The following is a 948,168-nucleotide window of genomic DNA, read 5'->3' on the forward strand; positions in this document are numbered from 1 at the left end:
GTCTATGATTTTCTTTTCTGTGGAAAGGTTCATTTGTGCTCTATATTAGATTCCAGATATAAGTGAAATCATATGGTGTTTGTCTTTCTCTTTCTGACTTACTTCACTTAGTATGAGAGTCTCTAGTTCCACTCATGTTGCTGCAGATGGCATTATTTTGTTCTTTTTTATGGCCGAGTAGTATTCCATTATGTATATGTACCACATCTTCTTAATTCAATCGTCTGTTGATGGATATTTAGGTTGTTTACATGTTTTGGCTATTGTAAATAGTGCTGCAATGAACATGTGGGTGCATGTGTCTTTTTCAAGGGAAGTTTTGTCTGGGTCAGAGTGTGTATTCTGATATAGCTTAGTGGAAAGTTCTATAAAAATCAATTTGATTCAAATGGTTGATGATGTTGTTGAGTTCTACTATACCTTTGCTAATTTTCTGTCTACTAAAACTATTTATTACTAAGAGAAGTTTGTTGAAGACTTCAGCTTTCATTGCAAATTTACCTTTTTTTTTTTTTTGCAGTTCTGTCCGTGTTTGTGAGTTTTGAAACTGTGTTATTAGATGTATAAACATTTAAGATTATTATGTCTTCTTGGTCACTTGACGGTTTCATCATTATGTAACATCCATCTTTATTCCTTATTTTATGAAGTTTATCTGATATTAATAACACCATTTTGGTTATTTAAAATTAATTTTGTCATAGTATAACTTCTTTCAAAATTTTACTTTTAACTTTCCTATATCATTATATTCAAAGTAAGTTTCTTACAGATAGTATGTAGAGCCATTAAAAAAATCCCTTCTGACAATCTCTGTCTTTTAATTATTGTTTTATACATTCAAATGTAAGAAACTTATTGGTGTGTCTGTATTTAGAACCACCATTTAATTATTTATTTTCTGTCTTTCTCTCTATTTTTATTCCTCTATTTCCCTTTCCCAAGCTTTTTTTTGGGGGGGGATTATTTAAATATTTTCAGCATTCCATTTAAATTTATCTATTGTGATTTTTGACTATATCTCTTTACATAGATTTTTAAGTGATTGTCCTGATGATTAAAGTAAATACATAATTTATTTAGAAGTAATATTTAACCTCTTGAAATGGAATACAGAAACCTTACAACTATGTAGGTATTATTATATCCACTGTCTATGTTATAGTTGTGTTATATATCAAATCAACATACACTAGAAACCCACATACAATGTTGTTGTAAATTTTGCTTTCAGTCATCAAATTTATTCTAAATAACTCAATTGAGATTTCTTTATATTTACCTAGATATTTACCATTTCTGTTGTTTTTCCTTCATTCTTGATATTCCAGTTTTTCTTTCTGGTGCCATTTCCCTCTGGTGAAGAACTTTCTTTGGCAATTCTTTTAGAGCAGGTGTGTTAGCAATTGATTCTTTCACTTTTCCTTCACTGAGAAGGTTTTTATGTCATACTCATTCCTGAAGGATTTTTTTTTCTAGATATAGATTTCTAATTTAGCAGTTCTCTACTTTTAGCACTTTATAAATGTTGTGACACTTTCTTCTTGCCTCCACAGTATTGTGATGAGAAATCTGGAGTCACATGAGTAACTACTGCACTCTAGGTAATGTACTATTTTTCTATGGCTGCCTTCAGGAAATTTTCATTGATGTTAATGTAGTAATTTGTTTATGTTTAGTCTTGAATTTCTTTGGGTTTATCTAGTTTGAGTCTTGACAAGTTACTTGAATCTGTAGATAAATATTGTTTGCCATACTTGGGAAGTTTTCAGCCACTATTTCTTCAACTATTAATTCAGCACTGTATGCCTTCTCCTTCTCTTCTCCTGGCACTCTGATGACATAAAGTTAGAACTTTTGTTACTGGTCCATATGTCCCTGAGATTTTTATTTTTTAATATTTTTCTATTGTTCTTCATAATTTCTATTGACCTATTTTCAAGTTCTAACTCTTTCCTCTATCGTTTCCATCTGCTATTGATCCATAAAATGAGTTTGTTTTTTTTTTTTTTTTGAATTTTGGTTATTGCGTATTTTAGTCCTAAAATTTCTCTTTGACTTCTTTTTATATTTTCTATTTCATTGCTGAGACATTATATTTTTCCATTTATTTCAAGTGTGTTTGTGATTACTTGTTGGAGCATTTTATAATAGCCGCTATAAAGTCTTAGCCAGATGGTTCTGATATGTGTGTTGTGGTGATGAGGTCTGTTGATTGCCTTTTCTGTGAAGTTTGAGGTTTTTCTCATCTTTTGCATATCCAGCAATTTGGATGGATTTTGAGCATTATGAATATTATATTATAAAACTCAGTCTTGTTTAAATATGATGAAAATTATTGATGTTTTTGTTTTAGTAGGCAATCAAACTGGTTAGTTTCAGACCGCAAATTCCAACCTGTTTCCAATATCATTTCAATTTTCTTTCTTTCTTTTTTTTTTTTTGCTTTATTTTGGGAGGGAGGGGGTGTCGTGTCACATCTACAGCATTTGGAAGTTCCTGGGCTAGGGGTTGAATTGGAGCTGCAGCTGCTAGCCAATACCACAACCACAGCAACACCAGATCCAAGCTGTGTCTGTAACCTACACCACAGCTCACTGCAACTCCATATCCTTAACCAAGTGAGTGAGGCCAGGGAGTGAACCTGTGTCCTCACGGATACTAGTTGGTTTCATAATCTGCTGAACCACAACGGAAATGCCCTCATTTCAATTTTCAAAGCTTTTGCAGTGCTGTTAGGATATGTCCAAAATCTGTGTTACTTGGTAGTGAGTTTGGGACTTTGGCCTTGGTCTAGCTATTAGTTCAATTCTCATAGTCTTTGGTTTGCTGGCTAGAACCAGACTCTTGGATACATAACTTAGGGTGAGCCCATGTGTTTGTAAATCACTCTATGGAGATTCTTTCTTGAGTTCCTCATCTCTAATCTCCCTGGGAGCTTTCATTTCCCTGGGGCTCCTATTTTTGGCCATATGCCCTGAGAGCTGGGCTTTAGCTACCCTTTCTGTTAGGTATATTTGTGACTACATCCATGTCTGGGCCCAAGTGGCAGAGGATAGAGAAGAACAAATGCAGTGGAAGGGTTTCCCCCCACTCTTGGGATCACATGTCCATCTGATAAAGATAAAGTTGCCCTTCTCTCAGAGTTTTCACTTCTGCTAGTTCCAGGTGCAGTTTTTGTTATTGCCACCATGGGACTGCCTGGAAGACACAGTGGGAGAGAACCAAGGAAAGGAAAAACAGAAGATAAAACAGAAGATTTCCACACTGTCTCCAAGCATAAAAAGTACCCTTTCCCTCTCAAGCTGGGGCTAGAAAGTTTGTCCTGGAGCAGTGTCTGCACTCCAGTACTCTCTTTGAGGTTTTAGGCTGCATGATGTTCTGGCCAGGGCATGCTGAAGGGGAAAAATAATAAGTCCACAATCATTTTGGTGGCACTTCAAATTCTAGTCTTCTTCCCTAATTTACCTGCTACTAATTACATTTCAGAGTTCACAAATAGTAACTCTATGCCTTCTGTCCAGATTCAACAGTTGTGTTCAATAGGAGATACAAGGTAGAGTGTGCTTGCTCCATCTTACCTGGAGCTAGAGCCTTAAAACATGCATTTTTTAAAATCCATTTTACAGTTATTATAAAAAAGCCCCACACCATATTTGAAAATCACCAGTCAAAAGCAAGGGGGCTTAATCTCCCTTTTTTTTTTTCTAAGAAAAGAACTATGATATGTTTATCAGTCTTTTAGTCATGACAAGGGTACCATTAATTAAAAACTTGTAGCTTATAATCTTAGATTTGCTAAGCATCTTTTAAAAACTATATACCTGGATGATATTATTTTAGCTCTTAGCTGAAATGTACTCAAGACAGTGATTAAAAACAGACTTTGGTTTTTATCCAAAGTTGAGAAGAGAAAAAGCAATCTGAAGTTTGCTTTGTTATCTTTTGCAATTCTACTTTGGAGGACATTGCCCATTTTGTTCCATGTTGTTTAAATAAAACATTCCTCTTTGAATTTCATGTAAAGAAAAGGTTCATCACTTCTTACAGACTCACATGCTTTTTATATGACTTAGGTTTTCTTTTTGTCTTGCCTTTTAGGAATATCAGAACCTCATATATTCTTTGTTCTGGCTCTCCTTAGCTAATATTCCTGGAACAACTGCTTTTCCTCTGTCATGTTACATTGGTCTTACTATTTAATACTTATTTTATTGATAGCGACAAAGTCATAAAGGAATAAGATACAATGGTAGGATTATTAGCCTTTTCCTTTTTCCTGGCCATTTCTTTTGTGCTTTTTAATCATGCTTTTTTGAAAAAAAAATAGAGTGTGAATCTGGGTGATGAACACATGGGATTTTAGAATACAATCATATATATTTTGAATATTCTTAAAATTCTCCATAATAAAAAGTTAAAAGTTAAAAATTATTATTATTTTTGCTTTTTAGGGCTGCAGCTACAGCATATGGAAGTTCCCAGGCTAGGGCTTAAATTGGAGCTGTAACTGCTGGCCTACGTCATAGCCACAGCAATGTGGGATCCAAGCTGCATCTGCGACCTACACCACAGCTCACAGCAATGCTGGATCCTAACCCACTGAGCAAAGCCAGGGGTTGAACCCAATCCTCATGGATGCTAGTCAGGTTTGTTAACTGCTGAGTCACAGAGGTAACTCCCAAAAGATAATTATTGAAACAGAATATGTAGTTCTGAAGCAGACCTAGTTAGCACATTGAATTCTGACATATATGCTGAAGATGCAATCATAAGTCAGTGGGGAACGTTTTTTAACATATAGATATCTGGTGATAGTTATTTGTGGAAAAAAAAGTTTACTTTTCATTGAATTCAAAAGCCCAAAATTAATTCTAGGTAGGTACATCTAAGAGTTAAATGGACAAAAAGTTAAAGTATAAATAGCAAAAAAATAAGTGATTATTGACTTTTTAATAGAGGAAAAATTTTTAGGGTAAGAACAAAAGACACTCATCCTAAAAGTTAGAAGTTTTAACACTTACACACTTTAAACTTTGTATTTACAAAATAAAAAATACAATTACAATAACAAACTAGGATAATATTTGCAGCAAATACCACCAGCAAAAGTATTAAATATTCTATATAAATGTTAAACTAAATAAATGAATTAAATGAACAGTAAAACTCAAGCAGATAAAGCATCAAATGTCTTGATAATTTATAAAATAAAAGTGGCTAACAAACATGTAAAATAAACATATCTTTTATTAATAAGCTACTTAGAAATCAGAACTACTAGACAAAATTGTCTACCAAATATGATAAACATTCTTAGAGAGAATGTGGTGCGACATACTTCTCTAATAATAAAGATTTAACCAAGCTTTTATGTTTAGAGCACTAAAGCTTTAAAATACTGTATATACCATCCAGTAAATTTACTTCCATGGGTTTATTTCAAGGATACAATAATATATGCATGAATTGCATACTATATAATTATATATTATATATGAATTATATATATAAATTTAAGTATGGAATTACATGATAAAGACTTTATGGCAGCTATTATACATATGATCCAACAAGCAACTGCAAATATACTTGAAACAAATAAAAAACAAAATCTCAGCATAGAATAGAAGATATAAAGAAGAACCAAATAGAAACACACACACATACAAACATATACACTGATGTTTACTGAAGTCTAGAAAGAAAAATTGGGAAACAACATAACTATCCAAAGTTATAATAATGGTTTAGGAAATAAGAGAAGTTTCATATAAAGAATATTTTATGGTTTATATGAAATGATGTTTAAAAATATTATTTTTCTCCAGGGGCTGGGGATATGGGAAACATGGATGTAAAGTTTCATTTTTGGCATGAAGAAAAATCTCTGTAAATAGACAGTGGTAATAGTTACATAACACTGAATGTACTTAATGCCACTGAACTGTACACTTACAAATGGTCTAAATGATAAATTTTATGGTGTGTATATTCCACCACAATCAAATGGAATTATTTGGTGATAAGAGGAAAATAATTATAATAAGCCAGATGCTGTGTTAAAAAGAAGGGTGTTTGTATTCATACTGTAGGGATTCCATTGCTATCCTTTCTTCCCATTAGAATGTATGGATTCGCAATTGGTAATATGGCTCTAAATCACCGGAGAAGCTTTAAAAAAGCTAAGGATGCCCAAAGCCCATTCACTCCACATATATTAAACTGTTGCTTCAAGGGAAAGACTTGTTTTTATTTTATTTGAAAATTATGTTTTAAAAAATAAAGTTTTAAATGAACTTTAACGTATGTCCCTGAGTAATAACTACTCTTTTAGATTATAGGTAGTCTTTAAGATAGTGACTGGGAGGAAATGATAATTGTGGTATAATTCCAAATGTATCCAAAAGGAAAAAAATAGGTACACAAGCCAAACTTACCCAGAGACTTACTGAAAATTTATCACAGAAATCTTTGTGAGATGGGATAAAAGATGTCTGATATTTTGTTATTTGTGTGTGTGTGTTACTTCAAGTTTTCTACACAAATATTAGATACAGAGTCACCTTTATGGTGTAAATCACGTCTTTCAGATGAGCGTTAACCGTTTCCCAAAGCCTAACCTGGATTTCCATTATAATGTATCACGGTAGCATTTCTGTTTACATTGAAAATGATGAACTTCAACCTTAATTTTCTCCTTTCCTATTGGAGGATGGAGCCTCTGGGAGCACAAACTGAGAGTTAACCTGAGTTAACTACCTAGCACCGTGCCTGATTTATTGTAGAATGCTTGTTAGTTTTCTTGTCCCGGTCTCTTAAGTCATACACATTTTTACAGAGTGGCTCTAACATGCAGGTTGGAAAAAGTCGTCCAGAAAGAAAGCCCTTAGGGAAGGAAGAGGGCTTTGTAGGTTAGTGAGCACATTAGAGTGTATGAGTATAGAACTTGAAAAGGGCATCAGGTTGGTCATCCTCTCTTCCAAAACACCTTCCAAATTTAGGAACTGGAGAGTCTGTCATTGAGGAAACGTTTTCAGATCCAAACCAAATGATATTTTTGTGCTGAATATTTTCCATTTGCTCCTCCAGATCCATTCTTTCTCCTTCTTCACCAAGCTCTTTGCTCCTGAGAGGCTGATCTTCATGGCCTCCATCAGCGGGCCCCTTTACCCTTTAAATTTCTCTTGAATGCAGCCAGTCAAGGGCATTGTCAAGAGGCCTGAGAGTGAGGGCATCAGGCTTATTTCCCCTCCTATCTTTGCTATTTCCCCTAAGTTTGGGTTGTCTTTCCGCTGAAGGCCCCATCTCCCCTGAGACAGCACTCAAGAGCCGTTAGGGTGCCCTCTCCAGTTCTAGTGATGCTGTGTTGCCTCCTTACTCCTTTAAGTTTGGGCTGATACAGTCCCTCTATAGCCAAGCACAAGGTTCACTACCACCCCTTGCTGGTTCCCCTAACCTTACCCACACTTTTATAAACAACTCAACTGTTCCTTGGGAGGGAGCTCTGTGTGTCCTGCCAAGACTTTGAGCCACACTTCCCTTGAAGTGAAGCAATTTTTTTTTTCCCACTAAGCCTTCACTTAAGAGCTCAGGTATGCTGTCTGCCAGCCGAATGGCAGTGATGGCTGCAAGATGAAGCCTCTTTTTGGGATCGTATAGGATGAGGAATGCTTCAGAGCAAACAAAAGTCATGGGAAGCCAGATGGGTACATTGAAATCAAACAACATGCACAAAAGTCACCATGCCAGTGGTCACCCCCCAACCTGCGAAGATTTTTTTTGATATAAGTAAGCATAGCTCTGAAACTCCTTCAGAGTTCCCATTCAAAGCTCACACCAACATCCAAACAACATTCAAACAACTCAACGCCTACTCTGTGAATATGGTAGGAGTTCTGGCTTAGGTGACCAACACAAGAGTGTGTGCTAACTATTTGGGGAACACTCTTACTCAGTCTACTAAACCCACTACATTTAACCCCCCTGAATCCCCATAAGACTGACATTACTATCACTTTATAGATGAGGAAAGCAAACTTAGAAAGGTCAGGAAACACGCCCATAATAAATAATGAGCAGAAGAGCCAGCACATTCACATTGTAGGTCTGAGGCTCTGAAGATTTAGAAAATGTAATTAGAGATACAGCCTTGGAGAAAGCCTTATAGTTAAGTCTTGGCTCTCTGGCTGTGACTGGGTAACACTACCCAACTTTTTCAACCCTCTTTCCTTACCCTCTTTCCTTACCCACAAAAAAGAGTAAACCTCTTCTATACTACAGGTAAATTCTGACCATGATAAAGAAATAACATGGAGGAACATATTACTTTAACTCTTAAGAGGTGTAAAAATATGACTTATTCCTTGGGCTGCCTTCTTAATTCTCCTCCATCTTGGAGGTAATGAATCTGATTTCAGCTTCCATTTCCATGAGAAATCCAAAGACAGACGAGTGACTAGCCGTCTTTCTAAAGTGTCTAAATGCTTTGTTCACCTTAAAGCATAGCTCAGATCACTCAAAAAGTTCAAAAACCAGACAAGAGCCTGCTTTGACATCAGTGCTCAAAAATTAGTTTTAGATTCAATTGCTTTGTTAAACATGATTATTTGCCATCATTCGTGATTTTTCTTTTTTCAGAGGTATAAGTTACTTAAATTTGGAGAAAATAGGTTTACATCATAAATATTTCAGGATAGAAAAGATTTAAAACAGATATTAAAAAAAATAAAAACCAAACCCCATGCCACATCCTCCCCCCAAAACCAGACAGACCAATGAGATTTGACTTTCTCAATAGAAACTTACACACCAATAAAAACCATAATATTTATGTTTCTTTTTTCTTTTTTAATCTTATGGCTGCACCCTTGGCATATGGAAGTTCCTAGACCAGGAGCTGACTCCAAGGTGCAGCTGTGACCTACACCACAGCTATGGCAATACCAGATCCTTTAACCCACTGTACCAGGCTGGGGACTGAACCTGTGCCTCCACAGTGATCCGAGCCACTGCAGTCGGAGTCTTAATCCACTGTGCCACAGAAGGACCTCACAATAATTATGCTTCTAATACCAGTGCACATTCATTGACCACTTATCACATGCCAGAAATTTTACTTGGATTATCTCATTTAATTCTCACACTCACTCCGTGAGTAGACATCATCATTTTCCTGAATGAGAAAACTGAGGTATGGAGTTTAAACAACTTGCCCAAGGTCACACTGCTATTAAGAGGCCCCATGGGGATTTGAATTTACCTCTGCCTGTAAAGTTGCACTCACTAATACATACGGTAGTCCCTAATCGCATGTCGGAGTGCTGGAAAAGTGGCTGGTCTGAGTTGAGAAATGCTGTGAGTATAAAGCACACCCTGGATTTTCAATACTTACCATACAAAAGAGAATGAAACTATCTCATTCATCACTGTATGTTGATTACATGTTTTGGATACACTAGTTTAAAACATATCATTAAAATAAATTTCAACTCCTCCTTTTTACCTTTTAAAATATGTCTACTAAAAAATTTAACACTGCCTGTCTGGCTTGCATTATCTGTCCACTAGACAGCTCTGGAATAGAGCAAACGGTGTGAGGTCCCTCCTGAGACTTTGTTGGGCCTACTTCTATAACTGTACCCTCACAGCAGTAACAAAGAAAAGTCGACTTTTGCTTTTAATAACATTTACTGGGAGCAGTGGTGGAGGAGGGAACCAAACCCCTATTTATGTGGTTTCGAGAAAGCTACAGCTTTGCAGGTTTATCCTCACCAAGAGAGAGATCTGTTTTGTGGGGCTGTGGCATGTGTTTCTCTAAATATTCTGATGGTTGGATCCAGCCTGAAAGCAAACATTTCAAAGCCTTTGGCAGAAGGAGTGTAGAGAGAGGCTTCCAAGCCATCAGGCCAGCAGATGATGTTTACTCCTTGTGACATAATAGTCCAGTCAAATTTTATTTCATAGCAGTTACTTTCATGTCCTGAGAATAGAAAAATCCCTTCGGATGACCAAAACACCCCTGCACAACCTAAATCCCATTAAATAAATCTGTGGCTTTGCCTCTTTGGTGGATAACAGTGATGTTTGTGTGTGCGTGCGTGTGTGTGTGTGTGTGTGTGTGTGTGTGTGTGTGTGTTTTCATTTTGGTTAAGATAAGTCTTTTAGCCTCCTGTGATGCTCCTTGCATTAGCAGGAGTATGTGTACTTGTGCACATGTACATATATTTGTTTAAACAGAGTGATTATGGCCAGGTTCAGAGGTGCGCCACCAAGTTCACTGGGGTAACTTGGAGAGCCCAAGACCCTCCGGAAAAATTCTTGGCAGGAGACAAAGACAAGTAGAGACATTAAGCAATGTGTGCTTCCCCAAAGGGCTTTATGCCTTCCAAAGTCCTTTTGCACCCATGATTTCATTGTCCGCCCTCTCGCCCCAACCTCTCCATGAGGGAGATAAGGAAACTGAGGTCAGGCAGTGTTCCAGCTCCTTACTGGGGAGGAAGAACAAAAGTTGTAATCAGTAGACCTACCCTTAAATTTGTGCTCTGTTTCTCCAGTTAGGTGACCTGGGAGCTAGTTACTGAACTTCTCTGAGCTTGCCCTGACTTATTCATACAATGTGGTTAATATTGACTCAAAAGCCTATATGCTGTATTTTATTTATATGACATTTTAGAGGAGACAGAACTGCAGAGACAAAGAAAGAGTGGTTTCCAGGGCACAGGGCTGGGTGGGGGGAGGGTTTGACTACCAACTTTTAGCCCAAGAGTAAGCTTTGGGGTAACAGAACTGTTCATTGTGGAGGTGACACAACTCTATGCATTGGTGAAATCTTATAGAACTAACTGTACAGAAAGAAAGTGAATTTTACTGAAGGCAAATTTGAAAAGATTTAGTTGACAAAAAGATAAGTGAGTTGATAGAGATGCTTCTCTCACAGGGTTGCTGTGGCATTTGCAGAGTGAGCAGCAGAGCAAAACCAAAAAAACCTGATACTTCTAACTGGCTGTTTTAAGTTTGCAGTTGCTGAAGAGAAGTGCAATAAATGGAACCAACCACATTTAATTTCAGCTCTTAAAAATGGTGAAACAGAAGTCAGACAAACTCCCAGGCTCCAAATGGAAGGCTGATGTGGTGACAGTTGAATTCATGCAGGTGATGGGCATAGGGGAATGAATCCACATAGGCGTCTGTATGGTGACCTTGCCAATAAGAAAACTCGAAAACCTCTTTGTCCTTCGCGCCTGTCCATTTTCTCTCCACGGGCACTCCCCTTCTTTGCCCCACCAACTCTAAACTTTCTCACCAAGTTTCACACAGATCTAGTTGTTTCTTGGTTATTTGTTTCGGGCACAGTGCCAGCTGGCTTGATGGGCTTACTGCTACAGAAAACAAACCTCGCCTCCATTTTTCATGTGGTACCAGCCTAACAAATAAACTACTGTCTAAGTTTTGCACTGATTCCTGCAAAAGACCTGGCCCTTTCCACACAGAACACTTTCTGCAGGCTGGGATTTTTAAAAGGATGAAATATACCTGACAGGCAGTAGTGGGGTCCTCTGAGCTGGCAAAAGGGATTTTTAGCTGCTAGGTTTCCATAAGTTACACTGGTTGCTGTTGGCTGTGGCTCTTATTTTTTTTTTTTTTTTTCTGTCTTGCCCAGGAGAGCATGTGGTTTTGACATATAATTAAATCAGCCTGAAGGGTCCCTGCTCCAGAGTGCAGGGATTTTATTGTCACGTCTTTGTCTTTAGGGTGTTCAGAATTTTAGATGGGCTTGTGGTGTGATACAAGGAGAATGTGGTTCCCTTTTATTCCCCATGGTTTGAATTCTCTTCTGCCTTTGCCTGGGACACTGGTACAAGCTTTGTAGCCCCTTTCCTTCCACCACACTTTGTTTTAAGGGCGTGATTATCCATGCACAAAATGTATAGTTTTAAGGTCCCTCTCTATAAATGGGAGTTCAGGATTGAGACTTGTTTCGGTGATGCTGGGGGATAAAACTAAAACTTAAAGGGAGCTGGGTTGGGAGTTCCCGTCATGGCACAGTGGTTAACAAATCCGACAAAGAACCATGAGGTTGTGGGTTCGATCCTTGGCCTTGCTCAGTGGGTTAAGGATCCGGTGTTGTGTGGTGTAGTTTGCAGACGCAGCTTGGATCCGTCGTTGCTGTGGCTCTGGCGTAGGCTGGCAGCTACAGCTCCGATTTGACCCCTAGCCTGGGAACCTCCATATGCTGTGGGAGCAACCCAAGGAATGGCAAAAAGACTAAATAAATAAATAAATAAATAAGTAAGTAAAAGGGAGCTGGGTTGTGGAGGCTTCTAATTAGGAAGTGCCCTCAAAGGCTGTGGTGTGTAATGATCTCCCTGTCACAAGAGGCATTCAACTGGAGGGTCATTCGCTGAGGGTCCTTGAGAGAACTTTTATGCATCCCCAAAGGGCTGGTGCTTTCTTTCTTTCTTTTTTTCTTTTTGATTTTTAGAGCTACACTCATGGCATATTGAAGTTCCCAGGCTAGGGGTCCAATTGGAGCTACAGCTGCTGGCCTATACCACAGCCACAGCAACTTGGAATCAGAGCAACATCTACTACCTACACCATAGCTCACAGCAACACTGGATCCTCCACCCACTGAGTTAGGCCAGGAAGAGAACCCACATCCTCATGGATTCTAGACAGGTTCATTACTGCTGAGTCGCGACAGGAACTATGGGCTGGCACTTTCAAAGTTCCCGCCCCCAAGCCCAAGAGTCTGAGTCCACATGACTGCTCCACTTGAAAAGTAAGATGCTGATTCAGGGCAGGGTGTGGAATCAACCCTTTCTGGAAATGCATTAACACAGTACTGGGCTGGATAACTTCTGTCTGTCCCTCCAGCTCTACCTTCTGCCCTTCTAGATTCTTCTGTGTTCCTGGAGGCTGACAAATACAAGATATATCCACAGGCTTCTATGCTCTCTGGTTTTCAGGCGAGTTTAGCAACTAGGGAACTCAGGAAGGGGATCAAAGGAGAGAAGAGAGTGAGGTTGGGGTTGCTTTTTCTTTACTTTTTACGGCAGTACCTGCGGCATATGGAAGTTCCCAGGTTAGGGGTTGAAGCATAGCTGCGGCTGCCCGCCTACACCACAGCCACAGCAGCATGGAATCCGAGCTGTGTCTGCAACCTACACCACAGTCTGAGGCAACACTGTATCTGTAACCCAGTGAGTGAGGCCAGGGATCAGATCTACCTCTTCACAGATACTATGTGGTTCTTAACCCACTGAGCCACAACAGGAACTCCGAGCTTGGGGTTTTATTCTCCCCTGGATCTCCCACTGTGGATCTGACACACAATGGATGCATTCCTTGGCCAAAGGTAGCTTGTCTCTCTCCATCTCTGTCCCTTCTGCTTCCTCCTCATGTCCTTTCATGCCTAACAGGAGTTTTCCCGTCACTCCCCGAGGTCCCACCCTCCCTCCTCCAGTTCCTCTAAACCTGCCTACACCCTTGCAAACTGTCCCTCTGCTGGACTGTCCTCCAGGGATTCTGTTAGAGCCGACTACCTCTTTCCTGCCAAGACCCTGAAATGACACAAATATGCAACACCTGCTGTGTGTAGTGGAAATGATGACATAGTCTTGCCCTGGTGTGCTTTCCAGGGTAGTTATGGAGATAAAAATGAAGATCTGGGGGGGCAGAAACAGAGACAGGTTTACTGCACCGGTTGTTGCTACATGAGCCCTTGTAACCCAAGGAGATGAGAACTGTGCCGAGATAACGTGAGTTAACGAGACCAAACTCCACGCAAAATGAAACCAACCAACTCTTGCACGAATCCAATCAAACATGTGTCTAAGTTTTTGGCTTTCTGACAAACTGGATTGACTGAACGTTCCTTGTGGACTAGCTGTTCTGGCACAGTGTTCATACGTGGCCTCTGCAGCATCTGTGTCATGACAAGTTTAACTTTGGGAGAGCAACACGCTGGGGGACAGGTAGTTTCTGGCAGGCGCACAGTGACCTGGGAGGGTGGGGATCAGGACGCACATGATGGGGTGGATCCCGGGATGAGGTAAAGTTACTGCCCTGTGGGACCACCCCCCCCCCCCACAGCTGCCCCATCACATTCAGAACGAAGCTGGATTCCCTTGGGAGGGACGCACCTGCAGCACTGTTAATAGGAGCAGAAAGCCAGGGATCCTCCTGGGAGGAGTGCAGTGGGCAAGAAAAATATCCTCATGTCTTCACAAAACACGTGATGCAGCCCAAGCCATGTCACACCAACACCCTGCTTCATAGAATGGGCCGGGTGCTTTATATGCAGTTGGAGCACAAAAACTCTCGCATGGGTGGCTTTGATTTTTTTTTTTTTTTTTTTTCTTTTTACGGCCATGCCTGAGGCATATGGAAATTCCCAGGCCAGGGGTCAAATCAGAGCTGCAGCTGCCAGCCTTCACCACAGCCAGAGCAATGCCAGATCCAAACCACATCAGCGACCTATGATGCAGCTTGTGGCAACACCAGATCCTTAACCTGCTGAGTGAGGCAAGTGATCAAATCCACATCCTCACAGAGACAACACTGGGTCCTTAACATGCTGAGCTGCAAAGGGAACTCCTGGCTTTGATGTTTCTGTCCAGCTCTTTCCCTTTTCCTCCAGACTAAGATCTATACCAAGTCAGGGATTATGTCACATGTGTTCACTTTTTTTAATCTCCACATCTTTACACGTTTTGGATACAGAGAAGGTGCTGAATAATCTTGGAAAGAAGGGAAAATTGCTATGCTTTCCTTCACCTGTGAGGTCACAGGCCTCTTCCTATTCAGACTGCATAATTCTGACGCCCCTCCTCTATTCTGAGTACTTCTAAGGAGTTTGTGGGGGTGAATCTGAGAGCCCCAGGGGTGTTCATTACCAAGAAGTGTGCTTCTTGATTGCCGCCACTTAGAGAGAAAACTCTGGAAGATATTTGCCTGCACAAGTAGCTCACGTTGTGCTACGTTTTTTTTTTGTTTTGTTTTGTTTTTGTCACCACTGCTGCATAGTGTGGAGTAGACTTAAGCCATAGAAGAAAAAGCATTTGTTTTGTTTTGTTTTGTTTTTAGGACCACACATGCAGCACATGGAGCTTCCCATTGAATCTGAGCTGCAGCTGCCAGCCTACACCACAGCCACAGCAACGCAGGATCCGAGCTGTGTCTGAGACCTATACCACAGCTCACAGCAACACCAGATCCTTAACCCAGTGATCAAACCTGCATCCTCTTGGATATTGGTCAGATTTGTTTCCACTGAGCCATGATAGGAACTCCAGAAAAATTTTTGATGATCAGAGCACACACCATGGCTGGCCCAGCAGGCATCTCGTTGGATCTTAGAAATAGGGAAACAAAGCCTTTCTCTCCCTGAGTTACAGTCACTGTATCCTTTCCCATCCAATCCAGAAGAGCCCCAGCCCCTTCTACTCTGGTGACTTTCTATCCCCTAAACTTGCAAGCAAACTCTGTTTTCTTTATAGCACTTCTGACCACTTGAAATCAATTATTTAAAATTTAGCTCCTCCTTCTCTGGAACCCAAGCTTCAGAAGGTCAGAGAGAGCTGTGTCCCCAGTGCCTAGAATGTTCTAGGTATATGGTAGGTACTCAATAAGCTTTGTTGAATGAATGCATGCATGCATGAATGAATGGGTCACTTTACTTGGTTATCAATATGGTGTTATATTGGGGGATAGGTTTTGAATAATATACACAATGCTTTGCCACACAGCTCTTTCAATATACTCATTTGGATCAGGAGGGATTTTTCACATTAGCCATCTACGATGTTTGGACCTAATCTTCTCCCATGAAAAGCATGACCCTGACTCTGAGGTCAATCAGCAGGCAAGTCTATCTCATCCCTTATGGAGAATTCTCCTTTGGCCTCTCCGGCCTTCTCTGATCTCTTCTAGTTCATCAGAAATACTATATAATGCAAAACCTCAAAAAGTAGGTACTAATGCTCCTTTGTGGATAAAATTCACCTTGGTCTTTAAGTCAGAGCTGAAGCTCATTAATTGTTATTATTAAATAATTAATACTTATAGAAATTATAGTAAATTAATTATTATTAAAGATAGCTCATTAAGCTATCTTTCTGGGCACACAGGTGCTCCATTTTCCACCCTCATGTGAGGGTCAGTGTGGTCACATGACTGAGGTCTGCTCAAAGAAATGTGGGCAGAAGTGACGTCTGTGGCAAGCTCCTCTCTCTTCCTCTGTCTACCAGGCCCAGAAAACCTGGCAGGGGTTAGAGGGGAAAGCAGACCCACACAGGAGAAAGAGCTAGGTCTCTGATGAAGCCTACCCGAATGCTATTCTTTATGTGAGTAAGAAATAAAATTATTGAAGTTCCCGTTGTGGCTCAGCAGAAACAAATCTATCTAGTATACTTGAGAACGCAGGTTTGATCCCTGGCCTCAATCAGTGGGTTTGGGAATCCAGCATTCCGTGAGATGTGGTGTAGGTTGCAGACACAGCTTGGATCCCGAGGTGCTGTGGCTGTGGCGTAGGCTGGCACCTGTAGCTCTAATTTGACCCCTAGCCAGGGAACTTCCATATGCCATGGGTGCAGCCATAAAAAGAAAAAAAAGAAGAAAAAATGAAATAAAAAACTATTGAGTTGAGCCACTGAGATATTCAGGTTTATCTGTTAGAGCAGGTTGTCAGTTACCATAACTAATCTGTCCTCCAGCCCTGTCATATTCTACCACTTTGCAGACCAGAGACCAGGAATGCTTGCCTTTCTCAAACCACAACAAAGAGGCCTCACTTGCCTCACATCTGCTAACTGCAAAGGGCCACCCTGGGTTCTCCCCAAGAAAGAAAGTGTGACGGGATGTTTCCACTACTACAAAGCTTCTGGCAATGACTCCTTGGAAATTTTTTTCCAAGTTTCATCAAACTGGGACCTCATGGCAAACGAATCAATGTACCAACTTTTAGTGATGGAAACACGTGCTGTGGGGCAAAACCATATGGTAGAGTGAAAAGCATTTTTTGGACCAAAAGAGATATTACCTGTTTATCGATCTACCCTAACCAGATGTGAGAAGCTTAGACCCCTTTCTTGTACTCTCCAGGCTTCATGGGGGGTATTGAAAGGATTAAGCAAGACAAACTATTTGAAAATAAGTTGAGGCTTTATAAACTGTAATGGGAGACGTAATTCTGCCTCGTTAATCATAGCGTGGCTTTCCCTAGATGTAAGATCCCCACCATAGTTTGAAACTTTATATCCACAATGTCCACAGAAGAACATATTTTCTCCTGTGCCTCTCTCTCTCTCTCTCTTTTTTTTTTTTTTAGGGAAAAGATACCTTTTCTAGAAGCTTCCCAGCAGATTTTCTTTATTTTTCATTGGGTAGCACTGAGTTACATGCTTATCCATAAACCAATCAGTGGTTATGGACATGAGATAATCGTGATTGAATTAAGCCAAGTAGGAATTATCTTTGTTCCATTTGGACACCCCAACATAATTAGGGGCTGTTCTTCAAGGAAAGGAAGGAAGAATTGGAATGGCTGTTGGACATGCAACCAATGATATGTGTTATAAATGGCTACCTTGCCAATTCCAACTTTGGATTAAGTCTTAAAAGGCTGAGTCTCAAGTCACTGGCCATGTAAAACACTCTGTGTAAAAAGAACCGCCTGGGTCACAATGTGTGGGTTCCTCTGCTGCAGTCTTATACAGAGATTCATATCATTACTTTAGGATTCCTAGGACATGGATACAGAATAATTTATTATAGTCACGCCCTCTGGGTTACTTTGCAGAGGGGACAGTTTAGTCATTTCTAAACACTGGTAGTTACATGGCCTGAACTATTCCAGAAAACTAAGACACTGGTCTCTACTCTTATGGTTTAAGTCTGGTCCCTGGCCATCTGCTTTATTTGAGATCTAAACAGCATCTCCATTTCCGTCTCAACACTTAGAGGAAGACTTCCTTGTTCCAGATTTGGAACTTGCCTTTCCTTGGTTTCAAACTGTGAGGCAATACCTTCATTGAAGTTTTTAAACCGAGAGGTGTTTTCATAACAGAAACAAACCAGTTTCAGAATAGGTCTGGGTCCAGCTGGTCTGGAGGGACCACTAGTGTTGTTTATCTTCCATTACCAAGGTGTGGCTCAGCTCAGGCCAGGAGCTGCTACTAACCCAGAAACTTCGCCTGTGGATGGACACTGAATTATTCTTCTGTATGGTCATCTAAAACATCGTAACATCTAAAACATCATAGGTGTTTTGAGAGTCTAAGTCAGAGGTCAGCAAATCACAGCTCATAGACAAAATCTGGCCCATCACTTGTTTTTGTAAATAAAGTTTCATTGGGGCACAGCCACACTCATTTGATTATGGATTGTCTATGAATACTTTTGAGTTACAGTGTCAAGAGAGAAACCCTATAGCCTCAAAGTCTAAAATATTTACCATTGGCCCCTTTTCAGAAAAGTCTGCTGCCCTTTGTTGGAAGAGAAAAGAATAAGTGAGAAGAAAAAAAATCTATCAGCAAGATGGATGCTCAAATACACATAAATAAATACGGAACAAAAGTTGCAAGAAATTAGAATGGATTCAGATGGTTTGGAACCAGCCATGGTGGGTCAAGTTGGGACTTACTGGGACTCGGTCCAGTCCCTGATACGTATGGGCACTTCTCAGGGAGCTGAAGTGGTGCCACATCTCCTTGGGAAGAAGCATTTCACTTTACAAGTGTTTGTGTTCCCAAACATGAAACCTGGAGGTGGTTTTCTAAACCATCCAGTTTAACTACTCCAGGCAGGGGTATTTTGCAATCTGACACACTCATCCATCAGAGCTGTTCCTATGGAGCCTCTGGACTGGTTGTAAAACACTCAGCCACAGACAGACCTCCTTAGTTTTCAAACAGGAGCCCAAGAAAGACCATAGCAGAAAACTGTTTACACAGTTCAGGTTTTCTTAATAACAGAAGGCGGACTTCAGACAAGTCTTTGTCACTGAATGTAAGAGTTGATTTCTGCTGTAACTTAAGGCAGGCAGATTTAGCAGCATAAGGTTCTGGTTTCTTACCTTTTCATAACCCCAAATCAAGAATTATAGTCATGGAAGGAGTTCCAGTTGTGGTGCAGTGGAAACGAATCCAACTAGCAACCATGGGGTTAGAGGTTCGATCCCTGGCCTCGCTCAGTGGGTTAAGGATCTGGTGTTGCCCTGAGCTGTGGTGTAGGTCGCAGACGTGGCTCGGATCCTGCGTTGCTATGGCTGTGGCGTAGGCCGGCGGCTACAGCTCTGATTAGACCCCTAGCCTGGGAACCTCCATATGCTGCAGGTGCGGTCCTAAGAGGCAAAAAAAAAGAAAAAGAAAAAAGATTTATAGTCATGAAAGATAATAATTATGAAGTGTGCTCATTTTAAACATCATATTAAGTGCTTTATGGATACTATCTCACTTAATCTTTATGATGATACGGTGAAGAGGGCATGATCTATATTACGTCCTTTTTAAAAATGTGGAAGGTGTGGTCCAGCATGATGTTTTCCAAACATGGAAAGGCTGTTAAAACACAGATTCCTGGTCCCCGCCCCTAGAGATTCCTTTTTAGTCAGGCTGAGGTGGGGCCTGAGATTCTGTATTTATTTTTTGGTTTATTTATTACTGTTATTATTAAAGTATAGTTGATTTACAATGTTTCTTCAACTGAGATTCTGTATTTCTAATGAGTCCCCAAGTGGTGTTGATGCTCCTGGCCAGGGCCACACTGTGCTTACATTGGCCCAAGCATTTAAATGAATAACCAAGTCTCATGACCATTGTGGCAGGGCCAGTTCTCAAATTCAGGTTTGAGTATGTGATTCTGTATCTATTCTTTTAATCATTTCTGATAAACTACCTCCCACGAACTCCGAAAAGAGGTGAGTGAGGAGTTCCTACTGTGGCACAGCGGGTGAAGAATCTATCATTGCCGCAGCAGTGGTATAGGTCACAGCTGCAGCTCAGATTCAATCCCTGGCCCAGGAACTTCCATATGCTGTGGGAGTGGCCATTAAAAAAAAAAAAAAAAAAAAAGGAAGTGAGTGAAATATATTCAAACACATACTCAGATAATTCTATCAAATGTTCAATGGATGCTATTTCCCAAATGATTCAAGTCTTTCTCATTTGGGGTCTTCCATTTTTGGCCTTTGGGGGAAGGGATGTTTGCACACTATATAGCCACACAGCAATACAGATAATTGGAAAGGCACAATCCTTTGGCCCAGATTAGTAGATCCCCAAAATTATCAGTTGTAAGAAGTCTTACTCCAAGAACCTTACCTCTCTGCTAATATACTTGAGGGTTTGAGAAAGGTTATCATCATATGTTCTTCCTCCAATAGTCTCAGCTCTATACATCATACTTGCATATCCCACACAGAATGGGAATCCTTAATGGGATTCATTTTTCCTGTCCCAATATCCTAATACTATACTGTGCCTGAGTATCCAATATTCATAGTCAAATAGCACATACAATATGTGGATAGTATGGCATAATGTTAAGAATGTGGGTTCTGCCTTTGTGTATGATCACTGCTACTCATTGTGTGACTTTGCTCAAGTTCCTAAATTGTCTGTGTCCCTTTAAAAGAAATGGAGATCAAAATACTCCTGTAAAGTTGCTGTATTAAATGTATTGCATTCAGTTGTGGCTTATGGAAAGACATAAAAAATGCTATTTATAAGTTATTATATTCATAGCTATATAATTAATATATATTACATATTATTATATATTAAGTATGTAATATATAGTTATAAGAATATAATTATATGACATAGTTATGTATTAATATTAACCAATACATTAATATTATTAATCATATTATTAATATATTAATTATATAGCAAATCATTAATAATAGATGATGCCATCAATAAACCTATTATATAGTTATATATAATACACACTATATAATATTCAAGTATATATAATTATATAATTATAAATTAGTATTTAAAGCTCTGGAGAATGTGTTAACTAAATGCATTTTTTTAATTTAGTGTTTTAGCAGAAGAAACACATATTGGTCTTGGATGTATCAGTCAACATATGTTAGCTTCTGGCAGGGGTATAGTGAACAAGGTTTCATGATTATTAGTTTCATGATTATTATTCCTTTGCTCAGATTCTTTTTTTTTTTTCTGGAACAACCTCTTTGCTTGTCCTGTCTTCAGGTCTCTACTTTGCTTGCAATGAGACCTTCCTAGATCACTGCCACACTCTTGTCTGCCTGAACCCACTACCTTTTTGTGAAATTGTACAAATTATTTTATACTCTTCCCTAGTTCTTCCTATGTACAGTCTTGTCCTTCTGGCCAGAATACACTCTCTTGAGAGCAATTATTAATGTCTGACTGGTTTTGGACTTGGCACACTGCTTGATAAATACTTGAATATAAACATGGAGAAACACAATACATTTAAACATATTCTTTGAAAAGAGGCAGAGTCTATAAAACGTATTCTTTGAAAAGAAGCAGAGTCTACACTGGGGCGCAGAAGACGTTAAGTCTTTGCAGAATAACTACTAGTCTTATTTTACAAAATAGCATTGCATTCAAACCCATGAAAGTAGAAAGCATGTTTAGGCTGTACAGCTCTAAACAGGTTAGAGAGAGAAATAATGAGACCATTCTCCTTGCCTGCCCACGGCAACAACGCAATCTGGCATGTGTTGGAGATGGGTGGGAGAAACATTTCTTATTGCAGATCTTAAAAGGGGCTGTAATCTTAGACTCACCACTCCTTAACAAAGTTATTCTGTTTTGACATTAGGTGGGATCAAAATGTCACAGGACTTTGGCAGCTAAACTTTGGATATTGTAGCAACCAGGCAGTAGGGACAGGATCTAGAAAGCATAGTGAATTTTAAAATATTCCTTGGACAAGGTTTTATATTTTAATCCTAACACATGACTCTCTAGCTAGAGAATTTTCAACTAACCTGAAAGAGTGATGCTGAGACAGGGAACTGGAGCACATGGGAGCAGTGATGATGTACCACGTGGTGATGCTGCCCTGATTTCACATGCATAAGGGTCTGACCCATCGTGACGTCGCAGGAGAGAGAAGTTCTACTGTAAGGGACACTGACAACTAGGGTGGTGCTTCTCAAACATTAATGCTCACACAGATCACCTAGGGATGTAGTTTAAATATTCTGATTCAGCAAATCTCAGGGAACCTATGATCCTGCATTTCTAGCATCTCAGATGATGCTGATTCTCCCGGTCCAAGGACCACACTTGGAGCAGCCAGTAGGTAGAGGAGAGTGGACTAGTTAATGTATCGCTGCATAGACCAACCAGCCTGTGGCGACAGTGGTGCATAGACATTGTTCCAAAGGGGACAGAAGTAAGAACCTTCTAGAAATGAAGACCAGAGGAATGCAGTCAACTTTATAACAAGCATCCTACTCAGTGTCTCTTCTCAGAAACATCAGATTCCCTAGCACAAAGAACACACTTTACTTTTAAAATCTGCAAAGCAATAACTCTCAAAAAATTGCTAATTAAAAGGATGGAGAATGAGTGTGATTACAGGTGGTCATGGGTTCTAAAGTCTGACTCCCAGCTCTGACACTCATTCACTAGCTGTGACTTTGGGAAAATCACTTTCTCTTGCTAAGTCTCAGATTCCACAGCTGGAAAGTAGGAATAATGCTAATAGGGCTATTGTGAGGATAAAAGAAAGAACACCTGCAGATTGCTTCATTCTGCACCCGCCCCCTTCTAGTCGATAAGTTGTAGTTTAAATTTTTTAATTGGGAAATCATTCAGCCAAGAATGCCAGAGAACTTGCTCAGTGAACACCTCTGAGGAGCTCCTGAGGAAAACGGAAAAAAGAAGAGGAGGAGGAAGACCAGGAGACACAATCACAATTCTTGAGAAAAATTAAAAAATATACCTGGAGAAGCAAACACACGCAACATGTGGGATGACTTAATATTTCCACACTTACATGCCAAGAAGCATCACAAGTAGAGTTATACAGAACACATAAGCCATTTGGAGAAAGCAAAGGTTTAAAATGATATCACTGGAGACAGGAAAACTGGAGGAGTCCTGAGACAAAGTCAGGGATGTATAAACTCTTAAAAAATGTTTCTTTCTTTAACAGGATATCGGCAAGAGCTGTTATTGTATGGAAACTTTTTTTTATTTTTTAAAGAAACACCTGGCAGGACTAATTCGGAGGACTGGTTCCCCCCTCCCCCACAGATTGAACACACAACAAAACACAAGGTGTGTCTGAGATGCAAGCCTGGTCAGAGATTAGATCACTAAAGATAAGTTACAGCAATTCCTGATTATGGTTTGAATGGGCCTTTGGGAGTCATAAGCTACTACTTGCAAAGAACGCAGAGAGATTCTCATAAAACGCACAATAGTCTGAAGGCTCTCTGTTTTGATATTGTTCTCCTAAAGGCAACTCTACAAAATATAAATAAGAAAAGCTTATGGCTTTCATAAAATTCCTTCATTGGTTTATTTTCTGATTAAACAGGACCTTTTCCAGACTCCTGGCTCATGAAGGAGCTGGAAAGGGAAGTCTTCAGGGAAGGAGCCTTGTAGATGCGATGATTCTGGTGGCTGGGCCTGAGCCAGTAGATACATCTGATCATTCTTCCCCAGAGAAAATAGCACAAGAGGAATCACACTTAGAGGTGATCTTCAATTTGGTTTGATCTACTAGATGGGACCATTCAATGCTATTTCAAATAAGCTTTTCAGATTAATGGTTTAGAGTCATTGTTTTAGTTTTATTTAGGAAAGAAAATGTTAAATTTTTATTTCTAAAAATTTAAGTAGAGTTGATTTATAAATTTCATCATAAAAATCACAATAAATTTTTATTTCTAAAAATTTAAGTAGAGTTGATTTATAATGTCATGTTAGTCTCAGGTGCATTCAGTTATACACATATATGTTACACACATGTATGTATAATATACATGAATATTCAGTTATGCATATATATTATACATTATTATGAAAAAGAATAAATATGTGTATTCTTCATATTTTTATCTTACAGGTTATTACAAAATATTGAATGTAGTTCCCTGTGCTATACAGAAGGTTCTTGTTGGTTATCTGTTTTATATATAGTGGTATGTTTACGTTAATCCCAAACTCCCAATTTATTCCTCTCCCTGTCTTTCCCCTGTGGTAACTCTAAGTTTGTTTTCTATGTCTGTGGGTCTGTTTCTGTTCTGCAGATAAGTTCATTTGTATCATTTTTTAAGATTCCACATATAAACAATATCATATTGTATTTGTTTTTCTCTGTCTGGCTTGCTTTACTTCAAATGATAATCTCTAAGTCTATCCATGTGGTTGCAAATGGCATTATTTCATGACCTCTTCTTTCTCTTTCTATTTATGTTCCTATCTTCAGCTTCTCTCTTTGACTTCCTCATTAGACAATTGCCTATAGCTTCATCTGGATATTCAACAGGAACTGCAAATTTAGTTAAGCTCAACCAACATGTACTGACTGAGATTCCACTGGGTGGTGACTGGCATAGATGACTTGGAGGTTCCTACCCTCCAAGAGCTGACTTTTTTAAAAAAGCAGATACAAAGTAAGTCATTTCAAAAAACAATATGGTAACCACCAGGTTAGAGTCATAGGCAGGAAGCAATGGGCAGCATGGGGGAGGGCATCTGTCTTTAGTAGGATGAAGTTTAGTGGAAGAGACAGCATATGAATTTAGTCCTGAAAAAGGAAGAGTTATACCCATAACCCCCCCCCCCCATTATAACTCTTAGCCTATGCACCTTAGTTTCCTCATTTGTACACAGGTAATGATAATGATCATATACCTTCAGGTGGTGGTGGGTATATATGTTAATATATACATAAAAACATATTGATCAATACTCAGCATATAGGTTAGGTAATTGAATGAGTCTATACTGAATGAGATGGGATTTGAACCTGGTGGTGGGCCCCTGAGTCTAGCAATGTTATCCTATGATGGTGGGGAGAGATGAAGGATGGTAGAGCAGGCAGAGGGAAGAGTGTGGCAAAGGCATGGATGGGTGAAATAGCACAGATAGGGCTGGCAACACAGAGTCCCAACTTACTTGGGTGTGAAGTTCAAGGCAGAGGGTGTTACGGGATGAGGCTGGAGCATTAGGAGGGACTGGGACAGAGAGGTACTCATACCCATGCTAAGTAGCTTGACCTGCATCATCTGGGCAATAGGTTCCAAGCAGAGGGTGCAGGACAGGGTGCGTGTTGGTGGGGAACTGGGAAGATCTCCAGTTTTGAGAGATCAATCTTGCAGTGATGAGAAGGATGATGCGGGTAGAAAAACTGAAAGTAGCATGACCTGTTAGACTGAAATTGCATCAGACTCTTTAGAGGATAAATATACTGCACTGGAACAGTAGAAGTGAATGGAGAACAGAGGCCAGATCTGACAAATATGGAGGCTGGTTTGCAGGGCTTGGTGGCTATGCAAGCAGCCTTGGAGATGGCCCCAGATGATGCTCCCTCCTGATATTCATGCTCTTGTGTAGTTTCCTCTGACACTGTGCCAGGGGTGGTCAGTATGACCAACAGCATATGGTAGAAGTAGAGATAGGTCCCTTCTGAGATGAAGTTGCAAAACACTTTGCCTTTCTTCTTGAGCTCTTTCTCTTGATCACTTGCCATGGGGAAAGCCAGCTGCCATGTTGAGAGAGGCTCATGTGGCAGGGGACTAAAGCCTCTAGACAATAGTTGACAAGGAACTGAAGCTCGCCAACAAGATGAGTGAGATGGAAAGTGCGTTCTCTAGTTCCAGTTGAGCCTTGAGATTCCTGCACTCTGGGCGACAGTTTTTGACTGCTTCCTCCTGAAAGACTTGGAGTCATAACTACCCTGCCAAGTCTTGACTGGATTCTTGACCTGCAGAAATCATGTGAGATAATAAATGGTGTTTCTTTGTGCTGCTTAAATTTGGGGGATATTTTGTTATGCAGCCGTAGTTAACTAATACAGGAACTTAAGGAATGGTAGGGAGTGGGAGACATCTGTGATGGATCCAGCCTTTGGTGGCTGAATGGATCAGGAATTGAACCAGGCTCGGGGCTCACAGTCTTCTTCCTCTGATAGGCTCTTCCTCCTGACGTCCCCATCCTGTTAATGGTATCACTGTTCTCCAACTGACCCAGGCTCCTAACTGCATAGCCACTGATGCTGGTCACATAAGTGATATCAAGGTCTGAAGATACCATTTGCAAATGGTTTCCACCCCTGTCTCTCTCATTTTCCACCACTCCACTGTACTTCACTTCTTCATTACATTTCACCACATCTTAACTGTAAAACTACAAAAGCTTCTTAATCTCCTTGCCTTTAGTTTCTCCTTGCTTTATGCTGATAAAAGTTGATCTTACTTAAGCACCATCTATCACTGCCTTCTCAAATAAAGCCCAAGCTCCATGAGCTTGTGTTCAAATCTCCCCATTCTTTCCTTAATCGCTCAGCTCAGACCTCTCTCCTCATCTTCCCAGCATGTGCCCTGCATCTTATTCACACTGAAAAATGAACAAAACATTGTTCCTGTTGTTTCTGCCTCTTGAAATGCTCTTTCCTCTTTCTTTTCAATCTTTTATGACTTGATTTTTCTTTGAAGTTCTCATGTGACTTTTATGGCACTTGTATCACTTGTGTGTGTTCTTGCCATTTCTCTACCAGACTTCAAATTCTTTGAGGTTGGGGTTACATCTTATTAATCTTTGCCTGGTGCTTAATAAATGTTTGATGAATGAATGAATTTGCATTATGGCAGGGCCTTCCTAAACTTCCGAAACATGAAGCAACATGCCATGATTTGCTATGCTGTTTCTCACCCTCTCTTTGGTCAAAATTTTATCATCCAACTGCATAAATAAACTACATGAATAATCAGATGAATGCAATTCACTGTATTTCCCTATGTTCAGTGTTATAATGATTTATATTCAATAGAAAGAAAAATAAAACCAATTTAATATTTATAGGTCTAAAAAAATCAAATCTCTTGACACACGGGGATAAAATAGTTTTTCGACTCAAAGCTGCCATTTATAGTCTGTTTCCTATGTTCCTGGCCTATGTGGGCATTGTAGTCTCACAAATCCCATATTTAATTCCCATAAGGATCCTAAAAGACAGGGACTGCTGTCATTTCCATCTTATGGATAGAGAACTTGAAGCTGAGAGGAGTTGAATAACTCACCTAAAGTTGCACAGCTAGGAAGAGGTGTAGCTGAAATTTAAACTAAGGATTTACGCTCTTAAAGGCTATCCTCTGTACTTCCACTTCCAAAGGGTAGCAATTTGTTTTGTACATGTTTTAGGGGAAGAGTTCCATGCTCTTGACTTGCTGTTCATGAGCATTTGCTCTAACCAGAGACAAGATCCATGAAAGAGGAGGCGGGTATATGTCTTTCTGGGCTTGGAGTGTAGGAATGCTCTTCCCAACAGCTCTGCTGTGTATCTATGTGTTTACTTTTTTTTTCCTTTTAGGGCAGCACCTGCAGTATGTGAAAGTTCCCAGGCTAGAGGTTGAATCAGAGCTGCAGCCACTGGACTATGCCACGGCCATAGCAACGTAGGATCTGAGCTGCTTCTGCAGCCTACACCACAGCTCACAGCAATGCCAGATCCTTAACCCACTGAGCGAGGCCAGGGATCGAACCCTCATCCTCATGGACACTAGCCGAGTTCTTAACCTGCCGAGCCACCACGGGAACTCCTGTACATGTCCATTTTGATGTGTTTTTCCCAACATAAAATCTCTTTTACATCTATCTCTCTCCCAAACTTTCCCAGAGAACAACCTAGTGTAGTATAAGCCTGGTGTAAGAGTACATCTAGAAAGACCCAATGTTGGGACATGTGGCACTTTCTTACTTTCTTCTCTCTCTAGTAAGAGGCCTGAGGGTCAAGGTGGTGAAGGAGACAGAGTGAGCAGGGTTCTGGCCTCTGTCTGTACTAACAGCAAGCTTTTCCATCAATCACAGCCTCCAAGATTTGTAACCTCCCAACAGAAGAGATGTTGCCTTTATTCATCATTGCACCTTCTAATGTGGTGCTTGGTAGGGGGCTCAGAGACTGCTTAACTGCAGCTCAGAGTTCCAGGTCAGTGTCATTCCTTAGAACTTTCTGCAGAAATGTTAATAATTTTTCGTGTCACAGCCGGCTATTGAGCATTTGAAAGTTGGCTGGATGGATATAGGAGCTGATGTAAAGATTTTATTTTACTTTATTTATTTATTTATTTTTGCCTTTTTGCCTTTTCTAGGGCTGCACCCGTGGCATATGGAGGTTCCCAGGCTAGGGGTGTAATCGGAGCTGTAGCTGCCAGCCTATGCCAGAGCCACAGCAACGCAGGATCCGAGCTGCGCCTGGAACCTATACCACAGCTCACCACAGCACAGGATTCTTAAGCCACTGAGAAAGTCCAGGGATCGAACCCGCAACCTCACGGTTCTTAGTCAGATTCGTTAACCACTGAGCCATAATGGGAATGCCGAGATTTTTATTAATTAATTTTAATTCATTCAAATTTAAATAGCCACACAGGGCTGGTGGCTATGTATTGGACAGCAGATTTCTTAACCACAAAATCAGGAAAATAATTCACCATCTGTTTATCCTATAAAGCTGTGGTAAGGAATAAACGAAACAATAGAAATAAAAGGTAGCATCTTGTGATGAAATCAGATGACCAGGTTTAAATCCCAGCTCCAACCCCTGCTATCTTGACCTTCTGTATGTTTATTCAACCTCCCCAAGCATTAGTTTCCTCATATGAAAAATGTGTTTAATGGTAATGCTCTCTTACAGAGTGGTCAAGTGGATTAAATAAGATAATAGATGTAAAGTGCTTAGTACATTACTTGACACAGAGTAAACCCTCAACAAGTGGTAACATTTTTGTTTTTAAAAATGGGAGTGTTCTGGAAAGCACAGAGCTCTGCAGAGGGGAAAGGTATGATGATCAGCAGGAAATGAAATGGCCTGAGGTTGGTCCTCAGAGCTGTGCCTTCTCTTGAGAAGACATGGCTGTGTTAGACCGTTCCCTTTCGTAGTCCCCTTTGTGATCATTTATCAGACAGCTCATGAATATCTGATGCTTCAGGTGTACCCATGAAATATGTCTCAGCTCTTGGAACCAGCTTGGCTTTCCTGGGGTAACAGGCATGCTGTCCTTGCCCTTGTGGTGGAGGCTGGGATGAAGTCTGCTCCCTAGGTCTCCTCCGGTCTCCTAACACAGGTAGTTTGCCTTGGAGACTTCGCAGCAGAGACAGGCTTTGTCTGGACAAGCATGGGTTGGCCTGGCTAGCGCGGCAGCAAACCTCCTTGGTTGTTTCTCTAGGGGTTGGCGGCTAATCCCCTTTTCTGTTTATCCCCTGAGGGGCTCAGGCTCTAGGCGTGGGCTCTAGACCACGGGGCTTGGGGGAGAGAAAAAACAGATGTTCTGGGGACTGTCATTGCCACAGGCACTGGCCCTGTTTGCAGTGTTGTTATTGATAGGGCCTCTGAGATGGCACGAGTTTCAAGTTGTCAAGGACAGCCCCCTGGCTCTAGTTACTGAAGCTGTCACCAGCATTTTATAGTTGCCTGAGAGCTGCCAGCCTGGGAAAGTTCACATTGCTGGAAAAGAAGCACCTCCTTTCTCCCAGCCTGGTGCCAGAGCAAGAGAGCTATTCACGGAAGCTGGGAGTCCATCCCAGTCCTCACTTTTTTATGGCCTCAACTTTACCCCATGACCACCATACAGATCCATTCTGCAGGAGGGAAGCAGAGGAAAAGAGGGCTTTAAGGACTCCTTCAGCAAATAATTAATGAGAGGAGCAAAGGCAATTGCTGATAGTTGTGGAGTGAGCCTGGGCACCTTATTAGGTATTGACTTGTTTACTGGCTGCCTTTGCCAGTAGAAAATAAGCTCCACGAGGGCAGGGATTTTCAACTAGTTTGTTCATCATTGTGTCCCCAAATCATGGCACAGTGTCACTCCTGAATAAGTCTGTGTTGAATAAATGAGTAATTCTCTCCTTACTGATGAGTCAATTTTTTAAAATAGAAGTATACAATGTTTCAAGTATACAGCAAAGTGATTCAGTTATACATATGTAATTTTTCAGATTCTTTTCCATTACAGATTATTACTAGGTATTGAATATAGTTCCCTGTGCTATACAGTAGGTCCTTGTTAGTTAGTTATACAGTGGTATGTATTTGTTAATCCCAACTTCCTAATTTATCCCTTCACACCCTTTCCCCTTCAGTAACTATAAGGTTGTTTTCTCTATTTGTGAGTCTATTTCTGTTAAATGTTACAAACCAAACATGTATCCCGAAAGCCCTTGACTACACATCTGCCAGTAAAAGAATAAGAAATATCAGTGTGGCAAACACATTAAAACACAGACTCAAGGAGGCCCCATAACTTTCCTCCTTCCTCTCTCCCTCCTTGCTCCTTCCTTCTTTCCTCTCTTCACTTGCTCACTTTTCCATTCATCTAATATTCATGGAGCACGAGTAGCAAGTTACTCTGTAGTATATACATTGATAAACTGACTTGTCTTTGCTCATCCAGTGTGTTGGAAAAAAAAACCAGGGGCCCCTCTACTGTGTGAAAGATGAAGGTTTATTGGTGCTTGGGGAATTTGCTGAAAGATAGGATTAAAACTAGAGTTACAAGTCGAACTAGGCAATTTGTAGCCATGTTCAGAAGATCTCCCAAGGGGGGAAAATGTCAGAAGGCAAGAGAGAATTTTCCTCTGATATTTTTATGGTAGGACTATTTCCTGGACTAACTCACAGATTCAAAACATCCAACACAAATCCACTCTATTGAAAAGACAAACTAAATTCTTCTTGAACACAAAGAATATGATATTAGCTGGTGATATAAATAGTTCAGGGTCTGGGGTGACCAAAATAGAGAATATTGGTCCAAAGCAGGAGTCAGCAAACTATGGTCTAAAGACTAAGTCTGGCCCATAACCTCTTTTTATAAATATGTTTTATTGGAAGGCAGTCATGGTCATGTGTTTACAGACTGTCTCTGGTTGCTTTAATACTATGACAGCAGGAGTGGGAGTACTTTTGATAATGACCGTATGGCCTGCAAAGCTGAGAACATTCACTATCTGGCCTTTTACAGGAAAAGTTTGCTGATTTCTGGTCTAAAGGAAAGATATTCTGATGCCAAATGAGAGTCTTTCAAAGAAAATACTCCTCACATTCAGCTGGGTTCATGGATGTTTAGACACCTGCTTTCCATATCAGTGGAAAGTAGCCAACAATTCAAATCATGACATCACCAACCCCCAATATGCTACTGCTCTCTGTAACTCTTTCTGCAATGTGGCCCCTAAGTTAATGATCTGAGCTAATTTTCTATAAACTAAATTGTTGACCGATCAAAGTATTCTCCCTCCAGGCTTCCTACTGCTTTGCCTTTTTGCACTCTCATGCCAGAGCTCAGAACGAAACAAGTTTATCCTGAGGCTTGACTTGGCATCCAACAACCTTGCAACTGAAGATTTCTTCACCTGTGCTTGTTTTGTGGTTACAGGTCTCAAAATGCCCATAAACTTGATTAAACTTGTCCCTTCTACACCTTCTCATTTCGCATGCGGATTGTTTATGATTTGGAGTTACATAATTCTTGGTTTCCCAATAAAGAAACCAGCAGGTGGTGTGCCTTTTTTGTTTTTAAAGTTACCTCCCTGTGTAAAAAGTTTGGAACTAGGTGTCTTTCACTGAGTTCATCAGACCCAAGTGTCCAGACCTCCGAGGCCTTCCTTAAAACCCAGCCCTGGCTTTAAAAACTTCAAAAAATTATTTTGAAAGAAAGGGTGATACTTTTGGCCATTTGCTCTTCTCTTACTGCAAGGCAGAAACTGAAAAATGACAGATCCCCCGTCACTGTTTGGGTGATAAAGCCTTGCTGGAAAGATCGTAATTTAAACAGCAGTTTCCAGATACGCATTTAATATAATCCTCACAATCCAGCAGAGTTCTTTTCATGTGTCTACAAATGAGAAAATGGACACTCAGAGAGTTCCAAGAATTTATCCAAGGACACTCAGTTGTTGAGATGCACAGGCAGGATTCAAAGCCAGGCTCTTCCTACTATGCTGTTCTTCTTCCTAACAAAAGCATGGGGATGAGGAGCACAGAGTTCTCAATGGTTAACACCTAGAGAAATAGTTGATATCCTGTCATCAGAAATTTAGAGGGTCTTATAAGTGGAAATTGGTTTATGTACTTTTCACTGGTGTGCAAGAAACAATTATTTGGGTTGTCATTTCAAATGGCAATGGGGTTGGCAGGCATTTGGAAGGTGTTGGGAGAAAAGGGAGGAAAGAATAAATTAAATTTCATTTTCATTGGAAGAAGCCAAATGTGGATAACAAGGTGAGGTGTGGTCAAAGTCAGCTTCAAGAACACAAATATACTTTAAGTCACAGAGAGCTTGTTAAAAAGCAATGGATCTCAACCACAAGTGAGGGCTAACTGCTCTAGCATATGCAACCTCCTGTCCTTGGGCCCCTTGCCTTTCCCCTTGCTTCTCCCATCCATTCACACATTTAATGAGCACTGACTAAAGGCCAGGACTTAAGTGAGCTCTTGAAGGTTTAATGACGACATGACACGTATCTTGCTCTCCAGTCTTAAGTTTGGAGTTTTACCGTTGAAATAATTCTCCCTATGTCTCTACCCATGGGTATGGAGAACGCAGGGGAGACCATGGAAATAACAGCCCAGATTGTTTCTAGGGTCCAGAACATCACAGCACATGCCACAAAGTTTGCCACCACAATCTAGAGTTGTGTCACTGGGCATTTCTTTCCGCCTCACCCTGCTCTCTTTTTAAAATATTCCCAGCCCCTAAAACCACAACTCCAAGATCAGCTTCTTTTGATCCTTGGGGATATGGGATAAGGGAAAGGTGAAGAGTAGCTGGCTTATTTCAACTTCCTAAGCAACTCAAAGTTAGGGAGAAGATGTATAAATAAAATATTGCTGTAGTTAAATCCACCCTCTCCCTTGGAATGATTCATCCTTATTGAGGGATCCCCAGGAGATGGGGGTTAGGAGGAGATGGGATGACATCATAAACATCCGGTTTCTAGTTATAACTCAGAATATTTCATTAATCCATAAAACCCTTAAAATATTTTTACTATTTTTTTTGTATGTTTTGTTTTGTTTTGTTTTTCAAATCACATCCATAGATTGTACAACACCAAGAGTGAACCCTAATGTAAACTATGAACTTTGGGTGATGAGGAAGTGTCAATGTAGGTTCACTGATTGTAGGTAGGTTCACTCTGGTGGGGCATGTTGATAGCGGGGGAAGCTGCATGGGTGGGGTGGGTGAGGGAGTATATGGAAACCCTTAGCTCAATTTTGCTGTGAACCTAGAACTATAAACAATAAAGTCTATTTTAAAAAAATCATACACATTCGTAAGCTCATACGGAAAACTTGTCAAAACTGTAGAAAAGGACAAAGAAGCAAGTGAAAATCACCCAACATCCTTTTTTTTCCCCTATGTGAGATATGTAAGGTTAATGATTAGTGACTCTCCCTCAAGGCATTTCTCTGGCCAAACTTCTACGTGTACAAATTTCCATGAGTAGGAATGGATGTGGAAGTGCATGTATGTGTGTGTGTATGTGAGTATATTTGTGTTTCACTCAACATGTTTTTGTATCAATTTATTTACATAATTTTAATAGCTGCATGGTATGATAGATATGAACATGTCATCATTTACCCAACCAGCTCCTTATTTGATAATCCTTTGGGACTTCACTTTTTACTCATATAAATAATGCTGCAGTCAACATTTCCAAATGTACATCCTTTGCCTGCTACGATCTTTTTGGAATCTGTGTATCTTTCCAGTCCACACAAATCTTGGGGGAGGACAGGAGTCACATACACTTTACACACACTGTGGGAGTAATTCTTCTTTATACCAAGTAAACGTCTAGGCAGAGAACCTTGAATAATTCTCTGTCTAACATTTCTGTTAGACACAAAGGGGAAGAAGACTCTGAGATCACATAAGCAATGCCTGTAGCTCAAGTCATTGCACATAGTATATCCTCAGTTAGTAACAGCTGCTAATACAATCACTGCTGTTCTTTCTTTTATTTTAGTCCATGTCCCTTCACTAGGAAAGATCTGAGCATGGCACTCGGTGGCCTGAGACACAGAAGATGAAAAGTGAACCATTTTTCTGTTTATTAAATGTTTCTGGCTTTGGATGTAATCAAGTGTGAGTTTTAGAAACAAATGGTCAAGCCAAGAATGCAGTTCATCCAACCATCCTCTCCAGACATCAGTGAAATGGCTATAGAACATTGCCGTACAGACCATATAACCAGTGGCGGCCATAATGATGGTCAGATGTGTTTTTCTCTTTGTATTAAAAAAGTACATTTTTTTTCTGGCTTTTTGTATACTATTGTCTCTGTTCTAGCTTTATTATTTAAAGGAAATAATAAGGTATGTGGGACTTTCATAAATATTATTACCTGTCAGATTCTGAGGGCTATCACTCTGTCTCAGAGCTCAAGGACCCCGCAGGTTAGTTCCAGAATCTTCAATAAAGGACCTCTACTACAGTTTCTGCTTTATCCACTTCAATCATAACACATTTGTAACAAATATAAACACCAAAACATCCCCCAAACAAAGAACACCTAACACCAAACTGCTTCCGCCCAAATCTACTGTGCTTTTTATGAGACTGTGTGTGGCTCCTGGCGATGCAATGATTTTGAACATCATTTTCAGGAAAGAATTCTTGCTACCAGTTGAGGTTCAGATTTATGGCTCTGTTCTTTGCCCTGAGGTGAGATGGAAGCGATATCAATGAGGTTCTAGTTTGGGGGTTGCTAGAAGCAAGTAACATGAGCCAATGATCAGGACCTAAAATCAGTAGAGCAGGGGAAAAAAAAGCCTGATGAAAAGAGAGAAATCAAGAAGGCACTCTATTTCTTGTTATTGTCTGTGTTACAATTCATTTTAAAATTAAGTAATCGTGTTATATTAGCACGAGAGAAAATAGTAGGTACCATTAAATGTATAAAGTAACATCAAAAAAGTTTTGCTCTTTAACCCTTAATCGATAACCAGTCTCACAGTCATGGCACCTCTATCACCTTCTTCCTAAACAGAGGGAGATTTTCAGAATCGAAATCTTATGTCATCTCAAAGGAATTTAATTAGAAATAATGATCATTACTATCATTTATTGAGCACCTCCTGAGGGCCTGGCACTATGTGAGGTCCTTGGCACACATGGGTCAATCAATATTTCTTGAGAGCCTAGGGTGTGCCAGGAATTATTCTAGATGCTAAAGATACAGCAGTGAACAAAAAACCCAGGGTCCCTGCTTTCTTAAAGTTTCTATCCTAGTAAGAGGAGACAGTCAACAAGTTAGCAAATGAACAAACAAACAGGAGACTCAATGCTATGCAGAGAATTAAAATATAGTAATGGGACAGAGAACTGCTGGGTAGTCAAGAAAGACCCCCATAAGTAGGGTATATTTAAACTGAAACTTTAATAAAAGGAAGATCCACCTCGTAGAAGGTGAGGGGGCAGAATTTAATCTTCATGATAACCTTAGCAATCCTATTGCAAAGAAGAGGAAAATGAAGCTCAGAGAGGCTAGGCAATTTCCTCTTAGGATGGTTGAGATTCAAACATTGTTCCCATGTCTGTGAAGCCCCACTCTGTCGGGAATAATGATGGTGCGTTCTGTTCACAAACGTCTCTCTCAAGAGATCATGAGTGTGGTTGTTACAAAGTGGGGGGGAGGGGGACAAAAAGACACGTGGTTTGGGACATGGGATATGAGTTTGTTGTTTCAGCTGTGACCAGTATGAGTGACATTTGAAAAGGGAAAGTGAACTGACTGGTGCACATCCAAAGAGCTTGTCCAGTCAGAGAACAGGGGGTAGCCTGGGTCCACACAGGCAGGGCCAGGCCAATACCCAGTGGCCAGGGTTTGAACCCTGTGGGTTTGGTATTACCTACAAGTGTTCCTGGAGGTAACACCTTCAGGCTTCTGACCCTCACATTTGATATCTATCCTTTTTTTTTTCTCTTTTTCTTTTGAGAGCCACACACACAGCATATTCAATTTCCCATGCTAGGGAGTCACTGCCAGCCTGCATCACAGCCAGAGCAACACCAGATCTGAGCTGCATTTGCAACCTACCCTGCAGCTTGTTGCAACGCCAGATCCTTAACTCACTGAGCAAGGCCATGGATTGAACCCACATCCTCATGGACACTATGTCGGGTTCTTAACCCACTGAGCCACAATGGGAACTCCTAATATCAATTGTTTTTACAGGAACAACTCCTAAGAAGACTGGTGACCTTTGAGAATTTCATGACCTGTCTTTGTCAGTTCATTAGCTTACCATCTCAAAGAGTAAAACATGAAAAGAAAAAAAATCTCACTAGCCTCAAATTCTCACATATTCTGGACTCACTGGCCATTTCTATCTTCTTTCAGGGATGTCTTTCTATTTTCTGCAAGCTTACGACTAGGGATTTGTGATAAACTTAGGCAACTGTTTAGAGCAGGGACCTGTTTTACTTCTCTTTACATCCTCTGTGGATTTGCATCGACACATTTCAATTTGAGAATCTCTGGTTCAGGACAGTGGTTCTCAATCTTGGGAACATATCAGAGCCACCCAATGAGATTTTAAAATGTTGATGCCCAGGCAACATTCTGTTCCAAACAAATTATATTCTCTAGGTGGTTAAGCTCATGTATCTGTGATTTTCATAGCTCCTTAGGTGATTCTAACATACAGTCAAGGTAGAGATGCCCTGGTCTGGAAACTCTCTCTGATGTAATTTGATGCAGTTTAGGCTCAGTATTGGAAAATCAGCCTTGAATGGTGCCTATAGAAATACATAATTCCAAATTCCCAAGAGCCACCTTAAACATTAGTCATCCTCTTTCCTTTGATCAGAAAGGCAAATAGGTAGCATGTATGCCTGCAGTTATTTTAAGAGCTCCACGTAGTAGAAGAGCTACTTGGAGAACTTGCTAAAAGGCAGACCTCTAGGTAGTTACTGATTCAGCACAGTCAGGGTGAGGCCTGGGAAACACTATTTTTAACATGCACCTATGTGATTCTGATGCAATTTACCCTTAGTTCAACTTTGAGAAACAATGCCTTGGTAGAGTGCTTCCCAACTGAGGGTGACTTCTTTAGCCTTCAGGGGACATTTGGCAATGGCTTGAGAAATTTTTGGTTGTCACACTGGTGTGTGTGTGTGTGTGTGTGTGTGTGTGTGTGTGTTTGTATGTGTTTATCTGTGTGTGTGCGCACGTGTTACAGGGATCTAGGGAGTAGAGGCCAGGGAAGCTGCTCAACATCTTATAATGCAGAGGACAGCCCCCACAATGAAGAATTTTCTGGCCCAATATGTCAATAGTGCTGAGGTTGAGAAATCTTGCCTTGGATGAACATCTCTTCTGATGTCAACCTTCTCAGCTGGCCTCAAAGAAAACTCTTAAAACTCTTTAGAACTCCCATAGCTCTTCCTGGTGTTAAAAATCATCTTTATGTGTGAGGTTCATCTCCTCTATATAAGAAAAATTTCTTTAGGCCAGGATCCTTGCTTCATTCTTTTTTGAATCTGCCCTCTTCCCTTCTCCAGCATGCAGCCTTCATTCTCTGAATGTTTATGCCGTTTCAAACAAAATTCATTGAAAATACCCTTGAGACTGACCACAAAATGGCTTTGTGAGTGGTCACCATAACTAGAGTTTGCAGAAGAAGGAAGACCCAGGGGCCTAATTTTCAGTCTCAAAGTCTAATATAAATTCTCCAGGTTTCACCTAAGAAAATGGCTCTGCACATTTTTATTTATTATTATTAACCTTCACCAAATATGATAGTTGCCTTCTGGACCTGCCTCAGGTGTCTGCAGGCAAGTCAGCCATGAGAACATGAAGACCACCCAAAATGTCCCACCATCGCACGAGGAATTTTGTTGGCTATGTCCACTGTGGTGTCTGGCCACCAGTTGGTACCTTGGAGCAGACTAACTCAGTCCCTAAGCCAACCCCGCATTCCAGGAAATCAAAAACCAGCAAATAACTACACCAGATCCATGAGGAAATCGGGCAAGAAAACAGTGTCCTCAGTGGCTTTCTAAATAGCCTGGTCATTGCCTTTGAAGATCTTTCAAGAAGATGCACTTAACCACAGAGTGAAGTGCGAAGGGTTCATTTGTTTGTTGACAGGAGCTGTCTCTATGCAGTCAGCAGACTTCACAGTGTTGGATACCCAATCAATATTTGGATACTATGGAGTCACTATGCTACTGGGCTCACCAGAGTTAAAAATAAGAAACCACCCTTGGTGAGGCTGATCTGACCACATTTTTTACTAAATTAATCATGTTAGTTTTTCCAACTTTGATTTTTATTCCAACTTTAACACTTGGCATGAATATTATGGTGAAATACATTTGCCACTCTTTCATTTTTATGAGTTTAGCTACCTATCAGCACCATCAATTCTTTAAATGCTTTAAAGGTATTCCACCTGCAGCAAGACTGTTGAATAGAGAAATGAATATATCACAGATTGGTTATGAAGTTCAACCAACTTAGCCATTTTCCTTCTGTTGGCTAATAACCCACAGAATACTTTGCTCTCTTTTTTCTTCGTGTTTTAATTTTCAGTCTTGGCAATCTGTGCTAAAGTGACTTGGAGTTATGAAAAGTATGAAAATGTGTTTGTTTCAAATAGTTGGCCGGGTTCTTCATCAGCCGGAGGCCCAGCACAGGTGTGAATATTTGTTTATAATCCAAACACAGCAAAGTAAACAGTCCCATTTTGCGCCCTTTCCCCACCCCCATACGATGCTTTGAATATTTTCTTTGTGATGGTCAGTGACTTTGTTTAACTTGAAAAAAGTCTGAATGGAAAGGAAGGCCCAGAGACTCATAACTGTTTGTACAAGGGCCCGAGGTGACTGACAGCTCAGCTAATCTGGGCATAGAGCCCTGACATTTTGTCAGGTCCCCCGAGGAGTCAGACGTGCTGTCCACGACGCACCTGTCAAGTGCTGATAGAAAAACAACTCTGTCATATGCAGCCTTTAAGGCTGCACATGTGACCCTTAACCCCAGAACCCCTTCTGGAGTTTTCCACCGGGTATCAAAATCCTTTCAAATATTTCCAGCTGGACATCTCCTTGAGATGCAATGGCAGCTCAGCATTCTAGCACTGGTGGCCATTGCTGAGGGAATTCCCCCCCCCCATTTTTTTCCTCCCCCTTGACAAGGACCAGTTCTGAAATCTCCTTGGTAGTGAGAGAGAAGGACTGCCATCATTGCCTAAAACCCAGCCTTTTCCTCCCACTTGAATCGAAGTGTCTTTCTGAAAGTTGAATCTTTTTGAGGATACTCAGATTCCTGTTCTCATCTCCAAGGTCTGCAACCCTTGAAGGATCCTTGCAAGAAGATAAACTTTTCCAAGCCATGATGTTCAGTGTCTTCAAAGGGCTTGTTCTGATTTCCCTTCGTGCACAAGAGACAATGACAAAGAGGAAGAAACTCAGACGCCTCTGACACCAAGGGTTTCTGTTAAAAAAAATCTTAGTAATGAATTTAAGACGATTTTCAAGTCTCTTCTACTAGTGTGATAAATACCACCAAAGCCAAAGATCATGGAGAAAAAAAGGAAAGAAAAGAAAATGGGAAAAAAACCAACACAGGAGGTATATCCAGGACAAGAGAATTCATGTCGAAAGCAATAAATATTCTTCAAATGGAAAGGTGCCTCTTTGTCAGCATAGCAAGAAAATAAGTTAATTGAGTTCATTCAGAGTAATAATGACTTTCATGGAGGAAAACAAAATCACCTTAAAACTATGTCAGCTGAACTCTTAACAGGGTTCTAGGAGTTCTTGGGTTGGTTACAGCATATCTCAAGATAAACTTAAATGTCTTGGACAGAATGTCCACAAACCAAGAAATCAGCAACAGGCTAGTTTAAGCCAGAATATTTCCCCTGCTTCTTCCAGAGACGGTTCCTTTTTTCCTCTGGTTTCCCAGATAGTTAGACTTGAGGACCCAAACAGTTGCTGAGCATATGAAAGTTCACACTCAGAGTTCCTCTACAGAAATTTCCACTGAAATGAGCTAAAAATAACCAAATGAAAGGAAAATCATGGACTCATCTTTAGACAGTATTAACATCATTTCCCTCGTTTTATGGAGGAAGAGACGGAGATCCAAAGAAACGGCTTTTCCCTCAGGTTGCAGAACTAGTAAGTGACAAACTCTTAATGGAAACATCAATTTCCTTCATTTTCCTAAAGCCTTGTGCTTAAAGAATACTGCTTATTTCTAAAGCTGAATGTACGCATTCTTATAGCCTAAGGATACAAACTGTTTTATAAGGTGTGATTGTTTAGAAACAAACTAGTGGCTCATCATAATTACATTTCTGGGAAAAATAAACTTTGAAAGATTATTATTGTTCTCAAGATTTTTGTGTATGTGTGCCATTCATGATAACATCATAGGAATATTGACTCACCTGTTCCTGGTGCTCAAACTAGATGACATCACTGTTCAATCAAATACCTGGAATGTTGTAGTTTTCTGACTCTCTGTTATAGGACAACTCTGCACATTTTGTGACTTGTCCAGGTTCCTTGGAAAGTCTGGTTAGCTCCCCACCCCTCCCTGTTGGATCCTAGCCTTATTTTTTAGGCATTTCCCTCACATTTCCTTTTTAAGAGGCTTGTGTACCATTGGCCTGAAGTGGCTCATCCTTCTGAGTCTGCAAAGCCCCAGGCAGAGCAGCCTATTTATCATCACCTTGTATAGGTACCACCTTGGGTTGGAAGTCAACCCAGCTCTCTCTGATCAGAGCAGTGGTCCCCTACCTTGTTATTCAAAGGCTCGAGTCTCAATATCTGGGAAGCTGGAAAGGAGGTGGAGCAATTTCCGGAAAAAAACAATAGAAATGTTCTGGGTCAGATAAAATGTAGATCTGATGGTATGTGATTACTTTTTCTTAGACTGTTGTGTTTAGAGAAATGCTATTAAAATTTTGACAGCAAAGGATGGTGCGCTATCTCACACTGCTCCCAAGAGCAGCAGTACCAGCATCACTTGGGAGCCTGTGAGGAACACTGAATCTTGGGCCCTAGATCCACCAAATTTCAAAAAGATTCCCCAGGGGATTCAAGAACATGGTCAAATTTGGGAAGATCTGTGGGGTGGAAAGATTCATACAGGTTTCTATTCAATTCTTCCTCTCTCCTTCCTGGGATTGGGGGTGGTTGGCTAGGAGCAGAGCCCTTTTCAACCATTTTTTTTTCTTCTCCACTTGCACCTGGCCACTGTCCTCCCCTTCTTTTTAAGTTTCCTTGTCCTACATGTTCCCCACTACCCTCTTCACCTTGACCCCTTAGAGTCCTATTTGTTTAACGTGAAATATCACTAGACATTGCAGTTTTTTTCTAGAGTCCTCTCATGCCTTAAAAGAAGTCTCCTTCTCAAGTACAGGCACTCACTCATCCTTACATTCTACAATCCGAACAAAAAGTAAGAGTCAGATTTCCTGCCACAGATCATGAATGCTTCCAGATAACATTCATTTGAGAACTTTTCCTTTGAGGATTCTTTTTTTTTAAGACTTTATTTTATTTTTTAAAGGAATTTTATTACATTTATAGTTGTAAAACAATATCACAACTCAATTTTATAGCATTTCCATCCCAAACCACCAGTGCATCCCCCCACCCCCCAACCTGTCTCCTTTAGAAACCATAAGTTTCTCAAAGTCTGTGAGTCAGTTCAGTATCTGTTCAGTAAACTTCACTGTGTCCTTTTTTTAGATTCCACATATAAGTGATAGCATGTGATATTGGCGTCTCACTTACTTCACTTGGTATGATAATTTCTATGTCCATCCATGTTCCTGCAAATGGCATTATTTCATTTATTTTAGTGGCTGAGTAATAGTCAATTGTGTATATGTATCACATCTTCTTTATCCACTCCTCTGTTGATGGACATTTAGGTTGTTTCCATGTCTTGGCTATTGTATATAGTACTGCAGTGAACACTGGAGTATGTATATCTTTTCAAGTCGTGGTTTTCTCTGGATAAATGCCCAGGAGTGGGATTGTTGGATCAAATGGTAATTCTATTTTTAGTTTTTTGAGGAATCTCCATACTGTTTTCCACAGTGGTTGCACCAATTTGCATTCCCACCAACAGTGCAGGAGGGTTCCCTTTTCTCCACACCCTCTCTAGCACTTATTGTTTGTAGACTTTTTGATGATGGCCATTCTGGCTGGTGTAAGGTGGTACCTCATAGTAGTTTTGATTTGCATTTTCTAATAATGACTGATGTTGAACATCTCTTCATGCGTGTTTTGGCCATCCATATGTCTTCTTTGGAGAACTGTCTGTTTAGATCTTCTGCCAATTTTTTGATGGAGTTGTTTGGTTTTTTTTGGTATTGAGCCACATAAGGTGTTTATAAATTTTGGAGATTAATCCTTTGTCAGTCACTTCATTTGCAAAGATTTTCTCCCATTCTGTGTGTTGTCTTTTCATTTTGTTTAGGGTTTCCTTTGCTGTGCAGAAACTTTTAAGTTTAATTAAGTCCCATTTGTTTATTTTTGCTTTTATTGTTATTACTATTGGGAGGTGGATCTGAGAAGATATTGCTGTGGTTTATGCTGGAGAGTGTTTGGCCTATGTTTTCCTCTAAGAGTTTCATAGTTATCTGGTCTTATATTTAGGTATTTAATCCATTTTGAATTTATTTTTGTGTATGGTGTTAGGAAGTGTTCTAATTTCATTCTTTTACATTCAGCTGTCCAGTTTTCCAAGTACCACTTATTGAAGGGGCTATCTTCTCTATCATATATTCTTTCCTCCTTTGTCATAGATTAGTTGACCATAGGTGCGTGGGTTTAATTCTGGGCTTTCTATCCTGTTCCACTGATCTATATTTCTTTGTGCCAGTACCATATGGTTTTGATGACTGTAGTTTTGTAGTATAGTCTTAAGTCAGGGAGCCTGATTCCTCCAGCTCCATTTTTCTTTCTCAGGATGGCTTTGGCTATTTTGGGGTTTTTGTGCTTCCAAACAAACTTTAAAATATTTTGTTCTAGTTCTGTGAAAAATGTCCTTGGTAATTTGATAGGGATTGCATTGAATCTGTAGATTGCCTTGGGTAGTAGAGTTGTTTTGATAATATTGATTATTCCAATCCAAGAGCATGGTATGTCTTTGTATCTGTTTGTGTCATCTTTGATTTCTTTCATCCCTTTGAGGATTCTTAAGTATGGCAGAGAAAAGCTTGGTAAACTTGTCTAAGTTAAAAATTAAGAATGTATGTTCAATAAAAGATGGCAAAGGAAGATACAAAACCCCCAGAGTTTTTAAGTGCCTTATATCACTCAGGATTAGTATCTAGAATATGGAATGAACTACTATCTAATCACAGAAAATAAATCATACAATGTAAAGAAAATGGGAACAAGATACATTGAAACAGTCCACAGATCAGGGAAGAGGAATATCACACAAAACATGAGAAGATGCTCAACCTCACTTTTAATTAGGGATATACATGCCAAAACCTTAGTAAGTACCATTTCACACCCAATTAAGAAGTTGGACAATACCAAGTTGGGATGATAATATGAAGTAATGGAAAGTAAGACTCCTGGATGGAGTATACATGTTTATGACCACATTGGAGAGCAATTTGGCAGTATTGAATCAGTTAAAGAAGCCCTTTACCTAGGACCCAACAGTTTCATTGCTAGGTTAGCCTACAGCAACTTTCACCCAGATACACAACAAGGTATGTACAAAAATGTTCACTGGAGCAATGTTTGAAATGACAAAAATTGGAAGCATGAGTTAATGTTCACCAAGAAGGATTAATAAACTGTATATTTTCATAGTGAAAAACTATGCAGTAGTTGGCTATGAATGAGCCTGAAGTAGGTATATGTGTGTGTGTATGTGTGTATTTATACCTAAATAGGTAGATATACATACACTTATTTATATTTATATGTCTCAACTGGAATGAATCTCATCTTTAATGTTGAATGAATAAAAGGAAATTGTAGAAAAATGTACAGTAAGTCATTTCTATAAAATTTAAAAACATGGAAAACAAAGCTTTAATTATACAAACATATGTAGCAAAAACATAAAGAATGATTGGCAATGATAAGCATCATGTTTAACAGTAGTTATTTTGGTGGAGGCAAGAATGGGGATGAATCCATAACCCAGGGGGCTACAACAGTGTTGGTATAGAACTTTATTATTTCTTAAGCTGAGTATTAGATAGAAAGATATTTATTATATTTTTATTTTTACCTATTAGGGGTCTGAAATACTGATGAAAGTAAATTAAACAAAGTAACTTTTCTTGGAGTTTCTGTTGTGGCACATCAAAAATGAATCCAAATAGTATACATGAGGATGCAGTTTCCATCCCCGGCCTCACTCAGTGGGTCAGGGATCTGGTGTTGTTGTGAACTGTGGTGTAGGCCAGTAGCTGTAGCTCTGATTCAACCCCTAGCCTGGGAACCTCCATATGCTGCAGGTGTGGCCCTAAAAAGCAAAAAACAAACAAACGAAAACAAAAACACAAAAATTTTCTTTAATACCACATAACTCAGTCATGTCACCCTCTTCCTGCCTATATCCAGCCTAAAATTTTCCTCTCCATCCTCCCTACTATCATCTGCCTGGTTTCAGCAGCCCTGTTGCTCCTGGTCCTCTTATGCCCCTGGGAACTGTGACCATCACTTGCTCTAGGAACTCCCAAGTTGCATTTTGCATCTCCATCCAATATCCCCTGATTATCTCTTTTTCTTCTACTTCTTCCCTGCTCTTGTCCAGTTAATCTTCTCTTGGACCTCCTGGTAGACTCCATTTCTGTGACCTACTTTATTCCTTCAATCTTCTCCTGATTTATCTTCTTTTTCAACTGACCTGGACCCATACATAGCCAACATCTTACAGTTTTGGTTGCACACAACTTGCCTAACTCCACTCATTCACTTTTTGTAATCCCAGCCTAGGATGTTGAATAATACTAATAGAAATCATCTAACAGTCCTGACCTGTATAATTTCAAACCTACTTCCTCCAAAGAAGATGGGATCCAAGCTCTGACACCAGTCTTCACTCATTCCTACTTGAAATCATTCCCAGCCTTCAACAGTGGCACTCTCTCCTCTTTGCCTGGAATGGCAAGGTAACTGTGTCCTGCAGAGCTAAGGTTCCCTGGAGGTGTAACGGGAGTAGTTTAGGAAGAGAAGTCTTATCAGGCAAGTGCTGAGTCCCCTTCCTCATTTTAATTAGAGAAAGTCTGCTATCATCATTTAAAATATCTGTCTTCCAAGTAAGATTTCATTTAATAAAAAAAGTGGGAGTCCTGCTCTTTAAACCTTTGGATTTCCATTGCACTGTGTATGAAATCTCTTGGCATGGAATTTGCAGGATAGGCTCCATTTCACCTTTGATCTCAGCTTGTGCTAGTCAGTCTTGGTTTCCTATGCTGTGGTCCCATAGTCCTTCTTGCTCCCACCTTCCACCTGCTGACACACCTGTCCCTTTGCATGCCTGACTCCTTGCTTTAAAATTTCTTCCTAAATGTCACCTCCCCTGCTCTTCCTCATTATTCTTTATCATGCTATTTTCTCCATCTCCTTCATCATTATTCCTGCCATCTACATCCAATGTGGGGTTTACTTCCTCATAGTATCTGTTCCTTCCACCATGACTATACTCATTTGCAGGGAAGCATCTCATTGGTCATGTTTAACACTTAGGGGTGGGACCAGAGAGGGGCTTCATCCCCTCTTCAAATCCTTAGAGTAGAACCTTCACCTGAATCCACCCCAAAGAAGTTAGGTAATTGAAGGAGAAACCCTGGCTGTGCACCTGTGGCTTCCTGGAAAGTGCTCTAGCCCTCCCTCATCCAGCCAGATACCACCCTTGGACGCTTGCCACAGAGAAATCCAGGCACTGCCTGGGACTAGCATCTCCCTAGTGGATCCTATTTCCATGCACAGAATGCACACAGGAAATGTTTGTTGATAAATCAAAAAATCTAGGAAAGTTTGAAAAGCACTAGGCTAGGAAAGACATTTCAGCTCCCCTAGATCATTGGGAGCCAGAAAAGTAGTTGGAGGTCAGATTTCTCCACCTTCTTCATCACCCACAAGCCACCCATGTCAGTCTATTCCAGGACAAAGGGCAACAGAACCAAACCAGCCAACCAGACAAGCCTGCCTTTCATCACGTGTGCTACACACAATCTTCAGATGTGAAGAATTGGGACGCTTATGGAGTTATGTGTTGAAGGAGTTTGATTTTGAAATAGAATGGTTAATTTCTGAAGTGTTTCTAGGCACATTTTCAGCATCCTTGGTCCATCTAAAAATAAGTGGCAAGCCTTTCAAAAGGTCGGAATGGCTCTCATTATAGTAGAGGTCAACGACACTATAGGACATAGAACAGCAATTAATCACCTCAATATGTAACACAGGTTAGATGTGATTAGGGGTTAATAAAGCCAAACCCAGAGTTGTGGTTCAGTGGGTTAAGAATACAATATAGCATCCATGAGGATTTGGGTTCGATCCCTGGCTTGCTCAGTGGGCTAAGGATCTGGCATTGGCAGAAGCTGCCCTATAGGTTGCAGATGCAGTTTGGATGTGGTATTGCTGCGGCTGTGGTCTGAAGCTGAGGTTCTGATTTGACCTCTAGCCTGGGAACTTCCACATACTGCCAGTGTGGCCCTAAAAATTAAAAAGAAAGAAAGAAGTAAGGAAAGAAAGAAAGGGAGAAAGAGAGGGGGAGAGGGAGTGGGAGAGAAAGAGAGGGAGGTAGAGTGAGAGTGAAAGAGAAAGTAAGAAAGGAAGGAAGGAAGGGAGGGAGGGAGAGGCCAACCCCCAAAGTGGAAAATCACAGTTATTCCAGTGTGTGTCCATGTGCTGTCGTAGCTGCACCTTCATTTGGCAAATGGGTCCAAGATCATTTTCGCCCTAGGCTGCCTTTCTCTTTGCCTGCTGTGCTTGTCCGCAAGGCTTGCAATGAAACATGGAGAGATGGCAAACATGTGGTCTGTGTGGGTGTATTTGTTTTTCTGTGCAAACAAGACTGAGTCTTAAGAAGAAATACACAGCAGAAGATGGCTTCAGGCGAAACAGAGTATGGGGAGAGAGAAGCTGCAGGAAGGTGGGGTGGGCTCCGGGCACTCAGGCATGCAAAATGGGCTATCTTGTCAGCACAGGGACTGGAACTGCAACGAAGGTGAAGAGTAGGGCAGGTGAGGGTGATGGTTATGTAGCCACCTTTTGAATAACCATCAAAAACCAAGTACTGTGCCCTTTGCTTAGCATTGCTTGTCACTCTCAGAAATACTATGAGATAAGTACTCTTATTATGTCTCTTTTACATGTGATGATCCTGAGGCTCAGAGAGTTTGAGCAATGTGCCAGTGCCAGGACTGTAATTTAGGATGGTCTATCTCTGAAGTTTGGAGTCATTACTTCTATTCCATGCTCTGTCTCCAGTTGGCAGAACAGTCTGGAGCCTAAGAGAGGGGTTAAGCTTAGAGCTGTAATCACAGGGGGCATTTCTTAGAAGATAACAAAGAGAACAAGGAAAGAGCCAATCTCTGGTAGTGTCACTAGGTGTATTTTAAAGGAAAGACCTGAGGAGGACCCAGACTTTGTGTGTGAGAGAAATGTTCTGTTGTTCCTTAACTTGGGAATAGACTAAAAGAAAAAAAAGTACAAATCTGAGGTGGAGGTGAAGGAAAAAATAGTAGAAGATACAAACAAAAAGCCCACTAAAAATTCCTGACCAGTTTACCAAATGCTTATCATTGCTGAGGCTGGGCTTTGAAGTGACCTGCTTCTTATGGGGGCAACTCCATGGTCCAGGGTGGGGATGCTTAAATTGTGATATTCCTGGGCAGAAGGAAGTTCAGTTGCTTCCTCATAAAAGAAAAGTCAATAAACATCAACATAATGTATAATGCATGCCTCTGTATAGGAGAACGGAAATCTCAATCTGATGCATTATAACCAATGCCATTTCTACTTCTAGAGCTTTGCTACTCAAAGTGTGACTGATCCACAGGCCATCACCTGGGAGCATCATCCTAGATTCACTGAATCAGAACTTGCATTGTATTAACAGGATCCCCAAGTTATCTATACCTGCAGTAAAGCCTAAGAAGTGCTGCCCTAGAATTGTACTACTACCTTTGCAACTTGGTGAACTCCTACTCATCCTTCACAGCCTGGTCAGATATTATCTCTTTCTTAAAGCCTCCTCTAGCAATGCCTGTCAGAATTAATCACTCCTTTCTCTCTGCTATTTTTCTGTACCTGCTACTTATCTCTATCTTGCGCTCATCACACTATGTTGTTGACATGTCTCTGTGATGTTGTATGTTTTTGTTCTCACTTTTGTATTATAGTGCCAGTCAATCATGTCATTTTTATGAGGAAGACTCTAAAAAGTATTTAATTACTAATTTGGGTTATTGTTATTCAATTTAAGTCACTCTGGGACAAAAGTTTTTAAAACTTTCCATTTTATTTTTTATTTATTTTCTTTATTATATTACCCAATGAATTTATTACATTTATAGTTGTACAATGATCATCACAACCCAATTTTATAGCGTTTTCATCTCAAACCCCCAGCACATCCCCCAACCACTCAACCTCTCTCCTTTGGAAACCAAAGTCTTTGAGAAAATATCTGTTCTGCAAAGAAGTTCATCATGTCCTTTTTTCAGATTCCACATGTAAGTGATAGCATTTCATGTTGGTGTCTCATTGTCTGACTTACTTCACTTAGCCTGATAATTTCTAGGTCCATCCATGTTGCTAAAAATGCTGTTATTTCATTCCTTTTAATGGCTGAGTAATATTCCATTGTGTATATGTACCGCATCTTCTTGCCTATGCACAAAAATCACCTGGTAAGCTTGTTAACCCAGAGGACTGTGGACTTTATTCCCATGAATTCTGATTCTGCATTTTTTAGTTGGGCCCCAGCAATATGCATTTTTTTCTTTTCACAGCAATGCCTGTGGCATATGGAAGTTTCTAGGCTAGGGATTGAATTAGAGCTTCAGCAGCCAGCCTATGCCACAGCCACAGCAACAGTGGGTCCAAGCCACATCTGCCACCTACACCACAGGTTGAGGCAACGCCAGATCCTCAACTCACTAAGCCAGGCCAGGGATCCAACCTGCATTCTCAAGGAGACTATGTCGGGTTCCTAACCCCATTGAGCCACAACAGGAAATTAGAATATGCAGTTTTAGCCAGGAGCCCTAAGTATTTGTGATGCAGATGATCAAATGTAAAACTCTAGCTAAAAAACGTAATTGAAGTCTGGGATGCTGAGATTCTGGTCTTGTGGGCTGCTATTGTCCTTTTTATTGCATTGGTCCCTACGTACTCTACATGTCAAAAGTGACCAGATCCAGTGGAACCCTCCTGCACTGTTGGTGGGAATGTAAACTGGTACAACTACTGTGGAGAACAGAATGGATGTTTCTTAAAAAAACAAAAAATAGGAGTTCTTGCTGTGGCACAACAGGATTGGGCGTGTCTCTGACGCTCTGGGATAGAGGTTCAATGCCTGGCACAGTAGGTTAAGGATCCACTATTGCCACAGCTGTGACATAGGTCACACCTGCAGCTTGGATCTGACCCCTAGACTAGGAAATCCATATACTGTGGGGCAGCCAAAAAAAAAAACCTAACAATAGAACTACCATATGACCCAGCAATCCTATTCCTGGGCATTTATCCAGAGAAAAACATAATTAGAAAAGATACAAGTACTCCAGTGTTCACTGCAGCATGATTTACAATAGCCAAGACATGGAAACAACCTAAAATGTCCATTGACAGAGGAGTGAAAAAAGAAGATACAGTACATACATGCAATGGAATATTACTTAGCCATAAAAAGAACAAAATAATGCCATTTGCAGCAACATGGATGCAACTAGAGATTCTCATACTAAGAGAAGTAAGTCAGACAAACACAAATATCATATGATATCACTTACATGTGGAATCTAAAAAACTTGATACAAAAGAACTTATTTACAAAACAAAAGTAGGCCCACAGACTTTGAAAACAAACTTATGGTTACCAAAAGGGAAATGTGGAAGTGGGGGAGGGATAAATTAGGAGTTTGGGATTAATGTATACATACTACTATATATAAAATAGGTAATTAACAAGGACCAACTGTATAGCACAGGCAACTATAAACTCAATATTCTGTAATAACCTATATGTGAAAAGAATCTGAAAAACAATGGTTATATGTATAACTGAATCACTTTGCTGTACACTTGAAACTAACACAATATTATAGATCAAGTATACGCCAATAAAATTATATATTAAAAAAACACTACCTTGAGTACTCCACACAGTGGATAATTTCTATATAGATAATCAAAAGTGCCTAAACTTGAAACCTTGGTGCTCTTCCTTTATAAATATTTATCAAGGTAGGAACTCAAATCAAGGTGATAAAATGTAATTTAAAACTCAATTTTTTTTAACAAGGAATACAGCTACAGTGCTAACAATTCAACCAATTAAACCATTTTGTGTTTATGTGATAATTACTGCCAGAGTAAATGATCTTATTAATGGTTTTTAGTTGTTAGTGAGCAGTTTCCGAGTTTGCAATTTTTTTCATTATATTAACCAAAACTTTGGAAAAATTTCAATGAAGTTTAGAAAGATATTGCAAAAAAAAAAAAAAAAAAAGTGACCAAATCCATCAGCACGGGAACCTCCCAAGTACGTGTGGATTATGTCTGAGTCAGGATGCTTATGTAGAGGATTGAAAATGTGTTCAATTCAGTCTGAGTTACTCAGTACTCACGAGCAACTCCACAATCATAAAAATATCCCTCTTGACATTGACCCACTGGCTCTTAGGATTCATTCCAATAATACGGACACACATGAATATTTTCCACAAACACAGCTCTGATTGTCTTGCCATATGCCAGGCAACAGATAATATTTCATTTAATTCACACAATGCTAGGAGGCCAGGGACATTATTGTCTATTAACGATAAAGTAACCAAGCCTTAAGGACATTGTGTAACTTACAGGGAGTCACAGAATGAGGAAGGGGCTGACAAGACATCAAAGCCTGGTTTGTCTGCTTCCAAAGCTGTTGCTTCCTTCCTATGTGTCATACTCTCTATTTCTTTTATTTTTTTATTTTTTATTTTTGTTTTTGTCTTTTTAGGGCTGCACCCACAGCATATGGAGGTCCCAAGCCTAGGGGTCTAATCAGAGCTACAGCTGTCAGCCTACACCACAGCCACAGCAACACCAGATCCGCACTGCCTCTGTGACCTATACCACAGCTCACAGCAATGCCGGCTCCTTAACCTGCTGAGGGAGACCTTGGGTCGAATCTGTATCCTCGTGGATACTAGTCAGATTCATTTCTGCTGAGCCACAACAGGAACTCCTCCTGTTTCTTTCTTTTCTTATTTTTTTACAGCCTCACCTGTAGCATATGGAAGTTCCTATGCTAGGGGTCAAATTGGAGCTGTAACTCTGACCTATGCCACAGCCACAGCAACATTGGATCTAGGCTGTATCAGCCACCTAACACCATAGTTTGTGGCAATGCTGGAGTCTTAAGCCACTGAGCAAGGCCAGGGATGGAACCTGCATCCTCACAGACACTATGTTGGGTTCGTAACCCACTGAGCCACAACGGGAACTCCTCTCTGTTTAAGTCCACTTTCCACACAATAATCCCCAGGGGCTTGAACAGCTGGGGATGGTGAGGGCCTTCTCAAAGTCCATTCCCTGCATTTCTGTTCTAAGCTGTACCTGTAACCATTTATCTCCAGCTCTACTGTCCATCTGTACTAACAGAATGTCTGGAAACATAAGGAAGTGATTTCTCTCTCTCCCTAACCTAAGGGAATTTTTAACTAGTTTGACTCTTCCCTTAACTGTACTCTCAGGCCAAGCATACTTCTGTGGCATAATATAAACATGGACACATAGTGCTGAGTTTTTCTAACAACTGAATCAAATCAGAGCAGAAACAATCAATTTTTTCAGTTGACTAGAAAGACGATTAAGAAATTGGATGGGAGGTGTGGCAGTTCATTTAGTTCACTGTCTAACATACTCAGAAAACAAAGCCAAGTTGTTTTTCTTTGGAGGGCTTGTTCTTTAGGGGAATAGGAGGAAGAATGGGCTAACTAAATATAAAACTATAAAAGGAGACACGATGCTGCTTAATTTTTTCCTTGTCTACTACATGTAGGGCACAAAGATGAACACAGCAGGCTCAGTGACTGCCCTCACAGAGTTGACTGTATACTGGATGAAGTAGAACAATGTAGGCTAAACATTCTATCATTGAAAGTCATTGCTGATATGTTGTAAAAATGCAAAATGTGCTTGGCAGAAAATATATAAAAATGTTCAAACGTTAAAAATAAAGTCTGTCAAGAAATATTACAAAGCCACAGTCATCCAAACTGCGTGGTACTGGTATCAAAACAGACAGACAGACCAATGGAACAGAATAGAGAACCTGGAAATAAACCCTGACCCCTATGGTCAATTAATCTTTGACAAGGGAGGCAAGAACATAAAATGGGAAAAAGAAAGTCTATTCAGCAAGCATTGCTGGGAAACCTGGACAGCTGCATGCAAAGCAATGCAACTAGAACACACCTTCACACCATGCACAAAAATAAACTCAAAATGGCTGAAAGACTTAAATATACGACAGGACACCATCAAACTGCTAGAAGAGAACATAGGCAAAACAGTCTCTGACATCAACATCATGAATATTTTCTCAGGTCAGTCTCCCAAAGCAATAGAAATAAGAGCAAAAATAAACCCATGGGTCCTAATCAAACTGAAAAGCTTTTGCACAGTAAAGGAAACCCAAAAGAAAACGAAAAGACAACTTACAGAATGGGAGAAAATAGTTTCACATGATGCAAAGGACAAGGGCTTAATCTCCAGAATATATGAGCAACTTATACAACTCAACAGCAAAAAAGCCAATCAACCAATGGAAAAATGGGCAAAATACCTAAAGAGACATTTCTCCAAGGAAGATACTCAGATGGCCAGCAAACACATGAAAAAATGCTCAACATCACTGATTATAAGAGAAATGCAAATCAAAACTACCATGAGATACCACCTCACACCAGTCAGAATGGCCATCATTCATAAGTCCACAAATAACAAGTGCTAGAGGGGGTGTGGAGAAAAGGGAACCCTCCTGCACTTTTGGTGGGAATGTAAACTGGTAGAACCACTATGGAGAACAGTTTGGAGATACCTTAGAAATCTATACATAGAACTTCCATATGATCCCGCAATCCCACTCTTGGGCATCTATCCGGACAAAACTCTACTTAAAAGAGACACATGCACACGCATGTTCATTGCAGCACTATTCACAATAGCCAGGACATGGAAACAACCCAAATGTCCATCGACAGATGCTTGGATTCGGAAGAAGTGGTATATATACACAATGGAATACTACTCAGCCATCAAAAAGAATGACATAATGCCATTTGCAGCAACATGGATGGAACTAGAGAATCTCCTACTGAGTGAAATGAGCCAGAAAGACAAAGGCAAATACCATATGATATAACTTATAACTGGAATCTAATATCCAGCACAAATGAACATCTCCTCAGAAAAGAAAATAATGGACTTGGAGAATAGACTTGTGGCTGCCTGTGGGGAGAGGGATGGAGTGGGAGGGATCGGGAGCTTGGGGTTATCAGACACAACTTAGAATAGATTTACAAGGAGATCCTGCTGAATAGCATTGAGAACTATGTCTAGATACTCACTGCAACAGAACAAAGGGTGGGGGAAAAAATGTATACATGTAAGGATAACTTGATCCCCTTGCTGTACAATGGGGAAAAATAAATTTTAAAAAATAAATAAAATAAATAAATAAATAAAAATAAAGTCTGTATGTGTGTATGCAAATGAATTTGCCAGAGGGTTATACACAGTGTTATTCCTGGCAGTTATCTTTGCAGGCTAGGCATGAGTTTGGGTTGGGGATGGGTGGATGGATAGGGATGGTGGACTTTATACATTTTTGTGCAGAGACTGCCAACTACCTGCCCTCAAATCCCTTCTTGGGTCAATAGACAAAACAGAATCTTTCCCAGACTCCTACTGGCTCCATGTAGCCAAGTGACTAAGGCCTAAGCAAGCTGTAGGTTAGAAGTGATGTGTAGGACAGCTAGGAAGGCTTGCTAAAAGGGAAGGGAAGCTCCCTTTTGTCCATGTTCCTTCCTGCTGCCTGGAATGTGGATTCATGGTATGTCTCCAGCAGCCATCTTGGACCATGAGGACATCTTGAGTATAGAAACCACAAACAGGTGAATACTAGGATGGAAAATACTCATACAAACCCACTACTGCTCTGCTGTCTATGGTGGGAGCCATGAAACACATGTGGATGTCTTTTTTAGTTTAGATTAAGTGAAATTACATAAAATGAAAAAATTCAGTCTCAGCCCCACCAGCTACATTTCAAGTACTCAGTCATGATCTGGTGGTGGCTAGCGGCTATCAAATTGGACAACACAGATAATAGAACTTTTCTATTGCAGCAGAAAGTCCTGATAACTAGTAACGTTCTACTGCTTGCTTCTAGACTCTCCAAGAGAATAAACCCCCAAACATTGATGTCTTTGTTACTTGTAACTGAATTAAACACACCCTATATGAATTCTTTTTTTTTTTTTTACAAGAACATCCATCAGGTCTTACACTATAAAATGAATACAGTTTTAAATACACAATTAAACATCAAACATAGGTTAAAACAGATAAATACATACTATAAATAATCTGGTTGGATTATTTAAAGAAAGAATATTGTATCAAGATGAGATTTTTAAAAACACTACGTCCCTGAGAGATACGGAAAATTATAAACTTTTAGATTTGTTTCCTTGTTCAAAAGCAAGAGGGTGGGCACCCAAGTGTTATAAAACCTTCACTCGTGTTGACAAAGACCACACACCAGGTAGGCAAATTACATCTGTACAGTGTTGTTGTCTACACACTCAGCCATGGAGCATATTAAGAATTTTCTGAGAGCACCAGTAAACCTTCACAGGAGACACTTTTATAAGGATAAGATATGGTCTGGTGCTCTTAAGCTATTCATCAAACTCTGCTGTTTGCATTTTGAAAATATACACTGACATTACATTTTAAATACACTGCGTTACATTGTGCTCTCTTTGAACCTGTAGCAAAATTATGATTCCATTGTGTATTTTTAAAGATTAAATATTTCTCATATTTTTGCACTATGGCAAGCAAACCAAAAGCTTTTAGCATTCCAGGTCATGTAGATGATTTCAACAAGGTTGTTTATTCTTCGTGTGCGGGATTGGGGAGAACGCTCTCCATTCTTATAAGGTGCCACCCAGGTAATCTTTGGCAAAGGATTGTCAATGCATATTCTGATCTGCCTGGAAAATGTGGCATATAAAACCCACTCACCAGGCTGAGGGAACCAAAGGCAGATAAGCAAGATTCTGCAGAGGAGGGAGTTCTTCTAACAAAGCAGAAAAAAATTAAACTTTCTTTCAACAGGGTGCCAAATATAATAAGCTCCTAGCCCTCTTCTAGTACTGATACTCTGCCAGCACAAACCAAGGACATGTCTTCCCCCACTGTTCCCCTTTGCATGTGTCTGTATTTTATTCTTTAGGTCATGATGATTTAATATATATGCTGTTTCTTCACATTTTAATTTTCTAATTCCACTGAAAATTTCAGAGGCTCATTCAGATGAGAAATGAGAGCTGGACAAGAGTGCTCTTGGTTGGCAATTGGTGCTGTCACGAAATACCTTTTTCACCCTGCTGGAAAGGAAGTGGTTTCAATGGTGGGCTTTCTTTGACCACCACCTCCCTTTTGCCTTTATCTGAGACACCCAGGGATGGGAGCAAAGAACGGAGATGGTTGAGGGGCAGAATTGGCAGAGGGGCTTTCAGGTCCCATTGGTATTGATTTGACCTTTCTTGGGGGTTGTGTATTTCCCTTCAGCTCCATCAGCAGTACTGATTTTCAGTGCACAGTTCAGGATGCTGGGTGACTGCTCATTCACCATAAAATCAAGTCTGACATCCAGAAAAAATTAACAAGCAGTTTAAATTTTTACTGAAGTCCATTGTGGCTCAGTGGTTAATGAATCTGACTAGGAACCATGAGGTTGTGGGTTCAATCCCTGGCCTCACTCAGTGGGTTAAGGATCTGGCGTTGCCATGAGCTGTGGTGTAGGTCACAGACGCGGCTCAGATCCCATGTTGCTGTGGCTCTGGAGTAGGCCAGGAGTTGTAGCTCTGATTAGACCCCTACCCTGGAAACCTCCATGTGCCGCGGGTACGGCTCTAGAAAAAGAAAAAAAAAATTTTACTGTAAGTCTCTTGAAATGATGAACAAAAAAGGGGATTCCATACTCAAACCATGGCAACTTTAGACAATCTTCTTTCCCCTCTTTGTCCCACTGACTCTGGAAGGTAGTCAACTCTTGCACCATCCCACCTGCACCCCATGCCTTCCAAACTCCCTGGAGCCTGGCTCCTCTCTGAGTCCTTCTCCTCCACATCCAGGACCTGTTCTTTTCTTTCATGAGGGCCTTGGTCTTTTTGTTTCTTCGTTTTTCTTTTTAAGGCCACACCTGCAGCATATGGAAATTCCCAGGTTAGGTGTCGAATTGGAGCTGCAGCTGCAGTCTATACCTGAACCACGGCAACACTGGATTTGAGCTGCATCTGTGACCTATGCTGAAGCTTGCAGCAATGCTGGATCCTTAACCCACTGAGCCAGGCCAGGGATTTAATCTGCATCCTCATGGACACTATGTCAGGTTCTTAACCCGTTGAGCCATGATGGGAACTCCATGATATTTTGTAACATAAAGATTTCTGGATTCTCTCACTATCTTTCAATTCTCCTTTTGCTATAATCAGAATTAACACAAGCAAAGGCCATAGAGGGCGAGCAGGCAATCCCAAATGTCCCCTGGGAAGGAATGGAAAGGGGAAAGCCTGAGGAACTTGCCTGCTGCTGTTGATGTCTGTGGATCTCAATTACAAAACCTCTGAAGACCCTTCAAACTCATTCCCTCTTCCTCCAACCTCCTCACCCCCTTAACCTTAGCTGATCTTCAACTTCACTAATTCCTTTCCATCTGTTTGTCCCCACCCAACCGTGGCCACATGTGTTTCCTCTCTCTCCCCTACCTTCTTCTGCTGTGTGACCTTGAGCTCATTTCCTTTCCTCCTAAACCCTTGGTTCCTTCAGCTGGTGATGAGACAGCTATATGAGAAGGTCTCGAAGGGAAGATTAGGGTCATGTCAGAAAAACACAACTGAGCATGGGTTACTCTTTCTCCACTAAAACTTTTCTTTTTCTTTTTTGGCCACCCCGCAGCATATAGAGATTCTGGGACAGGGATTAGATCCGAACCACAGTTGCAACCTCTCCCCCCAGCTGTAGCAATGCTGGATCCTTAACCATTGTGCTGGGCCAGGGATTGAACCTGCACCCCAGTGCTCCAGAGATGCCACCATTCCCACTGTACCACAGCAAGTACTCCTAAACAATTTTTAGCGGTGCAAGGAACACATGACTGTTTATTCCTGTACAAAAGCAAAACCTATAGATAAGAGTCAAATGGATCTTACCTCCAACTCTAACCCCCATTTTTTGAGATCAAGGAAACACAAAAACTTCCAAACTTTATTCATGTCACTTCTTTAGGGGTTTGATCTGTACTTTTTCTGACAGTTTTCTATTTTTTTATACAGCTATGGATATCCAAATAAATGGCATAATATTGTTTTGTGAGGTTTTAAAAAAATGGATACATGCTATTTAGGCACATTTTTATTTTCCAGTTCTACTGACTATCTGAGGTGTTCATTAAAATGAAAGTTGATTTTCTTGTACCATTTTTTTTGATAGCTATCTTTGATCCAAGCATAGTGTAGTGAAAATACAAAATTTTGTTCAATAAACAATAAAGAGAATATATACATCAATTGAAATTATCACCAAAAAACTGGAATGAAAAAAAAATGAGAGTTGAAAGTTGGGCCAGTGTGTTCTTGGTAGGCAGTTTGGTGCTGTTATGAATATAAAAATGACAACATAAATGGTACATTGTGCATAGTATTTTCACTTTTTTTTTGTTAATATCAGTTGTTACAGAAGAACACAGGCCATTCTTTGTAACAGCTACATGGTATTCCATGTGATGATGATGATGATGATAATAACAATAATAATTACAATTTAGTGACTGCTGACTATTTTCCAAGAACTGCTCTTACTTAATCCACATGGAATTCCATGGAATAAGCAGCCAATATTGATCCCATTTCACAAATAAGAAATCTTAGAAGCAACAAAAAAATAGCAAGCCTTATTTCACCTACTGCTGGACATTTACGATGTTTCCAATTGCCTGCTAAGCAAAATCATGCTACCAAGTCTCCTTGCCGAGGTGTAGGATGGATGCATAGGAATAGGGGAAGAGCTGAGGGGAGGAGGAATGTGCACCTATAGGTTTAAGACATATTTCCAAATCGCCCTAGTGATGATCTTATCAAGTGAGACTGTGAGCCCTGAGAAGAAAGAGGATGGGGTACAGAATGGGGTGGGGGGTGGCAGGATGGCTAGAAAGGAGATGGCTAACAGGACACCCCAGACTCCAGCTTCATCTACTTTTCAATAGTTCATAAGAACAATCCCGGGTAAAAGCAAGAATTTTCCACTATTTCTCTTAAGTCCCTTGAACCCCAGGCATCTTCTCACTTCTGCTCTTTCTCCTCAGCTCCTAGGACCTCCCTCCCACCCACCCGGCAGTGCATCTGGGCGCCAGCTGTGCCAGCTTTGTTAGGCTTAAGAACGACGTCAAGCCCTTCAGTATTTACTTTATCCCGAGAACATTAAGGAAGGTAGACAGGCCTCCGTCCCTATGCACCATTTACACAGATGTCAGGCTGGGGATGTGGGTTCATTTTTCATTCTTTAATCCGCAGGTATGAATTAAACCATAACCTGCCTTGCCGACAACACGGCATCAATATTTTCTCAGACTGGAACATGGTCTCCCTGTTCTTACCCACCCTTTAAAAATAAACTTAACATATGGCGTTTGTCTTATGGCAAAGGAATGCAATGTGTTTTTCTTGACATATGACTCAATTCAAACACTAGGCAAAATTTTGATATTTCAGAGGTACTTGCAGTTGGAGGGAATACGTGTGCTACCTTCCCCATTAAACAGGCAATAATCCCTTGGGGCAAGTTTCAGGAACCCCATATGTCCCAAGTTTCTCAGATAATCACGTTCCCTACATCACAATGTGTGTCATGAAGACCCTGGAGACTCCATGAGGCATCTATTTGATTATTTTAATAGTCAAAAAACTAATCCATAAAATGCATGCATGTTGAGAATATCCATGATGGTGTTTATACAGTTTTCTCAGCGATCACACAATGCCTGACTGGTCATCAAATACACTCAATGTCCAAACACAAATGTATACCAAAGAAAGAGGACTTTGGACACACAGTAGATGCATATAAGGAGGGGAAACATTCAAATACAAACAGAACAATGATTCTAAAAGTAACTAGGGGAAACATTCAAATACAAACAGAACAATGATTCTAAAAGTAACTACCTATTACTGGGTACGCATAATGTTCCAGGCACAATGCTTAGTTGTTTTGTCTACATGACTGTATTCAGTATTCCTAACGGTCTTCTGAAGTTGGTTGTTATTACGTTTATTCCACATAATAGGAAATGGAGATTTAGAAGGCAGAGAATCCGCCCCCTGCCATTTATACAGCTACTAAAAGATAGAACTGGGATCCAAATCAACTTCTCTGTGATTCCAGAACCTGGCCCCACTCTGCTAATACACAACAAAGCTTTGTTATTACATGTGATACGAGAAAGAAGGTTTTCAGTCTCATCATTCGAATTCTGTGAATTTAACCTCTAAGGAACCTCTCAATTTTCTAGCCTGCCTTAGTTCCGGTCTTCCTACTTACTGTGTGCACTGGCGAAGCCCCTAGCTGCTTTCTCCATATCCTAATTTATTCTTCAAGGCTCCTCTGAGAGTAATCATTCAGGGAAAAAAAGATCATCATGGCCCCACTTGCTCAAAAATCTTCAGTGATGCTTATAAATCTTCAGTGGTCCCCACAATGGTTTAGAAAATGGGTACTCAATGGATACCTATTGAGTGACGAAACATTTTGTAATTCTCTTCTTTTTCATGACAGTTTCTGAATTTAAGTACCTGAGGTCATAGGTAGATCAGATGATGTTAGATACTGTAAAAATATTATCTTTAGAGTCTGAAAGATGTAAGCTTTATCTTTACTAGCTCCAGATTTTGGGAAACTCTCCTTATCCCTCTCATTCTCTTTTCTCGTGTGTCCCCCTTAACCTGGTCAGGATGAGGTTATAGGTGGTATATGCCCGAGGTACATGGGGTTCTGATACCATTACTAATACATATTATGAAAATATTTCATCATTCATTCAAACTTGAGTAAGTAAACAGGTCTGGATCATTTCCCATGTGACAGTGAGGGGAGAACAGGGTATTTAGGGACGAAAAGTTTTTCTGGATGGAAGAGGAAAGAGGCCCTCTTGGAGCAGCGGGAAGCCTGGTAGTGACAAGATTTCCCTGTGGTGGCCTTGGTATCTGAGAAGTTTCTGTGGGAGGACAGAAGCTCCTAGAAGAGGAAAGAAGAAAGCTTAATAAGACAGCAGAAGGGGCCACTGCCACACCTTATGACTTCCCCTTTTTGCTTAGGGCCAGCCTGGGATCCAGATTGCACTGTTGAGGCCCCAGAAGAAGAAGAAACACAATGAGGGGCATTCAGGCATGTATCTACCTTGGCCTCTGGCATAAGCCACTCTTGCCTAAAGTAATTTGATCCTGGGGACTTGGGGGTATTTACATGTTTCTCTTCTTGAGAAACAAACCCCCAAACAGCAATGATTTATTATTTTTCCCAGCATGGTGGGTTGGCAATCTAGGTGGATTTCTGTTGGTCTCATCTGGGACCACTCTTGCAGCTCAGTTATCTGACAGCTTTACTGGGCATGGAAAGTCTTCATGACTTCACATATGTCTCTGGCAGTTGGGACTGACTGCTAATGGGTGGTACCTCAGCTCTCCACCATGTACCTCCTCTCCTCCAATGGACCACATGCTTCTTCACAGCATGGAGGTCTTGGGCTTCTAAGAGGCTGAGAGCTGCAGCTTCAGGGCCTCTTGTGTCCCAGATTTCAGAACTTGTACAACATCACTTCTACCACATTATGTTGGTAAAAATAAGTCACCAGGCCATCAATGATCACAGAGGGTGGAACAACAGACCCTGTGGGGGCATTATCATACTGCAGAGATGCTTGAACAGGGATTCACTTTGGGCTATCATGATAACAATCTACAACAGGTGATATTGTTCCCATAGTCACTATTTCCAGAAAGTTCTGACCCCATCAGCTTAAGGATTTTTCCTACAATTCATATGGCTATTAGGTTCTTTAGGGTCAACAGAATAGTTAATGGATTTTAGTCGGTGTGATCAATTACTGACCAAACAAGAGGCAAAGCCAGCCTAGACACTTGCTACTAGAGCCCTTCTGGGTCTTTGAATCAGCTTTTCTGATCTCCTTAATCCTTCTTCTCACTGAAATGCATATGTGCTATATAGAGTGTACATATATTATGGTGACCTAAGGCTTAATAAGGAAAAAGCAAAATTATTTTGATACCTAAAGATTCTTTTCATCATCTTTAGGAAGGGAATCTAATTCTAAGGACTATTCTGTAACCCTAATATAAGCCAGCACTCCAGTGGTCCAGTCTTGGAGCAGTATCACATTTAAAGATAACAGAAGCATAAATCATTCTAATCTGAACTTACATGTCTTGAGGAACCTTAAGGAAGACTCACTACCTAAGCTAAAGCCCCATTTCCTCTCATTTCCTAATTCTCTCACAACCTGAAGCTGGCTCACAATTTCCTTCTTCTTACCCCCCCATCCCCCACTCTCCACTTTCTTATCAGACTCTGTTTTCTACTCCCAAATGCTAGACCTCACTCTTCCCTGCCTTCACTTTTTCCTTTTCCACATGAGTTTGTTTCCTCCAGAAGTGGCTCTCAGAGTTCTCAGAAACTAATCCCCACTTTAAGACCTTCTTCTTGTTAATTAGCTTATGGTTTCCTCACTTTTATACTAATGGCATTTAGGGCCATATAATTCCTTGTTATGGGGCTGCCTTATGCACCAAAGGATGTTTAGCAGCATCCCTGGCCTCCATCCACAAAGATATCAGTAGCACTCTTCCTTAGTTGTGACAAACAAAGATGCTTCAGACATTGCTCAGGGTCTCCTGGGTGGAAAAAGCAACTCCAGTTGAGAACTGCTGGATTATCCCAGTTTACATATTTGGTATCCATGAGATTGAGGAGAAGTGGCAAAATTCTTTGCCAGGGCAGTGCCTAATTCCAGAGTTTTCCATGGTGGGAAGGGAAATCAACTAAAAATATATTTACATTTAATAACGTGTGCCTTTATTACAGTACCATGACCTAGCAGGCTGTTCAGGAAATGAAAAGGATTCAATTATGACTTAAATCATGTGCTCTGAGCTCTGCTTGAGAAGAGCATGAGAATCTAACATAAGGTTATCACCTACTTCTATAAAATAAGCCAGGACCTTTGGGTTCAGGTCTGAGGCCTGCCACTTGTTATCAGATTCAGCAGGTGTGGGATGGGTCTTGGCCTGAGTATTTGAAAAGACTCTTTAGGTGTTTTTTAGGTATAATTCTGGTTAAGAACCTCACTTTTAAAGACTCAATAAATGGAGTTGGCTATAGTAGAGAGCTTATTAGAATACAAGATGAGAGACCTGAGATCTGTATCAGGTAGGTCACCAACTAGATGTATAAGTTTGACAAAGACATTTCACACTCTGGGCCTAATTTTTCCCACCTTCAAACAAGGGTGTTGGACCAAATCAGTGTTTCCTCAAGTGTGGTCCAGGACCACCTGGGATGTTGGTCAAAATGCAGAAATCTGGATTCTGATGAACACCTAATGAACTGGAATCACTCAAGGTGATGACCTAGAGATTTATGTTTAAAAATGCACCCTAATTTTTTCCTACACTAAAGCATATGGAGATGATTTCTAAGTATCAGATTTCTATGATAAGGTTTTTTTTTTTTGGTCACAATATCTACCTATGAAGGGTTCCTATTATTATCCCCACTTGACAGATGAAGAAACTGAGGGTCACACTGATCAAGTGACTCCCTCAAGCTCTTAGGCACAGTAAATCTGGGGAGCCAGTTTCCAAGCCAAGCCGTCTGGCTGCATTACCCCAGCCCCTACGTTGCATATTCTGCTTCTCTTGAATACAGATTTTTGGGAGCCTTTGGATTCCAGAAATTTCTAAGGCTCCTGATAACTTGCAAATTTTAAGACTAATTAAAGTTCTTCTGAACTATCTGCCTCTCCTGTAATCAGCGATGGCTTCAAGAAAAGGTAACTTTGGGTTGAGAGGGGCAAGCTGGGGAGGAAGAGGAGGAGTCGCTAAAATAAACATGATAACTTGGATTCTAGATATGAGTAGATTTTCTTATTAAGCTCCTTCCTTTAGGCCATTGTGGCTAATTCATTGCCATATTTCATTATAGAAACTAACTGAAAGGTTATAAGTAAGTACTTTTCCGTCAGAGAGTGCAGTTAATTTCAACTTCAATATTTATTAATGTTTGTGACTTAATGCTGATCGATGATGGAATTGCCAGAAGTCACATGGAGATGGGTTTGCAGTGTTATACTCATGCTCACTTTCTCTTCTAAATAGACTATTTCAAAGAGCCCTATTGGAGAGTCCAGGAGAGGCATTTGTTCTGATTTCCCTCATTAACGTTTTATCCTTTCAGGACAAATCACAAAGAACGCACACCAGGCTGAATATTTGCAAGCAGAATCTGCAAAATAAAGTCAAATTCAGGAATAATCAGGTTATACTTATTCATCATGTCTAGTGTTACTGACAATATTCAGACAATGTAAGTCCTATTACACCTGCTTTCAGAAAAAAAACCTCTAGTCAGTAACCCTAAATTAAATTAACATTTTTAGTGTATATAATTTGTAGTTCAGAATGAGCTCTAATTATCATTTAGGGAAACCATATGGAAAGCATTACCAGGCTTCACTAAGTCTTGGGTTTTAACAGTGATCCATGACTCAAAATGCTTTACCCAAACAGGTTGTAAATTCTGAGACAAGCAAGATGCATTTCAGTCATTTTTATATTAATTCCAAATGAAGAATTCATTGTCTTTTCAAATTATAATAAATCAAAGAGCAATTTCCCGCTAAGCAAATCAAGGAAATTGAAAAATTACTTCTCTGGGAGCTGTTTTTTACATCCTTCTTTTTTTTAAAAAAAGGCTGTTCTTTATAAAGACATACTTTTATTATTCTTGATGTGTATACTAATAGACATCTGCATCACCAAAACAATTTTCTTCCCCTTCTTTAAAGTGAAAGGTGAATTTTGAAAAATGTTTAATGTTCAGTGTAATTTCATTCTGGGAGTCTGGAGCCTGCAATGAGAGCTCACATTTAAGAACCTCAATTAATATTTAGAAGATTAGCTCCCAACGCTACTGCCCTTCTCTCTCGATGATGCATTTTACTTCCCAAGGAAACCACAGAACTGTTAGTGTCACGGTGAGGCCAAGGAATCACCAAAGCTGTGCATGTGGGCACTCAGGTGTCCCCAACATTCTTGGGATTGTGCAATGAATCTGATATTGAGAATGCTGTACCCAATAATCCCGAAACATAGAGAGGAAATGGTAACAAACAAAAGACGATATTGAAAACAAAAATGGGGAGAAGAAATAAAAGCCAAGAAATAGTGTTGTTGCATAGACAATAACCAAGAGCAAAGAAAACAAGCCTTAAAAATGATGTTTGCTTTGCCTTTTGAAAAATCTATTCCCTCCCCTGCTCTTTTTCATCTGTTCAGTGAAGAAACACAGGAAGATTCTCTGATGAGAAGGGAAGGGGGGTAGATCTCTGGATGAATAGGTTTTGCTCAAACAAGCCAGGAGAACATTTTTATTTAGTCTAGAGATCAATCTGGTCTCTGTTTCGGTTGTCTGGGCCCAGAACTCTCTGTGCAAGGCCCATTTTGATGGATATTGACACTATGGAAGTTTCTGACTTATTTCACAGGCTTTTGAAAATGAGGCAGGAACTTTCCATTGTACAGGCTGCAGCTTCTGCAAAGAGACTAGTAGGTGAGCACTAGGACCAGAGCACTCTTGGTTGAAGAAGACTTTGTCCTGTGGCTCTCATGCAGTAGAAGGAAGTTATTGAATTTTAAAGGTCTTTTCTGAAGGTGCCAGGAGGTTTGTCTGAAAACTGCTCCGTTGGAAGGGGATGGGGGAGTCACTTGATCACTAGACATTGGGATTTTTAAAGTTGGTGGTTCCCAACTTGGGACAAATCAAGTGACAGACATAAGATATCAAATTACCAATGGAATAATGGTTGCTTCATGGAATTGCCCTGTTTCTGTAGCACAAAGCAGTCTCATTTCACTGTTTTTTATACTGTGGTGTTGAATGAAGAACGAAAACTAGGAAGGCTAGTTTTTTTTTTATGAATCAAAATTTTATTAGTCAATATTTTAATTAAAAATATTTTGATAATCTTAGGACTTCTCTCTACTTTCTTTTACCCAATTATTTGGCTCATTACTATTTTTTTCTTCTTTTATTATTTTAATTTTTTTCCACTGTACAGCCTTGGGACCAAGTTCCTCTTACATGTATACATTTTTCCCCCACCCTTTGTTCTGCTGCAATGTAAGTATCAAGACATAGTTCTCGATGCTATTCAGCAGGATCTCCTTGTAGGAAGGCTAGTTTTTATGTAGTAAATAAGTAATGGTTATCATGAGAAAAATTTTCCTCACTGGTTCATCATTCCAATCAGTCCTTCCAACTTGTGCCAATACAATACAAACACGGACTTCACAGATTTAATGGCAAAAGGTACCAAGCATGACTATGTCCAAAGCCAAGTCCCAGACTGTCTTGGAGATCAGCTGTAGAAGGATGTTGCCTCCCAAGTTCAACTTCAGATGGAAACCAAAGAGAGTTGGCTTTAGCTAAGCACAAATATGGCCAAGTGTGTTATCAGACTCTTCCCAGTAGGATTCTAAGCAGTTTGGATGAAGGTCATGAGAAACGTCATTTTAGATCTTTATCACACATAAGGAAGAGGATATCTTTTCCTTTCTTATCTTTTTGTTTCCTTCCTTCTTTCTCTCCTTGCTCTCTCCCTCCCTCCTTTCTTTATTTCTTTCTTTCTCTTTTTTCTCCTCTTCCACATATTAAGCATGGCTTACATATAGTAAAAATTTAGAACCACTATAAAAACATTTAACATCTTCTTCTTGGTTCTCAGATTAGTGATCTATCCAAGGGTTCTTTCCTATTTCTTCTCTATTGATAAAATGCTTAGATTGGTGTCTGCTACATAGCAAGGATTAGAAATATGCTTACAATTATTCCAATGATTACTAGCAAAAATAAATGAGATGATGTATTTGTAAATCCTCAGCAAATTGCCAGCCACTTACTGTGGGCTCAGTAAATGCTACTGGATATAAATATACATTATTATAAATTATATAATAAAAATATCAATATATATTGTTAGTGTTATGATTGTCTTTACTTGGCAAACTTTTATGTATCTCTTAAAACAGCCCTCACTGGAGTTCAATCTTCTCACCCACCCCCAAACAGGACTGATTACTCTATCTTGTATAGTGCTTAGGGAAATATATATTATAGGAATTTATTATCTTGCATTATAATAAGCTGTTCATTGGGATGTCCCCTTTGAACAAGGTCATGAGGTCCTTGAAGGCAGGGATTCTGCTGTATTCAGCACCAGACTTCCTACAACCCGCAAGGCAGTGTCTGGCCATGGGGTAAGTACCCAGTGACATCTGTTAAAATGAACAACAGCGCTGGGCTAGAGACAAAGGGAATGCTCCCATCTTCATGCCCAAATGAAGATGGGAATGTAGAGAATGTTTTTCTTTGTAAAAAGAAATCTCAGGGGCTTACTTGAAAATAGGCTGAATGCTTACAGACGTGAGCGCCAAAAGCAACATATAAGCAACTCTGGCCTGGTGCAGCCCCAATGCTAGAAAGCATCCCAGCCTCCTTCTTTGCCCCGGCAGCTGCAATACAGATGCGGATGAATGTGGCTCTGTCACGTTGCCCCTGGACGGGGGAGAAGGGGCCAGGCTCCAAAAGGAAAAGGATGTTTTCTCCCACATGTTCTTTTGAAAATAAAATTGTCTTTAAAGATCACCGCCACTATCCCAATAGGGCTTGATGTGAGTTTTGGTGCTCATGGCAGTGGGGGGTGGGGTGAGGATGGAGAGGAAGCATCGACCAAGTGCTGAAATGATCTCCACGTCCCCCTCACGGCAGTTGTGAGGCTGCCATGGGGGCCATCTTGCCTAAAGATGTCCTTTCATCTTCCCCAAGGTTTTACATTTTCTTCAACTCTCAGAGGGAAGTGATGGGAACAAATGTAGTCAGCATGGCGGGAAAGATCTGAGTGGAGAGCTTCGGTCCAGAAAATTATCCATTTACGGGGCTGAGTCTTAAAAAAGTGAAACAGTTTGGCCCCAAATAACTGCTACAGCAGCAAAATTCTGAGCAGCTGTGCATGGTGCCCCTGTGTCGGCTGCCCCCCTGGCTGAGAGAATGGTCTCCATCTCTAATGCCTGGCTGCAAAAAAGTTCTCCTAGTTAGCTGGATAATGTGTTACCCACATCATCATGAACCCCATTCCTAGTCCACAAAACAAAGTGTAGCTTTTCTTCTTTCTACAATTGATGCATCCATTCAACATTAACTGGGTAACGCATATCAGGCACGGTGTGAAGTGACATACGAAGTTCAGGAAGTGGTTGTCCCCAAGGAATCCCCAATCTTGCTGATGACCAGGAATGTAAACATGTGATTATAACAGGAAAACATGTTCTAATAATTCACAACAGGGGAACAAGAACAATAATTCTATTTGACTTCCCTTGTGAATTATAAGCTGAGGGTCTTTGGTCCAGTGGGGACCCTGCAGGTAATTAGTACTAAGTATGGGTTCCAGAAGAAGTCAGTATCCATAGAGGCCATTTCTTTGCCAAATCTTCAAACAGCCAACGATAATATGATAGGTCTCAGGGAAATAGATTGTTTACATTGAGTTTTTCCTCATAAAAATGGGTGGGTCAATTGCAAGATTTTAATGGCATTTTCTAGCACCACCAGAGATTTAACTGCCTCAAGGTATGAGGTCCCTGCACACTTGGTTCCAATTCAGAATGTTTTTCCTGTATGATAACCATGTTCCTAAGCCTTCTACTCCTTGCATAGTTCACCAGAAAGCACATCTAAGCTCGGCAGTCCATTTCCACACATTCTGGATAGCCATTTGTTCTAACCCTGTGAAGGTATTCCAGGTCCTGTAAAAAAATGTCTATGTATGTCTTCCTGGGGAAGCTGGTGATCAGGGCAGAAGAATTTCAAGACAGTTGATAGGAAGAATGTGTTGTCTTGATTTTCAAACACAAATCTGCTAGCATCATAAGGGGAAAGATAAAGATAGAAAAATGGTCCATGCATAGAAGAGTTTTGAAAACTATTCTACCCTCTGCAGTGGTCTCAAACTATAATGGGTATGTGAAATTGTAGAGTTTTATGTCCCTGGCAAGTTGTGATTTATGTCCTTGAAGCATCTTCTAGGACAAATATATCCATAGGTAATAAGGATCTTCTTTTATAGAAATGTACTGATGTAATGTGATGTTACCATGTCTCTGTTTTGTTTCTGTCTTATCAAAAAACTCTTTTTTTTTCAGATGCTCCACATTGCTAATCCTCAAGGAAATGCAAATCAAAATCACAATGAGGTATTGTCTCACACCTGTCAGAATGTCTCTCAGCAAAAAGAAAATAAATAACAGGTGTTGGTGAGGATGCAGAGGAAAGGGAGAACTTGAACACTGTTGGTAGGAATATACATTGGTGCAATTGTGGAAAACAGTATGGAGGTTTTTCAAAAAGGTGAAAACAGAACTGCAATATAGTCCAGCAATTACACTCCTGCGTATGTATTAAAAAAGACCAAAATATTCAAAAAGATACATGTACTCCAATATTCCTAGCAGCACTGTTTATAAAGGCCAAGATATAGAAGCAAAGTAAGTACCATCAGCAGATGAATGTGGTACACACACACACACACACACACACCATGGAATATTACTCAGCCATAAAAAATGAGATGCTGCCATTTGCAACAATATGGATAGACCTAGATGGCATGATGCTTAAAACAAATACTGTATGATATCACTTAGATGTGGAATCTGAAAAATACAACAAACTAGTGAATATAACAAGAAAAGAAGCAGACTCACAGATACAGAAAACAAACTAGTGGTTATCAATGGGGAGGGAGGGGAAGGGCAATACTGGTATGGAAGGTGCAAACCACTACTGGATGTAAGATAGGCTCAAGTATGTATTGTACAACATGGGGAATAGAGCCAATATTCTGTAATAACTGTCAATGGAAAGTAACCTTAAAACATTGCAAATATTAGAGAGTTCTTTTGTGGCTCAATGGTAACGAACCTGACTAGTATCCCTGAGGACGCAGGTTTGAGCCCTGGCCTTGCTTAGCAGGTTAAGGATCCAACATTGCCATGAGCTGTGGTGTAGGTTCCAGATGCCGCTCGGATCTGGTGTTGCTGTGGCTGTGGTGTAGGCCAGCAGCTGTAGCTCCAATTGGACCCCTAGCCTGGAAATTTCCATATGCTATAGGTGCAGCCCCAAAAAGCAAAAAATAAAAGTATACATTTAAAAACCCTCCCTCTTTAGCAGGGATATAGAGAGGTGGCCAGAAAGGAGTAGGACAGCTGGGAAGAAAAGAGAGGGGAGAGGGACAAGCAAAAGAAGGAGAGGGAGAGAGAGATCAGAGATGGTGGAAGGGACAAATACCACAATGCCACCTGTATTATATGGGAACCTTATGAGCATATATCTCAGGAGGTCTTACTTTTTAAGAAGAAAACTAAAAATGAGAACAATGTAATTCTGACAACTAAAAATTAATATAAATCATGATAAAATAAACATGTCTAGTCACAGCACAGGGTTGGCAAATGTTTTCTGTAAAGGACACAGAGGAATATTTTGTGGCCCTGTGGCCTCTGTCACAGCTGATCAATGATGATGGCGTATCCTGAAAGCAGACCCTGACAATATGTGAATCAAGGATGTGGCCCTCTGGCAGTCATTTGTGAACCCATGCTAGCAGATAAAATAATAACTGATATTTCACTAGTTCAATACATTTTTTGATTCAGAAAAAGAAATTGTCTTGCCATAGAGAACAGATTTCTGTTTGCCAAGGGAAGTGGGGAGGGAGTGGGATGGACCAGGAGCTTGGGTTTTGTAGATGCAAACTAATACATTTAGAATGAATACATCAACCTTATGAATATTTTCTCAGGTCAGTCTCCCAAAGCAACAGAAATAAAAGCAAAAATAATCAAACTGATAAGTTTTGCACAGCAAAGGAAACCCAAAAGAAAACAAAAAGACAATTTACAGAATGGGAGAAAATAGTTTCACATGATGCAACAGACAAGGGCTTAATCTCTAGAATATACAAGCGACTTATACAACTCAACAGCAAAAAAGCCAATCAACCAATGGAAAAATGGGCAAAATACCTAAAGAGACATTTCTCCAAAGATGTACAGATGGCCAACAAGTACATGAAAAAATGCTTGACATCACTGACTAATAGAGAAATGCAAATCAAAACTACCACGAGATACCACCTCACACCAGTCAGAATGGCCATCATTCATAAGTCCACAAATAACAACTGCTAGAGGGGGTGTGGAGAAAAGGGAACCCTCCTGCACTGTTGGTGGGAATGTAAGCTGGTACAATCACTACGGAAAACACTATGGAGGTGCCTTAGAAAACTATACATAGAACTACCACATGACCCAGCAATCCCACTCTTTTTTTTTTTTTTTTTTTTTTTTTTTGTCTTTTTGCTATTTCTTGGGCCGCTCCTGTGGCATATGGATGTTCCCAGGCTAGGGGTCCAATTGGAGCTGTAGCCACCGGCCTACGCCAGAGCCACAGCAACGCAGGATCCGAGCCGCGTCTGCAACCTACACCACAGCTCACGGCAACGCCAGATCGTTAACCCACTGAGCAAGGGCAGGGACTGAACCCACAACCTCGTGGTTCCTAGTCGGATTCGTTAACCACTGTGCCATGACGGGAACTCCAGCAATCCCACTCTTGAGCATACATAAGGACAAAACTTTCCTTAAAAAAGACACATGCACCCGCATGTTCATTGCAGCTCTATTCACAATAGCCAAGATATGGAAACAACCCAAATGTCCATCAGCAGATGAGTGGATGAAGAAGATGTGGTAATATATACACGATGGAATACTACTCGGCCATAAAAAAGAACAACATAATGCCATTTGCAGCAACATGGATGGAACTAGAGACTCTCATACTGAGTTAAGTAAGTCAGAAAGAGAAAGACAAATACCATATGATATCACTTATATCTGGAGTCTAATATAAGGCACAAATGAACCTTTCCACAGAGAAGAAAATCTTGGACTTGCAGAATAGACTTGTGGTTGCCAAGGGGGAGGGGGAGGGAGTGGGATGAATGGGGTGCTTGGGGTTAATAGATATAAACTATTGCCTTTGTAATGGATTAGCAATGAGATCCTGCTGTGTAGCACTGGGAACTATGTCTAGTCACCTATGATGGAGCATGATAATGTGTGAAAATAGAATGTGTGTGTGTAACTGGGTCACCATGCTGTACAGTAGGAAAAAAAAATTGTATTGGGGGAAAAACTATTAAAAAAAAAGAATGGATAACCAATGAGGTCCTGCTGTACAGCATATGGAACTATATCCAATTTCCTAGGATAGACCATGATGGAAAAGAATTTTAAAAAAAGGATACACACACACACATACATACACATATATATATATGTTCACGTGTGTGTATGACTGAGTCACTTTGATGTATAGCAGAAATTAGCATAGCATTGAAAATTAACTACTTTAATAAAAAATAAAAATTAAAAAAATGAAATTGTCTTGGGACATATTTCCATTAACTTTCCTCTTGTGTTAAGTCAGGAAATGTTATGTTTTCTCTTGGAGATGGGAGACTCTGGGTGTGATTTTTTTCCCCCAAATTCTCACTAATTATATAAATTTGGCTCTTGTATGTATTTTTTTTTTTTGGCTGTGCCTTCGGCATACAGAACTTTCTGAGCCAGGGATCAAACCCACGCCATGGTTGCTGTGCCAGCCATAGCAGTGATACCAGATCCTTAACCCTCAGGGCCACCAGTGAGTTCCAGATCTTGTATGTCTTTAAAGAAGGGAGGCAACTTTGTGCCTTAAGAAAACAAGATATCAATGTATTCTGTGCCAAATCTTGGAAGCCCAGAGCAAAAGGATACTGTAGCCACATGGATGATCCTTTTTCAGAAACACAGGTGAGAACTGGGGGAAAATTAGATATAATTTGCAAGAGGACATGGTCTAGTTTCTGTTCTTGCAAGAATAGTTTATGCTGGGGTTTATCATTATCTCACTAGAAATCTTAAAAAAAATTTTTTTTTATTCAAGTACAGTTGATTTACAACATTTGTGTCAATTTTTGCTGTATAGCAATGTGACTCAGTCATACATACATACATATATATGTATATATATACATTCTTTTTCTCATATTATCTTAACCTTCAAAAAATACTTGGTTTATCCATTTGTGCCCCTGTGTGTCCTTATTCAGTGAAATTCTCAATCAGTGACCAAATTATAGAACCTAGTTTGCCAAGGGAGAAAATAAAGGCTGGGAAAGTTGAGAGAATTTTTCCTTAGGGGATTCCAGAAAAATAGTGTCCTGAGCATATTCCAAACCATTCAGGCACCGTCTCTCTGGCCTTTGCTTTTTCTGTAGCAGAGAGGTTAAAATAGAATGACCTCGATGTCAGATAGGTTAAATTCAAATCACCATGTTGCAGCGATAATCCCTAAAGAGGAAAAAAAAAAAATTCCAAGCTCTAGCCACTGGTCTATTTATTTAAAACAGTATTAGATAAAGCAAAACACTTGCACCAGAAAAGGAATCCCACAAGAACCTCAGAGGTCATTTCAATAGGATTTCTGGGCCCTGGCAAGTTTAGAGGGTCCCATTACATCAAGAGAGACATTTCAAAGACGGATTTTATTTTCGTAGCAGCGATGACTCACTGTGAGAACAAGCGGGGACATGGCCGCCCAAGAACCTGGCAGTTATCACAGCAAGGAAGGGACATTTGACAAACGGAACCCTTTCATGATAGTCTCAACAATGTAATCTGTACATGTGTGTGGAACTCCACCTCAGGGACGGTGTGCCAAGTTCAGGGGCTGCCTGGAGGATGGGCTGCTCCCAGGACTCTGCAGGTCATGTACTTTTATTTTTCCACCAGCTTTCTGCCTCCAAAGATGAGCTGGGAAACTCCTTGTCCAGATTACATTTTGTAAAAACCTTCCCTCAACTTCAGAATTAGCAACAAATGTTGAAAAAGACATCTATCTTGTTGGAAAAGGCTGGCATAGTGTACAAACCCTTCCACCGGTCTAAACTCTTTGCCCCAGGGATTGAAATTTCTTTTCTCAATCCTTATACCCCTGTTCATTTTTTTTCCCCCAAGTACACCTTATACACACAGAGACACTCACAAAACATAACTGCTTGGCTTGACGGATTTTTTTAACAAAGTAAAAACACAAAGTTAGCTGGTATTTAGACAAAAAATATTACTAGCACCCCAGATATTGCCTTTTGGGCTCCCTCCCACTCTGTTAACACTGTAGGCTGCTTTGTATCAGGATGCTCAACCCAGGGTGACCTTTCCCCCAGGGTGTTTGGCAAGGTCTGGACACACTGTTGGCTGTCAAAACTGGGGAGTGGGTCAGGAGTTTCCTGGTGGCTCAGTGAGTTAGGGATCTGTTGTTGTCATTGCTGTGGCTTGGGTCACTGCTGTGGCATGGGTTTGATCCCTGGCTGGGGAACTTTTTAATGCTGTGGGCATAGCAAAACAAAAGAAAACAAAACAAACTGGGGAATGGGTGCCCCTGGCATCTAGTGAGCCCAGGAATGTTGCGACTCATCCTACACTGCATAGCATAGTCCTGAACAACAAATTTTGTTGGCCCCAAATGTCACTCTCACCAACGTTGCAAAACCCTCTTTACAAATGGAATTGTACAGTACATTTTCTTTTTTATATGGCTTCTTTGGTTCATTATTTCTGTGAAATTCTCCCCTGTGGTTGCCTGTGTCAGGGGTGCATTTATACTCTGCTGCCAGGTTGTCCCTCACTCATGTCTTAAAAAGAATTTTTTTTTTCTTTCAGATTTTCACTTAAGATGTTTCTAAAAATATGCCTTCCTTTTTCAAAATTTCCAATCTTAGTTCCACACTTTGCTTTTAGGCACCTTAGAAAAAACTGAAGTGCTGATTAACTGGGACAAAACTATAATACACTGCTTGCTTGCTTATTTGGCTGAGTGACAGGTTCACTTGCTATTTTGTTTTTCTTCATTCAATTAATAAGCAATAAGCAGCCATTTCACACCAAGCTTTTAGAGGTTCTAGGAGATGCAGAGATGAGTAAAGAACTTACATCCTGGTACTTTCTTTGGGGGCCAGCAGAAGTACCCTCAGGTGCTAGGATGAGGAGGTTATGCTCAGAGCAGAGTAGGACTGTGTTGGTGGCTGGTGACTATGTACAAAGGAGGATACCCTTGGTCACCTTCTCCAGGTAGCATGTGTTTATTTCAACATGGTTTCCTCTTCCATCTTTTCATTATCATCTTACAAACCACCTTACTAAACTACTGAAAAGACTATATATTTGGAGTATGGGCTTAGAGGGAAGCATCACTTCCCACACTATACCTCCTACACCCTGGTTACATGTTTCTGAAACCATACAATGGATTTAACCTGATAGGCAAAATTATGTAGTCCATTTGGTCCTTAAGCTCCTAAATGGCTAGAGGGGATTCCTAAAGTGAGTCTGTTCCCACATACATTTTATATGAATTCTTAAAGCAAATCATATTGCTGTCATGTCCTAGACCTGGGTTTCTCAGCCTTGGCACTATTGATATTTTGGGCCACTGATTTTTCTGCTGTAGGGAGTGGCTCTGTGTACCGTAGGATGTTGAACACTATCCCTGGCCTCTACCCTACTAGATGCCAGTAAAACCAGCTCCTCTCTCCAGTTGTGATAACCAAAAATGTCTCCAGACACGGCCAAATAACTCCTGGGGAGGTGGGGCAAAATCATGCCCAGTTGAGAACTCCTGTTCAAGCGTGCAAGACCCACTTCTTTACTAGGCAACAATTTCCATTATTCTTCTATTAGTAAATATTAATAAAATTATTGGGCTTTGAATGCAAGGAGAGGGAATATCTTCAGTATTCATTCTGCTTAAGACACAAAGCAGAGTTAGGAGCTGGAATAAACACACCAATCGATGAAATTATCATTTGGAGATCAGACTCAGAACAGCTGTGGCCTGGCCCATGGTTGTTTTCTTACACAGGTCTTTGGAATGTTTAAAGGTCACCTTTTGAAGATAAACTTTTTAATTCATAGCCTCTGTTTTGGCTTGGACACAGGTTGAGTACGGGGTGGCTGGAAAACTAATATCTGAGGACATTTCCCTTTTGCTTAACATTTGGGTAGATAGTGTTTCTATTGTGCTTGAGTATTCCATCCCAGGATCATGGTTCTCACTGTGGAGGTTACTGACCTTCATAACCTTGGAGGAAAATCAGCTCTTGGTAGATAAGGAAGGAAAGAGCTACAATGTGTGGAACGCTTACTGTCTTCCGGGCATTGTGCTCATCACTTTACATGCTTACCTCATTTATTCTTCACAGCAAGCTGGGGGTAAATATTACGATATGTGCATTGTTCCAAACAAGGGAACTGAGGTTTAGTTATCTGTCTAAGGAAAAATAGCTAACACGTGGTGGAGCTGAAGGTTGAACATAATGTGGTGGATTCAAGAAGACTGCAGATTCTTTGCCACTCCTCCTTTTGAGAGCTAAGGTTGATGTCCTCTGATCTTAAACCTTAGCTGCCTCTGTCACTAGTTTTCGCCAATAAAAATGAAGCACATCTTAAGAGGTCTTCAGTCTCTGCTATTGCTTGTCTTGGGAATGTTCTCCCATGCAAAAGGTGTAATTATCCAGAGGCTTCCATACTGTGAGGAAGCCCAAGCTACCATGTGGAAAGGGTTCTTGGACTTGCCAGCCCAGTCTGGGTTCTAGCTGAACAAATGACCCCCACTGATACCACATGGAGCAGTAGCTTCATCCTGCCAAGAGCTGCTCACTTTCCTCACCCACAGAATTTCGAGAAATTAAATGGTAGTCATTTCAAGCCACTACATTCTGGGGCACTTTGTTACACAGCAATGGATAAGCAAAACACTCAGTATGCTTGACTCCAATACCTCCAGGTCTATAAGAAGCCTAGAGGGTAGAAGTCAATTGAAATGGCTTTGTTCTATTGCCACTTAAATCTGATGATCCAAATTCTTCAAGCTCTCAGCTTTCATGACTGAAGTTGGACTGAGTTCTGCTCCCTGTTCTAAGATTCTGTGATTCTAAATGTGTACACACTTATATATATAGAATATAAAGCATTGCCAGTGTACTGGGTCAATTTCTCTCACTCACCAAACTTTCGTTCATGTGACTTTGCAAAGCTTTGTATTGGTGCTAACTTTCTTGAAAGCTTGTTTTTCTTGTGGCTATTCCAGAATTCAAAGATCCCCTTAGTTAACTTAGTTCTGTGGATCTCTAACTAGATAATTAAAACAATATTTCCCAAACTGGGGGAAATACACTAGGTGAATGCACTTTAATAATTAATAATTATATGTTTATTTTATGGTTACCTTTCACTTATGACAAGTGATACTGGCCTTCCTTTTATGTCAGTGACACAAGTTTTAGGGCAATTTTAAGTTACAAGAAGGACTTGATTAAAAGAATATTAAGTGACTAGTACTATCAATGACACATAAATATGGCTAAAATAGTGAAGATGACAGATGAATGACAAAAATTTTGAAAATACTCAATGAGGCAAATAAAGAGAAAATGTCACTACAACATATATATTTCTATTTCTTTCTCTTTTTTTCTGGTTATTCATACCTGGCACTGGATGTTTTGGCTAATTACCAAGGGGACCACTCTTGGAGTACAAATCATTACTTGTCATGGCAGTAATACCCACACCACTGAATTTGACTGAAGACAAAATCCAGAGGAAGAAGGGGCAGAGAGAGAGGGGAAAAAATATTGTGTAATATTAGACATTTTACTTGGAAAGCGATGGATTTAGGTAGGAGGGTTATGTTTCATTTGGAAAGCCTGAATAATAATGTGACAGGTCTTGCCTATGAGGGTAGAAGGAGATGTGGAGAAGCATAGAACCAGACACCAACTAGTGGGCTCTGATGACATGCAGGACTTGTTTGTAGTGACTAATCCTTGCCTTAGTCACTACTCTTGGGCAGTTTTATCCTGTACAGTCCAATTGTTAATCTGGAACTGACCATGAAATTCATCCTTTTCAGATTTATAGTAATGTACACATAGAACTAAATCTGCAGATACGAATGCATCAAAACCTTCACAGTAGTTACCCCCATGGGTAGGAATTGGTGGACATTCTCTTCTTAATGTTTAAATGTTTACAATGAGCATGGATTACATTTCTAGACAGAAAGATAAAAAAGTGAAATAATAAATAAAAATGAGGATATGTATGTGTAAAAATACACACATGCACGTGTGTATACACACACCCTATTTGTTCCTGGAAAAACCTAACAGGAAATCAATTGACAAATGTAAAAAAACCCACAAACAAATGCTAAGTAACTTACTGTATTTATACCCCACAACAGCACTCCAAGTTAGAATCAGTGACATCATTCCATTTCCTGAGTGAGGAAACGGGGGCAGAAAAAAGCCAGGTGCTCCCCTGCCCCTCCCAATACCACACACAGCCCAAGAGGTGATTCCTAACACAGTGGGGGCAAGAATCCTCCTGCCCAATCCTTGTTCCTGCAGAACGTGGTACCACAGACACCTCAAGAGTTTGCTCACTAGCATCAGACTCTGGATGTGTCATGAATGGACCAGAAGGCTTCTACACACACCACTGGGATCTGCCCACCACTGATGCCCAGATGCGATCCATACATCCCCTCTCCTTCTGCATAGAACCTGCCCCCTGGTGGTTCTTTGTGCAACACCTGCCAAGTTATACTGGACTTTCCAACAAGTTGGCCAGTCATGCTTCCAGTAAAACTAGTTGCTTAAGGGAAAACATGAACATAGAGTCAAATTTTGTGTTTTATATACATATACACACACATATATAATTTTTTCAGTTGATATGCCTATAAGGTAGGGGGAGTGGGGAAAGCATAGTCCTTCAGTGTAAAGGCTTCCGAAGGTCTTAATTTGTAAGGGTAATGCAACTTCTTAGGAAACCATTGTAGTCCTGTGGTACCTGGGTTGGTGTAGAACAGTTTATGTTGTGTAAAGAAACCATAAGCAAGCATTGTCCCACTTGTGCTTGTGTGGGACACACAACTCTCTGGTTTTCTGGAGCTGTTCACTCCAGTTCCATTTCCTTCCTCTTTCCTTACCTTACCTAAAGTTAGAGCCTAGCTGAGGCTCTGGTTCCTGGGTAAGCAGAATCATTCTTTCAAGGTGCTCTGAGTCTTCCTCTGAAGTTTGGCATCTATTTCAATGTATTTGTCCCTCATTATCTTTCAGACCTGAAGATCATGTCATAAGTTACAACCATCTTTGCACAAACGACTGGGTTTGAAATTCATAAGAGAGTGGAGTCAAAGTAAAGATTATTTCCTACAATACATATTATGATCCTAAGATTCAAAGAGATAAAATGATTCAGACAAGTGGCATGGCTAAGTAGCAGTATATCGATGTTTGAATATCCTGTAACCAAGGCTTTCTTTTTACACTATACGTCTTTCATTTAATCAACAATTAAAAAAAAAAAAAAAAGTACCTGGAGTTTCTGTCGTGGAGCAGTGGAAATGAATCCAACTAGGAACCATGAGGTTGTGGATTTGATCCCTGGCCTCGCGCAGTGGGTTAAAGATCCAGCATTGCTGTGAGCTGTGGTGTAGGTCACAGACACAGCTCAGATCTGGCGTTGCTGTGGCTTCTGGTGTAGGCTGGCAGCTGTAGCTCTGATTAGATCCCTAGCCTGGGAACCTCCATATGCCACAGGTACAGCCCTAAAAATACAAAAGACAAAAAAAAAAAAAAAAAAAAAACCCACAAAACAACAAACAAAAAAACCCCTAACACCTATTATGAGCATTATGCAGTGATGAACAGAACAGACACAGTTCTTGCTTTTATTGAGCATACCTTCTACTGGGATCTCTTTCTAAAACAAGTTCCATCAGTTGTTCTCAACCAGGAATGATTCTGCCTCCAGAGGACACTGCAATGCCTGGAGACATTTTTGGTAGTCCCACCTATGAATGGGAGGTGCTCCTGGCATCTGGTGAGTAGAGGCCAGAGCTGCTGCTAAACATCCTACAATTCACAGGACAGTTCCCTCAATAAAGAATGACCTAGCCCCAAATGTCAATAGTGCTGTAGTGGAGAAATGCTGATGTGTGTCTATGTGTATATTATTATTCTGTTTTATATATGATTAAAAGAATGTTTTATACTAAAACAGAATAATAATTATATATATTAATTATATATTGTTATTACCATTATATATATATAAAACAATTATATATGTATATATATAACTTAAAATTTTATTTTAAATAAGAAGCAATGAATACACACAATGGAGGTTCTATCATGTAAAAACTTTCAGGGAATAGGAATAGGAAGTTGAACAGATTTCTCTGAAAGAAAAATGTTAAAATTACTAATTCAGATAACATGAGGGAAGATCTGTCCAGCTACACACAATAATGACACACTACTATTATAACAGCCCTGTGATATGTGAATACTGTCTTCATGTTATTGTGCCTCTGAGTTTCCCAATAATCCGATCACCAGGAAAAGGAGAACCACTTATTCAGAATAACTACAGACCTACTCTTTCCACAACACTGGAATACCACCACTGATTCTAGCAACTGAAATTTTAATTTAAGGTCTAATTTCTATAAAAGTGAGGAATCCTTGCAGGTAAAACTGCTGTATTAGGAAGATTCTAGAGTTTTCTTTTCCGAGCAAAGAGAGAGAAGTGGAGGGGAGGTTATCATCCTGGGTATTGCAACTAAGTCCCCAGGGTCATCTGGTTACCTGGGATGGGGTTGTTGGTGCCTTCAGTTTTCTCAGGCCATGATGGATACAGAAGTATCTGGTCCAACCGAATTTCTCTTTTTTCTCACTGTGTATGTCATGTTTTTTCTAAATCACAAATCTGGGGGGTGCTCATCAACTCCCATGGTAAGAATGACCAGGAAATTCAATAGTAATAGGCAAATTAGTAGCTGGGAATAAATTTTAACATTGTGTTTACCCTTGTAAACATGTATGACAAGTTATTTCTTCTCTTTGGCCCTTAATCTTCTCATATGAAAAATTAGAAGGGTGGATTAGATGACTTAAGAAATCCTATGAATCACATGTTGACAGAATAAATTATGCTTATTGTGATTTAGAAATGTTCAGAATGATCCCTCCTCCTCCCCTCCCCTCCCTTCCTCCCTCCTTCCCTCTCTCTCTCTTTCTCCCCTCCCCCTTCTCTGTTTGGTTTAAATGACGATGTTGTTTTTTTGAAAACCAGGTAACTTGTAATTTAAAACAAATTTTTAATTGAAGTATGCTTGATTTACAATGCTGTGTTAGTTTCAGGTGTACTACAAATAGATTCAGTTATACATACATATCTATCCGTTATTTTTCAGATTCTTTTCCCTTTTGGGATATTACAAGATATTGAGTATAATTCCCTGTGCTCTATAGTAGGTCCCTGTTATTAATCTATTTTATATATAGTAGTATGTATCTGTTAATCTCAAACTCCTAATTTATCCCTTGCTCCTTCTTTCTCCTTTGATAACCAGAAGTTTGTTTTCTATGGCTGTGAGTCTATTTCTGTTTTTGTAAATAAATACCTTTGCATCATTTTTTTAGGTTCTACCTATGTGATATCATATGACATCTGTCTGCCTTCACTTAGACCATCTCTAGCGATGTTTTTAATAAAATGAAGAGGATACCATCTGTTTTTGGAAAAAGCAGGCTGAAAACACTAGTCTACAGGAGCTCTTAACTTTGGGTCAAGTGCTAAAAATCCAAATCAACAAAGCATATGAAGAAAATAAGCTGGGAGTTCATAGGACAAGGCCAACGGTTGCATCCCTATCTTATTACTCTGCTTATGGTCAAGGTTGCTCTTTGTTACAAGTGAGGCCTGTGAAAATATCACCAAGGGTGCTGTGCATACCCCTTATCACAATGAGAAAGTCACTTGGAGTCCCTCCAAGTGGACCCATGTTCATTATCCAACAGGGGCAGAGGTGGCGGATCAGCATGGAGGTGTTTTGGGTTCTATCTGGAGTCTTTCTTTTCCTGTGGGTATTTGTGTTTGGTACTTCTGGCTGGGGTGATGCTGTAGGTTTGCGAGGGTGTATGTGTTCAGCATGGGCCTCAAATCCCAACGAGCAACTTCTCTTCCTGGACTTTTGGTTTACAAGGTGTTTCTGGAGACACTCAGTGCTCAAACTCAACTGAAGTTCTAAGGGGTTTCCAAAAAAATGACTACCAAGTCCAAGAGGAGCGATGCTGTCACTGTTTCTCTGCTGGAGGTGATGGGGGGCCCTTCTTGAGCACAGGGAAGTGTCTTGGCCAGTAATAGCCTCCCCTGGGACAGACGCTCCCCTGAAGGAGGTAACCTTTGGGACATTCTTGGTGTTCAGGGTCCTGGGATTGCTGTTGCTTAGCTGGCTTCTGCAGCCTTGGTTCTCATGTCTTCATTGTGGTCTCGGGTGTGCCTTGGAGAAGTCCTGCCAATGGAACAAAGCTTATTGCCAGTCCAGACGGTGCCTCTAACAGTTTCTAGACCAAATCATTAAGAAAGCAAATCTCATTTCAGGAATTGAGGAAACTGAAACTTGCCTTTCCCAAGGCAGGAATAAAACAGGCAATTTATTATCCACCAAAAAGGCTCAGGTCAAGGAGTTCCCACTGAGGCACAACAGGGATTGGTGGCATCTTGGAAGCACTGGGATGGAGGTTCAATCCCCAGCCCGGCATAGCGGGTTAGCGATTCTGCTGCAGCGTAGGTTGCAATTGCAGCTAGGATCTGATTGCTGGCCCCAGAACTCCAGAGGCCACAGGGCGGCAAAAATGAAAAAAAAAAAAGAAAGAAAAGAAAAGAAAAAAAAAAAAAAGGCCCAGGTAAGTAACACCATTTATTACCTTAGGACTCTTAAAGACCCAGGTCAAGGGAACTCTACACCCCCAAGTAACCCTGAAACCAGGTGGTTCCAGCTCTTTCAGCTCCCTTCCCAAAAATTGGTACAGCAGCTACCTGGAGGTGGCTGGAAGGAGTTGAGACTATTGGAATTTGGCCCGTGTTTGTAAATCTTTAGCAGGTGCCTATTTCAATGTTTCTTTAAAAACTAGGAAGATAATGAGGGTTATTTTAAATTATGCTGTAGTCTGCAAACTTTTTGATTTCTTACTTTCCCCACAGAAAATCTTCGTTTTCCTCACTAAGGTACCTCTGTAGGTGAGCTATGGAAGGTGCCATAGCTTAAAAAAAATGTCTCATTGTTTGCATCTCTCATACTTGTCTTTCAACAGGCTGATTTGCTCTGGCTATACTTTTGGAAACTGGCAGCCTTAGGGAGGATTTTGTGACCTGTGTTATGATTTTGGCTGTGACTTTGCCAGTCCTCCCTGATTCCGGTCGAGTCAGTCCTGTTGGGTCTTGATGCTTATTCTCTTTTTGTTTACTCCACAGGGGATTTCGTCACAGGGCCTGGGGGCATGGACTGCATACAATTTCTGTATATATACGATGGAAATCGGTCTCAAAATGCATTCCAAGTATTGGGCAATCACTCTTCAACTGCCTTCCAAAATGTACTTTTATTCTACTTTTTTTTTTAACCTGCTTTCAGTGTTAGGATTTTCCTTCTTGCATATAAAAGAAGTTTGTATGTTGGACTTTTTTTTGCCTTGAATTGAAAATGATGGTGTGGAGGGCTGGAAAGTGCCTTTCTGGGGAGGTTTTCTTTCTTTCTGCAGGCTATCCTTTGTGTTGGTTTGCTGATGAAGAAGCTAGTATTAGGACCAATTTGAGAACCAACCACTCTAATTTAATGGTTGGCCTCAAACATTATAGACTTGGTGGAAAGAGTACCATAGGCTGAATCTTGGTTTAGAGACATCCCATCTGGTTATCACAAGACCTAGTGTATTTTTCTACTTGAGCTTCTTTTTTTTTTTTTTTTTTTTTTTGCTTTTTAGGGCTGCACCCGTGGCATATGCAGATTCACGGGCTACAGTCTAATCGGAGCTACAGCTGCTGGCCACAGCCACAGCCATAGCAACATGGGATCCGAGCCACGTCTGTGACCTACACCACAGCTCACATCAACTCTGGATCCTTAATCCACTGAGCGAGGCCAGGAGTTGAACCCACAACCTTGTGGTTCCTAGTTGGATTCATTTCTGCTGCACCACAATGGGAACTTCTATTTGAGTTTCTTCTTTATGATAAAATACAATTCTTCCTGTCCTCAGATCACAGAACCTGGAGAGGCGGGGGCACATTTCCTTTTACTCAAAGGAACTAAATAGGGGCTTTTATCATTAATCAACATCAAGTGTACTTCAGAAAGTCCCAGTTAGTATTACTGGGCTCACGAAAACCAAGTCTGGCCTAATTTCAAACCCCAAGGGATCTTGTCCCAAGGATGCTTCAGCCCATTTGGAATCCTTTCCCAGAACATCAAGCATGGCCTCAGGTGAGTCCAGTCTTAATTTCCCAAGCATGATGCAGTCATTGAGGTTGAAGTGTCCAGCATCACACTGAAGTATATGGAATGATTGGCCAGTGGGGATCTTCTGTGTAGCACAGCAAACTCTACCCAACATTCTGTGATGGTCTCTAATGGAAAAGAATCTGAAAAAAGAATTGGTGTGTGTTCATGTATGACCAAATCACTTTGTTGTAAGCAGAAATTATAATACTGTAAACCAACTATACTTCAATAAAACTTGAAAAAAATGAAAAAATCAAATTGATTAACTCAGAAGTTTTATAACTAGAGAATTAAAGATGCATTTAAAACTAAAAAAAAAAGATTGATATTATGGATTCACATCATAGTCTTCTTTTTCCTCTTCTATTATTACTATTTCTTTTGGAAAGATTAAAATCTTATCTAGTTTTGGCAATACTAATGAACTCATGCTCCCTTTTCATTCCAGAGCATAATACATGAAAGTAGATTCATAGGGTGAAAATTTCTACAACATGCTACACTTCAATGTTATATTATCTCTGTGCTCTAAATTCCATAGTGCTTCCCTATTTTATGCTGAGTAAAAGCTACAGTCCTGCTAGGGGCTTCAGACCTCAAGACTCCTGGCCCCATTGTGCCTTCTAACTTTGTCTCTTGTGACTTTCTTTCCTTATTCACTCCTTGCTGTTTCTAGAGCATGCCAGTGCTTTAGCTGTTCCCTCTGCCCTAGTCGCATGGTCCACTTCTTATCTCCTCCGTGGCTCTGCTAACAGCTCACTGTCTCAAGCAGGTGCTCTCTGACCACCCTATTTAATCCTGCCTTATGTCTCCCTAACCTTCCTCAGGAGTACTGATTGCTCTAATCTGCTTTACTTATTTTTCCAAAGCATTCAGAAATACTATATAACAATCATTTTTAATGTATTGTCTCTCCACTAGGATATTAGCTCCATAAGGGCAGCAATTTTTGTTGACTTGATTCAGGATAAATATCACATGCCTAGAATAGTACCCTGTATTAAGTACATAGAAGGTAATAAATATACTTTAATTTTTTGCTTACTTTTTTTAAAGCTCCAACATAGAAGTGAGCTCATACAGTATTTATCTTTCTCTTTCTGATTTATTTCACTTAGCATCATGTCCTCAAGGTCTATCTGTGTGGTCTCAAATGGTAAGATTTCCTTCTTTTTTAATGGCTAAATAGCTTTCCATTGTGTAGCTAGATAGATACAGATTTAGATATAGATATGATATAGACATGTAAATGTATACATAAATATAAATATATACACATTTTCCTTATTCATTAATCTGGTGATGGACATTTAGGTTGCTTCCATGTCTTAGCTAAAATGCTGCAATGAACATGGGTATGCAGGTATATCTTCTACATAGTGATTTTATTTTATTTGGATGTACATATAGAATTGGAATTTCTGGATCATATGGTGGTGATATTTTTTAATGTTTTGGGGGAACCTCTATACTATTTTCCATAGTGACTGTATCAGCTATTTTTTAAAAAACTGATTCAGTTTTTTTCTTTAGTAGGTCTTTTACCCAAAAACAACCTCTATCTCCTCCAATTTTAGGAAAATTCAGAGCTCCAATGATTTTGTGCAGGTACAAATGTTGGGTGGATACAACTGCTTGGTTGAAACTAGGGCTATCCTAGTTTATAAAAAAAGAAAGGAAGGAAGAAGAAAAACCTTCTGCATTTCTCAAAAGAATGCAAAACACATAGTAAATATTGTTCTTAGTTCCGTGCCAAATACCAGAGCTAGAGAGATTCTTGCATCTTAGATCGCACATTTCTCTGCTCAGACTCATCCAGTGGCTTTCCATCTCACCATTAAAAACCAAGGCCTGGACAATGACAGTTGTGGCAGTTTGCACTTTGTCACTTCAATTTAGCTGTCACTTTAATTTTCAGAGAATCCTCCTCTCTGAATGGTTCTTGGTCAGAATTAGCCAAAGAGGAATTTGTGCAGGATTTAAGGCAGAAGTACAACAGTGGCCATTACTCTTTGAAGGTTTTTCCACACAAATATGGTAAAGGATAAACACAGATGAGTCTAGCAGATTCCAGGTGCTTGTCACCCTCCTCTGCTCCACGTCTAGCTCTTCCTGGCCCCTGACCCACAGCTGCCCCAGGCCCAACACCACATGTGTGTCTGTGGACACTCAGAGGTGGGGGCTTTGCATAGACTAAAGCTCTGCAGGCTCCTCTGCTCGCTCCTCTTCACAGTCCCATTCCAGCAGCTGGACACGTGCCTTGCTCCTAGGTCAGACCCCCGCTTGCCGGCTCTGGCTTATTTCCCACACTAGAGCTGGTCAGTGACTCCTTCCTGACATCCAATATCTGCTGCCACCTCCCACCCCCAGCTTCTCCCATGAGTGTGAAAAACCTAATTCCTATAATAAGGCCCTTATTCCAAGATATTCACAGAGGTTGTGTTTTTCTGACTGAATTTTGGCCCTAATAGGTGGGATCGTACTTGGTGCTTCTTCTACTTAGAATGTTCTTTCTGCAGACAAGCATAGGGCTCACCTCCTTTATTTTTTCAGATCATTATTCAAATGTCATCCAGGAGTGGCATTCTTGAAATAAAATAGTAGCTCGTCCACCTCTGCATGTTTGGCTATCTCTGTCTCCTTTACTTTGTGCCACCTTCCTTTACAATATTTATCATCACTTGGCATGTTACTGTTTACTTACCTGCCTTCCCATGAGGGAGTCTTGCCTAGAGTCAAACTGGGAGTCTAGGAAGTCCTTGGACAGGAAAATAATCATATCCTTACTTTTACTACCCTCTAGCTGAAATTTAACATTCCAGAGTTCCAGTTGTGGCTCAGCAGAAACAAATCTGACTAGTATCCACAAGGATGCAGGTTTGATTCCTGGCCTTGCTCAGTCATTTGGGGATCTGGCGTTGCCATGAGCTGTGGTGTAGGTCGCAGACCCAGCTCAGATCCCACATGGCTGTGGCTGTGGCTGTGGCCAGCAGCTGCAGCTCCCATTTGACCCCTAGCCTGGGAACCTCCATATGCCATGGGTGCAGCCCTAAAAAGACAAAAAAAAAAATTTCGCATTCCTTTCAGTTATGCATACAGACAGCAAACTGAGTGACATAGCAGTGCCTGTGAGTGTTATCAAGAAATCACAGGTGTGTTTCCTAAGACATTACAGTTGTTGACAGGATCTTAAAATACCATTTATGAACAGTGTTTAGAAATTATAGTAGTCAATGGGCTTGCAGCTAGGTGGCATATGATTGGAGTCTTCCTGTGTAGACACGTTTATAAGATGTAGCTGGCCAGTTATAGAGCAGTTTTTTGCCTAGTGGTCATTCAGCCACCAAATGATGAAACCAGAGTTTTTTATGTTGGTGCCCCAGACATCTTAATGCATTCTAGTATTTCTTACCTTTTTTATTTTTCATTTTTAGGGCTGTGCCTGTGGCATATGGAAATTCCCAGGCTAGGGGTTTAATTGGAGCTATAGCTGCTGGCCTACGCCACAGCCACAGCAATGCCAGATCCGAGCTGCGCCTGCGATCTACACCACAGCTCACATCAACACCAAATCCTTAACCCACTGAGCAAGCCCAGGGATCAAACCCACAAACTTATGGTTCCTAGTCGGATTTGTTTCTGCTGCGTCACAACGGGAACTCCAGCTTGCTAGAAGCGTTTAAAACTGGACAATTCAAATAAGAATTCTTAAGTCTCTCTAATGTTGCATGGCCTTGTGTAACAAGAATAGGCATGTAGTCGAGGAATAAAGACCAGATAAATTCAACTACATCTGATGGCTGAGATAATTATTGAAGTGTGTTATTTTAAGTAGCTGACAGTGAAGAGTATGCAATAACAGGGGTCAAGCACAGTGCTGCAAGCTACTGAATTTCAATATAATTGCTTTTTTTTGAAATCTGGGTATTTTATTTTATACATCTGAAAGCACTCTTTTGAGAAAGGATCCATAAACTTTACCAAACTGCCACAGGATCCACAGCACAAAAAGAGGTTAAAATCCTGTATTAGAATGTATAACAACAGGGCACGGGCGCTTTCTGTTCATTTCAACTATGCTTTTCTTTTGTCCAGGAGTCTACCATTTGGCAGGATTTGATTAATTTCAAGAATAACCTAAGGCCAGATAGGATTTTGTTATTCATATCCTCTTCTCTCCTTGGTATCCACCCCCTTACTATTCCCCAGGGCCATGCTTCCCTTTATTCACTGGATGTGGCATATTCATGAAGGGAACTTCATCTCTTAGAAGTGACTGGAGACAACATTCCTAAAGATCCTGCTGAGAGGTAAGGGCTTTTCAGGACACAATGCCAAACTTAATAATAGTAAAAAAAATACCCTAACAAGAAAGATACCCCTTAATAACTTACACTTTGGGGATTTCCATATTGCTCTTTTCTCTCATGAAAGAAACATGACATTGTATTCAGAACTGGCACTTCCATTGTTTTAAGAACACCGATCATAACTATCATATGACTCAGAAATCCCACTTCTGGGCATATATCCAGACATGGACATATATTCAAAAAGATACATGCACCCCTATGTTCACTGCAGCACTACTCATAATAGCCAAGACATAGAAACAACCGAAATGTCCACTGACAGATGCATGGATTAAGAAGATGTGGTATACACACACACACACACAACACACACACACACACACACACACACACACAGAGGAATACTACTCAGCCATAAAAAAGAATGAAAATGCCATTTACAGCAACATAGATGCAACTAGAGATGATCATACTAAGTATAGTAAGTCAGAAATAGATAAATATCATATGATATCACTTATATGTGGAATCCAAAATATGATACAAATAAACCTATCCACAAAACAGAAACAGATGCCCGGACATAAAGAACAGACTTGTCATTACCAAGAGGCAGAGGAGAAGGAGTGGGATGGACTGGGAGTTTTGGGTTAGTAGATGAAAACTATTACATTTAAAATGGATAAGCAATGAGGTTTCATAGCACAGAGAACTACATCCAGTCTCTTGGGATAGAACATGATGGAAGATAATATGAGAATGCATATATGTATAACTGGGCCACTTTGCCATACAGGACAAATTGGCAAACTCTGAAAATCAACCATACTTTAATTTTACTATTTTTTATTTTTTAATTTTAATTTTTTCTTATTATTCAAATGAATTTATCACATCTATAGTTGTATAATGATCATAACAATCTGATTTCACAGGATTTCCATCCCACAGCCCAAGCACATCCCTCCACCCTCCAAACTGTCTCCTCTGGAGACCATAAGTTTTTCAATGTCTGTGAGTCAGCATCTGTTCTTCAAAGAAGTTCAGTCTGTCCTTTTTTCAGATTCCACATGTCAGTGAAAGCATTTGATGTTGGTGTCTCATTGTATGGCTGACTTCACTTAGCATGATAGTTTCTAGGTCCATCCATGTTGCTAAAAATGCTGGTATTTTGTTCTTTTTAATGGCTGAGTAATATTCCATTGCGTATATGGACCACATCTTCTGGATCCACTCCTCTGCCAATGGATATTTAGGTTGTTTCCATGTTTTGGCTATTGTAAATAGTGCTGCAATGAACATTGGAGTACATGTGTCTTTGCGAGTCATGGTTTTCTCTGGGTAGATGCCCAGGAATGGGATTGCTGGATCAAGTGGTAGTTCTATGTTTAGTTTTCTGAGGCATCTCCATACTGTTTTCCACAGTGGTTGCACCAATTTACAATCCCACCAACAGTGTACTAGGGTTCCTTTTTCTCCACACCCTCTCTAGCACTTATTGTTTATAGACTTTTTGATGATGGCCGTTCTGGCTGGTGTAAGGTGGTACCTCATGGTTTTTATTTGCATCTCTCTAATAATGAGTGATGTTGAACATCCTTTCATGTGTTTCTCAGCCATCTGTATGTCTTCTTTGGAGAATTGTCTGTTTAGATCTTCCACCCATTTTTTGATAGGCTTGTTTGTTTTTTTGGTATGGAGCTGCAGAAGGTATTTATAACTTTTGGAGATTAATTCCTTGACAGTCAATTCACTTGCAAAGATTTTCTCCCATTCTGTGGGTTGTCTTTTTGTGTTGTTTAGGGTTTCCTTTGCTGTGCAGAAACTTTGAAGTTTGATTAGATCCCATTTGTTTATTTTTGTTTTTGTTATCAATACTCTGAGAGGTGGCTCTGAGAAGATGTTGCTGTTTTTTATGTCAGAGAGTGTTTGGCCTATGTTTCCCTCTAAGAGTTTGATAGTGTCTGGTCTTATATCTAGGTCTTTAATCCATTTGGAGTTTATTTTTGTGTATGGTGTTAGGGAGTGTTCTAATTTCATTCTTTTCCATGTGGCTGTCCAGTTTTCCCAGCACCACTTATTGAACAAGCTGTCCTTTCTCCATTGTATGTTCTTGCCTCCTTTGTCATAGATGAGTTGGCTGTAGGTGCGTGGGTTGAATTCTGGGCTTTCTATCCTGTTCCACTCATCTATATTTCTGTCTTTGTGCCAGTACCATGCGGTTTTGATGATTGTTGCTTTGTAGTATAGTCTGAAGTCAGGGAGCTTGATTCCTCCAACTCCATTTTTCTTTTTCAGGATGTCTTTGGCTATTCTTGGTCTTTTGTGCTTCCAAACAAACTTTAAAATATGTTGTTCAAGTTCTGTGAAAAATGTCCTTGGTAATTTGATAGGGATTGCATTGAATCTGTATATTGCCTTAGGTAGTATAGTCATTTTGATAATATTAACTCTTCCAATCCACAAGCATGGTATATCTTTCCATCTATTTGTGTCATCTTTGATTTTTTTTTTTTTTTTTTTTTTGTCTTTTTAGCTATTTCTTGGGCCACTCCCGTGGCATATGGAGGTTCCCAGGCTAGGGGTCGAATCCGAGCTGTAGCCACCGGCCTATGCCAGAGCCACAGCAACGTGGGATCCGAGCCGCGTCTGCAACCTACACCACAGCTCACGGCAACGCCGGATCGTTAACCCACTGAGCAAGGGCAGGGACCGAACCCGCAAGCTCATGGTTCCTAGTCGGATTTGTTAACCACTGCACCACGATGGGAACTCCTCATCTTTGATTTCTTTCATCAGTGGCGTATAGTTTTCAGAGTAAAGGTCTTTTGTCTCTAGTTAGGTTTACTCCTAGGTATTTTATTCTTTTGGATGCAATGGTAAACGGGATTGCTTCCCTAATTTCTCTTTCTGATCTTTCATTGTTAGTGTATAGAAATGCTATAGATTTCTGTGTATTGACTTTGTATCCTGCGACTGCCAATGGATGAGCTCTAATAGTTTTCTGGTAGAGTCTTTAGGATTTTCTAGGTATAGTATCATGTAATCTGCAAATAGAGATAGTTTTACTTCTTCCTTTCCAGTTTGTATTCCTTTTATTTCTTTTACTCAGTGTGATAAGCCATACTTTAATTTAAAAAAATAGATAATATTAAAAAAAGAATACCAACTCACTACCTCCTCTCACAAAGGTCTCAGGAATTCTGAGGTAATAGATTTTCCTCTACTGAAAACCTCTGGCACCGGAGGAAGGATCTCAGGGTCCCCAATGCTCTCTATTTGGATAAGAAACTTGTGAATACTTCCCATATTAGAGAAAAAGTCATGGGGAGAAATGCAGTTTTTAAGCACTGTGCTTCATTTCAATGAGTGCAACCAAGATACACAAATCAATTAACACAGGTACAGTGGGACAAAAGTGGAAACCCCATCCCCATCGCCACTCCATCTGGGTGCCAACTTTCTAGTGCGCTTCCACACCTGCTACTTCATTTGATCTTCCCAACATCCAGAAAAGAAGGGCTGAGAAGTTCCAAACAAATCAAAAGGAACCAGTTCCTTATGGTGGGACAAAATGATAGGAAAGAGAATTTTCTAAAGAAAATTACACTAAATTTTGTTCATATCTGTTGGTCATGTTATAACATCCAGAGATTCATTAAAAAAAAACACCTAGATTTTCTTATAAGTATTTCCAGGGGAGAAAACCAACATTCACTGATTTTCAAATTATTTCTAAGCGAAGTTCTTGTTCCTTGACAAAGAGCCCATTTGAATTTCTCAGCTAACCTAGGAGGTCAATATTAGGGGAACTGAAGGTCAGAGATGTTAGGTGGTTTTCCCAAAGTTACACCCCTTCTGTCCTTCACAAGATGCTGCTCCAGAGTTCACAGAGCTTCTCAGACTTGAGCCATTTCCTCCTATCTTTATATCACCATTATTTGCTTAGTGTTTTTCTTTCAAATGGTTGGCTTCAAGGATTAAGTACATGTATTTAAAAAGGGAACTTTGGGAGTTCCCATTGTGGCTCAGCAGGTAAAGAATCTCACATAGTTTCTGTGAGGATGCAGATTCAATCCCTGGCCTCGATAAGTGGGTCAAGTATCTGGTGTTGCCATGGCTGTGGCATAGGTCCCACTTTCAGCTCTGATTTGACCCCTAGTTTGGGAACTTCCATATGCTGCAGGTGTGGCCATTTAAAAAAGGGGGGGGGAACTTTGCATGTTGCTGATAATCAATAAATAGTACCACTTTCCATAGAGTAAGGATAACTGTAAAAATGAATAAATGAAAACAGGACAATTTCGGCACATTTTAGCCCACTGTGACAATCAATAACTATTCTGAGCCTGAGGCTGAATCTCCTCATTGGGTAGGGGGCAAGTGCTGAGATGTATGAAGGCCATAATTACTGCCTTAATTTGCTAGGGATGCTGCAACAAAGTATAAGCCTGGGGTTTAAACAACAGAGGCTGGAAGTGCAAGATCAAGGTTCTGGCAGATTGATGCTTTCTGAGGCCTATCTTGGCTTATGCATGGTCCTCTCCTTGTGTCTTTATCTTGACATAGTCTTCTCTCTGTACCTGTGTGTGTCCAAAGAAAGGACACTAGCCATGTTGGATTACGGTCCATTCTAATGACCTCATTTTAACTTTGTCACTTCTTTAAAGACCCTATTTCCAATTTGGTCACATTCTGAGCGTACTGTGGGTTAGGACTTAAAATTACAAATTTTGGCGACACACAAAATTCAGCCATAACAATCAGTACCAAAATGAGACATTCTCCTTGGGATAATTAAAAAAAAAAGTGGAAACCAAAGGGAAAAGGACAGAACTCCCTCACCATGTGATGCAAAATTATTTAAGGCCATGGACAAAACCATCTAAAGTTGTCTCCTGAACCACTGGTGATACTTAATCCATGCTTCAGAAAACATGTAACAGTGGGCTCTGTGATAGGATCTTTGTCACCCGACATCAGCAAATCCTCTTGACCCAGGGTGGATATCACCTGGAATTTTTCTAAGTTCCTTTGCCTGCAGCTGGCTTATGAATCAGCCTGGGGTCCCATTAGGGTTTGCTTGGCAAGCTTTCAGGGTGGACAGGCCAGGGCACAAGGAGTTAAGTTTCCCAAGAACAGTCCTTAAATGAGGAGCTGATAAATACATATTCCTCTTTCCTTATGCTTTGTAGAACCAGTTTCAAGGGTTTTTTGGCACAGTCACTCAAAAAATCTCCAGTAAAATGGAGTGCCACTTGCCCACAACAACCACCTGCTTATTAACACACTTTGATGACCTTCCCTCCTTCTCTGTCTCATCCGCAACTCCTCCCTCGGATGTTCCCAGTAAATCACTGTCACTTAAATCTTTTTCTTAGGGTCTACGTTTAGGGGATGAAATCAAAGAGTGTATCTATGATTTCCATCTAAAGATGAATAAATAAATGAGACAAAGCAAAACGATCTACTTATTACTTCCAGATCATCAAGCCCAGTCCTGTTCTTCCTCCCAAAACAATGAGGTGAATGTGAATATAGAAGATGGCACAGAAATAGAATGACCTCTTAGACACTTGCAATGATCAAGAATTTTGAGAGTCCTAATTCAAAGCTTGATCATCCTCTTTGATGATTAAATCTCCCTCCTCACACTGGAAAATTAAAATTTGAAGTTTAACTTGGCTTTGGTAACCACATCAGTTATGCTGAGTATTTCTTTTCTTTCTGGCCTTTAGACAATTTAGGGACACAATTTGTTGACATGTTTCTTCTGCAGAACAGACTCGTTGGGAAAGGATTTTCTGATGATAAATTGAAAAGAAACCCTCCTGGCTGGAAAGGAAGAATCATCTAATTTTTCATTTTGCTTAAAACTGAGGAGGTTTGCTGATGACGTGTAGTCGGAACTTTAGAGAAGCCTGGAACTTTAGAGAATCTTAAGAACAGAATTCCATGGATACCTTGAGAACCTCAGCAGAAACTGTGTACCAAATGTACCTAGATCCACAAATAAAGCAACAAACCAGGTGGACTCGCTGAGGCTTATGATTCTCATTAAGTTTAAAAAAAAACTTGGAAATCCTAAAAAATTGGATTGTGATAATCATTGTACAACTAAAATGTAATACATTCACTGAGTAATAAAAAAACCCTTTGTCAAGAGAAAAGGATAGAGAATGATATATCCAGTGCCCATTTACAGCAAAATGTTATAAAAAAACAATTTGGAATAGCCCTCTTTTTCTTTTTGAAGAGATGAAACATCACAGACAGGCTTGAGACTCCTTAGTACTTCTACTCCTATTCCCCTCCTTCCCCAGATGGACTTTGTTTTTATCCTTCCCAAGTCTATTTTAGTATTTTTACTACACACATAATATCATAAACTGCAGTATTGTTTCCATAAGTGGATCATTCTGTTTGCATCATTTTACAACATGTTTTTTTCTTACTCAATATCATATTTTAGAAAATTTTCCATGTTTATGTGTCTAAACCACTCATTTTAGCTGCCATGAGACATTCCATTGTATGAATAAACCACAATTTGTTTTTCTATTTTCCAGCTGATAAACATTTAGGTTGTTTCTAATATTTTCATAGAGCAAACAATGCAATGCCTCTAAAAATATTCCTGGATATGGTTCTTTGTATATATATATGCCTAGAAGTAGAAATGCTGCTTATACAATGTGTGGCTTCAACTTTATTACATGCTGTCAAATAGCTCTGTAGAGGCCAGTTTACAAGCTCACCAGCATGTTTTAAATTTTTATCTCCTCCACATTCTCCCCCATATTTGATATTAACAGATTGAACTTTTTTTAATAAACCAATTTGAGGTCTGAGTTGTATTTCATTCTGGTTTTAATTTGCATTTTCCTAATTACTACTGATGGGAAGGGGTTATTTATATATTTTTGATGCTAATCCTTTGTGGGTTTGTTTGCATTGAAAATATTTTCTCCCAGTGGGTAAGTTTCTTTGCCTCTTGTTTTTGATGTCCTTGGATGAAGAGAAGTTCTAAATTTTAATACAGTCAATTTCAGCCATCTTTTCCTTCTCAGTTAATGCTTTTTGTGTATTGTTTAGGAAAACTTTCCTTACCCTGAAGTCATTCAGACACCCTCCTACATTTAATCTGAAGGTTTTATAGTTTCATCTATATAATTAGTTCTAAATCTACCTGGAGTTGGAAGGAAGGAGAACTCTGATTTAATTTTTCTACCTGGAATTGGAAGAGAACTCTGATTTAATTTTTCCTTTATGGATACCCAAATATCCCACTACCATTTATTGAAAACACTTCATTTCCCCACTGCTCTGCATCGCTAACTTTGTCATAAATCAAGTAGGCACACGTACATGGGGATAACTCTTGATTGTATCTTCTAGAATTCTTTTATTTTTCTTTTTATCTTTTTTGTCTTTTGTCTTTTTAGGGCCACACCCACAGCATATGGAGATTCCCAGGCTAGGAGTCGAATCAGAGCTACAGCTGCCAGCCTACGCCAGAGCCACAGCAACGCCAGATCTGAGCCGCATCTGCAACCCACACCACAGCTCATGGCAATGCTGGATCCTTAACCCACTGAGCGAGGCCAGGGATTGAACCTACAACCTCATGGTTCCTAGTCAGATTCGTTTTCACTGTGCCATGATGGGAACGCCATATCTTCTAGAATTCTTGATTCTATATCTTCTACTCTGTTTTGTTGGTCTATCCTACTATCTGTAGACAAATTCTACAATATCTTAATTGCTATAGCTTTATAATGTTGATATACACCAGTGTAAATATTTCCTTCCATATCCTACTTTATTCTTATTCATAAATGCCTTGGCTTTTTATAGCTGTTTCCTCTTCCAGATGAATTTTAGGACCAACTTGACCAGTTCCATGAAAATCCTGCCTATTAAAATGGTAATTAGAATTTTTTAAATGTATAGATTGATTTAGGGATAACTGGTTTACGACATGGCGCCTTCCTACCCCTAAACATATTCCCATTTATTTTAGTTTCATCTTCAAAGTTTTGACAATACTTTATAATTGCTTTTATATGGATGTGACTGTTCTCAGGTTCTACCCAAACAAAGGCTAACAGACTCTACCTCTCAATGAAAGGGGCACGGTTATGGATGAGTAGTACGTGGGACCAGAAATATTGCCAAGGCCATTTTTTGAAACTATACTTTGCCCCAGTCTCTCCTTGAACTACAGTAATTCAAATCCCTCTCATTAGCAAAGAAGCCTACCCTTTCCCCCGGATTCTAATTTCATTATGGCCTAAAGTTCTAGCTCACGGTCCAGGATCTTGACATATAGATCATGTTTACAAGCAACTGAGGTTCCCCAAATAGAGCTTCTAGAGACAGCTTCCATTGATCTTCAGGCTCAAGTTGCACTCAAGAAACAACTTGGCGTGCCCGCTCAATTAGGGTTCTGTGCTATTGCCTGGCAATGATTCGCCACGGCTCGTGGTTACGCCCTCCAAATCTTCTTCCTTTTCATAAAAAGTGGTCTATTTTTCAGCTGAATGATCTTCTAAGTTTGCTTTCTGCATGTAAAATGTTGATTAAATCTTCCTTTCCATCCAAGCTGACATGACTCTTTTAAATACCTTGTGGATTTCTTTTTTTTTAATCAAAAAACTTATTTTTATTTAGAGCAGTTTTAGGTTCATGGTGAAATTAAGAAGAAATTACAGAGAGTTTCCTATACCCTCTGTTCCCACCCATGTACCAACTTCTATGGCTATCCCTTCACCACAGCACATTTGTTACAATCAATGAACCTGCATTCAAAGTTCATAGTCTATGTTATTCATTATTCATGTTGTACAGTCAGTAGATTTTTAAAAATGTAAAATGATATGTATCCAACATTGTAGCATAGAGAAAAGTTTCACTGCTTTAAAAATCCTGGAGTTCCCATCGTGGCGCAGTGGTTAACGAATCCGACTAGGAACCATGAGGTTGCGGGTTCGGTCCCTGCCCTTGCTCAGTAGGTTAACGATCCAGCATTGCCGTGAGCTGTGGTGTAGGTCGCAGACGTGGCTCGGATCCCGAGTTGCTGTGGCTCTGGTGTAGGCCAGAGACTACAGCTCCGATTTGACCCCTAGCCTGGGAACCTCCATATGCTGAGGGAGCAGCTCAAGAGATAGCAAAAAGACAAAAAAAAAAAAAAAAAAATCCTTTGTGCTCTGTCTACTTATCCCTCCTTCCTCCAACAACTGGGACCCACTGATCGTTTTTACTCTTTTAAAAACCTTGTGGACTTTTATGAATCAATTTATGATACATTCCACTAGACAAAAGCTACATGCATAGGCACAAATCTTCTCAACATAAGCCCTTCTCTACCTTGGGCTTGCAGTAAAACTGCTGACAGACAATACCCTAGATTCTTAAGAGTTCTATTGGTTAACAGAGAGTATCCATGAAGCCCTTCCTTAAGATCTTTAGAGGGCCTTTTGTGTGAACAAAAGAGCTCTTGAGGCATCAGCTGGGGCAGCTGGAAGCCTGTGGAATGGGGTTACCTGATGGCTCACGCACACCCACATCTAGTGATCAGTGCTCATACTGGCTGAGGCCTTAACTCAAGCTGTTGCGTGAGTACCCATCTGTCGTCTGTTCAAGTGCCTTTTGCTTCTTTACAAAATAGTAGCTGAACTCCAAGGGCAAATATCTGAGGAAGAAAGAGCATCAGAAGAAAACTGCATAACCTTTTATGAACTAGCCTTGGAAACCCACACCATTATTTCCACTAAGTTCTTTTTGTTGAGAATGTCACAAGTCCCAGCTGAGAAGGACAACCGTCTCCATCTATTGATAAGCAGGGGCAAGTTTTTGGAAGATTATGCAGGACTGGAAATACTGGTGTGGACGTTTTTGGAAAACACAGTTTGCTATAGTTACTACTTCACATGGGACTGTCAGGGAGGCTACTTCAAGGGTGATGCTTTAACACACAGTCATACAGGTGAAGGTGTAAGGCATGCTCTGTATTTGGAAGAGAGCAGTGGAAACAAGTTGCAAAGGCCCTGGACACAGAGTATGATTGAGCTTTTTGAACCAGTTTGGCTGAAGTTAGGGTGGAAGGGGAAGAGCAACAATTCTAAAATTAGCTGGGGGGGGGGGGTTTATTCTCTAAGGTCGTGTAGGCCATTGTAAAGACTCTAGCTCTTACTCCAAGCCATAGGGAAGGGGCTGATCAAAAGAAGGGAGGCATTACTGGACCTGTGTTTCAACAGGATCACTTACTGAGGCTCAGTACCTAAGAGTTGATGCTGTATTTACTATTACTGTGAAGATCAGCCACATAAAGATGAATAGGTGTGGAGTTTATTGCTGCACACTCAGAGTTCTCACTAGTATCTGGGCCAGGAAAATGAGTGATAGAACTTGGGCTCTCTTAAACATCCCTCTGAAATCTGTATTTGGTTTAAAGTTCAAATTGTACTTTTTAAGGCATGACGAATAATACTGAGCACTGTCTCCAGGCAAGAATTTTCTGATTTTGAAAACTTGGTATGTGCAGGTGTCAAGGGTGCTGGATATCTGCCTTTGCCCCCCTGGATCCACTAACCCTCCTTGCTCTTCCATCTACACCAGGAGCTAACCTTTAGGGACTAGGTCTCTGGTTTCTGGGTGGGTATAGCTAGTGGACATTCCCAGCAGGTAAAAGGGAGGGTGGAGAGTGAGATCAGACTATTGATTTCTCTAGAGCCCTCTTTGAGAGTTTCTCAACTCTTGACAAGAAGTCATAGCTTCTTTCAAGGCAGCTGATGTATGTAACTGCTGATCTATGTGACCCTTCTGGCTCCAGCAACCTCTCCCTCCCTTTTAGGCCATGGTGGTGACAACTTCACTCTGGATACTCCCCTGTTTCTGCACTATCCCCTGTGGTGCCCTGCACCCAAGGCATCCTTGTAAGGAGACCCTGAGCAAACACAAACTTCTCAAATAATCTTATCTAACTGTGTGCCATCTGTTCCTGCTGGGACTCTGAGCCAGCATAGCAATATTTAATCTCTTACAATTCAAACTAGGGTATCTACATATTTGGTTTTAATATACCTCTCCCCTCTATTTGTCCTTTCTTTTTTCTTCCCGGCCCTTTGGCCTATAAGAGTAGGAATATGCAAAGAAACTATACAGAATTTCAGAAGGTCTTTAGTAAGGAGTCTAACACTTTATACTTAAATGTAACATAAACAAATAGATGATTTCCTAAAGGTACTGATTTAGGCACCAAAATCCAGATGAACCTGGCACATGCATCTTCCTTATGCTAATGGGAGAGAGCTGACCTGTTATCATCTCTTTTCTCCACTCCCCACACCAAACTATTTAAACTATATCACCATTTATGGACACCGTATATGGAAATTTGAGCAGAGGGCTAAAAGAAGTGAGCGAGTTATAAACCTGACTAGTATCCATGAGGATGCAGTTCGATCCCTGGCCTTACTCAGTGGGTTAAAGATCCCATGTTGCTGTGGCTGTGGTGTAGGCCTGCAGCTGCAGCTCTGATTTGACCTCTAGCCTGGGTACTTCCATATACCGCTGATGCAGCCTGAAAAAGCAAACAAACAAACAAATAAGAAGAACTGAGCCATGTTTATATCTGAGAAAAAATTTTCTAAAGAAGCTCTCGGGTAGGGACAAGTTTGGCATCCACATGTCTGACAATCTTAAATATCCTGAATCTGCCCTGCAATCAAACTTAACATTAGCAGATTTTTGTTACCTAGTATTTAGGCCTTTACATTTTCCTCTTGGTTTGATGACAAGCCCCCTGCTTCCCTCCCCAAACACACACACCCAGGCCCATTTCTTTTTCTTTTTCTGGAGAAGAGCATTACAGAGAGAATCAAATGGTCCAGATTTTAAACATGTGGCACATTTCTCTCCCCCCCCCTTTTAAAATAAAATTATTGTACAACATCTTTTGACTAAATAAACTCACTTGGACAAAGCCCAGTACTGGTCTGAGTAACTGCTTAGTCAATAATTGCTGAAGAATTGGCTACGTCTTTCCTGAAAGAGGCCAATGTTACATCTGGCTTAAAATAGCATTTGGCTTGCATTCTCTGAGGCAGCCTCTTAAGCCCCAACAAAAGACCTGGGAAAACTGGGGAAAATGCAAAAACTTAAATAACCATCGAAGGCCCAGGGGAATAGTTCTCCTGAAGGATTTCGACCAAGGAAAATCTATGCAAGATTTCCTTCAGGGCAGACTCAAGCTTGGTCAGGCACTGGAGTGGAGCTGAACAAAGGTAGAGATGGAGAGTTCTGGAGAGCTTTTCCTAGCCCTGCTGTTAAAGTGAGGAGCCATACTCCAGTTACTCTTGCTACATAACAAATAACCTAAAAATTTAGTGGCTTTAAACAATCATTTATGATCACAGTGTTTGTGAGTCAGGCATTCAGACAGAACAGACTAACAACAGCATGTCTCTCTTCTATGAGGTCTAGAATCTCAGAAAAAGACTGGGACTGGCATCCTTTTTCAGATGAGTTAATCCCTTCACCCTTACATCTGGTAGTTGATGCTGGCTCTTGACTGGGCCCTCACCGGGGCTGACAGCCAGAACACCATACAAGACCCCTCCATGCAGCAAGGACTTGGCTTTTACAACATGGTGGCTGGCTTCTAAAAGTAACTGTCCCCAGAGAAAAAGAGAGCTGGGCAAAAACGTATTGCCTTTTAAAACCTTGCCTTGAGAAATCACACAATGTCACTTCTAGCATGTTCGATTAATCAAGACAGTTACAAAGGTTCACTTAAGTTCAAGAAGAGGAACACAGATCCCTACTGCTTGATGGAGGAATACTATCAAATATTGTAAGAAATCATATGGGATACATATGGGTGCTGCCATCTTTGGGAAGCACAACCTGCCAAGGTGGGGGCTCCCAGGTTAGATGGCCTGGGTTACAAATCACATTGCGCTATTTAATAACCTCATGACCTTGGGCTACTAAAGGTGTGGTTACCTTTAAGCTTACACCTCAATATCTTCATAGAGCTGATGTAAAGATTCCATGAGTTACACATTAACCAATTAGAAGAGTACTTAGTACATACTAAGCCTAGAAAATTTGAGGTCTTGTTAAACAATGTAACAAGGCAGATCCTCTGTCCTTGCCATCCACATCCACCCTCCCATTCTCTAGTAAGAAGGCAAAGTCTTTGAGCAGAAAAACAAGTTATACCCTAAGAGAAGATGGATATGGGAAAAAAGAGGAGAGGGTTGTTAGTTTCATTTATTTCCTTTCCTTTTTTTTTTCTTTTTTTACTTTTTTTTTTTTTTTTTGGCGGTGCTCACAGCACAGGGAAATTTCTGGGCCAGGGACTGAACCTGAGACACAGTAGTGATAATGCCAAATCCTTAACCCCTAGACCACCAGGAATCTCCCACTTCCTTAAAGAATCTGAAACCCCAGCCTGGTCCACATTTCTTGGATGTTTATACAAAACTTCTGACTTCAATGTACAAATAAGGGCTTCAAGGCTACAAATAAGGGCTCCCAAATTAGATGGTCTGGGTTAGAATTCATGCTCTGCCATATACTAAGTATATGACAGTAAATTTTGCAGGATTGAAGATGAAGATGAAATCCTCTGAGGAAGAGAGTAGAGGGTGGGAGGGAAACAGAAAGAAAAAAGACTCCTCACATTTCTCAACCTGATTTTATTTTGCTTTTTAGGGTAACACCTGCAGCATATGGAAGCTTCCAGGCTAGGGGTCAAACTGCAGCTGCTGGCCTATGCCACAGCCCCAGCAACTCGGGATCCCAGCCACATCTGTGACCCATACCACAGCTCACAGCAACTGCCAGATCCTTAACCCACTGATTGAGGCCAAGGATTGAACCCACATCCTCATGGATCCTAGTCAGGTTTGTTACTACTGGGCCACAGTGGGAACTCCTTCTCAACCTGATTTTATATGTCCCAAAAGGCAACACAGTAGGATGTTGTGTTTATAACATCCTATTAATGAGAGGGTTTTTATGATTGCACTTGTATGCTTTATACATTACAGACATAGGGGAATTGCCTATTGGTCTACATTTCTATACCAAATATTATTTTGTCTACCGAAGTATTAACACTGGTTTCACTGGGTGGTGACTTAAAAGTTATTCTTGTTTTATTTTATTTATTTATTTAAAAAACTTTTATGGCAACACCTGTGGCATATAGAAGTTCCCGGGCTGTAGCTGGGAACTGATTGAATCTGACATGCAGCTGTGACCCATGCCACAGCCACAGCAGCATCAGATCCCTTAACCCATTGTGCCAGGCAGGGTTCAAACCTGAGCCTCTGTAGTGATCTGAGCCATAGCAGTTGGATTTCCAATCCACTGAACCACAGTAGAAATGCCTTGTTTCATTAAAAAAAAAAAAGGGGGTGGGGTGGGTGGGGATGCATTGGGGGTTTGACATAGAAATGCTATAAAACTGGGTTGTCATGACTGTTGTACACCTATATGTAATAAAATTCATTAAGTAATAAAAAAACCCTTTATTATCTTAACACAATAAAAGCCATTGATGACAAACCCACAGCAAATATAATACTCAATGGAGAAAAGCTGAAAGCCTTCCCACTAAAATGTGGAGCAAAACAAGGATGCCCACTCTCACCACTTTTATTCAACATAGCATTGGAAGTCCTAGCCACAGCAATCAGACAAACAAAAGAAATAAAAGGTATCCAAATTGAAAGAGAAGAGGTAAAATTATCACTATATGCAGATGACATGATACTATATATAGAAAACCCTAAGTATACAACCCCAAAACTATTCGAACTGATCAACAAATTCAGCAAAGTAGCAGGATATAAGATTAACTTCAAAAATCAGTCGCATTTCTGTATACTAACACTGAAATATTAGAAAAGGAATACGAAAATACAATACCTTTTTAAATTGCACCCCTAAAAATCAAATACCTGGGAATAAACCTGACCAAGGAGGTGAAAGACTTATGTGCTGAGAACTAGAAAACATTAATCAAGGAAGTTAAAGAGGATGCAAAGAAATGGAAAGATATCCCATGCTCCTGGGTTGGAAAAACTAATATTGTAAAAAAAAACTACCCGTTTTTACAATCTGCAGATTCAATGCAATCCCTATCAAATTACCCAGGACATTTTTCACAGAACTAGAATAAACAATCCAAAAATTTATATGGAACCACAAAAGACCCAGAATTGCCAAAGCAATCCTGAGGAACAAAAACCAAGCAGGAGGCATAACTCTGCCAGACTTTAGGCAATATTACAAAGCCGCAGTCATCGAGACAGTGTGGTACTGGTACCAAAACAGTCAGACAGACCAATGGAAAAGAGTAGAGAACCCAGAAATAAAAATAAACCTAGACACCTATGGTCAATTAATCTTCGACAAAGGAGGCAAGGATATAAAATGGGAAAAGGCAGTCTTTTCAGCAAGTAGTGCTGGGAAACCTGGACAGCTACATGCAAATCAATGAAACTGGAACATAATCCTCACACCATGCACAAAAATAAACTCAAAAAGGCTTAAAGACTTAAATGTAAGACAAGACACCATCAAACTCCTGGGAGAGAACATAGGCAAAACATTCTCTGAGAGCAACCTTACAAATGTTTTCCCAGGTGAGTCTCCCAAAGCAACAGAAATAAAAGCAAAAATAAACCAATGGCACCAAAGTGAACTGACAAGCTTTTGCACAACAAAGGGAACCATTTAAAAAAAAAAAGACAACTTATGGAATGGGAGAAAATAGTTTCAAATGATGCAATGGACAAGGGCTTCATCTCTAAAATATACAAACAACTTAAACAACTCAACAGCAAAAAAGCCAACAACCCAATGGAAAAATGGGCAAAAGATCTGAAGAGACATTTCTCCAAGGAAGATATACAGATGGCCAACAAGCACATGAAAAAATGCTCAGCATCACTGATTATTCGAGAAATGCAAATCAAAACTACTATGAGGTAACACCTCACACCAGTCAGAATGGCCATCATTAATAAGTCCACAAATAACAAATGCTAGAGAGGATGTGGAGAAAAGGGAACCCTCCTGCACTGTTGGTGGGAATGTCAATTGGTACAACTACTATGGAGAACAGTATGGAGATACCTTAGAAAACTATACATAGAACTACCACATGACCCAACAATCTCACTCTTGAGCATATATCAGACAAAACTTTCCTTAAAAAAGACACATGCACCCACATGTTCATTGCAGCACTATTCACAATAGCCAAGATATGAAAACAACCCAAATGTCCATCAACAGACAAGTGAATGAAGAAGATGTGGTATATATACACAATGGAATACTACTCAGCCATAAAAAAGAAAAAAATAGTGCCATCTGCAGCAACATGGATGGAACTAGAGACTCTCATACTAAGTGAAGTAAGTCAGAAAGAGAAAGACAAATACCACATGATATCACATATCTGGAGTCTAATATATGGCACAAATGAACCTTTCCACAGAAAAGAAAATCATGGACATGGAGAAAAGACTTGAGGTTGCCAAGGGGCAGGGGGAGGCAGTGGGATGGATTGGAAATTTGGAGTTAAGAGATGCCAATTATTGCCTTTGGAATGGATAAGCAAAGAGACCCTGCTGTAACTCTGGGAACTATGTCTAGTCACTTATAATGAAGCATGATAATGAGAAAAAAGAATGTATACATGTATGTCTGAATGGGTCACCTTGCTATACAGTAGAAAATTGACAGAAAACTCTAAACCAGCTATAATGGAAAAAATAAAAATCACTATATAAAAAATAGTATACAAATAAATAAATAAATCTTAAAAAAAAACCACACACACACACACACACACACACACACACACACACACACACACTTTTCCAGGGGGTTCCCTTTACAGTGCAGCAGGTTACGGAACCAGTGTTACCGCAGCTATAATGTAGGTCACAGATGCAGCTCAGATTTGATCCCTGGACTGGGAATTCCCATATACCATGGGTGTGGCCAGAAAAAAATTTTTTCCAAAACTTCCATCATTTTATACTTCAAGTAAATGTTAGGGGGATAAAATGAACTTCTGGTACACAACAGCTATGTTTCCATGTCCATAAAAGCTTCTAAGTGGTCAGTTACCAACACACCCTCACCAACATTTCATTGGAAGAAATGTACTGAACCAACCTCTGGAGCTTTTTTCTTTAAGAGAGAGAATAATTTGATGAATTTCTCTTTAATCTAGATCTACAGAATCACCAAGATGCAGTGACTTATAGAAGGATGAAGAGGTCAGCTTCATGGCCCAGGGTGGAGTGACACTCGTGACTAACTCCCCCGCCCTGCCACCAAACACCTAAAACCCCTCTGGGTTTACCTACTGATACTTGCTGAAGAACTCAGTGTTTCCCAGTGACCCAGCTCCCTGGGACTTGAACATGGCTTCTCAATTTCAACAGAAACCACTGCAGCCCATTAAAAACTTCAGGGCTGGCGGGGGCGGTGTGTGAAAAATCACAGAGCACAGCCAAGCTGCACCCCTACCCCTCCTCTTCTGCTGCTCACAGCACACCCAGAGGTCCTTAGGGAGGGGAAAACACAATAAGAAAACACCTGTGAATTCCTTGCAGATCTCCCCCGATGGCTGCATTCCACCCTTCCCTCTTTTATAAAAAATTCCATTTGCTCCATCTCTGACCCCAGGGCATAGACAAATGGATAGAGGCCTGGTGTGGCTTTTCTGCTCTTGGCTGTGTTCCTTGTACCAATTAATCACTGGACCCCAGCCTGACAGGCCCAGCTCTTTGCTTCTGCTCATCCTCTGGCTGTTGTGGTGATTATTCCAAAGCCTGCCCCAGATGCAAGAATTTCTCCAAATTTTTTTCTTCCCTGCTGCTCCATCTCATGTGCTGGCTACTGTGCAGAGGGGGGGCATGGTTCCTTCCCACATTGCTGACTGTGGTCAGTTGGGAACTCTGAGCATCCCATGTGAGTTCTGGCTCTGGCGCGCACTGGTGCCACTGTGGACATGTCACTTGACTTCCTCATCCTTGAAAAGAGGATAATGGTAACTACCCTGTTATCGTCAAGGAATCATTGTGACAATATGATTAGATATTCCTGGATCCACTGCATCTGAAACCTATGGTGGAAACTTGAAGCAACACGATATCCTTAACCCACTGAGTGAAGCTAGAGATCAAACCAGCATCCTCATGGATGCTAGTCGGGTTCTTAATCCACTGAGCCACAATGGGAACTCCTGATCAGGGATTCTTAACTGTTTTGTTTTTTTCACTACAGATATCTTTGGCAGTCCAGGAAACCTGCAGACCTCTTCTTAGAACTGTGCTTTTATTATTTATTAATTTATATTAAAATTGATGTGTAGTTGATGTACAATATTATATAAGTTGCAGTGGTACAATATGGTAATTCACTATTTTTAAAAGTTATACTCCATTTTTAGTTATTATAAAATATTGGCTATATTCCCTGTGCTGTACAATATATCCTTGTAACTTACTTATTTTATACATAGTAGTTTGTACCTCTGAAACCTCTACCCCTATCTTGCCTCTCCCCCTTTCCTCTCCCCATTGGTAACCACTAGTTTAGTCTCTGTATCTATGAGTTTGTTTCTTTTTTGTTATATTCACTGGTTTATTTTTTAGATTCCACATCTAAGTGATATCAGATAGTATTCGTCTTTCTCTGTCTGACTTATTTTACTTAGCATCATGTTTTCTAAGTCCATCCATGTTGCTGTAATTGGCAAAATCTCATTCTTTTTTATGGCTGAGTAGTACGCAACTGAGTAGTGTATATATATTTCAAGAGTCAAAAGAGGCTTCTGTCCTCAGCAAAAGAAGCCTCAATCCATTTTGGTGAACTTTTCCCAGACACAAAGCATCCAGTTAGGGGACTTTTACATACCAGGCACTCAGAGTGTCTTAATGTTTTCCTAGTCTCAGAAACAGGGCAGATGGAGAAGAAAAGAACATACAAGATCACGCATTTCCTGAGAATCAGCTGCCCTGGCTCATTCTGTGAATGTATCTCCTTCTCCACTCAAGAGCTTGATGGGGGGAAAAGAGATTTTCTCCTGCCACAGAAAGATGGAGATGGAAAGAAGAGTTATAAATGATCTTCATCAGGAAGAAGTGATGGTTTGAGAAGATCCTTTCTGCATGCAGGAGAGGTGGAAGAAATTGAATATTTATGGTTAGTTGGTAGAGGGAGTGCATGCATAGTATTTTTCTCAGATGCCCCTTCTTGAAGATTTCAGCAAACTTCTGGGAACATCTGGCAGCTTCTGCATAAGGCTCAACCAATGACGGAACAATTTCAAAGCTCTCATTGGTGCAAACACTTACAAGTCCTTCCCCTAGGGGGGTTCTGAGCCCTGGAAACAAGGACCTGCAGTGGAGCATGGAGCTGTGTGAGCAGAGCACTCAGACATCTGATGCTACCCCAAACGCTGATTCCACTCCCCCCTCTCCACTCTAACAGCACTCTTCTTTGGACTTTGAGAGGACCCTATTCTGCAAAGAGAAGCTAAGTGAACTTCTGCAGGGAGAGGGGGCCTCTTTCTCACATTTCCCTTAAGTCCACACAAGCCCAGGCTCCTTTCTTTCCCTGGTTCCTTCCAAAGCACATGTACTAAACACTTGATTCTTTCAATTGGCCTCCTGCCCACTTTTTGTACATTTTGGGGAGAAACAGAGACTGAATCAGGGGCGCAGCAAACTTTGGCCTATGGGTCAAATCCCGCTGCTGCCTACATGTGTAAGTAAAGTTTTAATGGAGCTCAGCCACAACCATTTACTTTTATATCATCTATGGCTGCTTTCTAGCTACAAAGGTAGAGGGGAGTAGTGATGATGAAGAATTTACAGTCTACAAAAATGAGTGTATCTGACCCCTTCCAGAAAAAGGTGTCTAACACCTGGCTCAAGTAATGGAAACATGGGTCAGAACAGCTGAAAAGTAGGGGATTCAAAGAGTTAAAGGAGGATATCCATATTTCTGATCATGAGAGCAGAAAAGCAAGAGAAATAGCTTATTGTTTGCAATACGATAAATAATAAGTACGAGACATTTTCCGTGTGCCTAACCACTGCACCAAGCACTTGACATGTGTGTTCTCTTAATTCTATCAGGGTGGTGCTGTTATGATTCCTATTTTACAGTGGAAGAAACTGAGGCCCAGAGCTGTTGAGTCACTTGCCCTGGACATCCAGCTAGTAAGTGGTATGGTGGGAAGTAGAACCCAGGAGTGATTCCAGAACCCACAGTTTTGACCATGTGGCTATCCTACTGACTGGGTCTGTCTAATGGGAATGGCTGCTTCATCTATCTTCCCAGATCAGTAGTGCCCAAAGTCTTAGCTTTGGCTGGAAGGGGTAGCACTATTATAAAGAATTTGGATTCTTAGGGCTCTGGTGGGTCCCTGAAGAAGCATTTAAAATGTCCTGGTGGAGGAGTTCCTGTCATTGCTTAGTGGTAACAAACTCCATGAGGATCCATGAGGATGTGGGTTCGATCCCTGGCCTTGCTCTGTGGGTTAAGGATTTGGTGTTGCTGTGAGGTGTGGTGTAGGTTGCACATGTGGCTTGGATCCTGAGTTGCTTCAGCTGTGGCGTAGGCCAGGCTGGCAGCCTCAGCTCTGATTCTACCCCTAGCCTGGGAACTTCTATACGATGCAGATGCAGCCCTAAAAAAAAGAAAAAAAAAATGAAAAAACAAATTGTTCTGATGGGGCATGGGGGTGGGGAGGACTTTCCCACCAAGCTGTACAAAGCCTCATTACTAGATTTTAAGAAGAAAACCATTTATCATTGGTCATGTTGCTTTTCGCTATTTTGAAAATTTGTTATAGGATGAGGCTGAAACATTGAAAAGTTAAGCCTCAAATCACCATAATAAATAACACTTTCAAAAATGTTTCTGCCTGGCCTTTCATCTAAAAATCTCAGCTGATTTCACAAGCAGTTACTATTTACTATTACATTACTCCCTAAGGGACTATAACAGAGTGAGGCTGCTTCAGAGAATTGCAGAGTCCCTTCAAAATTGTTTAATTTTTTCCCAGATCTTTCTGGCTAAAGCTAGCACTTCCCCAACATTTGGGGGGAAGAAATGCTGTGCACCAATGTCTATCTTTGTATAGGTTGGGATTTACTTAAATTAGTATTTCAGGCAGAGCCTGGGGTCTGAAGAAAATGTTGTTTATGCCCCTGGGCAGAGTTAAAGAGCAGGTAACCCTCAAGGGCCAATTAAAAACAAAATAGAGCTTAGGAGTTCCTGTTGTGGCGCAGTGGTTTACGAATCCGACTAGGAACCATGAGGTTGCGGGTTCGGTCCCTGCCCTTGCTCAGTGGGTTAACGATCCGGCGTTGCCGTGAGCTGTGGTGTAGGTTGCAGATGCGGCTCGGATCCCGCGTTGCTGTGGCTCTGGCTAGGCTGGTGGCTACAGCTCCGATTTGACCCCTAGCCTGGGAACCTCTATATGCCGCGGGAGCGGCCCAAGAAATAGCAAAAAGACAAAAAAAAACAAAAACAAACAAAAAAAAAAAACAAACAAAAAAACCCCCCAAAAAAACAACAAAAAAAACCAAAATAGAGCTTAATTCACAGCCTTCTTGTAAGTATTGAGGAGTTCCGGGACACAAGACATTGAGCTTAGTGTCAGCTACAGGGATAGTGGTTCTGGATTCAGCTTTTCTTTAACAAGGAAGTTGGACGTCTTCATATCCCACTAACCAATCAAGACATATAGAATTGTACTTCATGAGCCCTGACCAGGCTGAGGAGCTGTCAGGGTGAAGGGTCCTGATTCTCTTTTCTTTTTTCTTCTCTTCTCTTTTTCCTTCCTTCCTTCCTTCCTTCCTTCCTTTCTTTTTCCTGCACCTGAGGCATATAGAAGTTCCCAGGCTAGGACTCGAAGAGTAGCTGTAGCTGCCAGCCTGTACCACAGCCACAGCAATGCAGAATTTGAGCTACCATCTGTGACCTACACCACAGCTCAAGGCTGTGGATCCTTAACCCACTGAGTAAGGCCAGGGATCGAACCCGTGACCTTATGGATTCTAGCCAGGTTCATTGCAACTAAGCCATGAAGAGCACTCATATTTATTTTTAATCTCATTCTGTTCAATTATTCTTGGTTTATGTTTTTTTAATGTATATATGTCAGTCATTCATGCATGGATGTGATTAATAAGCAGATGGCCAGCAATTTGTAAATGAAGGGGCATGTAGAGGAAGCTCACCATTGTACATTCCTCACATCACCATGTGAGAAGCAAGAGACCCTTGGGGGTCACATACTGGGATGCTTCGGGGGCCGTGGACTGAGTGGAAAGCACACGCCCCATCTAAAGTAGGCTGCCACTGCAGAGCTCTGCCCACCCAATTTCCCTCCAAGTGTTACCATGTGGAAATGGCCCAGCTGGGTCTGATCATTAGATTTTTCAAGAGAAGCTGCAAAATTAATTTTTCTGTGAAATCCTGCAATCTACGCGTAAAATCCCACTATACTTAAACACAGGAAGCTTTTAAAAGCAGCATTGTACTGGTCAAACTCTACATCTGTTAGCCAGATTTGACCCATGGACCACCAGTTTGCAAACTCTACCCTGAATGTTAGATCCAAAAATTGATGTGGTTAAATAAATTTGCAAAATGCAACAGAAAGTAGTTTCTCTTAGACATCCTTTATATTCTTTTTTTTTTTTTTTTCATGGCCACACCTGACATATGGAAATTCCCCGGCAAGGGATCAAATTAGAGCTGCAGCAGCAGGCTTGCACCATAGCCACTAACACCAGATCTGAGCCGCATCTGCAACCCATGCTGCAGCTTGTGGCAATGCTGGATCCTTAATCCACTGAGTGAGAAAGGCCAGGATCAAACTTGCATTCTCACGGAGACTACATCAGGTCTTTAACCCACTGAGCCACAATGGGAACTCCCCCTTAGATATTCTTAATGCAGGTCAGTATATTAAATGCTTCAAAAAGTAGTTCAAGAATGAAACCTTTTCGGCTTTGCTGAAACCACTGCCCTCCCCAGTCATCAGCCTTTTGCTTACATATTACAATAACCTGCAGAAATGTGGTTGCGAAGAGTACACACAGGCAAACAGTGCACATTCTTATTTCATCTTGCCAATAACTTTGCAGGGCAGGTCTTTCTGTTTTATTTTATACATGAAAACATGTGAGACTCTGAAAGGTTAAGAAAATTGTTCAGAGTCAGACAGCTGCTTAAGGATAGATTCTGAGTTTAAAGCTGAAACAATTTCTGCTACATTTCATAACTTAAACTCCCTGAAAGAGCCTGTGGATTTTGTTTTTCTTATGATTGGCACAAAAACAGCTCCTGAAATCAAGATATGTTCTTTGGTAAGAGTAAGAAGACAACACATAGAGAAACATTTCAAATGACACTGGTTCCATCAGCTACACAGTCACAGAGGGCTCATTTTATGGCCACGTGCTCTGAGTGACATTACCTCCTGTGGGGAGACCACAGATCCTGTCCTCCACACCCGGCCCTGCCCTGGCTGTTCTGAAATGGCTCCTCTGCCCTCCCTCCCTGAACTCCATCACCTTTTCCCCCACCCAACATCAGCCCTGGTTCTGCTGGCCTTGGCCTGTCCCCTCTGCAGACACCCAAGTGAGAGCCAGAGGGAGGGGTAGGTCAAGGTCTGGGATGAACAAGGAGGAAATGTGGGAAGTCTTCCTCTGTGGGACAGAGGTTTGGAAACAGGCTGGAGTGGCTGGGGTAAGGTCAGCGCTGAGGAGGGGTGAGGAGGGACTGAATTGTGCCCTGGCCCTTCTCACACCATTTGGACACCAGATGCAGCATGAGGGCTGCCATTTGGACAGCTTTGAGCCAAACTCCATTCCCAGGAGTGAGGCATCTATCCCTGCTATGTCTTAAAGATCCCCATAGTGGATCCTTCCACTCAAAAGGGGAATTCGCCCTCCTTTGGCAATCACTCTCAGGCTTAACTAGCCAGACTTTAACAGGAGAAAGTTCATCCTCAGCTTGCACAGAAACGCCTCCTGCTGTGTTTTTTTGCAGTGCCTCTTCCAAAAGCCCTGATAGACATGAGTCCCCATTATCCACATATTAACCTCTGATAAACTTAAGGGCAGCAGAGCAGAAGAGCTAAGAGCATCAGATAGAATTGACTTGGAGTCTCAGAGCATTAATCAGCTATGTGACCTTGGCTAAGTTACTTCATATTTCTGTACCTCAGTTTTTCATCTGTGAAAAGTAGCAAAAACGCTGTACCTTCAAGAGAAATGAAAGCATATCCAGAGCAAACTTATACATAATAGCCCCAAAGCAGAAAAGCTCAGATGTCTATCAACTGCTGAATGGATACATAAAATGTGGTACATCCATACAATGGAATACTATTCAGTCAAAAAAGGAATGAAGTATTGATACGTGCCCCAATATAGATGAACTTTGAAATATACTTACTGAAAAAACTCAGCCATAAAAGACTACAAATGATGATCCCATTTATAAGAAGTGTCCAGAAAGGCAAATCTACATACACAAAAAATAGATCAGTAGTTGCCTAGGGCTGGTGGGAGGGAGGAATGGGGAGTGGCTTCTAATGGGTACCAAGTTTCCTTTAGAGATGATGAAAATGTTCTAACTTTGATTATGGTTATGGTTGCAAACTCTGAAGGGGCTAAAAGCCACTGAGTTATTTACTTTAAATGGGTGAATTATAAGGCATGTGAGTTATATCTCAAGAAAAGTGTGGTTTTTAAAAAATGGAGAAAAATACCACAGTATCTACGTTATGGAGTTATTGTAAAACTTGAGTTATATAATGCCTATAAAGTGTTCAGCACAGTGCCTGGTAAACAGTCAAGAACTATTTTTAATTGTAATAATAATGTCAACAATAATAATGATATAGCTACATTTATATCACATTATAGTATCATATAAAATAACTATGATACAGAATATATGTAACTATATGTTAAATATAAATTATCCTAAAAATAATTATAATTATTATTTCACCCTGTCTCTTGCTCCTCTTAAAACTTTCTGATTTTGGAAGGGTCCTCCAATTTTTAGCATTAATAAAATCATTTTTGAACATTTCAAATATCATCATGTTACTTTATATATATACACCATATTATCATAACTAAATACATAACACACCTATAATATTATTAATATATGTTATCATACATATATAAGAATACATATATCCTGCTATATGGAGGTATATAATACATTGTGTATGATATAATTATTATGAAATAATATGTTAGTAGTGGTTTTCACCCTACTCTTTCCTCTTTAACCTTTCGGAATTTGGAACGGTTTCTCCAGTCTTTGAATGTTTCCTGGCCCCTGATATATTTGGAAAGAAAACAGCTCTGAGTTTGGAGAAATTAAATTATAATCATGACTCAAGTAACTGCAGCCAGAAAACAGAAAAAAATGCACTGTGCCGTGTGCCCCTACAGCTGGGAGCGGGGAAAGTTGAGGAGGGGTGACAGAGGAGGAGGGGACTCTTGGGCATCCTGACTCCCCTGCATCAATGGTCTTTCCTCCCTGTCCCCTCCTGAGTCCCCGCGTGTCTTCCCCAAGGGGATCCTGGCGGTTTTGTGTCCCAGATCCTAGGCTGCGTTCTTCTGGCTGTGGAGATGGGAGTGCAGAGGTGCTGTGGCACAGGTGTCCTGTTAAAATGGCAAACCAGAACGCCTGTCCGAGATGATAACAAAGACATCATTGAAGCCAGGTGTCCACCTTCCAAGGCCAAGCAGGGGATAAGACAATGATTCCCCCCAGGAGGTGTTCACTGCCTGCCTTCCCCACTGAGAGCTTGGGGGGAGACTTGGTCATGGGTGAATGCAAGACTTCTGACAAACCCCAGCTGGACCCAGTTGCTGCAACTTTAGAGCTGTTTCCCCAAGCCAGGGATGAGGCGTTTTGGAGGGAGGCGGTAACAGCACCCCACCCCCACTTCCACCCCAGAGTTCCAGACAGTGTGGTTTTCAGAAACAGAAGAACACTGACACCTTCCTGGAGAAATGGTAGCTGGCCCTGAAATTCCCCTGCCGTCTTGGTTTCCCTTGAACCCTGCTGACGAGAGAAGCCCTTTTAAATATATTTATTTTGACTATATGTCTGCCCAGCCATTTATGGAAGCCCTGGATTCCACTCATTCCTCATTCCCTGTACTACCCTTATTTAATTCTAAAAATGGAGGCTCAGACACATGAACTGATTTTGTCACACAGCCGGGTAGTCACCAATCTCTTCTTGATGAATAGAGCCCTAACAGCTCTCTCTAATGATGCCCCTTCACTGGTTACCAAATGCCTCCCAGACAGCAGCATCGGTAGGGACCCCAGAGTGTTTTGTGAACTCTTCGATTCTTAGATAGAGAGAAAAAGATAGGCCCTGGAGGGAATCATTTCAACATTCTTTCATGTAACATGTATAGTTCTGAAAAGACAAATAAAAGAAGAGGACAAAAACAGAGGGAAATTTAATGGACAAGTTTTAGAAAGAGTGAAAGATTGAAAGTACTATGATAGACATACAGTGAGTATGGATTCAGTCAGGTATTTGGCCTTCCTAGAACACTGCTTTCCGTTATGTAACTAAGCCAGTTTATTTTTGATTTTGAGTCCTTATCCTGATGCACTGGTGGGAATCTTAATCTCAGTCACTGTGGAGATTCCTCACTCTTGATTTCTAGGGTCTAATTCTGTGCGGGGTGGCATGATGGGTGTACCTTTTGGCCGTCAGACCACAGAGGTGGCCTGAGGGATACCACTGTCACCATCCACAGAGGCTGGCTCTAAACCTTGGGCTGCTTCAGCAGGAAGCCTGGGAAATAAGGCTAATTTGCTGGGTTACCTAAGGTGCCTCCCTGAGCCTTTTTTCTCTGGGATGCTGCCACTTCCTCAGGGTGTTGTTAGGAAGCTGAACCCCAGTCCTTGCTTCTGCTGGGCCACAGCTGTCTTCCCTCCAAGCCTCTCCAGCTCCATTCTCAACCCCAACCCTCTTTGCCTCTGCTACCCTCAAAAAGATAGGATCTCTTCACTTTCTGCCTCACCCCACAAATCTGTTGGATGCTCCAAAGCCCAGAGCCTGCTATTTGCTTAAGTGAGGGAAAGAGCAAAGGAAAAATGTATATAAAGAGGATAAAATGAAGTAGCATGTCAAACTACTCTCCAGTCCCATAAACAGAGGGTTTTCTTCCCAGATGAGACTCTGAACTTATTCATTCTAAACCCCTTATTTTGCAAAGCAGGACACAATGATCAGAGAGAAAAGGTGATTGAGTTGGTCAGTGTAAAAAGCAGGATGTAAAGGGGAAATTTTCATGCGAATCAGATCACATTTTACATGTGTTTCAGTAGCTCATACTCTACCAAATTCCAGGGGAAAAAGTTTGCTTTGTACCTAAAAAATTCCTTATGACAGTTTCAATGATTTGACAGTTAAGGCATTAGAGAAAAAGGTTTAAGGCTATCTTAATATACCTAAGAATTCACTTCAGTTAGTATACTGCTTTCTGAAATAAACTGTTCAAATATTCTCAATTTTGTAATATTAAAAACTATGGGATTTCTTATTAAAGTCCAAAAAATAAAAATAAAAAACAAAAAACATTTTGTGTGAAAACTAGTGTACTTCCAAGATCAGAAAAAATAGTTCTTGATAATTGTTGCCTTAAGATGCTGTCGGATCAAAGCTCTGAAAGACTTTAAGACAGGCAGTAAGACTATAATGCTACTGAGTTTTTGGTAGAATTTTTACATTTGATAATAAAACTTGCCTGTTCAATCTCAAAAAATTCCTCTTGGGAACTGCACAAACATCCCCAATTTTTACACATTTTAAGCACTTGTATTTATTTATTTTTTAAATTTATTGGAGTATAGTTGACTTACAATGTAAGTGTACAGCAAAGAGAATCAGTCATACAAAAAAAGGCGTGTGTATTTAGAGCTAGAGGATTTTCTTAAGAGTAAGTTAACCTGTTTCCTAAAGAATTATTTCTGTTGGGTATACGGTGCTCTTGGAGGTCATTTTTCACAATAGTATTGCCGTAAAGAAGAATTTATATTCCACTAATTTGTGCAAGCAAATTACTGGGACATGTCTCCTTGGAAAACAGTTTTCTTTGGTGGGTTCAGCACCCAGATACCATCACCTCTTAGAAATAAGATCACCAGCCTTACAACCACCTCACTCTCCGTCCTTGCTTGGCATTTAATAGCTGAATATTCTTTGATTAGTCCCATTCAATTCACTTGAACTGGATGGGGAATGTGGAGTCTGATGTGGGGAATGGTGGTCATCTGACAAATTCCTGAGTGTGTACGTGCTCTGAAGCCAAGATGGAATCTGAAAAGGGGCCACAAGAGGCCTGAGAGGCTTTGTGGAAATCATGAAGTACCTCCGAACATACACTTGTCCATTTGTCTGGAGAGGTGGCAAGGATTCCCTGACATGGCTTCTGAAGACAATGGAAGAGCAAGATCAGTAAGAGATGGACAGAGAAAAATGTCTCTGATCCTTCTTCATGCTCACAGTGGGACTGTGAGAACCAGGGCAAATTCCAGGCCAGGAACTTATCCTGTACCTATGGATGTTTTGAGCATGTCTGGTATATATCAATATAAAAATAATGGATGCCAACTTCATTTGGCATTTTATTTAGTCAGGTAAAAGCATTCTCTTCTCAGCCCACACAATCATCCTATGAAACAGGCACTGTTACTGTCCCCATTTCACAGACTAGAAAGCTAAGCACCGACAAGTTTATTTACTTGCTGTAGGCCACAGAGTGAGTCATTATTTGGATTTACATCTCTGACTACCCAGGCAGCAGCCTTAACTACCATGCTAAGTGACCTCCTGCTGGATGTACTGAGTTCCTCGCCATGAGATGGTACACCAGCACATTATTCCCTGCAGGTTAGAGAATATCTGGGTGACAAATTCAGTTGGCAATAGAGACAATGTGAATTTGATACAATGTGGCTTCCTTGGAGTTCAGACTAAACTATGTAGGCCAATTTGCTTGGGGCATTGGCAAAGAGTATGTCTCAACTCTATATAATAACAGATTAAGTCTTAAAAACACCTCGCAGGAATTCTTTTAATGACTTCCAACATCTACATATGAGATGACGTCCAGAAGAATGGAAGGAAAATTAAAATTTGTGTGGAGAATGGAGAAAAGCATCCAGATAACGTCTACCTGGCACACATAAGGACACTGTGGCCACCCTGGATAAAAATACACATAAGACATCTGTGGGAACCCAACTTTGTAGATCCAGCCTTCCATTGACTCACTCACTGATTCATTCATTCAGCAATTCCTCTTTTCTTTTTTTTTCTTTTTTTTCTTTTTTGCTTTTTAGGGCTGTGCTCACAGCATATGGAAGTTTCCAGGCTAGGGGCTGAATCAGAGCTACAACTGCCCACCTACACCACAGCCACAGCAATGCAGGATCCGAGCCATGTCTGTGACCTACACCACAGCTCATGGCAACACCGGATCCTTAACCCACGGGCAAGGCCAGGGATCAAACCTGCAATCTCATGGTTACTAGGTAGATTTGTTTCCGCTGTGCCACAATGAGAACTCCTCATTCAGCAATTCTTTATTGAGTACCTATCATGTGATTGATACCACAAGAAACAGTAGAGCATGGCAACGAAGAGTATGGACTCAAGCCAGCCTGGTTGGATTAGAAACCCAGCTCTGAAATTTAGTATCTGTGTGATCATGGACTACTACTTAACCTTTAAGTGCCTTGGTTTTTCTCACCTGTGAGTTGGGAATAACTCTCCCTATAACTCTTAAGTGCTTAAATATTAGTGAGGATTAAATGAGTTAATATTTGTAAAGTGCTTAGAAGTGAACATGGTCCACTGACAGTGTTATTTGAGTCTTCGCTATTATTAGGTAGTAGAGAATTTGCCCAGTTGCTGAGGCCAGAATCCTAAGAGCAACCTTCATTTTCCTCTTTCCCTTCTTTCCCCTCCCCACTCTGTCCCATACATAATCTATAAACAAGTCCTTACATCTCTATATCCAAAATACATCTCCCCAGTCCATCTATTTTTCTCAGTCTCCACTGCTACCTAGATCAGGCTACCATCTTCTCTTTCTTGGACCACTGGAAAGGCTATGCTTTGGCCTCTTTATAACCCATTCTGCATAGTAATCAGAATGACCTTAGTAACACATATATTTTTTTCCCATTGCCTCTTAAAACCCTACCATTAGTTTCTCACTGAAGACAGAGGAGAAACCTAAATTATTACCATGTTCTAGGTAAAGAGTTGCCCAATAAAAAAAAGACTCTCAGTTAAATCCAAATTTTAGGAAACAGAGTATTTTTAGCATAAGTATATCCCAAATACTGTACATCATATACTAAAAATGACTTACAGAGTATCTGAAATTCCATTTTAACTGAGGGTCAGTTATTTATTTATTTATTAGGTCATACTCTATTCTTCCAGTCCCACAGGCCTTTCTTCCACATTCCTTGCTTTCTTCTGTCTGGAAGATTTTTCATTGCTTCTCTGCTTAAAGATTTTCTGGAGCTTTTTCGGGCCACTCCTGTGGCACATGGAAGTTCCCAGCCTAGGGGTTGAATCAGAGCTGCAGCTGCAACCTACACCACAGCTCACAACAATGCCAGATCTTTAGCCCACTGAGCAAGGCCAGGGATTGAACCCATGTTTGTGTCCTCATGGATACTAGTTGGGTTTGTTACTGCTGAGCCACAATGGGAACTCCACTAGAACCTCTTTTAAAACACCACTAATCCCACTCATGACAGCTCTCATACCAACACATTGGGGATGAGGTTTCAACACATAAATTTTCAATGGGATATAAACATTCTGTAGATGGAATTGCTATATAGCAAAATCCATTCTTTTTAGTGTAAAATTCTATGAGTTTTGACAAATGCCTAAGTCATGTGACCACTAATGCAATCAAGATATAGAACAGTTCCTTCACCCCCACAAAATTCCTTCCTGCCCCTTTGGGGTCAATCATGGCCCTCATGCTCAATTACTGGCAGCTACAGATCCTTTGTTTGTCCCTCAAATTTTGCCATTTCTGGAATGTCATCATAATGGAATCATACAGAATACGGCCTTTCAAATTTGGCTTCAGTCATTTAGCAGACTGCATTTGAGGTTCATCCAGTCTGCTGCATGTATAGTACTTAGTTCCTTTTGTTGCTGAATAACATTCTACTGTATGGATATACCACAGCTCATTTATTCACCGGTTGAAGAAAATCTGAGGTTATTTCCAATTTTATGAATATAGTCACTATGCATCAATCCAAAGGCTATAACAAATATTGATTTTCATATAGGTTCTGATGTGCTGAGTTTTTATTTCTCTGAACACCTAGGAATGGGTTTGTTTGTTCATGGTTAACTTCAAAGAAACTGCCAAAGTATCTTCCAAAGTACTCGTGCCATTTTGCATTCCCATAGGCAATATTTGAAAGTTCTATTTATTCTATATCCTCATCAACAGTATCATCAGTTTCTAAAAAAAAGAAAAAGGCATTTTAATACCTATATGGTAGAATATCACTGTGGTTTTAATTTTCATTTCACTAACAGAGAATAGTCATCTTTTCATCTTAAGCATATTTTTATGTGCTTATTTGCCATCTGTATAGCTTCTTTGTTGGACTGTCCAAAACTTTTGCCAGTTTTAAAAAAGATTACTTATTTTCTTTTTTCTTTTTTTTCCTTTTTGGCCACCACGAGGCATATGGAAGTTCCCAGGCCAGGAATCAGATACAAACTACAGTTGCAATCTACACCACAGCTGTGGCAACGCCAGATCCTTTAACTGTGCCAGGCTGGGGATTGAGCCTTAGTCCCGGTGCTGCAGAGACACTGCCAATCCTGTTGTGCCACAGCAAGAACTCTGGATTACTTGTTTTCTAATGATGGAGTTTTGAGAGTTCTTTCTGTATTCTGGATATAAGTTCTTTATCAGACACGAGTTTTGTCAATACTTTCTCCCTGTCTGTGGCTTGTCTTTCTACTTTTTCAGTCGGTGATCATTGGCTCTTTGTTATCTTGTGCCTCTAACTCTCAACTGCAGGACTATTATCTCTATACCACATACCACTTTCTGAAATTTTCTTATTTGTTATTGGCTACTGCTCACTAGAATGGGAATGCCACAGGGACAGGGAATTTGTCTATCTGAGTCATCACTATATTTTCAGACTTTAGACCTGTGCTAGGCATATAACAGACACTCAATGAATACTTGTTGAGTAAGTGGTAATAATGTCCACTAATACTTCCTGTTACTAGGCTCTAGGCACACTGCTAATCACTTCTTATGATCTGTCTCATTTAAACCTCAAAATAATACTATGAGGTAGGTTCTATTATTATCTCTATTTAATAAAGATATGCTAAAAATAATAATAAAATGATGTGCTGGTTAGTAAGCTATTTTAGCTCCAAATCCTATATACTCTGCTATGTGATGTGAGGGTTAGAACTCTGCAAGTTCCAGGCCTGGTTTTTGCTTTTGTTTTGGCTGCGCCCACAGCAGGCAGAAGTTCTAGGCCAGGGATTGACCCTGTGCCACAATAGTGACAATGCCAGATCATTAACCACTAGACTACCAGGGAATTCTGCTCCATATCTGGGTTTTTTCCCTTCATATTTAAAAGTTTTTTTGAAGTATAGTTGATTTACAATATTGTGAAATTTCTTCTGTACAATAAAGTGATTCAGTTTTATATGTATACAATCCATTCTCTTTCAGATTCTCTTCCCACATAGATTACTACAGAATATTGGTAGAGTTCTCTGTGCTATAGAGCAGGTCTCCATTGGCCAGTCATTCCTTACACAATAGCATGCATATGCCAGTCCCAAACCCCCAGTCCATTCCTCCCCCCACACCTGTCCCCTTTGGTAAATGTAAGTTTGTTTTCAAAGTCTGAGTCTGTTTCTGTTCTGCAAATATGTTCATTTGTATCTTTTTAAATTCCATATACAAGTGATATCATGTGTTCATCTTTCACTGTCTGACTAACTTCATTTACTGTTACAATCTCAATGATCCAGCAATCCCACTCCTGGGCATCTATCCTGAGAAAATCATAATTTGAAAAGATACATGCACCCTAGTGTTCACTGCAGTACTATATAGAGCAGCCAAGACAAGGAAACAACCTAACATCCATGGACAGAGGAATGGATAAAGAAGATGTAATATATACAATGGAATATTACTCAGCCATAAAAAGAATGAAATAATGCCACCTGCAGCAACATGGATGGACCTAGAGATTATCATACTAAGTGAAGTTAGTAAAACAGAGAAAGACAAACATCATATGATATCTGTGTCTGTTTTGATAGAAGCTTTCTGTTAGGTTCATCAACAGGGGGCACTAGATGGAGCTGGAAGGATGGAGGAGTGAGAAAGGATTTGTCTTGACTGCTGGTTTTGCTTGCTGTTGCTGTGAGCATCTTTCTAGCAATGGGTTTAAGAGTCCATTGGTTTCAGTAGCAGGATCTGGTTCCAGGCTATAGTTTTGTTTTGTTTTGTTTTGTTTTTTTTTCTATTACCAAAACAGGGGTATCAAACTCTCACGAGATGCCAGCACTAACTTGTACCCCAGCTTCTTTGTTCTCCCCACACTTGGGTTGGTGGCAAGCTTCCTGTAGTTACTACCTCCGTGATATCCTAGTGTCCCTCTTGTAAATACATCTTCTTTCCCCTACTAGACCTCAAGCTATTAAGGTCAGGAATTCTTAATTCATTGGGATATTCCACACAACCTCTACTAGGGTACTTGACACAAAGTAAATACTTACTTAATTAAAGCTTATACATATCCTCTACCTATGTATGTAAGTTTTACCTACATCTTATATTTGATGCTTAGAATTTATATTGTGAGAGAAATCTTAGTTAAAAGCAGCAGCTCTGGACTCAGAACTGGGTGCATATCTTGGCTCAACTCCCCTGTTTGGCTAGATGGTCCTGGATAAATCCTTACATCTTTACATTTCTTCAGAACAGAAACAAACTCATGGACATGGAGAAGAGACTTGTGCTGCCAAGGGGGAGGAGGAGGGAGTGGAATGGACAGGGAGATTGGGGTTGGTAAATGCAAACTTTTGCTTTTGGAGTGGACAGGTGATGAGATCCTGCTGTATAGCACAGGGAACCATATCTAATCACTTGCGATGGAACATGACGGAGGATAATGTGAGAAAAGAATATATGTATTGTGTAACTGGATCAGTTTTCTGTACAGCAGAAATTAACAGAACATTGTGAATCAACTCTAAATTTTTTTTAAAAAGTTTCAATTCCAATATCACATCCACATGAAGCAATCTGTGCTTGCTCTCTTCCAAACTTGGAAGTTATTATTTCTTCTTAACTCATCACCCCCTTTCTGAAATATAGAATTTACTTTTTTACATGCATGTGATCATGCATGCATGTTCCTGCTACTTGATCTTTTTCTTCACTTAATGTATCCTGAAGGTCGTTTTTTTCTTTTTTTTGGCCAACTTGTGGCATGTAGAGTTCTCGGGCCAGGGATGAGATATGAGCCAAAGTTGCAACCTATGCCACAGCTGCAGCAACACTGGATTCTTTAACTTACTCTGGGGCCAGGGATCAAAGATGCATTCTCAGAGATGCAGCCTATTCTGTTGCACCTCAGTGGGAACTCCTCCTGAAGATCTTTTTAGTTCTATGTGCACAGATCTAACTTATCAGCATGTAATGGTATTGATTTGGCAGAATTTAATTATTCCATTATCCATGAGCATTTGTGTTATAAGCAACTTGTGCACATTACATACACTTCCACAATTAATGTATATGCTTCTTCCTACCCATATGGAGATGTTTCTCTAGAGTAGATTCCAAGACGTAGGCTGGCTGGATGAATGGATAGACACATCTTGAAATTTAACAGACTGTACCAAATGCCCTCTAATTAGGTAGTAACAATGAATAGGAGTTAAAAATCATTCAATTACTCTTTCCTCAACTCTATCTTAAATTCTGGAACAATGGCAATAAGGAGCCTCACAACTAGTTAGAACTGTGTGTTCTCCTAGTTTGTCACCCATCACTCTCTATTCCCTGTTTGTGGAGCAGTGTGGTTGATGAAAGGAAGAGCATGGGTTTCCCAGACTGGCAAAGGGCTCTGGCACATTCTGGCTGTGTGATCATGGGAGTGGAACCAGGTTTCTTTGAGCTCCTATTTCCTTATTTATTAAATTGGATGAGAAGCCTTCTAGGACTTGAGGTAACAGGTAAGGCTTAATCAACATTTTCCCCTTATAATCTTCTTCTCTCTTCCTCCATCCTTTCCCCCATTCTTCTATCCACAGGGGTCTATGGGAAACTCCCTGTATTTGTACCCCAGTTAAGGACAGGTGTAATTAATATGAACTAAAGGTGAGCATTTATCTTCTGAAGAGAAGTTCATTCTTTGAGACCATCTACCTCTACAAAATGGGTGTCTGTGCCAAATTCATCTCCAAAGCAGGTCAACTTCTGAGCATATCCTACCCATTGTAAGTCCCCAATTAATAACTGTTGAACAGATAACTGATTCTATTTTATCTATAGCAGTTCCACAATGAGATTCTTTTTGGGAACCGGAAATTTCCAAAAAATAAAGAAAAAAACAAAACCAATCTCTGCTTACCATTTTGACGATACGATAATTGAGGTACAGCACTTCAACCCAAGGATGCAAACTTCTCAACAAAACAAAATTTCTGACATCAGCACGAATGTCAGGGGGAGTGAAGTTCAAAAGAATCCCATGCAACATCAAGAAGGAAGTGCCATGAAAACACTGCCAGTTGTTAGAGAGCTCAGATTCAGGAATCAAACTGACTTACAGGTTTTCTGAAGAAAGCGGACAATCCTCCAGAAATGCAGAAGGAACAGAATAACCTCAGTGTCAAGTGCCATACTAAGATCAGGAAAAAGGGCTCTGGACTTTTACGTGATGACTTCACAGCTTTACAACTTCATGGAAAATGCAGCTGCTCCAGGGAAACCTTACATTCAGCATTTGAAGTGCATAGACTCTTTATGAAAAACACCATGACATTAAGAAAAAATTCAACAATATTTCAATTACATGAAGTCTTCTTGGGTAGAGGTTGAGAAATTTAGCACATTATGAAAAACATCCTGCTAGTATTTTAATAACCTACATATTAAAAATTATTACCTCCCCCAAAGGGAAACTTTTTAGCATAAATTTTAAAAGGCCAAGGGTAGGAAAACTTTCCTTAAAACAAACAAATAACCTCATAGTGTCCACTGGAAGTAAACTTAGAGTTTGAGAAACAACTAAACTCAAACATTTATTTCCTTGAATGCTTATAAAAATATTGTAGCTAATATAACAATGATACATATAATGCATAATTTGTAATATATCATAATTTATATAACACATATGCATAATATAAAGTGTGTCATTAAATATAATATATAATATGAACATAACATGAAACAAGAAATAAAATAATAAAACAACATTATTATACTAATAACAGCTAACACTTAGGAAATGTTTTTTATGTGACAAGATCTGTTTTAAGCTGTAAAATAAGTAGGTGCTGTTTTTTTTTTGCATAAAATTAATGTTTATTCCACCTTTGTGTCATATTCCTGGATCCTTCACCAATGTTACATTAGGGAAAAAAAACAAAAGCAAAACAAATGAAAAACTGAAATCAGAATCACTAATGTTATCAAGTAGGGAAACAAATAAATTAAAATCTAGCAGCCATCAGCAAGAGTACAGCACAGACAATGCTGTAAAAAGAAACAAAGAAAATTGCTAGAAAACTGTATGCATCATACTCTTTCAAACCAGCAAAATATGCTCCTGCATACAATGGAACATGAAAAGAATCTATCTCCTAGAAGGTATAGAAATGCAAATTCTTTATTTAAATAAAGAATGAGTCAAATGTGTTTGTAATGGTTAATTCTACTAAGCTAATACAGAGTGGGCCAGGAGTTAGGTGCTCTTGAGTTTACACAAGGAAACTAAGACTTGGAAAAACTGTTAGATTACTGAAGGGCATAGAGATCATAAAGAGAGAAGCTAGAATTTTAACCAAGGTGATGGGCTCCAGTGAATTTCACACTTTTAACTGTCTGTGCAATTCTATGCTGGGCATTTCTTTTTCTTTTTATGGCCTCACCTGTGGCATATGGAAGTTCCTGGGCTAGGGGTTGAATTGGAGCTGCAGCTGCAGGCCTATACCACAGCAACACTGGATCTGAGCTGCAGCTTGCAGCAACATCAGATCTTAACTCACTGAGCAAGGCCAGGGATTGAACCCGCCTCCTTATGGACACGATGGTGGGTTCTTAACCCGCTGAGCCACAATTTGAACTCCTAAACTGGGCATTATTACGTATGCCAGAGATTAGGTTAACTCATCCTGAAACATGTTACAGTCTCCTTGGGAAGCTACACAGAAACACAAACAACTCTAATACCAGGGAGAATGGTTAATGTACCTAACAGAAGTTCTGGTGGCAAGCAACAGAAGCCACTTGATTTAAGCAAAAAAGAAAGTTAGGGTGAGGATGTTAGCAATATCACAGTCAATGAAAAGACTAATAACTAGTATTAGAAAATAGACAGTAACAAATTGAGACTATCTAAAAGCAAGGAACCCATCACAAAACCATACTTTAACCAGATAATAACTATGTTAACAGGTGGAGAGAAGAAAAAAGCTGAAAATGTAAGGAAAGTCTCTCTTCATTTGTTAAATACTCAGTGTCCAGTGTTAACCTCACTGAATACATACTTAAAGTTTCTTAACTGCCTAGTATAATTGAGGATAAAAATGAATTCTAAGGGTCTGTTTGATTTTCACTTGAGGGTCTGTTAGAAGGTTTTATTTGGGATGTCTTATTATCATGGAGGTGTCAGAATCTTTTGGATTTTGGAAAGAAGCAAAGCAAAGCCTAGGTGAAAGGGATCATGTAGTTCTCAAAGAATTTAATTGCCTAATAAATCTCCCTGATTTTAATAAACATCTTAAAAACACCTTCCAGTATTGATAATGATAAGTCATAGAACAAATCTGTGATCTTTGTGAGAAAAGAGTTTTTTCTTTTCAGAGTTATTTTGGCCCTGGGACCAAGCTCATGTAACTTTAGAAGATGACCCCAGGCAGGATGATGACACTGAGTAAACTACTCTCTATCTGACTTTGAGTCTCTGCCACCCTGACCATCATACATATTTTATGGGCCCGCCAACTGTACCTTCCTTCTTTTTCAAAGAGTATAAAATTAAATTCACGTCTCTTTCCCCGAGCATATACAGATGGCTTATCTGCTCTGGGATTTTGATTGTGTATTCAAGTCCCCACTTGCAACCTCACAGAACTTATCTAAAAATAATCACCAAAGTTGGAAATCCAGATTTTCAGATCAGGAAATAGTCTCTGATTTATGAACGGTATAGGTTAGGTGGAACTGACAAAGTCTCATCACTCATCACAGGCTGTTTTCCCAGCTCACTTCTCTCTCCCTCCTTCTCTGTGCACACCTATGTGCACAGGAGCCTGTTTAAGAGGAGGTCACAAAAACATTGCCTCATTCACCTCAGCAGCCAGCACTGGCTTCAGTCCCTCAGACTGGCCAGTGAGTCCAGTGTCCAGCTGTATTGATCGACGTGATGATCTTTTGAACTCAAAGCTGCACTCTGCTTTTGATGAAATTCCATTCCAAGAGAACAACACCTGGATTCACTCCGCTGATGGGACTTGTGCAGACATTTGCCTATCTTCTGAGAATTAGCCTTCAAATTCTGGAATACATTAGGGTTTATGTAGATCCAAATAGAAAATAGAAAATGAGATCTTGTTTATGTGCTACAAATTGAGAAGGCCTTACTACTGATTATCTGTGGGTTCCTAATCAGAATAATTCTTTCCTCCTTTCTTTTCTTGGCTTGACTTCAAGTTCTGTTTCAAAGTTTCCAAGTCAGAAATGTAACCAGTTCAACCTAGAACAACTTGCTGCTCTTGATGGAAAGAGAAAAACATCTCTTTGCTTACCCTGTGGTAGGAGGAGATGAATCGCCCAGGCAAGGAAAATCCTCTGCCTATATTTCTCTGGCTCAAGAAAGAACAAAACTAGAACACAGGTCTTCTGACTTTGCAACCATTGCATATGCTAGAGTGGCAAGTTCAATTGTCTTCTGTAGCCAGGCAAATAATATAAAAAGTGAAGATGGCCATGTTTGTCTTATAATGGCACCTGTGACTGAAATAGTTTCTACTCACCAAATATTCTATTTCTTCCCTTGTATTTCCCAGGTTCCCTTGCAATTAGGTTAGGGTCACGTAACTAGTTCTGACCCATGATCTATGCACAAAAGCTGCTTGTATTTGGATCAAGGTTGTTAAGAGCGGGTGAGCCTCCTCTACTTGCTTCTTCCAAAGCTGTGGTAACTTTGAAGGCCACGATGTAAGAAGGAGATGTCTCCTGGTCTACATTCTACCATATACTAGGTAGAAATCATCATTGTTAGGACAATGGGATTTTCAAGTTTTGCCAGAGTTCCAGTTAACATTACCCAAATGCAACATCCTAAGTTGTATATCTGAACACAGACATAGCTTGTTTATCAAATTACAGACATGTTCCTCACTACCTTGATAGAATATGCTGTCTTCTATTTTTCCTAAAAAATCAATATTTGCAAATTATATATTGGATAAGGGACTAATATCTGAAATTTATAAAGAACTCCTACAACACAATAACAACAACAAAAAGCCAAACAATCTGATTTAAAAATGCTCAGAGGAACTAAACAGACATGTTTTCAAAGAGGATATCCAAAAGGCCAACAGGTACATGGAAAGATGCTCAACCCACCACTAATCACATGAAGTGCAAATTAAAATGACAATGAGATATCACTTCACATCTGCGAAAGGCTATCATCAAGAAGGTAAGAGAGAACAAGTGTTAACAATATTGGAGAAAAGGGAAACTTTGTGCACTGTTTGTGGAAATGTAAACTGGTCCAGCCATTAAAGAAACAGTATGGTGGTTCTCAAAGAATCAAAAACAGAGCTACCATATGATTCAGCAGCTCCACTTCTGAGTATATAGCCAAAGGAAATGAAAACAGGATATTGAAGAGATGTCTGCACCCCCATGCTCACTGAAGCATTATTCACAATAGCCAAGATAAATCTAAGCTATTAGATTAGCTCAGGTAGAAACAATCTAAGTATCCAACAAAGGATAAATGGATAAAAAAGATGTGGTATATGTATGTAATAGAATATTATTCAAGCATGAGAAAGATGGAAATCTTGCCATTTGCAACAACATGGATGGACCTGAGGGCATTGTACTAGATGAGACAAGTCAATCAGGGAAAGACAAATGCTGTATGTCTTGTATATATGCAGAATCTAAAAAATTTGACCTCCCCCAAACAGAATAGAATGGTGGTTACTGGGGGTTGTGGGTGAAGAAACTGGGGACATATTATTTGAAAGTATAAACTTGCAACTCATAGGTAAGTCCTGGAGATCAAATGCACAGTACAGTGATTCTAAGTAACAATACTGTCCTATAAACTTCAGAATTGCTAAGAGACTAGAACTTAATTATTCTCACCACAAAAATAAATGATAATTATGTGATAGAGGTGTTAGCTAATGCTACAATTGTAATCATACCACAATGTGTAAATATCTCAAATCAACATTTAGACATTAAACTTATATAGGGTTATATGTTAATTGTATCACAACTTAAAAACTAAAGAAACTAATAATGATAGTAGCTAACATTTATTTTGTCATCACACTATCTCTTTATTATTCCCAGGTTACAAATGAGGAAACTGAAGAATAGAGAAGCTAAGTAACTTGCCCAAGGTCATATACCAAGTAGAAGTAGAGATGGCAGATTTAGCAAATCAAGTCACATGGGACAGTGTACTCAGTGTTATCTAAAATACAGATTTAATAGGATTTCCTGTATTTTACCTGGTAGCCCTAAGTGGGAGGGGCTACCAGAATTTGAACCTAACAAGTCTGACTCCTGAGTCAGACCTCTAGTTCTTAGGGCATTTTTTTTTTTTTTTTTTTTTGTCTTTTTGCTATTTCTTTGGGCCGCTCCTGCGGCATATGGAGGTTCCAAGGCTAGGGGTCGAATTAGAGCTGTAGCCGCCAGCCTACGCCAGAGCCACAGCAAGGAGGGATCCGAGCCGCGTCTGCAACCTCCACCACAGCTCATGGCAACGCCGGATCCATAACCCACTGAGCAAGGTCAGGGACCGAACCCGCAACCTCATAGTTCCTAGTCGGATTCGTTAACCACTGTGCCACGAGGAACTCCCCTTAGGGCATTTTTAATTCTACACTTTTATTTAAAACATGGGCAAAATAAATATTTCATATTATTCAATTCTTATATCTGCGAGGATGGATAGAAGTGGAGCAAGCACAATGATAAATGGCCAACGTGTCGGACTTACAACACTAGACATACAACAGGGGTGGCGGGGGCCGGGGGAATGACTATTGCACATTTCAAACCATACACTCCATCTAAAGATTATAGTTTCTACTAAGTATTATAGATGACTGCCATGAGGAAATGCAGGGTTCTTTGAAAAGAAAGCAGAAATTCAGAACTTTTTTGGTGAAATTTTCTCTATTTTAAGAGGTTGGTAGCTCAATTGGAATAATTATAGGAGTTCTCACCGTGGCTCAGTGGAAATGAATCTGACTAGTATCCATGAGGATGTGGGTTCCATCCCTGACCTTTCTCAGTGGGTTAAGGATCCGGTGAGCTGTGGTGTAAGTCACAGATGCAGCTCGGATCTGGTATTGTATCGCTGTGGTGTAGACTGGGAACTGTAGCTCTAATTCGATTCCTAGCCTGGGAACGTGCATATGCCGTGGGTGCGGACCTAAAAAAAAAAAAAAAAGAAAAAAGAAATAATAACTCTGACTGAGTCAAAAAGAATAGGTCTGTAGGCTGGAATCAACTATTACTGCATTTGTCTTTAGGCTGCTGGGAAGTCTCATCTTCCACTCAGCTTTCTTCCTATGGAGGAAGCTATGGTCACAATCTAAAACTTGAAGTCATTATTAGGTGTACATTTAAGTCAGCAGCTAGTGGTGAGCCTCTGCTGTGACAAAGCATTGTGCTAAGCACTGCAGGGTTGCAGACTTGATCAACTTACAATGCCCATCTTCCCTCCTATCTCATACGTCAGAATCAGACAAATAAAAGGAACACAGAGCAAATGGGGGGTGGTATAGGATGTTAAGGGGGGGACACCCTAGCAGAATGTATATTCAAACAGAAGAGAGCCATCTGGTTGACTCATTTTATAAGATTATATTAATAAGGTGCTACTTTTGCAAGGCTGGATTTGAATAAACTTAAAGAAAAAGAGTTAAAGAAAAAGAGAACAGGGTGTGGACTTGAGAGAAAGTTTTCAGTTTGGCTGGAGCAGAAAATGCTTTCAGAAGTTGGAGCTAGATCAGGTTGGAAAAGGAGGTCAGGGACCAGGCAAAAGAAGATGAGAATCAAAACAGCACACTCTCATAGATGGATCTAGACTCCTTTTATCAGATCATAAATCATCTCATCCAAACCACCACTGGTATTTTCTGTTTGTTTACCTGGATAGCGTAGTTTCTTTACATCTGAGAAAACTGAGTCAGAGAGGTTAACTAGTTTTCTCAAGGTTACAAAGAAAATCTTAGGGAAAGGGAGGATCAATACATGGTTCATCTAAATTAGGGGCTGGCAAGCTTGCTGTTAAGAGCTGGATAGCAAACACCCTTAGCTTTGTAGGTCAAACTGTCTCTGTTGCAGCTGCTTACCTCTGCCATTGCTGGGTGAACGCGGCCACAGACAACCCGTGAATGAAAAGGCATGGCTGTGTTTAAGAAACTGTTACTACAAAACGGGCAGCAGCGGGATTTGGCTATGGCTGCAGTTAACTGACACCTGGTCTAAATTTTTTTATAACATAGTTTCATAGGTGCTTTGGGAATTGGTCAGCTCTGCTCACTGTTGTATTCCTTGGCCTAGAACAGGGCCTAAAATGTAACAGGGGCTTAATATGTCTGTTGAGTGAAAAAAGTCACGTTCCCTGAAATTTAATATATACATCAACAAACTGCTTTGATACATTTGGCCTGGAGGTCACCCTTTCTATTACCTTCCCCCTCCAGCCATGTGCATCAAGTGTTATTGATGTTACTTTTGAGTATCTTTCTCCACATCTGCTGCCACCACCATCATGTCATACCTGAATTATTTCAGCAGACCAGGCTCTATACATACCCACTCCCATCATCATGTAATTCAGCCTCGACATGGAAATCCAATCTGGCAGGCATGCCCTGCTTAAAACTCAATGGGGAGTTCCCATTGTGGCATAGAGGAAATGATCTGACTAGTATCCATGAGGATGTGGGTTCAATCCCTGGCCTGCTCAGTGGACTGGGGATCATCCAGTGTTGCCATGAGCTGTGGTGTAGGTCACAGAAGCGGCTTGGATCCCACGTTGCTGTGACTGTGGTGTAGGCTGGCAGCCATAGCTCTGATTCTACCCCTATCCTGGGATCTTCCTTATGCCACGGGTGTGGCCCTAAAAAACTCAATATATACTGTAAATAATGTTGCTGTGAACATGGGGTGCATGTTTTCTTTGGATATATACTCAGGAATGAAATTGCTGGATTGTATGGTAGTTCTATTTTTATTTTTTTGAGAAAGCTTCATATTGTTTTCTACAATGACTGTACCAATTTACATTCCCACCAACCATGTAAAACTGTGCCCCTTTCTCCATATCCTCTCCAGTGTTTGTGACTTGTATTCTTTTTGATAACAGCCAATATGACAGGTGGGAGAGGTGATATCTCATTGTGATTTTGACCTGCATTTCTGTGGTGATCAGTGCTGCTGAGCATCTTTTCATGTGCCTATTGGCCATCTGTATGTCTTCCTCTTCCTTTTTTTCTTCTTTGGCTACACCCATGGCATGCAGAAATTCCAGGCCAGGGAGTGAACCCACACCACAACAGTGACAATGCTGGATCTTCAACCCACTGAGCCACCAGAGAACTCCCTGTGTGTCTTCTTTGGAAAAATGTTTATTCAAGTCATCTGCCTAAACAGATGGGTTTAGGTTTATTTGGGTTTTTGATGTTGAATTGTATTAGCTATTTATATATTTTGAATATCAACCCATTTTTGGTCATATCATTTGCAAATATTTTATACCATTCATTAGGTTCTTTCATTTTTGTTGACAGTCTCCACTGCTGTGCAAAAGCTATTCCATTTACTTAAATCTCACTTATTTATTTTTGCTTTTATTTCTTGTAGTAGGAGATAGATCCAAAAAATTATTGCTATGATTTATGTCAAAGAGTGTTTTCTCTATGTTCTCTTCTAGAAGTTTTATGGTTTCAAGTCTTATATTTAGGTCTTTTATCCATTTTCAGTTTATTTTTGTATGTGGTGTTAGGAAATAAATGTTCTAATCTAAATAGAAAACACTAATTGGAAAAGACACATGCACTGCAATGTTCACACCACATTAATTGTAATATCCAACACATGGAAATAACCTAAGTGCCCATCAACGGATAAATAGATAAATAAGATGTGGTACATATATACAATGGAATATTACCAGCCATAAAAAAGAATGAAGTTCTGCCATTTGCGATAATGTGGATGAACCTTGAGGGTATCATGCTTAGCGAAATAAGTTAGAGAAGGATACTCTATATTATCATGTATATATGAAATAAAAAAAAGCAAACAAATGTATATAGCAGAACAAACAGAATAAAGACACAGAGAACAAACTAGTGGTTACCAGTAGGGAGAGAAATGGCAGAGGAGGGGTAAGAAAGGGGCATGGGATTAAGAGATACAAACTACTATGTATAAAATTAATAAGCAACAAGGATATATCATACAGCACAGGGAAATATAGCCAATATTTTGTAATAACGTTATTTTTTCTTTATGGCCTGCAGCATATGGAAATTCCCAGGCTAGGGGTAATTGCAGCTGCAGCTACAGTCCTACGTCACAGCCACAGCACCACCAGATCCAAGCCGCATCTGCAACCTATGCCACAGCTTCTGGTAACACCAGATCCTTAATCCACTGAGCGAGACCAGGGATTGAAACTGCATCCTCACAGAGAAAAGGTGGGGTCTTTAACCTGCTGAGCCACAAAGGAAGCTCTTTTTAATAACTTTAAATGGTGTACCATCTATAAAAATATTGAATCACTGTATTGTATGCCTGAAACATAATCTTGTAAATCAACTTTCTTTCAATTTAAAAAACAAACTCACTTTGAAAGAAAAATTCAATGGAATCCCACCATATTCTGGAAAAAAACTACACTGTTAGTCTGAAGAGGCTGCTCCTAATCCAGAGGCCCTTGACAACCCTCTGGCCCATCTGTGACACCTCTCCCAACTATCATCACAGTGCTCTCTTTTCAGATGACATGGGGCCCCTTCCTGCCACAGGACCTTTGCACACCTCCCTCCTCTCCATCCCCTTTCTTACATTTGTAAGAACATTCTTTTAGTGTTCAAAGGTCAGCTTCCTGGCTCTCACTAGCAGATACCCTGTCTGCTCCTCACGACAACCTCGCAGTCCTTATTATGTTCGTAATCAAGTCATGAATTACCTGATTTATTGCTTAATGCCTGTCTTCCTGCTTTTTTTTCTCACCATTGTATATCTAGTACCCAGCACAGTGTCCTTTGTGTAGGAGGTATTCAAACATAGTTGTTGAACTAATGTATAACAACAGAGAATCAATTCTGGAAAGGACCTTAGGAGTTTATCTAGTTGAATATTCTGTCCAGTGTAATCTTCTCAACAACTTAAGTGAATGTATAAGGTGCTGAGTGTGTTCCTTGGTTTCTGAAATCTGAAGCAGTCCTATTTTAGTGATTTGCTACACTCTAACAGGAACCTTTTAAAAAATGCTAATCACACTCTTCAGAAGTTTTAAGGCTCAGAGCAACTGTGTGTATCTCCCCTAGAGCCAAGGGTCTTCCTCACTCATTTCCACTTTTCCTAATTTTCCAATTTTGCTATAATTCTCAGCAATCACTCTTATGATGAGTTAAAGTTTTATAAAGTTATCTTGAATTTACATTTTACCTTTCCTTCCAAACACAGTGATGCTTACGAAAAATGAATTATTTGATGTTTAGTTGTCCATTGGTTTAAGTATGAAAAACAGAATGAAAAATAAAACTGCATTGACAACTCAAGCCTTGTGCTTTAAAACTGTCTGGCTTTTTTTCAACCTTAAGCAATAAAGGAGAAGTTATTCTATCCAATTCCATTTTACAGATGGATTCATAAGAAAGGAGCATAGCTGACTCTTCTGTGATGATACTGGTAGAGAAAAGAAGGAACTGGGATTATAATCAATACACAGATGGTTTCATCTTGAATTATCCCAGATTCTGTGACACACAAAGATAATTCTCATTTTCCATTTGGAATACTGCTGAAGAATGGTGAAAATTAAAGTCCTCTTGAGGCATAATATAAGCTGACCTTCAACAGAGAACAACCTCTTCTCTCTTCTTTTTGTTGATGGTCTCCTTTGCTGTGCAAAAGCTTTTAAATTTATTTATTTGTTTTCTTGGCTTCCTCCTGACATTCATGTCAAGCCAGCATTTCAAGTAGGTGACTTGTAGGCCTGTTAGACTTTGGCTGCTTCCTTAGGGTTGAGTTATCTAGGAATGGAAATTTTCACGCCTAGATTTTGAATTTCAGGTATTCATATTCCCTCAAAGGAACTAAAGGACAAAAGGAATACTCTTCATGGGCAATCTTTTCTCTTTCTGTCATCTTTTATTCCTCATCAAGAGTCAAGAGCCAGTTTCTGAGAGGCATGTCCTGGTTTGAGGTGCTGAGAAGTTAAGACACCCTTTAAGAGTGTAAGAGAAACTTGATGAGAAGTGGTAAGAATAGCTATTTTAACCGGTACCATTCCCCCCACTGGGGATGTATTAACTCTAGCTAAACACATTAGTGCCACCTATTGGAAAGATCTATTTTAATAAAAAAATAAAGTTGCAGGCTTAAAGTTGCACTACTGGAAAATGTCTCCCTCGACGGCAATTTCCTCTGCCCAAGAAAAACAAAGCAAAGCCAGCTCACTGAACAAATGGTAGGTGAGCTCTAGGTATTTTGTTTTAGAAGAAGAAGAAGAAAAAAAAAAGCTTTCACTTTTCAACTGGATACAAAGAAAATGAAATAAAAATTTAAAATAAAATTAAGTAATAATGAAATAGACCAACACACACAATAGTTTAGAAAGGGCTTTTCTACTAGTTGTCACTTGGCCACCTCTAATGGGGGCTGAGTTTCCTGGGGCATAAGCCTGGTAGGCTCCTCTCATGTGCTGGGGGCTTTCTTTTTGAGCTCTGTTATAGAAGCACTCAGAAATCTGGAGAGGAAGCAGAGGTGACCACAGGAGACCCAAAGTACCATTTTACAGAAAGGAAAAAGGCTTTTGTACCACCCTCCCTCCTGCTAATCAAGAATAGAATTTATTTGGTTATCAGCTACAAAATATCTTTCTCACCCTCCTCACTTCTCTTCCTGACTGCCAAAGCACTTTTAACATAGTAATATGACATCTGAACAAACATCCTTTCTGGAAGAAAAAAATGCTACAAGGAAGGTAAGAAACAAGAGCACAATATGTATGTATCATCAGCTGGGTATAAATTAAAAGATAAAGAAGGAGAAAGGGGGAAGAGGAGGAGAGGAGGGAGGAGAGGAAATAATTATGTCAAAGGGTATAAACATTTTTTCCTGAAATAAATCAAAAACAAAACAAACCACAAAACCAACAATCTATTTGTGGAAGTTCAGAGAAAACAGGAGAGAGAGAGGGTTTTGCTTTCCAGTTTATGTTTCTGTACTTAAAAAATTTTCTGATCTTATACACTTAATTATTTGTTTTAATTAAATGGAAAAAAATGGCACAGTAAAGCTAATCTCTGCCATGAAAGTCCAAATGACGTTTGTCTTTGGAGGTGGGTAACTTCCTAGAAGGGGCTAAGGAGAGGTTGGGGTGTTTCATCTTGATCTGGAAGCTGGGAGGGCTGGTGCCAATACCAAAGATGTGTTCAGTTTGTGAAAATTCATCAAGCTGTCTATCTCCAGAGTGTTTGCTTTCCTGTCTGTGTGTTGGGCTGGAATAAGGGTTTCAAGAATGTCAAAAGGTATCCTGGGGTAGTGAGATTATAAACCACTGGTTTTCTTTCTACTTCCCAGTATTAACAAATGAACTAATACAGGTGATGAAAAGCAGTGAAAATCAACTCAATTTTGAAGTTTTCTTTCCCACGCATATGTTTCAAACACAGCTGTTTACACATTGCTATGGCCAACAGAGTTAGAAAAACCTCCACATCATCATCAATGTTGAATGTTTCCTTCAGAAGAGAAGGCGGGATGAGGGGTGGTGGTGAAGCTCTCTCTGGGGAGGCCCCGATGGCACTCTGACCTGTTCAGCCTGGGCTCAGCTGTCCTGGCAAGGGAGACATGGCAGGGCCCCCTACCCACGGGCCCAGGTTTTCCATTACCGGTGCAAAATCTTCCCTGTTTTCTCATGAGAGGCTGTTCAGCGGCCAGGAGGCCCAGCATCCCCACTTTGAAATGGGCAAACTCTTCTCTCCCTCCATGGCAAGAGAACCTCAGGCGCTCCCAGTCTGCAGGAATCCACCAGTTCAGATTACCTATTTACCAGCGAACATTTGATGGGCTTGCAGATAGCCTGGCAGATAAGTTTTCAAAGGACTATGCCTGCCATGTCCTTTTCTTGGAAGGGCCACCGTACACCCCTGCAGCTGGCACACACAAGTGTGCTGTTTTTCCTATCAGCTTCTGATAAGGATGGTGAACACTGAAGATTCAGGTAGGGTTACAAGGAAAACCGTGTGCTTGACAAACGTCACACTACCACACTTTTTTTTTTTTTTCCTTTCTTTTTTTACAGTCAGGGTATTATCAACTGTGCTAAATGTACAGGTCAGAACTTTAATCTTGTTCCACTCAGATGGCAGATAAAAGCTTGAGTGAAACCAGTAAGGGTGTTTTCTATTACCCCAAAGAAAGGCGTCTTAGAGACTGAATGCTTTGCTTCTATACCTTTCCACTAGGTTATCCTTTTCTTTTAAAGAGCACATGATTTAATTCTCACATGTGTTTCTTATGGATGGTAGGTAACAGGCATTCCCATGTGGATCTATAAGATTTATTTATCTTAAAACCTGGGGCAGGATAGAGGAAAAAAATCCAGAATTTCCTGGCATGATTTTCTAATTTTCACTATGTGGAAAACGGACTTTATTTTAGTAGTTGCTGTAACAATGGTAATTTTAGCAGCTTCCATTTGTCAAATACCTACCATGTGGCACATGCTGAACTCCTGCTTTAGTATGCACTAAGGCATTTCATTTCCACCACCCATCATTCTTACTCTACAGGAGAGGAAATACATCCTGAGATGTTTGAAAACCCACCCCACGTCACACAGGTGGTATGTAAGTAGCAGAGGTGGGGCTTGACCTCAGATCTTTTTTTACTCTGAATGCCTGCTTGCTTTCCTGCTTGCTTTCTCCCTGTGTTCTACTCATGTATTGTTATTGCCCTTGTCACTCCTGGAAGATTTAGAGCTAAACAATGTGGGGCTATCGGTTGGCTTATTGGGTACATACTTGGGGGAAACAAAGGTACCGAATCTTTCACAACCAAGCCAAAGAGGCTGGCAGTTTAGGAGACAAAGTCTTTCAGCTGTGATGGGAGTCTTGGTAGGCTTTTGATATGGTTATGCACAAGTCACTCTCCATGTCTGTGAGTCTGTTTCTATTCTGTAGATAAGTTCATTTGTGCCGTATTTTAGAGTCCACATATAAGTAATATGGCTTTTGTCTATTTCTGACTTAATTCACTTAGTATGAGACTCTCTAGTTGCATCCATGTTGCTGCAAATGGCATTATTTTGTTCTTTCTTATGGCTGAGTAGTATTCCATTGTCCTCAGAAAACTAAATATAGAACTACCATATGTCCCAGCAATCCCACTCCTGGGCATATATCCAGACAAAACTTTCATTCAAAAAGATACATGTACCCACCCCATGTTTATTGCAGCACTATTCACAATAGCTAAGACAAAGAAACAATCTAAATGTCCATTGACAGATGAATGGATTAAGAAAATGTGGTATATATTTGCTTCTTACATATCTGGTCTAAAAACACACAAACCAGGGCAAATTATCTTCTTCAATGGACTAAATTTTACATACACCAGCAACAGGTATCTAAAGTGAAGAGAAGTGAATTAATCTAGCAGAGGCAACAATATCCAATCTCTTGGGATAGAAAAATATGGAAGGTGATAGGAGAAAAGAATGTGTGTATATATATATGACTGGATCACTTTGCTGTGCAGTAGAAACTGGCACTCCACTGTAAATCAACTATAATTTTTAAAAACATGAATAAAAGTGCATTAATCTAGAAATGGTGTCCTTTTAGGGTTGTGGTCATTTTTGATAGAGGTAGCCTATGTGAGATACCAACGAATAAAAAGGAGAAATGAAACAACAGATACTCATTCCACTTGATTCTTGGGGAATGGGACTTGTGTGTAGACATATTTTAACAGTATCTTCGTCTTCGCTTGGCTTGGCCGCCAAGCCAGTGGCAGTGTGAACTTTAAGGTCAAGTGTAATTTGGTTCCATAAGTTGCCAGAAAGATCCCATTGCCCACAGAAAGATGACAGTTTTGAACAGTGGATTCCCCAGTGCAAGAGGTCAGAGGAGGTGGACTTTGCAAAGTTTACATAACAAAGAGCAATTCTGTTAACTAAAATGATTAATTCCCGTCAGTACACATCAAACAGAACTGTTACAAAACATTATTGTCTGGATTCACATTGCATAGTAAGGGTTTTTCACAAGTTCCATTTCCAATAACTCTTGTGACAAAGCCAGAGCCTTTTTTTTTTTCCTTCCTTTTTTTTGAGGGGGTGGTGGTGAGCTGACATTAATTTCCAGAGGAATCCATGAATGGGCCTGAGTAGGCTGCCGTCTTAAGTGCGAGATATGTCACAGTGATGTTGTGGTAGGGAAAACACAACAGCTCTTCTGAGGAAAGGGGGCCTTCCAGGACCAGGGATTGAGGAAAAATGTGCAGCAGGACAAAGCCTGGATTGTCCCTCTCCTCAGAGACAATGGGGTATTTCAAAGGCTCACAGCATCAGAATTCTAACTTATTCCTTTAAGGCATTTTCAAGTTTTATGTCTCACAGCTGACAGTAAAAGTGAAGAGAAAAAGCCCATTTTATGAACTCCTTTTGCAAGGAAGTAGGCGGCCCGATATGGAAGATGCTATTTGTCTGCAAGTACAGGGATTCTTGAAAGGCCTCACAATTTAATGAGGCTATTTTCTGCCTCTTGGAAAGTTGTGATGGGGGTAAGGGTAAGGAAGAAGCACTAAATTTTCACATGGAAAGTTCTGGGTGTCAGTACCCATTCTGCCAGTTATCTGGGTGACCTTAAGCATGACCTCTAAATGGTCCTTGTTTGTAAAGAAGAGTAACTGATCCCTGGCCCATTTCTCTGGTTTGCTTTGAAAAACAAAAGTTATCATGTATGCAAAGGTAGCATGTTACCAAGAGTGTCAGAGACCGAAATGATCACTATCCCCTGCTATTCCTCAGGGGACAATGCTCTTCCTTAGAAGATTTTGGGAAGGGAGGTTTCAACATTAAAGTTAGGATCTTTTTCCTTTGATTAATCCCCAGCTTAGGCTATTGAATCTCTTAGATTCCTAGGTCATTTGGTTAAATTATTTACTCCAGTGTCTGCACTAATAGCCATAAAAGTGAATCTCAGTGGGGGTCTAACAAGATCCTTAAATTATCCTTGTTTCCGAAGCTTGGACATTACACACTGATAGGCTTTCAGAAACTCTTCTTTTGCTTTGTCCGGCTTAGGAAAAGTGAACTGTCAAGATCAGTGTAAGCTTCTACACAAAAATGAACTGTATTGGCCTTATCACCAAGGACCTGAGACCTCAGTCAAAAATTAAAATTCAAAAAGCTATCAGAAAAATGCCCTATTAACATTTAAAAGCTGCAGTTCTTTCTAAATGCCAGCGTACACACAGCCAGTTATGTGACGGCCACAGCAAACAGCACATTAAATTTGGGTGATCCTTGCATACAAATGATAGGAATTAATATTCATAGAGATTTGTAGGAGAAGGCACAGACATTACAGTGGAGCACCTGCTAATGATTTGGAGTTGCTCATGGATTGTTTTCCTTTCTCTTCCTTCTTTGGTCAGTCACCTTCAAGAATCTAGTGGATTTATGTCAAAGAGTGTTACGCCTATGTTTTGGTTTCCTCTAGGTGTTTTTTAATATCCATCCTTACATTTAAGTCTTTAATCCAGTCTGGGTTTATTTTTCTGTATGTTGTTAGAGAATGTTATAATTTCATTCTTTCACATGTAGCTGTCCAGTTTTCCCAGCACCACTTATTGAAGAAAATATCTTTCCTTCAGTATATATTCTTGGGAGTTTGGGGTTGGCAGATGCAACTACTACATGCAGAATGGATAAGCAATGAGGTCCTACTGTACAGCACAGGGAACTATACCCAGTCTTTTGGGATAGACCATAATGGAAGATAATATGAGAAAAAGAATGCATGGCTGGGTCACTATGATGCACAGCACAAACTGATTCAACACTATAAATCAGCTATACCCTAATTAAAAAACAAACAAACAAACAAGTGGAAATATCAGACCAGACCCTAAACTTATTTGAGGCAGAAATGTGCTACTCTCACACGAAGCATAAAGGAGAAAACAGAGTTTGATTTAGGATTTCTAGAATGGATTGTGGCAAATACCTGGGAAAGGTTTTAAAAATTGTTCAGTGTTCTTGCTCTAGAAGAAATGAGCTTGGGGAGTCACCACAGTCAGCATCTGGAAGGGAAATTATCTCTAAGGTTCAAAGGACAGATATGCCTCTTTCTAAGAAGGCTTGCTGGCCTTTAATGCAGTCTCTTCTAGGAGGCAATGCTGCACACTTTAATGCTCATGAAAGGGGACATAAAAAACATTTCATTTGAGAAATTTCCAGACCCCTGGGAGGGACTTGTGGCATAAGATGCTAGTTTGGATTCTAAAAGGTGGTAGGTATTTGTCCCTCCAGAGTGGGAGGGATACCTTGAAACCTGTGTACCCACTGAGCATGTTAATAGCGGAAGTTTGGTTGTGAAGGGTCAGCTTTGCCGCCAAGACACCAGACCAGACCGGATTCACCTGATACCCACTACTGTGGTTTGACTCACCAGGTCAATGCTCCCCCTTGTGGTGATTTCTGGAGCTGCTATCAGACAGGCAGTTGGGGATTAGAAGACACCATCCATCCAGAGATGAATAGTAGTATCAAACTGAAAAAGTGGGTGCTGACATTCCTGTTACAAGCCTGGTCAAAATAATGCACATGGCCTTCACTGATTTTTGGTTCTTTGGACAACTCTCACACTGGCTGCTTTCAAATTCTCTTGCACGGGAATTCTTACCTGAATTCTCCCCACCTCACAAATCTCTTTCTTGGGTCACACCTCCCATTTGGGTGAGTGGAGATGAAATGACACACAGCCTGACTGATGGCAGGGGGACATCTATACCAGGTGTCAATGTCAGCTGAACAGCTTGACGTGTTTTCATGAAACTACACTGCAACCTTCCCAAATTCAACTTTGTTTCATTTATGCCGTCTTACCTACCAATGTATTTTAATGGTTCGTGTGCAGTTTAGAAGACTGTGGGTTACAGCTCTGCAAGGGCCTCTTATCTCATGTTTATTTAATCCAGAGAGTAGCTTCCTTTGAAAATGAAATCAATTAGTACGTTTATCATTTGTGGACTAATCAATACTCATTCTATTTGACCTTAAGCAGTGTGTGCCAATATTCATAACAGTTATATTAAATGGCACCAAGACCTTAGCAGATGAAGATAAAGCACGTGTTATGTCTGTGACCTTGATTACAACATGTTTTGATGTGATGATATGGATTTACCTTGACTCTCATTTGTTTGACCACAGCAACAGATAATGTTTCATATCAGAAGAGAATCATGTACATGTGGGAACATCTCAAGAACTTGGCCTCTACCTAGTTTTTTTTTGGGGGGGGGATAAAATAATAACAAGTCCCATGAAACAAACATGTAATATTATGACTAACACACACACACACACATACACACATACATACATATAATGTATTCATTTAAATCAAGCCAAAAATCATCCCTCAAGTACCAACCACATGCAGGAGAAGTCTAAGAACCTTGGTAAACATTGTTCCTTATTCTATATACCATAATTTTAACAAGTACAATCAGTATTTGTTTTCCATTCATTAAACAATGGAAGTTCTTTCTGTATGCCAGGCAATCACACCCAAGTATTTGCCCTTCTCCAGGTTTAACAAAGTTTCAGACACAGACTATCAAAGAATGAGGACTATACAAATGTCTCCCTGTGATAACAGGACTTGGTGGCGACTTCAGTGGCTCCGAGTCCCAAGAATGTTTCCAGTGCCTCCACAGTGCCTTCCACCCACGTGACTGCGGGAGCATGGAGTGAGTGGCTCCAGAGGCTGAGACCAAGGTGACTGTCCTGACCCTTCCAGCAAGAGTCCCCAGAGGACATTTGAGCCAGCATCACTGAGGCAGGGGCTTTATGACCATCGACTCCCCACTGTCCTCTACACCAATCCCTTTGTATTACACACGAAGACATGAGGCTAGAAAGAAGTGACTTATTCAAAGTCACTGTTAATATATCCCCAGTCTTGGGATTCCCATTGCTATGCTCTTTTCTTTCTCTTCACCTAAATCATCTTAATAGTTCAGATTTCTGAATTGTTTTTTAAATTTTTTAATAATCCAATGAATTTTATTATATTTATAGTTAAACGACCATCATTACAACCTAATTTTAGAACATTTCCATCCCAAACCGCAGTCCACCCCTTCCTCCCCCCAACCTGTTCCCTTTGGTAACCTAAATTTTTCAAAGTTTGTGAGTCTGTTTCTGAATTTACTATGTCTTCTGTCACCCCTGAGCTTTTGCATACAAGCTGTTTGAGCTGCAGGTTCACCACCTCTCATACTACCCGAGGACCCTCATCTTTAATAAGTGACTGATTTATTCCTAAGATTGGCCCTAAAAAGCAAAAAATATGAAATAAATGAAATGAAATTTAAAAAAAAGATAAAATGCTTGTTTCCTAATCTGTGTGGACAGGCCCAAGATGTCTCAGAGGAGTAGGTCCTAAAAGCCCAAGCTCACTGGCTCTAGTGGTTCTGTCATCCCATATTCAACTTCTGATTTTGCAATACAGACCTCCTTATCCTCTGGCCCTCACATGTTCACACACAGGACCTCCAGGGTCCCCCAAATTCTGCCCATAAGCATTTGAGGGAACACTTTCACCCCCTTTAGTATCTGAGTAGCTTCAAGCACTAGTCTTGACTGATCTGATCAGGGAGCTTACAGGGCTGGCCTCCCTGCATCCAGGATCCACAAGGAGTCTGGACTGCGTCTCAGAGAACCAGGCTCTATCCCTGTTCTGCTGCAAATGGAGTACCCTACTGAGACCACACTGTGCAGGTGTCCCATTTGTGATGCTCCGTTTGCGTGAGGGAGGCCCCCAAGAGGGGTTCTCAACTACAAATGTGACCCAAAACTTAGGGAAAAAATACTCTCAGAATTTATTCACAGCCCCCTCTCTTTAAGATCTGAATGTGCACTCAGAGGGCACCTCCAGGACATCACTGGAGGAAAGGTCAACATGCCCTACCCGAACTCTTTGAGTCCCTGTGCGACTGAGTCTGTTATTCATTTGGTTGTGCCACTTTCCATTCTACTATGAGAAGAGTCCTCTTGGAGGAAGCTGAAAAGCCTAGATTCAAAAAAAAAAAAAAAAAATGCGGGGGGCTCCTTTCTGAGTTTGTCTGGCAAGTTCCATATAGTTGGATCCCAACAGTGGACATGGGCATGACCCAGAGTTCACGTGCAAACAGACTTTGAACTCTGGGCAGGCAGCTCAGTGCGCATTTCTCTAAGCTGGATTGTATTTCTTCTGTGAAATCCCTTATTCTGCCTGGTGTTTTGCCTTTAGTGACTGATGGACCAAGAACCCATTTCATTCATTTGGACAGAGGCCTCGTGATTTGGGTGGGTTGATCTCAGAGAGGCTCTATACCAAGGCTCCTTTACCTGTGGTCATTACTGAGCTTCTGCCCAATTTACTCTTCCTACAAGTATTCATCAAGCACCCACTGTGTGTCATTGTGGCCTCCATTACTGTCCTAGGCACTAGGGGTGGTGGTGAATGAGCTGTGCTGACAACCAGAAACTCAGAGGGGTGTCAGTAAGGGAAAGTCTTTTGTTGTTGGATCATAGAGCAGCTTGATCACGTAAGAAGAAATATTATTTTACACTGCAATGTTGAAAGGATCTCAATGTGTGGTATTTCATAACTTAGCCATTCCAGAACTGCAAATATGGGGCCTTGGAAAGTACTGCCCTAGGCGACTACAGATTACAGGGAACACAAGGAGAAAGAAATCTCTGATTTACGAGACAGGTGAGATAACATCTTTGAGGAAAGGAACCTGGGAAATCACCTCTGCTGGGGATCCTTAAAGGGAGACTAGCCATCAGTCTGGAAGCACCATGCTGACATCTTGTTCTGCTGATGCCAGGCTGTGTTGGTGTTCACTGGGGTCTGGGCTGAGCTTGCTCTCTGGCGGTGGGCATCGGGGGGAGGGGTTTACATGTCCTGGGTTTACATGACCCAAGGCTCGGATGAAGGGGGAGGGTAAACATCCAACTGCCAGGTACAGGAATGAAATGATACCCCATAGCAATGACCCAACAGAGAGGTTCAGGGTGGTTTATTAGAGCTCCATCTGTGCCTGTTCTGAGGAATTGCTGGAGAAATTATAAAAGTTATTTAAAGTAAGAGGAGAGGGAGGGTCCAAGGCCAAATAAGCTTGAACAATGCTTTGCTGATCAAAGTCAACCAAGTTCCTTTCCCGCAGGACTCCTCTGAGCCTTTAATGTGAAAATGCACTTTTTGAAGCACTGGGGCGGCACAGGAGAGAGAGCCTGGAGCCATTCACAAATATATTTGGAAAAATGGAACCCCTCCCTCGAGGTGCATCACATGGGGCCAGTGTTCTTAGAAAAGGCTCTGGAAAGCACTGGTTTGGGATGACTCTGTCATCAGGCTCAAGCTGTTATTAAGAAGAAAATTACGGATGATATTTGCCTTTCTCTCCTTTTATGGACATGGGCATTTTAATGTTAAGGAACCTACTTAACACTTCAATATTTTCAAAACTGCTATGCTACCCACTAGAGAAAATATCTTAGGTAAAGCAAAATAGAGATTTAGAAAATAAGTAAAATTAAAAATCACACCTCCCCTTTGTCCCTTGTATTGAAAAAATGTATACTCTTCATGGGTGTCACAAAAACCTGACTTTTCTTTTTTGTCTTTTGAAAAATATTTACTATTTGTATATGGGGAATTTTTAAGTTAGATATTTATCCCTCTATTAATCAGTTATATTTATGTATTCCATAAATTAAAGTATGTAACCCTAAAAAGGAATTACAAATAAAAGAGAATGTTTGTGGAGACTTGTCAACACCTGAAATAGTTAAAAGAAAAATATTTAAAAAGAAATATAGTACAAATCAATCTATTACATAAATGTGGTTTTATCATATTTAAACCATAGTTATAAATATATTATTAAAGATTTGATTTGGCAGGCCTGTAGTAATTCCAAAACTACATGGAAGTCTGGTTAAAAATGTCATTTCCTGGGTCCCAAGCCCAGAGACCTGATTCAGTGGGTCTGGGTGGGACCTAGGAACCTGCATCTTTAACAAGCTCCCCAGGTAGTTCAGGTGCATAGATGTTACTCAGAGAGAAATTAGGTTAGAGGTTAAGAAACAATATGGGGTATGGGAAACGTAATTGAGGCTATGTGATGTACTTGACTACATGAATATTTAAAGTGCCAAAATAAGCAACACATCTGAGCCTCAGGACTACTGGAAGTTTCACTTCTAAAAGTTTCCATTCTCCTAAGTGCAGAGCAATTTATCTTCCAACATCCTGATTTCTTGCAATATCTGCAGTTGTCTGGAGGCAAATAAGAAGAGGGCTTCAACTATGGAAAACAGTATGTAGGTTCCTCAGAAAGCTAAATATAGAACTACCATATGATCCAGCAATCCCACTCCTAGGCAGGTATCCAGACAAAACATTCATTCAAAAAGATACATGCACCCCTATGTTCACTGCAGCACTATTCACAATAGCCAAGACAGGGAAATGACCAAAATATCCATCAACAGATGAGTGGTACATATATACAATGGAATACTACTCAACCATTAAAAAGGGCGAAATAATGCCTTTTGCAGCAACATGGATGTAACTAGAGATTCTCATATTACATGAAGTCAGAAAGAGAAAGACAAATATTATATGATAACACTTATGTGTGGAATCTAAAATATGACACATATGAACTTATCTACAAAATGGAAACAGACCCACAGACATGGAGAACAGTCTTGTGGTTGCCAAGGGGGAGGGATTTGGGAGAGGGATGGACTGGGGTTAGTAGATGCAAACTATTACATTTAGAATGTATATGGAGTTCCTGTCCTGGCTCAGTGGTTAATGAATCTGACTAGGAACCATGAGGTTGAGGTTTGATCCCTGGCCTCACTCAGTGGGTTAAGGATCTGGTGTTGCTGTAAGCTGTGGTGTAGGTTGCAGACATAGCTTGGATCCAGTGTTGCTGTGGCTCTGGCATAGGCTGGTGGCTACAGCTCCAATTAGACCCCTAGCCTGGGAACCTCCATATGCTGTGGGTGCAGCCCTAGAAAAGACAAAAAAAAAAAAAAAAGACAGAATAGGTAAGCAATGAGGTCCTGCTATATAGCACAGGGAACTATATCTGGTCTCTTGGGATAGAACATGATAGAAGACTCTCTGAATAAAAAATGTATATGTATGCATGACTGGGTCACTTTGCTATACAGCAGAAAGTGACAGAACATTGTAAATCAACTGTAATAAAAATTAAAAAAAGAAGAGGGCTTCAAATTATCCTAAGAATGTTTTTGTTTCTCTAAATATTCAGGTTGTAAAGTAAGAATTACTGCTATTAATTTTTTTCTGCATTCCTGCAAAATACTTAAGAATACACTTTATCAGGAGGCATAACTCTTCTGTACTTAAGACAATAATACAAAGCTACAGTAATCAAAACAGTGTGGCACTGGCAGAAAAACAGACATACAGATAAATGGAACATACCAGAGAGTCCAGAAATAAACCTGCACACTTATGGTCAATTAATCTTTGACAAAGGAGGCAAGAATACACAATGGGAAAAAAAGTCTCTTCAACAAGTGTTGTTGAAAGGTTGGATAGCCACATGTAAATCAATCAATCAAAAATATACCCACTCACTCTGCACAAAAATAAACTCAAATGACTTAAAGACTTAAACATAGGATATGACACCATAAAACTCCCAAAAGAGATCACAGGCAAAACATTATCTGATACAAACTGTACTAAATTTTCCTAGGTCAGTCTTCCAAAGCAAAACAAACAAACAAACAAACAAAAAAATCACAAATGATAATATATTGTAGCTAATGAAATTTACAAGTTTTGTACAGTAGAAACCATAAGCAAAACAAAAATACAAACTATAGAATGGGAGAAAATATTTGCAAATAATGTAACCAACAAAGACTTAATTTCCAAAATATCCAAACTGCTCATACAAACCAACAACAACAAAATGAACAACCCCAAACTGGAAAATGGGCAGAAGGCTGAAATAGACATTACTCCAAGAAGAAATACAAATGATCAACAAGCACATGAAAAAAATTGGTCAACATCATTAATTATTAAAGAAATGCAAATCAAAACTATAAAGAGATACCACCTCACACTGGTCAGAATGGCCATCATTAAAAAGTCTACAAATAACAAATGCTAAAGAGGATGTGGAGAAAAGGGAGCCCTCCTACACCATTGGTGGGAATGTAAGTTGGTACAACTACTATGGAAAAGAGTATGGAGGTTCCTCAGAAAACTAAGGATAGACTGGGATTCAGCAATCCCACTCCTGGGCATATATCCGAATAAAATTATAATTCAAAAATATATATGAGCCCTATGTTCATATCATAGCAACACTATTTACAATAGCCAAGACATAGAAACAACCTAAATGTCCAACAGATTAATGCATTAAGAAGACATGGTCAGCCATAAAAAAGGAACGGAAAAATGCCATTATAGAAATATGGATGCAACTAGATATTCTCATACTAAAAGAAGTTAATCAGAAAGAGAAAGACAAAAACCCATATGATTTCACTTATATGTGGAATATAAAATACGACAAAAATGAGTCTATCTGCAAAACAGAAACAGATTCACAGACATAGAGAACAGACTTGTAGTTGCCAAGGGTTGGGGGGTGTTTGGGAGAGAGAAGGAGTAAGAGGTTGGGGTTAGCAGATGTAAGTTCTAACACATGGAGAAGATAATCAGCAAGATTCTACAGTATAGCACAGAGAACTGCATTCCATGTTCTGTGATCAACCATCATAGAAAAGATTATTATTTTTTTAAAGAGTATATTTCTAAAAAGGAGTGTTTTTTTTTAAAGAGTATTTTTTTAAAAAAGATATGTATATATATCTGAATCACTTTGCTGAACAGCAGAATGAACACATTGTAAATCGATAGTACTTCAATAAAAATAATAAATTAAAAAAAGACACAAGGGAGCATGACCAAAACCTCTATGTTAACCAGAAATAAAGATCATAATTGTGAATTAAAATATGCTTTATTACAAAATATTTCTAGGCAGTAGATATGGTGGGATAAACAGTCTGACCATGTTTATTTCTATTAATCTTTGATAACAAATGATGTGTTTTGTGTGTCTCAAGTTTATCTGATTAGGGAGAAAAAGACATTGGTCAGTACTTGCAATTTCAGGAACATTTTACATCAGCTTCATGAGTTGAGTTTATAATATATAATGCTACAAAGCATTTTTCTCCATAAACAAAGTTAATAAGGCAGATTAGATTGGCGCTTCAGACAGATTAGATAGGTTTTCATCTTACCCTTTGGTGAAATGGAGCAAGAGCACAGGGGGTATAGTTTTTTCAATGTCATCCTTAGAAAAGGTTCTGGGATTAGTCCCTGACTTCGCCAGCAGCCATGGGAAAGTTAACAAGTCTCTGGGGCATTATCAGCTAATGATAAGACTTATTCTGCACAATGACAAGGAAAGAGAGGTCCCTCTTCTGCAATAAGGATGGTCATTGCTGCCTCATAGGAAGGAATCACATCATCAACCAAAGAAGGAGACAGTGTTAAATCTGAAAATATTAACCACCCAGAGTGAACCCTAGGGTTTGGGGTTGGTAGATGCAAACTATAGCTTTGGCATGGATAGGCAGTGAGGTCCTACTGTACAGCACACAGAAATATATCTAATCTCTTGGGACAGGCAATGATGGAAGATAACATGAGAAAAAGAACGTATATATTTGTATGCCTGGGTCACTATGCTATATAGCAGAAATTGGCACAACACTGTAAGACAACTACAATAAAAAAAAAAGAATATCACAATAAAGCAGATCACACACACAAAGTTATAAAAGGAGCTTCTTTTTACTCAATGAGTTATACATCTTTGCTCATCCCTCTGCCTAAAATTGGAGTTCTTAAATTTGGGGGTGGGGGGCATAAACGCCACTATCCCATTGCATATGAGCAAGTTTATGTTTTCATAATATTTGCCTATTTGGTTTGTGAGAGGAGAAGGACACTGCATGTCTTCTGTGACTGACACAGTTTTTCTGGTATTTTGCACAAAACATAAACTGAAATGAATCCTACAACAGCCAGTTCTCTGGATGAGGAAATGGAGGCACAGAGAAGTTAAGTGAATTGCCGAACATCACACAGCTAGTAAATGATGGCAGTGGATGCAAACCCAGGTAGTCAGAAGCCAGAGTCTTTCCTCTTAAACTGCCGTTTTGTACCCTCCCTTATAATTTTAATGATATGCTTAGGTTCACAGCACTTCCGAGACTGGACTGGATGGGTGAGATGATAATCAAGATCAAATAGGAGTAAGTGTTCAATGGAATTATCAATAGTTAAATGAACTTTAACTTCCGGCATGCCCACGCTCTATTTCTCCTTCAACATATAGCCTTGATAGATTGAGCCCTAATAGTTCTTGGAAGGGTAAATAATAGTGAAGACATTGAATAACAACAAAACAGTAGCAGCAGAAATAGTAAGGGTACGAGTAGTGCTAACATGTGTTTTGTATTTGCTATCCCAGTGCCTCCATATACACTCCACACAGAACATTTTGCATACATCACCTCCTTTAATCTTCTCAACAAACCCATTTCTCAAATGAACCAACTAAAGCTTAGAGGTGGTGTAATGAGCTCAACATCACATAACTTAATAAGTCGCAGAGCCTGAATTTACCTAAGGGGAAAGACATTTATTCTTCAGTAAGGTGAATAGATCCTTCCTCAGTCTTTGGTTAGAAGCCCTGAATTTGTATTTAGAACACGAGAGACAGCTTGTTTTGCAGCTAATTGCTTGCTTCAGTGTGAGAGTCACTCACAAATTCCCAAGTATTTCCCGGTTTCCACTTTTTTTTTTTTTTCTTTTTAGGACCCCACCCTCGGCATATGGAGGTTCCCAGGCTAGGGGCTGAATTGGAGCTGGAGCTGCGGCCTATACCACAGCCACAGCAACCGGGATCTGAGCCTCGTCTGTGACCTACACCACAGCTCACAGCAACTGCCAGATCCTTAACCCACTGAGTAAGGCCAGGGATTGAAGCCATGTCCTCATGGATACCAGTCGGGTTCGTTACCACTGAGTCACAATGGGAACTCCCAGGCTTCCACTTTCCGAGCACTTGGACAGATTTCATTGACCCTCCACCTTCCCTCCCCTCTGCCATCTGCATGACTGCTATATCTGACCACATGACCTAGAAACTTCTCTGTGTGTCACTTCAGGGCTGGGACACTGACATGCCAGGGCTCCCAAGATCTCTTTCCCTTGGCAATGTTCCAGATGGGAGCTGCTCTGTCTGCCTGAACCCACAATGCAGGGAAGACCCTTAGTTGCCTCAAAGATGGACAGGTGGTGTGGGTGAGAAAGAAATGCGTGCATGTTCTATTTTGAGATCATTGTGGACTTCCAGAAATTTGCAGAAATAATATAGAGCATCCCTGAACTCTTCATCCAGCCTCTCCTAGGGTGATGTCACATATAACTATAGGACAGTATCATACCAGGGAACTGCGAGTGGCACAAGACCATCAAGCTAGATTTTAGACATTATTCCATTTTCTCCATTTCCACAAGTACTCATGAGTGTGTGGTGGTGGGAGTGGGGTGTGTGTCTATGCAATTGGAGTCCATGTAGAGTATATCTCGTCACTGTAAGTTTTGGTGGTTGTTTCCACAGCAGAGCTTGTCCTACCCTGACTCCTTCACCTAATCTCCCCTTCACTTAGGTCAACCTCAAAGGTCAGCTGATTCCTGGAAAATAATGCTTTCCAGAAGCCATGGATGAAAATGTTTCCACTGGTCATCTGGTGATCAGAGGAGATTCTGGGTTTTGTGGGTGAGGTGGCAGGTGTGGACATCTTTACTGTTTTCTTTGCTGTTAGGTGTTCACACAATAGTTTATGTTATTGGACTCAGGTTGGAGAAGTCAGGCCTCCAGACAAGTGAAGGCCCCAGGACATGTAGCAATGACAGACCCGATAATAGTGTGATAAGAATCAGAGAAGAACTTAGTATGTATAGGGTGGGAAGAAAAAAAGATTTTTATTACCAATGATGCCACATGAACAGAACAAACACACAGATTAAGGACCTCATTTCATGTTTAACCTACACAGCCTGGCAAAATATGTTGAAAGCATGAGAAATGAGGAAAGATTTGTGCTTTCCCAGTATTACCATTCTTCTCTCCAATACTGTAATTTTTGTGGCAATTGTTCAAATAGCCAATCTACTTTAGAAATCACTTTTTTTCCCCTTTGCCTAAGAGAACTGTTGTCTCATATTATTTTGACCGACTCATTAGCCATAGTGCTAGGACTTAGAAAAAAACACTTTGCTGATATTTTCCTAGAAAATTTAGTCCAAACAAATGAGGAAAAAAAAAGGTAGAGCCTGAAGACATAAATTTCCATGGACTGAGCAAGTGTATTGCTTGAATTCTTTAACCATTGTTTCATATATTCTTTTAATTGAAATTTTAGTTTGAGGAGTTCCCGTTGTGGCTCAGTGGGTTAAGGACCCGATGTTGTCTCAGTTAGGATGTAGGTTTGATCCCTGGCCTCACTCAGTGGGTTAAGGATCCAGTGTTGCAGAAAGCTGTGGTGTAGGTGTGCTGTGGCTGTGGAGTAGGCTGCAGTTGCAGCTCTGATTCAATCCTTGGCCCAGGAACTTCCATATGTTGCCAGTGCAGCCCTGAAAAAAGGGGGGGTGGGGAGAAGAAGAAAGAAAGGAAGGAAGAAAGGGAAATTTTAGTTTGAGATAATTGAAGATTTATATTTGGTTTAAACAAATAATACAGAGAGACCAGTTCCATGTACCCTTTACCTGATTTCCCCCTGTGTTAATGTTTTGTAAAACTATATTTTAATAGCACAACCAAGACACTGACATAGAGACAATCTACCAATCATACTCAGATTTCTTCAGTTTCACTTGGACTTGTTTCTGTCTCCATGTGTGCATTTAGTCCTATACAGTTTATCACCTGTGTAGGCTTGCGTCTACACCACCACATTCAAAGCATTGAACAATTTCATCATTACAAGGATCCTTCAAGTCACCCTTTAATGACTATACTCAACTTCCTTCTACCTTCTTCCTTTCCTCTTGTGGTTCCTAATCCCCTAAGCAACAACTAAAATATTCTCAATTTTTAAGCTTTTGTTACTTTAGAAATGTTATATAAATGGAATCATCACTGTGTAATCTTTTGGGACTGATTCCCCCCTCTTCTACTTAGAATAATTCCCTGAAGATTCACCCAAGTTGCTGCCATTTGGATAGTTTGTTTCAACTTACTGCTGAGTAGTATTTCCTGCTATGAAGGTACCACAGGCTATTTCACCATCCATCTGTTGAGGGACACCTGGGCCATTGCTGTTTCCAGTTTGGGGCAATTGCAAATCAAGTTGCTGAGAAAATTCACATATCTTCTTTTGTGTGGAGATAGGTGTCTTAGTCCTTTTGGGGCTGCTGTGTAACAGCAGAGTACCACAGACTGAGTGGTTTGTAAAAAGCAGAAATTCATTTCTCACAGTCTGGAAGCTGGAAGTCAGAGATCAAGGTGCCAACATGATTGAGTTCTGGTGAGGGCTTTCTTCTAGGTGGCAGACTGCTGTCTTCTTGCCATGTCATCACATGACAAAGAGCAGAGATGGGTGAGCACTGATTCCATTCATGACAGCTCAGACTTCATGACCTCATTTAATCCAAATTACCCCCTGCCCGAAGGCCCTGCTTCCTAATACCATCACATTTGGGAGTAGTGTTTCAACTTAGGAATTTTGGTCAATACACATGTTCAGTACATAAGAGTAAATTTTAATTTTTTTTCCAGCTTAAATGCCTAAGAGTGTAATTTTTGGGCCACAAGGTAACTGCATGTTTAGTTATACATGAAACTGTCAAACCGTTTACTAGAAGTAGTGTTCAATTTTACATTCCCACTAGCAGTAGGTGAGTGATCAGTTTCTCCTCATGCTCCATGGCATTTGGTGTTGCTGCTATTTTTTATTTTAGTATTCTGATAGGTTTGTAGTGATAACATGGCTGATGATGATGTACATCTTTTCATCTGCTATCTGTATTTCCTCTTTGGTGAAATGTCTGTTCAAAATTTACCCATTTTCTAACTGGATTGTTCATTTTCTTATACTCTTGAGTTTTGAGAGATCTTCTTGTATTCTAGATATCAGTCCGTTGTTAGATGTCTCTCAGTCTGTAGCTTTGTCTTTTTACCTGCTTTACATAGGCTTTCCCCGAGCCAAAGTTTGCCTTAAATTTTAAAGGTGTCCTTTTGATGAATTAAAGTAACTACTGTATTATTCCTGTTTTTTTCTTATTCTAATTTACATTTATTGCTTTTAAAAGTGTTCTTTTTCAGTCTGATCTGTAACTATAGAATAGAAACACATTTTTTTTTCCTTTGAGGGATATTATTAGGGAAATAGTTTTAGAAGAGAGTGAGAAATTACTTTGAATGACTCTAATATGCTATCTCAGCTTTAGCAGAACAGTAAAGGTTCTGCTGGTAGATGTTGTCTGTACAAAGAGAAGAAAATGCATCATGAATAAATACAATTTCAAATGGGGTGTTTGGAGAGAAAAAAGAATCCGGTAGCAGGAAAACAACTGGTAAAGGGCTGATTATCTAGAATCTGAGGAATCCATGGTTGTGTATTCATTATAGTCCTTATCTGGGAAGGAAAATAAGTTCCAATGAGGTAGAAAAAGCAGCCAGTCCCTGCGGAGCAATTAAACTGCTCTGGGTTTTGGAGCGTCCATTTGCAAGGAGTTTAATTAAACAATTTAAGTTTGAATTTCAATGTCCTATCTCCTAAGTTATGTTTTCAAGATTTTTAAAGGGTATCTCATTAGATTAAGTTCTAAAAAAATCAAATTTTTGATATAATTCTTACCATACATTCTATGTAAAGGTAAATACATATATACATACATAAGGCATATCTAAATGATTTTAATATTTTTGAGATACACTATTAGTAAACGTTAAATAAAATATGTGTGGGTTATTCTAACATAATTTTCTCTCAATTTAAAAGGCTACTTAGAGATGTCAGTCTGACGACTTCTAGTCACCTGCTGTACATTGCCATTCTTTCTCAATGTGAAGGCTGCCCTCTAGTGTTCTTTTTTTTAAGCATTAGTAAATTAATTCTGGTTGTGAATACACAGTTGGATATAAATTGCTTCAGCAATCACTTCCACAGATACTGGTTACACACCTACACCACGTTCTAAGTCTGGATGACAAAGGTCTTCCTTATACTAAAACTGATTCAAACCATGCCAGCTGTTTCAAATGACCTCTGTTTGATACACATTATCAAGGTGAAAACCAGGAAGTTGCCATTGTGGTGCAGTGGAAACAAACCTGACTAGTATCATCCCTGCCCTCAGTTGGGCAATCCAGCATTGCTGTGGCTGTGGTATAGGCCAGCAGCTGTAGGTCCCATTCGACATATGAGAACTTCCATATGCTGTGGGTGGGCCCTTAAAGAAAAAGCAAAGTGAAAGCCAATACTATGGAACTAAGAGGGTAAAACGAAGGCTGGTGCACTGATACACTGGTACATCAAGAGGTACAACAGGAAAATCCGCACGAGTCTGCTTCTACTTTTAAAACGGTTACTTCCCGAAATGTTTACTCTTAAAAACCTTCTCTTCAGAGCTCAGTTCAAAGACTTTCAAAGATAACCATTTCTAAAAGTTACCAAACATTTAGTATCACAAAGGGTAATTTGTCATGAGGATGATCTAATGAGGTTTTTAAATATTTTACTAGAGAAAACTTCAAGCTTCACAGAAGTAGAGAGAATGGCATGCTAAACCTCCCTCTCCATCATCACCCAGCTCCAGCCATTACAGAAGTTCTGCCAGTCTAATTTCATCTCACCTTCTCTCTCTGCTCACAACCCCTTCATTTCAAATAATATTTTAATCAGTTTAATAAAGTGTCATATTTTGAATATCAAAAACCTTCTTTAAAATAGTATTCAATGTACTGAATTCTATTTGCCTGAGGTGAGAAAAATGAAGTTAGAGCAGATTTGAGGGTTGTAAAAGGAAGGTACTGTAAAGATTAGCTTTTAGCTAATGATTAACAATTACTAAGGCATAAAAAAGCTATTATCAAAAGGAAGGCAAAGAGAGACAGGCATATGGGAAGATGGACAGCAGGAAGAAGTAAGAGAAAGAAGGAGGTCTTAAAGAATGAAAGAGGAGTTCCCGTTTGGTTCAGTGGGTTAAGGACCTGACCTTATCTCTGTGAAGATGTGGGTTCAATCCTGGGCCTTGCTCAGGATCCGGCGTTGCTGCAAGCTGTGGCATAGGTCACAGATATGGCTCAGATCTGGTGTTGCTGTGGCTGTGGCATAAGGCCAGAAGCTACAGCTTCAATCTGACCCCTGGCGCAGTAACTTTCATATGCTGCCAGTGTGGCCATAAAAAGGAAAAATAAAGAATAAAAGAAAAATAAATCTTTTTACAGACACCTCCTCCAGGAAGTCTTCCCTAGTGGAGGTAATTAATCACCCTTTCCTCAGGTTGCTTCTTATTCCACTATGCCTCATTTTAAATACAATGCTGCAAAGATCTCTTTCCCCAACAGTCACATGCTTGTTGACTTTTGTGTATTACCTCCTCTTTCCAGAATAAATTCCAACAGCCTTTTAAGAAGTCTTCCTACATCTATTCTTGGTCTTTACTGTTTTTCAGACAGCAATCAGGGTGATCTTGTTAGAACCTGGCTTGGATCCCCATACCCCTTTATTCAAAACACTATAAAGACTTCCCATTTCACACAGAGTGAAGTTCAAGTCCTTACATTATCTTCAAGCCTCCCAAGTATCCTCTGCCACAGGGCCTTTGCACAGCCTGTTTCCCCGGCCAGAAACATTCTGTTCCCAAATGTCCACTTGGCAAGTTCACTCAGCATGTTCCAGTTTTTGCTCAAGGAGTCTCTTTCACTCCCATACTCCAGCACTTCTCTCCTTTTCCTTATTCCACCCTATTTTTGTCCTCAGCAAGCTTCACCACATGGCACTGTCTGCCCTTCTGAAAAGCAAGCTGCATGGAGAGAAGGTGTTTTCATTGCCTTTCTTCGTACTTGTTACATAGCAGATACTGCAGAAGAATCTGTGGGGCAGATATTAAATGAATTTCATCTCACCTAGTGTGTTGTAGGCAGGCTTAGAAAATGTTTGGGGAATGAGCCAATGCATGAATTCTGACCCAAACTTGTTCTGAATAACTAAACTGCCTGAGGAAATGGGTGAAACACTCAAAGGAGCAGGCCAATTGAAAGTAAATCTTAGAACAAAGAGCAAGGTAGTGGCTCTATTAACTGAAAAATTTAGCTGTGAACCTAGAGTATGAATTCTGAGAAAGAGAAATCAAGGGAAGTGTTCTGCCTAGATTTGTTTGAGAACCAACTTCTAGTCCTGAAAGTTGCAATCTACAATTTTCCTTAAACATCTGACTCTGGTACAAATCTTTTGAAAAGAGAAATTAGCAACCTCCATCAACCCCAAACTGGCAGACCCAATACTGTGTGTTTCAAAGCAAGATTCTCCCTTATTAGATTCTTTCTGTCTCACTGTTTCTTGTGATAAGTGGCAACATACAACATTTTGAAGAAAAAAAGTTTTCATCTAGGTCACCCCAAGGCAGTTTCCTTGGGAATAAAAATAAGTGTAGAAATATCAAGGGAAATGCATATAAAGGCCCTCCTTAAGTGGGTGGTCAATATCACTTTAATTCTTCGTTGTAATCCGCACAAACCCTAAGCCCTGTGAACTATGAAATTACTCTGGGGATTTCCTCTGGGCTCCCTGCCCCAGCTGGTCTCAGGATGTTCTCGGCAACGGGCAGCTTGGGTAATGTTCCCTGAACACCTGTCACCTGCTTCGTACAATAATCTAAATAGAACGTGAATACAAAAGGCCTATTATCAATTATGCAACAATCGGTTTGGCCCGGGCTGCATGTCTGTGTGGCCTCCTTTAGAGTGTGTTGAACATTCCCTGAGCAGGCACATCAAAACACAGGAGACAAGAAAGGGCATGAAGAGCTGGTTACTAACTGTACTTCTTGGTTAGGTTAAATCAGTGTGGGCACATGGAGGCAATCGGCTCATGGAAGCAGACATTTACGTAATGCCAAAGGCAGGGACGTGGGCAAAGCTTGTGTTAGCCAAACTCTTAAATGTGTGTGTGAGAGTGTGTGTGTGTGTGTGTGTGTGTGTGTGTGTGTGTGTGTCTTTGGTAAGTACAGTTGACTCGTAAACCATGCAGAGGTTAAGGGCTCAAATCATCCTAAATCAAAAATATCATTATAATTTATAGTCTACCCTCAGTACATGCAGTATCTGGGCATGCGCAGTTCCTCTGGCATCTGCAGTTCCTCTGCCTCCGCAGTTGTGAAGTCTAGAGGTCAATCGACTCTGGATCTCTGTGGCACTGCATTTATTTGTTGAAAAGTATCTGTGTATAAATGGATCTGCACCTTTCAAACTCCTGCTATTCAAGGGTCAACTGTTCATTCTCCACTGTGTAACACCAATTGATATTTTCAAACTCCTGGTATTACAACCTGGTTTCTTACCTTTTTTGCCTATTAACACCTGGCATGTCAAGGATAACCAGCTGTCCCCTAGTTGCACAGGACTGAGGGAACATGGGGCTTTCAATGCTCAAACTGGTACAAGTTGGTCACCCTATGTCATAAGCGCACAATATTTGTTTGCATGGAATCTGTTTTAAACTCACCAGTATATACACAACTCACCTATGATTCCAAGGGGAACTAAAACCAGTATTTAAGATATTGGGGTTGGTAGATGCAAACTATTCCTTTTAGAATGGATAAGCAATGAAGTCCTACTGCATAGCACAGGGAACTATATTCAATTATTTGAGATAGACCATGATGGAAGATAGTTTGAGAAAAAGAATGTGTGTGTATATATATATATATATATATATATCTGGGTCACTTTGCTCTATAGCAGAAATTAACATGACACTATAAATCAACTATAATTAAATTTAAAAAAAGATATTCAGAGAGCAAGTCTACAGAAGGGATTAATATGAAGCCAGGGGTGCATGGGGTAGGGGGAGGGAAGGCCGTAGCAGCACTTCCCCTGGGAGCAGATGATATTGGAGTACAACAAATATAGAGGTTTTTTAAAACAATAGTAAAATTGACAAAAAGTCAGTCTGCTCTTAATTATCAGCCTGAACCAGCTGATACTGAAGAAATGATAAAATAATTCTCTTGGCTGGGACAAATAACCCCCACTGAACCCTCCCTTTGGTATGCTACTGTACAGAGCAGAGCTGTAATCCATTATCTATAAATGTATTTTTATTGAGAGCTTGCTATAGTTATGCTAAGCCCTTGACATGCTTTTGTCATCTAATCTCACCAATTTATAAGGAAGATACTTGTACTTTGCCTATTCTGTAGAAGAGGTACTAAAAATGAAAAAGTTTCTTACTCAGCTACAGTGTATAAAATAAACAACAAGGTCCTACTGTACAGCACAGGGAACTATATGCAGTATCTTGTAATAAACTATAGTTGAAAAGAATATGAAAAAGTATATGAAATATATTTGTATACTAGACACAACATAACTACACTTCAATTAAAAAAATAGAATAGACATTATGGGATCTTAAGAGAAATTTAGTGAAATAAAATTTCAATGCCCTAATAAAAAAAAAAAAGTCTTGAAGTTCCAGCTGTGGGTTAAGAATCTGACTGCAGTGGCTTGGGTCACTGCAGAAGCGTGGGTTCGATCTCTGGCCAGGTACAGTGGGTTAAAAATCCAGCACTGCTACAACTGTGGCATAGGTTGCAGCTGTGGCTTGGATTCAGTCCCTGTTCTGGGAACTTTCACATGCTTCAAGTGCAGCCAAAAAAGAAAGACAAGAAAAAAAGAAAAGTCTCAAGCCCACAAAGATAGTGGACAACCTAAATCCTGGGCCTGAGGCCAAAGATAATGCTCTCAACCCAGGTTTGTGTTTCCTTTATGTCTTGGGCTACCTGAGGACTAAGCTGAAAGCTGATTCTATAATGTTTCACACCTGAGTGGTTGGCAATGAAGTAGCTGTGGTGATTCAAACATAAGAACTGCTTAACAAATATTTGTATGATAAATGAAGGAATGAATGAATACACTGGGGGAAAACTTTGTTGGCTTCACAGAATTATCATATGCCAGAGAACTTCATGCTCAAGCAGGACAGAATCTTTTTCATTTTTCCATCAGTTGGGGCTTGCCAGAATCCTAATAATTTAAAACATGGAAGTGAGACCTGGTTTCTGTCCCTGTCACTGTCCTCTTTGGGGGAGATGCTTATACCAATGGACACCAAGTGTTGGAGCTGAGCTGGACCAGAAAACACCAATATCTTTACAACATTCTTCTTTCTTAGACTAACTTCTTTCAGCACATAAGTCACATGGAATGGAGGACCCAGAATTGAGGTAGCTTCCGAAGTTTGATGTAGGCAATAAAGACATCATCAGTGGGGTTCCCAAGAAGTCCTATTATCTGCACATCTACCTGACATGTAACAAGGCTGATGTTCCCTGTTCTTCCTTTGGACAGTCTAATTGGGAGACTTTGCCAGGATTTTAGGACTCAAAACAATAGGCTGCAGACTGATGTTTCATGGACTACATCTGGTTAGTGAATATTTTTTTTTGCCCTGGAATGCTCCCTGCCTGAATTTTAAAATTAGTTGATACATTAAAGAATGGGAAGACTTTGCATAAAAACTTGCATTTCTGGCTTCTCCTAAAATATTAGAAAAGCTGGACATACCCAGCAGCACTGGCTGAGACTTGTACTGGCTGATGCCTTTAGACGAGGTACATGTTTGCAATTTCTACAAGGCCCATCGCACCCTATCATCAACTCAACTCACTGATTTCTGTCACCTATCTGCTCCCTGGATACACTTAAGTTTGTGGTCTTTGCTCCAGATTTTCACTGTCCAATACAATAGCCACTAAGCCCATGTGGCTAGTTAAATGTGTATTTAACATTAAATAAAACGTAGTTTAGCACCTCAGTTTCACTAGCCACATTCCAAGTGCCCCTTAGTCACAGGTGGTTGGTTCGCAGCTGCCATATTGAGCAGCACAGATTAGAACATGTCCACCATCAAGTGGAATCTGTTGGACAGTGCTGCTCTAGACCTTAACTAGTTCAGAATCGTGGATGGCACCACATTTCATCCACTCAGCAGATTTACACCCTGAAAATCCATTTATGGTGAGAACAGAATAAGGAGAAGGAAGAAGTGAAGGAACTCTCTGTCACATACTATAATAATGACATTCCATGAATTGTCTCATTTCATTCTTTAAACAGTCTTATGACATAAGGGAGACGATAACACCTCTTCATCCTAACGATGAAGAAACAGAGGCTCAGAACTTAATTCAATTGCCAAAGATCACATCATGAGGACATAGTAGAGCCAGGATTGAAACCAGGGTGTGTTTGGTCCTAGAAATCATGCTTGTGATGATCATTCATTAAAGCAGATTGCACAGAGGTGGATTCTCACTTGATCAGCAGTGATTCGGCTGGAGCCTGGGGACGGGATGCAGAGCCCTTGGTCCACTGGATCAGGCTGAAGCTTGCACCAAATTAGTCCAATGAGATAACTGCTATTCTTCGCCAATCCTAACACTCAACAATTGAAAACTGGAAAATGTCTTAATGTTGATGGCTATTTCTTCACTTCTGTAGTAATTCCATTGCTGATTCTTTTCCTTGATTTGAGAATTCATAGCTATCATTATCAGCTGATTTTAAATATTGATAGCGACATCATTGATTTTTCAAGAAGGGAATTTATTTTGGCATTCAAATGAAAATCACACTTTTAAAAGAGTATATTATTAAACTTCTTGTTCTATTCTTATTTGGAAGTGTTGTTTTCACAAATTGGCGTTTACCTAAGAACATCGTATGCCCAGAATGGGAGAAAAAAAAACTGTTTAGTTTTCACCTACTATGCAGTAGTAAGAATTTCTGATCACACGCAAAGAGAGATGTTAGATTAATTTTGTTAAGGGTAAGAATTTTGAAATTATTTTCATATATCTAGGAAGAATAAATATCACTGTCTCGGTGCACAAACAAGTTTTTGTTCTTTCTCTAGTATGTGTTACAAATTCTTCTTGATGATCCTTTTTTTACTGCTTTATTTATAACTTTTTACTATTTGAAAGTTCTTTTGTTCACTAGCATTGTTTTCCATTTGCATGCTTTTAAATCATGATTTTCCTTAGAAAATACAATGCATATAAATTTACATTGACTTACCATTAGCTAAAGATGACTGAAAACAATTTTAATCAAGTAGAATTATTTTTAAATGTAAAGGGAATAAATTATCTGGTTTGTGTCAAGATTTTTCTATATTCTATATTTGAAAATTATTTTTTAGTTTTCTAAACTATAAACATTTATCAGAAATATTTTTATGACAGGATCTACTTTGCCAGGTCCCATAATTATTATCAGTTTTGCTTGCCAATAAAGAAGAATGCTTTCATCTGGATGAATTTATGCATGGGATGGGGGTAGGAAATTCTTTTTTGAGGGAGATTTTGATCTATAGCCTGGAGGCTTGGGGGAAAAGCTTTTTTAAAAAGTAGACAGAAGATGTAATTGATAAAATTCCTGATTTTAACTACAACCACACATGATGCTGGTTCTCCTATAAATGCAGTGGTGACATTGGCGATAGCTTCTATTTTTTGATGGCCCTTTAAAATACTTCTCCTGTACTATTCAGACTTATATTTGCCAAACAAAATCTCCCATCAGTTTGGGAAGAGCTTTTTTTAGGAGGGAAATATACAAAACCAGATGTTGTTATTAAAATGTGAGAGGAAAATGATTTCTCAAGGCAAATACACCCCATTTCATCATAAATGTTGAGGTAAAGATGCCAGCTGAAATCTTCTTTCCGTTAGAGTTTGCCAAGTGCCCATGATGTGGCCCTCAGTGTGCTCTATGCCAGTGCTGATCAGATTTAACATACTTAGGAATCACCTGGGGTATTTTTACATTGCAGACTCTGGTTCAGTACATATTGGAGACTCTACATTTCTAACAAGTTCCTTTAATCCAGCAGAACCCTATGGGGCCTTCCCAGGACAGGGCTTTCCCTCATATCCTATGCTTTAGCTCCTCTATGAAGTATAACATGTACCTAGTTGGCAGTTTACAGGAAACATGGTGATCTGGAGAGCTAAAAAAGCAAAGGATGTCTGTACCAAGAAGTCTGCAACAATCAACCATGCCCTCCCTCACCTTGCCTTTAAAAATGCTTTGCAATTTGGTTCAAGGAATTTGGGATATTTTGGGGGCATATACCACCTGGCCCCTGGCATGGCTATGCAGTAAACCTTTATTGGCTCTAAACTCCCAATGTTCACATCCCTCATTGTGTATTGGGCACAGAGACTTGCACTAACATTCCCATGTGATACTAATGCTGCCAGTCCAGGGACCACGTACTAAGTTCAACACTCCTGGTATCAGAAATAGTGATGGATAAAATACAGCCTCACAATGGGCTCTCAAATAATGGAAGAGAGATGAATAACTGGAGACTTACCAAAAAACGGAGAAGGTTCTATTTTTAGTAATGTTTGAGTAATTCTTATTTGACTAACATTCTTGGAAATACCACCTACAAACTCTAGAGAAACAAAAGGAAATTATTATCTAAAGGCACAGGAGAACACTGGAAGAAAACAGACAATGTAGAGGAATGGACCCTAAAAAAAAATTTTTTTTTTTCCATTTTGGTGAATTTTCCATTTTGACGGCTTTTAGCCTTAGCCTTAGGGCAGTGCCTACTCTGTTACTCGAGTCAATGAAAACTCAAGAGAATCCTTTGCAATGAAGTGGCTTGAAAATAAGTCAGGTTCAGGATGTAGAGTGATTGCAAAGTGAGGGGAGAAATCAGAGCCCCAAATTTTGTGTATAAATCCTGATCCAGTCTGTGGCTGACTGCCATGTCACATATGCATGGGACAACTGCAAGTAATCCAGCTAAGGCTAACATTGAAAAGATTTCAAGCTAATGTTCATGGCAGGGGAGTAAAATTTAGTTTGATTTCAGCAAAGTTAACTTCCTGATTACAAAAATCATCAAAATTTTCAAAGGAACATAACAGAATCCAGAGCCTCTTTGATATAATCATTCTCAATACTCAGAATACAATACAAATTTCCTTTGTTCTTTTTCTTTTTTAATTCTTTATTTTATTTTTATTTATTTTTAAAAAAATTATAGTTGGCTTACAAGGTTGTGCTAATTTCTGCTGTACAGCAAAGTGACTCAGATATATATCCAAGGAGATTGGATAGCGTTCCCTGTGCTATACAGTAGGACCTTGTTATTTATCCATTCTAAATGAAATAGTTTGCATCTACTATCCTCAAACTCCCAGCCCAGCCCACTGCCTCCCTTCTTCCTCTTGACAACCATAGGTCTGTAAGAAATGGGTAAGTGTGACTCACACTCAGGAGAAAAGAATATCAACTAAGACCAAAAGATGAACCATTTACTGAAATAGCAGACAAGGATTTTAAAGCATCTCCAATAGCTCTACTCAAAGACAGAAAGGAAAACAGGCCTTCTGTGATTAAAAAAAGATAAGAAACATCAGCATCAAAATAAAAACCATTAAAAATGACCCAAGGGAAATCCTAGAACTGAAAAAGAACTAGAACTGAAAGGGCCTAGAATTGAAAAATAAATAAAATAAACTGTATTCTTAACAGCCTTCACAATGGATTGGAGATAAAAGAAAAGCCAGCCCATGGGAGGACAGATAAATAGGAAGTCTTCAATCTGAGGATTAAAAATGTGAGCAGACCCCTTAGGGATCTGTCCAACAACAGCCAAATAAGTAACACATGTATAATTGGGGTCCCAAAAGAAGGTTGATAGAATGAAGCAGGAAAATATCTGAAGAAATAATATCTCAACCTGTCCTAAATTTGGTGAAACATATAAGTTTTAGACTCATGAAGTCAGTGAGTTCTAAAAGGACAAACACAATATTTAAGCACATCATGGTCAAAGTGCTGATGACAGTGGGATACAGTATTAATGCCTCAAAGTGAAGACTCAGTGAGAGAGGCTTTCCCTGAAGCTTCCCTCTGCTGCTTAATATCCATGTGACCTGGAGTAAATGAGTTCAGTTACACAGCAGATTTGGGCTCACAGAGTCCTTAAGAAGGCAAGACCATTAGAAGGATGGGGAAGAGAGAATGGGACTTTGGAATTTAAAAAAAGATAGAAATCAGGGAGAGATTGGTTAACCTATACTTATTCCTAACTCTGGATCCCATACTCTCATTCACCAGGGTACTGGAAAGTTCTCTCCCATCTAAATGGGCTTACATTATCCTGTGGTCTCCTGAGGCCAGCCAAAGACCATCAAAGACAAGTGGCTCCATCAAAGTGAAATGATTTTATAATGTACATTCCCTCACAACAAGCATGTCTTGGAACAATCTTATCTGTCATGTAACAAAATGAGAGTGGGATTGTACTATTTCTAAAACAGTAATTGGTGGAATTCTCCTCATCTTTCCTGCTTTGCATTTGTTCCTGCCTTCTTTCATTAATCAAGTTGCATTGAGGCTATTCTAAACTCATAGATGCAGGGAAGGGATTTGTTTCCTGGAAGGCAGAGAAAAAGGCAAATCTTCCCAGGTTATGAGATGTCAACACCTGGGTCTTCAAGGGAAGGGCAACAATCCAAGACCTAGGAGATTGCATTTAATAGCAAAATTTAAATAATTAATCTATAAAATAATCTTTGAGCTGAGGAGAAAAACTTTGAAGGTGAAATGATGGAATCTTGGAAGTGGTGAGCATTAACACATTTTATCCTTCTCCATGCTGTTACTTTATTTTTTATTTTGTTCTTTTTCAGCCACCCCTGCAGCATATGGAAGGTCCCAGGCCAGGAATCGAATCTGAGCCTGGCTGCAATGTACACCACAGCTATAGCAATGTTGGATCCTTAACCCTCTGTGCTGCTCCGCAATTGAACTGGTGCCTCCTCAGAGACAAGCTGGATCATTAACCCACTGAGTTACAATGGGAACTCCTCCATGTTGTCAATTTAAATTCAAGCTATTATAAAGTCATGCTTAGATTATTGCAATAGCCTCCCAACAAGTGTAGGTGCTTTTACTCTTGCCCCACTCCCACCTGTCAAGGCTCCCAAGGTACTCAAAGTCAAAACCAGAAAGAATTTAACAAGGATTATAAGACTCCACACACATATCCTTCTCCCTTTCATCACACTCCTTTCAATGCACACTAGCCCCCTGCATGTTGCTTGAACAGGTCAGGCATACTGCTTCCTTCACCACCTCTGAATACTCATGGATATCTATGTGGCTCAGATAGTGCCCTCCTTCAGGTATTTCTCTTCCATAAGGTCTTCCCTGAGGCTCTCCATCTCCAACCCTCTTACTGTCTTCTATTTGTTCTTTTGCACTTTTAGTATACACTTTAGTACTATTTTATCTATCTATCTATCTATCTATCTATCTATCTATCTATCTATCTATCTATCTATCTATTTATTTTTAGGGCCATGCCTGTGGTATATGGAAGTTCCCAGGCTAGAAGTCGAACTGGAGTTGCAGCTGCTGGCCTATGCCAAAGAAATGCTAGATCTGAGCTGCATGTGCTACCTACACCACAGCTTGACTGAGCAGGCCAGGGATAGAACCCACATCTTCATGAATAATAGTCAGATTCTTGACCTGCTGAGCCACAATAGGAACTCCTGCTTTTAGTAAATAGAAAATCTGCCTATTTTCTTCTATTATTTATTGTCTGCCTCCTCTTTTTGATGACAGAGGGATCTTATTTTGTTCACTGGTATATCACAGGGCTCAGCACAGTGGAAGCCATTTAGTGGAAGCTCAATAAATAATGCGTATGTCCTGGCCTCTTCTGTTTCTCATCTGGGGTGAATCCTGGGGAGAGAAAACAGGACTGGCACAGAGGACTGAGGGATATGTGAGTGGAGGGGACCCATGTCCCCTTTCCTGGCCAGGGCATTGTGTTAGCAGCATATCCTAGAGAAGAAATGCACAGTCTAGGTAGGGAGTATTTGATAAAACTACATGGGGTTTCTATGAATAATATTTGTGGACCTGAGAAGGAAGAAATTGTCAGAGGGCTTTGGACAGTATCCAAAGAGTTTCCATGCATGGAGCAGGAGTAGCAAAAAAAAAAAAAAAAAATTGCCCTTTGTGGATGGAAACAGCAGGGAGAACTCCAAGACCTAAAGGAAGCTTTTAGATGGAAACAGTGGTAAATTGTGTGTTGGCTGATGTCTGCTATCTAACAGGAGAGTAAATAGTGCAGAGGTTCTAAGCATAAAAAGATGGCAACTGTGGAGTGGTAGCTACTCCAACTCTTTACCTTTACTAAGCACTGACAAACTATTTCTGTAAAGACTCAGATACCAAATAGTTTAGACTTTGCATGCAATGTTTTGTTTCTGATGCATATTCTTTGTATATTTTTTAAAAAACAACCCTTAATATATTCTAAGGGTACAGGACAAACAAAAACAGGCAGGCCACAAACCATGGTTTGCTGATCCCAGTGAAAAGGAAGGATTTTTTTTTTTTGGAAGGATTTTTTGATGACACATGTCAAGTGGAATAAAAACTTGAAGCAGAGGGTGTTTGAGAAAAAGAAATTTAAATTTTTACACACTGAGTCTATAGATTGGGGTTCAAATTATGTAGAGTAGCTTCAGGCTAAGCAGGATATTTTTCTTTGGCACAAATGGCCAGGAAGAAGTGTGATCAGCTGCTTCTCCGGCTCCATGTTGGCCCAAGAAGGGAATCATGTTTTGAGGGTCCTTCCAGGCCCATTAGCCCATGATGAAATCAGGCAGTATTTAAGGCACTCCAGTTCTTAACTTCTGTGTAAGACATCACTCCAAAACAACACCATTTCACCATTGTCCAGAATTTTGTGGGTGAGGAATTTGGGTATAGATTGACAAGATGGTTCTTCTGCACTTGGTGATATTGACTGAGGTAGACAGAAAGGGTGGTTGGGTGGTTCATGATGGCTTCATGGTGTATGCCTGGAGCCTTGGCAGGCAGGCTGAGCTTAGCTGGGACTTCTCCAGTATGGGCAAGAGGAGTCAGGCTTTGTCATAGTGATGCAAGTCTCCCAGAGGGAATATTCTGAGAAAGAGGATGTGGAGATGCAGTTTCTTCAGGATTGGACACTCAAGCTACATGGTCCAACTTCCATCAAATTCTATTGGTTAAAACAGTCATGGAACCTACCTAGGTTCAAGGAGAGGCAACTTCCCCATCTAGATAAGCAAATTATCAAACATTTTGTCTGCTTTCATGTACCATAAAGTGAAATTACCAATATTTTACCAGGAATAAGATCATGGTGAGTATGATTTTGTGGAATGACATTTCCCTTCCCTGATGCTACCAAGGCATGGGAAGAATGTCACCCTTACAGGAAACATATATTTTAATTTCTTTGTAAACAAGAAAGCCAATGTTTTATTTGTTATTCTACAAACTACTACAGTTCTTGACCACTGGGTAAAAGAAAGTGGAATCAATTTGGATTCTTTTAGAAATTGGGTATAAAAAAAGGTAAAAAAAAAAAAAAGGGAAATAGGCTTATATGGAACTAGCAGACAGAACAAAATTTATTTCAAAAAAGAAAAAAAATGGAGATATCTACAGAAGGAAAGGAAAAGCAGCAAACTCACTGGTAGACAAACAGCTGGAAGAAAGCAGGAGGGATAGAAAGATAACTTCAAAGTCTTTTGAGTATCAGAAAAGAAGAAATCAGGGCAAGTGTGCATTTGAAACCAAAGAGTAAAGATAATATTAAACTTCAGTTCTTAAGATTTCAGTAGAATTTAGAATTCCTTTTGATGAATTTAGGAGTATAGGAGAATAAATTACTGCAAAACATACAAATAAAATTTAAGTAATGTTCCTTTCAGTATGAATTTGTATGAAAAAATTTTGATTTTCATAAGTGATTATAATTATTATTTATACATACTTGAGAAGGAAGAACAGAGACACACCTAGGTTTCCAGTTTAGTTTTGAAATACAAAAACAAAAGGACTAAATGCAAACTAAAAACAGGCAAACACGCCACCAATATTTTCTGCCGTCTGCTATTTTAAAGCCTGTCCTCATAGAATTTCGCCCACTGTGAAAAAACGAGAAAAATCTATTTTCTCCCTGCCCCGCAGCAAAAGAGCATTTCTTGGTAGATGGGAAGCAGTTTATTCTCTGTTGTTCCAGAATGTGCACTTAAGCTGGAAAGCCCATGAAGGTGTAGAGAGAAAGACTTTCCCTCTGATTTGGTCCTGATCAGCAGCCAGGGGCCAGCACAATGGCTGCCTGGAAATAGCAGGAGTGGAGGCAGCAGCAGCTGGAATAGCTCCAGAGAGGACAAACCTGAAGCAGACAGGTGGTGAGAAAGAAAATACACCCTTGTTTTCAGAAGAACTCAGAAAAGATGGCCCAATTTGGGAGGATGAATTTATTTCACAAAGAACAAAGCACCATCTGAAGTAATCACTTATTCCGTATGTGCCCTTCTCACCCCAATTTTCTCCCTTCCTCCACTCCAGTCCCCTGGTATTTCCCCTTAGATCAATATTCAGAGCTCATTGTTTTAAAAACATATAATAAGCTTGGTTTTCAATCAAATCTGGAGAGTTTGGTTCTTTTGGGGGTGGGGTGGGAGAGGGGGACACCAATAGTATGTAGAAGCTGGGATCAAATCCATGCCACAGCAGTGACAACACTGGATCCTTAACCTGCTGTACCACAGGAGAACTCCTGAGTCCTTTCTTTTAATCAGAGGCGGATGAAAAGTATCACTCTTTACTACAGTCCAAGCTCGGTAGCATAAAATATGACATGTCCAAGGCCAGAGAAAAAGAAAAGGCCACAAGTGGATGAGTGGAGGGAAGGGGAAGAGTGAATGTCACCAGCAACACCACTGTGCCTTCAAAACAAAAGAAAAGGCTGGAACAACTTGAGGGCTCCCAATGAAATCTACGCAGAACTCATTCATAAAGCGCAGCCCCAAAGGATCATATAACTCCTAAAATTTCAGAGATTAAATCTCGCAGCTGCAGTCTACCATGGTATCCAGTATTCCAGTTGGAGTCTGGACTGGGGTAAAACCCAAATGGAAACTCATCTATTTGGCAGTAGCACAAACAGCTCAGTTTCAGATGAGTGATTTTTTTGGGCAGATCCCTTGATGTGACCGTGACAGCTTCTTTGAAAGACTCTCTCGGTTCTCAATCAGACAGATGAAAAAAACAGACAAATAAAGGCATGAATATGTACTGATAGAACCTTCTTCATAAAAAATATTGTAGCTGTGGTGTAGGTTGAAGCTGTGGCTCAGGGTCAGTCCCTGGCCTGGGAACTTCCATATGCTGTGGGTTCAGCCATAAGAAAATGTATTTTTATAGGTATGAATTGATTCCATGACTCTTTATAAAGAATATCCTTTTAGGATCTGCTTAGCATGTTTACTTGCATTTACATGAGTTTATCATTTACAATAATTAAGCAAAGCGTGGGGAGGGGAGAGGCTTTAGACAAGCTGGAGAAAACATGATATGGGCCTACAAAGAATTACAGGATACTGGAGTTGAAAAGAGATGTTAGAGATAATGTAGTTCATTCTAATTTTACTTAAGACTGGCGTAGTAAGTGTTGGAGCAAAGACATGAATCTTGTCTTCAAATCCAATGCTTTTAGACTCTATAAATTTAGCCAAAAAAAAAATCCATGATATTGATTGCTTATGTTGTACTGATCAAGGTAACTGCAAGATTCTACAAAAGATCAACTTTGAAATAGTGGTTCAGCAAACATAATTTATGTGAAGTCAAGTAGGTTAAGCGGAGACTCCATCTGTTCAATGATCCAGACAACTAGACTCTCTTCAACTTGAACTACTATCATGTTTATAGGTGGCTTATTACACCAATTCTTACATGCTTCAGCCTGGAAGTTTTACCCATTACTGCCACTGGCATTTCTTTGGCTAGAGTTAGTCATGTGGTCCCATCTAGACCAAAGGGATGTGGGAAGTATAATCCTTTCATGCACCCAAGAAGAAAATGAGAAATGGACATGGATGAGCACTTATAACCTCTTCCACATGTGCATACCTGTTTCCAACAAGCACCAAGAAACATCACTATAAGAAGTGTGGAGGCATTCTGGGTGTTTAGAAGATAAGAAGACAAATGCTCGTTCCACTAAAAGTTACTAAAATATGAAGGTTTGGCAAGAAATGCAGAAAGCTTATGAATCCATCTCTTTTGATATGGTAATTCTACATCCCCAAGTCCAACTTTACAAACATTAATGATCCAAAATATTGGCCACCTGCTTTGTCTGTAAAATTCTACCCATCATAATTCTAAATTGGATCTCTCTTCCCAGGGCATTTTGGAGCTTTCAGCTGGCTCTGTATCAGGGAGAACTGTGCCTCTAATAAAATGAATACAAATATTTGTGAAGCTCATGGACAGTTTCCCCAAAGCCAGGCTAGACCAGGTCCTGGAGAGCACGCACTTTGCTGGAACAGGACATGTTCTAGTCACATGGACCATTGAACCCCTGGAGACTTTCCAACTCTAGAAAACTCTGCCAACTTTAGCCATGGGCTGTTAAAGCCAGTCATCTTCTTCTCGTTTTCCTGTTTGCTCTTAAGACACAATATCTATTGCCTTCTTCACCTGCCTTGTCAAGGGGAACCCTGTAGTTGTTTTTTTATCAAATTCTAAAACACTAGAATAACAGTAATTTAAACTTTCTGGTAGAAATGATTTTTGAATAGGTTATGATACTAAACACACACACACGCAATGTATATATAAACTTTAGAACAGAGCTTCTCAGTCCTTAATGTGCAAAAAACCAGGGAACTTGGTTAAATGCAGATTCTGATCCAGGAGGTCTGGGATGTGTCCCACAGTGGTCCTGCTTTTCCAACAAACTCATAGATGATGCCAATACTACTGATTCCTTTAAGGGAGCAGTCTAGATTGCAAGTGACTCACCCAAGCTCCCTGGGATTCCTTTTACCAGATTTGGTGTATTCATGTGTCAGTTATGTTACCTTTCGATAAAGTCTCTGAAGAATTGTTTGCTCTTGGGCTATTGTTTATGCCCATGCTAATTCTCTGCAGTCATATCCAGTCACTCACAAATATGGAGGAACAAAAGCCAATCTTGCTTGCCAAAAGGTGGAACACACTATGGGTGCAATTTCTGCTTCAGAGCTTCTGGGCAGAGTAGAATCAGTCTGAAGTTAGATTTCACCTGAAACCACACCTTTAGCCTAATCTGCTTCCCTCTCTTCCTAAAAGGTTTCCTCCAGAGCACTGCCTTGCACTTCCTTATGAAATGCCATTGTAGGCTTTGGTTCTAGGAAAACTACTTAAAACATTGCAAGCCATACTGTGAGAAGTAAATCTAGTGTCTTTAGAATTTGCTGAAGCAGGGTGTAGTGGACTTGGGATAAAGCAGACTGGGTTTTAAAAACTTTTATCAATGTTTTTTTTAGCTCTTACTCTAGGATAGGAATTGTTGTACGCTCTTTAAAAAGATAAACTCTTCATATTTTCATGACAACTCTCTGAGTAGGAACTGTAATTAGTTCCATTTTGCAAATGAAGAAATCAAGAAATCAAGAGGCATCCAAGATCACCTACTTGGAAAGTGGCAAGGTGGGAATGGAACCCAGAGGCCTGGCTCCGTAGTTGGTGCTGCTAATTGCTAACTGCCCACTTCTCCATTCTGTGACTGTGACCAGTAATTTTCTTGTCCTCCAAAGACTCATATGTTCCACTAAGGGTCATAATATCTATCTCTGGGAATTATTTAAGGATTAAAGGAGATAATTATACATAAGGTCACTACACATTTGTGCACATTTTTGGTGTGATGTTAATCTCATTGAACTTGTCTCTTTAGTTCTCAGTTAGGATGTCTATCTTATTTTACCAATCAAGACTCCTATCAAGACTTGAAAACTATTGGCCAGCTTGGCATGACATGTATGTTATTTTGGTGAATAGCTTCAGGTTTTAATGCTGTTTGTGTTGATACTTTTGAAATTTTAGACCATGTTGTCAAAAGCGCTACTAGATGAGGCTCACTGTGCTTAAATGGAGAAGATAAACAAAGCCCAAGTCAAGTTCAGGTGTGCTGAGATTTCACCTTTTAGAAAGGCGATGGAAAATTCCTTGTTCAGATTGGGGGAGATGATTCCTAAGGTAAATATACGGGTACTAGAAACATATCAAGATCTTCCAGACAGCCTGATTCAAAATGATGTGTAGGAAACTGCCTTGATGGAAGAGTGATGTCCAGGTACACTTTTGAATTCTCTCAAAAGTCCTGGAAAAGAGGGGTTCATAGACCTAGTTAAGATGCTGCAATCACCTATACCATGAAGCCACATGCACCATGAAGCAAGAAGGCAGATGGGTTAACACACTTAGAATGGGGTACAAGTGGGATGGATGGGCCACACCAGAGACAGGCCATGTTTCTAGGTCAGGTTTCTTTCTTCCCCATTGGTCATGTGGTATGTGACATCAGCTTTCCCCATTGGTCATGACGACCAAAGCTGAGGTGTGAGCAAGGCACTTGGCAGAAGGAGGGTGCCAACAGCCACCACAAAATTTCTTGACCACTTACAGGGCGAAGTACACCTGACCACAGATTTGGCTCACCAGTTAGCCTGAGGGCTTCTTGGGTAGAGGAAATGAGGGGCCAAACTGCACGTCAATGATGGGTGGCCAACTAAAGACATCATGGATATTGAGCACCTCCAAGGCCTCATGTGTTATTGGTGTAGGGACACTATTTGATGCTTCATGGGTATTTAATGTTTACTTGGTCCCTCCATCCTTCAACATACCTATATGCTCTACCTACATTTTCTATGACTAACCCAAGTCACACGATACTTGTTTCTATACTTGATTTCATCTCTCTTTATCACATGTTTCTTTATTTCATTTTCTGTAGCAGAAATGACTTTTCTTAAATAACGCAAGCACAAAACTGAAGGACATCTATCATGGAAACATCAGCTTATATTATAAAAAAAAGATACTGGCCAAAAAAGATGTTGGAATATCTGAACATGGGATGGTGTGACAACCCAAGAACCCTGTCTGAGGGCTGAGGGACAATGTGAAGAGGTGCTTGTTACCAGAATCCAGGAGCCAGCCTACCTGGAGATGGGACCATGGGGGAGATGGCTCTTAAGGAAAAGAGAGAGAGAGAAGCCCACCCTGGTGTTTCCTTTTCTCCCCTGTCAGTGTGTATTGTAGCTAATGTAGCCAGGGGCCACTCGGCAAGGGAGACTGGTGACTTCGGAACACAAAAGCAGGCCCTGAAACACAGAGCAGAAGCAGCATGGCAACTGGGGTCTGTCCAGTCCCCTGACTAAACTTACTGGTAGTGATCAGGTAAGACCACTGAACAGGGGAAACCAAGGCAACTCTGTCTTCTCTAGCATCCACCTTAACCTGAGCACCACTAAACTAAAAAGCCCATGAACAGAGCCATGGATCTAGCATGGGTAAGAGAGTCATTATTTTATTTTATTTTTTATTTTTTTGTCTTTTTGCCATTTCTTGAGCTGCTGCCATGGCATATGGAGGCTAGGGATCAAATCAGAGCTGTAGCCGCTGGCCTATGTCACAGCCACAGGAACACGGGATCCGAGCCATGTCTGCAACCTACACCACAGCTCACGGCAACGCGGGATCCTTAACCCACTGAGCAAGGCCAGGAATCAAACCCTCAACCTCATGGTTCCTAGTCAGATTTGTTAACCACTGAGCCACAACGGGAACTCCGAGAGTCATTATTTTAAAGCCAATGAGCTCTGTTATGTGTCAGACTAGACCCAATAAGGTCTAAGACTTTTATTATCCTGTGATTTACTGCCAAGACTCTATGAGTTGAAAAATAATTTACCCTTAAAAGGCTAAATGAGATTTTAAAAGATAATTTGTATGTTCATCCACAGTGGATAGACTGAGAAGTAATCACCATTTTGAGAAGAGATCATTCAAAGAAACCAGATACTAACAGAAAGAAAAAGTTCTGATATATTTACTGAGAAAATAATTCCATTGTTAGCTCCAGATACAGTAACTGTTCCATTTCAAGATTAGGGAGCAATTGGCCAAGGAGAGAGAAGAGGAAATTTGCATTTGTGATAAAAGGGGCTTTACTCATCATCATTATTATTTTTTTGGCCCCACTCACTGCATGTGAAAGTTCCTAGGCCAGGGACTAAACCCCTGTCAAAGCAGTGATCCAGACCACAGCAGTGACAACGCCAGATCCTTAACCCGCTGCACCACAGGAGAACTCCTTAAGGGGCTTTACTTCAATCAAACAAACCAAAATCGTAATAGTCATGATTCACTGAGATTTTCTTAGGTATTAAGATCTGTGTTAATTGCCCTAGAGAGCAGTTTCTTGTCTCCTATACTACTGGCATTTTGAGCTGGATACTTCTTTGTAATAAGGCCTGTTCTGTGCACTGTATAATTTTTAGCATCATCCTTGGCCAGTACTCACTTGATGCACCCTTCTGCTGGTTTTGACAATATGTCTCCAGATACTGCAAAATGTCCCTCTTGCTGTCAAAACTGTCTTTGACTGAGTACCATGGCTTCAAAGGCATTAACCAGTTACTATGCTCAGGGCAGAAAAAAGGAAAACAAGGAGAGGTTAAATACCTTGCCCAGCCTTAGGCATACAGAGAGTGGTGTGATCAGGACACAAACCCCGGTCCAGCTGTCAATTTGCGACTTAATCTCAACATGGAGATTTCTCTTATTTTATGCCTTTCTTTTCATTTTCTGAGAAGTGTTTGTGGATGATGTTTTTTTCAGTTTGGAGAAAAATCTCAGGAAAATGAGTATTCATTTTTGGAATTGAATCTACAGCAGGAGGTTAATTGGATTTCTGCTGACATGGTGGTTTTTATGCTTCTTAGGTGGCAGAAATTTGTAAGTGTAATAAGTGTCAGAGCTCATCTGTTTCAGGAAGTGCTATAGTGGACATGGAAACACTTAAAAACAGCATCCAACAGCAGCTGGTTCACTTTAGGTGAAGGAAAAATGTGTTGAAAACTTCCCTGGTTCTTTTTTTTTTTTTTTTTTTGCATGTGTGTTATGATTTTTATTGAACCTCCTTTCTCTATAATGTACCTCTGCAACAAATGATCAATTTCAACTTCATGCAGGCAAGGTCAAGTGTGAGGGAATAACAGGCTTTCTACTCATATCGTGGAGGAATGATTTATTGCTTTTCCAGAACAGGCTTCTTGACATTTTGAAAATGTAATGTAGTGCAAGAGTAATTAAGCCAAAGGTAGACTGCTGAACGATTGATTAGCATTGTCAGAGAAGGCTGATTAGCTTAGAGGCTTTAAGAACTGATTTTGCCAGTAATGAATTAAAGGTTAGTAATTAAATTTATGGGCCATGGCCACTGTCTCCAGGTGGCATTTCACATACGAGTATTTGTGTTTGGAGAGGACAGGCAAATAAAGCGAATGTCAGTTCCTCTTTACTAACAACCTTTGGTTCAAAGGTCTATTCAGAGACAAAGAAAAAATTACGGAGTCAAGCATGTCTGTAAGATAAGGTATTGCTTCTTATATTCAATCATGTACTTACCAAGCAAGTTCTAGCTACCCTCCCCAAGGACCAAATCAAAGAGAAGGAGGTATGTTTAATAGAAGGATTCCTATGTGTCATACTTATCTACTAGGGTGCTTTGTTTGCGGGAATACTCTGTTAAGTGTTAGCTGCTGTTTCCTCCATCCAGCCAGGCAGATCCTTTCCGAAAACTGCCCCTTCCCCGTCCCTGTTCTTCCATCCACATACTTATATTCACAGACATGATTTCTTGCCTCTAGCCACAGTCGATGGAACCAGGGGTAGAGATATAGTACAAGCATTCAGAATCCTTTCCTGGGGAATTTCATTTTCTTCAATGTCTGAGTATATTCCCTGAGGGACGACCATCACCATAAACAAATTAGCACATTTTTAACACCTGAAAAAGAAACCCCATACCTATTAGCAGTCACTGCCCTTTCTTCCTCCTCCTCTCCTGTCCCCAAGTTGCTCTTTACTTTCTGTTTCTATAGACCTGCCTATTCTGGATATTTCATAAAAATGTAATCATATAGGAGTTCCCATCGTGGTGCAGCAGAAATGAATCTGACTAGGAACCATGAGGTTGTGGGTTTGATCCCTGGCCTTGCTCAGGGAACTCCTGCTTTTTGTGTTTCTTGAAGAAACCACTGCCTAACTCAAGGTCATGAACATACGTGTATTTTATTTATGTTTTTTAAAAGTTCATAGTTTTAGCTCTTACATTTATGCCTATAGATCCACTTCGAGTTAATTTTTGTGTGTAGTGTTGATGTTGGGGTCCAACTTCATTATTTTGTATGTGAGGGTCTCAGTACCACTTACAGAAAATATTATTCTTTCCCTATCAAATCATTTTGACACTTTTGTAGAAAGTCAACTGACTACATATTTATTTATTTATTCATTTGGTCTTTTTGCCATTTTCTTGGGCCACTCCCACGGCATATGGAGGTTCCCAGGCTAGGGGTCGAATCAGAGCTGTAGTTGCCAGCCTACGCCAGAGTCACAGCAACGCGGGATCCAAGCCACATCTGCAACCTACACCACAGCTCACAGCAACACGGATCCCACTGAGAAAGGCCAGGGATCAAACCAACAACCTCATGGTTACTAGTTGGATTCGTTAACTACTGAGCCACAGCGGGAACTCCGAAAGTCAACTGACTAAATATAAGGGTTTATTTCTGGATTCTCAATTGAATTCCATTTACCTACATGTCTATTTTATGCCAGTACCATATTGTTGTGATTACTGTAGCTCTGTAGTAAATTTCAATATCAGGAAATGGAATCCTCTAACCTTATTCTCCTGTTTCAAGACCATTTGGGCCTTACCTATTCAGTTGCATCTCCTTATGAACTTTAGAATGAGTTTACTAATTTCTGCAAAGGGGCATCTGGGATCTAGACAGGATTATCTTCAATGTGTAGGTATATTTAGGGACTACTGCCATATTCACCAATATTACATCTTCAGATCTATGAAGATTTGGAGGAAGATGAGATGTCTTTCCATATATTTAGATCTTTAGTTACTTTCAGAGGAGAAGTTTATATATCTTTTGTTAACTGTATTACTAAGTATTTTATTCCTTTTGTTGCTACTGCAAATTTTATCTTAGATTTGTGGTTGCCAAGGGAGATGGGGAGGGAGTGGGATGGGCTGGGAATCTGGGGTTAATAGATGTAAACTATTGGCTGTGGAATGGATAAGCAATGAGATCCTGCTGTGTAGCACTGGGAACTACATCTAGTCACTTATAACGGAGCATGATGGAGGAAAATTTGAGAAAAAGAATGTATATATGTATGTGTGACTGGGTCAGAACAGTGTAAACCAGCTATAATGGAAAAAATAAAAATTAAATTTAAAAAATACTTAAAATAAGGATTAAGCCGTCTCCTTGTCTAGTCTTTTGGATGGCAGAAATATAAACCTAGATAATGTTGGCGGTCATTTTGTGCTTTGTGGTAGAAATACAAAAAGCAATAGTATCATCTTAAGAACAAATCAGACAAAGAAATTAGAAATGGAGAAAACTCTCAGGATTCCTTGTGGTATTGGAGACTCTGATTTTAGCTCAGTTTTCAGGTCAGCTGCATCATGATCACTTATGATGATCTTTTGCTCTTGGCTTGCCCTACTGTCAGAGCATTTCTTCTGTGCTTAACTAAAATCCCAAACAACACACTATTCAGCATGCAGAAAACAGAACAAGCTCTTGTTGTTAGGGAAGAAATGGGCCACTTCAATGTCATTTCCATCTCTCAGCTCTCCGTTAGTCACTCATTTTTGTTTCAAGTGAAATAAACAACATAATTTTTTAATGTCCATCATTTATCCTGTGAAATTACCCAGTCACATTAGAGGTTTTGGCACTCTTATCATATTAAACTATTCCAATGATAACAGAAGTGCCTAAGCTATGAGGACTGGCACCAGGTTTATAAAGCAGCAGAGGGTTTAATGCTTGCTTCTGATACTTTACCAAAATGTGACAGTAGTTTGAAAAGAGCAATAGAGTGTGAAACAGTTTTAGAAATCTTTTAGCAAGGTCATGAGTCTAAATCCTCTGGTGCTATTTGGGCCCTAGACCAACAATTCTCAAACCTGGTTTCGGTATGTGTGTCACCTACTGTCTCAAGGAATGCTAGGAAAAATTCCAACACATCTAGTTTCAATTTAATCATTTTAATTTATATCTGTAATGTATACATAATGTATAATGATATGTCATGTAAGTTGTTCCCCCTGCCATGAGAATTACATAGCCAGAAAGATAGCATTCCAGCCAATGGATTTTATAAAAGATTAGAAAGGCCTGGATCTTATAGCTAGTGAACTCTTCAAATCTTTGTTTATTAGTAAATTCATATAAGATAGTATTTAAATTTTCATGTTCTACTTCTTGATATGGTAATCTGATGACTTCTATAAAATTATTTTAAGGCAAGCATCAGAGATATGCATTAAAGATATTCAATAATACATTACCAACAATAACATGAAAGGTAGGGAGAGACTAAAAAGACAACAGAGATTACATAAATCACATGATGGAATATTAGAGAGACATTAAGAGTCATGTTTTATAGCTTTTAGTGACATCATAAAATTTTCTCAATACAGTGAAAAGATATTATTACATAATATTACAGTTCAGTAAAATAAAATTTATATGTCTCTATATTTATGCACCTAGAAAACAAAAAATTTATCCTGGATAATAGGCAAGTTATTTTTTCTTGTGTTCTTTTGTGTTTTCTACATAGCATTTATTACCATTCTCTTAAGAAAAACTGAATGCTATCACATAAAATTTTTTAAAGAGTTACAAAAAAGGTAGACACCAAAGATCTCTTCAGGAGACAGTATTTGATTGTACCTGAATTTAAGGAGACTGTCCCAGACCTGGGTCAGCTACTGAGTCTGCTTTATGGATGAGAGAAAAAAAACCACTAACAACTGTCACCTTATGTGCCAGTTCCGGTCCTAATAATACCTGTTCTATTTACTTTTCAAGTTGTAAGAAGGAACTAACTTAAGAAGGTACTTTGAAAAATACTATAAAAATGTATGATATGATTATTAACAGTCTTTTATAAAATAACAGGTAGCAGGAGTTCCCACTGTGGTGCAGTGGGTGAAGTGTTTTGGGTCACTGCAGAGGCACAGATTTGATTCCTGGCAGGTGCAGTGGGCTAAAGGATCCAGCATTCCGCACTTGTGGTATAGGTCCTAGCTGCAGCCTGGGTTCAATCCCTGGCCTGGATACTTCTATATACTGTGAGTGTGGCCATTTAAAACAACACAGGTAATAATATAATTATAACATAACATTAGTGATTGTTTAGTGGATCTGCAGCCTATTATAAGTGTGTAGTTAATATCAGAAATTATTTTCTTTTCTTTTTGTCTTTTTTTTTTTTTTCTAAGGCCGCCCCCACGGCACATGGAGGTTCCCAGGCTAGGGGTCCAATCGGAGCTGTGGCTGCCGACCTAAGCCAGAGCCACAGCAACGTGGGATCCAAGCCTCGTCTGCGACCTACACCACAGCTCACAGCAACGCTGGATCCTTAACTCACTGAGCGAGGCTAGGGATCGAACCTGCAACCTCATGGTTCCTAGTCGGATTCATTAACCACTCAGCCACTATGGGAACTCCAGAAATTATTTTATAATGGAGGTTAGATTTTTATTAGTGTTTTGGCAAAATGTCCTCTATTTTCCCCAAATTTTTAATTTACAAGAACTAAGAGATCTTGGTCTTTGTTCTCTTTGTTTCCTTTTAAAAGAGGCAATGTGAAATGTATACTAGTATTATACAACTGCCACAATTTAGTTGTTTAATTTAGAACTTAAATATCTTATTAAAATATTAATCGGGATGGAGTAAGTCACATAAGGTAACCCTAGGTACTTTGTTTTCTGTGATAACCCCAATAGCACTCTCTAGCTTCTAAAAAGGCTCAGTTTGTCACACCTAAATTTCCAAGACCAAGGATTACTCTGGGCTCCACAACACAGACCCAACACAGAGAACTTCTTCATCCAGGGCTTTGGCCCTGAATCAGTGAGAGAAAAGATATTAAAGGGCTTACAATTTCCTTCCTTTTGGTCTCCAATGACAGATAAATTATTCTGCATGGGAGGAAACAATTTAATTTTTTAGTAATAATATATCATCATATCATACCATATATCATATCTCCAGTGTGTGACAGACTCTCAACTCAGATCATCACATAATTCAATTCTCCCTACTAAACCACATTCATCAGTGTAATCAAGCTACACAAATACAAAATACATATACAGCTAACATTTAACAACAGTATTCTTAGTGGTAAGAACCATTAATTTTTCTTAATTTTGCACATGAGAAAACTGAGGCCCAGGACCACTTATCTGAGGTCACAAAACTTACAACCCAAAGAGACAGAACTCAAAGATTAACTCCATCTTCATTTGTGTTTCTTTTCCTTTCTTTTCTTTTTTTGGTTATAGTTTTATTTATTTTTAAAATGATTTTTATTTTTTTCAATTATAGTTGGTTTACATGTTCTATCAATTTTTCTACTGTACAGCAAAGTGACCCAGTCACACATACATATATACATTCTTTTTCTCACATTATCCTCCATCATGCTCCATTATAAGTGACTAGATACAGCAGGAACTCATTGCCTATCCATTCCAAATGCAGTAATTTGCATCTATTAACCCCAAATTCCAAATCCTCCCCACTCCCTTCCCTCCCCCTTGGCAACCACAAGTCTGTTCTCCAAGTCTATGAGTTTCTTTTCGTGGAAAGGTTCATTTGTGCCATATATCAGATTCCAGATATAAGTGATATTATATGGTATTTTTCTTCCTCTTTCTGACTTACTTCACTTAGTATGAGAGTTTCTAGTTCCATCCATGTTGCTGTAAATGGCATTATTTTGTTCTTTTTTATGGATGAGTAGTATTCCATTGTAGTATACCACTTCTTCATAATCCATTCATCTGTCAGTGGATATTCAGGTTGTTTCCATGTCTTGGCTATTGTGAATAATGTTGCAATGAACATACAGGTGCATGTGTGTTTTTCAAGAAGAGTTTTGTCTGGATATATGCCCAAGAGTGGGATTGCTGGGTCATATGGTAGTTCTATATTTAGTTTTCTGAGGTACCTCCATACTGATTTCCATAGTGGTTGTACCAATTTACAATCCTACCAACACTGTAGGAGGGTTCCCTTTCCTCCATAACCTCTCCAGCACTTGTTACTTGTGGACTTGTTAATGATGGCCATTTGACTGGTATGAGGTGGTATCTCAGAGTAGCTTTGATTTGCATTTCTCTAATAATCAGTGATGTTGAGCATTTTTTCATGTGATTGTTGGTCATCTGCATATCTTCTTTGGAGAAATGTCTATTCAGGTCTTTTGCTCATTTTTTGATTGGGTTGTTGGCTTTTTTGCTGTTAAGTTGCATAAGTTGTTTGTATATTTTAGAGATTAAACCCTTGTCAGTTGAATCATTTGAAACTATTTTTACCCATTCCATAGGTTGTTCATTTGTGTTTCATACTACTCTTTACACTGATTTTGGGAACTCAACTGCTTGATACCAAAAGGTATTTATTTCCATCAGAAGTCACAGGCATGATTATACTTTTCGGCTTGTCAAAAGAGTAAGGCTATGTACACTTAAAACATTATCTGAACCAAAAAAACTATCTAAATATCCACTTCTAACTTTTAACTGGAGAAAATATCATTATTTCATTGGGCTGTTGGAAGTTTGGAAGTTATTACATGGAATATTGTAAAAGTTAGAGAAATAACATAAAACTATATGCCACAACATGGGGAAGAAGCAAATATGCCATATAGATTCTCAAAACAGTGATAAGTTAATAAGAGAAGAAAAATTTTAAATGGTATCAAGAGTAAACGCAGATTTTGATTCTAATAATGACCAGTAGCTTCTAATAGATCAACACTCCTGCATGAATATAGATATCAAAAGCAAGTATCTGGAGGCACTGAAGAATGACCAAAAACGGTCGTATTTTGGGGAATAAACCACAACTTGGAAGAAGGGAATGATGGTGAATTTCTTGATCTTTTGTAGCTTTTGGCCCAATGGCAAACTTTACTCTGAGCTTTCCTGGGTGGTTAAAGTTAAAATAGAATACCTGTAGCCTTACTAGCTTGAAGAACCATAGGACAGACTTCAGAGCAACTACAGGTACCAGAAAATGCTGGAGGAAATTCCAAAAGAAAAGATTCAGAGAAGGAGACTAATTTCTATGTATAAATTCTGCCCAAATCTCTGACTGATTCTGAACTATGTACATATAGGCCAGACTCCAAGAAGCCAAGTGAGGCTACAAAAAGAATTCATGAGGATTTCAGCTATAACCCAATGCAGAGGAGGCAGACTTTACTGGAGTTCAGTTAAGTTCAACACTGTTTCAAAAAGGAAAAAAGAAAAAAAAATCAATACTCTTCAAAGGAACATAACAGAATGCAGATTCTTTCTGGATCTAATTTACAATACTACCTAAAACTACTCAACAGATTAAAAAAATATGAGAACACATGATCCACTCAAGAGAATAAAAATAATCTATGGAGACTTCAAGATGACTTGGATATTGGATTTAACAGATAAGGTTTATAAAGAAAATGCCAATGCATAAACAGAAAGAAGACCTAGCAGAAAAGAGTGAACTGCAAAAATGAACCAAGTATACTTTAGATCATCTACAAAGAAAATCAATTAGGAAATACTTGACTTAAACTATGCATTGGATCCAATAGACCTTAGATATTTAACATTAATATTAATAGAATACACGTTCTTTTCACATGCACACAGAACATGCTCCAAGATCATATGTTAAGCCACAAAACAGTGAATGATTGAAATACTTTTATATTTAAGACTTAAGTTATACCTCACATATGGCCCCGGTACACGTGTGAGCATGTGCACTTGAAAAGCATATAAATTCTGCTGTAGCTGGGTGATGTGCTCTATAAATGTCATATAGGTCAAGGGGTTAATATTATGCTCAGAACTTATACACCTCTACTGGATTTTTGATGTAGTTGTTTTATCAATTGCTAAAAGAGAAGTGTTAAAATATCCAACTACAAACTGCAGATGTGCCTATTTCTGTCTTTAATTCTATTTTTGCTTCACGTGTTTTGGTGCTCTCTTTAAAGATTTTTTTTTTTTAATTGGCATAGAGTTGACTTACAATGTCCTGCCAGTTGATGACCTCTTATTAGACATATTTACATTCATGTTTATTATACCTTCCTGGTGACTGGACCCTTTTGCTATATCCATATCTGCAGTTCCAGAGTCAACCAACCATAGATGGTACAGTACTGTACAAATGCATTGAAAAAAAAAAATCCATGCCTAAGCAGACCCTTGCAGTTCAAACCCGTGTTGTTCAAGAGTCCACTGTTATTTACACTCACCTATCCAAATATTTTCCTGAGAACAAAATTAACACAATTGACAAAGGTTATGGTTAAAAGGATAATATATGTGAGGCAAAATGCTTGGAGGCTGAAGTGAAAGACAACATCTTCCTTGGGAAGAAACTCAAGGAAACTCCATGAAAGGCACATGAATATTACAGCAAATCCTCAACCCCCACAAGGGATAGAGGCTGAAACCTCCTAACTCCATCCTTGAATGCCATATTCGCTATCATGAAGTCAAGGCGACCAACACACTTAGGGGCTCCTTAAGGCACTTGAGGAGAGTTGCCAGACTCACAGTCAGGGCTGGGTCAGGGCTGTGCTTAGGGTGGGACTACAGAGGAAACCATAATGGATTCTGCACATGAGCAATGCCCGGTCAAAGACGTTCCGTTGTTTTCCAAGGCGTCTGTGAAATGTTTGCTCAGAGTCTTTTCGGCATCAGGAATATGACATCCAGAATAAAAGCACTAGATAAATTCCAGTTTTCAAAACCATGGGATAGGAATCAAGATTAAATATTGATATTACAACCAGTTTGTGTCCAAATTAAATACCGAGATTATGCTATCAGGAATTATTCTATACCTATGGTTTGTGCTATCCTTCAGGCCTCAGGATAAATACAACTCCCCCTTATTTTCCTTCTTAATCTTTATTAAAGTCTGCAAATGTAGCACAATTTAATTAAATATTTGTTTACTTGTTTATAATTTGGCTCTTCCACATGAGAAGCCAGAAAACTTGCCAGTCTAATTCAGCACTGAATCTTCATTAAGAGTGTTTAAATCCTAAAACAGTGCCTGATAAAAGATGGGAATTAATAAATGACTGATGAATGAGTGACTAGAAGAGAGGGAGGGATGGAGGAGGGAAGGAGGAAGCTGAGTTTAAGTGTGGATACGGGGTAATGAGTAAGCCTCAGTCACTAGGTAATTGACCTATGTCCATATACTAGTGTTGTGGCCCATAATTCCACTAAGCAACTTAGAAAAATTCTAAGTAATTAGAATCATGTTCCTGTTACAATCACATCAATTTTTTAAATTGGAAAGATCAAGAGTATACATTTTGACAGTCTCATGTATAGCAAGCCAAACTGTAATGCATGTAAGAATTACCTGGGGAGATTTTTAAATGTCCATTTCCACCCCACCCCCACTCTGCCATGACATACTCTACTAAACCAAACACCAGACAGAGCACCAGGTAACCAGGAATCAAATCTTGACTCTGGAAAGACTACGTGAACCCGGGCAACATATTTCTCCTTTGCGTGCCTCTCCACATGAGAAATATGAGAGGAACAGACTAAATAAAATTTGACCTCCTTTCTGGGTATGGAGTCATGTAATTCTGTGTGTGTGTACATACTTGAGCTCTAGGCTAGGCCTTGCATGGAACACATACACACAAAACCTGTAATTATTCTTCTTCAACAGGAATAAAATGATTTAAGCAATACAAAAGTTAAAGCACAATCCCAGCTGTTTATAGTCACCATATTTATTGGCTTTCTAAGATTCAACTATTTCCTCTCACATTTAACATTTTAGAAATTGAGATGTAGCTTACAACTAATGTTAAAAGAAACCTTCAAGGAAAAATTGTGACACAGTTATCTTCCTTTGTGTATTAAGTGAACTGATTTCATTTATAGAAGTTACACCTCATTTAGGGTTATCATTTGAATCTTAGCTAAACTTGAATGCTTACAAGTTGCCTAAAAGATCTTCTAAAATAAATTGTGTTGCAAATAGTGAAACAAAAATGTATTGGGTAAGAAAAGGATTATGTCAGGATAGTAGGCAATGCAAACAATGGCAGTAGGATCTGCCTTATTTGACAGGATAACTCAGTGGCGCTCAAAGTGAGGTGAGTTTGGCATGTCTGACTTATCTTCAAAAGCTATTACATTGGTGCTGAACATCTATGCATCAAAAATCTCTTCCACTTTTTAAGAGAAGTTAAATATATAGTAAATTTTAGAGGAGAGCAAAATGATATGCTCAAATATCAAATACAAGACCCCCTTCATACCCTGTGCCCCCACTATGTCTCAATATGCCTCAGTATGATTCTGTGACAAAGGGATTGCCTGGAGAGAAACAATGGTGGAGAAAGGGAGAGAGTGATGAGAAAGGTACAAGTGTAATAGGGAAGAACCAATCTGACTCCATATTAGATATGCCTTTTAACCTTTGTCCTCTGTCCCTTGTGCTTTGTCACCCTGGCTTTGCACCTTTTGCAAAAGGATGATGGCTATAGCCTGAAATATACAGGATAGCCTATTTTTTAAGGCTATGACTTTAAGAGTATAAATTTTCAGATAAAGAATTGCAGAACTGAGAATAACATCTGTTTTGTTGGAGGTTTACAAGAACATCCGGACCTAACCTACATGAACAGCTACAAAAACAAAGGATTTCTGCACCAAGAAGTTTTCAACAACTAGTCACTCCCTTCCTCTTTCTTGTATAAAAGAAGCCTGAATTCTGACTGAAGGGAGATGGTTCTTCAAGACGTTAGTCTGTTATCTTCTCAGTCTGTTGGCTTTCCAAATACAGTCATTCCTTCTTGCTGCAACACTCATCTCGGATTTATTCACCTGTCATGTGGCAGGCAGAATGAGCTTCTATTTGGTAGTACAAGGAAACTTTTGGGGGTGATAGGTAAGTTTGTTATCTTGCATGTGGTGATAGTTGCATGGGTACATACACATTTCAATACTCATCAAGTCATTCAACTGTAAATGTGTGCATTTTTGGCGTAGTTCAATTATACCTCCAAAGACTGAAAAAAGGTTTATTCTGTCAATCATAAAGATACTACTGAAGGAGTTCCCACTTTGGCACATGGGGTTAAGAATTTGAATGCAGTACCTTGGGTTGCTGCAGAGGTGTGGATTTAATCCCCCGCCCAGTACTATGGGTTAAAAAATCTGGCATCACCACAGCTGCTGCATAGGTTCCAGCTGTGACTGGGATTCAATCCCTGGCCTGGGAACCTCGACATGCATGGGTGCAGCCATAAAATAAAGAAACATTTAGAAAAAAATTTAAAATTAATAAAAGACACTTTGTAAATCAACTATAATAGCAAAATAAAAAATCCTACAAGAAAAAAAGATACTACTAAAGTCACAGTCATGGGAATAGATTATCAAAGATAGTATGGCATGAGACACCACACCAGAGTGACACAGGAGAATCTTTAGACTCTGAAGAATATTTAACCATCACTGTCACCATCAACACCAGCATTTATTCAGTGCTTGTTCTGCATGAACCAGGCCTTCTACAAAAACGTTTATTTATATCATCTCATTTAATCCTCAGAACTACCCCAGAGGTGTATGTTACTATTTTCCCCATTTTACAGATGAGGAAACAAGGCCATAAAATGATTAAAACCCACCCTGGATCACAGAACAAAAAAAGAAGCAGATGCAAGATTTGAACCACTTAGAATTTGTGTTCTTGAACCATTATTCCAGGTGATTTTTAAGCTAGGAAGATGATACTTAAAGATTGTTAGTTGACACAATTTTTCATATTGGTACCTAAAGATAGAATTAAGGAACAATGATATCTCTTAAAAGTTCTGTGCTTTGCAGGGTCTTGTAAGAATGTATCAAATCTGTGGCACTTTAGAGAGAAACCAGCAGTTGAAAGTCTATGTGGAAAACAGTCCTTGATGGACTTTGGATAGTTTTGTGGTTTAAGCAGCATGCAGTTAGGACTTCCAAATGGGGTCATGAGGGGCAAGGTCACCTGAATTTTGTTTTGGTTATTTCATTACTTTTTAGAAAAAGAGATGGTGAATCAGAGTCTAGAGGAACTTGTAAACACTGAGCCGTTCTAAACATCTTATTCTGCATGGGGTATATATTCTTGATCATTGCCCTCTTTTATTATTTTCTGTGATAAAATATACATAAAATTTACCATTTTAACCATTTTTAAGTGTACAACTTAGTCGCATTAAGTCCATTTGGCACCTTATTTTTAAAGGTAGTATTTTACTCTGGGGAGGAGGAGGAGGGGAGGGGGAGGGGAAGGGGGAGGAGGTAAGGCATGGGTGCTGGAGTCAGACAGGCAGGCATCTAGTTTCGACTTCTGACACTTATTGGTGTATGGCCTTAGACAAGTTAAAACTCTCCCTCTCTCAGTTTTCTCATCTGTAAAATGGTGATGGTCAAGACTTACCAGATAGTACTGCTGCAAAGAGCAAGCAATATAATGCACGTCAACGCCTCAGTGAAATTCTCGGCATGGAGCAAAACCTTTCGATGTGTTATAGAAAATGCAATTATAATTTTGTCTACTATTTCTGTGTCAGAGGTTCTTAACCTGGGGAATATGAACTTTGAAGGCGGGTGGACAGAGTCTGGCCTTGAGGGGATCTGTGAGTCAAAGTAATGTACAAATTCTTATATCTTCCCCATGGGATGTTAGGGAAACAGATGCGTAGCTTTCATCAGGTTCTCAAAGTTAGAATCAAAAGAGCAAAAGCAGAAAAACATACCATCAGATTAACCTTGCTTCAACTGCTACTCAGAGGCCTTTGATCAATGACCTAAGTTTTCCCCTTCCCTCTGCAGAGATGAGGGGTGAGGAGAACAGAATGCATATTCTTTTGTCTCAGAGACATGATGTGGAGCGAAGGGGCTATGTACAAGTTACCCTCCTTGGCATTGGGGCCTGCAGCCTGCAAATCTCACCTACTTTGCCCCACACCCGTAGCACCTTGTAACTGCCAGCTGAGTGTCCTGAGGACACAATGCTAACCAGGTAGCAGGACAGCTCTGGGAGTGTAAAGGGCAAGGTGGCAAAGAGCCCCCAGAGTTCAGAAGGCTCATGCCCTAACCCTCCTTTACCCTGTCTTCCTGTGCAGGATTTTGCATCGAGGATTGCACATGTCTCTGACAGCATTTAAATGCACATATGAATCTTCTGGGAATCTTGTAAAAATGGTGACTCTCACTCAGTAGGTCCAGGTGGGGCTGAGATTCTGAACTTCTAACAGGTTCCCAGGAGATCACCCTGGGAAGAGTGAGGCTCTAACCTCTTTATTATCTCACCAACTGTCTCTGGGCAAACTCAACAGGGGCCCAGGATCTAATCTGATTTATTTCCCAGGGGCATAGTACAGAGAGGACACCTAGAAATTGTAAGCCAATGCTGAATGAATTAATGGATACATGAATGAATGAATGAAACACACTCTAGAGGAGAGGGGCTTTTCTCTGGAAGCATAGTGGTATTTTTCCAGTTGTCCCAACTGGACACATTTTCCAGAGAGTCTTGTCAAGTACTTTCCAGGTATTTTTATGAGTCTAAGATGAAAGTTTCCTCCCTCTCTGGGGCTCAAGGAAGGCTGCCCCTCCTAAGCCAGAAAAAGCAAAGGAAATAGAAGTCACTATTTTGATCACTAATAATAAGACAAGTGTGTCCAATAGTAATTCTGGAGAAAAAGAACATTTACCATGTAAATGTTCATTCATTCATTGTGCAAAACCTACCCTGGACATACACATCTGCAGGACATAGATATTCACTGGGTCATTGATGTACTTTCCTTTAGAGGAGTCTATGCTTTGACATGGATTCCAAGGTTTAATCTCCACTATTATATTAGCCTGTGCTGCTAATGCAGAAAAAGTAAAACCCCGAGGAGAGGAGAAGCTTTACAGAAACAGACTGATCCAAATTGCAATTAAAAAGGCCAGCCAACTTCTATAAACCAGGTGGGAACAGCTGTAATCCCAGGTGTGACCACGTGTTACCTTTGCTGCTCAGAGACACTGCTGCATTGACCTGTGAGTGGATCATTTCACAGAGAGGCAGAGAATATGAGCACCATCCGTCAGAGCTCTGGGCCCCTGAGAGCACAGAATTTCATCAGGCAATGATGAATCACACTGGTGCTTTCACATCTACTTTCCCATGACCTCTGAGCAACCAGGGAAAGCTCAAGAACAATTTTGGGCGTTCGATTTCCCTAACAAAGCAACAGAAGGCCCAGATTAAACCGGCCTCTTTGAAACTTGAAAGAAACCACCATTTGTCACCTTTTAAGGGGGCAAACTGATTAATGGGCAGTGAATAATCACCAAACAATTCCGTGATTAAATGTGTAGCCATTATAAATACAGATTCAAATGCCTAGGAAGAAATGAATGCGGACGGACTCTCCTTGACTTCAGCTGAGTCTGCGTGTAAGTTTTGTATTTATAAAGAAAGTGAAAATTGCAAAGGAAACTTTTTAGGAAGTGCTTAAGAGACACAAGAAGGAAAAGCAAATTTCAGCACAAATCCTGAATGTGCTTAGCTTCCTACACATGGTCTTGATTGGTAACAATCCATCATTTGTCACCATTCCAACAAGGGCCATGAAAGCTGAAAAAAGCAACCCATCTTCACCAAAATGTCAACACTGAAAGTATCTGCGATGACGACGGTAATGGTGATAATAACAATAAGCTGCCATCATCTGTGTGCTCTAAGAATTCTTCAATTATTAAACTGTTTTACTCCTCGTGACACTGTAAAATTGATGATTATTTAACCTCAGTTTTACAAATAAGGTATCTGAGGCATGTAGAGTTTAAATAACTTGCCTAACGTTACTTAGCTGGTTAGTGGCAGAACTGACTCAAATGTGAGGCATCTGGCTCTAGGACATGTGCTTCCCACCATCTCAGGTTTGTTGAAATATATTTGACATGCAACATTTTGAGGTGTTTAAGGTGTACGATATTGATTTGATACACTCACATATTGCAATGTGATTATACCACAGCATTAACTGACACTTCCCTCCATCATATTGCATACTTACCATTACTTTTTGTGTGTGCATGGTGAGAACATTTTGAATCTACTCTCTTAGCAATTTTCAAACATATAATACAGCATGGTTGAGTATAATTGCAATGCTGTGCATTAGATCTCCAGAACTTATTCATCTTCTAAGTGGAAGTTTATAGTTTTTAATCAACATCTCCCCATTTACACCCCCCCCCAGTTCTTGGTATCCCCATTCTACTCTCTGTTTCTGTAAGTTAGGCTTTTTGGAATCAAACAGTATTTGTGTTTCTCTGTCTGACTTATTTCACTTAGCATCATGCCCTCAAGTTCCATCTATGTGGTTCCAAAGGGCAGGATTTCTTTCTTTCTTTCTTATGGCTGTATGGCTGAATAATATTAAAGACACACACATAAATACATGCACATCTTTGTCCATTCATCCATTGACAGACACTTAAGGTTGTTTCCATACTTGGCTACTGTGACTACTGCTGCCATGAATAAGGGTGGAGCATATGTGCTCTTCATTCTCCCGGTTATTGCATGATGGTGCTAGCATACTAACTGCTGTGCTTACATTGTGTTGCAGATTCTACTATATTCATGTCAACTATCTATGAAGGAGCTCTCCCATCTCTAATATTCCATGAGATTATGAACCAACCATTACTTCAGCAGTTTGAGTGAAGTGATTTAGTCCAACTCAGTCAAATAATGGATCCTAGCAAGTTCTTTTTGTGGCCCAGGAAAGAGAAGAGGGGATGGTGGGAAAGGACATAAAAGACATAGCTTGTAGCCCTTGTACTCCTGAATTATCTAAAGATGCTGAACCTAGAGGGCTGCATGACCACCATGAAGGGAAGCTAGGTGGCGCTGCTGATTTTGCTGCCCAGCATCCTTTAGCCCTTCCACTGTTAACAGCACCCTGAACCTCTTTTGAAACATCTAATCTTTTCTTCTCCTAGGATTCACAGTCTTGTTTGGATGTCAAGGGGCAAACCAGTGGCTGAGTTATGCCACTTGGAGTCATCCTCTTGGGATTCAAATCTTGAGCACAGTAATGCAATGATAAAAAAAGATAAAATAAAAAACAAACAGGAGTTCCTGTTGTGGCTCAGCAGATTAAAAATTCGACATAGTGTCCATGAGGATATGGTTTGATCCTTGGTCTTGCCCAGTGGTTTAAGAATCCAGCATTGCCACAAGCTGCAGCATAGGTCACAGATGTGGCTCGGATCCAGTGTTGCTGTGTTTGCGGTGTAGGCTCTCAGCTACAGCTCTGATTCGCCCCTAGCCTGGGAATTTCCACATGCCACATGTGTGGCCATCAAAACAAACATAAAAACAAAAAACAAACTAAAAGCACATGAACATCAACATAAACATTTGGAAAAGGTGTTGATTCAATTTTGCTACCTGGATCTCCAGAACCTAGAATGACCCTGGTTTGTGCCCTTCTGAATATTGTGCTTCATTGTTACCTCAACAAATTCTCTTTGCGCCTAAATTGCCCAGTTTCTGCTGCTTTTAACCAAATAACCCTAACTGGAGTACCAAAATTACATATTTAGTTATTCTACAGACAAGTTAATATTGAACTACACATATCTCAAGTCACTTTCACAAAGCACTCTGTTGGTCACAAAGGGAAGTGATGAAGTAGGATTCAAATAAACCTACTGATGAAAGCCAATGTGGCCATATTTCTTAAAAGAAAGATAGCGCATTAGAAAATCCCCCCAAACTTTCTATGCAACGATTTCATATACTAAACTGAGCAATGAATCAAGAATCAGAAGACTTTACTGGTAGAACCAGCTCAGCCACAAAAAGATCGTGTTTCTTTGGGCAAATTACTTTCCTCTCTGAGCTTATTTCATACCCATAATATTAAGGAGGGGAGGGCCTTTGAGTATTCTCTTTGTCAGAGTTTCTAAGTTACTGAATGAAAATTATATGCTTCAGAAATTACTCCGGAACTGAGTAGATGCAACTCATCTACCAAAAACACGTTTCTCATAAGGATCAGTAAGATGCAGTTGAGTTCCAACTTGACTCTCTGAAGCAGAAGTCTTACAGTATGCATGTTATAGACAACCCAGTATATTTCTTTGCCGTAATGATCGTACCACTCAAGAGAAGAGCTCCTAAGGTCACGATTATTAAATAGCTCTCCTGTCATTTAACTGAAATCTAGTTATGGACCAACTCCTAGGAGGTCAGCAACAAATGTAATTTAATTCTTAGCTATTAATAAATGAGTTTTAGATTAATTTGGATCTTCAAAGGAACTCTGTGTTGAAGCAAAATTCATCATAAAGCTTACTGGATTATTCTACTGGCAGTTGTTCAAACTTCATGGTTTTAAGATTCAGTTATATCACTAAAAGAGGAGTAAAGAAAATAAATACATCTCTCATTTGAAATAAGGTTTGAGTCCTAAAATGTATTTATCTTTTCATCATATTTCCTCATCTTATACTCCTCTGACCTCCAAAAGCCACCAAAGCCACAATTTTCCTAAAGCTATCCCTGACCTATTTTTTTTCCTGTTCTAGAGCTTGCGCCTTCTGCAATTTAATGGCATCATTTCCCAACTCCGTGGTCAGTGGCCTTGAGCTGAGCAAAATGGTCAGTTCGTATAGTGAAAGGCCAAATACCAAAGGTTTCATATCAATTCTGCCTGGAGCTTATTTCACCAAACAGGACTAGAGACCATATTTGATGGGAAAAGTTTACTTCTTCTAAGTATGAAAACAAACATAAAAACTTATAAAACTAAATATTACTGAGACATAAATTTCTATATTAATGTAGTTTTTCTTTCAAAACTAATTTTATGACATTCTTTGCTCAGTAATTACCTTTTTCTGATTTTATCTATTGCTATTAAAATTAAGATTAAATGAGGTAATATGTGGAAATTCATTAGCACAACTCTTGGGGCTTTGCAATAGCTGTCAACTCTGGAGCTGACACAGTGCCATGCCCTGTTGTTGTTTGTACTTAAATCATATGATTTGATTCTTGCTGTCCTCTAAAATAGTACCTATTTCTATCACCATTTTCTTGATTAATTATCTATCTATCTATCTATCTATCTATCTATCTACTTACCTACCTATCTATGTGTCTAAACAGGCTCTGAGTAGTACAGTTAATGCCCAAGGTCATACAGCTAAGGAGTGGAAGAGCTCAGGTTCATATCTGTGTCTTAAAGTTCATCCTTTTAACTACTCTGCCATGTTAACAAAATTAGGAGAATCTGAAGGAAGAAGAAGGCATACTGTGGTTTCTTGAAAACTTTGAAATATCAACTGAATATTATGCTGAAGGGAAAAAAGCATTTCCCCCCCTTTAAATGGCATTGTTAGCAATCATTGATTCTACTGTGTATGTACATATGACACCTAATGCCACCTGTATACCTCATTTGACCTGACAAATGAGGTATGACTGCTCACTTGACTTGACAGTCTGGGGTTGCCCTGCAGGTTTGGTTGAGAGGGATGGGAGGTCACCATCAGTAATGTGGGCTCCTTGTCATTGACAGAGAAAAGCTACAGGTGACCTAAGCAGAGATTTTTTCAGATAGCTACCACTGTAGCTTGGACTAGAAGTTTCCTCATAAGAGGATTCATCCATGCAAACACTTTAGGAGGGGTTACATATTCATCTCCAGAGAATCTGACGCAAGCCATTTGTCAACCAGGGTCCCATGTGCTCACTGTTGCTATGCTTCATCCTTTTAGTCAAAGCAGTAATTCCTTCTTGTGAGAGAGCAACTGCAGGGTGCCAGGTGTTGATATTTTAGAAACAAACAGCCATAGGGACAGCTGGGGTGGCAACTTTCAATTTTTTTCAGCCAAGCTGGTGATGGCATTGGAAGCCACATGAAATCAGAGTTTCAGATACCAAACCTTTACATCTCCACAGTTATATGGGATTTGGGATGACCTTCCTCTGAGGGATTCCCCCTGGAATTCAACTTCATCCCAAAGCAGGGTGCTTCCAAGAGCTGCTGTGCTCAGGCACTTAGACCTCCTGAATGCTCTTGAGGAGACCCCTCAGATTTCCATGCAGAGGCCCTCCACCTCGTGCCTCTTCTCATCATCATCATCATCATTCATCACTATCACCACTTTCATGTCAGTTCAAATTCAATGTGACCTTTGCTTTCACTTTCCTTTGTGGGTCAGTGTCCATTTGAGCCTCCCAAGTACTGGCTCTGGCCTAATTTTTACTGCTTTGGGTCATGATCATTTCTACATTCTGATTTAATGAAGAGAGAAATAATACTTTAAGGAGGTTTTGATGGAACTTTTGATTTCTCAGGTAAAAGCAATGCAGAGCTAACAAAATTATTCCTCTAGATTTGTCCATAGGTAGTCAAATCAGGTCCTTAGATAAAATGGAATTTTGCTTTAGTATCAAGACTAGTAAGACATGCCTTTATATTTTGCTACTTCAGCAGAGTGATTTAAGAAAATGCTATGTTCATATAAGTATGTAACCTCTTTGGAAGCCATGGACCTCTTCCCAGAAAAAAATGGAAATATTCTCAAAGTTTTAAAGTGTGCTCCAGACCAGCACTGCCTAAATGAACCTTCTGTGTTGAAACTGCTCTCTAGCTTCACTGTTTAATATAGCAGCCACGAGCCTAGACTGGACAGGTAATTAGACTAGAAGTTCACATACATCAAATTACGAGCCCATTTCATGTGGATTTCTTTTTTTTTTTTAAAGAAACAGCTTTATAGAGCTATGATTCACATATCATACAAGTTGCTCATTTGATGTATACAGTAATTCAGTGGTGTTTAGCATAGTCACCATTATGCAACCATCATCACAATCAATGTTATAATATTTTTGTCACCCCTAAAGGAACCTTAAACCCATTAGTAATCATTCCCCATTTCTTCTAGTCTCCCCTAACTCCAGGTAACCATTACTCTACTCCCTCCCCATAGATTTATCTATTCTGGACATTTCATATAAATGAAATCATACAGTATGTAGTATTTTGAAATTGTCTTCTTCATATTATTCTTTAAAAAGTTCTTTATCATGTTTTTAAGGTTCTTCCATGATGTAATATCAGTGATACTGATCAAGATGCATCAGTGGCCATGATGTGTCAGTACTCCATTACTCTATATTATTGAATAATACTCCATTGTATGGACAAACTATTTTATTTAGCTACTTATCAACTAATCAGCATTTGAATTGTTTCTACTTCTTGGCTATTATGAATAATGGTGCTATGATCATTCATGTAAAAGTATTTGTTTGCATGTATGTTTTAATTCTCTTGGGTTTATATCCAGGAGTGGTAATGCTGAGTTATAAGGTCACTCCATCCATAATTTTGAGCAACTACCAAACTGGTTTTCTAAGTGCTCTACCACTTTATATTCCTACCAGCAAATACAAGGCCTCCAATTTCTCAATATACTCACCAACACTTCTTATTATCTACTTTTTTAACTTTAGCCACGGTAGTGGGGGTGATGTAGTATATTATTGTGGTTTTGGATTGTATTTCCCTTATAGTGATGTTGAGTATATTTTCATGTGTTTATTGGACATTTGTATATCTTTTGAAAAATATATGTCCAAATTCTTTGTTCATTTTTTTGATTGTTTTTTTATTGCTGATTTGTAAGAGTTCTTTGCATATTCTGAACAAGTCCCCAATTGTGTATATATATATATATTATTTGTAAATATATTCTATTATTCTCTTTGAGACAATTCTCATTGTCTTTTTACTTTTTATATGGTATCCTTTGAAGCAGTGAAATTTTTAATTTTAATGAAGTCCAGTTTATCTTTTCTTTGGTCAATTACATATTTGATGTCTTATCAAAGAAACCATAATCTGATCCAAGGTTATGAAGATTTACTCCCAAGTTTTCTTATAATAGTTTCAATTGTTACAGTTTTTGGCTCTTATGTTTTGGTCTAGCACCCACTTTGAGTTCATTTTTACATATGGTATGAGGAAGGGATCCAACTTCATTATTTTGCATGTGAATGTGCAGTTGCTGGAGAATCCTTTCTTGCAAAAACATGTATTTTCCTGTTGAATTATCTTGGTACACTTGTCAAAAATCAATTGACCATAAATATAAGAGTTTCCTTTATTTACTAGTTTTGTAGTGAGTTTTGAAACTGGAAAGTATGACTTCTAAAGTTTTATTCTTTTTAAGGGTAGTTTTGACTATTCTAAATCCTTTACATTTACAAATGAACTTGAGGATGAGTTGGCCAATTTCCATAAAAACTCCAGCTAGCATTTTAATAAAAATTCTGTTGAATGTCAAGATCAATTTGGAGTATACTGCCATACTAACAATATTAAATCTTCTGCCCATGAACTAGGATCTACATCTCATAATGAATATATTTATTTGAAGTTCTTCAATAACCATGTTCCACAGAATTTTTCTGTCATTTACTTCAAATTTTTAAATCCATCTGCTAACTTAGGTCATTTTCAAACTCTAGTATTATAATAGTGTTCATTATATTTTTTGGCATCTTATTTTTCATTCATTTATTCAAAATTTAAAAAATTTTGTATACCTAAAATGTTCCTCACAGTTTTCTGACCATTCTTGATTTCAGTAATTTGAGACTTCTCTTTTTCTCCTGGTCATTCTAGCAAAAGTCTTGTCAATTTTGTTGATTTTTTTCAAAGAACCAATTTTTTCATTTCATTGATGTTTCAGTATTTTCTATTATTTGTTTTATTAATTTTTACTCTTACCTTCATTATTTCCTTATTTTTTCTTGCTCTAGTTTTAGCTGGTTCTTTTTTTCCCTATAGTGTCCTAATATAGAAAGTTAGGTTATTATTTTGCAATGTTTCTTTCCTTATAATTCAGGCATTTATAGCTATAAACTTCCCTCTAAGAACTCCCTTGCCTGCATCCCATAAGTTTAATATGTTATGTTTCATTCTCATTCATTTAAGTATTTTCTAATTTCCCTTGCAACTTCTTCTCCGATCCATTGGTTAGTTAGACATATAGGTTCATATTGAAGTGTAATTTGGTTCAAAAAGTTAATTATGTAAGGGAAAATGCCAATTTTCCACCAGTTGTATTTTCAAAATGAGTTATTTGGATTCAGCAAATAACACATGCTGTACTCATGATAATTTTCACTTCTCCATCTTTACACTGCACCTCAAGCATTATAATGGACCCGAGTCACCTGGGGACTTTGCTAAGATGCAGATTCTGTAAGTGTGGGCTACAAGATTTTGCATTTAGATCAAGTTGCCAAGTGGTGCTGATTCTGATGTTGCTAGTTCAGAGAAACTTTTGAGTAGAAAGGCGCTAGGCAATTGTTTGAAATACCCTTTTCATTTATTCTTTGTGATGAGATGAAATGGTCCTTTCCTTTAGTCAGGGGTAAATATTCTTTTTATAACCTCTAACGCCTTCCTCATACTCTTTATTTCAACTTGTACCATTCTGCAATCATTACTTTATATACTGCTTTCTCCAAGTGGACTGTGAGACTAAGGAGAGCAGGGTCTCCGTCCTCTTCATGAGGCTTAGTATTTGATGGTGTAGACTAGATGCTTATCAACTCTCCTTTGAACTGGTAATGATAACTACAATTAATATATGTCTATGAGTCAAGCACATGGTCAATTCTTGGTAGACATCATCTCATTTCATCATCAGACAAGCCCTATAAGGAAGGTCCTATTATTATGCCCATTTTGCAGATGAGAACTGAAAACCTTGTTGGTGCTCATAATTAGTTGAGTTTGATCCTGGTTCCTTTAGACATTTCAGTCCAATTTAATACACTAACCAAGTTTCTCAAGAATCTAATACATGCTATGTTCTACTTGTGTATATAATGGGAGCCAGTTCAGAAAAAGAAAAGCAGCAGAACACCTTTTCCTTGATGCCTGCATGGGACACTGGAACAGGTGGGCAACAATGATACTCTACTCTAGCCCAGAGCTCACCTCTTCTGCTTGATCAGAGCATTTGCCTCCCATTTTGGTCTCTGCCTCCAGATCCCTCTCTTATATGCCTCCTCTAAAATGTGTATTTGATCATGACACTGACTCAAGTTTTCAATGACTCATAGTTGCCCTGTAAGATAATGTCCAAATTTCTTAAATCAGCTTACAATCTTCCTACAAGCAATTTATCCAGCATTTCCTCATGCTGGAAGAGGCTACAGAATGACTATTCATTCCTCAAACAAGACGCATTTTACTTCTTTGTGTCTTTAGACATTTTATTCCCACACTCTCCATGTCCTTATCGACCCACCCCTTATCCACTCATCCTTCAGGATCCAGTTCTACTAACTCTATTGAAAAATGACCCTAAGTCTACCCTGGGCTCCAGGCCTCTTCCTTTATGTCTGCTTAGAATTACGTATACCTCTTATGCTATAGTTGCCATGTTTTATGACAGTGATCTATTTATGTCTTCATAACTACCTGTGAGCTCAGCAAGGGCAAGAAATGGTCCTTCTTCCTATTCCTGGCACCTAATACAGCATTTGGCACTCAGGCGTACTTGAGTGAACAAATTAGGACGAAATATAAGTACTTTGGGACTACACCAACTCTGAACCTTCTCTACAAACAGAGTTCTTTCACATTCATTCCCAAAGCTTTCCGCGTGTCTGATTACTACACGTGGGAATATCAGGTCTGCTTTGAATAATAATTACATTTGTGTGTGGAATTTGTGAGGGCTGGAATTGCAGCATATCCATCTTCTTCTGATGGCTCACATAGGATAGTGTCTTGCATACTGAAACTGTTCTGCAAAGGTTTGCAGAACTGAAATGAACCTAACTAGGTTCCTGGGTTTTAGCCAAGCTATTATAAAGCCTTTTACTACTCTGGGGAAACAATTATTTTCCAACACAGGAGTGAACAATCTATTGCAAGGCTGTTTAATGTTTCACATTCTCCCATTCCTATGACAGGAGGCATCTTCACAACAGGCAGGTGGACAGTCAACTCTGATTACACTGGTCAACATCCCAACCCAGTATGAAAAGAGGGGAGTCATTTTACAAGGCAGAAGTCAATTAAAGAAGTAGTAATAATTCACAGAGGGAAATAGCTGTCAGTTCAGAAGAGTGCTCATACCGCCTCTCTTTTTCTTTGTTTTATCAGAAAGAAATCTGTGGGTGAATATCAGAATATGGCTCTTCAATGACTCCTTCACAGATGGGCCTCTGGCAACCTCAAACTGGCTCTTTCTCTCCCTCACCATTCTGCAGTCATTTACTGAGTGGTGGCTAAGCATGAAGCGCTGAGCCAGGCACTGCTAGGACAAATGATTAGGTAGAGAAAATAGCGCTTCCGAAAACGTTACTGGGTATTTTAAAATAATATGTTCACAATCAAGTGCAAGAAAGATCACATGCAAAAAAAAAAAAAAAAAAAAGCAAGAATAACACCAGTAATTGCATTAGGCCATAGGAATATTGAATTCAGACTTCCTGTTGGATATTGCTCAATCGATTGCGGAGATAATGATTTTAATGGTTATATATGATCAACATTTGCTGCTTTAAGCCGAGGCAATTGAAATTAATGTCATTTCTCCCAGGATGAAGACAAATATTAATATGGTCACTGTTTTTGTCACCCGCTTCATCTCCTACCAGACTTCTTCCCTCCTCCATGTGTTTCAGCCACAACAGCTTTTATTCAGAATTGTAGATACTTTCAACAGCTTTTATTCAGAATTGTAGATACTTTCTGCTCCCATTAAAAGGTTTACACATACTGTCCCCTCTGCCTGAAAAATTCTCATCTCTCCACGCCCCCCCCATTCACATGAGTAACCCCTATCTATCCTTCATGTCCCAGAGCAGTGTCACTTCCTCAGGAACTCACTTTCCTGACTTTTCTAATCAGATTATATCCTCATCTTACATACTTGCCTAACACCATATACCTCTACTTCAGATTATTTATGGCAGCTACAATTTTCAAAAAAAAAAATCTTATCCTTACTTACTTATCTGGCACCCCTACCAGACTATAAATTCTATGAACTAGGGATATAATTTCTTTTTTGTTCACCATTGGCTCCCTAGTGCTCAGCAAAGTGCAACACAGTAGGTAGTATGGGGGATGGGGCAGGAGTGGGAGGGACTTGGATTTTGGGGTTAGGAGATACAAACTACTCCATTTAGAATGGATAAGCAATAAGGTCCTACTATACAGCATAGGGAACTATATCCAGTCTCTTGGGATAGACCATGATGGAAGATAATATAAGAAAGGGAAAGTGTATATATGTGTGCCTGGGTCACTTTGCTGTATAAGAAAAATTGGCACAGCATTGTAAATCAACTATAATTTTAAAAAAAGAAAATTAGAAAAAGAAAAATAATTTTTAAAATGTTGAATAAATAAATAAAAATAAGTTGACATGTCATGGAACATATATCACTAAAGTGATTACTAGTATTAGAGTTTGAAAAGAATTCTGGGTTAGTTGATGGATATGAAAAAGTTCAAAGTGAAAGAAAGAAGCTCTAGAACAGGATTAGTGGAGAAGAAACTCAAATGAATATATTCAAAGATGTAGATTTAATGTGGATTCTGAAAACATGAAGAATGATGGACAAGACAGTTCATAAACAAAGGGGATTAATGGATGAATTAAAAGTATTTTTCTAGAAAATCCATGATGATAAGAACAATAAGGGGCAAAGACCTTTCAAACGCCAAGGCAAAGGAGGCAGTGACACAGGCAAAACATCTTCACATTTATGGTAGAAATGTAGACTCTGGACTGAGAATGAAAGACACATGAGAATATTACAACTTTAAAGATCAATTGAAATTCTAACTAAATCCACCCTGTAGATTTCACCAATGTGCACTATGAACTAAGCACATAAATTATGTATGCAAGAGTGCAGCGAGGGTGTGGGTATGTGGAAATGAAAGATTATGATTAATACATCTGTCAGAAATTAGAATGCTATGCCAGTTGTGATTTGCTTTAAGCTTCTTTCCCTGAGAGATCATGTTGCAAAAGATGCCAGTTGTTCAATTCGACACCACCATTTGTTTTTGGTGGACCACCTAGAACTGGGTCTTAGACAACGTTCTGCATTGAAAGAAATAAGAAAACAGATTCTTTCTGAGCCTGAAAGTGGCCTATGGGCTGCCATATGATATGCATGGCTAGATGGAACACTTAGACCAGTAACCACACTCTACTTTCTGAAAGCATCCTGTGGAAAACTCTTTGGTAGGGTGGCACGGATGCTTCCCAAGGTGACTTACAAAGTCTAAAGGGACCTGGATCAGGAAACTGGTTCCCTCAGTGATTATAGAGCCCTTTAAAAAGAATAGGCTCATAGTCTGATGATTTAAATGCTTAGCCAGAAAGCAGTTCAGGGGACTGCCATAAGGCAAAGTTCCCAGGCCCACAGGAACTGACTTGCTCTTCAACCACATTTCAACCCATTTTCTCTCTGCTCATCTTTATCTACCATCCTTTCTTAATGCCTGATACCACATGGCTTCCTGGCTCTGTAAGAGGCGGGTTTCTCGGCAACATGACTCTTGTAAAGAGCCCATGATTAATTATAGAAGAGACCAAGGTTTGGATAATCAATCGTGCAGTGCACCTGTTCATAACCAATTTCATGCTTGCTCACATCCTTTCAGTGGCACATGGCCAATTTCTTGAAGGCCTGGGGTGAATTTGCACATGTGAGGTCTGCAAAAAATTCTCTGGGCATATATTAGCAGTAAGGGAGAGTTACTTGGCTATACAATACTTAATGGAATGACAGAAAAATGCTTTTGGAAGGAAATTTGGCAAAACTCACTAAGCATCAGAAAATGTTCATAGCCTTTGAAACAGCATTAAACTTTATTTTCAAAAACTATTCTAAGAAATAATCCCTATACTAAAAAAAACTATGTACACAAAGTGATTTATTGATGCCTTCTTATCATAGCAAGGAAATGAAAAAAAATCAAATGGCAAACAGAGGAAGTGTCAAGTAAAATGTGGTATACCCATTTGTGGAAATTACGTGGTTGTCACCAATGGTTTTTATCAAAACCAGAAAGCAAAATGAAAAAAAAATAGCCACTTAGGACTAATGTAAAGTGAAAAGGAAAACTAGAATAAAAAGTTAAACATATATGTGAATTATTAGTAATAAAATGCAAGCAGGAAAAACTTTAAATTGTTCCCAGGAGAATTTTAAAATTGTGGATTTGCTGGCTGTTTTTATCTACATCTTTATTTTTTAAATGTACAGTGTTGGAATAGGATTTTTAAAATAATCACATACCATAATATGTGTCCTTTTAAGGTGTAAAATTCAGCAGTTTTTAGCATATGCATAGAGTTGTTGTCATCATCACTATCTAGTTCCAGAAATTTTTATCATCTCTAATAGAAGTTTGGTACCTTTTAGCAGTCATTCCCCATTCTGCCCCCCCCACCACCCCAAGTCCATGGCAACCAGTCATCTACTTTCAGTCTATAATCTATATGGATTTGCCTATTCCACAGATTCTGTGTAAATAAACTCATACAATGTGGCCTTTGCATTTGGCTTCTTTGACGTAGCATAATGTGAAAGGTTCATCCACATTGTAGCACATATCAAAACCTAATTGCTTCTACAGATTCAATGCAATCCCTATCAAATTACCCATGACATTTTTCCCAGAACTAGAACAAATAATCCAAACATTTATATGGAACCACAAAAGACCCAGAATCACCAAAGCAATCCTGAGAAACAAAAACCAAGCAGGAGGCATAACTCTCCCAGACTTCAAGAAATACTACAAAGCCACAGTCATCAAAACAGTGTGGTACTGGTATCAAAACAGACAGACAGACCAATGGAATAGAATAGAGAATCCGGAAATAAACCCTGACACCTATGGTCAATTAATCTTTGACAAGGGAGGCAAGAACATAAAATGGGAAAAAGAAAGTCTATTCAGCAAGCATTGCTGGGAAACCTGGACAGCTGCATGCAAAGCAATGAAACTAGAACACACCCTCACACCATGCACAAAAATAAACTCCAAATGGCTGAAAGACTTAAATATACGACAGGACACCATCAAACTCCTAGAAGAAAACATAGGCAAAACACTCTCTGACATCAACATCATGAATATTTTCTCAGGTCAGTCTCCCAAAGCAATAGAAATTAGAGCAAAAATAAACCCATGGGACCTCATCAAACTGAAAAGCTTTTGCACAGCAAAGGAAACCAAAAAGAAAACAAAAAGACAACTTACAGAATGGGAGAAAATAGTTTCAAATGATGCAACCAACAAGGGCTTAATCTCTAGAATATATAAGCAACTTATACAACTCAACAGCAAAAAAACCAATCAATCAATGGAAAAATGGGCAAAAGACCTGAAGAGACATTTCTCCAAAGAAGATATACAGATGGCCAACAAACACATGAAAAAATGCTCAACATCGCTGATTATAAGAGAAATGCAAATCAAAACTACCATGAGATATCACCTCACACCAGTCAGAATGGCCATCATTCATAAATCCATAAATAACAAGTGCTGGAGGGGCTGTCGAGAAAAGGGAACCCTCCTGCACTGCTGGTGGGAATGTCAACTGGTACAGCCACTATGGAGAACAGTTTGGAGATACCTTAGAAATCTATACATAGAACTTCCATATGACCCTGCAATCCCACTCTTGGGCATCTATCCGCACAAAGCTCTACTTAAAAGAGACACATGCACCCGCAGTTCATTGCAGCACTCTTCACAATAGCCAGGACATGGAAACAATCCAAATATCCATCAAGAGATGATTGGATTCGGAAGAGGTGGTATATATACATAATGGAATACTACTCAGCCATAAAAAAGAATGACATCATGCCATTTGCAGCAACATGGATGGAACTAGAGAATCTCATACTGAGTGAAATGAGCCAGAAAGACAAAGGCAAATACCATATGATATCACTTATAACTGGAATCTAATATCCAGCACAAATGAACATCTCCTCAGAAAAGAAAATCATGGACTTGGAGAAGAGACTTGTGGTTGCCTGATGGGAGGGGGAGGGAGTGGGAGGGATCGGGAGCTTGGGGTTATCAGACACAACTTAGAATAGATTTACAAGGAGATCCTGCTGAATAGCATTGAGAACTATGTCTAGATACTCATGTTGCAACAGAAGAAAGGGTGGGGGAAAAACTGTAATTGTAATGTATATATGTAAGGATAACCTGACCCCCTTGCTGTACAGTGGGAAAATAAAAAAAAAAAACCTAATTGCTTTAATGGTTCAATGATTTTCCACTGTGTTCACAGACCACATTTTATTTATCCATATCATCCATGAGGAAAATTTGGCATGTTTCTACTTTTCGGCTGCTATAAATAATGCTGCTTTGAACATTCAGCTGCAGGTGACTATTTTCATTTATCTTAGGTACTTATCTAGAAATGCAAGTGCTGGGTCATGTGGAAACTATGCTTTTTTATGATAAACTGCCAACCTCTTTCCCAAAGTGGTGGCACCATTGTATAATCCTGCCAACAATGTCAGAGGGTACCAATTTTCCACATCCCTACCAATACTCATTATTGTCTTTTTTGAAACATTTGTGTGAGTATGAGGTGAAATCATTCTGGTTTTGATATGCATTTCCTGAAGGATTAATGATATTGAGCAATTTTTTTTGTTGTTGTCGTCTTTTTAGGACAGCACTTGTGGCATTTTGAGGTTCCCAGGCTAGGGGTCAAATTGGAGCTGTAGCTGCTGGCCTACACCACAGCCATGGTAACACGGGATCTGAGCTGTGTCTGCGATCTACACCACAGCTCATGGCAATGCTGGATCCTTAACCCACTGAGCAAGGCCAGGGATCAAAACCGCATCCTAACGGATAATAGTTGGGTTCTTTACCCGCTGAGCCATGATGGGAATCCCTCTTTTTATATTCTTGATACAAGTCCCTTATCAGATATGATTTGCAAATATTTTTTCCATTTCATGGGTTTTATTTTCACTTTTCAGATGGTGTCCTTTGAGGCCCAGATATTTTCAGTTTTGATGAAGTGAATTTTTCCTTTTGTTTCTTATATTTTTCCTGTCACATCTAAGAAATCACTACTTGATTCAAGAGTCACCAAAAATTACTCTTTTTTCCTTAATTTTTTGTAATTTTAGCTCTTAAATTTAGGTATATAATGCATTTTTTATTTAAATTTTGGTTATGGTGCTAGGAAGAGTTTCTGCTTGATCCTTTTGTATATCCAAGCACACTTTGCTGATAAGATTATCCTTTGCCCGTTGACTTTTCTTGGTATCCTTAAGAAAAATCAATTGACAACAAAGGAAAGGGTTTATTTCTAGACCTTCAATTCTATTCCATTTATCTTTATTTCTATCATTATGAAAAAATACATTGTCTTGAATAATATAGTAAGTTTTGAGATTAAAAACTCTGAGTTTTCTAACTTTGATTTTCCTTTTTGAGATGTTTGTCTACATTTTGTATTTCAGATGAATTTTAGAATGAACTTGTCAATTTCTGCGAAAACAGCAGTTAGGATTTTGATAGGGAATTTGCTAATCTATAGATCAGTTTGGTGAAGTATTATCATCTTAACAATATAAAGCCTTCTGATGCACGTAATTTCTACTTCTTTGGATCTTTCTTAATTTCTTTGAATGATATCTTATACCTTTCAGTGTATATAAGTTTTATATTCCTTTTAGTAAATGTATTTCTAAGAATTTTAGTTATTTTTATGCTATTATAAAGGGAAATGTTTTCTTAATTTCATTTTTGGATTGTCCATTGCTAAGGGACAGAAATACAATTAATTTTTATATTCCGTGGCCTCACTGAACTTCTTGAATGTGTGATATTCAAGTAGGAGTGAACCATCTAAGAGGGAAGAAGATTAGTGTTCCCCCTCAATCTGGCACAAAGGATGTGGATACTGTGGGAATCTCCAGTTAAAACTTAAGACATCCATCTGAAAATACACTGCCCAATGGCATGAAAAGAAAAATGTGGGCACTCAGGAGCTGGAAGTTCTGGCAAGATGGTGTATTCAGCTGGTGTGTCTAAATAAACAAAATATGATCTGATTTGTGCTATGGACTGAATGTCTGCATCTACTTCAAATTCATTTGTTAGAGCCCTAATCCCTAATGTGATGGTAACTGCAGGTGGGACCTTTGGTGGATCATTAGATTTAGATGAAGTCATGGGATAGAGTCCCTGTAATGAGGTTAATGTCCTAATAAAAAAGGAAAAGGCTAAGGTTCTTTCTCTCTACCATGTGAGGACACTGTGAGAAAGTCACTGTCTGCACACGAGGAAGAAGACCCCTACTAGATACTGAATCTGGTGGCACCTTGATCTTGGACTTCCCATCCTCCAGAACTATGAGGAATAAATGTCTGTTGGTTAGGCCATCAGGTCTATGGTATTTTGTTAGAGCAGCCTGAACTACAACTAAGAGTTTGTATGGGATCGATATTGTAAGAAAGAAAGGCAAATCCCCAAGTGACAGAACAAACAACCACCACAACAACACAGGTTTCAGAGAATCTGAGCACTAGGCATGTGAGCTGACCTTTCTCCAATTCTGAGAGCTTTCTGAACTGGTAGCAGCTCTTAGTTTGGTTCTTGATGCCATAAAAATAGGAACTAAGTTTTGTGAGCTGATAGGCTGGGGAGAGAAAACCAAGACCCTCCACAAAGCTGGGTGCTTAGAGTCTAACTGCAGTGCAACCAAGACAAATAATCTCCACTCAGTAGCTGAGGGAAGTGATCAGAGAGATTATTTCTGTGTCTTGGCTTTGATTGGAAATAGGCTATATTAACATTTCCTGGGAAAACTAAAAATTCTAAACTTGCCCAGGGATATAATGTGGAGCATGATGATTATAGTGATGGATAATATATTGTGTACTTGAAAGCTGCCAGGAGAGAATTTTACAAGTAGAGCTTTTACCACAGCAGCAGCAACGACAAAGGGGTAATTGTGTGAGGTGAAGGATGTGTTGACATTGATTGTGTTAATATATATATATATAAATGTGTGTGTGTATCAAACTTATACCATGTTATCTCTTAATTATATCTCAGTAAAGCTGGAAAAGAAATGATCTCTGAACTTATACCTTTTATAAACTTAGTCAAAGTGTATACTATTTAACTAGAACAGATGCCCTCTCCCCAAATGAGAAAGTAACAAACTGGCACGGCCCACTGGTACCCCTGGATTTCCTGGTAAGGGACCATGAAATCCATCCTGAAAGCGGCACTTCAATTACCCAAGACCCATGGGATTTACTTACACTAAACAAGCTCTATTTAAAATGAATACAAATACCATAGGATATCACTTATATGTGGAATCTAAGATGTGGCACAAACAAACCTATCTACAAAACAGAAACAGACTCAAGGATGCAGAGAACAGATTTGTGATTCCATGGGGTGGGGAGGGAGTGGATAAGCAATGAGGTCCTACTGTATAAGACAGGGAATTCTGTTTAGTCTCTTGGGATAGACCATATGGAAGATAACATAAAAAAGGGAACGGGAGTTCCTGTTGTGGCTCAGCAGAAATGAATCTGACTAGCATCCAGAAGGATACAGGTTCTATCCCTGGCCTTGCTCAGTGGGTTAAAGATCTGGCATTGCTATGAGCTGTGGTGTAGGTTGCAGAAGCAGCTTGGATCCTGTGTTGCTGTAGTGTAGGCCAGTGGCTAAAGCTCCTATTTGACCCCTCACCTGGGAGCCTCCATGTGCCATGGATGCGGCCCTAAAAAGACCAAAAAAAAAAAAAAACAAAAAAAAACCTGTATAAAGAAGGGAATGTGTATATGTGTATATATGAAGGACTAAGTCAAGTCACTTTGCTATATAGCAGAAATTGGCACAGCATTGTAGATCAACTATGCCATAATAAAGTAAATTTTGTAAAAAGAAAATATAAAAATAAAATGAATACACAACCCAAACATTAAAAAAAATGAGACAATTATCTAGCATGAGCAAGACTCAGCAAACAAACAAAAAAACAACCAAAACCCCCAGAAGGATTAGCATCAGAAAAGGTATAATATGATAGAGGCAGTAAATCAAGCATATTTAAAATGAGTAAAGGGATCAAACATGGAGTAGAAATAATAAGAAATAGACAAACAATAAGAACATGTGTAAAACAATCCTGTTAAAGACAAGAGAGCAGATTCCTAGCAATCTGGAGGGAATAGTGGGTGGAAGGAAAAGGAAAAGTCATCTGGACTTATAAAAATGTAACCCTGTTTCTCAGCAGTTATGTTTTAGGTTCAAAGTATTGAGGAACTCAGTATGCTTTTTGGTAAATGGTATTGTACTTCAATATTCCAAATAACTCTAACAGTTGTATTTCTTCAATCATTAGCAATGAGTTCTATAATTAGAGAATTGTAATGGATCCTGGATTAGAAGTCAGCAAAGGCTAACCGGGTGTCACGGTCACTTAGTTCCTCACGTTTGGGGCATCTCATATCACTGATGGCACCCCCTCATCCTCTATAATGGCTCATTTTACTTTAGCTCTGATTAGCACTGGCTGAATCAAATCTATTCCTTTGCTATTTTCTCTTTAAAAAAAAAAAGTCCAAAATAGTGCTCTATTTTTCTTTTTTTAATGCTCTGCTCTTCTAAAAGCTGCTACACAACCTCCCCACTTGGAAACATATTCAGGTTTCTATTTCAGGTATTTCCATATTTCTACAACCAACAGAATTCTTCAGTGACAGTGATCTGTGCACAGTGATTTATAACCCTTTTTGGGCTATTCAGGTCTTTGTCACACATTTTAAAAGAACCAACTATTTTACTTTTTTTGTAGTGTGAATGCTACCACTTTGTTTCTTACTCTCTCTTTCCCCTCAAAGTCATTCAGGTCATTTACTTGCTGTTCCACTTAAAAAAGTGCTGGCTGTTCTTTAAGAAACTTGTGGTTGCTTGAGAATATCTAAAAATATGTTTTTCTCTTAGAGAAAACCTAAATCTCCCAAACACTGGACAAACTTGAAAGTTGATCCATAAACACAAGTCTCAGTAGTGACATATTCATCTTATTTTCTTTATATTTTGAAAAAAAAAATCATTGGAGTATGGCTAACTTACAATGCTGTGTTAGTTTCAGATGTACAGCAAGGGAATCAGTTACACATGTACATATATCCATTCTTTTTCAGACTGTTATCTCCTATAGGTCATTATACAAAATTGAGTCAATTTTCCTGTGCTACACAGTAGGTCCTTTTTCGTTATCTATTTCATATACAGTAGTGTGTATACATGTTAATCCCAAATTGCTAGTTTATCCCTCCCTGCTCCTGACGTTTCCCCTTTGATAACCATAAATTTGATCTCAAAATTCGGAGTTCCCGTCATGGCTCAGTGGCTAACAAATCCGACTAGAACCATGAGGTGTGGGTTTGATCTCTGGCCTCCCTCAGTGGGTTAAGGATCCTGCGTTGCCATGAGCTGTGGTGTAGGTCGCAGACGTGGCTTGGATCCCGTGTTGCTGTGCCTTTGGTGTAGGACGGCAGCTACAGCTCCGACTGGACCCCTAGCCTGGGAACCTCCATATGCCATGGGTACGGCCCTAGAAAAAGGCCAAAAAAAAAAATTTCAAAATCTGTGACTATGTTTCTGTTTTGTAAATAATTTCTTTTGTATCTTTTTTTTTTTTTTTTTTTTTTTTTTTTGGTCTTTTGTCCTTTTAGGTCCTCATCTGTGGCATATGGAGGTTCCCAGGCTAGGGGTCTAATCCAAGCTGTAGCTGCTGGCCTAAGCCACAGCCACAACAATGCCATATCCTAAACCCACTGAGTGAGGCCAGGGATTGAACCTCACAAGCTTATGGTTCCTAGTTGGATTCGTTTCCACTGCACCACGACAGTAACTCCCTTTTGTGTCATTTTTAAAAATTAGATTCTACATGTAAGTGATGCCATATGATATTTTTTTTCTCTGTCTGACTCACCTCATATAGTATGATAATCTCTAGATCCATCCATGTTGCTGCAAGAGGTATTATTTCATTCTTTCTATGGTTGAGTAATATTCCATTGTATATGTGTATGTGTGTATACATTATATATATTCCATGTCTTCTTTATCCATTCCTCTGTTGATGGACATTGAGGTTGCTTCCATGTCTTGGCTATTGTAAACAGTGCTCAGTGAACACTGGGGTGCCTGTACCTTTTCAAAATTTCACCTTATTTTCTTTAGAAATATCCCTACAACAATTCAAATGAACAGTTTCTCATAGTCGCTTTCTTTGTACTTTAGATGAAGACAAAAGGCATTCTCTTCAAAATGATGCCAAATGCGCTATGAGTTGCTAGTCATACCTTTTTTCTAGGTATGATGATTTCTGTATTAGAAATGCAGCACAGAAAGTCAACACGTACCAAAGACTGAATATCTGGGTGCTGAAAACATTGCTACCTTGAGTTACGTTTGCTGAAGAACACTTCTTTTTCCATGGGGACAGCAGGTCAAGCACTAGGAAGTGTTTAGGCAACTTCTTCTGCTGTAATATCATTAATGGTCACTAAGATTTCTACTAACAACTAAATCCTTCCTTGATCCAAGAATTGATCTTACTCTGTCAGAGAAGGGCCTGGATCCTCATGAATCACTTTCTTTTTTAGGTCTATGAATGGATTTGTTGGCCAAACCGGATTGAGACTGTAAAAAAGTGACAACTTACCTGCATAATTATGCTAAATAGAATGAGGTGATTCAATTCTTCATTTAAAAATAACTTGTGTGAAGAACTTCTAGAATGACATAAAGTACGGGCTTCTGAAAATCTGCTCATCCATAAAAACAATGAGAACAATGGCAAAAATTGTCATCATCAATGATCGGAACTCTGGAAATTAACCAAAAAGGCTTGCAACATCTGAAGGAGTTTATTCAAGAAGAATGGAAATATCCATTAAGAAGAGTGAGCTTTGTAGCATTGTTTTTTTCCCTTTTTGGCCGCCCCACAGCATATGAAGTTCCTGGGCCAGGGATCAGATCTGAGCCTCAGTTGCAACTTATGCCACAGGTGCAGCAATGCTGGATCCTTTAACCCACTATGCTGGGCCAGGGATCAAACCTGTGTCCCAGTACTGCAGACATGCTGAATATCCCATGGTGCTGCAGTGGAAACTCCATCTTTGTAGAATTTTATCTCTCCCTAATTTCACCTCCTTACCCAAGCTCCATGATAGCCTTGAAAACCAACAGTCTCACAGTTGGAGTAGATTTGAGAATCAGTAGCTAGGCAGAGTATAGGATAACTTTAGAGTTCCATGGAAGCCTCATTCCTGGAGAGTTTTCCATTTTTGACTTGATTGGAAGCTTTCTAAGAACACTTATTTGCGGGGCTTGTATTTATTTGACCAGGCTCAGAGCTTACTCAGTGAAGAGTCTTTTCTCTGTATCATTTGTTGAAAGCAAGCAATAGTGACTGTTTAACACCACAGCTGTTTGTGAGAATATCAGTTGGGACAAAGAAAAGATGGACCAAAAAAACTTGAAAGGAAAAGTAAGGAAATATGATGTACCAAGGGGATTTAAAAAATTCCAATTAATTCTAGGAGGGTCTAGAAGATTGTGTAGGACTGTATATATGTCCAGAAAAGACATGAAAAGACTCTAATTTCCCACCCTCTGCTGATTTTGAGGCTCTGCAGAAACAAGAAGTAAACCATAAAGCAGGCTTACAAACTGCCTGCTAGAGCACTTAAGGCCCACCCCAAGAAACACAGAGAACCCTTAAATCAAAGTCTGAGAGATTTATTTGTTCAAAGAATTTAAGAAAAAATTTCTACCTAATTATTAGCTGTCTATTACGCTGAGCTAGGATTTTAGTGATCCACATAACGAAGAATATAAATTTTACAAAATTTATTCATAAAGTCACTAAACAAACAGCAAAACCCCCCCAACAAAAGCAACAACAATAAATCCAGAAAAGAGGGAATCTGATTGAGTTGTTGAAAGCAATATTTTAAATATGAAGTCTTTCATAAAAAAATGAGACATATGAAGAACCAAAAAAATATACAGCCTATACAGAGAGAAAGAATCAGTAACTATAAACTGCCCCTGAGGAAGTATATTGGATATACTAAACAAAAAATTTAAACAAGCCAATCCAAAGAATTTAAGAACTCAATATTCAAAAACCTAAAAGAAAGTTTGTGTATGATGTCTGCCAAATAGAGATTACCAATAAGGAGACAGAAATTATTTGAAATAAACAAATAGAAATTCTGGAGTTGGAAAGTATAATAACAAATGAAAATTTCACAGAAGGGGTTTAACAACAGATATGAGTTGGCAAAAGAAAACATGAGCAAAATTGAAGATAGGTCACTTGAGATTATCTAGTCCAGGAAGAGAAGTACAAAAGAATGAAGAAAAATTTTCAGGATCTCAGAGACCTGTAGCATGATACCCCATGCACCAATATATGCATAATGAGACTCCCTGAAAAAAAGGAGACAAAGAAATGAGTAGAAAGTATATTTGAATAAATAATCACTGGAAACTTCTCAAATTTCATTAAGAATATTAATCTATAATTAGAGCTACAGCTGCCAGCCTACACCACAGCCACAGCAATGAGAGATCCAAGCCAGGTCTGTGAATACACCACAGCTCACAGCAATGCAAGATCCTTAACCCACTGAGCAAGACCAGGGATTGAACCTGCGACCTCATGGTTCTTAGTTGGATTCATTTCCACTGTGCCACAAGAGGAACTACCATGCAGCTCCAATTCTGATCCAGGAACTTTCATATACCACAGGTGTGGCTATAAAAAGAAAAAGGAAAAGTAAATAATACGAAAAAATTGATCCATTGTGTACAGTATATAATATATCCTCAGTAATATTAACAGCTTATTTCTCATTGGATACCATGGAGACTAGATGGCAGTGGGATGGATTTCTCTTGAAGTGCTAAGAGAAAAAAATCTGTCCACTAAGAATTTTGTATCTAACAAAATTATCCTTCAAAAACAAAGAATGAATTAAGACTTTTTTTTTAAATGCCACAATTATTTGGTAGCAGACTCTACCTACAAAAAATACTAAAGGGAGTATTTCAGGCTGAAAGGATATTGCCCAGGAATATGAAACCATGTGAAGACATAGAACCAGAAAAGGTAACTACACAGGCAAATATAAAAGACAGTATGATTAAGTTTTTATTTGTAACACTTTCCTTCTCCTGACTTAAAAAGACAACTGCATAAAGCAACACTACCTTCATGGGCTTATAATGTATGAAAATGTAACTTGTATTGCAATAACAGCACAAAGGAACAGGGAGGAAATGGAGCTATATATGAGCAAAATTTCCTATGCTATTAAAATTAGGTTGGTATTAAGCCAAACTATATTTTTATGAGTTAAGACGTTCATTGTAATTCTCAGGGAAACCACTTAAAAACCCTCAAAATATATAATAAAGCAAAAAAAAGGAATGAAGTTAGTACACTATAAAGTATCTATTTAATACAAAAGAAGATGGTACTGAAGGAATAGAAGGATATAAAAGGATATATGACATGTAGTGAATAAATTGCAAAATGCCATTATAAATCTGATCACATCAGTTATGTTATCATGTATAAATGAACTGAACTTTCCAATCAAAAGGAAGAAACTGGATGAGTGGATAAAAAAAACAATAATCCAATTATATGCAGTCTAGATTCAAAGACTTGAAAAGGTTGAAAACAAAAGGATAGACAAAGACATACTGAGCAGACAGTAACCAAACATTGTTTTGGCTACAGTATAGATAAGATAGTGGTTGTTAATATCATAATAAATACTTTATGACAAAAAATATTAGTAGAGATAGATATCTTATAATAATAAAATGATCATTACATCAGAAATACATAACAACTATGTATGCATCTAATAACGGGGCTTCAAAATACATGATAGCAAAAACTGACAGAACTAATGGGAGTAATATAAAATTCTACAGCAACATTTGGAGACTTCACCATTTCACTTTCAATAGTGGTTAAAACAACTAGGCAGCAAATGAACACAGAAAAGGAAGACTTGACCGACACTCTAAACCAAATTAGAACTAATGAACATCCATAGAATACTGCATCCAAGAATAGGAGAACATACATTCTTGTGGAATGCACATGAAACATTTTCTAGGATTAACCATATGCTACGCCATAAAACAAATCTTAATAAATCAAAAAAGATTAAAAGTTTTTTCTCTAGCCACAATGCAATAAAATTAGAAATCACTAATAAAGGACATTTTGGAAGTTTATAAATATATGTAAATTAAACAACAAACTCTTAAAAAACCAATGGGTCAAAAAAGAATTCAAAGGGAATTAGAAAATACTTTGAGGAGTTCCCATCGTGGCTCAGCAGTCAGTGAACCCGACTAGCAACCACAAGGACCCAGGTTTGATCCCCAGCCTTACTTGGCTAAGGATCCGGTGTTGCCGTGAGCTATGGTGTAGCTCACAGATGTGGCTCGTATCCTGCAGTGCTGTGGCTGTGGTGTAGGCTGGCAGCTGCAGCTCTGATTAGGCCCCTAGCCTGGGAACATCCATATGCCACAGGGGCGGCCCTAAAAAGCAGAAAAAAAAAAACTTTGAGAAAAATAAAAACAAAACCACAACATATCAAAATTTATGAGATTCAGCTAACGGGGTGCTTAGAAGGAAATTTATAGGTCTAAATTGCTTTCATTAAAAAGCAGAAAACTGGAGCTGAAGGAGTTATTCCCCTGGCTTCAGAATATACTACAAAACTACAGTTATCAAAATAGCATGGTAATGACACAAAAATAGATCAATGGAACAGGATAGAAAGCCCAGAAATAAAGCCACACATTTATGGTCAATTAATCTACAGCAAAGAAGGCAAGAATATATGATGGAGAAGATAGTCTCTGCAATAAGTGGTGCTGGGAAAACTGGACAGCTTCATGTAAAAGAATGAAATTAGAACATTCTCTAACACAAAACATTCTCTAATACAAAAATAGTCTCAAAATTGATTGAAAATCTAAATGTAAGACTAGATATTGCAAAACTCCTAGAGAAAAACATAAGCAAAGCACTCTTTCACATAAACCACAGCAGTATTTTTAATCCATTTCCTACAGTAATGGAAACAAAAGCAAAAACAAACAAATGAAACATAATTAAACTTAAAAGCTTCTGCACAGCAAAGAAACCATAAGCAAAATGAAAAAATAAGCTACACAATGAGGGAAAATATTTGTAAACAATGTGACTGACAAGGGATTAATTTCCAAACTATTCAAATAGCTCATCATAGTGAATGAAGTAAAACAAAGATATGTATCACTTATATGTGGAATCTAGGAAAAAAATGATACAAATGAAACTAACTCATTTACAAAACAGACATAGAAAACAAACTATGGTCATCGAAGGGGAAAGAAGAGGAAGACATAAATTAGTAACTTGCTATTAAGAGATACACCACTATATAAAAAATATACTGCTATATATAAAATAAACATCAAGGACCTATTGTATAGCACAGGGAACTATATTCAATATCCTATAATTACATGGGAAAGAATCTAATAAAATACATGTGTAACTGAATCACTTTGCTGTATGTCTGAAATACTGTAAATCTATAATTCAATAAGTATAGAGAAATAATACAGTAGGAGTTCCTGTTGTGGCTCAGTGGTTAACAAATCTGACTAGGAACCATGAGGTTGCAGTTTGATCCCTGGCCTTGCTGGTGGGTTAACGACCCGGTGTTGCCTGAGCTGTGGTGTAGGTCGCAGACATGGCTCGGATCCCGCGCTGCTGTGGCTCTGGCGTAGGCTGGCAGCTATAGCTCCAATTCGACCCCTAGCCTGGGAACCTCCATATGCCATGGGCGCGGCCCAAGGAAATGGCAAAAAGACAAAAAATAATAATAATAAAGTAAAAAATGATGATAATCTGACTTCATACCTTCATAAAACCTAAAACAAAACAAAGCAAAACACACACGAAACCCAACCCAAGCATGGGAGGAAAATTAATAAAGATTACAGTGGACATTTATGAATTAGAGAATAAAAAAAAATAAAACCAAAAGTTGGCTCTTTGAAGGGACAAAAATTCAAGTCTTTAGCTAAACTGACCAAATAAAAAAGAAAAATTACTAAATTACTAAACTAAGAATAAAAAAGTTACATTACTACCACTCTTACAGGAACAATAGAAATTATAAAGGAAAACTATGAATAATCAGGCAGCAACAAACCAGATAACTTAGATGAAATGGGAAAATTCTCTGAGAAACACAAACTGCTGAAACTGTCTCAAGAAATAGAAAGCCTGAATAGATATATAACAAGCAAAGAGACTGAATTAGTAATCAAAAAAATCCGCAAGATAAGCCCAGGCTCAGATGGCCTCATTGGTAAAATCTTACCAAATATTTAATAAAGAATTATTATAAATATTTCATGAATTGTTCTAGAAAGTAGAAGAGGATGGAATGCATCCCAACTTATTCTATGTAGTCAATATTACTCTGATAACCAAAACCAGACAAAGACATGAGAAGAAAACTGGAGACCAAGATCCCTTATGATCTATAAATGCAAAAATCTTCAAAAAATACTAGCAAACCAAATCCAGCAAGACATAAAAAAAGGTTATAAAAAAACTGATAGAACTCCACAACACAAGTGCAATTTATCCTCCAGGGATAGAAAATAAATTCAACATCTAAAAGAATCAATGTAATATGCCATGTTAAGAGCATAAAATACAAAACCCACATGATCGTCTCAATGAAACTAGGAAAGAATGTGACTAAAATCCAACATCCTTTTATGGTAAAACATTCAACAAACTATGCATAGACAGGAATTTCCCCAACCTGTTAAATATTATTTTCGGAAGCCCCACTGCTGATATCATACTAAATAGGAAAGAGTAGAATGCTTTTCTTCTAAGATCTGGAACAAGACAAGGATATGTACTCCACACCTTTATTCAGTGTTACAGAGGTTTTAATCAGGGCAAATAAGCAAGAAAAATAAAAGCATTCCATATTAGAAAAAAGTAAGTACAAATATCTCTATTCACAGATCACATAATCTGCATATTTAAAAATTCTAGGAATCTACTAAAAATGATTAGATCTAATAAGTGAGTTCAGAAAGGGTATACATGTAAGGATAACCTGATCCCCTTGCTGTACAGTGGGAAAATAAAAAAGAAAAAAAAAAAGAAAAAAAAAAAGAAAGGGTATCAGATACAAGATCAATTTAAAAATCAATTATATTTCTATACAGTAGTAATCAACATTTCCAAAATAAATTTAAGACAATTACATTTGCAATTGTACCAAAAACAATAAAATACTAATAAATAAATACAAAGGAAGTATAGGGAGTTCACACTGTGGTTCAGCAGTAACAAACTCAACTAGTATCCATGAGGGCATGAGTTTGATCCCAGGCCCCACTCAATAGGTTAAGGATCCAGTGTTGCCATGAGCTGTGGCGTAAGTTACAGATGCAGCTCAGATCTGGCATTGCTGTGGCTATGGTATAGGCCAGCAGCTGCAGCTCCTATTCGACCCCTACCCTGGGAACTTCCAGATGCTGAGGGTGTGGCCATAAAGAGACAGAAAAAAAAACAGCCTAAAATTTATCACCAAAACCATAAAATAGTTTTGAAAAAAATTAAAGAACACCTGAATAAAAGAAAAGCTATCCCATAATTATGAATCAGAAGATTTAACATGGTTACAATGGCAATATACTCCAAACTGATCTATAAACTCATCCTAAGCCCTATCAAAATCCCAGCTGCCACTTCTGAAGAGATCAGAAAGGTGACCCTAAATTTCATATAAAAATGGAAGGAACCCAGAATAGCCAAAACAATCCTGAAAATAACAAGAATCTTTGTGAGCTGATGAAAATTACCTGAAATAAAAGAATGCATAATTCTGAATATACTAAAAACTCACTGAATTGTACACTCTAAAAGTGTGAATTTTTTGATATGTGAATTATCTCTCAATAATGCTATTTTTAAGAAAACCTATAGCTGATACGTCAGGCCAAATATATTGATGGTGTAGAGTTTACTTTGCTTTCCTCCCATTTCTTTTGCAGTGAGAGATACTGGCATATTTATGCTTCAGAATCATGATCCAGAATTAATTTCTAGAAAATAATATTTAATATCTGAGCTCAGAGTAATTACTGATTGCAGAAAAGTGTTTTTCTAAGAATTTTTCTATTTGGGCATAATAAGCAGCATTCACCAGGTGTGACAAAGACTGGCCTTGCAAATGTTCTTCAATGGAAAATTATTTGGAGGATCTTTGTGAAAATTACAAGAGATCTTATTTTGCAAATATGTACTATAAGTTCATCAACAGAAGGTCAGAATTTCTGGACAAAGACCAGATGTCAAGGCTTTTCACCCTCTTGGTTAAAATCAAGGAAGCACATTCAATCATTTCTCTATTCCTCTCTGCCAGATGTTGGCCTTTTTAAGATCAGATCATCTGGACTCCTAAATTATGGATCACTGATTTTCAAAACACTTGGCTAACAAGCTTCCAAGGATAAGTATGAAATAAATGTTTCATGAATGGAAGCTTTAGTCCTAGATCACTAACTCTAATTTCAGATTCCATTTCCCTGCTTTCTTCTTTTTTGACTTCTTAGATCAAGTAGACACAAAAAAAGGAGAAAAGCCTAAGGCTATTTGAAGAAACCAGTTTATCACATGCCGAAAGATTCTTTTAAGGTGTCTTATGTACTTTGAAGAGAACATTAAAGAAAGGAAAAGGGTTTTGTGTAGTGAAGTCTATAGTGAAAATAAACCTACAATCAGGAGCTAATTATTTATTTTAGTTCTTGATTTTTAGAAAAGATGGTATTGACCTTGAGTTAATCCACTTAAACCCCCTTCTTAAGGACTACTGGCACCAGTATCAGTCAATTCACTGGAAGAATTCACCTCAAAAGACACAGAAACATCTATCCAGGCATCCTGTCTATACCAGCTAAGCTTAGTGCTGTGGCACTTACCATCAGGAATGAGGACCAATAAGCAACGCCAACTAAAGAAGACTTCCTGGTTTTGACACAGATGGGAAACATATAAACAAATGCATGCATCCATCAGAAGATGGTTTTGCTAAGGATGGGAGCTTTGTGGAGAACTTATGTGCAATCATTCATAAAACTGAAAAGCTGTTTAGCTGTCACTTAGTGAACAGGTGCAAAGTCTTAGCACTTCATATATATTATCTTACATGGTAGATGCCATTATCTCCATTTTAAAAAGAAAGGAATGGAAGTTCAGGTAGATTAATAAACTAACCCAAGTGTCCAAGTTGGTAAGATTTACCTGGATTTGCACTAAGATGGGAGATTCTCAAGCCCGTGAACTTATCCATAATCTTATTTGCCTCCTCAAAGTAAAAATGAATCTATCCAGTCAAGAGCTCTACTACACAAAACCACAACTCTCATCATTTGATTGCCTTTTCCAAATAACTATTATTATTATATATGATATACTTTCATTATACAAGTATGTATTAAGTGCCTACCATGTGCCCGAAATACAGTCTTTAAAACACTGTACTGCGATTGAATGAAAAATGCATAGGGTGAGAAGTTGGGGGGGGGTTGCAGTATATCATTTCCACCATTTTGAATTAGCACTTTAGCTAAGGATCTTTTTACAAATAGGTTTATTGCCAACTGTCAAATACACTGAATTATAAGAAAAATAATCATATTTCTGTATCATGATGATTTTATGTATGTAAATAATCTTATGTTTTCCAGGTAACTTTTAAAAGATAGCTATTGGTCTTTGGGTAGCATTTTAAAGAAGACACTAAAAAGGAACCGATAGCTTTATAACTATCTTGCACAATAATTACTGAATGCAAATTACATAGTGCCGATATTGTTTATATTACCATTTTGCTTTTCTCCATCCCAATCCATAATGTGTGTAAGATGGAAAATTAGTAGCTCAAACACAGGCCTGAAAAGATGCAAAGAACTTTGTCCTGAAGCCCAGAACAAAAATACTAACTACATCTGTCCTCCTTAAAAACCCTTTACAGCTTGGAAAAAATTCCACGTGCACAGTGGAAGGAATTTAGCTTTTATCTGACAGGCTGTTTAAGAAGTTTGACCTCTGGCTCCCTTTACATTGCTGCAGCTTAACTTTTCATGTAGTAAGTGTCCAGCGTACTTTCTTTTCCATGCAAATTTCCTTGTCAAAACTACAAACGGACACTTGATCAAAGGTCAGCCCTCCTTCACATTCTCTTTTGATGAAGAAATTTCTATTTCATCTTTGGTGTTCAGGTCAGTTTGAGAAAGTGTTACCTGACAGAGAAATTACTGATGCACTTCTTCCTGGTTAAAAAACTTTAAAGTTTTTCTACTTCCCTCCTTTTTTCCTTCTTTTACATCTTAAGAATATTTTAATTTAATATGTTTTCACTTTTTAATCAGATACTTAAATTAGCTGTGGAAGGAATTTGAACTTTGCTTGTTAACTGAACTTGAACTGCTGATAGATAACATCCAACAACTGACACAATAATTTTTAACTTTTTTATCAGGGGTTTTTCATGCTTACTTCATTCAGACATGCTTATTGAAGGCAAGTTGTTACTTAGTGCCAAATAAGTTTTTGTTTTTGTTTTTTTTTTCCTCTCCAAATATTCTTTTGTCTTTCTGAGAAGAATAAGGAAAAGAGGAGCAAAGAAATTTTTATACTAGTTCATATAAATATGCTATTATTCTATAGTTTGTTTTGCACTACAAACCCAAGTTGAGTTCAAACAAAGATATTCATTTATTTAGCATATTTTCAGTTACTGAAGTGAAGGTTAACTATGAGATGTTCCAGGAGTTCCTGTCGTGGCTCAGTGGTTAACGAATCTGACTAGGAATCATGAGGTTGCGGGTTCGATCCCTGGCCTTGCTCAGGGGGTTAAGGATCCGTCGTTGCTGTGAGCTGTGATGTAGACTGCAGATGCGGCTCAGATCCGCGTTGCTGTGGCTCTGACAGGCCGGTGGCTACAGCTCCGATTCAACCCCTAGCCTGGGAATCTCCATATGCCGCGGGAGTGGCCCAAGAAATGGCAAAATGACAAAAAACAAAAAAAAACTATGAGATGCTCCAATAAAGGCAAAAATCCACTTGATTTTCATCTTTCATGCTTCAGCTAGTTGTACAAAAATGGTATAGAGCCTTAAAAACTCCAGTAAGATGTTAAGACATAGTTATTGAAAATTTCTATCACAAGAGCAACACTGGAGCAATGATGTTTGAAGAAACTAAACTTCTGATTATAACACTGAGGCAGGAAATAGATGGGTCCTAGGCAGAGCAACTAGAATCTGTCCCCTGAGGACTGATACTTTAGGATAAAGATTATAGCAGGAACAAGGAGAAGCTGAGTCCTGCTTGGATGAAAAACAAAGAGACCACATATTTCTTCTTCTTGAAGTCAAGGAGAGCTCCTGAACTGTATATGCACAGAAAGATACCTCAAATCAAAGAAGGGAAGGAGTGCCAGACCACAGTAAATCCTGTCAACTTCCCATAAACTCTTGCACTAGAATTGATCTTGGATAAAAGATGTGAATGCACACAGGGGAGGGCCCTGAATCAGGCCCGATGTGGACTCAAGGCCAGACAAAGCAAGATGGTTGGCTAGAGGAAGCCTGGAAAGACTGCCCCCACACGAGTGATTTATAAAACCTCGGAAGCACATGGTGCTCTCTTATTCTTTCTCTATGTCTCTCCCTCCGCCCCCATCCACTAAGCCTGCCTGTGCTTTCTCTGCACATATCTTCTCTCTTTATTAACACTTTATTTGCCTCATTACTCATTCTCTTTACCAATATTTTTTCTCCAACGGGACAAGGACTGGTGACCTACATCAAGCCTGCTGGCCCTTGCGGTCTAGTGGTTAGGGTCCAGTGCTCTCACCCCACAGCCGCACAAGAACAACACGAAACTTCCATCAGACAAAGAAGAAATTGTCAAGTGAAAAACTGGAGATCTAAATTATACTGTGCCACATAGAATACTTTAATATTTAATAAAATCAACCAGTGATCACTGGAAGAAAGAGACTTTGAAAGTAGACAGCCTGGGTTCTAACCCTAGTCTGACCACTTCCTAGGCATTACCTAGTGAGTTTTCTGAAAATCAATTTGCTCATCTATAATATAAGGATAATTAAAGTTCCTTCCTCAGGAGCACTCCAGAGATGCTATTCTTTCTTCCTTTCTCTTTTATGTATAATAAGAATATTTATATATAGTAGATACATGTAATAATTAAATACAGTAATAGTGTTGTGGGAAAGCCAGCCGAAATATTTTTCTTCATTACCCATTAAAAAAAGGAAGATTAGCAAGGTAAACTGGCATGCCTAGAGTCCTAAAACTAAGAAGTGTGTCAAGGATTGGGGTTCAGGCCCTCTCTCTCTCTTTCCCCAGGAACTCTTTTCTCTATTTTCCTCATAGCAAATGGGAACACTACATACATTCCAATGTAATGAGAAATCTGAAATTCTTCTCCAAAAAAATACTTTCATCTACTTACTCCATCTTCATTCCCCAAGTTTCATCAATGAGTTAGCACTTTACAAAGCAAGCTGTCACTGGGCCTGTCCAGTCTTAATGATTTGGAAAATCAGATTCTTGTTAATTAGGGAGAAAGTTGACTTCCCTTTAGGTAAAATGCATTGTCCTTACACTTTGTCCTCAGGATTTTAAAACCTTCTGTTTACTATCTAAATGCACCACCAACTGCTTTTTAAGGCAGATCGAAGGTGTCCTCTCTCTCAGTGGGAATATCCAGGGAGAATTCTTGCCCCAGGTGGTGAGTCTCAACATAGTAGGCAGACACAATAAACTCATGCCTCAAAGAATTATGGAGGGCAAACCCCTTACTTGTATCTTTCAAAGCTAAGGAGTTCCTCGGTAGTAAGTACTAGACACTCTCCCCTTCTTTGGTATCCTTTTCCCTCACTCAGGTCTTCCTGCACCTTGCATGCCCTAGTGCCACCCCCATTTCTCCCTGGAGTATCCAGCTTTTCCCTCCCCCGTTTCCCCTTAATCTCTTTTTTTGTCCCTCCCCCTTTCTTTTTATGGCTGCATCTGGGGAATATGCAAGTTCCTGGGCTAGGGGTCAAATCAGAGCTGAAGCTGCTGGCCTACACCACAGACACAGCAACACCAGATCTGAGCCTCATCTGCAATCTATGCTGCAGCTTGTAGCAATGCCGGATCCTTAACACACTGAGCAAGGCCAGGTATGAAACCTGCTTCCTCATGGATACTATGTCAAGTTCTTAACCATTGAGCCACAATGGGAACTCCAAGTCCAGTTTCATATGACTGATTTTTTTGGGCCAAGGCTTCTTTGAAAGACTCTCTTGGTTCTCAATCAGGCAGGTGAAAAAATCAGACAAATCAAGGCATGACCCTGTAAATACAGCTTAGGTACTGATAGAACCTTCTTCATAAAAAATACTCTATTTTTTGAGTTCCTGTCATGGCTCAGCGGTTGGTGAATCTGATTAGCATCCATGAGGACACGGGTTCAATCTCTGGCCTTGCTCAGTGGGTTAAGGATCTGGCATTGCCGTGAGCTGTGGTGTAGGTCGCAGACATGGATCAGATCGTACACTGCTGTGGCTCTAGTGTAGGTAAGTGGCTACAGCTCTGATTTGACCCCTAGCCTTGGAACTGCCATATGCCCTAGGTGCGGCCCTAAAAAGACAAAAAAAAAAAAAAAATACTCTTAATTTTGGGAATTCCTGCCATGGCTGAGTGGATTAAGAACTTGACTGCAATGGCTCAGGTTGCTGCAGAGGTGTAGGTTTGACCCCTGACCTGGTACAGTGGGTTAAAGGATCTGCCCATGCTATAGCTGTAGCATAGGTCGCTGCTACAGCTCAGATTCAATCCCTGGCCCAGGAACTTCCATGTGCCATGAGATGCAGAGATAAAAAAAAATACTGTATTTTTATAGGCACAAACTGATTCCACGACTCTTTATAAAGAACATCCTTTTAGGATCTGCATAGAATATGTACTTGTGTTTATATGAGTTTATCATTTATTATAATTAAGCAAAGTGTGGGGAGGGGAGAAGCTTTTGACAAGCCAGAGAAAACATGTAGGGTTCTTAACTCACTGAGAGACAGTGAAGAACTCAGCTTTCTCCAGTCTTTTATAATGTAGATTTGTAAGACACTCTTTCCTCCTAGAGAAGGTGTTTCCTTAGGACTGAACATAAAGAGAACGCCACCTACAATTCCAGCATTCTCTCAACAAGATGGGGAAGTGAGGGAAAGGCTGAGAAAAAGTTCCTTCACACAAGATCCATATAAGCCCCTTTGTGACCCTACATGCATCAGCTCTAGTTTTGTGGCTAAGAAGAAAAACTGTTGAGGTTTTTTAGGACAGGAGGCACCCCTAAGCAATCATGCATTAATAAGGTCACAGGTGGGGAGAATTAGGAAATTCACTTCCGCTCTGATGTTTAGGGAGAAATAAATCAAGATACTGAAGTAATAGGGCCAATGAAAGCCCATAGTTAATGGTCTTGCTAAGCTTGTCGTCTTTCTTTTGCCTGATGTCCCTCCCTCAGGTGAGCTAAGTTTCATTTTGAGTCTAAATTTTTAAAAGCTGTGTTGGCAAAAAATTAATCAGTTGACCCAAGAAAGAATTGGAACATTTTATTTGAGCCAAACTTGAGAATTATAACCCAGGAAGAGCATCTCAGGAGCCTCTGAGAAGTGTTCTACCCATTAGAAGTCACAGAACAGTTTAAGTTTTTTGCAACAGAGGGCTGTGCATTAAATGCCATATTACTGACAGTTTACATAATGCAGATCTAAGCATCATCGTGACGGGTCATGTAACCCTTTACGAGATCAGGAAGGAATGTTATCTCTTAAGGAGTTGTCTTGCTGGGAGAATGTTGCTGTTTATGGCTGAGCAGGTATTCCTGCTGATGGGGGAGGTCTGTTAATGCATAATGCACATTACACAAAGCATAGCAGGGGCAGAGGGAAGACCAAAGGGCCAAGAATTTTCATGTTTAGATTTTTCTTATCTTGCCATAAAATGTGAATTTATTTCACAGCTGAAAGGCATTTTCTGCACCGTATGGCTTCCCTGCAGTCAACATCTCCTGGAAGGAATGAACAGTACACTGGTGATGGAAATGCATTGCCCTTCACTTCTTTTTCTTGTCCCCTCTATTTTGGGGAGTTAGGACAAGAGCATCTACTGGAGGCACAGTGGTCATCAAAATTCCCCAGAACACCTGGATGGGGTCCCCAAAGTAAGGCCACTAACATCAGTCAATGGCAGGCACCTACATGACCCAGTGTTCCTTTCTTTCAGATGGCAATGATCTTTCTTTTCCTTTTAAAGAAACAGAAAAGACCCAGAGCTACTTGCAGGCTTCCTCACTACTGGGTCTCAGTGACCGTGTACCTGATCAGCAATGATCTGAATAAAATCACCAAATCCTTTTGGATCCCCAAGTCCTGTATTCCACAGGTGCAGGCAAATGAAAACCAAGTGCCATTTTATGAAAATGGCTGTGACTTTGAGAAATATGAATGGCATTACCTTCCAGTACCAGTTCCTATACAGGTACAGTATCTGGTTGTTTAAAGGTAAATACTCTAATGGGATTCTCTCTCTCTCTCTCTTTTTTTTTTTTTTTTATTCTTTTTAGGGCCACACCTGTGGTATATGGAAGTTCCCAGGGTAGGGGTCAAATTGGAATTGCAGCTACCAGCCTACACACGGGATCTGAGCCATATCTGTGACCTATGCCACAGTTCGTGGCAATGTTGGATCCTTTACCCACTGAGTGAGGCCAGGGATCAAACCTACATCCTCATGTATACTAGTTTAGTTCCTAACCACTTAAGCCACAATGGGAACTCCATCTTTTTTTAAAAAAATCACAACTTTATTGAGATAGTATCCAGATACTGACCATTCACCCATTTTTAAGTGTAGAATTCACTGCATTTTAAAAAGCATATTCACAGAGCTGTGTAGCAATCACCATAATCAATTTTAGAACATTTTTAACACCCCAAATAAAACCTTGTACCCATTAACAGGCATTCCCCATTTTTCCTCAACTCAGAGCCTTAAACAGCCTCTCATTTCCTTTCTGTCACTATGTTAACAGATTACTTTCACTCCTGCTTTTTAAACCAATGAAACTAATTATATTTCCTAAATACAAGTTCTGAGAAGTACAGTTAGCATTAGAACGAGGCTCAAGGTTGGGAATTAAGAGGGTCTTAGTGGAGTAAGTGTCGAACTTTGAGGAAGAAAGATCTGGATTTAAGTCCTGGCTCTGCATGGGCTATAAGTTGTATGTTTTTTGAAACAGTAACTTCTCTGAATCTATTTTCTCAGCTACAAAATTGGAAGAATAATCATTCCTATCCCATGGACTTGTTTTGGCTGTTAAATGAGAATGCATATAAATCAATTAGCAGTGTTCCTGGAAGAGTTCATTTCATGTTAACAAATAGGATTGTATTTATTTTCATTATTCACAAAACTCTCTGAAGAATGGACTCTGGTTTATACAATAGCTCATCCTGCTGCAGCATTAACTGTTGCAGTTTACTTCTTCTGAGTGACAGGAGCTGTCACTTGGCAAGTCAGTTGTGAGCATGGATTTAGTGCCAGAGATGAGATGGATGAATGAGAGATGAGCAAATGAAAATAGTAGGGGCAGACCCTTCTATCAAGAAACTGGGCAGTGGTGTGAGGGGGAAAGTCTCTGCAGGACAGAGAGAGTTTGCAGATAGTGGTACTCCACTGGGAAGGAACCAAAAAAAGGAGTGAGATTGGAGGTAGTAGGGAAAAGAGAGTCAAAGTCCCAAAGATAAGTCAAGAGTCAAGGCCATCTGGAAATGGAGAGATCATATAAATAACTGGATAAGTATTTTTTAAAAGTCATAGCTAAGAAAATTAAAAATAACTGTCTTATCCTGAGTTCTCCTGAGTGCAGAGCCCAAGACAAAGGCTCGAGCGCATGAGGATTATTTGGAAATGATATCCCAGGAATCAAGCAGATAGTAAAGCAGGAGGAAAAGAGAGGAAGCAATGAAGTTTATATAAGGACTTGGCCTCATCTGCCAGAAGCTGGTGCTCAATTCCACAGAACCTTCTGAAAAATCTCTTAAAATATAATTCAGAATTGCCTACCTATGGGGAAAAATAAAAAGAAATATTTCCCTTTTGCCTTTCATTTTTTCTAGGTCAAAGATAGTCCAATGGATTAACTCTGCATTTCTGGAATGAGAAAATTGTGAGTGTCAAGCAGGTTGAAAAGGGTATTCCATGCTGTGGCTTCTAAGGATTAAATGCAAAAGGTACAAGGCTGTGGTCCCAGTGGAGAGCTGTGTCACTGTACCTGACTATAGCCTGTCAAAGCCTGCAAAGAGCTGTCACCAACTAGTGGTTGGGTTGAGATAAAAGGCAGGGCTGAAAGGATTTTACAGTGATAGACAAGAGACGTCCCACACAGGTAGCTATCATTACTGAATATTTATTATACACCAAGCATGCTCTAAACTTTTGACATTAACTCGTTTCATCCTTGCAACCACCTTTCACTGCAAATAAGCAAACTGAGGCAGGCACAAAAACTAAGAAACCCACTGGAATCACATAGCTATTAAGTAGCCAAGTTAGGAGTCAGAATTCAGCCTATAAACTTCTCACCATTACATTGCTCACCCTCTGCTAGAACTGGGCTGGTTGAAGCTGAGGCAGGGGGTGTGTGTGCCAGTATCCCACTCTTTAACATTTGCCTGGCCCTCTCCCCTCAATAATCCATAAACAACCTCTGTTGAACTCTATGTATAACTGACTCCTGAAAAGTCAGCTCAAGACAGTGGGTAGGAAGACACTGTAACTCCTCTCCTTCTAAGAGCAGATCAAAACTAACTACTTACAGAACAACTATTTATGAGAATAACCTAAAGGTTAGCAGAAAAGATTTTCCACAATAAAAGATGTAAAGAAGCCACAACATGACGGATAGGAGTGGCAGAGATGTGATCTAGTCAGGACCCACACCCTGGGGCTGGCGATACACAAATGGGAGGAATATCACAACCACAGAGATCTTTCCCACAAAGTGGGGGTCCAAGCCCCATATTGGACTCCCCAGTCTCAGAGGTACTGCACCGTGAAGCTGAGGACCCAGAATGCTTGGCTTTGAAAATGAGCAGGACTTAGATGGAGAAGAGCCAGGGTGCTGGAGGAACAGAGACCTTGCTTTTAAAGGATGTATACAAAATCTCACTAGCCTCAAGTCCCAGCATAGAGGCAGTTGTTGGAAAGAAGCCTGTGTCACACCCACTTGCTGATTTTAAAGAGCCTTCTCCCCAAAAGGCAGGAGTTAACTGACACTCCTCCTGGGGACAGAGATGCTGGAAGCAGCCATTTGGGGGAGTTTGTTCTACTGTGATGACCCCGGAGCTGGGATGTTACAGTTTGAAATCCTCCCTCTAGCCTATTAAATTGAGTCAGCATCAGCTGTGCACAACCAGACCATGTGGCCAGCTACGTGGGGACCTGGCCCGCCCACCAGTAGGCCAGGAGCAGCTGTGTGCTGCAGGGCTGTGCAACCACCACATGGGGAGCCTGCCTTATACACCAATGGCCCTGTAGCAGCCAAATGCTACTGGTCTGCATGGGAGGCCTGCCCCATTCTTTAGAAGGACTACAGCCATTGCACAAAGCAGGGCACTACATCCAACAGGGCCAGGGGTAGGGGCCAACCTTGCCTTCTAGCACACATGCAATAATCAGCCTGCCACAGCACGAGGGTGTACACAGCTCACGTAGGGGGCACCCTTAGAGCATACAGCTCTGGTGACCAGAGAGGGCCAGGCTGCTGGGTACCATAGGACGCTTCCTGTACAAGGTCACTTCTCCAAGATTGGGAGACATAACAGACCTCCCTAATACATAGAAACAACAGAAAATTAGGCAAAATGAAGTGATAGAGGAATATGTTCCAAATGAAGGAACAACACAAAACCTCAGAAAAACAACCAAATGAAGAGAGATCAGCAATTGATTTAATAAAGATATTCTAAAGGGCCACCACCACCCTGATACCAAAACCAGACAAAGATATCAAAAAACAAGATAATCACAGGCCAGTATCACTGATGAGCATAGATGCAAAAATTCACAACAAAATATTAATAAACTGAATTAAACAATACATTAAAAGGATCATACACTGTGATTGAATGGATTTATCCCAAGGATACAAGAATTTTTCAGTATCCACAAGTCAATCAATGTGATATACCACAGTAACAAACTAAAAAAAAAATCATATGATTGTCTCAATAAATGCAGAAGAAAACTGAAAAAAATTCAACATCAATTAGATAAAAATTCTCAATAAAATGGCTATTCAGGGAACATATTTGAACCAATGAAGGCCATCTATGACAAGCTATGGCTAACTTCATACTCAGTGGTAAAAAGCTGAAAGCAATTCCTTTAAGATCAGGACCAAGACATACACATACACTCTACAACTTCTTTTCAAAGTATTATTGGAAATCCTATCCCTCAGAAAATAAAAATTTTATAAATCCTAACTGGAAAGGAAGAAGTAAACCTGCCACTGCTTGAGGATATCATGATACCATATGCAGACAATCCTAAAGATACTACCAAAAACCTAGTAGAATTAATAAATGAATTCAGTAATGTTGCAGAATACAAAATTAATATAAAGAAAAAGGCTGCATTTCTATACACTAATAATGAACTATCAGAAAGAGGAATTAAGAAAATCCTATTTACAATTGCATCAATATGAATAAAATACTAGGAATACATCTAAGAAATTAAGTCTTATACTCAGAAAACTGTAAGACACTGATGAAAGAAACTGAACATGACACAAACAAATGGAAAGATACCACACTCATGGGTTGGAAGAATGAAAATTATTAAAATGACCATATTACCCAAGGCAATCTACTTATTCAATTCAATATTGATCAAAATACCAAAACCATGTCTCACAGAATTAGAATAATAATTCTAAAGTATCTATGAAACCAAGAGTCTCCATCATGGCTCAGTGATAATGAACCTGGCTAGTATCCATGAGGACGTGAGTTCGATCCCTGGCCCTGCTTGGTGAGTTAAGGATCCAGTGTTGCCGTGAACTGTGGTGTAGATGGCAGATGCAGCTCAGATGCAGCCACAGTTTCTGTGGCTGTGGCATAGGCCACCAACTACAGCTCTGACTTGACCCCTAGACTGGGAATTTTCATGTGCCATGGGCACGCCCTCCCCCCCAAAAAAAGATAAATTACCTATGAAACCAAAAAAGGCCCTGAAAGGTCAAAGTAACCTTAAGAAACAAAAATAAAGCTGGAGGTATAGCAACCAAAACAGAATGGTACAGGGAAAAAAAACAGACATATATATTAATGGGATAGAGTACAGAGCCTAGAAATAAATCTATGCGTACATGGTCAATTAATCTAGTACAAAGGAGGTAAGAATATACAGTGAGGGAAAAGAGTCTTTCTGATAAATGGTACTAGAAAAATTGGCAGCTACTTGCTAAACAATGAAACTGGACTACTTTCTTTCACTTATATAAAAAATAAAACAAAATGCATTAAAGTCTTAAATGTAAGCCCTGAAACCTAAAACTCCTAAAAGAAAACAAAGGCAGTATGGTCTTTGACATTGGTCTTATCAATATTTTTTCAGATCTGCCTCGTTGGGCAAGGTGAACAAAAGCAAAAAATAAAGAAATGGCACTACATCAAACTAAATAGTTTGCACAGTAAAGGAAACCATCAATAAATGAAAAAGTAGGCTACTGAATGGTAGAAGATATTGTCAAACAATGTATCTGCTGAAAAGGTAATATCCAAAATATACAAAGTACTCACATAATGCAACATCAGAAAAATAAACAACCCCATTTTAAATGTTCATGGGCTCTAAATACACATTTTTTTTTTGTCCAAGAAAATGGATAGATGGTCAAAAGACTCCTGAAAATATACTCAACATCACTAATCATCAAGGAAGTCAAAATTACAGTAAGATACAACTTCATACCTGTCAGAATGGCCATCAAAAAGATAGCACGTGAGTGCTGCTAAGAATATGAAGAAAAGGGAAATTTTGTGCATTGTTGCTAAGATTGCAAATTAGTGCAGGCACTCTGGAAAACGGTATAAAGGTTCCTTAAAATTTTAAAATAGTACTACTATATGATCCAGTCATTTGAATTCTGCGAATTTACCAAAAGAAAACAAAATGAGTAATTCAAAAGACATATGCAGGAGTTCCTGCTGTGACTCAGTGGGATGCAGGTTCAATGCCCCTCCAGCACAGTGGGTTAAGGATCTGTCACTGCCACAGCTGCAGCAGCTTAGGTCACTACTGCATCTTGGGTCTGATCCCTGGGTGGTTAACTCCATATGCCATGGGGGCAGCCAAAAAAAAAAAAAAAAAAGAAAACAGAACAAAACAACAACAAAAAAGACATATACACTCGAATGTTCATTGCAATGTTATTTATAAGGACCAAGATATGGAAGCAACTTAAGTGTCTCTCAAGAGATTAAATAAAGAAGATGTGTCCTATATATATAATGATTCAGCTATTAAAAATGAAGCTTTGCCATATGTGACAATATGGATATATATAGAGGATATCATCTGAGTGAAATAAGTCAGAAAGAGAAAGACAAATACCATGTGATATGTATGGAATCTAATAAAACAAACAAAAAAGGGAAACAGAATTGGAGATATAAGTAGGTGGTTGCCAGAGCTGTGGGGGGACTTGAGAGCTTGGGTGGAATAGGTGAAGGGAATTGGGAGGTACTAAACTCTGGTTTTATAATAAGCCATAGAGATGTAATGTACATTATAAGGAATATGGTCAATAACAATGTTATAACTTTGTAAGGAGTCAGATGGTTCCTAGACTTATTGTAGTGATCTTTTGGTAATGTGTGAAAAGTCAAATCACTACATAGTACACCTGAAACTTTGAAGTCAATTGTATTTCAATTAAAAAAAAATCCTATCTAAACATTTCAAGATCATGCTTGACTTAATTCTGTCCACTTTGTTCCCAAAGTAAAATCACTGAAAGAGACCCAGCTTGCTGATTCACGTTCAGCTCAGAGTTCCTTTCAGCTGCAAGGCATCCTGCTTTTTTATTCCCCACTGAATTCTACTGAAATCCTTTAGTGATCACCATGGAGTCACTGCCAAAATGTAAGAAAATTATCTTAAATTCAACAAGAATTTAAACATTCAAATACACTTAGAATAAAACAAAGTTTTTTTCAATGGAGCCTTAGCTACACTTGACTAGGGAGCATCTGACCTGTAGCTAGTTCAAAGGAGGTGTGATATAAGTGTAAGTTTTACAGGGAATTTGAAGGACTTTGTACAGAAAAAAAAGGAAAATATCTCAGTATTTTTTATATTAATGGCGTGTTCAAATGATAGTGTTTTAGATATATTGGGTTAAATGATACATTATTAAAATTGATTTCATCTATTTTAAAAATTATTTTTAATGTGGCTGCTAGAAATTGCAAATTGCTCATGTGGCTCACATCCTATGGTCATTAGGGCTGCCTTCGACAACCTGAACTCTGCCACCTCCTGTAGCCTCATTCTCACTTTCCCTGGTACCACACTTCAGTTTTCAGCCTTGTTCTTCCTAAAACACCCCAACAGGAGTTCCCATCGTGGCACAGTGGAAACAAATCTGACTAGGAACCATGAGGTTGTGGGTTTGATCGCTGGCCTTGCTCAGTGGGTTAAGGATCTGGCGTTGCTGTGAGCTGTGGTGTAGGTAGCAGATCCTGCATTGCTGTGGCCGTGTATAGGCTAGCTGCCACAGCTCCGATTTGACCCCTAGCCTGGGAACCTCCATATGCCACAGGTGTGGCCCTAAAAAAAGCAAATGAAATGAAATGAAATAAAATAAAATAAAATACACCAACATGTTCCTTTGCAGTTGCTGTCTCCACAGCCTAGAACGTTCTTTGCCCACACATTCCCATGGTTTGCTTCTTCATCTCATCCTTGACTTCTTGAGAGGAATATTCCCCCACCACTCTGTGTAGATAGTATATCTGGCACCCCACATGCCCTTATTCTGTTTTATTTTTATGTTAAATGGTATTGTGTCCCCTCTTGTTGTTCTGCTTTATTGTTGTAGAATGCGTTTTTTCTGTGTTTTCTTATCACCAACTCTTTAAACATATTTTATTTATTTATGTATTTATTTTGTCTTTTTGTCTCTTCTAGGGCCGCACCCATGGCATACAGAGGTTCACAGGCCTGGGTCCAATCGAAGCTGCAGCCGCTGGCCTAGGCCACAGCCACAGCAACTGGGGATCTGAGCCGCATCTGCAGCCTACACCATAGCTCATGGCAATGCCAGATCCTTAACCCACTGGGCATGGCCAGGGATCGAACCTGCAACCTCATGGTTCCTAGTCGGATACATTAACCACTGAGCCATGACGGGAACTCCCATCACCAGTTTTTGAACAATGCCCAACTTAAAAAAAAAGTTTGCTCATCTAGATGGACTCTTCACTCCCCAGCCTGGGCTTTTCAAAAGTTCTTTAGCTCCCTCCTCATTTGTACCACATCCTGTGGTTAGGGTGAAAGAATGGATGGCTTGTTGCCCAAGGATCTTTATAAGGTCTTTTCCCTCAGAAAGGGGTATGGACTTGTCTGGCCTTCCAGTGCTGAGAAGCTCCCATTATTTTTCATTCTCTGGTGCTTAAGTTTTCTCTTCCTCTGTGTCCCCTCCTTTGCATGACAGTAGAGGGCAGCAGAATCTTTTCCACAGGATGCATTTTGAGCAAAGACCAACAAAAACAGTCTCTGGACAGGGCATAGTTAAAAGTCAAGACCCTTTCAGAGAGAAATAGCTCCTCAGTCTTTTTATGTCTAGATGAGACTTAAAGAAATGGCATCTTTTCATCCATCCCTAATTACATAGATGCTTCGAACTCCTGAGGAAAGGGAATCTGCATATTTGGAAATCAGAGTGTTATAGCAACCTGGTCTGAAAAAAACCTCTTAGTCTTATTGTTTATGTTCCCCAACTTCCTTATTAAATATTTATTTTATGTGGGTTTTTATTTCCTCCCTGCCATTGTATTTATTGTTTAAGGGTTGGATAAGGGACTAAAGGACTAGAGTAAGTTGATGTTTTTAGATTTGTATGTATTTGGTTTACATCTCATCCCAGACTTCAAGAATGAAAGCTGCTTCCTTGTGGCATGTAATTCTTACATTTATCTATACTGATTATACTGAAGGGCAGGCAATTTTAATTCTCGTTTTCCACACGACCCAGAAATAACTATCTGCACTAACTCATTACCATTGTATCATTGGAAACTCTCAATAAAAAATAGATATATAGGAAAATTGATTAATAGCCTCCCAGAAATGTGCTAAAGTGCATTTAGATCTTTCAGTTATGCTGATCGGTAATGCACATATGCTTCCTAAAAATATAAGAAGAAAGACCCAATTGCCCCAAAGGTATTTTTAAAGTCCAATATGTAGTGAGGGTGCTTGTAAGGAATTACAAAGTGTCTTGGTCAATTAGTGATTTTAGAATTACTGGAAGCTTCAGTAAACCAGCCACTTAAGGGTCTTTTACCTGCTTTATTTATTTTTAATTTTTAATTTTCTTTTTCTTTCTTTTTTTGCTTTCTTTCTTTTTGCTACGCCACAGCCACATGGGATCCAAGCTGTGTCTTCGACCTACACCACAGCTCAGGGCAATGCCAGATCTTAAACCCCTGATCAAGGCCAGGAATTGAACCTCCAACCTCATGGATACTCATTGGGTTCATTATCGCTGAGCAACAATGGGAATGCTCTTATTTTTGAATTTTCATTACATTTACTAAAAAAAAAAAAAAAAAAAAATCACGTTTATTTCTTCATCTCTGTATTTCATGGACAAAAAAAAAAAAAAATTGCTTAGAAAAGACCCCTTGACCTTGGCATGTTGGTCATAAAAATTAGCAGCAGGTGATGAGAAGCTTCCTCCATTAACTATACTCAGTGAGTTTCCACCTAGATGCTAGCTTGCTGTCTCAGTAATGACATTTTGATTCCTAACTGAATTTACTTATTCTCAAATTGTCTCCTACCGTTTGCTACCTAGGAGTTACATAGATATCAACTATCACATCCTGGTGGCTTTCATCATAGATGTTAACATTCTCAAAAAATTCTGTTTAGGAAAAAAGCTCCAAATGCTTAGGGCCTGAGGAGAGAAACTTGACTTTGCTAAGCCATAATCATAGTTATAGCAATAGCCACTGGAAGATTTTGTTGCTGTTTATGGCCACACAAATCATCTCAGCCTGGATTGTCTGGGCTTTGTTTGATTTTGATACTTAACTTTGAACTCTAGGTTTTGAAAAATTTCCATTCATCTCAGGAATATAACCTTGGGAAATTGGATTCTCAAGAGATGGCAGAAGATAGTCTTGAGCATGCCTTTTAGATATAAAATAGGATTAAAGAGCTTCATCCTGTTGAAATTATTTACAATTGGAACCTCTGAATACAAATGTACTCCTAAAATCAGCGGAGCTCAAGGCAACCACAGGAAGGAGAATAAAAAAAGAATCCTATTATTATATATATGAGACACTGAGAAAGAGATGAGAAAAAAATACAATGAAAACATCAAATAGATGTGGGATAGACATTCCATTTTGAATGTATGAAGCTAAGTCAGGGGAAAAGTCTATTTTCACTTATAATAATTCTAGGCAATAGGCATAAACCAACCAACTCTTATTCAAAAACCTACTCCTGATTTAAGAAGTGGGAAAACGATCTTTGCATTCTGAATCTGTCCTTGTAGTGAGAAAGAAGTGAGTTATGATCAGAACTCTTATTGATAGATATGAACTCAGGACATTTGAAGTATGTATCCGATAAAAATGCAATGAATCTGCCTTTGTGCCAAGTATATAGTACTAGGTACTGTGGATGCAAAAATGAACAGGAAGAAGAAAGACAGCCTCTTGCGTGTGGGTAATTTAAAACATTTATTTAACAAACAATCACAGTACAATATGATAAATCCAAAAACCAAAATATGGGCAAACTGCCACAGGAAACAGGAACTAAGAGGAGGCAACTTGTGAAAACAGGTTGATTTGAAAATAAATCAGTATGCGAATACACAAATGCAAAGGTTAGGCAACTTGTTTTGTAACCTCAGATCAGTTTTGAGCACAATTATTTCTTTATCATGACAAGATTATGCAGTTGACCCTTGAACAATGCTGGGATTAGGGGCACATACCCCGCTAGGGTTAGAAAATTGACCTATACCTTATAGTTGTTCCTCCCTATCTGTGGTTCCTTCTCATCCCTGGTATTTCCAAGTCCATGGTACCACATCTGATGCAAACAACATGGTATTGCTTCTTTACTACTGAAAACATGTTGTTCAAAGATGAAAGACAGATTTTATGGCTCTGGATTCCAGTTTATTAAGTCACTAGAGAAATCTCTCTCAAAGCAACCAGAATTCTCAAATTATGTTGGTATTCCTCCGCAGCACCTAACACTGGACCAGCATTCAAGAACAATTTTGGAACTAAATTAAATTTGAATATATTCTTATGGGGTCAATGGAGTGGAAAAAGAGAGGTTACTCATTGGGAATACCTGAAGCAAAACTAGGTAAGGTACAAATAAAAAGAGTATTCATATATAAAACTTTTATATGGTCATCTGTCAAAACTCTACATTTAATATACTACTTGGGACTAAAAATATAACCTTAGAACTTCCATCATTAGGTATATATTTAATGGGTTTTTTTTTTTTACAGAAAATACCTACCAAATAATTAAAAAGAAATCTCTGACATGACATGAATTTGGCGTTTAATATATTTTCCCTTTTATACAAATGGGACTAGAAGGCAAAAGCATGGATTTATCTAGGGTAGTCTGGTCAGGAATAAATGAAGCCTTATCTGCAGGAGATTTCAAAATAAGTTATTTTTCAACATCCCTGATTATTAGAGAGATGCAAATCAAAACTACCATGAGATACCACCTCACACCAATCAGAATGGCCATCATTAATAAGTCCACAAATAACAAATGCTGGAGGGGGTGTGGAGAAAAGGGAACCCTCCTGCACTGTTAGTGGGAATGTAAGCTCGTACAACCACCATGGAGAACAATATGGAGGTACATTAGAAAACTATACATAGAGATACCATATGACCTAGCAGTCCCACTCTTGGGCATATATCCCAACAAAAATTTCCTTAAAAAAGACAAATACACCCACATGTTCAATGCAGCAGTATTCACAATAGCCAAGAGCTGTAAACAACCCAAATGTCCATTGACAGATATTTGGATTAGGAAGATGTGGTACATATACATAATGGAATACTACTCAGCCATAAAAAAGAACAAAATAATGCCATTTGCAGCAACATGGATGAAACTAGAGACTCTCATACTGAGTGAAATAAGTCAGAAAGAGAAAGATAAATACCATATGATATCATCTATCTGGAATCTAACATATGGCACAAATGAACCTTTCCACAGAAAAGAAAATCACAGACTTGGAGAATAGACTTGTGGTTGCCAAGGGGGAGGGAGTGGGGTGGATTGGGAGCTTGGGGTTAATAGATGCAAACTATTGCCTTTGGAATTGATTAGAAATGAGATCCTGCTGTGTAGCACTGGGAACTATGTCTAGTCACTTATGACGGAGCATGATAATGTGAGAGAAAATATGTATACATGTATGTGTAACTGGGTCACCATGCTGTACAGTAGATGATATGGGGAAATAACAATTAAACAATAAAAAAATAAATAAATTATGATGGAGCATGATAATTTGAGAAAAAAGAATGTATACAAGTTATGTGTAACTGAGTCACCATGCTGTAGAGTAGAAAAAAAAAATTGTATTGGGGAAACGAAAATAAGTGAAAAAAAGAAAAAAAAATGTCTTTTTTTCTCTTGGAGGTAATGCATCACTTTTCATAGTGATAGTTGCATTTTTAAGCTTTGTTTTAATTAAACAATGGTGGACAATGCCATATCTAAAATATTAGCAGACAGAATTGGAGATGGAGAATTTGGTTTTCATGGTAGTGGTGGCTCTTCTCAAAACCCTTCTAAGTGATATTTCATAGATAGATACTAACAAGGTCACACTGAGATTTGGGCTTTCCAAATGGTTCTCTTTTTTTCTATTACAGCAGCTCTTAGACCAGGAGTTCATGCAAGAAGCTGCCTGAACCATTATGAAACCACTTTGCTCTGCTTAAATACACAGCAACTGTCCACGATAATCACAGCACCTTGTACTTGCACCACACATGATCCCATGTGACATGAGTAACACTCATGTCACAGCTCATATGGCAAATTTCCACTTTCCAGGTACAGACCCAGCTTCTAGAGTTTACACGAGATGAAACACATGAATGACAGGCACAAACTTAATCCTCCATTAACTAATGACGCCAGTCTCATCTTGCAATTTCCCCCCTCCAGCCATGGTGTTTTCTAAGACTAGAAATGATGCTTTTTTTACATTTTTTTTATTAAAGTATAGTTGATTCACAATGTTGTGCCAATTTCTGCTGTACAGCAAAGTTACCCTGTCATACATATACATATATTCCTTTTCTTATATTACCTTCCATCATGGTCTATCCCAAAGGATTGGACAGAGTTCCCTTTGCTCTACAGTAGGACCTCATTGCTTCTCCATTCTAAGTACAATAGTCTGCATATATCAATCCCAAACTCCCCGTCCATCCCACTCCCTCCCCCACCCCTTGGCAACCACAAGTCTCTTCTGCATATAGAGAAAAACATGACGCTATTTATTTCATGAACTCACCCTTTGGGGGTACTTTAACTTGCTAACTAGTGGAAATTATCCTCCATTCAGAGCGGACAACCAACTGCAACGACAGATTTCCTGTGCATATAATACTGCCAGTATTTGAAGATACCTCTGTTCCTGAATTCTGATACAAACATTTAATGAGCTCTGACTGTTCTGAAGACACAATATTCAAAGCACACAGTACCCCCCAAATGAATTTAAGCCTATGCTTTAAAAAAGTTTACAGCCTACTTGCAGAGGCAAATAAATACAGAGAAATTCAAATAGTGTTTGGAAACACATTTGAAAATATGGTAGGTTGGAAACTCAGCTCTAGGAGGGCAGAGATTTTTATCTGTCATTGCTGTATCCTCAGCTCCTAACACAGTAACAAGCACATCTAGAGTGTTCCATAAACTTTTTTTTTTTTTTTTTCCTGAATGAATGCACAGCACAAGCTGTAGGTATGATGGGAATTGGGGGTAAGATCTGAATGGAGATCTAACAGGCAACATGGAGAAAGAGTCTATCTGAGCCTTGGAGTGCATAGAGTTAGGTGGGCTTATTAGATTTACTTCTTATTTATTCAGTGTCTGCTACATGCCGGCCGGGGAGAGCAAAAAGCTAATCCATCACTGGTGGAGGATGGTCCTGAGAGTTTCATCCAGAGTCTAAAAGCCAGCCCTGTCTGGCAAATACTGCTCATCATTCACAGCATGTACAGAAAAGCAAAGGAAGAGTAAAATAATTAAGGAAAAGTCAGTAGTCTGAAAGCAGATGGGGTAGTGGCAGCAATGGAGTGTGTACAATGTTACCTTCTTGCCTGACATTTCCTTTCATTTCCTGCTAAACATGGTTCCAAAGGCCTGGGAAGCAGTGGAAATGCAGAGCAACAGAAACGCTGCCCCCACTGCCCCCTTTATCACTGCGGGCCAAAGGGATTCCTTTTGCCTTTGTTTTCCATCCTGGAGGAGGGTTACACATTAGGCATGGTCCTCTGACCTTCATTGTCTGTCTAATGCTTAACCTCGCTGCCTTCCCCTCTCCCTCAACCCATTCCCAGCGGTCACCTCAACAAAGAACAACATATCAACAAACAAAAACACACACCCACACTGCTGTCTGAGTTCCTGGGAAATCATCTTATTTGTTCTTAGTCATTTCTCTTCCAAATATAAAAATTATCCAGGTGGCTATGGGCTTTGGTGAGTTAGCAGGTAACTGGGAGGCCAGAAAAAAAAAATAGACACTAAGAGGAGGTCTGGAATCTGCTCCTTAAGTAGGAAAGCCAGATGCAGGGTTCCATATCTTTGATGGTGAGACTCCCACCACTCTTACTGTTTTTTTTTTGAAGCTAGAAGCATTATCTACCACCTTTACTGCAGCAACTAATGGAGACTACTGTTCCATGTTAGTGGACCCCTGCTTTGGAAAAATATATAAAATATATAATATTATATATGTGTGTGTGTATATATATATACATACTATATATGCGTATATGTAGATATATGTAGATATATTGTGTTTATATATATACATACATATACCTTTATTTTTATTTTTTTTGGTCTTTTCTAGGGCTGCTCCCATGGCACATGGAGGTTCCCAGGCTAGGGGTCTAATAGGAGCTGTAGCTGCTGGCCTACGCCACAGCAACAGCAACGAGGGATCCAAGCAGCATGTGCGACCTACACCACAGCTCACAGCTAAACTGGATCCTTAACCCACTGAGTGAGACCAGGGATTGAACCTGCAACCTCATGGTTCCTAGTCGCATTTGTTAACCACTGAGCCTTGACGGGAACTCCATATGCATATATGCATATACCTTTTGATTGCTTTGCCTTTTTTGATTGGCTTTACTTGGAAACATGGATCTAGAAAGCATCTGTGACATAGTTAGGGCTCTGAGCTTCAGAGTCCTCAGACCTTGGTTGAATCCAAGCTCCTCTGTGCACTACAAACCATCTATGTTCCCATCACTCATAGCATTATTTTGACAACTAGATGGGATCATATGATGTGTTGCTTAGAATCCGAGGTAGCATGCATCTTAGTAAAAGTTAGCCATTACTGTAATTATTCTCTTCTGTTTCCCAATCTTGAGACTGACCTCAAATTAATCTGAGCCTAGCTTTCTTTGATATTTAGTTTAATTATTTAGGCCTAACAACTTACAGCAGGATTTCTCAATGTAATTGGGCCAGTTGAATTGGACCAGTAATTCTTTGCTGTGGGGGGAGGTCCTATGCCCTGAATTGTCTTTAGCAGCATCCCTGGCCTCCACCCACTAGATGGCAGCAGCAAACTGCTCCCCTGTGGGGCCAAAGCACCTTTGGCTGAGAACCACTGCATTAGTTATTCTTGACTCTCGCTCTCTTTTTTTTTTTTTTTCTTTGCTTTTTAGGGCCAAACTTGTGGCATATGGAAGTTCCCAGACTAGGAGCTGAATCAGAGCTACAGATGCTGGCCTAAGCCGCAGCTACAGCAATGCAGGGTTCCATCCGTGTCTGCAACCTACACCACAGCTCACATCAACACCAGCTTTCTGACCCACTGACTGAGGCCAAGGATGGAACCAGCACCTTCATGGATAGTAGTCAGATTCGTTTCCACTGTGCTACAACAGGAATCCCTCCTCTCTCTCTCTCTTTTTTTTTTTTTTTTTTTTTTTTTGCACACTTTTCCACTTAATCCAGTTAAGTATTAACCCAGCTTCTTGAATTCCTCCTTTTTTTTTAATAAGATATTTTCTATTCCATGTTGCAGAGGAATTTCTTATAATTTCTTTCAGAGGTTTCTCTCCTTTTAGCCTTTAAGCCAATAGGTGTTCCTCAAGTCTCTGTGCTCAGTCTCCTGCTTATTCTTTCCTGTCAATGCTATTCATTTCCAATGTCCATTTCCACCTCTCTTCTTGAGACCCAAACCAATGCCACTGGATGGCCTTTCCTGAGCTCCAAGCAAGAATCCCCAGTGTTAGCCAGGAATCTTGTCAAAGCCACCTCATGTGGGTAAACAGTCCTCCCCACACCCCTTCCTGCTTGTTGACTTAAGCATCCTACTCATTTCAGTTGGCAAAACTTAAATATCTTTTCTACTGTCATTTCCACTATCAACAAAGAGTAGATGGTACTTAAACCATTTAAAGGAGAGAAAGGTTGAGGAACTCAGGGAATGCTCCAAGGAAGAAGCAGCTTTGGGGCTGGCCTTTAAAGGATGTGGAGAAGGTTACATTATGTAGAGATGAATGATAGGGGAGAGTTTCAGACAGAGGATGGAAGAGGCAAAGAAGCCACGTTTCTGGAGGAGGAGAGTTAGTGGAACTGGCTAGAACAAGGTGGAAGAGGAATTCATGGTAGAAATTGTGGAGAACCATGAGTTGACAGTAAGTAGTTTGATCTCAAGTGAGAAGTCCTGAGAACCCAGTAAATGTTTCTTAGGTGGAATAACATCATTTGAATTTACAATCTATTATGTTGTATCCCATATTCTTCCTTCCCTGGGAAACTATGAATCCTTGAGTAATCCAGCTCTTTCTCTTTCTCTCTGATTCTTCTCTCTATCCTTAACAAGTTACCCCAAACACTGGAATTCAGTCAATGTTTGATAAATGGATAAATAAAACAGTAGCACAAGTATAAAGGAGCAGTGAGCACAAACGATAAACTAGCACAAAAAAATACATGCTCCATTTAGTACTAGAACTTCTTAGGCTTATAGGCTTTCCCTCTAACTATCCAACCCCTCATTTATCCATCCTCCCTTCTCCCACTCAGCTGACCAGTCTGGTTTATTGGCAGTGTGTCAGATATGACAAACACAAAAGGACAAGGCCTCAGGAAGCTACTTGTGAGAATCAAAAGGACCTTGTAGACAAACTCTGAAACATGCTGCAAAGAAGGATTTGAGAGAAGAATGCCTCAAGTTATATGGAAACACAGTGGAAAAAAAAAAGATTAGTTACTTGTAAGGACATCCAAACCTTGTAGATACTTCACTCAAAAAGTATCTTCTGTGTGCCTATCCCATAGCTGGATGTATCCCATGTGGGATGTACACCAAGTCATGGCCTCTGCTCCTAAGATCTTCATGTAATTAATTGAAAAATATTCTCATATATTGGGCAACTGCCATTATCCCATGCTGGCAAAATCCTGTTATCACATAAAAAATTCTGTTATACACACAAGGAAAAAAATGCTGAGACATAGGTAACTTACCCAACTGAAGGTGGGATTGATTTCAAAGCTGTGCTTTGTTTACTTACATGATGCCTCTCAGAACAGTACAGAGAAGGATGTACCAAGTGTTATGAGAACTTAGAGAACACAGGGAGCTATACTGGGGAGAATTAGTGAAATCTTCCTGGAAAAGATGGGGTTTTGTAGCAGAAAAGTAACAGGATGGCTGTTGGTATTTGCTCTAATCAAAAAAATTCAATATCATTGTCTGGAAAGAGAATATTTTTCACCCACGCTGCTACATACTCGAAGGAGCACACAGGTGCAATTTTACTGGTTTGTTCCATGTGGGTACCTGAGGTTGTATGTAGAAGTGATTTAGTGGTGATATTTTCAGAAGAATTTATTGGCCCCAACAAAAGTCTGTAGCATATCTCTTCTCTCCTGTCCTAACCCAGTAACAAAAATGCCTGAGGCTCAAAGTTCACTACATAGTGTTATAGAAAACAAACCAGGGCACTAAGGAAAATAGGCTCATCTTTTTTTCCTCGTGCAAGCATCGCTCCACTGGTATAAATCAATTTATTTGCACTGGGTTTGGGATCAGACATTTAAGCCTTATGTATAGAAAGGCAAGCCATAATAACCCCGGCCTGAATAATTCATGTTGCTTGTAATGGATCTTTTAAGCCTTTCTGTTAAACTTGAAGATTAGCTTTTATTTTTTTCTTTAATCAAAGCTTATTTTAACTCTACATTGAACAATTCCTCAAGCTGAACTATTCAACTATTTCATTCAGTATTTTGGGGACCTGGAAGCAGGTTGCTGCTGGTTCTTAGGCCTGCTGTATTATGCAATGCCTTCTTAAGTGATAAATAGGTTGAAAGCCTAGAAGGCTATTTTCTAATTTCTCAAGGGTCTCTTTACCATCTAATTTTCTTTTCATCAAATGTTATTTACTGAGTAATTCCAATCAACTCCTTTGGTTTTGCAGCTTGCTGTGATTTAAGCAGATAATGAATGTCAGCATGGGGAGGGTAAGAGATCCCAGCTTAAATTTTCATAATATGGTTTAAAAATGGCTTCCACTTTGATAAGATTGAATCTCACAAAGGGCCAGACCATCCAGATAAGATCCACCCCCATGGTGGGGGGGGGGAATCTCTGTTGCTATCTCTAAAATCTGTCATGTGTGCAAGATAAGATTTCCAAGATCTAAGAAACAAAGTGATCTCTTATGTTTCTTGTGTTGTGGAAACTGCAAAAAACCTTGGCAGGGAAGGAGACAAATGGCACTTTGAAATATGGAAAAGCAAGGTTTATTTAGCACCAATGTGGGCTCAGAAGAGTCACCTCCACAACCTGGGCACCAGGTCTTTGTTCTCAGCAACTTTTATACATTACAGTGTCTTGATTTTCCCATGTAAGCATCTTGGACCTCCCCCCTTCCCCAAGCAGACAGTGTTCCTCCCTAAGAAACTGAGCAAGCAAGGTTACAGAAGTAGAACTGATAAGCAACGCTGGGTACATATTATCAGGGAGGCTGGCTTGGACATGGGGTACATAGTTGCTACATTATTACAAGAAGGGTGGTAGGAGGCGAGCATAGATGGAAAGGCCTGCAGCTGCCTTTTTAGCCAAGGTGTGTGGGGGGGTTGTTCCTTAGTTAAAACTCTTATTTCACTTGGACATTATATTGCATTCTGCCTTTAACAGGCACAAAGGCATATTAATGTTCAGGCTATCAAAGACATAGGAACGCTAATATTAAATTAACATGTCACATTGAGCCTAGTAGGAAAGAATCATATCTACTTGGAAGGTAGGGGGATTCAAGTGGGAAGTCACAGACGGCAAATATGTAGAAGGCAAGTCAGAGTAGCCACTTCTACATCACAATAACCATCATACATCAAACCAAGAAGTCTTTTTTCTTTTTTTTTGGCCACCCTGCAGCCTATGGAGTTTCCAGGTCAGGGATCAGATCAGAGCCACAGGTGTGACCTAAGCCACAGCTGCACTGCGGCAAAGCCAGATCCTTAACACACTGTGCCAGGCCAGGGAATGAACCTTCATTCCAGTGCTGCAAAGATGCTGCTGATCCCACTGTACCACAGCAGGAACTCTGAAACCAAGTAGTCTTTCATGCTGAGCTCAGAATTCTTGCACCTCAGAATCCTTCTTAACACACTTGGCCATGAAGCCACTGGCCATCTTGAGTTGTCATGCCAGAGAAAAACTGCAGCCATTCCTGGATCCCTGAGTTTAGTTATGTCCAAATACAGAGACAATTATAGGCAACCCAAGAGACAGCCTTAGAAATATTCCATATTAAACACCGTAATAAAATAATTTAACAAAATGGGTGGTGGGGAGTTCATGTGACTACTTTCAAAATTGGTAGTATGCCATGATTTTTGTTGCAGTGGGTTTTCTATGGCAGCTTAGTGCTAGCATTTTACCTTATTAATAGCTCATTTACATTACTGCATTCCCAACTAGTTTACTTCATTAATGGTTATTTTAGCACATTCATGGCAACCTCTCACCTACTTTGAAGCTCGTGGTCAAGATCTCTGTGTGGGCTATTCTGACTTTCAGTAGTGGCATCTTTGACCTTTACTCCCCAGGCCTTCTAAATTTTATATTGGTCCCTAACCCCTATCTCATATCTTTTGGACCTGAAATACCAAGAATGGCTTCTGTTTCCCTGTGTGAACTGCATGCAAACAAGAGATACCTATTCTACCATTTTACAGTTTAAAAATGCAGGTGTTTTTCTATCCTTTGCAGCTGTAAATATGATAACTCTTCATCCAGATGTTTCTCTGTGCCTTCAGGTATGACATTCATGACAGTTATATAACATCTATGCCAAATACTAGTTGCTTCATGTGTGTTAAGTCTTATCTTTATAAAAAAGGTTTTTTGTTTTTTTGTTTGTTTGTTTGTTTTTAGCTTTTTAAGATTTCAGGTAAGGACTGGACAGTTTTTCTGTTTTATCTGACCTTGTTTTCAGGATTTATGAAAAGCTGATTAAGAGAAGATGACTTTTTCAAACCAGTCCTAGAAGGTATTTTATTCAAGTTAATGACATCAAATGTCAACTTGATGGCCTCATAAAGGTATTTAGTAAAAAGAGGGACGAACATGTGACATTCAGTCCTAGGGGTTTCCTCTAGTTGCCAACTGCGAATGAATGCGTGTGCTAACCTGTCTGTTGTCAGCTTGGTACACAATAACCACCTTCCCACAGCTTTGTCAGACTACTTTAATCTGATGTCTAATAGGTAATGAACCACCATCAGCCTTCACAGTTCTCTTCTATTTCACAAAGGAGATGAAAAGGACTGTATCCTCAATCCCTGGCCCCACAAAGTTCTAGACTAGAATTGGCCATCAACAAACAGAACTCTAAGATCTGGAAGGTGAAGGAAGGAAAAATCTCTACTCCTTTGGGGCAGCTGTAGCCAGATAAGCAGGCAGAGATATTTCACAGCAGTTTCCTTTTTTTTCCAACTGTGATTTTTTTTTCACTTTTTGAAGTTTTATTGAAGTATAGCTGATTTACAAGGTTGTAATAATTTCTGCTGTATGACAAAGTGATTCAGGTATACATGGACACACATCTGTTCTCATTCAGATTCTTTTCTCACATGGATGATCACAGAATACTGGGTAGAGTTCCCTGTGCTATACAGCAGGTATCCATTGGCCAATGATTCCATATACCTCAGTGTGCCAGTCCCCAACCCCCAGTCCATCCCTTCCCACCCCCTTGGCACCCTTCCCTTTTTGTATCTATAAGTTTAAAAAATAAAGTTCACAAAAGCTTCCTGATGAGCTCATGAAAAACAAGCCTCATGGCTACCAAGGGAGTTGGTATATATTTCCAGAGACTGGAGAACCAGAGCAGTGAGCTCTACAAACAATTTGCTTCACAGCTTTAGGCTGAGATCTCTGCACATCATCCTCAGTCTTTACTCCCTCAAAGCCTCTAACATTCATATAAGCCGCCAATTCCTATCTGAAATTCATCACACCTGAAATAGAGTAGTGTCTCCTGTCTGAACATTACCTGGCATAACAGGTGAATGAATAAAAGAATGAACACCCAGAATATTTATCATAGGAGTTCCCATCATGGCTCAGTGGAAATGAATCTGACTAGCATCCATGAGGATTCAGGTTCAAAACCTGGACTTGCTCAATGGGTTAAGAATCCTGTGCTGTGGTGAGCTGTGGTATAGGTTCCAGACTCAGCTCAGATCTGGTATTGCTGAAGCAGTGGAGCAGGCCAGCGGCTACAGCTCAAATTCAACCCCTAGCCTGGGATCCTCCATATACCACAGGTGTATCCCTAAAAAAGACAAAAAACAAAACAAGACAAAAAAAAACCCAACAGTTTATCAGATCATTATTATAGATTGCTCATAGTGTTATGAAAGCAATTTGTTGCTAAACAAATGAACAAAAATGTGAGTTTTCCCTATTTCCCATCCTCCTTTGCAGCTGATTACGACCACATGAATAATACTGGCCAAGAGGACTATCTGTAAGCAGCAATAGCAGAGCATTTCAGGGTGCTATCTCCACACACTATTCCTCTTCCACAGAGGTCCTGTATTATGATGCTTCAGCTATAAGATGGTAGGGCTTCCATGAGCTGGGGGCTCTGATGCTATGAGCAGCAGAGCTATCTTGTTGGTCTTTGCTGAACATGTAATATGAATAAGCAAGAAATATTTGTCACACAAGAAGATGCTGAGATTCTGGTTAAATGTGTTACCACAGCTGGCCCTACCTTAGCCTGATTTACAGGCATAAAACCTACCTCTTAAGATACAACAGAGAATTTTTTTTTTTTTTTTTTTTTGTCTTTTTGCCATTTCTTGGGCCGCTCCTGCGGCATATGGAGGTTCCCAGGCTAGGGGTCTAATCGGAGCTGTAGCCGCCGGCCTATGCCAGAGCCACAGCAACGTGGGATCTGAGCCACGTCTGTGACCTACACCACAGCTCACGGCAACGCCGGATCATTAACCCACTGAGCAAGGCCAGGAATCGAACCCGCAACCTCATGGTTCCTAGTCCGATTAGTTAACCACTGTGCCACAACGGGAACTCCATAACAGAGAATTTTGAAACCACCACACATGTACCTTCTAAGTGAAATGTACTCTTATTATTAAAATAAAGGTACTTTATTATTATTCAAAGAATCCAATTGACTTTGTATCGAATTTATGAATATAAATTTTAAGAAGAGGAAAAAGAAAATCAGAAGCAGCGTATGCAGATATTGACTCATAGACACACAAACACACATATATATACACACACACATATATATAAAGAGTTCATTCAATTGCTAAAAACTACAAAACAGTCAATTGACAAATGAATTGATCAATAAAAATGCAAATCAAAATAATCTGACACTTTGAAGTTATGAGATTATCAGTTAAAGGGTCCATTTTAGAAGAATAATAATTCAAGTTGTTTGGGTTATAATAGGAAAAGTTGCTCACTACAAATTTTAGGAGTGGCAGTATCAACACATGTTTTTAGAAAGGAACTTAATAGGAAATGTGACAAAACTGGTCCTAAGCTCCACCTTAATAATCCCACTCTGGAGAATGATGGGAAAGTAGAGCCATATGCATATGGACAATCTTGTCGCCAACACCATATATAATAACATAAAAATGGAATAAGAGCACATGTTAACAACTATGGTACATTAATATATGATGGTTCATCACTACTGAAAATATATAAAGCAGATTCTTAAACTTGAATCACACATGGGTGGGCCCCAGTTCCAGAGGAAGTGATTTGGTGGATATGGGTTGAGAGCTGAGAATTTGTATTTCTACCAAGTTTTCAGGTGATGCTGGTCTAAGGACCACACCCCTGATATAAGGATTATGAAATGTTGGGCAAAATTTATGAGATAAGGCTAAGTGAAGAAAAGAAACTTTGAAATCATGCACTAGAGAATTCCCACTGTGGTGCATCAGGTTAAGGATCTGATATTATCCCCTGATGCTGCATCAGGGATAATACCCCAGGGAATTAAGGATCTGGTGTTGCCACAGCTGTGGTACAGTTCACAGCTGTGGCTCATATTCGATCCCTTGCCCTGGGAATTTCCATATGCCATAGGTGTGGCCAAAAAATTTTAAAAAGATGCATTTACTCAATAACACAAGGAGATAATTTAGTCAAACAATGGTTAAGAGCACAGGATGGGGAGTTCCCATTGTGGCTCAGCAGTAACAAACCTGACTAGTATCCATGAGGATGCAAGTTCGATCCTAGCTTCTCTCAGTGGGTTAAGAATCCGGCATTGCCATGAGAAGTGGTGTAGGTTTCAGGGGCGTCTTGGATCCCATGATGCTTGGCTGTGACTGGCAGCTGCAGCTATGATTCAACCCCTAGCCTGAGAACTTCCATATGCTGTGGGTACATCCCCAAAAAGCAAAAAAAAAAAAAAAAAAAAAAAAGCACAGGATGAGGAAGTGACCAGCCAAACTGGAATTCCAGCTCTGACAGTAGATATTATGGTTCCAATGCTCTGGACCAACAAACCCTTCACTGCTCTCTAAAAATGCTTTCAGAGAAAAAAGAACTAGCAAAACACACATAGCATATATATTAGTATTTAAGTGTCTCAAATACAAAATATTGCACTTATATATTTAATTAAAAGTTTACTTATACATAGAAATGTTTCAAGGAGTTCTGGTTGTGGCTCAGCGGTTTTAGAACCCAACTAGTATCCATGAGGATGTGGGGTTTGATCCCAGGCCTCCCTCAGTGGATTAAGGATCCAGTGTTGCCGTGAGCTATGGTGTAGGTTGCAGACACGGCTCGGATCCTGTGTTCCTGTGGCTGTGGCATAGGCCAGTAGCTGCAGCTCCGATTCGACCCCTAGCCTAGGAATTTTCATATCTCAGCTCTAAAAAGCAAAATAGAAAAAAAAGAAAGAAATATTTCAAGATATGTGTGCATTTGAATGTATTTGCTATGATACAGAGTAGAGCTTCTACATTAAGAAACCGGCACTTTTTTGTCAACAGTTTTTACACACCAATCCCAATCAAACTTATCAGTGACCAAGTAAGAATCCTTGTTACTTCTGCCCCACTGCCATTTATCAACAGGCTTTACTCGCACCATCTGCCACTAAATGGTGTTGGGTAATCTTTATTCTGTGCATGATCAACTCTCCACACAAGAGTCAGAGCCAATTAAATTACATATAAAACTCTCCAATGGCCTCACAGAAAAATTTTAAAAACAGAAAAAAAAAAAACCAAACTCTTTTAAGTACAATAACCACATGTGCTGATCTGCCAAAGTCAGATGCGGTTTCTACTTGTTGTTCTAGATTAGCTGTTAACAACATCCCTGTAATTCAAGTATTCTAGCTTGGACAATAATGATAAGAATAGCTGTGATACTGTGATTTATAAGAAAAACATGTATTTGGTCCCTGCCTATGGTTCTGGACTCACAGCTCCCCAAACCCTTGGGTTCCAAAGTATGGAGAGTAACAAAGGTGTTTCTTTTTATATTAATGATGTGAGGACCCCCCTCTAAGAATAAAGGGCTGGTTGCTAGGAGAATCAACCATGTGATTAGATCCCATTCAGTTATTCCCTCCACCCTAACCCCTAAGTGCAGAAGGGAGAGGGCCAATGATTTACTCAGTCATGACTATGTAAGGATGCCTCCATAAAAACTGAAAGGTCAGGGTTCAGCGAGCATCCAGGTTGGTGAACTTGTGGCAATTTGGAGAAAGTCTTGTTTAGAGATAGCATGGAATTTCTGTGATCCTTCCCCATACCTCGCCCTATGTACCTCTTTTACCTGGCTATTTCCAAGGTGTATGCTTTCATAACATTTGGTGAGTAAAAATCTTCTCGGAGTTCTGTGAGCCACTGTGGCAAATTAATTGAGCCCAGGGAAGGGATCTTGGGAACCTCTGTTTTATAGCCAGTTGGTCAGAAGTATAGGTAACAACCTAGACTTGCAACTGACATCTCAAGTCTGAGGAAGAAGGTGGTGGGAGCTCCCTAACTGCAGTCTCTCCATCAGATGCAAAGTAACAATCTGACCTGAAACTGGCATCTGAGGGAGGTTGGGAGGTGGCAGTGCAGTCTTGTAAGACAGAAACTTAACCTGTGGAATATGATGCTATCTGTGGGTAGATAATACCAAAATGAGTTGAATCATAGGACACCCAGCTGGTCTCTGAACGACTGCTTAGTGGGGTGGGAACTCACTCTACTTTGGAATTGATATCAGAACTCTATTTAATAGAGTTGCTATATCAATTATAAAATACCAACTATTGCATGGGATATACTTATACTAATTTTGTTTTCATTTCAGATAAGCAGTTTCTTACATTTTTACTTGCTAAGTCTAGCAACACCAGTAATCCTACACAATGGCCCTAAGGGTTATACCCCTGCCTCCCACTCTGTCCTCACTGTTCTTACCATCCTCTGCTCCAGCTTCCCTGGCCCTCAGATACCTTGAACATCCCTTCTCATTCTCTATCCAGACCCTGCTTTTGCTCTTCGGTCTCCCTGGATCACTCACCTTATCATCTTCACTCAGTTTACCTTTTCTGATCAACAGGGTCTCTGCATATATCAGCTCAGAAAGACCCCCCCTTGATCACCCCAGCGAAAGAAGCCCCATACCCTCTTCTCTTCTTTGGGGTCACTAAAATAACAGCATTTGTTTTCATGGCTGACTTCCTTTCTCCATTAGAATAGATATTCTGTGAGATCCTGGGTACCTTGTTTTTCTTGCTCATAGCTGGGGTGGAATATACACACCCAGAGCAAGGCTTGCAAGAGTAGAGGCTAACTGCATCCAACTGTTGAATGTTAAATAGATGAATAATTGTGAATCAAAAAGTATATCTTTAATGTCTTGGCATTGGAGTATATGCCTAATTTTTCCCCAGGAAGAAGGTCACACTTCTTCAGAAAGACCTAAGACTTGAATCTGAGCTATTTACAACGTGCAATGGTAGTGCACAGGGTAATGGTTTCATAAAGTATGTTAATCAAGGAACCACAAAAAATCATTTAATCTAGAAGGTTTCTTCACCACTATCAAATACTGAGATTATATTTACATAGAAATGGTCTCATTACCATGCAGCTGATAAACACTACTGAAGGAAGACCCCCTGCAGAAGTTTATTTACCAGAGACATTCTCCAATTCCAAGTGCTGGCAGGAAATAATCATTTTAGAGATGGACACACAAAAAAAGTGATATCCCTGCACCATCATATTTCTTTTCCCTATAGAAGAAGCAAAGATTAATCATAGTAATAAAAAATAAGGCTACCGTATTCAAAAATAGAATACTAAAGGCTTAGAAATGTATGATGATAGATGTCATGACCATGTCTGACACAAGAACCTAAAATAACTAGTTGAAGTTCTAAAAAAAAAATCTATTTAGAGTGTAAGCTTTAAAAACATTTTTCATCTTATTTTTCCTTTTAGGGCCTCACCTGTGGCACATGGAAGTTCCACAGCAAATGGAAGTTCACAAGATAGGGGTCAAGTTAAAGCTGTAGGGGTTGGCCTACACCATAGCGCAGCAACTCAGGACCCTTAAGCTACTTAGCGAGGCCAGGGATCAAGCCCTCATCCTCATGAATACTGGTCAGTTTTGTTATCGCTGAGCCACAATGGGAACTCCCAAAAACATTTGAAAAGATGAGAATAAGGAAGTGATTCTGTGCATCCTTTGGATGGATGTGTATGTATAAAACACTTCTCTATGTATGTAAATAAACATAGGTGCACACATGTGAAATACATTTTGCTTTCTATTTAAATTTAAACAAAAGAGGTATGCAATGTCCCTATATGTCTTGCTTTGGATCTGAAAATTTGCAAAATGAATGTAATATTTCAAAGTGAAAAAAAGGTATCAAATGTATATTTAAATATTCAAGCACCGTATCTTCAGACAGATTTTCATTCTTCTGTATTAATTTAAAGTAAGACTCCTCTTCACTGATGCTGCAGATAATTTAAGGAGCACATACAGCTCCAAGAGAATCTGGGCTCCTTAATGACCTGTTGTTGAAACTAGTATCAAAGTTGTCACACCAGCAACCTATGTCTCGGGCCACCGTCCCTGCACGATTCTACATTCAAAATTCAGCCCCTTTGGTGAAAGAGCTGCAATGTGGCACAGGAGGTAGAGTTGGCGCTGTGCTGATCTCAGAGTCTACTTAATTCCACAGCCCTCTTTTGTTCTAGAGAACACATTGCATTGAGGAGCTCAACTAATTTTTCAAATGTGAAAATCTGCGTGTAATCTGATAAGATTTTAAGATTTAAGGGAGATCAATATAGTGATTGATTTTTCTTTCTCCTGATTTACCTCTTGATTTCACTCAGATACATGTGAAAGGATAATTTTAGCAAGTGATTTGCTAATTATAAGTAATTAGCTCGTGATTAGATAAAGAGGTTTTCTACAAACTCTGACTTCACTTACATTAACAACTGCAGTGATAAAAAGTCCAGGAAAATGTGAAGATCAAACTGTTGAGAGGCAAGCTGGGAAGAACATTCTGCAATTTAATATATTGCTCTTTTATTTCCCTTTATATTCTGGGGTAATCAGTTCCTAATTTATAAAGACTCCTAGATTGAATATAGGATACAGCACCTGAGTATTTGGGGTGTCCTTTGCTGATGCTAGATAACAGAAGGTCTTTATGTTTGCCTCTCTTCCTAATCCAGGCAAATTTCTAGCTGACATTGTTGGCAATAACTAGACAGGCTTTTAGCACAGGGATTGTGTCCTATTCATTTTTATTCTCAAACTACTCAGTGATGTAGTTAAAGTCAATATTCTGCTTGCTCTCATGTAGCAGAAATAACTGTCACCCTTCATCATTAAACCCTACTTAATCTGGCTGGGGATTGGGGTACAAGGTAGGGAAAGAGAATTAAGTAGAGATGGGAAAGGATTAGGCAAGTGACTTTGCAAAGTCAATTGGGAAAGAAGCTATTTGCAAAGTTTATAAAAATGCATATACCCCCTGAACCTGTAGATGTGTTTGTTCCCACAATATTGTATTTGATCCCATGATATTTAGTTATATTAATACTTGCTCTATGAAAAAATGCAATACTGTGTATAAACTATGTTATTAGGAGAATTATCCTATTCTATTTATGTTTTGTTTTTGTATACGGAGATGGGCATGAAGTCCATTTAATGAAAGATCCCAAAGCTTACAAAAATAAGACATTTTTTCAGCTATGTTGAGAATGAACTGGCATCTAGCACTATGTAAGTTTGGGGTGTACACCATGTTGATTTGAAATACTTATATAATGCAAAATGCTGACCACCCTAGTGTTAGCTAACACCTCCATTATGTGGAGTAACTGGCATTTTTTTCTGTGGTGAGGACATTTAAAGTCTACTCTCTTAGCAACTTACAAGTATATTCTACAATAACACTAACTGTAATTCCCAGGCTGCACATTAGCTCCCCAGAACATACTCATCTTATAACTAGAACTTTGTACCTTTGGTCCAAACTCTCCACATTCCCCCCAGCCCTTAGTCACCCCAATTCTAATTGTTATTTCTATGAAATCAGCTTTTTTAGATTCCACGTTAAGTGATCATCTAAGTATCTGTCTCAAAATGCATTTTAATACAATATTACACAGTATACATTTTTGTTGTTATTTTTTTACTTTTAAACTATCTTCAACTTATGAGTTGCAATTACAATAAAAAGAACTTTTTTCCTTGAGCTATTTGAGAATAAATTCCCCATAATCAAGAACTTTTTAAAATTGTTATTTCCCCATATCAATTTTTTTTCTATTGTACAGCATGGTGACTCAGTTACGCATACATGTATACATTCTTTTTTCTCACATTATCATGCTCCATCATAAGTGACTAGACATAATTCCCAGTGCCACACAGCAGAATCTCATTGCTAATCCATTCCAAAAGCAATGGTTTGCATCTATTAACCCCAAGCTCTCAATCCATCCCACTCCTTCCCCTTCCCCCTTGGCAACCACAAGTCTATTCTCCAGGTCCATGATTTTCTTTTCTGTAGAAAGGTTCATTTGTGCTGTATATTAGATTCATAAAAAAGAACAAAATAATGCCATTTGTAGCAACATGGATGGAAGTAGAGACTCATACCGAGTGAAGTAAGTCAGAAAGAGAAAGACAAATACCATATGATATCACTTATATCTGGAATCTAATATGGGGCACAAAAGAACATTCTTATATAATCATAATATATACACAAAATTGGGAAATTAATATTGAATATTACTGCCATCTAATCTTCAAACCCTTGTCAACTTCACCCAGTTAACCCCATTAATGTCACAGCCAAGAATAAAATGTTGCATCTAGTTGTAATATAGTTTCTTTCAAGCTGGAACAGTTCTCTGCACTTAAAAAAAAAGTTTTAAATTTTTACAGATTACAGTGAAATTATAGTAAGTAGTCCTTCCTTACCCACTGGGAATACATTTCAAGTCCCCCACAAGATGCTTGAAACCACAGAAAGTATCTCACCCTACATGTACTATGTTTTTTCCTATCCTACATACCCATGATCAAGTGTAATTTATAAATTAGGCATAATAAGAGATTAACAGTAATAAAATAGAACAATTATAACAATTTACTGTAATAAATGTTATGTGAAAGTGTCCTCTCTCTCAAAATATCTTACTGTACAAATCTAATGCCCTTTTCATCTTCACTAAGTACTATTGCATTTTGTTGACTCTCTCTCAATTTGTGTTGGTCATGATGTTTCCTCATGACGAGACTCAGCTTAGGAATATTTGACAGGGCAAATATTGACATGGGGATGGGGGTGGGTTCAGTGTTGTTTTCATTACATCCAACCATATGTCACATGATTTCTACCTATCCCATTAAAAAATGATACTCACTTTGTTCACTTGCATAAGGTGACCTCTTCCAGATTGCCCCACTGTGAGAAATACGAAGTGAATAATATAAATAAAATCACATTTTAAAGATATGGAATAAAATGATTTCTTTCTGAGGGTTGGAATAAAAGTTATTTACTCTCAACATAATGTCAGCCACAGTTTTAGCAAAATTCTTTCAGTTTCCTCTGTGTCCATCCATATAAAGTATTATAGCTCTGGGAAGTTAATTAATGTCAAATCCAAACACTAAAATGTAATTATCACAAGGATATCATACTTAAAATCCAGTACTCTGTCTCTCCACTGACTGCATTAAGCATGAAATAGAAACTTAGAATTCTCAGGAAAAAGCAGAATTGTCAGTTTCCAAGTTTATGAACAGTAGTCCTATAGTTAGAAAAAGGGAATGCCATTGAATACAAAAGAATTAGGGAAGCACTTCAAGGTGATCATTTATTAACTATTTTGCCCTTCAAGGGTAAGAGAATCCAAGAAGATCATTTTTGTTTAATCAGTTGATTTTGAGGATCTTCTTCCTAAAAGCAAGTATGAAACAGGCATATTTTACTGAGACACAAACTCCCTGAGCTAATTACCAGAAGATGAAAGAGCTTGACAATAGGAAATGTGTCACAGTATTTTATCCGAAGACAGTTCAAAATTTTTTGCATAAGGAACACAGCTACTCACCTTAAGGCATGGTCTATGTGCAACAGTTATAACATAAGTACCTTCAGAATAGTGAGTAAACTTCTCCACTTACTGATTTTGTTCACCAAGACTAAATAAGATACTTGGTTTTAGGGGTAACACCAACAAAACTATTATCATAGAGTTGATGCTCCATTTGGGAAGGACATTCTGTTACTGATTACTTCATGAGGAGTTAACTTGATGAGATCCAATCAGAAGAGATTGGTTCCATAGATCTTATTTGTGAACTTTTTCAATAAGGGATGTGATAACACATTTTGCTATTTCATCTTTTAAATCCAGGGTCTAAAAGGAAGATAATTATTATAAAGGCTCGTCACATATTCCCCTCAATATATTCGCTAGAAATCCATCTTGAACTCAACACCAAATGTCTACAAGCCACCCTGTCTAGCAATGAGAGATTAGTAGCTGAAAAATAAGTGCTTAAAAATAAAGTAAATTAAGTTTCTATGATTATTCGTGTTTCTAGATCTTTGCTTCCCCAGTTTCTTCATTCAATACATATTTCCTGAACACTTACTCGGGATGCAGGAAGTGTGCTAGGACAGAGAACAGAGCAATGAATAAGGCCACTTCCATGTCTGCTATCAAGAAGCTTACAGTCTAATGGGGAAGATGGATGGGAAATAATATTGGCACAAAAGTTTATTTCTTCCACACAAGATGGCAAAATAGAAAATTCTCAGGACTTGGAGCCAGACAAAGCTGAAATCAGATCCTGCCTAGCAATGAGCTTCTGACCACATTTTAGCATTCTTGTTTTTGGAAAAATAGGAATTGTGAAACACACTATACAGAATTTTTCTGAAGACTAACTGGAATAATGTCTTTTCAGACTATTCTGTTTCCTCCCTTATTTGCATTCCTTCTTCCTTTCTTCCATTCACATAATACTGGTCACAAAATTTGACAGTAAATAACTCTCTTCTATTATATTTAAGAAGTTATTCAATAAAAAATTCACATCAAAACAAAAGCTGAGTAATTTTCTTAGTTAATAAGGAAATTATCTCTATTGAGCATAAGGGTATATTGAATTTTGTTATCAAGTTCCTAGACTATTCTCAGTGTTCATCCAATTTCCTTACAATTTAAAACATGAAAAAAAAAGAATAACATTCTCATTGCTTTAGGGAAAACTAGATTTTATATTCAAAACAACAAAGCTCACAGAAAGAAAAGAATAAAGTACACACTCTGAACTATTTCCTCTTAGGCATAAGAGAATCAAATTTACAAAATTAAAATTATTTAGGGCTATGAAATCAATATAAATTTGAACAAAGCTAATGCAGTTAAGGTAATTAGCAGTAGTTTATAGAAGATTTTTTTTTTTTTTTTGCTTACCGGGTGTTGGGTAAAATAAAATATTAATCTTTATTGGAAGTGATCATGCATATTAAAATTTCTCTAGGGTTTTCTTTTAACTATATTTTTAAGACACTAAGTGGAAGACTTAATCTTGCATGTGACATTATGAAGTAAGACAACCATACTCATTCTCCTGTCTTTTCAGGTACTGATGGTGCTTTTTTAAACCTTGTAGATTTAACTGAGCATTTGGATTTATTACATTTCATTTTAATATGACCTTCCTTGGAATAAGGTTATTTTGCTTATAATCTAAAATTCTGATGAGGAAAATATCTTGCTGCCTTTTCTTCTTGCGATATAAAGAAAGAAAACTGATGCCATAACTTCAGAATAATAGGGAACTTTAAAGAAATAACTTAAACCAAGTTCCTTCATTATGTTGATGAAAAAATTCAGGTGATTTAAAGTCCTATTTCAAATCACTATCAGGGATTGGAGTGCTGCCTAGGGGTATGGGGGTGGGTGTGTGTGTGTGTGTGTTGGCAGGAAGTGTTCCTGTGTGTGTCTGCAATCTTGTGTTTACCTATTTCCTCTCTATATTGAGAGGAAATTAAATACTTTAAAATGCCTGCTTTACTGAAGGGTGGTAAAGAAGAACAAATAAAGAAGAACAAATCTGACTCCATGTCGGATCTGTTTCTTTTACATTAACCTTTGTGTTCTGTTGCCTGTGCCTAGTCATGCTGCTTCGACACCTTTTGGAAAAGAATATTGCCTATAGCCTGAAATATACAGGATAGACCACTCTCAAGGCTCTGATCTTTAAAGGTGTAACACAGCTCCATTTATATATGGATAAAAAGTTGCAGAACAGAGAATAACATTTGTCCTGTTGGAGGTTTTCATCAACATTGTGACCTGTTCTATGTGGACAGATGCAAGAACAAAGGACTCTATAACACTGGAAGTTTGCTACAATCAACCACACTCCTTCCCTTTTTAGGATAAAAGAAGCCTGAATTCTAACTTAGCTAAGATGGTTCTCTAGGACATCAGTCTCCTATCTCGGTCTGTGAGCTTTCCAAATAAAGTTGTTACTGCCCCAACAACCCATCTCCCGATTTACTGCTGAGAGCAGAAGAGTTTATAACAGTGGAAAGGAGAATTTTACTATTTACCTCAAAGTATTTTTGAATCCCACTTTTAGGGTTCACACATGTGCTACCAGCATTTCATAAACATGTTTAAAATTTCTTATTTTATATCTTTTTTTTCCAACAATAAGTAAAGTAGCAGGTCACACAAACAACTAAATGTTTTAAATACTAAATCTTAACACATTAGATCCCTCCCATACACAAATCTTTGCTGCTTAGTTAACTTGCTTTTCTGGAGGCCTTAGTATAAAGCAGGAGTCACAAAACAGATGACGTCAGGGACCAAAGAGGTAATATGAGGAAGTGAAGGCAGAGAGGACTCAACTCCATCTTATCCAGGCAGCTAATCATTGCCTTAGGAAACACAGAGCCAATGTTGGCCACATCCTAATTCTCTCAAGTCAAGAAGAGAACTCCACAGCTTTATGAAATTATGAAAACAGAAAAAAAAAATAAGTTAAGCAGCCAAGCAATGACTGGTTTCATTATCACCTGGTCGAATTAACCGAGTTACTAAATATAAAGTGAAAAGGCAAGTCAATTAAAAGAGAACAAGCAGCCTAAGGAGCCAGAACATCCTGGGACGGAACGCATTTCATCATTTAGGCGTGATGCCATGACCACCTGCAAGTACTTAAGTCAAACAAGACTCACTCTACATCTGTCAAGTAGAGACTAACAGCACCATCTCAAGGGACTGAGCGCAAATTAAATCAGATAATACACATGGATATTATGTCATAGCACCAGGCATCCAATAAGCCTCTCTTATCATCGTCATCATCATTTATTAGGGGACTGTTTCTTCAGGGCCATGCTGAATTGAGTCAATGCACTCAATAATCCCATATAGCAAACAATAGAACACATTCTAAGTTAAAAAGAAATCCCAATTCAAATACATATTTTTTGTCTTCTAATACAAATGTATCAAATGGTGCTATAAAATAAGTTACCTTCAATGTACTTAAAAATTACTGTTTTTTGGAGTTCACCTCATGGCTCAGTGGAAACGAATCTGAATAGCATCCATGACGGCACAGGTTCGATCCCTTGCTCAGTGGGTTAAGGATCCAGCGTTGCCATAAGCTATGTTGTAGGTCACAGACATGGCTCAGATCTGACATTGCTGTAGCTGTGGTGTAGGCCAGTGGATGTAATTCTGATTCAACCCCTGGCCCAGGAAACTCCATATGTCTTGTGTGCAGCCCCCCTCCAAAAAAAGACAAAACATTACTGCTTTATAAGTACAGTATGCACCAAATATAAAATGCCAAGTTATCCATAGGAAGAGAAATTTTAGCATGAGATTTCCACAACATGGAAGATTGAATATCATTTCAACTGTAGTTTTGTATGTAGTACTTAAGCATGACCTGCCTGAATTCTTAAATTTGCAAGTGCTGTTGGATCTCTTAGGATCTATAAAGGCTATCATTTTCAGATTAACTTTTCTGGAAACATTTGCATGTGATTTAAATTTTTTTTCAATATCAAATTTTAAATAATTTGAGAAGTTTTTCTGTCCCCCACCACACTAAATGTAGTCATCTGTTTCCACAATAAAATTTTCAATAAAATTTTCACGTGTAAGAAGCTACACTTGTTAACACTGGAAGATCCACAACCCATCAGAGTTTTCTGTTTAACAATTCCGTTAAACAAAATATTCTTCAGGGTAAGCAGAAAAAGCACTAGCTTATCTGAAAGAGTATATAGTCAACATAGGAAAATGAATTGAAAGTTCCCAAGATAAACTTATAGTAGCTTTAAAGAGAAGGTAAGCTTATGCATAAAACAGTTCATTGTAATAGTAAGTTAACAGAATCAATTTAAAATGACTTTGGAATTCTTGCTGTGGCACAGCAAGTTAAGGATCCGCATTGCCACAGCTGCAGCATAGTCACAGCTGCAGCTTGGATTTGATCCCTGGCCTGGGAATTTACACAGGCCACAGTGCTGCAAAAAATCAAACCAAAAATAAATTAAAAAATAAAATAACTTTTAAAAAATGGATTCAAATATAAGGAATTATATAGTGCTTATACTAATTAGAGTCCAACCATAGTTCCAACTTTTATAGGCAGGCTTCCTAAATAAGTATAAATATATAACAGTAATCATCACAGTAATTATACAGAGATAAATCTTTTATTTTTGCAAACTTCAGAGGTCAAGGAAACAAATCTCCAGAAACACACAATAATCAGAAGTTTAACTCCAGTAAGATAAAAATGGGAGTTTAGGGACTTTTCTGTATCAGTACATGAACAATGGCTAAATTCCCATCATTTCTCCCAAGGAGATTCTAATGTACAAAGCACCATTTTTTCCTCAAAATATTCACTAAAACTAGGTGTCTAAGACTGAAGGCCAAAGTTCAAAAATTGTCCTGGAGCTTTCCAACCTCATTTTTATCAAATCTCGTACTTACTATATTACAGGACCAATTTCTGAGAAGCCAGGAGCCAGGGAACACAGGCGAGATTCCACTAAAGAAGCTTACACTGTATTGTCAAAGGGCTGACTTTGAAACTGAAACTGATTCCAAGAAGTTCATATTCAAACAAATACATCTGAAATCCTCCACCTCAATTTAGTGTATTTCTCGACACCCTGGTGTATCGAAACTCATTTTTCAAAAGAGCAAAACGTTGCCAAGTTTCAAAAGAAGTAAAAAACACCCAGAGATGACTAACCTTTCATACAACACAAGAATTCACCTTGCAAAAGTCAATTAGATGCCTAGTTCACAGAAAAGGTTACCATCAAAAAGAGAGCGACCTTTCATTGCTAGCAGACGCTAGGTGGCAGACGAGAGTCGGTTAGGCGTCCAGGCTCTTCAGCCAGCTCTTGCTGGAAGTGAGGCCCGTCGGTGCTACTGGTACCCTCACTTTCTCTTTAGTATCAAAGAGAAGCTTTTAGACTGCCCTGAGTTCCAACAGGGGCCTCTTCATTAAAGGGAAATTGCTATGAGTTAAATACAGCCTCTGAAACTTGCATTGCATTTTAGTTGACTGGTGAAATTAAACCCGCACTGAAGAGACTGGCTGAACAGACCTGTTGCTCAATCCAGCACATCAGATGTCACCGACGGGCACCACATCAACAAGACAAATACATTCAGACGTCGGTTAGGGACCGCCCCTCGCCTCAAAAAAAAAATGCTGAATTACTTACATAAAACCTCCGAATCTCAGGAGAAAGAGCTGAGTTGCTGCCGGTTCTCTGGGACGCCGCGCACTGGGACTGGAATTGGTTTCAGCTAAAACCAGTTGAATAATTTAATTGGCAGTCCATGTGAGGGGGGAACACGGAAGTGGTGTATGCTGGGGTGCTGTCGTTGTGATCATATTTTGGTGCTCTTCACAAACCTGGAAGATGTGCTTCTAGGCGTCAAGTTTCAGTAGCGGCCCCCCAGCCACCTAAGCCTCATTTTCTTTGTTTCCAAAATGAGGATAACAACAGTACCTATTTAAAGGGCTGTTGTGAGGAGTAAATGAGATAGATGCTCCATGAAAAGTGGCAGTTTGTCAATAAAGTTCTCAATAAATATTAGCTCTTGATAGCACCCCCATCAAAACGATATGGAATGGGAGAAGTTGATGAGACAGAACAACCATCATTATCATTATTATTAATGCTCTCTTCATGCCCTCTCTGCTTTTTCTAAACCAGCTGATTTTGGCGCTTTTGCAGGCACACCCTATGATTTCTCCCTCCTATTAATTATCCACAGCTCTTGCTATGGAATCATAAACAAGTGATTCTGAAATCTGTCTCTGCCATCTACAAGCTATGTAACTTTGGGCAACTGGTTTCAGCCTACATGATAAACAAGGATGGTAATAGGATTTCTCCCCATAGGTCATTGACGAGAATGAGCTGCCATATGTTTTGATGCAGGGTAAGAATTCACCAGCTATTAGTAATCATTAGTATTAGTACTCACTTTTCTTGACATGACCTCTCCATCTAAAATCTACTTTCTTTATGGCTCAGTTTAATAATTTATCCTATTCATCTACATAGCCATTCTCTCATGTAACATAAATACCAATTGACATTCACTATTCATTTCAGTTCAAAATCAAGCATCAGTTTTCTGTGTGCCTAGTATTCTTCTGGTGACATATCACATCAATCTCTTAAAATAGTGATTGGCAAGTCCACAACACAAAGTAATCCTCTGTAAAATGTAAAGGGTATTCTTCCTCTGTTAAAATTTTGAAATGAAAAATTTTTCTTATTTATTTAGTTTATTCATTCATTCAGGTGGCACATGTAGCTTAACAGTACTGTGTACTGCTTTCTATCCTGTGGCCTCAGATACAGGTAAGGAATAGGGGTTTCCTACCTTGTTAGATAGCTAGTCAAATGCCTGTAAGGCAGAATAACAGCAGAGTTTCTGCGCAAAGGTCAGGTTGGCTTAAAATAATTTTCAAATGTTTAACTACCCTCATGGAAAGACCTGCTTGAACTACTGTCAAATCAACAGATCAGGTAAAAAGCACTAATTTGGTTTTATGCATAAGGAGACAGTGGAGGAAGCCAAGACATATTAGCCAGTGAGAAACTATAGTGTGGCAGCTTTAAAGCATAGCATCTAAGGTCAGAAAAAATGGATTCAAATCCCAGCTCAGCACCTCACTTCCCTTTGACAAGATATTAAGCCCTCTAGTGCTCAGTTTCTTCACATTTAAAGTGAGAATAAAATTGCATCTACCTCATATGGTTGTTATTAGAATAAAATGAGGAGTTCCCATTGCAGCTTAGCAGGTTAAGAACCCAATGTAGTCTCCATGAGGATGTGGGTTCAATCCCTGGCCTTGCTCAGTGGGTTAAGAATCAAGTGTTGCCTTGGCTGTGGCATAGGCTGGCAGCTGCAGCTCTCATTTGAATCCTAGCCTCTGAACTTCCATATGCCACTTTTTTACTGTGCGGCCATAAAAAGAAAAAAAATATTTAAAAAAAAGAGAGAATAAAATGTGAGCACACATGTAAGGCACGTCACACCGTGGACACATTTTATGCAAGGAATATATTCCTAAAGCCCTCAGATACTCTAGACTGACCTAGGCAAAGGATGGGGGGGGGTATTTCTAACCACTGGCTACAAAGGGGCTTCCTTGTAGCCAGTTTATTCATTTGTTCATTCACACAGTTCATAATCACCCAGCTGACCAAGCTTGAAAGTGACATGATTCTTAACACATTTTGGGTTGGGAAAGGATTGTGTTGGGTTCCTGGGAGGCGGACCCTGAGTGGAGATGAGCATTGGGAAGTTTGTTAAGGAATGCTGTTGGGGATCAGTACCTACAGAAGGGAAGGATGCAGTCATAAGAGGCCCCCAGGTAAACCTCGAGGATGTTCTGAAGCTGAGATGGCTGTTCTAGGACATCCAACCTTAGGGCTTTTCACCTGCATGTTGTTAAGTCCTGGAGGGAAGGGCTATTGTACAATAAGTGAGGGTTATATTTTTAAGTGACATAATTTCAAAGTTGTATCCACTGCTACCTTATATGTATGTTCCCTGTTACTACTATTATGTTACCTTTAGCTGCTTCATTTCTCATCTATTTACAGTGCCTCTCGCAGCATTTTGTTGAAGATTAGAAATCACTTAATGTATGTAGGGGACCCTGCAAAGTTCCTGGCACACAGAAAACGTCTGGTATGTGTTAGCTGTTTTTATTAAGAGGTCTAGGAATACAGAAGGACTCAGTAATAAATGGAGAAAAGGAAACTATGTTAGAATTCTAAAACTCACAGACTGACTTAAAGCACTGAGCCGGTCACTAGCAAAGTTTACATTATGGTATTTGACTAGTGGGTGTCTTGGTCTAGTTTTATGTCAACATTAAATAAAGGTTTGGGTTTTTGGCACCTGGTGGGAAGGCTTGGCCAGACTGTGAATAGTTTTCACTCCTTCTTATGAGAAGGTAATTTGAGAGTGTTAAAATGACATTCTAGTGCATTTGGGAAATGAACACAGAGATGATAACAGGAAAGGAACAGAACTAAAATCTCATAAAAGTGTCTAAATTCAAGATACAGGGTATTTATCTCCCACTGAGGTTACCATACCATTTCTAATATTCATTATCTCATTTTGATTCCTGAGAACATGAATTCTCTTAGAACAGAGACCAAATTTCTGTAACTGCTTTTTCAAGTACTGGATATAGTATCAACACTAACAGAGAGAATGATCGTCTTTCTTTTGACTGTCTTAGTCAGAGGCATGGTTACTTTTTTTAAAGTATGTTTCAGAGGTGTATTCAAAAAAGCAGCTTCAAAACAAAACTTTCCCACTGTTGTCCTGCTCCTATACCACCGCCAGAATAGGGTTCAAATGCTTGTTGGGGGATCAGGAACCATGTCCTGTTCTGATTTTGTTTCATTTTATTTTTTTAGTTTTCACCACTGCAAGTATCCAGAGTGGTGTTGGAATGCAGCAGGTGCTCAATAAAACTTTGTTGAATGGATGAATCAACTTCAGAGCTAGCAAGGACATTAGAGATAAAACAGTCCTCGTTTTAGAACACTGTTTGGGGAGCTCCCGCTCTAGCGCAGCAGGGTTGGCAGTAACTCTGGAACACTGGGAAACAGACTCAATCCCAGGCACAGAATAATGTATTAAAAGGTTCTGTGCTGCCACAGCTGCGTGTATATTGCAACTGATGCTTGGATCTGATCCCTGGCCCAGGAACTAGATATACTGTGGGGTGGCTGGAAACAAACAAACAACAACAAAAAGAAAACACTGAATAGATGGAGGCATATGTAGGAACTGCTGGAGTCAGAGGAAGGACTTAGGTCACTGAACTTTCCAGTGCAGCTCCTTCCATCACAACAGGCTTCTTTCTGCCTTTTGTACTATGAGGACCCAAGGAAATCTTCTCATCGCATTGATGGACAGTAATGTACACCCATTTTTTAGAGCTATTTACTGCACCAAAGCCAGGTATAAAACAGAACATGCTTTCTAATTCCAAGCCCATAAAATAATATTATCACATCCCAGTTACCCTTTCATATCTTTTGAAAACTTCCTTTTATTTGTAGGATGTGTCAGATGCCTCCTTTAATCATTCCTCATAGTTCTGAGGTTCCTTTTAATTATCTAATTAATACCATAAATTCAGAATAGGTTTAGATTGTACATTAGATGGAGAAATGAGGACAAGAGCAAGTTGGAGAGAAGTAAATCTTCAGAAAAATTATTATAAAAATCTATGTACTCATCAACAGAGAAAAAAATTTTTTTTCACTACCCTAACACAGCAATGGCAATAGGATTTTGATGAAATTCTTCATGGACTTTTTTTCTTAGACATGTTTTTCCATACGTTATAATCAGTATGCTCTGAAAACTGCATATTCTACTTTTCCATTCAATAATATGTAATAAGCATTTCTATTTTTTAAGATAGCCTTTATATAATGTTCACTGGTTGTACAATGTTCCATGACATGCATACATCACAATTGATTTGATAGTTTTTCTAAAGGTGGACATGAATGTTTTTTCCAGTTCTTAGATATCACCAATCAAGTAGGAGTGAGTATTGGGGGTCACATAGATTTGTCCATGCTTTGTTTTATTTTTTTAGGACAAATATCCAAAGTAGAATTACTAAGTCAAAGCAAGTATGTATTTTCGAGTATATAGTGTCAAATTCCTGAGTAGGAGGATAGAATTTGAGTTTTATTAAATTAGAAGAGGGAGCTGCAATAGTGATTTCCTGTATCAGTGTTGCCAAGCAACCAACTGAGTCCAATGGTAGTGAGTTGTTATGAGGAAGCATCCACCTCTCAGCCAAACTTATGCAGACTTGTGGAGAATTCTACTGGATCAGAAAATGATTTCGCAGAAATATGCACTAGAAACTTTAACTAAACTGTAGTGTTGACTTTCCTGAGTCCTGCTTTGAGTTACAGTTATCTCAAAAGCAAGCAGGAAAAAGAAAACTTTTTGGATAAACACATTTTCATGTACTTCCTTCCAAAGACAGGTTCTGAAACTGGGACTTAAAGGAGGTAGAATATTATGACTCTGAACATTTCTGTAATATTAAATCCAACTGTCAGAAGCCACTGTGATTGGGAAAGAGGGCTCCGATCAAATAGGGTCCCCAGGGCCTGGGATTACTGCTCTGAGCACATAGAAATGAGATGAACAGTTGCTCTCTGCACCCACATGATAATGCTGAGGTGGAACCTTTAGGAACACACAGAATTAAGTCAAACACATCTGGATGATTGAATCAGTACAAAGAGACCCCCATCTGTTTTTCAACCACACACCTCATTATTGGGTAAAAAGTCACTTTCTTTTCTGCATGTTTATTGCCCAAAGCAGAATCTATGCTCTCTCTGAGAACAGCTACATGCTAATGAATTAATAACACCTCCTACCATTTTCACATGATCCCTAGTTTTATTTATTTTTTAATTTAATTAATTAATTTTTTTAGGGCCCACCTCTGGCATATGGAAGATCCCAGGCTAGGGGTCGAATACGAGCTGCAGATGCAGGTATACACCACATTCACAACACTGGATCTGGGGTGTATCTGCAACCTACACTTCAGCTTATGGCCATGTCAGATCCTTAACTTACTTTGTGAGGCCAGGCATGGAACCTGCATCCTCACGGATGGATACAATGTCAGGTTCTGAACCTGCTGAGCCACAACGGGAATTCCACTCCCCAGTTTTAAACATGATTTCACAGACATGATCTTCACAAGAGCTTTGAGAGTTAAATACTTTTTAAATCCCTATTCTTCAGACACATCAATAATTTTCCTTCAAGAACTAGGCCAGCAAGAGGCTGAATCATGACTAAAATTTCTGTCTCTGATCCCAAATCTTCTAAGTTTATTACTGTCATCATCATGAAGAATCAATGACAGCAATATATTAGATGACTGTCAAAAATCCAAGAGCCACTTCATAGAAAAACTTCAAACACGAGAATTACAACTGACAGAAGATGCAAAGAAATAATAATAATAAAAAAAATTGGATCACAACTATCACTGAGCCCAAGGCAACAGAGAAAATGGAGGGAATAACCAACTTCCAAATTATAGTGAGTTGCTGAGGCCGAGAAAGATACTGTGCCCAGAAGAGCTTGGCATCTTGCTCTAAAATACACTTTTTTCCTTCAAACATCTTTCCCCACACTCAATTGCTAATCATTCAGAAGACTGAGATTATACACGTGACCTCACAAGCAGGGTTTCATAAATACACACATTTTGTGCTGTTTTCAAATTATCACTGTATCCTTTAGAGTGTTCTTAAGATTTTAACAGATCTCTACTGATTATCTGAGCTGGCCCTCACTCTTTGGACAAATCTGGATTATTATCCACTTGAGGGAAGTGAGGTATGGAAGGCTATAACTTGTTCAAATCACCTATATTCTGTAAACGGAGAAGAGAGAGGAAAAAGATGGGCCTCCTATGGGGAAGATACTTTTCCTACCATGATTGCAGGGAAACCAAACTTGCCCTCTTTCCATAGTCCCTCCAGCCAATAAAATAGAAATTCTACCCTATTGGAAAGGTTGAAACTGCCTCCCCTTTACCACTTTTCATGGCAAAAGAAATGAATTATTAGGCTGATAAGAGAACCAATACTCTGACAGCCACAGCCTGTGTTTCTTTGCTAGAAGACAAGTATGAGTCAGATACTGCTCTGTTCCTGTGGCTGCATATCTCTTATGCTGGCACATACATTTCTCTCTACCCCCAGGTATGAAGGAAAGCACTCAGAATTCCTCTTTGGCTATCTTTCCATGTCAGACTCTCCAATCAGGCTACACTGATCCCTCTGTACTTTCTGTGCTGAATTCTCAGTTGGTTTAGGACCCACAGGGTGTGAAGGTACAAATTAACTGGCTTCCTTAGGAACCTCAACAATTTCCAAGTCTTGATTTCCTTTATATTTGACCTAGCTTAATGCATGCAAACATGGAGTAGAAGCTCCTTTAAATCTGTTTAGCAATTTGCTGGATCAACTAACATTCTCCAGTCCAGGGTTTCTCAATCTCAGTACTTTTGACATTTGGCGTCAAGTAGTTCTTCATTGCGGAAGGCCATCCTGGACACAATAGTGTTACCTGAAAACTGCAGTCACCTCCTGGTGGGGGATGAGCCAAAAGATTCAACTAAGCCAAAGAGCAGGAGAAGGAGGGTTTATTACATGTAGCAGGAAAGGAAAACACTGGGGATCTTCTCCAACAGCAAAACTGGGGAAGTTCTATATTAATGTTACATGCATATTCATGAGGGGGCTTGAGCAAAGAATTCAGCATAGAATTGGGGCAAAGAAAGACAGAGTCCAAGCTTTATTTGGCGGAAGTCACGAGGGCTAGAAAAGAACATCATCCTTCAGATTCCAGTTGATCTGATGGTTGAGCACTTGAGGGATGAGGGGAATGTGGGGGGGTAAATTCTGCAAAACAGCTCAAGAAAGTGCTTCAGGCTAATCTTTACTATTGAAACAAAACTGGGGGTCTTTATTATCTGATTTATCATCTTTGCAGTTGGTGCTTCTCTTGCCTTTGTTCCCTTAAGATCCTTACTACTGAGACCTGTTCAAGGACAATCATTGTCGCCAGGCTTAGATCACAAAATGGCTTAGGCCACAAAATAAAATAGCTTCTCTGATGTCAGGAAGCTCTACAGGGGGCGCTTTTCCTCGGGGGATTCCCCTACACTATTTGCTTGCATTTGGATGTTTAGCAGCATCCCTGGCCTTTACCTTCTAGCCAGTAATGCCCCCTAGTAATTACATTAAGTCTAGAAGATCTAAACTGTTCTAAATGAAAGTTTTTCAGATTGTTAAAATAATTTAAACTATTAAAATATATAGAAAAATATATAAATTAAAACATTAAGAATAATATTTCAGGTATAATGTTTAAGTAAATAATATATTAATTTAAATTTTAAAATTATTTTCAAGTGTGTCCTACTTATATGAAAAATATGAGAACTTAAATGCAAGGGTACAGTTAGGATGAAAGTAAAAGGAGGAAAAAGTTAGACCATGTCAACCCCAATTAAAAAGAAACCCACGGGTATTCCCATCATGGCTCAGTGGTTAATGAACTCGACTAGCAACCATGAGGATGTTGGTTCGATCCCTGGCCTTGCTCAGTGGGTTAACACTGTGGTGTAGGTTGCAGATGCGTCTCATATCCTGCATCACTATGGCTGTGGTGTAAGCTAGCAACTATAACTCTAATTCAACTCCTAGCCTGGGAACCTCCATATGCTCTGAGTGTAGCCCTAAAAAGACAAAAAAAAGAAAGAAAGAAAGAAACTCATGGAATTATGTTGTGATAATGGTTGTACAAGTATAAATATAATAAAATTCATCAAATTATTAAAAATGAAACCCATGAAGCTATATTAATATTTGACAAAATAAACTTTAAGAGGAAAGGCATTACTAAAATAATAAATATCACTTTGTAATGAAAAAGGTTGAATTTTCTAAAAAGATAAAGTAATTCTTATTTATTATGTACCCACAAAAAACAACCAAAAGACATATCAATCAAACTCACGAAGAGTATTTATTATAAATCTACTCAAGCTCTCATATACATACAATATTCATACATATATATGTTGGTAAAAAAAATCAGTCGATCTACAAAAGAAGTGGAAATCTTTATTTAAATCAAGTTTGAGGATTATAACCTGGGAAGAACATCTCAGAAAGCTCTGAGAACTGTTCTCCTTGTTAGAAGTCAAGGCACAGTTAAAAAAGTTTTTGGAGACAGAGTGCTGTATAACAAATGATGTATTATTGACAGTTTACACAATCCAGATCTAAGCACTATGTGATCCCTTACGAGATCAAGAAGGAATGTTATCTGTAAGCAGCTGCCTTGATGCTAAAATATTGCTCTTTCAATTTGAGCAGGTATTTCTGCTGATGGGGAAGGTTTGGTCGATGCATAATGCAGATATATCATGCACAGACTGGGGAGAGAGGAAGCCAAAGGGCCGAGGAGATTTTTGTGTTTAAATTCTTGTCTTGCCATAAAAATGAATGTTATTCCACATACATCCTTTATACATATAATGAAGGTATATACTTCAGTAGGGCAAAGCATTGGGGTGATTCAGTGATAAAAGAATGCCAAAATAGGAGAGACTATTTCAATTCAGTGTTTAAGTTTCTTGCTTTAATCTATGCCTATATGCACCAAATCCATTTGATTAGTCTGTGTGGCAAGTGAAAATTCAATGGAAGTTTCATATTGTGGGTGAAAAATTGTCACTTGCCATCTGCCTCTGCAAGGATGAAGTCACTAGCCACAGGAGTCACTCACCTTCAGTACAAGCTGAAAGGAGTTCAGGGCAGAGATGAGGCACTCTGTGCTCTGGGAAAAACTGGCAGGACCAGGACCGACCTTCTGATAGTTAAATATTTTTCAGGAGAAGATTTTATGAGCCCAAATTCTTGCATCTTTTTATATCTAGAAAAGCACAGAAATCATCAGTGATTTCTGCTCAATTTTTGATCAATGATGATCTGCTCTTCATGACCAGCAGCAAACTTCTGCCAAAATGTGAGCATGATTGGACATAGCCCCCTTCACCCAAATCACCTTTATACTGAGCTTTACTTTATCACTTCAGATTAGTTCCTTAGAACTATTTGAGAGGCTGTCTCTGGGGCGTTTGCCCTAATTTTGCCCCAAATAAAATTGAATCACACCTCTCACATTGTGCACCTTTTTTTTTTTTTTTTTTCAGCTGACAATAGCTTACCTCATTCCTTAATCTACCCATCCATTTCAGTCCATTATCCATTAGATAGAGTCAGGACCAACTCAATAGCAGCTGCAGAGATGTAGGGAGAGTTGAAATTCAGTTGAAAGATACACTGGTCAGTGTCATGGTTTGGTGTGTTTTAACATGAAAATAACTTCAATCACAAATTGAGAATCTTAAAACAATTAAATAACTTAAGAAATCATTTAGGTTTTCTCCACTTGTTTCAGGAAGAAACAAGTGGAGAAAACTTTTAAAGCTTTTCACTTTTAAAGCTTCCTTTTTTCTTGAGTACAAGAAAATAGGCATAGAATAGTTCTTGTAATAACATGAAGATATTGAGCCTTCTTATGAGATTTAACATGTCATGTTATTCTTTCTTTGTAGCTAAACTGTTATGTTTTTCTAAAGCGAAAGTGTTAAAATATACTATGATGTGACTTTATGTGTGATTTTATTTATCACCTTCTTCTTGATAATGTGGCAAAAGATTGGAAAGATAAAAGTGTTTCTACCTTTCTATACCAGCTAATTGATATACATGTATGTACATATGTAATGTTCTATGCAAATCTCCATTCTCCCCGGTAACATAATAGTTTTAGTTTTAACTTTCTTTTATACTGAAGTCTATAGAACATGAATTCAGATTAGCAAGGCATGTTATGTTTTGAATAATTGTAACTATACATTATCACTTATACATTATTTTGAATTTATTTGCTTTGTCACTGTGTCCTCACATGGAAGGGAGAGAGTAAGCTCCCTGGTGTCTCTTATAAAGGCACCAGTTCCATCATGAAGGCCCCTCTCTTGTGAATGCCTCTCAGCCTGGTTATCTCCCAAAGGCCCCATCTCCATATACCATCATTTTGGGGTGTGGGGGCTTTGATAAAGGAATTTGGGGAAGACAGCATTTAGCAGCAGTCAACAGGGAGGTCTCTGAGGTACAATTTACTTCAATGAATTGTTAGGTCTCACAAGCTCTCTGTGCTAATTAAGCACTTTTTTTCCTCTCAGCACTATCTGAGGCTAGTTAGCCAAACAGTTTAGAGCCCAGTGCTGATGAATCAAAGTCAACTCAGACTAGGTCATTAAAAAAAGCAAGGCTTTCTTGTCACCATCATGATTATGCCTATGCCTCTTTTTTTTTTTTTTTTTTTTTTTTTTCCTTTTGTAAGGAGAGGCATCAATTGATACTGTTTGGCTAAATCTGGAATCATCCATTGTCACTGATGGAAAAACACCCTGAGGAGAGAAGAATTGTCCACTTCATTTAACAAAGATTTAAATAGTGAGTTCCATCATATCCAAATACTTTTTTTTTTTTTTAAAAACTCAGGCTACAATTTCTACCACATTTTCTTCAAGTAAAAATTCAAAACAATTTTTACTGCCATCTCATTTTAATAGCTCAAGCTTTTGTGTTTATTATTAATGCCAAATAATTTGAAATCAAGTTGCAGGAATCATGACCCTTCACTACTAAAGACGTGTACCTGTGTTTTCGCAGAAGAAAAGCATTTACTTTATAAACATAACCCAGAGGATGAAAGGAAGAAACTGCTGGTGTTCACCAAGGACATGTGTAAAAGGGGCCAACTCTGTAAAGGAAGAATTTGCATAAAGATTAAATTTCCTGGTGACTGCAGGAACCCAGTAAATAAATGAATTCCAAACTGAGTTTAGGCATGCTCAGTTGTAGCCTGAGTCATTAAGAAAGTATTTGAGGAGTTCCCGTGTGGTTCAGTGGTCACGAATCCGAGAATAATGAGGTTTCTGGTTTGATCCCTGGCCTCGCTCAGTGGGTTAAGGATCCAGCATTGCTGTGAGCTGTGGTGTAGATCACAGACGAAGCTCATATCTGGCGTTGCTGTGGCTTGGCAAAGGCCATTGGCTAGAGCTCTGATTAGACTCCTAGCCTGGCAACCTCCATATGCAGCAGGTGCGGCCCTAGAAAAGACAAAAAAAAAAAAAAGGGTTTGAATTGTATTTGCACCACAGGTTTCAGCCTCACCCCCCAGCCCCGCCGCTGAAGATTCAATGGGCTAACAAAGGTGGAAAAATCAGCAATTTATTCAGTTTCTTCCAAACACAGTTTAACCTTCCTTAAACTATTTCTGAGACCCCCAAGCTGGGTGCATTCTTGTAAATAATTGTACTGTCTTCCTCTCCGCCATCAGTATTAACATACTGCTGGGCCAGGGTTTACTTTTTGATTCACAGATTAACAACTCAGATCACCTTTTTCCAGTCGTCACATCATCTGTTTTGGAGCCAGTTATTCTGCAAGCCTCAGCCTTGAGGCGCAGACCAGGAAACAAAACTTGCCATCAGGATCAAACTTTAAACCCAAATTCAAACTCAAGTTGACACTGGGGAGGGTCAAAATTCCTGCAGTATAGTTAACTTATAGCTCCTGACCTCTAAGTACTACAACAGATTCCTTCCACCTGCTTCTCCTGACTCTGTGTCCATTTGTGTCTGACAAAGCTTGTCTCACAAACTCAGTACCACTAAGATTTACCAGACCGTTTTCCTTGCTCACTAATCATTGATCATTTCCTGACTGCTCTTATCATGGTAGACTCTTCTTAGAGAAAGGTGCTCCTCACAAGGTCTCAACATAGCCCTCACCTTATTATCCATCATCAGCATCTAATGATGTCATCTAATTTTTTTTTCCCATTGGGACTAAACCTTGCTTAAACATGTTGGCAGACATATTTGTGGTACTGTCTGTTTGGAAGAGACTTGCTTTAAATTTTAAATTGCAAAGTCTTTTTGGAAGAGACTTGCTTTAAATTTTAAATTGCAAAGTCTTTTTGGAAAAAAATTGAAAATTCATTTAACCCTGCTATGTGTATCTCAAAATGGAAGTCCCAGATTCGTATAAAAGGATAAAAGTCCCACGCACATGAAGGTGGAATGTGTGATGACTGAGCACACTCGGGCTTCCTGTCATGAACATTGGTATATACAGTCTCAACTGCAGGTAATTCAAAGGCACAATTTTCATTTTGGTGGATTTAGAAATATATGTGACCAAATGTGAGAATTACAATAACCCAGCATTTCTCATCCTCAGCACCATTGGTATTTGGGGTCAGAGAATTATTTTTTGTGGGGAGCTATTTTTTGTGAATTGCAGAATATTTAGCAGCCTCCCTGGCCTAGGTACTAGTAGTCAGTTTAATTACCATTAGGTACTAGTAGCAACACACACACTCTAAATTGTAATAACCAAAAATATACCCTGGGAGTCAAATTCACCCTGGTGGAGCATCCTGATTAATTATATAATATAACCATGGCGTGTGTGTGTGTGTGTGTGTGTGTGTGTGTGTGTGTGTAATTTGCCATTTCATTTAATTATTTAGTGGAAAGATTTAAAATGCTAAATTACTATAACTCTAAACAATCGATTTAGTCTAACAAAGTCTAATTACTTTAACATTGTGACTATCACTCTTCTAACTTTTCCCTTTTCCCCTTTCTTGAGGCATAAAAATATCTCAAACCTATACCGATAGTGCAGTCCATTCATGATAGACATTTGCAGACACTACTTGACCATGACACAGATCTAGACATGTTTAATGGGGAAAAAAATCCCAGAACATCTCATTTTCAATATTCTGTCTTATTTCTAGGGGATGTTACATACTGTAATTAAAACAGAGTTGGGGAGTTCCCACTGTGGCTCAGTGGTAATTAAACTGACTAGTATCCATGAGAATTTGGGTTCGATCCCTGGCCCTGCTCAGTGTGTTAAGGATCTGGTGTTGCCCTAAGTATAAGTTGCAGATGCAGTTCAGATCTGGAGTTGCTGTGGTTGTAGTGTAGGCTGGCAGCTGCAACTCCAAATTGACCCCTAGTCTGGGAACTTCCATATGCCGTGGGTGCAGCCCTAAAAAAATAGAAAATAAAAAATAAAATAAAAGAGAGCTTTGAAGTCATTGATCCCTATATGACTATGGCCAAGTTATTTAAATTCTCCAAGCTGTAGTCCCTTCATTTGTAACAGTGTTTTTATAAAATTTAATTAAAACATGCAATTAAGTGAAATAATTTAGGTGACACATAGCCATTAACTCCCTTTCCTTGTTCAATTCCTGAATTAAACCCATCACTAAGTATCAATGAGCAAATGCTTTGCTTTCCAGGTCAAGCCAAGATACAGCAAATAAGTAAGACTATACTCTCTTTTGTAATTGTTTCTATGACGCTTAGCTTAAATCCCACACCAACTGTACAGAAACTTTTCTCTCTTCTGAAATCTCTAATGTTAGTTTTTAAAAATACTATTTTATGCTAACTAGGGGCTGTTCTCAACCTTCAATTTTTAGTTGACTGTCACATGAATATGTTTTATCTTCATGGATAAATCATAAGATCCTTGAGGTTAGGAATTATATATATATAATTTTTACATATTAATATATAATACATAGGGAGATATAAATATATAATATTATATGTACATATAAAGAATATATATTACCTTATATCATTTACATCTATCTTTCTATCTCTCCATATATACCCCTTAGTTTATTCAAGCTGCTATAACAGAATACTATAGATTAGGTGGTTTACGAACAACAGAAATTTATTTCTCACAAATCTGGAAGCTGGGAAATCAAAGCTCAAGGCACTGGCAGATTTGGTTTCTAGTGAGGTCTTGCTTCCTGGTTTACAAATGGCTGTCTTTTCACTGTGTCCTCACACAGCAAAAGGTCTCTGGGATTTCTCTTATAAGGGCACTAATTCCATTCATGATGGCTTCACTCTCATAATCTAATCACCCCCCAAAAGGTCCTACTTCCAAATTCCATCCCATGGGGGATCAGGATTCCACATGAATTTTACAAGGACATGAGCATTCAGTATCTATATTGCTGTCTCTGTTACATCTTCTATACCCCTTGTTTTCGGTATCAGGAACATTGCTTTGTACCATGCCTGTCCATATTGCAGGTGCAGGGTGGGGATGGAAGTAATAAATATTTTTGAAGAACTGAATATCCCTCCTGCTAATTTTATAGTTTCTTGCTTTTTTCCCACAAATAGGCTAAATTTCAGATGAATTAATGTATTTTAATATCCTCTGGTATGATCAAATGCAGTGATTCACAAAAGCAATCTTCTAGTTATTACAATGTTGAATACTCACATCACCTTGGAGGCAGCAAAAAATAAAGTACAACAAAATCTAGTAATACCCAACCAGTGAATTTCATGTTAGCATTTATTTAGATTATGTATTTAAAAGAAACTAAGTCATATGCAATATATAAAATTTCAGAAATTGCCCCCGAAAACCTTTTTTCAAATGTGACATTATATCAAATTTATATTCAATTCAGGCATTAATCTAACTAACACAAAAGTCTTTGGAAAGGAAAAATGTCACATTCTGGTGCACTGAGAAGACTAAATATGTGAAGATATTATTTGCGAAAAGGTAGGGGTAGTATATATTCTCCCTTTACTTTTATTTTATGTGGTTGTGATCAATTTCACAGCCTCAACCAGCACTGAACAGGGAAACTGGAAAACTGCATCAGATTTGCAGAAGTGAAGTCCTATTTTCCCTTACACTTTCTTCATCAGAGCTGCTATCATTCTTGTTGTGTGGTATCATTACTGACAGGAGCCTGGGTGCAGCTGATAATTGCTAAAAGTCATTCTCTTAAAGTGGAAGCAGAAAAAAAATAAGGCAACTGTGCAGTTTTCTTATTTTTCAAGTTTGCTGCTTTCATAATCCTTCATTTTTGTTAGAACTTAAACATGGAGACTTTACGACCCTCAAAGAACCATGGTTATAGCAATCTTCTTTGCCTTTGGTTCCTAGGTAATAAATATTAAAATAATAAAGCTCTAAATGTTTAATTTGAACTAAATATAGGTCCTTCAAATATTCTGGCATTCCGTTCCAATTTTCATCCTTACTAAATTTTACTTTAGGAGTAGCAACTCTGGTGCAGTGAGTTAAGTATCCAACTGCAATGGCTTGGGTCACTGCCAAGGTGGGGGTTTGATCCCCCGCCAGGTACAGTGGGTTATAGATCTGGTGTTGCCACAGCTATGGTGTAGGTGGCAGCTGCAGCTCTGATTCAGTTTCTGGCCCAGGAACTTCCATTAGCCATGGGTATGGTCATAAAAAAACAACATAAAATAAAATTTACTTTAAACTTTAACTACATGAGAAATTTGCTTCAGAGAACAATGTAGTACTTAATACATAAAGAAGAAAACTGGCTTGCTTTTGCAGCTGCCTTTCTAGATTGGCAGTGAGTTCTTATTAAATTTCAAATTAGAGCTATTTGAAAACAAAGCTGTAGTCTTTGGCTCTTTAGTATTAACCCTGAAACAGAATCTTCTTTGTATTCTTACAGATCATTGAGAATGAATACTGTGGGACTTCTGGCTCTATGTTTACATCTTCCCACTTAATCTGTATTTTTTCAAAAAAAAGTATTTCTAATGATGATGGAATATTTACCCTGCAAAACCCTCTGCCCAGTAGAATGGATTCTATTTGCAGTGTAACATAAATGACAAACCTGTAATTATAAATCTTCACTTTTTTCCTATTTATATTTAAATTGGCCTTTGTTTTTTGTATTCTGCCCACCTCCAAATTCAGAAATTTTTGGGTTGAAGAATCAGAAAACTTTTAAAAAAATTAAACAATATGGCCAAGGATATTTGTTAATTAGGTGAGAATTAAATGAAAAAGAAAATTGGCCACATTTCTTAAGCCTTAGACAGGTGGCTACCAAAAACAAAACACAAACAAGAAAACCCCTATTTTAACAGGTTTGAAATGGTTGCCAGGTAAAACACAGAACACCTAATTAAATTTGATTCAGATACAAATGATATTTTACTATGAGTATGTCTCCTGAAGTGTGTGTCCTGTATTTTTATTTGCTAAATCTGGTAACCCTAAGATTGATGCCATTTCTTCCCTAATATCACAACATTGTGAGTGAAACTCCCACTATTTCTATAAGGTAGAAAGCAAAAGCATTTGGCTCAAAAAAAAAAAATGGAAATTTAAAGTTCTGAGTAACAAAAGTTAAATCAATTCATCCATGCAGAACTGTGCAGATAGGGTTTTCATAATAAAGATTTATAAGTGCATACCAAAGTCCACATATCCATATCAGTCTCAAGAGAACACCAATTGTTAACTTACACAAAATTATAACACTTTGAGCTCTAAGTTATTCAGCAGACCTAGTCAACAGAATTGGATTGTTTTTCATCATTCTCTCTCTGCTTCTCAATCACTTTTTTTTTTTTTTTGGTTTTTTTAGGGCCAAATTTGTCTGGTTTCACACTCAAGGCACATGGAAGTTCCCAGGCTAGCGGTCTAATTGGAGCTGTAGCTGGCACAGCAAAGCGCCAGATCCTAGCCATGTCTGTGACCGACACTGCAGCTCATGGTGACGTGAGATCCTTAACCTACTGAGGGAAGCCAGGGGTAGAACCCTCCTCCTCAGATTACTAGTTGGGTTAGTTACTGCTGAGCCACATGGGAACTCCTCCATCACCTCTTAAATTCCAAGATCCTTCATCAAGAAACTGAACTATTTGGAGTTCTCCTGTGGTGGGTGGGTTAAGGATCTATCGCTGTCCCTGGAACAGCCTAGATCTCTGCAGTGGTGTGGGTTGGACCCCTGGGAACTTCCACATGCAGCCGCAAAAGAGGTCAGTTAAAAAAAAAAATTGAACTGTTGGCTCTTTTCAGGGTTAGAAATGCTATGCTCATGGACTATCTCCACTAAAAATTCCTTCCCTTCCCACTCACTGATAAAATTGCCTTAAATTTCAAACATCTAGAAATAGCATTTCTGACATTAGCTCATTTCTGACTTACATTTTTTTAAAATATTAAGTATCTATAATGTGCCAGGCACCCTGTTAGATGCTAGAAACAGGAGACAAGAAAATGAAAACATGTCAACAGTAAAATTTGTATTTTCTTTCAAAAGGCTTGCAGCCTGTGAAGCAGATGGAATAGGAATAATTATTCACACATTACCGGTGAAGGAGCTAAACATTTCAAGAATTAAAGGGTCTTGTGTATGGTCCCACATTAAGAAGTAAAGAGTCAGAGATTCAGTACTTGTCCCTAATCCTGGGCTCAGGGCACTTTCCAGTATTTCTTCAAAGGAAATCCCAGACTACTAAGTATCTCAACACCTCACTTTCTCAGGAACATAAAAGGAAATCACCTTGAAACCCTTTATAATGTTCATGTGCTCTTAAAAATGGAACAGGTGTTCCCTGGATGCTCGAGAAAAGCAAGGCTTTGAGTGAGAGTTAAAGATCCTGAGCAGCCGTTGTAACCAGAACAAGTTAATCTGTGGAAACAGGAAGACTCAGCCAAGGCGATGCTATTTCAATTGGGTGTCACAGGTGACTCATCAGAGATGGCTTGCTTTCGGCCTCCCGATATTTTTCTTCGGAGTGGGGTGTCAGATTTCCTTCACAATTTTGGACAACAGCCCTCTTGTCCATTTCCAAATTTGTCTGGTTTCACAGCCCTCACGCGGACCCCCACATTCATACCGGAAGCTGAACATTGGCAGGAGATTTAGGAAACGAAAGACCAGGTGGAAAAAAGAAAAAAAAAGATCGGGGGGCCTCGAGAGAGGCCTAAAATGGGGACATTCGCACTTCAAGAGCTTTCCCTAACCTCGCCTCTCAGAATGACAGCTCTCCTCAGCCAGAAGACTACCTCTCCCGGCAGGCACTGCGCGCCTTGCAGACACAGGCTGGTGGGCTCCCTGCTCTCCTCCTCCTCCCGAACCACCCAATAGGAGTCGCCGGCTTAGGCCTCCACCCGACCCAGACCACGCGGGAGCGGGGACAATAAAACTACATTTCCCGACGCGCTTTCGCACTCCTCGTGGCCAATAGGCGCCCGGAGTTCGGAGGCTACGGGCGGAGCCGGATGCGTAGGACACCCCATTGGCTAGGGGCAGCTTAGAAGAGCCGGAACCCGGGAGAGAGAGAAGCGAAATGACATTTCCTCTTTAAATAGCTGGAGCCCGGGCCCCGTCGAGAAATGGCCGCGTCGGCAGGTGGGTCGTGTGGTGGTTACCGAGGTGTGGAGGGGTGGTGGGCCTGGGGCCAAGCTCAGGCTGCGAGCTGAGGCGGCAGCGATGAGGAGCGGGAAAGAAGGATGGATAGGTGGACAGGGATGAGGGGAGGGAGGATGAATGGCGTGGAGGGAGGTGGGCGGTCCGGCTGGACAGGGATGGGGAGGCCGGGTACCCGCCTCCGCTCCGACCTGTTCACTAGGCGGTTGAGGGGGCCACTGGCGGCCACCATCCATCGAGCTTCCCTCGTGAGGCTCCTGCCCTGCGCTCTTAGCTGGGACGTTCCGGCTGTGGCGGAGTCCTCGTAGACACCTCGCCAATTCAGCCCGCACGGTCCCTCCGCGAGCACCGGGCTTCGAGCTCGCCGGGCTCCCAGAGGAACAGGCTGGTTGTTGGAACTTGCATCGCAGCTCGCTCTTGCCCAGATCCTACCTCGCGGTCCTATTTGGGAGTGTCTGTATACAAGTATGTATTTAGAAGGGGGGAGGACAAACCAAACAACCCCTCCCCCCCAAAAAAAAATCCGACCCCACAACAACAAGACTAAACAAAGAAACCAATAAAACCCCGCGACGGTGAAACTGACTCCGAACTTCTTGTGGTTGATTTTTTTTTCCTGCTAGATTTAAATAAGTCTTCCCCAACACCGAATGGGATTCCATCTTCAGACACAGCCAGCGAAGCCATGGACCCCTTCCATGCTTGCAGTATTCTTAAGCAACTCAAAACAATGTACGATGAAGGGCAGCTAACAGACATTGTAGTGGAAGTGGATCACGGGAAAACATTTTCCTGTCATAGAAACGTTCTTGCTGCAATCAGCCCTTACTTCAGGTATGATGATGGTGGAAACTTCTATTGAGATCTGCACCGAGTTCCCTTTTTCCCTCAGTATTGCCCACTTGATTATTATACTGAGATGCGACAATGAAATGAAACCAATGGATTTGTTTGCAGAAAATACATAACTGGCCCTATTTTATTAAGCCTTTTTTTGAGGTGGGGGGGGTACTTGACAGATTCTTCTAGAATTCAGGTGGCTGGTTTTTAAGTCAGTGAATATGTTTCTGTTTGTTTCAGAAAATCTAAAATTGTACTGTCCAATATGGCAGCCACTAGCCACATGTGGCTATTAAAACTTCGATTATCTAAAATCAAATTAAAAATTAAGTTCCTTAGTACACTGGCCATGTTTAAAGTGCCCAGTAACCACATGTAGGTAGTGGCTGCCACATTGTACAGCACAGATATAGAACGTTTCCGTCACTGAGAGTTTTATTGGACAGTGCTGATCTGGAATTTGTTCCAGAATTTTATCCAAGATTTCTTTAGTTCACGTTAACTCTTTTAGAATTTAAAACATAATAGCCTGTTTTTTTAAAAAAAGAAATTACCCATTTAATGGATTGTTTTAATGCCATGGGGATAACAGCAATGAAATAAAAATGAATGCAATCTAGGTTCTATGTGTCTTAGACCCCAGACTAGTGATTATTTCTAAGATTTCCAGAAGTATTTTTAAGCTCAGTTTTCATTTTCATTTAAACTCATATTTATATATCATAAAATTTGAAAAGTAAAATTTTAAAACTTGAGTCTAAAAAATAATTTCATTCTCTAAGAAAATATCAGTGAAAGAGGCAATTTCCTGTTTAACTTCTGTTTTTGTTTCAAGTTCTCACTTTAAGCCTTTTAGTATTCAAAAATGGTGCATGAATGACTGTGAAATAATATTCTCAACCACACCCTAAATGTGCTTTTTCCTTTTGAAGATGTTTACCTTTATAGGGCATATAGCAGTGTAGTTTTCCAGACAGTAGTTTCTGGTTCCTCTTTCTCAGAATACGGGGTTAAATATAGTCACTTCAGTTTGATGCTTATGATGTAACCATTTAGACTTGCATATGGTAGGTCATTAGAGTATTAAGTATTAACCAAAACAAGGCAGTGTGCTGAAAGAAAAAAAAGAAACTCTTGTACACAGAATATATAAAGTTTGGCTTCTAATGGAAACTGTGGGTGATACTCATTTATTGAGGCCATCCATTGATGCTCAGGAAGGTTAAATGCCCTGTGTAAGTCATCTGTCTAACTAGTAACTAGTGGCAATGGTTGAGTGTGATTCCAGAGCTAGGATTCTTAGCCACTGTATGACTTTTAAGGAACAAGAGTGAGTTCTTTTTAAATTTTACCATATGGAACTATTAACTTTTTATTAGATTTGAAAAGTAAAAAAGAAAAAAAATGAAACTTTAACATGAAAATGTCTATATCTCACTGTATTTGATATTCTGGCTTACCTCTGGCTAATGGTTTTGAAGACCTAAACAAATCACTTTATTTTTTTTGTGGAAAGGAAAGTTTGCTTTATTTATAATGGGGTTGCAGGGGGGGTGCAGACTCCTGTCCAAAGGCTGACTTCCCCCACTGTCAATCAGTGGGCAAGAGCTTTCAAAGGTGGAGGGAGTGGACTGCATGCAGAAAGAGCACAGTCAGTTCTGACATGGACAAATCACTTTAAAAAAAGTAAGCTATAGTAGATTTTCTTAATTTCCAAGAAGGAGATGCTTGGAAAACTTTCTAAGCATAAGGCATGTGAATTCAGATGAAGATATTTGGCTAGAAAATTTAAAGATGAGGTTCTTTTCTTTCAGTAGAGGTTTTTGTAGCAAAGTTTCTTGGCATCAGTGCTGCTCCTTATGTGAGATATAGAAAGTCATACTTGAAATGAAAGTCATTCTTTTTCTCTCTCTCTCTCTTTTTTTTTTTTTTTTGGCAGGGGTGCCACACCCATGACATATGGAAGTTCCTGGACCAGGGACTGAACCCACATCACAGCAGTGACCTGAGCCACTGCAGTGGCAATGCAGGATCCTTAACCAGCTGTGCTACAAGAGAACTCCCTTAATAGTTTCTAAGTCTTGCATCACTGGTGGAAGAATAGAATAGCTTGAAATCTGGCATGTCTGTTTCCTGATCCCAGTGACCTGCCAGAAGTAAAATTTGTGTGATTATTAGAAAGTTTTTGTTACTTAGGATTTTGTGTGAGGAAGTGACCCCCATTTCATACAGAGTTTATGTAAAGAATCTATTAGAACAGAGGAGAACTCACTTGTCACACTGCTCCTGTGTGTGAGAACAGTGTATTCAGCTTGGTAGTAGCTCCCATGATGAAAGGATATGTGGTGATGTTTTCCTTTGGGAGTTAATCTTTGCCTAATGAAGGACTTTATTTTTCTTTTTAATTGGATAGCTGAGTTTTTCAGCACCTGGATTGAAAACCAGCTCCATACATTGGAGCATCTAGTTTTTAGTCATTAAAAATAGCCTGTATGATATCAAACTTAAAATTTACATAGCAGTAGTAAAAATAGGACAAGAGATGGTTAACCCAGGCCACAAGCTGGCTCCTGGTACCCTTATATACATGCAATATTCCATATTGCATTTTTAAATTAATTTCACATTTTTGATAAACACTTCAAAAGTTACTGGAAATCTTCTAATTTAGGGAAATTTTCTTGTAAGATTGCACTTAAAAATAAAATAGGAGGGGTGTGAAGCTGAATAATCAAATTTGTTACCAGTGTTAGGTCAGTTTCTTTAATAGACATCTATTAAGCATCCTAGGGCACACAGTCCTTTTCTAAAGAAGGTTTTATTTTATTTTATTATTTTTTATTTTAGGGTCACACCTGTGGCATTTGGTCCTTTCCAGGCTAGAGTTGAATTGGAGCTGCACCTGCCCGCCTAAACCTCAGCTACAGCCACATGGGATCTGAGCCTTCTCTGCAAACTACACCACAGCTCACGGCAACACCAGATCCTTAACCCACTGAGCAAGGCCAAGGATCAGACCTGCATGCTTATGGATACTAGACAAGTTTGTTACTGCTGAGCCACAGCAGGAACTCCTCAAGAGGATTTTAAAAGAGCTTTTGATTTTATTTTTATGTTTAAGAATAGCCTAGCAGAAAGAAACTTTAGAGGAGAGAAAAGAAAGGCAAATGGTGATTATAAACAATTAGCACTTAAATATAGAGCCAGGCTTTTGGCTACTTAATGTTTTGGCCAAGAAAGTACCATAAGTGCACAGATATTTTAATTCTAAAAAAAAAAAAAAGCTTGGTTTCAAAATAATAGTTTGGAATTTTAATAACCATTATTTCCAAAGAATCAGTTAATTCTTAAAATCTCTTTATAAATAGACATTATATTAATCCTACCATAATCTTTACTTATCTGCAAATATAGATAGGTAAAAATGTGGTAAACTTGAGAAAAGTATATTTCTTGGTTTTCTCAAATTTAGCAAACGTTTTCAAAATGTCCAAAGATAAGTGAATTGATGTTCTTATATTCCTTAAAATGATTAAGGAAACATTCAAAGATTAATTATTTTAAAAAGGAGTAGGTAGAAAATATGAACTTCTGAAGAATATCTTATTTTTCTAAGATGAAATTTTTAAAGATATGTTTGGGGTACAAGTTTCCTGTAAATTCCCACTGGGTCATGAAAAATTTTATTGGACAGTCTCTATATGCCAGTGTGTCACGATGACACCTTTTGGGCATTCTTAAACTTTCTTTTTTTTTTTTTTGTCTTTGATCAGAGCCATAGCCGCCAGCCTATGCCACAACCATAGCAATATGGGATCTGAGCTGCGTCTGTGACCTACACCACAGCTCACAGCAATGCCAGATCCTTAATCCAATGAGTGAGGCCAGAGATTGAATTTTAGTCCTCATGGTTGCTAATTGGGTTCCTTAACTGCTGAGCCACGACAGAAACTCCTGGGCATTGTTAAACTTTCTAACTGACCTGGTGATTGAAGATCTCAGGTCCTTAAGGGCAGCTTGACCAGAAGCCACGATAGTGCTCCAAGGAAAACAAGACATTCTGAAATAGTGCATGCCACCTTTTGATGTGCTTTACTTACTTATATTCTCCTTTTCTCAGAGTTGGCACAAAGTACACTGACTGGTCTTGAGGATAGGTTTTTGACATTAACCAGACTAAATCCTTCTTCTGGATGATCAACTTTTATCCCCTTTCTTTCAGCATATCAGGAAACACATTAGGAAATACTTTTCAGTTTCAAAAGGTTATCTTTGTGATAACTTTTATACTTTTGAAAATTTGCCATAGGTGTTCCAGTTGTGGTGCAGTGGATTAAAAATTCAGCTGCAGCAGCTCGGGTTGCTGTGGAGGTGTGATCTCTAGTCTTGTGCAGTGGGTTAAAGGATCCAGCACTGCTGCAACTGCAGTAAAGTTAGCAGCAGAGGCTCAGATTCAACCCCTGGCCTGGGAACTTCCATATGCCACTGGTGTGGCCATTAAAAAGCAAACTAAAAAAATGCCACAGTAAAATTATTTTTTAATTTACAAATGTTTATTTATTTATTTTTGGCTGCTTCCATGGCAGGTGGAGGTTCCTTTGCCAGGGATTGAACCCAAACCACAGCAGTAACTTGAGCCACATCAGTGATAACACTGGAATGTTAACTGCTAGGCTGCCAGGGAACTCCAATACTTTTTATTTGTAGCACACATAAATTAACCACTCTTTCCTTCCTAGATCCATGTTCACTAGCGGCCTTACAGAAAGCACTCAAAAAGAAGTTAGAATAGTTGGTGTTGAAGCTGAATCGATGGATTTAGTGTTGAACTATGCCTATACTTCCAGAATTGTTCTGACGGAGGCCAATGTTCAAGCCTTGTTTACTGCAGCTAGCATCTTCCAGATTCCCTCCATCCAAGACCAGTGTGCTAAGTACATGATCAGTCATTTGGACCCACAGAATTCTATTGGGGTCTTCATCTTTGCTGATCATTATGGTCATCAGGAACTTGGAGATCGCTCTAAAGAATACATTCGTAAAAAATTCCTGTGTGTCACCAAAGAACAAGAGTTTCTCCAGTTGACTAAAGACCAACTGATAAGTATCCTAAACAGTGATGATTTAAACGTAGACCGAGAAGAGCATGTTTATGAAAGCATCATAAGGTGGTTTGAACATGAACAGAGTGAAAGAGAAGTGCACCTTCCAGAAATTTTTGCCAAATGCATACGTTTTCCTCTGATGGAAGACACCTTTGTAGAGAAAATTCCACCTCAGTTTGCACAGGCTATAGCCAAAAGCTCTGGGGAAAAGGGACCATTGAGTACTAATGGCTGCACGCAGAGACTTGGAATGACTGCATCAGAAATGATCATATGTTTTGATGCTGCCCACAAACACTCAGGAAAGAAGCAAACAGTGCCTTGTCTAGATATATTCACAGGAAAAGTGTTCAAACTATGCAAACCACCGAATGACCTAAGAGAGGTTGGGATTCTGGTTTCACCGGACAATGATATTTACATCGCAGGAGGGTACAGGCCAAGCAGCAGTGAGGTATCCATTGATCATAAGGCAGAAAATGATTTCTGGATGTATGACCATTCCACCAATAGGTGGCTAGCCAAACCATCCTTGCTTCGAGCCAGAATAGGCTGCAAACTGGTGTACTGCTGTGGGAAGATGTATGCAATCGGAGGGCGTGTTTATGAAGGTGATGGGAGAAACTCACTGAAATCTGTGGAGTGCTATGACAGCAGAGAGAATTGTTGGACTACAGTTTGTGCCATGCCTGTTGCAATGGAGTTTCACAATGCTGTGGAGTACAAAGAGAAGATCTATGTTTTACAGGGTAGGTGCCTACGTGATTTAGTTCTTCATGAAAGGGTAACAGGTCAGATTGGGGTTCACTCACTTACACTAAAACATAAGTAAAACATAAGTTGTTTCTATGAATTGAGGAATGCCTCTGGCTTTCCTGTCATAAACTATTTGTTGGAATAGTCTGTTCTTAAAAGGACCAGTAAAGAAAATAAATTTTTCAATCAAAAAGGGCAGGTACTTTCAAGTTCCTGAAATGATCCTATAAATGTTTTATGTTCTTACTGTGTTTTGACATCATGTGGAATAAATAGTTTTGAAAACATTTTTTTCATAAATAATAGTTCAGCATTGGGGGAAAACTCTTTCAGAGCCACTTTTAAGACATTAAACAAGAAAGCCAGTTTGATACATGACTTTTTTGCTCTTCAGTAATATATGATCAAGAGATGTTGCAGCAACTATTTATTTTTTTTATGGAACTTACTGGATTAGTTTTAAAGAGAAAAAAGAACAAAGCAACAAGTATAGTTATACTATTCAGTTGCCAAAGAATTTTGTATAAGCCTTTTGATGGCAAAGATTATGAAACTTAATTATGAAGAGTTTAAACTACAGTCTTTAAGATTTCAGTTTCACTGCAGTTTGTTGCCGTCTGTAGAACATTAAGTTTTCAAGTTTTTTTTTTACTGAAAAATTTTGGGGTGTCACCTTTTTCTTTTAACATTATAAGAGGAGAGGGACCATTAATATACTTAAATTTTTTTTGTTTCAGCTATTGAAGACTAGTACTCTGGCAAAGATTATATAGTAGAAGTAGAAAGAATAACTGAGTAAGAGCAAATAAGATATTTGATCCAAGATTCTTGTTTGTGATAATGTTTTCCTTCTGTTTGGTTTCTTATTTTAGTTGCTTGAATACTAGATGCAGTGTTGGCAATATCAACATCTTTATTCTTCTTGTGTTTCTTAATTGCTCATATGTAATGTTTTTCTCACACTACTACTCTAATAAAACAAAGAAAATGGGGCAACTTCTGTTAGATACACCTGATTCTTTAGGTCTTTTCCCATTGTGGGTTTGTTTTTTTTTTTTTAATATGTTCTTTCTTCCAGGCCTTGACTTAAAACTTCCTAGAAATGCCTAAATTCATTTGTTTAAACTTCAATATGAAGTTAATTCTCTAGAAGTAGCAGTACTCTCTAGTGCTATATTTTAGTTGAATAGAAGCATGGGCATGATTTAGGTTTGTTAGTTTTTTCAAAAAATGGAATATCCAAATGGATGTAAAATCTATTGAGAATGGTTGGATAGGTTATATCTTCTAATATGATGAAGCACTCTCTGCATATATTTTGGTTCTACTGGCTGACCAGTTAGGGTTTTTGTTTTTGTTTTTATGGTCTCCCCTGCAGCATATGGAAATTCCCAGGCTAGGAGGCAAATCAGAACTGCAGCTGCAGGCCTACACCACAGCAACTCAGGATCCAAGTTGCATCTGTGACCTACAGTGCACCTCATGGCAACACTGGATCCTTAACCCACTGAGCTAGACCAGGGATTGAACCCTCATCCTCATAGATTCTATGTTAGGTTGTTAACCTGCTGATCCACAATAGGAACTCCCCTAGTTAGTCGATAGAGATAGAATTAATTAGAAGACTTCCAAATGGAATGTGTAGGTTGTGTATTAAGGTAAATACTAAAGCAAAATAATAAATTAATAGAATTTCAGGGATGGAATGAACATTGTTTAACCTGATGTATTTTTTATAAGAGAAATGTGAAGCACTGAGGGTTTTCTTAATTGTCTATTACTGGTTTAATTTATTAAAGAAGACTTTAGATTTGAAAAATCAACTTTTTAAATGTACTATTTTACCTTTTTATAAGAAATTTGTAGTGAGGTAGTACATGGTAGAAAGTTTTAATTCTGGTCTTTATTAAGAATCCTTTTACATAAGTCCATAGGGGTAGGTAATATGTAAGCAAAATCTGGGAGTTTAACAAGCTATTTTATGAAAAATTGAAATTACAGCTTCACTTTTATTAAGTAGACACTTACATTTATCCGTAGGAGGAAACCTAGTTCAAAACAGTTTTCAAGGGGAAGCTCAATTTAGAATTAGGTACTTCTAATCTAAACAAAGCCTCTTTATGTAAATAAACTTGACATGAATAGTCAGAAGCTTATGCTGTACTGTCAGTGGCTATTAGACTGTCATTTAATCTGTTCGTAAAGGGTTCAGATCTTCATATCAAGGACTTTATATAAATGTTATATTTAACCAAGCTCTTGTAAATATTCACTAGTTTATTTTAGACGTCTTTATATTGGCACTCTGACTTAGCACACCCTTTTATTGTCAAAATAGAACTGAAACTGAGTCATAGTCAATTCCATAAACCATGTGCATGTTTTTGGTCATCTTAAAGTCACATTTACTCTTCTTGAATATTTGTCTTTGCATTATAGCAACTGAAGTTAACACATGAGTGGCCCAGAGACACAAATCTGAATGATTCTGTGTACTATCTTCTAATTAAATAATTAACACATAAATTTATAGTGGCTTATTCATGCTGAGACTGTATGTATATATCTTGATCTTACTGGCTAACCATTAGTAATCATGCTTTTCTTTTTTAAGAGCTGGCTTAAAATATGTTTTCTGAAATATCCAATTGAGTAAATGGAATGATAGAGTAAATGGAAACAAGGTCTTAACCTTTATTCTGCCATGAAGCCAAAGTAACTGCTCTCACTTCCCCATTTTGAACACCCCAGTTCAGGTTGACCATAATGTTATGTTATGCTGTGCCGTGGAATGAAGACATTTAAGCTATTTTATAATATTTAATCTCTGGGTATTATAAAAAGTATTTTAGAAAGAAAAATATTTGGAAAATTACACTTTTTGGTATTCAACATACAACCAAAAAGAGCCATGTAAATATGCATATTCTTTTTTTCTTTTTCGTGTTTTTTAGGAGAATTTTTCCTCTTCTATGAGCCTCAGAAAGACTACTGGGGTTTCTTAACCCCCATGACTGTGCCTCGAATCCAGGGCTTAGCAGCTGTATACAAGAACTCTATCTACTACATAGCTGGAACCTGTGGAAATCATCAGCGTATGTTTACTGTAGAAGCCTATGATATTGAACTCAATAAATGGACTCGTAAGAAGGACTTTCCATGTGATGAGTCCATAAATCCATACCTTAAACTGGTACTTTTCCAGAATAAACTACATTTATTTGTTCGAGCTACTCAAGTGACCGTTGAAGAACATGTCTTCAGAACCAGCAGAAAAAATTCCCTTTATCAATATGATGACATCACTGACCAATGGATGAAAGTATATGAAACCCCAGATCGACTCTGGGACCTTGGCCGGCATTTTGAATGTGCTGTTGCTAAACTCTATCCTCAGTGTCTTCAGAAAGTACTTTAACGAAGGGCAGGCCTTAGTGAGCTCACCGGCATCTCGTACTTAAGGAAACTTAGTCTTTCAAAGATACAAGAAGTGGTGTCAGTATTTAAGAAAGCTGAGAGAGTTTATGCGTGGAGATGGGTGCTCTTAAAGATGAGGGTAGGGAGGCATTTCTTTCCATCTTTGTGATGTTTTCATTTCAGTAAGAAAAAGGTAACAAAGTGCAATTATCAGCATTTTTTTTTTTCTGGTATAAAAGTAATCATATCATTCTAGAATTTTTGTGATACCAGATGACTCGACAACTATGCACTCTTTGAAAAGTGGTTAGGGTATTATGGGTTAGAGACAGCTAAAATAGTTTGATGTGACTTTTTATTTTGAATACGGGTAAAAATCTGAGGCAATATCACTAGGACTTGAGCTGTGACCTCTCCAACACAGAGACGCACTAACTTAGACCCTCATTCTGAATATATGTATATTTGTGTACTGTTTTCCATTGTACTGAGATTTAAATGTGTCCTGTTACTAGAGTAGATTGAAGGAAAAACAAATCAGTCTAAGAGCTTTTAGTTTGATTGTTTTAGAGTCCCCATGTTACTATAAGTTAAGCTAAAGTTTTAAAATAGCAGTTTTCTGTTGATAATTTTTTCAAGTGCTAACACTGTCTCTGTTTTTTTTTTTTTTTAAAATCCTAGAAAGGGCCCAAAATCACAGGTGGCTGGTGCTTGTATAAGTTAATTCATGTGTATAGCTAGATAGATTTTAATCATCTGAGCCTATGCTTACCTTTCAAATCGGTATGTTAGTTTCATGGCTGTAGTACTTTACATGTTACTCTAGCATGATTTCACCAGATTTTCTACCTACATGATGGCAAGATATGGCCAGTTATTGGTCTAACTGGATTCAGTCTTAGAATAGTGAAAAGAACACTATTCTCATTTTGCACTAACGTGGGCCATTTTATCATTTTACCCCCTTTTCCATCCTCTACCTGTTCATTCATTATCAGTGCAGTGAAAGGTAACTTATTTCCCTCCTTCACAGAGCATAATGTGAAGTTTACACCTAATTTTAAAATTCTGCTTTCCAGAAACATAAAATTCCTGCAGTGGTCTCATTTAATGGCTTTTACGTTATATATGACAAAACCTCACCTCATTTTTTTTTTTATTTTTGCACTTAACAGTTGTGAATAATTTTACATTGAAAAACTTGTTTTAGCTGAAGGTGACTGAAAAGGAAAGGAGTGAATAGAACCACAGCATTATAGGTACGCTAAATTGTTTCTCATGTTTAACTGCTGAGTTTCTAATAGTCAGAAATATTGACAGGACAAAGCAACTCATGTGTTATCCCTCAGGCAGATATTTGGATCAGTAATTAGTTTTTACTCTGCCTGGAAAAATTAATAAAGGATATAAGTATAGCCCAGAGTCCGTCCTCAACTGGAATATTTTGATTCTCTGAAAGAAAACTAACTGGCATGGTTTGTACTAAAAACTCTTGCACAAATCATAATGTGATAACTGTGAAACAAATTTAAAACATTGCTTCTTTGCATTACATACCTCGTTTTTCAGAAACTTTCCAAACTGCTTGTCACAGCCCTCTACAAGTAGGGAACGTTTCCTGAAGCTGAATTTCAAGTGGACAATGTCTAGAGAATTGACATTTTAAAATCTAGTCTTGGGAAACTAGATGAGTGTGGTCTTATGGCCTTGGTAGTATGTCTATAACCTCTTTATTGACTTTGTCAACTAATCATCTGTTTTTTCTCCCCAGTTTTTCTTTATCTTCATGCTCTTTGGGGGCTATTTCTGTGAGTGTTTTGAAGCATCTTTACTGTGTTGCATTGCAAAGGGGAGGAAAAAACAACTCACTGACTTTTCCAAGAGATGTTCATGTGATTTATTTTTGAGAGCTTTGTGGACTATCTAAGATTTCCTGCCACTTTTAGACAATCTCCCGTATTTATTTAGAAGGATGTGTTACTTGAAAACATGACATTAGAACATTGAGTTAGCAATTTCCATGTGCTGTTTGATGTATAGGAAAACAAAGTACTGTGGTTAGTTCTGCAGTCAGTTTACTCTGTTGATCTGCACAACAGTTGGTCCTTTTGCTCTAACAATTTATATTGAGGGTGTGAAAGTATAGTGTGTCAAAGCCAAGGTTTAGAATTTGCTGGGGAAGTAGAATGTATCTTGAATTTTGTATGAAGCACTATTTGTTTAAATTATATAGCTGGGATATTTCGCCACTTTTAAAGTGATTTCAGAAGAGGTCCTAGAAAACTAAGATTAATGATATGTGTGGCTCTGTGTTTAGATATTTAAGGTACATTTGCATAGTATGAGAATATAAGTAAAAGGCACAATGGGTACTATAGAATTAAAATATAGGGTGACATATGCCAGCCCCACTTGACTTTGTTTTTGCATTTGAAGAAAGTATGTGGCACTTTCCTATATATTTTTTATGCATTGAAAACTGGATGTGGTATAATTATGCTAAAGGAAAGTAGAAATCGTATTCTATATTTTCCATCGTTGTTTTCTTGTTATCCTACAAAGTTGATGCCTAAACATCAAGCTGATTTCATTGGTGCATGAGGATAAGTGGATGTGATTTGCGAGGAATCAGATTCCCTATGTGAAGAAGCTTAAAACGGCATTCAATGTTCAGTGCTCAGGTATGTAGTAAGTACTGTAGTCCTTTGGGGGCAAATGTGTAGATATTTTTAAACATTTTGCCATAATTGCACAATTTTTTGCATTTTTACCTGATGGCATTGTTTCTTATAATAAAACCTTTTCTGACTGAAAACTTCCATTGTCCTAAATTGACCTCTGACAAGATGGAAATCATGAAATACCTTATATCATGGTGGAATAGAATGAGATTTTTAATCTCTCGAATACTTGGCCTCGGGTACAAAATGAATAAGTTAATACCACCCTGTATAATGTCCTTGAAATTCTAAAGCAAGTTCACTCATATTGATAGTGGCTTCATTGAGTTGGTTCTGCCCTCAGCTCTCCGTATTCCCTTCTCTCTCACAATTCATACCTAATCCATCAGAAAATCCTGTTGCTTCTCCCTTCACTGTATTCTCAAGACTCTGACCAGAAACCACTTACACCCCTATCACCCTAGTCTAAACCAGCCTACCTTGTCTGCCTTAATCCTTTGCCACTGAATTGGTCCCCTTTCAATCACCTTTGACCCCAGGTGATGAACATCTATTGTAATCTATACTGTCCTCCACACAGTAGCCTGAGGGATCCTGTTGAAACATGTCAGATTACATTTTTCTGCTCAACCCCCTCCAATGATTTCCATCTCCCTTCATATGAGATCTATACCCTTCCTTCCATGATCTAAACAACCCCATCGCTCGGACCACACTACCATTCCACCTGCTCCCTCCATTCTAGCCATACTGACTCCTGTTCCTCAGACATGCCAAGCTCCTCCAATATCAGGGCCTTTACCCTTGCTGTGTCTTTTGCTGAGGAAGCCCTGACAATTCACCTGTTTAAGAACTAAAACTCCAGAGAGGCCTTCATTGACCACCTTGCGTAAAACAGAATGCCTTCCAACGCCACCCCCACCCATACCACCTGTCTTTTTCCACTTTAGTTTTCAGATATTTTCCCCCATTGACATGTAAGCTCCATGAAGACAAGGGACTTATTTATGATTCACCTCAGCTCAGTGCCTAGGACATACTAGGCAGTTAATGTTTGTAAAAAGAAGTGAATTTTCATTTAAGTCTTAAGAGTACCCTGAAAAGTGGTAGGACAAGTGCCAGCACCTCTATTTTATTAGGTTGGAAACAGAAAGACCAAGTGAATTGCTAAAGGTCATCTAACTAATGAGGGGCTCACCTGAGATTAGAACCAAGCTGTCCACTTTGACCTCAACCTAGTTTATGCATGCTACATTCGTTCAAAACTGATAGAAAAGGCAGATGCTCTGTATTTTGTGCTTAATGGTTGTCTTTTCTGAGTCCCACCTTCTCCCCAATACTGTTACTTAAAATATCTACTGTCATTTATGACTCTGATTGATTCTTAACGAGGAAGTAGATGACGTAGGAAAATACCTTCTGTCTCACTCATCCTCCATCATTACGCTAACATACCACTGTTAGGAGTTCTGTCCCTCAAATAAGTTGAAGAAAAAAAAGAAAAGGCTTGATAAATAGTGTTTTAGAGTACTGTTATTTTGCTTCTATGAAGTTAAAATGACTTCCCATTTCAAAATTTTGGTTGTATGACTGTTTTTTATTGAAAAATTATTTGCAAATACAAAAATTAAAAATAAGCGGTCTAGGATCTTTGAGTCTTCAGAAGAGAGCTGCACGTGACACCTGCTAGCTTTTTGAAATGAAATTTGGAACTTTGTGTAATGCATTTGAGGGGGGGAAAAAGTATTTTCATGCATTTAATGGTCTAGGATATACCAAACATTCTTGACTGGGAACTTTCTCGACAGAATTTATATGGCTTTCAATAGTAAACATGCACTAATTGTAGATAGGTAGCATTAATTACTAGCAGGTCTAATAAATATCAAGTTCACGTGTCCTTCATTCTCATTCTCCACACTTCACTTTAATGACATATATCTCTTTGGTAGAAGAGATCCCAGAACCTAGAAAGCTGGGCACCACGTTCATGAATCTGCAGATTTCCCTTCCTTTTTTAGTAACCTGCTTTAGCCTAGTTTACTTGTGTGTGTTCATAAGGAAGCTGCTTCACATGTTTGAACAGGTGGATCAGTGTGGCTGCCATCCCAGAGAAAGGAAAAGTGAAGGTGTTCCAGTCACAAAGAATACATTTGGAGGTTGAAATTGCTATGCCACAAGGCAGAATTTTAATTTATGCAAGTGTAAAGTATTTTATGCCTGCTGAAGGGGACACTGTCCAGGATGAGTTAGGTAACCAGAGACACAATATTTGCATTTTTCAGTCATATATTTTAAAAACACTGAAGTGATACAAAACAAACAAACAAAAAAACTGAAGTGATACAAAATATGCCTTAAGCTTCCTACTGACCACCACCTCTATTATTTAAACTCACTTGCTCAAGAACTTGCCCTTAGGATTTTTGGATCTTGTTGAGATGCCAATCCACTGGCCCCCATGATTTTTTCCACTGTCCATCAGCCCCTACTGGGGACTTTTTCTGAACTTACCCATCTTAAATTCCATGATTCATTCAAAATAATATCACTTTACATTTCCTCAGTTCCTTGCCTCTCTTTGCTACCACCATACTTGCCTGACTGAACCTCAGCCCTGAGAGATCCTGGCCATGCGCCTCCTCCATGCCTGGCCCGTGTCCTGAAATACTGCAGGAGAAATCCCATGATTAAGCCCACTCACTTTGACGTAATGTACCTCCCATGGGTTCTCAACATGGTGTAGCAGTTTTTAGTTTTTCTCAAACCACCACATCTTTTTCTCCCTCTTGGTTTTGAGTCCTCTACCTTTCTCCAGGTGGAAGATGGCAGCCATTATCTGGGTGCTCCCTCTTCCTCCTACCATCCATCTACCTGAATCTCCTCTGCTCTTCCTCTTCAAAGGTGTGGAGGAAGTGTGCTGTTTCTATCCATGGTTGCTTTGTGCTCTGGTTCCCTTATCATTCCCTCTCCAACATCCCCTCTTGCTCAGATCATTCTACTAAACCAAAAACTGCACTTTTCTCCTATTAAGCAAAACAACAAACTGTCCTTTGGTATAGCACCTTCCTCCACTTTAGTGCTCCTTCTCTTGGTTTCCATGAAGGCAAAATTTTCTAATGGGTTGTTTCTACAAGCTGTTTTTTCTTTTTTTCTTTTTGTTTTTGATTTCTTGGGCCGCTCCCTAGGCATTTGGAGGGTCCTAGGCTAGGGGTCAAATCGGAGCTGTAGCCATTGGCCTACAACCAGAGCCACAGCAACGCGGGCTCCGAGCCGTGTCTGCAACCTACACCACAGCTCATGGCAACACCAATCCTTAACCCGCTGAGCAAGGCAAGGGATTGAACCGGAAACCTCATGGTTCCTAGTCAGATTCGTTAACCACTGAGCCACAACAGCAACTCTTGTACAAGCTGTTTCTGTTTCCCAGCTTTCATTCACTCTTCAACCCACCCCAGTCGCCACAGTCTCCTCACAACCAAAACTGCTGTCATCAAGGTCTCCAATCACACTTAGCTGTAAATTCATTTTTCACATTTGTCCTCATTGTACTTGACTTCACAGGTGTGTTTGGCACAGTTGACCACTATCTCCTTTCTGAAAACCTGTCCTTAGTGGGATCCTGGGACGCCATGTTCTGAACATTTTCTTGGTACTGCCCTGTCCTTATTAATCCCACTTTACTGGCCCCTTTTCTTCTCAGGTTCTCTTCTGTCTTCTCTTCTCATGTGACCCCATCTATTTCTTTGGCACTAAATGCCATTTGCAGACTGATGACTTTAAAATTTATATTTTCAAACCGTATCTATTTTTTTTTTTTTCTTTTTAGGGATGCATCCTTGGCATATGGGAGTTCCCAGGCTATGGGTCAAATCAGAGCTGCAGTTGCCAGCCTACACCACAGTCACAGCAACTCGAGGTCCGAGCCGTGTCTGCAACCTACACTACAGCTCACAGAAATGCCGGATCCTCAACCCACTGAGCAAGGCCAGGGATTGAACCTGCATCCTCATGGATATTAGTTGTGTTCATAACCCACTGAGCCACAACGGGAATTCCCATAGCTCTACTCTTGACTCCAGGCTTCTATCCAACTGCCTACTAGATAGCTTCTGTTGGGTTGGTGGAGACATCTTAAACTTAAATTCTCCTTTTCCATCATTTCCTGAAAGCTCCACCTGCAAAAGGTAATGTGTATCTGTCCACTCCTCTTCATTTCCACCACTCTCACCTGTACTGAAACCAGGCTTCTGTTGCCTAGACTGCTGCAGGAGCCCCACACAGTTGTCCCCATTTTAACTTGTGTCCACATTCTCAGTAACCCATTCCCAGTCCAATAGCCACAGTGATCTTTTAACAAATGGTAGGTTTTTTGGTTTTTTTTTTTTCCAGTCTTTTTGCCTTTTCTTGGGCCGCTCCCGAGGCACATGGAGGTTCCCAGACTAGGGGTCGAATTGGAGCTGTAGCCATCGGCCTATGCCAGAGCCACAGCAACGCGGGATCAGAGCCTCATCTGCAAACTACACCACAGCTCACGGCAACGCCGGGTCCTTAACCCACTGAGCAAGGCCAGGGATCGAATACGCAACCTCATGGTTCCTAGTCAGATTTGTCAACCACTGAGCCACGATGGGAACTCCTAACAAATGGTATTGTTAACCGCCAAGTGTAGAACACAGCAACTCTGTGCTACATCAGTGCTCCCTTCCCTATTTCTCCAACCTAATCCAGTGCCACTTTTCTCCTTGCTGCCTATTCTTTAGATGCATTGGCTGTTGCAGACCTTGTGGGTGCTCTGCCCCTATACACTTTGCATTCACTATTTCCATGCATTTTGACTTTTTGGTTGTTGTTGTCTTTTTAGGGCTGCACTCGCAGCATATGGAAGTTCCCAGTCTAGAGGTCGAATCAGAGCTGTAGCTGCTGGCCTCTGTCACAGCCACAGCAACGCTAGATCCCAGCCGCATCTGTGATCTACACCAAACTCATGGCAACACTGGATCCTTAACCCACTGAGAGAGGCCAGGGATTGAACCTGTGTTCTCGTGGATACTAGTCGGGCTCATTACCACTGAGCCGCGACGGGAACTCCCACTCATTTTGACCTTTATGGTTTCCAACTGCCACGCACATTTCAGTTGCAAGTAGTTACTTGTAATTCTTGCTGGCTGCTGGACTTTGCTTAGTCCACGATAATAAGGCAGGCTGAAAGAACCAAGGAGTTAACCCCATTGAGGAGGAGTTCACAACCTTCTGATGCGAGCTGGTTGATAAAGACACTTGCTTCTTCCACAGATGGGATAAGTGAGGCATGTTCTATGTGGTCTCCTAGAGTTCCCCAATGTGGGTGAGCCCTAGTTACCTGTATTACCTGCTTGATAACCACACCCTGATTCACTTTCCTCCTCTTTACCAATGCTTCTTGGGACCACCTCCCCTCCCCCTAAGGAGCTGTTTGCTCTCCAGTCCTTGCTCAGAACTGGCTTCTGCTGGAAGTGAACATAAAACAATGGCTGCTTTTGAAATTCCTCAAGGCTTCTATTTTAATGAGCTTTCCTCATGCCACTTCTTGTACCTGGAAACTTCATTCCTTCACCTCTGTTCTTCATATTTATTTATTTATTTTTTTTTTAGGACTGCACCTGTGGCATATCAAAGTTCCCAGGCTAGGGGTCAAATCAGAGCTGCAGCTGCCAATCTACCCCGTAGCCATGGCAACACTGGATCTGAGCCACATCTGGCAACTCACGGCAATGCCAGATCCTTAAGCCACCGAGTGAGGCCAGGGATCGAAACTATGTCCTCTTGGATACTAGTTGGGTTCATTACCACTGAGCCACAAGTAGATTCTCACCTCTGCTCTTACATGACCATTTTTTTTTCTTATCTTTAAGGTCTCAGTAACATCTTCCTAGCTAAATCCCACTGAAGTATTTAAGCTTTTGTTTAAACAGCCCTTATCACAGCACTGTAAATCAACTGTACTTCAGTAAAACTTTAAAAAAGGAAAAAAATAAAATACTTTCCCTTAAAAAAACAAACAAAAAAACAGTCCTAGCTAAAGTAAATGCTCCTGTTATGCTTGATCTTACCACCCAACATGCTCCCCACTCTCTGCCATTTTTTGCTGTCTCCTTAAGAGACAAGTTCCATGAGTGCAGTGTCTAGGCCTATTTGATGTTCAATGTGTCCCCCTTACCTGAAAAAGCATCTAGCATATAATTTTTTAATTTAAATAAACTATTTATTTTGGCTGTGCCCACAGCATGTGAAAGTTCCTGCGCCGGGGCTCAAACCTGCAGCACAGCAGGGACCCTAGCTACTGCAGTGGCAATACCAGATGCTTAACCAGTTATGCCACAAAGGAAATCCTCAAATAAACTTTTAACTTCAAAATAATTTTGAAATAAATTTCCGGAAAAACTGAGACAATAGTACAGAGTTCCTATCTATCCCAAACCAGTTTCCCCTATTATTAACATCTTATATTAATAATATTGATTAATAATACTGATTTATTTATTTATTTATTTTATTTAGTTGTCCCGTGGCTTATAGAGTTCCCAGGCCAGGGATCAGATGCTAGTCACAGTTGCAGTCTACGCTGCAGCTGCAGCAAAGCTGGATCCTTAACCTTCTGTGTTGGGCCAGGGATGGAACCTGCCTCCCAGCATTCCAGAGATGCTGCTGATTCATCCCATCGTGCAACAGTGGGAACTCCAGTGATTCATTATTATTAACTAAATTCTATACTTTAATCCTTGGTTTTTACATAATGTCCTACTTATGCTCCAGGGGCTCAGGCAGGATACATAACATCTAGTTGTCTCCTAAGATTCATTTTAGCTGTGAAAATTTCTCAGACTTAAGTTGCTTTTGATGACTTGGACAGTTTTGAAGGGTACCGGTCAGATGTTTTGTAGAGAAGCCATCAATTGTGTTTGTTTGATGTTTTTCTCATGATTAAACTGGGGTTATGTGTCTAGGGGAGGAAGACCACAGAGGTAAAGTGCCATTCTCACCTCATCACATCAAAGGGATATACTCTCAATATGACTTGTCATTGTTGATGTCAGCCTTCATCACCTGGCTGAGACAGTGGCTGTTAGGTTAGTTTTCAGTAAGGTTATTTCCCCCTTTCTTGGGTTTGGTGTTACAGTAATGCTGGTATCATGAAAGAGGAAGTTTTCCCTCTGATTCTATTTTCTGGAACACAGGGTGCAAAACTGGTACCTTAAATGTGTGGTAGAATTTATAGTTGAAAGTATATGAACCTGATGCTTTATTTCTGAAGGGTTTTTTATTAATTCAATTTCTTAAACAGATATTAGTTTACTCAGTCTATATATTTCTCCTTTGGTGAATTTTACCCCTTTCAAGAAATTGGTCATCATAGTATTTACTTTAAATTCTTTCTCAGAGTTGCCATCTCTCTGCTTACATTATGCATAGACTGTAGTTGATTTACAGTGTTGTGCCAGTTTCTGATGTACAGCAAAGCAACCTAGTCATACATATATATACATTCTCTTTCTTATGTTATCGTCCATCCTGGCCCATCCCAAGAGACTGGATATAGTTCCCTGTGCTATACAGTAGGACCTTATTGCTTATCTATTCTAAATGCAATGTTTGCATTTACTAACCCCAAACTCCCAGTTTATTCCACTCCCTCCTCCCTCCCCCTTAGCAACAAGTCTGATGTCTATGTCTATGAGTCTGTTTCTCTTTTATGGGTTGGTTCATTTGTGCCATATTTTAGATTCCACATATAAGTGATATCATATGGTATTTGTCTTTAATTAGAGTTACTTTAAATTCACACACCTGACAATTTCAAAATCTTTGACATATCTGAGTCTGTTATGATGCTGGATTTTTCTCTTCAGATTGTTTTTCTTGCCTTGTTTTAGGCTGTCATAATTTTTGTTGAAAGCCGGACATGATGCATCATGTAATAGGAACTGAGGTTAACTGACTTTAGTGTGAGGATTTATGTTAATATGGGTAGGAGTTTGGACTGTTTGTAATGACTGCTGTAGCTACTGGGACCAGAGACATCGAATTCCTGTAGCTCCCTTGTTTGGTCTCCCTTCTTTTTCTTGGGTTTCTCTTAGTACTTCTAAGAAACAGTTTGTATCTTGTGGCTCTTTCTGCTATAATTCATTATCTGTTGCTCTGTGGTATGGGTGATGGAGAGCACTGCAAGGTTTTATGATTAAATCGCAGTATTTAGTGAGCCTGTGTATTGGGCTATGACCTTCTCCAGTTGTATAGCTCTTTATTTTCCCTGGCTCCATCCTCCCTTCCCAGGCACAGCATTCCTAATTTGTTTCCTTGAAGCTCTGACCCCTTTTGACTGTGTTCATTCCTTTTCCCCTTAGATGAGATAGGAAAGCTAGCTCTTCCTCCAGCTTTTATCAAACTCTGTCTGAGAATTTTTCCCTGAAGAGGAGGCTTTTGTTATGGAGAAGGCTCTGGGTGTATTTCACAATTTTTATCCCTCCCCTCATGACAGAGCCTCCAGGGAACTTTTATTTTTTCAGCTTTTCACCTTAAGAACCTGGTAGGGGTTCCTATAGGTAAAGCCCACAAAAGTGTAGGGGCCCAGAAGTTTCTCACTCTCCTGCTAGTTCACACTCAGCTTCTAACAAGTCACTAAAATTACCATTTAAGTGTTCTTATCAGTTTATGGCCCTTGGGACTTCTGGTGTATGAAAGCAGATTCGCCTGTACTCCAGATATCAGGGTGACTGCCTGCAACCTAATTTCTCTGAGGGGTCTAAGAAAAGTTGTAAATCTCAGTTGAAGAGCTTTTTCTTGTTATAAGGTTGGGAGTGACAACCTGAATCTGGAAGTCCCTATAATAAACTTCTAATAAATATTTATTTACAAAGTGAATGAGTTATTCTTCACCTCATACATAAATATCATATGACTTCTATTATAGGTAAGACATATTTCACAATAAAAAACAAGTTAAGAAGTTACTTAGTAAACATGTCCATATACTTAATCATATTCAGGTATCTTTTGTTTACAATTTATATGGTCATGGAATTACTTAATACATAGTTCAGTGATTGTTGATGGTTGCGTACCTAATAACCCAGTTTTCCAGCACCAAATCAAAATTGTATGATATAATTTAATTAAAATTTCAATCACTTTGAGATATATTTTAATTATACTACTAAAACTAAATTGAACATTACAATGTAATCATTTTAAATTTTCCTTATCATGTATATGCAGAACCATTTTCTATTGATTAGTGTGTTAAAAATAAATGAGATTTAAGAGATCCTTTTCTTCCTTTCTTTTCTCTTCTACAAATATATGCACAACTATGTGATTTGATGGGGGAAAAGCTAGACATAAGTATTAACAAATAGAAAATGTGTAATATATTTTCTCAGTATTTTATATAGGCCTTATGAACAGGAATTAGTGTTCTGGGTGACTTTGGGCAGATTGCTTAAAGTCTCAGAACTTTCATTTTCTCATATATACAGTAGGGCTAATAATATAATCCACCTTATAGAGTTTTTGTGAGGATCAAATAAGCATGAAAAATTTTCATCACAGGGCCTGGCACATAGTGAACACTCTGTAAAAGGTCAGTATTGTTAGCATTATTCACAGCTATACTGCTGTCGTTTAGAAATTCCTAAAACATAGCCTTAGCAGAACAGTACTTCCTTAGTAGCTAATATAAAATATTTGCCAAAAAGAAGGACAGTCATTTGGACTCTTATTAATGAGATTGGACCCGTAATCCATGCATGAAAGTGATTTCCACAGTTTTACAGTCACACAGTTCTCACTTTCACTTCTGCACTGTATATTGTACAGGACTGAAATGAAACAAATAGTACTTAGAGCAATTTCTGTACGGCTTGTAACCTGTGCAAAATAAAAATAAGAGTGCGTTGTTCCTCAGACTGGTTTTAAGAACCAAAAAGAGTCTGTCCTTAGAATTTATCCTGTCTTTTGTTCTCACTAACAGATAAGGATCTAACAGATTTCAGCTCATATAATTCAGTTCCTAAAATATGTGATTCCAAAGCTCTTTTAAAGATAAAAAGGTAAGGTCAAAGCACCTTTTACCAACACCTAATGAGGAGTGAATTGGCCACAGTTGAATTTTAAAGGTGACATGCAAGAGGGACCTACACAACACAGGGGGCATTTCTTGTAATCAGTGAGCATCTGGGATGACAAGAAATCCACAGGTGCTCACTGACAACCGGCCGAAAGCTTAGGTCAAAGTTAATAATGGAATTTAGGAACCTGGCATTTTCAGAGCTGGTCTTAGTAAATATTTGCATGAATGGATGCAATGGCTCAAACGTAAAGTGTAAAATGAGAAGAAAAATTAGCTAAGAACAAATATCTGTGAAATTCAGTTAAATGGGCAGAAGAAAGGCAACTGAGAAGTTATTAGGGGAGAAAAGGGCATAGGAAGCAGTAGGACTGCAGAAGAGAATTTCAAAAATGTGATCCATAGAAACTAAGGAAAAAATGCAAACTTAAAGGGGCTCCTGGATCTGACAATTTAAGTACAGGAAAGGATATGGCAGTTTCCACAGAGTGCTAGGGAGAGAACTCAAATTGCTGTCACCTAAGATGCAGGTCAGGAGTTCCCATCATGGCTCAGTGGAAACAAATCTGACTAGCGGGTATGTGTGTGCGGGTTCAATCCCTGGCCTTGCTCAGTGGGCTGGGGATCTGGTGTTGCCATGATCTGTGGTGTAGGTCGCAGATGCAGCTCAGATCTGGTTTTGCTGTGGCTGTGGTGTAGGCCAGAAGCTGTAGCTTTGATTCGACCCCTAGCCCGGGAAACTCCAAATGTGGCCCGAAAAAAAAAAGCCGAAAAAAAGAAAAAATCAAACACTCCATGCCTTTTCAATAAAAACAGGAATAAGCAATACCCAGGTATCAAGTCGTTAGCCCATTTCTAGACTATTCCCCCTTGAGAGTTCTGCAGCACCCTGTTTCCTCTCAAAGTAATGAAAATTAGAGACACACCCAAACCTACAGGCCAAGATCTGGATCAGCGTAAGACAAATTCCTAGCAAGAGGAGCAGAGTAAAAACCCTTGGAGAAAAATACTGACCCAGAGAGAAATAGACACACACTCCGTAGCCTCTCCCATTTCTGCAAGATAGCACTAATGTGAACCGACTGGGGGCACTTGCTCCTTTGCCTCATTGGCCAGATGAAATTCAGTTGAGAGCCAAATCTGGTTCCTACCCCTGACCCGGAAACATCTGCTTTGCAATAAGTCCTCAAATATCCTGTGTTTTCTAAAGTATGTGGTGGGTGAGGTGATTGGCAGGAGTCACAGGCACGAGAACTGATGAACTCTTCAGTGCTCGCATTTGTGAAGGTGTGGAGGCTCTAGTTTCTCCCACATCATGTCTGTGAGCGTGTTGGGGCAGCCCAGGAGGCCAGGGAGATAAGACCCATCACTAACCTCAGCTGCCCCCCTGAACAGGGAATTACCCAAATTGCAACCCCAGGATTTCGTCCTGGAACTACTGTAGTCTACAGTTGATAAAACCACAGTAGCAAGTTAGCTGGAGAAAGAAGGAGGCATTTGGCATGTGGATATATATGTTCATAGTCATACATAAATGTGATGTAGAGCAAAATACGTGCATCTATATATGTATGTCTTCCTTGAAGGTTTCCAAGAGATGGTTATGTTTTTCTCTTAAACCTACATTTCACTCTTCCAAAAATAAAATACTATCCACACTTTTCTGGGCACTGAGTTGTACAAGTTTGATTTGCTACTCAGCACGACATGCTCTGTATTTTAAGGCCGTGGAACCTCTTTATCACACTTATATATGACAAGAGGCTCCCAGGTGAAAAATATTTTAATGGTTATGAGCCACTAGCTAATATCTTATTCTTGCATGACACTTTCTACTTTGCAGAATGCTTTTGTAAATGTTACCTTTTTATTTTTTATTTTTAAAATTTGTTTTATTTTTATTATTTTCTTTTTTACTGCTTTACCTGGGGCACATGGAAGTTCCTGGGCTAGGGGTCAAATTGGAGCTTACACCATAGCCACAGCAACACTGGATTTGAGCAACATCTACAACCTATGCTACAGCTTGTGGCAATGCCGGATCCTCAACCTACTGAGTGAGGCCAGGAATTGAACCTGTATCCTCACAGACACTATGTTGGGTTCTTAACCTGTTGAGGCACAATGGGAACTCCATGTGTATGTTATCTTTTTAGATCCTACTTCTGGTGCTGCTCTTATCTGCCCCTGCCTCTGTTTTTACTGCTGAAGAAACAAAGAAAGTGAAAGGTAATTGTCAAACTTATGGAACAAGAACTGTAGCTGTAAATAAAAGTGGATTTACGAATTCTTTTCCCAGTCCCCTGTGAGTGGGGGAACCCAGGAGGATGGCCAGGATGGTTCTATTCAAAACCAGAACATGTTGGTGCTAGGACTGCAGGCGGTTGGAAAGGAAGCCCATGTGGGATGTAAAGTCAGTGAGCTCACTTTTGGAAGAGCCACTTCGCAAGTGGTGATGGGATAAGTATGTATAGATTGCTGTGCAGAGAGAAAGCCTGGAGACAGGAAACCAAAGGAAGGTGATAGGTCAGACAAAGATGTGGATTTGGCAGCCAGCCCAAGGCTGAGCAGAACTGGAGCCCCGAGAAATGTGAGTGTTCACGGAGGGTGTGTGGAGAAGGGGATGTGGGGAAAAGCCAAGCCTTGGAGGGCCCATGTGAGGCACAGCAAGGGGAAGGGAGCCTTTCTAAGGAGCCAAGAACAGAGAGGTCCTGGGAAAACTGGGAATGTGGTACTGAGAAAGGAAAGAGGCCACAGTGTCAAGTGCAAACCAGGTGTTCATAATAACCACAACTCCTGAAAGGATGCCTGGAAACTCAGTAAAGCCTTTTGATCATTAGTTCATGGTTAAGTTTAAGTTTTGAATCTGACTCTGAAAATTGTTTATTCATACAGAACAACCAGATGATTTAATGAATCAAAACACTGCATTGCTTAATTAATATACCTCAGAGGAACTTGACTCTGTTTTTTAATGAATGTTGCTGGATTGTCCTCTTACACCCCTGCACCTCCACTCAGTATGCTGGTCCTCCTCTGCCCTTGCTCAGATGTGAAGCCTCCGAAGGCAAGGACCACATATCTTGTGCGTTTAATCTTGATGTCCGCTGAGCACAGAGCAGGCTGTGTGGGAGACGAGAGTGCCCCAACTGTCTGATGAACAGAGGTGTGAAAGTCCCTTTCTGACTTACCACGAGTTTCTTTTTTCCTTTCTGAGACTTTCTGACTCCACATTCCCCCATTTTGTTTGGAAAGATACATTTTCAGGCTTAGCAGTGATTGGCAAACATTTTTATATGGGGCTTGGCATTTAATGTCTGGAAAAGTTGTGAAATCAATTTGCCGCAGATAAAGATGGACAGATGGAAATATCTGGTGCTTTTCTACACATGTGCAATAAGCATAATGAGATCACTGCTTATTGTGCTATACTTGAACTCTGTTTTAGCAGATTTTAGGAAGAGTACTTTCCTTTGTTTTGGAGCAGGAGCACACCGGCAGAAACACTGCCTCTTGAGTGAAAAGAGCACTGAGTGTGGAATATTTGTCAGTATAGAGATTTATACATTTTTCATAAACACTTACCAAATCTCTTTGTAGAATTTAAACTTCCTTTTTGTTTGAACAAATGGTACAGCTGCACTGATTCCATCTCTGTTATCATATTGTTTTGTGTAGAAGGGGGCTAAGAAAAAAATATAATGAACAGAGATAGGAGAAGGGGAAGGAAACTGATTTTTTTTAACTACATGTGGGAGCCCATCTTGGAAATTAAGAATCTGTGTGAAGCAAGAAGGAAGCTGCAAAACTTTAATATTGTAACTCAGATATATGGGGGGTAATAATTTCATTATTTTGAATATAATCAATCAGGCCATCCTTCTGGGTGAGTGGGGGGAAATCGATAACATGTCCACTTTCATTTAAAACTAAGTTTGATCCAATAAATTTAACAATTCCCTTTTAGGAGTCTTCAGTTTCCTGGACAATCACACTTGGTTTCAGTTCTGCCTGACAAGGCTGTCCTACAAAGTCAGAGTGGCCAAGTCCCGGGTTGGTATGGAGACAGCCAGTGGATAATCTTGTCCAGCATTCTAAACAAGGATGAGGGCTAGCTCTGCTCTTGATGTTGCTACCACACTTCCATGCATCCTCTCTTCTCTTTGAGAAGAAAATAATGACAGAGTCATTTGAAGCACACAGTTTTTTCCCTTGCTGTGAACATCTTGCATAGAAATCCAAATTAAATCTATTGGCAGACAACCTGATCCCCTAAGTTGTTTCTGATTTGGGGTCAACCAATTGAATGTGGACAGGGAAAACTGTCCACATTCAAAGAAGAGGAACATGGAGAATGGAATAACCTTGGGATCTAAGCTTTGTACAAAGAAAAAGAGAGTGAGAGAGAGCAAGAGAAGGAAAAAAACTATGACAAGGGACTTGTAGATAATGAAAACATGGCAGAAGAATTACTCCATGAAACAAAAGAAAATTTCAAATACATGAAAATCTCTATTCTCATATTAATTGAAGAAAAAAAAAATAGGCCAAAGAAGTGATAAGGAGAACTTACTAAAGAAATGGGAGCTATTCAAGTCATTGCAGAAAGGAGCATTAGAAGAAACACAAGGCAGAAGAGACTGTTGAAAACAAAGGCAGGACCACAGAGAAAGACTTCTGAAAATCACTTCTGAAAATCACATAGCTATCCTTTCATATTGATATATGCAAAATTCAACACATAACGTGAACAAAAATACTCAGTAACCTGGGAATAGAAATTTGCTTTGTTGGTGAAATGTCTGTTTAGATATTCTCCCCACTTTTCATTTGGGTTGTATTTTTTTTTTCTGATAAGCACATGAAAAGATGCTCATCATCACTAATTACTAGAGAAATGCAAGTCAAAACTACAGTGAGGTACCACCTCTCACCAGTCACAATGGCCATCATTAAAAAGTCTACAAATAATAAATGCTGAAGAGAGTGTGGAGAAAAGGGAACCCTTCTACATTGTTGGTGGGAATGTAAATTGGTATAGTCACCATGGCAAGCAGTAAGGAGATTCCTCAAAAACTAAAAATAGATGATACAGCAATGATACAGCAATCCCACTCCTGGATATATGTCCAGACAAGACAAAACTATAATTCAAAAAGATACATGCATCCTTAGGTTCACAGCAGCACTATTTACAATAGCCAAGACATAGAAACAACCTAAATGTCCACTGACAGCCGAATGGATAAAGAAGTGGTACATATATATATACAATGGAATACTACTTAGCTGTAAAAAATGAAATAATGCCATTTGCAGCAACACAGATGGGCCTAGAGATTATCATACTAAGCAAAGTGAGTCAGAAAGAGAAAGACAAATATCATGATATTTATATGCAGAATATGAAATATGGCACAAATGAACATATCTGTGAAACAGAAACAGACTCACAGACATAGAGAACAAACTTGTGGTTGCTCAGTGGGTGGGGAGGGAAGGACTGGGAATTTGGGATTAGCAGATGCAAACTAGTATATACAGGATGGATGTACAACAAGGACCTAAGATAGGATATATTCAATGATAATAGGATATTAAATATGGCACAAGGAGCTATGATAAGATAAACCATAAATGGAAAAGAATATGAAAAGAATATATATAGTTATATAGTATATATTTACATATAATATATAATATATATTCAGAATATATATAGTATATATAACCGAATCACTTTGTTGTGCAGCAGAAATGAACACATTATAAATCAACTAAACTTTAATACAATTTTTTAAAAAAGAAATAACTTTGCTTTGGTTGATAAAGAATACCTTAGCAGAAACAGACTAAACACACATGTTGGAGGACAGACATTCCCACTTAAGTCTGAAAAAAAGATGCTATTATTTATCCCTGCTCTGGTAGTGCCAACCATTGCAAAATAAGACAAGGGAGCAAAATAGATTTTGTGGGCAAATAAAGATGAGATTATTGATCTGTGGATGACTGTTTTTGCTATCTAGAAAAAAATCTGAGAAAATCAAACTGAAACGAGTAGAACTAATTACACAGTTCAGTGAATTGGGCCACAAGCCAAGGAATGTAGGTAGCTTCTAGAAGCTACAAAAGGCAAGGGAACAAATTCTAACTTAGAGCTTTTAGCGGGAGTGTAGACCAAATGACAGCTTAGTTTCAGCCCATTGGAAGTGACTTTAGACTTCTGACCTCCAGAACTGGAAGAAAATAAACTCATGTTGATTTGAGTTAAAAAAACTCATAATAGCAGAGGAAATGAATGCATACTCATTCAGCTTTCCTTCACTGTCCTTTCAACCTCCCTCTTTTCTTTGGGTCCTTCCTTCACCTGTACCTGCTTTGAGCTTCCCTGGAGACTGAGCTCCTGGATTCTGTTGGACAGTCCATCCTCATCCTTACCCTTCTTACTGCTTCCATGCTCTAACTATTCACTACTTCTTCTCTGTAAACTGAGTTCCCTGCCCAAAGTTCACTGAAATGTCCTTTTGGAATTTATCTTATGAACATGTAACCAACAAGTCTATCCTTTGACTTCCTTCTCAGCATATCTGCAGTATTTTATAAAGTGGATTGCTTAACTTACACTCTCCCTTTTTAAGGCAGACTTAATTTTATAGAACATTTTTGGATTTATAGAACAATTGAGCCTATCATGCAGAGGATTCCCATATACCCCCTTCATCAGTTTCCCTATTTATTAATGTGGCTGAGTTGTCCAGTCGTGAAACCTCAGAGCAGTATCCAGTCTCTCTTGCTAACACCTAAGTCAGTAATTTATCACTTCCTGAAATCCCCCACAGAAATATATTTTTTTTCTCATCCATCTCTTCTTTTTCATCCCCATGGTCATCATAGTCAGGGTCTCATTTTCTCTTCCTGGGTAGTTTCAGCTGGTTTCTGATAATATACCTCTTTCCTCACTATCTGTTCTATTGTCTGCTGATGGATGATTTATTCAAAAGAGCTGAAGTTAGAGTGGCTTCTATTAGCATCTCCCATCCACCCTCCCTCTGTTGCCTGTGTATCTGCATTTCTTCTTTTATTCCTTCCTTCCTCCTTCTTCCTTCTTTCCTTCCTCCCTCCTTCTCTCTCCTTCCCTCCCTCCCTCCTGCTCTTCCTCTCTCTCTCCCTCCTTTACCTCACACACTGGCACCACCCCCATCAATTACTGAATGACAGGCATTTTAATACGAGTGAGCATTTTAATACAGGCATTTAAATACAAAAATTGTTAAACTGTGACTCCTGTCAAGCAAAGTGAAGACATATTCTTCACAGTGACAAATCAGGCATCACATGTTCTACTTCTCAACTTCAAATGCAGTCTCTGCTCACTGTTACCAAAAATATGTCCTACATAAACATATTATTTAATCTATCTACAACACCCTGCCCTCTGAGACAACCCTATGACAAACACACCAAGACATACAAACACATACACCAACACGCAATGATGTTCTCTCTCTCACTGTCCAATTCATGTAGTTTTCTGTTTATCTTCAACACGTGGGGCTTTCTTCACTAAAGTACAGTCCTTTGTGTACATGTCTTTTCTCCCTTTCCAGACTGGTAGTTCCTCCAAACAAGTGCTCAGCATCACCTATCTCTTGCTGTCTTCTCTAGTGCTTGCACAGAGTGGGCACTCAGTAAATCACTGTGACAGGTTACCCTGCTTTATAGTTACAGTGAAGTCCTTGAAATGCGACATGGTGCCTAGATAATTACTGTGAACTTCACCTTACCTCCCACACATGGCAATCACGAATGGACTGTATTTTGTATCCTATGTGGTACACATTGAATAATTATCTGTTCAACCTATAATATTATTAGAAGTTATTTTCATTAACACTAGAACAAATGTTAGTGATAATAAACAAAGTGAAACACATAACCCAACGTTTTGTACCTACGGAAGTAGTTGTTATTTAGCAGCCTTTTAAATCCTTGTCAGCCAAGATATTGTAAGCACTTTTCTATGATTTAATTGTGTGAAAAAAACCCCATGGTTTTCGAGTTGAACTTCTAAGTGATTTTTCACTTTTGTGTGCTTTCCAGAATTCACTTTGGACATAATTTTCAATTTTGAGTAATAACACTTAAAATCAACCCCAAGGTAAAAGGTGTAGGACAACATAAAAAATGAAGACACTTTTTATATGTTTCCCATTGGCAAATTACTGTGTTTTTCTTGCCATCAGGCTTCATCTAATGATGTGACCTTTACTGTGCTAACAGATAGCAAACAAAAATCTGCCAAATTGTGATAAAATATAGGCTTTAAATATAAAATGATTTAAGCCAAGAAAATTTATAAAGGTCAAAAGCATGGAAAGAATTAGGTGAAACTGATTTGTGTTTGACACATGTGGTACCAGGTTTTCTCCAAGGTTATTTTGTGAAAGCTTAATGCTCAATAACTGCATTAGAAAATGTATTTTGTAAAAGTAGCAGTAATTGACTCATTTCTCTTTTTGGCTAAAATATTAGTTTATTCAGTAACTCTTTTTTGTGCATCGAAAATGTACCAGGCCCTGGTGACACCCTAGTGAGTAACTCAGGAATCATCTCTGACATCTTGTAACTTATTATTTGTTTGTTTCTTTTCTTTTTGTGGCCACACCTACAGCATATCCAGGGGTTGAACTGGAGCTGCACCTGAGGCCTATGCCACAGCCATGGCAACAATGGATTTGGGCTGCATCTTCGACCTACGCTACAGCTTATCACAGTACCAGATCCTTAACCCACTGAACCATGTCAGGGGTTGAACCCACATCCTTGTAGAGACAAGGTCAAGTCCTCAATTCACTAAGCCATAATGGGAACTCCCACAACTTATGGTTTAATAGGAGATACAGGCAAGCAAACATTTCACTATGCTCTATAGCAGGGTCACTCTGCAGAAGGGGAAATACTGCTGAAAGCTGTACCTATCTCACCCAAACTTCTAAATTTAGCCCGGAAGTTAAGATGAGACTCACCAGGCACAAAGGAGTGGGAGGAGTGTTGCATACTTAAGGGGCATAGAAGTTACTCAAGTGTGGAGGAGAAAGAACAGTGTGAATTCTGAAACTGAATAAACATCTTCATCACGGTGGAGAAGTCACATTTGAGGGAGTAAAAGACTCTGCCCTGGTGATTCTTAACCAGGACAGATTTTTGGTCCCCAGGGGATATTTGTCAATGTCTAGAGAAATTGCTGGTTGCCACAGCTGAACTAGGGTGGCAGGGGACACCTGGCATCATGTTAGGGGAGGCCAGAGATGGAGCTAAACATCATAAGGTGCACAAAATAGTCTCCTACAACAAAGAATTATGTGGCCCCAATGTCAATACTGCCCAGGCTAGGAAAACCTGTTACAGATAAACCTATAGGTCTAAACTGGGGTTAGATCACAAAGCCAATTAAAGGAATTTGGAATTTTTTCTGGGAGTCTTGCAGCATCATGAGGGATTAAACGCATGTTTTTTAAATGAATCTGAGAACCACTCTATTATCATGGCTAAACTTAGGTATTCGTTTATTTACGGGTTGTTGCTCACATGACTGGAAAATTGTGCTTACTATGAATTACCTCTACCAGTCTTACAAAGATTGAAAAAGCATCACTGTGGAAAGGTTGCTAAAAGTTTAAGAAGAAAACATGGCCTAATTTTTTTATCCTTGCCACTCACAATATATATTTGTCATGTATGTGTATTTGTTTTACTGGACTCTCCCACACAAGGTCAAGTATGAACGTTCATGCTCATGAATATGAAGCATTACTGGAGATCAACAGAACACACCATGGGGCCAGCATGCAATTTCAACTGGAAATGAAAAGTTTGTATTTCCAGAGTAAAAGCATATCACATAAAGCTCCAGAAGAGGAATTCATATTATTAATATTATTTTAGCTCCAGATTCCTTTGAATATCTGATGACACTTAGGACTTTTCTTTTTAGACATACACACTTATCCCCCGAGTATAGCATCTAATGGCAAGGGCTCAACAGATACTATGGAGATCAGTGATCTTTCACATGATGCTGATGTTCCCCAAAATATTTAAAGGCCAGATTGATAGCCACAAAAATATGGCATAATTTAGAAACATTCAGAGAAAGCATTGCAATTTTCAACCAATGAAAAATGCTTTCTAAAAATGCTCAAAAGATACTCTTTGTGTCACCTTGCAAAATAGAAGTAATACTGCATCAGAGCCAACAAAAAAATCAGTGGAAATGAGCAATTTTTCTTATGATCCATGACAAATATATTATGTTGCTCTGGTTACATCCTTTGTGATGAACAGTTCTGTAAACCATGAGCTTCCTGCTCTTTCCCATCTATTTAATCATTATTTTCTCTAAAAATAGTGATTGATAGTAGGCTCGGTGTCTTATAAGTGGGAAGAAAGGGTGAATTGATCTGTGCCTGAATTCATTAGCGTTCGTTTCTTCTACAATCAAGTATCAAAATTTCAATTCCTTTTACTCTCTTTGACCACAATGTCCCAATGACAAAGCTGTCCCTAGAATACCCACACTATCTTAAACACACACACATGCACATCTCATTAATTCTTTGGAGGTGGTAATACGTGCTTATTTAAAACTTGCTATCTTTAGTGATGCCATCACTGTTAACCCAATGTATTTTTGTTTTTGTCTTTTTTAGGGTTGCACCCACAGCATATGGAGTTCCCAGGCTAGGGGTCAAATTGGAGCATCAGCTGCTGGCCTATGCCACAGCCACAGCAATGCCAGATCTGGGCCGTGTCTGTGACCTACACCATAGCTCACAGCAACACCAGATCCTTAACCCACTGAGTGAGGGCAGGGATTGACCTTGTGTCCTCATGAATGTTAGTCAGATTCATTTAGCCTGAGCCACAACAGGAACTCCCCAATGTATATTCTACTTGTTTGTCACTATGTCTATTTCTCACTTGCTAGTTCTGTTCAGGGAAGGTGAATATCCATTTTACTTCCAATTCTCACTGTGATTTTAAGTTATGTGTTCACTTGGATTAAATTCCATTATAACAATCTGAATGTCCCTTGGTGCATATTAGATTCAAATTTTGCATATTCTATAAATATTAGGCAAAAGTTATTATTCAGCTAGAATCAAGTTATCAGGTGGGGTAATTCTCATCTGGATCTCAGGGTTTCATACAAGTTCACTGGTTGTCTGCAAAGCCTGTATCTTTCTTGGGCTTTTCACATGGTTGCTTCCATCTGTAAGCCAGAAATGAGTCCTTCTCATGATTCCAAGCGCTTTGACTCCACTTTGTGCCATATTTCCCTGACTCTATCTGGAGAAATTTCTCTGCTTGTAAGGGCGCATGTGCTTAGATTCAGTCCACCTGGACAGTACAGGCTACTCTCTATTTTAAATTTCCTAACCTTAATTACTTCTTCAAAGTCCCTTTGCTATGTAACATACTTATAGGTTCCTAGGATGGGGGTGTGGGCATCTTGGAGGGTGGTTGTTATGCTACCGCAGAGATCTGCAGGTAAAATATCCCATAGACATTCAGAGAGAGAAAAGGGACCAGTTCTGATTAGAACTATCGTTGAATAGCAAAACCACAGTGACATATCACCTCTTACCTGTTAGAATGGCTATCATCAAAAGACAAGAGATAGTGAGTGTTGGTGAGGATGTGGAGACAAGGAAAATTTTGTGCCCTTTTGGTGGGAATATAAACTGGTTGAGCCACTATGGAAAATAGTATGGATATTTCTCAAAAAATTAAAAATAGAACTACCATATCACTCAGCAACTCTCACTTCAGTGTATATATTCAAAAGAAATGAAATCAGGATCTCGAAAATGGTATCTGCACTACCAGGTTCATCGCAGCATTACTGATAATAGGCAAAGTATGGAAACAACCTATGTGTCTGCCAATGTTAACAGATAAAGAAGATGTGCTATACATAATAATGGACTATTATTCAGCCAGGAGAAAGAAGGAAATTCTGCCATTTGTGACAGCAGGGATGGACCTCGACGGCATTAAGTCAGACAAAGGAAGAGTAATACTGTATGATATCACTTATTGCACTCTAAAAAAGCCAAAGTCATAGAAACAGAGAGTAGAATTGTGGTTACCAGTGTACGGGGGACATGGGGAGATGTACACACTTTCAGTTATAAGATGAACAATTTTAGGGGATCTAATTTTCAACATGGTGAATACAGATAACAATACTCTATCACATACTTGAAAATTGCTAAGAGAATAGATCTTAAATGTTCTTACTACAATAAAGAAATGGTAGTTATGTGGAGGGATGGTGGTGGTAGCCAACACTAGGTGGTAATCATTTTGCTATATGTAAGTGTAGCAAATGAATGGGTCATACATCTTAAACTTATACAATCTCAATTACGTCTCAATTAAAATAAATAAGTAAAAAGTAAAATTTCTAAAACTAAATGATAAAAAAGCTATTACAAAAGTGCTAATTAGAAGTATATAAAGAGGTGGGCCTTGAGGTTTGGGTAGAATTTTGATAGTTGGAGATGAAGATGGGGGCATTGTAGATGATGACAATGAAATGTTTAGATATTTGAAGATGGAAAAGTTTGGGAGTGTGGAAGAAATAGTGAGTAGTCAAATTTTGGGTATCAAGGATGAAATAGTTGGTTAGATCCAGGGAATAGGGAATCTTAGATTATGGGTCAAGACTTCATTCTTACTAAGAATATAACCTATACCTTAAATATATTAAATACACATAAGTATTAAAATTAAACTTAAAAATTAAATGAAAATATTCTTTAACTGATGCAAGTAAATTCTGAGAAATGTCAATTTTTCAAGGGTTGGATACATTTATCAGCAAGAAGTATAATGTTACTGGAATGATGTAGGTATGAGAAAGGGCTGAGAATTGAATCAAGAAATAGTACCAGTTAGTAGTTCCTACAAAAGGACTTCCCATTAAAGTTGTATTTTCTACCAAGAAAAACGTCATATTTTACAGATGTTCATGCTCAAACACATTATAAAAATTCCTGCCTCTTTGACAAATGTGAATGACTCGAAGATTATCTCTTTGCCACTACCATTCATGAAAATAACCCAGCAAATTAGGATTTGAGAAAATCTACAAATAAAACATTTTAGAAGGCATAGTAGAAGATCTCATTTACAGTAGCAAATGAAAAAATAACGTGGAATAAATTTAAGAAATAGGCAAGACTTACATCAAGATACATTTAAAACACTGTCAAAGAATACCAAAAAGCAAAATGTATTATGTTCTAGATCCAGAAGACTCAATACTATGACATTGAATATGTAATAATATGGTATTGAGATATGAATTCTGCCTATACTAATTTAAATTTAATGTTATGATACCAAAGAAAATACCAACAGTTGTCATTTTCTTTTTAAAACTGGAAAAACTCAATATAAAATTTACATGGCAAAATAAACAATATAAAAAAATAAAAATTATAAAAAAGAAAAACAGAGAGGTGAGACTAGCCATAACAGATAGTAAATGATACCCTAATATGACAATAATTTAAATGCTAAGGTAGCAGTCCAAGAAAAGACAGAGAAATCAATGAAATGGAATAGAAAACACAGAGTACAGAAACAGACCTATACACATGCCATGTGATAAGGAAGCCGGCTGAGATAATCAGAAAAAAATATGAAGTAGTTAATAAATGGTGCTGGGACAAGAGGATGACTGTCTAGAAAAATTTTGTGTCCATACCTGATACAGTGATACACAGGATAAACTTCAAGTGGATCAAAAATATGAATGTAAAAAATGAAATAACAGAAGCACTAGGAAATCAATGAAAAATTCCTTTATGATCTTGAAAGGTTAGAGGCCATAAAAAAGGTATATATGATGACAATCAAATTTAGTCTTAGCCGAAAACAATGTAAGCTAAGTCAAAATACACTAATTAATTGATAAATATATTTGCAGCAATACTGGAAATAGCAAAACTATGGGAAACATTTTATATTTCACCCAAAGGGTCTAGTTAATAAATCATGTTTGATCCATACAATGGGATACTATGCTGCTATAGAAAAGAATAAGGGAGCTCTCTATGTATTGATATCAAAAGAACTCCAATATGCAATCTGAAGTGAAAAAAGAAAGGTATGAAACACTGTTTTAGTATGCTACCTTGTATAGAGAAAGGGGGAGATTAAGGGGATATACACTTGTTTGTATCTGGATGAAAAAACTTTGGGAGTATATAAAAGAAACCAATGATATGCTTATCTGGATGTTGGGAAAATGGGAGGAGTGGGTCAGAGGTAAGAGTAAGATTTTTCTTTGAATCCCTTTTTGTAGTATTTAATTTTGGATTACAAGTTAAACATTTTTTTCCTTTTTTTTTTTTTTTTTTTTTTTGTCTTTTTGTCCTTTTAGAGCTGCACCTGCAGCATATGGAGGTTCCCAGGCTAGGGGTCTAATTGGAGCTGTAGCTGCCAGCCTACACCAGAGCCACAGCAACACGAGATCCAAGCCGCATTTGAGACCTACACCACAGCTCATGGCAATGCCGGATCCTTAACCCAAAGAGCAAGGCCAGGGATTGAACTACCAACCTCGTGGTTCCTAGTTGGCTTAGTTTCTGATGTGCTACGATGGGAACTCCCACGTTAAACATTTTTTAGTAATAATAATAATAATAAAATACCTAGTAATACTTTTTCTAGGCTACTCTAATTCATTCCATCAATTCTTATTTTATTAAGTTATCCCTTATTTTATTAAGGGAATATGTTCCAACTGCAGAATTCCTTTGAGAATTACATGACGTGAATTTAAAAGAAACTGACCCAGTATGTGGTGCTACATAGTGCTATAATACAAAAATGTTTAGGAGTTCCTGCTATGGCATAGCAGCTTAAGGATCCAGTGTTGTCTCTGCGGTGGATTGGGTTACTGCTGAGGAATGGATTCGATCGTTTGCCAAGCCAGTGGGTAAAGGGTCAGGTATTGCTGCAGCTATGATGTATTCAATCCCTGGCCTAGGAACTTCTACAGGCTGCAGGTGTGGCAAAAAAAAAAAAAAAAAAAAAAAAAAAAAAAAAAAAAAAAAGCTTTGAGAAGGATGAGGTCCTCCTGGGTTTTGGCCTTTTGTGGCTCAGGCCACCACTATAATTGGTCATATTCTTAATAACTCTCTTAATCCATCCGTTGGGCTTTAAAATACAACTCCAGGAATCCATTAAGCCAGGTAGTGGGCTCTGAGGCCAGGAACAGAGCAAGTCAATCCATGATCAGGATACAGAGCTAGCAAATAAAAGGGATATACCCACATGTTAGCCAGGATCCCCACTCCAAATGTCTCTCTCTGCTCCCCTGGCCTTTGTGGGTCTCCCCTGACCTCTTACCTCTCCAGATCCCAAAGCGATATGAATTCCAACATGGTGTAGAGTCAGAGAAGAGAGATGGGAAATTAGAGAGAGAGCAAATTGCCGTTTTTAGCTGTTATGTACACGAATGGTATTTTCAGTTAATGAGACATTATAGAGAAGCTGCCTGAGAGTTCCACTTAAAACTAATATTGTGCTTAGGTGCATCTTTCTTTAAAAAGTTAAATTCTGGGAAAAGATGTCTGGATCCATTCAAACAGGGCAAGCTGTGACTGTGAAGACCACTTATGTGCATCTAAGGGCAGGTGGCAGGTGGCAGAAGGGAGCAGACAAGTTAGAATAAATGAAATTCCATTCCCATTAAAAAAGGATGCTTGGAAGCACCTCGAGCATGCTAGAATTACTGTCATGCCTATGGATGTTTTAATCTCTTCTTTCCTATTGGGTAAGAGGCAGATAAATGAGTGGAGAAACAAGGCAAGTAACTTGAGAAACAGGATTAAATATTTTTCTTTATAAATTTTAAGAATGAGGTTGGCTGATGTCAAGATGAGATTATGGTATAAATGGTTTGAGAGGAAAAAAAGCTACAGTGGTTTTGATAACTGACCATGGAAGATAAGATTTTAATTCCTTAAAGAAGCCCTAGAAAGATGGGGGGAAAAATCATATTATAAGGGGCTCACTCAAGCCTTGAAGTGAAATTCAAGGTTAAACATTCCACAATCAATCAAATCATTAATTATGATAAAAAAATCATCAAACAATGAGCAACATAGCCAAAGATGAGGTAGAAAAACATTCAGTCTTACCTGGTGTCTCCCTAAGTTTTTTCCTAAATGGTATATCTTGTTAAAGAGTCTTTCTTCATGTTTCTACTGTCTGCTTAAATCGAGAATTCTACTTCAAATAAACCTAAGCAGAAAATTCAGCTTAATCCTGTGACTAAAATTATCATGCCAGTGGGAAGCCAGCTATTCAGACTTTGACTCTGAAGCTGTAACTTAGAGATCATTATGAACAATATGACAGTTCATTCCCAACAGTAAGCAGAGGACCAGGAGAAACTGACAGGTTGCTCAAGTGCTAGCTTCAACACGCAAACCTACAAAATAACCTTGGTAAATACCATAGACTGTACAAATGTGATTTGGTGGGAATCTATTATTTAAGGCATGCCAAAATTGGCTGTCTGGGAAGATGCAGTTTTCAAAGTAAAAATTAGATCTTAGGTCTTCAGAATCTATATTACAAGGAAAGCAAACAAAACTTAGGGATGATCACTGAAGTACACTGAGTGCTTACTTGTACAACTTAAAAACCATTAATTTTGATTTTTGTGTTATTTTAACACAGCAGTTTTCAAAAATTTTAAGCAACAGTGGAACTCATTTTTCAAATGTTAACTTTTACAGATCGTGAATACATAAAACAAACAAAAAATAGAAATTGTGTAGCTTTAACATGTTTTATGAGTTTACATTTGTAAGTCTTTATAAAACTGGGGAATATTATTACACTATTATGACAAATTGATAATTCAAAGCAACGGTTATTATCATACTAGTTATGGCAGTTGTAATCTTTTATCAGCTTCAACACAACCAATTTTTGTATATTTTTGTTTGAATAATAGGGAGAAATTCCTAATTTGTTAAACCGGGAGAAAATAACACTTTTCTAAGCTGTTCATTTTACGCTCTTAGGGTATTGGACCATTAAACTGATTCTGAAACACCACAGAGATTATTATACGTTTTCCTACATTTATTCATTTTGTTATCCAACTACTACTCACATAATTAAGTAGGTAAGCATTTAAATTTCAGAGAAGTCGATAGAAAAGATACAATCTTTTGTAGAAAATATTTTAAAAAATTATCTTATAGTGTGACATTTGCTGTAGTTATTATAATAAAGCTGTATACTTCAGTGCTTGCTCCTATTAGAGAGTCACTTAAAGTTTCAAAACAGTAAAATAGATTTTGTTTTGCATGTTAGTTCAAGGTTTGCCTTCACTGCTAATGTTGTCGGCAGCTGGCAGGATGGAACTATAACAATCTGTGTGATCTAACGAAACTTACTCATATTGTACACATTATTGGCAAACACAAAAGCTGATGCAAAATGTATAATCTAATGTGACAGACATGCACAGCTGGGATAATTAATTACAAAAACATGGATGCGAAGTCACATAAGTTTTTTTAATTTTTAGTTTTTTGGCTACGCCTGTGGCATTCAGAAGTTCCTGGCCTAGGGATGGAGCCCAAGCCACAAAAGTGATAATGCCAAATCCTTAACCACTAGGCCACTGGGGAAGTCCTTAATCATGTAAATTTTTAAGATGAATGAATTTGCATTGGTAAGACATTCAACTATATGCAAAAAGATGTCAAAGCTACCATTATTTTGAAATTTGTACTGTAATGATGTTACTGAGAGCATGAAATCAGACATTAATTCTAATGTGTCAAAATTTGGTATTCAACACTTTTGAACAATTGTACCTTTTAAATCTATTAGTTTAAATGATATATAAAAAGGTATGAAATAATATTTGAATTAAAGAACTGTGGGATTCCTGAAGCATGTTTTGAAATATCTTTTAAAATATCTCAATAGTGGAGTCAGACTTTTGGGACCCAGGGTTGGAACAATTAGCACAAGTCTAAAATCCTGGGCTTTCATGTTAGTATATAAATCCCATAAATCTCTTAATCACTCCTAGTGCAAGCTTTCATCTACTTTTCGCAAGAGAGAGTTATCAAAGCAATTCTCAAAGCCGAATTAGGGTATGTTGGAGCCCTTTAGAGAATAGGTTTCTTATACTTCTCATAAATAAATATATATATTCCAAGCTTGCTTAATATAACAACTGTGTTAAATTCATTCCTTCAGAATATTGTGGTCTGATGTTACATCTTCATTTTGTTAACACAAAAAGGCTGAATTTCTTTTCTAAAAAATATGAAGTTAAGCCTCAAGTACGTAATTTTATAAGACTCTCTCACATTACATTTTTCTGGTTTGGACTTTAGTTACTTCTACTGTTTGTGTCAGCTAAAGGTCCTTTATATAAGATGTCATGAACTGAAATAACTATGATAAAGACACAACAGTGTAACTTTTTTTTTAACTGAGGTAAAGTTGATTTACAATACTATATATTTTAGGTGTATGACATAATCCACAATTTTTAAAGATAATATTCCATTTGTAGTTATTATAAGATATCAGCTATGTTCCCTGTGTAGTATAATACAACTTTATAGCTTATTTATTTTGTACATACTAGTTTGTACCTCTTAATTCCCACCCGTCTTGCCCCTCCCCTTCCCTCTCCCCAGTGGTAACCACTGGTTTATTCTGTGTATTTGGTGACACCCTATCTTTTCTCAGTGGGCTAGTAATCCAGATAGAAGCATAAAAATATTAATGCGTTTTATCCTTTATGTTACTGATTTGACTTAAAGAGGTAAATGACCAGGGTCTATAGTTACAGCCTAATCGCAACTTACACTTTATGTGTCAATTAGATATCACAGAATGAAACCAATTAAAAATGCATCATCTTCATATCTCAGCTTGTCCTCTTTCCTGTCCTATTTTAGAAGAGTAGTAAACTCTGGTGACCATCCTCTTTCCATAAGTAGGCAATGGGAAACTGTCACTTCCCTCTGAGGCATTCATGCTAATGATTTTAGCCATTCTTTTTTTCCTTTTTTGGCTGCTCCATGGCATCAGGAGTTCCTGGGCCAGGGATCAGATCCAAGCCACAGTTGTGACCTACGCTGGATCCCTAACCCACTGTGCCAGGCAGGGAACCTGCATCCCAGAACTCCAGGGACAGCACCCGATCCCATAGCGCCACAGCAGGAACACCTAGCCATTCTTGAGGCTTGATTTTTGGTCATATTTTTCTTATTATGATAATTTATCAAGCTTTCTGCGAAAGGTAATATCTCAACTTTGACCTCCACTGGCTAGTTATGAGAGCTCTCCCATCTTCTTCCTGTTTTGTCCTTATGCTGCTCTGTGAAAGTACCAAAGGAAATAAATCTTTTTTTCTAAAAACTTTATTTTATTGTGGTAAGAACACTTAATATAAAATCTGCCCTCTCAACAAAATTTTAAGTGCCTCCTGCATGACTCTTGTCTAAAGGTACCACACTGTATTCTTTTGGCCTCTGAATTTATTGGGCAAGTGAGGCTCATGACAGGGCATGGCACTACTGGTCTGGTGGGTAGTAGCCAGGGAAGGCAAAGAAAGCTTCAGGAAGAGTTTGGAGGACTTACTGGTGAAGTGTGGGGGGAAATACAGTATTGTATCTGAGTTGAATACAGCTAAAGGATTCTCTGGACAGTCAGATTCATCAGTCAAGTTAAGCTTTCTTGCTCAGACATAGTTTAGCTGGAGAGAAAAAACTTGTAGAATATGTATTAAATGATCATATCTCCAGATATGGGAAAAAGTTGTGTTAGCAGATTCTTGATCTATAGAAACCTCATTTTTACACCAAAAGCAGAACAAAAAGGAGTCTGCTATAAAGCTAATTCTTGTTCAGTGCTGAGCCAGTAAGAGATTAGAAGAGGGCCTACTAACCCACATTGGGAAGATCTAAATACTTATTCTTGTTTGGGGAATATATGTACACGTGTATATATGGATGTGTTCTTCAATTTGGAAATTCACATTGCTTACAGAAATAATAAATCCACTCTAAACTGAAGTTAAAGAGAAGTCAAACTATGATCATCGGACTCAAGAGACAAGAAACTTAGATCAGTTTCCCATTTTTCTTTGCTGACCAGTTCTTGTTCTAATGCAGCACCTCACTGACTGAAGAAAAACAGTAGTTTTGAAAGAGTTGATGTCTTTATATTTACTAATACTCATCTTATCTACCACCTAGGAAAAAGGAAGTACTTTCCCATATATTTCAGCTTCCAGAAAAGCCCTATTGATTGATATAAACTAGAAAGCTCTTAAATGAGTGTAGCAGGCAATAATGTCAATAAAAATTTGAAGGCCTGATTTAGCATGTTAATAATATATTCTCTGCAAAGATGCAGAGGCTGTGCCTCCTTTATCTCAGCTTTATAGGTAATATAGAGGTCTAATGATTCTACCCATTTGTTCATCCTCATTTTCCTTTTTATACCATTAAAAAATACGTTTCAGGTGGATCAAAGACTAAAATGTAAAATAACAGAACTTATGGAAAAATGTTGTATAAGAAAATATTTTATGACACTGAAACATAGAAGAGTAGATTATAAAAGAAAAACTTGATAAATTTAGTGACAAGAAACATGTATACGAGAGAAGAAATATCAACTAAATTAAAAGATGATGACACATGGGAAGATACATGCAAGATTTTAAGACAAAAAGTATCATTATTCAGAACCAGCAGATAATTCCTACAAATCAATAAGAAGACAACCCAATAGAAAAATGGGCAATGGATATGAATAGGTAACTCATAGATGAGAAAACTCAATAAACATGTTTAAAAGATGCTCAATCTCACTAGGAATTTGGTGAGTAAATTAAAACTACAATGATAGCATCTCATGCTTTAAAACTTAATAGTAAGTTAATACCAGGGATTAGCAATCCTGAGGTCAAAAAGTGAACTATCATAAACTTCTAGGAGGATTGCAAATTGGTAGAACCATCTAGGAAAGTAATTTGGTAATAATTAGTTAAGTTGAAGATCAACTACCCACTCTTAGATATATACCTTAATTCTTGCACATGTGAATAAGCAAACAGATAAGTATATTCATTATAGCAATTAAAACAACTAGAGAAATGGATGCATAAATGATAGAAGTATACATGGCAGCAAAAAGGAATAAATTGGATGAAAAGCAAGTTTCAAAATGTTTATTACTTCATTTATTTACATATTTTAATTTAAAAAGCAGTTTATATAGCACATATGTACAGACATGAACAGGAGAGATACAGACCATCCTCAGGCTAAAGGCTGTTTCTGAAGAGAGAAATAAAGAAGGGACTAGATCCAGAGAAACTAAAAAGAAAGTTTTTTTAAAAACTTATTTGTAATATTTTATTTCTTAAGAAATCTTCGCTGAAGCAAGCATGAAAAAAGATAATATGTATCAATTCTGGGTCATGGATAACTGACCATATTAATCTCTGTACTTTCTTGCTTATTTTAATTATTTCATAGCAATATAGTAAATTAGTAGATATACCACCTTAAAGAAAAATTACAGGAGTGCAAAACTAAAAATTCTCAATTATCTCCCCAAATAACAATTGGTTAAAAAACGATATTTTTAAAATTAAATAAGTGACTTTAAAAATTGGTTATGGGAGTTCCCATTCTGGCTCAGTGATAATGAACCCTACTAGGATCTGTGCAGATGTGGGTTTTGATCCCTGGCCTCGCTCAGTGGGTTAAGGATCTGGCATTGCTGTGAACCGTGGTCACAGATGTGGCTAGGATCCCATGTTTCTGTGACTATGGCATAGGCTGGCAGCTACAGCTCCAATTTGACCCCTAGCTTGGGTACTTCCATATGCCATGGGTAAGGCCCTAAAAATATACCCCCCCCAAAATGGTTATTTTTTAAATGAACACGTTTTTAAATGGAGCGTTATTTACATAGTAGGAATTATGGAATGTAGTTAATATATTCTTTAGGCAAAGAGTAACTGTCTTCAATGCCTTTACACCAAGAATTAATTCTGAATAATTTCTTTAAAACCTGAAGCAAGTAGCTAAAGGTAATAATGAAGATGACTGTAAAAGTTAATAATTCAAAACTGGGTCTTTATGAAAATAAGGAAAATGGGCAAATTTCTAAAAAGTCTAAGAGCTTCAGAAGAAAACAGAGTAAGTGATATTGTAAAGAAAAAAGATGATACTACAGAAATAACAGAGAAGTGAAAATGAAAAGAGAACACTATACACAATGGTACAATGTATCTGAAAACAAAAGTAAAGGGATAATTTTTCTGAAAAAATATACATATAAAATCCTGACTTAAGAGGAAATAGGAAACCCAATAAAAGATAATCAGGGACAAATTAAGAAAGTTGTAAAAGGCTCTTGCTCCAAATAATACTATAAATGAATTCTCTAAGATTAGAGCAACAGATTAATTTTTGTGCTTTATAAAGTATTCTGGACCATGCAAAAAAAGGAAAGCTGCATTAATCATTTTCTGCAAAGACAACATTTAAATATATTCTACAGATCTGCTCACTGTGGTGTAAGGTGTTTTAAAAAATTAACTAACATGGAGTTCCCGTTGTGGCTCAGTGGTTAACGAATCCAACTAGGAACCATGAGGTTGTGGGTTCGATCCCTGGTCTTGCTTAGTGTGTTAAGGATCCGGCATTGCCGTGAACTGCGGTATAGGTCCTAGACGCGGCTCAGATCCTGCATTGCTGTGGCTCTGGCATAGGCCGGTGGCTACGGCTCTGATTAGACCCCTAGCCTGGGAATCTCCATATGCCGCGGAAGCGGCCCTAGAAAAGGCAAAAAGACAAAAAAAAAAAAAAAAAAAAAACAACAATGGAATTAACCAATATATTAAAACAATTCATCACATGGTATCAAGATGTTAAATCATCAATAGAACAATTAAGAAAGCCATAAAGCAGTCTCTATAGCTTTTAATGGGCATTTTGATGAAATTTAATGTTCATTAACTATTTAAATATCTCTTTAAGACTAATATTCCAGCTAATCATCCTTAATAAGTCAACTGATTTCTGGCTGAAATCTATATCTTGTGTCATACATAGGGATGAAATGCTAGGAGCATTTGTGTTAAATTAGAAATGAAACCAGAATTCCATATCTAGCATTGTTCTTGAAATTCTGGAAAAGACAAAAAAAATAGAAATAGTTGCACATGTAGAATAAAATTGAAATGAGCATTTTTAATCACTGATGGTATATTTTTATCTAAAAAACTGAATACAATAAATTAAAATTCTATCAGAATTAATGAGTATAATACAGTCTATATATAGCACATATGTTAAATTATACATCTATGTCTTACCTCTATATAAAATATGAATTTATTACATTTATATATAAAATGTATACATTTACATGTAAATAAATATATGTACACATACATATATGAATGCATATATATACCTAAAATATACATATTAGTGACTTTATCACAGGAATTAGAAAATATAATTTTAAAAGAATAAATATTATACACATACACAAATCTCTCTATCTATACCATGAACAATAAGAACAAAAACACAGCCTTGGGATTAACCTAAATGGCAATGATAATGAAATATATGAGGAAAATACCCTACTAATTAAAAAAATCAATTTGTATACACTAAGGAAAAGCATACCTCCAGGTTTTTATGCAGGACAAATAAATATTGGAAGGATATTGTTATTCCCAAATCAGTATGTACATTAAAATAAGAAATTTTTTCACTTGACAAAATTATTCTAAAATTGATCTAAAAGAGTAAACAAGTGAGACTTCAGAACAGAGTTTGGCAGAGGGTAAACACTCAAGGTCTGTTAAATATAAGAGCTTACAAGGGGAAAACTCACTAAGAGAAGAACCAGGAAAAAGTGGATGGAGCCATGGAAAGGGAAATTCAAGAAAGAGGGAAACATCGAGACACTTAAAGATAGAGAAAAAGAGAAAAAAAATTGGTAATTAGAATGTCAATATTGGGTTTCAAAGCAGAGAACAAACATGGGATCCTTCTCTTCCCTACCTAATTGAAACAACTGAGAAATCTGTCAAAAAGGGTGAGGCAGTTGGCGGCCAAGCATTGCTGTTATTACTGATAAAACTGGGATTGCAGAATGTGAGTGCCATGAGGTGTGCTAGCGGCTTTCCCAATATTGCAGCCCAGTATTAGACAGTTATTCACCTAGTCTCAGCACCAGCTGGACCTGATGGAAACAGTAACTGAGAATACATTTTCTCTGGTCAGACTTGCAAGAGAGAAAAAGGGATTGACCTAACATCCAATAGCAGGAGAACAGAAAGTTCACCAGTAACTATTTCCCACACAGATAACCATTTAACATTGAAAAGTAATGAACTACAGCCATTGCTCATCAAGATCTTAGATAAACCTTGAAGACATCATAGTAGCAAAATATGCAGCTCAGGGAAGAATCCGGGCATTATGATTCCATTAATATAAGGCTCAAAACAGGCAAGGGTACACAATGTAGTGTTAAGAGATAAATACAGAGGAAAAAAAAAAAAAAAACAACTTTTACCCAAGGGATTATCATAAAGGTCAGGAGAAAGGTTATCTCTGGGGCAGAGAGGGGCTGACATAACCATCAAATACAGGGATCTTCTAAGGCATGGGTTATATTTAACTTGAGTGATCTGTAAATATGTATGTTATGTTTTCTTTTGGATACATGGTATATTTCAAGTTGAAAAACTTGGAGAAATTTTATGAAAAATAAGAATTAGAAAATCTTTCTCTCTGAAATATCTACATCTTGGTTTTTCCTAAACAAAGCGTCGCAGTTAAACTTTCAGCTCTTTTCTGGAAAGGTATCTGTTGATGCCTGCCTTCCATTCGTCAAATTTTTTAAACTTAAAACATTATAAATTCATAGGAAGTTGCAAAGATAGTACTTCAAGTGTTCAACTATCCATTACCTGATTTCACCGCATTATTATATCTTACACAATTATAGTACACCCTCAAGTCAATAACTTGGCATGTGTGCATAGTTCTACATCATTTTATCACATGTGTAGATGCGTGTAACCATCACCATAACACACATACAGGATAATTCTTTAAAAATTCTTTAAAGATTTCCTTTATGTTACGTCTTCATAGTCAAGCCCACCCCCCAGCTGCCCATCACCCCCAATGACTAATGTGCTTTCCATCTCTGTAAGTGCATCATTTTGAGGATGTTACATAAATGGAATCATATGGTATGAGATTGGCTTTGTTTAATCAGCGTGATGCCCTTGACCCATCCAAGTTGTTGTTTGTGTCAATATTTCATTTCTTTTTATTGCTGAGTAGTATTCTATGGTAAGGATGGACCATAGTTTAACCATTCACTTACCAAGGGACATACTTATTGTTTCCAGTTTTTGGCGTTTACAAGAAAAGCTGCTGTGAACAAGCATGTACAGGTTTCTGGGTGGACTTAAGTTTTCATTTGTCTGGGATAAGTTACCAGGAGTGCAGTTGCTGGATCATATGGTAAATGTTTGTTTAGTCTTTTTTTTTTTTTTGTCTTTTTTCCATTTCTTGGGCGCTCCCGCGGCCTATGGGGGTTCCCAGGCTAGGGGTCGAATTGGAGCTGTAGCTGCCAGCCTACGCCAGAGCCACAGCAATGCAGGATCCGAGCCGCGTCTGCAACCTACACCACAGCTCACGGCAATGCCGGATCGTTAACCTACTGAGCAAGGGCAGGGACCGAACCCGCAACCTCATAGTTCCTAGTCAGATTCGTTAACCACTGCGCGACGGGAACTCTTAGCCTTTTTAAGAAACTGTCAAACAATTTTCCAGAGAATCCACATCATTTACATTTCCACCAGCAATGTAAGGGAGATTTGTTTTCTGTGCATCTTCACCTCTATTTGCTATCGTCATTATTTTTCAAATTTTAACTGCTCTCATAGGTATGTAGTAAGATCTTATTGTGATCTTAGTTTACATTTCTTTAATGGCTTGTTGTATGACTTTCCTATTGCTGCTGTAAGAAATTATCACAAACTTAGTGCCTTGAAACAACACAAATTTATTCTCTTACCACTAAGGAGGTCAGAAAATCTAAAATGGGTCTGCAATGCTGCATTCCTTCTAGAGGCTCTAGGGAAGAATCCATTTCCCTGCTTTTTCCGATTTCTAGAGACAATCTTTGGCTCCAGGCCCTTTCTTCCATCTTCAATGCCAGCATCATGGCATCTTCTCATTTCCGATCCTGCCTCTCTCTTATAAAGACCCTTGTGATGATGACATCAAGCCCAGCTGCATAATCCAGGACAATTTCATCTCAAGACTATTAAAAACTTAATCATACCTGCAAAGTTCCTTTGGAATGTAAGATAACATATTCACAGGTTCTTGGGATTAGAATTATGGATTTTGAGGTGAGCATTATTATACCTACCACTACTAATGATGTCGAGCATCTCCGCATGTATTTACCTCTTATCCATGTATCCTTTCCAGTGATGTCTTCTTTTCTAACATGACCATTCGGATTTCGTAATGTTCTGTTTTACTGTTAAGTGTTCTCTGTACATATCAGATACAAGGTCTTTGTTAGATATATTTCTTTGTGTTTGTAGCTTATCTTTTCAGCATCTTTCACAGAGAAAAAATTTAAAATTTAATGTTGATGAAGTCCAATTTATTGTTTTTCTTTGTGAATCATGCTTTTGGTGTCAAGTTTAAGATTTTTTTTTAATCTACCCCTGGGTCATGAAGATTTTCTGCTATATTAAAAAACATTCATAGTTTTACACTTTAGTCCATGACCCATTTTGAGTTAATTTTTGACAAGGTGTAGCTTTTGTGTATATACTTTTGTGTATATATTGCTTGAAGGCCAAAATAGCATGTGATGACATCAGCAGACTGGGATCTGTAATTTTGATATTTAGTCCCCAAATCATGGGATATATATCTGGCTTGAAGGAGTTTTAGATGTTAATTTGATTTTTAAAATACAAAGCTTCTATTTTTAATTTTAATTTTATTATATTTTATGGCTGCACCTGTGGCATATGAAAGTTCCTGGGCCAGGTGTCAAGTTGGAGCTGCAGCTGTGGCCAACATCACAGCCACAGCAATACTGGATCCAAGCCACATTTGTGACCTACTCCACAGCTTGCAGTAATGCCAGATCCTTAACCCACTGAGGGAGGCCAGGGATTGAACCCACATCCTCACGGAGACAAAGTCAGGTCCTTAACCCACTAAGCCACAATGGGAAATACAAAATACAAAACTTGTAATATCTTCCCTGGATAGTCTCAAGAGTTTTAAAAGCCAAATTACTTGGCAAAAGTCAAGCATTCCTGCACTTTATATGACTCTCACCTACATAAGTTTACATATCTAACCAGAGTTGTCACAGTTGTTGTACAAATTATGCACTGTACAACTCCAGAGTGTGAAGTAATATTCGCAACATTTTCTACTGTAAATAGGATAAAGGAAATGGAAAATTATCACAGCACCTGGCTTCTACTTCACTGTCATCTTTTATTGTCATCATTAATCTGATGTTTCTTACTAGGTTTACTAGAGCAGAGTGACATACTCAGAGTTAATTCAGCAATTCACAGGTGCAAAGTTAATTGGATTCTAAATCTCCTAACCACTCTCATCCTTCTGTACATCAACACATTACTTAAAAAAAAACCACTGAGAGCCCAAGACTTTTTAAAGCTACAGAGATACAGACAATGTAAGAAAAGGAAGGGGATTTACAGCTGACAGCAAGGTGATATTTCCATTAGGTGTTCTTTCCATTTCAAGTTCTAGATTTGAGGCACACATATACTTGGTGGTGGTTCAGAATAAGTAGCTCCTAGACTCATTTATAGACTCTCCAGGTATCCCCATAGGTTGGAACTTCCTAGGGGGAGGTGACAGCTCTGTATTCCCACTCTATAGGAGGGAGGGGGTCAGAAGAGGAGGTAGTGAGGAGAAAGGAAAAGTGTGAGAGCCAGCAGTGCAAGGGTGGGCTGAGTGTTTTTCTCTTTTCATCTTGTCAAGTGGAAGATAAGCATGATTATGGACCTTCATTTTCACCTCTTTTTTTTTTTTTTTTGTTAACAACCTAAGGAGCAAAGCAAAGGAAGGGCATTTTTATTTTAAAGCTGGAAGCATAAGCTGCTGTGAAGAGGATTTACAATTTTACCTTAAAATATGAAAGTACCCAGAAAAGGGGAGATATGTGAACACATATGGTATCTTGATTTTTAAATTAAAATTATTGGAGTTCCTGCTGTGACACAGTGGGTTAAGGATCTAACTGCAGAGCCTCAGGTTGCTACAATGGCAAGGATTTGATCCCTGGCCTGGTGCAGTGGGTTAAAGGATCTGGCATAGGTTGCAGCTGAGGCTTGGATTCAATCTCTGGCCCAGGAACTTCCATATGCCATGGGTGCAGCCATAAAAACAAACAAAATAAGTAAAAAAATAAATTAATCAAATATTATTGACAATCCATGAGCAACGCAGAAGAGTCAACTAAATGAAAGTGTCAACACATTCCTAAATAATTAACTTTATAATGTAAAATTTCAATTTCAGGGAGGTATTAGAATCAAGAATTTCTTGGCACTTAAAAAACACAGCTTTTTATAAAATATAACAAATGGATTGAAAATTAATTTTAGGAGTTCCTGTTTTGGCGCAGCGGAAACGAATCTGACTAGGAACCGTGAGGTTGCGGTTCGATCCCTGGCTTTGCGCAGGGGGTTAAGGATCTGGTGTTGCCATGAGATGTGGTGTAAGTCGCAGATGTGGCTTGGATCTGGCTGCTGTGGTTCTGGGTTCTGGCGTAGGCCAGCAGCTATAGCTCCAATTAGACCCCTAGCCTGGGAACCTCCTGTGCAGCCCTAAAAAGACAAAAAAAGACCAAAAAAGAAAAAAAAAAGAAAATTAATTTTAATTACTCACTCAAACTTGGAGATTCCCCCTAGACTTACAAATAACATCTATTTGCTAGATAATAAGTTATAAAAAATATAAAGTATTTCTTTAAGGAGTTTTCATAAATCATATCTTAGTCATGATTAGTCTAATCATATTAGTTTGAAATAATGAAAATTTACATCATCTTAAATTCAAGTTCTGATAATGTATGAGTCAGCGTCTCTGGGCCTAAGGACTATAACATCTTCATCTGCTTGAGCCATTTAATAAAGTCACTGTGAATGTAAAATAAGGTAGGAATGTGGAAAGTGTTTAGAAAAAAAATGTGTGCACTATTAACATGGTTGTTAATTTATGCTACTGACTTAAAATACCCTTAGGATTAAGACCAAAACCTTTTTTTTTTCTTTTTAGGGCAGCATCGGTGGTATATGGAAGTTCCCAGGCTAGGGGCTGAACTGGAGCTGCAGCTGCTGGTCTATACAACAGCCACATCAACGTGGAATCCGAACCTTGTCTGTGACCTATACCACAGCTCAGGGCAACACTGGGTCCTTAACCCACTGAGCAAGGCCAGGGGTGGAAACCACATCCCCATGGATACTAGTTGGGTTCATAACTCGCTAAGCCACAATAGGAACTCCCAAGATCAATAACTTTATCATGAACTATGAAGCATTGCATCACCTGGCCCCCCTCGCCCACCCTACCAATAGCAATCCCATGACTCTCTGACTTGGCTCCAGTGCACTGGAAGAGGAACTGCATGACTGAGCATGTGAAGGCCACCTACATGTTAAATCTTTTCTCCTCTAGAGAGAAAACTTTATTTATTTTTTTAAAATTATTTTTATTTTTTGCTTTTTAGGGCTGCACCCACAGCATATGGAAGTTCCCAGGCTAGGGGTCTAACCGGAGCCAAAGTTGATAGTCTACGCCACAGCCACACCAGATCCAAGCTGCATCTGTGACCTACACCCCTGCTCATGGCAACACCAGATCTTTAACCCACTGAGCAAGTCCAGGGATCGAACCTGCAACCTCATGTTCCTAGTCGGTTTATTTCCGCTGCACCACGACAGGAACACCAGAGAGAAAACTTTAATACAGTGGCTATGAATGATTCTAAGAATTGACCTCAGAGATATTCTTTGCTGAGAACAATTTTAAAATACTTAAAAGAGAAGGTAATTTGCTAATGGCATGGTGACACTGGCCTTTCTGACTCCTTCTAACTAGTTGATGCTATAGCTATGGCTGGAGGGGGAGTTTATCATCTTTTTAAGGAGAATTCTCTTTAATTGTTGGGCAGCAGAGATTCTTTGAGGGTCCTTCAGCCTAACAGTCCAGAAAGCAAGGCCAATGCCATGGACAATGATGTGGATGAAACTAAACTGTGTTAACTGAAAAATATATCATTCATTTAATATTGGTAATTTCTAAGCTCTATCTTTTAAAGCATAAATTTTGCTAATTTTCTTGGTTGGAGATGCAAATACCGTCCTAAGTCTTTCCTTTCTGAATTAGCTTGCTAAGGCTGCCATAGTAAATGCCACAAACTGCGTGGCTTAAACAAAGGAAATTAATTTTGGCTCTGTCTTGGACACTGGAAGTCTAAAATCAAGATGTGGATTGGTTGGTTTGCTCTGAACCTCTCTACCTGGCTTGTAGATGGTGTTCTCCCCATGCCTTTACATGGTCCTTCCCCTGTATGTGTTTCTGTTCTATATCCTCTTCTTTAAGGACACCAGTCATACTGAATCAGGGCCCATTTTAAGGCCTTCATTTAACCTAATTACTTCTTTAAAGACCCTGTCTTCAAATGCAGTCACAATCTGACGTCCTTAGGGAATTTGGACTTATACAACTTATGGGTAAACGCAAAATACAATTCAGCCCATTATACCTTCCAAAGCTATTTCTGATACTTCAGCTAGTCCACTGGGATGAACCATATAAAGCAAATTCTCAGAGCATTGGCACCTCGTGAATATGGTTTCCAGCTCTTGAGCTTGAATACAGGCAAAATCTACAAGTTCAGCCTTTAATTACACACGATAACAGTGTGGTAATTCTATACACTGAGGATCATGTGGATTAGCATGAATTTTCTAGAACCCATCCAGTAGTATTCTGCATCTTTGTTAGAATGAATGACTTTATTGAGATATAATTCATGAATCGAAAGACTCACCATTGAAAGTAAACAATTCAGTGACTCCTGGTATACTCTTAGTGTACACAAAATTGTACAACCACTCATCTAATTTCAGAACATTTTCATACCTTCCCCTGCCAAAAGCCATACCCAATAGCTACCACTACTTCCCTTTTCCTCTTCCCCCAGGTTTTTTTGTTTTTTGTTTTTTGTTTTTTTTGGCTGCACCTATGGTATGTGGAAGTTCCCAGGCCAGGAAATGAACAAGTGCCACAGCAGTAACCCAAAACACAGCCATGACAATGCTGGGTTCTTAATCTGCTGACCCACCAGTGAACTCCATCCCCCAGATTTTTTTAAGTACTAACTAACTTACTTCCTGTCTTTATAGATTTGCCTATTCTAGATGTTTCATATAAATGGAAATATACAATATGTAGTATTTTGTAACTGTTTTTTCACTAAGCATAGTCTTCAATGTTCATGCATTTTTGTACCTTATTTCAGAATGTCATTATTTTTTATTACCCATAATATTCTATTGCATGGTTATATGATGTTTTATTTGTTTGGATATATCATATTTTGTTTATTCATTCGTCAGGTGGAGGACATTTGCCTTGTTTCCACTTTTTGGCTGTTATGAATAATGCTGCAATGAATATTCACATACAAGTTTTTGTGTGGACATATGTTTTAAATCAGCTTGAGCATAAAGTGAAGAGACAGATTACTAGGTCATATGGTAACTCCATGTTTAGTATTTTGAGGAACTGCCAGGTTGTTTTACAAAGTGACCATACCATTTTCCAATCAACCAGCAATGTATAAGTGTTGAAATTTCTCCACATTGTTGCCAACACTTGTTACATCCTGGTTATTTTGTTGTTATTATTGTTGCTGTTGTTGGTTTTTGTTGTTGTTTTTTAAAATATTTTCCAGCACCCGCCACCGGCCAGGAAATGAATCCAAGCTAGAGCTGTGACCTTCATCACAGCTGCAACAACGTTGGATCCTTAACCCAATGCATCAGGCCAGGGATCAAATTGGCGCCTTCACAGAGACAAGCCAGATCATTAACCCATGAATCACATGGGAACTCCCTTGTTCTTTTTTGTAATTTAACACAGCTTAGTGGGTCTGAGAGCGTATTATGTTTTCTATCCTTTAAAATTTGTTAAGGTGTGCTTTATGGCCCAGAATGTTGTCTATTTTAGTGAATTTTCTATGTGATTTTGGGAATAATGAGTATTATGGTAGTGTTGGATGAAGTAATATACAGAAGTGTATCCAGGCTAATAGGGGTGCTGTTGAGTTCATCTACGTCCTTACTGATTTTTAGCTTCCTGGATCTGTCCATTTCTGATAGAGGTACTGAAATCAACTTAACAGTGGGTTTATCTATTTCTCCTTATACTTTAATCCATTTTTAATGTCAAATTTTGTGATTAAATCTCAAATACGCATTGAGGATTGTTACATCTTTTTGGAGAAAAGACCATTTTATCATTATGTAATGGCCCTCTTTATGCCTGATAACTTGCCTTACTTTGCAGTCCACTCTGTCTGAAATTAATTGAGCTAGTCCAGCTTTCTTTGGATTAGTGTTAGCATGATAGATCTTTCTCTATTGCTTTACTTTTAACCTATGTGTCTTTATATTTAAAGTAGATTTCTTGCAGATACCACATAGCTGTATCTTGTTGTTTTGGTCTACTTTGACAATCTCTTTCAGTAGGTATTTAGAACAAGGACACAAAGCGATTACTGATATAATTGGGTTAATATCTACCATATTTGTTATTGTTTTCTATTTTTTGCCCTTGTTCTTTTTTTCTATTTTTGTTTTCTACTCTTGCTCTGCCTCTGTGGTTTTAACTGAACATTTTCTATGTTTCCATTTTCACTCCTTTCTTAGCATATAAATTACATTTTCTGTTTTTGATTTTTCTAAAATGGTTGTCCTAGAGTTGCAATATACATGTACAACTAACCCAAGTTCACTCTCAAATAACAGAAAACCACTTCACAGGTGGTTCCTGAACCTTGCAAAAACACAGTATTCCTAATTCCTCCTTCCTGCCCTTTGTATCATTGTTGTCATTCATTTTGCTTTTACATAAGCTAAAACCATTGATTAAACTGCTACTATTATTAAACAAGCTCTTAGATAAACAGAGAAACATATTAGATAAATTAAGAAAAAGAAAAATAAACATTTTAATTTTACCTTCACTTATTTCATCTTGAATGTTATTTCTTTTATGTAGATATGAGTTACTGATATGTCATTTTTCTTCTCTCTGAAAAACTTCTTTCAACATTGCTTACAGGGCAGGTCTACTGGCAGCAGATGCCTTAGATTTTTGTTTGTCTAATAAACTTTTTATTTCTCTTTCATGTTTGAAGGATAATTCTAGGTTGTTGGTTTTGGTTTGTTTGTTTTTTTTTGTATTCTCAACACTAAGTATTTCACTCTACTCTCTTCTTACTTGTATGGTTTCTGGGGAGAAATCAATGTATTTCTCATTTTGTAATTCTATAGGGAAAGTGTCTTTTTCCTTTGACTTTCAATATTTTTTCTTCATCTTTGATTTTATACCATTTCAATATATGTACAAGTGTGGTGTTTTGTTCGTGTTTTTGTTTTTCATTTATCTTGCTTTGTGTCCTCTGAGCTTCCTGGATCTCTGGTCTGGTGTTTGATGTTAATTTGGGAAATTGTCAGTCGTTATTGCTTCAAATATTTCTTCTGTTCTTTTCTCTCTCTCTCTCTCTCATTCTCTCTCTGGTATTCACACTACAAGTTCGTTACACATCTTGTATGTATCTCATAGTTCCTAAATTATCTATTACTTTTTTTCAGTCTTTTTCTCTTTGCTTTTCAGTTTTGTAAGTTTTTATTAACATATTTTAAGTTAAGAGATTGTTTCCTCAGCTGTGTCCATCAAACTTGCATTTCTTTTTTATTCTTTCTTAGAATTTCCATCTCTTTGCTGAGATCATCCATCTGTTCCTGCATGTTGCCTACTTTTGTCAGGCTCTCGTTACTCTCAACTGCTATCACTGCCTCATGAAAGAGTTATGTTAAACAATTGCTGCTTATTTACTTCTTTTGACCTTTGTCCTAGTGGTGGTGTTTCCAGACTGAGCTCTGAAACAGGTCAAATAAGGACAAGCCCTGAAAATGGATCTTCTCCAGGGAGTTTTCAAACAAGTCAAAGAATGACAATTATTTTGCTTTTGAGGGACTCCAACCTGTCCTGCGTCCTTTAGTGGTTGCTGGGCTGCTGTTGCTTTTCATAGATACCATGGTTGTGAGGCTGTTGTTTATCATGGATACAGAAGAGCTGGGGAGATGGGGATGGGAATAGGAAGAAATAAATCTATGAAGCTTGCAGTCTTACTGAAATTCAGCTATTTTTCTTGCATAAATGTATAAATAATCACAGAATGATTACAAGCATTTTGTTAACATCCAGAGTTCTGAATACATTGATTTTTAAGACTTTTTCCAGTGTTCTCACTGCTTTATGGAGGGACAGATTTTGGAGGTTCTCACTCTGCTACTCCAGAAGTTTTCCCCTGTATTGTGTTAATGGCATGTGTTTTGATGTAATTGATTCATTACCGTATGAAACTCTCTCAGTCCTGGTGAGAACTATCAGATACACAAGCATTGCTAGGAATCACATTGTTAGGAATGTTTTGTTATCATTCCCTGAAGCTCAATTTTGCCTCATTCCTCTTTTCTTAAAGGTAGCTACAAGTAGAGAATAGATGGAAAAAATTTTTCCAGGATATAAGAGAATGAATGCTAAATCAGTTAACCAGAAGCTCCCAGAGATAAAACTGACCAGCTCCTCTGATCCAGAAACTTTCCAGATTCAGTTGTTATCACTGTAGAAAATAGCTTTCCTTCAAAGAGCATATGAAGTGAAAATACCATGTGACTTTAAAAAATAGAAATCATTGTAAGATCGCGTGTGTCAGGGTGAGGGCAAAGCAAATGCTTTTGCTTTCTTTGTTTTAAAACATTCAGTAGTTCTATGTTTTTTTTTTCCCCTTTAAAATAGTGAGACACTAAGATAAGATTTTGACTTTAGATCTGAGACTCACTTTTATAACATAACTAAAGAAAATTTTTTTAAAAGACTAGATAGAACTTAAGAGAATTAACTGTATTCAATGTGGTAGTAATAATTCAGCAATGTTTTAAAAGAAAGATTATTGAGTAGCATTTACTGTGATTTAAGATGGTCAGTCTTTTTTTTTTTTTTTTTATCTTTTTGCCATTTCTAGGGCCGCCCCTGCGGCATATGGGGGTTCCCAGGCTAGGCGTCGAATTGGAGCTGTAGTCGCCAGCCTACGCCAGAGCCACAGCAACGCCAGATCAGAGCCGTGTCTGCAACCTACACCACAGCTCACGGCAACGCTGGATCCTTAACCCACTGAGCGAGGCCAGGGATCAAACCCGCAACTTCATGGTTCCTAGTCGGATTCGTGAACCACTGAGCCATGACAGGAACTCCTAAGATGGTCAGTTTTGCTGTAAAGTTTGGAGATAGCAGATGCTTTATATCAGACTAGGCATCGAGGTTTATTACATAAGATACTTCCTATTTAAAACCTAGGAGAAATGGGAGGTAGCATAATTAAATATCTAAATTAATTTTATAGAAACGTGAAATTCAAACCATTGTAATTCATTTTACTTTTTTCCCAGTTTTATTGAAAAATAATTGATACATATCACTTTTAAGTTTAAGGCACATAGCATGATGGTTTGATTTATATATACTGTGAAATGAATACCACAAGAGGTTCAGGTAACATCTATCTTCCCATAGAGATACAATAAAAAGAAAAGAGAGAAAAAAGGAAATTTTCTTTTCTCCTTTTAGAATTTTCTCTCTTAACGACCTTCCTACATACCATACGGCAGTCTTAGCTATGGTCATCATGTTGTATGTTGCATCCTTAGCACTTGTCTTGTAACTGGAAGTTTGCACCTTTTGACTATCTTTCTCCATTATCTTCTCCCTCCACCATCTACCTTTAGCAACCACAAACTTGATCTCTTTTCCTCTGAGTTTGTTTTTTTTAAGATTCCACATATAATCATATACCACATGTCTTCCCCTGTTTTACTTATTTCACTTAGCATAATGCTTTTAAGGTCTGCCCACATTGTTGCAAATGGTAGATTTTCCTCAATATTTTTCATGGATGAATAATATAACAATAGTGTATTTTTTATACACACACACATATATATATAGATACACATCTCCCAACTTCTTTACCCATAATCCATTGATGGGCACATAAGTCATTTCCATGTCTTGGCCTTGGTAAATAATTCTGCCATGAACATGGGGTGCAGAATAGCTTTTCACATCAGTGCTTTTGTTTCCCTTGGATATATTCCTAGAAGTAGAATTGCTGGATGGTAAGTCCTCATTTTAATTTTTGGAGATCTTCCATACTGTTCTCCACAGTGGCTATACCAATTTACAATCCCACCAGCAATGCAAAAGGATTCCCTTTCAAATCCACACCACCATTTTCTACTTCTTGGCTTTCTGATAATGAACATTTTAACAGGAGTAAGGTGCTATCTTATCACGGTTTTAATTTGCATTCCTCTAATAACTAGGGACACTGAGTATTTTTTATGTACTTTTAGCCTTTCTTTGGAGAGATGTTTATTCAGTCCTCTGCTCATTTTTACATTTTATTTAATTAATTTATTTTTTTGCTATTGAGTTGTATGGGTTCTTTATATATTTTGGATATTAACCTCTTTGGCCAAAAGATGTGGCCAAAATATATCTATATCTAAATATATCATCTATATCTATATAAATTTTTCTTGGCCACACCTGTGGAATATGGAAATTCCCAGGCCAGGGACTGAGCTTGCACAACAGCAGTGACCTAAGCCACTGCAGCAACAACACTGGATCTTAACCCTCTGTACCACAAAAATCCCAATTATATATTTTACATATGTTTTGCGAATATTTTTTACCATTCCATAGATTGTCTTTTTACTTTGTTGATGGCTTCTTTGGCTGTGCAAAATCTTTTTAGTTCGATGCAATCCAACATACAATTTTTTTGCTTGTACTTTCAGTTTCATGTTCAAAAAATCATTACCAAGATCCATGCCAAGGGGTTTTATTCCTTTATTTTCTTCTAGGAGTCTCACAGTTTTAGGTCTTACATTTAAGTTTTTGATCCATTTCAAGATAATTTTTAAGTGGTCTCTGATATGGGTCCGGTTTCATTCTTTTACATGTGAATATTCAATTATCCATGTACCATTTATTGAAGAGACTGTTTTTTCTCCATTGATATCCTTGACTCTCTTGTCAAGTATTAGTTAGCTGCATATGCTGGCATTCATGTCTGGGCTCACGATTCTTTTCCATTTGACCATTGCAATTTAGAAATGCCATTTCTCACAGGGATAAGCCAAAGTTTTTCTTTACTCTCTTTATATTAAAAAAAAAAAAAAGTTTTCATTGTTGTGGCTCTGGCACAGGCCGGTGGCTACAGCTCCGATTCGACCCCTAGCCTGGGAACCTCCATATGCCATGGGAATGGCCCAAGAAATGGCAAAAAGACAAAAAAAAAATGTTTTCAGGGCAAGCTAGTTGACTAAGTAAATTCTCAGGAATAAACTACAAAATGTGAGAATATATAAACCATTAACATACTAATTGAAATTAGTGTTATTTATCTGTTGAGTAGGTCAGAAAAATTTCCCATTTAGAAACACTTCAACACCTTGTAACAAGGTATTTATTTAGCCACTCATCTGTTCAATAAACATTTATTTAATGCCAACTATGTGCTAGACATTTGCAGTATAACACAGAAAAAGACCTAGCTCTTTTCCTTACTCCATCTTTCTTACAGTCAACAGAAATCAAGTGGATGCAAGTTGACCTAAGTGATATAAAGGAACAAAAGAGGCTGAAATACAAAAAAAGAACAGAAGTGAGAAGTACCAAATGTAAACAATGTAGTCACAGGTTTCTCTGCCTGGGAACCCTAATGGATGAGAAGAGCTAAGAGATGGGAAGAGAAGCATGCTAGTTAGAGAGGGGAATAGCAGGAACAAAAGTTCTGAGGCTGGAAAGAACTTGGCCTATTCCATAAACAGATAAAAGGCCAATGATGCATAGTAAGAAAATGGGCTTGGAAAGAGTCAGAAGGGCAGGTATCATGCGATAAAGTTGATGAAAGAGACAGCATCCAGATCAAGCAAGCCTCATAGGTGATAATGGATGAAGTTCAGGGTTTTCTGTTGAAGCATACAGGCTTACATTTATTCAGCAAATAAAGCGGGATTCTTTGGGGCTAAATGGCAGAATGGAAAAAACTTAGGACTTGGTTCCTTTTAAACTAAAAGAAAAACACTGCTTCTAAAAGTACCTTTGTCAAGAGACTAGAGACATTTTGCATTCTCTCTTTGGGTAAATGGAAACATTTGCATGTTTCTGTGGTAACTCAGAGGACTTCCCAAGACAGACTCTCAGGTGCCGAAAACATCTTGGATAGTTTTATAATAAGACAAAGCAGTTCTAGGCCCCAAATCAAGAAAGGTGCAATAAAATAATAATAATAATAATAATAATAATAATAATAATAATAATAATAAAAAATATCTTATATTAACAGTGTTTTATAAGAATTAACTTAATCTCTATAACCCTGTGGAACTACTATTACTATTCCTCCCCCTCACCTTTTTTTTTTTTTTTTTTTTTTTTTTTTTTTTTTTTTGCTTTTTAGGGCCGCAGCTGTGGCATATGGAAATTCCCAGGTTAGGGGTTGAATTGCAGGATCTGGGCTGCATCTGCAACCTATACCACAGCTCATGGCAATGCCAGATCCTTAATCCACTGAGTCAGGCCAGGGATTGAACCTGTATTCTCATGGATCCTAGTTGGGATTGTTAACAGCTGAGCCATGAAGGGAACTCCCTTCCCATTTTAAACATGTGGAAAGTAGGGAAGGCAGATAGAATTTTAATAACTTGCATTCCACATAGTTGCAAAGTGACAGAAGTCAGATTTGAACCCATGTAGTCTAGTATCAAAGGCCAGGCTGTGTCCACAACACCTCCCTGACTATTCCTGGGCTAATTCTCTGTCCTCCAAGATTTGGTCCAGCCATGCTATGTGTATGGAGGCTAAACCACCTCCTTGTGAAGAGGAGGTTCAGCTGCCTACATGATAAAAGGCTGGTTTGTGTCAGCTTAGGTAGATACACTATTACAATGAGGATTTTTTGAAAAAAGGTCTTTAGTTGGAAAACCAAGATAATTAGATGAATGCTTGATTATACATGCAAAAATCAGAGTCAGGAAGGAGCCTATGAAGAGGGAGATGGTTACTTAGATCATCCAATCTTACATACAGTATGGTCTGTCCTCCATCCTACCTTCTGAAATAACCTTGGCTGACTCGTAAAGGAGGTGGCCATGGAATTAGAAGCTTGAAGGTCAGTCTGTAACTAAATTTGCCAAAGACAAGACAGAATGCTCTTTGACATGAACACATTTTTTATCTTGTTTCTAAAATTTTGACTTTTCAACTGTGTTGATTGAAAAACTATCATGTCTATATACTCAATTCTAAAAAAAAATAAAATATGTAAATTTTTAGAAATAAAGTTTTCTTGCAAAATAATATAGAAGGTGCATTATTTCCAGTATGAATCGGAACTTTATACTGTGAAAAGTTCAGAAATAACAAGAGTAAAACAAGTGACTCACTAAAAAAGTAATTAGTGAAAGTTAACTGTGCACACACAAAAAAGACAGTTGGCAACCAGGGGGCACGCAAACCAAAAGGTGGAATGAGGTTCAGGGGTATATTGTTTAAAAGAAGCTCATATAGTGAGAAAGCAGTAACTGTTTATTCTTTACAGTTATTGATTATACTATTACAATTTTCAGTGGTTAACTCTTATCTACCTTGGAAAACAGTTCAAGTTTTGCTTATCATTTCCAGAAGTATAAGCAAAATATGACCTAGATTGAGAAAGTCTTGCAAAATAAGTTTTATTAGCATGACTAAACTAGCTTCTGGATGAATCTGCAAGGCTGGTTTCCATTTGTTTTTGATTTTAAGATTAGAAATTCTTTAAAGTAACTTGCACATATCTTTTAAAAATTAAATGTTAATATATAGAGTAGTATATTCTAGCAATGAATTTTGCAATTCAAAGTACATATGTGAAAATACAATTCACCAAAGGAAGACATTAATTTCCCCTATCTTTTTCATATCATATGCTGATGATCTACTGGAGAGGACATTACATCACATATATGAATAAGAGCCAAAAGAAAGATACATAGAAATCTCATGTTCTCTCTTGAAATAACATTTTCTATGTTCTAAACTTAAAATTCACTTTGGAACTTAAGAGTGATAATAGATTGTTATGGATCTTATAGATATGTGTTTGTTTGTCTAGCATAGTTGAATTACAATCTGAATTGTCCTGTTCTACGATGACTTACCCTAACAAAAATCAGAGTCAGGAAGGAGCCTATGAAGAGGGAGATGAATAATTAAAAAGGAGTGAAAAGAGGGAGGAAGAGAAATGAATAGTGAAAGAATAGAAGAAGACAAAAGCATAAATCAAACAATCAAATGTGAACAGTTGAGAAAGATAATAAAAGCAAGTTATTATCTAAAAGAAATTTATTTATTTATTTATTTATTTATTTATTTATTTATTTATTTATCTATTGTCTTTTCTAGGGCTGCACATGTGGCATATGGAGGTTCCCAGGCTAGGGGTCTAATCAGAGCTGTAGCCGCTGGCCTATGCCAAAAGCCATAGCAACACCAGATCTGAGCTGCATGTGCAACCTACACCACGGCTCACGGCAATGCCAAATCCTTAACCCACTGGGTGAGGCCAAGGATCGAACCCACAACCTTATGGTTCCTAGTCCAATTCATTAACCACTGAGCCACAATGGCAACTCCTAAAAGAAATTTAAATGTATTTTAATTACTTTATTTTAAGCAGATGATGATGTTAGCATAAAATTGAAATTAATTGAAATCTTCAGAATACTCTAAGATATTGCCTACATCCACAATTATTTCATAGTTAAAAATGATTTTACTATTAATGATTCCTAAAAATGTGTTAACATTGAAAGTACTGACATTTACATAAAAGTGATGATATAAGTATCAGAAATACATTGATGCAAGGAAATCAAGTGGGTTTAGTATCGTATCAATAATTTCATAGCTTCCTATTTTTAAGTATAAAAATATCACATCACAAATATGATATTATAAGGCAGGTAGCTAGTAAGAGGAGGGTATTCAAAGGGGCCAAAGACTTGGCCCTCAAGAAAAAGATGGGGGAATGTGGGACTTCAAGCCCTCTCAAGGAGTTAGAACTCAAAGCCTCTGGCCAAGACAAGAATTGCCAGACCCCTAATATTGCCCACCCATCTCATTGAAATGACCCCTCCCTCACCTTGAGCAACCTGGCTTACTTCTTCCTGCCCCCATTAGGAAAGACATGTGGCCCACTCCTCACCCCACCCTTATACACCCTCACCCAATCATCAAGTGTATCAAAAGATCCCTCTTTCCCCAACCAATCAGCAGAGCAGCAGGTGTTTTGTAAGACCTCTCCTCTCTCTCTGGGTTGTAAAAACTGACACAGCCATGAGCTTTCCCTGATTATCAGGAGGTCCTCTACTGTACTAGGTTAGCAATCTTCTTATCTCAAAAAACACTTCTTTATCTTTACCTCGAAACAAACAAACAAACAAACCCAAAAAACAAACCTATAGTGAATTGAGAAATATGATATAAGCATAATATCTCAAAAACCTGTGTTGAGATTAAAACTGAAATTACACAGAGCTAATAACAATTCACTGGATGAATATGTGAGCCAAGAGGTAGCCCTGACATATCAGAGTGGCCTTGGAATTGAAACCACATTATTTCAGCTGGATAGACTCCCAACAGATAAACCCAGTGTTAGAACACATTTGTGATGAAAATATTTCAGATTCTAGCCACTTTAAGTTCATAGAAAATCCTTACATCTTTCTTAATTTTGACTCTCTGTTAAGATTTCAACACTTCCACATGGTCAACCATTTTAAGTATATACCATTATTCATTCTAAGTTATGGCGTGGTACCCTTTCAAATATATAGCTTAATTAGTGGGTTAGAAATAGTTATAATATGAAATATATGGATACTTTCTTAACATACACGCTATTTTTCTATCTAATATATATTAATAAAACAATGTAAAAAACTTCTGTGTATAGTTCCATAAATATTATCTGATTTACTCTATGAAATGTAAACGTCACAACTTTTCTACCTAAAAACAATTTAAAGTTGTTCTTTGGAACATAAAATGTCCAGAAACAATTTTGTTAATTTTATATTGGCAACCAAAAGTGAATCATATTTGTCGCTAATACAAAAGGTTCTAGTCAATTTTATTTCTTATAAAGATTAACTTTACTTCTCACACTTTACATCATATAAATAGTTTTTGATAAAAGTTTAATACACTAGTAGCATTTTACATCTTGTTTTCCCATTAGTTATTTCAAAGAGAGTTATGTATCTGTTATGATATCATGTCATGAAACATCAGCATTAACTGATTTCCATAACTACAGTGAAGTCCATCATTTAAGAAACTTGATTTGCAAGTAAAAATAGCAACTATTTCTGTATGTACAAAGTGTAGCTCTCCACAAAATTTTAAAGTTTATGTTCTTTTTTCATCATACATGATTCAGTGATTTCCCACAGAAAAGCTTCAATTACAAAAGAAGAAAATGTTGAATTAATAATAAGTAGACAAGAAGCAGGTTTTTTTAAAAAAAGATGCTCAAAGTACAAAAAGTAGTAGGACATTAAAATATGTTGCAGACTCTCCACTGGAGAGAACACAACCACACAGATGAGAAAAAAAAAAATGTCCTAAAGTATGTTTTTAGAAAAAGTTAGTAAGAGCCAATGAAAGGTAAAAGTAACAGGTGAAATTCTTGAGAGCACTCTTTGAGATTCTGACTGGTGCCACTTGAGTAAAGGGTTTCCAGTCAAATATGACTGGGACATGCTAGGCTACATGTTTCCTGCAGGACTACTCAGAACCTGGAATAGGTACATTGTTAATTACCAATATGTTAATTACCAGTGTGTCTACCAAGAAGACATATATAGGAACACATAGGATTTCTAAAATAGCTTTGACTACAGAATTTTAATTAATTAATTAATTAATTATTTTGGTCTTTTCGCCTTTTCTAGGGTCACTCCTGTGGCATATGGAGGTTCCCAGGTTAGGGGACGAATTGGAGCTGTAGCTGCCAGCCTACACCAGAGCCACAGCAGTGCAGGATCCAAGCCGCGTCTGCAACCTACATCAGAGCTCACGGCAACGCCGGATACTTAACCCACGGAGCAAAGCCAGGGATCGAACCTATAACCTCATGGTTCCTAGTCAGATTCGTTAACCACTGCACCACAACAGGAACTCATTAATTTGTTTTTATTTAAAATTTTGGTCATGCGCCTCAAAGAATCTATAAGAAATATTTTGGGAAGCACTGTGGTAAATGATGATGTCATCAGCTTTATTACAGAATACACTTGAGGTTTCATTTAAATACTGGGCAAGTGAAGTGATACTACACGTTTCAACTCTCCATTAATAGCCATTTATCTTTGTAGATTACCTTGGAATGAAGGTGAATAAATTATTTTGCAAAATATGAAATTCTCAGTTAATAAATGAAAGATACTAATTTCAGCTTTTAAATTTTAAATAAAATCTCCAGCAACCCAGAACAATGGAATAGCGTAGAGAGTCCAGAAATAGGCCCATGCAGATATGCTCAATTGATTTTTGACAAATTTGCAAAGGCATTTCAATGGGTTTCACCAAAATAAAAACTTTTGCTATGGGAAAAATACTGCTAAAAAGTGCAAAGACAAGCCACAAACTGGGACAAAATATTAGCTATCATATAACCAATAAAAGATTTGAATCTAGATAGAATATAGAGAGAGCTTTCTAAATTCAACAATATGAAAACAACTCAATTATGAAAATAGGCATGGAGTTCTGGCTCTGGTGCAGTGGGTTAAGAATCTGACTGAAGTGGCTTGGGTCACTGCAGAGGTGTGGGTTCCATCCCCGGCCCTGTGCTATGGGTTAAAGGATCCAGCATTGCCATAGCTGTGGCATAGGCCTTTGCATGTGTGGCTCAGATTCAGTCCCTGGCCCTGGAACTTTCAGATGCCGAGGGCATGGCCATTAAAAAAAAATGAATAAATAAGCAAAAGATTTGAGTAGACACTTCACCACTGAAGATAAAAGGGTAGCAAATAAGCATGTGAAAAGACCCTAACATCATTAGTCATTAGGGAAAAGCAAATTGAAACCACAATGACATACGGTACCATTAGAATGATTAAAATAATAAACCAAAGGGCAGCACCAAATACAACAATAAAACTGAAAAATATAGTGCTTGCCAGGATACAGTGCAATTAGAACTCATATATTGCTAGGAAATTAAAGTAATACAAGCACTTTGCAAAAAAGATTGAGAGTTTCTTATAAAGTTTAACATTCACTTACCATATAACTCAACAATTCTATTCCTAGATATTAACCTAGGAATATAAAGCATGTTCACACCAAAACCTGTTCATGAATGCTTATAGTAGCTCTATTCATAAACATCAAAAATTGAAAAGAATTCAAATGTCTTCCATAGGTGAATGGGTAATCTGTGTTGCACTGGTACAATGAAATAAAAGGAAGAAAAATGAATAGTGTCAGTACAAGCAACAACTTGGATGCATCTCAAATACATTATGTTCTGTGAAAGAAGCCAGATTCAAAAGTTATGTGATTCCATCGTGTGATACCCTAAAAAATGCAAAAATATTAAGGACAGAGTGGATGCCAGGGTTTGAGGATCAGGAGTACTGATTGCGGCAGTGCTTGTAAGATTTGATGCATTTGTCAAGATTCGTGTAAGTATACTTTAAAAAGAGTGAATGTCACCATAAAATTATTGTAAACTTAATAATAATTTTAAAACCTAACAATAACAGGATAGAGTGAAAGGAGGTAATTTAACAACCTATACAGAAAATTATGTGGCACAAAGGACAAATGGTCAAATCTTAGCCACAGGTACATCTTAAGTAGAATGACCATATAAGTTGTCACTCCAAATGGACACTTATGAATGGAAGGGGAGGGTCTGTGATTATTTAGAATGGGACGCCAAACTATGATTGTCCACAATGGGATGCACGGTCACCTTAATATGGGGGAAATTAGACAAACATATAAAACAAAGAAACCACTCACATCAACATAAATAGATGTTACTTATGTGGCAACAGTCAAGAATGACTGATAATGTACTTGATTTGGAAAGCCACATGCAGGAAAGATTTTGGAATCTGGAGTCAGGCAGAGAGATCTACAGTATGGAAACTTCTCCAATGTTTTAACGTAACAAACATGTTGGAAGTGTATCATCTTTGCTCATTTCCTTGTACAGATTTTTCTTTTTTTTTGCTTTTTAGGGCCATACTCGCAGCATATGGAGGTTCCCAGGCTGGGGGTCTAATCAGAGCTACCACTGCCGGCCTACACCATAGCCACAGCAACGCCAGAGCTGAGCTGCGTCTGCGACCTACGCCACAGCTCACAGCAACAGCGGATCCTTAACCCACTGAGCAGGGACAGGGATCGAATCCGCAACCTCATGGTTCCTAGTTGGATTCGTTTCTGCTGCACCACGATGGGAATTCCTCCCTGTACAGATTAATATAACTCTTAAAAATAAATTGAGTTTGGGCAAGATCAAGGACAAGGTGGAGACAGCTGGGGGAAGTCTGCATCCAAATCCAGTTTTAACTAGAAAAAGACCCAGGAAAGAGTGTAGAACAGCATCCATTGGCAAAGAAAGTCAGTGGCCAACAGCGTGTATGGGCATAAAGTCAAAAGTGCCCAGGACAGGAAAGTGAGCCAGTTACTTACTGATGGGAGATCTTGCTTTTCTGAAGCTATAACATGAGATTGTGTTGAGGTACATGATATCGAGTCAAAGGGACACTTGATATGATATAGAATTGAACTCAAAAAGAGGAGAAAATTTCAATGGATTCAACCATTCAACAAATATTTATTGAGGAAGTACTTACTGTGTGTTAGGCACTAGGTACTAAGGACACAGCAGTGAACAAAACCAAGTCTCTAGAAGTAAGAGGCTCACTTCCAGTAGGGAAAAGAAAAATTAAGTGTGTATGAGTGTGTGTTTGGTTAAAATCATGATAAAAGCTAAAAGTAAAGCAGGAGAGTGGGATAAGAAACTTTGGGTGTGGTTTAAATTTAGAGATGCCAGGAAAGGCTTCATTAAGATGATAACTAGGTTATCACTGATTATTATAGAAATGCAAATCAAAACTACCATGAGATACCACCTCACACTAGTCAGAATGGCATTCATTAATAAGCCCACAAATAACAAATGCTAGAGAGGGTGTGGAGGAAAGGGAATTCTCCTGCACTGTCGGTGGGAATGTAAGCTCGTACAACCACTATGGAGAACAGTATGGAAGTATATTAGAAAACTATACAGAGAACTACCATATGATCCAGCAATCCCACTCTTGGGCATATCTCTGGACAAAAATTTCCTTAAAAAAGACAAATGCACCTACATGTTCATTGCAGCACTATTCACAACAGCCAAAACTTGGAATCAACCCAAATGTACATCAATGGATGATTGGATTAGGAAGATGTGGTATATATATGCAATTGAATACTACTCAGCCATAAAAACGAACAAAATAATGCCATTTGCAGCAACATGGATGGAACTAGAGACTCTCATACTGAGTGAAGTAAGTCAGAAAGAGAAAGACAAATACCATATGATATCACATATCTAGAATCTAATGTATGGCACAAAGGAACCTTTCTACAAAAAATCATGGCCTTGGAGAATAGACTTGTGGTTGCCAAGGGGGAGGAGGAGGGTGAGGGAGTGGGATGGACTGGGAATCTGGGGTTAATAGATGCAAACTATTGCATTTGGAATGGATAAGCAATGAGATCCTACTGTATAGCACTGGGAACTATATACCTAGTCACTTGTGATGGAGCATGGTGGAAGATAATGTGAGAAAAAGAATGTATATATGCATGTGTGACTGGGTCACTTTGTTGTACAGTATAAAAATGACAGAACACTGTAAACCAACTATAATGAAAAAAATCATTATAAAAATTAAAAAAAGAAGAAAAGTGAGTATCAAATACAAAAGGGAAAAATACAGAAAGAGATTCCATTCATTGTATTTGTTAGTGAAGTAAGTCAGATAAATATGCATATACACACACACACCCGCCCCCTCCCAGGAAACAGAAGTGCTGGAAAGCCACTCTATAAATGCTTTTCCAGTAAACTCTTATTCATTTACAATAGAAAGCAGCATTAAAGCTTAGGTGTTGAGAACTATAAATAATCTATTTTGTACAATTAGAGAGAAGACATGCCTCCACAAGAGGGGGCTAGATGAAAACAGGATGAGACCCAGAGATTGGATCATGGAGCACTTCTTGTGCAGAGACCTGGGAGATGGAGGGGGACATGGGAGCCCCTGAGAAAGTGGCAAAGAGATTGAAAGCCAAGGAAGCTTACTGCATTGCTCCAACCTCTGTGGACTGCTAAGGAGCTGGTTCAGTGTGTCCTTTACCTGGAAAGAATATGCCCACACTGGGAATTCGAGGGCTGGGTAATTGCTAAACAAATAGTGACAGTGGCTCCCCTTAACTGGGTGCTAATATGCACCAGGAATTATATTCTACAAATAAAAGAAGATGCAAAGATTTTTGTCTTTTTAGGGCCACACCTGTGGCACATGAAAGTTCCCAGGCTAGGCATTGAATCAGTGCTGCAGCTGCTGGCCTATGCCACAGCCACAGCAATGCTGGATCCTTAACACACTGATTGAGGCCAGGGATCAAACCCCCGTCCTCTGGATACTTTCTGGTTTCATCACTGCTGAGCCACAGCAGGAACTCCAGAAGCTGCAACTATTTTTATTTTCATTTTATATATGAGAAACTCGTAGACTGAATAGATTCAGCAACAAGCTAGGGTTCACAGCATTAGCACATGGTAAAACCTCGATTCTAGTTCAGGCAGTCTGCTCTCTGAGCCAGAGGAAGCTGATGATTAGTTGATACCAAAATGAATCTGCCCTAATCAGGATCAGGGCTTCAGTGTCAGGATGACTTGGGTTCTACTATTAAATCATCAATTCTTTGGACCTTGCACTAAGATCAACTTTCCAGAGCTTCTATCTCATCTATAAAATAGGTCACCTCTATCCTGCATGGCTATGAAGCACTTAACCAATGGAATCTCTTATTATTTCTTAGCATTCTCCCTCCTTCCCCCATCCATTGTCAAATTCAGTCTTCTGCCTGTGGCTTGATGCAGTCTCTTTTTCTCTACTTTCATACTCATCTATACCACCATCATTTCTTACTGGATTTCTTTGGATTACTTTTTGCCCAACTTATCTCGCTCTCTCCCTCCAGCACTCCTTCTTTCTCTCTCTACACACACACACACACACACACACACACATACACACACACACACTAGCCAGAGGGATCTTTTCAAAATGCAGATCAGACTGGGTCACCCATACTGGCTAAAACCCTTTAATGGCTCTTGGTTACCCTCAGGACAGTCTCTCTCTCTTTTTTCTTTTTTTGTCTTTTTAGGGCCACACCCGTGGCATATGGAGGTTCCCAGGCTTGGGGTCTAATTGGAGCTGTAGCTGCCGGCCTATGTCACAGGCACAGCAACTCGGCATCCAAGCTGCATCTGCGACCTACACCACAGCTCACAACAATGCTGGATCCTTAACCCAGTGAGTGAGGCCAGAGATCGAACCCGCAACCTCATGGTTCCTAGTCGGATTCATTAACCACTGAGCCATGACGAGAACTCCTTCAGGACAGTCTCCTTAAAGGAGACTTTAAGCCTTTCCTAGCTCCGGTTACATTAAGTTAGACTCTGCACTTCACAAAGAGCGCACTAGGATATGGATTGAGACTGTCAGTTTACAAGCCTGGGCCCCTTCTCTCCCTCCGCATGCCCTCTAGACTAGTGTAAATCTCTGCAAAAGCAGGAGCATGATCCAGATAAATCTCTAGTAAATCCCCAGGGTTTTTGTACAGGGCATGATATGGAATAAATATTTCCATAAGAATGACACATAATAACTGTTGGTGGTTCAATGACACAAAGTAATGCTGAATGAATAAAAAAAAATTGAGCAAGAAGGAGTATGCCAGAGTTCCCATTGTGGCTCAGTGGTTAACGAAACCGATTAGGAACCATGAGGTTGCAGGTTTGATCCCTGGCCTTGCTCAGTGGGTTAAGGATCCGGTGTTGCCGTGAGTTGTGGTGTAGGTAGCAGATGCAGCTCTAATCCTGCGTTGCTGTGGCTCTGGCATAGGCCAGTGGCTATGGCTCCGATTAGACCCCTAGCCTGGGAACTTCCATATGCCATGGGAGTGGCCCAAGAAATGGCAAAAAGACAAAATAAAGAAAGAAAGAAAGAAAGAGTATGCCAAGACATAAACCATTCACTTAAATTTAATCTGCAGAAGGCAGAAGTCTCATCGTTTAGGATGGGGAACTTAGGAATGCTTCTAAACCAATGTCAAAGTTGCAGTTGGCAAAGCCTAAGAGAGAGGAGCAAGGGATCAAAGTCTATACTACTGGGTCACAGGGTAAGGGGATCCTGAGGCTGAGTTAGTACCTGAATGTATGAGGCCCCCAAAACCTACCTTGTTATAGATCTCTGAGGTGAAAAAAGAGCATTATGAGGCAAGTGTAAACTTCGGTCACAGACAAGCAGCTTAGTACTAGTTCAAAATAGTGACAAACCTCAGTCACACGACAAGCAGCCTGGCACCTCCTATACCCTCCCCCTTCACAGAAGCATTTGAGCTCTGTGACCCTTGGAGACACTGAAAACTACCGTTCCTCACAAAGGAAGTGGGAAAGACTAAGACAGAGTCAAAACTAGGGAACCTCAGAAACCTTGAGGAAGGAAAGTGGTGGCTGTGATAATCTAAAAGAACCGGAAGTGAATGACACACCCCACCTCCTAAGACTGATGGTTATGGCTTCACATGTGTATCCAAGTACATCCTCTTGAAAGTGATGACAGTTGAGGAATTCTGCATTTTTCTGGCCCAACCTACATGTCTCTAGTTTTTCCTCCTGGTGTTTTGTTGGTAGCTGAGCATGTTTTGGAGTTTTCCTCAAAAGCAGGGTGGGTCCAAGCAGCACTGGCAATATCTAGGAATTCATTAGAAAGGCAGAATCTGCATTTTAAAAAGACCCCAAGTAATTTGTATGCATGTCAACATTTGGGAAGCACTCTTTTAGAGACTCTCAGAGAAGAGTGAGACATCAGGGATTCTCAAAGGGCCAGAGCCCTCTATTAGCAGCCACATTATCTCGGAAATAGTTAGAAATGCAAATCCTTAGCCCCAGCCCAGAATTACTGGATCAGAAATTCTAAAGTAGGACCCAGTAATCTGCTTTTTATTTTTTTTAATTTTAAAATTATACTTATATTTAAGAATGTTGTGCTAATTTCTGCTATACAGCAAAGTGACGTAGTTATACACATATATACATTTAAAAAAAAAATACTCCTTTCCATTATGGTTTATCCCAGGAGACTGGGTAGAGTTCCCTGTGCTATACAGTAGGACGTCATTGTCTATCCATTCTAAATGTAACAGTTTGCATCCACTACCCCCAAACTCCCCATCCATCCCACTACCTCCCCTCTCCTCGTCAACCACAAGTCTGTTCTTTATGTCTGTGAGTCTGTTTCTGTTTTGTAGATAGGTTCATTTGTGCCATATTTTAGATTCCACATGTAAGTGATATCATACAGTATTTGTCTTTTTCTTTCTGACTTCACTTAGTATGATAATCTTTAGTTTCTTCTGTATTGCTGCGAATGGCATTATTTCATTCTTCTCTATGGCTGAATAGCCATATATAGTTGTCTCAAGGTATTTTTTTCATTCCCTTTTTGACTTCCTCATTGACCCATTGATTTTTTAGTAGTACATTCTTTAGTCTCCATGTAGTCATTTTTTCTCATTTCCTTTCCTGTGGTTGATTTCTCGTTTTGAAGCAGGAGATAGATGGATCCCAGGCTGAGCAACTGTAATGTGTTCCCTGTGGACCAGATACTTCAAGATAAAGCTTATGGTAGGAGCAAGGGGGAGTTGCCTCTTGCTTGGATAAAAGATAGAGACCATCTATTTCTCATTCTTGAGGTCAAAGAGACTTCCAGAACCACGCAGTCACAGTGAGCTTCCTTGGGTGTCAGAGAAAGGAGGGGCACCAGACCATAATATATCCCGCCAACTTCCCAGAAACCCTGGTGGTAGAATCCATCCTGGCTGTAAGATGTGCAATCACACAGGGCCAAATGTGGGCTCAAGGCCAGATGAAGCAAGATGATTGGCCAGCGGAATCCTGGAAGGACTGCTCCCTTCCAGGATTTAAACAACCTCTAAAACATGGGTTGCTCTCTTCCTCTCCTTCTGTTTCTGTATTTCTCTCTCCCTCTCCTGTTCTCCCCTCCCCACCAGAGCCTGCCTGTGCCTTCTCCACTCCTATCTTCTTTCTCTTCTTTCTTAATAAACACTTATTTGCCTCACTACCCTCAGTTTCTTTGCTGGATCCTTTCTCCAATGGCACAAGTTTCTGGGGACTTATATCAAGTAGTTAGGGTCTAGCGTTCTCACCCCACAGACACCTGAGATCAGTTTTATTCTGTTCTGCTCTGAGAGGATGCTTGAAATAATTTCTATATGCTTAAATTTGTTGCAGTTAGTTTTGTGCCCTGGTATGTCAGTAAACTGTGTTTTAACAAGTATTGCAGTTGCTGCTGATGCTCATCAGCATTTGAGAATCACCACTCAGGCAGGTTTCCAGCAATGGAAGGGCTGTGTACACATGGTGCAGTGAGAGGCCACTGCCATAGCAGCTGGGGAATGAGGAGGCTGGAGCTCTTGCCAGTTGCAATTAATTAGCAGTGTGACCTTGGAGAAGGAACTTGGCTAATCACCTGGATCTGGTTTCCTTAGCCTCAAAGAGAAAAGTGTGTAAGTTCCTTAAAGTTCTAAAAATGTAGTTTGTGGGGGTCTGGTGGTTTATTGAGTGCCCAGTAGGCAATTTAGTTATTATGTAGATATCACAGCACATATAATAATAGGCAAAATGTATTTTGATTAAATATAAGATATGAACACCACACAACTGTGATTTTTTAAATAACAATTTGGAAATATCAGATATGAATGCTATAGAACTGTGATTCAGCATTACTGCCACATGTGCTCTGAGGTCTGGGCTGAACAAAGCTGATCCATCCAACTCAGCTAACTCTTGGTTAACAAGGTGCAGAGAGTTTATTTAGTATATTTTCACATCATTTACTTCTTACCATTTACATTTGTTAATCTCCCATTTTTATTTGTTGCAATTACGCTATATTATAATCACAATTCATAGAAATGATTCAATGGCTCATAAGTGGTTCACTGATGCATAAAAATGCCAATGCAATCACTACATAAATGCTATTCCAGAATAACCCTGTGGATATAACGAACAGCACTTGGGGGTGAATGTAGAATTTGAACCTGATGATAAAGGGACAAGTGAATCTTCAATATAAGGATTTTGCTCAGGGAGTAGAAAGGCAGGGAATATGAGCTAAAAAGATAACCTAGATATTTTATTTTAGTCTTCACTATGTTGTCTGTTAAGAAACTTTTGAGACTATGCTTTTTTTTTTTTTTGGTCTTTTTGTCTTTTTAGGGCTGTACCCACAGCATATGGAGGTTTCCAGGCTCAGGGTCCAATCAGAACGATAGCCTCCAGTCTCTACCACAGCCACAGCAATGTGGGTTTTGAGCTGCATCTGCAACCTACACCACAGCTCCTGGCAACGCTGGATCCTTAACTCACTGAGCAAGGCTAGGGGTTAAACCTGTGTCCTCATGGATGCTAGTCGGGTTCACTAATCACTGAGCCACAGCGGGAACTCCGAGAATATGCTTTTATGTTTGTTGTTTTCCTTGCTGCTCCAAAGGGTAAATACCATATTTTATCTAATAAGCTTGTAAATACAACATGAATTACATATAATATCTGGGTGGAAAGGAGGAAAAACTCTTGGCAGATTCCTTTATGACAGTGCTGGACAATAGCACAATCCGAGTACTGTCCTTAGTAGAAGAGCAACCATACATGCTTTTGCTCAGTTGGATGGAATTACTAAAATGCAAAATATGAATCTCCTTTGTGCACACACACAGTTACTGCATCTAGGAGGAAGGAGTGCTTGATGGCTTTTAATTATGCTTTCCACCTGTCACCCATGCCATCTGAGAAGACATTTGTCATTCAGCCAAAGCTCATCTTGCTTGCCAGATGTAGACTGGAAAAGGTACCCTGTGGTCAGCAGTGATGTGACAGCAGCAATGTAATAGCCAGAAAGGGCACTGCTCTGAAAATGGAAGAGGGCCAGGCTGCACACGGCTTCCTTCATGGGGAGGAACTAACATTCAACAATGTGCCTTGTGATCATGATTCAGCACTGATGGCTAAAATAACAATTGTGAATAGGATTAAATTCTGGCGAGTGAGTGAATGCAGATTCAGTGGGAGGAGAAATAGCAATAAGCTCAAAACTGTTTTTTCCAAATTTAATTACTTTGGTTATCCACCGCCAAAGTGCTTGTATGAATTGTTTGAAGTTATTTTTATTGAGGTATAATTTACATACTCTCATATAAGTGCCACTGCAATCACAATAAAGAACATTTCCATGACTCTTTAAAGTTCTCTGTGCCCTTCTGTGTTCAATTCTTCCCTCTCAACCTTTCAGTTCCTGACAACCACTGATCTCTTTACTGACTCTAGTTTTGCTTCTTCCAGCCTATCACACAATATGCATCTTGAAAGACCTGGCTTCTTCTCAATAGTATGTAGAGTTTGGGCTGAAGAATGAGATAAAATACCATTTGTAAAAGGCAGTAGGATTTATTTCTTTGATTTCATGTGGTATGCCCAAGAACAAAATCTCAGTAGGCTATTTATATCTCTAATACTTAAGTGCCTCACTTCATAGCCAAACAATGGGATTTATAAAGTCAACCAAGTTGGCTTGGTTGAGAAACTCTGAATCTTTTCTTGAAATTAGTTGTTTTCCCACTTTTTGAAAAGTAAATCAATGATCTCACTGGCTATTAAACATACACACGCATGTGCACACATAGACAAACACAGGAACAAATGTATTAAGAATGTTTTCCAGAGCCCCTCAAAACAACAAGAGAGAGAATTAAAAACATGTTAGTTCTCATCTTTTAGGTTACTTATTTAATCTTAGAGATTTTGCATTTGATGTGCATGTGACGATACAGTATCAATGGTCTTCTATAAAAATGCTGCACATAATTTCATGGTCCATTTATGTTCAGTGAGAATGTCTAAAACTGTTTAAGCTCCAAATCACTTGCCACCATTTTTACCTGAATTTTTATATTCATATTTAATCCATAGTTTATAAAACTTACTCATCTGTTTAGTTTTTCTTTCATTTATATTCATATCATCATGATTATTTTATTATCCAGTGTGGCAGAAAGATTTTGCATAATTAGCAAGGCCCACAATGTTTTTCACAGAAACCAAGGATTTCTTTATAATTTGAGGCTGTTCTTCTGTTTCCCTTTTTCTAAATAAATGAAAACCCTCAGTTGGGATTTTCAGGAAAGCACCCAACTATAGACTGAGCCAATGAGTTGCCATGAGAAATTGAATATGCAAATCATTTTTACATGCACATTTGTATAGGAAAAACACCTGCACATCTGGGTTCCCAGCAGTCCCTGTTGATTAATATGCATGTAACCCAGAACTGCCCATCGCCGGGTAATAGGAATTTTAAATGCATTTTGGCACATTTTCAAGTAAATCCTGGGTTTTCAATACAGCAATTAAATGTGCCAGGTTAGGTGCTCATTTTACATTAAGTCAACTTCCTACCCTATAAAAGAAGTTCCACTTTTGTATTCAACATGTATTTTTTTCTTTATTTTGGGAAAAAAAAAATGACTCAAGTTAACAGCAAACAATGGACTTTACAATAGAAAGAAAACCATCTGGTATACTAGAATGTTTTACAGTGATTAAAAAAAAAGTAGAGGATATGGCTCTTGCCCAGCAACAGCTGACAGCCTAAATGTAACTGAAAAATACAAGCCAGCTGGCCAGGTTGCCACCAATGAGTGGTACCTCCTTTTTGTGTGGAGTTACTTACAAAATTCAAATTATACATGTATTATTTCATTTGGACATTGACAAAACCTTGGGGTTAGGTAGCAACAAGTAGGTTATATTTTGAGGTGGAGAAATTGAGACTCAGCATCCCAGTGTCCAAATCAAGACCTTTCAAGCAAGTGGAAATAAAGGTCAGAAGGAGAGTTCATTGTAACACTGCCTTTGTCAGTCCTCTGCCACCATTCCTGCTCATTCTGCGTAGGCAGTGCTCAGACTTAGGTTTGTAGATCATTTATTCTACCTTCACTAGAAATGAAAACTTAAACATATAACCTTTAATTTAAATAAAATAATTTACATTGTCCATTTTCTTTTAAACAGGTTTCTAGGTAGAAAATCTCCAGGAATTAATTACTTACTACCATCAGACTCTGAAAAGTAATGAACTGATTGATGTTATTCACAGGAAGGGGTTACCAAATAAAAGTCTAAGAAATAATGAATAGCTTATGACACTTAGGACATTCCTCCAAAAAACATAGTTATTGAGATTATTTTAAGAAATTATTCTTTTTATGCCTCATGAATACTATTTATAATCTATCATTAAAATCTTATATTAATATGAGATGATACTGATAGAACTTCTTTTCAACTAATGTGCATGGAGGGGTTTATATAAGTTCTTTTCATAGATCAAGCGTTACTTGATTACTTAATATAATCCTTAAAGCAAATTAATAGTATTGTTTTAATTTTACACGTGAGATAAGTAAGACCTAGAAAGAGTAGTGCTTTGTTTTTTTGGCCACACCCATGGCATGCAAAAGTTCCCAGGCAAGGGATGAACCCAAGCCACAACAATGCCAAATCCTAACCTCTAGCCCTCCAGGCAACTCCAAGACCTCGAAAGTGACTGAACCACTGATTCAGTCCGACTCAGCCTGTACTGCCCCTCCTAAACCAGCCAAAAAGCAACTTCCTTCCCTCATCCCTTTTTCCAAAATTTCATCTCCTATTTACTTAAATATTCTACTTCTGTTCTTCTGAATACAAAAGAGTATGTAATACAGTGTAGGAAAATTAGTAAAGTGAAGCAGTCAATATATAGTTCAAAAAATAAGTGGTCTGGCTAAAGAATATGAAAAGAGATGACAAGATCAATAAAATGTTCTAAAGACGTGATTGCGGTTTTTGAGTTTTTGCTCTACTCGTTTTTTTTTTTTTTGTCTTTGTTTTTTTTTTTATATCTCCACCAATCTTTGGAGTTACAGGCTTTACAGCATGTCAGCTACTCATTGATAACCATACTCTCATACTTGAGACATTTTCTCACTTTTGACACTGTCAACTCAGATATTCTCAGGTCACAAACTCCTTTTCTTCCAATTCTCTCCATTCTTCTAATTCTCTCCATTCTTCCCAAGAGTTCAGCTGTTTCTTCTGCATTGAGACCCAGAATACTTTCTAGACACCACCCCCCCGCAACCTCCTTCTTAATTTCTTTATTCATTCTCTAGCTTAGAATCTATTTCCCTTCAAACTAACTTGTAAATATCCTTAGTCACCTTAATCTCTTGTCCTTCTCTTACACTTGACTGACCAAAACTCTATCCACACTTGGGTGAGTCCCAGAGTCCACCTTCTCCATACCTAAATCACTGTCAAGTGCTGGATAAAACTGTCCAAACTGGGTCCAATATACGTTTGTGGTCACTAGCCTCAAACAGCTTGTTTATTTTCTCCAACAATCTTATTTTTATTTTGAGTCCGTTCATCCCATGGTCTATAGCATCAAATGCTCTCCACTCTAGGGTTCCTGCTGTGGCACAAAGGAATCAGCAGCATCTCTACAGCACCAGGATGAGGTTTCATCCCCAGCTTATCACAGTAGGTTAAAGGATCTTGCATTGCGTGTAGTTTGCAACCGTGGCTTGGATCTGATACTTGGCCTGGGAACTCCATATGCCATGGAGTGACCAAAAAAAAGAAAAAAAAAAAACCCCCAAAAACAAACAAACAAAAAACATCTCCACTCTTGTCAAGTCTTCAATTCCCTATCTCATCGTCATTTTATCCCATGTGATTCTTTATATTCCAGTATTGCATTGTCTTGGGGTTTTCTGAAAACAAAAGTGTGAGGTGTAATATTTAAATTCTTCTGCTTTCGGGAAAGTGCAGTCCCAGGAAAGCTGGAATGAGGAAAATGGGATGTGAGAAAAGGAAGGATGGAAATAAAACCCAAAACAATGCATCACTCAGCTGCCTAGTTCTTCATGAGATGGGCAGAGAGCCAGTCACTTACCCAATGGGATGTCTCTTCAAAGGCCATATAGAATACAGGTTTTCTAGAATAGTCTGATAGAATGAGAAATGAAAAGGGACTTTCTTCATGGTTCCCATTCATCTCTTGTCTTTAACTGGCCAACATTTGTTTCATCTCCACACTTCTCTTATGGCCCTTTGCACCTTTTCAAAATTTTTCAAATTTTCTAACCTCTCCTGTGGCTGCCTGAAATTTCCCACAGTTTACTGATACCTCTCTAAATTTTTATAGCTGTTATCGCTCTGATTTATTTTGGGTAATTTCTATTGCTATGTCTTCAAGTCCCCTGACCTTTCCTTCTGCAATGTCCAATCTGTAATTATTTCACTATCCTGTGCATTTTTAATCTCAGACATTAAAGTTTTCATTTCTAGGAGTTTTATTTGGGTATTTTATAATCTGTTCTTAACACAATCAATCTTTCCTCTAGCTTTGTGAACATATGGAAGTTAAACAACTATTTTAATGGCATTTTCGAGTCTTTATCTTTGTGTAATTTCTAGATGAGTACTGATTTTGCTCATCATTATGAATTACATTTTTCTGCTTGTTTGAAAGGTTGGTAACTCACTATTCAGCATCTATCCAGAGAAAACCATGACTGGAAAAGATACATGTACTGCAAAGTTCATTGCAGCACTATATACAATAGCCAAGACATGGAAGCAATCTAAATGTCCATCAACAGAGGAGTGGATAAAGAAGATATGGTGCATATACACAATGGAATTTTACTCAGCCATAAAAAGGAAAGAAATAATGGCATTTGCAGCAACATGGATGGACATAGAAATGATCATGCTAAGTGAAGTTAGACAGTGAGACACCAACATCTTATGCTATCACTTATGTGTGGAATCTAAAAAAAAAAGGACACAATGAACTTCTTTGCAGAACAGATACTGACTCAGAGACTTTGAAAAACTTATGGTTTCCAAAGGAGATGGGGGTGGGGGGGATGATGGATTAGGGGTTTGGGATGGAAATGCTATAAATTTGGGTTGTGATGATTATTGTACAATTATAAATGTAATAAAATGCATTGAGTTAATAAAAGAAAGGTTGGTAATTTTTGATTGGATGCCAGATATTGCAATTTTTAACTTGCTGAGTGCTGTATTTTTATTTCTTTGAAATTATTCTTTGACTTAGTTTTGAGACATGGTTAAATTGCTTTGAAACTGTGATACCACACTAACTGATCCTTTTAATTCCATGTCCTCACATTCCCTCACAAAAGATATATTAGGACTAGGTTAGGACCTGTGTCTAGAGTCCCCAGACCACCCCAGGGTTCTATGATTTGCTAAGAGAACTAGGAACACATGTCATACCCACAGGTAAGATTGATTGTGGCAGAAAGATAGAAATCAAAGTCAACAAAAGGAAAAGGGATGTGGGGCATGGGATAAAGTCAGGAAGAAACCAAGTACAAGATTCTAAGGATCTTCTCTTAGTAGAGTCACAGAGAACATGCTTAATTCTCCCAGTAACAACTTGTGACACTACCTGTGAAATGTCCTCTACCAGGGAAGGTCACTAGAGACTAAATGCCCAGAGTTTGTGTGGAGGCTGGTCACATAGATAAGCTTTACCTGGAAGTACCAGGATTCAAGAATCTCAGAAGAAAAAAAGCCAGTGTTCAGTATAAACCACAACATTTAGACGAGGGGTTCAGGCACAATGAGTCAAACTTCTCAGGGAATGGTGGGAACTCCCCTGAGATCCAAGAGCCAATCTTGTAGGCAGGAATTTTAAGACCAAATGGTCTCATATCTGCTATATTAACTCATCTGCACAGTGCTGGACCTTTAAATTTCCATAGCATCTTGTACTCCTCCTATAAACCTACTTGTTCAAATGCATGTCTCCCACAGAGTGTAAACTCTGTGAGCAAAGAAGAAAGGTAGAATGTGAGCTCTGTGATAAAAGAAGAAACTTTCTATTTTGTTCAGTATTTTGTCTCCCGTGCCTGGCATGAAGCTTAGCATAAAGTAGATATTCAATAAATCCTTGGTAAATGAAGATAAAGGGTTGATACTGTGAGAATATTTGAAACTCTTAAAACTATAAAGAAAAATGGGAAAATCATGGACATAAGTAGATATTACTAGTAAGCAAATACGTTTACATTTAAAAATTGATAGTTCTTTTATGTATTCAAGTGATAAAGTTAAATGTTAATACACAAATTTAAGAATGTGAATAAGTAGTAACTGTCATACATTGGTGACAAGAATATGTACATTATATAAATGAACAATTTAGTAATATGTCAAGAGTGAGTTTAAAATGTCCATAATCATGTCTCAGAAAATTCCATTTATGGTAATTTATCATAAGAAACTAAACAAGAGATTAAAAAGACAATTAAAATGTTAATTTCCAAATTATTTACAACAGCAAATATTTGCAAACACCATAAATGTCTAATGAGAAGGAAGGTTAAATAAATTATGGTATATAAACACAATGGGATATTAATAAGTCAACTATATATTTCTTTCAATAATTTTTTTTTCTTTTTAGGGCCAGACCCATGGCATATGGAAGTTCCCAGGTCAGGGGTCGAATTGGAGCTGCAGCTGCTAGCGTATGCCACCACCACAGCAATGCCAGATCCAAGCCATGCCTGCAACCTATACCATAGCTCACACCAATGCTGGATTCTTAACCCACTGAGCAAGGCCAGGGATAGGACCTGCATCCTTATGGATACTAGTTGGGTTAGTTACCACTGAGCCATTACAGAAACTCAATAAATATTTTTTTACATGGATAAACACTGAGGGTTTTAAGTGAAAAACTAAGAATTCCAACAGTTAATACATTTTGATCCAAATTCTGTTTATGTATATGTGTATTTAAATATATAAATGTATTTTATTAAAAATATAATGAATTTGAGTTAGGTAGCCTAAAATACTAATAATCATTACTTCTGAAGAGTTTACTTATAGTATCACTGGTATTTTTTCTTTTATTTTTATGTACTTTATAAAATGGGAATATTTTGTAACTAGGATATATACACACTTGCATGAATACACATCCATACAGATAAATACGTGTGTCCTAAATTGTCTTATAATCATTAACCAATAATTGCTGTTGGGAGAAGGATTTCATATTAGACATCTTATATGAAGAACCTAATGAAAATAAAGTATAAATGTAAACATGAGAGGACTAATTCTAAGTACATATGGGTAACTCACAGATTCTCAGTTGGAACTAATCCAGTATTACTTACCACTATCAATATTTTATTCAAAGATGTACTTTTGACAGTGTAATTGTTTTATTTCAGTAATTAAATATTTTTTCTATCTCTTCTTTTTATTCCCTTCCTTTATTATCTTAGGGTTCTTTATGTCTATTTCTGAAGCTTGGTATATTAAGGTATTCATAATATATTTTATATTGCCTTTGTGGTTTTGAATTTACTATCTTTCATATTTTAAATTTTAAAGTATTTGCTTTCAAAATATGAGCGGAATGTGCAGTCATCAGAGGTTAATTAAATTTCTCCAATCTGAAAATCTGAATATTCTGAATATTTACAGAGGATTAAAGGATTTGGGGACACATACACAAACTTGTAATTCTAGCTTCAAAAGCCTCATAAGGATGGCTATGCAACTTGATGACAAATGATTTATTAAAAAGAATCTTTCCCGACAAGTTGCATTCTCTGCGACATCTGTCATTTCCTTACCTGATTATAATTTGATTCAAACCATTACAGACCAGGGATATGTGGATTAGTGAAGCTGGGGTGGTGAATTGTCTCTCAAGCCTGGCTTCCTCTGTCTTGATTTGGGTTCCTCCTAAAACAATCCCTGAGGTGAGGATTTGGGTGCAAGGAAATTATTTGGGAGGGAATTCTGAGAGCCACGATAGGCACTGGGGAGTAAGATAAAGAAGTAGGTGTTAATGATCAGGCTACTCTTGAGGGCAACCAGAGCTCATTCTTGCTGGAGACCCTGAGACTTGTGCAGAATGTGCCACAGAAATGCCCCACTGAAGGACAAGGGAGCTGGGTATGAATTCTGTCTACCCATGAACACCTCTCTGTCACTGCTTGAAGGACATTAACTTTCAGGCATTTCCAGCCATCCCTGGAGCAGGCTGAAGATGGCCTAAGGCAGAGAGAAGCAAAAGATGCTCTGTGGATGGGAGCTGTCTGCCAAGGACAGAGGCACTGACCACACTCTTTGGATTAAGATGGGGTGCAGGAGAAGTTAACGCTTTGGCTACTTCTCTTTTACAGGGGTTTTATGGCCAAAGTCCCTAGCTCTGTCTGCAGTCTCAACACTAAGGAGCCTTGTGAGTTGAGCCAGTTACTGAACCTCATCAAACTTCATTTTTCTCCTCTGGACTAGGGTTTTGTTAAGAAAAGTATGTGAAACTTAGAAACAGACAAAAAGAGCATTACATGTTCCTTCGGTGCAGTTCTGAGCTTGATTTTCTATTGACTGGGCTATTTTACCATTTTGGAGGGACAGAGGGAGTTTTAAAATCTTGTTTTAGCTGTGAAATTCCACTGTCTAAGTTGGCAGAGTTGCCATTTGTGAAATAGATGTCTGTGCAGGGAGTGGGACACAGACATGCCCACCTCCAAGCCTCTTAAAGCAAGTAGCATGTTTGCCTTTCTTCTTCTCCTCCTCCCCCTCCCGCCTTCTTCCATCTCCTCCTCTTCTCCTTCTTCTCCTCCCCTTTCTTCCCCTCCTCTTCCTCCTCTTTCTTCTTCCTCCTCCCCTCCACCCTCTCCTCCCTCTCCTCCTCCTCTTTTTTTTTCTTCCTCCTCCTCCCCCTCCTCCTCCTCTTCTTCTTTCTTTTTAACACTGCACCAGCAGCATATGAAGTTCCCAGGCTAGGGGTTGAATCAGAGCTGCAGCTGCTGTGCCTACTCCACAACTTGCAGCAATGCCAGATCCTTAACCCACTGAGCGAGGCCAGGTATTGAACCCACATCCTCACAGAGACAACACTGGGTCCTTAACCTGCTAAGCCATGTGTTTTTCTGATGTTCTAAGTGCTCTTCTGAGTGATCCTTATGCCCCTTCTGGCTTTTTTTTGCTTCCCAAATAGAATAGAAAACTGGAAACAAACAGAGACCACCCAAATGAAGAAGCAAAGGCTGTTTCTTCAGAACATGCTTCTAAAGGGAGTCTCCTACCATCACTTGAGTTTGGCGGAAACCAAAAGGCAGGCAAAAGAGTGGTAAAGTTTCATAGTGGAGAAAGGGAAGCCTTCAGATGTGCTCTGACTGGAGACTGTTGGCCTGGTGATGCTGAAGGCAGTCTAATGTGAAGGAAATAGGGCATGCCTACATGATTGTTTTGGGGAGCATGTTTGGCTTCCTCCTTTTGGTCCTAACTGGGAAGTGGAGGCAGATGTTAGAGAATCTGAGGAAATACTCTCACTTATGAAGTACTGACTATGTTGGACTGATTGCTATAGAAAATGTGGTTTGTCTTCTTATACCAGTTGCTGCAGACTTTGGATCAGAATTCTATTTTATATATAGTCCAGCATTGTCCATTTGTTTATTCAATCTCTTAAAACTGAGGCTTAAGCATATTAAATTGTTTGAGGATCCACATATAGTGGATAAGGTAAGACTCTGTATATTCTATGAAGTCCAGCTTTGGATTCGCTGTAAAAAGCTAAAGTTTCTTTGGTTAGGAAGTAATACAGAGCTCCAATGTTCAGACCAGCTACCAGCAAGTAGCAACCACCAAGGAGAACTTGGCCGAAATACTGGAGAGGGCAGCATGAGAAATTCAAGGCCTTCCACAAATTGAAACTTCAAAAAGGCAGTAAGAAAAACTGAGAGGGTGCTGGAAGTAGGCAAAAGTTGTGGTATTTATGTGACCTCAGCAATGCCAGGCTAGCAGAACCCATAAGAATAAAGGTTACAGCTACATTTATACTTGGATACTTGACACGGGATACGCCATGTTCCTTCCCGAAGAATGTGAAAACAGCCCTGCACATCAGAGCTTGGCTTCTTCCCTTATCTGAGAAGAGTGTTACAAGCAGAACTAAAGTAGCTATTGCCATGGGGATGGACTGAAAGACTCTCTGATCAGTCATCCCACTCCCATGAGTTTATCCCTAAACCAGGGATGGTAATGAAAGTAATCTAACATATATCTATAATTAATTTGTTACAATTCCCCTGCTGCTGGCAAATCATACTATTTTAGAAAAGTTCATAGAATTAATCTCCCAGAACAGAGATGAGATGGAAAGCCTGCAGAAATAAATGGATTTGTTTACTTCCAAACATGTGAGTTTTAAGAGCCAATTTTGGTGATAGTTCAGGGTTAATTTAGTGTTTCAAATTTGTCTTTTAGAAAACTGTATAAAAGCAAAGATCTTCCCTTCAGATTACAGGGGGACTAAAGTAAAAAAAAAATTTTTTTTTTTCTTCTCAAATGGTTCCTATGCTCTAGTAAGGGAGTAAAAATTATATATATATTTTAAACATAAAGACAATATGTAGCTAAGATATGTTACGAAAATACATTCTTTATTCAATTGTATCTTGAGGATAAAGAGAATATCATGCATCCCTGGTACCATATGTTACTTAAGTAGCTTAGGAAACAAAGACATGTTCATTACATTTAAAAGTGACCAAAATTTGGTCACACTGTGAAGTTAGATGGTCAGCTTATGCTGGCTTGTCTAAGACTTTCCTGGTTTAGCACTAAAATTCTTGTGTCCTAAGAAACTCCTGTAGTCTGGGGCAAACTGGGATGATTTGTCAGCCTACCTAAGATTTCAGAGGATTTTTTTTTTTTTTAAGGGCTGTACCTGTGGCATATAGAAGTTCCCAGGACAGGGGTTGAAACTGTAGCTGTAGGCCTACGCCATAGCCACAGTAATGCCAGATTTGAGCTGTATCTGTGAGCTATGCTGCAGCTTGCAGCAACACTGGATCCTTAACCCACCCTGAATGAGACCAGGGATTGAACCACCATCCTCATGGATACCAGTTGGGTTCTTAACCCGCTGAGCCACAGTGGGAACTCCATATTTCAGAAGATTTGAGTTTAAACAGATTCAGTTTTGAAAAGTGAGGAATGGTATAATATGGAATTGAGTCAGGGCTACTCCTAGGCTATGTCCTTAAGAATAGAAAATAGGTTTCCAAGATATGGGATAGAAAAAAATTGACTAGAGATAGAGAAATTGGAGAGATTGCAAACTGCACAACATTCTCAGAAGTGGAAACATGAAAAAATCATTTAAGAGTAACTTCTCATTTAATGTCTATCTAGAAATCCAAGACAAGCCATGACTTAGATTCTATAACCCTCTTTTCTGCTTATTCCATCCCACTGCATTTGTTTATTTGTTTGTTTCTAAGAACACCTAAAGCATTGGATCTCCAAGTGCGTTGCCTTGGATCAGCAGCAATAGCATCACTTGGACATTTAGAAATGCAAATTCTCAGGTCTCAGAGTTACTGAAACTGAAACTCTGGGGAAGCAGCAGAAATCTTCATTTTGCCAAGCCCTCCAGGTGATTCTGATAAATGTTAAATGTTGAAAACCACGGACCAAGAAAGCAAGCCTTCCTGCGTAAAACATGACCATTTAATATAGCATATGGGGCAAACGGATGGGACTACTTTCTCAGTGTGCCTGTGATCAGGCATTTGGGGATCATATTTTTGGTACACTAGATGGAAATTAAATAGATGGCTACATCTACTTTCCCCACATACCTGTCACTCTTTCCCACTTATTAGATTGGCCAATCACCAGCAACCAGTAACAAGTAACCAGTAAGAGACTCTTCCCTGTTTCTAATGCTGGTCAGGATTCTAGTAAGCAAATGACTTCAAAATTCTCTTGCGCAGACAAACCATAAAAACGAAGGCAACCTAAATAATAGATATTAACCTCAACCTTATTACCAGAAACAGACATCCTAAATCCCAGGGCATCGTGGGAATGAATATAGGTCAAGGGACAGTGAAGAATGGACCAGGAGAACAGCTGAGTCATATCCTGGTTTTGAGTCATATCATATAGCATCACATCCTTTTCTGTTTCATCTAATAGATTCTCTGTTGTGTTTTAAAGAAAAGAGTTTGAGTTTCTCATCTTTTTCAGCAGCCAAAGAAAACTTGGCCCCAAGCATCTGAGAGGAGGCATCTTACTCATGAACAAAGCTCGATCTTGATCCCACTGACAACTAGAGGCCAAGGCAGGAGTCTGGGAGTGAGACCTCAATGACCAGAAGAGCAGTAGAATTGGGACACAGCTCAACAGGACTCTTAATTCCTCGTTTTAAGGACCTCAGCTTCATGGAGGAATAAATTATTTGAATGAACTAATTTATGATTGAGGATGGATGATGCCAATATGTGTAGAGGAGCTGTGTCAAAAAATACTTAGCTTTAAACTAAAAAATTTATATATTCCCACACTGAAGAGTATCTAGAAATATATGTACAATTCCAACAAGTTTACTAACTTCTTCCAGAGAGGATCAAGTTTATTTAGCACATGGCTTTGTGAAGATGTTTATATCTCAGCAACAAAATGGAAACTTTCCTCAATTTGAAGATGTATTTTGGGCTATTTGAAATCATGTGGCTATGAGCTAAATTAGACAAAGAATGTCTATCCTATTAGGAACAACTTCCAAAGCATTTCTTTTCAAATCATCAAAACAATATTTTCAAAGTCTCAACAGAGCACGTGCATCTTCTATAGAGTATGCACAGAGTTTCATCATTCAGGCTAATTCAATTGTGAGATAACTGCTTCCATAACTCTTGCCTTTTCAAATTAAGGAGGCATAGTCATTGCCTTGGAGTGGCCCTATCATTGAAGACTTCATAGAAGGTCAAAGAGGTATGCAGGTGCAAAAATAGATCAATTTCCACAAAAGAGCTGAATTCTAAACTTAGGCTTGTGTTCAACATATGGTCTTCAGCTAGTATTTTTCTTACTTGGTGGTATTTTTAAATGAATGCAGTGTTGATAAAGAATATCTTTGGTAGAAATGTAGTTTTATTTCAAATAATACCTCTAGGATAGAGAAATTAATAAGCCTGTGGAACTCAAACACAACTTTACTTCAACCTTGTCTCCTTGAAATAAGCAAGAGAGCAACAGCCAGCAAATACTATGCTCTACAGAATTCTTCCTACAGACATTGCCAGGTGTGTATGCCTGCCTGGTATGGATTGGAGGGGCTCTAAGAACACTTTCTGCCTTCTCTTTACTGACTACATCTGTGGCTTTTTTTTTTTTTTTTTTTTTTTTTTTACTCTGTGTGTCTGTGTGTGTGCGCATGTCAGGGGGGTGGAGAGGGGAGGGGAGGGAAAGAAAGAGAAAGGAAGAGGGAGGCAGAGAGAGAAGAGCAGGAGAAGGAACTGGGGAGAAGCTCTCTAAAATCAGTTACTCTTTCCAAATGCAAAAATGCCTGGGAGGATTTTTACTTAAAGTAATCTAAAATACAGTATGGTCAGCTTATTAGAGTTGACCTCCTTTCTGAGAGAGAGAGACCACAGTTAAAGAAAAAGACCTCCATTAAAGGAGGGAGGAAAGGGGATCAAAATGCCAACTTCTTCATTTTGTTTGGGGTCTGAACTAACTAGGTACCTTCAACATAGCAGAAGCTGTGAGATGTTTTCACAAGGCAGTTTATGCAAGTAATATGACAACTACAATGCTGATGATTGGTGATGCAACTTTGATAGCATTAAATGTTTACTAAGCATGGATTATGTACCAGGAAATACACTGATTCATTGCTCATTTCAATCTTACAACTCTCCAAAACAGATTCTTATGGCTGCAACTGAAAGATCAGGAAACAGAGATTTAGAAGCAATAAATACACCACATACATGAGAAGTCCTTGGCAAAACTAAAAAATGACTTGGTGATTTGCATGAATGAAACTATACGCTCCACCTAAACGCCAAGACCTACCAGTCCCCTGAGCTGTGGATCCTGCTCAGAGAGAATGAACTGACTGGCTGAGGTGTTAAGAGAAAATTTCAAAGACCCACAGTTAACAGGAGCTGGTTTTCCTTTGAGTCAGAACATACCCCAAATTGGGGGGAGGGTTTTTCCTCACATGGGGAGGCCTCTGTTCTCCTAAAAAATCCCAAACGACTCATAAAGCCCTTGATTCAATCCAGAGCTCAAGAGAGTTTGCTCTGTGCCTTTGGCCCTCTTCCAATAAGCTATTTACTGGTTCTTCAGATCTGACCTAATTTGGAAACAGGCAGCTCGGTTCCCTGGAATGGCTACCTCTGAGGTGGGCCTTCAGAAAGAGCTCCTTTTGCACCTCTCTCAAACAATCACAAAGCAAGGTCTCTTACTCACAGACATTCAGACAGCATTTTACCAAGGAGAGTAAAATGAATAGTTGAAGCAATGTCTGAAAACAGCTTAGGCAGAAAATTCAGATGGATGATCTGGCGTTCTCATTTTCCAAGTAACTGTCCAACTCTTGACTTTTTTATGTCTTGACAAAAAAAAAAAAAAAATTGAATCCAAGGGGAGAGTTTCCACCTTCGGAAAAAATGTAAACAACACAGGGTGTTATGTCTCGGAAAAGAAATGTCAGTGCCCCAATCGAGAATCCTGACTATTGGGGGCCTGAATAAAGAGCATCCTCAATCCCAGCTGGCCATAGTCAGATGTATTTTCTTTAGATCTTTGAAGGAGAATCTCATTATTAGATGCAAGTGGCAAGCAGAAAATCCCTACGTTTCTTTTAACCCTGAGCTCTCCATCATTTGAGGGTTAGAGCCATCTGGGGATTCTTGGAGGTTGGGATGGAAGAGGTACAGAAAGGCTCCAATGCCTGGTTTAAGGTTGACACTCCTCCCTCTGAATGAACCCAATACTTTTCCCCACAAGCGTGCTGGGAAGAATAACTAATGAGCAATCATAAACCACCCAGACAACTTAGAGTGCAGCATAAGTGATGAATCCTATTTTTCTCTCGTGGCTTTCTTTCCATTTTATATAGAGCACTGAAAGCCTGTGTTTTTATATCTGCACTCTGTGGTGTGATCCCTGCAGCATTTTGCAGGTAACAAATGCCCCTCCTCAGCTAATGCACACATGGGGGCCCATAGGCCTGTGTTCTGTGGAGAATGCATTTATAGATGACGTGTGTGATTCCACCTCCTGTGGTAATGACCTTGTAACTTCTGAACATGTGAAGAATGAGCTAATGAGAATCAGGGCCCCAATATGTCTCTCTGCTCTGTAGAAATAGCCACTAAGCACAAGCAGATCCAGAACAGTTTTGAATTAGGTGTCTGTCACTGTCGGAGTCAAGGCCAAGGTTTCTCCAGAATCCATTTGGAGGGAAAGAGAACACTGCTTGGGGCTAACTACCTTGTTAAACAACAGGAGAGTCTCAGAATATCATATACACATAAATTCACTCAGTCTTCTGTGGAGGAAAGTACAAAGTACGGTAAATGAGACCCAGAAGCCATTTGCTGGGGACTCGGTAAACAACCATCTGTGTAACCTCAGGGTTACAACCTTCACAGTGGGAAGGAAAGGTAATAGGGTCATTTTCCTGAGTAGCTGATTGTTAACAGGAGCCCCAACACGAATGGATGAATCAACCCTTTGTTTCAGTTTCCAGGAGTTTATTTCAAATTGGAAAGAGGCCATGGGAAGGATGAGGGTCCTTGAGTGTCTCTTCAATGCTATGGAACTCATTCCAACTCTGTAGCAATTTATGAGGATTTTATTCAAGTCTATATCATTACTTTTGGTTTCAGTTTAGACATGTAAAGAATATGGGAAGCCACACTCTAGTTACGACAAGAAGAAAAACATGGGCAAGCTGAAAATCAGCGATTTTTGCTAGACCCATCAGAGTACCAAATTTGCAAGGTAAACTTCCGTTCTAAAATATGGAGAGACCAGGCCACTCAGAAGGGGCATAGCTGAGATTGACTTCTCTGGAGCAGAAGCTGCTGGAACCATAAACTAAGAACTTTTCAATGGAAAGTGTGATGAGTTGCTGGAGGCTGGGTGTAGACTAGAGTGAGAGCAAGAAACTCCTGGGCACCACAGTCTTGGAGGGCTCAAATACTGTATTGAATTTTATATCTAGAGATTTACCAAGCCCTCACAGTGAAGAACTAAAAAAGATATCCTTCTGACACTGGAAGGGGTAGAGGAAGAGTCATCTTTGTGAAATATGCCCAGAGCCTTCCACATAACAAACAAAGGCCTGCAATCCACAGGAAAAGATTGGTCAGAGTTTTATTCCAGCTGGGATATGGGCCTTTTTTGTCAAGCCTCTTCAGCTGTCCTGTCTCCCCTAAAGAGGAAATATAAAGTCAACACTGGTCAGGGTTTAAAGAAACAAAATGGAAACATTTCAGCCAGGGAAGAAATAGGAGGCTGGAGGCAAAAAGCTGTGGCACAGGAGAAACAGTAGTGGGAGCCACAGCCAAGAGGCAGCCCGGTGAAATTTATTGGAAAGTTACAGAATTTTTGCCCTCCCCACACCAGACCACCACAGTAACAAAGCTCTAGAGTAATAGTTATGGATTATGATTCAAGGTTGTGAGACAAGGATTTTTTTCTCTGAGTAGGAGAACTTCGAGAAGCCCAAGGTCAAGAGAGGTGACTCAGATAAGGACATAGAGGAATTTGGAAGTTTCTGGCATCGATAAGTACATCAAACTTTAAACATAGCCTAATTCCTGGCCAGAGGAACATACATCGTTATACATTAAAGGCTAATTTACATCAGTTCTCACTACCTGATACCACAGGTCCAGCTTTCAACAAGACTTATAAGGCATTTCAGAAGGCAAACCAAACAAATAAAAAAGAAACCAAAAAGGTCACAGTCTGAAGAGACAAATGAAGACTTAGAACCAGACTCACATCTGACATACATGTTGGAATTATCAAACAGGAATATAAAATAACTAGGATTAAAATGTTAAGGGTACTAACGGAAAAGGAGACAATATGCAACGGCATATGTGTAATATAAGAAAAGAGATGGAAACTCTAGGAAAGAACCAAAAGGAAAGTTAGAAATCAAAACCACTGTAATTAAAATGAAAAATGTCTTTCAGGAGTTTACAAAAAATTCAGTAACAATGAAGATAGGTCAAGAGAATATTCCTAAATAGAGAGAGAGACTGAAAGAGAGATAGAGAAAGTGAGAAAAGAAGAAAACATACCATCTAGCAAGTATGGGGCAATGGCAAAAGTTGTAACACCAGAGGGTGTTTGTAATGCCAGAAGGGGAAAAAAAAGAGACAATGGAGAAGAAGAAATACTTGATGTTCTAATGGTTGAGAACTTTTCAAAATTAAAGACAGATACAAAATTATAGATCCAAGAAGCTCAGAGGTCACAAAGCAATATTGAAATAAAAAATAAATAAGAAACAGACCAAATTCCATACAAAATCCACAGCGAGGCAGATCATATTTAATGAATATGAATATTGGATGCAGAAATTTAAAGACAAAGATAAAATCCTAAAAGAAGCCAGGATTTTTTTTAAAAAAAGAACCGCACAAAGAGGAACAAGGATGAGAATTACAGTAGAATTCTCAGCAGAAATCATGAGAACAAGAAGAGGATGGGGTGGAATTCTTAAAGCATTTGTTATGGGCTGAATATGTTTCCCAAAAATTCTTATGTTGAAGGCCACCAGTGAGGCTGTATTTGGAGATGGGGCCTCCAAGGAAGAAGTTAAGGTTAAATGAGGTCAGAGTGAGGCCCTGAGGTCCTGTAAGAAGAGACAACAGATCACTTCACTCACTCACATTCACTTGCTGTTCTAAGCATTCTAGGAGGGTTATTTTACTTAATTCACATAAAATTCCTTCAAATAAGTACCGTTATCATTTCTACTTTTTACATGCAGCACCTGAACCACAGAGAGCCTTGCAATGGGCAAAGAGCTAGAACAGGACAGAACTGGGCCAAGTTCACATTGTAAACCACTGTGCCATAGTGTCCCCTGGTATCATCATATCTTTTTCAGCTGAGGGACTTGAGATGTCATTAGTTTCCTTCCAATGCTTGAGAGCTGGAAGCAGGTGCTTCTGGAATTTGGGGATTATTAATAAAAAAGAATGAAATAATGCCATTTGCAGCAACATGGTTTGACCTAGAGATGAACATACTAAGTGAGGTAAGTCAGACAAAGACAAATACCATATGATATCACTTATATGTAGACTCTAATAAAAATAGGATAAAAGAACTTATTTATAGAGCAGAAACAGACTCAACAGATCTCAAAATCAAACATATGGTTACCAAAGGGGAAATGTGTCAGGAGAGATTAATTAGCAAATTGGGATTAACCTATGTACACTACTATGTATAAAATAGATAACTAACAAAAACCTACCATATAGCACAGGGAAATCTACTCAATATTCTATAACAACCTATATGGGAAACAAATCTGAAAAAGAATGGATATATGTATAATTGATTCATTTTGCTATATACCTGAAACTAACACAACATGCTAAGTCAAATATATGCCAATGAAATTAAAAAAATTATTGAGTGCCTTTGTTCAAATAAGCATGTCAATTCTCCGCCTTACATCAGGATCCTGAGGGAGTAGAGCGCAGAACAGCAAAGTGTTGATGTGCACTGGAGAAAAGTGAAGAAATCCAAGGGTTGCAAATATTTTCAATGACCATGTCATTTTCTAGGTCAAAAACCTTCAGTGGTTCTGAGTAGTCTCTGCATCAAATGGAAACTCCCAGCCTGAAATCTGTGTCCAACTTACCACTGTGACTTCATCTTCCACTCCTTGGGTGCCTAAACCCTTTGTTTCACATGTTTCTATTACCCACTAGTCTCTGAGTTATTCTTATACCTGTCTCCCTGCCTTATTAACTTGTGATTGAAGCATCTTTCCCACTAGGACATAGGGTGTTCACTCTTTATTCATCTTTCCAATCCTCCCTCTCCCTTAAGCCTGGACAGAAGATACCAACCTAGTAGAGTGTGAGTGATCTCCTTTCTATCTCACCGGTACTGAGCTGGCTTATATCCACTTTACCCAGACCACCACAGTCCCTTAACTGCTTCTTCCCTACAATACAGCTTCAAAAATTCTTCCCATAGCTTCTAGCTTGATTTTCTTAGCAAAGCTTAGCAGCTCAAGTTTTTTACACTTTCCCTGCTACATGGTAATAGCAATGTTTTGTGACTTTCTTGATCCATGGTCTTCTTGCCTTTTCCCAAGCAAACTGGGTGCTTCTTTCCCTGAGACTTTGCAAGCACTGGCCTGTAAAATGCCTGGGATTCTCCGACTCCAGGTGTTTTCAGTGGCTGGCTCCTGCACTGCAGGAAAGTTTGTGCTCAAATGTCTCCCTCTTAGAGAGGCCTCCCATGAGCAGCCTATTTAATCTAGCTCCTCGTTAGTCCATTTTACCTTACTTTGCTTTATTTTCCTTTGAAGCATTTATCATTACCTAACATTATATAGCTATTTTGTTTGTAATTGCTTATTAGAATGTAATTTAGCCCATTATTATTTATTTTATTCACTACTGTCCCAAGCACCTAGAAACATGTCTAGGCACCCAATAAACATTTGTGCTTTTTTTTGTTTGTTTGTTTTTGTCTTTTTGCCTTTTCTACGGCCACTCCCGTGGCATATGGAAGTTCTCAGGCTATGGGTCTAATCAGAGCTGTAGCCGTCGGCCTATGCCAGAGCCACAGCAACGTAGGATCCGAGCCGCGTCTGCAACCTATACTACAGCTCACGGCAACGCCGGATCCTTAACCCACTGAGCAAGGCCAGGGATTGAACCCACAACCTCATGGTTCCTAGTCGGATTCGTTAATCACTGAGCCACGACGGGAACTGCCCCAATAAACATTTGTTAAATGAATGGGAAAATGTGAAAAAGAAACGAGAATAGCTTTATTAATCTAACAGCACAGTTATAAGAGACAGAATCTTAGGATGGCAAAAATTTATTTGTAAGTAGAAACAACATATATACTTTATGAGTGTTGTTTCTATGGAGTTGTATTTCCCAAAATGTGCTCTATTCATTGTGCAAAATATCATGCAGACAAAAAAGATTAGTAAATGTTGCATTCTGTATCCATTTCATGGGATTCACTCTGCACCCTACCCATATGAAGGTTCTGAGCAGTCCTGCAGTAAGTGAACTGGATTAGTTTACTTTAAAAATATCTTAAACGTATATCAGAACAGAATCCCTTCTGCTAAGAGCCCCTTAGTTGGGATAGTCACCTGACATGCAATAATTGCACCCCACTTTCTTCTGATACAGACTCTGTGTATCCTGGGACAGGAGTAGGCAGGCTTGTGACCCATGCTGGACCTATCTTAGTGGCTCAGGATTTGTACAGAGAGTAGACACATGAACCAAGCCTGGCCAATCAGGACATCCGTGAGAATTAAAGGCTGAAACTGGGAGACAGACTTCACCTGTCTCTTAATTCATGGATCTAATGTTTTAACTTTTAAGCAGCCTGTTCTATTCTGTTAGCTATATGAAAAATCCTGTGTATGGCAGGAGAGAAGACAATTCAAAGACAAATCTATGTGTGAGATGTAGGGAAAGAGAGGAGGACAGAACAGATACTAACCATAGGTCATTTATGCCTTTAAATCCACTCATCCCTGAAGGAAGGGATGTTTCTTATGTTTTGTTATATAAGAAAATGTATCCCCCAACCCCCAGCCTTTTTTGACTGGTTCACTAATACACATCCAACACCATTTTTTTTTTTTTTTTGGCTGAATATGCTTTGGGAAATCCTGCCCTGTGGCAACCTCGGCAATAAACCTGAGCTGTTGACCAATGTACTCAAAGTTAAAGGACAACAAATAACCAACTAATGAACCAGAACAAATGACACCCTTGTTTCTGAATAATATACAGATCTTATAAACATAGATCTACTTCCTGAATGAAAACCGCATAGACTCTTAGCTTCAAGTTGGAGCACGTTGTTCAGACATGCATGATATTGTGCAAAGATCAGAGCAAGCATTACGCACATTTTGTAGTACACAATTCCTAGGGATGGCAAGGTGATGTCATAGGATGGGGTGGGTGCTGTTTACAGCAGTCTCTGGAGTCATTTTAGTCTGGCAAACCTGGCTATGCGGCTTCTCCATACCTCTGTTATCTTCTACCCTGGAAAGCAAGACACTTGCCTAACACCTCTTCATGTCCTCCAACAGTGCCTCACCCAGAGAGGGAGTTTAATTCATGTTTGTGGATTGAATGAAACTCAGACTGAGTCCTGTTCCTTATTAACGTGGTTATAGTCCAGGCTGACTTAAGGAATTCTTAATAAAATTTATTTTCAGCACATTACTTCATGAATGCTATCCTTGTAGATTCATATATATTCAGTGGACGCTTTTGAGAAATCTAAAAATACCGTCCCTTGGCGTTGGCCCTAGAACAGTGTGCTGCCTTGACATAGCCATAACAGTCCCACCATATGGGAGGAAACCTGGGTACTTTCAAACACACTCTTCTTTTAGGATCAAGTCTGCTGTCGTCGCTCGGGCTTGCAGCCTCCTGAACCTCTTTATTTAGGTTCCAAGTTCCACAGCTATTATTTCATAGGTAGAGGGATTTTTAAACAGCTTGTAGTTTTGGCTTTTCACCACTAGAGTTCAATCTTGCTCTTATCTAGACTGCCACAGCTGAAAAATAAAACAGCAACCCCCAACACAAAACATACAAAAAATTCCCAAAGTGCTTTCTCTAATTCAAATCCTGACCTTTGGCTTCTGAGAGCTGACTTTATTAATGTGCCTTTTCTTTATGACACACTTAAGATTTCCTGGCTGGTATCGTCATCAAGTATAAAATTCTTGAATGCCTTTGTTACAAGTAAATTTTCAATGTTTGGTAAATAATTTCCTTTTTGATTCAGTTTGCTTATTTCTAAATACAATCTTCAGCTGTAATTACCTGGCTGACTTATGGGAGATTATGCTTCTGGTCAGTGGAACTTGGAGACTCATGGCAGGGGAATGAGAGCTACAGTAAACACAATTGCTCTTCTGGGTCTCAAAGTAATCATTCATTTTTAAAAGAATTTTTCAAAAAATTTTTTTTTTATTTTTCCATGAGCCAAGTTTTTCCAACTTCAAAAATTATTACTGCAGTTTTTCCCCTCCTTGGTACCCATCGTCTTCAGATATATTTCTGATGAGGCTCAAATCCCAAACTTTGCTTCCTATATAAGCAGTGTCTACAAAAACTTTCATATGTGCCTGGATCACCTCAATCAAATGAATTGAGAACATGCAGTCTTATGGGATGCAGACACATATGTATCATTATTCTAGTTTCTTAGGTCCCTCCTCTTTTTCTTTCCTTTCCTTTCCCCTTCTCCCTCCCTCCCACCTTCTCTCCCTCCCTCTTTTCTTTTCTTTTCTTTTCTTTCCTTCCTTCCTTCCTTCCTCCCTTCCCTTCCCTTCCTTTCTTTTCTTCCTTTCTTTCCTTCCTTTCTTCCTTTCTTTCTTTTCTTTGTCACACCTGCAGCATATGAAAGTTCCCAGGGTAGGGATTGAATCAGAGCTGCAGCTACCGGCCTACACCGCGGCTACAGCAATGTAGGATTTGAATTGCATCTGCATCCTACACCACAGTTTGCAGCAATGCCGGATCCTTACCCCACTGCGGAAGGCCAGGGATTGAACCTGAATCCTCATGGATGCTAGTCAGGCTTCTAAGCCTCTAAGCCACAACAGGAACTCCTAGGCCTTGACTCGACTCTTAAAGTTACCTCTTATGTATCACAGATAACACTTGAAGGATACCTTGAAATGAGTTCATCTTCACTGTAGAAAGAGTTTTCCCTGAGGCTGGACCTTGTTAGGCTGAGAGAAAACTATACTGACATACATAATATTTGTTTTTGGACAAAAGGATGAGAAAAAAATGGAAAATGATGTCTCATACCACAGATTTTGTTTTATAAACAATCCAGTCCCATTTTACAAATTAAAATATAAATAAACAAGAAGTATGATTTTCCATCATTTATCTTTTGAGGGGAGGTGGGTGGTAAGGAAATAACTTCAGTGGAAAGAAGAACATTGACAAGAGAGTCGCCAAAGACACAATTTTGCATAATTTTGCTAAGAGCCAAGCTAAAACTCCCAGGACTTCTAAAAATGATGCTGTGCCAAATTAGGGCTATATGTAGTAACTAATATTTACTGACATATGCTGTATGCTTGGCACTTTTTGTGGTTTATTTCTTCACAACAGCCTTCTGATTCATAGTTGCTTCTCAGTCCCAATTTACAGATGAATAAAGACTAATAGATAGAAGTATTTGATAAAGGACACCTAGATGGCGAATGGTGGAGCAGAGAGTCAGACCCAGGTGCTCACCTGAACAATGTGATGGATAAGAGCTTTACCTTCACATGGCCTGAGCTTTGTGAAGTGACACATGAAGAGAATATTAACCACTCTGATATAGAAGAATGGCCATTTATAGGCAGAAGAGCAAAAAATTTGCAAGAGAAAACCAGCAGAAATTAGATGATAAAACAAGATGTACTAATGGTAAGTTTTATCATTAAGTGGGGTTTTGTAAGAGACACAGACATGCTACTCAAATAACTTAAGAATGTAGGCTCTTCTACCTCCAAAACAGGGAGCATGGTCAGGTGGTGAGAATTTCTCTCAGTCACTTGCCTAAAGTTTACATCATTTTTTTTAAAGGAAAATCTTTGGGGTTAGTAGATGCAAACTATTACATTCAGAATAGAGAAGCAATGAGTTCCTACTGTATAGCACAGGGAACTATATCCAGTCACTAGGGATAGACCATGATGGAAAATAGTATAACAAAAGGAATGTATGTGTATATACATGAGTCACCTTTTGTACAGCAGAAATTGGCAGAGCATTAAAAATCAAATATACTTTAGTAAAATAAATAAATTAAAAATAAAGGAGAATCTTGAAATTGATCTTCAAAACTCACATTTGGTATTTGCCGTTGAGACATAATTATGCTCAGATTGGCTCTATGATGAATCATCTGCATTCTCATTCCACATAGTTTGGGCAGTGCCATCTAACCTTTTTGGTATCATTTATAGATTCCAGGTTAAACGATCCCGCCTCCCAGCAAAGAATACTGCAGGAGTTACCCATAATGAACTACCCATTCATTTCTTTATTCATCAAATATTTATTAAGAACCTACTACATATGAGGCATTACTAGGTGCTGAGAAGATGGAATAAAACCAAAGAAAAAAATTTAAAAATAAAAATCTCTGCCCACATTCTAGGAAAGGAGATGAAAAATTAATAAACAAATGAGCCAAATGTATATTATATATGATGGGGATAACTTCTATGGAGAAAAATTAAATTGGAAAAGGGAGATAAGGAGTGCAGTTTTGCTTTGTTTGATTGTCTTGCAATTTTAAATTATTAAGCAGTAATAATAATTGTAGTTCTTATTATTTGTCCTTAGAGGCATTGGTGCAACTATCATTTGTTGAATGCTTACTGTATATGAGGCCCCCTTAATTTAGACCTTACTTAATTGTAATTACCACTCTTTCTTACAGACAAGGAAAAAATAACAAGAAAAAAAAATCACACACCTTGTTAAAATCACACAGCCAATAAGAAAAAGGTGCAGACATTCTGAATCTTAACCCAAGTTTTTAAGCCCACCAGAATACTTCTCTTTGGTTACTCCTATTAAATACGTAGATGCCGACACGGGAGACTACACTAAGTAAACTATGCTAACCTGATTTTCTAGTTCTGGTTTATTTCATCATGGCAATATAAGGAAAAACTGCTTATTTTCCAATAATAACACCTCAAATACACTTGTTACATGGAATAGACCAAGTTATTTGGAATTATTGTTTATTTATACATCTACAATATGCACCCCTTCTGTATTAAAATGTTTACATCAGTTTAAAAAATTGGGTGCCAGATTGTAAGAATTATAAATTATAAATAAATAAATTTTTAGTTGGCTGTAGATGAAAAGAGAAACAAAATAAACAAATTAATGAAAAAAATAGAATAAAGATTATCTGAAGTGTCAGGGAGTGCAGGCAATATCAGGCATTTTATATGAACTTGAACTACTATTAGAAACTGAGTTTGGCTACATATTTCCTAGCAGCTAAGACAAAGATAAAAACCACAATAAATTACATAATATTCATTCTTTTTAGACAAAAGGCAGAAAAATTCTCTGATAGAAACTTTTTCTTGCAACTGAATCCTTTTAAAAAGTTCATGGTCTAAGAGGGAAGACATACCTTTAACTTTGTAGGAGGCACAGACTCCTGCAGGAATCATTTAACCAATCTTCTATAATAAATAAGAGCATAAATGCAGTTGGCATTTCTGGGGGGAAATAGCAGAGGTATTCTGTGTCCTGCATACAACATTTAACATTGGAGTAAAGAATGGAAAAATGGATAGTTAACATTTCCATAAATTCTTCCTCAAAATATTAATTGCAGTAATTAAATTTTGACATGTGTTATATTAAAATCAGTTTCATGACTGGCAAAATTATAATAAGACTAATAAAAATAATAACAGCTACCTTAAAATGACAGTAGCTGGGAATCAAGAATTGTGCTAAATATTTTATGTTTTATAAGCATTGTTTCATTGAAAGTTTCCTATGACTCCCTAAGTTAAGTTCTGTTATATTTCCTTTTTCTTTTGGCTTTTTGGGGCCACATCTGTGGCAAATGAAAGTTTCCAGGCTAGGAGTCAGACTGGAGCTGCAGCTGCTGGTCTACGCCACAGCCAAAGCAATGCTGTATCTGAGCCATGTTTGCATCCTACACCATAGCTCATGGCAATGCCAGATCCTCAACCCACTGAGCAAGGCCAGGGATCAAACCCAAATCCCCATGGATACTGTTTGGGTTTATAACCTGCTGTGCCACAACCTGAACTCCCATATTTTTATTTGTAAGGATGAGAAAAACTGAGACTCTGAGAAGTTAGACAAGTCTTCAAATGTTTGCCAGCTTGTAAATATTAAAGAGCTCAGATTCAGACATGGTCAGACTTATTCCAAAGCTCGTGTTTTTAAGTACTACTCTAGGATTACTCCTCTATATTCCATGGTAATTATTCCATATTTTTATTAGACAATTATAGCCTAGAGCCACAAGACCTAAATATCAGGATCAGAATGCATAAAGAGAAAAGTTCGTATGTTCTCAAATTCCTAGATCAAAATAACAAGTGTAAGGAAACTTAAATAACTGGAAGTATTACATGAAATAAACTCTACTGTCAATCAAGATATAAAAAAAATAAACAAGGAACAACTCTTGGACTGGTATAGCTCAGACCAGAATCCCTCTTCAGGTCCCAGGATAATGAGAAACAGCAGTGACTCGTGGCCTGTTGCTATTTCAGAACCAAGGACAGAGGCAGATATCCCCTCCACTAGAGGGCAGGGTGATCATTGCATTGAGAATGTTCATGAGCTGAACTTGATTCACAGGCAGAAGGCTAGCTCAATTTTCATAGCTTCAGAATGACCATACTGGGGGACAAAAGCCCTTAATTGCTCCATATAACAATTTAGGACCTCTTTAAGTAGTTTTTCAGTGGACACCTCAGGTTTTGTACTTGGTAGCCACAGTGTCAAAAAGCTAGAAAAAGTATAAAATAGCAAATATTAGAAGATAGTTTTTGGACAATGTGAATTTTAAACTTCCTTTCTAGGCCTTGTACTAATGTTAGCTGATTTCATACTTACCTGTTGACTGAGAGCAATAAATGTCCTTTGTAGGACTTTTTTGGAACTATTAAGAGATGAAGAGGGTGAAGTTCTGGGAGGGATCTAACAAAATGGTTAAAAACATGGGCTTTAGAGTCAGATAGATCTAGATTTAAACTTGACTCCATCACTTACGCTCTACCTGACTTTGGATACGTGATAATATCTCTGCACCTTAATTTTGTCCACTATGAAATAGGAAAAAAATATACATCTTTCAGACTGGTGTGACCACAATGGAGAACAATACAGAGGTTCCTTTAAAAACTAAATTTAGAACTCCACATGATCTAGCAATCCAACTCCTGGGCATATATCTGGAGAAAATCATAGTGCAAAAAATACATGCACCCCCATATTTATTGCAGCACCATTTACAATAGCCAGGACATGGAAACATCCTAAATGTCCATCTACAGAGGAGTGAATAAAGAAGATATGGTACATATATACACAGTGGAATATTACTCATCCATAAAAATAAATGAAATAATGCCATTTTTAGGAACAAGGATGGACATAGAAATTATCATACGAAGTGAACTAAGTCAGACAGAGAAAGATAAACATCATATGATATCACTTATATGTAGAATCTAATAAAAATGATTAAAGGAACTTAACAAAACAGAAACAGACTCAGTGATTTCAAAACCAAACTTATGGTTACCAAAGGGGAAACATGGTGGAGGGGAGTGATAAATTAGGTGGGGTTGCAGAGGCATATACTTTATTCACTACTATGCTGGACTGAAAAATCAGAACCTCTGGATGATAATACAGGCTGTGCCACTCACTAGGGAAAATGTGAACACATCACTTATTTTTTTTAAGCTCCACTTGCCGCATTGGTAAAACCAGTGGCACAGGCTAGATCATAACTGGTCACTTCCAATTCTAAGACTGTGTGTTTTTAAAGTACATTTGAGAACTTCATTGCCCTCTTGAGGATACTCCAGTTCTGAAAAGTATTAGGCTATTGGCATGATTATAAATGAAGAGCTATTGTATCACTAAAAGCAGCCCAGATTGCATCAAATTCTGTGGCAGGCCCTGTTGGGCTTCCATCTCTTTCTCCTTGGGCATTACCACTGTAGCACCCTTTTAAATTCCAATGGCTGAGGGCTTTCTATGGTGGCCAGAGCTTATTCTGCCCCACTGAAAAGGCTAGAAACCAGACAAACAATGTTCCTTGGAAGAGGTCATCAACAAGGAGTGTTACTGGTTGGTATATAAATGCCCAAGTTGCCTTCTCTCCAGACAGGATAATCCTAGGACTGGAGACCCTCACATTTCCCCAGCAGGATTAAATTCTCATTATCACAGTGATATCAGATCTAATAATACACATTTTATTGTCTGCCTTCCCCTTCCTGCTTTACTCCTTACCCATCTAGTGGGGGTTTCTGGATTCACTGCCCAAATAAAGCACTGAGCATGAATCCTTATCTCATGATCTGCTTCGAGGGACCCCTAAAAAAATGTAAGCACATGGGTGAATGTATTTCTACATTCTTTTATCAACTATTTCTGTAACTGTTACTAATTTACTCACATGGGTACAAGTAAAAATACATTTTGATTAATTAAACCTGACTCTGAACCCTAATCATTATCTGTGTGTCCCTGTTCCTTCCATTTTCTCAGGAGGCTGACATAATCTAGGAAACTTGGAGAAAGACCTCTGGCCTTTGTGCACCACGGTGGTCAGCTAAGTGCCACTGTCTAGACCTTCATGATGACTCAAGGGTGAGGAACTCTACTTCCTTCCTCTATGCTAACCTGGGGCATGGAAAAATGTGCAGTTGTTCACAAATATGTGGAACGTGGTGGTCATACCACTTCCTGGGCCCTCTCGAAACCCATCCTTTCTTTTTTCTGTAGAAGCCCTGTTCTGGTCAAGGCCCTCAATGCTGTTCCCCTTTAAATTTCTAGTGCTGTAACCCAGTTCCTCTGACTTTGGGGTAATCCAGCCTCCTCTTCCACAGGGTCAGAAACACAAAAACTATTTCCTTCATATCTGAGTTTGTAGTGGGTATGGGGTGTGTGTGTGTGTGTGTGTGTACCACAAAGTGAGAAACAGACAGAGACACAGAGACACAGAGACGGAAAGATTAAGTTCTCTACAAGGATAACTTAATTCTCCTAAAAACCCAGCTATGACCTCTCTTTCCAGAGAGGACAAATAAAATGTCTTATACCTCTCTGATAGTCTACAGTCTCCCCAAAGAAAGTAAGTAGTGCTGAGGTGTTTGTGGCTGTTAAAATAACTCATCATATTACTTTGTAAAAGTATGAAGCCCTTCATGCACCTAGGAGTTGGCCAGAATAGAGAAAACGGAAATGGGAAAGAGGCATGATCTCCTCTTAGGGTAGAATAGGTGTCTTCTAAATATGCCTTTTTCATAAGAGAGCTCAAATCTTCAAGAAGTTGCACTCCCATGGGCATTTAAATCACGAGTAGGTTGTCTATTTCTTTGTACAGCAATCTTGGGAGAGATAACCACTGATATAGTGAGAGTGGTTAGAGGTAAAATGGAACAGGTGCTTTTGATGACTTTGCGACTCTCTGAGAATAAGTGTTTTTAAAGTAGGTATAACTAGGATTTCAGGCCTTAACCTCAGTAACTGATACATCCATTTTAATAAATGCACTGAATACTGCTTCCCTTCATGAGGATGAAAAGACTTCTTACAGGAAAAAAGAGTTCTAGTATAGGGATTTCATTCCTCTATTTTCGTTTTCAACTAAGCAACCTCTTTTCTCTATGCTCTGTAACACACAGATTCAGTGCAGACCCGAACAGTTAAGTAGCTGAAAAAAGGGTAAATGTAAATGCCTGAATAAGAATAAGGACAGTCATTTTCTGTAACGAGACCAGGCTGCTAATGATGTCAGAGTACAAATTTGATCTCTACCAAATTTATCAATTTCCAGGTGACCTCATTCTCTCATATCAATCCCCTGCTGCCTATCTCCCTAATGTTTTCCAAGAGGGGACTAGTTATGTTTTTAGTTATAAATTCAAATATCATCACCCAAGAAAAGGAAAAAATCAAAACAAAACTCTTAACAAATTCAGCTAAGGACGGAGTGGAATAGGAAATAAGCGAATAGCTAAAATATATTATTATTTTTTATTGAGAAGATGAGGTTATAAGTGATTTACTTGCTAGTAGGACAATTCATGTGATTCTGCCGAGTTATTACGAACATAATCTGATTCTAGTTGTTATGGCAACATAAAAGAAAAAAAGTGGAAAGAGTTTATGATTAAATTTTTTTGAAATGATCCAAAATATTAACTGCAAGTATGAGAATTCTCTAGAAAACGTTATTTAAACTCTTTCTCAGAGCTGCGGCTGGGTTGCAAAGGATCTCTGCCTGCAGCTGTTCAGGCCTTATAATCCCCTCTGAGAGGAGGGCAGAAAAGCGATGAACATTTGAAGAAAAATAGAAGTCTTGCTTTGCCCTCAGGACATCTCTTTCTAACTCCCCTCTCTATTAATATGCAAGGCGTGAAAACTTAAATGTCACATCCATGTCATACTCTAATGCCTATGCACTGTGGAATCCAACTGTAGAATTCTTTTGCCAACATGATTTGGGCTGAAAAATAAAATCCCATTAACCAGAAGAAAAGGTCAAAAGCATAATTCTGAGTTTTCCTTCAAATTTTCCACCAAAATGAGGACAAATTGGGGGAAAAAATTCCCAGACTTTTAAGACATCATTTTCTCAGTCTTCTAGTGGAAAGTAGTGCCCTGAATGAAAAGGTCACAGAAAACCATCAAACTCCCTTTTATCATACCTGAATAAAATCCTACAGCTTCATCCAGGAAAAGAAACTCATAAAACCTTTCAGCAAGAGAGGCCACAGTTCTAGCTTCCTTTAAAATATGTTTTTATTGTTACTGTTTTTCAGAGAGAGGTCTGATATTTTTCTCACCATCATGCACTTAACAATGGTACTAAGAAAGAAAGAAAATGAATTGTCGATCACCCTTTCCATCCCCAGCAAAACAGAACTCGTTCTGTCAATGATGGACCGCCAGTCTCTAATTCTCCAACTCTCTTGCACATGACTCTCAAATCTCTCTTGTTTGCATTGATGAGAATTCAATTGGCTTGAGTGACAGAGAGTTTATGGGGTTTTTGAACCAGGCTAATTTTCTCAGGGGCTTACCAAAAACTGCCTGCAACTGTCAGCATTCCTCTGTGCAGGTTGCTAGGAGGGATTAACATATTCTTCTTTCCACTTCTCAGTGGATAAATGTTATCATGGTCACCCAAGAAATACTCCTATTCCAACGAGATTACTATATAGGCTTTGGTGTAAGGACTTAAGTGACACTAGGGTTGGAGGTGATAGTTTGTGCTGGTGGGATATGTGAGCACAAATATTCCAGTTTGTTGTAAGAGAGACACCTTTCTGATTAGCTTTCCTCTTGTCTGTTATTACATAATTCATCCATATGAATATGTTATTACATATTTCTCCTCTTGTCCTCTCTAATGTGGAAAGAATTCACTCTTCAAATTCCACACTGGTGGTTTCCATCTCTCTGTGTGTGCAGCATGCTTTCAAATGCAAATATTTGAGCCATATTCCTGAAGTCAGGAATAATTTCAACCTGAGTCTTCGTACAGTAAGATGTTCTGTGGCTTCAGTAAATGTATCCATGATATGGCATTTTTCTCATGGTCACCCTCAGAGCTTGTCTTTTAAGTCGAACTGTTTATTGCTCTGATTGATTAGAGAATTTGACCTTGGGAATGCAGTAGGGTAAAAAATAGACATGGTCCCTGTCCTAGTGGAGTCTATGTCCTAGTGATAGAGACAGGTATTGAGCAGATAATTATACAAACTGTGTCTTTAGCTGCATGGTGATCAGTTTAATGTGGAGACTAGCAAAACCAGTGACAAACAAACTTAAATACTATTACAGATAAACCTTTTCTTTTTCCCTCTTCCTTCTCTTCCTCCTTCAAAGAGCATGGGGGGACGTGATCAGTATATTCTGTTCACATCACTAATCAGCAGCTGCTAAAAACCCTGACAACACCAGATGTCAACTCCAAGGTGAATGACATCTGGTCTAGTGCATGAGAAAGAGCACATGCACAAGCAGACTTGGGCTCTTAAACGTGCTCTGAAACACATTGGAGGATCTTGGGGAATTTTAGGACAAGATGACTAGTGGTACTCCATCAACTAGTGCCCTGTGGGAATTTCCTATGGTGTCAAAATGCCCACAGAGATATTGCTTCCTCTCCTAGCCACTATCAACTCAGAGCATTCACCAAAGTCAGCATGGTGCCCTTAGGACCAACGTATGCTGCTGATTTTCTTGGTAAGGGAAAAACTGGAAATGATATTTGAAGCCCTTGCCACTGTGCAAAGATCTGTGAGCTCTGGGGAGGGAAAAAAAAAGCAACTTTCAAGAGTCAGGAAAAAAGCACTGAAGCGAGAATCAGATGTGGTTGTTTTCCTGGCTCAATTGCTAAAAACTTGCTCTGAAAGGGTGGGTAGACTCTTCCTCATAAGGGGATTAGATAAACTCTAAGAAAGATAGGTTAATCAAGTAACCAACCTAATAGACTAGGGAGAGGCAAATGTCTATTTACATCATTTTTCTCCAGTTTTATTGGATAGGTAACTCAGAAGGGTTACTTAGTCCTGCTAAACCTCGTTTTCTTTTCTATAGAATGGAAATGATCATACCATTTACCTCGTAGGGTTGTTTAAGGATAAAATTAAATAAAGGAAATAAAGTGTTTATCACAGTGCCTATGCGGGCTATTATTTCTTACAGGTTTTGAAAAATTATATAATTGCATTGTAATTAAGGCAAGTGAGTATTAACATAACTTTTCATGAACGAGGTAGCCATAATAATGACATTGAAAAATTCTACTTGCCATTTCTTTTTACCTGTTTATACTCTTAAGGGCTGTGTGTGTGTGTGTGTGTGTGTGTAAATGCATGCATAGGTAAAGACATTTATTTATTTAATAAGTGTTTACATAGTATTTAATATGAAAATAACACTCTACTAGTGCTGTTACCATGGAGATACAAGCACAATATAACTTTCACTGCTTAAAGTATAATTGGAGAGTACATAAGATAAACCCTCACAAAATAACTGAATCTAAAGAAATAAAAAATCAGCCACAAAATTAGAGGAAAAATTTCAAATACTATGGGATATATACAAAAACACATTTCACTATTGCTTTCCTTGTTTTAGAAGAGTATAAATTAATAAACTTGGACTTTTTCTAAAAAGGATTAATCAAAGAAGTATTGAAGGGCATCTATTAGAGAACGTGGCTTGTAAAATAGACCTCTGTTCCTAATTTAAGGAACTCTCCTGACTATAAGTAAAGTATATGCCTTTCTTCAAAAAGTGTTATGTTATAAAAGGATAGAAAAGAATTATTAAAATGTTTTAAATTACATAGTGTATCTTGATTTATAAAATCAAGGGCTTTAAGGGCTTCTGTCAAATAAGATTGCTTTGTTTGTGGTTTCATGAGTTGATTAGTAAAAACAAGTGTCTCGGAGATATGTGTTGGTCTCTATACATAGGAGAAATGTTTATTACTGTTTGGAAATATACAGATGGTATGATTTCTTCCTGAACCAGTAGTCTTGGTTATGAAATGTGATTGATTTTATGCCTTTTTATACCCACATTATGACCTTAATGATACAAAGCTAGCATCTGGATTTGATTCCCCTGTAAATTGCATATTGGTTTATACACATGTACCATGATGAGTGATGTCATTCGCCTCCTGTATGTTTTCACTGACAAACACAGCTCAGGGTTGTCAATCAGTCAAGCCAGTGGATACTGAAAAGGCCATTGCCATCCGTACAGTACCTCATCCTCCAAACCTCATGGGAATCTTGGTTCTAATACATCTTTCCACTAGGTCCCAATGGGTAATCTCCCAGACCACTGCCTCGGTGAAACTTCATTCCCTATAAGCCTGATTTTTCCAAGAAGTGCATCTGTCATGTTTACTGCAGATGCCATCTTGTCACAAGATTTCATCTGCCATCACGTGGAGATGCAACTACTTCACTTGATAAACGTTACCTCCCGCCCCTTAAAAAAAAAGAAATAATATTCCTTAAAATATCAGTTACTGATTACTGTTCAAACAGAACAATAGCACTTTAATTCATTTTAATTCCTTCACACGCACTTTTAATTTTACCTTCTCCAGGATAAGTGCATAGCTGATTCCCATACGTAGAGGGGCAGATAGCACCTGAGTTCTGGATCAGGCTACTGCTGTCTTCAAGGAGCTTACATGATTGTCAGCTGTTTACTTCTTACTACAGCGTATTTCTGGGCATTTAGTAAGTTGCAGGCATCCTTACATGGATGATTTTATATAATCCCCATGGGAATCCACAAGGTGAGTACTTCATGACTCCTGTTTTTCAGATGGGGAATGAAAGGCTCTAAAAGGTGAAGACACTTGTCACAGGAATCTCGCTAGGAAAGGGAGGAAGTGGGACAGAAACCAGGAAGTTCTGGCCCTGAGGCCCAGATTTTTAGCTACTTTATTGCAAATTTTCTAACTCATAGTTATACAAGCAGCCCTGCACTGGATGATCACCCTGCGTTGAAATAGTTTTCCTAACTACTGTGCAGCTTATGGAGTAGGGTTCAGTGATTGAGAGAACTGGAGCTGGAGTCAGATCACCCAGCTTTTAATTTTCACCCTCTCTCTTCTATCCATATGGCCTTGGGCAAGTTACTGAACCTCTCTGACCTCAGTTTCTCCCTGTTCCAAAATGAGAAAAATAAGAGAATCTTTTTCCAATGATGTTTGTGAAGATTAAACATGATAAAAACAGACCACATACTTAGTAGAGGGCCATGTGCCAAACCCTCAAACCACATTACTAATTGTCAAGTGTTCTTATTCAATAAGATGAAGATTCAACATTCACTTGTCTAATAATGATGGACTTGTTGGAGGAAGGTTGTGGAGAGAAAACCCAGAGAGAGAGCAGTATGTTGAAAAGAAAAAGGTAAAGCTGTGTGAGGGGTCCAGCCCCGATGGATGCTGTAAGCACTTGGAAGCAGGTGCTTGCAGCATCAGTCTGGGCTGGACCCCTCACACAGCTTCCAGTCCAGTGGAATTTTATGTTTTCCCTTTCCTATTAGGGATTCACATCTGGATTTAAAGTTCAAATACAGACTTTGTCACAACAAGGGCTCACAGGAGCTACTTCTGCAGATACCCTGGCTGCTGTTCACAGTGCCCACGTTTTATGTCTCTTGTTTTCCCCTGAATTATTTATCCTGAGCATCTGTGTTACATTATCTTTATGTAATGTCACAACAGAATGGGAGAAGGGATGCTCCCTTCTCATCTGCCCACTGACAGTGAGTGTGCCTGCAGCTTCCAGGTGTTTTTCCTGCCTTTCTTTACTCACTTTTCCAGCCATCTCCCTGTCAAGTGGGGCACATGCTTTCTCCTGGGGGCTGAGAGAAGCCAACCTCCAGCCAGCTCAGGGATGACAGACGCTCCCAGCTCCACTTAAAGATAAGGCCAATCGATCTCTTCCAAGAGCCCCACAGCAACTCTGATTGCATAAGGAATCTGTACTGCAGACTGCTGGTGCTTTTTCAGCCACCAAAATACAAATGTCCTCTGTACATTGGTTGGAATCTCACAAAGACTGAATCAGAATTTCATAAACATCTATTTGGTTAGCATTTCAGAGGTTCTCATCTAGAGCTCTACAATGAATCTAGGAACAGGAAGGACAACTCAACAACTGTTATTATTTATCAGGCACTTAATGTATGCTAGTAACTAAATCATATGCTTTATATTAACACAAACTTTACCACAACCCTCTGAGATAAGTCACTTATCATCATTATAAACAAATGGAAGAAAACAAGGTTCAGAGAAACTAAGTGATTTGTCCACATTCACTGCCAAGTAGGCACAGAGCTAAAATTTAATGCCGAGTTGTGGCCCATGCTCTTCCCTACTATGTTTTTTTATCAGTGTTTGCATGGTATGTCTTTTGCCATCTTTCGAATTTTGACTGGTCTGGGTCTTTATACTTAAAGTAGTTTTCTAATAAGCGCATGTAGTAAGGTATCATGATTTATGCAGTTTAACAAGCTGAGTTTTAATGAGATTGTCTAGAATATTTATATTTAATGCAGCTATCAACATGTTTGGATTTTAGTCCACCGCTTTACTATTTATTTCAATCTATCTGGTCTGTTCTTTGTTCTTTGTATTACTTTTCTTCCTTTGAACTAACTGTTGTTTATTATTTCATTTTATCTCCACTATTGCCTTATTCGATTCTTCCTCTTTATTTTTTTTAGTGGTTGCTCTAAAATTCCTAATAAATACGTATCACAGTCTACCTTCAAATAATTATTAATATATTGCATTAGAAAATATACATTCTGGAGTTCCCGTCGTGGTGTAGTGGAAACGAATCTGACTAGGAACCATGGGGTTGCGGGTTAGATCCCTGGCCTTGCTCAGTAGGTTAAGGATCCAGCACTGCCGTGAGCTGTGGTGTAGGCTGCAGACACAGCTTGGATCTGGTGTTCCTGTGGCTCTGGTTTAGGCGGGCAGCTACAGCTCCTATTGGACCCCTATCCTGGGAACCTCCACATGCTGCGAGTGAGCCCTAAAAAAAGACAAAAGACAAAAAAAAGGAATAGAAAATATACATTTTTCCTTCTAATCTTTTGTCCTAATATTATATATTTTATTTCTTCATACTCTGTAAGCCCCATGTTATTATTTCTGCTTTAAATAGTCAAGTATCTTTTAATGACTTAAAAATTAGAAAAAAATCGTTTCTATTTACCCACATATTTCCTAGTTTTATATTTCCATTTCTTTGTACAGTTCCAAACTTCTACCTGGTATTGATTTTCTTCCCTCTGACAGAAGAACTTAAGTATTATAGTAAAAGACATGTGGCTCCATGGTCTGCTTGTTGCTGTTGCTATGAAGAAATTGAGTCCCATGTCAGCATTAGAGGTCACTATGTGGTGGGTGGTGGACCATGTTGCAGCAGGCAGCTGAGCCACTTCCACAAAAGTGCACCCACACCCTTAAACTGGGAACTTTGGCCAAATTCTGGGGTGGGGTCCTGGAGAGGTCTCCATTGGGAAGCCCAGTTCAGCACCTCTGGGTCTTCTTGTCCTCGAACAGTCATTGGTTGAGACTAAGCTCAGACTGTAATACAATTTCAGGAGTGCCTTCCTATCCCACCTATATCTTAATGCCTTTCATGAACAAATGATTGAAAAGTGTGAGCCTCTAGCTGTGTCTTTACATCAGCTAGAGGCCCAAAGACTGAGGATGCATCTTCTACAAAGGAGCTGCCTGTCAGTCTTCCAAGGACCAGGAAGCCACTCAGTCTTAGGAAGTCTGTTCAGTGGTGATCACACTGCATGGCAAACTGGGCTGGAGCCAGGCACTGCCGTGGCCTACCTCTAAGATCTAGTGATGATTATGATGGATAATAATAATAACACTAAACAACACTAATTGAGGATTTTTGTCTTTCTTTCTTTCTTTCTTTCTTTTTTTAAATGGCTGTCCCTATGATATATGGAAGTTTCTGGTCAAGGGGCTTAATTAGAACTGCAGCTGCAGGTCTATGCCATAGCCACAGCAACATGGGATCTGAGCTGCATCTGTTACCTATGCTGCAGCTTGTGGCAGTGCTGTATCCTTAACCCACTGAGTGAGGCCAGGGATCAAACCCTTATCCTTACGGATACTATGTTGGGTTCTTACCCCACTGAGCCACAGTGAAAAATCCGTGATTATGATGTATATAATAATTATAACACTAATTGAGGATTTGGTAAGAACCAAGCACTAATCTCAGAGCTTTACAGACATGGATTCATTTAATCCTGATAATAACCTTATAGAGTAGATCCTATTATTTGTTATTATCCCCACTTCCAGGACACAGAGAACTTAAATACCTTGTATAAGTTATATGGTTTTCAAGTGGCAGAAATGGAATTTCAACCATGGAAGTTTGGCTTAGGGCCTACACTCTTAAGTACTACTCTAGAATTCTAAGCAATGTGGAGTTTCCCACTTTGCCCAAAACCAGTTTGCTTCCTTCTTCACAAACCCCAGTATCTTGGGTTTTTCTCCTACCAACTCATAAAAAGCAGTGGTTCATTTAGTTCCACCTGGTCTGAAAGGATCTCATTGAACTGGAGGAAGATGAAGCCCCCTGAGGTTTAATGCTTCAAGGTCTCAGTTTTGGGTTCTCTATGCTGGATAAGACTTTTTAGACCTCTCTTTCTCTGGGGACATGTAGGGGTAAGGGAAAAGGTGAACCTGGAGTTCATGTTTCTTGTGCTCCTCCAGAAGCTAGACCAGGGCATGCAAACTGTGAAGATTCTGATTCAGGTAGGCCTTCAGGGTCCAGCAGCTGAGCCCTCTGGAGGACACATCCCTCAAAATAAATGATAGTTGCACAGAAAGGTGCATAAAAACAGGTACAACTTGTAGGGCTGAGTTTTTGCAGAAGCAGAAGGCACAAAAAGATATGGCCCTTGTGGATCTTGGGGCCAGGTGAAATAGGCTGTAATTTTCATTGGCATAAATTGTTAGAGAGGATTGGGGTATCATTCTTAAAAAAGAGGCAGATCTACCTCCCTTATAGCAGTTTAGTGGTCATGGAGGCCTTTTGAAACATGATATGCAGAACCAGAGGGGGATGTGTTGGGATATGGACTACTTTCAAGCAAATAGGATAGAAATCCCAGTTGTTAATAGGTCCTTGACTTGGTAAAGTCTTGGAGTCTGGACCATGGAGACTAGGGCCAGGACTTTCTTCTGGACAGGCATGGAGTACCCTACATGTAAAAGAGAGAGGGATTCTGGGATACCATTTCCCTTTGGTTGCTGAAAGTCTTCACTCTTCTGGGGACTGCCTTCAATGCAACTATATAATACCCAATCCAAATCTTGCCAGCCACAAAGTGCTGCTTGTAATGTCAGGCAACAAGGTGATCCTCAAGGTGTCTGGGCTGGTCTAGAGGATTCACGGGAAAGGAAAAAAGTGCGTCATTTAGAAAGCTGTTAATACTGGTAATTTTGCTGCTCAACAGCCAGTATTTTTATTCTAGAACCTCTATCCCAGGTACTGAATTAGGATTCAATCTCCTTTTCCAGCAAAGAGAGGGGACAGCATTTACAAATAATAAGTTATTTGACTTTAGGTGTTAGTTCCAGCAGGTGTTATCAACCAACCACCTTACTATCTATGAATCACCTTCCTGAGACAGTGGGTAAGGAAAAGGGGAAATATATGTGAGATATTTATTCTGCCAGGCTTAGCCCCCAAGGCTGTCTATGGCCCCTAAAATAATTTTGTTGATTGGGGTGCTGTGACACTGATATAATCCCTCCTCTATCATAACAAAGATTTCTTTTTAATGAAAGAAATATGATGCAGGTGACCAATAATCTTGACTGGTGACCAAGAGGAACCAGTAAGAACATTGGACCTGACTGGGACCAAATCAATAAGAGGAACAAATAAAGACTTGGACTTGGACAGAAGGACCCCAGCCCTGAGCCTCATGTTAGTGGCATTTCTTCTCAAAATACCAACAAAAATTATTTTATTGAAGAACATGGGGGTCTTCTGTCACTCAGGATCCAGCCTCCCACATCAATGCCACATGATCTATAACCTTAACCATTCACTGCTGTAGCTGACATGTCTAGGAAAAGGCTTCTTTTCACTTCCTGTGAATTCAAAACAAAAAGTGATGGCTTCCAAGCATTGTAAAGATATGTAGGTAGTTGCTATGGACTGTGGGGAGGTTTTGAGTGGTAGAAGAGCTCTATGTAAAATATAAGACATGTTAACTCCTACAAATCCTTCTCTAAGATTGTGAGAATCCAACAGGTTTTTGCACAAAAAAGTACCATTTAAAAGGTAAATGAAAAGATGCTCACCAATTATTATGGAAATGCAGATCAAAGCCACAATGACATATCACCTCACATCTGTCTGAACCACTATTATCAAAAAGATAAGAAATAACAAATGTTAGTAAGGATGTGGAAAAAGCATATGCACTACTCGTGGGGATGTAAATTGGGGTAGCCACTATGGACACAGTGTGGAGATTCTTCAAAATTCTCTTCTATTAAAAATAGAATTACCATATGATTCAGTAATTCTAATTCTAATTACTTGAAGGAAACAAAAATGCTACCTTGAAAAGTATATGGAGCCCCACCTTCATCACAGCATTATTTACAACAGCCAGGACATGGAAACAATCTAAATAAATAAAGAAAATGTGGAGTATTACTTGACCACAAAAAGAAGGAACTCTTGCTAAATGGAACAATATGATGAATATTGAGGGCATTACGCTAAGTGAAATAAGTCAGACAGAGAAAGACAAATGCTGTATAACCTCAGTTATATGTGATATCTAAAGCAAAAACCAAACAAACTAAAAAATAAACTCAGGGTTACAGCGAACAGATCAGTGGTTGCCAGAGGTGGGAAGTGGAGGGTTGACAAAATGGGTGAAGGTAGTCAAAAGCTTCGAACTACCAGTTATAAAATAAATAAGTCCTGGGTATATACTATATAGAATGGTGACTACAGTTAATACTGAAATATAGATTTGAGAGTTGCTAAAAAATAGTTATCACAAGTTCTCATCCCAAGGAAAAAATTTCATAACTGTGTGTCCTTGGATGTTAACTAGACTTATTACGCTGGTTGTTTCACAAGATACATAAATATAGAATCATTATGTTATATATCTGAAACTAATATGCTACATGTCAATTAAATCTCAATAAAAAATGAAGGGAGAGCTATAATTTGAAAAAAAAAAAAGGTACCATCTTCCACTAGGGTTAAATGCTATTACGGTTTTCCAGTTGATGGTTCTGGAGATATATGTAAATTAGCATGGCAGTCAAAGTAATTGCACATAAAGCATATTTTATAATATAAAAATATACATTTTATTTCTAAATGCATATGTGTGTTGGTCTACCCTAAGTGTATCATGCATGAGCTGTGTCATTGATGCTTTATATTGGCAATTAGGTGAATACTGAAGCCAAGCAGTGTGATATTATTATTTTTACAAATTGTAGACAAGATAATTTAATTGAAATGAAACATTACATGACTTTAGTTTTAAAAAATAGCTTGTGACTTATAACTTATAATTACTATTAATACTTTGACTATTTTTATTAATACTTCTGGCTAATTAAGAAAAATAACTTCTGAATGCACTTGAAAATGATTTTAAGTTCAAATTTTTACATTTAATTTGTATTCCTGATAAAATATATTTAAAATGTAAGCAGAATAAATTTCATTTTTTAATTCTTTAGTCTATGATTGTCACCAGAATATAAAATAAGTGAAAATTATAACAACATAACTACTAATTTTGTGGAAATGAAGGCCAGAAAAATAATTTTTGCAATAGATATATAATCATTTAAAAATCTTGTCTTTATTACTCAAACTTATATCATTATCTCAATAACAGAACACCCAGAACCGTACTCAAAAATAATTAAATTCAGTTGCCTTTGATATTCCACAAACTATTCAACTTATAAAAAGATACCTTTCACACATTATTTTCTGGCCATGCTCACAGCATGCAGAAGTTCCTAGGCTGGGGATTGAACCCAAGGCATAGTAGCAAAGCAAGCCACAGAAGTCACAACACTGAGCCCTTGATCAGTAGGCCACCAGGGAACTCCCTTCACACATTTTTGATTTTGCATAATGAAGACTCATTTACCAAGGTAGCAGAATAGATTATGTTTCATTAGACTGATTTACAACTTTTAAACATTTAGACCTATTGTATGTGGGCTTCCATTTATTCTCTTGCCCCAGTTAGACTTCACAAATGTTAGATCGTAAGTGAGAAAGACAAGAATTTTTTCCAAAGTCACAGTTTATGATATGTGTCTCTTGAGAAGTGACCATGACCACTCTCTGAAGGAACTATGGCAGTGCTGTCTTCTAGGCGCCCTTTCAGTCAAAAACTTTCACTTAATATGAGCAGCTCCATTTTTATAGCTAAAGAGTTGTGAATACTCACTCACTCTTCAGTTAACTTTGACAAACTAAAAGGATTTTAGGGTTTCAAGAATTTAAGATTTTTTTCTACAAACACTGAAGATGAATCCAATTCACAACCTCTTTCATGATCTTGCCCAGCCTCAGGGATCTGCTGAGTTTTTGTCCAGACCAAATGGGGTCTCCAGCCCTTTACAGAGCCCCCTACATCTCCCTTAATTTCCTACTCTGAAGCTTTCTTTACCTTGACTTCTCACCATCAACATTACCCTGCTCTGTTTGCATTCTTCCTTGACTTGCTCTCTTCTTGGTCTCAAGGCCTTGAGTGATCTCATTAAGTTTCTCGCCATGGAAAGGAGAAAGGTGAGAGCAGCAGAGGAGGCTTGTCACACTTCTTGGAGTAGAAAGATGCTAGAAACTCCAGATTCGAGGAAGGAAGTACCCTAAGTAAAAAGTGTGGAGATTCCAACTAGGCGTACTTCCTTAAATTAAGTCATTGGGGTCCCAGTAATAAAGCAGCATGCAATTACATGAGTGGCAGGAAAATTTATTTATATATCAGTTTGTGTTTATTTTCATTGTAGTTTTCCCTCTACCCATCCTGAGCAAATAACCAGTCTTTGTATTCTTCCTGCTAAGAAATTTGATAGAGCAGTGAAAAATGGCAGGAAATTGATTCTCTTTTGTGAGAGCTTGAGCTTAGGGAAAAATAGGATAGTAGGTGTTTCTAGGAAGTGGGAGTCTTTGAGGAGAGCAAGAAAAGAGAGTTTATTTTTTTTCGCTCCTCCTGGGAAGTGGATGGAAGTTAGGAGCCCAATGAGTAGTTTCTTACAGATGGACTTGAAGCCTTAAGGGCATGACTTTCAGGTACACTTAAGAAAAATGAACCCTATGTCTGGGATTCTCATTCTTGCCTATGCTCCCCAAACATGACGAGACAGTTGTTGATTTTAAGCAACTTTGTGGGTGTAGACAATGACGGCATCAGTAATAACTTCTGTAGATTAAAAAAAAAAAACTGATGCCTTGAGGGTACAAGAAGCTCCAGCAATGACAAGGACTGAATTTCCAGCCAGGCCAATAGAATGAGGGCTATGGTTACATGTACGTTATTGTTTTTTTAATTATTATTTTGAAATACTTTACACTTACAGAAAAATTGCAAATGCAATATAGAGAGTTCCCATATATACCTCACCACTTCCTTTGCTGCCATCTTACATTTACAAGGAACATGTGTCAATACTAAGAAAAAGATACTGATACATTACTACTGTCTAAACCATTATTTGGGTTTCACCAGTTTTTTCTATTTAAGTGCTCTTTTAGTTCCAGAATCCAGTCCAGGGGACCACACCACATTAAGTTGTCATGTCTTCTCTCTTTTTTTTAAATTGTAGTTGATTTACAATGTTGTGCCAGTGTCTGCTTGACAGCAAAGTGATCCAGCCATACATATATATAATTCTTTTTCTCATGTTATCTTCCATCATGGCATGTCTCAAGAGATTGAATATAGTTCCCCATATTACAGAGTAGGACTTTATTTTTGATCTATTCTAAATGTAATATTTTGTATCTACTAACCCCTAACTCCCAGTCAATTCTATTCTGTCCTCCCTCTTCCTTGGCATCCACAAGTCTGTTCTTCATGTCTATGAGTCTGTTTCTATTTTGTAGATATGCTCAATTGTGCCATATTTAAATTCCACATATGAGTGATTTCATATGGTATTTGTTTTTCTTCTGAATTATTCCACTTAGTATGAGAATCTCTAGTAGTATTCATGTTGCTTTAAATGGCATTATTTCACTCTTTTTTATGGATGAGTAGTATTCTATTGCCTTTGTTCTCATCTGATCTGTGAATTTTCATTCCTTCCTTGTTTTTCATGATCTTAATAGTTTTGAGCAGTCCTGCTCAGGTACTTTGTAGGAATTCCCTCAATGCATTTTTTCTGATGTTTTTCTTATGATGAGATTAGGATTATGTGTTTTGGAACAAATACCAGAGAATTAAAGTGACCTTCTCATGTCAGGGGAGTAAAGTTATTCTTTTTTTTTTTTTTTTAAAGAAAATGAATGCTTCTTATACGTCAGAATTTGTAGATGAAAATCCATTGCTATTTATATATTCATATATAAAAGGAGTTTAGACCACCATCTAAGAAAATCACTGCTCTAGTCCTTACAACTGAAGAATACAACAGCTCCTGCAGTTCTAGTTTGATAAACATTTTTTTTTTTTTTGTCTTTTTGCTATTTCTTTGGGCCGCTGCCATGGCATATGGAGGTTCCCAGGCTAGGGGTCGAATCGGAGCTGTAGCCCCCGCCTACGCCAGAGCCACAGCAACACAGGATCTGAGCCGCATATGCAACCTACACCACAGCTCACGGCAATGCTGGATCATTAACCCACTGAGCAAGGGCAGGGACCGAATCCGCAACCTCATGGTTCCTAGTCGGATTCGTTAACCACTGCGCCATGACGGGAACTCCTTGATAAACATTTTTATCAAAACCCTTAACAGACCTTCTTACTGTTCAGCAGTGATTCAGGAACATTTAGATAAGGATATCTTAAGTATTTGAGGAAGCCTGTTAAAATCTCATCAAAATCAACTTCCTTGCTTTCTATGTGGCTCTTTTGACCAAATGAAGTCAGTTTTGTTTGAATCTTCAGGAAAAAGGAAAAAAAGTACATAAACTCCAAACATACTATGTATCAGAGGCTCAAAACCTCATTATCTCATTGTGGTTTCTAGGATACAGGAACTCATTCATAATAATTAATCTAGACTGAGTTTTAATATTGTGGAATAATCTTAGAATTCCTGATAAGAGCCACAAGAAGACAATGACCAAGGTTATTTAAAAAAGCAATTATTTCTTACCTCCTTTCACCACAACTTTCAGCCCTGGGCTTAATCCAGGTCACCATGTAGGCATTAATCAAAACGTTTCCTCTAGCCTTGCTGGAAATTCTGACCCATGGATAATGATGGATGGTCCCTTCTCAGGGATTGGATAGCTGTCTCCCAGAGAGGCTGAACATCTGACCGGGGCAGAGCACATCCACAAGACTGAGCAACTGTTCAGCAAGAGGAGCACATCTGTGCTGTCAGGAAGACACCCCTCCTTTCTTTGTCAGACTACCTTACTGTTAAAAAAGAGTTCCTGGATGTTGATATACATCTCTTTTACTGGAGGTACAGAAATCTAGAGACTTAACTGAGTAGGAGTTGGGCTTAATTATTACTTTATTGTTATTTTAAATAGAAGTGTTCTGCTCACCAAGAAACGCTAAGATGGATAGTCTTTAAACAGACAAGTTGTGGTGGGTACTAATGGAGTCATTAGAGTAAGAGAGAGGGTTCGAGAGGTTGCAGATATTCGTAGTTAATGCTGTCCCAGCGAGTGATGATTTAGTCCACTGTTGGTTAGCTTGGGAGAAAGGGTACCATCTTTTATTTTTCTCTGCCCAATAAACACTTATACAACAAGCTGCTCTCTCCTCCACTGGGGATAGGGAAACTCTGCCATCAATATCTTTCCCTCAGGTTATCTTTCCATTTACAAAGAATAGTTGGATTATATATTTTTTAAAGGAGAAAAAAATTAAGGGATATATGCAATGGGTGATGTCAAATGCAAATTTCACTGCAGTGAATGAGTGTCAGTTCAATGTCAGTCAGGCGAGGCCTAAACAGAGATACAAAGAGAATACATCCTAAGGATAGGGAGGAGATAACTATACCAGTAAATCCATCCTTCATCCTGTGCTGATTTTAGATAATGAATCAGTTAGCCTCTCATTTCCACAAATGCAAAACCTATACTAAATGAGGCTGGCTTATATTAATGGGCCTGCCATGTGCAATTTAGGCAAAGCCACTAATAGAAAAATAGATGAAAATGCATGTTTCATTTTGTTCTCTAAATAAGTGGAAAGAATGGTCTGGTTCAAGCTAATGCACAAGTGATGTCTGTTCATGGTAGTGCTTTGATTAACATGGGTCAGTGGAACTGGAATGTAACATCCATGCAGCATCAGCAGTGCAGACCAAAAAGTCTCCTAGAAGACAGGATCACTATGTGTTGGCATCAATGTTTTCCTCCTCACGAACTTTGTACCTGTGGAGGTTTTCAGGACGACTCCCTACACGCTAAGGAGACAGAAATGGTGTCAAGATCCAAGTCAGTTCTCCCAAGTTCCTCTTTTTTTAAAAAAAAAATATATATGTTCAAGAACACAAAAGGATATATTATTGTTCGCGAAGACAAAATGGCATGATGATCAGAGTAGTTTAAGGTGAAATGATTGTGGGGATAAATGTCTATTTACAACTTAAAGTATATAATACTTGCAGGTAACTTTACAAAATACTTACTAGGGGCCAGTTTCTACTCCGATGTACTGTATATAAATTACTTTGAATCCTTTCAACAATCAATAAGGGACATTTTATAGACAATGAAACTAAGGTGTAGAGAGGTGGAATCACTTGTCCAAAGTCACACAGTCAGAAGTGGTAAATAAGAAGTCACACCTGGGCAGTCTGACACCAACATCCATGTGTTTACCATGCATACTCCTCCCTTTCTCTTCTGTCCTGCAGATCACTAAGCTAAAATGTTTGAGATAAAATTACATGGAAATCATTGGTAGTAAAGAAAACCAATCCCTACCAACCAGATATTAAGAAACTGGGCCATAAAATATCTGACCAGAACTGAGTAGTAATAGAATTCTTTTGGTCTGCTTGACTTTAGCCACGACTTGAAATTAATCATTCTACTTAATCATATTTGTAGATTTGGTCCCCAATGTATTGTAAAAAATGTTACTTTCAGAGCAACTATGTTAGGCGCTCAGCCTCAACTTTGGTTAATGGAAATACCAATAACTCTAGGAGCTAGTGGTACTACAGCTAAAACTGACAAAAAGAGAAATGACTTCAGCTCCTGAGCTGGCTTTTATCTTTGTGGGAGGACTGGGATGGTGGGGTGGGGGAAGACATGTATTTGCCATTCTCTCACTTGTCTCCTTCAAAATTTATTAATTCTTGCCTTTTCTCCAGAATTGTGATTTCTTTGCCTACTCTCTGGCTGGCCCAGCCACTTCACTTTCACCTTCTGCCTGGAGAAGACTTTTCTGAAACACCTCAATTTCCATCCATCCATCTTGCACTATTAAGTGAGACCAAATGAATGAAAGTGATTTTTTAAAATTTTGCATATATTATTTATTTTAAAATTGTAGTTGATTGACAGTGTTGTGCCAATTTCTGCTGTACAGCAAAATGATCCAGTACAGACACACACACACACGTATGTACTGTGTGTATGTGTGTGTGTATGTATATATATATATATATATATATATGGGTATGTGTGTGTGTGTGTTTATACATATGCACTGGGTCACTTTTCTGTACAGCAGAAATGGGTATATATACGTGTGTGTGTGTGTGTGTATATATATATATATACATTCTTTTTCTCATACTCTCTTCCATCATATTCTATCTCAAGAGAATGGCTATTGTTCCCTGTGATATACAGTAGGACTTCATTGCCCATCCATTCTAAATGTAATAGTTTGCATCTACTAACCCCAAACTCCCCATTCATCCCACCCCTTCCCCCTCCCTCTTGGCAACCACAATTCTGATCTCTATGTGTCTATTTCTGTTTTGTAGGTCATTTCATTTGCGCCATGTTTTAGATTCCACATATAAGTGATATCATGGTATTTGTCTTTCTTTTTCTGACTTCACTTAGTGTGAGAATCTCTACCTTATCCATGTTGTTGAATGTCATATGGCATTATTTTGTTCTTTTTATGGCTTAGTAGTATTCCATTGTGTATATGTACCACAACTTTTTTTTTTTTTTTTTTGCATTTTAGGGCCTCATGTACAGTATATGGAAGTTCTCAGGTGAGGAATTGAATCAGAGCTGCAGCTGCAGGCCTATGCCACAGCCACAGAAACATAGGATCAGAGCCACATCTGTGACCTACACCACAGCTCACGGCGACACCAGATCCTTAACCCACTGAGCAGGGCCAGGGATCAAAACCACATCCTTATGGATACTAGTCAGTTTCGTTTCCACAGAGCCACAACAGGCCTCCCCAAACTTCGTTATTCTTTTGTCTTTTTAGGGCCACTCCCACAGCATATGGAAGTTCCCAGGCTAGGGGTTGAATCAGAGCTGTAGCTGCCCACCTATGCAGGATCTACTGAGCAGGGCCAGGGATCAAATCCACGTCTTCATGGATACTAGTCTGGTTTGTTACCACTGAGCTACAGTGGGAACTCCTGTACCACAACTTCTTAATCCATTCATCTGTGTGTATATATATATACATATATATATATATATATATATGTATATGCATTTAGGTTGTTTCCATGTTTCGGCTATTGTGAATAGTACTGCAATGAACATAGGGGTGCATGTTATCTTTTTGAATTATAATTTCATCTGGACATATGCCCAGTAATGGGATTGCTGAATTGAATGGTAGTTCTATATTTAGTTTTCTGAAGAACCTCCCACCTTATTTAATCTCATTGCACCATGGAGTGTTCAATTAGAAAATCCCCAAGCCTTATACAGAGCTTCATTCATTTCTAATTTAAGTGAGAATGAATATAAAGTTCACTTGTCAGATTTCCAGGGCTAAAAGATTGCATATAGTAACAAGCTATACTTTGGACACTGTGTTGGCCCTGGAGTGTACCACTCTAATATTTTTTCTCTTGAAGAAGAGCTGAAAAGAGTGTAGTTGAATGATAGCCTCTAACTGCTATACCCTCAGATTTATCACATCATTCATGCATGTGTCCTGTGCTCCTATAGGTACTCACAGTGTTAAGAACATGCAGGGGTTCTAGAGATGGGCCATTTCTGCCTGATGTGGAACTCCTCCAATGGATGGTTATGCTGAGGGACTCAACATCAGTCTGGCTGAGGCTTTCTTAGAACTGAGATGCAGCTGAAAGTTTTCTACCTCAAACCCCTACCTTGCCACTCTCCTTTCTTAGGTGTCAGACCCACATTGCAGTCTGAAGTTTCCCCCACTTATTTCTACTCCTTCCTTCCTTTATTCTTCCGGGGCATTTCCCCCATTAAATCTTTTGTTTGTTTAAATTTTATCTTGGTGCCTGGCTCTCAGGGTAGCGGACAGAAGCAAACACCAACTCCTCAATTTACACATATCACAAACATGTGTATGTGTGCATGTATGGCCCATTTTCAAGCAGTACCCTACAACAATTTTGTATGTTGTTCACCTGCACATGTATGACTCCTCACAAATTTAAAATCATATGTTTCAAGCTCATTCTGAAAGCCAAATGCCTTTATCTAACTTTTTTTTATTTCCCCCACACCTGCAGCATGTGGAAGTTCCTGGGCCAGGGACTGAACCTGTGCCACAGTTGTGACCTGATCCACAGCTGCAGCATTGCTGGATCCTTAACCCGCTGTGCCAGAGGGGAACTTCCCCTATATCCAACACTTCATGTGACATCTCTACTTGATACATTGAAACTTAATATCACAAGTTTATTATTTCTCTTGCTTACTCCACTTCAGATATATTGGCTTTCTTGCTGTTCCATAAAATGCCACACATTATTTCTACTTGGGTTTTTTGGAATCAGCTGTTCTCACTGCCTGGAGCTCTCTTCCCTCACATATTCACATGACTTACTTTGTCCCCTCATTCAGATCCCTGACACCTCCAAGAAGCCTTCCCTAATCACCCTGTCTATAAGAGCACTCCTTATTACTTGACTCCCCCTTTTCCAGCCCTGTTTTATTTACATCATTGCCTTATCACTGATATTTTATTTAAAAAGCAAAGGCAGAAGGAAACAAAAGAAAGAGAAGGAAAAGAAAGATAAAGGAAAGGCTAAACTGTGCTTTTAACTTTATCATAACTATGTTGGCTACTCCATTCAATGTAGAATCTTTAATGAATTGTCTGAAAAAGTAATATGTTCACATTGACTGAAGTTAAGTATTTAGAAGATTTCAGAGATATTATCTGCTTATGTGTCTTCACTATATGGGTGAGAAAAGCAATATTGCCAAACCGAATATCTCAAGTATATTGGACACTTTCAGAAATGACATACATGTAATTTTCATGTAAACCCATAAATCTCAAGTTCACAGTAAGAATTTGTAAGAATTTTAAAAATCACATATGATTGAGTCTATTTCCCATAGTCTCTAAGTCACATCAGTAAGGTCTTGGGAAAAGAAATGGACTTTTTCATGCCCCTGACATTTTATTAACAGCCAACAGAAACACAGTATAATATCCATAGCCCAACAGAAACACAGTATGATACCTACAAATGTGCACGTGCTCTGGCTTATTAATTCTACTTATGGGTCTCTATACCACAGAAATATGCTTATGTAGGTAAAGAGGTATGTACATCATGTTCCCTCTAGTACTGTTGGTAACAGTGAAAAACTAGAAACAAATGTCCATCGAAAGAAAACTGGCTAAATACATTATAGTACATAATGGGATTCTTTCCAGTAGTTAAAATTATAGAGATCTATGCTTTTTACCATGGAGAAATGTTTATAATTTATTACATGAAAAATGATAATTTAAAAATTTATGTATCTATGTATGTGTGTATATTTATATACCTCCAATTACTGACTTATAAATACAGAATAAAAAGTTTGAAAAGACATTGCTTTGAACATTAAACATTTCTGAATGTGTACATTATGGGCTTTTAAAATATTTTTTCATTTGTTGGTAATTTGTATATATTTTAAAATAATAAGCATGCCTCACTTTAAATAATAATAATAATAATAATAAGTTAAAGCATACAGAGTCCACATTATAAAATTACAGGTTATAGTTGTGGGATGGAATGTAGAATTCATTAAATGTTATCTAGCTCAAGAAACTTCCATTTTACAGAAGAGGAAACTAAGACCCAGAAGGAATACTGAATTATCTGCTACTCAGTTTTATGACTCTCCCAAGTTAACACCCTGGCAGGTGCTCAGCTAACTAGAAGATTGATGTAGCTGGTTGATATTGATGTGGAGAAACCCGAGGGTGATCTCATTCTGCTGTTGAACTGCAGTGGAAAATTTCACAGTGGGAAGAGAAATAGTTCAATTTTTCCCTTTGCACCAATTATGCAAGGCTCTGATTTACATTGATCAGGACATCTTTTTGGATAGCAAAGGAGTTGATAGAAATTGCTAATGTAAGATTTCCTCTGACTGGGATGCATTTAATTACTCTTATCCTCACCAGCATTTTTCAGTGTTCATTGAGAGAAACATCTGCCCTGAAAACACATTTTATTTAGCCCTTGTTAATTAATTTATATAAAATCCATCTTGATAGCAGGACTAGAGCTGAAGTTGATTATAAAAATACTAAATAGAATTTTTTCTCCTTAATTTTGGAGTATAAAATAATGTGCTGTTCAGAAAGAAAGCCTGTTGATAATGAGGAGCTCGAAAAAATTATTCTCTAAAAGAGCAAAAACATTCAGAGCTGAAGCTCAGATTCCAGCTGAAGGTTCAATGCTGGGTTTGTTAAACTGATTTTTATGGTCTCTTGATGATGGTGTAGCCAAAAAAAGGGGAGGGGGGAATATCCTGTTGAAGCTTCATGATGGTCAGAACAATGTTAAAATTTTCAGTCTGAAAAGGAGGAAAATTCCTGCATTTTTGCCCAATTTCCCTGTTCAGTGGTTCACTGAGAAATGACCATAACTTATGGTAACCAGCAGAAGCATCTTCTGTTATCTTGCATTGGCCAAGAACCAAAAGTCATACAACCCTGTGCATCTTTATGAAAGAGACATAAAAGCCTTCTTTTTGCCTCATCTTCAATGGCACTGGACATCAATGGAGTGGTCTGCACATAATGAGGGAAAAAATAATGATGGTTGGGGAGAAGTTACTCTTTCCCATCAACTTTCTTGCCAACAGCTCACTGCCCACAAGGCTATTATTCGGAGAGAGAAAATTTTGTATTTATTAGGGAAATCAGAGCAAACCCAGGAGGTGTTTGACAGGAGACATTTAATTTCCTCCTCAGTAGGACATCTTATTCAATAGGCAGCGGGCTCAGCCAATCCTTTATTCACTGCCCTCTGTGGAAAAGTGGTGTGAACTGTAAATTGACTGCATTAAGTCATCAGAGCACTGAACTTTGCTGTCCTAGGTTTGTTTTTCTTTCTTTCCTTTCCTTATTTTTTTTTTAACCTTCTGAAGAATGAGTTATCTCCTCAGCACTGTGACTCACATGTTCTGCCCTTTACCTTTTGGGACACTATCTAGTTTGCACAAAATATTCCAGTTTGAAAATTGTTGGATTGAAAATGTGGTTCAAATGCCATTGCTCTGTGAGGATAATTTAAAAATTTTCACTACATCTCATTCTCTTGCAGTTCTGTGGCCCTGGAACACATAAACACATCAACAACCTTGACAGAAACAGGTACAATGGGAAGTACAATTTAAGGAGAGTCTTATATATTTTATTATATGCCAATGTATCTTTTCAATAAATGTAATTATGCAATATAGTATAAAAAGCCTTGGAATGGAAGGCAAAAGATTGGGTTCTGGTTTTAAGCGTGATTTGAAATAGCTGTGTAACTTTGAACCGGTCAGTATATTTAATTTTCTACGGCTGCTGTAACAAATTACCACAAATTTAGCAGCCTATAACAATGCAAATGTATTATCTCATGGTTCTATAGGTCAAGTCCAGTAAGCTTGACTGGTTTCTCTGCTCTGGATTCCATAAGGCTGAAATCAAGGTGTTGGCCAGCCAGGGCTCTTTTTTGGATACTCTGGGGAAATATCTGATTCCAAGCTCATTTGTTCTTTGCAGGTTGTTTGCAGATTTTTTCTCTGTGCCATTGTGAGACTGAGGTTACCTGGCTAGCTATCAGCCAGGGGTTATTCTCCACTTCCAGAGGTCACCTACACTTCCTGACTCTAGGTTTTCTTTACTTCTAAAGCCAATAATATGAGTCCCTTTCAGGTTTCAAAGCTCTCCTGCCTCTTCTGCTCCTGCAAGTCTCTGACTCTAGTCAGACAAGATGTTCTGCTTTTAAGGATTCTGATCATATTGGGCCCTCCTAGATAATTCAGGGTTATCTTCCCTTCTCAAGGTCCAACTTGAAACACATTTGCAAAGACTCTTTCTGTATGAGGTAATCTATTCACAAGTTTTGGGGATTAGAGTGTAGACATCTTGAGGGGGGTATTATTCTGCTTATCTCTCATTTACCTCTCTAGACCGCCTTGATTCCTTCACCTCTAAAAGAAGTGGGTCAGATAAAACCAAAGTGTGCAGAATCCTTCCTCTGGAGACCACAACAGATGTTTAGATGGGACCAGGATCTGGATGTGACATTAACTCACACTGAACCAGATCCTGAGATTGTATTCCCATGTCAGTCTTCTTACAAATCTTCATATTAAGATAGGGAAAAATCTGTTTGGTGTTAGTATTTCTTTTAGACCACTCTAATAGTTGCTTGTTTCCTTCCTCATTTGGGATGGGGCTAGATATAAAGCAAAAGAGGAGAGAGAGTGGGACTCAATCTACCTAGTTAAATTTAACAATGTGATTTTGCTTTTACTGTATTCATTTAACTGTTATCTTCTTTTTATGCCAAGTTGATATCGGTTTTCCATTTACAATATTCATAAAATTTTAATTTTAAATCACTGTACAGTATGTAAACAAGAAAAGGAATCAATTTAAAGAAAAATATCAAGTAAATAATAGCAGGCATACAGATAAGACCCACACTGTCAAGGTGGCAGAAGAATGACAGGAGAGGGGGCATTAGTATACTAGATGGATGACTGCTGAAGTTCCTACAAGCTCTGAAAAATTGATTTAACCAATGAGAAAATGTGCTAAACTTGAGCAGTACTTCTTAAAAGGAGGCTATCCACATGGCCAATGAACATATTGAAAATGTGCTTAGATTTATTAATAATCAGGAAAACGCAAAGTAGAACCACAATGTGATATCATCACAGACCCACCAAATTGATAAAAGGTCTGACACTACCATCTGCAGCAAAAATGTATAGGAATGGGAACTCACATGTATTGCTAAGGTGAGATAAGTCATATTTGGGAGACAAATTGTGAAAGATTTTGATAAAGACCAAAAAGATTACTAAGTGTTCCCATCAAGTGCACCCTTCCAGGTTATTGCTGTCCTTGAGCTATTTTACAGCTCTGTAAACTACAAAACTGATAGCAATACAAATGATTACTGTTCAGAGAAATACAAATTGTATCCATTAAAATGGCATTAATAATTATTAATAATTACCCAATATATGTTGACCAATTTGACATCTACTTGTAAATTCTTCTCAGATTTTTTTTTTTTGCTTTTTAGGGCCACACTTGTGGCATATGGAAGTTCCCAGGCTATGGGTCGAATCAGACTTATAGCTGCTGGCCACAGCCACAGCCGCAACAATGCCAGATCCGAGCTGCATCTGTGACCTACACCACAACTCAAGGCAATGCCAGATCCTTAACCCACTGAGCAAGACCAGGGATCAAACCTGCATCCTCATGGTTCCTAATCAGGTTCGTTAACTGCTAGGCCACAAAGGGAACTCCGTCATAATTCTTGATGCCTATATATCTGTGGGTTCTTTGGATTCTTCTCTAAACTGACTGTGACATTTATAAGTTCCTTCATTGATTAATGAGTTACATAAATATTTCATGCTATTGGCTTTATATTTGTATGACAATCATGGTTTTAGATTTTTAAATATTTTAAGAGTGCAAATGAGAAAACAGCTGAATATTAAAAGTAAAGATATGCATTAGCCCAGAAATTCTATTCCTCTGTACATTGTAGAAAAACTCTCATATAGGCAACAGAAGGCATATGCAAGAATACTCAAAGAAGTATTATTTGCAAAACCCTAAAAAAGTCTGGAAAAATCCAAATGTTCCCCCAAATAATGAATTAATATATTATATTTATAAGAGATTGAATACTATACAATAAAAACGAATGAATACACAACATAGGTGAACAAAAACATGATATTTAGTAAGAGAACTCAGGCACAAAAGCATATATACTTATAATTCATTTATGTGAGCTTCAAAAAAGAGGCAAAGCTAAATTATAGTGTCTAGGATGCCTGCTTAGGTGGCAAAACTATAAAGAAAAGCAAGGTAATGAGTATCAGAGATGTTTGGATAATGAATACCTCTGAGAGGGACTGATGTAGTCTTGGTAACATTCTATCTTGTAAGCTAGGTGGTGGATACTTAGGTGTTTCCTCACTGTTACTCTTTAAAATGTACATGTGCATTTTATATTTTCCTAAATATATGATATATACTTACCAAAATAAAATCAATCAATCTATTGTTTTGAGACTTATTTATTTATTTGTTTCTGGATAAGTAAGTTGCTAATAGAAATGTTAGACCAAATGACTTCAGAGATCATCCTCTGAAGCTAGTATTCAATAATTATTCCTTCATGTTGATAATGTACAAGACCTGACCATAAGTTCTGCCCCCCCCAAAAAGAAAAAACCTGCAATGCAGAAGGTCTTGTAAATACCATTATCTCTACTCTCTCTTCCATATTAATTGTGGGATGAAGGACACAGAAAGAGGAAGCCCTGGGAGAAAGCGATGGCTTCAGTCTGTGTCAGTTCTAGAGGAGGATAAAAACAACTCTGCAAGTTCTTTTTTTTTTTTTAATTAAATTGTATTTATTTTTTTCCCACTGTACAGGGGACCAAATTACACATACACATACATGTCTACATAATTTTTCCTCCCATTGTCGTGTTGTGATGTAAGTACCTATACATAGTTCTCAGCGTTACACAGCAAGTTCCTGATCAAGAAAGAATAGAGAACAAATTGGTAGTAGCCAGTGGGGAGAGAAGAGGGATAAGATAGAGATGGGGGAGTAGGAGGTACAAGGGGATATAGCCAATATTTTATAATAACTATGAATGGAGTATAATCTTTTAAAAAATTTTGAATCACTATATTGTATACCTGTACTTTATATAATATTGTTCATCAATTATACTTCAATTAAAAAAGAAAATAATAGGAAAAATGGAGGAAGTGATAGAGGAAAAGGGAAGAAGAACCTTGGGCTCCAATTTATTTTGGGGCCCATATTTTGAATATATTCTACTGCTTGAGATAATTACCTTATCCTATGACAGTAAAAGATAAGACTAGATTGTTCCTGTCACTCTGCCTCTCTACTTCTCAATTCTTCTTGGTTTGGAATTATTTACTGCAATATCAATAGATTGAGATCTTAGATATGAATACATTTTGTAATGTCCATAACAATATATAACCCAAATGGTGCAACATAGTACCTGATATCATGAATATTCCTGTTCAAATTTACCACCTCTCACCTGGATAGTTACATGAAGGAAACGGTTTTGGCTAGTGAAATTCAGGAAAACTTAGATTTCAAAAAAGCATCAAATTTACCATGAAACTCATATATTTATAAATATCCTTAAATATATACATAGGTAGAAATAAAGAAAAATCTTTTAACCTTTAACACCTCAAAGCTAGTCCAAATTGTTCTGGATGTTAGTAATAAATCACGTAGAGCAAGACTTTGGCTCTGTTTCAGCCCTACACTTAATATAAACTACAAATTTCTTATCTAGAATTTTCATTATTTCTTTAGATTGTACTAGAAAAATTAATAATTAAACAACCTGCAAGGTAAATGAATAGCTCCACTTGAAAAATCACAAAGTAGAATGTCAGTGTAATGAGATTATAGGTAGAACAAAGAACTGTCTCTGTAAATGACCATTTATCTCCCTCAGAGAAATAACCTCCTAAGGGAACAATCATCAAATTCCAAAACTGCTTAATTATTCAGGACAATTCCTTAATTTGAGTGCTTAGAAACCTTAAACCACAGGATGATTAGAGAAGCCCTAATATTTGTTCACAGAGATCTTTCTTTACCTGTGTCATCTGTTACTGTAATCACTACTTCTGATCCCATAACAAGTTTGGTTACTACTACTTATTTGCTATGGCTCTCATTTGTCAAACACTTACCATATTCTAAGTTTATATGTGAAGGTCTGAACAAAATAGATGAGCCCTTAATGCAGCATCACCTCTTAGGCAAAGTAGCTAATGGTTGCATGTAAGTTGAAAACTATGTATAGTTAAAATTACTCTTGGAATTTCTTTAACTTGCCTGTTTAATGTAGGTAATATTTTTGTCTACTGAACCATCTCTTAAAAAGTCAACAAAGGCAGTTTTCCCTGCGGCATTGGAGCTAATCATTCTACCATTACATGAAGTAGTGGATAATTTGAAGGGCCCTGTTGAAATAGAGTTTTAACTATAGAACACCTCGCCCCCTTGGCTAAGAAGGCAGCTGCAAGCCTTTCCAGCTATGCTGTCACTATACCACCCTTCTTGTAATAATGTAACAACTGTGTGCCCTATGTCCAAGCCAGCAGCCCTGCTAATCATGTACCCAACATTGCTTATCAGTTCCACTTCTGTAACCTTGCTTGCTCAGTTTCTTAGGGAGGAACACTGTCTGCTTGTGGATGGGGGGAGGTCTGGGATGCTTACATGGGAAAATCAAGACCTTGTAAGTGTATAAAAGTTACTGAGAACAGAGACCTGGTGCTCAGACTCTGGAGGTGACTCCTCTGAGCCCACACCAGTGCTGAATAAACCTTGCTTTTCCGTATCTCTGGGTGCTGTTTGTCTCCTTCCACTGCCACGGTTTTTGCGGTTTCCGCAACACTGTGTCCAAGTGAAATGTGAACAGGTTAGGATTCTTTTTAACATCCTATACTGTTTAGTCAGTAGTGAAAAATCTATTCTTTCTCTCTTCCAGTTGGATTCTTTCTGTATAATATAATTCTTGTTTGGAATAAATTAACTTATGTTTTAGGGAATTTGTAAGCTTCAATATATGTGTTTGAAATGAAGGGGCATTCATATCTTCTGAGGACCCAATGGCTTTATTGTGCAAGGTCTGATAGCTCATTCATGACTCAGAACAAGATCTCAGGCATTAATTTGGATGGCTGGATACCCTGGGATTTAAACCAGTGATTAATGAGTCTTTAAATGATTGGCTGCCTGTGTGTAACTCCCCAGCTCAGTACTGTCTTATTTATTTATTTTTAAACACACCTCAATGAGACAATAAATCTTAGAGAGAAAGCTTTGTAAAGAGAGAAATCACACCCATAGAACATTTAGAATATTGATTGCCATTCCCATGCCAATGTTTTCATAGTAATTATTTAATGATTTTTTTTAAAAGGTACGTGATCATGTATGCTTTTCAGACCATGACTTTTGATACATTTTAGTCCAGGAAGACTCTCCAAGTTCTGTCTTCCTCAAGGCTAATGGGGATAAAAGCCTTGAGCTCTAGAAGTCAACAACAAACAAAAAAACAATGTAAATTTCTCTGTTCTTTCCAGATTGTTGGTTTTGCTCTATATTTCTTCCTCTTTGAAGAAAGGTATTTCAGTGCCTTCAGTACAAAATAATTCTATGCTAAAGTGGCATATTTTGGCCTGGCATATTATGATGCAGTCCCCCCCACCAACGGCTTTTAAAAATACAGGTTTATGAAGGTATAACTGACTCACTGCACATATTTAAAACATGTAACGTTATGAATTTTAGTCTGGATATACTTGTATGAAACTAAGGCCACAATTAAGATAATGAACTTATCTATAACCGCCCCAAATTTCCTCTGGCCTGTGTAATCCATCCTACATCCCCCATGCACATTTTTTTTTTTTTTTTTTTTTAGGGCTGTACCCATGGCATATGGAAGTTCCTAGGCTGGGATTGAACTGGAGATACAGTTGCTGGCTTACACCACAGCCACAGCAATGCCAGATCCAAGCTGCCACTGTGACCTATACACAGTTTATGGCAACGTTGGATCCTTAACCCACTGAGTGAGGCCAGGCAGGGATCAAACCTGCATCCTCATGGATAATATTTAGGTTTGTTACCACTGAGCCACAATGGGAACTTACCCCATGTGCTTTTTAACTCCAAAATATGTATCTACCTTATCTTTACCTATTATAGCAGATTGTCTGGCCATCCACACTATCGTTAAACTGAACACCCTGCTCCTCCATATGTTATCAGTTAGCCCCAGACATTCTGAATCCCTCCATTCTCTTCAACTCTCTGATCACCCAAGCCACTTGGTCTACATTGTGGCTGCATAAGTGGTTTGCATGCTTCTACTCTTGATTGCCATAATCCATTCATAATATATTAGTGAAACTGATCTGTTTAAAACATATCCAATCAAGTCACTCCCTTACTTGAAACACCCACATAGGTTTTCCACTGTCTCTGGAATAAAATGCTTACCTATCATCATGATAATCAATGGCTACCAACCACTTTGATGCTAACCCTTTGCATTCTACTACTCTCCCCTGCCTCCCCTCCCCCCAACTCCACTCTAACCCTCTGCACTTGCTCTTCTCTAACATCTCTAGCTTTCTTTCAGTTTCTAGGATAATAAAAATATATTCCTACCTCTGTGCCTTTCTACCTATTCTTGTCTCTGCCTGCAACACTCATTCTTCAGTTTTATGTGATTGGCTTCTTATCTTTCATAGCCTCACAAAGGGCTTTGGAAGAGCCCTCTTAGTCAACATCCCTACTTCCTGTCTCCAAGTCATGTCCCATTCTATTTCTTCATAGCACTTCTAAGGGTTTGGAATTCCCTATCTATATTTTTATAGGGTTATTATCTGGCTCTTCTGCTGGGATGCAAACTCTTTGAGAGCTACTGTTCACTCTACTCTTCTCTCCTAAAACATTCTAAGCTTTTTGTTCATCATGTCATTCCATCTTCATGAGACGTCTATGAGAGACAGCCATTATCATTACTGTTTCAAAAAAAAAAAAAGAAAACAGGCTCAGAGAATGTAAATAATTTTCTCAAGATCGTACAGCTAAGAATCAGCAAACCCAAGGAACCTGTCTCTAGAACCTTCACTTCAAACTCTCAGCATATTGTCCAAACTAATGAATTTCTTGGCTCACTCTTTTATCTATTAAGCAATACTTACAACATCCTAATTATGTATTTGTGGATGAGTGGTAGACTTAACCTCTCTAAAGTGGCTTTCTCATTGAAAAATAGGAATAATGTAAAATATAACTCAGAGGCTAATCATGAGGTTACATACTAATTGGTTAACCAAGGGGTTAAATATTAGTAGGTCTGTGGTCCTCTGTGTGTCTCTGGACCAGCAGGATCAGTATCACCTGAGAAGTTGTAAAAAATGCCATTTTTCAGTCTCATCACAGACCTCATCAGAAATTCTAGGGGTGGGGCCATGCAATCTGTGATATAATCCATCTTACATGTGACTGTGATATAATCCATCTTTTAGTGACTTGCACTAAACTTGGAGAATTATGGGTAGGTAAATATTTATCTAGCATAAAGTAAGTAAAATAATGAGGGCTATTATTAAAACAGCCAGGTAAATAGTCTAACAGCATTCTCACTAGGGACATCACTGATATTTTAGCAGGACAATTTCTTGTTACAGATAACAGTTCCTCATATTTTAATTTTTAGCGTCCTTGGACTCTGGGTACTAAACTTCAGTTGTAAATCTTTTTTTGAAGGTTGATAGCTTTTAATCAGAATATAATGAAGTGAGAAATATAATTAATTACACAGGGTCTGAATAAAAGAATCAAGATCACAATGATGGCTATGCTAAGGAAATATTTTCACAAGGAGGATGTTAACCAGTTCCAGAGGGCAGCTCCAAAAGCTGGAGCTGTATTGGACATCCCATTAATCTGCTGCTGGAGATCTTCTGAGCACAGATGTGTTGGATTGGACCCTGGACAAGTCCCCAAAAGATGATACCAGCAAGAATCAGAATCCGGGTTCTTGTTCACGGCAGTCGAAGAATGAACTCCGTGAACCCATAGGCAGCAAGCAAGAAAAGTCTTTATTAAACAAAAGCAAATAGCTCCCAGGGCTGCTGGGAGAGGGGAGAAGATCCCCCCCCCACAGTTGTAAATCTTCCACATTTTGTGACAAAATATCCCTCCCCTGCATTTCCGAAAACCACCTGTTGTGGATGGTGGACTCTGTTATGTCAGCAGTTAAGAACCATAACTCACTAACCAGAATGGTCCTCTGATATGCTTTCTTGTTCCAATTACAAGTGTACTTCTATGAAAGGGAAATGTGGGTGTGACTTAGAAGAAATGTGAGTGGAAAGCAATGGTGACATTTTGGATCCTCTGAATTACCTATTTATCAGACTCTGAAGGCAATACAAAGATGAGTTATAAATGGTTTATGCCCTGGAGGAGTTTTGGTATAACTGGAGGAATTAAAGGAATTTCAAAAATAATTATATCTCACTGAATAGTGGATGTCTCTAAGAGATGCCAACTGATATCGACATCCTCAAGAGTATTAGGGAACCAGGATAGACTGCTTGATGAAGGCGGTATTTGAGATGATAAATAAATGGCTTTGGGTAAGAGACTTTAGATTTCCTCAGGTTAAGTGGATGTGAATAATGATACTATGTCAATTTTAGGATAATAATAGACAAATATGTGATGAAAGGGGAAGTGAGATACAAAGACATGAAGTAGTTTTGAATTTTAAAAAATCATTTCAGAACTAATGATCCACTACTTCCCAATACAAACCAACTAACAAAGTTTTTGAAAATGCTAGAACCATCCCAACAATCTTATCAATTCTTGGAAAGTTCTTATCAATAGAGATCTCCATGTCTACTTGTCAATCAGGGAGAAGTTCCAAAGCCTTTAAACAAATGCTACCTCCCTCATCAGATGTGGAAATAGACCTTCCCACAGTATTTCAGATGTGTTGAAAGACAAGCCCAAATGCTTTCAGCTTTCAGAATTCTCAGGCTGTCCCTGATTCTGGTGTCACTGCAGAAGTCTCAGGAAAGGGGGTGGGGTGGGAATGGTGAATAAAGACAACCTACAATCCTCATTTGGGGTGTAGGGGTCTTTTTAAGCCTGGTATAGCAAAAATCTTGAGTGCAGACTTTAATGAATTATTAATGGCTGTCTGGAAAGGAATGTGAGGCCATAGTTATCAAGAAAGAATGCCATGAATCATTAGCAATGTCTACCATGAAATGATATTAACCTCTGACAGGGCACAAAATTTGGCTCCTATAGTTTCTATGTAAAAAAATGTCTTTTGCTATTCTAGAGGGGACATTATTTAATCAATAGGATACCTGAATCTGTATTAAATTGGGAGAAGTTGATAATAGGATTTTGCTGAAGTATTTTATTCCTATTTATACATACAGATCTCTAAAACATATTCCTCCAACCTAATAGCAGTTCTTTTCTCCATTCTGAATCATACTAGAAGTAATAAGCTATGTTGGTTCATTCATTCATTCATTCAGCCTGTCATTCACAGTTCTGGTTAGCTAGTGCTGTGTAACACATCACTCTCAACTTGGTGTCTGAATCAACAATAACTATGTTATTATCTCTCCTGGTTTCCAAGGCTGACGAACTTTAGAAGGGCTCTGCTGGGTGGTTTTGGTTCAAGGTCTCTCATGTGGTTTCAAGTCAGATGGTGGCTTTGTCTGGGAGAGTATGGGGCTGGGGCAGCTGGCAAAGGGTTGGCCGTCTTACTCTTGTCATATAGTTTCAGGGCCTCTCCATGCGGGTTAACATGGACTCCAAAGGCAAGATGTATCACCTTGTATGACCCAGCCTCTGAAGTTAAACTGTATTATTTTCATTGTTTCCTACTGGCTGTAAGACAATCAAAAGCCCCCCACCTCCTCCCAGATTGAAGAGGTGGAGTATTAGTCTCCACCTCTTGATGAAGATATGACTGGGTTTTAGAAAAACATGTGTGATGGGAGATATTATTGTCATAATCTTTGGAAAATATGATCAGTTATAGTCACAAATATTTACTGAAAACTTATTATGTGCTATACTTCTAATGGGAATACAGTGAAGAGGACAGACAAGGTCCTTTGTCCTGGGAGACAAAGGATGAGTGAAGAGACAAGAAATGAGGTCCCACTGCATAGCATAGGGAACTATATCCAGTCTCTTGGGATAGACGATGATGGAAGATAATATAAGAAAGGGAACATATAGGAGTTCCTGTCGTGGCTCAGTGGAAATGAATCTGACAGGTATTCATGAGGAAGCAGGTTTAATCCCTGGCCCTGCCCATTGGGTTAAGGACCCGGCATTGCTATGAGCTGTGGTGTAGGTCGCAAATGTGGCTGGATCCTGCATTACTGAGGCTGTGGTGTAGGCTGGCAGCCGCAGCTTTGATTCGACCCCTAGCCTGGGAACTTCCATATGCCTCAGGTGCAGCCCTAAAATGACATACACACACACACACAAAAAAGAAAGGGAACATATATATGCATATGACTGGGTCACTATGCTGCATAGCAGGAATTGGCACATATCATAAATCAGCTATAATTTTAAAAAAGAGATTAGTGACGAGATAATGAATAAATAAACAAGGCAGCTGATTAGGGGTAGTGATAAGTGATATGAAACTATTTTAATGGTAGAGTAACTGGGTTTGGGGGAGATTTTTAGAGACAGATGGTCAGGAGAAGGCTCTTTTAATCAGAGAATTTAATGATGAGAAGGAGCCAGTTATATGGACATCTGGAGGGAACTGAACTCCAGACAGACATGAAGTAGGAATGAACTTAGCATGCTTTAGAAATGGCAAAAGGCCTGGTGGCAGAAGCACAGCAAGCAAGCAGACAGATGGTGTGGGATGAAGTCTGAGAAGCAGGCTGGGGACTGTTCTTGGAGAGCTTCAAGGGCTTTGGTCCACTTCTCATGCAAGTTCCACGAGGGGAGACACTTACTTTTGTTCACTGTTGGAACCACAAGAACCGCAGAACTCTAACAGAGCTGGCGTTCAGCTGATATCTGGACTTAGAATGAATCAAGACCATCAAGTCTCAAATCATCACCTGCCCAAAACCCAAGGCAAGCTTCACATGTCAGGGTACATTTGCCGAGGTGACAGAGTGGTTGGGATCTCACCAAACTTCAGCTTAAGACTGCCTGGACTTCTCAACTGCATCTATTACCACCTAACTGAAGATGCATAAGAGGGAGCTAATTATAATGTGTCTTGCCCTGCTCTTGAATAATTAAATGTTTTATTGTGATGTTACAGTTTGAATTTATTATCCTTTGCTGGGGAACAAAATTAAACATAATGAGGGCTGTTAGTCTCCTCTCAGTTATGTCTGTGTCCTGTACCTTATATCATTTTTACCACTTTGATTAATGGGTTTAATTTAGTTTGACTGGAGTATGTAGGAATCAGTGGTGGGGAGGAGGTGAGACTATTAAAATCCTTTTAATTAGACTAATAATGCCAAATCTGCATATGTTAACAAGGGTGCACCATTAATTAGCTTGTGTAGGTGGTTTCTGGAAAGGTAGCAGAATATCTTTGAAATAGCCTCTGAGATACCAGGAGATCTATGAAGTTGACAAACAGAGTGTGATGTTATATACGCCCCCAAGAAGACGAGCCTTTGGTATCTGTCTCATGGTGTAGAGAAGCACACATGACAGATGGGCACATCCTTGACATAATGCGTGGAATGACTTCCACTTACCCCTTCAGGTCCACTTTTCCCTCTGCTCCCTGTCCCAGTGCTGTCCAGCATGAACCATATCAATGGGCTACCAGGCACTCTGCCTCTTGGTTGGATTTGGCCAATGGAAGTTCAGCAGGAGATCAGGGTATTTTTTCCTTGGCTCCCATCCTTTGCAATTACTAGAGATGGCTGGGTCCCTGGACCTAAAACCACTTTACCTCAAGGAATATTGCCTTACTCAACTCTCTCCATGTTCCGCTAATATCTTTCTACTTTTGTCCCTTTCAGGTCTAGGAGAGGTAAGAGCTCTTCCTGCACTACTTGACCCAGGTCCTTGTACTGTCTCTGTGTCTCTCCCATCCCCACTTTTTAATAGCGCCACCTTTGTAAATAGTTCCTTTGAAAATTGATCCTCACTAAAACAGCCTGCTTTGAGTATACTATTTCCTGTTGGAACTCTAATCGATGTCCCCTTGCAAATGTCAAGGTTTGATTTATTATAATTTTCTACAAGTTTCATTAAAATTGACTGCATCATTCAAACAGGCTTCCACATTCAGTTTTTAAGATGAGATAAGGTTATATTTAAAGGATTACGCATTTTCATATGCCATTATTTCTCTACTGTCCATGTTTGTTTTAACATGAAATCAAGAGTAATCGGGGTACAGGGTGTGTGGGATACCATCTTTAATACCTGAAGTACTTCTGAAAATGAACCACTTTTTAAAATTAAAATTTCCCCAAATAGATTAAATAAATATCAAATCCAAACAACAAATTTGCCCTTGAGTCACTATTTGAAAAACACCACATCCTTATTCTCTATGAGAGGAGGGCACATGCTTCAATGTTTATGTGAAGAAGTAGATATTAGAAATCTGTATTCATACAAAACCCATGTATGTTATGCACATGCATTTATAAAAAGTGTTCTTCGAGGTTTTCAGAACTCTAATTATTTGAGGAGAAAAAGGTGATGAAGATTCTTAGCACCAACTTCTGGAAATTAGTCACACATTTCTTTTTAAGTTTGCCAGAGTGAAGCTACCACATGGGTCTCCATGGGGAGTCCTAGGACTTGGTCTTCTTTGCTTGACTTTCAATGGCCATGACCACACCTAATCCTCCAGCTAAGAGGTTTGAATGTGGTCCTCATATCTCAACTGCGGGAGTGATGGAGCTACTAGTCTAATCAGTACCTAGTTTCCCCTTAAAACTGGCTAACAGATTTTACTGGGAATGGAAATGAAGCTGGCCACATAATGAGTTTTGCCCTCTGAGATGTAAGCAGAAGTTGTTGAGTAGGGTTTCTGGGAAATATACTTGAAAATATGCCTCTTTCCCCTTGCCTTCCTATTTCCCACCTGGAAATAAAAGATAATGGCTGGAGCTCCAAGACCATTTTATAATCATTACCCTGAGAATGGATGCCTATATCCTAAAACAGAAGGGGCGGAAAAAAGGAAAAATGCTAAGGCACTAAATGAAGTCATGGACCTACAGCAAAGCCCTAGATGACTCAACACTGACTATGTGAACTACTCTCCTGTTGAACCCACTGTTAATTGTACCTTAATGAAATTTCTAAATAATACCCAAAGGAAACCACCATGGGTACCATTTGTGCCATCCTTGAGAGGTGACTGGTTTATTTTATGAATAAGACAAATTTCTAAAATGTAGACTTAGGCAAGTTTCCACTCCTGAAATGGGATCAGAATAGAGATACCACCTTGGTTTTCTACCTGAGTTTTTGTACTAACCATACTAGAAAATTCACTGATTCTCAGAATCCCTTTATAAATTTTTATGCCTAGATCTTCCCCCAGGTTCTTAATATACTTTTTCACCCTAATGCTTCTTTTATATGATTTTTAATTTTTTCAATAGTCTTATTAAATATGACATGCTATGTTGGAATATTTATAGACTAGCATGTGTAATTCTACTTCTTTTTGAAATAGGAATTCACAATATTCCCTGCAAGATTATAGATCCATGAAGGCAGGGAATGTATGTTTTTTTCTAAAATACCTAGGATAGCTATCTCAATAGATATATGTTGAGACAATGAATGAATAAAAGAAGTCAATTAACAAATAAAAGGAAATAAGAACAGAAAATTTTGAAAAGCTAAAGAAATTAAGGGAACAATAAAATAGATTTTAATTTTGACTAAAGGAGGGGGGCAGTGGGTAAGGGGCTATTAACTGAATCCTGTGTGTAGTGGGGTGAAATCAGAAGTTTGGAGACCAGGAGACAATATCTGTGAGCTCTATCTTGTCTTTTTCCAGAAGCCAACATGTGACAAAGACCCCAAGCCAGAAAGAATGGTCTCAACAACCCCAAACAATCCCAAAATTCTTGACAAGAATATTTAGGCCCAGCACAACAAGAATAACAAAAAAATTTTCAGTCACTCTTCAATTAACAAATAACTTCAGTCAGTGTGTACTAACACTGGGGAAACACAGGCAACAATAACTCATTTCACAACCACGCCTGTCACCTGAGACCCTCCTGGCTCCTCTGCTGATATGTTCTAATTCTCTTCAATATGGTGCTCTTAAACCCAGGACCAAGGCATATCTGGACAGTGCCTCCTGGGTTTGACAGTGTATTTTAAGCATTGGTGCCCTCTGGTTTCTGGTTCCACTGGCTCCCTTATAATAAACATTATGTAACCACTTGACCCTGAGTCAAGGACATAGGCTGTCAGAGGCCCTGGTTGATGTGGGAACACAGCTTTCAGCTTTGAAGGCTGAGTGTGCTGGGCTAAGAAGAATCCTAAGACTATCAGAGGGTTGGTGTTACCCACGTGCAGTTACTCTACCATATTCTTTCCCTAAGAGATGGATGAACCTTTGCAGATTAAGCAGGTATTTGCACGCTCCCCATTTCACATGGGCTTGTTTAAAACACACCATCAAAATGTGTTTCGCATGGAATTCTGACCAGCACAGGGCTTATGTGGTGATGGACATGTTCCTCTTGCCTGGAGTTCTGAGCCACTCTGTGATTTGTGTGAAGCAGCCTTGCTCTCAGATAATAAATAAAACTTATAACTGCTAGTATATAAGGAGTAACTTGTTTTATTCATTCTTCTGTGTCTGCTGCCAGGCAATGAGTAGCCTGGCATTAGCTGGCTGCCAGTCAAATAGATGGCCCAGAGTAAAGGACACAGAATTAAAAGCAGGGATGCCTGTTTTATGGGGCTTACTGCTCTGTCATCCAGCTTCCTGATGCTGAGGTGATGCTCAAGCAAATCCTCTTTGGGCAACTTTCCCTGACCTCACCACTCCCTTCCATAGCTCCAGTCTGGGTTTCCTACTTCTCATCTTTGTTCCTGTATTACCCGGAGCTTTACTTGATGAAGCTTTCTTTAGATGATAAAGCAAAAAAAGCTACAAAGCTTTAGGAACAACTTCAAAGTGCAAGAAGTGTGGAAGGCAGAATGAGGATATAACACAACTCCAAAACAAGGAATATTTATCACATCCAGGTAAAATATAATCTCTGACATCATGGGAGTTCCTGCTGTGGCATGGCTGGTTAAGAACCTGACTGCAGCAGCTTTGGTTGCTACAAAGGCACAGGTTCAATCTCTGACCCAGGACAGTGGCTTAAAGGATCTGGCATTGCTGCAGCTGCAGCATAGGTCACAGCTGTGTCTTGGATTCAGATCCTGGCCTGGGAACTCCCATCCTTCCATATGCTGTGGGTATGGCCATTCAAAAAAAAATTTTTTTTTTTGATCCTTTAGATCCACTAAGTGCTATACTTGAAAGGAATAAGATTCGTAACTATGTTTTAATCAAGTTTTGAAATACTTAACACATTACATTCTATTAATAAACATTAGAGTGTATTCCACTTGTAGAGGTAATTATAAATACTGTTATTTTTAAATAGTCTAGGACTTCAAAAGAAAACCTCGAGGAACTTTAAGTCATGTTTTTCAACTTGTTTTACAAAGAAAAATAGATTTCATTCACATAATCCACTAGTCATTTAATTATACATATCTACGTTTCAAAGAACATATTTGCCTTGAGCCAGGGAAAACAGAGTCCCAACATAGTTCATATTGAATGCCTGCATCCTAGAACTGCACTGAGGTTGACATTTGCATTGGAATTATCCACACTGCTTATATACTTTGGTGTATGAACATGTTGAAGATAAACTCAGAATTAGAGTAAGTAAAACATCAATTTTTTTTTGTAAAAGCTGAAAGTAGAAGGTTAAAAAATCCAAAGCATCATAGTCTAAAAATAACTTATATTTAACTGTGAAATATGTTAAACATCAAACCCATTCCAGATGCAGGTAATTATGTTTTAACTGAATTCATACTGAAATTAACTGAAACACTTATTAGTGGGGGGCAAGCTATACTATCAGGTAAGAATGAGTCTGGAGTAAGATACACAGGCAAAGTAGATGCAAAATCCAGATACAATTCTGTTACTTTTCAACTTCCTGGCAGGTCTATTATTTTAAAGAATCACATACTTTTCACATTGTTCTCAGAGGACAGATCATTTTTCTGTATTTCAGATGTAAGCAACCGAAATGTCAAACAGTCACAAAATATAGCCAAGTATTAGCTTTTATCTTATCAATTCATAGCTACAATTAGCCCACCAATATATTTCAACCAAATTTGACTATTTGGACTTGCCCCAAATGACCTAGTTTTCCAGTTTGGTGTTATACTATTTTCTTTGCCAGGCACACTTTCTCTGCTCTTGTCACACAATTCAACTTGAGGGGATGTGGTAGAAATAGCTTCTGAGTTTGGAGTCTGATAGAAATTATCAAAAAGAAAAAAAAATAGTAGTGATAACAGCCAATAATAACAGAGTTCTTCCTCTATGACAGCCATCGTGGTAAGTGCTTGAGCTGTGTCTTCCCAGGACACTTTGTACTGTGTTAAGGTTTGGAAACTGTCAGAAATGTATAAGACCCTGCAGAGCCAAGACAAACCGTCTCAAAACACTCCTATATTCTGGGAAATATAAGACTTGGAGCAAGGCAGGAAGAGAAATACTAATGTCAACAAAAAGAACCAGATGAGTAATTTACCTTAAGTAAACAAACAAGGACTCATGTATAAACTAGCAGTGCCTTCCACATCCACCATGTTTCATGACTTCATGCCAAGAACTAAGTGCATTTCACAAACCTCAGGGTCAACACAAACTTGGGACTAAGGGTAGCACACTTCACATGGATGAAGCCCAGCTGTGAGGTACAACTGACAAAAAAGTCTTTTTGTTTCTTCATACTAGATGCTGAGAAACACAACAAATAGGATATACAACTGATAAGAAAGACAGGAGAAAGTCACTAAACTTTACCAGAGATCATTGCAACTTGTTTTACCTTTCTCATTACAGTGTTATGCTTATTCTTCCACCATGAATTTCTTTCTGCATACTTGGCATACTTATCTTAACCTCTCTCTCAAAGCAACTTAAAATAAGGGATGAATTTATTTCTCCCTAAGAAAAAAAATCATGCCACATCAGTTAGCCCAGTGTGCACATGAATGAATCTCAATAACTATTTATTGAGCTGAATTTTATTGCAGATCTTATAGACATGAACACACTTAACAGTCACTTAAACGGTGTAGCCTAATGGTCTACAGCAAACTGCCTGAGTTCAAATCCTGGCTCTGATACAAGCTGTTGCATCTTGGACAAGTCTCTGAGTCTCACTTTCCTCATAAGTAAAATTGTATTAATGTCACTATGTCTTTAAATGTCAGTATAAATAAAATATTTCAAACAGTGCCTGGCATGCACATAGCAAACATTTTATAAGTATTAATTATTATTATTACTATTATATTATTTCTAATTTAGTTCTCCATGAAAACTACATTGTTTGGAGGTTCCAAAGGAAGGGGAAATAATAAAAATGTTTTATGCCACAATGAAAGATATTGTTTGCAAGAGATCATAAACTTATATATCTTTACTCTCCTTTTCCTCACAGTAAAATCTAGGACCCACTATGGAAATGTCACCTCCTCCTCTCTGTGAAGAGAATCCCATGACCCATCTCCCCCCAATATACTCATGCAAGTTAAATAGACAGTACTTATGGGAACAAAAGAGACAAAGCATATTTTGCTTCTCAAGGGGACAGTCTGAATTTTTGTTGGGTTTTACTTCTGATTTCACTTCCGTTTGGGTTCCAAGACCCAGGAACATTTTGTGGTTGGTGTCTGATCCAGGATGGAAGACAAATCCAGGGGATAGTCTATCTTCTCAGACAGCAGAAAATTGTGACAATTGAATAGAGCATCGGACTGGCTGGTTAGCAGTCTATAGATTACTCTTTCTCTTTCTAGTGCTGATTAGGAATAAGATGCTAGCTTTTACTTTGAAAAGTCCAAGAATAGCAGGTGTTCCACCAACAGGTCAGTACTGATTTTTTTCCTTCTCCAACACTTGTTTCTCTTCATCTCCTATCTTACTACACTCTTTAACATCTGTGAGGTGATTATGTGTTGGAGGATCACTGAGATGCCCAAAGGAGCCAAGTTCTATCCTTTTTCTCTAACTTCTTCTTGAATAAAGGCCTTGTTCAGCTTCAACACTTCATTTACCATAAATATTCCTTGGTGGAGTTTTAATACACTTGGTTCAAACTTTAGCAGATCCAGCAGACCAAAAAATAAGGATACAGAAGAAATGAGAAATAATGGATAATTTTAGTTTTATAGCTATGCATTAACATTTATTTCATAGAGAGACTACACATTTTTACAAGGCTACTAAGAATGTCTCAACAAAATTCTCAAATAAATTGTATAGCCTTGTCAGATTAGCGGAGAGATAGCAGGGTGCAGGCTGAGTAAATTTTGAGAGGGCTCATCAGTGTCATGGTAGGGGAAAGCCCCTCAAAACAGGGCCATGGGAATGAGCATGAGGTGCAGCAAATACATTCTGTGGGAGGTGAAACCTACAAAACGGGACCAACATTTGATTACCTTTCCTATTTGTCTTGTGGACAAAGATTAATACTTCGACTGTATACTTCCTATTGTTTTCTCTAGCATCTTTTCATTTTAGCCTCAAGTGCTGTCTCAATATATTACTTGAAAAATTGTTAAATGGTGACAGTTCAGGCAAATTTGCTCTAGTGCAGATCTGGGCCCACCACCCCTTCCACTCCCAGCCATGCATCTGGGTCACTTCTAAGTGCTTTCACAGGTGAGGAAGAGGGTGAAACAGAACTATGAACAGGGCTGGCAGACCAATGGAAGTAAAATTTTGCTGAGCAGAGCTATTTATTTTTATAGGCAATTCAAATATTCCTCTCAACATTAGAAATATGATGATGATTTAAATCTGGTTTTGCCCCCAATGTGGTAGAGAAGTAAGAAAAACAAACAAATAAATATAGTCCAATCCAGAAATGGTTATAGAAATAGCAGAGGACCAAGAAAGGAATGCCAATTAGTAAGAGGTGGGGAAAGAGGCTTAGGGGATACAGAAAAGAGGCAACTTTTTAGCTGGTCCCAGGAAAGAAGGGTGAGCAAGAAGACAGTCCTGACTGAGGGAACAGTCTGAGCTACATCCTGCAAACAAAAAAGAACATAGTCTTGTGGATAGTTTGGGACACCCCAAGGACCTCCAAAGTGGTTAATATGTAGTCTAGTAATAGTATATTTATATTAAAATAGTAGTATATTTATATTAAAAAGTGTGTTTATCCTAATGCTTCCTTGACACGCCAGAGGAAACAATCTAAACCTTTTCTCTTAACACATCTCAGTTAAAGCAATCTGCTTCTAAGATTTTTTTTTCCAAACCTAATGGTGGAAACACCACATATTTACCCAAACACTTCAATTTTACTTAGGAGAAGGAGCATCTGTTTTCCTCTTCTGATTACTCATAACATTCCTATTTGTGTCCTTTTTATCTCACAAAAAAGAAACATCTTATGATCATAAAAGTAATACATACTCACTGGGAAAATATAGCCAAGCATTAAAAAAAAACCAAATAGAGTCAGACATAACTTAAGCACCCAAAGATATCTACTCTTAATATCATGATATATCTTCCAGTGCTTTTTTCTGTATATACTTAATGTATAATTTTTAAAAACTTAAACAAAATTAAACATATACATTTAAGAACCTGCTGTCTCATTGTAATTGCCTTTTCCTTTATAATATTATTAATTCTGCCTAGTGTTTCACAGTAGGATATTCTATTTTTAACTTGTTCCTGACCATTTTAAAATATTGCCAGTTGTCACTATTTTTGAACATCTTTGGACTAATCAGAACTTCTTGAGTGCAAATCTCCTCAGGGCCTACTCATATAGGGTGGTCTGGGCCCACTCTTTTGGAGACTAAATAAATCCATCCACTTAACTGAGTTTGTTGAAGGTGAATTTTGGGCTGGGCAGCTTTCGCTGCATAACAAGCAGTGTCTGTGAGAAAGGAGGATGTATGATTACATACATTATATGATCCATCAACTAATACGTCTTAAGGTGGGAAACCACCCCCCTATCCTCTTGTCCTCCCTTTTCTCTACACGCAGGAAAGTATAAGATCTCTGACTAGGCATGGTGTTCCTTTGATCTGAATTTTATTATGTGACGGTTGCTGGCTTTTCTAAACTGTAAATGCCTGGGACTCTTTCTTTAGCAGCCAGATAACCATTGTCCTATGGGAAAATTTAAGGAAAGAAATTCAGGTTATATGCAAAGCAATGTGAAGCAGCAGTATTTGGCTATAATAATCCTTTTACTAGCTGAGATCTAAAATGCTGTACTGAGTTAAATAACCTGATCAGAGCTAAAGAAATAATGAGAGCTAAGAGAAAGATAGGCTAGAGAAATCTTATTGCAGCCCATTCGGAAAAGAAATGAAATGCTGCTCGTAGGAAAAAAAGCCTATATTGAAAATCATAAAAGGAAAAAAAAGAAGAAGGAAAAAAGAAATAGATGAAGCTGGAAGAGTATGCTCAAAAAGGGGGATGTATAATTTAAAAAAAAATATGCTCCACAATGGGGTCTAATGAATGGGACCAGGTATAACTGTGTGTGAGCAGTTCTGGGTTTCTTGTAAGACCAGGGAGCTGCAAACTCTTCCTCATAAGAGCTAGACAGGTGGTCAGTATTTTAGGTTTGGCTAGTCAAACAGTCCTCCCTCTATACTACTTACTCAAATCTGTTCTGGTAACAACACATAGGTGTGTCTTTGTTCCGATATAATTTTACTTATAAAATCTGATGGCAAGACGGAGAATGACCACAGGCCATGGTTATTAGACCCCTGGTTTATATGGTCAAAATGGTTGCAGCTCTCAAACTTGAGTTCCTGTCTTTATAAAATGGAAGTCATATTTTTCTGGTTTTGATTGTTTTAAGGATTAAATAACAATCCTGAAAGATCCCAACCTAGTGCTTGGCTCGAGATGAGCTCTCAAATGATAGCCCCTCCACCCTAGCCCTCAAGGGAGCATAGCCTTATATAATCATGCATAAAAACAAAAGAAAAGCATGTAGGAAAGAATGACATGATAAATGAAAGGCAGTTATTGATTTTGGTTGTGGTTTTTCTACACACACAACTCAGGACACATCATTGAAAAGCAATGTCTTGCAAACTAAAGAAACAGAACAAAGTACAACTGCAAAAACAAATTGAATCAAGTTGATAGAAGGTAATTTCCATGACAATAAGATGGTCTTTTTTTCAATTTTCAGACTTTTAAAAATACTTTTAAGAAATGGAAATTATAAAGTAGAAGAAAAAACTATTAGTACAGATGAACTGAATTTCACAAAAGTGTAAAATAGTTTACTTAGTATTAATTTCAGTCAGTGTGACATCTTAATTGTAACTTGTAGTGGAGTCACAGTGGCTTTACTTTAGGAAGTTTCCAACTGCCTATCTGCAGAGCACCACTACAGATTTTTGAAAGCATTTCTAAATGAGATAATTTTCTTTTACACAGAGTTTCTTATAAAAATTATTGTCTTTCTGCATATCTAATTAAAATAAAGATGTAATAAAGAATTTACTGTTTTAATTAGGGCATAGATCTTAAAGCAATTATTATGTCATTAATAATTCTTTAACAGACTTTCTTGCACAAAATGAATAAAAACATTGTTACACCATGAAAAATCAATATGCATTACTCATTCACATTAACAAAACTACACAAGCAATCTGAGTCTTCATTAAATATTGCTCCTGTAAACCAGAGGAGTTTGGAGAGTCATGAGCTATTAATAACCAAGTGGAACTTCACTTAAAACGGAGAAATCTAATCCATGACTAGGTTCTGGTATCAGCATCATTTAAATGCAGATTTATATAATATCAAAAATGATAGTGAGTGGAAATAGGCTAATAAATTCTGTAAGGAGACCTAAATGAGGACAGACAGCTACTGTGAAGGTTTTATAGTATAAATGATTCAATACTCTATTTGAAAAGTCAACATCTTAAATCTTTTCCCTAATGTTGTGCTGAAGGTTCTCCCATGGCCACTCTAGCCCTCCTGCCCCTCCCACCCCAACACACACATCTGGGCTGTCTTTTGGACAAATTAGCATCTAGGAGACACGGACAACAATGACCTTACAATGCAATCATGAGATCATCTCAAGTAGTATTTTCAAAGTTTAGTGTATTTTCTAATTTCATCTCATAGTGTTATAGGAAAATCTGGAAGCACACACACACAAAACTCAAGATAGCTTTTTGTTTTTTGGGTTTGAGGTTTTTTTGTTTTGTGTTGCTTAGCTTAAAAAAGAAGAGATGTTATAAAAAGCCATTAAGGGAAAAAATATGGCAATTTTAATTTTAGCCACGTTATCCTCACTTGATCATTTGGAAGACAATGTGGAGCCCTCCGCATAAAATCCAAAGGCCCAAGGTCATGCCATGTCCAATTCCCTGGGGAAGAATTGCATAAAGTACTGAATGTGCAAATGTGTTAATTGCAACAGGGCCTGTGGGTCGTGGTTGTGTCTGAGTTGTTTCCTGAGCCCATCAAAGTGACAAATGATGGAAAAGATGTTAATACAAGCTCTTGTTGGGTCATTTGGAAAAGCCCTCAGTCAGCATGAATAATTCTGATGAATGGCAATTAATGATAATGACATTAAGACCACTAATAAAACCAACAAATTATCAAACCAGTCTGTGAACTTATGGGTAAATGAGCTGTTCCTAGGGCCTAGTGACAAATGTTCCAGGAGACTTATAAGTCTTACAATTTGTGAATTGTTCACCCACTTTTCCAGAAAAAATATTAAATTGCAGATTTGTAGTTACTTATCTCAATTCTCACAACAATGCCTGGAAGGAGCCTATTGCGGTGGAGGGGGAGAGGATGGTTTGCAGCAGGGCCCCCTGGAAGGCTCTGCATATCTGTGCAGGAAAAGCTGCTAAGCTATGTTGTGCAGTAATGACATGAATTTGGACTCAGAACACCCAAAGGTGTTTTCTCCTGCCTGAGGGATAGGAACAAAAAAGATGCAAGAAGCAAAGTTCATCCATATTTATAATTATTTTCTATTAACTCTAAAGTATCAGATAAATAACACTACTGTTTATAATTCTGCTTGCCATAAGTGGAATTAGCTATAATATTAGCCTTTTTTTGAGGATCATGAAATACCTTGGTCAAACCAACCAAGAAACACAAATGCATGCATACTAACAAAAAAACTGTTTATTATACTCAGAGAGGGTAACAAAAACTGCTGGTGGTCCTCTTAATACCCATTCTCCCATTCTTTCCAAGTGAGAGGATCCATGAATTCTAGATGAGTTCATTCTAAGTACAGCCTGGTGTGTAAATTTTGTCCAATTGTACACTTGGGGAAATCTCTAGAGGTATCTTCCTCAAAAGCAATCAGAAGACACATTTTATCCTCTTCTTGTTTGCCCTACCTTCCTTCCTGCATTTAGAATGTGGATGAGATGGCTGTGGCTGAAGTAGCCATATCAAAACATATGTTGACTTTAGAAACAGAGGTCACACACAGAGAGAATCAAAAGAGCCTGGCCCATGAGAATTTCAGCAGAGCCCTGACTGCTCTTGTAGTCTGGCTGCTAAGTGAACAAGTTCATGGTCTGCTGTGGGAAGAGAGGATTTGCATTTGGATTCTGCAAAAACTAGACTTCCACTGTGGCTTCAGCACAACTACTTGGTATTGTCTCTGCAATGGCTCTGGTTTGATCCCTGGCCCAGGAACCTCCATACGCCACAGGTGCAGTCATTAAAAAAAAAAAAAAAAAAGTGAATACAGGAATCTGTAAAAAGCTTAACAGTGATCATGCTCTGCACCATTAAGGATGTGGTTTCACTTATGATCACTTTTGAACCTGTGCCAAAATTTTCCACTTTTTTTTTTATAGTTTCAAATTTTTAAAAAAAATTTTTAGCTAAGGCCTTTTTTTTTTTTTTTTTTTTTTTCTGGGGGAGGGAGTAGATGGAGGGGCTGTGCCTGGGACATACAGAAATTCCTGGTCATCTGTCAAACCCGTACCACAGCTGTAACCAGAACCATAGCAGTGACAAACACTGGATCCTCAACCTACTGAGTCATGAAGGAACTTCACTAAGGCCTTTTTAAGATTTACTGAAAATGAAAACTATCCATAATTTCCTTCAGAACTGTTGTGTTTTCTTTTTCAACATTTAATCTTTTTATCCACCTGAAATGAACAGTATTGGAGTTTACACAGTAGAGTATGTGTTTTATACTAAAATTAATTTCAATGGTCTCAGGTAAATATGTTTCAGTATCCCCCCCATCCTGACTACAATAATCAATTTTCTTTGTTCTCAGAAGGACATGAATTTGTATTTCAAAGAAACATGAATAATCAATAAGCTTATGAGAATTTTTATGTACTTATTAGCAAAGCTAATAAAAATGTTTTGCTTAATAAATTAGTCAAAGTAAAAAACAAAATAAAACAAATAAAAAAACCCCAATGCTGACTTGAGTATGTTGAGACAAGTACTCTCTTACCCTAATGGTAGGACATGATTTATTTTCTCAAAAGCAATTTGGCAAGATAATGCCAAACATTATAAAAGTTGCTATTCTCTGCTCTAGTCATTTCACTTTAGGAAATCTACCCTATGGAATTAGAGCTTGATTTTTTTTTCTTCTTGGCCACACCCACATCATGTGGAAGTTCCCAGGCCGGGGATCAAATCTATGCCACAGCAGTGACCAAAGCCATAGCAGTGACAATGCCAGATTCTTAATCCACTGATCCACAGGGAAACTCCAATAGTTTGATATTTTGACAAAGAAGTTCAAGGATATTCATCTCAGAATTATTCCTAGTAGTGAAATATTACTAAAAAATAAATAAATGTCTCTCAACAGAAAACTGATTAAATTATGACATATTTATCACTGGAATGTTATGGAGCTATTATGATGGTGTTTTTTAAGAATTTTTAATTGAACAGGTCTGTGGTTATAATATAACAATGAATAAAAAATAGCATCTAAACTTTCATCTTCAGTAGGCACAGAAAAATTTCTTGAAGAAAATATATTATCAGTTACTTCTTAGGAGGTGAAAATACAGTTAATTTTTATTTTCTGCTTTATTTGTGTCTGAATTTTTAATTTTTCCAAAATGACAATAGGTTTTTGTTTTAATTATAAAGAAGAATTAAAATACAAATATGACTCTGCATCTCAAAATTGAACAAAACGAGAAGCAGAATCATTTATCAAAAATCAACTTAACCAAGATCGTTCCTGTCTGGGTCTGCTACATGTAACATTATTACTGTTTTGCTGCCAAATCCAGCATTAATTCTCTCGTTAATAACTTGATGAATATGAAATGAGTTATAAACCAATTATACAAAGCTCATTACCATCTAATAGACATAAAGTAACAATAATATAGAAATATATCTATTTGTGCAATAACATCCTAGATGATCTGTCAAAACTGCCTGGAAAAAGAGCTCCCATCATTTAAATGTACCAAATCAAGAAACCTCACCAGAAACTTAGTCACTTCATCATCGAGTAATACTGTTTCTTGGTTGGTTAAGTACCAAATGATCATTAAACTTATTGAGTAAAGACTGGTTTTACCTAAAGGAGTCTGAAAATTCAGTAAGTCAAGAACACAAAAATAATGACATTTTCGTAGGCCAGAATCAGATTGAGGGCCTCAGTAAAGAGTGACATAACCTTGGAAAACATGACAGTCTGTGGTTGAGTCCAGAATAAAATAATAGTGTATTATAATTCATTCTAGATTTAATTCACTATGAAACCCCAGAAAATTCCTTTAAAACGAACTTAAAGCATGCCTAAAGATTTATTTACAAAATATACCCTCTAGCAATATTAATATCAATAAAAATAGGAGAAAATTTACCTAACAGTTGATTTTTAAAATAAAAATTATGAGAGTTCCCATCATGGCGCAGTGGTTAATGAATCCAACTAGGAACCATGAGGTTTCAGGTTCGATCCCTGGCCTTGCTCAGTGGGTTAAGGATCCGGTGTTGCCGTGAGCCATGGTGTAGATCACAGATGAGGCTCAGATCCCGCGTTGCTGTGGCTCTGGCGTAGGCCAGCAGCAACAGTTCTGATTAGACCCCTAGCCTGGGAACCTCCATATGCCGTGGGAGTGGCCCTAGAAAAGGCAAAAAGACAAAAATAAATAAATAAATAAAATATAAATTATGATTTTATTTAACAAAATTTTATGCTGTGATTAAAAAAATGTATTTTCAAGGAATAGTATGTGAAATGCAAAAACGGAAACAAATAAAAATAGCTGTCAGATTGATATCTTTATACATCCATAATATACATGTATATGGAGGTATAATCTTACTCTTTTTCTATCCATGTAAATTCATATGTATTCACATAAAAGCAAAATTTTGCTCCCAAACATCATCTCTAGGTAATAGTAACATAATTTTATTTTCTTCCTTTTATTTATTCTTGTTTCCAAATTACCTGCAACAAAAAGATGAGCTTAAAATCTTGGCAGTCTTCTAATCCATGAACCCATTAAATAAACTATATCAATAATGAGAACATACTTTAATATGAATTACACCATTGTAACTGAGGCTAAATCTCTGTAAATTTGAAATATGTATTTACACAAGTGGGGACAAAAGCTATTTTAAAACTACTGAACAGTTTTTCTATTAGTGATAGGATATCACTCTTCCATAGAGAGGAAGAAGCATATCAGCCCTTCAAAGAGACTTTTCATCATGCAAAGGCAAACCATACTGGAATGGCCAGGAGTGAAATGAGATTAGGAGAAATTAAATTGTTCTGTATGACTTTGAAAGAGTTTGTTTCATTCTGTGTTTAATTGTCCCTTTGAGGTTTTGTTTTACTGAGAGGTAAGTACATAACATGGAGGAAGGAGTAGTGAGAGAGCAAAGTCTCTCTCTCCTAGCGGGATGGAACAGGGTGAAAGGCTGGTTATTCAGAGCCTTGAGGACATCTAGATTCCAAGTATGTGGAGCACAAAGGCATTCTAAGTGTGGGAGATGATCAGAAAATTCCCTGTGACACCTTGGCTTTCCACCTTCCAGAGCTTCCAATCTACTTTGAAACCTAAGACATAAAATAACTCCTTGTCAAGGAGTATTAATGACTAAGGTTTCAGAGGCCTGATATTGTAGAAATAACCTGGAGGATTAATAGTCACTTAAATTTAGAGGACAGGGCATAAAAATGTTTGTGTCTCTTTTCTTCACCATCTGACATTATCTCCTATATAAGCTAGGGATGTGTTTAGCTGCAGGTAAGAGAAAACCCAATTAAGAGTGGCTTAAGCAGGATAGACATATAGTATTCCACAGAGTAACAAGGAAGCTGCTGACACTGATTTAGTTACTCAGTGATGTGTCCAGAAACTCAAGTCTCTTCCTTTTTTCCACTTTGTTATCCATAGGATGCTGGAGTTTTGTCCTTGAATTTGATGCCTCATAATTAAATTACAAGGTGGCTGCCAGATCCTGACATTATATTTCCATCTAGAGAATAAAAGGTAAAGAGCCAGGTGCACTTGTGTCTTTTAGTTAAGAGCAAAAACTTTCCCAGAACTTCCATCCTTACCACAAGCAACTTTCTATTAGATCTGTCACCTGGACACCCCTGGCTTAAAGAATGACCAAGGAAGTGAGTAATTCATCTTTTTGCAACCCTTTAGGGAGGTGAGTCAGGGATAGTGGGCTTTGAAGTGACTCTTTATAGCTAAAAAGTCTCTCGACCTTCTCCCTGTGGTTTTCACATTTACATGACAATTTTTCCATCATTTCTGCTTTTTGCTTTGGTTGCTCTCCAAAATTGTTACAGAATGTCTCTATTTTTCTACATTGTTTGATAGGTTCAGGCAAATAAATACATGAACTTTGCTAACTTGGAATCTTTAAACACAATGACAAATTTACTGATAGTTTTGTAAATCAGAAAATGAACAAGGGCAAAGCCCTAGACAAGATAACATCAAAAACATTTCTTTCTGCTATGGTTATGGGAGGATCAGAGGGTGGAGCACTGTCCAATTACAACAGTACAGCCAATATTATCTTTTCTCGGCCTCTCTTGTTTTATTTACTTCAGGATACTAAGAGGACACAGCTGCTAGAGAGATGACTCCTGTGCTGGAAACAAGGACTAGTCTATGCTCAGTGTTGCTCAAGTTCTCTCATTATTGTCCCTCAAGAAACTTTTTAGATATTTTTTTCCTAATTGCCTCTCCCATAAAATCATAAGAGATAAACATGGTGACTATCTGTTTATGCATATTATACATATTTTTTACACCCCTCCAACTGTGAACCAATTTTTGCTCCCTTGAACAAAATGATAATACTGTTCCCACTGAGAATGCATGTCAATAACATAAATAATTCTTCTTAGGAGAGGTGAATGGAGGGAATTAAGGAAACTATCAGAATTGGAACCAACTCTTTGGATGATGAATAGAACTTTACATGAAATGATAGAAGGAAAAGTATTAGATGTATGGAAATGCAGGAATAAAGATGAAGAGGTAAATTAATGTTAGAAGTAACTCAGCTGGTATCACAGGTTTAAATGGGCAATAAAGGGAAACCATCCTTAAAGATGCAGAACTCTCAGATTACGCACTTGGGGATCTCAATGCCAGGCTTAAAAGGGTAAACTGTAACAAATGGAGAATTCATTAAAGGGAAAGGAATCATTCAGCAGTTGCAGTTTGGTTGATGGCTTCCAATTTGACTGTTCTCCACACCTTTGTTTGTTGTTGTTTTTTGTTTGTTTGCTTTTTCAAAAAAAGTGCTCCAAAGTTAGAATAAGAGAGTCTACTATAATGATCTTTGGAGCTCCTGTCGTGGCGCAGTGGTTAATGAACCTGACTAGGAACCATGAGGTTGCGGGTTTGATCCCTGGCCTTGCTCAGTGGGTTAAGGATCCGGTGTTGCTGTGAGCTGTGGTGTGGGTCGCAGATGCGGCTAGGATCCCGTGTTGCTGTGGCTCTGGTGCAGGCGGGTAGCTACAGCTCCAATTAGACCCCTAGACTGGGAACCTCCATATGCCATGGGAGTGGCTCAGGAAAAGGCAAAAAGACAAAAAAAAAAAAAAAAAAAAAAAGAGTAAGACAGTCTACCTTAATGATCTTTACTAGTGCAGACAAGCATCTAATTTCCTACTGGATAAGAACAGCTTAATTTATGCAGATAAACAATGGCTGGGCACCTACCAAAGCAGCACTTGAAGACCTAAGAGTGTTGTGGAAAAAGACTGAGTCAGGAAAAGCCTGTGTGAATTATCAAATGCTAACCTCTCCCTTCTAGGAAAACAACTAGAAGTTTGAACATGAATAAAATTTGCTTTGTGTTGTACTTTTGTCCCCTAATGGTCTCAATTATTTTTGCTGACACAAGTACAAAAGAGGTTAGAGAGGACTGGCACCATGTAGGTGAGAAGACCAACCCATTTCTGCTAATGCCCTGGAGAAATACGCCCAAGTCATCCACCATGTGAAAGCAATCTTTCTCATACCTCCAAGGTCAGTAAGACCTTAAAAACAAACTAAAACCCTATTGCATGAGTGCAAATACACTAGGGTCATATTATAAGTTAACCAACATTTCAGACAAAATTATGTAATAAAAATGAGTGTGAAACTCATAAATAGCTCTTTCATTTGCTTTCTCTAGTATTATTTCATCCCGCTTAGATCAACTCCCACTTTGAAAAACACACACAGAACAGGATAATTTCAAGAGATGGGCATTAAAAATAAAAGTGATGTCTGTCTTGGGAGGTGTCAATTAACACATTATAGATAGATAAATTCCTTTGTTTTTGAGATATTAGATCAATAAATCAAAAAAGAGGAAATCTAGGCATTTTCCCCTCACTAAATTTATGACTCTGGCTGTTAGAAAGAAAATTAGAGATTATACAAGAGTATCGATTGATCCTTTTTTACTTCAGTGAGGGAAAAAAATCTATACCATGCAAAACTCAAAGGCATCCAACTCTTTTCTGAGGGGAAACCATTACATGAGATGCACTATCTTTTTACCCCCTGACCAGAATGCAAGACTTATAAATACACGTACAAGTTAACATTTCTTAAGTTTAAAAGGGGATTTCCTAAACTCAGTTTGAATCTCGGAGTGGGTCCCAGACAGAGGGTCTTAGAAGAAAAACTGGTGTCATCCTAATCAACTCTGTAATTTAGGTAATGTATCAAAGTAGTGTTTTATTTTGATAAATGTATTTAGTCAAGTATGATGTTACCATTTTAGGGGAAACTGAATGAAAGATATGCGTGAACAAATGTATTATCATTACAACTTTTTCTGTAAATGTAAGGAGTTTCCGTTGTAGCACAGCAGAAATGAATTCGACTAGGAACCATGAGGTTGAAGCTTTGATCCCTGGACTTGCTCAGTGGGTTAAGGATCTGGCATTGCTGTGGCTGTGGTGTAGGCCAGCAGGTGTAACTCTGATTTGACCCCTAGCCCCCTGGCCTGGGAATCTCCATATGCTACAAGTGTGGCCCTAAGAAGCAAAGCAAAAAAAAAAAAAAAAAAAAAAAAGTATGCCCAAGTTAAAAAAAAAAAAAAAAAGATTTCTTTCCAGTTTACCATCCTTTGAGAATTTGCTCAGTATTCTGCAGAGAAAACTAGATGAGGGAACGGCGGTGCAGAGAAGTTAACGTACTTGCCAAGTACATAAAACTACTAAGTGAAGGGACTTGACATGTGCACCCACATTATTGGCTCCACAGTGTGTAGTCCTAAGACACTAACTTATCATAGAACATATTCTACTATGGAGATGCTTAGGTTCAGATTCTCTTGTGCCTTCGTCACTTGTAGTACTCGTGAGAGTGCCAAGTTGGTGCTGAACACACGCAGACTGAACCAATGCACAGCAGCCCTCTCTAAAGACTGGGGTACTGAGTTGAGTATCTGCCCATCTATTTCTCAGCCTCCCCAGCCCTGTAGGGGGTGGGAACTGACATTCACCAAGGCCCTCCTATGTTCTAGTCCATTGTGCTATGTTAGACTCTCATTCAAGTCTCAAAACCACCCTATAGGGTGCATCAGAACACTTCCTTTTTCCACTCAGAGAAATCAGAATACATAGAAAGAGCAGTTAACTTCCCCAAATCATACAGCTATCAGAAGGGCATCCAGGATCAGAACCCCAGGATTCCTGCTTTAGAGATCAGGCTTTTTCCAATAGACTTGCAGGCTCCCAAATGAGATCATCACAGGGTCTGTGTTTTCTCAGAGAAGTGGTTCTTTCCTCAAATACCATCTCAGGAGGTCATCTCCTGAGTTCCCCACATTACCTGTGCCCCATTTACTTTCTATCCTGTTCATCTGCTTTATTCTTCATTGTATTCATATTTCGTATAATACATTGTTTGTTTACCTTCTGCCCTGAATCAAACTGGTAAGTTCTAAGAGGGCAGGGAATTGTCTGTCTCAGCCACACTGCATTCCAGAGCCTAGAACAACACCTGATGCAGAGTACTACTCAAAAAAATATTGCTGAATAAGTCAATGGACATAGAGGAGATTCCAATAAGAACTTGTTACTATCCTTGCTATGATCAGTACTGTCTCTTTTTATTGGTTAGGTAACTCAGTTGACAAAGGATTATTTCAAAAGATAAAACTGATGGGAAATTGAGTGAACGATGTTGGTTTCAATCAGATCAAAGCACAAATTTCAAGCAAATTAGGAGACCAAACATTCGTGACAAGGATGTTCTCCAAACACAGATCAGTCAACACCACTGAATTTCCCAACACAGCCCCAGTTTTCATTGCTTCTAAATCCCTCTAAGTTCAGAAATAGCCCTCTGCTGCTGATCATAAATATTCTTAATTCATCTCTCATTTTTCTATCAGGAAACAATTGACCTTGGGTTTTTTTTTTTATCATTTTATTTACGTGTTCCCTGCAAGGCTGGGAACATTGAATTTCCTAAGAGATGATGTTAATAAGATCAATAAACCACAGCTAGCATGTATCTAAGTGCCATTTCTTCACCCTTAACCTGAGGCACCTGGTGCTGCAGGCAGACAGCCTCTGCTGAGATCCACCCAGCACCAGCAATTCTGAAGATGGCAGGAAGGCACCTTTGCTTATAAATTTTGAGTGAGCTCAAGCATTTTGATGACCGAGATAACAAGCCAAATACAACGCAACAGAGAACTCAGTGGGGAGTCTGGAAGCCTGGAAGCCTGAAGTCCTCAAGTAATATTTGAAAGCTATCTCTCAACATAGTCCACACTAGGGGCAGAACAGGTGGAAGGGAAGCCAGGGGCAGGGCTCAGGCAAAAGGTCAGTTCCTTTGTTGGAATCCTGTTCTGAGTGATGGGGGTAAATCAGAACAAACCATCTCCCAAGTGGGTCTTACCTTACATCTGCTTTCAGAAGTTTCTAGTTCTGTTGTATCCAATGTAGGCAGTGGAAGGAAGCCAGAGAGCTCACTGCTTAATGGCAGAGCTCCTTGGGCCTTGAGGAGAGGTTATTCAGACAATACAAATGTGGTATCATTTCCTGTGGTCTCCAGACTCCAGTGCACCCAGGCAAGCAGGCTTGCTATCCTGCAAACACACAGGCCAGAGCAGTTCCCCCTGTTCAACCCCCCACGGGATATGCCCTAGGTCACTACCGCACAAAGCATTCAGTCTGACTCACTGGCAAAATTCAGTGGGGTGTCCCCTCAAAACACTGGCCTGGGAGCAATGACTAGCCCCTCCCACCCGAGCCCTTATCACTCCACTCATTTGTGGTTCCAATTCAGAAGTTCAGTAGATTCAGCTGGAGGGCTCTGGGGAACTGTAGATTCCCCTGCTTCACTTCAGACCTACTGGTGAAGAGAAGGGGCCAGGGAGAGCTTTAATTAGAGTAGGAGAGTCCATGTTTTTAAACACTCCCAAAGGATCTTCATAGTCCTCTCAGCTAACATAGGCCTAAGAACCATTTCTCCAAAATTCCAGTGGTTCTCAAACAAGAATGCATGTTATCTGAGTTATTAGAGAAGATTTTTAATAAACACTGATGCCTGCCTTTCACTCTAGATTAGGGTTTCTGTATGGTGGAGGCTGACCTGGGCCCCTACCTAGTGATGGCCAAACATTCTTCCCTTAAGCAAAAAGTTTTCCAGACATTGCTACATGTCATCTGAGAGACAAAATCCCCTGCCCTTCCTCCCCATGGTGGTATGACAGGTCATCTTATGTTTTCTAGCTCATTTTCATGTGCAATCTTTTCTTATTTCATTTTCCTTGCATCTTTCTATGCCCTTATAATTGCTGGTCGCTTTGCTTGATAAGATATGCTATCTTCGGTATATATGGGCACATGTGTTTTAGGAAAATACCATGTCCATATCTTTAGCTCAAGGCAGATGTCCCATGTATCTTATATAACATGTTCATGGCCAAGATTTGTATTTGCATTGACTAAAGAAATAATTCACAAAAAGCAATGGACAACTGTTAATACATTGCAAATGAAATTAGCAATTTTTAAAAAAAGCAAATTAAAAGGACCCAGAACATTTTTTTTTCTCTACCAGTTTGGCAAAATGGACTCACTCAGTAAGTGTGGTCTCCAGTGTCTTGTGAGTGTTTGCAATGTGCCAGGGAGGGAGTAGCACAGACAGGACTGTTGCCATGATGTTGCTTATTCTCTAGAAGGGGAGAGACAAACAGTATGCAGAATTATACACCAAGCAAGCTAATTTTACAGTCTTAAGTGCCATTAAAGAAACAAAAATGGGTGACATGGGTGGAGAACATGGAGCAGCAGTAGGCTACTGTAGAGGATTAGAAAGGGACACAGTGGAAGTGACATTTGAATATAAAACTGGTACTGTGACACTCTGCTGGTTACATGAAAATTGGTCTAGCCTTTTAGGAAGGTAATTGGTCAATATAGATCAGGGGTTATAAAATGTTCATTTGATCCAATCATTTAATAAATAGGAGACATCTCTGAAAATGTGCAACATCAACACCACCTCTGGGACAGTAGGCCAAGGAAATTTCCAAAACACTGTGAAATAACCCAATACTGTAAAAACTTCATATTTTTTTACAAAGCTATAAGCTACTGAACTGTCAACAGATGGGGATGGTTGGATGAATTCTGATAGATCTACGGAAATGTGGAGAATGCTTACCATATAATGTAAAAAATTATGTAATATGTAGAATGCATAAATACAGTCTAAAAAATATGTTACTAATGTTTCTATACCCATTGATTGTATCTAAGCCTAGACAGGTAAGAAAAGATGGAAAGTTAATTCAACAAAATAAAACAATGATTGTATAGGAGGTGGTTTTTATTAGTTTTTTTTTTTTTCCTGCTTTTCTAAGTTTTCTGATTCACTTTTCAAACAGATTTCTAAGAAAGTGCTTCAGACTTTTGATCTTGCCTTTTGCACCAGGGATATGAGCACAAAGGAAAGACTATGTGAACATACAGTGAGAAGGGGGCCATCTGCAAGTCAAAGAGGCCTCAGGAAAAAGAAAAAATCTGGTAACAACGTGATCTTGGACTTCAGCCTCTAGAACTGTGAGAAAATCAACTTCTGTGGGTTAGGTACCTAGTCTGTGGAATTTTTTTTTATAGCAGCTCTAGCTAACTAACACTTCCATATTGCTGTTCTAATATGATTACCATTAGCAGTGTGCTTATCTTTCTCTTCTACTAGCTAAGTTGCTGATAGAGCAGAGGGCTCTGTCTTATTTGCCATTGGAGCTAACTTCAGTGTCTTTTACAGTTCCTTGCACATTGTAGTCATTCAATAAATGTTGGCCAAAATGAATTTTCTGAACTTTTTCCCTTAACATATCTGGGGATATAATATCTACAGAATGTTAATAAGCAAGGTCAAAGAATGTGACCTTCCAGTCATAAGCTGATTAGGTTCTGGGGATCTAATGTCCAGTATGATGATTATAGTCAATAATGCTGTATTACAAACTTCAAAGTTTCTGAGAGAGTACATCTCAAATGCTCTCACCACAACAAAAGAAATGACAATTATGTGAAGGAAGGGATAGAAGTGTCAGCCTACTTTGCAGTGGTAATCATTTTGCAATATATAAATGTATCAAATCAACATGCTGTATTTCTTAAACTTATACAATGTTATATGTCAACACTATGTCAATGAAGCTGGAGGGGAAAAAAGAAATCTAAACAAGCAGAAAAACTAATTAAGTAAGAAAGAGTCAGCTCAAAGGGGAAATTAATATGTTGTAAAAACAACAACAAATAATCAGGTGGTAGATATCCTCCATAAAATATGTGCATGATCAGGAGTTATTTCTATTCCAAAATAAGCACAAGTTATGCCTCAAGAACTAGACAGTTGTGAGAGCCATTAAAATTTTTGTAGTAAGTTTCAGGAGTATCAAAATGTCTTCCTAATGTCTATATTAGCACCAGTGACGTAGTTGCAAAGGGATAATTTGGCATATAATTTGCTATAATTTTAATATACTGAAAACACACTTTTGAGCAAGTTCTGAATTCTGACATAAACCTTCCTATAGTACTATTTTTCAATAATATATATAATTTATTATGTATTATATATAATACAACTTTATATTTTCCAAATGTGTAGCTCAGTTCAAATAATAGCCTTTTATCTCTGTATTTTAAAATATTTTAGATCCTTGCATTTTGAAGTTTGGTCCCTGAATCAAAAGCTTTCTAATCACCTGGAGATTTGATGGAAATGAAGAATTTCAGACTCCACCCTGACCAACTAAATCACAACTTGCTTTTTAAGGACATCTCCAAATGATTGGTATGCTCATTAAAATTTGAGAAGCACCCCACTCTGGAATGTGGGCTCTCAAGATTAATTGACATGTTCAACCTTTCTATCTTTTCTGTTTGTCTGAAGAGATGAAAGGATTAGAATTTTGCATAGTTAGAACAGCACCATTGTAAAATTCTTCATGGTCTTTGTTTCATTTTTAGACAAAGGGAAGGACAATCAGACAGAGTCATTTTGAATTTAAGAACTATATCTAGCTTAGTCTTTCTGGATTTATCTGTAACCTGGAGACAGTGTCCTAGATAGGGGAATGGATGGTATAAAAAAATCCAGTGTCTTTCAGATAAATCACAAAGTCAACAAAGAAATAGGTGAAAGTACAAATAAAAAACTCTTGAGAATCTTCCTAAAATGACTTAAAGCCAACCTAAATATGACAGTTCAATTTTAAAACAACAGGGAAGTCTCGAGTTTCAAGGGTAACAGTGAAGGTGATTGCTGGAAGTTACTTTTCTTGAATCTGACATTGGTCAAAAGCCTTTTAAAGAAGGTTTTGTGTTTTGTGCTCTAATAGTAATTGTAAATAGATATTCAAATGGATATGAACAAACCTCTCTATGACATATAAAGCCAAAATATTGACCCCTCCTTTTCTCCTACCTCCAGGCACTGATTTCACAGAAGAATTCAATTGTATTTATGGCTCATGAACAAACATAATGGTAAAAATGCTATGTGGGTATAAACACATTTCTTCCCAGGGGCTCAAACTGCATTCTAGACATTATCTCATTAACTGCTCCCTTAAATCTTTCTCATTGATTTTTATATTTTTTGAACCAACAAATTCACTATTGTTTGCATATGAAAGAAAGAGTTCACTTCAGTTAGAAATTGAGATCTTAAGCATTTTTATAACTGCGATGTTATATTTCAATTGACAAGGAGCTGCTGGAGTAGCTTCAAAAGAAAAAAAAAAAAACAAACCAAAGTGACCTAACAGTATTATTTATTTATTTATGTATGAACTAGCCAAAAGTTCTGAGGATGTCTTGAGAAGACTGTATCAGGAATGCAAATATTTGACTAATGTCCTTTGGCTGTATCCACCAGGAAAGATGTGTCTGAAGATTAGAGATGTGCAAATGTCTCGTTTTGAAAAGGAAAAACAAAACACTAGTATACATTATTAAATAAGCTGTTCAACACAATAACGCAGTGATCACTAGGGGCCAGTAGGGATTTGCCAAGAACAAGGTCATTCCAAACCAGCCACATTCCTGATTTTGACAGAAGTACCAGTCTGGTAAAAGAAGGGAATGCAGAGGTGCCATACAATTCAATTAAAAATAATCTATTCATTGAGCATGTCCCACATGCCAGAAACTGTGGGAAGCACTTTATAAATATCTTATTTAAGCTTTTGAAACCTATGAGAAACTATTATCACTGACAATTTACGTATAAGGAAGAAGAGGCCACAGTCATATGGTAGTTCCCAAAGATAACATTCCCAATCAGAATCATCTAACACTTCGTCCACAATTTCTGTGACAGTATTTCTGTTTGCAAGAAAATATATCCAAACAAACTAAGATGATAAGAGTGAGGCATAAACCACAGTGAGATACCGTCTCACACCCATTAGGACTGCTACTATCAAAAAAACCAGGACGTTCCCAAGTGGCACAGAGGGTTAAGGATCCTGTGTTGCCGCAACTGTGGCACATGTTGAAACTGTAGCTTAGGTTGCATCCCTGGCCCAGGAACTTCCACATGCCCTGGGTGTGGTCAACCGCACCCCCCCGCCCCGCCCCCGCCGCTAAAAGAAAACAAATGTTGGCAAGGATGTAGGGAAAAGACTCTTGTCATTGCTGATGGGTATGTAAAATGATATAGCTACTATTGAGAACAATATGACATTCCTTAAAAAATTAAAAATATAATTACTACATGATTCAGCAATGCTATTTCTGAGAATATATCCAGAAGAATTGAAAGCAGGGGTTCAAAGAGACTGTACACCTAAAAATGATTAAGATGGTATTTTATGATGATTTTATGTTCTGTTTTTTTTTTTAAATTACAATAAAAAAAGAGTGAGGAACATAAGAATGAAAAACGCTGGCTAGAAATTCTAAAAATAGTTTTTGCTTGTCTCCGTCAAGGTGACTGTAATACAACAAGAATAAAAATAACTAGGGTAATCGTTCTATTATTTACTAGCTATGGTTTATATGATATCATTTTTTTATATTATTCAGGCTCAACTATCACCTGCAAAAGTGGTTAATACTGTCTATCATTGTCCCCCTCTTGTAGGCTGTTTTAAAGATCCAAATAGCTGGAAGGGTTCTGTAAACCTCATTCACTTCCTCTGGTTTTATTGCCATCTTTGCATGTCTGTCTTCTTAGTCTAGATTTCGACTCTCATGCCCCTCTTCGAGTCATGCATTCAACTGACTCTACTTTGATGTCTCAGGGATAGCCTCAAATTTGAAATATCTCAAAATAAACTCATGATTCTCCCCTCAACCCCACTTCTCCTCCAAAGATTCTTGTCATAGTGAAGAGTGCCTTTCCCCACCAAGCTACCTTTCCTCCTTCTTCTGAATGATGCCCACACCTAATCAAAGAAGGCCTGTCTATTCTCTGGCTCACCTCTGCACCTACTATTTCTTGGAGTCTTTTCCTAGCCATGCTGCAGGGATCAGCTTCCATTCAAAGAGCTCCAAGAAGCCTTAATTTATACCCCCAAACCCCTACCGGGTATGCCTACAATGTGCTCCCATTATTAATAAATGCATTTATCATTGTATTTTTCACAGTGTATAGGAATTAGTTGTCAGAAAACCTCATTAACCTGAAAGCCCAGAGGAAATGATATAAGCTATGCTCATTTCACCACTTGGTCGCCTGAGCCTTCTGTTGGCCTACAGTATACCAGGCACAGGAATGTGAATTGTGAAGTTGTGAACAAAACCAGTATGATCCCTGCCTGTATGGAGCCTGCCATCTAGATGTGAGACAGACAAGGGAAAGTGAAACAAAAAATTCTGAAACAGATAAATGCCATGGTGATAATGCATAGTAAAATATATAGATATGGAATGATACCTGAGACGTGTATTAAAATACTCCAAAGGTTGGAGGTGGGCGGTAGCAGGTCCATTAAACAAACATGTCAAATATTGATAATTCTGGAATTTAAAAAAGGTCACCTAGGAGTTCCTGCTGTGGCACAGTGGGTTAAGAATCCTACTGCAGCAGCTCGGGTTGTTATGGAGGTGTGGATTTCGATCCCCGGCCCAGTGCAGTGGGTTAAAGGATTTGGTGTTGCTGTATCTGTGGCTTGGATTCAATCCCTGGCCCAGGAACTTCCCTATGCTGCAAGTTAGGCCATAAAAATAAAATAAGATATAGTTCACCTAACATGTGAAGAGAATGAGTTAGAAGTGTACAAAAATGTAAGAAAAATTACTCCTGTGGTCTTTGTGGAAAATCATGGTGGCTTGGACTGAGGGAAGCAGCATATATTAAATTGGGTTGAATGAAGCAATAAAAAATATGTTTTACACTTACATAATTATTTATGTATTTATTTATTTATTAATTATTATTTTTCTTTTTGTCTTTTTGCCTTTTCTAGGGCCACTCCCTCGGCATATGGAGGTTCCCAGGCTAGGGGTCCAGTCAGAGCTGTAGCCACTGGCCTATGCCAGAGCCACAGCAACGCGGGATCCGAGCCGCGTCTGTGACCTACACCACAGCTCATAGCAACGCCGGATCCTTAACCCGCTGAGCAAAGCCAGGGATCGAACCTGCAACCTCATGGTTCCTAGTCAGATTCGTTAACCACAATGCCATGACAGGAACTCCACTTACATAATGTTTACACAAATATGAGAAAATAGAATGTGTTCTTTTTGAAAACCACATTAACTTCCAAACAAAATCTACTAGGAAAAGGGCTCCTAGACTTAGGGATCCTAGAATTGCTAAGGTCATCCTCCGCCCAAAGAAATCTTCCCTATTAGGCTGTCAAAGTACCTGGAATTCAACCATTAGGACTATTTGGACTTTTTGGTAAAACATGTTGTTGCTAGGAGCCCTTGGTTGATAGTGACTGTGGTGATTGCCTTCTCAAATTATTAGACATGAGGCAAGTCAGCTATCATATCGAAGATCCTCCTCTTACATGATTTACCTACTAAGATGCTCTTCCTGGAACACACAAGAGTAAGGCTCCTTCATTGCCTGCATGGGATGTGTATGTATCTTAATCACATATAAAGCTTCAACATGATCTTCTGAAGACTTTATTTGACTCAAATTAAAATTTAATGTTCTTGGTTTGTCCTTTGTCCACTTTGTTCAGTGAAGAATTCAACTTAGTACTCTTAGCCTCATTTGGTTGGGTCTTTTTTAACAGTAACCACCTTGTGAAGTCAACCCCAGGACCTCGGCTACACTGGAAGCCTGGACAGGCACTGCCTCTCCTTCTGGGACAGGTGCCGATTTGTGTCAGATTCATTTGGTGGAAGCAAACTTGGCCACTCTTCAAGAGGCCAGCCTGAAAATGTTTACTTTATTGAATTGTTGGTTCTGGGAAAGGTCTTCCTGCTTGCATTTTGCTGTAATTTTTTTTTTTTTTTTTTTTTTTTTTTTTTTTTTTTTTGCTTTGTAGGGCCGAATGTGCAGCAAATGGAAGAACCCAGGCTGGGGATCGAATCACAGCTACAGCTGCCAGCCTACACCACAGCAGCTTGGGATTCAAGCCACATCTGTGACCTATACCACAGCTCCTGGCAATGCCTGATCCTTAACCCACCAAGAGAGGCCAGGGATCAAACCTAAATCCTCATGGATACTAGTCGGGTTTGTTACCTTGGAGCCACAATGGGGACTCCTTTGCTGTATTTTTACAAACCAGTTAGAGACCAAGTGGTAAAAAAACACTATTTTTCCACCTGTAAATGAAACAAAGGATTCGAGTAATGGTCATCCTTGGAGAAAACTACTAGAAGAAAGGAACTAGATAAAACTACTAGATGACCAGGGGTCAGATTACAGAAACTCTGTGGAGGAAGGTGGTGTGAAGCCTGACGAGAAAGAGGAATATAGGGCAGCTGGAGGCAACTGTTCATGTGCAGGGAGGCCCAGGGTTGGGGGCAGAATGGTCTTGTGAGTCTTATAGATCTTGAACACAAAAAACAAACATTTACGTTGAATGATATGGACAACAAACACACCAACCCTGCAATGCCACCCCATGGAATTCTTTCTGGTTGAATAAAGGTAGAAAGAGCCCAGCTATCTGACCATGGGAGATCTGCTTTAAAATGGCATGAGACCCATACAAGAATCACACCGCAACCGTTAGACAAGAAAAATAGGCTTTACTTACTGACTTTAAATAATGCCTATTATTAATTTAAGAGAAAAAAAAATCAAGTTAACTAGCAGATTGCATGCTAAAATTCTACTTTTACATAAAATGGCTTATTTTCACATGGGACATTCTGAAAGAATTTATCCTGAAATACAACAGCTGTTGTCAGGGGGTAATGTTTCCTGTGTTCAATATTCTCTCTTATTTTTGGTTTTCTAAAATATATTCCTTGCATACGTTAGAAAAATTATACAATTGCTTATTGCGGCAAATTTACACATTTGAAGAAACCATGCATTGTAAGGAACAACAGAAAAGCTATGCTTTGGAAAATAAAGGAAAAAGTGGGTTCTAAGGTCAACTTTTTTTGAGGTATCAAAGTATATAAAGCAAGGTTTCCCAAACCAGTTCCATGAAATGTTAAATTTTTTTTAGAGGGGGAGGAGGTAAGCCTGTGCTCAAATAATATTAGAAAAACTGAGGAAAATAAGTTTAAATGATTTTCTTCACTGCAAAACTTCTCAGAACCTGAGAAAAAGAAATACTTTTTTATTATAGAAGCCTTTCCTCTCTCACATATGCATTACTCATTGGGACAGAGTTTGGGAACCCCAAGACCATGAAATGACTAAAGGAGGTATTATGGGATGTGTTCATCTAGTCCTGTGAAGCAACATTTTTTTTTTAAAGATTCAGCTTCTTTTGTAAGATGAGAGCATTATAACCTGACTTTATATATTAATAGAAAGCAGAAAAATTCCTTGTGTAAGGCCTTTCAATTTCTGAGGCAACTTTTTTTCATGCTACCTTAGGTGATGTTTCAAATGAAATATTTCTAAAGGTGCTTTGGATGTCTGAAGGTAACATGCGGTAAAAAATAATGTTTAATAACAGCTACAACACTAATGATATACTATCATCTAATCCAGAGGTCACTGAGGTATTTCTGGAAAGAGCCGGATAATTAATATTTTAGGTTTTAAGGGTGTGCAGTGTCTGTTGCAATTACTCAGCTCTTCTGCAGCAGCATGAAGGTACATAGCTGTATGTGATATGTAAAGTAGTCAGTGTGGCCATGTTTTATTTACAGTCAGTGGGCTAGATTTGGCCTATGGGCTGGAGTTTGCCAATCCCATATAATCCTCTTGGGAGACCCCAAGACTTGTTTTGGTCATCACACTCATGGGATTTGAGACTGTTCATATTTTCTGAGGAAGAGATTCCTTTATCAAGTCTATGTGTTGACTATGGAATAAATGTACATTTGCTCAGTCATGCCCTTTGAAAGAAGGAAACGAGAGAGGGGAATCCCAAACAGTGATGAGGGACATGGGGACATGAACACTAATTTAGACCTAAGGAAATGAAACTAAGGGTGTTTTTCTGAATAAATTTAGGAATGTTTGATAATTCATGCTAGTAATTTGGAGAAAGATGGCTGTCTCTAAGTATGTTTATTTTTAACATCATTACTTACTGTTTGTGAAGGGAAAGATACATAAAAATTGTTGCTCAGTTAGTTAAAAGAAATAAGCTCCTAGAGGGGAGAAAAAAGGTACAGAATTTTGGAGAGGCACTTTAATCTGTGTTGACATGTACTAATATTTTAAGGGTTAGATTGAATTAATTAAATATAGCCTTTTCAGCCAATTAGTTAAAAACATTGAATCACTTTTTAAAGTTTCAACATGTTTAAGATTTTCACTTTATAAAAACTTAAGTGCAGACCCATAGCTTGTAAACACCTATCTTCAGGTTGAAGTTCCCTCCATTTCTACCCTGGTTCTTCCTTAGATGATACTTGATTTATGTGTTTCTGTGATAAAGCCAGCTGATGTGCTTGGTGAAAATTCCAGATGTTGGATGTGACAAATGAAATAACTATTTCACATCCACCAATGTATATAGTTTAAGCATACGTATCTGACATAAAAAGTTAAGCTATAGTACCCACTCTATTTCATTAACATGAATAAAATCACTCGTATATATTGATTTTAAAGTGTTCAACATGCATCTGGCTACCGTATAAAACCTAACCACCCACTGTATTCTTCAAGGCACCTCTATACCCAGGCTGTGGCTTTTCAACACTCTTACCCACATCCCCACAGCAAACTGTGAGGCAGCCCATCCTGATTCTCCAGACACATCATGCTGTCTGACCTCTTTGTCTTCTTCCTGTCCTTTGCTTATCAAACTCTAAGCATCCTTCAGTTCAAACTCAAATATTTTCCCTAAGAAAACTTCATGGGTAACATGAGCCCAAAGTGATTGTTTTCTCATCTGAATTCCTAGAATATTTACCTCTTTCCACATTACAGATAATCGTTGTTGAGTTTTTTTCTGTTTTTATTAGATTCTGTACATGTTTAATGTATACAATCTGGGGAGTCTGAATAGATTCATAGTATTTGGGAACCATGCAATGATAATATCTATGTGGTAATACCATCACTATAGTCAAGGTAATATTTGTACCCATCACTTTTGTTTCTTTCTTTTTTTGGTTACTCCACAGCATATGGAGTTCTCAGGCCAGGGATAGAATCCAAGCCACAGTTGCAGCAATGCCAGATCCTTAACCCACTGTGTCAGGCAGGGAATCAAACCCATGTGGCTGCCACTGCAGACACAGTCGATCCCATTGTGCCACAGTTGGGACGCCTGTATCCATCACTTCTAAAATTTCCTTGTGTCTTTGTGTGTGTGTACATGTGTATTCATGTGTGTGTGTGAGAGTGTACATAAGGTTTACACTCAATAGATTGTCAGGTTCACAACATTGTGCTGTTAATTGCAGGTACAATGTCATACAGCTGATCTCAAGAAATCATTCAGCTTGTATAATTGAAACTTAGATACTTTGAACAACAACCCCCCATGTTCCCCCTGCCCCCACCCAGATACTGACAACCAGCATTCTATTATCTGCTTCAGTAAGTTAGATTATTTTAGATACCTTGTATAAGTGAAATCATACAGTATTCATTCTTCTCAGACTGGTTTATTTCTCTTAGCATAATGTCCTCCAGGTTCATTCGTGTTGTCGCCAATGGTAGAATTTCCTTCTTTATAAGGCTGAATAACATTCCATTGTAGGTATATACCATATTTACTTCATTGATTCTTCTGTTGATGGGCATTTGGGATGTTTCCCTATCTTGGCTATTGTGAATAATGCAGCAATGAACATGGGAGTGACATCTGACTTTTCATACAGTGTCTTACCTCTAAACTCCCAAAAGGAGGACCATCACTTTTAAAGTTTTATCCATAGGATCTATCATACTATCTGCATCTGGTGGTAATTTTCTTAATAATTATTTGTTGTCAAGACATCTGGATGAATGAATAGGTTATATAACCCAATGAGACTGTAAGGGCCCAAACTGGCAATCAATACATAATGCCTGTGATGGTTATGATTTATCAACTTGACTGGGCTAGGAAATGCTGGTAAAGATTATTTCTGGGAGTGTTTGTGAGGGTGTTTCTGGAAGATAAGATTAGCTTTTGATTCGGTATAGTGAGTAAAGAGATATGCACTCATCAATGGAGACAGGCACCATCCAATCCACTGAGGGTCTGAATAGAACAAAAAGGCAAAGAAAGGGCAAATTCCCTGTTTCTCTTCTTGAGCTGGGATGTCCATCTTCTCCTGTCTGCAGACAACAGAGTTCCTGGCTCTCAATCTTTTAGACTCTGGGACTTACCAAGTTTAGAGGCCTGAGAACTGAGAGGCTGCTTTAAGTCCCAGAGTCTAAAAGCAGCCTCTCAGTTCTCAGGCCTCTAAACTTGGACTGAACTCACCCCTAGCTTTCCTAGTTCTCCAGCTTACAGATGCCATGTTGTGGGATTTCTCTGCCTTGGTAAATGTATGAACCAATTTCTATAATAATTTTTTTGTACAAAGCCACAGCAGTTCAGGGACTTATTTTGAATCCAACAACATATAAAAAAGATCATACACCAAGACCGAGTGGGATTCATCCCAGGTTCACAAGGATGGTTCAACATATCCAAATCAATCAACATCATACACCACATTAACAAAAAGAAGTAAAAAACCACATGATCATCTCAATAGATGCAGAAAAAGCATTTGACAAAGTCCAACATCTACTCATGATAAAAACTCTTACCAAAGTGGATATAGAGGAAACATACCTTAATACCTTAACATAATAAAAGCCATTTATGACAAGCCCACAGCCAATATACAATAGTCAATGGAGAAAAGCTGAAAGCCTTCCCACTAAAATCTGGAACAAGACAAGGATGCCCACTCTCACCACTTTTATTCAGCATAGTATTGGATGTCCTAGCCATAACAGTCAGACAAACAAAATAAATAAAAAGTATCCAAAATGGAAGAGACAAGGTAAAATCGTCACTGTATGAAGATGACATGATACTATATATAAAAAACCCTAAGGACTCCACACAAAAACTACTTGAACTGATCAACGAATTCAGCAAAGTAACAGCAAAGATTAACATCAGAAATCAGTGGCATTTCTGTACACTTACAATGAAATATCAGAAAAGGAATACAAAAATACAATACCTTTTAAAATCACACCGCAAAAAGTTAAATACCCAGGAATAAACCTGACCAAGAACATGAAAGACTTATATGCTGAGAACTTAAAACATTAATCAAGGAAATTAAAGTGGATTCAAAAGATGGAAAGATATTCCACACTCCTGGTTTGGAAGGATTAATATCGTAAAAATGGCCATACTACCCAAAGCAATCTACAGGTTCAATGCAATCCCTATCAAATTACCCATGACATTTTTCACAGAACTAGAACAATATTTCCATAATAATTGATTCCTCTTTTATATGTTTTGTTTCTCTGGAGAAGTCTGACTAATGGTGATTTAGTTGATTTTTAGTTGATTTTAGTTGATTTTATATTTATGATTTTAAATTCTAAAAATGATTTAAAGATATATACATTGGATCTCAGTGAAATAAAAATTCCAATCATAAAGTCCAAGATTTAGATGATCTATACTAAAAAAAAAGATACATGGAACAAGAGTTTTTCAAAGTGATAAATAATCTAACACTTTATAGAGGACTAGAACATTTCCAAGAGAAAAATTATTAAAGATAAAGAAATTATACCAAAGTTTTGTGAGAATAATAATTTTAATATTTCAATTTTTTAAAAAAAGTTAAAATCTACATATAAAGATCATTTGGATTAGCTAAGCGCTTGTTCAGATAACTGAGGCAAGAAAAGTTGCTGGAGTTCCCAACGTGGCTCAGTGGTTAACAACACCGACTAGTATCCATGAGGACTCAGGTTTGATCTCTGGCCTTGCTCAGTGGGTTAAGGCTGTGGTGTTGCTGTGAGCTGTCCTGTAGGTCACAGATGTGGCTCAGATCCTGCGTTGCTATGGCTGTGGTGCAGGCTGGCAGCTATAGCTCCAATTCAACTCCTAGCCTAAGAATTTCCATATGCTGTGGATGTGGCCCTAAACAGACAAAAGACAAAAAAATAAATAAATAAATAAAAAGAAAAAAAGAAAAGAAAAGTTGCCATCAAGGAGGAATTATGAGAGTGAGGAGGATGGCAGAAGTTAGGAGAACAAAGTATGCCATGGCCAATGGTTCATGCTAAACACTAATCATACTGTTTTCTATTTTTACTCTTACCAATTGTCTAAAAACTGTTACCTGGTTGAATATGGTAGAAGAAAAAACTATATTTGTAAACACAACACTGTGGTACAGGATTCTTCTTTTCCATAGGGAATTACTCTTTTTAACCAGGAGAATTAATTCCATCCCTAGGTTTTCATTTAATTTTACAATTGACCAGAGAATTTTTGAGCTTGTTTCCATTTCTTATTCCTTATCAAAATGGATTAAAGTATTAGAAAACAAGAAATTTCATCCCGCACTAATAGAACTTGAAATAATTGACTGATTTTGCTTTTTGCTGAAGCCTCTTAAAGAACACACAATCATATCATGGTCTAACTTATGCCTCAGTTGTTTCCTATGACTATAAACCACCACACCTGTTCAACTTCTCACCTAATAATAGTTCTGTGCTGCACAAATGCATATGTAAAAATAAAAGCAACACAAATTAAATTACAGCATGAATACAAATAAAGTTTGCAATATTATAGATAAGGTAGCTGAGATGACCTTAAATTGGCGACTTCTGTTTTGCTGTTCCAAGACTGTATGGTAAGTACACAAAACCCATGTCCTCATTCCTGAAAAACAATCAAAATTAGAGCATTCTACAGAGATAATATGAACCAGAATGGGAAATGCATGCTTGAGTTAACTGCCATTCTCCATCAAGACAGGAAGGCATAGTTTCTTAGATTTCCTGTTGTGGCTCAGTAGATTAAGAGCCTGACATTGTATTCATAAGGATACTGGTTTGATTCCTGGCCTTGCTCAGTGGGTTAAGGATCCAGTGTAGCTTCAAGGTACAGCATAGGTCACAGATGTGGCTTAAATCTTATATTGCTCTGGCTGCAGCTCCAATTCAGCCTCTGGCTAGGGAACTTTGACATGCCACACATATACCCCCCCCCAAAAGGCATAGTTTCTTAATATTTTTATCTTTTTATCTTTACTAGGCTAATTGAAATGCAGGCCCAGAAATGACTGGAAACTTTAATTTGTAGGCAGTTGGTGAGCTCTGCTTTGGTACATATTTCTCCCTCTTAATGTCTTTTCCTCCAAAGAATCAAAAGAGTAGAAAGTTAACAACCTGAGAAGGATAATGCCGTGATCTAGGGAAGGGCAGGCCAGCACAGTGATAATGAATAATTGAATAATTTATACACACTCTCCAAAGCTGAGCACAAGCTGCCCAAACTCCATCAGCATCAGTGTGGAGGCAGGTGTGAGCCAAGGAAGGTATTCTGGAAAATTTGACTGGGTTTCTCTGGGAAAATTCTGATTAAAGAAATGATTAAGTATAGATTGGCCCATTTTATATTATCCCATAGGTCTCTTATATTGCTTTCATGTTTTTTCACTTGGTTTTCTGTCCGCTGTCCTGATTATATCTGGAATCGAATATAAGGCACAAATGAACCTTTCCACAGAAAAGAAAACCATGTACTTGGAAAATAGACTTGTGGTTGCCAAGGGAGAAGGGGAGGGAGTGGGGTGGTTGGGGAGCTTGGGGTTAATAGATACAAACTATTACCTTGGGAATGGATTAGCAATGCGAGCCTGCCATGTAGCACTGGGAACTATGTCTAATCACTTGTGATGGAACATGATAATGTGCGAAAATGGAGTGTGTACATGTACGTGTAACTGGGTCACCATGCTGTACAGTAGAAAAAAATTGTATTAGGGAAATAACTATTTAAAAAATAATAATAATTAAAATAAATTATTAAGAGGGACTTCAGGGGTCAAAATGAAGACTTTTGTTCTTTTTATTTTAAAAAATATCATCCAGGGAGTTCTCGTCATGGCTTAGTGGTTAACGATTCTGACTAGGAACCATGAGGTTGTGGGTTCAATCCCTGGCCTTGCTCAGTGGGTTGAGGATCTGGCATTGCCATGCGCTGTGGTGTAGGTTGCAGATATGGCTCATATCCTGTGCTGCTGTGGCTCTGGTATAGACTGGCTGCTACAGCTCCGATTGGACCCCTAGCCTGGGAATCTCCACATGCCACGGGAGTGGCCCTAGAAAAGACAAAAAAAAAAAAAAAATCACCCAACTCAAACATTTTTAAAAGAAAATCCATTAGCTATTAAATATGTATTTGTCTAGCTGAGCAGAAACTATAATTCTCTCTTAATCTTCTAAATGCAGCTTTCTGGTAGGTTTAAATCACTAGGAGTTTCCATCGTGGATCGGTGATTAACTGAAGATGTAGGTCTGATCCCTGGACTCGCTCAGTGGGTTGGAATCCAACATTGCTGTGAGCTGTGGTGTAGGTTGCAGAAGCGGCTCTGATCCTGTGTTGCTGTGGCTGTGGTGTAGGCCAGTGACTGCAACTCCAATTGGACCCCTAGCCTTGGAATCTCCATGTACCGCAGGTGTGGCCCTGAAAAGAAAAAAAAAAAAAAAAAAGATGCCACTAAATATAAGTGTAAGTTCCATTGAATGTTAATGAGTAAAACTGTCCAAATTGTCCTGAGGAGGTGGCACAAGGCTTGGTATAGAACATTGTTCTCATGTTCAATTGATACATTCATAGACTGTTGCATACATTCATGCAATATATTCACAAATAAGCTTTAAAGCTGAAAGGAACATTAGATAAAAATGATTTGGTCTAATTTCCCACGCTTTGCAAAACTGAGGGCCAGAGACACTAAAAAATGTACACATAAAAATTTGTGCAATATCAAAGAAGGAAAGGGAAAATGTGAAGTCAGGTTTTCTCCCATCAAGATTAATGCTCTTTTCCTACTTTCTGCATCCCAGTGAGGAGAATTTGAAAATGCCACTTTATGTACCAAATGTCTATATTGTGTCAAATCTTCAAAATTGCCTACATTCTCAAATAAATGACTTCCTTCACTTCTGGGCAGCGGATTCTGGTTTCAAATCACACTCTAACTCTCCAAAATCAAGGTCAGAATGTAAAGACCAAGGACTGCAGCTACACACAGGGAATTCTGAATCTCAAATCCAGAGTCTGGCTTTTGTGTGTGTGTGTGTGTGTGTCTTTTTAGGACTGCACCCGCAGCAAATGGAAGTTCCCAGGAGAGGGGTCCAATTAGAGCTGGAGCCACCAGCCTACACCAGAGCCACAGCAATGCTGGATCCAAGCCACATCTGTAACCTATACCATAGCTCACGGCAACATCAGATCTTTAACCCACTGAGCAAGACTAGGGGTGGAACCCTAGTCCTCATGGATGCCAGTTGGTTTTGTTAACTGCTGAGCCATGATGGGAACTCCTCTTTTTTTATTTTGGCCATACCCACAGCATATGGATTTTCCTGGGCCAGGGATCAAACCCATGCCATAGCAGAAATAATGCCAGATCCTTAACCCACTGAACCACAAGAGAACTCTCGGAGTCTGTCTCTTTAACTGACTGTCTGAATCACTTCAACATTAGCACTGCTTGAAGTAATAGGAAAAGATTATATTTTATTTTCATTAGCATCACTATCAGAGTACCGGGAACATTATTTTATGGTTTCAGATGATGAGTTTTGTATTTTGTTCATTCATTCATTCATTCAGCCTTTATTGTACATCTGGCACTGAGTGCAGTAGGAAAAGCAGGTAAGAACACACACATGTAATGAAAAATTATAATCAAGTGAGAGAAGACTTTATAGTCCAGTGAGGGTTCCATGCGGGTAGTGTCCTTAAGTGCCAGGATTTGTAACAGGAAGAACTGGTGGGAGTGTAACCAGAACACAGATGTGTATGACATGTCAGGACACTCAGGGACATGTAGGAAGTGGAGCCCAAGGGCTCCCTCACCCCATAGGCATGGCAAACATGACAAACCATCCTGTCTGCTGGGGAACAGCCCCCTGCTCCCAGCACCTAAAAGAGGCTTTAGGAGAGGAGATATGAGGGATTCATGTGGGTAAGTAGTAGAGGCCATGGTTCAGAGCCACCAGTGGCCCATCAAGAAATTAGACTTTTTTCTTTTTCAGTAGTCAATATGAAGCCACTGAATGGAGCAGCATGATCCTAGGAAGCTCATTCTGGCAACTCCTTGGAAGTTGGCATCAAGGAAGGAGTTAGTGCAGGGACCACTAGACAAAAAAAAAAAAAAAAAAATCAGGCCAAGTTTTCAGTAAGATCTGCCTCTCCAACCAAATCAGAAGTGCTTTAATGCCAGGACTTATGTCATTCTCAACTTATATATACCGAATATTGGGCATATAGTAAGTGCTCAGTAAAAAATTTAGTCAAGTGAATGAAAAGAGAAATATATTTCATTTTTTTTTCTTTTTATGGCCCCAACCTGTGGCTTACAGAAGTTCCTGGGCTAAGGCTGAATCTCAGCAGCTGACTTACACCACAGCCACAGCAATGCCAGATCTGAGCCTCGTCTGTGACATATGCCACAGCTTGTAGCAATGCCGAACCCTCAACCCACTGAGGGAGTTGTATTGAACCTGTATCCTCATGGATACTAGTCAGGTTCTTAACCCAGTAAGCCACAACAGGAACTCCTAGAGAGCTATATTTCAAGTGCTATCCTCTTAAACACTGTGGGACTTCCCATCCTCTCTCCTTTCTTTTGCCTTTGGAACCTTTGACTTAGGGCACCACTGGCACTCAGAAGCCCAGGCGACGTTGCTTTGCCCTGCTCATAGCCACTAAAACAAGGACCCAGTGATCCTAGTGGTTTTCATTTCAAGGAGTGCAGCTTTGTGAAAGCTCCACGGTGAACAAAGCTGTAAGATGGCCACCCATGTGGGAATGGGGAGCAGACCGCAATTCAGAAATGAGTCAGAGCCATCAAGGCAGTCTGCTGCCTGCTACAAGCCATGAAACACAGCATTGGAAAAACCATTGCTGAGGTCTATACTAGGGCCCTTCAGTGGCCTCCTTCTGGCTAAAAGGCTTTCACTTGAGTGCTCTGGTTTGTGCAAGTTGGTTTAAGATGAATAATTCATAAAGGGTACCTAGCACCACCCTTGAGTAACTTTTCACTCTCTACCTGCTCAGAAGGATTAGCTGGACTGTCTGCAAGCCACAGGAGGAACACTCTTGAAATCTGTCATTATCACACTTTATGGGCATTCTCTTTTGGGCATTCTCTTTACTTCATGTTCATTCTCTTTACTTCATGATTGTTCCCTTTGGATATCTGTAAAAGCATGTATTCCTGGAATGTTCTTGCTTCCCTGTGTGTGGTTTCAAACAGAGTGGAAGACAACGAGAGCATCTCTGAATCAACCATGTTTTCTTTCACCATCACTATGTCAGAAGAAGGAACTAACTTCCCCTGACTCTCTGTTTATTGCATTGAGCAAGGGAGTGGGAGATTAAAAAGGCAGAGCATAAATTCACCCCTGATTCTAAGTACTTTGTTTGAAATGACATGAGCAAGAAAACTATCTCCTTGGAATCCAGGAAGTTTCCCCAGATTATTTGTCATTCCCAGGGCTCCAGGATGACATAATAGTCAATTTAGAGGAGATTTATGGCACTGCTGGCAGGACTGATAAGGAGCAACTGCACAGTAGGGGTTATTTGGGGGAGGCACTTTTAGTGCTCCAACCTGCTCCAAATATCCTTTTCTTAGCACACTTTGACGATTTTATTTTATTTTTTATTTTTTTTATTTTTTAGTATGACAATACCAGACACTTTAAAACAATCCGTCAAACTAAGCTGGAAGACAAACATAACTTCATGTCCTGAAAAACTTTATGTTCTGGGTCAGCCAACAGCCATCACTACTAATGGTTCCCTGACTGCAGTAGTTTTCCAACTGGTCATTATATCTCAATCTAGATACAGGCCAAATGTGTAAAAAGTAAGAGATAGCAGTAAGATGGTTGTATTAGCTATTGTTTGTAATAACTGTTCACTTAAGAAGCTCAACACACTGTCCATCTATACTATTCCTTCCAGTAACTCCAAATGGTAGATTCTCTTATCTCCTCTTTGCTCTAGTTTTCTCATCTAAAAAAAAATCTAAGAGTTCCTGCTGTGGCACAACAGGATCTGTGGCATCTCTGCAGGGCCAGGACATAGCTTCGATCCCTGGCCCAGCACAGTGGGCTAAGGGATCCAGCATTACTACAGCTGTGGCCTGGTTAGCAGCTGTGGCTCGGATCTGATCCCTGGCCCGGGAACTCCATATGCCACTGGGAGGCCAAAAAAGAGGAAAAAAAAAAAAGAAAGAAACTAAAATGTAATAGTAACCGTAGCAGAAATAACAATGACAGTTAAAATAATAAGAGCAATCCCCTTTTATGAAGTGTTTACAAGGAGCTGGGCACTGAGAGAAATTGCCCATCTCTCAATTCATTATTTCTTTCATCCTGACAAGCCTGGGGTAGGTATCATTATGATTATCTCTGTTATTCAGACAAGAAAATGAGTGGGGGAGACCACACACCTTGCTTAAGAGCATGCAGCTAGTTAAGTTACAGAAAGGACCTGAACTCAGGTCTGAGAGAACCCACAGATAAAACCAGTTTGTTTGCCTTGGAAGGGTTCTGGAGAAAAAATCCTTAACACAGTCTGGATGACAGAAACCATGGCAAAGGAGATGCCACATCAAATGCAGATTTGAATTGCTGAAAAAGAAAGCTGTTGATGAAATCACCCAAATCCCAGGAACCCTACTCTCAAGGTGAGCAGCCTGGCAGTATGAATACCCCGTGGTCGGCACCTTTCCCAAAAACAGAGGGTTGGCACCTGGGACAGGCCTCAATCTCAAAGGAACACACAATGGGTACTGATGCTGCCCTTTGAGGGAATTTTATCAGCCTGACTAGAATGAAATAAGCCTTTTCTGAGTCGACATGGACCTTTGTCTCCGGCTGGTTTGACTGCTTTCCTTCATGAAAAGCTTCCACTTATTGAATACTTACTAACTGCCAGTCACTGTACTAGCACTGTATATGTTATCTCAGTTAATCCTCAAGACAGCTTAAGGAGAGAGATTTCCTTATTATGCCCTGGGTTTATCTTTCAGTCCCCACACCTGCTTTTCTAAAATTTTTCAAAAGTTATAGAGGAAACTTTAAAAATCCCATTGCCTGTGTGGGCTGAGCACATAGACTGTTGCTCTCAGACTCCCAGATGACTGGGGCTCTTGAAAAGGGTTCAGTGAGCAGAGGCTGGTAGAAAAAAATAACTGGCTAAGTAGCAGCACTTAAGCCAGACTCTTCTCTTGACTAGTATCTAAGCTGAGAGTTGTTTTCACTGAACAAAATCACTTGGGAACACTTGAAAATGGAATTTGGTCAATCTTGGTCGGGGCATGGCTCCCATCCCAACTCTTCCTGAGGTAGCCTGATCTGTTTTCAGAATGCAGTAAGGACTAAGGGGTCATGAGCCCTCATTTAAATGTTACTTCAGTCAATGAAACCTTCTCACCTCACTCATCCTCTTATCTTCAATTCCTCACCTGTGAAATGGGATTATTATAGTCATGGTGGCAGATATGTGTCTGAGTGCTTATCATGTGCCAGATACTTTTCTAAGTTCTTTACATCTATTATCTCATTTAAATGTCACAACGATCTGATGAAGAAGGAACTATTATTTCCCTGCTTTATAAATGAAAGAATGGAGGGAATGGTGATGAACAAACTTACTAAGTTCACACAGTCAAAGAGTTATAGTCTTGGGGGAGTTCCTGCTGTGACACAGTGGGTTAAGGATCCAGCTAGGCTCTGTGGGTTAAGGATCCTGCATTGCTACAGCTGTGGCTTAGGGTTGCAGTTGTGGCTTGGATTTGATCCCTGGCCAAGAGCTTCCATATGCCATGGGTGTGGCAAAAAATATATAGTTATAGCATTAGGATTCAAAACCCAATGTACTGAACCCAAAGTTTACCTCATTTCCCTTAACCCTGGGCCCACCAACCTGGGTGTCCACCACAATCACCTGGACAACTGGTGTTGACCAGCTGTTTACTGACCAACCCAGGGCTCTGTACCCAGGGTCAGTGTTGCAAATGTGATGATCGAAATGGAGTTGAGAGTTTGCAACTAAGGACAGCAGTTTATATAGAAATAAATACATAATTTTTGAATGAACTCAATTCAAAAAGTAGACGAGTTAGTATTTAAAGCTGTGGTTTGCCCAGTACACAAGATGACCTAAATGTGTTTCTCTGACTTACCAGTAAACTTGGGCTGAAATATATATTCACAAATCTGCTGGTCTGGAATATTTCATATTGAAGTAGTAAATTTGGCTTGTGCCCAGTGGCCTCATATGCAGAGCAGACTTATTTTTGCCTTGAGGAAGAAATATGACTTTTGACACTAAGCTTCACTGCTAATAACTGGGATATTCATCTCATTCTACTGAGATAGCCTTTCAACTGAGATAGGGCTAGGGACATATCATGTGTGAATTATGAGGATCTATGTGCATTTCTATAAAGACCTCCTTCTCATGTCATCTCACTTGCAAACTAGAGAACAGATTTCCAGCAAGAACACTTCCTATAGCCATGAACCACACTGACATTATTAGGGGCTCTTGTGCACTGAGTGCTTACTCTGTGTTAGTCATTGTCTTAAGCACTTTATGTCTCATCTAATCCTAACTACAGCCATAAGAGTCAGTTACTGTAATGGTTAATCCCCATTTTACAGATCAGAAAATAAAGGCAGAGAAAAGTTAACACACTGGTAATAAATGTCAGAACTAGAATCTGACTAAGGCTAAAAGTCCCTGGAACTGTTCATTTCAACCATTTCACTGACTCCCATAAATTTGCATTGCCCTCTTGATGAGAAATGCTGTATCTTAATGAGATAGTCGATTAGTAGCAACAACAACAACAACATTGATAGTTAACATTCATTGTAGTCCTGTAACCCTTCCAGTATGCCAGGTGTTTATCAATTAATACTTTATCAAACTGATATCCCCATCTTACAGATAAGGAAGGTTTTCAGAGATCAAATAACCAGAAATTGGAAGAGATAGTGCTCAAACCCAAGGCTGCTGGAAATAAAAACTAGCACATGTGGAAAGTTTAGCTCCCAAGGTCACCCCAAGTAGGCAGCATTCCTACCCTCTCTACATGGGTACTATACACTGGAAATGGAATGGTTGGGGGTCCAGTGACAGGTGATGGATAAACTCCACATTTTTGTTCTTTTCCTCAGGTGAAAGCAATTTAGAAGACATTTTGTTTTCTCAGCTCACTGACTGTAAGAACATTGTCTTTCTTTGGTTACACCTGCAGCATATGGAAGTTCCTGGGCCAGAGATGGAATCTGAGCCACAGCTGCGACCTACACCAAAAGTCGGGCAACACTGGATCCCTAAACCACTGCACTGGGCTGGGGATCAAACCCAAGCCTCAGCAGTGACCTAAGCTGCAGCAAAGACAGCGCTGGATCTTTAACCTACTCCACCACAGTGAGACTCCCATAAAAACATTTTTTAGTTGAGTGATATTTGGCATGGTATTAATGAGTAAGGGCATTTTTGCATTTCATACTATATGCAGAAACTTGCCCTCTTGGAAATTTGTGGTATTTTTCAAATATCCAAATAGGTGATGATCAAATGCAGAGAACCAAAGTTTTTTTAATTAAAAAAGAAAAGGTTTTTCCCCCCTTATTTTTCTCTGCTTCCATGCTTCCATGCTTGTGTGACACTATTTTGGGGTATCTCCAGGCCTCCACCCTCTTCACTGAGCTTCCCATAGGCATACAGTTCAGCAGGTATGTGTTAACCTCTACCCCCCCAACCTCACCCCTCATCTCTTACCAGAGATGGATCAGAGATGACTTCTGACTCAGTAGAGCCAATTAGGGCTCCATCCCCAGAATTTGCAGCTAGCTCCAGCATCACAAGTAAACTTGTAAGAATTTTAAAAAGGCAAGTCTCCTGGCAGGCAGACCAGTCCACACCAGGACACCTAGATTGGGAATCAGGCACCCCAGCATCATAAACAAACTCCATCATCACAAACAGCCTCATCTGGGAAAGGATTTGGTGAGAAGCAAATTAGGTAAGGAGGAGGAGAAGGAACCTCCCAGGCAAAGGGATATGCGCAGAGCAAGGTCCGAAGCTGGGAGTGATCACTCCCAGGAACTCCCTGCTTTCAAGAAAAGATTTAGGGAGTTCCTGCTGTGGCGTAATGGGATTAGTGGCGTCTCTGCAGTGCCAGGATGCAGGTTTGATCACTGGCCGACACAGTGGGTTAAAGGATTCAGCATTGTTGCACCTGCAGTGTAGGTCACAACTGAGGCTTGGATATGATCCCTGGCCCTGGGAATTCCATATGCTGCAGGGTGGCCAAAAAAAGGAAAAAAAAAAAAAAAAAAAAAAAAAAGGAGAAAACTTTTAGGATCTTGGTGCAATCAAGGCTACAAAGATAGGTAGGGAAGAGGAGAAATGTGAAATGGAAACACTGCAACTATCCAGTGCCAGGTAGCCATGTGAAAACCCTAACTGTAACTGGGCTCTGCCATTGGCTAACTATGATTTGTGTTTTAACCTGTCTAAGCCTCAGCTTCCTCTTTTGTAAAATGAAAACCACCCTATATTAGAGGATTAAACAACATTTGGCAAATTAATACATAGGATGAAGCCTTTAATAAGTATTCATGACATATTTCTTCTTGTGTTCACCTTTATCTCTGAGCATTTATTCATTCGTCACCATCATCATCATCACCATTATTGTCAAGGCAGCTAACACAGTCCAAACAATGCACCAGGCACTCATCTGAGCACTTCCTGTGTACTAACTCATTCAATTCTTACAACAGCTTTTTACAATACAGGTCCTATTGCTGCCCCATTTTACAGACGAGGGAACTGAGACATGTGAAGTAGTTTGTCCAAGAACAAAAAGTGTATGAGCCAGCAGTCTGCATGCTTAAACACTGCAGTATGCTTCCTTCACAAATAGGAAAAAAAGAAGAATCCACACATTTAAAAGCCCAGATGCTCCTAAAATGTCCCTTCTACATCACAGCAGCTCTAAGATGCACCCCTGGGGCACAAATGACACCACATTACTAACTTTGCTATGAACACTTTACTATTTACAAATCCCAAGGGCTAAATGCTGCTTTAGATCTTTTCTATCCATTGCAACAACTCCCTCAACCTTGAAACAAACCTGAGCTGGGAGAAAAATGAAATCTGCTCTTTGGAGTGGCAGCATCAATTTTTAACCACCTCTGTCACTGAGTGCTAGAGCTGCATAGCCTGGGAAAATGTGGATTGGTCATGGGCTCCTTGGATGACACAAGGCTGTGAAATAGCCCAGGTTTCAGAAATGAACTGATCTCTTCTCTTCCCCATCCCCCCAATTTGAAGGAGCCATTCGAAGTATCTCACTGCCTGATCTCAAATGAAACTGAACAGTTTTCATAATCCTGGGCTCCATCAAGTTAGGGACCAGTTGGAAGAGCTAGTGGAATAGAAACATTTTGATGGAAAGAACTGTGAACTAGGAAAAGATGATTACCTACAAAAAGGGGGCAGGGAAGGAGATTCTAAGAGGCCCAGAAGCATCAGAAGCAAATAGCACCTTCTCCTTCCAGGCTCAGGAAGGGTGGGTGGTGAGAAAGAAAGGACCTGAGGCCATGCTTACCAGGCAAAGCGCAGACCCCTTTGCAGGGGGTGCAGCTACCAGAGAGCTTGCAGTTGGCTAACGGCAAAGAAACTTGCCAGGGGCCACAGACCTGCTATGGCCTCTAGAAGTGACCTGTCAGGTCTGAGCAGGCAGGGGAAAGAGCATTGGCCTGGGGGCACCACTGGAGCTGGTCCACACAGATCATTCAGCTCCCACACAGCAGAATAAATAACGAGACTGAAACCCTCAAGGTATGTCTTCCTGCCTCTAGACACTTGGAGGATCATTCCAATGTCCTCTTTTGACAAAAGCTAACATTCTGCCAGTTAGCAAAGGGAAATGTTTACAGGGTCTAGCACCATTATCACAAAGCAGTGCAAAGAAGGGGGATTTGCAGCTGAGACAATAAATTGATACCATCCATGAAGGAGTTGAATCAGCAGACATAAGCATTGGTGTACTGTTAAAGTGAGTCCTACCTAGGGTATCTATATCTATTTTAGTCTCTTGTGAAGAAATGGAGCCCAACAATTATACAGAGTATGTGTGCTAATTTCTTCCTTGCCACCATTGTGTTTAAACCTTATAATTCTCTGTGAGTGTATGTGTGTGAGTGTGTGTGTGTGTGTGTGTGTGTGTGTGTGTGACTGATGCTCAAAGGAGGTGCCCTGCCAGTTCCATGAAGACTTTGTTTCACTCCACTTTACAGTCTTAGTGCTTAGTACAGAGCCTGCATATAGGAGATGCTCCATGACTATTTATTAAATGTATGAGTAAATGAATGAATAAGTGAATGCTATACCCTTGGCTCATCCTGTGCTATATTCTTGAGTAACTTGAGGAGGTTATAAAAATCAGTGGAGGAGTGAAGTGTTGGCCGATTGTGCAGTGTTGGGAACTTGGGGCTTCCTGGCCACGACCTCTTGAGTTAGCAGAATGGCCACCCAGCTTCTCAGCCAGACTGCAAGCATCCCCACTTTGGCCTGGCAAAGAACCTCCTGGAGCAGGCTCATGGAGACTCTTCTCTCAACTCTTCTCAGAGCTCAACTCTTCTTGTTTCTTCCTCATCTTTCAGGCCTGAGCAGAAACATCACTGCTCTAAAAAGTCCTTCCCATAATGATGTTATTGAAAGTGGCCTCCTCATCCTGCTCCTAGAATTATTTTTTATCTGAATGATCCCCCAACTCTGCTGTCCATTAGAGTTACCTGGGGAAGTTTAATAAATCCTAATTATTATAAAAACCCAAGATAATGTGGTACTGGGCATAAGGATCCATATGTGGATATATGGAACAGAATTGATAATCCAGAAATAAACTGTTATGTGTATGATCAATTGATTTTAGACACAGGTGAAAAGATAAGTAAATGCGGAATTTTTTTTCCAATAAATGGTGCTAGGATAATTGGATGGCCACCACAAAAAGATTAATTTAGACCCTTACCTCATAGTATATACAAAAAATGTACCCAAATGGATCGCAAACTTAAGTGCAAGAGCTAAAACTATAGAACTTTTAGATAAAAATAGAAAAAAATCTTTATAATCTTGGGTTAGACAAAGAGATTTTAGGGATTTTTTGTATTTTATATTTATTTTTTATTAAAGTATAATTGATTTACAATGTTGTGCAAACTTCTGTATAGAAAAGTGACCCAGACATATATACGTGTGTGTGTGTGTATTTTACATATGTACATATATATTTTTTTATTATATTATCTTCCATCATGGTCTATCTCAAGAGATTGGATATAGTCCCTTGTGCTATACTAAACTATTGCGTAATAGTTTGCATCTACTAACCCCAAACTCCTAGTACATCTCATTTCTTTCCCCTTTCCCTTTCCCTTCCCCTTTCCAGACTCACAGACTTAGGGAACCACAAGTCTGTTCCCTATGTCTGTAAGTCTATTTCTGTTTTGTAGATAGGTTCATTTGTGTCATATTTTAGAGTCCATATATAAGTGGTATCATATGATATTTGTCTTTCTCTTTCTGACTACTTCACTTAGTATGATAATCTCTAGTTGCATCCAAGTTATTGCAGATGCTATTATTTTGTTCTTTTATGGCTAAGTAGTATTCCATTGTATATGTACCACATCTTCTTAATCCACTCATCTGTCAATGGACATTTAGGTTGTTTCCATGTCTTGGCTATTGTGAATAGTGCTGCAGTGAACATAGGAGTGCATGTACCTTTTTGACTTATAGTTTTGTCCGGATATATCCCCAGGAGTGGGATTGCTGGATCCTATGGTAGTTCTATATTTAGTTTTCTGAGGAATCTCCATACTGTTTTTCCTCGTAGTTGTACCAATTTACATTCCCACCAACAGTGTAGTAGGGTTCCCTTTTCTCTACACCCTCTTCAGCATTTGTTATTTGTAGACTTGTTAATGAGGGCCATGCTGACCCGTGTGAGGAGGTACCTCACTGTAGTTTTGATTTGCATTTCTCTAATAATTAGTGATGTTGAGAATCTTTTCATGTGCCTGTTGGCTATCCATAAGTCTTCTTTGGAGAAATGTCTACTTAAGTCTTCTGCCCATTTTTTGATTGCGTTGTTATTTTGTTGTCGAGTAGGTGAAGAGTTTTTAGATATGAAACCAAAAGCACACTTTATAAAAGAAAAAGCTGATAAACTGGACTTCATCAAAATTAAAAGCTTTTTGTATTTCAGAAGATGTTGTCAAGAGAATGTAAACAGAAGCCACAAACTGTCAGAAAATATTTCAAAAGTTTATGTCTGATAAAGGGCTTATATCTAGAATACATAAAGAACTCTTAAAACTCAATAAGAAGACTAATAATCCAGTTAAAAATGGGCAAAGCATAGGATAGACATTTGACCAAATAAGATATATATATCTTATATATCATATAAGATATGGCTAATTATATACATATATATACACACACACACACACATACACACACACACTATATGTATATACACACTATATAGTTAATTAGCATGTGAAAAGATGCCCAACATCATTAGGTATTGGAAAAATGCAAATATAAACCACAATGTAATACTACTTGATATTCACAAGGATGGCTGTAATCAAAGGGACAATAACAAGTGTTGGTGGGGATGTGAGGAAACTAGACTCTTTCTACATTGCTGGTGGGACTGTAAAGTACTACAGCCACTTTGAAAACAGTTTGACATTTTCTCAAAAAGCTAAACATAGAGTCACCACATGACCCAGCAAATACTGTTTTACATATACCAAAAGAAAGGAAAATAGATACCCATTTAGAGACTTGTAAGTAAACATTTAAAGCAACATTATTTACCAAAAAGTAGAGACAGTTCTGCTATCAGTCAACTGATAAGTGGATAGACAAAACAGTACAGCTATGTAATAGAACCTATAAAGTAATAACAAGAAAGTATTGATATTTGCTACAACATGGATGAACCTCAAAAACATTATGCTAAGTGAAAAAAGTCCGGCACAAAAGACCATATCTTGTATGATTTCATTTATATGAAATGTCCATAAAATGGAAATCTATAGAGAAAGAAAGTGGAACAGTGTTTGCCTGGGGGCTGAGGGTGAGAACAAGAACTGACTGCAAATACATACAATAGATGTTTTGGGATGATGGGTAGAATTCTAAAGTTGTGGTGATGTTGTCAAAACTGAGGATGTACTAAAAATCATTTAATTGCATGCTTAAAATGGAGACTAAAATGAATGGACTTTATGATATATAAATTACCCCTCAATAAAGCTGTTTTAAAAAATTCCCAATGTCCAGGCCACTCTGAGTCAAATTAAATGAAAATTACTAGGTGAAATTAGATGTCAGTAATGTTTGAACTTTCTTTTGTAACTTCAGTGTGTAGACAGAGTTGAGAACCAGTGGTCTATCTTCATACTACTGTGGTGGTCCATGGACCAGCACCTTCAGCATCATCTGAATGCTCGTTAGAAATCCAGAATCTCAGGCCCCACCCCAGACCTCCTGAATCAGATTCTGCATTTAAAGAAGATTCCCATATGATGGAGCTGCCCATTAATATCTGAGAGTCCCTTCTCTATTACAGTGCATTTGTCACAATCTTGACTTGTTTTATGTATTTCTTTTCTTTTAGATCTACCTTCAGGACAGTTGGTGCAACTCTATGTAGAATGCAATGGGAACAGAGCTACAAGTTCTAAGAAGGCAGGGTCCTTTTCTATCTTGCTCACTGATACTTCTCCATGCCAAGCAGAATTCCTGCCACATGGCTGGTATTAAATTACACATTTGTGGAGTGAATAAATAATTATCACCCTCTACCCCATTTCGCCTTTTAACTATTGAACTCCTGCTAGTACTGAAACCTAAATGAATTTTGCCCTTTACTAGTTCCCTGGGGAGATGTCTGTTTCCCCCTCTCTGTGACCTTGTTGGTCTGCTGTTCAGCCACCAGGACAACAATGAGAGCATTCAGCCTCCCCCACCTCACCCCCATCTCCAACTGAATGGGCATCATTAACCAATGAAGCCATCAAGAGAGTTGGAAATTTTTCTGCACTAATTAATAAGTTAGTACATAGAAAGTATTCTACTGTTATGAGCATTATACTTAATATTATTTTGTGTCTTCCTTTTTTTTTTTTTGGTCTTTTTGCCTTTTCTTGAGCCGCTCCCGCAGCATATGGAGGTTCCCAGGCTAGGGGTCGAATCAGAGCTGTAGCCACCAGCCTACACCAGAGCCACAGCAACGCGGGATCCAAGCCATGTCTGCAACCCACACCGCAGCTCACGGCAACGCCGGATCCTCAACCCACTGAGCAAGGGGCAGGGATCGAACCCGCAACCTCATGGTTCCTAGTCGGATTCGTTAACCACTGCGCCATGACGGGAACTCCTTTTGTGTCTTCCTTATGGGGACACACTGGTAAGCAAAAACAGTATGATCCCTTATTTTTTTGGGGAGTTACACATCACTGTGAGAAAAAGACCATAGCCATGCATAAAGATGTTGGCCATCTTTGTATGTTAGCAGATTTCAACCTTCTCCTTTCTTTTGTTCATCCACCTATTTCTCTATAGTTTCTTTGCTTTTTGCATGCTTTCTAGGGATAGTCATTGCTTCCTGGTAAAACAAGATCCAGGGCAAAATGAGGCCCCAAAATGCCCAATCTCATAATCTAACCTGCAAACCCTCCTTACTGCATGGAGGTCGCTTGTCTTAGTTTGGATTCTCCTAAAGTAGAGACTGAGAGGAGAATTCTATTGTAAATGATTTATTTCAATAATTTATTTGGGAAGTACCAGGAAATACCAAGAGGGCAGTAGGTAAGTGAAGTAAGAAACAAATGAGGCACATAAACAATATGCTACCAGCTATCATGGCAGATGGCATGGTGGACACTTGGAATTCAACCCCACCAGGAACTATGAGAAGGCTGTAGAACAAGCTTGAAAGACCGTCCCAACCAAGGGATAAAGAAGCTGGAGTGTTTTCCACTGACTTCCCATCTGTTATTCGCTGAAGGCTGTTCCAAGAACTAGTAACTCTCCAGCATTTCAGATCTGCCAAGGATGCTTCCTTAGCCAGGCGGGGAAAACAGATTTGCAGGTGTTTAAAATAAGCAGCTTTCCATAGGTAGGGTGCATGCTGAGAAGTTCAGAGAATAGTGGAGGACTGAGGTGCTCAGAATCAGAAAGTTCTAGTGAACCACAGAAAAACAGCATTGCCTCACAGAAGCCCAATCAGTAACTGGAAGCCTGGAGGAAAAGCAAATTGAGTTAAATGGAAATGACATCTCATTTACCTTGCCATGCACTCAGATGGCCACCTACAGGCCCTCCCAGGAAAGATCCAAGGACCACTGGCCTTGACCTTTGTTCTTAGGCTAATGTTACAAGTTTGTAGATGTAGTCCAAACCTTATCTAGAATGTGTGTTTTTGAACCTGTAGTGTTTTGGGGAGGGAGAGGTAAAATGGGCATTTTGGGGCTCCCAGGGGAGTCCAGGACCCAGCCCACTGATAGGCAGTTATAAGCAGAGCTGAAAGATTAGAGTCAGCCAAGCAATCCTCTCATTCAACATGGCAGTCTTCCCAGCTAAGGTCTTTGGTGGCAAATCAAATATTCTATTACATTATTTTCCAATTTAAGGCATTTCCCCAGATGGACTCTCAAGTGGTATATTTTCCAAAAGTTCAGAAACACTGGCCTGCTCGCCATCTGCCTTGATGGCCTGACATATTGGACACTGACTCTGGGACCAAAACATCCTGCTACCGGCTTATGGCACCTGAGAGATGGTGGGAACCCAGACCTCTCAACCCAGCAAACTCCGTGACTCCAGGCAAATGCCCTCCCCAGGCTTTATTCAGCACTTGTTAGGTGAATGCAAATTAGATTCATCCTACCAACTTCACTAACCCCCATTCTCCAGTGATTAATACGACAATTTGGCCTTTTCCAATACGGCCATGCAACATCTGTAAGATACCGAAGGCACTTACATGCAGTGTTTTAGTACCAATTTGACCTGATTAGGTGTGTTGTCAACAATGGGACCTTGAATCCTAAGCAGGTGGCTTGTTTTTCACTCTTGCTTCATCTCCAGCTCTCCTGTGAATCATTGCCTAAATTTTAGGGGACTGCATCTAAGAATAATTTACATTCTTTAAAGCGAGAAATGAGGAAGGGGCACAGCTGGAGCCAGAACTCTGCAGCTCTCCCAGGAGCTAAAATGGCATAGCTGAAAGGAACTTGAGCCAAGAACTCCATACCCATTAGCCAGTGTGATGAAAAGTGATTAGCATTTAGCACAACCATGGCAACCTTTAAATTCAAACAAGCTCCTGTTCCCAGCTCCCCATAAACTTGCTCAGTTGTAGCTCTTCCTGATTGTGATGTCACTAATTGGTGACAGTACTCATTTCTATGAGTTCCCCCACCTGCACTTCCTATTGCCCCTGGATTTGCTCCTGGAGGGATGTGTCTGTGTGTACAGCTGGACAACAACCTACATGGGGGGGGGTGCAAATGATGAAATGAAGATGCAGCTTGAGCTCATCACCTAGAATCCTGAGGACACCTGGTACAATCTGGGCCTGTGAAGACCTGGAGTTTTGTCACTGAGGCAGTGCTCCTTCTGATGGATTGACTGGGTTTAAAGAAGTGCTTCTGTGTTAGTTGAACCAGACCAGTGCTGTTTTTATTCTGATAAACAAGGCATGGTTATTGTCACTGAGCCAAGGCATCCAAGAGTTAAAAGTCCAGTCCATTCTCCTCTTCAACATGGAACTACCTTTACCATAACCAGGATGTGGTTAGCCACCACCGCTGTTTTAGCCAAGGGCCACAAGCCCAGCTACATATACAGGCAAGGAAGAAAGGACTGATGAGTAAAATGGAACTGAGTCTAAAACAACAGGGTGAAGTGAGGTCTGAGGAAAACTGGAAAGCACAGGTTTCATTGAATGGGAGAAACATCCTCTTCAGTCAGTTAATTGTTGAAGTGCAGAACAGAGAGTACTCTACAGTAGCTGTGTGCGTGTATGTGTGTGTGTGAGAGAGAGAGAGCGGGGGTGGGAGGGGAGGAGAAACACAATCATCTCAATTAAAATATTTTCAAAACCACCAAACTTAAAGAAAGCAATGAATGGGGAAGCAGTACCCAACTACATACAAATGATGGTCTACAGGCCACCAGTTTATAGCCCTGGACTGAGCAGGTAACAGGGCAGATAACATTACATAAAGCCACCCATTGCCTGCAACAGCTTCTCACATGTATTCATCTCATTACAAATTTCTTGCACTATTGGTACCATTCATTTTACTAACTCAAAATTTTTATGAAGCACTGCCTATGCTCTAGGCATAGTTTCTCAAGCAAGGGTTACCCAGAATCTCTGAGGGTAACCTAAGTAATAGAACAAGCTTTCTCACAGAGAGTTCATTGTACCTACTGAAGGATAAATCCTCTGTCCTGAAAGTCTTCTCTTTCTAGATCCAACAGCCCATTTTCTCCAACCCTTCCTAAAATATTAGGATTTTGCATTTCCAGTTTGTTACTATCCTTCTCAAAATGTGGCAAATTAGTGTAAAATACTAGTTATAGAGCCCCACTCTGAATGCATTGAAATTCAAAAATTTTCTTAAAAACCTTGCTGAATATGTGAATTATTGCTGTTTGGTACATCTACCACCTTCTCAGGTTTATCTGGGTTTTGCAATGGGCACATATCTTCATTTGTAAGAATCCTCAGTCATAAAGTGCTTTGTATACTTCTCTACATACAGCAACTACAATCTGTTTTCACATTCTTTATAACTTAATGGAGCACAGGACATGCACAGCCCAGCTTATTTGCTTTCTTGTACTTGTATTTCCAAAGGTCACAGATTTCATGCCAAAGTGCCACATGATATAAGCATTTCCAGGAGCTCTTGAGGAAAATAACATTAATTGCCTGAGACTCTAATTGGCTTTATGGCAGTAGCTAGGCCAGTGGCCGGGAAAAGACACCCCAGAACAGCTGTCAAACACACAACCTGGCAGAAAGTTTTATCGAATGCCAAGAGCCCTTCCTGCATAGAACTGATATTCCAGAGGCCCACACAGACCCCATGATCAAAAAAAAATCTCCCTCTATGTAATGATTTTCAAACCTGCTTAATTTAAAATGGTTTGCATGGAACACACAAAACATGCCACAATTCAGCTCTGGCTGGCAGGAAGCTACAGTTGGAGGCGAAAATCCCCAAACCTGCTAGTCATTAGCTGAGTATTTAGGAATGTACACAATGATTAGGCCACAATTACATTATTTCTCCAGATTTTGTTGGTGTAGATTTTTGCAATTAGAGATGATGTGGGGAGGACCAAATGTAAATCAACAGCTCTGATCTGCCAGGAATAATACAATTTACCAATCATACAAACATCCTCTCACAACTGTCTTCTTTCTATCCTACCTGAACATTCTCAAGAAGGTGGATATGAGCTCTGCCTCATATCATCGTCTTTTACCTCTTGATTAGGTATGAGATGAAGAAGCACAGGCCTATAAGAAGTGTGAATGCGGGGGGTTAGGCATTCCTGCCCCATCGTTTGTGTTGCTGGAGGAAAATCAGGCTGAGAATTGGGAGATCAGCTTCTGAATCTTGAATCTGACTGCTTAGTAGTGACCAAGTAATTGCACCATCAAAATGATTTTTAGGGAGATTCAAGTGCCCACACAGAGGAGAACTGAAAAATAGGAAGCCCTATGCAAAAGTATTGAGCTACTACCATTACTGCCATTTTAGTTCCCAGAAAACCCTATTCTAAAATCTTAACAAATAGTTACAAGAGTCTCCCATTGTGTCCTTTTTTTTTTTTTTTCTCCCAAAACAGAACTTCAAGATCAGTTATCCAAATCCAATCTTACTCTCTTTCCTGGTTGCAAACTACAAATCCATGGGCTAGACTGAGCCCACAGAGACATTTTAACTTGCAATGCTTTGTTTGTTTGGTTTTTTAAATTGCCTTGCTTGTCAGGATTTTATATATGGGATTTTTCAGATTGATATTTTCATTTTGGTATTTTCACAGGCAAGTTCATATTTCCTGATTTTACTGAAAAAAAAGGGTGCAGTTTAGGCAACACCGACTTGGATTCCCTACAGCTACAGTTGCTGGAGCTGAGTGGTGGCTGCCCAGAGGGTGTGTACTCGCCACTGCCCCAAGGTCCCCCAGCCCCCACCATGATTTGCTTCCTTCAGTATATCTTCTAAATCCCTTAGACATTTGGATGTCAACTTCACATTTCCTTTTATTTTCAGGACTGAATAGCTCTATAAAATATTAAAAGGGATAAATAAGAATACACGGAAGCAATGAGACTGAATAATCAACTTATTGGATATTAATTAATGCAGATATGCCAAACAGATGCTCTGAGAAACAGTGGAGCAATGTGGTTAACAGTCTGAATAAAGGAGTTCCCATGGTGGCACAATAGGATTGGCAGTGTCTTAGGAGCACTGGGACACAAGTTTTATTCCCAGCCTGGCAGAGGGGGTTAAGGATCTTCTGGCATTGCTGCAGCTGTAGCTTAGGTTGCAACTGTGGCTGGGATCTGATCCCTGGCCCAGGAACGAAAACAAAAACAGAAAACAAAATAAAACAAACAAAAAAAGGGACTTCCTGTCGTGGCTCAGTGATAATGAACCCAGCTAGTATCCATGAAGATTCAGGTTGTATCCCTGGCCTCACTCAGTGGGGTGGGGATCCCATGTTGCCATAAGCTGTGGTGTAGGTCATAGAGGAGGTTGGGATCCCATGTTGCTGTGGCTACGGCTGTGTTATAGACTAGCAGTTGCCTCTCTGATTCAACCCCTAGCCTGGGAACCTCCATACGCTGCAGATGTGGCCCTAAAATAAAAAAGTCTGAATAAAATATTGAATGTCAAATTATGGCTCCTGCCCTTATTAACTTAGCATAATTATTTAAGCCTCTGGGCTTCAGTTTCCTCATCTGGAATTAAATACAAAGATTTACTATGCACTCATATGTCCCAGAGACTTGTGTGGGCACTGGTGATATAACAATAATCCAAAGCCTGTACTCCTGTGGCTTACATTAAAGGAGTGAATCCATGTTAACCATGTAGAACAAAGTCTGTTACAGTAATAACAAATATTCAGTACATGTTAGCTATTATTATTGTTATTATTCACAGTATATTGTCTACTCAAAGTGATTACCTAAATCTGGAGTGGTAAACATATTTATGCTTGTATTTTATTTCCTCATAGTATTTACCAAAAACACAGTGTTAAGAATGAGTCTGAGGCCTTGTCCAAGCTCAGCAGAAAGGAGTTTGGTGATTGACTAGTGATGTCTGACATGAGCTGGAGCGATGTGTATGGAAATTTGCCTGCAGGTTTTGCCACCCTGGTTTAAAGAATCCTTAATTTCTGTAAATTAAATTTTTTTTTTTTTTTTTTTTTGCTTTTTGCTTTTTAGGGCTGCACCCATGGCATATAGAAGATCCCAGGCTAGGGGCTGAATTGGAGCTGTAGCTGCCGGCCTGCACCACAGCCACAGCAATCTGGGATCCGAGCTGCATCCACAACCTACACTACAGCTCACATCATTGCTGGATCCTTAAGCCACTGAGCAAGGCCAGAGATTGAACCCACATCCTCATGGATATTAGTTGGATTCATTTCCGCTACACCACAACAGGAACTCCCAAATTTCTATCAGTGTAAATATCTGTAAATTTCTGCCTCTCTTGTCAGTGTTGACAGACCTTCTGAGACTTCTTGTTCAGGGAGAGACAAAATCCAAGAAACTTTTTCCAAATTGTCTCTTTTCAGCAGGCAGCTCAGAAGGGCAAGGCCGTGTTCTGCCATTGCAGATGTGCTGAGAACATGCAAAGCTTGAAGGGCTACTAGCCTGCAATTAGGAAGGGTTTGAAGATGTCTGTTCCCATAATCAGCTCTAAAGCTGAACCTCTCAGAGCTACAGATACAGCTCAAGGGAACTGAAACACCGGCTCAGGGTAGATACATTTCTCTTCAATAAAATACTTAAAGGGAGAGAAAGAAGGAAAAGAACATACCACCTAATCACACCACAAAGCCTAAGTGTTAGCCCCCGGGAGGCCTGGAGGCTGAACTCCTTTGTGGCAGTGCCTCTGCCCTCAGTGACAGCTCTGGCGTGATTCCCCTACACATTTATTCTCCTGCAAACTCAGACCAGGAAATGGTGAAAAGTCATCACGGATGTCCTCCTTCCCAGATAAACACAAACGTTCACTCTTTGCAAACTCCTCAGGGGCAAAAAAGGGAAATAAAACCTTTTCCAACAATATTAAACGTGAACCTATCATACTCCCTTGAAGCTCACCCTCAGTGTCCCTGCCCAGGGGATACGTTTCATCTTCCGTCAGAATTACACAGTGGACAGGTTCACTGGGATAAAGAATTCACAGCCACAGGCTTCAGATAGGAGAGGTCACTGAGTAATAAAGAGAAGGAGCATGTTTGGGCTTCCAGGTGAAGGGTGAAGAGGCAAGACGATACCCAGTTATTAAGTAGACATGGACAATAATGTTGGGGGTGACTCTGCACAGAAGCTAGATGTGGTCTTCTGGATCGGGTCCCCCAGCACCAGGGATGCGGGGTGCTTGAGAATGATTCTTGCCAGGTTACACATCCATTAAAATTCCAGAGGCCCCATATTGCCCCTGTCTGGGTAAAACAAACCCTGTGTTATACAGAAGTAGGGATACTGGCTGTGTTCCAATACGACTTTACTTACATAAACAGGTGGTAGGCTGTACTTGACCTATGGGCCATAGTTTGTGTCCCCTGATCTAGTGCAGTAAATTACTGATACACCTGCATTAAGTATAACAGAGGTGTATTCATTTCCTCCTTATATCCCCATAAGAACTAAAAACAATAGTAATGTATTGTGACTAGAAATCAGAATAATAAGGAGGGAGCTAGGTACCAGAAGAGGGTACAGGGCACACCGAGCATTGGAGATATTCTGTTTCTTGGTCTGGGTGCTGGTCACACAGTTAATTACTTTGTGGCATTTCATCAGGCCATGCACTTAAATTTGAGGACTTTTCTGCATGCATGTTATACGCTGAAAAAAAATGTATAAGTAAATATATAAATAAAATAAATAATGGCTAAAGAGAGAAAGCAAAGCATCCCTGCTTGCTAGCTTTGAGCTCTCATAATGACAGCTGAAACTGAAGTGTGGCTATTTGGTCTGTCAATTCCACAGGTTAAGTGAGTATCCTGATTGTAAAATGGCCTTTGAAACCAAAGAGACCTGGATGCTTTAACTTCTCTGAGCCTCCAGCTTTTCATCCCTAAAATTATCCTGAAAGTTCCCATTGTGGCTCAGTGAGCTAAGAACTCGACATTGTCTCCGTGGGGATGCAGGCTTCCTCCCTGGCCTCACTCAGTGTGTTAAGCATCCGGTATTGCCACAAGCTGCAGCATAGTTCACAGACCTGGCGATGCTGTGGCTGTGGTGTAGGCTGGCAGTTGCAGCTCCATTTGACCTCTAGATTGGGAGCTTCCATATGCTCAGGTGCAGCCATATATCATCATGATCATGATCATGATCATGATCATCATCCTGTCTATCCTACGGCTTGGTTGTGAGGGCTAAACTAGATAACGCATGTGAAATGCCTGGTATTAGTTAATGCCCAAGGTTAGTATCCAGTGAGTATCAGCTACTATGAAAAATAGACCATAGTGGAAAGGTGTGCTAGGTCTCCTTCATTTCCCCTCTCATCCATTCTCTGCCCCATCCTGAAGTCACCCAGCCTGGGTCATGTCCATAGGCCCCCTTAATGAGCCCCCTTGCCTTTGCTGGCTTCCAGGGTGAGAGCAGAGGTGTGAGAGAGAGCCTGATCAGGGAATTTGTCTCCCCGCAGTTCCTCCAAGAAGCACCCCTCCACAAAATGTGTGTGAAGCATGCCTTTCCTCACAGATGCTTTGTCTTCACCTTCCCAGAAATGCTCCTCCACTTGCTTCCAGGCCAATGGTGGTAACTGTTCCCTGCTGCTGAGAACTCCAGGGGCACTGAAGTGGTTTCCCCTGCACTGTGCCCACACCTTTGTCCTTCGTTTCCAGATGCATCAACCATATATTATGAAAGTGAATTCAAATATGAGCGAGGCCGGAAAAGTTTCAAAAATAGTAAATTGTCCTTTCTTTTGGTGCTCCTATGGGACTTAGAAAAACAAGGGCTATTTTTCTTTAGGCCCAGCACACAAAGATTATAAGGCTTTGTTTGTCGAATCTGGGCTTTCTTGCTTCCGGAGCTCATTAAAACTGAGCTTGTTTTTTTGAAAATGAAGAGAGCAGTTACCAGCCAACCTAGACACACGATCTGTTTGGGTGAGGATGCTCAAGGAGGTAGGCTGGGGATGGGTCTGGCTTGCACACAGTAGTGACGGTGGGATTTTGAGAGGGCCCAGGGGCTCACCTCCATTCTCAAGAACTAGACTTGTGGTGGAATATCTCTGGATGCCAAAGACCTGGAACTTCAGGCCCTGAGTTCTTGGAGAGCTTCCACCCCAGGCCTGCCTGAGGTACCTGAGATGCCCTTTTAAAATGCACACCTGGGCGGGACAATGAGTCCTATAGCAGTGACTGTGATGACAATTAGAGGCCTTTCTAGTGGAATTGTTGGGTCTGTGCAAGCCCCTCAGGATTGCTCTATAATGTCAAGGGAGAGCAAAGTGCCTTCTAAACTCTAACAGGATTATACAGGCTCTACCTCAAAGATTCTGATTTCGTAGGGCTTGATGTGAGTCCTACATGGCATCTTTAACACGTACCTCAGGGATGCCTGTGTGAGTAGCCCGTTGAGCACAATGTTCTACTATACTCAACTCATTTTCTTTTTTTATATTTATTTTTTCAGGCTGCATCTGTGGCATATGGAAGCTCCCAGGCTAGGGGTCAGATTGGAGCTACAGCTGCCAGTGTAAGCCGCAGTCACAGTAATGCCAGATCTGAGCCAGATCTGCAACCTACACCTAAGCTCACAGCAACACTGGATACTTAAGCCACTGAGTGAGCCCAGGGATCAAACCCATATCTTCATGGATACTAGCTGGGTTCTTAACCCACTGAGCCACAATGGAAACTAATTTTTTTTTTTTTTTTTTTTTTAACAAAGGAGAAAAATGGAGCCACTGAGAGCCTAGGCTTCTTGTATGGTGTCTAGGCCAATGCTGGTTAGGCAAAGAAAAAAAAGCTACATAAATTGCCCTTTGTGTGTATGTGAAGCACATTTATATTCTTTTTTATTCACTTTAAAATTTATTTCTTATTTTATTCTAGGGAATCCTGTTCAAATCCAAATGTTTGCAAAATTCCAAGAATTGAGGCATCTTCTATTTCTTCCTTCACAATCAACTAAGCTGGAACTCTAGCTAGCAAAAAACCTCTCCCCAAGTGCTTATTAGGTAAGACTGGTCTGGGGCACTTAATCTATGAAGATGCCAAAGAAAACCAAGAAATGCTTCCCATCTTGCTACTAAGCACCTAGCTTAGAAAATCAAGTAAAACAATCAACGTGGCCACTCACAAAGTCAGCAAAAAATGTTTATATAATTAATCTTCATCATGGCAGTGCAGTCACAACATTAGTGTCAAATATACCCAGAGAATAAATGTAAATTACAGGTACAAATCAATTTACTTTACGTATTCAGCAGTAATTCCACTTGCGTCCACATACACACTTAATAGCTGCTTGAGGCTTATGAATCGTTTCTGGTCTTCAGAAAGATGCAAGTCTGCAAACTGAGTTCCAAGATAAAACAACGACTACAAAATAGCACTATCATAACAGCATAGCCATTAGGAGACACCCTCAAAAGTACCAGGAGTGAATGTTTCCATGCTCCCTAGGGAAGAGGGGAAGCACCAGCCTTGTTGCTCATTTACTCTTTTTACCTTTCTGCTGCTAACAGTCTCCTAGCCATCAAACCCTGGAATGGTTAGAAGGAAGAATTTTGGAAGGCCCCCACATAAGGAATGATGTCAGACTCACTTCCATTCCTAATTGCAGTGGAAATGGATTCTCTTTCATCTGTGAAATGTGAAGTGTCCCAGGGATTTGTTTTCTGATGCCCTGGAGAAAGCAGAAACATTTTAAAATGACCTGGAAATGCAAAGATCTTAGAGTCAGATAAAATATCTCAGAAAATTATAACTAGGATAGTGCCCTCTGTGTGAACCTGGGTAATGTAGGTCCCTTCCCCTCAAATTCACTTTTTAGTTCACTTTGTCTTTTTTGGCTGCTGGCAGATAGATGGAAGTAAAAGACTTTCTCTACTTGGCAAAACTCTGATCTTAATTTTGACAACTGTTTCCTTTGAACCATTAATAAAGTCACAGGCATTGATTGTGTTGAGTCTTTTCATCTCCCCTTTTAGATCACTCCCTTTGTCCCCCACCTGAACGTATTTTTCAGTTTCCTCACAATGTTTATTTTTAACTATCTTGCGGTAGTAACAGTCTCATTAAGTAAAATGCCTGAGTGGGGGGAATTCTGGTTAACTGAGTGTCAATAAAGAAAATTTTTTAAATTTTTTAGTACTCATTGAAAATCTTTCTCTTAGATGTTTTTCTTCCTGCCCTCTTCATTTCACTCTCATTTCTAGATGAAAAAGACATAAGCATCAGCACACAAATATCCACATTTATACAGAAATTACTAACAGCAATCATGGCTACAAAGAAGGTGGGACCGCATCATGTTTCAGATGATGACTGTGACTGGGGACTAGTTTTAGCTCTGAGCTCCCTGGCAGGCAAAGCAAAATAAGAAATAGATACCATTTTCTAATTAAAAGAATCAAAGTAGTTCATAAGGAAAGAACATGGGGCACTAAGATCTAGTAATAATGACCCAAAGGAAAGGCTTATGTGACTTCTCCATTTGTGAAGTTAAACAAATCTGATGTCACTCCATTGAACCACTGTGATTCTGACAAAATGAAATCTTTTCCCCTATCTTCCCACCCCCCCATCTATACAGGCTTTTTACTTGATTTTGTTAACCCTTTTGACTAGAAATTGAATCTCTGATGAGATTGTCTTGGAGGTCAATTGCAAATTAGTGAGATTATGGCCCTACCTCCACGCTCTTAACCATGCCACCTCCCTTTTACACAAATATCTTGCCTCATCTAATATAGAAACCTTGATACTGCTTCCTAAAAATTGCCTCAAAGATCACCTAGTTATTCTAGCATTAGAGATCCAAAGATGGGTCAAGAATGACAGTACCATACTAATCAGAGGAAGTACAGGACTAATGTAGAAAACTACATTTTCTAGGAAATTGCAAGTGTGATAACATAATTTTTCTAAATTTCAGATTATGCAAGGCTGAAGGAGATCATAAATTTATGCTACACTAAAGACCAATCAATTCTTTTCAAGTCAAATCCAGCTCTCAAATATTTAACTTCATTTTCCACATAACTACCAAACTGTCATAGAGATTCAGTATTTCAACATCTAGACTTTTCTCTTGCATTCAAAAAGGCATAATAATCTTGGTAAGATTATTTACACTGATTTTTAGTTTGTAACCTGGGGAATGTATTCATGTTCCATGTAAGTATTCTTAATTCTTCTGCAATACTAGCCCAGGAATATTATAACTCAAAAGATTCCTGTATCACTTGCGTAGCTTAAATTACATCCACTGTCATGCCTTTAATTTCTGATTTCTATCATTAACCCTTGGGGTTTCTATCTTGTAATCTTTTTTTTTTTTTTTTGGTCTTTTTGCTATTTCTTTGGGCCGCTGCCGCAGCACATGGAGGTTCCCAGGCTAGGGGTCGAATTGGAGCTGTAGCCCCTGGCCTATGCCAAAGCCACAGCAACGCGGGATTCGAGCCGCATCTGCAACCTACACCACAGCTCACGGCAACGCCGGATCATTAACCCACTGAGCAAGGGCCGGGACCGAACCTGCAACCTCATGGTTCTTAGTCAGATTCGTTAACCACTGCGCCGCGACGGGAACTCCTATTTTATAATCTTTAATCTCTGGGTTTCAAAGTCTGTCTTTGGAAAGGCAGACCTTCTCAGCTACTATAAATGGACAGTTTTTATATTTTAATTTGAAACCACTGGAAAACCAACTATATCCAGGAGAAAAGGCACCTGACCCATATTTGATTCCTGGCACTTTCCTTTACTTATAAAATATACTCAAATTTCTTAGCCTTTCTTTCCAAATGTAAAAAGTGAATGTAACAGCAATAATGCCTATCCATTAAGATGGATTTGAAGATTAAGTATGCATATATGACCAAGTTTGTCAACCACAAATTTATATTCACTTCTTGTTCACTGTTATTATTAGGCCAATGTTGTTTTCTGAAGATAAACACAGAAAGTCAAAATGATGATAGGAAACATTATGGAATGCTTACTATGTGCTAGGCTTTCTACTAAGCACGTTAAATATATGAACTCATCTGAATCTCGCAGCAACTCCAAGGTGGTATTACTATGATTTTCATTTTTAAAATAAGGTATACCTGAGGTTTAAGAGAATAATAAACTTGTCCAAGGTCCCATCATCAGTAAATGACATAGCTGGGACTTAATCCAAGTATTAAATACATTGGTTCTTAAGCATTTTACTGTATGTCCTGAGCATACAGCTGTGGTAAGAACTCTATGTCAGGATATTAATAAATGTTATACACACATAGAAAGGAGAGTTTAGGGAACACTAGGTAAAACAAAATTATATGCGGTTCTTGACTGTATGACTTGGAGCCTTAAATCTGCACTGTGAATCTCTAAGAATGAACAACGGTGGGCAGCACTTCCCAAGACAAAATTGAATCAAAAGGTCTTTCTTAATGAGCATCTCAAAGGACCAGTATTCCATGGAACACATTTTGACAAGTGCTGACATATAAGGTAAGAAATAAGTAGTAATGCCATACCATTTAAGGGCTTGCAAAACAATTCTCTGAAACAGGGGAGATAAATATACACAAACTCCATTTACAATGACCCCCAGTTTATATACCACCTGACACATTAAGTGGATTGCCCAAAGTAAAAAAATGTGTTGCTACCCTCTTCTAAAAATGCTTGTATAAAGGATGCTTTTGATTTCAAGGAGCTATAAGGGATAGATTTTTTTTTTTTCCTCCTGAGGATGGTTCTCTGAGGCTGACATTTGGAAAAGAAAGATGCACAAGAATGAACTGAGCTTTCACACATCTTCTTGGTGGGAGATACTAGAGATCATGCCAGGGCAGGACTGAGGGAGCTCCAGGAACCAGTTGTCTGCAAATGATTAATGACAACAAGATGACCCATTCACCCTTTCCAGGCACTTCTCTACCAGAGCATCTGGAATTACCTCTAGAGCATATGGAGAGGGAATGAGACTGGTTCCAAATCACTCAGAGTCTATGATAACTTCATAGAGACCCCTGCCTACCACTCATGCACCACCCCTCCCCTGACACATAAATCAATCTTTGCTTAGTGAATTCATTACTTTCTGTTATAATATCAACTCACCATCACTCCCAACTCCCCTTGCCCCCAGTACACACACTCCCAAACTGTATTCCCAACAAGGGAGAAATCACAGTCCAGCTGCTACTAGCTTAATACAGAAACTGAAATGAAATCGCTTAAAAATGGGATCTGGTCAGCTTCACTGAGTTGTGGATCAAAGAAGAAAGTTACGGTGAATAATAATTGACTCACTTTGTAGAACCCCATAAGCCTTTACAGACCACACTGGATTGGTCCACCAGGCTCTCAGCACTAGCCCTACACCATCACTCAACCGCATTCCACAACATGTGCCCAACATGTATGTTCATGGTAAATCCACAAATATGTTAGGATATTACAACTGGAATGAGACTAGAATATCAAAAGTCTGGAAGTCCATATGACATGGATGGTGAGACTATCTTTATCTGCATTTTGACTATATAATGCCATTCCTCTGAGTGATTTGGACAATTAAAAGAGAGATTTTATTGTTCTTATCCTTATTTCTTCCTTCTATTTTCTTAACAATCCAAGTATCTCTTTCCTGGAATTCAGTTCACCTCACTTCACTCTTTGACCCCCTCCTTACCCAAAACAGTTTACTGCTTTCCCCTTATATTTTAAGCTTTTTAAGAACAAGAAAAGAGATCTAATAGCTGGAGTTCTAACTCTCAAAACAAACACTTTGCATTTAGCATTAACATGGCTGAAAAAACTGCTTCTCCCTGCATGGTGCTTCCTCACATGGACGCAAATTGGATCCATGTGAGGAATGGAATCCATGAATCCTTTCCTTGCAGTACCTTGTAGGAGATCAATGGCATCTGTAATATAACATCTGTGCCCTCATGCTATTGAGTTTCCTCAGGCAAAATGCCTTGAGATTGAATAAGAGCTGGAAGAATACTATGAACCAATGGTTTTCTGAATCTACTGAGGAATCTGTGGGGCACATTACTTCACAGGTTGAAATAAAGACTGATTCTATGGTGGAAATAAAATCTTTAGTCTTTTCAGAAGGATTATAGAAGTGGCATGTAGAAATAGTAAAATAGGTGGATTGGAATGGATCTTTTTGGTTAACCCTGGGGTTAGTTGCGTCCTCTGGAAAGGAGATGTAAAGAATGTGTTAGGAGGGCAGAAGGTTGATTGGAAAGTAACATTTGTGAAAGGAAAAGGGAGGAGGCAGAATAAGGCAGGGCAGATCTTCAGACTCGATATAAATCTGGCAGCCCTACAAGACTGTGCAGAGCATAAATTGCCCTTTAGAGGAGTCTTCCACTGGGCAGTAAATGTTAAGCTCTGGTACTGCTGTGTTGCTCAGTCATGGGTTGGGGCTAACCTGGAAAGAGCTTGATCTTGGCTCAAAAGCTAGAGTCCACTGAAGGAGGTAACAGCTAGTGGCTATCAACTAACCACATATCTTACAGCTAAGCAAGAAGTCCTTTCCAGAAGGGGATCTGAATTACACATGTCTGTTCTGACTCCAACGTGCATACCATCTCTTCCTCATTGTGGAGCAGATATATGATTTGAGTAAACACAGCAGAGACTCTGACTGTGAACTCTCTACATTAGAACGCTCATTGAGGCAAGCTGCTAAAAAAAAGAGCAAAGACACACAACCCATCAAAAGCACATTAAATTTGGCCACAAAAAGCATTAGTGGCAAAAGGCATTATGAATAGAATCTTTTAGAACTGAGCCTATTTGTAAGTCAAGAGGCTTTCTAGATATAGCCTATGGATTCCAACAACATATTAAATCATTACCAATAATTAATGATTTAGGGGAAAGTTACTGAGAGATAACTGCCACCCTGGAGAACCAAGATCAGGAAATGGGATGCACAGCACATAAGTTGTATTGGTGAGAAAAGAGGTTCTAGGCAGAAAGTGGGAAGCACCATCATAATAAAAAATGTTATCACATCTCTTTTAGTCACTAGTAAATCAAGCAGACAAAATAATTAAAAACATATAAAAGATTTGAGCACAATTTCAAGTTTTAATTTACACTGATGTATATTAGACACTAAACTTACAGAAACAGCTTCAAAAACAAAGACCAGAGAAAACTAAATGTAGAAATCTTCAGATTGTCTACCTTTCTCCTCCCTCTGTGGTTTCTATTAACACAGCTGTCCTGTCCTCAGAGGCTTGCTGCAGCCATAGCACACATGTGCCTTGAGGTCCACACACCAGATATGCTCATAATCTCCACGCCCTACTCATGACACTGACTCCAGCACTCTCTGTCCTTGGGCAGTGGTGACTGTATCCGCACATCATGGCCATTGCGTGCCTTGCCCAGTGGCTCAGGCAACTAGATTCGCAGGGCATAAACTACTTGACATTCGTGGATACAGCATTTGCAGGTCTTATTACATGTGAGTGTTGCAAAGCTCTCGAGAATGTAGGTAAATGTGATTTTCCTGAAACCTGATATTCTCAGGGTCTGACTCAGGTACGCTGAGCTTGTAGGTGAATTCAGCACACAGCCCAGCAGCCACCTGCCCACTAGTCTTCTTTTCTACTTACCAGAGTTTGTAATGTCTCTTTCTTTAGGAGCCTGAGGGGGTTGACTTACATTTTCAACTCCCTCAAGCTTCTAAAGAAAGAGTCTAAGTTACTGCATTTTATGGGAGAAAATTTATGTTCTAAGAGTACTTCAAATTGGGGTATTTTCAAAAATTTCTCTTAGAAATGTTGATGAATCTGATTTTTTTAAAAAAAGTTTAATGTGATGACTATATTGAACTTTGCCTCTCACATGAAGAATATAACTTCTTTTTAAATATTCATGGACCATTTGTTAAAAATGGACCACATTCTAACTCACAAGTCACAAAAACAAAAATTAAAAAACCCACAAATATTAGATTAGTATTCCATAGAACACATGCTCTTAAGTAACACTTATTTAACAAAAAGTACCCCCAAAAAACCATTAATAAGAATATTAGTCAGCATCCCAACAGGAAACATATGGTTGATTCAAATAAGGATAAGCCAAGGAGGGTTTAATGAATGAGATATTTAAAAGATGTGAGCAGAAGGAGAGAAACCACAAGGAATAGTGCAGTACCCCAGGGTTAATAAGAGTGGAATGATTACCATCCCCAGGTCTGATGAGGTAAGATGCAGGTAAGGCAATCTGAGCTTTGAGAAAGAAGTCCTATGAAAGAGGCACCTTCCAAAGAGACATGACCTTAGCTTGGGGGTATTGCCATCCTGAGGTAGGAATACTGACTCTAATTCCTAGAATATTTGCAGTCACCTCTACTGAACCACAACACACCATAGACAATGCTGACTCTTTAGTAGGCTAGAAAGTAATAATCCTCTTTATTGCCTTCTCAGGAGACCCAGCCAGACAATACGGAGGTGATCTTATGTATTTTCCTCTTTTCAGAAGGGAGAGAGGCCCCTTCTGCCAGCCATCTGGCATGTCAGATAAGGACAGTGCAAGAGAACAGTGCCCATATTAAGATGGCTGCCACAGTCTACTGGCCAGCTGCCTTACGGACAGGAAGATGGCCTTAGGGTTTAGGGGAAACGCTTGGCTTTGGATTCTTTTTCACTGAGATTGGTCTGGCCAAACCGTGATCTGAAAACTCCCCATCTTCACCTGAAAAAAACTTCTTCAGGCCTTTCCAGTGGTTTCACTAACTCAAGCTACATTATCAAACTCTCACCTCCATTTTCAAACCTTTGGATGCATCCAGGTTGCATGATGATGCCTTATAGTAGCCTTTCACCCGTAATACAGAACTTTCTTTAAAATTACAATAAACTTTTGTAACAAGTCATCACCAAGCATTCTTACAACACCAGTGCTTCCACTCCATGCAGTCATCAATTACATCCAGCAACCACACAGGCAGTCTCCCATAATTCCTGGAGTGTGGCAGCTTGGAACTTTCCCTACTAATTCATTTTGCATTAGTGCTTAGCAGCAAGAAATCTTGACTCCTGGCATAGAGAAGTAAATTATTCTTGGAGTACTATACTTAGATGCTTTGAGTTTAATTACCTTGTAATTTCCCAGTCATGTTATTACCATGAAGTTACATGATTTTGCAAATTTATTTACAGCCTATAAAAAGAAAATGACTTTGGAAATGAATGTTGCTAAATTGGTCCCTTGTAAGTAGCTCTTTTGTTGTTGCTGAAAAAAATAAAAAAATAAAAATCTTTCCTACCTGAAAATGTAAGCTGCTCAAATGCCTACTGTATTAAAAGTCAAGAATCCAAAACTTGAGTTAAAAATATGAGGTCACTTAAAAAGGAGTGAGGAATCTTTAAATAAGATAATTAAAGTAAAGGAGTCAGCTATAAGAAGAACAATCATATCAGGGCCAGGAATGTGGTCAATTCGGAAATATTGGCAATATTTAGGATCCAAGGTCAGAAGCTTGAATACAAACAATTCATAAATTTCATTCAGTTTACAGACTTTACAAAGGTCTTGGATAGCATGAATATTGCACTTGGTAGACACTATTCTATTTTGCCCATAGTATATTTATATAGCCTAAGAGAATTAAGTGAGTTTGTCTCTAGAGGAAGTCAAGACTGTCCTTTTTTCACCCCAACCTGATCCCTACCTCTCTAGGATCAGTAGCAAGAGACTTGACCTCCAAAGAAAGGAAGATTTGCTGAAACTTTAGGACACTGATAGACTGACTTTCAGAGGGGATAAACTCTCATATTATATGTAAATATGGTCTCACTTCTCTTTCTTCCCTATATCCCAAAGAGATGGTGAGAGTCTAGGGCACTTCCTGCAGGGGTGGAATCTCTGTCTCTTCTTAGGAGCTGTCTTTCTTTCCTGTTAGGTAGTTTTGGGAGGGAACATAGGCCAGCTTGGTCCAGCACTGTTGCCCATTGCTGGTAGACAGCAAGCATTTCTTACCTTACGGTGACTGGACCAGAGTCCTGTGTTTGAGCCTTTGGCACATGGGGTGCCAAAGCAGAGTTATCCTGCTTTCTCTGTGGCTGATTGGTCTTAGCAGCTTTGGAAAAGTGAAACTTCAGTTTGGCTAAGTCTCTTACTGGACTTTGCCTTGGGGTTTAGGTTCAACCATAATGACACTAGGCACCCTGTCACTAATAACTGTTCCTGAGAATATACCTCTCATGAGGACCTCATGGGGGAAATGTGTGGCTGACACAACACAGGATATGTATGCTCCTGGGGTCCTTGCCCATGGGAACAACATTCAACAAACTAGACTTATCCCAAAGTCCAACAGCCGCTCATTGGTAAATGATCAATTCCTAGGAAGATGTGCCTTATTTTTCTCAATCTGTATTCTCTCTCTAGGCACATTTTTCTCTTTCTTTGCCTTTCAATCTCGGTCTTTTTCTTTTCTCCACTTATTCCCCCAGAACTCAAACACTACTTTTTCCCCATCCTGGCTACTCTTTATCACCTTTAACTTTCAGCCTCTACACAGCTGCTAATCATCCTACAAGCTTCTCTCCTCCCAAATAATATCAGGGAATACTCAAACTGAACATTTTACTGCCCATCTGAGAGCAAAGAAAAAGGATGTGCTAACATGTAAACAAAATGGGTTCATCGTCAACCAACAATTGATTATTCTGACACTATTTTCCAACTGAAATGTCTAAAAGGAGCATTTTCAAATTTTAAATGATATTCTAAGAGTACAAATCCTACTCTTAAATGACATTACGTGCTAAAAAAAGTTCCTAAATGTATGAAAAATGACATTGCAGGATTCAAGTGTTGCCAAACAATAATTTCAAATAAATAAGTATTTTACCCATATTGCTCTATTTACTGTTTGCCTACATTCCAGAAACTGCAAGTAATCAGTGCAAATATTAAATTCTGGAACCAAAAAGGCATGACATATTTAGCATCTTGAATGTTTTAAAAGTTAAACCAGCTGGTGGCGGTTTGGTAAACTGAAGCTCTATCCCAACTCACTAAAAATCCGTAATATTGCACTGCAGTCAAGGCAAAATAGCGTCATGTGATTTGAGGCTACAGGCAGTCATTATCTAATTCTTGTTGCCCTTCAGGCTAGAATTTTATTTGGAGGGACTAAGTTTGATACATGGCTGACTATATAGATTTTGTAATTTCTGCATTTCTGAAAACTGATTTCTATAAGGTTATGTTTTGCTAAAAAATATTGTAAATTCATTGTATAGTAATTGTTGTTACTAAGGACCTAAGATGTGGATGCCAAATTTAAATATGGAACAATAGAAATTATGATGAGATGGTGTTTCTCAAGGATTAGGAGGTAGCATCCCTGCAGCCAGAAAAGCTACCATGATAGTGAGTAAGCTATAGACCCTCCCATAGAGTTGGGCCCCCTCTAAGGGATATATATGTGAAAGCATTATGCTATATGAAATTTTACATTTCTATAAAGTATTATGGGAATACAGAGGAGAAGTAGCTAATTTTGCCTTGTTAGTTGAATGATAGGCATGAAATGGTATTAATGATTCATGAAAGACTTCAGAGAGGAGGTGATATTGAGGCTGAGTCTTAAGATATGGATTGAAGAATGCCAAGTAAAGATTAGGGAAAAGAAACATGTACCACATGTATCAAACAAGGGGACTTTAGAAAAAGGCATATACAAAAAGTTGGAGTAAGTGCTAGAAAGATCTGTAAACGTTACTTGTTCATGGTCCCTTCTGGAAAGGATATCATATGCTCAGCACCTGGAAGCCCCTATGTACTTGCTAATCACTGTGAATGCTAATTAGATCAAAGAGGAATACCTTACCCAACATACAGTCGTTAAGTAACCAATCAGACTGTCTAACAGACCAGAGATAGTTCAGATGGAAAGTTGGGCATGTAAACTAACAGACCAGAGATAGTTCAGATGGAGTGTTGGGACATGGACAGCCATATTGTGCCACCTGTGGTGATTATAAGAGACCATCTGTAGGCAAGAAAGCAGAGACAGCTAGTCCACACATAAATAAGAATGGACAGATTCAGACAAAAAGGGAATGATGAAAGAACTATATGCATTTTTTCCTGTCTTTTTATATTTTTTAGTCAAAATATACCCAGTTATACTAGCAAGGGTTGGCCAGCAGTAGTCCTTGGGACAGTCTGGTCTAGGGTCTTTTTTTGGACAACCTTAACTAAAAGTTTTTTTTACAATTTTAAGGATCACAAGGGAGAAGGAGTAGAGAGATCAACTACCCAAATGATCTGCAAAGCTTTTATAGAAAACCTTTGCCAATCCCTGCATCAAATCTTAGAAGCTTTCAACAAGAAAAGTTCATTCCTCACTCATGCTCTCCATCACCTCGGAACTTAACTTTGAGCCCTGTTGCTAGGAAAGGAGACTGACAGCAGGCACTGCACTAAACATTGGCAAACACTGTGACAGGGGGAAAGAATTCCACAAAGTCTTGCACCAGGGATTAGATGCTTTAGTCTGGAAGAGACCCACATCACAGCCTCACAAAGCACATTGGCCAGAACTAGTTACACACACACACCCGATACAAGGGGAAGTTCAATCCTACCATGTACCACAAAAGGAGAGCACCAGAAATACTTAAGCAAAAGCACTGAAGACAAAGAGAGGTGCCTGAAAATAGTTGTAACCACACAAGAACCACCTTTGAATTAGGTTTGGTTCCTTAGAATGACAAAAAGACTTGAATGGAGGGAAGTTGCTAGAGAGGAGCTGTATAAAATTAGGCAGGAGTTAGATTAGGAATGGTCTTGAATGTCACGTCCAAGAGTTTGTAAGGGTTTTTTTTGTGTGTGTTCAGTGGCAAGTCTTAATGGACTTCAATTACTAAGACAAGGGACCATTGTAGGTTCTAACCAAGGAGTTGTCTGATTAGATCAGGATATTAGAAATATCATTCTACTTACCACATGGGAATGTAGACTGGAAGATATATCGAATGGAGGACATTCAGGAAGCTATTGTAATGGACGAGGCATGAGGAGATGTGGATCAGCTGTGTGCAGAAGTGTGAGCAAAACAGCAAGACTGGGAAGGGGGAAACGCATAAGAAAGTAGGATTTATAGCATTTGTTGCCAAGGAAAGTGTGAGGCAATAAGGAGTAAGGAAGCCTGAGGCTTATAGCTTGGACAACAAAATGAGTATTAAAACTAAAAATTTAGATATAAAGGTGGAGGAGAAAATAGTTCAAGGGTCCTAAACTCCATGCATGGTCTCTGAAGATTCTGAGATTAACTTTTGAGCTAACTGACTGCATTCCTCTTTCCTTGAACTTTTCCTTCTAGATAAGTAAGGAACAAACTTCAAAACTTCTGTTCAGATTGTGATTCTCTGGGACCGCTTATCCTGCTTCTTGATTGTTTAAGTACCAGATGTATTTCTAGATTTCTGCACTGCAAGTTACCATTTTGAAATGAATCAGGGCACACAACAGAGTTTATTTCCTCAACTTATATTGACCACTAGGCCCTCAGTTGCTTGTCATGAAATTGGGCATGTGACAATGGAAAAAGTTTACTTTGCTGCAGCTAAGCTCAAATTTTTGCACTAGAATAAACTGGAGATGGAATTCAATGCTCAGCAGAAGCTAATTAAATAAGGTAATGTGTATGAGGCAGATGGAAATATAGATGATTGTTTTAAAGACAGATTGAATGAAGTTCATTTGGGATAAGCTAAAAATGCAGATTTATGCAATGAAAATCAGAGGAACAAGTCATGAGAGACAACAGAGCTCAGATTCCTGTGTAGAGACGGATGGCAACACAATGACATACCATTACTGTGGCAATTTTCATACTGCATTGAACTATGAACTACTAATGAAGGTCAAAATTCTGAACATAACATTTAATACTGAATATATATTATATATTATTATATATTGTATATGTTATACACAATATATAAATATTGAATATATTTAACATTGAATGTATTACTATAAGGTAATATCAATAAACCATGTGCTGTATATATTCTTTTGCTTCCAAACTTTGTGGCCCCTCTGTTTATAAGCTATAATAATCTTGATGTCTCTCAGATGTCACTTCCCTTTAGTGTCTGTACTGATCATTAGCCTGGTTGTGCTCAGATCCATTCCTGTATTTTGTTCCACTCTGCATCCCAGGAAGTGGAACACTGAAACTACAATTCCCAGGCTCCTTTGCTCACCAGTGTCTGGCTAGGTTCATCCAATGGGAGGCAATGTTAAAAGACTGGAGGGCAGGAAGAAAGGAGCAGCCAGGATATTTCTCCCCCCTGCTTGGCTTCAGGCAGCATCTTGTCTCTCCAGTTTCTGCTAAGTACATATTCCTTCAGTGTTCCTCATTCCCTCTGGGAGACCCCTGCTTTAGCCCCAGTTCTCATTGAATTCTCTAGAATTCCAGCTTTCATCTCACCATCCCAAGCACAAAGTCTGCTAAGCCAGCTCCTCCTCCAAGGTTCCAACTCCTTCCAGGCATCTGTGACTCCTGAACTCTGACAACACCATCTTCCCCACTGGGCCCTCCAGTTCTGGCTGGAGTAGCACTTTCTTGTACTTGTTAAACTCTGGGTTGGCTCATCTCTCTATTTACTCTCACCTCTTCCAACACTTCTGCAAATAGATCTCTATACATTTTTCTGTTTCATTATTACGATATATTTGAGAAATAAAACTATAATATATTTGCAGTCTTATGATGTGAAAATATCCTCACAATAGAATTTACTAACACCAGATGCCAATACTCATCTCTGTGTATTTGTTGCCTGGCAAGGGTTCTCTATACGGCCCATGAAGACAGGCCATAGTGTGAAAGACAGCTTCCAGGAGACAGCTAGAGTTACGAAGTGAGTCAGTTACAGGCATAAAGGGACAAGATTCTGAAGCCAGGATGTGGTGGGAATGAAAGTTTGCACTTGAGAGGATCTTTTGCTAAGTGGATATTTTAGAAGAAAAATGAAGAAAGGCCTAGGGTGGGCTATTTTTCCTCTTTGTGCCCCTCTTCATTCTGAGGGTACAAAGTCTCAAATAAGAGTGGAAAACCCATTAACATCCTATTCTCTATTATTTGGATGCACCCTCTGATAATAAAATAGGAAAAAAAAGATGCATTAATAGATTAATAAATTATTGAGAACTCTATCAGTGTGTAAACAGCATCCTTTAAAAGCAATCTCTTGATGACTTTTGTAGAACTGAGAAAGGAGCTTCTCTATCTTCAGTTAAACTGCCTGACTCTAAATATGTTTGATTTTTTTTCAGACAGGAGAGAGCAACATAGCGGCAGTGGCTCATGAGTCCAACAGGCCGGGTTTGTACCCTAGCTCTCTGCCTACTGGCAAATTTGGTCAAGTCGCTTAAACATCTGTGCCTTAGTTTTCTTAACTGTAAAGTGGGTATAACAGCACCTCCCCTTTGTATAGTTGTGACGATTAGTGAGATAAATTTTGTGAAGTATAATCAAAGTGCTCTTTGTAAAGTGAATGCACAATGAACAAGTATGATGTCCCAGATATGCCTCATCTTAAAAGACCTGAGAATAACTGAGACCAGGGAACACAGATCAAGGAACAGTCTCAATGACTCAAATTTCTCATTTATTTGCAAGACAATTATACAGTCCCACATGAAAAGTACTCTGGTTACAGTGAAGTGAGTGCTGTGGTGAAAGTACACACATATTTAGAAACTAGACGTCAGTTTTAAATTATAGAATAATTATAGAATACTGAAAACCATTTACTTTAATGAAGGGTTTGATATTTGATTTATTTGCTTCAACTGGCAGCATTTGGTAAACTGAAGAACCTGAACCTTTCAAACTTTTAGTCCTTTGGAAGGACCTTCTTAAAAAGGAATAAGGCTTAAAAGAATAAAGAAAAAAGCCATATATGGAGAAAGTATTTGCAAAACATATATCTGATAAAGGCCTTGTATCTACATATGCAAATAACTCATAAATTCAACAGTAAGAAAACAAATAATCCAATTTAAAAATGAACAAAAGGTCTGAATATACATCTCACTGAAGAGTTATACCAATGGCAGCTAAGTAAGTGAAAACATTTTTAACATCATACATCATTAGGGAATTGTAAATTAAAGCTGTATTTAAATACCTCTATGTAACTATTAGAATGGCTAAAATTTAAAAAGCAAACTACTGACGACACCAAACGCTGGTGAGGCAGTGGAGCAATAGGAAGTCTCATTCATTGCTGGTACAAATGCAAAATAGTACAGATACTCTGGAAGAAAATTTGGCAGTGTCTTACAAAACTACACACATTTAGTGTGATCTAGCAATCACACTCTAAGGTATTCATCCAAAAGGGTTGAAATTATATGTCCACACAAAAATCTGCATATGAATGTTTATACCAGCTTTATTTATCATTGTCAAAACCAAAACCAGAATCAACCAATATGTCCTTCAGCAGGTGAATAAATAAACAAATTGTGGTATATCCATACATTGGAATATTATACAGCAGTAAAAAGAAATGAGTTGTTAAGTCAAGAAGAGACATGCAGAAAATTTAAATGTGTGTTCTAAGTAAAAGAAATAACTATAGAGGAAATAAAAATAGCAGTTGCCAGGAGCTCAGGTGTGGAGGGGCTGGGATAAATAGGTGGAATAGGTTATTCTTACCTCAGTGAAATTATTCTGTATGAGCGTGTAATGGTGGATACATGACAATGCATTTGTCAAAATGTATGGAATGGTACAACACAGAACCTTAATGCAAACTGCAGCTTCTAGTTAATACTAATGTGTCAATACTAATTCATCAGTTGTAACAAATGCAGCACACAAATGCAAAATGTTACTGGGCAGGGGAGATATATGGAATTCTCTATATATTCTGCTCAATTTTCTTTTTTTCATTCATAATGATTTTTATTTTTTCCTTTACAGCTGGTTTACAGTGTTCTGTCAATTTTCTACTGTACAGAAAGTTGACCCAGTTACTTCTCTAAAGTCCATTTCACTTTAAAAAGTCACTAGGTGATTATAATCAATTAGTTATTTTTTTAAATAAGTAATTCTTGAAAAGTGTTACTTGCTGTATTTGGTGACAAAAATGTCAACAGTTAGTTCTAGTGATTGAGCTGAAAATAAATGCAGTATTTGCATATTATGAGGGAAATCATAATTTTGGAATCAGAAAAATCCTAGTTGTGCCATTTTGCAGGCTATAGGGCCTTAGACAGGTTAATTAAATATGCTGGGTTTATATTTTCCTAATACTCAATTAGAGCTAATAATATGAGACTCAGAGATTGTCATAAAAATTAAACTAGAGAATATATAAAATGTTATAAGCCTTATGACTGGCTAATAAATGGCAGAGATAATGGTGATAAAAATGATGCCTAGATAGAGAGAAGAAAGGTAAAGATGAGAGGGAAGTAATAAGTAATCTGAGGATTTAAGAATACTTCAGAACATTGCAGGTTCCTCATATTCAATTACTACTGTCAGCAACGTAAGACTCTAGATTCAAGCATAACCCTATAGGTTAGGAAAAATGATAGGGAAAAAAAGTAGTCTCTTTAAAAATAACTTCAAATTGTGTATGAATCACACTGAAAATCCTCCTTTTTACAGCAGAGGGCATAAATTTCATTTAACTAAGCCTTAAGTAAAAAGAAAGAAAAAAACATGGATATTTTCCCAAATAAAACTATTAAGTTTGGGGGGAAAGTTGATACTTTATCTCAGTTTCCTCCTTTATTTTCACTTTATATATCTACTTAAAATCTAATCAGAACGCATCAGATATTTTTTACAGAATTCTACTTGATTCTTTTACAATTTATTTTTCTTCCTGACGCAAAAGATATGCCAAATAAAAGCCAAGGAGCCAGGTGGAATGGCCCAGTTTCCACAGCAAGACTGAAAAGCTTTAATTGTCTTGAATGAGGAGTCCTGTGCCCTGGATTTGCTGGAGAACCTCTATTTTAAGCAACTTCTCTTATTATTCCATTTCAGGGACTCTACTTTTCAAAGCCCTGATTTTGCCTGGATGCCAAATCACAGGAAGTCATATGATTTGGGCTACATCAAGTTTAGTATTTAAAATGCTACAGGAGACTTTGCATTTTAATAGAGAAAACTTATAAATGCTTAACCTCATTTGACTGGGGATAAAACTGAGACCCAAAGAAGATGGAAAAGTTTTCCCAAGCTCCACAGCTAGGAAATGATAAGCCAGGATATACACCCAGGTCTGAGTGACTTCAGAGACCATACTTTTAACCACATATTTAATTTCTGAGTACTTGAACCCCAACACCAAAGTGGTTCAGTCTTTAGGATGAATCCCATTCCAAAATTGGGCAAAACTAATTAGAAAGGAATCCCGCTCTTCGCTCAAATCCATCAAGATTATTAAAGAAGAACAAATGCACAGTCCAAACATGGGAAATTCTCATTCCTCTTCCACCCCCATAGCTAAGAGCTGCCCTATAATAACCTTCAAGGTACCCTCCCAACTGCTCCTTTATCCCAGGCTAAAGTGCCCTTTTATTCTCACTTACTTTAGTTGAGCAGATCGGCTCATGACTAGAGGCTTAAATCCTCTATCTTCTTCCTTTTTCCATTTTACTCTCTACCCCAACCCCAGTGTGCCAACCCCTTTCTCTGAGGTTTGCATTCCCAAAAGCCCAAAGAGCCTGTCTTATGAAGTCAGAGATTCCCTAGGCAAAAAGCTATATCAGAACTTTTTTTTAAACTTTTATTTCTTTTCTACTGTACAGCATGCTGACCCAGCTACACATACATGTATACATTCTTTTCTCTCACATTATCATGCTCCATCATAAGTGACTAGACATAGTTCCTAGGGCTACACAGCAGGATCTCATTGCTAATCCATTCTGAAGGCAATAGTCTGCATCTATTAACCCCAAGCTCCCAGTCCATCCCACTCCCTCTACTGTCCCCTTGGCAACCACAAGTCTGTTCTCTATGTCCAAGAATTTCTCTTCTGTGGAAAGTTTCATTTGTGCCATATATTACATTCCAGATATAAGTGATATCATAAGGTGTTTGTCTTTCTCTTTCTGACTTACTTCACTCAGGATGAGTGTCTCTAGTTCCATCCATATTCCTGCAAATGGCATTATTTTGTTCTTTTTTATGGCTGAGTAGTATTCCATTGTGTAATATACCACTTCTTCCTAATGTAATCATCTGTCGATGAACATTTGGGTTGATTCCAAGTCTTGGCTATTGTGAATAGTGCTGCAATGAACATGCAGGTGCATATGTCTTTTTAAAGGAGTTTTGTCTGGATATATGCCCAAGAGTGGGAATGCTGGGTCATATGGTAGTTCTATGTATAGTTTTCTAAGGTACCTCCATACTCTCTCCATAGGGGTTGTACCAGCTTACATTCCCACCAACAGTGCAGGAGGGTTCCCTTTCTTCCACACCCTCTCTAGCATTTGCTATCTGTGGACTTCTTAACGACGGCCATTCTGACTGGTGTGAGGTGGTATCTCATGGTAGTTTTGATTTGTATTTCTCTAATAATCATTGATGTTGATCATTGTTTCATGTGCTTGTTGGCCATTTGTATATCTCCCTTGAAGAAATGTCTCTTCAGGTCTTTTGCCCATTTTTCCATTGGGTTGTTGGCTTTTTGCTGTCATGTTGTATAAGTTGTTTGTATAGAGATTAAGCCCTTGTCAGTTGCCTCATTTGAAACTATTTTTTCCCATTCTGTAAGTTTTCTTTTTGGATTCCTTTGCTGTGCAAAAGTTTGTCCATTTGCTTAGGTCCAATTGATTTATTTTTGCTTTTATTTCCGTTGCTTTGGGAGACTGACCTGAGAAAATATTCATGATGTTGATGTCAGAGAGTGTTTTGCCTATGTTCTCTTCCAGGAGTTTGATGGTGCCTTGTCTTATATTTAGGTCTTTCAGCCATTTTGAGTTTACTTTCATGTATGGTGTGAGGGTGTGATCTAGTTTCATTGATTTGCATGCAGCTGTCCAGGTTTTCCAGCAATACTTGCTGAAAAGACTGTCTTTTTCCCATTTTATATTCTTGCCTCCTTTGTCAAAGATTAATTTACCATAGATGTCTGGGTTTATTTCTGGGTTCTCTATTCTGTTCTATTGATCTATATGTCTGTTTTGGTACCGCTACCACACTGTCTTGACTGTGGCTTTGTAATATTGCCTGAAGTCTGAGAGAGTGATGCCTCCTGCTTGGTTTTTGTTCCTCAGAATTGCTTTGGCAATTCTGGGTCTTTTGTGGTTCCATATAAAATTTTGGATTGTTTGTTCTAGTTCTGTGAAAAATGTTCTGAGTAATTTGATAAGGATTGCACTGTTTCTGTATATTGCTTTGGGTAGTATGGCCATTTTTACAATATTAATTTTTCCAGTCCAGGAGCATGGAATATCTTTCCATTTCTTTACATCTTCTTTAATTTCATTGATTAATGTTTTATAGTTCTCAGCATATAAGTCTTTCACCTCCTTGGTCAGGCGTATACCCAAGTATTTGATTTTTTGGGGTGCAATTTTAAAATGTATTGTATTTTTGTATTCCTTTTCTAATATTTCATTGTTAGTATACAGAAATGTGACTTATTTCTGAATGTTAATCTTATATCCTGCTACCTTGCTGAATATGTTGATCAGTTCAAGTAGTTTTTGGGGTGAGTCCTTAGGGTTTTCTATATACAGTATCATGTCATCTGCGTACGGTTTACATCTTCTTTTCCTATTTGTATGCCTTTTATTTCTTTTGTTTGTCTCATTGCCTTGGCTAGGACTTAAAATACTATGATGAATAAAATTGGTAAGAGTGGGCATCCTTGTCATGTTCCAGATTTTGGTGGGAAGGCTTTAAGCTTTTCTCCATTGAATATTATATTTGCTGTGGGTTTGTCCTAAAAGGCTTTGATTATGTTAAGGTATGTTCCCTCTATACCCACTTTGGTAAGAGTTTTTATCAATGAATGGATGTTGGACTTTGTCAAGTGCTTTGTTCTGCATCTATTGAAATGATCATGTGGTTTTTGACTTTTCTTTTGTTAATGTGGTGTATGACATTGATTGATTTGTATATATGTTGAACCATCCTTGTGAACCTGGGATGAATCCCACCTGGTCGTGTTGTATGATCTTTTTTATATGTTGTTAGCTTCGGTTGGCTAAAATTTTATTGAGAATTTTTGTATCTGTATTCATCAAAGCTATTGGCCTATAGTTTTCTTTTTTGTTGGTATCTTTGTCTGGTTTTGGAATTAGGGTGATGGTGGCTTCATAGTAAGTCTTTGGGGTATTCCTTCATCTTCAGCCTTTTGAAAAAGTTTCAGGAAGATGGGTATAAGTTCCTCTTTGTATGTTTGGTAGAATTCAACTGTGAAGCCATCTGGTCCTGGACTTTCACTTGTAGGGAGTGTTTTTATGACATATTCAATTTCATTCTAGTGATCAGTCTGTTCAGTTGATCTACTTCTTCTTGATTCAGTTTTGTCAGGCTGTAAGTCTCTAGAAAGCTTTCCATTTCTTCTAGGTTATCAAATTTGTTAGCATACAATTTCCCATGGTATTTTCTCATGGTTTTTTGTATTTCTGTAGTATCTATTGTGACTTCTCCTTTTTCATTTCTTACTATGTTTATTTGGATTTTTTTCTCTCCTCTTCTTGGTAAGTCTAGCCAGAAGATTGTCAATTTTGTTTACCTTTTCAAAGAACCAATTCTTGGTTTTATTGATCTTGTCTACTGTTTTTTAATCTGTATTTTATTGATTTCCTCTTTGATCTTTATGATTTCCTTCCTTTTGCTGACTTTAGGTTTTGTGTGTTCTTCTTTTTCTAATTCATTTAGGTGGTGGGTTAAGTTGTCAATTTGAGATTTTTCTTCTTTTTTGAGGAAGGCCTATATTGCTATGAATTTCCCTCTGAGCACTGCTTTTGCAGCATCCCATAGATTTTGACTGGCTGTTTCTTCATTATTCTCGAGGTATTTTTTAATTTCCTTCTTGATATCTTCATTGACCCATTGGTTTTTCAGTACCATGTTATTTAGTCTCCATGTAGTAAGTTTTTTCTTATTTCTATTCCTGTTGTTGATTTCTAGTTTCATGCCGTTGTGGTCAGAGAAGATACTTGAAATAATTTCTATATTCTTAAATTTGTTGAGGTTAGCTTTGTGCCCCAATATGTGATCAATTCTTGAGAATGTTCCATGTGCACTGGAGAAGAATGTATATTCTGATTTTTTTTTGGATGTAATGTCCTGAAAATGTCATTTAAGTCTAGCTTTTCTGGTGTTTCCTTTAGGATCTCTGTTGCCTTATTGATTTTTTGTCTAGAGGATCTGTCCATTGGTGTGAGTGAGGTGTTAAAGTGTCCTACTATGATTGTATTCCCATCAATTTCTCCTTTTATGTCTGTTAGCATTTGTTGTAGGTATCTTGGTGCTCCCATATTAGGTGCATATATGTTGATGATTGTAACAGCCTCTTCTTGAATGGATCCTTTAACCATTAAATAGTGTCCTTCTTTGTCTTTCTTTCTTTTTTTTTTTTTGTCTTTTTGCTATTTCTTGGGCCACTCCCATGGCATATGGAGGTTCCCAGTCTAGGGGTCTAATCAGAGCTATAGCCACTGGCCTATGCCAGAGTCACAGCAACACGGGATCCAAGCCGTGTCTGCAACCTACACCACAGCTCACAGCAATGCCAGATCCTTAACCCACTGAGCAAGGCCAGGGACCAAACCCGCAACCTCATGGTTCCTAGTTGGATTCATTAACCACTGTGCCATGACAGGAACTCCTCTTTGTCTTTCTTTATGGCCTTCGTTTTAAAGTCTATTTTGTCTGATATGAGTATTGAAACTTCTGTGTAAGGAATTGTGGGGACGAGAGAAGAGTGGAATGTTCTCAAATTGTACGTGATAATATTTTGTCTTTTCTTCACACTGATGAGATCTCCTAAATCAGATCCTAAATCTCACTCCTTTCTGAAACTCTCATATACAATTTTTGGTTGCTGTCCTAATTACATTGCAAGGGACAGTCCTACTTTCTAACATTATCCATTTAAGCTTTTTCAATAGGGTTTTGTACTCTCAGAAATTTAGGAAAATCTCATTTTCAACAATTACCCTTAGGCTACACATTAAATTTTTATCAACTCTTGTGTCAGATCATTTTTTCCCAAAATGGCTCCATATATATCTCATCTCACATGCCCTTCTTACAATGTGATTTTGACACTTCTCCATAATAATGTAGGGTTTTTCTTCTCTTTCCTAGAATCTGGGCAAACCTCATAGGTGCCCCAACCAATGGAATACAGTGGAAGTAGCAGTAGCTTCCAAGGCCAGAACATAAAAAGCATTACAACTTTTACCTTTCTCTTGGATTGCTTACGTTGGGGAAACCAGCTGCCATCGTTGAGGATACCAAAGCAACACTGTAGAGAAGAACTGGAGCCACCAACCAAGAGCCAGCACCAAATTGCCAGACATGCGAATGAGTTATCTTGGAAGTGAACATTTTAGCCACTAGTCATGACTTCAGATGAGTACAGCCCCAGCCAATATAGGATTGAAATGGCATGAGAGGCTCAAGTGAGAGCTATCCATCTGATACATTTCCAAAAATCTGACCAACAGTAACTGTCAGAGGTAACAAATCAACATTGCTATTTAAGTCACTAAGTTTTGGTTTGATTTTATGTAGCAATGAATAAATAAGGCAGCCACTAATACCTAATCTTAAATTTGTCCAATCTAGGCTAATCTTAATGTAGATTTCAGAAAAGGAAGCATTTCAAAAAGTTTAAGGCCAGAGTCAGGGGGTGAGTTTGCTCTCTTATTGTTCCAAGGAAATAGGGGACACTGGGGCCAGAGAAAGATGCCCTAAGATAAATGAACTCAGAAAACAGACTACTTTTTAGCCTTACCTAAGAGACTGCCTGAATTGATATAATTGCTGTGGCCAAATCATAAGTCTCTGGATAAGGAAGAGCATTTGATTATGGAAGTGAGAACTGAAACCTTTCTCATTAGAACACTAAATGGACTCTTAATTGAGGATCATAACATTCATGCTCTGTGACTTTCCTCCTTGGTTGGAAGAAAAATCTGTCCACCAGGTATAGGCAAACAGGAGCTTCTGGAAGGCTACTATTAAATAATTTTGGGAGCCCCATAGTAATCTGATGATGACTTCAAGTTCAGGGAGGCACTGATGCTTCTTTGGGGGACAGAGGCCAGGAAACCATCAGGAGGTGAAAAACTCACTGTAGGAGGGATTTGGCTTGCTGTTCAGATAGTTCAGGCAGATTATGGGGAAATATATGATTTTTCAAATAAGCTACCTGCTTATTTATAAGAAAAGAAAAAAAATACCCTACAATTGTGGAAATAAAATTTTTGCTTTCCCTATTTTCCTCCCTTCTCCTGAGAACACCCCTGTCCTTCCTTTGGCTTATGTTCACACTCTGTATTGCCCAGAATGTCTCACAAGAGAAGGAGCCTGCCAGATATCATTTGAAAGAAAGAAAGAATTCAGGCTGGCAATTCATTTTCTTAGGCAGTAACTTCCATTTGAAACTGGGTAATTCTCCCCTTTGACTTGAAACAGCAAGCAGCTATTTGAGGGAGACTTGTTTTGAAATATGTTTCAGAGACAGTTTGGCCCCTTTTAGCTTCAAGGAAGAAAGGATCACTTTTATCAAGCCGTTGGGGTTATTATTAAAATAAATATGGAAATAAGCAAGACAGCTTAATAGATATGACTTTACCTTTTGACAAACAGATATAAGAAGCATCACAGTCCTTATTTTTTAATCATATCAAATCAAATTGAGTATCACTTTTCCCCATGCCCCACTACTACATTTGAGAAAAAAATCTTAATCATTTCGGATGAAATGATGATTAAGTGACCTGGAATGGATAGAAGTCCAGTGAGCTTGGGGAAGAGCCTCTGATGTTCATATACATTGTAGGTAGTAGTTAGGATGTTCCTTGGATAAACTCCTATAATTCATTCAGAGATGCTCATGCATCCACCCTCATTAGGATTTTAGCTTGCAAGGCCACAGCATTCAGTGGTCACTCTCCAGACACACACATGAGACATTATTATAGGTCTGCCTCTCCTAAGTGCTATGTGGGAGAAGGTATTCCTTCCTCTTTCAGCCCAAGAAAGAGGAGCCCAGGTCTTGTTCACCAACTCAAGGCTCAACCCCTGGAAGCCTGTCCTTTTGATAATGGCACCCCAATGGTGGCTGGTACGAGTACAGTCCCAGGACTGGTAACAAGAGGGTTCCCTGTCCATAAAAAACTGTGAAACAATAACTTAATCCACTGTTTTTTATGATCACCCTGCATGTCATTTAAGAATACCCCTCTGTGCCCAGGGGAAGACCCCTCTTACGTCTCATCCTTGGATGCCTTTGCCTTTTGAACAATCAAGCACTATATGCCTTTGAGCATAAGTTTGGAAAACAAGCTGTCTTAACGCCCCCAATACAATAGAAATGTCAACATTTTGAACATCAAAAATCCTTATAACCTGTTGTGCTGGGAAAAACAAGAATTACAATACATCTGACCTTATGGGGATGAGAATTTTAGTAGTGCATTTAATTTTCATTATTCTTGTTACATGGTGCTTTCAGCTGGGCTGGCTTTGAGTCAGATGCCTATCTTGGATCTAATCAGTGGTTGGGGTAGGATTATAAAATATCCCAATGTTGATTTATATGGAATAAAATTCATTTAAGTGGGATGGAAGCATGGTAGCTATTGTGAGATTTAGACTATATTATAGCATTTCAATTCTTTGTGTGTCTTTCGAGGTGGGAAGTGGGAAATAGATCAGGAAGAGTGATGAAGCCATGCTAGAATGGCATGCCCAGGAACTCTCTTAATTGTCCTCATGTGTGGTCCAGACAGCTTCATAAGGTCATGTGACACCAGTTTCTAGGCCCACATACCTGCTACTGCCTTGGGGAGAAACCACTTTCTGTCTCTTAATATCTCTACCTGAAAAGAAAGAATGACAGTGTCACGAGAAGCCCCAAGAGGATGTCTGAAGAGGTAATTAAAAAGAAATAAGTGAATTTAAGAATAGAGGATACTTATCTATTTCACAGACTAAGGTACATAGCTTATTTCATAGCTACTACCAGCTTAAGATTCCATTTAGTAAAGAGGAAAGAATGAATTAAAATCAGTGCTACTTAAAATGTGGTCCATGAACCGTCATTATCAGCATCGACTGGGAAATTGCTAGAATAACCTTTGTGGTTTTAACTAAATGAAAATTATGAGTCATTTATTACTGCAACATATCTAGACCATCCTGACCAATACAAGTACAAATCAAGACTTGCGAAATTGACCAAACTAGTACTTCAAGAAAACGTGTAGCTCTAGATGCTTACATAATAAAAGAAGAGAGGCTGAATATTAATGAAGTAAAGCAACCAATTAAAGGAATTAGAAAAACAATAACCACATAGACAAAGAAAGTGGGAGGACTTTTTTTTAACAAAATAAAAACAGAATGTTTAAAAATAGAGATGCTTATTATACCAAAGTCAGTTCTTTGAAAAGAATAATAAAGTCAACAAGTCTTTAGTGAGACTGGTCAGGAGACAGAGAAGGCATAAATCTGAAAGAAGTCGTTTTGGATGGAAAAAGCTTTACTGTCAGGATAGCTAAAATCAGATGCCAAAAAAACCAAATCTCAGTGATCTAAAAACATTCTTGTTACAGTCCAGTGCAGGTCAACTGGCTCTCTACCCAGTGGTGACAAGTATTGCAGAATTGTCCCCACTGATATTGACAAGGAGCAGGCAACTGCCACAGGAACCATCAGGACTAGAATGGATTTGAACTCTGCATTTGGATTTCCAGAATTCTAGCCAATGAGCTTTTCAGGTTCCATCATTTCATTAATCTGGAAGTAATGCGACCCTGTATTTTATGTGTTTGAATTTTTTAGAGCACATCTATTGGTTGTGACGAGGTTGTACTGTGTTTGTGAAAAAAGTTAAGTCACAGAACTACTTACAATATTTTATCATTTTATAGGATTTGAAAATAACAAAAGCAAAATAATATATTGCATAGAGATACATACAAATGTACCAATACTATTTGATAAAAATCAGAGGAACAATAAGCACAAAATTTTGGATAGTTGTTAGATCTGGGGCTATCTACAGGTGTTAGTACTGTTCTATTCATTTTGTTATTGTAACTTTATGTCTCACTGCATTATATATACTCTTTTGTAAGTATTAAATACACCCCCTGCAGTTCCCGTCGTGGCTCAGTGGTTAATGAATCTGACTAGGAACCATGAGGTTGTTGGTTTGATCCCTGGCCTTGCTCAGTGGGTTAAGAATCCGCCATTGCCGTGAGCTGTGGTGTAGGTTGCAGATGCGGCTCGGATCCCGCATTGCTATGGCTGTGGTGTAGGCCAGTGGCTGTAGCTCCAATTCAACTCCTAGCCTGGGAACCTCCATATGCCTCAGGTATGTCCCTAAAAAAGCAAAAAAATAAAAGTAAATATACTTATACCCTCTCAGTTTCCATTTGAATTTTTAGATCTTAGCTTTTCAGGTCTTCAGCTTTCCATCTATGAAATGATCTAGCTTCTCCCATTAGAAGAGAATAAATGAATATCTATTTTTTTTTTGTCTTTTTACCATTTCTTGCGCCACTCCTGAGGCATATGGAGGTTCCTAGTCTAGGGATCAAATCGGAGCTGTAGCCACCGGCCTACACCAGATCATAGATCATTTCATAGATGGAAAGCTGAAGATCTGAAAAGCTAAGATCTAAAAATTCAAATGGAAACTGAGGGTACTTAGAGAGTATAAGTATATTTACTTTTTTTTTTTTTTTTTTTTTTTTGCTTTTTTAGGGCCACACCGGAGGCATATGGAGGTTCCCAGGCTAGGAGTTGAATTGGAGCTACAGCCACTGGCCTACACCACAGCCATAGCAATGCGGGATCCGAGCCGCATCTGCAACCTACACCACAGCTCACGGCAATGGCGGATTCTTAACCCACTGAGCAAGGCCAGGGAAGGAACCTGCAACCTCATGTTCCTAGTCAGACTCATTAACCACTGAGCCATGACGGGAACTCCTGAGTATCTTGAGAACTTAGTGCAAATGTTTCTATCCTTGGCTTCTCCAAAAAGGAGGGAGGCTTAGGACAGGGGAGAAAGAGCCATGGAAACTTGAGAGATGTCTTTATGAAATTGCCTAGTTAATGATCTTATGATTCTCAGCACAACAGGCTTTCCTTCCTCTGGTTCCATTTTGTGGAGGTAGGATACCCTGGGCTTTGTCGCATGTGAACATTCATTAAATAAGTTTCTTGTATTCACATAAGAAGGAAGCTGTGGGACAAGAGAAGAAGGAGAGATACAGTGAGGAGCTAAGAGAATTTTTGGGAGATCAAGACAAGAAGAGTGAGACCAAGTGGATTCAAGGACTCTTCCTCCTATGAGTTTCAGCTGCTCTGTGGAAAACTGAAGCATTCACGCATTCTATTTTTTTTTTTTTTTTTCGTTTTTAAGGCCACATCTGCACGTGTGGAAGTTCCCAAGCTAGGGGTCAAATCAGATCTGCAGCTGCCAGACTACACCACAGCCACACAACACGGGAGCCAAACTGCATCTGCAAACTACACCACAGCTCACAGCAACGCTGGATCCTCAACCCACTGAGCGAGGCAAGGGATTGAAACTGCAAATAAAACCTCAGAGAGATTAAGAAATTCCCCACACTAAAACAAAACACAACAAAAACAAAAAAGAAAACCACGTGGATACTAGTCAGGTTCGTTACTCTGAGCCACAACAGGAACTCCCCACATTCCACGTTCTAATTTGACTTGCCTGCCCAAGAATTAGTGATTCCTTGAAATGACAAAGGGGTTCTCTGAAGCAATGACCTGAAATCACTGACTAGTGTCAAAGATCTGTCTCTCCTCTCCTCTCTCCACTCCTAAGTAAATTTCAGGAATCCCAGAGAAAGAAATGATTTTTTAAAATATTAATACACAAAAACAGGAAACAACCTTGGTGAATATTTTCCAGCTAATTCTAGCACAGAGAGTTAATAAGCAACAATAGTTTTATTAAGCTATAGCAGTTGGGGCAATATTTACCCATCTGAAACAGCCTAAGAAATGTAAATGATAAAACAAAAGGCATTGCAGATTGGGGAAAATAAACAAGCAGCCAGTGAGGCTGAGTGGAGCTCTTCAAAGAAGCCAGAAAAAGCATCCCAATGCAGAGGAAGAAAATGAAAGATCAAAAGGAAATTATCATATTCACTCAGTTCTACCAAACACAGACTCACCTCTCTCAGACTTGGCGGGGAAAGCAGTCAGTGATAATAATTAAGAAAGCCTGCACTTGTTTTTTTAATAAATATTTCATGATATGTCATCTGCTTCCAAGAAGAGACATAACACACCACAGCCACTGCATACTTAGCAGTTGTGGAATGACAAAAACTGGGCTAATTATGCTAAGATCATACAAATTTAGAACCGAAGGCAGTAGAAGCTGACAGGCCATGTCAAGGGCTATGAATTTGGAACTCCAGGAGTTAGCGCTGTCAGCTTGCTGTGCACCAGACACCTCGGCGGGTCTTACTCACTGAAGCTCTCTTGCAGAGAGTTCTAAAAAACACTTTTTTTTTTTTTTGGCAAGAATAGCACTTCAGGGGCTTTCAGAAATCAGTGGACCAAAGTCAGAGGGGCTTGAATCCTGCCTTTCCCTTTCTCTAAAAGAAGTTAAACCTCAGACTGCTTCTTTTGTGGTTTTGGTTTTTGTTTTTGTTGTGTTTTCTTTTAGTGTGGGAAATTTCTTAATTTCTCTGAGGTTTTATTTCCTCATGCATTGATTCCAAAAATATGTATTGAGCACCTACTCAGTGTCATGCGCAGTCTAGACACTGAGGACTCATTTGCTCCTGTGGATTTCTCATCCTAGAGGGAAAGACAGACTATAAACCAAGGAAATATGTAGTATTTTAGGCAATGATGTGTGTTAGGAGAACAGTAAGTCAGGAAAGGGGATTGGAAGTGGAGTGGGTGTTTTAGGATTGGTGTTCTAGAAACAGGGCACCAGGACAGGCCTCACGGAGAATGGGTGAGATGAACCTGAAGGAAGTGAGGGAAGGGGTCATGTGGGTATCTGGGAGCAGAGAGCTCCCGGGAAGGGGACCCACAGACACAAAGGCTCTGAGGAGGAGGTGTGCCCAGTGTTTTGGAGAAACAGCCAGGCTGCAGGAAGCCTGGAGAAGGTTAAAGGCTGATAAGACTGGTAGAAGATGCAGCCATAGTGGCCATGAGGAGGCAGCAGTCAGGCCAGTACTCATGGGCATGTGAGGACTTGGAGTTTACTCTGATGAAATGGGCAGCCATCAGAGGGTGCAGAGCAGAGGGAACACATCTTCTAATCACCTGTTCAGCAGCATCTTCCTGGCTGCTGTGTTGAGAACAAACTGTCATGGGTCAAGGTCAGAAGCTGGGAGAACAGACAGTAGGCTCTTGCAATAAATCCAGGTAAGAGATGATGGTGGCTTAGACCAGGTGGTTGTAGTAGTAGAAGTCCAGACAAGAGAGGTCCAGAGATAGGGCTGACAGGAGTTTTTTTGATGGATGTAGGAGGTCAGACTAAGGATTCAAGGATGACTCTAAAGTTTTTGGCCTGAGCAATTGAAAGAACAGAGTTAACTACTGAGATGGTGTAACTGGAAAAGAATACATTTAGGGGAACTGTCAGGGGCTCACCTTAGGTCATGTTCAGATGCCTATCAGATATTGAGTGGGCAGTTGGATATATGGGGCCCACTTTAAGGGGAGTGGTTTGGGCTTGATAGAGTAAGTTGGAAGTCCTTGACACCTAGATGGTGTTTAAAGCTATAAGGGGAGATGACAATACCCATGAAGTAAGTTTAAATAGAAAAGGGCTGAGAATAACCAAGGACTAAATACTAGTGTACCCTAGTGTACTCTAATGCTTCTATAAAATGACAAATGATTGTTTCCGCAAAATGGAACAATATTGCACCTCACTGAGCCTTCAGAAGTCAATATATATATAGCACCAAGCATACATGTTCCACCATATAGTGTAAGTTCCAAGTAAATTTAAACAAAAACAAATTATCCTTTCGGCAAGATGTCCAACATCACTAATTATTACAGAAATGCAAATCAAAACTACAATGAGGTATCACTTCACACCAGTCAGAATGGTCATATCAAAAAAATCTACAAACAATAAATGCTGGAGAGGGAACACAGAAAAGGAAACCCTCCTACATGGTTGGTAGGAATTTAAATTGGTGCAACCACTATGGGGAACTGTACAGAGGTTCCTAAAAAAACTAAACATTGAACTACTTTATGATGCAGCAATCCCACTCCTGAGAGAATATCCCACTTTCTAGAGAAAACAGTAATTTAAAAAGATACATGCAGCCCAGTGTTCATCACAGCACTATTTACAATAGCCAAGATGTGGAAGCAACCTAAATGTCCACCAACAGAGGACTGAATAAAGAAGATGTGGTACATATATACAAAGGATATGTATATATGTCAGCCATTAAAAAAAGATCAAGATAATACCATTTGCAGCAACATGGATGGACCTAAACATTATTACAATAAGTAAAGTAAGACAGACAGAGAAAGACAAATATCACATTTGATCACTAATATGTGGAGTCTAACAAAAATAATACAAAAGAGCTTACAAAACAAACTCAAAGATTTTGAAACTGAATCCATGGTTACCAAATCAGAAATGTGGGGCAGGAGGGATAAATTAGGGGGTTGAGATTGACATTTACACACTACCTATATATACAATATATAGGTAACAGGGACCTACTGTAGAGTACAGGGTAATCTACTCAATACTATATAATAACCTATATGGGAAAGTAATCAGAAAAAGAATGGATATATATGTATAACTGATTTACTTTGCTGTACACCTGAAACTAACACAACTTTCTAAGTCAACTACACTCAAATAAAATGTATTTAAAAAATCCAATTGATCAAATTGGATTCTTAAAAAAATAAAGAAATATCACAAAAGTATGAAAATCATGGCTGTAAACATTGTAGGACAACATGGAAAGTGCTCATGATACAATGAATACTTTTACGTAGGTACAAAATTATATGCACAATGTGATGATGGCAATTACAAGATAATGAGGAAGAAGTACATAAAAATGCTAGCCGGGGAATATGTTAGATGGGTGTATTGTATGTGATTCCTCTAATTCTTTCTCTTTTCTTATTTTTCTATAATGTGGGTATGGTATTTTAAATGGCAAAAATAAATTTAATACAATTCAAATGTTAAAAAAATTATCCATTAGAGACTACAATAATTCCCCTTTCCAAAAGCAGAAATAAGGCTCTGAGGAGTTTCAAAACTTCCTGCCTAAACTCCTACAGCTAATGAGTTTTGAGAACCCCATTGTTTGCAGACAAGATTTGAACCTGGTTTTTCCAACTCCAAATCAAATATTTTATCTTCATTTGCCAAATGGTTTCTTGCTGGTGAACAAGTCACATGCATCTCTATGAGGAGCTTACACTTTAGTACTGGGAAATATAGGGCAAGGGTGTATAAATTTAAAAGAATTAAGTGGCAATCCAAAATGCAGGGATTCCAAGAATCTGTCACCTAGGAACCCCTGTGGGAAACCTTGATCTCCGCTTCATATCAGGGCTGTGGAGTCTGGCCCTGTCGGTGCTGCCTCCTTGGTAGAACCTCGTGACTATTTGTGGAGACAGTGTTATGGGGAAAATTCCTGCTCCCTAGCCCTTAGGTCAAAGCAGGATCCTGGCCTAGGCATTATTCATTGCACTGCCTTAGAATTCAAGGCCAGCTTGATGTGACTACAGACAAACTCTCCTACTTAAACAGAGTGCCTGGCCCAGTTAAGCATTCATTGGAAACCGTTTAACTTTCTGAACATTGTCTCCATGCTCTGGTGAGTGTTGGTTGGCAAACTTGTCCTCCCAGACAGAGAGCAAGGAGAGACCAAAGAAAGAAGCAGACCACTCCAGACTTGTAGGTATCAGGTTTTAACGAGCAAGGGGACTTATTTATGAGGCTTGTCTTGCGTGACTACAAGACAAATACATCTCTCTACCAACCTACCAAATCTTCAAAGTTTATATTAAGACCTTAACTGGATTCATTTCACATATTCAGTCCAGATGGTTTCAACAACTCCTTATTCTTTCAAGGGTCTGTCCTTCAAACATTTACCATTGACGGAAAAACAAGGAGAAGATACATTCCAAGGACAGAAAAGGGTGTGAGGAGCCTCTGGCTGCCAGGGTCCAGTTCATGGATCAACTGGAAATCAAATCCTCAGGATGACCTCCTCCAACATGGGATAATGCCTGCAGAAAAAGCTTTTGCTTTTGCTCTAGGGATGGAGTTAGCCTAGCTTCCTGTGAATAACAGCAAGCAATTCATAAAAGGATACATTTCCAAGTTATTAAAAGTTTCTCAATCAGAACTAGAACCACATAGCAACCCCAATTTTGGGTCTGTTCCAGGATTTCATATCATAATTTCATTTTCAACACCAGGCTTTTACATCTTTCTTGTTTCATTCTTATGACCAGCATGGTAGAGGTTGTAAGGCTTGTATTTATTATCAGTGTCCTCATTTTATAGAAGAGGAGACTGAAGTTCAGAAAAGTTCTCTGACTTGCTCACAGTCACATAGCTAAGAAGTGGAGGAATAAGGATTCGTACCCCAACTTTCTGTTCCCACATCACAAGCACTTGCTACAGTGAGTTGTGGTGGCCTACGATTCTGTATTTTGCTGCTGTGGCATAGCAAGGTAGTGAAGAAAGGATTTGAACTTAAACCTTCAGATTCCTCTTTCCCACTATGTAACCTAGTGACATTCAATTTCTCAAGAGTCAAAATAACTTTTAAGAAGGGTCTTAAATCATTTCTCTAACTAACCTTCCTGGATGGGAATTTAAAATGGACTCATAGGATTCTGAAGTTTTCTCTACAGCAAAAAGACTTATAATTTTGAAGTTCTGGCATTTTAAAAAGGTTGGTTTTCAGTGGCCATCTCCATTCCCTAACACTCAGAAATACTTCTCAACATGATCCTGTGGTATCTTTCTCAAAAATATTGGTCAGCTCATAGATTATTTTTTTCACCAAATTGAATAAGCTGTTGATTTGGCATAACTAAATGCCAGTTAAAATCCTTACATTTTTAATTCCCACATCTGTAATCCACCTCAGATAAAAGTGCTCAAATGTCAGCAGTCACCCACATGCTATTCAGAACCTCAAATCCACACTGGTCCTACACTTTCGTGACTGCCTCCCTCACTCCACACTAAACACTCATTGTTTTCTAAATGTCCTTGTTATGCCAGCCAAAAATAAGTCTCCGCTCACAGCAACCCACTCAGATAAAGTTTTCCCTTCCATTTTCCTTCCAAATGTCCAAAAAGGACATCACAGAATGTGGGCCCCCGTAACTGGTTTTTATAAAGCCTTTCTTTTTTTGCTTCTAGATAATTGGTTAAAGAAGAAATGTAAGCATTGTCCTAACTACAAACTGAGGCAATATTTCTTATTATATCTCAAGTATGATTTGTTCTGTAGAGAAAAATATTCCTGGGCAAAGTGAAACTTGGTATTGTTTTTTTTTGTTTTGTTTTGTTTTTTGTTTTTTGTTTTTTGTTTTTCTGCAGGGGGTGGAGGGGGGAGGATGGGCAGAAACTGATGGAAAGATTTGTAATATGGGGTCAGCTACAATAACCTACTGGTCACTCTGTGCTTTAATATATGCTGAGGACAGTAGGGTAAACCAGTATTCTCTCAATTAGGTCTTTCCTGGAAACACTCCATGATTTTACAAATGGTAGATTCAAACTCAAATAGCTGGAGCTCTACAAAGACAAGAGCTATTCAATACCTGTCAACTAATTTCTGAGTCTGGGAATATCCATCTAATGAGACATAAACAATAATATGGCACTGAAGATATTTAACTGGCTGGTGAATATCTTTCCTTCTAATTTGCAGTAGAAAGGGACAAACATACCAATGACCCCTCTAGGTCCTTTTGTCTGCAGAAAGATGAATTTAGAGAAGCAAGAAGAACAAGTTTTCCCTCTGCCTGCCAAACTCCCACCACACCAGCAAGTCAACCACTCGTGACAGCCAAAGCTACAGCCAATTATCACTTACAACTGCTCCTATCTTCCCTATCTTCTTCCTTCCTTTCCTCTATTCTTGAGCAAAGTTAGAAACTAAACATTATCCAATTATTAAAGTTCTCATTTTATGCTTTAAGAAGATTATTTGTAGAAAGGGAAAAAGTTCATAACAGACAATTAGTGAAAATAGGTTTCAAAATTGTAGGTGATAGATGATCTCAAATTTTACAGTGGAAAATAAGGAATATTTAAAAGTATGGGGGGGGGTTCCCTTTTCTCCACACCTTCTCCAGCATTTATTGTTTGTAGACTTTTTGATGATAGCCATTCGGCTCATGTAAGGTAGTACCTCGCTGTAGTTGTGATTTTCATTTCTCTAATAATTAGCAATGTTGAGTATCTTTTCGTGTGTGTGTGTGTGTGTGTGTGTGTGTGTGTGTGTGTGTGTGTTAGCCATCTGTATTTCTTCTTTGGAAAAATGTCTATTTAGATCTTCTTCCCATTTTTTGATTGGGTTGTTCATTTGTTTGATATTGAGCTGTATGAGTTGTTAGTATATTTTGGAAATTAATCCCCTGTCAATTACTTCATTTGCAATTATTTTCTCCCTTTCTGTGCCTTGTCTTTTTGTTTTGTTTATGGTATCCCTTGCTGTGCAAAAAATTTCAAGTATAATTAGGTCCCATTTGTTTGTTTTTGTTTTATACCAAAACATTAACAGTGATCTTCTTAGAGAACATTTCATCATAATTGATTTCCATATTCTTCTTTTTTGCTCTAAGTTCTTCTCAATTTTATTAAAGAAGTGTGTTACTTCAAAAAGGATAACACTTTACATGGCAGTCCGTATCTCTGTAGGGTTCTTCTTGGTCGTGACGGTTTCTCAGACTTCCCATGTTTTTGATGACCTGGGCAGTTTCAAGGAGGACTGGTGAGGTCTTTTGCAGAATGTCCCTCAGCTGGGATTTGTCTGATTTATTCTCATAATTAGCCTGAAGTTATGCCTTTTTAGGAGGAAGATCACAGAGGTAATGTGCAATTTGCATCATGTCAATGGTATATACTCAATAAGACTTATCATTGTTGACATTAACTTTGATCACTTGGCTGGCTCAGGTACTATTTGTCAGGTTTCTTCACTGTAAACTTACTCTTCCCCTCACCCCCATCCACAGTGTAAATACTCTTTGGAAAGAAGTCACTATACACATTCCACACATAAGGAATGGGAAGTTACGCTTTACCTCCTTGAGGGAAGAGTACATACACAAATTATCTGTAATTCTTCTCCATGGGAGAGTTCTCTTGTTTCTCTCCTGCCCATTTATCTGTTCATTCAATCATTTATGTATGCCAGTATGGACTCACAAACATTTATTTTATACTTTGGGTTATACCCCATTACACCTTTATTTCTTTTCTTGCTCATACTATCTTAGCTCTGGCCCCTGGGAGTGCTTTCAGTACTACTCTGACATATCCTCATCATTGTAGAGTTTGGGGGGTGTTTTTGTGCACTTCCTTACCTTCTAGCACTACAAGGTACTCTAGGAGCAACTTGTGTATTTCCTGCCCCTGCCTAAAAATCAGCCTTTTCTCTAAGGATTTCTGCCTCCTTTTACTGGAGAATGATATTAGACACCAAGATCTGGGTCTAGGTGTGCTTCTTGCTACTAGGGTATCAATGCTTCTAGTTCTTCTTTGATGACAAAGCAAGGAGAAATATACATATGCGCATATATATATGCATGAGACTAAGGTTGGAAGGGATATAAACATGCTGTGGGTGTAGGAAGGAAGGCAGGCATAAATCTGAAGGTTAAGGCAGGAGATGCTGCCTGAAAAATAAGGGACAATCAGAAAAGTTGGAGGACAGAACAGAGTGGAAGCATCTACTCTCACACACGAATGAAATATATATCAAGGCCTCTGCTCTATGTTTTCTCATCTACACAGAGGCAAGAGGAGAGAAATCAGGCAAAAAGTCCAGCAAGTAATACTTAGCAGTAAGGAATAATCTCTTTACTGTAAAGATGTAAAAATAGAGAGCAGTCTGTGAAACATTAGCCCTGTGAATCTATTAAAAACTGTAGACATTGCTACTGAATTAGGTCAGCTGAGAAATGCAGTTTGAAAAAGGACTTAGAACTCTTAAGAAAAAGTCTTTCAGCCTTTCTTCTGCCAGGAGACAATTAATTCCTTATTGAATCAGGACCCCCCCCCATGCTAGTAGTGTGGTCACTCACTGTGGGTTGCTTTTATAGGTAAGATGGGCAGATTATATCAAATTCCTTTTCAAGTTTTCCCACTCATCTGACACATGCCTGTGCGCCACCCAATCTCATGCTATTCTCCACGAGAACTCAGAGCACTGCCTAGCAAGGGGACAGGTCCGCTCTAACATCTGGATGCTGTCTACCGTATATTGCTCCTGCATCTCCTTATATTGCTCCTGCATCTCCTTATATTGCTCCTGCATCTCTCCTCAGTCCACACTGACCTTCTTTCCCTTCTTAAACTATGTCACGCTCTTGTACACCAAGAGGACTTTGCACAGCTCCTTCTTGCCCCATTTTCCCTAGTTAAATTTTTTCCATCTCAGCTCAAGCATCACTTCAGGAAAGCCCATCATGGCTGCATAACCAAAGTCAGAGGATCTATGCTTGATGGTCTCAATAGGTCCTCTGATCCTGCAGAGTGATGATCTCATCATACAGAAATGTTGCCAGCTTTAGTATTTGATAAGTGACTGTCTTCTATTCCAGAGAAGGTTGCTGTTGTAAAGGCATTGTTCCAGTGATTTATTGCTCTATAAAAAGCCACCCCCAAATTTAGTGGCTCAAAATAACATCAAAATTTTGCTTGTGAATCTGCAATTTGGGGAGGAGTTGATAAGGACAGCTCACCCCTGTTCCACATAGCATCAGCTCTATTGATGCTGGAGAATACACTTCTGGGATGGCTCACTCACTCACATGGTTAGAAGGGGAGGTTGGCTATCATTTCATCAGCACAGGGACTCTCCATGGTGGCATGGTGACTGGGTTTCAAGAAAAAGCAACCCAAGAGACAGAGAGTAGGTGATGCAGATTTCTTAAGGTCTCAGACTTAGAAACTGGCATAGTTTCTGCCAGTCTACTTGTCACAGTCACAGAGCTAAGATTCAAGGAGAGGAGCCATAAATTCTCTACCCTCCCCTCAATGGAAGACATGTCAAAGAACTTGTGGACATATTAAAAACTACACAAGCATGATTTTTGTCTAAGTTTCTTTCCCTTTGTTCCCTGAGCATCTAGTGTAAAGCGAGGCATAGCACAGGCACTGGGTTGAAATGAGGAAATCCATTCTTTTTATGCTTTGTCTGTGGACCAGGGAGCCTGTGCTTGACCACAGTATTTTTGAGCTGATTCCTACCTCTGTGATTGTCTGAACTTTATCTACAAGACAATCTGTGGCACCAAACTGATACCTCAGTACCTCACACAGGAGGAAGCCAGTTCATTCAAGCCCACTCCTTGATTCCTGACTCACCTTCTTAGAGTTGTGAGGGAAGATGGCAAACAAGTCATTCTCACAATTAGCAAAAATGGCAATTACAGACACTTGCCTGAAAACACACTGTGCCTTAAATTAGTTACACATGACTAAGGCAAGTAATACCCACCTACAGTTGACATTCAACACCACCCACGGCAGAGCTCACAGCCGTTGATTTGAAACCACTGGGGAAATCAGTCCTGCCGAGAGCTTACTTGCAATCAATCTACTCAGTTACAAAACCTGCATGTAGCCTCATTCATTCATTCATTCATTCATCAGGTTTCTCTTCCAATCACAGGCCAGATTAGGAACAGAAAACACTTACTAAACACTTACTAAGTGCCAGATACTTTGTATGTGTTAACTGTTTTAATTCTCAAAACAACTGATGAGAGCGTTTCTACTGCTATCATCCCTTTGTGGAGGACAGGCAGTAAGACGGCCACCATTTTCACATGTTTTTGTGGTCCCTTCCCCTCAAGGGTGGGAAGACCTTTTAACTAGCTTCTAACCAATGTTAGACTGCACAGAGGATGGGATGGTTGATACACTATAGTGCAATCTTGCTGGAGCCTTTCTCTCTATTGTTGGCTTTGAAGAAGAAGTGAACTGTCACAAGTTCTGTGGCCACAGGAAATGAGTTCTGCCAACAGCCCGAGGGAGGCTGGGAGCAAATGCTCCCCAGAGAACCTCCAGGCAAGAACCCAGCTGGGGCCAACATCTTGATTCCAGCCTGGCGTAGGATCCAGCTAAGCTGTGCATGGACTCTTGACTCAGAGAAACTGTGAGGTAATAAATGTGTGTTGTTTGAAGCCACTAAGTTTGTTGTTGTCTTTTATATATCAGTATATGATGGACACATCCACTTTATAGGTGAAGACAGTGGGGCTATTAAACATGTTTCCCAGGGGTTCCCCAGGCATGAAGTTAGTCCTTCTATTGTGTTCTACAACAATAAAAAAAACCTACCATTTTCAGGCACTTAATGCCAGGCATTGTGCCAGGTGCTTCACACGTGTCATTTCCTTTAATTCTCACAAGACCTCTGTGAAATTGGCACCACTAACATATTATTTTATAGCTAAGTAAACTTAGTTCACAAAGGTTAATTTGCCCAAACTCACAGCTACTTAGTGTTGGAACCAGGAAAAGAAATCAGCCACCTTGAATCTAGAACTCACATTTGTAATAGGGAAAAACAAATCTGACTCCATATTAGATCTGTTTCTTTTACTTTAACCTTTGTATTCTTCTACTTTTGCTTCATGTTAAAAAATGTTGCCTATAGCCTGAAATATATGGGGTAGCCCATTCTAAAAGCTATGACCTTAAAAGGTATAACACTTTTCCATTCGTATAGAGATAAAAAGTTGCAGAACAGAGAATAGCATATATCTTATTGAAAGCTTACAGGAACATCGTGACCTAACCTACACAGTCATTTGTAAGAACAAAGGATTCCGAAGCCAAGAATTCTGCAACAGCCAACCAACCCCCTTCCCCTTTCAGTGTAAAAGAAGCCTTACTCTAACTCGAGTAAGATGGTTCTCTAGGATGTTAGTCTGCCATCGTCTTGGTGTGATGGCTTTCCAAATAAAGTTGTTATTTCTTGCCCCAACACCTCATCTCCTTATTTACTGGCCTGTCATGCAGAGAGCAGAATGATTTCGGACTTAGTAACACATCGACTCTGAAATCTGTACTGTATTTCTTCCTGAAATGATGTGACATAACTGCAGGTGTGTCCTGATAAAGTAGGAAGGCACAGGCCTCTGACCTAGGCTGTGGTTCTCACAGCTGAAGCTGGGCAAAGAAACTAAACACAAGGCTGCACACTATCTCTCAAATGGCAGAGCATAGAGCTAAGCTAGTACTCAATGAAGAAGCTTCAGGGAACAAAAAAATCTGAGAAGAGTGTCATCAAGAGTGCTCTGGGAAGGGGTTTCAAAGACTGATTGAGGGAAGAACTTGAAGATAGCATTTCATTGGGGACACATCTGTGCACATTTATGGTTGATAGATTTGAGATAGAGGGTACTTTAGACATCTTAGAAGTTCAACTGCTTAGCCTTATGGGTTTAAGTCTAGAGAAATTCTGCAACTAGAAAGGCCCCGAGAAACTCATATCCCAGCCAATAGCACCTTGTCAACTATGAATTTGACAGTGTAACACTGAAGCAAAACAAAGCATAACATATTCAGACTTGCCAGGATGGCCTTAGGCAAGGCCTAAGGTGGAACCTGCCATTATCCTATGGCCTGGCCATTTCAAAAACACTACAAGAAAGCTGAAGAGAGAAAGAAAATGGGGTCCAGGGATTGCATATCTGAATTTGGTTTGACCTAGATTCTCTTATGACAGTGTAATAGGCTGTGTGCCCAAAGATGAATAAGGCACAGTCACATTCCTCAAGGGACTCATATGAAAGCAGAACTCATATAAATCAGCAAACAATCAGAACTCAAGAAGGCTGATGCAAACTAGAGCAGAGGTCCACACCAAATGCAATAGGAACACTGAAGCAGGAAATATTGATTCCTCAGAGCAAAACTGAAGAAGGATTCATGGAAGGTGTAATTTGGCATGAATCTGGAAAAATGGCTAGGTCCCAAATAGGGAGAAGTAAGAAGACAATTTGTTCCATAAAGAGAAAATACTGTGTTCAAGGATATAGAGGTGAGAGGTACAAAATGTATATATAGAATAGCAATAAACTAATTTGACTGGAGTGTGAGGGGCAAGGAAAGCTCAATAAAGGGTCATAAAGGAAGAAAATATGAGAGAAGATCATCTGTGATTTTTGAAAGTAAATAAATAAATAAACACATACATAAATAAAGGCATCAGTCATTATTCTATGATGAATGTGGAGAATGGGAATTCTAAAAAATTAGAAGAGGCAAATATTTAAATCTGACTGATATTTAAAGAAAGGTCATTTCTCCTTGTATAAAAGAGTCCTGGATAAAGAAAGGCATTATGTCTTAGAGTATTCTATAGAACTTTTTCATAAAACAGTATTGTGGAAAAATAAATATCAGAAATGCATGTATTCCTTTCCTGAAGATCTGAAATAAATGCATGTTAGGGTACCAGAGGTCCTGGGAAGTCCTGTGGAATGAAAACCTATTTAACTCTGTATCGCCCAGTGTTTTCCTGAGTGTTTCACTACTTATTTTTCTCTTTGAACAAACACATTTAATACTTTTGCAACTCCAGGATATATTGTTACAGAGGGTGCATAGTCTGTTTTCTTCCGTTTTTATGCCAAAGAAGAGCTTTCTTAAGGGAACCCCCAAATCCTTATTGCTCCTTTCAAGAGAGTTGAGAGGACAATTTCTCTTCAATGTTTAATGAGTCAGGCTGGCTAAAAGGGATGAACTGAGGATGACTCTTACCAGGTGGGTCGTCATCTCAGAAAATGGTTTATTGAGTCTGTCTTTTTTGCTTCAAGAAACAGAAAACTTGGCAGTATTCACTGTTGTCTCAGCTTTTTAAGGCCCCAAATGGACTTGTCCCCATACAAATATCAGAGCACTCCGCATTAATTACAAGTGTCCATTAGAAGGCCCAGGAGTTGTTGTGCAGGCAAATAAATGGGGCCAGAACAGATCTGTAAAAGCACAGGGCCTACTCAAAAACAAAACCTAAACTGCCAGGGGGGTCTTCACTGGGATCAGGAGCATAATTCAGCCATAAAATGATTCAGCGCTGCTCCTCTCTGTTTCCATATAAACATTCCGTGCCTTGTGGAAAGATTCTTTACCATCTATTCTGAGCAACAGACCCAAAGATACAGCACAGAAAAGGAGCATAATTTGGCTATAAAAATGTTGTAATAAGTGATTTTATATAACTGAAATGCCAGTTCCTTTACTACATCCTCCCACTCATTTTACAACCAGTTAATATTTTTCTGAACTGTTGTGTTGTATTCCACTCAGCCGCCTCTGCAATCTTTTTTGCCTATTTTTCTGCCAGAGCCACAAGAATAAAGCTGTCATATGGTGTGCAAAGCCATTTTTCTTGTCTGGCAAACTGTCTAGGGGCAACCATAACCTCCTACCTGTTTTGCTGTATAATAGAAGTAGCCTGCATTAACAAAACAGAATTTAAATATTCTTTCTATCTGTGTTATCTACAGGCATCTCGGATGAAATGAGTGAAAATACTTTTCCCTGACATTTTTGGACCTTGGTCCAATAGGAATGGCATACATGCTCCTATTTGACATGCCCTGGTAGTGACATGCTTATGTAGATGTTACATGGCTCTCCAAAAGGGATATTGCAAGGTGTCTGAACTATAGTAAGAACTGTAGCTGCTCTAAGAGAAAGGATACAGCCAGAAAGTGCCCCCAGAAGAATAAGATTAAGAACTCTAGTGAGCTAACGGTATATAGTGGTTGGGCTTTGAATGTGATGAGGATTTATGATTTCAATTAGTGCTGGAGAGCAATTTTAGAAAGTTATTAACAGGCGACTGGCATTCTCAAAGATGGCTCATTTGTGTATTGCTCAAGACTAGCTGGGTCTTTCAGTTGTTTACAAACACACATGGTGGCTTGCACTGAATGGGCGGAAGTAACTGCAGTATTACATATTTGGAATTCTTTAGCAGAATTGAAGCCTGCTGCTTTGGTTTCTTAGTGCTCCTGTGTGGGCAAAGCAAAAGGCAATTTGCAACATTTTCTTCATTTAAAAAAAAAAGTTTTGTTTCCCCACCTGTTCCGAACTCTGATACACTATTTTAAATGAACAGCTTCCTCATTCAGCATACTCCCTCATATTTAAAATTCTTAAATGCCTCAAATACTCCATGTTGTGCTGCCTCGAATACAAATTAATTTTTAAAATCTCCCCACTGGAAGGTTTTGCACTGAAACTCATAAATCTTTGCATTGAAATGTACATGTTTTTCTCTTTTAAAGCCTTGGGGCATTATTCATATGATGCAAAAATTTCTCAAATAAGTTAGAATCCTTGTTGAGGCATCTGCAAACACAACAAAAAGCACTCAATCCCAGGATGTGGAAAGCTGTGCATGCCCTTGAAAGCTGTACCTTGAACCAGCAGTCTTTGACCTCAGCATCCTACAGAGCTCTGAAACAGCTCACTCAGCTGGTTGATAGGGGAAATACAAGGTAACCCTTCCCACACACGGTCCCCTTGGGATTCCTCATGAACAAGTCTTTGGTTCAGGGATGTCAATGCAGATGTTCTCACTTCTGCTTTTCATGAGCCAGCTCTATATTGCTATTGAAGGTATGGTTCTTTGATTCCAAATTTCATGTGGGGAAGAAATACCCATTACCTAACTTTCTCCACTTATTTATATCCTAACTATTTGAAAAACCTACATTTAAAATTAAATTGTTTTACACATGAAAAAATGCTCAACATCGCTGATTATAAGAGAAATGCAAATCAAAACTACCATGAGATACCACCTCACACCAGTCAGAATGGCCATCATTAATAAATCCACAAATAACAAGTGCTGGAGGGGCTGTGGAGAAAAGGGAACCCTCCTGCACTGCTGGTGGGAATGTCAACTGGTACAGCCACTATGGAGAACAGTTTGGAGATACCTTAGAAATCTATACATAGAACTTCCATATGACCCCGCAATCCCACTCTTGGGCATCTATCCAGACAAAGCTCTACTTAAAAGAGACACGTGCACCCGCATGTTCATTGCAGCACTATTCACAATAACCAGGACATGGAAACAATCCAAATGTCCATCGACAGATGATTGGATTCGGAAGAGGTGGTATATATACACAATGGAATACTACTCAGCCATAAAAAAAGGATGACATAATGCCATTTGCAGCAACAGGGATGGAACTAGAGAATCTCATCCTGAGTGAAATGAGCCAGAAAGACAAAGACAAATACCATATGATATCACTTATAACTGGAATCTAATATCCAGCACAAATGAACATCTCCTCAGAAAAGAAAATCATGGACTTGGAGAAGAGACTTGTGGTTGCCTGATGGGAGGGGGAGGGAGTGGGAGGGATCGGATCGGGAGCTTGGGCTTATCAGACACAACCTAGAATAGATTTACAAGGAGATCCCGCTGAATAGCATTGAGAACTATGTCTAGATACTCATGTTGCAACAGAAGAAAGGGTGGGGGAAAAACTGTAATTGCAATGTATACATGTAAGGATAACCTGACCCCCTTGCTGTACAGTGGGAAAATAAAATAAATTAAAAAAAATAAATAAAATAAAGTAAAAACACTATTCTTGCAAAAAAAATTAAATTAAATTGTTTTAAATAAAATTAAAACTATATTTTCCTAAATCAGACTAAGTTACTCAAACCTTTATTCTTCCAACTGATGGAAACTAATGCTGACTTGAATTCGGGGGCAAGTAGATAGAACACAGGGGCAGAATCTGCTGACATGGACCCACCTCATTCCAATTGTGGATCCTTGAGGTTGAACCTTTTCGCCACAAGACACACTACTATGCACCTATTCTTTTCAAGGTCCACCTCCTTGTTCCCTGACCCTTATAAATGAATTTAATAATTCAGGTATTTACACAAGGTAATAGGGGCAGAGAGTCCAAGAAGATTATATTATTAGTCCTGCGAAAATCTAAGGGCAAAGAGGGATTAAGGGTTTGGTTCTCTGTTTGGAATGAAGGAGAGGTTAAGAGATCTCAAATATATTCATATCTCTAAAAAAAGGTATACTGCCTTCAGTATGTTGCAGGTGTAAGGAGGAGAGAGTCCCATTCTTCATCTTTCCTTTCCAGGGAAAAAGAATCCTCCTCTCAATTTTGGCTAAGGGCAGCAGGAATGTTTTCTGAGAATGTGGAGTTAGGTCCAGAGCCAGAGGGAGTTTTGATGGGGGGGTGGTGAGCAGACAGCCATGATGTTAGTAAGAGACTATGCCACATACATTAGTCAATCTGAATGTGCACCGGTAAAATTAATGGTAGTTATGGAAGTGATATGACTCTACTGGTAAATCTTGGCTGAATATCAGCTCTAGAATTATATAAATACTGGATGATTTTATTGAACTAATTAGAACATTCTATGACTGAGCCAGGAGAGGTATTAAAAAATACACCCCCACGTAAGTCAGAGATATATCAATATAAGGCAATATAAGAATATTATGAATAATATTCAAAAACTATGAATTGTACATGGGTTTTTATGAAAATTTTATGTGTATCCATTCCTATATGCGTTCACACAACCACATATACACATATATATACACATGTATATACACATAACACACACAAACACACATATATATATACCCACATGAAGAAAAATAATAAGTAATAGCCTGACATTGGTAATTCAAGTCTATATTTCAGAGATTTGTCAACCAAAGGGGACATGGGGTTGGAGTTTTGATCCATCAACTCCCATCAGTCATTGGTGGAAAGCTGCTCTGGGAGTGCAAATTCTCTTGTACTTGAAACCTGTCCTATAAATATGACAGCTGAGTGGACTGACTGCCATCGCCAGAAAAAAGCCTTTAAGGAAAGAGACTTAGTGGCTTCTAGCTGGAAGTCACTTGGTCACGAGCATGGAAACAGTGAGAGCGTAGAGGCTATGAGCAAGCCAACGTTGTTTGTTTTAGGAAGCAACTACTCTAGGCTGACAACTGCCAAGCTTCATGTCCAATGGATGAAAGAAGACTCTCTCTTAAATAATTCTAATTATTCTGGTGAAGGTTCTGGAATACAAATTTTAGAGCCTCTGGAAAGTTTGATCGAGTGCAATGCTGTGGTTCGTCCATGCTGGGTCATGTGACAGCAGTGAAAAAATAAGAAGAAATAAGAAATCAGTCAAGATGGCAGAGTAGAAAGACCCTGAGCTCACCTCCTGTCACCTGCACACCAAAACCACAACCATTTGCAGAATAACCATTGATGAAAAAAAAGAATGGAACCTTCCAGAAAAGATCTACAATTAAAGACATAAGAAAGAAACCATAGTGAGATGGGTAAGAGAGGTAAACTCACAGTATAGTCAAGTTTCATACCCCCCAGGGGGTGACCCACAATTAAAGAATAATTACATTGCAGAGGTTCTCCCCAAAGAGTGAGAGATCTGAATCTCACATTAGGCCCCCCAACTTGGGGGTCCTGCATCGGGAAAATGAGTCCCCAGAATATTTGGCTTTGAAGGCCAGTGGGGCTTACTTTCCTCAATGATGTTATAAATATTGAAATATAAGTACAGTTTCTCATTGCCATTCAGCCATTAGTGTGGAGTCACTTGGAACAGATGACTGTCTGAGTCTCAATAGCGAGGGTCCTAATTTTATTTAACCTTCTACCTGAAATAATTTTTTTTTTTGCTCTGGGTTTTGATTGTATGTGTTGAGTGACTTCGAACAAAAGAAATTCGGGTACAATGGAGTAAAGAAATAAACCACAGAGGCAAATGCAAGCCTCTTTGTTCTTTCATACCACAAATGGCGGGGGGCAGTTTTAGGAAACAATTGAGTTGGCCAATGAGTAGCTTAATATGGTCCATATTTAAGATTATTTACTCTGTATTTTGCAATTTAAAGGCCAAAGCCATCATCAACAATCTCCCTAAAGAAACTAATATAAAGAGAGAGACCTAGAATTTATGATAGTTAGCATTGAAAGATATATGAAAATTAGCATAATATTTTATCATTTCCATGTCTGATCAATCACAGAATGGGATATTTCATTTAAAGTTCTTTGTGAGACTTGTATAATTATAAATTAAGAGAAACCCAAACCATATGCTTGCACATGAAAAAAAAACCCTGCATTTTTATAAAACCAAGAATTTCCCTTTCTAATAGTTCTGATAAAGGTATTAATCCTCAAAAGCTCTGATTGAGATAAATGCTTACTTCTGAACCAACCATAGTGGCCAGGGGCCAAGTGCTCCTTTGCAAATGGAGATCTCTAACTTCCAAGCCACTTAGAGAAACTTCAGTCAAGTCAAAAACAGCAGTATGACTTTGTACTAGTATTCCAATACTTGCCTGGTTTACTTACATGGGGGTGTGGGTCTGACTAAAACGGCTGTTTTATCTGAAAGAGTCTGCATCTGCCCTCATTACATCTGTCACTGATAAATGGTACTTCCTGATGGAGACAGCATTAGTAATTTGTGAGATCTTGTGTTGCTGTGCCATACATATGGATTTTACATGTGGATTTCACATGTGTACCCTGGATCCAAGGGTACTGTAAGATCTGCCTAGACACTACAAAGCTGAGATCTACTTTGTGTACTCTAAAATTTAATATGCAGGGGACAGCAGGCTGTCTACCCATACAAATTGGCTTTAAAAACCAAGCAGTTTATCTCAAGGCAAATAATCTGTTATTTTAATAATTAATTCAATTCCTTAAAAAAAGATGGTTAAGAGGCCAGTTACCAAGGGGTTTAAAATATAGTTATTTTATTGGATTCAACTTTAAATGAAAGTTTAATATTTAGATCTAGACAAGTGAGGATATAAATGTTTTAATAATAAGTTTGGATTATTTTGGTAATGAATTCAAAAGGATGTTAATGATAAGTTTCTAGCAATGGGTGAAATAATCAAGGTCAAAAGAAGATTCAGAATGGCCAATGCAGAGGACATTCAGGGAAAATGAAGAGAATAATATGGAAATGAAATGGCCAAAATTCAACATTTATTTCCCTAGGTTTTTTACCCATTTCATTCTATTTTTATTATGGTTAGAGTGTCCTGAAGCATATAAAAAGAATTTAACAACAACAAAAAAAATTCTCAGTGAACTTTTAGTGAGAGAAATCTTTTTTTTTTATAAAGCAGAATATTAAAACAGAACAGGTAGAGAATAGCAATGCCAGAGGAAAGGAACTAGGTAAAGATTCAAAAGATATAGGTTCCAGATTCAGTTCTTACTTTCTACAGATAACTTTGGACAAGTCTTAACCTCACTGTATCCTAGTTTCTTTTGGAAATGAAAGTCATGAACTAGATAATCCCAAGTATCCCACTGAACCTTAAATAGTGTGAATTTATACAGCCCTTAAAAAAAAGTTAATGCATTATAATTCCAACAGAAATCCTAAGTCAGGGATCAGTAACAATTATGAATTCTGAAATGTATTCACACGATAAGTAAAATCAAATTGTAAACCTAACTGAACATTCACTCAAGCTAGTTTCATATCCTTCAACAGACTGCATAGTGCTACTTGAGTGATGTTATTGAATAGAAATTAAAAAGCTATAATGAACATTTCTTAGAGTTGTATTATTTCCTTTGATAAATGTAATATATGTTTAGAAGTAAGAAAATAGCATTAAAACTTTCCTTTTTCCTTCCTCTTTTTTCTTCTAAAGTTTGTTGATTTTCTTTTGCCTTTTTAGGGGATCTAAAATAAACAAAATCATGTGGAGTTCATATACAGAATCTCCTTTTCATAACACTTTGCCTATGTACTGGTTCCATCCCTTCAGTAGATCAGAGAATAGTATTTTAACACCAGGTGCTAAACTGGTTCAGACACAGAGTATTTTATTAAGGGAGCTGCATCCCATAAAAAAATAACTTCTACTTTTCTTTCATATTCCTGTTCTCATAGATACAAGGAAACCACAGACTACACTCAGAATGTTTTCACTCTATAATAAGAAGAAAGAAGTCACTAAAAAATGGAAAATTGACATTTAGGTTTCTGGTTAGTTCACATAAATGATGATTCCATTCATGAGCTGGAGAATATTAGGAAAGATGATGTTTGAGCAAAGATGATGATTTCAGTATCTTTGTGTGCATTTAGGGTCCTGTGGAGTGGGTCAAATGGAGAGGTTATAGGAGCACAGAATTTAGGAGCCTAGAGATCAGTAAAGGGGTCTGGGCTGGAACCATCTATGTGGAAGCCACTGGCATGTCCTTATGCTTAATTAAGCAATGGTCCATCTGGAATTCCCATCGTGGCTTACTGGTTAACGAATCTGACTAGAAACCATGAGGTTTCGGGTTCAATCCCTGGCCTTGCTCAGTGGGTTAAGGATCCGGCGTTGCCATGAACTGTGGTGTAGGTTGCAGACGTGGCTCGGATCCCGAGTTGCTATGGCTCTGGCGTAGGCTGTGGCTACAGCTCCGATTCAACCCCTAGCCTGGGAACCTCCATATGTCACAGGAGTGGCCCTAAAAAGACAAAAAAAAAAAAAAAAAAAAAAAAAAAAAGCAATGGTCCATGGACAACAGTTCCTGAGGAGAAAGTACCATGACACAGATTTTTCTCATGTTTCACCATATTTATTCTCCACAACAATCTATCTCATAGGGGATATTATTAATCTCATTTTATAGATAAGGAAGTTGAGGCTCACAGGCAAGTGGATGAGAGCTTCTCCCATGGTGAAATTTTCATTTTTCCTTCATTTTCTTTTTCTTAGGTCAAAATGATTAAATGTGGCTGTTCCCTCCCTAGCCTCCATCCTAATCAGAATAAGGACTGATGAAAATAGCAGTTGCTGATGGAAATCAGTCAAGAAGATTTTGTCTATGGTTTCTCAGTGAAGACCCTGTGTGATTTCTACTCTGAAGGATGGATGCTATAAGAAATGATGAGATATCAAATTCAAAGGAAGAAAAACTATAAGGTGTCCTCTTGAACAATCAGCCATATAGTGCGAAAAGTTTGATATTTGCATTATTATTTCTTATTCTTATTTGCATATTGCTATCCTGAGAGTTTAATTTTCTTGCAATCCGTTTTCTATTATTATCTTTCCATTTTTATTAGGTGTCTGTCACTGGACTTCTCTGTGGCCAGAATTCCAATGCCTAATGTAGTTTTTAGTGCCAGCTCAGACTTCGTAATTACTCAACCATTATGGGTTTTTTCCTTATTGACCTGTCCAGCTCTTTTCTTCTTGTCATGTCAACCTTGACACCAGAATGTGGGAAGCTAGTCACAGACACATAGACAAGTACTATTACTAAAAACATAGGGTGATATCGGAGCCAGCTGCAGTTGAGAAGCTATGCAAGTCATATAAATGTATAGCAAATACTGTAATAACTGAAGTTTGTGCTAACAAACATTTCTGAGACCCATACCATCCCCATGGAAACAAGGCTTTGCTCTTTCAGTTACACCAGAATTCCCTTCAGTAAATAATCAGTGAGAGTACATACTTTCTTTCATTGTTGTTCCTGTGACAATGGTGATGCCTCAACCGGAAAGAGAGAGAACAAAAGGAGAGGGATACCACTGATTCCTTAATGATAGGGTGAAATGCCTTCTAGAGGACCCCAACAATAAGAAAAAGGGTCAGCATTGGGAATTTAAGCCTGAAGGAAAAAACAAAACAGACAACAATGGATAAGCACATTTCTCTCCACACTGGTTGGCAACTTGCTGACAATTACTGCTGGGGTGAATATTTACTGTGTCCCAATGTCAAGGTTTTATACTAGGCCCTGACCAGAGAGAGGTCTAAATTCTGGAGGGCCTGGAGCTTATACAATAGGAAGAGGAGGCAGAATGTAGAATGAGTGTAGAATAAACTACAGGGCATTGGAAAGACCTCAAGCAAAATGAGGGGCCCTGAAATTTAAGCCTCACTGTTTTTTTTTTGGAAAATCTACCTCTGATCCTAGAAGTGGAGTAAGAAATAATGATAAGCCTAATAAAAACGGTAACAGCAGAAGTAACAGCTACTCTATACTGAGTTGTGGGCATTGTACTAAGTACTTTACATGCATTATCTCATTCAGTCTCACTACTTCCCCATGAATTAGACACCAAATTTTGCAGATATGGAAACTGAGGCTCAGTAATTTGCCAGTGCACAAAGAGTGGTAAAACTGAACTCAAAACCAGAGGTCATTAAATGCCATGCTAAAGAATTAAGAGTATTACTTCCCTTCAGAGAGGAAAGGATGGAAAAAACTATCATGACATCAGGTAATGACAGAAGCAGAGATGCATTTTTTCATTGTCACTCTGGTTTCTTTGTGGATGGTATATCTGATGAGGATAAGTCTGGTTCAGTTAACTTTGTCTTTTTCTATTTTGGGCATGGGTTATGTCCTCTAAGATGAGTGAATGAAAAACATCATGGATTATGTCTTCTAAGATGAGTGAATGAAAAACATCATGGTTTATGTCCTCTAAGATGAGTGAATGGAAAACATTGCCTTCTATATCAGAAAAAAAAAAGGATGTTACAGATATCAAGCCATCACATCACAGCTGCCTGCAGGGATGGTGACCCTGAGGGAACTCAGGATAGAGACAAATGGGCTGCCTGTTGCTGGGCCATCTGCTACTGCAGTCACCCCCAACTGTACACCCTGAGGGGATTCAGAATGGAGAAAAGCAGGATACTGGCCCCAGATAGTTGAGGTGCAAATCTAAGGAATGATTTCAGTAAGTCCAGATGCCTGCATCTTCCCATACACAAAAAAGTGCTAAATTCTAAACTTGAGATATCTGGTCTTCTTTAATTAACAGTAATCCTTTGATATTCAGACTATTGGTCTTTGTTGCAAAAACTCCTCTATGTCCTGGGTGTTGTCCCCCTCCCCTTGCCTCTTGAGAGTATTCTCAGAGTTATTGGAGATGCTGTTTCAGGGTTTTGGAATCCTCAGAATGTCTTCTGAATAAAACATAATTCTCAACTTTTAGTTTATGCATTTTTTTCCAGACAATAGATGTATAGAAATGACTGAAAAATCCCAGAGTGTGGATGGCTTACTGATGATTCACTTCCATCTCAATACAACCCTACCAGGAAGAAGGCTGACAATGCCATCATCTATATGATGTGCTGGGAAAGCCTTTCTTGCATAACAACTGCATCAGGTTCATAAGGGAAACCAGCCAGGGAACAGATGAAGGCAACCATGTAAAATCTATACCAAGTACCCACATTCTCTTTGGTTGTGATTAAAATAAAGAAGAAAAAGTAAAGAACCACAAAGATGTGTCCATGACCAGTCACTTGATTTATTTCCAGATTGAATGATTTGAGTGATTAAGAAGTGCATTTTCATAGTATGGCAGACATTTTACTTTGACTTTTCAAAATCCATTCTCCCCTTTGTTCTTACTAACAACACCCTGATTTTGTGCAGGCAACAATATTATGTTCTGAGCTAAAGTTAACTCACTTCCTCAGACTCCAAGACAGCTAGAGATGGGCAAGTGACCCAGGCAAATAAGATGTATGCAGTTGTTACTGGATGGGACTTTCCCACAAGGCTCACTGGTAAAGGCAAATATATAGAAATTCAGAATACTATATTGTAATGGGTGTGGGTAGATCACTTATACCCCTAATAAATGGCATTAAAGGCTGGGAACGGAGGAGTTTAAAAAAAAACTATAATCACAGTAAGCTACTAATGGATAGACAAGGTAAAAAGATACGAATTGTGACATCAAAAACATAAAAGATGCAAGGGTAGGAGTATAAAAGTGTAGAGCATTTCTATATAGTCAAAGTTGTTTTATTAGCTAAATATAGAATGCTATAAATATGGGATGTTTTATGTAAGCCTCATGGGAACCACAAAGCAAAAATATAGTAAATATGCAAAAGATAAGCAGAAAGGATTCAAAAGCATACTCCTAGAGAAAAATCATCAATTCACAAAGGAAGAGAGCAATACAGGAAGAAAGAAACAAAGGAAATAAAAACAGCCAGAAAACTATTTTTAAAATGGTAATAGTAAGTCCATATTTCATAACAATTACTTTAAATTGTAAATGGATTAAATTCTCTAACAAAAATACAGTAGCCATATGGCTAAAAAAAAAAAAGAAAAAAAAAGCTCTGACTATAAACTGCCTGCAAGAGATTCACTTCAGTTTTAAGTGCTCACATAGACTCAAAGGGAAGAGGTGGAAATATATATTCCATGTAAATGACAACCAAAATAGAGCAGAGGTAGCTATACTTACATTACACAGAATAGACCTTAAGCCAAAAACCATAAAAAGAGATGAAGATAAGTCATTACATCATTATCTAAAGGGATCAATGCATCAAGAGAATATAGCAATTATAAATACATTTGACCTAACATGGATCACCTAAATATATAAAGTATTAACAGACCAGAAGGGAGCAACAGACAGTAATATGATAATAGCAAAATAACTTAGTACTCTGCTTTCAATAATGGATAGATCACCATGCAGAAAATCAACAAGGAAACACCAGCCTTAAACTACGTGTTAGACCAGATGAACCTAAAAGGCACGTAGAGAACACTGCATATAACAGCAGCAGAATACACATTCTCCAGGATAGATCATATATTAGAACATGTCTTAATAAGTTTAAGAAGACTGAAATCGTATCAACCATCTTTTCACTCCACAGTAGTATGAAACTAGAAATCAACTGCAAGAAGAAAGTTGGAAAATAATTCCAAATTATTTGGAGAGTAAAAAAAAAAAAAATGCTTCTGAACAACAGAAGGGTTAAAAAAAGAAATAAAAAAGTGTATCAAGACAGATGAAAATGGAAGCACATCACACCAAAATATATGGGATGAAGCAAAAGTAGTTCTAAGAGAACTGTTTATAGTAATAAATGCCTGTGTTAAGAAAAAAAGAAAGATTTCAAGTAAGCAGCCTAAACTTTACCCCTCAGAGAACTAGAAACGAAAGAAGATACTAAACTCAGAGTCAGTAGAAGGAAGGTAATAACCATAATCAGAGCAGAGATAAATGAAATAGAGACTGAAAACACAATTTAAAATATCAATCAGACTAAGAGTTGATTTTTTGAAATAATAAAAAAAATTGACAAAACTTTAGCTAGACTAAGAAAAAGGAGAGGACTCAAATATATAAAATCAAATGAAAAAGGAGACATTATAGCTGGTAACAGCAATATAGAGATCATAAGAAACTACTAAGAACATTTATATGTTATACAATTTCACATAATTTCATATGTAAATTCATATAGTATGCCATGACTTCTACCAATAGAAAATAAGTTCCATGACAAGTAGGGGTCTTGATTATTCAGCTTGCAATGAATTTACAAAATATGTTCTTTTCTTGGGTTTGGGCTGTGGAAACATTCACAGACCCCCATAGGAATTGAGTGATGAAAACAGGCTTACCTGGGCTCAAGTGGGATGAATTACAAAGCTAATATTTCTTTCTATGATGTTATTGAACAGAAGAATATTTGTAATAATTCACATGCCTAAGACCCATCCTTCCCTGTCCCTTCAAGCATCCTGTAATTATAAGCACTTTTGAAGCTATATTTCAGATTAAGAGAATATTAGCTATCTATTTAGGTTGCGTCTAGCCAGAGCTATAATTAGGCTCTTGGTATGAAAAGTTACATCAGTTTATATAGATACTTAATTGCTCTTTTCATCATTACCAAATGTCTATAAAAATGAATTGGAAGGCTGGGAGTATAACTTTGGCTCAATCTCCTGTTTAATTATGTTTATGGAGAGAGGCAACTGGTCACATATATTATTCACAGTTTAGAAGTCTACCACAGAATAGCATCCACAAAAAGGAGATGAAAAACCCAACAATATGCTTTCATTAAGTATGTGCATATATAAACATAAGTGCATATTTATTTTTATTTATATTTATATACAAATGCATGTTTATCCAAAATTTATTTATATTTAACATAATATATATATAAAGAAAAATTTACCTGATTCATTAAGTGCAAAAAGCCCCAAGCGTAAGTGTTCATGTATATCTAGATATCATTTAGCAATCACTGCACCGCCACTGCATTACAAATATAAATATACCTCTTTGTTATAAAATGAGTGGAATTTTTATAAATTACAAGGAAATGCAGTCTGAAACATTTAAGGTACAATTTAAATCAGAGTATTAATCTGTCCTCATATTTCCTCTACTTGTGTGTTGACATCTTGACATCCTCAGATATTTTCACATTTTAAAAAAATGAATTACACCTCTCCTCTAAGGTTGAGGAGATACTTTCTATTTAGAAAGGTCAAGAAATAGTCTTTACTGCAAGGTACTCTTACTGTCTGATAATTATTCCATCACTACTCATTTATGCCTTCGATTTGAGAGTAGATATGAGAGAGCAGTTTAGTTTTCATAATTGCCTTGTTGCAATTGATGACTAATATCAGAGTAGGAGAGAAGAGATGAAAGTGGGTATTGATTAACATATTACTTCCCAGTGCAATTCTTTGGAATTCAAAAACAAGTCCTCCAACAAGTTGGGTTTTAAGAACAGTGCATATAACAATAAAAGCTTAAGACAACTCACAGACCCTTTCCCAAAGTGCCTCTATCAGAATGAATTCAATACCTGGCCTCGCCCTGGTTAGAGCAGAGCAAAGCTGAGGAGACAAAAAGTGAACACACTTAAGAACTTTTAGAAACCCTCTAGGTTTGATTGTTTAGCCATATATCCTAGAAACATGGGTAACAGAATAGGAAACAAAATAAAACCCTAAAAAATCACCCCAGGGCCAGCAAGGAAGCCAGCAGCTGAATTTGATTCTCTGTCCTGACAAGGGCTGGTGAGACTGCCTACAACCATCAATTCTTCAGGTTTACCCGTCAAGGAGAACTGGATGACCAAGGTTTCCATAGCCTGACCCTTTAACCTCATTTTCTGCCTCAAAGTCTTTGGGTAAAAAGGCCAAGAAACACATCCCAGCATCTCATGTTTTCTATAGTGACTGCTGTGACATTGACGAGAATGAGGAAGTGACAATGCCCACTCTCATCTCAGGGGAGACAAGGTGAGAGGGATGCCCTAATAGACAACAAGGAAGCTCTCTGCTGCCTCTTTTAAGGCACAAGAGAGACTCTTCCAAAGATTCAAGACCACTCTCCAAAACCCTCTTTTTTATTCAAACCCACTCTATTCATTTTTATTGAGTAACAAAGTATGTCCTCATTTGCACAGTACTAGGCACTGGTTGGAAAATCACCTCAGTTGTGAAATAGTCCCCCTGATGTGATCCAGAAATTAAACTAGAAATTTTGCAGGACTACAAAGAGTTGAAAGTGCTTCCTCTTTCCAAGATTTCATTTTTCAGTTCTTCTATCAGGTGGTGTTTCAGAATATTCTGATGGGATGTGCAGACTTTCATTCATATTAATTTGGTCCTCAATATAACTATGGATGAAATATGTGAGTCTGTTGAATGAGAGGAATAAACCACATTAATTTTCCAACACTCTCTCCAAACCATGTGGATTTTTTTCCTGCTGCTGGCATTGCAGTCAAGGAAGTCCTTTTGTTTGTTTACTGAAACATAAATCTGCCAGAAGAGCTGAACTCTAAAATACTGTTGCATTTCTGATGGAAAGCTGCCACATAATTTAAATTTCAGCAGCTCTACAGGTTCTCATATTTCTTATTTGTGATTCACCACTTCACAGATAAAGTGCATTGTACTATCATTTTAATAAATAGTTTTTGAGTTAAGGTCATTTTTCTTTGTGTCCAAATTCCATCTATTTATTTTTTCTTTCCTTTTTACTGACACATCCTGAGATCCAATAAAAGGCTTTGAAAAGTCATTTCATTTCAAAGGTAGCCATTGCATTTCAGCCAATAAACCAGAAAACCAAGCTGAACCACCATGTCTTCAAGCTGCCAAAAAGGTGGTGAGGATTCTGGTTTGTCTGCTCATCTGAAGGGAAAGGATATCGTGGATTCCTCTTGTTCAGTCCCTTATTTGTGAGTAGACATTATTTTTTTAGAAAATCAGTTTTCTTGCTTTTTTCTCATCAGTGAACTATTTTCTCCACAACAGTAGATAATTACCTAGTATATTTGGGAAAATGGAGTCCATCTTCACGATAGAGATGGCAGTTAGATACGCATTGAGTCCAATTGGATTCACTGTCCAGGCTATAAAGAAATGGATATCAAGTGCCTTTTAATCTTGTATGAAACAAAAAGATTAAACTGTCAATATTACGATGAACTGCCGTGACGAGCCTGTGATAGAACCGTACTCTCAAAGCTTCTTCTAATGATATGTATGCAAGGAATAGATTTTTCCTGATAATGCATGTAATTAGAGTACAGAACGAAATATTCTGTTCAAATTCATGGCATGCCCAACTAATAAAGGAAGAGAGGATAAAGCCCTTGCTATTTATTTGCATGAAAAAGCTTCAATATAGGATGTACTTTAGAGAAATTAGATTTTAATCTAGGTGACTAGATGAGATTTTGACCCTGAACTATTTTTTGAGTTGACCTGTGAGAATTTATGCAGTAATAAGACTTTGATGCTTACCAACCAGACAGGTATTGCTTTTTTTCATTAATCCCTGAATGTCTCATATAGCCAAAAGAAGCAGAAAATTGGTCCTTTTAAAAGCCCACCATATGAGAACTTGCTTTTATGAAACATAATCAGCAAGAGTTGATAGGAATCCTAGCATGAATGTATTCTTTTTAAATTTAGACATTCAAAAAGTCAGATTCATTGATTCAGCAGTGACACTTCTCCACTGACCTGTATAAAAGAGAAATCTAGGGTTGTACATTGTTATGAATATATTTAAGAGGCCTCTTGTTATCAGAGTCCCAGCTCTTCAGGGTGAATTATGGAACATACAATGGGTATTTGAAAGAAAGCTTTACATCAACTCCTATGCTTATTTTTCCACAATAAATGGATATACACAACAAATTTCTTTTAAGAGCAGAAGTCCTTCCCTCATTTTTAAAAACAATAACTAATATCAACATTATCCATGTAATGAATTATGCAACTGCAGAAATCTATACTTAACAATGCAATAAAAAAATTGCTAAGCATGAGATAAAAGGCAAATGCCTCACTTCATATGGTTAACATCACTTGAAACACAAACAGGTAAGAAAAATTGTTGTATTCTCCGTGCAGATTTAGTAAAAGTCACCAAGATCCACTCAAACACTCAAGTCAGAAACAAAGGAGTCATCTTGCTCCCTTCTTTACCTCTCCTTACACTTCTAAGGCATCAACATCTGTCAACTCTCCCTTCCAACGAATATCACAAAGTTGTCAACTGTCTTCTAGCTCCATTCTGGCTCAGACCATGACATTTGGTTTCCTAGTCTCGTAAAAATTTTTGTTTTTAAAGTTATTTCTCTATCCTCGGCTTTTCCTAGTGCATCTTCCACAAAGTAGTCAGAATAATAAGAATGGGTTGATCTAGTTTAAAATCCTCAATGGCTTCCCATCCTATTTAGATTAACTCTAATTCCATTAAACTCATAGCTTCTGGAATCCAGCCTCTGCTTCTCTAACTCCGTTTCCCATGGTACCAAAGAACACTATACTCAAACCCTATGGCCATCCTCAACTACTTTCCTGCTTCAAGACTTTCTGTTTTTTTTTTTTTTTCTGCCTGGATAACTCTTTATCTTGTTTCCTCCTGTCTCAGCTAAAGCAGCCTCTCCTTGAAGATACATTTCTTCATTGCTATATCTGGAGTAGATCATGTCCTGTTAAGCAATTTCTTTTGTTGTACTTACCAAAATCACTGGAAATTTTTTTTGTCTATCTTACCATCAAAAATGTCAGTGTCATGAAGGCAAGGACAATGTCTTTCTTGGTCACTTGTCATACCCATAGATTAAGTCTTCCATTCATGTTTGTTGAATGAAAATATGAACTTATTACAACCACACTTTCATAGAGAGAGACACCAGAAGGTAGAGATGCAGATAAATTTCAGGGGGGAAAAAACTGTCCTTGATTTGTCTTCATGTTCCAGGAACACAAGTTTTCTTTTTCCCAACCCTAAAATAAATGTTCAATTATATCTGATTTTCACAAGAGGAACATAAAAGGAATAGATACCCTCACATATTGCAATCATAAAGCTTACTCAAAGTGTCCATATATTTTTTATTTGTGAGTAGGTAATCCAAACTCTTTTGGAAGATTTGCTGTCTCTTTTGGGCCACTTAAATAACAGGAAGATGCTAGAGTTGTTAACATGTCCCCAAGTGTCACATTTATTGCCAAAGAATATGTAGGCTGATTACACATTATATCCACTTGTGTGTATTCTGTGTACAAAACAAGTACAACGGTTTGTAAAAAGTGAAAAAGTTCTTGGCTGACACTGTTGAAATCTCTTACAAATCAGTCTACCACTAGAGAGCTGAAGAAACGATTTTTAACGTATATAAGAAAAAATATTTTGTGGACAAACATGTTTTAAGTGGACAAAATATTTTCTAATGTTTTTCTATTTTAAACGAAGTACTGTTTTATCATTATTCATTGCTCAAAATAAGAATGGTAAAGCAAGTAAAAAATAGTTAATGAACAAACTACTATTATCCTTACTAAACTGGCATAGTTGCTTAAGATGTAAATTTTCTTCCATGAAATTTGAAACTTTAAAACTTAACAAACATGAACATATTAAGGGATAGAATAGAAATTTCATGTAAAATTCAAATATAAAATGTTTTATTTTGAATAAATATGTCATACCAATGGTTAAAAGTATAGTCTTTACTGCAATTAGGGATAATTTAGTGACAATTTTTACAAGAATGGCTAAAATGTAAGTGAATGGAATGCTCTTTTCTATGGACCAGGGACAGGAAGTGTCAAATATAATTCATCCATGCGAATACATCAGTCTATCCAGTCAAGAGTAAGGCACTGGAAAATTCTGACCTCATCATGCATAAGGGCTCATCCTCTCAGAAAACACTGCTCACCTCCCTTGAAGAGATTCCAACCACCCTGATGCAGTGCAGCCCAGGAGGGCACAGAAGTATTGATATGGCTTCTATGGTTCATCTGCTGGCACTTCCCCAGCTGTGACACAGTTATACAGGCACATGAGCTCATGAATTTGTGGGTCTTTATGTGCATGTGCACACATTTTGCCATAACCAAAGCAGGGGGGAATGACAGAGTAATAATGCAGAACTCTAGGCTTTTATAGCAAGTGGGAGGAGGGTATGACCAAGTCTATGTTCCTAGATCAGAAAGATTTTTACAGCTTGGACTTTGTCAGCTTGTCCCTCCAAGAGAACAGGGTTTGAAAGTCATCCTGTTCTCTTGGAGGAACAAGCAGAACAAATAAAAAAAATCTATGGGAGAGAGACAGAAAGATATTAGGATCATGCAATCAGAAGAAGTCCTTCCATAGAGGAGTCACGAAGGCACTTCCCTTTAATGTTAGGAAGAAAACCATCCTACTTAAAAGTTAATCTGCATCTGAAGTTAGAGTTTTTCTGGTAATTTAACAAGATTCCTGTTATAAGGAACTGGTTACCCCTGCATGCCCCAGGGTAGGGCAAGAATGAGGGACACTGAATGAAGATTGGAACTCATGGCCAAAGATTTTCAGCAGCTGCTAAGAAAAGAGGAAAAGTGGAATATTAGATCCTCATTGTAACTACATATTCACACAAAGATGTGTGCACGCTCCCCCACAAATGTACAAATACACGTCTGCCTCACTGCACATACCCACATATATGCACACATATGCAAACACATGTGTGTGTACATGTACACACACACACAAACACATCTGTGCATATATATACAAACACAGAGATCTTTGAACACTTTCACAACACACATTTGCACACATACCTGTATGTATGTACACAAACACACATGTAGCATGTGCTCATTCACGCTTACATTTACTCTTTGCTAAACTGGATGTAGGTCTTGTGACTGGGGTGAGGGTTCAGTCGTTTTCAATCAACTGTTTTGTTACCTTTATAAAATTTCATATTCAGGTACCTATGTAGGAAGTGTTTCAGATGAATTGTCATATAATGGTCACGTAATGGTCCACAAATGGAGTTCACTCCAAAGACTTGTTTTTATTTGGCTCAAAAAGTATCAGGAATCACTAAGTTGGTTGCCAACATTTATACATCAAGAGCTTTTACATAATAATCCAGACTTTCATACTTTTTAAAAAAAAAACTAAGAGATCTGGCAGCATTGGACCCATTATCCTGCAGATGTGACAAGTGGCCAGAGCCAGAAAGAGCTGCCCTGCAGAATGTATCTGTGCTCTCAGGATCCCCAGAGCATCCACCTCTTTTGGTCTATTCTTTCTCAAATGTTCATGTACATGAGCATCACCTGTTAAAATGAGGATCCTGGTTCAGTAGGTCTGAGGTGAGGCTCGAGATTCTGCATTTCTAACCAACTTTCAAAAATTACTGCTGCTTCTCTAAAGACCATACTTACTAAATCATTTTTAAAGTTTAAGTGTGTCCCATGCAGTATTTGGGACACAATTCTATGAAAAACTTTGTTTCTCTGAAATTTAAATTTAACTGGGCTATATTTTCTAGAGAAAAATCTCTATCTCTGTACCTAATCTGTTTTCAAATTACAGTTCACTCTGCTGATCCATATAGGAATCTTAATTGAGCATATTCTAAGATAGGGATTCAAAAGCACATGACTGAATGAAAGGACTCATAGGAGAAAGGGAGCCAGGGTGAGGGGTAGAGTAGGGAAGGGGGAAGAGATAAGCAAGGTCATGGTCTCTGCTAGAGCCTAGCTTTAATCCTGATCTGAACAAGGGATCTGAAACACAAGTTGGTACCTCTCTGAAGCAAAGGGGCCATCCTTTTTTACCCTGTGTTAGGCATTGACTGAGGGAAGCTCACAGGCCTAGGAATAACCTTCCAGGTGAGATTAACCTTCTTTGCTGAGAGTTCTCTGGTGAAGAAGGTTAAATGTCAGCCATTAGCAAAAACACTCAAATCAGGTGGGAGATAAGTATACCTTCCTGGTAAAGAGGATCCTGACATCAGCATCTACTATAGATGCCCTAGTTACAGGCAAACTCTTGGTGCATAGATCATCCTGCCATATGCAAATTTCACTCATGATTTTGATGTTCCACAAAAGCAGCATTGATAATGGAAGTCTGCCTTCACATTCTGTTTGAATGTAGTATACACCACAAACACAGCAATTGTAATGCCTAATATTGTACCGCTCTTTAAAATATACAGGTGACTTTTATCAATTATTCAATTCAATTAAATCCAGCAAGTGGTTACTGAGCACTTAATATGTGCAAATCATGGTAATAATTTTATCTTCTTAAGTACTTTAAGCACATAAGTCTCATTGGCCTCACACATAATACATTAGAGAACATGGTCTACCAAATACATCGGCTTTATGTATTGTTGAGAGCCCTCACAGAGGTTAATTTACTTTCCCAAAGTCATAAATGTAAAATGTGGTTAAGTCAAAACTTAAAAACAAGTTTTCCGATGTTTCGTTTAATTTTTAGTACTTATTCAAACCAGTGTATTCATAAGTGGACATTTATAAATAATAAGCATGCATGGCCCTAGAAGGGTAAAAAGAAATTCACCCATTGAATGTTCCTTAAAACTGTAAATTTTGAGGAAGTTCCCATTGCAGCACAGTAGAAATGAATCTCACTAGTATTCATGAGGATGTGGGTTCGATCCCTGGCCTCGCTTAGTGGGTCAGGGATCTGGTGTTGCCATGAACTGTGGCACAGCTTGCAGACACAGCTCAGATCCCACCTTGCTGTGGTTGTGGAGTAGGCTGGCAACTATAGCTCCAATTGGATTCCTAGCCTGAGAATTTCCATATGCTGCAGATTTGGCCATAAAACAACAAAAAACAAATGAACAAATACCCTACAAATTTTAAATAACAAAAGATTCACAGGAAGTTGCATTGATAGTAGAACGGTAATTTCACAACCACTTACATCAATGGTTATATCTTACATAATTACAATATAATATTAAAACAAAGAAATTGGTATGTACAGCTTTGTCATTTTCTCACAAGGGTAGATTTGTATAGCCACTGCTACAATCAAGAAACAGAAATATTCCATCACCACAAAGAACCCCCTTTATAATCACACTTAGCCATACCTGCTACCATTTCTAACACCTGACAAATACGGTTTTTCATGTCTACAATTTTGTCATTTTGAGAGTCTTACCTAAATGATATTACAGAATATGTGACATATTGAGATGTGCCTTTATCACTCAGTGTGTTACATTTGTCAAGAAGTCATTCCTTTTTATTTATAAGTATTACCATCATTCACTTACTAAAAGTCATTTAAATGGCTTCATTGCCTTTATTCTTTTGTTTTCAATTTTATTAATTTATGTGCTTATATTTATTAACTCCTTCCTTGTGCTTGCTTAGGGTTTAATTTGATCTGATTTTTCTAGTTTCCTATGAGGATATGAGGCTTTTCCTCTTTTCTAATCCCATGGATTGATTATTATTTATTTATTTATTTCTCAATGAATTTATTACATATATAGTTGTACAATGATCATCACAATCCAATTTTATAGGATTTCCATCCCATACCCCAAGCACGTTCCCCCACACCTCAACCTGTCTCCTTTGGAAACCATAAGTTTTTCAAAGTCTGTGAGTCAGTATCTGTTCTGCAGAGAAGTTCATTGTGTCCTTTTTACAGATTCCACATGTCAGTGATAGCATTTGATGTTGGTGTCTCATTGCATGACTGACTTCACTTAGCATGATGATTTCTAGGTCCATCCATGTTGCTAAAAATGCTGATATTTCATTCCTTTTAATGGCTGAGTAATATTCCATTGTTGTATATGTACCATATCTTCTTGATCCACTCCTCTGTCGATGGACATTTAGGTTGTTTCCATGTCTTGGCTATTGCAAATAGTGTTGCAATGAACATCGGAGTACATGTGTCTTTGCAAGTCATGGTTTTCTCTGGATAGATGCCCAGGAGTGGGATTGCTGGATCAAATGGTAGTTCTATTTTTAATTTTCTGAGGAATCTCCATACTGTTTTCCACAGTAGTTGCACCAATTTACATTCCCAACAACAGTGTAATAGGGTTGCTTTTTATCCACACCCTCTCCAGCACTTATTGTTTGGAGACTTTTTGATGATGGCCATTCGGGCTGGTGTAAGGTGGTACCTCATAGTGGATTTGATCTGCATTTCTCTCATAATGAGTGATGCTGAACATCTTTTCATGTGTTTTTTGGCCACTATATGTATTCTTTGGAGAACTGTCTGTTTATATCTGCCCATTTTTTGATGGGGTTGTTTGCTGTCTCAGTATTGAGTAGTAGGAGGTGTTTATATATTGTGGAGATTAATCCCTTGTCAGTTGATTCATTTACAAAGATTTTCTCCCATTCTGTGGGTTGTCTTTTCATTTTGTTTAGGGTTTCCTTTTCTGTGCAGAAACTTTGAAGTTTGATTAGGTCCCATTTGTTAATTTTTGGTTTTACTGACATTACTCTAAGAGGTGGATCTGAGATGTTGCTGTCATTTATGTCGGAGAGTGTTTGGCCTATGTTTTCTTCTAAGAGTTTTATACTATCTGGTCTTATACCTAGGTCTTTAATCCATTTCGGTTTATTTTTGTGTATGGTGTTAGGAGTGTTCTAATTTCATTCTTTTCCATGTGGCTGTCCAGTTTTCCCAGCACCACTTATTGAACAAGCTGCCCTTTCTTCATTGTATATTCTTGACACCTTTTTCATAGATTAGTTGGCTGTAGGTGCATAGATTGAATTCTGGGCTTTCTATCCTGTTCCACTGAACTATATTTCTGTCTTTGTGCCAGTACCATATAGTTTTGATGACTGTTGCCTTGTAGTATAGTCTGAAGCCAGGGAACCTGATTCCTCCAGCTCTGTTTTCCTTTTTCAGGATGTCTTTGGCTATTCTGGGTCTTTTGTGCTTCCAAACAAATTTTAAAATATTTTGTTCATGTTCTGTGAAAAATGTCCTTGGTAATTTGATAGGGATTGCATTGAATCTGTAGATTGCCTTGGGTAGTATAGTCATTTTGATAATATTGACTCTCCCAATCCATGAGCATGGTATATCTTTCCATCTATTTGTGTCATCTTTGATTTCTTTCATCAGTGTCTTATAGTTTTCAGAGTACAGGTCTTTTGTCTCTTTAGGTAGGTTTACTCCTAGGTATTTTATTCTTTTGGATGTGATGGTAAATGGGATTGCTTCCCTAATTTCTCTTTCTGATCTTTCATTGTTAGTATATAGAAATGCAGTCGATTTCTGTGTATTAATTTTGTATCCTGTGACTTGGCCAAATTCATGGATGAGCTCTTAACAGTTTTCTGGTAGAGGCTTTAGGTTTTTCTAGGTATAGTATCATGTCATCTGCAAATAGTGATAGTTTTACTTCTTCCTTTCCAATTTGGATTCTCTTTTACTTCTCTGATTGCTGTGGCTAGGACTTCCAAAACTATGTTGAAGCGTAGTGGTGAGAGCGGACATCCTTGTCTTGTTCCTGATCTCAGCGGGAATTCTTTCACCTTTTCACCATTGAGAATGATGTTCACTGTGGGTTTGCTGTATATGGCCTTTATTATGTTGAGGTAGGTTCCCTCTATGCCCACTTTCTGAAGGGTTTTTTATCAGAAATGGGTGTTGGATTTTGTCAAAGGCTTTTTCTGTGTCTATTGAGAGGATCATATGGTTTTTATTCTTCAGTTTGTTAATGTGGTGTATCACACTGATGGATTTGTGGATATTGAAGAACCCTTGCATCCCTGGGATAAATCCCACTTGATCCTGATGTAAAATCCTTTGAATGTATTGTTGGATGCAGTTTTCTAGTATTTTGTTGAGGATTTTTACATCTATGTTCATCCATGAAACTGGCTTGTAGTTTCCTTTTTTTGTGGTATCTTTGTCTGGTTTTGGTATCAGGGTGATGGTGGCCTTGATAGAATGATTGGGAGTGTCCCTTCCTCTGCAATTTTTTGGAATAGTTTCAGAAGGATAGGTGTTATCTCTTCTCTAAATGTTTGATAGAGTTCTCCTGTGAAGCCATCTGGTCCTGGACTTTTGTTTGTTGGAAGATTTTTAATCTCAGTTTTAATTTCAGTTCTTGTGATTGGTCCATTCATCTTTTCTATTTTATCCTGTTTTAGTCATGGAGGATTGTACTTTTCTAAGAATTTGTCCATTTCTTCTAGATTTTCCATTTTATTGATGTATAGTTGCATATAGTAGTCTCTCATGATCCTTGTATTTCTGTGATGTTGGTTGTTACTTCTCCTTTTTCATTTCTAATTTTATTGATTGAGTCCTCTCTCTCTTTTTCTTGATAAGTTTGACTAAGGGTTTATCAATTTCGTTGATTTTTTCAAAGAACCAGCTTTTCGTTTTATTGATCTTTTCTATGGTTTTCTTCATTTCTATTTCATTGATCTCTGTTCTGATCTTTATGATTTCTCTCCATCTACTAACTTTAGATCTTGTCTCTTCTTCTCTCTCCAGCTGCTTTAGATGTAAAGTTAACTTGTTTATTTGAGCTTTTTCTTGCTTCCTGAGGTGGGCTTGAATTGCTATAAACTTTCCTCTTAGAATGGCTTTTGCTGCATCCCATAGGTTTTGGAGTGTCATATCTTTGTTGTCAGTTGCTTCTAGGTATTTTTTAAGGCCCTCTTTGATTTCTTCAGTGATCCATTGTTTGTTTAGTAGCATGTTACTTAGGAGCATGTTGTTTAATCTCCATGTGTTTTAGTTTTTTGCAGTTTTCTTGTTGTGATTTCCAATTGTATAGCGTTGTGGTCAGAAAAGATTCTTGATATAATTTCAATTTTCTTAAAGTTACTGAGGTTTGATTTTTAGCCCAGGATGTGATCAGTCTTAGAGAATATTTCATATGCACTTGAGAAAAAATGTGTATTCTATTGCTTTTGGATGGAATGTCCTATAAATATCTATTAAGTCCATCTTGTCTAATGCTTCATTCAGGGCATGTGTTTCCTTACTGATTTTCTGTCTGGATGATCTGTCCATTGCTGTAAGCAGGGTGTTAAATTCCCCCACTATTATTGTGTTATTGTTGATTTGTCCTTTTAAGGTTGTTAGTAATTGCCTTTTATATTGTGATGAAGTTATGTTGGGAGTGTAGATATTTGAAATTGTTATATCTGGAGGAGTTCCTGTTGTGGATCAGTGGTTAACAAATCTGACTAGGAACCATGAGGTTGTGGGTTCGATACCTGGCCTTGCTTAGCGGGTTAATTATCTGGCATTGCCATGAGCTGTGGTGTAGGTCACAGACATAGCTCAGATCTGGCGTTGCTATGGCTTTGGTGTATGCCAGCAGCTATAGTTCTGTTAGACCCCTCGCCTGTGAGCCTCTATATGCTGTGGGTGTGGCCCTATAAAATTTCAAAAAATAAAAAAATTAAAAAAAATTGTTATAGCTCCTTCTTGGTTTGATCTTTGATTGTTATGTAGTAACCTTCCTTGTCCTTTAAAATATTCTTCATTTTAAAATCTATTTTGCCTGATATGAGTATTGCTACTCCAGCTTTCTTTTGATTCCCATTTGCATGGAATATTTTCTTCCATCCTCTCACTTTCAATTTGTATGTGTCCTTAGAAGTGAAGCAGGTCTTTGAAGACAGGATATATACAGGTCTTGTTTTTGTATCCATTCAGCCAGCCCATGTCTTTTGGTTGGGGCATTTAGTCCATTAACATTAAAGGTAATTATTGATATGTATGTCCTTATTGCCATTTTATTAACTGCTTTGGATTTGTTTTTGTTTCTCTTTTTTCTTCCCTTCTCTTGTTCTCTCCTCCTGTGGTTTGATGACTATCTTTAGTGTTGTATTTGAGTTGATTTTTCTTATTTGTTTGTGTATCAATTGTAGAGTTTTGGTTTGCAGTTATTTGAAGTTTTGATATGAGTCTATATGAGAATGTTTTAAGTTGTTGGTCTCTTAATTGCAAGTGCATCTCCAGTGTCCTGCATTTGTACCCTCCTCTTCTCACGATTTCTGATTTTGGTGGTATAATTCTGCATGGATGATTTCGTATCTTTACTGTATATATATATATACCTTTACTGGTGAGCCTTGTCATTTGTGGAATTTTTGTTTCTGTTTGCAGCCTTTTCCTTTCTGCCTAGAGAAGATCCTTTAGTATTTATTGTAAAGCTGGTTTAGTGTTGCTGAATTCTCTTAGCTTTTGCTTATCTGTGAAGGTTTTGATTTCTCCTTCAAATCTGAATGAGAGCCTTGCCAGGTAAAGTAATCGTGGTTGCAGGTTTTATCCTTTCATCACGTTAAGTATGTCATGCCACTCTCTTCTGGCATGCAGAGTTTCTGCTGAACAATCTGCCAATAACCTTATTGGGGTTCCTGTGTATGTTATTTGTTTCTTTTCCCTAGCTGCTTTCAAGATTTTCTCTTTGTCTTTAATTTTGGTTCGTTTGCTTAATATGTGTCTCAGGATATTCCTCCTTGGGTTTATTTTATATGGTACTCGTTGTGCTTCCTGGATTTGAGTGAGTGGTTCCTTTCCCATGTTAGGGAAGTTTTTGGCTATTATCTCTTGGAATATTTTTTCTGTCCCTTTCTCTATCTCTTCTCCTTCTGGCATCCCTGTAATATGGATGTTGGTGCGTTTCACATTGTCCCAGAGTTCTCTGAGACTCTCTTCGTTTGTTTTCAATCTTTTTTCTCTTTTCTATTCTGCATTGTGATTTCCACTAATCTGTCCTCCACCTCACTTATTCGTTCTTCCGCTTCCTATATTCTGCAGTTGGCTGCTTCTAATGAATTTTTTATTTCAGTTACTGCATTTTGCATCTATTCTTGCTTAAGTTTTATATCTTGTATCTCTTTGCTCAGTGCTGCCTGTGAATTATCCATCTTTGCCTCCAGTTTATTTCCAATGTCTTCCATCACTGTCAACATCAACAGTCTAAAGTCTTTTTCCTGGAGGCTGAGAATATCCTGATCACTTAGCTGATTTTCTGGGTTTTTTTATTTCTCCTTTATCTGAGTTATAGTTCTCTGTCTTCTCATTTTTATAGGTTTTTGGTTTGGTGACCTTTTTACAGATAAGGCTACAGAGAGTTTTAGCCTCCCTTACTTCTGATGTCAGCTCCCCTTGTGGCTGAAGTTGGTAAGGGGGCTGGCTATAGGCTTCCTGATGGAGGGACTGATGCCTGCCCACTGGTAGGTGGAGCTGATTCCTATCCCTCTGGTGGGTGGGGCTTTGTGTCTGGGTGAGATTAGAGGCAGCTGTGTGCCTGGGGCTCTTTAGGCAACCTATTTACTGATGGGTGGGGCTGTGATGCCACCTGGATTGCTGTTTGGCCTGGGGCTGCTCAGTGCTGATGCATGGGGCCAGATTTTCCCAAAATGGCCACCTCCAGAGAAAGGCATACTAATGAAGATTCACAAGAGCTTTGCTTCCGAAGTCCTTCCCCCACAACAAGCCACATTCACTCTGGCTTTCCCAGGAGGTCCTCCAAGAACCACAGCCAGGTCTGAGACCCAGATTCCCATGGAGACCCTGCTTTGCCCTGGGTCTCAGTGCACGTGAAAGTCTATGTGCACCTTCCAAGAATGGGGTCTCTAGTTCCCCTAGTCCTATGGAGCTCCTGTGCACAAGCCCCACTGGCCTTCAATGCCAGATGCTCCAGGGGCTTTTTCTCCTCATTGCCAGATCCCCACATGTGGGGGTTTGATGTGGGGCTCAGAACTCTCACTCCTGTAGGTGAGTCTCTGTGATACAGTTATTTTCCATCCCATGGTTATTTAGAAGGGCTTTGTTTAGTTTCCAAGTGTTTGGAGAGTTTCTTGTGATCTTTCTGTTTTTCATTTCCAGTTTGAGGATACACTCTGTAAAATTTATTGAGGTTTGATTTATGTCCCAATGATGATCTATGTTGGTATATGTTATGTGAATGCTTGAACAGAATGTATATTCTGCTACAGTTTGGGGGAATGTTCTATATGTTTTTATTAGATCCTATTGATTGATGGTGTTGATAAGATATCCTTGCTGATTTTCTGTACAGTTGTTCTACCAATTGTTGAGAAAGGAATATTGAAGTCTTCAATTACAATCGTGATTTTGCCTATTTCCCCTTTCAGTTCTGTCAGTTTTTGCTTCACATATTTTAGGACTGTGTATAATGAAGTATACACAATTAGGAAAGCTATGCTATTTGGTGGACTGACAATTTCATCGTATGTATTGTCCTTCTTCATCCCTGGTAATTTTCTTTGGTGCAGTCTACTTTATCTGACATTGCATTAATATAACGATTCTGCTTTGTTTTTTTTCTTCTTTTTACTTTATAAATAATAGGCTTACTGGTATATAATTCAGATACTGTAAAATTCACTCATTTAAAGTATATAATTCAGTGGTTTTTAGCATGATTACAGAGTTGTATAACTATCATCACTATATAATTTTAGTACATTTTTATCACCAAAAAGAAGCCTCATAAGCATTCCTTCCTCCATCCATCTTCTGGCAACTGTAGTCTACTTTCTGTCTTTATGGATTTGCCTATTCCAGAAATTTCATATAAATAGAATCTTAAATATGTGGTCTTTTTGACTGACCTCCTTCACTAAGCTAATGTTTTCAAAGTTCTTCCATGTTGTAGCATGTATCACTACTTTATTCCTTTTTGTGGCTAAATAAAATTTCACTATATGGATATAGAGAAATTTTATCTATCTATTCATCAGTTGTACATTTTGGTTGGTTGCCCATTTGGGCTATTATGAATAATACTACTACAAACATTCATGTATACGTTTTCATGTAGACATATGTTTTCAGTTCTCTTGGGTATATGCTTAATTTTGGCACTGCTGGGTCATAGGGTAACTCTATGTATATCATTTTGAGCAAGTGTCAAACTGCCAAACTTTTTTCCAAATTGGCTTTTCCATTTTATAGTCTTATCAGTCATGCATGAGAATTTCCATTTTCCACATTTTCACTAACACCTGTAATTATCTATCTTTTTGAAGTAGCTATTCTAGTGAGTGTGAAATGGCATCTCAATGTGGATTTGATTTGCATTTTTCTGATGACTAATCATGCTGACTATCTTTCCATGTGTTTATTGGCATATCTTATTTAAAGAAATGTTTATTCACTTCCTTTGCTCATTTTTTAATTGGGATTTTCTGAGTTGTAAGTTTTTTATATATTCCAGACAAAGTCCCTTATCACATACTTGATTTTCTATTTCTCTGTAGGTCAACTGCCTTTTCACTTTCTTGATGGTGTTCTTGGCAGCAAAAACATTTTAAATTTTGATGAAATTCAATTTATCTACTTTTTCTTTTATTGCTTTTGGTTTGGGTCTCATACTTAAGAAAATATTGCCTACATCTCAAAACTTTCCTAAGTTGTATTCTAAGAGTTTTATAATTTTATTTGTTTCATTTTGGCCTAAGATCCATTTTGACGTATTTAATGTTGTCCCAGAATTCTCTTAGACTCTCCTCATTTCTTCTTATTCTTTTTTTCTTTATTCTATACCACATCAGTGATTTTCACCATTCTTCTGCCTCCTATATTCTGCTTTCGATTCCTTTTAGCGAATTTTTAATTTTGATTATTATTGTTGTTCATCTCTGTTCTTTAAATCTGTTTATTTGTTCAACATTTCTTGCAATTTCTTGATCTTTGCCTCCATTTTTTTCCTGAGATCTTGGATCATCCTTACTATCATTACTCATCTCTTCTTCTTGTAGTTTGCTTATCTCCATTTCACTTAGCTGTTTTTCCTGGGTTTTGTCTTCTTCCATCATCTGGAGCATGTTTTTCTGACTTCATTTCATCTAGATTTCTGCATTTGTGGTCTCCTCTCTGCAAACTGCAGGGGTTGCAGCCTCTCTCACTTTTTTGTTTTGTTGTTTTTGTTGTTTTTTTAGGGCTGCATCCACAGCATATGGAGGTTCCCAGGCTAGGGGTTGAATCTGAGCTGTAACTGCTAGCCTAAGCCACAGCCATAGCAACTCGGGATCTGAACTGTGTCTGTGACCTACACCACAGCTCATGGCAACACCGGATCCTTAACCCACTGAGCAAGGCCAGAGATCAAACCTGCATCCTCATGGATACTAGTCAGATTTGTTTCCACTGAGCCATGATGGGAACTCCACCTCTCTTACTTCTGATGTCTGTCCCCTGGCGGGTAAATTTGATACAGGGGCTTGTGGAAGGCTTCCTAATGGGAGGGACTGGTCTACCCACTAGTGGGTGGAGCTGACTCTTGTCCCTTTGCTGAATGGGACTTTGATTCTGGTTGTGATTAGAGACAGCTCTGTGCCTGGGAGGATATTAGGCAGACCTTTTGCTGATGGGTAGAGATGCTTTCCCAACTTGTTTACTGTTTCGCCTGGGGATTCTCAGCTTCTCAGATTTTTCCAAAATGGTGGCCTCCAGGGGAGTTCACTCTGATGATTATCCCCTGGGGCCTTTGCCTGCAGTGTCCTGCCCTTACAGTGAGCCACAGCTGAACCGTCTTCTCAAGACCCACAGGTAGAATTGGCCCAGATACTTATGGGGTCCCTGTTTGCCCTGAGAGCCAGTGCACCTGAAACCTTGTGTGCACCCTGCAAGAATAGAGTCTTGGTTTCTCCCAGATCTATGGAATTCCTACACACAGTCCCTGCTAGTCTTCAATGCAAAATGCTCCAGGGACTCCTCTACCAAATGCCAGACACCCTAGCTGGGGAATCTGACTTGGGGTTTGGAACTCTGACTTCTGTTGGGGAGCCTCTGATATAGTTATTTTCTGGTCTGTGAGTCACCGACCTGGTAGGTGTGGGATTGCTTATATTATGAAAGTGCCCCTCCTTCCATCTGGTTGCAGCTTCTTCTTGTCTTTTTTGGTAGCTTTCAGTCTATTTTCTTGATGGTTTTTCAGCAGTAAGTTGTGATTTTGGTGTTTTCATGAGCGGAAGTGAGCTCAAGTCCTTCTATTCCACCATCTAGTCTGGAATCTGACCTGCACCAGGGCTGGAACATGGGGACTCAGGCTGGTAATGCAGAGATGCAGCATTGGCTAAGCTCCATTTTGAGATAACTTGTTTATGGTATTATTAATGTTTGATGGTAAATCTCTATGTATCCTATTTTCAACCTATCTATATCATAATAATAGAAGTATGAGTCTCTTACAGACAGAATATAGTTAGGTCATGTTTTTAATCCATCTTTCCAATTTCTGTCTTTAAATTGGTATACTTAACTATTATGACTTAAATCTGCCATTTCACATTTGTTTCCTATATCTTTCCTCTCTTTATCTCTTCATTTTATTTTTCCTGTATTCCTATGGATTACTTGAACATTTTTTTTTAATTCTGTTTTGGTTTATCTACACCATTCTTCCATGAGGCCAAAAAGAAAACTCTGGGAATGCATCACCCTGTCATTCCTGGGTTCCAAGGTCCCTAGCTTGTTTTCCTTATTTTTCTACATCCTTCATAGTTTTCCTATATTTGTTTAACCTATAGTGTCCAGAAATTTTAGCTTTATTTATTGGGAAGACTAGGGGGAAATACATCTACTTCATTTTTTGAAAGCAGAATTTATCATTAGGAAAAAAATTTTAAATCCTATTATTCAAATCAGTGAGATTTATGATTCTTCTATGATCATATTAGAGGGCCCATTTCCTCTTTTGGCTGTAAAATTTTCTCCTGCCATATCTAAAGTAGTTGCACTATGATACCTGATAGCAAGAAATGCTAGTCTTCTTTGTGGAGATCTAAACCCAGCCTTTTCCTGGTAATTTTTGCCAATATTAGGAGCCAATATAATTTTTTTGCAAGTCTTATTTCTTGTTCTTAAATTCCTTCAAGCTTTTGCTACCTCTCAGTTTAATTTTGAAAATTTTATAACTGGTCTGTTATTTAATGATACTCATAGTGGAAAAACTATGTTAATCTTTTATAAAATTTACATTGCTAAGATGACCATATTTAATAATATTAAATATAAACCATATAGAACACACAGTAATAAGCACAATTCTAGAATTGGTAGGTTGGTGTATCAGTAAGTTCTGACAGAAAACAGAGAGTATGCTCAAATTAAGATAACTAGAGGAGGATTTACTTTACAGAAACTAAAAAACACACTACAGAAAACTATTTACATTAATGGTATTGCAAGGGTAAATTTTTTATGGTAGCACAGATCTCACCATACCCAGGCCTACAATGCATAGAGAGCAGTTATCACCATCTGGAAGGTGAAAGTCATGCAGAGAAGAGTACTCTGAGAGCAGTTTAGAGACAGTGCAGGTAAAGGCAACCTCAGAGGAAGGAAGAATAAATATCTAGGCCTCTCTTTCTTTTTCCCCTCCAATCTCCTCTTAGGGCTCTCCCAACCATTGGAAAATAGTTGACATCAAAAGGAAGCCAAAGGACAAGAAAGCATGTGGTAACCTCTTGGGAAAGAAAGCCATGTTAAAAAAAAAAAAAAGGTACATAAGAGATCTGAATCTGAAGGGGTGAATTCAGCTAATATGGTTTGTATTTTAGTATGTGGGTACAAATAAGAGCAGATGCGTTAGGTAGGATGCTGAGAAAATGCTTGAGAATCAATTCTTGATTCCTATAAAATACTTAGACCAATATGACCAATTTGAATGAGCAGAAAGTCAAAATTTGCACAAAAATTAATGCATATGAAATACTGGTCTTCTCTATATATAACTGTAAAATAAGGTATCAGGGTTTTAGATTACTCCCTGATGAATTTACTTTGCAAGTTAATCATGATTGTCAGGCAGAAACTACTGCACAACTTTTCTGATCTTCCAGTTTCTTTTTTCTAGCTTCTAGAACCTATAGTATATGACATCTAATATCTATTCCATATTCACCTCTTGGTACAGAAAGGCTGAAAAAGTAGGCGGCATATTGCTGCTTTCACATTCATATTTTCTCACAAATATCAGCTGAATAATTGACGGTATGCATTCTCCAGCATTAACACTATAATATTATTTTAATCCCCTAATATAGTGCACAGTTGGGAGATTTTTTTTTTTTCATTTTCAGCTTCCTCGCACTTGCAGAAATATGGAAACACCTTTGAAAGCAGCATGGCTACATCTTTACTACTCAAATGGTATTGTATTTGCAATTTCCAAAGCTTTGAATTACAGGAAGGATCTAAAACCCTGTGATCCTGACTGATATTGAAGATATATCTTCCCATGGAAGAGGAAGACATGAAGCAAATAGGAAATGCGAAAAGAAGATAGATTGGTGATTACAGAAAAGGGCAATAGACCATAGAAACTATCTTTGGAGGATACAACAAAGCCACCATCCTTCATGAGATAATGTGTTCCAGAGTGGAAAGGGGGAAGGGCAATTGGGAGAAACGACAGCCTGGGGCACTGATGTTAAAGGAAATGAAACTTCCAGAGATGGAGAGTCAGGGGAATGTCATTGGATCCCATCTGTTGCCACAAATACAATGAGGGAGCAGAGAAAGGGAGCTATCTTTTGGAAAAGTATTGACCAAGCTATTAAGAAAATGCAATTACCTACTAAAAAGTAGCGATTTTGAGACAATTTTGTAATTTATTGATGAGGACATAGAAACTGTTAACATCTTTTAGTAGATATGAGACTATACTGCAGCCTAACACATCAACTTTGCCAGTTACTAACTCTAGTTAAATTATTTTATTGCTAGTGTTAGATTTTTCTCATCAGAGTAATTGTTTTAAGTAGGAAAAGACAGATGGTACTTCACTCTAATATTCACTTATTCTAGCTAAGGGTATTACTTAATTTGTCTCTTTACTGGTGGATGAAGTACACTACTATATGTTTTTATGTGGAAATAAACATATTTTTAATGAGACACAGCAGTGGAAGTTCCTGAAGTTTTTACGGTTTCCCATCAGTTTGTGATTCCTCTAACAACTAGTGGAAGAAGAGTCAGTTGAAGTGTCAAGCAAACCAATTTGGGGCTTTCCCTAACACTGAAACATGAATGTTAGAGTCAATAAGAAAGTTTTATGCTATGGATTCTTTTCCCTTTTTACCTTCCTCATCCATCTTCAGTGAATATGCTATGGATTATTACAATAAAATTTAAAAATACTGACTCACAAGCGCCTATTATGCACCTTACTCAAAATGTAATAGACTATTTATTTAATGAGAGAAAACCTGTCCACTAACCAAGTGGGAATGCACATGAAGTAACAAACAGCAAATGATTTGTTATTGTAATCTGAATCGCAAAGGGGTCCCTGAAACTGCTATACTTGACATGAAATATAAATATTTACACTTAAAAAGATTTCTACTCATATAGAAAATATCAGTGTTTGGGCTGATAATTAGAATAATCTTTTAACATAGCCTGCTATGTTTGTAAGCTAATGGAAAAGATACTTATTGGAAATAAAGTAGTAAAAATATTTTTATCATTGCTCTTTGCTATGTGAAACTGATCTATAAACACAATCTTAGTAGAGATAGGTAGGTCCTATTGAGACTAGTGTGCCCTGAGTACATTAAAAGTGTGCAGGGTCATTAATCCCAACACATTTCAGGTCTTTTGGTTGGGAGGCCCTAGACCACAAGTAGCCTCTGGAATCTTGTACATATAGTCTATGTATCTCTCAATAGGAAACTATTTAGACAGAGACTATTACTTCAAAAAGATACATGCACTGTTACGTATGTGTAGCTTGACCAGGACAGTATGAAATCGAGTCTGTTTATAAAAGCCTTCTTTGCAATGACATATTCCATTTGACAAAGAAAAAATATTTCCCCTCAAAATTTGCTCCCAAATTTGCAAAAAAAAAAAAGAGTTCACTTTCAGCTTCATGGTGAAACCTGTTTGGCAGAATGGAATGAGGGTTTGTAAATGACTCCTCAGTAGGACTTGAAGTACAGGCAGATGTCTTTAGTTCAGTGGTGACCTTATTACTATGCAGCTTCATGTTTAGAGCTGGTAACAGAAAGATGGCTAGAAACATATGTCTCCAGATCTATGACCTTGTTCCACCACATACCTCTCCCCTTGGAAAAATGGCAGAATGTGTGTGTGTGTGTGTGTGTGTGTGTGTGTGTGTGTGTGTGTATGTGTGTGTGTGTGTGTGTGTGTGTGTGTGTGTGGTAGGGGAGGAAAAATTTACAGTTTTTGAAAATACAAGACCACAAAAGGCCTAAATCCTGCACCTCTCTTCAGAAAATTGTGGTGTGGTGTAGTGGGAATATTCTCATTTCCAACAGAACACTCCCTGAATTGAGTAAAGAGCTCAAATCCTTTTTATAAAGGTATTAAAAAATCTATGCAGTGTTTCTGACAATATGCTCTATACCATTCAGAGAGTTTTCATGGTAGCCTTATTTGTTCCACCATGTATTTGTCACCCAATTTCCCTTCCATTTCTTGTCTTATGCACTTGTGCTATGTAGCACTCTTTAGTAATTGCATAATGAGTGATCAAAATAGAAACAGGGGGAGTTCCCATTGTGACTCAGAGGTAATGAACCCAACTAGTATCCACGGGGTTGTGAGTCCCAACCCTGGCCTTGCTCAGTAGGTTAAGGATCTGGCATTGCCGTGAGTATAGTGTAGGTCACAGATGCAGCTCATATCCTGCATTGCTGTGGCTGAGGTGTAGGCTGGCAGCTAAAGCTCCAATTCAACCCCTAGCTGGGAACTTCCAAAAAAGGCTAAAAAGATCGAGAAAAAAAAAAAAAGAAAGAAAAAAGAAACAGTGGCTGAAATAAATGATGAATTCCACAGAAACACTTTTTCTCCCAGCACAATTTGTCTTAAAGTAAAGTTTTATGTTCATGGAGGAATCATTTGCCATTAAGAAAACAACACTACTCATTTTAATTAATGCATTTTCTGCAATCATTAAAAAGGCGAGATGAGCCACTGTTTACAAATCCATATTTTTAGTAGGAATGTTTGACTACTCAATAGATCTTGTCTTCTGCCTAATTGTTCCTTTAAAATATCTTGATGTATTATGATTAAATGAATGCTAGTGTAGACCATTAATTGATTATAAATAAATGTAAGTTAAACTCAGGCATTTATAACAACATTAGAAAAAAAATATCGTGGGTTTACACGCTAAACAGAGAAACTCTGATATGAGATTTTTACCTTCTTTGAAGCTGAGCACACCAAGAATTAAAACAGGTAGCCCATGGGTTGAATTCTGTCCATACAAAGTTTTCCTTGGATTGCACAGTATTTTCAAACAGATTGGAATTAGTGACCAGCATTTGAAAATTTAGAGATTTTTACAATAGGTAAAGGTCATTGTTGATTTCAGTTAAAATGGAAAGTTTCAGGAACATTAGATTCATGTTGGTTCTTGGCAACACCAAGTCTGTGATCTGCTGGGAATTTTAGCTGCCCCTTTAAAATGGTATGAGTTTTTGGTTTGTTAAGTTCTCCACACTATCCAATACACTCATTCATTCAGATATTCATTCATACATCAATTCAACAAATATTCTCTGAGGGCCTACTATGTGCCAGAAGACACTGTGCTAGTTTCAGCCCTCCTAGAATGTACAGTTGAAGGAAAATGAATAGTAAACAGTTCTATAATATTGCAAATTTATTCCAAGAGCTTGCTGTCATATATATTTGTGTATTGCACACAAAATTTAATGGCATTTGAAAAAAATTGCAAATTTATAAAAGTGCTAGGAGGGAAAATGTGGAGAGTGCTATGAAAGCATTTGCCAGGGAATCCTGCAGTATTGTGGAGTAGAGGAGGAAGGGTCAGAGAAGTTTCCCTGGTGAAGCAGATATTTGAGCTGAGATATAAAGGACCAGAAGAGGTTAATTTGGCCAGTGTGTTCTAGGGAGAGGGAATGGGAGAAGGGGAGGTGAAGTGATGACAGATTGTTCAAGGACCTGAATGATGTGCACAAGGGGATGGCTGGCATAGAATGAGGTTGGTGCAGGTGTACATGGGAGCAGACCAGGAATCTTGTGGGTGATGTTAAATGACCGGCCTTTGGTTCAAGAACAGTAGGTAGATACTGAGCACTTTTTAAGCAAGTACATGGCAGGAGAAGAAGTATGTTTTTAGAATAACATTCTGCTTATTAGGTGGAAAAAGGTTTGTGGAAGGCAAGTGTGGAAGCAACTGAGGATGAATGCACTAGAGCTGACCCTATAAAAAAAGCCTCTAAACCTGAAAGACACTGGAAGCAGCACAAGGCCTTTGACCTTCTGCTTCAAATCTCCTCTATCCTGCTATGTATCCAGGAAGCAGACCCATAGGGACTTCATCCACGGCTCCTCGCCCACTGCTTTCTGGGTGTGTTCAGCTGATGGGTGATACCTGCAGGAGATCAGAGGGTGGTGGAAGAGCAAGGTCAGGGCATCTATTTACCCAGCACTCTCTCTGCTGGATTGTTAGTGATTGTGCTACTCTTCCAAAGGGCATGGATCTTGTCAGACTAAATACTCTCTCCAGTTTCCTTACTCTCTCCCTCTCCTTGCCCTTCAAGCTTAGGGGCTGTGATAGATTTCCCAAAGGAGAGTTTCATCACTCACTGTTAGTTTCCTTCAACTATGCTCATACATTTCTAAATAGCTCCTTCATTAAACTCTTCTGCATTGCCTCCACTTTAGTGTGCCATTTGTTTCTTGTCAGGATTTTTGGCCTTACCCAAATTACCATTAGTTGAAAACCAGTCCAGCTAGGTGCTTTTTAAAACCCCTAATGCTAGTGTCTTTAAAGGTAAAGTGACGAAAGAAATGATAATAGAGTTAAAATGACAAATCCAAAAGAAAAGCATTCAAAAGGAGTCATTCCACCTGCCATCTCTTTTAAAATGATGTCAAGAAAGCATCCAGAATACATAAGCACATGGGAGAGATGGAGAAAGCAAGTTTGTACACAATGCTGCTGCGCAGAGGATGGTGCAGTGTGTGGTGCAGACTCCTCTTCACGTCTGCCTCATCCCTCACTCTCAGTTTCTGGGAGGGTTGGTGGCCAATGGGTCTCAGCTGAGTTGCACTCTAGGCCTTGCCCTTTGGGAAAGGCCTGCCTCCAATGGCTGGTTGATGAGGTCATGGAAAGGCCTAGGTTTCTCAGTTAAGGATGGGCATCAAGGAGTTCCCATCGTGGCTCAGTGGTTAACAAATCTGACTAGGAACCATGAGGTTGCGGGTTCGATCCCTGGCCTTGCTCAGTGGGTTAAGGATCTGGCGTTGCTGTGAGCTGTGGTGTGGGTTGCAGACGCGGCTCAGATCCCACGTTGTGGTGGCTCTGGCTTAGGCTGGGGGCTACAGCTCCGATTCGACCCCTAGCCCGGGAACCTCCATATGCCACGGGAACGGCCCTAGAAATGGCAAAAAGACAAAAAACAAACAAACGAAAAGAATGGGCATCAAAGCTTCAGGCTGAGGTTCTGCTAGAGCTGCAGCATCTCTCTTCTGCCTAATCCTGCTTCCCACCAGACTCTCTCCAATAAACTTTTTATATACTGAACTCTTTTTCAGAATCTGCCTCTGAGCAATCTGACTTAAGACAGGTATCATGGACCATTTTCTAATACAAATGTAAAAACTTCAAATGTCAGAATTTTAAGCTGAGGTAGGACAATCAAAAAATAGTGAGTTTTATAAAAGTCCACACAATGTTGATACCTTTAATATGGATTTCTATGGTAGGTAATGAGGTAGCCAAAAATCCTCTGGTAATGTACAACATGCATATCATTTTAGAAAGCAGTACTAATATAAGTCTGATTAAGATAAATGACCTCCTGAGTAATGTGTCAGAGAGATATGTCTACCTTACTAGACTGGGGAAAGGGGCAAACGGATCTGATAATGATAGGTATTTCCTCTGAGACATTTGTTAAGTTGAGCTACTGTTTTCTTAGCTCCATGTGACCCATGTGCTTCGTCTTAAGAAATCTTCAAAATAACCATTTGCAGTAGGTGATTTTATTATGACCACAAGCTTAACAGAAGAGCACCAAGCCTAAAGTAAGTAATGTGGGTTCAAGACACTGAATCTCCCTGGCCGTCTGTTTCCTCAGTTGAAAATGAGTATGTGAATTATCTACAGATCAGTGGTGGAGACTAAATGAGATGTAACAGGCTGATGAAAATGCTTTCTGAGGTAGGTTGTCATGCAAATATTACAAATGATAAAACAACGTGGTTTGGAATTCCCATTGTGGCACAGCAGAAACGAATCTGACTAGTATCCATGAGGATGCAGGTTCAATCCCTCACCTTGCTCAGTGGGTTGGGGATCTGGCATCACCGTGAGCTGCGGTGTAGGTCACAGATGCAGCTAGGATCCTGCGTTGCTGTTGCTGTGATGTAGGCCGGCAGCTGCAGCTCCACTTTGACCCCTAGCCTGGGAACCTCCATATACCATGGGTGTGGCCCTAAAAACAAAAGAAAAAAAGTAGTTTATGTGAGTGAGAATGAGTTATGGTGTGTATGTGTGCATGTGTCAGAGAAGGAGAGAGAGACAAAGGGAGATAATTGATTTCCAACAGACCAGCAAACTTGCACCTATATTTTGTCCATGAACAACAATGATATACATATGAATTAAATTTTCTATTTCAGACAATTCATTTGACATGAACAAGATGACCATATGCAATTAGGAAGAAAAAGGTGAGGTATCAGAAAGAAGATAGATTTGAAAGGCGTTTTAAAATACAGAACAAGCTTTCTGCCGCCCCTTTTTCCTTTCTAAAAAGTATTGATAATTTATTAATATTATTACCCAAGGTAGAATGTGATCACCCCTATATTCTACTGAGTGAACTGGTCCCTCTGATTCTTACCAATCAAGAATATGTTCACTTGACAATACTCCAATATTGTCAATATACTCCATCCACCCTCTTAAAAAAGGTAGCTGATCATAGGCCTGTTAAGTTTTGCCAGTCCACTTTATAGTGATAAAACACCAGTTGCAAAAGCAAATGCAGCTTTCTCAGCCACGTGGCCTGGTGATTGGTAGGATTCATATCAGAGTTCTGCAAGAAATACAATAAATTTCATTTCTATCATCTGGAGTGCTGGTTCACTGGGAAACATTTATAACTAAAGCTGTTATTCACATGCAGGCTATGGAAGAAGAATGCAGCTTCAGATGGGAAATATGCTGAAAAGCTACCTGCATAAATTTAACTTAATATTACTAACTTGGGTGGATGGATCATTGTTCACAGGCCAGGGTGAGAAGAACTAGTGTCTTAGAGCCTGAACTCTAGGGAGAGGAACACGGGTTGCTAAGACGGGCTTCCAATGCAAATGCAAAACAGAAATTTCCATGGATTCTGTTCTGATATTAAAAAGATGTTTTTTGAGAGCCTTGGAGAAGGCCATGCCTGAAATGGTGACCTATTTTGTAGCTTGCACTTTATATAATAAATAGCAAGACAGAGAATCTCATGGGAGCATTTAAAAATCATAGCATAGTTAGCTCTATAGTTTTGTCTATATTTAGACCCAAAAAAGGTGGTTGATGGGGGAGAAGGGTCTACAGATCTGAGAATGGCCTAAAACCTCATTCATTCATTGATTCATTCAAAATACAATTTCTGAGCATCTACTACATTCCAGGTTCTGTATCTGGGCTGAACAATGAACAAAAGGAATAGGCATAATTTTTTTTATCCTCAAAGTGTTCACGAATTTAAGAATTATTATGTTAATGGAGTTCCTTTCGTGGCTCAGTGGTTAATGAACCTGACTAGCATTCAAGAGGACTCAGGTTCAATCCCTGGCCTCACTCAGTGGGTTAAGGTTCTGGCCTTGCGGTGAGCTGTGGTGTAGGTCGCAGATGTGACTCAGATCCTGTAGGGCTATGACTCTGATGTATGCCAGCAGCTATAGCTCCAATTGGACCCCTAGCCCAGGAATCTCCATATATTGTGGGTGTGGCCCTAAAAAGACCAAAAAAAAAAAAAAAAGAAAAAGAAAAAGAAAAAAAAGAATTATCTTTTTCTCTTTTTCTCTTTTCTGGACAATAGATTTTTCTTCACTCTTGATTGTGTGTTTCTCATGACAATTACAATGTGATAATGGAAAGGAATTTAGAAAAGATGGAGGAGGTGAAGAAGAGATAGAAGAAAATCAAAGGTAGTGTTGTCATAGCGCTTCAGTGAAGCTAAATCTTGAAGCAGAATTGAGCTATAGTTATTCCAGATGTGATCAGCTCAGTAACACTCTGGATCTTTGATTCATCTTCCCCTACCTCTATTATCTTCCTTGGGATAATATCAAAGAATAAAGAACTACACACAAGCCCTTTTCAAACACTGTTTTCAGGGGGAAATCTAACTTAAGACAAGTACCATTTAGACAAAGTTTAGCTGAGGCTGGGTCCATATCCTGACTAATTTAAACACATGGTAACAGGTACCATGACCCATATAACTGCATCTTGACATCAGGTTCAGCATCCTTTGAAAGTAGATTTTATTTTATTTTGTCTTTTTTTTAGGGCCAAACCCATGGCATAGGGAAGCTCCCAGGCTAGGGGTCAAATTGGAGCTGCAGTTGCAGGTCTACACCACAGCTACAGCAACACCAGATCCAAGTTGCATTTGCAACCTACGTCACAGCTCACCAGCAATGTCGGATCCTTAACCCACTGAGCAAGGCCAGGGATCAAACCCAAGCGCTCATGGATATTAGTTGGGATCGTTATTGCTGGGCCATGATGGGAACACTTATTCATTTTATTTTTATTTTTATTGTATTGTACTGTATTTTATTTTTTAGCATGGTAATATAGACTAAGTCCTGAGCTGTCAAATAAGCAAATGAAGAAAAAATGTTAGGCATTAAAAGTCACTAGGAAAATTTAAATTAAAACTCCAATAAGGTACCACTGTACATCTATTAGAATGCCTTAAAATTAAAAAAAATCTGATAATATCGAGTGGGTGAGGATACAAAACAATTATAATTCTCATATGTTGCTGGTGGGAAAAACACCAGCTTTGGAAAGCAACCTGGCATTTTCTTATTAGGTTAAACATACAGTTACTACATAACCCGATAATCCACTCAACCCAAATATACTTTAGTTGATGGATCTGTTAAAAAACTGTAGTATATCCAGTGAACTATCAGTCAGCAATAAAAAGGAATGAACTACTTATTCACAGAATAACACAGATGATTAACAAATGAATTATACTAAGTAAAATAAGTCAGACTCAAAAAGTTAAGTACTATATAATTTCATTTATATGATAATATTACAAATGTAAACAATAGAGACAGAAAACAGATAGTGATAATGGGGGGAAGGGTTGTTTGCCAAGAGGAGTTGGAGAATTTGAAGATGCCATAACTGTTCCATGTCTAATTACAGAAGTGACTAGAGCACCATAATTGTTGGTCAAAAACCACAGTATTTACAATAAAAATTATTTCATTGTACTCTATATTAATTATACTTAAATAAATGAGACCTAAATAAGGAGATAAAGTAGCAATCACCGAAAACATTCTGAGAATTTCTTCTATTTTTAATTTTATATGAGTTCCAAAGACACAGTTAATTTTTTGGACAAGTATAGAAGTTTGCTTTCTTTTAGAATTATTAACATAGAGTTAATTTATAATCACACATAAACACACCCAGTGGAGAGTAGTAAATATTATTCTTATTGAATGGAAAGAAAAAAAGATGTGATGTGAAGGTAAACTACATGAAGTTACCACATTGAGAAAGTTAATTGCCTTGATTTTCTTACTGAAGGAGTGAATTAAAATGTGGGAAAAATATACAGAACAACTGAAGAGGAAAGGGGGAAATGGAATTTGTTAGGAAATGAAAGTCTAGGATGAACAATGTAGAAAATTAAAATAGCTATAGTCAAAAAACACATACATAAAAGCCAGAAACATTCTTTTTAATTCCAGTACCTCTGATTATCTGGTTAGACAAAATATTTGTATGCTATGTATCTTCTCCCTTTCTAGCTGGAGCTTCTAAAGCCAAAGAAGAACCTCTATACTGTCTTCCATAGTGGATGTACCAATTTATATTCCTACCAACAGCGCTCAAAGTTTCCCTTTCTCTACATCCTTGCCAACACTTATCACTTGTCTTTTTGATGACAGCCATTGGAACAGGTGTGAGGTGACATACTACAATATCTAAGTGTATCAAACCAACACACTGCACACCTTAACTATACACAGTTATATGTCAACTGTACCTTGATAAAGCTGGAAAAAATAAAGCCTAGGAAGAATCCAGATTATTCTTAACAGGGATATGCTTAAGAGTAAGCATTCTATGGATATACCAGCAACAATTTCAACCTTTTGCTATAGCTGCAACTTTAGCTTCACAGTTCTCAGACATGCTGCTTTTGCAAGGTCTCTAAGCCACAGTGGCCAGGATAGTAGTTTCCAGGAAGCAAGTATTTGCTTCAAGTAGATAAATATGAATATAAATGTTTGTCTGTTTACATCCATTGAAAACACCATTCTGTTATCACTTTGCGTTTTAGAAACAGCAGTACTAAAATCCTCTTTGTGGAGTAGAAAGGGGATGTTGATAGCCCAAATCTTATTCAGAGAGAAGAGAATGAATGTGATTGATCTAACAATACTTAAGATAACACAAAAGTATTTAATAGGATTCAATATATAAATTGAAAGAAGCCGTCAACCATATAGCTGTACTCTGTTCCAATTAAACTGAACACATTTCCTAAATTAGCTGAATAGAAAATTAAACTGTAATATAACTAAATGGAAACTGGTATTCACATTCAGTAACAGGTAATCCACAGAGTTGCATGAATAATCACTCACTACAAAGAGTGATTTAAAATAGCATTCTTTGAAGAAAAAGTGTCTTAATACTTGAATGAAAAATACAGAGAAGAAAGTAATGTCTATATCTAGTGCTATTCAAGTACAGTTTTTAAACTCACTTTAAAAAACACAGAAAGTGCTGCTTTGTTTGATTTAAGAAAGATATCCATCTTTTTTCTTCAGTATCATAAAAGCAGTAATTTTATTTTCAATTTCAAAATAAAGAAATCAAAAACTTAAATTTGTAGTTAAAAACCTTCCTACACTGTATAACACAGGGAATTATATCCAATCTCATGTGATAGACTGTACTGGAAAATGGAAGGTATGCATATGTATGACTGGGTCACTTTGCTGTACTGCATAAATTGGCATAACATGGTACATCAACTATACTTTCATTTTAAAAATTAAACTTCTTTCTCTAAAGAAAGCTATAGTCTTTCCCAATGAATTCTATCAAACATTTGAAAAAAAATAATCTACATAAGCTCATGGAAAAGAAGGAAACACGTTTCAATTCATTTTATAAGGCCATCATACCCTTGATAAAACAAATACATTACAAAAAGAGATAATTCCAGACAAACATCCCTATAAGCTTAGCTGCAAAAATCCTTAAAAAAATATTAGTGAACAGAGCCTAGCACTTTATAGAAAGGATACTATGTTGTGGACAAATAAGATTATCATAAATGCAGACGAGGTTGGTTTAACATTAAAAATTCAATATAATTCATCACATTAATAGACTGAAAAAAGAAATAGGATATGGCCATCTCAACAGATGTAGAAACAGCATTTGATAAAATTCTATATCCCGTCAAAAACTCTCACTTAATTGGGGACAGTAAAGAAAGGATCTTCCTTAATTTAATAAAGGTAATCTAAAAAATAGCCTTCACCTCATATTCACATGTATTTTATTTCCCCTAAAACGGAACAATTCAGAGATGTCCTCTCAATATTTTTATCTAACATTAAATTATATTTCGTTGTAGCAACGTGATAAGGCAAAAAAAGATAATAAAATTGTACAGATTGAAAAGGAAAAAGTAAACTTTTAATTTCCAGATGATATGACTGTCCTTGTAGAAAATCTTAAGAAATCCATAACAATGCTACAAGAACAAATAAATGAGAAACTTCTAGAATGAAACAAGAGAAAAATGTTAGTAGCTTAGGCCAAGATTTCCTAGGACACAAAAAGCATAAACCAAGAATGAGAATTTTGATAGTGTTTATGAATATGAAGAGAAAGTCAAAGATGGGGGAAATACTTGCAAAACATTATCTGACAAAAATAATTTTATCTAGGATACATAAAAGCTCTCACAATGGAATTCCCATGTGGCTCACCAGTCATGAACCTGACTAGGATCCATGAGGATGTGGGTTTGATCCTGGCCTTGCTCAGTGGGCTAAGGATCTAGTATTGCTGGTATTGCTGTGAGTTGTGGTATAGGTCACAGATGCAGCTCAGATCTTACATTGCTGTGGCTGTGGCATAGGCTGGCAGCTGTAGCTCTGATTTGACCCCAGCCTGGGAAATTCCATATGCTACGGGTGCAACCCTAAAAAGAAAAAAAAACAAACAACACCAAATCAAAACAAAGAAACCAAAATCTCACAATGTGTTAATAAAATTATGAAAAATAAAATTTAAAACAATGGGGAAAAGATTTTAACACTTAACCTAAGAAGATACACTGAGTATATAAGTACATGAAATGATAATCAACATCATCATTAATTCGGGAAATTCAAATTAAATACACAATTAGATACCATTAGATTCAATACCATTATATCAACTAGAATGGTTAAATTAAAATGACTAACAGGACTTCCCATTATAGCTTAGTGGTAAGGAATCTGACTAGTATCTGTGAGGATGAGGATTTGATCCCTGGCCTTACTCAGTGGGTTAAGTATTCGGTGTTGCCATGAGCTATGGTGGAGACTGCAGATGCAGCTCAGATTTGGCATTGCTGTGGCTGTGGTGTAGGCTGGCAGCTGCAGCTTTGATTAGACCCTAGCATGGGAACTTCCATATGTTGAAAAAAAAAAAAAACTAACAATACAAGTTTTGGAAAGGATGTTGAGCTGGAATCTCATATGTTTAATAGAAGGAATACAAATGATATAAGCAGTTAGAAAAAGAGTTTGGCAGTATCTCATAAAATTAAATATACATACTTCCTACAATCTAGGAATCTCTCTTTTGAGTATTTTCCCAAGAGAAATAAAAATATATTTTCATACAAAGTTTTGTGTGCAAGTGCTCACATTAGATTTATTCATCATATTCAATACCTGGATACAAAGCAAATATAAATCAACTAAATAATGAATAAAAAATTGTGACATACCTACACAGCAGAGTATTATTCAGCAATATGAACAGAACTACTATGAATGCAACACCATGGATGAATCCCAAAGCATTATGCAAAATAAAAGAAGCCAGAAACAAACAAAAAAAACCCCTATTTTCATTATGTTCAGTTGGCTAGCCATATTAAAAAAAAAAAAAAAACTCAATATATTTTAAAGGATAGAAATAATACAAAATATGTTCTCTGACCATAATGAAATAAAATTAGAAATCAATAGCAGGAAAAAGAATTAAATATGTGGAAATTAAAACACTCAAAAGTAACCAGTGAATCAAAGAATAAATCAAAAGAGAAAATGGAAAATACTTTAAGATAAGTGATAAATACACAACCTACCAAAACGTATGTGATGCTGCTAAAGCAGTGCATAGAATAAAACTTATAGGTATAAATTCCTTTATTAAGAAAGAAGAACCGGGAGTTCCTGCTGTGGCACAGTGGTTAACAAATCTGACTAGAACCATGAGGTTGTGGGTTCAATCCCTGGCCTTATTCAGTAAGTTAAGGATCCAGTGTTGCCGTGAGCTGTGGTGTAGGTTGCATTTGCGGCTCAGATCCCCAATTGCTGTGGCTCTGGCACAGGTCGGTGGCTACAACTCCGATTAGACTCCTAGCCTGGGAATCTCCATATGCCACGGGAGCGACCCTAGAAAAAGCAAAAAGACAAAAAAAAAAAAAAAAGAAAGAAAGAAGAATGGGAGTTCCCATCATGGCTCAGCGGAAACAAATCCGACTAGAACCACAAGATTCTGGGTTTGATCCCTGGCCTCACTCAGTGGGTTAAGGATCCAGTGTTGCCTTGAGCCATGGTGTAGGTTGCTGATATGGCTGTGGTGTAGGCCAGCAGCTGTAGTCTGATTAGACCCTAGCCTGGAACCTCCATATGCCAAGGGTGCGGCCCTAAAACGCAAAAAAAAATAAAAAAAAGAACAATTTCAAATCAATCACCTTAAAACACTTGAAAAAGAAGCGCAAACTAATCTAAAGTAAGACTACCACGCTGGACAGGGCTGATCTCATCTAAAGAAAAAAGAAGGAAGGAAATAATAAAGATTAAACCATGAATTGGTAAAAGAGAGAATATGAAAATAATAGAAAAAAACCCAAAAAAATGGTTCTTTGAAAAGATGAACAAAATTTACAATCCTTTAGCTAGATTGACCACAAATAAAAAAAAGAGGCAAATAACTGGAGTAAGAAATAAGGAGACATTATATGGAGTTCCCATTGCGGCGCAGTAGAAACAATCCGACTAGAACCATGAGGTTGAGGGTTCAATCCCTGGCCTCTCTCAGTGGGTTAAGGATCCAGCGTTGCCGTGAGCTGTGGCATAGGTCGAAGATGTGGCTCAGGTCTGGCATTGCTGTGGCTCTGGCACAGGCCAGCAGCTACAAGTCCGATTAGACCCCTAGCCTGGGAACTTCCATATGCTGTGGATGCTGCCTTAAAAGACAAAAATAAAATGAAATAAAAAATAAGAAAATAAGGATATATTATAGAAATAAAAATGATTATAAAGTAATGCCACAAACAACTGTGTGCTAACAAATTAAATAATTTAGATGAAATGCATAAATTCTTAGAAAGATACAAACTACCAAAACACACTCAAGGTGAAACATCAGTGTAATACACCTCTAACAATTGAGAAGACTGAATTAGTTACCAAAGACTGTACACTAAGCTGGTTAGAATGAAAAAGTCAGATAATACCAGGTGTTGAATGTATATGGAGAAAATATACTGAAGGCCAGAATGTAAAATGGTGCAGATGCTTTGTAAAACTGACTGGTGTTTTCTCAAATAAACACAGAGTTATCATATGACTCAGCAATTCCACTCTACTGGGGCAATTGAAAACAAATATCCACATGAAAACTTGCACATGAATGTTCATAGTTGTAAATTCATAGTAGCTAAAGGAAAACAACCCAAGCATCCATCAACTGGTGAATGGATAAACAAAATGTGATTTATCTATAGGATGGAAACTTATTCAGCCACAGAAAGAAATAAAATATTGATGCATGCTATAGTATTGTGATAAGTGAAAGAAGGCAGCGCAAAAGACTATGGTACATGATTCCATTACTATGAAGTATACAGAAGAGGGAAATCTGTTCTTTCTATAGACAGAATGTAGATAAGCAGTTGCTTCAGACTGGAGGAATGGAGAAATAGAACGGAGCAGTTTCTTTTAAAGGTGATGAAAATTTTGAGTTCCCATTATGGCACAGAGGAAACTAATCTGACTAGGAACCATGAGGTTGCAGGTTCTCTCCCTGGCCTCGTTCAGTGGGTTAAGGATCCCGAGTTGTCATGAGCTGTGGTGTAGGTCACAGACGCGGCTCGGATTTGGTGTTGCTGTGGCTCTGGCATGGGCTGGTGGCTGCAGCTCTGATTTGACCCCTAGCCTGGGAACCTCCATATGCCGGGTACAGCCCTAAAAAAAAAGACAAAAAAAATATATATATAAAGGTGATGAAAATTTTAAGTTGACTGTGATAATTGTGGTACATGTCTCTGGACATACTGAAACAAACAAACAAACATTGAATTGTACATTTTAAATGGGTGAGTAATATGGTATATGAATTATAGTTCACTAAAGTTAACAATTTTTAAAGAGTATCATTCCATTTATACAAAATTCTAGAAAAGACAAAATTATAATAACAATAAGCAGATCAGTCATCCTCGAGGGCCAGGACTATGGAGAGGGGATTGTCTATAATGGGGCCCAAGGGGGATTTTTGAGGCAATGGAAATGTTCTATGTCTTGAATGTGGTGGTGGTTACATTACTGTATACATTTGTCAAAACTCATCATTTGCACTTTTAATGTATGTAAATCATACTGCAAAGCTGATTTTAAAACATAATATTAAAAAAATACCAAGTTATTTAAGATTTTGATAGGCCCTAATTCTCCTAGATTAGAATATCAATGCTGGAGTTCCATAGGCCTGGGAAATTCTATATTCCTTGAGTACAGCTATTAAAAAAAAATGATATCAATGCCAATGACGGCACTAATATTTTGATAGCTTTGGTAAATACTGAATATTTTATCAGTTTCTTTTAAAAAGCAAATTTTACATACGATTGCCAAGTATTCCTCTATTAGACGGGCTTATAGACACTGACACATTTAGCCATAAATGGGCCCCAAAATAAATATAAGGTGAAAATTATATATGGATACAAGAAGTTTTCTTCCTCAGAATTGTTTCTCAGAAACAGGAAGTTTCCTTATAGTCGAGTCTTCATATGTTCTCTCATTACAAGGTATTTTCTCAAATGCTTTGTCTTCAATCTGACAAAATTGATTCTTTAAAAAAAAGAAGAAAAAGAAATTTAACACAAATCTGGTGTTTTTCAGTTTTTCCTGGAAGACTGGCCTCACTGTAGCAAGACTGGATGTCACTGTAAACAAGCCTTTTAAAAAGCAATCCAGAAAGTGATTACATTTTGGAGATCAGGAATATAAACCTACAGGACAGATGACGACCCTCATTTATTTGTATGTCTAGCAAAATTAATATACCAAGGCTGAATGAGGTTGAATTTTAATAATCTAACATTTGGGGTCCATGTACAGCGATTGTAGTTTTTATTGTTATTAGGTAAATGGACAGTCATGCTCACTGAGCCTGACTTAACTGGTTCTCACTTTGCCTCAGGAGAGAGACTCAACAGACCAGCGGGTATGCCAGAAGTAAATAGGAAGCTACATCTGGCTTTGCATCTCTGACTTGGAACCAAGACATCTGTTATCAGAATTGTTGCCAATTTCAGTCTTAGTGGATGTGCGATGTTCACCAGGAACACTTTGAAAAGTCAAAACTAGACCATTAATTTCCCAGAGAATGAACAATAAGACACAGGAGTTTTAAAGGTGGTGGTTTCACACACTGCAAGAGTTATTTTCCACAATAGAAGCTAACTAGCACAATGGTCACAAAGCCAGTCTGCAGAGCTCTGCATCTTGGATCCACCACTTAAAAATAATTAACGACCTCTCTGTGTCTCAGTTTATTTTTCTGTAAAGTGAGGAAATCAGTAGTAGCTATCTAGAGAGCTGTTGTGGGAGTTAAATGAGTTAGTATGTGTAAGGTGCTTAGAACAGTGCCAGGAAGCAAGTAAATGTCCTTTATTACCTGAGATAGGCTAAGCAGCTGCCATTATCCACACTGTACAGATTGGAGAAACTGAGGATTAGAAATATGAATGAGCCATACAGCCAGCCAGTGGCTGAGCCAGGACTAAGCTCTCCAACACCTTGCCCTAGAGTCCTGCCTTTCTAACACATATCCTTAAATTCAGAATAAAGAAAGATGGGCTTGTCTCATAATCAAGGACCTGTTCACTTTCCAGTTGTGACACTCTAAAAACTGCAAGAACTTGCTTAAGCTATTAGAATAGTATCTTGAAAATGCCAGCAGTAACCCATTAGTGAGTCAAATATTCAGTTTAGTGAGTTGCAACCAGCATTAAAAAAAAGAGAAACATAATTAGATTATATTAAGTATAGTGAGGGTTATTATTTTGTGAAATTTTGGTTCAGTTACATAGCTACTCATATATAATACAAATAAAGTGGACTGTATTATTTTCTACAATATTTCCCTCCTCCCCTCTGTCTGTTTCCTTTTTGAAGCCTCATTCATCCTTTCCGGTTACCAGTTGACTTGCAGGACTCTCTACTGCTTTGTTATTTGGGAGTGGCCATGGGATTTAGCAGAGTCAATGGAATAGAGCATCCCTGACCTGCAGTGTTCTGACTTAAAATTTTTTGACTCTGGGGAGATGTGAGAGCACTATCATTCAATAGAAACTGTACTTCGAATTCTGACTTGATCTTTTGCCAGGCTAGTGATATGCAATGGGTACTCCTCAGTGACGTTGGACGGCAGAAGGCACCACAGCTCCTGGTCAGCCACACAATCAATGGGGACAACAAATACATATACAACCATTCTGTACCCAACCATTCTGTTTTCCCTTCTGGGTGCAGCATTCAATAAATTACATGAGATATATAACATTTTGTTATGAAAATATAGTTTGCATTAGGTAATCTTGCCCAACTGTAGGCTAATGTAAGTGTTCTGAGCACATTTAAGGTAGGCTAGGCTAGGCTACTATGTGTGCTAGGTTAGGTGTGTTAAATATACTCACCACTTATGAGGGTTTACCAGGACTTGACCCTACTGTAAGCTGAGGAAATCTACATAAGCATGTGAGATACTGCTGAGTCTCAGCAGTAGCCTTCAGATCAATTATGAAATTGGGCTCAGGGCTTTACTCTTTCCCTCTGCTATGAACACATCTCGGGTTGGGGCTGTTCCTTTACCTGGAGTCCTGGAATGGCGAGTTACTTGGAGCAGAGTTGCAGCCTTCCAAGGCCTGGGAGAGAGAGCTACAGTGTAGAATAGAACAACTGGGAACCCACAGCTGATAAGTAACACAATGAGGAAGAAATCTGTGTTTTAAAACCACAGAGATTGAGTTTTTAGTTACCATAGCATAACCTGGCCAAAGATGACTAAGAAAGAGATATATGTGTATTGGATGGATGAGATATAACATTTTTCTTACTGAAGGTGATGGTCAAAATTTAGAAATGAGATCCTGCTGTGTAGCACTGGGAACTATGTCTAGTCACTTATGATGGAGCATGATAATGTGCGAAAAAAGAATGTACACATGCATGTGTAACTGGTTCACCATGCTGTACAGTAGGAAAAATAAATAAATAAATAAAAGGAAAAAAGAAAAACAAGGTAAAATCATTTTCTTTTCTTTCTTTCTTTTTTTTTTTTTTTTCTTTTGGCTATTTCTTGGGCAGCTTCCGCGGCATATGGAGGTTCCCAGGCTAGGGGTCGAAGCGGAGCTGTAGCTGCCAGCCTACGCCAGAGCCACAGCAATGCAGGATCCGACCCGCGTCTGTGACCTACACCACAGCTCATGGCAACGCCGGATCGTTAACCCAATGAGCGAGGCCAGGGATTGAACCCGCAACCTCATGGTTCTTAGTTGGATTCGTTAACCACTGCGCCATGTCGGGAACTCCAAAATCATTTTCATGGAATAACCATTTGGGAACTTGATTCTTTGAAGTAATAGTTTAGCACCCTTGATATATTAGGTGTTTCCTTGGATTTCTCTTTAATTTGTGCTTCACTTTTTTTTTTTTTTCTTTTTACAGCTGCATCTGTGGGATATGGAAGCCTCTGCTAGGGGTCAAATCAGAACTGCAGCTGTCAGCCTATGCCACGGCCACCACAACAGCAACACCAGACTGGAGCCACATTTGTGACCTAAGCTGCAGTTTGCAGCAACACCAGATCCTTAACCTACTTAGTGAGGCCAGGAATTAAACCCACATCCTCACAGACACTGTGTTGTGTTCTTAACCTGCCGAGCTACAACAGAACTCCAATGCTTCCCTTTTATTTATATCTGCTTTTCACCCAACAGACTTAGGCTCATTTTATCCCTTAAGACATAGACCATTTTTTCATCAAATTATGGTATGCATAAAATAACTAATCGATTTTTCAGGCATTCATATCACCACATTTAGTAAATTAAAATATGTAAGAAAGCAACAGCATTTACTATTTAATGATAATAAAGTTAAATATTAGTGACAAATATTTTTGTAATACGCTAAGCTAATATCATAGGGGAAGTTAAGGTATATATAGCCTATAGTAACATTATTATATATCCTCTGCACTCAGTTCATTTTTATATCCTTTATTTCTATAAAATAACATCCAGGCCAATACAGACCCAGATAATGGGAAAATTTCTCAGTGAAGACCAGGCCAGCTCACAATCTGATACCGAACATGATAGTAATAAAACATACCACACTTGAAGGCTGGAAGAAAGAATGTTTAACTAGAAGGATCACAGCAAATGGGAACTCAATGTACTAGGGTTGTCTTCATCCTGAGCAACTATTTTCCTTTTACCTGTTGCAGCTTTGGACAGGTTTTTTTTGTTTTGTTTTGTTTTGTTAAGCTAATTTATTTATTTATTTATTCTTTTTTTTTATTTTCCCACTGTACAGCAAGGGGATCAAGTTATCCTTACATGTATACATTACAATTACATTTTTTTCCCCACCCTTTGTTCTGTTGCAACATGAGTATCTAGAGAAAGTTCTCAATACTATTCAGCAGGATCTCCTTGTAATTCTATTCTAAGTTGTGTCTGACAAGCCCAAGCTCCCGATCCCTCCCACTCCCTCCCCCTCCCATCAGGCAACCACAAGTCTTTTCTCCAAGTCCATGATTTTCTTTTCTGAGGAGATGTTCATTTGTGCAGTACATTAGATTCCAGTTATAAGTGATATCATATGGTATTTGTCTTTGTCTTTCTGGCTCATTTCACTCAGGATGAGATTCTCTAGTTCCATCCATGTTGCTGCAAATGGCATTATGTCATTCTTTTTGATGGCTGAGTAGTATTCCATTCTGTATATATACCACCTCTTCTGAATCCAAGCATCTGTCCATGGACATTTGGGTTGTTTCCATGTCCTGGCTATTGTGAATAGTGCTGCAATGAACATGCGGGTGCACGTGTCTCTTTTAAGTAGAGTTTTGTCCGGATAGATGCCCAAGAGTGGGATTGCAGGGTCATATGGAAGTTCTATGTATAGATTTCTAAGGTATCTCCAAACTGTTCTCCATAGTGGCTGTACCAGTTTACATTCCCACCAACAGTGCAGGAGGGTTCCCTTTTCTCCACAGCCCCTCCAGCACTTGTTATTTGTGGAGTTATTAATGATGGCCATTCTGACTGGTGTGAGGTGGTATCTCATGGTAGTTTTGATTTGCATTTCTCTTATAATCAGCGATGTTGAGCATTTTTTCATGTGTTTGTTGGCCATCTGTATATCTTCTTTGGAGAAATGTCTATTCAGGTCTTTTGCCCATTTTTCCATTGGTTGATTGGTTTTTTTGCTGTTGAGTTGTATAAGTTGCTTATATATTCTAGAGATTAAGCCCTTGTTGGTTGCATCATTTGAAACTATTTTCTCCCATTCTGTAAGTTGTCTTTTTGTTTTCTTTTCGGTTTCCTTTGCTGTGCAAAAGCTTTTCAGTTTGATGAGGTGCCATGGGTTTATTTTTGCTCTAATTTCTATTGCTTTGGGAGACTGACCTGAGAAAATATTCATGATGTTGATGTCAGAGAGTGTTTTGCCTATGTTTTCTTCTAGGAGTTTGATGGTGTCCTGTCGTATATTTAAGTCTTTCAGCCATTTGGAGTTTATTTTTGTGCATGGTGTGAGGGTGTGTTCTAGTTTCATTGCTTTGCATGCAGCTGTCCAGGTTTCCCAGCAATGCTTGCTGAATAGACTTTCCTTTTCCCATTTTATGTTCTTGCCTCCCTTGTCAAAGATTAATTGACCATAGGTGTCAGGGTTTATTTCCGGATTCTCTGTTCTGTTCCATTGGTCTGTCTGTCTGTTTTGATACCAGTACCACACTGTTTTGATGACTGTGGCTTTGTAGTATTTCTTGAAGTCTGGGAGAGTTATGCCTCCTGCTTGGTTTTTGTTTCTCAGGATTGCTTTGGCGATTCTGGGTCTTTTGTGGTTCCATATAAATGTTTGGATTGTTTGTTCTAGTTCTGTGAAAAATGTCATGGGTAATTTGATAGGGATTGCATTGAATCTGTAGATTGCTTTGGGTAGTATGGCTATTTTTACAATATTGATTTTTCCAATCTAGGAACATGGAATATCTTTCCATTTCTTTACTTCTTTGATTTCTTTGATTAAAGTTTTATAGTTCTCGGCATATAGGTCCTTTACCTCTTTGGTCAGGTGTATTCCGAGGTATTTGATTTTGTGAGGTGCAATTTTAAAAGGTATTGTATTTTTGTATTCCTTTTCTAATATTTCATTGCTGGTATACAGAAATGCAACTGACTTCTGAATGTTAATCTTATATCCTGCCACATTGCTGAATTTATTAATCAGTTCAATTAGTTTTGGGGTTGAGTCCTTAGGGTTTTCTAGGTATAATATCATGTCATCTGCATACAGTGACAGTTTGATCTCTTCTCTTCCTATATGGATGCCTTTTATTTCTTTTGTTTGTTTAATTGCTGTGGCTAAGACTTCCAAAACTATGTTGAAGAGCAGTGCTGAGAGTGGGCATCCCTGTCTTGTTCCAGATTTGAGTGAGAAGGCTTTCAGTTTTTCCCCATTGAGGATTATATTTGCTGTGGGTTTATCATAAATGGCTTTGATTATATTCAGGAATGTTCCCTCTATACCCACTTTGGCGAGGGTCTTGATCATGAATGGATGTTGGACTTTGTCAAATGCTTTTTCTGCGTCTATTGAGATGATCATATGATTTTTGACTTTTTTTTTGTTAATGTGCTGTATGATGCTGATTGATTTGCATATGTTGAACCATCCTTGTGAACCTGGGATGAACCCAACCTGGTCATGGTGTATAATTTTTTTGGTATGTTGTTGGATTCGGTTGGCTAAGATTTTGTTGAGAATTTTTGCATCTATATTCATCAATGATATTGGCTGATAGTTTTCTTTTTTGGTGTTATCTTTGTCTTGTTTTGGAATGAGGGTGATGGTGGCATCATAGAATGTCTTTGGGAGTATTCCTTCTTCTTCAACCTTTTGAAAGAGTTTAAGGAGGATGGGCACCAATTCCTCTTTATATGTTTGATAGAATTCGCCTGTGAAGCCATCTGGTCCTGGACTTCTATTTGTAGGGAGTGATTTTATGACCTCTTCAATTTCATTTCTAGTGATCGGTCTGTTCAGTTGGTCTGTTTCTGCTTGATTCAGTTTTGGCAGGCTGTATGATTCTAGAAAATTGTCCATTTCTTCCAGATTGTCAAACTTGTTGCCGTATAGTTGTTCATAGTATTCTCTTATGGTTTTTTGTATTTCTGCTGTATCCGTTGCTATTTATCCTTTTTCATTTATAATTTTGGTTATTTGGGTTCTTTCTCTCCTCTTTTTAGTGAGTCTGGCCAGGGGTTTGTCAATTTTGTTCACCTTTTCAAAGAACCAGCTCTTGGTTTTATTAATTTTCTCTATTGTTTTTGAGTCTCTATTTTATTGATTTCTTCTTTGATCTTTATAATTTCCTTCCTTCTGCTGACTTTAGGCCTTTTTTGTTCTTCTTTTTCTAATTCATTTAGGTGGAGGGTTAAGTTGTCAATTTGGCATCTTTCTTCTTCTTTGAGAAAGGCCTGTATCACTATAAATTTCCCTCTGAGCACTGCTTTCGCAGCATCCCATAGATTTGGAGAGGTTGTGTCTTCATTATCATTTGTTTCAAGGTATTTTTTAATTTCCTTCTTGATTTCTTCATTGACTCATTGGTTTTTTAGTAGCATGTTGTTTAGTCTCCATGGAGTAGGTTTTTTCTCTTTGCTTTTCCCATGGTTGATTTCTAATTTCACGGCATTGTGGTCAGAGAAGATACTTGAGATAATTTCTATGCTCCTAAATTTATGAGATTCACTTTGTGTCCCAATATGTGGTCGATTCTTGAGAATGTTCCATGAGCATTTGAGAAGAATGTGTATTCTGCTTTTTTTGGATGTAGTGTCCGGAAGATATCAATGAAGTCTAACTTTTCTATTGTTTCCTTTAGGATCTCTGTTGCTTTATTGGTTTTCTGTCTAGAGGATCTGTCCATTGATGTGAGGGGGGTATTAAGATCTCCTACTATGATTGTATTCTCATCAATATCTCCCTTTATGTCTGTTAATATTTGTTGTATGTATCTGGGTGCTCCTATATTTGGGGCACATATGTTCATGATAGTAACATCCTCTCCTTGGATGGATCCCTTAATCATTAAGTAGTGTCCTTCTTTGTCTTTCTTTATGTCTTTTGCTTTAAAGTCTATTTTGTCTGATATGAGTGTTGCAACTCCTGATTTTCTGTCATGTCTATTGGCGTGAAATATTTTTCCCCACCCTTTCACTTTCAATATATATGTATCTTTTGTCCTAAGGTGAGTTTCTTGTAGGCAGCATATTGAAGGTTTTTGCCTTTTTATCCACTCAGCCACTCTGTGTCTTTTGATTGGGGCATTCAGTCCATTGACATTTAAGGTGATAATTGATAGATGATTATTTATTGCAATTTTAAACCTTGTGTTCCAGTTAATTCTATGGTTCTCCATACTTCCTTTTTTTTTTTTTTTTTTTTGGTTGGATGGTCTCCTGTTATTATCTGCTTGAGTGTATTTTTTTTTTCATTTTTTGCGAATGCAATATTTGGTTTTAGCTTGTGGTTACCCTGTTTTTTAAGTATGCTAATCCCTTCCTATGATTGTGTGTTTTAGCCTGATGGTCCTGTAAGTTCAAACACTTCATTACTATATTAAAATTAAGAAGCGAAACATACATACAAACAAACTAAAAGGGTTATTTATTTCCTAACATCCCTTGCCCACATTTTATGATTTTTATGACTCTTTTATTTTTTTCTTTTTAATTTTATTTTGTTTGAAGCATGTTCATGATTAAATCTGTATGCTGGCTTATTTGAGTGATTGCTCTCTGATTGCGGTTTCCTCAGTCCTAGTTCTTCCTCTTCTTCTTTTTTATTTTTCTTTTCTTTTTTCTTCCCTTTCCTTCCTTTCTTTTTGGTTTAGAGAAGCCCTTTCAATATTTCCTTTAACCTGGGTTTTGTGTTGCTGTATTCTTTTAGTTTTTGTTTGCTGGAAAAAATTTTTATTTCCCCTTCTATTTCAAATGATATTCTTGCTGGATAGAGTATTCTAGGTTGCATATTTTTTCCTTTGAGCACTTTAAATATCTCTTGCCATTCCCTCCTGGCCTGTAGTGTTTCTGTAGAGAAATCAGCTGATAATCTTATGGGGGTTCCCTTGTAGGTAACATTCTGCTTTTCTCTTTCTGCCTTTAGGATCCTCTCTTTATCACTGACTTTTGCCATTTTTATTATGATGTGTCTTGGTGTGGGTCTATTTGGGTTCAATTTGTTTCGGGCCCTCTGTGCTTCTTGTATCTTGAACCCAGTATCCTTTAGATTTGGGAAGTTTCCATTGATAATTTCTTCAAATATATTTTCCATGCCCTTATCTTTTTCTACTCCTTCTGGAATTCCTATTATGCGTAGATTGGCCTGCTTTACATTATCCCATAGGTCTCTTATATTGCTTTCCTGTTTTTTGATTTGGTTTTCTGTCTGCTGACCTGATTGGGAGATTTCCATTATTCTAGCTTCCATATCACTGATTCGTTCTTATGCATTATTCATTCTGGTTTTTACTGCCCTTAGTTCAGTTTGTATCTCTGCAAATGAATGTTCTAGTTTTTCTTGGTTCCTCCTTATATTTTCTAGTTCCTTTCTGAGGGTATCTGCATTACTGTTCATATCTTCTCTTAATTCCTTCAGTATTTTCACTATTTCTCTTTTGAACTCCAGGTCTGTCAGACTGCAGAGATCTGTTTCATTGTTGACTGTTTTAGGTGAGTTCTCCTGTTGGTTTGACTGGGGGTGGTTTCTCAGCTTCTTCATTTTGCTTATTGTTTTCTTTTCCTGGTGGAGTTGTACTGTCCGTGGCAGGGCAGTGTTTGCCTTGTCACTGCCATGGAATGTTTCCTGAGGGCTGGCGTTGTTGGTCAATCTTTTTTGAGGCAGTGTGGCTTTTCTGGAGTGTTGATGGGGCTAACAGGGTCTCTCTGAAGCAAGGAGGACTTCCTGAGGGTAGACAGGACTGGGAGGTCCACACCACGATGGTAGCAGATTTCACTTTGTCATGCAGAGCTTGCTCTGGTGTTTTTAGGCTGTGGGGTTCTTGGCAGTGTTGGGCAGCTGTTCCTCAGGAGTGCAGCACCCCCTGAGGGCTGTAGCAGATATCTGGGTCACTGAGAACCTAAGAGGCTCTTCCCTAGGGTAGCCCAACTCAGAAGGACGGCCTGAGAATGTAGGCGGATCTTTTCACAGTCTGGCCAAGCTTGTTGTAGCTTTTCTGGGCTGCAGGGGGTCCTGCAGAGAGCTGGCGGTCCTTTGCAGCTGTTCTGCAAGAGTGCAGCACCCCCTGAGGGCTTTGGCGGCTAGCTGGTCCGCTGCCAACCCAAGAGGCTCCTCCCCAGGGCAGCCCGACTCAGAAAAACCGTCTGAGATCTTTTCATGGCTCGGCCAGGCTTGTTGCAGTTTTTCTGGGCTGCAGGGGGTCCTGCCTGGAGCTGGCAGTCCTATGCAGCTGATCTGCTAGAGCTCGGCACCCCGTGAGGGCTTGGGCAGCAAGCAGGGCCGCTGAAAACCCAAGAGGCTCCTCCCCAGGGCAGCCCAACTCAGAAAGACTGTCAGAGAATTAGGCAGATCTTTTCATGGCCTGGCTAGGCTTGTTTTAGCTTTTCTGGGCTGCAGGCCTTTTCTCGGGGGCTGGTAGTGTTTGGCGCTGCTCTGCAGAGGTGTAGCCCCTCCAAAGCGCAAGCAGGCCTGTGCAGGGACAGCCCCTGTGGTGGTAGGCTTCAGGCAATTGTTGAGGCCAGCCCTCCTGGATGGCAGGCAGCCCCAGGTCCAGCGAGTGCATAAGGGGTGGCGGAGGTGGGGGAGGGGATGCACTGGGAAGCACAGCTTTCTGCTAGCTAGCGGGACTGTAAACTTGCTGTGGTGTGGGGAGTATTCTATGGGGACCCACCCCTTCTTCTCTCCCCTCCCCAGCACAGGCGCAGACCAGGCTCTTCTCCCAGGTTCCCTCTGATGTGGCTTTCCACTTCCCCACCCCTAGAGTATTGTTCCCTTCCTCTGCAACAGATTTGTTTTCTAGTCTCCCAGGCAGTCTCTGCCCCGTCAAACTTGACAGACCAGTTTCTAGACCTCCCAAGCAGTCTCCACTCTGCCCCGACCCCCCAGCCCTTTCCTGGGGACTAACCTCTGGAGCTGAGGACTCGCTGTCCAGCCCCCACCCAGGTGTCTCAATTTTTGGTGACTGTGCCCATAGTTCAGATGGTCCATTCGGTTCTCAATCTGCTTTTCAGAACTCCAACTTACTGCTACACTCTTCTCTGCATCTGGAGATTCCTCCGGTTTGTTTGAGCTTTCCTCCGAGTAGGTGACTTTCCAGGGTGTGGGATCACTTTCTCCTCCTCCGTTCCCCATCCAGCTGGATTCACCTTCTCTTACTCTCCTCTTTTCTCTTGTTTTACCTAGTAATGTCACGAACTTCTTGCCATTATTGGAGTTTAGGTTCTTCTGCCAGCGATTGGTTGCTATTCTATGCGAGTCATTTATCCTGTAGATGTGCTTTTTATGTTGTGTTTGTGGGAGAGGGCGAGCATGTCCCCCTACTCTTCTGCCATCTTGTCTCCTCTCCTGGACAGGTTTTTTAAGCATATTCCATAATATGTCAATTGTTTCCTTCATAGATAAGTGGGGAGGGGTGGCCACAATCATTTGAAAATAACTAAATTTGCAAAGACTGAGATTTTTCATCACATTTGTTGTTAAGGAATTTTGATGTCTTATCTTCAATGTTAAAAAATAATGACACTATTTCCTTAAAGTAATAGGTGCATACTTTCCAGATTCTGAACAAATCACTAAAATCTGCCACTTCAGAGACTATCTGAAGTCACAGAAATAATCTTTACTGGTAATGAAAAAATGAGTTTTTAAATCTCACCTCTCATTTTAAAGTTCATCTAAGCATATTTTTTCCTCAACAGCAGTGTGGAAAAGTAGAATATTGAAACTGCTACATATGCAAAATACCCTATAAAGAGGTAAATTCAATTGCCATGAACTGGTATTTAATATAAATATTAATATTATATTAATATATTACATTATATATTAATTAATATTATTTGTTTTAAATATAAATACAATATATAGAGAATATATACAAAACTATGTTATATATTTATTTAAAATATATCATATTTATATAAAATATTATATAGTCATATATGAATATAAAATATAAACATTATACATATTTACTATTTCTTCAATACCAGATCAAGATTCAGAGACATATTAGTGACTACCAGTTATTCTCTGCAAATAGAGTGTTGGATTGATAATCAGGCACAACCCTTTTAATTCAAAGTCCTTCACTGCTTCATAGGTGGTTGGTGCTCTTTCGGTATTGGCTACAGTATACATTTTCTATTCTACCTTGAATCTTTCCAATGGCAATCAATGAAATAAAATATCTCTTCTGTACAATGGATGCTCATTGTTAAAGAGAACAGAAAATCATTAAGCACTTCTCTCTCACAGTATGCACTATGCATATACTTAGCCTGGTATCCAGCTATAATGCAAAGCGCCTGCCAACCTGCACTCTCATACTCTATATTCTTCAGGGTATGCTACTTGCATGATGTAATGGCCATCCATGTCCCTTGAGGAAGGAATTGTGCTGAATGTTCACTCAATGCTCTCTCCCAAGAGTGTATGTCATTAACTCTGCTGATTTTTGCCATGATATGTGCCTCTGTATGATGCCCTACTCTGACTTCATCAACAAAATTCATCAATTTTTTTGCTGAAACCTTATTTCACATTTCTTTTTCTTAGAAAACACAGTTTTACCAGTACACACTTTGAAGAAGATAACAAGCATAAAAAACATCATGGCATCATTAGAAAAAACTAGAAATTTGGTGGTCCAAAAAAATTCAACTTTCAGATGTTCATCACTGTGACTTTGCTGGTTTGTTTGTCTGAGTAATCTCCTAATATGTGTAAGTTTGCTTGTCCCAGCAAACACAGATTCAGAGTCTATATTCAGTCCTTAGGCTTACAACTTCATCTTAAGCTATAATAAATATTGAAAAGTAAATCACTTTACTTTTCCTATCAATACTTTTAAGTTTGAACTCTTTCTAGCCATTCATTTGTTTTAGTAAATTCGAGGAATAATGCAAGAAAATAACAGTAAAAATCCACACTGAATAATTATAAATAGCACTAAAGTCATAAAATTACTTTAGCTTAGAAGAAAGAAACTCTGTTATCTACTTGGAAAGCATTTTTTAAAATGCTTTTAGGAGGCATTGGTTGGTGTACCAATGGTTGCTCTACCACTGGTTAGTCTCTGAATAGTGGGGCTCTCGACTAGTATGCTCATTTTTCGCAAGTTTCCATTTTTCTATTTCAGAACTCCCTTTGAAAGTCATCCAAGGGCCCTCTATATATATAGCCCAATATTAACACCCCCCATATTATCATTCTTCTGATTCAAAAAATCGATGGATACTAAGAGATGACCTATCAAAAGGGTCAGGTTTTTCTTTTCTTTATGATGTTCTTTGTGTTCAGTGTCTTACAGTCAATATTTTAAAGATATTCATGAGATATTCTGAATGCCGTAATTTTTATCATTTGTAAAGTGGTAATTATGTAAAATGAAAGAGCCATAAAGAGCTATTTCTGCATGTTATATGCTATAGAAAATTGGATGTACTTGTTTTTACATGAAAAATTTAAAAAACAATGTTGACAAAAATCTCATACAAAGATTACTAATGCCTGTGGAAGGCAGTCATCATGCCAGCTACAATCCTTTTTACAAGAAACCTTTTAGTTTAATCCTTATTAACTTTTAATAAAATGATAACTAGACCAAATAGCAAAGTAGGCTCAAATTAAAGCCCTGCATCAAAAGTTTTCACCATAAAATACTGTTGTGAGATGTTTTAATCTGCTACCCAAATTTTACACCTGCTGATATTTTTGGTATTTATGTAGCTACCTGACCCATTCAATAGTATGTAATTTTAAGCACTTATCATTACTAAAAACATAATGGGTAGAGATTAAAACTTAGACTTTGATGTCAGACTGAACTGGGTTAAAATCCTAGGTTTTGCAAATAGTGTGATCTTGATCAAGCAGCTCAATTTTTCTAAATCTCAATTCAAGCTGCATAAGAGTAAGGATATTATCTATTGGCTTCAAAATTTTTTTTGCCTGAGGCATATGGAAGCTCCCAGACTAGGGATTGAACCTGTACCACAACAGTAACCCAAGCTACAACAGTGACAATGCTGGATCTTTAACCTGCTGTGACATGAGGGAATTCCAGTGATGTCATAATTTTATCTCCCACATTTAATACATTAGCTGGTACATGGTGGCATGTAACAAATATTCAATGACTAGAGTTCCCAATGTGGTGCAGTGGAAATGAATCCAACTAGTATCCATGAGGATGCGAGTTCAATCCCTGGCCTCGCTCAATGGGTTAAGGATCTGGCATTGCCGTGAGCTGTGGTGTAGGTCACAGCCTCTGCTCAGATCTGGCATTGCTGTGGCTGTGGCTGTGGCCAGCGGTGGTAGCTCTGATTTGACCCCTAGCCTGAGAATTTCTATATGACGCAGGTGTAGTCCTAAAAAGCAAAAAAAAAAAAAAAATTCAATAGCTAAACCAATACTTTAATACTGAGGATAGTCATGTACTTTATGTCCTGGGGTAAATATGACAATGAAATATGATTAAGCACACAAATGTTGGGCACAGATCTGAAACATAAACATGAATAATAGTTATTATTAGGGTAGAAATGTAATTCATTATATAAATACAGATGCTTTTGAGAATGATAGGGGGTACTATTAATAACTACATAGGGACAAATGAAATAAAGTAAGGATGTCTGAATCAAACCAGGGATGTAGTCACCCTGGCTCTTGTTATTATGAAACATCACAGAAAAACAGAGTAGAGAAAAATATGTAATTATAAGTCTTTTTTGAAAATACATACAATGAATATATACAGGGCCATAGAAACAATGTCCAGCCTGACAAAAAAAGTGCCTTGATCAATAATTGCCAAGGCATTAAAGAGAAGAAACGGTTGGGAAAAAATCTTTTTCCTGGATACAAATATTTACATTTGTTGTTTTGCTTTCCGTTATTTACCAAATCTAATTAGATTCAGAATTCTCTTTCAAGACTTTTTTTTATCAAACCTCTTGCAGTGATTGTTTTCTATCTACGCCTTACATATGCCCAACCCTGGCCCCACCTTCTCTGAGTAGAAAATGCCACTTCCTAATTTAATAACAACTTACATATCAACCTAGGTTACTTAGCCAACATTTTCTCTCTTTGGGATTTCTCTGTAACACCCCCTTCTCTTTTCCCAACATCTGCTGTCTCCACAGAAGACACGTACTTCTTTTAGGCTATGATCCAGCCTTCCCATGAGCTACTCATCTCCTGGGCTCTATGGTGTTCCTACGTCCAGTATTCACTTCCATATTATTTGCATCTTCAATAGCTCCATCTTGTCAAGATTCAGAAGTTCGGATCTTATGCCCCAGAAAAAAAAATTTATATTCATATTTTAGCTTTTCAGTGTACTATTTCTGTGATCTCGATAAAACTACTTAAGGTCATTGAGCCTTACTTTCTTCATAGATAAAATGATAATAGAAACATCTAGTTTAAAGCATAGTAGTGAGGACTAAAGGTCCAAGGGACCTCTAGGAAAGAAGGCACATAAAACTTAAGCATGGACATATTCCTTCTGCTCTAAGCAAATAAAAATGTCAGGCAGAATGTAAAAGAATAGAAAAAACAAAACAAAAGAAATAATCAAAAAGCTCCAGCTCAAAAACAGCATAAGTGTATCTTGAACTGAAAATAGAACAGAAATACAAAGTAACAAAAGGAGGTGAAACTGTAGGCCTATTGGACTCTGTTTCTGACCATGGGCAGTGGCTGCCAAGAACTGGGCTGCTGTATGTTAACAGTGACCAAAAGAATAGCAGAGAAGATAGGCATCTGGAGTAAGTTTCACTGCTAGAAGTGAGGGATAGGATAGCTGGGGAAAAAAGTTGCACATCACTACATGAAACTAAAGCTTTCAGCAAGCTGTAAGCCTCAGGAGACAAGAGGACAAAAAGAGCTCTATGAGTAGAAACTGAGCCAATAACCCTGATACCACAGGAGCCTTAAAGTGACATTAATTCTAAAGACTAAGAGTCTAGCTGAAGTATGAACTATTTTGGGTTTGTATTAAACAACACTGGGTAGATGAAAACAAGATAAGGGAAGACAACAGTTTTGTTAATTAAACTGTGAATTAAAATAAGAAAAAGGAAAGTTCGTATTGTGGCTCAGTGGTAAAGAAACCTGATTAGTATCCATGAGGATGCGGGTTCAATCCCTGGCCTCACTCAGGGGGTTAAAGTATCTGGCATTGCTGTGAGCTGTGGCATAGGTCACAGTTGCATCTTGGATCTGGCATTACTGTGGCTGTGGCGTAGGCTGGCAGCTGCAGCTCCTATTCAACTCCTAGCCAGGGAACTTCCATATCCCACAGGTGAGGCCCTAAAAAAAAAAAAAAAAAAAAAAAGGATAGATATAATATAAAACAAACAAACAAACTTCCTTTGTTTTAAACAGTTAGTATGCAGGAAAGAAAACAAAAGTTGCCAGTAAAATTAAAGAGTACATTGTATGCCCTCTGTATATGTTCTCTATAGCTGTATAATAAATGATCACAAGTTTAGCAGCTTGAAACAAATACATTCAGTACATCAGAGTTTTAATTGGTCAGGACTCTGGGTACAGGTTAGCTGAGTCCTCTCTGCTTGGGGTCATTAGTCTGAAGAATGTTGGGTGAGCTGCATCTTCATCTGGAACTCAATAGGGAAAAATCACTTCCAGTCTCTCTCAAGTTGTTTGCAAAATTCACATTCTCTCAACTGCCTAACTGAAATCCTACTGCTCTTGCTAGCTACTGGCTGAGGACCTGTCTCAGCTTCTAGAGGGTGTTCTCAGGTCCTTACCATGTAGTCACTTCCACAGTCAGTTCACACTATGACTATATGCTCTCTCAAGGTCAGGAGGAGAATTCCTCTGACTTGTTTTGACTTTTAGTCCTTCATTTGTGGGGCTCACCTGATTAGATAAGTCCTAACCAGGATAAGCTTCCTCTTGATTAAAGTCAATTGATTAGAGACCATAATAACATAAGTCCCTTAACCTTTGCCATATAATGTAACTTAATTCCTGGAATGCTCTCCAATGATATTTGCCAGTCCTACCCATACTTAATGGGGGAAGATTATAGAGGGTGGGAATTTCCAGAAGATTGAAATCTTAGGAACCATCTTAGAATTCTGCCTACCACATTTTGTCCTCTGATTCCCAACAATTCACATCCTTCCAAATGAAATCTCATTTACCCTCTCAAAGTTCTCATAAGTCTCACTCTACTACAGCATCAGCTCACCATTCAGCAATAAGGTATCATAAAAACAAACAAACAAACAAACAAATGGAATATAGCAAACTCTACTTATTGAAAAAGAGAAATAAAAAAAGAGAGTTTTTTTTTTTTTAAACGCAAGACAAAAAATAAGGCTGTAGAAAGAAATACAAATGAACTGGTTATCACAATAAATAAAAACAAATTCATTTTAAAAAATATAGAGATTTTTAAATGGGTAAAAAGCACAAAATCTAGCTTTTTTTTTTTTTTTTTACAATGGACAAACTAAAGTCAAATATGGAAAGATTGAAAATAAGAAAATGAAAAAATATGCCAGTAAAATGGAAATCCCTCCAAAATCTGGGGTCATAGTATAATAACAAATTAAATAGAACCTAAGTCCAAAATATTATTGGGGATAAGTAAGAATACTAACAATAACAACACAAGGAATAACTCTCCCAAAGATACAATAATCATAAATTTATACCTCTGACAATATTACCTAATATTCATATATATAAACAAATTGAAACTGGGAACTTTTAACACAACTCTATTAAAAATTGAGAAACCAAGCTAACGAAAATTTAATAAGGATAGAGATGATTTGAAAATAGAATTACTGCTTGATTTAATAGCAATATGTATAGCTCCATACCAATAAATTCTTCTCAAATACGAACCCACCACCTATAGTAATTAATTATGTCATAAAGAAATGTTAACAGGGAGCTCCCATGTGGCTCAGCAGTAATGAACCTGACTAGGATATATGAGGACATGGGTTTGATCCCTGGCCTCAGTGGGTTAAGGATTGCTGTGAGCTGTGGTGTAGGTCACAGATGTGGCTCAGATCTGGTGATGCTGTAGCTATGTGGAGGCTGGCAGCTACAGCTCCAATTTAAATCCTAGCCTGGCAACCTTCCAAAGGCTGCAGGCTCACACACCTTCCAAAAAAAAAAAAAAAAGACAAAAAAAGAAATGTTAAAAAACTTTAAAGTTTCACTGTCATATAGACTGTGTTCTCAACAAACAAAATTTCCCACTATCATAACAGACATGAGTAGTAAAATTAAAACAGAAACCAAGAAATCAAGAATCAAAAAATGGCTAAAAAGACTACATGAAATTCACTCAAGAAATTCACTGTTACATAATCCATGAGCCCAAAGGAAAACTACAGGAGATTATTATAAAATATTTAGGAAAGAACACCAATGAAAAGATAACAAACTCATGAGATACAGATTTTTAAAAATAGAGATAAGTTTAAATGTAGAAAGGAGAATATGAAAATCTAGACTTTTTTTAAGAATGTGTTAGACCCTATATGACTATCAGTTTAAAGCAAGCAGATATAGGAAGGGGTTAACAGACCTGAAAAACAGAGCAATCACAAATCAAAAATAAACATTAGATTGACACACACACAAAGAAAAAACAAAAAGAAGAGGATACAAGCATAAAATAAAAGGAAACCATCCAGCCAAAAAAAAAAAAAAGGAGAAACAGAATCAACTGGAAAATAAGGTTTAAAATGTCAATAAATACATATTTATCAATAATTACCTTAAATGTCAATGGACAGAATACTCCATTCAAAAGACATAGATGGTAAGACTGGATTAAAAAAAAATCTACAATATGCTGCCTAAAAGAGACCAACCTTAGTTCAAAGGACACATATAAATTGAAAATGAGGGTATAGAGAAAGATACTTCATGAAAGTGGAAACGATAAGAAAGCTAGGTGTTGAAATACTCATTTCATACAAAATAGACTTAAAAACAAAGGCTATAAAGAAAGATAAAAAAGGATCAATTTGAGAAGAGGATATTACACTCATCTATGGATATGTGAGATAATACAATTCCTATTGTTCAATCAGCTCTCATAAAAATAATCTTGGAGTTGGAACTAAAACTATCTGAATGACCATAGCACTCTGTAAGAATTTTCTCAATTTTACCATTTTCTTTATGAATAAAAGCTGTGGATTCAATGCAAAACCCACAGATTTTATTCTTAACAAAATGAAACAATCTGAGTAGCCTTCTTTCTCTGATAAAAAATGTGCTCTAAGAGCTAGGAATGGAGGGAAGCTCTTACAGGCTGACAGCTGTAGAACCTTCTAATATCTCTGCCTTCTTCTCATCAAAGTACTGAACAACATGCAGAATTCAAAGTCATGTTATACAAGAGGAGCTGTGGCCCATTCTCAATCTAGTTAAGAAGCCAAGGAATTCCCATCATGGCTCAGGGGAAATGAATCTAATAAGCATCCATGAGGATGCAAGTTTGATATCTGGTCTTGTTCAGTGGTTTAAGGATCTGGCATTGCTGTGAGCTGTGCGTAGGCCACAATGTGGATCAGATCCAGCACTGCTGTGACTGTGGTGTAGGCCAGTGGCTACAGCTCTGATTTGAGCAGCACCCTCCAGCCTGGGAACCTCCATATGCCAAGGAGCTGACCAAAAAAAAAAAAAAAAAAAAAAAGCCAAGATGCTTGATGCTTTGCAAATATGACCAAGGTCCTTGGCTATGCATTTCTTTCTTTTCCACAGTTCTTGGGGACTGAACAAATATAATCTATCCTCTTAAATTTTCTAATTACTTGACCAGGGAGCTGAAGTTAAATGTTAAAAAAATATATATTTTGCATTTCTCTTATAATCAGCGATGTTGAGCATTTTTTCATGTGTTTGTTGGCCATCTGTATATCTTCTTTGGAGAAATGTCTATTCAGGTCTTTTGCCCATTTTTCCATTGGTTGATTGGTTTTTTTGCTGTTGAGTTGTATAAGTTGCTTATATATTCTAGAGATTAAGCCCTTGTTGGTTGCATCATTTGAAACTATTTTCTCCCATTCTGTAAGTTGTCTTTTTGTTTTCTTTTCGGTTTCCTTTGCTGTGCAAAAGCTTTTCAGTTTGATGAGGTGCCATGGGTTTATTTTTGCTCTAATTTCTATTGCTTTGGGAGACTGACCTGAGAAAATATTCATGATGTTGATGTCAGAGAGTGTTTTGTCTATGTTTTCTTCTAGGAGTTTGATGGTGTCCTGTCGTATATTTAAGTCTTTCAGCCATTTGGAGTTTATTTGTGTGCATGGTGTGAGGGTGTGTTCTAGTTTCATTGCTTTGCATGCAGCTGTCCAGGTTTCCCAGCAATGCTGGCTGAATAGACTTTCCTTTTCCCATTTTATGTTCTTGCCTCCCTTGTCAAAGATTAATTGACCATAGGTGTCAGGGTTTATTTCTGGATTCTCTATTCTGTTCCATTGGTCTGTCTGTCTGTTTTGATACCAGTACCACACTGTTTTGATGACGGTGGCTTTGTAGTATTTCTTGAAGTCTGGGAGAGTTATGCCTCCTGCTTGGTTTTTGTTTCTCAGGATTGCTTTGGCGATTCTGGGTCTTTTGTGGTTCCATAGAAATGTTTGGATTGTTTGTTCTAGTTCATGAAAAATGTCATGGGTAATTTGATAGGGATTGCATTGAATCTGTAGATTGCCTTGGGTAGTATGGCCATTTTCACAATATTGATTCTCCCAATCCAGGAACATGGAATATCTTTCCATTTCTTTACATCTTCTTTTAATAAATCCACAAATAACAAGTGCTGGAGGGGCTGTGGAGAAAAGGGAACCCTCCTGCACTGTTGGTGGGAATGTAAACTGGTACAGCCACTATGGAGAACAGTTTGGAGATACCTTAGAAATCTATACATAGAACTTCCATATGACCCCGCAATCCCACTCTTGGGCATCTATCTGGACAAAACTCTACTTAAAAGAGACACGTGCACCCGCATGTTCATTGCAGCACTATTCACAATAGCCAAGACATGGAAACAACCCAAATGTCCATTGACAGATGATTGGATTCGGAAGATGTGGTATATGTACACAATGGAATACTACTCAGCCATAAAAAGAATGACATCATGCCATTTGCAGCAACATGGATGGAACTAGAGAACCTCATACTGAGTGAAATGAGCCAGAAGGACAAAGACAAATTCCATATGATATCACTTATAACTGGAATCTAATATCCAGCACAAATGAACATCTCCTCAGAAAAGAAAATTATGGACTTGGAGAAAAGACTTGTGGCTGCCTGATGGGAGGGGAAGGAGTGGGAGGGATCGGGAGCTTAGCTTATCAGACACAACTTAGAATAGATTACAAGGAGATCCTGCTGAATAGCATTGAGAACTTTGTCTAGATACCCATGTTGCAACAGAACAAAGGGTGGGGGAAAAACTAATTGTAATGTATACATGTAAGGATAACCTGACCCCCTTGCTGTACAGTGGGAAAATAAAAAAAATATATATATATATATATATATTTTGACAATATTCATTAATTTTTAAAAGCGATTTTAGCAAAAGTAAAAAACAAACAAAAACAAAACAAAAAAAACCCCAACACTTTTCACAGAAAAAGATGCTAATGGGACACTTATTCAAATTTTAGTGGGTGACATACTTGTGGAGACCAGTTATATTCCCACTTGAGTTTTCTCATTTTTTGCTTTTAGTACATACAATTTCCCTTTTTTCATAAGAATAATTGAAATCGATGTCATAGATTCTTGTAATGACTTTTTCCTTGCAATATATTTAGACATGCAAAATTATAAGAATATAATGCCCTGTTACTCCATTCATTGATGAAACATAATGTATTACTGATTCTTCTCTCATTGGAGGAATGTGCTATAAGGACCACACATTTTTTTTTCCTGTCTTTCCCTCATTTGTTAGGAAAACCATGTGGTTCCCTCACATTGCTAACATTTGGATGAAGGAGCATAAAACTGGTGTTTTCTTATCTCCCTATAGAAATCAAAACTAAACATAGGATTTTCTTATAAAACAGGGACTAGAGTGACTATATTATAATCTAGACTAGAAATCAGGACTCATGGGGACAATTGTTCAGTCTTGTACTTCTGAGATACTGGGGGAAAATTCATTCAAGAATCTCTTGGCACCTCTCTGGGCTGCACCTATAAATGGTAATTATACTTTTCTATTACAGAGTTCTTTACCATTTTGTGATACATAACTATCTCAGAGGAGTAGCTGACAGCTTAGTTAATGCATGGAGTATAAATCACTTAGAACTTCTCACGGAATGCACAATGTGCATTAAATACGAAGTTCAGTGATACAGGGAGGGAACACAGTAGGAACAGAATAGGGGTTATGTGGAATACAAGTGCAGCCTGTAGGTGAAAAGGGAAAATGATGCAACTGATGAAACAGGTTAATTTCTAAGGCAGGGCTGAGGAGATAGATGAGGCCGATTTCTGCTACAGACTTGCAAATGGCCACTGTGTGGGTCATGGCAATTTGGTACAGTCTAAGATCCAGAACTGTGTGGCCCCTGCCCAGTTTTCTGTTACAAGATTGATTACATCAATGGCCCAATTCTTCATCCTTTCATGTGTCCATGCCTTTTGAAATGGGTTTTTTAGCAACTCCCATAAAGAAGCAGAGTAAATTTATTGTATCTTGGTTTTAAATTTGGCCATGTTATTTTTTTTTTTGGCCAATGGAATGTTAATAGTCATGATTCAGATGCCTAAAAAAGTCCTTGCATGTTTTTGGTTTTGCTCTTGCTCTTCTGTGATTTTGAGAATACACCCTGACTAGGATGCTGAAGAATGAGACACATAGAACAGAACAAGTACATTAGAAATTGACAGAACATTATAAATCAACTATAATAAAAATGTTTTAAAAAAGAACAGAACAAGTTACCCAAGTGTCCCAGCTAAAGGCAAGCTAAATCAATGGGTGGCTAGCTGGTTTACTGACATGTGAATGAAACAACTCAAAAAGAGCCCAGCCTAAATCACTGATTCAGACTCAAAAGCAAAATTAATGTTTATTATTTTAAGCCAATGAGTTTTGAGATAATTTTTTTTATGCAGCATTCATGTGGCAATCATTTATATATTCTCTCCAATGCCTTCCCCTTGCTTTCTGTGCCTGAATATTACTTATACGTATTTAAAAGAATGTGCCATGTACCTGTACAGGATCCTTACACATGCTATTCCCCTTCTACCTGGAAGGGTCTCTTATGCTTCTCTCATCCCCTATTAGCTAGTACTTTAGTTCAGTACATTTATTCATCAGTTCTTAGCTCGAAAGCAGCCTCCTTAGACAAGCCATCGTTTCCACCCTGGGGAAAAGACAAATTTCTTTACCAGGAATTCATGTTACTTTATTTTAGAACACTTTTTCCTGATGTCTCTGCTATTAATCATACTCTAATTTTTGTGACGTTGATTTTAAGTCTATCTCCTATATTTATTGCGAAGCCGAAGAGTTTAGAGGACACAGATGGTACCTGGTTTCCCATTGTGCCCTAAGGCAGTAGACAATACCTAATACTGGCACTAGCACTAGTTTTTATTGAATAAAGAAGTTGTAGTAGATATATCTGTTCTCCACCTTCTATGGGTGATGACAGTTGACAGCTTATAGTGTATCCTTCTCCAGAGAAATGCCCTTGAGTGACAGGAGCTGCCGAATTCAGAGATACCTGAGGGGTTGCCCAAACCAACCCTCTCCTCCAAGGGAAGCCATAACCACTGATGATGAGGGTATTGAATGGTCCAGCACGCTCCTCTCTGGATGAGACAAACTCTGGGTGCAATTCATGCTCTAGAGCTCCCACAGATCTGGCGTGGGCTAAACTTCTCTCAGCTTTGTTTAGTCCCTTCCCTTGCACTCTGCCCTTCCCCTCACCCCTCTTGTGCTTCTCCAGAGAACATGATCTCAGTACATCATTTGCATAAGAATCTGTTTCAAGTTCTGCTTTCAACCAAATGAAACCAAAGTCATGAATTCAAGTTGAGCATTTCTTGAAAGAAATTTCTAAAAGAAAACTATGAACCCTGATATATTATCCACTGGGATAGTCTTTGGATAGACTGAACTAAGAGCTCTTTTCTTGAAGGGTGCAGAAATTCACAGATGTCGAATAATTTCAGGTCTGGTTTGCACATCCATGATTATTAATATTAACTCCCTCAAATATGAGGTTTTTAAGTGGATAAATAAAAGTAGGAGTATATAGAAAGTTTTTATTCCCTCCTGGAAATGTGGGTTCCCATAATTGTAATAGTATACAACAATATATTTCTTGACAGCACTGTCCAAGAACATGTTTGACAACTGACTACCAGGATTTTCATCTCACCTCTATATATGGTTGCTGCTTTCAGAAGATAATCAAAGAAGAGGTGATGGCAGTTGAAAAAATGCCCATAAAGATGAAAATGATAAAATACATATGAAGTGTTATCCTAGACAGCAAAACAAATCTATCCATCTGTCTTTCTGTTGAGGCACTGAAAATGAATGAAAGGAAGCACACCAAGATGTGAACAGCAGCAGTGGAATTATGAGAAATTTTAATTTCCTTTTTTTGCATTTCCTTAATTTCAAAAATTTTAACAAAAATCATGACTAAAATTTTTAATAGTAAAAAAATAATAAACAACTAGAATGAGCAACTTAGCAAAAGGATTATAGAAAATAATAGCATTTTTTTCCTCCTAAATGAAGTTAGGTCACAGTATTTGAAGGGGTCATCCACTTCAAAGAAGATGGAGCACATACATATTCCTCTTTTTCTTCCAAAAGTATAGCTAAAAATCTTGCACCTCATGTATTAAACAAACATAAGATGACTATGAAAGGTGAATAAAAGAAGATTTCCTAGGCACCTTAGGAAACGAGGAATGAAGTGATGAGTTTCCTGGATTTTCTTTTTATCCCATATATTCCAGTCTTGGAATTATAGAATCTGCAAATGCCAACAGAAAAGAATTGTTCTAACAGAATTTGTTCTCTTTAGCTAAAGGACAAGAAAAGGAGCCACCTAGCAGGATAGAAACCATTTACACCATCATTTCACTACTTTAGGGAGAAACCAGAGAAATAACCTGTGACCCGTTCCACCCAAGCCAGAAAAAGTCAAGTAGGGAGCCAGACTTCCATCCTGATCAGGCTGTAAGGAGGAGTCTCACTCTCCTATGTCCAGACCAAAGTGACTAGCTGTTATAACTTCAGCTAATCCAGGGACATTTCAAGTCAAGCAAAGAAATGTTTAAGACATGCAAATGTTCACTATTTTGTGCAAAATATGGTATTTTGTGCACTTGTCTGCATAAGAAATGTTTAGATTTACAAGTCAGCATCATGTTTCTGATCTAATGTGTGTGGGAGCACCTGAAAAAGAGTTGGGATTTTAAATTTAAATCTTACTAACTATATAAACAATATCAGCACATTTAAGATAATTTAACAATGACTGTTTTAACTTTAATTTATTAGATCTGCCAAGAATTCCTTAAGTGCTTAGGATAGTTTATTACAAAATTAAGAACAATCAAAAAGAAAATAGAATGTATTAAAATTGTATGACAGTTTGAGAGTTTAAAGAAATTTCACTAAGCTTAAAAACAGACCAAAACATGAATCAAATCATGATTCATGATTTTATGAATCAAAACATGAAATTTTAAGATTTGTTAAAATTGGATAGATTTATAAATAGAGTGAGAAGATCTATAAGTTTAGGAAGTAGGCTTTTAAATCATAACTTATTGACTTTTAAGCCAATTTAAGTCTCTGAAAAATCTTTTTAATACATAAAATGCTCCCAAAGACATAAAATCCTCAAATGGCTATAAACATTACATGAACACATGGCATGATTATCATTATAGAAAATACTTCTCAGGTTTTTCTAGTGTTTCATTTTCCATCACTTCTCTAAGTTCTATTGAGTTCTAAATACATCTGGATTATTCACTCCTTGAGTAGAGGGTTTGTCATTATGTATTGTTTTTGCCTAGCAGCTGCCATGTTGCCAAGGAAGAACAGATGTTAGATAAACATTTGTTTGAATTAAACTTAATGAGCTATATTTTTCAAGCTCTAATTTTTAAAATGACATTTGTGTTGGGACCATGATCCTGAAAAAGTGTTCATGGTACACTTTGAAAACTACAATTTTAGATATTATATTCCAAGGATGAACAAACTCAGAAGAATGTGCAACTCACCAACCACATTTGCAACTTGAGCACCAAAGTGATGACAAGTTTGAGTAGTATTTTGTCCTCACCAGCACTCCGACGCAGTTTGCAAAGAAATGTTGCATGGCTTAAACAATTTTTTTAATATGCAGGAGGCAAACTCTGCCATATTCCTCTAACCAGTCATGTTTCTGCAGTGTTGGCTTATCCTTATACTACGCCTGTTTCTAAACAGCAAGTATGACCTCAACTAAAGGCTGCAACATAGATCGACATACTATTTGACATATCACTGGAACCCAATGTGGCATAATTGCAAGTATTAGAATTATAGACATCATAACTTCAAAGTTTAAGGGACTCCAAACGACAATGAAAGACCACTAATATCTCACTACACATACTATAGAAAAAAATAATTCCTATGTATTGAAAAATATGGGGGGGGACTATATCCATGAAATACACATTAGTTGAGAATTACTGACTAATTATTTCAATCCTAGGCCTAAGACTAAAATTAGCATTTATTCTGAATTACTACAATGTAAAGCAAATGAAGAAATTCTGAAACATTATTTAAACAGATCAGTTTAAAAACAAACTTTTACTTGGGTCTGTGTTAACCATCTTTTCTTTTACAATTTGATACTGATTCTTTGAACATAAAATATTATGTAAAATACCCATATGATTTACTAAGTTTTCACTTAGAAAAGAGTTGCATTGCATATTAATTCAAGATCCCTAACAAAGAATGGTATAAATGAATTTAAATCCTTTTAACTTGAACACATTTATCTATTAAGCAAACTCTTTTCTAGTTGCACTTGATACAGTATTTTTGGTAACTTTATTTTTATTAGACCAGTAACCAATATTTACCACAGTAAATAAGTAAATACAATTAAATCTGGGTTTCTCAATCTCACACTATTAATTTTGTACTGAATAATTTTTTTCTTTTGGAAGGCTGTCCTATAGGTGAGACTATTTATCTGCATTTTCAGTGCTATTAGAAGTGAGTGGCTCTCTCCCAGTTGTAACAAACAGAAATATCTCAGATATTGTCAGAAGTCCCCAGGGGAGTAAAACTGTCCCTAAGTTGAGAACCAATACATTAAATTAAAAGAATATCAAATTAGTTTATACCCTTATGATCAATTTTCTATAAATATATAAACACATGGACAAATTTTAAAAATAATATATTGTTTTGTTACTGCTCTTCTGCAGCATATATTAAGAATACTTTCTAAATTAAACTTAGCTGATTTACATTATTATATAAGCTTAAGGGTACAACATAGGGATTCAATATTTTTATAGATTACACTCCACTTAAACTTATTACAAGGTATTAGCTATATACTCTGTGCTGTACATTACATCCTTGTATCTTATTTCATACATAGTCATTTATTTATATATTTTGGATATTAACCCCTTATCAGACATAATTTGCAAATGTTTTCTCTTGCCAGTGTATTTTGTTTTTGTTTGTTTGTTCTGATTTTTGTTGTGCAAAAGTTTTTAAGATTAATTAGGTCTCATTTATTTATTTTTTCTTTTCTTTATTTTGCCTGAGGAGACATATACAAAAAATATTGCTAAAACTAATGTTAAATAGTGTACTCCTATGTTTTCTTCAAGACATTTTATGGTTTATGGTCCTAAATTTAGGTCTTTAATCCATTTTTAAGTTTATTCATGTGCATGGTGTGAGAAATTGTTCAATTTTATTCTTTTACATATTGCTGTCCAATTTGCCCAGAACACTTTATTGAAGAGACTTGTTTTTTTTCCTCCATTGTATAATATTGCCTGCTTTGTCATATGTTAACTGATCAAATTTGTGTGGGTTTATCTCTGGGCTTTCTATTCTGTTCCATTAATCTAATTGTCTGTTTTTGTGCCAGTACCATGCTGTTTTGACTACTACAGCTGTGTAGTGTAGTCTGAAGTCAGGGAAGGTGATGCCCCAGGTTTATCCATTTTTTTTTCCAGTATTTTTCTATTTGGGGTTTTTATTGTTCCATATAAATTTTAGGATTTTGTTCTAGTTCTGTGAAAAATGTAATTTTTCGTAGGGATCACATTAAATCTGTAGATGGCTTTGAGTAGTATGGCTGTTTTAACAATATTAATTCTTCAAATCCAAGGGTACAGGGTACCATTCCATTTCTTTGTATCACTTTCAATTTCCTTCATCAATGATTTATCTTTTTTAGAGTAGAGGTCTTTTACCCTTCTTGGTTAAAATTTTTTCTAGCTACTTTATTATTTTTGATGAGATTTTAAATGAGATCTTTTTCTTGGTTTTTATTTCTGATAGTTCATTGTATAGAAACACAAAAGATGTCTGTATATTAATCTTATTTTATGCAACTTTACTGAATTCATTTATTAGTTCTAATAATTTTCTTGGTGGAGACTTTAGGGTTTTCTATATAAAGTATTATGCCATCTGCAGATAGTGACAGTTTTTCTTCAAGTCCAATCTGGATGACTTTATTTCCTTTTCTTGACTAATTGCTGTGGTTAGGATTTCCAATACTATATTAAGTAGACATGGTGAGGGTGGGCATTCTTTGTCTTTTGTTCCCAAATTTTGGAGGAAAAAATATCAGGTTTTCACCACTGAGTACAATGTCAGCCAAGTGTTTCTCATAAATGGTGTTTATTATGTTGATATATATATCTTCTACACTCATTTTGATGAGAGTTTTTATCATGAATATATGTTGAATTTTTCAAAATTTTTTTCTGCATCTACTGAGATGATCATTTGTGGTCCCACTGGTTTATTTTTACCCTTGCCTGTGGAGACATATCCAAAAGAATACTGCTAGTAGTATGTACTGCCTACATTTTCTTCTAGAAATTTTATGGCTTGGGGTCTTACATTTAAGTCTTTAATCCATTTGAATTTATTTTTGTATATGATGTAGGAAGTCATCCAATTTAATCCTTTTGTATGTAGCTTTCAGGTTTTTTTTTCTTGTTTTTTTTAGGGGGGCCACATCTGCAGCAAATGGAAGTTCCCTGCCTAAGGGCTGAGTCCATGCCACAGCCACAGAAATGTGGGATCCAAGCCATGTCTGAGACCTACATCACAGCTAACAGCAACACTGGATCCTCAGCTCACTAAGCAAGGCCAGGGATTGAACCTGCATCCTTGTGGATACTAGTCAGGCTCACTACCACTGAGCCAGAACAGGAACTTCCTGTCCAGTTTTTTCAACATCATTTACTGAAGAGTCTGTCTTTTTCCCATTGTACATTCTTGTCTCCTATGTCATAGATTAGTTAACCATATATGTTTGGTTTTACATTTCTGACTTTATTTATGTGGGCCCTCTCTTTTTTTCTTGATGATTCTGGCTAAAGGTCTATCAATTTTATTTTTTCAAAGGACCTGTTCTTAGTTTCACTGATCTTTTCTATTGTTCTTTAGTATCTATTTCATTTATTTCTGCTCTGATCTTTTTTTTCCCCCTTTCTACTAACTTTGGGTTTTGTTTGGTCTTCTTTTTCAAGTTCCTTTAGGTGTAAGGTTAGGTTGTTTATTTGAAATTTCTCTTGCTTTTTGAGGTAGGCTTGTATCACTATAAGCTTCCCTCTTAGAACTGCTTTTGCTGTATCTAACAGATTTTGAATTATTATAATTTACATTTGTCTCCAATTATTTTTTTATTTCCTCTTTGATTTCTCCATGACCCAATGATTATTTAGTAGAATACTACTCAGGAACCCTGTGGCTGTGTTTTTTGCTGGTTTTGTTTGTTTATTTCCTTGTAGTTGATTGCTAGCCTCAAAGTTTTGAGATGAGAAAAGATGCTTGATATGATTTCAATATTCTTAAAGTAACTGAAACTTGTTTTGTGGCTTAGGATGTGATCTCTCCTGGAAAATGTTCCATGAGCATTGAAAAGAATGTGTATTCAGCTGCTTCTGGATGGAATATTCATAATATATTAAGTTCATCTGGTCTAGTGTGTTATTTAAAACCAGTGTTTTCTTATTAATTTTCTGTCTGAATGATCTATTCATTGAGGTAAGTGGGGTAAAGTCCCGTAATATCATTCTATTACTCTCGATTTTTCCCTTTATAGTTGTTAATATTTGTTTTATGTATTTAGGTGCTCCTATATTTACTGCATGTATATTTATAAATGTTTTATCTTCCTATTGGGTAGATCCCTTTAAACTTATGTAACATCCTTCTTTGTCTCTTGTTATAGTCTTTGTTTTAAAGTCTCTATTGTTACAAGTATTGATATCTCAGCTTTTTTTTTCTATTTGCATAAAATACCTTTTTTCCATTTCTCACTTTCAGTCTGTTTGTGTCTTAAGGTCTGAACTTAGTATCTTATAGGCAGCAGATATGGGTCTTGCTTTTATATCCATTCAGCCATTCTATGTCTTCTTATTGGAGTATTGGGTCCATGAACATTTAAAGCTATTATTGATAAATACGTACTTACTGCTATTTGTTAGTGTTTATGGTTTGTTTTGTAGTTCTTTTTTGTTCCTTTTTTTTTTTTTTTTTTTTTTTTGCTGTTTTTCCCTTGTGATTTGGTGACTATCTGTAGTGTTATGTTGGGCTTTCTTAATTCTTTTTTTGTGTATCTACTATAGATTTATTTGGGATTACCATGAAGCTTAAGTATAATTTTATATTTAAGTTTTATATAGTTTTATATTTATATATATATCCTCCCCCTGACACCACATTTATTGTATTTGACATATTTTACAGTCTATTATTTGTGTATCTTGTAACTACTTATTTTGGATATAAATGATTTTTCTACTTTTGTCTTTTAACCTTCCTACTTGCTTTATAAGTGGTTGATCTACTAACTTTATTGTATACTTGTCTTCATTAAGGAGATATTCCATTAATAATTTTTATATTTCTAGTTGCTGTCTTTTCTTTTCTGCTTAGAAAAGCCCCTGTAACATTTCTTGTAAAGCTAGTTCCATGGTACTAAATTAAGATTTTGCTTGTCAGTAAAACTCTTTACTTCTACTCAAAGCTGAATGATAGCCATGCTGAGTAGATTGTTCTTGGCTTTAGGCTTTTCCCTTTTATCATTTTAAACATATCATGACACTGCCTTATGGCCTGCAATGTTTCTGCCAAAAAGCCAGTTGATATCCTTATAGGAGTTCCCTTGAATGTAACTTATTGATTTTCCCTGTGTTTTTTTTTTTGTTTTTTTTTTGTCTTTTTGTCTTTTTTTTAGGGCCATACCCATGGCATGTGGAGGTTCCCAGGTTAGGGGTATAATCAGAGCTACAGCTGCCAGCCTATGCCACATCCACAGCAACACCAGATCCGAGCCATGTCTGTGACCTACACCACAGCTCATAGCAATGCCAGATCCTTAACCCACTGAGCAAGGCCAGGGATCGAACCTGCAACCTCCTGGTTCCTAGTCAGATTTGCTTCCTCTGCACCATGAGGGGAACTCCTTCCCTGTGCTTTTAACACTGTTTATCTTTCATTTTTTTGTCATTTTAATTACAATGTGCTTATTGTGTACCTGTTTGGATTGATCTTGTTTGGAACTCTGTGTGTTTTCTGGGACCAGATGCCTGTTTTCTTTCTCAGCCTAACAAAAATTTCAGTTATTATGTCTTCACATACCTTTTCTCCCCTCCCCTACCTTTCTCCTTCTGGGAACTATATAATGGGAATATCAGTATGCTTGATGTTGTTCCAGATGTCTGTTAAACTGTCCTCTTACTTTTTTATTCATTTTTTCTTTTTAGCTTGAGTGATTTTCACTACTCTGTCTTCCCATTTGTTGATCTGTTCCTCTGTATCTTCTAACCTTCTATTGATTTTTCTAGTGTATTTTTAAATTTCAGTTATTGTTTTCTTAGGTTCTGTTTGGTTTTTTTAGTTTCTAGCTCTTTGCTAAACTTCTCATAATGTTCATAAATTCTTCTCTCTAGTTCTTTGAGTTCTTTATAATCATTACCCTGAATTTTTTTATCAGGTGGTATGCTTATCTCCACTTTTAATTAGTTCTTCTGGGATTTTAATCTTGTTTCTTCATTTGGAATACATCCCTTTGTCACCTAATTTTGATAGATTTTCTTTTAGATAGGTAGGTCAGTTACACTTCCCTATCTTAGAAACTGGGCATATGTAGGAGAAGCCTCATGGGGCCCAGAACTACACTCTTTACTGGTCACCAGTATAATAAGCATGGCTGGCCCCAAGCCCAGTTGTTGCCAAGTTCTGCCTAGTGCAGATATGCTGACCCCTGGTGGATGAAGCCAGGCCATGGCAAGGTTGACTGCTTGGCTTGGATAGTTCCAGTTGTGGTGCTGTCACACTAGTGGGCAGACATCATGGAGTTGCTGTCTGGAGACTCAGGGGTCCTGGAGTTGATGCTGGCCTTCCGTTGAGCAGGCTGGGGCCTGGAAGGTCCAAGTCTTCTGCCAGCCTACTTGCATGTGGTCTGGGTTCTGATGCAACTGGTTGCAGAGCTGCCAGGGTCCTGTAGTTGGTGTTATCCCAGTAGTGGTTGGGGCTGTGTCTGGAGTTGCCTAGGAAGCTCAAGGGTCCTACAGCAGTTGTTCTGCTCATGGGTGGGGCTGTGGCCCTGTGCAGCTAGTTGTTTGTCCTGGGCTGGGGAAGGGAGGTCACAGGACTGGTGCTAACTGGCTGTTGGGTGTGTGTGTGTCAGATATCAATGCTAATAAGCTAGAGGAAGCATTCCAAAATGACAATCACCAGCACAATGTCATCAGGGTAGAATGAGCTCCCCAAAATAGCTGCCACCAGCATGTACGTCCTCAGGGTGAGTCCCCAGTTACGTCCGGCCTCTCTGGGAGAATCTCCATTAGCAAAAAGTGGATCTGACCTGGGCTCTTTTCAAATTATTGCTTCTGCCTTAGGTCTTGAAGATTGTGATATTTTTGTGTGCACCCTTTATGAATAGAATCTATTTCCTACAGCACCCCCCAGCTCTCCTGAAAGTAAGCCATGCTGGACCTCATGTGACTCTTCCTTCTGATATAGGACTGCAGGCCTGGGGAGTCCAATGTGGGGCTTGGACTTCTTGCTACCTAGGAGAAACTCTTTAATTGTGATTATATTCCTGTTTGTGAATTGACTACCTGGGGTATGGATTTTGACTACACTGTGTCTCTTCCTCTTCTACTCACCTTGCTGTGGATCCTTCTTTTTATCTTTAGTTGTCAAATAGTTTTCTGCTAGAGTTCAGGTCATCCTCATCAATAGCTGCTCTTTAAATAGCTGTAATTTTGTTGTGCCCATTGGAGGAGGTGAGCTTAAGTTCTTCCTACTCTACCATCTTGGCCATGCCCCCTTCAATTATGAACATTTTTATGGCTACTGATCTATACCAAAACTACTCTTCAAACAGGTTTTACTGATTACACAGCAATTGCCAAATGAAAGGGAGTATGTATTTCTTTATATTCTTGTCATCCTTGCTTATTAGCATTCTTATTGTTAATGTAGCTAGAGTTTTGTAAAAATTAAAAATAAAACTATAAAAATAATTGAATGTATTTCAACACATCGAAAATCTTACAAATATTTTTGGAAATCTGCAGGCAACATCTGAAAGCTCACACATGTCAATTTGTCCACACAAACTGCTTAACATTCTAAAACAATTAACAGAAATTTACCTCTAAGCACTGTTTTTTCAGCATCCCAAAGATTTTGAATGGTTGTGTCTTCATTATCATTTGTCTTGAGGTAATTTTTTAATTTCCTTTTTGATTTCCTCATTGACCCATTGGTTTTTTAGTAGCATGTTATTTAGTCTCCATGTAGTCAGTTTTTTTTTTTCTTTCCTCATTTCTTTTCCTGTGGGTGATTTCTAGTTTCATGCCACTTCATGTCAGAGAAGATAATTGAAATAATTTCTATACTCTTAAATTTGTTGAGGTTAGTTTTGTGCCCCAGTATGTGGTCAATCCTTGAGAATGTTCCATGTGAACTTGGAAAGAATGTATATTCTTTCTGGATGGGATGTCCTGAAAATGTCAGTTAAATCTAATTTCCATCTTGTCATTTAGGATCTCTTGTTGCCTTACTGATTTTCTGTCTAGAGGATTTGTCCATTGATGTGTGTGGGGTCTTAAAGTCTCCCACTATGATTGTATTCCTATCTATTTCTCCTTTTATGTCTGTTAGTATTTGTTGTATATATCTGGGTGCTCCTATATTAGGGGCATATATATTGATGATTTTAATAGCTCTTCCTGAATGGATCCTTTACCATTAAATAGTGTCCTTCTTTGTCTTTCTTTATAGCCTTCATTTTAAAGTTTATTTTGTCTGATACGAGTATTGCAATGCCTGCTTTCCTGTTTTTTCCATTGGCATGAAATAATTTTTCCCATCTCCTCACTTTCAATCTATGTGTGTCCTTTGCCCTAAGGTGAGTCTCTTGTAGATAGCACACTGTAGGCTCTTTTTTTTTTTTTTTTTTTTTTTTCTCTTGCTGCCTTTAGAGTCTTTTATCTTTAAATTTGCCATTTTTTACTATAATATGTCTTGGTTTGGGTCTGTTTGGATTCAGCTTGTTAGGGGCTTTCTGTGCCTCCTGTATTTTGATATGAGTTTCCTTTAGATTTTGAAGGTTTTCAGCCATAATTTTTTCAAATATATTTTCAATCCCCTTTTCTTTTTCTTCTCATTATGGAATTCCTATTATGCATAGATTGGTCCACTTTATATTATCCCATAGAACTCTTATGTTGCTTTCATGTTTTTTCATTTGGTTTTCTATCTGCTGTCCATATTGGGTGATTTCCATTATTCTATCTTCCAAGTCATTAATTCATTCCTCTGCATTATTCATTCTGCTCTTTAGCACCTTTAGCTCAGTTTGCATCTCTGCAAATGAATTTTGTATTTATTTTTGCTCCTCCTTATATTTTTTAGTTCCTTTCTAAAGTAATCTGCATTACTATTTATATATCCTCTTAATTCCTTCCTATGCACCCTTAATTTCTTCAGTATTTTCACTATCTCCCTTTTGAACTCAGTGTCTATTAGACTGTAGAGTTCTGCTTCATTGTTTGCTGCTCCAAGTGAATTCTCCTGTTCTTTTAACTGGGAATGGTTCCTGAGCTTCTTAATTTCACTTATTTTTTTCTTTTTCTGTGAGTTTAGGGAAACCAACTACTATGGTCTTAGAGGGCTCTTTCTATGCAAGAGCACCCCTTTGTACTTTGTGTGTGGTTACTATTCATTTTCGGCATGGGAGTTTGGATATTTGCTGTCTCTTTCTTGATGTGAGCAGGCTGTTATCCCCCAAGTGTGTTTTTAGGGAGAAGGAGGCAATGGGCAGGGCTAGTAGTCAGTGCTTGGTTGCTGAGCTCTTAACAGTAGCAAGGAACTGCAGGAAGGTGGTGCAGCCTATTCCTAGCTGCAGGGCCTTAGGAAGTGGTAATGAGCCTCAGGCAGATTTAGACAGTGCCCAGAGCATTTGGCAGTTACAGTGGCAGGATGTGTGAGTTCCCAAGGGATTGAGAGCAACAATAGGTGGTGTTTGGCCATAATGCCCTCCTCTGTGGTTCCTTCTGAGGTGATTGGGGCCACAAGTGGTGCCTGTTCACAGACCCCTATGGCAGCAGGCCACGACCACCTCTGGAGTCAGAGATAACTACAGTGGTTTGCCCCTGCAAACTGTAGACCATGCATGACCCACCATGTCATGCTTAGCCCATGCAGGAGGTGCTGCACAGGCTGCTCCTAGTTGCAGGGTCCTGGGAAGTGATAGTGATCAGGAATGAGTGGGTGCTGCCTGAGCTTTGGCAGGAGCAGCAGGGCAGATGTGTTTCCAGGGAGTGAGAGCAAAAACAGGTGTTGCTTGATTGCAGTGCCCTCTTTTTTTGCTGACCTCTGAGGTGACTGGGGACACAGGTGGAGCCTGGCAGACGACTAGTGGTGGTGGGCCATGCCTCCCTCTGGTTTCTGAGATGAGTGCTGTGGTTTGTCCCGGACACCTGTAGATCAAGCAAGAGGTGCCACATTGCACTTAACCCCCATTGTCCTTAGCCCACACAAGAGGTGCCCAGCCACCTACAGCCTGAACAAGAGGTACCCAGTCTCCTGTAGCCTGACCAAGTGGCCTCTTGCCACTGTAGCCTGCACCAGAGGCACCTCACCCTCTGAGACTCTGCATGTGAACAGGGAAAGAGATTTCCATGGTGGTCTGCCCCTCTTCCTCTTGCCCTCCCCAACAATGGTGCCTTGCTTCTCTTGTGGGCCCAGACCTCCTCCCAGTTTCCCTAGGTTATGGTGTTCCTCTCCCCAGCCCATGCCATACGGCTCCCTAGCCCTTCAGGCTCTCTACACAGCCAACTCTAGACCTCTCCCTGGAAATGACCTCTGGAGCCTGAGTCTCAGCATTCAGCCCCCACCTAAGTGTCTCAGGCAGTGGTGTCCAGGCCAGTGGTGCAGATTTTCTGTGCAGCTCACTGTGCTTTGCCCTCCACAGTCCAGCTGCTGTGCTTTTCTCAGTGACTTTGAGGTCCCTCCATCTCTGCTGATCTTCCTGTTGGTTAGGTGGCTTCCCAGGGTGTGGCTTCCTATTCTCTTTAACTGCTCCCTCTCAGGAGTGCTAGTCTTGTCTTGATTCCTTTTTGCTCTCACTCTATTTTTTTCCCCCTTTTGTTCTATCCAGTTATTTGGAGGGTCTCTTGCCCCTCTTGGGGGTTTAAGGTCTTCTGCCTGGTTCAGTAGATGTGCTGTGCAAATCGTTCTACATGTAAAAGTTTTTTTTCTTTTTCTTTGATGTGTTTGTGGGAGAAGGTCTTACTCCTCTGCCATCTTGATCCTTCTTCAGAATTCTTATTTAACCAATGTTTAAAAAGGCATCTATCAAAGCCAATTTTTAAAGCAACTATATAAATCTAGGGGTTATTTGAAAAAGAACAATAAACTTAAATTTACCAAGAGAGTGCTGACGTTGGAAAAAGTGACTTTTAATATAAAGGTCCAAGTGTTCATCAAAAGGTGATAGATTTTTCTTTGGAATACAGAAAGCAAGATTACTAACTATTCTTCCCATGAACACACACAAAATGATCAACTGTTAAGGTCACCTGACTGTATTATGAGATAATATAAATGAAGAACTGGAAATAAAACCCAACCTATGCCTTTATTAATAAATGCAACTCCTAATACAAGGTCTCTGACCTACCTTTCTATTCATCTTATATCTAGAAAAGTTTTTTTTGAGAAGTAATTCATATACTACAAAATTCACTCTTGAAAAGTATACAATTCAGTGGTTTTTAGTGTATTCAAAGACTTCTGCAAACATCACCACTATCTAATTTCAGAACATTTTTTGTCACCCCAAAGAAAGCCCATTCTCAGTTACTCCCCATTCTCCCCTCTTCTCCAGTCCTGGCAACTACTAATATTCATGTTATCTCTACAGATTTATGGATCATGGACACTTTCAAAAAATGGAATAACACCATATGCAGCCTTTGTGGCTGGATTTCTTCATTTCAGTATAATGCTTTCAAGGTCAGTCATACTGTAGCATTCCTTTTTATTGATGAGTATGAATATACCCCATTTTGTTTATCTAGTCATCAGTTGATGGACATCTGTATTGTTTATACTTCCTGGAAAAATTTTTTGCCGATAATTTTTTTATTTTAATAGAGACCCAGTCATCTAGTCCTTGTTTGAAGCTTGTGCTTTTAGTATAAGGTTCTTTAAACCTTATTTTTCTCTTCCCACCCCTCCTCAGGTAAAATAACTATAGGGCTTTAGAGTGTATGAATATTCAACATTAAAAGACATTTGAAAATAAACTTCAAATAAGATCTCCAAACATTCCTGTCTATCCCAGTGTGTGTCTGATCTCAGAACAGATTTCTAAATGACTGATACATAATTGTACTTCATTTCTTTCTCTTTTAGCTAGGAAAAGAGTTAGAAGAGCCCCCAGTTAAAAACCACACCTCCATGCACTGTTTCTGCACACACAAGGGAGGGATAAGAAAAAAAATATATTTCCCATAGTTTGTGTATAAGATCTAGTTAATTTTGGATTTGTAAAGTTTGGCATTAAAGTACTTAAGAATTGCAACTGGCCTATTTTGAATATCAAAATATGAGACAAGATTTCTAGACCTAAATTTTCCAGAAGAACGATAGTAGTAACTAAAATTTGTCCTACTGCTATGATAATATGGTCTCCAGCCTCTACCTTTTCAGCCCCTCTGCTTTTTTTTCTTGTAAGTGGCTGTGGTTTTGTATATCAGGAAAGGCAGTGAATTAATACAAAGACATTTGGAATTAGGTCCCAAGAAAATGGTCCCTTCTTCATGCCCTACTGTGCACAAGGCAATCTTGGCTTTTATATTTTGCTTCTCAAGGTACTAAAAAAGGCAAAACATTTAAGAACCCAGCTAAATATCTTTGCTTCTAACATTCTTTTAAATTATCCATCGCTATCACCAGCACAACTATACTGAATTTGGGTCCTGACATGTTTAAAACAAGAGCACTAGCTTTGGACTCACAAGAGCAGAGTCTCAATCCTGACCAGCTACATATCAGTTTTGTGTTCTTGGTCATGTTCTTACCTTTTCTGGGATCCATATTACCTATAAAACATCTCATCTGTAAAACAGGAATGATAGATTCACAGAGTTGCTAAGAGAACTAATTTTGGCAACAGAGGTAGATTTCCTGGAACACGATAAGCTCCGAATCAATGTGAGCTCCTCTGAATTGAAAGTAATACATAAACCCCACTAGATTTAGACTAAAGAGCTATGTAGTCCAATATAGTAGCTACCAGAAATAAGTGACCAATAGTTATTTGAAATTAACTGGACTTTAAAATTCAGTTTTCAATAGCATCTATCTATCTATATACATGTACACACATATATACACATACATACATAAATATATAGCAGCATATATATATATATATATATATATATATATATATGCATGAAGCACCATACTTATTGCCTTCATTTACTGGGCAATGATGCACTAGAAGTGATAGAATTTCACAAGATCCAGAAGTCCAGAATTTTTGCCACTATGTAAATTTAGCAGAGAAACTATCTCACTGTGTTACTATTTCCCAAATATAAAGTGGAACAATGCTTTTACAGCAAGGTGGTAGAGATGGGGTATACTGAAATAACTTTTTTCTTTGTTTTCTTATCCTCTTCTCAGGGCTCCAAGATTAAATTATGCACAACACAGTCTCTAGCAAGGACCACTCTGATGACTCAATAGGTACAGGTCTTTGGGAGTTCCATATTCATAGCCATAACTTGATATTATTCCAACATACCTGTAAGTAGTTAAGAACAGCATATGTCAAAAGCGCACCAAGCTATCTGTAGGCAGTTCTTGTGGTGATGTAAAGACACAAATTAGCTTAATTGAATAGTTTTTCATTGGAAAATGGCCTTTTGTAGACTAGTAAATTCTCATAGGATTTAAAATACAAAGGTCAAAGATCCTATTTCCTTCTTATACATTTGTTTCACTTTAATGCCTAAATCTGCTTTTCTTAGGTTTGGAAACAATGATCTGTTGTTGTCATTCTGGGGATAATACTGCATTTTTTTTATTTATATAGAGAAGGGTTTAGCTAATTTTCTGTGAAGGGCCAAAGAGCAAATATTCTTTGAATATAAAATTCCTATCACAACTACTTAACTCTGCTGTTGTAGCAAGAAAGCAACCATACACAGCATGTAAATAAATAACATGGTTGTGTACCAGTAAAATTTTACTTACTAATGGTATCTCAGGCCTTAACTTGCCAACTCCAAATCTAGAAGGATCTGTAAGAACATGTTCTTCCATGCTCAAATTCAGATTGTTTTCTTTTTAATCACTAATATGATTTTCATTTATTTTAATTATTTGAACATATACTATATCCTGCAAATGATCACAGACTTTAAATGTTTAATTTAGAAATGTCAAATCATAACTTTTTGCCCCATTTTCATTAAGACCATGAATAAAAGACAATATAATTCTTTATGATGATGACAGTTCCCCCCCCCACTGCAGACAGAAAATTGAGAGGGATGGACATAGCATATAAATTGTAAAAGAACAAATTAAAAGTGATTCACAGATCTATTCAGGTCATTAAATGCTTCCTGGCTATTTTACTAATTCATGAGTTGAATTACAACTTAAATAGAAAACCAAAATTAAGCTAAGTGTTTCAATGCTATTAGTTCTTATGTGGACATTACTGTTCAAGACAAATAACATAAGGTCAAAAATTTAGACGACTCAAACAGCATCTATACAAAAAACCTGGTAACTTATATGCATGGGTAAGAACAGACTCCATAGGATTGGTGAAAAGTTAATAGAATAAAATCATGAAGTTTCAGGGTTGTAAGAATCCTTATGCAGTAATTTGTTCAACCTCATTGCTTTATGGCTGAAGAATGTGATCATTACCTCTTATTTTTCCTTTCTACAAAACACTGATTCTTCTTACCAGATCTCCAATTTTCTTATGGAATTACCCCACCCTTCCCTAATCTCAGTTCTGAGGTCTGGGTGAGGGTGGTCTTGTCCTCAGGCCAGTAAGTGTGTATTTAACTCAGATTGCACTCATCAGAGCCCTATAAACTCCTGGCCAGAAGGACTAGGTTCCTGATCTAAAACTGGTCATCTCTATTCTGGGATGTTTCTTGAGCTACAGGGAGAAAAGCAACCTTACTCCCTTTCTCCCTTCCTTTTCTCTTTCTCACCCCTTGCCCTACTCTTTCTCTTTTAGGGATGCTAAGCTTGAGAATATGTACCTGGGAAGGACAGCAGCCATTCTGCTACCATGAGGAAATGGCCTGCTAGAGAATAAAATCAACACAGAGACAAGCTGGCCTGAGATGCAGCATCCAAGTTCTGAGGCTCTGGATTTAGCCTTAACTATAACCCAAAATAGTCTTCTGTCTTTTATAATTACAATAACAAAATAATACCCCTCTTTTTTCTTAAGCTTGAGCTGGGTTCCTGCCACTACAAAGGAGTCTACACAAATTTAAGAGGTTATTCAGCTTAAAGAAGTGAATGTTGTGGGATGGTTAGGAATCCTCTAAGTCTAGTGCTTGTTTTAGAGATTGACACAGAAGATAAGCAAGTCTATTAAAATCTTGTGTACAAAGCAGTTTGGGTAAAAAGTGTGTACTATTCTTTAAGCTGTGTGAACGTAAGCCTTTACATAGGGTGAAAAATTCAAACATGTAGCTTTTGTCTGACAAACTACATGTTACTTCTTTTATAATATTAACTAGTTATTAAGCTATCAAAACCTAAAACACACCTAAATATTTTTTGTTCATTGTATGACAATTAAGAAAGGACATAAGAATGATGTATCAAATGAGTTCCTTCTCTTTGGCAAATATAAAATAATGACTTTTTAAACTTTTGTCTAGATATGAAATTTATGAAGCAATGAACAACTGTAAAATTTATGAACAATGTAAAAACTGGTGAGAAAAAAAACAACCAAAAATTTGGTTTGTAACATATTTGTACATTGAGAGGAAAACCGTTAATGTTGGCACTTGGGCCTCATTATATGGGGAGAGTTTATGCCTGTATATGTCATTTACATTATGTAAACTGGGGTCACATTTTAACATATTAGACTTACCTGGGCTTCTGGTAGTATATGATTTTTATTCTTTCATTAAATAATCTCCTAATAGGTGTGGTTGCTGATAAAGTTGAGTAGAACTGGAACAATCCTGGGACAACCCAGATTTTCTAATCTTAGAGATATGCATAATTCATAAAGGCTAGACTTTTAGTAAAGGAAACACTGCTTGAGGAATAAAATTGACTAAACTGAGAAATAGATCTTAGAGTTTACAAAACAGAGGACTTTATTTGAATTTGTGTACAGATCAAAATTTATCAAAATTTAGACAAAAATCTAATTCACATTCTTTCTCACCACAAGAATGGACATTATGCAAAAAAAGGCACATTCTCTCAATAACATTTTCTCAGGTGGTAGATTATAGTGGGTACGAAGAGGGGAGGGAAGACAGTGATACAGCATAATCTGATCTTCGATGCTGTCTCATCTTGAAATGACTGAATCAGTGATTTCCATAAGAATTCACAGTCTTCAGTTTTGATGTAAAAAGAGAACCTTCTACTCCAAAATCACAAAAAAGGCTTCTGGCTTTATTTTTAGTGTGAGTTAAACAGTATATTTAATATTAAGGCAAATGGGAGGACACATATATAGGATATTAATGCAGATTTTCCATTGTAAAATACATTTTGTAATATTCACAGATTTTCCAAACATGTTAGAATTAGAAATTGTAAAAACTGTTGCAGTTTATAACAGATGTTTGTTTGAATGTCTTAGTTGTACCTTTTTCACGGTTAATCTGCTAAATGTAATCTTGTCTGAGTTTTTTTAATAGCCTGTGACTTTTTTTTTTTTAATTAACACAGGATGAAATGTTCACCAAATTTACCGTAAATGAACCAGAGCCTGATCTCAAATGCTGTATATACACACAATGTCTGGCCATATGGACAGTTCTCCAAAGTTGGCAAAACAATGCCTACTGAGCTGGCTCACCAGGACAGAAAAGTATGAGAACCCAGGGCATTATATTATAAGGGAAATCAGATTATTTAGGCTGTCTAGATATCTTATTCAAGAAAAAACCGATTTAAGATTTTTTAATACAGTGCTTCTTGCTCTTCCCTTCTTCTGTTTTTTTTTTTTTTTTTTTTTTTTTTCCCCTCATTGGGATAACCATTTCTTTCACAGTGATGAGAGAACAATCCTTCTTATGGGAAAACTTCTTCCTCCGAGGGATCAGGACAAAGGCATCACTTCTTAGTCACGCTGGCCACAGCCTTCTTGGCTGCATCCTCCAGGTCGACAGCCGAAGTAATGGGGAGTCCGCTGTTAGTGAGAATGTTCTGGGCTTCGTGGACATTGGTTCCTGGAAGGGAGTGGGGGGATGATGTATAGTCACTGAAATGGAATTGGAGCTGGTGCCCTGGGAAGTTTGGTACAACCTGAAGTCAGAGGATGTCTGGGTCACATGGACACAATTTAGTTACAACTCAGTTCAGCTTTTATGAACCAGATCTGACTATTTAGATATATCCAGATGATGAATTTATTTTCTTCCTCTTTTTTACCTCAAGTCCTTGGTATTATAAAGATACTGCCTATATTTTCTCTGGCTTAAAGAAAAAATGGAAATAATGAGGTTCTTAGGAGACTGTGAACAAAGAAAGGTTACTAACCACTTGTTCAACTAGCTTCAAAGATGAGGAAAATCTTCTGAAGTGGACTTATCCCTTGATTGAATAGTCTGAATATGGAATCTAAAGAAAAAGCCTTGTGCAAAAAGAGGAAGAGAATGGTAAATCAGGGCAAGGGGATGGTGTGGAACACAGGCAGGAACACATGAGGGTGCTCAGGACTAATCCATCTGGGGCTTTCCACTGGGAAGTAACTTAAATATAGGTTATAGTCAGCGTTACTGACAAGAAAGATTACATGGCAGGATCTCTATCAAGTGATGATCCAGCTAGAAAAAAAAAGATGAAAGATAGGGCTTGCAAGAAACTAATGGACATTTTTTTACTGATAAAACCTGAAGTTTCTGCTGATAATCCAAACTTAAGTGGATTTAATGTAGTTTTGGCTCATGCTAGAAGTCATTTGTCTTAAAAAGTTCTCGAAACAAAGGTCCCAGCCATGACCTACTCCGAAATCTAAAGTTCAGAGGATTTGTCCACTTAAGGAAGCCACTGCTCTGGAGATAATGGTAGATATAACAAAAGGGGCAATGCCTGAACATGGGCATTGTAGCCTCCGATGACATCCCTTGGCCCTTCTACATGGGTCTGTACCATTTGCCAGCCAAGTTACCCCACAAATGCATGCTTTGGTGACTATTTAACATGCAAAACGCTTTTCTGTTTTTTTTTCTTTCAGTGTGAACAAGCCCCCGGGAGAAATGCGATAAAATTTAAGTGTCTAATGAAATATCTCATCCTATATCATCTCCTGTGCTTTTATCTAGTTAGCAAGACAAAGCCTGTTTATAAACGAAGACCTTGAAATATAGGCCTCAGAAGACCTCAAAGTATAAATAAAAAGGAGGCGCTTGGTCAGCATGTTTCATACAAAAAGGTGAAGGCCGAGTTCAGGAGGAATAGGTGAGTGAGAAGGTGATCCAGCACTGATTCTCAGGGAGCCTGAGTGCAACAAAGCAGTGGGAAGGGAAGCCCGGGCACTATGTCCTTGGCTCCAGGCTTACTCATGGCTGCTTTACACAGGAATAGGAAGTGTGGCCTCTAGGGCAAGCAGGAACCCGAAAGGTAGGTTGGGGCGGCAAGCAGGAACCCTGCAGCTGGGGTTGGGGTGGCAGGGTGGGTCACGGGACTTCTGGCCAATAAAGTATGAGCAGAGATGAAACACATACCCATAAAAATCTCCACTGTGGAGTTCCCGTCGTGGCTCAGTGGTTAAAGAATCTGACTAGGAACCATGAGGTTGCAGGTTTGATCCCTGGCCTTGCTCAGTGGGTTAAGGATCCGGCGTTGCTGTGAGCTGTGGGGTAGGTTGCAGATGTGGCTTGGATCCTGCGTTGCTGTGGCTCTGATGTAGGCTGGTGGCTACAGCTCCAATTTGACCCCTAGCCTGGGAACCTCCATATGCCCTGGGAGCGGCCCAAGAAATGGTAAAAAGACAAAACAAAACAAAACAAAAATCTCCACTGTGATTCCTCATATTCTCTTCCTCCGTTTTCTCCGTCTGCCTTCCAGAATGTTGCCAGCCAGGACAACTGTGGAAGGTACATCTATTCACATGTCAATGACTCTTCAGCATGGATGCTTTAGAAACCTTGGAGCAGAGCACCCCACTCAGCTCACTTATCCTCTTAGACCTTATACAAATGAGGTATTACATAACAATGTATTATGTTGCTTCTGACATTTCAGCATACGTCTGTTGTTACAGGAGCAAGCATTGCTATAACATTCTACTTTGTAAGTGTGGTAGGCAGCTACACTTGAAATGGTTCTCAAATGATCGATCCCCACTTTCTGGTGTTCATGCCCCTTAAGTGTGGGCTGGAGCCAGTGACCTGTCTCTAATGAATAAAAGTATTACAAAGTGATGGAAACTCACTTCTGAAACTAAGCCTGTGACTTCTGTCTTGTTCCCTTTGATTTTCTGTTTGTTTACTCTGATGAAGCCAACTGCCATGATGTGGTTTACGGGCTTCCCTAGGCAGAAGCTTATGAGGGAAAGAACTCTGGGCAGCCTCCGGCCAAAAGCCAAAGAGGCCTTTAGTCCAACCATGCATGAGGAACTGCATCCTGCCAACAAGCAGATGAGTGTGCCTGGAGGCAACCCTGCCCCAGGCAGACTGTGTGACAGGACCCCAGCCCTGGCCCACGCTGCGACTGCATTTGCAATAGACCTTGACACAGAGGACCCAGCTAGACCAACCCTGGATTCCCCACAACAGAAACTGTGAGATGACCTGTGTTCCTTGTGTTAAGTAGCTAAATTCTGTGGCAATTTGTATCACAATGGTATTTAACTAATGTAGACCTGAAGATTTATTATTTCATTAAGAACAACCCGTGTGTGCATTCATTTCGTAAAATTTCAGCTAAGGTCCCAGAGGCTGAAAAGTAGGACAGAGGATCAGAATGTGGCAGGTGTTGAGTACTGGGTTAAGGAATTCCCACATTGATCTGTAGGCAGCACTTTCACGGAATGAGGACGTGGAGTGAATCGAAGTTCTGACAGATACAGACGTGGATAGGTCTTTGGACTAGAAGGTCAATCAAAGTTAAATATGGAAATTTTTATTTCCTTCAACAGAGACATGGACTGGAGCTCTCTCCCCACCTGTCTGCCAGACTGCCAGGGAAGAAATCTATACTAACATATACAAGACTCTCCTCTTTCTTCCCTTCTCAACACACAGCTCCCAAGGCCCCCATGTATCACCTCAAGAGGCAGACACATCTGCCTGGACATTCCTCACCTTCTATCTTAATCTACTTTTCCTTGATAAGATTCCTCCTGTGGGTACAGATCTCACCCATGCCTGTCAAGTACTCTCTAACTGGAGTGATAGAGGGATTAGCTGTGCTAGTAACAGAATAGTAATAATAATAAAAGCAACAATAGCAGCTATACTTAGCACATGTTCTAAATATATTCTCTCCTTTGTTCCTCAGTAGCAGCCCTGAGAAAGCTACTATTATTATCTTCCTTTTACAGATGAGAGGACTGAGGCACAGAGAAGTTAGAGGCTAACATCTAGTGAACGTGGTCAGTAATAGCTAGGTAGCAGGGGAATGAGCATTCAACTTGATCTTTCACTGGTTTGAATAATTTCCAAAACCAATGCTTGAAACATTCATTCTGAACCTTGAATAACTTCTTCTTATGATTTTGTAAATATATGTCATCATTAAAGCCCTTCCATATTATTTAATTACTCATTTATTTATTTTGTCTTTTTTTAGGGCCATATCTGCAGCATATCGAGGTTTCCAGGCTAGGGGTCGAATCTGAGCTGTAGCCAAGGGTTCTACTACAGCCACAGCAACTTGGGATCTGAGCTGTGTCTGCGACCTGCACCACAGCGCATGGCAACACCGGATCCTTAACCCACTGAGCCAGGCCAGGGATCGAACCTGTGTCCTCCTGGATACTAGTCGGATTCATTTCCGATGAGCCACAACAGGAACTCCGCACATTACTTTATTTGACTCTTAAAATGACCTTGTGAGTTCAGTGTTTACAAGCCAGTTTTTTGTTTTGTTCTGTTTTGTTTTGTTTTGTTTTAAAGCCAAGAGCACCAAGGCTTAGTGACTGGCAGGATCTGACTGTCAGAACCCTTTGACTTTCTGGCTCTATTCTGATTTCCTGTGACTCAGGTTTGACATTTAAAACATGCAGCAGTTTCCCCTTCATGAGATCATTTGAACCTCAATGAGGCTATTAACTATTCAAAAGCAAGGATCAGGTACAACTAGGACATCTGCTCCTTCTAATCTCCCTTTGCGGCCAAAGCTCTCTACAGGCCCCAGCTCTACAGGGACTATTAATAAGGTAAATAGGTGGGAAGAGAAAGGCAGTGTGAATACACAGAGGTGATGAGGTCAAGTGAAGAGAAGGGCTGGAGTGACGCTCTGGAGGTCTACCTCCAACTCAGATGCTCCTCCTGGGGGTGGGGGGCAGCTTTATCACAGTTCCCGCACACCGAGAGAACTGTTTGCTCACTTTTAGCTGAGTTCCTTTCCATGTGTATGGACAAAATAAACTCTTCAGCACCTTTTTTTTTTTTTTTTAGATAAATAGACTGCTTTTCCTTATAACTAGCCTAAGTGGATTCCTTAGTTAATATTCTCTTCAAACTTAGCACTCAGGATTCCCAAGGGGGAAAATGACTGACAAAGAAATCTGTGAACCTGCAGACAAGTTGAGCCTATGGCTGCTGTATCCTCCACTCAGAGCTCTGCTGCCCTCTCTGCTTGGCAGACCCCATACATCCACAAGCTATCTATTTAAATGACATTTCTTTGGGAATGCCTTCTTGTCACACTTGCTAAGCCCCAATGTTGAGTAGGGGGTTATAAAATGAACTTCCAGAGTACCCCATCCATCTGAATGAAATGACAGCACTGCTGAACTGCTTATGGACATAGCTCTTGTTCCCACTAAACAAACATATACTTCAGGAGGGCTGCCCCTGTGAACTTCCAGGCTCAGCACGGTGTCCCCCACACAGGACGTGCCTGAGGATGGACTGGATAATATGGATGGGCTCAAACACACTAAGTGTGCCTGAGATAGCAAGTGCAGGCAAGTCCTCTTCAGATCACCCTGCTGGCTCAGCATCCCCAAGTAACTCTTTCATAAGGTTGAAACTGAAACCCCAAATGGCCTGAGGGAAAATAAGGAGGACTGATTCCCGATCTTAGTCTGACTGCTCAGGGGCTTCTATAGTGGCCTCTTTTCTAAGAAGGGTCGGTGGCAGCTGTCTGTGTTGTCTTTGAGGGAGGACTCCAAGCTGCCACCCTCTCACCCAGGCCCTGAGGACTTGCTCACGATTGATTAACACTAGTGGGCGGGGCTGGGGTAGGAGAGGGGGTGGGTCAGCTCCACACAGTCTTCTCTCTTGCCAGCTGCTCCTGCAGGGCCATATCAAAATGCCTAACTGCTTTATAATTCCAGGATCCACTAAAGTGAACTTTAATTATACTTACAGTAAACTTTAATTACAGGCTTAATTATTAAACATATACTAGGCATGCTCAGAACCAAGCAGTTCTGGAAGAGAACCTTGCGCTGAAATATAAAGCTCAGGCATAGGACTATGAGGAGAAAGGGGTGCATAAAGAGGGGAGTTAGAAGAAAATCTGTCACACAAGGTTCGGGGGGTGGGGTCAGAAACATAGGCAAGGAAGAGAGAAACACACAGAGAGAACAAGATGATACAGAAGGCATGGCAGAGCCAGAGGCAGGAGAGTCAGAAAGAGACAGAGAGAAGCAGGAGAGAGACACAGAAAAAGAGAGACAAGAGAGAAAGAGAGGGAAAAGAGAAAAGAGACTTTAGAAGGAACGAAAGAGGGGGGCTAGAGTTAAGGTGGAGAAGAGAGTAAGAGAGGGGAGAGGCACAGGGAGGGGGAGAAGAAGAAGAGGAGAGGAGGAGGGGGAGAGAGAGGTACTGGAGACGCATGAAAAGAGAGAAACGGAAGAGTCCAATAGTGAAGGGAAAAGTGAGCTTGTCAAGTCCCTGCTATGGCAGCCCGACCTTGACGCTTCCAACTGCTCTCTCATGGTACCCTGGCCAAGGACCCTGCCTGGGAGAGAGATTACAAGCTGCTTCTTCCTTCCTGTTGAGAGAGTAGCTGGAAGGGGAAGTGGGGACACACAGAGAAGAAGGCTAGAAAGAAGAACATCAGTCACTGAAATGAGGTTCCTGAAAAAGAAAAGGTGGCTAGAGGGAGTCTTTGACAAATGCTTCATTTTGTTAATGATATTGGGTGATTATTTCAGGGTAGTTTCTTCTTGATTCACAAAGTGGCTGACGTTTACTCTCCATCCTCTCTCATCTCTACTTCTAAATAGCTGCTTTAAACTGTGACGCACGAGTTCCAGAGTGTTTATGCCTGTGCACCCAATTACAAAGGAAACCGATGTCTTCCTCACATTTAAAATGTGCTGTTGACATGTTATAATATTTATTAAGCACTGCATTGCTATTCAATGAGTCTGCAGGACAACACTTTTAATAACCACCTATACAGATAACTGACCAACTCATGCTGGTCGAACTTGAGGCACTTCTAATATCTGCTGTCTGAAAGCCACCCAGCTAAATGGTTATCTACCTACTGCATGCCTTAAAGGGAGCCATGCATGCATGGAGAATCAAGAGGGACTGATTTTAAAATGAAATCTTGCTCTATTGACAGAGGATATTATAAAAAGAATAATAATAACTACTAAAATCTTTAAAAGTTCTCTACTTCTATATGATTTACTACTGACTTCCTGCCACTGGGTGGAGTGAGAGAGCTGTATACAGAGATGTAAGGCTCATTTATCAAAATGTTCTTTGCCTTCATTACATGGAAGAGATGACAGCTGTAGTGGACATAAATTACAGGGTTTTTGCTCAAAAGATGTACCCCCCCCCGCTCCCCAACACGCAGGCCAGCCTTTTGTCATAGGACTTAAAGAAAACACCTCCTAGTCTAAAAGTGTATAGAAGCTGTCTTTAAAAGTATTATTATTATTATTATTATTATTATTATTATTATTTATTTTGGCTGCTCCCACAGCATGCGGAGATTCCAGGGCCAGGGATCAAGACCACACCACAGCAGTGACAATGCCAGATCCTTAACCAGCCAAGCCACCAGAGAAAACCTTAAAGGATTATTTTAATAGGAATTCAGGAGTTCCTGTTACAGCACAGTGGAAACAAGTCTGACTAGTACCCATGAGGATGCGGGTTTGATCCCCGGCCTTGTCCCATGGGTTTGGGATCCGGTGTTGCTGTGAGCTGTGGTGTAGGTGTCAGATGCGGCTTGGATCCCAAGGTGCTGTGGTTGTGATGTAGGTCAGCAGCTGTGGCTCCAATTTGACCCCTACCCTGGGAACTTCCATATGCTGAGGATGCAGCTCTAAAAAGCAGCAAAAAAAAAAAAAAAAGGATTCATTTCGTTTTTTTTTTTTAGGAATACAATAGTTAGCACTTATTCTATTCAGTATATACTAGGTACAATAAGTATTTGTTGGATACATGAGTTAAGGTGTCCACAAATATCCTATGACTTTAATCTTCATAGCAACCCTTTAATCTTCATAGCAACATTGCTTTTTAATTCCCACAGTACAGATGAGACCACTGAGGCATTGGGATGCATAGAAAATTTGTCCAACATTCCCCAGCAAATCAGAGGCTGAGCCAGGACTAGAACCTGGTTTGTCTGAGTGCATAGCTACATAAAAACCATGCAGCCTTGGCCTTTTAGTGCTAGAAGGAATCAGGGATCCTTTAGGATAAGTCACTTGTTTTCCCTAGAAAAAGTTGAAGTCCAGGGATGGGAGATAACTTGGTCAAATAACCAGTGAACAGTGACAGGTCTGACTCTCAGTCTGGTGCTCTAAGTCAGGACAGGCAAACCACAGCCCGTGGGACAAATCCAGCCTACTGCCTCCTTTGTACAACCTGTGAGCTAAGAATAGTTTTTACATTTTTAAACAGTTGGGGAAAAATCAGAATAATATTTTGTGATACATGAAAATTATATGCAATTCAAATTTCAGTGTCCATAAATAAAGTTTCAGTGGAACACAGCCAAAGTGATTCATTTACAGATTGTCGATGGCTGCTTTTGTGCTATAGTGGCAGAGCTGAGGAGCTGTGACACAGACAGCATGGCTCATAAATCCTAAAAATATTTCGACCCCTGATTTGAGTGACTGGGTTTTTCTTTTCCTCCCCAGGGACAGGAGAGGTCAGTGGAAACAAACCAAATTCAATAAAGCAGAAGATTTCTTCTCAAACGTCCACTATCCCTGGGCCCCTGCTCCTCCTTCATTATTCTTTCAAGTGACAATCAGATATAGAAAGTCCATTTTCTTGGTGACATGTAAATTTAGAAAGCTTATCACATCTCTTGTGCCTTGTTACGGTAAGGTGAGAAAAGGAATACTTCATTGGACATCGGAGGTAAAGCTCATATGCAGCCGTGCCCCTCATTCCTTCGAGATGATGGGCATCTTACATCCCACACCTTGCAGACAGCCAAGTTGTGGACAGGAGCTCAGATAAAAATGATAGCTAACATTTATTGAGCCAGTGATCATTCTAGGTTATTTTAAAACTCATCTGCTCCTTACCATAACCCTGTGAGGTTGCCACCTTTTTACTCCCCCTTTCACAGATGAGGAAGCTGAGATTTAAACATGGCTCCCTTACCAACTAGCTGAGCAACCTAGGAAAATTACTGCAGCTGGATTGAGTATCTTACTGAAATACCTTGTATCCCAGCCCATGGGGCTCTATCATGCGCACCCACTTGCTTCAATGATTTCATCTTCCAGGGTAAGAAAACACTGAATGCTGAGGGTTGTGAGCATGACAGCCATTCCTACGATGCCAGCCGGCAGTGGCAAGAAGCTGATGGCTAGATTCTTTATAACATTTCAATGAATGGTGTACATGTGCTGATGATTATGCAAACAGGTTTAGGATCAAGTTTAACATGTAACTGTTGATGGTTAGGATAGGTACTTATGCTCTTGTTTTCAACTATATGAACTCTCTCAAAAAAGCAACAAAGATGCTCATGTAAACCAAAGGTAGGTTGAACTAGAACAGAAGGAACCCTCAGGCAAGCAGGAGCATGTTACAGTCCATACTTGAAGGAATAGGAGTGTTCTTTTAAAGAAGGAATGTTCATATGCCCAAACATTTGCATGTGGACTTCCCTTTTATGCCTTCCCCGAGTCTACTTCATGACATTTAATCCATGTACGTTTTAATTTTTGGGTGACTGCAGGAATTTTCAAAGGTCATTGTGGTGGTGTGAGGCTTCTGTCTGCCAGGCTGACTTTGGAACTCCACTGCTGCATGAGAAGTGACCTGCCATGCTTTGAATGTACCTGTGCATGCTTTGAATGTACCTGTGAGAATGACGGAGTAGACATCATTGCGAATACCTTCCTGAGAGGAAGTTTGATTCTGAGAGCTTAATATTGCCTGTCAAATGCTTTGTTGGTGCTTAATGAAATCTTTCAGAGCTGAGGATGGAGGGGGATTTAGCCATAGGTACTGGGGGAGTTTTCCAGAATCCTAGGACTTAATGTTGGCCTCTTCTCTACACTGGGCTACAAACCACACCCCACTGTCTGCTTCTGTAAAAGAACATTTACTATGGCACAACTATTCCCAATTCCTTTTGGCACCATGATGGCAGAGCTGAGTTATCACAACAGGGAATACATGGCTCACAAGGACTAGAATCTGGCCATTTACAGAAAAAGTCTGCAGACCTGTGTGCTATACAATCAAGGTTTTGGCCCTGTGGCTGCAGAGGACAAGAAGCCAGTCTCACTTGGTGCTTCTCCAGCTTGAAGTCCCCATTTCCTACTTCTGATGCCAGGGATGGCTGTATGTCTAGGGAAGAAAATTCCACCTGTGCTGTGGACCAACAATAGTCAAAACTAGGCTTAAGGGCCCTCAGTCTCTTTACCCACATCTGTGGTGGGCAATAATAATCACAGAATTATTTTCCACTAGCTGGATACAGTCTCAGAATTTTTCTTGGCACAGCACTGAAGGCAGCCACTGCCAATATAATAAGTGGCATGAGATGACAGCTATCTGTCATCCGGGTTCTAAAACATTCCATGAGGAAATCAGTCTTTCAGCTCCCAAACAGCCTCAAGGTGGTGCTCTCTGGGAGGGGCTTCTTAAAGGACACAACTGTTGTCTGTACAATAGCACAGACAGAATCTGCCTGAATCTTTTCCTTGATAGAAGTGTGTTTCTTCCCTCACCTTGACGGCTGATCAAGTATGATTTTCAAGTGTTCCATAAGGAAACAGAGGCATGAGGAAATTATCTGACTGGTCACTCAGAAAACACTCAGGGAAAAGATGGTGGTACTGTGAGGTCATAAGCAGTCCTCAGACCTGCCATGCTCCTTACTGAAGAGCCCCACCCCCAGCTTCTGCTCAGGAGAACAACTGCAGACTCCTGTTTTGGAAGAGATGTCCACTGCCTAGGCTGGGGCAGGCACCTGACCAGCAGGCAGCTCACTCCTAAGGCAGACTAAAGATCTCTGATGTACTTGAGAGGGGCCTTTCCTTCCATGCAGAGAGGCAGTAATTGGCATAACATTCCTTGTCTCTTCTTTGACTATCGCTGGCTCCCCAGTGGCAGTGGAGAGGCTTATCTGGCTGTGTAGTCCAGCCCCTTCCTTGGCGCTTCCTTGATCTGCTGCTCACAGTAATCTCAGGTCACCCCTATCCCTCAGGGTTTCTGCACAGGGCGATGGGAGGCCTGCCCAAGTTCAGCAGTGCCCATGACTGGATGTGAAGAGCTGTCTAATTCTGGGGTTCAGAGTAAGAAAGCTCATTGATGGTACACAATGAGGTGCCTCCTTCAACTTCTCAATCAGTAATGGTAATATTTTGGTTTCCTTAGACTTTTTTCTTATTTTTTATCAGGATCAGAACCCAGATGGGAAAGCATCTGCTGGGTCCCCTCAAAGACCCCAATGGCATGGCCTCATTGGATGGACTGTAGAAACAGTAGTGATGGTTATTGCCTACGCTTAAAAGATTGGCAGCCTGTGGGGTCTGGACGTCCAGGGAACACAGAGGAAGCAGTCCGGCTTTAGTGAGAGGCTGAGAGGGTGGAGGGGCCAAGGAAGAACAAAGGGAGAAAGTCAGAGTAGGTGCAATTCTATTAACACCTTACATTAAACTTTTTTATTAAGGTAGTTGGAGAGTCTCAAGTCATTGCATCAATAAGAACAAAACAGAACAGTGCATAATACAGAGACCACCTTCTTAAAGGAGTCCTAGTCCTGCAAGTACAGTGACTACTTTATTTAAGGTGCATTAGTCTTTTTCTTGTGCAAGGCAGCAGATGTCCCACATAAAAATTTCAGTTAGTCACATGAACTATCTAGGGGTAAAATGAGAACACAAATTGCCAAATATAGTAGATTCCTTGCCTGGAAACTTAAATACTAGGTATAAAAGCTTTAGCTAGCCTAATACTTTTGGGAGGTCCTGTGAGACTTGGTCTGATGTTTAAGTGTGGTGAAGCTTCAGCATTCAGAAATGTTTATCGATTGAGACAATGAGAGGGTTTAAGCCTTGATGACAGAACAGGATTGTCTCCAATGTCTCATCTGGTTTAACCTGGAGATGATGAATTAAACACTAGGGAGAAGATGCTAGTGACTAAAAGGAGGTGAGGCAATAGATGCCAGTGTGAATTGGAATCAGTCCCAGTAAAGAAGCACCCATGTGGGACAGTGTAGGAGAGGAGGTGAAGACAGGGGAGTGGACAATGGTGAGGCAGAAAGTGAGATGAGGAGCCGGGTGTGCAGAAAATGGGCACCATGAGAGTGGGAACAGAAGACAAGTGAAGATGAGAGAGGAAAATGGACATGCCCTTACAGAGAACATCAGAGCCCTGCTCCAGGAGCCACACTCCCAATGACAGTAACATCAGAACTGAAGGGTGGAGAGAGGGGAAGATGTGCTTGGACAGGCTGGGGTATATGTGGGGGCCAGGTCCCTCTCAACTTGCAAGGGAGCAGGGACTCAGGAAGGGAAAGAAGATAAAAACTTGGTACGGAGAATGGTCGGGAAATATACAGAGGCACAGAGGTCAGGGGAGTCATCAGACACAGAGCCAGCCACCGGCCCCACTGGGCATCTGCGCTCACTCCATCCAGGAACCTGCCATCCTTTAGTCCCTGTGGACTCAAGAGTAGGAGCAGCAAGCCTAGGGCTCAAATATTCTGAATGAGAACTTTTCCAGGCTAGTCAGCCACAGTCAACCTGCCAAGGTTCTTTTTGATGCGAGTCAAAGGAATAATCAAGGCTCTGTCTCTGGGCCTCACACCCTAGCATGACTGAAGACTTGCAGAATGGATGGCTGCCAAGTGGACGGATACAGCTGAAAGCTCTGTGGCTGTCCCTTAATGCCTGAATGCTCGGGGTTTCTTTCCTCAATAAGCAGACCAAGCATCATACAGCAATTTCCCTGTGTTCATGGTAAGAAGGACACTTGATTTGCCTTTCTCTGGCTCCAATCTGTTAGTATTTTAGGAAGCAAGGATGAGGAAGTGTTCACGAAGAAGTGGTGCTGGTGCCTTATTAGGAAATTAAAAAAAACAGAAGACAAAGTTTCTGACTCAGAGATGTTTATGTTCTCAACAATTTTAGAAAGAGTTTAGGGAACATTAGAGAGATTGGGAAGGATAAGGAAGGAACTCTTGTTTATAAAGACATCTGGCTAAAGAGAAGCAAAATGTTTATGTAGCTGAAACAAAATTTTGATATTGGGTGGAAAAACCATGAATTCAAGAAGATCTGGCTAAGAGAAATGGAATCCAGATTATCTAGATTTATTATTATTTCCTTATGAACTTAATTTGGAATTGTAACAAACACTTGAGAGAAAAGCATAGTCCTCTTCAGGCATATATGACACAGAAGTGAGTTGCAGATTTTAGTGGGCCAGCAAGAAGGAAAAGTGAATTCTAAACAGAAAAGTTGTCTTAAAGTTTTGGCAGATTCTGATTCACAACCATTAAACTTCCCACATGAAATCCAAAGCTTTGGCTAAAGCACGTTGGCACACTGAATACACCAAGTTGTTGATAAATATCTGTACGTTTCTAAATAGTATCATGGGTTGGGCTGAATTAACCATCTAGGTAACTTTTGTGCCAAGTATATATACATTTCAGAAAGGAAGGAAAAAACAAAATCCATTTCAGATTATTTATTCTTTATTCATGCCAGGAACAATTGTCTACAAAAGCTAAACTCTCCTCAAATGTGTGCTTGTTCAATTTAGCCAGGAGTCTTTTAAATAAAAATAATCCTGTGTCTCAGCTGGTAAACTCTATTCTGATAAGGCAAGTAAATACATGTAATTATAAAGTTACCATTTTCAAAGAGGAGAGTAATCCTTTCCTTATCCACTGGTAAAACAGCTTGTAATTATTATACAGCTGAGGACAAAGATTTGTCCACAAAATCCCACTAAATCAAGCCTGATTTGATTGATTAAAACTTTCCACATCAGGACATTTCTAATACACCATATATAGCAAGTCTTTAAAATGTGGGCCACCAATTGGTGAAACTTATGGCAAAGAACTTGGCTCTTCTAAATGGCCACATAACAACCAAGAGAGGCTACATTCTTTATTTAAAAGAAATAGTTAACTAGAAACAAAATCACATTATCAAGTTTTTGAACTGTCAGTTATCTTGGTCATTAAAAATTTCACATTTGGGGAGTTCCTGTGGTGGCTCAGCATGTTGAGAACCCAACTAGTATCCATGAGGATGTGGGTTCAATCCCTGGCCTCACTCAGTGAGTTAAGGATCTGGTGTTTCTGTGGTGTAGGTCACAGACACGACTCAATCCCACACTGCTGCGGCTGTGGTGTAGGCCGGCAGATGCAGCTCTGAATTGACACCTAGCCTGGGAACTTCCATATGCCACAGGTGTGGCTCTACAAAAGAAAAAACAATCACATTTGTTCAGACTATATAGCCATGTGTCAGAGTATCCAAAACTTAGAAAGCAGTTAATGAATATTGCAATAATAATTATTCACTGCTGTAGTTCAGACTCACGTAAGGTTTTTCTACCACACTCAGCTGTTAGGTGTCACTCAGGTTTTCATAGATGCTGGATGGTGGACACTCCTTTCTCATCTCACTTTTACTAGCCAGTCAATGGTGTGTGTTTGAGAATGTGAACCAATTTTAATACTAATAAGCATAATGATAATTTTAAAGTTTATTAGCTAAAACAAAGTGCTATGTCAAGTTAAACAGAAATTATCCCTAGAGTTGTCTAAAATGTTCCCGCCTCTGTACCATTTTCTCTCTCTCTGTCACCACAGACAGTGAAGAGTTTGCTCTGTTTAGAAAGAAAATAGGAACAAAACCATACTCTAAGGTTGGGTAAAATATAACTGAATACAGAGAGATTTGTGAGAGGAGCAGAATTTATGTTCTGACCCAGAGGAAAGCAAACGAAAAATTTACACTCAGTCTAAGAAAAATTCCTCAGAAGGCCCTCCAGTTAGCAGCTTCTTCCCCACTGGAAACCCTGAGGACAAGACTTGTTGTGACAGGAGATGTCTTTTGATTAATTTCCCATTTTAATTGAACTGTACTGTGGGAACAATTTCCAGCGCAGTGAGTCCTGAGTATGGTTTACTGGGGGTCTTCAAAATAGGGGTGATGTATTCATTTCCACATCTCTACCTCCACACAGATTCCACCTGATATTTCAGCTTCATCTCAAACTGGGGATGACTAGACCCTAATGTAATCCTCTCCCATTCTATCAAGTTTCCATCTCTGGCTCTCCAAGGTCCATCAACTATGCCATTCATTCTCCTGGTCATAGATTTAAAACCCTAGCTCCCCTCTTTGTCTCATCTCTTTTTTCTATCTCTGCTCTTGTTTCTACTCAGTCTTACCTCTCTGTGAGGGAAATCTGCCTGCCTGGATTTTTTTTTTTTAGGGCCTACACCCATGGCATATGGAAGTTCCCAAGGTAGGGTTTGAATCAGAGCTGTAGGTTCAGGCCTATGCCACAGCCACAACAATGCAGGACCGGAGCCAAATCTGAGACATACCTCACAGCTCACGGCAACATTGAATCTGTAACCCACTGAGTGAGGCCAGGTATAAACCCGCGTCCTCATGGATACTAGCTGGGTTTCTTACCGCTGAGCCACAAGAGAAACTCCCTGCCTTGGTTTTAGATTCTACCTAATAATAGTGTAGATTCTGGGTCCTAACTTGATTTTCCCAATCAGTTCTTTTCACTCATAACCTGTTCCTCAAAGCCATTACTTTCTCCCGGACAGCCACCTGGTCTATCCAGGTCCTGGCTTTCAGTATTGGCCATTGTTATGATGTCACTATCAACTCCCAAATATGGAATAATCTGACGACTCACTTCTGATCCTTTGTTAAATTCCCTTCTTCTCCCTTCTTCCCAATGATTCAAATCTCATTTCCATGCTCAACTTGGAAATTCTCCTTTTATAATATTTCTCTGCTAACTCACATTTCTAAAATAGTACTATGATTATAGTGGTCAATATCGAGTAAGCGTAAAAAAAGGGTATGCCAATGACAGTGGGCTGAGCTATAACGAGCACAGCTTAAGAGACACATACTTTATAGGAGCCTGCATTCCCTTAGCACAAAGAGCACAGGCTTGGTTTGTATTTAGCTCCATTTACAGGATTTTTACAGATAAAAACGTCTCCAAATTTCTGTATTTCATTATCTATGACCAGAACCAAGGGTAGAGTTAGGGCAGAATTCTCCAACTTTCCCTTGCTTATTACGCAGGACTGACAGAATTTTGGAATAGGTCTTATCTTGGTGTGGGGAAGCTGTGTTCCCAGAAAACATACATATGGTATCAGTGAGTGTCTTTGGTATTACTATGTTGAGCTTATATGTAGCTAAGTCATTTATCACTTCAGATGCCAACGCCTATAAGAGGAAGAAAAGAAACCAGCTAGGATTCCAGAAATGTCAAAAGCTCTGCTGCTTCTTCCCTCTTGATAAAGGTCCTAGGTGCTTATTATAGGATAGGGGTTATTATCATAAGAGGGGGTTAGTGACAGAAAAGGCCACCAGGGACATTTTTAGCCTACATAAATTTGGGGTCCAGTATCCTCTTTGAGATCATCTTCAATTCCCCATGATAGGGTGGATGTTGTAAGTTATAAACAGCTCCACGTCCAGGCTGGTGGTTATTGGGAATGCCCCAATGGCTACTGCTACTGAGACAGAAGCAGATTCTCTTAGGGCAAACACTGATTTACATTTTATATATATTAGCTTGTATTGTTATTTTTTTCTTTTTATTTCCCCAGTTATCTAGTAGCTAAAATCATTTTTTTGTATTTCTATGCATCCTTCTTGATATCTAAAGCCAATGGCTTATACATAGTATTCATTATATTAATTAATTAATTAAAAAAAACACATGCATATACCTTGGAAGTGCTTTCACTTAAAAGATGCAAATCTGATTCTCTAACAGACTTAGACATTTCAATGCTTCTTCCTAGTAGCTAAAAGAGGCCTTTGATAAAGCCAATACTGATTCTTAAGGGAGATAATTTTAGATGTGGTATTTTGCATATGTTAACATGTATACCATCCTGATATACATGGGAAGGATCTGCTGAATGACAGGGATCATTTATTTACTTCTGGAATATTAAGCTTAGTGTGAAAATAAGAGATGTGCTCCTTTTAATCTTTTGGGGAAAATTGAAAGTGCAGTAACTTTCTTTTCTAGGAATATACTACAAGCTAATAACTTAGAGGCCTCTGCTGACAATGTAGGCACAAGGAGGATCACTAGACAGAGTCCACCAAAGCATGCACTAACTTCTAGTCATTTCCAAATGATAGACAATAGTATGCTTTACTTATGTAGACTTATGTAGACTTGCTCACCTTTAAAAGTCAGTAAGAGCTGACTTTTTGAATCTGAGGGTCGTTGGTCACTTTGACCCTGAGGACAGTCTGAGATCAACATTTTAATCAGAATTATACTAACACTGATGGACCCATTAACTCTTTGATTAATTTTCTTTTCATTGCAGCCTTGTCAATCATCTTCCTTTGCTGACATTATTTTATTGGGATCCGTTATACTGCATTAACATTTTTAAGAACTTTTAATTAAATCATGTTTTAATGTCCATATTAAACTTTGCCAACTGGAGCCCTTGCTATTAATATTTTTCTTTTGTTATCACCATTTCTTTCAAGTCCATCTGGTGCCTAACTAAGTCTGTGAGGTAGAGAGTCTCAGCGAGGTGGAGGGAAAAGGAGAGTGAAAGAAGAAAAGTAACAGAAAGAGAAAAATACCCTAAAAACAAACAACAACAACAAAAAATGGGCTGAAATCTGTAGATGATGTGGACAGGACTTTTGCATGGTTTTCACTAATAAGTGTCTGTTTTCACTGCTCTACTACAGTGGTTCTCAAAGTGTGGTTTAGAGAATCCTGGGGCAGATCCCTGATGTAAGAACTATTTTTAAGGTAATTATGATGATAATATTCTGTTGGCATCTGCCCTGAAGAAGCAAAAGTAATGATGAGTAAAACTGCTGGCATATTGCCATGGAGTCAAGCAGCACCAAACTATACTAATATTCATTTTATTTTTCACCACTTCACACTCACAAGGAAAAGTTGCCACTTTCGAGTACAAGTTTCTTTAATGAAAATAAAAAAAAAATTATTAAATCTCAATTTTTGAGTACACATCTTTGATCAAATAGGAAGTAAACAAAAAACACTCTTCTGCATACTGAACTATGATTGTTGTTCTGAGGAAAGGCATTTGTATAATTGTTTGAGTAACAAACTAAACAACCCACTTTTATATGGAACACAATTTTTTCTTGGAAGAATGTAGAACACACTGTGGTTGTTCAGACTTAGTTATTTGGCAGATATTTTCAAAAATGAGTGAAGTAAGTGTGTCACTTCAAGGAAAACAACTGACCATTTTGTGGATGAGAAAATTTGTTCTTTCAGGTGAAAATAAGAATTCTGAAAAACTTGCATCTACCACATTGACAACTTACCAACACCTAGATGCTTCTTTGATAATGGTATGATATTAACAGGTGCGAATTTTTTGTATTGTATGTTGAAATGTGTTAACCTTTGGAAGATCTGCATAATCCAAAATTTTCCATATGATCAGTGTGTGATATTACAAATCATGCATGTGTAAAATCCACTTATTGTGAAAAACAGACCAATGGATTTTAATATGAGTATAAAAAGTTAATTGAAATAGTTCCAGATTCTACATTAAAACTAACCTTTATAAAGAAACTAGTACTTAATGGGTTTTAGTGTAGTATCAAAGAATAATATTCAAAATTACATGAATCATTATCAAAAACTTCCCTTTTCCAGATATACAACTCTATGAGGCCAGATTTTCTTTTCTTTACTTTTTCTTTTTAGGGCCACACCTGTGGCATATAGGAGTTCCCAGGCTAGTGTCAAATCAGAACTGCAGCTGCTGGCCTACACCACAGTTACAGCAACATCAGATTTGAGCCGCATCTGTGACCTACAGGGCAGCTTGCGGCAATGCTGGATTCTTAACCCAGTTAGCAAGGCTGGGGATTGAACCACACCTTCATGGATACTAGTTGGGTTCTTAAACTATTGAGCCACAAGACTTTTTTTACTTTTTTTTTTTCCACATTTTCTTCATATATTTCAACCAAAACAGCATACTGCAGCAGATCTGATGCAGAAGCAAATATTAAGCTAGATATTAAAGAGATGTGCAAAACCATAAAAAAAGCTGCTATTCTCACTAAAATTTAAAAAGATAAGTGATTCTTTATAAAATATGTAGTATATTTACATATGAAATACATAATATAAAAATTAAAATCTTATTATTATTATTTGTCTTTTTGTCTTTTAGGGCCATACCAGCAGCACATGGATGTTCCCAGGCTAGGGATTGAATTGGAGCTGCAGCTGCTGGCCTGTGCCACAAGTCACAGCAATGCAGAATCTGAGCAGTGTCTGTGACCTATGCACAGTTCACAGCAATGTCAGATCCTTAACCCACTGAGTGAGGCTTGGGATTGAACCGCGTCCTCATGGATGCTAGTTGGATTCACCAACCATTGAGCTATGATGGGAACTCCAAATCTTATTATTTATTTATTTATTTATTTATTTATTTTTTTTTGTCTTTTGTTGTTGTTGCTATTTCTTGGGCCGCTCCCACGGCATATGGAGGCTCCCAGGCTAGGGGTTTAATCGGAGCTGTAGCCACCGGCCTACGCCAGAGCCACAGCAACGCAGGATCCGAGCCACGTCTGCAACCTACACCACAGCTCACGGCAACGCCGGATCGTTAACCCACTGAGCAAGGGCAGGGACCGAACCCACAACCTCATGGTTCCTAGTCGGATTCGTTAACCACTGCGCCACGACGGGACTCCCAAATCTTATTATTTAAAAGATGAGTATTTAAAAAGTTCTAAGTAGTTACTCCTAAAAAACAAATTAATGTATTAATCAGTTAAATAAATTAATAAATATTGGCAGATATAGTCCAAAATAAACAAGAGCTCTTCAAACAAGAAGAACAAGAACAAAATGAACAAGAGCTCAATTTTAGCAAGTAAATGATTCCTCAGACCAAAAAATTTGAGAACCACAGCTCTTCCATGATGAATAATTCTTGGAGCAGCATTTTTCAGAGTATATTTCCCAGAACACTAATCTCATGAAATGATTCATAATAAAAGGGCTCTACTCTGGAATATGTTTGGAAAATTTGGAGACTCATAACATATGCCATTCTTAGAGAGCTGTAACCCATATTAGAAGCTCAGAGAGGTACTGCTGTACTGCATTTATTTCATCCTATGTAACCCAGTTTCCTTATGTTGTCTCAGAAAGTTTGTGAAGGAAGAACATGCTGGTTACCTGATTTTGAAGGAGTATTGGTACTGTAGCAATCTGTTGAAACTCACCTTCAAGCCGGACCACCAGAGGCACCTTGAGTTCCAGCTCCCGGCATGCTTTGGTGATCCCATTGGCAATGATGGCACAGTTGACGATTCCACCAAAAATATTCACTAGGATGGCTTCAACCTGAAATTAAAAACAGAAAGGTGCGCATCAAAATGCTGATAATCAACATTCTCCCAAATAACTGGTTAAACAATAGAGACAATTAAAATGACTCTTTTCTTTAAAAAAAAAAAAAAACACAGAACATACACTATAAAAGGCCCCAAAACTGTTAAGAAAGCTAAAATTTAGTACTGAATTAATAAATATTAATATACAACATTATTATAGTAACCTGGATTATCCCATCAATCATGTCTCTGAATTCAAAATGAATTCAGTCATTTATTACATATTGTCTCTGCTTTGTCTTATATTATTGTCTAAAATTGTTAAGAATAGTGTCATTTAAAACATGTCTTTTTCCTCCATGGTTTATACTTGAATTTTACCTGTCATGGTATCTCATGAAATATTTCAAAACTAGAAACATTATTTTTCATTTTTTATTAATAGGTAAAAATTCAATTTTTTTATGCTTCCTTAATACCTCTTTGATATGCTAGTGGTATATTTTAAGTCAGAGATAGCTTTATTATCTTAACAATCTAATCTTTTTGATTAAAAAAAAATACCCCCAAAATAAAGAGATACAAGCTCATACCATAAGTAAGGTGTAAGAAAAGTCAAACCATTGACTGGAATTTTTCAGATATGTAAATTTAAACCCATCATGTTAACCTGTTTGTACATATTCCATATTCAAAGGCGTGTGGGCTGAAAAAAATTGTACTTGTCCTGACTTGATAAATAGGTATAAGAAAATCCTGTATAATTAACATGAAGAATGAGATAATGAAGAGAATTCATTACCTAGATTAATTGATAACACCCACAGATAATGGCTATTCATCAAGCTAAAGGCATCAAAATTCCAACAATGGAGTCACAATTAAATTATGTTACACTAATTGCAAAGCATACGGATATGCTACATTCCATTTTAAAATGCCATTGTTTCAATATGCTAAATTAATAACACAGAACATATGAGAAAAGAATACCTTACTTTTGTTCAGCACTTAACTATTTTAAAAAATGCCATTACATGAACCTCATTTTTAATTTTTTTTTTTTTTTTGGTCTTTTCTAGGGCTGCATCCATGGCGTACGGAGGTTCCCAGGCTAGGGATCTAATCAGAGCTGTAGCTGCCGGCTTTCGCCAGTCACAGCAATGTGGGATCCGAGCCGCATCTGTGACCTACACCACAGCTCATGGCAATGCTGGATCCTTAACCCACTGAGTGAGGCCAGGGATTGAACCCACAACCTCATCGTTCCTAGTTGGATTTGTTAATCACTGAGCAACAACGGGAACTCCCTCATTTTTAATTTTGATCCTTGCAGTGCAACAGAGTAAGTCCAGTGAGGGTTGGCCCCCTATTGCTGATAAAGCCATTCAGAGAACTCACAGGATGTATGCTAGTGTTACAAAGCTAACAGGTAGCAGTGGTGAAGCTCAAAGTCGGTCTCTATACTGCCTACTTATTCTTCATTCATGCCAGCTGCTGGAGCTGGAATCTTGGGCAAGGGACATACCCTGACTTGAACATGGTTTCCTCACCTATAAAATGGGAATGATAGTACTTAGCTCATAAAGTTGTTGAGAGGCCTAAATGAGCTAATACATGTGAAATGCTTAATATATGCCTGAAGGTACCTAATGGGTATTTATACATGCATTTATTTCAACAAGCAATGATGAAAGTGGACAGATTACCTAGACAGAAAGCATAAGAAGTAAGAAAACCTTTCAGTAGACTGCCACTGTGTTGAATTTGAGTATAACAGAAATGCAAACTTACTGAAGTTCAATACAAAGGTAATATTTTAAGAATAGAATAAATGAGCAATGCTTCAAACCAATTAGAGACTGGGGCTACTCCCAAAAAGAAATCTCCCTTTACCATTCACAGCAGGCCAACTGGTAAGCAGAAGCTTGCTTTCTAATGACAGCTATTAAATGCTGTTAGCATTGATGCTTGGTACAGCAGTAGTTTCCAAATAGCTGTGGGATGGAGAGGAGCTTGCCAGAACAATGGAAGAAAAAAAAACAACAAACACTCAAGAGCAATAATGACTCCACAGGGTCCAAAAGAGAAACTCAGAACAGCTGAGGCTCACCTGTTTTTTGCAGAACAAAGTTCTCTAGTCAAGTACACTCTGGCCCCTGAACACCTCTGCCATAGTCCAACCAGCACATTCTTTAAGGATAAATTCAGAGGTCAATGACTTCTCAGTGAAATTTCTGGTCATCAGGTTAGGGTGAACTACTCTATTTAATCTATCTTAAAACGGTACGATTGTTCTTTAGAGTAGTTCTAACACACACAACAAACGTAGGTGAATGTATCCACACAGGTAGGAGGGGGCGCAAAGAGAAGGGAAGATGCCCACGGCCCTGTGAAGTAGTGCTACTCAGTGGATGCACACCCTGGAGTGAGTGTCGGACGTGAGCTGCGAGTCTGGGGTTGCCTCATATGCTATCAGTTCCCATGAGTCTTTCATAGCATTAGCTCATTGTTTTTAATTAGCATCTGACAAATTGTACACAAAAGTAAACCAACCACTTCACCTGGTAATGAACCCAAGAAAAAGCCCTGATTTCCATCAGTGGAGGGATAGGTGACTTTGTCAGATGCGCTGAGAAAGGTACTATTGTTCTCCAACATAGCATATTTACCTCTTACCCTGCATCTCCATCCAAAGATGTAACACCCTGGGTGGGTCACTCTGTGGTCCTCTACAACAGGATTACACAGTTTTTCTATCAGTAGCTAGCACAACCCATGACACACTGTAATCACTTAATAAATGATGGTTTCAAGAATGAATTAAACTGATTTCAATAGACACTTAATGGCCATCTCTCTGGCACCAGGCACAGAATTAAGTGCTTGAGATATGGAGATGAATAAAATGTCATGACTGTCCTCAAGGAGTTCAAACACTAGTTTGAGAGCAAGACCAGTAAACTGGCAATTACAATCCTGGCTTCTCAGTTTCCTGGAGCTAAGCTGAGGTGAGAAAGGTCTTTTGGAAGAGGTGATGTTCTAGGTGATAAAGAAAGACCAAGAATTCAGGTAAAAGAGGACAGGTGGGATGAAGGCAGAGCTGTTGGTTCTTTCAGGACCTACAGCCTGAATGAAGAGGTAACCTGAGAAAATGCAGGTGTAGAGTGGCAGGTACCAGAGGCCAGGGATGGATGGGAACTTGGCTCTTTTGGTTTATTCTTTCCTTTTCCAGAAGTGGGTGAAGGAAAGTCTTGAAAGTCTCCCTCAGGGGTGGTGGTGGGATACTGATGGATGAAAGAAAGAGAGAGAGAGACAGAGAAGAGTAATGCTCATGAGAGAACATGAGATGAGGAATACAGAGAAACCATGTGAGAGCATGGGAGACAGTGAAATCAAGAAATATAAGCAGTGAGAGAGGGAGCATGAGAGAATGTGAGAAAGAGAGAAGGAGAAAAAGAGTCTGAGTGATACTAACAAAGTAGTCAGGATTTTTACAAGAGGAGCAGCAGACACAGCAGTACACAGGCTGCTTAGCTCCAGGAAAGGGGATCATTTAAGACATGCGGCTTGGAGCACGAGAGGAAATCACCACCAGGGGTGGTGGGAAGAGCCCACACCACCAGAGATGATGCCATTCTCTCCTCCTGTAAAGTAATTTGCTGCAGTAATACACTTCAATGGAATTCTGATTTTAGGTTTCACTCTGGGCCAATTTCTATAATTAACTACTGTAATATGCAATCTTCAAAGTGAAAATGAAATTAAGACAGTTTGAAAATGAAAGCCTTGTAACATTATTATTATTATTTAGCATTTATAAAGCACATCAAACTTTCTATGTGTGCCTCATGTGTTCATTTATTATTACAACTCCTAATTGCGTTCCACGACAAAACCAAGAGAATTTTTTTTTTTTTTTTTTTTGGTCTTTTTGCCATTTCTCGGGCCGCTCCTGCGGCATATGGGAGGTTCCCAGGCTAGGGGTCTAATTGGAGCTGTAGCTGCCAGCCTACACCAGAGCCACAGCAATGCGGGATCGAGCCATGTCTGCAACCTACACCACAGCTCACGGCAACGCCGGATCATTAAACCACTGAGCAAGGGCAGGGATTGAACCCGCAACCTCATGGTTCCTAGTCAGATTCGTTAACCACTGCGCCACGACGGGAACTCCCTTTTTTTTTTTGCTTTTTAGATTGCACCAGGGGCATAGGGGTCAGACTGGAACTACAGCTGTGGGCCTAGACCACAGCCATAGCAACACAGGATCCAAGCCACTTCTCTAACCTACACCACAGCTCACAGCAACGCCAGATACCCAACCCACTGGGTGAGGGAAGGAATGAACCTGCATCCTCATGGATACTAGTCAGATTCATTTCCATTGCGCCACAATGGGAACTCCAAAAACCAACAGAAACTTTTAATAGTCTTTCCTTCCCCCACTCGGGCAAATGGAATGGTTTTAAAAAGTCAGTGCTAGGTCTATTTCAGAACCAAAGTCTCTACCAGAAGATTCCTAAGTGCTTTCAGGAGCAGGCTTTCCAAATTCTTGGGTGAGGATTACAAGGGTTGCTATTTACTGTTTCACAAAAGTAAAGATTATCTAGCGAGGCAGTTACGGTTCCAGGTCCACTGGCACAGGCCCTGGGCCCCAGACAGCTACCCACACGGCTTTGCAGGTGGCAGTAGTGCAAAAGCAGGGTTTTTCAAATGTCTGTGTGTGTTTGGTTGGCCCTGCAAAGTACACTCTGGGTGCAGAGTTCAGCCTGTAATTAAAAGTAAAGACTGAATCTCAAAAAAAAGAAAACATATGCTGTGGTATATAGGGTTTGCCTCTCAACCCTAAAAAAACCAACCAACCAACAAAAATCACAACTAAAATCCCCCTATTGTGGGGGAGTGTAACCCTTTTGAGTATTTGATGAACACTACAGAATCTTAGGTATGTTCACATACACAGTGATTTTGGGGGATAATTTTAGGCAAGGCCTATGACTAAGCTGCCCCTTTAGGATTTGGCCTCAGAGGCAGATGATGGCCAAGGCTAACATATAGCACATACAGACAGCATAGGATATGTCTAAGAGGCGAACTGTGAACTCTTTGCAAATATTTAGAAAGTTTTGCTTGAACGTGCATTTTCCCCAAGGAAGTATCTATAATCTTTAAGAATCAAGATGTTAATAATAATCACCAATACAATAATAACTAATGTTTACTATGTATTTAGCAGGTGGTAGGCAGTATTCTAATTATTTTACAGGTATTAATATATTTAACACATATATACTATATGACGTAGATATAATTATTATCCCCATTTTATAGACAGGAAAACTGAGCATTCTGAAGAGCTAGAGAACCGTTGGGACTACAGCTTTACCTACTGTTGAATGTCTTTCAGAGCTAGCAAACCTACAGAGGTCCTACAATATGCACTGTGCTTAATATTTTCTCATTCATTACTGCAGCTGATTCCGTCACAAACACTTGAGGTAGATATTAACTCTCCTATTTTACAGATCAAAACAGTGAGGCTCAGAAAGGTAAAAACAACTGCACCAAGTCATGCAGCCAATCTGTCATCAGGATCAAAACTTCACTTCCTTTTCTTTAAAGGAAGTGATTTAATGAAATGCAAATATTGCCAGATTGCTGAATGAAAAGTAAGTTATTTAATCAAAATATATTCTGGACGGCCTACTTTGTGCTAGACACTCTTAACCACTCGTGCGGTCAGTAGGTAGGCTGGCAAGAAAGATTTAAAATAGACAAAAAAATATTCTATATCTACTTCTGAAGTTGTAAACCATGATATTGGTTATGAAGGGGAGGGGACATTGGGCACTCTGAGATCATAGGACAGGACCCATGTTATACCTGGTGGTCAGGGAGAGCCTCTCAGAGGCAGAGACATTTAGCCTATGATCTCAAGGACAGCTGGGAAGAGGCCAGGTAGATTATGAGAGGAATGAGAAGGAGGTACTTCAAGACAAGAGAATACCATAGGCAAAGGTCAAGGGACAGAAGAGAAGCTGGTGCCTTTGAGCAACTGAATAGAACCTTGAGGAGTATCAGGAGGCTGGGGCTTGTAACGTGGAGCACTAGAAAATGAGATGGACCAGACCAGCAGGCACCAAATCAGGGTCTTACAGGACGAACACCATGAGGAGGGGTTTGAAAAGCCTTTGATTTCCAGACACCTACACAAGTTTCAGGGAGGCCAGGAAGGGAACTATCATTTATTCAGCATCCACAATGTACTCACATTAAATTTATGAGATAGGTTTTAGAACCTCTATTTTATGGATAGACCGAGGCTCTGAGAGTAGAGTTTCTTAGCTACTGAGACATAGTTTCAACTAGGGTCTGTTTCACACATGCCACATGCAGGACCATCAGAAACAGCTGGGCCACTTTGGGGGAGCCACTGATATACACCAGGGGTTGGCAGACTTGTTCTGTGAAAGACTAGTCAGTAAATGTTTTAAGCTTTGTGGACCAGTCTATGTTCTAGCTATTCAACTCTGCTGTTGGCAGCATTAAAATGGTAATAGACAGTATGTAAATGAATATGCAGGCTGCTTTCCAATAAAATTTTATTCACAGAAATAGGTGGGAGGCCAGATTTGTCCCATGGGCCATAGTTTGCCACTTCCAGACAAAGACACAATTGACTGAGGGCTATCCTCAAATTCAGTGCACCACTCCTCCTTTGCATCATCTGCTGTTTCCTTGATAGTGGCTTTTCAGATTTTAAGTTCTCTCCCTTTATTGGACAATTTTCTTGCTGTCACTGACAGCATTAATGTACCTAGGGTGTAGCAGGGGCTGACTAATAAATGTGTCCATTCCAATTTTAATATGATTCTTTTGAAACAAATCTGCACCTTTAACAAGTTCACAAAATGACTTGAATGCCTTTGCTTTTATTCTTCTTCTCTCACTGACATTGGCTGAAAGTGAATAAAAAGAAAGATTTCAGCAATAAGCCAGCCATTTTGCAATGATTATTGCAAATAGTTAAGTACTATATTGCATTTAAAGTATGCTATAGTGTATACATTACACACAGTAAGTGCAACCTATTGGGTTTTGCCTCTGCTTATTCCAATTTAGCATGCTAATTCAGTCTCACTGCAGTAGACATTGCTGATAAAAATCAAGCAAGCATGTTTACATTAGGCAAGATAAGGACTTTCTTTTAATCACAAGTTATTTTAATTCTGAATGTTGATGCTCTTGTTTAAGCATCTGTTTTTGTGGAACTGTTTTTCTCTTTTTTTGTTGTTGTTTTTATTTTCCTGCTGAATTCTAATCATGTCTTCTAATCCATTGGCAGCCAACGAAGGAAAATAAATGGTGAAGGAAATTAGATGCAGCTTGGATAATTGATGTTTGTATGCCTGGCTTTAATAAAAACACTCTGCTAAATTAGAGGGGAGTCTAAATGGATTCAGTCAATAAGGAAGTGATTCAGGTGAGGAATTCAATCTTGGGATTTGCTGTAATCTTAGAAATAAGCAGACAGATCAGTTCAACTGGGACCAGATTTGCCTTCTGCTAAAGTCTGAGTGAGTTTCTACAGCTTGCTTTTCTACCTTGGGTTTGTTCTTGAAGTTTGAAATTATTTTCTTTTGTACAAATTCAAGCCCTAAGATCCTTAGATTAAAACAAATGATGTACAAATCTACAAATGACATGAGAACAGCAGAATTTCTTGAAAAACACCCTACTGCTCCTGCTCTGCCCTTTTAATTTCCACAAAGGAAAAAATACTTTTAGTAAGTAAACGCTCTAGACAGAAGAGCTCAGCTTTTAAAGGAATATTTTAAACATCACTCTTAATCATAATCATTTTGCTATTTGTAATTAATCAAGATAAACCCAATCATTTAATTCAAATTTGGAATATCTATCAGGTATTCCAAAACAGATGGGTGAAGAATATTTGCTTGGAGAGCCAAGTTGCCATTAATCTTGACCTCTAAGACCAGCCAGGATGAAATAAGGTTAATGCATCTAATTCATCCTTGTTCTATTTGCTTCTTCCTGAATTTTCACCATATGTATTTCTTTCACTCTTTTCCTCAAGTAAAGGATACAGAGGATTAGCATTTATTCCATGTTAATTTTTATAGGTGCTAGGACTGATGTACTACAACCTTCCCTGGCAAGTAAACTGAGACGCAAGGAGATTAATTAAGTTGATCAAGAGCACATAGCTATTAAGCAAGGGAGTAAGGATTTGAACCAAGTCAGTCCTGCTTCAAAGTCCATGGTCTTTCTGCTCCCCCTGACTGCCTCTCTGTAAGCAGTCACTTCCGTGATTAATCAAGAACCCCACTTCTACTTTGGTCTAATTTCCAAGCTTCAAGGGCACATTTCTGAGTCCTACATTCTTGTGCCCAACAATTTTTTGCTTTCAAATTCCATTGCTCAAAGTGGATCAGAGGTAAGATATCATTTATAGTTTTGTGGACCAGTGGTTTTGGTTCTTCATCCAAGATGTTCCCTATTTACACTGATAAAAGAATCATCCAGAGCTGTGGTTTGCAATCTCTACTTAGATGGGACTACAGAGTGGTGATGATGTTTTAAGAGTGGATCCTGGACTTCAAAACTCAGAGACTGTCCTGAAGTTGACACATGTCTCTATAGATCCCTCTCCACAGACTGATAAGCTCCCCCTTTCCCCTTTCTGATGCAGTGAAATTTATCTCTTTGCCAATGCAATTATTTCTAATTATGACCAAGGAAATTCTAATGGTGAATTATGCCATTAGAGATGTCATTGTTGATACAGATTTTAAATATTAGGCAATGGAATGGCCAGTGAAAGGAATGAACACTGTGTGGGTGGCTATTTGAAAAGTTGTGTTGAGACTGATAATGGAGCCATGACCTGGTTCAGTGGGAGATCTGTGACCGTGAATGCCACTGCTCATCCAAAATGGGACACAAATGCTTCCCCAGTTGACAGCAAACATGGTGGTGGTGGTGAAGTCAGCTATTAACAGGATTTTCAGGAAAGGAAAAAATCTAAAGATGGAAATGTTGGTGTTATAAGCAGGCATAGAAGACAAGAAGTTAAAAGGACTGAAGAACACAGAGATTCCAGTGAACAGCACAGACATGTTTTTTTTTTTTAAGTCTTTTACGGAGACATTTCCCATATCCTTTGAACTGAGAATCAGAACCATTGCCAGGATTACAAAAACTATTTGAACATTTAGAATGGCAAATGCAAGGTTATTTTTGAGTACCCTGTGTTTAAAAACTCTTGCAAAAACTACTATGATGTGGAGATTTTGGCCCTACCCTTTCACCATGAAGCTTCACAAGACTTGAGAGAGAGAGAAACAGGGAGGGAGAGAGAGAGACATCATTCTCACATAAGAATAATAAGAAACAAGCTATTAAAATTGACTGTTAAGAAATATTTTGGTTACAAAACTGCCTTCCCAGCTTAACAGATAATTGCTTTCAAGGCAGTATACTCATTGCTTGTATGTAGTATCTATATTTTATTTGTAATGGAAGCTACATTGGCGCAGATTAAGAATATTTATTGGCACATTCCTTCTGAGAAGTATTTCCTTCAATCACTTCAAACTTATGTCATCTTGATAAATGTGAATATGTGTACTCCATCATCATTAGTTGGAGAGTTAATAGAGAGAACACCCATAAAAAGGACCCATTTATTAATCTATAAACAGGATGTCTATCCGTCTATTGTTACAACATAATCATCTCCACAGGGTAACTGTTCCTACAGAAAAGAGAAAAAGAATGCTTCTCTAGGTGATTTTCTTTGCCTTTATTCATGACTGACATCAATTAAAGAAAAAATTAGCTAAGCAGACAGAGCCAAAATTTAGGACCACACAGATTCACACTTCACACCACAGAGAAATGAAGATAAATTTAGTTAATAGCAAAACCCACTGTTTCTGTAAATAACAAGTCTAAGTAAGATGAAAGTGGCATATAATGATTCTGTGATGCCTCATACATCTGTTCAAACCTATCTGATCATTTAGTTTTCTGGAAAAACAAAGGGTTGACAAAGATTCACATCAAAACCCTTAATGGAAAAATACATGACCGGGAAAAGCAAAATACAAGTTTCCAGCTAGGATCTCAATAAGTTACAAGCTATTTATTACACACTAATATTTATGTTAAAATTGTTTTAAGTAAAATAATTTTAAAATCAAATACATATATATGCCTCCTCTCATAATAGATCTTAACAGTTTATTCATAAAAATCAGTTTATTACCATTTTTTTTGTAAGAACAAGCTTCCAATTTACATCCTAAAATCCCACCCTTTATTCATTCCAATAAAATGATCTCCAACCCCAAACCTTACACCCAGAATCTTAAACTCCAAAACTGTAATTGAAGATAATATTCTTTAGCATCACAATTTTAAATTCAGGTAAAATGAGTAAAGAGACAAAACTCCAAAAATGTTACCCATTAAAACATCTGTAATTATTAAAAATCAACATCACATTTGAACTAGGGCTCTTGTAAAATGTCTGGGCAGGACTGGTGCCTGGTAATATTTAAACACAGGACAGGGATCTATCAAATTCATTCTACATCTACTAAAAGCATCACATTCCCTGTCACCAAAAAAATCCTCTGCTGTAGACAATATTTTTAAATTATTGATTATTATTAATCAATTTTTCAATTACTGATATCACTGACCTCGCTGTAATCTGTTGGGTGGAAGTCTGATCTATTTATTTTTCTGTTCAGCAAATGTCAGGATACGATGTCTGGAGCAAATTAAAAACTACACTGGCAAAGCACTCTCCACAGCTTGATAGAAATACAATTTAACCAAACTCTTTGCACCTCAGTGTCTAAATCATTGACTGGCCACACCCTCTCCCACTGTGGTTGGCCTTTTGTAGATCTCAGAAGAGTTCTCAAGTTGTTAGACTCCCTTTACAAAAGGATTCAGAATATCCTACCCCCTGAGGCACATACTCAACAATAAAAAGGATGTCTTTTGGGACCTATCTGTGCTGTGGATCTGTACTCCCACCCTGCTCCTCTGAGTCCTGGAAGGTGGACTCCAGAGCCCACAGTAATGGGCCCTTTTCCAGCTGGCATCCGGAGAGCCTTGGCAGGAGGAGGAGGTCAGGGGTTTATTCCTCCAGGTCCCCCCCAGCGAGGGCATCCTGAGTGGCTGTGTCCCTCTACAAAATGTCTCTGACCATCTCAAGAAAGTCTTCATTTCAGACTTGCCCGATTCTTGTACTTTCTCTTCTGGTCTGCATACCCCCCATCCACACTCTCATGATCAGTCTCTTTGTAAATAAACTGTTCTCCACATACTGAGTTGAGTGAGCCATACTTTCCTAGCAAGACTTATAACAACATCCTACTTTGACCAGCTCAGCTTGAATTTGAGAAAATCCATTCTTAGGAAGCTGAAACTTCTAGAACTGAAAGCTTAATTTTTGTTTAGTTTTCCTCACTCTACAACACAACCACAGATACAAATTAAACAATGAAATAAGAGAAAAAAAAACCCTGAACACTCTCAATTTAAGCCATTTAATGAATATTTTCAAACACTTATTTTTCGTGTTCTTTCTGGGAGATGGCTAACACCTAAAAATCTGAAATTACTGCTCATTAACTATTTGGATCTACACCCAAGGTAAAGGCAGGAAAAGGAAAACAAGCCAAAACGCTTTATTATCTTGGGTTCTGTCCATTGTAAACGACAAATGATAACCTGTCAGGTGAAAACAAGCTGCTCAGCACTGAAATGGCTTCATTTGGTTTATAAGCTGCAAACGAAATCTAAGGAAGTCCTGTTTAGAAGTTGACTTGCAATTCTTATTTGCAGTGTAATGACAGATAGGCTCAATAAGTCCAAATTCCCATGCAGCCTCCCAGTCTGTCTAAAGGAACGTAAGTAACAGGCAGACAAACCTGAAAAGATGATTAATAAGTAATAATGTTGGTCTATAGCTTTGGACAAAAGATGATGTTTAATTTCCATGAAACTTCAATGACCCAGCTGTAAGTAGTGGCCTCCCATTTATCTCAAAAGTCACATTATTCTGCTTTATCAAGTAAATAAACTGTGTCATTGAGCCATTAATAGTCAACAATAAAATACACCCCAAGGGATTATGTGTAGGATAGCTTTACGAACAAGAAAAAAATGTACAGAAGGAAACAGAAGCTCTCAAATCACAAAAGATCCACATAGCTTTTCAGGACGTGAACAGTGCCTGGTAAGGCCAGACATGCACACATACTACCCGAACCCAAACACTTTAGGTAAGCATTTGTTTCCCTGGTAGGTTAGAGCTTCATTTTTTCTACCTTACACCCATAGCTATTCTTTGTTCTCTGAAACACCTGGACAAAAATTCCTTTGTTCGCAGAAGCCCATCTCACCCATTCACAGTCCCTCAGCATGGGCTTATTTCTTGAATGTCTATTTTCCTATGTGCTGGATCCAAATGACAGTCTTGAACCTATTTAATGACTATTCATGTTGTACCAAAGTGGAAGCTCTTTGGATTGACATACATTTTTATAAATGCCTTGAAGTACCTCTTATAAAAATTTTTTTAAGATTATTCTGAAAAGAATCATGTCCAAGTTTCCAATCCAGAAGCCCTGAGTTACTCAAGACTACCTAAGGTCATCTCTCATTTCTTGTGTGTCCCCAGTAAGCGGACACTTCCTGCCACACAGTGTGATCCATAAAGTTTCCTTTCACACCATGTCATCTAGCTTCACTCCACAGTTCTTAATAGGTAGCTGTAATTTCTGCCCAGGCAGGTGTGAGAACAGGAATTTCAGCCCAGTTTTATGCTGTAGTTCCAAGTGGCTGTCTTTACAGATGCACAAAGTACATAAAGTATAATCAGTTTCATGATGAAATCTATATACTTCAAACCCCTGACAATTCTGATTGTGCTGCTTAATACATATTCTCAAAGATGATCAAAATATACGCTATAGTGTTAAAATAACTGAGTTATGGCAAGAGTAATATGAAACATAATTGTGACAGGTAACCACTAGAGGCCAGTGTAATTCAGCACCGAGAAGGAATTTATAATCAATCCCTGTGGAAAAACTAACATTATTTCTTCCTTTTAAAAGTAGAGCTCTTGTGAATTGGAGAAAAAAAAAATGAAGAAAGCTTTTTTGATTCTCTGAAGAGGAAGTTTCAAAGGATAAGAAAGACGAGTTAAGGAAAGATGAGTCATGAAAAATTGGGGCAAAGAGAAAAAAAAAAGATAATACTACCATATTACATTTGATGTTTCACCAATGTAAGCATAAATTTTCAACTTATGTGGTTTAATTGTAAGATTTTCCATAAATGTTTCTTTGAGGACTGACATAAATAATTAAAGATCAGGGATACCTAAAAAAGTGCCACAGTAATCTCATTTTCAGGACAATCATCATTGCTGGCTGCACAGACGATGCCAAGGATTTTGAGACAAGGTAGAGAAACTGTACACTTGCAATTTCCTTCCCTTAAACAATTTTATTCAGAACAAGTAACTAATAGCTCCTTCTCAAACATGTAATAATTCACATAAATTCATCTAGCACCCCATTCATATTCTATAATACATTTCTTAATAATAGTGCTACATGATGCTTACTCTACTTTTTAAAAAGGAACTGAACTAGCTTCTCAAAACTAAAAATAGGAGTAGAAATGAGAATCTGATTTTTTAATAAAGCTCAGATAAGAATAGTTGGTAGGATCCCGGGTAGGAGATTCTACTTTTTAAGAGTGAAGATAAAACAATTTAACACATAAGCCCCAGAAAAGTACCCCTTCCTCTCTCCTCCAGCACAGAAAGTCACCTTATGTAATGTGGACATGCCAAGATTAATGAACCAAAAAATCTTAGAAGCAGGCAGGACCTAAGAAGTCAACCAGCTGCAGCTTGAATCTTTTCTTTTGTAAGGTGGCCCATTCCAATGTCTCGGCTGTAAATGTTTAAAAATTATTTTTTAATCCTCATATTGAGAGAAATCATCCAACACAAAACAAAATGCTATTTTGTTTCCTGAGATCAAAAAAAAAGGAGACAAGATAACAGAGGTAAGTAACATATGGTCTTGATTTTGAGCAGCTATAAAATTCTACCCATGTGGTTCTGACTCCAACCTTTGACTCAAAAGTACTGTCTTTATCAGTTACAAGCTATGTGAGGTAGTTAACTTCTCTGGACCTCGGTTTCTTTGTCTGTAAAATAAGGATTATAATAATCTCTACCTTTCAGGTGCCAGGATTAAATAACACAAAGCCCAGTATCTGACAAATGATAAGTACTCGATAATTGCCATTATTGCTAAGCAATGTTTACTTGACAAATAAGTCATTCAATCTTTATGAAACTGCTGTGAGGTATGCTTTATTACCACTATTTTAAGGAGAGGAGAATTGGAGCTCAGATTGGAGAAAGAGCTTGCAATGCGCAGCAGCTAGTTAGTGGTCAGACTAGGGTTTCAACATGGATCTGGCTACAAAAGCTTTAAAACTGCTACCTAGAGAGGTGCTTTCATGAATACTAAGACAACTTCCTTATTCCATGTGACAGTGCTGACATACACTGATAAGACCTTTCTGTGTGTCTCCAACCTTCCCTTTCTCAGATCTAAATATGATTAGTGTCAAAAGCTAACTGAAAGACTCACCCTTCCTATTCATAGTAGAGCAAGAATCCCAGAGGTGGAGGGGGAGACAGACTTTGAAATTTGAAGCCCCGAAGCCTAGTTCCAGGGGGCTATCTTATCTGCTGTTCAGTTTTTTTCCTCTTGGAGTCTGCACCCTCCTGGGAAATTGCTACTTCTGTAGAGGCAGGACATCCAGTACCTTCAATTGTTCCTCATAGCATAGGCACAAATGACCCAGACCTATGCTGATGCTCAAAGATAACAAAGAACAGTGAGACAGAGTTCTTGCCCCAAAGGGAACTATCTAGTTGGGAATAATGGCACACAGATGAATGCTAGTGGAAATGCATTCAAGCAATGATAACCCTCCTGGTTTTGCATCTTTTTAAATAACTGTGTGCAATCTGACACATTAAAAAAAATTCTGCACATCAAAGCCAGATACAGGGTACTGCAGCATGCCACTCAACTTACCAGGGTGGATGATTGCTCTCTGATATTGCAAAAGCATAATTCAGTCAGTTATCCTTCAGAACTGTGTATTCACTGTGTGTCATACATTGTGCTGGCCCCAAGAGGTTGTTAACCTCTGCACAGATCATGAAAGTAAACTGGCATTCTATTCAAACCAGCTATTGATTTTCTCTTTATGATAGCCTGTTTAGGAAAACAAATTTAAAAAGCTCTAAATCACGTCTTTAATTTCTTAAAGAAATATCCCACCACACCCTAACTTAGAATACCAGGCCAGTGGTTATTTTCTCTGCTGATAAAGATTTTCTACTCCTTTCAATTTGCCTTGGAGAGGATATACTTCTTATTCATTAGGAATGAGCAAAAGAACTTGGCCTCCAAAATGCATGTGAATAAGACCATCTAACTACTACTGTTTCTGAGAAATGTAGCTGATATCAAAAAATATAATTTTAATACAAATTTTGCTCCTGTAAACCAGATATGCCTTAATATAGCTCATAAGGCCAGAGGAAACGAATGATATAAACTAAAATTTCAGTGACTGTTTTCTTCATGTCTGATATAGGGAGTATTTTTCCCCAAAAGTTAATGAGAAAAGTATGTTGAGCTGATCTCTGATAGATGATAGTATGATTTACAACTTCTTGTTCCTTATCAAAAACAAGGCCTCACCAAGTAAGTGTCAAACTAATTCATGACAATTTAAAAATTGTTACTGATTAGATTCACAGAGTGGATAATCAACAATAGGAAAAAACAGGATAACTGATGAAGTGGAAAAATCAGAATTCAAAAGCTGCTGAAACGTAAGCATTTCACAGAGGCATATATTTCTTTAAGATGTTTAAGAAGAGGTAGAGGGAGAGATCGAAGCCATGTAGAAGGCAGGGATGGTTTGAGTGCTTCACATGAACACATGTTAATGTTCATGGAGAATCTACAGGCACGGATACAGGCAACAACCCCAATTAGTGATTTATTAACATCATCACCCGGAAACCTATTAGCTTGCAAGGCATGAAATACTTGCTTCCCATCACAAAAGTAGAAGAAAATTGGGGGAATGCAATGAGGTAGGAAAAGGAAAATGGAATTTGATTTAGTCTAAAGAGATTTACAGCCTGGTGTGAGGCCAGGCTTTTGTTATAACTGGGGCACCTTACCTAGAAAGCATGCAGGACAATGGGCTGACCTTACTGAAATGTACTGACTTACAAATTTTTTGGTATTTTCTTTTATAACAGTGCATTGTACCATAAACAGCAGTAAGTGAGGAAGATAAGAGTCTAGATTTCCAAAGTAAAATTAAGACTTGTCTATAGGCAAATTATCCAAAGTTTTCATCTCTGGCTTTAGGAGAGGTAACAGAAGAATAAAAAAGAAAGTGGGAAGGATATTATTAAGTATGAGCGTAGGATGAGGTAGGAGATATTTTCTTGCTATTGACCAAACAAAATCCAGGAGCCATGAAGCAAAATTATTGATCTTTGTTAATTTCTTCAATAAGGGGAACCTCAAGGATACTGCCCAGTCTACTACTGCGCTACAACATGACCTACAAACCTGCTAAAGAGTTCTTTTTATATTAAAAAAAAAAAATCCTCCTCTAGGAAGAATAATATGGTAAAAACTAAACACACACACACACACACACACACACACACGGGGTTGTTGTATGTTCCAACTAGAGATTAATAAGAAACATGGTTATCATTTTGTCCTGTTCCACTGAAACCTTGGTTTCACTTTTAGGCACATAGTTTTTTCAATAACCACAAGTCAGGTAAACACATAATATTAAGAATAGTTAACTATGGAGTTCCCTTGTGGTGCAGTAGCTTAAGGATCCAGTGTTTTCACTACAGTGGCTCAGGTCACTGCTATGGCATGGGTTCAATCCCTAGCCTGGGAACTTCCACAAGAATAGAAAATTTTATGCTAAGAGCATGACTGTGTCAGGTTTATACTTAGCTCCTTTTAATCTTATAACAAGTTCAGGTGTTGATGTTGAAAAGCATGGAGGTTAGTAATTTTCCCATGATCCTATAGCTTGATATCCCACCTGGAATTTCAATCCAGGTCTATCTGACCATAAAGCCCAAACTCTTATCCAAAATGGCACATAACCTACTACATTGAGACCCACTGTTCTGCCACTTCAAGGGTACCCCAACTTCTCTACTGTAGTATAATATGATTCCAGACACATGCTAAAAGAAAGCCTTTTTCTATTTCCCACAAGAATCCTCCTTCAATAAAAAACAAACAAGCAGAGAAGCAAGCATATAAAACATTTCACTACTAGTCAGGTAAGAGGCTTTATTCTGCCCTGAATTAAGTATGGGAACTTGGAAACAACTTTTCATGTCTCATGTCTTCAACTGCATCATCCTTTTAGGAAATCCTGGAGAAATATCTCTGCAGAAATGTACTACATGTATAATCAAGTAATATGTGCCAATCACAGTGAACACCACCAGACTAGATTGTTTTTTCTTTACTCCTTTTTACCCCACTGTGTGTGATAGGAATAAACTTTTAATACCACAGAAGGAGAGATGATAAAGTAATATCCACTGGGAAAACAAAGATTAGAAACGCAATCCATCACTACATTTGCCATCCATCACTACATTATCTAGGTTAAATTTGGCTTTTATGGATAAACAAAGATTGATAGAAAGAACTGCACACTGAAAGAGTTTAATTAGAGTATAGAGACACTGTCAGAACGGAACTGCAACTTTTGGCATAAAATACATTGGAAAACAATTAAAATGGTTTATGTTGAGGAGCTGACTATTTCGATGAGAATCATTTCCAATTCTTAGAATTAAAGCTCTAAAGATTTGCATATTAATCAGTCTAAATATATGCACATTTCTTCAAGGTAAGGAGAAGTTTACTAAAATGAGGCATGTAAATGCAAAACAGAAGTGTCTCTCAGCTCTACTCTTAGAGACTAAGCTTCCAAACTCATTTTACCCCCTAAATACCCTTGGAGAGAAATAAAGTATGACAGGGATATTAAAAGAAAGAACATTTAACAAAAATTTGCTAACATTCTACGATGCTGAGATGCGTGAATACAACAAGTTGGTGACCTGAAAGCCACAGTGTGCCTTTGCCAATTTTATAATCCAGTGGTGAACTGGATCTTTGGAGAGCAAGGAAGAGATTTCAAAAGCAGAGCTCAATTAAGAATATCTCCTTATACATGTTAAAGCTCCCATTTAACGGCTTCTTCACACCTACCCAGGATAATATCTACAAGGAGATGATGATCAGGCACTTTTTATCACCTGTGCATCTTATTAAAAGTTTACATTGAATAAGCTCCTTTGTCTACACCCAGAGGGATGTTCACTTATCACATCAGGCTGATGTCTCTACATCTGAGAATGGGAGGTAGGACAATGTGGCCAGTGCCTTGGAAGACAGATCTACTAGGCTGATGGAGGTGGATCTCCTTGGCTGCCGAGTTTGATTTGGTCTCATTTGGTGATTAATAGGTAGGCCTTAAAAAAATGATTTCACGTAGCCTCCATCAGACATGATGATAAATTGATCAGAGTACCCAAGTTTGGACTCTAAATTCCCTCCTTCTGATACCATTAACTTCATATTGACTCCTTCTGTGTCTGGCCTTTGAGTCTGTTTTCTCATCCCTCCTTCACCTCTTAGAGCCAAAACATCCACAAATTATGCTGCCTTTGCTAAAATTTACCTGATTTTCTCCCCCCCCTTGCTCTACAATACTCTGTAAAGATGCAGCAGAAATTCATTCTGTGTCCCCTATTCTAAAATAAAAGCCTTTACACATTTTAACATTTCTTTTCTTTTTTTGCCTTTTTAGGGCCACACCCACGGCATATGGAAGTTCCCAGGCTAGGGGTCAAATCAGAGCTGCAGCTGTTGACCTACGCCACAGCCACAGCAACATGGGATCCAACGTGGGAATCTGAAACCTACACCACAGCTCATGGCAATGCCAGATCCTTAACCCACTGATCGAGGCAAGGGATCAAACCTGTGTCCTTGTAGATAATAGTCAGGTTTATTACCACTGAGCCACAGTGGGAACTCCACATTTTAACACTTCTGACATCATAATCCAACTTAGAACAGATGTTTTTTACTTACTGAAGGGGGTTTTGCCCCCTAAAATAACACTATTAAAATAGTGGCATATCTTAGAATACTTAGTATTCTAAAGAAGAAGGAACACTGCATTTCTGTTGTTTAGGTCCTGACCAATAAGAGGACTAAGCCCAATACTAACCAGACACCTTCCTCTGCTTCATGAAGTCTCCAAAAGACACCATGAGTTTGGATCAAAATCAACTGCAGAAATTTACAGGTACCGTGTTTTTGTTTTCAGTGTACTCAGTCTCCAAGGACTGCTGTAGTAGAACATAAATGCAAACGATGTCTCATTCAAAAAAGACCACTGAATGACATTTCTGAAGACCTCTTTTATCACTGGTAAAACTAGTCCCATCCATCTGAAATAATCTTGCAATTCACTTAAAACATTTCTACACAATTCCTCAATCTCTAAAATATCTAAGAGTGAGGGAACCTGCCAAGACTGTAGAATAGAAGAACTAAGGAGGATATAAGGCCAACTCTATCACTTTGTCTCACAAGTCAGATTATCTTCTTGATGTCTCTTTTCTGTTCATAATAATTCAAGGACTCTTTATCATCCTACTAAGCCTCCTTCAAATGGACTCCAGTTATCCACTGCCCCTTCTAAAAATGTAGGATTGTGCCTCTGCACTGCTGATCTCTAGAAATATGTTATTACACAGAGCAATACTGGGAAGTGTTTAAGAATGTGGACTAAGGCATAAAATTACCTGGCTTCAAATTTTGGCTGTATAGCGTACTAGCTCTGTGGTCTTGGGTGGATTACGAACCTCTTCAAAGCCTCCTTTCTTTGGCGATAAAATAGATGATAATAATGCCTTCAAGTATCACAATCCACAAAAAGTACAAGGCTTGGTATATAAAAAGAGCTCAATACGAGTACCACCACCACTATCACTACTCTTGTTACTTGGTGGATGACTCCAAATGAAAAATGCTTCAGTGCAACAATGATTAGGGAAGTAACAGCAGCTTTCCTGGCCCTCCGTGACTTGGCCCCTTCTTACCTGAGTATCATACCTATCACTCGACTTTTTTTTCCAAAGTGAACAATCTCTTCATGGCCTTTCTTGCTTGATCAACCAGTCTAAAAGGCCTTATTATTTCTCCTCCACTCTTCTAAAACTTTTGCCTCCAAATATCTGTTCATTGTGCCTACCCAAAATCTACAACCTGTAATCATTTTCTCTTCATCCTCACTTTTATTCAGATAATCATTTCATATCTGATTGAGTGTTCTCCTAGTTTTTAATTCAATTCCATGGAAGATAACTATGACATATGGCCTCCTAATGTCTCATGAATTTAACTTATCTCGAAATAACTACAGGGTAAGGAGTTTCCTATTCTTATTTTCTTGAACTTAAGGTCACCCTGGAAATAAGGAATAAGATCTAGATAGCATCAGCGGACTGATTCACATTTATGTTTTAAGTGTGTTAATCATCTCTAGAATTAATATCAGGAACCTTGAAAAGTGAAGTCAATCTTCATTGGACAACACAGTATTACTTAACATAAGTGCTATAGGTGATTCCAGCAATCTAAAATAAATTTGGTCTCAAACTGAGACTTGTAAAATGTACTATAATGGAAAGGAATTTGAGCTCAGGCAGACTCTGACTTCCTGTAATCCAGAATACAACACATTTATCCACTGACTCACTTAAAATAAGTAAGACACAACACCTGTGTGAAAGATTCTTATGAAAGAGTAATGGAGAAGGCTAAGGAGTTCTACTCCAGGAAGTAAGAATGAAGGACTGCTGCATTTTAGTTTTCATAGTACCTTTCCCCTAAGCTAAAAAGCAAATAAACAAAACAAGCAAGGAAGCACATAACAGCATAATCCCATCATCAATATTATCTTGCTACTTATAAAACCCAATGTCAAAAAGAAAATTAAAAAACCCCAAAAAAACCAATGTCATATTAGTACCTGGGATCATAAAAATTGGTTTATACAATTACAAAAAAATAGAAAGAAAGTAAAGATACTAGGAAGGACTTGATGACTGATTGATCACTCTGATTATTTCTCAAAATGCTACTGTCTCTTTGCACGAACAGTTGTTAACTCATTTCAAACTCCACTTGAAATTTCTTTTGTATTACCTATGAGAAAGGATTTGCCGATTAAAAAAATATTGTGATGAATACACAATGTATTCAAAGAAACAAACTTTTCTCCAGCATCAAAATATCTCATTTATAAATACTTGATTGCTTAATAACAAGACACTCCTTTCTGTTAGTAAAAATTGGATGCAGAAGACATCTACCTGACCAAGAATCCTTTGCCTACTTTAAACATATCAAAATAATAAATTACATCAGGAATATAATTCACAATAGGATCTCCTTCTGCTAAGTCTTATAATAAGACTGAACAAAAAGATTTTGTATATTATCAGAGAGAAAGGATAGTTTTTCTCTAAATAATACTCCGATCATAAGTGTTTCATGTGTTTTATGTTCTTCTTAACGCTCTCTCTCTCTCTCTTTCTTTTCTTTTCTTTTTTTTTTTTTTTTTTTTTGTCTTTTTAGGGCTGCACCTGCAGCATATGGAAGTTCCCTGGCTAGGGGTTGCTCTTTTCTTTTTAACAAAAATATTTGTCTTTTGAAATAGTCCACAAATTCATGTGTGAAAGTGAAGCTATTGCTATAAGATCAGGTTTTAAAATAACTTCAAGGAGGAGAGGCCCTTGAAAGGAGAGTTAACAATAGAAATCAGGTCACCAACTGAAGACCCAGATTTTATTGTTCATGGACACAAATGCATCATTTCAGAAGTAAATTGTTATCAAGGAAGCAACTGACCATCACTATTTCTTTGGTTGTATTACACCCCTGAAACTAATGTGGTCAACCGACTAGTTTCCAAGTAGGTAGGACAAGTCAATTCAACCTTCAAACTGAAATTAAACACAGGCAAATAATAATCACTTAGAGGCCAGCAACTGGTGGCTTGGTTGGGCACTGGAGACCAAGTTTGCTCTCCCTGAGTGGTATGCTGAGGGCACATGACCTTAAGAATAGCAGGAAGGAATGATGGATGGTCTGCTTAGACTCCCTTTGTCCCAGCTGCATTTTTCAGCTGTCAAAAGGTGCACTAGCAGGGACCAGATTTAACAATGGGAGACCACCTGGGGGTCTGACTACCTAATCGGCTATACCCTTGGAAGATGACAACAGCATCCTTACTGTTAAATCTGGCAACTCTGAATTGTTAATCATTATTTTGCTGATTTATTAAACCTGCTTCAATAAACAAGCAGCAATAACTGGCTGAGAGTTTCTTATGGACATATCTCGGGTGTCTAATTTTATGATCACCAATGCCAAACTTGAGAGATGAATTCACACACAGTACCAAAACTCTGGGCAAAGAACTATGACAGAAACTTGTAGTCAGCTGTGAATGTTCCAGCTATACAACATGACTTACCTATTCCAAATTTATCTGAGAAAAGATATGGAACCTTGTTTTTGAAACCCTTCCACCATGAAGCCCCTTCCCACAACACCAAAGTCAGAGTATTAAAAGGAACAGTAGCTCAGTACACATTTATCAAGTTTGCTTAATTTGCAAGGAATGACTGATATCTCCTAAGTTTTATCTTCTTAAAATCCTTTGAGTAGATAGGAAATAAAATTGAGCCTGGACAGCCTTGTCAGGCTGGACAGTCCTCTAAATTAGGGAACAGTCTGTCTACTGTCCTTTTCATTGTAATTTGGGGGTGGGGGAATTACTGCTAGCCATGACCTCTAGTAAAAGTTCAAAACAACGTTTCTACAAAAGCTGCCCACAGAAAACCTTACTTTGTGACCATATTAAAAACCCTAAAGTGCACTTCAAAGAGAAATCACTTCATATTGCTGCCCCAGATACTTGTTTGAGAAGTTTAAAAGTATTTAGTTTGACTGTTACTTGAAGTTTATTTTCTCATTCCATTTACCAGTTGTAACCTAATCTGCAGTTGAAATTAGCTGAAAATGATCAATTTTATTCAACTAAAAGACATTTCGGATAGGAGGTATGATACCCTCTCAATAATAACAAAGTTGATGGGTAGAGGATAGGTAGTAAAGGGAGAAAAATCTTTTCTAGTTGTAGAATAGAGAAGAACATGGTCTGGGATTGAGTTATTGAATGACCTTTGTCTTTTTTAATTGCTGTGGGGAAGAAAGGCTCTTTCTTCCTAAAGAAAACTGAGAAGTGAGATAGAGACTGAGTAGCAAGGTAGAGTGAGACTCACACTTTAGCTGATTAAGCAAATTGCTGAAAGAGAGGGATTGGTAGTTCCTTAGGGAATTAATAATAAGTTCAGAGGCTGGTAAATTAAATTTAAGGTATGAAGACTAAACCAGGGTCATATTAGCCAGTATTAGCAGTATTTATTGGAAAGGGAAGTAGTTTGCAGTGAGATGCTTAGTTAAGTCTAGCTCTACAAAAGCCTTTACAAAATGTCTTTTTTTTTTTAAACTGTCTACTTGCTGGTTTAATAATTGGTTTAATTTCTGTTTAAAAAAAAGTATAAAGAAAAACCTTTCTATACTGATGAGAAGTCTGTCTAATTGATCAATGAAAGTAAATCCAAGACACCACCATAGATCTTGAGGTTGATAAAACACATGGGAAGACGCGGGTCTCAGAAGTGCTGATCCTGCATCCCCAAATCATTAAAGTGAGAATAACTGCTACACAGGCAAATTGATCAAATGAAATAATCAGTTCAAAATCCCTTTGAAAAGCAAAAAAGCACATACACACAGAGGCAAAGAACGATAATCACTACTATTTTCTTATAGAATCATGACACAGGACATAGCGAAAATAAGTTCAATTTAAAATTGCATGTAGATTATCAAACAGAAAGACATATCAAAGTTATTTTTCAACACTTGGGATAGCAGATAGGGAAGGACAGCAGTGAAATTTTATACTGGCTGAGGACAGAATTCATGGAGGCCAAATCTGAATACAAAGCAAACAATTCGTTTAAAAAAAATGCATTCCCGTCTTTATTCACTAATTTTTGTATACATGTGCATATGCATGCTATATGACAGGGTTGGCTGCAAAGGCTTCATTTATTTCCCTATCCATTCCAAACAAATGAGCAAGAGAACTATATCCAGGAAGGGTTGGGACAAGTCTAATCTCATGTTACTGTTTTCAAGTGTGCTTTCTTCATGTGGCCCATCGGTTCTTATGTGAGTCCATTACAAGTAATTGATCACAGCTAAATATATAAATCTATGAATGATCTACTTGGGTTTTTAAATGAAGTAGAAAAGATTTAAGGTCAACCTTATAATGGTTTTTCTCTCACTAATATCTCTAAACATTTGCTTGAGTAGGACACTACAGTAATCTCTCTCCTCCACTGGGTGGTATGGTTATAGCTGATGACAGTTTGAGGACCACTATTCCATAATTCTCAGCAAATCACATGTACACTTGCATGAGTGCAGTTTGCTCCCCTGTAATAGTGACTGAGACCCAAACAATGTGCTTCTAGCATCTTTTAATAATTATTTTCCTTTTGAACAAAACATTAAGAGAATAAACTTAAAAGAATATATACCTCAATCCTTTGCTTCAAATGCAGGTTGCTCTGGGATGAAGCAAAAAATATGTATTATTAACACCAGCAGTTGTTAATGGTAGTAATGATAATACGTTATCTCTGCTATATAGCGATAATGGGTTTTTTATTATTAAAATAAGTTGCAGCCTTTATTTATAGACATCAGTTAAATCAGAGAAAATGAAAATGCCAAATTACTACACAGTTCAAATTGAAGTAGCTCTTAAGGCTCAGTAGGGAGAATTTACATGCATCATCTTATAGATTAAAAAGAATACACATTATTATGTCCACACATATGTGGCTCTAAGATTGCAGGATAGAAAAGACAGTCAAAATAAAGAAAAAAGTCTCTTATGGTGCACTTTTTTAAGGAAAATACATTTTAAAAGCATTCAATTAAAAAAAAAAACTAAAAACAGACTAGAGAACATTATTTGCTCTTCTCAATTATGACTTTTTTCCCTTTAAGTAAGTTAACTTAGGAACAAATACACTTGCAGCCAAATGATATTTACACTGGCCATTAAAATAGTTTAATATTCTCTTCCTCTTGCATTTTGGAGGTGAAGCTCTAATACTGTCTGAAACATGAGTGTATGAAAAATGGTATCCCCAAAAGTGGCTTCTGAAATTATATTTACTGTCAGAGAGATGCGTATTTTCCAGTGTAGATGTGTTTTTTAAAAACTCTAAATTCTAGTAAATTTGGTACTTTGGAGACTTTCATATGGTTTGACGACTTCAGAAAATAAAACACAAAGAATGAACATTAGTTGTGAATACATGTAATGAACTCCAATTTTCGCAAAGTGTTCCAGGTAATTTTAAGAACAAACGGCTCAAAAGTGGAAAAATACAACCTATTTTTCTAAACACAATGCTACTGCTAATGACAAATGAATAAGAAAAGAAACAAAACCTTGCTTTATTTCAGTTCTTGCTGCAGAAAATGTAACTGGTCCAAATAATCTGAAGCAATTTAATGTTTCTGTTCAGGAGATCTTGGCTAGACAGCTACACTGTAGTATCTGCAACAGACTCCAGAGGAGGTGGAATCAGCCATCATGGAAGGCACCAACATGAGAGAGAATGAACTGGAAGATGGGAGGTAAACTGACAATGAGAAGGTTGGATAGCAAAGCATTGCTGAATGTCGTTTACAAAAATATTGATGCCAAAAGTCTTCATTGGTTGAAGGATTGAGATCTGTGCACAAACAAACTAGCAAAGATGTGCTAGTAAATTCTGTTGCCTAAATTACTATTGAACTCAAAATAAATTGTGACTAAATTATAATCAATAAATAATGTTGTGGATTTACATAGTACTTTTCATCTGAGAGTACCAGGTACAAATTTACCAGTATTTTTTGTAAACATCTCATGTTGCATTATTTTTCTTATTATAAGTGATATATGATCACTAGACAAATTTTAAATATTACATAATCTTGAAATATATATCTTTCTTGTATATACTTAAATATAAATGCATAAATTCACAACTTTTTCTCCCCAAATATTTCTCAAATGTTGCATGTGTTTAAACCTACATGTTCTTTGTTCTTTTCCTCTGGTTTTCCCAATCTTCCCTTTTTCTTCATAAGCATTTCTCCACTATAAAATAATACATGATATTGAAAGGGAAGAGAAAAATAAAGAAAAGCAGAACAAATCACACAGTCCTAACACTTAAAGACATAGAGTATCACTACTTCATATGTTTCCACATAGAGTATCATTACTTCATATGTTTCCTTCTCGTAAGCTTCTGGGGTGAGGGAAAAAAAAAGATTGATCCCAAGTGTAGTTAAAATCACACTTAGCATGTGTAAAAAGAGAGTAGCAGCCCCCAAGACAGAAGCCACAGTGTTTTATAACAATCTATTTGTTATGAGTGAGTCACCAAATCTAGTCATTCAGCAGGAGGGGATCATACAAGAATGTGAACATAAGAAGATGGGGATCAATTATTAAGGGCCATCTTAGAGGCTGCCAACGAAAAATACCATCTGGTGCTAAACATACTTTTGTATAAAATATTTTGGAATAATTTACTTAAGACAAAAATCACAAAGATGAATTATGGGCCAAAGTGTAGAATAATTTTTAAGTTACCTGAGAGAATCACTATTGTGTGTTAGAGGAATAAACTCTATATGGTGACACAGCTTACTCTTCTAATCTTTCAATAATAAATTCTTACAGATGTTCTTATCCATGATCATAATGATACCAGTCTAAAACTTCTTTGGTTATACATAGTCTAGCTTTAGTTTCAGAGTATATTTTCATTTAAAATGTAGGTTTTTATGATATTTGACAGTTAATAAAATATATAGATTTGGGGGGGGGAGAATTTCACACATCAAGATACTTTGGTTGGGTGTAAAGTTCCTTAGAAATACTGAGGAGGAGGATGATAATGATTACCATCATCGTCACAGCAAAATACTTACCATTATTGAGCTCCTATCAAATCTCACTTTCCCATTTTATGGATGAGAAAACATGTAGTGTGATGGTTTTAAGAATATATTCAAAACTTATTTAATATTCTCTTCAAAAGGTATGGAACTCACTTCTTCACTTGAGTATGGCAGGACTTAGTGACTAGCTTCTAGTGAACGTAAGTGTCGCTTTTGAGATGAGGTGTGTAATAGGAAACAAAAGGCCCAGAATAGAGTCACTTATGTTAAGTCCCATATCAGCAAACCAAGACTTCATATCTAACCTAACAGCAGTTTCAGCCGCTCCCCAGAATGTAGTCTTAATCAATCAGTCTAGAATTTCCTGATCAGTAGTAGTAAGGTCATCCACCTGATAGATGCCCCTCTACCCTCCAAAGACAGAGAAGATAACCTGCTTTTTTTTTTCCTTGTGCCTGTGCCCTTCTGTCTATAAAAGTCTTCCATTTTGTATACTCCCTTGGAGCTTCTTTCTGTGTGTGAGATGGGATGCTACCCAATTCAAAAATTGTTAAATAAAGCCAAGTTGGTCTTTAAATTTACTCAGCAGAATTTTGTTGTTTAACAAATCTGGTGGCAGTTCTGGGCTTTTAACCAAACTTTCAATGGCAATAGAGGATGAGAAACACAGGTGTGGCACCTGTGAATGCACTGAGTTCACTGTTTTTCTCACTGTTACTGAGGACCATGAGTAAGTTCCTCTCAGTTCTGAGCTCTGCTCTCTCTGCTTTGAGCTCCCACTTTAACTGGCTTTTCACAGGGCCCCATTTGATTGGAAACCCCATATCTTTAATTCCATTCTAAGATCCATGTGAGAACTCAGTGGTAGTTTTCAATTTCCCATTTATGTGGAACCCCCAGTCTGCAGTCCTCATGTGTTGAGGTCTGCTGGTTCAATTGTTTTCACAATCTCCAGACTACACACTGGAAATTGCTGGTGACTACTGGCTGAAGCTGAATGGGATCTGATCAAACTGGGTACAATTTAAGCTGGACTGAGTGAAGCCTTGGGTGAATAAAATTTTGTTTTAAGTAAAGGTTACTGCTAATTGGAATCTTAACCCAAGGACCTCTGTATTAGGCTAAGTCAGTCACAGAATGGGTTAGATTAACAGTAGATCACAGAATGGGTTAGATTAACAGTAAGTCACCTATCAATCTCAAGAAAATTTGTGTGCAACAAGGTACACTGTAAAATATCACATAGTTTCCAACCTATCAGTGCATCCTTTCTAGGTATTAACTGGGCTCTCAGAGACCCAAAGACTTAGCAACAACAACAACAATTATAATAATATACTTAAAATCTTTGAGGTAAGTGGGACAATTTCTGGCACATCTACTTATTTCATGCTATAGACATCTACAAAAATGGCAAAATATTCCTAAAAACAACCTAGAATTACATTATGAGGAACATTCCAACTAGATAAGATCATTTAAAAGTGCACTTGAAAGCAAGGGCTGTCAAAGAAACAAACAGTATGTGATATCTATTTTAATTGGCATGCAGAAGACTCCAAAAGGCTTCAAAATCCCAAAATGGCTTCATTGAAAAGATCTGTTGTAAAAGGCTAATGAAAAATTAGATATTAAGAGGTACCTAAAACAAAGGACTCTAAGTCTGAAATAACTTCTACTGCTATCCTCTATCCTCCTTTACTTGTGTACTCATTCAAGTAATAATCTGTCTGAATTGTTTTTCCACTCTGAAAAGACTACACAACCATAAATGAAAATCCACCAAGTTAATGGCCTGATAGACAACCCCATTCTACCTTTAAAGGAGGTGTCTGTACAGGTCCCTCCCAGGGCTGACAAAAACTCTGAGTGTTAATTCTGGTAAACTACTACATTATTCCTTTAAACAGCCAAGAATAACTAAAATTAATGAAAAATCTTGTCAAATTCTGGTAGATACTGGAGCCCACAGAGGGTATTCTAGGAAAATCGGCAGAAGACAGCCAAGGGTAAAAATTCTTGCCAGAGTTTGCTCCTTAGGTTTCTGTTTATAGTGCCTGGTCAAGAAAGGAAAATAAAATTTCATGTTGTTGCTTCTTTTCCAAATCCAGACCCATAGATCACTGATCCTTTGCCTCCCAGGAATAGCTATTGCCTTCAGGCTTATGTCATTTTGTGTCCAGTAAGAACTTAGCTTGGCTTTCTGCCTACCTGGGAGACGCAGGCTGTCAGTTTTTCTTTGGCTATTGCTGAGAGTGACTCTAGATCTTGGGGATGTAATAAGTTTTGCACACCTCTGAGGTCCATGGGGCTGTTTAATACTGCCAGAAATATTTACTGTCTGTCTTAGCTAAAGCCTGACAATGACATAAGATATCTGAAAGAATCTAAAAACTCTATGATCAGAAATTTGGCCAAATTAGAAATTGATATCTAGAGCCTAAGAGGAAATTTTTAAAGGTCTTTTGCTCTAAGCTAAATGTATCCAGAGGGAAAGAAAAACATTACAACAAAGGTGGAAGGGTATGTCAGTGCTTTATCATCCAGGCTACAACCCAGTTCTTTGAAGAATTGAGGCAACTGTCCTTACTTTGCAAATCTTCACAAAACTAGAAATACAGCTTAAGAAGTAGTTCAAATTCCACCTATTCATTTTTTTCGACTATTTATCTCAAAAGTCTAGCAAGAATCATAAAATTTCTGGCCACAGGAATTCCAAACCTCTTCTTGGAAAAAGTGCATTAAGATTACTTGTCAAGGACAAATACAAATCTTAAGTATTTTCTAAAAAGTTTTAGCCATCTGAATAGATAAATTTAACTTATCCCAACTGTTCTTTTATAAACAGAGTTTATAAGAGAGTTTTGCATTATCGTATGCATCTCATGACTAAAATTTTAGAACAAAATTGTAAGGTTTCTGGGTCTGTTTATTTATGTGTGTCTATATATGTTTGGCTTCAATAACCTAGGCACTTATATAAATTAAATTCTCAGAAATAAAACACAAATGAATTTCAGGTCTATGTGATTTGAAAAAAATTTGGTATAAAGGAAGTTTAAGGTTGTTGGTTTAATTAATATATTTATAGTTATCAGCATTAAATGTAAAAATTTTATTCAACCTGGGATTATTAATAAATAAGTTCATGTTATCTGTTATAAAATTTGTCAACCAAAAAAAATAAATTGTAAAGACACTGTATAATGTGTAATGAAGTTTTCTGTGGGTAGTCTTTGCTAAGAACAAGTAGAGTAAATAGATGTAAGCAGGATAAAAAGTTTTTCGGTGAACTTTTAAAATTTCTTCAAACCTTTTTGGTAACCTGAAACCTTCAAGTTTTGCAAAACTAAGTTAAACAATAAGTTAAATTCACTGAATATCCAGATTATTTCCATAGATAATAAAATACTGAAACATTAATTACTGAACATAGGTTTAACCCATTTTTGGCTTCATTTTACAGAACAAAGATGTTTGGGTTTATTGGTAGATAGGTCCTATGTCAAATTGAAAATTTTACTGTGAAGAATTATCTGTTTCTAGAAATTATAAAATAGATTAATGAATTTGTTAAGGTATAGAATGCTGAGAGTAAAAAATCCCTAATTTAAGGGAAAACAAGATTTTTAGGGTAAATATATTTATATACATATTTGACATATATGTACATGCATGCATGTGTATATATATGTATGCATACATACATATATGTGCAGGTGTATTGTGCTTGTATATGTATGTGTAAAGAAACATTGTGTGTAGAAATAATAAGGGAAACATCTCCAATGTTCAGGAAAAGTGGGATGTATGTTTTCTGAAAAATAAGATGACATTAAGATGCTTTTTTTCAGGAAAAAAACATAGTTTTGTCAAAAAGTGAGACTGGTTATCTCAAAATAGCAAAAAGCAAAACCATAAAACAAAACTGTATACAAGATTTGTGACAGGAATCTTCAGAAAGGATCTTAACACATGTTCAAGCTGTTTAAGACTGGAAAGAATTTATTTAAGTAAAAAAACAAAAACAAAAACAAAAACTGATGAGTTTCTGTAAGGTTGACACTACAGAGCCAATAAAGTCCCTAGGAAAAAAATCTACCTGTTACCTTGCTTACAACATTCTAGCCAAGAATCTCTCTCTCTCTTTTTTTTTTTTTTTTTTTTTTTTTGGTTGCCCTGTGACATATGGAGTTCCTGGGCCAGGAATCAGATCTGAGCTGCAGTTGTGATCTAAGCTGCAGCTGTGGCAAGGCTGGATCCCTAACCCACTGTGCTGGGCCAGGGACTGAACCCATGTCCCACTGCTCCCAAGACACCACTGATCCTGTTTCACCCCAGCAGGAAGTACCAGCCAAGCAATCTTAGAGATGATGCAGTCAATCACTATTCTTGCTGGCCTTATGGAAATAATCAGGCCAAATTTAATGCAAACAAATTTGTTTTACAGTGATTATCTTTGGTAAAATGGAGAGATTATAAAAAGAAAAATGACTGCATCTCTGTAATGGTAGATTATAGTTTTTTTTTTAATTTTCTTTGAGGTTTTGTTATATATCTGTAAACTTGACTGGATTCTGAATTCTTCTAGTTTCGTCAAATGTCTGGCTACAACTCTCCAAACTAGCATATCCAATTTTCTCCCATCTTTCTGATTTGGAACCACTAAAAACAGAGGCTGCCCTTGGACCTCCTTGGAAAGGATGATACCAAGCCCCTCTCACTATCCAGAAGGCAAACTTCAAGGACCTGAACTTTGTATAAACATCTCAAAACTGAAGATACCACCTGACATCTGGTCCTGTACAAATGCCCTCCAAATCAAATTAACAAAGAGAAGTGGCTGACATCAAGGTAGATTGCTTTCTCCATGTACTCTGGATCAAGGCTTCATACTTTAACCAAACATAAAAACTTCTTTTTCTCTTTCTTTCTTATACTCTGATATTGGCCTGGGAAGATAGTATAATTGCCTATATCTCCTAGGCCATTGTTAGAGGGGTAACCTTTCAGACTGCTGGATTCACTATCAAAAAATATTCTGATCTGTTCACAATGCTGGAGACCCCATTTCCCAGTCTCTAGTTAATAACTTCAAGTTTGGAACAAGGCAAGGGTAACCAGAATAAAACTGCCGATGTGGTCAAAAGACCCCTAAAATTTATCTGATGTCCATGGCTGTCATCTCTCCAGTCCTGAGCCACATATTCAAAACATAAGCTTTCCATTTTGTAAAGTTCCTTGGAGTTTCTTTCTATAGCTAGATGGGATGCTGTCTGATTTATGCATTAGTAAATAAAGCTAATTTGATTTCTAAATTTAAATAGGTTATGAAAAAGACTGTGGAGTTTGTCTTGTATGTGTTCTCTTGTCAAGTCATAAGCAGCCTATGGAGGGGCCCATAAGGCAAGGAAATGAAGCTTCCTACAAATATCCATAGGTGTGAGATTCAAAGCACACACTATACAATATTTCAGAGACTACAACCTTGATCAACAACTTTACTGCAATTTCAAGAGAAATCCTGAAGCAGAACAACCCAACTAATATGCTTTCGTATTCCCAACCCTAGGAAATGTAAGTGATAATAAATACTGTTTTAAACTGCTAACTTTGAGGATATTTTGCTACAAAGCAATAGATAACTAACACATAAAGTAATTTACCCAAGGTGACACAGCTATAAGTGGTAGAGTTCAAGCTCTCGATCACTTCAATATACTTGCTTTTAGGGAAGTTGGAAAAGGCATGAAAGAAACTAAGACTAATTTTCAGAATGTTTCCCCCTGTTCTCAATAAAAAGAGAAATGTAGGGGCAACCATACTGTTTGCGTCTACTCTTCCTCACAAATCTTCTATAAAACAATTTTCCCATTTTATTACTCAAGAGTATCTAATTCTGACATATCTGAAATATCTGCTGAATGGAAGACTTTTTTTAAAAAGTTTGCTATAAAAAAAATCATTATAGAAGATCAATCAAGTTATCCACTTTCAAATCACAGTAGAGTGGTTCCGAAAGTACTGTCCCTGAGCCAGCAGCCTGAGTATAGAGATAGCCCTAGAGCTCTTGAGGAAGACCCTACCCCAGAATACTGAAATAGAATTTCTAAAGGTGGGGCTCAAGGATCTGTGTTCTAATGAGCTTTTCAGGCAATTTTTTCTGCACAAGGGAGTTTGAGAAGCGCTGTTCTAGATTCAAGACTCTTATGAAAGTGACCACGGCTGCCCTACAGCTCTATGTCTATTATAGCTGAAAGTGTTTTCAAGATAAGAGCAAAGGCTTTGGGTGGCCTTCAGCCTAATTAAAATGTTTAAAGAGATTTAATTACTAAATGCCAAGCCACACAAATGTAAAGATCTTGCCTACAGAGACTAAGTGATGAATTGAATGCATTTTTTAATCAACTGCTTGGCAAGCAGTACAGGTTTTCTTGTTTGGAAACAGTTATACTAATGCTAAACATATTTATTCACAACTTGACAAGAAATATTGCCCTGTAATTAATCATTTCCCAATCCTAATTCAGATAAAATAAAAACACAACTACAGAATATGTATTCCTTTTCATTATAAAAGAGTCACATCATAAATAATAATGAGATCTATCTGGTATGTACATACATGCAGGTCTCTTTAGGTAAAACAATGCCAGATATTCAAAGCATGTTGGTCATTAAAAAGGCATTTCACTTTATATATATATATGAAGTCACTATTCATTTTAACTATTTGCAACTGTGAGCTATTAAAACCAAGTATCTATTAATTATAGACTTCCAGTAATACTTTTTAATAAGATGCAAATTTTCCAATGATCATCTGAGTTTGAGGAAGAAAATAGTTAAAATCTAAAGATCAACATTAGTTTTTTGAACAAGTTTTTAAAAATTGTCACTAGCAATTAGCTCATGAAAGTACACTTTGGTTCACTAGTTTTATTTAATGTGTATTCTCAAGATGTTTATGTTAACAGGAATCATTCTCAACTAGGTAACATGCTTTCAAGGTCTATAAAACTGAGTTAATTTCTTAAAAAGCATTTTACTTATTTCCTTCTAGGATTTTTACCTCATATTCCAAATGTAATAATACTAGAAATACCACAAAATACTGCAATTAAAATCAAAATTCACTATAAGTTGAACTGCAACAATGAGAGGAAGTATTATCAAGCCATTATAGAAAAGCAACTGACTAAATATAAAAAATATACAATATGACTTTATATTTTTCTAAATAGTCACTGAATAATTATTACATGGCAGACTCTGGGACAGATGGAACTAGCTACAAAACCCAGTATCTCTGGTTTGAATGCACTCACAATCTATAGGTGGGGAGGGGAGGAAGGGGAATGTGGTGTTGGGAAGGAAGGGAAACAGACTGTAATGGTGTGCAGACAGAGCAAGATACTCTAAGAAGAAACTTTGACTCCCACCATTGGTTTTTGAGATCAGCAATAAACTATATTCCAAATCAACCTATTTGCCAATAGAAAAGAAAGTTCGTAAAAACTTAAGACAGTATGCTGCTAAAGTTAAAGTATTCATACATTGTTTTAGCAATTTATTTCTAACAATTTATCAAAAATACACACAAATGTTCATAATGACACTTACTAATGATGGTCACTGAAGAAATACCTTTTCCTTTATTGCTTTTACAGAAAGATATTATTGTATATTTATTTTATAGAAGTGATGTATTTTACAATTATTTTTCTAAATTCTATTGAGAACAAGTGAATGTGATAGGCAGATTACATCCAAACCAGAGTCAGGCCTTGCTTGGCCAAATCACTCTAACTAAGTGGCCTTTTCTTATTTCAGGAAAAAATACTACAACATATACACATACTTTTCCCCCTAGAAATATGCCAACATTTCCAAAAATAAGTAAATGGTGCCACATCTTAAGCACTAGAAAATCTATAAGCTTTATTTTGGAGCTTAGCTTTCATAAGCTTTTGAAGAAAACATGAAAATAGAGACAGGCAGTCATTATCACATGTAGAAGTTTAACAAGGGCAGAGGAAGTTTAAAAACCAAAAAACTATATTAATTTTCCACTCATACAAAGAGCAGGAGGTAAATAATTTAATTTCTGGGAAATTAGTCAGGATACCTAAAATGCTTCAATAACCAACCTTTTTCTAGGGCAGTCATGCACATACCTCCTCTACAAAGATTTCTTTTTGCCACACCAATGAACCATCTGTCTGTTATTTACTGAATATTTTAAACTTAAATACATTATTTGAAGAGGGAATAGTAGCAATATCAACAATAAAGAAGTTGTATTAATTACCATAAATTGAAAGTAAAAAGACATGTAAAAATATAACATTTTTATTAAATTCTAGGTAGTAACATTTTTCCAGTGACTCTGTATTAAAGTGTTAAAGCCTTACTTCACCAAGAACTTTTTTGCCATTTTTGATAACTGAAAGAGAAAGAGTGTTGGAGTTCCCATCGTGGCCCAGTGGTTAACAAATTCGACTAGGAACCATGAGGTTGTGGGTTTGATCCCTGGCCTTGCTCAGTGGGTTAAGGATCTGACATTGCTGTGGCTGTGGTGTAGGCCGGTGGCTACAGCTCCAATTAGACCCCTAGCCTGGGAACCTCCACATGCCGCAGGTGCAGCCCTAGAAAAGGCAAAAAGACCAAAAAAAAAAAAAAAAAAAAAAAAAGAATGAGAAAGAGTGAATAAATGTTCTCACTTTTTCCAATACTGTATTGTGAAAAATTTCAAGCATACAGAAAAGGTGAAATAACTGAACAGAGAACACCCATGAACCCGTCATCTAGAGACCACCATTTCAGTATTTGCTATATTTCCTTTATCCCATATCCAAATTACCTTCCATCCTTCTATCCAGGAGCCACAGCTATTTAATATTTTTTAACCACCACAAGAACCAGAAGTTTCAACCTACAATTTTGGAAACATGGTTCTAAAAGAGAACATTATCATGTCATAACTCCTTTGCTCATGGGGATGGGTTCTTAAAGTATCTGACCCATCCTCATATGTCTTCCTTAATTCTTACTAGTCTCAGCACACAAGCACACAACTTGTCTGAATAAACTATTTACCATCTCCATTACTTATAGACTGAACTTTAAGTGTAAAAGACCATTCCTGGAGTTCCCTGGTGGCTCAGCAGGTTAAGGATCTGGTGTTGTCACTGCAGTGGCTTGAGCTCTGCTGTGACACAGGTTTGATCCCTGGCCTGGGAACTTAAGCATGCCATGGGCACAGCCAACAAAACAAAACAAAACAAGACCATTCCTGGCCTGACCCTAATTCACCTCCTGACATGGTAACTCCAGCAGCTAGTGTTTACTGAATGCTAACTATATGCTATGTCCTATCCTAACTATATGCTATGTTGTTTATTTCATGCTCCCACAAAACAACTCTAAGACGAAAGTCTTCCATTACTCTCAATTTATAGTATGCAAATGGTAGCAGGGAAAATTTTAAAATCTGACCCATATTTGCCTGACTCCAGGTTCAATAATGGAACCATTTTACTCACTGCCTCCTTTTTACAGCCGTCTTCTTTTATCCCAAGTATGTTTCTTCTAACATGGTTCATTATTCCATGCTTTTCAAATTGTGGTTTCAGCTGGTTGAATGCCATTCCCTACACTTCCTGTATCCAACCATACTCATTCATTTAGACATAATTCGAACGTCACTTTTTCAGTGACAAGTGCTCAAATGTTTTAATAAGAGTTTAATAAATGAATTAATAATCATAAAGTGAAGATTTCCTTTGGATAAACTACATGAAATACTAAGTCTTTACTTTTGTGAACTATTATTTAGACAACCACGATGAAACTCTTTCTAACATCTAGCTATTAGAAAAGAATGACAAGACAAAAATTCAGTAGATTCTAAATAATCTAACAGGGGAGTTCTTCCAACATCAGTGAGATAGGTATTAGTGACTTTGTCTTACATTTCCCTAGCAGGTATCACCTTCCTAGTATCCTTGAAATCTTCAGCTCTTGACACATTTATCAACAGAAGGGTACTGTATTAAAAGGACTGCTTTAATAGATACAAATTTTCATCCTCTTCCTTAGACTTTTATTTCTGGGGACAATTTTAACGAAAGAGAGCAGAGCAGACCATCCCAAAATGTGCCACTTTGGCACGTGGATTGTTCTGAACTGAAGGCATTAAGCAGATTCAAAAAAAACTTTTACTTCTCCCCTAACTACATAAAAGAATTTATACAGTTGGAAAGAGAGCTATTATCACAGATAATAATTTATACAGATAACCTATCTCTATGGCAGGACAAACATCTAAGTACCAAACATCTCCTCGTAGGATTTTGTGAATTATTACCCTTCTTCCCTTTGAATGCCTGGGTCTCTATCCTATTCTTTAGCTCAAGATGGCATATAAGTTGCAATTGCCTGAATTATACATGGTTTTCATATTTTATAGGGATGCTACATGTATTAAATTAGTTTTTTTCCTGTTAATATGACTTATATATATAAATATATTTAATAGAACAGCCAAAGAATCCAGAAGGAAAGGTGGAAAAATATTCCTGCTCCTCCAACATCATGGAGTTATTTTAAAATAATGGTTAAATCTCACAGAATGTCTTTTAAGATTGCTTTCTAAGTAAAAAAATAATAGAATCACAGAGCCTTAAATTTTGAAAAGACTTTCATAATAATACAATCTTTGATGGGATGGTAAATAGGCTGTGGGTTGGAGGCATAAACTCCAGTTTCCATGATACAAATAATCCCACCATGGGCAATTTCAAGCTACCAATAGGTTAACAATTTGCTCACAAAATTCCTATAGACTTATTTAACACTATTGGTATATTCCAACTCTGTTACTGAAAGGATGAGGATTCTGAAATGGGGATGAGGTTAATTAATTGAGTTGCTCAAGGTCAGAGAAGAAAAGAAATGTCAGTGTCTGGTCTCAAAGCCAGGTCAATTAACTCTTTATTCTCTATCCTTTGGAATCAATGGGGAACTTGGAAATATACTTTGCCTAGCCTCACTCTACAGCAATCAGAAAATAAGTTCTGGAAATTCCCCTCTTCCATAAAGAAAACAAACTCAAAACCAAACCAAAAGAACCTATTGAGGTGCTTCTAATACAACTGAGTTTAAAAACCTCTATAATTCTTTTTCATCCCTTCATATGTTACCTACAGGGAATCCCCATCGCTTTTTATGAACTTGCGGAATGAACAAAATACACACTGATCAACAGCACAAATTACAATATTTTAAAAGTTCATGAGGGTCATATATTGCATTTGTAGCCATGAATTATACATACCAGAATATTTTCTAAACTTTTGGCTCTGCTTTTACAAAGATGAGACTGACCTGTAGTTAGTACATTGATTGTATCAAAATGAGAGCTTCTGTGTTGCTTAACAGGCTTCTATTAACAGTTCTCTTAACAAATTAAAAATGCTTTTTTAATCTACTGGTATATCCAATTCTTTCTTGCATGGAGAAAAGAGATAACTCTCAGTAAGTCTCTAAATTAATGATCACAAGTTCCTTATCAAGTTAATTAAATAGTTCCACTTCTACTTTACCGTAGCTGTCCTTCCTCTGTTCCCCACTCCTCCTCCTTTTCTTCTCATCCCTCCCTCCATTCAAATACATACTGTCTATCACATAAAGGCTACTAAATCCAACCCAAGATCCTTCTGTGTGTCAGAGATAATATCTAAAAAATTCACCTACCAGCAGCTGAAATTCTACTCATTTTACATTTTAAAATTATAGTTCAAATAGTAGCCTTGTTTATAAGTCATGAATACTGTTTTAATTTTGCAGATCTGGTGGATATGCGTAAGCATCTTCTAGCCAAATCAGTTATATTTGTAACTGTATGATCTAATGTGTTTGAAAGGAAGCCTCTAGTATTATTTCCCTCTCAAAGGGAATCAAAGAAGAAAGTCTAGAGTAGACCTTCTCATTTAGGTCTATAATCCTAAAATCCTTCATTTATTTCTTCTGCATAGCCTTTCGTCCTCAGCATATTTCTCTTTCTTTTCCTGGGAGATGATCAGCAAGGACTGCTATACCGGCTTTCAAATGCTGTAATATTTGCATTACATGAATATTTTCTCACTCAAAGGGATAATGCCAAGAACATGTTTAGAGTGACAAGGGATTTTTTTCTTTCGGGTTTTTGTTTGTTGGCTTTTCTAGTTACCTGGCTAAAAATTATAAAGTAGAAAAAATATCTTTCAACACAGTCCTTTTCATGTAGTGGGAAACCTCTTAATATTCCTTGATGGAGGATCCATTATCATCTACATTATCAACTACATGGCTTTTAAGAAGGTCTGACTCTTAAAAACGTGTTCACTGGTCACATGCACTTTGGCCACAAATGGGAATTCCAGTTCAAACACAACTCTAACCACAAATATTGGAGATATATCTAAATATATCCAGGATGCTACCATGTACTTATGTGAACCCCCAAAGTTGTCAATGTCATATTATTATGTTTAAGCACCTTAAAAATGCCAAAAAGGCAAATCCATTACTGCCTATTGTTCTGACACAAAACTTATCAAGAAAATGTGATGTTACAAGGCTGACTGCCAACAGCCTTATATTAACATACATTGCTTAAAAAATTCTTAGGCATAAGCAGATGCAAATTTTAATTTTAATTCCCAAGATTTTATAAGAATTTGGCTTAGAACTAAATAAAAGTAGCAAAAGAAACATACTATATTATATACTCTTGAAGTATAGGGATAAAATCTCACTTACATAACTCTAACACTTGGAACAGTACCTGGAAAATAGAGCAGATGTTTAATAAGTCATAATCAAATGCAAACTTTGGAAGTGGAGAGCACTGTGAGCAACAGGCTGTGGTTGTATTGCTGTTTACTAAACAATGCTTTTTCATCTTTTGAAGAACAAAACCCCTTAAATATATAGATAAATACAGAAAGGTTTAAATAATTGTATAGAATACCTCTACCTACATTTAATAGTTTTTAATATTTTGCCATACTTGCTTTTTATCTGTCTCTTCCATATATACATATATATACTGGTTATGTTGAACCACTTCAAAGTAATTTACTTATATAATGACAATTTGCCCAAATACTTTGGGTTGCATTTCCTGAGATAAGGATATTCTACTACACAATCACAATATTATTATAACTTCCTAGGAAAATGAACAATAATTGCCTATTGTTATCTAACATGCAGTCCCTAAGTAAAAATTTCCCGATTAACCCAGGAATGTCTTATAGCCACACGTACCCAAATCAGTATCCACTTAAATTCACACATTGTATGTGGTTCTTAGGGTCTATGTTCAATCTTTAAGATTTACTTATTCCACATTTTCTATTCCTTTATATATCTTATTCCATTTGTCTCTGACTTAAATATTTTTAACTATAACCTGCAACTGTGGGTTAAGGTAAAAAGGACACAGTGGAGATCTCCAGCTCATTGCCCCCTGCTTTCATTAATCAGAGGGCTTGTGTTTCATCCTTCTGCAGGCTAGCCATTATTTTGCACATGACATATACTTGGGATCTGGAGCATAAGCCACTATAAGCATCTTTCATAAGTGCCTAACCAACTCATTTTAAAATTCCTCACTAAAAAGGGAGCCTATTTTCCAGAATCAAAATTGGAGGAAAACAGGAGATTCTTAATTTCTTTCTGCTCCTAAAAATGCAACACTTTAAGCTGATATATACTGGCAATATAGACTACTTTTGATGGAGATAGCATGGAGAAATTAATTTTCTAACTTAAACGACTTCTATTTTATAATTCTCAGTGTTAGCAATAATCACTTTAATCAAAATACACTATAATGTGCTGAAGGTATAGAGTGAAGAAAAACACTGATGATAGAGAAATCTTATTAGGGAATGTGGCCAAGAAAGTGAAAAAATAAGGACTGAAGATTTTTAAGTATGTGCACCAAAAAGGGTGAGGCTTTCCATTTCTATCCTCCTGCCTAGTGTTCCAATCCCAGTGAGACCATCACAATGTTCCAAGTCCTTACCATGCCCTGTAACTCTGTCCTAGGGATATGTGGGATATGGGACACTGTTTTATCCAGCATTCCTTAAATTTAAGGTCATTATTACCACTGTTATCATTTTTAGATACACCATTAAACCACTGAAAGTAGTAAGAATTCCATCAATGATCATTCACTGCCAAGACCTCAAATGGTGTAAGGCAGAACAGAGATACCAAGCATTAATTCTTTACTCCTTCCCCAGCTGCAGAATCTCAAGACAATGTCAACTCTATGATATTCTTCAGCCACCTTTTCAACTCAGAATCAGATGACTACTTTCTGGGACAAGAAATGTAAACCAAAGTATAGTGTAGGACTTCTGGTATCTGGTCTGGCAATTGTGTCAGTCCTCCTCCTATTGATATATGACTATCTTAAATGAAATTACAAAGGATGCACTGCCCTTATTAGCAACAAAATAATAATTAATTGCGTGGAAATATATGGCCCATTATATGCAACAGTCATAATATAAGCAGGTCTTCCAGAGTGAATAAGAGAGAATCCACAGGAAAACAGGTTTTTCTGTGGAGGAAATCAATGTTCCTCAAATGTTACTGAACGAGATGGTGGTCTACTCAATCCCAATATAACCCTCATTTAAACGTTTCCTGGAACACGGGAGGTGTAGCTGATAAGAGGAACAGAGCTGTTTTGTTGTCCACAGAAGGTGAGGGCTCAGGAAGAAACAAACTCAGCAGGCTTCACCATAAACACAGGGAAGTGAAATCAATGTAAGTCAGACAAGAAAGAATAGAAAACAATAAGAAAAGAAATTTCAATTTCAACCTTCTAAGGAGAGACTATAAATAATGCAAAATGTAAAATATATTAGTAAAAATAGATCATGTTCTCTCTCTTTCAAGCAAAACAGCCAAACTTGAAAGTTTCTTGAAGACTTTCAGTTGTGACTATTTAAAAGCAAACACATATTTGCTAGATAGGAAAAAGAGTTTTTAGAAAAATATTAAAATGAAAAGTTTGCGATAATATACACCAAAATATTAATGCTGACATGAAAACTTCAGTTTATCAGTTTATTTTCCTTTCTTCTTTACAAGCTTATGTATTCAGTGAAAATTTTAAACCGTGAATAAATAATTTTTATAGTTAGAAATAAAAAGACCTTTCACAAGAAAGAAAGCATTCAAGCAGTCACACAATAACATTGTATGAACTTTAGACATAGAAGCCTCATTAAGTCCAAACATTTCCCAAATATCCTCTACAAAACAATACAGTAATTTGCTCTTAATGAGAGAATGGGGCCTCCTAAGATATTCATTTTTACATGATGCTAGAGGTAGAGGCCAGGGCCTCTGAGTTTTAGACTGGAGGTTTGCTTTTCCAAGTATGATTCTCTACATTGGCAGCAGGAAAAATCACCCCAAACCTGGCAAAGGATCACACTGGGGGAAAAGAGGAGATTCTTCATTTCTTGCTGCTCCTAAAAATGTAATGCTCTAAAATGATATATTAGAACTGTAAAACACATTTTTTTTTTGATGGGGAAATATGCAGGAATTAACTTTCTAACTTGGACAATTTTAATTTTTTAATTCTCATTGTCATATTGATTAGAAATGCAGATTCCGTAGCCACAACCCAAACCTACCTGAATTAGAGAATTGCGAAACTTATTAGAGAATTACTAAATTAGAGAATTTATTCTATGCACCATTGAAAACAATATTATTCCATCTGTAGTTTTACAGTAGCTATCCAAGAAAACTATGGGTAATGATGCAATAGATTTAAACTAAGAGATAACAGAAATAAAAGTATTTAATCTTTTAAAACTGCCACATGAACTGTTTTCCATCTATGCCTACTTGTAACAGTAACAACACCAAACAGCAGGGACAACTCTTAGTACTACCACTACATCAAAAGAGAGTAGCTAACATTTACTGGGTCTTTGGCATGCACCAGGCACAAAGGTGGATGCTTGTCATGGTCTGCTATATTGTTGTCCCAAATGAACCATATCAACACTTATGAATGATCTACTATAGTCCCTTCCTCTTGAATCCTGGATGAGCCTGTGATCTGCTTTAGTACTAGAATGTGACAGAAAAGAGGCTGCACCAGTTCTAGTCCTATGTCTTGAGAACACCTGCCAGTCTCTGCTCTTGCCCTCTTGGAAGCCTTGAGGTGCTGTGTAGTAAGTCTGATTCCTTTGTTGAAAGTGCATAAGAAGGGACAATGTGGAGAGATCATGTAGAGAAGAAGAGGCTTTCACACAATGTGGGGATGAGCAAAGAGTCCAAGGGCGAGAGAGTCCCAGCTGAGCCCAGCCACCAGGCAACCTGCCAGCTGAATGCCTCCATGAAGAGTAAACACCCAGAGGAGTAAGAGAAAGGCCCATCTGGTCCCAAAGCAGACTGCTGAATTATTAGAAAGTAAAATGCTTATTGTTTTAAGCCACTAAGTTTTGGCATGGTTTGCTAGCCAGAAATAATAACCAAAACAGTGCTTTATAGACATCTGTCTCATTTCATTCTCACAACAACCCTAAAAATTAGGTACCATCAATCCTCTTTCTATAGAAGGATTTATCTAATTTGAATAAGATCACACATTAGTAAGTGCAGGAGTTAGGACTAGGGCTTCGTGTATGAGAAGAATTCTATACATTATGCAACATCCAGTAGCTTATTCCTGATCTGAAGACGGAGCGTTTCCTCTTACTGGCCTTCCTCTAGCTTCCTCATCTATAAAGATAAGCAAGTGAACCCACTAGCTGTCTAAGATCCTTTTCAATTCTATAATGCCATGATTCTGTTTAAAGAAGTTATCTTGTGTTTGTTGCTTATACAGCATGGTCTTCATCACATCTCATCTCATGCATAAGCATGCATCCTTGACTGAGCAAAAGTCAGGTAAAAATACCCCAAGAACATCATATCCTGGAGTTCTCGTCGTGGCGCAGTGGTTAACGAATCTGACTAGGAACCATGAGGTTGAGGGTTTGGTCCCTGCTCTTGTTCAGTGGGTTAACCATCCAGCGTTGCCATGAGCTGTGGTGTAGGTTGCAGACGTGGCTTGGATCCAGCATTGCTGTGGGTCTGGCGTAGGCCGGCAGCTACAGCTCCGATTTGACCCCTAGCCTGGGAACCTCCATATGTCGCGGGAGCGGCCCAATAAATAGCAAAAAGACAAAAAAAAAAAAAAGAACATCATATCCTGATTACCCCAGCAATCAGAATCACAGTAACAATCCTACCAGGCTGGAAGGGAAGGTCAATGCCTATTAAAACATCCTAAGCATGCTGCTCTTCTAGAATGTCTTTAAACAAGTAAGTCTGGCATATAGTCCTTTGAGTCCTTCAATTAAAAAAGAAATGGCACATCCATGTATTACCATTCCTCTCTAGTTTGCTAATTTGTGATTAGGGAAATCTTCCAAGATAAAAAATACATGAGACAACACAACAAAGTAGCTGAGAAGGAAAAAGGGACTTTTTTTATGATTTAAATTGCTATGTGGACAATCAAATCTAATCTATTCTAATTTATTCACATGTAAGGTCAATTATCCAAATGCTCTTAATTCTGAGGGCACCTGATCTTGGTGGCCAGTGAACCATTCACAGGGAAGCTGTGTTGTATGTATGTTTTAATATGAATTAGTTACCACATTTTTACAGTTTCCTCTTTTTCTACTATTCAAGCTAACATGGCCAGCTCAACGAAGTACATTAAAGTAGAGGAAAAAACACTAAATGTTCCTTGTTTTCTGTAACAAAAACATTCTCCATGGCCTATCTCTAGTCAATGTATATGAAGAACCCACCAGACTCACACTACAACCATCTATCTGAAGGGTAACACAACAGCTTTATAGAAATAGCGGTACCACCTTTAGAAAAACCCCACACTGAACAGCAAAACCACACACCACACACTCCTACTGGCACTAAAGTAGCATCACCCATCAGATGAGCAAACGGTTGGGGGAACTATATGCTGATGGAATGCAAGCAGCATACCTCTTTCACAGGCCAACCACTCCTATCTCTAAAACTATTTCATCTTCAAAATAAGCCTAAAATGCATGTCAACGAACAACATAGGTTTATCACTGTACTTCCTATGCAAGTTTTTTCTGTTGATTTGTTCAAAGGTTCAGTTTAAATTTGAGTAAACTTATTTATCTGCATTATACTGAAAGAGAAATTTACCAGGGAAGAACAAAAATATTGGAAGTATTCCATGGTAAATGAGAGGAAGTATGCCAAAGCTGTCAGTAGCGAGACTGGATTAGTCAAAAACAAAGAAATATAGGGACTTAAAACATACAAGCACGTATTCTCTCATATAAAAGAAGACTTATAGTGGGTAGGCTAGGATGGTCTTACACTACTTAAAGTTAATCAGGGACTCAGACCTCCTTTATCTTCCTCTTTTATCATGCAAAGCATTCATACTAAGGTTATCTCTTAATCCAAGAGTGCTGCTGGAGCTCCTGCCATTACAAAGACATTCTAAGTGTCAGGAAAGAACAGGGAAAAAGCAAAAGGGCTTCTTTCCCAATTGTTTCAGCTTATTAAAGACAGCCTTACCAGAAAGCCAACAACTATACTTTGGTTTATATATATCAGTGGCCAAAAAAAGTCACCTGATTCTACCTAACTGAAAGGGAGGCTGAAAAATAACACAGAATTGTTTGACATTCTGTTGTGATGCTGCTACTAAAGAAGAAATAACAAATTCCTATTTGATATCCCAATAGTCTCTGCCTTATACCATTTAATGTCTTTCAAGTATATTACCCCTGATCGAGGTCTTAGAATTTCCAGTGATAGCAGCAGAGCTACAAATAATGAATGGTAATAAATTAAATCTGAAGAACTTCAAGATAAAAGTTATAATTTTGTTTACACAATGATCACATGATAGTACCAATGAAAGCAAAATAATAAAGACTAATGTAAGAAAGTAGTGGCAGTATATACAAGTTGTTGAACACGTTTTTTTGTCAAGTGATGCAATACCTTATTTAAACCAATCTTCAAAATAACTTTGCAAGGGCATTACTATAACTCCATTTTACTGGGAAGACACTGACTTCGAGTTTGGAAGTGACTTTTCTAAGGTTATACAAAATTGGGACTACAATACCACCAGTAACATCCTGATTACAATGGTATTAGGGTATTATTTATCACCCTGATCAGGTCATTAATACTCCCATTGTAAAGTTGAGGAACTGAAGTTCAAATAATTGGGGTGCTTTGGTTTACTATAATTATGATTTCCTATAATTTCAAACCAATGGAAGTATTTTGCTTGTAAAAAATCATTATTTTTTTTACCTTAAATGACAATGGACTGAATGCTCCAATCAAAAGACACAGAGTGGCAGACTGGATAAAAAAGCAAAAACCTACAATCTACTGTGTACAAGAGACTCACTTTAGGGCAAAGGACATACATAGATTGAAAGTGAGAGGATGGGAAAAGATATTTCATGTCAATGGACAAGATAGGAAAGTAGGAGTTGCAATACTTACATCAGACAAAACAGACTTTAAAATGAAGGCCAAAAGAAAGACAAAGAAGGACATTATTTAATGCTAAAAGGATCCATTCAAGAAGAAGATATTACAATCGTCAATATATACGACCCTCATATAGGAGGATCCAGATACATACAACAAATACTAAAAGACATAAAAGGAGAAAAAGATGGGAATACAATAATAGTAGGAGGAATTAACACCCCACTCACAACAATGGACAGATACTCTGGAGAGAAAATCGATAAGGCAACAGAGATCCCAAATGACACAATAGAAAAGTTAGACTTAATTGACATTTTTAGGACATTACATCCAAAAAAATGAGAATATACATTCTTCTCAAGTGCACATGGAACATTCTCAAGGATCGATCACATACTGGGGCACAAAGCTAACCTCAACAAATTTAAGACTATAGAAATTATTTCAAGTATCTTATCTGACCACAATGGTGTGAAACTAGAAATCAACTACAGGAAGAGTAATGAGAAAAAACTAACTACATGGAGACTAAATAACATGCTACTAAAAAACCAATGGGCCAATAAGGAAATCAAAAAGGAAATTTAAAAAATACCTTGACAAATGATAATGAAGACACACCCACTCAAAATCTATGGGATGCCACAAAAGCAGTGCTCAGAGGGAAATTCATAGCAATACAGGCCTTCCTCAAAAAAGAAGAAAAATCTCAAATCGACAACTTAACTAAGTGAATTAGAAAAAGAAGAACACACAAAACCTAACATCAGCCGAAAGAAGGAAATCATAATGGTCAGAGAGGAAAGCAATAAAATAGGGAATCGAAAAACAATAGAAAAAAAGCAATAAAACCAAGAGCTGGTTCTTTGAAAAGGTAAACAAAACTGACAGACTTCTGGCCACACTTACCAAGAAGAGGAGAGAAAAAACCCAAATGAAAAAAAATAAGAAATGAGATGGAGAAATCACAATGGATAATACAGAAATACAAAAAATCATGAGAATACTATGAACAACTGTTTGCCAACAAATTTGACAACTTAGAAGAAATGGACAACTTTCTAGACTTACAGCCTGCCAAAACTGAATCAAGAAGAAATAGATCAACTGAACAGACTGATTACTAGAAATGAAATTGAATATGTCATAAAAACACTCCCTACAAATAAAAGTCCAGGACCAGATGTCTTCACAGGTGAATTCTACCAAACATATGAAGAGGAACTTACACTCATCCTCTTTAAACTTTTCCAAAACGTTGAAGAAGGAACACTCCCAAAGACATTCTATGATGCAACAATCACCCTAATAAAAACCAGACAAAGATACCACCAAAAAATAAAACTATACGCCAATCTTTGATGAATATACACAAAAATTCTCAACAAAAATTTAGCCAACTGAATCCAACAACATCTAAAAAAGATCATATACCACGACCAAGTGGGATTCATCCCAGGTTCACCAGGATGGTTCAACATACACAAAAGAATCAATGTCTTATAGTTTTCAGAGTACAGGTCTTTTGTCTCTTTAGGAAGGTTTACTCCTAGGTATTTTATTCTTTTGGATGCGATCGTCAATGGGATTGTTTCCCTAATTTCTCTATAAGACACTGATGAAAAAAATCTAAGATGACACAAATAGATGGAAAGATATACCATGCTCATGGATTGGAAGAGTTAATATTATCAAAATGACTATACTACCCAAGGCAATCTATAGATTCAATGCAATCCCTATCAAATTACCAAGGACATTTTTCACAGAACTCAAGCAAAATATCTTAAAGTTTGTTTGGAAGCACAAAAGACCCAGAATAGCCAAAGACATCCTGAAAAAGAAAAACGGAGCTGGAGGAATCAGGCTCCTGGACTTCACACTATACCATAAAGCAACAATCATCAAAACCGTATGGTGCTGGCATAAAGACAGAAATACAGATCAGCGGAACAGGATAGAAAGACCAGAATTCAACCCATACACCCACAGCCAACTCATCTATGACCAAGGAGGTAAGAATATACAATGGAGAAAGGGCAGCTTGTTCAATAAGTGGTGCTGGGAAAACTGGACAGTCACATGGAAAAGAATGAAATTAGAATACTCCCTAACACCATACACAAAAATAAACTCAAAATGGATTCAAGACCTATATATAAGACCAGACACTATCAAACTCTTAGAGGAAAACATAGGCCAAACACTCTCTGACATAAACAACAGCAACATTTTCTCAGATCCACCTCTTGTGGTACTGACAATAAAATCAAAAATAAACAAATGGGATCTAATCAAACTTCAAAGTTTCTGCACAGCAAAGGAAACCCTAAAAAAAAACAAAACAAAAAGACAACCCACAGAATGGGAGAAAACCTTTGCAAGTGATTCAACTGACAAGGGATTCATCTCCAAAATTTATAAACACCTTCTGAAGCTCCATACCAAAAAAAACAAACAACCCCATCCAAAAATGGGCAGATCTAAACAGTCAGTTCTCCAAAGAAGACACACAGATGGCCAAAAAACACATGAAAAGATGCTCAACATCACTCATTATTAGAGAAATGAAAATCAAAACCACTATGAGGTACCACCTTACACCAGCCAGAATGGCCATCATCAAAAAGTCTACAAACAATAAGTGCTAGAGAGGGGGTGGAGAAAAAGGAACCCTATTACACTGTTGGTGGGATTGTAAATTGGTGCAACCACTGTGGAAAGCAGTATGAAGATGCCTCAGAAAACTAAACATAGAACTACCATTTGATCCAGCAATCCCACTCCTGGGCATCTATCCAGAGAAAACCACGACTTGCAAAGATACATGTACTCTGATGTTCATTGCAGCACTATCTGCAATAGCCAAGACATGGAAACAACTTAACGTCCATCGACAGAGGAGTGGATCAAGAAGATGTGGTACATATACACAATGGAATATTACTCAGCCATTAAAATGAATGAAATATCCACATTTTTAGCAACAAGGATGGACATAGAAATTACTATACTAAGTGAAGTCAGCAATACGAGACACCAACATCAAATGCTTTCACTGATATATGGAATTTGAAAAAAGGAGAGACTGAACTTCTTTGCAGAACAGATGCTGACTCACAGACATTGAAAAACTTATGGTCTCTGGAGGAGACAATTTGGCGGGTGGGGGGATGTGCTTGGGTTATGGGATGGAAATCCTGTGAAATTGGTGATGATCATCATATAACTACAGATATGACAAATTCATTTGAGTAATTAAAAAAAAAGAATCAATGTCATACACCACATTAACAAAAGAAAAGTAAAAAACAGCATGATCATCTCAATAGATGCAGAGAAAGCATTTCTCTCAAAATCCAGCATGCATTCTGATAAACACTTTTACCAAAGTGTGTATAGGTGGAACATACCTTAAAAGCCATTTATGAGAAACCCACAGCAAATATAATACTCAATGGAGAAAAGCTGAAAGCCTCCCCACTAAAATTTGGAAGATGACAAGGATGCCCACTCTCACCACTTTTATTCAACATAGTATTGGAAGTCCTAGCCACAGAAATCAGACAAATGAAAGAAATAAAAGGCATTCAAATTGAAATAGAAGAGGTAAAATTGTCACTCTATGTAGATGACATGATACTATATATAGAAAACCATAAGGACTCAACCCCAAAACTACTCAAACTGATCAGCAAACTACTATTCAGCAAAGTAGCAGGATATAAGATTAACATTCAGAAATCAGTCACATTTCTGTATACTAACAATGAAATATTAAAAAAGGAATACAAAAATATAATACCTTTTAAAATTGCACCCCCAAAATCAAATACCTAGGAATAAACCTGACCAAGGAGGTGAAAGACTTATATTCTGAGAACTAAAAAACAGTAATCAAGGAAATTAAAGAGGATTCAAAGAAATGGAAATATATTCCACGCTCCTGGGTTGGAGAAATTAAGAGTGTAAAAATGGCCATACTATCCAAAGCAATCTACAGATTTGGTGCAATCCCTATCAAATTGCCAATGACATTTTTCACAGAAAATTTTCACATTTTCCAAAAATTTATATGGAACCACAGAAGACCCAGAATTGCCAAAGCAATTCTGAGGAACAAAAACCAAGTAGGAGGCATAACTTTCCCAGACTTCACGCAATATTACAAAGCCACAGTCATCAAGACAGTGTGGTACTGGTACAAAAACAAACATACAGACCAATGGAAAAGAGTAGAGAAACCAGATATAAACCCAGACACCTATGGTCAATTAATTTTCAACAAAGGAAGCAAGAATATAAAATGGGAAAAAGACAGTCTTTTCAGGAATGGTGCTGGGAAAACTGGACAGGCACATATAAATCAATGAAACTGGAACACACTCTCACACCATGCATGAAAATAAACTCAAAATGGCTGAAAGACTTAAATGTAAGACAAGACAACATCAAACTCCTAGGAGAGAACATAGGCAAAACATTCTCTGATAGCAACCTTATAAATGTTTTCTCAGGTCAGTCTCCCAAAGCAGCAGAAATAAAAGCAAAAACAAACCAATGGGATCTAAGCAAACTGACAAGCTTTTGCCCAGCAAAGGAAACCAAAAAGAGAACAAAAAGACAACTTACAGAATGGGAGAAAATTGTTTCAAACAATGCAACTGATAAGGGCTTAATGTCTAGAATATACAAGTAACTTATACAACACAACAGCAAAAAAGCCAATAACCCAATGGAAAAATGGGCAAAAGACCTGAGGAGACATTTCTTAAAGGAAGATATACAGATGGCCAACAAGCACATGAAAAAATGCTCAGCATCACTGATTATTAGAGAAATGCAAATCAAAACTACCATGAGATACCACCTCACACCAGTCAGAATGGCCATCATTAATAAGTCCACAAATAACAAATGCTGGAGAGGATGTGTAGAAAAGGGAACCCTCCTGCACTGTTGGTGGGAATGTAAGCTGATACAACCACTATGGAGAACAGTATGGAGGTACCTTAGAAAACTATACATAGATCTACCATATGACCCAGCAATCCCACTCTTGGGCATATACTGGACAAAACATTCCTTGAAAAAGACACATGCACCCGCATGTTCATTGCAGCACTATTCCCAATAGCCAAGACATGGAAACAACCTAAGTGTCCATTGACAGATGACTGGATTAAGAAGATGTGGTATATATACACAATGGAATACTACTCAGCCATAAAGAGGAACAAAATAATGCCATTTGCAGAAATATGGATGGAACTAGAGACTCTCTTACTAAGTGACGTTAAGTCATAAAGAGAAAGACAAATACCACATTACATCACTTATATCTGGAATCTGATATATGGCACAAATGAACCTTTCCACAGAAAAGAAAATCATGGACATAGAGAATAGACTTGTGGTTGCCAAGGGGGGGGTTGGGAGTGGTAATCTGGGGTTAATAGATGCAAACTACTGCCTTTGGAATGGTTAAGCAATGAGATCCTGCTGTAGAGCACTCAGAATTATATATAGTTACTTATAGTAGAGCATGATAATGAGAGAAAAAAGAATGTATACATATATGTGTGACTGGGTAACCTTGCTGTTTAGTAGAAAATTTACAGAACACTAAAGCAGCTATAATGGAAAAAATAAAAATCATAAAAAAACATATCTAAGAAATAAAAAAGCAGATGAATAACCATTACAAAAAAAATGATTTTTATTTTTAATCCACTGGCTCTTAATGAGTCCAGAGAGGGAGAGAGTAAATCTGGCTTTTCATCCTGACTCTACATTATCAGTGATTCCCACTTAAGTAAAAATAATACATGTCCACTGAAAAGGAAAAATTAAAACAATACAGAAAAGAAGAAAGGAAAATCACCCCCAAATAGCACCAATTAAGGCTAATATAACCAATGTGAACATTCTGGTGAGCATTCTCTGTGGTTTTTCTGACTGATGAGATTTATAGATGGGGAAGGGGACATGGAGAGAGACAAATAATTTGCCTACAGACTCCAAGCTCTGGGGCCAGTACTCAAGTCCACTCTGTCCAAGGCCCCTGTGCATTCAGCCACCCAGCACATTCATGAGTGTCACCTTTGCTGCTAAAAGACATTCCACATGGGCATGACTGAAAATTCTGTAACAGAGAGTCTGCCCTTTCTTTTAATAGGCTTTTAAGAAAATGCATTTTTATGTTTCTCTTTCAAGGAGAGAGATGAAGAAAACAGAAATGTGACCATTAACAAATTACCCAAGCTATACATGAGCTTAACACCCCAAACAAGTCTCAGAGTTTTGAACGTGAACAATGCATTGAAACCAATTCGTTTCTCATTTTCTTTTGCCAACTCCATAAATCTGCTTAAAATCTAAGTGAGGAGTATATATTTAAGTGACTCTGGTAGTCTGGGAAGTAAAAACATAAAATGTAATTAGACTTCCATATAACTATAATGGTAGAAGCACAAAGGAAGATGGCATTCTGAGAAGGAAGGGGTTTGTGTATTCATTTCAAGATGTTTTTAATCACATACTATGTATCAGGCTCTGAGAAGACAATGATAAGTCAGACAAAAGGATCTTCCATCTAGTACAAGGTTTCTCAATTTCATTACTACTGACATTTTGGGCCAGTCCTTTGTTGTGGGGACCATCCCATGTACTGCAGGATGTTTACTAACACCCCGGGCCTCTTCCCACTAGATGTCAGTAGCACACCCACCCCAATTATTGGTACAATGTCCCCAGAAGTTGCCAAATGCCTGATGGGTGGCAAGAACAACATGACTCCTAGTTGAGGTCCGGTAATTTGGCAGATGCCCTCCAGTTCACACAATGGGGGGAGATTTGCAGGGCAATGGTGATAACTGAGGCAGGCAAAGTTGGGAAGGAGAGGGAGTGTATTCTGGCACAAAGGTACCTGGACCAGATGATACAGTCTATGACAGGCCAGCAGTGGAAGGTAAGGTTGTCTGCCTGGCAATACAAGTTTCTGAATCTCTGACCCAACAGTTTAGAATTTAGTCTGAAGAAAATGGGGATCAACTCCGGGTTGTGAACAATGACAAAAAGTAAGTCCTAAGAGGTAAGCTTGAGGGCATGCTCTTGTGGCTTCTGTTCTTTTACGGCTTTCATTAAAGACAACTGAGGGGTGAGGTAATTAGAATCTTCTTTCTAAACCTATTTATACCAAAGCACACCAGTGAAAACTTCCTGATTTTTAAAATAGAAATAGTTTAACACATAGCAAGTATTTTGTGCACTGCCTCACACACAGAACACTCCTAGCAATGTAAACTCCTCATTGTTATCATTGCTGCTGCTATGCTTATTAAAGGGAGACAGGGTAATGATGGCCGATGTCAGCATTTCTCAGATCTGCCCCAAGAAACTCTGGTATCCAGGAAGTGTTAGAAATATCTGTACACACATACAGATGTACACATCGAATTATTTTATTTCCAAAATTTATTTTTTAAAAAGGAAAATGTTTCTGAGAAAGGATGTAAGAGATGTTTTCCTTTACCTTTATCTATTTTGTTATAAATGCTTAATTTCCCTAACTTACATTTCTCTATAAAATGAGGTTACAAACATTAATTTTTTATCTTTTCTTGAAGCAATTAACTTAGCTTTTCCTGTCTCCTTCCTGAGTACATGTTGGTGTCCCACTACACTTGAGATAGCATAAGACTGGAAAATATTGTCCTGATCAAGTGACTGAGATTGTCTGGAGAAGACCCCGGCTTTGGGACTCTGAGGTGACTCAAGGGCCAGAAGCCATCTTGAAATGAGGAGAAAGAAAGCGTCATTAGTACGAAAAGGTCAAAGAGAATGCTGTCTCACCAGCTGATTGCACACATCACTCCAAGGCAAACAACTGACAGAGAAATAATCTCAAGCAGGATTAAAATAGCAGCAATGTCGGTAGGCCAGGCAAACACATCTGCCAACACCCAGGCAACTGGGTGTCATTGCTGAGAAGGTGGAGGGCCATCCCTTCCTGCATATCTGAGGCAGTTTTCTCTTGTGACACACTATGTTTTGTCTTCCTGAACATTTAACCTCCAGATCTGGACAGCAGAGGCCTAGCCTGGGCCCATTCCTTTAGAGAGAGTGCTCAAATGGTTACTGAAAGTGACACTTTTTTAATTATTCTGTCACGAATCAATCTTGGAAGTTCCCAGTTCCTCAGAGCTTTGACAGGGCAATCAGCACTTTACTTAAAGCCTAAGCACCAACTTCTCCTGGCTGGTGAGAGCTCCCCATATGCTGAAAGAAAAGAAAAATTCACAGCTGAAAGAAGGTAAGAAGTCCTTGCAGGAGTGAAATTTTACAGTGTGTGCATACAATCTTCCAGGGAACAGCACTTTTGCGGTTGGCATCCCTCTGAAATGGGGACATCCCCCATTCCAAGAGGTATAGTTCCAAATCTCAAGCACCATGGCTAGGATTTACTCTGCACTCACTGTGGCTGCTGAAAACACAATCAAAAGGCACAGAATAAAAGCCAGTGTCAAATGTCAAAGATTTCACTAGGTCCAGGAATACCAGACTGCTCAGAGACAGAGCAGAGGTCTAGCCACCTTGCCCCCTAAATCAAAACACGTATTTCCATCTTTAGCACACACTGAGTTTCTAAGGAGAAAAAGGAACTGTGGGTGGGGAACAGCATAAGAACAACAGTAGAAATTATTCTTCTTAATCAAATTTAGTCAAATCCTACTCCTTGTTCTGCTCTAAAAGTTGCCTCTGTATATGAACCAGTGTTCTGCTTCAGTTTGCCCTAGGGGTGGTACTGCCTGTAAATTCTGAGGCAATATATTGAAAAAGAAATGAGACGGGTGGACCAGTATCTCAGCTGGTTTCAATGTGATAGTAAAAGTTTGTAGAAGAACACATGAAGCTGCCTGCACCAGCTGGTGTGAAAAACCAAAGGGGGACAGAGTAGAGCAACAGGTTAAGTGATGAGTGAGATCCACCAGGATGAATTGGAAGCTAAGCTTGACAGAAAGATGGCCTGCAATACATGATTGGGGGCAGGGGGAAAGCAGGGAGCCTGCAGCTTTTTCCCTAAATATAAGTAGATTACCCACCATGTTTTCAAGATCCTAAAGGCATGGAGAAAAAGGAAGTAATTGAAAGGCGTAATTTTTCAAAAAGCAAAAACTATTCAAAAGATCATTTTGGGTTGCCCAGAACAATGCTAACTAGAGGCTAACTAGTCTCCCCCTGTCCTCTCTTTCCTTTCCACAATGCTTATCTCCATCTCTGACACAGACCCCACCATTCTGGTACTTAAGGACTTTGAGAGACTTCCCATTTTATTTAGAATACAATTTAAAGTTCTCAATTTGGCCCACAAGTCCTCCCCGAACTGGCCACAGTCTCTTTCTACTCAGTTCCCCTCTCTCTGCCTCTGAAACACTATGAGTTGTTTCTTGCCTTCCAGCCTCAGCACTACATCCCCTCCTCTTTCCGCTTAGCCCCAGGTCAGCATAAGTTCATTCCCTGTGTCCCTCAAGTCTCAGCTCAAAGAGCCTCCCAGAGAGAGGCCCTCCCTGGTCACTCCAACTGAAGCAACTGCTTACTGGCTGGTGAGGCCATGAGAATGCACCTTGGATCTGCAACTATAAGGACTACTGGGTCCGAGACCCCACTTCCCCATGTCTGCTCCCAGCCAACAAGTAGGCCTGGAGAGAGGCCCATTCCCAGGAGACAGGGGACCTCTCTCCATCGCATGACTTTGGCTCCAGGACCCCCTACAGCCTTGCCTACCAATCTCACTCTGCCCATCAGCATAGACACTTCCCCACCTAGTCCTCCTTCCCTCTCTTCCTCACTCAGGGTTAGACCTGCATCATAATCTCAGGGCCTCTTAGCTTCTTCCCAATTTTCTATCAGAGGCACTTCCCCCAAATAAAATCCTTGCATAAAATCCTTTGCTGACCAATATACTCACATCCACCTCATTCTGTTTTATTGTCTTCTTAACACTGACCGCTAAAGAACATGATCTGAAAGGACACCCAGGAAACTGCATTTTACCAAACCCTCCAGGTGTTTGGAGGACCAACTCAGTTTGAAAAACAAGGACCTAATAGTACACAGGTAATTACAGTTAGAGTAAGAATCAGGACACAGCCTTAGAAATCCCCAGTGCATTTTCTCAGTGACTAGTATTCCTAATAACACACATGATCCTAAGACTGTATCCCTCCTTAAGTATACTGATGTAACAAATGAATTTAAACACTAGTCAGTGTTTTACATCTATTTTTTTAAAATATGGATTTAATAAATGGACATTAATTTACCAAGTAAGCCAAAGGAATTGATCTGAACGTGGCTGACTGCCTCCATGTATCTAACTTTGTAGCTTTTAGGCAGTAAAAATAAACTTCTCTATTTATACTGCTCTCTTGTGAGAGACCCTTAATCTAATGTTGTGCTATTACTAACATGGAGAAGCAGTAGCACTATCAAGATGGCACCTGGCAAGATGAAGTGGCACTGAAGTTTGTCGCTATTGATTTCTATGTGGAAAAACCTGTGCCTTGTTCTTCTGTTTTCCCTTTAAGATTAGACACTCTGATCTCCAGGAAGAAATGCTCAAGTTTTGGTGAAACGGTAATGGCTCAGCCACAGTGCAAGGCAAGTATGATAACGACAGAATGGACTGATTACAATCAGGAAACTTATAGACGGTCAGGTATGAAATATTTCCCAGTGGAACATCCAAGATAAAGGAACAAAACATGCTTTACTGCTTACAAAAGGGAAGCAGCAGAAAGTTTCCTTTCTAACATAAATTCTTAACTATCTTTCCCCAAGGGAAAAGTATATTAAACCTAGTCCGTTATAATTTTAGATACAAGTCAGGATTCTGAGAAGTAGGAATTCTTAATTTGTTTCTAAGAATTGAGAAAGGGAACATCCACAATGATCCGAATTCAGAGATGAGGACCTTTCTTCTTACTAATTAATGACCTCTGGCCTACAAAGCCATCTGGAGAATTTCAAAATGTTCTCCAAAACATTCTTTTTCTCTTATATCTTGAGGGCAATGGTGTGAATACACTTAACTACATAATTACTCTCTAAAATCTAAGTGTTTCTATACTAGCCAGAATCTCAAACTTTGTGAATCAAAATAATAGCTCTGATATATTTTTCTACTCTCGAGCAATGAGGAATATGAAGTTTTTCAGTTTCTCACAATTTTCTTCCCAAGTGCAAAGGCTGGATCAAACTGTATATCATACCTGCTTAAGCTCTCAATGGAACACCTCTGACAAGTGATGTGAGGAAAAAGTGGCATGACTGCCTTCTGATAACATGGAAAAAAAAAAACCCCAAAACGAAAAACAAATGGAGAGGTCTGGGATGACAGATTTTTCAAATCAAGTTTTAGTAAAAGTATGATGTCTTCGAAACTTAAACTATAATTTTACCTTGAACAGGCACAGGGTAGAATGTTGTGAAAAGGAGTATTCAAAAATTCTAAAATGTTTATTTACTTAAAAATTCCTACTGAGGGATGATAACCAAGAGTTACTGGGTATACACAACAACAAACAGTATCTGCTAAGAGCTTTCTATGTCTAATTATGCCATTTAATACTCACAACTGCATTGTGTTATTGTTTCTATTAATATGTCCATTTTACTGGCAAGAAAAAAAAAAAAAAAGAGTCTTGGAGGAGTTAATTCACTTGCCAAGGTCATAGAGCCAAGAGGAAGAGAGCTAGAATTCCAACCTGGGTAGACTTGTAAATGACCCAAGTTTTTACCTGTCACCTCGTCTTGTCTAACACTGAGCTAAGCACCCTGAAGAACATAATGAATGGCCTTATGAAACCTCGCTAGGGGGACAGATGGGAGGAAATAACTACCACACAGTTGCTCAGACAAGTGCTGCATGAGGAGCAAATGTGTGACATAAAAGACTGCTGGATGTGGACAACTTCTAAAAGATAATAAGGGTGGGGAAAGTAGAGGATGGAGTTTAACCCTGGAAAGAGGCAAAAGATCCAAATCACTTACATGTGTTTCCTGGTCTGATCTTTTATTTGTCCAAGACTTCTCTTTGGAGTTATTATTCATTTATTTAATTAAAAAGATCTTTTCTGCACCTACTATGTGCCAATATATAAGACATGGAGCTTGACTTCATGAATGATAGTCAAGCAGTGGAGACGTAGCAGTTTCTAAAGAGGGTGATGGAGTATCTTCCACCATGTATGCCATGTGATTCTGCTTCTCTCACATTAAAAAACAGGGTCTGATTCTCCATCCTCTTTAAATCAGAACTGGACCTGTGACCTCTCTAGCAGAATATAGCAGAAGTGACACAGTACCAGTCCTGCCCTGGCAGCCTCCCCTTCTCACCTCTTGGAAGCCTGTCACTACACATGATCATTCTGAGATCACCATGAAAGGCCAAACCATATGGAGAGATGAGATGGGATATGGAGAGAAAGAAAAAGAGAGGTCAAGGGGCAATGAGGAGCCAGACATGTGAGGAAGCCCTCTGGGATGTCCAACCCAACTAAACCTTCATATGGCTCCAGCGCCCAATGTGTGCAGTTTCATGGCATATTCCAAGCATGATCACGCAGCTGAGCCCAGGGACCCCAGAGAACCAGGAGAAATAAGAATAAACTGCTATTTAAAACCACTACCCTTGGGGGATGGTTTTTAGGGAACAGTGGATAACCATAACAGAACTGAATACCTTTTACAACTATGTAATTAAACAAGGAATATGATTTCAGAAGTTATAACCTTCGAACAGGTCTTAGGGGTTTGTGGAAATCTCTCTGCATAATTACATTTAGGTTGAGAAATGAAGAGTGAGTAGGGGGAAAAAAAAAAAAAACATTAAAGCAGAAAGAACAGGTCAGGCAAAGTTCTGAGAATGGAGATGTGCTCCTACATTCCAGGAGGAGAGGAGGGAGGACACTGACCAAATTAAACCAGATAGGTACATGGGCACAAGTTGGGCAGGAGAGTTGGCAAGTCTGGCTCACACAGACTTATAAGCCATGGTGGGCACTAGGAATTGTATCCTGCAGGCAAGAGGAGCCAAGTAGGAATAGGGATAGATTGGTGGTCACTATGGTTGTCAGCAGGGGCTCAAACAGAGCCAGTGGGGAATCTGACTGAACACAAGGTCTCAGAGACTCAAGTGCAAGATGCCCCAAGTGAAATTTGGCCACTACTTAGGCCTCACATGCCTAGAGGCATCTTGGTTTAAAAGAAAAAAATGGAGTACTGTGTCCAGGGAATTAACCTTCTCAATTCAAACTTTGTGACTCATAAAAAATAAGTTTAAGTATAGAGTCCACACATACATCTGACTTAATTTAGGGAACAGAACATGGCTAAATTGAATATACTAAAGAAAATAAAACAAAAAGAATGGCATGGTTTGAAAAGGAAACTTAAATGAATTTTTCACATTTCATGTGGTTTTCTCGGGCCCAAGTTAACCAAAGATGTGGACATAATGAGCTTCAGCTTTCAGCTTCTGTAACTGCATTTTAGTATTTCATTTATATGCTTTTCTCTAAAATGCCCAAGTGTTTTCAATGACTATCACTTAGATGCACAGATGCCCACTGCCACCCTTGTCCTACACACAGAACACATAAGGAAGGAGAGCTGCTTTCCAAGCACAGCTGTTGCAGATCTGAAATACTCCACTCTTTTGTCATAAAGAGGCCTGCAGGCTGGGAGGGACGTGGGTTATACAAAAAGGAGGCCAGAGTTTTGCTCTCTGAAGAAAGAAATCACTGGAACTTAAAATACTGTGATAAAAACTTGGAGAACATACAATAAGATGCTAACGGTGTTGGAATCTGAGTGGTCTTCATCTGTTTTGTGTATTTGCTTTTACGTATTTTCTAAGATAAATAAGAACTGTTTCAGCAATAGTTATTAAAATCATAGTAACAGTGTATTATTGGGATGGTATAAAAAGGATATTTGGCCCCAGAGAATCCAGGGAAGTCTGGTCTCTCAGTGTTGAGCCTGAGGTGGCCACACAAAGTCAATAACAGAAACGATGTGCCAACAAGGTAAGGCAAGGCAGTGTGATCACTATTATTAGCTAGGGTGAGAGTCAAATCTTATTATGACAGTAAGACTGTGTTGAGGGCTTCCTTATCCAAGTTAAGTTAATGACATTAGAACATCATAATTTTTCTCTCCTCTTCCTGCTCCACTCCAACCAACCCACCACTCCACTGAAACCAGAAAACTTCACCTCTTCTACAGTTAGAGGAAAGGTAGACAGAGACAAAGACATAGAACATATGCTATTTACTCTGTAAGTGGCTAATACTTGGTTTGATAGAAATTGGTCCTGCCTTCTCTGAGGCTGGATAAAAAAGAAGGGGATTGGAGAGAAATAATAATGAGGATGAGGAGGAAAAAGAAACTGATTTGGCTAGTTTTAAGGGAGGACCTAGGCTAGGGTAATTCTCATGGGACCTCTGACAGCTCTGGATCTTTTAACTCGATACTGTGATTCCATCCATCAAGACCCTGGCCAACAAAATGTACTGTAATGAAACAAACCAGAACCTTGGCTTTCCTCCCGCTTATAGCAAAAAAAGTACATGCGAGAGACTTGTTTCCCAGAGGCCACAGTGTGATTAAAGAAAATAATCACAAACACGGATACTTACAAAAATCATCATAATGCAACCAATTAAAACATTCACAAAAAAATCTTCCATGTATTTAGAGTAGCTGATGGCCTTGGTTTAAAATATACAAAATAAGTGACAATAATTCAATGTTATATTATAAATTAATAATATCAATGAAAAAAATCAAGCCTAGTTTCATTTCACTTACTTTTGTCCATCCATGAAAATCCATGAAATGAGTCCAATAAGAACACAGCAAATAAAGCTGTTCACTGGACATTAATTTGAAGAAATTTCAACACAGACATATTCATCTCTTGAATATAAAGGAAAGGTAAAATCTAGAAAACTCAGATGTTCATGTTCCAATATTATAGATTAACAAAAGAATTTTTTTTAAAAAAGGATGCTTCCTTCCTTAATGGATGCAAAGTTTGTAGCAACCACAAGTATCACATATTTATTACCAGTTCCAAAATCTTACAACTGCTATTTTATAAGATATGCTAGATTTTTGAGTGATTTTTATATTTTATCACAGATTCTGTTTATTGAGTTGTCTTAAAATGAAATGCCCTTGATGATCATAATTTGTTTTTATCCCACTGTCACTAACAGTGTAAGATTTATTTCCTCTAATTATATACGGACCTTCTGAAGACATCTGTTAATATTTAAGCATCTATTTGTTAATCAGTTTTTATTTAAGATTTGGGATCACTTAGCAAAACATTTTGTTCAGGGAACAATGAAAGCCAACCAAGCTCAATTAACTAACTGGTTACCAGAGTACCATTTTAAGGAGAGACAACAAAAAATAGAATTATTTCATATTTATGTGTAGAGTTGAAAAAAAGAAACATTTAATAAAGTCTCATGTCCCCATTGGGATTTAAAAGAAAACTGTAATCCCAATTCCATACACAAACAAATGCCACAAAAATATCAAAGATGATCAGGTTATGGTGGCAGCAAAAAATAGGATGCCAGCGAAATGTATTAACCATACGAAAAAAAGTAAAAGTATAAAGGTGTGTTCACATAATGGAATACAACATAAGCATTAAAAATTCTGTTGCAAAAAATATTTAATGATATGATAAAATGATTTAATTCTACTGTTAAGTGGAAAAAACAGTATGATCCCAATTTAATTTAAAATATATGTGTATTTATGCAGAAAGAAAAAGAAAACAATAGAAGCAGATAAACCAAATTTAAATAATAGTTATCTCTGTGCTAAGGAATCATGAATGCTTTTATTTTACCTGTGTGCTTTTCTGTATTCCAAATACTCCATAATGGCAAATGATTAAATTACAGAATAATTATTTAGGAAATGAAATAAATCTCTCAGACACTTAATTCTCAAGTTTAAAGAAAAAATAATTAATGAGGTGGAAATTAAGTTATAACTCCAAAAAGAATGACTGTTAAAAGGTGTTTTAGGCATTGCTTAAAAAAAAACAAAACAAAACTTCTGCACTAAGTGCCCAGGTGTTTATTAAAAATCTTGTCTATAAAGTCTAAAACATAAAAGAACAGACACTGCATACTTTGTTGTGGGGTGAGTTTTGATGTTTAACCCAACTTTATTTTTTTTGTTTTTTAAGGTCACACCTGTGGCATATGGACGTTCCCAGGCTAGTGGTTGAATTGGAGTTACAGCTGCTGGCCTATGCTATAGCCATAGCAACAGGGGTTCTGAGCAGCATTCTATAACCTATGCCACAGCTCATGGCAACACTGGATCCTTAACCTACTGAGTGAGGCCAGCGATCGAACCAGCATCCTTATGGATATTAATTGGATTCATTAGTGCTGAGCCACAACAGGAACTCCCCAACTTTATTTTTAAAAGATTTTGTTTGGCAAGAATATAAGGCTGTTTTTTACAGCTATCAGCATGACCGGTCCTGAACTCCTCAAGGCTTGCTAACACAACACTGAGTTGTAAAGAGTGTTTAAAGCCCTTCACTTTAAGTAAAAAGAACAAGAGTTCATACTGACAATCCTCTCTTGATCCCCCAGACCCATGCTGCCCTTCACTAACAGGGGCTACCACTGGTGTCCTTAATGATTGAAAATGGCAGAAAGTCACTGGCCTCTTTTTGTGGTCCTTAGGTTTTAAGACTACATGGCCCATAGAACTTATGAGAGATCTGATAAGTGTTGACATATGAAAATTTCCTAGAATTTATATTTTCTGTACATTGAAGAGACCAATGAGGTATGTTGAAATGCTTCAAAATAATGGCCCCAAAGGTAGCTTATCTGCTATGTTCCTGCTGGTCTCATTCTATTAATTTCCATAGATACACCAAGTAGCTGACAAAGATGAGATAAGCCTTGATTTGCTGGGCAACTATAAAGGGTTTGGCCCCCTTTCAGAAAAACATGCCAGATCTTCCTATATTTGCTCAAATTTAACTTGCCTTATGATATTGCTTTCTTTCATATTTAGCAGGTCTCACCCAATTCTAAAGTACTGCTGCATATAATATTTTAAAATAGGTTTTTTGAGAAGCTTCTCTTAAAATCAAATTTAAACACATGCTTTACTGGCTTAATGTAGGCGTCTTTTAATTTATCTTTACTATGCATTTGTTTGTTCTGACATCCCCATACAAGCATCCAGGTCATGTGCAATTCTCACAGGTTTATATCTGGTTCTTCCCCCCCAACCCCACCAGAGATTTCTCCCTCAGGAGAGCGCCATCCCAGGCAGAGGAAGGGGAGGAAACACAGGCATGTGGATTGGGACGTCAGCTGTTTTGAGCTATTTAATAACCTACATGGAAAAAGCCTCCGCCCTCCCTGTCCTCAGACTAAGAATTGCTCACTCATGACAGTAACAACAACATGCCTTGTTCGAAATGCCATTTCCCTTCCTGGTCTGAAAAGATGAGACCAGGAAAAGGAGAAAGTGTGCCACCAAGCAGTACTTTTTACACAAGTGCTGAAGTCTTAACAGCTATGCCATTTGCACTAGTGCTATGTAAATAAATGCCATGCATAGGCAACAAACAAACATCATCAAGAATACTACCCCAAGTTCCCAAGTCATGGGCTCGCAACCACCCCTGACAGAGTATAAGAATTTAGTTAAGTCTACTTGACATTAGCAAAAAAGAAAGAATAAAAATGATATAAACCCTAGCTAACTTAAGACATTAAGTGCTCACCAATGAAAATGTTCTTTCATATGTTCGAAAGTGAGTTAATTCTCATCATTTTAACAATGGCAAGAGAAACTTTCTTCGAGTTTTTCCTCTATGCAGCAGACTCTGTGGGCTTAGAAGTTCTGATTAAAGGTGAATCTGCCGCAGTTCAGAAAGCAACCCCCTCCACAGAAGAGTTCAAGAGGAAGGCCACAAGGGAGCAGCAGGAACCAACAATTCAGAGGAGGTCCTGGGACTTGCCAGTTCACTGTAATTTGTCCTATTGTGAGCAGTGAAAAGACAGGTCTGTAGTCAAAACTTTACATTAAATGATTTGCTGAGTATGAAACATTCAAGGTCCATCACCAACCATGACATACGATCCACATTCACTGCCTGCATCTACTCCTTCAAAATTAACTTTTTTTCCTTTTGAAAGTCCACATAGTTTTGAACCTGAAGCACCCTCTGGAAAGGTAACTTCATTGGTTATGGCATCGAAAATCTCCTTCAGAAACACAGAATTGTGTTTGCTTCTCGCGGTGTAAAGCCCAGTTTGCCCATCTACTCAGTTTACAGTGGGACTCAATATATGTGCAACTAACTTACAGACACGATTTTAGCCCTTAATGTTTCATATGTTGATTCTGAGAGATCAAGAGTCATGTCCACATTCATGTAAGAGAAGAACCAAGTTTGCCTCATAACATTCTCCTAGCCAATGTAGCCATCAAGCTAGACTACTCACTAAGCCTGAAGATTTCAGGTGGAAACCTTAGCAATGAAAGCTAAGAGAGAGAAAACTGAAACTCATGGATATTTTTATCAGAGGGACACAAATAATTCCATACTCAGAAAAACCAGGGTAGTGGGTTCCAGCTCTGGATTCTGGTCTTATAGAAAGGCCCAGAGCATTTGCTTGTGATCAACTCAAAGAGGTCTCTAAAAGCAGAATAACTCCTTTTGATATTTCCTGAATAACTGTCATGATTCCTGAATAGGCAAATGCACTCAACCCCCCTTGCATCTACTAATAGGCTCACATTCCCAGACTACTGTCTTCTGCATCATTCTTTCTCAAACCAGCTGCACCGTGGACTTACCAGGAAAACTGACAAATTCCTGAAGCCTCAGTACCTCTCCCATCCCAAGTGATTCTGACTGAACTGGTCTAGAGAACAGCCCACACAGGCTGAGTGTTAAAATCTTCTAACGTGCAGCAAAGTATGAGAATCTAGGTCCTTCTAAACTCCCTCTTTGGCCGTTTTTTTTTTTTTTTTTTCTTTTTTCTGAAAGAGAGTCTAGACTGTGTTCATCTCTTTATTCAGCATGTCCTCTCTGGTGCCTCTTCCCAAGATTTCGCACAATCCCAAATCTGTAATTAGAGAAGTAGTAAGACACTTTTTTAAAAGTCCGTTTAGCCCACAACACTGTCATCTCCATGCACACAGGATGCACATTCTCACTCCTCACAAGGTGGCACAAATAGGGTGCACAATGAGTAATTATTTGGTTGAATAAAAAAATATGAACTATACCAAAGTGAAAGAATAAAATAAATATTAATAACAGCAGCTAACAATTATACAGTCTTATTCTCCAGAGAGAAATTTGGGTCCTTGGTTGGCTGAATCAGTGGCTGCAAAACTTGTGGACACAACTCAGTGGTATTCATTGTGCTACGTGATTTTATATTAGAGACTTGAGCATCCATGAATTTTGGTATCTGTGGGGGCTCCTAGAAACAATACCCTACAGTCAGTGAGGGAAGACTGTACAGATGTTAACTATGTGTCAGGAACTGGTTCTAAGGCCTTACAAATGTTAACTCATTTATTTATCCCCATGAACCTAAAGTACAAAATTATATCCACTTTACAGTTGAGGAAAGTGAGGCACAGTGGGATTCAGTTGCTTAGGGCCACACTTTGGTGATACAGCCAGGATTCAAACCCAGGCAGCCTATATTCTAGAGTCTCTTTCCTTACCAACTATATTATATAGTGCCTGGCCAGTGGCAGAGGTTGGCCAATTGTCCTTATTTCATAAATGACCATCCCAGCAACCATCCCTCGGAGGAGAGCAACCACTGCCACTGCTTTTCTGGAATGACTACCAAGAGCCAGGCACTGTCCTAATAAGCACGTTACGTGCTATTTCATCTAGTACAACAAATTATTTACCCCACAGATTAAATATCAGGCACAGAAAGGTGAATCAACTTGCCCAAGGTCACACAGCGAAGAACTGGCACAGCTAGATCTCAGTTGAGCTCTATCTTCCAGTGAAGTATAAGCTCTTAATTACCACATAATGATTCCTTCTACTTGGAAAGTTATATACTTTTTAAAACTTGTCTAACATGTATGGCAAGAATACTCTGAAGCAATTTCTTGGACCCTGGTTTTCACTGCTCTCTTCATACTGCCCTAGAATGCTATTTAGTCTCACCTCTTACAACAAAGTCACATTATACACAGATTTAAGTAGTATGAAACCACCTATACAAGCATAGGGATGGAATAAGTCAGTGAGAGAGTTGACGTTAATGGGTAAAATCTAGTGGGTAACCCCACTGCCATGTTATTTAAAGGACACAAGTCCCCGAGGGAGATGGGAGGAACTGAAATCCCAATGCTCATCCCCAAATGCTCACTAGATGGGCATCTCAGCACATGACTGGGACTCTAATGCTTAAAGATATTAAGTTATATGGCTAATTTCAAAGACTTTTAAAGCTAATTTTGATTATAAAGATTTTTTTGCCTATTGAAACATCTTTAGAGCCTCTCCTTCATGTGGACTAGACTCCACTGTACAATGGCTGCAGTGTGCTAGAGACATACTGGAACTACAAAGAGGAACGAAGACTAGCTCATGTCCTGAAACATACATCTGGTCTACTTGCTAAGGGAGAGGTGAACACTCAGTAACATGATAACCAGCTCAGAGGTGGAAGAAATAGTAACAAGGGCTCAACTAGATACTAAACTTCTGAATTAAAAGAAAAGCAGACACATCTCAATTCCCCAGTGGTGGGTGACATAAAGATGATTTGTCTAATAGTGAGAGAAAATTATATGCTGATTCTTTGACCACGGAGTTTCTTTAAAAGGAGTTTGCACAAAGAGCCATCAAGATAAAGAAACATTAACTTGTATTTTTCAAAAAACAGTGATTTTTCATTCCCCACTTATACCAAAAGAAAATTCAGCAAAGGCCTTCCTCATGTCACATATCATAATGAATCAATTTTCTTAACCAAACATAAACTTGACTGAACATCTCTATCTGGAAACACTCTATTATGACAACATTTGTGGAACACTGAAAGATCTGACCACTTCTCTTTTCCCCAAACAGCACAAGAAACCCAGATAACAAATGAAGGTTATACTTTGTAACAAGAATAGACAAGGAGACTGAATCACAGCAAAACACTTAGAAATCAAGAGAGAGGAAGAAAAGTACCAAGAGATTAAAGGCAAGGAGAACAATAATAGGAAGGAAATCTCTTGTGAAAAGAATCATCTGATGGTAACTTACTCAGGACAAAAAAGAATTAAATCTCTACTTGAATGACCAAGCTCAAGATGAGGTAATTTCATAAAGTTTATAGAAAGTCACTTGAAAATTACACAACTTGTTGTGGTACTCAACTTTTAGAGGGAAATAAAAGTTCCCACAAGGGAGCTGATCTTTAGAAAAATGCATTTACCAAGTGAGTGCATGAATTTTAACTGTTAACTAGGAGATCATCCTTAATTCTTACCTGGACAGAAAAGTCACTCTAGAACTGATTAAGTTCTTCTGGGTTTCAGGAAGAGATTCTGACATAAAAATAAGAGAATAAAAAATTTAAAATACATTTAGAATGCACAGTGCAAGAAATAAAAAGAAGTGTTAACAGAGCTGGCCCCAGGGCCACTACAGGGTACAAGAGAATGCTGGGACAAACTCTCAGTTTGTTGAGAATAGCAAAGGTATGGTATATTGAGCAGAATTGCCAGGGTGTCAGCAACAGGAAATAAATTCTAATTTAAGGGGTGAAAAAGAACAAATCAGTTCATAGCTGGGAAGGATGCTGGAGCAGCTTGTGGGAGAGAGAAGCTGCTGACTATAATTTTAAGCAAACATGAGAATCACCTAAAAGGCTTGTTAAAACACAGCTTGTTGAGCACTACTCCAGAGTTTTTGATTCAACAGGTTTGAGGTGGTCCAAGAATTTGCATTTTTAAAAAGGTTGTAGGTGATGCTCCTCCTGCTGGGCCAACCACTGTGAGAACCACTGAGTTATAGACACCAGGCTATGGGAACAAAGCCCCATGACTGAGGGAGCCTCCATCATGCAGGTTTGCTGCTGGATCTTACTGAGGCTCTCACCTGGAAAGAGGGAATATAGCTCATAATCTCAGACGCAAATAGCCTCTTCTAGGAGCTTCAGGAGCACAAGTCCAGAGGAAGGTGCTGATTGGCCTGAGGGACTATGCCAAGAGGTTACCCCTGAAAGCAGCTATCAGGATGTGGTAAATTAACTGCCCTACTTGAGGATTAAGGATACCCTGTGGACAGGATGGAGGAAGAGAGGATCCAAGTGGGGATAAAGAGAGTTAAAGGAGGCAATGAACTTGATGGTATTACCAAAATCCCAGGGAATGGGGGAAGAATACTTCAAGAAACATGAGAAAACATAAGGAAAATACAGTATGACAATATGATTATCGCAGTCCACACAAAGTTCACTTTGGTATCACGATGTACCAAGTAAAATTCACTTATGATACTGGTTTTTATGTACATATGGTCTATCTACACTTGTAGAGTAGTGTTTCTCACATAAACTGTGGTGAAGGATTAATATTTTAAAATTCCCTGACAGTTATGGACTGATATTTTCATAAAATACAATATTATGAATTGTTAGAAAATTGCTCTCCCATTTGCATGTCATGGCTATGGCAATCTGCAATCAAAGTTTCTCGACGCTTCTTCTGTTTCTGTACTTACCACAAACCTAAAACAGTTCACAAACTGGCACTTTTACAGACACTGGCACTAGTCCAATGCCACACTCTGAGCGTACTACTGGTGGGCCAGGAGTTCTCTGTCACAACTACTCAATCCTGTAAGAAAACAAATGAGTGAAGCTCTGTTCTAGGAAAACTGTATTTATAAAAACAGGCATAGGGCAGGCTTTGGCCATGAATTATAGTGTGCCTACCCCTGATCTAGAACAGTGTTCTTCACACTCTAGTGTGCACAGCAATCATCTGCTGTAAAAACACAAATTCTGACCTGATGGATATGGAGTAGGGCTGAGATTCTGCATTTCTAATAGCCTTCAAGTGGATGTCAATACTGACAGTCCATGGTCTACATTTTGAGCAGTCAGGCTCCACAGACTCTTCTCTGTGAACCCAGAGACTTAGATGTGATCTCTAGTATACTAGGTACTTTATCCTGAGTCTTTATTGACCTTAGAAAAGATTACATCTGTCAGTCAGGTAAATGGCTTCCTCTGCTTTAAAGAAATGATTATACTCAGAAGAAAGAGATAAGGACAGCCTCATTGGAACCAAAGACACCAAATATCAGTTTCCCATTCTCATAATCAGCGTAAAATGTGACATAGGTGATCAAGAAGTTTTGTTGATTGCTGACTGGACATGGGAGTGACAAGCTGTGTCCACTAGGAAGAGGAATCTAGGATGATGGTGGGGCTCTAATTTCTGTCCTGTTATCTTACCTAAGACATTTTGCATTGATTGATAAACTGATGCACCTTTCAATAGGTACTGTTTTAAGGTTGTAACTAGAGAGAAAAATGGAATGATAGATTTTAGATTTTATTCTTTTGTAAAACTTTTCATGTTTCTTGGCTTTTTTTTTTTTTTGCTTTCTTCACTCTGCTCATTTGAATATCAATGACTTCTTTGGAATTTGCTCAACACTGTCAGCATTTGGATTAGCTATTTGGAAGTTCAGCTTAATAGAGAAGAAGTTCCACTTAAAAAGCAGAACAGCTAATCACAGAAAAATATAAGTTATGAAAATACAGTATCAGTTGGACACTTCCCTGTCTGCTTGCTACCCAAATGCCAAGATTCTTCAATCACAGTGACACAGTGAAGATTCTAAGTTGCTTATAACTCCTTCTCGGAGAAATTTTCTGCTTGGGATTAACAAGCAAGTAAAACTAGAAAGGTCATGGGTTAAAGCTCCAAATGTATTTTCTGTCCACTGTTTAAGATCCTAAGCCCTTTGAATAGACACCTAAATGTCTGCTCAAAAATACTCTATTGGAGTTCTAATTGAGAAAAAGGGACGTGTCCAGAATGCTTACAGATAACGACTAATGAAAGAACACAGATAAACTGGAAGAAAAATAATTAACTAGGATTTGTGCCAGCTGCCCATTGGGAATGCTAACTAATATGTATGTTCAAAAAGCTCCATTTCCTAAGACCTCAAAGGTGATAGACACCATCTCCAGGAGAGGGTCTTGGACATGTAGATAAAATATCCACCCATGTTCACAATGCAACAGAGTTACACCCAAATTAAAGTTGCAGTGTAAACTATTCAAGTGACCATAATTAAGCAAGCAATATTGCTTAGAACATTTTGGCAAAGAAGTAGTGAGTAAAGACAAAGGACTGGAGGGCAGCTCCAGTGGATGTAGATGTTGCACAGACTCCCTCATTGGTAGCAAGTATGTTGTCACAAACCTGGACTCCAGATCATGTAATAGCTATAGCATTTTGTTCTGCAAGGTAAACTTAGCCAGAGGGTTTCTTGGACAAACTCTCTCAACAGTAACAAACTCCTGGCATTTTTAGGACCCCTTTTCAACTTTATTTTTCAACTAGCAAGTATCACACCTAATATATCAGGTATTTATTTTATATTATGTATTTCTTTAATCAATGGCTTTACTGTCTATCTACCCCCTTGAAAATGGCAGCTCCAAGAGAGCAAGACTCAGTTTCAATCAGTGCTTGATCATTAGCGCCTAGAAGAATACCTGGCAAATAGACATAACATATTCTTGTTCAGCTGATGTTTCTGAACTATCTTAGTCTTAGTTAAGAACTAGTCCTGACTTCATAAAGAGGTCTCTGAGGAGCTGCTTCCCACCAGGCTTGGGATATCCTTCTCCTCAATAAAGTCATTCTTACAATAAAGTCAACCTCATGCTTGACACACTGACTTGTACCTGTGGCTGAGTTCCTACCTTAGTTACATGCCTGGTAGTCTAGTCTCCCTAGAATCAAGCTGCTGCTTACAGGATACTTTGTATGAATGGAATATGATCCCTGAACTATGGTCTTCAAACTGTGGCAATGAGTACTGGTTACTGGGATTCCCTAAATAACACTTAGGAACTGCCTTCCTATGTTTGTACTCTTGTGGTCTCCTTCTGGTCTCCTACCCACTATCACCATCCTCCCTGTGTAACCAACCAACTCTTCTCTGCAGCTACTGTGTTTGGCAGCTGGATAAAACCTTATCTCAACCTGTGTGGAGAGTCCCTTCTCTCCATTGCTTACTTGACTCTAGGACTAGTCTAGTTCTAGATGATGGTCCTCATTAGGCTGCCCCATTCAAGTCTCACCAAACACATGACATTGGCATTTAGACTAGGAAATGAAAGACAACTCCCTAATTCATTATGTTCTTCTTCCTGACTGAGAACATTCAGTTAGATGACTTATATGGATATAAAAGAACATGGATTGTGAATGAACTTGCTCTGAAAAGATATTTTTGGAGAACCTACTATGTTCTATCCACCATAAAGGTGACTAAAAATAATGAAGTATACAACAGTTGAACAAAACAAAAATGTGGAATACAAAAACCAAACAAAACAAAACTCAAGGAAAGATTGTACCTTTAGCTATTTATAAACAATGTGGAGCAAATGGAAGGTTTACTGAAAAAGCAGTAAGGAGCAGGAGAAAAAAAAAGCACAAAGAAAGGATATTTCAAGGTAATTTTATGAGACTTGAGAGAAACAAATGAATAAAGGAGATGAATAAGTGGTGAGAAATATAAACAGTAAATAGCATATAAAAAAGAAAAGGGAAACGGCAGTAAATTATTACCAAGGTAGCATCTGATGAGGGTTATAGAGATTAAAAAGACACTCATTTTAGAAGTTTGCCCAGAGTGTCTTACTCCTTTACAAAGACAGAGAATGCACAGAGAAATCAATGGATTCTTCCGAAGTTATTTAGTAAACTAATTCATTTGAGTATCCTGGCCCCCAAGAAAGCATAAAAAATAAAGGTGACTTTATTTGGCTACCTCTACCAAATCTCACTCTTAACTCCTTCTCATCTTATTAAGCTGTATGTATCAGGAGGATGTCAGGAAGATAAGAACTGAATAATCAGGAAGGGGCATTAGGCCACCTCTAGAATTCTTAAGCAATTCAGAATGATGGTATCAACTGTTAATGAACAATTCACTATTAATCTTGAGATAAACTCAAATTAGCAGTCTGTGAAGGTAGTAAATGCATGAAATACTGAAGAGGTATCTAGCTTAGTCCTGGATTACATTGATTTTCTTTGTATATTGTTATAAAAGTCTGGTTGGTACCACAAAGCTTTTTATACATGTAACTATTATATATGTTTGCTAACTATATTGTACATGCTTTAGCAATCTTGATTTACAAAGTTCATACAATTTTTTAAAGAAATTTTAAGTACTAGGTTTCTTTAAATAGTCTTCTAAGTAACAAGAAGCCTTTAAAACACTGCCCATTATTAATATTGCTAGTAAAATTCATGCTCAGGGATTCTAGCTAAAAACATGAGAAGATATTTATCATGTAAAACTGAACTAACAAAAAAAAAAGGCCATCAAATGAAGGACATCCTAATTATAACCTTATAAAGAAGATATGCAAAGTTAACAAACTGCATTAACAGCTGTGTTATGGGAATAAAGATAGAGACAATTTTTTAATCTTATTTTTTCATAGGAAAGGAAAATTTATAAAAGTCAAAATGATCTATTTTTTTAAGTGTAAAGAAAATTTTCAAAAAGCAAAAGCAAAGGAAACTAAGAGTATAAGAAAATTGTTAACTGAAAAGTGAAAAGCTAAATTAAAATGTTCTCAAGGTGCTCTTGGATTGGAAGAATCAATACTGTCAAAGTGGCTATACTACCCAAGGCAAACTACAGATTAAATGAAATCCCTTTCAATTTACCAATGGCATTTTTCACAGAACTAGAACAAAAAAAATTTTTAAATTTGGATAGAAACAAAAGACCATGAACAGCTAAAGCAACCTCTCTCTCTTTTATTTTAATTTTAATTTTTTTTTTTTTGGTGTGGGGAGGGGGTCTTTTTAGGGCTGCACCTGTAGCATATGGAGGTTCCCAGGCTAGGGTTCAAATGTGAGCTACAGCTGCTGGACTACACCACAGCCATAGTAATGTGGGATCCCCAACCCACAAAGTTCAGTGAATACTGAATTAGTGAATCCTGAACCACTGCTTCTAGAGAAAATACAGGGTTAGATTCCTGTGAGCCCCCGGTCAATCGATCAATATATAACTTAATTTCCTTTGTTTATGTTTAAGGACATCTTATTTAATATACACTGAAATAATAGCACTGAAATTGTGGCCAATAAATTTATAAAGCATGCCTCAACAAGCTTTTTTAACATGTATTTTCTCTGTAAGCACATCACATCAAACATTACTTTAGCATTACATGTGAGTCCATTTTAAACAGCAAAATCACACACCAAAAAGGACAAAAACATGAAAAATGGGGCACTGAATAGATCATGAAAATGACATGTTTACTGTAGGGGAGCTGAAACAAGAAAGAAGAGTGTTGCCTCATTTGACCTTCATTGAAAACTGGATGTCATAACAAGAGGCACTTATGACAAACCCACAGTAAATATAATGCTCAATGGAGAAAAGCTGAAAGCTTTCCCACTAAAATCTGGAACAAGACAAGGATGTCCACTCTCACCACTTTTATTCAACATAGTATTGGAAGTACTAGCCACAACAGACAAACAAAAGAAATAAAAGGTATCCAAATTGGAAGAGAAGAGGTGAAACTGTCACTCTATGCAGATGACATGATACTATATATATGATACTATATATAGAAAATCCTAAGGACTCCACACAAAACTACTTGAACTGATCAACAAATTCAGCAAAGTAGTAGGATATAAGATTAACATTCAGAAATTGGTTGCATTTCTATATACTAACAATAAAATATTAGAAAAGGAATACAAAAATATAATATCTTTTAAAATTGCACCCCCCAAAATTAAATACTTAGGAATAAACCTGACCAAGGAGATGAAAGACTTATATTCTGAGAACTAGAAAACATTAATCAAGGAAATTAAAGAGTATTTAAAGAAATGGAAAGATACTCCATTCTCCTGGGTTGGAAAAATATTGTAAAAATGGCGATACTATCCAAAGCAATCTACAGATTCAATGCAATCCCTATCAAATTGCCCAAGACATTTTTCAAAGAACTAGAATAAACAATCCAAAAATGTATATGGAACCACAAAAGACCCAGAATTACCAGAGCAATCCTGAGGAGAAAAACCAAGTAGGAGGCATAACTCTCCCAGACTTCAGGCAATATTACAAAGCTACAATAATCAAGATGGTGTGGTACTGGTATCAAAACAGATATACAGACCAATGGAAAAAAAACAGAGAACCCAGAAACAGACCCAGACACCTACAGTCAACTAATCTTCAACAAAGGAGGCAAGAATATAAAATGGAAAAAAAGACAGTCTTTTCAGCAAGTGGTGCTGGGAAAACTGGACAGCTGCATGTAAACCAATGTAACTGGAAAATACCCTCACACCATAAAAATCATTATACATTAAAAAAAAACAAAAAACCTCAAAATGGCTTAAAGACTTAAACCTAAGACAAGACATCATCAAACTCCTAGAAGAGAACACAGGCAAAACATTCTCTGACATCAAGCATACAAATGTTTTCTTAGGTCCATCTCCCAAGGCAACAAAAATAAAAACAAAAAGAAACCAATGGGACCTAATCAAACTGACAAGCTTTTGCACAGCAAAGGAAACCACACACACACACACACATAACCTACGGAATGGGAGAAAATTGTTTCAGGTGAGGCAACTGACAGAGACTTAATCTCTACAATACATAAACAACTTATACAACTCAATAGCAAAAAAACCCAACAACCCAAGTGAAAAATGGGCAAAGGACCTGAGTAGGCCTTTCTCCAAAGAAGATATACAGATGTCCAACACGCATATGAATAAATATTCAACATCACTAATTATTAGAGAAATTCAAATCAAAACTAACATTAGGTATCACCTCACACCTATCAGAAGGGCCATTATTAACAAGTCAACAAATAACAAATGCTGAAGAGGGTATGGAGAAAAGGGAACCCTCCCACACTGTGCATGGGAAGGTAAACTGATGCAACCATTATGGAAAACAGTATTGAGGTACCTCAGAAAACCAAATATAGAACTACCATAGGATCTAGCAATCCCACTCCTGGGCATATATCCGGACAAAACTTTCCTTGAAAAAATACAGGCACCCCTATCTTCATTGCAGCACTATTCACAACAGCCAAGACATGGAAACAACCTAAATGTCCATCAACAAATGAATGAATTAAGAAGATGTGGTATATATAACAATGGAATACTACTCAGCCATAATAAAGAACAAAATAATGCCATTTGCTGCAACATACATGGAACTAGAGATTCTCATGCTAAGTGAAGTAAGTCAGAAAGAGAAAGACAAATACCACATGATATCGATTATATTTGGAATCTAATATATGGCACAAATGAACCTTTCCACAGAAAAGAAACACATGGACTTGGAGAACAGATTTGTGGTTGCCAAGCAGAAAAGGGAGGAGGTGGGATAGACTGGGAGTCTGAGGTTAAAAAATGAAAACTATTGCATCTGAAGTGGATAAGCAATGAGATACTTCTGTATAGCACAGGGAACTCTATCTAGTCACTTGAGATGCAACATGATGGAGGATAATGTGAGAAAAAGAATATGTATGTGTGTGTGTGTGTGTGTGTGAGAGAGAGAGAGAGAGAGAGAGAGAGACTGGGTCACTTTGCTATACAGTAGAAAATTGACAGAACACCGTAAACCAACCAAAATGGAAAAAAGAAAAATCATTGTAAGAAAAGAAAACTGCATGTCAGAAAACTAAAATTTTTCACTGCTCTATGTACTTTTGCAAATGTCTGTGAAAGCACTGTAACTACTGATTTTGAGATCATAAATGAATTTTAGCACATAGGCAAATTTGCAAATGCAGAACCTACAAATAATAGAGATCAACTATACTAAGAATCTTTGTTGAAAAAATGCACACTAGGTTATAATGATGTTCCTTTAGTACTTCCAAAAACATTCCTTGGAAAAAACTAAGAATTGTATTAATAACAGGAGGAACATCTCACTTCAACACATAACATTCACCTTTCTTTAAATCTGGGGACCTGCTTCCTTTGTCAGAGAGGTGGGGAATATTATGCTTCAACCTGAAACTATCTCAGTATAGTGATTCATGAGGCTACAAATTTAAAAGTCTTACTAAAAGTTTCATTGGAAACAAAGTAAATAATAGCAAAAAATGCTAAGAGGCATTAGGTGTTCTCAGTACACTTTACATAACAGTACTTTAGGTATACATACAAGTAATGGAACAACAAGAATTTATCTAGACCAATTCAAAGATAAGAGACAGAATGGAAAAAAAGTAGAGAGATGACATATATAAAAGAGCTTATGTGGAGTTCCCACCATGGTGCAGTGGTTTAAGAATCCAACTGCAGGGACCTAGTTTGCTATGGAAGTGTAGGTTCAATCCCTGGCCCTGTGTAGTGGATTAAAGGATCCAGCAATGCCAAAGCTGTCGCTCAGATTCAGTCTTTGGTCCAGGAATTTCCATATGCCATGGGTGCAGCCATAAAAAATATAAATAAATATAAATAAATAAATAAATAAGCCCATTCCTTTGATTTTCAGCACATACACACACACACACACACACACACACACACACACACACCCTTGCATTAATATATACTCTGTGAAAAAGAGTGACATAACAATGGAAAATGGGCAAAATACATGAATAGGCAGGTTATAACAGAAGTAATCAAAAATGTTCAATAAAAGAAAAAGAATTTACAGTGTAACCTCCCATGACAGTAAATGGTCACAGTATGCAGGAAAACTTATATGATGAAAAACCTTCTAGGCTTCTTCAACTAGTATTGATATCATTTGATATAATTGAAAATAAGTGTGAAAACCTTAACATCTGCATACATTTTGCACCCTCACACTTCTAAGAGTGAATCTAATGTAAATAAGCTGACCTGTTTGTAAAGTTATGAATACAAGGAAGTTCACAGCAGCATTATGGAAACACCAAATAACAGAGGACTGGTTAAGTAAGCTTATATATCCATACATGTGAATACTACTTAGAAGATGTAGAGAACTGTAAAAAGACAGGCAAGAGGTACCTAAAAAAAGCAGAGTGTCAATTACACTGATAATATTTTTATCAAAAGTACTATACTATATGATTCATTTAAAAGTCTATATATACATAATTTAATGTATTTTGTACTTTTCCATGTTTTATGTTCCCTAATATAATAATAGGGGAAAAGGGATGCTGCTTAACAAAATCCTGTAAAACAAAGACAGAATACCATGTAGAAATTCACTGTTAATCAAGCCAATTTCTCCAACAAATTCATATGGACATGTTTCTCTTAAAAATAAGGTAATCATTCCCAATTTCTAATTCTCTGACAGTGAGTGGTAGTGTGCGTGGGGGTAGGGGTGGGAGATGCAGAAATAGAATAAGGAAGAGGATTCAGTGTCTTCAATCTCTTGAATCCACTGGGGCTCATTCTACCTCACTACATTTCATCTCTGCAGAGCAATCAGAGACCTTCATAGTTCAAAGATTTTTAACCTGGTTCTCCTAAATAATTGTACTAAATTTACGCTCCATACCCAGTAATTTCTCTACCAGGCACTACTTGGATTCTAAAACAATACCTCAAAAATAATAACAGTACAACTTTCAGAGGCCTTCATCACTCTACCATCATAAGACAATTCTTAAGATTCAGAAATGCTTAACTTTAATCTTGGCCACTACTTGATCTCCTTGTTGGAAAATATATTATTTTCTAATTGTTGAGTTCAACTACTTTACTCAATGCAATAACATTAAGATGAAAAAAATTCCTGGCTCTTCTAATAAGTATATATTATTTTCAACCTATATGATATTATAATTGATTAGTGGTCCATTTCTCTTTCACAGTCTACAAAGGCCTCTCTGTACAGGGTTTGTAATCACTGAGCATGCTGGGACAAATCACAGAATTTACTGAAATATCACAAAGTCTGTTAAATTCTTTAAATCACTTACCATGAAACAAGGCACATTAAAATCTGAATTTTGAGAAGCACAGCAAAGAGTACAAACCTTATTTTTAATTTATTTCTTAGAGTATGTTAGCAAGGAGCATGAAGCTAGATTTTGAGTGTTCCATGTGTGAGATATGGAAAAAGCTGCTTTCACCAAGACCCAATTCTTACTGGGGAGTACTGGCAGGTAAGTTGGGCATGCAGAGCCAGGTATTCTTGGACGTTTGAGTCAAAGAGACATGAAGAAAAGAAATGCAAAATCAACATCTATGAATTCGTGACAGTAGGAAAACTACTGGGAGGAGAAATGACCCTAGGGAGTACAGTTTTCCATTCTCCAGTTATGTGCAGTTACCCTACAAAGGGGGTTATTCAAGGGAAAGGAGAAACCAAATGACAGGGTGCAAATTCATAAGCACAAAATCATTTTTATTCTCCTCAGACTAGGCTATCATGTAGATGATCACCATTAAGAATTGCTCCTTTTTGGAGTTCCCGTTGTGGTTCACTGGAAACAAATCCGTCTGGGAACCATGAGGTTGAGGGTTTGATCCCTGGCCTTGCTCAGTGGGTTAAGGATCCGTTGTTGCTGTGAGTTGTGGTGTAGGTTGCAGACGTGGCTCAGATCTGGCATTGCTGTGGCTCTGGTGCAGGCCAGCAGCTACAGCTCCAATTCAACCCTTACCTTAGCCTGGGAACTTCCATATGCCGTGTGTGTGGCCCTAAAAAGCAAAAAAAAAAAAAAAAAAAAAAAAAAAAAAAAAAAAAAAAGTTTGCTCCTTTTCAACTCTACATGAAAGCAAACAGGCCTGTAAGAATAGAGATGCAGGGTAGTCATTTCAAAAGTAATGCTCACATTTAAAAAATAAAGCCATTTGCAGCGACATGGATGCAACCAGAGATTCTCATACTAACTGAAGTCAGAAAAAGAAAAGACAAGTACCATATGATGTCACTTATATGTGGAATCCAAAATATGGCACAAATGAACCTATCTACAAAACAGAAACAGGTTTACAGACGTAGAAACAGACTTGTAGTTGCCATGGGGAGGGGGGAGAGAGTGGGATGGATGAGGAGTTTAGGGTTGGCAGATGCAAACTATTACATTTGGAACAGATAAGCGATGGAGTCATAATGTACAGCCCAATCTCTTAGATTAAAACATGATGGAAGATAGTATGAAAAATATAAAAAAGAATATATTTTATTTTTAAAGTAAAAAAATAAAAAAGAATACATACATGACTGGATCACTTTGCTATGTAGCAGAAATTGAGGAACACTGTAAATCAACTATACTTTAATAAAAATTTAAGAACAAATTAATAAAAATTAAAAATACTGGACATTATACATGAAAATAAATCCCTTTAAGAGTTCTATTACACCCCCCAAAAATATTCCCTTACAGACAGGGCATTTCCACAAGTGGTATATAACAAAATGAGCTTTGCTTCATGTCTCTGATATAAGCATGTATATAAGAGAAAAAGAGGATATTGTGTTTTGTATTTAAACACACCCTAAATGTATGATAATAAAAATATATGAGGTACTTAGCATGTATTAATTCCACAGCATATTTATTAAAACTGAACACATTTATATAAACCCCATACTGAAAATAAAGCGTACAGTTTTACTTCTCTGGCCTCAAACTCTAAAGACTTTTGAAGCACTTACCACAGAGCTAAAACAGCTGGCCTCTCCTCAAATTTATACCAAATTATATTTTGTGGTTCTTCCAAACATGAATTTAATCCTCCCATTTATTAAACTGTGTCTTCTTGGTCGTCTGAAAAGAGGATCACTGCAAGCTACTGAGTTGCTTATATATTTCAATTTAAAAACAACTGGGCAGTAACACTGGTGTCAATGAACTGTTTCAGACAGCTCCCATTTCTGTAGATGACCACTTATTCCCCACTGTTTCAATAATTCGACATCTAAGCCTTGAAAATACTCATCAAAATGAACACTTTAAAAACACCAACACAAACTAAAGTTTTCTTAGTGCTTCAGAAAGGTTTGCCAAATACTTCCACATATATCTTAGATGATAATAAAACAATGCTTTAGGGCATGATTTTCATATATATATATATTTTTTTTTCATATATATATATATAAGGAGACAGAAGTTGAATGAGTATATCCAAAGAGCTAAAAAACACATGAAAGGTGTTCACTCTCATCAGTTGTGAAGGGAAGTCATTGAACTACTATAAGATACTAGAACACACCTACCAGAATGACTAAATGTTGGTGAGGGTGTGGAGAAATTGGACTTCCCATTCATGCCTATGAGGGTATGAATTGGCACATCTAGAGAACTGTTTGGTAGTATCAATTCAAGCTGGGTATATGCATACCCCACGACACAGAAATTCTAGTTCCAAGTGTATACACCACAAAATATGCTCCAAACGACAGGTATGAGAATGTTCATAGCAACATTATTCATAATAGTCAAAAATGAGAATCCCACAATGTTTATCAACAGAAAATGACATAAAAGTTCTTGTAGAGGGTCATAAATAGAATACTATACAGCAATAAGGATAAGTGAACCACTGCTACATAAAATGTGGGTGAATCTGAGAAATAAAAGTCAAGTGAAAGATGGCAAATACAAATTTGTATACATTGTATGATTATATCTGCATTATGCTCAAAACCAGACAAAACAAACTTTGACATTACAAATTGGGACAGTGTTTACTTTGGGAAGAAGGCAGGGTAGGGGGAGGATAGTGGGGAGGTGACTTCACTCATGTCAATAAATATTTCTGGGATGGTGACTATCTTAGTCCATTCAGGCTGCTATAACAAACTACCATAACCTGAGCAGGTTAAACAACAGGCATTCATTTCTCATAACTCTGGAGGCTGGCAACTCCAAGTTCAAGCACCAGCAGATTCAGTGGCCACTTGCTGGTAGGTACACAGGTGACTGTTTTCCAGCTATGTTCTCACACTGTGAAAGGGGTGAGAGAGCTCTCTGGGGTCTCTCTTATAAGGGCTCGAATCCCATTCATAAGGGCTCTACCCTCATGATCTAATTACTTCTCAAAGGCCCTACCTCCTCATGCCATCACATTGTGGGGGTAGGATTTTAACATATAGATTAGGAGAGGCCACAGACATTCAATTCATAACACTGGTCATGTCCTATTTCTTTATGTGGTCAGCGGTTCCACAGATATGTTCACTTTGTTGTAATTCATTGAACTATATACTTAATGATTTATATAATGTTCTCAATGTAATTACACCTTAATATCAGTTCATTAAATTTTAAGAAAGATACTGTCATTTTAAATAGGAAATGGGTGTATCTCAATTCATGCAATAAAATAACCCTCTGAGGTAATAAGTACTGTTATTATCTCCATTGTATAAAAGGAAAAACAAAGACAAAAGTTAAATAACACACTCAATACATGGTAAAGATGGAACTGGAAACCAGGCTGCCTGGCACCAGAGCTGTACTAAGAATCCTTTCCTTAAGTTAAACTAGTCCTTGTGCTTTATCAAGCACATTTCTTCCTAGATATTTAAAGAACCTTGAAAATCGGACTCTAATTTGGATCTAGCCAGGAAGCACAGTCAAATCAAGCGAGGTGACTTCACTCATGTCAATCATATGCCACTGCTTTTCAAAATCAGGCCTCCAGAGAGCAACAGATTTTGCTTGACTTTGGACAAAAGAGTCGAGGTTACTATTGAGATTCACAGCAACTGTCTTTTCCTTTTATTCATTTATGCAAGATGTTTTACATACTCCAGATGTTGTTGTACTCATTTTCTACACCTTTGGAATTCTAAGTTTAGAATTAGAAATAAAAGCCAAAGCATGATTCAGGAAAACAGAAACCTAAGGCTAATATTCATGATAGTGTTCTTCATTTAAATGTGTTCAAATTCTTTATGGATTACTACAAAAATCCTACTTCTACTTTTCAATATTTTTATGTCACTCTTACTTCCTGTAATACTAGTGGTTAGAATCGTGTAAGTTACAATGATGAAAATGAGCTCAGATCTATTCTACTACCAGCAGAACAAACTCTATTACCTTTTTCTCATCTCAGGCCCAGCTGGAAAATAAGAGAATTATAAAATATTTAATGATACACTTCATGGGAATCCATTTAGAAAGTGAGTTGTCTTGTAAACACTCCTGTTTTAGACAGTTTGGTAGAGGAACTCCATTTCACATACAATACACACAAATAAGGGACACGTTAGTTACAAAGGTACTTATACTAGGTCTCAGTGAAAATCAGCTTTTGGACTAATAGTCAAGTGAAATAAATACAAGTTTCAGCTCCACAGCTGACATTATGAATGGAAATATATGTCAATCCATAATATTTTTCTTGACTGATTATGTTTATTTCCTGATCAATAGAATTAGTTTGTACATATGACAAACAAGCAGTTGTTAGTATCAGTTGACTTAAGTTTAACAACAATGTGTCTGTTGTAATTTCGAGTTTCAGTGTATTCAACTGACTAATCCTTATATCTAACAAGAAAATCAATACCTTTGAAATAATTAGCTTTGGGCTCTGGGGAATCTCTACTTCTGGGCAACTGGATGGGGTCTTACTTGAAATAATTACTGCCAGAACTACAACCAGTTTCCTTGCAAGATCAAATCAATTCATCTATACTATTTTTTAGCCTCTGTTCTCTGAAATCTGTGAAACAATGCCAAGATTGAAAATACCCATTACATTTCTATGCTTTTTAACTTGCTTTGAAATTTCAGGATTTGGAAAATGTACTGTGAGATGAGCCAAGCATTCATTTTCCTGATATAGCATGAGAGAAATAAAATAACTCCCACATACCTTTATCTACTCAAGATGACAGCCAATCTCAAAAAAAAGTTTAAATACTCCAAGCATTTGAAAATATTCCATAGGGTAAAGTCAACATTTTTAAAAAGATTTTTAAAAATTAAAAAAAAAAAGCTCTCCAAGTGATTTTTCATTCCCTTCCTGTACTTCCATAAAATTAAAATTCAGTATCAGCCACTAAGAAAAGATACTCCAAAGAAAATGCAATGACTGTCCCAGTAGATTTAATCCTTCTATGGCTCTTTAATTTTCAGCACTGAATTTCAGGAGATACTAAACATTCAGTGTTTTATTATAGTCACCTGTCCTCTGGGTACTTTGTGGTTCAAACAGTTTAAAGAGCTTTGTGTTATGTCCAAGGTGTTTACAGATTTCAATGGGTTTGAAAATCTCTGGGATGAAAATGACTCTTCTCTTAGAAAGGAGTGGGAAGAAGAGATAAATGAATTAATAAATGATTAGGTAGCCTCTGATAATGTTTCTACTTTAATAATTAAACAAGTTAGTTCTGTAAACAGAAAAGTCAACTGTAACACTTCATGGCTAGGTGACTCTGTACTTCAGTGACTTTGCTATTCCTGAATAGCACTGGAAAAATGAAGATAAGCTGCTGATAATGTTTAACCATTTTAAATGTGTGTGTATGTGTCAGTCAGAAGGAAAAGATTTAGCAAAAACATAAGCTCACCAAGTAAGTTAAAATGAAACAGAGAGGCACACCACTAACCAAAGACAATTTCACACACATGAGGCTCAAAATGCCAGTATACTTATGAAGGGGAAGCTTCCATATTCAGTCCAGACAACATTTCAATAAAAAAAAAACCTGATATTGTTTTCATTCATGACTTTTTTTAGTGATCATTTGGATTTCCTATGTCTTCAGATGTGTCAGGAAACAACAGAACTTATTACATACTGTAACAATATTAAGATAGTGATTCTCAAGGTTTAGAATCTCATGGTTGTGCCATAAACACTACCCCACAGAACTGCGAAGAGAATTAAATGACATAGTTGCTGTGGCTCTGGCATAGGCTGGCGGCTACAGCTCTGATTAGACTCCTAGCCTGGGAACCTCCATATGCTGCAGGTGCGGCCCTAGGAAAGGCAAAAAGACAAAAAAAAAAAAAAAAAAAAAAAAAAAAAAAAAAGAATTAAATGACATATATCAGATATTCAAAAAGCACTAGTATTTTCCATGTAACAACATCCACCTAAACCTTGTTATTATAGCCCAACTGAATAACTACAATGGAAACAATCCATGTGGGTATTTACACTGATTAAATATTTACCGAATGCCTACTATGCATCTAGCATGGGTATGACAGCTACATTCTAGTATATAAAAAAAGATGCTATAAAGCAATATTATATGCTACTTAGAATATGTTACAAACTGTAATGCGAGTAATTGTCAGATATGAAAATTAAAAAGCATATAGAAGGAAGAAGGTTATTATTTTCCAGTAATATATGTTATAACCTTGTAATATCTTCTGTCTTAATCTTATAATACCTTCAGCATCTTTATGGAAGAAATTTGAGACTCCTTCCCCTCTGAGTCACATAAGCAAAGAATTAATCGCTTCCGTGTGAAGTACCCAAATATTTCATTCTAACCAACATTTCACTGTTTGTACTATACTTTCCAAAAAAATTTCCCTCCACTTCCCAGAATTCTGTAAGTGTAGATCCTGAAATAAGACCCCAGGGGCACTTATAAGCCTTTCACCCAGATAATTTAAATTATCAGGCATTCCAATGGGATATAACACAAAATTTGCATCTGGGGCTCCAAAGTACATATGTTGGCTTATTAACCATTATCAGTAGGAACAAGGTAACTCAATGGTGAGAAGTCAGAACACTATAAAATCTCTACAAAGAGAGACGTTACCTTAGGATCGGCTGTGAGCAGTTTGAATGCTTGATAAACCTGAGATTCCTTTACACCACCTCCAAGATCCAAGAAGTTGGCTGGCTTCCCACCATTCAAGAAAATGATGTCACAGGTAGCCATGGCAAGTCCAGCCCCATTTACTGTGAAATGCAAACAGCACACAAGATAAATTTAGCAATATGAAAGGGTACAATAGTGCTCAAAAGAGAACCCCAAAAATACTAGGTCAATTTCCGCCCTGCTTGGAATTCTATTCAACTGGATAAGTTTACAGACTTGAAGGATAAAGAATCAGGAAATGTGCATATAAGGAATAAACAACAACAACAGCAAAAAAGACCTGGGAATGGAGAGAAAAATTTATTGAGAAATTAAATCAAGCTGGAAAATACAAAGAAGGGAAGAGCTTAAGTAAGTAATACATTTGTATTATTAGTAAAGAAAGGAATTTTAGATTCTGGAAAGTACGGAATTTAAGAGAACTGGGAAAGAGGAAAACGGATATGAAAAGTTGCTGGAGCCTACGTACTAAATTTTTTTTTTTTTTAATATTCTTTAAGAGATTTGAGTAAAGAATGTGATTCTTGTAATTTTTGGCTTGCTGAGAATATGCTCCTTTGAATATGGCATCCCTCTGGGGTTGAACCACAGGGGTCCCAGCTTCAATAGGACTCTCACTTTTTTACACTTAGTTCAACCATGCATGTTTATGTGCTCTCTGGAGAAACTTAGAAAACAAATGAACAAATGACAGCATCAAAACTATATTCCCAGCCCCCTGTTCCTCTTTCAAATTAATATAAGAAATGCTGACTAGCAACAAGATCATTAAAACTAGAACCAAAATGTGCTAACATCCTAGGAGCTTTCTTAAGAAACCAAGGGAAGTGTTTTAATAGCAAAATTCTTATTTTCCAGAGCTAAGTTTTATTGATCAATTGCACTTCTTTTGCTTTTTATGCTTAATTATAGGAAATTACTTTCCTTTGGTTAGAAAGCGGCAAAAAAAAAAAAAAAAAAAAAGAGTCCTGAACATATCAGAAACTCTCCAAGTTAAGACCTTTCACTTTTTCTGACCCTTAAATTCCCCAGATAAGCTTATGAACTGTGACTAATTCAAATAAGCCTGGGGCAACTAAAATAAAAATCATTTACACAGGATCTTAAAACAATTTGAAATGTGTTAATCATAGCTTACAAGACTGCTAACTTGGCCAAATCGTGCAAACTCCAACAGAGGCTACCAAAATATGTCTTTAATTTATTTTAAACACACAATTATATCTTTCCCCTTTCTAATGCCTAGAAATATTGAGAGCATATTAGCTTGTCAAGATCAAAATGATGTGAGTGATCTGGTACATTACAGTTTTCGTTCTAATACAAAGCAAGAGCTTTTGGTATCACTTGTAATTGGATATTATTTTCTATTGTATTAACACCAAACTACTGGATGAGGTATGTTCAGTTCTGAATACAATGATACTGTTGGTTTAATGAACTACAAATCTTTTTTATTTTAATTCTATTAAGACCTCAGTTTCCAGTGCAATAAATTGGTTTCACCAGAAACAGAGAAGCACATAAATCTCGGTTCTATAAGCTGGGGACAATAACAGAAATTCTACTGCCTCAGAGACCTCTTCTTATCTCTGCTAATATGCCAATTTCACAAATTTAGATGACTGATAAAAATCAATTGTCTTATTAATAAACTGACATAATGGAATAATATTTTACTAGTTGGTTTTCATAGAATCTGAAACTTCAGTATAATGATGTAAGCATGTGCTCTCTTCTATTTCCTCTAAGAAAGCAATTTATCTTAAGCCCAAATTTCAGAACAGGTCTTAGCACATTAATGTTTGAATAGAGTAGGAGTTCTCATTGTGGCTCAGCTGAAGAATGAATCTGACTAGCATCCATAAGGACGCAGATTCCATCCCTGGCCTCACTCAGTAGGTTAAGGATCCAGCGCTGCCATTAGCTGTGGTGTAGGTCGAAGACATGACTCGGATCTGGCATTGCTGTGGCTGTGGGGTAGGCCAACAGCTATAGTTCCAAGTTGACCCCTAGCCTGGGAACCTCCATATGCCACAAGTGTGACCCTAAAAGGTGAAAAAAGAAAAAGAAAAGAAAAAAACATTTGACTAGAGTAGCAAAGGTTCTAACTTTTATTAATCAAAGTTTAACTGAGATGTTTTAAAACAGTGGTTCTCAGCTGGGGAGACTATGCTACCAAGAGACACTCCATGATGTGTGGAGACATTGTTGGTTGTCACAACTGGTGACAGTGCAGCACAGGACAACATTCCACAGCAAAGAATCATCCATCCAAAATGTTCAGAGTTATGGAACTGAAGGACTCTGCTCAAACAAGTGACCATTAGCAAAAATGAACTTTGGGAAGAAATTCTGGATTGCTTCTTAAGCCTTTTAGGCTATAAAAATCTCATGTGTTAATTTGCTATTGGGAAATAGTATTCTAGAAATCAGGGATCCCTTAATTATGCAAAAAATCCACAAATTATTCTTTTGATATTACCAAAGCAGGCGATGTTCCCATCCAGTCCTATGTATTTTAGATCATACTTCGCAGCTTCATTTTCAATGGGCTCATTCTCTGATTTGTCGTCCATAGCAAATATATCCTTCTGTCGGAATTCTGCATTGTCATCAAAGTTTATCTTGGCATCAAAACAGACAACTAAAAAAGAGAAAAGGAATAATACCTAAATATCTCTTAAGAATCTATAAATTAAGTTCCCTAGGCTGACAAATGCAGGAGAAAAAAGTCAAATACTATCATTTTTTTCTCATGCTACAGGCATGAGGAGCTTTTAAGGCTTTCTTGACCTTTAAACTTTTAGGCTACAAAGACAAATATAACATGGTACCTCTTCTCAAGGGATTTCACATTCTAAAAAAGAAAAAAAAAGTATAGTAGTTTACATCAGTTGGTTTCTATAAAATAAAAATGTAAGTTTACATTATCCATTAAAAGCTATAGATGGCATAGTTTCATATAGCTATGATTTTTAATTTTTATTAGATTTCTTATTCTTAGTATTTAACTGCTAATCATCACTTTTCTCTTCAATGCAATGAAAGACTAGACGATAAAGCTTAATCCTGTGTCCTCCTATGTCTTTCTTTTATTGCAAGGTGAAGTTTTTATTTAATCATATCCCCACTAATATGTCTAGAAGATTTAGTGGAATGAACACCAGGCCAGAATCAATAGATTTTTGTTTTGTTATTTGATCCTTAACTAACTCTGCAACCTTGACAAAAATAACCTACCTCCTTTCTGGACCTCAGTTTGCTTGTGTGGAAAATGGAAACTACAGTCCCTAGATTGCCTATACACTTACTCTGGGGTCTAGTAAAACTAGACCATCATCTTGCTATAAGCAAAGCCATCTTATGACGCTTATGGTCCAAGTTACAAAACATTAAGAGTCCAAGAGTGGTCAGTTACAATGGAAAGTTGCCAGACATTATTAGCACCATGGTGTCCACCCTCTAGTGTTGGCAGAAATCTCTAATTCTCTTACTGGCTAAGAGCCCTGGACACAGTAAAACTCATTCAGTGACAGGGATGGACCACAGAGTTTTCCTTGAATATACATAGATATTCTACATGTAAATCAGAGAGCAATTGCAGCAGGGAGGGGTGGTGTGCTTGGTGTCTGGGATCTGTTCCCTTCTATTTGTTCCTTAGAATAGAAATTAGTAGTCTATAGTCACATTCCACTAAAACCTTCTTTTACATTACTTGGGGTACTGATAGGCAGGGATCTCTGACCATGAATTTAGATATTATGCATTCCCCCACAATACTGCTGACAGGCACCTAAGTCTTGAAAGGGAAACAACCAATTTTGCGTATTTCAGTCAGAGGAATGACCAAGGTCTGTTAGTCCCACTTGCTTCCTATGAGAAGAAAATATTGTTACATTGCAGCATCCTGGAAAAGACCTCAGGTAGAGGATTTTTTTCCCCAAGGGTCTCTCTGCCACAATATTCTAGCACTTTGGTATAAATCTGTGCAGAATTGGCAATACTAACATCTAAGAATGCTCACCACAAATAAAAGTCCAAACCACAAATTACTTAAAATAGCGCTGAATGACAAGAGAAAATCTCATATGGAATTTAATGTCTGCTTGAGTCCTTTGTCTTGCCACAAAATGTCCAACCACTTTACCCACATATTGTGAATACATGGAGCAAATGAGTAATTACTTTCCAGAATACTGAAATCTTAATGATGGTACCCTACATTACAGAAGGAATTGGCCAATGTTCTCTGCTTGCTACACTAGCATTTTTCTCAGCAATCAATGACTGGCGTAATAATCAATAGTAAAGCAACTTCATTCTTAGCTTTCTCCTGGGTTTATAAATATATTTTAATTAATTTATTAGTCATTTTAGCTCCTCCATTACTCACTGGCAAGAGTACTGTAACCAACATATTCAGAATGAATGGGAAAATGCTATCAAATTGACTTCCTAAATGAAGAGTTTCAAATAAAAAATTCTTCGTCAAGATCAATAAGCCAGTAAATCAAAATAGGTCCAAGCTGATCTTTGCCCCTTACAAAGACTACAGTTACAAGCTACTTGAGAGAGAGCATAATTAATGAATATGTATGCAAAGCTCCGAAGGCAGTCCCAGCTAAATGCCTACAAAGTCAGATTTTCAAAGGCTGTAGTATGATACACATGCCAAGTACAGAAATGAGTTCACCATTTGCGGACCATCTTGAGAGAATTTTCAAGCTAACCCAGGATTTAAAGATGGTAACTATGGGAAAACAGCGTTATCTATAGGTAGGGAAAAAAGGTATAAGGTGTATCTACAATGGCTCCTTGCCAACTGTTCTCTCTTAGAGAAAATTAAACAATATAATTAAGTCAATGTATATATATGTCCAAGTGCTCTGAGAAATTAAAAACCCTAGATAAATCGGAAGTAAGAAAGGTAACTTTAGGAGTGAAGAAAGATATCCAAATCTGAATTGCCACTTCCACTCCTAAACATTTTCTGGAGAGGGTGATGGTGGAGGGGGACATAGCATTTTAAGGAGGTACATGGACTCTGTTAGACACACAACTGTTATAACTGGTCAATATTTTTAAATGGTTCCAAATACACAAAGTGCTTTACTGCCTTATAATCTCAGTTTATAATGTTATTATATCATTTGAAAGTTTTCCCTTGAACTTGACCATTTAATGTAAAATTCTGGCATCAAAAACACCTGGGTATGAAATACAATTGTCACACTTCCTGAACGGGGAGCCATCGTCTCTCTTAAGCTCATTGGCCTTGTGGAACAAATAGGAACCAGATTACTTTCTACTGTATTGTGTTGTTGGAAGGAGAAATGCATGCAAGGCACTTAGCCTCACTGACAGCTGGCACTCACTGGTTATTACTACTACCCCTGCCATCCTCTATACATACAGTGATTTCTTAGGACTTCACAGTGTTGCAGCACAGAATACAGGACTCTCTTCTCATCCTGTCACTGAAAAGGACCTGTACTTTGTCCCACTCCCTTATAATCCTAGTTCTCTATCTGAAGTAAAGTAAACTAATGGAGTTTATGTATATACAGGATAAAAATGATTTTCAATAAAAAATTCTCTCTTTTGGAGTTCTCTGGTGGCCTAGTAGTTAAAAACTTAGTGTTGTCACTGCTGTGGCTTGGGTTCAGTACCTGGTCCAGGACTTTTGCCTCGGGCACAGCCATATATGTACACACACACACACACACACACACACACACACATACATATAAATATGTGTATAAATATAAAATGTATATATATGTGTGTGTGTCACATTCTAAATATTTCAGAGTTTTCCCATAGGAAGGATTTTAATGGTTGGTGTTTCAGGCTTTATAGACAACAATGAAGTAGATTTTGCCTAAAGGATAATGAAAGAGATGCCTTTGATGATCCCTGAATCATACCACACCTTTGCATAGGCCAGGGTAGCTACAGATGGGTATACTGCAGCTCCAAGTGAGACTCTAAGTCAGGGGGGGCAGAGTATAGCCCTTAGACCAGCTCATGGCCTATTTTTGTAAATAAGGTTTTACTGGAATTCAGCCACAACCATTTTTTTACCTATCTCTAAGTTGCTGGCCCAAAACAACAGCAGAGATCAATGCCCGCAACAGAGACTACATGGCCCCCAAATATTTACTACCTGGCCTTTTACAGAAAAAGGTTGCCAATCTCTGCTAAGCCACAGTTCTCATCACACTTGCTTCCTGTTTTTACAACTGATCATAGTCACAGGTATCACACTTGTGTTTAAACTTAGACAAGTACATTCTACTAGCATGAAAACAATAAAGTATAACAAAATAACCAAAACTTGTAGCTTGCAAGGAAGTAGTAGATTAATCCTTACATGCTGATTGACTCATATGTTAATTTGCCCCATTAGACCCCCCCAAGTACACTTTCAGAACTGGTGGGTTATAAATGGATTGCCTATGTCAACAGTAGGGCAATAAAATAAACTTGCTTGCTTAGACCTTGGCTTTTTCATTTAATAAAACAATAACCTATGGCAAAATGTATTCTTGGATGTGCTGAGCTAGGTTCAAACATAAAGGTTTTCAATGTCACATTGATGAAACCTCAATTCTACAGAAAATTCAACTTGAACAAAGGCCATTCTGTGTATAAAGTGGGTGAAAAAAACACACCTATTAATATTTATAAAACAATTTTCACCATCAAAAGCACATTGTTACATGCTTGATAGATTATACAAATGAATTTTCCTTCTGAACAAATATCAAAGAATGCTGCGGTACTTATATTCATAGGGTGTTTTTGTTCTTTTGCTTAATGGTGTGAGATCCTGTGAGCTGCTAATTCAACAACCTCACTGAAGAATGTAACTGGCAGTTAGAGGCCTCTGACCTTAAAGTTTTAACAGAAGAATATGCCACAGAATTAAACAAAAGAAAAATGCATTTCAGAAGGGAGAGCCACACATAAAAGAAACATAAAAACAGCAGGAAATAAGACTGTCATAATTAGTTTGAAAAATAATCTGTCTTCAAGCAATGTACTGAATTTGATTTTCGATAAATAACCATAACATGCTACTGAAATGTACTTTGCCAAGATGGCCTTAAAATGCTGATTCTTTCAAATTAATCCTGCTTTCTGTTAAATGTTGATGTTCCAAGAGTTGTATTCTTTTGAAAACTTTTCTTTAGTTGCTGTGAAAGAGAAAATAGATACTAGGCGTGAGGGAACTTCGGGGGGCGGGGGGAGGTAGAGAACTGAGAATGTTCTTGAAAATAGTCTTATGTATAAAGAGAGAAACACCCACCAACAACATGGGCGCTTGCTAACACAAAGCAACAGGGTGGTTATTTAGGGAAATTAATCTGAAGAAAGAAAGGAATTTGATGTGCCAGTTAACTTTGGATCACCCAGCCTTAATTTTCATGAAATCTTGGTCAGATAGTCACTGTTTTAATTCCCTTAGCTCAGTGAATGGATTTGGCTTCCAAATGGCAAAAACACAATAGAGCAGGAATTCTTAATTTCCGGGGTACTGACATATTGGGTGAAATCACTTTCTGATGAGGGGGTCAATGCTATGCACTGTATGATGTTTAGCGCCATCCCCAGACTCTACCCACTAGAGTGCAAGTAAAATCCTGCACCAAAAGTTGTGACAAGCAAAAGCAGATGTTAACTAGATTCACTGTGGTGATCATTTTGCTACTTAGACACAGACCTAGATATAGCTTAAATTACTGTGTTATATACCTGAAACTAATGGCTTAATGTTATATGTTAATTACATCTTAGTTAAAAAAAAAAAAAAATGCGTAGTAGAGATTCTGCTGTGGTACAATGGGATGTGTGGTGTCCTGGGAATCCGGGAACAATGTTTGATCTCCAGCCCGGAACAGTGGATTAGAGATCCATATCTGGGGTTGATACAGCTGTGACTTAAATAGAAACTGTGGTTCAGATCTGACCCCTAGACCAAGAACTCCATATGCTAGGGGCTGGCACAAAAAAAGGGGGGGGGCATTGCCAAACAGTTCCTAGGAGACAAAATGCCCATCCTCTCCACTGGGAAACACTGTTTTAAAGACACTGAAGAAAGGATTCTGTGTGCAGGCCGATCTGGTTGAAAGCAGAATGAAATAAAATTGGACATAAAATCTCATAGTGGCTTACAAATAAATAAATGAATAAAAACACAGGGAAATGATTTTTAAAAAGCAAATCTTGCACTGCAATTGGAAAAGCAAGGAAATCAGTTCATTTCTATTTAATTAATAGCTTACTGTCATTTCAATAAATGTTAAGTCATTCTCTTGTCAGTAGCATGGTTTGAAATTATTTTCTCCCATTCCCCAGCTTGTATTTTTTGTTTTGGTTTGGTTTTTTGTTTGTTTGCTTGTTTTTTCATGGTTTCCTTTGCTATGCAAAACTTGTAAGTTTGATTAGGTCCCATTTGTTTCTTTTTGTCTTTATTTCTATTGCCTTAGGAGACTGACCTAAGAAAACATTTGTACGGCTGATGTCAGAGAATGTCTTGCCTTCGTTCTCTTCTAAGACTTTAATGGTGTCTTAAGTCTTAAAGCCATTTTGAGTTTATTTTTGTGTGTAATGTGAGGATGTGTTTTACTTTGACTGATTTACATGCAGCTGTCCAGTTTTCCCAATACCACGTGCTGAGGAGACTTTTCCCATTTTATATTCTTGCTTCCTTTGCTAAAGATTAATTGACTACAGGTGTCTGGGTTTATTTCTAAGCTCTGGGTTTATTTTTAGGCTCTCTATTCTGTTTCATTAATCCTTATGTTTGTTTCTGTAACAATGCCACAGTTTTAATTACTGTAGTTTTATAATATTGTTTGAAATCTGGGAGAGTTATGCCTCCTGTTTTGTTTTTTTCCTCATGATTGCCTTGAGAATTCAGGTTCTTTTATGGTTCCATATATATTTTTGGATTATTTGTTCTAATTTTGTGAAAAATGTCATGGGAAATTTGTTAGGGATTGCATTAGAACTGTAGATTGCTTTGGGTTGTATGGCCATTTTAACAATATTATTTCTTCCAATACAGGAGCATAGGTTATCTTTCCATGTCTTTGAACCCTCTTAAGTTTCCTTTATTAATGTTGTATAGTTCTCAGCATATAAATCTTTCACCTCTGTGGTCAGGCTGAATCCTAGGGATCTTATTTTTGGGGGTGTGATTTTAAAAGGTATTTTTTATATCCCTTTTTATTGCTAGAATGCAGAAATGCAACCAATTTCTGAATGTTAATCTTGTACCTGCTACTTTGTTGAATTTATTTTCAGATCAAGTAGTTTTCACTTGGAGTCCTTCCAGTTTTCAATATATAGAACTGTATATAGTGACGTTACCTCTTCTCTTCTGATTTTGGATACATTTTATTTCTTTTGTTTGTCTGATTGCTGTGTATAGGAATTTCAATACCATGTTGAATAAAAGTGATGAGAGTGGGCATCTTTGTTTGTTTCAGATTTTAGTGAGAAAGCTTTCAGCTTTTCTTCATAATATGTAAACAACTTGTACAACTCAATAACAAAAATCAAACAATGCAATTTAAAAAATGGACAGAAGATGTAAACAGATATTTCTCCAAAGACATATAGGTGGCCAAAAGACATATGAAAAGATGCTCACTATTGCTAATTATTTGAGAAATGCAAATCAAAACTAAAATGAGGTACCACCTCTCGCCAGGCAAAATGGCTATTGTTAATAAGTCAACAAATAACAAATGCTGAAGAGGATGTGGAGAAAAAGGAACCCTCCTACAATGTTGGGGAATGTAAACCGGAAAAATCACTATGGATAACCGTATGGAGGTTCCTAAGAAAAATAAAAATAGAACTACAATGTGACCCAGCAATCCTACTCCTGGGTACATATTTAGACAAAACTGTAATTCAAAAAGACATATGAACCCCTATGTTCTATTCACAATAGTCAAGTCATGGAAACAATACCAATGTCCATCGACAAATTAATGGATTAAGAAGATGTGGTACATATATACAATGGAATACTACTCAGCCATAAAAAAGAACAAAATAATGACATTTGTAGCAACATGGATGCAACTAAAGATTCTCATACTAAATGAAGTAAGTAGAAAGAGAAAGACAAATACCTTATGATATTACTTCTATGTGGAATCTAAAATATGGCACAAATGAACCTATCTACAAAACATAAACAGGCTTACAGACAATGAGAACAGAGTTATGGTTGAAAGGTGGGAGTGGGGAGGAAGTGGGATGGACAGGGAATTTGTGGTTAGTAGATGTAAACTATTACAATTACAATGGATAAACAATGAGATCCTACTGTATAACACAGGGAAATATATCCAATCTTTTGTAACAGAACATGATGGAAGATAATATGAGAAAAAAATGTATAAATATATGACTGGGTCACTTTGCAGAAATTGATACAACACTATAAATCAACTATAATTTAAAAAAATAAATAAATAAAAAGAAAAAAAAACTTAGGTCATTCTTGTTGACATATTTTGACTCAATGTCCCTTTTCTATTGAGGAACTGCCTTTTCTCACACCATAAGATTTCAGCTCAGTGAATGGTCTATATATGGACATGTGACCCAAGCAAGGACAATAACCACTATTTGAAAGGACTATTATGGTTACTGGAGAAGTATGGTCAGAACTGGGAGCCATTTTTGCTCATAGATCCAGAGGTGTTGGCTGACAAAAATGATGAGTTAGAGGCAAGCAGGGCTGAACAACCAGAGAATCTTGGATTCCCTTCAGACCTTAAGGAAGCCCATTCCTTAAACCTCCCTGTAATACAAATAAAATAAGTACTCCTCTCTCTAGGGAGCTTTTTAACAAAAACTAGGTTGAAGTAGTTTCCTATCACTAACAACCATTATAATCATAACTAAACCATATTAGTCAGTAGTGCCAACTTATATTGTTTGAATCAGACTATTAATTAGATTGAAAAAAAATAGTTCTTGGGGTGCACTTCCTGCTCTGCACCAAAAATTCCCCATGGGTGTCCTAGCAGCATAGATGTTACCAAGGCCAATGCTATTCATTCAACCAAGTGTCATCTATTTTGTAAATATATGACCAGTGACTTGGATTTTTTAAAAATGTTCCTCATCAAGTAAGAGAAGGCTGAAGAAATTCTTTTATAAAGAAGCTGTGCAATGAATAAGTTAAAGAAGAAATTCTTTTATAAAGAAGCTGTGCAATGAATAAGTTTAAAGTAAAAACTTTTAAAGTAAAAAGTTTTGTGTAATGCCAAGCTTTTTAAACTTCTGAATTAAAAGAGTAATTGTTAAAATGAAGTTTTAATGAGAAAGGTAATATGTTTTTCTATTACTGATCTAAATAGAAAAATTTCAATATTCTGATTATAAATATTAATATTATCAATACTGCTAAGATAGAAATGACTGCTTTTATAGCTCCTAAATAAAAACTGCTTTAGGGGACTGTGACAATGATGAAGATCAATTTGTACATTTGGTCATTAATAAATGTTTCCTAACTGGGTTTAATTTGACTACTGATCATTAGAGTTATAAACCAACACACTCATTTAATTGTGATTATAACTCTATATTTGAAATGTTATGGCACAATTAACAAATTAATAGCTAAAGATAATTTTGCTCTTAAAAATATCACATAAGACGTTTCAATTAATTGTGTTTTATGATGACTGTATTTTATGATGATTCCTTTTAAAACCTCACTTATTTTCCTTTCTCTTAATAATTAAAAAGAAAACTTCATATTTCTTGAGGCTTTACAAACACTCCCTAAGGAAATGTTCTCGTACCCCTGTTTCCTGCTATGTTTCTTTGGTTAATATGAAATAACCAGGTTGCTTGTGCATATTGGTTTGAAAAGCAATATATGACATTTAAGAACTTATATTGAATCTTCTCTCCCAGATTTAATAATCAGCCACTCAATGAAGCATGAATTTTGATTGATATTCTCAAACTGGAGACTACTTGTAGATCACTCTGATGAAAGCAAATTGAGAACTTAAGTATAGAAAAAGGAGAAAAGAAGGCTGGTCACCATAAGTTAGTCTTGCACACTAGAATCAACATGCACACCATACTCTGAGACACAAGGGTTTGAAAACCAGCTCCAATAACTAGCTGTCCATCAGGGAGTGACATTCATTTTTCAGTCTTCTATAAAATGGGGGAAAGAATTCCTAACTCTGCAGGGTTATGATAAATGATAAACAAAGAAAACACACAAAAGTGTATCACAATGCCCGATATATGAGTTCAAGAAACAATTTTCTTCCCCTCTCTATAAAATACTGATTATTTTACAGCCAAATGCAGCTCTTTAAATATTTAAGAATAAAGGTAGTTCATTTAAAAGATCATTCACAGAATTTATCTGGTGCCCACTTGTGTACGTCATTAAATCTATTAATTTCAACAGCTTTCTAAACATGAGCTCTTTGCTTATCCTAATCTGAAATCTTTAAAAACAAACAAATGAAACAAAAAATAGACAAAAATATAAAATCTATACCTTTCCTGGACTACTTTTATACTATGTGAGAAGAACAATTATATTTTATAAATGTTGGGGACTAGCCTATTCTGTATTTGACACTGGATGCTTACACAAAACACCAGTCACTTCATTTTGGCAAGTGCTCTGTAAAATAGGTATTACTTTTACCACTGTTTTGGATTTAAGCAAACAAAAAACCTGCTAAACCAAGCAACAGGAAAGAGTTAGATGGTGGGCACTAGGGGCTTCATCATGATGATGTAACTTCAGCAGGAGACATGAAGTGAAATTATATGCAGATTTAGGCAAAAAGCTTCAAACAGTTTCAGTTCCATAGAAACAGGTGCATTCATTTCACCCAAGCACTGTGGTTCCTGTTTCCACCTAAAACCCTGCCACTGTAGCAGCAGTGAGGGGCCTGAAAACCAGGGGGCGATGGTGGATGGATGTTTCAAAATAAAATAAGTAACTTCCTGGGAGGCTTGGCATTTGGCTATAAACAAATTCAAGTGCTGAAATGTTCAACTGCATCATGGGAGCATTTGAAACTATGGCAGAAATTAAATCACTGAAAGAAATTAATGCAAAGCTGCTGCTACAGTTTTTTGTACAATTTATAGCTTGCATAAACAATTACATTCATTTGTTTTCTTTTCTCTCTTTTTTTTTTACCTTGTCCTTCTGGAGTTTCACCAAAGGGATTCACTTCCACCTGAGTAGCATCGATTTTCAGGAAGAGATTATAAAGCTTCTTAATTTGATCTGCAGCCTAAATGTGATCAAATGAAATAAAATTACAAGAAAGCAGTAAAAAAAAAAAACTTATTTTGCTACATTAATGAAACCTTAAAAATAGCAAGTTATGTCTTTATTTTTAGAGTTTTCTGACAGGAAAAACAGAAAAGTAGAATTATTTTAATTTCTACTGCTATTCATTAGAAGGAATTGCTCAAGTTTCCTCCAGACACCAGAAAAGACTATTAACAAGAAAACAAAATATTTTCAGTACAGCCTAAAAACAGTGTTAATCTTTCTGAAAATTATCATGTCCCTATTAGCTGAGCTATACTGCAGTACAAGATACAACCATTAATACAAACAAGCTCCATTTAAGTAAAAGGTAAACATGATTTCGAGAGTTTATAATGACTAGGTTTTTCTTATTATGCTAGAATAAAGCTGTTACTGTATTTATCAATCCAAACCTATAATCTGTGAAACAATTACTGAGTGTCTAATGGAAATTGTTAAAAACAGGAAGATGTAAGTTCTGAAAAGTACACTTATTGAACAACACAGTTCAAACTGAAAACAGTTTGTCCCAAAGGCATAAACCACAAAGAGCAAGAATACCCAATTGCTTCCCTGGTGTTGTACCCTTGGCTTCATTTTTCTCACCCTGCTTGAAATTCACTCACTCATTCATTCATTTCAACCAACATTTATTAATTGCTCATGTCACAGCAGGCTGGCTTTGTGTAAGCTGGAGCTAGGGAAAGACATCATGAATGAGGCGTGATACCACACTGGAAAGCTTGCACCTGCAGTGAACACAGCCTGTGATGCAGCACAGCAAGACTGCAGAGTACAATCAAGGCTGAATGTTGGGTTTAAGTCTCATTCTTGTCTCCATCTTATTTCCCAGCCATGGTTTTCTCATCGCCTCAGTTTTGTTCGTTGTTCCTGTCCTGCATTATCTGCCCTCAGATTTGTTTCTGGCTTTTTCCCATCTCTACTCTCGTTTATCTGGGAACTGACACTTGTAGGCTATGCTTCCAAGGCTCCTGGGCCAGCTGGCTTCCAACTCAGTTCAGCCAATGGGAAGCAACACTGGGAGAGGAGGTGAGAGGAAGGCGAAAAAAGCAGTATTTCCAACCCTCTCTTTTTGCCTGTGGCAGAATCTCCTTCTGGACTTTCTGACCAGGGTCCCAACTTCTCTCATTTCAAGATCCTGTAACACCACCACCTTACTTTGTTCCTGGAGCACACAGATAGCAACAATTTCCTGTTGTTTATCTCTGCATTGTTTCTCTATCTACTCTGAAATTTCTCAGCTCTCACAGTACCTACAAAACGAATTACCTTGAATAAAGTCTCACTGTGGGAAGTACTGAGAGTGACTTCTTTGTTTAGGTATAGACTGAGGAATTCCTGGAGATGTAGTCATTCATGTAATCTCTATTTTATGTATATGTGTAAATTTCCTTAAATCCTAATTTGAAAGCCAGTGGGCATAAACAAACATAAATAATGACTATGAATGAATATTTTTAATACTAGTTTTTTCTGGCTAGATAATACATGCACATGATACAAAATCCCCAAGGCACACAATGATCTCTCTCAGAACCTTCACTAGACTCCCTAGCCACACAGTCACATGTTTGATTCCTGGCCTCGCTCAGTGGGTTAAGGGTCTGGCATTGCTGTGAACTGTGGTGTAAGGTCACAGAGGTGGCTCAGGTCCTGCATTGCTTTGGCTGTGGTGTAGGCTAACAGCTACAGCTCTGATTCGACCCCTTGCCTGGGAAGAGACACACACACACAAAGAATATTCACGTTGTTATACAACCAAGCTCCAGAACCTTTCATCATGAAAACTGAAACTCCATACCCATTAAACAACTCCCCATTCTTCCCTCCCCCAACCCCTCCCAGTCTACCTCCCATCATTGAATTTGATGACTCTGGATACTTCATATAAATGATATGGTACATATTTGCCTTTTAGTGACTGGCTATTTTCACTTAGTATAATGTCCTTAAGGCTTATCCATGTTGCAGCATGGGTCAGGATTACCCACTTTCTCAAAGCTGAACAACCTTCCATTATATTACCACATTGTTTTTTTACCCATTCAGTTGTCTATCAACACCTGGGTTGCCTCAAATCTTCTTTAAACTTATATTAACCTAACTTGTCATGAATCTGAATTTTCTCATGTTACTGTCATTGTAATTATATATTAACACAGCACCAGGTGGGTGGAGGCATTCATTATTACGACTATTTATTATTGTGCAAAGGCAGACTATAAACATTTTTTAAAGCATGACTAGGTCTGTGCTATAAGATCTACAAGGAATATATGTTATAAAATCTGTGTCATGAGATCTACAAGGGAGAACCAGCCTGCCTTGGAGACAGAACATGCCTTATTCCAGAGGCTATACACCAAATGATAGTAAAGGTATCCAGGCAAACATGTCAGGCTGCCCAGGTATAAAAACAGCAAATGGCAGAGTCTGTGGCAAGCGGAGTTTGGCTCCCCTGATTTCTAAATGCATTCAAATTTGAAAAACAGATTAAATACAAGCCAGAGAAAACATTCTGCTCGTTAATGTGCAGTCACCAGTTTGCTATTACCACCTATTTCCTCAAATAGTAGCCATGCTATACAGAATATTTGTTTTCTTTTTTTGCCAGAATTAATTTTGCGTTAACATTGTTCACTAAGCAGTTAAAAAAACTGAATGCCTAAATTCAAATATCCTTGGAGCCACATGCAGTTATGACAAATTTACCAATGTCTTCAAAAATGTTTCAACAGTTTAAAAATTTTTGAAAAATTTCTCATGCACTCCAGAAACTAATGTTATCCACATTCATATGTGTTCTTTTTTTTTTTTAGGTTTTATTTTTTTCTATTGTAGTTGATTTATGTTGTTCTGTCAATTGCTGCTGTATAGCAAAGTAACCCAGTTATTTACATACACACACACACACACATACATATATATGTTCTTTTTCTCACATTATCCTCCATCATGTCCCATCACAAGTGACTATAGTTCCTTATGCTATATAGCAGGATCTCATTGCTTATCCACTCCAAATGCAATAGTTTGCATCTAGTAATTTCAAACTCCCAGTGATGTTCTTAAAGCTAACCAGAAATATAAACCACACCCAGAAGAGTTAATGAGTCTGTATAAACTTGGCTTATTGGATATTTTCATAGGCTTAAATCCTAGAGGCACATGCTGACAATTCATGGTGCCTATTTTTTTAGAAAAAAATAGTATGGATGATAATTAAGACATACTTGAGGAACCTGTGGATTTTAATCATATTCAGTTGTCCCAGGGCTTGAGTCTTTTCAGCCAATTCTTGCTGAAATGTATTTTATACTTGGTATAAAACATACACTTGGTAGGTTTTTATACAAGGTGGTATTTATTGTTGGCTAAATCTAGTATTATTACACCACATTATAGAGACAACAGGCATGAGTCACAGGAAAGATATTAATAATTTTATAAGAGAGTCATTTTATATGTTGTTCATCCACAAGTGAGGCACCTCCAAAGGCCTAAACCACATCCTAGATGAAAATGAAGTAACTTTCAAAGTCACATTGAATCTAGGGGCCTCTAAGATATCACTTCTCTATCAAAGGATCACTAATAGCTGATTCTTTAAATAAATATTTTCCCCTCTCAAGCGCCTCCGCTGTTCACACTACACAGATGACCTGTAACATTTCACCAACCCCCATGACTGGAGGAAGCACTATAAAGCAGAGGTTCCCAAAGCTATAGCTCTAGCACTTTCCCCAGTGCTCCTGGGCCAGGCATTCCATGTTCTACTGTGCAAATATAAATGGGTGTGCCCTGATAAACAAATTACAATACAACTACAGCTGAGATCACCCTCTCTTTCTGTCACACCCCCTCTTCCTGTGTTTGCTGCTGGCAGGCTGCCCACTACCCTCTGAGTCCCTGGGGAAAAATGGCTAGTTCTCATCATTTCTGTTCCCCAGGATTCAGCAGATGAGCTTAGTCAACTTTGCTGAGCAAATGAAGATTGAAAGCATTTCACATAGTTGACAATGAAAAAAGGAAAAAAAAAGAACTAAAACACTTCTTTACTTTCCTCGATATATTAAGTTAAAAATATAATGACAATACAGCTACTAATGACCCCTGAGAACCTACAGGTTCACCTTCATTCCATAGATAATTCATAATCTAGAGGGTCTGGGGTACTAGGAAAACATGACCCAGCCATTTTAGAGCAATAATAAACCTTAATTGTCGTACATTATGTTGTGGGACGGGGATGGGGTAGTTTATGATATATGTAATACTATTGTTACCTCCTGTTTCTGTTTACCTCCTGAGCTTTCAAACCACGTGGTCAGCAGATTTATTATTTTTGCCACGTGACAAAATATTTTTGTCACTGACACAATGGTAATCTCTTGCCAGTGGATGTCCTAGATGTGTTATTGCACTTATACACACACCTAATAGCTATTTCTTGGGCACCTCATATATCTGCCGAGCACTTTTTTGGCAACACAGCAGTGAGCAAGACGGACCAAGACCCTGCTGTGGTTCATGAAAGGGCCCAGCAAAGGTGACTGCAAATGTCCAAGAGAAATACAGATGTGCAAAGGGACATAGAGGATGTAAATTGTGACTGGGCACATTCTGGAGCTGACTGTAGCTAGAACACAGGGACTACATGGAGAGTGGCTCTCCGTGACCACCACCCCTACACAAGAAGCTTCTTCATAAATTCCAATGACCAGCTAATATAGTTGGTGGCTTCATTCTCAGGTGAAACCAACCACTGTAGCCCTTACCCATGAATCTGCCAGTGTCTTCCTTTCAGCAGGTCACTAACTTGACATCTCTTTGCCAGTCTCAGTAATAATAATTAGTTCCTCTAACTGTCCATGGAACTCTGGCTCTTTCTATCTCTTACTCAGGTTTAGTCCCAGATGATCTGGTTTCTTATTACCATCTTGAACCTTTTGCTTTCCAAGTGAGTCTTTTCCACCATCTTCAAATAAGTGCTCTCCTCTCTTAATTTAAACAAATATATTTTAAAGTCTTATTCTGCTTCACTTTTTTATGATTTACCTTAGTGTTACTCTTAAACTTCTAGAGATAGAATCAATCAAAAGAAAAAGTAAAGCCAGAAAGAACAGAGCGCACAATCTACTGTTTTACTGGAGGAATCTTGCCCAACTAAATTAAAATAAACTCTCTATAACCATCCCAGATCCTAAGACAATACACACATACACATGCACAGGCACCTTAGGATTATTAAGATGGCTTTTCTTAGTAATAGAAGAGGAAAAAAAATAGCCACTAAGTTCTTCTGACTTTACTGTGAGACAAGGAAGCTTGCCTAGGCAGACATAAAATCAGGCTCCATGAGCAGGACCACACGCAGTGCAAGACTGTGATGCCCAAGACAGACTCTCTCCCTTAATAACTCAGAGGACAACTCTTCTGTCTTTAAAACCAAAATATATAATAACTAAATTGGCATAATTTAAGCTGTTTCCAGTGAAATATCAACTCTGTGCCATTAATATGAATCTCAAATGCCCACTAGTTCTGAAAGAATAACAATTAGTAAAGGAATTAATAGTATTAATAACAATAATAACTGACTTTTATGAAGTATGGAATATGTACTTTCACAAAACAGTGTATTCACTACTCATAATAACCCTCTTAGCGAGGATTTTGTCACCTCCATTTTACAGATGATGAAAGTGATGTTCAGATGGTCTGAATCACACATATACTGGGGAGCAGTACAGGATTTCAAATTCATGTCTACCTGACTCTACAGCTTGTGCTTCTAACCACTATATTGCCTCTTATAACTCATACACTGGAGCTACAATGCCACAGAAAAAATAAAGAGACTGACATATATAATAAAGAATATACATAACAAAGTATATGTGTCTGCATGTGACACATACACACCAATATATATATATAAACACGCCATAAACATCCTCTTTGGAACACTAGGGAAATGCTTTTTCATCATAAACAACTGCAGGAAAAAAAAGATAATAAATTATCCTATTTCCTGGTAGTCACAAACATTAAAGGCAATTAAGCAAGTTCCCAAATGTTTTCTGAAACAGACCCACTGGCCTCCAATTGCTCAGGTACCTGGTTTTGCAAAGGCCCGAGGAAGCCTAGATTTTCTGCCATCCGCTGAGCCTGGCTGTCCTTTATTCCTTCAATAATGTCAATTTGCTCCTAGTAAAAATGAATCAAATGAGCAAAATTCATACAGTCAAATGAGAAGATTTACAACCTCAAAACAAAATGCTTAGTATTTATTTGCAAATGAATAATTAAAGAGTATATCTTTCCAGAGATCTCTGAACGGGGCTACGGCAGCTGCCTATAGGGTATATTTTAATTAGCAGACCATCTATAAAACAGCCGTTCCAAAAACTATGTAATTCTTCAGGGTGGCATGCTGACAAGACAATCGGATGCCAGTTTTCACTTTTAATTACTACACAGATGGCACTGACGAATATTTAGTCAGTTAATTTTTATGACATTTTTTGGAAGGCCTCCAAGTAAGTTTTTCTTGCCTTAATATTAAGTTTAGAGCTTGTCATATATAGGTTAAATATTCCCTTATGATTTACATTTTATTGATGATGATAATTATTAATTATACTCTAGTTCTACAAAGGGCCAATCTCTCCAAGATACTGAGTGCTCTTCATATTCATCATTTCATGTATTCTCATAACAAATGGAATGGCTAGTTTTAAATCATGTTAATTTTTTTTTTAAATGGGTAGGTATTACTGGCTAGTCAGCATGTAGAGTCTCAATTTAATTTCCAAGGTAGGTAACTTTAAATGAAACATGGTGAAAATATTTTACAACCAGCCTCCAAACTGTTAGTTTCTTATCTAAATGAAGAGATTTAAGAAATAAAATTCTTTTTTTGGGAGGGGAAAAATTACTTTCTAAAAGAAATGAAGACTATTTCTGCTAGAAACATTTTTACATGGTTTTTTTGATACTTAACTCAGAATTAAAAACTGAAATTATAGTTCTAAAGACCTTATATTTTTCTTCTTATAGCTGAGGTAGGTTAAGAAGCACTTTAAATATAACACCTTATTTAATCCTCACAATTCTACAATGTAGAAATCACTCCCATTTCCATTTTAATTCAAAAAATGAGGCTTAGTGACACTTAGTGAAACTTACTGGCGAATTTGGATTTGACCTAAGATCTCTTTGACTAGTACTTAATATTTTAAAAAAGCAAAGCACAAGATTTAAAAGATTGGGAGATCTTGTTGTGTCACAGAGGAAACGAATCCAACTAGTATTCATGAGGATGTAGGTTCGATCCCTGGCCTCACTCGGTGGTTAAAGGATCCAGAGCTGCCATGAGCTGTGGTCTAGGTCACAGACGAGGCTCTGATCAAGTACTGCTGTGGTTGTGGCTTAGGTCGGCAGCTGCAGCTCCAATTCAACCCTTGGTCTGGGAACTTTCCTATGCCAAGAGCGTGGCCCTAAAAAGCAAAAAAATAAATTAAAAAAATAAAATAAGATTTAAAGGATTGTCACAAAATGACAGGTGCTGGGCCTTAGAAGGATTCTCCTTTACACCAATAATACTGAAAGACATCTATGCTCTCTCTAGTTCATATCTGGTTTCCTAGGAGAAAATTTCTGGATACTATATGCTGTTAAATGGGATAGAGTTAACCAAGAGGAAATGGAAATATCACAGTCCTCTCCATTGGTTAATTACTGGAGCAGGTTGGATGGAAAGAAACGAGGGAAGACAAAAAGGCAAGAAAGAAGAAAGAACAAAGGGAGGGAAAAAGCAAAGAAAGTGCATACTTTCATTCTACCCAACATCAAGTAGACACTCAGTAAGAAAAAGAACTCAACATCTTCATGCCTTAAATCCAGAGACAAATATACCAGTACTAGCCTCAGATTTAAAATGAAATCTTTAACAACTTGTACACCAACAATCAATGAACTCAGCACAGTCAGGAATCTAAACATACCTTAAAAATAAGTTCTGGGTTTGAAGCTGCCACTTCTTCAATGTCGACACCTCCCTGAGGGCTGCCCACCAATACGGGACCATTGCAAGACCGGTCCATAAGAATGGCCAGGTAGGTTTCCCTGGAAATGTCCAATGCTTCAGCTACCATCACCTACCACATTAGGGAAAGGCAAAAGTCAGTCAGCATAAAGCTGAGTCCCACTTAGAAATCTAAACAAACTTGTTACACAAATCAAACAGCTTCATTTTCAGGCTCTTTAAACCTGGTGAGATTGGAGAGCTCTGCTTTCATGGTACTTAGTACCCACTTCCACCTCCTTAATTGATCCCGTTAACTTGTTCAAGTGACAGGCATTCTGTCTGCCTCAGGGAACCTTCCCACTTTATAATCTTCTTTTCTTCTTGAGAAACCCTGACACTTAAGAAAAACTTCAGGGAAGCAGCTGTTATTTTAATTTGAGACATTAACAGTACATATATATTACTACACTGATTTTTTCTCAGATTGCACTGGTAGAAAACCAAGTTTGGTTGCCAAAGAAGGATTCTTTTTATGGTATGTCTGATGCTTCATATGTTTGAATACTTCTGTCTCTTGGATCACTGTATTTTTATTTCAATTTATACCTTCTTTTAAATTACAAACATAAACCTTGCTTGTTAAAAATAATGCAAATGATACTAAAAGTATATAAAGGAGACAGTGAAAGCAGCCCCTGCTGCACATACACACCCCTTTGGGCCTGAGCAGGCAGGGTGATTATGAGTCCATATGGAATCTTTGTGATAATCAGAAAAAGTCACCCCTTTCTCTATGAGCACATGGTCACATGCCTGACCATGACTGGGCAGGAAGCAAAGTGGATGAAGGATTTCTTTCTCAACACACTGCCCAGTCAGGCGTCATTTTGCTCTGCAGAACCTCAGCGAGGGCATAAAGCAGCCCTGCCAGGAAAAAGCACTACTGACTGTTTACATTTTTTCCTGTATCTGCAAGCATTAGAGTCATGGAAACATCCTGCACATGGAGGCGTAGTACACACACTTGAACGTCTTTCAGTTTTTGTTGTTTTTAATCTTAACATGACAACTTGGATTGTAGAGCATCTTCTCTCTTCACTGTGACTACATAGTACCTGTTTGTCAATTTCTATTTGACCATGTCCCTTCTAACAGATATTTATGTGGATTTCCATGTTTTTAAAATCCTACTTCAGTATTATTTCTGTACATATATTTTTGCTCAGTTGTTTTAGTATCTCTGTGGACAAGTTATCTAATGGTAAAAGGCTAGGCTTTAGATCCTTCATATTTAAAATTTTGATAAGTACCATCAAACTACCTTGGAGAGAGAGGCATACCAACTTATACTCCCAACAAAAATAGTACAATATATCTTGGATGCTTTTTGAAAGAAAATAAGAACATTTATAAAGAATCAGTACTGGAAGTGAAAATAATGAAAGCACATACATTGCTTTTCCTAAAAGTAGTTCAGTAATACATTTCACACAACTGTTATAGATTAAGTAGCATAAGATTTTAGCTACCCAGAAGCCACAAAACCATTAATTTTTAAATCACATGAAACGGGATAAATATATGATGACCTAGAAAGCCCTAATGTAATGAATATAGAATTCCTTCTTTTCAAACCTTTAAGGAATTTATCAATACCTTATAGGAATAAAATATCTTAAAAGGGGCTTTGTGGTGATTCTTTTACTGGTAGCTCAAGAGTAGGTAAGAAATGGTTCTTGGGGAGTTCCTGCTGAGGCTCAGTGGTTAATGAACCTGACTAGGAGCCATGAGGTTATGGGTTCAATCCCTGGTCTCGCTCAGTGGGTTAAGGATCTGGCAGTGCTATGAGCTGTGATGTAGGTCACAGACGCGGCTCAGATCCCAGGTTGCTGTGGCTCTGGTGTAAGCCGGCGGCTACAGCTCTGATTAGACCCCTAGCCTGGGAACCTCCATATGCCGTGGGGGCGGCCCTAAAAAAGACTAAATAAGTAAATAAATAAATAAGAAATAGTTCTTGGCATTTGGTCTTAGGCTTTTCATAGAAGTGTTTCTGATTTTAAGTTCACTTTCTAATACAGAGCTTTTCTAGTGAACAAGATTTAATAACTTTCGGTAGTTATTCTGAGAAGCAACATTATAACTTTTTAGGATAAGTGTCATTCAAGAGTCCTATTCTTAATCTTCTACAAGTGTTGACAGATGTGTGCTGCATCCCGTCAAATTTCTATTTGTAAAGACCAGCTGCTGCCTCAAATAGCTCCTGCTTGGTGGAAATAGCCTATCACTCCTGAAGAAAACATTCCTAGGAAAATGATGATTATCAATAGGGTAATTGAAAATATTTTACACAGAGACCAGTGTTTTGACATTATAATGCCTTCCATATTACCCAGGATGTCAAAATACTTTAGGGATTGTTACAGAGAGAATCTAAATGTGCTCCATGAAGACTCACGCTGTGAACAATTCAGATACATTTCAACAATCTTCATCCATGACAGACAAACAATACCATCAACACAGCCTTTTTGTGGAGTCTTCCAGTATGGAAAGTTTTTTAATGCACTTTCCCTATTTGACTACCTGGTTTGGTAGGTTTGTTTTTGTTTTTTACATCATGCTATTCAAACTGTAGTCTGTGGACGACTACCTAGTGCAGAACTATTTGTAACAGGACCATGCTCAGATAAGATTGAAAGTATACTCAGCTTTTGAGCTAGCCTCATTGCAGAACAGTAAGTAACCATTACTGGCACTGAATCAAAGAGCACTCAATGGGTGGGACTGTCTCATCTCCCTGATTACTATTCCAAGGAACTCACCGCAAACACATCAACACAGATTTAGAAAAAAAAAATCTGATATGTACTGGTGTATGTAATGTGCTTAAATAGCTTCTCAAACAAACTTAGACATCTAAGGTTTTTGTAATCTAGGGATGTCTGATGCATGTCCAAGATTCCACAAGTAAAAAAAAATGCATGTTCCATAAAGTCGTGTGTAATGCTGTTGTTACAGAAATGTGCTAATACACATTTTACAGAGAAAAAGGACAGAGACAATTATCTAGGTGGTAAGGACAGAAGGAAATTTTACTTTCTAATTTTCCTATTTCTGTACTATTGGGATTTTTTACATGTTTATCACTTCTGCAATTAGAAAAAAACTTACAAAAAATAAATCACTCTTGTGTAACTGGGTCACCATGTTGTACAGTAGAAAAAAAAATAATGTACTGGGGAAACTAAAAAAAATTAAATGACAAAAAAATAAAAATAAAAATAAAATAAATCACTAGTAGTTTCCTGGCAATGACTCAATTCACAAGAATGTATTTCTCTCCAGTATTTCAGGAATCTATCTAAAACTAATTTCATGCATATCTTTGGTGTGAATCTTCTTTGTGTATTTTTATATACTTTTTAACGTTACCACAAACTCTATAATCTAAAAATCGGAGTTCCCATCATGGCGCAGTGGAAATGAATCTGACTAGGAACCATGAGGTTGTGGGTTCGATCCCTGGCCTTGCTCAGTGGGTTAAGGATCCTGTGTTGCCATGAGCTGTGGTGTAGGTTGCAGATGCAGCTCGGATCTAGTGTTGCTGTGGCTCTGGTGTAGGCTGGTGGCTACAGCTCCAATTAGACCCCTAGCCTGGAAACCTCCATATGCCGTGGGTGTGGCCCTCAAAAGACTAAAATAAAATAAAATTAAATTAAAAAACCTATATGTCTACATACAGTGACAAATTCCTAAAAGCTACTAAACATGTCCTATGAAAATTTTTGAAAAAACTATGCAGATAAAGGCTCATAACCTGTGGGGAGCTGAGGAGATGCAGGAGGCCGAGGAAGGGAACTAGCCTGACTGCACAGTTCCAAAGGCAGGGTTCCTAACATAGGAAAAAAAGCCTACCCGAGGAAAAAAAGCCTACCCGCCAGCACAGTTCTGAGGGCAGGTTTAGAAACAGGGAAAAGGGCTTACCCTGTGGCATAGTTCCGAGGGCAAGTTCTAAAAACAATGAGGTTCATACACAATGGAATATTACTCAGACATTAAAAAGAATGAAATACCAGCATTTTTTGCAACATGGATGGACCTAGAAACTATCATGCTAAGTGAAGTCAGCCATACAATGAGACTCCAACATCAAATGCTTTCACTGACACGTGAAATCTGAAAAAAGGAGAGACGGAACTTCTTTGCAGAACAGATGCTGACTCACAGACACTGAAAAACTTATGGTCTCCAGAAGAGACAGTTTGGGGGGTGGGGGGATGTGCTTGGGCTGTGGGATGGAAATCCTGTGAAATCAGATTGTTATGATCATTATACAATTACAGATGTGATAAATTCATTTGAGTAATAACAAAAGAAGCTTAATTAAAAAAAATAAAATAAAATAAAAAAATAAAAACAATGAAGCTCACCCGCTAAGCCGACAACAACAGCAACAATAACAAAATGAAGGCTTTGCACAACAGTGCAAGAATAAAATCGCTTCTTGGAAAAATCAGTCTTTCTTGTTATTTACTTATTATTCAATCTTTCCTGTTATTTGGTTTTTATTCTTTGTTATTTTCCTATATTGTTTTGTGACAATAAAATTGGAACAACAAAAAACTGGAACAGTAATCAAATAATAAAAGCTTCACTTTGGTTGAACTCCCCCTATTCAGATCTAATGTAGGTAAAAACAAAGTATTCATTAGTTTGTTACAAGTAAGAATAGGTTTTAGAGTTAGGTAATTGTGTTATATACAATAGGTTAAGAATAGGTTAGACATACATGAAAAAACATAATAATAATTTTGCTTTTAATGAATTTTGTAAAAAGATTTTAAGTTTTAGGAAATTAAGTTGCTTTGATGTAAAAAATATTTTCTCATACTGACCCCTGATCATAACGCTTTGAAGTTTTTTACCCTAGGTTTTAATCAGATTCTTATGCCTGTGACCTTTCTGGCTGTTAATGATTAGCTTAACATAATAATAGGTAGCAAACACAAGATGCTTTGTACCCAAACTTCCTATTTTTATCTAATTTTTTTTTCCCCGCATGATGTTTTGTGCCCATTATAGTTTTACATGATGTATTGTATCCATTGGTTTTAACTAAAATCCTTAGAATACAATGTATATCTACTGTATCATGTAATCTAAAAGTTTAACTTTTAAAAATATGATCTAAGCACTGTGAGGTAAGTTACAATTAAGCTGCCTATATAAACTGCTATTTATGCTAATAAAATTTGAGCAGTCCAGCGCCCTGAAAGAAGGGACAAAGAGACTGTCTCCGTGTGCATTGCCAACACTGTCCATCCCCATAGGGATACCCTAGCAGGCTGGAGCTGGACTTCAGCAATAACCAGCTTAAAAAGGAAGTAAAAGTATGGTGCTAGGCCAAAATAAAATAAAATTAAAATTAAAAAGGCCCCTTTGAGATTTAAGCAGTTCTTAAATCTACTGGAGAGGCAGTGGGAAAGGGAAATAAATAGCCAGAACAAGTTTTGTTTGTAGACCTCCTTAACATGAAGAAAAGCTTTGCCTTCTTAAAGTGAAAGTGAATGACCCACTAGTATCCACACCTCCTTCCAACTCAGAGACCATTTTGAGGCCAAAAAAGATGCTCTCATGGTTGCGCTGAGACTCAACTGGTTATTTTTTTTCCCCCTGATCATATAAAAAATTTTCTACACAACTCTCTAAAAATTAAAAGCAGATTGTACTGCCTCTGTTTTCCCAAGCATGGCACACTGGTGGAGATTGTCATCTGCAATTCAGTGTCCACAGAGCAGACAGCTGCCTCCCCAAAATGCTGGGCCATAATTCACTGTCACAATGTTATGATGGGGCTTCTAACCATCTGTGTATCCCGGGTCTGGGGCGTGTGACCTGTGTAAGCTGTACAGGGTCTCAAGCTCACAAGGTTCCCACTCTTGGTCTCCGGCTTAATGTTCTTCTGTACCTGATTTGAAATTTGAACAAGTGTTTAATTTGAAAATTGGGCAGCCAGTTAAGGTGCCTCAATACACAACAGGTTCCACCAAAGATGAACACACTGAGTGAGAGGAGGGCAAGTTAGGTTGTGGCCTCTGCCCTGCCACTCAGCAATTTCATGGCTGAGGCAGGCCACTTTACTTTGGGCTTTATTCTGTGTGTGTGTATGTGTGTGTGTGTGTGTGTGTGTGGTGTAGGTGTGTACATGTGCACATACCATACACATTTAGGTGTCTCAAAACACCTTATTAATACAAAATATATCCAGTGATAACAGTGGCTCAAAACGGTAATAATCTCAAAGTAAGTTGTAGTGGCACTTAGAAAACAAATGTAACAGGTATAATATAAGGTATATATATATATATATGTAGGATGTGGGTGGGGCAGCAATGGAAAGAGAATGTCCCTCACCAAGTATAAAAGCAGTCACATCAAACTCTTTTCAGCACTAAATGGAATGTGTCTGAGTTCTGACAGAGAAAAGTATTATTTCAATCACTCAACCCTAGCCACCGTTACTAAATGCTGATAACAAACACAATTACTACTTTAGAACTCTTTTTATTGCTCCTTGAAGTCATACCACACACTAAACAGATTTTATGAGGTTTGAAAAATAAAATGTTACACTGCCAAAGTGCATTACTTCATTAGATTCTGTCAAAACTGAAATATGATTTTCTTTTCTTTTTTAAAAACATACACAGAATATGACCAAAAACAACCACATTACCTTGTTAACTTTCACACCTTCTTTTGGAGTTTGTTTTGTTGCTAGATTATACCCAATCATCTGTTTAGCCAACTGACCCACAACTTCAGGGCTAAGAAAAAATGAACGAGAGAGAAAATAAAGTCAATGTCTATGTTGAAAATCAGTTTAAAGCAGAGTCCATATTACATCCTCGTGTCTACACTGCACAGCATCCACCCCCACCTTTATAGAACCCATGAGGCTTTCTGCTTATATACTAGCACTGTACCAGAGGCTCACTGAGCACAAAATATATATGAATGAATGAACAGAAAACAGAAAAGCAAAGAAGCTTACATTTTACCTTTGCTACCCCCTCCAAATAAATGATAGTTACAGTAGAAAGACAATGCTCAAATGCATAACAGACCTAGGTAAGAGCAGAATAACAAATACTGGATAGTGGGCAATTTGGGAAGTAATGACCGAAGAGGGGGGTAGAGGGAAGGGGTAGGATCAATGTAATTAATGAAAGGTATGTGACAAGAGTAAAGTGTTCATTGTGGGGAGACCTGGGAGATAAAGCTGATCAGACAGACTGAGATAAAGGAAGACTTAGACATCAGACAGGAAGGACCACTGTTGCCACAGATAATGGCAGGTTCTTCAATAGGAAAGTGACATTATGGAAGGTTCTTCAGTAGGAAAGGTTCTCAGTAGGACAGTGACATTATAGAGGCAGCATTTAATTTGTAAGTGGTACCATTCCCAACATTTACAATGAATCACTGATTGTCTAGGACAGAAGGAGTGGCAAGTCTTCATTAATGAGTGAAAAGAAAATCGTTTTATGAGAGGTGAAGGAAAACGAGGGCACTGCCAGAGCCCTCTACCTATAAATTATTTCCTTTATTTGCTACCTCCTGCTCCTACTTCCACCCCAATCCTCTTTCTCAGTGCTCCTTTCAGTCACGAGCAGGATCTTCCATAACTGCTTGGCCCAAAGACAAAGAATTAAAACCTCCAGGCTTACTCTTTTGTTAAATGAACACCTCCTTTCAAACCGCTACTGAAGACACCTTTTCCTCTTCCTCCAGCTAAGATCTGGGCTTTTAAAACAATTTCTTTTGCATCTGCAAAAAAAGAAAGGAAGAGAGAGGGAGGCAGGGAGAGAGAGAGAGAGAGAGAGAGGGAGAGGGAGAGGGAGAGGGAGAGGGAGAGGGAGAGGGAGAGGGAGAGGGAGAGGAGAGAGAGAGAGAGAGAGAGAGAGAAAGAAAGAAAGAAAGAAAGAAAGAAAGAAAGAAAGAAAGAAAGAAAGAAAGAAAGAAAGAAAGAAAGAAAGAAAGAAAGAAAGAAAGAAAAAAAAGAATCCAGAGTTAGTAGTTGATTTAAAATTCTTTTTTTTTAACAGCAAGGGAAGTGGTAATGACATAACTTCCAAAAGTGAGTGGTAAAAGCTCTCTCAAAGCAACTTTGAAAATGAAGGCAATAAAGAACTTCAAAAAACATCAATGCACCTAAATACAGAGTCTGTTTGTTGAGGACATTCAAGTATTTCTTTCCAGTTTAATCTAATACTCAACCATCTAAAGGAAGTGAAGGCATGTATTCCCTTGCTCTTTTGAGTGTCAGAAGATGCTAAATAAATCCAGGCTGGAGGTATTAATCTTATTGCATAACAACACTCCCATGTGGCAGGGGCACCAATCTGCCAGTAAGAGGAGCTAAATACCTGCTAGCCACCTGAGATGTCAAAGGGAGGACTGGTTTACATGGGGAAAAGCTTTGAAGACAAGATGCAAAGGGAGTATTTAATAACTATGGTCTTAGAAATCAAAAGTTTTCTGAGCAGCTGTTATATATATGGGCTGGGTAAGGGAGGGGGAAATGTATTGAAATTAAAAGTAAACAGAATTTTTTCAATGTTAGCAGGGTAGCAGAACATGCAGAGGAAAGTGGTTGTGGAATCTTTGTTTTTCAGCATACTCAAGGAAAGAGTGAACAGTCTGCTCTTAACCTTTGAGACCAGAGTCATAAACTCAAATATATTTATGGGCCTGGCATGGAGCAGCCCAGTGATAGAGACGGGGCCCTCAACCATCAGGAATGCTCCATACCCTACCAACAAAAAGTAAAAAAGTCAGCACCCAAATCAAATATGTTTAATAAACCAAATAGTACACATCTTCAGGCCACTACTGAAATTCTCTGTTTGTGATTCAGTTTTGTCTAAAATCAGAGAACCCTATTTCCTATAAGGCTACAACAGTTTTTTGGCTCAGCACACCAGGTTCAGAATCGCAGATCCAGGATTTAATGGAGACTTCATCCCTTGACCAGCGGTATGATACTGAGCAAGTTACTGAATGTCTCTAAGTCTCAGTTTACTCAATTATGAAATACTGTTGAGGGTTGTTTTAAGAATTAAATGGGAAAATATATGTGACTATGCCAAGAGCCTACAAACTTATATAACTAATGAAAGATTATTGCCAAGATCATGCCAGGATCAGTTAGTCCATTTATTACCTTTGTATACTGTGAAGAATCAAAAGGGTTATTTCCACTGGTGTAGAGATGATAAAAACTGTTGGAATCTGTCACCATTCATATGAGTAAGGCCCAGACATGGTTGGTTGGGTATTTCAGCTATTACTGTTATTGCCATTGTTAGTCATAGGCAAGCAGGCAAACGTTCAAAGAGAAGGAGTCATAGGTTTTCTCACGAAGGCCATGAAGAACTATGGAAAGATTTGACACTATGAAGGCACTAGGTAAGATAGTCACTCTCGCCGGTGGTTATTATTAGATTATTAATGGATCTTTATTTGTTGGTTTTTCTTATATATTTACTCACATTCGGAAAATCAAGGTTCATCTTCTCTCAGAAGCAATCAGAGCTCCTTTCTTTGCTACTCTCTATAACCTCTGGATATGAACCATCACAACATCAGTCAAACCATTTCTTATAATAAACAGGTTCCCATCAAATTGAGTAGAAGACAAGCTACGGTGGCTGCTCATTATCACAAACTCACCAGGAATGGAACCAAGTAAAATGAATTTTTTGCATATTTAGGCTACTGTAGGTAAGAGTGGTAGTAAGAGCAAGGACTGTGCAGTATCACAGATTTGAGTTAAAATCTCTAATTCTGCCATTACTTTATTTATAGAGAAGAAAGAGATTCAGTAAGGTAAAGGTAACATGGCCATCTGTAAAATAGTCATAACAAAATCATGAATAGTTTCCAGATAATGTGATGAATAAATGAAAATAGTACATAAACTACTTATCTCAAAGTCTGGCACATTTAAAAAAAAAAAACTTTTTTGTCTGCACCTACCACAGTGTGGAAGTTCCCAGACCAGGGATCAAATCCTTGCCGCAGCTGCAACCTATGCCACAGGTGCTACAACCCCAGATCCTTAACTGGCTGTACCACAGAGGAACTTCCATGGCACATTTTTTTTTAAAGTCAAAATATGATAGCTATCATCACTATATTCATTTTCAGTAATTATGCAAGAAAGTTGACTACAGAAAGACATTTCCAGTTTCTCTTTTGAAGACATCAAGTGGAAAAAACATTTTTTTTGCTATCTGCTCAAGTTTTTAATTATGATCACTTCGAATTCTTTAAAAAGGAAAACCAGCATTCCATTGCCATTATATTTTTCATATCCTCCTCATCCAGAAAAAAGAGATGCTCTCTTCTCTTTCTAGCAGCAAAACTTGAGAGCCATGCAGACTAGCTAAATGGGCTTGTTAATTAGTATTACAAAAGCTTGATTAGATAAGCTTTAGACACTAACTATCAAGATGCAGAAACAACTATAGCTCAATAAAGTATTGTCAATTATTCATATCACCATTGATCATGTATTAAAGAACTGATTCCATGCCACCCAGCTGATAGACCAAGCAACCACTGTGAAGCCTGTGAGTCACATAGAAATAGAGGGGTGGAGTTCTCACCTTGGCTCAGCGGAAACAAATATGACTAGTAACCATTAGGGTGCAGGTTCGACCCCTGGCCTTGCTGTGTGGGTTAAGGATCCGGCATTGCTGTGAGCTGTCGTGTAGGTTGCAGATGTGGCTTCTATCTGGCATCTGTGGCTGTGGCATAGGCCAGCGGCTGCAGCACTTATTCGACTCCTAGCCTGGGAACCTCCAGATGCCGTGAGTGTGGCCCCAAAAGACAGGGGAAAAAAAAAAAAGAAGAAGAAGAAGAAGAAAGGAAAGAAGGAAGGAAGGAGAGGAAAAAGCAAATAGAAAAAGAGCATGAAAAAGACTATCAAATCTAGGCACATCTTCTGCAACTTATACCCCAGGTCAAAAATAACTATTACAATCATCTCTTCTGGTTAGATCTCAAATGCTAAATTAGTACAGCAGGTCAGCAGCCCAAACTAAAACAAGTTTTTCCCATCTTGAGGAAAATTCACCTAAAGAAATTTAATTCCATGTGATTATTTACTCAAAGTGTTTAAAATTGGGTGGCCAAGTCCTACTGAACAGCAACCACTCTTTTCATTCAGTATTTATGAAGTTGATTTAACACAATGTCACTGTTGCCATTTTATTTAAAGATCTTATTTCTCCAAAAATTTACACAAATTTCTGTTTATTACTTTAACCTTATCTTCCTGTTCTCAAACAGAATTGCAAAAGTATATCCCATACAGGAAATTCAATTTTTGTGTGAATATACAAGATGATTGAATGGTATTTTAGAATATAAAGCAAAAAAGAGGAGTTCCCGTCGTGGGGCAGTGGTTAACGAATCCGACTAGGAACCATGAGGTTGTGGGTTCGGTCCCTGCCCTTGCTCAGTGGGTTAACGATCCGGCGTTGCCGTGAGCTGTGGTGTAGGTTGCAGACGCGGCTCGGATCCCGCGTTGCTGTGGCTCTGGCGTAGGCTGGCAGCTACAGCTCCGATTTGACCCCTAGCCTGGGAACCTCCATATGCCGCGGGAGCGGCCCAAGAAATAGCAAAAAATAAATAAATAAATAAAATAAAATAAAGCAAAAAAGAAACGGGGGTGGGGGGAGAAGCCTCCTTCAATAGATTTAATATGGACATGGATTATACCTAAATATTGATAACCATATTACTGGTATAATCCCAGTGGTTGCAATTCCAAATTCTTTGCTCTTATCTGCTACTCTTACATGCAATAACCTAAATATGCAATACATTCACTTTATTCTGTTCCTTTCCTGGTGAATTTTTGATAACGAGCAGTGATCACAGTAAGATTTCTACTGGGTTTGCTAGAAACCAGTTTAGTATAATTCATACATATTTTAAGAGAAAAAGCACTCTAAGAGACATATTTGATAAACTTAATAGACATGTAAAATTTTAAATAACATATCACTTAAGAGAACGATATTTACAGCCATTAAGGAAGCCTAACAAAACCTCTACGCCATGGTCTTGTTTCACTCTATTAGCTGCATTAAAATAATGCTTTCTCACTGTTTTCCTCTCATTCTCCAACACAAATGTTATTTTAATTACAATAATACAGTTTTATACCAATTTCTGTATTTCCCCAAAAGTCCCAAGCCAGATAATAAACACTGTTGGACATATTATCAAATCCAAAAGAATAAATAAATTATTAAGGAAAGCATAACCTAAACAGAATAAATAAGAAACATTTTTAATTAGACAACCTTTGTAAAACTAGTTCACTCTGTTTTTCAGAGATGGAATTCTGAAAATATATTTCTGCAAAATAATGTTCACAAGACATACTTCAGAACTAGAACACAAGTGGACTACAGCAAATGTATGAAAATGCTAATGAAGAATATCAACAAGAGGAGTTCACCTATCGTGCCATGGCTTAAGGATCCAGTGTTGTCACTGTATCGGCTTGGCTTTCTGCTGTGGTGCAGGTTCAAATCCCTGGCCAGGGAACTTTCATGTGCCACAGGTGTGGCCAAAAAAAAAAGGGAATATCAATAAGAGTAATCAACTATCCCTTTTTAATTGCAATATAATTTACAATGCTGTGTTAGTTTCAGATGTACAGCAAAGTGATTCAGTTATACGAGAGTTCCTTGTGCTATACAATAAGATCCCGATGGTTATCTATTTTATATACAGTAGGGTATATGTTAATAGCAAACTCCAAATTTATCCCTTCCCCTCAACTCTACTTTTTAAACAGTTTGGTGATGAACCAAATATTTATATTACTGAGCTGATTTTTATTCAGCATTCTCTCTTCCAAAGTATAATACCTTCTAAACACAAAATATATTACTCTATATACCAATACTACAGTATTGGTATATATATATATATATATATATAGACTACTACCATGATCAGATACTCTGAGTAAAACAGGAGCTTTGGGGGGGAATCTATGATTTCTAGGATTCACTGACAAACAAAACTGGAATATTTGGTTTTCAGTGTAATGCATTGGTGTGATTTCTAGCATAGTGATCACCTTTCATGAGAATTGATAGAACTCTTAATCGAGAAAGTTAAAATCATTTCAGATTTACCTATTACTGGAAGGCAAGGAGAAAGGGGAGAGGGAGGCAAGAGAAGAATTGAAAGATACTATGAAAAGATGAATCTTAATAAAGAACATACAATTACAGGGTGATAATGGAGGCCTAAATAGCAATTTCCCAAAAGAAATGAGCTAACATTCCTGTTTTCATTATGACCCCAGAACCCAAACTTAAAAGTGGAGAATTACCCATCTTCATCCATTGCTGTAATATCTCCTGTAGACTGAGTCCTATTTCCTCAAATTGTGACTAAGTCAATCAATGTGAATAATGTAATATTGCAATGACTCTTTCTTTCCACATGTCTGACGGCATCTCTGAGACTAAAACAACTATTTCAACTTTCAATAAGTCTGACATGGGCTCACAAAGGATAGAGAATTTCAAACATATGAGACCGTCAGACTAAGCCATTTCACCAGCAGTCACATCTCTGGATTGAATAGAATTGGAGATACTTGGCTGTCCATCAGACTGCTATCCATCAAAGATTTAAATTACACAAGCCTAAAATAGTGATTTAGAAGTATAAGATGGAAGTAAGACAATCTCTAGGACAGAGGTTTGGTGATATGAATAGGAAGTCATCCTAGGGAAACATGATTTCACAGTAAAAAATTATTTTCTGATAAAAGCTTTTATGTAAATTTGGGGGCATTGGAGGGAGGGGTTCTTTTTTTTTTCTTTTCTTTTTTTTTTTTTTCTTTTTTTTTTTTTTTTTTTTGGTTTTTTAGAGCTGCACCTGTGGCATATGGAAGTTCCCAGCTAGGAATCTACACCACAGCCATAGCAATGCAGGATCTGAGCAATGATGCGACCTACACCACAGCTCACAGCAATGCCAGATACTTAACCCACAGAGGAAGGCCAGGGATTGAACCCGCATCCTCATGGGTACTTGTTAGGTTCTTTACTGTGGAGCCACAACAGGAACTCCTAAGTTTTAAATCTTAATTTCCTATCAAATATGGTAGCCAATTAATTCCACATTTTCTAAATAATTCCTTCATTTGAATACTGTGGGGGCATGATAACACCCATTTGAACAGTTTATTGATTATAAAGAAGATAGCAATATTTTCTTACAACAAACCACACTTTCATTTTCAAAGGAATCATTTTAATTTCATTTCCTATAAAAATTCCTAAAGTTTGATAAATCATTGGGGTTTTTTGCTCTTTCAGCCATTTCTTATTTACAGTGTGTTTAATGCAAATCAATTCTGTAACATGAGAAGTTACTATGAATCAAAGCATAAATACACAAACGCAATATACAATCCAAAATAGATGTACAGCATTCAGGTATGAAACAAAAGGGAATGTTCATTCACATACACAGTAGCTTCAGATCTGTTGGATGTGATTGTTCAGTGCAGGTCTCTAAAGATCAGGGTGAGGGGGAATGACTTTGGTTATCAAGACTATTGTGGCCATGTTCGATTTTGGAACATCTAAGCATCAGTGTGTGACCATGACAACAAAAGATTTAGGGAGTGTCTAATTTTAAAAAGGTTTCTGTGCATCGAGGCAGTTGTGAAAAGATTTACTTTCTAAATTCAAGCCCACTTTAGGCTTAGTTCCAGTTTCTAACTATCTAAAAATATTGACTTATCAGAAAGTGTTCCAAATGTGGCTATTCTGATTCAATTTTTTTAAAAAAAAGTATTTACAGAAAAGAGTATAAAAGTTTTTCTGAATTTAATATAAGCAAGCTTCCAGTCTTCACTTTACAAATATTTGATTTACAGTTTGGCTCATTCACATGAGCCTTTTTAATTTCAAGATTTGTCAAATTTACCTTCAAAACAATCTTTTATTTTCAGATCTTTTTTTTAAACTTTAAAAAGTACTCTAGACATGCAGGAATAAAAAGCATTTTGAAATTAGTTGAGATCAATGTACTACACTTGGTTATCCATTTAGCTAAATGAATCTAGCCCTCTTATTGAATAAGAGTAATTGATAAGAATACAAGCCAAATGTACTCATTATGCTTGGATTTGGGGGAGATTCCAATCCATCATTGCCCTGGCACATGTCATTTACTACATAAACAGTCAAACATGTCAAACCCAACCCAAAGCCCCAGAGGAAAGAGTTCAGTTCCCAAGAGAACAGTGAGAGCTTATCATAAAATTTTATCTTGAGTACATTGGCATTAAATTAGTACTGCTGAAACAGTACACTCAGGATGTACAGTAACACTTGGAAGTTCCCTCTAATGTACATATAAATAGAATCATGGAAACTTTCTATATTACCTAATTATGTCATGATCTTATAAATTTAATGATCCAAATGAAAACTGAATCTCTGTTCCCAATCCGTTCTTTCTAAGATAAAAATCTATTCTCATTTGCAAGGTAGAGTTTTTGTGTCCATACTTCTTAAGCCACATTTAAGGACATCGTCTCTTAACTAATTTTGGAGGTTGTCGCTCTTCATCTTGCACAGGAAACTCCAGTAGCAGATTTAATATTGGCATTCATCAGCTAGTCAAATCCTTCACACACTCTTCAAACCAATCAAATTTGGGATCCTCAGCATTTTCTGTCAGTAAAATTAGGTGTGGAATTAGCAGATTCATTGAATGAAGACCTGTTTTTTTATTTTCTTTCCTTGTCACACTGGATGTTTAGAAGCCATGTGAATTAGGTTTAGAATATGGGGAAGTAAGGATATTTCTTAGCCTGAGTCTCTTAACAGTAGAGATGTAGAAGGGAGACCGAGAGCACAAAGGGACTGGCTGTTATTGGCAGAGCACCATCACTTGCCTTGGTAGTGGCATTCACTGGACTGGGGGTGGCTGAGGTATTCTCGGTTGAGTTACTTGAAAGTGTAACAAGAAGTGTTTGATTTGAATAAATCTGCGTAGGTAAGAGCAGTGCCAGTAGTAGCAGTCCTAGTCCGAACCTGGCCACCATGGCTCTGCCCGTTTCTGCTCTGTTGGTGCATAGCACGTCTCACTGAATGCGGGCTGCAGAGGACCACTGGCTTTGGGCGGGCGCAGGCAAGGTGGGGATAAATCATTGTTTTTCCAAAGTGCCCTATTCTTAAAAATAATGTATGTTTAATGCTACATTATAGGCCTCATTAAAATCTATAATGATAAATTAGTTTACTCTTCAACTTGTCAATGGTGTTATTAACTGCTTCCATAATCATTAATACACACTTGGTTGGTGATAAAAATTCTAAAGCTAGATAATAATTACCTCCAGAAAGGCTCAATTCAGTTATAATATCTTATTCTTTCCATAAGTTAATATATATAAATCAATCCTACATTTTGCCTATTAAATTAAAAGATATATTTCTATAGGAAAGGTTAAGGATAGAATCTCCTAAGGGTGACGGCAAAAATAAAGTGACCTTACTCAAGCACCTGCAGCTAATCAAAAAATGTCTAAAACTGTAAGATTATAACCACAGGACATTAGACAAATCTTCTGAAGTCACTTGAAAAATACAATTTTTCAGAACAAACAAGTTTCTTTAGAAGAAATCTCCAGAAATCTCTACTCTGTTTTATGTAGATTAAAGTAGGGATTAATGATATATATGAATAATAAAAATATATCTGTAACATTTGTAACTTTACAATAACCTGGGAACAGTCACAGATGATGAAAAAGCATTTATGAACAACAATAGCATTTCTACAGTATTTTGTGGTATATTTGAAAGAAAAGAATGATAAAGGAAAGCTAGCTATTAAAAAGTCATATTTTTTTCCCTGATTTTTAAGGCAAAGGTGTGTCCAGTCAGGATTCAATAAGGGAAGCAGAACAGAACCACTGTGAGTTATGGAAAAGGGATTTATTATAGGAATTACTGCTAAATTTGCCGGAGATGTTGAGAAAGGGAAGATGTGAAAGGGGTGTCTGAGGATCATAGGAGTCACCAACTAGCCAATCAGAGAAACCAGCATATCCAGGAGCTGCAGAGGATATGAGACTTACTGCCCAGCATCTCACAGTGGGTTTGGGTCCATGTTGATCAGCATCAAATTTAGCAGTCAGGAAAATAGCTAGACATGGAACACAAAAGATCAAGGGCAATTTGGCCCCTCTTGCTAGCATGTCTACATCTACCTATCACCACATCAGAGAGTAATGGCTGCATTCCAAGTTATGTATAAATTCCAAATCTGGTCAACTCGAATTATACAGAGAAGGGGATTCTGAGTTACAAGAGTTCCACCTTAACCAACCTCACACAGTACGAAGTACAACAGATGATTAAAAAAAAAAAAAAAAAAAAAAGTGTCTGAAGTCAAAGCCCATAACTATTGCAGGCTCAGAATTAACAGCTTTGACATTTTCTTGAGTGGCTTGGAAACCTATCCTGGCCCAGGGCATATTCCTCCTGCAGTTGCTGACAACTGGAAACTACCTGATAATAGAGAAATAAAGGGGATCTCTTGTTGATCTGAACAAGTGGTAACGAAGAAGGGGGAGGGGGAGGTGGCAATGCCCAGAACTAATATGAGAAAATAAACTCACAAAGCTTTTATTTTCAGAGCTAACTGGAAAGACCATGAAATTTTAAATGAACGTAAAATACACACTGCCTGTCTACACCACTGTTTAATAATGTTTCTTTCACTTGCACAGCAATACTACTAGTACTCTGATATCTTCCACTTTCATGAATAGAAATCTTGTCCATTCCTATTTTCTCTCATATAAGTCAATTCCTATATGTGGCCCTCATCTAGTGAGAGATGTTCACATACACTACCATCTGGAATCAGCTCCGAGGTCTGTTGCTGTCCTCATTCTGACACCCACGGTGTACCGGCCACACCACCACCTGTTGCCTCTGGGCAGAGAAGACCCTTCAGCTTCTCACAAGTGGCTCCTTTCAGGGGAGCTTCTTCAGGCCCTAAGGAGAGAGCTTTTTTCATTTCAGCCAAGTCTCTATCCCAGAGGATACAGTCTCCAGGGGAGTCTCAGGATCAATCAAACCTGATACTTCCGTGCCCTCAGAGCCCTCAGAGCTGCAGCCCCAGCCACTCAGCCTTCCCCCTTCCTCTCTCACGGAGATTTTGCAAGAACCCCTCACCTTTATAACCAGCTCTGCTTTTTAGAGACCCTTTCTCCAGACAGGTCCTGATTTCCCAGTTATAGAATGCATTTGAAATCCTTCTCAGGGACTCTGGAGCCCAATGCAAATCAAGGAATAGTACTGGGCATCTGTTCCATGCTTCTAAAAAATTCATGATGGTTAAGAAACCTGGAACGTTCTAAGACAATTAGGAAGTCCATCTGTCCAATGCTCACAGAACATACTTTAGTAGAGCAATCATACTTCTGTAAAAATCAACTAGAGAAACAAGGATTCTCAGTGCACTGCAATGATAAAAGGAAACACAGAAAAACAATCAGAATGTCCATCAGCATTTGGACATCTGGGCTTAGATAAAACAAATTTTACATATCCACATGATGAAATAATACAATACTATATATCTACTAACTATGATTAAGTATATCTTTATGTATAAACATGAGAAAATGCCCACATACACTCTAAGTTTTAAACTGACCTTTAAATTAATACTGAAAAATATTGGAATTCCTGTTGTGGCTCATTGGGTTAAGAACCCAACATAGTATCCATAGTGAGGATGCAGGTTCGATCCCTGGCCTCACTCAGGGGTTAAGCTGTATATACGTTGCAGAAGTGGCTCAGATCCCACTCTGCTGTGGTGTAGGCCAGCAGCTGAAGATCTGATTCGACCCCTAGCCTGGTAACTTCTATATGCTGCAGGTGCGGCCATAAAGAAAAAAAAAAAATTCACATTCGTGGACAGTTATACAGTCATAATGAAATATAAATGGACAACAGCCAAATTATTAACTGAAGTTATCTTAAGGGGGTAGGAAGGGATATTTTAGGTAGAACATTAGATTTTTTCATTACTTATTTAAATTTTTTGCAATTATCATGTGCTATCATAAAAAATAAAAATGAGAATTTAAAAATGTGAGATATGAGATAAATTTAGGCGCTATATATAGTGGTTTCTCTTGAATACTAGAATGTTCCTTTTGTATCAGCCTTTATAGTTTTACTCTATGAGGTCAGGGATGCCTACACTTGAGGAGGCCTCCAGAAAACATCTTCAAGAAACATAGCTCAACATCTTACAACATGATCTCCTAAAGGGTCAGGTAAGAAAATTAGATTTGTAGAAAAATGTTTTGACCTTTTAAAACATCTAGTGAACACCTTTGGGAATTCAAAGATTAAAAAAAAAAAAAAAAAAAAAAAAAAAAACATAGTCATTGCCTTTCAGAAACTTAAAATCTACTGAAGGAAAGAGACACAAAGAATTACTTTAAAATATGAATGCTTTCACAAGTGGCAAGAAAAGTGAGAAGGGGAACAGTGAGAAGGAGAAATAGAGTCAAGTTAAGCAGTGCAGGAGTCAGGGGAGAATCAGAAGAGCTGGGAAGAGAAGAGCTAGCTGTGAGTTCTCTAGGTAGATAAAGCTGGGAAGCAAAGATGAAAGGGGGTGAACAGCTAAGAAAGGCTACTTTGCTTTTCTGTCTATACTTGTTTGGCTTAGTTACCTATTTAAATCAGAAATCAGTATAGCATCACTTGAAATAAACCAGTTGAGCATGCCAAGGATTTAGCTCTCGAATTTGTTATTTCAGATCTTCAGAAAACCTCTACATATTAAAGTTTATTTCTCTACATTTAAGAATAGCATGTAAGTGGGAAAAAAACCACATTTATGGTCTTTTTTAATTTAGTTATTTTGCCCTAAGTGCTTTTAAGATCTCCAATAATTTTATCACCGTGGTTTTTAAAAAGCCTCTAGTCAGGTATGCTCTCAAACAGGGCTATGAAAGCTCCCAAGGGGTCAGTGAGATTCAAATGAAGCAGTAGTTTAATCAGAGTAAAGTATATATCCATCCCTTCTACGCTGCAAATAAACACATATTCCAGACTTAAAATGTGCAACCATTCTAAATGCCAGTGATACAGAATTCTAAATGCCAGCTTGGTGACAATGCTATAAAAGGAACTCAGGAGGCTTTTATTTTCCATTTTAAAGCGCTAATGGGTGGATGACACTCTAGAGTTAAGTAGAAGCCAAGAATGACCCAGCCCAAGAGAGATGAAAGATCTCAGAACCACCTTCTCGTGATACACACATCTACTACGGTCTGGCATAATTTGTAATGTAGCTTTCAAACTGCATTGAGTTTTAAATTGCAATGTCTTGCTCTTTTATTGCCTGTCCTGATCCATTCATTGTGTCTGAAATCTCAGTCTATTGCTTGAATGTTAAACACAGGGAGGAATTTAGATTGCATCCTGGGGAATAAAATCATACAATTTCAGTGAACTGGGAAGAGTTTATACTTGGCTGACTTTCAAGGGTTGTAAAGGCCTGAGAAAGAGTTACTTTTTCCCTTTCCCATTACTTGTTTGGTTTTCTTCCTTCCTTTATTCCCCCCTCTTCTTCCTTCACACCTTCCTTCCTCCTTTTCTCCTAATCTTCCTAGTATTGCTTTCAATTTATTTAAGAGCATGTTCAATTATATTTATGATAACTAACTTCAGCTCCAACAGATGAGTTTAAACAGCCAAAAAAGCTCAGGAATGACTTCAAATTTCACCTCCCATCACACCTTCTTAAGAATCACTCCCAAGTAAGGAATAATACATTTAAATCTCTGAGAATTATAGCACTCATCATCAACCTGATCTATACCTGACCTCAGAAACCACAAAACCTGGACCTACTTTCTTGGACTATACTCAGAACAACCTTTCTGATTATCTTTGAAATATTCAAAATAGGATGGTCTCTTCTGGGACTTCCCGCATCTTTCTAAAATGATGCCTGATTTGAACAAAAATCCATACTGGAATGAGGCAGGCCAACTGTTTTAAACAGAAAATTAAAGACTTAACAAGCTAGTATGCATTTTACTTCTTGGGAAAAAATTAGTAAAAAATTTTTGAGTTGAGTCTAGAATCATTAATATCCCAAAACACAGTAAAATACTTAGGAGCTGGCATCCATACCTGGTAAAAATAACTGGCAGGTTTTAAGTAGTTCTCCAACGGTATTAGTGCGGCAGAAAAATCAAAACCTGTTTCACACTTGACCAACCAAGCCAGCCTGTATGAGGATACCCTCTGAAATCCCTATCATTAGGAGACATTTACTCTCAAGATTCGCATATCATTATGGCAGCTGGAAAGCTAGCAGATAAGTCTATTCCTCCTACACACTGACTCTCCTTTTGAAATGTGGCCAACATTTGTTCTATATTCCACACTCTTCCTCACCATCATAGTTTTTGACTCTTTTCACCTTAGTTTCCACCAGTTATCAGACATCTGGAAGTAAATAGCATACCCAAAGAATTACCTGCAAAATTTCTTTCATCCCTCACTGATGGTGCCCTTAAACACAGCTGCAACTTTTTCCAGGTTCCTGACCCTTTCTCTTTGCCTCTCAGCAAGTGTTTGAAACAGGCTGTCGTAATGCATAAACATGACTCCACTGTGGGGAGGAAGGGAGACGTTACTAGCCTAGAAGAATTTCCCAGGACACTTGTCCATAAAGCTAAAAACATGATAACCTCAAAACAGGATGGCTTAGCCGCAAAGGAAGCAATTTTTATGATGAATTAAATTAACATCGACTCAGGAATGCTACAGAGTCTAACAAAGCAGATGCCATCTCTTCTCTGAAGGGCCTTCTAGTTCAAAGGAGATGCCATGCCAAGGGGTAGCCACAGTGCTGGTGAGGGGCTCTGTCATACTTAATGCCCCTTACGCCTTCTCTAGTGTTTGTTACTACTAAGGGTACAGGCAGCGTGATGCAGAATGAGATTGCCTCAATCCCCTGAAAATTACCGAGAGTGCCAGGCACATAGTAGGCCCTCAGCTCACAGTCATTCATTTATAATCATCACTTCCTTTACATTGTGAAATCATAATCATGGTGTTTGCTGTGGAATAAGATTTGTGCTAAGTGTATTAATTATCCAAATAACTCCACTGAAGTTGAGTTATCCAGAGTCACACAGCTAGCAGGAAGCAGAGTCAGAATACTTGAGCAAGAAAAACAATTCTAGAGACTCTTTTAACCCCTTAACATGGAGCTCATTACTGGGTCTTTACCTCAACATTTTGTTATTAAAATTTCCAATCATATTATAAAAAAGTTGAATAATAAGTAAACATCCACACACTCATAACTCGGATTCTACAGCTGCGAACATTTCACTACATTTACTTTATCCTATAGCCCTCCATCCATCACAGCACATCTTATTTTTTATGCATTTTGACGTAAATTGCAAATATCATTGCAGTTGCCTTTAAACTCTTCAGGACTCATATCAATAACTAAAATTGATCCTGTTTACAGTTTCTTTTTTGGGAGAGAGAAAATTTATATACAGTGAAATGCGCAAATCTGATGTACCATTCAACAGGTTTTGACAATGCACATACCTGTACGAGTCAAATCTCAATCAAGGAAAATATTGTTTGCTAGAGCATTATTACAAGAGTGTCGTTAGGACAAAATATTTAAATAAAGGAGTTCTGACAATGGAGTCTTTTGAGTCTCTTACTGAACCTTCACTGAAACTAAACATAACTAAATATTAAATTCTTACACTTTAGCACAAAGTTCAATGTCTGGCCTATCATAGGCCACCAACAGATAGGCAACCATTCAAACGAGTGTAAAAAGCAATCAGTCCCCACCCACTCACCTCCAAATCAGAATCCTGTTTGAAACATTCCTAGGTCAGAGTCAGAGTTATGCAAAGTACTGACATCGAAAGGGATTTTTTTAACCAGGAGCATATATATATCTTTATGAAAACAACTCGTTATTTTATAACATGAACTTCTTCACCACTGATATTTTGTAGGGAAACTATCAACAATAGCTGTGCCAAAGGCATTTCCTTGCATCATGTATGTCTTGGTATTTTGGCATGTTGGTGTGGCTATTCCATTTTGAAAGAGAAAGTAATTCTCCTGGGGATTCTCAAAGGCCCCAGAAAAGCCAGGATGATGCTTGGAGCCTTGGTCTGATGATTAAGTAACGGAGCGATAAAAACGATCTTTAAGTGATGGAATGATCTTTAAACCCAAAGCTTTTCTAGGCTGTCAAGTCACTGTCAATGGCCTGAAGCTTAGCAGTTGCAACTTGAGACTTTCCATAAGCTTCCAGGGTTTGCGGAGGAAAAAAAAAAAAAAAAGAAAACATTTAGAAGATAAAAGCCGAAACATACCTGTGTTATAACCTAGGGTACATTACTCTTAGGCAAACTTTAGAAAATACAGATAGAAATGCTTTAAAAATAAGTTTAAAGTGATACGAAGTCCACCTAAGCAGTTATCTATTAAGGATGAAGTTTTAAATGATTTTTACTTCCTTCTTTACAGTTTTGATATTACCTGCACTTTTTACAATGACTGCTTATGTCATTAAAAATCAGAGAAAAACTATTTTCAATTTTAAATAAAATAGATGTTTGAGTAAGAACAATAATAGTATTATTGCTAAATAATTAAATATGTATGTATATACGCATATATAATAAGTATACTGAGAATAAATCTGGAATAAAATATACCAAAGAATTAATTATGATTATTTGGAGGGTGGCTGGAGATAGCTGGTAATTTTTTCCTCTTTTTGACTGCAAAGTTGCTACAAAGAACAAAACTATATTATTTCTGTAAATGGGGGGAAGAAGAGGTTTTTTTTTTTTAATAAGTTTACTACACATCAGATTATAGTGATATCTGAGATATACACAGAACATTGCCATTCTGCTCTACTGGCCTTAGCACCACTTCCTCATTTCATGGGAGCTGTGACTCAGAATGGAGGACAGGCAAAACACTGCCACTTCTCAATGTAGCAGCTAATCTTCCAGTTCAAAGCTAGCCTGTGGCATTCCTTGGGCCTGGGGGCACACACTGTACTTGGCAGACTTAGCTGCATCTGATCCTGGCAAGAAACATGAACATTTATCCCTGTGAGATTCAGAACAAGTCTGTGTACCTCAAGTAACCAGTTTCCTTAAAGGGGGCATCCAAGGGTAACATGCCCTCTTGGGGTGCCATTCAGCCCTTCATATGTATGTACAAAAAAAAATTAAAATGTCTCCTAAGTACATAACATCTACCATCCTTCATAAGTCCCTCCCAAAAAACAAAACATACTGGACATGATCAAAGTATATGGATAAGTTCATAAGCCACTGACTGGTCAGACAGTTGTGGATCAGAACTCAGGCTTTGCTCCTTACTAGCCAGCTGAGTGACCCTGTTCAGAGGATAACAGAACTTCAGTTATCTCATCTATGAAATGAAGCTGATCAAAGTAGTGCTTACCTTTGAGAGTTGCTGTAAGTATTAAATGCTAGGAGTTGATGGGGGGCAGGGGTCATATACAAAGTATGTATAAAGTATTTAACACAATGCTTGGCTTACATTCTTACTTATATTTACATTGTAATTTTAAAATAGATAGTAGATGATGATAAAGATGAATATGCTATCCACTGGGCAAAAAACATTTTATAGTAAATTCAAATCTAGGCTTACTGACTTTTACAAGTATTAAGAATAAATAAGATATCTAAATCTTATTTTTTTTCTAATCATTCAAAAATGATCAATAAAATACAGTCGTGGTTGATGAGAAAGTGCTAGTTCACATCAAGTTTAAAAAGGCCAGATAGATACCTTCAATAGAAGACCAAATCTATAGACATTTAGCACTGCCTTGCCACCTCCCAAATGGACTATTGCTTTTGTAAGTAAACTGAGTATCTCTGGATCCCAGACAGGATTTTTCTGCCACAAATACATGCCATGTTTTATTTATGTTTGGATAGTTAGTTTAGGTCCAAGGCCTGAATGTTTCCTTACTTTTTGCCCATCTCCCTTTGATATCCAGGGCTGTTGCCTGGAATGAATGGCCTTGGCCCGTCTTTCACATTTCCTGGCAGAAAGCACATCACTTGACTCCATCTGGAGTTGCTCAACTTCAGACCTCATTAGCACGCTGAGGCTTGAACCAGCACAGCACAACCCTCCCCCAGCCCTGATGCTGCGTCCCTTCCAGCTCTGTGGCAGCCTACAGGGGAGGGAAAATGAGCTGGGAAGCAAGCTTGGCTGGCATTTCGTATATCAGTCTTAGGAAACATAGCTCTCTGTTCTCTAGTGTCATTACTGACATTGCTATTATTGTTACTATGGTGGTTGAGGTTGTTGTCATGCATTGCAAAGACACCATGTTTTCGGCACTGACTGTCTACCAAGAACTTTTCAAAGGACTTTATTCACCTCATCTCATTTAATCTTCATATCAGGCCTGTGTATAAGCCATTATTCCTAGATATCACTGAAACACAAAGAAATAAGGTCCCCTGTCCAAGATCACATTTGTAAATTCCAGAGCACATTCTCCAGCCGAGCTGAAGCTCCAACAGCACCATCCGAGTATGACCTTCTATTACTCTCACCCATTCATGTCTGGAGGAGTGAATGACGTTGGAAGTGGAGTGAGGTGACAGGGGTCAGAGAGAAGGTGAACCATCCACTTTCAAATCTGATCAAAATTCTTAACCATGGATTCTAGGGTCTGTCAAGTAAAATGAAGAAAAAGTAACGACCCAATAACTGCAACAACAAAAACCTCTTATTTTGAGCCAAATGAAAGGCTATGCCCAACAGGTAGCTCTCAATGATTAACAGCTTCAAGGACGATCCCTTTCACTGTGTACACAACCAAATGTTTTTGTGATGTACTGTACCTGATCATTTTGCAATAAAACAAAGCCTACACCATGAGTGTACCTCTCAGTAATTCTTTTTATTATTATGCACGTTAAAAAAAACAAAACAAAACAAGCAAAAAAAAACCTCAGCAGTCTAAACTGACTGACTGCAAAAGGCAGAGAGGAATTCTATAAAGTCGAAGGCATTTGACACTGGCCCCTCCTCATGCGGCATTGTTGCCACAGACAAGGGTGTCCATGACACAGGAATGCATGAGTGTGGACTACAGTCTATTCTAGCACTGGGGTTCCTGGATTCAGATTCTGGTTCAACTCTTTTACTTAGCTGTGTAAAATCTTGAAAGTCACCTAACCTCCTAAATCTTGGTTTTATCCTCTGTAAAATGGAGAGGATGACAGTAAATCTCTAATGAGTCACTGGGTAAATTCAAGAATGTAATCCATGTGAGAACTTTGAACAATGCCTGGAAACACAACAGGTGACTAAAGAATGTGAACTACCAGCTCTCACTTTCTGAGATAATCTGCACTCTGCCTATGGAGTGTGTATCTCTCAAAAAAAAAGAAAACTTGCTTTCACTTCAAACAAACAAACAAACAAACAAAACCCTATGACTTAATATCATCTGATCTAGCATCATACAGTCTCTAAATAAATTTATTAGGCTTCATATCTTCCTCTAACAAATGGCACTGTTGTTTGAGCCTCTGTTAGGTGGCAGATAATATCCTGTTGCATCTATTATCTTCAATCCTTCCAATAATTTCACCATTAAGAAATTACTGTCCCCAGTTTACAGAGAAAATACTGGAGTTCAAAAGTTTATAAGTGACATGTTAAGGGATATGACCTCCAGCCCATGCATTTTCTGTTATAACTTCCATTCCAACTGAGGGGAATGTGAATGTCATCTTGCTGTCCAGGACAGAAGCTCATCCGCTGAGAGCTGACAGTCCCCCAACCTCACCATGGCCTGAAGGGCACTGACATAAATCTGCTCTGGCAATCAGTCTGGCATTCAGGCCGGCATTCAGGCCCTGCAAGTATTATAGTTTTGTCCACCACAGTTCTTTGGTTATGGCCTTATGGCTGAGGAATACTCCCTGTATCGATGAGTTTAGGAGACCTAGGGTGGCTCTGCTGCAAAGAAGAGCTCACTTGTGATTTTAAATTAATTATTTGCTTTACTAAAGAGACATATTTTTAAAAACCCATTTTTTTCATAAGCCTTTGAGTTCAACTTGCAATACTTACCATTCTACTAAGTTTAAAATTTCAACATTCACTTTTCAGGGTACTTTTAAGATTAAGGTTCAAATAACTCAAGCTGGACATACTAAACTCCCTATCAACAATCAGTATCATTTACACATTTAATTTTTCTCAGACATTTTAAATGTCTGAATTTATAAACTGTATTCATTTTCTTTCCTCAAGCACTTTGACCAGAGAAGCAAAACAGTCTCAAGTACTAAAATGCACCAGTAATTCCCTAATAAGTGAAAAGATTCACTAAATTTTAAAAGCTATTACTGGCGGGGTGCTTCGCCAGGGAGGGAGGGACGGGCCGTGGGGAGATCGTCCGGGCGGGAAGTGGCTTCTGGGGGCCCCCTCGCCAGCAGCGGGCCCCCGAGGCTGCCCTCGGAGCACCACCAGGTATGTGTTTTTTCCTTTTTTCGCGCGTGCCCAGAACGTGCTCCGGGTAGGGAACGAATAAAAACCCGGCTGGTGTGTAAGAAAAATAAATAAATAAATAAAAGCTATTACCATACTATTTAGAATCTTTTTGAAAAGGCTTATCTTTCAACATAAAAATTATGAGTAATTTCAGTTATTCAATTAAACATATAAAGTGGAATCAATGTCTACTCTGTTACTTTAACTGGTCAAATCTCTTAAATTTTATGAACACATCAACTAAAACACTATATACAGATAACTAACAACTGATTAGGATTAATAATATGCATTTTAGAAATTTCATCATCTGTTTACTAAGTTATCAATCTACCTAGAGTTAAAAGTAATGTAATAGCTAAGGAAATACTTTTTAAATCCCACGTCATAGATGGGATCACAACTCCAAGGAATTAAGGTCACCTCTCAGGCAGGGTAGGAATGATTCTTATGTGCTCCTGATAGAGAGGTTGAAACTTTTTCTGATAGGTGCCAAGACAAATGGAGATCCTCAAGCAAGGTGGTCTCATGGCCTATTTATAACCCAGAATCACTCTTGCTATGTACCACTACCAAATTCGGCCAAATTGCATCTGATTCCAGGGACAGAAATCAGCTACCTTCTGTAAGGCTTCAGCTATTACCTTCACTTTCTGCATGCATGGTGTTATGTTTTAGACTTTTTTTGTTTTGTTTTGGGGGTAGTATTTAGGTTTTTAGGAATTTCTGGTGCCTTTTTAATTGCTTGAGAACTTTCATGCCATTCCATAAGATCCTTCATATTCTACTATAATACTTCTAAATGTCTATAAATTTTGACACTTGACTTAAGGAGATAAACTCAGCACTCACTGGACCTCTATCACTTTGGTTCTGGTCTCCTTTACACAACTCTCTACAGCCTGAAGCAATTCAGAATTATTTTTGTTTCCTCTTGCCTAGGAAAGGCAGTATAAGTTAGCATTAGGTTTAGCTGTTGAGGGATCAAAAAATGTTTAAATAATAATTTTCTTTCTTTTTTTTTTCTTTTGGTCTTTCATCTTTTTAGGACCACACCCAAGGCATATGGAGGTTCCCAGGCTAGGGGTTTAATCGGAGCTGTAGCTGCCAGCCTATACCACAGCAATGTCAGATGCGAGCCGCATCTGCAACCCACACCACCAGCTCACGGCAACACCAGATCCTTAATCCACTAAGCGAGGCCAGGGATCGAACCTGCAACCTCATGGTTCCTAGTCAGATTCATTTCCACTGTGCCACAATGGGAACTCCCTAAATAATTTTAAAACTTTAAATAAGATAGAAGTTTATTTTCCACTCACATAAAGTCCCAAGAAGACCTGTTAAAAACTGGTATCATAATCCCACAACCACCACAGCCCCTCAACATATCACTTTGACTTCATGGTTAAATTGGCTGCCATTGGCTGTACCTAAATCATAAGCCCACAGTTAGCTGTGGAAGAGATTGAGAAACAGGGTCTTTGCTCCAGGAAGCCATGTACTTAGTGAAAAACTGAGTAATCCCTGGTTCCTGAGAACAAGGGGGGCTGAGGAGAGAAGGGGAATGGCACATGCATCCTGCGGAAAGCAGGTACCAAGGGAAGCAGGGGTACCTCTCAGAGACGTGGCATTGGCATATCTGACAGCACCCCTAAAGATCTTGGAAGGTGTGGAGGTGGTGGGCAGAGAGTATAGTTGGAAAATGTCATATTCACAGGTTACAATACATCAGTTGAGTAAATAAGTTTATATAGAAGAAAAAGAGGGCCAGTATTTCCAAATAAGGAAAGGTGAGACACTAGAAAGCAAGCTGAGATTTAGGATTAGAATTGGAGGTACTGACATAAACATAATTTTTTTTTGTAATACAAGTAGACAAAGAAATGGTTGTTGTTATATGAGTTTGTCTGTAAATGTGTGTATGCAGAGCAGAATGAATGTATTTCATATATATATGTATACATTTATACATATATGTGTATGTGTTTGTATGTTTATATGCATATACATACCAACTCTTTCCTAAAATGGCCTAAAAGCCACGATACTTCAACAATAAGGAGCAAAACCATATGCCCAGCAGTTTTCAAAGTGGGAGAGTTCCCTTGTTTGGAGGGAAATACACACCACAATGTCTAGGGTAAAGAGGCATCATGTCTGAAACTTGTTCTCAAATGTTAATAGTTGGGAAATGGGGTTGAAAGTGATGGGGGGGGTGTTTGTATGGTACTTAGAATTCTCTATAAATGTGAAATTATTTCAAAATAAAGTACTAAATAAAAAAAGAAAAGAAAAATCCCTGGGTCCATCGTTCAGGAAGGAGAGCCCTGATATTAGAGACAGCTGGTGGCCCCTGCTGGTCAGGCCACACATCATGCTGCCGTTAATGCATATCTTTCCTGTCTTTGTGCAGCTCTACAGACACAATCCTTATTCCCAGTGTCTCACTTTGTTTGCCTTAACATCATTTCCTTTCCCCTGGACCATCAACGAGAGTCCAACCTACCTTATGTCCAAACCAGTCACAGTTACCATAGGCAATACATTCTGAGACAGATAAAAAGGTGTTTTTAACATCACAGAATCTGCATAGCATTTAAGAACTTCTTGACACAATTCTGCCCTGAGGCAGAAATTGAGCAGGAATAGAAGAATGGAAGGAACATACTAAAAAAATTAGAGAACAAATGTAATACCCAGGCAATGTGAGGAGCATGAGACAGCACAAAGTCTAGAAGATAAAACAGAAATGAGAGCCAGTTTCAGTGATACAGCCATGAACCATCTTTACACCAAGTACATAGACAATTACCACTGGCATAGGGACCCACCTAGACTGGTATTTACCCAAAAAGTCTAATCAATGAATCTCTAAACTAGAATTTAGACATTGCTGTTACCGATGTAACTTATGTATGCAGACCCAATTCATGGGATAAAAGGGTAAAGACTACGAAAAATCTCCCTCCTAGTTTCAATTCCACAGATTCTGTCCTCAGTGACCTAAAAGAAGACTGGACACTTTAAGAGATACTAGTAACACAAGTTGTGTACCCATTTATAACACTATTATTAATGTCAATTACAAGGACTAGAGATTGTGTCTGATGCCTATAATGAAGAGAATGTACAGTTATTAATTCTAAAGATGAACACTATGCCTCTTTTCACATTCAAACTCATAGTCCAGTAGTTCCCGCTGTGGTGCAGTGGTTTAAGAATCTAACTGCAGTGACTCAAGTTGTTGCAGAGATGCAGGTTCGATCCCTGGCCCAGTGCAGTGGATTAAGGGGTTTGGCATTGCCGCAGCTGTGAGGCATTCAATCTCTGGGCCAGGAAACTTCCACATGCCACCGGTGTGGCCATAAAATAAAATGAAAACAAATTCATACTCCATTATACATTTACTGAATTCCTACCACTCTGAGCATTGAACTCCAAGATGAATCAACCATTTTGATAAGGAGACAGACAAGTAAACTAACAAATTTAATAAAAAGCATATATGACACCAAATTGTTCACCATTTCTAGGTTTGTCAAATGAGGTACTGAACCTTAGGTTATGTTTCTATTTTAACTTATTTTATTCTATTTTTAAAGTTGGAATCCAAATTAAGGAAACTGCACACACACTAGCTGTAGGCTTCATCACTTACATGTATCAGGCCATTGTGATATATCACTTACATAACTGGTTTCCATGGTTCATGTCTGAGCTATATCAGAATACCTGTAACACCTCTTAATAATTCAGAAATCCAGAACTAATGAATCAAAATCCTAGGAATCAGACTCAGAGTTCATGGTTTTTAAGAGTTCTTCAGTGGATTTCGATGCACAGCTAAGTTTGGGAACTTCTGACTTAAATAACTATCACTACTCTACCAAGAGTGACCTTAGCTCACTATAACCTTAGCTGGCAAAATAAAAATCAGTCTCTTGACTGTGAAATTCACAAGACTGCTGATTAATTCATTTGAATACAATTAAATTGCGTCCTTCTACTCTGGGTTTGTGGACGACGAGATGTGTGCTGGGATATCCATTATTAATGTCAGTCCATTCTAAAGCCTGTCCCTTTGACCTCTGTTTATTCCTCCTGGTCTCCTAGATGAGTTTATAGTTACTTGTTGTTATGTGCAATTACATCATGCTGAGTATGAGGACACCCCACAAGCTGTTAGCTATATTAACTTAATAAAGATTTCAGGGTGTGATTTCCAATTAATTTCATTTTCCATATGCACATGCAGCTCCATGGGAAGCCAGAATTATAGAGTAGCCATATGGTGCTTCATAAGTAACAATTAAAACTAATTTTCTATTCTTTGACACCAAAAAAAAAAAAATCATACGGTTTAAAATGCCACAGAGAAAATTGAAACTTCAACAGCATCTGCAGCTCTCTAGAAAGAAGATGCCCCACTTTCCACATTTATGTCCTGATCCTTCAGCTTCCAGCTTGGCAGGGACTGGGTGAGGACTGAGGTCTCCCCTGGCTTTTTGCATGTTTGCTTCCTCACTACCTTTCCCCTGGCCTCAGGGCAGCTGTGAGAAAATGCTGGACTGTCCATTTCATATCAGTGAGCTGGGCTGAAAGAATAATCTCCTTTTGAAACAGGTGATTTCTGGTAATAGAACTTTTCTACTGACCCATTTCCAAAAGGTGATGTCTGAAACAACATTGCCATCTACCCAACCCAGCAGGTAAAATACACAGTTCCAAGTGAAAGCAGGGGATGTTTTTCAAACTGTGAATTATAATTGTCCTAGGCTGAGGAGGGCTGGGGACAGAGGTGCTCCCTCTGGAAACTAAGGCTGGCATGTTAATTGGATGAATGGTCCTTTTATACTTAGCATAGAGTATAATTTTGTCAATTCCTAAGGGTCTGATTTTGGCAGAATCATCAGCTGAGAGGTTAAAAAAAAAAAAGGCAAAACATATCAAGGCTCTATTCAAGATAAAGAGTTTGAAAGAAAATAAAAATCCTTGATTTTACTTACTAGTATTTCTATCAACTCTAAACCTTTCCAGTTTTTATGTGAGAGTAAGTAATACCACAGTGTAGATTTACTCTAAAGAATACCTTAGGAATTCTGTTGTGGCCCCCTGGTAACGAAACCTACTAATACCCATGAGGACGCGGGTTCCATCCCTGGCCTTGTTCAGTGGGTTAAGTATCTGGCATTGCTGTGAGCTGTGGTGTAGGTCACAGACACAGCTTGGATCTGGCATTTCTGAGGCTATGGTACAGGCCGATGGCTACAACTCTGATTCAACTCCTAGCCTGGGAACTTCTATATGCCGCGAGTATGGCCCTAAAAAAGATAAAAAACAAAAAAAGAATCCTTAAATGTTCGCTGAAAAATAAGACTAAATCTCATTACTTCCTGCTTTATGATGAATCCCCTCTATACCTAATATTTGCAGGCATGAATGGCAGAAGGAACTATAAGGAAGAAGCAAAAAGTCAGACATCTCTTCAGATTCTGACTGGGAGTGAGTGAGAAAATCGTCTACATGTCCATGTTAGAAAAAAATTTTTCAAAGGTAAAGCTTTGTGAAATTGAAATCAAAAACTTTATTAATAAAAATTATAATGACTATTTAAAAAAAAAAACTCTATGTCACAGGTTGGACTGTGCGCATCCCCACACCAGTTTCATACATTCCATCCTAATTTCCTGTAACTCAGAAGGTGACCTTTCTTGGGAGATGGGGCGATTAGGAGTCCTAATCCAATATGACTGGTATCCTTATAAAAAAGGAAGAATTTGTAGACAGATGCACATAGGAAACATCACGGTGAATAGAAAGGCAGAGATTAGGTGCTGCTGTTACAAGCCAGATATTGCCACAGAGGGCCAGGAAACTGTCAGAAGCTACAAGAGAGGAAGGGAACAGACTCTACTTTATAGCCTCAAAAGGCGATAACTTGCCCACACCTCGATCCAGGGCTATAAGACAATACTTTTCTGGTTTTAAGCCACCCAGTCTATTGCTTTGCTAAAGCAACTCTAGCAAACTAATACAGTCTATGCCATGTATGTAAAAGACATGAGTCCTGGGTTGGAGCCCTGACTCTACCACCCATTAGCTCAGTGATCTTGGGCAAGAAAATTTCTGAACTAGATTTCCTCTCTCCCAAAACCCTGCCATAACAATACCCTCCTCACAGCAATGTGTGAGAACAATACAGGTAAGGGCCTGCACCCCCACACATCTCATCATCACTCCTACTCTCAAGAGTAAGCCAATCTCTGTCACTGTAAAATAACCTCAGATAACTTTCTAGTGCCTAGAAAGTTTCTAGTGTAACTCCAACATCCTTGGGTTGTCACATTCATCTCCCTTTTCACATCCCCAGAATAACAACCTCCCCTCTTCCTTCAGTTACTAAATAGCAAAATCTCCATCTCTTTCTCCCCAACCTTGAGATGCCCGAGGTGGCAGTTATTACTATTAACATTATTAAATGGACAAGTCCTCCCCCCACACAGCCCCATTTTTTTCCCTTCCACCCTCACCCACACTCACAAACTGAATATAAAAACAGCAAAACTGAAATCAGCAAATTAATATTAACACAGTTATGTACTTTGTTCATCTAGAATGGTAGACTTCTGACCCTGCCAGAGGCTTACAGAATATAAAATTTTTGATAGCTAACTTTACTTTTCTGTAAGAAGTGACACAACCTTCTCAGACATTTAGTATTATATTTGGTCTGTCTTATCCTCAGAGGCTACTTGCATCGTTTTAATGTTCCCTTAAAAAAAGTACTAACAAAATTCATAAGAACTGTGTCTCTTATCTTTCTGTCTTAAAGAGTTAATAACCACTAAACACAGCAGTCATTCACTCCCCTGCTTGTGGACATTGATGAACACCAAGAAAATGAAGTTAATTCCTTGATATCATTTGCTTTCTTACATTAATTTTATATTAAACATTGCCAACATTAAGACAACATTTTATGTGGCATTTCACATTAAGCAAATATTAAAGTGCTTGGCAACTATCAAAAAAAACTCCTCTTGCCTGACAAAAGAACAGCACAAAACTTAGCTACTGCAGCATCCTACCTGTTTTGCTAACTAACTGTATAAACCAAAACGAGCTGATATATATTTTTGCTGGTATATGCATATCTTCATATACCAGCAAAAATAAATATTTGGAAAAACAAAAGTTTGAGCAAACACCTCTCCGCTCAATACTCACTTGACCAATCATTCCCTCTAATCAGTTTCTCCCTTTTCTCCACTCTATCCCACCAGCTCCGTGAAAATAACTTAGGGAATTCTTAGACAATCATTTCTCAATGGTGCATACCTAGATTTCTATACTCTTGTTTTTATCAGCTTAAAATGCAGAAAAATACACATACAATATACACTTAGGTAAATAAATCTAGTGGTTACTAGTCTGCTATCCCAGTGTATTATAGGAGTTCCCAAAACCCAATCTTCCATTTTTTGAAAGTCAATACTTCCATTTTTTGAAGGTCAATTTATCAGTCAGTCATCCAGGAGGCCTTCACATCACAGTTAAACCCAAAGATTGGGCTAGACTAGCATTTGATTTCCACTATGGTTTTAGTCCTCTTCCTACACATCACTGCCCCCATTTCCTTTTTCATTTTTATGGAGTAAGGAGAATAGGTCAGGGAGAAGATAAAAAGTCATTGCTCATTAAAGCCACCCTGCCCCTTCAGCACCCTCCCCCAGGGCAGAAGAACAGAGCACATACATTTTCACTGTAAACCTTCCTTGCATAATCTTCGGTCCTGAAGGAATTCCTTCATGCTTGCCCTTTAAATGCAGCCTAGGAACCCAAGTCCCCAAGTTTTATGTAATAAGGAAGCAGAATGATAGGTCAAGAGCATGGCAAATTACATAAACTTTTTCAACATCAATTCCCTGGTCCATAAGATGGAGACAACATCTTTCACCTCATAAGTCTTCTGATGAATTAAAATGACCTGATTTTTACAAACTGTCCTAAGATAACACCTGGCACAAAGTAAGTGGTCAGGAGGCAGTGGGTCCCATTACTGCTATAAATATTATTCTTATTAAGACTAAAAAGTTTGGTTTCTGCACATTAGTGGGCTGTAGGTGTTTATACACATATAAAAAATATTATTTATATATTTTAATACTGTAATTTCTAAGCTACATAATTATTTGAATTATGAAACCAACTACATATTCAATAAAATTTATGACAAATAATAATGTATATAATTTACATTTTAATTCATTTTATTATAGTTTATTATTTAAAATATAGTAAATGAATTTTGTCATATATATTATCTGAAAATCTCATTAAAAAGATGACTCCGAAGGCCTTGGGTACTTCCAAAGCCAGAGTCAAAAATCATAATCTCAGGGAATTCTTTGGAAATTTGCTGTGAACAGTAAAGAAGAGCATAGTGCCATAGGAGAACCATGCTTCTTACCCTTTTCTGACTCTGAGCAAGCCTGGCATCAGTAAAATGTTCTATCCCTATTTCCCTGAGTTTCAAGTCTTCAGCCACCTTGGAGTAATACTTTCAGGCCTTCAACAAGAACAGTGGAGAAGACAGGGCCAGTGGAAATCCTTAAGTAAATATGGTACTTCCACAAACTGGGATATTATGAACTGTTAGAAAAAAATTGAAGAAGTTTCTTACATAATGATCTCTAGTTCAGTGAAAAACGGCAAAGTACAAAACAGAATTATAATACTCCACATTTCAGGCTGACCAGGCTTTTGCTGAAATACTTAGGGGACCTGCATTTCAATTATTAGCAGATGTTAGAAAAGAAAAGTACCAGTTGTCCCTGAAGTTTTCTTTTGCCAATTAAGTAATATGTGTGAAGGAATAACAGGGAAAGAATAAAAAGATGAAAACTTCAAGAGTGTAATAATATTTCCTTCTAGAAAAAAAAACAAAAAAACAAGCATATCTGCAACAGCAATGTACTTTGACCAACCTCATATGCTCTTTTTTTTAATCTTTTCTTTTTTTCTTTTTGTAAACAGAGCACAGTGCAGGCATCACAAGTAAACAGTCTCCATTTTTTTGGACAGCTTTCTTCCCCTTGGAACATTATATCTGAAGTGCTAGATCCCAGCATAGACAATTTGTTGAGCTGATTTACAGGGCTCACTGGGTTGTTTTTTTTTTTTTTTTTTTTCCTGCTAGTATTCACTGCAATATATATTTCATAACGGAACTTGATTTAGAGTTTCAGCAACCTACAAAGCAGTCTTCCAAAATAAGGAAGGAAATAAGTTGATGTGGCAGCCTACACTAGTAAAACTGAGAGAAACCAAACACCACAATTATAATCTCTGCATTCACTGTAATAAACAAGAGTTCCTAAATGAGATCCGCTCTTGTGGGTGTTCTGCAACCCTATCTTAACTATCTGTTTCAGAATTTGCACAGAAGTCAGAAAGAGAAAGACAAATACAATATGATATCACTTATATCTGGAATCTAATATACAGCACAAATGAACCTTTCCACAGAAAAGAAAATCATGGACTTGGAGAATAGACTTGTGGTTGCCAAGGGGAAGGGGGAGGGAGTGGGATGGATTGGGAGCTTGGGGTTAATAGACGCAAACTATTGCCTTTGAAATGGATTAGCAATGAGTGCCTGCTGTGTAGCACTGGAAACTATGTCTAGTCACTTATGATGGAGCATGATAATATGAGAAAATAGAATGTGTACATGTATGTGTAACTGGGACACCATGCTGTACAGTAGAAAAAAAATTGTATTGGGGAAGTAACAATTAAAAAAATAAAAATTAAAAAAAATTAAAAATTAAAAAAAAAAGAATTTGCACAGAACAGCCAGAGCTTGAAATCCTGGTATTCCAGTAGAAAAATATCATAATTTAAAAAAAAAATAGTAACTGGCATAATAAGCATATATTGCTATTTGTAATCCCAGAGCAACATTTTTCCTTTCCAGTGAAAATGAAATGTACCTTGTATAACAGTATTTCTATTCTTCCCCCAAGATTTTTTTTAAAAAATAATGAACATGGATTTTCAAACTGTAGCATTTAAAAATCAAAGTAATGGTGACCTAACAGAATCAATCAAACCTTATCTTAAATAGAATTGACGTGAATGCATTATTAAATATATGCCATATGCCAGGCACTGTACTAGGTGCTGGGAACAGAGAAGCAAATGCAGTAAAGAGGGTCCTTGCTTTCACTGGACTTATGTCCTAGTCTAGTAGGAAAGAGGTGTTCACTCCATAAATAATTTCATAAACTATTTGATGAAAACATTATACTCTTTACTAGTTCCTGATTTATAAATAGTAATAAAAATTCTACTAAATACAGTATACTATTTTTAACAGGTGTATAGTAGCATTACAGGATGCCTTCCGAGTATCCATGTAAAAACTAGTTATTTTATGATTTCAGTGTTACCCCAAACTCTATAATCCAATCTTGGCTATTAAAAAATGTGCCATGTTTCTAAAAATGTAACACATATTATTGGTCACTGGCTCATGTTCAAACCACTTAACACTGGCATACAAACACCCTCCACAACCCATCAGCAGGAGAAATCCCACTAACCCGTGAGAAGTCTTTCTGCCTGCCAGCTAAAGTTTGTAATCCTCCACCTTCCCACAATAACTTAGTCATACTTCTACTACCATATTTATTGCATTGTACTAGAGTTATCTGTCACTTCTATAACCTGTGAGCTTCTTGGGCACAGGAACTGTCTCATTCCTGATGTGTCACCAGAACCATCCCCAGTACCTGGCACACTGCAATCACTCAACACAGGTCTGCTGAATGCATCAGTGACAGATGGTGATCGGAACCTTACAAGGCAGCTGTCACTCAAAGTTGTTCTTCAGGGTTCCACAAAGCATAATGATGGCTTAAACTAGGAATGGCCTAAAATTCTTATCCACCTCAGTTGTCTACCATATCTGAAAATCATTCCTTTCTTCTATCTTTGCCTTACTGAGGTGCATTCTATTCCAGTTACTGTGGTGATAACCTTGCCTCCATCAGTCAGAGAGAGTACAGACTACTGAAAGGAATCACACATCTGTCCACTCAAGACAAGATTCTGAACTCAAAACAAGCATCTTCAGGGAGACACTCAAGTACCAGGCAGCTGATGAGCCTTTTTCATGACTTCTTTGGTTCTCTGAAGATAGTAAACATTTAGCATGTCTCTGACCTTATAAAGTTGTGTCTTTTCAGACCATAAATTTAGATTCAATTTAGAGAAATTGACTTGAAAATCCTATAGAAGGAAAATGGTTAAATAAATTCTAATTCCTCAACTGATGGACTTTAATACAATCATTGCAAATACATTTGGGTAACTAAATAAGAGAAAATACTCTTATACTGTGTTAATATAAAAAAAGCAGACTACAACTATATATGAGCCATGATCTAATTTTTTTGAAGTAAGGCTACATGAAAATAGTTAACATATGTATATACTTGAATATGTAAAATAAAAGGAAAAACTAAATTATTATGTCTCTGTAGACAAGTTAAATGGGTGGGTTTTACTTCTTTAAAATTCTCTCAGGTTTCAAGTTTTTCTACTATGAGCATGCATTACTTACAGAAATTCTGGAAATAAAACAAAGTAAAAAGCATATGTTCTTAACAGATAATTACAGTGAATTTTGCAAAAGAACAATTTCTCCACTATCTTCCACAAATACACTTTTCCTATTTTTTAACTGAATTGTATTCATTAAAAACACATATGCCAGAAATAAAGATAAGCCATTACGCTTCTCTCCATAGCAAATACAATGAATTTTTAAGTATTTGAAAGATATAATTATCTAGGATTTTAAAGATTAATGGTTACCTTTATAATTGTGGATTTCTTCTATTCTTCATTTTTAATGCCTAATAACTATAATGTGTTTAATCTCCTTTGGAGAGGAAGAAGGAATATAAATGAAATTAACAAAATACTTTTAAATATAAGGTAATGCTGCATTTTATTATGACTGAACTATAGTTCTTATGTCAAGAGTTTCAAGACTAAAAGAAAAGTGATCTGAAAACATTTTAACAATATTTTTATTCATATCACTCTTTATTACCACTCCCATAAAAGAAAATTCTAGTCTCTTTTAAATTTATTCCATTTGTAAAGAGGTTGCTAAAAGTCCACCAGAGAGATAGGACCCAAATCAAGAATTCTGCCATGCCCTCTGTTGAGACTGTCAGCTTTTCCTTTTGATTTTTTTTCTGCACTTGAAGAACCTAAGATTGATTTTTTCCCAGTTGAACCTAAGTAGAGGAGGAGCAATATTTTATTAAAAGATTCTTCATTCTCCTAGAATAAACCACCTTCTTTATTTATACATAAAGAAAATCTGTCTTTTTGTTCTTGAGAAAATGTTTTCAGAAACTATTGCTTTGGAAAGTTAATTCAATTGTATGTAACACCAAAAAGATAAAGGGAAAAAAGAAAAGATGATGATGGCAACACTATTAGCCACTTCAGCAAAGAATGTGTGTTGATTAGCTCTCTCAAGAATAGGGGGCAAAAGTGACACTCCACTGAAATCTAAAACACAGATACCTTGGAGACTACTGGTCTTACATGACTTTTGTTGTGCATGAGAGGGAGATCACAACAGAAAAAGAACCTGCATTAGAGTCACTGAATATTTTTCAATTCAAGAAACGTTCACTGTTGGGCTTAAATATGCTAAAGAAAATGGTAGTCATGTTACATAAAAGGCAACAGAATAAGAATTCCAAATGATCCCTCAAAGGAGAAAAGCGTGGGGCATGGTTTTCTATCAAATGGTGGAACCCAGTCAGCTACAACTCTGAAGGAAAGGCATAAATTTAAAACAAATTTTAAAGTAGCAAACTAAGGGAAGGATGAAAAATAAATAAAAGTCAAAAAACTAACATGATTATTTGCTCCTATGTAGCCTGAGATTCCATAGCAACACATAAAGAGGCAAATTAGAGAGAAAATGTGAGAAAGCAAATGCTTTCCATTTTGGTCTCATGGAAAGCTTAAGTGACTTCTTTTAATACATCTTTTTTTTTTTTTTTGAGCAGTTTTAGGCTCAGCAAAACAGAGCAGAAGGAACAGAGATTTCCCATATACATGTACAACCTCCATGTTAACAATATCCCCAACCAGAGTGATATCTTTATTAAAACTGATAAACTTACATTGACAAATCATAATCACTTACAGGCCATAGTTCACATTAGGATTCAGTCTTGGTGTTGTATATTCTGTAGGTTTGGACAAATGCATAAGAATATGTATTCATCATCATGGTATCATACAAAGTAGTTTCACTAACCTAAAAGTTTCTTTACCTACTCACTCCTCCCTTCCTGCTAAACACTGGCAATGACTAATCTTTTAAATTCTGCCTTTTCCATAATGTCATACAGTTGGAATCAGAAAATAGAGCTTTTCAGTTTGTCTTCTTTTATTTAGTGGTATGCATTTAAGTTTCCTCTTTAAGTTTTTAAGGAAATATCACAAATATTTTCTGAATACAAACTCTGATCTTTAAAATTAATCTTGCCTCTTTCTTCCAAGAGCAGTAAACTTCTAAAAATAAACACTGAAAGCTCTCAGAACAAATTTAGAGCTATTTAGGGAAAACATTACCAAATCTGAGTGAAGATTATTTATGGTTAAAATTATATTAGAAACGTATTTAGAAACAATGACCAGACTGTTTAGCTTTTCAATTATGATCCCTAATCCCATATGGAATCCTGAAATTATCAAACTTATTAAAGCAAATGCATTAATTCTCTTCTTTCATGATTCATTAATTCAATCATTTCTTATTTTAAAAATGAGGTTAATAAAAATCTCAAAATATTCCTAAGGATATTCTACATCAGAATTTTTAAATTCTTAGAAGATAATCTCTCTAGCACTCATAGAACTTACTATTTATGAGTCTGTTTCAACTATGTGTGAAGATGCCCGTCCACCCATCTTGACTACAACCTCTAAGCATGTAAGAATCAAGTAAGACAATATTTCTCTTCCACATATACAGATCCATACATATTTACTTTGGCTATGAGTTGTGGGGGGATAAGACTTGCCCACAGCTGAGAGGGCAACAGTGCTCTCAAGAAATACAGGAAATATTTCCTCAGTGCCCCAGGAAACACAGAAGGTAGGGCTATCATCCTAGTAGGCTCAGAGGACAGAGCATTATCGATATAAGGAGAATTAATTTTGAAACTTAAAATCTACCAGAATTTGCCCTGTCAGGTTTTGAATTTGCTTCGAATACATAATTCCTTTTTTTATCCCAACCTTCTCCCGTTTGCAATGGAAATTTCTATCCTATGCCTGTACCACCATAGCTTTTTGGAAGCAGATAACTTGGCTGGTTTCAAAGGTTCGTGGCTAGAGAGGAATTCTGCCTCAAGACAAATCATACTGAATCTCATTCATGGTTGATTTTTAGACATTTAGATGAACTCTTGGACTTAGAGCTCATGGTGGAATGGATTGATACATTGGGGGCTGGTGGGATGGGGTAGGTATGTTTTGCATGAAAGAAGGACATGAATTTTGGGATGGAGGGAAGAATGTCATAGGTTGAACTGTGCGCCTGCCAAAATTCAACTGTTGAAATCCCAACCTCCAGTCCCACAGAATATAACCATTTTTAGAAATAAAGTCTTTCAAGAGCTGATTAAGTTAAAATGAGGACATTAGAGTAGAGCTCTCTAATCCTTTATGTAGTGTCCTTATAAAAGACAAGAAGGATGGGTGGGCACAGAGACAACACTGTGTAAAGTCACAGTAAGAAGATGACCGTCGGCAAGCCAAGAACAGAGGCCCCAGAATGAAATCAACACTGTCAACACTTTTATCTCACTTATACTTCTAGACTCTAGAACTGTAAGAAAAATTTATTTTGTTTAAGCTACTTTGTGCATAGCATTTTATTATAGCTACCTAAGTAACTGATATGCCTGCCATTTACACTATCCTGGAACTACTACTGGATGAGTATACATGCCATACTCCTTCAGGGACAAACGTGCAATGGCTCCTTTTCTCAGGGATTGTGTTGTAAAGAATTTGGGCTTGTCCAAAGAGCTATCTGGGTTTTTTCTTCGACTTCTGGGAGGTAATCTGTGTCACACCTGACAGTGGTTTTTGTTTGTTTTTTTCTTTTTAGAGCCACACCTGCAGCATTTGGAAGTTTCTGGGCTAGGGATTGAATCAGAGCTGCAGCTGCAGGCCTACGTCACAGCCAAGGCAGCAGTGGATCTAAGCAGCATCTGTGACCTGCACCATCACTCATAGCAAGGCCAGATCCTTGACCAACTAAGTGAGGCTAGGGATTGAACCCACATCCTCCCAGACACTGTGTCAGGTTCTTAACCTGCTAAGCCACAACAGGCACTCCCTGATCATGTTTTTGTTCAGAAGGAGGGTTGATAGCATGGGTCCAGCCCCTCTCATGTCTTAGGATTCAAGTTACACAGAGGCTGAGATCAACCAGATGGGCAATCAAACAACCAAATAATTATGCCTACATAACGGAGCCCCAATAAAAACTCTGACCACCAAACTCAGGTGATTTCCCTGGTTAGCAATACTATGTGTCATGTCACACATTAATGCTGAGATGGTAACGTGTGCTGACTCCACAGGGAAAGGACAAAGGAATTTCAAGTATGGATCCCTCCCAAACTCTACCTTATGTATGTCTTCCTTTGGCTGATTTTAATCTGTATCTTTTGCTGGGTGCATAACAGATTTTAGTGAGATCTATGAGCCCTCTTAACAAACCATCAAACCTGAGTAGTTTCTGGAAACCCTCAAATTTGAAGTTGATGTCAGAATTAAATACAGTCTTGGAGATGGTGCCCTCAGACACTACCATAGCAACATTTCATCTAAATGCCCAAAAACGTTAATCATGATTACCTTCAGTGAACCATAATACATAATCCTAATTGGCCTGCAGTTCTAAATTCAGGGTGATTCTGTCTCTCACAAGATATATGACAGTATCTGGACACATTTTTGGTGGTCTCAACTAAGGGATGCTACTGGAGTCTAGGGAACAGAGGCCAGGGATGTTTCTAAACATCCTACAATGCACAGCACTGCCCCCACAACAAAGGATTATCTGATCCAAAGTGTCAATGGCATCAAGTTTGAGAACCCCCTGCATTATGTCCTTGAATCATGACATGAAACCCCAAATCTGAGATGACAATTCTGAAAGTAGTAAGGAGACAGCAACTGAATCCCAAAGGCCAATGTTCAAATGTTTGCTCCACTTAAACCACCATGCTTTGACAACTGGCAAACTTTTAAATCTCTGGCCCCTCAATTTCCTAATTTGTAAAATGAAACTAACAATTAAGATTTACCCCACAGAATTTTTTATGGAAGTCTTAAAATGAGTGAACAAAGTATTTGGACCAAAGTAAGTACTTGCTGAAACTCTTATGTCACTTCATTTTCCTTATAAATGAAAGCCATTTAAAATATTTTTTTTCTTGCACTGACTGGAACACTGATAATAGCAGGTTGATAATTGGTTTTACTTGATTTGATGCAAAATAAATAGATGATAACTCCTTGGTGTCATAAATATCAACTGCCAACAAATATTTCTGTATTTCTAACAAATATTTCTAAATATTTCTTTCTATGCAAACTTTGTCTTCTTGGAGTTCCCACCATGGCACAGTGGGTTAAGAATCTGACTGCCCCAGCATGGGTTGCTGCAGAGGTGTGGGTTCGATCCTGCAGCATGACACAGTGGGTTAATGGCTCTTCGGCTTTAATTCCTGGCCCGGGGACTTTCATATGCCACGGTTGCAGCCATAAAATTAAAAAACAAAAGCAAAAAACTGCCTCTCTGCCCATGATTTTTTTTCTCTTTCCTTTCATCATCAGTACAAGTGATAGCTTTTTTGTGTGCTCCCTCTCTACCAAGAAACCAAGTTTATATCATACAGCAGAGTTACTTTAGAGGCAATGACAAAGAAAATAAACCAAGCAATCCAATCCAGTGCTAGGCAGACATCTGAACAAAAGCACCTGTTAAATCCAACCACCAGGTAAGCAACCTCCTCCTACATAACCATCTCCCAGAAAATTACAAATTGCCCAATACTTGAGATCATTAAGGGCACACCACAGACTTGTGCATGTTAAACCTGAGAACTTAAAAGATTTAATTTGTTTCTTTCTGTCTCTGTGTCTTCTACCACCCTCTCTGCTAAAGCAAATTCCTCAAAAAAAAAAAAAAAAAAAAAAAAAGGCATAGCTTTTCCCTTTCAGGCCCCCAAACCTATCATTACACCTGGCATGCTATATATGTTAACTCCTATCTCTTGGATGGATGAGAGAACAAATAGATTGATGGCCAAATAGATGAAGTATAAGAGCAAATGGAGGAACAAACAAAAGAACAAATAAATGAATAATTAAAATGGACTTTCTTTAGTTTATAAGCAGCACCACTACAAATTTCTGCTTGAACTTGCACAAAATTAAAATATGTGTTCTTACAACATACACATAGGACATAACTGTTCAACAATGGAACCTTGTTTACAGCCACACAAGGAGTAAGTGTATTCTCCCATTTCTAACAAATGCTACATCCCAAAGCGGTAAAAACAGGTTTGATCCTTGGTGGAAGTAAGCTGCTCTCCATTTTGCAGTATTATAACATATACTCCAGGTTAAAGCAGCCAGGAATACAGCAAATACCACTTAATGGAAATATTCTACTTAACTGGTCTCACTGAGCTTAAGTTACGGTGTTAGCAGGGCTATATTCCTTTTTTGAAGCTCTAGGGCAGAAGCCATGCCTTTCATCATTTGGGCTAACAGAATTCAGTTCCTGGGGATGTAGTACTGAGATCCCTGTTTGTTTGCTGACTGACAGCTGGGAGTTGTCTCCAGGTTCTAGAGACCAACAACATCCCTTGGCTGATGGCTAACTTCCCCATCTTCAAAGCCTGTAACTGTGGGTCAAGTCCCTATCAAGCTCAAGTATTTCCTCCTACTTTCATCTCATGGAAAAGTTCTCTACTTTTAAGCACTGATATGATTATCCAGTGATCCAGAAAAATCTCCTGTCTCAGCATTCATACCTGCAAAGTTTCTTTTGGTGTATTAGACATATCTGCAAAGTTCCTTTTGCCACATAAAACAACATAGTCACAGGCTCTGGTGATTTAGTGCATGGACATCTCTGGGGGCCTTTTCTCTGTCTACTATATGGTTTAAGGATGGATACATAAATCAAGGCAACAGAACTGAGAGTCCAGAAATAAATCATTTTACTTATAGTCAACTGATTTTTGAAATCGTGTCAAGTCAGTTTTTTGGTAAAAGTAGAGTCTGTTCAAAGAAAGGTGCTGGGAAAAATTGTAAAAAGATAAACTTAGACTCTCACCTCATATCATATACAAAAATGGAATCAAAATGGATCATGGACTTAAACATTAGACCTAAAAATAATGAAGTCTTTAGAAAAAATACAAGAGAAAATCTTTGAGACTTGAGATAGGTACAGAATTCTTAGAAACAATACCCAAAACAAAGTCCAGAAAGGAAAAAGATAATGAGTTGGAGCTCAGTAATATTCTAGACCTTTGGACTTCAAACAGCACTATTAGAACAATTAAATAACCAGCAACGGTCTGAGAGAAAATATTTGCAAAACACCTATACAACAAAGGACCCGTCTTCAGAATTTATGAATAACATATTCAACTCAATAAGACAAAACTCCTCAAAAAAACAGGCAGAGATATAACCAAACCATTTACAAAGATTTAGACAAATGGCTAATAAGTATATGAAAAGATGCCCAACATGATGTCAGTATGAAAATGTAAATTTAGGAGTTCCCGTCATGGCTCAGCAGAAATACACCCAACTAGTATCCATGAGGTTCGATCCCTGGCCTCGAATCGCCATGAGCTGTGTTGTAGGTTGCAGATATGGCTCGGATTCCAAGTTGCTGTGGCTGTGGTGTAGGCCAGCAGCTGTAGCTCCAGTTCGACCCCTATCCTGGGAACCTCCATATGCTGTGGGTGCGGTCCTAAAAAGACAAAAAGAAAGAAAGAAAGAGAGAGAGAGAGAGAGAGAAAGAAACAAAGAAACAAAGATGCAAATTTAAACTGCAATGAAATACCACTCCATACCATACCAACTAGAATAGCTATAATAAGACAGACAAAATAATAAATGCTGGTGTGGATATAAAGAAATTAGAAACCTCCTGCACTGCCAATAGGAAGGTGAAACAGTGAACTACTTCAGAAAAGAGTATGGCAATTTCCCAGAAAGTTAAACATAGTGTTACCATATGAATCAGCATTTCCAATTCTAGGTAAGACTTGAAGGTAAATATTCACAGCAGCATTATTAACAACAGGCACAAACTGGAAACAATCTAAATGTCCAACAACTGGTGAATGGATAGGCAAAATATAGTGTTACCCATACAATGAAGCTGTATTCAGCAACACAGAGGAAATGACTACTGGCCTGTGCTACCAGGATGAACTTTTAAAACATTATGCTAAGTGAAAGAAGTCAGACCCCCAAAGGCCACAGATCTTGATTCTATTTATGGGGATGTCGAGAAAAGGCAAACTTCTAGAGATAGAAAGTAAATCATAGGCTGCCTGGACTAGGAGTGAGAATGGGGTTAACTATAAATGGGCATCAAGGATCTTACTGGGAGGCAGGTGAAAATGTCTAAAAGTAATTTATGATGATGTCTGTACAACTTAAATTCAAATTATATTTCAAAGTATACATTTAAAATAGATAAGTTTATGATATATAAAAGCTTTCTCTACAAAGTTGCTTAAAAAGTGATCTATAAAAGGGAGAAAGAAAGAAAAACAGCCAGGAAATTCATGAAAAACATCAAAGTAGGAAGCATGTGCTCTTAGAAAATTATCAAAATTAATGCTACTAACACTGAAGAAAAAAATGAAAAACAAAAAACATTGGATTAAAACAAGCTTAATTTCCTCCAGATAGGTCTGAAGAAAATAAATGACATGAAGTCAATTGTCTAGTTAATTCTGAGCAATTGCTCTCTGAATCCATGTTGAACTGGACTAGGGTAAGCAGCCATTTCCCATCAGACCATTCTCCCGTGAAATACAGGAACCTCCACAAAATTGCTTGACTGGCATTCTGTCTCCATGGACATCTGAGTCCTTTTTACCCTGGCTTTAGCATAAGTACAGCTGACTGGATGTACTGGAAAAAAATGTGTTCCTGCTATTTTGACACCAAAGTTGTATGTGGACATGACTATAACTACGAACCTAATTATTCACCAGTCAACTGAATGGTTAACAGTGGAAGAAGTCCTCAACATAATCACAAATCAATTCTTATCTTCATAACAAATTCACTGCATTTGTAGGAATATTGTTCATTCATAACCCCAAGATTTATTTGAAGGGAGGGACAAATTATGCTATGATATGGTTTGTATACCACAAAACACAAAAATACTTCACATACGCTAGCAAATACTCTGCACAATTTTTAACAGAAAAAAGGTAGACTTAGGAAATTTTCCTGATTCAGAATCAAATGGAGTTTTAAGAAGTATTTCCCATTCATGAATGTGTTGAAACATTCTCCTCTTTAAATAGCAAATAGATGAATTTAGATAAACATATTTAAATTCCCAGAGCAATCTTGAGGAGCTGCGACAGTATGGGAAAATGTCAAGAACATTCTCTGCTTGAGAAAACTGCTGTGCTATGTAAGATGGAGATTATCTCAAGGAAAATAGAAACCTTCTCAAAGAACCTTATTGGGTGCCTGATTTTTTCCAACTGTTGATTTAGAGAATTTCAGTTGAGAGTTACTTCTCTCTGCCAGTTAAATATAAATTATCCCATATCGCTTGTGTTAAGAGGGAAAAAAGCATACAGGCTGAGAAGACAGAAAATACATTAGATTCATTCTTACTTAGAATTAATAAGCAAACTGTTCAAATGAACTTTTACTATCAATACCAAAACAGCACCCCCCAAAAAATGACAAAAAAAAATAAAAATGGATAAGTCACCTGAGTGTAAATAACTTTACAGGTTGACCTGAACCATTTGTACAGTAAAGAACTAAGTAAGTAAAGAATTAACTAGTAGCAGTTAAGAGTAAAGTTTATTGGGAGTTCTTGTCATGGCTCAGTGGTACTGAACCTCACCAGTATCCATGAGGACACGGGTTTGATCCCTGGCCGTGCTCAGTGGGTTAAGTATCTGGCAATGCCACGAGCTATGGTGTAGGTTGCAAATGTGGCTCAGATCTGGTGTTGCAGTGGCTGTAGCATAGGCCAGCAGCTACAGCTCCAATTCTACCCCCAGCCTGGGAACTTCCATGTGCCATGGGTGCGGCCCTAAAAAGACCGAAAAAAAACAAAAAAAAAAGTAAAGTTTATTATGTGCTAAAAATAAACCATTAAGAAGAGAGTTCATACTGGAGAAACCTAAAGAAGAGTGAAGAAAGACCCCACCCTGAGCATGAAATAAACAATAAATAGAACAAATAGTACTTCTCTGAGATGTCCACAGTCATACTGAAGTCATAAATAAAAGGCTTTTTAAGAAAACAAGGTATACTCTCCACTGCAAAAGAATTAGGACTCAGAAAACAGTTTGGTTAATAAGTTGAAGTAGAATCAAAAGCTAGAAAAAGAAAATTAAGTGAAAGAGACTAAGTAAAAGAACACAAAAAAAGTAACTGACGTGTGAGAAGAAAATCTGATTTTAACATTACTTTTCAGAGCTATAAATGCTAAATAAAAGACTTCCGATTTTTATAAAGAAGAAACTCAAAACCTGTGGCATTTTAACCAGTGAATACTTAAAATAATTCTTTTTGATGCTCAGGGCAAAAATCAAAGATTGTCAAAGAATTTGTACCAGTGCTTCCGTCTTGATGAAATCTTTCTCTGCTAATTATGGCAGAAATGGAAAGAAAGGGGACAGGAGCTCTCCAAAGTATCACAAAGGATTATTCAACCAGGGCAGCCAGATACACCTCTACTCTTGTCCAGTCTGCCATTATGCTAGATATCTTACATGGACTTCCCCATTTAATTTTATCTTAATGAGTAATGGAATCAAATCTCCATTTTCCCAAAGAACCAGTGGCCAAAAGTAAAAGATAATTTTCTTTAGTTCTCTATCTTAAGAGCGACTGGAGGAAGGGAAACTGGAATGACCTGTTAAATGTGCATTTCAAAAAACATCAACTGAGAGAGCTTGGTGAGATTAGATGGGGTGGGGGAAGGCCATGGGGTTATTATTATTTTTAATCTTCTTTTCTCCATGTACTTTTCTTTCTGATTTGGTCAGTTCAGAAATCACATGCCTACTTTTCATTAAGATGATTAATTATATATTGCATAATGAATAAAGAATATATATTCAATAACATAATCAACACAGTAATATATATTTCATACAAATACAATTTTAAAGGCTATTTTTGTATCCAAGAGGGAAAGAAATTGTGGTTCCTAATCAAGAATAAGGGTTTGTGTTTGCTGAAATTACCTAGTCACCTAATACATACTCAGGCAAAACAATGATGAAATGTTTTCAAAATGTCTTAGATTGGCTTATTTAAAAAAACAAGAGCATACTTTTTAAAAAGCATACCAAATGTATTCTACATTTGAGGGTGGAATCTTGGGGAAGCCAGGGTGAGAGGGACAGAGCAGTGAGGCAGGCAAGAAGGAAGGGAATCCAAACTGGTATGCTGCAATGCGGCAGTGCTTCAGCTGGATGGTTGGTTAAGGAGGATGGGATGTCTGCAGGAGGCCACAGGAACCCACTATGTCTGGGAATAAGCCCTGAGGGAGGAGGAGGGCAGAAGGGCAGAGCAAAGGATTTACCTATAGGCTTTTTCTATCTTCTGTCTCCTTTCTCTCACTGGGTAAAGTTTGCCAAAAGTTGGTGGGAAAAGCCTGAGCCTCAGAGGGTCTGGAGTAGTTCAGCTTGAGCCTAAGAAGCAACAAAGAGCACCCACCCAAGTCCACAACAAAGGGGAGGCACAGGGGAGGGTGCAGCTCTGTGAAAAGGTCCAGGAGTGCCTGGTCTGGCATAAAACTAGGGTTCATCCATGGCATTTTTTAGGATTTTATATTTTCCAAAGGCTAAAATTTATATCATGAAATCCTAAAGTGTCCTTTAAAAGAGTAATTAGAAATTTCAGTTACATGCACTATCAAAATTTATATTAAAGCTGAAAATAAAATAAAATAATTTCTTTTCAAAATGAAAATTTTCCTTCCTGATTAATACTTTTACAATTGAGTTTTCAAGAGGATAAAGGGTCAAAGTTCACAATTTATAAATTAGGGCAAAATGAGGCAATTATAAGATGAAGAGGAGAATTTAGAATGTCAAGTTGCATTAATTTAAGTGAGAAATAAATTACCTACATATAATTTTAATGCCAAGTGCTCATAAAACTTTGTTTTTCTGAGATGAAACTTGAAATTGGATGAGATTAACACAGTTATCACAGTCTAATACCTTGTGGCTTAGAACAACAGGTTTTATTTCTCATCACTTAAAAAAAAAAATCACTCACACTCTGTGTAATATAAAAATCAAGGGGAAAAAAATCCAAACAGATTCTACTAAACTTACTGCAGCTAAGTCCCAAATATAGAAACCTCCAAAGAGGGCTTTTCTTCCTATCTGATAGGAGACTCTTCTGTGCTTCGGGGAGCACAATGATATTCCAAGCTGGTTACTAATGCCCCTTGACATAGCAATGTAGACTTTCAAACAAATAAGGGTGATTTCAGAAGAATACAATTTGAACTCAGTTATAGAAAACAGAGTTTGTGTCAAACATCAACCAGGTTACATTGCCATCTTCTAAAATAATGTTGGTATGTTAGAGGGAAAAAACTAAACTCAATAGGGGAAACACAGAGCAGGACTTATAAGTGAAAAAAGTGTCCATTATTCTGAGATAAATATACATATTACAAATATTTTAAGCTATAGGTGTCAATCAGTATAACACAAGATTTAAAAATCAGGATGATGAAAGATTCAGAAAAAAGGAAAATGAAAGAAATGAGAAACCATCAAACTAGAAAATACTCTGGCAAATCTCAATTTATGGGATGTTTTATAATTTTGTTCAACCTTATTTTATTTAATCTTTATTTAATTCCACTATCACTAAACAGGAAACTACAGACCAAAATATTTGATGAATATAGATGCAAAAATGCTCAACAAAATATTAGCAAAAATTCAACAATATATAAAAAGGTTCATACACTATAATTTATCTGGATTTACTGCAGGTTCAACAAGGATGGTTCAGCATTCACCAACCAACCAATGGGATACACCACACTACCAAACAAATGGATAAAGATCACATTATCATTTCAATAGACGCAAAAAAAAAAAAAATGCATGTGACAAAATTTAACATCCATTCATGACAAAAACACTCGTCAAAGTAGGTAAGAAGGAGGGAACATATCTGAACATAATAAAAACCATTTATGACAAACTTACAGCTAACATCATACCAATGGTAAAGAGTTAAAAGTTTTTCTTCTAAATTCAGGAATAAGACAAGGATGTCCACGCTTGATACTTCTATGTAACATAGCATCAGAAGTGCTAGCCACAGTGATCAGACAAGAAAAAGAAACAAAAGCTATCCAAATTGGAAAGGAAAAAATAAAACTGTCACTCTTTGCAAATGACATGATACTTTATATAGAAAAAAAAAAACTTTAAGAACTAATAAATAAATTCAGTACAGCTTAAGGATACAAGATTAATATGCAGAAATCTGTTGCGTATCTAGAGACTAACAATGAACTATCACAAAGGGAAAGTACTTTCTTTAAACGTCCCATTTAAATCACATCAAAAAGAATAAAACACGAGTTCCCATCATGGAACAGTGGAAATGAATCCAACTAAGAACCATGAGGTTGCAGGTTTGATCACTGGTCTCACTCAGTGGGTTAAGGATACAGAGTTGCTGTGAGCTGTGGTGTAGGTCACAGACATGCCTTGGATCCCATGCTGCTGTGGCATAAGCTGGCAGCTACAGCTCCAATTAAACCCCTAGCCTGGGAACCTCCATATGCTGCAGTTGTGGCCCTAGAAAACAAAAAAATAAAACATGTAGTAATAAATTTAACTAAGTAGGTAAAAGACCTATACTCTAAAACTATAAAATACTGATAAAAGAAATTGAAGATGATGTAAGAAAAGAGACCCCATTCTCTTGGATTGGAAGAATCAATACTGTTGAAATGGCTATACCACCCAAAGCAATCTACAAACTTTATGCAATCCCTATCAAAATGCCCATGACTTTATATACTTTTTGATGGCTATCAAAAAGTCTATAAATAATAAATGTTGGCAAGGATTTGGAGAAAAGTGAATCCTTATACAATGTTGGTGGGAAGGTAAATCAGTGTAGCTACTAAGGACAACACTGTAGTGCTTCCCACAAAACTAAAAACAGAACTACCATATGGCTCAGCAACTCCACTCCTGGCTATTATCTGGAAAAAAAACAAAAACAATAATTTGAAAAGATACTTGTACACCAATATGCATTGCAGCACTATTTACAATAGCTAAGATGTGGAAGCGACCTAAATGTCCATTGACAGATGAATGGATAAAGAAAATGTGATAGATAGAGATAGATAGACAGACAGAGAGACAGACACAAAGGAATATTATGCAGCTATAGAAAACAATGAAATATTGCCCCATAACTATCCAATTTGCCTGTGGTCATTTTCTGGAGTGGGCTGAATGGTGGTTCCCCAAAAGGTATGCCACCCAGAATCTGTGAATGTGACCTTATTTGGAAAAAGGGTTTTTACACTAAGTTAAGAATCTCCAATCATCCAGGATTATGCAAGTGGGCCTTAAATCTAGTGACATGTGTCCTTATAAAAGAAAGACACAAGGAAACAGGTGAAAGCAATGTGAAGACAGAGGAAAGGACTGAAATAAAGAATCTACAAATCAAGGAAATCCATGGATTTCTGGCAATCACAAGAGGCTACCAAAGAGGTATGAAATAGAATTTCACCTCAGAGTCTCCAGAAGGGACAACAGGGGAGCAAAAATGGTCAACCTAAATGTGTCTCTCTGGTATGCAGAGTATTTTGAGCTGAAAACAGTAAAGGCTCAAAAGATTCAGGAAGAACCTTTGATCTTCCTCCAAATGCCTAAAAGAATTTATAGGACATGTTCTAAGAAGAAAGTTAACATCCTAGGTAACTATAGTATGAACTCGGTGTGGTAGACAAGGAGGAACCTAGCAGAGTATATTTGTTAAAATTCCTCCTGTGTCCCACTGTCTCTGCATGAACCCACAAATATGTTTATCAAATATCTGCTTTTCCACTTCAGACTTCTGGTATCCAGAAATGTGAGAGAATAGCTGTTGTACACCTATGATAATTTGGTGTACACCTGTGATGATTTGCTACTATAGCCTTAAGGACAATAACAATATGTCCAAATGTGTTCTTATCTCCAAAAAGTGTTCTCAATAGATTGCATGAACTCAAAAAAAGTGAAAATGGAGAGGGTATTTAAAATGATATCTGGCACACCAAAGACCCTCAATAAAAGTGAGTTTTCTTTCTACTTCCACCTGCTCTCAATCCAGCTGGGTATTTCAAGACAGTGTTCCCAAACAACTTACCACAGAGAAGATAAACTATTTTCCAAGAGTGAATATATATAAAATATTCCTTGCCAGGGCAATATAGATCAAGCCCTTTCCCTAACCATAAGACCACTTTGAATTTTTTCCTACCCATTCTTAGTCTTTTACTTCCTACAGAGCTTCTCCATTAACCACTGTCTGAACTTTGGGCCTCTCAGCTTGAACCATTTTCTATATTTTCCGCCTCTTAATTGGCTGCATTCCTGGATTTGGTCCACAGTTTTACTGGATTCTCTCTTTTTTTCCCTTGTAAAACAACACAATCTGTAATTTTTCTATTATTTTATAGTATTTTTAGAGTTTCATATTCATGAAATTATATTCATTTCATTTTCACCATATCCTATGAAATAGAAATATTATTTTACTAAAATTATTAGTAAAGAGTTTTGAGAGGTACTCTAACTTTCTCAAGTCATAATGGTACCAAAAAGAAGCAGAAAGAAAAAAATTGAGAGCATTACTAAATCCATGTTTTATTCTGTGTTCAGCTATGTTACAGAGATGCAACATTTGCATAAATAATATGAAATAAATGTCCCATGCAAAATGAATTATATGTGGAGCCTTAGCTATTAGAAAATACTAGAAAGAATTAATTATCCAGAATAGCATAAAATATGTTGGATTATGGCAGGAAGATAGAGCAGACTCCAGTACAAAAAAAGAAATTGGAGAGTTCCTGTTGTGGCTCAGTGGGTTAAGGACCCGATGGAGTCTCTGTGAGGATGCAGGTTGGCTCAGTGGTTTAAGGATCCAGAGTTGCTGCAAGCTGTGGCATAGGTCACAGACGCAGCTCAGATCAGCTTTGCTGTGGCTATGCCATAGGCTGGCAGCTGAAGCTCTGATTTGACCCCTAGCCGAGGAAATTCCATATGCTGCAGGTGTGGTCATAAAAGAAAAAAAAAAAAAAAGAATTTGGGTAAAAAGTCCATCAGAGTAGCAGAAGGAAGCAAGTAGAAACATGCAGGAGAGAGATAACTCCTGATTTTTAAAGACAACATTGGGAGAATGCCTATAGGTGAAGGTCAGGGGCATTTAAAAGAACAAATTGTGAAGTTTATTTAACTGGAAGGAAGAGGCCATCAAAGATGTATTTGTGTACATCTTTACACATAATGTTTTGTGTGCTGGGTTCAATATATACATGTTCTCAAAGAGCTAACAATCTAAACTCTCCAGTACAAAGAATTAAAAAACATAGCATATGGCTAGGTCTCAAATATATAACACATAATCTCTATAACATGATCTTGCTGGGTATATTATTTCTCCATCAGAATCAGTAGTGGTCTCCAATAAATAAGACATGCTGGTAAAAACTCAAAATTAATGACTATACATAACTTCAGAGATATGTGGGAAAACAGGCATAGCCACATTCACTCTAGGAATAACTCAATCATTCACTCTGATTAAGAGTGAACACTGGTACAACCTTTCATGGGAAGTAAAGATCATATACTTAGAAACTAGCAATTTCACTCCAACAGCACTAATCACCAAAGTGAACAAGGATCTATGGACTAAGGATGTTCAGAGCAGTGTTGTTTAGAAGAGAAAAAAATGCATTCTATATGTCTAAGAAAACAGGATTGGTTAAATAAAATAAGGTAAAATGTAGATAATGATTTTGTGCCTATTTATGGTATAGAGCTCTATTTCCCAAATAAGGAGAGTCATGATTTCTTATTTGAAATTTAACCTTATTCCTTAACCTAATGAACAGTTAGGTACATTATAAGCCACTTTTTGTGGCTGTGTATGTATACACATTTCCATATTCATACATCAGTCTGGAAGGTCTGATAAATAAAAATAAAACTGACAAGAGTGAATATCTCTAGGTGGGATGATTCCAATTGACCTTTTTTTTTTTTTTTTTTTGAATTGAGGGAAAAAAAGTGCTAAATAAGTAAATTAAAAGATAATGAAAGGGAGTTCCCATAATGGTGAAGCAGAAATGAATCCGACTAGGAACCATGAGGTTGAGGGTTCGATCCCTGGCCTTGCTCAGTGGGTTAAGGATCCAGTGTTGCCATGAGCTGTGGTGTAGGTCGCAGATGAGGTTTGGATCTGGCGTTGCTGTGGCTCTGGCATAAGCCAGCAGCAACAGCTCTGATTGGACCCCTAGCCTGGGAACCTCCATATGCCCTAAAAAAAAAGACAAAAAGACAAAAAAGAATAAAAGATAATGAAAAACACATCCTCAAAATGGCTGTATTTATTCTTTAACCCAGTTATTTGCTGAGTGCCTCCTCAGAGGATGGCAAGAGACATACACAGGCTGGCCAAAGCATGGAGTCCAGAAGTGAAGCTTGAGGCCCTGGACCACCAGCAGAGACAGTCCCTTGTTAACCATTAATATTATCTCACCTTTCAGGGTGAGAATGTTATTCATAGGTCACAAAATTTGAAACTGGCTCATCTTCTAAACTTACCATTGGTTAGTTTTGAATACAATTGAGCTGAATATTAGAGAGTGCCAATCACAGTTTCACAACTGAGTTGTCAGGAAGAAAAAAAAAAAATCTGCTGCATTTGGAAATGTCAAGTGTAACCCAATAAATGTCAAATAAAATTGAATTGTATGTGGGAACTTACAGGTGCATGAACGGGAAGCCTGGGCAAGACCTTCTGAAAATGCGAGCCCATGTATTTGGTTGAATTTGTGTTCCTAAAATGAAGGCTTTCCCCCACTCCATAATCCTTGCACAGTAAACGATTCTTACTTCCTCTGAAGACTACTTTATCCTTTAAATACTTGGCTGTCCAGTCACTTTCTGATAAACACATTTCATATACACATCACTCACTGTTCAGTGATGCAAGGGGAGTTAGTAAAGCATGTAACCAATGTCGGTTAACACAACTTTTAGACTTTCCCATGGCAGTTTTTTCTCAACAGCAAACTCCAAAGATCCAGCCAAATTAATAAGGCACAAGACCAAAAGCTCTTAGCACATGGCTTGTTTCCTTTACACTGAAAAGTATCTTAGTGACCAGATGTGGCACACATGTGTGTGATCAACATAATATACTCTCTTCTTTCACAGTTGTTTGTCAAAAAGGATTGGAAGATCTGTCAATCACAAGTGACTGCTGCTGAATACTTGTTCTTTCTCTAGAAGACTAAATGTTAATTTTTTTAAGAGAAGGACATGCAATAAAGTTACAGCTGTGATTCGTGCTTTATTCAACAAATATTTACTGAGCGCTTCCCTGTGTCAAGTTCTTTGCACCACAGGTGCAATGGTGAATGTAGAGCTCTCAAATTACAGAGCCAGACATCAAGTTAGGGAGAAAGATGAGAAGACAGAGAAAAAACAGCTTATGCTGAGGAAGGTATCTAGAGCAGCAGCTTCTCAAGAAGAGACCTAACTTGAACATGGAAGGTCAGAGAAGTTTCTTGGATTGTTAGCCTAAGAAGTGAACACTAAAGTACCAAAGAGAGAGAAGGAGAATGGAAATGCAAAGGCCCAAAGGTATTTAAGAAACTTAGGGATTTCAGTCATGTAGGCTGACAACTACCAGAACGGTTAACTGTCAGACATGCATCGAAATAGTGAGTGAGTCATCAATACACTTCAAAAATTTTGGAGAACTAAATATGAACTTACAACACTGAAATTAGGAAGCCAAATTAGGCAGTCTGCTTGTCTCAGGTCAACTCAAGCTAAATATGTCCTTTGAAAGTTTTGTACTTAACACTTGCTAGTAAGTACTAGGAATATTTTGCAATATATATATGACATATTAATAAACCACATAATATATTCTCCACCCTCAAAACCACTTTTTCTTACATGACACATATGTTTCTCCCTTAAGGCACTCCCCTAGTCTACTCATTTTGAGGTTAATCTTCCTCTGTCAAACTTCCATAACTTTTACCAATGACTCATCTCAGACTGGCAAGTAAGGGATATTTATTGACATGCAGTGTTAAAAGAGAAAATGTACAGTGCCTTTCTTTCACCACTGAGCTCATCTCCCCTGAGGACTCAGTGACTGTAGAATGTTCAGTCCCCGAGGGCTCTTAGTCCCTACTGTCACATCCCACCACACCACCTCCGAAAGAAGGCCCACAATGCCAGATGCCTCTGTCATCCATGGCTCTGTCCTGATTACAACTCAGGTGGAGCAATTCTGGTCTGAGCCACCATCACTGCTTGTCTTGACTGTTTTCCCTGCTTCTTCCCTCAAGTGGCCCCTCTACAGGTCTGTTTAAGCACGGCCAGAGGATCCTTTCAAATCATCATGTCAATCCTACGTTCAAAACCAATGCAAAGTTTCTTAAAGTAGAAATTTACCATATGACCCAGCAAGCCCATGCAAGGGATCTACTCTCTTAGTTTCCTTTTATTGTTGTAACAAATTACAACAAACTTAGTGGTTTAAAGCTACACATTGAGTTCCCATTGTGGCTCAGTGGAAATGAACCTGACTAGTCTTGTGAGGATGCAGGTTTGATACCTGGCCTCACTCTGTGCGTTGTGAATCTGTGCAAAGACCTCAGACCAATAAACAATGTGAGATAATAAGTGAGTATTGCTTTATTTATTTATTTATCTATTTATAGACTTTCCCCCGTGGTGATTTTTTGTTTGTTTGTTTTTTGTTTTTTTAGGGCTGCACCCGAGGCATGTGGAGGTTCCCAGACTAGGGGTTGCCTACGCCACAGCCACAGCAATACCAGAGTCCAATATGCCAACTTCAGTCCTAAGGGAGTCAATTAATCTACCTTCCTCAATTGATTTAATATCCATACCTCTGTGGAGTATCTTTAGAAATTTAGAAATATGCAGAATTGTCACTGCAGTGACTTGGGTCACTACCATGGCACAGCTTCAGGTCCGGGAAACTCCACATGCCACAGATGTGGCCAAAAAGAAAGCAAACAAACAAAAATTCTGAATGAATATTTTAAAGACTATAAGGATATCTCTGGCTTCTCCTACTTTTTTTTTTTTTTCTTTTTTCTGCTTTTTAGGGCTGCATGTGCAGTACACAGAAGTTCCCAGGCTAGGGTCAAATCAGAGCTATAGCAGCTGGCTTACTCCACAGCCACAGCAATGCCAGATCTGAGCCACATCTGCAACCTACACCACAGCTCATGGCAGTGCTGGATCCTTAACCCAATGAGCAAGGCCAGGGATCCTCTTCAGGTTCATTAACCATTGAGCCACAAAGGGAACTCCCTGGCCTCTGCCACTTTTAAATGCTGTCAAATGACCTTTTCAAATGCTCTAGAACATGCTTTTTGTTTTGAAGGCAACATAGTACATGGTTAAGAATTCATGACAGGACAGGCTCCCAAATCTGACTTTTACTAGTTTCAGGGATTTAAGTAACCTGCTCAAGGTCATACAACTAGTAACTGACAAGAGAGGGATTTAAACTAAGACAGTCTGGCCCCAGGGTCCATGGGCTTAGTCACTGCTCTAAGATGTCTCCCATTTACCATAATTACTCCTGTTCTTCCACCAGTGCCAATACCACCATCATCATGATCCCATCGCCATACTCAGAGAACTGTATTATAGATACTAATTTTAACTGTTTTGTTTAAATGATCATGTCTCAAACTCTGAAAGCCACATTCAGCAAATGCCATCCAATAAAATAAAGAGTCACCACATTCATTCATTTTTCCAATGCTAGTCCAGTGAAGTAGAGAAGAAAATGTCATAAACCTCATTTTGCAGATTGTGGAACTGAGCTAAAAATTATTAAATCTTCTAGCATCACTCAGTAACTGAGAGGCAGAGATAGAACTGATGAAGTTGGACTCTATTCGCCCAGCATGATCACTCATCTCAAAAATAATTCAGCTTCCCAAATAAAAACAGGGAGGACAGTTTCCAGCCTCCTGTTCTACCTGGGAGAAAAACAAGGCCAGGCTGGCTTGCAAAGCACACTGGAATAAATAAAGCATTAAGACATGAGTAAGGGCCTATCATAAAGAATTCCCACGTGCGTCTGCAGTCAGCATAATAACTGTGGTGTTTCATATCGTTTTGCATTCAGCCTGGGTAATTCCGTGACACCTTAAAAGTGACAGATGAACATGAAAAAGAGCTGACATCTCTTGCAAGATTTGAGAATATGCCACAAGGACCCTAGCAAAGTGCATTGACAGCTAGAATGGAGGATGTCAGTTTTAAAAGCAACTTACCACTTATTTCAAGACTTAATTTTTATATTAAAAAGACAAAAGAAACATGAAAGAAAAAAAAATCAGTAAACTCTTTATTAATGGAACAGTTAATATCCCAAATCAAGCCAAAACCAAAATGAAGGACTATCAAATGTGTCACTGATGCCTGCCGTCCCTATTTTATCATTCAATGAAAAATATTTTTATCTATTCAAAATGGGCAAAAAAAAAAAAATTCTTCAAGATTCTATCAGACCTTTAGGACAGCCCTAAAAAACTCCACAGCTTTATAGTATTCCCTAAAAGTCTGCTACAAGCACATTTGCCAACATTTCACTAAAACAAACCTCTTAAAATTAATAAATTACCTGTCAAATCCCATAAAAACAGATGGTCACTTGGAGACAGGAGAAGATGTTATCATTCTGTTTTACACAGCTGTTCAGACTAGGAAAAGATAATTTCATTTTCCAAACATACAATAAACCTTGTCTAAGATTTCCAATATTATGCATAAAAATGAAAGTTTCATGCAGCTGCTTCTATGTTACACATCTGGTTATTGCTCAGGAAACATCTTTAATAGTGAAAAAAAGAATTACAATAAATAAAAACTAAAATTGGTCTCTGTTCTTTCTTAACAAGCATCAAACTACTTCTTAATTCTTTACTATCAGAAGATTTTAAATTACTGAGTGTCCCTACATTCAGATACACTAATATGCTATTTAACACAAGTCAGAATTTATTAGCAATCTATTACCAATAGGAAAGTACACAGAGCAGAATATCTGGCACCACAATTGTTTCTTCCTGTTATGAGAAGGTATTTTAGGAACTGTATCAGAAATCTAACACATGAAACAATAAGTCAACACACAACATTTGTGTCACACATCTGAAATGAGATTTTGATTTGTTAGTCTCCAACACATTACTTACATTACTATAAATCGCATGAAGATGAAGACATTTGGCACCTACGCATAGTTATGAAATAACCAACACCAAGAGCATGTCTATATTTATGCTCAGAGCTCTCTTGGTTCTATATTTTTAGCAAAAGACATGAAACTTGATAGCTAAATATATAGTCATTTTTTTCACATTACTTGCCAGGAGCACCAATGTTTAAGTCTTCAAAATGTCCATAAAATATATCTATGACATTCAACTACCATTGGTGGGGGGGGGGGGGTTTGTATGGCAGGGAGCTTCCTTTAATACTAGCAAAATAATTAAATTTTGGAGTTCCCGTCGTGGCGCAGTGGTTAACGAATCCGACTAGGAACCATGAGGTTGCGGGTTCGATCCCTGCCCTTGCTCAGTGGGTCAAGGTTCCGGCGTTTGCCGTGAGCTGTGGTGTAGGTCACAGACGCGGCTTGGATCCTGCGTTGCTGTGGCTCTGGCGTAGGCTGGCAGCTACAGCTCCGATTCGACCTCTAGCCCGGGAACCTCCATATGCCGCAGGAGCGGCCCAAGAAATGGCAAAAAGACAAAAAAAAAAATAATAATAAATAATTAAATTTTGACAGGTCACCTGGTAGTGGACTTAGGTAGTGGACTGCATTGGGAAGTTTTACTATCATTCCCCTGTTTAATATCATCCAAAGATCTTACTGGAAAAAAATCCAAATCCCTTACAGGGCTGACAACGCCACAGTGACCTCCTAGACCCTTTGGTCTCTTCAACCTCATCTCTTTCCACTCCCCAAGCAACCACACCCAAGCCACCATGGTGATCTTTCTGTCGCCTGAAGCCTCCTAGCTCAGGGCCAGGACCCACGTGTTCCACCTGGTTGGAACACTCTTCCCTTAGATTTTCTTGCAGCATTCACACGGCAAATGTCACATCCACAGAGACGCCTTCCTTGACCATCAATTCTTTCCCTCCCCTCTCCTTAGATCACTAGCTCATTATCTTCCTTTATTTTCTTCATGTCATCGATAACTTTCAGACATTATTTTGTAATTTACATGTTCATTTTTTTGTCTCCTCTCACTAGAATTTAAAGCTCTTCCCAAAAGATGTCTTATTCACAGCTACATTTCCAGTCCTAAGTACCTGCACATAATACATGCATACTGAATAAAGGATGAAACTTTGTTTTCCTCTAAATTAACTAATAATGTGTCTGAAGTGGCCAAACAATTCATTTGAATTCAATGTGTATACTGGACACCCCACTATTAGTCTCCAATCAGACTCAATAATAGGATGGGATAAGGAATCTATCCCCTTGACGTCTGTGCCCAAACAGCCCAATATGGGCTTCTTTGCAAGATTTGGCCTTTCAAAAGAAGAACATGGTAACCCCACGTACACTCTCAGGCTGAAGGAGTGGCTATTTGCAGGAAAGGTGGATGGATCTGGGTATGAATGCACATGAGGCACTTTACAATACTGGATGGAGCTGGGGTGAAAAGAGGAACCAGAGATTAAGGGATGGTAATCTCCATGTTACACATGGTTACACAGAACTCCAGAAAGTTCAGGAATATGAAATTTAAGCCAAGCGTTCAGGTTATTATGAAAGTACGTTTGTCTAGGTAAGAATTTTTTTACTTCCACTGTGGACATATGTTAGTTTATTGGATAGACTTTTAACTTGATTTTAACTCTGTATTTTGAACATGTGGGATGTGGGTTTCTATCGGGTCCTACAAATGCTGAAGATGGGCTACTGTGAGTCCTTGATCAAGTTCCTTGAGTTCTCTGAGACTGTTTCCTCACTGGAGAAAGAGAAATAATTCCTGTCTTGTCCATACCCCATGTTATGTGAAGAATAAATTATAACATACTGAAAAATCTATGAAAAGCATAATTTTAAAACATTTGTATTGTGTTCTTTTCCTCATGCCCCACTACATATTCTAGCACATGAGGACAATGACAAGTTCCATTGCCATCTCAAAGCTGCTGTGGCCTTTGAGAAACTAGACAGAGTTTTGTTATTCATTTTTTTCAGTGTTAAGTATTCATAAAATTACTCTGTCCTTCAAAGTTTCACATCTTTCCAAAAGGAAAAAGAAACCAAATTGCCCAAGAGTTTACATATTAAGAAAGAATTTTCTCTTTTTTAAAGAAAAAAAAATTCTAGAATCATTTACAGTTATTTATAGTTACAGAGGCATGCCAACTGAAAAATGCCTCTTCTGCTATTTAGCTCATTGAATACAAATCTGTTTTCCAGGAAAAGCACATAATACACACGAGTGCTGTGCATTTATTGATCTCTCATCAGCTGCTAGAATGAACTGAACATGAAGTATACCCCTGGGGCTGTTTTAGATCTCCCAGGATGTCTGTTGAGAAGCCTTTCCTCCCATCCCAGAGAAAGGATGATCTTAGAGATTTAATAAATCAAGAGCACAAACAGAACCTATAAAGAAGCTAAGACAAATAAAGAGAAACTTAAAAAGAGCAGAAGGGTGTACTGGCTAGAGTGCAGCAAAAGCTGAAATAGATTCTGGACAATACAGGACAATGGAAAACAAAATTAGATTTGCATGGACTAAGATTCAAAAAGACTGCATTTTAGATGACCAAAACCCTTTTACACAACCCATTAAACTCATCAAATGGGGTATACTCACCAATGGAAAATCACCAAAAAATAAATAATGGAAATCTATATCAAAGTACCCCCTTAGAGTTCATGACGACACAGACTTTTCACTTTTCTACATAATCAGATAGTTCTATCTCACTCGTAGGTCTACAAATCAAGTAAATTCAGCAAGAAACTTACCTAAAAATAGCAGTAGCAATAATAATATAGGAGCTAACACTCACTGAACAATTATAATTTCTATGCAATGTTAACATGAGTTATTACAACTACCTTAAGGAGGAGACTCAGCAAGTCTCTGATATAAGAAATATTATTAGTCTTTAGATGGGGAAACTAAGGCACAGAGAAGTAAGTAACTTGTGTAAGATCTCATGTCAGAAAATTCTAAGAAAAATTCAGGAGGTCTGGCTTCATAGAGGCAGCTAACAGTCCAGAGAGGTAAGCAGAAGAATCAAGAACTATTATAACTTTATTTGCCATGCCTTCCAAAAATATGTGTTCATTACCAACACATGTAAGGGTATAAGCACAGTGACAAAAAAAAAAAAAGTGAGGCCAATATGAATTCAGGCCTAGAACGTGATTGTCTTGATGGAAAAGGAAGCAGTATTATCAATAGGACCTCACAGAGTATCTTCATATACCATCTCTCATGTCATCCTAACAACATCTTTAAATTGGAATTCCCAGCTCATAGAGGACAAACTAAGTCCAAATATGCTAAGAAAGTTATTTCAGGATCACGAAATAACTATGTTAATTCATCCAGCGTCTCTGAATGTTCTGGGGAATAGGTATGCCTCCTCAGTCAGCATGTCAAACTAGACAGCTGGGGAAAAGGAAGTGGCAGTGTCTAATCACAATCATATTTAATGCTCCCTCCCTACAAAATAAGAGAAAATGGTGAATACGAAAGCCACAACTAAAAGTCAGACCTTTTGATTCCTGTTCAAACATTCTTTCTACCACACCAAGCACAATGTCACCCAAGACAGTGTTATGATGTAAATATAAACCATAAATCAAGATAGGTTGAGGCCTCAACAAATCAAAATGAAGAGAACACATTCATCCTCCAATGGCCATGGTTTGCTTGCTCACTATAGAAGCAAAGTGCTGTGGTGAGTTGGGGTAGCAAATGCAGACTACTTAGGAAGATTCCATTGGCCAGTGCCAATCATTTTTCTGATAGTTTGTTTATATTATTATGGGACTGGATCTATACATAGCAGTCTCCACATTTGCTCACTCCACTGATTCTGCTGGTGTGGTTTCCAGGAGAAATACAATACTGGGTGCCTATAATACAGAATGTATTTTCAAGTGCTAGTTTGTTGCCATAATCTTGCAATAATTATTAGAATTTGTTATCCTACTCTTTAGGTAACTCAGACCATCATACTCCAGCAAACAGAATATTCAATAGATCTAACACATCCCCACCTACTTTCTTTATCCATCACATCCCATATATCATCAAACTCATGAGCTCTGCCTCTAAAATATATCCCTAAGACACTCATTTCTCCTCAGCTCCTCCATCACCCTCATTATCTAACCACAATCTTCCGTCACTTAGATAATCTTAACAGCTTACCTCTTTCCTACTTCTCCTAGAGCCCAGTCAATCAACTCAATGCAGGACAATCCATAGTCATAGAGCAAAGAACTCATCCCAGTTTATCTGGGACCTTCTTGCTTTAGCACTGAAAGATGGACAGCCTAGGAAATCACTTGTTCCTGGGCAATCAAGATAGTCACTCTAGTTCAATTGGTGAACTTTTTATAAAATAAAATCAGGTCACTGCTTGTGGTCAAATGAATCACTGTCCCCATTTTCACCCTTCCCTGGATCCACACCCTTTGCTATGTGCTCCTGCAGTTTCTTCCACCAGAAGCCCTGGTTGTGTCTCTTCAGGCTCAGTCAGTAGGATTTTAGCAGATGGTATGGCAAGCAGAGGCTTGATAACTGCTGGAGGATGGGCTCAGTCTCTTGCCTATTGGCCATTTTCCTGTGAAAATGCCCCAGCTAGCCTGATGGTCCAAGGAGGATGAAAGACACATGCAGTAGACCTGGACTAAAAGAAAGCAACTTGGAGCCAAGCCCAGTGAGGCCTCCCTGGATCAGCCAATATACAGATGTTTGAGCACAAACAAATGACTCGTTAAAGTTTGGGGATGGTTTGCTATCCAGAATTTCTGAGATGATACCTTCCTGACATGGGGTTTACAGAACTCTTTCAGCAGCTTCCCATTTTACCTAGAATAAAGTCCTTACCTGAGCCACAAAACCCTGCATGATCTGAGCTCTCACCTCCCTCTCATCCCATTGCCTTTCAACCTCACTGGTCTCCTTCCAGTTTCTCAAATTGACAAAGTTATTTCCAACACATTATCTCAGATCTCAGCTTCACCTGCTGCCTCTGCCTAGAGCATCTTGCTCCCAGTTCTTCTCAAGATTGGCTCCTTTTCATCCTTACATATCAGCTTAAAATCACCTCCTCTAAGAAGACTTTCCTAACCATCCTAAGTCCTCCATGATTTTACTCACTTGCTTATTTCTGTCACAGCATTTTTTGCATTCTGCATATGACTTGTTAATTTCTTTATCCTCTGTATTCCCACCAAGCACAAATATTCAATATTTTCTAAATAAGTTACTGAATATCAACTGAATGGCACCCAGTGATCCAGAAAATCTGTTAACCTGATAGCTTCCTGCTCAAGTGTAAAAGATTTTTATTATTGAAAACAGAAAGTGAAAATCAATAAGGTAGTAATGCTATAGATTATGTTTATCCATCATTTATACAGTTTTTAAATTAAAAGTTCAAAAAAGATTTAATGGGGGGATGTTAGCCAGATATAAGCTTATAAAAAACAGAGAGAAAATTATACAAGACTTTTAGTGATCTCACTCTTTCCAAATGAAAGAGTACTTCATGATCAAATTCCTATAACACTCCCCACCACCACTAAAGCTACTTTGCATAAATCAAAGGAAGCTGAACAAATAAAAAGTTGTTTGGCCTTTTAGCTACAAAAGTTAAAACAAAACAGGCTTTATGTCAAGGACTGGTGCTATCAAGGAGTTATTCTTAAAATTACTCTTCAAGTAAGGTGATCATGTACTTTACTGTTTAAATGAAGACAGTGTGACAGTAAAAGTGATTGCCGTTAATAATAGAATAATGCCATTTGCAGCAACATGGATGGAACTAGAGACACTCACACTGAGTGAACTAAGTCTGAAAGAGAAAGACAAATACCATATGATATCACTTACATCTCAACTCTAATATATGGCACAAATTAACCTTTCCACAGAAAAGAAAATCATGAAGAGACTTGTGGTTGCCAAGGGGGAGGGGGAGGAAGTGGGATGGATGGGGTGTTTGGGGTTAATAGATGCAGACTACTGCCTTTGGAATGGACTAACAATGAGATCCTTCTATGTAGCACTGGAAATTATGTCTGGTCACTTATGATGGAGCATGATAATATGAGAAAAAAAGAATGTATACATGTATGTGTAAGTGGGTCACCATGATGTACAGTGGAAAATTGGCAGAATACTGTAAACCAGCTACAATGGAAAAAAATAAAAATAAAAAAAAATAATAGTAATAGTTCTGGAACAACAAATGTACCTAAGTCTACCCAGACAAAACAATAGGGGTGGTCATCTATACTTGAGACATTTAAGAAAATGTTAAGTGCCAGATGAACCTTGAAACCTGTCTGGTTTATGGGAACACATACAATGTCTTACTTATATAAAGAGTATTGTGTGGATAGGTCAGCCCACAACTATGTCATAAGTAATGTGCTTCCTCTTTCTGAGAAACAGGCACTGAAAATTAAATGATAGCCTCTACCTGCACCCCATGCACACTGAGATGTTGAGCACACCAGTTATCATAACAGCAAAAACCATGGCAATATAATGACAACATCTGCACTGCTGGTGGAATGGAAATTGGAGCAGTCACTATGAAAAACAGTTTGGAGGTCCATCAAATAGTATAAAAATAGAACAATTATATGATTCAGCAACTCTAATTTTGGATATTTATCCATAGGAAATGATAATACTAACTTGAAAAGGCATATGCACATCCACATTTACTGCATTATTTACAACAGCCAAGACAGGGACACCTAACTGTCCATAGATGAATGAAAAAAGAATATTTAAACATACACACAAATATAAAAGAGTATTATTCAGCCATAAAAAGGAAGGAAATTCTGCCATTTATGACAACATGCATGGGCCTTGAGGTCATTATGCTAAGTGAAGCAACTCAGACAAAGAAATAAATATTGCATGATTTCACTTATACATGGAATCTAAAAAAAATACCCATAGTTGAAGATACAGAGAAGACATTGGAGGTTGCCAGAGAAGGAAGCAAAGGGTGGGGTGGGGGGTAGTAGCATTTTTTCATTTCATGCAGCTAGTACTGTCCTAATAGCAAATCAGAGAAATAGATCACAAAAATAAGTAAACTAGAGAACAATAGCTTTCAGAAACATAGACGCAAAAATTCTAAACAAAATAACAATAAATAAAAGATAAGGTATCTTGACCAAGCAGGTTCACTCCAAGAATGCAAGCCTGGTTTAACATTTAAAAATTAATCAACAAAATTCATTACATTAATAAACTATAAAGAAAAACCAGGTGATTTTTTAAACATGTGCAGAAAATGCATGGCACTATTCAAGAGCAATTAATGATTAAAAACTCTCAGTAAACAAGGAATTAAAGGGAACTTCCTTAATCTGATCACTGTGAATCTGCAAACAGGGAAAACCAGTAAGGGATTCTGGGCAAGAGGAAAGTGATGAAGGGATGAGATTTTCTCATGTTTATGACGCTCATGTAGGTTATTCATAAAGAAAATATATATTTATGTAGAGTTGTTTTTCAGTACTACATGTTGCACCTGAAGACTCTGGGAATGGTTTGATTTTTGCACAGCAAATTTTAGCACTTTCCCATTATCATAATGGTTATTTTTCCCATTATCCACATCCCATCTACTTATTTTTCCCCATACTGAAGTGGCTGGTATATTCGCTCAAATAAAAGCCTGAAGAAAAAAAATTCTAATACTTGGCCCACATTTAATTTGAGAGAAATTACATTCACAAATCCCTTAGCTTGTTCCTTGTTGAATGAAAGGAGAAAAGGATACATAATTGAAGGTAGCTTGTTTACTCATCTGGTTTTCATCCTTAGGTAGATCAAGCAATTTTTTTTTTTAATTTTTTCAGTTCATTTCCTGACTTTTTGTAAGTAACCTAAAAAACTCAATTGGAGCTTAGTACTATTTATGAACATATGTTAAACACTACCAACTCCTGTAATAACCACCTCGGGGAATAGCATAGCATCTTAAAAGCATAATTCTTCAGGTAATATTTATTCAGTTACAGTGAAAGAATGATTTTCATTTTCTTTCAAAATTATGCAACTTTTGACTTCATATACCTCCATCTCCCTAGAAAACATCAACCAAGAGTACACAAGTAATATATTCATTATCACATCACGTGACAAGCTGTACACTAAATACAGTTCAATACTTGGGTTTACTTCAAAAGCACTGAGCATTGTTTTTTTTTAATCTGTTGTTGATGTTTTTAATAGCGTTATATCTCTTTTATAATGGCTTGAAATATTCACTCTAAGACTAAAAAAGAAGGAACGAAAGAATTAAGGTAAATGGGTGAGTGCCTCATTTATATAAAGCATGTGCCACGTTTGTCTTTTTTTAAATGTGAATCATTCCTTGAAGTATGTATTACTGGCCTTGATTTTATAGTCAAGTAAATTGTGGCTTAGGTAACCCAAGTAGATGTTCTGTGGGATGATGTTCTGACTATATAGTCCATGTCCATTCCAGGCCAAGAAGCAAAGAGAAAAATTCCCCCAAATTCTAAAAGCTACAGAATAGCTACCTTGACCACCAAACCCATTTCCTCTTTTTCCTACCCATGCATTGAGCCTACATTTCCCAGTCTTTCTTGCAGTTCACTGTGACCTTCTGATGAACTTTAGCCAACAGAATGTGGGCCAAAGTGCTGCATTCCATGTAAATAAAATCTCCACACTCAATCCTCCAGGCTCTTTCTCTCTCTTAAATAGCTAGAACAAACACAATCCCCAGGTCCATCTTTCAGAGCCATGTTTGAAAAGACCAGAAGGAAATGGTGAAGGAGCCCAGATCTGTGAGTCACCAGTTAGAGGCAGACCAAGACCACCACACTGGACTTTTACATCACTAAGAACTCCTTTATTGTATTAATCTACTGAGAATCAGGCAGTTTATGGGCTACATAAGCTAGCATTCCCTAACATACAAAAATGGAAAAGACAATCTAAATAAGTCACAATAGGAAATAACACCGACAATCCAGGGACTATATACAACTATTACAACAACAGTTCTGAAAAACATATTTAATATTTAGGTAATGCTCACGCTATAATGTTGAATTTTAAAAGTAGCTTACAAAACTCTGGCATAGTATTTTTCCAATGTTAAAAATACATATACTCTCTCAATTACATTTATGTAAATATGTGCACGGAAATTAATGTTGCTGACTGAATGAATACATAAGAAAAATGGATGGAAAGATGTTAATCTTAAGGCAGGTCCTCTCTGGGTAATGGGATACAGGAACTTTTCCTTCTTTGTGCTTTTCTATATTTTCCAAAATCAAAATAAAGAGCATATTCCTTTGATAATCAGAAAAGATTTATCTCTTTATATTTAAGATTTCTTTAAAAAGGCTGGTATGTCCTGACAGATGGATAGAAGCTAGCTCTTTTGCACAGTTACCCCAGGCAAAGCTTTCCTACATTTACAACTCCATAAGGTACTCTCTGGCAAAATATGCATTAGGTGAGTTAAAGACCCCAGGAACAAATAATTTATAGGAAAGACCTGGAAAATGATACCATGCACATAATTTCTTTGTTCATTCATAATGAGGTAGGTTTAGAAAACAAATTAATTGAAAGGGCTTCTCTAAACCAAAAAGAAAGGAAGGAAAGGGAAGAAAAAAGAAAAGAAAAAAAAAAAAAAGAAGAAGAAGAGGAAGAACTAGGACTGAGGAAACTGCAATCAGAGAGCAGTCACTCAAATAAGCCAGCATACAGATTTAATCATGAACATGCTTCAAACAAAATAAAATTAAAAAGAAAAAAATAAAAAAGAGTCATCAAAACCATAAAACGTGGGCAAGGGATGTCAGGAGGTAAATAACCCTTTTTGTTTATATGTATGTCTCTCTTCTTAATTTTAATATAGTAATGAAGTGTTTGAACTTACAGGACCATCAGGCTAAAACACACATTTATGGGAAGGGGTTAGCATACTTAAAAAACAGGGCAATGACAAGCCAAAACCAAATATTGCATTTGCAAAAAATGAAAAAAAGAAACACTCAAGCAGATAATAACAGGAGACCATCCAACCAAAAAAAAAAAAAAAAAAAAAAAAAAAAAAAGGAAAACCATAGAATCAACTGGAACACGAGGATCAAATGGCAATAAATAATCATCTATCAATTATCACCTTAAATGTCAATGGATTGAATGCCCCAATCAAAAGACAGAGTGGCTGAGTGGATAAAAAGGCAAAAACCTTCAATATGCTGCCTACAAGAAACTCACCTTAGGACAAAAGATACATATAGATTGAAAGTGAAAGGGTGGGGAAAAATATTTCACGCCAATAGACATGACAGAAAAGCAGGAGTCGCAACGCTCATATCAGACAAACTAGACTTTAAAACAAAAGGCATAAAGAAAGACAAAGAAGGACACTATTTAATGATTAAGGGATCCATCCAAGGAGAGGATGTTACTATTGTCAACATATATGCCCCAAATACAGGAGCACCCAGATACACACAACAAACATTAACAGACATAAAGGGAGATATTGATGAGAATACAATCATAGTAGGAGACCTAAATACCCCCCTCACATCAATGGACAGATCCTCTAGACAGAAAACCAATAAAGCAACAGAGATCCTAAAGGAAACAATAGAAAAGTTAGACTTCATTGATATCTTCAGGACACTACATCCAAAAAAAGCAGAATACACATTCTTCTCAAATGCTCATGGAACATTCTCAAGGATTGACCACATATTGGGACACAAAGCGAATCTCAATAAATTTAGGAGCGTAGAAATTATCTCAAGTATCTTCTCTGACCACAATGCCATGAAATTAGAAATCAACCATGGGAAAAGCAAAGAGAAAAAACCTACTACATGGAGACGAAACAACATGCTACTAAAAAACCAATGGGTCAATGAGGAAATCAAGAAGGAAATTAAAAACTACCTTGAAACAAATGATAATGAAGACACAACCTCTCAAAATCTATGGGATGCTGCAAAAGCAGTGCTCAGAGGGAAATTTATAGCAATACAGGCCTTTCTCAAAAAAGAAGAAAGATCCCAAATTGACATCTTAACCCTCCACCTAAACGAATTAGAAAAAGAAGAACAAAAAAGTCCTAAAGTCAGCAGAAGGAAGGAAATTATACAGATCAAAGAAGAAATCAATAAAATAGAGACTCAAAAAACAATAGAGAAAATTAATAAAACCAAGAGCTAGTTCTTTGAAAAGGTGAACAAAATTGACAAACCCCTGGCCAGACTCACTAAAAAGAGGAGAGAAAGAACCCAAATAACCAAAATTATAAATGAAAAAGGAGAAATCACAACGGATACAGCAGAAATACAAAAAACCATAAGAGAATACTATGAACAACTGTATGGCAACAAGTTTGACAATCTGGAAGAAATGGACAATTTTCTAGAATCATACAGCCTGCCAAAACTGAATCAAGCAGAAACAGACCAACTGAACAGACCGATCACTAGAAATGAAATTGAAGAGGTCATAAAATCACTCCCTACAAATAAAAGTCCAGGACCAGATGGCTTCACAGGTGAATTTTACCAAACATATAAAGAGGAATTGGTGCCCATCCTCCTTAAACTCTTTCAAAAGGTTGAAGAAGAAGGAATACTCCCAAAGACATTCTATGAGGCCACCATCACCCTCATTCCAAAACCAGACAGAGATACCACCAAAAAAGAAAACTATCGCCCAATATCATTGATGAATATAGATGCAAAAATTCTCAACAAAATCTTAGCCAACCGAATCCAACAACATATCAAAAAAATTATACACCATGACCAGGTTGGGTTCATCCCAGGTTCACAAGGATGGTTCAACATATGCAAATCAATCAGCATCATACACCACATTAACAAAAAAAAAGTCAAAAATCATATGATCATCTCAATAGACGCAGAAAAAGCATTTGACAAAGTCCAACATCCATTCATGATCAAGACCCTCGCCAAAGTGGGTATAGAGGGAACATTCCTGAATATAATCAAAGCCATTTATGATAAACCCACAGCAAATATAATCCTCAATGGGGAAAAACTGAAAGCCTTCTCACTCAAATCTGGAACAAGACAGGGATGCCCACTCTCACCACTGCTCTTCAACATCGTTTTGGAAGTCTTAGCCACAGCAATTAGACAAACAAAAGAAATAAAAGGCATCCATATAGGAAGAGAAGAGATCAAACTGTCACTGTATGCAGATGATATGATACTATACATAGAAAACCCTAAGGACTCAACCCCAAAACTCCTTGAACTGATTAATAAATTCAGCAATGTGGCAGGATATAAGATTAACATTCAGAAGTCAGTTGCATTTCTGTATACCAGCAATGAAACATTAGAAAATGAATACAAAAATACGATACCTTTTAAAATTGCACCTCACAAAATCAAATACCTCGGAATACACCTGACCAAGGAGGTAAAGGACCTATATGCCGAGAACTATAAAACTTTAATCAAAGAAATCAAAGAAGATGCAAAGAAATGGAAAGATATTCCATGTTCCTGGATTGGAAAAATCAATATTGTGAAAATGGCCATCCTACCCAAAGCAATCTACAGATTCAATGCAATCCCTATCAAATTACCCATGACATTTTTCACAGAACTAGAACAAACAATCCAAACATTTATATGGAACCACAAAAGACCCAGAATCGCCAAAGCAATCCTGAGAAACAAAAACCAAGCAGGAGGCATAACTCTCCCAGACTTCAAGAAATACTACAAAGCCACAGTCATCAAAACAGTGTGGTACCGGTATCAAAACAGACAGACAGACCAATGGAACAGAATAGAGAATCCGGAAATAAACCCTGACACCTATGGTCAATTAATCTTTGACAAGGGAGGCAAGAACATAAAATGGGGAAAAGAAAGTCTATTCAGCAAGCATTGCTGGGAAACCTGGACAGCTGCATGCAAAGCAATGAAACTAGAACACACCCTCACACCATGCACAAAAATAAACTCCAAATGGCTGAAAGACTTCAATATACGACAGGACACCATCAAACTCCTAGAAGAAAACATTGGCAAAACACTCTCTGACATCAACATCATGAATATTTTCTCAGGTCAGTCTCCCAAAGCAATAGAAATGAGAGCAAAAATAAACCCATGGGACCTCATCAAACTGAAAAGCTTTTGTACAGCAAAGGAAACCAAAAAGAAAACAAAAAGACAACTTACAGAATGGGAGAAAATAGTTTCAAATGATGCAACTGACAAGGGCTTAATCTCTAGAATATACAAGCAACTTATACAACTCAACAGCAAAAAAACCAATCAATCAATGGAAAAATGGGCAAAAGACCTGAATAGACATTTCTCCAAGGAAGATATACAGATGGCCAACAAACACATGAAAAAATGCTCAACATCGCTGATTATAAGAGAAATGCAAATCAAAACTACCATGAGATACCACCTCACACCAGTCAGAATGGCCGTCATTCATAAGTCCACAAATAACAAGTGCTGGAGGGGTTGTGGAGAAAAGGGAACCCTCCTGCACTGCTGGTGGGAATGTAAACTGGTACAGCCACTATGGAGAACAGTTTGGAGATACCTTAGAAATCTATACATAGAACTTCCATATGACCCTGCAATCCCACTCTTGGGCATCTATCCGGACAAAGCTCTACTTAAAAGAGACACATGCACCCGCATGTTCATTGCAGCCCTATTCACAATAGCCAGGACATGGAAACAATCCAAATGTCCATCGACAGATGATTGGATTCGGAAGAGGTGGTATATATACACAATGGAATACTACTCAGCCATAAAAAAGGATGACATCATGCCATTTGCAGCAACATGGATGGAACTAGAGAATCTCATACTGAGTGAAATGAGCCAGAAGGACAAAGACAAATACCATATGATATCACTTATAACTGGAATCTAATATCCAGCACAAATGAACATCTCCACAGAAAAGAAAATCATGGACTTGGAGAAGAGACTTGTGGTTGCCTGATGGGAGGGGGAGGGAGTGGGAGGGATTGGGAGCTTGGGCTTATCAGACACAACCTAGAATAGATTTATAAGGAGATCCTGCTGAATAGCATTGAGAACTATGTCTAGATACTCATGTTGCAACAGAAGAAAGGGTGGGGGGAAAAAACTGTAACTGCAATGTATACATCTAAGGATGACCTGACCCCCTTGCTGTACAGTGGGAAAATAAAAAAAAAAAAAAAAAAAGAAAACAAATTAGTAACTCCATTAATTACACACTGAAAAAACGAAAGGAAATCATATTAGTAACCGTGGATACATAATCATGGACACACAGGATCTGGTGATATTTGGAACCAGTCCCTAAAGGAAAGCTTTCCTTTTGGTTTAAATGAGGATTACATGAAATCATACTTACAAAATGCTCAGCATGACACCAGGAACATTGGGAAGAGGCCAAAGGTAAAACTCCACTGCTATTATTTTATTGGCTAAAATATAAGAAGAATTAATCCTTATCTTATTATACAGCTGAAATTAAGTTGAGGCATCGACTTTCAAAGTTCTGTTCTCATTTGCTTCTAAGGAAACTGACAGGAAGCTCCATGTACACTTCCATAAAGGTTGCCTGCCCATAATCCCACAACCTTCCTGATCTCGCCCTTCACTTGATGGGTCACCTGTCCCTTCTATTCAATGAACAGCACAATTAGGAAAAGATATTCTATGGAGTTCCCTTAGTGGCTCAGTGGTTAACGAATCTGGCTAGGAACCATGAGGTTGCGGGTTCAATCCCTGGCCTTGCTCAGTGGGTTAACTATCCGGCGTTGCCGTGAGCTGTGGTGTAGGTTGCAGACGCGTCTCGGATCCCTCATTGCTGTGGCTCTGGCGTAGGCCAGTGGCCACAGCTCCAATTCAACCCCAAGCCTGGGAACCTCCATATGCCGTGGGAGCGGCCCAAGAAATGGCAAAAAGACCAGGAGAAAAAAAAAAAAAAAAAGATATTCTAGCACAGAGGAATTCTGAGATGACCAAACAAGCCTAATTATACATGAGACTCAGGAAGAAGAGAAAAGAACCTTTTATCCTTTTATAAAGGGGAGGGGGTCTCTTTGCAATATATATATATATATATATATATATATATATATATACAATAGGAAATATTATTAAAGGGTATATAATATGTAGAATTGGACACTCTTTACAGACATAGCTATGGAAAGCCTTTAATGTCAATTCAGGTGTTCTTTTAAGGAGCATAAGTAATAAAGGTGACCAAATGAAAATTTCCTGAGTAACCACGATATTTATTAAGCATTTACTAAGTCTCAGGAGCAATGATAAACACCTTCTGAATGAGTCACCACCATGATTCCTAGAAAGCAGGCACTGCTTCAACCTCTGATGGCCCACATTTGCCATTACCCTTGCTTCTTTGCATTCCTGACTGCAGATTCAAAATAACAGACAGCTGATGTGGTAGAAAAATGAAGATTTATATCCTTGCCTGTCATTATCACACACTAATGATTGCCATCTCCACAAAAGGTTACAAGATCTTTTTGCAAGATCCTAACCACATAATGTGATATGACAAAGCCACAACAATCAAGGAGCCTTGTGAGGTATTTAATTGGCTATAGGATTAATAGTAATGCCAATCAGTAGTCAATGGGCAGCAGTTCCCTTTTTATATAAAATACAATTCTTTAATAGTGTAAGTAATTCACCAGGCCTTAGGATATGATTATATAGAATGAAAAGAATAAGTTATCATATTGACAAATGGAAACATGTTGTAGCTGAAAGCAATCCAAAGCTAGCTGAGTTCAATAAAAGCTCCTTATCTCCATTTTAGGATGCATGTCATTAGCTCAAAAAAGATTAATTTCTCCATTCATTTTTCAATTCCTTTACTGGCAAAAAAAAATGAAACTGTGAGTTTTTGAAATACAATCTTCTTGCTTAATCAAATGTTGAGAGTCTCATATAAACATGAATGGAATAATCAATAAATTGTGGAGGCTACAAAAACTAAAAAGTGGTAGTCTTAGATAAGCTTCATCTATGCCTTTATGTACATACTCCTTTAAAACAGGCGTTTTGAGTTATGTGAGGCACACACGCCTTCATTCATTTTTTTAATTCAATGAATTTTATTATATTTATAGTGTGTAACCGTCATCACAAACTACTTTTATAACATTTCCATCCCAATTCCCTAGTCCAGCCCACCCTCCCACTCTGCCTGTCCCTTTTGGAAACCATAAGTTTTTCAAAGTCTATTTCTCTTTTGCAAATAAATTCATTTGTATCTTTTTCTTTTAGATTCCACATATAAGTGATATGATATGATGTTTGTCTCTCACTGTCTCTAACTTCACTTAGTGTGATAATTTCTAGGTCCATCCATATTGCTGCAAATGCCACTATTTCATTCTTTTTATGGCTGAGTAATATTCCGCTGTATATATGTACCACACTTTATCCACTCCTCTGTCGGTGGACATTTAGGTTGTCTCCATGTCTTGGCTACTGTAAATAGTGCTGCTATGAACACAGGGGTGCATGTATCTTTTTGAATTATAATTTAGTCCAGAATATGCCCAGCGGTGGAAGTCACATGATCATACGGCAGCTCTATGTTTAGTTTTCTGAGGAACCTCCATACTGCTTTCCAGAGTGAATGCACCGATTTACATTTCCATCAACAGTGTAAGAGGGTTCCCTTTTCTCCACACCCTCATTCTTAAAGATAACATAAAAATTAGTCATGCACACAGTAGGTATTCTGTAATTATCTGTTAACTGTATACATTAAATGCAATCCATATAGGAGAAATTCATAAAATTAATTAAATCTCCTAAGAAAATTATAGGCAAGGGAAATAATTCCTTCCTGAAATCATGATTACAAAAGGTAGTGCATAAAAACTGCTTCAGAAATGAATATTATCCATTAAAAACTTAATTTGCCAAAACAAATTTACTCTCTCAATTAGACATAAGTCCATTTTCTATGCAACAAAATGAGGATCTTGCTTAATATCTTATCATTATTAAGTATTTCAAAAACAAAAGGTTTGAATTACCCATTTGAAACAAATGTTCAAATTAATAAGCTTTACATAGCTATACAGCAAGACATGGCATTGCCCAAATAGATATAACAAAATGAATCATTAAGAAAATATCTACAGATTATACAATTTCTATAAATTGAACCTGAGAACCTGCCCCATCTAGTTTTAATTCAATCTTCTAATTTTATTAATATGTATTTCCTATCTTAAAAAATGCTGACTAAAATCTCCCAAGAACATCATCATCAAGTTAGCAAAAAGGAAAAATGCTTGGGGAAGAGATTAAATCGAATCTAGCTGAGTAGAAATTCCATCTTTGTCAATTATTAGCTGTACAACTTTGGCAATTTTTAAATCTTATCTTGCCTATTTTCTTGCTTTAGCAAAATAACAATGCTGCACTAAAAATGTCAGGCAAATGACTGAATATGACAGACGCAAGAAGCATTAAAAATGATACAGAGGTATATCAGCTGGGTAAGTAGTAAGAGCTAAGAGGGATAAAATTTTGGAGCAACCACCGAGAGATGACAAATTCCAGCTGGGCCAGGAAAGTCAGAGATACCCATAAGTGGATGACAAAGAGAAAACCAGGATTGTGAGTTTAAACACAAAGAAAGGGATCTGTGATGATCCACACAGAAATTACAATGGGAATCACAGACCTGGCCAATATCAACATTTATTTTCAAAACATTTTATAAAAATGTCATTTTATTTCAAACATCCCAATATCAATAAAGTATAGTAAGGTAAACAAATAATTTCAATAATTTACAAACTTTGTAAATTAGAGTATGAAATCTCCTAACATATAATGTACAGAATACTGATTAACAAGTCTCTGATTTGTTTGTGTTTGAATCATGACAGCAGTGAACCCTATGGAATAAGAGGCTGCCACTCTCAGCAATAAAATCTTATATAGCACATTACACATATTATTCTTTCATGCAATATTTCCCAATCAAAATATTATAAGGCAGAGGTCCCATTTTTAGGAACAGTTAGAAAGATACAGGCAATCAGCTTTAACCTTCAACTCAAAACTATCTGGTAAAACTCCAATTGTGTACTTGGCTTTTGTCAATCTTACAGTGATAAGTTTTGCCAGATTCTTCCTATTTTGTTCTCTCCGAATAACCTCAGTGATGTGTATACTCCCTTCGTATTTACTATCAACTTGTTTCATTTTTAACCAACTAAACTTAGTACCATCTCCTCCTCCAATAGTATAAATTTTCTCTCTGATCAAAACTGTCTATTCAACAACCAAAATCAGAGATCTTCCTTCTATCGAAACTACTTTCTGAGTGAGAGGAAGGTTATCTCCCAAGCAGGGTCAGAAGGAGGTCTTCCCATGGGCATCCCACCTGAAGAATTATCACAGGTATGCCCAGGTCACGAAACACATGCAGCCACATCATTCTCAATTTTTTTATCCAGTTTAATTTTCCTTAAAAACCACTTCTCGAGAAATAAAATGGCCTTAAGTTGATTTTCATTTTTTTTTTTTTTTAATTTGGCCACACCTGTGGCATGTGGAAGGAAGTTTCCAGGCCAGGGATTGAACCTGTGCCACATCAGTGACAACGCTGGATTCTTAACCCACTGAGCCACCACGGAACTCCAGATTTTTTATTTTTTAATTTTAACTTTCTTTTATTTAAGCTTGCTTCACTGTCCATCTCTTCTCCATTCACTCTGCCTTAGTATGTAAACACCACCTTGCTAATTCCTCCAGAGCAAAATTCCTTTCTGACAGAGAATACAATCTCCAGCCACAAAGTGGTAGCTAAATAAATGCTAATAAAATAAACCCATAACTAGGAAGCCAATTAGTTCAGTTAGGTCCAAATCTCTATGAAAATCTAAACAGTAAGTCCTCTTACCTGTGCTCCACCTTAAGGGGGATGGGAGGTAATCACCTGGCTTTCAGAATTCCCTTAAGAAGGATCCTTAGACCTGAACTACTAGTGTGTCAGCTCATTTAAGAAAATAATCAGGAAAATGAAGACCAAAGACCTACGTGAACTTTACATTTCTTGCTCTCATTACCCAATCCTCAAACCACAGGAGTATAAAACAAAAATGATCCTTTCACATGAAGAGGTTGGAATACTAACCTTTACTGAGTCTATTACCACAGTTCACTGAGGAGCTCTCATGTAGATATAGGTCTAATTTTACTGTTTTATTTTTTTAAGCATAAAAACCAATTTTGATAGTTTTTGAAAATAAAACAAATTTTCATTTCTTAACATACAAATTGTTCTGTTTCTACATTTAGCATCTGAAAATTCATTCTTTTCTAGAATGTATGTTCAAAGAAGAAAGGGGGCTCACTCATTTTCCACAACTGCATCCACTGTGCTTAAAATAAGTAGTTGCCAATAAATATTTGTTGCAATAAAGAACAAGTACATATTTCAACTGACATGACAGAGAAAGGATCTGGCATATAAGCACCTGGGGGAACTGGGAAAGGGAGATAAAAGAATAATTACTAGGTGAAGTACCTCATTATTCGTTTAAAAAAAAAAATTCGAATATTCAAATATGGAGCCTGTCTCATGGAGTTCCTGTCCTGGCTCAGCGGTTCATGAACCCGACTGGCATCCATGGGGGTTCGGGTTCAATCCCCGGCCTTGTTCAGCGGGGTGAGGATCCTACCATGAGCTGCGGTAGGTTGCAGATGCGGCTCAGATCTGGTGTTGCTGTGGCTGTGGTGTAGGCCGGCAGCTGTAGCTCCGATTTGACCCCTAGCTTCGGAACCTCCATATGCCATGGGTGTGGACCTAAAAAGACAAAAGATAAAAAAAAAAAAAATTTTTAATTTAAAAAAGAAATATGGAGCCTGCCTCTATTTTGCACTCTCAAACTGTGCTACAGCTGCCTGGGCAAGGTCAGTGAGCAGATGCTCTACTGTTTATTTTTTAATGGGAAACAACTGCTCTCCAAGGTTCCAAGCAAAGAATGCACATGCACATTCTTCTACTGTCCACATCTGCACTATCCAAGAGGGCAGCCATCCACGAGACATGTGTCTTTTGAGCACCTGAAATGTGGCTGGTGTTAAATGAGATATTTCAGAGATGTAAAATATAAATCACATTTGTTTTATATTAATTACATTTTGAAATGGTAATATTTTAGACACACTGGGACAAACAAAATAGAGTATTAAATTTAATTCATGTTTCTTTTTTACTTTATTAAGGTGCCTTAAATTTATTCATTTATTTATTTATTTATTCATTCATTCATTTATTTTGCTTTTTAGGGCTGCACCTGCAGCATATGGAGGTTCCCAGGCCAGAGGTCTAATCAGAGCTACAGCTACCAGCCTATGCCACAGCGACGGCAATGCCAGATCGGAGCCACATCTTTGACCTACACCACAGCTCATATGGGATCCTTAACCTACTGAGTGAGGCCAGAGATCGAACCCGCAACCTCATGGTTCCTAGTCAGATTCTTTTCCGCTGTGCCACGACAGGAACTCCAAGGTGGCTCAAATTTAAACATATTTTTGTGGCCCACATTATATTTCTAATGGTTGGTACAAGTCCAGACTGACAATGAGAGAGTCTAATGGCACCAGAAGGAGTGTTCATTCAAAAATAGCAAGATCTGGGTCCTAATTTCCCAATCTTTAACTAGGAAATGGGTTAGATTTTCTACCATGCAACAGTGTTCCCTTAGTACCTCTTAATAGCATTAGGAGGTAAACACATTAGCCTTGATTTAGAGACAAGGAAACTGAGGCACAGAAAAGAAAAGGTACTTAAGGCTAAGTTACAGAGCTGATAAATGAAAGAGCAAAACACTGAATCAATGTCAGCAGGACTTCAAAATGCACATTCTTCCCTTTCTCTCCTCCATTCACTCCGAGGGAACCTTCCCCAGTTTCTAAGAGGCTTAATAAAGTATGCCAACCATCTGACCTGACTTATCCTGTGATGGGTTTCTCTTTGACACCTTCCACCCTTCAGCCATATTTTCCCAGCCACTTAACCAAAGACAACTAGGTGAAATGGTGATGGAGAAACCTGGAAAAATTACCATGAAGTGACACCCCACATGCAGCTATCTCCTGTAAAAGAATAAAGTTTTCTTAATTGGGGATTTTGCCCTTGTAACTCAAAGTTCTCCACTGTACCTGTCACTGTTAGTATAATCTGCCACAAAGAAGGGGACACCACGACCTGTGAATTCACGCATTTGGGCACGCTTACTTCACTTGTTATGAATTAGCTTACTTAGTCTCTTAGCAGCCTCGAGAGCTTCATTGGCAGTGTCTGCTACAAAAAATCTTTGAACTTTCACTCCATTGTCAGACATCAGTTTCTTGCTCTGGTATTCCTGCAGGTTCAGCCATCTTCTGGGGGTTAATTGAACCACCTTGAGGAAATGGGGGAGAGAGATAAGAACACTTATTAACAGCAAGAAAAGTAGCAGCCAAACTATAGGGCCAGTCTTACAGGTACCTTCAAATGGCAAGAGCAAGACAGATTTTAGAGGCAAAAGAAAAAAAAAAAAAAAAACAGGAGTTCCCATTGTGGCTCAGTGGGTTACAAACCCAACTAGTATCCATGAGGATGTGGGTTCCATCCCTGGACTCCCTCAATGGGTGAAGAATCTGGCATTGCCATATGCTGCCTCATAGGTTGCAAATGAGGCTCAGATCCATTGTTGCTGTGGCTGTGGTATAGGCCAGAGGCAGAAGCTCTGATTCAACCCAATGTCCAAGAACTTCCATATGCTGTAGGTCCAGCCATGAAAACGAAAAAAAACAAACAAAAAAGCTAAACAAATAGGTAGAAGACACAATTTAAAGCTTTCAATTTTAATTTTAAAGTAAAATTAACTTTACCTTCATATTCTGAATTATGGCATAAACACATTGACTGGAGCTGCAGGTGAGGCCACAGCCACAGCAACAATGGATCCGAGCCGCATCTGTGACCTACACTACAGCTTGTGGCAATACCAAATCCTTATACCAGTGAACAGGGCCAGGGATCAAACCCACATCCTCAGAGACAACATCCCTGAGCCACAACAAGAACTCCTGCTGCCCTATGTTTGCAGCTCCCTAAGAATCTACAGGTACTTCAACAAAAAGATGTTAAGGACCCTATCATATAACATCATATATCTTACCCCATTTCAACCCCTAGTACATAAACCTCATTTTTGCTTTTTTTTTTTTTTTGGTCTCCTTAGGGCTGTACCTGATGCAGATGGAAGTTCCTGAGCTAGGGGTCAAATCAGAGCCACAACTGCCAGCCTACACCACAGCCGCAGCAACTCTGGATCCAAGCCATGTCTGCAACCTACACCAAAGCCACGACAACACTGGATCGAGGTCAGGGATAGAACCCACGTCCTCATGGATACTAGCTGGGTTCATTACTGCTGAGCCATGAAAGGAACTCCTCATTGTATTATTTTAATAACTGTATACACATCATTAGTCATTTTAAGATATCTCAGGAAATTTGTTTTAACTCTTTGAGGTCAATGGGCCACAGAGTAATCCATTTCTTTGCTGTGGTTTTTAATGGACTCTAGGTACAGTTATTATGTTTTTAATGAGATTATCTCTTTCATATACCAATACTGAGTGAAATAACCTGACAGACTCACAATTAATTAAACTACTTGTTTCTAAAAAACTGCAACATGTGTATTAAGGTAACGCTGCTTCTTAAGTATCATACAGAAGAGGTTTTCCAACATGCACTAAACAATTAATTCACGTTTGTGCTGAAAGAAAATATTCATAGGACAGAATAATATTAACAAATATATTCGTCGCATTTTATCCAGTAAGACCAACATATTCCCTATCGAATCCATAAGGCTTGTTTTTAAAAGAAAAAGAAAGAAAGAAAGAAATGGATATACTTAATTTCATTTCAATCCAAGATGCAAAGGAACCACTACTCACAGGAGGTACGACGATGCCATTAATGCAATAACCAACCAAAATATCAGGCAACAACTGGATCACAAGACTGTTGGCAAAAGATCACCTGACACACCGCCTAGAGGCTTTGGACAAGGCCTCGGTGGATATCCAAGGCAGTACCACACAAACCATAAGCTGAGGTCCACAGGGCTCTACCACATGGAACCATTAGCTTTCAGGGCTTCTAATACGTCCTTAAAACTTGCATTTTTCTTCTGGCATCTCCAAGCTACAATGCACTTATGAAGCATTTTGGACAAAAGGCATTCCAAAGAGACTCCAAAACCTCACAGCTAGATTGAATTCTACCCAAGGGCAGAGTGTGTCTTCAACTTTTTTGTGTCTTAATGAAGAATGCCATGGTGCTTGGCATACAGAGAAGATACTTAAAAGTTACCGGGTAAGTAGCCAAATACATAAATCCTGCCTTTTGTCTTTTTGTCCCCTGATACAGATGTTTTCATTTGCAGAAACTGACCTTCTCTAAAAATAGAAAAGTCCTTCAGACCTAAAATAAACATAGCATAATTTACATACACTTGTAAAAAATTCAAATTTCAACATGCTCAAGCCCCAACCTCTCTCTTTGTTCTATCCTTATAAATATTGGCAATGATATTTTTAAAATTGAAGTTGCCTTCACTTCTTTAGAAACAAATAATGCTAAGATAAAAATAAACAGGCAGACAAGCAAAGCTTACAATTACTATATATAATTTTTAACCATATATGATTTGTTAATCTTACTTATGAAATTTTAGGTCTTAATGAAACACTAGTAATTTGAAAAACACATTTCAAAAATGAACATATTCACTGACTTAGTAGTCTTAATAGCACTTCATGTAACATGTCAAGAAAAATTCAGGTTCAAGAAATTGAGTAAAAGTCCCCTAAAGAAAGGAAAGATTGAACATTATATATATACCATATTCTGGGATCACTTTTAAAAGGCAAATGGGGAAGGATCAATAGATTAAGTGTATGTTAAGGTATCAATTTAATGCCATTAACAGAAGAATAAAAGAAATATTCTTTGAAAAGAACATCTGAAAAAGACTAAAAACAGCCACAGTGTGGTCTTGGTCAATTTCTTTTCATCAGAACACTCACTGTATTAATTTTAGGTATGTTAATGCAATCTGCTACAAACTAATTGCAATTGATCCAGAGCCTAGCTTCATAGACATGTTATACTTATTGACTGTTTCTGCATTGACTCAAAATGAAAAGCTGCTTTAAGTCTGTGGCTCTTAAATTGAAAACCAACACAGTGAATATAGTTCTGAAGCCACTGCTGATACTTAAGCTATCACTCTACAAAGTGATCATCTTACAGAATAATTACCTATATTTGTCAATTCTAAATTTGGAAGAATACAGTCCCTGACCAGGTCTAAAATTTCAGTAACTCAACTTTATTAATTGAGAACTGAGATATACATAGAGGAACAGGTTGACTTTTGGATTTTCAAGAGAAAAAAAAGAAGAGAAAGACTTAAGGTGTAAAATATGCTGGAAATGTATTCAACTGCTAAATAATAAAAACAACAACAATAACTGTTCTATTATTGATGGAGCACTTCCCATGGGTTAGGCATAATAAGCATTCATATTTCTAATGGTCAAAATCATGAAAAGTCAAGTATTACTATCTTTCTTCGCAACTATCATTGATGCAAACTAACAAATACTCCTAACCTTCCTCCATACAGGCATTTCCTGGCCTTGGCTGAAGGTAAGTGAGGCCATGTAATTAATTCCAGCAAATAAGGTGTAAGTACATATGGTGTGTGACACACTGGGCACAACATTTTTTTTTTCATTATAGTTGACTTAGAATGTTCTGTCGGCATCTGTCGTACAGCAAGATAACACAGTTATATACATTTACAAACATTATTTTTTTCACATTATCCTCCATCATAATCCATCACAAGTGATTAGAAATAGTTCCTTGTACTATACAGCAGTATCTCATTGTTCATCCTCTCTAAATGCTAACGTTTGCATTTACTAACCCCAAACTCCCTGTCCATCCCATTCCCTCCACCTCAGCAACCACAAGCCTATTCTCCATTTCCATGATTGTGTTTCTTTTCTACAGATAGGTTCATTTGTGCTGTATATTAGATTCCAGATATAAGTGATATCATATGTTGTCTTTCTCTTACTTCACTTAATATGTGAGTCTCTAGTTCCATCCATATTGCTGCAAAAGGCATTATTTTGTTCTTTTTTTTTTTTTTTACAGCTGAGTAGTATTCCATTGTGTGTATATGTACCACATCTTCATAAACCATTCATCAGTTGTTAGACATTTAGTTTGTTTCTATGTCTTGGCTATTGTGAACAATGCTGCAAGGAACATAGGGGTGCATGTACCTTTTCAATGAAAGTTTTGTCTGGATATATGCCCAGGAGTGAGACTGCTCAATCATATTGTAGTTCTGTATTTAGTTTTTCTGAGGTACCACCATACTGTTTTCCATGGTGGTCATACCAATTTACCTTCCCACAGTGTAGGAGTGTTCCCTTTTCTCCACACCCTCTTCAGCATTTGTTATTTGTACACTTACCAATGATGGCCATTCTGACTGGTGTGAGGTGGTACCTCCTTATAGTTTTGATTTGCATTTTTCTAGTAACTAGTGATTTTGAGCACTTTTTGATGTGCCTGTTGGCCATGTGTATGTCTTCTTTGTCTATTTAGGTTTTCTGCCAATTTTTCAGTTGGACTGTTTGGTTTTTGCTGTTGAATTGTAAGAGTGTTTCTATATTTTGAAGATTAAGCCCTTGTCAGTTTCATAATTTGAAACTATTTTCTCCCATTCTGTAGGTAGTTTTTTTGTTTTTCTTTATATGGTTTACTTTGCTGTGTAAAAGCTTGTAAGTTTAATTATATACCACTGGTTTATTTTTGGTTTTATTTCTACTGCTTTTGGAGATGGACCTACGAAAATATTTGTATGGTTGATGTCAGAAAATGTTTTGCCTATGTTCTCCTCTAGAAGTTTCATGGTGTCTTGTATTATTTAAGTCTTTTAAGTCATTTTGAGTTTATTTTTGTGCATGGTGTGATGGTGTGTTCCAGTTTCACTGATTTACAGGCAGCTGTCCAGTTTTCCCAACACCACTTGCTGAAAAGACTTTTTTTTACTTTTTATATTCTTGCCTCCTTTGTCAAAGATTAATAGACCATAGGTACACGGGTTTATTTCTGGGTTCTCTATTCTGTTCTATTGAGCTGTATGTCTGTTTTTATACCAGTACCACACTGTCTTGATTAATGTAGCTTTGTAATATTGTCATAAGTCTGGGAGAGTTAGGCCTCCTGCTTGATGTTTGGTTCCATATAAATTTGGGGGTTGCTTATTCTAGTTCTGTGAAGGATGTCATGGGTAATCTGATAGGAATCACATTGAATCTGTAGATTTCTTTGGGTAGCATGGCCATTTTAACAATATTAATTCTTCCAATCCAGAAGCATGGAATATCTTTCCATTTTTTTGAATCCTCTTTAATTTCCTTGATTAATCTTTTGTAGTCCTCAACATATAAGTCTTTCACCTCCTTGGTCAGGTTTATTCCTAGGTATTTAATCTGTTTGGGTGCGATTTTAAAAGTTATTGTATTTTATATTCCTTTTTTAATATTTCATTGTTAGTATACAGAAATTCAACCAATTTCTGAATGTTAATCTTGTATCTTGCTACTTTGCTGAATTAATACATCAGTTTAAGGAGTTTTTGTGTGGAATCCTTCGGGTTTTCTACATATAGTATCATGTCATCTGCACAGTGACAATTTTACCTCTTCTCTTCCAATTTAGATACTTTTTGCTTTTTTTGTTTGTTGGATTGCTGTGGCTAAGACTTCCAATACTATGTTGAGTAAAAGTGGTGAGAGTGGGTACCCTTGTCTTGTTCCACATTCTACTAGGAAGGCTCTCAGCTTTTCTCTGCTGAGTATTACATTGACTGTGGGTTTGTCATAAATCTCTTTTATTATGTTAAGGTATGTTCCCTCTATACACACTTTGGTAAGAGATTTTATCACGAATGGATGTTGGATTTTGTCAAATGCTTTTTCTGCATCTGCTGAGATGATCATGTGGTTTTTGACTTGTCTTTTATGTAGTGTATGACTTTAATTTGCATGTGTTGAACCATCCTTGTGATCTTGGGATGAATCCCATCTGGTCATGGTGTATGATCTTTTTTATATGTTGTTGGATTCAGACAGCTAATACTTTGTTGAGAATTTTTGTGTCTATATTCATCAAAAATATTGGCCTATAATTTTCTTTTCTTGGTAGTATCTTTGACTCATTTGGGTACTAGGGTGATGGTACCTTCACAGAATGTTTTTAAGAGTGTTCCTTCTTCTTCAACCTTTTGGAAAAGTTTAAGAAGGACAGGTATAAGTTCATTGTATGTTTGGTAGAATTCACCTGTGAAGCCATCTGGTCCTGGACTTTTGTTTGTAGGGAGCGTTTTTACTACATATTCAATTTCATTTCTAGAGCTCAGTCTGTTTAATTGAATTGATCTATTTATTCTTTGGTTTGGGCGGGCTCTAAGTCTCTAGAAAGTTGTTGGTTTCTTCTAGTTTGTCAAATTTGTTGCTATGTAATTGTTCATAGTATTCTGTATTTTTATTTCTGCTGTATCCATTGAGATTTCTCCTTTCTCATTTCTTATCTTGTTGATTTGAGTTCTTCCTCTCCTCTTCTTGGTGAGTGTGGGCAGACGTTTGTCAATTTTGCTTACTCTTTCAAAGAATCAGCTTTTGGTTTTATTATTTCTATTGTTTTTGGAATCTCTATTTTATTGCTTTCCTCTCTGATCATTATGATTCTCTTCCTTCTGCTGACTTACAGGTTTTTGTTTCTGCTTTTTATTCGTTTAGGTGGTAGGTTAAGTTGTCAATTTGAGATTTTTCTTCTTTTTTGAGGAAGGCCTGTATTGCTATGAACTTCCCTCTAAGCATTGCTTTTGTGGCATCCCATAGATTTTGAATGGTTGGTTTTCATTATCATTTCTCTCAGGGTATTTTTTAATTTCCCTTTTGATTTTCTTGTTGACCCATTGGGTTTTTTTTTTAGGAGTGGGCCCAACCTTTGATTAACACACTTCCCACCCATTTAAGCCTTCTCTCTCCTGACCTGGGGACTGGCAATATTCAAGATGGCAGCTGATCTATCAGCTAATGGTTAGAGTGAGGACTGAACATCTCCAAGTGAATATAATGAATGTGTAGTGAAAAACAAAACTTTGTGGACTCTTAGCCATTAAAATTTTGGGAATTATCTGTTACTGTTGCAGAACCTAGCCCATCTAAATAGCACCTAGTCTGTCCTAATAAAACCATCTTGCCAACTAGGAAACCCAGGCTGAATATCAGTCACTGGCCCAAGATCATAGACAACTATAAAACAGCAAAGCTGTTCTGATCAGCAATACTGATTGACTGACTGTAACACTGTTGATTCCCTTTGTTTGTATTCTAGACTCACAATCCCAGAGCCTCCTGGGGATAAAGACTGAGACTGGCATGTGCAAAATAATATTCCTGTCTTCAAAAATTGGGAGTTCCCATCATGGCTCAGTGGAAACCAATCTGACTAGTATCCACGATGATGCAGGTTCAATCCCTGGCCTCACTCAACGGGTTAAGGATCCAGCATTGCCATGAGCTGTGGTGTAAGTCACAGACACAGCTCGGATCTGGTATTGTTGTGGCTGTGCTGTAGGCCGGTGGCTACAGTTCTGATTCGACCCCTAGCCCAGGAACCTCCATATGCCATGGGTGAGGCCCTAAAAAGACCAAAAAAAAAAAAAAAAAAAGCCAAAAATATACAAGAAATAGGCTTCTCATGAAACACTGGCACTGCACGTTCAAGGAAAAATGTAACTGCTCCAGGCTTGCGGAGGAAGGGAAGAGGAGATGTGAGTGGATGCTGTACTAAGACTCTAGAATGGTACAAAAAGTAGTCCATTTCAACTTCTAGTTAGAGCTATCTATTAAAGCCTTATAACATCTTCACTGCAGGGAATCTATGAACTCTGGAATGTGAATAATGGAAGAGAGTGTAAAGACCATCTGACCCAGTGACTTTCAACTGTTTCTGCAAGTTATTTGCCTTCTTGTCCTAAGATCACTCTCTGTGCTCTTTGTCAACTGGCTCCTGCCTAAATCTGAGACTGTTTGGAGACTGGGCAGCTAGAGGAGGAAACCAGGTCTGGCTCCCTCTTTCTGAGTCAGGTTACCACTCCAGCCAGCAGTGAGTGCATCTCCTCTTAAGTTTCAGGGCCCTCCTAACTCCAGCTCCTGCTACCTTCCAACCATGACTCCTGTACCCAGAAGCTGGCTTAGACTCTGCCAACATGACCACCTTTCACTCCCACCACTCCTCAGACTGGTAGAAGACTCCTGCTGTTGCAGTCTCTGGTTTCCTCCCCAGCTCTGTTTGGATTCTAATTGATCTAACATTTTTGTAATGTTAAATCCTACTAAAAATGACCTGGTGCTCAACAGAGCCTAAAGGTGCCCCTCTGAGACATCACAGAAGCGGAATGGTGATGGCCCATTATAAAGATGACTTTGGGCACTTAACTCTGCAGCAGTGTCCCACATATATCATATAGTGGGATTCCAAGGTATGAAAGGGCTACTCATTTTACATTCAGAAAACCTAGGCCTAAAGATGGGAAGTAACATGGGTAGGGATCCAACAGCGAGTCAGAGTTAGAATGAGAACTGGACTAATGACAATTTTCTTTCCTTTTTTCATAGAGATTTTGGTAGAGTGACCATATCAGGTACAGTATCATGTTTTCAAAACAGCTGGAGAAGGTTGGCACCTGGGTTTGGTTCCTTCTGGATCTGTACACTGACCTTTCCATTGCTTCCTTCCTTTCCATGCTTCTTTGACAGAGCAAGGACTTTTAAGCTTGGAGGGGAAGGGGAAGATAGAACTTAAAAGAAAAGCAGCACATGAAGATTTAAGGGCCTATGGGAACAAGGGAGCAGAGGCAGAAGAAAAAGAATGAAAAATGAGGAAGAGGACAAAAAGAACCAAGAGATTAAAAAAAAAAAACAAAAAAAAACAAAAAAAAAAAACAATGACTAGGCAGGCAAAAATTCATAAGAAAACTCAAAGCACAAAATTAGACAGCTACACAGTAAAAAGTGACATGATGGAGAAGGCATTCTTCACCCCATGGTTTTAAATTAGAGGTGTAGAGACTACTGAGATAACACTAGAGGAGGAATAAAAATCAATAAAGGGAATATAGAAAGATATGTCATTGAGCTAGGTGCCCCCAAAAGGAGAATCTGTGAGCCATATCTGCCACTCGCTCTCTGCACTTCCTCTGCCTTTCTTCTGCCTGACTTTCCACAGTGCTGCTTCACTCAGGAAGGCAGCATAATGGAGTGTGAGAAAGAGCCCAAAATTCACTGGTAAGCAGGAAGACAGAAATGAGAAGCCACTGTGTCAAAAGGAACAAAGATGTCATTGGATGGGAGAGAAATGAAGGTTTGATGTCACCGGCTTTCTCACATGCTACCAATGCAAATCAAATGCCAGGATGACCACCTTCAAAAGCAATGTGACAGCACCGATGGTATAGAAAACAACTTCTCTACTGGAAAGTCTGCTTTTTGGGGAAAAAAAAAAAGTGTTTAAACTAGCAAAACACTCAAACGGTGAATTCGGGATACATACTAGGCTATTTGGCGTTGTACATAATAAAGACTAAAGTTGGAAGTGATCTAAATGCCCATCAAACTGTGGCTAATTATTGTGGCTAATTAAACCACAATACAGTCAAACCACTGAAAACACTTGTGTGAACACAGAATAACCATAAACCACTGTTCTCCTCCATTCTCAGTTCTCTTGTACCTGGCGTGACAAAACTTTGTGGCAACCATGTACAAACCCTACAGTGTCCTTCGCCATTGCTGCTAGGACTTGGAAGCCCTATGTGGAGAGGGAGGAGTGGCAGGGTTAAAGCAGCATTATTAAGTTACTACCTGGAAGACTCTTGCCTCAGAGTCACTTGACCCACATTCACATGAACGAGAAATAAACCTTTGATGTGTTTATCACAGAAATTTCAGAAATAACCTCTTCATTGACTAGTCTACCCTAATAACTATAAGCAGCCTAATACTGATTGTTCTCCAAGGCATGTTACTGGAAGAAAACAACAATTTCCTTTCACTATCATTTATAAATGATAAGTAGAATATCATTTACATTTCAGACACATATGTCCACACACAAAGCAATATTCTGTAGCTTTCAAGGACAGACATATGTATAAGTAAACACAGGAAAAAGGGCCAGATGAAGTTCACCAAACTTAATGTCAGTAAACCTGAGGAGGGCAGACTGAGAATATGGTGATCAAAGGAAGATTTAACCTAATCTATAAGATTGTTTAAAAATTTTACAGAAAAAACATTATTTGCGTAATGAAAATCAATCTGCTCAAAAACAACATTGAGAGAAAGTAATCAAACCTGGGCTTTAACCCAAATGCATGGCCTCAATCAAGTCAATTAACTTGCCTGGAAAATGAAAGGCTTGCACCCTTACTTAAATGTAGTGGAAATTCTTCAAATGCAGTGTGAATGGAGATGGGAAAGCAAAAGCTTGCCTTCTCTGTGACATAGAACTACTACCTTCATATAAACTCCTGCTGTTAGGTAAGAAGAAGCTCTTAAACCTCATTTGGATCTCTCAATAACAATGACAACAGTGGAATACAAACAAGGAATTAGCTGTAAACTCAGAGGAAAATATAGTTCCCTCTCATTACAGGCAAGGAAGGCAGATGCTTGGTGGGCAGAAGCAGGCCAAGAGTTGGTATGTGTTTGTTATATTTTAGTTTTTGCCAATGTTATTCCGTATGCAAATTAGCACCCATAAATCTACCTTAGTCACGTTACCTAGGAAATACTGGGCTTCAAATAAACGTGTTGGTGCAAATGAAAAGATAGATATAACTCAATATGTCTCAATATGACTATCATAAAGTAAAAGGCATGCTTGCTTAAAACAGCTCTGATGAAGAAGCCACTTCACTATTGCCTTAGGAAAAGAGATTAACTGGATCCTCTTTGAAGAGGAAAATAATAATAACAAGAATAGCACTTTTCTGTTTAGCCCGTAATGTGATAATGTCAGCACATCAACTCCTCCACAAAGAAAACATGTTAAAGAAACAGATAAAGAAAAAGAAGCACTGTGATTAAAAGCCCCAGGCTATGGAAAGGAAAAAATAATGTCAGACTTAGAAGAAAGAGCAGGAATGTAGATTTATTTTTTACTAGGTTGAAGTGTGGGGCCTTCATGTGGTTACCTTTGAAAATATCGCATCTTTTTTGTCCAGAATTGGCTGCTTGCCATTTATGTTATACTCAGGAAATTAATTAACCAATTAATGAGCTGCCTGTGGCTGAGTCCCTGAACTCTAGCAGGGGTACAGAGGGACACTACCCTGTATGGATGAGAGAAATGGCAGCTGAAATGAGTTTCCTCATTTAAAAGAGCAGACACTTAACAGACACATCCTCATAGGCTAAAGTGAGGATTCATGAGTTCACACATCCAAATCAATTAGACAATGGCCAGCATATCAGAGGTACCCCCCAAAAAGCTTAGCAAATTATTTAATCCAGAAACACAAAGGGGGAGAAAAGTATAAGGAGGAGACAGGAAGACTCTCTGGAATAAAAACAGTAGGCACTTATATAAATGATAAAGAAGAGTCCTTCTGCTCACTTTAAATGTATTTGGGGAGGTAGTTTCAAACTCTAATAGTAGAAGTTATACTTACTCAACAATCACAGAAAGAGACCAAACAATAATTTACAAGAGGAAAGACCACACAATTCCCAAATTCAGTAAGCATCTTAAAATGGCCTATTTGTGCTAAGGAAATTTACTTTCCATCTCATTTCAGCCAGAATATCTCCATCTCACAGATGAGGAAGTTTGAAGTTGAGAGAGTCTGAAGGTGAGAAACGTGTCTACAGGCATTCAGCTGGTTAAATGAGAGTCAAGATCTGAATCCAAGTTTCTCTGCTTAAAATACCTATAAGATTTCCAATATTACAATGGACTTTTTAAAAAATTATCTCTATGAATCTTATGTCAATCCTTGGAACCATCAAAGACAAAAACTATACTGCCACTCCTGACCTTAAAATATACTTTCTATTTAAAAGAAGGGGAAATTAAACAGCTGACAAAAATAGGAAACACTAATAAAGATGGTGTGGTACCCCCAAAAAAAGTGTTGATGGGACATGTAATTTAATTAGAGTAGATGGCTAGAGAGTAAAAGTATTTCAAATTTTACCGATCAAGAGAAATAATCCCTGAACTCTTTACAACAAACTGAATAGGAACAGACTAGGAGCCTGAGGTCACTTGTACCACACTTTTAATGCATCTCCGATAGTACCACCTCTCTAAAGCCCCACAGTAAAGGGGGGGGGAGCATCTGTTAAAATAATAAAATAATCTGTCCTATAAGGAAAGAATTAAAGTTGAGCTTTCAGACTATCCAAACACTGGATCACAGCCGTCTGCTATTTTAGATTAATTCTTTTTAAAGTACCTTGACAAAGTCTTATATTTTAAAACTATACTAAATACCAGCTGACATGTATAAATGCTAGGAAGCTGCAGAAGCTGTGGTAGACACTAGACAGGTATTACGTCCATTAATTCTCACAACCACTGTACAAAGAAAGAAACTTGAAGAAGCCCATTTTACAGATAAGCAAGTTAACACTCAGAAAAGGGGTCAGAGGCAGAGCCATATTCAAATCAGGTGTGCCTGACCCCAGAGTCCATGCTTTTCAGTAAAGCAGAAACAGAGAATTGCCTCCCAGCTAAAAAAGTGGGTCCTAAGTGGTGAAATTAACTGGTTTATGGACTTTAAAGACAGCAAAGTACAGAGCTGCACTGAAAATGAGGTTTGGGGGAAAATGAGAAGCTCTAAATGAGAGAGCTTCCTTGGATGGGTTTCACCAAGTCAAAAGAATTAAGATTCTCAAAGATACAGCCACATTCTTTTTATCCTAGGTTCAGCAGAAAAGGAGCACCTTTTTTTTTTTTTTTTAAGGAGCAAAGAAATATAAAATTCTTTGTAGTAAGGACAAATGCCCAGAGGAGGGTTCACTCCAAAACTCCATACTGCTGCTCTACCAGCAGCAAGGAAGAAAGGATGGGAAAAAATGCAATCATGATAAACATTAGCATATTAACACAAAGCAGAGACAACTGTATAAAAAGCTCTAGAAATCCTCAGAAGCATCCTTTCAAAATGCCTCCCTGTTCCCTGGTGAAGAGTATGCCAGCTCGATTATGAAGTAGTAGAAAATTGCCTTAAGTTTACACTGTGAACAGAAGTGGGCAAGAATTATTTATATAGAAAAAGAAAACAAATTAAGGTAACATAAACATACACTTGCATAATTCCTATCAAGGAAACAGGCAGAACCTGTACCTTGTTCATTCATTCACCAGTTCTCCACTGGGCTTTATGACATGGCGGCAACTAGGCTTGATGTTCAATATCAACAGCACAGGCAAGATTTTTTTTTTTTTTTTTTTTTTTTGTCATCACAGAGTTTGTGTCCTAAGACAGGAGGCAAGGAAGAAAAATGTGAACACATAAATGAAGAGTGTTATTACAGAGAGTGAGAAGTGCTATGAAGGAAATAAAATATACATGATGAAAAATGGATGCCAACTGTAGACTAAGTGGTCAACTCTGAGGAGTAGCATCTGTGCCGAGGCCTGAGGATGGAAAGGAGGTGGATGTGTGGAGAAACTGTGAGGAGAAGCCAAGCAGCATGTTCTGAGGCTCAGAAGCAGAAAAGGCTTAGTATGACCAGAAAAAAAGGGGAATCCTAGAAGGGACAAGGGTGGAAAGGTAAGCAAGGACCAGATCATGCAGATGCCTCGAAGCTACAGTATGGAGTTTAGATTCCTTTCACTCAGAATTTTAAGCAGGGGCGGGGGGGGGGGGGATCGAATTCACAATTTAGAAAAGTCACTCTGTCTTCCGTTTACAGAATAGTTACAAGAGAACAGCATTAAACCAGGGGAGAATCTGCAACCTTTTTCTGTGAATAACCAAACAGTAAATGTTTTAGGCTTTGAGGCTAGACAGTCTGTTTAAACTAACTCTGCTATTTAACAAGCAGTCTTAGACAATACATAAAAGAATGGGCAGGGCTGTGTTGCAATAAATCTTTATTTACAAAAACAGGATGTGGCTAACAGACTCCTCAGCTAGATCACAGAGAAGGTAGTGGAGGCGGAAAAAGAAATGAAGGGATTCTGGGTAGAAGTTTGGTGATGAAATAAATCTTATTCATGGATTAGATGTAGGGTATATGAAATAAAAAGAAATCTAGTATTATTAGACACACATATACATGCACACAATAAACACATACTTTACAAGGTTAGTACATTAAGCCTGGTTAGTTTTATATACCTGCTAGTCATAAAAAAGTATTTCTTCGGAAACAACCTTGGATTTTTTTTTTGCCCAAACTAGCCTTGCATTACACTTAATAATTGACACTCCTGTACATCATTCTACCACATCAGAGCTACTGGGTCTTTGATCTTATTACCTTCTTCCATTATTTAATATTGATCCCAGCGGGCAACAGGCAAACTGCTCTGCTATAGTAGTATCCTGATACAGTGGCTCATCTGCAGCTTCTCTCCAAGGAGGAAACACAAGGCCTCCCTTGATTAAAGAGACAGCATGCAAGAATAGTGAAAAGGAAGAAATAAAAACTAAGGATTAATGATATGTGGCATATCCAATGGAATTCTGTAAAATGTTTCAAATGAATAAGCCAACACTTGAAATAGATGATTGCAGACATAGTTCCAAAGGAAAAGAGAGAGAGAAGCAAGCAAGTGACAGACAAGAGGGACATATAACAGGAAAAAAAATTAATCTTATGGAGATAAATGAAGGGGTTCAGAATATGTCATCCCTAAAGTATATCATTCAGGATATAAGGATTATTTTGAGCTAAAGGCAATCACAAAGAAGCAGACACAAGAAAAAATCTGCTTCCAACTACCATCCCACCTTCATATACACCAGGAAGAACAGGATGATTCTTAATCAGGGGAGACAAATCTACGCTCAGCACAGACATAGACCCCGAGGGACCAACACAATGAATCTCACTAATTAGTCCTTACCTCCCATCAATGTCCCTCATATATTTATCTTCCCACAATTTGCTACCCTTAGAAGCTCAAAGTTGTCTTCATTTGTCCTTTCACTCCCCTACAAATTTACTGTTCTGTTAAGATGCTACAAAAGCCGCATTGTGACCACCCCCTTGAGTCACTCATCACTGAGTGCCCCCATGTGTACGCACCCTGCACCTGTTAATAAACTTCTGTTTTGCTTTTATTTTTGTCAGCCTAATTCTGTACCCCAGACAATGAACCTTAGGTGGGTAGAGGAAAAATGTTTTCTGGTCCCCAACACATGTACGTTGACATATCAAAATAGCTTAAAACATGACATGCTAAGTTTCCAATAGTGACTAGGTAAGACAGAGAGAGACAAGGGTTTTGGGAAGGGACACCAAATGACTTTAAATCTTTTATTTAAATGTGATCTTAGCAAACAAGAGAAGAAAGCAACAGTCGAAACTTCTTCATATTGGACACACAGATGACTTGACATTAATCTCACCATTCCCCATTTTTTCTAAATATAAAGTTATACACCTAATATAATTCATTTAATAACTATGATTAATTCCCTGAGTTAAGATGGAGTTATTAGCCAATAAAATATGAGGGCAAGCTAGAAAAAATAATTTTCATCAGAAAAAGTAAAAGTTTAGATCTAGAAGAAATCTGAGATCATGCAGGGCCAACAGCTCATATTGTACATGAGTAACTGAACTCTGGAGGCCTTACTCCCCGTGCACAAAACTGGCACAGCCTCATCCAGCCAGCAGGAAGTGTCCATCCGTGCGCTTGGGCCCTTCCAACACACCAGTGCAAGGCGTTACAGAACACGAGAGCTCAGGGAAGGAGGGGGGGGGGTTGCATACAGGTTTTGATCCCTGAAGTCTCAGGTGTATACCAGGTGGCTTACTCTTAAGTCAAGTTCATGTTCATAAAAGTCGAGTTTCTGCTCATTTTTAGCCTGAGTAACTCTGGCAGTAACATCCTGAAAATTAGGTCTTTGTTTCACCTCTAAAAATGTGTGTGTGAGAGAGAGAGAGACAGAAAGATTTAGAAACTCAGAGCGAGAGAGAGAGATTTCCTCTACTCACTCAAGTGAGTCTCTGAGGTAGCAAGAAGGGCTTTGGGGTTCCAAGAACAGTCTTCAGGCTAAGTGCTCACTGGAAAATAATAATACAACAGCCAAGGCTCAACCTTGTTCTGGGGCCATTACTCAGCTAACCCCATCCAAGAAGTTACACATTTACACATGCCATCAGAACAGACTATGTATAATGCTCAAGAAAGGAAAAGTGCTAGATGTTTTTCTTCAGCCACCTTGCCCAAAACATGACTGCTGTGAGAAGACTTATGGGTATTTTTCAAGATCTCCCCTTTGAATGAGCTTGTGATACGGAGGAAGTAAAGCAAAGATAGGAGTAAAGCAGAACACCCAACTTTCCAGCATTGCTGAGAAGATAAAAAACGGATAAAGTATGTGAAGGTGCTCTCTCATGAGTTCAGTATGGACATTACAATAAGTTACATGTGTCAACTCAGTGCATCAGATTCAGCTCCCCAGCAAAGACCTGCCACCTTCCCTGCTCCATTCTCTTCTGTTCCCAGTTTGTTAGCCCTCCTTAAATACTCCCTGAAGTCCCTTTTAATAAACTCAGTTGAAAGCTTGCAAGGGGCAGACTTTATTTCAATCAACTTACTCATGCTCCTTCTCACAATCTAATAGCACTTAATAGTTTAGCTACATTTGAATTTAATGGGATTTACCTGATAGAAATAGACTTCTCATGACTTCTTTATAGCGGCAATTTTGAGTGACCTAGCTAACTCAATCTCACAGGTTCGCCTGTCCTGGCATGCTGAAAAATGACTCCAAGTGCAGTAAATGAGCGACCTATGCTGGGGAAATTCCTGAGATCATCTGACATTTTGAAGGTTTGCAATACAGAATGATAACTGGTGCCTGCAAGGGTCTAAGCTCACTATTTGTGTTTATAAGGAGACTTCATTCTCATTGATAAATGAAATATTACTACTATGGAAAGTGAGATCTTAGAATTGTCTGTTAGGGAAGATGTCAACATTATAGAAGGTGTCCCTTTTTTTCACATTTCCATTGTCAGAACTTCCACTTATAGGAGAAATTACAATCTCAAGTATTAAATCCAATTGCCCAATAATCCATATAAAATGTCCTACTTATGAAAGAAAAGCACATGCCAGATCTTTTGACTCATATTTGTCATCTCTTCTCTGCAATAATTTAAGTTTCTTTAACCAGACTTGGGAAGGCATAGAATCACACAATTTTACATATATCTGAGTGAATAACCCATGGAAGTTAAAATTCAAGGCAAGCTTTCAGAAAACTAGATAACATGAAAATGAAACTTCAAAATAATCCCTGAAGAGAGAATTTATACCACAGTGTAGCATATATGACATTCACTTTGCTCCAGGAAACTTTTGAAAGAAATACTGTTATTCATTTGAAAAATCCATTGTGATGACAGAAAAATCCACACACAAAGGACTCTTGCAAAATAGACAATGTGACACAATATCTGAGCAGCACAGAAAATAATATTCTAATCATGCTATATCCTCCTAAAATTGGACAATTCAAAAAACTAAAAAAATCTTAAGAAAGTTTAATCCTAGTCATTTTTCTTTCAGGAAGTTATAGTGAAGTGTTATATGATATTAGTACAACTTAAAAACTGATCCAAACCAAAAGTTAACAGAGAAAATGAGAAATAAAAGAGCAAAATCTGACATACTGCTTGGTCATGACATGATGATGGATTCAAGAGTTGAAAGTGAGAAATGGGTGAAAGTGAGAAAAGAGTGAGGATATATATTTGGTGCCCTGCCACTTATTGGCTCATGACCTTTTACTTTACTTACTTAATTTAAATGAAAATATCAAATAGAAAGATATACAATGCTCCTGGATTGTAAAAATCAGTATGTCAAAGTGACCATACTATCCAAGGCAATCAATCTATAGATTCAAAGCTATCTCTATCAAATTATCCATGGTATTTTTCACAGAACTGAAACAAAAAATGTTAAAATGTATAGAGAAACACAAAAGACCCAAAATAGCTAAAGCAATCTTAAGAAAGCAAAATGGAGCTGGAGGAATCAGACTCCCTGGTTTCAGACTATACTACAAAGCTACAATCATCAAAAATGTATGGTACTGGAAAAAAAAAAAAGAAAAAATACAGATTAATTGAAAAAGATAGAAAGCCCTGAGATAAACCCAAGCACTGACAGTCAATTACTCTAAGACAAAGGAAATAAGAATATACAATGCAGAAAGAAAAGACAGTCTCTTCAATAAGTGGTACTGGGAAAACTGGACAGCTCCATATAAAATAATGAAATTAGAACATTCTCTAACACTACACACAAAAATAAACTCAAAATGCACTATAAGTACCTGATATATAAAGATTAATGGCAAAGTCTGTTCTCAAGACAATCCTAGGGGCAAGGAAGAAAGATTCAGAACACATTTAACAGTCTTTCCCGAATCTGAGCTTATGACAGTTATGATTAATCAATCACATCCTTTTTCCCAAAGGATGGCCTTAGTCTCAGAATCCTCATCAAACAATGCTCCACATGGACACCACCCACAAGAGTTGGAATACTTGCCCAGAGTCTTAGCTCATGCTGTTGTAACAAACACCATAGACAGGGTGTCTTAAATAGCAAACATTTATTTTTCACAGTTCTGAAGACTGGAAAGTCCCAGATAACGGTGCCAGCATGGTCAGCTCAGATTTTCCTGAGGACCTTCTTCTTGGCCTGTAGGTGTCTGCCTTCTTGCTGCACCCTTAATGGCTGAGAAAGGAATCACCTCTCTTCTTATAAGGACACAAATGCCATTCATGAGTGCTCCACCTTTACGAATGAATTACCTCTAAAAGGCTCTACCTTAAAATACCATTACATTGGAAATTAGGGCTTCAACAGATGATTGGGGGGGGGGGTGGCAAACATTCAACTCATACATTCAACTCATAGTGCCAAGAGTACTAAGTCTTATTCAACTCTTATGAACTAACATACACTATATATACAAGCTTTCAGCAGCAAGATTTCCTGTTTATATACTGTCTATGGCTGCTTTCTCACTACAATTGAAGAGGTAAGTAGCCACAACAGAGACTTCACGGCTGCAAGGCCTAAAATAGCTACTGAACTCCTCAATATGAGAGATGAGGATAGACTACCTAAGGGTCCAGAGGAGGAAACTGCACCCTGATGTCCTCTTATACCAGCACTGAGAGTTCCACAGGACAGTTTTTACCTCACTAGCTAATTACCTCACTAGCTAAGTGAAAACATTCAAGTGGCTCTCCAATGCAGCTATACAAGATATCACTTTACTACGTAAAAACAACCTACGGATTTTGATAAGCCTCTCTGACTGTCATCAGAAACACCCTGCTAGCCCCAATGTCCTTTTCTCACCAGTCCAGATCATGGGAGAAAAGGTCTGCTTTTAGAGTGATAGGGCAAAAGAAAAAAAGGAGGGGAGTTCTGGGTATGCTACTTCATTTCCCAACTGAGAAAATGCAAAACAGCCATGGAGTAACTCAGCATGTGATTCCAAGACAGGGAATAAAGACAGAAATTTTCACCCAGGGGCTATCAAATCCACGTTTTGAGCACATTTTCCACAGATTGCCATGCATAGTCCGCTTTCTTGAGAATAGTTCCTTCTCTAAAACTACAAAAGTGAAAGAAGCATAAGAAGCACCAGATCGTAAATTTCATTTTTCTAAGCCATTCATTCTATGCAATTCCAGAGGTGCTCCTTCTCCTTACACTAATGTGAGTTTTATTATCAGAATGTCTCAGGAGCAGACACTACTTTTCACAAAACCTCATCTATATTAAGGACTGAAAGACTGTGTCTCATTACTAATGGAAAAACAAGACTAAATATGAGTAGTTCCCTAGTTTCATCTCATCACTGAATAGCAACAGAGCCAGAAACAGCACCAAGTTTTTCCCAAAAATTGCTTAAATCAGCTTATGGGATAAATGGCCTTTAAAACGTGTATTCAAATTTATAAAGGTGGCTTACAAAATAAATTATATACATAGAACACTACACCCCAAACCAGCAAGGGCGCTCACCTCTGAGGAAGGACATGCGGTGTCACAGATTTAATCTTTACTATAATACCCTATGCATTTGAATTCTTTACCAAGGACATAGATTACCTTTTCTAATAAATAATTTTCTCTAGAAAATCTTTCCTGACTCCCTAAAGCAGGGGTCAGCAGATATAGCCCATTGGACATAAGTGCCACCTGCCATTTTTGTAAACAAAGTTTTATTGGAATACAATCAAACCTATCCCTTACATATTATCAAGAGCTGCTTTCACATTGCAGTGACAGAGTTGAGTGGTTGCAACTAGGAATATAGGAATGGAAGCCTAAAATATTTACTATATGGTCCTTTACAAATAAAGTTTGCTGACTCCTACCAAAACTTACATCAGCATTCCATTCTCAGGTTAACCATTCTCACTACAGTCCATCATCCCTTTCCTTCACAGTCTCTCAAAGTGCAGCTGATTATGTATCTGTGTGATTCTTCAATGTCTAGTGCGTCCCAAGCACTATGATGGTCTTAGAAGCACAAACCAGACAGAATGTGTTCACCAATGTATCCTTCATGCCTGGACAGTCCTGAGATACTTTGTAAAAACTTGCTAAATGACAATTAATTTATTAGATAAAAAGACCACAGATAAAACTATCTCAACCTAAATCTGGAGCCACCAAACTGCCTTCATGGAAGACAAATAACAATGGTTCTTATGACAATAAAATATATTAAACAATGCCATGTACTTTTTGGGCTAATATTTCAGTAGTGATGTTTCTAGAACAATACAAATCTCATTCCATATGCCCATCATTTATCTCTAAGACTCCAAAGTTGAGAAGCTCCTTTCTACATTCTGCCATAAATAATCTACAAATGGCAGTTGAAACACAAATTCTACAAGGAAGATATACCTCAGAGTACATTTACTGAGCACCTATTATGTGTCAGCATGCTTACACACACAGTAAGGTGATTAAAATCATGGACTTTGGAGAGAGAGACCAGCTTTTGAGCCCTTGCCCCATGATGATGCCCATGACCAGGGGAGGTGACTCTGTCCCAGGGCATAACTATAGAAATAAGAAGGTAGAAAAAGGATTATCCCCAAATGCAGATGGAGAACTGAAGCACAGGGAGACTAAAACATGTTTCCAAGGTCTCAAGGATTCAAACCAAATGTGTGGAGCCCAAGACCTTAATCACCACACTGTCACGTTGTCATCAACGAGATCCTTCCTTTGAAGTATGTCTCACGGCACCTAACACTCAACAACCACTCAATAAATGCTTTTAATACTGTAATTCTTACATCATCATAAACATCTACACAGTCAAGAAAAGAAATCTATTTGGTTTTTCATAGGTTTAATGAATGTGTACAAAGATACTTCATAATACAAATCCAAGATGTACAATTTTGCTTTTCCGCTGCCTTCATTGCAAGAATCCACAACTATAAAAGGATGAATGTACAGCTACTGCATTTTTTAATTTATGTGCCTAAGCCAAAAAGCAAAAAGCAAGAACAAATTAGGAATGAAAAGTAAAATGTTTTTAAGGTTATTCAAAGGACATGATTATGTTTTTCTGGCTGTTTCACAGGCTGATTCAGGTAAAATTTGTCTAATTCCAGTTTAGACAGAGTACTCACTAGCAAAATGTATCCATTAAATATTTATTATATCAATATTCAAAAACATTGCAATACACGGCAATCAGTTTCTGTAGTAAAGTCATTTACAGAGGTCAAACCTTTAAAAACAGAAAATGCAAATGAATTTTGAGTATTTTCAAATATAAGTTCTAAACCAAAATTCATATAGCTAATATACTCACTCGTTCATTCTATATTTGATTTTCTCATGTCTTATAACCTATAGAATAGTGTAAGTCCCCAAGTCTATATGAATTTAGTGTATATCCCCTAATAAAACACAAGGAAAATATCTAGTTATAATAAACATCAGTTAAAGAACCATGCTTCTATCAGTGTTAACAGGTTTTCCTGGCAATAGTAAAGCCTAAATTTGTCTAGGCAAATAAAGAGAAATAAGATTTCAATAGATAGTTGTTTAATGCACTGGGTGGGCTGGGAAGTGTCCTCAAAGGAAAAGTTGTATAAATCTGACTCTTGTTCAGTACAACTCTCTTCCTTCAAGGAGGAATTCTCTCTAGTTTCTGCTTATTGTGATTATTCTATAGCCAAATATTTTTATATTTTTGAAATATTTTCATATTTTTCCTAGAAGTTATGACTGTTCTACATGTTAGTTCAATACAAGCTACTCCATTACTGGAACAAAGTGTTCATTCCATAACCATGGTGTTCAGAAGAGGATAAATTTCCAGATGTGATCTGAACAATATGGAACAGCAGAAACACTACATCTACGTCCTGGACACCCTCTATATAGCACCTAAACCTAATACTGCAACAGTTTCCTTTTGTATCCACAAAGATCCCATGTCATCTAACCTGTATTCTGCAGTGCTCAGTGTATTATTAAAATCTCCTTGGTGCCTCTTTCTTTTGCCAATTCTTTTTTTTTTTTTTTTTTTTTGTCTTTTTGCTATTTCTTTGGGCCATTCCCGCGGCATATGGAGGTTCCCAGGCTAGGGGTCCAATCGGAGCTGTAGCCACCGGCCTACGCCAGAGCCACAGCAACGCGGGTCCAAGCCGCGTCCGCAACCTACACCACAGCTCACGGCAACGCCAGATCCTTAACCCACTGAGCAAGGGCAGGGACCGAACCTGCAACCTCATGGTTCCTAGTCGGATTCGTTAACCACTGCGCCACGACAGGAACTCCTCTTTTGCCAATTCTTGACAAGAACCACTACCACCATCAAAGTTCTAGTCAAGAGCCTACAGAACTCTGAGCAGATTTTAAGAATTTTGGTCTAAACAAAGTAAACTATTAATTCTTGTGTTAAGTAGTTTCTTTTCATTCCAAATGATGACACTCAACAATTTCAGTGGTATTTTAGCCACAAGAGTCAATAAACAATTGCCTAGATGAAACCTAACTCAACTGAGATAAGCTAAATACTCGTTAATTATCCCTTTAACTAAATTAGGATTCAATCTTTAAGCCAACACAGTATTTCTTAACTTTTTCCCTATCAAGCTCATGCCAGTAACCTTAAAAGGACACAAAAACAGGGAAATGGTATTTTTTACATCTACCTTGCTCAAGAGTCTACTGGAACTCAGCCCAAAGGATACCTATCTCCCAATTCAAACCAAACTTCTGAGAGTATGCACATGAAAATGAACATTACCAACCTATCTTCCTCTTCCACTTGGCCCCTGGCTTCACCACTTTATAGCTATGTATTTATTTCACCTCTAGACCTTTATTTCCTCAACAATAACACAGGAATGATAAAATAGGATTGTCATGGGAATAAAATGAGTTACTACATATAAAGTGCTTAGAGCAGTGCCTATAGTGTAATGAGAGCTCAGGAAATGTTAGCTGTTGCTTTTTATTATTACTGTGCTTTTCCTAATAGTTAACACTGCTTCTAAGACCATAATGAAGAGCCAACGAAGGAGGCATCCCAAGACATTAGAATGCATGAGGGCAATATTCACAACATGCCAGTAACTGTGCAAAAGAACTAGGAACAGCGGTAGAACCATCATCCTTAAGATCTCATAGTGAACTCCTGCCTTGGATGAGGCTTGCACTAGTTACAAACATCTTAGACTTCTTACCAGCCCTCTAAGCCCAGCAACTGTGAATTGTGAACAAAGCCTATAAAACTCAGAGAGGCAACTGAACAGTGAGAAAAGAGCATATTTACACTGCTTGTATCAGATGCAAGTGAAAGCTGAGTTCTCAGTAAAGAGTGATTCATGGGTGACACATATACAGGCTCAGACTGCAAACTCTGTCTCTTGGGCAGCAGCTAAAATGTTAGTTCAGTTCTTTCATTTAGCTGGGCCACCTGCAATCAGCCTCCTGCATATATCCTTCAGGAGATACCTTCTGATTTGGGCAGGGTTTATGCAGAGAATCCAGGACTCATGCCCCAGTGCCCTTTCCCCACCTCTCTCCTTTCCAGGAAACCCCCTCACTTCTAGCTGCTGTGGTTATCCCAAACTCTGTACTCTGGTTCTTCAGGGCAGAAAGATGATAGGTTTTCTTATGATGTTTTGGATACCACTGTGACCTGTTCTCAAGAAAAAAACCTGAAATTAAAAACTAGAAACTAGATATGTCTGTCCCTTCCAATTTCAACTCCCCTCCAGAATCTCCCTGTTTTTTTTTTTTTTTTTCACTCTCCAGAGCCTTCAAGTTCTTGGTTTTTGTATTTTGTTCACTAGCTATGCAAAGTTCAGTCTGTTAAGAACTTATATGGCCATATTGAAAATGGAGCCCGTCTGATACATGTGCAGGAAGAATTCAAGAAGAGAGGTTCTTTTCTATTCCTAACAGCCAGAAAACAGTAACTCATTAGCAGAGATGGAACTCTGAGGGTTCCTGTTACTCAATGAGAAAGAATTCTTACCTTCCGTCAAGAAATCACTTTCAGTAATCAACTCCAAAGGAATGAACAAAGACCAGTAAAGGGATAAATCCAGTACTTTGTTCTGAAATACACACACTATGCAGGCAGTATGAATGACCTGAGTATACATGGGAAGTAAGAGAATACAAAGAGGTCCAATAAAGGGAAAGATTTTTATCTAAATAGGTAGAAAAATGCAAGTTCAAGGCAGAAACTGAGAAAAAGCAACAAGCAGCTGACAACATAACTTACTCAATAGGTCATAAAAAAAGGACACACAAATCTAATCAATGATACTCAACATTAGGACCAGGAGGGCAAGAAGCCTGCTAACTCTGACCAAGTGGGAATGGCTGCTTGGTGGGCTCTGTGAAGAAAGTTCCAGAGTTTTTGTATGGGCTCAACAGAACAGTGCCATGATTGATTTCTGATGTCTGCCACAGGAAAAGAGAAACGATGCAGTCCCACGTACTTGCAAGCCAGGATCAAGAATAAGGTTATGGAACTTGAGAAGAAGATGGGACAGATTCGTCAACATCATCATTATTAATAACACTGAGTATCTTCAATATGCCCAGATGATGTTTAGAGTAATTCAAATTTAAGTGAAATTAAAAAGGGATATCAGACAAGCTAAAATAAAAAAGTGTCCTGAATCTTAATAAGCCCACAGTACATGAACTGCCTCTAATTAGATTCAGGAATATGACTCCTTTTGAAACCAACCAAGAGAAAACACTTATTCAGAAGATTTCAATGAAAAATTAATAACCACTTGGTTCCACTTTATCATGCACAGACTTCAACAGCGGATTTTTAAAAAACTCAAGTACAGTCTGTCTCAGAGAAATTATACTTGTGAGTCCTTCAAGAGCTAGGACATTTTAATCAATAAGGTATAAGGGCAATTTACTGACTTACATAAGTGAACAAAATACTTGCTATTCAAAATGAGTGAATTCTGCCACAGAAATTGTTAAAGGTTTCTATAAACATAATACTAAATTAACAAGGGAAAAAACAAGCTAATGCTGCCCTCTAATCTGGTTTTCATGTTCTAGTTAACCAACTCCTTTTCTGGATAATGGTGGTATGAGGTTTTTTAGAAACTATCTGGCCTTATGCCTGTCTTTTTCGGAGAGAAGTGACTTGGTCAAGGTAAATACAATTGCAAAAGGGGAACATTTAAGCCTCTGATTTCTAGTTCATGTAGCTTCCTCCACATACCATATTATGACTTACTAAGGAGGATAATGAGACAAGAGTATAAGTTTCACAACTGAAAGAATATGACAAAAATTAGCAGTATGGAAATCAATCAGTAGAAAGAGTGAGGATGGGATTTTCTGGAATATTGATAACTTTCTATTTTGGTCCTGGGAGTGATGTTCACTTTAAAATTACAAATTCAACTAGACATATGTTGCATAGATTTGTTTTCAGTATTTTATGCTATATTTCACAATTTTTAAAAGCTTAAAATAAAAGTGTAAGCTTTGAAGTCCCATAGCCCTGAATTCAAATCTGGGCCCTATCATTTATATGTTTGGTGAATTTAGACAAACTACTTAAACCCACCTAAGCTTCAGTTTCTTCTTTTGTAAAATAAGGAAAATGATAGATATTAACAATGATTGTATATCATAGCATTGCTTGAATGTGAAGGAGAAAATGCACTTACAGGAGTTTCTCTGGTGGCCTAACAGTTAAGGATCCAGCAGGCGTTCTCACTGCTATGGCACAGGTTAAATCCCTGGCCCAAGAACTCTGGTGCCATGGGTGTAGCCCAAAAGGAAAAAGAAAAAAATAAAGGAAAAAGAAAAAGCAGTTACAGTGCTTAACCTGGCATTCAGGAGACCCAGTTTGGGCTGGGCTTTCCCTACAAAACCTCAGAAATGATGTCTCCTGCATCATTTCCAGCTTGACATACATCATCACATTTCCAGCCTATAGTTACACTGACCTTTCACTTCTTAGCTGACAGTGTGCCACTGCTCAAATTGCCTTGGGGTAGCAGTCATTGAATATAAATGCACTACTTTTACCTAGGCTAGGAGCTCCAGGGAACAGGAGATGCCCTCACAGCCTAGGGAAGGGCAGGTTTGGTCCACAGGGAAAGCCAGCAAAATGGACACTTGAGCATAATTTGGGACCACTGGCCATTGGCCTAATCCCAGAAAGAAACCAATAAGGAAGCTGTACTGGAAGACTTTATGGCAAGCAGACAGATACTCAAGGAGGCATATGGCATAGGAGCACTCATGTGGACTTGAAGTGTGACAGACAGAGGGTTCACATGATAGCTCTGCCTCTCACCAGCAGTGTGGCCAAAGTAGACACTATAAATGACTTCCAGTATCTTTTCTAAATCATTCATAAATCCCAGCCCATGATGGGAATCCCATCTCTGCTGGTTCAACAATGAGCACATGGCCTAATCCTCCTCTGAGCCAAGTAAGAGGAAGCCTGATGGGAGGGTTATAGGAAGAACTTCCCCCTCCTAGAAGAATAACAAAATGAGATCATCTCTGTTCCTCCTCTGGATGTTCTTTTTCTTCTAGTAATGCTAAAGTCACCTTAGTTCCAAAGTGAAGGTAAAACCAGTGCCAAAACCTCACAGCAGAGAAAAGCAAAGATCCTAGAATCTCAATAACATACATGAGCCAATGAATTACCCAACCTAGGGCATAACCTACTAGAGTCTCTGATATTTGGGATAATGAAATCTTCTTACTTAAGCCAGTTTGAGTAAAGATTTTTTTTACTTATAGACAAAAGCATTCTTATTGAAAATGACTTCAGATTCTATGAATTTCAGTTTCTTCACCTAGAAATTAGGTCATTAATGTTGAGCTTTCCCAGTTGTGGAAAGTTTAAGGAAAAAAAAGTATCTAAAGCAATTGGAACAATGCCTGGTAACTATTAAGTATCCAATAAACAACCCCTATTTCTTCAAAATACGACCTCAAAATGAGTTCTCATGAAAAGGTATTAAAATATTTCTTCTACTTTATGCAAAAACTCATAAAATAGACCCAAGAGTCTTTTTTCCCCCCCTGTCAGGGCTAAAATGGACTCCACAGATCACTAGATCAGTGATGCAAACACCAGTATGGAAGATATTTGTTAGAATGCAGATTCCTGGGGTTTGGCCATAGATTATATTTAAGGGGATCCAGGAATCTGCATTTTTAACAAGTATCCCAGGTAATCCTGAAGCAGGTGGTCTAAGAATCACACCTGAATCTTTCTACTCTCCAAGCAGCCTCCTAACTCTGGATTCACTACTTCTACTTTTGTGGCTACAGTCTCCTCTCCAACCAAGAGTCAACACAGTTCTTTAAAAACTGAAATCTAATCACATAGCCTCTTCGCACCAAAACCTCCATTTGTGAAACTCAATTAAAATGCTTACCTGAACAATAAAGTAAGAAATAACCTTCAATCCCTCTCCCCAACCCCAATTATTTATAATACAGTAAGACCCTAAAATACATCCATCAGGTTACAAGAATTCAACTTGATGAAAAGTTTCATGTAATAAACCTGGTTCAGCTTTTTTTTTTTTTTTTTTAGGGCCACACCCATAGCACATGGGAGTTCCCAGGCTAGGGGGTCAAATCAGAGCTACAGCTTCCAGCATATGCCACAGCCACAGCAATGCTAGATCCAAGCTGCATCTGCAAACCACACCACAGCTCACGGCAACACCAGATCCTTAATCCTCTGAGCAAGGCCAGGGATCAAACCCGCAACCTCATGGTTCCTAGTTGGATTCGTTTCCACTGTGCCATGACAGGAACTCCAAACCTGGTTCCGCTTACATGGCATTTGTCTACATTTACAAGAATCATGTCTGGTACCTCATACTTTGTGAGCAGCCAAAAGTTGGGAAACAAGAAATTTCATGCTGAGAGTTCCCACTGTGGCGCTGCAGAAATGAATCTGACTAGTATCCATGAGGATTCGGGTTCCATCCCTGGCCTCGCTCAGTGGGTCAGGGATCCGGCATTGCTGTGAGCAGTGGCGTAGGTCACAGATGTGGCTTAGATCCTACATTGCTATGGCTGTGGTATAGGCCAGCAGCTGTATCTCCGATTTGACCCTTAGCCTGGGAACTTCCATATGCTGCAGGCGTGCCAAAAAAACAATGGACATCATGCAAGCAGCCTTATATTTGCACGTTTGATATAGGTGTGCTTGTGGTTTGATAGCTCATGAGCATTAATTCAGGTATCACTTACATTGTTTCCATTGATTTTTTTTTCTGTACACTTTACAGTTTTTCTTGAATGAAGCTTAAAGTTTCAATTACATAAACACTGGTATCAATGAATACTTGATAAGTAGAATATTAAGTGCACTCTACATAAAGCTAAGAAAAGCTTAAGGAACATAGGGAATAGTCATGTTACAGGGTAAATAATGAAAGGAAACTGTATTGTTATGTCACACTATGATGCCTGACATTAATTCCTGAAGAAATTGTGTCCATTTTAACAGGGTTTTGTGTTGTTCAGCATAAATTGGTATTAATTTTGGAGTTTAAGAATGTATTAAAAAACATTCTACTGAAGTAAGTAGTAACTATATTTTTGATTCATGAGAATTTTTGTTAGGAGATTTTCAGGAATAAATTCCTTCCTAAGACAGAGGAAGATAATAGTGCTTGCCTTTGGGCAGACTGAAAAAAAAAAGCACAATCTCTGTAGTATCGGAAAAATGCAATCTGAAACAATGAGAAGTTATTTCCCATCTAATAAACAGAAACTTTTTTTAAAGTATGTTACTTGATGTTGGTCAGGGTACAAAAAGATACATTCTCATATACTGTATGTTGATCTCCCTATCACTGAAAGGAGACTAGCATTTTGTGAAGAATAAGTGAGTTAATCTATATAAAGGGCTTAGAATAGGATGGAGCATATAATATATAACAAACTGTCAATGAATAAGAGTCACTATTATTGATATCATTATTAGTCATCATGAGGTGGAGTATAAATTTTTACAGTCTTTCTAGAGGTCAGTCTGACAAAACAGCTTAAGAATTTGTTTGATTAGTGAACAAATTTTTATACAAGAATATTCATCACAACATTGAAACAGTTGTAATATCAAAAATAACAGAAATGCCCATTAATTAGCAAATAACAAAATAAATGAGAACATCTATGTGAGTGCAGCCTCCTTTTTCTTCAAAACCTTTGGCAGCAGAAATAATATTTGCAACAAGTTTTAATGCACAGGTTAGTACTCCTGATTTTATGTCAAGTGGGAGAAAAAAAAATAAAATTATGTAACTAGTATGATCCTAATTTTGTTTAAAAAAAGATGCATGCATATACATAAAGCACAGGTATGCAAAATAATGAAAAGGCCCACACTATCATTCACAATAGCTTTCTCTGGAGCATAGGTGATTGCAGGTGATCTTTATGACCTTTTAACATTTTGCTGTAGTTCCAAGATTTTTTAGAATAAATCCAACTAAAATTTTTTTTATCCAGAAATAAAAATTTTAAAAACATAAATATTACTATCTGTTTAGGCCACACATTCAAAATATCTGATATTCATAGTTTTTAAACCAACACTGTGCTTTCTATCAGTCATTTCACATCAGCAACATACTACTAATGTTTTAAACCATTAAAACATTACTTATCTGTAAAAAAAGTTTTCTGTAAATCCTCTCAAATTCCTAGCAGAACTTTTTTCATATAAAGCCAATTGCTATCTGTCAAGCTAGAAGACATCCTATTTTGAGATGGTTAATAAAAACGTAAACAGACTAGGCAGAAAAAAAACAGAACTGTTGGGCAAATAGGCACAAACTATCCAGCCGACAAAAATAATATTTTTTTAAAAAATCAAAGGTTATCCCCAAAATAGTTTTCATATCCAAGCAAATGAAACTATTTTAGAAAAGATGAGATTTTGGGCTTTGCTATCCCCCTCAAATAGTTTCTTATCTTACTGTCACTTTATACCATAAAATAAACGACAACATGAGAAACAGGTAAACTTTGGAAACTAAATACAAAACTAGGATAAGAACCACAACCAAAAAAAGGAGGGGGGGGTGTTCAAATATTCTGTCCTCCGTAAATGTAGCTAACATCACATTAGAACTAAAAGCTTTTCCAACTATGCCGCTGTTTATCTGCAATATTGCCATTTAGTATAATAAACTCTAATGTATTGAAAACCATGCTAATAACTATAAAGAATTTTAAAAGTGCCAACTAAAGGCATACCACAAAGCTCCCCAGCCCTGAAAATTAAGAGCAGATATTAAACTACCAACTCTTAACTTCTCCTTTACAGTCTATTCCAAATCACATTGATTAAATAGTTCCTTAGGTAAAAGAGTGAAGTAATTGGTTTTTCACATGGGGGGGGGAATGGCTAGAAGCAATATCTGATTATTCTCCCAATTAAATTTTTATCAGTTATTCATGGGCACTTTTTTATTAAATAAGAAATAGAATATTCTCTCAACTTGCCAAGTTCTGATGATGCTATCCACACACCCAAACTTTTCCTGGGTAATTTAGTTACTAATTATTTATCAGAAGCAGAAAACTGCTTCCTTCAGTTGAGTGTAAGCTTCTGTTAACCAGCAATTGGATATATTCATTCTACAGAACCTCCATGTGCTTGAAGCTAGTGATACAAAGATGAAAGAGATTTAGCCTCTGGAGGTGGGTGGAAGAAAGATAACAGTGAGAAACACAGAAAACATTATAGGTATCCTTTGGGCTAAATCTAGAAGACAACAGAGATTTTAGAAAGAGGCATTTCCAGCAGAAGAAACCTAATGCGCAAAAAACAAAAAACACAAGGACATCCAAGTCCAATGTCTGAAGGGACCTCACAGTTCAGGTGATATGAACATGGAAGTTTAGGTTTGCATGTGAGTTCACGTGCAGGAGAAAAGAGAATGAGGCTCAAAGTGAGGTGAAAAAGGAAACATGAAGGTGGTCCATATATACCATAGGACCAAGATGACTCTCTTAAAACAGGCTTCTGATGACAAAGAAACAGTATCATTAGAATGGACTCCTACTTTCTAAGATGTGCAGTTATACAGTATTTAAAATAAGTTATGTAGCTTGCTATTTTAAGAAAACATACTATATAAAACACCTCACAGCATCCCCATACCTAAAACAATATATTACGAAAATGTTCAACTTATTAAACTTTAAAGAACAAAATGTATTATTTTTATCACTCCTAACAAAACAACTAGTACTACTAATATCATCACCATAACCACCATATATTGAGTGCTTACCATGTATCCTGACCAGTCATAACCTTTTAAGTCTTTACAACTTCCTCATATTTCCTCAGTGGAAATGTGAGGAAAATAAAGTTCTGAGAGTTTATCTGCTTAAAAACACATACCTAGTTAGGTCAGAAACAGGATTAGAACTCAGAAGTCTACCTTTAGAGCCTGTGTTTTTGTTTGTTTTGTTTGCCTTTCAATTGCTTAGTTTTTATTTTCCCAGTTACTGAGGCCTAATTGACAAAACTGCAAGATATTTAACTACACAATGTGATGATCTAATATATTTATACACTGTGAAAGGATTAACATCAAGTGAACTGACATATCCATTTCTATCTCTTCACATGTTAATTATCTTCTTTTTCTTTTTTTTTTTTTGGTGATAACATTTAAGTTCTATTCTCTCAGCAAATTTCAAATATATAACGATATTATCAATTACAAGCATTATAGGCATTGTGTTATAAATAGACCTTCAGACGTTATTCATCTTTGAACTGAAAGTTTGTACCCTTCTCCCAACATTTCTCTATTTCCTCCAGCCCACCCACCAAACTATGAATACTGCTTCAGAGGTTGGTTACAGTTTTGCTACTAAAGCTGAATAAAAACAAAGGCTTTAAAATACCAATTTGATTCCATATAACCACCATATTCTAGTTTAAAAGTAAAAAACGCAAGAGTTTTGTTTCCAGTAACCATAAACAGCTTTTCACTGCCCATATAAAATGGCACTGACTTCTGTGTTAGGACTGAATCATTTCCAAAGTTCCTTACAGTCTAAGATTCCATAAACCACCACTGAAGTAGAATTACAATCTACGTATGGTATTCTTTAAAGAGTCAAGGAACACTTAAGCTTCTGTAATTTTTTTCCTGAGAGGACCACAGAAAAGAAGTGGAGAGAAACAAATCTGTTGTCATCACACCACCTGAACCTATTTCAACAATTTTTATTTGATCAACAAGCTATAAATAGTTACTGAGATAGTTACCGAGACTATCACCGATAGGTACATTCTTCAGGTTCCTGCAGTCTATTACACTACAAAATTCCAGAAAATATATAAACTGATTTCACCCAAATACCAAGTTTTGAGAGTAATATCTTTTTAATACAGATGGATAGAAGAGTTCAGCCAGGGTTTATTAGCACAGAGCCCACAGAAATATTAAGCACAAATGTTCAGTATCTCTCTCCAGAATCTCAAATGGCCCTTAATTCAGAAAAGCTAAAAAACTAAATAATATCATGTAAAGACACAAACAACTGAGTTTATATCAAAAACAAAAAATATCCAAACACCCAAATCCATTTACTTCACTGGAGTTAGAAGCCATAATTGTCCTGGAATGGGAGTCAGAAGACAGGGGTTCAAGTTCTTGCTTTAACGAAGCCACTGTAACTGGTCCCCCATATTTAACTTCTTTGCAATTCAGTTGCTTTATTATGTAAGAAATGTGTTAAAGATGCCTAACAGTTCTAAAATTCCAGAATTTCATCAGAAGAATTAAAAGTTTTCTAAGCAAAATCAATTCAATGGAGGAAAGACAGACTTTCCAATAAACGATACTGGAGGAACTGAATACCCATTTGCAAAAAATGAACCTTGATCAAATCATCACACTTCACATAAAAATTAACTAAAAATGGATCACAGATTTAAATGTAAAATTGTAACAACTTTTAGAAGACAACATAGCTGGAATGGCTAAGCCATGAGATCCTGCTATATAGCACTGGGAACTATATCTAGTCACTTACAATGCAGCATGATGGAGGATAATGTGAGAAAAAGAATGTATATATGTATGTGTGACTGGATCTCTTTCCTATACAGCAGAAAGTTGACAGAACATGGTAAACCAACTATAATGGAAAAAATAAAAATCATTAAAAAAAAAAAAAAAGACAACATAGGAGAAAATCTTATGGATCTAAGGCTTGATGAAGACTTCTTAGACTTGACATCAAAATCACTGTCCATCAAAGCCAAAAACAGATAAACTGGACTTCATCAAAATTTTAAGCTGCTCTCTGAAAGATTCTGTTTAAAAGATAAAAAGAATAGCCATATACTGGGAGAAAAATATCTACAAAGCACACATCTGACAAAGGACTAGTACCTAGAATATATGAAGAACTTCCAAAAACAACATTATACAAAACAACCTGATTAGAAAACAGGCAAGAGAGACAATTCAATAAATATGCAGATGGGAAATTTGCATATAAAAAGATGTACAACATCACTAACAATTAGAGAAATGCAAAATAGGACTACAATGAGATACTGTAGTAGATACCAATTAGGATGGCTAAAATTTTTTTTATTTTTTTATTTTTTTTGATCTTTTGTCCTTTTAGGGCCACACCCTCGGCATATGGAAGTTCTCAGGCTTGGGGTCTAATTGGAGCTACAGTTGCCAGCCTATGCCAGTCACATCAACACCAGATCCAAGCTGCGACCTACACCACAGCTCACAGCAACACCAGATCCTTATCCCACTGAGCGAGGCCAGGGATCGAACCTGCAACTTCATGGCTCCTAGTCGGATTCATTTCCACTGTGCCATGACAGGAACTTCAGGACAGCTAAAAGTTTAAAACAGAATATCAAATGATAGCAAGGACGCAGAGAAAATGGATCTCACAGATTGCTGGTAGAAATAAAAAAAGCAAAGCCAATATGAAAAATAGTTTGGCAGCTGCTTAAAAGTAAGCATACACTCAAAATATGACCTGGAAATTGTACTCCTAGGCATTTACCCACAGAATGAAAACTTATCTCCACATAAAACCTGTACATGAATGTTCACAGAAATTTTACTTGAAATAGACAAAAATGAAACAATCAAAATGCCCGATAAGTGAATAAACTGTGATCCATTCATACCATGGAATGCTACTCTGCAATAAAAAGGAACAAGTACTTGCAACTTAGATGCATCTCAAAGGATTTACAATAAGTGAAAAAAAGCCATCTCAAAAGGTCAGATCATATACAATTCCACTTATACAACATATGACAAAATTCAGATTCTACTAATAACTTGATTCAGAAATTCTGACCTCCAGAACTCTAAGAGAAAAAATTTCTGCTGTCATAAGCCACTTCATTGGTGGTAATTTATGGCAGCTCTAGGAAAACAATGCACTGCCCATCTTGCCAAGCACCTTTCTCTCTCCAGAGATACTGGTAAACACACCAGGCACATGCCCCCACCTCAGGGCCTCTGCCCTTGCCCCTTCCCCTACCTGGAACACTCTCCTCCCAAACTTTCCCGTGGCTCTCCCGCCTTTAGATCTTTACTCAAAGACCACCTTATAAATGACTACCTCCCTGACAGCCCTAATTAAAGGTGCAACTCCATTACCCACACTCTTTTTTCCTCCTTGCCTTATTTTTCTCAATAACACATATTATCCTCTGCCACATGTTCTTTGTTTATTGCCTCTTTCTCCACCAGGAAGGTGGCAGAAATTTTTTTATCTGTTTTACTCTGTTATTATCCCTGGTAACTAAAAATGTTCCTAAATGATAGTAGGCATTTGAATATCACTTGCTGAACGAATCAACTAAAGACAGATGAACTAAAGATGATTCAGCCTATTACAGTACTTCCCAAACCCAATTTCCTTAATTTTTGCTAGACCTCCTTACCAAAAGTACAAAAAAATACTTACTTTTTTAAGTCAACTACCTATGTTTTCCTTGAATACTCACTTTAGCCTCACCTTAAGTAGTATGTATGAAACTACAGGTTTAGTGAGTTATATATTTTTTCTATTATAAAATACATAACTATTAACATTTAGAATGTTCACAGAGGTATCCCAAACGTGAGTCCTGGTGCCATCAGCTGTGCATCACATTAAGGCCAATCCTGGCCTTCTTCTGTCTCCCCAGTTCACATACCTAGTGATGAGGGTCACATGGAAGGAGGAGCCCTTAAATACGGTTAAGCTTGAGAGAAATCTCACAGATAAGAACAGCAACCAAATAACAACTCTCCTCCAACCCCAGCTGGAAAGGCACAGAATCTCCCACTCCCTCCTCTTCGCAGGCACAAAGTGAAAGACCACAATAAACCCCTTTCTATGTGGACCACCAAGCATTCCTCATCTCTGTTTTGACTCTCACATCTACTCTTGAAGTCACACTACTTATCCCCCTTTTATATATGAGGCAAACTGACGCACTCAAGGTCATATGTGGAATTTCATCCAACATTTTTTTAAGCTCTGAATCAGTTCAGGATGAGAGTTCATGGTAACAAATACACCCCTACACAATGTAGCTCAATACAACAAAAGTGTCCTTCTTGCTAAAGTCAATTCTGGGAAGATGAATAGGTAGATACGGGGTTCTTCTTCATGGAGGCTGCCCACGTACCAGGGACAGAGCCTCTTAACCATAATGCTTCCAAATTACCTCGGTCATCACCATCTCAGCCAACAAGAAAGCACAAAAGCATAAAGTAACCATGTAGGAGTTCTTCATGAGCTAGACTGGCCCACACCACCTCTAGTCCCATTCCATTGCTCTAGAACTCAGATATATGACCATGTCCAGCTATAAGGCAGGCTGAGAAATGCAGCAGGCCTTGTCTGGAGAAAAGGAGAGACAGCTCCAGTAAACAGATAATAATTCTGACCTGAGTGCTTTTACTGTCTCAGCACCCTCTTGTGTGTGCTGATTAATATATGTTAGGAAAGAAATATATATCAATTATTTATCAATATCAAGGATATTATTGCTTAAGGTAAGGCTTAACTGAGGGTTTAAATTTTGAAAAAACAGAGAGTAGATTTACAAGAAAATCCTAAATCTTTAATACTGTTATTTAAAATCACAAAAATCCCACAGACAAGTTCTGCTGTTAATTCTAACCTTAAAGAGGAAATCAAGACAAAATGGCTTAAACCAAGTGTCCAAGGCACAAGGCTAGTAAGTGGCTTACATGTCATTTAAATATGGAAGAAGCTTGCAGTAGATGCCATCAGTGCTCCACCTACATGGCCTCAGGTCCCTCCACCATTTTTGCACACAAACACTGTGTGCTCTCACTCCTTCCCTACAGCCAGCCCCTTTGTTAAGGGGTACTGACACCAACTTGCCCTTTAGCATGAAGACACGTAAGTGCCTGGGAATTTACATCCCAAATGGATGAGGGTGTATAAATACCCCAACTCTCTTTCTCCTAATGGGGACAACTCTGAGGTGTAATTTACTTGCACTTTCTCCAAAGCTGCTCAGAAATAAAGCAAAGTTATCGCCTTGAAACTCAGCTTACTAACACACCCTTCTCAATCTCCTCCTCCTACTAGCTCAACTTCCCCAATCACCTTCAAGATTTTCCTAGGAATACCTTCCCCTAAAATCACTTTCACATGAATCCTTTTCTCAGGCTCTGCTACCAGAGAACACAAACTAAGAGAAATTTAAGGGTTACACTGGTTTAAAGTTCCCCAAATGACAATCACTCACACATAATTCTTGCTATATCCACAGAGCACTAATACTATTATCAATTTCTTTTGTGGCTAGTTTTAAATTAAAGAACTTAATCTTAAAAGAGTACTTTATATCACTACCCATGCTGTCTGCATTACTAGAAGATGATATGAATACAATTTAGAATTAAAAGATATTCAAATCTGGTTAGTCCAGGCAAAAAGTCCCCCACTGAAGATCTTAAAAGCACACTGGCACAGAACCAAATAATTCTCCTTCACAAAATCTGAAGGGTTCAAAGATATTTAAAAGAAAGAAGTTTACTCACTATGTGATTCACTGGTATTTAATGCCACATCCCCATATTACCTAGTCTTATATAGTGCCAATAGTACGCACTCCACATTGCAGGAAGCATTGCTTTAGTAGCCATTTTGTGAGGCTGTGTATATACACAGTCATGAAACATTAGTACATAGCAGCACATAGCACAATCGCTGGCGTATAATTAGTGTACAATAAATGTTACAGCAGCTTAATGAGTAAACTGAAACTGAGAGAAGCTGAATTCTTACCTAGAGCCACAGTGTTGATCTCAAACAGAAACAAACGCACCTTTTTTTTCTATGTCATCCACCACCATCTAGAACCAAAATATGACTCACTTCTAAAAACTCACTATGATGTTTCCCAGATGACTTCATCAATGGTAGTAAACCTACACAACTATATAGAGTTTTACTCTTAAATGTTTGTTGCCTCCATTCTCTTCAAAACTCTTTGAAAATTCTATGGAATATCATTGCTAGCTGATTTTCATCTGTTATTTCCCTATTAGCATAACGATACCTTCTTTCTATTACACTCCTTTTTTGACTACTGCTATTACTCCTGTTTTTCCCATTATAACCCTGAGAATTGATTTCACTTTTATGTTCATTATTGTTCATTTATAATCAGCTTTTGATTGCATGCTGATTATTCTTAAATTTCAACTTTATACTACTGAAGAAAAACAGTGCTTGGTGTTACGCTTCTGATTGCAAAATCAGCTGGATTAAGTTATGTAACTGTTTTTTAAAAGGTCTGTAACACAAGTTTTAAAATGTAGTGGTTTTTTTGTTGTTGTTTAACCTTGGATGAGCTGTCTGCATAAAGAGAATAGTTAAAAACCGGGTGAGATAAAAAAATAATGACGTTTAGTGTTATTTTATTTAAGCAAAATGTAAAATGCCACAAATGACACATCTGAATAAGTAAGGCTTTGTGTTTATTCCAATTTTTTGCTAAAATTTCTCATTCAAAGTATTCCTAGAACTCCTATTTGGGAAATGGTATCAAAGCCTGTGCTCTATTCCTTAGAATATTCTTCTTTTCTTCCTTTAAAATGATTTTACTGTAAGAAAATGGTCAGAGCTTCTCAAATATAATGCCAGAGAATAGGATAGTGGGAAACAATGTATTGGTTACAAAATAAGTATATAAAGCCCTATAAAGCAAGACAACTTGTGGTCATGGTTCATGGGCTAGCTTCCCAAGTAGCTATAAAAGAAGATGTGCATCTCTAAGATAGGCTCAGAGGCTCCAAAAATGTCTAAGTGGAAAACCTCAAGATGAGCCAAGCAGCACACATAGCACACAACACAAAGGGGCACAGTATTAACTTCCTAAATTGCCGTAACACCACAGACTGGGTGGCTTAAAGAAAAATATATTGACTCACAGTTCTGGAAATCAGGATTCTGAGATCAAAGGTTGATCTCACAGTTGGTTCCTTCAGAGACTATGGAGAAGAATCTCTTCCATGCCTCTCAAGTAGCTTCTAGTAGTTTGCTGGCAATCTTTGGCATTCTTCAGCTTGTAGAAGCATAACTCTTTCTTTGTATTCTGATGGTATTCTCTCTGCTGGTATTTCTGAGTCTAAACTTACCCCTTTAATAAGGACACCAGTCCTAGTGGATTAGGGCCCACCCTAATGCCATCCCTTTAACTTGATTATCTCTATAAAGACCATAACACAAGTTTTAAAATGTAGTCAAATAAGGTCACATTCTGAGGTACCAGTAGTTAGGCCCTCGAAGTATGAATTTTGGAAGAGACACAAATCAACCCAGAATAAGCACAAGTGAAGAGACCAATGTGCAGGAGCTGTGCAGGACAATAGCTGTGACAACAGGGATGTTTAAAGTCTCTGAACCTCATTTGGCTTCACTTTAAAATGTGCTTAGCAATGGCAATAAGAATGCCTACCTCCTGGGTTTGCTATGAGGACTCAAGAAGACAATCATTTTCAGGTACACAGTATAAGACTTAGCCTAAAGAATGTGCTTAATAAATGTCAGGTGTCTATTTCCACATGGGCAACAGACATAAGCAATAGCAGGTGAGTCCAAGAGAAGCAATACATCCAGAGAGCCTGGGGAAGCCCTCCTGAACACCAAACACCTCTTGCTGTAATTGCCCATTTCTGTTGGCCGCACCAGGTAAGTGTGTATGTTCCTTAAAGGCAGTAGCTGTCTCATATGCCCAGGCTTCTTACCAACCCACTATCTTCCAGGCCTAAGAGTGCACCTATTATGCATTTAACAAATACACAATGGAAGCATAAGTGAGTGTGAATATTTAATAAAACAGTAATGCTATTTCTTTTTTTCTTTTTTGGCCACCCTGTGGAATAAGGAGTTCCCAATCCAGGGATCAGATCTGAGCCTCAGCTGTGGCAACTGTGTGGGCCAGGGATCAATTTAATGCTATTTCTTAACAGACATTTTGACCAGATACATAAAGGTGGTAGCAGTCCAAATTTCCAATGTCCAGTGATAAATGAATGCATAAACAAAATGTTATATATATATATGTGTATGTATATATATATACACATATATATATATGTGTGTGTATATATATATACACACACAGTGCAAGTTATACAGCCTTAAAGAGGAAGGGAATTCTGACACATGCTGTTGAACCCAAGTTTGTGTGACTGATGTACAGTGAGACCAAACTGCAACAACGGAGTTCAGAGCAGAGAAAGGTTTACTGCAAGGGCCAAGCAAAGAGGATAGATGGCTCATGTTCAAAAGACCTGAACTCACCTATGGTTTTTTGCAAAGCATTTTTAAAGGCAACATTTGGGGTAACGGCTGCAGGGTGTATGACTTTCTTTTGATTGGTCAGTGGTGAGGTAAGAGGGTATGGTTCCAGAAATCTCATTCATCAACCTTCTGGTTCCAACCAGTCTGGAGTCTGAGCATGTAGCTGCCATGCTCTACCGGGGTGGGAGCCTTAGTTCCTATAGAATAACTTAAATATGTGTATCAGATTGTTATGTTCAGTCCTTGACAAGGAGCTAGGACTCTGCCTTGTCACTGCACTACTATTTCTAGACTGCTTTTTCTTTTTTTCTGCATTCCCTTACTACCCTAATTAGTAACTGCTTGAATGTACCCCTTGGAACACAGGGAAGGTTTAGGTGGCTCAAGTCTTTCTCCTACAAACAAGAAACAGGGGATGTAGGCAGGCTGTGGTACCAAGAAGGGTCCCTTAGGGAACTGCTCACCTTCAGTGCCCTCTTTTCTTTGATACTTGTCAATCTTGAGGAGAACAGGTGTGGGACAAAAGGGGAATAAAGTTTTAGATAGAGAAATAATCACAAACTTTGCAGTTTAGAGGGATTTTTGTTTCACACATGCTACAACATGGATGAAACCTGTGGACATCTAGCTAAGTGAAATAAGCCAGTAACAAAGGACAAATATTATATGGTTCCTTTGATGTGAGCTTCCTAAAGTTGTCAAATTCACAGAGACAGACAAGAGAATGGCTGTTTCCAGGGTCTGGGTGGGGAGAGGAAAATGGAGAGTCACTGTTTAATGAATACAAAAATTTCAGTTAAGGAAGATTAAAAAGTTCTGGAGATGAACGGTGGTGATGGTTGCACAGCAATACAAATATACTTAATGTCACAAAAAGGTACTTACAAATGGTTAAATGGTAGATTTTATGCTATGTATATTTTACCACAAAAAAGTAAAAAATTTAAGTTTAAAACTAAAAATTATATACATTGTATTTTAGCACCTTTAGAAGCTGGAGAGCAAAAACAAGTTTCAGAGACATAAAAGGCATTTGCTGGTCCAAACTTTGAATAAAAAAAGCAATTCCTCTGCTACTTGCCTCAACACCCCAAAACTGAATCACAAAAACACTGCTTTGCATTCATGATTAATTTTAACTAAATTATGATAGTGTTGCTTATTTAAAACTTCAAAGTTTCAGGAAAAGGATTTTTTTCTGACCTATTAAAAAAGACTTTGAAGTATGCTGGGGTGGGGGGAATAGATTCATACTGCAGCACAGAATAAAATATCTTCAAGAAATGAATACTCTAATTCATGGATTACTATAAACATAAAATTATTGATATACTGTCAATGTTAAGAGAAATGAAATGCCATACCCATTTGGTGCACTTTAGTGGAAAAGGAAACAATAACTCTCTCTTGTCTCTATCTAAAGTTTAAGTCTGTTTTTCACACATTAAAATTACATTTTATATAATATATAGTTATGAAATCAATTTGATACGACTCATGAAAGCCTCACCATAAACCTATATCAAACAAAAGAGAAAGTATCCATTACACTCACAACATGCCTGCTAAGAGTTTGGAATTGGTCCTCCAATCCTAACAGCGCCCTGTGATTCTGTGAATTATAATAAATATATATTTGGTCTTCATCCCCAGTTCTGGTACTGAGCTCCTAAAACCTTTGGAATTTCCTAAGAGAGGGTTAAAAGTGTCTTCCTTAAAGGGGTGAGGCAACTTTTAGAAAGCCATTAGGTAACCTAAGGATAGGGGCTGGTTGCTAGGGGAGCCAACCTAGCAGAGAGAGTGGTAACCTTTAGTCCCTCCCTTCCCCTTTAGAGGAGGGGGGAGGGGCTAGAGATTAAATCTAATCACTGAAAGCCAATGATTCAATCAATCCTGCCCAGGTAATGAGGCCTCCAAAAAGATCCCTATACCAGGAGAGTGGAAAGCTTCTGGGGTGGTGAACATGTGGAGATTTAGGGAGCTCTCCTCAGAGAGTCTGCTTGGAAGCTCCACAACCTTCGCCACACACCGTGCTGTGGTCTTCTCTTCCACCCGATTGTTTCTTTACAGCAATCCAGTAAGTAAAATGTTTCTTTAAATTCTGTGAACCACTCAATTAGTATATTAATGGAACTCGATGAGGGAGTCATAGGAATCTCCAATCTATAGTCAGTTGGTCAGAAGTACAGGTGACAATCTAGATTGATACTGGCCTCTGAAGCGGGATCAGGGCAGTCTTGTAAGACTGTGTCCTTAACTTGTGGAATCTAATGCTATTTCCACATCCACAGCCTCAGAAATGAGTTGAACTGTAGGACACCCCGCTGGTGGAGAATTTCTGGGTGGTACTGGAAAACCCATACATCAAAACTGGTGTTAAAATCTACACCTCAAGGCTCAGCCTCCCCAGAAACCAGTCCCAAGCCTTCTGCTTTCCTTTCAAACTAGCCTCCTCAACACTCAGCCATTCAATCCTTCATCATTTTTAAATTAGCGAGGATAGTCTGTTTACAACTTCACTATCTTGAAATTTATTTAGGTTTTCTAATTAACCAAAAAGCACATTAATTTTTTTCATGCTAATTATAAAAAGGTTAAAAACTAAAGAAGCATTTATTTCCCTGTATTGTTGGTTTTCAATTTTAATGATACATCACTTTTAAAAGAGTCTTGAATCTTAACAAAAAAAAAAAAAACACTCATCATTAATAGTTTATTCACTTAATCAAAAATAATTAATAACTCTCAGCTTTCCTTACATTACTTATTAAAGGACTACGTAAGCCCTAAGGCCGGTATAGTCATGCATAGTAAATGCGGTTTTCCTCCCCTTCTTTTCAAAGTTATGTTAACGCAAATATGGCCTTCAAAGTCCAGGTGGTCATCTTGACAACAATTAGGAGAGCATCAGCAGAAGATGTTGACATCAAACAAGACAGAGACACATTTCTTTATAAAAATGTGAAGAGATTTTCACAGATAAGGTGAAAACTGTAATATTTGCTGATAAAGCTAAATGGCTGGTCTCCACTTCCAATCTGGGGCTGAGTTCAAGAAAGTCCTTTTCCCAAGATATTTCATTGTATTTCTCAACTCTTGACACCAATAAGGCACTACAGTAGCCTCTCTCTCCTTCCATGTCATTTTCTACCTTGACTCTTCTAATTCCCTGCTCTGTACTTACATTGCTCATCTCCTTTGCAAGTTGCAGTGTTGAGGGGATTTAGGAGGAAGGCAGGGAAAACATGGAAGGACGCAAGTAAAGCTTTCTGGCTATAATTTATGTAACCATGGTTTATATATTTTAATTAACTATTTTCAATTAATATATTTTAAGTGATATTTTTATTTAACTAATACATTATTTAAATAATATACTGTATTTAATCAACACATTTAAGTTAAATGTAATTTAATCATATTATGCAATATTAAACTATGATTTAACTATAAATATAATAACTGTTTATAATTTATTAAAGTTAGTGATAATAATACCAAAACTAATAACTAATACTTATTGATCAACTAGGGCATGGTGCTAAGATGATATACATGGTCTCAGTTAATCCTCAAAATAACTCTGAGAGGTGAATACTGTAACTCTACCTTTTACAGATGAGAAAACTGAGGCACAAAAATTTTATCAAGTTTAAGAATAAGCAACTTTTTTGTCCCACTTTTATGTACCACTGGGAAAAATCCACCAATCTATGACATAAGCATAAAACACATCTGTATTCAGAGATGTTGAAACGCAAAAAAGAAAAAAATGTCTACAAAGAAATACATAAGCAATTTTTACAAGATCCCAAATATACTAAATGTTGAAAGCAAGATTTGAATCTAGGCACTCTGGTTCTAGTCCTGGTTTATGCCTATTATCCTGGCAAAAGTATTAACAGTGCTCCCTTTCAACTATCAAAACTGCTCCAGTTTTAAGGATAAAATATATGGTCTTCCTACTTACTCATGGTTTGAGTGAAATAAACCCTATACCCTGTGTCCTAGCTAACTGCACTAGGGACTAATGTGGGAAACATCTGCCTCTGCAGTTGGCTTAAAGGAAGCTCTGAGTAATACGACAGTTTTTCACTGAGTGGCGGCAAAAAGACCCAAACAGATCCTCTTTGACAAGCATAAAGTGAAGGTGAACCAAGACAGGTTAAGTTATTTAACTCAGAATATTGCTCCAAGCCAAGATGAGGAATTATTCCAGAGCCATATGAAGCCTGCTGTCCACATCTGTCTTGGAAACACTCACTTGGCTATTTGGATGGACCAGCTATCTTCCCATGACACCCCATTTCCCCAATGAATAATTCTCTTATGAGAGTAAATTTTCATTGTGATCATAAGAAAATGGTCTAAAACATGGTATACCACCATCACCTTAATCTCTGGTAAATCAGTGCAGCTAAGACCAGCAAAGTGAATAGTAAGAAAATCCTCAGAAATTTGAGAACATGAAAAAGGAAACAGAGCAATCATGAACACATGAACTTGGAGAAAAGAAGATGGACAAGTTAGCAGCAGTTCAGGAAGATATCTAAGTGGATAAGGCCACCCCACTAACACTGCACCCAAAGTCCTCTCCTCAGGGGGGTCATGGTATGCTGCTCTCCAAGATAGCCCACTTCATTCACAGGTGGTAGGGCTGAGGTGAATACTTACACAGAACCAACCAGCTCTTCAGCTTGCCAGCAACCCAAATGTGAGTGCAGAAGGATGAGCTAGACCAATGAGATGCTCTTATAATTGGAACTGTAACATTCTGGGAAACAGAAGCTGGATGATATGTTTAGGTTAAGAAGCTGGAATGGGCCTGGAATGGACACTCAAAGCTGTGTGCAGGTAGAAGTGATAAAGAGATGTTACCATGAGTAAGTAACAAGTTAACAGAACAGGAAAGGCATGAAGGAGCCAACACCAAGGAAGATGAGTCTTGAGTTCTAGTATGTGTCACTTATAATACCCACCCCCCTGCAACCCTGAGATAAGTCCAAGAAGATCCTTCAACCAAAGACGCCTTAAGCAACTGCATCATCCACATAGGACTAAGAACACAGAAAGAAATAGCTAAGCCAGACTGCAGGATCCCACCAGGGCCCAGAATGCCATAAACGCTGGATGAGACAGGCTTGGGGCTTGGGAAAGCTCTTGAATGCGCTCAAGTTTAAAAACCTGCTCTTTGAAAGCATGGCATATTTATGGGTCTTTCTATTTCTCTTCTTTTATGTGCCTGTTGTCATTCTGAGGCCAAAACAACATATCCAGAGAACACTGGGCCTAAGGACAGAGCACATGGTTCCACGGCAGAAACAAGCAGGGATCTTTTATAACTATACCAGCTCTTCACACCCTCTCCACTCAGGGACGGGAAACAGCCTTTTATCACCTTTTTGGTATATGGCAGTGGATGCAAGAGGCCAAAAATGGGGACCCAGAAGGGAAAGCATAAGTCCTGTCCAGCCAATTTCCTTAATAACGCCAATCTTTCTCTCCTATCCCTGTGGCCACCATTTAATCCATTTTAGTTAAGGGGACCATATATCAGTTTTCCAGGCACAGTCTGGGTTTCTGTTACACCTGCTGTCCTGATGCTCACATTCACCCTCAAATGTATTCTGATTTGGAGCTCCCACTGCTGCTCAGCAGTTAACGAATCTGACTAACATCCATGAGGGTGCAGGTTTGATCCCGGGCCTCATTCAGTACGTTAAGGATCCCGCGTTGCCGTGAGCTGTGGTGCAGGTGGCAGACATGACTCAGATCCCAAGTTGCTATGGCTGTGGTGTAGGCCAGCAGGTGCAGCTCCAATTTGACCCCTAGCCCGGGAACCTCCATATGCTACAGGTGTGGCCCTAAAAAAGCAAAAAAAAAGAAACAAAAACAAACAAAAAAAATTATCCTGATTTGATAGTAAATTATGTGGTAACCCTAATTTTGATCCAACCCCACTACCACCACCACCATCCTCTTCCTCTTTATGTACCAATGGGGGAAGGAAAAAAAAGAACTCAATCTGTGACACAAGTATACAAACACATTCAGTTTCAGAGATGGTGAAACATGGAAAAGAAAAAAGTGAGGCTTGTAATAGAATATGTAAGCAATTGTCACACCTCACAAAGATAACCAGTGTTGAAGGCAAGATTTAAACCTAAGCAGTATGATTCCAGTTGTAGTTCCTACCTATTATCCCAGCACAAATATTACTGGCACTGAATCAGTAAAACAGTTTCCCGAAAGATTTCCACTCTTACATCCCTCCAACCCTTTCCACGCTATGTGGAAGAGTACTCTAAAGCATAAAACTGCCCCAGCTACCCCATTGTCTATAACCCTTCAATGGCCCCCAAGAACTAACTTAATTCCATAACCAGATTCACAAAATCAGTAAAATTTTGCCCCTGTTAATGTCTCCAGCCTCATCTCTCACTGTTCCCCCACCTCCAACTCCCTAAAGCAACCCTCCTGAAATTCCTCAGGGCCCTCAAGTCACAACCCTGGGACTAAGATACCCTAGAAATAGAAATGAGGATTATTAACACATGGAGAAATTGACAGGGGTAGAAAAAGAGATGCCAGACTCCCATCCCACTCCCACTCACAGGACCCAAACTTACACAGACCTATTCCTTAATCTTTGCCTTGTCTCCAGTATCAATTCATATATAACATCAAATCCCTCCAATTTTAAAATAAAAATAAACTTAAATTTTAGAGGCTAATGTTAGAAATCTATGCCTTTGTGACAAGTATCCATGTTCTATTCTTTTGGAATCTTTTCTAGAAAGTGGGAAAAGCAGCCACATCATCAGCACAATGGCCAAAGTCTGAACTCAGAATACCAGGAAACCTGATCCTCTGTCACCATCCCCCAAAACTCAGCCTCCAAGGAAATGCAATTCCAATTTCTCCAGCATCCCTGAAACCCTAAAAGCAGTGCTGTGTCCTAGGCAAAGAGTGAAGGGTATGTGCCAGTTGCCTTTTGGTACATGGTGTGACTACAGTCTAGTCTTTTGGTGTCCCCTCACCTCAAATCTTTGATGCACATAAGGTCCAAAAGTCATATCTACTAAGTCAACATCAGGCTGTGCAAACATTTCTGGAATGAGCAACATCCAGGATGGTCACCTGAGCTCCCCATGCAACTCTCCCCACTGCCATCTTGTGCTTCACCAGATCTTCAAACCACCTGTGGAATAATGAAGATAAGCAGACAGGCCTTGAACCTTTTGAGTCTCAAGTTCCCCAGATATGAACTTCTGTCTCACATGGTTGCAGGACTAAGTGAAATAAAACTTCTGGAAACACCAAGCTCGTACCTAACTTCTCTGCCATGCATGGCATGCTTATCAAATCTGGGAGAGGAAAACTAATCTGGCTTAATAAAGCCTAAAAAAACAAAAAACAAAAACAAACAAAAGTAAATTTAGCTTCAAATTCACTGCAAGAGAAATAATCACTGCGAGCCCACCATTTAACCATACTGTCAAATGTCATGGATATCATTTTACTCACTCTTTGTAACTGTCTGTAAGAATTATTTCCTTTCAGAGAACAATAAATTGAGGTTCAGTCAGGTTCAATAATTTGCAGAGCAAGTACCTGGCAGACCCAAAATCTGAACTTAGTCCTAGCTGGACACAGAATTCATACCTTTTTCACCTCTGTTACCATTTCCTAGAGCCAGGGAGTGAGGGAGTCAGCTAAGAGCCTGATAAGAGCGAGATAAGAGGACAATCTACAGTGTTGATTGTCCACCTATGTCAGGATTAGCTCAAACACCTAAGTGCCCATCTCTCAGGAACAAAGAGTCAGGAATCGTAAGCTATCAGTAGAACCGGATAGCTCAGCCCAACAGGACCCTCTGGTAAGTAGCTTAATGTTTTAATAGCATAAGCACCTTATCAGCATGAGGCCCTGTGATTTTAAGCAGGTTACTATGTGACCCCTCTATGCCTCTGTTTCCTTCTATGTAATATGAACACAGGACAATCTCCCCTGCAGTAATGTTATAAGGGTTAAGGACATAATGTGTGAGAAATCACTTTGAACAGGGTCTGTTACATAAGAAATGCACAGTCCTATTATTATGAAAGATCTTTCACAACCAGACTTTCTACAGCACCTTCATTCCTCACTTACCTAAATGATCTCTATCACCCCCCAGCTTCTCTATATTTACCTGCCTCTCATCTCTCTGTGTACCTCACACATTCATTCAGACCACAAAAGCTTTCCGAATACCTGGTCAGGAAGGCTGGGAAAAAAGCAGCACATAGAAAAAAAACTTTGCCCTCACAGATCTTACATTGTTACATTTGTGGGAAAGAAGGAAGACAGATAATAAAACAAATTTAAAAACACATAATAAACCACCAGGTAAACTGTTATAAAGCAGGTAAGGGGCAGAGAATAATCTCCAGGGAGAGGGTGAGTCAGATAATTAGGGCAAGCCCTGTGGGAAGACTTCACATTGAATCAGAAAGATGAAAGACCAAGAACAAGGCCCAAGATCAGAAGCAACAGTGTTTCAGACAGGAACAGCAAGCTCCACGCAGGACCATGCAAGACCACGCAGAGTCTTAAAAGACTAAGAACACAGGCTCTACTGAATGCTGCATTGTAATTACTGGTTTATAGGCCAATTTTGCCACTAGACTATGTGCCTCTTGAGGGCAGAGCTATGTATCTTTTTCCTGAATTCACTTACTCATAGAATACCCATCTATTAAGGGCATCCGCATGCTCAGTATTTTCTAAAACACTAGGCTTACAGTGAAGATCGAAATCAATATAGTCTCTGCCTTCAGGGAGCTTACAACAAATAGCACTGGGCAAAGACTAAGCGCTCAGAAAATATTTACTAAGGGAACAATATTTGCTTGGTGTTTAGCTATATAGTTCTATACCATGCCAAATTCTGGGCTTTTTACAGCCCATCTTTCCTTCCTCATTTGCTTAAAAGATCACCACCAGCCCTCCACTTCTGTTACTCACCTGCCTCTCCTTTTCCATACCCAAGTGTTCCCAATGACTCTTCTAATCTTTCCGTCTTCTCTCTCCCACTCCACCTTTGCACATAGTCCACCCCACCTGGCATGCCCTCCCCTACAACTTCTTTACCACACTAACTCTGGTGTCATTTCCCAAAATGTCATCAGTATACTGACTTTACCATTTACTCAAGCATGCAGATATCTAATTCTTCAGACAACACATTTCCATCAAGTGAGAGAGAACGACAACAGATGTATCAAGTGACAATTCCAGATTGAATGAATAGTGAAGAGAGTTGAAGGACAAAGATCTAAAGTTGCGTATCTAATTTCTTTTCCTCCCCCCCATCTAAGTCAGCGAGTTTCTGGGCGTTGTGCCTATAGAACTGGGCCAGGATATAAAGGTGGCAAAATTCTCACTACTATGGATCTGTGTGCTCCATGACTCATCCATAAAAGAAATATTTCATTTACAGTTAACAAAACCACTTTGGAACAAGAGCTATCGCTTAAAGGTTTTCCCCATACAGAAGTCAATAGTTCAGCATCTAAATTATTTGAGATGGATTTCCGTTTCTAACAGCAGAAACTGCAGCTGTACTTCATTTTTAAAAAGAAAAAAGGTATTTATTCTAGGCAAGAGGGCAGATATAAGTAAGTCACAACTTCCAGTGCAGCCTCCATAGCCTCATTTAGCTGATAACAACAACATGCACATAAACTTCCGTCCTTCACTTCTACAAGCCAGGCATTCATCTTTCTCCTCCCACTTCTGGAAAGAGCAGAAAATTAAGCTGGAGCTATATACCCTAAAGTATACAACAGGAGTTCCTGTTGTGGTGCAGTAGAAATGAATCTGACTAGTATCCATAAGGATGCAGGTTTGATCCCTGGCCTTGCTAAATATAAATAGGTCAGGGATCCGGCGTTGCTGTGAGCTGTGGTATAGGTCACAGACATGGCTCGCATCCCTCGTAGCTGTGGCTGTGGTGCAGGCCGGCGGCTATAGCTCTGATTCAACTCCTAGCCTGGGAACTTCCATATGCCACAGGTGCGGCCCTAAAAAGCAAAAAAAAAAAAAAAAAATTTAAATGTAAAAATAAAGTATACAACAGCAGGGGCATGGTTTCAGTTTCCTTCAATAAGACACATGCCTGGACAGACGTTCCAGACTTTGTAGAGAACCATACAAGGATTCTAAAGCTGGGGGGTGGGTGGTGGGGTGTCAGTGTTTCCCAAAATATCTATGATTCTCTTACAACTAAACAGTTTTGTGAACTTCACCCAGCTATTATGAGATTATGAAACGGATCATGTATTAAAAGGCAAAAATACCATGCTTAGACTACCACTTACCATTTAAACTTGGGCCCCTCAGCCAAGATTTCCCCTAAGACATAAGCAATGGCATAGACTCATCTCTGTGCCCACCAAGGATTTGCCTTACTGTATTACCCTATTTGACACAGGGAGTACAAAGGACAGTAATTACACGGCTGGTCTTTGGCAGCTAGCTGTTCTTTTACTAGCTAAATAACTTTGGGCAAGTCACTTGAGCACTTTAAGTTTTCAAAAACTCCTTACCAGACCCTACCAGTCCACACTTGATCCGGCTCCTCTCTACCTCTCAGACCACAACCAGCACTACCACCTTCCCCCTCTTCGACTGGCTGGCATGTTGAGTCCCAGTCCCACCTTCGGGCTTTTGCACTTGCTATACTCTCTTCCCCAGAGTGTTACCTGGGTGGCTACTTTTCATTACTCAAGTCTCCATCCAAATGTCAAAAAGTTACCTCTGGGATCTTATAAAAATAATATTAAGTAGTGAGTGCATAGTACATAATTCCATTTACATAAAATACAAAAGGAACAAAAGCAGTTGTAATTCAGGGGACTGGCTACCTCTTGAGGATAAGGGTAGTGACAGGAAGGAGCACCAGGGGTCCCTCTGGCCCTCTGGGTTGCTGCCAAATTACTAACTTCTTGATGTGGACATGTTTAGTTTGTGAAAACTCAACAAACCATTCACTTACAATATGTATATCTTTAGTATGTTTGTTACAGTGCAATAAAAAATTCAAAACAAACAAAACATCATCTTGTCAAATTGGTTTTGATCATCCAATCCAAGACACCCCACTCAACTTGGCTAAGCTATTCATTCTCTAACCCATGACCGTTTTATTTTCTTCAGAGCATATGTCACTGGCTGAAAGCATTTTCATCATTGTTTATGTATGTACAGTCTAGATCTTCCTCACCCTCATTAAAATAAAGTATCATGTGGCCAAGATCTCTTCCTGCCTCATTTACTATTTCCAAATATCAGCACCTCTAACAGTTCGGGTATCAGCTGAATAAAAAAGTGCATATAAAATGAGAAAATGGCTGGAGTTTTCTGGTGACACAGTGGACTAAGGATCTGGTGTTGTCACTGCTGTGGCTCAGGCCGCTGCTGTGGTACAGGTTTATCCCTGGCCTGGGAACTTCCTCATGCAAGTGGGCGTGGCCAAAAAATAAAATAAGAAATGGCTAAAGGTTAGCCTATTAGGATACAACATCAATCAAAGGCAAAACAGTGAGGCCAACAAAAAAAAATGTCAATGATATTAAGCATTAGGAATAAGGGTCAGATGTTAAATTTAACTGTGGGGAGGGGGAGATAAAGTGCCATTCTATAATACCTCTGCGAGAGTGGTTCAAGTTACTTCTCATAGCAGAAACTGGGTCTTTTAACTATGTACCCACAACAGCTTTGCACAAGGCCTGGTACAAAGATCTGAGCTAAGAGTGGCAACATATTTCTGAGACACATGGTGGGGATTCTAAAGTTTCCTGGAAAAAGAGGGTCATGTTCAAGCGTCATGTCTGCCATGGGCTAGGGAGTAGGGAGGTACAACACAAAAGCAGATGTAGGTGGAGCAGATACAAAGAAACATCCAAGAATATGAAGAGTTCCTCTTCTCAAGCAATACTCACCTATTTTTATTGCCAATTCTAAGATGTTTGTAAAGAAAAAATTAAAACGTCAGTAGTAATGCATAGTTTCTTGCTATGCAGACTGTCACCTTCTGATAGTGTATTTTCTTGAGGAAACCTACACCACAGCTTCGCATAATGTAAACTGAAAAGGAAACCTTTAATCTGGAATCAGCTCTGCCACAAACTCTCTTTATAACTTTGAACAAGTCCTTGAACTTCTTTAGACCTCAGTTTTCCTACCTGTAAAATGAGCTGTTGGATCTGATGCTTGCTAATGCCCACTTTCAGTTCTTGAACACTGTGTATTATTCCCGACTTTAAAAAAAAAAAAAAAAAAAAAATTCTCACCTCCTAAGCTTGAGTTCACAGGATAACACATTATCCACAAGTATGTGAATTAAAGTTACCAGATGGAGTGAGGTAGGAGATCCTTTTACTGTTTTCTTGCCAAAACTGGGATATTGCTACCCAGATTCTCCCATTTGTGTTCAGGCTCCCATTTCTTGGTAAGGCAAGAAGCCCACTTGGATTTCTCTGCACAATTATTTCCTTTGCTTGAGTTTTCACTACCTAGGCCCCATGTTTCTCACCAATTTCAGTCTCTTCTCATAGTTAGCACCACAGTTCTTGTTTTTGTAACACTTAAATAATGAATAGAACTTGATCACCTGCAGATATTCTCCTTAATCTACTACAACAGTTATTAGTGATTCTAATTAGATAAAACCACTATTCTTTTGCTATCCCACCATACTGTCAACTTCCTATTAAAGATACTACAGTAATAAGCATTAGCACCTTTTAAATTTACAATAACAAAAACAGACAAATGAGAAGTCAGGAAATTAAAGAAAGGGGAAAAAAATGGGAAAACAGACAAGGACGATGCTCGATGTGACTGAGCCCCACACAGTCCTTTCTTAATAAGTGATATTACTTAAGGAGAATAAGTTGAATGGCTGAGTGATTTCTCCAAGACTCATCACTAACTCATAACTCCCTGATGGCCTTCTGACTACTGTGACTCCTGTCATCTAAACAAGGTAGTCTACTGGGGGCCAAGTTCTCATAGCTATCCAGTTAATAGTTATACCTGCTGAATAGCTCCACCTACACCTGCTTTTGTGTTGTACCTCCCTACTCCCTAGCCCATGGCAGACATTACACTGAACATGACCCTCTTTTTCCAGGAAACTTTAGAATCTCCATCATGTGTCTGGGTTTTTATTTGCTACAAACAAAGAGAAAGAGGACAGGGCCAGTGCTCTGATGTATTTTAGTGCCAATACTGATTTTTCACCGAATTGAGATTGGATGATTCCCATCCTTCTCCTTGATCCCTGAATTTTACCAACTCAGGTACCCCAGAAGTCTGCAAAAGCAGGAAGCCTGCTGAAATCTCACTCTGGGAGGTAAGTTACTCATACTAGGGAGCACTGGGTGGGCTGCTAGGCATAATATCCATCATGTGGCCTAACAAATGTATTCAAGAGAGATGTTTCAAAAGCAGAACTGGCAAAGCAGGTAACTGTGAACCAAAAAATGTGGTTCACCAGCTCAGGAAAACAACATTCACTACCTGCTATCTAGCCAGCAATTACGGCAGCTGCCCCAGACGTTGTGCCCTGAGGGAATTCAGGATGGAGACAAATCGGATACTGGCCCTAGACTATTAAGATGCATATCAGTGGAATAATTTCAATGAGCTTAAGGGCTCACACCTCTCCATACACAGAAAACCACTAAAGTCACTAACAGGAGATATCTGGTTTTTTGTGATTTGCAGTAATCCTCTGAAGTTCAATTATTTGTTTTCAGCAAAAACTCCTATATATCCTGGCTTCTCCCTTACCTCGTGGGAACAGTCTCTCAGAGCCGAGAGGCTGCTCCCAGAGCCTAAAGAAAATGTTTATCTCAACTTTTAGGTTTGCCTTTTTTTCTTTCTTTTTCTATCAACATCCTAAAACCTCAGGACTCCAAAACCCAGTCCCAGAAACTTTTCCTGAACTTGCCTTTAGCACCTGGTACAGGGTCAGGCGCCTTCCCCAGAAGCTCACGTCAGCGTAAGCTGAGAGGCTCAGACACTAGGGTGGCCCGGGTTATCATTCCGCTGGGCCTAGGACCCCACACGGGCGGGGGTGCTGGGGTCCCTCATGCGCCCTGGGCGCAGCCCCGCGGCTCCCCTCCACAGGTCCCGCGTCCCAGTGGCCGCACACCCGAAGCCGGGAAGAGGGGGATGGAGGGGGGACAGTAAGGCCCCGGCTGGGGTGCTCGAAGCTCCCGCCCAGGAACCTGCTCACCTGGGACCTAGCCGCCAAGAGCGGGGGCCGGAACGCCAGGTCTCTCAGAAGTTTCCGGGCCTGAGCTGCCACGGGGGCCGCCATCTTAACCAGGAAACCCGGCGTGGGGAGCGGGACGGGTCGCGGGCAGGGCGGCAGGGGGAGGGGGAGGGGACCAGATGGGGCGGGTCCCAGCCGTCGGCGCACCGCCCCCTCCGCCCTGGCTGGCCTGGTCCTCCCGGTACGCCCCGCGGGGGAGCACCCTCTGGAGCCTTGGGTCCGCCCACCTCGGCCAAAGTTCAGTTTCAGCTTTCAGAGATCTCTTAGGCTTCTCACTGTGCTACCTCAGGTCACCGTGGTGAGGAAAAACAGATCCGGAGCCCTAGGGTCGTGTGATTTAAACTGCGCCGGGGACCGACAGGCCTTGGTATTGGTCTTTGCAGTGAGTGCTCTAAGGACCGGCCCACGGAGCTGATGCCAAGTAAGGGAGGCCTCTGGTCTAGTCATGGGTCCCAGAGGCTGTTCTAGGGTTGGGCTGCAACTTGAGGGGAGACCTTCTACACCTTAGTAAGAATTTTTTATTTTTTACCGAAGATTAAAGCCAAGCTCTGGAAGGATTTTAAACCAGTAATCACCAGAATAAAAGCAAGGTTTTATTTGTGTGACTAAGCACTGTATATATAATTAAAAAAAAAAATAGTTGTAGCACAGTCGCTTAATATGTGCCAGGCAGTTTGTAAATATGAACTCATTTAGTCCTCATAGCAACGTTCCCAGTAGCCACTAATGTAAAATCCCCATTTTTGCAGAAGAGAAAATTTAGGCACAGAGAGGTTACCTAACTTACACGGAAGGTCATGGATCTGATAAGGAGTGAAAATGAGGTTCAAGGTCATACTTTCTTCTCCCCACAGTATTAAGGGCCATTTCAGAACTTATTTAACCTTACCTTACTCTTGAGCCTATGAGCATGAAGAAAGGTAAAATGTAACAGAACTAGGTGACAATTTTTGCTAGTTTCCACCTAATTTTTTTAATTGTTATTTTGACAAGACAAATCTACAGAAAATTTCAAGAGTATTATCCCAAAATGCCATTCTTTACCACTTCTTTACATTTTGCTTCATTCCCCATTTTTGATAGATACAGATACGTAGATTCATAGCCCATTCTTCATCATAATTTTACTGGCTAGATTTAGCATCTGTTGATGATTATTTCTTGAATCAGTTATTACTATGATGGTTACAAAATCATGACTTCTAATTCCATTACCTTCAACATTTTTCAGTTCACATTCTACTCTGAGAAGAGCTTCACCATCTCCTATAATTATTTGTTCTTGTATTCCCTTGTATCAATATAGACTCATGGATTCCTTTGTATTCAGTGCTAAACCTATGCTCATTCCTATTACATGTACTCTGTACCTCTGAATATAGGTCATTTAATTCTCACAGGAACCTTATAAGGGGTGATGCTCTTATTCCCTTTTTACCAGAAGGGGAAGTGCTCCACAGAAATATTATGCAACTTGACCAGGATCACAGCTTAAGATCAGACCCCAAAGCTGGGCACTGACCACACCCTCCTCTTGACATGAGTGAATCTTAGTTCCCACCTGTCCATCATTACTTCTAGTAGGTCAACCACCTAGCCAAGGTGGAACAAAGATGCTTATTAATGTTTGCACACCCTAATGTTTAAACTTGGTGAGAGCTTTGAACATGTTGGCAGAAGGAAGCTGACCATCTGTAGAATTAATCAAAGCTGTTTATTTAGACAGTACTATGGCAAGGGAGTTGGCTACTATCACATTCCTTTCAGCAGAGACTTGAAAGGGTTTGCAAAGAGAATGCAGTCTAAGGCCATACTACCCTGAATGTGCCAGATCTCATCTGAAAGGAGAGTACATTTTATAGAGAAAGGAGAACCTCTTCAGACATCTTTGGATGATGAGTGTTCTATTAGTATGGGATTTTTCTATTAGGGCAGGATTTTTGGAAGTGAGTGGACAAAGCTTTCTGATTGCCATTCAAGGCTATGTGGCAATCTTTGATTGGTTCATTATCCACCAGTATATAACTGGAGACTTTCTGGGCTGGGTAGCATATGAGTTTTCCTGTTTGAATGGAAAGACAGCCAAGTCCTCAGATGTGGGGCCCAAGTCTGGTCTTGGCAGTTCCCAAGTGTCACAACCCACATTCTTTTACTCTACCATTTCTGCAACCATGAAGTTAGAAGAGATGGAGCAGAACGACCTTCATAAAGTATCTCTAGTGCTTAGCACTGGGCCAGGATTCAAGAAAGTGTGCAATAAACATATGTGGAATGAATCACATTTTTTGAGTTCCTGCTAAGACGTCTCCATTTCTACCCTTTTTTTCCTAAAAAGGAAGTTCTTTGAGGTCAAGGATTCCACCAAAGAGTTCTGCACTGTGCTTTATTGAGACAAACACTGCGTTTTCAGTGAAACTGGATTGGATTCAAATCCCAACTCTGCCCTTAATGAACCTATAGCCAGGGAAACTACCTACTTCAAACAATGGCAGTAAGTATTCAATGAGATGTTATATGTAAAGACCTTGCACATAGTCGGGTCTTAATAAATGTTATGTTTCTTCCTCTAATAAGTTCTTAATAAATATTTGTTTGATATATAATGTGAAACACCAGAGCCAATCTGAGATAAGACTTTAAAGATTCCTGAAACTTTATAAGTTATCTTGATAGTACTGGAGAACAGTGGAGATACACACACACCCAGTTGAAAGTATTGAGAGTTTAAAGTGGTTGCCTCCAAGAATGAGGGGGAGAGTAGTGGTCAGGAAACCATTATATTTGTAGCTTTCACAAATGCGTATTCCTAGGCTACATTCTAGACCTACTGATTCAGAATCACTTTGGATGGAGTCCAAGATCTGCATTTTAAGTAATTTTCTCTGGGGTTCTTTAGTTTGAGAACTGAAAAAAGCAAAAAAACCAAACCTTAGTGGCAAACTTTCAGGTTTCCTGGTGAATTAAGATACAAATTACTTTGCCTTCTTCCACAGGGCTTCTAAATTTAGAATGAAAATTCTGTAAATCATAGATGGAGGTGATTGCTAAATGCTCTTTCAGAGAGTCTGACACATTGGCACAAAACCTGCCTTCTGCCAGGGGTCTAGGTCAGCCCCAACAAGTAGAAGCATTGGCTAAGGGTGAATTTACAGCTATTCTATGCTTTTTCTTTATAAAAATTGCAATTGTGGACTGTTTGAGTATAACTGTGGCCATTGGCAATAGCACTACTGACAACATTCTGTACTGTCTGGGATCACATTGAAGCAGACATCAGACAGACAGTTCAAGTCTTAATTCTTGTGATGTAAAAGCTCTGTGACCTTGGGTCAGTTATTTCCCAGCTTTAATCCTTTATCTGTGAAAAGGGGATTAAAATAGTGTATATTTTGCCAGTGCATTGTCAAGCACTTGACATCCCAGTGACTGTTTACTTGACTAGGAAATCCTTGTTCATGTTTATTTCTTTGCTATTTATATCTGTACATCTTTACAAGCCCATTTCCCCATTAGTAAAATGAAGGTCAAGTATGACAGTATCTTATTTGAACTGGGAGTGAACAGTGTAGCCCTTCTCATAAATGTTACCGAGAACAGAAATATGAAATTCTGAAACTCTTTGATCAAACTTTGGATTTAGCACACCCTGCCTACACTGATTCTTGTTGAGTTAATTGTTCCAGGAAGGAAAATAAAAACATCAATAGGCCCACACACCTTCCCTTTCATCTTAGCCATGCAGGTTAACAGTGAAATAATGTGTTCATTTTCATATCCACACTGATTACTCCCAAGGCCCTGATTTGCCAAGGAGCCATGTCAGGAAACCTAGCACAGGGATCCTGCATCTTGCAGTTCCAATTGTTGTTTATCGTTACCTTTTCATTTAAGCATAAAAACTATTTGACAAATGCAAACTCATTATAATCAGTAGAACTGAATAGAATTTTTTTAAGAAATAAGCCTAGTTTTCATGAATAACATATTTGAGTTCATGCTGCTGCTTGTCAGGAATGAAAATCACTATTACAATGATGAAATAAAGGGCATTTATGGATTTTGTTTGCTTATTTCTTTTTTAATGGATAAGAGAGTTCTTGAATTTACAGGCAAAGACACTTTGGCCTTTCATTATGTACATAGGTAATATCTCTGTTGCTGTTCGTGACAGCCATTTTAACCAATGCTTCAACTGGGTTATTTGCCAGTGGCATAGAAAGAACTTCCATTGTGCTGAAGTTATTTTTCCCCTCTTCAATAATGCATTAAAATGATTAATTTTGATGATTTTTCTCAGTGGCTTATTTAAATTATAAGATGCATAGAAGAAAAGGGATCTAAAACTTAAAATGGTTCCTCTGACAAAACTGCCCTGAGCTCAAGAGAAATTCTTACTATATCCGGAGAGAATTCAGGGAAGCCAAGCTAGAGCCAAAGTAATAGGTCAAAGTCAAGATGAAAAACAGCAAGAGTAAGGATCATCAGAAACCCAGAGAAAGAGCATTCGGGGTCCAGGTCAGCAGCAGACTAAAGGTGCAGAACAAGAGATGTAACACTAGAAACAAAGCCCATTCATCCTATTGGTTGGCAAATGTGAAAGTGGATGAAGAAGATGGTAAAAGCGGAGTGAAAAACATTTACACAAAGACAGTGGATAAACAGGGACTGAAAAAAATGGCACCAGGTTGTGGGAAAGAAATTCCCTTTGGAAACAAAATCTACATTCCCACTACAATGCGGAGCTGTGGGAGTTAGCACTTTCAGTGTTATTAAGACATCCTTCTTTTAAATATTCAAATAAAAATTAAAGGCATTCTGGAGTTCCTGTCATGGCTCAGTGGTTAACGAATCTGACTAGGAACCATGAGGTTGCATTGCTGTGGCTCTCGCATAGGCTGGAGGCTACAGTTCCGATTAGACCCCTAGCCTGGGAACCTCCATTTGCCATGGGTGCAGCCCTAGGAAAACACACCAAAAAAGACCAAAATAAATAAATAAATAAAGGCATTCCATTTCAAATGCCCTGCTTCACTAGGAAGTAAGCAGTTACAGCAGTGGTTCTTAATAGAACCTCTTTAAGAGGTTTTTTGTTTTCCTTTTTTAATGTCTTTGGGGCCATATTCTCCAAAGGTTCTGATTTCATAGGGCCTTCCTGGGACCCTATGATCTGCATTTTTATAAGTAACTCTCCCATCCCACCGTTTTTATTGTATGTGATTTGTTGTCCATAACTGAAGAAGCGCTGACCCAGTAGTGCAACTTTGAGAAGGCTAGAGGAAAAAGACAACAGTCATCAAATTCTCTTCTTTTACTCTCATTATCTTTTCCTTTTATTCATTTTTCTTTTTAGTTTTATTGCACCCATATGGAAGTTCCTGGGCCTAGGATTGAATCCAATACACAGTCGCAACCCAGGCTGCAGTTGAGGCAACTCCAGATCCACCATGCTGAGATGGGGATCAAACCTGTGCCTCTATAGCAATGAGCCCCTGCATTTGGATTCTTAATTTATTGTGCCATGGCTGGAACTCCTCTTTTCCATTTCTTATCCCACTTCTACTATGTTCGTTAACCTTTCCCTACGCCTCTGATATATAATTTACTACATGAGAACAAGGAATATGGAATAAGCCTCCAAAGGAATGTTCTAAACTGTTCTCTCTGCTTGAAACACTCTTCCCTGTTATCCACCAGGCCTGGGCTCTTCCATCCCCTGTGTTTCAGTCACCTCTCCCCACTTCAGGAGGCCTTCCAGAAAGCAAGGCTGGGGGTTTTCTCAGTGGTTATCACCAGGCAGTTACCCCATTGGTTTCTTGTCTGCTTCTTTCTTTAGGATTTAAAAATCTGCAATGACAGAGACTGTCTTTGCTATCGTGACACTGTACCCAGTACAGTGTCTGGAGGACAGGAGGGACTCCAGCAATATTGGATAATTAAATGAATAACTAAATGAAGATGAAACCAGTACAAATTTACCCTAATGAGAAAATTAAAGATCCATGGATGTCTAGGAGTCTACCAGTACCTCCTAACAAGAATGGAAGTTGAGGTTCATGAAGAGAAATAACCTGTGCAATGTCATGCACTGCACTAGTGGTTTTGTTCACTGTTCCTTGGAGTTCTTAGACGATTTCAAGACCCCCCCCCACACCTCTCTTTCTCTCATTCCCCTATATTTATTGAATACTATGTGCTCTCTCAAAGCTTTACAGAAATTATCTTACTCAAGCATCTCAACAGCCTTATTTTTACAGATATGCAAACTGAGTCTCACAGCAGAGAATAAGTTGCTAGAGATCATGACTAGGAAGAGGCCAATCTCATCATTCTGGGATTGAATTTAGGTCAGCACTATCCATTTGATTTTTTTGCCATGATGAAAAATTCTATATCTGTACTGTCTGGTACCATAGCTATCTGCCATGTATGGGTATTGAGCACTTGCAATTTGGCTAGTGGAACTAAGAAAATAAATTTTTCACTTTATGTAATTATAATTAATTTATATTTAATTTTGCATATTTACTCATAGCTAGAGGCTGCCATATTGGCCCGCACAGGTCTACACTATTTACAATATGTACAAACTTTGCACCATCCCACTATTTTCTCAATTGGGTTCCCATTAGGTACAAGTTTTATTCATTCGGTTCCTAATTGAGGTAGAAATACTTTATTTAAGAGAGGGTCCTAGGCAGCAGGTGAAGGACCAGGGAAATGAGACAGGGAAGGTGGAACACACCAAAGGCCATTGGACTTCATTTTTTCAGGAACACTCTTATAGAATGTTATGGAATCACCTCATAATTATCCCAACAAGGGGTGAGGAGGTGGTCATGTTCGTCCACCAAATACAAAACCTCATAGGTTAAGAGCTGGTCCTGGAGAAAGTTCTAGCCTCTTTCTCATCAGAACAGTCATGTCCCTGGGGCTAGACAAAGCCTTTGGGCAGAGAGATGCAGGTCTCTGAGGTAGGGACTGTCCTGCAACACTGCAGGTGACTTCCAGGGAGGTCAGTAGGCCATGGACCCAAGTAAAACTATACTGCCTCTCCCTTTAAACTAATATGAGGTTCGTTTGTATCAGTGTTTTATCTGGGGTGGGAGGAAAGACACTTGAGATTGTGTTGGCAAGAAAGGTTCTGCTACTTAAAATTTATTTAAAAAGAGAGAGAGAAAAGCTTCCAAACTATAGTTCCAAACTCTACTCTTGCCAGTTTTCTTGACCACCTCAATTACTAAATTTTATCCTATTCTGTATCATTTCTAGCTTAGCATGGAGCCTCTAAATAGCCCTGCAGTCTAGACCTCAAAATGTAGTCATAAAATAGCAGACCCTGGACTTTCTCAGTGGAGACATGAAGCAACGCAATATTCCAGAAGTGTTTGTTTGTTTGGGTTTTAATTCGCTATATATAAAAAGCTTAGTGGTGACAAGAAAAGATAATCAGGAAGAACTTACACGTGGTTTTAAAAAAATTAAAAAATAGTTTTAAAGAAAAAGTAAATGGGAAAGGATCAAGATGGTGGAGGAGTAAGACGTGGTATTCACCTTCTCCCACAAACACATCAAAATCAAAAGAAAACAAACAACCTCTTACATGTAGAGCAATTTGCACAGAACATCTACTGATGGCAAAAGACCGTAAACCTCCAAAAGGGGCAAGAAACCCTCCATGTAACTGGGTAGAACAAAAAAAAAAAAAAAAAAAAGAGTGTGAAGAAAGGAGTGAGGATGGGACCTCTGGAAGAGAGCTGCTACAGAGGAAAAGAACCCACACCCTGGGAAGCCACCTAACCAATGGGGAGATCAGCTGAGACAAAGGGATGTCAAAGTCATGGAGAATAGCACAGTAGTAGGATTGAGGAGGGCAAAGCAGAGTGAGAGCCACACAAATCATCTGTACCACCACCCCTGAACACCACAGCCTGAGATGCTCAGGCAGGGGCTGGGTGTTGAGACTTAGATTCTGGAGGTCAGTTCCTGGGAGAGGACTAGGGTTGACTACGTGGAGACGGCCTGAGGGGCTAGAGAGCAGTTCTCCATGGGCTGGGGAGCAAAATGCCACAGCTAAGGTAACTCCAGAGGAGGTCTGGGCCCACAGGAGAAGCAAGGTGCCATTGTTGGAGAGGCAGAGAAAAGGAGGGGGGTACCACCATAGGAATATCTTTCCCTGCACCTACATGGAGTCTCATAGGGCGGGACACCTCTGGCACAGGGTACGGGTGGTGAGATGCCACTTTCTCGTGCTAAGGGTGACTGGGCACCTCTTGTGTGGGCTCTAGGTGGTCAGGCAGCGCTGGTGTGGGCTAAGGGCAGCAGGTGGCTAAGAGGTATGTGGCACTTCTTTCGTGATCTACAGTCGATAAGGACAAACCACAGCAGTCATCTCAGACACCATAGAGGGGCATGGCCTGCCACCACTAGGGGCCTGTGAACAGGTACCACCTGTGGCCCCAGTCACCTCAAAGATTAGCAAAGAAGATGTCACTGCAACCAAGCACCTTTTGTTGCTGTTGCTCCCCTGGGAACACACCCGCCCTGCTTCTGCCACTACCAAATGCTACAGGCACCTCCTATACATGGCTTATCATTGTCACTTCCCAGGGCCCTGCATCTAGGAGCAGTCAGTGCCACCTTCCCACAGGTCTTTGCTGCTATCAAGGGCCCAGCAATTAGGCACTGGCTACTAGCCCTGCCCATTGCCTCCATGCCCCCTGAAGCAGGTGCAGCACCCTAAAAAATAAAAAGTAAGCCCTAACAAAATACGCAGGGGAACTCATACACACACACACGAAACTAAAGTAGTAGTTTTCCCTAAATTCACAGAATAAGAAATATATAAGCAAAATGAAGAGGCTCAGGAACTATTCCCAGTTAAAAGAACAGGAGAATTCACCTGAAGGAGCAAGTAATGAAAGAGACCTCTGCAGTCTAACAGGCATCGAGTTCAAAAGAAAATAGTGAAAAAAACCTAAAGAATTAAGAGAAAATATAAAGAAACTAAGAGTGGATATGAACAGTAATGGAAATTACTTTAGAAATAAACTAGAAAATATAAGGAGGAGCCAAGAAAAATTAGAAAATTCATTTGCAGAGATGCAAGCTGAGTTAAAGGCACTAAAGAGCAGAATGAATAAAACAGAGGAATGAATAAGTGATTTGCAAAATAGAATAATGGAAATCACCCAACCAGGATAGCAGACAGAAAACCAAATGAAAAAAAAAAAAAAAGAAAAGCCACATAAGAGATCTATGGGATACTATAAAGTGGGCCAATCTACACATAATAGGAATTCCAGAAGGAGAAAGAAAAAAAAGGGAACTGAAAATATATTTGAAGAAATAATGTCTGAAAATTTCTAAATCTAAAGAAAACAGATATCAAGATATAGGAAACACAGAGGGCCCCAAACAAGTTGAACCCAAACAGGCCCACACCAAGACATATTATAGTAAAACTGGCAAAAGTTAAAAATAAAGAGAAGGAGTTCCCGTCGTGGCGCAGTGGTTAACAAACCCGACTAGGAACCATGAGGTTGCGGGTTCAGTCCCTGGCCTTGCTCAGTGGGTTAACGATCCGGCGTTGCCGTGAGCTGTGGTGTAGGTTGCCGACGCGTCTCGGATCCCGCATTGCTGTGGCTCTGGTGTAGGCTGGTGGCTACAGCTCCGATTCAACCCCTAGCCTGGGAACCTCCATATGCCACGAGAGCGGCCCAAGAAAATGGCAAAAAGACAAAAAAAAAAATAAAAAAATAAAAAAAAAAAAAAATAAAGAGAAGATTCTAAAGGCAGCAAGAGAAAAAGCATTAATTGTAAGGGAACCCCCACAAGGCTATCAGCTGATTTGTCTACAGAAATACTGCAGGCCAGAAGAGAGTGGCAAAATATATACAAAATTCTAAAAGGGAAAAATTTGCAGCGTAGAATACTCTACCCAGCAAGAATATCATTTAAAATAGAAGGAGAAATAAAGAATTTCTCCAACAAACAAAAGCTAAAAGAGTACAGCAATACTAAACCCATTCTAAAAGAAATTCTGAAAGGCCTTCTCTAAATAAAAAAGAAGTAAGAGGAAATAGGATGGAGGAAATCGCAGTTGGATATCAACCATTTAAATAAGCCAGTATACAGATCTAAAGGGAAAAAAAAACTGTAAAAGTTATGATAAACACAAGGAACAGCAAAAGGACAAACATGAAGATGTTTAAAAAAAAAAAGAGAGAGACTTCAAAATCATAAAATGTGGGGAAGGAAAGTAAGAAAATCTAGACTTTCTCTTTCTGTTTTTTTTAGAACATGTTTGAGTATTTGAGTCTATATGACTATCAGGCTAAAGCAAGCAGATATAGGAAGGGGGAAACACACTTGAAAAACAGGGCAACCACAAATCAAAACCAAACAGTACATTCACAAAAATTAAAAAGAAAAGGGCACAAGCATAGAATAAAAGGAAATCATCCAACCAAAAAAAAAAAAAGAAAAAGAAAAAGAAAGAAACAAAGGAGAAACACAGAATCAACTGGAAAATAAGGTTTAAAATGGCAACAAATAGATATTTATCAATAATTAATTTAAATGTCAGTGAACTGAATGCTCTAATCAAGAGACATAGAGTGGCAGATTGGATGAAAAAACAAGAGCCTACAGTGTGCTGTCTACAAGAGACTCACCTTAGGGCAAAGAACACATATAAACTGAAAGTGAGTGGATGGAAGAAGATATTTCACTCAAATGGAAAAAAAAAGAAATCAGGAGTTGCATCACTCACATCAGACAAAACAGACTTTAAGACAAAAGCCATAAAGAAAGACAAAAAAGGACACTATTTAATGATAAAAGAATCCATTCAAGAAGAGGATATTATAATCATCAATATATATATATGCCCCTAATATAGGAGCATCCAGATACATACAATAAATACTAACAGGTATGAAAGGAGAAATTAATGGGCATACAATAATAGTAGGAGACTTTAATACCCCACTCACTTCAATGGATAGAGCCTCTAGACAGAAAATAAATAAGGCAACAGAGATCCTAAATGACATGATGGAAAAGTTAGACTTAATTGACATTTTCAGGACATTACATCCAAAAAAATCAGAATATACATTTTTTTCAAGTGCACATGGAATATTCTCAAGGATTGATGACATACTGGTGCACAAAACTAATCTCAAAAAATTTAAGAGTATAGAAATTATTTCAAGTATCTTCTCTGACCATAATGAAATCAACATGACCAGGAAAAGAAATGAGAAAAAACTGGCTACATGGAGAATAAACAACCTGCTACTAAAAAACCAATGAGTCAATGAAGAAATAAAAAGGGAAATTAAAAAATACCTCAAGACAAATGATAATGTAGACACAACCTTTCAAAATCTATGAGATGCTGCAAAAGCAATGCTTACAGAGAAATTCATAGCAATACAGGCCTTCCTCAAAAAAGAAGAAAAATCTCAAATTGACAACTTAACCCATGACCTAAATGAATTAGAAAAAGAACAAACAAAACCTAAAGTTAGCAGAAGGAAGGAAATCATAAAGATCAGAGAGGAAATCAATAAGATAGAGATTTAAAAAAAAAAAAAAAGGTGGAAAAAAATGAGTGAAACCAAGAGCTGTTTCTTTGAAAGGGTAAACAAAACTGACAAACCTCTGGCCAGACTCACTAAGAAGAGGAGAGAAAGAACTCAAATCAACAAAATAAGAAATGAAAAAGGAGAAATCTCAATGGATACTACAGAAATACAAAAAACCTTGAGAGAATACTATGAACAATTGTATGCTAACAAATTTGACAACCTAGAAGAAATGGACCACTTTCTATAGACATACAGCCCACCAAAACTGAATTAAGAAGAAATATATTAATTGAACAGACTGATCATTTGAAATGAAATTGAATATGTCATAAAAACACTCCCCACAAATAAAAGTCCAGGACCAGATGACTTCTCAGGCAAATTCTACCATACAAAAAACTTATACTCATTCTTCTTAAACTTTTCCAAAAGGTTGAAAAAGAAGAAACACTCCTAAAGATATGCTATGAAGCCACTATCACCCTAATACCAAGACCAGACAAAAATACTACCAAAAATGAAAATTATAGGCCAATATCTTTGATGAATATAGATGAAAAAATTCTCAACAATATTTTAGTCTTCTGAATCCAACAACATCTAAAAAAGATCATACACCACGACCAAGTGGGATTCATCCCAGGTGCACAAGGATGGTTCAACATCAACGTCATACACCACATTAACCAAAGAAAAGTAAAATCCACAGGATTATCTCAATAGTTGCAGAAAAAGCATTTAAAAAATCCAACATCCATTCATTGATAAAAACTCTTACCAAAGTGGGTATAGAGGGAATATACTTTAACATAACAAATGACATTTATGAGAAACCCACAGCAAATATAATACTCAATGGGCAAAAGCTGAAAGCCTCCACAGTAAAATGTGGAATAAGACAAAGATGCCCACTCTCACTTTTATTCAACAGAGTATTGAAAGTCCTAGCCAAAGAAGTCTGACAAATGTAAGAAATAAAAGGTATTCAGATTGGAAGAGAAGAGGTAAAATTGTCACTGTATGCAGATGACATGAGCCTATATACTGAAAAACCTAAGGACTCCACACAAAAACTACTTGAACTGATCAATGAATTCAGCAAAGTAGTAGGATACATGATTAACATTGAGAATTGGTTGCATTTCTGTATACCAATAATAGTGTATTAGAAAATGAATATAAAAATACAATAGCTTTTAATATGCACTCCCCAAAATTAAATACCTAGAATAAACCTGACTAAGGAAGTGAAAGACTTATATGCTAAGAACTACAAAACATTAATGAAGGAAATGAAAGAGGATTCAAAGAAATGGAAAGATATTCCATACTGCTGGATAGGAAGAATAAGTATTTTTAAAATGGCCATAATACCCAAAGCAATCTACAGATTAAATGTGATCCTTATCAAATTACCCGTAACATTTTTTACAGAACTAGAACAAACAACCCCAAAATTTATATGGAACCATAAAAGACCCAGAATTACCAAAGCAATCCTGAGGAACAAAAGCCAAGAAGGAGGCATAACTCTCGCAGACTTCTGACAATATTACAAAGCTACAGTCATGAAGAAAGTGTGGTCCTGGTACCAAAACAGACATAGAGACCAATGGAACAGAATAGAGAACCAATAAACCAAGTCAGGAACCTATGGTCAATTAATCTTTGACAAAGGAGGCAAGAATATAAAATGGGAATAAGACAGTCTTTTCAGCAAGTGGTGCTAAGAAACTGGACAGTTGCATGTAAATCAGTGAAACTAGAACATACCCTTACACCATGCACCAAAATAAATCCAAATGGCTTAAAGACTTAAACATAAGACAAGACACCATGAAACTCCTAGAGGAGAACATAGGCAAAACATTCTCTGACATCAACCTTACAAATGTTTCTCAGGTGAGTCTCCCAAGGTAACAGAAATAAAAAAAATAAATAAACCAATGGGACCTAATCAAAATGAAAGGATTTTGCACAGCAAAGGAAACCACACACAGACACACACACACACACACACACACACACACACACACACACACACACACACACAAGAGCCATTTGCGGAATGGGATAAAATAGTTTCATATATTACAACTATGAAGGGCTTAATCTCTAAAATATACAAATAACCTATACAACTCAACAACAAAAGAAGCAACCACCTAATTGATAAATGGGCACAAGACCTGATTAGACATTTCTCCAAAGAAGATATACAGATGGCCAACAGGTAAATGAAAAAATGCTGAATATCACTAATTATTAGAGAAATGCAAATCAAAACTACTATGGGGTACCACCTCACACCAGTCAGAATGTCCATCATTTAACAAGTCTACAAATAACAAATGCTGGAGAGGATATGGAGAAAAGTGAATCCTCCTACACTGTTGGTGAGAATGTAAATTGGTACAACCATTATGGAAAACAGTATGGAGGTACCTCAGAAACTAAATATAGAACTACCATATGATCTAGCAATCCTACTCCTCAGCATATATCTAGACAAAACTTTCTTTGAAAAAGATACATGCACCCCTATGTTCACTGCAGCACTATTCACAATAGCTAAGAGTAGGAAAAAACCTAAATGTCCATCAACAGGTGAATGGATTAAGGAGATATGGTATATATACACAATGGATTACTACTTGGCCATAAAGAAGAACAAAATAATGCCATTTGCTGCAACATGGATGGAACTAGAGACTCTCATACTAAGTGAAGTCAAAAAGAGAAAGACAAACACCACATGATATTACATATCTGAAATCTAATATATGGCACAGATGAATCTTTCTATAGAAAAAAAGAAAACCTATGGACTTGGAGAACAGACTTGTGGTTGCCCAGGGGGAGGGGGTGGGAATGGGATGGACTGGGAGTTTGGGTTAGTAGATGCAAACTATTGCATTTGGAATGGGTAAGCTGTGAGAATCTTCTGTATAGCACAGGAAACTCCATCTAGTCACTTGTGATGGAACATGATGGAGGATAATGTGAGAAAAAGAATGTATATGTATATGTATGACTGGGTCACTTTGCTGTACAGCAGAAGTTGATGGAAAAATGTAAATCATCTATAATAGAAAAAATAAAAACCTATAAGTTTTTTTAAAAAAAGAAGTATAGGAGTTCCTGTCGTGGCACAGTGGTTAATGAAACCGACTAGGAACCATGAGGTGGCGGGTTCTGTGAGCCGTGAGCTGTGGGCCGTGAGCCGTGAGCTGTGGTGTAGGCTGCGACGCGGCTTGGATCCCGCATTCTGTGGCTCTGGTGTAGGCCTGCGGCTATAGCTCGGATTTGACCCCTAGCCTGGGAACCTCCATATGCCGCAGGAAGCAGCCCTAGAAAAGGCAAAACGATAAAAACAAACAAACAAACAAACAAACAAACAAAAAACAAATAAGTATAGAAGTAGTGCCAATAGCGATTTTTCTTCCTCTGATATCAAGGTTTTGTTTCCCTTGGAAAGAGGAAACGTAATTATGACGGAAGTAAATCAACCGAAAGCCAAGTCAGTAAGGCTCATCAACTCCTGAAGGTGATGCTTTGGCTTCTACAAAGGAAGTAGGTAAAGAGTCCTAGCCTCTCTACCTGGGTCAGCTGATGTTTCCTACAACCTTGGACTGAAAGTACATGCACTCTTGATACTGTACACCAAAAAAAAAATGTGTTAAACTTATGTCAGAGACAATGGCTGACCATGGATGTGAAGAAGAATTTAGCTACCTCAAAGAAGAACCTTCCTGAATAGGTTTATTCACGCTACAAAGCTCTGTAAATTTCCTTTTGAAAATATTACTTTAAAAAGATCGAAGTTATATATGCTGCAGGTGCGGCCCTAAAAAGAAAAAAATTAGTAATTGGAATTCTCTGGTGGCCTAGCGGTTAAGGATCTGGCTTATCAACTCTCTTGCCCAGATCACTGCTGTGGCTTGGGTTTAATCCTGGTCCAGGAATTTATGCATGCTGTGGACCTGGACAAATATATATACATATATATATATATATAAACCTTACCCTTACCCCTAAATGAGGGCAACAGTGTCCATAGGAGTCAAGCCCATAATGCCGCAAAGGGGAAAATGAAGGGAGACCAGAGTAAAAATTTTACATGGAAATATTTCAACCATCAAGAACCTCTTATGAAGATTAAAAAAAAAAATACCATGATGGGCAAATTATGTTAATAAAAGAATTCAGAAAAGAAGAGATAGAGGCTAATAAACAAGAAAAAGAGGAGTCAATTTATGCCTACATTGAAGAAATGCAAAACAAAAAAAAAGATAACATTACCTATTAAAATTGTGTATTTTCTCAAACAAAGAAAAATGCCTAATGTGGGTAAAATCGAGGGGAAAATTAACACTTTTCTATCTCGTCAGTAGAAGTGTGATTTGTTACATGCTTCTGGAGGACTATTTGGCAATATATATCCAGAGCCTGAGTTTAAATTCTCTAGTCAAATAATTTTATTTCTAGGGATTATCCTAATCAAATACTTAAATTTGCTGTCAAAGATTTTTGTTCATTCTTTTTTATGGCTGAGTACTATTCCATTGTGTACATATACCACATCTTCCTAATCCAATCGTCTGTTGGTGAACATTTGAATTGTTTCCATGTCTTGGCTATTGTGAATAGAGCTGCAATGAACATGTGGGTGCATGTGTCTTTTTTATGGAAAGTTTTGTCCGGATATATGCCCAAGAGTGGGATTGCTGGATCATATGGCAGTTCTATGTATAGATTTCTAAGGTACCTCCATACCTTTTAGAGGGAGTTCCTGCTGTGGTGCAGTGGAGATGAATCTGACTAGTATCCATAATGATGCGGGTTCTATCCCTGGCCTCACTCAGTGGGTTGGGAATCCAGCATTGCCATGAGCTGTGGTGTAGGTCGTGGCTCGAATTCCAAGTTGCTGTGGCTATGGCATAGGCAAGCGGCTACAGCTCCGATTCAGCCCCTAGCCTGGGAATATCCATATGCTGTTGGTGAAAAAAAGAAAAAAATTGTTCAGAAATGTTAATGGCAGAAATATATTTAACAATGAAAATTTGGAAACCACATACTGGTGAATAGTTAATTAAAACATCATTCTAGAACATTGAACAACACCAAAAACATATTATTAAATTTAAATTTATTTAAAGAAGCAAAGTATTCTTTGCACACTGTTAGATATTTTCATTCTCTGAAGGTATTAGTTAACTGTTTATCTCTTTAAGAAGTTTGCTTCAAGAAATTTTCTACATATTTTATATATATATCCATATGTATCTATCCTTTAGCCCTTTGTCTGTCTGTCTGTCTGTCTATCTATCTATCTATCTATCTATCTATCTATCTATCTATCTATCCCACTACTTGTGTTTGTAAATAGAGTCTTATTGAGACCCACTCACACAAATTTGTTTGTCTATTGTCTATGGCTGTTTTCTAGTTAGAATGGCAAAGTTGAGTAGTTGCAACAGAGATCCTATGATTAAAGATATGTAATATCTGGCCTTTTACAGGAAAACTTTGCCAACCCTGAGCCAACATACAAACTCATGAGAATGTTAGCTCAGTGATTACAAATATTTTTGTCTGCTTTGCTTACTATTATATTCCAAATGAACAGTGCCTGGCATATAGTAGGTGCTTAGTAAGTATTTGTGGAATGAAGTAATGGGATCAGTTGCTCCTATTAATGTTCAATCAGCTGGTTTCCACATTTAGTGGGTTATTTTTTAGTGTCACAAATAATGGTGCAATGAACATGGATATTTGCTTACTTCTGCAGTTATGTCAGAAGCAGTATTTTGAAAAATATTTAATGACATGGGAAACCTACTGATATATCAAATATGAAAAAAAGCTAAAATATTTGTTACTTTAATTTTTTTAATTAAAAGTGTGTGTTTAACCGTAAACATCTTTAAGTCTAGGAGGTGGAATTAGGGTGATTCTTACTATCTTTACCATTTTCTAAACCTATCACAATGAACACATATTGATAGTAAAAAGAACAATTAAATGTATTTTTAAAGTAGTCAAAAGATCCTTTTCATCTTGTCACTTCTATGTCCTATTTTATAACATTTAATACTTCCCATTACTATAAGTTAGATCTAAATTCTTCCACCTGGTGCTTAAGGCTACTGAGCCTCGGGTTTAAATACTGTTTCTGACTGTCTCCTCAATTGCTTTCCTTCATGGAAGGTTTGCTCAGCCAGACTTGGATATCACTCTTTGTCTTCAGAAAAGGCCTTATAAATTCTACCTTGGCACACTTAGTCATAGCTTTTGTCCCGTAGAAAATGCCATCCTTTTCTCCACCTTCCTGAGCCTGCCACTGAAGTGCCCACTCTTCCCAGTAGCATTCCTAAGTTCTTCCCACAGCATCATCCTCCTGCAGCATCTACTGTCATGGGTGGTAAATCTGCTTGCCTTTAGAAGGCAGAGCAAGAAAATCTAAATTAATAAAGTAGTAAGCCATACAAGGGAATGAGGTGTCATGGGGACCATGGCAACAAGTATATTTTCTTTCTAAAGGCAGACAAATGAAAAAATGAATTTGTTTTTAATGGCAGACCAAACAAAGCAAGACTGCTGATGAAATTTGCCCTACAGCTTATACTGGCTGGCTAAATAAATTGCTTGGAACTTTTGCCTAAAGGCTGTGCTGTTCAGAGATGCAGAAAGAGGGGAAGAAGATGAGAGTTCACTGAGGTTCAAAAGTAGAATGGGGGTAGGTTGAGAATGAGGGATGGCTAAGTTTTCAGGCTTAAAGAGACGGGAGAGAAAAGGATTTAAGACTGGACTAGGAATGTCTGTAGCAGAAGTTATGCAGTAAATTTTAATGTGAAATTCTAGTGTTTTATATTTTAGGCTACATCAGAATATTCCTAGTGTCAAAGTGGCTTCATCAAAACAGACAAAGTAAGAGTTCCTTTGTGGTGCAGCAGGTTATGGATCTGGCATTGTCACTGCAGCAGCTTAGGTTGCTGCTGTGTGGGCATGGGTTTGAACCATCCATGTCCTGGGAACTTCCATATGCTGTGGGTGTGGCCAAAAAAACAAAAAACAGGCCAAGCAAAATATTTTGTTTCTTCTCCCATACCTGTGCCCAGATTCTTCTCATAGTAATAAAAACAGCAATAACTAAATTGAGTTGGATCTGTATTACATGCAGTCACTGTGTTAAGCACATTTACTAAGAGTATCTAGCTACTCAGTTCTCAGAATAGCCCATGAGATAGGAGTTCCCCTTCTGGCTTAGTGATAATGAACCCGACTAGTATCCATGAGGATGGGAGTTCAACCCCTGGCCCTGCTCAGCGGGTTAAGAATCCCAAGTGGCCAAAGCAAGCTGTAGTGTAGGTCGCAGATGTGGCTTGGATCTGCTGTTGCTGTGGCTGTGGCGTATAGGCCAGCAGCTATAGCTCTGATTTGACCCTTAGCCTGGGAATGTCCACATGCCCTGGGTGCAGACCTTAAAAAAAGAAAAAAATATAGCCCATGAAATAAATACTATTCCCCTATTACAGATTGGAAAAAAGACATACAGAGTGGCAGTGATTTGCCTCAGGTCATATGGCTAAGAGCTGGCAGGACTGACTTTTGAATCCAGAGTCCGAACCAGAAATTGTACAATGCACACAGATCTTCTCCACATGGTAACCACTTAACTAATTCAATGTACAGCTCAGAAGTGGTAAAAGAAAGGGATAATTTGGCAGCAAGAATCTAAGTTAGGGTTTTTCAACCTCAGTCCTATTGACATTTTGGACTGGATAATTCTTTATTGTAGGAGCTGTCCTGTGCATTGCAGGATATTTATTAGCATGTTTAGCCTCTACTCACTAAATTCCAGTAGCAAAGACCCTACCCCACCCCAGCCATGAGTAATGACAGTCGAAAATGTTACCCTGTATTGCCCAAGGTCCCTGAGATGGGCAAGGGGTGGGTGGGGAGACAGAGCACAACCTCCCTTAGTATAAATATTTATACCACTGGTATAAATACTTATCCTTAGAGTAGAAATTTAACGCTAAATATGGTCATTTCCCTTTTTATGCACTTCTGTAATACCAGCCAGATCTCCACCACCACCAAATTACCAACTGAGAACAACAGAGATTATTGCATAAAATATTGTACATTTTATATATCTCATCCTTTAGTAGGTTAATTTCATTAAAAAGTCATAGCAAGAGGGAAGCAAAAAAGTTTTAAGTCATAAAGCAATCATTAAATGAATTAAAATAGTAATTCTTATGCCATTAGTTTGATTTTAGCCAAGCCAGGGAAGTACTCTTTCAATATTCTGCATAATATAGCAGATTTCAGTTTGAAAGTTATCCAAGCCGTTAATAGTCCTGCTCTCCTTCTGATTTAGCAGAGGTTCAGAGCATTTGTAAGCTAAACTTTCCCAGGAAGTCATTTTTATACTCTCACCATTAGTCTGTGCCACTAGGATTATTTTTTCCCTGATAAAATGGGTTTTATGATATTGTTCTGTGTCTCAGGAAAAAGTGTCATTTTAATGGAAGAAACCTAAGATTAGCCTCCAAATTTCCCCTAAGTGATTTCATATCACCAGTCTGTGCAAAGGGAGAGTTTGGTATTCTAAAGAAAATCAGTTCAAATTATTAAAAGCAACTGACAGAGCATATGAGAAATATTGCCCAAGCATTTGATTATACCTCAAAATACAAGTTGTATTTCTATGCCAGGAAAAAAAAATGGAATCCATTTGAACTCTAATTTGGACAGGCAAAATTTTGAACATTGAATATAGGCTATTGCCTATGACCCAATTTGATAAGAGCATTCACCTGTTTGATCCAATTTGTTCTAACCTATGCATTTAACATATCAGGGGCAGAAAGTCCTAGTTCCACTGCTTACCAGGAATTTTGATCAGAACTTCTTATGTTCCAAGTGACAGAAACTGAAACCAAACTCAAGGTATTTATTGGCCAATGTAAAACACTTCAGAAAGAAATTGTGTCTATTCTAAAATATAACTGCTGCCATGGAATCAACCATCATGATGTCCCTTTCTCTCTCCATCTCTTTATTCATTTCTGGTCTGAGTTTCTCTCAGTTTGACTGTCTTCTTTTAAAAAAGTTTTTTTCAGGAGTGGCTGTTATGATGCAGCAAAAATGAATCTGACTAATATCCATGAGGATGTGGTTTTAATCCCTGGCCTTGCTCAGTGGGTGGGGGATCAAGTGTTGCCCTGAGCTGTGGTGTAGTTTGCAGATGTGGCTTGGATCATGCGTTGCTGTGGCTGTAGCATAGCCTGGCAGCTGTAGCTCTGATTTGACACCTAGGCTGGGAACTTCCATATACCATGGGTGTGGCCATTAAAAAAAAAAAGTTTTTCCACAAGATCAGGAAGTTGGGTACCAGGAACTCCCTGGTCACATCCTTACCTCCTAATGGAGGAAGGAAAGCCCTCCCCCCACCTCAATGAAGTTCTAAAAATATCTGGAAGAGTCTGAGGAAGCCAGCTAGAGTCTCAGTTGCATTTTTGGATACATCTCTGTGGCCAAAAAGGGCTGCCATGCTGTTTTAGGTTGAGTTCAAGTGGTTTTTAGTAGGGAAGTTCTCCCAGTGAGAGATGGTAAGCAAATGGGGGAAACAGGATAAAATAGAGAGTCTGTCAAAGCGCAGTTTCAGATGAAGTGCTAGCCTCTGTCTGATCCAGCAGGGAGCTCTGGAACATCAGAGTTTGTGCCCAAGTGGAAGCAAGAGAGCTGGTCTTTGCAGCTCTGTACCAGTCATTGGCTTCAGATTGCCTTTTAGGAGCTATAATCTCCTAGGCACTTTCAGCTCTGGCTCTCTGGAGGTGAGACAGCTCTGGTAGCCCAAGGGCAAACTTCTCAAGAAGGTTGCAGGTACTAGCCTTTCTCAGCATTGGCCAGAGAAGTGGTAGCTAGGCACCCAGTACTTGTATTTGCTGTACACGCTCATCCCTCTATAGCCAAAGTGTTCGTTCTCTGTGGCTGGCAACCCCAATCAGAACCATGCTTTTTTTTTTTTGTTTATTTGTTTGCTTTTTAGGGCCATACCCACAGCATATGGAAATCCCAGACTAGGGTTTGAATCAGAGCTACAGCTGCCAGCCTACACCACAGTAATTAGGCAGCTGAGCCGTGTCTGCAACCTGCACCACAGCTCAGGACAACACTGGATCCTTAACCCACTGAGCAAGGCCAGGGATTGAACCTGCATCTTCATGGATACTAGTCATATTTGTATCCACTGGGCTATGACGGGAACTCCAGAACCATGTTTTTGAGCCCAGGAAGAGATATTTACTGAAAGAGGAAAGATCCTGTTCCAGGAACAAGAGAGAGGAAGACGCAGGCTTTATTGCATTTGGACTCACCAAATTTGACCCTAAGCAAGTTGAGTCAAGGTCAGATAAACACACATTTGGAGAAGGAAAGTTACATTTACTGAATATCTACTATGTCACCAACACCATTTCTGTTAACAGTTTCATTGAGATATATTTAGCACACGATAAATGGCACATATTTAAAGTATAATTTGATCAATTTTGACTGATATATACACACATATATATATATATATATATATATCCCCATGAAACCATCACGGCAATTCAAGATAATGAACATCTCCATCACTATAGATGTTTCTCTTTCTAACCCATCACTCCCTCTTTTCCCAGTTCCCTCATCCTCAAGCAATTGCTCATTTGCTTTATGTTGTTATAGATTATTTTGTATTTTCTAGAATGTTACATAAATGGAATGCTTCAGTACGCTTGTTGGTTTGGCATGATTAGTTTGAAATTAATCTATGTTTTATACATAGGTAGTTCATTCCTTTTTACTGCTGAGTAACACTTTATTATAAAGATACAACCCAATTTGTTTATCTGTTCGCCTGTGGATGAACTTTAGCATGTTTATGTTTTATATTTATATGTACTGTGGGTTAGACCTTATTGTATACCTTTTTACAAAAGAGGCATTGAGGCTTAGCAAGATGAACTAAGTTACCTGTCACTCAGCTCATAAGTCATAGAGCTTAGATGGCAGGTTTTTCCCTGTACTGTTTTCTGTTCTCCCTATTTTTCTAAGAACCCAAGCTAGACACTCAGTAATTGATTGTTATGCACTCTAATTAGCAAAATTTACATATTTTCCAATTTTAAACTCTTACTTAAAAGTCTTGCCTTCAGCTTTGATGCTTTCTTCATGCCACAATTGGGAAATAACCCATTTCCTACTCTCCTTTTAAAAACCACAAAACAGAATAATTCAATAGGGTATTTCTTAGCAAGTATCCAATCTGGCCATTTTATTCTGCTACACCAAATTATTTGTCCATTTTGCTCCTGTGCTCCACAGGTAATAGTTTAAGAAGTCTGTGCTAGATGGTGTGCCCTGTTTAGTCCCTTGAAGTTTCAGAGTAAAATGGAATATGATACTAGATGAAAGCATTAGGAATTTCAGCAGATTTCCCAATGACAAAAACTCACATTTCACTTCTTAGGAAATGCCACTGTACCTACTTTGGTCCCTTAAATTTCTAAATTTACATTTATTACTTCTGTATGTCCAGTCTCTCCAAATCATTTCTAAATTCTGGGAGAGCATCTACCAAACCAACATTGTATAGAGTCTGGACATCCAAACTAAAAGAGGGTATATACATTCTAATCTTGCCCACCTACAGTCTTCAGATGAGAAGATGCCTAAGAATACAGTTTGAAAGATTTATCTATGTAATAATAACAACATCATAAAGTAGTGATAGCTGAGGAGTTAAGAAGATGAGCTAATTCGGTTAAGGAGAATGCAGCAGATCTTCCTGGAGCTCTGCCAATATTCCCTAAGTGCTCACTTCTATATTTTGAAAGACCACATTGATTCTTTCTGCCTGAGATCATTGTTCTGTCTTTGGGAACAGACTGGTCCAGTGTGTAGGACCAGCCAGAAGTACAGGATTAATGTCCCCAGAAAAAGTCCTCACTCAATAATGGAGAGTTGGTGGATAAATACCCTAGCTTTATGGCCTCTTGGCTAGGATATTTCTGAAGCTCTTCTACTTTGTCTCTTAGAGTTCCCAAGAAGAACTGAACACCAGTTACCCCCAATAGTCACCTACTCATATATCACTTGTTAATATTTTCCTTCCCTTCTATGTCTCACTTTACAACTCCTCTACCTGTGCCTTCTGGAATCACTTCTTGCACCAAAATCCTTGTCTAAGACCTTACTATTGGGAAAAGCCAAAGACAGACATTAACAGACATTAGAAAAGTCTTAGCAGCAACCGCTGTTGCACATCTACAGCATATTGGGTTAAGTGTTTCATATACATTAAGCTATCCAATCCTCACAATTAATGAAGGAGGTAGGTATTTTTATTTCCATTGGACTAATGAAGAAATTGAGCTCTTGAAGTTAGGAAACATTCCAATTTCACACATTAAGTGGCAGAGTCAAGTTCGCCTCTAGTTCTGAGTGACTCCCAATTCTGTGTTTTTGTTTGTTTGTTTTGTGGGTTTTTTTTTTTTTTTAACTTTTTGTGGCTGCTCCTGTGGCATATGGCAGTTCCTGGGCTAGGGGAAGAATCCAAGCTGCAGTGGCTGGCCTGCACCACAGCCACAGCAACAAGGGATCTGAGCAGTATATACAACCTATGCCTCAGTTTGTGGCAAAATTGGATCCTTAACCTACTGAGTAAGGTCACGGATCGACCCCACATCCTCAGGGAGACTATGTCAGGTTCTCAATCCGCTGAGCCACAATGGGACCTCCATCCAATTCTATGTTTTATACCCTGTCATAATGCTCAGGCTAGGCTCCTTGGTGTCATGGTTTGCATAGTTAACATAAGCTCGCCTACTGGCCCTGGGAAAGGCCAACATTTTTTCCTTATTTGTTTGATAGTGCCCAGGAAAGTACTGGGTGCATTGTGGCTCCAGGAAAAACTTAAGTGCAAGAATTTTTTTCCTTTATTTGTTGTGACTCTTTTTAAGCTTTGACATGAAATTTAAAATGAGCGTTAGCTCTCCTAGCTGTGTTTGCAGAAGTAATATAAAAATGATACCCTATTCACATTTCCTTCAACCATCCACCCTGGCCTCACTGATGGTATGCTGATTAAATTGCTATAAGTGAACATTTTCTTTCTGTGGCAATCATTACAGAGGAAGGAAATTCAGGAGTTTCCAATATATACATATATTTTTAATATGACAAAACACACACACACTACTTTTCTTGTTCTTGAATATATGCAATTTATCTATCAGTATCAGAACAGGTCACATTTGTTATTCACTTGCTTTTGTTTCTTTTCCATTCATATACCAAAGAAAAGAATTTTAATCACTGAGTGAGCATTTGTATAATAAAAGTGATCTCTGCAATTCCTTTAGCGAAGAGCATAAATAAATGATTTGTAGGTTCTTAATGTATTGCTCCAAATATGAGTTTCAATTTGCACAGAAGTTTCAATAAATTGTTTTGTGTCCCTAAAGACCTACCGATGCCTCATGGGATACATTGCAAAGGATTCCATTTACAAAGAATTTTGTTCATGAGTAATATATTCTCTGCACTATTCTCCCTTCTGTTAATGACTAATGACATTGAATAATACAAGCATGCTGTTTTTCTTTTCCTCTTAACAAGAGTTCCAACATGAATTTTGGTCTAAAGTTTTCTGAATTTTTCAAAATTCAGTATCATCTTTTCATTGAAGGATTTAAAAGCATAATACCACAAGAGCCAAAATCAAACGACAGCTTAAACTTACGCAATAATTAAATTTGCACTGAAATAAAACATACTATACTAAGTTTTCATCTATTTTATCTTTACAATGTACCTATGATGCAGATGCTATTATTATACCCAATTTTTAGATAAGCAAACTGAGGCTTGAAAAGGGTAAATACTTGGCCAAAGGTCACACATTTATCACAGTATTTAAATTTTACCTACGAATTTTGTCATTTTGAATATTTGTATTCAGTCCTATTTAATCTTGCCATACAGACACTGCTTCTCAAGTTAGCCTAAATGTCAAATACTTTGTCTCTAAAACTTGGCACTTGTTCTACAAGCATCAAGTAGTTCATGCTTTACACTATATGGTGAAAGCCTTTCCATTCTACTTTGCTTGATAGTTAACATTTTTGTGACATCTTAGTCAGTTTTGACCTATTCATCTTCAACAGCAACACCAAATTTGAGAGTTCCCATTGTGGCTCAGTGGGTTAAGGACCTGACATGGTCTCTGTGAGGATTTGGATTTGGTTCCTGGTCTTGCTCAAAGGTTAAGAATCTGGTGTTGCCACAAGCTGTGGTATAGGTTGCAGATGAGGCTCAAATCTGGTGTGGCCATGGCTGAGACACAGGCCTGAAGCTGTAGCTCCAGTTTGACCCTAGCCCAGGAACTTCCTTATGCTGCAGGTGTGGCTGTCATAGAAAGAAGGAAAAAAAAAACTCCAAATTTTTCATGTTTTTAATATTTTGGTGGTTAATAAGAACACAGCAACTACATAATACACTAATTATTCATTTCCGGATTTATTGTCATTTGAGAATATTGATGAAAGGCTGTTTAAAGCATGAATTAATTATCATAAGCAGAGCAAATACTCTTCCTCAAGTTTTAATTTTAGACTTTTTTAGCTTGAGGATGTTACAAAGCTTCAAATCTGCTATCTAAAACTTACACACTCTAACATTTATCAGGTATAATTTTTGGAATTTTTAATAAAATTTCATATGAAAATGGAGGGGGAGGGGCTTGTTTACCTTCTTGGATCTCTAGCCTGTGCTAGGCATATCCCAAAGTGTTATTTATTTTCATTGCATTATTATAACAGCCTTAAGAAATAGGTGAGGTTATGCTGCCATTTTACCAAGGCTCTGGGAGGCTAGGGAACTTGCCCAAACCAGAGCCATTGGGAAGTGACAGGATGGGAATTTATTTTTTGGTTTTTTCTTTCTTTTTCTTCTCTCTCTCTTTTCCCAAGGATAGGAATTTGAGTCTTGGACTAACTTCATGGTCCAGGTTTTTTCCCTTTTGGTATATCCCAAGACACAGGTGAAACAGAACACTGACTTCAAGGATGTTGATGACAGATGTTGTATGAAAATAATGTTTTCATAGAGGCTGAATGAGTTTAGAGAAAAATAGTTAGAAAAAAGTTAACAATTTTTTTTCCTCTTGGATTTTTCAGAGGCCGTAGCATGCTAAACCAAAAATAAATCTGGGTTATAGCAGGCAGAATTCTAAGATATGCCCCAAGATTCCAACCTTTGGTTGACTGAATCCAGTATAATCTCATCCCCTGGACAATATAATATAATATAAACTGAATCCAGTGTAATCGCGTGGACCATCACACCTGTGATTAGGGTACATGGCAAAAGTCCAGGGTCCCCAAAGAGTTGACTTTGAGTTAATAAGAATGAAGAGTTCCCACTGTGGCTCCATGGGCTAAGGACCTGACATAGTCTTCATGAGGATTTGGATTTGATCCCTGACCTTGCTCAGTGGGTTAAGGAACTGGCATTGCTACAAGTTGCAGTGTAGCTTGCAGATGCAGCTCAGATCAGGTATTGCTGTGGCTCTGGCGTATATCTCAGCTGTATCTCTGATTCAACCCCAGGAACTTCTACATGCCCAGGTGCAGCCCTAAAAAGGAAAAAATAAAAAGAATGAGATGATCCTGGATGAACCTGACTTAATTAGGTGAAATCCCTTAAAATAGGGACTGAGGGTGTCCTAATGACCTTGAAAAACAAGCAGCTATGTGTGATTGCCAGTGGAGCGGTGTTGTCTCTAGTTGTGGAAAACATCCATCCAATCTCTACAAGGAACTGAATTCTGGCAAAAACCTCTACCAGCTTGGAAGAGAACCTCAACTTCAGAGAATAACACAGCTCAACCCATACTGTGGTGAAACTCTAGTGAGAATCTGAGCAGAGAACCCAGCTAGGACAAGATTGCATTCATGACCCATGGAAACTGTGAGATGATAAGGGGCTATTGTTTTAAGCTGCTAAGTTTGTAGTAATATGATATGTAACTTATAAAACTAATATGGGGATATAGCACTTAGTTGCCAAGAAAAGCTTTTTTTCCCAGCATATCTCATGGGACTGGCATTTCATAAAATTAACTTTTAGAAATGCTGCATTTTCATGATGTTCTTTTCTCCTTTGGAGAAAGGTTAATGACCAAAAGGCAACATTTGCTTCCAGGAAGAGGCAGACCTTGTTGTAATTAGGATTAGGAGAAGGGATGTGTGCCTGTTTGGTGTACCTGGACTTGGTATGGTGTGAGGGTAGAAGCCATACATTGACTTAGAAAGGCCAGGCCAGGTAAGAAGGAACATGGTGACATTTAGCTTGTGTGATGGTGAATTTTATGTGTTACCTAGACTGGGCTACAGGATCTTAAGAACTTGGTTAAACATTATCGCTTGGCATGTCTGTAAGGTTTTTTCCTAGATTAAATCAACATTTGAATCTGTAGACAGAGTGAAGAAGATTGTCCTCTCCAATATGTGTGGCCCTCATGCAATTAATTGAAGGTCCAAGTACAACAGAAGGCTAAGTGAAAAAAAAATTGTCTCTCTCCGTCTGGGTGTTTTTGAGCTTGGACATCAGTCTTTTACTGCCTTTAGACTTGGAGTCAGGGTTACACTATTGGCTTGCATGGTTTTCTTCCAAGCCTGACTAGTTTTGAAAGTCAAACTATCAATGCCCCAGAGTTGATGAGTGATATTTTCCAAAAACACTGAAGAAGGAAATCCAGATGCCAACAATGTACACTGCAGTGGTGGGAAAGACCACTTTGAGTTGGCCTGATGAGGTCATCCCCTTCTTGTAAAAGACTTGCTTTTGTGATGGTTTACATGCGGAATGTAAGCAAGAAAGGCCCATCCTGAATAGTGGATGGCTAGGTTTCTTGTTGCTAACAGCATGGCTGGTTGGTGATGGCCGTGATTCAGTAAAAAAAAGTAGCTCAGCTTTGCAGAGAAAAATTATGAGTTAAGTTGATCTTGAGATACCTTTAAAATATCAAAATTGAGGAGTTACTGCTATGGTGCAATGGGATTGGTGGCGTCTCTGGAGTGCTGGGACCCAGTTTGGATCCCCAGTGGGTTAATGATCTGACATTGCCAGCATAAGTCGCAACTGTAGCTTGGATCTGATCTGTGGCCTGGGAACTTCCATGTGCCATGGGGCAGCCAAAAAGAAAAAAAAGAAAAAAGAAAAAAAAATACTCAAAAAAGATATGTCAAACAGGCAATTCAATATGTGGTCACTACTGGGCTAGAAATACACATATGTGGGCCACTGGCAAAATAGTCATAATTGAAACTATGATTATGGCTGAGACTATCTGGAGGGTGACAGTTGAGGATCAGAGAAGAGGGCCTAGGATTCTTGAAGAATTCCTATAACTAATGGGATGATGGAGGAGAATACATCTGAAAGGGTGACAAGAACCTTTTTGTAAAAGCATAGGAAGATAGGACATTGTGTTCTTACCTGAAGGATAATTAAGCTTCTGACTAAAAATCAGTAGGAATGACACTCAGGGATGGAGAAAACATAATGAGCTAAGTCATTCTGGACAAAGTGAGCAGATACAGGGAAGAGCAAGTTACACAGCTTGATTGTTGAGGTTGAGAGAGAGGCAGGATGACAAAAGGGAATGGCTGTCGTATTATGAGCCAGCTACAATGTCCTAAAGATTTGCAATCATTCAGCAGAAGTGGGGTTTTTTAACTTGAGAGGCTGAATGTCAGGGCCCTGGACATCCTGTCTACATCAACTACTTTGTTTTTTCATTTGTGGGGAAGACGTATCTGGAGATATGAACCTGTTATCTCTCCTCTTCATATTTCTCTTCATTCACATGGACATTTGCTCTGTGCTTATTGTCTGTTTTCATTCTCCATAGTTGCAGGCACTAGTTGGAAACTTAAAATCTCCAGATAGATCACACAGGTAATAGAAACAGGTCAAGTGGATTGGGTGCAGGAGAACCAAGGAGTGATGAAGTAGGTGGAAAACTAGGAACCACTTTTCTCTTTTAAATAATTCAAATTTAAACAAACAAGTAAGTAGAAACACTGGACAAGCCAACGAACTTGTGCTTGGGCTATCATCAGCCCAAGCTCCAAAGTTTATGTCCTTTGGACTAAACTTTGGAAGAATTGGGTGAAGAAGGTGGCAGAATATTTAAAAAATACAAACACAAAATCTATACATATACTAAAATGTATGCAAGAAGCAAGGGGGTCATTTTCAGTTTTCTCCTTCTACCCTCTAATCTGAGTGGATTCCTCCAGGTTCAGAAGGTAAGGAACCAAAGGGAGAGCTTATGAATCTCCCAAATTCCTCTCATCCAGACTGCTTTGGAGGAAGCAAACTTCATGGCAGCGGCTGCATATGGCAGACCTGACACGGAAGCAGCAGAAGCCTTTGCCCTGGAAGGAGCTGAGAGCACAGGGCCAGTGGAGGACCTGTCAGCCACCTCCTGGGCACCACACTTGACTGGGGGCCAGGGAAGTCCCTTTCTCCCTCATCCACTGGCTCTGCTGAGGGCCCCAGCACTGTGGCTCACCCTGGGGGCAAGGTCATGGGTTAGTGAGATAGTCTTTCCTTCTAGAAAAATGAAGTACAGTCCGAAAAAAAAAAAAATGACCAGTCAGAACTAAGGCTGAATTATTTTGAAAATAGTTATGACAAATTCTATCCCCCTGACTTGGAGCCCTACATTCATATTTGTTATGAATGTTCTGGAGTTCCTCAGAATTGTCTGGAAATAAACTGGGCTCATTGCTGTGGGTCACCCTTCACCCTAGTTTGCCTGGGACATTGCTTCCCTCAGTCTTTCAATCCTAAAATTCTAAAACTGGGGAAGCCTTGAACAAAATGGGATGAACTGATTACTCTGTTCCTGCCAACAAAACAGTTACAAATTACTGCCCGGAATAAGGGTAGGTTTTTGGAGAGGAGACCATTTAGTCAGATCTGGGTTTGGGAGAGATGAGCCCACTTACCATGTGTTGGTTGCGTGGGGAGCTCTGATAAGAGTAGAAGGTGCTTGAATTAGGAAAGAGACTCAGAATATAGAGCAGGGGCAGGATTCAAATGACACTGTAGAGGCAAGTGACCACACCATCCAATTTGTAGATGCGGGGTCAGGTTTGGAGGCTAAATAGAACTTCAGTTGTGCTGGCTTATTTAGGCAAGGGTTCCTTAACAAAGAAGAATTAAAACCCTTAACTTAGGTGATAAAATATTTTCTATTTGCAGTTCTGCCATTTTATACCTCCCTATTTATGACTTGGAAGCACATTACCATCAGGCAGGGCTAGTTTTCAGCCATACATGGTCGTGTGCCTTCTCCCCACCCCCAGGGAACATTGGGCAATGTCTGGTGACATCGTTGGTTATCACAGCTGGGGATACTACTGGCATCTTGTGGGTAGAAGCCAGTGGTGTGTCTAAACATGATACAACATGCAGGGTAGCCATACAACAAAGCACTAACCAGCACAAAATATCACTTGGGCCAAGGTTGAAAAACCCTGGGCTATGTGCAACAAGAGAAAAAATGGCCGTTATGGTAGAGATCATATCTAAGTATTGATGGATGCTTTTATAGAAAATACTAGATTAAAAGTTAACTTTTTCAAGTTGGGCTTTTGTTACCTCTGAATTTCTGGAGTCTTGTGCATAGTAGCTGTTGAATAATTGCTCAATGGGCAAAAATAAAACAATAGCTGGAGTTTCCAAGGTGGCACATGCAATCAGAGGCATTTCGGTGTCTCCAGGACACAGATTTGGTCCCTGGCTCAGATCTGGCATTGCCATAGCTGCCACATAGGTTGCAAATTTGGCTCGGATCTGATACCTGGCTGGGGAACTCCATATGCCACTGGGCAGCCAAAATTAAAAAAAGACAACAAAAACCAAAAAACAATAGCTATCATTTATTGGGCTTTTTACAGTGTGTTGGGAATTTCTTTAAAATATTGCTTAGTGTTCATAAGAACCCTCAGGGTTAGGTACTATTTTTATAATTTCATTTTGCAGATGAAAAATATGAGGATCAGGTAGTTAAGTCACTTTCTAGCAAGGAAATGAGCCAGTATTGGAGTCCTTGCTTGGTCTGACTCTAATGTTTATGTTATTAACCACACACTGGACCGTCTCTGTATTAACACGGACCCAAATTGTGTTGGCTATAATCAGATTTCCAGTTACCCAAATGCTGGAATAAATGACTATATAAGCTTCATAAACTATCCTCCCCTCCTTTTTTTTTTTTTTTTTTGTTTTTTTTTTTATTGCCACTCTCTAAACTGGCTATTGCTAATGCACATTGAATTTATATAGTACTGTATAAGACAGGAACATTCTATTTTTTATAGCATAAACACAGATGTATTCCAGGGATTTATGCATTAATATCACCAGTTGGATTGTGTGTTTGATATTACTTTAGTAGATAAGAAATCCTTGAAAGGAGGCTTGATGATAGCAGTGAGCAAAGATTGCCACTCCTCTCCCATTAAAAAAAAAATTCATTCTATTACTTTGGGGTGAAATGTAAACCAGCACGTTTTCACCTTCTTCCCTGCTTTTATTATTTTCTCAGTAACTTTATTTAAGAGGAGAATAGCAGTTAACTGAGATGGGGAAAATTCAATAGCCATGTACAGTAGGCTCAAGAACATACACACTCACTACTGTTAGGCTGTGTGATGGTTGATTGCTTTCTGAAGGTTCTAAAAACAGGAGATCAATATGCTACAAAATAAGTCTATTTTAGCATTGTGGAAATATTTTCCACACTGTAGTGCTCTCAGCATGTGGCTAGGATAGACTAATCCTGCACATAATTTGTAAGAAGCCTCCCACATTTTTCACCACCTGGCCTTAGCTTATATTCCTCATCTCATTTTCTATCCCCATCTATACTCCTGCCTCAAAACATCAAATATCATTGACTGAGTGTGCCTTAGATACTCACCTTCCAGGACCTTCAGATCTTTGGTCTGGAATATCCCTCTTTCCTAGGTAAAAACAACCTTGTTCTTCAAAACCAATTGCAAGCACCAAGTCCAACGTGAGGGTTACTCATTTGCTCACCAAAGTTTTTTGTTTTTTTGTTTTTTGCTTTTTAGGGCCACATATGAAAGTTCCCAGGCTAGGGACTGCATCGGAGCTACAACTACTGGCCTACGACATAGCAATGTGGCATCCAAGCCGCGCCTGTGACCTACACCACAGCAACGCCGGATCCTTAACCCACTGAGCAAGGCCAGGGATCAAACCTGCATCGTTATGGATCCTAGTCGGGTTTGTTAACCACTGAGCCACAATGGGAACTGACAACTCACCAAACTTTTATGGAGCCCTCTGTCAGCAATGTTGAGAAAGTGTTGAAAAGGTAGATGTGGTTTCAGCCCTCATGGAATTTATGGCCTAGAATAATCCAGAAAAATTAATGACTGCCTACCCTAGTTCTCAGTTTGTTTTTTTTTGTCTCCACTTATATTATGTCTTTATTTTTTTATTAGGGCCTACCCCTGGGCATCATGAGCAATTGAATGCCTTACTTATCTGCATAGTCAAATCCATAGTGCAGTCCAGTCTGTTACACATGGAAGACATTAAATACTTTTGTGTGTAGTGGGGTCGAATTTTTTAGGTAGCACCTCAGAAGAATTCAATAAATGGTATAATCAATTATACAATCAATAATGAATAATCAATTATATAATCAATAATGTATAATCAATCACTATACATTATATCATCTCATGATTAAAAAAAATTTCCCAGTATTGGTCTTTCCATTCTCTTTAACAATTGTTCTAGATTTGTGGCAGAAAATCAGCAAACAGAATTTTCCAGTCAAAGCCACATGGTTTCTTGTGAATTTAACTGTCCCAGGATGCACACTCAGTTTATTCTAGGTTTGTACTGTCCAATGCATAAGGCTATGGGTTGCCTGAAATGTGTCTAAACTGAAACAATATATGTTGTTAATGAAATTTTGTGAAATATATGGTGGCTTTTGGAGATATGAAATATCTGATTAATAGTTTCATGTTGATTAGTTATCAACATGATAGTATTTCTATTGTGTTGGGTTAAATAACCTCCATTATTAAAATTAATTTTGTTTGTTTTTACTTTTTCTAATATGGTTATTAGAAAAATTTTAATCGCGTGTGTGGTTTGCATTATGTTTTTACTAAACAGTGCCGTTCTGGATTCTTGCCTACCATGTCTCTGGGCTCTTCTTGCTGGAGCATCCCTTTTGGGGTATTCACCTATCACTGTGGCATCTGAAGTGAATGTCCTTAATTCTGGTTTTATCTATGTCCAGCATGTTTCATCTAGTAACTTGGCATCCTTAGGTTGAATCTACTAGGCACGGCTGGGAAAACAAAACAATATGAGTTTTTGCCTTTTTTTGTGTTCTCCACTAAAACTCCTATCATGTCTGCAAAAGATTCCCAGGTGTCCCTCTTGGAAAGATCTGGTCTTATATCATACCTTTCTCCTTCCTTGAGCTAATCTTCCTCTTCTTGACCTAATCTTCAAGGCTGAAGGGCTATGGCTGGGGGAAATCACCTTCCTTCAAAGAAGCAAAATACAGTTTGCTATTTGAAACTTTCATTCCCTCAGTATTTGTTTGCTTATTAAATGAAGAATTCAAAACATTGAGCCCTAGCTGGATTTGTCTTCTGAACAATGCAACTCAACTTTATTCTCCTTTTTACGGCCCCCAAACTTGAAAGGAAACCACATTTTGTCGTTTTTTTCACTTGAACACTAAAGGATTTTTTCAGAGTGAGAATGTGGCAGTAAGCCTTATAAGGACATAGGCTTTCTTAAAAACCACTCAAAGGATAAATATTGGTTTTTGCAGGCCCAGAATGACTCACAGAGTCAGCCTAACCATTTATAATTTTCCCAGGGTTTAACATCTCAAATCATAAGAACTTGAGTTTTCTCCTATGAAAGGATGGAATGGAAGGATTTCTTTTAGGATTACTGGTTCTACGTTTTTCATAGCACTCAGGGCTCCAACTCACACCCTTAATTTAACAATTCAATGTGAAATACTTCCTTCTTTCAATACTGAACCCATTATTAGGTTGTAGCATCACACAAGCTTTCAGTATGAAAACTTCCAGGATGAATCTTTGAAAATATTGCTAAGCAAAGTCTCTATTTTACTTCATAAAATGTCCAATTGTTGTCCCTGGATGTTTGCCCTGCTTTTTTAATTCCTAATCTGTAGTAGTACTATCAACAAGCTGGCACGTCCCCCCTCCCCTTTGTTCATCCCCGTTTTGCCCGTGGCAAATGTGACTGTTGTTATTTTCCTGAAACAAGTCTAAATTGTGAATTACATCAGTTCATCGCAGCCAAACCTATTTTTAATTGCAGATCTCAAATGTCCCCCTCCAAATTAAAATGAAATGCACAAAACGCTGCCAACTGTTTCTCTAATTCTTCAAAGTGGAGTATATCAAAAATGCTAGGGAGCATTCTGAAAGATTGAGCCACATTAAGACACATAAACATTTAAAATCACTTACATCTTCTTTGCTGTTTGTAGAAAACCCTAACATTTGACTTATGGAAGTTACTGGTGAGGATATTTGTCTGTTGATTGCCCTTGGCTTTTCTTTGAAGTTAACAATGAATTTTGTGGAGCTCGCTAGTGGTTTAGTGGTTCAGGACTCAGTGTTGTCACGGCTGTGGCATGCATTTGATCTCTGGACCCAGGAACTTCTGCATGCTGTGGGCACAGCCAAAATTAAATACATAAATAAATATTTTTTTTTTTGGCCAATTTTCATTAGTTCACTACTGAAATTTCTGTCGCTTGTGATTGTCTGTGGTTGCATTTTGAGTATGAGAAAGAACAGAGCCATTGGGGACAGATGTTAAAAAAAAAACCAAAAAACCTGGCGTTCAGTGTGGCTGAGTGATAACAAACCTGACTAGTATCCATGAGGATGTGGGTTCAATCCCTGGCCTTGCTCAGTGGGTTAAGGATCCAGCGTTGCCATGAGTTGTAGTGTAGGTCACAGATGTGGCTTGGATCCAGCATTGCTACGGTGTAGACTGGCAGCAACAGCTCTGATTTGACCCCTAGCCTGGGAACTTCCATATGCTGCAAGTGTGGCCCCTAAAAAAAGAAAAACAATTTTTTAGAGCAGTTTTATTCGTAGTAATACTGAAGGGAAGTCACAGAGATTTCCCATATATCCCCTACCACCACATGGGCATAGCCTCCCCCATGATCAAATCCCTCACCAAAGTGGTAGATTTGTTACATCGCAATGATGAGACTACCTTGACACATCATAATCTCCAAAAGTTGGTGTTGTACATTCTATGAGTCTGGACAAATGTATAATTACATGTATCTTTTTACAGGATCATACAGAGTGGTTTCACTGCCCTAAAAATCCTGTGTCTCCACCTATGCACTCCCCTTTCCCCCAACCCTGGCACTCACTGATCTTTTTACTGTCTCCATAGTTTTTCCTCTTCCAAAATGTTGCAGAGTTGGTATAATACAGTACATAATCTTTTCAAATTGACTGCTTTCACTTATATGTAGTTAAGATTCTTTCATGTCTTTTCACATGTTACGGCAGCTCACTTTTTTTTTTTTTCTTTTGGCTGTCCTCAAGGCATGTGGAAATTCCTGGGCCAGGGATCGAACCCCTGCCACAGCAGCAACTCAAGCTGCTACAGAGACAGTGCTGTATCCTTAAGCCAGTGCACCACAAGAGAACTCCCTCATTTCTTTTTAGCACTGAGAAACAGTCCATTGTCCAGATGTATCTCTTTTACATTTATGTACTGAAGGACATCTTGTTTGCTTCCTGGTTTTGGCAGTTATAAATAAAGCTGCTGTAAACATTTATATGTAGGTTTTTGTGTGGACATAGGTTTTCAAATCCTTTGAAGAGAGCAAAATTTCTGGATCATATGGTGAGAGTATGCTTAGTTTTGTAAGAAAAAGTCAAGAGTGTTTTCCAAAGTAGCTGCATCCTTTTGCTCTCCCACTGGCAGTGAATGAGAGTTCCTGCTGCTCCACATCCTCACCAGCATTTGGTATTTGAATTTTGGCTATTATAGTAGGTGTATAGTAGTTTCTCATTGTTGTTTTAACCTGCATTTCCATAATAACATATGAAATGGGATGGCTTTAGACTTTTCTTTTACCTTAGACTTGTATCTTGACTTCTACAAACATCAGCATCTTCATTTGTAAACTGCAAATGGCAATGCATCTTACAAGATTCAGAGAACAATTATAAATAGTAAAGGTAAAGTGTATGATTCAAACAGGGCCTTTAACAATGAAGCTGTAGTGAGGGTCCACAAAGTGACAGCATCCAAGTGTCACACAAGTCGGGCTCCCTTGTTTTAAAGATTTTGTGAGCTAAGATAATTTTAATGTTTTAATTTTTGTAATGGAATTGATAGAAAGCTTACAGACTTCACTTTGTTAAGCGAAGACAACACAGAAAGCCAATCCAACTACCACTTACTCTCATTATTTCACCTAAAATAAAGGAATTTTTGCAATGATAGCAACAAAGAAGGAAGCACATAATCCAAGAAAAAAAACACTATCCTCTAAATTCGATAACTACATCATTGTGAAAGAAGTTCTTACTTTTTTCCACTTCACTATGAGTGGCAAAAGCAATTCATTCAAAGCAATCACCAATTGGACTGATGAATTCTCAGGAAAGCCTGGAACCCTTTTTTTGTTGATGGGTTTATCCAAAGCTGTGTTTCTCTCCGTGGCTGGGATCCTGTTTTTTTCTGAATGTTCAACATGTCAGAGTCCTATCTTATTAGGGAACATAGGATGATGTTGAGTATTTTTTTTCCCACTGAGGTTTAGTTTAACTTCTGCTCTTTCAAATGAATCCCTATCAGACTCTGCTGCTTTCTGATGTATTTTCAGTGGCTCTCCATCTGACCTGGAAACATACATATGGGTGCTTGTTCACTGATGTTCCCATCGGTACAGAACTGCTCATATTTCAGATTTAGCATACCTTATTTTCCCTTCCCATTTTCAGAATACTACTGGTGAACTCCATGAAAATATGTCATCCATGGCTTTGTTTACATTTTCTTTAGAAATGAAGATAGCCACAGGTATTAATTTCTCCTCTATGTTTGGCAATGATTCTTACCTTAATTTTTATGGCTGTAAATCCTGCAAAGTTGGGCATTTGGTTTAACATATGTATCAACAGAAGAAGTATGCATTCTGAAACCACAGAAAAACACATGGGATTGTCTCTGTAAGAGTGGAAATCTTGGAGAAAGAATGTCAAGTGGATAGAGAATTACATTTTTGAATTCAAAGATAGTCTACTTGATACTACACAGACTAAGACCCTTAGTTCGGGTGGAAAAACTAACATCCTAGAAGGGGAAAGATCTGACAGTAGCCACATAAGGAGTTAGACCCTGTATAAAGAACTGTAAAAGCATGTTGCAAAGGGATGTTGTTTAGTTATGGAACTGTTAAAGAATGTTTATTGTTTTAGAATTATTTCATTAGTACTACACTTAGGGTTTTGGATTATGGCCCACTATAATGTAAGTGTGATTGTCCTGAGACTTAAGGGTATTAATTGCCCTGAAACTGAGATCACAGTCATAGAAGAAGAGTCAAGAACAGAAATAGCCAAACATAAATGTTGCATTTGCACACTAAACTCAATTTCTGGTTAGACATTAAGCATTACTGGCTATTCAGTGGGTAGGGAAGTATTTCCCAGTAAAGATCTAAGCTTTGGGAGTTCCTTTTGTGGCTCAGTGAGTAAAGAACTTAATATAGTCTCTGTGAGGATGTAGGTTTGATCCCTGGTCTGGCTCAGTGAGTTAAGGATCTGGTGTTGCCATACTATATGGCGTAGGCTGCAGCTGCAGCTCCAAGAATTTCTATAAGCAACTGGTGTGACTATAAAATGGAAAAAAACCAAAAAACAAACAAACAAAAAAAACAACTCTAAGTTTTGCTGCCAGATTTTTTTTTTTTTTTCTTTTATAAGGGCCAAATGTGAGGAATATGGAAATTTCCAGGCTAGGGGTTGAATCAGAGCTGCAGCTCCCGGCCTAAGTCACAGCCAGAGCAATGTGGGATCTGCGCTGTGTCTGTGACCTACGCTTCAGCTCATAGCAATGGCAGTGCGAGTCTTTAACCCATTGAGCAGGGCCAGGGATTGAACCTGCATCCTTATGGATACTGGTCAGTTTCATTACAGCTGAGCCACACTGGGAACTCCCAAGGGATTTGTCAGTAGTTTTTAGCACTGTGATAATATATAAGTGTGTGTATTCCCTCACTGGAGAAAGGCTATATTTTGCTTTATTTATTTATTTTTTTGGCCACACCCATGGCATATGGAAGTTCCCTGGCCAGGGATCCAATCTAAGCCACAGCTGTGACCTAAGTCAAAGATGCAGCGATGCCAGATCCTTAACCTACTACACTAGGCCAGGGATCAAACCTGGGCTGCCACAGAGACAACACCAGATCCTTAACCTGCTGTGCCACAGCAGAAACTCTAGTAAGGCTATATCTTAAATTTTACTGCACTGTATAATTTTTGCACAAACAAGATATTAATATTAATAGAGTATTGGAAACCAAAGTTAGGAGGGCCAAAGTTAAATGATTAGACATGGCAAAATTATAGGGATCATTGTGTAAAAAATATGAACAGGATAAAATATATGATGAAACTATAAAGGATAGTTTATGGCATCATATGTGATAGTATATAGTATATGAGGGTGTATAACATGGGTTGGCAAACCATTGGTTTGCAGACTGTTTTTATGAATAAAGTTTTATTAGAGCATAACAATGTTCATTCATTTATATATGATCTATAGGTATGCTGCTTTGGGGCTGCAATGGCAAAACTGAACAGTGTGATAGGACTGTATGCCCACAGAGGCTAAAACATTTACTCTCTGTACCTTCATAGAAAATGTTTGCTGATACTGTGGATTCATTTTCTTTTTCACTGGAAGGCAGCAAGGCAGCAAGCAGCCTTTCTTTCCTGAGTATTCACTGCAGTACTTATCTCAGTGTTCTGCACATATTCAGCAACCTATGATGCATTCTGTGATGTACGTTTACTATATATTTCCTACAAATTTAGTAAAAATAAATAGTTACATAGGGTAATAAGGTGGATAAGCTACCTACTAACATGAACTTTGTAAAGAGCTTATTACTTTCCTGAAACCTTGTTTATAAAACCACTATCCCAGTGTTTATCCGTTAATCACAAACTCCTAATTTATCCCTCCCCCACCATTGCCCTTTGGTAATTGTAAATGTGTTTTATACTTCTAGGAGTCTATTTCTGTTTTGTAAGTAAGTTTATTTGTATCATTGTTTTGAGATTCCACACATAAATGAGATGATATCGTATTTGTATTTCTCTGGCTCACTTTATTGATGATAATTTCTAGGTCCGTCCATGTTGATGCAAATAGAATTATCTCATCATTTTTTTATGACTGAATAATATCCAATTACGTATGTAATATTCATATATATATCTCACACACATGAATATGTGTCCCACATCTTTTCCATTTGTCAGTGGACATTTTGGTTGCTTACATGTCCTGGCTATTGGAAATAGTGCTACTGTGAACACTGGGGTTCATGCATCTTTTCAAGTTAGAATTTTCTCTAGATAGATGTCTAGGAGTGGGATTGCAGATCATATGGTAACTCTATTGTTAGTTTTTTAAGGAACATTCATAGTGTTCTCCAGAGTGGCTGTACCAATTTACATTCGCACTAGCAGGGTAGGAGGGTTTGCCAGGGATCATTATTAACTTTTAAAGGCGGCCTCCTTCCCTGGCTTGTGACCCACTTCATCTTCAAAGGTCAAGTCCTTCTCATGCTTTAAATCTCTCTGACTTCTACTTCTGTCTCACCTCTCTAACCTCCAGCTGGAGAAATTCATTCAGTTTTAATGAGTCATATGATTAGATTGGAACTGCCCAGATAATACAAAATATTCTCCCTATTTTAAGGACTGAAATGTTTATCACATCTAGAACATCCCCTTTGCCAGGTAAGGCAATATATTCACAGATTCCGGGAATTAGGTGGGGGACAAGTTTTGGGGGGGCATTCTGCCTACCGAATTGATCAATTAACTTTGGAGGATATGTGTTATTTACCTTTATTTTGTGTATTTAAAAGTCATTAATATTTTCAAAGCTTTGGATCAAGAAACATTATCAACTTTAAGCCCAGAAGTCTTCAAGATTGTTTGACCATAGAAACAAGTTTGTTTATACATAGAGAGTGCTTTTTAAAAATATTCTGCAGGGCTAGTTTCTGAAGAACACATTTGAGGTATGGGCTTTTCCCTAATATGTATTATTTTATATCTCAGTGTAGGATCATTCAATTTATTTACTGTTGTAAACTAATTTTTGGGGTTAGTACAATGCCATTGAATATTCTTCTAAACCAGGGTTCAGCAAACTTTTTCTCCTGAAAAGGGTCATGTAGTAAATATCGTAGGCTTTGAGGGCCAGGCAATAATTCTATCACAAGTTCTCAACTTTCTCCTTGTAGTGTGAAAGCAGTCATAGAATTATATAATCAATGGTTATGGCTCTGCTTAGATCAGCTAGATTATTTTCTGACCTCTGTTTTAAACCATATTTTTAATAATTGCACAATACTCCATTATACGGATATTTGTATCATCTTTGCCTTTTTATACATTTTATTTTATTGTAACATGCATATAGAAAAGGTTGTGTATTGTATATACTAGCTTGATGTTTTCATAAACCTTGGCTACAACTGTGTGACCAACATCTAGGCCATAATCACCTCTGGATGGACATTTGAATTGTTTCCAGTTGGGGGCTTTTACTAACAATGCTTTTATGAGCCTGATGCCTGATCTGCTTTATTTCATTACTACATTTGTACACTGGTCGTATTAGTTTTCTATTGCTTCTGTAACAGGTTATCACACATTTAAACAACACAAATTTGTTATCTTACAGTTTCTGATGCAGTTCTCGCTGGGCTAAAATCAAGCTGTCAGTAGGGCTGTGTTGGTTTCTGGAGGCTCCAAGGGAGAATTTGTTTCCTCACCTCTCCAGGTCTCTAGAGGCTGCCACATTCCTTGGCTCATGGTCCTTTGCTCTGTTTTCAAAGCCAACAGCCATGCATATCTGATAAAATTCTTCCATAGTCACATCTTTCTCTGCATCATAAGAAAGATTATTTGATTTTAAGGACTCATGATTAGTCTGGATACACTACATTACATGCCTTTTGCCATGTATCATATTTGTGCCATGTTCTGAGGATGGGGATATGAATGTCTTAGGAGGTGAGGAGAGCTATTATTTTGTCTATTCACAATGGTTCTGTGAGCCAGTCAGCAAGCACGTACCTTAGTTTGTAGTAAAGCTGAGTTCCAGAATTTTGCCAACTTCGCTTTTCTGTTTTTTAAAACTATGTAAGAGAACTCAGTAGTACTATCAGTTAGCTAACACAGATCATCTATGTAATAGGTAGACTTGTAGTGAAACTGCGCATTTTCCCTTTCATTTTGATGAAACTAAAGCCAGCCCACTTAGGTTAGAGTGCAGGCTCTATGCTATATAGGGCCCTAATGGAAGTCATTCTTTCCATTGTTGTCCACCTCTTGCCCAGCACATACTCTGATGATAGTTCCTTTCCATCTCCTCCTTGTAACTGACAAGCTCGTTTGCACTCTCTGCCTTGCTGTCACACATTATTTTCCAATTTTTTTTGTTGGAGGCTCATGTACAGACTTTCCATCTGGTCTCTAACAGGGTAGAACCACACAGCTTCGGTACGTTTTCCACTCTAAGATCACATACCTGAACAACACAGCATTTCAATCCTTTTGCACTTCTTCCCAAGGGAGGGGTCAGGGGAAGGGAATAGGGCAGCATTTTAGGAATTTTGAAAGTTAGTTTAAGAACTAACTTTCAAAAAGCTCCACAAGGAGTTCCTGTTGTGGCTCAGTGGTACAAACCCCGCTAGTATCCATTAGGCTTAGGGTTTGATCCCTGGTCTTGCTCAGTGGGTTAAGGATCTTGCATTTCAGTGAGATCTGGTGTAGGCCAGAAGCTGTAGCTCCAATTCCACCTCTAGCCCAGAAACTTCTTTATGCTGCAGGTGTAGCCCTAACAAGAAAAAGAAGGGAAAAAAAAGCTCCACAAGGTCTTAAGAGTGCAGAGCAGTTGGTTAGAGACTCACTCTCCAGCCAAAATCACTCTAGAAGGAAAGAAAATGAAGGGAGGTGCATTCAGAGAATACACAGTCTGAACTGCCTGGGGCAGTGAGTGACTCTCCCAGGAGGGACAGGTGTAGAAACTTTAACCATTCCCTCTAAGACAAGAAAGCCCCGTGGTGCGTGAGAAGAAGAGGTTAGAAGTACTATCTTCAAGCGTCTAATGGAGTGCAATGCAAGAGGCTATACAGTGGTTTTGGAAAACACTAAACTGCAATTCTTAAATGTTAGTGTTCATTAGCATCACTTGGAAAGATTCTAAATGCAGATTCCTAAACTCCATCCACTGGTGATTCCAATTCAGTGTGGGGGATATGGACATAAAGCCGAATTTTAAACAAATGGCACAGCTGATTTTTATACAGGTGTTTCAGGGACCTTATTCATGTATGTATTTATTCATTTGCTTATTAGATCTTTTTGAGCATTTATAAACTACTAAGCGCTGTGATAAGTGTGGGGAAACAGCGGTGAATAAAACATATCAGCTTTCACAGTTCCTGTCATAGGGCATTGGGTTAAGAATCCAACCAACTGCAGCAGTTCAGGTCACTCTGGAGTGCAAGTTCCATGCCTGACCTAGGAACTTCCATATACCATAGGTGTAGTTATAGAAGGAAAAAAAAAATGCTAGCTTTCTGTCCTCAAGGGGCTCATCTTCTAGAGAGGAAAGGCAGACAATGAAAAAATACATTAGGAAAACTTACATTATGTCAGATACTGGCATAGAGGAAACAAAAAGCAGGAAGAGTTGGAGAGTATAGGGGAATGGGGGATGAGGCTGATTTTTAAATAGGTGAGATTAAAGCAAGTGACTGAATGAAGAAAGTTAAAGAGCAAGATGCAGGCTTCTGTGGGAAGAGTATTCCACTCAGGATCAGCTAGAGCAGAGCCTAGGAAGCCAAAATATCAGTATGAGCTTGGCTGGACTGGGGACAACAGCCAATGCTCTCTATAATGTGACACAACCTGTTTATGCAGCAGGGTCGCCAGGGAGGGAAGACTTCCTTGGAGAAGGTACAGATATATTTATTCCAAGAAGAGAGATCTTTGGGTCACCTTGAGAAGTTTACATTCAAATACACTGATGTCAGTTGTAGGTAGAGTTCAGCTGTCTGGCTGCGAGTTGAACCAAGCCACTGGTCTTTAAACCTGGCTGTGTCTCGGCTTCACTTAAGGAGGCAGAAGTGGCCAGCAGCTCTTTTTACCTGCCAGTAACCTTACCCCCTTCTCTAGTAATATAGCATCTTGTTTTTTGCCTTTGATAAGTTGCCACTATATTATTTGTAGTTTTCATGGGATTGACAGTTGAACTGTCTGTTCTTCCATGGCCAGGAAGTAGGAAGGTGGGCCAAAATAGGTTAGTCAGTTTTTCCCACTGTAATTTAATCTTGAGTAGAGGGACAAATGTATGGGTAATAACAGGGACCGATTCTTTCTAACTGGGTCCTATGGAGAATCCAGCCTCTAATTAGTGCTGTCCAGTCCCCTGGAACTGTCCCAGTTCTTGTCCTTTTAAAGGCATGTGATTTTAGCCTTTCCTTTGATTCTGTAAGCTATACCATCATCTTCCCAAAATATTTATTTTTCTCTAGAGTAAGCAAGAGTGGGTTTTTTTTTTTTTGTTACTTGCACCAAAACAAACACAAAACCCTATGATACAGAGATTCATAAAAATGCATATTCTCAGGTTTCACTCCCATGTCTCCAAATAAGAATATACAGGAAAAAAATTCTAGGACTCAGAAAAGGGTCTTTAGGTAATCTGATTCAGTTTGGCATCCCTTGACTAAATGGCGCTCCACACAGACCTCTGCTTCTAAACCACTGTGCCTCTGGAGAGGGGCTGTCCAGCTGGGATGCAGATTTACTCTTATTCTGCTGTCCATTTGTGATCCTCTTCTCCTCAGCCTCCTTAACTTGTGAAAACTTGAGCCAAAGAAACAGACAAACCATCTAGATTCCTATGTTAAGAAGAAGCCTGCACAGATAAGGCCCAAGGGAATGTGATGCAGTGGCCCTGATCTGCCAGTGTCTAGCTCTGTGAACTTGGGTATCTCACTTCTTTCTGCACCACCATGTGCTTATAGAGACCATTTTATTTCCTTTAAAAATTTTTTATACAAGTAGAGTCGATTGACAATGTTGTACCAATTTCTGCTGTACAGCAAAGTGACATAGTCATATATATATATATATATATATTCCTTTTCTTATATTATCTTCCATCATGGACTATCCAAAGATATAGAAAATAGTTCCCTGTGGATTCAGTAAGACCTCATTGCTTTCCATTCTAAATGTAATAGTTTGTATATAGTAACTCTAAACTCCCAGTCCATCCCACTCCCTCTCCCCTCCCCCTTGGCAATCACAAGTCTTTTTGTAGAGACTGTTTTCAAACTGAGCTCCAGAAATCGCTAAGTTTTCTAAAAAAGATGCAAGGGACCATTACACTATGTGTTGATATGTTTGTTATTTATTTTAAGCTCATTTTGTGCACTTCTTCTCTCCTAATATAAGCTCTGTGGAGGCAAGGATCTGGTTTTGGTTTTATTTATTTCTGTATCCCTGGTTTCTAGAATCGTTACTGGCCCTTAGTAGCTTCACAGTATGTTTTAGAATGAATTAATTTTTAAAAACATACTGGACATCTATTGAAGTTGTACCAAAGGTTTTACTATTAACTATCAACTTGAAACCCTTGCAGCTATAGCAGTACTTTCCAAGCCCAAGGAAAAGATGTGCCAAGTCAGAATTACCTGAAAAACCTTAAAATGTACATATATAGTCTTATTCCTGAAGCAGTTGATTCAGTTATCCTAGGGAATCTATAATGTATTATTATTATTAATATTGTTTTTGTTGTTATTGTTACATTACAGTGGTGTCTGTTCTTGCATCTTTTAAAGCATTCAACTAGATGATTTTTAAAATCCCTCCCCACTCTTGACATCCTAGAAAATGGTTCTGGTGAGAAAAATAATGCCCAAAACTCCACCTAAGCATCCCTGAGGTCCAGTCCCTTCAAAATTTGGTTCTCTTCACAGGGAGCTGCTGATGTTGCCTGAGAGGATTTTGCTGCCTGGTTTTAGGGCTTAGGAAAAAAAATCCCGTAAGGTAATTTCACCACTCTGTGGATCAAAGGCAAAGGCAAGCAGAAGAGGAGGGGAGAGGGCTCTCAGTGCTCTTGGGGCTCTGGAATTTTTTAGGGAGAGTAGAAAATTTTGTTTATTAAAATACCATAGGTGTGCACCTTCCCTGTGGCAAGCTGGACGGATTATTAGGCAGCAAAGAAGGTTGACAGATGGTCTATTTGCAGAGTTTAGATTTCAGCAGGGGAAGAAGATATTAAACAATGACACAATAAGAATTTAAATTACTGTCAGGAAGAGGTGGAGCACAGAGGGTATTAGAACAGTGAAACTACTCTATATGATACTATAATGGTGGATTCATGTTGTTATATGTATTTATCCAGATCCATAAAATTACAGCACCTAAAGTGAATTCTAATATAAACCGAGGACTTTGGGAGATAAGGATGTGTCACTGTAGCTTCATTGATTGCAACAACTGTCCCAGTCTGGTTGATGGTAGGGGAGGTTGTGTGCATTGGCGGGGCAGAAGGTATATGTGAAATCTGTATGCTTTCTGCTTAGTTCTGCTGTGGGCCTAAAATTGCTCCTAAGAAGAATTTTAAAATTAAAAAAGATTATTATCATGTCTATTTCCTTACTTGGGAAAGAGCAATTAAAAGGGAAGAATTAAGTATTTATTCTGCTTTTTATATAAACAGCATTTTAGGATAAGCAAAGAGCCCAACCTGATAAAGGAAAGTTCTTTAAATGAGAGCCCTTGCTGGAGTTCCCCATTGTGAAGCAGGAGCAATAAATTCAACTAGTATCCATGAAGATGTGGGTTCAATCCCTGGCCTCTGTCAGTGATGAAAGGATCTGGTGTTGCCATGAGCTGCAATATAGGTTGCAGACATGGCTCATATCCCAAGTTGCTGTTGCTGTGGCTGAGGTGCAGGCTGGCAGCCACAGCTCCAATTCGACCTCTAGCTGGGGAACTACCATATGCCATTGATGTGGTCCTAAAAAGAAAAAACAAATAAAGTAAAATAAAAGCGACCTTACTAATAAAGGGGAAAGGATGAGGGAACTCACAAAGCATCATTTTGTTCTACTTAAATAATAATTAATGCAGGCCAGACTCATCAGTGAATGGAACCATTAAAAAAGTTCCTGGAGAACTTGGTGATGGCTAGATCATGCTGTTATATCCAAAGTGTTAGCTGAAATGTCCTGTCTCAGAGTTCTAGAAGCTAGAAGTGTAAAATCCAGCACTGCTGCATTTCCTTAAGGGATTCTAGAGAATTCATTCCTCGCCTCTTCCAGCTTCTGGTTGCTTCCCTGGAAGTTTCTGGGCTTGTGGTCACATCGTTGTCTCTGCCTCTATCTTCACATAGGCTCTGTGAGGCTGGCCTGAACTTCATCTGCTTCTTTCATAAGGATACACATGATTGAATTTACAATCCGTTCAGATGGTCTAGGATAAACTCTTCTCTTAACAGTCCTTAAATTCATTACATCTTTTGCTATGTAAGGTAATAGTCACAGGTTCTGGGAATTAGAATGCAGATATATCTTTTGGGGGACCACATTCTTTCCATACATGTGTCTTCTGATGGGAAGCACCATGAAGCACATGACATATCACTTACAATGTTTTCTTGCCGTAAAATAATACCTCAGTTTAATAAAGCCTATAGATCCTGTGTAGAAAATATGGGGGAGGGAGGTTGGAGTTTCTGTCGTGGCTCAGTGGAAACGAATCCGACTAGTGTCCATGAGGACCTGGGTTTGATCCCTGGCCTTGCTCAGTGGGTTAAGAATTTGGCATTGCCATCTGCGACCTACACAAAGCTGTGGTGTAGGTCTCAGATGTGGCTTGCGTCTGGTGTTGCTGTGGCTGTGGCATAGGCAGCAGCTCCAACTCAACCCCTAGCCTGGGCACTTCCATATGCCACAGGTATTGCCCTAAAACACAAAAATAAAATAAAATAAAAATAAAAATAAAGAAAATATTGGGGGTAGAGAAATAAGAAAAATGACTCTCCAATGTGGCAAAACCAACATGTAGAACAGTTCATCTGTTGGACAACAAACATGTATTTGTATAAATCAATAGCATTTAAATCATGGGGAACTGTTGTGTAGTAAAAGACATTTGAAGACATAATAACCTTAACTCTTTAAGGATATTATTTGTGGTCCTTGTTTGGATCCTAATTAGACTAAAGTAGCTAAAAATGACACCTTTTAAAAAATTATTTTTATAACTTTTTTTGGGGGTATAGTTGACTTACAATGTTGTCTTAATGTCATGTTTACAGCAAAGTGGATCAGTTATACATATACATATGTTTCTGGAATCTGGGTTCTTGTTCACAGAACCGAAGAATGAACTTTGTGAACACACACAGGCAGCAAACAAGCTAAAATTCTTTATAACGGGAAAGGAAATAGCTCCAGCACAGACACTGAGAAGGGAGGAAGAGTCCCCCCTTCTCTAATTTTCTAAGGTTTTATCTCTTAAAGATGGGGGTACCAGTGTGGGGTCCAGATATCAGTTCTTTTTCCCATTGACCTTGCCCAGTTTACCTATATCAGTCCTTGTCCAATAGGGGTCTTAAAGGTGGCTGTGTCCCGTACATTTTATGGTTTCTTTGTTCTGCTTTACCCTAGACTGGGAGCCACCATTCCTCTCATTCCTTTTCTATCGGTTGAGGAGTGGGTTAGAGATTAACATCCATCTGGACATAAAACAGATGTACTCTCTACAGTAAACTAGTCCTGTGGGGATATTACTACCTGGAACCTTTAAGTCATGGGCCTTAATCAATGACCATATTAAAGAACATATTGAAGCCCATCTTCCTATACTAACTACCTGAATTATCATTCTGTCTCACATATACCCCTTCTTCCCCTCCACTGAGTTATTACAGAAGTTATTACAGAACATTGAGTAAATTATTAGTAAGTTATTACAAAACATTGAGTAAATCTCCCTTTGCTACGCTGTAGGTCTAAAAGATACCTTTGAGGCAATTGGGGGAATTTGGTTTGGGACTGAATGTTAGATGATACGTGGGATTTGGGATGACTTTAGTTGGCTATGGCAATGGCCTTATAGTTGTCAAGCATTTCTTGTGTCCTGGATCCTGTCCTTTCAGCTCCATGTTCATCCAGCTGTTGCTATTGTACCCAGAGTTGTGAGGAGGGAAACTGATAGCACCCTCTCTAATCTGCACCTCAGACCTCTTACCTTCTGTTCCGAGCTTCACTGTTGCCCTCAGCAGGTCACCTTTACCATCATTTCCAGCCATTCTGTTTCCTTCTGAAGCATTCCATTGCAAATGTGGCCATGTAAGAGAGTTAACAACCACCCCACAGGGCATCCCTGACCACAGGTGATGAGGGAACCAGTGGATAAACATTTTCTATTTTGATCACTGAATTTGAATACAATTCAACACCTCCTCAGAGAGTCCTCCACAGAATCAAGCCCTGGCTGCCTCCAGGGCTGATCTTTTAGAGAATGCATCCTTAGAATAGCTTTCCCACCTTCCCTGTTCTGCTCTTCCCAGCCCCTAATTCTGTAAGCCTTTGTTTGAGGCTCTGCTTTTGAGGGGAACCCAGGCTGAGAGTATAGTTATAAAATAAATGGATCATTTGTTAAAAAAGCTTTATTGAAATATACTTGATTTAGAATGTTGTGATAATTTATGCTCTGCAACATAGTGACTCAGTTATACAGGTACACATATCCATTCTTTTTCAGATTCTTTTCCCATTCACATTATCTCAGAATGTTGGGTAGAATTACCTATTGAGCAACCATCCCATATACTACAGTCTGCATGTGCCAGTCCCAAACTCCCAGTCCATTCCTCCCTCTGACCTGTCCCCTTTGGTAACCATAAGTTTGTTTTAAATCTCTAAGTCCGTTTCTGTTCTGCAAATAAGCATTTTAATCCATTTTTAGAGTCTATGCTTAAGTGATATCATATGCTGTTTATCTTTCTCTGACTGAATTACTTCACTTAGTATGATAATCTCTAGGTCCATCCACGTTGCTGACAATGGTATTACTTTATTATTTTTTATGGCTGAGTAATATTTCATCATATCCATGTACCACAATTTCTTTATCTATTCCTCTGTTGATGGTCATTTAGGTTGCTTCCATGCCTTGGCTATTGTGAATAGTGCTGCAGTGAACATTGGGGTACATATTTTTTTTTGAATTATGGCTTTCTCAGGATAGATGCCCAGGAGTGGGATTGCTGGATCATATGGTATTTCTGCTTTTAGTTTTTTGAAGAACCTCCATGACATTTTCCATAGTGGTTGTACCAATTTATATTCCCACCAACAGTGTAGAAGGGTTCCCTTTTCTCTGCACCCTCTCCAGCATTTATTGTTTTTAGACTTTTTGATGATGGGCATCTGACCTGAGATAGGTGATAGTCATGGTAGTTTTGATTTGCATTTCTCTATTAATTATTGATGTTGAGCATCTTTTCATGTTTTTTTTTTTTTTTTGTTTACTTTAGAGAAATTTAGATTTTCTGCCCATTTTTTGACTGAGTTGTTTGTTTTTTGATATTGATCTGCAGGAGCTGTTTGTTTTGGAGATTAATCCCTTGTGGGTTGATTTATTTACAATATTTCTCCCATTCTGTGGGTTGTCTTTTTGTCCTGTTTATGGTTTCATTTGCTGTGCAAAAGCTTTTAAGTTTAATTAGACCCCATTTGTTTATTTTTGTTTTTATTTTCATTACTCCAGGAGGAGGATCTGAGAAGATATTGCTGTGGTTTATGTCAGAGAGCATTCTGCCTATGTTTTCCTCTAAGTTTTATAATGTCAGGTCATACATTTAGGTCTTTAATCCATTTTGAATTTATTTTGTATATGGTGTCAGAGAGTGTTCTAATTTCATTCTTTTACATGTATCTGTTCAGTTATCCCAGCGCCACTTATTGAAGAGTCTGTCTTCTCCATTTATAGTCTTGCCTCCTTTGTTGTAGATTAGTTGACCATATGTGCATGGGTTTATTTCTTGGCTTTCTATCCTGTTCCATTTATCTCTATATCTGTTTTTATGCCTGTACCATACCGTTTTGATGACTGTAGCTTTGTAGTAAATGCATCATTTTTTAAGTCATGCATATTCAAGTATTTAGAAATAAAATGACATGACACCTGGATTTTGCTTTAAATATCTCACCAACACAAAAGAATAGTGAGAAGGAAAGGGATAGATAAAGCAATATGGAAAATTACCAATGTTGTTGAATCCGTGTTGGGTATATAAGGGAATATGCTTGAGTATTTTAAAATTTGTTTTAACAAAAGTACAAGGAGTTCAAATTACTTCAAATGCTGTGAGGTAGAGGAACAGAGAGTTCTGTTTGTACAGAGGACCTAGTTTAGGCTGAGTCTTGAAAGTCTTTTCTGATAAAGTAGCTTTTAATCAGTGGCTTAAAGGACATAATGGAATTTTCACACCCTTTTTCTCATGACACTTAAGGTACCTTGGTGAATCTTGCTACAGTTTCAAGATCACTTGTGGAAACTTGCTTAGAACAACAGATGTAAAGCCTGCCACCCATGTTGTTCTAGGGCTGTTTTACTTTTTAGCACTTAAACTACTTCCAGAGTCCCATTTCCTCCTGTTGAATGAATCTCTGGTATGGGTGGTAAATCATTTGCATGAAATCTATTCATTTACCTGTAGCTACCACCTGTATCTGTAAATGACTCTTTGAAACCTAATTGTTTATTTTCTTGTGAATGGTGGAGGGGAAATAGGAGGGGTGTTTTAGGGTGGTCCAATGCCATATTGGCTGCCTGTAAATTTTATGGAATAACTGTCTTTCCGGACTATTTGCCACATCAGAATGCTTAGATCTCTCTGATGCCGAAGGATTCCAGCCAGGTCCTCTGTGCTGTCATTTTGTGCTGTGAATGAAACTGCAGGGAGGACTTTTCCCCAGTTAAAGCACATTCATCCTCTACACTTTACAGACAAGGGAAGATTTCATGGCTGTGTCACTGACTGGGTTACGAGAATGCCTTTTGCTATAATTTCAGTAAATAATCAGTCAAGTCATTCTTTTTAATTTGCTTTGCTTTATAGTGCCTTATTTATAGTTGTTTTCTCCACTGGTATTGACATTTCATTCCCAAGGCTTGCTGATATGTACCATTACTATTATGTGATTGTACCTTGCACATTTGCTTTCTGTATCTCAAAGTTGTTCGATAACTTCGTCTCATCTCTATCTACCTCCATCTCTATATAGCTCTATCTACCTCAACACAACTTTGGGATGTGTCCTCTCTTTCTTTCCTCCCCTTTTTTTTTCTTTCACTTATTTTCTTTCTATTTTCTCTCTCTCCCATCCTTCCTCCTGATCTCCCAAACTTCCCTTTTCCCATCTTCTCCCCCTTCTCTCCTTCTAGCTCATCATTTCTCATTCTTTTTTCTTTCTTTCTTTCATTTCACCCCTCTTCCTACATTTGTTAATTGTAAGTAATATTTTATGAAGGTTAGCTTACACATTTGATAGCTTGAATTCAAATCTCATTTCAGTCTCTTCCTATCTGTGTGACCCTTAGATAAGTCACTTGAACTCTAAGCCTAAACTTGCCCATTCATAAAATGAGAATGGTAACAGTGTGCCTTAGCAATGGGGTAAGTGCTTATTTGTGTACTAGGCCCAGTCTCTGGCAGATGGAAAGTAATCAAAACTGTTTTCTATTATTGTTTTCACTATTATTTGTTACTTTCTTTAGATGCAGTAGTGACCATGACCAATGTGATTGCCACATCCATGGAGTTGATGATGGAGCTATTGAGAAAAACTGAGACATGCAGCTAGTTAGTGACAGAACCTAGATTTAAATTCAGAGCTGATTATTTTTAAGGTAAGAACCTCCTTCACTACTTACTGTTTTAGACCAGTTATCAATAGGTCAGGATTCTTTTTGTTTTTAGGAAGGGGTCTCAGAATTCCTGATAATTCCATGTTGTTATGACTGCATATCTCTAGCTCTATCTATCTAAAAAGAAATCCCTGATTATCTGGTATGCAGAACTTGTTACTTCATAGGTCATATTCTTGCCTTCCAGGAGTTTAATTCCTAAGAAAGAGTGGTTGAGTCAGATATATTTTGATAATTGAATGTAATTTAACACATGTCTTAACTACCTGCCTATTTCCGGAAATCTGACTCAAAATAGCGTTTTTCTAAGACCTTTATTATTTAAGAAAAAGATATTTGGGAAAAAATTTCTTATTTCGCATGATTGCTACTTGCCTATGTGGATAGATGAATTCCTCATGCCTTCAATAGGAAAAATGAATGGGACAATTACGAATTATAGAATTTCTTGATGATTTCATGAATAAGAATAACCATTTAGCATGATTTAGGCTTATTTTTTTGTTCAATAGCAGTATCATTGCTACCTGTAGCATCTCATCATCACATATGGGTTGTGGGCTGGATAGTTCTATGAAATACTATAAAATATAGGTTCTTGTTGCTGCCCTGGGTTCCTGACACAACTCTGAAAACACTTGAAATTTCCCAGATGGTAGAAGTGTCACTTATTCTAGTTAGGTGGCTGTTAGTGGGCTCTGGGATAGCTGTCACCAGAGAGCTTAGAAGCTTGGAAACTTCCTCTGGGAAGGGGAGAAGGGCTGGTGATTGTGTTAATGGATGATCATGCCTATGTGATGAAGCCTTCATTCAAATTCCAACAATACAGGGTTCAAAAGGCTTCCAGGTTGGTGAACACATCCACCCCCCAGGGAGTTGGGGAGCGTGACACACCCCAACTCCATAGGAATGGAAGCTCCTGTGCTTGGGACCCTCATAGACCCCACCCTACATATCTCTTCATCTGGCTGTCAATCTTTGTCCTTTATCATATTCTTTATTATGCTATAAACCAGTAAATGTATTTCCCTGAGTTCTGTGAGCTGCTCTAGCAGATGACTGAACTTAAAAAGAGAGTCATGGAAACCTCTGATTTATAGTTGGTTACTGACAAATATGAAACCTGGGACTTGTGACTGGCCTCTGAGGTGGGGGATGGAGCAGACTTGTAGAACTGAGCCCTTACCTATGGGATCTGCACTAACTCTGATTAGTGTAAGAATGAATGGAATTGTAGGGCATTCAGCTGGTGTTGGAGAGAATTGCTTGGTTTAGCCCTCCTTGTCCCCACCCCCACACATATTTAGTGTTAGGGTGCTGTGAGTGTGATAGGAGAGAAGTTTATTTCCTAGACACGTTGATGCTGTGGTCACATTACGTAGATGAAAATTCAGTAGTTCCCTTCATACTTCAGTGGAAATTAACCCAAATAATATCTGTGGGGACTCAGGTTCGATTACTGGCCCTGCTCAGTGGGTTAAGGATCTGGCATTGCCATAAGCTATGGTGTACGTCACAGACATGGCTTGGATCTGGCATTGCTGTGGCTGTGGCATAGACCAGCAGCTGTAGCTCTGATTCAGTTTCTAGCCTGGGAACTTCCATATGCTGTGGATACAGCCCTAAAAAGCAAACAAACAAACAAACAGAAAACTTATATAAAAGCCTTATCAGAAAATAATTTTTTAGTGTTAAATTACGTTTCCCTGGGACAACTTCCTATTTATGTCACCAGACCTCTGTCCTAGAGATTGTCTTATTTCCATCTTTTACTTACACTTTTAAAACACTATTTTAGGTTTGTGTAATTTAAATCATTGATGGGTAGCAGTCTGATGGAGAGCCAATAATTTTCAATTCTGTGGCTGTGGTGTGGGCTAGCAGCTAGAGCTCCATTTCGACCCCTAGCCTGGGAACTTCCATATGCCGTGAGTGCGGCCCTAAAAAGGCTAAAAAAAAAAAAAAAACAGATTCACACACATCAGTCTCTATTCGCTTAGACCTTCTATATGCTCACCTCATAGAACATAGCAGTTAAGAATGGAGAATTTATTTTATTTTTTTGGATGCACCTATGGCATGTAGAAATTCCCGGGCCAGGAATTGAACCCATACCACAGGAACAACCCAAGCTGCAACAATGACAGCATTGAGTCCTTAACCCTCTGAGCCACAGAGGAAATCCGAGAATGGGAAGTTTAGAGCTATCAAGACCCATTCTTTATCCTTTCCTATCCTTGTGACTTTTGTAAACCTGTTTATCATATGTCAAATTAACAATGGTAATGACTTCATGGTATTATTGTGAAGAGCTAATGAACATATTCACAGGAATCATTCTACAGAGTATCTAGAAAGAGGTTATTAATATTGTTTATTTGCTTATTAAATGTTTTTTGAATACCTAGTATGTACTAGACATAGGTCAAGTGCTAAATATATAAAGGTGAGTCCTGTTTAAATTACCCTCAATGATTTCACAAAGCGTTGTACAAATATTTCTATATAGCAAAGCAGAATTTTGTTAAAAAATAATTAATGCTGAAAGTCTCCCAGTTCACAGAGTTGCAGTGATATATGTCAATTGTATAGTCTGACAAGGCAATTAATTTGGTCCTATATATGACTGTAACTGATTTTAAATCTGACAGTTTCCTTTGGCATTCAATGCCTAATGCATCCATTCATTCCAAAGAAATATCTTTCAAGCAACTCTTTGAAAATTGTTGTTAGAACATTATCAAATAACCTAATGCAATTAGAGACAAACATTGCCTATGTGATCAATTTCAAAACCTCTAGCCTTTGAATATAACACAGAATAATTTATAGTTAAACTCCACTGGATTTTTCAAATTAGATTCCATGTTATTTTAGCTGAGTAGGAACTTACAGAGCCTGAAGGCACTAGAAATACAAGCAACTGAAGAAAAAAAAGAGTGTAGACTGACAGCCTTACTGAAAAGTGATCGAATTTGAAATTTTATAGAAACTGGACAGTCACAAATTGTTATGATACCACATAGCGTCAAATCAATACTAACCATAAACTGGGTTTGTTAATTATTACAACCTCTTACTGCTGTGCAGAGGTCAAACAGTAAAGAAAACAAAAGATGGTCATAAGCCAAAGACTCAGAGGGGTGTATGCTAGCTTTATGGAAAAATATTTGTTGGCTTCAGGGCAAAGCAATGTGTACCCCAGGATTAATGGCGTCTTTACCCCATCAGCAAAGCTGACAGAAGAAACCATATTGTTTTATTTTCTTTACTTGCAAAAGAAAGTTATTAGAAAATTATCCTATGTGTTGAATTTAAAAATCAAAACCAAAATGGCTTGACCAATCTGGGTTGATGCCTCAGTTTCTTTTTAGTGAAAACATAGTTTCAGTAAAATACAACATGGGACATTTGAAAATCCATTCATCTGATAAACCAAGTAATTCAAAGATGGAGCTTAAAAAACAGAAGCCATGCAATAATGGAAATTTCCCACTTTCAGAGATAAACTTAAGAAACACCCCCGCCCCCAGTGTTGGTTTGCTTAAGCCTCCTTGCTTCCTTACATTACCGTGGTAAGCCAATCTTGTCTGCTACCTTAAATGAACAGATTCATTTTTGTCTATTATCCAGCTAATCTGAGATATCTATCACTAATGTACATTTCCCAACTCAATTAATTTTCCAGCTACTCCCATTATACTTGGTCTTTTTTTCCCTGACTCTCTAGGACTCTTTGTTTTCTCCTGATTATATCTAAATGTGATCACACATTGGCATTTACTATTCACTTTCTGTTTTTGTTTGTTTTTCCATATAATAAAGTTCTACTAATCTTTGAAGACCTATTTCTAATATTATCACAACCCCCATTAGGCCTTGGCTATGTTCCTCAGGTGACTCTTGCCTTCATTGTTTACATTATTGTAGTTATTCATTTGGTTTGGATCTGCCCCAGTGGACTGTAGACTTCCAGAAGGACGCGACCATATCTCATACATTTTTGTATTTCCAGGGCCAAGCAATCTTTTTACATGGTAGGTCCTTCACAGATGTTTATTGGATGCAAGGCTTCTTTACATGATGATTAGCGTCATACACAAGAGGCATAAGAGGCATAGTTAAGAGGCAGTGCACTAAAATATAGCTTGCCACAATGTGTACCCTGGTGTAAGTCTGTAGTAGTCCTAAGAAAAGGTATCTGTTTGGTAAGTTATTTACCAAGGAAGATGAAGCCCTTTTTGCAACTTCCATAGGGCCTATAGTATAGGCAGACCTGGTTGAATGGGTGGATAAACAAACACTGTTTGTCTGTGAATGAAGTTTCCCATAATCCCTAGAGCTATTAAAAAGCCAAATAAACTTTTTCACTGAGCTAAAATTACTATCTAGTTCTGTTATCAAAATGGATCAGATTTCACAGGTAGTTTCTTGTCTCTTCATTCAAGTCCATCTCTAATTAATGCTGTGAAAGATAAATCCTGACATCTATATCTTGGATTGTATTATTCCATTGGCAATGGCATCTGAATGGTATTATTTTGAATGCAAGGATTTCTTATAATAATTTTGTGTGGGCATTTTGCCCATCTTTCTTTCCTTCAGAGTAGTGCCCACTCTTAAACATCATGAAGTTATACTGAAATGTGTCAATAGACTGTCACCTGTTATATAAGCATCTTTATGCTCAATAAAAGAGGGTGGCCCCAAATTCTAGTTATGTAAGAGCCCTTAAACAAAGAAAAAAGAAAGGAAAGAAGAAACAAAATTTTCTACTCAAAAGGCAGTTTAGTTGACTTAAAATAACTATTTTTGAGTAGATTCATTTCAGTATACTGAAAATGCTAATTCTTATATTGTAATATCCCATTTCATGTTATAAATAGATAAGAAAGGAATATTGGCTATAATCTCATTCATTAACTTGTTAAGTTATTCAAAAAATTTATGTGTCATATATATGAGTATATGCATATGTGTGTATATATATTATTTTTCAGATTATTTCTCTTATAGATTATTATAAAATATTGAGTATAGTTCCCTGTGTATACAGTAGGTCCTTGTTGATTATTTATTTTATATGTAATAGCATGAATATGTTAATCCCAATCTGTTAATTTACCCCTCCACTACCCCCAACCCTTTACTCCTTTGGCAACCGTAAGTTTGTTTTCTATGTCTGTGAGTCTCTGTTTTGTAAATAAGTTAACTTATGTCTTTAAGAATCCAAATATAAGTGATATCATATGATATTTATCTTTGACTTACTTTACTTAGGATGATAATCTCTAGGTCCATTGATGTTGCTGCAAATAACATTATTTCATTCTTTTTTTATGGCTGAGTAATATTCCACTCTGGATACATACTACATCCTTTTTATCCATTTATCTATCAGTGGACAGTTAGATTGATTCCATATCTTGGCTATTATAAATTGTATTGCTATGAACATTGAGGTGCAAGTATCTTTTCAAATTAGAATTTTATCCATATACATGCCCAGGAGTGGGCTTGCAGGATCATCACATGGTAACTCTATTTTTAGTTTTTTAAGGAATTTCTATACTTTTCTCCACAGTGGCTGTACCAGTTTACAACCCCACCAGTGTAGGATAGTTCTTTTTTCTCCATACCCTCTCTGAAATTTATTTCTGTAGACTTTTTGGTGATGGCCATTCTGACCTGAGTGAGGTAATACCCCATTGTAGTTTCAATTTGCACTTCTCATGTGCCTGTTGGCTTTATGTCTTCTTTGAAGAAATGTCCATTTAGATCTTCTGCCTATTTTTTGATAACTTTTTTTTTTTGATACTGAGTTGTATAAACTACATTGTTTGGAAGTCAACCCCTTGTCAGTTACATCATTTGCAAATATTTTCTCCCATTCTGTAGGTTGTCTTTTCATTTTATTTATGGTTTCTTGGGCTGTGCAAAAGCTTGTAAGTTTGATTAGGTCCCATTTGTTTATTTTTGCTTTCATTTTCATTACTCTAATAGTGGATTTGAGAAGATACTGCTGTGGTTTTATGTCTGAGAGTGTTTGGTTTTCCTCTAACTGTTTTATAGTGTCTGATCTTATATTTAGGTCTTTAATCTATTTTGAATTTATTTTTGGGTATAGTGTTAGAGAGTGTTTTAAATTCATTCTTTTACATGTAGCTATCCAGTTTTCCCAGCAATGCTTAGTGAAGAGACTGTCTTTTCTCCATTGTATATTCTTGCCACCTATCTTGTAGATTAGTTCACCATAAGTGTGTGTATTTACTTCTGGGCTTTCTATCTGGTTCCATTGATCTATATATATCCGTTTTTATGCCAGTATAATACTGTTATTGACTGTAGCTTTGTAATATAATCTGAAGTCAAGAAACCTGATTCTTCCAGCTCTGTTTTTCTTTCTCAAGATTGCTTTGGCTATTTGGGATCTTTTGTGTTTTCATACAAATTTTAAAATTCCTTGTTCTATTTCTGTGAAAAATGCCATGGGTATTTTGATGGTGATTGCACTGAATCTGTAGCGTGCCTTTGGTAGTATAGTAATTTTAACAGTATTGATTCTTCCAATCCAAGAACACAGTTTATCTTTTCATCTGTTTATGTTATCTTTGATTTCTTTCAACAGCTTATTATAGATTTCAGAATACATGTCTTTTGCCTCCATAGGTAGATTTATTCCTAGATATTTCACTCTTTTTGATGTGATGGAAAATGGGATTGTTTCCTTAATTTCTCTTTCTGATCTTTTGTTGTTAGTATATAGAATGCAAGTTATTTCTGTGTGTTAATTTTTTTTTTTTCTTTTTAGGACCATATCCATGGCAAATGGAGGTTCCCAGGCTGGGGGTCAAATAGGAGCTATAGCTGCTGGCCTATGCCACAGTCATAGCAACGCAGAATCCAAGCTGTATCTGCAAAGTACACCACAGCTCATGGCAATGTTGGATCCTTAACCCACTGAGTGAGGCCAGGGATTGAACCTGCAATCTCATGGTTACTAGTTGGATTCGTTTCCACTGCGCCACAATGGGAACTCTTCTCTGTACTAATTTTGTATCCAGCAACTTTGCTGAATTCATTGATGAGCTCTAGTAGTTTTCTGGTAATTTATTTAGGATTTTCTAGGTATAGTACCATGTCATCATAAAACAGTGACACTTTTACTTCTTCTTTTCCATTTTTGATTCCTTTTATTTCTTTTTCTCTGATTGCCTTGACTAGGACTTAAACCACGTTGAATACAAGAGGCAAAGGTGATCATCTTTTTCTTGTTCCTGATCTTAGAGGAAATGCTTTCGACTTTTCACCACTGAGTATAGAAGACCCTATTCTTAAATATTCTACTAAATGAAACTCTGCCTATACTGTAGAACCACCTAAGATGTTTCTTTACTATACCTATGTCAGGGTCCCTAACCCAGGCCAATTAAATCAAAACCAATAAAGGTGGGAACCAGTCATAGGTATTTTCAAAGTGCCAGGAGATTATGAGGCACAACCAAAATTGAGAATACTAAGCCATTCCCCGCTCTTTTGGATCACCACTATTTTGGATTGAACTGTGCATCTTCTTGCCAACCACACCCACCCC

General features: G+C 38.3%; 2 protein-coding genes and 1 long non-coding RNA gene across 6 annotated transcripts; 2 read left to right on the plus strand and 1 right to left on the minus strand.

The window, feature by feature from the left end:
- Window positions 284,107-297,180, plus strand: KBTBD8 (kelch repeat and BTB domain containing 8). 2 transcript variants are annotated; one of them, XM_003358491.5, is made up of 4 exons: window positions 284,107-284,229; window positions 284,871-285,081; window positions 289,827-290,941; window positions 293,903-297,180. In XM_003358491.5, exons 1-4 carry the CDS (start codon window positions 284,214-284,216, stop codon window positions 294,364-294,366), a joined length of 1,806 nt encoding a protein of 601 aa, XP_003358539.3. In that variant the 5' UTR covers window positions 284,107-284,213; the 3' UTR covers window positions 294,367-297,180. The 2 variants fall into 2 exon arrangements, with proteins under 2 accessions (XP_003358539.3, XP_020924858.1); XM_021069199.1 differs by lacking the exon at window positions 284,107-284,229 and having other exon boundaries at window positions 284,946-285,081; window positions 287,027-290,941.
- On the minus strand, window positions 448,039-887,709 carry SUCLG2 (succinate-CoA ligase GDP-forming beta subunit). 2 transcript variants are annotated; one of them, XM_021070828.1, is made up of 11 exons: window positions 887,498-887,652; window positions 832,708-832,849; window positions 757,374-757,473; window positions 756,380-756,470; window positions 749,621-749,773; window positions 747,732-747,821; window positions 741,471-741,567; window positions 730,734-730,895; window positions 728,186-728,328; window positions 642,002-642,122; window positions 448,039-448,148 (listed from the first exon to the last, which is right to left on the minus strand). In XM_021070828.1, exons 1-11 carry the CDS (start codon window positions 887,579-887,581, stop codon window positions 448,054-448,056), a joined length of 1,278 nt encoding a protein of 425 aa, XP_020926487.1. In that variant the 5' UTR covers window positions 887,582-887,652; the 3' UTR covers window positions 448,039-448,053. The 2 variants fall into 2 exon arrangements, with proteins under 2 accessions (XP_020926487.1, XP_003132357.4); XM_003132309.6 differs by lacking the exon at window positions 448,039-448,148 and adding an exon at window positions 621,554-622,100 and having other exon boundaries at window positions 887,498-887,709.
- Window positions 887,822-940,551, plus strand: LOC106505636. Of its 2 annotated transcripts, none has more exons than XR_002338007.1 (3): window positions 887,822-887,957; window positions 889,872-890,027; window positions 940,425-940,551. It is a non-coding gene; the product is annotated as an uncharacterized LOC106505636 (long non-coding RNA). The 2 variants fall into 2 exon arrangements; XR_002338008.1 differs by lacking the exon at window positions 940,425-940,551 and adding an exon at window positions 893,370-893,989.

The sequence above is a fragment of the Sus scrofa genome, chromosome 13, assembly GCF_000003025.6.
Source record: "Sus scrofa isolate TJ Tabasco breed Duroc chromosome 13, Sscrofa11.1, whole genome shotgun sequence".
Lineage (NCBI taxonomy): Eukaryota > Metazoa > Chordata > Mammalia > Artiodactyla > Suidae > Sus > Sus scrofa.

Bases quoted from the DNA above. Each gene is read 5' to 3' on its own strand.
- KBTBD8 (XM_003358491.5), top strand. The intron at 285,082-289,826 runs GTATGATGATGG...TTTCCTTCCTAG, and splicing joins GCAATCAGCCCTTACTTCAG to ATCCATGTTCACTAGCGGCC. The intron at 290,942-293,902 runs GTAGGTGCCTAC...CGTGTTTTTTAG, and splicing joins GAAGATCTATGTTTTACAGG to GAGAATTTTTCCTCTTCTAT.
- SUCLG2 (XM_003132309.6), bottom strand. From the start codon at position 887,581: ATGGCGGCCCCCGTGGCAGCTCAGGCCCGGAAACTTCTGAGAGACCTG. The intron at 756,471-757,373 runs GTAAGCCTGGAG...ATTTTTTCTTAG, and splicing joins GGTGTTCATTTAACAAAAGA to CCCTGAAGTTGTGGGTCAGT. The intron at 730,896-741,470 runs GTAAAAAAAAAA...TCTCTTTTTTAG, and splicing joins TGAAACTCCAGAAGGACAAG to TTGTCTGTTTTGATGCCAAG.